Consider the following 967,445-nt stretch of genomic DNA (forward strand, 5'->3'; position numbering starts at 1 on the left):
AAAAAAATCCCTCAGCCGTTTTCCCAGTACGCAGGCTGTGGCAATATAAACACGGCCCTCAAAGTGACTCAAGCCTAATATAAACCAGAGCCTGCAGCGCTCAGCCATCTGGGCAACGCCCCACTGAGTCAAGGAAAGAAGGAAAAAAGCCGGAGGAACACAACGTAACACACACATGAATGGTGGAGGAGGATAAAAAAAACTGTCCGATGAGCTATTTATTCACATGCGCAACTTAGCATAGAACGTGGATCCATATCACATGAAGCCTACCCTTAACTTGAATTTCCTAACGTATACCCAATACGTCCAGCTTGTACTTATACAGTAACTCCTCTCATCATCGGTGATCTTGAACCATGCCTCACAGCTCTTGGATCCTGGGTTCAATTCTGGGTGGGGGCACCTTCCGGGGGAAGTTTGCATGTTCTCCACCTGTGTAGGTTTCGGTTTTCTGCAGGTGCTGGGGTTTCCCGAATTAAATACTGTATTTCTGCACGTGCCGTGAAAGAGGCTGGCATGCCGTGTGTCGTGCGCCTGGCAGACTGGACTGCAGTTTGCCATGACTCGTCGTTCTTAAAAGCCCTTTTCAGGATACTGCCGGAATATGGACACAGCTTTTTCAGAAGCAACAGGCAGTTCATAAACAATGTGCCTTTGGAATAAAAAAGGGGACAAGTTCTGGCAGTGCAAACAGAATTAGAAATGAGTAGTCGATTGTCTTTTAAGTGGAGTGCTGCAGATTAAAAGCTTGGATGTGGCCTACAAGTTCTACAATGGAATGGAAAAGTTGGAAGGATCTTTGAGTTGGGTGGGGGGGCTGTATTTTTTTAATTTCTTCTCCTGGCAGTTGAATAACACGGGCGCAGTGTGGAAGTGTGGAGCCCTGCAGTGGAGTCTGAAAGGTAGCTGGTTCCCAGGCGTGAGAGACGACAGACAGATCTGGTCTTTATCTGAGCAACACGGGGCGAGAGATAAAATAAATCCAGCCCGCGGTCCTTCTAATTACTTACCAGAGCCCCAAATATCACTGCCCAGCCATGGTGGGGGCGGTTGCTCTCTTCTGACATCTGAAATTTTGTGCCCGATTGACTTGGGTTTGAATGAACGCACTTGAATCAGGACTGGCTCTGTCCTTCTCCCCTCCGTCCACTCCTGCCCAGTCTGTGGAAGACATCTTGCTGCCACTAGAGCCTTGCAGACCAAACTGCGTCCTCCTCTTGTTCTCCTTTCTCCTGGTTACCGAATGATAATAAGGGGGGGGGCCGCACTCTGGTATCGCTCCAGGAGAAATGCTGGAGCCGCTCGAAATTATTCAAATGGAAGCAAATGACACACAGTCACAAATGTTTAAGGATCAGACAATAAAGCCATTATGGAGAGTGTGCGTGCGATTACTGCCAGCCCGTGACATTATGAATCACAAATGGCTCCAGTCCACTTGTGTGGCATGACTGTTTTGTCTCCAGCGCTAAGGTACAACACCCACCTCTGGAAGCCAACGCGAAATGTCTTTTACAGCTCGCCTGGCTGTTAGTAGGAAACACTCCCAGGCTGTTCCCACATTTAAATGTGCGGGACTCCTTCCATCACAATCTCATGGGCTACTTCTGGGAAAAACACAGGCCCAGAATTCTCACATGTAGCGGGGAGGGGGGGGGTGTTGCTCAGAGCAGATGTTTAAATGGCAAGAGACAGTGAGAGGAAACGCAGGGCCAATGAAACTGCGGGAACAATAAAAGAGTTCGGGGGGCAACTTGACCAGGCGATTACTTACAACACCGAACCGGCGCACAATCTTTCGGGGATCGGAACGCTTTTATCAAGACGGGCCAGCACAAGTCGTGTTTTTCTGGCCTTCTGAGACCTTCCCTCCCCTGTGCGTAAGGTGTTTGCCTGCCCTGGAATCTGGGGAAGCTTCCAGGCATTGTTTTCGCACACGTCACAGAGCAAGCATGAATGGAGGGAGGATTCTGCTATTTTTATCCCAGAAAAGAACAGCCGTTTTTATTAGTGCGTTTAGTAGTGTGTTTACCATGTTTGCCAGTTGCGTACATCAGGAATTCATTGTCCTTTATAATGAAGTCCAAAAGAAGCAGCCCATCTGAAATAACAGCGGAATTATTATGTTAAGAGGAATGATACATTAAAACAGATGTCATTAAAACGCAGTGTAAGCTTCAAAGACAAGGCAGGCTTTATTTGGAGGATTTTGTTTCTTGTAAGCACAAAAAGCATCGACGTTTGAAAATATTACAACGCTCTTTTTGTGAATCTCGGTATCCCAAGATTCCCAAGCTAGCGACTTGGAAACGCTGAACTGATAACAAACAGACCGACATGAAATGTGAGGCACTGCTTTGAAAAACGCAAAGCAGGGGAATGCTTCTAAAGCTTTTTGAAAAGCTTCTATCCCTACGCTTTATAATTTTATTTCTGGAAAAGAACGGAATCTAGACTTCTTAAGGTCCCGTAATAGAACAATATTAATCATGAGAGGAAAAAGAGATCTTCCTCTGGCCTTGACAAGCATGGTACTGTAACCAACCTTTAAACCTTCATATGGTTTAGCTTGGCTGGAGTGCCGGATTATGCTTCAGATTTAATTAAAGCATTCGGTACATACTCCCATACATGATGAAAATATAAGTATTACTCTCCATTCCCCTCCAAACATCCTGGCAACAATCTGGAATAGTCTTTTATATACTGAAAAATAATAGCCTTGAAACAATTGGCTTCGATGACTATCATAAATTACAGCATTTGACTATTTTAAACTGGTAGATCAAGCTTGGAATCACAAAGGAAAATATGTATGTGGTCTGACAGACTATATATATACTGTATGTGTGTAAGCTCAATGAAAAAGAGAGTAGCAGCAACTCAAAGAGATAAAACGATCTGGAGCTCAGAAGCTTTAAGCGAACGGTGCATCAAAGCTGTAATCTTTGGAAACGCACTATATATCTTCACACATGAACCGCACAAGGTAAAAACAGGTGCTTCAGCAGTTTTTGAGAGCAGCACTGACAAGGTGACAGCTCTTAAAGCTTCGGTTTGCTGGCTCCTCAGTGTGAATAAACTATAAACAGGAAGAAAATCCAGTTCAAGTGTAAGCACAGAAGAGAAAAAACAAAATCACCCGATTGAACTTCTGTTCAATTTGTCAGGAAAAAAAAACAAACACTGAAAGCAAATCAGAACTTCCGTCACTGATAAAATTACCATGCATTACAATTTTCAGAAACACAAAAGCTGCAGACGTTTCAGACTTATGCAATTCAAACTCGTCTGCAAGAAAACAACCTCGCATTAAGCGCTACGATACTGACGTGCAAGATCCAACACAATCACTGTACGAGATGCCTTTTCTCAAAGCTGCCATTTTTAAGTGTGTGGACCGCATGATCACTGCAGATAAAGTCGTTCAGAAGCCAGTAGTTCCACTCTCTAGCACCGAGGATCCTCACAAAGACTGTCAAACAACACAATTGGGACTGTGGCGTTTGAATCTGTTGCAAGAGCTAGATTTTAGCTGTGATTGCAGTTTTACATTCTGTATAACAATCTGGGACAAACTGACAGGAAACTGCCTTTATCTACACAAATACATGTGTTACAAATAACCTTGTGCACTGTTAAATGTAAAATCCTGCCACACAGCATTAAAGTGAGAGTATTCACACTAGGAGGTGTCCTGTGAGTGTAAGTTAGATCTTCTGTGCTAGTCACTGACTTTCATTTACAGAAAGCTCTGCATTCATGGTAACTAACTACAAGGTAAAAAAACACCAACACAATCTTTTAAAAACCCACAGAGAACCAGAGGTGACATTAAGTCCTTTTTATTGGTCTTAGTGTTATTTTTTAATACTTTAAAAATAACTTACTATTTGAATACTTCAAGAGGTTTTTTTTGTTTGGTTTCTTAGAACAGTGCACCGCTGGGTTACAATATTACATTTTTATATAAACTTTCAGAATTATAGCTATTTCAAAGAAAGAATAATAATACCATAGATAACAATGATGTTGATAGCAGTTACTCCACATATTTAAACATCTCAGTACAGTCTGACATTTTCCTTAAACAATGAATTATTGCAAATTAAGTTAATAATAACCAAGATATTTTACTTAAAATATACAAATAAAAGGAATGTATAATGTAAAGATTTTTCTTTGTCAAAAAGCGTCATTTAAGTCATTATTTTCAAATAATTATATTTGAACAAATAATGGTTCTTTCACCAATTAAACTTGCAATCAATGGACATAAGGAGTGACAATAGTTAGATTTTCCACTGTACTAGGAACAAAGTTTTATGTTTTTCTATAAATTGAAGAGGACTAGCTTCTGCGATAGAGGAGTTTATACTAATAGGAAATCCCCATCCAAAATGAAAGAGTCTGCTTTCTTTTTGATATGAGTGACACAACCAAGGTCAGTGCCAGCCCACCTTGGAAAAGACTTGATGTTGCCAGTGTACAACAGAAAGACTGCAGTCATAGGAACTACACATCACAATCTGGCCTTCCTTTATTTTCTGCACCTGTGACCTGTCACGTAAGGCAATACATAGTTATGGGCAACATAGAGCTGTAAGGAACTTGCAGCCACTTAAAAAAAATAAACCATTCAGATTCCAATCGAGTTTAGAAATGGCTTTCTATAACAGACGGTTAGGAAGCTGTACACAAAGCAAAATTCCTAAAGCAAAATTTGGAAACGGTCACAAACATTTCTTGCTTGCAAAAACTTCTTCCTCCATCACACATCAAAACACGGCTGTTTGTAAGCTTAAGAGAAAAGAAACATCTGGTGTACACTGGATGGAATGAGGACGCAGGTGGGATATTTAATATATCCCACTCATCAGAAAGATATTTAAAACCCACTAGAGGCTTCAAATCTGAAGGGTTACGTGACGCTTGCAGATTCTTAAATATGTTATACCTCATTAACACGTATTAGGCATCACTCATTACACATTGGTAATTGGTAACAACATGTCATGATTGGCCAAAAATGGATCACTGAAGGCACTACTTCTGGCTGGCTTAAGGGCAATGTGGTGCCTACGAAGGTCACTGGGGGAGCATTGCGCTGGAGCAAAAAAAGAGATAGTTCATAGAATGGCTCCACATATAGACCTGGACACCTGCCTTGGTAAATGCTAGTACTTATTATACTCCTTTTGTCCACACATCATATAAACAGTGAGAACCATGCGAAGTGGCCACATCAATAACAAATCACCCTTTCTTAAGAAAAGAGTCATTCATTTGCAATCGACGCGAAGGCAGTGAAAAAAACAACAATGGAGCAGAGTACGGAAATCAAACCGAACCAGAACGTCCTATGGACTGGTACGTATGTGAAGGAACTACCGAAGGTACGTTAGAGCATGCTCTGTTCGTAGTGAAACACCTCGTTGTCTGCTGTTTTAATTGTAAGCTGTGCAGATTGGTATGGATCAAGACACAGCTTCCCTGATCAATCCAGACTGAAAATAGTGGGAGAGAGATTGATTAAACTAAAATCGATTAAACTATCGATTCCTCCCTGACTGCTGCACGGCCTCTCTTATGCCTCTCATTTTCAACGTTTCTCGCTTCTGTTCACACCCCGCCAACCAGGGTCAGTACCAGAATATGATGTCGAAAAGTGATCAAACGTGGGGATGGGATGGTGGTGCGGTGCTTGGCGTAACTGCCCCGCACTGCCGGCTCCCTGGGTTCAATTCCTGAGGTGCTGTCTGTGTGGAGTTTACCTGTTCTCCCTGTGTTTGCATCGGTTTCCTCTCACCGGCTCCGGTGGCGGACACAGCAGTTTAATGGATGGATGTTTAGAAGCTGCTTTTGGAGAAACCAAGGCAAGAGAGTCAGCCGAGAGGTCGTGGGACAGCTAGAGAGAGGTGAAAGCCAGTCAAACAGGAGAGACCAGGCCCATAGCATGGGCCTAAATATAACAACAGATAATAAATTAAAGCGTTCCGTGGCCAGGAAGGGATTAACACAGAGCATCTGTGGTGATGTTTGGAGAATTTATCTGTATTTTTAGAATTGGACGTGTTTTTAATTTACCCACGGATGTATAAAAAATGATTTATTGATCCCCATTTCACCCCGCTCTCCAAAGGCAAATTAATCAGGTGTCAGACACATGGCACAGACAGGGAGGCAGACAGGAGGGGGGTGGCAGAAGTCAAATTGGAAACATGTCCTTTCAACATCTCTAATCGGCACATCTTATCTCCAGAATGGGGCGTGCTAACCCCTGCAGTTCAAAGCCAAGCTCAATTTGGAGATCAGGCTGTGCAGACACTTCAGCAGGGCTTGCTGGTGCAGGCAGCTGGCTGACTCCAGAGGCCTGGCGTTTTAATATTTACGTCTTTGATGTCGGGCTGGTGCGCTTTAGCCACGGCCCATCACGGGACGGCGGGCTCTATTTTTATCTGCGCCCAGGTGTGATTGGATCCAGATGGGCACCTGATTTTCCTTACTGAGCTGCTTGGTCCTGATCCTAGGTTTAACTCCTTGTTCACCAGAACAAAAAAAAAACCAGACGGGAAAGACAGGCCCTGTCAGATGGGCAAGCAACATATTCCAAGTATCTAAGCAAAAATAAAACCGCATAAAAAATCATTTATATTATATATAATATAAAAAGAATATAGCAGCTCATTTGAAACCGCTGTGCAGGGCATAGATTTTACTGGCTGATGCAAACGAATCCTGTCAATGAAAGAACTGTGACTGGGATAGCCAGTTTGCACTTGAAAAAGGCCTGGTTCTCACCGGACAGAGTCTGGATTAAAGGTTTTTTTTCTAAGGGCCTTTCTTTGGGCAAATCCTCAGCCCATGTTGTGACCCACATATGAGATAGACACGGTACATTTACCAGAGCGTGTAGTGTGAGCGACAATGAAAGCATCGCATGCGCACGAACAGGCTGGAAGAGGACAGTTTTCTCTGGCTGGATGTAAAGAAGTCACTAATGTGAGTATACAGTATGTATATGTTACAATGATGATACAGTAAACCCTCGGTTTAATGCAATAACAGGGTGGAAGGGGTGTCCATTACTGCTGAATATTTGTTAAATCACAAATGACGTTTATTTAAACCAAAAACACACTATTACAGGAGCACAGAATAAACTATATACATGCTTCCTGGATCCTTTAACTTATTTTTTAACAGCTGGAATCAATCAAATCAATACAAATTGTCCCTGTGGCTATTTCATTATAAATATCCCGGCTATTTATTTAATAGTAAAGATACTGTATAGAATTTGCTTGAACATACAAACTTCACCCATCTTAGGTACTCCTACAGGGTACCATTCCAGAATTTTAAACCAAAGCAGTTTTTATCTTTACCTTGTTTCATGCCTGTTATTAATTTCAATGTTATCACAGGCAAAAGTCTGGTATTTCTGATTGTACAGATGAAATTCCCTTAAACCGAAGGTTAGTGCACCTTTCAAAGTAAATCAACATGTAGCACGAACAAATGAAAAGTAAACTATGTAGTAGAGAGCACCAATTTGAACGAGCTTGTTTTGAGGTGGGTTTTTAAAGCCCATAAAAATACCACAATCAGAAGTTGCAATCAGGATTTCAAATAGACAAAAGATCAGGCAATTAAAGGGGGTCAAACCATTTTCAAGTTTTCAAAGTCAACAGAATGAAACTTTAAAATTCATCCCAAACTTGACTGGAAGGCAGTGTGGAGTCTCCAAAACAGGAGTAATACTGTAGGATCAGCTGAGCAACACCTGGGCGATAGTCTGGCGCTGCGTTTTGGCAGTAACGGTTTGTGGTTTGAATCAGGGGTCCCCGGGTACCCCTTGAAGCCTGGCATCGCCCCAGTCAAGATAGAAGGAGCCAAAGGCCTGAAGCAGCATCTCTGCATCGGGGCGGATGATGACAGAACAGGATGCAGCTGATCGATTCTCCTGAGATGACTCGAAACAGGGGTGAAAAATATTATGCTGTGCAGAAGTCCAGCTCAGGTACAAGCGAGCCACGGCCAGATGCACAGAGGTTCAAGTCAAGCAGCTGTTGAGAAAAACAATTCAACGTGACCTCTATTCTATCACAACTGAGCTGTAAATGATCCAGTTGTATCCACATGGTTCAATATTCAAGATGCTTTCCAATAGCATAGAACCTGCCAATAAAATAATAACTTCAGTATGCACATTTATCCGAGTGTCTTCATCATAAAATCAGAATTAGTACAATATGTCACTTATCCATTGATCATTCTATGTTTATTTTATACATGTGAATATGATACACATGGACAACACCTATGGGTTTATTTATATCACATATATTTCGAGCATGTGTGCTTGATAGATTTATATGTGGGGCTATGGAAGTATTCATGTGTTATTTTTACATCTCTTTGCTTCTTTTAATCACAGCAGGTTTTCTGTCTGCATGAATTATACCCCCGCTGGTGGCAGATCCTGAAGGTGGCAGTAAGAGCAGAGGGCCACAGACTAACGTGTGGCAGTTTGGAGACATTAACGAGTTTCTCCCGTGCTGAATCAGGATGTTCATTCAGCATTTGAGCCTGTCACCATGACACTATACTGTGCATGGGAGACAGAAATGGGGGATGGAAACTCGGAAACTCGGAGGCTGTGCAGAGTACACTGAAGCTGGGGTCAGCCTGACAGGAAACCTGGAGGATGCACCTTATTAGGCCTCAGCTTCCTTCAGCTTTGAAGCTTTCTGAATTTTTGTGAAACTGAACTGGAGTTTAATGCTGAGCGGATCTGTTGGATTTCCGTTCTCCATAGGATTCAATTGATGTGTAAAAAAAGAAAAAAAGGTAGGTATGCAACCATTACACTGTAGGTCTACATCTGAAATTCTGGCAACAAATCCCATTGCTTTAGCCAGAAAATCTGGGAAACATTATAAATCTTGGCAATTTTATTTGTATTTGATGCTTCAAGATCATCTGCTGCTTGTAACTCATATTTTGAAAAGGAATAAATCAGAGAGAATAATAAACCGATCCCTTCTGTTGCGAAATTAGTTCAATTGCATATACAGTATATTCAGGTGATGTCACGGACAGCTACCAGCACACAGTGGAGAGTATTCAACATTTACAGAATCTGTCAGCTTTTTATATAGCCCCCTTGAAATGAAAATTCAAAACATGTAGGTGGTTTTGGTTTTAATGCAATAAAACAGTCATAATTCTCTGGTACAGATGAACAAAACTGCACCATATATCTCTCTACAGAAAGCTGGATACTTTATTCATTCAGTCCTGTGACAAAAGCCACAGAGCATCCTTAAAATGGGGTTTAGGCACTGATTCAGATAATACTTTTCTTACGTGGGTTTCGACATATATACAGGAAGGCAGATTAAAAAAGGTACAAAAAATAAAAAGCAGTTTTTTTGGAGCCCACAGGTTGTGCAGGAATGGAGATCACTACACTTGAACTTTAGTGCAGCACCCCTTTCTCATTTAGAAGAGAGGTGATGAGGTGAAACCTCAAATGACAAACGCGTCTCACAGAGGAGAATCAAGGACAAAGAAAAGCATCTGAGCAACAACAAGAAGTTAAAGGTTCTTCCTTGCTGTGCAGGTCAGTTCACAAAAGCCAGCGGCTTAAGTCTTTTAGTTTCACACAGACGTATCGATGATTTTAAACAATAATAGCAAGACATTTTACTTTGGTCACATTATAGGCAGACCAAACACTTCTCTGTCCCAATCCTCCCCCAGTCTTCTCACTCAACAGTGTCAATATTGCTGGGGAGCATGTCAGCCTGATTAATCATGAACCTATAGGCGAGTTGCATTAGGGTAATATTAAATGCACTGTGTACAGATGAATTTCCAGTTTATCGGTACTGTTTGCAGTGGAACCTGCAGCTCATATCAGTTGCAGTATTTCACTGGGAATGGGAATCTTATTCCCATGCTTGAACTAGTGAGCACCCAGAACCACAAGTGGGAAGCAAAGTCCAATTACGACACCGCCTGCCCTGAATAAAAATGTGGCTGGCACAGATGATGTCAGACCATTTATAGCATGGCTTTTTTTTTCTTCAGTCTCCAGCATCTGCTCTACCGCAGTAAAAGAAGAAATCCCCTATGATAAGATGTATACCTGTTCTTAGTCTGGCATCAAAACCTCAACCAAGCACAGACGTAAAAATTGCAAAATGATAAACCAAGACACTAACAGGATGTATTAAAACATAACTGGAAGACGGCCCCGAGATCCGAATTAGTGCTGATTCTTCAGAATCGCTCCCCTCTGATCGGGCAGTCCCCTACCCAGAAAGCAAATGATACAAATTTCTGCCTTGAGGCTTATTTGGGTGGTGGTTGTGTGTGGGTGCTCAGGGGAGGGGCTGTATTGGCTGAGCAGAAACCACAATACTGTGTTGCTTGCTATCACAAAGAGAGGCAGTGTGCAAATGACTGCTCTTGATAGCAGCTCAATTTAGAAAACGAACGCTGACGTCAAATTCCCTCCCAGCATGGCGTCTTGCATGCAGACTGCAGCCTAGCGTGACAGAGGGTAAACATAGACAGCCAGATGTTATTTTCCAAAACTAGATATGGCAAGATGGGATGGTTTTAACAGGCCCTACACTTGCACTGTTTGAACACATGCACGGTGATTGCACGGTTTCCTTGAAAATGTTGAAATGACACAGACAGCATCGCTCTCGTCCCCACAAAACCAAAGAACAAATTGAGCAAGATGGGCTACGTTTGCAACAAACAAAGTGGAGCAAAACGGTATTTTTTTAATGCAGAAAGTGAGTGCGGGCAGTTTTCCCACATTTTAAACTTCACACTCGGGCTCAAAAGGAAAGCAGCACACTGGAGATGGTGTCAATGCAGGTGTAACACAGCACAGGCAAAAACAGTGAGAGATTACCCTTGACTGTGTCATTTACACTGAGCAGCTAAAAGGACTTAGAAGAGCCGACACACAGTTTCAGCTACTGTGTGCAAATGACAGCCTTTCTCTTGAACCCAGACGCGGCAATAATCAGGCCCACACCCCCCATCGTGAGAAGAAGAGGGAAAAGAAGATGAACTTGCACGTCTCCTCTAGCTCGACTCCCTGCTGACAGACAAGCCTGAGAGACACGCCAAAGTCTTGGGCTTCACAACGCCTTTCAACCATCTTACTTCTCAAGCTTTGTATTTGCCTTGCCCAGGTTATGGTTAACTCCTACACAGTAATAGTGCCTCAGGAACTATGCGCATTAAAATGAGCCCAGGCAATGTTGTTGATTTGTAAAGGGGCATGCAGTACACAGCAGTGCACTAAGTGTTTCTCATTAACAGCACGTGCCTGCACAGCAAAGAAGCTGTTTGTTTTTGTCAGAATTTCTCTTTCAGTGTAGCTGCAGAAGATATTTTGGGGGATAGTACAACTTGTGCTTTTAAGCTTGGACTGCTACAGAACAGACACTTTGAATCAATGCTTTTTACATAATAAATAAGACACCTTCTGCTTTTGTTTTGTTATTTTGCAAGTAGGCACCTTGCAGTACTCCCTTTGTTTCATCGTCTTCCAAGGATGATTTTGTTTCGGACGGTTCCTCTAGCTGTAAATGTTTTAGGGAAGACAGAAGTTAAACAGTAACATTTGTGGAAGAATGACTTAGCTGCATGATTTGTTCATCACCTATATGTTGTGTCTGCTACACTGAAGATAACTTGAAGATTGACTAAGTTTAATTTAAGTAATAACGACATTATTAACACACCCACGTGTATTTTTGCACAATACATGTGTTTAAAACTTAACCTACACACCAGACTTAAAAATTTTATAAATTTTTATAAATAAAAAACTTTTATTTTTCTCACTTCCAGTCAAAAGATGGCATTTTGGAATTATTTGGTTTTGTTGCTAGGATACCGCCTATGTGATAAGGCCTTGGATAAACAAAGCTGACAAGGCCCAAAGTACCAACACCCGCTGCAGGCCAGGAGGACAGGCAAACAGGCAGGCTGCGGCCTACTTGCAGACCAGAAACAGGTTAGGAAACATCTGGGAGCCTGAGAGAAACAGATGTCTCTGCCTGATAAATGTAATAAAGATTAGCAGTGGTTAGAATTTACTCCCACTCTCCCAGAGCAGGCCTTTTAAATCCAGGTGGGCCGTAACCTTGGGCCGAACTTTTAAAGGACAAAGTAATCAAACCAAACACATTTTCTCACACAGGGACAAGCACCTGGGCAAGGCCGTCCTTGCTTTCTGTGACTGGGGTCTATTGTTTGTGCCTCGTTTTGAACTATTGTCAAAGACTGTCTCCAGAGGGAACCTTTTTCAAAATATGTTTTTGTCTGTCTAAAAGCCCCCCCCCATCATTTCCTACTACGCTGCAGTCCTGTGAACTTTAGAGTTCTTCCTTCTGGACTTCCAGAGTATGCAAAGTATCTTACAAGTTCAACCTTAAAATCTAAACCTGAATGGCTCAAGTTGAACTTTTAATCTTGATGCCAAAGATGTACATTATGAAAGGGGCTCTAAAATATAAGAAGACTCATATAATCTAAAATGACATTCCCCACATTTACAGTTCCTACATAAATTTAAATCCACACATAAACTAATCAGCTTTAACATTTACAATATTCTATCTGCTTCATTACATGAGACATCATAATGTGAAATCCCAGGAAGTGCATGTGAATGGGAGATAACAATGTTTTGATTATACCCCGATCCTATAAATAGACAGTCCAGATAGAGGGATAACAAATGCTTTCCCTTATTCAAAAATATACCAGTGCGATTAAAGAAGAAACAGCAATGTTTATTCAAAAAAGGACATGTTTAAATCATTTTGAAAAAGGGGGATTTTTGAAGAAAAAAACTACCTACAATTTTGAAACACACGGTCGGCCTTTCATGTATCTTGAAAGCTTATCAAATTTCCCAAGAACCAACAGGGAGTCACACACAGATATACCAAACAAAAACGCCCAACATTGGTCAAGTGCTGCAAATAAATGGGCAATAATAAATGGGCCTTTAAATATTTCTTGGTTCACATCTAAATTTGTCTTTTATCGGGTCAAACAGCCAGGAAGAGAAATTCCTTCGAGGAGAAAAGTAGACATGACTCACTGCATTGTTTTTCTCCTCCAGTCCCTCTTTTCTTTAGGCTGAATAATTAGGGAAGCCGGCTAAACAACCCCAGAAGCCCAATTGTCAGCCCGAGACTGTTTCACAAACAGGAAGTAGCGGAAAAGGACAGCAGGCTGGCCCCTCTGGTTTCCCCCCCCCCATCCAAAAAAAAATACTGTAACAGGAAGTGAGGCAGAGGAAGAGGAGCACACCAACAATGAGAGTGGAGGAAACAGCTAATTATAAATCAGACCCCGGTTGTGCTCTGGGTCAGGGTCATCTTTGGAAACAATGGGGAAATGACGAAGCTGACCTGCAAGAGCCCACACACTAGACAGAAAAGAGCAGGCAAAGAGGGGACGAGCGAACCAGGCCTCTCTAGCACCCTTGGGGCCAGTTTGGTGGAGGGAGACGTGTGGCTCCAGAGAAGAAATTCTCGCCGTGTCCCCTCAGACGGAAAGCCAGAGGAAGTGTGGGCCCTGTCTCAGGCACAGCCAGCGGAACAGTCATCCCACTAAGCTGATGGGTTGGTGCCCTCAAGGCCCCCTGCAGCATGGGTGTGGGTTCAATGTATCACACAGCATCTCTGCACTTTATGAGAAATACTGTCATTCATACAAGCAATTAATGCAAGAACGGTTCAGGGAAAAACGCATTTGCCTCCCATTCAGATTTTCTGAATTTTTGCAGATCTGTGCCACTGAATGTCATCAGAGCGTCATGCAGGTCTAAGCGACATATACAGGGTGTCTGGGCAAACAAATAACGCCGAGGTTCAGTTCGGTGGTTGTTTCATAACCAGCATGCAACATGCATGGGCGAAAAGCATAACGCCCCCCCCCACCCTAGTTCAATCCATTCATCTAAAGAGATGACTAGAGCCAGCTGTGCAAATACTTTATTAAACAGTTAGGGCTGATCTGGGCATCCCAAGAGCACCTCAAGTGCCCACCTGGGTGACTCAAGGCAGCCATCCTGTTTCACCCATTGCACTGAGGCAGAAATTTAAGAAGGCAACATTGTGCAAGCCCAGGCTGCACTTCGAGCAGAGCATCAATGTCTCAGTTCTTTCAAACGATGATCTGGGATCTTTACTGAAGAAGGAGTTCGGGCCTCTGTGTAACATTTCCGTTGAAAGATGCTTAATTTAGAAGCCTTAAACTGTTATCAGGATTTTCAGAACGCCTACCTTCCTAACGCGGCTTTTTGCAGTTTTTAACTGAGAATTAAATTTAATAAGGAGTAGCAGTTCCACTGTAGGATGCTAACATTTTTTCTTTCTTTTTGAAACAAGACCCTTTTTATCCCTCTGTGTGCTGACTGTGGTTCGCAGTGCAGATGAGCACAGCCATCTCTGAACAAGCAACAGGCCCTGGAGATTTATCTTACGTGCTTCTAACTCTCTAATTCTTCAGCTTCTTCTGTGTTCATAATCAGAGTATTAAACAAGGTTGCATCACACAGTAATATGAAAAAAAAATGAATACAGGCTGAGCAATTGCACATTAGAGTATGGAGTTAAACCGAACAGGCCTTGTTGGTACTTAAGCTTCTTAAACTAAAGCATCAAAGAAAAAAAACAAACCTCTGCACTCAACAGGAAGTACAAAGACCTCAATGAACCATGACTCCCAGGTTGCTCAGTCAATAACGGCCCACGCTCTGGGTGCAAGTTGCTCCTACCAAGCTAGACAGTGCTGGTTCCACTTGTCCTGGGTCCACTGGCACAGTGACAGCTGTGAGCCTACCAGCTTGAAGTGCCAGCAGTGAGAAACTAACTGCCCCTCCAGCAGTGCAATAAATAAATGCCAAATGGTTTGGAGGGCTGGGTGTATCAGAGATATGCCTGCATGGCTTCTACATCTCCCTATGTGAGAATGGTCACATCACATCACTCTATCAGCCTTATACAATTTCTTGCATTAGGAATTTGTCTTTTCACAGACCCCAGCTTGCTCTCCATGAGACACACAGACAGGGAAATAAGCTTGGGGTCAGAGCGCAGGGTCAGCTATTGTACAGCACCCCTGGAGCAGTTGGGGTTAAGGGCCTTGCACAGGGGCCCAACAGAGTAAAATTCCTCTGCCGGCTGCGGGATTTGAACCTGCAACCTTCCAGCCACAGGCACAGATCCTTAGCCACAGAACCGGTAACATCCATCCACCCAACCATTCATTAATTGTTCATTAATTTTCAGAAAGGTACTGTACTTAACCCTGGTAGGGTCTTAAATGGGGTGGGCATTAAACAGGAATAAAATGTAAATGCTGATGGCACATTCTATCAAACAAAAGACTGAATAACCTCAGTTCACGATGAGTCCTTGCATAATGGAGAATGTATTCACCATACACCCCTAAAGTTGATATTCAATCCAAAGACCTTGGTTTGGAATAGACAAAAGTTAAACAAAGTCTGAGATAAGTAGCGGAGGTCTTGAGCTGACTTCTGTGTTGAACAGCTACTGCAGGAACATTAATACTATTACTAATACTATTACTAATGACTAATACTAATTTTGCATGCCCTTTTACTACACTGCACTGTAAGGAGCTGGCTTCAAGGAAGAAGTCATTTGTGAAAAAGGCAAAGACACTTAAAAATAAATGGCAAGAAACATAAAAGCTAGGAGAAGACCGCAAAGACAGTGATCACTGAAGTAGGGAAAGAAGGACATCCTAATTTACAGCTACCGTGAACTAGAAGGTTACAGGGAAGAATCGCTTGAAGCTAAGAACGTTGTCTAATGTGGAATGAGGCCAAACATCTAAATGCTATCAGATTTAGACACAGACACATTATACATTAAAGAAGACAAGTCCCTTCATTTGTTATTGATGTATTCTGTGTAGATGGAATTAGAATGAGAACACTAGCTGGAACCTCAGGAAATTAGTACAGAAAATGGATCCATGTCTATTTTTTTAATTCTGTTTTTAGAAGCTCCGTCTCCGATAAAAAATGACAGGTATAATTTTTATGAAAAGACCAAGAGGTCTCGGTGTCTGTTTGAGATCAAAACTCAATTATTACATATCAATTGACTCTGACAAGTTCAGATGCGCTACAGAGGAAGATAATAGTGTGTGATAATAGCCGTCTCTGTGAGCGACAGACACCACTAAGCTGTCAAAGAGACAAATAGCCAGAAATAACAAGGACTTTGTAAAACAAATGTGCACAATTTATGCAGAAAATTCGAAATGGTTTTTCAAGTTGTTTTATAATTCAAATCTTAATCTAGTACTTAGTCAGAGAACGTGCTTTTTAGCTGATATACAGTACCTCTTAAAAGCATAAAAAGCAGAGAATGCTCTGGCAGACCTAAGAATAAGATTTTGAAACCTTCAAAACGTGAGTTTTTCAATGCATGATGCAGCACTGTATATTTGTATCCCTCATGGGGCCAGAAATATTTATAAGAACTAAAAAAACAATCACCTCGAGATTTTGCACAGTGTGTATGTAATTTTTCCTGGGACATCTTCCACCCCTTTTGAAGGAAATGCCTAACTGAACTTAGCTGGTTAAGCAGCCAGTCCAACAACCCTTCTTATAACATTTGAGGTCTGTAGCAACAAGGCAACACATATGCCATTTTTTCTCTTTAAGCGGTAGATTTTTCTACACTTTTGTGGTATTACTTCCAAAACTAGAGCTTTTTCTCAGGAAGCCACTAGGATTACATGTTTGATGTGGGATTTGCAATATAAGAATCGTCCCAGGTATGTCCACAGGTGTATCTTGCTTCAGCATTCTTTATGATAGCATTTCCATCTGCTTTTTACTGGGGACAAAAAAAAAAAAGTTGTTTACCTAGGCTGAATGTTCTCTGTTTGGGTTGAGCTAGAAAAATATTCCCTGAAAGACATCGGTACCACATGGGCCAAGAGGGGTCCAGGGGAGGTCTACACCACCGAGCATTAGGACGAAATTAGAAAGCTTTGTCTAGTAGCTGTTAACAGCCAGGGTCATGATCTCTGTCCTGTTAATGACCCCCTTGAGTTTTGGACTGTAACCAGATCTTTGGAATAACAGAGAGACCGAGCAGGGTTCCTGATGCGCTGAGAGGGAGGAACTGCTCACTGACAGGCGGGGATCTGAAAAGTCCGAGAGGTTAAGGTGTAGGGTTAGACTAGGAGGAGAGGTCAGCAGATACAAAGACTTGAGTGAGGCCATTCTCAAAAAAGTACAGATCTTGATTCTAGACATTGCAGAAGACTAAAACAGAACCTTTAATTCATGGCTGGATGGACTGAAGCAGGGAGCTCTCAGTTCAAAGGTGGATATGCTGTCTGCCTTAACAAAATAAGACTGGTTCTACTGAAGAAGCAAACGGGGGGAAGCTGTGAGTACTCAGTTCCAGCCAGCTTCTGGGGAAATCCATTATTTACCTTCACACAGGCTTCACTACAGTAGCTTTTCCAAAATATAGCACGGCAACCTCCAGTGAGCACGAATTCCAACACAGAGCTGGAGCCACAGTCTCAAGGCAGATCCTTTAGATCTCTCATGCATGACGGACAATGTCACAACACTGAGTCCCAAGGCCACTAGTCAGATGTGTAGCTTGTTCATGTTCCCTGGTAGAGTACTCCACGAAGGGAAAGCACGCAGTGTGCACTGGCTGGTTGCCACAGAGTTGTGTGGGGCTACACCTGAGTGACTGGAGAGGGAAATGGCATGGCATGGTAACTGTAAGCGGACTGAGCTCTTCGAGACGCTCCACGCTGGATCCTGTCACTAGATGATTGACACTAAGATTTCCCCGAGGGGCTCAGCATCCCTGGTGTCACGGTCCACGAGAGACTTTACCGGCTCCCTCTACCACACGTTAATAAAGATTATTGTAGAACCCTGGAGGAGAGGCTAGCTTTCAGCCGTGGACTCCCGGAGGTTTCCTCATAGTTAAATGAGTTTTTCCTCCCCCCTGTGCTGTGGAGCTTATTATACGTGTGGTACGTCCTCGGTTGACATCCAACCCCTAGAGGGTGCTCCACTTCTTTCCTGTTCCTAGTTCTGTGTGATTATTCATGTCCTTCAAGTGTGTCTTGTTTCCGTTTCCGATTTAGTCACTGTGTCTTCAGTGTTCCTCACTCAGCATTAGGGTACGGATGTCGCAAGGCCTGCCTAGCACCAGGTCACCCCACGTCCGTGTCCTGAGGGCATTAGCCTCATCCCTGACATCGACAGACCCCTGAGCCCGGAGCAAACATCTATGTTTGTCCTGTCTGTGCCGCTCTCACTGGGTCTCTACTGCTCCACTGTACATTCCACGGCAGGCCTATCCGGCACCCGTGACACCTGGGGGCTGAGAATATCTGGGCAAGGCTCTCTCACTTCCAAGTGAAACAGTGCCCCACCCCCTCCAGCACTTTTCGGGTGCCCTCGAGCTCATGGGGTCACCAGGGAGGGACACTCCCGTCCTCCGCTCACTGCTGAATCTTTTGTGTGCCTCCGCGGAGCTTCTGGAGCGGCCCGGAGGGTGAGAGGGCCTGCCCACGCTTCCTTGTTCTGCTCATGCGGGTACGTGGGTTGTGGCTGTGAGCTGAGACCTAAAGCTCATCTGGCAACTCCTCGTGTGCTGGGTACAGAATGAAAAAGACTAAACAAAACTAAACAAAACAACGGCCAACTTTTAAATTAAAAAGTGTGGTACTGTGGTAAACCTCACCAACATGTCAATTTGTTTTCGAATAGGGTGTTTTTTTGCCCCCCCTCCAAAATATTGGCCAAGATGAGCCGTGTCACCAGGGAGACGGTGTGGATGTGCCAGGGTGGAGGGGTTCTGCTGAGGGGATGGAATCCTGGAACCAGAGCAGGCCCTCCTGACAGACTGACAGTACAGTCAACAGGCACTGCACCAGGGCAGCATGGGACTGCTCAAGCATTGCTGTGCTAAACAGTGCTAATACTCTTAAAACAGTGTCAATAGCAGTATGTGGAGAAATTCCTCTTTATCGAACACTACTTCTACTCATAATATTAAACACAGAAGCAGGAAGGATATATCCTCCTACACCCGACCCGTATATATGCAATATATTTTGTATATATTGTAACGCAACGGGGGCTCAGGCGGGCGCCCTTGCCGCATTAGGTCGCCCCCCCACCGTTGGGGGCTCGAACCCGGGACTCCCGCATCTCTCTTTGGCTCACGGGGCTAGGTCACTGCAGAGAGATGCGGGAGTCCCGGGTTCGAGCCCCCGACGGTGGGGGGCCGACCTAATGCGGCAAGGGCGCCCGCCTGAGCCCCCGTTGCGTTACAATATATATATGATTTGTACACTTCAATGGAATAAAGGGAGCAGTCTTCCAGAGACTGAACAAGACCAAAAGCACAAAACCTTGTGATTACACCATGGACATGACTTTAGCACAATCAGTCTGGTCTATCAAACGGCATTGTGAATTTTCAAATCCATCCTGTTTTTTCACAATGGTGGGGCCTTTTTTGGGAACTTACAATTTTGTGTGTTTTATCTTCAGTCCTCGGACATTGTGTATAAAGACACGCTGAGAACACTTGCCTGGGTTCAGCAATACAAATGCCTTAAAAAGACTGAATGTTTTGTAGAGGAACAATGGTATTCCTCTGCTCCTTATGGACTATGTTTCCGAAATTGAGACTAAATGCAAATATAAAATACCCGAAAGACAAAAACCAAAGTAAGATAGCCAATTTGCAGGAGGAGAGTGAACTATGCAGGGTATTTATTTATATTTTCCTGTAGCTCTGTTTCTAAATGGTTGAAAACCCTTCTGCACCTTCCTTTCTTGCAGGGCTTGTTTAGCATGCCTCCTGCCTTTTCTAAGTGCTCAAGTCTCTCCACCTTGCTGTGAGATGTCTGACAGCTGTGTCTTAGCTGCTAGGTTCTATACCCCCACCTACAACTGTGCTAATAGTCGAATTTGCATAAATACAAAAAGCTATTTACACATTTACCTTGGCAACTTCTTTGTTTTCAATCTGCAAGGAGCTTCTCCAGCTCAAAACTGGAGTAGGCCCAAACTTCTCTTACACTGAACACTTACCTATTCAGCATTGCTTTTCAACCCAAAGCAAAACCTTAAAGATGACTAAGTCACAGTTTCACTCATAAATCTTCCTACCATTGTATATACATTTACATATGCACAGAATGTCAATATACAAGTAAAAAAACTGTACAACTGAACAAAATTCTTAATTCTTGACTTCTTTTTGCTCTACAAAAACAATACTGCTCTGCAGGCTGCACCAGGCATAAAAAACTCAGTGGTTTTATACTAACGCACAAAAGAACACTGTTTTTCTCCTGTTGTGTAGAAAGAGAGCACTGCTACCCATCAACATGAATAAATGTTAAAGGTTAAGGTAAGTGGGTGACGAGGTTCAAATTATACTCAGTAAAATCAACCTCATGTGAAGTCTGAGCTTTACATTTCAAACGTAGGTCAATTAAGGGATACTGATAAACAAATATAGTTTCCCATGGGCACAAGGCTCTTAAAACCACAAACCTGATTTTACTCCCACCCTCGAAAAAAAAAGTGTATTTTTAGCTTCTAATGTCACAGAAATAAGGTAAGGTAAAATAACTCCCTGCTGCAAAGACCTAAAATAACAGGCACCTGTTGCTTAAACCACACTGTTTACAAAGAGGCGAAATTAGAACGTCGCCCTGGCAACTGTGAGTTTAATGACACCTACAACATCAAGCTTGAAAACATATGGAATTATACAACAAGAAACTCGATATTCATATCAGCTCTGATCACAGCAAACACACTTACAGCAAATGTTTTTAAAAAGATGAATGTGTCAGATACACAACCTGAGTGATGGCTTTCTGTGCATTTGCAAAGTGTACAAAATGAAACCTTTAACCCTTAAAACCTTTGCACTGTTCAATTTAATTCATTTCAGGGGAAATATATATATGTGAGACATTTAAAAATACAACCATGCACATTAATACATTTTTCACAAAACTGTACTGTTAATAAATAAAAGAGCCGTCCAGTTTTTTCACAAAAAAGTCACCCCAGGACTCTCCTCACAAACATGACAGCACTTATATTTGAATATGCGCTATATATGCTGGGAACACATAAATGCACATTTGTTACAATTTTCTGCTTTTCTTAAAGCAGGATGGGAATTAAAATGCACCAAGTAAGATGTTTTTATTCATTCAAGATTTAATGATTGTCTGCATATAAACCATTTGGTTCAATACTTTTTATCTTGACATATATTCAGAATCATCACTAGAGCTCCAAAATACTGTGCATAACATTGCACCTCTGATCTCATTTGACACCATTTAAATCTACGTTTAAAGAAACACCAGGGTAACAGATTATAATCAGATACAGGCAGGTGTAAGTATATCTATGGTAACATATTTAAAAAAGCAAATATTTCTAACGTTTTGAGGTTTTGGGGAAAGCTGTTCCAAATGACTGCAGCTGAGTACGCAAATGAGTGTCTGCCTAGCTATATTCAAGTGAAGAGTGTGTTCCTTATTTAGCAAGTGTCAAAACTGTATTCCCTGCAGTCAAACACCATCACTTATTCAGTTTAGAACATTTGTGGGCAGAATTAGAGAAACATATATTCCAGACTGGTTTGGCATTTGAAGTTGCTGGATTCGTTTGACCTTTAGAGTACATTTTTGGCCGGTAGTGTTTTGGAAGGATGGGTATTTCAGTGTGAGTTCCCTTGAATCCGAGTTTCTGAAACCGAGAAAGTGAGACTCATGCTCCATTTTCACGGCCACTATTCAGGAGTGCTCAGCTTGAAGCAAAGGGAGAAACAGGACTTCCACAAGCTCTCTCGTTTTTGCATTCTGTTTATGAGTTCTGCATCAGTGTTTCTCTCTCCTTAAAACCCCGCAATTTGTTTAGCATCTAAAAAGCCTAAGTATTCAGCACTTTGGCAGAGTCAGCTTGAATGTGTTTCTGATACAAAATAACATGAAAACATGAAGTTATTACTGAATGGTTAATACAGTCGTTTTAGAATAGCTGGAATAACAGTGACATTGCATTTGTAACAGTGAAATCACATTAATGAGCCAGCAGGTATATCACCCTGCAACTTGCCTCTTGCAATACAAGGTGCTTAGAAGGTATGAGCCTGGCCAGTACTGGATGGGAGACTGCGATGGGACCCACAGCTTGGATGGGAGACCTCCTGGGAAAGCTAAGGTTGCTGCTGGAAGAGGTGTTAGTGATGCCCATAGGGGGCGCTCACCCAGTGGCCTGTGTGGGTCCTAATGCCCCAGTATAGTGATGGGGACACCATACTATAAAAAAGGTTCTCCTCCCCACTGACAGCTGATGTGTGGTGAGCGTACAGGTGCTGTCACATCATCCAGGCGGGGCTACACACTGATGTTGGAGGGGATCCCCATTACCTGTAAAGCACTTTGAGTGTCCAGAAAAGTGTTATATAAGTGGAAGGAATTATTTATTGGGAAAGCAGTAAAAGAGGACCATATTCCTGTTTCAGCTGTGCCGCTGCAGAATTAGGCCAAAAACCTTGTTTCATAGACGGATTCTAAGTGAATGGGTTTGCATTCAGTATCATTCAAATCCACATTGGCTGGCACCTTGGTTTGCTTTCAAAGCCCCAAATCAGATGGCGCTCAGCGCAGCTGGAGTGTTTTCGTTCGAGGAGATCCCTGACGCTGCCTTGAGTAATGGCTATAAAATGTCTGGCAGTACTTTATGAGAAAGGTTCACAAACCTTCTGCTGCTCAACACCCCCCAACAACACGTATAAGTCAAGAAATAACAACAGGCACAAGAAAGTTCATGTTGCAGGCCGTCCAGAAAGGTGCCACAAGCAAGCGAACTGCCTTTCCCGGGAGAGAGCTGCCTATGGCCTGGTTTGGCTGAATAAAACGTTTTGTGGAAAGACCTTCAGAACCATCCGAACACCATCTGATCTGTCCAACCATCTTCCAGGGAAGAAGCAGAACGAGCTATACAGTACATCTGACTTTTATCACGTCCGCTTTATCGAAACACAAACTGGAAAAGCCTATGTGCAATATAATAGTCTCCTGGGCCTGTATTATAAAAGTGCAAAGGAGGGATTTTCATACTGCAAAAAAGGCTTTCTCAGCTCAGAGACTTACACCTCCACCGTGACAAGGTTTACATGCATATGGCTAAGGGCTTCAGCAGTATCAACGATCTAAAAAAACTGTGAAGTAACTAAACGAAGAAGAATTAAATTAAAGTTTCCATTTCCAAATAAACAACTTCAGTCAGTAAAGACAGCGCACTCTCTGTGGATTTCACACCTCCTATTAACTTATGCTATGTCATTTAAGGCTAACAGATAAAGCCTGGGTGCCCTATCAGTGTGTGAAATACTAAATATGTGGATAACTTGCACCAGTGTTAACTGTGCAATGTCAAGTCATTTTGTTTTCCTCACAAGCGGAACTCTACATTTTAAAAAATCACTTTAGACCCATGATGTGCCAAAAGACCGCAGTGTGTTCCCTGTCAAATGGTCCTCAGTTTTATCAAGCACACCATGAAATATTAATACCTTAATATATCTTTTCTTCCAAAGTACCATATACTGTTATTCTGATAACCACCTAGACTGATGCTCTCATTTCAGTTAATGTAAAAACTGCTCCAAAATCGGTCATTGACATTCAGAAGCATAAATAACTACACCCAACCAGTGTCGATATATGCCCCCTCATAGTGATGTAACTTTGCACCACAGCTGTGACCTGGTTTCTCGAAACCAGCCTTATCTTACTGAAAAGATCTTGGCGAGGCCAGTGTGGTGAAGGAAGCACTTAAAGACCTGGCTCTGGACAGCATTCGCTTTATTTGTTTATCTTACCAGTTACACGGCAAGAATTACAAAGTTAAGTCAACTTAACTGCGTTAAATTAAATTCAGTTTAGCAAGTGGGTTCTGTTCTCTTTCACTTCGCCCAACACAATTGCCTTCAGCACGATCTTCATCCGAATGGACCCAGCAACACCTTTTGATAGCAGCCCACCTAATAACACTTTTACATCTAATGCCAGACTACAGATATATTAAAAAAATGTTTGATGTTTAATTAACTAGGTGAAAGCAAACCAAGCCTGCAAACTGCAGCTTTTGCAGCAGACAAGTCAAAGCTGAAGGCAGGCAACATAAATATTTGTTTTTGGATCCAAATACTTGGACTTCCAGATACATTGCTATCACATTCCAAGGGTCTACTGTTTGCATTCAGCTGAAAAGCAGGTCACTTTTTCCCTGTGTTGCTTTATAGTGAGGTAGGGGTTCCTCTAGTGGTCATGGCGAAGAACTGCATGCACTGGAGAGAGCACGGTTTTCCTACTTACAAAACAGGGCAAGGGAGTAAACCTAAGCCACAAAAAACAACTTACTTTTTTTAGTAACAATTACATGTGTTTCCTTCTGTGATTGATTTTGCATCGTGCGCTACACGCTGGATGGAAGCATCGCATTTGCAAACAGACAAATCCGAGACACGGAAGACAGGAGACAGTAAGAGAGAGCAGGCGTGTCACACCCTGAAGGTCAGGGAAGAGAGGGGAATCGCAGCCACTGGAGGTCGGAAAGAAAGGGCTGCCAGGATGAGAAAAATTTGCATCTGGATCCACTGGCCGGAATTTTCATTTTCTCCAATTGAAGAATCTGCAGAGGATTCCTGATCCGGTGAATACATTAAGGAGGAGCAGCTTGCTTTCGACTACACATTACACAGCTTTTAGGGAACTTTCAATATCCAGAGGGACAGAATGCGTCTTAATTAGGCTGACTCTTCCAATGCAACTCCAAGGGGTGCAAGAAATATCTTTGAAACATCAATTTTGTATGTGGTCAAACCAACTACCTTTGACTGTCCCATACATAAAAGTATGTACATCATTCGATCCATTTCTAAATGCATACCGTATACTGTATAATCAGCCAACTGATATATAAAGACACTAAAGAGTTCTTTTAAATAAGTCTTGTAGTCAAAAATGAAGCCACACTCGTGCTACGGTGCCACCTCTACATGTTGCCAGCTGTGGGCAGCTGTTTCACTGAGCTGGAGACTGAGCTGTTTCACAGCCATCTCTAATCAGGAAGTGTCAAACACCCACTCCGTGCGCAACACATCGCAAGCCTGCAGGATCTCAGCCTCTGTCTGGGCACAAACCGAGGAAGACGGCTTTTTTGGGGGGGGGGGTGGGGGTCAGATTCTGGTTTGTTACACAGGAATATGCCGTGTCTGGATTTCAAGCCATCAGCTTGCACAGAGGAACGTTTTGATAGAAACCAGTCACCCAACCACCCGCCTGGGCATGGCGTGATAATGGGGACGCGTCTCTGTGCCAGTCAGACACGGAATTAAATAACTGCCGCTTGAGTTTTAACGCGAAGCTTTGCGTCAAGGGCAATGCGGCGTTTCTGGAAGAAAAGGAAGATTTGGAAATCAGCCTTGTGGGAGAACAGTGAACTTGGGCATGTGTATAAATATTCACTTTGTGTTGTGCATCATTAGTTAATAATTACTTTTTGCTTCACAAGTGTAGTATTGTCAGAAGAGCCGGTGGGAATAGTGATAAGCACCAGTTCGCAGCTTGGCTTGACCGTTAAAATATTATTTTACATGGCTACACTGCCAATTCAAAGAAGACGGCAGTGAGCATGAGCAGAGTCATTACCCTCATGCCGGAGGAGGGGAGAAGCCGGGGAGCGAACCCCCCCCAGCTCGGCGAGGGGAGGACGTGGTGAGGGGACGACCCCAGGCTGCCGAGAGACCGAGGGGAGTCTCAGGGGGCTGCAGCTGGGTGCCCTTGGGAGAGGAGAAGGGGGTCTAGGGAAAGGTCCGGGATTTTCTTTCCATTTTCTGGAAAATGAACCTGGAATTGGAAGCAGATGTGCAATGTTGGGAAGGGGGCTGGAGGGGCGGTGGGGGGGGCTGTTGTGCGAGGGGGTTTTGCTGATCAGAGAAAAGGCGAGGGGCAAGCTGTCAGGGGAGCATGTGAATTAAGACCCCTATGAAAGACCTCTGGTTCTGCACGGCCGTGGAGGAGGAGGAGGAGGAGGAGGAGGAGGGGTAAACAGTCCAGAGGAGGCCTCAACTATTAAAACCACATTGGTCCAATAAACAATAAACCAAAAGCAGACAAGAAATACAGTTAAGGGCTCCACGCTGCCACAACCACAACGCTCTGCAGAGAAAGGATGGTGCATCTGAGACCTTGCTAAAGGCAGCCTGAGCTGCTGGGATGGGTCACATCTCTGTATGGAACAAACAGAACAAACAGAACCAGTGAGGCCCAGTTCTGCGTGCTTCTCCAGCCACTGGATCACCCAAACCAAATTAGTTTCGGACTCCAGTATTGTGGCAATACGGGACCTTAATGCGATGCGAACCACACTGCACAAAAAACATGAGTCATCAGCTTATTTTTTTGCTTCTTACCATCACACAGTTATCTTTTCCTGTTTGTTTTTTTGAACAATGCTCCCAGTGCTACAAGTTCCCCACTGCCTTTCGTTTGAAACTACCAGCTATTGACCAGGAGAAAAACAGATGTGCTCTAACTATGCGGAGACATTTCTGACGCTGCCGATACAATGAAAGCTGATAAACAACAAAATAATCTCTTCCGGGTATTGTTTTTTTTCCACTTTGAGGGTCTTCAGGGAAGTGACATGGTCACTATAAAATAAGATGCCATTCCACAATCCAGGGTGTTAACTAATAAACGTTGAATTAGCTTGGCACTGCAGATGAGGGGAAACAGAGGACTCAGGTATAACGACAGCTCTGCTGAAGTTCTCTCTTTCTAATGCCTGACAGCTGTCCGCACTGTGGACTGAAATGCACACCTTTATTTTGTTAGGTACTGCATTAGCATGAAATGTTGCCCTCTTCTTGAGAGCTCTTATTGAAAGCAATTGCATCTGTAGTCCAAAAGACAACAGAGAAAGAAAAATCTGGAAATTTAAAATGAGTGGCAATATTCTTTAATCAAACACCCTGCTTGATAGAAATCGGTTCATTTAGTTGTGCAAGACCTCCCTGACCTCCCCGTTTCTGCCTAAACCTTCCTTAATAATACGTGAGAAAACCCACATGAGATCTGCTGCTATTTATATTTATTTATTTTGGGTTAATTCAGACAGAATGTAAGTCAGGACTCTGGCCAAAACAGAATTTCCTTTTTTTTTTCCCCTTTGGATTTCTGCCAGGAAAAGTAACGTTTACAGCCCCGCTCCATCTTACAGCCTCTTTCTGTGTAATAAATTAAAGTGGGGGGGGGGGGCAGAGAGGCAGCACAAAAAAAAAGAATGAAGGAACAGCAATAAAATCCATGAATTGCATAAATAGTAGGCCAAGGAAGGCAGGCTGGTCTGGAGTTGGACGGACACCAGGCCCGGACGTGCTCCCTCCTTAACAGCTGAACTCTGGGTCCTGTCATAACTACCTGCCAGGGATTAGCTTGTGCCTGTGCCGGCTCATGGAGAAATGACATTTTCCCTGGCCTGTAATGGGAAGCAGCTGGAATCTTCAAGGGCATAAGAAGCAAGATGGGGCCCATTCATAACCTTCAAGTGCGTTTAATGAAGCCAGACTGTACTCTCTCTCTCTCCGAAGAGGGATTTAAGGCCAAAACCCGGCACAAGAATCCGATACCTGAATTCTGCCCCCAGACATTGCCTGATTCCAGCGGGTTTTTTCTTTTTTCTGGACCTCTTTTGGCTCCAGCTCACATATTTTTTCAGCACTCAATCCGTCCTGCACCTCGGGGACCGAGGACGGTATAAAATATATACGCGCCGTGTGATTTAAAACTGGAGGAGTTAAGGTGGCGAAAAATACTTGCCTGAGTGAAAAGCCATGAATCATGTAAAATGATCTTCTGGTAGATGTTTCATAGCTCATCTGCATACATAAACTCTCTCTCTCGTCGAAATATTAGGATCCCCGCCCCCTCCCCGAGTCAAAACGAATATCCTCTCAGTAGCAGGCCCGTTGTGTCGGCCTCAGAAACTCAAGACAGACTCTTGCCATCTTCCTTCCCCCTCAGAACGATCCCCACTGGACCTCCAGCGTGTCAAACGCTGCTGGAGCCAGCACAACCTGCAATTCAGTCAGACATGCCGTTACCCCCATCATAGCCAGACAAAAAGCCATCTGTGAGATACCGAGGGGATTGAGTAAGGAATATGTCCATGCCCCGTTAAAGCTGCTCCTATTGCGCCCAACACGTCATTCAGTGCTTGCTTGTCCCTGAGGGACAGCTGCAAGGGTGAATACAGAAGCTGACAGGAGCCCTGCCAGGGGTTCTGTGCCTCCTGGGATTGCAGTAACAATCTCGCCAGAAGTTCTAGATCATCAGCCCAGAATGCCTTTCTCCCCCTGGAATTCGTAAACATCACAGTAATGTACAGAATCGTCTAACTGGTATTTAGAAACTGCAAAAGCTGCTTTGTTGAAGACACCATGCTTCCTTCTCTGCTTTGCTTTCCTGCACTTTTTCTGTCCTTTCTGTCCTGTAGCGTTGCACGCCTGCCCTTAAACTTATCTAAATAAGGATGGGTGGAGGCTTCTTAGATTATCTTTGTACTCAAAGGTTTCAGGAGGAATGAGTACTACGGGTAACACAGATGTAGATATTCAGATGCACTTTTAAGAAATTGACTCAAAACGTCACTCCGCTGTTTGGTGATTTTATAACGTTTTTCATTTATAAGCCAGTATAGGTTAAACCAGTATATGCAAGTTTTAAATCTATCCTCCCACTAATTTAGTAAATAGAGAATTCACTGACATAGGAAAAGGTTTTTTTTTTCAAGTGAAGAAACTCTATTTGCAAAATGAATGCTTCTTATCAGACATCTGAGGTTGACAGATATATTTTAAGAAATGAAATTTAAGTTGCGAAAACGAACTAGTAAACACGACCGGTCTTCCTAGTCTTATCGTTACTGCAGTTACTCATAAGGCTGCTGAAAACGCATTTCGGTCCAGGATGTCATGCAGAAACATTTCAACCTAAGTGCATGTGCTGCTACAACAGCTGGCCAGATGTACAGCCTCCTGAAACATGGCTGACTTCTTATTTACACTGCTGGTTCATCTATGGCCTGAATATCTTTCATTTGCCGATTCCAAAAAAAAAAACGCTTCTGCGAGGAGATGGTGTAGGAAATTGAAATAAAGTTTTATGTGCTGATCCCTGGCAGCGCTAATGGATTCCAAATGCTGTTCTCCTGGGACTAGGGGGAGTCTCTCTCTTGTTATTTCTTGGGGTAGACAACGTAACTTGAACTGCTTAGGTAGCTCTGGATAAACACAGCCTCTTCCTGGGTCAAGACAATGCTGACTCTAATAAACTTTACACATAACGCATGGCTGCTTTTTTCTCCTCTTCTTTTTCGTTTTCCCATAACTTTGACAGCTGTTTACGGCTACCCCTCCTTTCCATTCTTCACTCCAGTGCATATTCCAGCACTACTGTCTTTATCTGCTGCAGGCAGTCCTCTGGGCAGTTTCTGGATAGCCACCCTCTTGTAGCTGAAGAGACTCCCCCTCCCTGCATCAGACACGGAGACTGTAAATATTTTCTCAAACTGAGTGAAACCGTGGCTTGAGCAGTTGTTGGAAAACTGATGGTTCTATGCATTAGGATGTTTCCCAAAGTCATGAAAGACCTAAATTAACACTGAACTCCACAGCAACGAGAGGCTGATTCACCTGTCTCTCCTGCAGCGGATGTGAAATGGGACAGACGGAGATGCTGAACAAAAAGAGACCTATCACTCATGCTACAGGAATATCTGAAGCAAAGACACACTGGCATGAGCTTCTTAAAGGACTGGCAGGCTCTTTTTTGTGCCAAGAATATAAATGTCAGTTACTGTGAGGATTCCTGCCAGGTGAACATCTAAGGTACCAATATGATTTCTTGCAGGGAAAGCAAAAAAAAAAACCACTACTATAGAGTGGCAAGCTATCACTTTGAGGGGTATGAGAGAGCTATCAGGTTGGCCTGCCAGGCAGCTCTCTCCTGTCTCATTGCAACGATCCTACTTCAGATTAGACACTGCTGAGGTTTTAAGGTCAGCTGTCTAGGGTTGAAGGAAACTTGACTGGATCAACTTGCATTGTGTGTGAAGCCTCCTCACCGAGCAGCTGTAGAATTGCTATGGTGAACTCTTTTGGGAATTTATTTTTTTAAATCCTTAGTTGTCTCTTTGATTTTGTACAACAGGCAGTATACCACTAAATGTGTACTGCCACCTGACTGTGATGATGTAAACACCAGTCTCTGGAAGCTGGTCTTTTACTAAATTATACAGAGGATATCATTCATGAGGACGATTCCTAAGATGCCTGGCCTGCTTTCTGGCGTTGTGATGTGGGACATGTTTAAAATAACCAAAGCTTTTGAATTGCAGACCTCAGCTGGGAAAGACTGCATCAATTCACCTGCCAAATTAAACTGACTGCCACCTACATCTGACTGACTGACCACGGCTCAGTTCCAGGAGAACTTTTAAAATGTTTTCTCTCCTGACACCTTTTTGTACAGGTCTGTACACAAGGGGCTTCATTTAAAAAAATAAAAATAAAGGGGAAGAAGGAAGAGGAGAAGAGGAAGATCCGCATCTTTCTAACATTCCATAAAAAAGAAGCTGCTCATTTTCATTCCTCTTAAGAACTGTTGTGAAGTTTCAGCACAACTAGCCTGTGTGGTAGTTACAGTAAGAGCTGAATGGTTTAAGGATCTCTCCTTGTGTAAAGAAGTTCACATTGAGTGTAAAGAAACGGCTCCTGTCCTCAGGATCTCATCCAGCTGTGTCTTGAAAGAAGCCAGGATCAGCTTCTCAACAAGATGGCTGGGGAGCCTGTTCCAATCTCTCCTAAGCTGCACATTACAGTGAAATGGAAGAACTTGTGTTTTTTGCAGAATGTTGCTTTAGAACCCAGGAATGCTCGAGATAGAGCCTGTTAGAAAGTCTTTTGTGTAGCTGGGGCTGTTTTCCATGAAGCTGTAACCACAAAACAAAGATAGGAGCAAGGTGGGGGCATTAAAGTCTGGGTACTGCCCCCTCTTGGGATTCAATTAGGAAAAACAGTCAAAGCAAAGTACAGCACACACTGGACTTGGCCATCTCTTTACACTGGAAGCATTTTTTTTCTTTATGAGTTCACATCTGATTTATTTGCATTGTAATAGTGGAACTTATTTCTGGTCGTGGAACAGCACGGGGTCTGTGCTTTGTGAAACTGGAGTGCCAGGTGTGCTGCACTCAGGCTTAACCAGTGAAATGTAAGCAGAGCAGCGCAAAATTAAACATTGCTTCTGCGAGGGGATATTAAGCACCCGAGCTGATAAAAAAATACTGACACATAGCACCATGAATAACACCCTCTTTCAGCCTGTCAGTGGTACTTACTTATTGGCAATTTCTCAGCTTCCTGACACATGATTCAAACCATTTCTGGAAAGGAGCAAAACAACTCCAGTCAGGCTTCATTGCAAACATCTGAAGGTTAATTCTCAAAATATTTCAGACAACATTTGAAATCGGATTTAAGTTTGCCCAAGTTCTTGCCTTCAAAGGTTAATCATTTGGGTGTCCCACCCAGACCGTCAAACGAAGCCCTTACAGTTCTCCTCTCTCATGCCTGAATGACCGCATTATGAAAAGCATTTTTTGCATTCGTTTTTTTTTAAGTTGAAAAGCATGAGAGGTGCTGGCGAACTCATCAGAGCCAAACCACATTAAAGTGATAGCTCAGAAGAGAGGGCAAGACAGGAGACATATCTTGGCCTTTTCATCACATTCGTTTGCTGTAATCGGTAAAAAAAATCCAGAAAAGATGAGAAAAAAAGAAACGACCTCAGGCTGACCTTTAAACCACAGATATGTGGCTATAAAACAGGAATTTTAGGACAAATCTCTGTTTGAAGGCCTGGTAAAAAGAAGATTATAGAAAATAGAACCGCTTGAAACTGATGTTATGGATATGCAATAGATTTAATTAATTTTGAATTGTTATACAACAGCTTTAGCAGAGAAATACGGAATGTAAACGCAACAAAAATAGAAAGCGCTTTAAAACGCAAAGCCCAAGAAGATGAACTCTTGGCTAAATTATGTGAACTGAAGTAACTTCTCTGTTCAGAAGCCTAAATAAGGATGATCTTCAGTGTAAACTCTCCCAGACCCATAAGAAGCTGCCAGTAGCCCCACAAAGTACAGCATGTTCCTTATTTTTAATAACCTATTGCTATGACTAGAGCGAGATATGAGCAGTTCATCATTTGACACCGTTTGCATACTTCTTTCCTTTAGAAAGAAAAATGCCCAATGAGCAATACAAGCAATGTGTGTGGTGTGGTTAATTTCAAGAGAAACCCAAATGTCACCTTGCCAAATTTCCACCTTGCCAGGGAAAGACCTGTGGGTTCTCGTGAAAGATCACTTTGATTGTGTGTAGTTAATGCATTTTCCCCAGTACAAAGGAAATAAAGACATTTTGAGTACTGAACTAGCTGGATCATCAATAAGCCGATCCACAACGATCAGTTTGCGCCACTGAAACGTTATTGAAATTAATTGAAATAATTAACCCTTTATATACATCTGGACCAAATAAGATATGAAAGCACACGTACTACAGAAACAAAACAAAAAACAAAGCCTTCAGGTGTGATTTCAGAAAATTGTGCAAAAGCTACATTCTACCTGGGGCTCCCCGTGTCTCATGGAGAGCAAGCTGGGGTATGCGAAAAAAGATGAATTCCTAATGCAAGAAATTGTATAGGGCTAATAAAGTGATCTTAACTCTCTTATCAGCAAGTTGCAAAGTGTCCAAATGTGCAGCCAGACTTTTAACTCACACCAGACCTCGGCAGCATATCACGCCTACACTTAAGTCTCTACATTGGTTGCCTATAAAGTCACGTATTCAATACAAGGTCTTGTTACTGACTTTTAAGGCTGGCTCTATCACACATCTCTGAACTCCTCCACGTCTACACTCCCTCCCAGAGGCTCCGTTCAGCTGAGGTTGCTCCTCTGCTCACTGTACCCAGGACCAAATCTCTGACTTTCGGTGATGGTCTTCCCTGACATTTGTTATGGAATGCCCTTTCTCATAATCTTCCGTCTTCAAACCTTAATGCGAAACTCACCTTTTTACCAGGGTCCGTCTCTGATTGGACATACATTCGATCCTGTATGTTCTTGTTTAATTATTACTTTTACTTTAATTTACTTTTGTTGTACTTTTTTTTTCTTTATCACTAATCACTGCCTCCTTGGGTTTTGAAAAGCACTTCTTTATAAAGAAAATAATAATAATAATAATAATAATAATAATAATAATCTAAATCCAGAATTAACTGTGAAGAGATGGTCAGCTGTACATGTTAACCTAATTTAATTGTCTGACATGATTACACACACCATACCGTTCCGTTCTGTTTAGTAATTATTAGCTTACTGATCCTACAATCTCATCCAATCATGCAATATGGCTGTGCAGCCTGTTCCAGACACCTACAACCCTTTGTGTAAACATGTGACTGCTGTTCTTGGGTTTAAATGTGCAATAAATGCTGGTACAGAGGTGCTTACTTTCCATGAAGACAGGGGACACTGGCTTTCAAAGATAGTCCAAGACAAAAAAACAAAAGAAATCAATTTGTTTCCCTCACCATAGGAAGACTACTCATAAAAGAGTTAAAAGAAGATACCCCAAAACAGAAAAGTTCACTATTTCATCATTCAGTTAATACTCTCTAATCATTCCTTCTTAAATTGACATTTTCTTGTCACATGGACCTAAATTTGCTCCCACTCAACTTTCATCCCCTTTGGATAAATGGCACATGAATCATTAATTGTGACAAGTAGTCAGAATAAAAGAGTGAGTTTTTAAAGCAAGCATAACTTAAAAGTGACAAATGGCCTTTCCAAGGCACCACAGACACTTATGGTGGTGGAGGGGAACGATTTCTGAAGCTGCTGGTCTTTTTTCAAAAATGTGTCAAAATGAAACAAATGATGATTAGGCTTTGCTGAGATAATAGGATCTGATATGTTCCATGGGCCAAAAAAAAAAACAACGAAAGCCACAGAGCCAGTGTAAACTGCAGCCCAATGACCACAGTTCTTCATCTAAAGCTCTCTGTCGCCCCCTGGCACAAATTACTCCTAACTGCAAGACCAGACCTGCTGCAGATGTACTGAGTCTTGAGAGTTTTTTAGAAACCTGGGCTGTGCACAGGGCAATGATATCACACTGGAGAAAAAACACTTCTAGTGAAAATGAGAAAAATAAACAAGACCTTTTTCCTCCTAAAATAATTAAATTATAGAAATAAATAACTCTGGGAATTACTGGAATAGCCCATTCAACAACAGCAGTCTTAGGCTCGAGTGAAAAGAAGAAGGTGAGAAAAATAAATGATCTAATATCGAACACTGCCAGCCAAAACGTCTTACACCTTACTCTCCCGGACCTGTCAATCAAACACCCGTGAGAAAAAAACAACAGAAATGATCACAGCGGGTGATGTGACCATCAGGCTCAGGGTGGTTATCCAACAGCTCATCTTAGACAATGTGCCCGTGTAATCGCTGGGCTTAGAGTACATTTGGTTTCCAGTTTTCTTGAATGAATTCTGTGGGATACGCTGAATGCAAAATAATCAAAAGTAACAACTTCATTTTAACGAGAAAGGCATTGAAATAACTTTTCGGGAGCTTTAATTTCTTAATGCCCCTTCAAAATAAACTTCCCTGAAGCAGAATAGTATCAATTATACTTCAACTACTAATAATAATTATAGAAAAGTACACTAGCAGCATCAACAAAGCAAGACACTGTGTAGAACAGATCGACTTTCATCACAGACATAACAATTGTGAGTACTGCAGTTCTGTGTTTCAATGTGCCTTTAATTTAAGCCTCTTTCTCTCAGACATACATATGGCTCAAGTATGCTGCTAACTGCTCCAAAGAAAACAGGCTACATTCCAGAGTCTTGTCGTGTTTTTAAGCCTCACTGGCTTCCCTGTCAAAAACCCCTCAGGAGGAGAACTGAGCCTTGTAAATACAAAATACATTCAGGGTCTAAACCCTCCATCACACACGTGCTTGCATGAAAAAAGGCACCGTCCCTGACTCAGCTCATTAAAGAACCAACAGAGTGGGATTCTGGACAGAACGAGGACCTAGTTTTTGAAGATGCCTTCTGCAGCACTGAAAGGGGCAGGGGGGAGGATTCAGCTCTCGCTCAGAGCAGGCTGAAGAAACGATAGAGCTCAGACTTCCCCTTGACCAAAACGGCAGGCAACCTGCTGTATCTGCAGGCAGGGCCTGGCAAGCGCAGAAAAGATAACAGCACCGGAGTTTACACTGCAGTCGCAACAGCGTATAGCGTGATTCAAACTGACAACGGCAGAGAGGAGTCACCCAAATCTCGCCTCGGCGACCTGTAAATCTGAAAACGCTCTGTCATAAGTCCCAGAGCAGGGCAGGGGTCACAGAGTGCCATGCAGCTTGATGTCAGCTGTGTCTTTGGACAGTGAATATACAGCACAATCTGTGCTGCTCCTCGAATGAATGCTCTCCATCCCTCATCATACGAGATTATAGAGGAGTCTGGGACTAAACTGTACCGATCTCTAGTATCTTGCACCCTTTTGCCCCGTGCGATCTTAGTTACAAGATTTTCTTTGATTTTGGGATATCCCAAGCTTGCTGAAAGAAAAGAGAGAACAATCTGGTTTATTCAATTGTCTGCGCTCTGGATTTTGCTCAGGAAGGTAAGAGCACGCAGATGGAAGTCCCAGGCACTTTGCACTGTCTGATGCCTCTGCACAGTGGATAGTCTGCCTCTAGGATAGTCTACCCAGCCATCACCCTTCTCTCCCTGTGTGAGAAATCCCTTCTGTAGGCCTGCCACAGCTCTGACTGCCCCATGATTACCAATCGGAACACTGTGATGATTCTAGAGATGCTGGGAGCTATGTGGTCATTCTTGTGTCCTCTGCAGAAGACTGGAAGAGGGAAATCAAAGCACTGCAAGAGGTATGAAGGAATTGAGCACAAAGCACAGCACATTCAAATAATATATCCAATTTAAGGCACCGCAACCAGAGCCGAGCAATACATTAAGCTCAACTCTTGCATTAATATATTAAGTTGCCAGAAATTGCACTTTTGGAGATCTGGTAAAATGTTAACACAGCATGATCTGACCACAGCTTTTACAGTGTTGAGTTATTTTTGTAAAATTCTTATATTCAGCTGTTTAAAAATAGGTGTGCCTTTTTGTAAGCTTTCCTTACAGAAACTCTGGCAGAGTGTCTTTCAAACACAACGCTTGACTTTTTCCATTTCATTTGGCATTTTAAAGGCTGTTTTCACTGATATAGCCACTTTAGATTTTTTTCAAAAGGAGGATTGTTTTTTTAATAACCAACAAAGACGGAAAAAAAAACAGTGCCTGTTCCAAGTTAGCAGTGAGTCTGTGCCAGATGTGCTCTTCAGCAGCTGGGTGACAGACACCATGAAATTTTATATCATTCTATAAATACCAAACCCAGATGTTTCTTATTAATATTAGAAGATTATAAAAATGTGCCATAGATTAAACTTCACTTATAATTTAATTGGCAATTAATAACCCTTCTGGATAGCACACCTATTAAAATATATATATGAAAACATTTACATATAGAAGTCAGTTCTGTCAGTTCTATTAATTAATAAGTATTCTTATACTTAGAAAGTATTCTAATTAATACACGACTGCTTGAAGGGTATTCATTCAAATATTTTTTTTAGGTATTTTTTCAAAAAGGCCCTGTTGTTTGACATAAAGACTATACAGTATATGTTCGAGAGCTTTTCTATGGGCTTTGCAATCTCTCTCAGGGTTAAAAAATAATGACCAAAAGGTATCAGGGGTCTCTTTTCACCTGCAGACAAACCAGCACGTAAACCATTTTTAAAATGCAACAAAACATACGGGAATAACATCCACAAACGTTTTTTTTTCCTTCCTTTTTAAAGATTTTTACACTTTGTGTGGAATTTGCCAGTATCATTTTATCCTCAGCACACTTTGTGGTTTGTTTATCAAAGAAAAAAAAGGCTGCCCAACAGTTTCTTATTAGAGGCAGACTGAAGAAAACAAAATCAAAAGAAAGATTCCCTTAAATGCTACTGATGATCCTAAAGCTCCTGAGGATGCACGATTCAGGCATATGCTCTGAACACGCCACCTAGCAAAGAGATTGAAGATGTGACAGATTTAAACTCACGAGTGCGTGACATTGGTGATGTCACTAGCTGTAAATCATTCGAGCCTTCTTTGTTGCAGACGGTAGGAAATCATCAGACTAAAAGTTAAGTTGGCCCCTGGCTCTCCTGAAGACTAAGATCTTTGAGAAGACACTGAATAACTAATAACACTCACAGAATACATGGAATGGAAAGAAACATTTGTATATGCATTACCATCACTCCAAAGGTTGGAGACTGTAAAACCCATTAAACCAAAAGACATCCTGAATAATCCAGAAAGCAGCTGACCGTTTTGACACACCTATTCCTCAGTACTATAATACACACGTTATTACACATCGATTATTTTCTTCAGGGGCATTTCTGATAATTTAGTGTTGTCATGTGATACACGTCCCCAGGTTTGGGGTCTCGCTCCGTGACCCGAAGCTCGGTGCCTTTGTCTTTCCTGCTGAGCAGTCCCTGGATAACCAAGGTGCTGACCATAGCCCTGTCCGATCCTGGCGCAGCGTGGGCGCCCCAACACAGCGTCCGTGACCTTGGGGGTGACCACTCCTGTCCTCTTCAGCTCATGACATCTCACAGCACCAGCCTGCTCAAGCTGGTTCGTATATCCACCAGTACGTGTCCCCCCCAACTCTCTGCCCGCCTGCCGATTAGAACGAGCCTCCTGGAATAATATTGCTGTTACAGACCAAAACGCCTAGCTGTCTCCCATTAGGCTTTCCATTATGACGCTCCGAATGTGAAAGTTTGGGGGATAAAAATAATGAAGCGGAACAAGATGGTGGATGCTGCACATTGGTGATGGAGGGGATCCCCGTTACCTGTAAAGCACTTTGAGTGGTGTGTCCAGAAAAGCGCTATATAAGTGTAAGCAATTATTATTATTATAATCATAAGATTGGAAGCAAAATACAGATGCTCTACTGCGTCACGCGCTTTAAAACACAAAACAACCACCACAGGCCTGTGGATAAGGTTACCGATCCCTGCAGTCCAACCTCAAAACCCCAGCGGTCCCACAGGTTTTCCACAGCAATCCCGCCGGGGACAGACAACTGGAAAGAGAGGTGTGTGGGTTCTGCTCCGCCGCGTCACGGGCGTCAGCTGCTGAGCAGGCAGAGGGGCGATGTCATCTTGTTCTCGTAAAGGACCGAGCCCAGAAGGTTATCATTAAGCCTTCTAATGATTATTCCCTTATCGTTTATTAGCCGATCATTAAGTGGAAAGAGATCAGAGATTCTGCAGAGGCTTGCGGTAGCCAGGGCTGGATCACGTGCATTCCAGCGAGACGGCAATCTGGGAGCCAGACATCAGCCTTCCCGACCCCTAGGGAAAACATCCCCAGAGCAGCCAGCGTCACAGTTTCAACCTCTGAACAGGCAGCCCTCAGAGGGAAGGCCAGTGTCCCAGGATTATTGGATCCAGAACTTTCACTTGCCTCGCTGTGCTCGCTTAGCTCTGAAATAGCTTTTGCGGCTGCACCCAGATTTAAAGGCGTAATGGAAACCGTTTTTAAATAGCGAGAAATAACTCGAATGAAGTGAGGAATTTCCGTTAGGGACTGATTGCCACGTCCTGCAGAAATGAGAAAAGGGGGCTGCTGTAGCCCTGAGTGGAAACTCATGCGATTCGGTGTCGTTTACCATTTTCGGGATTTTAATTCTTTTTTTTTTGTCATCGCGAATTCATTTTTCTAAACGTTAGTTTTCTCAGTTGTGTGCCCTCGGCATGGAAGATGTCACTGTCCAAGTAATAAATGGTCTGCCCTATGCTGTTCGCATCCTATGATTAATGTTCATTAACTGTTGCAACCGAACTGCCGCTTAGACACCATGCTCCAAGCTTTCTCTTTCCCCCCAGCTGTTTCCTCCTCCAACTGCTTCTGTGGTTGCTAAGCGCCATCTCCATCCAACATAAGCGATTCCCCTCTCTGCTACCAGTCAACTCACAGCACTTCCTGTCTGGGACGGGTCATTTCCTGGACTCTCTGTGCAGGGGCTGCCGGCACACAGACTGCGGCCCAGCTTCAGTGTGCGGCTGGGTGGGTTGAAACAGAGAGCAGGCCGCAACTTCCTCTGCAGGGCTACCTCCCCCATTGGAGGAGGAGGCTGGGGGGGGGGGGGGTACATCACTTTCTCCGATTTCACAACCTGTTGTGAACCCAACAGCTACTAGTGGAGTCTGCACTGTCTGATTACTTTTCAAGACTTGCGTTTGCTGTCCATCTAAAACACCACAGTGTCGTACAGGGCATTGCCTTCGTTTAAGGTTCTGAGTGTAATCTCTGCTGCCGTGGAATGGAAAAAAAATCCGGTGTTAAAGGCAATCAATTCTGAATTCATACATTTGGCTGGTGTACTGAAATCTAACAATAAGTCATCAATGGCAATATGCTTCACGTACTATTCTAAGAGGGGTTCTGTTGTAGATACTGTGCGCCCTGCTTCATCTGATCAATCTGAGAGTTACTTAGAAATAATGTTCCCATAAAATCAAAAATAATAAAACGGCTGCCACAAAATGTAATTGCCTGAGGTACCGTTAAAAATGCATTTGTTTTGTTTTTGTGTTGCTGCAGTTTGCGCTGTTGTTCCCCGAGCCTCGGGTGTTTGCTGGATCTTAAGGTGCGCAGGAAGTAACGGTGTTTCTTGGGAAAACCCTTTCTCCCCTCTGCATGTCTCCGTGCCGTTTGAGATGGGAAAAAAACGCTGCTTTGGAACCATTTCAAGTCAAAACAGCTACAAAGAAAAAAACGAAAATAAAAAACAAAACAAAACACGGGCTGCTACAAGAATGTTTGAAATCTTGGCAAAGACTTCAAAGTCACGCAAATGAGCTTAGTCATAAACAGCCGCTCCCCAAAATACTAAGAATCCAGGAGTAACAACAAAAAAAAAAAGATTTTAAACAATTAGGCTGATGCCAGATAATGTCTGCAGTGGCTTTCATCGCCTGTTCCCATCGACCGTTCTGTTTATCTTTAATTGCCATTTGGAAAGTACAAGAAGCAATTAGGTCCAGGCAGCTGTCCCAAGTGCCCGCCCAGCTCTAAACAAGAGCTCGGTGTTTGGCTGTGTTAGCACGCGGGCTGGATGGGGCGCGACCCGTCAGCGGACCGGCAACCGGCACAGAACGTCCCGCTCGCAGTTCCACACCCCGCTCTCAGGCCGCAAGGGGGACTACAGGTAAAATCCCAAACGTACGAGAGGCAACGGCTTGTCACCTCGGAGCACTGAGGAGCCGGGGAGCCCTGCACAGGCTGCACAAGTCTAGGCCTGAGAGAAGAGCGCTTTCAGACAGAAAGAGCTGAACATCACTGTGTGACACCAACGACCCCCCCTCCTGCATGTCTAAGAAATGGGGCTTACTGGAGAACCGTGGGCGCTATTCACTTTTTTGCGAAAATATTTTCCCAATTAACACGGTGACAGGAGGGGAGCCTGCCTCCCGCACAGTCCGATCCGCCGAGGGCCGAAGGATTCCTCCCCGCGAGACTGGGGCTCCCGAATGGGCGCCGCTGGAGCTCCTGCGCCCCTCCCCTCCTCCTCTCTGCGTACCCCGTCCCAGCCGCGTTCACATTCGGTGATGCCCATCCCAGGACCGGGTCAGACGCCGCGGCGGACAGGCCTCGGCCCGCCGCTGTCGCAGCTCCCCGAGCGCCTGTGTTGACAGAATTATGACGCACGGGAAACGAGAGACATTTCTTTCTAATCTGTTCTTAGAACTTCTATTTGTTCAAGCCGCCTGTGTCCCCCGAGATACCGCCCCCCCCCCCAGGCCTCCTTTCTTGTTTTTCTTTTCTGGTCGAAATATTAAAAGAATAAAAGGCCCAGTGCCAAAGCACAGCTGACCACAAACCCCCGAGGTGCTGTCCGGCCTTGGGGGTCCCCTCCGCCCCACGAGACACGCGGTCACCCCACCGCCGGCTGCAGCGGCACGGGCCGAGACACATCGATTTGCGAGGAAGACAGCGAATAACGTCAGGCTGTTCGAAAAGCAAGGCAGCGACAGAGGAAATGAAATGAGAAGCAGGCCGATATACAATCTAAAGAACATGCAGGCGCTGCATGAGACTCGTGTATGGGCGAATTCGTTAAATAACCGTTGAAACGGAATGGGGTCAAGCTTTCTCGATAAAAAACAAGAACTCATACCAACATCACTCACCGACTCCCTTGTGTCTCTTGAACCTGTGCTCGACTAACATGTGTTGCTCAGCCCACATACAGTATTCTGACTTGGTTAAACATTTCTGAAATAATCCAGGTCTTGTTTTACCCTGAAAGCCGCACTCGGGATCTAACTTGAAGAGACATTTGTGAGTACCTCTAAGGCAGACCAACACCTAATTAAAAACAGAGGACAAAACACAGATCTTTCGCAGGGACTGCCAGTAAGTGTTGTGAAATACTCTCATTAACCATCATGAGGTTTCAACAATATTATTCATCATGCTTCATGAAATAGTTTTCTAATTCAGGGAGTGTTGGGCTTGTTTATGTTCACATGGAGCCGGAGTATAAGAGAGGTTTTACTGCCATCTTGTGGCAGAGAAGCTCATTGCAGATTGGAAGGGGAAATTAAAAAAACGTTTTCAGGGAGGTCTATTAAACATTAGACATAGTACAACATACTCAGGAATCCTGCATACAGTATAATTCAGCAGTTGTATTTTAAGACACCAGTTACCACTTTCTTCATTTTATCACCTCCTTATAACTTACAGCCTTTTTCCTCTTAACACATTATAGCGACCCTAGTGAAAGTGAAAACAACATAACTATGAATACTGTTCTTAGTGCTTTATAATGGATATGGCATCTAGACATCTGTGTTTGGAATTGTTTGAATTTCACCAGTTATCATTATTATTCAATTCACACCCTGACACAGTAGTTCATTCTGGTCTCCTTCAGCTTTTAATTCCTTCCCACCTGAATACCGAATCACACGGCGGGACATTTAATTTGGACGACGGGAGAAACGTGCGAGTTTAATCAACAGTAAAACGAGACTGATAACAAGTTAACGTACGAGACCGTCCTGCTCACAGGGCGCAGGTTCTCGTGGGCCTGTCGTCTCACACGCGGGCAGTGAGAGGAGGGTTCGAGTGCTCGCTCGAGCCCCTGACCCGATGCACACCCAGTGTAGCCGGGACAGCGCGTGCCTGTGGGGGGGACTGGAAGGATCTCTCGAGCCTCACGGGAGAGCACTGTGTGCAAGGCTGTGGGACAGCGAGCCAGCTGGGGGGGGGAGTTTGTTGAACTGCTCTCTCCTGAACCGGCCAGAAATAGAAAGTGGAAGGAAGTTACCCCCTGCGCACGGCCGAGGGGAGGGGAAAAAAAACACTGGCAGCTTTTTGGCTTTAATTGGTTCCAAGTGTCCCGAATTCTCTCATATAAACTCCCTCAGCTCTCCCTTACACTGCACTCCTTCCAAAACTCTCGGCCGTTGCAAAATATGGTCTTCATTTAGCCTGATTTTATTGTTATTAGGCAATTTCCTGGAGGACTGCAGTACGCTGGTGCAGGCAGGTGATATACAGTATAGCGGCTGGATCTCAACACGGTGCTCCGATCTTACCTCATCGTGCTGCTGCCTGACCCTGAGGACTGCTGTCTGGTCGCTGCTCTGTGTCCCCGGGCCCCCGCTGCGGCAGCTGCCCACCTGTGAAAACAGCAAGGGAAAGGGCCCGAACGCTCAGTTCATTCGGCTGCCTGCGAAACCTTTCACCTCTGGAGCACTGGGTCAGATCTGCTTGAAAATCTTTTTTGGGGGGGGGGTCTCGGGCTTCACCCAGCGAAAACTTCCACTCAAGTGCATAAGATAAACTCTCAGCGGGTATTTGGGCAGGGTCACAGGTTCCAGTCCAGGCTGTGCCACTAACCGACTGGACTGGACAGCCCACAGTACTGAAAACAACCTGCTTCCGTGGAACCCCACTCCTGGGTGACCCAATAATCGCGTTTCGTTGGATAAATTACATTTTCACTGTGCGTCTCAGTACGGGAGACACATGTTCCAAGACTGACACGGACCGGGAGGAATCATTCTCTGGACATGAGCTGTGCCACATGTACAAATGTACATTTAGAAAGGGGAAAAGTAGTGCAGCAGGTGAGGACACTTGTTGACGATTACTTCTCATGTGTACTCTTGTGTCCCCAGAGGCCAATGCCGGAAGTGCAGTGCCACAGACACACCATACAGTCACAGGGTACAGCTGACCGCATTTTGTCTGTACAGCTGGATTGATTTATACCACAGTAAGTGATGCGCTTCCTGCTCGAATGAGCTGGAACGACCATGCGTTCTGGTCATGAGCAGGACAGTCTGCTGGGGCGCGTCCTGTTTCCATGGCGATACACGGGACAGAAAACCAGCGTAGGCAGGCATTCGGCGGCTCGGAATCCTACTTGCTTTCAATCTCAAATGGCTGGACTAAGAAAAGAACAGCGGCTCTTGTGATTTTCTCCTGCCACTGGATTGTGTCTGAGATGCCTGAAAAGGCGAACACATTCCAGTAGTGTGCTATGTTGGCGCAAGACGTCCATGACTCGGTCTTTCAATGTGTTTGGGAGAGTGATGGCGTTATACCCGTTGGGTTCCCAAGCAACAGGATGGGAAAGTTCCGGTCTGGGAGATTATTGGGTCTTGAGCCTTCTTGTGTTCAGATGATAAGCCACTACTCCGAAACTATGTTTCTATTTTTCCACTCTCGCGCAGCTTTTAACTCGTCACAGTTGAGAACGACATTCTATTTAAGTCATGTATAAATGCATAACCATATATGCTTAAGTCAGCATTTCAAGACCGCCTGAAGCGAGGTGCTACATGCTTTGCAGACTAGCAGTCCTTAGCACTTGCTCTGCAGCACAAATTACATCTCTGCTGGGAGATGATGCATCTTTAACAGACAATGTTTCAGCCTTGTTTTCGCCTTTTCCCAGGGGTTCAGTCAACTATCTATAATCCGAATTCAAGTCATGCAATTGCCCGGCCTTTTACATCTTAAAAGGGATCAGAAAGTTTCTTATTCTTCACATGCTTGCCTCAAGAAACCAAGAGGCAACATCTGAAACAGGACTGAACCAAACCAGCACACGTCTGATGCTGCATCACTGTGCTGTTTACAGACCACTCTGAAACCTTTGTTATCTCACAGTCACCAGCTTTCAGATGGTGCTGTATTGCAGTGAAGCAGCTGTCAGGCGAAAAGGATCTACTGACATGAAGAAATCAGCAAGAATTTTTTTTATCCCATTTTGAGGCAGTAAAAGTTAAGCAGGGTGGTTGGTTCTCGCAATATTTTCAACTCCTCTCATATTTTGTCAGGCTCGCCTCAGAAAACTGAACAGATAAATAATTCAGGTAAAGTCAAACCTTTAGTTTTAGGCTCCGTGACAGCACTGCTTTTTTAATGGCATTCTCCATAAACAAGGAGTGCATTCTGTCCATTTCTGAGTTTCCTGGGACTCTATTACAACCGAAAAGTATTCCGAAAGCCAATTTCGTTGTTAATATAATCCAATTAAAGATTTTAAAGAAAGAATCTGGAGATAAAAAATGGGGTGGTTCTTTCTTGTTGCCGTTTGTGCCATTTCTTTCCACGAATAAATGATCTCAAAAGAGAAATTGGCCCAATTAAAAAAACAAAACAAATACCAAACTCAGATAAAATGAGAAGAGGAAGAGAACTCGTGTCCATAGTAGCAGAGTGACTGGCTTGAATGCAATAAACTGTTTGGACAAAAGATGACAGAATGGTGATGGCTGCCACAGGCCTGTAATTCATGACCTCTGCATCAGAAACAGCCAGCGGATTCACAGGCACGCACTCGTCCCCTGAGCTCCGTGAAATAACAGGAATCAGTGGCAGGGGGGGGGTGGGGGGTGGGTTTCATTCATCCCACTGTGAGCGCCACTGCCTGGACTGAGATTTCATTCAGCACCTCTGACTGCGGCCAGCCTTGACCCGCTGCTGACAGACAGGTGACCACTCCGCCCCCCACCCCCCCTCCGCGATCCCTCCCATCCTGTCGGGGGGCTGCCGAGCCGCGATAAGGCAGTTTGGCGGGGAGCCCGACTGAGCAGAGGAAGCAGGGACCCCAGGCAGAACAATGAGCAAGAAAACGCAACAAAACAATCAGGTGGGTCACACAGAGAGCTGGGACAAACACTCTCGGCAGCTCACAATATTGCACGTCGACTGTTAAACCTGGCACTTCTCACAGTCAAACTGATACCAAAGAAAGGGCCTTTATCCGGCCTGACGTCTGAGTTTTTTAAATATCTCTTTGAAGACGTCTGCCCCTGTGAAAAACTGCTGTGCACAAAGAAAATTACAGTACAATCCTCTGCAGTTTTTGTTATGACGGTCCTGCTACTAATTGTCCTGGTCAGCCCTGGAAAACCAGGTTGCTGCTGTCAGTGGTGACAGCCAGTAGGTGGCGCTCTCCCCTCCGGAGCGGCATTTCCAGGCCAGTGTGTTGTAAGAGATCGTTGGGCGTGAACTTCAGTGTCCCTCCCAGTGTCACTCTGGGCTTGCACACAATCATGCCACCGGGGAGGTAAATAATCACGAGGTTGCATAAAGGAAAAACAAAAAAGCTGGACGAATTTTTTAGTTTTCACGAACAATCTGTTCACTACAACAATTGACTGAGAATTTGCTACACCTACCGTCAAGCACAGAGTGTGTCCCACCAGGCGGTGCTCCTGCTTCCCCTCTCCTGGGACTGGAACAGCCTGACTGAAACAGACCGACACACAGAGAGCACGTCAAGACACTGCTGACTCAAACGCGATGAATTCAAGAATGAAGAATAAATTAAGTGCTAAAAAGCACTTGTCAAACCTCATTTCAAATACTAAGCACCCATCTGTTCACCACATTATATACTTTCTAGAATATTGCTACAAAGGATACAGTTCAATAGAACCGTCACCTGATAGATCCATTCATCCATTATCATCACACAGCTTATTCTTGTTAAGGCGTTTGCCACAACCCTGAGTCTATCCTGGAAGCACAGTGGGACAAGATCCTGGACAGGATGCCAGTCCGTCACAGGACACGCAGAGTAAGCCCATGTGAACACAGCAAAGATGTGCCAGCTCCACGCAGGAGGCGGCCCAGTCTGGAATCGAACGTGTCGAACTGGAACTGGAACAGTGAGGCCCAAGAACGGCAAGTAAGGCAGTAGATCCGGCTCCCATGTCACCACGGTCCACCACTAGATCGATGTGTGAAAGGTTGAGTCACATGCAGTGAATTGACATACAGCTGAAAGGTACAGTAGTGAGGAAGTCAATTCAGCTTGCTACTGCCGAAGCCAGGAACAGAGATTGCGACTGGAAACTGAGAAGTCAGGATCCCTTAGCGACTAGGGGAGATATATGGGACCAAATGGCCTCCTCTCATTGGCTGCTTTTACATGGTCGTAGGTCTGTGAGCACAGCTCCTGATGCAATTGTGTCAGAAGCATGCCGTTGAGGAGAACCGGCAAGCCCGCACGCTGCTAGACTGGCTGCAGCCCTGGGGACACCGACCCGGCAGCCTTCACACATGACTGGTGACGCCATCTAGAGGACAGACACGAAACTACCGTGACACTGCGGTAGTGTGACGGAGCAGAGGAATCGGGGGTGATGAGCTCAGGCCAGACCGCAGCAAGCTGAGCGCAATCACTCCAGATACTACCGCACAGGACTGTGGGAGAGACCAGCAGCGATTTCTCTCGCTGTGAAAGAGAACGGAACAAGACAGAAGCAGGCCGATTGGTAAGGTCTCAAGTGAGACAACGCAAAGCCACAAGGAAGAGATCTGCAAAGTTGAATCGGGAAACATCATACATTCACTGTTATTGTGTCAGACTGGCGAAAAGACCGTGGCTAAATCTCGATCCCTGGCAAAACAGTATCTGCCGCTATACTTACAGTAAGAGCACTGTAAGCACACACAGGGAAGTACAATGGCTAAGGCTAAGGACCAGACTGAGGGAGAAAAAGACTGAAATATCGGACATGTCCAACCTGTGCTCAGTAGCTGCCTCAGCTGTATGAGGAAAGATACTGTTTACGTACACCAATTCTTCAAGTCCATGCTGCCCTGTAGGAGGATCTGTTACAGTAGGTAGACTGCAAGATATTCTCGAGCAATAATACATTCAAACATTCAATTCCACAACACTTTGAAGGGTTAAGACAAGAAATATCAAGTCAGAAATGTAAAAAAAATGAGATTTTGCTCAGACTGAGGCCAAGTGCCAGGCTGCGGGATTGAAGTAGAGGCCACATTGGGCAGGAGACCCCCAGATCAGAGCTGAGAAGCTAAAGAAAAGGTCTTTGTTGATGCAAAAACCCTAGAAGTGCTCATGAGATTTCACAACGCCGGCGCTCGACCTCCCAGAACCAGGAACCAACACACCGACTGAACAGGAGGGACAAAGCGGGCTCCTCGCTCTCCTCGGAGGAGGAGTGACAGGAGTGGAAATACCGCCGCGGTGTGGACCTGGATTGTTCTGAGCCCAGAGAGCACCTCGCCCGGCTCGGAGCCTGTTCTGAAGCAGCTGGGGCTGAGGTCTGTGGCTGCCCTGACAATCTCATCAGGGTTCAGCCGCCGCTCGGTGATTTACTGTCTGCGGCGTTTATCTGGGGCACACACACCGAGAGCCTGCGGTATAGCCAACCCGAGGCAGTTAGGCCCACGCCTGCGTCACCTCGCAAATCTGCCAACAGCTCCGCACCCGAGACAGCGCTGTTCTGGCTCTGCCGTGTCAACTCCATAAATCTACATTCATACGTCTGTCAATCCGAGCGGCGCAGAAAGCACAGGGCTGCATATTCAATCCACGTTAAAGAAACAACCCAACAGCACAGACGGGAAATTTCGAGGCCCGGGAAGAAGTCACATACTAGTAGTTTATGAAAGGCGCAACCGCGTTTCCAAGAGTTGGATGTGCATCCGTAATAAAGTCAATAATATTCCAGTGCTGTATTTCTTATTTACACAAAATTAAATCTGAACGCTACATTAACCGCGGTTAATGTAAACTCCTCCGTCACTGCTCCTACAATCCTGACAAACAGCCTGTGCTGCTGCCCAGCTCATGTTCTATCACAGCATGAAAAATGATGAGATTCATTAGGATGCAGCACATATTCATAACTGTTCATTATGTCAAGAGCTACAATAGTAAAAAAAAAAAGTGCATTTTTCCTGAAAAATTCAATTTGCATTTTCCTCATCTTTGTTAATGTGATATTTAACTGTCTTTACTGCATGAGAACACGAGCAGGATTATCAATGAGAATAGGCTGTTCAGCCCACCTTGGAGCCAAGCCTTTACGCAAAGGTTTGTGGGAGTCTGGAACAAGCTAACCAGCCGTCTTGATGTGCTGGCTGGTTTCTGTCAAGTAACTGCTTGTTGCGATTCTCTGATCAATCTAAGGACCTCCTCTCGTCTGCAAACGTTCTCGAGATTCGAGTGACGGAAGATGGCGGTTCAGCTGGTTTTATTTGGCCTCCATCCTTCTGCTGTCCTGCAATAAAAGAGGTTTCCCCGCTTTTCACACTGTCTGAGCAGTAAATAAGCACGCGAGGAACAATTAAGTGGGTGATTACAGTATGTCTGTCATTTTCAGATTCTGGCTTGAGACAGAAATCAATATTGCTGGCTGCCCTCCTGTGTCTGTAGACATCACATTTCACTTCTCTCTTGACAAATACCTTCAATTTCACCTTTCCCAGAGTGTGGGCCACAGACTACGAGGTACTGCAGAGCAGGCCTCAGACCCACTCTCCTGGCTGTTCTGCACCAGTGATGTAATGTCTGTTTCTAATGATATCAGTCTCTGAGGGAGGTAAGTCTTTCAGTCATGCTGCCCCTCTGTTTATATTGATTGAAAAGGTTTCAGCTCACAGGAGAGGCATTCAGTCCCCAGGGATTGTAACTGGAAGGAAAACTTGAAGGGTGGACAAGACAGAACATCGCTAAATGCGAACATCTGTTTACAGAAGATTTCAAAAGCATTTCAAACTGAAATTATCAACAACTCACAGTCAGTTTGAATTGGGAGTTCAATTCTTTATTTTCCAGACTGATTTTAACCAAAACCCCAGAGCGTAGCTGTACTGCATTATGCTGTGATGGGGTTTTTTCTTTAGATCGACAAGTTTCAGAGCTCCCTGTAACTCAAACCCATCCTGCTACGCATGAAGGTTTGAGCATTTCTGAATCCGAGATTGCAGACACCCGCCAAATGTAATAATTTATTCACAATCAGAGCCATCAACCATCCAAATTCCACAAATCTGACAGAAATGAAACTGTCTCAATAAAAGACAGCACAGCTCACAAATTGCTGGCTGTGCTTAACACCTTTGAGTTTGTCTAGATCCTGTACAGATGGGGCATTATTAAAATGTGCTGGAAATTTAACATTTTTGCAGATGGGTGTTTAGGGCAAGGAAATAATTATTTCCACAAACATGAAATAGAATCAAACAGAATCAGCTTTTGCTAAACATTTTTAGTAGCTGTTTTGATTAAAATCACGAAGTTATTTAGTGTACCTCTTCATTTCTATAATCTAAAACATTAAAGGTACTCCCATGCAGGTAATCACAGTCAGTTTAAAACGTGGTACAAAACTTGTATACCATTTAAAAATCAAAATAAATATGAATAAAACAGGAAAGGTTCAGCCTGCAGCACTTGTCTTCTGAGGACAGGATTGATGAAGCATCTTTTGTGCAAACAGAACTCTCCCAAGATCTCTATTGGTGTGCAAATGTATTTGAAAATGACCCGCCAGAATTTAATCTCTGCTCTACTTTTGCTCCGATTTTCATCAAATGCGTCCTCATGTTCTTCATCGCAGCCTACACTGCAATCTCCAGGGTGACACTGGTGAGGGCTCACATCCTTGATTTTCACCTCACCGCGAGAAACAGAAAGTCATAGATCATGTTGATTACTGATCTTTCCCTGCAGTACAGATTTAGAAAATCACGCTTATAGATTTTCACATTGCCCAAACTCCAGAGGCGTCAATCCCAAAGATGCTGCATTACAATAGGAGGTTTCCTACCGATACGCAGAGGGTGAGGCGCAGTAACAGGTCTCCCCTAGACTGTCCACTGGAAGACCATAACAATTTCTACCAGTCCCTTTTTTGTACAGAAGAAAAACAGACGTCAAAATCCAAGATATTCCCAGATAATCCTCCTATTTCCAAATAGGAAATTATTATATTTGAAGTTATGGCCGGGCTTCCTGAAGGAGAGGAAATAGATGAGATTTTTGGATTGTCTTCTAAACTAAGAAAAACAGAGAGCCTGCCTGGGCACTCCCCTCCTGCTCCCCATTCCAGGGAATATTGCGTCTTGCAGCAAGAAACCTGGAAACAAAGGAGAGCTTCTGGCAAGGCAAGTGGGAAAAGGAAATTACAGATTTAAGTTGAGCATCGTTTTTTTTTTTCTTCTACACGGCAGTGGATGCTCCCATCTGTTTGTTTTACATGCTCTTAGATGTTTCCCCTCTCAACAATGGCAAACAGATGTGAGAACCCAGCTACTGTATTTCAGGCCGAACCGTTTCGCCGTGGACAGAAAGAATAATGGCACAGCTTCACAGAGCTCCAGTAAAAATTGCCAAGCTGCGGCCAGCATAATAAAGGGGAAAAAAACGGTCACAAATTCAGTAAACAATGACTGAAGTAAGCCAAGACACGATGGCACCGTGGTCTGGGAGTAATAAACTTAAGTTAAACAGAGAACAGTCTCGAACTGCAATGACTTTCATCTGTTATGTGTATATATTTCAGTCCTCCTAGATGAGACAGTGTTTTATTTTTTATCAAACTACCATTTTCAGGATGTACCAAGCGATGCAAATATTTTGGCTACAGCTGTATGAATGAGTGTCCTGTGTTTATTTTGTATTGTATGTGGCTGACTAATCATGCATGGGAGTTCTGAGACATTAGCAGACTGGTTAAAAAGTTAATTAAATGTCAAGTTTAGCAAAAGCTGGGGGATGTATTATCATGTTGGGCTTGCGTCAGATCAGATCTCAGGAGCACAGCGAGGTTGGACCTGGTCAATGACAGACCTCTAAAGACATCAAGGTTGCTGCTGTCAGTGGTGCTTGTGAACCAGTAGGTGGTGCTCTTTCCTCTGGTCCAAAACACCCTGCTATGGAGACAAGGGAAACTGCTGAAGAGTCATTAAACTGAGGTCCTGACTACTAGGTCATTAAAAATCCTCTGTCACTTTTAAGGGAGTTAATCTGACCTTCCTGAAATTTACTGCTAAAACAACTCCTTTCTTCTGCGCCTGATCTACTGTGCAATGGGGCTGCTGGTGCAGAATGACTACCGTGTATCACCCAGGTGGGGTTTCACTGCAGTGGTGGATGATGTGGGTCCCCTCCCCTCCTATATGTAAAGCACTTTGAGATGAAAAGATATCCAATGGATACAATATGGATATGGATATTTATGGATATCCATGTGGATATTTACCTTACAGTCCCATGAAGACAAATAAGTACTGTCTTAAATGTCAGTGCAAACATGCGTTTGTTCTGTCCCAGCCTGATGGAAAAGAAGCTGTTTAAATACTGATTGGCTAAGTCAACAGCTCAACTGAGAGCAACTAGAAACTTTGCATGAAAAAAAATCAAATCAAGAACATTGGGGCAATTTTAGCAAAAAAAACTGAACAAAAAACAGAAGCTGTTATCCACCTATCAGAACAATTTGAGCATTTACACTTTTCTAAAACAGAAAAGGAAGCCAAAAACTGAGAAAGTATAAAAATGTATATTTCAAGAGACATAAAAACACATCATTAAAGCAACCCAATGACCTCACCTTTGTTGGAATTTCAGCGGACTTCGCTCAAAATAAAGAAAACTGCTCTTAAGCCTGGTCGCTTTTCCTGTGCACTTGCTGGCTGCTGGTGTTTTTTCATAATACAATATAATTGTTCATGTGTTGCGATTTTTAAATGCACAAAATCACAAATATAACAAAAATGCAGAGAAAAAGGTACCAATCTTTGCCCTAAACTTTGTATTTTATGCCCAGGTGTTTTATTTTTCATGCCAAAGCAGAAAAGAGACCTCAGTTTGAGAAACTAGAGCAAGAGGACAGCCTAATAGCTTGTGGAGAGTTGGTGGGTGCAGGGAATTTTGCCCTAAGGGGTAACAGTCATTTACCCCGGACAAACAAGGGGCTGTTTCACAGCGGCTGTGAAAAATGGATGACCAGGAGACAGAAAGGTCAGGACAGCTCTGGAATACCAATCACTGGGCTTTCACAAGGTCTTCGTACAAGCCCTCGGATGACATTTCCGAGAATGATAAATTAACTACTGCGGAGGACTCAGTACTGGATGTATGGATAGCCTGTACATTCTGAAGAGCATCTATCTTTTGAAACCTTTGTAAAATAGTGGATAGTGGAATTATGGGAAATCCATTACTGGATTGCACTATGAGCATACAGTACCAAAGACATTTAAAAGATAATCAAGAAAGAAAAATGTACCAGTAAACAGAAATTATGCTTAGCAGCACTTTTCCAGCACCACTTTTGCTCTCTGTGCAAGAGAACACAGCTGTTTGAGGGTGAACTATGACTCAAACACTGTTTGGTGCCCACCTTGCATTGAACTATACATTCTGTTTATTTCAAACATTACTACAGTGCAGGTCCTTTTCATGCAATATATTCTAAAGCTTTTGATACTTCTTTGTCCAAATTACACACATGCACGTACTGTATATATGCGCACACAAAACTGTTAAGACAGGGGGGTGTCAAGACTATGTTAAAATATAATATTTCAGAACTGAAGCTTGAGGAAAGGTGTGTGCATGAACTGTGCACAATATAAAGTACTTAAGGTACCGGCAAGATTAATGGTGACTTTCCCACTGTGTTCACAGTGAAGGAGTATTTATTTTAGCTGCTAGGATAATCAGCTCATTTCCTTATCGTGTAAATTGTCAGGCCCACCAGATCACTGCTTCCTACAGTATGTCCTTAAAAACAAAATGCTTAGTGACATTTATTGGCAAACGTATCATAAATGCCTTTAAAAATTATTAATCATTATTATGCACAAGTTACATCACATTATTATCAGGAGAAGTTAAAGGAGCTGCATTAACAGCAGCAGTAGACTTTGTGGCAGTAGACACAAGCAGTTGGAACAACAACAGCAGCAGTTATAGCAGTAGTAGGAGTGGAAGCAAGACCACGGATAATTTATTACTGGCATTTTCCTTTGTTGAATGACTAAGAATCTCTTAATACGTCAATACCTGGCTAACCTTTGGTTTCTGACCTGTTTTCTCTAGTCAATAACAAAAACAAAGACTTTTGTTTCTCCCGCTTCAAAAGGTACAATGTAGGTTGTATAAAACGCCCCCACATTTCTTACCCCAACTTGAAGCTTCAACCCTTCAGTGAAACTTTAAACTCGTGTTACAACCTGACGGCACAGTTTGACATCTCAGCACACATTGAAACAGTTAGGGAAGGCCTGACCCCTGCCCTTTGACCTTACTTCTCCTGACAGCCTCCCAGGGATCCCCCTGGGAAGCCATTGTAGAGGGGCTGCTACTTTGGGGGAAATGTCAACCTCATCCCCTTTAACCCCACAGTTCAGTGCTTCTTTCCATGCTCAGTCTTGGCTTTCTGACAGCACTGATCACCATGCCATGCAGAAAACTAATGTCCCAGCATCTTGCCATGAAGCCGACTACTCCTTACATGGGTATTTATTACTTAGTAATTAGCATAAGCCTTAGAGACTCTTCTAGTGCCCCAGTATATTGGTCTGTTATAATGTCTTAAATAAAACAGATGGCTTATTTCATAAAACATGTCATGCGGTGACTTCCACGGTATCATTTGGGAATCCCGGGTGCTCACTTTGTAATATTACCAGCGGTAAATTATTTAAGTGAAGTTGCAGACAATTTCACCACAATTCAAACCGTCAACTCAAAAGCCTGCTTGATACCAAAGCCCTCTTAGCCAGGTTACCAGCAGTCTAAACTCTCACCAACCGTTACATACAGGAGAGCGCTGTATTTGAGGCCAGGTGCAGAGCACAGGGAGAAGATCAGCGCTCTGACTGAGTCTAGAAGTTTGGAACTCTCTGAGAACCAGAGGGCTGCCTGTGACTGCAGAAGAGGCTCCGCTGCCCTGCCTCGCCGTCTCGAGAGAGCAGAGCATTTGCATAATTCACACTCCTTCTTTTAAAGTCTCTGCCTGGGAGCAGTCCCACTTTCTCCTTCACTCCCCATCTCTCTCGCCTTCCTGTCTACGCACTCTCTAATTCTGCGCCTCGTCCACACACTCCCCCTCACAGCCCGGTTTTCCTGTCCTGAGGTAATAATAGTCAGACTGTGAAATCATTCGGGCCTCCATTCCCAAGGCTCACCGCAGATCTTTCATATTTATGACTGTGCGGGCCGAGGGGCAGGCAGGGAAACAGTGGCTATGAAGTCCGACTTCTCCCCAGGTATCATCTCTGAGGGGTCTCGTCTGACCTGGGAAGGCTTCCCCTGCACAGGAGCGCCATGCTGGAATGATTAGAGCACAGGAAACCGCCCCTGACATCGCTGACACTCAGCCCCACGGCCACATCCTGTCTCCCAGACGATCAGAGTGGAGATATTTGATTGTCTCCGACACCCAAAGCAGATTCATATCTTCTGATCAGTAGAGTGAGGACAGCGAGGGGGAGGGGGAAAGTTTCCGAATGTTTTTATTCCCTATTTCTTCCTTGTGTAAGTTCTGTTTTATTCCCACCCTGTGCTTTTTGCCTTTTGGTGGATCCACTGCGTCTTCCCAGGGGGATGGGGGAACTGAAGGGGTTTTAGTCTTGGCTTTGTCAGTTTGTCAGAAAGTATCAGTTCCCCCTGTTCCAATCAAGCCTGTGTTGTATCAGGTTAACTCACCAGATCTGGAGCCGAGTTTAATACTCATCATACTTCAAACCTTCAGAATTAATACCACACAGCTGCCTGCTTTGGATACATGTGTACTGTCAGAGAACAACTTGTGAAACTGCAATACTGCAACAGTCCGCTCCTGCCCTATGAGTTACAGTTGTTTTATATCAACACACAGACTGAGACCTAAACTTGGCTCCTAGACTGAAACCAATGCTACCTTTTCTGTTCTGTTCCCATACTGACCTACTGTTGTCAGGGTCACAGTTTAGTAGGAAGGTCTTTACTGCCACCTGCTGTAGCTCTGAAATCCTAGCACAGTAAGGGAGAAAGAGGATGGTATAAGCAGACCGAGACCGTAGTGTAGGACTGAGGCCTGGAGTTACACTATGAACAGAGATGGTGCTGTATTCGCTGGCATGAAGACATAACAGGAATAAAATAAAATAGGCTTGCATAACTTGCAACATATTTATTTATTTTTTTAACAGTGTTACAGTCTGTACTGGCTTGGTTTTCGCTGGGTGCTTTTGGATCACTCTAGTCTTCTGTTGGGATCACAGTACTACTTGATGCACATTTATTAACAACATTGTTCAAGTTCAGTGCTACTGGGAATGAGCAAGGCCATTTACATTCACAAGCAGTTCCTAAAAACTAAAGACGAAAGCTGAAAAATAAAGCATTGTAACATTATTCCTAAGTCATAAAGCCAGCAGCCATATCACCCTCACAACCGGCAGCCCCACTGAAGCTCAGCAGGTGTGAGCCCGATCAGTACCTGGATGGGAGGCCTCCTGGGAAAGCTAAGGTTGGTGCTGGAAGTGGTGTTAGTGGGGCCAGCAGGGGGCGCTCACCCTGCGGTCTGTGTGGGTCCTAATGCCCCAGTATAGTGACGGGGACACTATACTGTAAAAAGGTGCTGTCCTTCGGATGAAACATAAAACCGAGGTCCTGACTTTCTGTGGTCATTAAAAATCCCAGGGAGTTTCTTGAAAAGAGGAGAGGTGTAACCCTAGCATCTTGGTCAAATGTCCCTCAGGCCTTTACCAATCATAACCTCCTAATAATCCCCATCTCTGAACTGGCTTCACCACTCTATCCTCCTCCCCAGTGAGAGCTGGTGTGTGGTGGGACACTGGTACATCATCCAGGTGGGCTGCACACTGGTGGTGGTGGAGGGGATCCCCATTACCTGTAAAGAGCTTTAAGTGGAGTGTCCAAAAAAGCACTATATAAGTATAAGCTATTATTATTATACAGGTAACACTAGCTATGCTGAAATGTATTTTTCTCAATACATTAAGTTATTATTCCTCTCCCACATACAGAATGTTAAATTAAACATTACACGGCTGCATAATCACAGTAATGACCACCAACACTAACAATGAAACTGTGGGGGCCTATAAATTCAAGTGGAGGTTTTCCTGAAAAACTCTGAAATAGTCTGGCGGTATGATAAAAGTAAACAAATTCCCTATATTTACAGCACACTCTATTTCGTGGAAAACTGGACGGACACAGACTTTTCCACCAGATCCCATTTCCCATAAAATCAGTTTTGTACTCTACATTACATAAGCCATATGTTGCTAGTATTGCAGTAAAAAATTCCCACAGGTATTTAACTGATCCCAGTGGGGATGAGACATTCTGTGGAAACTTATACTATATATCTGCATGATACACCTGGAGGCATAACTGCAGGTGTGAAAATAATTTTACACCTACATTTCCTCTCCCTCCCCTACAAAAACAGCTTCTCTATAGTAGTTCTGTTGTCAATGTTTTTTGACATGAGCATTTTTATAGTTCACTGCAGCCTTATAGGAGTTTCTACAAAATAATGACCTATATCAGAGTTTAAAAACTCCTTGTACTTGGATGTTTTATCACTATATGAAAAATAGGGATTTAATGAACAGGATTAAATCCAAAATGTTTATGGTGTTTTACCATTATAAAAAAAACTAGGGATTTAATCAAAGGCAAATGTTCAGATATGGAGTTACCACTGCAGCAAAGCTAGAATTCAAATGAATGTTTCGACTCTGCTGTACAGATGCCCTGGCAATTTTGAAGCAGTGTTACAGGCCATCTGGTGTCAAATCGGTCCACAGCTAGAAAAACTTATTAAAAGCTTAGAAACCTTGTTTCGCAAATTATATACAAATGTCTCACCTTGCTCTTTCAAAGCCGGGTCACGAATCTGATGTACTAAAAACAAACAGGGGCAGAAGACTGAGCCGCATAAAGGAACGAAACTAAAATAAACCCAAGTCCGTCTGACAGCCTATGGGATAATTGCTCAGAAACCTGAACTGTGAGTGCCGAAGGGAGCAGATTCCAGGAGGCCTGTGGTGTTGTGTCTTAACCCACGTTTTCATTAACAGCGGACAGTTAAAGTTGCCATAGAAATATACAAACTTTGCAAGCAATTAAGTGAGTGCTGTTCCGCCACAGGGACGTAGACAGCTGCTGTTAACGCCGCCGAGCAATTAACGTCTCGCTGAAATGGGTTTACTTCCGAAGCCACAATTAGGCTGGCCCGTTACCAGTACAAGAAAGGGTCAAACTGAATAAATAAATGAACTGATCTGGCAGGGACAGATGGGGCTGCCACTATAGCAAGGCGAGCATTCCAATGAGAGATGGAGTGTGCTCAAACGACAGGCAGCGGTTCGTAACTGATCAGGTCGACTTCTGTGGTGTTCTGCAGTGCCAGTACCTCCGCTGCAGCCCTGAACAGTGACAAGACAGATGCTTGTGAGTGTGATAGGTCAGCCTCAGGAGGCAGCTGAAACCCAGGATGGGACCACACGAGGGCATCGACACCTCCAGCCGACACAGGCCGTTATCGTTAATCACCTCCAAGAGATTCCAGGTGAGGATCTACCTCACCTGTAGAGAGGCTCATGGGAGCCTGGCCTGGTGCCACGAGGGCTGGAGTTTAATGTGGCCAAACGAGACCCGAGGCCGGAGAGAGGTCTGAGACGGGGAAAGGGAGGGGACCAGGGAATGAGACCCAAGCAAACACACATTGAGGGATGGAGGGAGAAAAAAATCAAGATGTGTTGCATTACTCAGCCCTAACTCTAGAGGGGGATGAGGGGCTGCCAGCTGACAGAGGAGGGATGCAGGACGCAGAGAAACAGCGGCTGGTTGCCGAACGACAAGAGAGCATTACATCCAGGTTAGTTAGATGGCCGACTGTAAGAAAGGGAAGAGTGGGCAGGACGAACACTTCCCCGGTGGGCACTGTGCACATAAAAGCAGGCCACTGAAAAAGCTCAAAGTGGATTTCCTTCCTACAGCAAGCACACTGCAGACTGGCGCAATTATGTTGCTTTCCATGGTACTTCACTAACAAATGAATGCAAAAGGTTAAACACAAAAGTAGAACTGATTCAGAACCCTCATTGAAATTATTGAGGCGGCCTTATAATTAATAAAACAGAGCCTGCTAACAGCCTGCAGAATGTGGTAAAAAAAAGAGCTGCAAAACCATAACTAAACACTTAGGGCAGTTGACAGGGTTCCATTTTTTCTCTATAACTTGTCATAAAACAAGTTTTATGTTTTAAATGGCTTAATCTACAGTCATTATTCAACGTCTCTTTCAAAACTGCTGTCAAATGTAAACTGTTTTTGTGGCAGTGCTCGGAAATTGTTATTACTATTGTAAAGAAAGAGTAGAAAAGGTATTTTGTACTTTGAATCTTGGGGTTAGATGAAGCCCCAGACTTGTTATGCAGGAACGGAACCATGGGAAACATTAACAACATGCTGTTGCCACAAAAATCCACTTTGTTCACCTTCCTTGGCCTCTGTGCAAAAGAGTTCGCATTGCATGAAGGTTTAATGCATTTAAATATAATCAAAACAGCTGCTGTGCTAGATTTCTTTAGAATGCATAGACATTCTTAAAATAAAATAGAGCCATCCATTCACTTCTTTCACAGTAAGTACTGTGGACTTCAGTAGTCACGTTCATGGTATAGGAATGAGTCATGTTTAGACATAAAGAGACGAATTTAAAATTAGAATGTGAATGCTCCAACTATAAAGCATCCCCACAGGTTTTAAAGATCCAGTCTTATTCTCAGTCCAACTGTATGAACCTGAATATTTCTTCTCTGGCTGTAAAAACTCTTGCCTGTTGGTAGGTCCAGGATGCTTGTTTCTGTGTCTGTTCCTAAGTCCCTATCTTCAAAGTTTTTATAGACTTAACTATTGGTAGAAGTTGCCAGAACAAAAGAAAGATGAATATGCACGCACCGAGGAGGGAAGGATCAATAAAATCTTGAAACGCCGTGTGTGAAAGAGGATTCGAAAGAGAATGTTTCAAGAAGCAGAACAACAAACAAAACGCAGAGCGAATCACAGAAATATGCAAATGATGCAGGCGCGTGATCAGTTGGATAAGAGCCGCTACAAATTGTTTTACAGATTTATCATGTCTGTCGCCGGGCTGCTTAAATTATGCATATGTGCTATAACACCAAATCATTGCGGTTAAATTTTTTAGCATTTCACAAACGTCTGCATAAAACATTACAGCTGGCGGACGTATGCATTGCTGGAAGATATGCTCACTGTGTTGTTGTTTTTTTACCTCTGCTCAGACAGGGGCATGCGTTCAGCAACAGAAGCCTTTTGTAGACATTAAGAAGCGACCTGAGGAAAGCAAGTGGATCTAACCTAGCCTGGGAGAGTCGACCGGACCTGGCTCTGCGCTGGGGGGGACGGGGACGGTGCTGTTTCGGAGATCGGCGGGGGGGAGGGGAGGACCGTGCAGTCTAGAAGAGGAAGCAGCTCAGCTTGTCAGTACGCCGGCACTTGAGCAGCTTCAGGAAGGTCTCCATCTTGTGTGCGTCCTTCTTGAAGCAGGTGAGGAGGGCGTAGTCACGCAGGACGGATTCCACCACCTCCGGCTGGACGTCGTAGTGCCCCAGGGTCAGCTGGTAATCGGACGTCAGCATCCCCTCGTCCAGCATCTGCAGGACAAGACAGAACCAACACATAGAGCCAGATACAGGACAGGCCACCCTGGCTTCGGCGCCTCCCAGCACACCCGTGGGCAGACCAACCTGGCATCCGAAAAAAGGAGATATAGGCAGCGGCTGGATCACCCTGCAGCTCCCAGCCCCAGCCCACTGCAGCTCAGCAGGTGTGAGCCTGGTCCCTACCTGGATGGAAACTCCTGGGAAAAACTAAGGTTGCTGCAGGAAGAGGTGTTAGTGGGGCCAGTTTGGGGCACAAACACTGTGGTCAGTGTAGGTCCTGATGCCCCAGTATAGTGATGGGGACACTATACTGTAAAAAGACACTGTCCTTCGGATGAGACGTAAAACCGAGGTCCTGACTCTCTGTGGTCATTAAAAATGCCAGGCAGTATCTTGAAAAGAGTAGGGGTGTAACCCCGGCATCCTGGCTAAATTTCCCATTGGCCCTTACTAATCATGGCCTCCTAATAATCCCCATCTCTGAACTGGCTTCATCACTCTGGTCTCCTCCCCACTGAGAGCTGGTGTGTGGTGAGAGTACTGGTGCATCATCCAGGTGGGGCGACACACTGGTGGTGGTGGAGGGGATCCCCATTACCTGTAAAGCGCTTTGAGTGGAGTGTCCAGAAAAGCGCTGTATAAGTGAAAGAAGATATTATAATAAAAATCTAGCGCACCACGGAAAAGATCACAAAATGGTGGGAAAAGGGGTCTGAAGATTCCCAGCGTAGCCAACCAACCCCTAATGGGGGCCCCCTCCCCCTCCTGCCCGTCTGAAAATAGCAACGGGTGATTCCTAGATCCGCGCCACAGCGGCTCGTTTGGGCCAGAGCTCGTCCTGGGTCCAATGGCGTGAAGCGGACGAGAAAGTGCGAGACCCCAGCCCCTCCCCCCAGCCCCGGGCAGGACGCCGGATTACTCCCCCACTATTGATACAGCCGGGGGCACTGCAACAACTTAGCGTAATGCACCTCGCTCATCGCCCACTTCGCTACGCTGCTCCGGAAAATCCCAAGAACCGACTATAAGTTGATTTGTCGCTCCTCCTACATGGGTGGTATTATCTGGTTTCTGACAAGCTCATTACCTCCCCCATTAGGCCACAGGCATGTTGTGTATCACAAGCAAGCAAAGCAGAGAAACTAAAAACATAAATGGGAACAAGTGATACAGTAGGTTTATTCCAGGCTGAAAAGAGAAGAGAGAAAACATGTTTCAGCTGTGAAGCCTTCTTCAGGTGTGAGGAAGGCTCACTGTGTGCAGACTGGTGTGGTGGGTGGGGTGCAGACGCAGCTACCCACCTGAACAACTAAAAAATACATACATATATATTTGCTGCTGTCTTAGAACGACATTCCAAAAACATCTGAAACTATTTTTCAGATCATGGGAATCATTTTATACTACCTGGCTACACGCCACGCCTTCAGCTCCTGCTGCTATTATTATGCCAGGACTGGGACATTGAAGATGATGGGGATGAAGATGATTTTATGCTCATGCTTGTATTTTTAGGGCTCTCTGCATCCCAGAGTGCTGCACTAAGAGGATGCGACCCATCCCGCCCGATCTTAAAGTACAGCCTCACCTGGGCGACACACCTGTAGATCTGCTAGAGATATCTCAAAATTGGTTAGGGGGGGCAAGACTGTGCAAGCGCATGGTTGACTCTTGCCAAGTCACTGGGACTAATACAACTTTTCTAACAAACAGGGACACGGGACACTTAAAAGTAATGAGGATCTTTGTTTCTATATCTCATCAGCATGATGATTCCTCCAACTGCACATTGTTTTTACCATTTGTTTGGAAATTCTGGTGCATAAGGAAGGGCCCCACCTACTGGTCCACAAACACCACTTGAGGAAGCATCTTGATCTTTCATGAAAATCTACCATGCAATTACTGACCGGGAGCCGCCTTCCTTACTGCCAGAAGGCTGACGAGATCAGGCTAGGCAGTTATGCTCTAACCAAAGCTCTGAGATTCTATTTTCCGTGAACAAGCAAGGAAAATTACTCTGAAGTTCAATTAAACGTACCACACAGCTAACGATCTAATTGATCAAATTCAAGAATTCCCACTGTCAAGAGTAAGTGGGAATTTGACTAGTTCCTTTAATTAAATGTGTCGGTGAAGAAAGTGAGCATTTTGATCTACGTCTTTGTTCTTAAATTATATTCTGTGGGTGTACCCCTCAAGACACGAGGTACAAGCTAACTCGGCTCCTAAGACTTGATTAGATAGGAACCCAAGGTGGATTTAAAAAAAAAAGTAAAAACGAAACACCGATTGATGTTATAAACTAGCCGGCATCACAGTGAGCTACTTCCCAAGTCCTTTAATTAATCGCTGGAGTCACTAGTTTCCACTTGTAATAAAGCACTTTGATTTTCATTTCAAAAAAACAGGAGGGAAATTACTCTTTGGCGCACAGACTTTGATGTTATCGGTCCCAGAGACCCAGATGACTTTATGTACCAATTAAAAGTTCCCCCCAGACAGTTCTGAGGATTCATACATAAGCATGATGGAGAGAAACTATTTGTTAAAACACAAACCTGCGCGAGAAGTGCTGCTGAAAATATTAGCAGGCTTAAAGACGGCATGGCAGCACAAATGACCAATTCAGGTGCTGGCTCTTGGGAAAACCAGGTTTCTTCTGTTTGTGAAGACGGAGGGGGCAATATGGTTGCCAACTGTGTCATTTTTTTTTCAACCAAAAATCTCTGCCCCCTATGGCATCTGCAGGGGACTCATATTTCAAAGTGTCAGACATCACCTTCTGTACGTCCCTGTGCAAGCACAGACAATTAATACGTTCAACTCTAACAAGCTGGTTACGCCAACTCCGGCACTGCCTTTGCACTGCTAGGATTTACATCCAGCTCAACCTTGCCGGGGACTAATTTCAACACGGCGCAATTGGGGCGTTGCGCTTGAAGTCCACGGGGAGAATTTGAGCTTCAGAAAAGCATAATGAGTGCGAAGCCAGAAACATCGAGCACTTACTTCTGTCCCAACAGAAATAAAAAAATATATATATATACATGAGACCTCTGTTGCTACAGAAATCTGTGGACGGAATCAATTTTAAGCTTCAGATGTGTATGGACTGCCAGTTAAACTAAATTTGTTCTGTGCCATAAAATAGGACAAGGAGATGGCTGGTGCAACAGGGCAATAACTGTGTTGTACCTAGCTTAGGAAGGTATTTGTACAGTCTGAAGAAAATTTCCAATGATAAGAACATTTCCAATGATAAAGCTGAAAGTTACTGCACTGTGATTCCAGGAGTAAAAATCCAGTCATACTCATAAGAACATAACATTTGCTAATGAAGAGGAGGCCATTCCACCCATCTCTCTTGCTGGAAACTGTCTTTACAGTAGAGAGAGGGGGGGAAGGGCAGAGGAACGGCTTAGCTGTGTTCCGACCGTAGACTGTCCCGTGTTTCGAAAACGCAGTGTGGGCCACCCAAGTGGTGCCGACGTACCTTCCTGATGAGGACCACGATGCCTTGCTCCAAACTCGGCAGCTTGTCGGACACCCACTTGGTTTTGTTCAGGAGGGTGTCGGGGGCGTCGTCGTAGCGATCCAGGGTGGTCTGCAGGTAGACCAGGGGCTCCATCCAGGACTGAACCAGCATCAGCACCGAGTGCAGGAGCCACTTGTCCTGGACAGGCAGGGGAACACGAACCCAGGGAGGTCAGGCGGCAGGGCGACGATGTGCGACAGATGTGTGACAGATGTGCGACGAGCGCAGCCCTGCTCCTGCTGGGATTCGAGCGCAGTCGCTCATTGGCTCAGAGCCACGCAGCGCCGGTCCCTAGACGCTAACGCGTCTTTCAATGATTTTCAAGGGGGTGACATCAATTCTGGAGCAGGGCTTTATAGCGCTGTTGCATTTCCTGGGTCTCACGCAGCCAAGTCAGCACAAGACTCTTATTACAGCGCACCTGCAGACTGGGATCTGCACAGACACGCAGTGCTGGACAGATGGTTTCCTTCTGCAGTGAACCGGCGCATGTGCCAATTTAATTAAACGAGGCACCTGTCCGGCCACGAGTGAAGGGAAGAAAATGTTTTCATTTTAGAAAAAAGAAACTGCTGTGCCAGTTTAGCGCTCGCACTCTTGAGGAAAGGCCGGTCCAGCTTATCAAAGACAGACATCATGGAGCTGGAGTAGCTCCCACGGTTTTCTTCGAATACTGAGCTAGCTTGAACACGAAACCACTTGATGAAAAAGTTTCCCTTGTTGCGTAATGAAATATTCTTAAAGTTATTTACAAACTGTGAAAATCACATGCTCTTTGAAACACTGTCAAATTGCCCAACGATCTAAGCACTGTGCTTCACTTTCATTTAGTCTATCTGACTTTCGAAATAGTCTATATATTGTTTACAATAGGAATATTAGAACTGGCAAAATGTTATGAGAACTCCCAAGCTGAACAGTTTCATGGGTCACAGGCAAAATTCATCCCTGCGTAGAAGAAAGTAGCTCCCGTTCAATTTCCTCTAATTTCCCTTACAGCAATTCCCAAACCTAGTCCAAACCCAGCTGTCCCACAAGTAACGAAACACTCGCATGTGAATCTCATCCAAAACACCCCTCTACATTTTTAAGCTGCGACAATGCTCAGCTTTTTACGGAGAACAAGCTGTGAGCAGAGCGCAGTCCAGGATGCTTTGATAAACAATCTCGCTTGCATCTCGAACGCAGCAGAAGACCGTTTCAATTCCCATCTGCTCACCGAGATCTGCTGGATTTCACTTTTCGAACCGGGGATGGGGAATGCCTTCGTAACGCACGAGCTGCTGCCTCGAATCTTCTGGGAGTGCATCGTAAAGGGCACAAACATTTCTTCCTGGAATACAAAAAACACCCCAAAAAGGGGAAAGAAGAACATAATGACTGATACTGTTTCCATTCTAGCCTTCCAATGTCATTTACTGTACAATCATGCAAAAGTAACCTTGTAACCTTGTAATCTATCCATTTCAAAGTCTTCTATGGTATTCTGATCAACTGATATACCTTTCTTGTTACAAACTCAAAACTCGAGGCTTTTGTAGGCTTTCAATTTTTTCATTTTTTTTTATTATTCTGGATGAAGCCATATGAAGCCACAGACATCTGTAGATTTTTCCTGCTCTGCACATGTTTTAAGAACTTGGGACGTTTCACTAATTGTCTCTTGTGTTATTGAGCATTTTACTGCCAATTTCGAGAGCTTGGATCTGACACTTCACTTGCAGGCTGTGTGATAGCTGAGATTTGAATACACACAATTTGCCTGATTAATCATTAGATAAAACTCAGATTAATTTTGCTTGGTAACAAACTGCATGCAAATTAGGAGCAAAATTAAGTTTGTAAACGCACGGGCACCTCAATAAAATGTTACAATGCCCCTTTTTTTTTCCCAAATGAGACGTGCAATCATTGTCATTATTCTTTCAGGGAACAGACCTCTTCAATCTCTTTGAAGAAGCTAAATCTGAGAAATACAAAAAAAAAGCAGACTGCTTTAAACAAGAAGCTGTTTATCTCAGTCACCAGTAAGAATCTGCTGGCACGAAACACAGGGCGCAGGCGGTGCACCGACCGGTCCTGACTGCACTGAGTCTACTCACAAACAGCGTGCAGGACTCCTCAGAGACGCGGTAGATGAGCTCGGCGTGCTGGATGACCCGGTCCAGCAGCTTCTCCAGGGAGATGGAGGAGCAGCGGCTGATGCTGCCCTGCTCGTCCTTACAGTCCAGGGGGTAGCCCAGTGCTCCCCAGGCCGGCCACAGGAGGATCGCCCAGACGCAGCCCTGCAAAACTGAGAGCACACACACAGGGGGGTAGGCCTGAGGTCACCCGCCGCACAACACGCCCTAGAGGAGCCCTCTTCTTCAGGGCTCCTTGTGCTCAAGGGCTTGGCTTTAAGCAGCCCAGACACACAGAAGTCAATACTCCTGCTAAGGTGTTTCATGCGTTCCTTTCCCAGATGTATGATCACACCTTAATCAACATACTGTATCTAACTTTCTGCAGAATGAATTAGACAAGGAAGAGGACAGCATGCTGTAAAAGCAAAGCACTGCATTTTAATGAAATGTAATTAAGCTCATTAAATGTAACAGGTTATGCCCATAAGCCTGGAAAAATAATGTTTGATTTAAAACAGTTTATTACATTGCTGCATGGCGCTCCAAATTCCAGAGTGCATCTTGGGTACTACAGCGCTACAAGGAAAGGCAAGAGGCGGAAGAGTAAGAACACCACAGGCATCTGCCTTGTATTTCCTCTGCAGTCCTTTAGTGCTGTCGCAACAAGTACACAACTACCATTTTCATCTGGTGGCAAGGCAGTCAGGAGTTAACAACGGCATCTGCACAGCTCTTCCTTATCAAACGAGCGGAAAGATCCGTGCGCTGCCCATAATCACATCGTCACAAAAGCAACCGGGTGAAAAGCTGGGAAAAAAGAATCTACTGTAGTTGATACAACTTGAAAGAAAGTTGTTGTAGAGAAACAAGTTAACCTGCAGCTTCTGCGGAAATCCGAATGCCCTTAATTTACCAGGGATGCAAGCTCGCCTTGTCTAGTGCAGAGATAAAAAACATTTTTTTTTTCTGTTAAAAGCCCTGAGGTTACTTACCTACACAAACAGACATATCTTTCACCTTCTGCATTCTGCTAGAGAGGAGGCCAGGCAATTCGAATCTTCCTGCTTACCTTCTGCCAGGTAGCCAAGGCCGTCTTATATATGTCCACTATCTCATGACTTGAGTCAAGAGACTCCTCTTAAAGCCTTGCAAAATGTTATGGCCATGGTAAGATGATATGTGCGGACACAATTTTGTCTGTGTTTTTTGTTATGCATAGAGTTTTAACCAGAAAAAAATGTCTTTTCCTTAACACCAGCTGGCTAATAGACTGTAGAAAACATATCAGGTATCCGAGTGATGGATTTGACCAAGCTTGGATTAGCCAAGTACCTGAATGTATTATTCCAAAAATGACCCGACTCGTATCTGATTCTTTGTTTCAATATAAGTGAGGATAAAAACTGAAATAAAATCATCTTTGCCAAATCTGAAAAAACATATTTCAGAGGTTTTGAAAATCCAGAACTTTTTTTTTTTGGGGGGGAAGGGGGGTTAACTACTTTAATTTTATTTGTTTTAAATTGTTTTGGTGGCTTGATTGTTTATTTCCGTCAGTGCTGCCGTTTTTCAAAGAAGAATTACATCCATTTAATAAATCTGGAGAGTCAGCATACTATATACATCTCTGGGTAACTATAAGCAGTTATACTTTTCTTTTCGATAGGCCCGTGTGTTAAGATAGCTCTAAACATGGTTGTGACTTCTCTTTTCCTAAACAGGCATTTAACTATAAAAAACCTTCATGACACTGTTTCTCAGACGCTGATTAAGATATTGATCTCCTCCGCTCAGCCCAGTAGTGTGCGAATCTTGGGGAAAGTTCACTGTTCACATCTAGATCAGAGCTGCTAACTACAGTTACATAACTAACTGATAATTACAGAATGCGAAGGGGAAGCTCAGAGGTTTATACAACTCTGTCAAATGAGTGCACACCGATGGGACGGCAATGCTTAGAAAAGGATCGGTTTGTTTCATTCAGTTGTCTACATGGATTCTCAGCAGTAGCCCAGAGAGGATCGTTTCCATCTGATAAAAGACCGACAGGGCTAGAAACGGTGGCTGCTCACAGAGGAATTTTCCTCTAGCCTTCAAAACCCATTTAGCACTCCTCCCCCCCATTTCATTGTGTCTAAAGTAAGCATTGACCAATTCCTCTGTCTCGGTTAGTTTTGCCTTTGAAAACGTAAATCAATAAAATTTTCCTCCCCCCCAAAAAAAACATGCGCAGCCCAGTGGCTCGTGTCGCTTTTATTTTAGAGTGTAAAAAAATGTTGAATTGGTGGCCACGTTCATTTTCAAGGGTGACGGGCTGCAACATTAAAATAGAGTACAGGTGTGGGTGGCTGAAAACCTAATTATACTGGAAACACTGCCATCATTTTTTTAAACCAAAGAAACGATGTCCATTAGCACATTCTCATCCAATTAGGAACAGGGCACCAAAATGACATTTTCAGGTCTGCCAATTAAAACTGAACGATTCGGCGTCTGCACTGCACAGAATATGTATTGATCACTCCATTTGTTTTGGTATTTGTGTGGAAAGACAAAACCATGTTCACGCTCTATAAACACTGGATCCCCAACACGAGTCTGCTACAGATGCAATTATAGCTTTAAGGTGTCATTAAAGTTTGAATAATTAACAGTTGCACCAAATATCTCAGCAGTAATTTGGATATAAAAGAGCTGATGGCAGGGTGCTGCTGCTCAAGTGTTAGTGTTTTCCTAAACATCATAACTGTGGCATGTTTTTTTTTTAAAGTGCCAGTTTTTACACTACTGCCCTCTCACATTCAAAACAATTTCAGACCCCAAAACTGATATATCATGTCCATTCCAGCTCCTACACTGCAGCTGGATATTAAATAAAAATAATTTCAAACTTCAAAATTAAACATGAGTTAAATATTGAGCAGTGAGCCTCCCCGTACACAGAAAAAAGGTGAGGGCAGACGATTTTGTGAATGTCTGCCCCGATAATAGCATCAATTTATGTGCCTCTCAGATTATGAGAGGCAGAAGAAAAATTGCTTTGTGACACCTTTAGATTTTAATATAAAAGAAAAGAAAAGGATTTCTCATAATAGAGGATAGAAATAAACAGAAACAGTACAGCTTGGTGTCTTCACTCAGCCTGAAGGCTGAACAGGGAACTCCACGTGGATTATCAGTATCAGCAGAGACAGAATAACATGTCCTCCAAATTAGAAACACTGCACAGCAAGATCTGATGCCGGATGGTGTTTAATGTCTTGACATGCCAAAGCAATGTTGTACTGAAGGCTCTGAATCCATGCCAATCTGCCTTACCAGGAGTGCCCATCCTCTTATCTCCAGGCACTTTCAGGAGCCGTGTCTAGACAAAAAGGTGATATACACAAGCCAAGTATATGCTGGCTGTGTAGCAGAAAGTGTCCTATTAATTTTATGACTCTATGTTTTTTTGTTTTTTCATGTGTTCTAAGTGTGCCCATTACCTTCACCTTTACAATTAGATTGGTATCGTGACAGCCAGGAACACACTGATCTTAGTATGAAAGGCACACTGTGTTCTCAGCTAGTAGTTGAAATTGAGTTTAGATATTTTTCTGGAGATTTGTTTGAACGTGATGCGCCTGTGTGTTAACTGTCCTGGAAGCTAGTGAAGTGAATGCATCAAATTTAGGGCAGTACAGGTATTTTATAGATACATCTAAAAAAAATTTACATTTTTCTATGACAAGGCAGAATTTGTACAAATGTTGAAGCGTTGCTGCCTACAGAAGATTAGAATATTGTTACCATTTGCCTCTGTCAATGATACTTACAGTATTAAAAAGAGATACATCTAGCTCAACATGAAACCTAAATCTTGATGACGCAGAGCAAGTGACACAGGATGTTCTACACAGAAATTACACTGTTCTTTATTCAAGATCCGCTCAAGAATTAGGAGCAGCAGGCATGGGCAGCCGTGACTTGTTTTTCTAACTGACTACTAAAGTCCTGCCTTGAGAACAAGAGCAGAACAGAAGATGAAAATGAGAAGGGTCTGGACAACACTTTCAAGAAAATAAGATTCCCAGAATCAAACGTCATTAACGCCTGGAGTTGTGCCTTTGTCAGTTTTAATAATTTTATAGAAGAGTCATCCCTATAAAGGAATAGTGATTGATGGATGCTTTATTGATCAGTTGAGGAAAATTGCAGAATGCACATTGAGGCACGGTCCTTTTCAAAAGCACTGGAGTATAATGCAGAATCTACAGATCTTAGAATAAGAGATGCCCAATTCACCATTGCATTCATCAGGCTTCCAGTCAGTGTAGAAAGACAGGACAAGATACAGAAGTACTTCAAAAGACCGGAGGACTTTTATCTCAAGATAATTCAGGATGCTGATCTCCTTAGATGATGGAACAACAGATTGGAAATAAAAAGAAAGGTGCAAGGTGCTGCTGACTGGACTCCACAGCCCTTCTGTCTTGCGATGGGGACCAAAGGCGCTACGGTGTCGAGTGCGGCCTTTCCACAGAGACGGCCTACTACACATGTTCCACACACTGCAGCAACACCCTGCGGCAGCCCAGCATGAGACTTTGAGGGAGATTCTCGAAGGGATTCAGCATATCATTCGGTCCCATTGCATAGTCAAGCGGCGATGCCTTCAATTGCAGGGGCTGGGAGTGTTGTGGCACGAACCTGAGTTAATGTGTCTGAAGTGCCGGATCCTTCTTCGTGACAAATAAAAGTGTGCACGAGGATGCGCATCGACTTCCCAGAGGAGCCCGCTGCCAGAATACACACATGAATATTTAACAGGAGGAATTTAGGCCAATTATTTGCAATGTGCATCCTCCCTGCGGCTGATCGCCATTCTCAATAATCAAGTTTGGAGGGCTGGGCACTGCCCACGTCACGTGGTTATTAGTCTGAAATGGCCAAGTGGAACGGCGGCAACAACAGCCTGCTGCCAAAACGGTGTTTAACACAAAATACCCTTTTCGCTCTTTGGCTGCTGGGTGGAATGAAGATCAGCACTGAAGTGCACCTCTCCGTGTTGTTTTCCAAACAAACCAGCTCCTCTAATCCCTTAGCAATTAATTACCAGCAGCATCAGTTAAGGTGAGACGTCCTGAAATATCGAGAGACTGTGGCATCACCATTTAGTAATTAAAAAAAGAAAAGATGTTCTACACCCTGCAGCAAGTACTAGGACTGTGTCTGCGTTTGGATTTACATGCAAACCTTGAAGAAGGACTTGCTTTTCTCATAAAGGTATCTAAAGGGCAACTGTAGAGACATTGGCCTCTAACACCATTGCAGTACAAGCAGAATGAAACAATGATGGAAATGCTCGCGCGGAGTAGATACGTACTGTACATAAAACCAGCAGACAAAATCCGCAAATATCTTGAATCCCCTTCTAAAAATCTGGCCACTTTCATGCAGGAAAAAGGTCCCCACTTTTTTAGGAGTTATTCATTAATTTGCCGGAAAATAAAACATAAACGTTCTCTCTTAAAAGTATTTCTCCCCCTCTGGCACATTATCTCAGAATCCCCCTTTGTAAAACTCGGACTGCTTTGAGATGATGGGCTTTGGTTCAGTTAGGAAAAACGAAATACCCTGCGATCTGCAGCAATTAACTCAATTAATCTGTGCCAGATACAATCAGCCGGTTATTACTAATAACTAACCAGTACTTTAAATGCAATGTATGTTTTACATTTATTTTTAATCTTGTACAGCATTTAAAAACAGAGGAAAGAAGAAATCTTTATTAGATCAACAGGAGCGATGGCTTGGGGTTTTCTCTAACTATCTTGTTTATTCATGTGAATGCTAAAACACTAAAAATTTGCAATTTGATTTTTTAATGAGAGGTTTATTAAGCAAAAAGAGTAAGTACATTTTGTGTTGTTTAATCCACATGCCTGCGGCACCAGTTGTGTGAAAAATACACATTTGTATAATTATGCCTCTATTTATGACTGTTGCAATTAAGTTGACATAGTTTTTAAAGAGAAGTAAAAGAAACAAACAATTAATTTTTTATGCTTTCAAAGAATGTAGCGTATTCATAAAATATTATTAGTACAGATCAGAGGAATGGTATGAGAAACTACTAAAAATATCAAACTGCCTTACAACAAATAGTGCACAACAGACAAAAGGTCCATTACAGAAAACACAAACTGCATCCTGACACAGATATCACTTCAGTTTAAGTTCCAGTAATGCATAATAATGTTCTATTTTTCGTGAAGGTGCCTTCAGGTATTGCATTTAAAAACACCCCAAATTAAAACTGCCAGTCTTTTCGTTGTGCTCTCGTACTGTGGAAGGATGATGGGTTGCAGACTTTCCCCAGAATCACACAGATGTTAAAGCCAGCCGCCATTGTTCACACCACAGTTGCCCATGGGACCATAGGAGGGGTGACACCCTACTCACTAGCAATGTGGCAGGTTCAAGGGAGCCCCTCCAATCACACAGGTTCCCAGAGGTACCCAGCAACACACCCGGAGGAGCCAGACCGACAATGCACTATGGGAACCCCAGTCAAAGTGGACCAATTGCACAACCCAGTTGAGAATGAGAAACATCTGAAAGATGCCTTAAAACAGCAGCCCACCACCAAATAATCAAAGCTTCACAGAACAGCACTGCTTCATGCTCAGCAGCTAGACAAAGAAAGTCTCCTCCTTGTGCTATACTGTCATCACTGATCTAGGAACATGCGTGGGTAACTTTCCAAGTGCTGTGACTAAGTTTCTCTACTCAGCTATCAAAGTGTGTTGGGTCGCACAGCAGATGACAGTTCTGGGGTAAAGATGCATTACTGCTTTGCCTCGGGCTTAATTAAGCTCTTCATGATAGGATGCAGAATTCTCCCCTCAAGCAAAATTATTGTTAACAGGATGAGTTTCAGCATGTCCTTCCATTTGAAGTCCATGACGTTAACTCTTTACGCTTCTCCGCTGCTTCAGTCAGAGCTTAAAAAAAGAAATTGAAACAACTATGCATTATTAAATGCAACCCTAACAAAAAGAGGAGAAGAGGGGAAGTGACTGTATTTAGTATAGTGAGCAACCAAATACATTTACCTCTTCAGACTTGACCAAATTCACAAGGTTTCGGGAAAACTACAAAATATTTTTTGTAACTGGTGCACTAACCAGTTATTGAACAGAAATGACAAAGGCAAATTTATTATGCTGTTTGACATTTGTCGTCAACAGGGCTGATCATCAGGAGACCTACTGTGGAAGTCCCAGACTAGGAGCATGCAAGGCCACTGCAGGATCCACTACAAGTTCGCATCTGTGGAACAATGTTTGCACCAGGTTGGAGATGCAGTCTTGTGGCCCCACGGGACAGGGCCCTATTTCTCTCATGCAGCCTGGACAAGCGTTTGCCTGTTCACTGGTCTCTGAGCCAGCGATGCCACACCTCATCCCCTCTCTCACCATACAAATGTTCGATGGGGCTAAAGTTTCAGACGAGATTCTCAACTCGCAAGCAAAAGAAGGTTCCAGAACCTGATCCAACATGGTGCAAGTCAGACTGCTGTAGAGTAGACACTCCTGCCCAGATCTTCACACTTGCACCTCCGCTTCAATCGGGACCAAGGGACTCTTGTCTTCCAGATTGTGGTCTGTTATTGGTGGCTATAATGTCTTTTGAGTTTAGACATTCCTGGCTGTGAACACCTGAGCTGGTGCCACCCCGGTAACAGAGCACTGACTTCATCCAGCCTCCCATATATCGATGGCACACAAGCATGGTTCTTCTGACCAGGGCATATTGGATCCTTTCTGCTGCTTTTCGTTTTTTGATTTTCACCAAGCTGGATGGTCCACAGGTTCAAACAGCTCACTCACCTGGGCCCGATCGCCAGTCTCACCAACGTGAGGATTTACTGTTTCTGCCCAGCTGGTTATGTGAGTGCATCACGATCAGCCATGAACGATCAATTAATCATGCCCGCAACGCGATTGTCCCCTATCTGTCAACTCTATTTTCCTAAAAAGAAAAATGCATCAATAGAGTGATATGTTTCTTTTGATCTTCTGTAAATTATTTAGCTATACAGAATACACACATTATTTAAAAGGAAAACAACAAAGCTAAAATAATGTTCTATTTAAGCTTTCTATTTTATATGCCAGGCACAAGGCCACGTCTATGTCTGACAAGATTAAAGAGATTGAACCTTCTACATTGTGCTTTTTCTTGGTTTTTGAACATGCCTGACGTGTGACATATCCTCAGCTGTGGGCTCTCTTGCCCTCGACATTTCTATAGAAAGCGTGTTGCTGAGAAAACGGCAATAGTTTCAAAATCCAAAACATGCAACCTATGTGGTGCCTGTTAAATATATCACCTTAAATTCCTTGCTTAACAGCAGGATTCACAGATATTTCCAACAATTCCATTCCACACTTCAGCAAAGGAAGTCCCAAATATTGTCAGATATTTTCTACTGCTTACAAGACTCCACATGGTGCTACATTTAGTCTCTGAGCAGAAGTGCTTAATACGCTGTCAACTGATTATTAGACTTCAGAATCCACTAAAGTTTTCATCCGTCTCCAACTGGCACTTCGAACTTGTTTAATTTTTCCTCTGGACAGTACAGCCTGATTCACCTACTCCTTCCCATATAACATGTTGGTCGGTGGGCTCAGGTGTAAATCTCAGAGAGGCACTCTGAAAACCAGCCCCAGCAGAGGTACTTTACAGTAGTAAAGAAGTACGTTATGAATAAGCAGTTGAGTTCTAGAGTGTCTTAAAGCTCCCTACCCTATATCAGCTGTTGACCTTTCACTTAACACTTGAGACGGGCGGCCTTCAGACTCCTTCATGTTTAACAATTCATCACAGCCTGCCCCAGCTCAGCGTTTTCCATTAGTCATTTTCTCAGAAAGCCCGAGAGATCACAAAACCCAGGTCCACACTTTCTAACTTCATCCAAAATGCTACGGTACACGTAATCAATTGGTGCTGCAAGCGAGGGAAGCAGCACGATCGTGTTTAGGGCACGGCGGTCTGCGTCCACGCTCTAACCTGAAAAGCTCGTGAACAGAAGAAGGCAGTCTACTAGGTGTTTTTACTTACTTCGTTTTTCTCTCTAAAAGTGTGTCTTTAATGGGTTTTAGTTCTGTCACAGAGCATCAAATTCACCAACGGATGCATACAAGGGGAGAGGAACGCTGTTCTGTATTTAAAAGCATGGTCATAGTATGGTAGTCCTATAGTGAGCACATCTGAAAATTAACATAATTAACATATAAATGTACAGTCTCTCCCTTCTCTCCTTTCTTGCTTGAAATTGAATACGACAGATGGTTTAATGCACAATGACACAGTACACCTTATTTATTTCAATGAGTCAGTTCTTTAGAAAGCTCCTTGTTTCCCTCAAGGACTGGTTATGAGCATGTCAAAGGGAATTAAGGCACACACACACAACTTGGTTTGATATCTGTGCTGCTCTGGGACAGTCCAGCACATGAGCACTTCATACTGACAGTGACCAGCCTCTCTGATCAGTCCTTGTTGACTCCTGTGATGCTGAGGATTAGCGGGCCTCTTTAACGTTCCCAATTGGATTCCTCCACGGATCCGCGGATGTCAAGAGCAAACACATGAATATTGATGTGATTACCCAGCTCAGATGTGGGTACGATCCATGTACAACTCTGGGATAATGCAGTGCATCTCATTCAAATTAGCTTTCCCCATGCATCTTTGATGTCCCATAAGGGAGAGACTGTTTAGTGAGCATATTTCAAATAACAAAGACCCATTCAAGTAAATGGAAGGCAAGATGTTCACTTGGGACACATTAGAGGTTGTTTAAATTAAACCATTTCTCATTTTTTTCAAGTAATCCTCAATAGGGTCGTAAATAAATCTACATCTCTGGAGAGATCACCTGTCCCATGTCCACACTCCCAGCTGGCAGCCCACTGAAGTTCAGAAGGTGTGAGCCTGGTCAGTACCTGGATGGGAGACCTCCGGGGAAAACTAAGGTTGCTGCTGGAAGAGGTGTTAGTGGGTCCAGTAGGGGGCGCTCACCCTGTGGTGTAAAAAAGATGCCCTACTTTAGATGAAAGGTAAAACCGAGGTCCTGACTGTCCCATGTCATTAAAAATGCCAGGGCATTTCTTAAAAAGAGTAGGGGTGTTATCCCGGTACCCTAGCAAAAATTTCCCCAGGCCTTTATCAATCATGGCCTCTGAATAACCTCATCTACAGTATGAATTGGCTTCATCAGTCTGGTATCCCCACCGGCAGCTGATTTGTGGGGAGAGTACTGGCATGCTTTGGCTACCGTTGCATCATCCAAAAGGGTGGGTGCAAAACATTATTATTAGTAGTAGTTTATTATATGTGCACCGCTGATCCATCCATTTTCAGCAGTCCAACTTGACGGACATTGAGCATACTGCAGGACCCAATCCATCACAGGCACATACACATGAATGGGGGCGCACTAAGAGAAAACCCAAATCGACCAGGAAGAGAACACACAAACTCCACATAGACTGGAACCCTTGGCTTGAACTGAGAGCTAATGCCACACCACCCTGTTGCCCGCCTGCCACTTAGAGCAGATTTATAATTCAGTTCAATGTGTTTGCGCAATAAAGGGCGAGCGTTAGTCACTGTGAGTGCCTGTTGAAAGATACAAACCTGGCTCGTATGTCATAAGAAAGGTCAATCCAAAGGAGCCACATGGTACATTTTCTCACCTTCACATTAATCACGAGGGCAGTTTCACAGAAACCCTTCACACGGTCTAAACAATCACACAGTCCTGGACAGCCACTAAGATCACCAGCGCTTTAGTGTTTAACTTGGATCTTAAAAATTATTTTAAAGGAACTATTTCTCTTGTAATGAGTGCGCTGTCAAGATTATTGCAATGATTCAAGGTGAAAAGAAAATGAACATTTAGTGCAGCCAAAGTACATAGACACAGCTGCATCACTGTTGTAATTCTACATGTTGTGTCTGTATCAAAAGAAGTCATCTTTCCAGTTGCAAGTGTGCTGGGGCATTGATTATCATGTAACGTTTCAAGAGAGCTCTCAGCCTGTTTGTTGCATTGACACTTTATTCAAACAGAGAAGCATCATTCGGAATCAGTAATACAATTCAGTGGCTCTTTGAGCCCTCAGCAGAGATGTAATTTACCAGACACATCACAGTCTCTGTAATGAAATGAACTGAATATGAAAATGTAAAAAAAAAAGAAATAACCGGGCAGAAGTAAATCTGTTGTAATTTTCATTTCAGGAGGGTGAAAGGAAAAAAACCCCCACAAAAGCCAGTACTCAACTGTTTTCAGGGCGGGGGCGACAAGCCCGGTTCTCAGAGCGCTGAAAATCATCCAGCCTTTTCTGGAAAGAAGTCAGGGTATCGGCTTCAACAAAATGGCCGGGCAAAAGGAGAGCCTCCTGTTCTCGTTTTTAAATGCCCTTCCAGGTGCATTTTCACCATGATTTCTACCTGTGCCCCCGGTTTGTGTTTCTCTCAATTGAAACACTGGGTTATTAGGCCTGTGGTAGTGCACAGTGTCTCTTTAAGAGCGTTGAAAGAACTTTATTGATAGTGTTTGGAACAGTGACCCAGGGCAGTGCTGGGGGACAGTGCAAAGCGTGTAACCTCTGTGTCCCTCGCATTTATTAGGAGGACTGTGGCACAGGGCATAAAGAAAAACATTCAATTAGAGCGTCAGTCATGCTTAGCCATTCAGACCTAACCTCGGGGACTGACATTCAAAGCAAAATAAATGGCAATATTAACGAAAGAAATACATCATTTGCAATAAAAAGGTCAGATGAAAACAGAGGCTCCAAGAAGAACAGGCAAAAAAATATTTCAGTTGGATTCCAAGCAGCACACAAAACCAGGTTTTTGTAAATGTGTATATTTCAGGAGGCCTCCTTGGAACAGGCAACAAGTCATTTGTAACTGATGGTAATAGTGAAAATCCGAAAAACTTCAGATGCATTATTCTGCCATTTTTGATAACTGATCTGTCTCCTCAATGTCCCACATGTAAAATCCACCTGTTGCCTCACATAAAAAAGATGTTAAATTCTGACAATCAGCAGCAAACCTGATTTACTGCAGCTGACACGCATACACATAAGGCTTTCAGGTGTGTTCACGCTCCTGTATTTTCGCAGCTCGAGGACTTTACATGCCTTGTTAAGGGTCAATTTTAAGTACCCTGATTGAAATACAGGCTTACACGTTAAAGCTCTTAAAACCCAGCAACCTGATTTTGTAACACACGTGTCGCTGTGTGACGAAAGATGTCAATTAAGCCACGCTGTCACACAGAGAACAGACAGGCCTTTCTGAGGATAAAAGTACGAGTTGATAAGTATGTTGTTACCATCACAACCGTATTCGATGTAAATGATAAAACGATGCCACCCTCTCATGGCTTTCACTTAGTATTCTTCAAAAATCAGTCTATTCCTGACGTGCTTTGATGTTGCTCGGTAATGCCGATTAAAAAAACAATAATAATAATAATGCTTCTTTATTAGCCCTATACAATTTCTTGCATTAGGAATTCGTCTTTTTCGCATACCCCAGCTTTTCTCCATGGAGACACAGACACACCGACAGGGAGAAGCTTGGGGTCAGAGCGCAGGGTCTGCCATTGTACGGCGCCCCTGGAGCAGTTGGGATTAAGGGCCTTGCTCAGGGGCCCAACAGAGTAGGATTCCTCTGCCGGCCGTGGGATTTGAACCGGCAACCTTCCAGTCACAGGCGCAGATCCTGAGCCACAGAGCCACCACTCCATCTCTCAATTATATATATACTGAACTATACTGAAAAGTCCAGGCACTCATTCTATTGGGTGATTCTTTTATTAACGGCGTGATGCCAGGGGTTAAAGGCTTTGCTGTTTCGATTATACAGTAGCTGTAAATATCATGTGCATTTATTACAGTGGGGGAGGGGCGTGTGTGTGGCTGGACTACACATATTTTCGCCATTGATCTTGGTCTTCCAGGGGAACTACTGTGCATTCATTCACATTCCAGTCCAGCTTCGACAGAAACACTCCTGTGTGTGCACAGCCCAAGACGGGATGACATATGACAGCTTTTGAGCGTATCTAAAGCTCGCGCTCCACGACACCACGAGAGCCCGCTGCTCTCCTGAGACAGAAACCAGGATGGACACAGATCGGCGTCACAATGAAGATGATCGCAGACGATGAAAGCATCTGGAAATGCTTTCCCAGAATAACGATGATGCAAATGGGGAGGCTAAACCCCCAGTCCCACTTAGAGGATGAGCGCGCCTACTCCCAGCTGTACCAGTTCTGATTCCAGATTCTAATTGGGGTCTTTGTACTGGAACATCTAATATGATCTCAGTCATTTTCCATCTGTTTCGGGGTTTAACGTGCTCAGGATTGATATAAACTGGGAGTACAGCAGACACCTTTAGAAACAGAGTGCCATAGTCAGAAATGCCTTTAATCTGGTTGTTACAGTATCTAGGACATTTTCATCTCTGCCTGTTTTACATTATCTGCGCCATCCAACAGCCTGAAGTCGAACAGAACACTTCAGTGGGTAACAATTTACACTGCCGCCCAAATAACACAGAGTCACACACAGATCGTACCCCATGGGTTCTCCTATTCTGTTTGGGGGAAAACTGTAATAAAAACTCATGAAAAGAGGCTTCAATACTATAAAGGAAACTCTGTTATTAAGGGAATACTCGAAGATTGCTTCAATCTGATGGAGAGTGCTATTCTCTAGGTGGTCATGAGATGATGGAAAAATAAATTAAATGAGGGCACATTAGAATACTGTACAACAAAATGTCGATTCCATCCTGCCTTACTTTCCTATTCTTTTGGGAAAAGAGTAACATCTGCCATAAGTTAATTATGTATCCATAGATACAGTACATACATATGCATTTTCTATACTGTATTCCAGCAACCATTGCAAACTCTACAGAGTTCAATTAATGATGCTTAATGATGTCAAAACAGGGAAAATATAAGATATATTTTCTGGTTTATCCTTTAAAGAACAAATTTAATTTCATTTCTTGCAGTGTAAGAAATTCTGATGTCCTCCTGGAGTATGAATTAATCCTAAACACAGCTTTTTGCAGGAGGACTCCTTTCAAGTGAAAGATGCTAGTGACACAAAGCAAAGTCTCCATTGCATAAACTTCCATCTGCACCAAGACACAATCATCATTTAAATACATTTAAAAATATAATAATGACAGCTGGCTATTTTTCTGAGCCGTTCTGTTGTGCAAGAGAACACTGCACCAATCACGGTGTAGTAAAACTGACGACTGTGTTGCAAAAGGTTTTGGTCTTGCTGGCTTATAATTTGTGAAGAAAGCTGGGCTCTCTCCTCGTCTCTTCACCAAAGCGAGAATTTATGATGCCGTCTTACCACATCTCAGCCACTAGATGGCGATCACTTCTTTCTCCGCCACCAGTGCCAGCTTTTGGGACAGGGTTAGGAGCGAATCTGTAAGGGGAGGGAGAAAAAAACAACATTTTCTTATTTAATGGTGGTTGAGAAAAATCATTTAAAAAGTACCATTATTCACACGCCAAGAGACGCAGAGAAACGTGCACCAGGCGCCGATCAGATGAAAATAGGGCTGAGTGGGGAAGACATGAACATTATTGAAGGGTGGGAAGGCTTTGATGAAGAAAAAAAAACCACATTGGATCAAAAAATGCAAAAAAATTTGAATTTATTTCTTTCTGTTAGTCTCAGACTGGCTTAAAAAACCCAAACAAAGTAGGCTATACAGAAAAGTTGATTCATGAACTAAAATGTACAATTAATATGCAGAAAGTACAAAAAAAAAACATTTCCTTATTTTATGAGGCCATTAACAGAGCATTACAATAACAGAATACATTACCATCCGGAGTGAATATGCTACAGTAGGTGGTCTGTGGGCAGTGTTTAAAAAGAGAATCCAGCGATGAGAATCGATTACATTTGATGTATGACGACGGATTCGGAAGACTGATGGCAATTCATGTCATTACAAGGGAAAAAAAACAAAAAAATTAGGTTTTAATATTCTTTTGCTTCAGGATAAGAAGAAAAAAAAATACGTGCTTCCTGCAACAAAAGACTTGTGCACATGTGCTGGGATCAATTCTGAAGTTACCCAGAGACAACAGTTTCCTGGTCTTGCTACTCTGAACATGCCACCTGCGACTGTTTAAGCCGAATTAATTCCTGGATGGGACAAGGTTTCAGATATGCAATAAACATAATTGGCTGCATCTCATCACATCACTTGACCTGTTATTTTCAATCAGGTTAACCATCCGTGAAATGGAGTTTATGCCACACGTATGCTGTACATATTTTTCATCTATTGTGAATTCTATCACGGATTATTAAGCTTTTATTCAATATATGAAGCATTTATTGATAAAAAGGCTGAAACTATCACTTTATATAACCTTAATCCTATTTACTTGAACAACCTTATTTTCCTATTCATACAATTTAATGCAATACCATCCTTATAGGTTTGTGTCATCGACATTAACATCAACTACTCTGAAGTGCATCTCTAGGTGACCGTTTTTTAGAATATTTTTTTAATTCATCATTCCAATGGAAGCAATGGAAACAGATTTTTTTGCCCATCTTTTGTCAAATCTCAGATGCGAAGCAAGGCGGGAGTTACTGCCAGAGGTGTTGCTGGACCAGTACTGTAGACGCCACTGTCCCCCCCCGGACAAAAAAAAAAACGTATGGCCCAGGATAGCGAGCAGAGATGTTAAACCAAGGTCCTGACAAGTCGTTCATTAGGAATTCCGTGGCTGATGTATCCCTGGAGTCCTTCACTACCATTCTGGGCACAATCTGGCCTGCTTAACATCCCCACTCGCTTCGACTGGAGAAGCAGTTTCTCATGTCTGCAGCTGATCTGCTGCATAGTGGGTCTGCTGCGCAGTGGATCCGCTGAGTAGTGGGTGTGCTGCGCAGCTGATCTGCTGCACAGTGGGTCTGCTGCGCAGTGGGTCTGCGGCGCAGTGGATCTGCTGCGCAGTGGGTCTGCTGCACAGTGGGTCTGCGGCGCAGTGGGTGGGTCTGCTGTGCAGTGGATCTGCTGCGCAGTGGGTCTGCTGCACAGTGGGTCTGCGGCGCAGTGGGTGGGTCTGCTGTGCAGTGGATCTGCTGCACAGTGGGTCTACGGCGTAGTGGGTGGGTCTGCTGCACAGTGGATCTGCTACCTTTTCACCCAGCCGGGTGCTGCACTTCAGTGGTGGATGTTGTGGGCCCCATCCCATCATCCTTTCCAAATGCCATAAACTACATTTAAGAGTTATGCTGCCGTTAACATTTTCCGCTACATTCCTGCTATTGAACACTATGGTTTTAAAACTAAATTGATGTTTTGGAGATCTGGCGGATATACTGTGGCGTTTACCACCGCGATTCCTGAGTCTGCGATCATGGAAGTATGGAAATTCTCTGTCAGTCTCAGCTCTGCTGACCCCTACTTTCCTTCAAGGTTAAACACCAATTTACAAATCAGACTCTTTTCTCTTAGATGCCCCCTGGGGTACTGCGCAGTGTCACAGGATCCTGAGGCAAACAGAAACTCTGCTCGGTCTGAATGGATTCCACTAGAGTTTGGTAAATACAACAGCAGGCTAACATCACAGAAGATATTGCTGCTCATGGCAAAATGTGGTATGGCCTGCTCAACCAACTACACAGCAGAGGAATTTGGGCAAAGCAGAGGCTACACAAAAGTTAATAGATTTCCAAGCAGAGTGAACAACTGTTTGTTGAACCTGTTTGTTGTTTATTAAACCTTCTTCTTTAGAAGAACCTTTACTTAACTGGTTCCACTCTTCACCCCTCTGCTCCTACTATACTTAGTACCACCATCCACGGTCTCCTCTGTGTATTGTAATTGTGTTTTTATCTTGTGTATCCATTTTATTTATTGTTGTCATTCTGTATAGTGTTTTGAGTGGCCACTTTTAAAGGCGCCATATAAATTAAAGTTTATTATTATTATTATTATTATTTATTTCACAGTTACCAAACAATGCAATCACAACATGTGAGAGGCGGGAATGCATGGTGTTGCTTCCCTTTGCCCGAGGCAAGGTGGCGACACAGCCACACACTGTCTGCACAAGATCAGCAAGCTCAGACCTGGGCTTCTGCAGGTATACAGGGAAGGCTTTGCTGGGATTCTTTTCAAGGACAGACCAGATGTGCTGTATGCCTTTTCCAGTCCTGTGACTGGACAGGCTAAGGTGTATATTTATGATTCTCCATCCAACCATTAAAGTGAAGGAGACCTTAACATTCAAAGCCATTAATCAGCTTTCTTTTTTACCCACTATTTACAGAATTAATTTCGGTTTTAATATACAAACTGAGCTGCCAATTTCTAAGCAGCAATTAATATTCACAATGTATACCTGATTATAAATATCTCGCAACGCTGCTGACATTAATTACTATAATTTAATGTTCATGTTAATTGACTACGCCTGAATGGCTGTATAGTAATAAAACAGCAATAAACCTAGATTAATAGAAATATAAGATTTCCATATACAATGTCAAGACGTTTGCCAAATCTTCACCTCTAGAGATTATTCTACACAGCAGGTGTGCCCAGTTCTGGTCCTGAAGACTCTGAGAGCTGCTGGTTTTCATTGCAGCTGAGCTCTTGACTTAAATTAATCCTCAAATGGACCATCAGGTAGCACAGTTAGAACCTTTGCAAGGTTTTATTTCTACTTAACGGCTGGCTATAATTTATCTAAGAAACACAACAGTTAAAAGGCAACCGCCTACATGATTAGGAACTGAAAACAATTAGAGTCATTATTAGGTTATTAGGTTTATTACAAGTTCAATTATTGAACTGAGAGCTGAGATCGAGTAAAAACCAACAGGTGTGTGGTCCCTAGGAACTGCTATATTGAAAGGTTGGAATCCAACTGGAACCACGCAAATGATATATTATTCAAAGGGCATTCAAAATGAATTGATGTTTTTTAGCACGGCAGCACCGTGGCGTAGTGGTCAGACCTGCTGGCCTGGTCCTGGGGTAATCTCTGCGTGGAGTTTGTATGTTATCACCATGTTCATGTGGGTTTGCTCCCACTGCCCCAGCAAAAATATACAGGTAGGTTAACTGGCTTTTGGGTAAAAATTGGCCCTGGTGTGTGTGTGTCTGTGGCCAGAGGTGGACTGGTGTCCTGTCCAGGATGTATCCCACCCTGTGCCCCTTGCTTGCCGGGAGAAGCTACAGCTTTGCCCTCTTAACCTGCAGATACACCGATCCCCCAGGACTGCAAGATGTACCCCCCCCCCCACAGAAGAGGTAACGCAGCCACTGAATTCAACTTCCTGAATTTAGGCTGCAACTGTATTTGACGAAGAAGACAGACACCAATGGTTGTGTACTGAAGAATTTAAAATGAGTAAGAGAGAAAACAAATTTGAAAAGGAATAAGGGTGGAAAACTTGGTCAATCTGACCCTCAAGCGGTCAGGATGCCTCGACTCGTAAAAACACTACTATGCATTTCTGTGCCCTCCATTCGCTCCTCCTTAGAAGTATGCCGAATGAGATAACCCTCCATAATTTACCCTTTTCCTTCTTAAATTGCAGGCTGTGAAGCAATTTTTATTTATTTTTAATCTTTCCTTCTAGACGCAGGATGCATAATCTGCAAATGTTAGAGAAGTGCCTGATATTTTGGGACATATTTACCTGTACATTTTGAAAGCATTAATTCCAAAACGAGCAAAAAACGCATGTGAATTTAATACTCTGAGAATCTAGCCCCGGTGCTGCTGAGGACGGCAGTTCTGCTCCAACAGTGAAGAAGAAATAAAAGAAATACTGGTTGTATCTTTTTTACATATTGACTGCCAATGTGCAGGAGGTTAATTGATTCACACTCAGATCAGCGGTGTAATCTCTTGCCTGGGAAACACAGGGCATTCTGCATCATATGACTGTCTAAAACGGTGCCGTCCTGATTCGGTGAGGACCTGCATTCTAAGCTTGCAACATAAACACATAGTATAGTCAATTTTTAATCTCGTCAGATATACTGTATATAGTACTTGCATGTGCATGACTCTGTTGAACAAGCAATGAAATATATTTTGCTATGCAAAACGCATCAGTTTGGGGTTGTTTTAAATATTTGCCCCGAGCTTTTCATTTCAAGCAAAGAAAAAAGGAAAGGGGTAATAGCAGTAAATAACATCTTGGATGATGACTCCATCTTATAATTTAGTGTTTCTAGCTGTGAAGGAGTCTGTGAGGTTAAGGACACGAATATATTATATTACTGCAATAACCTCCACGTTGAGCACTGTGCAACTTTATCTGAAAATAAGTTGATTTGTCCTCCAGCACGGTATTGGTTGTATTTCCATGTATCAGATTTCCCTACAGCTGAAAACACTGTGATCCATACCCTTCATATACCAGGAACCCATTGATACAAAAATGTGCTAAAAAGGTAAAAGGGTAAGATGCACATCCGGTGATGAGGCCTGACTCAGCAAAACACAGTAGGATCACATGTATCTATTTGAAGTCTAGGCGTTTGCATGCAAACTCAATACTGCTTTCAGTTTCTAATTACTGTAACTTACTGGGCCTGCTTATTGTCCAGCACAGACAATTAGGTAGAGGATGAGGGAAGATCACCATCTGTTAGCCTGATGGGACTGACAGCTGAGTCTGAAATTCATATGAAACCGAGAAAACAGGCACTGGAGACTGGTCCAAAACGATCCAAACCAGCGCGCAGACCCAACCGAAACCAGCGTGGATAGCCACTCTCGGAAGCCGCCGAGAAGAGACCTTTTCAACCCAATTCAGAAACGAGCGCAAACATCCCCAAATGTGCTATTTACAGCTCAGTGTCGGTTCGTTCCGCTCTCCTCTGTTGCCTGCCAAGTTCTGAGGGACTGCTGCCATCCATCTGTCCCCCTTCCTTGCAGCTTTTGCTTAACCGCATAAAAAAAAGATTGGGAAAAAAAAGAATCAGATACCCTCTTGATTTTCATTTCTCTTCCTCTTTTGGTGACCCCCCTCGAGCTTGCCCAACGGTGCTCTTCAGTTTGCGGTGTTCTCATTATAAGCTGTCCTGCAGCTAGAGAGACACAAGCCTTTAGTCTCGAGTGCAGTCGGTCCCTTTCCTTTTGGAGGCACCAAACACACTCGTAAGAGGAAGTGCACCTTTCTCTAACGAGAGAGAGAGAGAGACAACAGACAGACAAGACGGCAGGGCGCATACCCCAGGACATCACATCCAAACCCTGTGGACTGAACATGGCTTTGAAAGAGGCTGGCACAGGGCTCTGTCCCACATACACATACAGTCTGCAGGGCTGTCTTTTGTGAAGGGGCACCTGGGATCATCGAATAAAGTATGACAATATATTTAACTTTCCAATGCATGTGGGATGAAAGCTTCGGAGTGAGGAATAGTGAAAGTGAAGTGAAGACGGAGTTATTAACTACCGGCCATTAACGTGCCTTTAAAAAACATGAGCACAACAAGATTCTGCTTATTTAATGTGTTGACATATTCTGGGCTGTACGGATGAAATTTGTAAAAAAGACGGCCGTTAAACCAGCAGAGCTCAATATACAGTAAACAACCAGAACCATCATTAAACGTTTATTAAAGCAGCACACTGTGAGACTGTGCCCATGAAAACACGCCAGCCCAACGTGTGAAGACAGCCTTTTTTAAGCACCCAACCCCATCTGATCTCCCAATTAAAAGGTACCAAAACACATCTGATTTCATTTTAAACAATACATTCTATTAAAATACGGATAACCGTAAAAAAAAAAAAGTCCTGTTAAAGAATTGCAACTGTGCCACTTAATAGAGTGTGTTTAATAAAAACCACTGATGTCCTAAGCAGTTATCCACTTAAGCTGTTCAACCACATTATGTTAATGGCTGTTTCCAAAAACACTAATAATGAATTAATTACGAGCTCGCAAGTACAAAAGATCAAGAGGCAGCATGTATCAAAAGAAACTTACTTGCTACTGGAACCGATTCACAAAGTTAATTATCAGGAAAAGGACACAAAAAAATGTTCTGTAGTAAGTGCTGTGATATTTGGATTGAACCGACAGGACAGGTACATTTACTGTGCTGATGGAACATTCATTGCCATCAGCAGGGCTGATCAAGAAGAGGTCTGTCGTCAAAGTCACAGGCTCTCAAGAGTGATTCTCCACTGCTTGAAGCCCTCAGAGCTGTGCTGTACCTCCGCCTGGGATTTGAACTCGCAATCCTTTATCCTGGAGCCCTCACCACTACTCCCCGCTGAAGGTTTGAAGAGCTGCACACAAACAGGTGGGTAGCTGCCACCCCGGCACTATTCTTCAATCTAGTTTCATAAGGTGCGCTTGCACTTAGCTATTCCTGCCTGTAGGACAGGCTGAGCTATTCAATATGCTTTTGCTCCATGGGGAACCACACTGCCTGCATAGTCGTTCTCCCAAAGAAAGGGGAGCCTCGATTTCCAGGGAGCTGAGCAGAAAGGGAGAGAAAAGGAGACGCAATAATAAACGCCGTCACATTAATAATTTAAGAAGAAGTGGGCCAAGGGAGCTGGAAGTCTATACATTGAACAAGCCCATATTTCTGCACCTATTACAGATTAAAACTTTATCAGCAAATGCTCCAAAAAGTTTCTAAAACAATTCATTAAAAGAGCATTCATTGCGGCTTCCAGCTCCCCTTTGTAAAACATGATAAAGCAGGGGACTTAATTAAAAAACTCATTATGTCCCGGCATTTTTTTTTTGATGGAAGAATTTCTGCAAGTAGTTTCGAATGAAATAAAGCTCAGCCCCCCACCCCCCCCACTATATTGTCGCAGCTAATGTCTGCGTGTGAAGTGAGTGGGAACGTGAGCTTCTCCACTCATTGTTACAATTAGATTTGATTTTTCTTTTTCTCTCGCAAGAAAAATTAATTTCGGTTCCCCCTCAGTGCACTGCAGCTCCCGCGGAAAGAGGCCTCCTCGATACCGAGAGACGTGTGAAATCGAGAGGATTGTTTTTTCTAACCGGGTGCGGTTTCTTTCATCATCTCCCTGGGTTTGACTGTACTCTGCGAATAAAAATAATGATTCGGGAAGGTGCCACTGTTACATTTCCAATTTCACGTTCAGGCTCTTAACGGCTTATTAAAATGCAACGCGCTACTCTACTTAAAAAGCAAAAATATATGTAAATAACACCTTCGATTTTCTTCGCACGAGAGTTCTCCTTTCACCAAGTATAGCACTGTGAAAACTTTAATTGTTTTTCTGGGGGGGGGGGATTTGCAAATTTCAGGATTTTTCAGTAAAAGGAAACTAGTCAGTTAGCCTTGTAATGTACGAGGAGGCATCATTATGTATAATTAAAAATAATGATACTCTGGTTTTCAGTTTGGACCAAAAATTGATTTTGGTTTTTTTCCAGGCTTTAACTGAATAAAAATCTAGTAACTTCACAGTGGAAATTACATTTAAAAAAAAAAAGGAGCTACCTTCACTTTTGAAGAAATGATCATAATAGTCCCCCATATTTTTATAAATTATATCTGTAGCTCACAGGTTTAAAATGTTATCATCTCTGAAACTGGACAACCAGACTATTCTAATGAACGGCGAGCATTAGTGCTATGAAATAAGTTGATCAGAAAAAGGGGGCAATTTGTCTGTTATTTTATTATTATTTTGAGGTTTATTTATTCGTTTGTTCCATGTTGATACTGATCTGCCATAAATACTTTTTAGTAGTATGTACAGTATTTTTCGTTTGTACATTCGTGAACAGTCCTTTCTGCCAAGTTCCTCACCTGGCAGAGTTTATTATTTTAGTTCCTCAGCCATTTTAAAATGCTTACAGCACACCACCTTTCTCCTTGTCTCCTCTGCTTATGCATCAGCTTATTTATTTAGTTGAGTTCTGCAGCATGCCTGGTGCTGATGGTGTCAGGAAAGCTGCTGTCCAAATCAGAGCGGCTGCTGCAACTGCTGATGTATATTCCCATCCTGAGCTTCAAGGGGGAAAAAACGCCTGAGCCCAGTGCTTAATGGAACTGAGCGTCAGGACATTTCTGTGTAACGCAAGCCATTAAAATACCAGACAGGGGTGCCTGCCTGAGCTCAGAGCCGGAGAGAAAGGCAAACTGTCAGGGCAATTGTTACACAACAACGGGATGTACCTGTTAGCTGAATTATCATTCGAGACAAACTCTCCTTGCACAACTGTGGACAAGGAATTGGCTAGCACAGAGCAGTGAGAAGCCAGGCACAGAGCAGTGGGAAGCCAGGCACAGAGCAGTGAGAAGCCAGGCACAGAGCAGTGGGAAGCCAGGCACAGAGCAGTGAGAAGCAGTGAGAAGCCAGGCCCAGGGCTGTGAGAAGCAGTGAGAAGCCAGACACAGAACTGTGAGAAGTTGTGAGAAGCCAAGCACAGAGCAGTGAGAAGCAAGAGACAGAACTGTGAGAAGCAGTGAGAAGCCAGGCTCAGAGCTATGAGAAGCTGTGGGAAGCTAGGCACAGAGCTGAGAGAAGTCAGGCACAGAGCTGAGAGAAGTCAGGCACAGAGCAGTGAAAAGCCAGGCACAGAGCAGTGGGAAGTCAGGCACAGAGCAGTGAGAAGCCAGGCACAGAGCTGAGAGAAGTCAGGCACAGAGCAGTGAGAAGCCTGGCACATAGCTGTGAGATGATGTGAGAAGCCAGGCACAGAGCTATGAGAAGCTGTGAGAAGCCAGACAGAGAGCTGTGAGAAGCTGTGAGAAACCAAGCACAGAGCTGAGAGAAGTCAGGCACAGAGCAGTGAAAAGCCAGGCACAGAGCAGTGGGAAGTCAGGCACAGAGCAGTGAGAAGCCAGGCACAGAGCTGTGAGATGATGTGAGAAGCCAGGCACAGAGCTGTGAGAAGTCAGGCACAGGGCTGTGGGAAGCCAGGCACAGAGCTGTGGGAAGCCAGGCACAGAGCTGAGAGAAGTCAGGCACAGAGCAGTGAGAACCCTGGCACAGAGCTGTGAGATGATGTGAGAAGCCAGGCACAGAGCTATGAGAAGCTGTGAGAAGCCAGACAGAGAGCTGTGAGAAGCTGTGAGAAACCAAGCACAGAGCTGAGAGAAGTCAGGCACAGAGCAGTGAAAAGCCAGGCACAGAGCTGTGGGAAGTCAGGCACAGAGCAGTGAGAAGCCAGGCACAGAGCCGTGAGATGATGTGAGAAGCCAGGCACAGAGCTGTGGGAAGTCAGGCACAGAGCAGTGAGAAGCCAGGCACAGAGCTGTGAGAAGCTGTGAGAAGCCTGGAACAGAGTTTTGGTTGAAGCTGTCAAAAATCACAAGTATGAAACAATGTAGTTCCGAACGATAAGCAAGATGACATATTATGTGCACCTGGCTATCACAATCAAAGCGCTGATGAAAGTGGAAGATAAGTTCCTCATGTGGAGTCTCAGAACAAAAACTGTACATGCTTTACAAACGGATTACCGATGCTTTCTTACAGGATTGCAGCACCATGTGACATTCACGGCTCTCTTGTTTGACAGCTCAAGACTTCTAATGCTGCCGTTCCCATCCTGCACGTCGCAAACACCCAAACTCAAGCATTAACATGAAGAATGATGCATCACACAGAGTACAGCGAGCTGCAGCCAAAGTCAGAGAAAAACAAATGTCTTCTGAGCTAATGATAAATGCAGCACATCTTGCTTCTCCAAGAAAACATTCATACACGTTCCCTCAGTTATGGGTAAACAGCAAAATCAGAGGAATAACTTAATTCCTACAGCTCAGCCTCAGCAAATTGATTTTGGTCCACTTTTTAAATAACGCTAGACAAGAGGACAGCATATACTGTACACTGTATATGTATATCAGTCATTGAGATACAGTTCCTTATTTCTTTCCATTCATGTTATTCAAATGTTTTTTTTAAATAAAATTGGGCTTTCACTGAGGGGATCTAAAGATTAATAAAATGAGCTCATCATATTCCGAAAAGAAACAATAAATAGTTTAGATTCAATGGTTCATATACCGTAAAGGCAAACACATCACTCGAGGCACAGTGTGACAGAGAAGCGGAACGGCTCTTTTCCATTAGTCGTTTTGTAGAATAAAACAGTGAGGGAGAGAGAAAGGGACTGTGAGCTCTGAACCGGACAGCCAGAGCCGGTTTAAGGCAAGGCCAGACGCCGCTGGTGCTGACTCGGGTTTCTCCTGCTCTAATACCCTGATTGAACACAGCCTCACCCCCGATTTCTGTTGGGTAACCCACAAGGCAGGCTTCCCCCACCCTGCACTTCCAGCGACTGGGACAGAGGGACTAGGAGCCCCGCGGACAGCTCTGCGCTGGAGACAGCAGCAGGACCCACCCCCCCCAACCCTCGCAGCTGCCTCCGCTGTCTGACAGACGACTGACAGCCCTGGCGCTTCTGCTCTCCCGGGGTGACGGAGGTGGTGGCGGGAGGGGAGATCTGCTCCCAGTTCAATCAGCATCCATCCTGCACCTCAAAGCACCCCAAGACGGCCAGGGGGCACAGGCTGCAGGCCGCAGAGATCTGTGACTCAGGAAGGCCATCTGGTGACGTCTGAGGCAAGCAAGTCATTTCTCAGATTCTCGCCGCGATTGCAGAGGGGGCAGCCGGATTACCGGTTCTCTGCACAGAATGAAAATGTCTGAAAATGAAGGTGCTAACCGATGAGTCATTTTACATGTAAGCTGTTTTCTGTATATATGTTACCAGAGCTCTCTTATATTTAAAAACTAGTTAATACTAGTAAGTTAGCTATCACTGTTACAACCCTTGCCACTTCTTTTAGTTAACACTACTGAGAAAAGGTCTCTATGGAGGCTCAGAGAATACAGGTACTTGTAAAGCACGTTTAAGGCCCAGAGCTGCAACTGTACATTATAAACAGGAGTTCGCAGAGGGGGACGGCACGGAAAAACATGAAAATGACCATGATGATCTTATCAAGGTGAGCAGCCCGGCGTCTAGAACCAGAACCTTAAACTTCACGATCTCCGAAGCTGCGTCGCAGGCAGACAAGCGGCCTTGGCACTGCCCTCCCCTGCGCCCTTGGCACTGCCCTCTCCCCACACCTGAGACATCAGGGCTTCTCATTACCAGCTGTCATTGCAATTCACCGCTGCACGGTTTGGGCGCTTAAAGTCTTCTGTCAGGGCCCGGGAAGAAACAGAACAACAATTACACCGCTTGATTTATGAGAAAAGAGAGAAAAGGGACTGCTTGATGCCAGCATTTCTATTGTCCATTAAACTGGGGTGAGCAAACACAAAATAAGGTTAAACGATAGTAATTTATGCTTTTTTGATCCATTGGTATCTTGGTATTCCTTGTTTTCATACTGCCCTCTCACAAGAGCCCATGAGCTATCTGTTATCTTTGTCTCTTTACTACCCTTCGTATCTTACAATGACACCTCTTCTGGAATACAAAGGCCCGCAAGTGAGGTGGAGAGAATTCAGGGGAGGGGAGGAGGGAACCCTACTAATGATTAGAATAAAATCCATATTTGAACAACGGTCCTTGAGACGGTGGTTGTGAAGAGAGGTGATGTTTTTAAGGGATTTATGGAAAATGTCTACGACACATTATTGCACATGACATCCTGTGTTATTTAAAAATTCAGTTCAGGTCACAGTGTGAAAAACAGGTCTTACGTTTTAGGACCTAACGCATGTGTTTACATATACATTTACAGTATATAGATTTATATATACTGTAAGTGCTGTAGAACATAGACACTACAGGCAGAATGAGAATTCTCCTGACCTGTTATGCCAAGAAGAATGTCCAATTTCAGCGGACAAGACAAGGAAAACAGGTGCAGAAAGCGAAAGATGAAGAACAGTCTGTACATGGGGAGGTGTAGTGTAAACTGAGGCATTTTTAAATATCTTCCTGTTATTTATCCTTGTACCAATAATACGCTGACTGTTTACAGGGTTGTTTCGTTACACACAGTGGAAGAGGGAATGCCCAGCTTCCTCATGTAATCCATTAACTACTGCCTCCTTCTGGAATTAAATCATATTGTTTTTCTCAGATTGATACATTCTACTGCCAAACAATCTCATAACCGTGACAAAAACTGTGGTTATCTCATCCATGATAAATCAGTAGTAATTTTACATGTCAGACTGGTTGTTTCTGGAATAAAGGGCTGAGTATTATATTTTAAGAAACTGCAAATATTATTAATATCAACAATTCAGAAAAACTGAAATTAAACAGACTATGATACACCTGAAAGCCTTGTCTAAGGCAATACAATCACCTGCTAGAGTGGAGGAAAAAGAAAATTAAAATCAGTAGATTGTTATCATTCATATTTTAGGAGGGTCAAGCTGGGCCTTTATAATATTATAAATATTAGTAGGCATTGAATTTGCTCACTGATATTGTCCAGAGTAACAGAATAATCAAAAGTGGGAAAACACCTTGGAATTAATGACTAAAGGTTTGTGATATCATATTTGACAGATATTTGTATCATCAGAACCATCAGAAGTTCATCCTTTCTTATAAAATGTTAAATTAGTGTTAAAACTTAAATGTTAAATTTCTAGAATGTACTGTATTCCTCATGTAGCGGCGAGGCTTATTAATAAGGCAGAATTAAGTGTTTCTGAGCTTTCCCAAATTAGGCCTCATTTCTCTGTTCATCTCTGTGGTGCAGCCACAGAGAAACCATTCATGCAAGGTGATTTAAGGTCCAAGGACAGCTCCCAAAGGGGGATGCACTTAGCTAAGCCTGGCTATCATGATCAATGGTCACCCATTGGCGCCTATCTGTCTAGGGAGTGCCAGTTGGACATCTGGACTGCATTACTAAGTGTCAGGACTAAGTGACTCATATCTCACCTTGATCAACCAATCAGGGACTGGTAGGGCCGAGTAACCCACGTGGGACTCTGATGCCCATGGAACTTTCAGCCAATCAATGAGCTGAAGTTCCTCCAGGTAAAAACAGGCAACACAGAGAGCCTGAGAGATTCAGATTCAGACAAGATTCAGATTCAACAAGATTCTGTGAGAATTCCAGGGCAGGACGGCCCAGGAGCAGAAGGCTCCCAAGGGCAGGACATTCTCGCAGCGCGCCTCCTGACCATCCTGAGACTCAGCCCGGACAACCACGGAACGGCCAGTGTGTCCGAGTGCCAGAACTTTCCTTTGTTCTAAGAGTCTAGAGTGGAGGTTGCCAGAGAGTAACCAGCAGCAGGCCTCGTGAACAGGTCGGAATTGTGGACAGCTGAATCACTATTCAGAACTAGCTCTTCATCATAACCGAACTGGTCCTCTTCCTGACTTGCTGGGACCCACAGTCATCTTTTCTCCTGTGCACAAACTTTGCTAGTTAATGCCAACAGTGAGCATCAGCAGCGCACCGTCGCAAGCCGCACAGCACAGCCTGGCACGGAGCCAGAGAGCGCGGATTGGACAGCAACAGCCTGCAACTGTTTCTTTGTGCCCGCAGGAGATCTGAATCCCCAAAGATTGGATGAGTATTCAACTTCACTGCATTACAGCTCGAGAATTCAATTGTTATCCCAACCAGTTGATATCAATTTAATTCCTAAGAGTTATGTACTTGTTTGAGTATCTAATGTAGAAGTTGTAACCAAGTTCACTTTACGAAACGGTCTTAATGAATGATATACTGAACGTATGTCCTCTTGATGTGTAACTCTTTGTAACTGACCGAATATACCTTTTGTATTCTGATAACCCTCTCGATAAGATCTGTTAGGTTTATATGCATATTCTATGTATTAATAAATGTATCCTCGTGTATTAGTACTTGTGTGTGCGCGTTGTTTGAGTTATGTCGCATGGTTGGATTCTAAAGCCATCAAAAGAATCAACTTTGTGATTTACTGCTACAATTAATAATTGTCTCAGTAAATGCCCAAACCCTACAGAACTGGTGCCTTCAGAAAGCCACTATGATTACATATTTGGCGTCCCTGAACCGGCATAATCTACACTCATGTTCCACATTTCCAAACTTCCCTCCTTCCAGAGGGCAGGATGCACAGAAAAGAAAACACAATAAATTATCCTCTTCATAAAGAGGGTTCATATAAAAGTTTCATCACGTGAATCAGGATGTTCAATAAAATGTCAAAACACTAAAAGACAGAGTGAGTCTAGTTACTTTCAAAGACCAGACAAAGGACATCTCCAGATTCACAATCTATTTTCTTCCAGTTTCGATAAGAAGCTTCCCCTCTCCACTCCCAGACAAATAAAATACTGTGAAGCACAGTACTGCAGGATAAGCCAAACCATCTTACTGTGTTGCCTGGTGAAAGGAGAGAAGACCTGCACAGAAATGAAGAAAAAAAGCCAGTTTATTTAGTATTCCGTACAGGCGTAAAGAAGTTGTTTTCTATTGATTCTGGGGGAACATTCATAGCTGCTTTTGAAGGTTATGAGTTTTTGTGCGCCTTCTCTAATTTAATAGTGCACCGCCGATATTGTGTTAGGATCGCCTTCGCTCTGAAGATGAGAAATGCAGGCTGCTATTGTCCTCAGAAAGAGCACATGCAGTTCGGCTCCAGGAAGGCCAGATAAGTTTATAATTTTGTGTTAAAGACACACCAGCCACACCTCGGATTTCTGGTTCTCTTCTCTTGAAATTCCGACTATCCTCACGGCATTCTGAAGTCTATAAAACAGACAACGATCACCATGCATAGTGAATGGAGAGAGGCCAATTTAACCTTGTCTCAGAGAATAAAGAAAAAAAAAGCCTGCTCCTTTTAAATGAAAAGAGCTGTTCAGGCATTTCTGTTATTCACAGGCAAATTAAAGTGGGCCAGAATTTGAATGTGTTTATGCTCTTTGTTTTAAGCAATATTTGGAAAGAATAAAAAACTCCACAGAAATATGGGATATTTCATGATGACTTAATGGGGTGCCCCACTCCTACTCATTTGAGTCAAGCATTTGGAGTGGGTTGTGGTCTTGGGTGGGTGGTGGAATGTGGATTAGTGTGGGGTGTGAACCAGTATTGGATGTGAACCATGGACTGTGGATTAGTATGGAATGTGATTTGGCTTGTGGAGTGTGGACTGGTGTGGGAGTGAGGATAAGTGTGGACTGTGAAAGAATGTATGATAGTATGATAGTATGGGAGTGTTTATTGGTGTGGGATGTGGGTGTGGAATGGTATCCACCTGTGCCTGTGTCTAATGTTTATTGTTGTGCTTCTTTATTATTTTGCTTGACGTTTCCCAACCAAGCTCACATTTTTGTTTTTACTATTTTACGTACAGTATACCCACTCTGATTAATAACAGCGAGTCAGTGCAGCGTGACTGTATCTCCCTAGGGCAGAATGGATTTATTTCACAACTTTTAAACATCAGACACACATCCAAGGTCTACTGATAATTTCGAGAGAAGAGCTGGAGAGATCTATTTATTTTGGGACCTGAACCAGTTCTAAATATGATTTTCATTTTCCTCAGTTCTACTGTTTTAGTTTTCTAAAAAAAGCAACATCACAAAAATTGCCCTGACACTTAATTCTGAGAACCAGCAAAAAAACAAAACAAAGTAGGGCTACGACCCATACAAAAGGATGCTAGCTTTCCAGTGGCATTGAGTCCAACACGTCAGCCCTCTCTGGAGACAGACACCACAGCAGTGTTTCAAAACATTACAGGACTGAGGGACCAAACAAACACTTTTTCCTTCACAGCATCTCAATTCATGTGATGTCCATGAAGCCCTATCACATGTAGTGGCCTGTAATCCATTTCGCTCACGCCAACAGTGGAGTGTACATAAGGATGACAAAGAACACAACGCGGCGCTGCTACACAGTGTGCAGGATATAGACATTTCTCTGGAGGCAGGTACATCTGCACGTTTATAAATCATGCTCCTCTGGGCTTCAGGGCATTGGAAAAGCAACAAGAAACACAAAAGCAAGTGAGAAAATGGGGAGGCTGGGAATGATATTTTAATACAGCTTTGTTCCAAATCGCAAACGTACAGTAAGAAAGGCTACAAATGACAGAAGGGCATTCAGCTCGTTTAGCCTGACTGCTACAGTACGTAGCAGGTCAGTGACACCAGGATCTCATCCAGTTGCTGCTTAAAGCTGAGCCAGGTTAGCAGCTGCAGTAACCTGCCAGGGTAGCCTTTTCCAGACTCGCAAACAACTGAATCGGCTGAGCCATTCAGAGGCTGGGCCTCAGCCTGCCAGTTTAAGGGCATGAAGGCTATGCACTGAAAGAGGGACCACGGGCCTTCATCTGGCCACAGCGTTCGGCTGCAGCAGACTGCGCTGCGCTCTGCTCTGTGTGATGGATCTGGCGGATGAGACTTTGAGCTGAATACCCTTCTGGCCGACGTTCTTGATCTTCACGTCCTGATTCATGACTTCAGATCCCCGCATTTTGTTTCTTCTTTCGTTGCAAAGAAAAAAAAAAACTGAGCACGGACACGCAAAGCCCCCTGTCGTGGAGAGGCTCCTCACGCCCCCTGGCCCAGAAGGGCTCTCCCTGCTGGTTGCCCCCCTGGGCGTTCGGATCGCCTGAACTCCGTCAAGACAACTGCAGCGTCTGCTGTCGTCACTCCTCAGATTTGGCCTCTACGATTTACTGTCCTTCAAGTTCTTGACTTTCCCCTATTCATCACGTTTTCTCCTTGGACAAACGTCTCCCCTAATAACCCTGGAGTTCTAGTCTGTCCCTCTGCGTGCTGGCCCCTGCCCCTGTCCCACACCACTGGGGATAACTGACAGAGCAGGCTGCACTCCTGCTTTGAGACCAGGTGTATACCGTGTGTTTCATGCACTCTGTGGTACAAGCCTGGGTGGCATGGAGAGAGAGTCTTTATTATCCCCGGCGGGTGGGGGTGAGGGATTGTTTTACAGCAGCAGTGCTGGTATACAGATAGACAGAAGAAACAAAATAGACAGGAACAACAATACACATACATATATAGATTGAAGGTCAAGAGATAAGTAAGGACATGTACGAATGAGAACTTGAATCTGTTGGTTTTGGGGCTGGGGAGTCGGCATCTGCGTTCTGATGGGAGTAAGTGGAAATTATCCAACAAGGGGGGGGAAGGATCGTCACAGATGGATTTTGCTTTACGCAAAACATGATAGAGGAGAGGGCCGGAAGATCAGCGGCCCTGACCTTCTGACATGTTTTCACAAGGCTGCCCGTTATGTTCCTGCTTCTCAGTTTCAGGTTACCAAACCAGCCTATCAGGGTAAAAGTTAGAACAGGCGCAGTTCTGGGGCCCTGGGTTCAATCCCAATCACAGGCTCTGGCTTGCCTGAGAACTTGAAATGGATGAAGCGGTTTGAGGACAGATGGATGGGAGGCACAGGCCTGTAACTTTGCAGAGAAAGGGTGGAGGGGAAGTGTGAGATCCAGACATACTGCAGAGGCAAACATCAGGTTAGGTTAAGGTAGGTCAGAGCAGCTAGAAGATTGAGGAATATCGACCTTGTCCCCTTACCCACCTTAGGGAATACAGCTTTATCAGTAGCTACTGTACTGCTGTGACTCCAATACGTTGTAAAGCTGACAGGTTTGGAGGCAGTTTGAAGGGCAGTAATCTCTCCAGGTGAGGGAGTTGAAAACCAGTTAAGCTGCCTCAGTAAGAGTACAGCCACCATTTTAACAGTGTGACATAAAATGAAGCAAATCAGTATCTCCAAGAAGCTTAACTTTTATGAAACAGACCCTCTTCAAGGATCTGCCCTGTTAGTTGCCGCAGTGAGCTTGTTTCCTGAATTCATTCAGAGTTTGTCGACTCTAATAGAAGGTCCTTCCTGCTGCCTAAGAGACAGACCTCCAGAGATGGAAGAATATTGTGAGTCTTCCTTAAAGAAGAAACGACGAGAGAGCTCTTTTTGAACACACTCACTGAGCAAAACAATGGTTCAAACAGTACAAATGAGTTAAAGGTCCTCAGGTCAATCAGTCAGAACCCGTAAGACACCAGGTTAACTCACTGATCTGCAATTCAGGTGAGTAGAGACGAATCAGGGTTACAATGAACTCAAAGAGTCATTAAAATACACTGTCATGAAAGCTGACGTACACACCATGATACCCTAGATCAGAGATTCTAGATAATACTCCCACAATTAACCGCACAAACAGATTTCTTACCAATAGTGTAGAGAGGAAGAAAAGTTACCATAAAGTTTCATCAATCCAGTATTCATGCATGTCCTCACAGGTCAATCTTGGATAATCAAATTTATCAATCTGCAGTTCATTAGGGTGACAGCGAACTCCATTGTGTGACTGAATAATTGCAGCACATGGAGCATTCCTCTGTGAATTTGCAAAGGTCACTCCTGATGTAAAGGTTTTTAAAAAGTATTTAATAGATTAACCGCTTCCCTAACCTCTCTTACCCAGAGCATAATAAAAATGATCTAAATGCATAATAAAAATTCCAAACACAAAAAGGTACTGTACGTATCAAGCGCTCACAACAGGTTTGTGTTTTGCGAGGTTATTGAGAAAGGTAGAAGGAAAATCGCAGAATCAAAGACGGCCTGTTGCTTGGGACATTAATGAGAGAGGCCGATGGCCCCCAGGTGGCCCTGAGGGAAAAGCCAGGCACCGTTGAATGTGAAAATCCAGTGAGAAACAAAATTCTAACTATATCAAAAAGCAGCCTGGAACTCATGGCGTCGTTGCTCGAAGCAAGGAAGCAAGAATATGCATTTCAAATATCAAGTGGGTGGTCCTGAACTAGATTAAGCAATACACATCTAGCCCTTAGGTCAAGAAAAGTCATACTCCAGTCCCAGGGGCCCAGTGTGTCTGCAGGTTTTCTTTCCAGCTGCTTTAAAGACACCTGGAAACCCTGCGGACACATCAGCCCCTCTGCACCAGCACTGGACCACCCTGTCCTGGGTAGAAGACTTCAGATGCTGCTGCCTAGTGACTTGTGTGAGACTGCTTTGGCACTATTCTCTTCACAACCAAATGCAGGTGTTTATTTCCGTGAGTATTTTAGTGGGTCCGTGGACTCCGAATGGGGCGTGCCTCCCAACAGGGATGCAGAGGTTAGACTCAGGCGATGGAGAGATGATCATATCATATTATCATATTATCACTGTGAAAGATTTTTTATGGGCACGTTTCTGACAACATATTAGGTGGCCTGCATGAGAGATCTGACAAAGGCATTAATGTATGGAAGCTGAGAAATCTTAAATTGTGGGTGAATCAGGAGAATGCACTTGTCCGTTCTGTAAAAAGTGACATGAACAAGAGCTGTTTTCACATCACGAGGCGTGATCTGACGCTGGACACCGTGCGGTCTTGCCAGAACTTCACTTTGAAAACTTTGCAAGACGGCGGGTGCATTCTTCAAGGCGGATCGCACAGTTTTCCTTAAGTTTCCCAAGTTTTTCAGCCTAACTGGACCAGATTTAACACTGCCAATTACTCCCCGCGCCTGCAGGGCCTTTCCCTGCACACACAGAGGGACACATGCTCCTTAACAACAGCATGAAGCCTCACCAATGGCAAGAAATGCTTTCTTGCTTCACGGTAATGTGAATCAGGGGAGGAAGCTCTTCAGTGTGAATACTTTTAAGAACAGCAAGAGTTTTGAAAAGCTAGCGCCTATGCAGAGGTGTCCTTGCTAACTCAGGAAACCACATTGAGAGGACTGATTCTTGAAAACCAGTGGTGTTGCATTATGTGGATGTATTGCTGTGCTGTGATACAATGACAGAATACGTTCTGATCCGCGGTTTGGTATGCTTTCCGTTTGATTTTAATTTTGCATGGTATTTCCTCTTTAAAAAGAAGGCATGCTATTGTTGACGTTTTTGACATTTTCAACATAATTGTCATGTAACAATGTTACTGGAAACTGTTAATTTCCTAATCCTAACCTAGGTGGATGCTGCACATTAGTGGTGGTGGTGAAGGGGAGCCCCATTATCTGTAAAGCTCTTTGAGTGGGGTGTCCACAAAAGCGCTATATAAGTGTAAGGATTCTCTTCTTCTTCTTTGCATTTTCCCACTTACGTGGGGTCTGCTTAGTGTAAGGATTATTATTATTATTATTATTAATGTTTGTTACAGCTTTAGGTGTCTAGGAAGTGTCTCTTAGAGTTTAGATCAAGTTTGTGACACCTGTCAGAGTAAACACTTCTAGCTTCAAAGCAGAGGGGATGTTTGCTGAAATCCTGGAGAGCTCTTGAGCAAAAAACAATTGTAAAGTTTACCTGGGTATTTCTCTGTAATTAAGTGGTGGTTTAATGATTGTCAATGAGCAGTACAGAAACACACCATATAAGATTAAGACCAAGTAGTAGAGTAGTAGAGAGGAACAAGAAGAGGGAAGAGTAGGAACTTGAAGCTTGTGCCAGGCTAGAGACGTCTTTCCTGCTTAGGGTGCATTTTTAGAATAGGGAAATAGGTTCCCAATTATTTTGTGGCATCTGGGGTACAGAGAGAGAGAGATTTAACTGCAGGTTGTATTGCATGCATTTAGGCAGCTTATCTCTTATGTGACATCTGTAGACATTACTTAGTGTTCAATACATAGTAGCAGTCTGAGCTTTTTTGGGTGATTAGGATGTTAGGCCTCTGAAATGCCTTGTTTGTAAATACTGTATACAAAGTGTACCTGGATCATTACTCTTTTTCACCAAAGCTGTGCTAGAGAATAAAGAATTCAAATCTCATCCTGCTTGGGTATATTCTGGAGAGTTGGGGGTTATGAATATTTATTTTTCGCATTGACTAAACCACGAAGTCAATTCCTGATTTTCACCATTTTTGTAATCCCCCCACTTGTAACACGTGATTAGCATTTTTCCTCTTCTTTCCATTAAAAGGTTATCAGGATTCGAGCAAAACAACAAAAACTAACCCTCTAAATCAACTGGAAAAAAACAATATTGTACATGTATACTGTTTATAAATACAAATGGCCATTATGACCAGACCACCACGGTGAACGCAGGGTAAATGTGCATTCAGGACCAAAGCCTTTCCAATGTAAATAAGACAATGAAAGAATTCCCATGCCCTGTAAATCAATGGCTCATATCTGCTCACCTGTCAGAGGAATCTCTAATACCATTACTTTGTAATAGGGGGCTTCCTGCTGGCAGCTAAGAAGCTGTGTTATTTGAGTCAATATTGTGATTTTCCCCCTCACCTTAGCCCCATTTTAGGGCTTTTTTTCCTTCTTTTTTTTTACTGGAGAAAATTTCATTTTCCCACCTGCTGTCACTGGATTGCCTGCATACAGATAACACACAGCAGGTCACAGGATCAAATGAACTAATTTAGGATACACTGAACCAGTTTATACTTCTGCATTAACCTCTGACCCGCTGGTATTTGGCTCGGCTGGAAACTGTACTGCACGTGGTCTCTGGTGCCTGGGCTGTTTTCATTTCTGATTGCATGTGGTGCAGCCAGGACGCAACGCTTTTCATGCAGTCAGTTCTGATAGGACTCTCCTTGTGCACAGAGGGCAGCCACTAACTGGATCCCAAATCATCTTTTCTCACTGCTGTACAGATGCCTTTTACAGGAGTATCAAACGATCATTTTTCTCCCAAAATCATTTTCCTTCAATCCCCACACCTCTTCCAATAACTAGATTTCTGTTCCTACCCATATTTTACATCCTTCACATCAAATTAATACATCTTTTGTTTGTACCCAAAGCCAATATAAAAGATACCACAATGCCCATACTACATCCTTTAACTCGTTCTAATGTAATTGATAAAATTATGTGAATAATCAAACAGCATTGTTGTAACACTGCAAACAAAGTTACATTTCCTAGAAACTAGGAAAATGCTGTCAAAACATTTCTAACAATCCTGTCACAACTGCAGTATACTGTCAGCAGAGTGTAATTCAGTCACTCTGGGATTTCGTTACATCCTGCCATGCTAATAACGTGTGTAAAACATCCTCAAGCAATATCTTTAGAAAGCATACACATGATGTAATCCTCTCAAGATTTTTTATAATGAAATCTCACCATTTCTATTTTTACGACAGAACTATCAAACCTGGAATCGCTAACTGCTTAAGTCTCAGCTTTCTGGCGATGGCTTTGCCATTTGTCAGGTCCTGCCTGACTACTCCTATCTCTGTTATTACAGTACTGTGTAATTATCACAGTGTAGGGTGCAGTGCTTTAATAATGAAACTGCATTCTTGCGCAGTAAAAGTACTTATTTTTTTGCAGCACCAAGACCTTTCACATTACTAGAAATTTTTTTAGCCATGACTAAAAGAAGACTCCTGCAAACAGACAGCGGGAAGTATCAGTATCCCATATGTAAGAGAAGACGCTGATGCGAGGAGCTGAGGAAGGGGACTTGCTTGTTTGTGTAAGTCAGGGAGTACCTGTCCAGCACAGGAGGAAGGAGGACTGACAGACATGGGGCTCCATTGTGCTCCACAGTGCCTTACAGGAGAACTAGTGCCAGCTGACAGGATAGGGCTCAGAGGACCATGGCCAGCCAGTGCCAGTCTTACCTGAAATGCTTGAACATTTACAGTATGTAGCAGCATCTACTGTACATACCCTGGTCATACTGGGACAATTACATGCTGGAACCTACTGTACATACCCTGGTCATACTGGGACAATTACCCGCTGGAACCTACTGTACATACCCTGGTCATACTGGGACAATTACATGCTGGCACATACTGTACATACTATCCACGGTCATACTGGGACAACTGTCTATACCTGTCTGTTCAGGAGGTGCTTGAACAACTGCATAGCAGCACTAGTGGGAACACAGATGAATGGCTGAGCAGCAGTGCTTCATGTTTTTGTACTGATGTTATGTTACATCTGGCATAAGCAAGGTGAGCCTTTCCAGTACGGTTTGTAAATAAATAACAAACCCTTTACGATAAGCATTTTGGCTAACATTAAAAAGTTGTTTCCTTCATGCAAGGGAAAACAGTGATTCTCCAACGCTGTTCAGAAAATCACTCACTGGCGAATGCCAACACAAAGGCATTGCTCTATTAAAAATAAGAAAAAAAAACAGAAAGCACAGCAATCTGTGTGGAGGCCTGGCAAAGTACTTTTTAACATATGGTTATTTAAAAAAAAAACAGAGATGATACATGAGAAACTTTTGAACAATCAATCAAGATGAAAAAAGCTCTTTGTTGAATAAAGAATGGTGACCTGTTTGATGTTAGAAAGAGCACATCTTACATATAACTGATGAACGGAGACAACGAAACATTTGCTGCCACACATACATTCTCTTGCATTTGGTTAAAGGCTGATGAATATCTTTTTGATTTGATAAGTGCATGAATCAAGCCGTTGGCAAGCTGATGATCAGAAACAAAAATCAAATAAAACTTCAGAACTGGCAGCTCAGGACTGGAAATATGCAACAACAGGAACAATTATTAAACGGATCTTTATTAAAGGGGGGAAAAAAAGAATTCTGCTGAGTGTGGTGTGGCCGTAGGGGGTTTCAAATGAGCGTATCTATCACAGATTCAAAACTAAAAGTTCTCGTTCGAGCCTCTGAACCATTCTGTTATCAAGGCAGTGTAACTCAATCTTGAGCAATGCAGAATCAAAGGTCAGAGAATGATTTCTGCCTCTCTAAATTTTAAATATGAAAAAAACCCAAACTACAGCTACGGGACTCCAACAGTTCTTCACGAACGGCGCTTAAAAGCATTGAAGAGAAAATATATTTCTAAGGCATCTGAGGCATAACGTCAGTGTTACCGGAATGCTTCTACCAGCAGAAATGAAGAAGAGCTGGCAGGCAGGGAGGGCGGCAGGGCTCAGCCCTCTGGTGAGGGAATTCACGTCTGAACAGCCTGGAAGCAGCCGACATCACTCAGTTCCGAAAGAGCAAACCCAGCCAGATAAAAAAAAACAACAACAACAACAAAATAACAGAGAATCACCACAAGCGTGGGACTAAATCTGAGCCACGACGAGCGGGAGGGCAGTGAGGGCCCATGTGGTGGAGAGCAGTGCTAAGTGGCGTGGAAGTGTCTGAACCAAGAGCGCCGCGCCACACGTCAGCGTGCTCTTCTCAGCCACACGCAGGGTGCATGAGAAACAGCGCTGAAGGTGTCTTAGACTGACACCGCAATATGTCCACAGTATAAAAATTGTATTCTCTGTCTAAAATTAAACTCTGGGGGGATACAAGGCGCAACTGAAAAGGATACGGTAATTTGATGCATGAATGACTCAGAGCTTTATTTCTGCAGTGCCATGTAAATATAACAGCTTTCCGTAGTCACTCCGTGTTTCAAATTCAGAAGTTACAATAATTTACCCCTCCGTGCCAAGACATATAGAATGCCCTTTTAAGTTAAATAAATAGTGAGCAGTGGGCTTCAATTTTTCAACACCTTTGGCCATTTCGTGATCGTATATCTAAAGGAAAAATAGGCTTGCCTACAGTACTTCACACCTCTCTCATTCAGCACAACGAGTGGGTAAACGGAGTACTGGAGAGGGAGTAAGGGCTAGGATATTTAATTAGGATGTTTTGAAAGATAAATCAAAATCTCATTTATTCATGGACAGTATACCAGTTAGTCAAAAGCTTTTGTTTTACTTCTACCTTTAATGAAGCAAACCTACTGAAGTTTTGATTACTTTTTACACTGTTTTTTTAAAAAGGGAGTATTGACGGGGAAACCATTAAAAAAGATCTGGAGAAATGACTCGAGCAGGGGAGGATATATAATTGGCTTTAGTGTTAATTGCATATCTAGTGGAATATGCAGAAAATCAAAGCAGACAGCAAAAACAGCTTGAATTTCATGACACGATTATCTTGATTCTGTCACACAGATCAGTAGATGTTCTGAGTGGGTCAGGAATAGATATTAAGGTTTCTTCTTCAGGTAACTAAACCCTGCACAGCTCCAAAAACTCCTGTTCAGTATTTAGGCAGCTTTGTAGAAGAAAATGGGTGGTTTGCTTGATCTACTGAGGGATGACTTACTGTTGAGTTTGCAGAGATTTCTGTCTATGAAGAATAACCCACTGCCATGCATGTGATATGGAAAGGAACAAAGAAAATTTAGTTTCCTTTCATGATGATGAACTGAATTACAGAAACAAATGCACCCATTTGTGTACTTGTCTCTTTGAGAATATCTTAATCACTGCAATAGAGGGATCAGGTAATGAAAACCAGTCCCAGACATCAAGAAAGATGTCAGAGAAACATGTGAGCTCTTTTACTGTAAGCCTCTGCTCTTGGAATACTGCAAGAAGGCAGTGGGTGGAGACAAGATGGCGGTTCGGGCTGGAACCACATTTCCCAGCAGGAGTGAGGAATGACCTGTCGTTCCCAGTCACCAGACCAGCTGGGGGAAGACAGCTGGTTGGATGATGATCGAAAAGCCAGGAAGAGACAGCTTCTAGTGTCAGCCTGAATCTGATGTCTAAGCCAAACTTCCGATCCTCTGCTATGCGCCACACCATAAGGATGGTGGGAAGGAAGTTTCTCACTGACTGAACCCGGGATCTTGGGCCTGTGCGACTTCTTTTTGTTTGAGAATTTTGTTTTTCTCAAAAGAGACTTACCTCCTTGGCTATTTATAGTGAGGGACACAAGAAGTGTAGGTAGAGCTCAGTTAGGACCTTAGGATTCTTGTTTGTCTTAATTACTTACCTATTTAAAGACGTCCGCTCTGTCCCCAAGTGTATCCGTATGTAACAAGTAACATGGAATTTGCTTGTCCTTGTACAATAACCACTATATTACCAGTAAATGTTGTGGCCATGCAACAAGCTAGCAAAATGCGTACGAAAACTTTTATACACCCAAACCCCAGCCTTTCACTTCAGTCTTTTGTCATTTGCTACTTTTTACTGGCTAGAAGCCCCCGCAGCTGAAGGACCTGTCTGCTAAGTTTGTTTCTAAGCAAAATAATAATAAATGATAATAAAAAAAACAACAGAAATGCTGTACTGCTTGTCTTGCAGTTTCTTTTAATATGTTTTCGCATCAAAGCCTCCTTTTAATGAAAAGAAATAAAAAAACAACAGAATTACATGAATTACATTATGAAACATTCTTGCTGTGTGAAACTTGAATATTGAGTTATAAGCCTTTTTGTATTTTTTTTTCCATTGTCTGAATGACTGATTTCCTTGATTGTTTTTTTGTTTTTTTCATGTGAGGCAGAATGTTTCGTGCCTGAATGTTTTGAACGGAGGAGAGGGAATTCACGCTGCCAACTCCAGCTGCGGAGAGAAGGAGGGCGAACAGCACAGAGACTCAACCTGGTCTCCTAGAAGCCATCACTGCAGGTATGACCTGAAACACTGGCAAAGCCAATACCTAACAGCACTTCAGCAACTCCACCAGAACTGCTTCCTTCCCTGGGGTTTAAATCACTTGATTTGTTTTTCCTCCAGAAATGATTAAATCCATTTGCCAGGACAAGACAGGGATCACTCTGCATTTGCAAGTGTTTTGCTCAGACAGAAAGAAAGTCCACTGGCTTATAAACAGATAATGAGGCGCTGGAGTCCTCGTCCTAGAGAACTTATCACTGGCTTAACTGGTCCAGTGTAACAGCCGTACCCAATTCTACAAGTCCTGCTTCATCAAAGACACCCAGGCAGAGAATTTCCTCTGAGCTCTGGGAAACATGACATCATTTATAGAGCATTTGGGTTTTCATCCTTGAGTTCTCCTAGATTCAAAAGTACAGTAGAGGACCATGTTCATAAACTCCCATCAGGGCCTTACAGAGCTAAAACTTTCACTTCTGTACTCTTGCCATGTGTGGTTTCCTTCCCAGAAGCCATAGTGTCCCTCACACATGTTAAATCCTCAATGGCTTTAATTACACAAGTAATTAAATGCATGACACCAGCCATGGGGAGGCCTGGCTCTTTCTAGTGGTCCACCTGACTTACACTGACATGTTGGCAATGTAGCATGTTGGGGGAAAAAAAGGTAATGTTTTATTATTACAGAAACGCTCTAGATGTAGAATGCATAATTTGCATTACATAAACGTACTTTTTCTGTTTCCATAATTATTATTGATACTGTAAATACATGTTGAGGGGATGAACAAGCTGACCTGAAACGCCAGTCTGGGCTTGGGAGGCAGATCACAAAGATTGAACATCAAAGGTTTTGAAAAGCAGAAAGAGAACCCAGATCAGCCCGATATAATTTCTGATCACATACTCCAAACACTGCAGAGATCAATAGTGAATTCAGATGATGCATAATAATGTTATTTCTTTAGACAAACATATATCTGGCCATTCTTAATTGGCCCACACAGAGTTATATTAAAAGAAAAGTGGCAGTAAGAGGCATGTATTTGACATCAGAACATGGAAATGTGACATAATGATGGGGGGAGGGAAGTAGCAGCGAGATGCATGCCAGCAGCCATGTCACCCTGCAGCTCCCAGCTGGCAGCCCCACTGCAGCTCAGCAGGAGTGAGCCTGGTCAGTACCTGGATGGGAGACCTCCTGGGAAAGCTAAGGTTGCTGCTGGAAGAGGTGTTAGTGGGGCCAGTAGGGGGCGCTCACCCTGCGGCCCATGTGGGTCCTAATGCCCCAGTGTAGTGACGGGGACACTATACTGTAAACAGGGCGCCGTCCTTCGGATGAGACGTAGAACCGAGGTCCTGACTCTCTGTGGTCATTAAAAATCCCAGGGCGTTTCTCGAAAAGAGTAGGGGTGTAACCCCGGTGTCCTGGCCATATTTCCCATTGGCCCTTACCAATCATGGCCTCCTAATAATCCCCATCTATGAATTGGCTTCATCACTCTGCTCTCCTCCCCACTGAGAGCTGATGTGTGGTGAGCGTTCTGGCGCACTATGGCTGCCGTCGCATCATCCAGGTGGGGCTGCACACTGGTGGTGGTGGAGGGGATCCCCATTACCTGTAAAGCGCTTTGAGAAGAGTGTCCAGAAAAGCGCTGTATAAGTGTAAGCAATTATTATTATAATTATTATTATTATTATTATTATTATTATTAACCAGTAGTATGTACGATATTGTCATTAGAAATTACAACATTTGTAAGAAAGTCTTGTTAAATAAGAGTTACCTCTTGCACAGCTTTTAAACTACTAGGAAATACAGCTTAACAGGTTGAGCATGGTATCTTGGCACATACATTTGATGTAAATGTCATCTAAATACACCAAGCCTTAGTCATAACACTATCTGCAGGAGAGAGGAGGCAGTGTAAAAGCAGTGCCACGTTTGGAAAATAAGAATATTTTTTTCAGCTCTGTGAAACTATTGCTAAGGAACAGTAAGAAGGTGCAAAAGAAGAAGCTAAAAGAAAAAGGGTGAGATCTTAAGAGAGAGATTCTCTCTTCCATTATGGGGCCTTGAGATATGAAAGACAAGGGCTTGGAAGTCAAGACAGAGATAATTTTTGTTAAATGAGGTTGGACTGATGCAAATAAAAACTGCTTATATTTAGAACAGAAATTTATCAAACACTAAATATATAAAAAATACATTAAAGAAGTCTTTTTTCTGGGGAACTTAAACATTAGAGGGATAAAGAGCAGTGAGGATTAGCAACTATCTTTTCTGCAGTCAGCAGTTTACTTTCAACAGCCCTACAGCAGCCCATAAAAATTCCCAAGCAATTCCCTGGACGGAAATGGAGTTTTATAAATTATCAGCTCTCGAATTTGATGACTGGCAAGATCCTGCAGAAAAGACTTAAAGGAAGACAGGAATGAGGTCACTTGAGCAGAATGAAATTCACTGTGGAAGACGAGTCGACAGCAGATGGACACTGCAACATATTGCTTGCGCTTGTTTAAATGTTTGTGTGTTCATGGCTGCGGAGCACATACACATCGCATTCCTCGGAAATTCACGTCCACACTAAAAGGAAACAATCCCCACAGCAAGAGCGAACATGTTTTATTACATCAATTTACTTATCAAATGCTGTGTGAATGCTGAGCTGCAACCAGCGCTCTGAATTTTTTAAAATAGTGCAGTTTTGGTTTGCAAACAAAATCGTTTTCCATTGCTTTGTTTCACAGATGAATATTTGCAGCTTGTGGGGAGAGCTCGTGTAGACCAGCTTTCTAAAGAAGAAATACTAGGCTGCCATTCAGGATCCATTCCAAAGTGGAGTTAAAAACATCTCTTCCTGCAATTCATTAACTTCATAATTAACCTTAACTTCTCCCGGTACTACAGTTTCTGCTTCGTCTGAGAGAGGTCTGACGGGGCTGGGCAGGTACAGTGTTTGATTTAGGATATGCAGCTTGCTTAATCTCGAGTTGATGTACAGTAGAAACAGCACATCCTGACAGAAGGGGCCCCTGCTGGGGAGGCCACTGAAACCAAAAAACACGCGGGGAGTGGGAGAGGCATGTGCAACAGGACGCCACGTTAAAACAGAGCGAGAGGAAAAGCCACATTAGAAAACATTAAGACTGTCTACTCGATCTTAAGGACCGCATTTTATCAACACAGGGATTTAATCACGAAACACCCCTCTCTAGCTTCACTGCTGCCGGAAGACAGTCTGTCATGCTTGCAAGAGAAGTGTTTCATCAGAACTGATCGGAGCAACGAAAAACCCTGCAGCCAAGAAAGTCACCGTTCCCTCTCCTGTCCACGTCTTCGAGACAAAGAACTGCGGGTCTTAATATTAGCCATCCTGGCAAAACTGTCCTGAAATCCCATAGTTGCATTACCACTAAACCTCATCATCGAGGAGTACCAATTAAGCAGAAATGGTTTTGCACAACACATTTATAGGCGTGCCCGAAAAGGCTCTTTTTGGAAGCAGTGTGAAACGTTTTTTGATTCTGCCGCTATGTCTGAGGATGTGCGGTAAAGAGCTTTGGGGTGGTGGTGGGGTACACTTCTAAACAGCGAGGATTTCAGATTTCAGAGAGCGAATCTGGTTATGAGCACCAGAAGCCTAAGAGTTAGTCAGAGATGGAGAAAATAACACACAGAGGGGAAGGCACAAATCACCTACACAAGGGGAGGGGTGATTAATATCACTGAAGAAAAGGCTACTGCTTCATTTCCATTATTACCTTAAGGCGTTAATTAGTTTAGGTTAATCATGCAAAGCTGTAATTGACTGTTGGTGTTATTTTCATCTATCATTTCACTGCCTAAAAGGGTACTGTTGTATAGATGCAAATTCCCTTCAAAGAATAATAAGGAGCTCAGTCCCTGCTTCGTGGTACTTCAAGACAACGGTTAACTGAGCTGCACTGCAGTAACGCCTGGACAGTCTTTTCTCTGTGTTTTTTTACCCTGCCGGGACACGTCCAAAATCTGATCTGTTGAGATGACACACACGGTACAACCCTCTCTAAAGCAGGCGCACAGATCGGTTTTTTTCAATCGGGTGTGGATGGGAACGTTTTGTGGGTGACATTCACGCAAGACACCACAGCCGTAGAAAAACCAGAACACGCCGAAGGCGACCGGGGCCAAGAAGAATTCATGATTCAGCATTTTTAATCAGTGAGCTCAACAGAAGATCACGGGAGAGCAGACACCCTGGACACCCCTTTCTGAACTCCGCACCGTTTAACATGAATTCATCATTTAGACGGAGAAAAACACAAATGTCTACATCATGTGTGTACTGTGAAAATCTGACTTCATTCTTCTGTTCCTATTGGGAATGGGGCGGAGTGGTGGCTCTGTGGCTAAGGATCTGCGCCTGTGACTGGAAGGTTGCCGGTTCAAATCCTGCAGCCGGCAGAGGAATCCTACTCCGTTGGGCCCCTGAGCAGGGCCCTTAACCCCAGCTGCTCCAGGGGCGCCGTACAATGGCAGACCCTGCGCTCTGACCCCAGGCTCTCTCCATGTCTGTGTGTCTCATGGAGAGCAAGCTGGGGTATGCAAAAAGATAATTCCTAATGCAAGAAATTGTTAATGAAGTGATGTTATTATTATAATTACAACTAGATAGATCCATATCATACTATTATTTCCCTGTTTTGCTGGTGTACTGTTTCATACTGACATAAAAGGAACTGTTAGGATTCAGTAAACTGATGGGTTTTGCCAGGTGAATTGGAGGGAACCATCTGCTGGAAGACTGAGTTTATTAAAAAGAAAAACACACGAGAGAGAGAACAAGAAGAAATCACAAGAAAACAGGCTAAAATATCAAAACAAAATAAAAGCATAGTCTGACACCTCGTCAGAAATTCATATAACACAGTTTCTGAGGTTTATGATTGCTTGTTTTTGTGCCCCTCTTTCATTCCTTTTCAAAATGCTTCAGAAATGTTGGATTTTCTAGTGAAAGACTCTGCTGCATAGGCTTGGAATATCATTTCACATTCGCCGCTGGTTGTGTTGTGCTAATATTTCTTTGTTATTGTTTTTCAGTCATATGACGGATCTTATGCCAAAGAGGAAAAAAAAAAATTATTTCTATCAGAGCAACCAGGAAGACAGCAAAAGACAGATGCACAGTTCCAACACCCTGTCAGATGTATCTGGACCGAATTTTCTTCCTGTACACTTTGCATACTAATGGCTTACGAATCTCAAAAAGATAAACATCTAAAAAATGCAAAATATTGTAGGTGACATGGCTAGGTACAGTGCCTCCTCCTACGAAACACAGAAGATCAGAACAAGCACTCCCAGTTACATGCCACATCCCAAACATTAACCCTAGAACCATACAACTGCATCCAGAGGACTCTAGGGGAAACTGCAGAAGTCAAGTGGAAGTGCCTTTTAAACTGAGGACAGGAAGCACTTCTTTACACAAAGGGTGGTGGGAGTGTGGAACAGGCTATCCCACTGTGCTGTTGAGGTTGCCCTGGCTTCATTCTAGAAAGGGCTGGGGAGATCCTTGGCATCAATCCGCACCAACCCAACTGCAATATTACTGTCCGTTCACTGTCTGCGGTTTTTGATGCTCAGTGTCTTTGGGGCAGATGGAGGGCTTGGAACATGAGAACCGGCAGAACTGAGAGATGCTGTAAAGCCAGTTGTTCTGCACCAATCAGACAGGTGTCTTTATCTTGATCTGACTGCCTGAGACTTGTGCTCAAGTGTGAAGCTCCTTTGGAAGCACAAGAGTACCTTCAATCATTTCATTTACTGCTAATGCACTGCTGTCAGGATGAGAGGGACATTTCCTAATTCAAAGAAAGAATGACACACTTCCAATTTAACCGTGAGACCCAGGTTGCACTGGTCGATCAGGCGTCCACAGCTACGGTATATACACACGAACTCAAATCATCCCTGCAAAATCCAGCCTTTATTTTTAAGATCAAATTTATGTTATATTAATGGAACCTTTCCTACAGAAATTGATACAATCCATCATTTTCCACAATAAGCGGAGCAGCTAAAAGGTCTCCTTGATTTATAAAGCGTAGACTGTCAATTTTAATTAATATTTCAGACCGCTTTATCAAAAAATACCACTAGAGCAGACATGCGTACAATACAGTATATATGCATCTTAAACTGTTAAATTGCTTCTGCACTTACGTTTACTATGATTATGATGATGATGATGATGATGATGATGTCTGTGCCTCATAAGCGCAAGTTTGCAATCTCAGGTGCCCGACAATAGGGATGGGGGGTGGGGGGAATAAAGAATGTAAAGTAAAATTGAGTGCAGAGGTGAATAATGTGACAAGATAAAAAATCAGAACAATGAATTCTTACTGCCAGAAATTGCACCATTCATCAAAAACATCCACCTGCATTAATGCTGTAGTAGATTCTGTGCCTTTTTGATAATTAGGATTTCATGCTTAAAATAGACTTTTAACCACAAAAGAACACACAGATTTTCTCATGTTATTAGTGTCTCCAGGCTGATATGAAAAAAAAACAAATTTTACATTAACTGTGTGAACCAAAGTCATTTATTTGTTTTGTCACATTTTAATAGACTTGCTCTCTCAAAGGAGAGTCCAGCTGATGGGAATTAAAGTTAGTTATGCAACTCCATTCCAGTTTGTGCCTCGACAGAAATTAGACAAGGCAATGAAATATCCACCTGTCCAACAATTTTCACTAACTGCTTAGTCCCATACAGAGCCGCAATAAGCCGAACAGAACGTGCCCTGAGTACACCAGCTTGTGTCAGTTCACACACATGCACATGGGGAACAGTTTAAAGGAGACAATCAGTTTAGACAGCTTACACACCCTTATTGAAATTTCAGCTTTTGTTGATGGAAAGGCTAATATCAAGACATATTCAATGCCTTGGTTGCATAAGTGTGCACACCCTTCATAAAAGGGGTAGTAACTGTGTTCAGATTTAACCAATCACATTCCAGATCATATACATAGGTAATTTGCCTTCACCTGACAGCAATTCTGATTAGCCCTAAATACAATCAGTTGTTCCTGTAGGATTTCCATGAAGGGTTCTTGGTTTTTGCATAGTACGGAGATAACATTAGTTAACAAGACCTACGGGATTTAATTGTCGAAAGACACAGATCAGGAGAGTAATATAAAAGAACTTCAAAGGCATTGCATATATCATGGAACACTGTGAAGACCACCATTAAGAAGTGAAGGAAATATGGCACCACCAGGACATTACAAGGATCAGGACGTCCCTCCAAAATTGATAACTAGGCAAGGAGAAAGCTCATCAGGGAGGCTACCAAGAGGCCAATGGCAGCCTTAAAGGAGCTGCAGGAATTTATGACAGTAACTGGCCACTTCCTGCATATTACAACCATATTGCGTTGTATTCTCCACACGTCTGAGCTGTGGGGTAGGATGGCAAGACGGAAGACATTTCTCACACAAAAAAAGAACATCCAAGCCCCCAAAAAGTTTCAATCTCTCAAAACCACTTGAGAAAATGTCTTATGGTCTGATGGGACCAAGGTAGACGTTTTTGGCCTCAATTCCAAAAGATATGTTTGGCGCAAAGCCAGCCCAGCTCCTACTCCAGAGAACACCCTACCTACTGTCAAGCATGGCGGGGGTCAGTCAGAGCCCGGACCGCAATCCGATAGAAAATCTGTGGACTGACCTAAAGAGGGCTGTGCACAAGAGATCCCCTCGCAATCTGACTGAGCTTGAACTCTTCTGCAAAGAAGAGTGGGATGAAACTGCAAAATCCAGGTGTGCTAAGTTGATAGAGAACTATCCAAACAGACTTACTGCTCTAATCAAAGCAAAAGGTGCTTCCACAAAGTATTAGTTAAAGGGTGTGCGCACTTACAGTATGCAACCCAAGGCATTGAAAGTTTTTTATATTTATTTTTCCTAAAAATGATCCATTTGAGTTTCATTTAAAATCTTGTTGATTTCAAGATCTTATTAAAGCTGAAAAAAGGTCTGACATGATTTGTCTTGATTTCAGCCCTTGCACCATCAAAAGCTGACGTTTCAATAAGGGTGTGTCGACTTTTGATATCCACTGTACTTCAACTCTGGAAGAACACCAGAGCAGCTCTGGAGAAACCCTGTACAAACCCAGAGAGAGAACATGCAAGCTCAATGCAGAAGGCGCCCAGGGAACTGATCTCAGGACTCATGAGCTTTGAGCCAGCAGTCTAACTGCCACCCTGCCAAGTATTGATATCTACAGTAGAGAAAACTGTGTGCACATCTCAGAAACATTAGCTTCAGTTCTAATCTTACTGACGTCTGTACTGTATTGTGCTGCTCCGAGAGAAGTGAAAGAGAATCACACTGTGAGCGCTCTGCTCTGTCTCAAAAGCAATCCTAGACAGAAAGTAACAGTCTGGTGGTGCCAACACTGGCAGATCTTCTCTCTGGGGCTGCCCCGCCCGCCCTCCAGCAGGTGTTTTAGGTCTCTTTCAATTCTAGCTTCTTGAGAACAAGGAAAGGCTTGGCGGGGACACTATACTGTAAACAAGCGCCGTCCTTTGGATGAGACGTCATCAATACATCAATCGCCAGGCCAAAGGGCTGATTCTTCTGGCCCTCAAATGGTGCTTTGTTGACCAGGGCCTGTCCTGTCTAGTCAACTCATTCTATCGAGTTACGCTGACCTTTAATCACCAGATGGGTCATCTCCATCTCCTGGCGCTCCTTCGCGGCTGCTATAGTGCGGAAATGAACCCCACAGCAGCTCTCGCTTGCTGACCTAGAGACTCTGGGATCACGGCTGAGGCTTTACGTGCCAAGGTCAGCTGCCCAGGATCACCCTGAACCGAGCCCCCCTTCTCCCGGAAACAACTCTGCTCTCGTGCAGCACATGACGAGCTTTCCCACCAAAGTCGGCCTCCAGATGCTCTTCCTGAGGGTGTTGTGGCTGTTTTCAGTTTACTGGGAGTTAACTGGAGCACCCATTTCAGTCCCTCACCAATCGACTAATTAATTATCTAAGTGTATTCCATTATTTGAGTTGAATTAGTGAATAAGATAGAGAAAAAAAACCCCAAACCGGCAGGGAGGAATATTGGAAACATTTGTTACAGCCAGCCCTTTCAGATACCTGTGAGACACTGCCTTTTTTTGACGGTGAAGAATCAAAATAAAAACATGGGATATCTGAATCCTGGAGAGTTTTTTTTCCCCCTTAAGCAAAATAAATAAATCAAAGAGTGTTACATATTTCTACCCCACAGGCTCATAAAAATGACAGACAACTCGGGGAACAAGCTCTGCGCTTGTTATTCTTAGACCTGAGACGTCTGAAAGATGCAAACAGGTGAAGTAGTCCCTTTTTCGTGCCAGTGCTCTCGAGACAGACTCCCTGCCCCCGAAGCTGTGCATCAATTACATGTACTGTTCTTCTGTTGCATTCCATGTCTTCAGGAAGAACGAAAGCAAAGAGACTTCCAGTGAATAATCTCTATACTGAATAACAATAAAGATGATAGCTGATAAAAATGGCCTGGCATGGAATTACATTACAGAACTGCCAGCAGCTGATTCGGCCAAACTTTCTGAATATGTGATGTAATTGTCTCCAATCTTCTACAAAGAGCTGGAGGATATCAGCTGGAATGAATTTTTACAAGAGTCTGAGCGTTTTATCAGCATCTCTTTGATGTTATAAGACTCAGGGTGATGGATGCATAAACCTGATTATTTTTTAAATTGTGTATGCCGTTGAGTGAAGTTGACAAGCTAAGGACCAAGCAGCGACTTGTGGAGGCAACGGCATGCACAGACACAAATGAAAAATAAAAAATCCCAACTAAAACCTTAGTAGTCCACGGTGTGAAGCACACGCTGTCAGGCCTATTTGATCAAGGAGGCGGAGTGAGAATGTAAGTACGCTTGCTAATGACTAGGATTTTGTTTCCAAGTTTAGCAGCTAAGAAAATGTCAAATTGACCCAGCTGTTTCTTAGAACGGGTGGGGTGGTGTCAGAGTGGTTGGCATTGCTGTCTTGCAGCGCTGGGGCCCCGATATCAATTTCAGATTTGGGGTGCCATCTGCGTGGAGTTTCTATAGTATGCTTTCCTCGTGTTTGCATGAGTTTCCTCCAGGTGCTTGCCTGGACAGGCTCTGACTCCCCTGTGATCGTGTATGAGATCTGAAATCTAAGGCCAGAATCTGGTTGGGAAGCCATTTCCATAAACACACAACTATTTGAGAGCTTTTCCTTGTTCCTATAAACGAAATCAGTGATATTTTAGGAAATACACATGGATGTGCTCATCTACTGTACCCTACATGCAACCCTAAAATAAATGCAAAGTCAGCTTCTTTCAGTCTCAGTTCATAAAATGCTGTTTGATAGTGTCCTCTGGTCCTCTGTAGCTGTATTACACTCCCAGTATCAGGAAAATGCAGTAAAAACAAACGCACATAAAAACAAGCAGACAGCATGCGGCTACAAAACATGCAAACAGATGGACAAGCAGTGACATTTTTTGTCACTGTAAAAGAGTTTACGAGGGCCTGTCACTTCCTGGTTGACTTATGTTTTCTGAAGGGTTAAGAACCCTTTCTGTCAGGAATGGTTTGTCAGACGGGCTTACTTTAAAGACACATCAATCAATCTGTGAATGTATGCAGTGCATTCTACATCCTTTGTTTTCTTTCTTTTCCCCCGACCTCCAATATCTTCCCTGACTTGTGAACATGTCCCAATTATGTCACCTTCAATTAGTTAAACGTCAAGTGTAAGACAAACAATTCTGACAGAGAAATGAAGTACATCTTTAGCAAGTGTCAGTACTTGCATATGGTTTTTGACAGCACCACACAATGTTTCATTTTAGACAAATAAGGCAAGATCAGGGTCAAGTGACAGCTGACAGAAATATGTGACCTTTTACACGAAAAAAAAAACAAGGAGATCAGTTCTAGATGCTATGAAGTACAGATTTTTAATTTGAATTCTATTAATACTTATACTAAAAAAATGCCAAACCACTAAGAAACAATATAAACAATTGTTAATAATATAACAATATCAAAAACCAAGTAGTGAATAAACAACATTGTGATTAGACTGTAAATTCCTTCCTAAATTAAAAATTCCAACCTCCCCCAAATCATTCCAAGCAAAACCACAGCAGGACTCAGAAAGTCCTTATTGGAAAACTTGATAATTATCTGATTAGTGGAGACACATACCAGATTACCAGATTATAATGACTTTAGACAAACTCCATCGGTAAAGCATTCATATCTTTCTAATATCTACTGTCACTTTCTCTTTCTCCTTTGCTCAGAAGGGCTTTTAAGTGTCTTAAGGCAAGCATTAGACAGGAAAGAGTTGGCTATAGAGCCTGTCAAGGTGTGAAGTCAGTGACAGAATCATAGTATAAAGTCTATATTCACTATGGCATATGTTTGCTTATTGCTTTCATTGGTTCTACACAATTACTGAGGCTACTCTTTTGTGAAGATTTTTCAAGGTTTTTTTTGGAAAACTAAAGTTCAGTTCTTTTCCATATGATTCTTGCTAATAAAACTTTCAGGGACTCCAATTACAAAATACGTTCTAATGCTTCTAATTAACATGAGAACGGTTAGAAACTTTGATCAGTGAAGTACCATATTTCTTCTGGTAGCCAACTGATGGTAGGATCTGAAAAAGCCATTTCCTTAGAAAAGCTAGATTATCAGCTTCAATAAAGCAGGGCACCTTGTTCCACACCCCCACAAACCTTGCAAAAGGTTCACAATTTCAAACGCAACCCCACTTAGTTTCAGCTGGCGTGATTTGTTAATCCAGATGTTCAAGCACTCTGTTCTTCCTCAGGAATGTATCTGAGCAGCAATATAGTCTTGGTAACATGACCAAAGCACCACAAACGCGCACAATATTCAATATTAGGTCTCACCAGTATATTTCAAAATTGTAATACGACAGCACTGGAGATAATTTCTGCATGTTGAGTACAGTACATACCCTAACATTCTGTTTGTCTTTTTTACTGCTGCAGAATCTGCAGAACCCACACTGTGAGATCCCCTTGTGCTGACCGGAGCTGACGGATTCAAAGCTCTTGTCTAGCGGTTTCATGAATGACCAGGTCATCAACATCACGTCAGAAATGCACACATGAAGCAAGCCGAAGATTTTTACCAGACCCTTGATCAAGAACCACGTTCTGCCCTTCTCTCTATCAACCATCTATTCCACGGCTGCACACACGCGATCAATGGCTGCATGCTTTCCTCCTTGCCTTGAGCTTCAGATCTCTACAATTATCAGGCAAAACAGACAACACATTTCAATCCCTTTAACCACAGCAGATGCACCCTAGGCAAGGAATTGGCGAGTGCAAAGCCCTGCTGTGAAAATTTAAGCACAAGAACAAGCTGCCTCTTCGAGAGGGAACATGACACGTTCGACAGGGACCAGATTCACCACCCAGCCGGAACAAGCTGTCCCTTTCGCTTGTTCGCAGGCAGTGTGGGAGCAGGGCTGGGGTCGGTGAAGCTGGAGTGGCCTGGGTCGGGGCGAAGCAGGGATTATTATTATTATTATTATTATTACATTATTATTAAGATGGCTGTGGCAAGGTGAAGAGTTAGCGCTGTCTCCAACAGCAATCCTGTTTTCCACTTCAGCATCCCCTCTCCTAAGCCAGTGTCTTTACTGTATGTTTAAGTGGTTGAAAAGAAGAAAAACACACAAAGGATAAATAAACCGCTTCTTTCGGAGGTGTTTCCAGATGGCCTTTCAGCAGGCTTGAAAGCAGAGGAGGGGCCTTTGTGCTCACGGAAAACGCCCGTCCGTCGCTGATCTTGGTGTTGCGCTGCAAGTGCAATGCCAAAGAAAGGTGTGCGGATCTGAGGTTTCAAAATACAGGGGAGGCAAAAAAAAAATCAGGGTCAGAAATTGCACAGGCTGTTAATGAGAAATAGACACAACAGAACTTCAGCTCAACTGTGACAAGACTGATATGACGCGCTCTTGGGCTTTACAGAGATGGCAACCTCAGGGCTGCCATTGGCGGCTAACACCCTGGACAGAATTCAGAACTCAGCTGTCTTACAGCAGACGTACAGCTACACCCACAGGGAGTGACAGGAGAGTTGCTGTGGCTTGGAGGAGGACTGGAGGACTCTATTACTTCACCACAAACCAGCAGGTGCCCAAACTCGTTCCAGTGCATGTGGTACTGCTGAGACCCAGTGGACCTCCGCCAGCTACTCCCAACCTGGGTTCGAGGAATCCTGTCTGCGGCCCGGAGATTCACGGGCACAGCTGGTCAGTGACGTCTCGGCTGTGGAGCTCAATCTGTGCCCCAACTGACACTCTTCAACAGGGCTGCCCGGCGCTGATCTCTCTTCTCAGGGTCATTCATCCGACTAAACTACAGCACATTTCTCAGGGACTCCTTGAAGGTAGGACTAATTATTTGCAGAAGATACTACAGTATCCCCGTAGCAAGTTCTCCTCGTAGCTGAAGAAGTGTTGAAATGCTGAATAACACTGCTGTGAGACGGACGGTGCCAGTTAAAAATAACAAGATGACTAAAAGCATCATGTGTATGCTTCTAGTTTGTATGAGCACTGTTTACAGGTGTATATAAAGGAATCTTTGCTTCTTATGGTGCCGTGCAAAGGAAATCGACAGGAACAGGGGTATCTGTGGGCTGGGAGGGAGGAGTTCATCTCCTTGACGACTGTGATGTCTTGCAGGGATAACACAAGGCCTCTGAGGACCAGGACCCCCAGCCTCAAGGCCTGAACTCCAGCAGAGGGCATTAATGTAAGCTTCCTGAGCCAAGGGAGAGCAGGGCCACCGAACGAAAGCGCAACAAAGAACTGGTTTTGAGAGCATCTTCAAGCAGAATCACAAAAGAACAGCTCCCAGATAAGATCAGACATATGGGAAGCATCTTGAAACAAGCAGAAAAAATAAAGGGGGAAAAAAAAACTTAAAAGACCCTTTGATTCTCTCTCTTGCTTTGGTTCATAAGCAAACTATTTTTGTTTACATATAAAAAAGCACAACCTCACTACCGCTTTGAGAATATATCACTCGGATGCCAGGATTCTGCTGTTATAAATACCATACATGATTTTTCATTAATGTGAAAAATGGCAGAAAAGCCTTGTTTGGACATCTTTGTTTTCTTTCCGGTACCTGCACTCGTTCTGCCAGCCTGAGCCTGAGAGTGTGTCTGCCTGTTTATTTATTAATTCAAGGGTGAAACTTCACAACAATGGGTGCGGGTTGTGTCTAATGACTATGACACATATACAGTACCTGCGGAGTTTGCAAAATAAAACTCAAGGCATCACAAACCAGCACCGGCCCGGAATGCAGCTCTGTGTGCGTTTTCATCATGTGCAGAGTAAGTGGAAAAGTCATTAAATTTGTTATCCACTAAACATCCACTAAGATGAGGGGGAACACAAATATTTGCAGTGACCAGGCACTTCATGATGTGAGTGCTGAAAAAGTCTATGTAAAAGACTGCAATTGTGCTCAGAGTCCTGCCCAAATATTCTGATACACATAAAGTACAATGGGCAACAGAACAGCGAGCTCCTTCTCCTTTGAAATTCAGTAATCCCTTGCTGTACAAGTTTTCATTTATGTGAGGTGTAGTAGTACATATCTGCCTTTTCATTCACTGGGCTCTCGAAAAACAGATACATACAGTATTTACATTCACCTTCTCAGACATTGAGTTTTGTCAGATTCCTTTTTCAAGAAATATAGAAATTTACCTTTTAGTTTTTATTACTTTTTTTTAGAACAAAGGCTTGTTTGTGTTAAGTGCATAAAGTACAGGATACTTTATTAGTATCCTGTAATAGGTACTAGATACTTTAGTAGTATCTAGTACCTAATGTTTACAGTATGCATTTGCTAAGGACTGTAGCTATGTAAACACTGTGGTAACTGTTTTCTTACTTATTTTCACGCATCAGCTAATCACTTATCACTTACTCAAATAATTACCCAAGAATGTTATTGTTTTCATACTTAGGTTGTATTCAGATAAAGTCTGGGTGTTTGGGGGAACATTTGTGAGATTATAACATGGGAAGTAATGGGAATTTAATTTCCGTTATACGAGTTTTCGAGGAATGAATTAAGCTCAGAACAAGGAATTACTGTAAAGGCAGAGAACCAGCAGACCAGCTGAAAGCAGTCAGAAACATTTATTCTTGTGCTTTCGAAATCAGTGGACTTGTGTTCACTCAAAAAACTCATACACAGAAAGAAAAACGACCTTCGATACGGCCTTTCTCAGGAGAATAGGTTGAAGCTTGTTTTCTAGGATGAAGCAGAAATCTTTAAAAAAAAAACAGCTCCCACCAAATGTTATTAACCTCTCCTCAGAACGGTTTTCTATTTAAGGCATCAGAGGGGTGTTTACTGACTCCAGCTTCCTGGTTTCATCCCCAGAAATTTCAGGGTTACACCATGCTTCTTAATCAGCACCGCAGAGGTGTCAAAACAGTACGATAACATGGAGAATCAGGTACTGCCTTACCAAACCTAATGCAATTTTGAAATAAAAACGTTAAGTCAAAAAAAGATTCAGAGTCAGTCTCTGCAGATTGATTTTAACATCCCACCAGACCCCTGTAAATGCTGCATTATTTTTCTGTTCAATACTGGGATTTTTTTTTACTCTTTGCTTTCCAATGTGTTCTTTAGCATCTGAAGCTAGGAAACACAGATCTACAATAAGGGGGCATAATCCGGGCTACTCCCAGAAGGGGTTGTGGCACCCAGAGACCATCCGAGAAGCACAGGACACAAGATGGAACCCCACCTTGGACACACACACGGGTACAATTCAAAGACACCCATTAACCTACAGGAGCTGATAACTCCTGTGAACATGGGGAGCACATGCAAACTCTCCACAGAAGGAGCCGCCGTATATTATCGAACCCAGGACCCAAGAGCTCCGAGGCTGCAGTGCTAAGCACCTTTTTCCTCTTTTTAACCAGTTTCCTCTAACGCTCTCATAAAGCCCTACTTAGTTTCTGTGCTAATTTATCTCTTATTTGTGAGTTAGACCAAAAACATTTACTGTGATGTGCCAAGCAGCATTTCCACCAAATTATGCAACCTAAAAAAAAATGTCTTGTTCTAGCTATCTCCTTGTGCCACATTGTATGGTACACAGCCAGCCTGCCAACTTTTCTTCAGCGATTATCATCTCAAGTAACATCTCCGTTTTGAGGCCAAGCCTCAGCTAAAACGGGCACCAAGCAGTGCCTTCATCTGGCTTTTATGTGGGTCACTGTGTCACCTGCTCTGAACAGGGACTCTTATTACCTCCACAATATGAGGTAATAAATCATTGTCCTAAAACGCAGCCAATGTTTAAAGAAATATGAGCAGGCTAATACAATTATAGGAGGTTTAACCTGGATGATATAGAGAAATTGTCATATTTTATGGCCTTCAATATGTCTATTAATGGCAACGGATGGGAGCCGGTGCTATTCTTTGATACTGTAAAAGGGCCATCAATGATTTCTATTTCGCGGCTCAGTGAGCACATTCACAAACTCCCTGATAACTTCAGTTAGGCTCCGATGAATGGAGTTCGCTGTCAAAAGGGGCTGTGGGATCCAGGAGGGAGAATCGAGCTTGTCCGCTGTCCGCCTCAGCGACTCAGAGTCACCCGACGTCCTATAATTACTCTCTGGTTATTCTTAATATCGCCCCGGTTGTCACTGTTGCCGATATCCTCTCTCCTTGTGATTGGGGGAAAAAAAAGGGAACTTTATTTAGCAAATCTAAAAAAACATAATGATAATGACTTATGGCCCCGTAGTTGCAAATTCAAACTGCGGTCACTGTAAGGACTGATCTTTCTTCTCAACAGCAAAAGCAACACGCTCCTCCCACCCAGCAGGGAGCAGTGCTGTTGGCATGAAGCACAGCGACTCGGCGTCACTTCAGAGCCTCAATTCCCCCTTGGTGTGTGTTTTTAAATTCTTTTGCCCTTAATAATTTCCAGCTACCCCACTCATAGTGGAATGTTACCGCACAGCGCGGCGATGGAAATCTTCAAATGTTTCCATTCCAGATTTAATCTGAACACCGAGCTCAACTTCAGGCAAGCTCAAAACCCGTTCCTTTCATAATGTTAAAGCTGGCGAAGCTCATATCCAAACATACAGTAGTTAATCGAAAGCTTTGAGGATCAAAGTGAACAGGGCGTAAGTGGGTTTAGCTGTTCGGAGGTTAATACACTGCAGGTCACAGTCTATTGCCTTGAAACTGCAAAAATTATTACTTGAAACTGCTGTACTGTATATTGAACATCTTATATATTTTTCAAATTTTTAAATACTTGATGCTCCTCAGCTCTTGTCTTGACGTCTGTCAACTAGTGTTACAGTAATTACTACTAAAGTTAAGCAGTTTTTAAATTATTATATGCATTTAAATGTAACAATTTTTACATATTAAGAAAACTGTGTAAACATTCACCATGGTGAGGATGTTATTTCACACTTCTTATTTTGTGTCAACGGTTCTTGTGTCTCCGTATTGCTGTTGTTTCTGTACTCTTTGGTAATTTGTACAAAGACTCAGTGTGATCTGAAATCCCTGTTGTTTTGACATACATGGGATTTTTATGAAAAAGAAACAACAAACAGCAGAAGCATCCAAAACAACGCTGATGGTGATAATAACAAAAATAAATAAAAACAATTTAAACAGATGAAAACCTTAATCACTTTATGGGTTTTGTTGAGATTACATTTTTTTATAGGATTACGAGCAAGCTAACCCAAAAGAGCAGTCTGCCTTCAGAAAATGCAATATAATAATCTTGGGATGTAAGTGAGTATTTAATACTGAGAGTAAACACTCTTGTTCTAATTTCCACAGATTACCATCTGTTTATTTTATTTTCTTTGGCCTAGAAAACAGTGGCAGCTACACAAGATTAACAAAAGGCTTAGCTGAAAGTCAAGCAGTCCATTACTGTACAGTGCTTTCAACAGTGGCAGACGAAAGCACTTCTCTTTGGAGATCGGTAACAAAGACCATGTTTATAACACAACATATGGCGTCAGGCTACTGTAATTGCGTTGTCACAAATGTCAGCCCCGGTCCTTATCATTTTAGCTCCCTGAAACTGGCAGACTGATACATCCCAAGGACAGGAAGGAATACAGGAAGGTCAGATTAACTTTGCTATTTTGTTATATCAAACAAAGCCAAGACCACATCATTTAGGAGAATGTGGCTCTCCCCCAAAATTGCAATGCTAATTCACCACTTCAACCCTATTGTAAATGCTTTTCTCTTAATGGGCTGAATAATCTGGAGCTTGCTGGGCTCTGCAGTGAAGATTGTGTAGGACCGAGGACGTCCTTGAAGCGATCATGAAAAGACAATCCGCTCACCACTGTAGCTCAGCACCACAGGTGTTAGTATGGCAGAGAAGGGTGTCCCGACACACACCCACCTCGACCAGCCTCTCTTCCACTGAAGCAACAGCAATTCCAAAAGCAATCCTGTCTCCATAGAACACAGGAGAACACTAAATGATCATGTTTAAACGCTTTGAGCGACCTTTTAATAGCACTGATCACAAACAGAGGTCATCAGCCACCATGCTGCCGAGCATTAATCAGGATTGAGCAGACACAAACCTCAGATTCCCTCTTCTCATCTGTCTGATGTTGCTAGGTTCTGCAGGCTTGGTTTTAATTTTCAATATCATATGCATTTTTGCACATTTTTCTCTGTCAAATTACAGTATAAACATGCAGTTTGAAGAGTGCACATTGTACATTGCTTTCAATCACAAAGGCAGAATACTAAGGATTAAAGAACCAGGCATCATCTGTGGAAACGCACATAGTTCAGAGAGTACCATGCTTCTCATGAGATTAATAAATCTGCAGGGCCCTCAGAGTCCATGTTTCCCCCCTTCCATGCTGCAACAGTTAATAGCACAAACTGCTTTTCAGCCTAACCTTGAAAGCGCTTTTATGCAGTTCATTTGTGTCCTCCTCTTCAGATTTGTCACTATAATTCACCCCCTTCCAGTCCTGCACAGAAACCTGTGCTCTGACCAGTGCAGTGCCTTGCAATACCTGCAGCTGAGGAGATCAATGGCAATGCAATTTGTCTTCACCGTGCATTATAAGAGACGAATGAATCCATACACACCATCACATGCATTTTCTACTTCTAAATTTGACCAGCAGAGTTTAGCATGAAAACTGAACTGCACTTTCTAACCTTTTAAAACTATCGTATGAGATTTGCATTGATTTTTGGGTTCTTCATGAGCTTAAATACATTTTTAAGACAGCTTGTCCTCAATTCTGGCTTGCAGATTTTGTAATTTTTCTGATCAGACTGTTATATTTTGGAGTACAACAGCAATGTCTCCTTGCCTTCTGAATGTTTCTGGTTTGTCAAGAAAAAGCATTTGAGTCTAACGTATGACAGCAATGCAGAAAAAACCATTTGATGAGCTGTATAAGCTTAACATCTGAATCTTCATAATTTCCTAACAAAAGATGTTAAACCAAATATAGCTCACTATAACTTAAAAAAACACACAAACAGTAGGCTAACTTATAGCCCCCAAAGGATAACCTCTTTGCTTTTATCAGCTTTAGCTACAGTATTTACACAACTTTTATTTAATGATTTACACACAATCAATAAACAGTGGGCAAGAGAACTGTTCAGTCAAATCAAAGTTGAGAAAACACAGCCATTCAGGTCTTTTTTTAAATAAACTTCAGCTGAATAGGTACGAGTTCCTCAACAACCCTAATAGATAATATTCAGGGGAATCATCACAGGAGACAATGTACAGTACAGCAAGGACATGAACAGTGATATTCATCATGCATTTGTGGTCTTGTTACAACAATTGAATATAGAATTCTTTGTGCGCTGGACAAGCCAGACAGAGTCGAACAACATGATAACCTCCTCCTTTATTTTAATAGATAGCGTGGAATGTGAAAAATGCTCCATTCTCCCCACTTTTCTTATTAAACCCTTGAAGGTGTTTTCTGTATTCACAATGGACTTCAAGAAGAAAGCACTGCTAATCTGTCCAGTGTTTTGAAGAGTGTCAGGCCTTTGCCTGTGCCTTGTGTGAATTCAGGCTGTAATTGTTCTCAAGGAACGAAGCAGATCGAAGAAACAGTGTGAACCGCTCTTAATTGCATAATGAAAACCTCATGTTTGCTCCGGGTGCTTCGTGCAAAGTCCCCTAAGACAGCCATGAAACGTCAAGACGTCTCACCTCAGTGGGTTTTTGCTTTCCACTTTTAGAGCGTTTTAACTAGATTGAAACGTCTCCGCATCAGATGAAGAGAGAGAGAGAAAAGTGAACGAAAGAACTACTTTTAAACCACAGAGCATGAAAGGCGTACTATATATATTGGCACGGCCACCAAAGTCTTGGAAAAGGGCTCCCGAAAGTTGAGGGGCCTATGAATAATGAATGCCGCGTGCGCTCATGAAAGGAACGTCAAGTTGCTGTGGAAACCCTATTGACCACCGAGAAGGAGCTGGCACCTGAAAGTGCAGCGGGGCCAGCCGCTCAATATGGCCACGTCTCATCTTAAACATCGTTCGGCCTCCTGAGGATCAAACAAACATGACAAAGCTGCGCCCTTTTTTCTTTATTTATTGAGAGCGAGAGTTTGTTTTCCATGGCACTGCGCCATTTGTTCCTCTTGTCACCTTGTAGATTCCCAAATGCGCTCCTGGTAACCTGGGGCAGGCCCAGAAAGGCCAGACCAGTCATTACAGTATTACTTATTTATTGAATTAAAGAGCAAAGAGCCGCAGAAATTTATACTCTCTGCTCTTTTGTCACTTTGTGTGCCCCTAAGGAATAATTCAGATCTTCCAAAAGTTGAGAAAAACAAGGTTAAACAACTTAGTAAAAGCATATTTAAAATAATAATAAGCAGGAAACAGAAAAAAATGAATATGAAGCCACAACAAGCCATTTTAAACTATTACACTCCAGCACAAATTACTGCGGGGGGATTTACCAAGCTCATAACTTCAAAGCATGATTTGTTCTGTTGAAACAGTATTCAATCAAATACACTGTAAAAAATATCAAACCACAAGTATCTGAATCGGATAAGGTGTGACATTAATCTCCAACTGAGCTCTAGCGATTATGTGTTCCACAGTTTGTTGTTATGCATACAACAACACTAAAAATTCTGCTATTATGTTGTTCAATTTGTGTAAAGGTGATCCATCCACACAGTGATGTAACAGAAAATCCATTTCAGGGTGTTGTTGTCCACCAAATACTATTGGTGCAAGTGACAAGCAGCTAATTTCCACATATAGGATACTGAAATGGTTTGTTCAGAGAGACTGCAATAATATCAGCTACTTTATAATGGAGTGCAATTATTTTACAAAGTAGCATAATGAATCAAACTGTTCAGTTTCCGGATGATAAGAGCACTACTTACAAACTGTGTAAGGTTTTATATCCAGACAGGGCTGACTGATCATTTTTATTAACAAAACTAAAAAAAAACTTCTACCTATACCTTTGATTTACACTTGCATAAATGTGGGACAGAACCTCCTTTACATACCTAATCAAACACTCCAGACAACATACTGTATCTATTTGTTCTATTTTAAACTTGGCATCATCAAGAAACTGTACTGAATTTGTGTCATTTGCTGCTGTACTGCTGAAGAGATCTGGTGCAGAAGAAGGGTACAATCAAACATGTACACACACAAATGACCTCACACCACCTTCTGCCTAACAGCGGGGCTCTGACCACAGTGCTGTCTGCAAAATGAGTAGCAGACGATTCTCAATATATCGATGGTTGTTCGTTAAACCATCGTTCGTCACCCTGGAAGACTTCAGCCAGACAAATAAGGTTACTGAAACAGATTGGCAACAGATACAGCTCGGACCGGACTGTGCTCTGAGTGGAGCATGTTGCTCAGACCTAGGTGTCCTCCTGGTTAAAGAAAGAACACATCAAATTGTTTGTTTTACGGACGATTTTTCTTATCCAATAAGAAAAAACGTTTTTTTGATTTTTTTTTACGTACAACCACTTTTCTATTTGCTCAGTCGGCAAATATACAGTATGCACAATTCCTAATAAGATTTGCCTTCTACCTGTGAATTTACAGGAATACATGATGTTAAACCTGGGGCAAACCACTGATTAATATAATTTGCATCTTGTTTTTCAGGTAACAGCAGACAGCTTTCATGTTATGTCTGGGTACAAATGTAAAAAGAGCAGGGTTATTAATGCCATTCCAGAATATAAATTAACTTCTGAGTCAACACATTCGATACACAAAGATTTGGTGCATTAAATTATGTTTAAGTGCACGTCAGCTATGATAATACATTATTTTCTTTTTATTCAGACTCACCATAAGGTGCTTACAATGTACAGATCAGGAATTCTGCAGACATATTTTTCTTGATTTCCCTTTGCATAAGCTAATTAATATTCCATTCACAGATCCGTATAATAAAGAACATGTGGTCAGAATTAGATAACGAAGGTAACATTACAATTCACAGTAGCTAATATTCCTGCATCATAACGTCTCTCCCATGTCTCTGTCATACAAGTTTTGTTCAAGACAGAAATGTTTTGTTACCTAAGTCAACCTCCAATTAGCAACCTACACATACACACATGGTGTGCACAGGTTGTCAGTTTGCAGCATCTGTCATGCAAAACGTAATCTACTGTATACAACCCAGCAAAATAAATATGCTATAAGAGACTGGATATTGAATTTAAAATGTAATAGAATTTTTCTTCTGTATTTTCTAATGATTCACAAAGTACATGTTTTGTGCTTCTATTTCTTCAGTCATAACACACAATGAGACCTACCTAAAATGACTCCAGTTATCAAATTACTGGATTTTCTTGCAAATAAAAAAATAAAAATCTATTTTACATGTTTTTTTGTTTTGTAAAATACAATATTAATTGACATTTACAGTATATCTTCCTGACAGCAACCACACAGAAGTGATGATTCAGTGCTTAACGATGACCTTCAAGAGTGGCACAGCCAGCGCTGCTGTCCTGTAGTGCTGGGGCCCTGGGTTCAGTTCTGGACCTGGGGTGCTGTCAGTGTGGAGTCTGTATGTGTTTGCATGGGTTTCCTCCTACAGTCCAAAGACATACTGGTAGGTTAACTGGCATCTGGAAAAAATGACCATGGTGTGAGTGAGTGTGTCAATGTGTGCCCTGTGATGAACTGGCATCCCTTCCAGGGTGTACCCTGCTTGCCGAGATAGACTCTGCTCTCCTGTGACCCTGAAATGGATGGATTACGTTCAATGCAGATCTTAATTTTGCCGAGCTCAATATTTCATTACAATCAATGGAGATGTGATATCCGGAAAAAAATGATGACCTCAGGATTTCACTGCCTGTCATTTAGATCTGAATTCTGGAATGACATCACAATTTCACTGCATTTTTTTCAGATGTGAATTATGGAAAATGCTGACCTCACAATACATTATTTAAATTTTCTTCACATATTCAAATATTTATTTTGGCTGTTGCAAGAAGAACCTTATACAGTAGATTCATAAAACACAAACCCGTGACAGTAATAATAATAAAAAAAAATAAAATAAAAAAAAACAAACAAGTTAAAAGAGTTTAGAAAAATCTGTGTATAATAAGTGCAAAAGTACGTATTTTAACACCAGAAAAATACTGTACGTTCTTGGCATGCATGCTTAGTTCAGGGAAATGGAATAAACACAGCACTTCAGCACAAGAAAAAAAGACAAAGTAAAGTGCTTTGTGTCTGCTAAAATCTGTAAAAAAAAAAAAAGATTTTGCACCACAGGATTTCTGGAAGAAAGTAAAACATCTATGTTGATATCTATAGATTTTCTAATACTGCATTAAAGGCATTATTAGCTTGGGGGTAATGGTCGTAAATCACCCAGATGACACGTGCACCATTATTTTTTTGACATGCATCGCAGTGCAGGAGTCTATTTCCTTCTCAGATGAAGTGAAGTGCCGCACTCTGAAGCTGACGCGCAAAGTGCCCGACACAGAGCTTGTGTCCATGGGGCCAGAACGGATCCAAAACCAATTAAAAACACAGCATAGACTAAAATAAAAAAAGAAGAACCAAGGCGATAGCTGGGAAAAAAAAAAACACCATTACAAACAACAAAGAAAGAAACCAAACAGCAAGAGAGGACAATTGCTGGAAATGCTATATGGGATATCCTGCTTGAACAGCAGAGGCTGTGGCTCAAACCTGCGTCATGACACACGCCAGCCATGACTGGAAACCCCCAAGAGGCCACACAGGTCTGATAGGGTAAGGCCAGGGTCTTCTCGGTTCAGACTCTCGGAAAGGAAAGGAATACCCTTAGTGGGACTTGCTCCGCCATCACGGGCAGCCAGCAGCGCAGCGAGAGCTTTCCAAGCGGGCTGCCTTGCTGCTCCAGTCGGCTCTCCCCGAGCCCGCACAGCGAGGGCTGGGCCTGCCAGAGGAGGACGTCTGGCAGCCCTCCCCCAGGGCACATCCAAGGCCACGGCTCACTGAGGCTTTAAATATCAGAGGGGCGGGTGGTCTACTGGACTTATTTCCAAGAGCAAATTGTTGAAGATACCACTTAAGACCACGCTTCAACTTTAACCACTGAACTCTGACCACTTTAACACCGAAGAGGGCACCCATATGAACTTGAACTTGAACTTGAACTTTATTGCCATATGTAACCGGTACTGGTACAATGGAATTCTTACTTACAGAAAGTCTCTTGATTGTAAAACAAGTGTAAAAAACAAAACAAAGTGCAAACAGTGCATCAAAAGTGCAAACAGTGCATCAAATTAGTGTTGACACCATATGTGTCAACACTAATTTTACAATCATGTGAAGGATGTCACACCCGAAGAAGGCTCCACAGCCGAAATGTTGCGATTCTTTTCTTCTCTTTTCAGCATGGAATAAACTTTCACTTGTGCCTTTGCAGCCTACTCATGCTGACGCAGCTACCTACTTGAATTAATTTGACATATACGTTTTAATATTAAATACTGTATCTAATATATCCTCCTCACTGGTAATACTGGCAAGACAGAGTACTGTCTTGCAAGAAATTCTGTAAATACTGTGGTGCACATCATATAAGTACCTAGAAAATGTGAATTCTAATCTCAGCTAGAGTGCTTTAGTGACTTGAACACAAAACATCTTAATACCGCTTCTGTGTGAAATCAGTGTAATATTTACACGCCATGCAAATTATTTTTTACCTGCCAGCTTCCTGTAAGCCTATTGACTAGGGTGGCCAACTATGACACCTTGAAAAGCATTTCAATCAGGCAACAGCTGTCAAGGGGCCAGTGTGCTCATTAAGGGCCCGGGCTAACCATGAAAATTCCAGGGTTCTTGTGAAAATGTTCTAATCTTGAGGCGGTAAAAGAAAAAAAAAATAGAAGGGGACAGATCTGGGAAAGGATTTATTTAGGAAAAGATTAGAACCACATATCTGCCTTATCGCAGTACCTCCACACAGGAGACCTGAATGAAGCAGCTGTCAAATTTGAAACACACAAAAGCAGTAATCCTAAAGCAAACACAATGCCGGTCTTAAAACAGAAAGAAGGAGCAGAGGAAAAAAAAAAAATCTATCAGCATTTGCACAGCCTGTTATATTTAGCAGAGGGCTCCCAGGGAGGGACGGCCGAGGGAGAGGTGCAGGAAGGGATAACAAGGGGAGTTGGCGCGCTGAGAGGGCGGGAGATGATGGCAAATCTCTTTGGCCACACTTCCTCCTCTGGAGGGGGCCGGCGTGCCATCTTGATAGGGGAGGGGGGGTGGTGGCGCACACATGACACAGTTCACCTCCTACTGTGTTTTAAATATAGCCCGTGCCGTTCAACCCAGGGAATTACTGCGCTGACAGGGCAGAAAATGGGATACATTTCTACGGGGGGGGGGGGGGGGGGGGGCGTTACTTTCCGACGTTGTGCTTGGATTGCCCACGCGTGATTTCAAGAGCTGAGGGAGGGAGGAAGGGGAGGAGCCCTCCAGAGCATTAAAACGAGGGAACTGTCAAGGCTGCACTTCAACTGGGTGGGGGTTGCCTTGGAAAGTTGTCTGCAGAGGAGCCTACCAGTTCACAAGGAGCAGCCTTCCACCCTAGAGATGCCATGGGTGTAACACAGTGTCAGGCACAGAACAGAGCAGACACACACACAGGCTTGACTCCCACACAGGGGGTATGGGAGACACAGACACAGGGAGCTACAGGGAGGGTGGGGAGTACGGCCTTAAGCATCCCGCACGTTCTGACCGACTCTGTTCTTATGAAGGCAGAAAAGAGCAAAGGCTAAAACATAGCTGGACGAGCAATGTACGTGTGTACACACTGGCGGGGGGTGAGTAATGTGTGCGAACGAGACTACAATCACACCGAGGCGATTGAGGAGGGAATTCAATTGCGAGCTGCTCTTCAACGAAAGAAGCCGTTCTTCCGAATCTGGAAACAGTAAGGCATTTCGAGCTGCCCTCATCTTCCTTTTTGGCACACCTCATGTATTTCCATTCCATAAAAAAAGGGGCAACAACAGTAAAACGGCACATTTTTCCAGGAGAAACACCCGCCGTTCGCTCAGGTTTATTTTTCTGTCTTCAGATTCGATGGTGGGAGGGGGTCAGCGAGCAGCCTTCTGAAAGATCAGGTACTACATCGACAAAAGTGGCCACAGATGGATGTCAGCCTCTAGAATCCACTGGAAAACAGGCTTCAGGGAATGAAAACAAGAAAAAAGGGTATCGGAATCGCAGTGAGGAAAAATGCTGCATTGAAAAACAGTTTTATATCAAACCAGTTATTCTCTGAGTCTTGCTTAGGAAGTGGCACACTGAGCAGTGTCATTCAGCTGCTGAGCTCGATCTAATGGCAGTGCTGCAGAGCAGGCTGGTATTTCACTATGACCTTACTTGCTGTGCAGTGCAATTGGCGCTGTGTGGCGGAACAGAGGAGGCGTTGGGGTCTCCGGATTCCAGCAACACAAGAGAAACGACGTTGCGAAACAACATTTTTTTTTACAATTTGTTTCCACTCAGGAAAGATGAAGTGAAAACGACCATGTTAGTAAATGTTTCTCATGATAAAGAAGTTGAAACTAAATTGAACCGCTGTTCCCAAATCCCCCCCCCAGGTTATCACTGCGCCGCTGACTGTCCATAATGTCGGAGCAAGTCCCACTAATGGTATGCATATTCAGAAACATTACAACGTATTTCTCTTTCGCCTCTGCAGCCTGTTTAACAGTGCAAATCTGTTCAATATTCAGCCCACGCAGATTATCCTTTAGGGGCCTATCAGTGTAAGCCAGGTCAGGTAAAGAATGAGAGAACCCTTTGTATCCCTCAAACAAACTCTGGAGCAACCCAGGATAATAGAAGAGAACCAAGAAGAATAATGCTCAAGAGAGCCGGATCCCTTTCCAAAGCGATGAACCACACTCGCAACCAAACTACACAGCACAAGCTCGTAGGCTAGTTCGATTTCCCTGTCCCTCTGCCTGAGTGCTTGAACTTTGTCTTTGCTATTTATTTTCAAACCTCGGTGCATACATAAAATCAGGAATTAATTGTACTCTCCTCCGAAACTCCTTTCGCTTCGACACACAACAGCTTCACTGCCTCCTGCGAACAGCTCTTTAATGATGCTGTAAGTCATGCCTGCCACAGAACTGCCATCCCTGTTGACGTACTTCGCTGGCACTCTTGCCTCTAAAGGGACTATGGGTAGGAAGGGAATGGATGCTCTTGGCTGGCTTGTACCACAGCCTCATCTGGCCAGATGTTGGCTTCAGTCCCTTGGTGACTTAATGCCTATAACTTCAGAAAATTACAATATTCGCATCTAAAATATTTAATAGGTAGGGCTTTGGCGCTCATAACTGGATTGCGCTGTACTGCGACTAATAAAGAAAGGCAATCTGTTTTTCAAGTCCCGCTTGTGTTGTTTTGAAAATTTCAAAAAAGAAGAAGAAAAGAAGATTTTCAGTACTGGAAGCTTCCAGAAATCCTGGTTTTCTGAAGCTTATAGTTATCTTATTAGATATGTCTCCGCTACACACAGTTATTGTGCTGGGAGTCTTTCAAGGTCCAAATCCCAGCAAAGCCTGTAATAATCTGTCAGCTGAGTAAGATGTCCCCATAGACAAGGGGGCCTAATCCGCCCAGATCAATGGCACACTCAAGCCGGGCTTTCAGTCCTCTGCCTGCTGACTGGAGGTGTTCTTTTGCACTGTTCTCTGTATGTCACATTCCCGCATTCTCCTGGGCTGTCTGGGGCTTTAACCAGGATAATCTCGGCAAATAAAGATAAACTTTTCCTAACCCCAGACTCATTCCTCGACCAGAAAGACACACAGTGACGGAAGAACAAGATGCATAGAAGAACCAAAAGACTTTCTTTTTTTACTAACTCCACTGACAGCGCAGTAAAGGAGAGTTCAATCATTAGCCCCCTCTGCCACAAGAACACACCAGCTGACGTGCCGGTTTCAGGACAGGCATGGTTTGCTCTGATGCAACCAGGTGAACTACAAAAGCCACCATTCACCACCAGGCCTGGCAAAAGTGTATAGAGTCACACCCCTGGTAAAAACACGATAAAGAACAGTGAAGTTCATTAAAAGCCCAAAAAATAATTCAGTGGTATGTGGAAGCATAGTACCGAGTGCGTGGAACAGCTGTGAGGAAACAACAGGAAAAAGAACCAAAAAAACCTCAACAAGGATTTACTACGGTAAACTTTACTCAAAGTGGGTGTCCCTGCACAACCTGGTTTCAGACTAGTCCCCTCCAGGGACTGACCGGATCAGTCGCTCTGGAGAAGTTCCCACGCCAGCCTTTTTCCCGCAGCTCTCTCCCCTCTTCTCTCGCCCGCATTGGCCGAAGTGCGGAATTCCGCCTCACGGGAGCGGAATGGGTGAAAACAGGCCAGGCGGTCCGTTTCGAGTTCCAGCGGTCCTCCGGCCCGTCCTCACAGGGACGGAGATGAGCCCTCCGTGAGAAACGGCCCCCCGCGAGGGGCGAACCGGCTCGTTTATCAGCAGCCAGGAACACAGTCTGCTGGCGCGGGCTGCCGGAGCAGAGGAATTCATCTATCGGAGCTGCACTAGAGATCAGGGCTGCTGCCATTACAATGTAGAGGGAAGTATCCATTAGGGAATTCACATTCTAAAATGGTTTTAACAGGAACGCCAGCGTTCCTTCAACCTCTAGTGTCCGTCTCGACATCAGCAAGGATGAAAATCTTTTTCTTCAGAAAAACAGAAATTATAGTAACTGCTCGTTCTATCAAAAAAAAACAAACAGAGGGCTCTTACAGTTTTTTTCCACTGAAAATTCTGCAATAAGAGCTGCTTTCCCCACAACACAATAAATTGCATAGATCAGTGGCTACGGGGAACTTTCTCAGCCCCTGGTAAATCAGACAGATTGGAAGCCTGTCAGTCTGCATCATCAATCCGACTGGGAAAAATACGTTCGAATTCATTAGTCATTTCTTACAACTTTATATCTGCTTACATAAAGAAGGGGGGTAACTTCAATCATGAGTCCAAGTAAAAACAAAACTGTTCTTTGAGGCTCAGTAGGGAATCTGCACTACAGTTTATCAGAGCTGTAGATTCACAAACAGTAACACTGAAGCTGCCTGGGCTCATCAACCAAACTGTTTCACATACAGTAACGCTGATTTTAAAGACTGGCCAGTAATCAGGTCACATCATCCAGGTGGGGCTACACATTGGTGGAGGAGAGTCCCCATCACCTGTAAAGCGCTTTGAGTGGAGTGTCCAGAAAGAGCGCTATATAAGTGAAAGGATTATTATTATAAAATAACTTCCTTCCTGCAAAAGGAAACAACAGATCTTGAGGACTATTGGTGAGATGTTAGTTTGTATCCATTTGTAATTAGTATTCGTAATACTCCATTTGTATTTTCTGACCCAAAGATTCCAATTATTACAGTAAACTCTGTATGAGGATTTTCTTATTAGGACAACACCCAAATAAAAAACAAATTAAGTCGTATAATAAAATGATGTAAATACAATAAAACAAAATGAAATATGGTTCTCACCATCCCCTGAGGAAGCTTCAGTAACATAATAAAGTAACCTTGGACAGGAAAGTATTAATTACTTCTATTTTTAACACCTGAAACACATGAAGGATAAAAAAAAAACAATCCTTTACATCACAGTCCTTAACACTAAGTTTTGGCTTATTGGTATTCAAGCACAGTCAGCGTATGGGGGGGATAGTCTGGCAAAACACCACGTTGCATGCCGAATTCAAACTTTCACTATTGCCAAGATTTTTAAAAATGTTATAAATGATTTTTCTTCTGGTTGCTTGAGGTTTCCGGATGCCTGACTATCGGCTACGAGAGAGCTTACAGTAATTTATTTGCTTGTCTTCTACTGTACGGTCTAAGCATTGTAAGATAAAGAATACTGGAAAGAAATGTTTGTTTTCAACGAGCAACCTGATGTACAATTAATCTTTATTTGTGATAAATGTGGTGTAGCGGTGAAGAGGTTTCCACATGAACAGGGTGACATTTTCCCAAATTTAACTGTGCTTCTGAAAAACTGCCCTGGGTACATGTAATCTATGATTAATTGCATGATTTAATTACACTTTTGTTTGTTTCTCTAACGATTTTGTACCATTTTGAAAGCAAGCAAAAACCACAGTCCCTGTATAATCATAATAATAATTCCTTATTATTCCACTTTTCATCCCAAAGGATCACAGAGCTCTTTACACACAGGTAGAGAGCACTACACCCCCCAGTAAGGTGCAGCAGCCCTTGATTGACCTGGGGAAGCTCTTCTGCACCCGCAGCCCTGGTGCACAGCAGGCCAGCTGGAGAGGAAGGAGACTGCTTCACCAACTGAATAAAGGGGGGATTTCAGGAAGACAAGTGGCAAGCCCTAAGAGGAGCTTAGCCAGTTCACTGGGATTAACACCCTGACCATCAACAGTGCCAAGGGATCTATAATAAGCAAGTAAAAATAAGAAGGGTCTTCCAAAGAGTACAGAGAATGTTTTTTTTTTCTAGCAGTTTAGGGGCAGAAATATGTATGCAGTGGCTTTTATGGGGGTGCAGGGCAGCCCTACTGGAAAATAAAACTGCAGGGAAGGTTCCTCAAGCCCCAGGCAAGGACAATGTCCACCCACAGGACCACACCAAAACTGGCGGCAACACAAGCAGAAATCAAGTGGACCTGCGCTGACGTGAAGACGGAAACAGCAAAGGGTTGTGCGTCTGGCATGAAAGCGCTTAACCATTTTGAAGCAGGTATCTTCCAGCAAGCAGCTGGATGAAATCTTGGACTCATACGGATTGGGGCGGAGTGGTGGCTCTGTGGCTAAGGACCTGCGTCCCTGGCTGGTTGCTGGTTCAAATCCCACAGCTGGCAGAGGAATCCTACACCATTGGGCCCCTGAGCAAGGCCCTTAACCCCAACTGCTCCAGGGGGGCTGTACAATGGCTGACCCTGCGCTCTGACCCCAAGCTTCTCTCCCTGTCATGGAGAGCAAGCTGGGGTATGTGAAAAAGACGAATTCCTAATGCAAGAAATTGGATATGGCCAATAAAGTGATCTTATCTTATAAGGAAGCAGCAACCAAACTAATTAGAAAGGCTTGAATGACCTCTCCTCGTTTGCGGTGTTCGTGTCTTCATCACTTGATGGGAAGGAATGCTTCATGTGATAGGACATAATGTGACTGAGCACATAAATTGGAAAAGCCAGGCAGCCCACCACCAGTGTACAGAAGGATAAAACAGATGCTTTGCCTGCTTAGAAGAAACGGCAGTGACACACAAAATGAGCAGTTAGCATATGGTAATAACACACTTGTATCTCAACACAGGTCAGAGAACAGAGCAAATGCAAGCACACTGTTGAGCTCAGCTTGATGTAGATCTTGTGAGAAGAAAATGGACATTAACTACCTTTGGAGTAAAATAAGGACCTTGTGGGTGTAGGGTCCTCTTTCTGAAATGCTGGCACTACGTAGAGCAATCACAAAGTATGCAAACAAATCACACATATATATTTATGCAGCATAAAATGTAATGATGTGAATTTGTGACTCGTCGCTAAGGGCAAAAAGTTATAAGCAAGCATGGTTTCTGATTATTTTTGAATAATCACTTCATTACAAATAAATGTCCCAAGGGGTAAAGTGATTTTTCATATGAAAATGTTTCCTCAAGGCTATAAAGGAATTATATATGGGGAAAAAAAATCATGTCTGCTTTCATTTACAAAAATGTATGTGGGAGTAGAGATAAAACACAGGCTTAGTGGAAAATAGTTTGTTTAGATCAATGCAACTAGAGACCTAAAGGAGAGCACAATTTGCAGTTTTAAAATGTGAGAAATTGTAAAAGCTTCTATACAAGATCGTGTATTTAGCCATCACATTTCCAAGCATGGACAGTTTTTCATGTACACTTTATTGAATACATACAGTAGCTCTCAGCATTGAAACTTGGGAAGGTATTTTTAAACTTTATCTTCTCCCATTGACATATTGAAAAATTTAATTAGGTGCTCTATCTCTCTTGGTCCTGTATATTTTATCTGAAACCTACTCAATTCGCTCCAAAAATACCAGGCAGAGTCTGAACCAATGGGTATTTGCAGAAACTCCTGATACAAATCACATTGATGGGTTCTGACAAGCCTTATTCCACTGGTGACAGAGACCAGCAGTGAGGACAGCTTTACCCAAACACTAGCTCCAGGCCATCTTCCAAACTGGTTCAAATTAAAAACAGACGGCTAAAAATAACACTTTGGACGGATAGAAAACTATAGAAATCAATTAAAGATTGTGAAAAGAGTGGAAAATAATCCATATGGTTCTGGTAATATTGGAATAGGGATGTGAATCTGCCTGATAGGAGGCAATGCATTAGCACAGTATCTACTCGTGACATCTGGTTTTCTATCTGTGCCCTCCCTGTCTGCCTGATAATATTTCAAGGGAATAAAAGTTTAAAAATGTAAGTTTCAAACTTTCATTTCATTTACTATTCTCTTTCATTTACTTTTTTTTATTATCTTTGTTGTAGCACTTCCAGCAATTCCTAAAAGCTGTCACAAAGCAAAACTGCAATAGGAACAAAATTAGTATCATGTTTAGCATAAATATTAAAAAAGCTGGAAGTTATATTGCTTTTCCTGTGCATTCAAAATATCCACGACTTAATCTTCATGGGAGGGCGGCTGATCTCGGCTGACTCGAACTGGACGTTATTTCTCAAATTCAGAGCAGGCAGAGATGCTGGAGCAGTACACCCCCCATTCTAATGATGGGAGTTGAAGTATGTGTCAGCTGTCAAAGATGACAAGAACCTGATGTGAAGCAGTAACAAAGGCAAACAGATTACGGGAACATTACCTTGAAAACATCACAATGATAATAATGGTGATGAGGATTATTTCTCGGAACAAAACTCTGAAAGGTTCTAGTTATTAATGGGCACTGTTGTTAATACCTACATCAATAAGGTGCCTTTTTTGTGTTTTCATTCTTAGAATGGCATGTCTGAAGGCTATTACAGACTATTGCTGCTCTCCCCGTAATTCTAGAACATATTTATACAGACAAGGAGTCTTTTATGTGGCAAAGAAACATTTTCTATAAGTCGTGAAGACTCAGATGGAGCTGTCATCAGAAGAATACAATCTTGATACAAACAAATCTCACTTACCCTGCTGTAACAATACGGAGTAAAGTGTGAAAGGCAGGCGCAGACTGCTTAATTAACCAAGACATACTGTACTGAATTGTCTTGTTGTCAATTTAAAGAAGGTATTGTGCACCTAAGACAGATGCAGACAATTCCCAGCACAGAAAAAATGTTTATGATCCGAAACCAAAGAAATAATTGCAGTTATGTCTTTTTAAATGGAAGGTACACAACGAACACATTTCTAACGCAAAACAGCTCTGAATGAGGTGGTCAGTTTTAATTTCATGACAGGAATCACCTCAGAGAGCTACAGACAAACCTGAGAACCCGGGCAGGCGTGAAAAACCCCAGACTGCTGCACTCTCAGCAATCACTCTCCTAATGATATAATTTCATCCCTGCTGTGGTAATAAGTCTTGATGCCCCTTTGTTGAAGTGAATAATACACCAAAAAACATGCTGTAAATATTTAATGCACTACAATAATTTAATGAGACACAAAGCCATTCGATGAATATTTAATCAAGGGATTTCCGTATTGTCATCTTTAAAAGGTGGTCCCTTCCGGATTGGAAGACCTGCTACCTATTTATTTGTCTTTCAGTCTGCATTAAGAGGGCTATCATGCCCTTTAAATATTTCAGCAAAAAGGGAAGATGCCCTGAGATGGCAAAATTTTATTCTGCTGATACTGTATGCCTTCACCATAATTGTGCAACATTCTTTGCCAAAAACACAGGTCAGCTCGCTGATGAAGGTGTAATTAGAGATTTATGCCTTACCACAGCACATCTTCCCACACTTTCATGTTGGAACTAAAACATGCAATTAAGCTAACGGTTCTTTTAAGAGGAAGAGACTCCTCTTAAATGTCCTACAAATGTAGACATGTCAATTCAAAATAAGACATGCCTTGCAGGCGACCGAAGCACATCAATTTAACGTTTAAAAGAGAGTACAGTTAAAATCAGATGCTAAAACCTGACTGGAGCAGTAACCTGGGAATCCACATTTTTCCATGTTTTTTCAACAGGCACTCGAAGCCCACTTGTAAAAAAACACATCCTGGAGTCAGACTGATGCCTACAAAACACACAACTTTTTTTCAGCAGCATTTCAGAAGCTGTTCATTAATTAGACGTCAAAGTTCAAACATCGCCGGAGCCTGACAACCGCTTGCTGATGTTTCAGTCACAGAGCTACTTCTCTATCTCTCCCGCCTTCTGGAAACCTCCACTGAATTACCCTACCTTGGATGCCAAAGTTTCAATGTTGGTCACCTTCAGGAGAGACAGCAAACATTTTTACCTGGTGGAGATTTTTTTAAGCAATGGAAACAACTTTTAAATGGCAAGACCTCTCGGTAAGCACCAAGATGCCTTCTTAACATTCTCGGTCTGACAGATTCTCGGACTCCTGCTGAGCTCTTCACACTGATTTCTTTGTTTTCTTAAACCTCGAGTCACCAATGTAATGAAACCCATTAGATCCATCACCAATCTAAATCTAACTGACCTTCTAATTTAACTCCCACCCGGATCAGACCGCCCATGCTGGTCACCCCTGTGCCCGCCTGTGGAGAATGAGGGAACGAGGACAGGCCGCTCCCTGAGTGGTGGTCTTCTGAGCAGCTCTGCAGCTTGGCGGAGGGGAGGAGAGGCGCTCGCCGGCGCTACAAGGCCAGTCGCTGCGTCACCGGGGGCCGAGAACCGACAGAGCACCACCCCTTGAGGGATCTCAGTCGCTGCGTGCCCCACGAACTATCCGGACCCGGGCTCGAACCCGTAGCGCCGGGATCACAGCGTACACCCCATGGAAACAGCGGTAACAGGAGGGAGTATGAGAAGCTTAACCTGTGTGCCGAGCCCCGCCGTGATCGATCAAAGGATGACGCTCAGACTCCTAGACACTAAAACCGTCAGCGCCTTACGTTGAAACCGGCGGCTCACACCTGTGCTGCCTGTCCATGCAGGAGGAACTATTTACCCTGCAACCAATACACTCACATAGCAGTGCTTTGGAGGCTTACAGTAGCGAATCAGTACGTGAAACCCCGCAAGACAGGAAGTCTCAACAAAGCAGCCTTCTCGAACCAAGGATTTATCTGTCTCTATTCACTAAATGGAAATGCATCACCACCTCAATTCAATGCTTGGATAAAGGCTCAGCTGGGATAAGATTTTATAGCCTTGCTTGCTTAACGCTTCCACAGAAAGTCATTTTTTTCCCCCTTATTTTTTAAATTGCTTCATTTCTGACAACAGATCATCTTCCCTTGCTTGCCTCTCCGGTGGCCCCCCACACTACCTCGCCCCTCTCTGTTCACCACAGGAAGCAGGTTTGCTCAATTCACCGTCTCCTGATTCCCATCTCTCTGGATCATGTAGTCCTGTCTGCGAGGAAAGCGTGGTCGAACTGACAGGTTATTACCGGATTTATAGGGATTAGACCATAAAGCCCTTCAGCCCTGAAATGGACGTGGCCAGGACCAAAAAAATAAAATGAAGATAACCTATAAAAAAAATGAAATAAGTGCTCAGCAATGCATTCAGTCCTCATTCAGTCCTAATGCCTGTTGTTTCAGTTTGATAACTGTGCCTTCAGGATAACGCAATGCAATGAGATTAAACTCCTATAATTTAGAGATACCAAACTCACTGGAACATATCTAAAATGCTTACAGCACTACTTAAGCTATATAATATTTCTGTTTTTTTTAGCTCAATCTTAAAGAAGCAGACTTGCAGATGTCAGAATGCGGTAATTGCTTAAACACTGAGCACTCATATTTATAGAAAGATGCTTTTTGATTCAATAACAGTTTCAAAGGGATGAAACATCTTTATTCCAGTCACGAAAAGACATGATCAGCAAGGACTAGAGTAAGAAGTGATTCAGTGTTTTCCTAAGCCATGGAGACTTCAGAAAGCCATTCTCTTTTTTAACACATCTTTACAATTTGATCCACTCGTCACAAGAAAACTTATTCCTGGTGAGGGGTTTGGGATCCCAGAGCCTATGACAGCCACATGGGGCACGAGGCAGGACTGCACCTTGGGCAGGACGGGCAGGACAACTGTCCATCACATGGCATGTGTGAAATCACACACAGCATCACACAGGGACAACGCAGAGATAGTCACTAACCCAGCCAGCATGTCTCTGGGAGGTGGAAGCACCTGGAGAAAAGTTAAGCAGTGTCACAGGAAGTACATGCAAACTTCACACGGAAGATGCCCCAAGCTGGACTCAAGCATGGAACTTGACATTTTAACATTTGACATGCGTTATAAAAACCCTCAGAAAGGAAATACGTTGGCATTTTAGCTGTAGAACTTGCTTTAAGGATAGGTTAAACTCATGAGTGGTGACTATTGCCACAAATTCAAACATATCCTTGAATGCCAAGACATAATTCTATTGAGGCATGCTACAGACACTGGAAGTGACACTGAAAGACAAGACACAGGAAGAACATGGAGACAACAAGACTACCGTGTCCATACACCCTCTAAACTGTGTGACCAGACTGAGGGAAGATTTTCATATTAATGGCAGTAGTGTTAAAGCAGAGAAGGATCAAAAGCAGCAGCAGCCATATCACTCTGTAACTCACAACTGGCAGCCCCACTGGAGGTCAGCAGGTGTGAGCCTGGCCAGTACCTGGATAGGAGACCTCCGGGGAAAAACTAAGGTTGCTGCTGGAAGAGGTGTTACTGGGACCTGCAGGGGGCGCTCACCCTGTGGTCTGTATGGGTCCTAATGCCCCCAGGACAGTGATGGGGACACTATACTGTAAAAAGGTGCCGTCCTTCAGATGAGACGTAAAAACCGGGGTCCTAACTCTCTGTGGTCACTACAAAACCTCCTAATAATCCCCATTTATGAACTGGCTTCATCACTCTGTTCTCCCCACTGAGAGCTGGTGTGTGGTGAGAGTACTGGTGCATCATCCAGGTGGGGCTGCACATTGGTGGTGGTGGATGGAGTCATTACCTGGAAAGTGCTTTGAGTGGAGTGTCCAGAAAAGCGCTATATAAGTGTAAGCAATTATTATAATAATTATTATTAATAATAAAATATAAATTGAGTAAAAAAGTTGCACAAAAAATGCTATTGGACTGAATAAACAAAATTAAGAGGAGGCAGCTCCTAAAGAATTCACACCACTCTTGACAGCTAACAGTGGCGACGACACACAGTCCCATTAAAAATCTGCCCAACTAGTTTTACTGCAATATTTCATAAACTGCTGATATTAACATTGTGTTGGAACTTAACACAGATTTTATAATTTACTTTTCAGAACAGGAACGTGACAATATCGATCCCAGGATATGTGATTTGGCTGGATATTTTGGCCCTGAGCAATTTTTGCAGGTGCATTACATTAGGGCCAACTTTTTTTCTTGAAGATCCCTTAACAAAAACGCAATATATTTCATTAGCCTCAGGAAACTCATATTAATTAATCTTCAATTCCGAACATGGGGGGAAAAGTGCAAGAATTAGCTGGTTATTCTGCTGACTTTAACGTGAAGCAGATCTGCAGGAGAGAAAAAAAAACAACTCACATTATTCACACAGTACAATACCAGGTAGCATCGACAAAAGAAAACTCGTCCCCACACTGTGTGAGAATTGTATCACTACTGTAAGTCAAATTCATTTTGTCTCCAAAATTCCCTCAAGTTTTTTTACATATACACTGGGCAGTGGAATTGTGATCTCACTTCATTCAAATTAACATTTAATAATCTCAGTTCATTCATATCGAGACACTCAACAACATGGGACGCAGGTTCTGGAACTCCAGACAGACCTCGTAGGGTTTTAAGACTCTGGCACCAAGGTAGTTCGTTTAGGGATGCAGCGATGATGTCTTTGTTTAAAGGAGGCCACCCTTCATCTCTGACTCACTTTCACTCCAGAGGAAAAAAGCGATGGATAATTGCAGACAGACTGACCAGATTCTGGCAGATACAAACAAATTAGTATGCTATTGGACAAGTAAAAATACTGCGCACTGAGGGAAGTGTGGACTTAAGCTCCGCTATTATAACTGTGTTTCCAAGTTATTTACTTATTGTGCTCACCTAGGGCATTTTTGGAAATGCAGTGAAAGAAATAAGAGATTTATGAAACAATTTGCTCAGATCAAGTGGTTTCATGTTACAACATAAATCCCGTCTTGAAACTCATTACAAGTGACATTCGCTATCCTGAAAGCTCTGTATTTTGAGAGATTTAACTAAAGGGGATGATGAGGATATGAATTCTCAAACATGTCTGATACTATACTGACAAAATGAAATTGTTTAAGGCAGTAAAACCATCCACCTAACATTTTACCCGCTACAGATAACACACAGAATCACTTTTTGAACATATACACTTTAAAAAAATCACAACATGATTTGTTTTTATGATGTTTAAAGCTAGTTAAATGACTATTACGATAACCCACACCATTCTCTTTCTGCCCCTTTCAAATATAAATGTGCAAAGAAACAAAATGCTATTGTAAGGCATTGTGAAACAGCCATTTACAAGTAAGAAACTTTGCTTGACTGCACATTGTCATTTGCAATTATACATTGGAACTTGCTAAACTGCACTGCATAGTCAACTGCTAAAAGCAAACTGAAAAACACAAGGCAGAATGGGTACAATTCTCGGACAACATGGAGGCTGTTTGAATTAAAGTAAGCAAAATCTTTCAGCTACAGTATATGCCTTATCAAAATTAAGAGTGCATGCTGGAGCCATTTACAGTATGTGTGATACAAATATTTACTTTCCCAAGATGTCAGTTCGTACCAGTTTTGTCATCAAATTAACTATAAACTAAAATATGGCTATTTGAATTATTGTATTAATTTAGGATTTAACATAAAAGCTACATAAAACCCTGAAAACATTGCACCATTTAGAGTTTCTTTTCTCTCCCACCAAGTGGATCCTTATCTTTCACTTCCTCCACAGTTCTGAATAATTATAATACAGATCATTGCTGCTGCTCTTCAATGGCGAGTATTAATCAGCTGCCAGTATCTTTCTAAACCCATTCCAGTATACGCAATGCAAATAGTAAAATACTTTTTTCCTAAAAAAAAGTACATATTTTACAACCTATAAATTTCACGTGCAATTAAACTGTTGCAAAATGATGTTTTTGACATTGCATTGTCATGCTTGAAAAAGATAAGTGCCTTCATTTTTTGCTTTATCTGTTTTAGGCTTCAATGTGTAATGACAGATTTAATTGGATATTTAGTCGTCAAAAAGTAATGGAACACAAGCTACCTGGACAGAGGGTTTCACCTGTCAGATTTCTAGGCCTACGCAATTTAGGTAAAATGAAATCTCACTGAAGTTTGCCACATCAAATTTAATAAGAATGCATTACATTACTCATTATAGTATGAAATGTATCATATATAAGAATAATCATAATAATTATTTGCATTTACAAGGGATATCAAAAGTGTTTTTTACCCCCTTGGACTTTTTTCACATTTTATTGTGTAACAATATAGAATTATGGATTTAATTAGGATTTTTTTTTCCTTGAACAACACAAGACACTCTATAACGTCAAAGAGAAAACAAAATCAGATCCCCCTAAATTCATTATATATATAGACAGGAAATAACTAATTGCATTTGATTTCTGCCTCTTGTGTCAATATTTGTAAGAGGCACTTTGGCAGAAATTCCAGTCATGAGTCTTTTTGGATAGGTCTCTACTAGCTGTGCACAACTGGATAATTCAATGTTTGCCCATTCTTCTGGACAATTAAATGTTTGCTCAATCTTCCTCATGTTGGATGGGGACTGGGTGAACGGGAATTTTCAACTCCTGCCATAGATTCTCAACTGGATTGGGGTGCGGGTGTTGACTGGACCACTCCAGTGTGGCTTTGGCTGTATTTTTTGGGTAATACTTGCTGGAAGATGCATCTTCTTCCAAGTCCCAGGTAAAAATAATAATGTTCCACACATAGCGCTTAGCATGCAGGCCGAAAACGTCAACTGCGGCCTCAACGGACTACAGAGTCTTCTTCCCCTTGGTCTCAGATGGCTCTCACATGGCTTCTGGGAAACTGTACTCAAGATCCCATGCGAGTGGCTTTCAATAATGGCTTTCATTTTGCCACTGTCCCATGATGACCAGATTTGAGAAGCACATGGGCACAATTGTTGTGTATGCACAGTTTCTCCCATCTCAGCCATGGAAGACTGTAACTCCTTAAGCGTTGTCCTTTAGTGCTCATGGTGGACCTCCGTGAGCTCTTCTCGACCTCCACTGATACCCAGGTGTGTCATATTTTGAGTTTACCCACCATTGATGGCCTGCGTGATGCACAATGACCAATGACTACAGAGAGTGGTATACAGGCAGAAGTGGGGTTAAAACTTCTTAGGAACATGGGAAATTTAATGGCCTAGTACTAAGGGCCCTGGTTTAACTTCTCACCTGAAGGATGGTGCCTCCTACAGGACAGTGTCCCCAGACACCACACTGAGGCATTTGGAAAGAAGAGCACAACATACTGGTCTACTGAGGCCCTTTCAGCAGAAACCTGGTTTTCCTTAAGAGGTCTCCCATCCTGGTACTGACCAGGTCAGATCAGGTTACAAGGTGGTAACTCTGTTGTTCAATTTGCAGTTTTTGTACAGGTTTCTTGGTTGACCCATGTTAAAAATATACTTCCATCATACATTTATGATGATCTGACATGGTTTCCCATTGTAAATCATGATTTCCCATACTTTTTGCTTTGTGTGGTATTGTGTCTTTACCATGATTTCACTATACTTTATAGAACTTTACTCTGCTTTTACCCTTGTATGCCACCAAAAATGCTGCTACAGGTTCGGGCACAGGTTGTAACAATCTAGGGGAATCACACTATCCAACTGTCTTAAATATGGGCAGGCTAAGACCCCCCTCTTTAATATCAGCAAAACATAATTCTATCACAGTACTGAACATAATTAAGGTCCTTATGTTCTGGTATCTTTTGTAATATAATTGCAAACAAGTATAATTTATAATTTTAATGCAATAATAATTCAAATAATTAGAATTTAAACTGCTACCGTGTTAACTTTGACGTTAATTTCAGAATCATCAGAATTAATGAACAATAAGATCACGGCCCTTACCATATTCTTAAAAAGTGACACTGTCAATGGAACTGGTTCTTCACCTCTTAAACTTCTATCTTTAGTGTATAACTTATATAACTCGTACACATATGAAGTCTTAAACTAAGACATTTCAAGAAAATGAAGTGGAAGAAAAACATTAGCTTGCAGTTTTCTCTATCAGGATTAGCAATTTTGCTGCACATGCATTTTTGTAATGTATTCAAGAACAACTTTATAAACTTGCGAACCAGATTTAGCGAGGCACGCAAAATAAATATATAAAAAATAAATAAAATAACAAAAACAGTCAGGCAATTTTCCCTCTGTGCAAGCAAACAGAGAAAAGCCAGACAATAAGGAGAAAGGAGCTGGGTAGTAAATTAAATGTTATGAGCATTTTAAAAGATCGGAAGAGTCTTTGGACTTGCGAATGACGTCCTGCTTTGTTAAGCCAAAAATAAACAGATACAGAGAAACCAGAGCCAGTATTTATACCTCATTAAGTGCGAATCGGTGATAAAGTTGGTTCACAAGTTCAAACTGCACACTGTGTGATTCTGTTTAAAAAAGGTCCACTGATTAAATCCAACTTTACTGGACACATTACTGGGCCCCCAAAGTAAAAAAAAAAAAACACAACTATGGATTTAAGGTGAACACAGGGAAGCTCACACAGCTTCTCATTAACTTGTCAATACTAACATTTAGCACTAAATTAATTTAGTACAGTCATTGATTATGCATCTCGGTATACAGCATATTGCACAATACATTAATCCTTTTGTCAGAGGTTTTCTCCATTGTGCAAGCTTTTTTATCGCTGCAGTGAAGGTAATTTACATCAGAGCTGCAATTTCTATTTCTTGTGTGAGTGCATTCACGTTCTTGTTGCTGTCCAATAATGTCAAAGGCTCAATAATGGAGTGGCGGCACAACTGTCAGTCTTTTTTACCTTACAGTATATCTCTCACAGGCTGTCAGAAAAGATTGTTGCATTCAAATGAATACACAAGACTGCACTCTTCATATTATATTGATATTTTCAGCACTGATCATAGGCTTTTATTTCCTTCAAATTATACCTATTCTTGCAGAGGCAACTGGTTTAACATTATCACGCCCAGTGCATTTTCTATTTAATTCCTCGTGGAACTGGTGCTCTATAAAAATATGATTTCTGTGATGGATGCTGATAACAATAATAAAATAAGAGATTAATTCACGTCTACTCCAAGCCATCGAGAGCACTATTCATTCTAAAAGGTGTTTCAAAACTGTGAACACAAATCAAAATTTACAGGTTAAAAATCATAAGACTGCAACAAGCTAGACTGTTCTTTTTCTGCTTTCTTAATATAGATCATGAAGCTCCAGCACAGAGGCCTTGATAACCCTTAATCTAGTGCCATTAATAAACAACATGCAAGTCTGCATTACTGATAATTCGCATCGTAATATTTCATTCCTGTTTGTACAGTATGTCAATATCTTCGGCTCCTGATTGTCTTTCCTTTAATCCAGCAAAAAGTTTCAAAAACTTCAAAAAGTTTCACTCACTACTTCAGAAGCAACACTAGCAAATATACCAAAAGCACCAAAAGAAACTGTATTACCAAACAACAGATTATACTAATTAGGGAAATTATTAGGGAAACTAATCATTTACCTTATGACTGTATTAATGAGTGTCAAGTAGTTTACTGTAGTACAGCACTGACTGTGCGCCAAGGGTGGACGAAACAACATTCCAGACCAGATCTTTTTGTGATGCATGTAGATTGTTTCGCACTTCTCCACTCCGGCAGTTTTACGTTTCCCAGCTTTGAAATTGTATCCAAATGAAACTTTTCAGCAGAGACCAGATGGTACCCGAGACGTTCTTTTAACGCCTGGCCTACTCGGTCTGTGACTGTGACCTCATCAAACAGGTCAAGGGCTTTGGCCACTCGGGGACACTAGTAGGGCTTGGGATCATCAGCAGTCTTGCAAGCGTCCCGTAACGTTTGGGGAGGTGGGTAATGGGCCACAGCGACACAATATTGGGATGGTATAATTAACAAAATAATTACCTATATTGCATTATTGTAGAACTAGGTTATGTGTTTTTATGCTCCACTTAACATCTAAGAATGCAAAAAAAAAACAGACTTGAGACAGGAAAATGCATCAGGAAGCGGGGCTGCTTCTGCAGACTACATGACTGACTACACTACAACAGGAGTGGTACACAGACATCAGATGCATAAACAAAAACGTATAGTGTAGATCAGCCTTAATGACAGTGTCGGATCCACAGGAATGAGTGAAAGTCGCTGAACGTTTTTGTGAAGTGCTCATGGAGTATTCGAAATTTGCACACACTGCTTTGATGGTCTGTTCACTGTTCTGTGCCCAGTGAATTGGTTTAACATGCCAACAGATGCTTATACTGACATATACAATACGTATATGCCAGTATATTATTGTAGCTTAGCATCTCTTTTTACAGATCTAAAGGAAGGCCTTAGTATTATTTTAACTTCTATTTGTCTTTTGGACCCTCTCCAGATAAAACAGATGCTGATAAAACATTAGTACAGACAATATTGTCTGTGGCACAAGTCAGCTTCTAATAATAAGGAAAAACTGGTATCAAGATAGATAAAAACATCCCCAAATATTCAGTCTTACCCGAAGTATCCAGATTACTATAAATCTGCCTCCTGACAGCCCGTGCCTATGTTTCAAGCCTTGAGCTTAATGTTATTCCTGAGACTGACCTTGTCATCACCTGATGATTCCCAACTCTGGAATCACGGCCTCCGTCCACCTTCACATCAGTATCTCAGTCTGTCCTGGACACTGGGATGTGGCCTCACAGGTGATTAACAGCATATACTGCAAATGCACATGGCATTGAAACTCAGCAATTTTCTGTAAAAGTAATGTCTGGTAAAAAGAGCGTGCTGTGTGATTCTGGCTTGGGGAATCGCTGTCTCAAACAAATTTATTCAGGTCCTCAAGGTGAAATTATTAAACACGTTTCATAGCTGTGATCTCGAGTGTAATTTCCCTTTACGGCTTTCTACAAGGTAAGGAAATTAACGCTGGCTTGGCTGTTAACAATTAGAAACAGTTTGGGATACAAATTAACTGTGAATGGGGTTTTCACACAGTTTATTCTGGTATCCCCGTCTTCCTTCTGCAGCAATTACATCAAACAATCATTTACAGGCAATTGAGTTTCCACTTCACTAAATTAAAAAAAATAAAAAAAAATAATGAGAGCTGACCCTCTCCATGGCTGGCCTTTAACTAGTACAACTGTAAGCCATTGGCAATCAATGTCTCTTAAAGCTATTTGCTTTTAAGTCAAACACATTTCACAGTTATTACACCACTTAGCAGCTGCCTTCACACATCAAGCAGTTTTGTTTTCAAACAGACCTATAAAAGCCTCTTCTTACATAATTAGCAAAGGTAATGCTAATGTGCACTACTGTATAACCAGCAGTACCATAAAACCAGGTTGCTATGAAGAAATGAAAACAGGTCAAAGTACTGATGTCAAACCTACATTGTTAAAATCCTTAGGTACTGACACCTATCCACATGCCATTGTTTATTAAATATTTTATAGCGCAGTGTCTCGGAATAAACTTTACCTGAGGTTTTCCTATTGGATCTAGGCATGGAACTAACTGATTTCCTTTACATGTTGTCCTAATATTGCACATGCCCATGTACAGTATAATATAAATGTAAATATAATATTATTATTAAAGTTATGAAAGTGTTGCAGTAATACAGGGCATACTCCTCTGTCCAGTTGTTGCAGCCAATAGCCTTGCTTCCTTTAGCTTGGGGAATTTATTGGCTTAATTAATAACAGCTGGATGATAAGATCCTGGGATCAATCAGCTAGTAATTACTAGCTCATAACAGGCTAGATGGGACCGAATGGCCTCCTATCCTTTGCAAACTTTATGTTCTCATAACCTTCCAGTTCTGAATTAGTTTTTATATCCATATCCTTCTTGTCTGAATTTAATTAATTAAACTACTAAGCAAAAAAAATAATTAAGGGAAAACAGATTTGTTTTCTGGTCAGCCCAGTTCAATCCCATGCTTTGTTGGATTTTGTTTTTTGCCGATTTGAAATAAGAGAGGCCACTGACCTTGATAAAAACACTCTCTCTCTGCATCCCATAAAGGAAAGCACTTCATCAAAACATTGTTTTGAAAAACACTGTGAATCAGATAAAAGAAATTCAGTCGCTCTGCTAATTAACACTTGTCCTTGATTATGTTGTCAAACTTGTTTTGCTGCAACAAACAACTAAATAATTAAATATTTGCTTGTTCAATTTAGAGTTGAAGAAGCTCTCTTAGCTCCAATATTTAATAGTACAACCTATTAACTGCTTAACTAACTTTTCTGTTGACTTTTCTATACTACCACCAACAGTCATTTGAGGTTTTCTGGGGGTAAAAACAAAAAGCTTTATACTGTCACCTACTGTATCTCACCTGTACAATATCTTAATGCAGTAACTCACAGAGTCTGTGAAAAAGAGCGAGGTAAAAGCATGACCAGTCCTACTGGATGTTATTCCCCCTTGAATGAAGCAGGACATAGATCCTCTCTGGATGGCCAGGCAGGCTGGGCGCATAATTTTACATTACAAGGTCGGTCATACTACTGTAGCTGCCTGGCAACTCAAAGCTGAAAAACACTGAACCACCCAACTGTTTCACAGTTTTTGCCATGCAAAAAAACGTGACCTGTTCAGATCTGTGAGATCTATTGGTGTAAAACAAACACAATCTGCATCTTTTAGTAGTTCAGGTGGCATAAAAGACCATCTTAAATTAAATAAGACCCTCTGCATTAAATCAGAACTTCAGCCCATCTGGCAATTGGGAGAAGAGAAACCCGGTGCTTTATGGCGAGATTCGATTTTTTCAGGGTTTTCTTCCTAATACCCTCTAGGAATTCAACGTGATAAAATGGGTATGACAGCTATGCACATTAGCTGAATCGTTCATTAAGCTAGGGTTTACGAGCGAAGTGAGGACTTACAGTACAAGGCCAGAGTTACCACAAATAAACTGAAACGGGAAATCTGAGCGACTTCAAACATAGTTCATTCCAAGGTATGAAAGTATTCTTTGATAAAAACAAACAAGTTACACTGAACCCACTCCTGTACATTTTAAAATTCATTTTCAGATTTCTGTAAAACACCGAACTCACTGTGGCAAACAGCCCAGTAAACAGTATTTTGAGTGTCAAAAAAGTTATTTAATACTGAAGCCAAATGACATTTATTAGATACAATGAAAAGTCTTTTTTAATTTCTGGAACATAATCAAATTTAATACATATAGTATAGTTCACTTTTGAGTCCTTTTTAAAGCAATTAAAGTTTAATTAGATATATTATTAATTTGACAAAACAGGACCCTCTTTTCCTATTATTTTTATTCACTACAGCAAAAAAAATGTATCATCAAAACAAAGCTAAGAAAAACTGATGAAGGTAAGAAAGTCTTAATTTCAATTTTAATGTGCAGGTACTAAACTTAATGCAATTCATTAATTTAGATTTGTCAGATTGAGGCACGGTTTTATTTTAATAGGCGTAAAATTAATTTCATTACATAAATTCACTCTACAATATTAATGTGCTGTTTTTTTTCCCTATTCTGGTCGCATGCGACCTTATTACAATGAGGATTCATTTACCCACAAGGCAACAGATTATAAACCTTGGGCACTTGAGACTCACAGTGCATGCCTTTTATTTTGGTGCACTCTTTCACCTGCTACATCAAAAGACCTTGCGATTGAGGGAGTCATTTGAATTCAGCCCTGGGAATTTCAATGTCAGTTGTTCAACAAGGCATGCTAAGTATTTTTCTCAAACTGTTCTATGCTCTTATTTCAAAAAGCATACAAAGGATTTACTGTATAATAATATATCAGGCTGTAGCACATTTTTTCCATAAAAGGGCAGTGAGACCTTTATTTAATTCACTTCTTCTTACCACTGTTCATCCTGACCAGCATCATGAATGCGGGTGTGTGATTTTTTCCCCAATGCACCCTAAGTAACAGACAAGGGCAGTGCAGAACAGGCCTATGCTATATTTGCCTTCTCTTCTTAACACAAGCAGTTGTAACGAGAGATTTGTCCACCTAGAATGACGCTTGACATCTGACCAAATGACAAGAAAAAGAACTCGAAGACAAAATCCTAAGGGAAACTGATCTCAGTACCGAGATGGAAGACGTTCAAGGAAAACTAGGGTGTAGTGTTGGTGGGCCAGTAGGTGGCACTCTTCCCTCCGGACCTGAATTTCCAAACGGATGCCGCACCACATTGCCATCCTCCAGATGCAATTCTACACTTCATTCAGGGTTCGCAATCTAGCCTATTGTGACGCCCAGAGGGGCGCTGTCCTCGAAGGACTGTACTTTCCCCGCAGCGTCATCCAGCTTTTGACTGTACCAAGATGGCCATGAGAGAACCTCCGCACTCAAGATGGTGTCGGTAGGCGATTTCTGGAACAGGGACTAACAGGGCACCCTGTTCCAGCCTATATAAATCGACTTACAAGGTTGCCGTGCTCTAATGGCTGTGTGCTGCTGTAGCTGTTCTATCGACCTGTGACCGAAAAAAGTGAACAAACCGTGATGAGACCTGAAGCTAAAGGAAAAGGAAACTACAGCAAGACCTGGAGCTAGAAATACAATGACCAGAGGACCTGAGATGGGAGAAAGACACTTCACATGGGAGAAATCTGAAGATCAAAGTGCGGAGACTGAACTATGGAAAGACAGAGGACCGAACAAGGAAGCTGAACAGAAAAGGAACTTGGCAATGGTTATTTGAAGTGTAAGTCAGGAAAGTTCCCCTTTTCATTTCATCAGAAAAGGTGCTTTTTTCAACAAGATAAATTATATTTAGTGAGGAAAACTTAAAAAGTTAGTCAGGAGATCGAAAAATGAGCTAGGTTCCTTTTAGTTTTTTCTTTATTTTTCCCTCTATTGTATGATTCATTAAACACTGCTAAACTGCTAGACTGACTCAGACAGCCGGGTCCTGCCTACATCTGTGCCTATGTGATGAGCGTGCCCCCCCGCGGCATCACACTGTATAAAATTCCCCCTGGTGCTACTGGTGTGTAACAACTACTTAGAGTCACCTAGATGAGTGGTGTGTAAATGAGACCTCTACTATGTGTACAACACAATATAAATTCAAGGATTTATCATTAAACAATAACACTAAAAGAAAGGAAAACATTTTTGCCTTTTATGGCAGAGAGGGAGAGCATTTATGGGCAGCAACACTGGTTGACCAGTCCTTGGACAAGGACCAAGCTAATATACCAAAAAAAAGTAGAACACTTTGCTGAAACTGTCTCTTATAAGAACCCCCCCCAAAAAAACAATCGTGAACAGATTATTTAAAATGAGAAATTAAAGGTACCCAAGTACTGTTGGCATTTGATGGGCGTGGCGTTTGGGGCCATGCTGGATTCCTGTGAGGTTGCGGTGTCGCATCATTCTGAAGCTGATGCTAGAAGTCAAAACTTCAGTGCATGAAACTGTCAATAGGAGATACTGTATATCCTCATAAGAACTCACCAGCTAGTCTAATTTTCTCAGTATGAAGGCTGTAGCAGTGATACATACTGTAAATACAGAGCATTAAAACAAGAAGAAACCCAGACTGTAAGAAAACTGAAGAAATCATTATTATACATAACTACTTGATGGCTTGTAAGTTGCAGGTCAGCTGTTTCCCTTGACAGCCCAAAAAAAACAAATGTTAATAAAAGTTTTTTTTTTTTCCCTTTCAGCAAAACCTGAAGCTCAAAGTAGCAGGTGACATTTCAGAGCAATTCTCTGCCATCTGCAAAGTTCAAACAGCAATATCAAAATCTTAAATGTTTGCCCTTAGCTCCCAGTTTCAACAGTAAGCAAGGAATAAATAAGAGACAGAATGAAAGTCGCTTGGTATTTTATATTCTTCAAAACTATCCAGTTCTGGAGAGGAATGAGGAGAAAGGAATTCAGTAAATAATGACAAAACTCCAACAAGGCTGTTCTGCTTCACTGAGGTGAATGGAGGCCTGCTTTTGCAGTGAAGTATGAATTATTTATGAGAGATTGTGGGGGGAAGAAAGCAGTCTAAAAAATACATACATTAAAAAGTAACACAAAGAGGCCGACACAAGTGTGCTATAATGAGCATGGTGACCACACTGTGCTTAGGTCAGAGGTCAGAGAGGTGAGAGAGAGGCCATGTGACAGATGGAGCTGTAGGACAGCCAGGTAAAGCGTGGGTCACCAGAAAGGAGGTGGCACTGCTTCCCAGGCTGTGTAGAAGAGCCTCTGCAGCTTCCAGGGTGGAACATGTGGGAGGCGGGCTGATCCCTTGCTGATCATATCGCACACTGTAATAATTTCATAACAAGCGCAGAAATGAAACATCAGAGGCTTTAACACAAGGCTGGAGGCTTCACATTCCCAGGGTAGAAGGGATGCAACTTAAAATAAAAAAGACTGAGCAACTTTAGAGATATGAGGTCTGGGGAAGAAAGCCCACCCCAGTTAATGCAAATGAATTCCATTTCTAAGCCTGGCTCTGATTTAAATGCTCATATCACATTCTGAGCGTTCACACACAGGCTGTGTCTGCATGGACATGCTAGGGCACACCATGAAAATTTATACCCACATGCTGATCAACTGTGAGCCTTTTATATCTTGTGAATTTTTTAAGCATTAATTTGAGAAAATAAATTGAAAAAGCACTGAGTGCCTTTATTATAGTTTTGTCCTGGCCATTTCTCAACCGGATTTTCATTAGCAATCATTCATTTGCTAATGCAGAAATGATGAACAAATGATGACCATTACATTTTACCTAGAAGCACTTGCCTGTGGAACTGAATCACAGACATTTGCCCGAGAAATCCTGAGCCCACTGAGATCTGAGAGAAGAACAAATACACAACACACAACACCCAACACCCAACAGGGAAAGCTGAATATTAGACTCCTGTTTCTGATCTTCAAATTCGCAATTTGAAATACAACAAACCTGTTCTGAATTACTTCTAAATTAGTTGTTTACTTAATCAATTCCAGGTAATGTCACCAGTCCAATCATCAGGACATTTCATATTGCTTGGGGAATCATTAAGGGTAGTTTTAGTTTAAAAGTCTTTAGTTTAAGAAAGGATTACTGGCAATTTTTGTGTGTTTTACAAACGACATCTTTAACGAGGATTTCACCCTCGGTAATTCAGTACTTTTTTAAAATAACTGCACTAGCTTGAACTCCTAGCAATTATATCGTGATGTAAGACAGTACTAATACAATTGTTTGCTGGTGCACAGCAAAGGGCTCTGCTATCATCCAGCAATGATTAATCCCAGTGGGGTACAGATTGATCCCTGGAGACCCCTACAGCACATCTTTAAACCACGACAACTTTTACAACACAGACCTCAAAAATGACTGCCGCCCTGAGCAGGCACTTTAGAGTTTTACCAGAAATGGCATGGCCTTTAATAAATAATTGACATAAAAAAACGAAAGGTTACCAACCACTCTGAAATGCCCAGGACCCTTGGAGAGAGAATTTTTTTGCAGGACCATATTCCCTGTCCCCTGGCCAGGGGGGGGATCAAGGGCAGTTGAATTTATTTTCTCATTTCAGTTCAGTCCAAAATAATTAGGAAACCGACGCTTGAAACAATACCATGCTTCTTAAACGAAACTGGGTTCCCCTCTCTACTCGTGTTGCATCCTGAGAGAAGCCCTGTCTCCTGCACACCGTGACGCGTGCGTGCGTGCTAGCAGGGCGGTAATCCGGGGGAGCTCCACAAATCTTGAGATGACGGGGTGACGGGAGACAGACGTGCCCTTGGTCTACTGGAGCCCCCCCCAAGGAGGCCTAACACAAGACACGCTAATCAGCATATTTAATGAAGACTCATTGTGTACGGCTCCATCTGCGGTCTTTTCTTCACAGCTGATAAGGTTTGGACAGGGTTTCGCTCGCAGATCCACGCTGATCCCACTTCAGGCCCGAACTATTCAGAGGTGTGGGGCTCATCCAAATCTCTGCGGCTTCGGCTCCGATTTACAATCCACACCTGGCCACTGTACAGAGGCACTGCAAACGTCTTGCCGGCTTACTCAAGGCTAGAATGGAACCTGCACTAACTGCAGTATCCACCAGGTCCCTCAGTTCAAACCCAAACCCTTGGAAGTACAGTGTATAAAAACAACGAAATATCAAACAGCAGTGGAAATGAAACAAGACACAAAACCTTTACCAGCGGTCTGGAGTATTAAAAGACTGCATGTTAAAAAATCTTCTACCAAAGGTGCTTATTTAGATTTTCCCACACTGCAGTTTAGTTTAGTTTAGTACCTTGGTACTCTGCAATCAAGCCTTGTAAATCTTCCTGAAATCTTCCCGCAATGTGAAAGCGTTGTTCAACAATAATCTGATGACTTACAACAACGAATAACATGTCGCCAAAATCAAAGCCTCATGAATTACACATTTTGTCATTTTCACTGCAAACATAATCAGCAGAATTTTAGTTTACAATGCATTTCATTAATGAAGCCATCGGTGCTTAAGATTTTAGATGTTAGGAAAAAAGAATAATAAAACCGAAAAAATAACATTATAAATTTTTTCGATTCAAGTATATCTTTACGTTGATTTTCACAACTGTCTAATTCACTTTTCATAAGAACAGTAGATGGAATTTCACAGGTGGAGCTTTTACAGGTATAATACTTGTGAAAACATTAATATTTCTGTTCTGCTCCATTCTTATGAGTTACCAAAAATACAGGCTGGACACAGTTGAAGGGACAAGCTTGCTTTTGATTTTGATAGCCTTAAGGTAAAGTGATTATCCTCAATCAGAAACTGTCTCACAAACCCATTTAGTCCTTCCACTGTGCAGAATGTAGTGCAGCCATTTCAATATTAATAATACATTTTAAATAATTTCTTGCATTTACACAGCATTTTTAAAGAGCTCTGCACGTAAGGAGAGAACAGTACAGAGAAGAGTATTTGGCTGGATATACCAGCAGCCCCACTACATAACACTATCAAGTAGAGAAATAAGAAATTGCTTTATCTTTCAAATTAAGGAGAGAATTCAGGGAGACAAGCGGCAACTTGTAAGAGGAATTGAGCCGGTACACTGGGGTTAACACCCTGAGCACATGACCAGTCATGTTCCAGAGACCAGGACCTTAGTTTAACATCTCATTTGAAGGACAGGCACCCACTGGTCCACCAACACCACTTAATCAGAGCACTGCTATTCTCTGAAGGTATCCCGTGCCAGTAAGTCCAGCTCTGCTCTGCTTCCGAGACCTGATGAGATCAGGCTACAAAAAGTTGTTGCTACACTGTTGCTTAAACACACATGTGAATGATTTTGTTTTCTGCCTATCAGCAATTCACCAGTATTTGAGTGGACAGTCCACTCAAAGTGATTTACTGTTAATGGAGACTCCCCTCCTCCACCACCACTGTGCAGCCCCACCTGGATGATGCACCAGTACTCTCACCACGCATCAGCTATCAGTGGGGAGGAGAACAGAGTGATGAAGCCAGTACAGAGATGGAGATGATTAGGAGGCCGTGACTGGTAAAGGCCAATGGGAAATTTGTCCAGGACACCAGGGTAACACCCCCACTATTTTTGAGAAATGCCCTGGGATTTTTAATGACCACAGAGAGTCAGGACTTTGGTTTTTACATCTCAAAAGGATGGTGCCTTTTTACAGTATACTGTAGTGTCCCCGTCACTATACTGGGGCATTAGGACCCCCACAGACCGCAGGGTGAGCGCCCCCTACTGGCCTCTCTTAATACCTTTCCCAGCAGCAACCTTAGTTCTTTTCCCAGGAGGTCTCCCATCCAGGTACTGACCAGGCTCACACCTGCTGAGCTTCAGTGGGCTGCCAGCTGGGAGTTACAGGATGGCTGCTGCTGGCGATAGTCTAGAGACTACTGCAGACTAAGGTGTCTACAGTATATCTCAGTATTGCTGGTACCTTATCCAGCTGAATGAGCTGTTCTTGAGGTAATTTTTGGTCCTCACTGTACAAAACTATATATAAATACCATAGTTCTTACTGACCTAAGACCATGCAATTGCATAATAAACACAGTAATTTCAATTAATACATTCCTGATCTTGGGTGTATGGCCCAAACCTCTACCATCTAAGGAAAGGTGTATACTAGATTATATTAGATAAAACCAAATTAATATATAGAATATTTAAGGTGAACAGAAACCTGTGATGGGCTAGACAGACACAAAACATGAAATGGAAGCTAAGATTCCCCTGGCACACTAATGATAAAAGCCATGGACTTACACTGTGAGATTTTCTTTTTCCTGCTAAGCCTAATGTGTCTTAAGTGTATTCCCTTCTGTGATTATGAACAGTGCATTAGAGTCTGTGCCGGAAATGACAATTCACAGCTTGCAGATTCATCTTGTGTTTCTGTCTTGGGGGACGTGTGGTGCTTTGAAGAGAGATTCAACAATCCCATAGTCCCCTGGGAGACTGAATGCAATCCTTTGATTTGATTGTGGCTGTGATTTTAGGACCAGGTTCAGGACTTCAGATACAATTGTTCTAATAGCACAGCTACATTTACAGATGGAGACAGGAGGTACTAAAGGGTGGAAAAAGCCTTTTTAAAACGGACATTTAATTTCGAGGCAAGACTGCTGAGCTTTCTGAAAGCTTCTTTTCTCAAAACACATACAAAGGTTAAGGTGCAGTATATTAAGAGCTGTTAAAATGTCTTACCAACACAACTAAAAAAAATAAGAGGTGAAAGGCACACACCTGGTTATTACAATCAAAGAAAAAGCCCTCATTGTACAGTAGCAGTTAAGTTTAAAATAAATGTTTCTCAAAGGCTGTGTGACTGTGTGCTGATAGACACACTTTAAAAGTTAAAGACACAAAAATTCATGGTCACGATCTTATTCTCTAAATATGTGTCAAACATTATAGGGGGTGGGAATTGTTTATGGATGGCTAACTCCCGTCAGCAGCCCAGTGCCATGAGGCGAGAGTGGCTCCCATGCCCTGGGGTACAGGTGACGACCTCATCCACTATGACAAAGCACAGTCCTGTGAGCCCTGGACAAACTTACTGTGACCACATAAGTGTCACGATCGCTAACCTCTCCTCTTAAGGGCGCTCCAGCCCTCCCTTGTTCTGTCTCATTTCCCCGCACCTGTTCCTTATCCTAACCCCCTTTCAGTCTGCCTTAAAAGCCAGGCGCTCACGTCATTCGAGGCTCTACATTGATTCCCGTTTCATGTGAGCCCGGGTCCTGCTGCGTCTGGCTCCGTCATGTTTTTAACTTTCTGTTCCTGTTCTCCCCCGCCGGTTCCGACCCGGTTCTCGTTTTTATTCTCCCGGACGGATCGCCTGGCCTTGGACTTATGCTTCTGTTTTGGATTCCCTGTCTGGACTTCTACTTAGATTGTTCGCCCCGGACTCACTTCCCCTGGACACCTGCACACCAAGGACACGCCCCCTGTCTCCATTCCCGTCTCCTGCATGACTTCCCCCCCCCAGTGTTTCCTCACTATTCCGGATTGTGTCGTCTGCATAGGGCTTGGAAAGAACTGTGCGTGACAATCAGGGCACAGAGAGGCAGTATGTTGTCAAGACAAAAAGCATTAACTGGCTGTCCAGGCATCATGTGTCTATCCCAGCCTTGACTGGCAAGCTTCCGGTAGGGGGGTTCTGGTATTTTTCTTATTGCTGAGCTCTTTGTGAGAACAAACACGAATCCTTTCATGCCCTAATCACACCTGTTGTGCGGATTTATCCCAGACCACCCACGGAAATGGAGCACCAGGAATCAGGCTCACGTGTTTACCAGCAAGGGCTGGGACTTGGAATATGAGGGCCATGTGGGCATGTTGGCACCCAGTGATACTGTACCTGGCTGCTGGCAAATGGGCAGGGGTGTTATTATACCAGGTTAGCCAGGTGAGAAGAACATCTCTCTTCCTCATGAATATGCCAAACCACAAATCCTGGAGTGTGCCAAGACTGTCAAAACTGGTTTATGCGGAAGACGCAGCCTGCAGACCCGCCTGTGTGCTGGTTATTCTAAGGTTCAGTGGACAGGATGTGACCCCTCCTCACAGCCGTTATCTACAAGCACAGGTGAGAGAGCGATATGAGATGGTTTGCATCTCCATTGTGCGTGTTTGTGAGAAGACAAGTTTGGCCACCAAACTATGCTTCAAGTCCACACACGGCCAGCCAGCCTCGCTGGCAGCTCATGCCTAGTTACTGCATCCACACAAAGGAAGTGGGATGTGTCTGGACGTGGGTGTTTGGCGAGAAAACCCAAGGATTCCTTGTGAGGAACGTCACCAGCCAGGAGGTTCACTCCTGCCTACACAGCAAGCCACTCACTTCCCACCTCGGGAATACCAGAGCGCTGCAGCTCCTGGGTGACTCTTTGAAGTCTAGGCTTGAGTAGCGTTCAGTGGAAATGGAGATTCAGGAGACCCTGACAAGCTGGTTGAGGACAGCAGAGGCAAACCTACGTCCTCTGAGCACCGACCTGCCCATGCACAAAATAGGACAGCCTAGAGGCAAGTCAAGCAGACAGCTACACCTGCTGGCTGCTGGTGCTTGTCTTATTATCCTCTATCTCAGTGATCAGTCCACGCATTCTCACTATATCACTGAGCCCTGCATTCCTATCAGATGCCTGAACCTGGTACGTCTGGTGTTCTGATTGGCTAGTAGCGATCTATGTTCTTTCCCTTGCGGTTTGCTGGCTGGAGCAGACATTCTGATTTGGGTATACTACAACTGTAAAAAGAACAACAATTTGCATTTAATATTAATCATTTTGTTCAAGAGAAATTGGAGTGCCTAGAATTTTAGGGCTGTATTGATCTAAAACTATATTACAAAATCAATATAGACATCTACAATCTTTGTATTACTCTATTGGATTACAATGGCATCCACAGTCTCTGAATATCTAGACTATATAAATAACCAGCTCGGTACATTGTTTATAGTAAGTTATCCTACACCAATTTTCCAAGTACAAGAATCATCAAATTTCTCACAGACAAATCTGCAATAACAGATAACATGAACAATGCTATTGCTACAAGTGTAACAAAATTAACCATTTGAACGCAAACATAAAACAATAATTTTAAAGAGACAAACCCACAGCTTCAAAACTATAAAAAAGCAAAGGTATAAAAAGTTCAATGCCACAGGAAATAACTTGATGAATGCTATATCTAATAAATCCGCTTTAAGGAATTAAAGAAGCTTAAGATGGTTAGAATCTGCAAATGAAATGTTGCTCCAAAAACAAGCATCAAGTCTAGTGACCCTGAGTATCTTGCTCTGAATCAGTCGTCAAAACAGGTTTCAAATCTCCTTGAGGATAAGAAGCTGAACACTCCCCACCCTCACCTCTCGTCCTCTGAAATGTGAAAATAAAAAGGCGAAAATAATCTGCTCCTGAAACCCGCTTTTCACGAAAACTGGGCGGCAGAACACAAACTGAAACGTGCTCAACTTCATAAGGGCGGGAGGGTGCAAAATTTTAAGTCTTAACCTTGACGTTACCAATTAAGAAACAGGGGAGATAACAACTCTGTCATTTAGAGAAAAAAAGGGGAAAAGTGGCTAAACCACCCAGTTTAATTAAAACAGTGATTAAAATATAAAAAAAGACAAGGATTAAATTACCAAGCACAGCCAGGGAGAGAGAGAGTGAACGTCTGCCCAATCGAATGTGCCCTATCTCTCCCTCTAATCCCCTCTCTCTCACTTGCCTTCCTTCAGCAGAAGTTCTAATTAATTAAAGAATAAATAGTGGGAAAGGAGCAGTAATCTCTAAATCTGTCCTCTGAAATGTTCCTTTAATTTCAGCTACATGTTTTATGAGCAGAGCCTAAGAACGATAATGTTCTCTATGCCAGCACAAGCCTCCCTCACTCACTCACAGACTCTCACTCTCTCCCCCCCATTTGCAACCTGGCTTTCTTCCTCGCTGTCTCTTTAAGGTGTGATCTATATTCGATGACAGTTTAATGAGAGTTTTCCTATTTCAAGGAATCTTATCACATCATTAAAAAAAAAAAGAACGGGGATGAATAATAGATCTGATGGTGAGACAGCCTCTGCAACTTCACTCAAGCGCTCTAGTGGTGAGAGGAGGGAAAAGACAGGGTGCTTTTGTCTTACAAGGGCTCCTTCTCCGGCTAATTAACAGAGCGACGCCGCTTTCTTTAGTTTGGAAGAATGCACGCCGTCATTTCAGACGCAAACAAGGAATATTCAAAAACAAAAGAGAGAGGGACTGTTCCCGAGCTCCGCGCTGTCGCTTCATGCAGCTGCAGGGGTGGAGGACGGGCACAAGTGATCGAGAGCTCCCTCCTGATTTTTACAGCCTCCGCACTCTGCCAATTGCTCTGCTCTGTCAGCTTAATTGGGCTGTTTCCGCTCTGTGAAGTGCCGGGGCCCATTTTAATTGGCTTTCTTTTAACCGGACAGCAACTCTGATTGGATGGAACACAGTGGGTAGCCTAGGACACATCAGCACTCAAGCATGAATTCCTGGGAGACACTGGGGTTCCTGCTCCTGTGCTCCAAGACCTAAGGCTATGCGCTCCTGGACCCCATTCATTCTTTATTGTTATCATAATATGACATTGGCCGGTATAACCCCATTGAAAGTCACTTCCTTTACGCAGTTTACTAAGCAAGGAGACAGACAGTTTCTCAGCTCTGCCCTTTCCACTTTAATGAGCAGTGAAATGCCCTGCCATTAACATTTTCAGTCTGATTACTCTGAAACCAGAACTAGATCGCTCCATTCTCAGCTTTTTAAGCACTCTCCCTAGGTAACTCAATGAATATTAAGGCTCAATGGCCTCATAAGACAAGTTGCGCTGTCACTGTGCAAGCCCGGTCTAACAAACGTTAAAATACATCATCCAAGACACTCAGTGCGCTGTCGCTCCCCTAAAAGACAGCGATGCCACGGTGCTCATTTTTCTCCTTGGAGCTGCGCCAATGTCACCCCGATATCTGCTGAAAGCACTGCCAGGCTTGGCTCTCCAGCGCCGTCACCCCCTGCCCCTCCGTAATGAGCACCGTGGCTCTCCAGCTCCCCCGCGCCGCCACCTTGCCTGATAATGAGCCCGGCCGAGCCGCGTCCCGAAGCGTCCAGCTCCGACACCCCCGGCCCCGTAATGAGCACTAAAAGTCGGCGGCGGGTTCCGAGAGGCGCTCACTCTCTCGATGTCTCAGTTCCATCCTAATTGCTTGTTTGCCTCGTTTCAGGTGTTCGCTCAGATTTTCCCGTTCAAAGCTGCCTGGAGGAAAATCCGCGGTGTCCCTTCGTTATCCAGAATAACTTGTGAACGGGGGCTTGCTGCGGGGGGGGGCAAACACTGCAAATTAACTGTTTTATTTGTCCCCCCCCCCTCCCACACACACACACACCTGATAACAGCTAAAACCCTTTATGCAGTAGGTCTAAATATGGATGACAGATGCAGTCTGAGAGGTGTTTTCACATACTGTATACATGATTGTTCAGTTCATTAAGTCAATAAATCACTTTGGCTGACAAATTTCTTTTACAGGATGTGGCGCCTTCGCTCCTTGTGGTAACAGGAAAGTTCTGTTGAGGCGGAGTGCTGTCAAATAGCCCGCTGTCCTACACACAGCACTCCCGCTTTCCAGGGGGAATTCCTCCCCTTTATGCCTTTAAGGGATTTTCCAAAAGATGTCTCAGCACCGGCCACTCACCTCACTCTCAATGACACACAGGCCTGGAGAGAACGTGTCATCTTGTGAACAGATGAACCAGTCCTGCCTTCACGGATTCAGCCTGCTCTCGCAGTAATGCAGTCTCAGGTATTCCATCACAGTGCTTCTACGAGAACACCCCCCCAACAAACCCTGAGTTCTCTTCATTTTTTCCATTCCCCTCTTATTCAATATCTTATTTCCTTTAATTCCCAGGGAGTTTTCTTTCATTACAAATGGCCATTGGCTATAATTTACTGACTCCTTATGTGTACATTGAATAAAAAGAGCGAATTGCCTTCGGCCTTGTTCTGAGTCAGAGAAATGGTCTGGTGGTACCAAGATGCCAGTGGTTTTAGGGAAACCAGCCTGTTTTTTTTTCCCATCGACAAGCTGACAGAATCAAATCGCCAGCGGCAGTGTGAGCAAGTCTGAAGTCGGGTGTTGGAAATCCCCCCCCCCGAGCAAGCATCACGGCCCACGAAGTGTCCGGTTTTAGGTGTTTTTCACTTGTACGTCTGCCTCGGCCCCCCTACCCTTTAAGCTTTTTATCTGGAGGTCGCTCGCTCTGCTCCACCCGTCTGGACCTCACCTGCTGAGCTTCCCTCCCTGCCGCTCTGTCCCTCCTCTCCCGGCACGCTGGTGCAGTACTGGTGCAGGAAATGCCAGGGCTGTTTCAGGCACTAATGGACGGCTCGCTGCAGAAAGGCAAAGAATACAGCGAGATCAGGACACCTTCTTTGTCCTCGGACATCCATGGAAGGCCTAAGCAGGGGCAGCGACTTAAGAAAATGTTGCATTATTTCCCTTTAACTCTCATTTTTTACTGCTGTTTTTCCCATGCAGATACTGGGAAGACCAGGCACAGCCCGGGCACTGAAGTTGGTCCTTCCTAGGGCAATCAACATCTTTAAAATCTGTATTAGATCATTAGATCAGTTTTTTGTTTCCTTCTTAAATCATAGCTTTAATTGATTTTTATCTGAAAAAAAAAAACATGACTTGCGCGCACTTTATTTTCCCAGGCAGATTAAAAGATAAATCCGGTCTTCCTTGTCAGTGTGGAGAGGGAAGTGATAGATACCAAAGATCTCTGGCTCCATTAATGCCTCAATGCTGTATTGAATGTGTGAGCTCTCAGATCCCCGTCTCCTGTCCAAAATTGATTTCACCAGCTCTCTCTCTCATCTATGGTTCTTTTCTTTCTGTTTAATTGGTTGCTTATCAGTACACTAGTACTTAGCTATCAAAAGTGTATTGAATTTGAAGAAACTGAGATCACAAGTGCCTCTTGCAACATTGTTAAAACGATTCACTAATTACCTTTACTAGGAATTAATCTTTTCATTGGGAGGCTATTCATCATTGTTGATTTTTTTTCTGAAAGTGGAGGAGCTCATGTTATCAAAATTAGCAAATGCCAACCCCAAATATCAAGAGCAGCACTTTGATCTTCTTTACCTGAACTTTAGAATTTGTACTTCATCTATGCTATTTCCCTTCTATCCATTTTTCTCACTCAGAGAGAAAGAGAAATCACAGCATGACAAAAAATATTTCACATCAGCTGACATCTAAGGCACTGCTGCTCTGTGGTTTCATAAGAGAGATATCCGTGGCTCTTTTAGATTAATGTTAGCTGTGTCTGATCCATGTCACACCAACCTTGAAGGTTCACACTGCTGAGCTCAATCAACCATTCACAGTTGCTGTCATAAAGAAATTATACCTCAAATTAAAAGAAAACCTAGATGCCAGTGCTGAATTCAAGCCAATCTTTATTCAGAATCTTAGTGTGGGACACTACTCAAAAATCATAAAACCACAGAGCATATTCACGACATATATCAGAATCATTTGAAACGACAGGGAGAACTTCAGTAGGTAGGATTGCATACAGCCTACTTGAAAGAATCGCTAGATGTCTGAGAAATCATACTTTTGAAGATTATCTGAAGGCTCAGGCGGCACAGTACTTTGTATCGTTCTTTCCATGTTGTGGATCAGGATTATAATGCAGATAAGAACAAATGACAAATGACAAAATGGTTAAATGAATTACCATAATCAGCATTACAGTGGTCACGTACTCAAGCATGGAGAAACTGGCTTGGCAACCTGGACTTACTGTACCAAGTGCTCATAAATAACTTGTACTGTATTTAGATTGAGGGGCTTCTGGTGCTGCATGCCTAAATCAGAAATCCAATAAGAAATGTTTAGCTATGATGCAGCTTCCCAAGCAATTAACCTAGTCTTCTTTCATGCTTATTCTAACTGACGTGCTGTTTAGGATTTTTCCCCAAGATAAAAGCAAACCATTATTTTGGAAGACATCTCACGGTCCACAAGGTTTATCATTAACTCCCCTTATGGTAATGTAATGTCACGCGCTGTAAGTGAACCAACCATCATCTCCTTCTAATAAGTTGTTTTTAACACCTTGATGTGAGTGCTGTTTAGCAATTGGAGGAATTCGTTTGGACACTTTCAAAAACATCATGCTAATTACCAGTTCTAAGATCTGCCAGACGAGCCAGCTTTTGCAGGTTTAATTACCTGTGACTCTGTGGTTGGCAGCTGGGGCACAGGAGTGGACATGAGAGCATACAGAGTTCATGACAGCTGAAGATGTTCAGGAGAAGAATCTGACAATTACCAATACGACACCTGATCTTGTGTGCTTAATCTAGTCGGATCTTATGCACGACTGATCTTATAGTACGGTAGCCAAACGTATGTAAAACAATGGCTCTAAAACATGAACAGTGTTGTAAAATCACAGCATTCTTAATTTCTCTGAAATACATAAGCACATTAGTACATTAGTATGTCCCTTAAAAGCATTTGTATGATTCCAGCAGAATGAAGACTCAACTTACCAATATGTCTTCTGCAACTGATATCTAACCAATATTACTGCTATTAATCAAAAGCAGACAACAGCTTGCATTTAAATAAGACTTTTTTTTTCCCCACTCCACTATAATCTTTAAGGATTTGCAAGGAGTAATCTGGGCTGTTCAGAGAAAGATATCTTTTGAGTCCTCATTTGTACAGGACAAATTTTTACGAAAGTTTTGCACTGCAGCCTGACTGACCAGTGTTCTTTGGAATCATTCTGGTATGGAATCATCTGCCACGGGAAGTTTACTCTAAGCTTACAGCCAGAAAATGATCAAATGAAGAGAAGAAAGCGAATACCTGTACTTAATAATGCTTGGCACCTCACTGTGGAAGCACCATGCATTTAATTGATGAAAACAGGAAAATTAATGGCTTGCACTAAATGAAACTTTTAATGAAAGTTGGGGAGGAAGGAGTTCACCCTCACCTCTTGTAACACTGCCCAAAGTCACTTTACGAAATGCTAGAAAACAATGATCAAAAGCCCCTCTCCTTCTCACGTTTCCTTCTGCCTCCCTCCTGCCCATCTCTGCCTGCAAGGAGTACCTCTTGGTTTACTCCTCACTCAAACTGGGGTCCTGAATTCCTCATCCTACAGCCAGGTGATTGGCCAAATAAAGAGTCCAAACTCTCTGTATGCTGCCTTTCAATAAACATTCATTCTGTGATTTCTAATTGGGTGATTGTATTACTCATGGAAATATATCTCTCTTAATGTGCACAGACTCCAGCAACGGCCTGAGAAAGCACTCTGTCTGTTGACGTGCTCATTTCCTGCTGTAGCACGCTTGTCTTCCTGTGTGAGACCAGTGAGAGAGCCAGCCCGCACATCACAGCCCTTAAAGCACTGGTTCAATCAAGCTGTCTGATTCCACAAGAGGGCAAGCCAGGCTCCACTGCTCCAGCACAGCAACACAGGGGCTGGCCTCCCCTGCTGAAATTGATGGCTTTTTTTTTGAAGATGACTCATTCTTCTCCCATCCTCCACTTTCTTTTTTTGGAGGAGGGGTTGGAGGGTGGGAGGGGGGGGGTTCATTATATTTATGATTGTAACTACTGGTGTGGAAAAACCCATCTTCTGGGCCAGTAAATCTGGAAATGGAGTACTTGTTGAGGTCAAAAAGAGACAAGGTTTGTGCAGAAAGTGCAAACTTGTTTGGGTTAGGGTGCAATAAGTACCAGCGGAGGGAGTCTGAGATCTCTGACGGCTTTTTCTAAGATACACTCCAAGATTTTAAATAACACATGTAGAGGGAGGGAGGGGATCTCTTTTCATAGCCTAGTGGATGCCTGAATTTCACTGCTGCGATAGTTTCTCTGAAGTCACCACTAGCACATAGCTTTTGGGTTATTTTTCTGTCACTAAATTTGAATTTGTAGGAATTATGGGACGTAGTGGTGAACTGTAAAAATAAACCAACATATCACATGGTCTCAGGACAGTGCGGTAAACCTGGGGAATGTGCCTGACAAGTAAATGGGGAGTTTAAACGGATTTGGTGAAGATATTGAGAGAAAAAAAGGAAAAATAAAGGAAAGCAAAACGAAGAATGTCCAAATTCAGGAAGGGAGGTCAAAACGATAAAACCATGCATGCTTACAAAACACAAGATACTTAACAAATGGCTTTTACTATTTATCCTACAGCATATACATCTGCTTTCTGACACCGGTTTTAGGTCTTTTTAACGGACAGGTCACCACTGTGTACACAGTTGTATGTAGGGTGTAGGAGTTGATAGAGATTTGTGATCTAAACTACAAGGTTGTCTCCAGGAAATTCCAAGTGAGACCACACTGTTGGACTCTTGGTGCGGTAGAAATGTCTAGCTGAATAAATGGGTGCAAATGGAAGTTCCTTTGGACAAAAGGGCGAGCCGAATAAAATAGTAATGCACCAACGGTAAAGCGTGATTTGTGCACCTTTGAAAAAATGCGCAACAGTGCTCATATTGTGGTTACCAAGAAAGCAAATTGGATGTGGTGCTTCCAGAGGTCTGTGGAGGGCACAGCTGATGCCCAGCTGCTTTTCACGAGAAGGCGACAGGACACTGATCCGCCCAGTTTCTTGCTCGCCGGTCTCTGCATTTCTCCGTTCGAAAAGCCAAGCTGCAGGGGGTCAAGGGAGCTGCAGGACAGCTAGCAGCACCGCATCTGGGATTTCAGTCACATTTCTACTCTGGCTGGACCTGTGGGCCCTAGCAAGCACGCTGCTAAACAGAAGGCACCTGTATACATTATTAACGGGGTTTGTTTTCCTCCAGCTGTCATGGAGAAATCCGAGGTGGAGGTGTTTAACCCTTCGCGCTCGGAAATATCCTCCATCTGTCGTCGGCGGCAGCCACTTCATCGCCCTTCGGCTTCATTCAAGAACCAGCTGGATGAGACCCTTGGACCAATGCATGGCTTCCAAATGGAAGCTGGTCTGAATGACGATCTCTTGCTTGCAACCTTATGTTCTTATGCAATGCGATTTCAATATAATATCAAAAACTTTAAGGAGGGAAGCCAGTCACAAAACAACCTCACTTCAGCAGAGTTCCTTCAAAAACACAAGAGGTATGTGCTGTTAATCCAAATTAGCCAAGTATTTGAATGAAGTTAATGAATTACGTGTTTTAATTATAATCTAATTAAGTGAAATGTGACCTTTTGGTTATTCATCAAAAGCAGAAAGAAAGCCGAAGTTTTTATGTCTGTAAAACATTGCATGCATGTGTTAAATTCGATGCAGCACTGCCACTGATAACAAACCCATTCCTTATGACAATTATTTAGAGCAGGGGAAAAACGTGGTATTTTACATCTTGGATTTTATCCTCTATGACTGATAGAGAATATAATTAAATCTATTTACAGAAACAAAGCCAGAAGGCAAAATAAGCTTGTTCCACACAGAGTGTGAAGTACACAAGCTCATATAGCTGTCGTAGGTGTTGCTTCTTAATAATTTGGAAATTAATCCATTAGGTTCTAGCATGTTCCCCCCAAAAAATTGGTCTGTCAGCAGGGCAACAACATTATTTTACTATACTGTAAATCATTACATTCGATTTCACAGAGTTATTTAGTGCAGTGTCAAAATTCTTTTGAAAGTAGAAAAAAAAATAAAATACGACACATGAGTGATGATAAAAGGAAAACGTTTTAAAATAGAATGTAATGTACTTATTCCCCGGAATAACTGAATAAACATATTTATAGATAAAGTAGTGCTGATAACCTGCCAAGCTTCAACACTGCAGCTCCCCCTCCAAACATTATGAATTCATTGCAGTGAGCTGGCAGATTTACAGATTTCAGGCAAATAGAGAAGTATAAATATGGACGATAAGTAAGAGAGCAGGCTTGATTTGAATTGGTAACACTTCTCATGTTGCTGTGCCCTGTTTTTTCATACTGAACAGTTTGTGATAGCTATGGATCTGCACATCCGCGTCTGAAACCCCCAGGCTCCTACATCCACAGTACTGACGTCCGATATCTCAACTGGATATTGTACTGTAGCTTTTTGCAAAACGTGTCTAAGACCAATATTGTTTTGTGTCAACAGGCTGCTGCAAAGCCCAATGCATACTCTTCGGACACATGGGATGCAGAATCAGCGACACTTCTTACTTGCTTTCATTTTATGGACCTTGGAAAGACATAAAGACCTCCTTCCTGTAGTGCAGTGGTACCAATTCTCAGGCTTCACCTGGTCTCAGGTGTGTGGACTTTACCCTCCTCTCCGTCGGGGTGCTGTTGAGTCTGATGTCACTGTACAGTAACTGCTCTTTTCACACACAGCAAATTCCCCTGCTCTCAATCAAACGTCCACAGAGCATTCAGAACAAATTCCTACCTTCAATCACACATCAAAATTACAATGTGCTAATGCAATTTGCTTTAACTGTGTTGAATCCTAACCATCTTGACAATTAGATTACTCTTAAAAAAGCATATGGATTTCAGACTAAATTACTCAAGCAGCTTTATTGCTTTAGAGACAGCACATATGTTTATTCCTTCTTTTTTAATATGGAAATTGTTCAATCAGAAAACGCCTTACAATTGCATAATGCTTTAAGTGGCTGAGCCGATACCTTCTTAACTACATTTATTTTGAAATTTTCAATAGTACTCAATGAAGATAGAATCATAAAAAAGAAGCTTAGAAATAATTGCTTCTGCTCAAAATCGCACTGAAATAGAACAATATCATTTCTTGCTGTCATGTTTCACCATGCATTGCACTTACCATCGTCCAATATGATTAAATGCAAAGTGAATTCACTGCAGTTAGCAATGGCTATGACTGGGAAACTCTTGTAGCATAACATTGCATAACATCATGCATACTGTATGTAGGGCAGAAATCTAAATTCTACTTCCACTGTGTGAAAATGGACAGGGTGTCCAGAGCGCCCCTGAAAATAAATGCAGAGTGTTGGGGTCCCCAAGTTCAGACCTCAGGGTTTAAAGCTCAAGCCGATTTTGGTGTTGATTTAAGGTTACCCCCAAAACCCGCTAGAGCACAGTCCTGCAAGACTCGGGCAGCCCTGCTTTACGCATTTTTTCAATGACTCTCAAAGACCAACTGAGAAACCAAGAGAGCCCAACAGCAACGCAAGGCAAAATCCTAAACACTGCCGCCAGGAAGGATGAACGCTGCAGCATCACCTGCACACTGGGTGCAGGAATTCAGACAACTGCAACAGCATCATCAGGACAAGGAACGCACAAACAAGAGAACTCTCTAAAACATTTTTTAAACGCCCACAAAAACCAAGCCTTTTCTCCAACAGAAAAGATTCACAAACGACAAACTCCATACAGGATTAAGTCACAAACACTTCTTTTGCACACTGAGTACTGAAGAAAGATATAAGATGTGAAGAAGGGGTTAACTGATTCCTTTCTGCACAAGAACTACTGTAGACTAGACATCCCAGGCGTAGAGTTATGGAAGGACAGGGGGACAAATGATAAGGATTCCAGATGCCAGTTAGAGACCCCCCCCGACCATTAAGAGTGGTCAAAGTCTGGGAACTGTCCGAACACCGTGATCTCTCCCCATTACCATGGAAACGAACTACATCAGAAGGGGCTGAAAAGTGCTATATAAACTGGAGGTTTTATACCTGTATTTCGAACAATAATTCAGTCTTACTGTTCCTTGCATGCAATAAAACTCAGCTGTTTAAACGTCATCTCGGGATCCAGATCCAGTACCCTAAACACACATGATGAATCTCTAAGACAATAAGGGGGCATCCTTTTGCACAAACACCAATAAGTGAAGTGCACTGTCACCCAGGAGATGGCTTTTTAATGCTGACTTCTTACAGGTCTGTCATGCACTGAACATGGTTGCAACTGCCTCTCTTTTACACCAGCGCCTACACCACTGTTGAAAAAACATATACAACCACGCTAATGGAGCATTGCGTTTCAGGTTCAAGTTCAAGTCTGGATTGGAGCACTTCTGCTGTTTCAATGCGTGAAGATCAGAGTTAGATTTAACAGCACGGAGTGATTAATGCCGCATGATTAATGCCAGCATTGTTCGCTGAAAAGGACAAAATAAATCCCACTCCAAAAGTAGTGGTTTAAATAGCACTTAAGTGCAAGCTTCATCATTCCCAGGAAACAGACACTGCCCAAACAAATAAGTGCCTGCCCTCTCTAATCCACAACAAGCACTGATGGAAAGGTATGAGGTAAGCCTACTGCTCAGTGAGACTTTAATTACAGACACTTCCCAACGTTCAAAGCTCTGCAGGATAATTCAGGCACACGCATGCCAACTGGCACATGCAAACAAGACACTGCAACAAGTTGCATAGTACCTGTGGCAGCGTAGTGGCCTGCAGTACACAACCTGCTTGCTGCCTTTTGAGTGAAAGGTGTGTGTGAGCCTCCCATTTGCGATCCAAATCATTAATAGGTTTCAAATGGACCCTAATCATGGATGACAAGCGCAACAGTAGTGCATGGGATGAAGGAAGGAAACAAGAAAAGTCACCAGATTTGGAAGGAACGGAACCCATGAGTGAGCTTTCAGAGGAAGGAGACTGGGCATGTGCCTGACTAAAATCGTTCTCTCAGCTGCATTGTGGGTAAAAAAATGGTCTTTTGTGGGTTCACCTGGAAACCTGAACTACATTTACAACACCATTTCTGTGACAAATGTGTTACGAGTTTCCAAACAACTGACTCTCAATCATAGCCTTGGAACATAACCTGCTTATAAGGGACCATCCTGTACTGTATTCTATATACATGAAAAGATGAAAAGAGGACTATTTTGAGCAGGGTCTTGGTCAAGGTCAGGGTCCATAGGATTATAATTCCACTCATGCTCTACACTTCTCCCGAGAGCTGAGCGCTTCTCTGGCCTGTGTGAAAGTTCAATACTACTGTATATGTTCCCAGAAACAGGAAGTACGGTATGCTCCATTTTATAACAGACATCCCGTGAGGACAGGGGTTTGTCAGTTGGCGCAGATATCAAGTGAGACCTTGAACATACTGTATAAACCACACAGTTTACCAAAAACACTGTGCAGGGTTGGTCATTTCTTAAACTATAGACCAACTACAGGAGATTCTGGGTTTGTTTTCTCTGCAAGCCATGCAGAACCACAGGGAGGTCTTTAGCGTAATGAGTTTACATAATTAATACTATCTCTCTGCTGCTGTGGCTTGACAATTATTATCACCATTCAAAGGAATTCCAGTATTCTTTCCCCAAAAGAGCCTGCACTGAAGGGGAGGAAAAAAAAGGTTTAAGTGGCTTAATACATTTAGATTTAGGAGAAACATATAGGAGAACTGCCATTAGAAAAGTAAAATAAATATATCTCTGATTAGTGTTCATAATGTAATGACCTAATTACACATCCAGTATGTATGATCACTTACACTAGGAACAGTCAAATAATGTTTGACTCTCCCATCAAATAACATTCTGGGTCCTTGTGAGCACCATGAACGAGTTATCGCCTGTGTCCCTCAAGGTTCTGAAACACTTGCAGACCTGTCCCATCACCTAAGTGTGTGACGACAGCAATGGTGGGCTCCTTGGACTAACAAAATACTGAGCTCAGGTCCCGTGATTACATAAACAAGCCAGGTATGTTTATCTGTGAGCTGTGTTAAAATGCCAAAATGATCTGCTTACGAATCCATATCCCATTTAATAGGTCCAAACATCTGATGTTGTTTTTGCACATTACCTGTTACCTTTTTGTTGTTTTGTACACTGCCTGTTGTTGTTTTGGACACTGCCTGTTGTCTCTGTCTTTCTTTTATTATACAATTATATTGCTGTTTTTTTTATACTACGTATCGTCTGAGAGCTAGTTAAATAGCATTTCATTATACCAGATACCTGTATATGAGTATAATGACAGCAAACAAACTTGAACTACTAAGCCTTTAAAAAAAAATTATAACACGGATTTTAAACGATGTTGTAAGACATGACCATGCTTGAGAAATAATCTGATGGGCCCAAGACCATCAGATCCATCAGTGTTATAAGTAGTAGACTGTTGTGGTAATAGAGGCTGACAGTTTCAGGACACCGTTAGTAGCAGAGTGGTGAAATTGTGAGGTCCTATGAGCGCATCTGAGGTGTCAACAGAGTGAGAGATTCTATTTGTTCACCTTATGCTGTACTGCCCCTAGTAATTTTTGATTATGTCCCTCGACCACACCTAGGGCCTTCTGAGAGACTCAAAAGATAAAGGTGCGCACCCGAGCATTAGTCAGGCCCTGCGAACACGGGTTTGACTCCTGGGCGGAGCAGCGGCTCTGTGGCTCAGGATCTGCGCCTGGGGCTGGAAGGTTGCCGGTTCAAATCCCGCAGCCAGCAGAGGAATCCTACTCCACTGGGGCCCTGAGCAAGGCCCTTAACCCCAACCGCTCCAGGGGTGCTGTACAATAGCTGACCCTGCACTCTGACCCTGAGATTCTCTCCCTGTCTGTGTGTCTCATGGAGAGCAAGCTGGGGTATGCAAAAAGACGAATTCCTAATGCAAGAAATTGTATAGGGCTGGTAAAGTGATGTAATGTTATGTTATGGGTTGGGCACTAGCCGACTCTGACTGGGATGCCAGAAGTGGCAGGGCACCCATGGCTGATCCACGCCAGAGAGTGGGCTGGGATTAGTCAGCCAGGGCAGCCTCGCAGGAGCTTGTATGTTAGCTGTGCTGTTGGTAAGGCACGAGCCTGTACTCCAACAGGCCTGGGCAGCACCAGGTTCAGGGCAGAGGTGCAGGGACGTGTCAAAAGACGGTTTGAAGGTGGGAGGGCTGGAGGAATCTGCCTCCGCTTCCTCTTCTCCCCTGTGAGCGCTGTAGGGTTTGCAACAGGAAAAACACACAATTGTCAAAACTCAACGACAGGAAAAACTTTTTGTGATTTTAAAATAAAAAAAAACATCAGACTTGAGTGCTATAGCTCTTGTGTACATCAACAGACGCAGTTCATTTGTATTCTTGATTATTTTGTCTGCAATAGTGGTACAGAAAATAAGCTACAAAGAAGCTGAAAATTGTACTCGATAAAACATGGTCACGGACAGTATCCCATTTAATAGGTCTTTTGAAATAAACACATAAAAATATTTTCTTATACTGTAGTGATCAAACATTTTAGTTCACTTAAAAGCCTTACATTCTATTTTTAACAGTATAGATGTCTTCTCCAAGAAAGACAAAAATCAGTAGAATGGGCTCTTTCTCCGAGGTTTATAAAAGCAAACACAACATAATTACAAAACTATCTAATCTAAAAGCCCTTGGGTCCCTAGGAAAATGAGACTCTTTGAGGTTTTCTGCCAAGTCATTTCAATTAACATAGGAGTCGGTGTTTCTTTGTGTAACAGTGCAATTAAAGAAAGTAAGCAGGTTTACAGATTTTCTACCGACTGCCGTCTCTGAGGCAATGGACAAACACCACTCACAGCAAGAGAGCTGTCCGCCTGACATATTTAGACCAGCAAAATAACCAACAGATATTTCCAGGAGCTACAGTATGTAGTTGGCATTCAGGCAATTGTATTATCAGTACTGTATGTGAAGCACAATTCAACTTACAGTACATACTGTAAGAGAAGCTTGCATTGTTTCAATGTTTTGATATTTCTTAAATCTATCATAATAGTTAAAAAGTTCTAAAACTTTTAGAATTACTCAAGACTGAGAACTTCTATATTCAGAGTTTTTTTTTGTGCACTCAAAGTTAACAAGATTTTCTCATTTTCAATTACTGTAGAACACTGCCAGTTAAGTCAGGTCATCATTATTTTCCTAAGAAACTTCTCTATAACTTCAAGCTTCACAGTCATTATAGCTGTAGGCTTGCAAATGGAAACTCTGTGTGGCTAGTCACATCTCGATGTGTCTCTTTTGTAGTCTGTGTGGAAAAAAATGAAAAGAAATACAGAACGAAACACTCAAATGGAGAGAAATATCCACCCACTAGGCCCCGAGATAGAAATGTGCCTTAATGAATAATATATTTTCTAAATGGCACAGATGCCTGTTTAATCCTACAACAATTAGAGCATTTCTGGTGCAAGCTGAGCTACATAACTACAGTGGTAAGAATAAACAACAAAGGAGGAGAAATTAAAAAGTTCCTAGCGAGAAATAAAGTATGTGCTCTCAGACTCAGAGGATGCAGTGTCTTCTGGTTTTTGTTGCAACTACATTCTAAGTTACATAGTCAGTCTAACTATTTATTGAGCCACTTAATTCTAATATTTCCAATGTGGCTCGGAGGCGATTTACCTGTATAGGTAAGTGCACGTTTCGTGAAGCTGCGTAGTCAAATGTAAAATTCCATCAGGAAAAATCCTATACATGCCCGTTTTAGAAAGTAATTAGGTTGATCGCTTAATTTACTGTTCAGGTGGGAGTTACAAAACAAAGTCTCTGACCTCTGTCCAAGATAACTATAACTGGTTGCTCATGATTAAACCCTCCTGCCTTGCTCCTGGGGGGTCAGCGAGCAGGGGTTTAGTTCAGAGAAGGCAAGCAAATGGACGAAGTCTGGATTAAAGTGGTGCACTGCACAGAACGCTGAAGACCAGAGCTGAGCTCAGGACCTGTGAGGCAGCAGTGCTGATCCAATTTACTGCCAATTTATTTTTATTTGGCTGATGCTTTTACCCAAAGCGACTTCCATTTGCACCGCTGGGTGTTTTACTGGAGCAATCTGGGCGAAGTGCCTTGCTCCAAGGGTACACCGGCTGTGTTTCATCTGGGATTCGAAACCGCCGCCATCCAAGTACGAGTCCAGAATCCCGAGCACGGTCCCACACGGTTGCTCCACCACCTTTTCAAATCGGTTGTTTGCCTCAAGTGTGGAAACCCTCCTGATGGAGAATCAACTCTCCACACCTCTTTGACCTTCTCATCGGCAGGGAAGGACAATGCAAAGGAGGGGAAAAAAAGGTAACCAATTCAAAAAAAAAAAACATTTTAAAAAGTGGGTTCCCAGAGTGCAGTGACGGGATGTCCAGAGGGCTTTTTTGGAAACTTGGGGATTTTAGCGAAAGAAATCAAGTCTTAATTTCTTAAGGCACCCTCTGCCAATGGCCCTGAGGAAGCCTTGAGAAGTGTCTGTTTCCAGCAGATAAAACAGGCGCACAGCGACTCTGGGGCTGGGAAGTTGGCTCAGCACAAACTGGCAGTCTGCTCATGTAACAGGCCCTGTCACCTACACTGAGCTGGAGAGCACATGGGCTCCTGCAGGCCACACCGCAGAATTAAACTCACATTGACTTTGCAAGGTAAAGGAGACACACAAACAAACAAACAAAAAAAAAACCCCAACGAAATAAAGTGGCTGATATAATCTGTCTACTGCCTGCAAGTGCCAAAGAACCTTTTCGCCTTACCTTCTTTCTAGAAAATAACAAGCCCCTGAAAAAAGGAAGAAGATTGCTTTGATGTAATCTCATTTCTTATGCTTCTCTCACGGATTGAAAGCATGGAATTTTCTGCAGACATTACAGCTCCCACTTGAATATACACATGTGCAAAGACGTTTACATCAACACGGCAGAACACAAGGATTTTGCGTGGGAGGGCAACAAAGTTAAGGAATCATGTACTATATCCTTATTAAAAACCATCATTGGTCCTCCACGAGGCGCTACAAATTGTGGACGGAATAAAAATGTGTTAACAGAAACTACAGCTGCACTTATATTTTGGAAATGCTTTTGTATCTAGGGCACACTTGGATCTGGAAATATTTTTTTGCACGTTCCTCTTAGGTTTGACTCTCTGACAGCCGCACTGACTTTTAAATGTTAACTTTGGCTCCCGAGCTAACGAGCTCTCATCGAATACGGTCATCAAGCTCCTACGTGGAAGCCACTGGTCAGGCGTACAGTATTAGTAATCAAAGTATTCTCATTCTGTGCGACAAAAATAACTGGAAATGCAGTTAGCTGTGAGCTGGTTTGGGAATAATCCTCAATTACACAGCAAGTCACACAGTTCTTTACTGGACTCCTAGTGCAATTACTCCCTCAGCAGAGCTAGTCGCATTAGGATGATTGGTGTAGCCTGCAGGGACCAATTTCAAAATCACTGTGACCTCTTACCTGTCCAAACCCCCAGCTCCCAGTTACTCCTTCCCGACATAATTACTGCTTTACAACTGAAGTAAAATGCAGTTTATCTTCCTGTCAACATGGCACCTGAACAGTGACGCTGAAATCACCTCGTCACCATTTTGAAACTGAGCTGATTGGACCCTGAAGTTTTGGGACAGACTCTTAGAGAGTGAGGCAGCGCTGCAAAACGGCTGAGACCTCAGAAACAAGCAGGACACACAGAAACAAACCTGAATCCTGTTGCATGAGTCATCACAGACAAAGGTGTGTGCAGAAAGGAGGAAAGCCACAACTGGCAACAATCCAAACTGAGACTCATTTGTATTTTTATACAAACACAATTCCCCATCTGATTCAAGTATTTTAATTGCCATGTCTTGTCTTAACCCAAAAAGGTGCGTGTGAGAGTAACATGCATTGCTGGCATTCCTCTTTCTTCAGGTTTAAATAACAATAAGGGAAGAAAATCGGCAATTGTCTGGGCCTAAACGTGTGGGCGGAGCTTTGTGTTTCAAAGTGCTGTGATTGGCAGGACCTGAACTAGTGGGAGGATCATTGTGTTTTAATGTACTATACTTGGCGGTACTTAGGAGTGGTTCAGTCAATCATAGTTAACATACCTATTTAATTATACTTAAAGAATCAATACAGAATATACTTAAGGTAAAAGCAACAGGTTATCTGAGTTATTGTAAGAAGTATTATTACTATTGCCGTTATCTTTGAAAGCTGTATCTTTTGTAATACACACATTTCACAAAATAGATGTAAAAAACATGGAGAACAACCACCCTTTCAAGAAAACATTTAAGAAAAACTATGTTGTTTAATGTATTTCACCTCACAATAAAAACTGAAACCCGGAAGTCCTTCTTTTCGCAAAGAGTTGTGGGAGTAGGGAACAGCATTCCCTGGTTGTTGAAGCCAATACCCCGGCTTATTTCAGCCAATGGCAAGCGAGGTGAGCTACATGCTCTCCTCTCCTAAGTAAAAATAATTTTATCCTTAACTCAGCCTATGTATTTTTTCACTAATAACTGACTTTGCACCGTGGAATTTTTCAAAGACCGAATAGGATTATAGATGGAAGGACACGGATACTCTGGATTCTCCTTACAGTCTTCGGATGTTAACTTACTCATATCTATTAATTCAAGGTCACCGATGGAATAAGTTGAAATGAGCTGAAATTCCATTCGAGCTTTTAATCCTTTACATTAAATAGCAGATCACATGGCCATTTGGAGTAAGAAAGCACCGTCCCCCCTCCAAAGGAAAGCATTTTCGTCCCCGTCCTTCTCCTTTTGTTTTTCCTTTCTCCCATTCAATGGGAAATGCGTTTCCTTGTGTTCGATGTTCAGAAATGGCAACTTGGCACGTTCTGTTAGATGTCTGTGGCGTTTATTATCAATTCAGCCAGATTCTCACCAAGTGGAGCCCTCAAGCGCCGGGGGGCAACAGCACTGAAAGGAACAGTGTAAAATAATGTTTATCATCTTAATTTGTTCTGCGCTGCTCTTGTTCAGCTGAGCGAGTTATCCAGGGATAATTCTGCTTGGTTTCGAGAAAGCCACTGGCTCGTCTCACATGGCACCCATGCCCCGCATTTCTCCCTGACAGCGAGCAAACTGGCCGAGAAAAGACAAAAACAGCAAAACAAATAACGGGAGGTACTGTGTCGATGCTTGTTTTTTTGTGTGTTTTTTCCCCGCTGTCTCCTTGTACTTTGGCATCACAAACTTCCTGCTGATTAATTCGGGGGGTAATCTGGAAAATTCTCATAAGATCAAAGTAATCTCCACGCGGCTCCAGACAGAAGGATTAAATTCCTCCCAGCTAATTATTGATTGGTTAAAATCAAGAATACAAATACTGCACTATAAATTCTAGCCACAGAGGCACAGTCTCGGTCATATGCACAACACCTACTTTAATTCACTCAACAAATAAAACAAGCACTCCCTTCCAGAGGATTTATCAGTCCGATACATTCCCGGTTCAAAGGAACTAAATTTTGCATTGCAAAAATATTTTGGCTTTTAAATAGTCACAAAATAAGCTCCCCACAATATTGAATGAAATTCCGTTCATTTATGAATCCACTGAACTAGGAAAGTCTTGCAAAGGTTTACCCCCCCCAAAAAAAATATCTTGCAAGATAGCTTGTGAACTAACTAGCTACAGTATCTTTTTATTGTAGTTAAACAATTTTAACCTGAACAAGACGTTAGTTGGCCAAGATAACTAGTCGGATTATATAGGATTAATCAAAGATGTAAGCAACCCCTGACACTGCTGAGGAGTAGCTTTGTGCTTGAAATACACATTCATTTGCTCATTTTGCCTTGGAGGAGCCATTCATTACCTTGCACTCATTGAGGTCATGTCTTTATTTTTTTTGTTTGAAAATTAAGTGGCTTCCCCTCCGTTTATTATTCTCAAGAAATTTTGTTTCTCACCAGCTTTACAATGAAAAGAGACAGTATTTGTGGCCCGATGATTCAGCAGCCAGAATTACAACATACTGTAGCTCTCAAGGGAGCAAAACCCTCATGTGGGATTTTTTCTGTTAAAAACTGCAAATGCATACTATTTGTACTGATGGTTACTTTTATTCATATACAAAAAAAAAACAACACATTGGCTAATTAACGCTTACTAGGAACGTAATTGCACAATCCTACAACAGTTTCAAAATGTTGTGCTCATTGCTTTAGTTTTTGGTTTAATCCACAAAGACTTGATGCAAATGGGAGCAGTTTTCAGTCCAAGAAGTGAGACGGTGAGATTTGGTCCCAATGCTTGAGACTAATGCCCACTTCTGTGCAGTTATGTGCCATTGCGGCTGCTGGCTGGCACATGATTTGCAGAACGATTTTTCAGTGTGAATCCTTGTAAATCTTTTTGGCATTTGTGCATTTGTGTGGCCAGGCGAGTGAGTCTGGCCGGTATACAACTGCAGGAAACCATGAATATATATTCAAGTGACTCTTGATAATATAACTGTTAGGCTAAAGCAGTGTCAATTTTTGTTTCCTTCTAAAACATATTCCAGTGTCATCAATAACAATCAACACATATAATAAATTGCACATCACGTCTGGTTGCTATTAGTGAAAAACTAAGGTTATTCAAATATTTAGTGGTATATCAAATCAGCTCTAAAAATAAGAATAAGCAACTGCTGTCACCTTATATAACATACAGATTATCTGCAAACTGCAAAAAAACAGAACTAATTATTGCTAATAATAACGATTGCACTCTGCAAAAAAAAAAATTAATCCTCATTGAAATAGCTGTCAACTGTTTACGTCAGTCTCTGTAGATGTGGTTAATTTAAATAGAAAAGGTTTATTTACAGGGGTGCAGCCAATAGTTGGCATCAGCTAATTTTATGGATAGCCCAGGATATGTCACACTCACAATAGGCTGAAAAAACAACAAGAGTAGGGCACTACTATGCGACTCAAGAATGTACCCTAAATGTTCTCCAAAATATTGGAACTCTATGTAAATAACATAATTGTAAAATATTGTCATTCTGCTTCTTGTTTGCAGACATTTTCAGCAAACCAATCACACTTACTGGGCAGGGCTTGAAAGGATTGTGTCCTGGCATTAAAAAGATAAACAGCTCGGCTTTCACGTTTCCCCAGAAAGAACAGTACTGCCCAGTACTGCCCAGTACTGCGCTCCCCTTCACCGCACACACGCACACCTCACAAACAGCAAACTATTGTGCAGCTGTCATAAAACGTAGAAAAGGCCTCCCCAAAAAAGCATGGGGGTAAGGAGGAGAGCACCCTGCCCAATAAATGTACAGATAATTGAGAGGGCAGGGGGCCCTTTTGCGACCCAGCAGGAGCTGGACTACCCAAGCCCACTAATAGGAGACGCTGAAACTTTTCAGCAGGCAACGCTTAATTGGCGCTTCTTAGTCCTGTGTTCGGAGCCAGGCCAACACAATAAAGCCATTGTGCTTTGCTTGTTAGCATTCCGCTTGCCACCTCGAGAAAGCTCTACCCTGCATCGCCGTGCTGGGTTTGTAAGCCTCTGTAACAAGCACTTTCCATGTCACTGTAGTAAGTATCCTATCATTACCATCTTGTGGTTTGATGCAACATGCAAACAAGCCTAGAAACGGTTATGATGGCCTGTGATAGCTGCCTCTCCTACAGCCCCCTGAGGGTATACAGGCTTTTTGTTATCACTCTAACAGAGAGATATTGTACGTTTAGATATATATATATACAGTGTTCACAAAGACGGACAAGCTGATTCGACAGCAAAAGGGAGATTCTTTTAGAAAGATCAAAAAGCTCACTTTTCTAAAGCTTGATAAACGCAATGAAAGTGAAGATTTTGTAAACAATCCCTCATAAATGTTGCAAGACAGAGAAAGACATTTAGCCCATCTAGCGCTTTTGATTGGTAGGGTTTTAATGATCCAAGTGTTTCCCATACCTGGTTCATCAAACGCCAGCTCAGCTTGGATCAGCTCCAACAACGTGTAGCTTGTTTCAGACTCCCACCACCCTGTGTGTGAAGAATTCCCTCCTCCCTTCAGTTTTACAATCACTTCAGTGAAGTTACCTTTCATGTCCACTGGCTGATGTTTCATTGTTGATTGTGAAGAAGCCCAATGGGTTAAGCTTTGAAGATTTTCAACTCCTTAATCAGATCCCTGCGTACTGTTGTCTGTTTGAGGCTAAAATGGTTTAGTTCTTTTAGCCTCCAAGTAGCCCAGGAATGTACCTGGTCACTCATATCTAGACTGATTCCAGAGTAGCAAAATCATACAAGTACAAAAATGTACTACTGTACAACATGTACTAATTAAGTGATTTTAACGTAACATCCCCTGATTTGAATACCACACTTCCAACCATCCACCTAATCTTCAGTGTGGCTTTCCCACTTTCTCGCCTTGTCTTGAGCTTGAAAACGAGATGGGTAGCATCTTCAAGCTCAGTTTTCCATTCTACAGTATAGTTACGAGGGACTCTGTTGAACTTTGTCCACACCTTTCCTGCAGAAGATGCACTATTTTATAAGGTGGACATTCAGAACTGGTTTGCTGGACACCAGGGCTACAATGTAATTCTATTCTGTTATATAGGAATGCGTGCTACGAACCTAAGTAACCAATTGTATTTAAAGACGTTATCTTTAGCAAACAGGGAGATAGGAAGTTGTGTGTGATTTTGGAACACTGCCAATCTTGTAAACACAGGGAAGTGTGTTAGATACAGTAACAGAAAAAAAACTGAAGGACTGTTCTAGTTAAATTACTTTAACTAATTAACTAATTGCTTATCTGCATGTACCACTCTGCACGTCACATTACATGTCATCTGCCATTTATGCACCCAGGCAGAATTCACCCTAAATCTTTCTGAATTGTTTTTTCTGTTTCTACAATGTTTTCTAATCCCTCAATTTTGGGGTGACCTGCAAATTTAATTTGTTTGCTAACTATGCTGGAATCTACTGTATATCACTGATACTTATTAAGAAGAGCAGCAGCCCTAGTGTATACCCTTGTGGTACTTTTCCAATTCCAATTACCCACCTGGATGGTACTGCCAGGTACCTGTATCTATCCAATAACATTCTTAAAATAATTAATACAAACACATGCATTTCCACATATGCAATTTGAGAATGAGTCTTTATGAGGAATGTCATCAAACGCCACTCACTCTATTCATACTGTAGCATACAGTATATGCTCTGTTCTTCTCCATCACTGGTATTGATATCAGAACGGTTAGCACAAGGCAAAAACACAGGGGCACTGTCTTAGGGAGATGGAAGGTCTGATTTCAGGATATACAGGCTTTTCTTGCAGAGCCTCAAATCAATCAAGTGAACTTCTCTAAATGTCTGTTCAATCTGTCACAAGTAATGCAGTATAAACATGTCAGAATTCAATGCTGTATTAGGATCTTGCACTTAAGCCTGCGAAGTAAGTTTTAATGGAAGACCCCATAAATGTTACTATATGCAACAGTCTACTAAATCCCCAAAAGCACCTAAAAGAGACATTTAGAGAACATTTTTTAAAAAAAAATCCACAAATAGCTATTAATGGATCAATCTTAGGTTTGCAAGGTATACCGTTTCACTTAATGTGCAAGAGATAATAGTTTCTTTGTTATTCACAGGAATTGCAAGCACCCACAGATCTGCACTTGTCAGGGCATAAGAAGACAATATAAGAAGGCACTTTACTAATCAAAAGAAGACTGCAATTTGCTTAGCTTCATCTTATCAGGGACAGCTGCCTGGCCCTTATTCTACAGGGCTTTTCATTACAGTTAAAGGGATGTCATGTTCTTCAATTTCAACTCAGCTGGGCCCCAATCCTGCTGAAAGCATTATGTATCATTCTGCTGTGGGCTTGGAAAATTGGAAAAAACTCAAATCCATGTAGGTTAAGAAACCAGCTGAACGTGAACTTCCAGCCTAAAGGTTATTGTTGTGGCTGTATTCTTTTTCCTACGGACCAATTACAGCAGTTAATTACCAGATCAAAATATTTTTGTTTTATTATCAAATGTAAGTTTTTTTTTGCACACTGAAGTGCATTCTGAAGCAGTAAGATGCAGGGGTTATATGTTTATTATTAATACTTTCGGTAAACCTACCTACTGTACCACTCTGTCCACTCATTCTTCAGCTCCTCTGGCTGTGCCTCACCTCTTTCTATCTTGTAGGCAACTATACAGACAAAAAAAATTTACAGCACAAATAAAAGATGCATCTAGGAGAGCAAGCAAGCTGATAAAATTCACAAAGAAGCAGTAAACTGTTTAATATTGCTGCTTCCACCTAGCTCACCAGAATGTTTTTCTGTTTGTGTTTATCGGATTCTGACTCATTCCTTGGTATATAAATTGCTGCTGTAAGGTTCTGAGGTCAAACTGCTTTTGAAATAAGCAGTTCGTGAGGACAAACCCCAAATCTCTGGGAGGACAACCTATATTTTAATACCAAACAAACAATCAAGCAGTGAGAGCAAACAACAGACCATATCTTGAACATTTAAAATACCAACAGAGTTCTTTTACAATAGGGTAAAAGACTATAATAAAAACAGTACAATGACCATTTTCGTGCACTGTTGCTGGCTGGGACAGTATTGTAAAGGCTGCAATTCCTTTAGAATGGTGTGTGCGTGTATTCAGCTACAGGGCGAGAACAAGACATTGACATAGCACACACACTCCACTGAAGCAGGGGTGTGTGGGGGCGCTTATGTCATTGTCAAGAAAACTGGAAAACAGGAAGGACTTCCTTACATAAAGGATGGTGGGAGTGTGGAACAAGCTATCCGGGCATTTGGTGGAAGTCTATACCCTGGCTTCCTTCAAAAAAGCACTAGATGAAACCCATGGACCAATAAGCTACTCGCTACCACACAGGTCAAATCGGCTAGCTCCGTTTTGTAACCTTTCTTAGGTTGCCCCTGTTGAATGCAATAGTTTCAGAGACAGGAAACTGCTTCTTCTCCCTGCTTTACTTTATATCGGCCGCAAAAGTGTTAAATTACCCATCTTTGACTGAAAAACCTTGGGTACTCAAAGTTACTTCTGAGATTATCTGTGCCTGAGGGCCTTGGAATTTATGATGAGACCCTAATGGTAGATGTGCTAGAAATGTGCCATGGAGGGAGTCCTGCAGATTGCACATCACCCCCCCGAGCAAACCCTGTGCTAAAAAGAAAACGCTTTTGGAATTGCAAGGCCGAACCACATGGAGCCCCAGAACGCCGCAATTTTTAAAATATTCCTATGCAATCATAACGTGGACGGAATTCATCCTGCACCTTTATTGCACTTCTCCTTTTCCAAGGACTTGATTTGAAAAAGTGATCCCGCAGTTCTATAATTATATTAGCTAATAAACATTTCCACTATGCGGTGCTGAATAAGACAGCTGTATGGCATCGCTGCTCATTTTTTCATATCCGAGTCAGCTCCATGATAAATTTCCGACTGATCTTTTAATGCCCTTTCCGACTCCCAGTAACAACTCCATGTGAAAGGATGTGTTCGTTAATGAGCAGTAATGCTGGGATTAACAACATTCATCTGAAAGGCTTCTCCATTAAGAGCCTGCCTTGCTGAAGGCTGGCAGTGACTGAACACAGACACTGGAAGGCTCCCCCAGTGAAGCCGAGAGCTGGGCCTCAAAAGGCAACTCGCAGGAGGAGGATGCCAGGATGATGGATGACATCACGCTGGGTTCTAATAAACTGGCAAAGCTCGGCGTGTCTCGGAGCGTACCGGGAGGTTTTTATTTCAGGCAGGCTGCTGTGCCTTCTGTGCTCTGCAGGCTCATTCGTACGCACGGCTCAGTGGAAAACAGCTTTAAACAAACAAGTAATTAAATCCGGTGGGTGCCCGTACTAACCACAAAGTCATTTTCCCGGTTAATTTTTGATGGAGTGCCTGCCATCCTGTCCTCGGATGGTTCCGCTGGAGGCCTAAACGCAATCCTCCGGCTTGGCCTGTACTCAATCGGAGGGGTAATTCCCCCACGCCATTCATCACCTGGCATCAAACCTGTAAAAGCAAAACCCGGCATTAACTCCTCAGCCATCTGAGCAGCGCCGCTCGTCAAACAGGGCCTTTCGCTGGCTCGCACCAGTCAGGATAATGTGTTACAACAACAGCACAGAGACATCCAAGGCACAACCGAAGGAGATGCACCACAAACACACACACAAAAAAAATCATTATTCACTAAATGACATACTGTAATATGCAGCAAAACATCTTGAAACAACTTCTCCTTAACCAAATGATTAATCAAAATGTACTGAGAAGAAACAGAAGTTCTTAAGGCAGCATTATTTGTCATTTGCTTTTCATTTAATACAGGCTTGTCTCGGACGCTCGCGCTGTACTGTATTACACCCCAGAAGAATAATGCACCGATCCATAGAGGAATGGAAGCGGCGCAAAAAGATCAATTTTCAGATCTTGTAGGCACAGTATTTTTCATTTCCAAAGCCCTGTCACCCCGTTCCCCTGGACAGTTGAGTACCCATTGGTGCCTAAAATAAACAGGACATATCCTTTCTAGGAGACGGCGCTAAACAACAACAGCAACAACAAAAAAAAGAAAACGCCGTCAGTCACAGCTTTGCCACTTTGTCTTTTTAAAAATTTGCTGCATATCTTGAGTGCGAGCTCAATTTGGCGAGAGCGTTGTCAAACTGTTAAAACAAAGGATGCCAAGCAATGTCTTCCTGTGTCATGCCTGTGCTTTGTTCTAGAAACTCAAAAATCTGAAGAGTTAACTTTATTCCCAGTACGGTTTATCTATGGAACTTCTGATCATATTTTAGTGCTATTTAAAAGAGTAGAAGAAAGCAGAAAAAGAAAATGAAGTCAATTTCAGAGTTGCTGTCGAACTTGATTCGGTCATTCTGTAGATCTAAAACATGAGGATGCCATCTGCTCAAATACACTGTGGGATTCACAACCACTCTTTGCGAAACAAAGAAGATAATTTGCCATCTAATTTATACAAACCCAATCTCCTAAAACGATTATCAAAATGGATGAGCTATTTCAATGAGTGCTGCATCCACACGCTGTATTAATTACAAGCCATGGTCTGCCAGTAAATGTTTAAAAATCTGCCCTGCACTCATTTTCATTTGTTGCTTAGCGTCACAAATAACTCTTAACTCTGTAGCTTGGTAAAGCTGACCTAAAGAGAGACTGTCTTTAAATTTCCCAAAGCAATTCTCAACGACGCAATGAATCAAGCAAGGAACGCAGTAATGTTTTGGCGATAAAGAACAGGCGACAATGCCATAAATATTTCATCTGGTGAAGCAGAATTGAAACTTTATGAGTCGTTTCTTTTCTTTTTTTTTTCCCTTGAGGTCCACCTCTCAGTTAGATAGGCAGGTGTGGTTCCTATTTCCTGATCATCGCTGCTGCTTTGACAATTCAGAGAGAACAGACACGCCGAAAAAGTAAAAGGCCAATAACTGCTCTGAGAAAACACAAGCATATATAAGGTACTGAAAAAAATTTAATACACCTACAGGGTGTACATAAAACCCCTCCCCATTACAGCATTTTTTAAACATTGGCAGCTTCAACGAGAGGAATTAATGGATTCCAGCTTTATTTATTTATGCAAAGTGCTGGCCTGTGTCCCCTCGCAGATTTCTGTTACTCCGAAGCTTTAAAGGCAAAAAGAAATGTGGTTATGAGGCCTCGCAGAGGTTCAGCTCAAGTGAGAGTGGTTCTGAAAAGTACTGACGTCCTGCTCCCACTCTCCTCAACAGCTGTGCGGTTTCAGAAGAGATCTGCAGAAAAGGTTAAAGGAGATAAAGAGACACAAGATCACTTTATTGGCCCTATACAATTTCTTGCAGTAGGAATGTGTCCTTTCGCATACCCCAGCTTGCTCTCTGTGAGACACACAGACAGGGAGAGAAACTGGGGGTCAAAGCGTGGGGTCGGCTATTGTACAGCGCCCCTGGAGCAGCTGGGGTGAAGGGCCTTGCACAGGGGCCCAATGGAGTAGGATTCCTCTGCCGGCCGCGGGATTTGAACCGGCAACCTTCCAGCCACAGGTGAAGATCCTTAGGCCACAGTGCCACCACTTCAGCTCCACAAAGTAGGAGGAGGACACATACTGTACAGGTGGCGTTTTTCTTCGGTTTATTTCATGATGGGCCCTGAGTCTCTTAAACACCATTACTCTGTGCCTCCAGCGAAGCAGGAGTTAGACTGGACCACTGAAAACATTTAAGCATTTTTAACAAATTGCTTTTAATTGGAAAACATATTTTGGATTCAAATAACTGCAGAAAATAAGATTAAGGAAAACAAACCAAAGTGTAAATTATACATCAAGCGGAAGCCTAACTTTTTTTTATTTATTTTAAAAGCACATTTCTTATTAAGAATTCATCACACATGCAGAGTTTAGGCCTGACAAAAAGCAAAAAGACTATTGAATAATTTAAAAAAAATGCTGCTTCTGAATCGGCAATTTTCTTATTTCAAATATGTACTTTCATTTCTCATATTGTTCTGTTTATTTTAATGACAATTTAATTGGGAAAAAAACAAACAAAACTCCCCCCCCCCAATCTATGCTTTTGATATCCGTTTATATCATCCTTCATTTCCAGTTGTATCTCAAAATTAAAGACTGGCACTGTGCCATTTAGAAGTTTTAAAAAAATAAATGCAAAGACAACTTCACAATCTCTAGCCTTGGAAAAATTCTAGATCTTTTTTCACTAAAGAACAGTGTTAAAATGCAGTAAAAAGTGGATTCAATTAAACTACTTCAATTAAACAGTAAAGTAGCATTCTTAGTTGTAAGTGTTGACATCAATTACACAGTAAAGTAGCATTCTTAGTTGTAAGTTACAAGTGTTGACATATTTGATGCCTGTCTGGGTAATGTTTACACTTCAATTTGGTATAGACCGAAAAGATTTAAACCGCTGTTTGTAATGTCACTGCTTGTACTTGCGCTAAGTAGCACCCATGGGTTGTGTGAAGTTCAGTACAAAGCAGGCAAGATAAGAGGATAAGATCTGATCAATTTATTGGCCATATACAATTTTCTTGTTTTCGGAATTTGTCTTTTCGCATACCCCAGCTTGCTCTCCATGAGACACACAGACAGAGAGAGAAGCTGGGGGTCAGAGCGCAGGGTCAGCCATTTATACGGTGCCCCTGGAGCAGCTGGGGTGAAGGGCCTTGCTCAGGGGCCCGACGGAGTAGGATTCCTCTGCCGGCCGCGGGATTTGAACCGGCAACCTTCCAGCCACAGAGCCACCGCACCGTCTGAGCACAGGCAGGCCCGGCAAACAGGCTTCCGGAGGTGATAACTAGCAGATAAAAGCAGTCCAGAGTCGCGCTCAGAAGTTCGGACCGAGGAGATCACAATTCGAAAGCACGAGGGGTAAATTCAGGAGACCAGGTCAGAACAAAGTGATGGTCAAGAACCCAGGGCAAATCCTCCACAGGCAAGGAACACGAGGACTAGAGAACGAAGCTTAGGCTCAGAGCACAACTTCAAGACAGAGCCCAGAGTACTGCCAAGGCAGACCTGAAATTAGAAACAAGTAATAGGTTTATTCCATGCTGAAAAAAAAGAAGAAAGAAAACACAACGTTTTGGCCATGGAGGTGTTTGAAAGACTGCCTAGACTTTCTCCCACCTGAAGAAGGCTCCATGGCCGAAACGTTGCGTTTTCTTTCTCCTTTTTTTTCCAGCATGGAATAAACCTATTACTTGTTCCTTTGCAGCCTATGCATGCTGACGCAGCTACCCACCTGAACTACTTAAATTAGAAATATCAAAATATTAAAGATCGGCTCCGCATGAGAAAGCAGTGGCGGAAGAAGGGAGCACAGGAGGAACAGACTTCCGCCTGAGCATGTAATCACGGCAACCGCCTGAAAGACAGGTGCACTGACCTGCTGGCTGCTGTGTTATCGCCAGCTCGTTCCGCAGTGCCCTGCCGATGTTCTAAAATATTAATTTGGCTCTTGCACCGGGAGTTTACATGGGATCTAAGGCCGCGTATTGGAAAGACTAAGCTGGTAAGGGCTGAGGTAGGGTTAGAAGAACAGTGAAACTGGTTTATCTGAAAATGTTGAAGTTGTGTTTGAAATACTCAAATTAATGCAGTTTGACAGTTCAGACAGATGTCAGTTTGAATCTAGGTAATGGGACTGATGTGGGGGTAGTGGCTATTGTTTGACCTGATGTTACATGGAAACCAAACACTACCCCCCAAATGATGAAGGTAAGACAAAAATACCATTGTCAGGTACATCAATAACACCAGCTCAAATTTAATCATTGTTTTGACAGACGTCAAAAGGGTTCTCTAACCTTACTTAAAGCTATAGCCTGAAATGTATCAAACTCATTTTTTGACTGACAATGTTATCAAGAGCAACTTACATTTGCATCTACTGCAAATGAAAACTGTTGGGTATTTTAATTGAACAATTAAGGTGCATTGCTTATGGGTACAACACTATCAGCCCCGGGATCTGAACCCACAGCCTTCCAGGTCCAGAATGTTAATTATTATTATCCCAATCCACTGTTTCTGGAGATAAATTTTCCTTTAATTCCACAACAGGGCTTAACGAGGCCCTGAAAATACTGCTTTCAGCAATTGCCAGTTGTAGACTGGATTGATATGTGGCACAATTCCCAATTGAAACAATAGTTATTTTTCAACTTTACCAAACACTGTTAATCTATTCCAAAATTATCACTTATTCCACATCAAGTGTTAATGAGCAGTGACAACTGTGTATACCAGTAAACGACATATACCTTAAACGTTAGACCAACTCAACGCATATCTCTTCAGAGATGGATTGCTTTCCTACACATGATATTGAGCACAGAAATTAAGCTTTTTGGCTGCCAAAGAATACTTGTTTTCATAGGTAACACCCTATAGCCGGCGTAAGTGTAAATGTTAACACATTTGGTGCCTACAACTAGAGTATGGTTACACTGCAACTTGAAAAGATCCGGCAAGGCTTCGATTGATGTTATAGACATATTCTGAATGTTTCCAAGTACTAGTTTGCCTCTTGCATCAATAACTTGGACAGATGATACAGCCACATGTCGATGAGAAAGACACTAGCAATGATGGAGTTAGGATAGTGTCTTATTTATTTTGGGTCTACAGCTGCACATATCTACAATAATTTGGCATTGTGCATCCAATCTTTTATATCAGAAGTTTAATTTATTCAAAATTGCCATGTCCCACTTATACCTAAACATAAAAACCTCATAAAAAACATTAAAATACTCATAAAAACCGAACACATCTTTACTTCTAATAATCCCCATCTATTAATTGCCTTCTCCTCCCCACTGTTGACAGATGTGTGGCAAGTGTGCTACCGTCGCATCATCCAGGTGAGGGCTACACTTTGGTGGCGGAGGAGGGGAGTCGCCATTACCTGTAAAGCATTTTTGATGTTTAAGAGAAGTACACAGTATATTAAAATTGTCATTAATAAAAGACTCCAGAATATACTTCTGATTGCGTTTTCTCTATTTTGGTCATGCAGAGGTAGACTGGCGTATGAGCTAGCTGAAGGAATACTTGTGCCACTGACACCCGTCACTGAAGTACAGATTGGCTCTGGAGCACACACATAGCATTCCAGTCATTTTGATAAAGGGTTAAACAGCTTCCGCGGAATCTCTTCCGTGGAAAAAGCCATCTCCAATCCAATCCTCCAAGGGGTTTCCCCATGCCAGCCTCCTCGTTTACATAAACTTGTCATTAGCGCAGAATTAAAACCTACAGCAAGAACTCCGGAGGCACAGGGCTGTAATTCATACAGATTGATTACTTCTGAACATCTGTAATGCACAGAACCTTGAGTCAAGAGAAGGTGCTGCCTGTTGAATACCAAAGCACTACATATGCAAACAGTGTGGACCATTAAACACATTCGGAATCATCTTAGAATCCGTAACTCACACGTCTGCGGGATGAACAGCAAACATTCAAGTAGAACAGAAAAAAAAAGCATCACCCCATTTTTAAATAAAAAGAAAATGGAGTAGAAGAAAAATGGTTAGTGTACCTGCGATACTGTGCTTTTGTTTTATTTGTGTGTGAGGCAGGGTAATCAGTTTGGTACAGATTATTTTCAGACGTTGTCAATCACAGTGAAGTCCCTATGTATCAATGTGTACTGGCACCAAGTTTTAAGACAAAACCTGGCTGAAAACGTTAAGAAATAAAATTCTGAGGTTGTACGCAAAAACAAAAAAAAAACTTTTTACCAAACAGGAGTATCAAGCTTTGTTTTAAGTAGCTAAGTGATCTGAGGATCTCATGCAACCTTTTCTTAAAGGAAACCATGTCTAAGTAGCTTGTTCCAGACTCCTACAACCCTTTGTGAAAAGAAATGCCCCACTTGCTGAAAAACCATGGGTTGACTTGGGCAATGCCTTTCAGGAATACTGTAGCCTCTCGAAGCAGGTGAATTTTTGATTGGTACAGTACTGAGGACCTGATCAGGGAGATAACTTTTTTTCATTTTTATCTTCTTCAGTGCGGCAGCAAACTTGGATGCTGCCTCCTCATCTGCTGATGTTACCTACCCTGCTACTGTAAGTCTGCCTCATGCAGACTGTAATGCTGTGGAAAGTTAGTGAGCCACTCTTCGATGACAACACTCTTTTCAGTCTCCCTCTGTTGAACTTTCCACACGCTGCTTGTAAATTCTCCTACCTTTATGACATACTTTATAATATACATACTCTGAGGCATCCTTTAAGCAAAGACGGTGTGCCACTGCTCTGATAACAGCCTCAGTTTTCTTGTTTTATTGTGTTTATTGTGGATTCATTAATACCAAATCTACCAACAGTACTATTGCTTTGACCTTCTCACAATTTACCATGAACTTTTATCCATTAAAAGAACTCTCGAGTCTGCATGCACTGCAGTTCACGGCTGTTTCCTGACCTTGCGGATACTTAAATTTTGGGTGCCGCGCAAGGTAAAATTATATACATAAAGTTTTTGCATGGATGCTGAAATATGCTGAGGTACACTCGTGAATGACAAGGGATTACTGTACAAGTAACACAATCAGGTGTTTATGCAGATTATACCATGTAGAAAGCAGATCATGGATTTTCAGATGTACAGTACATCACAATTTCTATTCAAAATCCAAGTTCAGAGACTGTGCTTACAACTCTCAACCTCTGCATGAGAACACAAAGAGGTTTGGGGTGAAAGGAGGGGGTAGAAACTAAAGGTATGCAGACAGTTTAGATTGGTTGACTTCATGCACCCTTTTCAAAGAAATATAAAATGAACACAGATCAATATAATGAATAATACGAGTCCAGTGTATGAAGAACATCTTGAAAATCAATTATCATCACTCCTTACCAACCACAGCCTATGTATTTATCAGGCTGAAGAGCATAAATATAGATTTCTCTCTCTCTGACTGGCTCTTTATTGCCGTGACCACCAAGTGTAAAAACCATGGTGGGAATGAGACCACTTTTCCATTCTCCCTCTGAATTTGCTTTAAAGCAATAACCACATTTCACACACTGTCTAACTTAAACTAAGAAAAAAAATACTACTGTTAGAAATTACCCTTACCAACAATATCCAGCTGCCGTGTTTTAAATCCTAAAAACAAATCGGAAGAGCAAACTTTAAAAGCCATTATGAACACTGCCTGGAAAGAACAAACATTATTGACAATAAAATGCACCTTCAGTCTGAACTGACTTGCCAAATATTCGCCTTTCAGTTCAGTTCAGTTAAGAGTTTTGATATTCTTTTCCTGTAGTCATTTCTATTGCTACAGCACTTTGTAGTGCACTCATCTGGATTTCTTCAGTTTTGTTTTCCTGCCCAACTGCTGTCATTTGGGATCCCCATCAGAATTATAAATAGATGAATCTCATGAGGTCTATCCTCAAAATAATCTTGAGCAGCAGAGAGGGAAGGACTACAAAACTATATCACAGTCTCAGACCATCTGACGGCCTTTCAGAACTGTTTAGCTCCGGTTTTGAACTCACTCCACAGCAGGGAGGAATGACTGGAAGCTCTGCTCTCTACTTCTTGAACTATTCTCAGGATGGGTCTAATGATTTTTTCCCCCCGGTTTTCACCTTGCTATTATCTTCAGTTGATCTGAGTACAAAAAACACAGTTCTAACCACCACCACCTCCTTAACTACTGTATGAGTAAGCAAAAGGCTTTCGTCCTCAGAGGAGCACTTGTGACGACGCGCTTCACATACAGGAGAGCACTCACATCGCCCAGCCGCCACCTGGAGCCTCGTTACACAGCAGATCAGGTGGAGGAGGGAAGATCCTGCCTCAGGTTAGTGGGGAAAGTCAGGGAGACCCGTGGAATTCGGCCAGGACACCTGGGTTTACACCACTGCTCTTCCAGACAGTGCACTGGGGTAATTAATGACCAAGCAGTCAGGGCCTTGGTTTAACATCTCATCGGAAGAATAGCACCTCCTACCACATGGTGCCCGCCCCCACACACTCCCTCAGCCACCTGGGCCAGTGGTTTTGAAAAGTCTGCAGACGGAGAGAAATAGTCCCACCTACTAATCCACCACTCCCAGCAGGAATCCGGTTTTCCCTGGGGGCCTTCCATTCCCAGTACTGACTGGGCCCAGCCTTGCGTAGCCTCTGAGATCTCAACATGAGCTCTCTGGTCAGACGGGACAGGTGCTTGAGGCAGGAACTGAACAACACTTTGACCGTGCGACACCATCTTCATTTCCTAATAAAAAAGCCCCCCAGGCCCGGATGTTTTAAGAATCTATAATTTATGAGACATGAATAATGCATTTTGTTGAGGAACCAGAAGACCTGCCACAATCTCTCTAGTCCCAGGAGGAGGGGGAGCAGGGCTGGCCCTCCCAGGAGAAAACGCAGAAAGCCATTCTTGACTTGGCCACCCCCTTTGAAAACGAGCCTTAGCTTTGGTCAGCTGGCTCTGAGGCGTCACCGAGGAAGGTCTGAGTCCCTGCAGATCAGCGTTCACACCACCGAACCAGCAGCAGACGTGGGGCTCTTTGTTTCTGGTGAACGATTTGACCTTCGGGGCGGGATGGCGCAATCAGACAGTGATGGAAAGCGTGGCCCTCTCAAGGCAAGGCCACTTCTAACGCGTGCCTGGAGAGGCGAAGGCAGCAGAGCCGTCCACCACAGCGGGCTTTAGCACAACGGGTGCGATGTGCTGCGGATTACTGTTGCCGAGATCCCGAGACGTTCTTTTCAATGAGAGCTACTGTAAAATACAGCATGCCTTTCCTTGGAAAAGATAAACTGCTCACTGCTGAAATCATCAGTAAAACAGAGATCGGAGTGGGGAGGGGGACGGGGATATAACATCCCCCACAGCACAATGGGCATTATTCTGTTGTTATCCCACTAGACAAACTAGTCTCAACCCTGACCTAAATAACATGTGTGGAGAAGTTTTCAGATGTCTGAGAATTATTAAGCTTACTTGAGCAAATAATTCTTAAGCACATAATCATGAATGTAACGTCCATTGTCTGTTCCTCAATGTTACTGTTGCAAAATGTCATTTATTTCATTATCACATGTGGTGTTTCAAAAAGTGCTATATAGCATCATTAGAGTCTGTTTGAAACTGCTGTTCAACGTATCCTCCATCAGAAGGGAAACAAGATCAGTGCCGCTAACCCACTTTTAATTGAGTCAATACAAAGAATGATGTCAGTGCTAATCAGGGCGTTCATATCGCCTTTCAATATTTTTTCCTCATCAGTATCACTCTGTTAGAGCAGAAGCCTGAACACACTGACAGGCGAAAGCCTTAGCAGTAAAAGTCATAGACAGGTCAAGTGACCTATCATCTGTTATTTTAGCTACTCTTCTCAAATCATTACATGTGCTTACAAGGACTGTTGAGCTGCGTTAAAACCACTGTGTGGGGGAAAAAAAAAAACCTTCTCTACTTGTCTGTTAATTACAGATTACAACTACTACAGAATCTATCTGTGTCTGTCTTTCAGATTCAGGTATTAAACACAAACAAAAGAACAGCAAACATTAGTATTGGTGCTGTATTAATGCCTTTGGAAAAAAACAACAACAAATATCATGCCAACCAAGGTGGAAAACAGTGTTGCTTTGTTGTGTCTTGATACCATTCTTCTGCTCTCAATAGATCTGTAGCCCAGTAAATTACAGAAGTGGCATTACTGAATGACTACTGATAACAGAACAGTAAGCTAGGCAGAATAAAAATACAAATCGCATTGTGCATGGTAATTTTGCCCTTTTGGAATAACACAGATCTGCAGGCGTGTTTGTGTGTGCGAGTGTGTGTGTGTGAGAGAGTTTGTGGAATGGTGGGTATTCTGAAAACTCTGCCAAGATGCCCACTTCAAGTAAACATGCAAACACACTTGAAAGGCAGCTCTTGTCCGTTGAAATCGCCCCAGGCAGGCTTCAGTCACTGAAGCATTAAGTGCTAAAAAAGAAATTGAAGTGCTCATTATTGCTCAGAAGACACGGGCACAAGTGGTCTTTGTGAGAGGACAAGCTGGGAGATATTACCGACGGGCCACGATAAGGCTCGGTCTCGGGCGCTTATCGATGGAGAGGCGCGGGCAGGAAGGTGGGGAAGGGGATGAATTCGATTACACATTCCTGGCGCCCCTCACCCTGTGGGGACTCGGGCACAAAGGGATGCCAGTGGGGGGTTCTGGAAGTCATTTCCTCCACACAGCGAACTGCCCCTGGGCAAAATGAGTCTGCAGCGCTTGGCGCCCATCCGCTGCGCACATACAGCAGAGGACTGGGAAGTGTAATCATTCTGTGCCCACCGCCCCTGCTGGCCCTGCCCGTGTACGGTCGCTCACGACAGACTGAAGCTGTGGTTTTCTTCTGTCAGCATCAACAACTCTTAAAAGCAGGAAAAATCCCTCCATTACAAATCTCAAAGTTTTGAATTCAAAAAGTTTAAGTCCAGCTGAAGAACTGTAGATGTCTATTTATGGGCGCCGTAGCAGCAGGCTTGAGGCTATTATTTCGGTAATATTCACACGCAGTAGGTGACGGTATGAATTCAATTACCACTTTAAAGCAGCAAATGTCAAAAATACATCTTGTATCCAAGAAGCAAGATATTTCAAAAAAGGTGCCTTTTTTATTTTTTGAAAATCCATCCATTTTCTAACTACACTTAACACAGAACAGAGTTGTGTAGGAGCTGGTACCAGCAGGTACAAGGATGAATTCGCCCTGGGCAGGATGCCAGCTCATCACATGGCAGACACAGACACAAACATGCCTGCGCCCAGCTCTCCCAGAAGCCAATGAACCTACCTGCTTGTCTCTGGACTGGTGGGAGGAAACCAGAGCACCTGGCGGAAATCACAGGGAGAACATACAAACTCCACCGACAACAGCCTGAGGACTGAATTCAGGGCTTCGGTGCTCCGAGGTACCACTGCTAGCCCCTGTACATTCTTTATCCTTTCCAAATTAAGCAAAAGTCTTAGTATTTCAGTCCCTCCTTTGAAAACCTTTTCATTTCTTATTGACTGGTTATTGCATGTTCTTATCTTTCTCCCCACAAGCCTCTTTTCATTATCGCCCTTCACAATTTATCTTCTGTCATTCCAAACATAAAATGTGAACTTGTAACCTCCTGCAATTTTTACAAACGCAGGTCAAAGCGTATAACTGATTCAGCTGGCTCACACTGGTCAACGCTAGGCAACATGGACATGGACACAAAATTTTTTGATGCTAACAAAAGGACTGGCTGAACAACCTGAATTAACAATCTAATTGCACTCGAGAGTATTTCTGAATGAAGCAAAATGGGATTTCTTGCTGGGTTTAAATCATGCTGACAGAGGCTGATTAAGCCCCCAAAGCAGTAACACCTGCAAAGTCACATCAGTGGCCCAGTGTAGAAGTTATCAGCCAGTCAAGCAAACTCACTAAGCATTTCGCCCAAATGCAACATGAGGAATTTTAATTAAAACTTGCGCACCAAGGTTATCCCCATTGTTTGATCAGTTTAAAATATTCATGAACTGAAAACATTTTTCTACTCCATTAAGCATGACGAATAAAATATTTCAAATCAATCAATCACTTCTATTCCTTTTTTGCCTGCCACCTAACCATAGTGAGTAGCATCTAATTTGTACAGCTTTATACGGCACTGTAATGTGACTCATGTTAGCACAAAGGGTGCCACTGTAAGTAAGTAAAAGAATCAGTGCAGTGGGTTACAACACAGAAAGGAAAAATATCCAAGAAAGAAAATAAGTCGTTAACTTTTCAAGTCACATCTGCTTCCCCAAGAACTGTATAAAGACAGATTCATCCAGAGCACATTGACTGTTCAATTTATTACATTAAGTTTACTAACTAACCGTAAGTGGGGAAAAAAAGCCAGCTGTTCTAGACTCTCACTACGGTACATCTAGCACATCTGCACACAGCTCTCTCTGTTCTCTCATCTGTTTGCAGGTTTTTGAGTTTGTTTCACTACGGTCCTCTCTGGATGTCAAAACACTCGGGCGTGTGGGCATGTGCCTCACTGTGATCTCACTATATCTTTTTGAGCTTGGCTCTGCTTCAGTTCTACCACGATGCGTCAAACCTTAACAGCGGAGATTACAATGGAGGAGAAAATGCAGATTGGCAGGGCAGCAAGCACTGATCTGAGACAGGTTAGAATGTGAGAATGCCTAGAACAATAATGTTTTTATTCAAAGGGAAAGCCCAGCGAGAACGGATGTGTTATCCTTTCCATTCGAAACATGGAAGAGGAGAGAGACCTGCCTAACAGCAACTGGCAGAGTGTTCCAGGGACAGCGAGCCGAGAAGCTGAAGAGCAAGGGGCAGGGCAGATAAAGAGGCTTAATCGCTTCGCCGGAACATATTGGGTCAGCAGATCAGGATGGTAATGTCAGATCCAATGTTGTGGAACACTGGCTTGTGGGAGAAAAAAAAAAGGAGCTTAACGTTATTCAAAACGGGAGAATTAAAAATCCCCTTTAGGGAAGCACTGTGCTGAAGTGCATCGCCATCACACCACACTTTCCCAGGTGAAACAGCAGCAGGGAGAGGTGGGCCTGGTGGGTGGATGTTCCAGCCAGCACCAGCATCTAGGCAACCAGAAGAAAGCCTGGATCCTGCAGGGGGCGCAGTGCGCTGCTGTTTGGGCTGCCTGTCACTCACGGGGGAGGAGCCAAAAGCAGTCTATAATGAACTCTTCCTGTTTGTGAAAAGCCAGGGGCAATCTCAAGCAAACAGATGGAGTGTCTGGAAGAGGAGAAGAAGGAGTAAACAGCAATCCGTAATAAATCAACGCTGCGTCAAATGCTGACAGCTGAGCTTGTGGAGAAACAAAGTGTCTGACCACAGCCTACAATCTTGGCTGAGTGTGCCACCAGGTAGTGGGAAACGCATTAGCCTGCGACGTGCGACTGACATAGAAATACTTTTTCATAGAAAGACAATGCAGTTATAATATCCTGCTACTACATGACAAGAAAACACATATAGTGCGCAGACACGCATGCAGCGACAGAACAAAGCCAGAGCAACAGGGAAAGATTCTCCTTCTATAAGGCTGGAAGGAGGACTCGGCTTTAATTAGCAAACGCCACAAAATCTGAATGCAATCCAAATAAGCCAGATTTGCGAGGGGCCAGAGGAGCAAATATTTAATTGTGTTTTCCCCATTGTGCCCTGAGGGTGCAAAGCAGGTCACTACAAAGCCTCTGACACCAAGACGTAAAGCGCACATTTTTATTTCCATGAAGGGAACTATGGCGCAGTGCTAGAGTTAGCTTGTCTTGTACTGGAATCAGTGCAGAATCCAACAAAGAAAGCACGCTGGCATTTGCTAAGTAGTTTGTGGCAGAATTCTGTAACAGCAATGCGCTCCAATATCTAGATTCTGTTGAGAAAAGCCAACAGAATTATATTTCTGTATATATATATAGCTTGCACCTGGATTCTTCTCAGCTTATCTGCATCTCCTTCTTTTCTAGCTCCATCTTTATCTTGCTCCTATAATTTCCTCCTTTCCTAGCCTTTTGTGTTCCGACCGCTAGGAAACGCGCTCGCACCTCATTAGCGAGCCCGTCAGGGAACTGTGTCGTCCCCCGTTAAAACAAATGAGAGAGGCCTGGCGCTTCGGAAGATGGCACAGCACCTAAAATGCAAATGCTGATGAAAATGACAACCCCTGCTTCAACTGATACACAGTTCCATTTGATCCAATAGCATTGAAAATCAACAATGCAAATGAAAGAATGCTAGTAATGACAGCAAGCAAGCAATTTTTCCAACACTGCCCTAGACGTGTGACGTTGCTAAGTGTTGAGCCTACAAGTACGTACATTTCCTCAGGTCAGAAATGTCTGCAAGAAGTGCTTAAGAAACCTGGTTAGATTATCATTATTGAAATGGTAGTTTTAACATCTACTGCAACAGTTTATTACATGAACCCTATATCCACAGATACCAAAACACAGATGAAGTCTTACCCATAACTGTATTCTTGTCAAATGCACAACCCTCTATCTGTCAGTTTCAGCGTCAATTTAGCATTTCTCTGCATGCACCAGTAGTTAAATGGTGGTCCCGTTACCTAATGCAATTGGATGTGTAATTAAAGTCAAGATCCTCATGAAGCTACTTCACTTATCAGGGCCATTAAGGTTCAGCTTCTTCTTTCTTTACTCTTCAACAGCAATGCATCATCAGTTTCTGAATGAGTTCATCAGCAGATAACATCTCTAATTTGTGTTACTGCTCATTTTTCATGGGTTGGCATCCTTGCAACGCCAGCAGGGTAAACATGTTCATATGATGGCATTCCAGCAACACGACATTAGTTATTAGGAGAGGTGATCGCACGCATGACTGTGTTCACATCAGTGGGAGCTCCGTCACACTGATGGGAGATGGGGGTCTGCTGAGTGAGGGATGGAAAGCATCCCTTTCAAGTGGATCCACCTTAATGGGCAATCGGTGGGAGATGGCGCAATTGTCATCGCAAAAATAAAATGCGAGGGATACTGGAGGGCACTGAAAACATTGCTTTTCCGGCCTTTGGTCCGGACGATGGTCCAGGGCAGTCGCATTCAAGAGCATTACATCAGAACAGTTCCATTCAGCCCTTCTAGCCCCTTGGGTATTAATTCAATGTATCTCAATAACCATTGGTTCAAGGATCCGATCCAGCTGTGTACTGAAAGTTACCAGGTTTACAGGTTCCAACCACATGGCTGGGAGCTTGTCCCACACCCCCACAGCCCCTTGGCTGGGAGTCGCCCCCCGCTCTCAGTTCTAAATGCACCTGCAGCAGATCTTTTGCCAACCGGTCAATTAAAGTATCTGACTGCCTATGAATGGACGTAATGACAGTACACAACTTTTTAAAAAAAGCAACACCTGAAGAAGGCTCCACAGCCGAAAACGTGATTCTCCTCTTTACTGTTCAGCATGGAATGAACCCTTACCTGTGCCATAATTCAGGAAGTACAGCCCTCCACTAAGTGTGGCTGAAAGTATCGTACTTGGCCAACCCTTGGCTAACCTCAATATTCCCAGCACAAGCCTTAATCTCACAAGGTGGCATTTCTGATGCTGCGGGCAGGATCACTGGATGGAAATAACTCACAAAACAAACACTGGATAATGGCAACAGGACTGGGACACAATTTATACTTTTGTAGAAACATGGCAGGTAACAACACTGATAACAACAGTACAGCACACAGCTTTGGAACAATGTCACTGCTGGGAAGAAAAATGGAGATAGATATTATCAAGCATCATAGGGAAACCAGAATAAAAAAGAACAGTAAACAGGCACTGGAGTGCAAAAAATACCCCATTTTTGTGTCCTGGGTTTAAATTGACTGCAGAGCCTTTCTTATATAGGCAAGGAAAACAGATGTGGGGGAAAAAAAAAAGAGTTACAGAGCTGAAGAGGTGCAAAATACTTTTACTACCTTGTAGCAGAGAAGGCTGGGCAAACACCTCATAAAAACACAAGAGGAGACCTGCTTTGTTCCAGAGCTCGCTGCCTGGACTCATAATCTAACCGACACTGTCTGTAGGAATAGAAACACAAAGGATGGTGCTTGAGAGACAAGTGTGTTTTGTTTGCCTTTTTATTTTTTCTTCCCAGCCGTATTAAAAGATCTTTTTGGCACTGTTTCCACAGCCCGATTCCACTCAAGGCCAGAACTGCGGCAGACGGCGGAGAAATCTTAAACAGGTGGCGATGTGGTGTGCTGAGCATACGGGAAGTTCACTGCAGAGCCCAGCCACACACTACCTGCCTCGAGTGAGGATGCACGGCTGTAGTTTTTCCTAGGCTGTCAAACTTGCCCTTTCTACTCCTGGGACTTTTGTATATTTTTGCTAGTGCACAATAAATCCAGTGGTGGCAGAAATTAAAGAAACAGAAGACTTTTTATTATTTAGTGCCAGACCTGCTTCTCCTCAAGCACTGCCTGGTGAATCATGGCATTTCACAGCTCTTATACTGTACCTTATTTACCTTGTGAAATGCTGCACTATGAGCTTTGCATTAACAGATTCCAAGTCTGGCAGGGCTTTGCAAGTCCTCCCACACTATAGTGTACGAGGACATTTAAACATGCATATCAAATTACATGCTGTACTGTATATTTAAGGTTTCAGCTTTTCTAAAGAACCCATTGGGTTGTGGGAGTCTGAAAAAAGCTGCCCAGCCATGTGGTTGTAGCCGATGTCCTGGTTTTTGTCGAAAAAAGGCCGGATGAGATCCTTGGATCAATTAACAACTAACTACCCAATGGGCTAGATCAGGGCACCCCCCCTAGGGGCTCATGAGATGGTGATGGAAACTTCAATGTCAAATTAAAGAGACCTATTAATAAATAACATTGTAGTTATAAACATAAGAAAAACAGCAGGAGTGATATTAATATTTTACAAAGTGAGAAGAAGCTCGTTAAGAGGATTGCTGTAGCATTTATCTACATTTATTGAAAAGTGTGATTTAGTTAAAATCTCAAGGGGGTACTTGAGGCACATGATTCAGGTTGAACGGGTTCAGCTGACAAAAAGGCCTGGAAAGCCCTGGGCTACATGATGATGCCACTTGGCCTGCTGTTGTTTGTTACCTTTCTTATATTCCTCTTCATAAATGTTTACTGTGTATTACCGCAAGAAGAGCAAAGTACAAGTCAAACTCAGGCACAAAAAATGATGATGAAGCAGGGGTAGGGTAAGGCAAAGTGTGGGAAGTGCCTGGAAAGAACACAGGAGAAACTCAGCGGGGAAGCAGAAAACAGCCCACTTGATCCCTGATGAGCTATCACTGGGAACATGGTGGGGATGAAGCACATGGTCAGATCGCTTAGTTCTGCTTCTTCATTTACAGCTTTTGGAAATCTGCTTTTTTTTTTTTAGCCTGCCTTCCAAATGGAGACAGACCTGCTTGGCTTGAACCTGCTGTTGAATCAGTAATAAATGAGTGGCAGTAATAAGTGTGTAAGACCAATATGTTCCTCAAAACTGCAACAGCTTCGGGAGCAAGAAATGCCTTTTTCAAACTGCTTTAGCTTATATGCTTCCACTTAGTGAACACCTGTTAAGTTAATTTTTCTAACAGGTCCATTTTTGCTGTCCCTTGCAATTAAACAGTGCTCCTGAAATGTAAAAGGGGAAACACACCTTCTGTCAGTTGTCTCTGTTCAGTCCTGTGCACATGACTTGGTAATAAAACTATTTATCAGGAGCGCGAATTACAAAAAGACAAATTCTACCAAAGTTAATCCAAAAAGCATGTTTAAAAATAAAAAGAATGTTTTCTTTAGTTCATCTGTGCCACTCTGAGCTTCTGCCTCTCATGATGCTGACTTAGGGGGTAACTGCAAACGCCGAGACAGCCCTGCACTGGAGATGGACCGAATGGTCTGTGCAGAACCTCGGCAGAATTATTTTAAATCAAGAGCAGGTTGGGAAAACTGTGCAAAAAAATTAACTTTTTGTAGCCCTCATGCCTTCTGTGTTACCTTTTTGTACAGAGACAATCCTTACCTACAACAGGTCCATCATTTGACCTAAGGTCATTCAGAGGGTTAATGACACAAGAAATGGGTGCTCATCATTGTCTCTGCTTAGCACGTACGAATGCTCCAAAGGTCCCTGTTCAAAATACAGATATAGTGGAATTCAGTTCCTTGTCACAACTCTATATTATTAACTGGCACTAAAACAAAGGCATAATTCATTTCTGTAAAACCCGCTTTGTAGAACACAGGAACAACTTACAGACACTGTTAGAAATATGCAAGTCTGAAGTGAGTACTGAAGATTGAAGATTTGTTTTTTTGGCTATCCAGTCAAACATCAAACCCAGTGACATCACACAATCACACATTTCTAAATGAAAAATGTGAGAACTGAGCATGCATTTATGCATCACTGAGACCAAGGCTCTGGAGATAAAGGCATGTCCCTGCTGGAATTTTAATTGAATATCAGAGCACAATAATAGAATGTGGTTCTTTCTATTTATTAAATCTACCTTTCAAATTGTTACCTCATATGGCTCCCTTATTACTGTGGTTTTGTTCACCAATGATAACTGAACTAATTTGGAGGGGAGCTCAATTCAATTAACTGTTAGCTGGAGGGAAATACTGAAACAATATTAAAGCTCATGCAATTATGAGAGCCAGTATGGAGCAAAATGTATTTTATTTAATTAATTTAATAATGATGCTTTTATATGGCAACTTCAGATCCATCTTAGTAATGCATGGTATGTGGGAATATTAGTGCATTTGGATAAAATACTGGAAAACAGCAATTGGATTGGTTTTGCATTCATTCCATCACATTCTGTATACAGTATAGCTTTCTAATGGTGGAATTAAAGCAGACTTCCCATGCGTTTATATACATATTCCCAAGCAACAAAGAAAGGTACTGCTTTATGTACATGTGTTTAGTAAAATGAACACCAATATATCCTGCTTTTTTAGAGAACAGCGCATCTGTGCTATAGGTATTGTATGTTAGACATTGGACTAAATCTGTGTACTGTCGAGCATCATCTAAGGTCTTCACAGCCAGCAATTCCTGACTGTGCCAATCTGGCAAGACATTACAGCCAAATGCAGTCTATCAACAGTACGCCACAGCCTGGATGTCAACAAGTCACACTGCCTCATCAAGAACGATGGGGACATTCCACTTGCAGCAACTGATGGCAACCTGGCTGCATGACGCTATATTGGTACCTGTGGGCTCAACCTGAGACGAGTGCACTGCATTCCAACAGGGCAAAACACGTCATCACATGCTGGCGACAACAGCTTTCTTGTGAGATGAGAGTGTGGCAGCAATGCCAGGATTTCCGGACTCGAGCCCAGCTGAACACCTGTGGGATGAGCTGGGGTAACGTGTAGATTCAGAGGCTCTGGGACCCAGCACGTACTGTACTTAACCCATCTGTATGACAGCAACGGGACAAATTCAGCAGGTAGCACCTGCACACATGGGGCAAAGTGTGTGTCGCAAACATACCCCGCCAGCCTGTGAATTTCACAGCAGGCCCCCTGTTCGTTAAGTGTTAATCAGGAAATTTCACCTACAGTAAGTCTTATCTGTCCAGTAAAATGTCGGGGCACATGCTACACAAAAAAAAACTTTCAATTGTTTTGCAGCTCTACATCATAAATCATTTCTCATGTATCAAATTTAAACAAAAACCCTACACAGTTAATCATAATTGCAGGTCATTCCCTGACCATCGGACTGAACAATACAAGGTCTGACTGCTGGATTAATTAGATCTGAACCTCCTCCTGGCTGCTATACAACTCAGAGTTACACCTCTGTTGGGACTTGAGTGCTGAGACCCAGTTTATTTTCTTCAATGTATTATATAGCTGATGAGGTCAAAATGTGATGCATTTCATTTTTGTAAAGGGGACAATTTTCAATGCTGAACAGATGGTACAGCAAATAAGTTGCATAATACACATCTTACAACAATAAAACATGCATTGTGTTTTTTTTTTTATTTCCATATGGTCAAATCCCAGGCGTCTGCCTAAACTAGTTTGCCACTCACTGTGCACGTTAGGTTTCGCTGACTTCTTTCCTAGTTGGGCCAGAGTTTTCTGGTTGCTGTTACCCCTGCAGGTCTATCAAGGGGTCTCTGGAACGCCGAGCTGAGAAAAATCTCAATTACTGCTCCCTGGCTCTTTCGCTGTGCTAAAGCATTGTGGGGCCTCAGCCTTCGACCCCAAGTGGGAAAAACTTCCAGCAGCCATATCACTCTCCAACTCACATCTGGCAGCCCCACTGGAGCTCAGCAGGTGTGAGCCTGGTCAGTACCTGGATGGGAGACCTCCTGGGAAAAACTAAATGTTGCTGCTGGAAGAGGTGTTAGTGGGGCCAGCAGGGGGCGGTCACCCTGTGGTCCATGTGGGTCCTAATGCCCCAGTATAGTGATGGGGACACTATACTGTAAACAGGCGCCGTCCTTCGGACGAGACGAAAAACCAAGGTCCTGACTCTCTGTGGTCATTAAAAATCCCAGGGTGTTTCTCAAAAAGAGCAGGGGTGTTACTCCGGTGTCCTGGCCAACTTTTTCCATTGGCCCTTGCCAATCATGGCCTCCTAATAATCCCCATCTAAGAATTGGCTTCATTACTCTGCTCTCCTCCCCACTGATAGCTGGTGTGTGGTGAACTTCTGGCGCACTATAGCTGCCGTCGCATCATCCAGGTGGGGCTGCACACTGGTGGTGATGGAGGGGATCCCCATTACCTGTAAAGCGCTTTAAGTGGAGTGTCCAGAAATGCCCTATATAAGTGTATGCAATTATTTTTATTATTAAATCCTGCAGACAGGGACAAAGCCACAGCAGGCTCTCCCTGGTAATCCTGGGACGTAGGGCTCAGAGAGGAGGGAACGGTGTTGTCCGAAGACAGAGATTCCGAGGGAAGAGCACTGTAGCTCAGAGGTTAGACCGGAAGCATCAAAGAGGAACATCGAAGTCTGAACTGAGACACTGGGTTTGATGGGCATTAGTGCCAACAACTGCTTAAAGTCACTTATTTTTTTTAGCTTTTTTTTTTTAATAAGGGAGTCAATGCAGCTACAGAAATACGTGAACAGATGTTAAATGCTGAATACACAATAACTCCTCTTTTACAATATTTAAACATTAAAGTGACATGCTTAAAAAGAACTTTGCAGAATTCACGGAATACAATTGTATTGATATATACAGTATACTGTATGTATATAACCTTGCAGAAAAGAGGCGAATCCTTTCCCTGCCCCTAAGTCCAAGACAAACTGAATGAAAAGAAGAGCTCTCCGCCCCAAAGAGGGATCTCTGAAAATGTAACTCTTGAGTGAAAGAGAGATCAGTGTTTTTCAAAATGTCTTAAGACATTACCCAATTCTGAACATCTGTAGTGCGAGGACCTGGTGGAAAATCTTTAGGATAAGACCTAATTAAGACTCTCTGCAAAGCGAGATTCAGATCTCTATCTCCATCATATTATACAGATGAAACACTGTGCTAACCATATCATCAAGAAGATGACTAACAACCATTTGCAAAAGGTCAAGGAAGTGCCTATAAACAAACACTGAATTTATATTTCCTAATTCCCACTGAAATTTCCAATTATAATAGCTGTTAAGCTCTTGGTTTAGTGGTGGAACTGGAAGTCAAATTTAGTTGTTAAAAGCTCAAATATGTGTACTGTATAACCCTGAAATACATGAAGCCACTGCATGTCGTGATATGTAACGAAAGGGTCATTGGAGGACAGTGCCAATACTGGAGAGTTACACAGGGGAGGAGTCATAAATGGGGATCCTGTATCCAGCAGAGACCTTAGTCAGAAACCAGGCTCACTGTGACTGTCAATTAAAACTATGAAACCACCTAAACTCAATTCTTTTGTGCAATAGTCTACATCGGATGAATGGCTTCCCATCTGTTGGGATCTGACGTGTTTTCATCTAACAGTTGGCAGCATCTTCCAACAGTATGGTGTTTTTGTTAAGGGAATTAGTTAAGCATATACTAGTTAGAATTTGATTTCTTTTTTGTAGCAACAGTGGTAATCGTAATGTTAATAATTAACACGGATGCTTAGCCTGACAGAAAAGAGCTCAACGAAACCAACTCCTTTTTCAAGCTGTTAATTCAGAAATGCAATACCAAGAGGAAACATAAAAGAAAAAACGGTGAGAGGCATGGTGATCACACTTCAAGAAAGCAGGCACTTCTGTTTGACAGTTATACAGAAAAGGTGTCCCCCCCCCAAAGAAACCTCACAAATAAAAGCACGTGCAGGGTCCCTGTTCCTAGACAGATATTTCTCTTAGATTTACCTATAACAATTCCTGACAACCAGCTATGTATCCAACACACACAGTATTTACACTGCAAAAATAAAACTGAAACGCATCGAGAGAGAGAAAATGAGAACGTGGCTGGGAATCTGGGACGTCCCTGCATTTCCCAGTCTGAACCGAGAGAGTGAACGGGGCAAGCTGGGACGAGGAGCTCTGCGCCCCTCTTAGGTAAACCTGAGCTGAGCTGGGAAATGTGCGATGAGCACCTCCTTCCCCTGGACGCCTCCTGCACAGCAGACACCTGGAGCTCCTCAGTTGCTCTTCATTCGCCTACTCCGAGGCCGCCGAGGAAGAGAAAAACCCGTCTGAAAGCTGAGGTCCTCTGCACATGTCCTTCCCCCCTCTCTCCGCGTCTCGTCGCCCCACAGATGTAGGGAACGGTCATAAATCCAGGTTCAATGGTTGGGGTCTCACGAGGCGGGGAAAGAAAAGAGTTTTTCAGACCGACGCATGTAACATTCTACAATTTAACCTCCTCAAATGATAGTTCAAGGTGGATTATAGCACATTATTATTAGGAAGACGCTGATTTTCAATTTAAATGTAAATCAGCCCCCTTTTTTTCCAATTATTATAGTGCTGCAGAACTTCCAGCAAAATGTAATGGGCCACAAACTTTGAGAGATTCCCTCAAAATTAAGAAGCGCCTGCGAGGCAGGGGAGAAGCATTAAGAGTTTAACCATTGCTGCTCTGCTGGAGAGGACCGCTAAAAGAGGTCAACCAGGCAAAAACGCAAACAAAACCACCAGCGAGTCTGTTACCTCATGTTTGAGATTCATCTTTTCTGACTTCACTGGGAATGTCTTAGCTGTGACGGACATGTTTTGACAGCTTCATTATCTGTCTCGTGGGACAGGTTAACAGTTATAAATAATCAGTGTTTTCGCCAGGCATTCCTCTGTGAAGTGTCACGCTAAGGTGCATTAGACTAATACTGGCAGCCCAATGAACTGAAATAATATCAGGAGGTAGGACGGCTTAGTTGCAATACATTTAGGAAGCGTGACATTATTAAAGTATTAACAGGACTGGCAGTATAATCTTAGCAGGGATGCTTATGAAGATTGCCGGCCTGTTGTGAAGAAACCTATTTTGAAATTTGCACTGCCTCACTGTGGGAAGACGCCTTTGGGTACAGATGAAGTTCAAGTAGGGAGCTGCGTCAGCATGCTCAGGCTGCAAAGGAACAGGTGGAAGTTTATCCCTTGCTGAAATAAATGTCATACCTAAACAATCTCGCACCTGAGAAGCCTCCTCAGCTGAAACGTTGTGTCTCTTTTCTTTTCAGTGTGGAATAAACCTTTCCCTGTTCCTTTGCACTTACAGATGAGACCATAAACAAGAGAAAACGTCAGACAACACTGCAGTTCAGTGTTTCCACCACTGAAGCCCAAAATGACCTACATAATAATCCTTACACCTATTTAGCTGGTAAAAACTTTAATTTTAATATTAATTCATTAATATTAAAATCACATCTCTTCCACCCCCACCGGGAAACCTATAGTCGTACTGATCCCGCCACGCAAGGGGACGCACTCCTTAACACTGAACTACTTACAACCCTCGTGTGACTCCGTGGAAGTACAGTACATATAGAATATCCCACAAGTACATGAATGAGAGGGTATGAGAAGTTGTTCATTGACCTCTATGGTCATCGTCCACAGAAATCATCCCCTCTGTAGCGATGCAAGGAGTCACTGCGCAGTCCGGTGGAGGTTTGAGATGAGTTTAATCTATGAAGACTAGCTTTATTCCCAACCTTGTCCACAGTTAGATCACTGTTACACAGAGTTTTATAGTCAGAATCCAGCCATGGTCACCTTATCTTATCACTACTGATGGGGGTTCGGAAGTGACCATTCCGCCTATGACCTAGTGACTATTCCTGATGATGGTATTCCGCCTTTCAGCTATTCCTGATATGTGACGTACAGTATGACAGCAGGTGTCTGTTTAAAACACACTCAAGCCAGAGCTAGATTTCAACACCTTGTTACCAAGATTGATTGATTCAAGGCGCATGGCTTTCATGGTATAGTGTATCGAAAATATTAACTATTTAAGCGTTCTATTAACTGAAACACAGTACCCAAACTGCCCTCAACGCAGCACTCCACCTGTTCACAGGTAGCAGAACAACAGGAAAGCCATTGTGTCTGATACAGTAAGAAGTACATAGAAAGAAAACGAGGCTTTGGTATAGAACGCAATGACGCAGACCCAGGAAGAGCACAGGTCCTGGACTTTTCACACATGTAGGTGTACACTGATGATGTAGGAAGCTTGGGTTAGAGAGCTCTCCCTGCTGCTCAGAAAGAAAATACCTACAATTGCAAAACAAGGATAAGACTGACGGAGTATGCAGCATCTCTGCACCAGTCCACAATCGCTTTGAACTGGAAGAAGAAACTAAGGATGTCAAAGACGTACAAAAATGTGACTCAAATGCTTGAACTCCAAACAAGGGCAGCCGAGTGGCAACATACGACTGAAAGTTTGTTAAAAGCAGACGAATGTGTCGTATAAGAAAGAAGAGACTGTCACATGAAAGAATGAACCTTCCAATCCAGGCAAGACCGGAATGGAAGGACAGAAGCATAAAGGCTTCTTTATATCGAAGAATCAGTTTTCTTCTGCACTGACGACAAGATTGTTATTTTAAGGGTAGAGCAGAGCTCCTCCAGGTAGTCTGTCACTGGAGAGATTTTAAATCCCAGGACTTCAGTAAATCTTATGGATTTTGAAGATGTTTTAATGACCTAAGTCATCCCCTCATCTCCCACAATCTGATTATTAGCACTGGGGAGGGCACCAGGCTAATTGAAGTGTCACTCAGTGCAGAACTGTATTTTTACTTCTCCAGCAAAAAATCATCTGTTTGAGTAAGAAGTTGCTTCTTCCTGTTCAGGATACACAGTGGAATTCGATTCTGCAAACTGCTTAAGCTTTGTGGATTTTGTAATAAGAACATATATATATATTAATGAGAGCCAATCTTTAAAAGTTTCCATTAGTAAGAACATATTTATTCAGCGTGAATTTCGATGCTGGTCAGTACATTTAACTGCAGTGGCCCCACCTTCTAGCCTGAACCAGGACAGTGGTGTTAGTTGACCAGAGGACACGACATTTCTTAAACCGGGCCTAGATCAACACTTAACTCAACCTTTCTCTCTCTACACAGTGAGAATTGTTAGATTAACTTTACTCAGTCAAACCAATGGAAGGGATCTGCTAAGCACAACACAACATCTAATTGTACAGTAACCAGAAATAAAGATATAATAAGAATAAACTGTATTTTATATAGCACCTTTAAAAGTGGCTTCTCAAGGCACTTTACAGGAATACACAATAAGAGGAGACAGCAGAATCACACATTATCTATATAGGGCTTGAAAAACAGTTGGAAAGCAAAGGGGTAGACACAAAGTTAGTTAAATAAAAGCTCTTCTAAAGAAGAAGGCTTTTGGTCTGGACTTGAAGGCAGCTCTCTGATATCTATAGGGATAGAGTTCCAGGGCTCGGGGGCGCAGCAGAAGAAGGCCCTGTCACCCACAGAGTGCAGACAGGCTTCGGGGACAGGCAAGGCGACCAGACTTATACGAACGAAGGTTGCGAGACTGGGAGTAACTCAGACACGTACTGAAGTGGCAAGACACGTGGAGCCTTATAGGTGGGCATGGGAAAATAATATGTTCATAGCTGTTAAAACCAGTTGCTAAATACCATATCCATCCATTTTCTACCCACTTTATCCAATTCAGGGTCGTGGAGGAGCCAGAGCTGAGCCTGGCAATCGATGGGCTCAAGGCGAATACACCCTGGACGGGACAGCAGTCTATCACAGACCAGCCACACACGCACGCGCACTCAAAGCCCAGACGCAAATATTCACCTACCGTTAAGTACTGGGACTGCGGGAGGAAACTTGAGCACCCCGAGGAAAGCATACAAACTCCACACAGACAGTACCCGGGAATTCAAACCCACAGCCTGCGAGGCAGCAATGCTAACGACTGCGCCACCATGTCCCCCAATACATATCTTACTTTTGATTAGAATAGTTTTTTATTAAGAAAATTATTCGAGATGCAGATTCGAAGTGGCCTGTTATTCTTGGAAGGTATGTTGCACACAACACAGCATGATGAAGCCAGAAATCCATTAAAAATGTCTAACTCAAACTCCGGCGACAGAGCAAGCAGGGTCATTCGTTAACACGCTTTAAGAGAGAAGAACTCATTGCACTCGGTACTGTGTTTTGTAGGCGTATCTTCCTCTCTGGCCGCAAAAGTCTGGGGATCGGAATGAAAAAGTAAAACCAGACGACCTGTTTTGCCTAACGTTTTTCAAGAACAAAATCCAAATTGGATTAAAAAGAGTGTTTTGATTAAAGCAGAACAACCACTAATATTACTAGAGTTAATAAAATGTCATTTTGCCAAGGTGACCCAGTTAAAATGTGTAACTTGCAATCATTAATGCTGTACTTCCAGGGACTTTAGGCTTTAGTTTAGCTGCAGTGCTTTCTGTGATTACTACAAATAAGTTCTAGGTCAAGGGTGAGCTGTGCATTTCCGGCAGTAAGAGCACAGTGCGATATAGGCTGCTGCAGCTTGTCATTATTTTTTTCCCAAAGACGTGTACAGATGAGGATCTTCCATCTGAGGGCAGGTCTGCACTTATAGCCATTAATCAACCCCTTTCCAGACAAATACTGCACTGGATCCTGTCAGGGGATAACGCAGGACGACCCATATAAAGCTTTCATTGATCCAGCGAGTCCCATAATCCTTGGGGATTAGAGCTGGCTAAAAGTAACCGATACATTTGCAAATAAAAGCTGCTTACATTCAGGCCATCCTCACAAAAAAAAAAAACATTTTCCGCTGAACAAATCTCCTTCTCTGTTTGCACACAGCTCTGGGCAGCGGTGAGTGTTGTCTGCTTGCCCACCATGGGCGGAGAGATCACTCAGGGACATGCCAGACAGCCAGTTCCAGGATATGACCTAGTGATCTTTGTTACTTTCGATGCAGGATATGTGCAGAGAGTCTAAAACAGGGTTTGTCTTCTTTCTCCAGGCCTGCAGCAGCTGTGAAAGGATCTTGTCTAAATACTGCATTCGTGCACTGAAGGTTACAGACTTTTATTTTCCTTTTTAGGAGGAGGACATGATCCGATGGTCTGAAACTGTGGACTCTGAAAGGGCACAGAAAAAAAAAAACAACCCTGCGCCACTACAGCAAGACATCTGTCAAAACACTTGCCTTCGGTGCTCTCCCGCTGTCAGTTCAACTGCCGGTGAGCCAATCCCAGCTTCTGCAGACAACGAAGTTACCTGTTTGGGAAAAAAAACAACAACATCTTTTCATGCCCTCAAGCAGAAAAGACGGTGGATTCTAAATTCATCAGATCTGATCAGATAACCAGATCGGTTTGCTTCTCACCAGCTTCTACTGCAGCACCTCAGCTACTGTATCCATGACAGAACAAAATCCCTGATCTATATTCAGCCGGTCAGCAGTCTCAATAGTAATTAAATAGATGCTCAATAAAAGAGAATAATTTAGTGCATGCACAGTAATTGGAAAAGGTTTGTTTTTAATCGCTCCAAATATCTGACACCACCGCTATTTAGTGCTCTTTTATGATGTTTTGTAATGTCTCTGCTAGATGGTTATTTTTCAGGAATGTCAACCCAGAACTGAAGCAACAAAGCATTGTGTCAAGTCAGTGAATACAAGGGCAAAAATTTCATTTTTTAAAGAGTTTTTTTTTTAGTATAAGCTGCCTAGAAAAATGATTTAACTGTACCAACCCGCATGGAAGGCCTTTCTAAGCAGTTTTCTACTTTTAATGTGGTCTTAGTCCCAGGAGAAAATTAGCTATTGCCCTTGCGCTGGACTCCATGTAGTGCCCTGAGCGATTTTCTCTTGAAACGTCCTGTCCCTTATTTTTTTTCTATTTTCTGTTCTTCTCGTGTTTTGCTTTAATCATGATTGCTTAGTTTCTTCTTTTTAAAAAAAAACACGAGATCCGCACGCTGCAATGTTCCGCAGTTGCACGATGCAGATGGTCAAAACGAAGACGCACAACAAAGAGGAACGTGCTTAAGTAGGCAGCTGCGTCAGCAATGTGTAGGCTGCAAAGGAACAAGTACAGGTTTATTCCATGCTGGAAAGAGAAGAAAGGAAACAACGTTTTTGGCTGTGGGATCTTCTTCTTCTTCTTCCGCCACCCGAAGAAGGCTCCACAGCTGAAACGTTCCTTCCTTTCTTCTCTTCCCGGCATGGAATAAACCTGTACTTGTTCCAAAATGGGGGAAACGAGCTTCAGACATTCAAAGTTGCGCAGGTTAGTTGGCAAACGAGTTACCTGATCTCCGACAGCCCTCCGTCAGGCTGTCGGGGTCTGTCTCCCGATCAGAAGAATCGGATGTGTGCTGTGTTCGGCGCAGAGCTGTCACTCGCTGCAGTGCCACTCAGCAGCACAGAATGGAGTGCAGATCTACAAAGACTGATGTGCCATGTAGCAGGCCAGGCACTGTACAATCTCGACATCTGATCTCTACAGTGCACTTTTTCCCCAACACCAGGTTTACATTGCTATTTATTTCTGTATATGTATTTAGCTTTTGAGAAATGCTGAACAGTTTTGCACTAATTGAGCTGTGGGTTGAAGGGCACGTGCTTTTTAACATCGATGATCGAACAGCATAAAATAATTAAATGGACCCTTTTAAAAACAACCAGCCACAAAGTATTCTCTGAAGAACTTTAGCCATGCCTTCTCTACCTTACAGAGGCAACACTGATGCTTCCATATAACATGCAGAATTAAAAATGCATTATTTACCTGTTGTCCCAGATGTTCACCAACATCTGTTGTTTCTTTCCAACATCCTTCTTTATGCAGATTTATAAGAACAAGATGTCACGGGGTTGTAAAAGCTGCATTCCTCCTTTGGAGAGTTTGAGCCTGGAATCAAACGTGGGAGAAAATAATGGTTTACTTTTTGTGTAAAAAATGTATTCCCATTCTTGCAACAACACGCTTTCCACTTTAAGGTTAAAAAACCTTCAATAATTAATGGAAATAAAATCCGCGTCTTAACATCTCGGCAGGTTGTTAACATAATTCTTTTTAACGACAAACGAGATGGGAAAACGTTATTTTAGCCCGTTTTAAATGTGGGTAAAGCGCATTGAGGCAAGAGTCTTACAAAGGGGGAGATGTAGACCCAACAAGATCACATCTGGACGTCTGCATTTGACATTACTGAAACACCTCCGTAAAGCACCACAAGCATACAGAAAGGAGGTACAGCAATATCGACGCCGGCTCCTGACCTGAGGTAGCACGGGCAAACCCACACAACGATATTCTCGCATTGACAGCAGAATCTCCCTGAGCGGTAGCTTTATGAGGCATTGAATTAATATCACCTCATGCAAGTACGTCTTCAGCCACATAACTCGCGTTTTCTACTACAGGAATTCACATCGTGTAGCGCTTCTTGCTGCCCTGAAAAAGGCGTGTTACTTGTTTCTGAGTTTGCATAGACCTACCATAAGGAATCAGGGTGAATTATTTCCACGGGGGGGAAAAACAACCCAGGAAAATACAAAACAGGGCGTTCTCTGTCTCATGCGGTCAGACATTTGAGTATTTCACTCAGTTTTGCCTGTGAGCGTAAGATACTGCGACCTGTTGTGGTTATCGTAGCACACCTCGCCATATTTACCTGACACATTCTCGTCAAGCAACTCCGGGGTCCCAAGACCGGCCGTTGTCTGATAGACACGATAGCAGTGTAAAGACAGGAAGAAGGTTTTATATCCACAGTTTTAAAAATCTGGCATCTGTGCTCTTTCAAAGAGTTTTCGGCGATTTAAACGCAATCAAGTCGTGTTATGCAAGCGCGGAGTACAAGGTTACTGGACGTTAAGATAAAGAACTTGGAACCTCTTGGAACAAGCGCACACAGTTTAAAATAGCTTCACAATCAATTCATCTGAAAAACAAATCACACCTTCGCGCCAACACAATAAGAGTGGGCGGGTTGTTTCGGAGAAATTGTCCAATGAAATCATAAGCTTTGAGACGGACATTGCCAACAACCACTCAGATCGCAACATTCCGACCACGTGATCTCTTTTTTCCGTCACACGGCAGGCTCGAGTTCGCGGCAGAATCCTGTCGAGGAAGTTCAAGGGTATATTACGCGAATTTTACCAGGATGTTCATTTTATTCTTCCCTCAAACGTGCTGACAAAGATGCAAACCCTGTAACATCCATAAATAAGTGAGTGAATAATTATAATTCACGATAACGTATAGTCATAGCTACTGTGTTTAAATAGTAAACCATTGTCAGTTCTTAAACCTTAAACCTGATGGAACTGTATATGTTAGTATGACGACTGGCAGCTAAATTGAAAGAAAAAAAGATACACACTTAGAGGAATTAAAGAGACAGCATTATTTTTTTTTGTCAAAAAACCGTATTTAGTGAGTAACTTCTCTTACCTTGACCAAAACAGGCGTAATAGTTGGGCGGTGCTCTTTAACAGCAATGTGAGGCAAAAGTGTTTAAAATGGGGCTCGTTTTGGCATAGTATGGTATTTTATTCACACAATACACGACAATTTTAAGATTACAGAAGACGGTGATTTTGATTCCTCTCACATGACAACACATAAGTTTCACGTTTATTGCGTCGTGTCGCCCGCGTTATTCGGGCGACGAGCGGGGGATTCAACACGCCTGTTGTGTTTTTTTTATGCCTTGTTAAAGGTGCACCGTCTTAAGAGGTGCTGAAGACAGACGGCTTTGAACGGCAACTTTCCCTGGCGGCAGACCAGGGCACGAACCAGGTCCGAACCAGACCGAAACCCCCCGGGTACAGTTTGGAGGACTAAAGGTAGGAGGGCGCTCAGCTTCCTCGCGGAGACTAACGTCTCTGTTGCAGATTGTGGAGCGCGGACGTTCTGCGTGATTTCAGAGGGAGCGCGGACGTTCTGCAGCGACGTTCTGCGTGATTTCAGAGGGAGCGCGGACGTTCTGCAGCGACGTTCTGCGTGATTTCAGAGGGAGCGCGGACGTTCTGCGTGATTTCAGAGGGAGCGCGGACGTTCTGCAGCGACGTTCTGCGTGATTCCAGAGGGAGCGCGAACGTTCTGCAGTGACGTTCTGCGTGATTTCGGAGGGAACGCGGCTGGCTGTGGGGACGGAACCTCTTTATTTTCCGCCCCCCACCGGGTCAGAGCTGTAGTTCTCCCGGATAACGCGCAGAGGCGCTGTAGAAAATGGTCCGGGGTTCGAGGGCATGGATGGACTCCAAGTCATTTCGGTGGGTTTGGATTTCATTTTTTAAAGTACACCTGTGTCACAATCTCTTTTTTTTTTTTTTTTAGCCCAGCCGGGTGGGCTAACTGGTTCCCAGTCCTGGTCCAGGTGACTCGCACACCTGCTGGGTTTCAGCCCAGCCCACCTTCATTGGATAACTGAAGCCTTACTTGATCGAAGACGTTGCTTCAATTGCATTTTTGAATTTCGCTTCTTGTCACAAGGTGGGGATTTTATTTCACTGGCAGAACGCATCGTTTAAAGCTCCAGCATGTTTCAGACCTAGGAACAGACAGTTCAAATCTATCATGATTATTGATATAATTAAGTCAATGAAGGGTTTGAGTGTGGAACTGAGGGCTCAGCTGGAACAGAAACAACAGGTGTGTACAGGTCACCAGGACCAGGTTTGGGAACCACTGCTTTAACTACTGAACTGCTGCCATCCAGAGCTCAGAACTCCTTTGCAGTGCTACAGTAGTTCACTGCTTGTTTGGCTGTGATAGAGTAACCAGAAATGTACAGAGACAATTCTCCCTCTGTATCGACGGGTAAATGAACACAGTGACTGATGATTGCACTAAAAGACGATCATTTGGAATTTAAAAACCCACAGACAAGAAAGAAAACAATGTCCATCGAGGCACAGATAGCTTTCTCAATGAGCGAAAGCCGTGTTGCTTTAACATCACCCCGGTAGACGGTGGACTTTTTTTTTTATCAATGAAAACATTTCTAATGTCTCTGCTTTCCGAGCCAGTGCCTCCTTATTTAATTCCATTCGATTAGAACTGCCGCTCTCTGGTTTATGAGTTGATTAAAATAAAAATCAAACGCATCAGGGGTTGAATTCTCTGTTCCCCCTCCGGGGACCGTTACAGACGAAGGATGTGAAAATGTCCTGCTTTAAAAGGCAACTTGATGATGGCGCCTGTTTAGAACTGACACAAGTAATGTTAACCGCCCACCTCCCACGTAGTCGTTCTTGCACACAATTGCTCCGCGCTTAACGACATTCATGTGGCACATAACAATAGTATAGCGCCTACGAAGGCACGGACCCGGTAAACAGTCACGTCGCTTTTTATCTGTCTCAGGACTGGAGTGGCTGCCTCTTACCCTCCACGCTAGAGTCATTGTACATGTGATTCTGAGTACTTAACAGTAAAGTACAGCAAACATGGCCTTTAGCAATCTATGCAAAAAAAAGGACGAGTTCCTGGCTTTTCTTGGTGTGTCTCCTTCCTCCTGTAGTCATATCCTTATCCTGACTTTGGGATGGAAGGGATCGGTATTGAAGGTAGTGTTTAGGCAAAGCCTGCCTTTAAAAAAAAAAAATAGCAGTGTGCTATTGATCCGAGGAAAAGTTTAATTTCACAGTCATGTCACCTGAAATGACTGTATCTGATTAGTTGGTGGACTCATTTGTTTGAATTTTGTTTTAGTTTGGCAGCTGAATCCTGCTTCGCAGTTAGAAAAGGACCTTGCAGCGATTCTGACTGGCTCGTTGGATCTGAGGGGTTTCAGCACTCCTCACACTGTGTCTCCGGGCCAAAGAGCATCGGCCTCGGGCAGATCAGGAGAACTAGGCAGCAAATCGCAGTGAGGCGCGTGGTCTGGTTCTGTATGTGCAGAGCTTTTTAAGAGATCTCTGTCCAAAAGCGGGTCTGTGTTCCTCAGGCCTGTCTGCGGTGGCCATTAAGGGATAGCTTGATGTTTTCATGCCTTGAGTTCTAAATTCTTAATTGGCTCTGATTTCAAATTTTACCCTGTTTTGCAGTGTGTGTGGAGTTTGCTTTTGTACAGCATCTTAAGACATGCGCTAGAGCAAGTCCTCTATAAATAAAATGTATTGCATTCCCTTCCGAGGGGGAAGAAGAAACATCCGCCTGGTGTTTGTATAATAAGGATTATCTTTAAATAGGAATCGCATGCACAATGCTGTTCTGTGATCCTTATGGAAAAAATAAGGCATGGCTTTTTCATATTATTGCTATTTTCTCAAAGGGATCTATTCAGCTGTGCATTGATTGCAGAATTTAAAAGGAACATGCGAGATAAAAGAGGATTAAAAACGTTGCTCGTGTAAAAATAGTCAAGTCGGTAAACTAGTTGTCAAGAGTACAGTGCCGTGCAAAGAGAAAACACTCAAAAATAGGACATTAGGAATACATATTCATGATAAACCGAGGAAAAGCTACAGATTAAAGCAGATAAGGCACTGGTATGAGTGAGCAGCATGGAGTAGCTTAGCTCATTAGGGAGATGTGGACATTATGAAGTATGTCATGGTTAAACAGGACTCAAGACTTGCATATTAAGGTCCTGTAAAAAGTTTTTACACATCTTCTTCCTACAGGTTCAAGATTTCCTGTTTTTGTAGAGGTTTTCTTGGTACTTTTATTTTTACCACTAGTTTTAGTGGTAAAATAAAAAATATTTTTACCACTAAAACTAAGTTTGTTGCCGTTGCTCTGGAACGCTTTCGAGAACCCTACAGAATACGTATCAAGGTAACTTGGGCAGCAGCTGCTGGTTCTTCCCAGCAAGTTGATGGACTCAGTTGGAGCCGAAAAAGCCGATGATGATGAAAGAAAGGTGGAGTGTCTCCGACGATCACTCGGCAGCTCTCATGTTGCCAATTAGGCCCTGGTCTAATTTTCAATAGGTGATTGACGTAAATGTGCATGTGGAACTTTTAATTGGGCAATGACTGATGCACTGCAGCTGTGCAAGTGGGACAAAGTATCGGTCTTACAGAGCAGATGTGCATCTTCAATGCAGGCGAGTTATAATCTTGACGTGCAGCACAGCCGTTGTGCTTATCCAGTGAGTAATGTAGTGCATAACACGTCTGTTGTGCTCCGGAGAATTGGGTGTTAATGGCAAGTCGTGGGTCTCTGTCGGTCAGTGGCAGTATAATTTCTTTACCGAGTGAGTGCCTATTGGTAGCCATGCTAAAGGAATGCTGCCTGTTCTTGGTGGACTGATGGGGTAATCAGTGTGCCTTGTTCCTGTGTCCATTTCCATGTCTATTAGAGTGATCTTGGAAACTAAGCTGGGCTGCACCAGGGTAGAAGCGGGGAATATAATGTAGCTGCTGCTGTAAGTGATGCTGGACCAGCAGGCGGCGCTCTTTCGGTGCTCTTCAGTACAGTGATGTACGCCATGCTGTCCCCTGGATGAGATGATAGACTGAGGTCCTGTCTGCTCGGTCAGTAAAGATGCCATGACACTGCTGGTAAGAGCAAGGATGTCAACGCTAGCGTCCCGGGTAGATTCCACTGTGAGCTTGCACTGGCATCTAGTTGCCCTACATTTCCCCCGTAATTCAGCTGGTGTGGGAATTTCTCGCTTTTCTGCCTGATCTGATGTGAACCATCCAGGTTGATGCTGTGGGTGAAATTGGTTGTATCCTACTCTCTATATAAAATGCTCTTGGATCCTTACACTCCCTCGGAATTCTGTCATATAAATGCAGCACCAGGTAGTAGTGTTCAGGGTTATGAACTCAATATGGGAAGGCTGTGAGTCATTGATGTAGATCACTCCTCTTGTTCTCTCCAGCAGAGTCCTGTGTATCTGTTGGAATGATACAGTAACTACCCGGTAAGTTGTTTTTGTCCAGTAAGAAGACAATGACACTTGTTGTCTTTTTTTATTATTTTCTTGTCCTGATTGGACAGTCGTAATTTTCAGGTGGGGAAATGGCAGATCGCTTGTGATTTAAGGCATCCAGAGGTGTTACAGCAAGTCCCTGGGGAGTCTCCTTTAAGACACCGAAACACATTGCAGTGGTCTTCTGTTCCACTGCGCTGGTTTCTGGAAGTCGATATCCGTGTTGGATGGGAGTATACACACATTCCAAGTTGGTCCATATTGATTGAGTAAACTGTACTGCTGGTTCAAGTGGTTATTTGTTATTTAAAATTCTGCGCTTCTGTTCTTGTTACATTGCTAAGCGTTCTGCACATGAATGATACCATTTTTATTCGTCCAATATAATCGAAAACTGGCAGACACTGGCGTTTTAATTTCAAATTCTTCTGGAACAGATGAGGTGTATGAAAGTGATTTGTATATATACAGTATATTACCCTGTGATATGTAAAAATCACAGAAAATGAACTTCATTTATATATACAAAAGTACAAAATGCTCATTAAATATTGATTCTGGCAGTATTTGGAATGATCTGCTGGAGATCTCAGCTTTTGAAAATCTAGCAGAAAGTCATTGATTGTCAGAGCTAACAAGCACCCTAGGCATGCATTTACACTAAAGTTGACAAACTTTCTCCTTGAAAGTCAAATATCCTCATTTTCCAGATTTGGCTGGAAGCTGTACTTGCTTACTACCGGCACAGCAATCGGATTTCATTCTCAGGAAAACAAGACATAAGTGTTTACATTTTTTTTTTCTAGCATTGATTTCTGAGCATCATACCCATCATTAACTTGGCATTTCTGCCTGTCCACTAAACAGTTCTCTGCCGATTGTTAATGCTCATATATACAAAGCAAAGGAAATTAAAACAAGCTGCAGGAAGACGGGAGACTCTGGCCCATTGAAAATCGAGATGGGAATGTTATTTAAAATATTTATTAGTCGGTACAAACTTGGTGGATTGCAATACACGATGCTGGAGTTAGTTCTCACAGAAGTGCTCTGTAGGATAAGCAAGGTACTTTAAAGTGTGCGTCTCACTTTAGCTGAAGACAATGATGCATTGAATCAACATTGTGATATTGTGGAAACAAACAACCCAGAAGGTGGAGATGCTCTCTTTCCTCTGTTACAGGTCTGCCTTGTGGGTCTCCTTTAATTGGCACTGCTGCCTGCCTGCCTTCCCCTGGCAGCCCGGTTCCCAGAGATGAGGTCTGATTCTTTCAGCGCCCCGCTGAGGCACAGTCACTCAGGCAGGCAGGCAGGCAGACTGGCAACCGGCTGAGGGAGGAGCAAAGCTGGGGAGCAGTCTCTGCTGTTCTGTGCCGAGCCGAGTCGCTTGCTCGCTGTGTGTGTGCGTGCGTGTGTGAGTGAGAGAGAGAGCCGCGCGCTGATGCTCCGAGATTGAGAATGGAACAGCGCTGAAAGAGGCAGAGAGCAAAGCCGAGAGCTCACTTCAGCTGGAGAGTAGAGCGAAACTGTGCGCCGGGCGACTGGGGGAGAGCGGGCTTAGGGGACGAAGAGAGAATTGAGAGGGGGGAAAAAAAGAGGACGCTGAAGAGCAGAACACGACCTCACCCTCGAAAGAAAGAATAGAGGAGCTAGGGAGGCTCGAATTACTGTCCTGAACTGTAATATAGAACACCGTAGTATCTTGACTGAAGTTAATGTCTGTTCTTGCTTGCTGCTCCGTACATATGACTTCTTCACCAGTCATGACCGCCTGCATCTTTTTCTACTTTTGGCTTGTGGGACATGGTAAGGAAACTGGTTCTACCTTCTGTTTGCCCTTAATCTCTTGTACTGTTTTATGTCTAAGATGAGCAAACCTGTATTCGTGCGTTCCTGCCTTAGTTTTCCCGGTTTGGAGGGCATGTGCTCCCAGTTTAGCTCTGCTGAAAAAGGCATGCTATTGCATACGCAGCTGGAGAAAAACAGATTAATTTGCAAGTTGCATGGAGTGAGCCTCGAAATGTAGCTGGAGGGAATCTTGGTTAATACTTGAATACCTGCTCTTATTAGGGCTCTGCTGTTTTGTGTATGCCAAAAATCCCTTAGCAATCCCTAGAGCGTGTTGAAAACAGTTCAGAGAAACCGTCTGTTCCTCAGGGACTTGCAGGGATGGGAATCCATCCAGCTCAGGATAGATTGGTGAGGAGGGCTTTTAAATAAGCGCTGGAATGACCATACAAGACAAAATGAGGATTTGTAGATGTGGTGCTTTTGGGAACAACTGTGGCTGACATCCCCACCTGGAGAGCCACAGCATGCTGCCTGCTCTCCGATATTTCAGATGTTTTTTTAATGTTGAAAATATCAGTACAGTGCTTCACCTCTTAGCCACCAGGTGGTTTCCTCAAGGGTGGCCAAATAAACACCTGGCAAAAGACGAAAGTAACTGAGGTGATTTTTTTGGTGTAATCCTTCAGGTTTGGTGTTGGTTGCGTGCTCGTGGTTTCTTACAGACCTGTTCCGAGCAGTGCCACTGGCGAAGACCTGCGAGCTCTCTCTGTCCACGTTTGCAGGCTTGCACAGTGTTGGCTCCTTCAGGTTGCAGTGTTGTGTATTTGCGTGCCGGCTAGTGTGCCTCACCTCCCAGTGCCATTGAAGTGAAGGGTGGCAATGCGATCTTTTATATTGGAGTCACATAGCACATAGCACTGTCTTTTTGAGGGCCGTGATTGAAAATGGAACATTTTTCACACTTCAGCTTCTTGTCCTCACAAGCTGTTTTTGTTCAGTTCCTAAAGTTTTATTTTCACCGACGTGCATATGGACTTGGTGAAATTAAACCAGATGTTCTTCTACTGTACATTTGTCGCACACACGCGCGTCTGCAGTGATGTCTTTTCAATTTAAAACTGGCAGTTCCTAATGTGGGGGGGGGAAATATGGCTTTTTTTTTTACCCAGAAGACTCAAAATCTCAGCATCTGCACACTAAGAGAACATATTTGTGTGTATCCAACACATACCACTAATTTGAAACTGACACCAGTAATAAAGGTTTTAATATTGCTCTCGGCAGCGCTGTTTCACGAACGGTAGATCAAATCTCAAGAGGCTGTCAGTTTTATTATCTGTTTTTATGGGTGTGAGAGTGCGTGCTGCGAAGTTGGAGCAGGAAGAATGGTTTCAGTCTACAGTTCGTTAGTCTGCAGCGGGGTTGCTGGGCTCTCTGCTGTTGCTCCCAGAAGAGCACTTGCTTCTATAGGTGAGGTTTTACAAGTGGCCCTGCCTGCCCCCTGACATGAATGAGCCCCGTTTTACAACAGCGCATGAAAGGGCAAACGCAGTTAAGATGAAACAGCCTTTTCTCGCCTCGTCCCTGGTGAAAGTACGGCGTGTAAATCGCAGGAGAGGTTTAATGTACGTAATTACTAGAACAGGGGATCTCTTTACAGCAGATAAGAACGGAGCTGTAAATTCCGGCAGTGAAGATGTCAGGGACTGCAGAGTAAAAATAATCTTTTTTTTTTTCTGTAATGCAAGAGTTGGAGATGAGCTGATAGTTCTTTTAATTCTCTTGATAGGGGGTGTTGGGGGGGGACGGACCTAGGTCTAGTTTCTATTGTGGAAGGTGATTCCTCTTTTCAGTTATACCATGTTTCTTTGATTGAATCCCCATTTAAAAAAGAGAAACGTTTTTTTTTTTTTGCAGTCCATGCCAGTTCGGTTTAAATCTACACGACCGCTGCGACATGGGCAGTGCATGTCTGAATGGTCTACGGGCAGCGTAATTAAGATGTTTTTGTGTTAACAGATTGCATGAAGACCAGTACATTCAAGGCTTCAGAAATGAAATAATAAAATGGTGCTAATAGACAGGTTGATGGATAAGGTGAGGAATTAGCAGTCCGGTGTCATTGTGTTCTTTCTCACCATAATAGGAGCTGTCAAGCTGGAGGACAGATACTTGAAGCCACTGAATTCTTGAGTTACAGCTGACACAAGGCTGTATTATTTTACAGTTCAGCTCAGATGGTTATTACTATAATATAAAATAATGTCGGCTCTGCCAGGTAAACATGAGCTAACAGCCTGCTCCTCTCTTTTTTTTTACCAGCCCCTTGGGAGCCCTCTTTTCCCCCTGTAGCTAATTCTTGTTTTACAAATTATTGCTCTGTTTGTCGCAGCTTCTGTCGGCAGACAGAGGGGTGGAAAAGGAGACATTTTCTTGTCTGTCACCCCCCGCAAAGCAGGATTCTTCCTCCGTGTCTCTCTCAGCAATGCCTTGTCTCAGTGAAAAATGAAGTGCGCGTGGAAGCTCATCTTTGTGCCACAGAGGTCACTCTCACGGGCTCCTGTCAGACAGTTGTCAAAGGCTGTCATGAAGCCTCACCTAAAAACCTCTATAAATAAACATGGGAGGTCGCGGGGCTGTGAGGCAGCCTGAAGACGTATGCTGGCATGTTAATTTATCCGTGACAGTTTAACGGTACCGCTATTATCGGTGAGCTAATGAGATCCTTTTCCTGTTTCTGTCTTTGATGTCTCGGGTGATAAAAGATGGGGCTAATCAGTATATTTTGAAAGGATACAGTCATTTCATTTCCATAGAACAACAATCCCTGTGCATAATCCCACAAAATGCATTTATGATGAATAATTTCTTAAAATAAGGAGCTGCTAAGAGTTGATGGTTTTCCTCGCACTTCTCCTTAGCACTGCTGCCCCTAGCTTTCTACACTGGGGGCACTGCTGCACCACAATCCCCACGCAGTCTCTCTCTGTGCCTCTTCCTCTGTCCCCCCCCCACCCCCCCTCACCCCTACCAGCCTCTTTTTTTCCTCTCCTCACAAGCACACGTTCGCCATCCCTAATGACTCTCCTGCAAGCTCCACACATCGGAGTTTTAAGTCGCAGGATTCTCATCAGAGCTCCTTTTTAACCTGGTAAAGCAGCCAGGACTTCTCCTGGAGTTTTTTTTTCTTTCTTTCTTTCTCTCTACTGTGAATCCCAATCCTGTAATTACGCGGTGGGAACACTCTGAAAACCCGTGTTTAAGCAGTTGAAGCCGTTGGGAGTTCGAAACGGGCGATTGTTGAGCACGTTGACCCATTCATATTTATTGGCGATAGTGGCGAATGACGTCTGCTGTTACAGGGAAAACCTCATTTTGTTTTTGGACAGCGGCGTGTTCTTTTGATGCTGTTCTCCCTTCTCAAAACCAATTGAAGGAGGGCTTGATAAACATCATGCCCTGTCAATTCTAGCTAGTGCTAACATGCAGAAAAGAGCATAAACATAAACACAGCACTGACCAGGCAAAATGACATCGTTTGTGAATTAGACATGTAGCATTCCAAAGTGGTGCAGAGATATTAGAAGTATGGATTAATTTCCGTTTTTTTGGCTGATCTGTATTTTTAATGACGGGGAGTAAGAATGAGATTAACAGTTCGAGTGTGTCGCTTTGGGCTTTGTTTGTTTGCGGGGATGATTCCAGCAGTTGGCCTCCAATCCTCTGACCTCCTGCTTCCCTCTGTGTGATGTCAGCCGGTGCCTAATCCACCGCAACCTGGAGTGGCTAAAATGGCTATCTTAGGGCTGCTAGTTTAACTCTTGGTAAATAAACAAAACTGAAAGGCTGGTCGTGAAGTCTTTAGTCCATCTGGTCTCCTTTTAGTTTGCCTTTGTGGCCCGAAAAACAAAACGTTTTCTGCAACCTGGCTGTTGTCTGAATCAATAGGCTATGCCGAATGAAATTGGGTTACATGCACTGGGTGATGTTCATTGTGGACAGCAGGGAGAGAGATTCTCTTGCGCTGGGTTAACGAAGCACAAACCTGCTGTACAGGACATCTATGTTCACGTCTAGATGTATTCCCTTAGCTCTGTGATATTTTCAGAATTATGGATTTTGATTACCTTCTTGAATTTTTCTCCTACCAAAACAGGTAATAAAGCACCACATTAAAATGTGCAGCAGAATATAACGTATTTAGTCTCTGATTGTAACTACAGCGCGTGCATATAATGTACACGCATGTAAATCTACCCAGATTCTTTAAACAATATGCTAGACAGCTGCTTGTTTTCCCTCAAAAACATATTTGCATTTACTAATGTATTTATGATGGTGCTTCTATGAAATCATAGCCATTAAGCTTCTTCAGGAAATAAAAAACAGAGTCCCCCCCACCCCTCCCTCTTCCCTCTCTGAGAAATTCTGCTTGGATGTCATTCCCATGGGATGAATTTATCCAGATTGGGGCACTCTCGGCAAAGGGAATTATCCTGGATTACACGCTGGCTGGGTGCAATATTAAGTAATTCAACCAGATGCTGCTGTGATCGTAGGTCACCTGTGGAGTGAAGATTTCACACTGGCTCCTCCTTCGACATATTTATTTGATACCAGCCTTTTTATTTAATCGTATTCCGGTTTATACGGTCTCCCCCGCCCGTCCCCATACTCACGGATCTGCAGGAGCCTCTTCCCGGTCCTTTTTAACATATTACAAGATAAATTAATGGCTTTGATATTGCTACTTAATGGACGTAAAACACAAGCAGTGTTGTTTTCGTCTGTGCATTTCCACTTTACGAGGCTCAGTAAACACTTAGCCTGGGACCGGGTGGAATGCAGACTCCGTCTTCAGCTTTGCCTCTGAATGCAGAAATGCCATGAAGTATACAATTCATTGCTTTATCCGTCAAGAGCTTTGACCTCTCTTTTCGCAGAGTGTTGAGGATGTTCTTTTAACGATCACGGAGCTCTCTCCAGGGCAATCCGTCACTGAACCTGGGAAATAAGATAAAACTTGCAGTTTGCGGTGAGCTCAGCTTAGCTGGGGTGGAGTTCTAGAAGATTGCTTAAGACTCTTCATAAGAACAGAGCAGCGCTATATTTTAAGAATATTGTAAAGTATTTGAAATATTCAAAAAGCTGCATCTTTACACGTTGAAATTCAGGGTATACTTCAAATGTAATTTGTCACCGTAATTTTTAATCAACACCTTCTCCCAGTTTGATTTTTTTTTTCTACCAGAGAGTAATTGCTTTATGGATTATGTTCACGTAAGATGATTGTATGACCATCTGCTCAAGAGATTATGGTTATGGTCTCCAGTGATCTACTGTATTTTAACGGAGATTTAGGGTTTCTTCAAAGAATTAAAAACGTTCTTAGCAGAGTGAAGAAATGACCTTATGAGAACTTTAGTTTCACATTTTACAGCAATAAAAAAGCTCTGAATGTTTTTTTTTTTGCGCTTTTGCAGGACAGGGTTTCTCAAACCTGGTCCCGAGTCACCTCTGTGCTTCCTCGTATTTACTCCAATTCTTTAAGGTGATCTGGTCTATAATTCTTTTTTAGACTTGTTTAAAAACAACTTGATTAACCTTGATCAAGGAGAGAACCCAGGAGATGCAGGAGTACCCCATTACTAGGAGACAATGCATTTGTTATTATACATTTATTATCATCGTTCAGCATTTTCTTTACTGGTAACTGTTCGCTAAAGCATGGTCTCCTGCAAACCATCCCCTTGCTGGGTTTTTTTTTTAAGTGTTGCACCTCCATTCTGCTGTACTGCTGGGGTCGTACTCCATTGGGCGTTTTCACAGTGCAAAATGTACTCTTTTGACTGGGAAAGGAGCGTGGAAAGATGGGGGTTCGGTGCTCGTTTCTGACGGTCCCTCTCTGAGCTGTGCGGCCGGTCCCCCCAGCGCTATTCTGCAGGAGGCGCTTTCAAAAGGCTCAGATTCGCCTTGTGTGTGTGTGTGTGGGGGGGGGGGGGCGTGGAGGGGGGGGCTGCTCTGCCACACCAATTACGGCTGCAAAGCTGGCTCTGCAATATAAATGCAAATCAGCCTTTTAACTTGTGGGCTGGGAATGAAGAGAGAAAGGAGCGTCTCACCTGTGGATAAAGTGTGCGCTTCCCTGCTATTGTAATAGGAATGCATCTGTCAGTAAGCACTGTGGCGATCAATAGCGTGCCGCACCGCAGGAGGCCTGTCTTTGGCCGCGTTGTGTTTTATTCGCGGTCGCAGGTCGGAAAGCGCGTTGAAAACGCCTCTCGCGTCCAGCCGCCTCTCCGCGGACAGGTCCCCCCCGTCGTGAGCGGCTGGCTCTTCATCCTGCTGCTGCTGCTGCAGGGCAGGACACACTCCACACTCCGGGTTAATCCTGGCTTTGAGAATTTCTTCTGCTGAGCAGGGGAAGGATATGCGCCCTGGTTCTGGAGAGGCCCCGGCGGGGATCGAGCGAGGAGAAGGGGATGTGTCCGATGGGACTGTGGCGCGGATTTGGAAGGCTCCCCCAAAACGGAAACAAAAAGAGGCAGCTCTTCCCACCGATGCCGGGTGTGGCGCCGAGAGGAGCGTCTGCACGGGGCCAGAGGGTGAACTGGCGTGGCCCGTTGCTGTACTGCTCCGCCAGAGTCCGGTCCGCCTGCCTTCGGGCCCAGTCCCGTTGGACCGGGCCTCCGTGTCTCACAGGGCTGGGATGTGCTGGGCTAGGCTGCAGTCGCACCGTGCCAGAGGGTGGCTTCGCAGTGCCTGCTGAGGGAGCCTGCTGCAGGACGCGGGAGAGCACTTGCCGCGCCACCTTGGGCACGAGCTGGGCAGAGTGCAGCCCCCTCTGGAGTCTTTTCCCCCTTTGCCCCTCAGCGGCCTGACTGCTCCTGCGGTGCTGCCCCAGAAGGGGCAGTTTCCCGTCCCATTCAGTGTCGCAGCAGGTCCCAGACTGCAGCAGCACTCCTGCCCCAGCCGCCCCCACCTCTCCCAAGGAAGGCTGCACCAGCACCCTGCCTGCTACAGTATATCTGTCTCGCCGTCTGCCTGTGTATCCAGCCACATGCCCACGCGTAGCTGTTAAGTTCTAGATTTGTTCATAGCAGGTATCTGGTGAAGTCCCAGAGGCTGGTTTTGCCTCTTCTGCCTCTTCTATACCTGACGCTACCAGGCCAGCTCGCACCTCTCCGACCCATGGGAACGGGATTGGGATTGGGATCCCCCTCCTCGGCAGGCTTTTTTCCTCAAGGCGCCGTTTTCCCCGCCTCCTGTCCCCGTTCTTATCTCATAGGAGTCCAGCGGGAGGTGTGTGTGCGTGTCGGAACGCAGAAAGCTGGCTGTCAAAAGCAGGGAGACGGCTGTAATTGATGGGCTTCGCTCTGAAAAGGAACGCGGCCCACACAAATAAATGACAGATTAGCGTGCTTAATTGTCTCGTTCTGCGGCCGTCATCCTTCCTGACATGATTATAGTGGATCTAAGGGCTGTTTCTATTAGGAGGGCTGGGGGGGGGGGTAGATCTTCTTGGGGCAGCATTGACCGAAACCAGTGAAGTAATGATCATGTGTGCATGAATGCGTGGCAACAGCAGTGTGGATAGTGACACCCTGTGGAAGCACTTCAGCTAAATTTTCAGTTTATTTAAGCATGGAATTCCTCAGTTCAGCTCTCAAGTTTTTTTTTTCTTTTGCAGGTTATAGAAAGGCCGAAGGTAATTGTTATTCTGATGGTTTCTCTATGTAAATAACTTTTCTGAAGTGTGGTGCCATGACAGTTCAAGGTTTTTCTAACGTGAAATCATTTTTTTTTTTAATGATTTGAACCCTGTTAATTCCTGTTCGCCCTGCACTCCTGCTGTACGAGTTCAGTTACAGTTTAATATTCTGAAATTTGTTTTGCACGTGGCATTGGAAAATGCTAATGGAAGATGGGGGCAGTGCAAATAAGTGTTTTTTCTCTTTGCTCAAACCTGTTGACAGGGGGGTTTAAATCTGGCTCTGGTGCTGAGGAAATTGATGTTGGTTGTTGCTCAGTCCCAAGGGGACATTAGTGCAAATCTCAAAACCACACTGAAGTCATCACAGTTCACCACTCTCTCCTGGCTGTGGACCAAAGACTGATAGCCTTGTGCTCATTGACACTGCTGTGCTGGTGGCTGGATAAAACGGAGCTGAACTGTTTGTATCGGGGAAAAAAAAAAGAAAAAAATTGAATACTGTTAAAGATGTCCAAAGCATCACTGAAGACTGGGGATGAGATGCTGGAGGAGATTTAAAAAGAGTGGATTGATGAAACTGAAAGCTTCAAGAAAGGGTTGATAATCTTTGCATGAAAGATTGGATGAAAAAAGAGAACTTGGAAAGGGGAATGCAGTTTAATGTATCTCCTTATCTAAGTGATATCACACGGAGGGCCTTATAACGAGGGGTGAGTGTAGTCTTATGAAGGCATAATGTCAGATCAGATTGCTAACGGATAGGACTGAATTGTATAATATTTTTTCAGGATCAGCCACTGCAGAGATCTCTGAAATGATTGCTGAGAATAAAGTAATCTCATGAAGTGTGAGGTGCAAAATCACAGATGCATCAACTATGCAGTTTTCTCTTTGTCCTCGGAAACAGGTGACCAGCTGCATTCAGGCGCGCCAAAAATGTGGTTTCTGCCAGTAGTCGAGCGTCCTTTTCCTGTTCCTTAACCTTTCCCGAGACCTCCTTGCGCTCGCATGTAGGGATATGGAGTTCTAATTGAAGTTTTATCTCGTTATGTTTCATCAAATCATCACGTAAAATCTATGTCTGACAGCAGCAGTTGCCTGGGAGGTGTTCTCATTAGGAAGGTTAGCGTTGGCGTGTTCTTCCTGCGATGCAGCACGTGCAGGTCTCGCGTGTTCAGTGACCCCTCGTTCGAGGTGTGCAGGTGAGCCAGCTGCTCTTCCCTCTGAGGAGGGGGCTCTGAGGTTTTGTGGTGCCCCAGAATGCGTTCTCAAATTGTTGTCTGATGAGATCAAAGCAAACACAGCGTCCACAAGACACAGATGGGGTCTGCTGTTGGTGCTGCTGTTTCTCTTCCTTAGACTTTTATTTTTTGACGATAGATAAATACTTTGTCTTCTATTGTGGAAATTTGTTTTTTGCTTCTCCCATAGTAGTATAAAGTACACAAGCAAAACATAAGAGTCGCATGAAATCAGCAGTATGTAATAAATGGATACAATATTTGGGGGGTCTACATTCACAGTACTTACTGTACATGCATTGAGCAGTTTTATTTCAGAGGGATCAAAATATTTCTTATAAATGTTTTTATTTGGTGCTGTATACCGTCTTCCTGATGGGAGCACTATGAATTGAGAATGGAGTGGATGTCTGGTATCAGCTGTGATGCTTTTTTGCCATTCTGAGAACGGTATTATGATGTAACTCGCAGGTCTGGGGCTGCTGTTTCTCACTTATTTTCCCTGCCATTTTCACAATCCTGGACAGTTTGCTTTTGCTTTTCAACCCCAGGTTATCATCCCAAACTGTCACGTTAAGTGCCAGGATGCTCTCAACAAGGCTTTTATATTTTGACTGACATGAAAGTTCTTCAGCCTTTGAATTTAAAACAGTCTCTGATTTGCTTTCTTAAAAATGTCCTATATTCTCAGCGTAATCCATGTGTTTTCCCAGATATTTAAAACTCTATTAGATGAGTAACTGTCCCATTGCACTCTAGAGTGTTAGGACTAAAACTTGTTGTTGAATATTGTGGAATTCATTTTGATCCAAAGACCTTGAATCATGTTGCCAATATAAAGGTTTTAATAGAGAAATAGAAGGGTGGTTCAACCTTTTATTCAGTCACATCTTGCGTGTCGGCAAACCACAGTTGTTCTTTCTGTAAGAGCAGCGGGACTGTTGCATCATGGGTCCTTCTGTCTTGAGTCAGCATTGAGATCATCTCTGACTTTCGGATACCCGATCCTAATCGACCAGTAATGACACAAGTCGTTGCCCTGTTGATGTGAATGTGAATATTAAAATAAAAAAATTCTAAGATTCATTGTTCGTGAAAATGTTTTTTTTTTTCCTTTCAGAGGAGTCAAAGGCTGTCATTTTCTTGACAGTGGTCCTTGTGTACATGCTGTGTAAATTATTTACAGCCTCTCATTAAAAAGCACTTTGCAGCAATGCGGCGACAACAGGCTTCAGCTTTGCTCAGTGTTTGTGTAGATGGTGCTGAATGGAAATGTGTAAGATCAGCGCCGTGAAGCCCCAGGCTCCTGCAGTCCGGAGACTCTCATCCAGATGGACGTACTGTACCCACACCTCGTGGTTCGACTTAACTTCAAATGGGACGGGCTTTTCATCTTCAGTAAACTTTCATTATTCGGAATGTACTCCTCCCGATGGATGGCTTCCCTGTGAATGCACAACCTGCTCCTATTCCCATCTTCATTGCTTACAGTATGTGCAGCACGCTTCTAGCCTTGGGAATGTGAAGTGAATTGATCCGACTTTGTTTTCTAAAGACCCTTCTATCAGTGGACGATGTATCTCCAGTCATTTCCTTGAAGAATATCATCCCTTCTTATCTTAAGACCCAATGGTTGCAGTCACTTTAAACAGGATATTGCAAGCACAACAAAAGCTAAATGGAAGCCGGTGTATGTGACAGTATTGCATTTTTTTCTTACTGTGTGTTTCTACATAGCATGCACTGTCAATGCCATGACTGGCTTGTGGGCCAGCGTTTAGGAGCGAAGCACAATTTCATTTTATTTTTGCAGGGATTTTTTTTTGGGGGGGGAATGCAATAATCCAGGAAGAGAATGCTTTTCAGCATTATCCTTACATGTAATTGTTAACAAATCCATCCTTGTTGAAAGCCTATGTGTCATAGGTATGTCAGCTACGACCTGCATCTAAACAATTCAGTGTTGGAACGAATTAATAAAATAAGAATGAGTGAGATCCCAGTTTTTAAAACGTTGTTTTGTTCTCAGCTCAATTTTGGACCTGAGGGATAGAGCAAAGTTTTTTATTTCTTATTTTTGCAGCCCTGCTGGTCCCTCGTTGGCTGCCAAGTGAACAGACAAGTTAATGTTTCCTGTTGGAACTCCAGGATGTTCAGCACACCAATGCCGATAAGCACTGTTGGATCTTCATGTGCGAGAAAGTGGCCTTGACTGTTTGAACCGAGACTGAGGTTTGGGGATGTTGTAGCACCACCACTTTTGCAGATGTTTTGGGAAACCTAAACAACTTCTCTTTTTTCTGAAATCCGGAATCCACTCTGCAAACGTCCTAATTTATCATCAAAATAACTTCTGTGATGAAGCGCTTTGCCATTAGTGGCTGTTCTTGACATGGCCATGGGATCTAGCAGCAGAAGTTCAGCTGTTTTATTCTTGTTGGTACTGCAGCGCTGCGCCGTGCAGGTGGGCAGTGTCCAGGCTGATCAGCTTTCTCCTGCTCTTTGCCCCCACATGTCCAGAAGCTAGTCTTGTTGAGGTGCATCTCTGACAAAGTTCAGGAGAAGCCCTTCTCCTGCTGTCCTCTTCCTCCTCCCCCCCACCCCCCCACTTAGAAACAGGACACTATCTTTAGTTTTGCAGTGCTGCAGTCCTCGGGAACGACTTGTCTCTGAATAAAAAATGGACCTGGAGCTACAGCGGCCCATTGAGACCTGAACCAGATTTCAACCCAAGGTCCCGGGAGGTGACGCGTGTGGCGTCCGGGCGGGAGGATCCCGGGACTGGACTGCGGGTTTCGGCCGCTGCGGAATCGGAACGATTTTTAAAAGTAGGGCAGCTGCCGGGGAAAGGATGTGGCCTGGCAGAGAGAGAGAGAAAAGAAAGCGAGAGAGAGAAAGAACATTGCATCATTAAGAAAGACAGTTCTAATAAATTAAGGCGGCGGACTGCTGAGAACAAACAGCCTAATGGAAATAAAGTGCAAATTATTATAACCAAAAGAGCAGGGGGAAAAAAAAGTTGCGCGAGGTGTCTCTTATTGCAAAGGCAAATTACCACTTGGAAAATGAAAATGTTTTTTTTTCCCCCATTATTATTTATAATGAAAGTGGGAAAAGGAGAGAGATTAATTCTTCGCCGGAGATGTAGGCCTCCCCCCTCCCACCCACCTTGCTCAAAGTAAGCCTTGCTCTACTAATACTGCGCGGCTTGAGAACGCCTGCGAGCATATGTCATTAAAATGCTTAGACATGTGGAAAGGAGCACGGGGAGATGGGCGAAAGCTGAAAACTGGATGTCTGGGTAGAGTTTGTCAGATACGATCAGGGTGACCCTCCCCCATAGTAAAGCTCCTGCCATGTAGAGACACGGGATAGCATGGCCGCGGAGTGAGATGTCTGAGTCGCGGGTTTATTTACCGAATTCATATCAAGAAAGCCCTGAGCCCCGACAGCACCCTGACTGACCTCGGGAGAAACGTCTGTGCCGTGTTTCCTAGTTGCGGCGGAACTGTCGGATGTTGAAGATGCCTCCTTCGGGTGAATTCAAATTTTCTTTTAAGGAGGTGTGTGGAGCCTTGTGATTCTGTAACCCCTCCCCCCAAATGTTAATTTAAATCGGAGTTTGTAAAAGATCTATAGAGGTACGACAAACCCCCAATTGCTGCCAGTCTCCGGCTCCCCACGGTCTAAAGGCCTGTAGCCGATTATGCGTGCGAATACCCCACTGCCAGCGCAGCAGCTGTTTGGGTTAGTGTGGAGGGGCCAGGCAGTCATTTCCTCGAACGCACCCAGTTAAAGACAATTGCAATGGACTTGTTGCAGTTTCATTTGCTGAAAAAAAAACAGATTAAAAGCCGTTTTAGCTTTTGGAACAAACACTTCCAGCTTCTGACAAAATGTTTCCTCTTTTTGCAATGAAAAGTTCAGAATTCTCTGACAGATTTGAAATGTTTGGGAAAACCTACCTAAGCTCAGAGCTTTCATACAGCAGTTGAGAAGCACGTCCACGTTCAGAAGTTCAAAAAGCCAACTTTTTGCATCTAACAATTGTGTGGAGGTATATCTGAACCCAAGAACTGCTGACAAGGATAAATGCACTTAATATGCTATCAGATTGTGTACATTTTCTGGAGGACATGAAAAAGTTCATGTCTGAGGTAGCAGAGGAAGAAAACTCTGAATGTAGGAAAAACTACAGGTTAGTAGGGTTGCATACCATGGACTAATGGGTCATTAAATGTAATTTTGCTGTGAGCAGAGGAGAAAGTTGGGGGAATTGTTATTATGGATGGTTCAGGGCAAATATAAATGGAGCATGGCGCAAGTATTGCTGAAAAAGTGGAGGCATGTTCAACAGAGTACACAGACGTTGCAGAAAAGCTGGAAACACCCGGGACTAGGCTTGAGGAAGCCTTGGAACAAGTAATAGATTTATTCCAGGCTGAAAAGAGAAGAAAACGCAACGTTTCGGCTGTGGAGCCTTCTTTGGGTGTGAGGAAGCCTTGTAAATCCCAATTACCAATTACCGATTTGGGCCAGCGGGCGTGCATGATGTCAGCTCCACCTCTTCGGACCTCTCTGTTCCCTTTCGTCAGGGCGAAAACCTCGGGAAGCTGCTCGTGGTGCAGCCTGAGGAGCTGGGAGGAGGCCTGCTTGGCCAAGCCAGGAGGAAGAGGAGCAACCCACCAGCGTGAAGTGGGAGAGGCGGAAAGGGATGGGGGACCGCGGTGGTGGCAGGTGTTGGGGGGGCAGGGAAGGAAGGCGTCTGCAGCACAGGTGCCAAGACGAGTTTGTCATCGTGGGAGCGGACTTGAGGAGAGAAGGAGACCGAAGACACTGAGCTTCCTGAGGCATGGAGCGTCTGTCATGCAGATTAAGCTGCTTCAGAGAGTGCGAGTTGGGAAGTTGAATGGGCGCGTGCTGGGGCTATGCCTCTGCAGCTGTGCATGTTGTGAAGGAATAAAAAAAAAAGTGTTAAAATTACTGTGCATCAGAAAACCACTTACCTTGTCTAGGGGGTTTTAAATACATTCTGTAATAATGTTTTTCCTTCTCGCAGTCTAAAACTACTCAAGCCATTTTGAACTTTGCAGAACACGATCTCAAGTCTCCACAAGAGGCCCATAAAATGCTTTTATTATTACTATAACACGCAAAGAAGCTAGTCGTAAAGTTTCGCCTTCGGGGCTTCAGAAGTATTGGAGGGGAGGTGGGATACAGAAGCCTGTTCCCGTGCTATGAAGAAGAGGCAAGCTAGAGGAGAGTCATAGCAGTACTTGTGGTGCTTTTCTGGACAAAAAGAAGGCTGGCTAGGCTTTGTCTAGTGTCCTGTCCCCAATCAGGATATAGTGTTTTACTTGCCCCCTGTGCTTTCAGCTTGGTTTTCCCTGGTTGCCACAGACCTTCCCTGGAACAAGCAGCTTTCTGATAATGGATGACTCTGTGTGTATATATACTGTATACACAAGTGCATATCCTGTGGAGAAGTCCTTCCTCTTGCCCTTTGTCTTTACAAATTAATGTTAATGTTTGTTTCCCTAGCAGCAAGGTCCTTCTTAATATTTCCACATCACCTGCCTAAAAGTTTCCCTCAGGTGAGCTTCTGTATCGTGCATAAGAGAGATTAGACAAGGCACTTCCTGGTGCTCTTGTTATGCTTTCAGTTCTGCAAAACAGCTAGTCTTTTTTTTTATCTTCCCCTGTTTTAACATGCGGCTTGCACCACTCATCAGATCCTTTTCATTCATCTGGGAACAGTGATTCTTGGAGAACCTGGGACTTCAAACAGATTGGTAATTGGTACAGAGCAGTGCTCAAACTGGATAGGAGCCCTGAAAAGACAATGCAATGAAATATGGAAATCGAGCAGGGTAAACGGCTCAGATAACGAGTTTTAAATGGTATTTGAAATGGGTTGCATTTTCTTTTTTTCTTTGACCTTCTAAAGCTGGTTTGTAGGTGATAAGTGTTTTTTTTCCTTATTTTAACTAGAATTGGCTGAGATTCTGTCACGTGTCTTGCATACTCAACAGAATCGGAGAAGTGCTTGAAAATGACTCATTGGTTGGTATTCCTTCGAAAAGGAACAAGAAATTTCCTTCACTTCATTATACTTTATACAGTGTTGTATTTATCTTTTGGCGAGTAAAATGGATGGTGCTACTGTTTTTTTACTAATTTTTTTAACACTTACAAGGGACTTTCAGACACCAGCTTTTTGAACAGGAAACCGATCTGAGGTCTGCGGTCCAATGATGACATCCTGAAAAGAGAAAATGGAGGGTATTTAAAATCTCAATTGCCTCCTCCACAACCCCCCCAAACAAGAAAAAGACTGCCCTGCTCCATAACATCACAGATGGTTGAAGCCGTTGCCAAGAGGAGTTTTTCTGACAATTTTACAAATTACTGCAGCCCTCCTCACTAAGAAGGAAGAGTGGGGTTGAAGAAGCTGATTTTTGGGCTGCAGCGATTCCTGCATGCAAGTCAGGAGCAGGGGGGTGTTTTTTTTAGGGTCCATGCTTTTAATGAAAGCTGCCCACCCGCCCTGGCCACTCTCTTCGCCCATGTATGGAAATCCTGGCGTTTCGGTCTTCCAGATGCCCTCGTCTCGAGTTGTCCTGCCAAAAGGGGGACATCCACCTTACAGATTGTAACGCACCAGACAGCTGAAAGAAGAATTCTGCCAGGAACAGCTATAAACAAAAAAACAGCATTCAATATTGCTTATTTTCGATGCTGCAATGCAGTCAATGTCGCTTCATTTCAGCGAATGACTGTAAATATGATTATTTATGCAAATGTGAACCACTGTGCTTTACTACAGAGTCTTTCAACTTAATTTTGGTCATTTTCTCGCTCTGTAATGCGGTTTTGAATGGTGCTGGTCACATCTAGGGCAATCAGTTTTCAGAGTTATTAACCGATGTTTATAAGGTAAAGTATCCATTGGGAGAAAAAAGTGCATGAAATGATCTAAGTGCTTCAGGTCTTTGTTTTCTTGTGCTTACCTTTGCAAAGTGATTCCCAGCAATCAATCCCTCCATCCATTTTGTGAATGCTTTATCCAATACAGGCTTGCAGGCTGGACATTATCCTGGCAAGCAGCAGGCCCAAGGCAGGATACACCCTGGATGGGATGCTGGTCCATCGCAGGGCACACGCGGACAGAGAGACATACTGTAGACACAGAAACATACACGCTGACACCGGCGCCTGTTTTCCCCAAAACCAGCTAACCTACCAGTTGCTCTTTGGACTGTGTGAAGAAGTCCTACAGGAAGCTCCTGAAGGAAACCCACGCAAACGCAGTGAGGAGATACAAATTCCATGTGGATCGCATCCCAGGAATTAAAACCAGACCCCAGTTTGGTTTTGTCAGCCATCCTGACATTGTTAAGTGGTTTAATACATATGCAATGTGTGTACTTGGAGTTAATTATTTCTTTTTTATGAAAGAGGAGAGAATGAATTTGTTCCATTATTGTTTGTTGAATGCTATCCAACTCGGCTTTTGTAAAGGAAACACCAGGAACCTGAAGGGAGGATTGATTGTGAAGCATAATAGGCAAGTTCCTGTGTGATAAAAACAAATGAAAATGGAGAGATTATATTGTGATAACCAGCCTGCTATGCAGAAGAAAGCCAACTGAGAAAACTCCCAAGATTAGCTTGCTTGGGCTGCGCCCACTCTTGGTAGGCCAGTTATCGGTCTCTGCTTTCTTATTACGCAGAGCACATTCTTTGTTTGTGTTCCAGTGCGTGTATTGGTCAACGTGTTGATGGTGGCTTTTCAGCTAACCTGGTTCATCTTATAAGTAGAGTGCCCAGATTAAAGTGCTGCATTTAAGGCAGGGATCTAAAGAGGATTAGAGCCCTGCTTTAATAGTGTAGTGTGTAAAAGGGTGCTTGAACCCTGAGCGACAGGGCTCAGATTAGGACAGTTATGGCTGCCGTCCCGTCACATGTGCTGTTTTTAACGGGTCTGTCCTTGACGCCCATCTCAGAAAATCACGGCTCCATTTTTTTTTCCTTTGTTTGAATTTCCCGTTGCTGATGGATCTAGAAGAGATAAGCGATCACTTTATTACCCACATACAATTTCTTGCATTAGGAATTCAATTCGTCTTTTCGCAGACCCCAGCTTGCTCTCCATGAGACACACAGGCACACAGACAGGGAGAGAAGCTGGGGGTCTGCCATTGTACGGCGCCCCTGGAGCAGTTGGGGTTAAGGGCCTTGCTCAGGGGCCCAGCGGATTAGGATTCCTCTGCCGGCTGCGGGATTTGAACCGGCAACCTTCCAGTCCAGTGCCACCACTCCGCCTCCGCCTCTATATCGGTCTAGGAGATTGATATAGAGCTCCGACTCAGGTCTCTTACCATCTCACCACCCTGATGCTGTCTGTAATATCTGCTTCCTCTTCATTGTGAATGACTGGGCCAAGAGAGCCGCTAAACCTCTCCTTAATCAGGTACTCCCACCACTTAGTAGCTTAATCAGTTAGATTTGATTGTTGAGGCACAAATGTCTCCAATCTCCTTCCCTTTAATAGGTAGGACAATGGTACGACACAGTAAATATAAACAGGGATGCTTAGTGCCAGAGAATAAAGATAGACAAGGTCAAGAAAAGTCACCTTGACTTGAGCTGTGATGAGGTAATTCTGGAAAGCTTTTAAAAAGAGAGAAAGAAAACAGGAAATGTGAAAGGGTGTCTCTCCCCCTACCTACTCTAAATCATGCACGTTAGGGGACTCCATTGCTGGGGATTCAGAGCCGATTTGTTGTCCGAGATGAGCTCTACTTCCAGGAAAATGAAACAGGATGATGGAGATCAGTGACAATGCGAGAGGATAATCACGCCCAAATCACAGCCATCTGGTCTCAATCTCTGCCGCTATCCCCACGCAAAGCTGCCAATCCGTCCCCCTAAATCCCTAAATCCCCACAATCTGCACCACTCAGTTTACTGGCTACATAATCCCCTCGCCCACTCTACAAGAACCTGACCCCCCCCCGCAAGGCTGTTTTCCTGAACTGCAAGCTCACCAACTCCACCCCCCCCCACCAGCACCGGTTTCAGCTGACTGTCCTTCTGGCGTGACTTCCTCTTCACCCCGAGCAGAACCAGAACCGTCTGGCTGAACCGTCGGGTTGCCGGCCTCTCACCTGCACGCGTGTAAAACAGTCGAAAAGGACCGTGGCTTCCTGGCTCCTTCGGGGGGAGGCAGGGAAAAAACAAAAGTCGCAGAAACGGAAGATCTTCCAGATCTGTCTGGGGATACTTGCTGGGTAATCTGATGTGGGAGGAATATTAAAAAGGGCGCAGCAAAGCCTCAGAAATCTGGATTGCCGGTAGAACTTATTAAAGCCAAAGATCTTGTCTTCGGTGACAGCTGTAGGCTGCCAAGCTGGCAGCTTGTGGAAGTGTGGGCTGCCCAGGTTGATCCTTCTGGCCTGCGTCTGTGATCGAGCCCAGTATTCTTGCATCCTCTTTTGCGACGGGCCACGCTCTTAATTTCCGTCCCCTGAGCGAGGTTGTAGCACGGTGGCAAGTGAGACCTCGAACCCGAGCTCAAGCGCGAAAGTGAAATGTATGTTTGTGGCTTTTCACTAGGAATAAATTGTTCCCTTCTCTTTTGCTACAGAGTCTTATTGCACTAATCTTGTAGCTTCCTTGCGAGCAAAAAACAAAAAGTGTCATTGCAGTTCACTGCTTAAAAGGAAAGATCCCTGCTTTCTCAAAGAAAATATATAGTTTGGGGAATTTTAGTTTTTAATTTTCAAATCTGGAATGTTTTAACAGTATCACAACATGAATATCTAGAGGCGAGACAGAATGTTTTAAAACTAGCGTTGTTATTATGTTTAAAAGTCCGAAGAGCAAGGTACCAATTGGACTCCATTATTAATAGTGATAGCCGTTAACGTATTAGTAATGACTATTGGAAATAATCTGTTTTCAGCGGGGTGTTTACATCTCTGCGAGGAGAACGGAAGGAGGAGCAGTGGTTTTAGAGGTGGATGGATGGGACGGGGGGGTAAGAAGACAGCCTGTCATGAGTGTGTGTGTCTGTCCAGGGAGAAAGAGAGAGGGAGAGACATTGCAGGAGCGCGATGCTGTTGGTTCGTCCACGGGGACCATTTGACGCAAATAAGCGCAGTGTTGCATTTAGTCACCAAGGTCTGCCTCTTCCCCATCGGCTGCCTCGAAACAAACAGAAGTTAAAAAAAATAATATTCCCACTGGTGTAGATAAAAACAAATGTGCAGTAACTTGTTCACTGCTGAGAGAACGGAAGAGTGTGCAAGAGTGGAGCGTCCGGATTCGAGACGTCTGCTAGCTCAGGGCAAGACTTCTAGAGAATCCTGCTGCTGCACAGCCCGGCTGTCACACGGGTCACGGACGGACCGTGTGCGTTCCAGGTGGGGCATGGGCACGGTGGGCAAGGAAGCGCTGCGGTTCTGAAGCAGGAGCCTTGAAGGTCGTTTCCGCCCATCTCAGCCCCCGGGACAGAGCGGGTCTTGGAGACGAGAGGACCCGCGAAACTTGGCGATTCTGCGCCACTTCACAAGCGGTTCTGATAATTGCGCAGCTCCAATCCGCACGGCGCGTCACTCCCAGGCATTTGCGTTTTAATCTTTGAAGTTCAATATTTATGCTTGTTAAAAGATGCGCCTGCTTCTTATTTCTGTTCTTGGGCATGGGGTCCTGACTTGCACAGGCGCGGTATCGAAGTGCGCTGGCTGGCAGTGAATCCTTTGGCTCCTGGGATCTCCAGGCCATTGGCACTTGGACCCTGACTCAGAGTTAGCTGTCAGTAGCCCAGGAGGAAGGCTTTCATTATTCATTTATTCAGAATCCACATTTTTCTTCTTGTTTTTGCATATATAGCTGGAATCTACAGACACGTTTATTCTGTTCCGTTTTATAATGGTTGCCACAGTTTCAGAGGCAGTTAGTGGTGGTTTTGAAGGCACGCAAGGAAAAAAAAACAAATTCCCGATAACTATATATTCAACATCGGGCAAAGCTTTCTACGCCTCACGAGAAGCTCCTTTTCCCTTGATATGAAATCTATTGATTCCGTTTTACGGACCTAATATAAACTAAACATGAAATGATTTTAATTTTTAATCCACCCCAGATTCATGACACGTTACTGAGAAGTGTCCCAGATAGTTCTAAAACTGACTCTTCATTTCTTTTTTGTATTTATGAGATTCTGCATATATATGTTTTAAATATTCATGCCCCCGGGTTACTAAGGCGGCCACGCTTTAGTGTAAAAGACAATTTAATAAAAGCTGGAACTCTCCGAGTGTGTCCCTTTACCACCACCTCAGTGAGCTGTACAGACAGTATGATGGAAAGCAGGGGAAAGCCTGTAAAAATACTGTAAGTCACTTATTCAGGAATAGTCCTGCTTTGTAGACCACTAAGTCTGGGAGCGGCGGGTGTTGGGATTTGTCGAATCCGAGTGCGAAGAGGGACCGGGGTTTGAGGATTAGGTGGGGCAAAGCCGTTCAAGGGGGAAGACGAAGAACCCGCCGTGTTGTGAAGGCGAACTTACAAGGGATGTAGGTCTGAGGAGGAATGGGAGCATTACGCTATGAGTGGGGCGCATCATTCCCGTTTAAATTTTTCATTGGGAACTTTTGCGCAGAATGATCTGTAGGGATTGTCTGTTCTGGAATTGGTGTTGTTGTGTTCAGACAGATTTTAATAAAAAGCCGTCATCCCTCCTGTGCCAGGCTGCAAAACGGTTGATGTTTGCAATCTTGGAAGTCCTCGACCAGGTCAGCGCGGGGTGGGGAGTTCCTCAGGATCAGTGATGAGAGAGGGAGCTGGGGGCGACCCGAGGAGGTTTCAGGGTGGAAAAGCGTGACCTGCTTCCTTACGCCACGTGGGAATGTGGGAGTCCGTATTGTGGTCCTCCGAGGGGTTTGCAGGGGGGGCGCGTTTACTCAAAATCAGGGATGGCGGAGGGTTAATGAATCGATTAACAGACTGCGGGCCAGTGCCTTCTGCCCGTATTGAAACAAGAGAGAACGGTTATGCAACTGAACTGCAGTCGTAGCCCAAGTGGGACAAAAGAGCCGATGGAGCTGGCTTGGCCTGTCATCCTCCATTCCCCTTACAGACCTGGGAAAGCTGTGGGTGCAGCCAGAGAGCCTCTTAAACAGGGCTCTTAAACAGGGCAGTCAGTCTTGTAAAACAGCCCCCCGTGCACTGAAGTGAAGTAGGATTAGACCGAAGAGGAACTGAGACAAATGTGTTTTTACAGTATGTGTTTTTTTTTTTTGTGTGTGTGTTTTACGTGTTTTCATTTTCCAAGCACTGGGCTAAAAAAGCCTGGGGGCTCCTAGTCGAAGGACTCTTGAAGGCACTCGCCATCCTTTTGACACCCCACTTAATCCCTCGCATTGTGCGCTTATGAATATTAAACAACAGGCTTTTCCTGCGCCGTGTTCCAGGCGATTTCTGCTTGGCGCCGGCTTTAGCCAGGCAAGGCAGATCTGGCCGCCCTCACAACACTGGCACCCCTGTGGAGATGGGCGCTGCTGCTTATTGCAGTTAAAGAGATCCTTCCCGGTTACTGCATCTTAGGAGCTTTGAAGTTGGCCGTCGTTTCAGTTTCTTTATGTGTTGTTCGCCCCAGTCCGTTTTAGCAGTATAGTCTCTCAGCTTTGCCCCTGCACTGCTTCAGGATGGAGGGGTGTTTGCTTGTTAGCTCATCCGCCACTCAGGGCCAGCTGCGTCCTTTTGCTGTTTCTGTAACATTCGGTTTGTACGGGACAGGGTTGTTAGCCTAGTGCCCCACCTCCAACATGGAGGGCCCAACATGGGACACGAACCCACTGCCCTGAGGCTGAGTCTCGTGCTCTACCAACAGAGCCGGCTGGGGCCTCCGCACTGCTTCAGGTTGCGATTCCAATGTTTTGTTGTTCGTTTGTTTGGTTTTTTTTTCCTGCGCGCTGGAATGCTGAGCCTAATTGGCTGTCGCTTCTTGGATCTGACAGTCCGTTTAGCGCACTCAACGGCTGCACTGCGCAACAGGTAACTGCTTTCGTGCTGACTGCTGCACGTCAGCAAGTTGCTCGTTAATTTTTGCTTCCTCCCCCCCCTGCTTACAGTTCTGAGGCCTTATTTCAGGGAGTAATTACTCAATCAGCCAATGCAGGTTCTGTTTTTAGCACTAAGCACACAAGATTAATTATCCAAAAAGCAGGAGGGGTGGCGGGCTGTTTCCACACTTGTTAGTCGGGCCTGGAGTTGTGATGGGGGGCAGGGGGCGAGACCACGTGAGGGGCCGCACTGACGTTGGGGTGGTTCTCGCTGGGCCTCTGCGTCGCGTCCCCCGTCATGCGGACACGGCGCACTCGAATCATACGTGTGAGCCGACTGAGGAGGAGTGTCGAGAGCTGGATGAGCACAGACCAGAGATGGTTCTGAGTTGCTCAGCAGACTTCCAGACCTCGGCTTCTCCTCTTCTTTGGAACGGGCTCTCGATATCTGCGGAGCCAGCTGTCGGCTCTCTCTGTAGTCGATGTCATTCAGTGCGGAGGATAAAGAGAAGAAAGTAGATTCTATCTACTAAATTGTTTTATGTAAAATAAGGCAGTGCTTTGGCTTTCTTTCCTGTAGGATTAACTAATGTAGTTATGGTGGGGAGATGCTTATGGATGTGTTTTTATTTTAAGCAGCTTGTGAGCCCTGATGCCGGTTCAGGCTGAACTGAACAGGGATAACGTGTTTTTTTTCAGGCTGAAGCTGATACTGGTGTGACTGTCTCTAGATTTCTAGAGAGAGAGAGAAGGGCAAAGAATTAAAAGGAAAGCTTTGGTGCAGTGATATTTTTCTTTCTGTTAAATTGTAATTTGTAAATTTGGCAGCTTGTTAAATATGAACTTGGTTGTAATTGCAAAAAAAAACCCTCGCTCACTGCTCTTTATCTTTTTGTACTGTATTTTATATTTCTGTAATCTTTGTATGTGTGAAAACTGTGCAGCACGCATGGAGCTTGTTTCTTTGCAGGAAAACTGGGTGCTCAGAATAGGCATTATCTAGTTGTTGCTCACAGCCACTGGCAACAGGCATCCGTAATTCTGATCACAAATGAAAGTGAGTAAGATCTATCTAACATTATCTCTGAAGGCAGTGCAGTTAATGAAAATTTAGAGGGACAGTTTACATTTTGTATCCTCAGCCCTAATTTGTTGTCTCTTCTCCAAATCCTATTGATGATTATTTTCTGCTACATCAGTTACAATAAATGCCTTTTATGCCTTTTGGCTTTCATGCTTGTGAAGTTAATTATTTTGATGTATACGCCCCACCTTAATTCACATCCATTTTGTAATGTGTTCATCACTTCCTAGCCACAGGCCAGAGAGGTGAGTGAGCCTGGGCGAGATGTGACCTCTGGGCACTAGAAGCCATCGTGCTCTTGCCCGGACTTCAGCAGATGGGTGTCGACGTGCTGGGTCACTACAGATCTATCCTCTTCTTCTCGCCTGTGAAGTGTGCTCTGCTTTCACAGAGTGTTTGGGCTAATGTGAGGAGACTGAGAAGAAATACAGCCACAGTTTTTAAAACAGATGGTACATCAGTTGTTCTAGTGTTACTGGTAGTTTTTTTTATGAAATCTTCAAAGTAGGCCTACTTTTCTATGGGGATTGTTAATAAATAAGTTGCTTGGGATTTATAACTGTGGATACCACTTCTGCATTCCCAGTTTAAAGCAGTGAGCATTTTCATTATTAAAGAGTGGATATGAGGAGCTTAAATCTATTTTTTTTATCGCTGGTGCCTTTAGTAGAACATGTGAAATTACAGTCCTGTAATGTGGTAATTAACAGCCTTTGTTAATTGTTAAATGTTCTGTCAACTGATATTTTCTTAGTTGACCAAATCAGCGATATGACGAGAGCAGATTTTTTAGAGCTTAGATTTTTTTTTTACACTTACAATTTAGAGATGTTATCTATTTAAGCACGGTAGTGGCCTGCTATCGTGGGGACACACTTCCAGAGGTCTCCCAAATAGAGTATTGGTGGAATTTTTACCTAACACCAGGTAAATTCGTATCTGCACATGAGCAGGTTGCGGTCATTGTGAAATAAGGCACTTGACAGGCACTGCAGAGATTTAAGTTATATTTGCTCTGGCCAAAAAAAAACACGCATTTTGGAGAATTTGATTGAGAGGAACAATGCTGGGTGAAGATGCCTCTTGCACACTACAGCACTTTGACTGTTAATGAGCATTTTAGAAGACTAACAGCTTTCAGCTCTTGCTTTGAGAAAGGGAAGAAAGAAAAGCCTTGCATTAATGCACAACTCCGTTGAAGATCTGTAATTTCTCTGTATCTCTTCAGCCTACTCCTCTCCCCACTTAATAAAAATTTACTTACAGAGGAGGCTGTCTGTGCTCTCCTGCCAGGCGCTGTCAGAGCCTCTCCCTGCTGAAATCTGGGGGAGGGAGAATTTGTGGGAGAGAGAATCCAAGCAGTGCTTTCACAGTATGATCTCTAAACCAAGGGTCATGCACTCATGAGTCCTACCTTTGTTTTGTTGTGCAGTGTCTTGCTCCTCTCTCCCGGTCGTCTGTTTATGCCGAACCTTTTTTTGGGGGGGAGGCATGCTCCGTTTTCCATTCCGTGCGTTTTTGTTTCCCCTCCACAAAATGGAAAAAGCTGCAGGGAGCCTCTGTATTGCCAACAGGACTGTCTTTGAATTAAAATATTTTGATTGGTGCACTCCATTGCTCCTAGCTGCTCTGCTCCGAGTCGTCACTAGGCCGCCCAAAGCACTGATAAGCGCGCTATCTGTGAGAGCCTCTGCAAGCCTGGCAGCCCCCTGTCTTTCGAGATAGAATTATTTGGAGAAATGGCATAATTCAAAGTGAAGTATAAGTTGCGCATGATCTAGCCGATGCAGATGCTGCATTATCATAACATTAAATTAGCTTTCCATATTTTTCATAGACTGAACCTCTCCCTCCTTAATGACGTCCACTTCCGTTTTGATTTGTTGCTTTGTGTTATTAATTCCCATGCGTTTGCTCAATGAATCCTTCTTTTCTTTTTCCCCAGTTACATTGTGTTTCCTATAAAAACAAGCCGGGCGCCGTGGTGGAAAGCGCGCCTAAGGCGTTGTGGCATTTCACAATCATTGTCACGTCTTGCTTCATGTGTACATCTGCCCTGGTTATCGTAAGGCAGATGTGTTTTGTGGTAGTGATCGATCAGGAAAGTCCTGTTTGTAGCTCAGTGTTCATCTGCCCTCATTATTCAACACAATTTTTCAACACCCATCCATCCATTCAGCACAAAGCTGCCTGCTTACATCTGTGAGGGTCAGCACATGCTGGTGTCCTGGGAACACTGCACACTGAAGGGGGGTGCCACACCAGAGCAAGTTAGGGACAAGAGGTGATGTAGTTAGCCTGTCAGTGGGACGCAAGAGGAGGTACTGAGAATTTGCATTGTCTTATTTTTCACTTTTCTTTAGAAGTCGTTTACTGCATGTTTCAAAGAAGCATGAACTCAAAAACAAAAATACCTTGCCTTAACAATCTCTCTCACCAAGTTTGTTATTGGCAGTAATTTTCTGTCAATAAACAGATGGGACCTATTTATAGGGGCTTTCTGCTAATCAAATATTTTGAGCAGTAGTCTTGTATCATGTTTAACAAACGAGAGAGAGATTCAATTCCCAAGACTTTTTTTTTCAGTGAACGTCGAGATTGGTCACCTTGCTGAGCCAACAAAAATGGCTGAGGAATTGGTTTTGTGAAGTGCAGGCTCAAGGAGATTTCAGACTTATGAATATTGGTTTGTTTTACAAGACAAAGCAAGAAGGATTCTGCCTTTTTGTTGCCTTGTTTGTGCCTAGTACATAGTAAATAATTCAGTGAATTCACACACAGCTTCAGTAAGCGTTCCAGTACCTCTTTCAGTTTTCAGAGGAATTGTTCTTCATGAATTACTCAAGCATCACATTTCCTGATGCGAGTTGCATGCAGTTCACTACCTTAAAAATATAAAGGAAGCTGGAAAGCCAGACACTTTGTGAACAGTTCTTTTTTTTCCCCCACTAAACGCTGAGGGACAAGAAAGTAATTCCAGGTTTTGCCTAAAGTTCAGTCCTCCTACCTCAAGGCCACAATTTAGTCTCCGTAGTGTCAGACTAATTAGTAATCATTAAACAATTGAGTCACTGGTTTTCTGTTTCCTGGGATTATCTCATTACTATAATCTGTATATTAAGAAACGTGCTCCATTAAATGCCACTAACCTTTTTCTAACCTTTACCAATGTGTCAGATTTACTTAATTTTTGATTTTTGTAATTAGACTTTGCACAGGACTGTTTTTTTTTCACAAACATTGGATAGTACCTGAAGCCATTGTGGTTTCTAAAAATATAGTTTTATTCACTCCTAGCAGCATGTAGGGGTATGTATTGTGTAACATGTAAGTCCATTTTTATTCAAGTCTTATTTATTAACTTTGAATACCTGCAAAGTTTGCAGCAAAGCCTGAAACATTGAAATGGAAGCTATGGAAATGCTGAGCTGAGACTTCAGGATGAGTCATTCGGCTGCTTCTGGGAAATACAGATGGAAAGGGAAAGAACAGCTCCAGTATGGGAGTCTGGGGTTCAGTCTTTGGACAGCACCCAGAATCGTCGATGCTGTGAACAGATGAACAAAGACAACATCTCATGGTCTCACCTGGCAAAAATAAGAGTAATAATGGAACAAGAGAGTCTCCTTCTGCAGACCAAACCGGTTTTCACTTTTTGAGTTTGGCATTAACTTTTTTGTGTTTTGTAGATCCCCCTCCCTGTTCAGCTTCTACTTTTGCAGACTTATATTTGCACCCATTTATATACAGTTGCTGGACCTTTAATGGGAGCAATCTGAGTGAAGCACTTTGCTCAAGGATACAACCGCAGTTTCTCACATGGGATTTGAGCCCACAACCTTCCAGCGAGCACTCGAGAGCCCTGACCACAACTCTGTGCTCCATACCTTTTTCAGTAGGAAAACTGACTTTAATGATTATTAGTACAGTTTTACACTACATAGACCAATAGTTTTAAGGCAACCTGCCTGCGGTGGACGTCTTTGACTGTGTTACTGAAAGGCATTTGGCAGTTCAACCTCTGAAAACGGCCCCCAACCAAGGGCTAATTAATTCCACTTGAAGCTTCTGTGCTCAGGGTGGTGTCGCCTCCGCTGAAATATTTCTGAGAAAGAAATGGTCAGTAAAGAGCAGTTGCCCCCTTTCAGCTTGGAGGTCATGCCCAGCTGCCCTTGGAGAATTCTTCAGTGCTTCACTGCCTTTGTCTGGGCTGTCTTGTTAGGCACAGGTGATAAAGAGAGGTATTGAACTAGAGAACAGGCAGGCCAATTACAGTGTAATCCTGGTCCCTTTGATCCTTCTTCTTTTTTTACTGGGTTTCAAAGAGGTTGTTTCAGAAGGAATCTGTTTTAAGTTAAAAGTATATATCAAAGGGTCTATCAGTGCCTGAGCAAATGGCAGTGACTATTTTTCCGCTGCTTTCACAGAGCTATGGCTGCCTGTGAGAAATGACAAAGTCCCGCTAATTAAATGCCCTGGTAGATGCACACAGGTGATGAGGACCTCTGCGGCGAGTTACGGATATAATGTCACCACCCAAAGACTGTGCAAATCTGATTAAACGGGCTCTGAATCCTGCTTGGTGTAGCAGCGTGTTCCGAAACTTTCCAAGACGTTAATTAAAAGGGCCCTTCGTGGTGCAGGCCGTTTTTTTTTCTGCCCTACTTGGCAAGTGGTGCATCTTAGTTTATCCCTCTGCCTACTGTGTTTTTCTTCTTCAACAAGAGAACAAGCATATTGATCAAAGGCTGGTAAGTCATTTTTCTCAGTGGACTTAAAAAAAAAAAACACATAGAAAAGAAATACGATCTGCCAGAACTGTATTTTGCCTATTAAATGAGCCACTTTTGTGAACATCAATACTATAATCCCACGAAAATGTCATTCATTTTATCTCTGCACCTGTTCTGCATACGACTGATACCTATATATCGATCTGTTTTTTTTTTTTTAAACTCGCTTTTGGCAAGTTTCAAAAGAGAGAAAAACCTTTCATTAGAAACAGGTGTGGAATATTTTAAGAGCTGGTTCAATTCCAGTACAAAAACCCCTTCGTCCTGCCAAGCCCCTGAAACAGTATGACGCTTCTCTGACCTGGAGTTTATCTCCTCTGCGGTGTGATCCTTTTGTCCCATTCTCTTTCCTGCCACCCCCCCGCTCTCTCCCCATTCTCCGAGATTAATCCGAGGCGCTCGCCATGAAATTAAGAATCGATTATCGCGAGTCCCCCCCTTGCTTGGTTAGCCCTGTTTGGCTCTCTCTCCACGCCTGCTCTTCGCTTGCCTCGGCCTGTCATCAATCCTCGGGCAGCAGAGCAGGCCCACACCTTCGTTGAAAGATTTACTCCGGCAGGCTGCGCGCCGAGAGTCCTTGTCGGGGGCAGAGAGAGCCCCCTGACAGAATAGGGCGGCGTCACAGGTGGGTGCAGGTGAAAAGGCCCCTTTTCCCAAGCTCACCGCTGTTTTTAGAGATGTCATTCCGTGATTTGGGGCCTTATTGTCCATCAGAATGAATCCTGTGTCTCATTCCGGAGGTGGAGGCCAGTGGAGTGTTAATAATCCACAATAAAAGTCAGGAATTCTGCCACGGGTTCTTGGGCCGCCAGCGAGGCTTTGGCCGAAGTTGCGGGTGCGAGCGATGTCGGCTGCCGTGTATTCGTGAAGCTGCAGGAATCTCCCGGACCAGGATGAGCGGCTGTATGTCCGTCTGGAGTTGGTGCCGTTGGATGACTCATCTGTGTGCCACTTCTGTTGCAATTCGCAGAGCGTGCTTTAGCGAAAGAGAAAGCTCCCCAACTCTGAAATGAACCGTAAAAGCATGGAAGCTGTTTGTGGGGGGGGGCAATAAAAAACCAAACAACTCCTCAATCCTAGAGAAAAGGGAGACTCTTGAAACATGGGAAGATGAGTCAATAGGTTATCAAACCAGTGAGATTCATCCATTTCTCCCATTCAGTCATGAGGTTGATTAAAAAGCAGGAGGAACTAGACCTCTACCAGCCTTTTCTGCTTTTCTTTTTCATGTGCTCTGCAACGCTCCAGGATGCATTTTTCTGCACCTGTCATGTGAAAGCCTGCAACCCCTTGTCGACAAAGGAGCTTCTTCCTGCGTTGCTTCAGTTCTAGTCTGTTTTACTGCACTTTTTATTTGCTTATTTTATTTTTTTGGGGATGTTTAAATTCGCCATATACCGTCTACCTATTTGAACGAACTCCAGCTCTTGATTAGAAATAATGCTCTGCCAGTGATTGTCAGTAATGCCTTGCATTGATACAGGGCTATCCTTCCCAGATGATCCCATCTGACTGAAATGTACGCATGCGATGTCGGAGGCCACACTAAACAGCAGGGCAGATGGAGAACTGAGCCCTGCTTCACCAATGGAAAGAAAGGGGGACCTGAGGGTGCCAGGGATAGCACCCCTAATCTTTCAGGGTGTGGCTTTCAGGGGGAGTCGACAGAACCCTTCTAGGGCCCCATCCGGAGCTTAGCGAGGCCGCGCCGAGGAAGACTTTGAAGTGCCCATCTTCCCCATTCATCAGCGCTGCTAAGTGGCTGCTTTGAAGCGATCTCTCCCTGAAGGGGCCCAGAGACAATGCAATCGGCTCCCATCTCTTCATTAAGACAAATAAGATAAGAATTGCAATTAATCAGCTAGCGGTCTGCGGCCGAGCATAGAGGCAGGCTGAAGAGGCTGTTAGGGCCCCTGCAACTCGTTACGGGAGGGGAAGCGTTCAGATGATTAAAAGGCTTCGTTTCTTACAGTATGTGGTTATTGAAATGCAAATGCCTGAGAAGCCCAAGCTGCATATGTTGTGGGCTCCTGGTGATTCTCCTAATTCTCCTTCTTGCCAAACTCAAAGGCTTCGTCGAGACACACACACAGCCTCCCGGTACCCAGGTGTATTGTATTCATGTGCGATTCAGTCGTCAGCGAGAAGATCTGAACCCGGACCCTCTCCCCCACCACCAACCAGGGAGTGCAGGCAGAGGCCCCTTGGAAGTGAGGAAGGCTGCTCTCATCTTCTATGAACGTTGGAAATGTCGTCCCTGTGGATTTGAGCACCAGAGGAGGGCTGGAGATGGTTTAGTTTTTTTCTTGTTCATTTTACCAGTTTGTACACCCAACCCCCTGATTAAATCTTAGAGAAACATCCCGGCTCATTCTTTCTGAAGAATGTGGTTGCCATCAGGGTATTCAGATTAAGTCTCCAAATGGCCACACTGATTATACTTGGGGGAGTGAAAACAAGTTTCCAGTGAGAACAAGCATTGTTTTTATTTGTGGGTGATTCTCTGATTCCCAGAAATCATCATTAGTATTTGAATAGTAAAATACAAAGGATTAAACGTAATACAAGTTTCTGGAAGAATAATGTTCTGGTTTAAATGGATCAGACCCATCCCATAGGATTAACTGGTGATCAGCAGCTCGCAGTCACATGTGGTTGTACTCCGCTCTCACCAGGAGTAACTGGTGAGCAGTAACGCACACACATACAGGGGTGCGTTACTGCTCACCTGCTCAATGCTCGTCATCGTGCTCTGCTCTCACCGGGATTTGCCGATGATCAGTGATGCACGCAAATCCAGTTGGCTATCATCGTTCTTGGTTCTGCTTCTCATACAGGAGCACCCTGGAAACTGACACGACCAATCAGTCACCTTCCCTTTCCGCTCCGCGACTGTCCAGCGCATTTGCACGATCCCCGTTTCTGCCTGTCAGCGGAGGAAGTTCCAAATGTCAGCCTTGGCACTTCCTCGGAAACAGCCCTCCGTTCCCTGATGCAATAATTCCGGCTCTGTGCAGGTTGATATTTGTTGGCTTAAAGGCTGTGCGGGGCTCTGCCTGTCACTCGCCACGTCGGGGCCGCCTGCTTATTTGCGATTCTATTTTGAGTCGTGATTGACGGGTCGACAGGCTTGACATTCTCAGTAGAGGCGCGCAGCCTGTTATTATGCTTACATTAACATTCTGATAAACACATGGTAGGCCATTGAAGAAATAATTACAAGCCATCACTCCACTGTCTCAACCAAGGGAACTTTTTTTTTCCCCCCTTCCTCCCACCCCACCCCCTCTGCTCTCCCAGCAGCGCTGTCTCTTTCCCTGTAGGGACGCTGTGTGTTCTTAATATTCACATTTTTGCAGCAGCATCAATTATCAGTTCACCTTTCATGTCATGTCTGGCTATACTTGAGTCCTCGGCATTTGTGATGCTCCGCAACACACAGACAGTTTGCACTTTCTGTCTAGGAAGGTGTCAGGGAAGGAAAGTTCCATTTCATTTACCTTCTGCTGCGGGGAGCGTGTTGGCTCCAGTGAACTGTTTTTACTTGCTTATTTATCGTGTATTGTTATAATATATATTTTTGCAAACCTAGATATAAATGAAGATATGAGCAATAATAAAATTACACGGTATGATAAGTGTCAAAGAATAAAGAATATACAGTATAAATATTAAATTAGTAGTAATACTCTAGTTTTATATGAGGTCTGAGTGAGACTGCAGTTTACTTTGGCCAAACAGGAAGAAAGCCTGACCCTTTCAAGGAACTTGTCAGTAAGGATCAAAGATCCCTCCCAGCCCATACGTGAGATTTCCATTTCATCTCTCCCGGTTGCAATTACTCCGATCTTTGAATCTGCATCCTTCTGTTTTCCAGTTCCAGATAAACGTCAGCCGCCAGGATTATACTCCACCAGCTCTCAAACACACTTATTTCCTTCTAAACCCCTTCATTTACAGTTTTCAGCTTTTCACACTTCTGGAGTTTGTACCACAGGTTTCTGTTCATTTGGCTTCTTTCTATTTTCTCGACCGATGTGCCCATTTGCACGTTTTCTTTTATCGTGCGAAGGTTTTATTTTATTGTAGGAAGGTTTAACAGCAGAAGGGTTGCGTTTTTGCCATTATTTCTGCCACAGAAATAAATCCATCACGGCGCTCATACAGTATTCCTGGTAATTTTGGGGGCTTCTGGTTCGGAAAATTACTGCATGTTTAAATAAGCTACAAAAAAGAAATGGTCAACTTTGACCCAAAATGGTTAGTTGTAAGGATCTGAAGGAGAAGTACATAAACCATTTATCAAATATCAAATATAATTTAGAGTTTTTTGGCTTTTCTTCATACACATTATATATGCACTGTGAAGAGGTTTTGGAAAGAGAAGTGATAGAAACTATGCTTAGTATTTCAAGCCAGACGGAAGATACTGCCTGTTATCAAAATAACATTTCTCCTGGTAATTCTTTTCCCCTTCCTGTTTGAAAAAGAACAATATATTTTTGCTTCTTTTTTTGATGCTGGAACTATTCTTGGATTTTGTTTCATTTGTTCCATTTCTTTGGACTTCATTCTCTACAGAGATTATAGAACCTGTTTTATATTCAAAATACCATCCTGCAGTCTGTAACTACTTTCTGTGGAGAGGTGTGTGACTAGCAAACATAAGCATGAAAAGTTTTGTTGTGTGGGGACTGGGTGGCACTACAGGTCAGGTGAAATGAGTTATTTCCCAAACTGGAGCATGTAGAGGAAGAGCAGACCACCGTGCTCAGGGACAACGTTTGAACCAGTCCATCCATCCATCCATCCCCCAGTTTTCTAACCTATTCATCCAGTTCAGGGTCAAGGGGGAGCCAGGGCCTGTTCTGGCAAGCAACAGATGCAAGGTCAGATACACCCTGGATGGGACGCCAGTCCATCACTGGGCAGGCAGACAGACAGACACAAACGCAGATGCAAGGTTGGATACACCCTGGATGGGACGCCAGTCCATCACTGGGCAGGCAGACAGACAGACAGACTCAAACGCAGATGCAAGGTTGGATACACCCTGGATGGGACGCCAGTCCATCACTGGGCAGGCAGACAGACAGACACAAACGCAGATGCAAGGTTGGATACACCCTGGATGGGACTCCAGTCCATCACTGGGCAGGCAGACAGACAGACACAAACGCAGATGCAAGGTTGGATACACCCTGGATGGGACGCCAGTCCATCACTGGGCAGGCAGACAGACAGACACAAACGCAGATGCAAGGTTGGATACACCCTGGATGGGACGCAAGTCCATCACTGGGCAGGCAGACAGACAGACACAAACGCAGATGCAAGATTGGATACACCCTGGATGGGACGCCAGTCCATCACTGGGCAGGCAGACAGACAGACACAAACGCAGATGCAAGGTCAGGTACACCCTGGACGGGACGCCAGTCCATCACTGGGCAGGCAGACAGACACAAACACAGGTGCACACACCAAAGCCAGTTCTCCCAGAAGCCCCTTAATCTACAGTACCAGCATGTGTATGGACTTGTGGGAAGAAACCAGAGCACCTGGAGCAGAAGCTTGAGAATTGGGAAAAATGTAGGTGTTGAGATTGCTTTCACTGTCAGAAGAATCAGCTTTGTATTTCAGCTCATTAGTTATTTTTCAGGTGGTTAGTATTCATTGTTGCAAGCGTTCAGTCTAGCCGCGGGTGCCCGTGTGTGGATGCTGTTGAGATGAAAGCAGGACGTCCTGATTCCCTGATTGTGTCCTGGGACAGTTTCTGAAAAGAAATCCTAATACATAAACGTTTGCATGTTAATTGCTAACTAATCTTTTAAAGGAGTGGACTCTTAGATGAAGTCTTGGGCTGTTGGCCGAAGAATATCCATTTGGTTTCTAAAATTCAGGTCAGGATTGTAGCTCTGGCTCCTTACCCCTGTCTTTCTTCCGTGTCAAGGGTAACCGCAGGGCAGCTGGCTTGGCCCCTGTGCGAGTATTCCCGGGAAAGGTTCCGTAAAGTTCCAAATACTGTAGGTTACCCAATCCATAAAACGCAAAGCGATGCCGTAGTCCAGGGACGTAGAGCAAGGATTTCAAGAGCCAGGAAAGATGGTAAGGTTGAGAGTGTTAATCCAAAGGGAGAAGCTAGGAAAGGGCTCGGAAGAGGGTGCCTCAATAGTGAGCGGAGACTGAGTGGAGTGAGAGGGTGTGGAATGAGAAGGGGTTAATCAGTGCGTGGTCCTTTACGGTGAGCCGTGCTCGCGAGTGTGCAGTGATGTCTAAGCGGGCGCGTGCGGTTCGTGACATTACGTTAGAGACAAGAGCAGGGGAAGTTCTCGGAGTTATGACTGCGTCATCGCAGACTTCTCCTCCTCCCCCCCCCACCCGATTTGCAAGATCGTTTTGGAAACCGCCGTCGCCTCTTCCCCTAGGGCAGCCGGGTCTCGTTGCAGAGCCACCCGGAAGAGGCTGGTGTGGAGACGGCAGCGTCGATCCAAAAACCCGCGGGAGGGGGCTTTTCGTCTTCCATTTGATCATGGCTGCTCTTCAAACGCGCCGCGCCAACCTAAAACCTAAAAGCAGGCCCTCCGAGGTTTCAGCGAAACCCCGCAGTAAACGGAGCGCGGCGCATGAAGTGCTTTACCGCTATTAAAAGTCTCTTCTGACTTGAGGGAGCCCCTCAGTAAACTGCTGTCTACAAAGAGTCTGCTGGAGATTGACTCTGAGCTCTTCCTGCCTGTTGGGGCCCCTTTGGTAAATCAAAGTCTGCAAACAGAACTGTTTTACCTTGAATGGGGCTCCTTCACGCACCACGGGGAATCCAACAACAGGCATGAATAACTTAAACAGCTGCATCGCTTTCTGCTATTAAAGAACTAGTGCAATCAGATTGCAGGCTGATCTTGACATGTTTCCTGGAGAAGCTTACCTTTAAAGTTGTTTTTTGTACTTGCTGTTTTTTTTTGGGGGGGGTGGGTTGGGGAAGTGTGTCGTCCCTTATGCCAAGTTGCTGTCTTGAAGCCATGAAAGCTGTTCTCGCCAGGTCTGAATCAGAAAGCACAATAAGGTACTTCAGATTCTTTTACATCTTCCCTTTGCTGCAGTAGGTACAGTATCTGAATGAAAGCCGGCACTGTGTGCTCCACAGGTGAAGGCCAAAGCATTGTACTCCGCAGTATGAAATCAGATCTTATTTTTTTTTGTGTGTTTCTGGTGCTTTTTTTTTTTGAAGCATTAAGCACGGTAGATGCAGCTGTTAGTTAATTGACTGCAAAAACGAGATGACAGGGAAAATGGTAATTGATAATCAGAAACTGGCTTAATTAGCAGCACAGCGTCTCTGATGCTCCGTTTTACAGGTAGCAGACTTGGTGCTGGCAGAAGCTAAAACACTGAGAGCTAATTAATCTGCTGAAATTTCCGTCGGTTAAGAATGAAGTGCAGCATTTAATTTCTAACAACTGATTCATATCCTACGAAAATCCCTGGATTCAGGAGACTTTCCTCGGGGGAACAATTATATTTTTACAACACCGGAACGTTGGATTCACGGTTTGGGTAAACGGAGATCGTATGGGATCACAATAGTTGTGGCATGTGGTAGCGGTGTTGCACTTTTGCTCTGGCATGTCATATGTGTACTACTGAAATGTCATGTTCCTTGAAGAGAATGTTCCTGGGAGGCTTAATCCGGGCTCCCGTGTCATTTCAACCTGTATCTGAATTGCACTGGGAGTGGAAGGTCTGTTCTGAAGCGCAATACCTCTTACTGGATCTGAAGTGGTAGGTGATGAGTATCCTTGATGGGACGCGGGGATCAGCAGGGCTTTTCCTGCTCGGCAGCTGATGCATCTTTTCCCTCTCTCGCAGGGTGTTAGTCCTCATGGCGTTAAACAGCCAGGCCAGGGCATGCTGATCTCGAGCTGCCGAGGAGGAAATATTTTTCAGAAATATTGCTTTTTTATCTTTAGGCAAATACGTTTCGCTCCTTATCTGCTTTCTCTGTATCGTGGAACCTGATAGCCGGGGTTGTGAGGAAGATTACTGCTGGTGGTGTTCCTGACCTGAAATCAAGCTGCGCTGCTTGTTCCCAGGGTGGGATTCAATCTCCCTTCTCCTTTATCACTCCGCAGAGACACCCTTTCAAACACTGGTGTGACCTTTAGTGAAGACCTCCCCTGTTGTCGTCTTTGAAATAAAAGCTGACCTTTTTAGTCATTTTAGTCACCGCGGGTTATCAATTAGCTCAGGCTGAGCTTCTTATAGCTAGAAATCAGAGATGGGGGAGGAATAGTTTTCCGTCCTGCTTCCTCACTGAAGCAGTACAAGAGCAGGAAAGGAGGGGAATCCAGGGGGAATGTACTACCTTGAAAAACACATTTTAGATTATTTATCTTAGTAGTAGTTTTATATGGTGTTGTTCTGGAAGTGACTGCAATAAAAATCGTTAGGAAGAAGAGCAGAGTCCTGCGTAGCACTGGAAGTGAACTCTCCTGGCCTCTATAGGATGAAGAGCAGAGACTACAAGAGACTACTAAGTATGTTTTGAGAAGGCGGTGCCAAAGTAAGCTTGCAATCAAAGAACGATTGTTCACCCTGTCAATTCAAAGAAACAAAGGCTGTTCTATTTTACCTTGTGGCAATTGAGGCTTCGATAATAGAAGTATTGGTGTTCAGGCCTGCGTGACTGGACTTTTTGAGCAGTAAAAAGGATTTGTGCTTTAGACATCCTCCATCACTTCCTAAACCTCTCACTGCTGCCTTAAATTTTTGTATCACAAAAGAACCTTGTCAGTTCACCCTCTTACTTCTTCCATAATTTGTGGAATTCATCTTTCTAGGTTTGATGCTGACTCTCTGTAACATCGACCTTTGAACCTCAGCCTCCAGATGCATTGAGGAATGGATGTGCTTATTATTGGCCCCCCTCTTCTCTATTAGAATGAAAAAAGCACGTTCTCGGTCTTGTTAGGGCGCCACAAGCCAAAAGGAAAATGACAGAGTGGAAGCATGGCTTAACGAGATGTTTGTCACTCACAAATGAATCTGATGAGCACACAGGAGCCAGCACAGCAATGTGAATGGAAGTGGCTGCATAAAGTTCAGTACTGGGCGACGTGTCCTCACCTTCTTCATGCTCATCTTTGTTTTTTTGTGCATTTAATAAACTTCCCAGCTGGAGGGCCCAGGGTCTCGCAAGTAGAAGAGGTGTTGACTGCTTCTACAATTGATTTTGATTCATCCCAAAAAATCAATCGAGTTGAACGAATGTCCTGAAGCCAGATGAGGCTGGATCTTCTAAGCGGCACCTGCGGTTTCCAGTTGTGACAGCAGTCCTGGCATTTTGTCTCTGCTTTTTTTTTCCCCTCCCTGGGTTTTCACTCCATATTTAATTCAGCTTCTTGCTACTCGCGTGTAATGAAAGTGCTCCCTTTTCTCATGTTTTCTTGGTATCATCTTTCAACTCGTAATATTACAGTAACATCCAGACCAATTTTTAATATTGTTACTTATAACACTAGACGAGAGTCTAGAATGCCATTTGTGAATAGAATATATTAAAGTATTAAATGAGTTACATAAATGTGACAATAAAATGACTGCTGTAGCTTAATTACATGTTAAGTATTTAATCCCAAACCTTGGATTATTTATACCTTTTCATAAAGCCTTGCTACTCCTTTACAAATGCCTCAGCAGAGGATACTGTTCAGTAGATTTATTCTGTAAAATCTGAATCATGGAGCGCTCCTGCTGTTGGAACTTCATGCAAGTGTATGTGAAGGTGCCATGATGTCTTGATTTTAAAAATGAAGGAATGCTTAAATAATATTGAGAAGAGAAAAATAAAATCCCTCATCACATACCCCTATGGACTAGATTAATATAGATGGGCACTTCGATGTCCTTGTAAGCATGAAAAGTCACACAAAGTCATGCATACCCATGGTGACCTTCCCTCTGCCGTTTTATCCTTCCTAACCTCGAGAGTCTCATTTGCGAGAAACCCCGACTGCTCCAGTGTGCTGAGCTTGGAATCTCCTTGTCCCATTTGGAAAAAGAGGAGGCTCGTGCAATTCGCCAAAGGTTAACAACTTCTTGCTGAGGGTACCTTGAGCTTGCACACCCCCCAGCCACTTCATCACTTTGATAAATTATAAACCCCTGTGGAGTGCACGAGTGTAGATGGTCACAGTGTTGTACTTGTAATCGTGACGTTAGATCTTCAAGGTTCCTTGTGATGCTTCTTCCTTCCTAACCTTGAAAGTCTCCTTGCCTCTTTCTCCTTCCTCTTCAAGAAGAGCAGCTCCTGCAGTGGGCAAAGGGTCAAGTCCCCCCTTCTCTTTAGGCAGAAGAACAGACTTCTGCAATGCACCAGATTGAGGTCAGGTCTCCTGGTTTCTGTAGGAAGAAGACCAGACTGTAGTGCTTTGAAAGTCTCCTTGTCTCTTTGGGCAAAAGAGCAGACTTCTGCAATGCAGTGAATGTCAAGTTTCTAGATCTTTTCAGGAGATAGATATGCAATGGGCTGAAAGGTGCATGTCTCCTGGTTTCTTTACGAAGAAAAGCAGCCTCTTGCAGTGCTCTGGAAGTCATGTCTTCGTATCTGTTTTGCAGATAAGCTAGATTCTTGCAATGCATTGAGGTCAAGTCTTGTGGTCTCTCCAGGAAGAAGGACAGAATCCTGCAAACGACTTTGAAGTTGCCTGGTCTCTTGTGGAGAAAGAGCAGACACTCACAATGCATCAAAAGTCAGGTTTCCTGCTCTTTTTGGGAAGAAGAGTAGACTAATGCAGTGTGCACAGTGTCAGGTCTCCTAGTGTCTTTTGGGAAAAGAACAGACCGCATTTTGTTGAGGCTCAGGTCTCCTGGTCTCCTTTCAAAGAAGAGCAGAATATTCTGAGGGTTAAGTCTTCTGGTCTTTTCTGAAAGACGAACAGACTCCTGCAATGATCCCTAGACTTCTGGGTTTGGAATACTGTTAAATAGCAACGAACTGGAAGTCGCCTGCTCTCTTTTGGAAGGAGAGCAAAGACTTTGCAAAGCATCAAAAGTCTGGTCTCCTGGTGTTTTGGGAAGAGGAGTATACAACTGCAATGCCCTGGAGGTAATGTCTTTTTGCGTTTTTTGGAAGAAGTGCCTTTTTCTGATTTATCCTATTTTTGTAATTCCTCCTGAGGGCTTCACCCATCCCTTAGGACATGATATTGTCAACCCCTCCAGCTGGTGCTGTGGATAGAGTGTACCTCCCCTAAAGAAACCAAATAAACATCAACCACCCACTAACAGAAGGGAAGTATTTTCCATCTTTGGCTAACTACATGGTTAGAGGAATTCAATTAATCTTCCCGTTCTATGTCAACATAATATGCTATATAGATTGTGTAAATATGTTTTGCTTTTTGTTATTCTTAGCTGAATTTTTACCTAGAACAATGCTGTAGAGAACAGCCTTAATCATGGGGACTGTATTCACACTACTTTAACCTGGTCCAGTTCACCCATCTCTTTGTATATGCAAAATATAAATTACCCATAGAAACCCACAGAAATAGAGCCATACTGTTTATGTGTAGTATATTTTTGCAACTCACAACTGGCAGCCCACTGATGCTAAGCAGGTGTGAGCCTGGTCAGTACCTGGATGGGAGGATCCTGGGAAAAACTAAGGTTGCTGCTGGAAGAGGTGTTAGTGGGGCCAGCAGGGGGCGCTCACCCTGCGTTCCATGTGGGTCCTAATGCCCCAGTATAGTGACGGGGACACTATACTGTAAACAGGCGCCGTCCTTCAGATGAGACGTAAAACCAAGGTCCTGACTCTCCGTGGTCATTAAAAATCCCAGGGCGTTTCTCGAAAAGAGTAGGGGTGTAACCCCAGCGTCCTGGCTAAATTTCCCCCTGGCCCTTACCAATCATGGCCTCCTAATAATCCCCCTCTATGAATTGGCTTCATCACTCTGCTCTCCTCCCCACTGATAGCTGGTGTGTGGTGAGCGTTCTGGCGCACTATGGCTGCCGTCGCATCATCCAGGTGGGGCTGCACATTGGTGGTGGTGGAAGGGATCCCCATTACCTGTAAAGCGCTTTGAGTGGAGTGTCCAGAAAAGCGCTATATAAGTGTAAGCAATTATTATTATTATTATTATTATTATTATTACTCTGAGTAAGAGTGTTGGAAGTCAATTTGTCCCTTCAGCAGCAATTGCCTTTTCTCACATAGCAAATATTTTCAGTGCCATCAGAACAAGACAGTTTTGAGCTGTAGTGACAGAAGAAAAGACCGATTCATTATTAATACTGAAACATCTGTGTGCTGCTTGTGAAGATCGCTTTGAAACCCCCGTTTTTCTATTTTCAAGTTTCAAACACAGCCATGGTGTGGTTTCATAACGCTTGTTTATTGGAGTGGTTTATTTGGTTTATTCAGACCACCATCTTGTGCATCAAAACATGCTCAATTGTATTTGAACTGTAGACATTTAGAATGTGTGCGTCTTAATCTAGTTGAGGCATCATGAATTAATCTGTACAATAATATTAAATGCTGTTGACAATGCTGTTTTATTTTATTTTTCCTTACCAGTAAAGGTCTGCTTTAAAACACGGCTAACGATGGTCCTTGGTAATCTGGAATTCATTCTTGTTAATGCTGGGATTTCCCTGAAAAAGGTTATGCTTTCACATGTACAACAGCTTCCCACTCTCTCTCTCCACAGTCTAGTGAGGTTAATGCAATGACCAGTTGTTGGCACACTCATGCATTTGTTCCTGTGCTTAAACTGCTCTGAATAGCTTAAGATCGAGCATGCCTCTTGTTTAGGGGAGGCTTGTTGGCAGAGTCATTGCGTGTAATAAGAGCTGTTCTGCATAAATTATCAATTTTCTAAACCACAATGACTAGGAGCTACAGCTAATTGGAGTCATGTAGACCTGCAGGGCTTACAAGGAGGAAAAAAAGGTTTCTGAGCAGTATGGGGTTAAAACAGGGGGAAGCACGCTCCGTGATTAAACAAAAAAGTGGTGTGCTAAATTTGAGCCTGTTTTTTTGCCAGCAAGCTCCATTTGTTGTTTACTGATTTTGCACGGGCGTTTTGGCATTTTGTTAGAACGAGCTCTCTGCTAGAGCCGTGCAGGGGTCACGGAGAAGGACTGCTTGTTTTATGATCTCATTAAGACAAGTACACTGCTCGGAAGTGCACCTCTGGGAGCATCTCGCTCATCAGCTGAGAAAGCCATCCAAGCCCAGCTGATCCTCTGAGAGCGAATGACACTCACACAAACCATGTGGAAGAACTAGCACAGGACCTTAATAGAACGCAGGAGACCTTTTTTTGCAAATTATCGAGGCTCTTAAGCTTTCTACATTACTTTTCCTCCTCGGTTTTAAGCAACAAATTTTATACTAGATTTCTTGCATAAACTTTTTAGTCCTTAAAGCAGTTTAAAAGTTTCACAAGTAAAATCTTGAACTCGTGAAGGGGAAAGCTGGAAAGGATTAAGGCCTGCTGGCTGGCTTTGACGCTCTTAATAAACACTGAACTACTCCTGGCTTAGGATTGAAAACTAGGAACAGCTACTATGGATTTCCATGCATTATTGCGGAGTTACTTCCCAGCTGAATCCTAAATTGGTGAGCAGGGGGACCTTCTCAGCAGTTACAGGTTAGCTTATCAGCCTGAGCAGATGCTCAGGACTCACAGAGCTTCATCATGTAAGCGCAGGGACCTGCGACGGGTAGCAGTCAGCCATTACCTCTCTACGAGAGGAGCAGCCCTGCTGCCCTCTGCATCGGGGGACTTGTGCAGCAATACAGCCTACAGAGGAAAAAAAAAATCGTATCATAAATGTATTACACCCTGAATGAACCTAGGGTTTGTGAAAAGTTGGAAACATAGAGTTTACGGAGAAAACAAATAGTGCAGAAAGGAGCAGAGGGAGCTGATCTGACTGGGTCCTTTATAGTTAAGATTTAAAGTCCTGCCCATGCTTACCGAAGCAACTGGATATTAGCCACACTATATTCAGACTGCTACACAAGTGAAAGTTCACAGCTTTCCAAGTAACTTTGTACCAGCGCAGCACAAAAAAAAAAAGAAATAAGGCTGAAAATTTGCCTGACTCGTCCAGAGAGATTGAAGTCCTAATTATGGAATAAAATGAAGCAGGATTATGACAGGGCCGCCTGAAAGCCTTCAGTTTCTTGTGTAGTAATTAAAAAATGATTGAACTCCTTTCGTGCCTCCAAGAGCGCACACGATTCAAGATGGGGATGATAGCTTGTGAAAAGATGTCCATAAAATGTAAAATAGTTGCGTGTGTGTGGCATTTTGGCCGGTTAGAGCCGTGTATTTCTTGTCCTCTATATATTATCCCTTAAGTAACCAAAAAAGCTTCTGAAATGGGTTTCCTTTTCATTTCTTTTTCTCTTTTTTGTTGCTACAAGAATCGCTAACCACAAAAGGAGGAATAAAGCACCATTTTGACTATGTCTCCACTCTAGAACTACACAGGCCTGCTTTCAAAAAACTGCACCATGGGGTGGGGGGGGGACCTCACTAATTCAGAGATCCGCTGACCTTACAAGTTCAAAGGCTTTTTTTCTTATTTTGTTTGCCTTTTAGATATACATTTTTAATCAGCACATCAAAAGAGTTTTCGGAATTAAAACCCTGATCACATCTTGCTCTTGGTTTGTTTGGTATTAGGAAGTGGGGGAGAAGGCATGCCGCTTGCAGACATTACTAGGCTCAGCTTTCTGGACAGCTGGGCTCTGAAAGTTTTCGTTTTTTTCAGTTCATTATGTACCGTGGCCACTGTTAGCTACACAAGTATGCTGTTGTGCTGTTGTAAGTCAAACCCCACAGGTAGGGGCTGTTGTCACATTTAAAGGTGTTTCCTTTATTGAGGAAAAAGTGAGGTACTCGTCAAAAAACACTTTCAGTTTTCTCATCATTTTCTCAACCGCCGGACACCATTTTAAATGTTATTTTTTAGCGGAGCGGATCTTGTGATTCCGTAAAGAGCGTCGGTGAGACACCGCGCCGCCCTGGTTGAAGAGTGAGCGTGCCAGTTACGAGAATTTGATTCCCCGTTCTTGTCCACTTCTGTGTCTCGTTTGTTTTCACCAACTCGATTTAGCCTCCCCATATAATGGATAGAAGTATCCCTTTCCACCATTTGCAGTAACACACAACCACCTTACTACGTTAACTGGGGAAACGTTTCAAACTGCTGGATTGCTTGCTTTATGAGTTTGCTTTATAAAATCTGCTTTAGATCTAGGCTTGATTTCAGCTTTTATTCGTGCATCGTAGTAATAACAGAAATTGTAATTGCAACGGGTGGAAAAAAACACAAACTTCAAGAGTTTTTAGTTTAAATCCAATATTATTTTATTAAAGTTATTTTTTATCTTGTGACATATGCCAGAAGCAACATTTTAATGGTTTTCTTTTTTTTTTCTCAAGAAATTAAATGAACTGTCGGGCACTTTCTGTGGTGCTCGGGGTAGAAATCTGCTGTATGCTTTCCATCCTTGAGCCTTTAAATGTGATTTGCTGTTGGGCTCCTCTTCAAAATTTCTCCAGGATTTGCCATCCCCCTTGGGTTTAAACCCCACCATGTTGTTTGCAGAAAGCAAATTTCAGAAATTAGATTTGCACTGGGAAAGTGATAAACTGGGTTCTATCCAGGTTTCGTAGTGCTGCAATTCAGCACTAAAATGTCCTATAAATCATCAGGCATTCCTGATCCCAGTCTTAGTGACCCACATGCCTCCTGAACTTGGAGCCAGCCAAACTCCCCTTTACAGCTGAACCCCTGGTAGAACTAATCTGAAACAGTTTACTTGTTTTCAGCTCTTAAACATGCCTTTCAAAACTATCACATTTCATACAGTACCTACCAGAGAATGCCAGCCTTCTGAGGAGAAAAAAAACTGTGTTCCAATCAGGCAACATGTTAGTTCAATGAAGTCATGAAGCTGAGCTGGAATAAATCGGCTGGTCTGTGGGCTTCTAGGAACAAGCTTGGGAGCCCTTGCTGTAGATGAATGTGTGCTGCTGTCCATGGTGCTGAAAGACCAGGTTCGCATACTGTACATGCTGTATTACTCAGCCTTGCAACAGAAGCTCTGTACAGACTTACTACGTCTTGAGATGCTGTACAGTGCCAGCTCATTGCGCAATCCAAAGTTTTTACATTAGCATTTTATCAGGCCCCTTTGTTGAGAGATTTTAAGCTGATCGTTCATAAATGCAGCGAGCAATTGAAGGACACCAACTTGACTGATCAGCATTGATTCAAGAGGTGTCTAAAGTCAAGCAGCTCCTTCAGAAATGGTTCTCTTTGATCTCATTGAATTCCCCTGTGGTGTTCTGGTATTTAATGAAAGAAAGTACTCCTCAATTTTCTTAGCTGTTTTTTTTTTGCATATGAAACAGAATAGTAACTTTTAGAGCAAGAATAGTTATCTCGCATTCAGGTTTTCTGAATGCACTTCTGACCTCTCTGGTGGAGTATTTACTTCTGAGTCAGACTCCCAGTTGTCGTGTTGTATGCTCTGAATAAATGTTATGCATTTCACTGTCTGAAAATTAAACCGCATGCCCCAGGAAAACCCTGAACCCTGGTTTCCAAGGTGGTATTGCACCATGCCCTGAATTTTATGTGATATTAAAAATTTGACTTGGCATGTAAATCTTTTGATGGCCAACCTGTGCATGAGATACCCAGCTCCCCTTGACATGAGTGACGTAATCGGCGTGTGCCGAAAGCGTGGCCGCGCTGCTGCAGTGAGGCTCCTCTGCTGGGCCGTCCAGGTGTGGGAAGGGCCAGCTGACTGGCGGACACAGAGGCAGGGAGAAGGTTAAACTCGAGGCGGCTCTGGGGAGGGAGGGGCAGTGTAAGAGCTTGCTTTCCTTTTCTTTCTTTCTTCCCTTCCCCGAGATTAGTTTGAGAGGAGTTGTCAGTTTTGATTTATTTAGTGCAGCCTCCCTCCCTGACTGCTGGTAACTTGTCAGTTTCGACATAATGGATGGAACTCACAGCTCAGTGCTTCGTGATTGGCTTTTCCCCGTGCGGAGAATAAGGTGCCTCTCTTCATTCGCGATCTGTTTTTAATTAATTCATTATTCACGCTCGCCCTCTACCCCCTCGCGGCGCGGAGCAGCGGAGGATGTGCTTGCGCGTCCTCCTATTGCTTCTCTTTTTCAAGGTTTATTTCCCCCTCCCTCAAGTTGATGGAAGGAAGTGGCTTCTCCTCTTGCACCATCGTTCTTCATGATGCTCTTTTTTTTTTTTTGTGGCGCATAATGATCGCTGTTTGACCAGTATCACCAATCAAGGTGAGCCCGATGCGTCTCCTGACCGGGGGAGAGGAGCTGAGCCGTTCTTGCGGAATATTGGCTTGAACTCGTCTCCTTAGATTGTGATAATTAGGCGACGTGTTCGTTGGGCGAGCCGGTTGTATACTGTACAGCAGTCAGTTAAACTTCATTTTACACTGCTGCTTTTCAGCCTGACTCCTTTCAAATGCCTTTAATCCTATAAGGAGTTGATGTCCCCCAAAAAAAACAAACACTATTACAGCAGGCAAATGGTCGTGTTGGCTTGACCAGATTGTTAACAGTGTGTGTAGTACAATGCATTGAAGCCTTAACTGTGGCCAAAAGGAGTTTGCTAATGCCGCAACAGTGGAGCAGTGCATTACACACCCTAACTGCACTCAGACAGCGGGGATCCTTTCCAGGTAGATCCTCATATTTCTTGTACTCCGGATAGCATCTCTTGAGTAACCAACATGCTTCTGAAGTGGGTTATCTTTTCATTTCCTTCTCTCTTTTTTTCTTTTTGCTTGCTGCATGAATCGCAATCCTAAAACGGGCGGAACTCTCTCCCTCCCTGGCCCCGATCGGAATCGGACCTGGGTCAGTACGTTTCTGCTGGGTTGGACGGGTGGATTTCCAGACACCTGTACCCTAGCCGGCGGATGTTGGAGCGCAGGGCTCTCGCACGAGGTTCATCCCCGTTAACACCTGTTTCCAAACGTGGCGGAGGAGTGGTGCTGCGGGCGCGCGCGTCGGTACAGCTTACAGCTCGGTGGCGGGAAAGGAGACGGCGTGTTGTTGTCCGGAGACGAGATGACCGCCGACTCTGACGGTAGGGGAGGTTTATACGACCTGACAACGTGGTGGGCCTTGAGAAGACACCAGAGCAGAGCCGGGGGGCCCGAGGGCTGATCAAGGCACGAGCCGCGCACCCCCCTGACACCCGCACCATCCCCGGCTGGTCCTCCGTGGTGACGTCTTGAGGGATTACCACCATTGCAACGCAAACGGAAATCAGCTGCGTGGTGAAAAAAGCGCCGCGTGTCGGAATCCTTCCCGAAACGAGTCCTCCGGCATTGATTTTCCGCAGGTGACTGGGGCGGGAAAGCGCATGAGATGAAGTGCTTCTTTGATTGCACCGTGGGGTTAAGTTAGAAACCGAAAAAGAAACTGGGTGAGCTTGTTTATCAACTCGGTTAAAATACACTGACCCTGACCACTGACTCTGGATTACTATCGAGATGACTAAGTTGTCAGAAAGCAAAGCTTTAGTCAAAGGAGAAAATGGAAATAAAAGGGATGTATCCTGAGGTGTGTTGGATGGCGATCCACATGGGGGGCGTGGGGTGGGGCAGAGTGAGAGCATTATTATGTAAACCAGCATGGATTCACACTTCAGGCTTGAACTGCATGAAAACCATTGGAATGAGCTTCCAGTAATGGGGAGGGTGTCCAAGTTTCTGTCTCAGGGCATATTTTAGTCCGTTTTCCCCACCCTCAGTGCCTCCACGAACACAAATCTGTCAGCTATAAAGGCTCATCTGAAAACCCTGCAGTACAAATATCTGAGGAGCAGAGAATAATGCATTCCGCAAGAAGGATTGACAGACTTGTGCAGTCGCAAGTCCTTCTCGGCCAAGGCTTGAGCAGTGAAGCATTAGTATCCAAACAAGGTGAGACTGGCAATGAGTTTTCATTGTAAAATATCTGTGTTTTCAGTGGTGGTGTACGCAGGTGTTGGAATAAATCAGGACTCCTTAGATAGCTCACAGTGAAGCTGTCATTATACAGCAGTATTTCCAGGACTTTCCAGGGAGCAGCTTATCGATTTAAATAAACCCACCCCGCAGCTAATGGGGTGCAATGTTTTGTTTCCTGAGAGCGGGCACAATTTATTTCCAATTTGTCAGGCTTGGCATTAGGCGCCCGCTATTGTTTTGGTGATTTATAAAGAGTTTTGTAAAAGGGGCAGTTTGTCATTCAGAACGGTTTGTGTGCAATATCTCAATAGCTATTGAAGCCGTTGAATGGTGCTTGTGCTGAAATAAAAAAAAAAAACAGAATAAAAACAGAAATCGATGCTTTTTTGGACAATATTACAAGAAGGGCACCTGCATCTAGCTTTCCGTGTTGATCTGAGGTTTGGGTCGCAGCGCGGTATTCCAATTTACTTTTTTTTTCTTGTCTTCATTTTCAGCATAGACCTACTGTACGGTAGCTGTCACCCCCAAAGAAACCAGTCCAAATGTCAAATCGTTGACTTTTGTATAAAAGAATAGTAAATACTGACTTGCAGCTCAGTCTTAAAACAATGTTTTCAGAAATGCTGGGAGGCTGACATGTGAAGGTCAGAGTATATGAGATATCAAACCAGCAATTCTTGACAGACAGCGCTGGTGATGTTTTTCCAAGCTGATATGTGCTTGGCATCTGGGAGGATTGTCTGAGTGATGTGTGGGGCTGGTTGGAGCACCCTCTTGACTTTCCACAGGAGGTGTTATTGAGAAAGCGGAGCTGCATTGTTACCGCGCTGCCTTTTAAACGTTCGGATCTCGGTTCCTGCTCTGTGTTCTACATCAAATTAGCTCGGCTCTGGGTTTAACGTTGTGGGCTCCTGGCCTGAGACATTTAAAACTGTCTGCGTACATCCGATGAAACCAGAAGAAAATAAAAGAGCCGAAAATACACAAAAATAATGCAATGCGTGAGTTTTACCCTGAATTTTAAGTTTTCTCATAATGTGTGAATTCTTAAACCCTTTTCCCCACCGTCCCACAGTTACACAGGATGAAAAGGTCGATGCGAGAAGAAACTAGCAGGCGACATTTTAAAATGAGATTTTTTTTTTTAAAATAAAGCCAGGCGGTCAGGGGGAATGCAGCTGTTGGGCACATGCACTGTAATCCATCTGCAGAGCTGAGTGACTGTTCTGCTTCACGTACGGCTATCAATGGCCTCGATCACTGTTGCTGTTTGTGTTTGCATGCTGTAATGGGTTTCAGCGCTGTTTCGTGTTGGTTTGCTGTCACACAGCTTTTACAGTGAAGTACAAGAGCCTTGTCTCTCAGTGACATTCCCCACAGGGCAGGACTTTGAAGGAAGGCAAGCGCTGGAAGTGTCTCAAGAGGCACAGTGAAGTGTTGACTTTCTCGTGTTCATCCTTATTAATTTTAATAGAGTGTTCTCAGCACTACCTACCAGCAGCCCCTGTGCATCCTCTTTGAATAACTGTAGGAATTACTCAAGGGCGCCTTATAGTGCTGGTGGCACCAGACCCGTACTTCAAAATATCTTGGGCTTTTTTTAATCGGAAATTTGGAAGCAGTGGCCTCATTGCATTTTCTTGGAGGTGTTAATAGCAATTATGATTGGGATTTTCATTTTGGAAAAGGCTTGCCTCTAAAAGCATTTTGGGGTTCAAGCTCTGAGATTTTCACTGCAGTGTCAGAAATCACCCAATGGTGGCTAGAAAAAAAAATCGTCTCGTGGTCAGAAGGCCATGGCCTGACGTGCTGGGCTCACCGTCACTGCATCTCTTCAGGTCTGATGTCATCCATCCTCCTGGCACCACCAGCTACTCTATAACACCGATTTTCTTTCCCAACTCCCAGACACGGATTTGACTGGTTATGGACTGTAAAGACCAGCTAACTCAGCACAGGGACCTGTGCTAACTGCCGGTTATTCTGGCTCTGAGAGTTTAACAGCTCTCGTGATCATGATTGCTTGGACTGCCAAAGTGGTTTTCTGATGGGCTCCCAACTTGCACTACTCCCCACACCTCCTCTGGGAGTAACAGAGGGGCGTTTTACACAGTCTGGGGTCTTTCATAAGCCCTTGCTCTTTACTTTTCATTCTGGGAAAGGTGCTTTTATGTGTCTTTGTTTGTGTTTCTATATTTACTGTTGTAAATCAGTATTGTTGATCTTTGTGTTGGCCGTTTGTACGTGTCTTTTCTGTTGTGGATCCACAGTGTTGTCCTTGTCTGTCTCTTTCACTGTTTTGCTGTGATAAAGACCATGACTTGCTTCTGGTTGAAATGAAGTCTACTTGTCCATCAAGAGGGCCAGAGGTGGCTTAGGAGTATAGTCACATGTCTGAAGGAAGAAAGGAATTCAAGAATGATTTGGAAGAACAAGATAAATGCTTGTACCTGCTTTTTTGACCTTGCTTTTCATCTGGGGCGGAGCGGTGGCACTGTTGCTCCTGTGGCCAGTTCAAGTCCTGCATCAAGTCCTGATAGTAGAGGAATCCTACTCCAGATTAGCCTGTAGCCTGGCCCGGGCCAATTTCAGATCAACTGCAATTCAGTTTCTTATCCGGAGAGAAGCAAAACCATGTCCTGTTTCCTTATAAGAGGGGTCAGAGGTCAAATGGAGATCAGGGCTTTGGTGCATCAAGGAGAATTAAACCAGCCCTATGGTGGCAAAATAGTTGTTTTTTTTTTCCAAGGTTTAGCGCCTTTGAGTTATTTGGTACAAGCAGTTTTGGATCGCATGGAGGTGTGCAGAGCTCGAAAAAGGCACTATGTCATTCAGACTTGAGATTTCCTGCAAGCTCGCAGTACGGATATAAGCTGTGGAATTACTTGGCAATGCAGTTCTTTATGCAGAGATTGCTTGCAAAGCCAGGCTTTACTTTTGCTTAGGCAGAGTGTTTTATTACCACATGACGATTGTGGTTGGGTTTGCATGCTTTGGGAGCGGGTGCATGCAGGGTCGTAATCAAAAGAGGATGGGGTTGGGCCTTGTGAGGACAGTTGTGACTTTGTGCTTGGTCCTCGTGTAACATTAGGTTTCTGTTTCTTTTTTAAGTACACAAGGCTGGGAAAACAGTGGGAGCAGAGTCTGGCACTTTGTTGGGGCTCCACTAGAGGGCTTCAAGTGATGAAACACTTCCTACAGGGGAAGAATGTACATGCTGCCCTGCATGCCTGTACACTCATGGGGTCATATACAGCATGTGCAGGGTTCAGATATTACTGATGTCCTGGATGTCTCGTAGAAATAAAACAAATGATCCTTTTTATATCAAGTAAAAAGTCATTCATTCAATGTGAAACCTGGAATGGTACTGTACATCTCACTTAATGATTTACTGTTAGGAAATTAAATAGGCAGGAAATAGGCTTTCCTTCATGCAGGAAAAGAATAAATGTCTGAAAACACTTAAGGAACAGCATTGCATTTTTAAAAGAGTTTGATTTGATTCTTCAGTTGCACAGATATTTTCTCCATACACTGGTATTTAATTAACATAGACCAGCATAGTCATTTCTGTGCAAATAAGCCACTCTCTTGTGGCTGTGATCAAGTTCCTTAAATCCCCACAGGACTTAAATGCAGAATTGTGTCGGTATTCCTGTTATGAGGCAGGAGTTTATTTCTGTAAGCTGATCTCATACATTATGAAAAGCAAAGGAAAGACCCTTGTGTAGTCGTCTTACTGCTCTTCTCATTTTTGTGAAGCTCTTGGAGGAAATTAAAGCCGTCAAAACAGTACTGCAACCCCGTGATTGCAGTTTGAATATTTCCCTTGTTTCTTCTTTAGTCATAGTGGGGCCTTGTGCTATACAATAAGTAGGAGCCTTAATTTGCAGTTAATCCCAGAAGTATTTACCTCTCTGACCGGCAGAGAGGGGGAGATCTTTATAAAGCAATGTAATAAAATGCCTCTCAAGAAGCGAACTGAATTATGGGTGGCATGATGTTCTGCATTTGGTTCCTTCCTGGGCATCTTCTCAATGGAGTTTGCATGTTCTCTCTGCTTGTGAGGAGCATTGGCCCTTCTGGGATGTCCTGTCTTGTTCCCCGTGTTCCTGAGGTGGGCTCCAGGCTCTAGTGGTCCTAAACAGCAATAAGTAGCTATCCTAGCGACTAAATTGAGATTGCTTGATATGTTGTTTTTTTTAATCAATAACAGCATCTGGAATCTTACCAAATTTGACTTATTGAGTTCCTGGACTGTTGAATCGCTACAATTGCGATTTTTAAATAGTTGGCAATGCTTAAACCAGTGTTGATATTTGATTCCTTTTTTTGTCAATTTGTTCACCTGCTCTTATTCATCATCATATCATAGAATTGGAAAAAAAAGAAAGCCTTTTATCATTAGTTTGCCTTTGAGCAGCACTGATCTTTGCAGCGTGTTGCCTTTAAGCCCATTGCTCGCCAGTTTAATTCTGGATCGTGATGCCCTGATCCTCCTTCACTTGGAGGATTTGGATGAAGTTGGGGTTTTTGTCATGGGACATGAGGGTAGGGCTGGGCGATATGGCCAAAAACATTATCACGATAAAAAATTTCATATCAGTCGATATCGATAATTATCACGATAAAAGTCAAATCATTATTTCTTTCAACTTTAAAAGCAGATTTTTTCTCCTGAGTGAAAGTTGAAGAAACCAGACAGTTAATTGGTAAATTAAACAACTTCTTATTTTAAGAACACAACAAACACTTGCCAAACAGTAGAAACATTAAACAAATCTGTTAGCTGCCCAGTCTGCAACATGCATGCGCACTCGCGCACAGTATTTTGTGTGCATGTGCAAAGCATGAACAGATATATCGAACATTTATCGAACTTTTGTTAAAATTATATCACAGAAAATTATATCGCGATAATTATCGTTGTCGAATTATCGCCCAGCTCTACATGAGAGCATGCCCTCCTGTTCCTCTTCTAACCAAGACGTTAATTATTTCGCCCTTCGTTTCTGGGAAGAAATGACATGTGTCCGTTTGTCAGCTGTTCTCTCACCTTCCATCCTGAACAACTTGCTGACTTGGATAGCGGTCCCACTGTCGCCTGCACACCTTTGACTGCTCTCGAATCGTTATGCCACTACCGCCTCGTGGGGCAGTGGAGCTCTGTCCCTGCTGAACCTGTGACAGGTGGCACGGGGTATTTCAGCAAACATTGGCATGCTTTTTATGCCCATGAGGAGAGCATTGAGATCAAGAACGAGCACAGCAAATGTCACCTTTGTTTTCAGCGGAACTGTTTCCGGCACTGTGTGGTATGTCTGTGTTTCACAGAATATCACAGATCAGCCTCCAAAAGCACAGTGGGTCCCCACTGACCTGAACCGCCACGATCCGCCTCTGTGACAGGGCAGGGGGGCCTGCGGTCCTCCCTGGAACCTGTCTTGTATGTGTGCACCAGCTCTGCGGGCTTTTCTGAGGCGTGTGCAGTGTCTCAGAAAATCGTGCACCGTGCAAGTCCATGTTTGTGGGCCTGTAATTGAACCAGGACACTGGGTTTAGAGCCAACCTTGTGTGGAGTACAACCCGGGAAAGGCGAAAGGTTTGCTCAAAAGACAGAGGGCGGTAGGCATATTCTTTCACATTTCACCTTCATTGTGTCCGCCAGTTTGAAAATCTGTGGGTGGGGCCGTAGCCCCCGGCGCTGTCTGCTACGAGCTCGTCAAGTGGGGCAGAAGAGACCTGGTTCCCCACACCACTGAACGACAAAATGAAACAAGCTGCCATCCTGGCTTGTCTGCAAAACAGCTTCTTTCTTTCCTGATTTTATTTTTCCGTATTGTTTTCAGTTTCTTGCTTTGATAGGCCTCCTTCTCTGTTTCTGTCGGTTTTACTCTCTCTTTCTCCCCCTCTCCCTCTCTCTCTCCTTCCCAATAATCCAATAATTCATACTCACGATCTGCGGGGCTCCGGGACCTTGAAGAACACAAGCCAAAAAAGCCAACGATAGCACATAATTATCCGCAGCTGCTGGTGGGACTTCAGTGGGTTTTCTGCCAGCAAGGGTTGACAAAATTGTTATCAAACGCAATTAGAAAAAGGCAGGCAGTTCTAGAAGATTAACTAGGCGGGCAGGATGGAGGAAATGGAGAGGTGTGATGCCGTGGGGGGGGGCGGAGCAAAAGATAGTGGTTGTTTCAGTTTTTTTGGGTCCGTCGTGTGCTGTAATCACAGTGTGCTCTTGTGGGGATCTGGCTCCGAATAGCGCAGCACCGGGTGAACCAATTCAAAATTTGTAAACTAGGCTTCTGGATGGGGATGCAGGAAAGGGGTGGGGGGGGGAGGGAGGGGTGATGTGAGTTTGCTGGTGCCTCATTAGTTAATGCACCTTGATGGTGAACCAGGGAATAACACTTGGGCACAAGGCGCCGGCCCACGTTTCCGGTCATACGGGCGCTGCGTCGGAGCTGGGGTGAGTGGACGCTGCCTGGGCCTGGTCTTGGGACAGATTTTAAAACAAAAAGTGCTCTCCAGCAGCCGGCAAGCCTGTGCCAGATCCAGGAGCTTCCAGATGGCTGGATAGGTAGGGAGGCTGACGTTTGGGTAGACTTGTGTTCATCAATTTCATTTAAAAAATATTTTCAGACATGTAGGTGATGCCCTAGGCTTGCTCTTACATGCTCCACACTGTTTTAATGAGGAAACTGGATAGGAGGCCTTGACCGACATGCAGCCTACTGGAGTAGGTCAGTTCGTTACACAGAAGCAGCTTGAAGACAAACGTGATCTCCTTGCACCTGGTGGAATGGTACTGGATGTTCATATTTCAGTAAAGTGATATTAAGTGAAAAGAAAGCTTGTCCTTCTGCACATCATCAATTTCCATTTTTCATACTAATTAAATAAAAGAGGTTCTACTTGTTGTCTGGAAACTTGAATTTAGCGGGAGATGAAAGCCCCAGACTCTTTGCAGATCAGCACTTCTTTTGTAGATAGAAACATGCAACAGAAAAATAAAATCCTCTCCTAACAAATTACTGTCTTTGCTTCTTTGGCAAACGTTTCCACTGTCTGGTTTTGTGAACAGATGAAGGTTAAGATGCCAATATTAATTTATTTGCGTTTTTCTTCATTTTGACAGACACAACAGATTAAAATGTTAAATGTGTAGAGAGTGGACAGCCTCTGCAGAGTGATGTATTCTGTTGGAAGGGGATGGTATGCGAATTAGCCTGAAACTGGGCTTATCACTGAAGACTGTTTGTCTCATGTGCGTGCTGGACTGTCTGAACTTTGTGCTCAGTGTGTGTCCCCGGTGCCTGTCTGGGCTCTGGACTCAGCAGGAGGATTCAAGAGCTCTGCGCTCAGTGTTTGTCCCTGGTGCCTCTCTGGGCTCTGGGTTGTGCAGGAGAATTTGAGGGCTCTGCGCCCTGTATTTGTCCCCGGTGCCTGTCTGGGTTCCGGACACAGCAGGACGGTTCAAGAGCTCTGTGCTCAGTGTTTGTCCCAGGTGCCTGTCTGGGCGCTGGGCTCTGCATGGCAATTTGAGGGCTCTGAGCTCTGTGTCTCCCTGGTGTCTCTCTGGGCTCTGGGTTGTGCAGGAGAATTTGAGGGCTGTGCGCCCCGTATTTGTCCCAGGTGCCTGTCAGGGCACAGCAGTAGAGTCTGAGGGCTCTGCGCCCCGTATTTGTCCCAGGTGCCTGTCAGGGCACAGCGGTAGAGTCTGAGGGCTCTGCATCCTGTATTTGTCCCAGGTGCCCGTCAGGGCTCAGCGGTAGAGTCTGAGGGCTCTGCGCCCTGTATTTGTCCCAGGTGCCCGTCAGGGCTCAGCGGTAGAGTGTGAGGGCTCTGCGCCCTGTATTTGTTCCTGGTGCCAGTCAGGGCTCAGCGGTAGAGTCTGAGGGCTCTGCGTCCTGTATTTGTCCCAGGTGCCAGTCAGGGCACAGCGGTAGAGTGTGAGGGCTCTGCGCCCTGTATTTGTTCCTGGTGCCAGTCAGGGCTCAGCGGTAGAGTCTGAGGGCTCTGCGCCCTGTATTTGTCCCAGGTGCCAGTCAGGGCTCAGCGGTAGAGTCTGAGGGCTCTGCGCCCTGTATTTGTCCCAGGTGCCCGTCAGGGCTCAGCGGTAGAGTCTGAGGGCTCTGCGCCCTGTATTTGTCCCAGGTGCCCGTCAGGGCTCAGCGGTAGAGTCTGAGGGCTCTGCGTCCTGTATTTGTCCCAGGTGCCAGTCAGGGCTCAGCGGTAGAGTCTGAGGGCTCTGCGCCCTGTATTTGTCCCAGGTGCCCGTCAGGGCTCAGCGGTAGAGTCTGAGGGCTCTGCGCCCTGTATTTGTCCCCGGTGCCTGTCTGGGTTCCGGACACAGCAGGACGGTTCAAGAGCTCTGTGCTCAGTGTTTGTCTGGACACAGCGGGGGAATTCGAGTCCTCTGCACCCCGCGTGTGTCCCAGGTGCTGGTCCTGGCGCGGGGCCGAGCTGGGGGGAGGCTGTGGCTCGCCGGGGCGCCGGCAGCGGCTGGAGAGAGGCAGCAGATGTGAATTGTCAAGCACGGTGTTTGGCTCATTAGCTGCTCCCCCACTTGCACCAAACACAGCTGTCGCCACGAGAGGACTTGGGAGGGGGAGGGATGATGAAGTTGTTAAGCTTGTGTGCGCTCATCTGCGGTGGCATCTGAAGAGGCTGGCTCCAGGATCACCCCTCCAGGCCTGCCCCCCCCTCCCTCCCTTTCCCTTGTGCATCGCACCACAGACTTTGTCCTCCTTATTCTTTCATCTTTTGTCCCTTCTGCCTCTGTTTTTTGGAGTCAGCATTCCCCTAGCTTCTCATAGCCAGCGGTCCAAGGACCTGCCTTTGCATATGGTACAGTATGAGCTCTCGTGATCCGTGTGTTTCCAACAGGACAAACGGGCACGAGAGATGTGAGCGTGTTCCCTCTGCGCACACCCCCAGAGTACCCCCCTCCACACAGTGTCTCTGCTCAGATTCTGTTTTTTTTTTTTCCATTTCGAATCTTCTGTTGTCTGACTGTTCAGCTGTCTCTTAACAGATGTCAGGGTGGGCTTGGGGGCAAAGTACTCTTCCCATGGCCCCACTGAACTTTCTGCAGCTCTCTGTAAAAACTCCTCGCGCATCACAATCACAGTTCTGTCTCCAAACCCTTTTGTGCACAGACAAACTATATATGGATATTAATCTGGATTTTAATTGTGCCCCCTGAATTTTAATGTCTTACATTCTGAAATGACAGTCAGCACCCTAGGCACCGGCTATTTGCAAAAAGACAGCATGACCATCTGCTGGTGGAAAAGTAAAGGTTTTATTGACATGTAATTATTTCTTTCCTTTGCACAGACTTAATTGTTTAGCAAAACGGACCTTTTAAAACGTAAATATGCACATGCACGCATGAATTTCTGGGAATTGTCTGGGAAACGGCTTACGTACTGTGGAGAACTGTTGCCTGCAAGGACAGACTTTTCCAGAGGTTCCTTTTGTGCTGGTAATTTATTTTTTCTCCCCCCCAGTGACTTCACTGAAGTGTTTTATCATTCTTTGAAAGCGTCTGAACTGTAATAGTCAGCTCATGGAATAATTCCTGATTCTCCATGTCTGAGCCCTCTCGTGTGGACCCCAAACTGTGACAGGTCTTCTGAGGGACTTGTAAGGCAAAGTGTCTCACTTTTGAGGGTGAATTAAATTAGACTTCATTTATTAATGTGGCTACGTGGTATGGGTCAACCCCCAGCCCCTAACACCTACAAGCAGGTGCTCAATACATTTGGGGATGATGGCTCATTTTTTGATGTCCTTTTAAAGCTGACATTCAGGTTACTATGTGGGGGTGGAGAATTGGCATTGTGGCTGTGTTGCTTTAAGGTGGGATGTTAATGATATGAGGTGCACTGTGTATGCAGTAGCAGGTCCCCCACCCCTGTTTCAGATTTAAATCGTGTTTGTTGTTTTTTTCTAAAGTCATTAGAATCAGTCCCTGCTGGAAGGCCTCCTACTGTAGGTCCCCTGTCTGCTGCAGTCCCATCCAAATAATAACTCCTTTCATTGACTGTACTTATCGCTTTTCTGGACACTCCACTCAAAGAGCTTCACAGGTAATGGGGACTCCCATCCTCCACCAGTGTGTCGCCCCACCTGGATGATGCATCACTCACTCAGGGCACACCAGCTGTCAGTGGGGAGGAGAGCAGAGTGATGAAGCCAGTTCAGAGATGGGGATTATTAGGAGGCCATGACTGGTAAAGGCTGAAGAGAAATTTGGCCAGGACCCTGCGGTTAACAGGCCTACTCTTTTTGAGAATTTTTAATGACCATGGAGAGTCTGTTTGATATCTCATCCGAAAGACGGCACCTTTTGACAGTATAGTGTCCCCATCACTATACTGGGTACATTAGGACCCACATAGTCCTCAGGGTGAGCGTCCCCTGCTGGCCCCGCTGACACCTCTCCCAGCAGCAACCTCAGCTTTCCCAGGAGTCTCCCATCCAGGTACTGGCCCGGCTCCCACCCGCTGAGCTCCAGGGGGCTGCCAGCTGGGAGCTGCAGGGTGATCTAGCTTGCCGGCTACCTTTCCTTCCTCAAGCTCATTTTTCCTTGAGCGCTGCTTCCTCCAAACGCGGACAAGACTGCCATGCGAATTGGTATTGTGCGCTGTATAAATATTTACATAAACTGCTGTCCTGCGGTAATTAACTCGAACGAGGCTCGAGAAATTCTATTATCCACTTCCCAGGGAGCGCTGACAGGTTTCTGGGCTGCAGGTCAGTAAGCGGTGGGGGGAGTGAGGAGGGGCGTTGCAGCGAGGTGCAGCAGGACCTGCCAGAGCAGCACCAAGGTAATTATGTCAAGATCCCCTCCCTTCACTGCGTCCAGCGTCCCTCACTTCCTTTCAGACGGACGGCTCAGGCTGCCGGCTCCCCAGTCTCCACAACGCGAGTGGGCAAGTAACACGTGGTGAAAGCCGTAAAAGATGTCAAAAGGAATTTCAACAAACATATAAGCAGTACAGTTCTTGTTTTTATTTCTGTTTGTGTTTTGTCTGTGTAGGTACTGGTACCTTTTGTTTATAACCATTTTAAATGTTGGCTTTAACGTGGGGTGGGGGGGGGGGAACTACTGCTCCCCCCCCCCACCCCACCCCAAAAAAAACCTTTCTGACTAAGGAAAGAGACTGGTGCATTCGCAGCTCACAGTGCCCTGCCCCCTGTGCAAGAGCCCCAGTCTCCACAGTGGGCAAGTAACACGCGATGAGAGCCGAAACCTCCCCCCCAAACAAAAACCCCTTTCTGACTAAGGAAAGAGACTGGTGCATTCGCAGCTCACAGTGCCCTGCCCCCTGTGCAAGAGCCCCAGTCTCCACAGTGGGCAAGTAACACGCGATGAGAGCCGAAACCTCCCCCCCAAACAAAAACCCCTTTCTGACTAAGGAAAGAGACTGGTGCATTCGCAGCTCACAGTGCCCTGCCCCCTGTGCAAGAGCCCCAGTCTCCACAGTGGGCAAGTAACACGCGATGAGAGCCGAAACCTCCCCCCCAAACAAAAACCCCTTTCTGACTAAGGAAAGAGACTGGTGCATTCGCAGCTCACAGTGCCCTGCCCCCTGTGCAAGAGCCCCAGGTGGACAGATTCGCAGGTCTTCTAGAGTTTTTGGAGAGCGTCTGGAAGAGCATGTTCTGGCCCATCATTATTTCGCTTTTGCGGTCTCCTCTCCTGCCTCTGGTTCGGGGGTTGTCACCCAGCTGGAGCTCGCTGGCAGGCCTTGCCCACGGGGATCTGAACCTTCTGAACCACGCAGACGGCCCGCCCCAGAGGGCTGGGATTGGCGCCGCAGTGAGCCGTGATTGAAGGGATAGAAAAAAGGTTTTGAAACATAACTTTGTTAGCTCTGAACGGTTGCTTGTAAGCATTTCAATCAGCACTCTAGTGCCATTATAATTTAAAGCAAAAAAAAAAGGAAAATAAGAGTACTGAAGCAGAAGACGCTTTGGTGGTGCTGGTGCAAGTAGAAACCCTACCACTTGTTTTTTAATGAAATCCCTCCAGCCTAATTATGTGAAAAGCACAATATGTTTGCAAAGCACTCTGCATGCCACACAATAGGCACTAAAGAGCCATTGACAGCTAGCAAGTGACAGGCCGCATCCAATATAGGACTGAGAGCCACTGGGGCATTTACTGAACCTCCACTGTTTGCACACATGACATCTTAATAAGATAAGCACAGAGGAATGTAATACATTTAACGGGAAGAGAGTGCAAGACCCACCATTTCTTTTACTTTTTTTTCTAAGACCAAGGTCCATGTTCAGGTGAACTTGATCAGAACTACTGCTTTACTTTTTTTTTAATATAAAGGTGAAAAGATGGTTCTTCTGCAGGAGCAGAAGAAAAGTACAGAATTCTGCAAACTGTAGGAGTGTAAGTGGAGGTTACTGGCAAGCAAATTATACAGCACCACAGTAGTGTAAAGCGATTGTGTCTGCTTTAGAAAGAAAGCTGAGCCAATTTTAATAGGTTTCATGTAAAGTAGTAATTCTGAGTTCATTAAAAATCAGTTAGCAAGGCATTAATGAGGCGCTCCATTGAGAGGATATCAGAATGCACCAAAAAACTCTGTACCTCTGAAGAGTGATTCTTCATTTTATTGACGTTAATAAAGTCATGGAAAGTCTTTTTAGGTTTAAATGAAACAGACTGTGTTTTCATACTAAACTTTTAAGCACTTGGGGAAATGTCAGTCATTTGACAACACTACGAGAAAAAAAAAAAGTATTCGCTGCTTTAAACTTCTAGCTCCAGAACTTTTGTGAAGATTATTCGTTTTCTTCCTGATGTCCGACGGAGCTGGACACGCCGGTCAGGGCCGATCAAGCCTCTTCCCTGCAGGTGGGCCACACTCCCCCGTCAACAGGCCCCTCTGCTGCGGGGCGGCTGGCTGGCTCGTGTCTTTCTTTAACCACCTCTGCCGGCTCGCAGCACGCCGGGGAGACGCGGGGTGGCTGAGGAGGAAGAGCCACAGGAGGTCCCGGCCATTTGCACGCGCTTCGGGGGACGCCGCCCCAAACGTGGGTTTGGTTTGCAGGCCGATGTGTCTCAAGGCACCGCTCCGGAGATCTGCTGATTAAGCTGTTTGCCACGAAGGAACGCCCCTCGTCCGGTTCCAGCTCATTAAATTGGATGTGGGGTTTGTTGGTGCATTTAAACCAGGAACTGGAATGCGCATTCCAGTCCGGAATTCGATTTGACTTGTAATAGTTTTTAAAAAGTTATTGAAATGAATGAATGCTGCCTGAGCATCTCTGCTTTCATAATACAGATTTTAGGCTTGCAATGTGTATAAAACGGTAAAAAGAAAAGGCTGAAAGAAATAAAGAAACGTTAGCTCTGTCTGCCTGCTATCCTTTAATTAACCAAGCCAGATGGATTTAATTGCAGTCATGAGGTAATGCCAGGTTTCAGATTGGTGCCAGGGATCAGCTGTCTCAGAGGTGAGAGCACTTGACCATGCTGCACAAGAGAGTGTGCCTGACTCCTGCTTCAGGGAGCTGGCAGCTGCTGTGGACGTGTAGCCAAGCTGTTGAAATGCACCTTATTTAGAGCCTGTGGGTGGGCAAGGCACTGGGCAGGGTGAGATCCAGATGTGTGACTGTTGTAGTGGGCGGGACACGGCACTGGGCAGGGTGAGATCCAGATGTGTGACTGTTGTAGTGGGTGGGGCACGGCACTGGGCAGGGTGAGATCCAGATGTGTGACTGTTGTAGTGGGCGGGGCACGGCACTGGGCAGGGTGAGATCCAGATGTGTGACTGTTGTAGTGGGCGGGGCACGGCACTGGGCAGGGTGAGAGCCAGATGTGTGACTGTTGAAGTGTGACCGTGTTGCAATGGATTCTGTAATGGACACCCATGAACATCTGCAGTGTTCAAAACTAAACACACAAGATCTAATTCATAAAAGTGGCCATGTGACATGTGATATACATTGACTTGGTTTGACATGGGTGCAATTCCTCAAAAATGAGTTGTTTGTCTCATAGAGGTGCCAGTACTCTGAAAAGCCTTCGGATGAAGCTTTTGTACAGTAAATGCTTTTCCGAAGTGCACCCCCAGATGTAGTGCTAAGAAAAGCATAAACGACTGTAATTGCAGGGCTTAAACTACTTTGTTCCAAGTGCCCTTCTTTCAGCATCACCTGCAATGTGGTTAACTTCTTTTTGGAAAGTGTTTATTTTACCTGTAAAACACAGTGGAGCAGCTACAGGAGATTTATTATTGATGCCACATATAAAGTAGGTTCTGCCACTGAATTTCTTGCATTATGAATTAATAACCAAAGTCCCCGGAAAATACCAACTTTATTAGGATGTGAAGCAATTCTGTCGAGGTATTTTGTGAGCTGCTCCCGGGAAATGTGGAAATACGCGTTTACAATACATCCAGACAACTGGGACTCAAAGTGTAATACGAATGTCATTTTTAATGCATTATTTACTAAAAGGATTACTACTGAAAGACTTTCAAATGAAAGAAAAATTGAACACTGAAAGGACAGAAATCTCTGAGTCATGTTTCTAAATGTGGTTTTTAGACGTTACTTGAGATAAAATACCATTCTTTCTACCTCTTTATTGAGCCCACTGAAGACTACATGGGGTTTTGAATCTCTGATGGTCCTTCAAAAGTGTTCTGTTTGGCAAAGCTTTTAAGTTTATTTTCTCACATATTCTCTACCTTGAGGCTGATGTTTAAATCCAGAAAGATTTAAAACTATAATATGCTGAGAGTAATGAGAGACTAAAGTATGACAATGCCTAAAGAGCAGTAGTAAAAGGTCAGATTGCCTGAAGCGCAGTGCTTCCGATTTTCCTTGCAAAATTCAGTGGCGAGTAAGCCAAGCGCTCTGGATGTTTCCTTTCTGTGATGCATAACTTTCGTTATTGAATTTTAAGAAATTAAAGCTGTAATTTATCTCGCAGCTTTAAAGTATGCAAAGAATGTTGGGCAGGAGGCATGACGTCTGTTACTGCAGGGTTTTTTTTTGGTCTTTCTTTGTCTTTGTCTTTTTTTTTTTTTTTTTTTTAGTTCCACCCGGTAGCTGCCAACTTAGATTCTTAATCACGAGGACTTCTGCTGTATGTTTTTTTCATTTGCGGTATTTCTAAACTTCCACTGCCCTTCTAAGCACAAAACCAGGCAACACTGAACTGAAAGCACTTTTCAAGACCCATACCAGCTTATTTAAAACAGGCAGCCACTGGCGAGGCCCGGCTGTCTTGCTGTGGAGTGTGTTGTCTTGCCAGCACTTTCTGGATGAAAACTTAGGATAGATGTGTGTTTTCCTTCTTGCGGCTAATACATTTTGGCAGTTTTGAAAGGAAGATATGCGAGGGGCAATTTTATTTTTGGTAGGGGCTGGTTTTGCTTTCTGTGTCATTTCTCCACCGTCGGTAGGATGTTCAGTATAAGTTAAAGGGGGGACGCATCAAGCAAGACTCGTTAGAGGAAGTGGGCAGGCCGGCACATCGGAGAGACTGGCGCAGCCGTGACCCTTGAGCTGTCTTAATTTACCAATTAACTGTCTGGTTTCTTCAACTTTCACCTGCTGTCGGGAGCAGGAAGGAGAGCTGCATTGCGCTCTGCCGGCAGGAGCTTCCTCTGCGACTCTCCTGGGAGAAAAATACCTTGATGAAAAACGCGATGTCTTAAGCTAAAGATCCACAGACTCAATCTTCAGCCCCCTAACGTCTCGTTTTTTCCACTGCCTTTGCTCCCTTAGTAGAAGTTTTACCTCTGTAGGTTTCAAAAAGCCATTACAGGATCTCGCAACCCCGAGCTGCGGCTGGAATTATTACCCCCCCCCGGGGTTCCCCAGTGGCCGACAGGGGGCTTTTAAGTGCCCTGGCCTAATTCGGTTTGCTCCCGTCAGTCCCCGCGACATCCTTCACTGCCACTTAGTGCCAGGAGCTGCGGCCGTCGTGTAGGTAATGCATGCCGAACGCCCTTTTGTGTTTTGCCGCGCAGAGCAAATTGCGAGAGAAACTCTGAAATGTAAAAACCAGGGTTTTCTAGAAAATGGGATTCCTTGGTAATGGTGATCGCCCGGTTCTGCCAGGGGCGCTGAGATCGCAGCCGTTAGACGTAACGCATTAACAGACGAGTTGCGGGCAGCTGAAGTGCTGGGAGGCGTATCTCTGCTGTGGGGTGGGGAGGTGGGTCCAGACTACAGTTGTGCAGTGCATTTGTTTAAATGCACAACCAGAATAAAGGCGTACTTGGAACCAAGTCATCTGCTCGTTCCTATTGTAGATGCAAAAAAAAAAACAAATGAAAATTGCTTTTAAGAAGAATCCTGTTTCAGGGATTTTCGTACTGCACTTTTTGTAATAGATACCACCACAGGAAAGTAATTAAAACCATCGTAAATGACCTGTCGTAGTTCTGGTCAGTTCACTGAGGGGCAGCCAGCTCTTCCCTGCCATCCGTTTGCTGGAGTTCTAATCATGGTCACCTGTGTCCACCTGAGCCAGGTGTGTGTTGTTTTGATGGGAAAGTCCGATTCCTCCTGATTAGCTGGTCTGGGGAGTCTGGGGACATCCCAGGGAGAGATGGGGAATGTAATGATTGCTTGATTGCTTTCTTATCTTTCCCATGCTGGAGGTAAGATCTTGCTCGCCACTGGAACTGTCACTGAAATTGCTGGTCTCCAGGAGCTCAGTGTGCTGAGATGGCCTTTAAAGGGGAAATAAATATCTAAATGGTGGGAAAAAACAAACCTCCTGGTGGATTAGTTGCTTTGTTTCTATGTGTGTATTGGTGTGTGTGACCTGTAAGGGATTTGAGTTCTGTGAGGAGCGAGTTCAGTCCTGAAGCAATGGAATGAGCAGGAGTGTTAAAAGATTACAGGGATCAGACCTAGAGGATGAGTTCAGTTATTGGACTTGGATTTGACTTCACTCAAAACGAGGTCTGTTCATTCTGCAGGTTGCGGAGAGAAGCTGTCTGCAGGGCCACGGGGGTCGTTTTGGAAATAACGTAGAGACTATTTTGGCTTCTTTGGGGGTAGTGTGACCCAAACGAAAATAGCCGTTTCACAGCATAAGTAACTCTTCAAGAGGTCATTTCAATTTCTGCGGGATTAAATAGCCAGCGTTTTGGCAATTATTCAACAGGGTATGGTGCTCTCACGTGTCCACGGACTTGAGCACTACTTCATACAACGCTGACTTTTAGCTCACAGCGATTAACTTATGAGTCAGCGTCTTGGTTTTAGACCAAGTTCATTGCTCAAGGGGGTGAGATGGTGAATATCAATCAGGTTAACTGACTGCAGGCAGTGAAGGTGCTTACTCAAACACCCATCTAGCTGCACGAGCATGGGTTCGACCTTGGATCACATCGTTAGCTAGCTGTCTAGAACTACCAGAATTTTTACCAGGCTGGGAGTTTGATTTCATAAGCTGAGATCTTTCTTACTCATATTTTTAAGAATAGTTTATTGTACTTTAAGAAAATGCAGTTCAATTAATAGTTTTTTTTTTCATCAACGTTGTTAACGGAAGCTGATACAAACCTCTGCAAGGGAGGGATTTTCTTTGTCGAGGAAGCGGCAACATCTCTGTGAGAATAATCATGTGACGTTGTGATGCCATTGAACTTTGAGTTTGCATGAAGTAATTTTAATGTCCTTATCATGGGAGTTACCTTGTGTGTATAAATATAACTACTTCAAGAAACGTCAAATCAGCTCATGGCTCTGTGAATCTGTTTCAAGCTGCTTAAGAGAGACTGGGACCCGAATCAGGACAGATGCGCAAGATTGTTAATTTTTGCAAAACCAAGCAGTGATCTCAGAATACCTACCAAAGTGCCCAACGCTTCAAGCCTCAAGCTATTCAATGACCCTGAAGCGCACTGTGGGTTTATCAAGGCGCACAAGTTCTGTTCAACTTGAAATATCATCCCATTCACGTTAGAAGCAGACAGTGCTGTGCTGGCGTAGCAGATAACGGGTAACGAGCTGGGTAACGAGATCGTTCAGAGTGGCTCATCATGTGCAGACGAGGCAGGCTGTGGGGGGACGTTGGCGCCTCTGGAGGAGACCCGTAGCCGCAGTCCCGTGGCAGATGCGCATGTCACAGCCTGGCCCTCTTTCTGAAGGCAGAACGGTAGCGGCCCTGTTAATCCGTTCATCTCGCGAAGACGCAGCACGCTGGCCTGCGGGTCTCGGACGCCCCTCCAGGGGTGGGCCGGGCTTTGCTGAGCTGTCGAGCAGGGGGGAAGAGGAAGCCTCCCCCCAGGTTCAGCTGACGGAGGTGGTTCTGTAGATTAATCAGTCTGTCACGGAGCTCCGAGCATCTCGCTCGAAGTCCTCTCTGCACCTCGTCCTCTCGGGCGGTGAAAGGCGCGGATAGATAAAAATGACCCCTTCCAGGCAGAATTCAGAAGCCACTTTCTTTGTATCTTTGTAAAAAGTAGCTTCCACCCCCCCCCAACCACCTTTTCAAGTGCTTGGCAGCTCTGTCTTCACAGCCAACGCCGACAGCCTTACGGTAGGTGCAGCGAATGCATAGTGATGGTAAGAGTATTGCAGGACCAGGCCTGTGTGGAGCAAAGGCCAAGCTTTCCCAGTAACTTAACTGAACTGGGAAATACTGTGCATGGTGGTGCAGACGTAAGGTACTCTAGGGCAGTGGTTCTCAAAGTGTGGTCCAGGCTCCATCATCAAGTCGTAAAAACATGAGCAAAATACGCAGTTCTGTTTGTAAAAATATGAGTACTTGCATGAGATTTAATTCAATATTAATTTTAGTGCATTAATACAGTAGGTGAGGCTTTTTACAGGGTAAGAAGTGGGCGAGGGCATACGATAGGTGGTCCACCGCATCTGTGACTTGGTTTAGGTGGTCCGAGGGCCGTAGAACTTGGAGAGCCCCTGCTCTAAGGAATAGAGCGCATACCTAATGAAGTCTTTAGAAATTATTCAATTGGGTTTTACGGAACTCTTAATTTTTTTTACCAATCCTCACTGAGATCTCTTCTTTGCAAGTCAAGGCACTCATTTTCTTACGGGTTTCTTACCATTATTTCTATAATATTCCCCGGCAGTTTCTTAGAAACTTTTCCACTCAAGGAAAAAAAAAAAAGTTTATCATGCTATATTTCACCACAGGGGTTTTCAGAATGATTCAGTCTTTATTGGCATCCTTTGGACAAGGAGGAATTGTTAAATGAGTGTGAGAGTGGAATCTGCAAGTCCCCATTAAAGTTAGAAAAAAAATAAAATCTCCACTTGAAGTGAGAGTGCAGAATTATACTGCTCATTAAGGCGCAGTGCTGAAGATTTCAGATGTGTCTGTGCATAGGTTAAAGAACAGAAACATTCCTTGCAATGAAAGGTTTTATTTGGGATATTTGGATGGGGTTTTTTTCTTATGTTCTCTCAAATGAGTCTATCGCTGTTGTGACAGCAGTGGGCAGCTGAGACAGAAAGGACGAGAAAGTTTTTTTTTTGTGTGTTCTGCCGGCGACTTCGTGTTTTATTGTCTTACCTTTGCCCTTACGAATACGGTACAGCTCTGTTGCTATGGCAGATCATTTTGTTGAGGGAATACTTGGAAATTAAATGCGGCTGGCTTTCATTTTGATAGATGCGTGTTAGGAGTGTGGGAGGGGGCGTTTGTGAACGCACAGTATACCCCGTACATGTAAATATTGACTTAAGCGTTTAGATTTATTGCCGTGGTTAGATTTATGAAGCTGCCTGTGTCTGGGTGATTTACCCTCTTAAAGAAAATGAACGCAATTTTTTTCTTTTCGTAGAAAACATTCCTTGGACACAAATATTGGGGAAAAAAACTCCCCCCCCCCCCGCACACCTGTTCCGTGAGTCCTGTGCCAACTCCAAAGTGGTATTTCAACACGGTCAACTGTTGTTTTAAGAGGATACACAGCCCCAGACTCCCCCCCCCCACACACACACACACACACCCCTTCCTATTTACTTTCCAGCTGAATGCAGCTGAGTTTCCTGAGGAGAAAGCGCACATTTACGTAATAACAGTCTGATGCATCCAGGAAAACAAAAGCCAGAATTGATTTCTAGCCTTGAAAACGTCCGCAGCAGATGCCCTGTGTGGCTGCAAATGACTGGAAACAGCTAAGCCTTGGAAGGAAGGGAAGGCCAGAGCCGGCATGCGCTGGAGCCGCAGAATATGAAGAGCGCAGGCAGATTTAAGAGCGGAATTACACCAGTGGGCCGTGGAAGCAGAGGCATCTGCCTCCGCCTGGGGAAGAGGAAGGCAGGAATAAAGAAACGGGCAAATTCCACATTTAAATAAGCACAACCCCTGGAAATCCAAACGCCTTTTATTTCACCTCGGATTGCTTAATGAACAGTGGGGTTTATAGCGAGTAACCAGGTGCAGGTATTGTGAGGGGATTACTCACAATTTGCTTGTGCCTCTCCAGTAATTTCAGGAAGAGGATAAGATAGGCTTTGGTTATCTCCTTTGGGGCTTATTTGGGTTACGGGGAGAAAACAAATCTGATGTCCTTCCCTTAATAAAGTATTAAAGAGACTTAAAGGCAGAAATAAGGCTAAAATCTGTCTGTTGTTTTGGGAGAGGTTATCCAAAAGCATGGCTTCCGAAATCTGTGTAAAGCACCTTGCTCAAAAGGATGGCCCAGCTGGGATCTGAACCATAAATATCTGGTTTCAAGTCTGGAATTCCATCCACTAAAATGTTATCATTGAAGCAAACCTGTTTTGAACCTGCGCTCTGACTAGAAATTCCCAATGGAGCAGATGTTGGAGGCCTACAGTGGAGTAGAGAGGTCTCTGTGCTGGCTGTACCCTTCTTTGATAAAAGAGTAAAGAAATAGGGCCCAGCGTTGCACCAGATTAGTAATAACATTTGCACACACACATGCACTGTTGTGCAGCAGTCTCAGATGTTTTGCATTAACTCTGCTCTGTTTTACCTCCTTTGTGCAATAAACAAAAGTCAATAGGAGTGAACTTTTAACCATGATATATTTAAGAGAAGCTAGCGGCTAATCCTGATAGATCTGTATTTTGGAGTACAAAAACTATCCTTTCAGCTTTACGGACGTGTGGAAAGAGACAGACAACGTTAATGACAGGCGCAACAATGAGTCAATTAGGCTTGAGTAAACGTGATGGATGAGCTCCTGCATAACTTCATATTGGCTGGTGATGTATAGTCTACCTAGAGCAGCTGTAATGGAGTTCTTGGAGATTGTGTTCGATGGATGATCTTCTCACCCACGCTCAGCTGTATTAATAACAACTGTAATATAACAGCAGAAACCACTACTGATTAAATTGCTGATGTTCATACAGTACAATACATGCATTGTACTTCTTAATTATGATAGTGTTATATAACAATCCTATTGTCTATAATTTATGCTTTTGAACATCGGTGTGTGTAGGTACTGTATATATAATGTGCATATTATTTTATACTTTGTATTGTTAGTGCATAAACTGTTCTGGTCTGCTTATGGCGTTAATCAACATTGAGGCAGTTGATTCGGGGATTTTATGGCACTATTTCAGTGTTGTTTTTGCTGTAATGCCTGTTTATTTGTTTCTGCTGGAGACGTGCCTTCATACTCCTCTCCGTGGCTGGCTGGCTCAAGCCAGTGTCCAATTAAGTGCCTGACCGTCATTCAGCATCCTGTCCTTTCTTCAAGTTATGAAGCATTTAATGGGTTTTGCCTGAGTTGTCAGTTAAAGCTGTCTGTGTGCAGTTAATACATCTTGCCATTAAACATTATATTAAAACCCTCTGGATATTAGATACAAGTATTATTTACCCAGATCTTGAAGTGTGTGTTTCTAGGTTTGTTCTTTATATATATTTATATAGTATATCTTAATATCTGCTGTTTAATTGCTGTTTACTTTCACTGCTATAATGTATTTAATTTTAGTTCTTTTTGAGCTGCTCTATTATTTTTAAATGCTGTAAACGCCGCTTAGAATGACAGAGAATACATCATTGCAAAAAGTTCATAAGAGCGTAGCCGCTGTTGGTGAAGCCGCTCGCTTTCAAAGGCATGACAATTATTTCCATTTTAACAGTGTCTGCCATCTGTTTCTCCACCAGCCTTCTTTTGTGCTTCTCAAATCAGCAAAGGGTTGTTTTCAGCCTTTCCACTGGTGAGTGCCCTCTTGGTGTGCAGTTTCACCTTATTCACTGAACTGGAGAAAACAGTCCTTTCTTGGTAACAGAGCTGTTTTTTCCCCCCCAGTAGATATTGATTTAACAAAAGCATGACTTTGTAATAGTGTTCTGTTTTTCACTTTATTGAAGGCGACGGGCTAGGATGTTTTAATGCTCTTTATTACTTCCAGATTATATAAATGCTAATCATTATTTAAGAAGGTTTTGTGCTCCATTAAGGCCTTATTAAGACAAGAGAAATGTTTGATGAAGAGTGGCACTGCATATTTCAGTGGGATTTAATTCTGTGGAGCTGGTTGGTGTGGGTGCGGGTTTGGAGTGTGGGCTGTTAGACTTCTCATTGTGGTTTGTGAGAGACTGGAGCACCAAATGAATATCACCATGCATTAAATAAAACGTACCTACTTCAAGCAAGGGCTCAGAACAATAAAATCAATTTAGATCAGTCTGTTCTTTCATCAGTGTGGGGCTGAAAGGATTAACCTTTTGGTTTCATTTTTGACTAATTGCAATCATTTTTAAATTAAAAATTACAGTGTTCTTTGTTAGTGTGATATTCTTTGGCACAGTCATCTTCATCCTTAACGCACATGAAGACACGGCAGTGCTTGCAAAGGAAGCCATGATTTTGCATCTTCTAATTGAAGTCAGATTTGAGCTGATTGAGGGCAGGTGCCCGTGTTGTGTTATTGCTGTGCTTCATATTCAATCATAAGTCACGTGCTTGTGGAACATAAAGACAGATGTTTGGGGGCAAAGCAGTATTTTTTTTAAAATCTTAGGTGCACAGGACGCAAACATGAGGGTTACTTCAACTGGCGTGCAGGAAGCCTGGACCATGGTGATGAGACGTGCAGACGTCCACTTTTGCAAGGGAAATGTTTTTTTGTGTGGTATCTTCTTGAAAAGATTATCATCAGCAGGTAGTGTTTTATGTAAAAAAGGCAAGCGGACCACAGCAGCTGCTGGGCAGTGCACTTGCATGATTCATCCACTTCAGTTGTGGGGTATCGATTATTTCCTCACGTTGTCAAAACTACCAGTTTTCCACTGAGTGAGGCTCTTTTTACAGCTCCATTACGGCTTTTGTAGTGCAAGTCTGTAATCAACATTTAAACCTCCCTTTTAAAGGCTCTCCTGCTGTTTTCTTAATAACTGCACCCCACATGGCCAGCCGCAGTGCCTTGTCAGTGCAGGCTTTACCAGCGAACAATTCCACAACTTTGGTAAAAGGATGAACAAAAGGTAAATATGAAACATACTCATAACTTGCGGAGGACAGAGAATGCATAATGGGCAGATCATTTGCAGATGCAGTGTTGGCTCGACTCTGAAATAGCAGTATTCAGGTTTACCATTAATGTGAGTAATTAGGTGTGCAATCCATTGATTTTCACTTGCAGGTACAGTATATCCTGGTTAATTGTGCTTCTGCCTAATTGCACATTGTTGTGTGGATCATGAACTGGAATGTGTTGTGCCTTAGACTGTGTCCCCAGATTTGCCAGCAAGGCTAGGCTTGAAACCCTCTGGAGAAAACATTGCAACTCAGGGCAAAATTAATCTGTGTTTTTTTTTCAAAAAGAAAACATTTCCATTGTCTCTCTTGCAAAGAAATAGGTTCAGACTTTCCCCAGACTAGAACATCACGTGCTCTTCAGCGCATCTCCTGTACAGTAAGTACAGTAGGGCTCCAAATCCTGTGAATCCAGGTAAAGGCTTTGAAGGCAAAGATACGAGACAAATGGAAACCTGTAAATCCTTCGGCATTCACTCCTGACTCAGGCAAATTTTCTATTATTATTTTTCCTCTGAGACAGGAAGAGGATCTGCTCAGGTGAGGTAGTAGCTGCAAGGCTTTTGCAGAACAGGAAACGATCAAGCCTGACACCCTCCCATCTTTACCTGGAAGTATTATCTTGTATTAAAATAACACACAGAAACTGTGGCTTCGTAGCTGTTGTGTCCATATACAGTATTGAACATTGTGATGTGTATAAAAAAAATCAGTGGCTTTATGCTGTTCGAAATGTTATGGACAGAGGAATGTCTTTTCTCTGCCTTTGGCTGATTAATTACTATATTAATCTGTTGAAGTATTTTCAACATTTTTGGTATTATTGTCGGGGTGGCGTTCTGGTGCAATGGTTAGGTTAGCTTTGATTGCTGCCTCTCAAGCCCCCCATCCTCTCATTGCTGGGGCCCTGGGTTCTGTTCTGGGCATGGGGCACACTCTGCGTGGAGCTTGTATGTTCCCCCCGTGTTCGTGTGCGGTTCCTCCGGATGGCCAGCCCAGAGACTGGTACTGCAGGTTAAGTACTGGTAGGGTCGTTGACTCCTGGGCCCTGGTGTGAGTGAGTGTGTGCATGTCTGCGCCTGTGTGTGCCCTGCAGCCGACTGGTATCCCATCCAGCGTGTTCCCGTTGCTTGCCTCTGGTTTCCCCCTCACCCCATATTGGATAAAGCCGTTAGAAAATGGATGGATAATGTGAGCGGAAACTGCCGCCATTAATGCATATATTACACTCGATGCTGAAATGGTTTTGTGCCATATTGTCAGGGCTGCATCGCCTAGCTGCGATGCCTAGTTCTTGAACCGGGAGCGCTGTGCGTCTCTTCTGTCGATGTGTTTTATTAGTGTGTATTTGAGCAGCCTGTGTTACAGGGGCCTCTGTAACGGTACTGTACACAGAGAACAAAAAGTGTCTCTTTGTCACTGTCTCTTAATTAACATGAGAAACAGAGTTTAGGGATTAATCCAGGAGGGGCAAGGAATTAAAGTGCTGCTAATGAGTTGAGGCTGCTTAATTTGTCCTCCCCGTAATTCCAGTATGGATAAGCAAGGCTTTCTTCGCCTTTCAGTTCGATTAGCACTCGGTTTAGGAAGCAAATCGGGAAGGGATTAGTGAGCTTATTAGGAGACTGGCTCGATGCGTTCTGAGCTGTTTGTGAGATAACGGCGCTCACCTTTTTCTAAATTTGAAACAGTGTGTAATTTTCCAGAGGAAAGTCAGAAATGTTTTAATGAAGAATATCTCTGTTCCTGTAACGGTCTGACCTATGGAAGCCCATTTCCGCCAGAGAGTAAAAAAAAAACGCGCTATGGTATCTCAGAATTGCGACTTAGTATCTCAGAATTCCGACTTTGTTTCTCAGAAATCTGACTTTAAAACTCAGAATTCCGACTTAAATCTCGCAATTGCAACTTTTTATCTCACATTTGCGACTTCGAAATAGCCCATATTTCATTGTCTGTCCTTTTGTTATTGTAACGGATTCGGGTTCTAGGGCTTGTGCCCTCGCCGTTCCCACCCTACTTCGTGCCTCACTGCATGGGCTCGAACCCGGGTCTTGCCGGAAACGGGCTCCCATACCGACCAGCACCTTTCACCTTTCTCCTAAGAAGAGCTTGCTTCAGAACAGTTTCCAGCATCAATAGCCTTTTTAAGGGCTGCTGTTCCCTTTTTTTTAACGAGAGAGCCGAGTCCACTTCGAAAGAGCGTGGGGCAGAACGGCAATCCCGAAATATAACTGCCTGAAAGTGGGGCAGGTCGGTGTGTTGTTGCAGCTTGTGTCATTCCCGTTGCGGGGGTGCTTGCGCCGCCCTGGGAAGGCGTCCCTGTGAAAACTGCTTTTCGCCTGCGCCACCACGCCACGCCCCGAGCCCTCCCGTGATCGGCGTCGATGCCCGCCCAAGGCCGGCGTCAGGCATCGCTTCTCGGCCTTTTGGCTAAATTGGGGCGGAGAGGTGGCTCTGTGGCTCAGGATCTGCGCCTGTGGCTGGAAGGTTGCTGGTTCAAATCCTGTGGCTGGCAGAGGAATCCTACTCCATTGGGCCCCTGAGCAAGGCCATTAACCCCAACTGCTCCAGGGGCGCTGTATAAATGGCTGACCCTGCACTCTGACTCCAAGCTTCTCTCCCTGTCTGTGTGTCTCATGGAGAACAAGCTGGGGTATGCAAAAAGACAAATTCCTAATGCAAGACATTGTATAGGGTTAATAAACTGATGTTATGTTATGTTATGATGGAATCCTGCCCTCAGAGACACGAACGACTCCAGCAGCCGGGCGGGAAATCGAACCTTGTGTCACTTCCCCACATGCTCCTGCGTGGCCTTCAACTTCAGTCTGTCCGGTAGGGTTAAAAGACCCCAGAGCTCGGCGGGGGTTAGCCAAGCATGGAGACTGAACCTGGCGTGGCACCTGATGCTTAATAATGAGAAATGACAGGCCTGCTTTTAATTCTCCGGCTGCAGGCCATAGTGCAGCGTTGCACAGCGGCGCCTGAGGGGGAAACCTACATCTCCAGGCGGTGCTCCTGTTAAGTAGGGCATTTCCCAGCCTCTGCCTGCTGGACGTTTGGGGGTTAATAACACAGAGAAGGTTTCTTCCTTCTTTAATTAGAACCCAATCAGGCACTCCCCCACAGAATACCTGCACGCCTGAAGTTAAAGGACAGATATTCAGCAAATTAATTTTGCAAATCCTACCTTAAATGCACTGCCACATCTGTAAAAAAAAAAAAAAAAAAGACTATGGAAGGATGATCCCTCTGCTTTCATTATTTTCTTTTCAATATCATGAGGTTTAATTGAGTATTTCATACTTAACGATTTATGAAACTGAAGGGACCATTGTCATATTTCTAATACGATTTAAATTTCAGTGCTGGGAAAAACTTGGGTCTTCGAGATGAAATTCGTGCTAAATGGTATCAAATTCCCTTTCTTAACCGGCACATTCTCTTTTCAATTTGTTTTCTATTAGCTGGAGTGTGCTGGCAATCATTGTCAGGCACTGGGGGCTACATTGCACTGTAGTCTGGAGGAGATTATTAGCACAGAACTCTTACAGTACCTGTGCATTTTCCCTGGCAGGTTTTGCTTGAATTAATTAAACTTCTATGACACTCTCGGTGTCGTATTCTCACATCTTTGAGATTACTCCCCTCCGTTTCATCTATGTGAGATTGTTTTGGCCATGAGTACTGTACCAGTTTAGCTAAGTTTCCGAAGCTTCCCCAGCCTGAGATGATGATAAATACAAACCTGCTGTACCAGTTTCCCTCTGCACGCTTCATTATTTGCAGCTTCGGCGCTCATCCCTGCACTGCGAAATAACACCAGCTATCCGGGTCGGCTCACGCGCCCAGAACGATCTGTGTCCTGCTCTTTTCCCTTCGGAGGCCTTTGTCCGAAGCCCAGCGGGCCTTGTGAATGCCCGTCCCATTGTGAGGAGCGCTCTAGCGCCGGACACAGAGAAGGGTGTTGGTTCCCTGCTTCCCCACACCTTGTCGGGAATGTTCTGGCCCCCGGGCACCCGTCACCTGTGTGCATGCGCTCCTTTCAGGCCTGGCTGGTGAAAGCAGGAGTGAAGGGAGTACAGAGAGTTCATGAACTCTGGACCCTGCAGCGTTCTCTTTCCGGGAGGCATGCCACCTGGGGGGGGGTTCGGATGGGCACGGAGTCCGATCAGCGGGCAGCCGCTGTGGGGGCGAAGGGGTGGGGTTTGCGGGATAGACAAGGGGTGTTTTTAAAGTCCAGAGGCCGGGGTGAAAACGCCACCGTGACCGGGCGTTTGGACTTTCCCTCGTGCTCAAGGAAGGAAGTCCCTCCTTCCTCCCCCCCCCCGAAATAGATGTCGGAATGTGGCGTTCCGTTTAATAACGGGGCTGGAACCGGCGTTGTGCAAGGTCTACCGTCTGTTTGTTTAGCGCCGTGTTCCCTGCACCTCCTGACTGAGAAACGAAAGGAGGAGGGTATCGCCGCGAGCTACAGACGTCCCAAATCAAAGTCCGTTCTCTTCTGGCTGCAGCCACGGTCGGCGATGAAAATGGAAAGCAGACCAGTAGAGGGATGGAGATGCAGGGGCCTTTGGCCATCACTTGGAACCCAAGACCCTGAGCGAACAGTAGGGGGCGCTGCGCACCAGTAGCTCTAACGCTAAACTAGAGTGGTGGTGCTTCTTTTACCACACGCCTCATCATGGGCATGCCAGCAAAAGAATGGGGCAACAAAGGGCACGTTAAACTCAAGACGTCACAGTAGGCTTCCCTAATGTTAACTTCACAATTTCACTTTGTTTTTGGCTTGTCTTGCAATCTGGGAATACCAAACAGACGCAGTCTCTTAATAGCCCATACCGCTTTGTTTTCTCTTTGGCAAGAGATATCGTCTACAGTAGCATCTTGCAGCCAACTCGGCTTATTTTACCTTTGAGGTTGTTTTTTTTTTTTTTACCATATGCGTTAGAAATGTCATCTAATTAAAAAAAAAAAGAAAACAGAAAAATATATTGAGATGTTGGAAAGGCCTTTCATAAGGGGTTTCCTGCTCATTTTTCTAATGATTTTTACTGCAAAATTGTCTTATTTTTTTGGCACTTTTGCTGACAGTTTTGCTATCGTCCTTGTAGTAGCTGCTGTGATGGCCAGTCTACTAGTCATCATTAAGAGGGATGATTTATTGCTTAGACCTAGTTCCTTTTCTTCCTAGATAGATTCTAAAGGATCCACTCATGGCTGTCGCGCTGCAGCTCAGGGGGAGAAGAGAAAAGGATCCACTTCAGTTGAGTCCGGGGGTTGGCGGGCAGCGGGGTTCGGTAGGCCAGATGGGTGAAAAAAAAGTGTTCTAAAATTATCCCAGCATAACCATTTTAACCTCCTGTTTAGGTGCTCCGGGGGGGGGTTCTGTGTAGGCAGCTTTCTCAGTCCTAGCATGGCTCATCAAGACCAAAATGAAACACTGGGCAGATATTCGGCGACTTCCAATGTGGTGGCATTGAATCACTCTCTATGTGATATAATGATATAATTTAAAGACTTTAATTTCGCAAACTCGTTGTCGCCGCCTGTCCGTTGTGGTCTGGGATGATTGTCTTCCGTGAATCCCAAGGTGCTGGAGGAGACCGGTGGGGCCATCCGTGCTCTCCGGTAGGTTGAGCAGGTGTTCCAACACCTTTGTGCTTCATCCCCAGGGACTCTCGCTTGTACCTCCCGAAGGCTTCCGTCAGGGGAGGCTAAGGGATCTGCTGTTCGTCCTAAAGGATGCGTGCGCAGTACTTGCTTTTTTTTTTTACCGTTTGCTCTTGTGCAAGAATGCAGAGGCTTGCTGCTTAATTCTGCAACGTAGGTTGACTTTGTGTTACTTTTTGTGTTTGAGGAGACTGTGGGAGGGAGGTTTACAGTGAAATAAAACATTTCCAGCTGAAAAGGCAGGCTGCCTTAGAGACAGTTTGACTGACTGCCCTCTGTGCTGGTCCTCGGGCTCACTGTAACGCGTGAGTGGGCCGAACGACAGCCCAGAAAAGCCCCCCCCCCCCCTTCTCAGGCTCCTGATTACTTCAGATGGAACGATATGATATCTGTGATTCCTGACTTCCCGTGTTAAAATCTCCAGTGAGCTTGGCAGAGTCTCCCTGAGACTAATGCTCTGTGGCAGGCCCGGCACTCCGCTGTCCAAACACATACATCACGTTATGTCACACTGACACGCCGGCCAGCACCTCCCCCTCTCTCGGCGGCAGGGACCGAAACCCAGCGCGGCACGGCTCTCGCGGGTTCTCCGCTAACATCATAACTCTCCCCCTCTGACCCTTTCTCTGTGCCCCGGGCTCGCTGTGCTGGTCTCACTGGGTCACGCTTTGCAGTGAACCTCAGCTCTTTCCTTGTAATAATTGAGGAAGCGCGATCCCTTTGTGTCTTGCATCAGTTCCTGCACGTTGTCGGACTCCTGGACCAACTTTTGGCTAACCAGACCCTTGTCGACGTCTGTTAGTGGGGAAAAAATCACTTTGAAATATTGTTCCTCTGTTTTTTTTAAGCATTCTGTGTGCTATGATTTAAAAAAAAAGAGATAATCTGATCACAAAGCATTCCAAAGGGGGAAATTAGAGCATTCAGACTATTTATGATGCTAACCCTTCTGCATTCCAATGCTGGCACACAGAATAAATTACATAAAGCTGTAAAATTCCTGAATACTATAAAGGGCAAAGCAGTAAAGCAAAGCTAAAAGAACTGGAAAAATGATAGCTAACGTATTACACAAGATTCTCTCATGACTTCACACGCACACTGGTTTACTTGCCACAATTCTTTAAATACCTCAAACTGGGGGGAAAAAAGTATAGGGATAGGGCATTTGAAATGCAACAGATGATATTGGTTCCAGTGCCTTTTTTTTGTATATACTGTATATTTAACCCCAGTAAATATTGACATGATCTCCGAAGTGCAAGGCAATGTTCCCTTGTTATCCTCTGCAGGAGCTAACCAGATGTGACTGACACTGTTCATTTGGGTCAGGTTGCCAACTGTCAAAGTTGGAAATGCAGAGTCTCTGGGGCTGTGTAAGATAATTACAAGTTCAGTGTTACATGGCAAGATGACAGAACTTCTGAAGAGGAGGCATTTGCAGGAACATGTGATGGAGTGGGAGGAGTTGCGTTGTAGATTCTGGGAAGTGACCTCCATCCGATTGTTCCTCCATGATCGAGATGTACAGTAGCTCACTCCTTGGCACATTGTTCAACTGGAAGGATGGGGGAAGGGGTGTTCACCCTGATGAGCTTTCTTCCTTGGTGCATGCCTCAATGAGAACAATGACTTAGCATTCAAGCAGCAGAAGTTAAACATACCACTTGCTATGCTCAGGTGTCCTAAATATTTCTGACAGTCTGGATGCACGGAAGTTGCATTCTATGTTCCCTGTGACCAGACATGGTCCGCCAGTACCAAACCAAGTCTGCGCTAGGCTGGTTCTGAGGATCGTCTTCTCACCGCGGGGAGATGCAGATGAGACTCCCATTTAACATCGCTCTCCGTCGGCACATGTTGATTTTAGTGTTTTATCTGTCATTTAGTTCTGTTGTGCGCCGTGTGCCTCCCAGGAGCCTGTAGTGAACAAGATGTTACATCTTGGAGAGATCTTCTGGGTCGGGTGTGTTTTGAATTCTTTCTGCTGCACCTAAGGCGCTCTTGTCACAGAACTGATGCGTACGTTACTTGAAATGCGCTGCAGCGTTCAAAACAGTGTAGCAATGTGGAGCTGATGGAGGATTTTGTTCTGAGATATTTAAGAATTTAATGTCGGAGAACGTCAACCCAAAATGTTCTTTTAAGAGTGACTTTCCTAAAGTCTTTCGTGACTTACCTATTAAAACAAACTTGAAAATTTAACTCTGATGTTCGGTAGTTTTGTTTTCGTAGTGAAAGCAAACGGACACCTATCAGTGGTACTGAGAACTAAATCAGTATAGTGTGTAATGACCTGTGTTGAAGCATTCACTGAAATATCAAACCTGAGGCGTTTCCTTTCAAAGACCCTTACTGTTGCAGCAGCTACTTTTTCTGACACTGAATAACTGACATGCTGCCAATACTGTAGCAGTTTATTGATCTTCCTAGAAACGCAGAAAAAGATCATGTTGGAACATTAAGAAACCCAGCCATGTCAATATTTTAAAAGGTTAACACAAAACGGCTCGTAATGCATGGAACAGAGCAAGACTGTGAGGGCAACGGGTTGGATGATGCGAGTTTTTAGCTCCTGTGCACACCGCTGTCAGCAGAAGAACAGGCTACAAGCTGAACAGACCTGGCGTAAGACTGGTGCAAACATCTGACAAAACGGCTTGTAGTCGAATGCGGCCCGAGCAGTTCCTCAGGAGCTGGCGAGTGACGCGTTTCTCTGGGGAGTTAAACTCAGCCACAGAGGAAGCGATGGGTCCCGCCGCTGGTGGATTCGCCTCCTCAACCACGGGCTCGACCCGCTGGGGGGGGCTGCTTCTTCTTTGCCCAGCGGAGAGGCAAGCTTGATGACAGTGACCTTGTAAAGCCGCAGAACGAACTTCTGGCGGTGAGCTGTACGGACTTGCTTCTAAGGAGAAGGTGTACTCCTAATTACAGACCTTTCCTTCAGGGGAAAAGACAAGGCTCTTGACACCCCTTAAACAATAAGGACTGACAGCCAAGTGATAGACAGTAGTACGTTCAGTAGCCAATTTACGTTTTTTTTTAAAGATGAATAGTTTACTTCCAAATCAGTACCAGCCTTCTGACTGCTTCATCTGAGAGCCTGGCTCTGCAGCACTTGACGAGAGCAGCGCTGGGGACTGGCTGAAGCTGCCCACACCAAAGCAGGGGCGTCATCAGTTTAATATACGATCCCCATATCCCAGCCTGACATAGAGCACGTTGAGGGGGTATGAGATTTTTAATGGAGTCTTTGAAAACGAGGGCCCCAGCCGAGAGATTCATCTCCTCGCTGTCTTTTTTTATTTCTTGGAGGGGAGTGTGGGGGGGCACAGAAAACATGCCAGGGGGCTAGAAGGAAAGAGAAAAGAACAGCCCCACTTCTAGGGACAGCTAAAATACAGCTGCCGGTGAAGAAAAAAAAAAGATCTAATGGTGATTAAGGCAAGCTTATCACGATGGGCAGCTCGAACACTAATTATGGAAGTGGAGAACATGAAACGAGGAAGGAAAATGGAGGGGAATATGAGCTCTTTAATTATTTTTTAATTGTCAGATTTAAGCTGATTCTAATGATCAGCCTGCTTTGCTCCATTTCCCCCATTTCCTTTTTTTTCCTTCAGTTATCCGTGTTTGTATCGGCACCGGTTCCCGATTTCCAGCACAGCTGGAGGCGGACGCCCCCGGGCTCGTGGGTAATGGCCCACAGTGCGTGCACATGTTCTTTCTGCCGTCAGCCGCGGTTCAGTCCTGACCGGGCAGACCCAGTGTGCCTGGGAGATCAAGCTGTCCTCCAGGAATATTACGTTTGGAAGAAAGAAGTGCAACTGTCTGATGACGACACTTCTGCGACTCGTAAATGATCATGCATTGCAAGGGGTGCTCTTTCCTAACTTCTTTAGGACTGTATCTTTTGCACCTTTATAGTTAGGCTTGCACGAGCTAGTTGCATTTTCACACCTTGAATTTCTAATGTGTTTTTTTGATTGTGTCAGTGTCTCCTGAAGCGGTTTAGTCTAGATGCATGTGTCTACACTGGACTCGAGCTGGGTGTGTGGTGGGCAGACCTGTCCGGATCTGCTTTTCCGCTGATCCTGCTCTTCAGACAGCTGGGGAGTGACGTGGTCCCGCTCCAGGAATGCAGGATGGATGTGGCATATGGCCAATTAGGACCCATTATGCCTAATTGCAAATGATGGAGCAGGTGTCAGGTTAAACATACCTGCTAAGTTCATGCACGGGTGTGGGGAGTAAGCTGTGTGCGCTGAAGAAGAGGATGAAAAGAAGAGTTTGGGGGGAGGGTGGGCTGAAGCAACACATTTGCCAAAGGAAACACTGCCTGCCTTGATCTGTGCAGTACAGCAATATAGTCTTTGCCTTTCGGTTGCTGTACCACAGGCTGCTCTTGTCATCAAGAGGACACGGCTCTATCTGGGTATCTGGTAGGCTGACAATCTTCTATTGTCACACACAATACATCAGTAAAATAGCAGTATGGCAGTGAAGGGCTCCCTACGATTTCACAATTGAATGCTGCATTTAGAAGTACAGACATGAGCTGCCATTAGTTTGATTGCCGGAAAGGTTAAATGTACACCGTGTTGAAAGCATTTTTAGAAAAGTGAAAATGTCCCCGGCAGTTTAAGAGCACATTAATTGGAGGATCTGTGAAGAGCTCCCCAGTCGGAGGATTAGGATGATGTGCTGAAATCTGAAGCACTGGTTTGCGCAGATAGTCATGAGCCCCTTTTCCACAGGTACTGTCTTCTGGCTCTTCCGTGCTGGCAGCTGCAGTGAAATCCTTAGTGCAGTCCATTCCATGGGCAAGCTGCACCACTAGTGGGTACAGTACTATGTAGTATCCTGGATTGTTTAGCTCTGACTCCTTATCCAGACGTGGATGTGGTTCTGATCGGTCCCTGGTTCACTCAGAACCATTCGCCTCCACTGCCCAGAGGTAGCACTGCTGAAGGACTGATGTCTTTTCACGTCCGTCTGCAAGAATTCCTCCTCTCCTCCTCTTCTCCTCTCCGCGTGCTTTCTCAGCCCAGCCTGGACTTTGCTCTGGAGGTCTTAAGATCTGCTCCCACGCACTGAAGTTAGAGCCGTCCGCTTGCAGCGTGAGCGTTTTGAAAAGCCGTGGCAAATTGAGACAGTCAGTCTTAACTCGCTGCAGACAATCGTTAAGTTAAGGTTGACCCCAGTCAAGTCTAGACAGCGCTTTAGAAAGGAGCATGGTTATTAAATGACCAGTTCTAACCATCTGTAACGACCTGAAAATGAATATTACAAAACCATCAGCATGAAAAGACAAGCTAATATGGGAGAATGCTATTATTTTCACATGGCAGTACAATAACCCCTGCTCTTGACTTTCATTAGAATGAGTGAGTGTGATATAGAAAGTGATTTACTGCACGATGTCTCTCTGCTCAGTCCCAACACACAATTAGGGGTGTCTGACCTGGTGTTTTAATAATCTGTCACAGCTGTAGTACTTTGAACAATTGTCTCTATAAGGAAAAGGCCGGTCTGTAGTTAGACTTCTGTATAAAAGTGGTTCCTCACACAGAACGTTTGGATGCTCAAAGTTCACTTAAAGTCAGTTGCACAGAGCCTGTTTCTATGAGTGAAACGGAGTCCAATTACATCTTACTGTATATCTAGATCTGCCTTTTTTGCCATTAAAGAATTAAATGCCATTTTTTTTGATTGATAACTAAAGTCTCGAATTGGTGTTTTGAGTCGATTACAGTCAAGCGGTCGATGACAAGAAAGAACAGCTCTGATCTAAAACTTTCCAAGTACTGCTGGATGAGCTGAAAAAGAGGCTACTGGTTTTTCCCCGACTTAAAAATATCACCGTGACACTGAAAAGTTGAGTATGCTCCTTCCTCCTCCTCCTCCTCCTCCTACTGAGGTTTCGCCTTCTTGCGGCGTCCGGCTCGAATGTGTTCTCGGCGGTTCTAGAACGCTCCCGGAGCGCCTCGGGGGTTCCGTTCGGAATTGGAGATCGTGTTCTCTGGCCTCTGCATCACATCACTGCCACACTTCCTGACATCCTCCTGAAGGTTGCGCCGCTCCGTAGGTTGTAAAGTGGTCGCTCTTTCTGTTCGCTCCGCTCCAGTATTTCCTTTTCTAACCGAGAAAGTACTGTGCTACACAGTTCAGTCCTGTTCTCTTGTTTGGCGTGTTGGTTGATGTGCCGGATCTGTGAAGTATGCCCTTGACATATATATGCAGAGCTCTTCCCTAGTAGTTCCCACGTTTTTCCGCCGACAGTTCGTAAGGCTCGGTGCGCACAGCATGGCTGTGTGGCTGTCCGGTTGCAGTACTGGGGCCAGGTGCCCCTGCGGAGCAGATCAGAGCAGTTCCGCGAGAGGAGGCCAGTTGACCCGCCTGAGCCCCTTTGTGAAACAGCGGACGGTTTCAGTTGCAGGCCCGGCTGTTCTCTTAGTAAGACTCGAGGGCCGCGCTCGGGGAACGCGGAAAACGTGTGGCGAGAGAGCGGCGGTAAAGCACGGTGAAAGATTTCAAGCGGTACAAGACGCCCGGGCCGAGCGGTTTTGCAGCACAAGGTCGACTGTGTTGCTGGGGCGCAGTGGCCTGGGAGTGGGGGGGGGGGGGGCAGAGGAAAACTGCTCGACGAGCTCGTATGGCCGACGGACGGGGCGGGGGGCCGCGGCTCGGGTGACCAGTTGCTGCGCACATGTCCGTTTTTTTTTTTCCCCGCCTGGTTAAACTCCTCTGAGCGTCAGCCTGCGAGCCGGGTGGCTCCCCCATGCTGGTCCCAGCGGGTTGCTCAGTCAGGCTGCCCCCCGTAGTTTCCTCTCGGGACACCAGAGTCCCACCCCAAGCACACACCCGGAATCCGTTCTCCTTCCCTTCGACATTTTAAAATGTCAGGGCAATGCGCAAGCCCCTCTCTCTGCTGCACACCGGCGTGCCTTCTGTCGTACCTGGCTGGTGAGGACCTGGTAATTAAAAGCCCAGCTTTCCACCCCCGACAGCCTCGCAGCTGAGCCATAATGGACACCGCTGACACACGCACACAGCATATGGATGGAGGCTGCTGTCAGACGGGGAGCAAATGGTGCTTGCAGCTTACCAGAGCCCAGGGCGCCTCTGACCCAGAGGAGTAGCTGCCGTCAGTCGTCAATGTTAGGGCTGCTGCTGTGTGACAGCTTTCTTTTAGGGTAGTCCAGCGTTGAAAGGCCGCTGCCATCGTGTGGTTCCAAAAGACGGGAATTTGTGAATTAAAACCAGTGCAGGAGCCCTTCCAAACTGAGGGCTGAAGTGGTCAGTCTTGACAAGGGTTGTGAGAGTGTCATGGTCACCATCGCTGACTTAAAGATGGGAAGCCTTTAATTTGGGTACTGTTGGTCACACTCCCCAGATATCAGTGTAGCAGCCTGTTTTTTGATTTTATCGAATCCCATGTGGAGCGCTCCTGTTGCATCTCCGAGCCAAGGCACGTCACTCTAGTTGTGCCAGTAAGATCCCTGCTGCCTGAATAATTGATTAACCTGGATCATTTAAAGGGAGTAAATGAAGATTCGGGCTTCGGGCAGAGCTTGCACATTATCTCCACTTCTGCACCTCGTACCAAAGACAAGCCGGTTAGGTCAGTCTGCGCGTGTACGTTTGCATCTGCCCCGCGGTTCGCTCGGCTCCTGGTCTTGCCGAGCGCCCTGCGTTATTAGGAAATAATCTTCCTCAAATGAAAACCAAGGAAAATAAAAGAACAAAACAATAGCAGCTGGCATGAGAACTGACGCGTGTAGGTGTTGCTTCGGCAGCTGTGCTTACTCAGCTGGGCCAGCAGAGCGCCGCCTCTCATAATTGTTCATTCCAGCACTTGCTCTTCTGGAGCAGCTGTAATAGAACCTGCGAGATCTGCAGCCGGACCTCCACCCTGGAAACACACATTCGAGCGGAGCTGCTGTTGCAGAGCCCTCAAGCCTGGGTTGATCGGCTGAGCATGCGGTACCCTTCACCTTCTGCCCTGCAATTTGACGCCCTTTGCGGTGAAGCAGGCCGCCACCAGGGTCCAGAACGCCTGCCTTAAGGAACGCAGTCAGTTCTGGGACGCTGCACTGACTGGCCGTCAAACTAGTGTACTCTGAAGCAGATTCGTTTTTGCAGCTGTATGTAGGTTAAAGAAAAAGTGAATGGCACATCCATGTTAATGTAACTTGTTTGTAGTGAAGGTTTCAACTTGTGGTGCTACTGTAGCCTTTATTTTCCGTTGTTATGTGCGGTGTCAGCGTCGACCGCATTGACCTTGGTTGCTTATAACTGGAAAAGACTAGTCACAACTCCCCAGCCCTCTTCAGTCCATCGCAGCGCACGGCACACATCACACACGGGTCGGGCGCAGATGTTCTGCTGTACCAGTCCTAGGGCTGTGCTTGACGGCGCAGAGCCATGAGCCGCAGCTCATATTAAGTTTCCCAGCTATCCATTTTCTGACCCCTTCATCCAGTTGGTCCATCCTGTCCCAGCACGCAGTGGGGGCAAGGCAGGGTGCAACCTGGGAGAGATGGCAGTCCAGCACAGGGAAGATGCACAGACGGGCACACTCGCAGCAGAGCCAGTTTTCCCAGGAGGTGTTGGGCTGTGGGGGGAAACCAGAGCAGAGAACCAGAGAAGGAGCTCCATGCGTATGTTAAATATTATTACATGGAATTAATAATTCAACGCAGTTAATTCTAGTATACAGTATGTCTGAATGCCAGCAAGCAGTTACTTCTCTGAAAACACCAACCCCCTCCCCAAAAATAGCGAACGTGTCCTTTTTTTTTAATGTACGGAGAATGCCAGAGGTACTTTCCCCTGCGACAGGGCGAGAAAATAAAACCACCAAAAGCAGAAACCTCATAACCAAACATTAGGAAGCCATCAATCAGGAGGTGTCGTGGCCCTTTGTGAAAATGCTGCATTCTGCTCTTTTTAATGTTAGCACTATCATGAGAAACCCCTTTCTTCAGGATGAATGGTAGCCTTATTAATCAGTCAATGTAAGAACACTTTTTGCCGAATGCGAAAGGATTGTACAGGAGTCTTATTGCCTGTCGGCCTGCTCCTGACGGTTTCATTGTGCTGTTGTGATTGTTTTTTCCCCCTCTCTGTTCTCGTGTTGTGCATGGCCCTGTGGGTTTGTAACCAACTTATATACTTTTTCAAAGGAAAAAAAAATGCTCTTTGGTAATAAACAAAAAATAATAGAATATAAAGAAAAATGGAATCTGACATTCCCTTAAGAGTCTCCTGGCATGTTCAACAAAGCCCACTCCTTCCAGGGTGTATTAATGTCTGTCACGTGCTAGCACGCCTGCATCGTTGCAAAGAGCTGCATCGCGAAAAGGAGAAGGAAAAATAAAAATGTTCCTGCAGGAGCAGCGCACCACCCAGAGAGAGGAGAGGAGGGATCTCACCGGCGTCTGGTGTCAAGAAAGATTGAGTTCCAGTCTGTCTGGCACAGATCACCTGAAGCTGTCAAGCCCTAGGAGTGATCATCTCGCACTTGGACAGTTTTCTTGCCTCTTAAGCCTTCACTTAGTGCTTTGACTTTCTTCTTTTTCATTTTCCTGCCGGGGAGGTGATCTTTTAAAGTCCCGCGGAACTTCTGAGAAGACGACAAGAAGATTCTGTTTGGGCGGCTGAATAATTAAGACTGTAGTAGTCTTATCCGTATGGGCAATGTGGCTCGCTCCTGCCGTCTCTCCCTGGCCCACCAATGCTGTATTATTGATGCCGTGACTGCATTATAATTACTGTTACCTTAGGCTGTCGCTGTTTATCTCCGATTGAATAGTTTCCGTGACCGCGGAGCATTACAGATGTATAAGTAGTTAAGCGAACACTTGAGAAGGCGTCACTGGAGGCTGTACAAATGAAGAATCCCGAGCCCGAGTCCAGAGTGAGTTATTGATCTCCCCGCCCGGAATGTCGGATGATGGATGACCAAATCCATCAATGTGGAGAAGGGAAGGAAAAAAAAATGCAACACGTATGCAAAAAAAAAAAATAGTTGTTAGAACCTCCTGAAGTTCAAAAATGCACATGGGGTCCAGGCTTTCCTCTTTGATTAACCAGCTGCTGTGCACTCAGGAACAGAATCTTCTTGAAGGAGAGGAATTAGAAGTTGCTTATTCTCATTCCCTATACCTACAGTATACAGTACCTTTAAATCAGAATGTTGCTTTTAACCTGCTTTTGATGTTTGGTTTGTAAACAAGCATCTGTTTTTTTTCTTAGCTCTCGCTGAAGCTAAAGACAAGTAGAAAACTTTTCACCCCCCACCCCCACCCCTCTGTAGGAAGAAAAGGTGTCATTTTAGTCCAAACTCCTAAGCTGTCACCTTTTCAGCCGCTCCGCATAGGACGGCTGTCATGCTTAAACCACAACAAATATTTCTAATTGAGCTGCGCGCCTCAGCGGCGCGGAGCTGTCAGAGCCTTCACAGTCCCCTTGACATTCGGGGGAACCTCACCGCACAAAAATCCTCCTTGACGTGGCTGACAGGCCTGCTGTGCTTCAGGTAATCGCTGACATTTCTTCATTTGTGCGCTTAATTGCTGATTTACACGGTCACTAATGGCTTCTGAAGCCTGATCCACAATCTCTGCATTTGTTGTGTCCCCGGGCTTACACTCTCTCTCCGTTTTATTCTTCCGATTTCTTTATCTAGTTTTTCATTCTGTGGCTTCTCTTTTTTTTTTTAAAAAAAAAAAGGAAAATCAAAACTTATCCCAAAAATGTTCTCTCGTATTTCCTTATGTATGACTGCTATTGCCGAATAAACACATTTAGGATGAGCGGATATATAAACAGGCTGAAAATCTGATAGGAAATTAGAAATGTAAGTACAATTTGAAACTTAAAATGAGAGCTAGTTGTGACTTAGTGTTAAAAACTGTCCCTTTCAATACCGTTCCAGTTTGTCTGATAACTTATGAGCTTTGTAATGGTATTTCCAGCCTTGTTTAAATAATTTTGTAACAAAACTGAAGACTGGGTACTTTTAGCAACAGTAAAAAAAAATCTAAGTCTAATTCAATATAGAGGAGTTGTTCAATATACAAATCCAATATATATGAAATAATATACTGTATGAAGAACACCACAGGTCTGCTTCCACAAAATGTCAGGCTACAGTATATTAAATTGCTGCACATCAAACCGCTGTGTTTGTGTTGCCGATTCAGGAGATCAATTTTTAAGCATTGCGTGTTGGTAAAATAAAGATGAGCACACAGATGTAAAAGGCTGGCGGCTAGGTGGGAGACGGCCCGCTCTGTGGCTTCTAATTACGGCGAGATTAGTTCATCCTGCTCCGTGTCCAGAAAGCTCATTTGCTGGGAGGGGGAAGAGCAGTGCTTAATAGCTGTGGAGGCTGATCATGGCGCACAGGGTGTACACTAACCAAGGCTGACATTAATGGATCTTTTAATGAAAATCGTGAGCCCTAATTAAGCCATGTTCACATCATTGGGGATGGCTTAACTTCCTTTTCCCCATGTAGGCTTTCTCTGTCTTCGGTCTTGGATAGATTAACTTGACACACACGCTGCTTATTTAGGTATATATTCAATCATTCATTATTTTCCATATTTATATATGATGCATTTTACTCCTCCCACCACAGCTATTTTGATTCTTAACAAAATCAGCAGGCAGCCATGTTCAAATGGTAGATTATTATTCATTAGAAACACACGTATACTATATTTATATATTTTACAGGAAAGTTTAATGCAGTCATTCATTGACATGCACGCTTTGAGGAGCAAAATCTTCTCCCCAAAAATAATCCAGTGCAGTTGTAGACGGAGAGGATCCTGTGGTATGAAAGCACATAGTTGAATTATGGAGGTCCGTGGTTGAAATGATGAATGCTGTGCAAATTTTAAGACATTGATATGTTCCTAGAAGCGTGCAATTAGGATAAGAAGAGCGCATTGCTTCAGAATTTCTTAGTACCAGGATTGAGTCGTGTTTCTTTTTAGTCCAGTGCTCTTCGGATGACCACATTCCCTTAAACTGTACAGTATATTTGTATCTGAGGCTTGAAAAGGACTCGACAACTGCATCACAGGCTTCCTGTGGCTTTGCCTTGTGTTCCAAGTAAACAAGTAAACCAGCACCAGGTGCTGTTGTGAGCGGGTCTGTGGGCACGGGAAGCACATTGTCTGCTCAGCTTGCTGTGTCAGGCTGGCCCCGGTGTGTCTGTTCCGTGCAGGGATGTGTTTCGATTGGCTTGGGAATTTGTTGCGCTGTACCAACACCGGCACAAGCGAGTGATCTGATCGAAAGGGTCGTTCGTAATCACTGCCGATCTGGTACATTCAAATTCCAGCGGCACTAATTTAAAAGTTTGCAACGGCATAATTTTCCTTCCCACCAATGCTTTGATTTCCTTTAATGCTTGTTTTAAATTATGTGCCATTTGAGATGGGCATGTGAACGGGTGATGTGATAACTCCATGGGTCTGTGACAATTATATGTAAAACAGGGCTGTATGCTGTACTGACCTTATTGTGACTGACAAAAGCCTGCAGACAGCAGACGAGCTCTGAGTAGACATGGCTGCCATGCAGACTCCTGCACCCTCCTCTGCTCTTTCCAGATCTCTTGTGGTATTGTTATCGTACCTGCCTGGAGCAATCTGTTGTTTTCTTTTCCAGTCTAACTTCCCTGCAGGTTCCTAAAAGAGCTAACTCTGCGTACAGGCGTGGATTCCATGCGGTTTGTTTTTTCAGTAGTTCGTTCTTAATTTTTTGGGCAGAGTATTACTAGCATTGCAGAGTGTTGTGACATTGTAAAACATTTAAAATCCTTTCCTCAGGATGTAACAAAGGTTATGTCATGTTAGGATGTTCCTGAGAGGCTGGCAGTTTGTAGTGGTCTGAGCACAGTCTTCATTTTCCAAAGCGCACTGAGGTCAGACTGGGATGCTCGCTGCCAGACGTGACTGAATGCAGGTATTGAAGGAGAGCCTTTTCTGTACAAAGCTCCAATGGCTACTGTAGTAACACATTCAGCGAGCTACCTGTGGATTCCTTTTGACAATGATGAATCCTCATGGATGTTTTAATCTTAATGTGAGAAATTAAGACCTTCTTCTAAATGAAAGCTGTTTCATGACTTCACAATTCATTGCTTCATTAGTTAAAGAAATCCCATGAAGGTGTAATATAAAATGAACCTGGACTGGATAGATTTTAAAAATGGAATATAACATGTAGTGCTTTTGCGTGCAGAGAGATTTAAAACGCAATGAGCAATTTTGATGCCAGTATTTCCCCTGCCCCCAGAGAGGATGGAGAACTGACAAGGTGCACCCCCTTATCATTGAACACCCTTTACTTCGATAAGGGAAACAGTCAAACGTTGTCAGATTTGGCAGCATTTTTAGTAAAAGGTGATGCAAAGCTTGTGGCCGTTTTAGTGCCCCTCGTTTATGTGAATTTAGAAAGCACAGGTATACAGTAGAATGCAGCAGCATGTCTTGTTTTAAAATCCCCCGGTTACTTACTGTATGTTCGCAAAGTGATGAACACGGTGCTGCTAAGCAGCCTGTCAGATGGCCGAGTAGGGCTGTGGAGAGTGGAGGGGGGAAGAAGGCAGCACGCCCACCTCCTTTCACTCGGACCCGAGAGAGCCCCTGAACATGTGCTGGAGTTAACGGCCTCAGAAGAGCTGTGAAACATAGACACGTCTCACCTTTGGAGGAGGTGGGAGCTGAAACACCATCTTTTTCCCCCCAAGTATAAATTCAATCCACCAACAGCTGGGTCTAAACTGTACTACTCATTAAGTGCCTTGGGGCAACCTTGTTGTGAAAGGTGCTATATAAAAAATAAATTGAATTGAATTAAACGCCGACATTGGCTTATCCGACATTGGCTGTTTTTTTCTGGAAGTTAATACTCCTGCTTTCCTATGAGGTGAAGTTCCAAGTCAGGCACAAAATCTAAAGTCAAAGCAGAGAGTGTCCACGTTTTCTGTTTATCGCGTTTGCTCTACTCGAGAAAATATCTACCAGCCACATCGTGGGGCCAGTGTACAGTAGGTGGCTCTGAGGTACAGTATCTCCTTGGAGATTTCATCTCCACCATGTGGTCTTACAAATCCTGCAGGTCTCCCCTCCCTGCCCACCCCACACCATTGTCGCTGTCACCCTAAAGAGGCCCTCTCAAAAGCCCGTGTGCAGTTTTCCCACAGCAGGGGTGTCGAGTCAATCACGGTGGTACAGTAAGTGGAGTGAGTCAGAGCTTCTGGCTTTCAGTTCCTGTGAAAGGAGACCCAGCTGCTATTAAAGAAGCCAGTCTCGTCCCTTCTGTGAAACCTGCTGCCTCCTCTGCGCCCAGGCTTCAGAGAGGTCAGGACTGAAACTCTCTGCTCTGGGGAGACAAAGAGGAGTTAAAATGGAAGGCAGGTACCCTGCCTTTCACGGAAACTGGAGGCTGTTAGTCGAAAAGATGAGCCGCCTGGATGTGACACAGCTGACCCTTTCATTGAGAAACTGCTGAAAGGGGAAGAGTTCAGCTGTGAAGTTCCCTGCCTGGAGAAAAGTCAGACCATTAATGTGGACAAGCCCCGACGCTAGGGATTTTCAAGGTGTTTAGGATGGATGTAATGTCTTTAAATCTCTCTGTCATTCCCCTGCCTTCTATTACAATAGTAGAACAGGGCAATAAATATTACTTGGTAGGGCTGATAAAAACTGAAGAGCATTTTGGAATTGTGCTTAGCAGTCCTGTTTTTTTTTTTTGAAGGTTATAAGTAAGCAATGCCAAAAAAAAATCATCTGTGTATACAGACACTGAAATTACAGCTGTGTTGAGGTCCATCTGCATTCTACACTGATTTCTCTCATTGTAGTGCACCTGAAACTTTCGACAGGAAATGAGGAAAAAATATTCTAGTACGAAGGAACAAGTAAAGGTTTATTCTGTGCTGAAAAGAGAAGAAAAGAAACGCAACGTTCTCTGCATTGGAACACGGACGCCCGGAGGCCCGCCTACCACCGAGTCGCCCTACATCCACGGCTCGAAGGCATTGGCCTCCTATCAGCGTCCAGAACCAGCCTAGTCCGGGACCTGGAGTGCCGTTATCCCTTTTTTATATCCCCGACCCTTCGCCGGATCCCACTCCGGCTTTTAACTTTGTCGTGTCTGTCTCGGATTGGATCACCCGGCTCTGGACCTTTGCCTGTACTAGATTTCCCTTCGGACTCCCTTTGGACTGTTTGCCTGGACCTCCCCCCGCCCCCGAGCACCTTTGTCACACCCCCTGTTCGTCTACCAGCCCAGATCCTCGTCTGTTCACTCCCTTCCGGATTGTGCTGTCTCCATACGGTCCTAAAAGACACTTCGTCACAAGGTATTGAAGAGAAAATGTGTGGTAGCAAAATATTTAACATAATATTGACTGGCCTGTAAAACTGGAATGAGCAAAGACCTGGACAAACTTGCATGCTTATTTATTTAAGGGAACTTGCACGTGTGTATTTAGTTTTTTTTTATACCAAATCTCATGCCCACAGCAATTGGCTGTATACTACATCTATATTGAGACACAAATAGCCTGACTAAAATAATTAATAGCATTGCACCTGAGAAATTGAACTAACCAGCATTATGTCTAATATTTTAATGTAGTCATGCATTATTAGGTATCTTTGACCTTCTGTGGTATCATGCATGTTTAAACCTTCCAGTACACATTATTTATGTAATTTTTCAAGGTTGAATAACAGCAATAGGACATTTCACAGAGCATTGCACAAATATTGAGCAAAATTGGTTGTTTACTAGCTTTTGCATGAAAACATATTGATAAAGTAACATTTTCAATAATTAAAACAGTAAGGAAATCGTGTTTTAGACCAGGCTATGCTATATAGAATAGTGCTTTGATGCAGTTCTTTGAAGTCATTGCCTATAGAATATATGTACTGGAAATGCATTTTGTATTCCTCTGCTGTCTGACTTTCAGCCTGTGTTAATGCTTAAGTGAAGTACCTGACTAATGTCATTTAACAAATTTGCTAAGTGGGTGTTGTGCCTTTCATTTATTTATTAGCGTCATTGGGAAAGATTACTCTCTTGATACAGGGCAGCTTCAGCTTGCGATGAGATTGAAAGATTGAAAGACAGGATACTACAGAGCACTGTATGTGCAACTCCTACATGCTCAGATACGGTAGCAGGGAATAAGCATTCAAACCAAAGAAAAGATGGATTTTCTAGACCTCCTGGAGCACATCCTTTCTTTCTTCCTTCCACACAGGGCTGAAGGAGGATGGATGTTCTCCTTCTTTGCTCCACCAATGCAGAGCAAATGGACACTCTTGTCCAAGGCCTTCTCTTGCTGAGCCTGACAATGAACTTTCCTTTCCAGGCTGGGCGGGCAGGAGCACAAGGCGCCCATATTTCTGTGTTCTACCTGCGCAAGGGCGCAGGGGGTTGGGACATGTGCCTTCTCTCCCAGCAGCAGTGGGGGAGGAGGCCGCTCATATTATATTTAACCCCAACCCCACAAACACACCTCCGTTGCAGCAGGGGCCTGGGACCTGTTGCCAGGTTGTCAGCAGCTTGTTTACCACGTCCAGGCTGCAGAGCTGACAGTGCGTGTTAATTAGGAGTTGATGCGCTCGGTTATGACACATCCTGTCACATCGGCCTCAGCGCAGGCAGTCATTTGTGTGTGTGGAGGTGGTGGCCGCGGTGATGGTGGTGGTGGTGGGAGGGGTGGAATGGGGAGGACACCAAGCAGCTTTGACATTTTAATTACAGCGGAACGTGCTCCGGCAGAGCCAGGTGTGTAAATGCCAGCCTTCAGTGTCTCCTGGACTCAGAAAGAGAGAGAGAGCTCTGCTCCCTGCTAGACTGAGTGTTTGGCTTCAGTGCCCCTACACCAGCTGTTGGTCTCAGAGGGGTGACTTTGCTTCAGGAAAATAAGGCTGATGGTCCTTTTCCAGCATCCTACGGATGATCGGTTGAGCAGCCCTCCGATATATTCGAAAGTGTTCGGTCATGTTCACTCTTTGTACGCAGATTCCTTGCATTCCTCTGGAGGTGTTCCGGTTTTCTTTCGACTTTTTCTATTTTAGTTGCAAGTAAATCGTTTGATTAAACCTTGCCTTTTGCTTAATGCTTTTTTTTTTACCTACAACAGACACAGTAGTTAAAGTAAGAACTCAAACGTTAGTCGGAAATGGATCCACGGTGGTCTTCTGTAGTACTAAGGCACAGGACATTCAGTTGCCAAATCTGCCAAAAAAAGAGCAAACCAAAGCTGTTTCCTACAAACGTACAGTACCATGGTAGCAATAGGTGTCCACAAACATGGAGTCTTGAAGTGTTTGTGGGCCTTTTCTGCTAACCTCCCCTACGTTGTTTCTTGCGTTAATTACACCTGTGACACTTGCATGCCCTCCCGTCTGTAAGCCGTCAGCTGTGAAAGGGAGAGAGACGGGAAGGAGGAAGGGCAGCAGGTGACCGTGAGATGTTTGCAAATGGCCGTCCTGCCGCCCTGTGACTCCGTTCTCCGCTGCTTCCCGCCGTTCTCCCGCGGCACGCGCGTGTGGGCGTGCCCCCCCCCCGCTCCCGGGCTCCCACGCAGCTCAAGTCGAAAAGCATCTGGTCTCTCCCCCTGTCAGAGCCGCGGCGCGTTCAAGCCGCGCCAGGCCGCCGACATGCGCTGGGCCCCTCTCGTCGGGGATTAGAGTTGATAAGGTCAGGCTGTCAGAACGGGAGCGCGCGCTCTAATCCTCCCCGACTCGACCTTTACGCCGCGCATTAGCTCCATTAGTTAAAGGCAGCCGCTGCGATGAATTATCGCCCTCTAAATTTAGTCGCGGAGTGAAGGACTCGTCGAGCTGGCTGCCACAGGTAATTCAGCCATTCAGGCAAATGATATCTTGTATAATGGCTACAAACTAGAATAATCCCAAAGGCCAGGGCTATTGCAGGCAGACGTGACGCAGGCTGCCTGCATATATATCTAGCACAGCGGCGGGAGAAGGACGTGTTGGAGATCTGGAATTCAGTCGGTGGCGTTATTTGGTGTGGTGTTTTTCACACACACCCCCACCCAGTCAGACCACAAGACTGTAAGATGCACGCCCATTGCTTTCTGAGTTTTAAAAGAAACTCGGCCGGGAAGACTCCCTCCACCCATGACATCCCCGTGTGGTGGACGTAGCACAGTACTCTCTTGGTTTTCACGTGAATCGAATTTGGGTTTAAAGGACAAAATCTGATTGAGGGGAATTTTGTCTGTTACAATAAGAAAAGGACTTTCCTTGGGACGGCAAGGAAATGCACAAATACAACACAGGTGTAAAATGCTGCCCTATTGGGGTAGGTCAGTTGTTTGTGTTGATTGTGTCTCATATGCTTATGTGAATGTCATACAGTATATTTATGATGTGAAATAAAGAGCTTATATATTTCTGATAAAAAGGCTGAGAAACAACTTTCATTGACTATTTGTTTTTGAAAATAAGTAAATAAGTAAATCTTGTATATCTTTAGTGGTCTAACAGACTCCCCTTCCCCCCTGTTAATCTGTTAAATCAAGGGGTTTTGCTGTGTTTCTCAATTTAATAAAAGTAAATCATTGGGATTGCTAGTGTTGCCATTGAGAAAGGAAAAGGTGTGGTGCTATACTCCCTTAAAAATGCACAAGAGTAAAATGCAGGAGCTGTTGGATTTCGTACCCTGGCCCATGTCCTTCTCCGAGGACTTCAAGCTGCCTAACCCAACCCCATGGCACTACGGCCCTTGTAGAGCCCTGGCCTCCTCCTCCTCCTCCTCCTCCTCCACGCGTCTCGGTCCCGAGCCAGTCCTCGCCATCCTCACTCTCAACTTTCTGAGGTCTCCTTCGACACGGTCCATCCATCTCTTGCGGGGACGCCCTTGAAAGCTGCCTTCCCTCCGGCTTTTAACGGAAGACTCTCCGTTGCAAGTAAATCGTTTGATTAAACCTTGCCTTTTGCTTAGTGCTTTTTTTACCTACAACAGACACAGTCGTTAAAGTAAGAACTCAAACGTTAGTCGGAAATGGATCCACGGTGGTCTTCTGTAGTACTAAGACACAGGACATTCAGTTGCCAAATCTGCCAAAAAAAGAGCAAACCAAAGCTGTTTCCTACAAACGTACAGTACAATGGTAGCAATAGGTGTCCACAAACATGGAGTCTTGAAGTGTTTGTGGGCCTTTTCTGCTAACCTCCCCTACGTTGTTAATTGCGTTAATTACACCTGTGACACTTGCATGCCCTCCCGTCTGTCTCCAGTCTCGTCTGTCCCCTCTAGGTGTCCAAGCCAGCGGAGTCGTGCCGCTCTCACCTTGGCGGTTAGTGGGGGTTCCTCATATAGCTCATGAAGCTTCCATCTACCTTCTGCAAGTTTATTAACGCCAGCGTCAGAGAGAGACCTTGCTGTCTAAGTTTAGTCATATAAAAACTTAACACATTCACATAATTATCCGGAACGTGCTCCCGTCCCTTGCTCCCAGAATCCCATTAAGACCAATGGAGTGTGATGTGCTTTGGGCCACAAAGGAGAGTTACTTTCTCACTGGTGTTAATAAGATGGGAACATTTTATTCCTTTGTTTTGTAAGAGAGTCAGATTGTTGTCAGAGTTTTTAATTATCACGTTTTGAGTCTGTGCGAGACAGTTAACAATCTCTCTAGACCAACAGCAGCAGGTTAGGCCTTTACAGTAGCACATAATATAGTATCACATATAATAATAGAAGTTCCTTGGTGTATCAAATATGCTTTTGCAGAGATGGACATGAGAGGGTTTTTAATTGTCTTCAATAATTCTTCTGGTGATCTGATTCTGCTCTTTCTTTGAAAAGGCTGGCTACCTGTATTACCAGCGATTCAATTGCTTAAATATTGTGTGCAACTTGGTACCCTGCATGTTCAGCTACATTTACTGCTGTCTTTGCTATATTCGGTTAAATGTGACATAGTTCACAGTACAGTAGTAATATTTATCCCAAGTTAGAGAACACTTTTTATCTTACCGTTCTGATGACTTGGCTGTGGGGATGATAATGCAGGTCAAATGCGTCGGCTTCATAGCTAATGTATTTTCTTCTCTTACACAAACAGCAAACATATCCTTTGTACCTGGACTTCTTCCATTCTGTTGACTGTTGCCATTTTTACCATTCCCGACAGTGAGTGTGATGTTGTTCACAGTTTAGTTAAGTGAACATTAAACTACACAACAGTGTGGGTCTCTGTGCCTTTCTTTCAGTGCGCTCGATCCTTTTATTATGACTGTTATTTCAAAGTTAATCCGATGGATACATTAATCATAATGTGCCAGGGTTATGGGAGCAGCCCACACATCAAGTTAAATAGGGGGAAAAATAAACAGAAATGAAAGGCGAGCAGGAGACAATGTAAAAGGCTTGCAGGCCGTTGGGGGGGGTATTGTTGCCGGAGGCAACGCTGGGGGCGAGAAACAGTCCGAGGTGCAATGGAAAACCCAAAGAGCTTCGCTCCATCTTTATAGTCTTATTATAGTGCAGCTCTTAGAGGATCTGGAGGTGTCCTGTGAGGCTGTAATGAGATCTTACAAAATTGTGATGGAGAACTGTTTAAACCCAGAGCAGAACCTTCTTGGTGCTGAACTCTCTTATTTTCTCTGTAGAATTTGGGATCCTTCGTGTTTTCAAAGCCCACGGGTGCACACATGCATATATACTGTAGCTTGCGTTTTGGGAACTACTTTGCATGACTTCCTTCATGTTCATTCACAGAAAAAAAAGAATCAAGGCCGATCTGGCACATTACCGGTGGAACTCTGAGATGGAGGGCGTTTCAGATTGAGCGTCATCTCCGTTTCTGACAGACACACGGGGGGCCTGCAGGTTGTACTCCTTTTCAGTCCAGTGCTGTGGTTTGAGGGAGTCAGAGGCAAGCAACAGCAGGCGAAATGCCACCCAGGCCTGCATGCGATTCCTGCACGGTCAAGTGTGTTCTCGAAGAAGGCTCCCTCTCGGGACTGGAAATCTGCATCCGCTTGATGCAGCGCAGGAGGAAAGTTGAGCGTAGAGCAAGAAGCCGCATTTTGTTTTTGATGAGGAGGTTTATTGCACAAAGAACAATCGTCACACCAACCTGCACAGAACAACCGGCATGTAACATATTGAAAACAGTATAAGTAAGTTTGTGGCCAGTGTTACAAACAACCAGAACCCCAAGAGGTCATTGTGCTGTTGTAGCTCACCAAGTTGGTATTTGATCGCAGAATCTCATTCTGCAGGTGGGGAGCCCCGAGCAAGAGGTTAGTCCAACAGCTCGGCTGCCTAACTTGTTTCAGACTCCCATTGCGGGAAGAACTGCCTCCTGTTTTTAGTTTTACTCTTTGTCCTCTGGTTCAGGTTTCACGGACTTTTAACAATACCTTCGAGGATTCACGTGAATCATGCGCCCTTGTAGCACTTTTTTAAATTCAAGTCTTAAAAAAAACCTGTTCTTTTAACCTTTGTCTGTTCAAAAATGTGCAGAACATTTTGGTGTCTTATGCTTTTAGGAAAACTGGCTGTTGCACTGCAAACCTTTTTGGATCTTTTTATAATCTGCTAGTGTTTGAGGCTCATTTATAATCAACTTCAAACCCCCCTTAAATCCAGGCCTACATTTACATAGCACAGCTGTGCACTTTTATGACATTCAGCAATGTACTGTAAAGGACATAAAATACAAATAGGTTCGTTTTCTGCCAGCCTTTTTTTTTCCCAGGCAGATGTGGTTTTATTTACATGTCGATTCTTTGGAACGTGTTTTTGAAATGCAGAATGGTCTTGATTGAATGAGTTTTGAGGCCTGTGTGGTTTAATAACGTCGAGGAGATTACCGGTGGGGGTGGGGGGGAGTAAAGCAGGGATTTTTTCCGCGATGGCTTGTTGCCTGGAAAGCAGCCAAAGGGATATTTTTAAAGGCAGTCTTGTTTTCAGATGGGATTCGCAATTTGACAGATTAGGTATGTTTGTGGTAAAGCAGAGGTTTACTGCTTGTTGCTGCTGATTAAGTACTCCAGCGCTCTGTATTTGTTTGTTTTGTTTGTAAATTTAAACACATTCTTCCATAGTTTCTGTGGTCTGAGGACGATAACTCGCTCTTATCAGGACTGCCTATTCTCCAGCCCCACCTAGATAGCCTCTCTTTGTGCTGGCACACCCAGATCTGTTGTGTAAAACTAGCTCTCCTGTTCTGTCCTTTACTTTTCCTTTGGTGCCCTGTTCCCTTTCTGCATCTCACAACTATCTTCTTTGATTTGGTTGCTCCATGGGAAACACACTCTCGCTGACTCCTGTGAGCCTCGATATGTCAATTGCAAAGACTGGCTACGGCAGCAGCTGCACAATTTTAAGCTGCCCGAAATGGCTCCTCTCTACAGCAGGATCCACTGCCTGACGTGATGCTTTCATTCTCTGCAGGAATCATGAGGCTGAGGGGAGGAAGAATATACAGTAGCTTTAACAAGAATCCGTTTGTCGAGGACAATGAAATTATTGGTCATATACAAGTGTTACAAAGAAACCATGCCTCCCTGACTTTTACAGCTTGATTACTTTGTTATGATGCGAGCACAACAGAACACGCTTTAAGATGAGGCAGCTATCTTCTGTCAGTGTCTGCTTGCACACTTTCTCTCTAATAACACTGCTATCTACACCACACCAGTTCTAACGCTTTATTCTGACAATGCTGCTGACAAAAGCCTGCTGCTATCCATTCTGTGCTCGTACAAAGGCGCTCTGCTCTAATGCTGCATATAATATAAGACGTTTTTTGGGCTCAGGTCAGAAATATATTAGACTCTATCAGTATCTTCTCCAGTGTAGCATGACGACTGCTTGGATCCCGAGGAATGTGTCCTAATGAGAGAGAGAGAGCTGTATTTTTTTGAACCCTATTACAAATCCAGTGCCCATGAAGAATAACAAAATTCGGATCTACCCTCTGTCATTATTGGGCCTTTTTTTTGTCTGCTGAGGCGAAATACTCCCACAGGTGCAGACCTTTTTTCTTTGTCTTGGAATTGGACCTGGGAAAACAGACTTCACTCTTGACTCCCGTCTCCTCCTGTGGTGAAAATGTCTAGAATGACCCAACTCCCACATTACCTGGAGGCGACCTTAGACCTGTCTTTATCTCTTTATTGGACTTTCTCCGGACACCGGCAGGATCTCCCAGACGCTGGCCGTGACACCGGCCTCTTCTGTCTTCTCTGGGTCGGGAGCCGACGAGCCCAGCCTGGTCGATCTGTGATCTCGGTTGAGGTAATGCAGACCGTTGCCAGGACCCAGAAGGAAACCGGTTCAGTGGCTACCGGTCCTGCCAGACTGCCGCCAGCGATGTGTGCAAGCATGCAGCCAGTGACAGGGAGGTGATTGAATGGGGAGCTATCCGCTTCTCCCTCTCCGTAGCATTTCTGTCCCGACTCGGCACGTGGGTCCTTTCTGGATATGAGCCCTGTGCTTGTCCAGTCACAAGATGGGGGACTCCAGGGAGAAAGCGTGGACTGAACACATCTCCCGTCGGGGGGGGGGGATTTCCACTTGGTTAAAAAAATTCATGGGCGACTCTTGGAATTGTTGCCGTTGTGACCTGTCACATCAAACGCTCTCCTGTTGGCGAGAGCGGGGACGCTCAAACCACACGTGGCATCGCGCTGCTCCATCCAGAAGATCGAGGGAGGTGTCTTGGAAAGGTTGCTTGGACTGCCGGAGAGCATGATGTTTGGCGTGACCTTCTGTTGTTGCTCCAGACTCGGTACGCAGAAGACAAAATATATATTGTGATAAATAAACATTTCCAACATTGATTGTACGAGACGGATTTTACAGTTTTCTATTTTTTTAAATTTAGTTTTCTTTTGTGTTGCCAATGAATAAACAGAATTTGTATAAAAAGTGCAATCTTTCAAGATGACACCACTTAATGTAGACTTAATGAAAACATCTTTTAAAAGCTGCAAGAGGGAAGCGGCATACTTATCTTAATAACATGTGGCTTTATGTTTGAGACACAACAAAAGAACTGAAAAAGGCAATCTGTGTGCTGTTAATGTAATGAAAAATCCTATTTAGGCATATCATTAAACTTCCTAATTATAGCCTACACTGCAATAAACAACCAGCAGATCGTTACATCAAAGTTTATGATTCCAACACAACTGTGCATGGTAATGTCTGTAAGAGTCTCATTTCTGTTACTCAGCCCAGGTCTTAGTTTGCAAGTACAGAGCCTGGAGTCAGCAGTCTGGACAGGCTAAGGCTTTGTTTCAGGGTGATAAGCTGGACTTGATTGTTATGTATAATGTTAGCTCTCATTCACACAACTGAATGGAACAGAAAGAGAAACATTTGATTAAAAACATCCGGTTGTCAGTGTCAGTAATGCACAGAAACTGCTTTCAAGGTAGAGCAAATTATTGCTGCAGGATCACAATGCATAATTTAATCTTCTTTAAAAAGTGTGAATTCTGCAACATTATGGTATCACCATTCTTTTAAATGCATGTATCTGTCGATCTGTTGGGGTGCAGTGTTATATTTTAAATCGGAGAAATGTCTGGCAAAATGTTTATTAAGAAAACATAACATGATGTTTGAATGATTAAAAAAATACAGATTTGTTACGCAAATAATGCTGGTAGCTGGATCCTGCTAAAACCTTGATAAAAGACTGAGCTCTTTTATCAAGGTTAATAGTCATGCTGTTGTCTGACTACTGGTTCAGAATCCTCTCAGATCACACTGGGGTTCGTAGAATGAAACAGTGTATCTGAGCACTTTTTGTCTTGCCCACTTAAGACAAATCATTAAGATCTGTCTTCAATTTCAATTTCATCAATTTCCCTTCGGGATCAATAATGTCTTATCTAATCTAATCTAAGAATTTCTTCAGTGTCCGGATCATTTGAGTGGATAGAAACACCATCTTTTTCAGGATGCTGTAGCGTTTACCGGTAAGTTGTTGTTTTTTTTAGTTCCCGTTTAATTCCTAGTTATCCGAGGAGCCTGTCCTATTATGGAAATGAGGCTATTAAAAAAATCAAGTAATTATCATCTATTTAAAAGAATTACCGCCAGTCCTTGCAACAGGTGTTTGGATTTTTTCACAGCTCTTATTAGCAGTTGCGTCTCCTTGGTGCTTGAATTTGTTGTTCCGTATGCTGTATGTTTGATTTTTCCCTGAAAAGGTGGCACGGTAAAGGAAGACGCCAGCACTGTGGTGGGGGGGGGGGTGGGGGATTTCATTGCTACGGCGGCCTCATATCTGTCATCGTTATTCAGGGTTTGTTGCCGAGCTCTGTGTGTGTGTGGATGAGAGAGACCAAGGCGTGCAGCCTTCACTTCTTGCTTACTGCCTCAGATGTCTGTGTCGGCAGCGGCTTTGGAATTATTTTTTTGTTTAATGAGCTGACAGGTCTTGTTGGGGGCGGGGCCCTACCCCCTCTCTCCACCCCCCCCACCCCCCTCGTGAAGCACAACTGTTGAAGCAAAACAGAAAGTTGAGCTGCTCGCAAAAAATAAATTGAAGGGAAAGGAAGATGACGAATGAGAGTTGTTACAGTTCCTGCGTTGTGAGCCATAAACGGTGAGCCCCAATCATAGAAGGCTTTGATTGAGCTTCTTGGTGGATAACAGTGACCCCTACAGGGAGACAGGGGTTTTGCCACATGTATACTTTTCAATGACTAACTTATAGATGAGCTTCGCAAGAGGGTCTGGCTCCAGAGTAGAAATGGCCCACATGCTGGCTTTCAGCACAGGGGAGCAGCATTAAAATCCCATTTTCACTTCTCTTGTTTACTGGCAGATACTCGGTTAACCCAATCTACAGTATTAAGGCCTAGAAGACGAAATATTTAGGCGCTTGATTTTCCGGTTTTGAATGAGCCATGGTGATTCATGATTTCTTTTTACTTTTTTAAAAAGGGTATCATTAAGCCAACAATAATATCACGTTATGAGTAGAGAGGGCTGCCGATCCAAAGATTTGAGTACGAGCAAATTCAGTACATCAGTGACCGTTTGTAGTAGAGACAAGTTTCACTGTATAAATGTATTATTAAAATTACGTGCTCATAAATGGACTTAAACCTAAGTCTTTTATATAAAAATGAAAAACTGTTGACCCGAGCCATTGTGAGCCCCCTCCACTGCCTTTGTCTGAAAAACCAAACTGAAATACATTTTGATTTTTAAAGCTTCTCTCTGATTTCGAAGTTTTTCTCATGCGGGCGGCCTTGGGCTCTGTTTTGGAGTCTTTTGTACTTTCAGCAGGAGAATCAATCCAGGAAATCAAAGTCTTTGAGGCTACATATCTTCTCTCTTTTCCTTTTTTTTACTTCAGTTCACTGAAGACTACGCACACAGAGCCTATTGTCTGATATCGAAAGCCTTTCAAATGAGAAAGGAGCATGCAAGTGCAATGTTCCACTGTATGCTTTCAGGGACCAAAGCATAATTCTTTAATTTTTCTGCTTGAAACTCAGAACACAACAAACCCTATTCCTTTATGGTAAATATATACTGTATGTGAAATGTACAGTATTTTTTCTGGCTTTCTTTCTGTGTTTTGAAAGCCAGTATGTTCTGCAATTGTTTTGAGATTTGAATATTGGTCATGCTCTTAAAACTTGTAATAAAAGAGTGTGAAATGCAGTGTAAATTGGATATAACAAATCAAGGCCACTTTGCCCTTCATTGTGTTAAAAATGTAGGTGTTTTACCAGCAAAGGCTTTGGAATTATTTGAAAATCAGTATTACTCCACAGGTTTTGTAATTATGAGTTTCCATTCTCTGGGCTTTAGAGCACTGTGATACTTTTAATATCCTTGTGGCCACTACTGTATATGCTCCTCTGCTTCTTAGAACAAACATCTCTTCTAAAAACACCTATGGGCATCTGTTGGCCAGCAAAGTTTCATGATCCTGAAAAGGGGGTCTAATACCTCAAGTCGCACTGTTTAGCTGATTTTTTTAGCCTCACGAACAATAAATCACTGTTTTGGTTTGGTGTGAAGTAATTCAGAGAGTTTCTGTAGTTACAGTGTGGAAGTGTAACTGCATTTAGACCAGCTTTAGAGCAACCCACCATTGTGCCTGGTTTAATTAAGTTTTATTCCCACCCACAGAGGTATTTAGAGAGAAAACAAAATTGTACAATAAAATAGAGAATGGGGAGCGATCTTGATTTGAACTGAACTAGGAAATCATCACTGGTATTGTAATTAAACTGCTCAATTCCTACACTATTTCTTGCAGACACTCATTTCCGTTTCCCCTCGGACTACCTATTTTGCAATCTGTTGTACAATACCAAAATCCTACATGTGATGTGTTACTTTTCTGTTTTTAGTGTTTGGTATAAGACAGCCTTCTTCTGTCTTGGTTGCCTGAAAACACATGTCAGCGGTGTGCTGTTTTCTTCAATGACAACAGCCAGTACTCAAGAGGGTGTGCAGATGAGGTAGCCATTCTTCCCACATACAGTAACTCTTTGTTAACCTTAGTAAAATGGTAAAACTGTAATAGGCAATTCTTTCGTATTTGCTGTGCATCAGGTCAGTTGGGTCAGCAGCATTAAAATGCATTATATGTTTTTGGACATTATAGACATTTTAAGTCAGTAGCACTTCTGTACTGATACAGTGTTAAAATCCATAAAACAAGGCACATCTTCTGAAAAGCTACTTTCCTGAGCTTTCAGGGATTGTAGCCGAGTTCTTTGCCATGCCTGTCCATAAAGGAAACACTTTGTGCTTTCTTATTGAGAACCTTTATCATCGTTTTGCTCTGAATTACTTAGCTCAATTACTCCTCTAAAAGCATATTTACACAGGGCAGCCGAGGGCGTCGACCTGATAAGGTGTGTAGCTCTTTCATTTGAAAGGTGCTTGAGATTGCATGAAACTGTAATGAACACTGTTGCTATCATTTATTTTTCTCCCCTACCCCCAGCCTTTAATCGAATGGCTAAACATGTGGAAATAGAAGGTGAGGCACAACAGTTTGGTAGAAATAAGACTCGTGTCTGATCCGATTGAAGTAAACAATACCCTTTCGCTGATGGCAATATTGTGACCATGCTGTATGTTTCCCATTAAGCAGCAGCAGTAAGTGCAGAATGATTTCGTGGAGGTAAGGGTAGGAACCGATTTAGCTAGAGATAATCATCGCAAATAGTGGCAGTTGCAACAGTTATTTAAGGTCGTGGTGAAGCAGAAGCAGAAACACTGGCAGCCCTCACAATAGAACAGTGGAGTTTTAGGAATCTCCGCAGCAGCGTATTTCTGAAAACAATATGCTTTCATGAAAATAGGACCCTAAAAACTGTAAGGCATCAGCCATTTGTACACATAAATCGGTCCTCACTCCTCGTCTCCTTGGCAGTTTTTTAAGCGCGCGTGGACGTACTGTCTCGCTCAGATCATCGTTTTCTGCGGTGCATTAAAAATATTGACAGCAGTGTTCCGCCAGGTTAAACTGCATTGTGTTTTAATAAGGGAAGACAGGGGTGGCATAAAGTTTCTAGAACACTTTGGACAGCAGTTACCTTGGAAACAAACCCACGGTACTCAGAATTCTTTGGTGAAAATGCTAATTCCAGGTCAGCTTTTTATATCATGTCATTTCATTTATTCCATTTATTGTTGATGCGGTGAGATGCCGGCCTACCCGAGGGAAAGCATAATCAACCGTTTAGGTGGTGGAGTTGTTCTAACATTAAACCTTGGATCTCGCCTCCTTTCTTCTTAGACACGTTTTCCTCGCCGCAGAAAACAGACTAGAACCTGAAGCGGCGCATCCTTATCTGTGGAGGAAATCGTTATGCCCTTTCTTCCTCGAGCTTCTGGGTGCCTTGCAAATCCTATTCACCTCCTCCCTAGACAGAATATCTCCCTGAGAAAATTAGAAAGAGAGTTCCGAGCGTGACTTGAGAAAAGGTTCCTGGGCTCAGGAAGCCTGCAAGCCCTTTTTCAGCTGTCGGTTTTATTACCTCTCCTCCTGATTCTCTGCTCAGCGTCTCATAGAGCACTTTCATTCTCGCCTTGGCACTGGCCTGCCCTGCGACATCCCCTGTGTCTCCCTCGCTGTCAGGTGCAGCACGTCTGCTGTCTTCCTCCTCCTCCTCTGTCTCTTCCTCTGATATTTACCTGCCCATCGTCGCGCACGGTCGGTCTTGACTCTGCTCGAGCGATCTTCTCCTTTCCTTCATGATAGCAAAAAATGATATGTAGGAGCTTGCAGCAACAGCGATGTTTATATTTCCCGCTCAGGACATCTCCCGTAGCTGTTTTTTTTTTTCAGAAACACGTTTATTAAATCACAAAAACTGTATCCCAGTGCGTTGGCTGGGCCTCCTGCTGTATTTATTATATAATATTCATATTATCTATGAATACAGTACATAAAGTTCTATTATTTTTCTTTTGGGGGGGGGGGTTCTGAGGTGTTCTTTCAGTGGACTGACAAAAAATAAAATATTTACAAAAGTATCGTCTAAAGAAAAAAAAATGGACTGCTGAGATTTACGGTGCCGTTTTAGGGATTAACTGAAATCACTCTTTCCCCCCTGAAAGCAATAAAAGCACGAAACTCTTTTGTGCTTCTCAAGAGTAGTTTTTTGTACGCAGTCTGCACTGTTGAAGGCTACCTTTTATCTGTTTAGCAGTTTTGTACATGGGGCTCGGCCACGTTTTTGTTTACCATTCACAGCCACACATCCTTGTGCTTTTTCTACACTACACTTAGCTAATCTTGGATTATGTCTTCCCCTGTAAATGTTTCTACTGGGCTCTTTTCCAGTGTTTGTGCCCTGTCGAAGGTAATTTTACACTTGCCAGAAATGTCGGTGGCTAGATGGAGATGAAAGCAATTACTGCTAAATCTTGCTCTTACTGTGAGCATGATTTGGATTTCTGAACATCTCCTTTAAGCATTCAGGTGTAATACCTTCAATCCCTGTACACAGCGAGACGCATCAAAGACATCTTACTCGGCAATAGCCAGTTAATCAAATCGCATCACGTTCTTTCTCTCTCTGCCCCCCTCGTCATCTGCTCTGTGCACTGCCCGCCACGTGATGGGCAGGAGTCAGAATTGGAGAGTTCAGCGCAGCTCAAAGACAAAACTCAGCTGCAACAATGGAGAGACTCAAAAAAAGCAAAAACAATGGCCAAAAAGCAAAAACAATGGCCAATAGCCATAGAGCAAGAATGGCCAATTTTCTTTCAGCATTTTCTAGTAGGATTTATTTTTAATTGGGGGTAAAAAAAACAAAAAAAAGATGGATGAGTCAAAGATCCCAGTGTATGTGCTTGCTTTAGGAATTATGGGCGATGTGACTGTATTCTGTGCTGTGAGCACACCTTTATGAAGAGCAACCCAACTATCACTGCTGCACCTGTTTACAATTTTTCTTAATTTCATGTCATTAGAATGTGCCCATTCAGCAAGTTTTTTCTTTTTTTTTTTACAGATTGAAGAACAAATGCATTGCTATAAATCTTGCAGCGGAAGCACGCGGTTGACCTAATATTGTTTGCTTTAGGTTCGACCCATCACAGTTTAGGATTCAGGCCTGTAAATGCCAGAGTATTGCGCACGGTGCTCTACCAATCATTGCTTAAATCATTTTTCTTGACACGAAAGATGGCTGTAGTTCTGATGCTTGATTAATGAGTTTTCTGAATGATGGGAACTTTGCCTCTTTGCTCAGATTTGTTTTTATTCTAGTTTGGTTGAATGTTTTTTTTTCCAGAAGATGCATAATTTCTAGACTGCTGACAGACTGTCTTTAGGTAACATTAATCTCCCATCCACTTGGCCACTTGAAGGAGTTTATCACTCTAAAGATGAAATTAATACCTTGAAATTGATACCACTCCGCATTAAAGCTGAATGTTTTAGTGCAGGTCTCCAAACCCGTCAAGGAAGAAACTGACCCTTGGCTATGAGGGCAGCTACTGGAGGTTGTATATTTATTATTATGAATATAAATAGTTTATTGCTTAAAAACAACAGAATTTATTGGATGCTGTGTTTTGAAAAAGCATATTTTAACAAAAGCACACATCTGCACAGTATATTATACACACGTTTGCTCAATTTAGGGTAAATGGAGGAAAAAAATTAATGTTTGAAAATCGTTGCGCAATATGGGTCAATATTAGGAATAAAAATTAAAAAACACTTTTTTAATAAGCCATTGAACATCATATTACAGTGAATTGTAATAGGTAGTTGGAGATGAAGCCCCGCGGATGTATTGTAATGGGCAGAATGCTGGCGGTCCAAACAATGCCTGGACTGCGGCATTTCATTTTCAAGTTCCTGATGATATAGCACACGTTCAGTAAATGTAATCTGTAATCAGTAAAGGCTGTAATCTGTATGCCTGACGTGTTTGACGGAGCCAGTGCTGTAGACCAAACATGAACCGTGCAGGAGTCCAGAAGTGGAAGCAATAGCTGTCAGTCATGACAGCTGGGCCCTCTGTGACGTAGCCCCTCCTGGTCACTCACGCAGGGACAGCGGGACGGCGGAGGAGTTCACGCCTGTTGCCGCCGAGCCCACGCCTAATGAAAAGAAATAGCATTCCGTTGCAGCAGAGCATTAATGCATTCATCGAGCCCCGAGATCTAAATGAAATGAACCTAAAACCTCTGCTCGAAGTAATAAATACACTGCCTTTCTCGTTCGCGTTCCCTTAATTAATTGATGCACTTCTCGGCAAGGTTCTGTGGGATTGTTAAATTAGTGATTGCGCCGCAGATAATTAAGTACGTCAATCAAGTGCTGCACCTACATGCCTACTGGTTTCGAGGAGTTAGTGTGTGAGTGATCGGCTTGCGTTGACGAAAGACTGAGGTGTGCGAGACTGTTTTCTCTGAGTATAAAGGACTCAGGGGAGAAGGGAATGGTGGGGGCTTGTCTCTTTGTCTTCTTATTAAAGCTCCGGGCCTCTTCTTTTGCTCATTACAACATGAAGGCTTGATAATATAATTTGACTTGACTTGGGCAGAAGGCAGTTTCGGGCTGAAATTCCATCAGGGCTCTGAGCAATTAGTTCGAAGGCGTGGCGTAAAGGACCAGATCGATATCGACCTCGGGGCACCTCCTTGTAGGATGGACATGGAGATTCGTCTGGAGTTCAGAGGCAACTTGTTGCACAGCTCTGCCCGGTGCTTCTTAGTCTTCCTCATCCTAGGGGGAAAAAAAAATCTCGTTTGAGGAAGTTAGTGAAGTTTGATGTAGTGCCTTCCAGTGCAGGTTGTTTTAGTGACCCTCCCAGTAATTTTGAATGAATCGGAGTGGGTCTGAATCATCCAGTTAACAGCCTCCTTAGTTGAACTGATGGTTTAAACCGTACACTTGGGGTTTTGAGAAGGAACAGTTCGTAAATGACCATTTATGCCAGTGTGATGAGCGCTTATAGCATTGGCTTGAATTGATTTCTTTGATTTGTGAAACCACATGCCTGTTGTTTTTGTGTCTGTGTCAATAATGGGTGTTTTTTAAAGTTAAATGTACTATCAGAGTAACAAATTCAGATTTTCGCTTTAATGCAAGTCAGAAATCTTCCTTTAATCTCTTTGAAACCCTTCCGTGAATCTGTGTTGGCTTGCACGAAAGCCTCTGTTTCCTCTGTTTCGGGCCCCTTGTGTTCTTGTAATTGTAGACAGTAAAATAGATGTGACATACAGTACTGTACATACGCCAACATAGAAGTCTGTTCTTTTTATTGTTTGAAATCTATTCATATCTCAAGGGGATGTTCCTTCAATTTTATAGAAGCCGGTGACTCTTGCCTTGTGGGTTTTACATCACAATTACCGCAGTTCATTTGAAGCCTGTTAGTAATCAGTGCTGCAGTGTGTCTATGCTGAAGTGAAGAGATAAGTGTGCAGAGTCTGTCAGGCCAAAGCAATGAGAATTAGTGAACCAAATTGATGTATAGGAAGATAAGCTGATAGAAGAGCCAGAGATAAACAGTTAGATACGGATCTATAGGCAGAAAGATAGAAAGCACAGATTGATCCAGAGAACAGGTCATCCCAATAGGCAGAATTCAATTAGGTGGAGATCAGATTAGATAAGGTAATCCATATTGCTTGGGTTTGTGTTTATTTAGGTCCTCAGGCATGGATTAACTGAACCGCGGGAGTTCTGTAACCAATATTATATACTCAAATAACTCAAGCTGCTTTTGTGCAGGTGGCATCAGAGTTTAATACATTAATTTGACTCTAAATCTTGAATTGAAAGATGCAATTTCCATTTTTAAACTGTCCGTTTTTACCACGCTCGGCTCAGTCACTTGCTGCTACAGGATTATAAAAAAAAAACAGTTATTGTGCTTCAGTTAACCTGCAGGGTATTTCTCATGCAGAGCTGTGCAGTTTTAGCTGTTTCAAGTGCAATATGAACCAATATAGATTTTGGTTCAAAATAGAATAGGTTCAATATAGAATCCTTTAAAATTAAATCTTATTTGCATTTGGTGCCAAAATGCCTTCTTCCGTGTCAAAGTTGAAAAGTGAAGGAGGCTTCCCAGGGAGTTTGCTTGCCTGAAAGGATGGAGCACAGTTTCAGATCTGCTGCCCCACCAATGGCAGAGGAACGGAGCAGCTCTGGGGGGACCAGGACCACCTTAACGGCATCCGATCAGAATCATGGAAAACCTACCAGCTCTGTTGGGACCACTTGCTGATGCATTTCATTGAAACCTGCACACAAATGTAAATGCAGGATATATCAGAATAATATGCTGTGATTATGAAACGGAATGAAATATATCTGCATTCTGCTGCAGAATAGCTGATTAGTAAACATGCCAGCTCAAGTGGATGCGCGGTTTTAATGGTAATTTCAAAGCTGATTGGCAGAGTGCTCGAAGATTGGAGTCTTAACAGCGAACGGCAGCATTGCCAGCAGGTTGTACCGTATGCAAATATCTTAAGTGTCTTGGAAAGTGGGTTCAGTTGACTGATAAACAAATTACTCTGGGCGAAATAGAAGTAATGGAAAGGCAACATGCAGCATTTCTTTTCTGGGAGGTATTATTATGTCCATTTGCCATGCTGTGCGCCCCCTTTCCAATGCGCGCACACACACACACACACACACATCTCGCTCTTCATTTTCACTGTATCACTTCAGAAAGCATAATCAGGAATTACCGTGGGCACAGAGCGAGACACTGTTCCACCCTTCCGCTGTGTGATGTGTTTTATTAAAGAGACGGGCAGCTTCTTCTCCTCCCTGCATTGCCTGGCTAGATGTCCACAGCCCGTGCCGTTCCGAGGGAGAGCACGTCGGGGAGGGTGCTGGCGTCTGGGGCGATGAGTAGAACAGTTGTCGGGTTCAGGTGGCGCCGGCGTGCGATGGGGAGAGCGAAACTCGGGGTGAAAACGGACGGGGTTGTGGCCTGAGGAGCGAAGCGTGACTTTGGGACAGAGGCTGCAGCAGATGCCCGTGTCAGAGAGGGGTCACCACGCAGACGAGATGCAGTGGAGGAGGGGCGTTTATTTCAGGGGGGAAGACCATGGGAGGAGTTTAGGTTTCAAAACCTTCTTCTGAACTGGTGCCATCAGGGGTCGTAGGGGTTCTGCAAATCACAGAGACCAAGACGATTCATTTTGATTAATTAAAATTAATTAAAGCTCTTAATTGTTACTGTATTGTCTTATCCTTTATTGGTTGATAGCAGTCAGTTCTTTGTGCTTTCTGAGTCAATCATCTTGACAAATGGGATCGGACTGTTGAAACAGAAGCCATTTGTGCTGTTGGTCCTGATGAGGATGGAAACGCTGTGCTGGCGGTAAACAAGCAACAAGTTCTTGTGGTTCAATTTTAGTTTTGTCTTCCGGCATCATATAAGATTTTGATTGCAGAGGTTTTGTTTAATCATTACTGACAAAAACAAATAGAGAACAAGCTAATAACTCTCCCTCCTTAATTATCGTTAGCCCTATGGGATCCTGCGTTATGAGCAGTCTCTGTCCTGATTTAAATTGCACGGCTCCACTCTAAAAGTGCATGAATGGACAGGTCCCAGTTGCTGTATCTCTTACCAGACGCGAAGCCACCTTCACCTACTTGTGCTCATCAGTGTCCTGCAGCTGGGACAGGATATTCTTAAAGCAAATACTGCTGCACACTCTTCGGCAGCTGAAAACTAGCAGAAAAAAAAAAATCCAATCAGTCATCTATAATCTAAACACAATCACGTCCCCCACATCCACAGCATACTGGTAGGATAAAGATTATCCACAAACTAAGCCGGCTGCTCACAGTGCACACAAACATCACACGCGCGTGCACGCTCTGGCACAGTGGAAGATTGGAGAGATTCAGGTAATTACTAAACTAAACAGCTTACCCCCCTACAGACGCACACTCGACGAGTTGGCGCTATTAGATAAAGCACCTTCAGGTTATCTGAAATTACAAACAGAACCGGTGGTGTTCAGGTGCAGAATCATGTGTGCCTGATGAGTAGGCCTACTACATAGCTGCTTTATTTCAACCCAGCTCTCCAACCTTGCCCCCCGCCTCTCTCTCGAAGCATATTGCTTTGTCTAGACATTTTCAGGGACCATTCTCCTTTGCCATTAGTGAGGCTAATAAAGCGTTGTTAAAAGGGATTTCTGCAGATCAGCCTGCCAGCACCTGAGCTACAACAGAATCAACAATACCTGGTTTGCAGTCCCTGCTTGTATGGAGCCTGATGCTCTAAAGGAGATGTTTTGTTTTTGTTTGTTTTTTTCTCCTCCTTTCTCGTTTCCCAGCTGCATGGCTCGCCCGGTTGTTTTGTTCTGACTTCTGATCATCTGGTGTTATCGACCCATTCCTCATGGCTGACGGGAGGGAGGGGGGGGGGGACAAACCTGTTGTTTTCACTTGGTTGAGCGCAACGCTCTGATTCACTCGGGGCTGCGCCGGCGTGAGGAGGGGAGCGAGGGGGCCGGCGGGCCCTGCTGCCGACCGGGGCCTCACTGCCCCCCGGAGTGTGTGAGCGAGGCAGATGGGATGGGCGCGTGTGTGAACAGCCCCCGTGATCCAGCCGGGGCGCGTTCGCCAGCCCTTCTCCTGCCTCGGCATCGGAAGAAGTAACCCCCCCCCCCGAACAACACACACACGCTCCCCTGCGCGTGTCTGTCTCCTCGTATCCTACAAATGTCTGCCGCCATCTGAGAGGGTGAATCGCAGATGACTAAGCCCTGCTTGATTTGACTGGTCAGCTTTCCTTGGTGATGCAAGCGTTTGCACAGTCCTCTCGCTCTTGGGGGGGCAGCGAAAGCCATCTCTTCGGAGGTCTTTTGGGGTTTTCTTGTTCCTCGTTCCGAGCAACGAGTGGTAAAGGCGCGAGAACAGCCCACTAACGCCGTTGAGAGAAGCACACCGCTGGTTTGGAGCGCGGACCCGAGACGTCCGGAAGACCGCGGGATTGCGTTTGTGTGGTCCGTGCTTTTGATACAAGAACAAATAGTTCAGTAAGGCCACCTACTGTATCAAGAGTTTGTTTTCGTAACGTCCGTTCCAAATAAAACACGAAACAAACCAGGGCCGCTGCGCCGTCGGAGCCCGAGACCGTCGGCAAACGAGAGAGTCGGCGGGTTGTGGCAACGTGCAGCGCAGCGCTTGGCCCGGCCTCCCTCCTGGGCGGAGTCCCCCTCCGCTTGGGTCTCCCGGTGGGAGGAAATCCCTTCCTCGGGCAGAGGAGCGCGGGCCCGCGGAGATCCGGGAGTTCCGGTCCGTTTCCCCGTCTCTCCGGCGGTTCGCAGCGTGCGCTCGGCTGCGCCGCGGGTCTCCGTCTGAGAAATGAAATAGAGGAAGCTCCAGTCAGGGGAGGGTGCTGGCAAGGGGGACGCGCGGATATTTGTGTTCACAGATGAAGGGCTGGCTTTTGTTTTTTTTTTTTCTAATTAGCCGTTAGCGATAATCAAAATAATTACCCTAGGCTGTGTGGTAATAATTACAGGAGAGCGGGAGACCTGACGCGAGGGGAGGGCAGGCTGAAGCAGCACTAGAGAAAGTAATCATCATCTGTCTAATTTGTTACTGTGACAGCAGGGGGGCTGACATGAAGGGAGAGAAGGGTGTTTTTGAGGGGGGAGAAAGCAGGGGAAGTGTGTGAATGGGGGGGGGAGGGGGGGTGCTCATTCTGTGGATATCTGGGTGTCTTGAGCATTTAAGCACTCCAAGACAGGTGGAGCTTCTTGATCCCAGATTGTTTCTTTTTGGGGAAAACGCATATCCCTCGGCCCTGGTTTGCCGCTTGCGTATCTTCACAGTAACACCTCCTGGCGCACGGAGCCTTTGTTCTGCGAGGATCGTGTGGGTCTTTCTCGAGCGCACGTGCGTGTTTGTCTGGGAACAAGCGCGCACTCAAGACGAGGCCCTCTCGTGGGGTATCAACAAAGCGGACTGGGTAATACAGTAGTCGTACAAAACAACTTGATAGCTCCACAGAGCATTCCGGGAGAAACCAACAACGAGAAAGATAAATAGCACAATACGGGCTTAAAAATTCAGCTTGCGCATGGCGGAATGCTGATTTAATAATGGGCAAATGGAGATAATGTCAGAACTGAAAGGGAAATCTATATAAATCAATCCATACACTCTGCGTTCACCTTTCAACAAGCCATCAGTCAATTTGTGCAGGGTTTAGAGTATAGGGATGACTGATTTGTTCACTAATGTAATATTTCTACAAAACGGAAAAGCGCTGCATTGTAGTATTTTAAACAGCTCGGCTTATTATTTTTTTTTGTCTGAAAGAATAAACGCCGATGTATGCATGCTCTTAACTAAAAAGCTTTGAATAAATCAGAAGGTGAATTAAAATAAAGTGGTCGGGGTTTGAATTATTTAATCTCTGTCCTCAGAATTGCACATCCGTTATCTTGCAGTAAACAGAAAGTTGGTTGTCCGTGTTAGGATTTTCTTCCATTTAAGCATGTTAAAAATGAAGAAAAACACTCAGCATATTACCATATTCCACCTCCCATTAGTAGAAGCCATTTTTCAAGGGGCGTCTATGTTTCTGGCCGCTCCCTTTTATTAAGATATGAAAAGAACCACCGGTAATGGCAGCCATAGAAATGCTGGTCATTAAAATGCAGCAACGGACCAGAAATGGAAGGGACAGGCTCCGCGTGCCACTCAACAAGTGTGGATGCTGAGAACGCTTATTACAGTCGGTCCATAATAGTTCTTCAGGTCTAAGGGAACTTGGTAACTGCTGTCTAAAGAAAGAAGAATGAAAAAACGTTGTTGGCTGTACTGTAATCTTCTTACTTGCACCCTGCTTCCCATCCTTAAGGACCCCACAGTGCCTCCACCTATAGGACAGGACACTTCTCCCCACTGCTGGAGAACAGCGTCTGCCTGGGCAGCGCACAGCACGCCTCCGTACCGCTGGACGGGTGGGGAAGTGATAAATGGCTTCATCAGTCGAAGTCTAGGGGGATACTCCGGGAGGTCGAGTTGTACAAGCTCACTGTGTAATTTAGCCCCGGATAACAGCGACGTCTCGTCGGGAAGCGCGCCACCTCCCGCAGCGCAGGGCCACAGGTCAGCGCGCTGGAGGTGCTGGTTCGGGAGTTCTGGTCCGTGGAGAAGAACCAGCTCCTTTTCGGGGCTCTCCCAGCCCGGCACCAAGCAGGTGCGACCTTTCCCCTCGCTTTCTGAGGACTGGTAGGGGATGAGGTCAGGCTGCCGTCAGGCTGCCTGGGGATAACACTGCTGTTGAAAACCATACCGTGGAAATTCAGGAATGCAGTCGTTTTCTCCATTACCGTGCTCGTGCTCTGCGTATCACAGTAAAGATACGCACAGTGTTGGGAATAAAGCATCAGCCTTCATGGCTTTATATTTGAAAGCATTTGTATTGTTTTTTTTTTTTACCTAGACAAGGGACTTCAATTAGGCTGTTTTTTTTTTTATTTCGTGCGGGAGAGATTATTTACCCGCTTCAGCGTGGAAAAGCTTTTACCACTGCTGGTGTCCATGTCGCTAACACTTCTGCCTAAGAGCCCCCTTCCAATAAGTTTCATCAGCAGGCACTCAGAGCCCCCGCACTTAGAGGGGTCTGCCGCCGCCATCACCCCCCCCCCAGTGGCATCACGTTTTCTGCCTCGGCACAGCTGCTCTGCATCAGCACATTGTTGGGGGGGGGGGATCTATTGATGTGTATGCGCTGGGGGGTGTGAGGAGACAGACGGATTAGCCTCACACTCAGGTCAGCAGCTCTAGTCTCAAGCCGCAGTGTGCCTCAGACCTGAGAAGTAAAGAGAAACGCACCTTTTCAGAAGCAAAACCATAGTTTGACAGAAATGTCTGTCTGTTTCCAGTCCTTTATGTGTCCTGTCTGCTGTTGAGATGGAGATGGAAAGTGCTATTCCTTTAGCTTCCCATCACGGAATTGTTAAAGGTTCCATGCTTTTAGTGTTGATCTGAAAGAAAGGATTGTGATCTTCAGCATGGGAGCTGTATTGGAAGTATACTGTTTGTATGGCAACCTCAGCCCGATGAAATGTGTGCGTGTGTGATCTTGTATGTAGATGCAATTAACCTGTATGTCAGCGGCTAGCATTGCTGCCTCACAGTACTGGGACTCCGAGTTCAACTCCTACTCTGGGATGCTGTCTTTGTGGAGTTTGCTCATTGTCCTGCGTTTGCATGGGTTTCCTCTGATTGCTCTGGAGACTTGCTGGTAGGTTAATAGGCTTCTTGGAAAACTGGCCCTGGTGTGAGTGTATGCCATCTTCATGGACTGGCACTCCAAGCAGGGTGTACCCTGCCTTGTGCCCGTTGCCTGCCAGTTTGGGCTCCGGCACCCCTGTGACCTTGGATTGGAAGCAGCAGTGGGAAAATGGCCCGATCATGACATTTCATGATTTTGAGCGGTTGAGCAAAGAATTTGCAGGCTTCTAGTTCTGACAAAGAAACCGCACAACGCGTAGCTAAGCTCAAGAGTTACTGGGTGGGGGTGGGGGGTGGTCTCCATCTGTCGGCCGTGGTTTTAGGAGGTGTCGACGAGATCTGCCCCTCTGCTCGGAGGTCCTGCAAGGTGCGCATGGCCCACGCCTGTGTCCCTGACAGGCCCCTCTGCTCTCCTCCCTCTCTTTCAGGAGTGCTCGCCATGTTTGCCCAGCAGCCGCAGGACCTGGTGGTCGTCGCCGGGCAGCCGGTGACCCTGCACTGTGCCATCCCCGGTTACCATGGCATCGTGCTCTGGATCAAGGACGGCCTCGCGCTGGGGGTGGGCAGGGACCTGTCAGGTGAGCTGCTTCCTCTCCCTTCCGCCTGTCCTCGCCTTAGACAAAGGGGGTCTGCAAAGCCTTGCCCTCTTCTCCTTGACTTTTAGAATCCATGTAAAGAAGAAAAAAAAGCAGCAAACAGTCATAAAGCAGCAAGAGCCCGTGACATTTATATTGCCAGGGTGATCAAATCACAATTGGCACCACTAATGCAGTTTGATTGACTTGCAGAGTCCAGTCGGGATGAGAGGGTTTTCAAAAGCGTTTGCTTGAAGGGGTTATAAAGCATCTAAGCTGAAAACCAGGTTCTTACTCATTGCAGCAAACATCAAGCAGGACATGTGCCACCTCTGTTGCAAAGGGATGCATCGACACAACACATTTTCAAGTTTTAAGGGGCTTTTAGAGAGTAAATAGATTTGAAATGAAAGCTTCAAACTATGCTGCTCATATAATTACCTTGATTGTTTAATTTGGACTAGCACTTGCTGCTGTGCTGTCAGTGCTGTAGCCCACAGATTCCCCCAGATAGTGGCATCTAATCCATATTCATAGAGCATGATAAATATCTGTATAAAGCATCTCTGTCTTTTATCACCCAAGCACATAAATATTTACTGCGTTTTAAACTAGTAGCTGTGCAAAAAATAAACACAGATTTGAAAGCTGACGTGATTTAATTTGAACATCTGTTGCCCTGAACTGACGGTAAAAGTGCATTTTGAATGTCTTTGTTTTTCCCCCCCATGTGAGCATTACAATGGCAGAAACAAGAGGTTTCCATCTTGGGGGGAGGGCAGGGGGGGGTGGGAGTTGGTGAATTAGTCATTACAAAATCCATTAACCCCCCCCCTCCCCCGGTGTGAGAGTTAACCATTGCAATGTCGTCGTGACAGGGGGAGTAGAATGAGCGCGTGCCGGGGGTGGGATCTCTGGGGAGCAGGGAGTGTGGCCCCCGGTCTGAACCGTTTTCCCCCTTTTGCATCGGTGTCCTTAAAAATCCATCCTGGAGAGCTGGGGGAGAGGGCGGCGCTGCTCCCCCGAGCCCACGGTGCCACGCTCTGCTTCTCCTGCGCAACACGTCCTCTTGGATAGCTGCACTCTAATTAGGCCTCTGAGGGCGCTGGCGTCCCATTAAAGCCGTTCGATCACCCTGCCAGCATCCATCAGGCCAAGCGAGACGCTGAACCGCGGCCCGCTAATAGCAGTAAACACTCCTGAATGTCTGGCCCGCGTGACGTTTAAACACACTCCTCGGTGGTAAAGCGAGTGGCGTGTGTAAGGGCGGTGTGTGTGTGTTTGTGTGTGTGTGTTTGTTGGTGCTCACATGGTGCTTCTGCTTCTCCGAATGAAACATCGGGCATGAGGCGAGCTTTTGCAGGCTTTCATTCGTCACCTGCCGTATCTGTATGTACGGCTTCTGGCGCTGTCACAGCAGTGTGATACAAAGAGTCAAAGTTAGAATTGTTGTAAGAATAATCTTTACAGTTAGTGCTGTATTTCCTGGTTTCTTGCTTTAGTACTTTTAATATACCATGTTTTATGAACGAATTGCACAAATGGCGAATAAACGCCTTTCTGATATTACTGTATATGGAGGGAACAAATCTGTGTAAGAAAATTAAAAGTCACTGCAGCTGCAGGGGATGTCGGAAGTTAAATACTGGTGAGGTTGGGGTATGGGCCGTTTCCAGAAACAAAATGTAAAATGTAGATTTTAACTTTTAGCCCATCGGAATACCATAAACTAAATAACACAGCCCATTTTATGTCATGTTCCCTTAGTGGCAAGCTGATGCAAGTACCCGTTCCATTGCACGCTCTGAAATCCCGGTTGTGTGTTTTCACGCGAGTCTGCAGCCTGAGTCCTAAGTCTCTGTTTCTGTACGAGTGGCCGGCAGGTTTGCTTGGCCCTGGTGAAGACGCTAATGAGTGGCAGAGAAAATGCCACTTTCACAGCACCCCTGTATAAAACAGCGCACTGATAATTGACATTCAGTTCCATTCCCTGACACTGGTCTTCCACCCACTTTAGCATCCTAGAGTTAAGTACCACTCCTGACAGCCTTTCTTCCCATTTCTCTCCACTGACGTGTCAGTAGGATGCCTGCACTTTTCTACGGTGGAATAAATCACTGTCCGTGATACTATTCAATACCATTTCCATGCTATTGATCCACCATAACGACTAATCCATTCATCCTTTGATGGATTCATTACCTTTAATGGGACCATTTTACATCATTTGCTCCCAGTGACATACGGTGTCTTTAGGAATTCATTAAGGTCCAAAGGGGTTTTATTTAATACCTCCTGGAGCTCCAGCTCTCCCGCGCAAAGCTTGCATTTGTGTTGACTATTTCTCCGAGACTCAATCCCCCGCCTCTTGTGTCGTGTTGAAGTATTGGTTTCTGTTCATTATTCTTCCAGCAAAGAGCTCAGCGTTCCACTGGGTCGACTTGCAAATTAAACATGTTAATAGTTAGAGAAACTGGCTTAATTGACATACTGTATATAGTTGCAAAATTACTCTCCAGGTCTTGGAGTCCGTCTTAGAAATAGTGTGATGTCAGCATGTATTTTTTTATTTGTCCATTCGTTTCGAATACTACATGGGTTGAGAATAAGAATGTGAGAATTATGTTGTATATAAGGGAACAAAGATGTTTCTGTTTTTGAAGTTAATCACACTTCTGTGCTTATTTATTTTAAAGGCCCTGCATTTCAACCTCATGCTTTGACATATTGATCGTTTACTGAATTGGAAATTGCAATGATTTACTAGAGACTTTCTGTATAAAACTCTACAGAATGGCTTGAATTGATATGCTGAGAGTACTATTACAATACATGTGTCTGGGCTTTGAGGGCATTCTGAATGCTAATGGTTGAATGACCAATGGTGTGCTTGTTTTCCGTTAGGTTTAGCTGCACAGAGTGGATTCTTAGTGTTAATAGGCTCCCCTCTAATGTAAAACGAACTGGGCCCCAGCTGGGTATCAATGGTTATAGATGGTGCAGAGAGAGAATTGATCTCTCAGTGGCAAAATAAACCATGGCATTTTATACAAAATCAATGTTCATTAATGTTATTTACTGCGTGCAGTTATGTTTGATCTTTCCTTTCTTTAACCAAAGTCTGACCTTTCAGAACCTGTGTGCAATTCAATCAAGCAAAAGCATTTTTAATGACTTACTCCACCTCCTCCCAATACTCTATATATTGGAAATTTAATCTGAATAAGATACTGAAGAAGAGATCTCCTCGTTTCTCCATCTGTTTTCCCCAGAGCATTTAATGAGATAAACGAGGAGCCTCAGGGGACATGTTTACAGATTTTCCCAGTTTTTTTTTTCCATTTTGCTATTCATTTTTTCCACGTTACCTTAAAACAAAATTAAAAGCACTTTGTAGAGAAATGAAATATTGAGTGCTGTTATGGGCAGTAATCCTTCCCTCAATGGGCAGATGAGTGGTACTTCATGGCCTATTAAAAGTGAATAGGATTCAATGATGCCATGGACGCTAATTGAAGTTCTGGAACGCTCTGGCCTAATGGGTGGACTAGAGAACATAAAAGCAATTGAACACAGGCTGAATCTATAAAGATAATTCAGGTAGACATCAGTCTTTAAGGCTTTTTGATCACAGTGGGAAAAAAAAAAACATCTCTTGAGGGTATATTGACTTGTTTGGTAAGTACGTTTGGCCGAGTGGAACAGTATACCCATACAAGAGGAGAGCAGAGAGTATTCGGATCTAAAACAACTCTTTCTGAATGGTCATGAATACTGGACATAGTGGGCACAGGTAGGAGTTTATTAAGTGCTATTTTTATATTTTAGAATAACAATGTAATATATTTAATATAATTTATTATATACTGAATATTTTTATTATATTATTTAAAATTACTTGTAAATACTATACTTTATCTTAAGTCATCTGTATCCTACTGTGCAAAGTCTTAGAAAGAAACAGTATTGGTTCAGAGAGTTGATGGACTTGCTGTGAGTTGAAAGTTGATGGGATGCATTGAATGTCCTGAACATGTACATGTTTCAATTGTAAAACATCATGTTAAAGAAGTCACTTAGCCTGGAAAGCACTGCTGAAGTCAAAATCACATCACCTTGGAAAGTATGAAAATTCTCCGACGTGGAGGTGGAGAGCTTGGAACGTCGGCAGGAAAGGAAATGTCCCGCCTGCTCACGCCAGCGACGCACAACTTCTGCTAACCAGAATTGGCCAGGCTTCAGAGCCTGGGTGTTTTAGTCAAGCAGTAAAGCAGACAGCCCTTCTGAAAGCACCACTCTGTGTTATTAAACTGTAAATCATGTGCTATTGTATTACCAACACCCATTTGAAGCATTCCTGTCTCATTCGGTTGTAGCAGTAATGAAATTACTGCCTTTTTTTGTGGCTACAAGTAAAGGTTTGTTACCAAGCTAATATTGTTTATAGCTTCTTTCTCACCCTCTTTAACGTCATTCTGTCTACATTATTTATTTAGCCAGTTTTTGTTGTTTATACCCCCGGAGTGTAATTTATCGTTCGCTGCTAATTTAAATATAAAATCCTGCAACAGGCGTGTCAGTGGCACAATAGTCCAGGGGAGTTTTGCGGTTTTTAGTTCCTGCCCTTCCCTTCCTCTAACATCTGTGGAAGACACAGGGCTGCATGCTGATACCAGTCCTGCTCGGCAGTGCCTTCCTCCAGCGCAGGGGACCATTGAGGAGACTCGGGTCTCCTGAGTGGCTGCAGAGAGGCTCTAGGCGCGCGCAAATTTTCCAGTGTGGGTGCCGGCGGAACCGAAGGGCTGATGGCGACTCCTCTCCCACCTGTCCTAGGGTATCCGCGGTACTCCGTCGTGGGCGACCACAGCGCCGGGGAGCACCACCTGCGCATCCAGAGGGCGGAGCTGATGGACGACGCCGTGTTCGAGTGCCAGGCCATCCAGGCAGCCATGAGGTCGCGCCCCGCCAGGCTGACGGTGCTGGGTAAGTCTCCCGCCGTAGGGCCGCCCGACCTGGCCGTCCTCGTTGATCTTGCGGTGCGCGTCCGTCCGCGTTGAACGGCCGCACCGTGCCGGTGCCAGGACCCTGTCGGTCACGAACGCTGATTTTCTGAAAAATGGAAACGTCATGATAAATTCCACAAGGAAGTGTGACTTTTAACAGCTGGCGTGCGTTTGTGGTCCTTTAAAACAACTTGCATGTCTTAACAGTCGCACAAAACCCTCCCCAGCAGCGCTGGTACTGCATGGACGAAGACTCTAAGGTCTCCAAGCCTTGTTTCCATGCCTAGGGTAACAAGAAAGGGTAAAACCAGCTTTACAGGGTGGAATGGTGCTCCAACTCACAAAACCCTTTTCCAATCAAAACCCATTTACAGCCTTTTAACAATAAATGAAGCTGCATTGCGACGTCTGTGAATTGTTTTTGTGGCGACCCACTGCATTATAACGATTTCCTCATTGTTGTCTGTCAATCAGATGTTATAACCGCAGGTCATTCTTAGCCTTTCAATACCCCCTCGAGTGCTTGTTAGCAACTTCTGTCACATGAGATGTTCATCCGAAATCTGCCTTTATAATAAAGCTCTGATAAAGTTGTTTCCTGTGTATTTTTCTTAATCAAACATGACTGTTTATTGGTTTTGCCGAAGACAGCTGATTATTCCCCTGAAACATCCGGGGGAGTGGGGTAATAAAAAGGGAAGACGCAGTTGGTATCATTCTTCCCCGTTTCCACATCTTGCTTCCACTTTTCTGTGTTTTGGCCCTTCTCCTTGCTCCCCTCTCCTCCCCTCTGCCTTCACTTCTCTCCCTTCACCCCTCTCCCCTCTCTCCTCTCTCCTCTATCCTCTCTCCTCTCTCCTCTCTCCTCTCTCCTCTCTCCCCTCACTCCTCTCTCCTCTCTCCCATCATTCCTCTCTCTTTCCTCTACCCTCTATCCCTTCTTTCCTCTCTCCTCGCTCCCCTCTCCCCTCTCTCCTCTCTCCTCTCCTCTCTCCCCTCTCCCCTCACTCCTCTCCCCTCACTCCTCTCCCCTCTCCCCTCTCTCCTCTCTCCTCGCTCCCCTCTCCCCTCTCGCTCCTCTCCCCTCTCCCCTCTCCCCTCTCCCCTCTCTCCTCTCTCCCCTCACTCCTCTCCCCTCACTCCCCTCACTCCTCTCCCCTCACTCCTCTCCCCTCTCTCCCCTCTCCCCTCTCCCCTCTCCCCTCACTCCTCTCCCCTCTCCCCTCACTCCTCTCCTCTCTCCCCTCACTCCTCTCCCCTCACTCCTCTCCCCTCTCCCCTCTCCCCTCTCTCCTCGCTCCTCTCCAGCTGTGGCGGGAAGGCGGGGGGTGACGTGAGTGGGGGCGAGTGTGAGCGAGCTGGAGCGTGGCATTGCTGCGTCAAGGGGCTGTGCTGCGTTATTGATCTCCCCTAATGAAAAGTGAAGCTAATGATCTGTAAGGTGGGGAAGCAGCAGACGGGGAGAAAAAGAGAAGACAAATTAGAACCCAACATCTTTCATTGCGAAACGCTTCTTGGAAATGATAATTAATTGATAATCTTTTTTGTATTTTTAAAGATTGGAGAATGGAGATTTTATTTTTTCGTTTTCCTCCCTTGTTTCCTTTTCCAGGGTTCCAGTACCTGGATTCAAAATAAGAAAATATCCTAGTCTTGGAAATTGCACTTTACGAGGGGCAATTCATTGTAAAATGTTGGACATAACTTTTAATTTTGTTTACTGTGTTGTTTGTTCTTATTCGAAGGTAGCAATCCATTACTTACGTTTAGAAATAAATTGACTCCCGTATCACAGCTGACATGGCGCAGGTTGATATGCAAAAGGCATTCTGTGGCGATTACAATTATTCATTTACCTGTTTATTTTAAACCTAAAGGGCTTTTTTATCTAAGTGAATTAATAGGTGATGTGTCAGTTCATTACTTTCCTCTCTGCTAACTGCATTAGTTACACTCATCTACAGCCCCTATCCAGCCATTTAAGAGCAAGCAGAGAGGTCTGTTGCTGATGTTCCATTAAAATGATTAATTATCAATAACTACAGGACAATTTGTTTTTATTTTTCGTTCCTGTTGGGGGGAAGACAAATTGCGGTCTTCCTAAGATACCATTATCTCCGCATTTAATCTCGGGCTAACTGGCTTACTTCTGAAACGGGAGACAGATCAGCACACTGATGGGAGCAGCAAGGTAGTAAAGGCGGAGAGTCTCGGTCGCCCCTGGACCGCCTCACCCCACTGTGGGGACATCGTGCCGGACAGGCAGCTCCGTCAGCACTGCCAAGACACTGCCGACTCTTGAGACATCCTGCTTGTCCTCTACAGATCCCGTCTGCTCGCACGCTTTTTTTAAAAACATTGTTTATTAAGGATTGTCTTGCAAAACAAAGCAATAAAGGAAAAGGACGGGGCAATTCACAACGATGACAGGCACGTCCTCGCTCACTCCCTCGGCACTAGCTGCAGTCAATACCTCTCAGATCCTTGGCGATTTGCAGTGAGGAAAGATAAGTAAATAAGAGAAGGTAACAATAAAGAGTATGTATTTTACATATAAATAGACCTCCGATTTAACACAAGCGTGTACATGATGCATTGCGCAGTACCTTATAGAGGGGTACATAATGCTTCGCACGTGGAGGTTCCCATGGGGAATTAGAAGGTTCTTCACAGGAGCAGTTGCTCCTGCTAAGCGGCACTTTGTGTTGTTGTATTTTTATTGTCTCCTTTGTAGTTTTTCAGGGAAATAACATCTGTTGCTGCGGTGGCTTTGGTATGAGTTCTGCCCCAGTCCCCCTCCGCCCTCCCCCCGTGCCCCCAATTCCTACATCACATCCTTTCTCGCAAGGCCGGGCACCCCCCAGCGCACACCGTGCCGAGATCCGGCCCCAGTGGTGTGGGCCGACAGTCTCCTTCCACTCGCTCGTGTTCCTGTTGCGTCTTCGCCGGGATTCACTCCAGGCCGCGCGGCCATTCAATCCGGCAGCTATAGAATATTGTTTAGGATCCAATAGGTTTTAAGTGCCCCAGAAAAAAACAACACTCATTGTTTCCTCTGAACTTTTAGTAAATCCGTGCGAGGTGTAAAGCTAATCACACCGCACACTCAGAATGAGGTGCTATACACAATACTTTAGGTAGCCTGGTCTGCCTTTTACTTAAACTAGGTAAGTAAATGGGGCTTTCTATTATCAGGGCTGACCTACTGTCGCTTCACAGCGGACAGTAGCTTAAGAGCCTTTACCGTACGTGAGTGCGCTGCAGAAGAGTCATGTGAATATCATTTAACAGAAGGAGGAGCAAGAGTAACTCGGGAGCCGAATTTAAACCTGAAAGCCTACCCACGCTGCCTCTCGTAGAAAGGATGGAGCCATACTCTTGATGGAGCCATACTCTTAGGGTGGCCTCCTGACCTTCGAACCCCACCGAGTTTAGTAGCAAAGAGCAGGAGCCTCCTCAGCCCCAGCTGCTGAATGAAACATGAGCTCCAAGAGTATGCGGGTACAAGAGGAGACCCCAGAGGCTAATTATATGCCTGGAAATCCCCTTAAGTGAGGTAGAAAGGCTGCACACTTCCCTGCAGGTCCAGGTGGTTTGTTACAGAGAAATGGCTTTGAAAAGGTCACCCCTGGATTTTAATGGACCTGGGACTACTTTGGTTTATTAAGGTTTAAGGTTTATTTTTTTCCCCACTTTCCAATATTCTTAACATTTACCTTGAACACGGGGCACCCGCTGTTCCTACAGCAGACCCTGTCTCTGCAGATACAGCTTCTATTGATCTTCCTTGTTTGATATTCGACGAGTTATTAAGCACACGTGCAGGGTTGCTATTCTTTTAATAATTTGCTGCACTTTGCAAGCCTAGCAGGTTTTTTTTGTTAATACCCACCATACCCTGGTGGTACTGACATACACCGAGGTGAAAGTTTGCTTTAAAGAAGTGCTCAAGAAGGATCATAGTACATACTGCACCTGATTGTTTCTCTGTAAGTGAAGATTCAGAATCAGTCAATAAGAAATATTTTTGTTATTAGATAGTTGGAAAGCATTGAAAAGTATGTCTGTTTTTCTTTCAAGATCAGCTTTTGCCTTAAAGTAAAAACGAAATTAGTAAATGAGGACCAGGGAGGGTTTAGCTTGAGGTTTCTTGCATAAAGGTTTAAAATACAGACCTGTTTTTCTTTATCAGTCCAATATTTTTTTATAAACCTCACTCGTGGTTTGCTTTTTCCCCCGTTTCCACAAGTGCATTTGTTAGAAAAGTTTAGAAAAGAGCTCCTGAGCTTGATGTCTTTTATTTTAGGAAAATGGTAATGTTTCAGGCATCCATTTTCAGTAACTGCTTTATCTTTAGAGGGTCCTAGTGAAGCTTAAGCTTAACCTGGCAGGCTCAGGGCCTAAGGCAGCTAGATTCTCTGTACTGGACGGCAGTCCATCGCATGGGTAGGCATTCACTCACGTCTGCATGCGGGGAGTCACTTAGAGGTGCCGATTAACCAGGACAGCATGTCTTTGCACCTGGAGCAGCTGGAGAAAACCCACCTGGACACTGCGAGAACATGCAGAGTTCACTCAGAAGGTGCCCCAGGCCGAAAGCAAACCCAGGACCCCAAAGCTCCGAAGCAGCTGCGCTAGATTCCCTGCCAGCGTGCTGCCCTGATTATAACGGTCCGTTTGAAATCATCTCTAAGCTTTAAAGTTCTGATCTTTTCAACAGTCAAGTTCATTCAGTTTATCATGAGCTCTGTGGCTTTTCTCCACGAAGGCGAAGGTCGCAATAGCAGGTTCTGTATTTTAAAAACGCAGAGCAAAAGACAGCGCTTCATTTCCTTGAGAATCTTTATTGGAAGGGTATTTTATTGTGCGAAGGTGTGTTTATCCTTAGGCACATTTCATTCCGAAGTTTCTTCATTGTGTACAGTGTAAGCTCCCCTACTCAAGAAACAGAAACCAAATGAAATGAGTTGGTTTCACTGCCACAGACAAATATTGATAGCAGTTGTATACAGGGCACCCACACGATGCGGTTTTTTCTTCTGTTGCTCAGGTGATTGATGGGCTCTCTGATACAACATGCCATTATTTTTATCACATGCTGCCGCACGCTTTCCGCGCAACAAATGTCTACTCCTTCTTTAATTTGGTAATACCGCAGTGCTTTTCCGAAGACTAAATGCTGTCTTTAAAAAGTCTGTGCAGGTTGGCAGCTGCTGTCCTCTGAAAATTGAAAAATGGTTTGATACTGTTTCAGGCCAGTCAGAGCACTTGCTCGAGTCTGAAAAATAATTTTCTCCTAAGTATCTTTAAACCTCTCTGTCTTTCACTGGAGCCAAGATCTTATCAGTTGAAAATGAAATCTTTTACTCTTTTCAGAGCCCCTTATTTGAGTTATACTATCACTTGAAGGACGCCTTCGAGTTCCTTAAATGAAGCTTCTTGCTGATGCAAGAATCAAGGATAAAGAGTTTTGACCGTGAGCCTGAAACAATAGCGAGTGATTGCATTTGAGATTTGAGATGGGAGCCAAACTTCACAAGATTTTTTTGTACTTATTACTTTCAGGAAATTCTGCCATCAGGGAGGTTTGTTTTTTTTTTTTTTTAATCTGCACGAATACCCAAAAAGATGTGGAAATAAAAAAAAAAGTGAACTACAGGTCTTTGATAAGAGTGAGAGGCTTTTTTTGAGGTGAGATTAGCTACCAGAAACTTCACTCTCTTCTGAGTGTTTTACCATTTGTGCATCAACCAAAATAAATTACGTACTATGACAAACTCCGCATTTGGCCAGAGAGGTCCCAGGGATCTTAATTAACACACAATCTCAGCGTGGGTGGCAGAGTAAATTACATTGGACCTTATTCTACAGCTGTTCCAGGTTTTATCACCAAATAAGAAGCCTCTGTCAAACTCTACTCCTTTCACCATTTTCAAGCTCTGCCACTAAATTAAACCCATGTGAGAATGTGGAATTCAACCATTCACTGCTAATCTCATGACATAACACCCAGTGAGCCTATTTACAGGTGTTAGAGGCTTTCTGTGACTCCTAGTTGCAGGTTCTTTTTAAAATATTTTTAATACGCAGTTGTAGAATGGCCTTTTAGACTGCACTAGCACGAACAAGTGGTCAAAGAGCTGCAGCAACTGCTTCTCACAGCAGATAAATGGTGTCTTCCCCAGTTGCTGATCTGAACCTCTCCGGTAAGAGAAAGCACAGCACGTCAGTTACGGTGTTGGTTGACAGTGTCAGTCCAACACAGTTTGGTAGCCTCGTACTGGAACTTATTAGCATGTTTTGATTTTTCGTATAGTTTTAGGAAAAATAGAATACATTGTTTCTCTTATTTGGTCATTTCTTTTTACTTTATGTAGTTTGCGATCTGAAACAGGATCCATTGTGAGGTATTTTGGGTGTTTTCTCTCATGTGAAGAATAGATCCTTGGAATTGATTTGTGCTAGACTATACTGTAGGTCTGTACAGGTGTCTCGGATAAATTTGTATTTACTGTAGAAGCAAACGTGAGGAACACCAATAAAATTAACAAGACATCCATCCTCCACGGAGAACGGTTCGGAGCTCCAGCAGGTGCATCCTGACAGTGTTGAAAGTCTCTTGTCTCAGCCCTTTGCACATCTTTTCGGGATCCATCTGTCATGATAGGGGAGGTGGCAGCAGTGCCCTCGCGGGTGATGATGATAATAATAATAATAATAATAATAATAATAATTGCTTGAACTTACAGTATATAGCGCTTTTCTGGACACTCCACTCAAATTGGCTGTAAGGTGGTTGGTGTGGATTGGTTGGGCAGGGTTTCTTGAGGAGGGCGACGTGGCATCGGGGGGGTGGGCGGGGGGCAGCGCCATCGTCACCCCTCCCCCTTTCTGAAAAGTTCTCTCATTCATCGCAAATTTGCAAGGCGGCGGTTGCCAGCCTGCGTTAATGATCACACCAGCAATTGCATTAGCAATCTCATCCTCCACATTTTTCCAGTTACTATGACACCTCGCATTATATTGTAATGCTGGTCTAATTACAGGTCGTGGAATAAGTCTCGGTAAGGTTGCCCTGTTTTTCTTCTTTGCTGTTTCTCTTCATAGCATTCCTGACCTCACGACATACATAGTAGGAATGCTAGATAACAGCAAGCAACATGTAATCACATTTGTTGAATGCTACTTAAATTTCTAAGTTTTAATTGCTTCGCACGGTTTTAAGGTCAAGCAGCTCAGATGTCTTTTTTTAGATCTTTACGTTCCTGTCATGCGATCTGAACTCTTTTTAAAGGAAATGTCCGTTTCTGGCTGACGGAACTGGGCACAGGCTTCTCTTCTGCTTCTGTCATCACAGGCAGGTTTTGAAAAAGCCTCCTCATGCCCAAGTAGAGATGTGGACCAAAACATTATCTCCCATGCAGGCGTCTGCTTCGCTTCCAGTTTCCAGTTTGCTACCTCTTCTCTGTACACAGGAGGTGGTGTAACCTATGACAGATGGCCTTTGCTGAATACTCAGGTCTTGCTTCACTAAAAGTGGCTACAAAATGTATTCAAATATAAAGCACAGTAAATTCGACATTGATCAAGTTATCTGCAGTGGTCTTGGCTTTAGAGTGACTTGTGGGAGGAGTGCTGATGCTGTAGGCATGCGTTCTGCGATTTGTGTTGTGTGTTATATCGGAGAAACAACTCGTGGTGCTAGTAGTAGTCTTGCTGTAAGGATGGCTGCAAGCTAGATGAGTGCACCATTGCAGAGCAATGAGAGGTGATGAGTTTTTTTGCCTACTGAAGGTGTAAAACCATATGACATTTATAGGAGAATGGCTGTGCAGAATTTAAAAAAAGAGAATGTGTTAAGTAAGATGTAATGTGGACAGTTTTTGAAAATTATAGACCATGGGAGACAAAGAGGTTTAAAGATTACCATGCTGTAGACCCGTCTCATTGGATCTGGGAAGCTGTTCAAGGCTCGGTCTGATTAGTGCTGGGATGGGATAGCAGTTTGCCATTGTTAATGGTATTGCTCCACGACCAGGCAGCATCCTTCCCTCTGGACAACAATCTCCAAACCAGTATCAGTTTGGTGAGCAGGGATGCAATCCTTTAGATGAGTCTTTAAAATAGAGCTCCGTAAAGTTTGGTAATTGAAAGATCCCATAAATCCTCTGGACTACGGCTGTCATCTGGTTTACATTCTGGGGCTGCACCTGACATCTCTCTAAATTCAACTAGTGAAGCACTTTCTCGCTTCTGCACCTGATGTCCTGTGATGTGGGTGGCTGTCAGGCATCGCCCAGTTGGCTATACGCTATACATCAGGCGTGAATGGTAAGGGGACCCTCTGATATAAGAATGCGAGAATGAATGAATGAATGGGGCGAGGCCGTTTGCTCCATCTAACTAGCTCATTCAGTTGCTGGTAGTTGATCTAAGGATCTCATCCGGCTAATGTTTGGAAGAAGTGATGGTATCCGCTTTAACACCACATGGATGGGTAGCACGTTCCAGACTCCCACAAGTCTCTGTGTTAAAAAGTGCCACCTGTTCTCAGTATTAAAGGAACTTAATAGTGCTTAGTTTCAATTTGTGTCCCGTGTTTCTGAACTTAGAGGATTCTGAATACTTGAACGTTTGCAAAATACTTTCAGATGAAAAGCTCTGTGTCAATTGTTGCTGTTAAAGGTACTTACCAACGGCAGTGTGTGAAACAAGCAAGTCTTCTCTGCTGGACAACTCTCTTCACACAAACTCCCTTGATTTGCTAACCTGTCTTCACAAACGCACAAACTAGTGTTAGAATATCACTGGCGGGAAAGGCAGATGTCTTTCAGACTCTGTCCCTGGTTTTTCAAAGGGGTTGTTGGGAGACAGACTTTTGTCATGTACTGTAATGGAGCGAGGGAAGCCGTGAAAAAGTGGATTAATCCACTTCAAAAGCAATTCTGGCAAAAGGGCACTGAAAATCTCAGAAAGGATTCGCTTCCATTATTGGGGTGTGTCACTCTCCCCTGGGAGCTCCTTTTTTAAGTGGGTGCTTATGATCTCAATTTTCCCTCTCTGAATACAGAATTACTTTGCGCCTTATGCAAAGGTCCCATAAATATGAGAAAAAAATAATGAGAAGAGATGTATAAAAAGGGGGGTGGGAGAAAACAGCCGCAGCTTGAATGAAAAGGGTTTCGGGAAAGCAAACCTGTAATTAAGGCAGAGCAATCAATCTGAACCGCTGACCAGCTCCAGAGAAAGCTATCGAGTGGCTGCAGCAAAGCGCTAATTTGAAACCATTAGGGTCTGCCAAGTTTGCAAACAGACCCGTAATGATGATTGGTGACGTGGTTAGAGCCCAGAGACTCGTGCTCCAGTCAGGAAATCAGCGCTGCCAGTAGAATACCGAAACCAGAACTGCAGAATGAAAAATTGTTCGATGCCGTTTGTCAACTATTATCTGTATTGTTTGGCTGTATTCTCTGTTACTGCAGTTCATTTCATGGTGACTTCTGGAAATCCGGTGAAGGTTTTTGTTTTGTGAACGCCTTCTACATCACCTTGTAGCCTAGTATTGTCAGATCTTGAGCTGGGCCTGCTCAGTACCAGGACGGGAGTCCTTCCTGGACAACCAGGTTCCTGCTGCATGTGTTGGTGGACCAGTAGGTGCTGCTCTTCTTTCCAGCCAGTGCGCACTGTAGAAGATGCAGCCCTTTGGGTGGGACATGAGTCGAGGTCCTGACTGCTGGGTCTTTGGAGATACTGTCCATAAGTATGGTCTTGCTCCTTCTGGCTTGCCTCAGTTTCCTCTTCAGTCCGACTGGTGAAGCAGGATACCGATTATCCTCCTGCACTGCTACGCAGTGGGGCTGCTGGTGCCCATTGGCTGCCACGCATCACCCAGGTAGAGCCTCGTTTCACTGATGGGTGAACTGGGTCCCATCATGTCTGTAAATTGCTTTGGGGCTTCCCTGGAGGCAAAGAGCACTTTACCAATGCAGGGCGCTGCTATTTATCAAAAACGTGGATTGTAAATCAGTGGAGTGGGCCCGTTCCCTGCGGACTGCAGCCTGTCAGGGAGGAGACACGGGGGGATTCGGTGAAGCCGGAGAGCTGCAGCTGGTAGTTGTGCGGCCTGTGCACTTCCTGGCAGTCCCACGGGGCAAGGGGACTCCCTGTCGGTCACAGTGTTTCCAGACGCCACTCCTCGGACATCTCCCGCTGCCACAGGCGGCACAGTACGTACTGTAGGTGTGGGTAAAACCCAGTTCACATGTGAGACGCATTCTTCAGAAGTGCCACGTGTAGCAAATCGTCGGATCACGGATCGACTTTCCCCAAAAGGATTCATGTAACGAGGGGCTGTTAATGTAGGTTTTGGGACTTGGAAATGTCCACCCTGTTGCCTGGGAAGCATTTTTGTACTCCTATTCATTTTTTAATACATTTATCTGTACAAAATAAAAGAAAACACTGATAAGGAAATACATTCGTACCCTATAAGAGTAAAAACAATCATAATCCTATTGTTTTTGAGCTTGGCTGTGCAATACCCTGTAGTGTGACGTTCTTCGAGCTTGGCAGTTGTTTTCCTGTACTGATTAGCACACTGATGCCTACCATTGTTTCACACGAACAATAGAAAAGAATTGCACTGTTAAAAAAAAATTATGCACTGCACATATTTGTGTGGTACTGTCTGGTGTCACACGGTGATGTGATAGTGTGGTAACATACATTGAAAATGAACATAAGACACAGTGTTTACGATGTGATGTAAAGTAGTTGTGCCGAAAGCTCCCTTAAGACTCCTTAATCGTCAGAGCAACGTTTTCAGTAAGCACTGGGCAACAGGAGCCCAGTGGTGGTGTAAGTACTGCAGCAACATGTGCAAATAAGCAAATTTAAGCAGGGTACACCTGCATTTTCTTTTATTATTTTGTGCTCCACCCCCCCCCCCCCTGTTTTACCCCATGACAGCTGAAGTGTGTGGTGAACGAGGAGAGAAGTGAGAAAATGAATAGAGCCATGGCACACGGAGAGATAGGCCAGGAAAATATGACAAATGCAAAGCAACAGGAAGTCAGGCAGCAAATGAAATTAAACCTGTCAATCTCACTATATCGTACTTGCTGTTTTGTGCATTAATTTCATATCTGACAGTTGCATTTGTGCAGTTATTACTGCAAATGCTGTACGCTTTCTAGCAGCTGTGACATTTTTTGAACAAATTTACACTCAAAGCTAGGACAGGCTTTGCATTTCTTAGGACCTGCTGCTTTTGGGATTTTATCGGTGTCCATCACGAAGCAGTACCTCGACGTTCTCTTGGGAAATGGTTCCTTCCACAAGGCTGCGGCTCTTTTGTGGATGAAAAGAGCTGCTTACTTAGAGAGGTGGAGAGAACGTTTGAAAGCTCGCTGGCTTTTTCTTGGAAAAGACAAATTGAAAGGAAATGCCACACTAACCATCCCTCTTTGGCAGAAAAGAGCCTTATTAATTTGTTTTTGCTTTAAAGAATTGAAAAAGACATTTTTTGACGGATCATCAAAGCTGCCGCAGAACAGAGAGATGCTCAGATACAGCAGACATATTAAGCGTCAGGGGCTGTACGGCTCAGTACATTTCCTCCAGTCACGTCCTCGCTGATGGAGCGGCCAGGCTGTGGCTCGGGCGCCGACTGAACACCGTTTCCACCACGTCTCCAGTCATGCCCCCTCGGTATCGCTAAACCCATTTCAGACACATCCACCTCAAATGCGGTTTTGATGAGAAAAATGGCTTCTGAATCTTTTGTTTCTCCGCTTCTCTCAGCAAAAAAAAAAAAAAAATAGCTTGGGGCCACCAGTGCTCATCTCAGTTGATGGGATTACAACTCCCCAGCCCAGTGGCTGCAGGCGCATGCTTGGCTACATGCACAAAGCACACTTAACAAGGTTCCAGGAGTCCTGCCGGCCCCATTTCAGTCAATGCAATTTGCTTAATTTTGCCTTTCCAGTGTGCACGTCCACATATGCCTGTTTAAAGCAGCAGTGCCATGGACCCCCACCTTAGTGAGGAATTGTAAAGCACAAAGATTAGACAGTAAGGGGAGACCCAGGCAATTCTGGAAGCACAGCAGGCAGCGGTAGAAGATGAGAAGGGTCGGTGAGTCGCGGTGCTACCCTGTGCCCTATTAAGGGGCAGTAACGATCTTGCAATCAGTAGAAACGATACATTGAAGCTCCCTGAGTCTGTGGAATTTCAGCCCATCTCCTGCACAGAGTCTGTAATAATGGAATCCCAGGAAGCAAGATTCTCTCTGGATGAGTCGATAACAGACCACATGGATTTAATGGGTTTAGAAATTGGTCGGGGTGTGAAGAGAGTCATGTATATAACAACAAAGCTCCCTGTGCATGCAGTGAAGATTGTTCATAATTGTGCAGTGTGTAAATCAGACAGGATATCCATGAGCACGGTTTGATAACGCTCAAATTGTTAACACACAGCAAATTGCCATATACAGTAAACAACTTGTGTGTTTGGAGATGAAAAGGGTTTACATTTCTACAAAGAGTATGCAGTCTGGTTTAGTCAAAGTACAGTATGTGCTTTCTCAACACAGAAGCACATCAACCACATTAGCGGAATACTAATAAGTATAGAAAAAGTATAGAAGTATAGAAGTAGAGAAAAGACAATTGCGTCCGAGGCAAATGCAGTCGTGAAATGCAGTAAGGAGTCGTGAATTTATGAATGAAAACGCAGATGTTGTCTGCAACAGGAAATCTGCTGATATGAAAATTCGACCAGCCTGATTGTCCGAGTGTTTTTCAGACCCTGGTTTTAACAGCGTTGTTGATCTTTGTTCCTTTCTATTTTTTTCCTGCTGTTTAAATTCAGTTACAGTCAAATATGGAATGCAGATCTATCTTCTGGGTTGGTCTGATTGATGGGAACAATTCTGTCTTGTGCTTTTGAGAGAACGAGGGGTCAGGCAGGATTTACTGTAAAACAAAACTGCTTGGCTTCTGCTTTCCAAATCTAATGCTGCAATGCTGTAATCTTTTATGTTTATTTTAAAACACAAATTTAAAACACTCTGATTGTATTAATGTCTTAAATTATACTATAACATAATATGGTATTACATTATATTACATAATTAACATACTTTGCTATATAATATGATTATAAAATAATGCAAAATGATCAATCTTTTCTTTCATTATTTTCTATTCAATATATTTCAGTCCAATATAAAAGGCTGGTCATTGTATTTCAACTTTAAAGCAATAAAAATGGTGCTGTCGGAAACTTCAGAAAGAGCTGTACGTAACACAGAAAGCTTTAAGTGCAACTTTTGAACAGTTGTCTATTATCTGTTACGCGATGGGCAAATGTTTGATATTGACCAGATGTCTTAACCCCTTCCCACATTGATTGGTCCCACCTGAGCTGAGAGCACAGATGTCAAAAGATAGAGATTAATGCCCTGTGCCAGTAGATGATTCGCTGGGAATCAAATCCAGGATTGTAAATCCATTAACCTACACTGTCCCCAGAGCTGATTATTCAAAAAAAGATGAAAGCATGGAAAAAAAGTCACCCTCTTACCATCGTAAATACAGTATTTCAAAGAAATTCTGAAATACTTCCTTAAAGTTTGTCTTAAAGTTCTTAAAGATCTCCGCCCCTGTGTAAGGAACATGAGTGTGTGAATCATTTTCTGTGACTCATAACCCATAACCAGACCACACAGAGCAGGGGCCCATAGACTCAGCTGAGCCACAGTGGCTACAGGACCGTAGTAAGCTTGCTCTTAAAATTACTCCTGCCTTTCTATTGCAGCTTTCGAAAGCTTGGTTGGAATTTGTAACCATTAATGAATCTGTCTTTTAGCAATTTTTTTGGGGGAGGGGTAGCAGAGATAGGAATGGAATATGTTACCTGTAGGTTTGACATTGTTTTTAAGCTTTTTTCCTTGAAAGAAAATAGAATCACTTGAGCCTGAGATAAAAGTTTTAAACATTGCCACTTCTTTTCTATCTAGCAGCCATATCACTCTGCAACTCACAACTGGCAACCCCCTGAAGCTCAGCAGGTGTGAGCCTGATCAGTACCTGGATGGGAGACCTCCTGGGAAAAACTAAGGTTGCTGCTGGAAGAGGTGTTAGTGGGGCCAGCAGGGGGCCCTCACCCCATGGTCTGTGTGGGTCCTAATGCCCCAGTATAGTGACGGGGACACTATACTGTAAACAGGCGCCGTCCTTCGGGTGAGACGTAAAACCGAGTTCCTGACATTAAAAACCCCAGGGCGTTTCTCGAAAAGAGTAGGGGTGTAACCCCGGCGTCCTGGCCATATTTCCCATTGGCCCTTACCAATCATGGCCTCCTAATAATCCCCCTCTATGAACTGGCTTCATCACTCTTCTCTCCTCCCCACTGATAGCTGGTGTGTGGTGAGCGTTCTGGCGCACTATGGCTGCCGTCGCATCATCCAGGTGGGGCTGCACACTGGTGGTGGTGGAGGGGATCCCCATTACCTGTAAAGCGCTTTGAGTGGAGTGTCCAGAAAAGCGTTATATAAGTGTATGCAATTATTATTAATTATTATTATTATTATTATTATTATTATTATTATTATTATTATTATTATTATATATTATCCAGGCTGAAACTTGTACGAGTGGTTTTTACATTAGAAATGATCACTTTGCCAGACCAGCGTACTGATCTTCACCTTAACGGATGTGCTCTCGTCACATTTGGCTGTGCACTTTCAACTAAGACGCCACTGTGATCTGTAACACTGTAAGTGAAGGTGGGAGATACTGTAGCAGTAGGATTCAGGTCTGTCCAGCACAGACCCCAGAATGGCTCAGTTTACCCATTGAAGGGGAGAGTTAAGGGAAGTGAGCAGTTTATATTAAAATATCCAAGTCTCATTGTGCGGCTTGATTAAAATGTTTCTGAGACAAATGCAGTGTTTGCTGAGGGCTCATCAGATATCCCCTGTCTACAGGAGAAGAATAATAAGTGACAGCCTTTGCTGGATTTGAATTGTGACGTATATTTGCCTCCATTCTCCTTCTGTTTTTGGATATTAATGTTTTGGTCAGTTTTAGCTACAGTATGTACTGTATGTGTGTTGTGTGACATGCATTTTGGGCACTGAAGGTGGCTAAAAAATCTCTTTATCTCGCTCTGTCTCTCCCTCTCCTTCTCTCATTCTGTTTCTCCCTTCCTCTGCCTCGTTCCCGTCTCTCTCTCTGTCCCTCCCTGTCTCCCTCTATCTCTGCCTCTTTCTCTCTCGCTCACTGGTGTGCCAGCTGCTGCCGCCGCCTTTGATCTCCTCCTGCCCCAGATCTGCACTCTAATGAGCTGAGAGTCCAATCAATAATTCACTGGAGTTTGAATAAAACTGGGGTGATCAGCGCTTGTTTAAGAAAAGAATGCAATCAGTGCTATTCAAGACTCTTTTCTCTCCCCATCTCTGTCTCCCTTTCACTCTCTCATGCACAGAAAGTGTTTTCCTCTGCGTCTTCCTGCCTTCGCCATTCACAGGTTTCCTCGCTTGCAGTTAAATCTCCCGTAATTGAATACACATCACACACCTGCGCAATCCGTGCCCAGCGGATTTCCCTTTCGTCCCGTAATAAGACCTGCTGTCTCCCTCCCCATGGCTCCAGCACTGAAAAACGTACAGTGCAGCCTGTACAGCACCAAGGCCTGCAGGTGCCTCGGACTCCAGGAGAACGTGGGGCGGTACTGGACCCTGCAGAAGCTGGTTCTGAAGAGGAGAGGTTATCATTCTGTTAGGAGTGGATGGATTCAAGGAAATTCAAGGAATAAACAGGCTTAAGCCGAGACGAGGCCTGTTATCATAGCAAGGCGACAAGGGGAATAAAGTTTCCCATATCCTGGACCCATGATATATCCTTTAATTTACCTTGCCCATGTGCTGTTAGAGGTGCTGAAGTCATTCCTGTAAGTCCAGTGTGTGGGATTACATTACTAGTAGTGCTAACAAGACCGTGAGCTGAGCTTGTGTGGTGTGTGCTGTTGGTCATTCTAACCAGTATTAAATCTGAGCAGGTCCTGAGATGTTACCATGCTCCCTGGTGCTCCCAGTTCCCATGCTTGGGGTGTTTTACTGTCCTCCGTAATCGGGGAGACAGCTGAGCCCGTTGCTTTCCAGCTCCTTATCCCTCCTGTTTCTCATTGCAGTCCCCCCCGATGACCCGGTGATAAACGGAGGCCCGGTGGTGAGCCTGAGGGCAGGGGACCCCCTCAACTTAACCTGCCACGCCGACAACGCCAAGCCTGCCGCCTCCATCCTCTGGATCCGCAACGGCGAAGTGCTCAACGGGGCCATGTACTCTAAGGTGCGCGCGTGCCGGGCTCGGTGCTTTCCCCTGGAGGCGGGTCAGAGAGACGAGAAAGCTGTGGCGCGGGCAGGCAGGGAGGGACTGGCTGCAGAGGGAAACGGGTGTGCCACTGCTTCAGAGCCAGCTGCTGCTGCTTGCTGCAAGCTGATCAAACATTCGGCAGAAGATATACACAGTACCGTATGCGAATATAAAATAGATGTCCTTTCCTTCACCCTCCTTTATCCCTGCTTTGCAGTGTGATGCACCTTTGCTGAAATGCATTAGATACATATTTAGGACCATTCAGATTTATTGTGTTTACAGACTATAAATGAGCCTCATTAGTGGACGATCAAAGGAAAATCTGTGGGTTCACATCAGATGTCTTTAGTCTCTTGTCTCCTGTTAGATCCAGTCTTAACATTTTCGTACCCCATTGTGTAACGCATTCAGTGCAGGAGTAGCGTCTTTAGAAAGGGATAGCTGTTGATGAAAGTACAAACCAATCTTTCCGCGTTTCATCTTTGATGAGAGACAGACCTGCGCTTTGTTCTCCCATTCAGCAGAAATGAACTCGTTTTCCTGCCTCCCGTTATTAAAGTGTTCTAATAGCAGTTGGCTCGATTGTCAGCTTTTTCAGCTGTTTGTGCTTGCTGAAAGAACGGTTGGGAAAAGCACTGCCTTGATGAAGGATCCTTTGCATATGACATTCTTTTTTCTTTTCAGAACTCTCATGCCTTTAAATAACCTTCTTTTCTTTGCTGCTTTTACCACAATTAGGCAGAACTTGAGTAATGTTGCCTGAGTGTGTTAGCTTGACCCACGGACGGGAACTTTGATGTTTTGAACTCTCTGCCTGAACACGTAATCAACAATACCCCGTAAATTAACATATAAATGAACACAGGATATGAAACCTTATGGGCATCAATGAGACTAGCAGTTTCTGATCTCATTACTGGCCTTTCAGCTGTTTAGAGGGAGATAAATAGCGTTGATTGAGCTAAAGTACAACGCAATTTCCCTTGAAAAATGACTACTTGGTGTGGTGCTGATTGAGGTAATTTCTCAGCAAAATGCTCAATTCTTTACACGCAATACTTGAAATATATCAAGGAGGATTTAAATCCAGACCTGTTTGCAACTATATATTCATTAGAGAGTGGAAAGCTCAGTATACTGTATGTACTATAATATATATGCATTTGCTAATGTGATCAAAGTCTTGTGCTGGGAAGATGTTGACCTAAGGAAGGATGTTCATATATTCTGAATTTCACATCATTGAAACCGTCTGTGATAAGTGGGGGAGTGGGAGAAGTGTGTGTGTGTGGGGGGGGGTGAGGCAGGAGTCCCGACTGAACTTATGTGTTTGAGCTTGATAAGAAAACACAGAAAGGGTGCAGATGACGTCCCACTACAGAACAACACACTCTAATCAGCTGTTGTTCTTGTCTCCTCACTTGTAGGGCATCTACTCACAGCCATCACTGGGGGGGGCCCTAATGCGCCCCCCCCCCCCATGTGGGCTAACGTGCCCCCCCAAAAAAATATTTTATATTTTCTAATAAAATTGATTTTTTTTGTAGAAATATTGGACAAAATATATGCAACTAATCTAACATTTCAATAAAATTTTCATTTTCCGTAAAAACGAATGAAAACACGTACAGTAGCGTCATATGTATCAGAGTCACGTGTCTCAGACAGGCGCTCGAACCAGGACCCCCTCCCTGGTTAAAACCAATTGCCCACCCGTGCGAATTGTTCTAGCGAGGGCCCTGCTGTACAGTAAAATGTGAATTTTGTCTTGGAAAAAAACGTTGCAGGGTAGTTAATGGCAAATAATACATAATTGCAAGTCGCTGGACGTCAGAAGCAACGGATTCAGTGTTTTATCTCAGAGGGTAGGTCACAACCTGAGCTGCAACATTCCTCTCCCTGATTGTTGGCTTGGCGTGGGTCTTGCTGAAGAACGGGCCTGAGGGTCAGAGGTTTCCAGCCCGAACGGGGGTCAGGCAGACACTTGGCTAGCTCAGATCAGAGGCTCTTGATCAGGAATTGAAGATTATGAAAGCCTCCTTCTGTTCTCTTAAAGTTATCATTTGTAGGGAGTGAGGAGGAGTTTAGCTTACCTGTACTTCATAGATAAGTGCTTCTTTAACTTTCAAAGCAGCTGCTTTATCTGTCTGTCAATTTCATTATCCTCTGTACAGCCTTCATCTCAGCCAAACATTGCTGTATAATTAGTCTTTTTTTTCCAACTCCATTGGTCGCTAAAAACTCTGGAAAGTGTTACTAATTATCTGTTGAAAATACATTATAATTGTCATATATTCCTTTGTTCATAAGACAGGTAGAGCGTCTAATTGTAGACTAGAATATTAATTTTAAATATGTCTCATTTGCATTCCTCTCGACTGTGTGACTTATTTTTTTTCTTCGTTTTACTTTTTTAGTCAAACTAATTAACCTCCTTGGCTCGCAGTAATAAATGCTAAAGAAATTAAAGGTGGATGCTGGGAGAAGGTAAAGGAGGATTTTTAATTGAAGAAGAAAAGGCCTGAGCTTCCTGTGATGTGATGGGGTTAGGATCAGAAAGTAAATTACAGCAAGGCAAATCTCTTGTCTGCTTAGTGTGAAATGCATTAAACTGCACGCACTACCCAAAAATAACGGGAGTTTTATTTTCTGAAATATTACTTTTGCTTTCCATGTGTACCCCTCGATTTGGAACTTCTAATTGCTCGTTTGAACATTTGAAATCACTTCTTTTCACTTTTGGGGTGCCATCGGGAAAAGACTGAGGGCTGTACTGTTGGAGCCATCCACCGTTTCCAACACGCTGAGGCTCAGCGTAGCTGCTGGAGAGCTGGCCCTGATTCGAGGAGCAGTGCAGCTCTCACTGATGACACGGGTCAGCTGGCAGGTTCCCGGGAAGATACTGAGGCCCTTCTTGTTTGGGGGGTTCAGGATTGTCTGGTCAATTGAAATCATCCAACCACACCATTCGTAACCAGTGACGTCCTGAAAGTGAGGATCTACCTGCTCTTCCAGGTCTCTACTGGTAGTTACTACTAGGACCCATCAGAGAAATAATGTACTGATGCATTTTTAAGTGTGATGCTCTGTAAAGGGGCAGTAAAATTGCATTAGATTTAACTGTAAAAAAGTGCCATTTTGAATCTGATCCAAGCGTCAATATTCATCATCCTGTTAATGTTGAAGGTCATTTCAGTTCTTCATTTGTTGAAGGATTAAAAACGATTAATTTTGACCAAATAAGCTTATCATTACTAATTGGAAGCTTGGAAGTAATAATGAGAAAGCCCTGCTATTTATAGGGGCTGATGTAGTTACTGATGTAAGATGCTAAGAATATTTGTAAAGTTTTAAGAATGACTCTAAGAAGTATTTTAAAGAAAAAAAAACATTATTTTTTAATTTAATGTGACAGGTGTGCCAATTCTTATTTTTATGCTCAGAATATGCCAGTATGCTTCATTTATCTCCATTGAAGTAGTAAAATATAACATTTTTTGGTTAGCTCAAGTGTGAATAAATTCATAATCAAGGGAATAAATATAGTTTTAGTTTGTTCAAAGTACACTCTTCTTTCCCCACTAAAAAAATCAATGTAGGCTGGTTCAGAATTTGCTTTGAACTGTTTCAGTAGCTTTTTTTTTTCTGGTGGACTAGAAACGATCCAACAGGTAATCAATTTAAAAAACGGAAATAAACTTGTCTCTGACTGAACAAGTCAAGTAATAAGTATAAACTGCACAGAGCAAATTAAACAGGAGCCATTTAGGTTCAATACAATTTTAAGCAAAGGATGGTTAATGCAATGATATTTTATTAAATGAAATTTGCTGCATAATATGAAGGATGAAGGGGTTTGCTTCCTCATGTTTGAAGCACCTGTGTGTGATTGTGCATGTGTGTACCCAGTCGGAGATATTCTAATTACACGCTACACAGATTCACCAGTAGTTCCTCTCACTAAGGGGAAGGCCTGGAGAGAGTGTCATTTTGTTCACAAACAGCTCATCGCTTACGGGGACAATCATATTAATTCATTTATTTCAATTTTTTAAATACTTGTAAAATTGCCTTTTCAGCTTTCTTCTTATCAATAGAAACCTGCATGATCATCAGGATTCTGATTGGAGCCCAGTGGAAGTATGGACTTGAAAAACTGCATATACTATCTATCTAATATACTAGATAGATACTTTATTGATCCCGTGAGGGAAATTGCAGTGCAACAGCAGCTTAGCACAGTGTAACGAAATGATACAATAATACAACAATACAATACATATAATACAATCAGTACAGTCAGTGAGAAGTGCACCAAGAAGAGTTGGTCACAGACGAGAATATACAAAGAACAAACCAGAACAGTACACAAAAAGTTGTATAGCACATTATAAATATAAATATATTGCACAAGTCTCTGGCATACAGTATATTGCACAAAACAGTTGTAAATGGGAAAATCTAGATGTAAGCAGAGAGCTTACTGTTTAGTCCAAAAACAGGTCAATGTCAGTGTTGCCCCTGCCCAGACACAAAGTGGATGAGTTGTACAGTCTTATGGCAGAAGGCAAGAATGACCTCCTGTAGCGCTCCCTGTCGCACCGTGGATGGACCAGCCTATTGCTGAACGCGTTCTTCATTTCTACAAGCCTGTCATAGGGGATGGGAGACGTACTGTGGGATAGGATTTTAAAATCAAGAGAAAAATGAGAATTAAAGTGTTGAATTCATGGTAAATTTGCATTTTCTCCTAATTAATCTGAATTCATGTTTTCTCCTTCCAGAAATAAAACTTTTTGTGCTGTTTTGTATTTAGAATGTCTCCAGACAGAAATTTGGTAATGTTGTGAACTTTTTTTCACACCTCAATAAAGTCTCAAAACTGTGATGTTGCACACGTTGGGCTCCATGTTCCCCTGTTGATCGTGACATTTGTGACCTGGCTCGTGCAGCAGAGCTTCTGTTCTTGCCTTGTTTGCTGTTTCCTCTCTGGCCTTTGCAGAGGGAGCGGTACAGTATGTCCTCGGTCGTGTGCGTCCTCGCTGACAGGCAGCAGGGGGAGTTCGCACTGATTTGGCAGCCGGTTAGCAGCACCATCCAGCCTGTCTCCCAGCACCAGTTGCTATGGAATCCAGTTGACAGGAGGTTTGGATCACCTGGAGATGATTTACGACCACACCTGTTCCATGTGATTCAGATGATAAATACGTGGATCTGGCAGAGCTGGGGGCTCAGTCATAGAGTTTCGTCTTTGAGCCCTCCGAATCTTGCTCCTCAGGTTCTCTAGCTTCTTTAATCCTGACTTCTGCTTTGTTTTGTACCTCACAGATCATCCCCTGTGCTGGTTACTTTGCTGTGTTTTCTCAGCTTCAGACCCTGCTTGTTGTTATCACTACATCTCCTGAACTCTCGCCTGTGATCACCTCGCTCCCTGGTCCTGACCGTAGCTTCTCTCTGACCACAGGTCCAGAATTCCCCTTTTTTGCTAAATTAATTTTCTTGACCCCCGCCTGCTTGACCACGATCTGGGACTGTGTTCATTTCCTGGTTGTGTGTCTTGCCACAGAACAGTGCATGCACTGCTGCACTTCTGAGTCCCAAGCTGACTACAGCACTGTGCCTCCTGCACAGTTCCCTAAATGTGTGCAGTACCCCCCCCCCCCCCCCCCCCCGGTTTTCCTGTCTCATTTGCCTCTTGCCTAGCAGTTGGATTACTCTTTGCCTCAAGATCTGCTGCTAGTCCCATCTCAGCAGCGGATTATTACAGTATGACTGTGCCCTGAGCTTGGTCAGATCCGAGTGTTTATCTTCTGCATCACCTGGAACAGGCGAGATGGTAAATCGCCTACAGGTGATCCAAGTCTTCTGTTAATTGGTTTCCATGTCATTGGACGGTGGACGGTGTTGATGACCGGCTGAATGTGTGGTGGATTGTGATTTTCATATAAGAGTGGTACCGGTGCAGTTAGTGTTCCAGTCTATCTTGTGTTGACCGTTGCTTTGCTGTGCAGTTGTGCTGTACATGGTTTATGGCTCTTAGGATGGGTCTTGGGCCATGAAGAAACAGTCCTGATAGTGTCAGGGAAGGTAACGCATTGACACAGTCTTCGCAGGACAGCTTTGGAGGTAAACGCCTGTCAGTGTTTTTAAGTACAGCGACCTGCTCACCCGTTAAGACCTGTGTTGTGATTGCTTAGTCACCAATCCATCTAAAGGATTTACTGCTCATTTTAAGGTGCCTGTGAGTTTGGTTTAACTTCAGCAAAGCTAGACTAGAGGATTTCTCCTGGAATTATATTAGTAAGAGAAGATAATCTACACATGCTGTACAGAATGTTCTTTGCTGAGAGAGGGAATATTTTGTGTTTGCCATTACTTTGTGCGCTCCTGGATGCTTGTCTCCGCTCCAAATAGAAGCCAAAGGAGAGCTGAGGCACTGCCAAACAATCCAACATATTGTGGACCCCAAACTAAAGTAATAACATGTTTCTTGGCACATTAATATGCATTCATTATTCATCTCATTTAGGTAGGATGTTAATACAAGGTTTCATTAGTTTATCAACTTAAATGAAAGGAGAAAAATGTAGGACTAATTACTGCCATTAGTGAACAGGCTGTCAATTTTCTGAAACTCAAAGACAAAGAGTAATTAAGATGTAACTTTTATTGCTATTAAAAGCCGTATTACAGACGCATTTTATAACCTTAAAAGATGGTTAGAACATACAGGTATTTGAAAGGGTTTGTGCTGTAGGGCAAAACAACTTCTCTTACCTCCTACACAGGTAATAATATATGGCTTACATACTGGGTGATGGTCTTCGGAAAGAAACTATTTTAAATTGCTTTAGTTCCGCATAAGCTGTTTGCTCCAAATAGAAAAAAAAATACATACAGTAGGTATTACAGTTTGCAGGGGTATTTTTATTGAAAACTGTCTGTTAATACACTAACCCGTGCTTGAAATTGCTAATCACTTATCTTAAATCTTAAATTGAACGATGACTAGAGAGAATCTGTTTGAAAACGCCGCTCTCGGGCGGTCTGAGGGAGCTGACCGTGTCCCCGGCCTGTTTCCCCAGACGCTGGTGCGGGACGGCCGGCGGGAGAGCACCGTCAGCACGCTGTACGTCTCGCCCTCCAACATCGAGACGGGCCAGCAGATCGTCTGCCGCGCCTCCAACAAGGCCGTGCCCGGCGGCAAGGAGACCAGCGTCACCATCGACATCCAGCGTGAGCAGCCCCGCTCTTCCTCTCTTCCCCTCTACTTCTCTTCCACTCTTCCTCCTTTCCTCACTACCTCTCTTCCTTGCTACTTCTCTTCCACTCTTCCTCGCTTTCTCTCTTCCTCCTTTCCTCTCTTCCACTCTTCCTCGCTTTCTCTCTTTCTCCTTTCCTCTCTTCCACTCTTCCTCGCTACCTCTCTTCCTCACTACCTCTCTTCCTTGCTACTTCTCTTCCACTCTTCCTCGCTTTCTCTCTTCCTCTCTTCCACTCTTCCTCACTACCTCTCTTCCTCCTTTCCTCCCGCCTCTGTTCCACTCTTCCTCTCTTCCCCTTTTCCCTCGCTACATCTCTTCCTCGCTTCCCCGGGCGCCACTGGAGGACAAAGCTGACGGAGTAGTTCTCCGTCGCGTTCTTCTGTGTCTCTGCTGCCTCCGCCTCCACAGCTCCACACTGCGGGACAGAGGTCCCTCTGTCAGTCCCTTGGCCGCACGGAGCCGGTTCCGCCCGCGGTAGCTCTGCTCGGCACTGCAACGTCAGACAGGCTCAGGCGGGTGTAATGCTGGAATGTCCTTCCTCCCTTCCATTTACTTGTAAAGATGTGCTGAAACAATCTCCTGAATTACTGTCCTGCCTTTGGTTTAAATCAATTTCCATTCCGTTTCCTTTCTGCTGTTTTCCTCCCTCCTCCTCCTCCTCCTCTTCCTCCTCCCATGGCTGTAAGCGTTTTTATTCTACAGAAACGTGTCTTCCACAGTTAAAAAATATGAACTTGCCTGTGTAAAATACCTCCAGCTTCAATTGCCAGCGAATCCTTTTAGATCAAGCAGCACTCACTTTAAGTGAAGGATTTCAAACAAAGGGATTTAGCATCACTCATGGCTCCTCCAAAGCTATTAAGTATGACTAATAAAGCAGAAAATGCTATTTAGAGATCCATTACTGTTGACGGCTCCATCCTTTTTTTATGTATGTCAGGCGAAGGAAGAGCTCCTCAGTGCAGTGCAACTGAAAACAGAAAGGAGTGTAATATCATTGATTAACAATCATTGCTGTTTTCACCATTGGAATGGTTTTATTATTTTTATTAGGCAAAACAAAAGAAGGAGTAATACTGTATGTCTGTGTGTCATGGGCGGTCATTTTTTTATGTGAATTTTCACCACCGGTTCAGACTGAGAGAGCAACGTTAGGTTAAATTTTAATGCCCTCTAATTCCATTGCGTGATTCCTTTGTACTGTAGTACAGTAAGAGAATGAATAATACAGACGGGGCCTACCTAGATTGCAAGATTTGTGACGAGCAATTTCAAAACAGTTTAAAGTAAATATCCTCCCGAAGGCAGCTGGACCTGTAACGAGCTAACGAGCAGTCAGACATCGTCATCGCCTCTGGCTGGAGGCCTCAGAACCTGCTCCAGAGAGCGGCTTGTTCAGTTAAATGTGTCCGTTTCCACTTTCCTGCTTACAAAGGGAGAGCAGGAAGCAATTTGGCAGAGGGAAGCGGGCTATCAGTCTCTAGGATTGCGGCTTACAAGGAAAACAGGTGTTTCATGAATAAGTAAACGGTGTTGAGTTTGCGAAGCTTGTGCTGGAGCCTTTCCTCCCACAGGCCTGTGGCTCCGCGGGAGACCCCCAGACCCACAGGGGGCGCCGTCCTCGCAGAGCACTGCATTAATATTAATGAGGGACAGCTGTCAGCCAGGGGAGCCGGGGGAGCCAGGGGCCAGCCAGGAGCACAGGCAGGGGAGAGTGGGATTGCATCAGCAGTCAGCGACCGGGCCTGCAGAGCCGAGGAGCGCTCCAGCTGAAGAACAGCGCGGCGCAACGCAGTGCTGCGTTCGGAAAAGGCTCTTCGTTTGTCTGACGCTGATGCCATTTTTTTCTTCTTTTCACACCTTTGTTTTTAATAGTTTTGTCACTGTTGCTTCCTCTTACATGGGAAATCGCCTCATTATAAAAAAACAACAACAACATTCTGATTAAATTGTGCTTTTTTTCCTGTCTTAAAAAGTAAATAAGATTGCTCCTAGTGTACTGTAACTAGGGACGAATGACCGTTCAAGGACATCGCAGAGTTACAGTATACACCTTTTTTGCAAACACTTTTATTAACCAGAACTAAGGAAAGCCAAAAAATTATTTCTTGTGCTTTATGTCTACTGTAAGTGCATTATTGCCTTGATATATATACTCTGAGTATTTTCTGACTTGTGTCCTTCTGCAACAATTGAGTTATGATTGAATTTGCTATTCAATCTCTGTGGCCAAATTCACTTTGCCTTTTCTTCTGTCATCAGGGGAGCGGCTGGCCCTCTGCCAAATACCTGCAAATAAAAAGGTCACAGGCTCCTTTTTTTAATGTTTGTAGCTCGGAGTGACCCTCTAAACAAATTGAATAGTGTCCTATTCAGATCCCATGTACTAAATACGATCTTCAAAATACCCATCGTCCATTGAAACGTACAGTTGGAGCACTTGGCATTTCTGAAACGACCTCAGGGACCATTATTCTTTCAACTCACTTTTACTGAGTGCTTCTGTAAATGCCCTTCATGATATTCTGCTTTGCCTTGTGCAGTCACTTCTTAATTCAGTTCTCATTGCCTTAAATGAATTGATTATGCACGGTGCCCTAAAATAACTTTTTCAGCAGGAGAGGTATTGTGACTGTTTAGAGCCGAGATCAGGATTAACCTTGAGGCCGACTGGCAGCTGCCTGCCCGGTGCGCAGGCGCCCTCTTGGTGACCCTGCTGCCTGAGCTTTGGCTCCAGCAGTGGGAGAGCTGTAAGTGGCGCTAAAGTGGTTTCACAGGGCCCTGTCCTATTTTTTTCTTTCTTCTGCTTCTTTAAAGCCATCCTGCGTCTAAGCCGCCCCTGGAGGTTCGGTATGAGGTACTCTGCAGTTTATTAATTCAGCTGAATGGAAGGAACTTTAACGTCGAGAGCACCAGTCTTGACTTTTCTGCCCGACAGCGGTCTCTATGTGGGAAGCATGGGGGTGACATCCGATACAGGAGGGAGGGGGATGGTCTGTGAGTGACAGAGGGCTGTCGCGTGGGCCGCCGCGTCCCACCCACCCGCCCGGCCACAAGAACAACCTTCCCCCTCGACTCGGCATTCGACCAACTGACTCCCCGGCTCAATGCGATCATGTCAGCTCCAGCACAGTGTGATTGAAGGTGTCCTGGAATGAGGCGTTAACGGCGAGCGTTGTTTTGTTAGCCCCTCCTGATCGGCCTGAGGGACAGCTGATCCATTTCTCTACACTTGCTCTTCTCTTTTTCTCCTTGCTGTGCTGCAAATATTTCCGCTGTGGAGATATAATTATTTCAATGTTTTGTTTTTTTATTTTCCAACCAATAAACACATACGTAGGCTCACAGCCCTGGGCACTGCCTTGCGCATCTGTAGGTGACCCCCAAGTCCTGGTCCTCGGAGAGGTGGCTCTGTGGCTAAGGATCTGCGCCTGTGACTGGAAGGTTGCCGGTTCAAATCCCGCGGCTGGCAGAGGAATCCTACTCCATTGGGCCCCTGAGCAAGGCCCTTAACCCCAAGTGCTCCAGGGGCGCCGTACGATGGCTGACCCTGAGCTCTGACCCCAGGCTTCTCTCCCTGTCTGTGTGTCTGTTTCCATGGAGAAAAGCTGGGGTATGCGAAAAGACGAATTCCTAATGCAAGAAATTGTATAGGCTAATAAAGAAACATTATTATTATTATTATTATTTGTACTGGGTCCAGGGCTGCTTTCAGCTCTCGACTTCTTTGCATGGTCTCCTCTGTTGCCGAGCGTGTTGCCAGGACTGGCCCGCACGAGGGGACCCAGAGTCAAATCTAATGAGCAAAACCAGTGAGGTTTGCCGAGAGCGATGAACGGCGCGGTCGCAGATGCGTTCGCAGGGCCGCGGTAAGTGACGCTCGTCCTGCCTAGTAAAACATTCACGTGACGAGTTTGTCCGTACAGAAAAGGCCTTTTCCAGTGAACTGCAGGACCTTCAGTTGCCGGTGCTTTTGAAAGGCTCTGCGGGGGACAGAAGGATGGGATTTCTCCCCGCTGACGTCTCGGGGTCAGCTGACCAGTTAAAACGTGCAGCAGAGTCGCTGGGGGAACAGCAGAAACTTCCTGGGGCCATCCTGGCATCGCAGCCCGCCCTGGGCTTCAGGCTCGCCCGCGCCCCGCTGCTGTTCGAGTCACGGGCCCTGTTCAGGCCGATTGGCCCCCCGATCTGCCGCCCTCTGAGAACGCGCTCACCGTGGTTAACGAAACCGTGGATCTCGGCACGGGACGTGGCACTGTGTGCTGGAGATTTAAGAGGCATTTGACCCCGCCACCGGTAATAACTTCCTTCCGGGCCAGCAGTTTGCCTGATTTATTGCATCTTTGCACTTCCATTAATCCTGTTTCCCCACCCTCTTGGCACTCCTTCACAAACCCTCTCCACTAAAGCCTGGGTAATCAATCGGGGGAGACGGACTCCACTTCCTGACAGTTTCTCCTTGAGCCAAGTGGGTTTTCCCTACTCTGAAACAGCCTGTCACGTCCTTATTCCTCCTCTGACATTGTTCCCGGGACACACTCATTCACTCTTGCCTGTGATTTATTTCTCCGACAATTGGACGTCGTGTCTTTTTTTTTTTTACTTTTCAAGGCAGAGACTTTATATCCTTTATTTCAAAGCTTGTAGTTATTTGCGTTGCTCTTTTTTTTTCACCCGATTGCTGCACTTTTTTTAAATTCAAAAGGCTAACGTTTCTCTTTTAAAAATGTCCTTGAAACTACATTAGTGGTACAGTAGATCCTCAGAAATGTTATGCCTTATTAAAGGTGGCATGTTGATTCGCCATTCTTTTTGCGAGCCTATTTTTATGCGATGTGCTTTTCTTCTGACATTCTCTGATGTGTACAAGTCATTGAGAAAAAACGGTATTCAGTTTTCTCTTTTTGACTCTCATTACTAGGAGAATGCACTCCCTCTTCTCCTACCCCCCCCCACCCCACCACCCAAAGGATCAGGGAAAAAGTTTCCTCCAATCCATACCCTTCAAAACAGCTCCATAGAATGCCCTAAAGTGAATGTGAATTCCGCTATAAGAAGAGGAAGACAGCAATTACACTGGTGCATCTCGGCAGCTCTGGAGAAGTTGGCCGATTATTTAAAGTGCCATCTGGTCTTCTCTTTGAACTTCCGATCAAACACCGAGTGCGGGCCACTGTTGTTGATTTTTTTAAAGTTATTTCTCTTTCTCTCTCTCTCCCTCCCTTAAAAAAAATAATTCAAGGAATTAGCGGATTACATATTAATGCCCTGTCGCGTGAAGCCTCCATCAAGCTCAAACCTCATGCATTTATGCATCAAAGTGTGATGCCATTCAGGATCGACTAACGGTTTCCTCTATGAATTGTTTGTCGCCATTCTGTTGTTACTGGAGTCTCTGGTTTGGTATTGAAATCTGTTTGGGGCACCTTGACTTGGCCGTTCATTCAGATGGGGAGAGCACACACCTTCACTCAGTAACACCTTCTGTGTGATCTGTAACCCATAGTCAGGTTATCTGTTTGTGGACGTGACCGTTTTTTTTTCCTAAGGCGGATGGTATAGTTTGGAAGGACAAAAATTGGAAGTTTAGTCACACGTAGCTCGATTTCCTAATGTCACAAGTTGTAGATGGCAGGATAACTCAATTCAATTCAACTTTATTTGTCATTATACTTACACAGGTGCATAGTATAGTGAAAGGTGTTTCTCGTGAGTCACTCAGGTGCAGTATATAAATAGAACAGAAGATAAGACAATAGACAGTAACATAATAACAGTAACGGTGTAATAACATAACAGATAATCAAAACTGTGCAAATACACAAACAGTGAAAGAATACAACAGGAGAAAAATAGTGCAAAAGTAACTAAGACAGTTTGAAGTACAATTTCGGCTTATTCAGTTGTGTATGTAGTGGTGTTGGAGTACAGTCCTTGTGGGTACAGGAAGAAGTGAGGAGAGATCATAGTATGATGGCATGGAGTGGGGGCGTCACAATTCTGTAGCGTGTTCACAGGGTGGGAGAGCGTTAAGCAGGCATTTGATTATGAGCCTGAAGAATTCGTCAGAAAACATTAGCAGGTAAAGCGGCCTGTGCAGAGTTACCGGATTGCGATCTTCCAAGAAACGCTGCTTTTGTGTGTCCCGGTCCGTGCGGAAATCCCTCTGCTTTTCCACGGCTCTGCCCAGCCTGGAAGAAGAGTGCCGGGCTGGGGGCTCCGTTAAGGATTGTCCCCGCCGCTGGAGAAACCTTGCGGGGCAGAGTCCCGGGAGAGCGGACGAGCAGGGGGATCGCACCTGGGCTGCCAGCGTCTCCGGGGAGCGTCGCCACGGCGCCGCCTGTCCCAGCTGCGCGGCCATGGGGTACCCAGGCGCGAGTCTGTGCTCAGTGAGGAATCGGACCCCCGGGGTAGCCCAAATGGGGCACAGCGGCAAGCTTACTCGCATCGCCCAAGGCATGGGGCAGAGGGAGAGATGCCTGTGCTTTTGCTAACAAAACAGAATAAGGGAACCCATCTCAGAGAGTCAGGACTCATTTGGAATGTCAGTCAATTATTTTTAGTTGCAGCATCTTTCAGTGTAGGCGTGTTTTTCCAAACCTATGCTTTTAAAGTGCCCACTACCCACTTGAACGCTTTCAAAGGACCCACTAGTTTGAGTGTTCCTCTATGCAATGGAGGTGTCTGGCTGGAGAGTAATAAAGGAACTGCAACAAAGAATTACGTTTTCATTAAGAACAAACAATACTTTCCCCTCACAAAGGGTTGGCGAGGCAGAATTCGGTTCCACGTGCTGCAGATGAGCCTTTTTCACTCAGCGTTAGGAGGCCCTGGAGTGGTTGCCTTACTTTATTTGTGACAGTTGTGAAGGGTCTGTGTTTTGCTTGGTTCTAAAGTGCAGTGCGCTTAGAGAGGAAGATTGATGGGTGTTAAGGAAATCCCAGGGCTGTCACAGAACTTAAACTGTTCAAATAGTCATTCATATTGTTGTTGTTTATTAATCTCGCCTAACGGGTGATATACACACGTTTACAGTATAAAAGGTATATTCTTACACCGGTAAATATGCTGTTGCTTCCCTTCCGTGGAGGATGATTGCTCAAGTCTCTTTCTTCATTTCAATTTCGTTATCCATTAGCACTGCCGTGGGAATATACGGTTGCATCCTGTAAATGTGCAGTTGTGTGTTAGAAATAACAAGCTGTGCTTTTACACTGCTTGCATCACCATACCCTTCTTCAGAGTAGTCGTCTTTCGAAGTCCCCAGGGGTTAGGCACGACACAAAGCACACGCCCGGGCCTTTTTAGCCAGCGGCTAACGATTAAGTCATTTCAAATCGTTAGAGTCAACCGGGACGCTTCGGTGCTCTTTAGACGGTGAGCGTGTGGAGCCGATTTCCTTTCTGGACATCAAAGTGAAGTTGTGACTTTGCAGAAGTATCCCCCCCCCCCCCCCTTCCCATTGAGAAGGGAAAGAAAGCGCTCAGTTGACTCGGTCGTGATGAATAGAGCTCTGTGGCGCAGTTTCTGCAGTGGATGCTGGAAACCAACAGGAAACCTGTGAAAGGCCTGACGCTCCTGGTGCTTTTGCAGTGCCTTCACTTATGGCCTGAGGTGTCAAAGACTGATTCAAGAGAAAGAAATCCGAGCTGCCTGCCTGCCTGCTGCTCCGTTCTCCTCTATGCTTTTTTTTTCTCCTTCTGCGCCATAAACGCTTGTGCTGCATGGTGTTTGTTCCCTCAGAGGTTTCGGACCAGGGACTGAGCCCTCCCTGTCAGCTCTGTGCAGATGGGACTGGGGAGAAGCCCCGCGAGCTTGCTCTGTGGGTTCCTGCCCTGTAGGGATGGGGTGCGTTGCAGAGACTCAGGGGAGGGGGGCGCAGCACATTCTTCAGAACGATTCTCTCCCGTCTTTGATGAGCAGGACCGCGGGGGGTCTGGAGATGAGCCGCTGCACTCGGTGACACCCAGAACCGCAGTAATTGAGCCATCTTGTTAATGGCCTCAAAGCAGAACATCGCATTAACCTCTGTCTTCATCCCCCCCCTTTAAAGGAAAATAAGTTATTAGCGGCTCCTCTTTCAGGCTCACGGTCGTTTTCCAGCATTAGCATAATGCGGAGATAACGACCCGCGCCCTGCAGTTCCAGCTCTCAGCGGCAGCACGTGCGCGGGATCCCAGACCTACCAGGCCGAACCCGCGCCGAAAACCACGGAGCAAAGAGTGCCACACTTCTGGTGAAACAGTCACGCATACTGAAACATGGAAGACTGCAAACACACCCTGGCAGATGTTTCTAAATGAGTGCGCGTTAATTGAGTGGGGGTGGACGTCCACAGATTGATTTTTAGATTTCTTCCTTTAGGAATTAAGTGCGTTTTGCATGCACTGCGTGCATTTTTCACTTAACGGTACTCTTACAAACCATGGTTTCTGACTTTGCGGGGATTTCGTGCGCTATCACAGAATGTGAACTTGGCGTGTAAAGTTGGAATGCTTTGATTTTGAGGTGCTTCAATCACCTGGATGTAAAATGGTCTTCATTTGCTTAATTGGCCAGTCTTTTACAGCCATGAACTATATTCAAATCAATCGAATCCTAACGTCTTAACTGTAAGATCTTTTCCCTGCTTACATACAGTATAATAGGATTATTTTTACTTTAAGTCATCCAATAGGGGAGTATTAGAAAAAAAGTCTCAAATTGAAATGCTGTTTGGAGTTAAGAGGCTAAGAGGTAGCATTTGTAATTTTATAAGGCATTTTTAGAAACATCCGTTAACAGAATCATTGCTTCAAACAGAATCAAGGATGAGTCTGCATGCACTGAACACATATACTGTAAGTGAAATCAAAGACTTTAAATGCTCTATTGAAGACCATGGAATGTGTACAGGCATGCCAATATAAGGCCACTCTTTTAGTGAAGCTGTACACTGTATGATTAGAGGAAGAATTAAATAAAGCCACACTTTTACTTTGTGACCCTCACTTCCAGCTTCCATTGTGCCTGCTTTACAAATCTGTGTAATAATTGAAAGATGACTCACTCTATTTTAATGAAGTGCATGAAGACATTATTAGAATTAGCATTCAACTTCTGAGTGAAAATGCAGAGTGGTTTAAAAAAAACACCCCTGTGCTATTAGGATTAGTCAGTCACCCAATTAGTTAATTAAAACATTGAAGTTTCAGTTTTGTCACAGTTGTGTTTGTTTGTTTTTTATGCTCAGTATGTGTACCAGTACCCAAATACATCCTCATTTATATATCAAGAGCACACCAAAGAACTAATTTAGATATGTAATTTGCAGATTATTTGCTTTCTTATTTCCTGATGTAAAAATGAAATGATATACTGATGTATTTTTAATGCACAATAAACCTTGTTTAGCGAATTTAGGTCCTTAAATTAAAAAAAAGGTGTTTTTTTTCAAGTTGACATTAGACCTGCCAGAATTTGGACATCAACTGGTCACTTAAATCTGCATATTGAGAACTGACCTCAAGAATCCTTATGCACCCCTGAGTTGGAATGCAGAAACAAATACACGTTTCAGGCTCTCAGAAACAACTTCGGAAAGTCTGTAAGGAGGAATCTTAATGACAAGTGGCCTTGTGTGCCTGTCCTTCGCTTGGAGTCAGGTGTGGCTGTATGAGTAGATTTGCTCAATGTTTTTATTTGCACTGGGAGAGATCTGCAGACCTGAGCTCTACGGAGCTCAAGGCACCTGCGGAGGCAGTAGTGGCGGAGTTATTTAATAGTGCTGATTGATCACTCTGCTTTCCTTCAGGCCTACTAATTAAAGGTGCTCTGCCCGGAATGAATGTCCTGTTTCAAGTTATTAAGATCAAGAGGAAAAGAATGACTTGTTTTAATCCGAGCTTCTGCCCCCTCTGTGTTTGTGATACCCTCCCTTTTCGTGCTCTCTTTGTTTGTTGCTAGTTCTGTGTTCTGGCGTTGTGGGTTCAGGAGCCAAGCTATATAGGGTGTGAGCGGGCTGTCCTGACAGGGCCACTGAACCGAAAGACTGTGCTCTCTTTTCTGATGCAGACCTTCCCCTGGTGAATCTGTCGGTGGAGCCCCAGCCCATCCTCGAGGGAAACCTGGTGAAGTTCCACTGCTCTGCCAAGGCCAACCCTCCAGTCACGCAGTACAGGTAAGAATGAGTTTTCCTCTCCGGAAAAATTGCCTACAGCCGGGACCTGGTCCCCCTGCTCCTTGTGGGACCTTCTTGCGGGAGACGTGTCTCTGCACAGCAGACACACAAGGGCGACTTGCGTCCTCAGACCTACAGGTCCTCACGTGGCCTAGTGTCATCGGTACTATAGAGTGAACATTGAGACCACTGTCTCTCTCAGTGAAAGTAGGCATGGTGTAGTTTTATAATTGTGCCGCACACACACAGGACTGAGGAAGGCACTATGGTTGTGTAATGGCAAGATGGATGTGACCATCTTTGTCTAAAGAAACGTCTCTGGAGATTGCAGGGTAACAGCAACTCGGAACATATGAATGTTTTATTTGTACTTTTTCTTACACATTTGTATGAGTGATTCGGAGTCCTTGCTGAGGCTTTCAGAATGAAACCTATACAGTAGCTCATCGGGATAAGCGTTTCGTGTTTGCTGGGTGAAATTGTGTTTTTTTTCACCTGTTAAAAAAAACTAAATCAAAAATTGGATGCATCTGTTAACTGATGTTTTTGTGTGTTACTTCTGGATGCTCTGGACTCCTTCCACCTATCAAAGATGTCTCTGGGTTGCACCCTGTGTCCCTGTGTCCCTGTGTCCCTGTCCATGTGTCCAGGGAGTAGTTTTTCCTTGCACCCACTGCTTTCAGAATTGGCACTGGGTCCTTACCAGGAATAAACAGCTTCCCCACAATGAATGGATGAGTATATGTCCCTGTTGAAGAACTGCTTCATAAAGGTACTGGGGTGCAGAGATGTATCGCTTGTTTTTTTTTTTCAAAAGACAAAAGAGGGCTCTGTTTGGTTCCTTGAACCCTCAAATGGAAGCGTGCATTTCACATTATCACTTGGGTTTCAGGAGTCACTTGCCTGATGCACAGGGATGCCTCAGGTGAGAGACATGAATTAGTAAAGTCCTGCAAAAGTTCTTGTGCGTCTCTGCTTATTCACACAGGCTAGCGGCCCTGCCAGGGGTACAACACCTCCGCTTTTACCAGCCGTAGACTCAGGCCCCTGTCTCTGCTCAACAGATGCGAGCCAATGAATAATTGATATCACTGAGACTGGGAGTGTTCCACATGTTTCTCCACCATCTGTTTATATCATTTTAATTTTTTTTAAAAAGTAACAGTAAACTGTAGGCAAAAGCATCAGTGCTCTTAGTCAGATGTTGTTGTTGTTGTTGTTTTTTATTTCACTGAATGAAAAGTAGGAAAAAAACAACATTTCGGCAAAAAACAATGGAGACGTGGAAAGTAGAGGATAAGTAAAATAAGGGGTCTGTCAGTCCCTGGCCAGTCTTTGAAACTGCCTCTGTGATGCTTTTCCACCCATCAAAATTGTTACCTTAATTTAGAAGTACAGTACATAAGCATTCACTGTACAGCTTTGACAAGAAAATACCCTTAAATAACCTTGTAGTATGAAAGCTAGACATTGGGAATATCAGAGAGGCATCTATTGTACCAATTATTGCTTTATACAAGATCCAGCTCTGGTAAATGTATAGGGATATGTAAGGAAATAGATACACAATATGGGTCATATTAATGGCAGAAACCATTGCCTATTTTGAGCAGCAGGGAGGAACTGACTGTCACACAGAACAGTGAGCTGCCATGATTGGGGTGAAGAGGGCTTTCAGGAATAAAATCTGATGCTCCAGAATGGACAGCACTGCACCTTAAGGAAGAACCTCTCAAAGATGTAGAGGTGTCATGAGCCCCTGCTCTCTGTCAGGGTTTTCCGTGCAGCCTGGTAGGATCTCTACAGGTCACACAGTGTATGCTGGTGTTAGCCAAGCTATTAGAAATATTTCTGCACTCTCAAACAAACCTTCCTTGGTGGGTTGGGACCATGCGACCCTTGGGGACAACACAGTGGTCTTTCAGGTGGAATGTGAGAGCTGATTGAATTGGGGGCAGTGGTCATGTGACCTTAGGGACAATGCAGCGGCCTTTCAGGCAGAATGGGAGATCTGATTGGATAAGGGGCAGAGGTCAGGTAACCCCAGCGACAGTGCAGTGGCAATTGGGTGGTTCGGTCCCGTACGGCTGGGTGAGTCCTCAACCACAGGCTTCCGTGAAAGAGGTGGAACAGAAATAGAGTGAAATAAATGAGGAAGGAAGAGTTTGCATCTTCATTAGCAAACCGGAGGGGCGGTCAGCCACGATATATCACAATTATGCAAACGCACCAGTGATGAAGAAATAATTCATGCTGGGTGGCAAACCTTTGCGCACAGGGACAGGAATGGAATCCATTAGCAGGTGTTTGTTTTATAGTCTGCTGGCTGTCTGAGAAAAAGATAGAAGGTGGGGGAGGGTGTTGTTGAGCAAGATTTCTCTTGTTTAGTAGTGCAGCACAATGAAACTGAATGCTGAATTCTCAGTGGGTTTATTTTTGGTTTGTCACCTCGTTTTCTCCCAATTAATTATCAGGAATACTTGATGAAAAGCTGAAGCCTTAATTACACAGCTTTGTGATTGCTCATAAAATCATCTGATAAGTACAGATGGACATAAATAGTGCCGTCTGTGGTCAGTCTGTTAATTTCCTTAATTGTCTGTTTTTTTCTGTGGGTAAGTCTCAAGTTAGTTTGTAACAACTCATTATATTGAATTTTGATCCATTAACTAAAGACAATCTGCAAAACAATACAGCTAAAGAAAACACATTGCATATAGAGAAAGAAAGACTTTCTTCATGTTGATGGATTGTAAAATGTGTATGGAAACGAGCAAGAAAGGCAAACAGTATTTGAATGAAAATGTTCAAGAACCCTTGCCTGCTGAGCTTCAGTGGGCTGCCAGGTGTGAGTTGCAGAGTGACATGGCTGCTGGCTAGGAAGGCAGGCCTGTCTGAACAGATTGTTACTTCTGCTTTGTACTGTATATATGAAGTCAAAGCTTGCAGCCCTTGGCAGAAGATTCACCCTCACCAGGGCTCATCGATGTGACACAGGTAAAGTATGGTGACACAGGTGTTCTTTTCACTGGGTCTCGGAGTCCTCGCTTGGCACATCTGGCTCGGTGTTGTTGTTTCCCATGACTGGTCAATCGAATCCATATTTTTGATATATAGTGTTCAACAGCAACCCTATGCCTCAAGTGAACTGACCCATCACTGCCTGGGTTCTTTCAACCTTATATGTGTATCGCTATACCTTCCACCTGGTAAGGAAAACTACTGATTTTCTCTGCTGTCACAAAATTCAGCAGAGATCAATGAAAGAATGCTATCACTTAAAAAGGCGCCAGGAGAAATTATCTTCCTTTCACTTATGTTAAGTCTGAAATTATTTCAGCAAAACAACTGTCAGAAATTACTTGCATTTGGAAAAAAAATAACACTAGATTTAATTATGCAAATTTAAGGTTCATTCATTTTGTTAATATTATGGTCTTCAACTTATGTAATTCAATTGTACACATCTGTGAAATGCTTAATAAACATTTTCATTCACTGGAATTGAATTAAAAATAAATTACTCTTGTTTATAAAAGGCCGTTTTTGTTTTGTTTTTTCAGCAGACTTTATCGCAGGCCAGTGGAAGCTGGATTTCTTTTTTTTCTTATCCATTTTTTTCTGCCGTACCTTCCCAGCTTCAGAACACAGGCGCCATAAATGTTAGACATATTACAAAAATGGTGAGGGCTGCATACAACATGAGCAGGGTGCCTGATAATATGAGTCACTGTTGGAAGTATCCTCCGAACAAGCAGCAGTCACACTCCTAAATAGGACTGAGGCTGACTTCATTGAGTCATCTTCTGTGTGTCAGGACACAGTCTATATATACACACACACAGTAAGTTAAATCTGTACTTGGGGGGGGGGGCAGCACTAATGGTGTCCATTCCCAAAATAACAAATAAACCCTAGTTTGAATTTCCAGCTTTCAGCTGACAGGCCCTTTTCCCAGGAAGAGATGCAGGTGCCTAGTGGCTCTTGTGCTCATATGCTTTGGAGTGTTACCAGCCACAAGCACAGCTTCCTCGCTTCCCGCGGCTGCCGGTACTTTGTCCAAACGTAATGTGCCATGAATCGCTGGCGAGAGAGCCCTCTCCGTCTGCTGTGTAGTTGCCAGATCACTTTTTCGACGAGCCTTTTTCGTTTAACCCTTCATACGTGCGGGAGTCTTCCATGAGGAGAATTTCACCGTCTCTAGGACCTCGGGTTTTCTCCGTGTCCTTGATGCTGTACAGGAGATGAATACAGATGTTCTCAAAATAAAAAAAAACAGTTTCCTTTTCATGTTGTTTAGTAGTGTGCAACATTGCGTTACGTATAGGTTTCAACTTCTGTGAAGTACAGTAACTGTATGCTCTTTGACCTCTTCCACTAACAGCCGTTTGCTCAGATCCTTGTACTGAAGCAGATGTTTTGTGTGATTATATGATGGAAGATGGTTTCTATGTCCACAAAAAGCACTGTGGTATCCTTCGGGATTGAAAGCATTAGATAAATGCAAAGAATTTCTGTAATTATCATTCTAAACCCGGATGGTGTACTGAAAGCATTATTTATCCAAAGTGATGAAGCAGCAGCGCTGCAGGGATTGAGCCTCTTCCTCATTAACATGTCATGAATATGAACACATTATACATTGTCTGGGAGCTATTTAAGTTTGGAAGCAGTGTTGTACTGTATATAACCTATTCCGTGTTGTGTCTTTTAGCTGAAGTGTGGAGAACTGTGAGGAATGGAAAATAGATCATGCTTCTTGTTACACTGTATTCCAGTAAGATAACATTGACAGAAGACAGCGAAGGACTAAAATAATTGTGAATCAAGACTTATGAAGTTGTGAAAAAAGAATGCTTGAGAATCACTCCCAAGTTCTAATTAAAAAAGGAAAGCCTTGGTCAGAAAAATATTTTTTTCTGAATAAAAGAAAAGAAATTGAGAGGCAAGGCTCTCCCAGAACTCTTGGTGGTGCTTTACCATGTTTTTGTGTTCTTCTTTGTCAGTACAAACGACTCCTACATCTCATTGCCAAGGTCGTAAGAACATATCGGTTAATGACAACGTCGTGCTTATGCTATCATTCTGTTTATCAGTAGTCAATGCAGTGCATGCAGTTTGAGTTTTGAAGAGTCTAGTGTCTATACCATATGCTGTATATCTTGTAAGTATACAACATTAAACAAAAAGGATTCTTAAGACCACTGAGGCATTATTTCCTGTACATAACATCGCCAATAACATGATTTTCCAGGACTGATGTGTAAGTGTACCTGTGAAATACACTTTGTCTAATACTTTTTGACACTTTAGAAGAGATTGGAGTGACATGGCTATGCCCATGAATAGCATATAATGCCAAATCACTTCTGCCAAATATTAATTATGCCACTGTTTGGGAAGTGTGCAAAGTACATTTCATTAACTATTTGACTGCTGGGATAGGATACTATGTTTATGGTGTTGTTATCTGATAAAATGTCTTTTGTAGTTGAACTCCAATACTATTTGTATCTGAATGGTATAAAATGTAAGAAGGCTTTGTTCAGTTTGCTTATATAGTTTAAAACATTTCAAAACATAGTGTCTGCTATTTTATATGACAATGTGACTCAGATTGCAAGCTTTTGTTAGCTCCAAACTTAGTTGCTTATCATTGCTGAACATTTCCAGCTGCATTTCACATCTACTGTAGGGATGTACAATGCAAAGATAGGTAAATTCACATTAAAGACGTTCGAGTGGGTACAGTACCTGCATCAGCATGAATGGGCTGCAAAGGACGAGGTAAAGGTTCATTCCATGTTGAAAGGAAAAACAAAAGAAACAGAACTTTTTTTTCTACTTTGGAGCCCTAACCTGTTCAGTTCAGGACAATCGTGTTCTCGAAATCTTTTAATGATGGTAAAGTTTGCTTGAATGATGACCATGTACAGTACATTATCCCGCATGCACTGAAATTACAGTATGCAAGAATTCTTTGGAATTTTTATTGCTACCTATGGGGAAATAACTATTTGACATTCTCTGATTTACACTGTATTTCATGCAATTATTGCTGCTCAGTAATGGGGTCTTCTGCCTGTGTATTGCATTGGAGCAGCACGACACTTACAGAGCCATGTCTGTGAAATATGCTGAGGCAAGCAGAGATCCATTGCTGAAATGATGTATTTATATGACAGTGCAATAACTCCTTCATCAAGTCAGTGGGCATTGAGTACAGCATCTGTCTGTATTTCCAAATTCTGGCAACTTATTTTCGAGTGCTTTTGCATCATCATCATCATCATCGCAAAAAAGCTAGTTAAAAGTAGAACATTGAATAGTCAATAAAAGTCAATAAAAATATACATTCTCAGTTCCAAAAGCAGCCAGACATATGGCAGTGTATAAATTGAATGTATAAATGTCAGATGCACTGAAACAGCCCATTTGTAGCCCTGGGGTGTCCAAATGAGCCTACATTTGTGGGCTGAGGGCTGTGTTGCTGGGTTATTGTTTCAGAGAAAGTAAACCTGAAAATCTGCCGTGATCAGCTGAAAGGGCCTTGTTTCTGCCAGGGATCTACTGAGCTCAAGCCAGTGCACATGTGACGATGGCAGCGCTCCGTGGTACAATCCCGGTCACTTGCAGGGCCAAGATGTTGACGGTGCCACTGCCTACAGTAGACAGCGCATAGCTCCGCCACGCCAAGAGGCCACAGCAGAGCTCTGCTGTCTCAAGTACAGAGAGGAGTGAAGTCCCATCTCTAACTCGCATTGGAACTTCTGTACCTATTGCATGCTCCAGTCCACAAGCCCAAGGACAGATTAACAACTGTGCAGAAAAACTGAATGTGAGAAAACTAGCCAACCCAATCTGCCAAACAAAATCGGGAACAGAGTCCAAGCCTTTGCCATGAAGATGCAGGTTCATTAATTGTTCAACTCGTCTTTTGTTCCCTCGTGTTGCTGTAAATGCGAGCTGGTATGTGATATGTCAGATCTCATTTCCTGTCTGTCTCGTTCGCGCAGGTGGGCGAAAGGTGGCAGTGTGATCAAGGAGGTCACGGGTGACGTGTATGAGGTCATCGTGGACCACTCGTTTTTCACCGAGCCCGTGTCCTGCGAGGTCACCAACCCTCTGGGCAGCACCAATATCAGCCGAAACGTGGACGTTTACTGTGAGTAAATCTCCCTGCAGTCTCTGCCAGGCTTCAGAGAAAGGCTCCACAATGAATCCAGTTCTGAAAACACAGGAGTTAGTAAACTTCGTGTCACTTGCTCAGTTCTGTAATGGTGATGAACTTGCAGCAGGAGAAAATAAAAGCTGAAATTTCTCTCCGTTGCAGAATCTTTTTGGATCTGTACGAAAAGAAAGATTTGTAATAAATGGAAGTCATCATATCATTTCACATCTCAGGCCTTGTGAGATGTTTTTGCTTTAAATTCACATGCATGTGACAAGGGAAGAGTTTGGCTGCTCTAGACTGGTCATCTTACAGTCTCATGTACATTAATAATGTTTCACTGAACAGTTTTAATGCAGTGAAACGGAAAATGTTGCTGTTAGGTAGCAACTGCAAAGAAAACCATCCTTAAACTCTGGACTGACCGTGTTATGGGCACTTTATGTGGCTGTCTTGTTAAGTTTAGGGACATAGTCTGGACAGATCCACTTCCATTTTGCAGGGTGCAGACGTAGAGGTGCATTAGAGGTGTGGGATCTGGCCTCAGCTTACCTGGCCAAGTGTCCGCTATAGTGACCAATTCATCAGCAGAGATTTTAGCACTTTATATATCTTAGTTCTGGTCTGTCAGTTTCTTTCCTATTTTTTTTTTCCTCTTTCAAAAAAGAAAACCCCAGCATTTACAAATCCTGTGAGACATTTCCTGTAAATGACAGTGTGCATTTTTTCGTGACGTGTTTACGCCTGTGCTAAGTGGAATCGACTTTCTCTCCCCCTGCCCCCCCCACCCGGCACGCTCTGTTTGCTAGTTGGCCCCCGGATGGCCGCAGAGCCGCAGTCCCTGCTGGTGGACCTGGGGTCCGACGCCGTCTTCAACTGCGCCTGGACCGGCAACCCCTCCCTCACCATCGTGTGGATGAAGAGAGGCTCTGGAGTGGTGCGTACCCGCGAGCAAAACTGGGCCCTTTGTCCCGTGCCCCCTGTAAACTGGTGCTGCCCCTTCGCTGTAAAGCCCTGCTAGCCTGGGGATCTAGCCCCTTCAGCCATCTTGTCTTGAACTACCACAACGTTGATCTTCCAGTGCAGATAGATCGTCGAGGTGGTAGTGATCTTGATGACATTTCCAGATTGAATGAAGTACCCTCGCGTTTGACTTGTTCACTTTGATTGCTCAGTCACAGTTACTAATTGGCTTTTTTTAAGGTTAATTGTAGCCGTTTTCCACACATCATTGATGCCTGGCTCATAACAAGGCTGTTTCTCCATATGTAATACTGTATGTAAATTACTGTAGGTTGGAACAGTTGCTCTCAAACTGCATCTCCAAATGCAGCATAGAGTAATAAAACACGCTGCTCTTGCAGGATGGCAGTATAATTGTCAGTCTTAACACTCGGGACACTTTTAAGTTACTTACCTTAATTGGAAGTGATCTTTATAGAAAAGCCTACATTTATATCTACAGCTTAGTTTTCAGCAAGCGCTGCAAGAGGCCTTCTCTTGGCAGAAGTCAAAGATAGTACCATGTAAGAGAGGAGAAAAGTAATTATTTTGAATAATTCTATATCCAGATTATGCACATGTATATTGTAAGTGTTAAACGAGAATAACATTTAAGCAGTTGAAAGGGAAAAAAAATTGGGGTCACGCACCCCCAAAATCCTATTAATACCAGCGGCGCTGGTTTTGCAGGTCTTACGAGGCACCAGCAGCTGCAAGCCCGATATGTGAAAGAAATGCAATCTGCTTAAGGCGAGAGGACTCGTGCGCTGGCTAGGAATGAGCTGCAGATTCTCAATCATGTCTTAATTCTGTCCGGCAGTTCCTCATCTGAAAACATGTTTTTGAATCAGTGGTGTCACTTTCTGCAAAGCTCCCTCTAAATTGGATTTTAATATTTAATAAAGAGTTCACAGTGGCACAACGGGCCTTGTGTCAATAGGCGGTGTGTCCCGGCTGCCCTTTTGCCATAACCTCCTCCACTTGCATCCCTGCAGGTGCTGAGCAACGAGAACATCCTGACGCTGAAGGCGGTGAGGCAGGAGGATGCTGGGAAGTACGTCTGCCGCGCCGTGGTCCCCCGGGTGGGCGCCGACGAGAAGGAGGTGTCGCTCACCGTGAACGGTAAGCCGCCCTCACCCGCTGCTGCTCAAGGGGCAGAGCTGTGGCGACTGGCGTGCCCAATGCTTCGCTTGTTTTGTTATACACGCGGTCTCTGGGGACAAAAAGAGGCACTTCTTTACACAAAGGGCTGTGGGAGTCTGGAACAACGAGCTGTGCTGTCGTAGTGGAAACCTTGTTTTCCTTCTGGAAGTGGCTGGGTGAGATCCTTGGATGAAACCTGGATGTGCTTGATTTGAATAGTCTCCTCTTATCTCTCGTTTTCAGACCTTCTTACAGTATGTCCTTCTTTTCGTAGCCAGGTTGATTTGAGGCAAGGGGTGACAGAAAAGCAGACTGATGTTCTTGTAGATGTGTGTCGTGCTGTGTAGCGTGGGCTGAGCAGAAGGATGTGTGATAAAGTACAATCATCAGGAAGTGCAGGGAGATGTGGAGGGATGCGATATGAAAACGTTTGAAAATGGTCAGTTCACAGTCGGGTTTACTCCATTCACCCACTGGGACAGAGCCAAGGGTAGCCCCCAGTGTGGGCATGTCATGTCAGGAGGGCAACAGGGCACTGATTTCAAGCGTCTGGTGAACTGCTCGGCTGTGCCACACTGCCTCCGTGTTTGACTGAGGCGAACAGTGGGGAAACTCGGGGCTCTGGACCCGTAACGGGGAGGCCGTGGGTCCAAATCCGGGGAAAATACCGCTCTGTATAAACGGGTGCAAATTTAAGTCACTTTGGATAAGAAAATAAGAAAAAAATAAGGTCTCTCACCTTCTCAGCTCTTTCCGTAATCCCCGTTTTAAGCCACAGCTTCATTTTAGAACATTGATTTTAAGGAGGACGCAGTGCATTAGAAGGTTCAATGTGAAATAGATTTTTTTTTTTAATCAAAGGATTTTGGATGTTTCTACTGTAGCTACTTGAGACTTTAAAACAGTCTAACTTTCATGTACTAAAGCTTTGGTTGTCTTGGAAATAATGGAAATAATTATGGAATGGAAATAAAATGTCAGCATTTGCTTAAATACAGATCAGATCATGGTTATGTTTGGTCCTATTTGCTTCTGTGTAGTACAGCTACTGTTTCCTTTACTGGAAACACGTACAGACCAAAGTAGAACAGTTTGGATTTCATGTTGGTGTTCAGTCATCTATTTGAAGTGTCATGTTCTATTGCTTTTGTCTAAAATGCTGAAAGAAACAAGGATACTGTAAAATGTATCTGTATATGCAAAAGAATAGCATAAATTGATAACGTTACATAAAAAAACAGGCACTTTAAAGCTCAGTATTTCGGTATTTCAAGAAATCTGTGTTAAATACAAGACATTGTATACAATACTTATTTAAATTGCAAAGAATTCAGAAGTAGTAGAGGCACAGGCAATGACTGACTAATGAATGTGCAGAAATTCTATGAAATCAGCAGTTTCAGACAAACCTCTTCATTATGATTGCTTGATATTAAGAATTATAATCGCAATGGCTTTCAATCTGGAATACATTAATCTGTAAAGTGTCTCTTTATCTTTCAGTCTATTTAAAGTGTGCTAAAGGAGTGTGTCAATGTGAATTATTGGCTACACTATTAAAAGAAATGTCACTGAATAATGACCAAGGCAAATTCAAAACCTAAATCTAGTCTTGTGGCATTTGTGCTGTCTCAGAACTTGCCATCCTTATCTCCTTATATTCCCAGATTCTCCAAAAGCTCACCGACATGAAAACGCTTCACATGGCATTTCTGCATGAGGCTGTCCTCTGTTTCTTGAACATTTAAATGGAGTCAGATTTCAGTGAAGGGTTGGTTATGTGTGTGGCCGTGTCTCAGAGTTCTGCTATAAAGAATTCTTGGGCCTGTTCTGTCTTTTAACCGTTAAGCACAATTTCAGGAAAAAAAAACAACAACTTGTTTTTGTAACATTTGAGAGTTTTGTAACATTATGCAAATGAGGTATTTCCAGGGGGTTTTAACAACCTCTCTGTAGTGGTTAAAACTAATGTGTGAAGAGAAAAGACAAAGAAGAAATGCTTTCCAGTGACGGCCTTTCCGCCTGTCAGTGGATGTGACATTCCTGTGAGCAGCTCTCAGCTCTCTGCAGACCCAACGCGATCAGGAGGTCTGGGAGCCCGTCTCTGTAGGAGCCGCCCTCTCTGCTAGTGCAGGGCCCTGGGTGGTCCTGAAGGATCCCAGAACAGCTTGCCGTTTCTGACTGACGACTAGACCTTCAGTCTGAGCGCCAGCACGGCGTTAGAATGGTTTACTTTCCTCTCTGTCTTTTTCCCCAGCACATGGCACCAGTCTCCACGGTGTACCAGAACAGATTAGAGACTCACAGCGTTCCCCAGGGAGGGCCGTAATTTAATTAAAATTAAATAGCTAGCAGGAAGAGCAGTTTATGTAGAAACCACTAATGGATACATATTGCTTTGTTTTGGTTTGTATGCATTCCTTATGTGTGCTGAGAAATCAGATGCAATTTGTCAAGCAGCCCGGGGAGATAGGAGTGCGATAATGGCCAGAAAGTTGCTCCTATGCCATCAGAAACCCCATAGGGTTCATCATTTATCTTTTTAGGATAGCAGTGTAGACAATGCCCTTGATTTTGGCATAAATATGCAACTTTGTTTTCACCAGCAAAGCCAAACAGTTAGATCATTTCTGGGAGATGCATTGTGGGAAAAACAGGTTGTGATGGCCACGTAATGGAATAACCCAGCTCAGAAATACCATTCAACTATAGGAAAACTGATAAATAGCGATCACATAGCCGTTGTTTTTTATTGTGAATGAAGTTCTGTAACAAACAGAAGTTATTTTTTAAACAATTCTTAAATGTATTTCTCTCACTTCAGTTTGTTTTTTCAAAACAAAGTACCGCAAGCCTGCTGCTAGGCACAGTAAAAAATCATAGTTAAAGCCTGGATGGGTGTATTACTGCAAGTGTAAAAAAAAAAAAAAAAACAGGAATACAGATGACCCACGGTCCAGTCTTTGCGGTAATATCTGCTGCTAGAGTAGAAGACACGGTCCTGGGTTTTCCGTGGTCCTAGGTTGGGCTCTCGTCTCTTTTCATGGCCTGCGTGTGTGCAGTTTGCGTTTCCTCTCTGCGGTTGTGTCCATGTCCTCCAGCCTGCCGAGGATGTACAGGGCGGGATAGATTGTCCCTCGCAAGATCTGATCCCTGGTCCCCGACCTCCTCCCCTCTTTCCCTGGCCTTGTCCAGAGTGGCTCCGGTGCCTCCGGTGTCGTGTCCGAGTGGCGTTAATAGACGGGGACCAGGCCGATGTCAACTCATTAAAAGTGGGGCTTGCCTCCACCATTTGCAGATCTGCACCAGACAGCTGCTGCAGTATGCCGAGCTCCCAGTGGCTCTTGCGATTTTCCTTGAGAACTGCAAATGAAGCTAATCGAAAGGGAAAAGTAGCAAGCGCACACAGCCCCTTCATCATGTTTCCCCTGCGTGTAACAGAAAGTTATCAAGGGTTTCTATGGAGGGAAATGGCTCCACATACAGCCAGGACGATAAAACCATCTAATTAAAATTCCTCGTTTGCTGCTGTGATCTGGAGTGAGATTTGTTTCGGGGGGCCTTGCGTTTACCTTGCCACCCCGGGGGAGATTCATCGGAATAAATCTGCCGAAAAACCCTCGAAAAGCCCTCGTTCCCTCTGCCTATCGAAGGTTGAGAAGCCCCGCATGTCGAGAGCGGAGAGATGGGTTACAACATGACTAATTTGCGCCACGCCACATTTGTATGCAGTGAGCCTTGCACCAGGTCGGCCTTTGGTCTCGGTACATGTCCTGGTAGTCACACACGGAGACACCGGCTGTCAGATTCTCATTAAAATGCAAATTTATTTTAATTAGAGACTGCTAATAAACTGCAATTATGAGTGGTTAGAGAGATGGGGAGGGGGGTGCGAGCTCAGCCAGGCCTTCCCCGGCTTCCTTCATGCTCTACTGTGGGTCATAAGTGCCCCTCAGCCGTCGCAGTTGGGACCCCAGTGGGGTGTCGGGCCCGGCAAAGAGACCACGGAGGCGCTTGTGTTCCTGGACGTGGCCGGCCGAGTGAGCGAGCTGGTCAGTGCTTAGACCGCGGTAGGTTTGGCGCTGCAGACAGGACTGACGGGCTGCGCAGTCGGGGGTCGCCGTGCAAGAGCGACCGAGCGACAGCGGGGGAGAAGTGAGGTTCACAGAGGTTTTTTCCTTCCATACTATCAAATGCTTTTCTTTTATTTTTCTTCTCTGCTCCCCCCCCCACCCACTACGACGGAAGCAGTGATGGAAAGCTAGCCTGCGCCCCGACAACGATGCCGTCTTAATCGATTCCCGAAGGCGGCTGGGCAAGGCGTCCATGCTTGTTTGCAGCGTCTGAACGTGAGCGTGCGTGCGTGCGTGCGTGCGTGCGTGCGTGCGTGCGTGCGGAGGGTCCTGTCTGTCTTTACAAGAGCGGGCTCACGAGCAGTACAAACAAGCCTCCACACCTGATGGACTGAGCCCGGGTGGGGGTATTTCCTGGTGCGCTCTCGGAGGTGAAGGCCGGCCGTGAGAGCGCGGCGCGGGTGTGCCCAGCGACGCCCGTGCTGATGCCCAGCTCTTCCTGTTGCAGGCCCGCCCATCATCTCCAGCACCCAGACCCAGCACGCGCTGCACGGAGAGAAGGGCCAGATCAAGTGCTTCATCCGCAGCACGCCGCCTCCCGACAGAATAGTGAGTCTCTTCGAGCCATCGCCTTTCCAGGGCCCCAGCTTCGCCTTTGACAACCCGTTATTGTTGTTATTGTCGGCATTCTTAATAATCCACTTGTTTTGTTTTTTGTTTTTTTCCTGCTGCAACCTTCTTTTTAAATACAGGCACAGATACTAATGTTTCTTTCGCCTGACTGTTCGTAAGACAAATGCAAAAATTAAAATGAATTCCCACTGGTTTATATTCGAATCCCTCCCATTGGTTTCTGAATTCCTGAAAAATAGCTCAATCATTTTCAAACTTATCAGCCTTACAGTGAAAATGGTATTATTATTTATAATTCACCAAGGTTAATTCATTGTTATTGTTTCCATACGTTAAATGATGTTTACATTCCACAGTAGCAGTGGGATTTAAAGTAGTTTAAAAAGCGACTGAACAAATAGTTCAGGTGACCTTTTTCTTCAATGAAACCTTGATTGATGATGTAAAATGCAATGAAGTGTATTCCTTTGTCTACAACAGGATGGTCAAAAGTGAAAGAATTTGTTACAGTGAAAACATTTTTCGAAAAATGGGTATAGATTTGCACGCTTCTTTGTAGAGAAAATTGTGAAATTGGTTTTTACAGGATCAAGCTATGCCTGTACATAAACATACTGGATGTTATATACTGTATGTAAAATAATTGAATTGTGGCTCCCTTCTAATTTTGTTGGAGCACTCAAGGTAGAATACTTTGCTGAAGAATGTACAGTATCTATCATCTTGGATTTGAGATTTGAGTCAAGAGACCAGCTCCCCAGTGCTCCGATCATAACGTTCTGGGACTCATGTTGTTTTTTTAGCATTACAGCATTGCCTGCAGAAACGTTTTCTACTACATCATGCAAATACAAGGACAAAAGGAGATCCCAAGGCTTTAATTGGAATCGTTTCTCAATTACAGAGTGAAGAAAATAAATATTTAACCACGTTGCTGATTATTTTCTGGTGTACAGAGTACAGGTGTATTGTTATAGGCATAAATTGTAAAATTGCAACAGAAACAGGGATTTCATTTGAAAAATGAGTGCATTTTCACAAATGCTTTGCCAGGGATTTGGAAGAACGGTATATTTTGGACCTCATGGATAGCCACACTAATTCCCTGTGGTTTAGAGTTGTGGAGGTGATGGTGTTTGAGGTGTGCCCGTATCCAGACTACTAATGGCAGTATCGCTGATTACCTGAGGCGCACCTAAATGAAGACTTAGATAAGCTTGGTACATCTCCAGTTTCTTTTTGATTAGCGTATTTTCTCTATTTAATTTTCCACCTTTAACTACCTGTCACAATGAAGGCATTCAGAGCTGTAATGCTCACAAAGGGAAAAATATTTTCAGTCGTGAACATGAATATATTAACAAATAAGAAATGTACGTGTACGATGAGAAAGAATATACAGTATACACTGTGTATACTGTAAGTAAAGCAAAACGTTTTGTGTTTTAAAGGCAGAGCAAAAATACAATCTGAAAATCAAAGTAGTCTAGCCTTGTGCTGTCTCACAGGATTTGTTCAACACTAGAGTGCACATTACATCTGCGGTGCGCGATTTTCTTTGGTTCCTTGGTTACTACCGTTAGAACGTTTGGGGATTCTCAACCCGTCCTTGTAATGGCCTCCATGCTCCCTCTCAGGCCTGGTCCTGGAAGGAGAACGTGCTAGAGTCAGGCACATCCGGCCGCTACACGGTGGAGACGGTCAGTACTGAGGAAGGGGTCATCTCCACACTGACCATCAGCAACATCGTCCGGGCGGACTTCCAGACCATCTACAACTGCACCGCCTGGAACAGCTTCGGCTCTGACACCGAAATCATTAGACTCAAGGAACAAGGTGGGAGCCAAGGTTCGAGAACTCTACTTCTCTTTACACCTGGGGAGAGCTGTCCGCTGCAGGGATGTGGGTGACCTCAAGTAATATACTGGACACAAAAAGGCAGTGCTTTCATGTGAAAAATGCCACAAAATTAGAAATAATAGATATTTGAGACCCAGAGTCGCCAACCCTGGTCCGGGAGAGCCCCAGTTCCTGAACGCCTGGAACACCTTCATTGTGATCCAATGAAGTCACACAGGTGATGTGTTCTATCAGAGATAGTTTCATTTGGTAATTTAGATCATTGTGAGGTAATGAGATCATTTAAAAAAAAAAATCAAACCATTCCTCAGCCCTTAAGAACCACTGTTTCTTTCATTGAAATCTTAATTGAGCAATTGCTGAACAAGTGTTATTGTACTCTGGCATAACAATGACTGGGTTGAGTTCCTCCTGATTTAAGCTATATTGTAGCCAAAATGTTTACTACAGGGAGTATTAGAGGTATTGTGTTTTCAAGCTATATCTGTACATGTATTTTGCACCTGTGAAGTGTGATGCTCTGGGGTGTGTGATTGTAGAAGGCGCTGTTTTCTCCACAGAGTCGCTCCCCATGGCGGTCATCATTGGCGTCGCGGTCGGGGCGTTCGTCGCCTTCATTGTTCTCATGGCGACCATTGGCGCTTTCTGCTGCACCCGCTCCCAGAGGAGTAAGTGTTGTTGGCCAGTTTCCTTGAATAAAAACACACGCTTCTCATTTCTATGTTTTCGGAATTATATGGTGCTTCGGCTATAAGTGCATGTGCCTTTTGTCTTAAATCTGTTAAGCAAAGGATATTTAATGCACAAAATGTATTCATGCGTAACACTGCTGGTGATTTGTTTGTTTGTTTCGTTCCTTCCATATGCCTAAAGCCTTAAAGTAGAAACCCCCTTATATCAATGGGGTCCGGATCAATAATGCTGTGCGAGTGCCTCCTGGCCCTGAAACCCTGCAAAAAAGGTTCAAGCAAACCTTTGACTGATCTTCTAGTGAGTTTCAGAAATTTGTCAGTAGGTGACACTTCCAGATGTAAGTTCAAGTACTAAGAAAGACATAACTTTAAAGTTCTTCAGGAATGCGCACATTAAAATTGGGGCCCTGGGATCTTCAGTTGCAATTCAGAGACACCAGTGGTTCTTCTGAGGTTTTGCAAGAGCTGCCCTTAAATAAAAAAATATGTTTTCCTCAGTCACGCAATGCGCACAGTCAACACTCAGTGGTCTGACTACACAAGAATTGGCTCTATTCAGCTGCAGTTCTCTTTTTAAGGATCACATAACCAGTAGATGCAGTATCGGTAATAATTGGCGACTTACTGTAGGTATGATTTTATATTTAATCACACAGTATTCGAATTTTGATTATTTTTGTTTAATGGAGTCTTTCAATTCGAAAATTTTGTAAAGCCCTGCTCTGGATAACACAGGGCATTGTGGGAAGACAAAATGGTGTCGTAGGTACAGTAGTTAAATATACTGTATGTTCCTGTTCTTTTCAGACCTGAAAGGTGTGGTTTCTGCAAAGAATGACATCCGGGTAGAAATTGTGCACAAAGACCACAGCGCCGCTCGGGAGACAGAGGAGCACGCAGCCATCAAACAGCTCATGGTACGTGTTTTCCTGCCTCATGCACCTTGACGCTGGGATGACTCCCAGATCATTCTCTGTGCTTCAAATGTCATTGAATGAGGAGTTAAACATCTTAATATAATTTATGCAAATTATTTGTACTGCATATACTACTGCTAATAATAATCTCCACTTAGATCGTCCCTATGAATAATGCACAGCGCTCTGGAATATCAGGGTTTGTTTGAGTATGGCACCAGCTATATTTAGCAATCAAGCTGATTTTCCTGGGAGGATCAGAGCCAGCCATGTGTAGCCTTGGTGATCTGATGATATCTTAACGGATCATAATCCAAGGGGGAATGGCTGCAGGCGAAGATGGGAACCTGTCAGATTCGCATCCGCTGACGTTTGGAAAGGGAAACGGAGGTGACACTCTGATAATAGCAGAGGGCTGTGGCGTTCGGTGCCACAGAAGGCTCTTCCGCACACGTGTGATGGTTCGTCAGTGTGCCGTCCCTTTGCCAGGAAATTGAGTCATTGAAATGCCCGTTTTAAAATCACACGTATTCATACATCGGGAAACCTGCAATTAAGGAAGTGCTTGCGAGGTATCGTTGTACCATACACTGAGCCCGCAAAAATGCCTCTCGGCGGACCTCTGCTGTGAGTGCTGGCCCAGATTCGCTCTTAGATCCGGACACAAAGCTATTCCAGGTGCGAAGATGATGGTTTCCTCTCTGTAATCCCACTGCCATTGTGATTTGCGCCTCTCCAGGCCACATCATAGCCAGTAAAGCAGTGCGATACGCACGAGAAGCATGTTTTCTGCTAGTCCAGAAAGTATTTCATGTTTCTTAAATTGTATGGACGATACCAACACCCCCCCCCCGCCCCCCCCTTCTCCCCAGATCGAGAGAGGAGAGTTCCAGCAGGAGTCAGTCCTGAAGCAACTGGAGGTCCTGCAGGAGGAGGAGAAGGAGTACCAGCACATCAAGGTGAGTGCTGGGGCTGAGGAAACCGCACACGCTGGGTACTCTAGACCCCCTTGACCCGCCGTGTTCAAACAAAAGAGTTTTTTAAATCGCTTGCCCTCACGGTAACTTCTCCAGAACGAGAGCCCTCTATACATCACAGATCACACTGGCAGCAGACATTCTTTTTCACAGAGTGCAATGCCCCATGTTCCCAATGACCCTTTTTTTCCCCGTTTGTTACAGTAGTTCGCTACGGAAATAGCAGTTTTTGGACCAAAGAAAAAAAAAAGTCGAATGGTTTTACCCGTCTCGGAGAGTGGAAGTCACGCAGGTCCCATGCTCTCCAGGACTTACTGGGGTTTTGATAGAAAATCGAGTCCGTTGCGCCAGCCCGCTGCGTGTTTCCACACCGCTTGACACATCCATCTCCTCACCCTGTTTGTTTTTTCTCTTTAATGAGAGGATTGATGAAAATCAGAGTGAATCAGAACTGTGAAAATGATAATTGATGTCATGTTGAATTGGGAAGTAGTTAATGGAGTTCCTTTCTGGTTAGGAAAATGGCATATAATTTATTGCAATATTCATTATTTACACCTCAGTAAAGCACAGTTTAAATATTTTTTTCTCTTTTTAAATAAAGTTTCTGCAATTAAGGAGCTTAAAACAGAGATAGAAATGCACAGAGCTGATCTATTCAACCAAAACCAATAATTTCCCATTCATGTCCTTAATTGCTTTTCCTATACTTTCGGTGATCACTCACTCAGCTATGCAAAACACTTGCAGTGACTCAGCTATGAAGTGAAAAGTAAGTGCAGAGGATTTCCTGTCAGGCAGTTAAGTCTTTGAAGATCTGCGTGACACCATGCCAGTGTTCATCCTGCATGGGAGGATTTTGAACAGAGCAAGAAATCAAGCATGTCCAAATAAAGGATGTTGGGCCCTAAACCCGACTAACAAACACATTCAAAAGGTCTTGTAACAGGATTACATGTAATTAGACTTCATAGGAGGAATACAAGTGTTGTAAAAAACGTACAAGACAACCAACACTCAACTCTGATACAGGCTCTTTCAAAGCATTTCTAATTCAAAAAGCACTCAGTTCTACTTTTTACGACCTTTTATTATAAATTACCTTTGGAAAAATTATAAATTGGTAATTGCTTTAGACTCAGTAATTGACAAAAGGCTGCAGCGCAGAGTAGTGCCGCAGATTCTGGACTCCAGCCCAGAGGGTTGCAGGTTCAGCCCCTGGCTGTGTCACACATCACCCTTAAAGAAATGCTCTAATAAATACCATGCTGGAAAAATGGGTCTGGACATTGGCTGTTTTACAATGAGAAAGTGTTTTCATTAGGCTAATGTGGTTTACATGCTACAAAATGCCACAATACATATTAAGGCTAAGATGTCTTCTGATTTAGAAATATTGTAGCATCAGCACTGGGATGGTAAAAAAAGGGGCAAAACTCACAAAAGCCCAGATTTACTCATACAGTAGGTCATCCTACTTCAAAAGACAGGCACATTTTCAGTGAATTAAGCAAGTATTCTGATAAAAACAACATAACATAAACATTTGTTTAGATCCCTGAATGGCTGAAAGATCATCAAGATTTTGATCCTAAGCAACTGCCAAAATACTCAATTTAATGAATCACCTGTTTGATCAATCACAGTGAAATTCTCTTTGTTAATTGGTAATTTCATGGTGATTTATAAAATGTGCTGGATTGCGTCTTCCCAGGAGTGGGCCAGAAGCTCCTGCTGCTTTGAATGTACTTTTGAAAAAGTACTGAAAAGTACTTTTCAAGCTCCGTCTATTTATGTTGTTTTTACCCTTCACTGGTGTCATCTGATGCTGATGTACGACTATGGCTTTCTGCCATTTTCTGTGGCTGTCACATAATTTTAGAAAATCTATTTTTTTTAAATACTCTAAAGGTTCACTGGTTCAACCCGGGATTGCGGATTTGTAATTGTTCGGGTTGGTTTTGTCACGACAGCCAAGCTTTCAAAGCTGCACGCATCCCCTACTTCAAGATCAATCAGTGCCCCACAGTGATTGATGCACGGTGGTGTTTTCTGGGACTGGCAGGGAGACGGCGTATGTGAAATAAGTGCTCAGATTCAGTATGAGGTCTCTTTAACTAAAAGAACCCCCTGGTTTTCAGGTATGTTAATACCTCAATTAAATGAGTGAAGAAGTTCATAAAGTTTGGGTTGCCTACATCGTGGAGAACTTGTTACATTGCTTAACTCCTTTGCATTCTGAAAAAAAAAAACAGAAGACCAAAAGACTTTCTCATTCTCATCTTAAAAAAAAAAACAAAAAATTTTACAGTTGACAAAACTATTCTTCTTGTCAGTTTTTTTTTTCTTTTGCACTTTAAAGTTAAAAAAAAAAGGCAATGAAGTGTGTTGAAGGGAATTGGAACCGAAACGGTGATCCTGCGTCTGCGTTGTCTTTCTTCTCCTCCTCCCGGTGTCTGCTTTCATCCCCTGGTTTTGATTTTGCTGACGATGCGCACCGCTGCTTTTTATAATATCGTTTTCTGTTTTGATCCCCCCTGAACTTTGCATCCTTATCCCGAGTCTCTCCATGCGCCTCCTGCTTCCTAACATGCTTTCATGTGCTCCATAATTTGTGAAGTATCAGCGGGAATAATGATAGTTTTTTTAGCTTGTCATAGTTATGTCAACTTTCAGTGATTAACATCACACCCCCGAGATCCTAGAGCACGAATGACATCTATCTCTTTTATAGCTGTTCCTTGGTAGACTGCTTTGTAGCAACAATGAGCAATATCACCAGACACAGACCACAGCAGGCTTGACAAGGGAATCATTTTTTGTGTACTGTGCGCACGTGCAGAGCAAAGGATCTGTGAAACAAACACCCTCCGAACTGCAAACTGATTTCTTTTTTTATGAGAATACTGCACAAAATGGGTCACCCAGAAAATCAGCTGCACAACTTCTGGGATTTTGAAAATAAACACATTTGAAGAAATAGTGAACTTTTGGGATTTGTTCACTTACTGTATATTGTGCTTAGTTCTGAATTGTCAAGGCTTTGTCTAATTAGCTGATAACAGGATTCCTAGGTTTATGTGCGGGATGAATGTCTCACACTGTTAAGCCGTTTAATTCCTGTTTTGCTTGGAGCCTGAAGCTCTTGTCTCTTTATTTACTTGGCTTCCTGGCTTTAATTAATGCCAGTTTGACCTTGACGTGGTTTAAGTTATCCAAAGCATAATATAAATCGGAAATGTGTTGTTTTCTCATGCACAGAGAAACATTTGAAGCACCTCCCCTAAACGCTGGTACTATACTGGAACAGGCAAATCCCCCAAATCCTTTAGAACTCGACAACGAAAGTTCAGTCGATTACAGCAAATCTATACGTGTTATTAAGCTTAAACAATATATAACCAATATGTATAAACTCGAGTTTGTGGAACATGAGCATCTTCGTAGTTTGTAGACTGCTTTTTCCATTTTATTAGGTGATTCTGCTTGTTTGTGATGTGGTTGGTTTGGGTGCTTGTTCATGCTTGAGCCTGCTTGTTCCGGACAGAGGGGTTACACGCGAAAGATTCTCGAAATCTTCGTAGAAAAGGTTTGACCACGTGGAAACAGCTTTGTAAACCAGTCCACCTGTCCCCTTATGAAAATCATCCTGGACCAAATTGTACATTATTGAAACCTCTGTCTTGTTTTTTTTTTTGTTTTGTTTTTTGTTTGTAAAACTGAAAGGACCCCACCAATGGGTACTACAGCGTCAACACGTTTAAAGAGCACCACTCCACCCCCACCATCTCGCTGGCGGGCACCCAGACCACCGAGCTGCGCAGCACCACCACTGCCACCATGGGCAAGCAGCGCGTGCCCACGGGCATGTCCTTCACCAACATCTACACCACGCTGGGCGCCGGGCCCAACCGCCTCTACGACTACAGCCAGCGCTTCGTGCTGGGCATGGGCAGCAGCTCCATCGAGCTGTGCGAGCGCGAGTTCCAGCGCAGCTCCATGAGCGACTCCAGCTCCTTCCTGGACACGCAGTGCGACAGCAGCGTCAGCAGCTACAGCAAGCAGGACGGCTACGTGCAGTTCGACAAGGCCAGCAAGGCCTCCGCCTCCTCGTCCTCCCACTACTCCCAGTCCTCCTCCCAGAACTCCGACCTCACGCGGCCCCTGCAGAAACGCATGCAGACCCACGTTTAACCTCCGGGGGAGGGGCGCTGGAGAGGAGGGGGGGCAGGGGGAGGGATGGTGGCAGGGTGTAGGTTCACCCCTTGGGGAAAGCAAAAACCCCAGGGGTGCAATGGATGGGGGAAACTTCTTAAGAGCACATTTTTTTAAAAAAAGGATCTTTTTATAGTTTACTTACGTTAAGGAGAGGCGTCTGAGCCCTGAAGATCTGGAAATCCGGGCTTGTGTCAGCGGAGCGAGCTGGGATGGCCTGAACGGCCTCCCCTCATTCGCAAGCCTTCCTGTGTCCTCGTACCCGATTCCCAGCCCAGTCCGTCCCCGGCGAGAGCTCTACCTCCTCGTGCTTCTGAGCAGCCAGTGAGGTGCGCGCTGCAGTCCCGCGGCCCGCGGAAAACGTCTCGGGCGGCTTCCCCCAAGCCTCAGCTCACCTTCGCTGGGAACGGCAAGTGCCGAGTGTCTGCTAGGAGTGTTCAGCATGACAGCTGCTAGAGAGCATTAGCGGGTCTGCAATTTTACCCCAACTGGGCGTGCGAAGGAATAATCCCAGGATTTCAGAGGAAAAAACACACCTATTTTCATTACACATTAGCTCTTATGAGCTTAAATTCTACTGACCATTGCATTTTGAAGCACAAAAAAAAAGTAGATGGTTCACAGCATTCTTGTCACAGAAAAGATGTGGTTTTCCGGCCTGGATTATTAAACTTTACTGCCCGGTGGCTCCATTCAAGCTGTTAGCATCCAGCTTCCAAACTGTTTTTGTTTGTAGACGTGCAAACGGACAAGTAGTGCTTGACTGTTTCTTCAGTCCTGCTCTGTGAAAATCTACAAAGAATACAGGATAGTGGGACGGGAGGAAAATTGTGTGCCTCGTTTTGAAACAAATGTCAGTGGTTAATAATGCAGAGAGGTTGCAACCCACAGCTAAAGAAATGTTGGTGTAAAATACTATGTAGTATTGCTTTCATTTAAAATGCTGTCTAGTATTTTTTTCAGTTCATCTTTTTGGGAATTTGACTGCACACTATATGTGATTTGATTTCGCCTTCTACAGAAGACAGAGGGGAAAAAAAGAGTTAAATGCACAGAGCCACAGGATTCCCACACACAGGTTTGCAAGGCAAGAAAGAACACTGCTTTTGAAGTTTCACATCTCTCTAGATGCAGTTTTCCATCTTTAAACCATTCTGTTTCAGGCCCCTTTCTGAGGCACAAAGAGGAGATTCTTCCCATACTGTTCTCTGTTCTTTGCTGACATGGCACATAAACTCACAGATGAAACAGAAAGAATAAAATGGGATAGCTCTGAAATCCTTTACTAGCTATAGAGGCACTGGGTCTAGGATAATGGGAGTGCAACACTGTAAGGCTCAGGACAAACGGAGAGCAGACCATGCCCACATCTGGGATGTGAAGTCTCGTTTCGCAGGACAACAGGGGACCTAACAGCTGATATTCAGACTTTCACTCATGTGACCCAGATGGTTCTGTCCTTACTAGGCACAGTCTTGTTTACATTTTAGTTTCGTGAGCCAAGCTTTTTCCCCACAGTCAGCCTACTGAATTAAGGGTTATATAGGGAGTGTATATGTATATAGTTTGGTGTAGTGTCTTTATAATTTATTGGGAAACAGTTTTCTCTGCCTAAGTCCGTTGTGTCACTGGAGTAATGAGTGTGTTCACTATTACTTGTGAACTATTCTTGAGCTCATCTGTAATCTGCTAAATGGATGAAAATGAAGTGGTCAAGACCTGCGGAGCCTGTTGAATTCCACTGTAAACTGATTTAATTTGAAACAATAGATTTGATGTGGACACGATGATGACTTTGTAGAGACTATAGTCTTATTAAAGCAGTTTGTGTTTCCAGCTACCACAAACAGTGCAGAGCTGAATCAAAAGGTTCGCAGGCAATATGCAGTGCCCAGTGATTGTGACAGAGTCATCAAGGGAAACAGGGGAGTTTGCTTATTTATTTGCCTTTCAATTATAAAATTACAGTGACAGGTCTAATACTTCTTGTGATGTTGTAAATGTTAGAATACCGTTTGAACTGAAGTATCAGAACCACGCTATCCGTCAAGCTCATGACCTGATTGGAGTGCAGTGAGTCACTTTACATGTCTGCTGTGGTTTCTGTACAAACAAAATCTGTAACAAGCTCCTCCTTTAGTGCAGCTGCTCCAGCCCCACCTGTCTGTATCATCGCCAGCATCACAGAGCAGAAAAACTGGTCCTTCTTCAGAAAGACACCGTTTTCAAAATCCGGTCATCACATTTGAAACTTAAATGGTTACGTGTAACAAAGCTTTTTTTAAGCATATAATGATTGTGTCAAAATGACAATCCGTACGATCTCAAGCTTCAATAAAAATGATGGATTGGCAGCGTGCTTCCGTCTGAAATTGTCATTGGTGCCTGTCATTTCAGTGTGGTGAGAAGACCACCTGCAACCCCCCCTGATTCGTGCATTTGAACAAAATGTGATGTGTATGCGGAGGAGTCTTGCAGGAGTTTCGAAAGTCTGAAAAACCAAAAACAGTGTAATCTTCAGGTGAGAACAAGAAAATGTCAATGTTCTGAGTTCTCTGTAAAAGTATCTGATTTCTCCTTAAATTTCTTGCTGTAGAATTTAAGTCCCTATATTTTGCTTCTAGTTGTTTTTGGTCATTAGAAATCTGACAAAACTGTTGACTGTAGCAAACCTATCCTAACCTTCTCTTCACTGGACCAGGAGAGGAATGTTCCCAGTCGTCCCTGTAGTTGCTAACACCATGTCACCTTTGGAGAAATGTTGACAATCCCTTGTGTTAAAAGCCTCCATTTTTAAAAACAGAAGTGACAAAGGAGTGAATTACTGCTCAATGCACTTTATATATATATATCTATTCAAGACTTTTCAATGGGTTTTATATATCGGTGGTAAAGTCTGACTTTTATTTAGTTGCATTATGGGGTCAAATCCATTAGTAGAATGATATGAAAGGGTTTGTTTCAATGGATGTAATGTCTGAGAGCTTTGTCTGGTGTATATAACTCTCAGATACTTTCTGTACATTTTTTTAGTCATTTTATATTTTAGAAAAAAAAATCAATTTAATGATCATGGTAGAGACAATCAAAAACATTTCCTTTCCTGCTCTGTATGTCGGCAGCTGAGGTTGTCTGCACTTTGAAGTGCTGTTTTGTCCTTTCAAACGTGCTTCCCGTTGGAAGGAGACCTGGTGATATCCGGTGGCTGCAGTCTGTCACTGTGTCACTATGAGTTGTCTCAAGTGCTTTGAAATAGTCTCTCTACCCGGTGGCTTGACTACATATAATGTAGCCTTGTTGGAATGGTTCGCGCACCAGCTAAAGTTTGGTGTAAGCACCTTATTCCGTTGTTAGCAAGACCGTGATTTCTTCTATCGCCAGTGGAGAGGAAGATGCATTTTTCATTCTAAAACCCAATCTACTAGAGAGAGCAAAACCCTTGGGGACCCATCAGACTGCTGCTCTGCTCGTACCCTCTTAACTAAATGAGGACATCCATGGCTCTTTAAAAGCTGGTTTAATCCTTGCTCCATGCAAATTATGGACTCACTCCTTTTATAACAACTGCTCTTGAATAGCTGCAACAGTACAGGCAGAACAAAGAAGTATAGAGGAAACCCGCCTATTACTTTTATACACCATAGTCAGGTAAATTAATCCTTCCGGCGCAAAATCTTTTGCCCTTTTACCAAAGCCAACCTCTTTTCTATAACTCCCTCAAGTCGGTTTCATATTGTAGTCCAGTATTTTAAAATACAGTATATGTGTTTGCTTTTTTTGAAGATCGGAAGGAAAATTAAAAAAAAAACTCCCTATACATATATACCAAACCATTAAATAAGTTTCCCTTTTCCCATCACTCTTAACAGATTGTGCAGTGTTCCCTGAAAAGTTCTTATCTGCTAAGGTCTTGCAAATCCCCCAGTTGTGTGGTGTTTCTGATGTAATTTAGTTCTTTTGCTGTGTTCTCAATGCACTGTGTTGCTCTCCATCCCCGAACAACCGTGCTGTACGTCTGCAGGAAATAAAATGGATGAATATTTATAATAAAGTCTCACTGGAGACATGATATTCAAAGTGGTAGATAATACATGATTGATTATGTAAGTTTTGCATCATAAAACGTCACTGAGTTTTCTATAATAAAAAGCACAGCATTGTTGTACTCCAAGGGCACATCATAAAATAAGATCATTTACAGTACAGTGGTATCCCTCAGTATGTGCAGCTGTACTGTTGTATATACAGATGTACTGCGGTATCCCTCAGTATGTGCAGCTGTACTGTTGTATATACAGATGTACTGCGGTATCCCTCAGTATGTGCAGCTGTACTGTGCTGTTCCTCAGTACAGTATGTACAGCTGTACAGTTGTACTGCTCTACTGTTATCACACAAAGAGAGACTGTTTCTTGGGGAAGCAGGTTTCAAACAATAATTGTTGCAGTATTGTTTTTCTTGATAAATTCATTACCTTTTCGTGAACTGGCTACTTAATTGCAGTGAAAAGCCTATAAAATGTTTTGTATAAAGGAGTAACTTTTCATTTTTAAGCTTCATGCTAAACACTAGCACTTTATCAACACACTGCACTTCCTGAAATGTGTGGTTTACAGTTTCCGAAACCTGAAACGTTGTTTTTCTTACTTATGTTCAGGGCCCAGCGACCATGCTGGCCTTTACTGGGCCTGCTGTGTGTGGCCTAGTGTGTGTGCGCTCCCCGAAGTGTGTCACTGTACAGTCAAGTCTGCTGTCAATGCAAGGATAACAAGCCCACCCCCTGCATCATCAGCGGTGTGAGACCACTTAAAAATACTTTTAAAGTATTATTAATTAAGAATGATTCATCTCTCCATTATCTTAAAGCAAAACAAAAAGTGCAAATGAGTGATAACCCGCATCTATGTACAGTCAAATTGAAAACTTGCACAGAACAAAAAAAAAAGTAAACCACTACTTTCAAACAGTGTATTACAAAATACAAAGTTCTCTAATTGTATTAGTCTGTGAATCTATGATGCTATGCTCTGTATATTTGGGGAAAAAAAATACAAAGATAAAAAGAAAAAAAAAGTCTTCTATGTGTTAGTGCCCTGTTTGCCAGGGTCCCTTCTGTGTTCTTGAGTGTGGTGAAGACCACAAGCATTAACATTACATCTTCGTCATCGTCTGGACAGAGAACTGTGAGGCTTTCGACTGTGTGTGTAGAGCGGTGTTACCAGTGATGGATCGTAGCTCTTTTTTTGTGTTTATCTTCCTGTATGTATCCATCTGCGCTGTAGAGATAGATAGTAACTTTTATATCTTACAAGGGATCCATCTGAAGACTGTGAAATGGCTTAGCTCAGCACGGAGAGTTCAGGTTGGCGTCAGCAGTTATCTTGGCTTCCCAGCCCCCAGCGCAGCTCATGTCTACTCCTCCTGCGCTGGCACAGGGGAGAGCGTGGGCCGCTCGCATCGCCCGCTGACACGCCACGCCCCCCCGCAGCCCCTGGCGATCAGACCTGCCCCTCAGTGCCCTGCGGAAGGGGCAGCTTCGCTTGGCGGAGAGCGGCTCCGCCGGTTGTGGGAGAACCCCATCCCCAGTTAACTGAAGGAGCGCCCCAGGTTCGAGCTGGGACATTTAAGTGCCCTTCCTGGTTAAGCTACCTGGGAGCACCCGGCGTCTGTCATTGGAATTTCATACTGTATGTATACCACTAAAGTTCGACTCAATTAAGCACGGCAACACATGAGCCCACTGTATGGGAACAACCTGTCTAATCGTGTTGTGTGCATCATGCATTCCTGTGCTTCCTAAATTGATAGCCTGGCACTCACTTTCACCCTAACATTCAGTGGTTCCTAATCTCATCCACAGTGCCACAGTGGGGTAACAGGTGAAAATTGTGCTTTCGTTCAGTAAAAAGCCCAAAATTCTCAGAAACACTCAGATTCCTTTGACATACTGGCTGATGCCAGATAGAAAAATAATCTCTGCTTTGAGTGAGATTGCCTGAAAGTCCAATTTGTTTATTTAAAATGGTATATGTATATTGCATTCACTTTTTGCTAATACTACTAGAATCTGAGCTCACTTTAAAACACATTTAGTGCAAAATGTGGCAGTCCGGTGTCTCTTTGGGAAGGTAATTGCTTTAATGATATACTCGCAGGTGTGCCTTTTTGTCTTTACATTGATAGCTCCACTAATGAGTCCCATCAAGTCAGTAGCAGAGCAGAGTGTTGTTCAACATGGGTTTTTACTGAATCATTGAAGAGAATCGCTTCACAAGATGATGTGGCCGCTGTAGTTGTCCTGGATTCCTTTTTTCCCAATGAAATCAGTGTGCAGTGATCCAAACACTAGCTGGACTCTTGAGAGAAGTGTCAATATCCTGCAAAAGTCTAGCTTTCCATAGCTTCTGAGCAATTGCACATACAATGCTTCCCTTGCTATCATTTGTTTAAAGTCAACTGTAGTAGAAGAAAGCTAATTCAGAAACATCTGTCTGTTATTAATTTATTACGCTTTAGATCAGAACCCCCCACAGCTCAATTCTCAACAGAAATGCACATTTGTAATTGCAGAATTTACCCATTACAGTTTTACCATATGGGTTTACTGTAGGTTTTTATTGGTGTGTGTTATACACAAACTAATTTTTCTAAACATTGCTAGTAAATATTTCATTGTTTTAAAAAGAAATATTGCATCAGAGAAAGATGTTTTTTTTTTACATAACATGAAAATAAAAGCCTGCCTTTTTTTTCTTTTTTCTTTATAGCACTAAAAAAACACGATAAAAATCATAATTCCTATTACTGCACTCACTTATTTTACTTCTTTGTTGTAGTGTCATTTTTGCTTATAAGGAAAATATCCTCATTTCATTAACCAAGTATTAATTCTGACATGTCGCTCTGACAGGTGTATCTGCAGAAACATGTCGGCCTCCAGGTCAGTGGCTTTTCAATACTGCTGCAACTCGGATCACCACCACCATCATAATGATACACAACAAAATGCAAAGGTGAACTAATGAAAAAAGAGATAACACCTTAGTCATTATCACTAAGCTGAAACATTTCATTGCTGTAATGCATTCTGTACTGACTCCGTTCTTTGACAATAATATTAAATCAATGCAGTTATTTGTGGATAAAAAGCTACAATTTTAATGCAGTTTTGCTGTTTAGGGTATCTGCAAAGATCTTATCATCTTTGTGTACAATTTAAAGGCTAGTGAATTCCAAAGAGCTGGGCCCTTAATAACTATAATGCATTGACATGCATGACAGATGAGATTTCTCAGTAGTATACACAGATAATTTACCATCAGTGCACTTGATGACATTTGGTAAATGCCAGAATGCACTGGGCTACTTTCCAGTGAATAACTAAATAAAACATATGTTGGAAAATGTAAAGAAGAGCATGACGTGTAATTAACATTTCTTCGAATGCAAAGCCCTTCGAAACCTTTTGAAGAGCTTGTGAAATCTAATATAATCCAGAAATCAACTTTTCAATAACTGTTTAACTAAAATATGTATAAAATATATTTTGTTTACAGCACACCAATGTTATTTTTAGAATTTCAGTTTTCTATAATGGAGAAGTCCATTTCAGCCATTTCCCATGGTCTTTCATGTAAGCTTTTTGGAAACATCTCTCTGCCTCCATTTTGCATTTTGCAGCTGAAACATCCTGAGCACCCTCAAACATGAATGTTGTGTCTAAAGTTTTACTGTATCCTGAAACAATTTAAAAGACATTATCTGTGCATATTCCCCATATAGTTTAATCAGAAATGTTTGTTTTTAATCAAAAGGGAAAAAAAGTCCCTTATTCTTTGTTATGCATTATTCAATTCTCGTATGCTTTCTCCTTCATTAAGAATTTAGTATAATTATACTCAACACCTAATGCTATGATGTAGAAAAAGATGTGATCAATCATTGGCCTTAAAAAAAAATACTGGTCTCTGAAATATTGAATGTGTTAAAAACATACTAAATAGGCATCACTTTAGCATTTGATATACTGTCATGAGGCTAATTTCTTCAGTGATGAACCAGTAGGAGGCTGGAGGCTGGATCTTTTAGAATAGCACCAGTGAACTTGGAAATTCCTTCTGAAGGACCAAATATCTGGGAGTTTCACTGCTATTCTGTCATTCAAACATGGGGGAGTACTTACTGAATTAAAAAAAAAACAGATTTGTAAAGTGTGATATTTAGGGATTATAAATCAGTTTACACTGATTTCGAGCACTCCTGAGTAGCTCAACCAGTTAGTGCACCTGTTCAGAGCAAAGTGCTGAACGCCGTAGTCTTTGCTGCTCTGGACCTGGGCTCTGACTGGGGATCTCCCAGCAGAGTGGGGCCTGAGCAGACTGCAGTCACTCGGGTTGTCCGCGGCTCACTGTGACACCCCCTGACTTGTCAGCCTGGCATCTACTGTATGTCGCTGCATGCTTACTCACAGGCCCATGTGTGCTCCTGCCGTTGGCATTTTGAGCTCCTGGTGGATTACAGAAGCAGATGCTCAGACTGTGCTTATTTTTCAGGGTGCATGTCTTAGCCTTTCTTTGCGCTATGCACATTGGGCTGTAGTGGTGAGTTGACTTGATTAAGAATTGGCTATTCCAGACTGATGAATATTAAAGTAATTGTTAATTTGATTTTTTATTAAACAATTGTTTATAACGTCGAAGCTAAGCCATGCTTTAACAGAATTAATAATCATCCAGATACTGTAGGTTTGTACTGGCTGCAGTCCCAAACTTTGTATATTTTGCTGACAGAAGCTCTGCTTTTTTATTGCTATAAAGAAACTTCACAGCTGTCGCGCAAAATTGGGGAGAACTTATTTTCCCAGGCAAACCGACTGTTCTGACACCTGTCGAACTGCAAATGCAGTTAGAAAAGGCGAAAGTTTTTTATTCATTTATAAAGGCACACCGCTGCTCTACTGAGGCACTTGTGTTTAAGCGCTTAGTCCTGTCCTCCTGTCTGTGAGATCCTTGCTGTTTTAAGTCAGAGAGATTCATGACTCTTCCTCATGCCATCTGGCTGAACACATCATGTTCAAATTATTGAGAAAGGAAACTTTCTGGTTTGCGGGTCAAAGAATCCGAAGACAAGCGCCAGAGCATGACAGGAGAAGGCGAAGGGAAACTCGCTGCACTCCCCGGCCACAGAGCTGATGTAAGAAGGCCGTAATTGTGCCCCCCAAGATGCTGCAGAGTCGAGCAAATACGTCTCGCAAGATACCGATGTCGACATTTGTTCAGAATGAGTACAACAACATGTTGTCATGCCCTCTGCAGCCAGAGGGTGTTCCTTCTCTGTCCTGTCTCTAGTTTCCGGTCTGCTGTCCTTTCTGTCCCTCTCTTTCCCTTGGGCTATATATTTCCGGGTCTTGCACTCTGTCCTCGCTCAGCATTGATGTTCGGATGTCCTGAGACCCACCTAGCACCAGGGCACCCCACGTCTGCTCCCTGAGGGCATAGGTTTCTATATGGCATTCCTGAACTCTTTGCACTAACGAGCCTGGGCCTTTTTCCCATCTCGCCGCTACGCATATGGGTCTTTTTCCGCTCTCCTGCTCCCCACGGTTAGTCCCTTTGGACGTCCGTGACACATGTGGGGTAAAAAGAGTCATGCTCAGGTTAGGCCACAACGCCTGATGTTGTTGTACAATGACAAACCAAAACGTAAAATAACCCTTTCATAAATATACACAAAACCATCGAAACCAAAACTGCTTCTTCGCATTTAGGGTTGTAGGGGGAGCAGTCGCGTATCTCAGCCAGCTACAGGTGCACGGCAGGTCACACCATGGTCAGGACGCCAGTCCATCGCAGGGTGAACACACAGAGACACACTCACACCGGGCCGGTTTTCCCAGAAGCCATTTAAGCTTCCTCTGGACTGTGGAAGGAAACTAGAGCACCCCGAGCAAACTCATGCAGGCATGGGGAGAACCTAAAACTCCATACAGATAGCACCCCAGGAACCGAACCCAGGAACTAAGCCATCTGAGGCAGCTATACTAACTGCTGTGTCACTGTGCTGCCCTATACATAAAACCACATTTTTAAAAGGTTGTCACACAATTACAATATCATTTATGTGTGCTGTTAATGTCATATTAGTTTGAATTGCATGTAATTTGCAAACCTTTCCAAACCTAATTGAAGGATAGTTTGCAGCCATCTAAAACAGCCTTTAGATATGTTAAATCAATTAAAATGGGAGCCTGTCCTACCATTTCAGCGTTTTGAAATGGGGAACTTTTTAATTTTGCTCTCATTTTGCCTTAGCTGGATCCTTCTTACAACGAATCTCTGCCTCCCTCTAGTGGACAGCTCCAGTTAAAGCCAGTCTTGGATTGAAGCCCTGCGTTTTGCACTTGTGCATCCCAAAGAAAATAAAGGGTTAGGTGAAATTAAATAGTAATAAATGTAAACATAATTAAAGTCAAGCTTGTTGTGACAGTCAGTCAACACCCACACAAGCACAGTGAGAAAGACTGTGTCTATGAAACCAGGTGATCTATTTTTGCCATGTACTTTGTATTTGTAATTTGAGATATTTATTTTTAGCTCATTATTACATGCACTTAATATTTAACATTAACACAACTAAGCACAACCTGTGCAGAAGAAACACCAAAACAAATGTGGGCAATTTTACACCTTTAGATCTCCATTTAGATCACTCTCTCATTGTATCTACCTGTAGCAAAATCAGAAGAAGTATTTTCCCTACACTCAAGTGAAAATATGATCAAAATCTGTAGGTGTGTCAGAATTGTCCAGAACACAAGAGGCTTACTTTTATATCATCAGTGCTGTGTGACTGTTTACCTGTGCTAAAGGGATGTATTCCTAAAATGTCATTACTAGATGTCAGTGATGCTTAAGTAGAGAAGAGTATTGCCTGGCTGGACCACATGGGGCTCAAACATCTCTCGTGACACCCTCTACACACTTAACTGTCGGTGCCAACAAGGCTCTGATTTGCATCTGGGCGTGTGTGTGTGTGTATGTGAGTGAGTGAGTGAGCGTGCCCAGGTGCGCGTGTGACTGTCTGCCACCGATCTCTCTCACAGCTGCTTTCCCAGTCGCTATGAAAGTGTTTCCACTGTCCTGTCTGTACACGGAATTGCCTCGCACAGGATGTCCTGGTTTCTGTACCTTGCCTTCCTCCCTTTCCCAGTTTGATTCCCTATCTCCCTGTGTTTCTATGTTGTTGCTCTGCATGAGCCGCAAAGCTTGGATATTCCAATAAATCTGTTACTCTAAAATTGACTCCTGTTGTTTTCTCTCTCTCCCTTTTTGGATGCATGCCTCGTGCAGCTTTTATCCTTTATCCTTTTTCCTTTAACCAGTTTCCCTTACTAACTCCCATCTTTTGGATTATGCAACCTGCTCTGCAAAAAATCTTAGACCAAAATTGTTTTCATTTTATGGTTTTCATTCTTTTCTCGGTGATGAAACACTGCGGTCGCCATCTGCAACCATTTCAGTTAGAGCGGTCAATGTGGTAAATCCATGTTTTGTTGTACAGTAAGTTGCATGTTAGGTCTAGGGATATGTAACGATTTTAAGAAAATGATGTCAATGATGGGGAATACTTGATTGAGCCAATTCGATTTGATGGGTAAACGTAATGTATTAAACGTTACAACACTTTATATTGGTTCCATACTTTTATAAGGTAGTGTTTACTGTACATGACCTTGGATTGTTGTAGCCAAGCTTTTGAAGATCCAGATTAGTGTGATTAAAAGAATGACTTGTTTTCCTTTCACCCAGACTAAACTGCATTAACAACAATGTTATTGCTGCTATCAGTAGAAAACAGCAGAGAAGCCTTTGCATAAGTTGTTGATCCACATTACATGTATTGCAACTCCAAATTGTGCCTAAGATATCTAAGGCTTGTGCATGATCCTAAAGACACTTTCCCAATTGCATACACTTCACAGGGTGTTGTGAATACTGAACAACAAAATAATAGTGCTCAGCCTGTTTAGAGGAAGTGAATGACAGCGAAACTGGTGGAAAACCATTTTGCTGCCTGTTTTTTGCTCTAAGTGTAACTGTGTGTGAGAGTTCAAGGGGTGAAGATGATTATCAGTAATAGACGGCACCTACTGCATCACTGCATGTTGTGTTGGCTATGAGTCACTTCTATCCCAGCAGCTATATCATGCAGAAATTAACAACTGGCAGCCCCACTGCAGCTCAGCAGGTGTGAGCCTGGCCAGTACCTGGATGGGAGACCTCCTGGGAAAACTAAGGTTGCTGCTGGAAGAGGTGTTAGTGGGGCCAGCAGGGGGCGCTCACCCTGCAGTGTGTGGGTCCTAATGCCCCAGTATAGAGACGGGAACACTATACTGTGAAAAGGTGCCTTCCTTCAAATGAGACACAAAACCTAGATCCTGACTCTCTGTGGTCATTAAAAATCCCCAGATATTTCTCAAAGAGTGGGGGTGTTACGCTGGCGTCCTGGCCATTACCAATCAATGCCTCCTTATAACCCCCATCTCTGAACGGGCTTCATCACTCTGCTCTCCTCCCCACTGGTGTGTGGTGAGCGTACTGGTGCATCATCCATGTGAGGCTGCACACTGGTGGTGGAGGGGAGTCCCCATTGCCTGTAAACTGCTTTGAATGGGTTGTCCAGTAAAGTGCTAAATAAGTGTAAGCAATTATTATTATTATGTTTTGAGAAAGAGTCGTCAGGTACAAACATCTAGATCTTCAAGTAGCAGGGTTCTTTCAGAACCTGTTTAAAATACCCATTGCAGAACTTTGAGCCGGCAGGTATTTTTTTAATTTTTAATTCTGGAGCCCCTGCTACAGAAGGTCAATTAAATATTGATTATTTGGAGCAAGGTGGGGTAACAAATTGGTGGTGGTGGAGGGGAGTCCCTATAAACTGCTCTATAACTGTCTTATATTTCTCCAAATCCCCCTTTCAGTAGGAGATCCACAGCATTCCCAAGAGTTTAGCCTATTGAAAGTGTCTAAATGTTTCGTAAAAACTGCTTTTAATCCAAAAAGGTGTCTGTGTGCCCTTGCTGCTCTTCTCTAGAGAAGAACATTTCTTGTTGGGTTATGTCTGCATGTGTCTGCCTATCTTTTATGGAAATATGCAAATTAAATTGCTACATTTCTCCACATCAGAAACAGAGCCGTCATGAATATTGTTAAACAGTTAAAGATATTTAATTTGCTTATTTCTCACAGCTCATAGCTCTTTTTTGAACACTCAGACGATTTTTGTGTCTGCCAGCCTGCCCATCCACCTACTCACCTGTCTGTTTTTGCTTATAGATTTATATATTTTTTTAAGACTATCTGGCTAATGTTTTTACATTCCTGTGTAATATCAGGTCCCAGACAAGTCAGGTTGATTGACTAGTGTGTGTTCCACAACAATCTCCCCTTGCACATCTAAAACAAATGATCAAAAGAATAAATACCATGCTTAAATACTGTAGCTAATGATGCTATTTAAGAACTACATCTAATTGCAAAATAATTACAAAGCTACACATTAAAATAAAGCTCAAAGGAAACAAAATAGGTCAGTATTGTGTTTCAAATCACGCACGCATGGTTATATTTTCTTACTTTTCCACAGAAACAGTTTAATATGAAGCTACAGTGTACATCATAGTAATCACACTGCATTATTTCAATAGGCCACCTAGGAATTATTGGCTGGGTGTGCTGGTTAAATAAAATAGATCCTCATGGATTTTGGAAAAGTATGAATGTTGCAAGAATGTTTTATGAATGTTTTTGTTTGCCAAAACAAATTTAAGTGTCCAGAATGCAGAATGCATCCACATTTTATGTATAGTTAAGCTTGTTAATTAGAACTGAATTTTGGGCCTAGCACACACACACACAATTCCATTCAATTCAAAGGGTTGTGAGAGGCAGCTCCTTAAGAAAGAAACATCTTTCCACCTTAAAGCCAAGCTTGTTTTTTGGAATTAGTTAATTATCGTATTTAAATGAGCATTTAAGCACCTGTGCACACAGACTGGTTGAGTGATTTAGATGTATTAAAAATGAGAAAGCTCCTTTTACGACTCCTACACCGTTGTTTATGTATTTTTTTTTGCAATCACTCAGTTAAAGGATGAATATATTAAATCAAAAGGTATTTTCCTCTGATGCTTCTATCATCTCACAGCACAAATTAAAGAGAATTGGAGTGAAAAGCCACCCAAATCCCATGTGGGCTATCAATTATGGGACTTAAACCAGAGGATAAGGATGTCTTTTAAGGAGAAAAGTAGTAGCAGATCTGCATTTGTTTTGCATCTGGCACCCTGAATTGTTTGTTTTTCCTAAGTCCATTCAATAAGTAAACCATGCAGTTTTTGCTGTATTACATCCATTTTCACTTAATATTTTCGGCTGTTTTTTTTTTCCACTAACATTTTGGCACATAACCAAGCTGTAGTGGCATTAAGACCTACTGTTTTCGCTCCAAAGATTCTACAGCTTTGCCAGTTCAATACAACATAGATCACAGAAGCACTGTGGATGGGATTTTACATCATGTTGAATCAATAAACTGTGACATCTGGCACCGGGCATCGGAGATCTGGCAAATTCAATAGAGTATAGAAAAACAATATCAGCTGGGGAAGAGCCAGTATACTTTACAAAGCAACACAACTGGAGCAAGGTAACTCAACCCAGTTTACTCATTGTGTGCCATTCTGCATGCTTCATATAATCCCAGGCCTTGCACTAAACAGAACCAGGAATCTGGGAGAAATAAATAAGATCAATATCTTATAGATGGCACAACAAAGAGCTGAAAGCTAACCAAATCAGTGCAATAAAAGGTAGAAATTATTGAGAAGCACAGAACTGAGGCCTAGGGATCCAAAAGCCCTGACAATGCAATTGATTAAAAGAAACTCAGAAGCTGGGTTCCAGAGGTAAGCGGATTCAATAAACAGAGCTCTGCTTTAATAGAAATTTCTCAGTGCAAGGATCAGAGAACTTGGGGAAAATTCCATCCACAGTGCTTAATGTTAAGAATTTTGAGTATGCTCAAAACTCAGGTAGATGTACTGTATGCAGTATATATATAATCAAAGCAATTGGACACGCTGAGGTCAGCGCAGGAGTCTGACACCAGATGCAAACAATATAAATAATTCTGTTCTGGTATTTTGGAAATGTGCAGATTCATTCTGAAAGCCCTGTATTCATTTCAAATTCCTCAATTGGGCTTCTGGCTGTCAGAGCACAATTCGATTTGACCTTCTAGCTTTGAATGGACAAGTATGAGGTATGAACTACTTCATTCCTGCGATATGAATAAGGGAAAAGAATCCCATCTGTTCTTGCTTTACCTTCAGAAATGAGCACAATCTCCAGTAACCCTTTAGATTTGAGGAACCATTCAAAGTGGTTTTACATTTATATGGAATATATTAACAGTAACCAAATAAGGAGAAGGATATTTGCAATACTTTCCAAACATTTTAAATGTGTTTTTGTAGCTATTTATGTGTGATCCAGATTCAATGACTTTTTAAACTAAATAAACGTGTGCATTGCGCTTTAGACTTTATACAGTACTTCAGAAGCATTGCAGAAGATGAAACAATGCTTTTTCACGTGATTCTGTTTTTTTTTTAATCCTAAATTGTACAGCTTTACAATTGCAGCACACATCAACATACTTTCTGCTTTGTTTCTATTGTGTGGGTCTGGAAACTTAATAAAGTTCGAATCTTGTAGGTGAATTGAAACAGGTCACAGATTTGCTTATAGGAGCATCTTTTATTGCCTGAGTGACCTCTATGTGACAGCAAGCAAGGAGGAACTGAAGGCGTATATAGCCATGGCGTTTGTAATTAAAACTCTGAAAGCAGTATATACACACAGACATATTGCCGAACTGTTGGCCAATCTGGCCCAGTCCTGTCAATGCTATTCGATGGCAGAGCTCTAAGGTTAATTAAAGAGCCTCCATCCCTCGTCCCTGCCAATACAGACGGACAAGACAGCCTGTAATTAAAGTGACACCTGTTTGGTCTCATTTGCAGCACTGTATACCAATCTACCATCCACCAGCTCTCAGGGTTCAGAAAGCTCCATAGAGGTGAGGACTGCGTTTCAGGACTGCTTTTGTGCGTGTCTATAAACTCAATCTAAGCTTCCTCAATTTTTATGTGTTTGTCTGTGTATGTGAACAGCCTGCTTGCCCAAAACCTGGCTGTAATTAGTCCTCTCTACCTGTCAGTACCTGACTGAGCCAAACATACCACCTTTTGGGAAGACAATGCCCACCCAATCTGTACCTGGACTTGCTATGGCTATGAAAAGTCTGTCCTAATTCCTAGTGAAGTTTTTTTTTTTTAAATGTGTTAGTCATCTTAGCAAAAGTTTTAAATGTGAGGAAAAGAGACCCTTTGTTTCCAGCTCCAGCCTTGATCTAGTATGTTAATATGATTTTATACTATAATAGTTCCTTTGCTCCCACATTCTGTAGCAGTGCCACAGTGCAGATAGCGACAGCGCTGTAGCGTTGGGGATACTCACTCCTCCTTCCTTGAACAAACACCTTGACTTGCAGTCCCTCAGGCATCTCTCTAAACACGGCGCATCTCTTCCAGCGCTCTGTGTGCTGTAGAGAAAGAGACAATCAAACATTGTTATCGCAATGCCAGACTTCCACCTTCTGTTTTCTCACCACTTGATCCAGTACAGGGGCGCAGGGGAGCTGGCAGGTGAAGGGCGCAGGGCAGGTTTCACCCTGGACACGACCAGGGCACGCACACACATACACCAGGGCGAATTTTCCCAGAAGACAATTAGCCCTGTCTTTGGACCCTTATGAACATGCAAACTCCATGCAGACGGTTCCCCAGGATTTGAACCCAGGACCTTAGCCCTGCAAGGCAGAAATGCCCAAAGCCAGACTCTGTCCAGATTTGGACAGATTATTGCTGTCCAAATAGTTTTTAATATAGCTATCCATAGCACACGATTATACAAGATCAAAATCACTTTATTAGCCCTGTACAATTTCTTGCATTAGGAATTTGTCTTTTCGCAGACCCCAGCTTGCTCTCCATGAGACACACAGGCACACAGACAGGGAGAGAGAGCCTGGGGTCAGAGTACAGGGTCAGCCATTGTACGGCACCCCTGGAGCAGTTGGGGTTAAGGGCCTTGCTCAGGGGCCCAGTGGAGTAGGATTCCTCTGCCAGCTGCGGGATTTGAACCGGCAACCTTCCAGCCACAGGCGCAGATCCTTAGCCAAAGTGCCACTGCTCCGCCCCATTTAAATAATAAAGGATGAAAAGCATTTCTGTAACATGCATTTTCAAATCATGTGGAAATATAAATTATGTTAAGCATGTGATGTTTTGCATTGATTTTTATCACTGACATAAGTGCTTATGAGAAGTGACATAACCCTAATCCTATGATATTGGAAATATATATATATAAAACGAAAAAATGAATCTCTTTGGCCCATCTAGACCGTCAAGTACAGTAGTTAGTGGTTAATCGATTCCAGCATTTCATCTACCACTTTCTTGAAAGATTGATTTTGAACCCGCACCTTGCGCAGGACTGAAATAGACGACAGGAAATGACGTACGAATACTACCCATCCCGTCAGTAATTTCGAATATAACGGAAAGAAGCCCGAAGCGCTGCTCTCTTCAAAAACCGTAACCGAGAACGACCATTAAAAATGAGAAGGAGGGTGTTAAAGTTATCCGTTTGTCCGAGCCGAGTCCACAACGTGTCCGCGTCGTCGAGACTAAACGCGCAGCTCTGAGCGTGAAAAGCACTTCACAGGCTTTAACTTCAAAAGTTTGAGAAGTAGGTGAATTAACGAACAACAAAAGCTCGCTTCGTGTAAAAACCGAGTCGAAGGCGGACAAAAGACGGGTGAAAGTGCGCTTTTTTTATTTTAAAGAACTGTATCCCTCCAAGTCACATTACAATCGTGTTTAAACCAAGAGAAAAGTTCGCAGTTGGCCGGTTTTTTTAACGGAATACAGCCGCGGGCGGAAAGGCCGCAGAGCACCGTCCCCAACGGTCACATCCGGGTGCTCCAGTGTCCCGGGACGCCTTCGGGTCCGAGCCGCGCTCTTCTCGGCAGCCAGAGAGATGCGCTAAGCCGCAGCGGGGGACATCGGGGGTCTGAGCACCCGCGTCGGGCGGCGATATAACGCATAAATTGGATTCAGTGTCCTGGGACATTGGCAACACACTACTCCTCCTCTCGGCTCCGGGAAGAGCCGTGTGGCAAGGTGGACCACGTGAGAGGTACCGAATTGTATGAAGACTGCGGGGGCTTTAAAACGCCGCCAATTCCAGGCCTTTCGCGAAGCATTTTTTTTTTTTGTGTGAAGGAGGGGTTTTTACCCGCTCGGCAGTGAGAGGTGGCGCTTCTCATGAGGACAAAAACCCGCTCCTCGCAGGGGCGTGACTGCGCAGCGGGCAGGGCAGCGAGTCGCGGCCGAGATGCACGACGGCGCAAGTGGAGGAAAGGAAAGGGGAAAAAAAAGGGCGCGTCACGCCTTTTTCCTCGTTGGCAGAGCCCTAGCTCCCTTCTTGCTCACGAAGTGCGCCACTTTCCCAAATGCAGAGTTGGGGGGCCTGCGTTTTCAGACGATCGGCGATTGAGTTTGCAGGTCTCCGGCAACCGGATTGAGGTACAGTAGACGGGCGCGGTGCGGCAGATCCCTGCATCAGACCGCTCGTCGGGTCTGCTCGACCCATGAACCTGCTCAGAGCAGCAGTGAGGTAAGAAACGCGGTTGCAGTCTTGTCACAATAATTGTTTCAAAGCACGAACACATTTGTCCCTAGACCTGACGTTATGTTTAGATGATTATTTCTGATCGTTACAGAATTGTGGCGAGGCTCTCTGATCTGTACATCCAGAATCGTGACATTGTCATGTGGCCTGCACTGAAACTGAGTCTGACACTCCTTTTCTAGAGAGCTTGCTGTGCCTCCTACAATGAGCTTGACCTGATTGTACCAAAAACTAGATCAAGTCTACTGAATCCCTTTTAATCTGCTCCTTTGCAGGTTTTTGATCCAGCCATTTTCTGAATCGCTTTAATAGCAGTCTCCCTGATTGCGAGTTAATTAAGGATCTGCCTGCGGCAGATTTGTGTGATGGACTGTATTGGAGGGGAGCTAGGTTGAGTAGCCCTGATCTAGATTGTTGACGGACATTTTGGAAAGAGTAGCAGTGCTAAATAAGGATCTGAACAGGCTACCCAGCCATGGTGTTGGATACCCTGTCCTTTTTCAAGAAACGGCTGTGGGTGATCCTTGGCTAAAGGAACTATTTCACACCAAACAGGCCAGATGGGGCCAATGGCCTCCTCTCATTTGTAAACATTCTTATGTTCTTATCTCTGCGGTACACTGCTAATTATATCACTGCAATTTGAGTATTCAGCGCTTATCTGTACTCTGTTTTCTAGTCAATATTAAGTTATTAATGCAGTTGCCTGCATTTAATTGACTGCCTACTGCCTTTTTGAGATTTGAGAATTAATCTTTTATGAGGATCTTTTTTTTTTTCAAAAGCCTTCTGAAAATCTAAATATATCATATACTCTGTATGTATTACTGACTTTTCTGACTCATTAAGTTATTTAAACAAGACCTACCTTTTCCGAATGCATGTTGACTAAATCTGAGAAGCAAGAACAAACTGGGCAGTCTTGTGAAAACATGTCTGAAGTCATTAGTGCTGATCTTTCCAGCCCTCTCCTCTATCTGTCATTCACGTGTTTTGCGTAAAGGCAAATCCATCTGTGGAGATCCTTCACCCCCCTTGTTGGATAATTTCCACTTACTCCCATCAGAACGCAGATGCCGACTCCCCAGCCCCAAAACCAACAGATTCAAGTTCTCATTCGTACCTGTAGCCATGTCCTTACTTATCTCTTGATTGTCTATGCAAATCTGTATGTATATTGTTATTTCTTTTTTCTGTCTGTCAGTACACCAACACTGCTGCTGTAAAACAAATTCCCCCCCCCCCCCCGGGGATAATAAAGACTCTCTCACTACTCACGAGGATCAAAATGCCATATTTGATCCTCTAGTTCTAGTTATCATGTCTGTAATGTTACACGTAATAGGAGTATTTTTTTTATCTATGATCGCTTTGTTTGGTTACATTAACGATTGTCGCGTTAACGGTTTTCCAATCGGTGTTATTTACACCTTTTCAGAGCTGCCGTAAAGATAGCTGGTGTTACGGTGCGAGAACAAATTCTATTACTCTGGCTGTGGTGTGTGTATGTGGGAACAGAGGTTCAAGACAACATGCTTTGTCTACACTAAGGGAGCCCTCTCTGTTTGTCCAAATGCAAAGAATGTGCCGCATGTATATAAATGCGGCACCACAGTCCCTTAGTCTAGAGACATAATTGTTAGCATAATCACCATATTGATGATTGTATTTAAATTAGAATAATTGATATGTATATGAGGGTTGTTGTTTTTTTCCAACACCCTTTTATAGACCTGTCTCATCAAACCAGGAATCATTTGATTAAGATTCATTAAGCGTTTCACCAAGCATTTAATTACAGTATGCTGCCTTGAAAAGGGTCAGCATATCTAACTATATACAATGATTTCGGAACTGTAAAAAGGATGTATTATATAGACATCCATTTTCTCCTTCAACTCTCGTTACCATTGAAACTAAGCAGCTTCAGAATCTTTGGAACCACTTAAGTCCATGAGATTGTGTATTGACTGCCAAAGGATACTGAGCAGAAGCCTCCCGTACAATGGAATATGCGATAGCAACAGAAATGACAAAGGAAAATCTTAATTCTCAAGCTGGATTTGTCAGCTAAATTCTCAGAATGAAGCTGTATGTTTTGTGCAGCTCAGTCTTCCCAAATGAAGGATCCCTTTTATATAGGACAGCCTCCTAAGAGATGTTTTGACATTTGTCATCAGTTAAAACCCTGTTGTATTTTACAGATTTGTGATGCAGTCAATAGCTTCTTTAAAAATAGCTTTTTTTGTTACTTGCTTCATTCTGTAGAGTTTGTTTTTTTAAGATAGACTGATTTTTTTTTGACTGACCCCAGCCTAAATAATAATCTTATGACACAAAGGGCAATATTTGGACTAATGTGAGTTGGCAAAAAAAAAGATATGTAAAACTGTTCTTAGATTTGCTTACCCCTGATATAAGTAATTACTTAACAGCTAAATTAAGAAAAAGGAAATTGCAAGGATGAGAAAAAAGGAGCTGTTTATAAAAGACTGTAGTTGCCCATTTTTTTCTTTGTTCTTTAAATGAAGTCACAGACCTTAGATACAAGTGCAGAACGTAGAAAAGTCTTATGTTTATTCTGCTCTTGAGTTAGCATTTGGAGATGGGAGGGTGGGGTGGGTATCTAAACTGATAGTGTACCAGTGCTCCTGCCGATGGTGACACAGTGACACGTTCCGTGCGGCAGGACCCATGACGATAAATGACCCAGAACATATTAATGAAATTATCTAAGCAATATCCATTATGTTTTATTTAAAAAGTGTATCCCAAATGAAGTAGTTAATCCTGCTTTAATGAGGGCTCCAGGGCACAGCAAACACATCTTTCAAACATTTCGTCTGCAAGAACATCAGTGATAAATACTGATTCATGGTGGGGGACATGGCAGCAGGGAGCCTATCAGAAGACATGTTCTGGGGAATGGAGAAGCAAGAATCTCTCCTTTGGCCTTTAGCAAGTAATCCCGAGCTGGTTTATTTTTTTTCAATGGGCGGTACCTAATTATTTCATGAACGATCCCAGGACGTCTGATTCACCATCAACAAGAAAACTATTACCATTAATTACTCTATATTAGAAAATACAGTATGTTTCCAAACTTTGTTTGATTTTTTTCATGTGTTGTGTGAAACTCTTTCTTTCCCCTTCTCTCTGGGATGTCTTTTCTTAATTCAGCACAACAAACATTGTGTTCTCAGCTATTCTTATGGTCATGTTTCCGTTTAGATTTTGAAACAGTTGTCATACTGTATAAATTTAATATTGTCAGTATGCCATGTTTACCGCTTGTGGTGTATACACATGTAAAGTATACAATGGTGACTAAATAGTTTTGGCACAGGCTGTAAATTCATATGCTCTTACCTGTATAGCAGTTGTAGCTCCTGAGTGTCTTATCTGTAACTTCCATGCTGAAGAAAAAAATGTTGTGTGTCTAGTATACCTCAACTGTGTTTTAACACCTTGCTTCTGTAACTCGGTGATAGCAAGGAGACCAGACTGCTTCATTTGACAACAGCTCTGATGAGTGCAGAACCTCTTGGAGATAGTGGCCTTTAACCTCATGTCCTTTGACATTTTCCTTTAGAAGGCCAAAAATTTTATGCAATTCCTAGCCCTTTGGAGAACAGAACTAATACAGAACATAGCCCGCAGCCTATTGACATTTTTGAGTTAAAAATGTATATATGTGTTTTTTTATAAATAACTGCATATTAAAGGTCATGAAAGCACTCTCATTCTGGTACCTAAAAGATTGATTTTTATTGAAGAGGGATTAAAAGCCAATCTTTTAAACTTAGAAATTGATGCAGGAACCCCCCCTCACATTCACGTTAAAGATTTGTTCCTAGCTACATTATTTTTGGTCATGCTCTCAGGTCATTAGCTGGAAAGCTAATGCATTAAACTGTGAGGCGTCTATCTTTTACAGCATTGCTTTTTGAGTTTATCCATCTTCTTGCAGGTCTGTTGCACAATGAAATCAAATGCAAAGATCTGTAAAATGTCTTACATCTATGTGACCAAAACGAAGATGTGTTAATTAACTTTGCAGGATGAACATTTTTCAGAAATAACTGCACATGAACATAATTGTTTTTCCCTAATTTAAGCCATTTCTTTTTTTTGTTGTTGTTGGGAGGTGGAATTCTTCAGTGAAGCGATGTGTAACGGTCTATTGTATTGTCTACCAGGAACAAACCTGGAACCTCCTCAAGCAGAAGAATAGGAAACTGCTTGAGAAAGAGCTCTTGAATGTCTTCTTGCCAAAAGGACCAAAGCCTGCCAAGCAGCTGACATGTGTGATGCTTATACATTGTTTTTCATTTAGTTTAGCTAATTATGTAATAAAATCAGACTTTATCCTCCTTCTAGTTTCTTAAAATGGCAAAGTGCTTAAAACCTTATTTCCCTGCTTATTAGTATTGCCAATATTTGGGGACAAAAAAAAAGAAGAAAATGAGTTTGTTACTCTTTATACGTAGATACAGTATGGTATAGAGCATGCTTGGAAAATCTTGACAGACAATATTGCAAACTCGGCTGTTGTAGCAAGCTGTTTAATTTCCTGACTCTGTCAGTGCCTTTTTCTTCCTGCTCTTTATATCATGTTTTTTTTTTTTATTTGAGTCCACCATAAAGACACTGTTACGACCGCAAGTGTTTAGGGGTAAAGGGGTGTGACATTTAAGATAATTGTTTTTGAAGAGGGTGGGTTCTGGTGAGGGACTAGGAAGCGTGATGACAAAGGTGGGTGCAAAAGTGAGGATTTTAAGTTGAACAAGTGACTGGTAAGACACGGTAACACACAGGGGTAAGGAACTAGAGTGGTGCCAAAGGAAAAGAAAATAACAAACAAAATGGAGCTGGCTAGGAACGTGAGGGAAAGCTAACCTGCCTACAAAAGAAAACCCGAAACACACGGTTTTCGGCATCTTCAACACCCTAGCTAACCTCCACTGACTACCTAAAACCATACAAGACAAATGGCACTCACCCGTACTAAACTAGTGTACTAATACAAAATCAACTAAGTGTGTAGAATGTACCCAACAACCTAAACTAACCCTATACACAAAAGTTCACACAAAAACACAAGTGAACTAGGAATACAAATAAGGAAAAACGAGAGTAGTCCACAGGAACGGGGTACAAAAGAACACAAAGGTTGAACATATAACGCGTTAGGGCAAGGTAATGGCAAAACATGGATTAACACACAAACGAACGAAAGTACAAAGAAATTAACATAAACCAACAAAACAACAAAGCTGAAGCTATACGAAAATACACATACACAAAGCAAAACAACAAAGCCGAAGCAAAAACTAAACGAAACGATAACCGAAGCGAAGCGAAACCAAACGGGACTGAAGTCAAATGAAAGGCCTCTTCCTTCAGAAAACCTCCACGTTATATGCTGAATAAGATGCACTCTGATTGGCTGAGAAGCTAATTGATCATGATGTCATACGGAACTGTGGTGTAATGGTGGGCCAATGGGGGAGGGAGAACAATCAAGGGTCAGCAGTGTGGAACATAACAACAAAAACACACAGACCACACACTGGGACGGAACTGACACTTAAAAGAGTTTTTATTTTCCTATAATTGTCTTTCTTAGTTCTAGAATATCCTGTCACACATTTTTAGAACGGACCTGTCCTCCTTGGGTGGTTATTCTTTCTCTGCTAACTAAATACTTCAGGAAAGAACACCTTCTGGCACAGTTTCTCTACGACCATTGGCCGACAGTTTATGAGAAAAGCTGCTGTAGACCATTGGTAGTGCTATGTATAGCACCCGCAGTACAGTACAAACAACTTCTGTTCAGTTTTAACAAGTGGTTTTGCAACTGTTTCCTTAAAAACATATAACTTTTTTTTTTTTGTACATGCCGACTCCCTTTACGGTGACATTGGTGATCAGAGCTTGCTGACCTACAGTATATGGGAGGAATGAAGATTGAACATGCTGACTGCTGAATTCTCATTCATACCATCAGCCCACAACCTACAACCTATTTGAGATGGCATCAGCAAGAGGAGTGGAAGGCCACACAGTGGCTGGACAGCACACCATGGAAGCCCAGGCTCGCTCAACCCCATCCAGTTAAGACCGATTCAGATGGGGAATCTAGTTAGAGTAGACTAATGAAACAGTGTGGGCTCATGCTTGCAATTTCAGATTGTAGGTCTCCATGACTGCCTTTTATTGGTAGGGATGCTTGGAGAGTATGTTTTATTAGTACATAGGCCGAACAATATGCCACAACAATACAATATGAGGATGACATATAACAATCTAATGCTTAAGAAGTATACTCTTTTTCCTCTGTAATCCTATTGCTGTGCATTTTTAAAGTCAGTCTCGGAATCTCACAGTGAAATCTTTATTGTTCAGCAGGCGTATTGACCTACTAGACGGGTTCCTCGAGCTATTCAAAAGAAAGATTCTGTGCCGGCTTCATCATTTTCAGCCATAAGCCGAAAGGTCCAAGAATGGCACAATGTAATAATAAATCTCAAAGGCGGTCAGAGCCACAGCGGTGCAAGCTAGCCTGTGACCTCGTGGGCCAGGAAAGGCTGAAATCCCTAGCTGCCCTCCAGGGAACCAGCAGCATAACTGCTTCCTTCAGCAGGTGTGGAAGTGATTCTGTTGTTGGACATCTGCTCTTTAAAATATTGTATTGACCCTAAACATGGTGTTCTGTAAGCCATGCTGAGTTTTGATTTGGTGTATCGCCGTGAGAGAAGGCTGCAAGAGGTTTATTTCCTTGCCCATTTCAAGGTGTTTGGTAAGAAAAGGAGGATTAGCTGCATGTTTCCTGTAGTCTTGTGTTCTGTAGACATAACACCATGCAGTGTATCTGTTGTGTTTTTTTTTTCTCGGTGGAATGCGGTGGGGTGTATTTATGTAGTTTCGCTGCCTTGTTTAAGTAACACAATGGTGTGATTCCAGAGGAGGAGGACAGTCTTCTTTTCTGAATACAGTGATTAATTCCCCCTCGTCCTCTCATCCCCCTAGTGAGTTCACCCTATGGCATGATTCACTTTAAAGCTGCCCTGTCTTGGAGTAGAATTTCCTTTGTAAAACATACATTTGCTTGTTTTCTTTCATATAGTCCTTCTTCATGCCTTATTTCTGGTCTTCACAGGGGCCGTGTATGGCTGTTCAGTTTGTTCAGTTTCGCCTCACTTTCCAGTTTCCAGTTCCAGGCGAAATCAAAACCTAAGCAAGCAAACTACACAGTTGTGGATGTAAATCTGTGTTATAGGTTTACTATGTAAATATGCAGTGGTTGTGTATTTTAACTTTATCAAATTGCTCTATGGGGGAAAAAATGGTGTATCCAGTATTAAGACTAAGCTCAGAGTTCTCACCATCTACAAAACATTATTTTTCTTTGGCATCTTATTGACACATTGTTACCATATTTACAAGGGTGTTTCTGGTTTGGGATTTTTCACAGAGATTGTATGGAATATTTTGATTTTTTTGACATTCTACCTCTTCCTGTCCCAACCTGCAAATGAACCTTTTAAAGGTGTTAAAATCAGCTGAATGATCTCTTGACTTTACTGAACAGTACTAGCACTACAGGGCAACATTTTAATGCTCTGAAATGGTTTCCATTCTCTTCCGGATTTACAGTAGGAGATAAAACTTCAGTGTTTCGACATGACTTGTATAATTAAAAACCATTCCCCGGCTCCTGTGTCCTAGTTCACTCACTGTGGTGTTTTTTTTTGGGGGTATGATGAAATATATATAGAAAGGTATTTTTAAGACTGAGGTTCAAATGCATATTTGATTCCATGCTCTGTGTCAAAGATACCATAAAGTAACTATTAATAGCTCATTCTGATTTATTATGGTGAGATTGCTACCTCTCTGTTACAGCTGGCAGGTTTTCAGATGTGATGCATTCATTTGTGTGCATATGTTGCAGTTTTGAAATGCCTACCTCTATTCAAGAGGCTTGAAATATGAACTTGAAAGCTAACGCAACATTCAGAGTTGCTCATTTTTAGGTCTGCAAGGTCCAAGATGATAAAGTACACAAATGCATTTTAAGTTGGAAGTATGTGTATATACAGTATACTGTATTTTTTGCGTTATGTAGTTTTTCTGTCTTTAATGTTCTGTTAGAAGTGAATTACAATTCCATGGGCTTCTGCTATTCTTATTTTTGATCTAATATGTCTTATATCACCTCCCAGTATACGAAGTGCAGCTGTCCAATTCATCTACAGTGCTTTTGTGTATGCAGTTTTAAACATGAACCTTTACTATAATTGTCTTTATTGGGCTTAGTCTGATGCAAAAATGTGAGAATCCCAATGATGTCTTGCAGCCTGTTACGTTTTGTGCCTGGTGTTTTGTCCCAGCTATGTTGTTTTAATGTTCATTCATGTTATATATAACTGATAAATATACTATGTGCCACAACATATTATAGAACAGAGCACAAACTGAGTATATTACTGAATTATACTCAGTGTGTTGTCAGACTATTGCACAGGCTCCCCACAGCAGATTAAGAAGGTACTAGAGAGTAAAACAAGGTCAAGTTTGAAAGCATTTAAAATAGCCTTTCCAGAATCTGGCAGGTTATGGGTTCATTTTAACTTCTGTGTGTTTTCAATCAGCATCACACAAAGGGAAGATTGATTTTACTTTGCACTTCAGCTGGGATTCGGCTTGACAAAGAAACGAGCACGGCTTGCGAATCGTCAAAGATTATAGGACTGTGGGATGTATAAAACAAAGTGAAAAGCAAACTCCTGGACCCAGGGTCAGCATTGCTGTATTAAGTGTAGTGTTCAGGGAGAGGAGAGAGTTCTTGTTATACCTCCAGGTGGCCATGTGTGTTTGGAAAGTAGTTATAAGCGACCTTGAAGGGGAAAGAATGGTAAAACAACACTCACATATACACTCACATAAACACACAAGACAAACACCAAAGAGCTCGTGGAAAGCAGCCAAGATGAAATCCCTCCCGGCTCCAAAGAACTCATTAGAACCAAGAGAATCAATATCGAGATTTTGTAAGCATGAGTGGGAACAGTGGACTGCTGGAGCTCACTGGCTTATTTTGGATCAGCAGTGTAAGCTGACTTTGATTCTTTCCCATCCTGGTTTGTGGCCCACAGAACTTCTCTTCTGTCATCCCTGAGCTCTCTGGCCTGGTGAGCATGATAGGGTTCATCTGTCTCAGCGAGTGGGACTGTTTCGTTAATTAACCCTTTTTCCGTGTCTCTGAACCTGACTGACTTTACAGTGTTTTATGTACAGTACATACTCTATAAGATTTTGAAAGTGCTACAGTAAGTGTCACCTTAAAAATAACAATCTAATTTTCTACTAAAATGTGCAGATCATTCAATACGATAATTTTATATCCAAGTACAGTAAATATGTGTCCAAACATATGTGCCTATACTGATTCCATCTGGTTATGCTCATTACCGCTGTCAGTCTTCATCAATTATGAGACAGCTAGGGCATTTAATAATAACCACTCTTCCGAATGATATGCCACAAATATTTCATTTTTACAGTTTCTATAATTCCTTACTATATCAAATATCACCATCATTTTCGGTAACCCTGAACCAGTTTGGGATACTGTGGCCAGGAGCCACATCTCGGGAAACCCTGGAGAGGATGCCAGTCCATCACATGGCACATAAAGACACACACACTTTTTCCCAGAAGCCCGTTAAATTTCCAGTATGTCTTTGGTCTTTAAGAGGAAACTGGAGTTCCTGGGGGAAGCCCACACAAACATGGGGAGAGGATACAAACTTCATGCAGATAACATTCCAGGAATTGAACCCAGAGTCCCAGTGCTGTGAGACAGCAATGCTGACCATTGCAGTTTTTCCCATTCAGTGCTACCCCTCCTAAAGTCTGCTCAGTGGGAGCTGTGATTACACTATGTTACATCATGTTGGAGAAAAAGATGGGAAGGATCAGAGTGTTTTTTACACTTTTACAAGATGGTAAATGGTCCAGAGCCATGTACAGAGACAAACGGCGCTCCCTTTCGGGTATAAAAGGCAAAACTAATCCGCCTGGGGCAGAAGAGAAGAACAGGCATGGGCCTCTGCTGCTGTTGCTGCTAATTACCTTGCATGCCTCATTAAACAGCAGCTATAAAAAAAACATCTCTGCTTGTTATTGAGCTGTAAACCTCTGCTCTTTCTATGCTGGATCTTTAGCTTTGCTGGTTTATTTTTTAGGCCTGTCACAGGCAGGATGCAAATTCCATCTCTGAGCATTGCTTAAAAAGTGACCTCAGGCCATTAAACATGTTCCCTCTGTGTCATAACTTTAAGAAGCACCTAGCAGTCTGGCCTCTTCATTACTCAAAACTGTAATAATTCAGGGGTATAATTTTCCAGCTGGCCAACCACATTATACCCATATATCAGGTGTCTGACAACATGGTAATATATACAAGTATATTCTCATCTCGTGACTTCAGCGTCTATTAATAAAGTTTTGTGCTGTAAAATTGGTTTGATCTCGACTATTTTTACCAACTTTTGTGGTGCACCAGATGTTATGGAGTCTGATTATACAGTGCCTTCAGAAAGTATTCAGACCCCTCCACTTTTTCCAAACTTGTGAATTGATGAATGATGAATTGATTCTCAATCAACACACAATACCCCATAATGACAATGTGAAAACACGTTTTTAGGAATGTTTGCAAATTTATTAAAAATTAAAAACTGAAATCTCCCATTGACATAAGTATTCAGACCCTTTATTCAGCACTTTGTAGGACCACCTTTAGCAGCGATTACAGCTGTGAGTCTTCTTGTGTATGCTTCTGCCAGCTTTGCACACCTGGATTTGGGCAGTTTCTCCCATTTTTCCCTTGCAGATTCTCTCAAACTCTGTCAGAGTGGATGGGGAGTGTTCGTGAACAGCAGTCTTTAGGTTTCTCCACAGATTTTGTATGGGGTTCAAGTCGGGGCTTTGGCCTGGTCAAGTCAAGGACGTTCAGAGCCTTGTTCCGAAGCCACTCCAGCGTTGTCTTGGCTGTGTACTTCAGATCGTTTTCATGCTGAAAGGCGAATCTTCGCCCTAGTCCAGGGTTGTGTGCACTCTGGAGCAGGTTTTCTTCAAGGACCTAGCCACTCTACCATAGAGACCTGACTGATGGAGGGCTGCAGAGATGGTTGTCCTTCCGGCAGGTTCTCCCATCTTTACACTGGAACCCTGACGCTCTGTTAGTGTGGCCATTGGGTTCTTGGTCACCTCCCTGACCAATACCCCATTTGGCCAGACGGCCAGCTCAAGGAAGAGTCTTGGTGGTTCCAAACTTCTTCCATTTGACAATGATGGAGGCCACTGTGCTCCTGGGAACCTTCAATGCCTTGCCAATTTTTTAATACCCTTTTCCGGATTAACAGATTGACACAGTCCTATCTCGGAGGTCTACAGAGAGTTCCTTGGACTTAATTGCTTGGGTTTTACTCTGCCTTGCACTGTGAACTGTGTGTGCTGTTCTAAATCATGTCCAATCAAGTGAATTTGCCTCAGGTGGATTACAATCAAGTTCTAGAGACATCTCAAAGATGATCAAAAGAAATAGGATGCATCTGAGCTCAATTTGGAGTGTCATAAAAAAGGGTCTGAATACTTTTGTAAATGGGAGATTTCAGGTTTTTTTATTTTTAATAAATTTGCAAAAAAATCTAAAAACTTGTTTTCATTTTGTCATTATGGGCATTGGGTGTCGGATTGATGGCAAAAAAGAATTAATTCAATCCATTTTGAAATAAGTCTACAACACAACAAAGTGGAAAAAGTGAAGGGGTCTGAATACTTTCTGAAGACACGATGAGCTCATTGAATCTAACTCTACTTGCTCTTGGATATGTCTTCTACATTTCACCTTGAAGCAACTAATGGACTGCCACTTTTGGGGGGAATTCAAGAAGCCTTTCAGGAATAAGAATGCAATACTTTTCTATTATAAAACACTGAGAGACTAAGAATTGGTGGAGATTAGGGCTTTCCTGTTCATGTCATGTACAACAAAATAAAATTAGTTTGACAAAATAAGGCCATGTTTGCACTTATCCATTACTTTCTTTGCTTTGGGGATCCCTTCTACACTGCACTTAAGAAAATGTCCTTCACAAGGGCATCTAAAGGCACTGCCTTGTGACTGGAGGTGACCTAGCAGAGGAACCTAGGCCACATGTATGAAGATGGGCAAAGAAACTACTGACAGACATGCTAACAAGAATCTTTCAGGAATACCAGGAAACATATTGTTTCTTGAGCAGGGGTTTGTGAAATGAAATGTGGGAAATCAGTTAAGAATCCTCACAGAGTGAACCTAAAAGCACTTTATAGCAAATTTGGAATTGTTAGGCCTGGTTCTTTGTTGTGTACGGGGGCACGGTCAAGAGCTTTTATGCTGTGTGCAAATTCGTGCTGTCCTTCTGAGACCTTACCTTTTCATCTCCCTCGCTTGCAGTGACTGTGAGAGGCAGTAGACTGCCAAAACAGAATGAGTCTCATGTTCTTAACCAAAACATAGTCACCACAGGACAGGGAGGCCGAAGAACACTACGTGAGGTAGCGGTGTTGTAATGCAAAACATCTGCTCTGGCCTGCTTATTATTTTCATGAATACATCTGTAAGTGTTTTACAGATGTTTGTATGCAGCCTTCAACGCTAGACAGATGGATGCATCTTCATCTGACCCCAGATATTCTACTACTGAAACCTTCATCTCTTGCTCTTTCATATAAACATTCAAGAGTTTTAACAAGGAAACAATATAAATTAAGCAGATTTAATTGTTAATTATTTTCTTTTTGGTAGCTGCTTCAATTAAGAGAACCACATAGAGTCCAATGCTCATTTGGGAAGTGCCAAGTATCTCTTGACACTGCCATGCAGGCAATAACAGACCTGCAGAAACAGCAGACTAAGTCCCTCTAGTCTGTATACCCCTCAATACAGTACTAAAGATGTGGAACACAGTGTACAAGCACAAGCTCACTGTAGCCAAGCCAAAACCCATACATGAATATAAATAGAGGCCTGGGGCAAACTGGAAAGAAGATCTTTAGATTGCATCCCCGTAGGATGTGTTTGGTGATTCTGCTTAACCTACCCATAAAGGCAAATAAAACACACTATGAGGTCCCTGAATGAACCTGCCCTCGTAATGTTGCATTAATTGTACGCTGTAGTTGCAGATGTATGCCCAATTGGGATTCTTTCTCAAGATGTTTTTGGCTCTAATTTAAGAAACTAGGTTAACAAACTTTTACTTTTTTCCCATATTCACTCATGTGCCTTCTTAAAGTTTCAATGTAGTTTAAAAAATCTCTTTGGGATTAACCAATTAGAGGTACACGATTCTGTGCTGTTATGATTACAGTCGCTTAAGAAAAAAATTAAAATATAATTGACACTAAACGTTCACCATCAGTACCTGCTTTTTGTAATTCCGGATGGAAATCCGGTATTCTGCTTATTGCTTACAGGGCTTCAAATTATTTTTTGATGGATGTTGAAAATATTTCAGGGCCATTATTTTAATCATACTGTATTTGCTTGTGCTTTTATGAACAGTGGACAGTTCATTTTACGATAGTTTAGAAGTTTATGAATCATCATCTTGCACAAGGTACAGTATATAATGTATAATATATAAATGGTTGGGCATCTTAATTATTGTGCAACACAATAATTATGTGTTTTATTGAGGGCTTAAACATTTGTCCTGACCATTTGCAATCCTTAACCTTAAGCTGTTAATATTCCTCACCTTTGTTTGCTAAAGGAATACATGCCAAAGACCGTTTTACCGTCTGCATGTAACTGAATTACATTGCTCTTGTGCCCTGGGTATGATTTTGGCCTGTGGCTCCTTCTGTGTGGAGTTTGCAGGGTCTCCTTGTGGGTTTTTTCTGGGTGAACAGTATTAGCTTGTGGCAGAAATTGCATTACTTGATATGTGTGGCAAAGCAAAACTAACACCTGCTCTTTCTCTTCCTAAGAGTACTTCGTTATTGTCGTTATAACACTCAGCACCACTTAGTGTATATTATGTTACACTGATAGAAACAAGCAAATCATCATTGGTATGTGGTATTTCAAGAAAAATTAATCATGTCACTTTGGATCACACAGATATGTGTACACATTATTTTATCTTTCTTTGGTGTGCTCTGATTAAAAAGCTTTGAGTAGTCCCACAGCAATTTCAGTGATCGTACAGAGGATTGATTTAAGGTGAACAACTATGGCAGAGAGATCCTTCTGACTAAGGAAAAAAAAATCCCCGAACTCTTCAAGCATTTAACCCAGGATTAGTGCTAATCTTTCAGGTATTCCATGGAGAACATACATCTCCTTCTGAACAAAAATAAGGAAGAAGAAAAAGCAGTTTAAATATTTGTCATTTTCACTAGTTAAGAAGCTTAGAGCAATAGATTTGGCAATGCTTAGCACTGATCCAGGCAGTTAAGAAGGCGACAGATTAAAGAAGAATATTCTTACAAAGGAAAAAATATGTCAAGGCTTTTGTGATAAGGTGGTATTAAAAGGAAAATACATAGTTATATAAATAACAAACAATCTGTGGAAGCCAGCAGCTGTTTCTTAAATCTTGTTAGTGTTTGGGTGGGTGGGGGCCTACTTCACAGCCCATTTCACTCAAACCTTAAACTAATCTCACTCCCACACTGATGAAATGCCCTTGGCAGTCCTCATCGGTTTCCTTAGGAGTGTGCCTGCTGCGAAGGTGCAGTGGCTTGCAGCTCCTGTACATATTTCTCTAGTGCCATCTCCTGGTTTTCAAAGGTGTAAGCAGCTTCCTGATGTTTGTCAGACAGTTAGTATTGCAGCTACAGTACCTGTTTATAATTATTTACACTTGCCTACGTTAAATATCATCTGCCAGATTTTTATACCATCCTGGCATTTTCACTAAGCATGTAAACACAATTAGAGAAAGTGGGCTGATGTTGCTTGCAGTTCTTTTTGCTTTGACTCTTCAATTCTTCTTTACGTTAGAACATCTGTTTACTGTAGAAGAGTCTTGTGTATGATAGGCTGGAAACTGAAATGCTGTTACTGGTTATTGGTTCTCAGCAATACAGGTTATCAGTTGTTTTTTTGTTTTCCTGTGAATCATAAAAAAGAATTTCAAGAACATGATTTTGTGCCATGCAGTGTTAGCAGTTTCCTCCGAAGAGGATGCTGGCCAGCCAGTGCCTTTCAGCAGCATTCATCTGCTTTGGCGAGGGATGTGAAGAAGAAGTGTGCTTTTTTGCATGCTTTTCCCCTATTCCACCTTTTGGGAGTCTGTTCATTTAATGATGCTTGTGTTCATTAATTCCCATTAAGCTGTGGCCTCTGGGCTGCTGGGAGCCAGGTGCCTTCAAAGAAATACAGAAAGCTCAGAAATCGGGGCTGTACAAGCCTATCAGTAACACTGCGCTATACTGCAGATCCTCTTTTATAAATCACTGATGACTAACAAGGTGATGTGTTCTAAATCTTTATACGTTTCTGTGTTTAACCACTAGAGGGATCATGATGTTATGTGTCAGAATAGCACTCAGTATGAAATAAGGATGCACATATTTTTCTCAATTTCATTTTTCTTATTACAGTAATAGAATATGAAAACCAGCTCTCCTTTTGTACTGGCTTATAGAGCTCGTCTTTAATCCTTTGTGTAATGTCCTATACACAGTTGTACAGTGAACCTTACAGTTGGGTGGACTGTGGAGCTTAGAATGAGCCTTTAACACCAATGTGATGCAATGATTTCAAAATAAAAGGAAAAGTACACACAAAACCCAGTGTAGAAATGTTTCTATGATGTTTAGATCCCTCTATCAGCCATGTAAGAGGGCTAGCACCATTTTTTAACTGATTGATTTTCATTCAGTCCCAATGTTTAGGCCAAACATTTTCTTAACTTCAATGAAAGTCTCTATTCTGATTCAGTCCAGGTTAATTTCTATGACATCTAGCCTCGGCATGGTTTGATAATGTGGGTAGAGGCACAGAGCAGACCTGGAGAAAACAGCTAGTGAGTGTGGGATCTGAGTCTTAAAGTCAGCCTGCAGGAAAAGGGCACTGTTTGCAGAAGTTATGAAAAGTGAAGTTGGGGGGATTTGTCGACGCAGCCTAGGATTGCAAGTGGATCCGCTGAGAGAAACCGCTAGGCCTATCTCTAATCCACTGGAAATCTCTCTTTTTTCTCCAGCTGTCTGCCCTCGCAGATCAACTATTTGCTCAATTATCTTCTGTCTACTGCAATAGCTCCTGTCGCCATTGCTTAACTCCTTCACTACAATGTGTGTCAGTAATATGCACAGCCTCCTTTTCCTTTCTCATCACCTCCACATAGTGGTATGGGCTAGTAGCACTTCTCTTTTCCACGTGTAACTAGAGTAAATGGAAATCTATTGTTTGTCTATGCCTGTAGGGTATGGAAGGCTCTAAGACACACCAACACCTGACAGGCTTTGACAAGTTGTTAAAACATTCTGAATAAGACCAGAATGACATGAAGTAGTTAAATAACAGCTGAGTTGGAACAAAAACCTGCAGACAGATTGGCTCTTCAGGACCAATATTGGAAATCTCTGTATTAGGACACTTCATTATCCAGTCCAGGTCGTTAGAGGTCATTGACTTAGGTGACTGACCGTCATTATGATAATTAAGGATTAGTTAGAACAGAAACAAAGTTTATTCCCAGCAGTGGAATGGAATGAAGGTGTCAAGGTAGCTGATTCCTGTCCTAGGCTATCTGTTTAGCCAGGCCTCACTTTTCAGGTCAGGAGTGGCCAGTTTTTTTATTCTAGCAGGGCCCAACAGGACTTAATTGGATCCAACAGTTTCTTAGCTGAGGAGAAATTAACATGCTTTTTACATTCTGCTTTGTCCATCGACCTTTTAGGGGCTCCTGTTAAACCCGTAGGGGTGCAAGTCTTCAGATCCAGGTCAGGGGACCAATGAGGTGTGTGTGTGACATCACTGCTAAAGGAGCACATTGTATATTGTTTTTTTAGGTTTTTCAAATTAGAAGGAGAATCTGTTGAGTGAGGCAGGATACTCCATTGGCTTAGATATTAGGGATCTTTTTGTATTAGGAAAACACTATCAATAACATTTTCTAAGAAAATACCATTTTCTCAAGATGCTTGAGAAAAAATGCATGCTCCCTAAATATCTAAATATACTGTATAATTTTGCTGGTCTTTATTGATGTCTTGTCAGTATCTAATATTTATGATCTCTAAAAATGATTACACTGAGAGGAAACTGATTCAGACGTGAACTGATTCGTGGTATTTCAAGGTTCACTGCGATTGCCAAGTGAAAACAATTCTTGTTTTTTCCATATGTAGTTATGCCCCTTGGCAGTGTTTGTTTCTCTAGGAATGACACATTTGAACATTGTACATGGTGCATTATCCTGAACTGCGCTGTAATGTGATTTAGCGGATCCTACCACAGTACACCAGGACATGGGTTGCTATGACAAATTTGTACCACTAGAGGGCTACTGTGTTCAGTAGTCGTGACCAATCTTTCTCAACAATGATTACAGCCCCTCCTGTTCTGCATTCTATCATCCATGATAAACCGATAAACAGCAGTAGGAATAAAATCTTAAAATCTTAACCACATTCATATAAACTGAAGAGCTTGAAAATATACTCTGTATATTCCAAAGACATCAAATAGTATATTGTATTTGGGGTTTTTTTACCAATAGAACCTACTATTTCTGCTTTAAAAACAAGCTGTGGAATGGTATCCAGAAATCCAGAAATGAACACAGACTGTATCTGAGCTTTATCTGGGATTTTTTACTTCATAAACGTTAAATAGATAAAAGGTCAAATGTACAGTAAGATGAAGAAGGTATTGTTTTCATGTGTTTGCTGTAGTTTCATTCTGCAGGGAGGTTGAGCATTAGTTTAGAGGTCACGATACATGTGTCAGTCATAACCATGACAGTTTCCCTGCAGTAGGTCAAAATCCTATTTCATTTATTTAGCTAATTCAGCTTTTGTTTGTCATTAGTGGGCTGTATAAACTGAATGATTTGTAATTTATCGGAATGATGTGAAGTCCTTAGGCCCACAGAGTCTGTGCCACATCCTTAATGATGGTAGCGCAGCAGGTGAGCAGCCTCCCCTCGAGCAGGTTGCAAAAGTTGTGAGACAGGAGCTGTGGTTCAGGAGGCATTGCTCTGCAAGCCCCCCCAAAAAAGGGCAGGCTGAAGAGAATGGCTGTGTCGCAGGGGCATCTGGAAAGAGAGGGTGCTATTGACACACACCGCCCCCATTAGCAATTGACAGAATCACTTTGCAAGCAGTAAGTGGACTAATTAGTTCATTCTCTCTTTCCTAAAATAACCCTGAAAACCAGCAATTAATGGCTGTGCTGAGCTGAAAGAAAAGGTACAACTGTCCAGGCTTTTGTTATAGTCTCCATCAGAGTGTCAACAGGTGCTTCCTTGTGTTCAGTATCACATACAGAGAATAAAAAGCAGCCTTTAAGACTTGACTTTGTTTGCAGTTTGCTTAATCAATAGGTATGGACAGTTCTGCAAACACGTGTGGACTTGCAAACAGTGCTGTTTGTTTTTGTTATTTATTTGATTGTTTTATTTAGCACTAGCATGAACTGTCCGGTAGGTGGTGTCTGTATATAATTCACTTGTATCATTAAGTGATTTTGCCTCGTTAATCTCTAGTGAACAAAAAACAGGTACATGCACACCACCCCAGTTAAGGACCCTTTCATCTCTAATAAGCACAGATTATGTGTTGTGGTAATAACAGCACAGACTACAGCTTAAAAGTCTAGATTTCTTCTGTTATGTGTACTCAGTTAATAAGGAACATATTATGTGTCCCATATTTCTTCAGCATACCTATACTAAATACCCCCCACGCACACATTGCCAAATGAAGCTTAATGTTTCAAGACAAAACATTAAAACATGATGAACCTTGTGCAACGTGTGATTGTTTTTACTAGAGGTCCAAGTGAATTAAAACTACAGATAAGGTATACTGTAGAAGTCTGTCACTTTTCTAAACTGATTTAATATATGTCAGATTTCAGTGTTGTGTGCCATTTACAAATGCAGCTCTTGGTCACTGTCCTAGAACCTGCAAACTTATTTGATGTTATTTTGTCATCATTCTGTCTTTGCTGATGAGGTACTGATTTTCCTTGTTTTTTCTCTAATACTTAGTGTTTTGTCTTTGGGTCATTAATCGCACCCTAAATTTCACCCTGAAACATTGTTTTATGGAATTTTAATTTAACTTTGCAAATTTTGTCCTGTCATCTAAATATTTGTATTCTTGGCTTCGAGGTAGTACCCCACATCCCTCAATAAATGGGAGTTTGTAATCAGAATTATATGTACATCTTGTAAGTTGAACGCTGCTCTCTTAACAATGAAGGATGATAGTTCAGACATATGAAATATGAACGGCATGCTCCATGTCTCATTACCCAGTGACATTTTATTAAATATGATTATAACTTCTTTTTATTTAAGTCTCTATCACTCAGAATCTGTTTAATTAAAACATTGAGTTATCCTGTGACTTAAATGTTGAGGCAAAGATAAAGCAAAGCCTGCAGCTTGTAGCACTACGGTAAATGATTTTTTTGTTTAGTCTTTTTTTTTTACCCAATGAGTAAAACGTGAAGCCGTTAGATGTGTTTCAAATTGAATCTCTTTTGTGGCAGGGCATCAGACAAGTCCCTGGTATTTGCCAATCTCCCCACTCCCCAGATCAGAGGCAAACTCACCGACGCCACTGTGTCGCATTCTGGGGATGACATTGAGAGTGGCTTTGTGAAGAGCCACCTGGTCTGCCCGCTCCAAAAGAACTCTCCCTGACCTCGGAGAAAACTCTTTTGCAACCAGAGCAATACCAGGGGAATCACTGAGGGGCATCTGAGTGCATTTTATACCCCTCACAATGACAGGCCAGAGAGAGATTGCTGACACCTATTGGGAAAAGTGTCTAACTCTCAGATCTATGTCAGCCTTGCTTCATAGCTGCACTTCAAAGAAAGCCCCAGTAATAAGTGTTTGACTGGTGTGCTTGCCATATGCACACCTAAGAGATTTAAGAATGACAGATGTGCAGAGAACAAGGCAAATAATCAAAACTTTAAACTTAAAAATTTCATCGAGAAGATGAGTCTTTGATGCGTCATGTGATTGATGATTTAAATTTCTGTTGCAAATCATTTCGAGAGAAAAATGTTTCAGATGTTTAAAAAGGCCTTTACATTTTCATCTGGTTTAATTGTTTAACTTTTTATTAATGTCAGAAAAGCTGTTTTATTCAGGTAAATTTTTAATTTATATACATTATTTTTTCTTTTCTGGGTTCTGTCATTATGGAAATTAGATAACAAAGATCAAAGATAAAATATACTGTAACAATAGGGTCAAAAACTTTAATTTTTGGTTGCTCTGTGTTTACATGATTTAATTTTTTCAGTGTTTCATTATTCTGCAAATCACATGAAATATAAATTACATTGCACAATTTCAGTCTTACTGAAATATTCCCACCACATGTTCATTAAGGATTAGATGCAGAAGCTGAATTACTTTATAAACAATTAATTTAAGTAAACTGAACATTTCTGATCCTGTTTCCAGTTATAGTTTCTGTGTTCAAGTGACCTGTTTTGTGTGATGATCCTGAAATAAACTGCATTTCAGCATCGCCGTGCTTAACAATTGATGACTGCCTGAAGAACCTTAAAGAGTATTTGGATGTTTTTTAATTGCAATGCATGGAATAAATATGCTTTATAATCAAAGATTATAAGTCAGTCAGTGTAGAGAAAATGAATCAAAGATTGTTGTAATTTCATAAATTGAATTAATTGAAGTAGAAATACATTTATCCTTTTTACACTCCTTAGTCTCTCATGTCTACTGAGAAAAGATCACAGTGCTGCCTGTAGGTAAACTGCCCTGTGTTCCTCATTACAAACTGAGGTACTCAATGGCATTGTAAAGAAAACATTCATCAATGTGGTGGAGCTCCTTTCCAAATCACAGAGGACATAAGTGAGTCCTAGGTCAGAGTTTACTTACTGATGTCCTTTTACATCTTAAGCACCATTTGTATCGCTGGTGAAACATGAATATACTTACATTATCTCTTCTGTGCGCTTTCCAGTGAAATTAGACAATTAATCAAATACTATATGAAATGCATAGATTTGGTCATAAAAATAACCTTAAAAAGTTTAATAGCTATGCATTTTTATTGGAAAATTACTCTGCAGTTTGAACATAAACATTGAGCTTGTCACCTGTGAGTGAAAGAATGCATCTGACCTTAATGCATCTCCTGCAGGCTGACAGGCACATGCATATAGTACATCAATACATTCAGATGCTTGTTAAGTATTTATTATGTCTTCTTGCGTATTTCTGATACTGGAGTTTTTGTTCTGTCGAGTTTGAACAGTCACTGTCAGGAGTTTTGCTGAACTTGGAGAAATTAAAAAGCACTCTGCTTTTGCCAAGTGGAAACATTTATGTTTATCCCAGGAGTATCTTGATTCCACAGATTCCTATTTCTAAATGCTTGAACTAAGCTGGTTTCAGACAAAGTGCAGGAACGGTGCTGTGCCAGAAGTTTGAACTATAGAAAGTTCAGTATGTATGGAAGAGTAAACAATTGAACCATTTATCACTGATCCTTTTTTTTCTTCTTTTTTTTAGGTATGGGAAGGTTATTGTTAAATTAAACTAGACAGGTGTTTGATATTCATAAGCCAAATCATTGATCCCCCCCACTGTGAGGACAAATATACCATTCATATATCTGACACACGTGCAGTCAAGCCCACACACATTCTGTGTAACCATGAAAACTCGCCTTCTACTAAATACTCATATTTGTATAAGTCTTTGAAACGGGGCAGTGTTCTTCCACTTGATGTGCACAGTGCTGAATAAGCCCTCACTCCACCTGTTGCAGGTCAAAGTTTAATGTCACCGGTCAGAGTTCATTTCTGCAAGGACTGGGTAAATAAAAATGGATAGACAACTCTCTCTAAAGAAAATGTTTCAGAAAATGATAATGCCATTATCAAATATACAGTATGAAGCTTCAAACTGTATCATGCAGATCAAAGAAAAAATGTTCAGATGTGTACAGATTTAATTTGTTTGGCACGTGGGTCATTTTGAAAGCTTTTGACATACAAAAGAAAAAGGCCTATTTTCCGTGCAACAGTATCCTCTACAGACAATTCTGAAATGTGTAAATAGAAAATTCTTACCATGTTAATGTCAAGCAAGGCCTGTCAATTTTTCAGTTTAAATGGGACTTATTAAAGGTGTTGATAGGTGTTCAGGGTAGTCTACTTTCACATACAAAACAATACAGTACTTGAAAAGCAGAGGTACAATTTGAAATTAATGTTCTCTTCCTGTTTGAATGTTTCCCTTCTCTTACAGAGCTCAGCTGTCGTTGTGGTTCTGCAGCAAGTGTATCTGATGACCACAACTGACAGCAGACAGTGAGAGAACTCTCACACTGTAAAACTCTCTCTGAAACCTGTTTTTATTTGAGCTGGCTTGTTTGCAGTGAAGCTCCGTACTGGGGCGCATCAGTAGGGTAACTGAGCCATCAGATCCTGACATACCATAGACTTTTATGGATCTTTTGTACTGTACCGGTTGCAGGACTCCACTTTTAGAAGCATTTACTCCCAGTCCCACCTCTAAGGGATTGGAGGCATGGACTCAGCCTAATTAGCCTGAAAAACAATAGCTCCCTGATCGACATTCCATTGTACTCCCTAGCATTGTCCCACAGATCCTGTTTCATTCTCTCGATAAACAAGAGTCTATATTGGACATGCAGTTGTTAGCATTGTCCTGATTTCTGATACTCAAGCTCCCCAGTGCTTATTCTTTCCAATGTAAGAGCAGGTCGAATTGGAAGGTACAGCTGTCCCAAATGGAATATAAGTGTATTGTAAATGGCAGACGGTTGGTGCTGTTTTTTTTTCTTTCAGTTTATACCAAGTGAAGGGTAAGGCCTTGGTAATTAAGTGTCAGAATGACTGTGGGAGGGGAGGGGCAAAATGTTAATGTTATTTTGACGGACGGAGTCAAAAGTGATTTCTTTCGGTAAGCAAGGATTATAACACAGCTGTTCTCAGAGCACCGGGCTCAGTGGAGGGTAGACATGCGTCCCTTTTAACCTTCCTGAATGATGGAAATTCATTTATGTTCTCAATTAGGGACATATTAAAAGAGTTCTTTCTGCAAAGGATTGATTAGTGTGGAAAAAAATGTGTGTTACAGAAGGCTCATGCAATACTTACCAATACACCAATTTAAAAAGTCTAAAATTAGGAGAAAAGCTATTGAAAATATTTTGAAATATGTTTTATATACCTTTGGTATATTCATATTTTGTCTTTCTTTGGAGAGTCATTTCCTGTTTTGGTTAAAACATACTGTTCTTTTTTTCCTTTAAAACGACATATTTAAAGCACATCATGTTGGAGGAGACAGAGTGCATTAGCAAACTGATCTTTTGTTCTCCTTTTTTATTTAAAAATACCTGCCAAGTTAAAACATGTAGAACTTCACTTCAGTTTTATTGCTTCTTGACACATGAACCAAAACAAACTGAAGAGATATTAGTCACTGTATTCATTCAGTATGTCTTTTAACAACTTTGTTTTTACAAGGAAGGAGTTTATTCAGGAACATTCTGTCAAAATTCTCTTCAAATCACATTGCTGGAGTAATCCGGAGTGCAGTTCATTAGTATGTAAATTATTGTTCTAATTTCTGATTGGTTGTTCTGGATGAAACCATTAATTAACTTAAAAATGAATAAGATATCTATGTCTGTTATCACAAACAGATAAAAAGAATTACTTTATATAAAAAGCTAATTTGACCACTAGCAACATTTTACCTTGGAGAAGCAGTTGTACTTTTGTTAGATTAGTACATAATAAGTAAAAAAAAACATAAAGCCATAATTCCATAAATAGCCTTAAATTATTGACTGCAGGGAGTTTCAGAAAGCAAGGACAAATGTAATGAAGGCAATCTTCTTGTTTCTGTAAAAGCGCAGCCTCTTATGGTCTTGGTATGAGAAGCGGCGGCTAAGAAGTCACACACCCCTTCACTCAAATACAGGGCTTTCTCAAGGGGACAGAAGAAAGAACGGAAGACATTTGAAAATATTTGGGCAGCTGAGCTATAGCCTGAACCTGTTAACATTAAGCACCCAGTTCCCTAGAGAGCTCTGAGGGACATGTATCAATAACCAGGAACACATGACAAGTTACAAGAATGTATACTATTAAACTATACTCCCAATTAAAACAAGTATGCTCATCCTTATTTTGTTAGCTGGTCCTTTGCACAACCTGCCTCAACACATTAATCGATTTCTGTGGTGTATGCTCTGCTTATTCGAGTACAAGTACAAATTCCTGTACAGCACTCGAAGTGGAAAAACATACTTCCTGTTGACGCAGTAAAGTTTTGTCACTTTTATTTGTTACTTTTTAATTTTAATAAATGTGTAATAGTGGCAAGACTCCTGTCTTCAGTGCATTTGTGTCCCTGTAGATATTTGGGAATAGCATTATAAGCTGAAGTTATAAAACTGATCTGCGCTCCCAGCTGCAGTTAGCGATGCAGTATTTGTCAAAAAGTATATATAGTACCATTTGTCAACAAGCATCTGCAAAAGCAATTTCTGTTTAAGTCAGAAGATTTTTGCATTTTTATAGATATAATTCCCTTTGCTTTTTACAGTGTTTGGAAACTACCCTAAATATTACTCAATATTATTATCATCTGCACAGACAGTACATTGTCTTCAGACTTTTTTTACATTGCTTTGGTTGCTGTACTTACACAGCTTTAGAAATAATAAATCAGTATTATCATCTAATGGACATCCTCAGTGCTCAACCATTTGCAGTGTAAAACATGGTTAGCCTCTGAAATTCATAGACGGGAAATAACGTTTTTAATTTGCTAATGTGCAGATGTGTTAAAGAGTACAGACATCTAGCATGTAATAGTGCTGATGATTGGTGTGAAGCATGTGCACTTGATCTTTATATCTGAGTGTGAATTTCACCTAAGAGTAACATTAAATGTTAATAATTCATTTTTAAACATAAAATCCAATGGGCACTGAAGATGTCCCTTAGTAATGACATTTTTGGTAGCTGAGGTACTGAAGGAAAAGCTGGTACTTTACTACTATTGAAAAGAAAGGAGAACAGTCAAGGCCAGCTGATTGTCAGACACTGGTTAAGCGTGAGGACTTTGTGCCATTGGGACTTTTGAGCAATGGTTGGCATTTTGTGGTGCTGTTCTTCTCACTCTGCTCCTGGGGGGTCGCTACCACTATCGCTAGCACTGTTATGTCTAGAGAAAGCAGACAACATTTGGTGTGAAAGGTGTTAAAACTAAAAATAAACAAATAAAGAACAAAAGGAAGATTGGACAGATTCAATTGAAAAGGCTGACACTTGAGTGAGTGGCTCTGCTCCATCTGTTTATTAATGTCACATGTGGCATTTGGAGCGTGTCTGTTTTTCCCAAGAGCTTCCATACTACACATCTTTCTGGACTCTTATTTCAATGCTATATGCACCCTGATGTTTAGAGATGATCAAGACAGGAGCCTTTCAGTCTACGGGGGGCCTATTGTAACTGCAGTGTGATTAAACTCAGTATAAAATGATTTGACCCTTATATTTAAGTATCTGAAATGTTTTTTTTCTGTCTTGTGTAATGAACTGTTTTCTTCTCCACTGTACTATTAAGGATTAGAAAAAAAACTGTTCTTGGCATATACTATCTTTGTCTTTGCATTCCGAGTAGAGGAAGATGTAATGCAATTTCATTCTGCAGAACCGAAACTCAGAAGTATTTCAAGAATAGATGTAACTTTTTACCTTTGCATGGGCTTTCCACATAGACATCTAGTCCAAAGAGACTTTGGGGAATCTCTGTTCAATTACAGATAAGGAAACAAAATTCCCAGAATACATGGGACATTTTTATTCTTTTTGAATAAGTTTGGAATTCCCTACTGTTTCGCTATATACATTACACCTTGTGGAACAGGTAATTGTAAAAAGAATCAGTGCAAGTAGGGGTGGTGGATGGAGGGATCTGTAGGCTGGAGGATGTAGGCTATCCTCAAATCTACAGTTGGCCTGATATTTGCAGACTGTGCCTGCATGAGAGCTGACATCGATCAGAGGAGTGATGCAGCTCTTGTTGACAGCACTGCAAGCTCGTAAACACTTACCTAATCACAGAGGTTGCTGTCGAGAATTCAAGAATACCCTGTCCAACTCAAGCAATCCTGGTGGCACTTAGCCAGTTATGCATTGTTCTTGAGAGAGTTTCCAGGTCCAGTTCACCAGACCTGCAATGTCTGCATAGGGATATAAGCCTGTGTGTTCTTTGAGCAATGCAGGAACCCAATGGGAATGTTTCTTTTAACCCATGTGAAAGGGAAATGAAGGGAACTCAGCTCTGGCGAAGGCAGCTCATGTGTGGTTGAAACTAGTGCAACACGTCTGTTAGTAAGGACACAGTTCCTTACCTGTGTGCTTTGTTTATGTGCAGAAATGACAGAAGTGTCATCAATGAACAGAATAGTATAGCCTGACTAGAACTCTGATGCAAACTTTTATTTGGGCCAATGTTTGTCTTTTCTTTGCATGGTTTTAAACTGGAATTTGGCCTCCCAGTGTTTGCCAGGGCTTGCTTCATGCATGAATGCCTGTTATAACAATTATGGGTTTTATCTGTTCAAAATGGATCTGGTTAGATTAGGCTCTTCATAGTTTAAAAAATATTATCAGCCAGGGTTTCATAATATAATGTGAATACAATATCTCTTGTGGTTTGTACCATTCTAGCCTTCAGATAACTCATACTATTTGTCATAATTAGCAAAGCCACACACGCACAAATAATATATAAACACAGCTGAATTTGCAGTCTGTTTAATGATGTGAATTGTCTGGTTTCGTTGTTTTAACTGCCCTAGATACAATTTTCATGGATGATGTTACTTGCCAAAGGCACCACAGGGTATGGTACAGTATGTGGAGCTCCTGGGATGGTGTGATAGAGGTCTTAAAGAGACATCAAGGTTTTTAACAAAGTAAAAAGCCTTTTTTCCCCTATATGCCTTATTCTATGTTAAGGCAGCAATTGAATTTCTGTAAAGAATAGATTTTGATCATGTTCTGTCCTGATTTTGCATGGATTACAGTATTGGCATAGTTTAGATTTTTTTGCAGATCCGATGAATCCAGAGAAATTCAAAACAAGTGCCACTGTCAAGGTTGTTTTTATTTTCTTTTAAGTCCTTCAATCTGGTGGTCGGACCACCCTGAATGTGAATTCAAATTTAATGGCTGCCTTCTTAGCTAATCAATTTCACTAGGCACTGGGAGGTATTAGCATATTTACACATTTTCAAAAATGTATTTTGTCTTTTTTTTATGTTTACCTAGGATGCCACAATAACATGAAAAAATACTAAATATGTCTATCCTGCAAGAACTAATCTTCGGTTATGTAAGTCAACTGAGAATACATTATCACATTTTTTAGGTGACGTAAGACTGGATTAAATCAAATTTAAACCTTCGAGTTACAAATTATCCACCAAATACTTGATGCAAGCATTTATTTTTTGCCAGAAGAATCTTGGTTCTGTCAAACAAAATCTATGAAATATCCCAAATAGATTGGCCATTTGACCGATCTTGCTCATTTGCTTGCTAGAAGCTCATCAGTCGTACAGTCTCCTTCACCCATTTCTTAAGTGTTTCCAGAGAATGAGGTGCAAAAGCGTGACTGGGTAATTTATAAGTATCTGCTACTCTCTCGTTAAAGAAGAGACAGTTTTCTCGTCATAAATTGGTCTCATAACCCCTTGTTCTCATTTCACTACTGATATTAAAGTGTAGTTCTTTCAGTTGACATTACTATCATTGAAACCAGTCCTTGCAAAGTCTCTTTGGTCTCTTTGCAGTTGGCAGGGGACAATGTGTATGTGATCTGGAACACAGTGTCAGCAGTATGGGGAGAGTGAATCTATTGAATAATTAAACTTGAATGTGTCAATGACATACCATTCTAAAATCTAAGATGAGTGTTTATTAAGGAAGTCAGTGCTCCCCGTACATTCCACACTGGAAACGAAATCTTTAATAAATGGTTATCAAGCTACCCATCGTCTGCTACCATAACAGAACATCTGAAAGATGGGATAACAATTGTTGTGACATTTTTGATGGAAACTTTTCTCGTTTTTAAATGATTCACATGCATTACATAACTGCAATAAGAATGAGCTATGGTTCTAAACGGAACAAAAAGGTGACTGTATATTAACATCTGGCTTAATACATTTGTTTAAAGTGGTGAAAAGCACTTGTATATTGTAACCTGTAGCCTTTTTTATTTTTTTTATTATTTTTATTTATGATCTGAGTATACAAATCTCTTATAAAGAAAAAGTCATGTTATGTCAGATAAGGGAAGGTACTACAGCCATCTATGTAAGCTTTATGTGTTGGTAGTGTATTTCTCTAGATCTTCATCTTTATTTCCCCCAACCTCTCTTCACTTTTTTCTCTGGAGACACTTGAACCATTAAAGGGGAACTGCAACACTATTTTCATATTTTGGGTGATTTTAAACCGCAATAAAAGTAAAATGTACACAGTAGGTTGTGAAACTTCCAGTTTGCATCACAAAAATAGACTACATTTTCAGGCATTCGTAGCAAATACTGCGATACAGAACGAGGCATTAAAACGTCCAGTGACATGTGCAGCCCTACAGTATATAGGCTTGCGAATACATCTCTTTTAATCCAGTGGAAATATTGCTTTCAATTTCGAGAATTTTTTGCCAAACAAATACTACTTACTTGTTAACTCTGCATACAAATTACATTGAAACCTTTCTGCGGTGAAATATGTGCCACACAACCTGTATTTGTTTGCTCTTCCATCACATCACATTGGTTATTACATTGACTAGTGAGCAGGAAGGGCCACATCTTGTCGCAATTCGTGGCAACATGAATCCGAGTTTGCAATAACATGGCGACCTACAGTACTTTCACAAAGTTCTCGATTTTGTCCTTAATTCCAAATTTGTATTTTGTTCCTGTACCGTTAAGGAATATTTAATAACCAGTGTGAGAAATTGGGGCAGCAGTTCCCCTTTAAGTGCTTGGCATGATGGATTAAATATAACATCATAAAGAACGTAGTAGATTCTCTGCAGAACATTCACAGCAGCTAACCTTGAGAGTCATGAATTTGCACTACTGTAAAGTGAATCTTAATGTTTGTGTTGGGATTCTGTTTTGAGGATAGGCTGCCAAACAAAAAGTATTAGCATCTGAACTGAATCGGCTGTTATTTTTCCAGATCCGACTGACAGCATACAGTGTGTACTGGTTAGTGATGACCACTAAGAAGCAACACGGAAAAAACTCTATTTGGTTTTCAAAGCCAGCAAGAAAAGTGCTAAAGTGCTGGCAGTAACCACGGCATATTGTCATGTTGTAATAAGTGAGGGTCAAATTTCTCAGGACTGATATAGGCTGCAAATTGCATCTATAAATTCCTGTTTCATCCCAGCACGGCTAACAAGGTAATAACAGTTGCCTCCTGCAGCCATGGACAGAAAAGGAGGTTCCTAGAAGCTAGGGGCAGTGGACAACTGTACACCAGCTTTTCTTTTATTGCAGAAAGCATTCCACTTTTCTATTATCAGCCCATTAGGAAATGTAATTGCATTTTGCAGGCATCTAACTAAAAGCTTGATAAAGGCTGACTAGTGCCACTTTATTAAGGCTGGATTCCTTTTTTATTTAGTTGCTTCTGCAGAGAATCTACACTTGATTTATTTTGAGCACCCTTTGTCAGTTTCTGAAAGTAATAACCTCTTCAGCTTGGTACTTGACTTAGCTGATGTGTATGTGGTATAGAAAATGTAAGCATCTTTTACTTTTCCCCACTAAGAAATGGAGGTTTTCTTGGAATGGGCCACGCTCCCTGTCTTGGTTTACTGGATCCAGGCCTACCTTGAGATCTGTTCTATGGAAATTTCTGCGGCCTGGGTCCATAGTGCCAGAGAGGGGAGGGTGCTGGAGGTGTGGTGTGCTGTTGCTACAGAGGTTAGTCCAAGTTAGAAGCTGCTTTATGTATGTGCTGCATTAGCAAGGGGCAGGTGATGGTTATGGGGGGTATCCTGTTGTCCATGTTGGGTTTTTTAGCACCTACGATATAAATTAATTTTAAGAAAAAAAGAAAAATATAAGGGCAAAAAGAAACCAACTGAGATGGATATAGCATCTGTACGAACTGACACTGGTTTAAAAGTCTTTTTCCCATTTTGGATAGAAAAGCTAAGTGAAAGGGAACTGTATGTTCAATAATAACAATGTGTCTAAGAATATGGAAGTCTAGGTTTGATAAAGCATACTTTAGGAACAGTTGATATGTTCTTTTTCAAATTCAAATCACTCTGCACAAGCATACGGTGGTTCAGGATTAAAAACCTGCAGCTGCATGGTGATAATTATTACTATTTATTGTAAATTTCAATAGGGGAGGACTTCAGGTTTAACCAGAAAAAGCATGCTATATTAACTGCGTTAACATTTCTTATTTTCAACAGTGACTCCTCTGTGTATCAGTAACCTTTGGCAGTACATCAAGTAGATTTTACACACACCTCTGACAATAAAAAAATAGCCTGGAGCAAAAAACTAAATATTTATTAATGAGTAATTTTCTAATACAGTAGTTTACAACCTGTTTATACTGCATTTTTTGTCTTGTTTAGGAGTTGATAAAAAGGTATTAACACCAATCTATAATAAAAAAGAACAGAAAAAACTACAAGTAACTAGGTCTTTAAATACAAGTTGCAGGAATGTCCATGTCTGAAAGTGACAAGACTAAAGCAGGATAAGGCAGGCTGCAACACCAATGGAGATAATTACAGAAATGAGAAGTATTGCCAAAACCACACTTTACATTATATTGATGTATTATATAGGGGATGAGCATTTGTCCTAGGGTCTCTGGATTTTATACTAACTAGATCTTAAATAATTGAGTTGGTTATTTGGATCAGACATTGAATCAGACATCATTTTAGGTGTTAATTATTAACTAATTGAAAAGTGTCCCATCCCTGTGTTTGATTAGGTTAGACATGAAGCACTGAACATCACTCTAGGTGGGTTTTGTAGTAGCAGAACCCAAAACAGCAGAACACAAAAGGTCTGGAAACTAGTACTAAACCGTTCAAGGTGGATGTTAACAGTGATTGTTTTTTAAAAATATTTTTTAAGTTAAAGAGCAAACACTGTACTTGTTTGGCTATTTCTGCAAAACCACCTTGTTCAGTCAGCCATTTGCTGCTGCATATCTTTTAGATGGTTTTTTTTTTTCCTGTGTAAGCAAATAAATAAGTTTGTTCCCCACAACAGATTATGAATCAGTATAGCTGGGGTACATAATGGGGGTACAGTAATTGGGTTTTATGGTTCCATTCTGTCTTAAAACATTTAGGACAGATTTATTGTTCTTATATGGAGAAACAGCCATGTTCTGCTTCAACAGTATAGCCGAGTAGCTTGTTCTACACTTCCACAAGCCTTTGCGTAAAGTCATGCCACCTGTTCCCAGTTTTAAAGCCATTTCACACTTGAGTCTGATTCATATTTCAGTTTCAACGCTCTAAAATCACACTGCTGTGCCTCTTAAAACCTAATATACACAAAAGACTGTAACTGACAAGTATTTTCTAACACTTGGACAATGGAGCTGCATTGTCCTGAGTGCCCGTTGCATGGCTTCAAGGTGTTAGGGTGTGTTTCTGCGCTGATGAAAGGGTTAAGCCCCCGTATGCCACCTCCCCACCCAGCTCCGAGTCTCTCCCTCTGTGATGGGTAACAGGAGTTGCCTTCGGAGGAGCTCTGTAAAGCACATGGGCGGGGGGGGGGGTTGGAAGGGGGTGCGAACAGCGGCACAGATGCCTCTGGGGTCAAGCCTTTAATAATGATTACAAACTGGAGCTGGCTGCTGGAGCGACAGACTGCAGCTGTGGGACGGGCAGTCTTTGAAGTCCCCCCCGCCTGTTGCGAGGTCTCAGGCCCTCTTGTATGAGGAGACGCTGGAACTATGTGGCTGCCTGTGGGAAAGAATGTCACGGGACGCCAGGGTGACGGAAGACAGTGATGGCGGGGGAGTTTTAGGAGGTTAGTGAGTGTCTACTAATTGAGGTATGGCCAATAGAAAGGTGGATGCACTGCGAATTACCACATAGCCAAAGTCAATGCAGCTGGCATTTGGCAGTTCATTTTTGAAGAAATCTTCAAAGCCCATTTCATTATTGTTTTGCAATCATTTGAGTATGCATTATTTGATTTCTGAGTTCTTGGTGAAGTGACATTTCAACTGGAATACCCAGTTGAAATGGGTAGACTTTACTGGAATGAGTTGAACAGATGCGATTGTATCCCCTTTGTCTTTGCGTGTATTGTCATCTGGATGCTTTTTGAATCTCCACAGGTTTAGGTGAGGAAAATAAAAATGGAAATTTCATCCAAAGTGTTACACAACACCATTTGTGCTGTTGTGTTTGTAATTCCTTTGTGCTCTGTGGAATATACAGAGCAAAATAAAAGATGATTAGGAGCCACTCTGAAAATAATGGCCAGAATTAGAAATCTACAATATTTTAGAATCGCCTGCTAGAATGTTTTAATAAACAATTATATAATAGTTGCATCCCACATAACTTAAACTAAGTTATCTATAGGGTATTTTGATAATAATTCCTCTCAACACTACTGAGAAGTCATAGCAAAATTCCTTCCAGAAACTGCTCTGAAACTAATCATAGTTTCATAGTTGTGTGAAACTAAGCAAATCTTGACTCCCTTACAAGAAGAGCAACATAATACAATCTCCCTACTTTGGGAATAAAACCAACTTCAGTAATCCTTGTAGTGCTTTAGAAGAGTATTTTCATGTTGCCTATGTGTTGCAGGCCTGTAAATGACACAGTATTGAGTTTTAAACAGCAGGGGGTGATCTAGTATCAAAAGAATGTAAGCTGAAAAAAGGGAGAAATCCTTGTGCATTTAATTTTTGGGTGTTTTAAAAAAAATGTATATTAGGGTCATGTTTTCACTGTCTGCATAGGACTAGACATCTGGACAAAAAGTGATGTGAGGGCAGACGTATACTCTGAAGACAATGGCCTGTGTTTGACCTTGATGAATTGCCCAGTATTTAAAAAGGCTGGGTGTGTTCAGAAAAACATATGAAGGCAAACTTAGCAAATTTATATAAGTTTGTTAGATGGATGAAAGTGTTAATTTATTTGTAGTAGCAGTAGTAGCTCAGTGTTCTTGGGTCAAAATGAACACATTCACGTAGTATTCAGATTTCCTAGTCAGTATCGTTAAACAAAACGTAGAGTTCACATTTTAAAAATGTCTAGATAAAAACAAATACTAGACAAGACTAAAGATGTAAAAATAATTTGTTGAATACTTTAGTGTTATTCAATCCTATATGTATTAATTTAAAATATATTTTTTTTACTTTACTCTGTACATACTTTTCTTAAATTAGTGGACTGCTTAGTTTTCTAATCGGTGTTGTGTGATTTTTATATCTGTTTGGTTTCATTTGTTTTAAGAAGAGTGAGTAAGGTTTTCCAACATTATATTAGAAATTGTTTATGATTTTATTTTAAAAGGTGAATGTCCAATCGTGATATCAAATCAAATATTTTAAAACTTCACATAATGTGCATTGCATTTCCAGTTCTGTAAATAGTGAATTACTAAATCAGAGATTTCCGGCATTCAGTTTACCCATTACTGTCTTTATAATTAAATTACACTGGTGACTTTCTGGTGACCTAATCAAAGATGCACAAGAGGTTCATTTCAAGTTCTGATCATTATCAGAACTAACTGGATTTAACCTCTTACCTCTTAACTGGATTTAAGCTGTACCTTCTCTTACCTTAGTTAGGTGTATCATTTCCATACAAAGTACTGTCCACAAGAAACTGTAGAAAACCTTTCCATTAGTGTGGTAAATTTGCGACCTTTCCACACAGTACTTTCACCCTGTTAATTTTTATGCTTTTGAGCATGTCTTCTCTAGTTATGCTATAGTTAAATTATTTTACTTAAAAATCCCTGAGTGATACAAATAGATCAACTTTAAATACAGAATTGGCAGCATTTGTAGAATGTTAAGCAACTTTGTTGGCGCTAATATGTTAAGTGAGAACGAATTATATGAAATCTCACTATTTCTATTTATTTCTTAACGTAAGGTACAAAAAAAACTGTCCAGGCATCAAGTGGCCTGTCATTACATGACAGTGTAACACCACTTGAAAACTGCTTGCTACACTTTCATAAACTCATTACTGTTCTATAAGTGTAGCACAGCACTTTATTTTATCTAGAGGGTACCCTTTAAACATGCAGACCACAAGCGTAAGAGCAAAGTGTCCCATCTCATTGCCTTTTGTGTGTCATTCACTCCTTTTTTTCACTACTGTATATAGTCAATACATATTTTGAGTATTTAAATAGTGCTCGGATATAAAGGTAGATTCCTAAAATATTTTACAAATTTTGCTTTTTTTAAAAAAAATTCCAGAAACAAGTTGAGAATTTCACAACAGATTAGAGAACAAATAAAACAGCAAAGTTCCAGGAATGTACTGCATGCATTTGAGTTTACCAGTTAAGTATACTGTATACATTGCAGTAGGCAAGGGAAATGGGAGTGCGAATGGTACAGCTAGAATTAGATCACTTGAAATGTGTTAACATGTTAACGCTTGCATTCACTAATGCTGAACATGAGGTTTAGAGAACACTTATTGCCTGCTTTGTCTTGAAAAGATTTCTTTCCTGTTTCTTGTTGTACTGAAGTACAGAATTGAATCTTTCTTTTTTCTTTTAGTGTGAAATTTGGTTTTCATGTATGTCTCATTGAAGAGTTTTTGGCATAAAGTCTGTCATGAAAGTTACAAAATCGTGTTGCCATTTAATTTAGTCCGACCAAAGCAATTTCACAGTCCATAATTTTCTTTTGCCCCAAAGGGCATAAACAGACATGACATCATAATATTTAAAGATCAATGAATTATTTTTGTATGAATTAGAAATGGAAGAGTAACAGGACCGATAAGCTGTGCATATGACCTCATGTGCTCTGTAACAATGATACATTGTTTTTTATGGCTTCATTACAAGAAATTACAGTTCATATTTTTTTATTTGACATTTTATTGCCATTAGATCACCTCTAAACTACACCATTCTTTAAGGTGGTCACTCATGGGTTCTCTTGCTGTGCTTTTTTTTTCCACACAGAAAATTGGCCTTTGCTGCTTACTCTGAATTAGATTAGGAGCCCCCAAGGTTCAGTGTAAGGGATCGGTTTTCTGTTAGAACGTGCCCCAGTGAGCTTTTATTTCTTACAGATGGCAATGAAGATGTGAAGGAGGAAAAGGGTTGTCATCTAAACTACCTGCCAATACTTTGAACATAATGTTAATGTAAGGGCATCTAATGTAGAGAGTCTTCAGAGGGTTTCTGTATTTATTGTCATTGAGACTGTTTATTTAATGGAGGTAATTGTATGCTGCTGTTTCTGTTCCACGGGATAGCATTTACCTGTAAATTGAAGATGATTTAGTCTGTAATATTGTAGTATTGTACAGATTTCTCCATCATGAATATGAAAAACAAATGAAAAAAAATAAAAGTATAGACCCCACAATTCACATCAATAAATTGACATCTGTCAGTTTACTGTGATATTCATTTGGAAAAAAAAAAACATAATTTCAGCTATAAAGCTACTATATAATGAGGATTGTTATATACAGTAGTTGTGCTTGTAATTACGTTTAATGCAGTTAACGTTTACTCATTGAACATATTAGCAATTACATTATTTTTTTATAAATGTTTTGTCATTCAAAACTAGATTAATTGCAACTATTATTAATAAGAAGAAGAAGAATATTAAAGTGCTACCAAATAAAGTTCAGTGATATAAAAATGTAGGAATCAATAGGAAAAAATATTTTTTTATATAATTATGCAGACTATGTATGTGAGGTTTTGTTTTCTCTGGAGCTAAATTTAAGGTTTATCAGCAAAAATCCTTTTGAGTATTTTTCCTCTGGATCAATAACACATAGAATATCACATCCCAGAATCAAAGTGGAAAGTATGTGTGGTTATTATTTCAGTTCTTTATTAATCAATGCTTAATAATTCAGTGAAGCCAGAAAATTAAAAAAAATAATAGTATTGATTGTCAGGAACACTACAACTTGTTGAACATTTTATTCAGTAAAACACTAGTCATTACAGAAGCAACCAGAAAACATTTAAATTATACATGTAATTATAAAATTAAATTCAATTAAATATTAGAGAACTAACAATCTATCTGAACAGTTGTGGATTTATGGATTTTTTTAAATATAATGCTTACACCTGAAGCACTATATACTTTCATTATCTATTTATTTGACATTTTATAGAGTTATTCTTCAGAATAAATTAAATATTTATTTTCTTTAAAAGGGTGGTTTTATGTAATTCCATTTTTTCTGCTTTATGTATGTAATTCATTATTTGTGTAACTCATTATTTTTAAGAGGCTGATAAGCATGAATACGGCGATGTCTCCTCAATCAAGAAATAAGCCTCAGAGGGTAGTGCCGTGTTTGAGATATTCTGACCAGATGCATCATAGCAGTGGATGATCATATGAAGCATCTGGTTTCCTGCACTTTGCCTGAGCTGCCGTTGTGTGTCCCTTAAACTGACATTAACATTAAAGCTTTTAAAATAAATGATTAAAAGGTGACTTGGGAATCTGGCATGTCCCGACATTGACTTCAAATATTCCACTTTTTTGCTCATAGATTTGTCTTGTGTTATAATGCCAGTGTTTCTAAGGCAACCTTAAATGTTTTGTTACACATCGAATTAGATTGATTGTCCTCAGGCCAAGAAACAAAAAATACACGGCACAGTATTACTGGACTGGCAAGGTCTCTTTATTGGGTGGAAAGAGAGCACTGTGGGCCATTCAATTGCTCTTTTATGTTATTATATTCTATTTCATTGCCCTAAATTCTAATCGTAATAAAATGTATGATGTAGTATTTGCTTTTGGTAAGATTTCTGGAATTATTTATGTTTTATTTCGTGGAACAAAAACTGTTAGGAAGAGTTATTGTTTTGCGTGACTTCATGAAAGATAAATGTGATTTGTTTATGTAAAAATAAACAGTACAGACACCACGGCACGAAGCACATGGAGAAGATGTGGCACTTGCCCATTCCTTTTAAATATTTGGTAGCCAAACTAGATACCCGTTATACTACATAATATCTATACTGTATACTGTGTATTAATCACATTTGCAGTAGGTTCTTAACATCTAATGTAAAACTAAGGAGTATGCAGTAATTATTTGTGAAGCTGCCTGTTAGTGTGGTAAAAAAAGTGAACAATGTAAGAAAGGAAAATGGACCCATGGCATAGCAGACACAAAAGCGGAAAATGGATTCTACAAACAGGGTATCAAACAGAACCTGTAAACAGTGCCCACACTGAACCAACTAATTGATTTGTCTTTTCCTGTCTTTAGTTCAGAATCGCACAGGAATCAGACTACGTGAAGAACCAATACTGAGTTGATTAACGAAGTGACAGACTCATAGATCATGAGCTTCTGTTTATCCCGAGCATCCAACTGCAGTAGCTGCGTCAGCTTTTTCCACACTGCTGATTGTATTAAAACACTGCTCCTGGGAATGCTGTCTTAGCGCTACAGCATGTAACAGCCTTTCTTGGAAAATTCATAAGCAAATGTGAGAAATAGGTTTTTACGTTCTGCACAAGCCATGAAGCATATAATACATATTTATTATGTATTGCAACATTAATTCCTTTATATAATTAAACTGATATGTAGCTGATATAGAAAGGAACCACACCTTTATCACCACACCACTATTATCATTTGCAGAGATCAAATGAATCATTAGTAATATCGTAGAAAACTGTGACATTATCCAAACGTACTTTCTTGCTCTGCCCAAATAGTCCCTCCAATAATAAATACCTACTCTGCAATTAACCTCTTGTTTGAACATTTGCAAGACTTAAAATGTTTTGTGTCTCTACATTTGGAAGAAGTTTAATTTGCTTAATTTACTTAGATAAGCAGAATCAAGTTTAGGGAGAGGATTACATTAGACAGTTACAAATGAGAGGAGGCCATTTGCCTCATGTAGCCTGTTTGGATGTTTCAGTGTCTCTTCCAGTCATTTCTACAATTATTATAGGAAGTCAGACAGTCAGCTTCAACAACATGGCTGGGTAGCTTGTTCCATACTACTGCGGCTTCTGGTTAGATTTCAGATTTACTTCAATAACACTTTGTTTCAATTTTCTTAATAAACAAACATGGGTTGCTCTGGGCCTTTTCTGTTATTCATGTTTTGTTTTTCATTGAGCACACCTGTGAAAGCATCATGCATGCTTACGCTGAGAAGAAGATGTGAGGTTTTCTGTGGATTTGTACACCTCACCTATGGATGTCTGGTTTGATGTCCCTGTCTCTTTAAATATCTTGCTTTCATTGTTGTGCACACTTGCAAGTTAAAAGAATATAAATTAGTCTCTTGTTAGAGTCATGCCCCAGAGGATTTCCAGCAGTAAATGACAATTGATTATATTACGCAAATATTCATGTCAAGGCATTCTCCTTTAGAATTCCCTATATTTAATGTCTCTTTTAAAAGAATGATAAATGATTTAAACATTTTTTCCATTTTTTGTATTTAGAATCTACAGGATCCAGAAACCCAGACATTGCCTTTAAATTTAAAAGATATCTACACAATACTGCAATGCAGTTTTGTTTTTTTAAATGTGGTGCAGAAATACAGTATATATACTGTACCAGTTCTCCAAACTGTGTATTTGATCTGTATGGAACTGAAATCTGTCTTTCTAAGTTTTGTGGAAGACTAATACAGTATATTGTAATTAATTATTTTGTCAAATAGACTAAATGATCTCCAGTGAAGTTTCTTTCATGGTTGTTTGTTTTGACATTTCAATCAGCTGTGGTACCTTTTGATTTTTTTATTTCATCCTGTATTCTCATGTTTTTAGCAAATGGGTCACAAATTCCACATAAATTAAACAAAACAATAAGGAAAAGAAAGCCCTTTTAACAAATTTGAATTGCTTCCCCCAGAGATAGTCATAGCTTGAGACTATAACCATTGAAGCACGCTGGAGTGCTGGCATTCTGCCGAGCCGGCGTGTTACAGAGTGCCTGACAGCACTCTACAGCTTCTCCCTCGGAGTGCAGGAGGTTATTTTGGTAATATTTAAGTTCCACCTTAATAGCACTGAGAGGATTTCCCCCAAGGCAGAGTAGCAGCGTGCCAAGTGAAATGAATCCTGTGATTGTTGTGTTTCACCTGCTGCAGAAGTACTCCGAAAGTGCGCTTTTTCTATAACTGCCAGAGCACCAGAACTACTTAAAGTGCTCTCTTACATCATTCGGGTTGGAGAGACTCCAAATCAACACTGGCTTTTCCCCAAATACTGTATATATATATATGTATTTTTATATTTTTAAATGAAGTTATTTTATAACTTGCCAGCATTTGTTTTTTTTTTCCTTTCCCTTTTCCTTAATTTGTGGTTATTCCTTCCTCAAAACTTATAAACCTCATTCATAGAAGATGTACTGACTATTACTTTAATACTAGATACTCAATTCTAGTTTTGAATTTCATTAGCTTTCATTGTATGTCTACTGTCCGCTGTGGTAGAGTTTGTCTTAATTGGTTGATCATATTTGACTTAATACATGTCTTTACAGAAGCTTTTATAATACTTGATGCTGTGAAAGGCAATGCATCAATACTAATACTACTGCACTACATGATCCTTAAACATTTTTTAAAACTTTTGTTACACTTGTAGGAACTTTCACACAAAAAAGAACTATTACATGCAGTATATATACTCAAAATGTAAACAAATCATATGAGAAACCTGAACTTCATTTTATTGTATAATTAAGTAATTGTGAAAAGAGCAAAAGTTTGCAAACCTGTTCACAACAAGGCTTTTTAAAAATAATAAGCGGATAAAAAAGACTAATAAGTCTTTAACAGCTGAATGTTGTCATACAATATTTTCAGTTATGTTGCCCTGTATCTTTCCTCTGCCTGCTGAACTTTCCTTTCTTGATACTCTCTGATGCTTAATGACTTTATCTCTGTGACCAATCAGCTGCTGAGCGGTGCTGCTGAAAGCAGTTATATTGGTCATGCCAGCCTATGTCATAGTTGGCACACAGGTTGTGCACTGTCCAGAACAGATATTTAAAAAATATGCATGATAGTTTAGTGTTACTATTCCCACTTTGACCAAAGGAACATCATCTATTTGTGTCATGGAAAAATATCCTGAGCATTACATGCGAAGTAGTACCGCCCTATAATATGGAACTGTGTATTGTTTGCATAAGTACTCCTGAGGAATCCTTTGTTGAAAGATCTGCTTATCAGTCTATGGGAAGAAAGTCTATGAACCGTGGCCTTGTAACAAAGCGTCATTTTGAAAGGTGATGAATTAGAGATTTTCTTACCTCCTTTTACAGCTGGATTTTCCCTACAGGCAAAATTGGTGGTGATCTTGGGCCTCCAAATATACTGAAAGGCATTAAAATTAGCCGTGATGTTAGAATTGAGCACAGCTTAAAAATCTTAAGTAAAATAAGTTTTCAAACAGAAACTCTATATAGCTTTATATAGTTGTGAATCAAATGTTGCATGGTTGCTTTCTACTATTTTAGTGGGTATACGAACAGCTGTTCAGCTGTCAGAAGAGCAGTTGAGTCTGTCCTTCCCTGTACTGCCTGCATCTTGTCAATTATCTGTAGTGACAACTTTCATGGGCTTCAGTCAGTAGAATGAAAATTTACTTTCTACATCGCTATCAAAATAAAGCATCTATTTTGTATTTTACCACAAAGAGATGCTAGGACACAGTGGAGGAGACAAAGTGCTGTGTTTTTCTAGCCCATATCATGTCAGCAGAGAGCTGAATGAGATTCCTCTCCGAAGAGTGTAAACAACGTCTTATAAACAGAGAGCACTGCCATAGAACTTTTTTTCAAAGAGGTTGAATGACATAATTTTTCGGAATGTAAGTCAGGAAACATTTTCACTCTTTGGAAATCAAGTTTCTTAGATGCTGTTGAAAACGTATTAAGTGGCCTTTGTGACTTTCAAGTTGGTATGCAGAGGGTTGTGATGAATTCTGTGACACAGTTCTATCAAAAGAGAATCTTATGAATAGGTGCGTTGTCATCAGCCAAGTGCTGATGAACTTGAGCCAAAGAAACCTGCATTGTGTCACACACAGTAAACAAGAACTGAACTCAGAATGAAACTTGAGATAGATTGCTTCTACCTTAACTGTGATTTTGGTTTTATTTTTATTCCCCAAGATGGAGGATGATAAAACATTATTTTTAAGGAAAACAATCTTGAACTCTTAAATGTTGCAACTTAATTTCACAGTTTTTTGTTACAATTATTGCATACATTATTATGCATTTATAAAATGTAATAAAACATAACTTTCCAAGTTCTGAAAATGCAGTGTATCTTTACAATAGAATTTGTACCAGTAGCAACTTGAAACATCATTGCAAAAAAATTAAATAAATACATGGACTGTATAGATTATCAAATTAATCTGCCCATGACATAGTGTCACATAGTTAGATTTTTGCAGGGGCAACAGATCAGATGATATCCAGACATATGGTTTATTGGGATTCACTGATATTTGTTACAATCAGAATCAGCATTTTAATCAGCAAGTCTTAAAGAGATCAATAAAACCTGGAAAAAGATCTGCAAGCATGGAAGGACCTCACAGTAAGAATATTAAATGAATCGACAAGAAAGCAGTTTTTCATCATTTTTTGTTGGCTCTCTGCTCAAATGTTATAACTGGTTTGAGCTTCAAATAATCCATTACTGCCTATTGATAAATGTGAGGAATTAAGCTACTGTATGTAGTCTGAAACAAAGGTAAATTAAAAACAGTTTTGTGTCTGTATAATGTCTTTATGTATCTACAATAATCAGTTCACTCCACAATTACCTTCATTAACTTAAATTAGCATTTTGTCTTATCAAATTAGTAAACCATTGTCCGATCAGTCTGGTCTGATAGTTTCAAATGGAATGTTGTTTGTTTTAGATTAAAAAAAATTACTGTAAAGAGTAATTATTTTTTCTGTACTATACTGTTAGTGTAGGACAGATGAGGAATACCTAGTTAAGGAAAACTGCTTTAAGTAATACATATACTTATTGTTGGTGAAAAGTAGGAAATGACAAAGATTCTTGGATTAGCACATGCTTTAAATTCAATGTAGACGAGGGCAGTGATCCTCTCTGGATTTAGGAATAATCACTTTCTGAGATCTGTTTGTCTTTGTAGGTTCTTCCCTGTCCTTCTCAAGAGTGTGGAGAAGCAATAATAAACAATAAAAACAATGCTTGACTATGTTGAATAAGAAGATTTTTTCAGTCTATAACAAAGGAGATCATTAAAAGAGTAATAAATATAATACAAGTGTATAAAATCCTTAGGGGTGTAGAGTAGATTGAGTTTTAGAGTGGGGACTGTTTCAGACTCCATTGTGAAACATGGGTACACGTTCAATATCAGGATGTAAAAAGGATGGGAATTTGTTTAGAATATGGGAATGGCTATTCACAGTCATTGTGGGGGTCTGGATTGAGCTAACCTTCAGTGGTAATAGCCAAACCACTGGACTCCTTTAAGAAATGCCAGGATTAAATTTTAGATGCAGTCAGCTCCTAAATGACCAATGTATCTTGATAGGCAAAGATTATAATGAAAGTCTGGGAGGGATAACCCCAGCCAAGTTCAACCAGCCTCATCTGTCTGTAACTAGTAACCAATCCTGATGTTATTTCCTCACCTTAACGTGATAAACCCTACACATATACCCGACTCTCTTGTGTGTGGACCGACAAACAAATCTGCATCTTGCCTATTTTACCACCACTGCTGCTTCACCTTGCAGTGTATTTTCAGATCTGCTGCTCTGATATAGGTCTTTTTGGTCTCAGGCCTGGAATCCCTGGGTCCTCACACTTTTTCTTTCCCTGCAATTTTTAATCTGTTAAGTCCATCACTTCTAAACCAAGCATATTTCAATCCTCTCGGCCATCAGCTGTCTTTCTGAAAATCCAAGATGATCTGGACAAACAACCTTGCTGTAAAATTTGCATCACAGACATTGAATTCCATTTCAAAGAAATGCTGAAAAGAAAGAACTGTTTTTTTCTGTACCTTTCCAAGTTTCAGAATCAACAAGTCCTGGTCTTCCAGCAAATCTCCGCACCTCCTGCTGACCTCACTTGCAGTGCTACTGTCTAGTTGGGTGCAATGACCTCTGAGCTGCCCGTGCTTCTGCCTGCTTAGTCTCTCTGTATGTCTCGCACATCTAGAGTATCTGTTACCTCTTCAGTTTCTGTTTTTTCTTTGCCTCATTTACAGCCAGCCTGTTTTCTCTTCTCATTCTCTCACTGCTAATTTTTTTTCAAAATCTCAATTCCCTGGGTCTCAGGCCTTAGGTTTATTTCCTTCTTCCATGCTGTTTAACACACCTTCCACTCATTTTCCTAGCTCTGTCCCCAGCATCCTATTCAGCTCAAAACTTATGTTGCCTTTGGCCCCAGTTTCCTCCCTTTGGGCTCCTGCTGCTCCTGCTTCTACCTTCTCGGCCCCAGATCTGTCCAGTGTCCAAAATTTAGCTCACCCATCAGGCGTCCTATGATCTTCTATGCCGCCTGATGTCCAAATTGACTCTTGGCCACCTCTTTCTGTACTCCACACCAGCAATTGAATCTTTCAAATCAAAATCCCCAGCTTTCCTCACCAAGCCCCACCGAGCTTCAGGCTCCATGTCTGTCCAATCGAAATGCCCTAATTTAAAATTATCCCTGCTCTCTTCCAACTGTTCTACTTCTGGCTTAATCTGTGCCTTCGGCCCCAGGTTCAGGTCTTTCGGCCTCTGCTGTCCCTGACACCACTTTCCTTACTGGTACCCCTAATGCCTTGATGTTTACTCCGACTTCTGTTCCCTTCTCCCTCAGGCAGCAAATCCTGAAAAAAAAAAGGTACAGATGTCAATCATCTTCTCTCATACTCCTTCCAAAGCAGAAGTGTTGACTGCATTGCTCTTTCCGTCACTGTTAATCTTGTTTCAGCCATTAGAGCCGTATCTGATTCAGCGTGTAAATTAGCCGTTAACACGACACTTTCCATGACCATGTGGAGTGTCCAGAGAAACGCTACTGTATACAAGTGTAAGCAATTATTATTATTATTATTATTTAGTTATAAACCGACAGATTAATTGCATAACGCTTATTAAAGTACTTCAGACACAGCACAACTGTTGGATTGAATGTATTTTTGCTACCAAAATCAAAATACAATACCACTGACTATATATCTCAAGGCAATCTGAACTTTAACACCGTGTATTTCGTAATAGATACAACAGGATAATGCAAATGAATTTTGGATTATGCATGGCAGATAATGTATCAATTATCTGGCAAAACACAATTGTAAAAGTAAAAGAAAGGTTGTTTTCCTCTACCTTGCAACATAGTGATAATTTCTTATAATCCCGCATTCCTCTTCTATTCTTAAAATTTCTGAGTTCTGTCTTGCTTTCAGTATTTTCAGAGATACTGTATCATGTGTTCAGTATTTCCTGACCATCTCAATGAACTGGACGATTATATGCATATTATATTGGCTCTATCCATCCATTCTAGGCTCTCACTTTTTTACAAATACCGCAAACAATTTTCAAATATTATGCTCTGCTTGTCCCATGTTGCATGGGGGTCTAGCCTCTTCGTCCTTAGGGTTTAACCCTCTGCCAGTTGGATTAAGACAAATTATTGTAATTTAAAACACTCAATAATCCTTTTAATACACCTTATTCTGCTGTGTTTCCTAGTGCATAATAATTTATAGATATAATGAATCACTCTGGTAAATAATTATTAGTCACGTATTAGACAAAATGTGTCAGTATCTGTAGCCTATTTATATGGGTAATAAGTATACTGTAATGCTTAACTTTGAGTTAATATTCATTGCAAGTCCACACTGGAGATGAGAAGGTTTGAAATCAGTTAGGAGTCAATTTCATAATGCAGTGAAGACACAGCCTAACCTGTCAGCTTAATCTGAGCAATTGCAGGCTGGACAACGCCCTGCTTTGATTCATATCCTTTTTCAACTATCAGAACAGTTAATGTATTTTTGTACTACAAATCTGTGCTCCTTCTGAAACAGGACATTGTTACAACAGAATGCAAACCTCTAAGCCACTAATTAGCTACAGGTGATAAAAATGCTGCTTGTGAATGATAATTGCCATCACCAGGAACATTTGACAATCTAATTTTCAATAAAATAAATGAGACCCTGAGCACATACAATTAAAGGCTAAGAGAGTTATAAAACAAGTGTTTTCTTATACAACAGAATGTTTGTTTAGATACCTTGTTATGGATATGTAACAATTTAATTCCAGGTATTGTAATGGCATTATATTGTTCGTTAATTCTAAACAACATTCTTGTTAAGATAAATTAACTCTGCTATTTATGGGTTTCTATTTGTTATTCAAAGGTTCTAAAATAATTACAGTTGCTTTTAAATTCTTCAAAGCTCTCTCTAAGTAAATCTGAGATATGTACCTCACTATCTAGGCAGTGCTTATTGTTGTGCATCATGAAGTGATTAGAGGTTTTGTTTTTCATACAGTAAATGAGTTCTTTCTGCATATAATGTATGTCTAAGATGTTTTACTTACACATCTCAGAAATTGTTATATCCTAAAATACATGGGTGGTGGTTGTAACACATCAATAGGCTGAAATACCTCTCAGAACTGTGCAGTTTCTTCTCTTTTCTCAATAAGAGCAACCATAATAAGACTAGTTAGTCATTCTGCAGTCGTCCAGCGTGCAGGTGTTGATGTTGGGGAAAACAGCAGGTGTTGCAAGCAATTAGTTAAGATTGTTTTAGTAAACATTCCATAGACAATGAGGAATCAAAGTATTTATTTCTGCTGTGTTTCTTAGTAACGGGTTTTAATCTCTTGATCAGTACACAATGGCGAAATAAGACTGCTGGCAATTTCTCACAGTCAAAAACCAACTATTTTGATAAAGTACAAAAAGTGAATCACATTTGTTGACAGCTAAAGGCCTGTTAGAGCCCCTAAGCTCAATATGCTGCTATCTTATAACAGAAACAAAAACATTTATCACATTGAAAATCATACATCTTTGCAGCAACACTAGGTGCCATTGTTTCCCCTTACCTCACCCTCTGTACAAGTTTGATCCTGAAAGAAGCTGATTTCAAGAGAACTTGCAGATAAACTAACTTAATATCAGGGAATACTTAGGCTCAAACAAACCATATTATTTTGAGGATTCCATTTTCGGACAGGCTCTCATCCTCCTGAAATCTCCTAGGAACCTTATTATGTGATGCTCCACCTGTCCTCAATTCAACAGTTCAGCCACTTAGTTGCCGGTCATGTCTGCCAACTCTAGCTGGTTTAAGGTGTTTTCCTTTGAATATCAATATTTGAAAATGAACGTAAAAGAAAGGGCAAATTGCATGGTTGTATGGCAGTTATTGCTGCTGCCTCACAGTTGTTAGGTCCTGGGTTTGATTCTAGAATGGGATCATTGTTGGTTGGAGTTTGCATGTTTACCTGTGTTTGGTTGGTTTTCCTCTGGGTACTTCAGTTTCCTGCCACCTTCCAAAAACATGCTAGACCCCATGTGGTTGGATGTGCTTCCGGGAAATGCTCCAGGTTGCCATGACTTTACCAGGAATAAGTGGCTTTTTAATACAGGTAGGATGGAAAGGATTAGCCAGACTTTCCATTTAATCAGTAAAATAATTTCCATGCATGCTTACAGTGCTCTGGAAGTACATGGCAGTAAGATATTGCAGATGGAGAGAGAATTTCTCAGTCATCCCATTGTGGAACCACAGGGCATCCTAACTTTAAATCTAGAGGAGGATGCCACTTGAATAATTGTGCTACTGTAGCCTTTTCTAAAAAGTAATAGCAAAAGTAAATGGGCAAAAATGAACAGCCGTATACATTTCTATTGAGTCACTCTTGCTCATTCATTTTCTCATTTATATTATTGCAATTGCTCACCTGTGAGCTCGTAGTTATCCTCCCTTCATGAAATGCAAATACTAGTACTGTACTGTGTAATAGCTCTCCAGAAAAACAATACAGTACATAGCCAAAGTAACTGAAGAGAATGTTTTTACTTGTATGTTTTTTCATTGGCGATTTTTAATTTTTCATGTTTATTAATTATTATGGAAAAAGTAACCTTTTCTAGGTTTTAGTAAACATGTTCCTCTTCCTGGGACAAGGGCAATACAAATCTTAAGCTCACCCAGTTTGTCATTCTGAGACGTAATGCAATATTTATGTTCGAAGTCAAATAAAAATAATTTGTGTGTCAATAAATTTTCATTCTCATATGACCTGTCACTAAGATCATAAATATAGGCTTGTTACAGAAGAATTGCATAAGCCCTCCTCATAAAAGCAATCCATTGTTTTCTGTTTTCAAGGCAACCAAATGAAACATATACAGTACAAAGGTAAAATTTTGCAATATTGCATAAAGACTGGCTATTGAAAAAAGAATGCTAGTTTGATTAACTGACACCCCAAAAGCCTAGAAATAAAAAAAAGCAAAAAATGAACCTGAGTCTTCAATGTCTTCAAAAATAAAGTCTCAAGGTTAACAATTATTCGGTTCCCATGCACACTGCAGTCTCACATACCACATACTGTACCTTAAGGTCATAACAGCAACCTTTCCAGACAAGAATGAGAGACTGAATTTAAGTTCAGGAAGAAATATGTACAGTTTAAAACAATTCAGTACTTGTTTACTAGTGGAAGTGAAGAGAAGAAGGTATCTACAAATGTCAGATTTTGCTCATTGATTTTGTTATTTTTTCTAGCCGAGTCTGAGAACTAAAGTTTGAACTCTTTCTTCATCCTCGATATTACGTGAGCCCATTTATATTAAACTTGTTCCAAATTGAACGTCAATCAACTTAAAAGCTTTTAATTGGCCTTTATCTATCAATGAATGTGATTTTTATACTGTGTATATATTTTCACACTTCAAAGAACTAGTTCTTTTGACTCAGGAAATTCAGCAGACATTGTTTTAATGATCAATTTAATGAAAGAAAATATTCAGATAGATTAAACACTGAAACAGTCCAAATATGTTTTAAATCTACACTATAGTTTATTACAGTTTATGCATGGTTCAGAATTATGATCTATTATACAGTACCTGGGCTTTGATACAGAGACATTAATTTATGAAGATGGGTGAAAACTAGTTCTATGAGGTAAAGTGTTTGTTTAAGGATTTAAACAGTTGTATTGAGGATAAACCTGTGTTTCTTTTATGCATGTGATTTGCACACAGCTTTTTAGAAACATTGACAGACTAAAACATATGACTACATGGAAATATACATAAAATGAAATGGAAATGCACTGAATTTAAAAATAAAATATAACCTTTTATTTGTTTCAAGGAGTGCTTAAAGTGTAATAAGATATAATGAACTATGAATAATTGGAGAGATGCTGGGCTTGGAATCCAATGTCAGTCATTCTTAACATACTAAATTCTGAGATTATAGAGGCTTTGTGTTTATTACTCTGTAAGGATATAATTGAGGTTGTGTTTTATATTTGCACAGATTAATTTCAACATGCTGCATTTTTTTATATACTGTATATCAGATGTTATGATTTTGGACTGATTCATATATTTCCTTTTTCACATAATATGAAGTAGGGGGATGGTTTTGAGTGTTGTTTAATCTTTTAATTAGGAACACATAGTCAGAAAAGTTCTCACTTTAAATGAAAATGGTGTTCTTTGCAAGAGTCTAATCCCCACCAATTATTACTTTGGTTTATTGTATTCATATTTTTTTTTACTTTATAAAAAAAATAAGTGCATTTTATAAACAAGCCATATTCTTGTACTTTTATAGTTATACTTATACTTATATAAACAAGTGTAGGTTTGAATACACACAGAGGTGCCACCTTCAGTAGGCCTGTTGCAACGGTTTCTGTTACAGGATTCTACAGTTCTACCAGTTGAAGCAATCAGGCTCAAGTTCATTGCTGCAGGAAGCAGCAGAACACAACCTCCAGTCAGGGATGCAGAGTGCTAACTCCTGCTGTCTGCCCACCAGTCTACTTGTCTAATGTTCCATTGTCTCTTTTGATACATCTGTCCATCTAGTAGTACCCGCGGTGAATGGGATCACCACCCCTCAGTCACTGTGAAGCCCCGTCACTCTAAAAAACTTGTGTCAGAGTATTTTTTCCCTTTATTAGAGCACTTTTTGCACCAAGTTTGGTAATTTGTGCTGTTGTAACTAATGTCAAGTTTGCTTATACATACATTGTCAGAAGGAGTATATTCCTGGTAAGACTTGGGAGTCTATTGTGGAAGCAAAGGTGGCAAGATGCACACACAAGTGCAGGCCTTCAGGGCTGATTGATAGACACCAGACTGTGTTTGGGACGTCCTGAATACCCATGCTGACCGGGGAGAACGTGCAAGCTCCACACACAAGGTACTCATCTAAAATTAAAGGAAGGGCCTAAGCGTTGTGAGAAAAATTGAAAGATACTTACCTGAGCAAAGCTCCAATCTAGAATTGTGAAGATAATATACATAGAATTACAGTTTTGATTTAAGGAAAATAAATACATACCTGTATGAATCTTAGACTTTCAGTACTCAAGACCATGCCTTCTCCGCTCAGCTGTGTTTTCTTAGCCCCTTACATGATGGGTAGTAAATGTCCATGGGTAATTACAAAAATGAAAGAGTAGAGAAAAACTGAGGTGTCCAAAAGTCAAAACTTTTTATTGGATGATGTCTTACATCTGTCTTGTATGTAAGATGTCTTACACCTTACTTACATCTGAATATTCAAACTGTATCAGAAGAAAGCAAAATAGCCTAATAAAGCTTTTTGAAATGTTTATAATGAGATTGTCCATAATCGTTTTTTTGATAACTTAATGTTTCACAGCTTCTAAACAAGCTAATGGAAAATTAATATAAGAGCTGGGTTTAGGCCTAATAACTGGGATTAAATGAAGCACTAAGAATTAAAACGTTTAGATAAATTGATGGATTTTCCTTTTAATGTTGACAGTCTAGATTTACGCCCTGAAAAAAAAAAAAGCTGGGTCCCTGCCCAGTTCATTTCGTTGTTGCCAGATCCCCATTTTCTGTATGGTTTGAGTTACTTAAGAAGGGAAATTAATTAAACTTTTAAATTTTAAGAGCCAACCCTTGCCAAGAACATTTACCTAAAGCAATAGTGCCTCACACAAACAGCGTTCGGTCTTGTTGCTGTGATTCCTTACAATGGGACGACAAATATGCTTCTTCATGGTGCCAAACTCCATGGGGCACACAGCTGGCTCGTACCACAAGAATTCCCGACATGCTCCAACAGCCCTGCAACAAAATGAGCTGATGCCGCACACCCAAGACAGGGGGTCTGCTACTTTCCTTGTAAATGCATCTCCAGGCAAGTAAAACACCTGTCACTTTTGCCATCATCAGAAAACAAAGTGTAGCTGTCATGCACAGTAATTTCAGTGTTGGTGTTTACAGTCGTTCTAGTTTAGAAGGCATGCTGGGTCAAAAAGATATCAGCATGTCAGTCAAAAATAAAATTAGATCTTTCTTGATTTTAAGCAAGTTAATTAACAAATTCCGTGAATCACCTACAGAATTTAAAAACAACAATAACAATGTCTTTATTTTGAGTAGCACCTTTCACGGTCCATAATTGTGGCATTATTTCATGCATGGGCTCCTTATGAACTCTTAAATGCATCATACAATGAATGTAGAGTACTTTGTAGAAATTCCAGGTTAAACTGCACATTTTTGCTAAATATATATTGGGACAACTCGTTAAAGATGTTAATAAAGGGTTTTGAGAGGAAAAGCGTCATAAAGCTGATTCACCTTACCAGTGCACTGTCAGTCCTAAGGAAGCAGAGTTGTTCCTGTGCTTCTGTTCAGGTAAATACAATCCTTTTCTCAGATTCACTAAGGATTAATGCAAGAACAGAATCTCTTAAGTGCCTTGCAAAAGTATTCACACCCCTTGGACTTTTTCACATTTTATTGTATTATAGCATGGAACCATGATGTATTTTACTTAGAATTTTTGCCATGTGAAAAAGTCCAAGGGGGGTGAATACTTTTGCAAGGCACTGTATGTCTGATCACTCTTCTTTCCTGGCTGAAATTTGAATTGAAATGCTTTCTACCAATGGACAAAAGTGTAAAACAATAAATTATTGCAAAATAAGTTTACCACTTAACATGATAAAAGTATAAGAATTCAGAAGCTGTTGCAGGTGTCCCCAGTGGAGGATGTGCATGCGGATCTGAAATGAGCTTTTTTCGAACGAATGCAGGTTGCAGGTGGAAGAAAGCTCTGAACATTCTGCACTTGTTACTTTTTCATTTGAAGGAAAGAAAAAATAATGGGGAACCCCTGGGAAAAAAAAAAATTAGTGGGAGGCAACACTTGTGATCTAAATTGTCCAAGGCTAGTATATTACTTTCCTGTAAAGATAGTCCATATTTTGATTGCAGGAATTAACACTGTTCTTCCCATTTCACTATGTTAACCACAAGGCTTGTTATAGGAGATCCAACAAAGTACTGTACGTTCATGTTGTAATAAGGGTTTTCATTCAAGGGATTTTGTTTTTAAATTCACATTAATTTTAAACTTGCACAGACAAATTCCCTCTATTGTATACAGAACCAAAAATAACCTGTTACCCAACGCATAATTGTTCCTAGTTTTGTTTGCAATTAAAGGGTAATTAGACTTAAAATGTGCCCAAGAGAAAGAATACAGTGTGAAACCAGCTTCATCACTTTTGTTTTCTGCAGCAGGCTAAACTTCTGTTTGTTGGTGTCTTTAAGGCATCTGTTCTCTGTGACACATGAGTAACCTAATTGTTGTATGAGCCCTACCTTTCAGTGTTTGTAAAGCTGTGTAAAAAGAAATGCAGTGAATAGCACAGAGCATCCATACATGTTTTAGCTTATTCTGTTTTGTAAACCAATCAAAGGGGCAGGTGACCCACAGTAAAGAATGGACCCCACTTAAATAGGCAGCTATATCAGTATTACCATGTAAAACCCTCTTGAGACACAAGCATAATCCTTCCAGGTGTCTATGTTTACAGCACTCAAGATACTTTTTCAAAGCATTTTGGCCCCTAAGACCCCTTATAGAAATGAGGAAGTTACTTGTTAAAAGTTTTGTGCAACTACCAAGTGGCTCTTAACCAGTGCTGAGCAATGCAAACCCAGAAAGTCAATGTTTGTTGGTAGATGAGTTACAATTTTCGTTATGCTAAAGGAAGGACCTTCAGAATTAAATTAATTCAAACCATACTGTATATAGAAATAGAAAGTCCCAAAAATGCTTTTAGGCAGAGGTAGGAAGGGGTACCTGAATATTTGTAGCCCATTTGAAGGAATAAAGTATATTATCTGTTTATTCTATGACATTATCCTCCAGGGCATAATGCTACAATATTGGTTTATTATTGACCCTCCAGTAGTTTCAGCTCCTCTGAGTAGGTGCACCACTTAGCCATGTGATGATATAATGTGGCTGCCATTCGCATTGCTGGATTCAAGGTGAGGATTGACATTTGTACCAGCTGTCCATGACACCCCCCCTGCAAAGAATAAATGAAATGATGCAAATCTCAAGCTAACAGCCCTTTTAAAGTTAGCCATTTCCGAGGAGTTCTCAAAGTGTGTGGTTGTCGGCATACAGTATGAAGGACAGCTAAATCCCAATGTGTGTCTATAAATGTATGTTTGTTTAGCCATTTCACTCTGTATACAGTTTAGGGTGTTTATGAAGTAAGTTGATTTAATCAAACAACTGCATTTTAAAAATTATAATTACCAATGGCAATTTGTGTGGAAAAGTCTAGACTACTTTTTACATTGTCTGTTGTTTTGTACACAGATTGGCACCAGGGAGCATGTTTGCATTGACAGCGCATGCTGAAGTGCACTTGCACATGAGCTGGGGATCTTGTTCCTTTAGTTGTTTTCTGGAGTGTGTCAGAGAAGTTAAAATGCCCTCTACTGCTATCCATATGGTCCCACACATACTGTAGAGTACTGTATGTACTGTGAGCGAGTTTGTTTCGCAACGAGTGTTTTGCAGGACATTACAAGCGTCCTGTACAAGTAGTAATGTTAGGGTTTAGGGTAGGGCAGGATGCCCTAGGATAAATGTTTGGGCTCTCATTTGAATACAAAATGATCAGGTTTGTTCAGGTAAACCTTCATAGATGTGGTTCAGATAAAGACCTGAAACTTTGGCCTCTCCAGCTCCAAAATGTTACTGTAGGTCAAATGTACAGTAGTAAGGTGCACCCTTTTGTTTTCTTTCTGAGGCTTAGACTTTCCTTACATTACTATAATGCAGACAATGCTGCAGGTGTTTAAATGATATTATAAATGCACGTCTTCAATAAATAGTGGTTGTATAAATCCTTATTGTTTAAATAAGATTACAAGAAATATCACTAAGAATGGGTCTTTTATAAAGAACATTCCCTTTTACAAACTTACTTTATTGCAAACAGTACACACGACAATTACCCTTGAACCTGAAGTGAAGAAATATATGTAGCACTGTGAAGAAGTGATTATCCTCTTATTTTGGCTATGGTACTGAAATGTGCTTTGGAAAGTTTCACATTAATGCTGTAGCGGGGGATGAAAAAAAACTGCTTAAATAAAGTAAATACATTTGACCACATTTTATTCCAGTAAAAACACAGACGTTTTCGATGTAGTTGATTTACCTAACACTTATGATTGTGTTCCCTCTGTGGACCTAGCTTTTGAGACCTCTGCTTTTTGGTTTTGTTGTGAAATTTGATTAATGTTGGGGTCAGTACAACACTGTAAAACTCACAGATGATGCTGGCATTTTTATCATAGTGCATGTTCCCATCCGTGATTGGACTCTTGTCTACTAGTTCATCTCAGGAATGCGCCCTGTCAGCCCAGACAAGCAGTAAAGCATCGAAACTACTGTACAAGTATCGCTTTAGACTGGAAGCGATACCTAAACACAGCAGAAATGACAAGTATTTGCTGAGAACCTGATTCCAGAACTAATTTTAGTCTGTCAATTGAAAGTGTGAGTGTTTTTTTTTTAGAATTTTCTGTGTGATAAATGGTAGATTGAGGATATTATTTCTCAGACCTGAGGTATCTTTTGTATCAGCAATTAGAGGCTGTGCAATCATAAATATCACGGAAAGTGAAAGTTAGTGAGGAAATAGCACAATTCCCTGACATCCACTCTCTGTTTTTAAATCAGTCTAGTCTTTGGCTGTTGCCATTCATTGTGGAAATGTTGTACTGTACTATCTTAGCCCTCTCAGGTGGTAGGGGAGAGACGGAGCCACAGGCTTAAGATTTATTATTCTGTCTTTTGAGGGGATTAAATCAACATTGAGGAGAGCCACTGTTTCTGGGAGTTTTGGAACTTTTCAACAGTTGTATTTAATAATATCCCATTAATGAGTTATCCTTCCATAAACTCTTGCTTATGTGTTGTGTTAAATTTGGCAAAAAAAAATTCTAAAAGGGCTGGATGGGCGAGGCAGGAAAGAGTGTATGGCACTTAGAGATTTAAAGCCAGAACTGGTGTAAAAAGTAACATTTAAAATAATAGCTAGAATTTGTTTTCTGCAAGATTAGATGATGCAAAACCTAAGGATTTCTTTTTTACTTCCATTTGTGAGTTACTGTTGATTTTGTGTGGTTTTAGCATGATTTCTCTTAAGTGTTTGCAATGGGAAGTGATACTTTTTGGTTTTGTGCAATCTGACACAGGTTATGACAAGACTGTTGATGTAATTGCTTTTCGACACTAAAACCTCAGTTTGAATTGCAAGTATCCCTGCAACAGTTCTATTGCTGTTAGATAAGTATCTTATAAAGTTGCAGTTCATAGAGAATGTTAATGGAAGCGATGACAGCATCAGTGACTGTGAAGCTGGTAAAGGCCTTACTGTCACCATTGTTAAAGAAGACATCCTACAGTATATGCTGTTTGTTTTTTTGAATGGGAATTTAATAATTAATGCCTTCTGCATTTTGGTGGCATGTTTTTACATTTACAACATTTACATTGTGGCATGTATTTTTGTAAATCAACTGATATTGCAGTATTTTACTGTTAAAAACAAACAATTATGCTAGCATCTTTACTGCAGGAAATAATTTATAACATACTACATAAATCTAATGTTACCCCCAAAACCTGAAGAATATATAGTTGTATGTATACTTTTTGATATTTTGTTGAACATTTTCACTTTACAACATGCATGCAAAATAGTTTATTTCTGTGTTTATTAATGCTTTTTGTTTACTGAATTACAAATTACAGCACTTCAAAAACAAGAATCGGGGGGCACAGACCAGCATTGATCCTTTCTTTAAAGTTCTTGCAAGTTCTAAAGATCTTCTGATCATTGCATGGAGAAGGAGGAAAAAAACAATTAAATACTAGAATTTCAGAATGTCTGATACTTGGAAAGGATCCCTGTGAAACTAGCTCCTATGCTCTGTTGACTGGACCCTGTCGCCTGAGGCTGATTTATGTGAACATGTCTTTTCCGTTGCACTGTTTGTTGGACGAGTCCCTTAGCAACTGCAGGCTGTTTTCACATCCTCGTACCTGTTTTTGTCTTACCTCTGACAAGTGCTGTAAATCCCTCCACGGTGCTCCGCTGTTTTTTCTGCATTATTTATGATGACTTCCCTGCCTGTCTGAGGAACACTCAGGCATTGAAACATTGCTTCTTCACCCTTCGGCCTTTACTGACATCTGGGTCAAGCACCCAGGAAACAGCGAACACCCAAGTGTCTGTGGAAAGGAATCTCTCATTTCTGCTGCTGCTTAGTTTGTGCCTCTAAATTGCCCACCCCTCCTTATGCAAGTGTGTGTGTCCTGCGATAGACTGGCATTCTGCTACGGGTCCATGTCCAGATTTCTCTGCTCACCACACCCCTACATTGGACTAAGAGGTTACTGACACTGCCGTTACTTTGCTGGGAACCTATTACCTGACATGTATGCACCTATGCTGAGAGAATCATTTTGCAAAGTTTAGGTGTGGTCATTAACAGTTTGGGCAATTTGTAACGAGTCAAATAAAAAAGCACAGCAAAATGTACTCATTAATCATTATTTATTTTTTTCTAGAGGTATTTTTATTTTTTAGTGATGGATTTGTAAAATAATCACTGGCTTTTTCCTTTTTTTTTATCTCACCTTTAAAGGCATCTGGCTGTGATCCTGGCTTATGGAAGATCAACCTTTTTGTCATGTATGTTGTGGCTGGACAGGTTGTAGGTGTTTCTAGTCAACAGGAATCCATAATTGAAACTTCATCTCTCCAGCAGTCATTTTAGCAGCGTTCTTGGTCTGAGGGGTCTTTTGCACTCAGTGCAGGTCATGTCAAATGATTGAACAGAGCTGTTATTCCAAGAAAGCCTTTGCATATTTCTGGTGCCTAGGAGGTGTGACATGGTTCAGTGAACAGTGTTCAATCCATGCGAATGGTCATCAGATTGCAGACATATAACTTTGTTAATCTTTGAGACTTTTTATTTTCAATCCCTGTTTTGCATTAGTGTTTTTAAAAAAAACAGGGTGTACCATGTTCCATTGCACTAAGACAGTATAAGATAACTAACTTTAGTCATATATAGCTCATTTTTGTCTGCCCTGTTTCATTGACTACCTTTAAACATCCTGATATGTTTAGAATCTTTAAATGTTCTGTTTTTGCTAGTATAGATTTCTTCAGTAAAGTGCGGCACATCTTTTTGCACATCTGATGTTGTTTTTGCACATTATCTGTTACCTTTTTGTTGTTTTGCACATTGCCTGTTGTTGTTTTGCACAATTCCTGTTGTCTCTGTCTTTCTTTTATTATACAATTGTATTGTTGTTGTTGTTGTTGTTGTTGTTGTTTTTGTACTATGTATCGTCTGAGAGCTAGCTAAATAGCATTTCGATGTACCATATTCCTGTATATGAGTATAATGACAATAAACTTGAACTAAAACTAATGCACTCCCATAAACTTGTTGCCAATGGTGACTTCAGTTATCCTATGAGCCATTGATTTACAAACTCCAATGAAGATATAATAAACAGTTTTGACATAAATATAAGTTACTGTACTTCACAAGAGACATCACTGCTTTGTGCAATGAATACAGTTAAATGGTGCTGCAAAAGGTAGTTTCTCTGAAGTGGAACAAGTAATAGGTTTATTCCATGCTGAAAAAAAGAAGAAAGAGAACACAACGTTTCGGCCGTGGAGCCTTCTTCAGGTGTTTCTCTGAAGTGCCCCTTCACACATTTCAATGTCAACTGGAGTTACAAACCATACAGTACATTAGAATGGGTCTGCTATTACAGGTGCTGCCACTGTCTCTCTCTGTTCGCTGTAAGAACTGCTCTCTGCTTCCAATTCCCATAGATCTGGATTTAGGCATAATCCCAGCTAAATCTCCCTGTAAGTCATAGAAGATTGTGTTCTTTTGGTTGTCTGATGAGACCCTCCCTTTTTATGTGGGAGTTGAAGGAGCTAATTTCACCTTGTTTATGATGGATGAACTCGATTTAATTTAGTGGTCTGTTCCTCTTCTACCTTTTCAAAGCTTGGACTGAATACATTTCTTTTTCTGGATTTGCTACAGTTTTGGTCAGTTCTCTTACAAATATCCATGGCCATGTTGTTTCCAGCACTTTTGAATTATACTGTAATCCTCATCATCATCGGCCTTTCTGAAATCTATGGTGGTAGAAGCCCTTACCAGGGCTCTGTATGAAACAGCCCAGTTTGCAGTACGTGTTCCATCTCCAGAAAATGCTCTGCATAGGAAGTCTCTGTTGATCCTGCTTCATAATCTGTACAGAAATACTGACTATCTGATACTGACATTTCACTTGTCAAGTACTGCAAATCTTTCCCCTTAATCTGGGGATTTGTGGTGACTAAAGAGTTAAGGCACCCGGGTCACTGTTGACTTTAACAGGATATGTTGTTGTCATTTGTCATTGCATCACCCATCCTGTTACCTATGAGCTAAAATGGAAAAGACATGTCAACAGTGCCACGCAAAACTGACAGCCCATTAAGGATTACTGTCAGGACAGCATTGTAGAATACAGTACCCTATAACACTCCAACAAAGAAAGCAATCCTTGCACATGAGGCAACATTTTCCCTGCAGATAAACAGGGATTCATCATACAAGATGAAGAAGAAGTAACCAGTTGTTTATTTTAAGTTTGTGTGCCAAAGAAAACCTATTTTGACATTTTTTGTGGTGGAGATGATAGGTTTATTACAGCAATAACATAAAGAATTTGTAACAAGGGATCCTTTTGAGATAACAGTTGGAAAAAAATGATCATATTCATTATTAATGGAATTATAGGATCTTTTGGCGTAATGCTGAGGCTTAGATGTAAATTAAATGCAACAAATGATTCAGACCGTGATTCATAATATGTCAGTGATGCTTTAATCTGAGCTTTTTACCAAATTGAAGTAGAAAAAATACTTAACATTTTAAAAAAAATCTGAGGCAGTCATTTGTTAAACTAGAACAGTATGTCGCAACATAACAATACAGGACCACCCACCTGAGGCTGTACTGTAGGTTTTCCTGTAGGGAGTTCACCAAAGACATGATGTGTTTTAGTCACTGCAGTTAACTGGGATACTAACTTAAGTAAAGATGTGCTTTAGAAGCACAAGAAAAATTACTGGGAGACTTTGAAACATGAAAGGTTAAGGAAAGGTTGATGAAAATTAACAAAAAGTGATAATATTGCCTTTTTTCTGCATTTTCTCCACAATATGTATTTCCTTTGCTGTACTGCCTCAGGAAATTCAGCTACCTGTTTTCTGAAGTAAAGACATTGGTGTAGTGACTGGGAGTAGAGGATTTGTACAACTACTTGAGCATAATTTATATCTGTTCTTGTTCTAAAAGCAAGCAGTATCAGTATTTTTGGTTTTAAACAAAAAGCTGTTTAGTCTGTTAAGATGATAGTGTTGCTTAAATGCAGAAGCCTGGAATTTTGGGAGATATTCTGGGGCATTGTATCTTCTTCTTTATTCTGTGACATGGAACACTAAACGCTCAGCATTAGTTTGTTTTTCTTTCATTCACAAGCTAAGTTTGCATTCCACAAATATTTTCATTTAATTATAGGTTGCTTAACCCTCTGAAATATAAGTGCTAAATAAATCTTTTTTCACAGTAATATGTAGTTTGTCAGTCATAGATAACAGTGCTTGCCTTGTCATAGGCCATTTGTTTTGACAGATACACACTGCTCTGAATTGAAGTGAGTGTTCTTTCAATTTTTTCCCCCAGTAATGTTTGCACCCAGCAGTTCTCCCTGAGGGCCAGCAATGAACAATAGCTCGTTGTTTTGTTCCCTCCAGTGATTGTCAATGATTTGGAAATCGTACGTATAGACAGGGTGCCTGACGTCCTTCCCTGGACAAGCCTTATGTGTATGTAGTTTTTCTCCAGTGAGAACTTTACTTGTGGTAATAGCAACCATATTAACAGCTGAAATTTTTAAGATGTACGAATTATTATGCATCTCTTCTGATATTAGTACTTGATCTTGATAGTTGAGGGCGCACATTTTTGTATCAACAATTTGACTGGCCAGCCAGAATCTGTAACAGTGCAAGCTAACTGCATTAAAGAAACTGGGCCTATCAGCACATATGCTGGGGTAGGTAATGTCAAATGGGAGCCTCTTCTTCTACTCTTCGCAGGTAGATGCTGTCTTGAACTGTTTGACCAGTTGATGTAACAGGCACCTGTTCTGTGTGACTCTCTGAATGTTCAGGTTTTAAAGCAGTGCCTTCATGTGGGCAGGCACTTTGTGGCAAAACTAAGCTGATCAACAACTCAGTTTCATGCAGATGAAGCTGTTAAAAGAAAAAAAAATGTTAGTTGCATTTTTTTTTAATAAGCAACTTTAAAACAATTATATATAGACTAGTGTACCCATGGTAAATATTTTGCCAAAACTGTTTCAGAGAAGAAGTAAAGATTAATATCAAAGTAATACAAAAACCTCTCCCTTGGCTCCCTTTGCTGCTAGCTAAAGTGTCCGTGGGACGGATTTGGGTAATAAAATATATTTTAAAAAATGACTAAAAATGCAATTTGATAATTTTTTGCATGTATGACTATATCGTCCTAAAAATGTACAGTTATTGCACAGAAATCATCACAACAGTTCTTCAAGTACACATTTGTGGGTAAAAGTTCTGTTGTCTTTGGTAAAAGTTTTCCCTGATTGTCTGCATTAGCTATGAAGATTTTCCACTGTTTTTTATCTCTGGACCTGGAAACTGCTATGTAAAGTTGTCCATGAGCAAAAACTGGTTCCTGTATGAAAACACCAACTTTGTTGAAAGTCTGACCCTGAGATTTGTTGATTGTGATGACAATAAGATTATAGGAAATTGTCTTCTCTTGAAAATAAACGGCAAGTTACTTTCACTGGGAGCTAAATCAGTTCTCGGGATGAGAACTCTTTCTCCTGTGTTGCTTCAAGTTAAAATCTGAGCATCAGTGAAATGTAATGTAGTGTCTTCACAATCAGTCTGGTTCCATTAAGCAGTCCTTTTTCCAGATTAAGATTTCTGATAAGTAAATGGGTGAAAGAAAGTGAAATTAGAATTTTCAATGAAAAGTGGCTTGAAATGTGTGAATTTCAATGGAGATGTACTAACTCGCATTTATGGAGAGAGTTTTGCTGGAAAAACATTGTTCGATTTTTCATTACTCCAAGTCAGAAGGCACACCTAGATGGGAAAACTCTAAATGTTGTAGACGTGCGGAAACCAAGGTGATCATTGGCATATATTCTGGAACTGCCTAAAATAAGGCTTTTCTGGAAGGAGTTACATGAGGCCCTGGAAACTATATTTGAAAGGAATGTACCCTTTACATTTGAGGCTTTATATTTTGGCAAACTGGATTTTGATTGGAGGGGAGCTGATGAATATTTGTTTGGAATCCTTATATCAGCAGGGAAGAAAGCTATATCAAGGAAGTGGCTTCTCCCAGATTTACCAACAATGAATGATTGGATTGAATTAATAAAGGAAATATATATAATGGAAAAATTAACATTTTCACTAAAATTACAAATGCATAAATTTGTCAAATATTGGTCTAGATTCAGTACATTAAACCTTCAAGGTCAGAATTTGTTGAGATACAAAATAACTGAAACTTAATAAGGTACAGTACATTTATATAGTTTCCTCCCTTTTCATATTCATAAATGTATACATCTTCCTCATTTTGAATGTTTATAGTTTTGTTTAAAAGTTATATAATTGTAAAATACTAAGGGAACAAACAGGAATAGACCATTTTGCTTGTGATGTATAGTCGAAAGTGTATTGTAAAAGTAAGGCAGAATAACAGTGATTATACCTGTATGTAAAATGTTTTGTTTTGTTCTCTAAAATAAAGAAAAAGATTTCTGAGAAGCATCACGATAGCTCCGACTTTTAGGTTAAGTTTATGAGGAGGCACCTGAAGGTGTTTGCTTGTTCAGAAACTCAGTTGGGAAGTCTAATAGTGTTTCCACATCATCTGTTACAATGGTATCCACACTTTGATATTGCTTAGATTCTCCAGGAATAAGCTGTAAGACTATGATTTAGCAAAAAGGCATCTTTATTCTTGGAAGTTAAAATAATTTGCTGGAGAGCTCTGAAATTGATTCTAAGCTGTTGCCACTAAATTTGCTGCCATAGATTGCATCAATTACTGTTGGTTTCCTCCTAACATTTCTTAGGGATTTCAGTCAAAGTTTAATCAAGGCCAGCATTGTTGCTTATTTGGCCATCTCCAATCGAAATAATCCAGCCATTGAAAGCTTCTTGTTTTACAGATAGCATTTTTGATGCGAGACATATAACTTCTACGTATCTTCATAATGGTGAGCTCATAATGCATGTTTCAATGACATCAGTACCTGATCCTCTTGCCTCTACATTTGTTGTCTGTCGGAAGTCTCCTCCCAGCAGTAATACCTTAGCAACAAATGATCGATCATCTTTCATGACTTCTTTTAACAGGAGATTGATGCATCTCAGAGCATTTGATGATAACATGGATGCTTCATCAATGATAAGCAAGCAAGCATACCTTAATTTTTGGGCTTCCAAGGAGTTCATCTTCATGCTGGATACAGTAGTTTCGGAGATTGGAACTGGTAATTTGAATCCACTATGTGCTGTTCTTCCTCCTTTCAAAATGTCCGCTGCAATTCCAGTGGTTGCAAATGGAAGGACAATTCGATTGTTCCCTCTTAAGTAGCCCATGAGTGTGCTGTACAGATATGTTTTTCCAGATCCTCCTAAAAAATGAAACGACTCTCTGCTGTTTCATTTTTCGATAGCAGCTAAAATGTTTTTAAAAGCAGGTCGTTGCATTTCATTAAGACTTCTTATCCTTTCTACTGCCTGTTGAGCTTCCGTCGCTGTGTTGAAGTGGTGCTGGGAATTCATAATTGGTCCTGGATCCGGTGCACCAAGGGATGCGCAACTGGAGGCATGAATTTTCAGAATTTCCTCGATGCCTTGCAGTGCTCCATTTCTGGATATTTGCTCATTGAAATCTCTGCTGTAATCTTCCATCATATCATCCAAAAACTGTTCCCATAAAACCGAAGGATCCCTTGGTTGATTAAAAATACAGATCAGGGCAAAAGTTTGTCGAAGTTGAGCTGCTTCTTTCCAACACTTGAGCCATTCTCTATCATCATCGGGTAAATTCAATGGGCAAGCCGCTTCTCGAAATGTTGAACAAACAAGTCCGTCAGTTTTTCTTAAGCTGACAAAACTGTGAGCTCCTTTGACATGTAGAAGCAGCAGACGAAGGTAAAAACGCTCAGCATCTTTCGGACTTACCAGGTACCTACTGGGAATGATCTTAACTGCTCCTCGCTGTCGTCGTTCCCATGCTCTATCCCACTCTTGCTTGTGTATGGCTTTCAGCATTTCCTTGAAGCCTAATTTTATTTTGCTCAACAGTTTCGTGAGTTTACAAGTCTTTTTTTCCATCCAGCTCATGTCGTCTGTCTGTTTCTTCCTGTCTTGCAATCTTTCGCCTGTTTGCTTTACTTTCAGCCCCTTTTCTTCTAATTCCAGCTGTTTCTTCATCACTCTGCTGAGCTCTAAATCGCTGATTTCGTTCTTGAGCTTGTCGGCGACATCTTTGAGAAGCTGTTTCTCCTGGCATTTTCTAAAATTAAAAAATAAAATAAATGGAAATTTTGAAAATCGTTCGGAATTTCTTTGGGAAATGTTTACTGCAAATTGTTTTTTCTCTCTCCATTTTACTGCTAAATAAAACCTATAGCAAAAGGAATCAGGTCAAAAGCTTGTTTTGTCTTTGAGTTATTCAAGTTCAAAGAGCATTCCGGACAGATGTAAATGAGCAAATTAGCATTTAGATATGTTTTTTTTTTTACATGGAACAAAATGCTAAACAAAGTACAAATTTTGTCACAAAATGTAGTGCCTGTAATGTGAGCAAGACAAACGTCTGCTTTCTCATTCTCTGCACATTTGATTCTTTGGTTATCTTTCCATGGTTTGTGTCTGATGATATTTATCAGGGCCAAGATCAACAATTTTGAGTGATGAATTTGTCACTCAGCTACACTACTGTTTCAAATTGTCTATACTTAGCTATATCCTTCTGAAAAAAAACTTGACAATCTGACCACTGGTGTCCTGTCAGATATTAATGGTACACCGTGCTTTCTTCAAGATGTCCGGTAATGCAAATATGTGGTCTGTTCCTTTGTTTGTGCAGAAACAAATCAGTGTACATATAGTGTGAAATTTTCCAAGTTTCCAGCACATTGTTTGTTTTGCACCCACCTGTATTAATAACAGCTTAAAAAAAATCTGCTACTTAATCTTTATGGGTGGATGGGATATACACTTAAACCCATTGGCTTATCTTTAGTCGTTAATTAAGAATGCTTATGAAGTTGTAAATAGGTGCAGCTCTAATGAAATTCTGCTTCTGTGTGCTCATGGCTCAAAACATACAATTAAACAAATAATATCTTTGTTCATGTGTTCAAGCTTAGTTAACCCCTGGTAGAAAATAACAAAAGGTTTAAAACAAACACACCTGAGGATCGAGACAGGGGAATCTGAGTAGGCGCAGTCTACCCCTGTGATGGGGTGTTACATCTTGAGAGAGGAATTATTCTAAATAAACTAATCTGCTGACAGATTGTTTTTGCAACTAGACCTGTTGCAAATGTCTACTCAGTGAATCCACAGCAGTCATACTCAGTGGTTCTTCCCTGAGACCCACGATTTATTCTTTTAGCTCTTGTTGATTCTGCTTGCCTTGTGGCAGATGCGCACACAAGAAACAGAAACGAGCGAGTTTCAATTGAATCTTTGTGCAGGATTGAAAGAACCAGCAAGTTCTTAGTTAGCTGCAGGTGCCAACGAAGATATTACCATTGCATTAGGAAATCAAGGCCAGAACTGCCCTCAAAATGATATATAATTGAAAACAAGTAGATTGTAATAAAATGAAACTGATCACTTGCACATGTGAAGGATAATTAAATAAGAAATATATATATATACAAATGTTTACATAGAATAGGCAAAGCATTTGTACAGTATACTGTACGTAAATGCTTCAGATATTTCAGGTGGGTAGCTGCGTCAGCATGCGTAGGCTGCAAAAGAACAAGTAATAGGTTTGTTCCATGCCATTCCGTTCTTCGAAGAAGGCTCCACAGCCGAAACGTTGTTTTCTTTCTTCTCTTTTCAGATATGTCAAGTTTATTTTAAAAAATACCGATTTTTATGCACTGCACTGTGGAGCTTTGTTTACTTTGTGAGCACAGTGTGGCTACATTGCCCATCTAATTAGTTTATGCTGCAATGAGCAGTGACAGCACAGTGCTAGAGTGGTTAGCATTGCTGCCTCGTAGCACTGGGGCTCCGGATTCAGTTCTCGACCTGGGACGTCATCTGCCTGAAGTTCGTGTGTTCTCCCTGTGTTCACATGGGTTTCCTTCAGGAGCTCCAGTTTCCCCCCACCGTCCAAAACCATGCTGGTAGGTTCATTGGGTTCTGGTAAAACTGGTCCTAGGTGTGAGTGTGTGCATTTCTGTGTGTACGCCTTGATAAACTGGTGCCCTTGTATTTTCAGGCATATACAGTACAGTGGACATCTAAAGTCTACACACGCTTTATTGAAATTTCAGCTTTTGTTGACGTAAAGGCTGAAATCAAGACAAATCACGTCAGACGTTGTAGCCAACAATATTTAAGTAAAAACAAATGAATCAATTTTAGGAAAAATAATTTAAAATACAAAAAACTTTCAATACATTGGTGGCATTGAATATATATTGATATCCACTGTATGTTGCTTGTTGGGATAGGCTTAGGCTCCCCTGCGGCCCTAAATTGGAATGAGAGGTTAGAACATGGGTGGATGGAATGAACAGTTTTCCCATGTTCTGCTCACAGGGAAAGTTCAGTCCAAGGTGCCCACAGTGGGTCTAAACAGAATTTCAGGATGAGATTATTCCATCTGGAATCACACAGAACAGCTACAGATCTGTACTGTTGTTTCTGTTGCTGTCAGTCTGAAAGAGCTGAAACTGTCACTGTATTTACTCATGAATAGCTGTACCTTGTGCAAAGTATTTACTTTGACCAGACAAGATGGACATAGAGCCATGAATGTGTTCTAAAGATGTTTTTAATTGAAGCGTCTGATTTTCTGGTCCACGTGGTGGGATGAGATCTTGGTAGGGATGGTGGAGTGCAACTTTTCTTCTTGGAGGCCAGTGCACATGTAGGAGCTCAACTCTGTTCACATGCTGCTGAATCTCTTCCAGCGTATTTCATCTAGATGATATTTATAAAATTATTATTGCAATTCCAAAGTGTAATAGATTAAACTGATTGTTTGTTTTGGTCTAGTTCTTTTGTTCCCGAACTGTAGGATGCACCATCTTGGAAGAGCATGAGATGAATTGTTTGAAAGAAAAAATGTAATTTGCTGAAAACAGTAATGCATCTCATCTACTGCAGTAGATTTAACTGAATTTACACTGATTGAGTTGTCATTCAAATTCAGACATGTTGTGTAGCATATGAACATGGAAGGATCGACTGAATTCACACATTTGTGTCATGGAGTTTACTATTGTGGCTTTGATTAAGATTTTTGACTCTTTCAAGCTAAGATTTCTGTGTATATGGAATCCATCGTTTCCTTCTGTTGGTTGAATAGTGACACAATACCAGTGCTGCAGCCAGCCAATTATTCAGTTTTACTGAACACCTTCTCACAGTTAGCACCAGGGTATTCCATGAGCTGTATCATAGTAGGGTCTGGGAATTGTTGAGATTTCTAGTTGTGCCTTTTATCAGAAGAACTGGAGGTAGATTCAGGTGTGCAGCCATGTGCTTCAGCTGTGCTGCAGTGCAAACTGCCTAAATCCCTAGTGTCACAGCAACCCTGGTAGTTGCTACACCATGCTGTGCAGATGAGTGGTTACCTCCGCCTTTCTCCCAAGCATATCACTGATCCCCAGCTAACATAACAAAATAAACAGCTCATTTGTTTCTTTTTTACCATGAAATCCCTTTTCTGGAGCAAAGCCTTGCGCAGGTTTTAGATGATTACAGTGATACAACACATGGGGGTTTCATCGCAAGGCTTTTTTTCCTCTAAGAATTTAAGAACACTGGAGCACATGAGAGGAGATGGATTAGGACCACTGTCCTATCATGTGACATTTCCATCTGCTGTGCGGATCGGGTTCTAAAGAGTTGTGATATCGGGCCTGCTCATTTCCATCAACAGCAGATCCACTTCAAACAGCTTTTGCCCCCCAGAAATCCCTCTGGATTTGTTCATTTGGTGGAAGAAAACAGCACAGTGACTTTTTGTTCAATTGCTGACTTTGCAGGCTACATTAAATGCATTATGTCCCTTCTTCCATAATTCTTAACGAAAAGAGGGTGGACAATTTCCAAAGCATAATCAGGAAATATCTCATCCCAAGATATTAGCAAAATTAAATCATTACCACCCACAACACTGGAAAAAATATTGTACTGTATATATAATTCAAAGTGCATTTGTTTTGTTCCCAGATAATATTCAAAATTCAAATGTCTATAAACTTCTCCAAGGTCACACAAGTCACAGAAATAAACGGCAAAATAACTGTAATGCAGCTTAAGTGCCTTACACATTTGATTTCTACATATAAAGCTTTTCAGTGAAATAGGTTTTGATTGATGTGCCCTCAGCAGGAGTGCTAAACTCATTTCCCAAAAGATTCAATGCATTCTGTTATTTTTTGTTCTCCCTTGGGTAGTTAATTAAACAATTAAACTAATTATTTCCATAATTACGTATAGATATTATGTTTCTAAAGGTCTTCTGTAGTTGCTTACTCAAATTCACTTTATTAAGGGTACTATTATTTATAAAACACTTCATAGCCAGGTTAAAAGTATTACAGTTACTTAGTTAAAAATAATAAGACCAACTATGAAATTGACTGCTTGGCTGAACAAAAACGAGAAGACTCTAGATACTCCAGGAAAGCTCGGAAGAATTCATCACAAATTTTCAGTTTACTTTTATTTCCCCCCCACCCCCCATTGTTTTTTACCCTTTTCTTTTATAAAATGCAAGTGAAAGTTGACCATTTGAAAATGAGGAAGATCTATAAAAAACACAGTGTTTGTAATGAAAGTAATTTTGGGGTTTGTTATTGACCAGGCTGCCCTGGATGATGCAGTTATTGTATTGAAGTTTACCAAGGCCACAGCAGCATTTCGGGCCAGAGGTCATCCTGGTTTCTGCAGCGTTAAGTGGACTAGAGAAGTAGAGAAGTACTCCCTTCCCCTGATTGGGATGCCAGTCCAATTGCATTTACAGTACCCCCTGGCAATGCAGGTCCCCACTGATACAGATGGGTGCGGTGGAGCAACCTGGATAAAGTACCTTAGTCAAGGTACAACAGCCGTGTTTGCAACAGGGACTTGAACTTACAACCTGTCATTCGTGAGTCCAAAAGCTTAGCCACTACACTACACCACCCACTGTACTGAAGCCAGTCTTGGAATATTGCCCTGGGACTACAGCTCCGCACCGAGCACACATTTTAGGAATTTTCTGCTTAAAACCATAAGGTTTCCATCTTCCTCTTTAAATATTTTAACTGTAATGGTGGTAAGAAAAAATACAAAGAGAATCCAGTAGATATCTTAGAGGTGTTTGTTCTTCTGCACCGCCCAGCAGCTTCACATCATGTGTCACCCTGGAGGCAAAGAGTTCTCACATTGTTAAGGACACTGGTGAAGGAGATTCCAGCTCCCTCCTGCTCTCGGCGCTCTGAATAGAGGGCACAATGCCAGTTAAACAGATAACATCTTGAAGGAAATATTACAGCATCTCATACTTATGCAAATTGCCCAAATGTTTATAGCAACCAATGGCACAACACAAGACTACGGTTTCAATTAGAGGAGCACAGGGGCAGGTTGTTTATGTGCCGTGGTTCATGATGGTTTTGACAGGTTCTCAAGGCAGCCTTCTCACCTGAGAGGGTACCACATGAGAATGACCTCTTCGCAGGCAAGTAGAAGCTCACGAACCCAGAGTGCATGAAACACCCCTTCTTAATGTTTTGCCGTATTTTAAAAGTGGTTTGAACCTGTGCTAAAATAAATAAATCACCTATTTACATGTATCTTTCATAGATGTCTAATAACCTTTTTGCAGACTCGTTTGTCAGAATAATTGTGTTTTACATTTTGCTAATGCACTAACCAGAAGCAGCTGCAGTTTGGACTCGTTACAACTTTCCAAGTTTAAATGCGAGACTTTTGTAGGTAACACAAAATGGTATTTTAATGTTATTTGCACCCTTTTTTGTTTTCAACCTTTATAGCACAGGGAAACAGCAGATTGGATTATTCCTTTCTGGGGACTCCTTAAGAAATGGGGATTTATATGAAAATCATTAAACAATGCTTGCAGCAGAAATATGGAAGACTTTTGATGCATATGGGCTTTCCATTCACAACTACCAGAAGAATGATAAAAACTGAAGTTTGCTTTTGCACTAGCTTAGTAGTCATGACAATCATTGTTTAATGCCACATTCCTGATTCTATTCTAATTATTATCCTGTCACTCCTGCTAGAAGATGATGGGCTCATGAACCCCAGCAGAAGGTAACCAACGTTCCCAGAAGGGATAGCAGTTCCCAGTCTTATACTGTACATACTGTACATTGAACTTGGCTCAGTGTTTGCTTGTTTTGTACAAATTAATGTGCAAATAAAGGGTCCTGCCCCTCTGTGCTGGATTGCATGACCTCCTGACAGCGTTTGCTGCTTCTCCATCTCCTTTCCTATGCAGAATGTGCCCTGGAGAGATAACCTGCACAGTATATAGCTAGCAGTCACCATCTGCCATTCCCAGCCCATTAATGCCTCACTGTCCTCTGTGTGCACTCTGCTATCAGCAGGGCTAGATCAAACAAGTGTCTTTGTGAAAGTTATGACATTTGTCTTCTTTAGTGTCTTCAAATGAAAGCAGAAACATTCAGGAGTATGGTATTTTAAAGTGGAGTTGTCTTTTTCTTTTATATGCATTAACAACACACACTTTGTTGACTTGTATCCCAAAAATAAGCAAATAAAACAATCACAGATCAGCTTTAAAATCTTATTAAATACACTTTCAGTAGTAACAGGCCCTGTCTCAGAGATATTAATGCTTTTTCCAAGAACAATTGTATTTAATGAAGATGAAAAACACTTTGTCACAAATAACTCACGAGACTTGTAGGTCCAATTAATATTTAAGGTGGCATGAAAGACCCAATCAATCTGAAATTCGTCTGGAACCCCAAGACAACTTTTGGCAAACTGTTAGGCTTAAAAAGTCTCCCTTCGCCACCACAAAAAGCAAAACATGTTTTGACTCTAAACACAAAGCAGGACTCAACAATCCTTAAACCGCTTCTAAAACCAATTGCGTTAGACTGACAAAATAAAAGCATGGTTCTGAAAACGACATGACGATGTATGATTAACAGTTTGTTTTGCATTCTTTCACTGGCAAAATGGCATTTTTTTGGTTAGAACCTGAATTTATAGATAGTACCATACAGTACATTTGAACTATCAAAAAACATCAAAAATCATCTATCACTGATCTAATATCAAGCAGTTTGTTGCCAGTTTTGCTGTTACAGAGGACAGTATGTGTCATAGATTCACCACTTCAGTGTAAAATGTAGGTTAGAGGCCAGCTGAGACTTATTTTGAATGAGTACCTTTTGAAACACTGGGAAACAAAATAAGGCCCGCTGTTCTCTCATGAAATCAGAACAGACAGGACTTGCATGTTGCCAACTCTTTTTATCTATAAGCCAAAACTCTGTCAGTTACATTTTATTAGTAATAATTGTGGAAATTATGCATTGGAACAGAAACTTGGTAAAATGTCATTCTACATGCCTATGTTGAACACTCTACAGAACTAAAATCTATCACTGTAAAAAAGAGCACAACAAATTACAATTTTTATGGTGTCTGTCCAGTTGTGCTTTGTTTAAACTGCTGTGATCTAAATACAACCGTAAATGAGTTATTATTAACCTTTTAATAAAACATTATAAATGTGACCAAGCATTTTTCCATGCAGGCTGTGATATTTTTCCCATGTTGTGGCTACCACCTGCCTGAGAGACAGCTGATGAGGCGCACAGTTCTCTTCCAGAGTGCACTTCCTTCTGCTACTTAGTGAGGAGTGTAGGACGGTTTGATGGAATTTTGCTGCTGGCAGAACATGAGCTTGTTACTGCAGCCTTTTCAGATAACTCCCTAAAACAGGGAGCAGTTGGTATAAATGTCCTCACGGCCCATTTGTTATCCTGAGAGCCAACAGAGGACTTCTGTTATTTTAAAATGTATACAGTGATCTTTTAGGAAGGCAGTCCTTTCTCTGCAGGTAGATTATTGAAATGAGCTGAAGTGAAAATAGGAAACATAATTGCTGTAAGAAGTAATTCGTTTTTTTTTTTAAGATTGCATATAATTTTACAATGAGAAATTAAACTGACAGTAACTAACCTGAAAAAAGGAGTACAGAAAGATCAGTATTACAGAAAGTAAGATTTTTGTCTGTTTGACCTTCTTTATGCCACACACGAACTTCTAAAACGATGTGATGTGTATATTATATATACTGATTATGACATTGGTAATCTTCAATCTGTGACACCTACTGTAAGGGCAATTTCCTGTGGGGGCCTCAGGAAATCTGATTTGATAATACACTGGTATTGTCACACAGCCTAGACAATAAAATCAACCTTTGAGACATGTCAAAAGTCATTGTTGGGCAGGCAGATTAGCATCTTGTAAAGGTACAATTCTGAATCTGATGTCTGCATCTCTGTCTCAGGTGTGGTGTGGTGCCCTTCTAGAGGTGGACCTGAGCAACAGTGTTTCTCTATGATTTTACAGTTAGGTGACTGACAGTGCCTATGTTAGATCTCATCTGAAAAGGTCTATTCCTTTCCATTTTTTTGGTGTAAAATATTTATGAAACTAGTTTCTTGTCCTGGATCCTTGTAATTTCTCCTTTAGAGATGGTTTAATATACAGTACCAAGATCCCCAAACAGGCATGCATACAAGGGGATTCTTCCACAAGCATAAAACATTAATCTTTTTTTAAAATCATATAACTGTAATAATAAGTTACAGTTTTAATACTGAATTTGCTAATAGGTCCCTAATATAGAAGTTTAAACAACAGAGCCATTGCCTACCTGACAGCTGTACTGCTTGGTAACTCCATATAGAATATGTTTGTTTTATCTTGATATGTAGTTGATATTGCTTTACTATCAGAACAATGATTTTTTAATAAATTCTCTGTAACACTTATTACCTGAACAGATCTAGGCTGACAGGTGTAGGCATGCAATAGTTGTCATTCTGAGAAAATTGACTTTATTTTGGGCCCAAAATGAGCTCCTGACCTGAGAATGAACTTCAGCCTTAGAAAATTACAGGTTTCCCAACAAGACTGCAGCTTTTACTGCAGGCTATTTCTGTAACCCTTCCTTGCCTCATATAAAAACAACGATTACTAAGTAGAAGGCAGCGTGTGCTTGCTGTAACCTGCAGTTATACAGCAAAGTAGCATATATGCCAGTTCTCAGCATCTGCAACTAAAGGCTGGCAGCTCAGATTTGAAGGTAGAAAATGTTCTCTGCAGTAGTGCTTTTGTCCAGTGACCTGAAGTATTACATTGATTCAAAAAGTATTTCTTGAAAAGCTGATTAGCCACAATCACCGGGTTACTACAGTGAGTGAACATAATAAAGAACAAAACTTCAAAACAACTTGTAAATGCTGAGGTGCTCTGACTGATCTAATTAAAAAGGTCCTTCTCCTCTATTGGAGGAGGTTAACACCAAAACTGAGGGTCACCTCAGCTTTGGAACTGAGGATAGCTGACGCCAAGCTGCGAGAGGCTGTGACAGCACAGTTTGATGCACATATCGGAAAAGCCTCATTTATCAGTAAGAAGGAAATCTGCCCCATGGGCTGGCACGTTATCGATACCTTACATAGAAGGGTCCAACACACTACAAGTGTTGATTTTAATGGTTGTACAGTATGTGACAGTGGCTGCTGTGTTTGATCCCTGTTTAGTTTTCATAGGTTTGGATACACTGCCAGATGCTATTCATCACGGCTGTATGATATTTCACTGTCCTGGCAGTTAAGCAGAGCAACAATTTGGAGTTTTCATGTCAGTGTGCAGTGATTTGTATCCCTTCAGAAATGTGCATTTGGGACTTCATCGTTTCCCATTGAAACACATATTTCTTGGTATCCACCTCTCCTTCACTTATTTAGGATCATATCAGCAAAGTGTCCTGAGTGGAGAGGGTAACTTTCTAAATGAGCTCTGCTTCTCACAAATTCAGGACATTACCTGTGGGTGACAGCACTGGACCCATCCCTTTCCTTTTCCTTTCCCCAGGGCTCAATTTGCCTGCTCTAAACAGCTCTGCTCATTTGTTCTCATTGAAAACAATGGTGGTAAAACTTCAAAGATTAAGCAGGTGCCTTGTGGCTAGTCTTGCAGTCACTTAACTTAAGAAATAGTTGTCTGTTCATCCCAATGACTTAATATTTGTGGTGTACTTAAAAGATAATGTGAGAAATAATAGCAATGATAAGAAAAATATTACTTCTTAACTTTTTAAATTAAAAACTAGAGAGAGCACCTGATTGCTTGTTCCTTTAATTCTGTTCAAATCTTATAAATATGTGGATGATAACTCATAAAAACTATTTGACCTGTTATACTGCAGTGTCTGAGTCCCATATTAATATAATTAATTAATCAAATATTTGGCAAATGTGATATATTTGTTATTTTTTACATGTTTTAAATAGGACAAAGTGAAAACATTTATGTGTTTTTATTAAATGGTTTTAAATACTCAGTCACGCATATACAGTAGAAATTACAGTGATACCATGAAGAACACATTAACACATTCTCAGCAAACATTTTTGTCTTTCTAAAATAGGTCATTAGCTTTCCCAACAAGCTTATTATTTACATCAGAAAAATATTATACGTTTTTATATGAGACAAAAATAGATTTTTCTGTTCTTTACAAAAAAACAAAAATTGCAAATGAAAACATATTCCAAATGGGAAAAGCTGCTGACATGCAGTTCGGGTCACTTTCATGTTTGGGAGTTTGTACAGTAGGTTGTCAGTCAGCTCTGGTTGAAGCACTAGTGCCACAACCTTAGGAGTGAAATCATTTTTTAACCTTCAGAAGTTTGGCAGTTTCCATAGCTTGATGGCTGGCTGGGAGCATTTTTCTTATTTCTGAGCTTCTGACAGCTTAAGAAGCTTTAACTGAGGCAATAAAACCCTTATGCTTTCATTGTTAAAACAGTTTTGAAAACAATCACAAAAAGATTAACCATAAAAGCCTCTTGTTAAGTATCAAAATTAGATATTTCAGGTTACTGGTATAACATTTTAATGTTTGTTTTTCCTAACTTATCTTACACAATTACTTTACCATACACTTTATTACATATATGATATTTGTTTATGCTTGTCCCGTGCATGGTACAGGTCTAAATGTTGGAAAATGTATGACACGTCTTTCAGAGGTGGTTCAGTTTTACTGTGGGTTGGAGGATCAGGTGATGGTTCGGGGAAGTCAGTGATGAACTGCTTTAGGCCATTAAGTTGCAACGAAAACTTGTAGACAGGTTTGAGTATCTGGCCTTTCAATACCAGGGTTGGACACTCCTGGTAATTTCATGTTTTTTTTACCATCCTGTATTACAGTAAGTTTTCCTTAGAAACATCTCTCTGGGGCATATCATGATATTCAGTGTAGTAAACTGGAGCCATTTAAAACCTTAAGAAACTACAGAAAGCATTGTGAAACCTTGGCTGAAGTGCAGTATGAACATATGATAATGAACAAGCTAGAAAGAAAAAAACGTTTCTGCTGTTGAGCCTTCTTCAGGTGTTTTACCTGACCTGACACCAAAACAGTGTTTATTCTTTCTTCTTTTCAGCGTGAAAATAAGCCACGTTTGTTCCTTTGTAGCTCTTACAAACGGGAAGGTATGAAAGACACATTTGATTCAAACAGCGTGATCATTTCTGCACACTAAGCAGTGTACATGTGTACATCTAAGTTGCTGATTTCCAATGAATATGTCCCACTAACAGTAGAATTCTTGAACAAACTAGACAGATCTTTGTGGAATCACCTAACTTTTGTTCTTAAAGACTACAAATCATCTTTACCAAAAGAAATATAATCTTAAAACCAATACCTTAACAGGACAAACATATCACTATTGTCACTTTGTGTTTGGATTTTGAACAAAGGCACGTTTTAAAGTACAATGTTAATTTCTGTTCTCTTGACGTTGTTTTATCTACATAGAAGATCTCAAAACCCATCATTCCAGTCTAGCCTGTAGCCAGAGGCATATCTAGGTACATATAAGCCATTAAAACACTTTCAAATATTGTAAATCTTCCCATATTGAATATAATACTTTGCATTATTCACTTTACAGGAAAGTAATTCTTTGCTCGTTATTGTTATCAGTTAAATTTTTCTTTTCATCTGAATAAATACATCTTGAATAGCGTTGTATTTTTTAATGTGAAGAAAATATACAAACGCCAACAGTTTAGCCTTTGCAGGCCAGACAAACCTGATCTGGGAATTGGCCTTTCCCAGTAAAAATAGTTTGTCTGAAGATTAGGGAGTAGCAGTGCTATTTTATGCACAATAAAACACTGATCTCTGAGGCGGAACTTAATGGAATTACCCACAGGGCTCTGCTGGCAGAGGCAAAATATACAGCACTTGGTGGACATTCTGTAGACTTGATGTCAGCAGAGGTTTGTCATATGTAAGAAACTAAAACAGAGTTCTGTTTCCATAAGGTGCGGGGAGACGTTAATTACAACAGCTGGAAGATTCTCAGAAGTGCTCTGCTGCAGTCGCTTCCTCCAGTCATTGCTGTACTTTCCAGTTTGGCCTTTATCAAACCTTAGTGAGCACAGAGGCGTGAGGAGCAGTAGTCGAGTCACAGTGTCCGTTGTGCCGCAGTGTTTCCGAGACACTAAGTGCTTGTGTGATTTAGAGTCTTTCCTCAGAACTGGGGGTTGGCTGTTTTAGCTTGACGATGGCTTCTCTAACTGCTGCTGCAGAGGAGCCTGCTCTCGCGTCGGGGGCTCCGGCTCTGGGAGGCCGCTGGTGTCGGCAGCAGATGCGCTGTGATCCTGCAGCTGGGAAGCTGGCACCTCCGTTTGGCCCGATGCTGCCTGCTGTTCCTCTGCCTGCCGTGCCAGTCTCTCCTCAGCCTCGATCTCCTCCGTCGTGGGGATGGAGTTCTTCTTAGGGCGGCCTTTAGGTTTCGTGGGGGCTTCCTGGCCTCCTTTGAGCACCTTGAAGGATAATGATGGGGTTGTGGTGGATTAGAATTTGTAAAAATAAAATGAATCTAGACAGCACTTGTAAAATAGGCTCTAAGGCTCTTTATGCAATAACTAGAGGCTCCAGAACCTGTTTCTCAGGATGTACATTACTTTACGACATAAAAACTTTTTGCAGCAAAAATAACATTAATTTCTCAATTTTGTTTTCATGTTTTCATTATGCTCTGTGACAATGACGCAGTAGAAAGTCGACATTCATGTTCCCCTGTGTCTGTGGTATTGATGACCCCCTTCCCTTTGTCTTCTGGGCCACCGTGGCATAACAGCCTTACCATCTTCTTCCACTTCATGCGGCGGTTCTGGTACCAGGTCTTGACCTGCAGTTGCGTCAGCCCCAGGGACTGAGCCAAGTCCAGCCTGGTGGGAAACAAATGAACTGATCACACTTTTTATAATCTTGTGTTTCTTGTGCTACCTCCACATCAGCAGCTCATCTTTATCATTTCTCTGCTACTATTTCCCAGGCTAGTCCTTAGAATTACCCTGCTAGTACAAGTGCTGGCATGCTACTGTACATTGGCTCAGACCACTCAACAAAATAATAAAACATACAAAATACGGACAAGAATATGGATAAAATAACATGAAAAATGATTTTATAATTCATTTAAGTAAGTCTGTTCTTGTTTTATTCAAACAGAGACCTGATTCTTATCTTGAGAGCTGTCAAAGTAACTGTAGTATACAAAGCAGTCTGCATGAGTATGCCTTTGTGTAGTCGGAATGTCATATCTATTGAGAACAGGGAGGATGTCAGATTCTGTGATCACATTTGCGCAGGTTGTAAATTTGAATTTTGGCTTTTTATTGGCAGAGGAATGAACAGACAAACACTGACCCAGGGGAGTCCTTGCCTTCACATCTGCAGATAATAAAATAAGTAAATCAAAGCCCCCATCGCTAAACATTCGATGGAGCCCAGAACACTTCCAGAACACATGCATGCATCCATGACTAATTAAAATATCAGTTTGCCAGCAATACAATACCCTGCAGCTATGCCCAGTTCCCAGGAACAGAGAGCGTAGCTGAGATTGGAATACTGAACGAGGACAAGAAAGGGCATAAAAAATAATCGAAGGCTTTCTTTTATTTATTTATAATAGCTTAATTCAGCACTCTTTTGTGTTTTTTTAACATTCTAATTAAAAGATTTTCCACCTTTGCCCTAGAGTACTGTGATCTTTCTTTTATTTTAACTGCAATGAAATATCTTCAGGAAATGAGGAGATTACCACTCGACCTTCACCAGTCCCTCCTTTTCTGTTTCAGTCAGTCAATCAAAATCTTCTGCCCTGAGAGTTTATCTCCTTTAATGAAATCCCCCGGAGAGGTAGCGATTGCTGCTGTGGCCAGTATAATATAGTCATGTTGGATGACCCTTAAAGCACTTAATATAGATCATTGCAAAAGGTATGCACTGGGTTAGAAACTACCAGGTTAAAATTAAAAGCTCTGGCACTCCAAATGTCTGTTATCAATCCTATTTCTGTGTTCACTGTGAACTCTTAAGAGATGACAAAAGTACATGAAATGTGGAAGCAAGCACTTACTTTAGTACTTAATAGTAACAAATGGGTAAGACTGCACTGCCTTACAGCCAATTATCATCATTAATTTTCTCTGTAGGGAAACACTGCTGGCCACATGAGCAACAGAAAAGATAAATTATTCTAGCTGACCTCACTTGAAGCACTTTGTCAGGTTTAAGGGTTAATTCCATGCAGTGTATTGTGTAGTGCACGTACTGTGAATACTTGGATGATGGTGGTATTGAATAATAATTTCATTGTTATGTTTGGAAGATTATTATTGTTATTTTAATTCACTGTTGTCATAATAGTGAGTCAGAGCTTCAGACTGTGCAATGGCATTTTCTTCCTGAGAATACTTGTGTACTTTAAAATAGGGGTGCATCCATCCTTTTGTAATTGATGCTGGACATCAACATTCAGAATTTTGCAATGAATATTTTTCGCGAGTTCAAAATGTAATAATCTTATTACACCAGAGTCTGATTTGGACATGATATCTGGCTTTGTCTCCCCGAGCTTATTGTCACAATCTCACCCATTGTGTTGCCCACGCCATTATCTCACTTGAGAAGCATGCCTTCATTGGCTTGCCGAAGCCCAAACAAACAAGGAGTGGAGAGAGGCTAAGACAGAGAGGTGTGCTTTGTCATATTGGGACTATGTGAAATTTTCCAGGAGTAACATACACCTGCAACTCGTTGCCATGAAAACTAAGTCAACAAATACATTCCCATTTTCCGAGTCAAAATTCACCTCAGACAAGGACTCCCAAAGCTTACAAGGCAGGTGGAAACTTGACACAAACGCTGCTCTTTACAGTCTTTATTGAAACTTTTGTGTTTCAGTTTTCCAAAGTGAGACTACCCTCCCCTGACTCTCTAATATCGATAGTGATGATACTGGAATAACCACAGCCCTGTGACTGAGGCCTGACAATAAACCATGCTCATCACTGTACCCCCATGAGCATTTTAAGTGCACGTGATCTCTCACACACATCACATACACCCATGCAGGGCACACTTAAACTTGCACATACTGTACACACACACATATCAACCATGCACACATTAATTTGAATGTACAGTGCATTCATATCACACACGTTCACACTCACCAGTGCACATACACTCACACACGTGCACACACACAGTATGGCCAGTTATCAGATACTAGCTTTGTTGTTGAGAAAATCCATTTGGGCTTCCCTGGAAAATTTTTATTTTGTTTATTGACCAAATTTAAATAAGTAAATTAAACGTATCTTAGTGTAAATATTGAGGTACATTTGGTATGCATTCAAAACACCACATGTGCTCAAAGGCAAGTGAAAAATATGACATGGTCATGAACTCAATACATTTTATTTTCCATTTTGTAAGATAATGGCAGGCAATGTAACTCATAATTCGTATATTTTTCCCTCCCGTTTTTAACTGTAGGGTAGGTTGAAAAAAAAAGTTCTTGCTTTCAAAACCCAAGAGGGATTTTAATTAAACTTTGTCTCAGAACAGTGTGATTGCTTGAAATGTTTCCAGTAAATGGTTATAGTGAACCACACATTAAATCTAAGAAAAGCATTAATCACTCTAACTACAATGTAAGTATGACTTTAAAATGAGATCATAACTACATTAATAAAGTAGCTATGAACTCCAAACACTGAATCAAGACTGTGTGATCTTATAAGAAATGAAAAAAAAAGCGACAATGATGAAACACTTTGTTTATGTCTCATTTTCCCAGGCTGTTCTGTGTAAGACTCAATAATCCTTGACAGTTAATAATAAGTCTAAATAAAAAAAGCATGAAAATCAGCTTATTCATGAGTGAGATCTCAATGGTGCAGGGGCTTTTTATGAAAGTTTTAAGTCTTTTCAGAAAAAAAAGTACCAAGAATTTGATTTTCAGTATTTTTTCACTGCAGTAAAGTTAAGGAATGTTTTCAGGAACGGACTGGAGAACATGTAAGTGTTGAAGGCAGGCCGTGCTGAGAAAACCTTCCTAACAGTGTTTTTCTTTACCCACCCTCACAATTCAGAGTTCCCAATTCTTGACCAGTCTAGCTCACCAAGACTACACTTACACTTGCATGGTAGGGAACAGAGATGACGACTGGACACACATTCTCTCAATTTCTCTCTAGAGGCACCAGGCTGTCCACCTCGGGCAGCTACAGTTGCAGCTCTGATTGGCTGATCAAGAGACCCCGCACTCACACCGGCTCTTCTGTAATCGTCCAGGTGCTATTCTGTACCACGGATAAAAAGTGGCACCGCTCGCTTACCTGTCTGGAGTGGACAAGTACTTCTGCCTCTGGAATTTCTTCTCCAGCCCCATGAGCTGCAGCTCGGTGAAGATGGTGCGGCTGCGACGCGGCTTCTTCAGCCGGGGGGCGCTCTGCTCCGCCTCGGACTCGCTGCTGATGCTCACGGGGGTCTCGCTGGCGGGGGGCTCGGGGCGGGAGCCGGAGAGGCCGTTCGGCGACGGGGAGAGCAGGGGCAGCGGGACCCGGGTCTGGGGAGAGGGCTGGGGCAGGTGGGGGAGGCTGGGGGGCTGGCGTGTGATGACGGAGAGCAGGGGGTAGGCACGGAGAGACGAGGAGCCTGTAAGCACAACACGAGGCCAGCTGTACATTCACTGTCGTCTGCACAAGCCATCACATGAAGCACATGGGTGCTGTTCAGCAACATGTAGGACTGCGTGAATGTTGATCTGGTGCTTAATGTTTTGGAACTGCTCCCATGGACTAAGCACACAAGCAAAACAGCAGCAACACCATGCCATGTTATGTGTTATGTAAAAATCAACACTTCCATTCCACTAAACATAGTTCACTTTCGTAAACCTGTAACTCACTATTGCCAGTTTGCCTTCTTACTATGTAAATTGTGTGGTAAGCACAGAGAGCAGCACAGTACCTTTGAGAAAAGTTCAGAGTTTAGCAAATTTCGCTAAGACTTGTATAGAAATGAATCAATGTGCTTCAATTTCGAATGTGTTTATAATTAATAAACAAATTTCACCATGTTGATAAAATTCTGTTTCATTGTACTCTTGTGAAATGACATTATAATGATGTATTTTAGGCATGTATTATTAGGAAGGGAATTATGAACGTGAGCTCAGATGTAAGATAGAAAAAAAAACAATCAGGTAAAATGCTACTAAAATTGATCTTTATTGCAGTGTTTTTCTTTTGAAAATGAGGCCATTTGAGAATTCCTCAGTGTGATTTTGATTCTTGTTTACCTCATATGTGTCTTTTATGGTTTATACAAAATGCCAATTCTGATTCAGCCACCTTCAATCTTTATGTTAGGCTCAAAGTTAGAATTTAAAATCTAGCCTTTTACTTTAATCATTTTTTCTTTTTAACACACAAGTATTGGAAAAGTTGTTTTGGACAACTTTTGTGGATCAAGTGATATGTTGGGGCAGTAGTTTTTCATTATTTTCCATGGAAATACAGGCAGGTAGAATCCAGGTGTTAAGGGAGTTACTCGCAGCATGTCTTACATTGTGAAGTCAGTTAAATGTTTTTTTTTCATGCTTGTAGATATATGACTCATCTGTGTACTTAGATCTGGAGTGCTCATAGTAAAGACTATAAATCTGACTGGTAGGGTTTAAAAAATATATGTTTTTCTTGTTTTCAAAGTTTTCGCAGACGGCAGTGAGACGCCATAGTCAATAAAAAGCTGCAGTTGTCTCAGGGAGGCATTTGAAGAGGCCAAGAATGATTCCCTTGGTGTAAATTAAGTCTCGGTGATGGGCAGAGTGGCCTTCATGTGTAATTAAAAATGACATATATGTACTTAGTTTTTCTACACTAGAGTGAGCAGAAAAGTGCACAGACAGGCATGCCAACTCACTGCTGTATGATACAAGGTGCAACTTTTGATCAGTCAATTCTGTGTCCAAGACAGTTTTGCCTTTACGCCTTGATGTGTCATTTACTGTTTCAAGCATGACTACAGATGAAAGCAGCATGGTCTGTTGTTCTTCATTTGTGCTGGTAGGTTGGTTGGGTGCTGCCACTTTCAAGAAAAACATCCAAGAAACAGACATGTTTTAAACATTGCAACCCCAGGGGGTGATGGATGAATACTCCCAGTCCCTGCCAGTTACACGATTATAGGATGGAAATATATCAAAGGCAAACCTGCCTCAATGGAGAGAAAATATCTTGTAATAAAATTAAATGTGCACTTGAAGAACCTATTTTAATAGGCTGTAACTTTCTTTAAAATGGAAAACAAAAGTCTCCTCATTACGAATAACTTTATCTATGGTAGCTTAACTTGCAATTCCATTGATGGTACAGAAGGATGTCAGTTAACTCAGAAGCAGAAATCTGTCTCTTAGGACACCCATGGGGCAGTTAGAATTGTGCAATCTTTTCTCTTAATGTGGGCAGTAATTATTTTAATGTGTTGTATGATATAATGTGGCATGGTATGTTTAATTCGTGCTTGCATAATTTGAAAACTACTAGTGTAGTTTTGTTTTTCCATTACATTCTGCGAATTTAAGTAATTGAGTGACATATTTCTAATACTCAGATATTATACCTATGTTAAAAAATATATAGTTTGTAAAACATGCTTTCTAAAGTGCATTAACTTTGAAAGAAGCGTATTTGTGGTATATGCTCTTGTCACATTGGTTGTAAATGTGTATTTCACTGTCATGACAATGTGTTACCACCTTGTAGCCTGATTTTGTCAAACCTCAGAAGCTAAGCAAGCTTGGCCCTGATCAGTACATGGATGGGAGATCTTGAAGGAAAATCAGATTGCTGCTAATGTTGGTGTTAGTGGACCTGTAGGTAGCACAAGGCCCAAAATTGAATACCGAATTAGAAGGTATGCTGTAGGAGGTACTGTCCTTTGCATGAGACATGAAACCGAGGTTTTGACTGATTGGTCATTAAAAACATTATGGCATTATTCCTAAGAGTAGGGCAGTTATCTCTGGTGTCATGGCTAAATTTCACTGTGGCCTTGCACAATCTGGACTACTTAAAATCCCTACTTAATTCAGCTGGTAAAGTGATTTTTTTACTTCTGTACTTGAACCACTCTGTAGTGGGCCCTCTGGGCCTATGTGATAACTGCCATGCTTCACCAGATAGGTGCTGGATGAACAGTCCGCTCTTTAAGTGGTTAGGATCCTTTGGGAAGAAAACCGCTATAGGAATGACAAACAATTATTATTTATTACTTTTTATTCTAATCACTTTTAAAATATGTCTTCCTCACTATAAATAAATCTTCCTTTCTTTGAAAGAAAACACAAACAGCAGTCTGGTACTTCAGGTGATGAGAGATTAATAAATTATTTACGGAAGGTAATCAGTTGCTGTAATCTCATAATTCACCATGTGTAAGGTGCCCAGGGGTAAACGTGCAGATGACTCAGTGTGTGCTGTAGCCTGTACCCTCCCTGCTCTCTCGCTCCCAGCGACAGCACTGTGGTTGTCTGGAGCATGACATCATTGGCATTGGTTATCTCATCATCCAATATTCCACCTCGGAGAATCATTAGGAGCTGCAAGTCTCAACATACGTCTCTTTCTCACTGTGCACAACGCGATGTAAGTCAGAAGGAATCTGAGCGCCGGCAGCCTGCCTTGATCAGTGTAATTCCATTGCTTTTTATTAATTTTTGTTACAAAGCAGGAAGTTTGGTTAAGGTTCCTAATAACCAGTAGCTATGGATGAAACACAGTGGTAACAGAAGGTGAGTTATTCTTCCCCACATATTAAAATCTATGTTGTAGAAAGCTATGAAACATACACATGGCGTTTGCATCATGCACATGAAAAATATAAATTAAATTATTCATTGGATTTTGAAAGATAAAACTAGTCAGTAACTGTGATACTAAGATCATCGTGCACTAAAATCTTGACTGTCACATCTAATAAAATGTTATGTTTTTATCGAAATGGCCTTAAATGTAGTTGATCAAATTAGTCATTCTTTCAAAGGGTAACAAACTTGATAAAAATGTTCCAATATATCATCAGTTTTTTATGCTATTTTAATTTCCCTGCCAAACAGATACAGTTCTACTGCAGCTCAGTAGGAGCGTCAGTCAGCTTTTTTGTGTGTGTGTATCACATTAGCTGAAACCCATCCCAGTGTGCTTTACGGAATTCTTTGCACCTCCCCTGATTTTCCAGCACTGTAAAAACTCTGTTTTTACATGTCGACTCCATCACTTGCTTCTGAAGTTCATAAATCAGGTGTTTGTGTCATATTGAAAAGACATTGTTGCCTGTCAGCAAGTGTCAAACTGCAGTTTTGAAGAGCCAGGCAGTCTGTCAGTTGGGTGTCATTGGGGGATTTTAAAGCAATGCATGCTGTTTGGCACATGATTAGGGGTCAAATTCTAAGAGCAAGTTTATTTGGCTCTGTTTTCAAGATGTTCCAGAACTCTAATGGTGTTCACAGGTTTTCTTTTTACCATTTGCGAAGAGAAACAGTTAAGGATAACATATTGAGTCCTTAAACATGGTGCTGTGCAAATATCCTTACCAGGATACTTGCATTATACCTAAGACTAGGATGCACAGTAATTTTCAGACAAACATGTAACATGACCCAAAAATGAAGTGGCAAGTTACAGTATCAACTTCCTTCCTGTGTAGCCAGTACTACAGAAAACTAAAGCTTTAAATATTTTCTGTGTTCCATTTTTTATTTGTTTTTTTTAATGAATTAATGAAAATACACTACCAATGTACTGTAAATGAGATATATCAGGCCTCACACTAGACCTGTATATCCTGTTCCTATCCCCAGTCATCATGTGACTGCAGGCTCTTTGGTACTAGAGAGTAAGAGGAAATCTGCAAAGTGTCAGCCTGTCCCTGATGGGGATCCTGATTGTGGAATCATTGAGGAAGCCTGGCTTTTATATACAGAACTGTTCTTCCAGAATGACCATATTATAAAGCATAGAAGTGTCGTGATAAATCACATGTAAAGACTGCGTTATTTCTGGACCACGTCCATGGTCACTATGTCACGTGAACAAAAGAAAAGTTTACAAATGACAGAAGTGTTTTTTTTTGGGTTTGCTCATCTGGGTGATGGTAGTTTATCAGTCCAGGTATTCGGTGAATGTTGTTGAAGGATCCCAAATTGTCAGGCTACATCAGTGTGTGGTTAAGCAGTTCGTAAAGGTGAAAAGCAGCACGTTTACATCAAGCACAAGCTAAAGATGATTTTAGTATGTGTAATTTTAGTATCATTTGCCTGCTTTGTTTATTTAGATATTCTTATCATAAATATTTTAGCCTAAACTATAGTACATAAAAATATCCTTAATAAAAATACATAAAATATCCTAATATTATTATTATTATTATTATTATTTTTACTATAAGGTTATTACTTTCTGTAAAGCAAGGAAATGGGTAAACACCATAATTCTATTGCTATGATGAAAGTGATTACCCTTTCAGCATGATATATATGTAATAGTCTCTAACTTTGGACAGAGAGGCCTGTCTCTGATCTGATTTAGTGTCGGGGTCTGGCTGTGTTTCGCTGCTGTTGGTGTCAGCCCTTCCCCTGGTAAAGGATTATACTGCAGGTTCTGCGAGAGGGACAGGTATCTGCGCTTTCCCCCCGGAGCCCTCCCCTGTAGCAATGAAATCCATTGAATCGACCTCTGCTCAGCAGCCTCACTTTCCTATTTGCACATTTTTCATCGCGCTGTCATGTCAGATCACTCCAGCGCTGATGTTATCTCCCTACCTTTTTCCAGAAATGCCACTAAAAGCTTTGCCCTGGGTTTTGATGACGGATGACTTGCCAAATGAAATATTATCTTCCTGTGTTCCACCATTCATTTATCTCCTGCCTTGTGCTGATCCACTGGGGTCCTAGTTTTTCCCATTATCACTTTAAATCAGTAAGTGACTTTCAGAAGAAGCCAGGGCTGAATTGTAACTCGTTTTGTTTTTTTTTTGCTTCTGTTTTGTGGTACTTTGCTTATTAACTGGCATTAAGTGAAGCTACAAATGTATGTTCTGGAAATGGACCGAAATATAAAACAACTTAAAATAATTACATCTGGTTAGTTACACCATGTAGATTAATCTTTTCCTTAACCAGCTGGAACCATGTGATAGCAGTTAACGCTAATAACAAAGCTAACTTAAAAAAACATTCTGTCTTGCCCAGTAAAATCCTAAGGCCTTGAGCCAAATACTTCAGTTTATTTTTGTAATAATACGCAACAATTCTGAGTTATTTAATTATACGAAATGAGCCAGAATCTTGCAGTGATGTGTAAACAAGGCAAAATAATGGCCTAGTTTAGAAGATTTTTTTTCTCTGCATATGACATGGATTAAAATCCCCTAAATGAAATGAGCAAGTTTTAAGTGTTACATTGTGAGGATGTGACTGAGGATGAAAGAATTAACAGAGAAGAGGGAAAGTGTATGAAGTGGTGACAGAGGGTGACATACAGTAAGTGGGAACGAAGACGATTGAGTTGGCCAAGGAAGGAGCTGTTATATTCTGTTTAACCTTTTGCTTTTTAGAAGTTTTCCTAAACTTTTTTGGGTTTTGCCCATTTATTAATGGATCCCCACATTACCTGTACTGCAAGGATGCAATCCCCCCTTCTGGAGCTCACTTCTTAACAGCACTGTCTGGCAGTGACACCTGCTGGAGGCTGTGCTCATTACACCTCTCCTGAGCCTGAGACTGCACATGCTTCTCTGAACACAAGAAGTGGAGTTAGGGCTCATGGCCTTTAGAAAGGGAGGTCCTCTGAGCCTGCCAGAGTCTAAACTGGGAATACAAGCCACCAAAGTTTATGAATATACAGTGTCTCACACCCTCTCCCCGGCTTCAAAGAAATGATGGACACTGTGTCCAGAATCTTGAAATGTTACTCTATCCACATGGTGCAGGGCTGCCAAAAACTCTTACAGTGCCCTCAAGCACACAGTGAGGCCTGAAGCAATGATACCAGAGTATTGGTAAATTTATTTTTATCTCCCAGCATGCCTCTCTGTGATCAAAGGTAAAGTACCAGTCTCACTGCTGTTAGACTACTTTCAGTTCTACTCCCTTTACAAACGATGAATCTTCCCGTCATTCATGTTAGTTTTGCTGCAAATTGCTGTGGTTGTACACCTAACAGTGTAGAAAAGTTTCAGACTTTCCCATGTTTAATCTTTTCCTTTTTTTCTGACAGCTTGTTACATGTTTCATAAAGGCATAGAAATGTTAACCTCTAATCAAGAACAATTAATGTCAGTGTGAAAATATTTCTGTTTCAAAATTTTAAAATGACAAAAGTTTGTGATCAGTAGAAAATGTTAAATGAATAGCAATAATGTGTGGAATATTTTATATGCACATATTGAAAGCTTCATTACTTTGAATCAAGTGTTTTTACTACCACAGTGACTTTAAAGTACAAAAACAATTGTAGTAACACTGATAATAGTAATAGTAGCAGTAACGATAAGAGAAAAATACTGCTTAACACCAGACTGTGAAATTCCTTTCCTACAAAAAAAGAAAGATGTAACCACACCTTCCATAAAATAAGTAACTGAGAACTTGGTCTTCTTTAAGTTAATATTTTATAAACCATTTTCCTTTGGAAAGGTGAGGCTCCTTTCCCTTGAAATGTTAGTTCTTAAATTAATATCAGTCAGGATGCCATTTCAGAGATAGGATCTCAAACAGGTTTTAGTAAGGCTGTAATAAAAATGCATTATTTAAACCCTTTCTGATTGTTTCTAGATGGTTGAATTAAAAATGCCTTTTTAAAATGCTCGGTACCTAATGTATCTCTCAACACCTAGGAAAGTACAGTAAACAGATTTACACATTTTATTTGTAATTCTTGTAAGTGTGACCCATGCATGCTATCATTTAAGCTGTTCACTATAACAAAGGGTTAACAGTTGGGAATATGTACAGTAGCTAGGAATCTACTGTAGTTTTAGGTATAATTTAAAACTATAAGATCAAGACATTAGTCTGGAGGATTATAATAAAGTTCTCTCTCCCTTAGGTTTGCTGCTTGTTCCCATGACCTTCTGTTGTACTTATATGTCCTTTAGATTGGCAGTTAACGATAGTTTCAGAATTTAAAAAGTAACTATTTATATGAGTGTGTTTTAAGTACTACTATATGTACTTAAACTTGCATATGAATAGTTCCGTTTATGTGAATAAAACAGATAAATATTGAACAAAATTATTCTTATATATCCAGTTATTTTCCAGTGTTTTGTTTTGTTACTGCAAACAACATTTTGAATTTGAGGTTGTTCCTAATTTTATAAAGTGGCTTTAATGGGTAAGCACTTTGTAGAATCAGTTAATAATGCGACACGGTGTATGTACAACTAGAGTAATACTTGGTAATTAGGTTTAAAATACACAATTTTTAAAATAACTGAAAACTGGTGCATTGGTTATACCAAAATGCCTTTAAAATATTCAGTTTGAGTTAAATTCATCTATTAATAATACCGGGTTAGTCAAAACATTGTCGACAAGTATAAATGCCAGTTATTTTACTAAAGTTTTGTTTTCTTCTCCACGGATGGCGAAGGATTGTAAGGTAACTGTTAGAAACTTTGAAATGTATGCCTTTGTTTGAAACCTTTTTTGTCACAGTAACCCATGTAATTAATTTGTAATAACTGTCAAAGTTGTCGACAGCATTTTGACTAACCCTGTATTTGATTATTTTAGCTGGATTTTGCTCCAGCAATGTTAAAGTACAGTACAGCTGATTAGACTGGGGTTCCATGCCCTCGGCACAGGGGAAGACTGCTGGGGGAGACCCACAGAGCAGCGCTGTGCTCTCAGTGCAGATGTGAAGAAGGAGAGGGCGGGCCTCTCTGTCCAGAACTGCCAGGGAGTGAGATTCATCTACGCACTCGTGTGTGTGTTGTGTGCCACACTGTCAGATGCTTTAGTTGAAAAACACACTGTGACAGTGAGACACAAAGTTTTATTGTTCACTTTGTTGTCTACTTTAGATTTGTCAATGAAAGTGGAAAAAATGAATTCATGAATTACATTTCATCTTTCTTCATCCCCTTTTAAGCATAAAAAAGGGTTAATTAAATTTCTTTTGAAACCAAATCACAGAAATGTTTTTTTCTGTTTGTTTTCTGTTGGGGAGAGGGGGCAGAGTGGAGTCACTCAGATTTAATATCATTTGTGTTTTTGTTTTCCTGTCATTAGTATTGTTTTCTGACATCTACTGAATGAGTCTGGGGGGGGGACGACAAAAGTGTTTGGAGGTTATATTTAGGATATGAGGACTATTTGCTAAAAATAAATGGTTCCAAATGAGATAATTGAACTATTTTTACAACAAAGTTCCTCCTTTTATTTTAAGGACACAAACAATTCCATGTTAATTGATGCCCTATTCCCCTTTGCTGAGCCACACTTTTTAGCTCTTGGGGTTAAACTGTCACCTGAAACCGACACATTGAATTAAAGGCTTAAATAGCTAACTACTGTATTATCATTACAATAGTATTTTTATATTGCGGAAAGCTTGCTGCATGTTGTGTGTGAATTTTTGTAGCCGTCCCAGGAAGCAATAGATGAACTATGAGGGGAAAAACAGAAAACGTGGTGATATTAAAGCAGCAGAAAGAGTGTTACTTTCTGGCATCACCATATAATTCAGGAACCATTTCTCAGCTCTGTCAAAACAAGCTGGAGACAAGGGACAGTCCAGGCCAAGACGAGCCAGTCTTCCTCATGCCAGTCAGCACCGCCCACATACTGTAATGCCTGCTGATTTCCTTGGGGGAATTAATTTCTGTCATTGAACAATTTTTTTTTTTTAATCTGTAAAAATATGCAATGTCCTTCATTATAAGGAACGCTAATAAATGTACTGCATGTAAAATGATTGCATTTGTCTCAGTTTAAAATCTAAGATTCTCAGCATTACAGAGAAAAATAACAACTTTGTGGCATTTGCCAGAGCCTTCATCCCAAAAGGCAATTAAGTTAATCTTTTTCAGTGGACATTGACTTAACCAATGTTAAAGTGGGGACATTTTGTTTCTAACAGGAGTGGCGTTAACAGGAGCATTGCTGGTTTCAGGTCAGCCTCATCAATAAAGTAAAACATGACCTAAGAGTCAAGAGAATATATTCAGTAGAATTGTAATTTTTTTCTGATACAACAAAATACGTATGTGCTCCCCTTCCCCAGTGATAGTTCTTTTACTTGGTTTTTGTTACTTTGTTTTGTCCATCCAAATGAAAGTCAAGTAAATTGCTGCCATTCAATTACTAATGTTCTCGTAGCACGTCGTGTTGCTTCATGTGTTCAGTACACTTTTTATCTGTATGCCAATGTGTTAAACAGAGCATGTTTGGAAGATTTGGGCTGGTGTGGTTTTGAAAACAAACTATATTGTTTCCCACACCTGTAGCCTCTCAGTACGCGGCTACATCCTACAGTAGCTGTTTCATATTGCATGTAAGCACTGAGAATGTGTAGGGTCCCTGCATCGCTGTTTAGGATCCACACTACTGTACCTACTGTATGTGAACTTACAGTTTCCTTTTTTTATGGGGGCAAGACTGGTGTTCCACTTGTGTTACTGTGCTTACCTTTATTCAGTTATATTGGATTATTTCAATTGTAGTCTTTTCTAAATACACTCATCATAAAATACAGTAAACACTAAACGTCTCCCTGGATAACAGCCGAGCAAATGCATACAATATACAGCAATCATGTTCTACATAGCTGAACAAATTACAAATGCATGCTATTTCATGGAAACATCTTATTTGCGGCTGATTTGCAATAGCATCTCTGTCCAAATGATATCATGTCATGTCATCCGCCAAATCACTTTATACCATACATTGTCGCAGGAAGCTGGAGCCTACCTGGCAAGCAACGAGCGCAAGTCATTGTACACCCTGGACAGGACGCCAGTCCATCGCAGGGCCAGTGCAAGCCAGTCACACATGGGGACAGTTGGGAGGGCACGGTAAAGGCCGAGGGGGGAAATTAGCCTGGACACCGGGATAACTCCCTACTCTTATCGAGAATGACCACCGAGAGTCAGGACCCCGGTTTAACGTCTCATCCGAAAGACGGCTGTCCAAATTATATCTCAGATTATTTAACAAATTATTATTTGACTAATAGTAACAGGGCAGATTGACCTATTCAGTCATCATGCCTCCGTATAGTAAATTGTACACAAAAGAGCAGAAATACGGGCTTTAAGAACATTAACCCTTTCTCTTTCCCATGACCTCGAGTGTGAAATGCAGAGTGAAAATCAGTCCTAATTAAGTCCTAAAGAGTGAAGAAACATATTGGAAAGTACACAAAAAACAGATAGGCAAAACCAGTAATTACATATGTTTCAGTGCTGGCCAGAAATAGAAGATCTCTAAATTCTGCATCAGCTCTTAAATATTGGTGCCAGTAAAGCACATTAAAAATGTGCTTTTAAACTCGCTGTATACTCTTCATTATACCAGTTTTTACTGCAAAGTGTCTCGAGGTGATACATCGTAAAAGGCACTATTTATTATTATTATTATTATTATTATTATTATTATTATCGTTGTTGTTGTTATTGCGCTACAAAATACCTTCATTCCCTATGTTCTTCTTAATGAGAAATTCTGCATTTCCCTCCAGAAGTGATGTCTGGGTTTGTAAGTTATTTTATCGGCATTTAACCGCAGCTTCGAAATCGTATCTGTTGTCAAAAGTGAAAGCGGCGCTCAGTGTTTTTCTTCTGAAGCCGTTTAAAATCAGTGATCAGAGACACTGCATTTAACTGACCGATTTTCAGCAATTTTGTGTACTGTATATTGAAAAGGTGACATTGTATTGAAAATGTTTGGAACGACTTGCGCTGCTGATAAATCAATAGGGCTGGTGTTCTCCGGATAGCGCTATTGGCATTTCTTAACAAGTAACAGGTTTAACTAGAATGTACGAAAGAGAAACATTGAGCAATCAGCAATCATTTGGAATCATTTAGAAAATGTACAGCGAGATCCTGTAAGTATGACAGGTTGCCTTCCTGTGCTTTAGGCTCTTTGTTCTATATTTTCATCAGGCAGTAAAGATGCCACATTAAAAGTTGTGTTTCGGCAAATACGGAAATCTCGGAAACTTAGTTTTCAATGGCGTTGAGAACTAAAGTAAACGCAGACAGTGCCGTCGCAGTTATTGGCTGCTCTTATTTTTAACGTTAATACTGTATACAAGTTGGGTCATTTCTGTCGATTTTGTTGACATTGATCGTTTCGTCCGCCTGTTATCTTCGGATTTTCGTAACTTCGGGTGGTTATTATTGTTAGGAATAATTTCTTATGTTCTTTTGTTGTTCTGATGTTCATGGTGCTAACAAGTGTAAACGTCCTTTCACTAAAGTCATTGTATTTCTGCGCAAGCGACGGTCCGCACAAACTGAAAATACACAACTTTACATCTGAAAACCGTGTATTTGTATGAAATTAATAAGTAATATATTTATAGAAGAACAATACAAGGAAACATATTTCTCAGCATTACATAATGTTTCATACATCGCTTTTCTGCAACAAGTGGGCGAGACCTGCCTACCGTTCTGGATGCATCAGTAAATACGATAGTTGAAGTTACTGTATAAAGCAGGCGTCTCTGTGAATACCACACCATGTGCTCTCCTTTTCCCCCTTTAACTGTCAGTGGTCCTGAGTTACCAATTCAAATCTTCATATATTTACTACTTTGTTGTTTTTTTTTAAAGTCCATCTTAAGTTGAAAGATCTTAATCGGTGCATGAACACGTAAGAGTATCAATAATTGAAAATTAACTGAATACATGAGAGTTATATATATATATTATCACATGGTAGAAATAATAATGTCCCGAGTAGGTCCTTCGAGAATGGTATCGTTTTCAGAATACAATGCCAACCAGCAATGCCATTAAGACAACACACACTGCAGCTGCTGCTGAGCTCGCAGTGCCAGTGCGGAAACCACCAGAACGGGACAAAACAGAAAATCGGTGTCACACCAGCGGGTCTCTGCCCTGCTGTCTCTCAATTAAAAGACAATTTATTAAAACAGAAAAGTCCGACTTACCCGTGCACGAGTGCAGAGGCTTGGGTCTGACAATGAGAGAGGGGCACATGGAGTACAGGGAAAGTTTTTCGAAGTAATCGCAAGTCTCTTTGGAGAGAATCTCGTCAATCATGAAGGTCTTGTAGCGCCGCCTGGCTGCTTTGAGCTGTCCGGGAGACGAGAGTCTTAACTCGGCTTGGCAGTGCATGATCGCCCGCTGTACAGGACCGGTGCTCTCCTCACAGAATGTTATTGGAAAAAAAACTGAACAAGTAGATCTGAAATTAACATGTACGGAAAACTGAAAGAAAACAAAATCAGACGTGTGCGTTAAAAGCGGTTTCCAATAATCGTTTCTGTGTTGGTAGTATTCTTCGGAGACACCGCTTGCTCCTTGGTGTCTCAACGTGTTCAGCGCGTACCGCAAGTCGTTATTAATGAACTGAGCACCAAGTGCCCCGGAGCCTCTGCTATATAAACGACCCGCTGATATACATCTCCAGTTCCATCTCAGGACACTGCAGCTGTCAATCAGAGAGCCTCCCTCGCTCGTGCGCGTGTTGCTAGGGGAATCGGCCTGACGCCGGCCGAGCGCTCCCCTTCCTACCAAATAAAGTGAAGTTCGCTTCGGGAAGGAGCCGGAAACGGGAAAACTGCTGTTGATTCAGGCAGCGAGTAGTCTATCAACGCCTTAATGCGTGGAGGAGGAGGAGGAGGATGATGATGATGATGATTTGTAGCAATAAGAAGCAGCAGAGAAGGGAGAATGAGTCGCATCGTTCATTACAAGTAATTTGCCTCTTTTTCTAGCATTGCATTTTTTGTGGGTCATGTTTTTGTTTACATTGTGCTCGTTAGTCATTTGCACTGGTTTATTTTTCTACATGCAAGGTGATGTGTTCGCTTGCCCTTTTGAACTTTATTGATACTGTAACACCATGTAATGGCGCAGTGAAACTTTTTTAATCCGTTATTTTTACTAATATTGATTTCGATGTTCTTATTTTACTATTCAAATCTTACCAATAATACGTTCAGACTACAGCCTTAAGTGCCTGTCTTGAGATCTGCTGAGTGAAATGCAGTTTTCCATAGCAATTTGTCGATTTTTAGATATTTTTCAATGGCCTTAAAAATATTTTTTTACAGGTGTTTCTCTGGGGTTTTTCCTCTTTTAAAAAATCTGTATTATGTGCTCTAATTGTGTTTTGTCTTCATACAACACCCCGATATTACCTGGATTATTAATTAGAACATACTGTAACTATCTAAACACTTCCTGAGGCGAAAGACGAGCTGTCCTCCAGATTTAAACTGTAACACTTCAGTGGTCATTGGAAACAGCAAACTGTTTATTCTGTTACAATTTTCTAAAAATGTCTCATGTAGATTTTAGACAGGTTTTTTTACCATGGCATTATTGGGAATGTACTGTATTGTATGTATACGCACGTTTTCCTGCATTAGTCTGTAAACTCGTAACCTCAGTCGTTGTCCCAGCCTGCATCTTATCTCCGCCTCCCCGCCCGGTGGAAGAAGCTTCTCGGGGTTCCCAAAAAAAACTTTATACATGTTTTCCACCAACCCCACATTAGCCCACCGGATTTGAATGCATTGAACGGCGACAATAGACACGCGTTATTCAATATTTGCGACTAAGTCTTAACAAGTAGGCCTGTTGATCGCAGGGCTGTGTAAAACCTTCGGCCGTGCGCTGTGTCACTTGTGGGTGCGCTCGTCCGTTCGCCCTTTTAATACGATCGCTTGACAGTAAACTTCGTTTTCTCAGCTTCATTCACCTGAAGGGAATTCTTTTCCCTTTTCACAGTAACCTTGCTTCGAATCTTTTTTTTTAGTATTGCGCTTTACACTTATTCATGATTCCAGTCGCATTCCGTCAAGATGCAGAGAGTGCGTTTCATAGGTCTGAACAGGGCAGAGGTCCGTGCGTGTCTGTCCCATGTTGAAGCCTTCAGTCCTCTCCGCGCCTCCTCCCCATCCGTTGCTTTTATGGTTAATTACTGTGTTTTTCATTCGTTTTCAAGATTAACTTGTAGCGTCTGAAGTTCCCTTGTGCTTGCAGTTCTGTAACAGAATAACCCTCTAAAAATAAGGTTCTTGCGTGCCTGTATTTTTTTCTGTTTAAGTGATTTTTTTTAATTCCGCGGTTATTAAATAATCAGTCTGATTTACGAGTAATCAATCAATACTTATTGTTTTTGTTTAAAGCTTTGAAGAGCGTCTCTTAAACGCAGTTCTGATTTACATTATACATTTGCTTCCACTTATACTGTACACGAAAATTAACGAAACAGCAGGTAACACTGAGCTATTACTAATAGGTTCAACATATTTTTCAATTCTTAAACCATATTTCAAAATAAATAAAATATTATCATCAAGACTGAAGGAAGGTAGCTGAAATATTTAAATCGTTTTAATGTTGTTCATATTTTTCAGTCCCTCTCTCAGTAAAATAAAAACAAAATACAGCCAAAGGTTAGAAGAGAGAACGATCTGCAGTGATAGTAGTAATAATAAAGGTTCTTTTAGGTGAATGCAGCTCATTTGCTTGTATTGTCTAAGATTTGGTGTGAATGAATGAGGCGCAAAGACTGTCAGTGCTGGCCTGAGCGGAGCGGGAAAGGTTTAATCTCGGGTTTGTAATGAATTTAAACATGGCTGTATTCCCGTTCCCGGGAATATAAGAACAGTATTCATCTATAACAAATACAAAAAAAAAAGTGTTTGTCAACGACAAGCCTTCAGAAAGGATGGGTGGACAGCGATCAGAGGCGCCAGCGGCGCTAGGCAGTTCGTTTCTTTTAATATTACACACGGTGCATGTAACACTGACGCCCGGGTTTTTAAACTTTCGAGTATACGGGTTACTGTGTTTGCCTGCTGCCAGAAATTTACATCATCTATTTTTAGTCTGCACCCATATGTACTGTAAGTTCATTTTAACCCTGTAATTAAAGCGCTCGGTTTACTACTGTCAGGTCTATCAGATTTACGACAATGTAATTTATGGTTAACACAGCATACCTGTTCGATTTCGAAACAGTAATAAAGCTTTTATTTTGTGCAGATTTATTGTTGGAGTGTTATTCCAGCAGTCTCCTTAAAAGCACACTACGAACTTCGTTTTGACTTATTAGAAATATATGTTTTAATCACATTTAGTTATTTAGTTTGTTGATATATGTATTATTATTTATCTCTTTATATAACCGCATGCATCGGTGTAATACGGACATCAGAGATCATTTACAATCATGAGGAAATTATACGATTTAATTTCGATCTTTTAAACCTCTCAGAGAACGTTGCAAAGACAATTAAAGAAAATAGAAATTTTGAAATATTGTCACTTAGATTGAGGAAACGTAATTGTAATCTTTAAATCTGCGATGTAAAATGAGAGGGAATAACAAGAGAATAACCCCCCAAAAAGGAAATGATTGTTGACATTTTAGGAATATCTGAAAAAACAAATGTTCAATTCCAATTATTATAAACATAAAGGTACAGAATATAACACATTGCATTTTCCAAAAAAGGCTGTGATACGTAGTGTGAATGTAACATTACATCATGTTTTGGATATAAAACTTGGGTACTTTAAAATATGTTTATTTATTGCATAAGATCGTTGGATTGTCCACTACTGATTTGTAAATTTATCTCATTGCATTTTCTGTGGTGCTTGAAGGCACTTTAATAAATCTTGTGTTTTTGTCTCGCTTAGTACAGAACATCATGGCAAGCCCACCCATACTTTTGCTCTTCGTTGTTTTTTTTCCTGAAATTTTAGTTCATATCCCAGTGTCCTTCACTGTTATCAGTGTAGAATGTATCATTGTGATCCAATATGGTGAAATCGCACTAGAATGAGCCCAGTGGAAGTACATTATCATGTGCCGTGTGCATGTCCCACAACATCAGTTCTTCTCATCAGCAGTTAAAGAGCTCTTGGGTTTTCCTTCTATGTGTGATCTTCATTATTAGCTCCTTGCTTACATCTGTCCATTACCAGAAACAGATCATTATTGATGATTGATGAAGGTCACAGCTGATCCTGAAAAAACAGAGTGCAAGTTGGGCCTCCATGCATTGGGCAGGATGCCAGTCTATCACGAGGACAATTTCGTGACACTGACTAACTTGTCTCTGGGAGGTGGGAGGAATCCTGAACACCTGGACAACATCGAAATGAACCCAAAGATGGGAGAACATGCAAACTCCACACAGAAGGTGCCTTAGTTTAGATTCAAACCCAGGACCCAAGAGCTATGAGGCAGTGGTAGCTGCTATACTTTTTATTATTTTAAATACATATTTGTATAAGTAATAGGTGTATTTCATTTTAAGCTGGTGCTAATTTTGACAGTAACTCTTTAAACCTGCATGACTCCAGTCGCTACCTTCCAATTGCTGTGCAATTGCACTGATCATTTCTTTATGGAAACAGTTTATTGTGTTACCCATAAATGTGCTATGAAATTTCCTAACTGCAATACAGTGATAATTTTGTAATGAACCACATATTTGTATAATACACTTGTTGTAGTCAGTACCATATAAAACAAAACAAAAATTGTTTTGCAATTTACTGTACCTTCAACATTGTAATAGTTTGAGGTAATTTCTTCCAAAGGGTGGGACGGCCCCTGCTCTGTTACACTGTTACAACATGACACGTTTCCATACAGTATATATACACCCATTACATTTTTATTAAAGAAATAATATAATATAAAACATCTTTGCCAGGAGGTATCAGTAATGAACAAGGAAATAAAATGGAGGATAAGGAATAAGAGAACTTGTGCCCCATGTGTACAATTGTGTCATTGTTACAATGTCCATCTTTTAGCTGCACATTTTGAAAAAGTATTTGCAGAGAAATTAAAAAAATACTGTTTAATTGTTTCACTCGACATCTTGGTGAAATGGCATATGGTATTATAAGATTCATGCTGATATGTAGAGCCATAAAAATCAAACTAGGCCAATCCTAGCTTTGTGCAAAGAGGCATTTGTAAGTGAAGTCCTGAATGAGCGAGGAAGTGACAATAAGTGCAGTTGATCCAGTAACACTTGTACAATAGGTTTTAAAATCAGAACTAAATAATAGACTCCATTTTAAAAGATTGAAGAAGCCAAGTCCAGAATCCAGAAGCTAAGTCCAAAGCTGTCAGTAAACCCTATTTGTGAGGTTATGGGTTGTTGGTTGAGTTGTATTTTTAACATTAAATTTCAGTATGTTATTAAAGAGCTCCTTCATGCGCCTCAGTCCAAATTTATACAAGTAAGATACTAATATAATGCACATGTCAGAATGTTGCAGTATTCCACAACTTTTATAGATAATTAAGGTGTTAAAACAAATCACTCTCTAACAATATTATATTTATTTGAAATAATAAATTGGGCTATTGGGAATTTTTTGCTTAATGGAGGTGAATGCCTGAGTACTGTCACAAACAAGAAATATTAACACACAGATGTTTCAGTATGAACATATACTGCAGAAAGCATTCAGCTCCCTCCACTTTTTCCACACTTTGTGGTGTTGTAGATTTATTTCAAAATGGATCGAATTGATTCTTTTTTGCCATCAACACACAATACCCCATAATGACAAAGTGAAAACACGTTTTTAGGAATTTTTGCAAATTTATTAAATATAAAAAAAAACTGAAATTTATCATTTACCTAAGTATTCAGACCCTTTATTCAGTACTTTGTAAGACCGCCTTTAGCAGCGATTACAGCTTAATGTCTGGTGCATAGAGGTGGACTGAACATTTACTGAACATATACTGAACATTTTCAAAACAATTAATAATTGACTGTTTTAAGTTATCCTTCTTTTTAAACTGTAGTAATACATGTTTTGGGAACTTCATTATCAGAACTATGGATTCCCCACCTGAGGAACTTGCACAGTGTGAGGCATCAGCCTCCTGATCCTTAAGCTTCTTTGCATTGGAAATATGAGATAGAGTTGAAAAACATGCATTGCCTTTTCTTTGCCAGTTCACAACAGACTTAATTTTGCTGAACTTTTTACCAATTATGTTCTTTGCTTCCCTGCCATAGTTTACAACATTAAAAAAATGGTGTCTATATAAACATCAATATATTTTTCATAAGTTGCGTCTTTCTGTACAGTAACATCTTTTAGCTTGATTTGCAAATGTTGATGTGTCCTTGAACAACTTTTATAATTGCAAATAAAATGTCTTCTTGATGTGGAAGATCTTTTCTCTATACTTTGTCAGTTTCCCCTTTTCTCATTCAGTTTGATCAAAGACAGGTTAAAAACATCTCAGGGGGAAATTCTTGTGGATGTAAATTATAAACATGGATATGTGCCTTGATATTCATGCCTGGGAAAAGGATAAGTGAGATGGCAATATTTAAATGACAAATTTGCAATGGAAATGAAAAGGTTTGAAGCAGTTGCCTTCATTGTTTTCAGAGGCAGTGAAGACATCTGTGAGGCTGCAGTATCTGGGGCTGGCACTGGAGCCCCTGAAATCCGAGCTGCGGGACGCAGGGTCCCCGGTTCCTGGTGAAGATCACCTCCACTGCCGGCGCTCTCAGGAATCTCTTCTATAAAAGTCCACTGGAGTGAGCACAGGACGCTGTAATCCCCTCTCTCTGGGCCCCCCGACGCCAGCCAGATTAACCCATTAAAACAGTTATGCTAGACCCTGTGTTTAATGACGGCCTTCCCAGCACTGTCCTGCAGTGGGGGGGCTGTTCTTCACCAAAGCCCTTTCCAAGCATCGAAAATATGTCAAGCTTCTGTGTGTGTTTGCACACTCTCTGCAGTATCATACTGTAAGTGGATTGTCCGCTAACATACACATTACGTGTATTTATGTTGTACTGGTACGGATCTATTTATTAACCTATTTTGTATTGGGTGTGCATGTTAGTATAGAATTGGGACACATTAATAAGCCACTTTTTCAAGTGAATTTATTTCACATTCCATAGGATGTCACCACCTCCCTCTCTTTCAGGTGTTTAGTAAAATAAATGAAACATGCTCACCAACATGTTCTCTTCAGCAATTGTATCCTCTCCACATAATTGCAATATATCTTTCAGCATATGCAGTATATATTTAATGACAGCTTCAACACATTATCTCAAAATGAAAGGCTGTTATAGTGAGATACTATGTGGGTTAGATAAGCAGCCTGAGGGTGACTATTTTATACAAATGTTTTTAACAAGGATATATCTTTTAACCTTACTGAGCTTACCCTTTTCCCCATCCATTTTATATTGTAAGCTTTACTTTGTAAAATCTACTTTGCGTGTAAACTAATTTGAAACTTTATACATTACATATTAGAACATGTTATATTTATATCGTGAACTTCATTTATTTGACACAGCTAGGATCCACAGTATAGTTTCCCTACTTCCCGAAGTACAGCATGCTGAAAGAGCTTCAAACTGAAATCTCGAAGGGTGGGTTGTGGCGCCATCTGCAGACAGCTGGAGCAGTAGGGGCGAGAGGTGCTGCAGCTCGGCTCTGACCCGCCTTGCCATGCAGCAGTCATCGTTGCCAGCAGAGGGCATGCTTTGTGCGTAGAGGTTTTGTTGAAAGCGCGTCTATTGACAGGTTATAAACATATTTACTGTATGGCGTGTAAATAATTCACACATTTTGCTTTCTAAAGCCGACAACAGTTTCCTTCACTTACTCCAGCAGCTTGCAAGGCTACTTACCTAAAGCAGTACCGTGACGTTTGACTCTTAAGGCGCATCGTAACTATGGCGAACAGGTTTAATCTGCGAATTGTTACTTATTATCGTTTTGTGTTGTCACACGTTTAAGCGGCCGCGTCGTGAATTAAACAGTATTGTAAATGATCCCTCCGCCGCAGAGCTCTCTGCGCGCCCGTGTTCCCTCAGCACGGTGCGCAGCCTGGCTGTCCTGTGTGTCGGCATCCCGTGTGCTGCAGGAGCCGCTGGCCGTGGTGCTGAAGGCAGCGCGTCTGCTGCATGGGGAATGTAGGTTTTGCTCATTTCAAACACATTTCAATAATTAGGGAGGAGATTCTTTAGGAGTAAATGTTAAAAATGAGGATCTCTTTGCATTAAAATATTCTGACAGTGTTATAGCTGGGCATGTACTAGACTCCTGAAAACTGGCGATTTGTCAACTTCTAAACCTCTTTAAGCTTCAAGGTTTATAGTTCTGCACTGTTATTTTTTGTTTTTTTTTACAATTTAAACATCTGCAATTTCAAGAAATAAACAACAGTTTTACGTTTTAGGGTCTGTACTGGAATGCCAGTCCAAGCTCCTATTTTAGAAAAAAAATATACCAGTAAAGCATCATGTGACTGAGACGCATCCAGTCGGTTGAAGTTGGTTCTATGGAAGTGGCACCACTTTCAGAAAGGTAAATTCATTTTTTTTGTTTTAATAGCATAAAGAACAGGTTTTGGTTTCAGTAATAAAATGCACTGTTAGATCATTGCGGTTTGCATTCTAACTTTATACATTTTTTAAAATTTGGGTATCCAATGTGCACACACACAATTGTACAATCATACAGTATATATATATAGATCTACAGGGTTATAGATCTGTGTTATTTACTTACATTACATGGTACGACAGTTGATATTTGTGACTTCATTATCGGCACACACCTGTGACGACAGCCGTCCACCACTGAAGGCACCACTGCTGGCTGGAGCCTGCAGGATGTGGCCATGGCCTGGCAATGCAGACAGGAAGACAGCCGGTAGTGACCCAGGGGGAGGTGCTCCTTTAGAGACTGCAGCATCTCTGAGCTAGATCTAGCTAGACAGATTTGATACCAGGGTTCTCCATGACTGTGCACCCTGGAAAGCAGCGTGCGCTAGCATCTACTGCCTGCTGTGGGGAAGCATTAAGGACAGGGTTACACCTGCATTTATTAAGATGTGGTTCATATGGAATATGAAATGTTCAGCTGTAGAGAAATCTGATTTAAAAGCTGTTTAAATGTGAAAGTCTGCATACATTCGAGTTGATGTTTTTATTGGCAAAAACATCTCACTGACAAGAATTCAGGTATATTTCAAAATCTTTGCCATCATAACACGATCTTCTGACTCTCAAACACAGTAGAGCAGTGGTTCTCAAGCTGTGGTACGCGTAGTGCCGCCAGCTTTGTTGTGTGCGCTGAAAAATCGGGACGGTTTTCATATTTTCTATTTTAATACGTGTCGAATACGCAGCCTACGTACTGCGATACAGTGCGCGCTAATACTTCAGTGGACACAAGAGATACTCTGTAATTCTATACCACTCTATAGGAATGCGTGCTACGGACGAAGTGACCAATTGTATTTAAAAAAAAAGATCTCCAGCAAATAGGGAGGTAGGAGAATGTGTGTGATTTTGGAACAATGCCAATGTTGTAAAAACAGGAATGCATAGAAATACGTGCTACTAACGCTTGTAATCTTGTGAGCACAGGAAAGCGTGATAGATAACGGAAAAATATTTAAGAACTGTTCTAAGGTAATTCGAGAAAAATACACAGAGCGTCTCTGTGTTTCGCTCCCATGCACATGAAATATAAACTTAAAATAAATACGGAAATAAAAACGGAAATGGGGAAAAATGCAAGCTTGCGGATTGCTAAAGCAGGTAAGCCCCCACACTATTTTTGAAGAACCTTATTTACCATTGGCAAAAGAGCTGACACGTATTATGTGTGGAGAAAAAGCTGCTAAACAGCTCGACCTGCTGCCTCCCCGAAAGACACGGTTATTCATAGAATTATTGAAATGATATAAAAAATACGCTGATAGAGCGCGTTAAGATGAGCAGATGTTTTTCACTGCAATTAGCTGAGTCTGTAGTCACTTTGGCCAATTCACTCGTTTACGTTAGATACGAGTTTGAGGGTACGTCCCATGAGGACTTTCCGTTCTGTAAGCCGCTACCAACAGGAACTACAGGAGAGCACATATTTCAGCTTCTGAATGAATTTATCAAAGAGAATGGCCTCGAATGGATAAAATGTTTTTTTTGGATTAGGGGTGGTACTTGGTCCAAAACGTTCGAGAACCACTGCAGTAGACTATACAGAATTAAGTTATTTACACAAACAGCAGTACAAATGCATATTTTCTTCTAGTTTACCAAAATGGATTTATTGGGTTCAGATGGAGTAAATTATGATAAACACATTCTGTTCTTATTGCCCTATAACTATCTTTCAGGTTAGATAAAAGGTTAACAGTGCATGCACCCTTCAAGTCTGGAAAACACTGGGATAGGCAAGCTGGTTTTTGTGCTTATGTGTCAGGAAAGGTTAAGAGACAAAGGAAATGTTTTAAAATAAAACTATATTCACAACCAGCAGTGAAAACAGACTTGATGGATGATGTTTTGAAGGTTAATACCTTTTGGGCTGTTGAACAGCAAAATCCATAAACATCAACAACTGTGGGTATCTGTGGTCTTTTGCACTTAAAATACTAAACATTTACGAAAGCCTGATGTTGTTTCACTTTGAGTTCAGTTCTACTCTCTTATAAACCCCCAATAGCTGACCGATAGTAAAGATGCTGGATATCACTTGTATTTTGTAATATGTTGGTATACAGAATAACAAAAAAACATGTTTACCTACCTTTTACTTACTTATAACCAACATCCACTTTAGGCTCCCTTTTCACAATAAAAATATATGAGAAGGTATTTTCTATTTTTTTAAGACAAAGTATGAAAACAACTTTATGGCTTTTAAGAAAGTTTTGATGTTGAGTATTGAAATGCTCCTTTCATCATGTGTCTATAATAATGAAGTTTGTTTGCCAGCAAACAAAACAAAAATGAGAAAGTAAAGTTTTTTTTTTTTTGAAGGGTATACAAAAATGTAGCTTCTCATATATTAAATACAAGGATAAAAAGGCCTGCATCAAGGGCAGTAATTCTTGTCCTGGAAAGACAGTCTAGTAGATTTTACCGGTTAGCCTCTCCAGTTATGTCACCTTTGCTGCTCTAATGTGTACTAAAGCTCACTTGCCATTTACCACGTCCCCCAGAAGTCAGATACCTCTGCTGTGCCCACCCGTGCCAACATTCACAAGTTTTATCGTCTTCACACATGAAAAAAAGTTATTCTCTTGTTTTCAGGCACAACGAATGGGTTCTTTTTTATAGTAGGAGCTTGATGTAACACCAAGATACGATGAGGAACCACTGGTACATTTCAAAGAATCGACTGATGAACATTACTGCTGCCTCCACTTTCTTTTCATGTAAATCATTAGCTAAATTTTAGATTATTTCATACTAAAAACAAGGATAGTTTTTAGCTTTTCTGTTCTGCTTTTAAAAAAAGAGTCAAAAGGTTTGCACACAAGCACTGTGCTCAGAAGTGTTCCTGAAATTTCTACCATTTTCAAGGCTTTTTTTGATTACCTACTGTATTTATTAAAACAACACCGTGTCCCCCGCAGTCTGTGATGCTCTATGTATAGTGAACACAAATCACAACAGAAACGTATTGAAATGTAAAATTGCATGTACTGTAAATACCTGAGTTTTTACACAATGCACAAAAATGTGTTTTTTGGCAGCAAAAGACAGTACAAAAAAAGTTTTAATATCACAACCAGAAATATACCTTGTTTCAGTCTCTGTTGGTCATTTGCATCATATTTACAGACAAGAAACCATGTACAGTTCTTAAACTTTTTTAGTGTCTTATTTTGTGATGTTTCAGGTCCTTTGAAAAAAGAAACTGACCTATTTGTATCTCATAAAAAAAACAATAAAAAATTCAGTATAAAATATGCCTGTCTGTTATTAGTGACCTTTATGTTACTGACTGCATATATGAGCCAGTCCTGAGTATATATGTGATTATTATCTCTGTACATGTCACAATAAATCCCAAAGAACACCAGTATCAGCATTACTGGTGAATACAGACCCATTATCAAATTAAATCAATGTTCAATATGTAATTCAGCCTTGCCACTGCAACTCAAAAATATGTAATGCAGTAGCTTAATAATGCATTATTCTTCCTATTTTTGTTGGGTATCTCAATGATTTAAAATTAAGTATCAAAAACAGTAGGAATTAAGGAATAATCTTAAATGATAAAAAGATAAAATGATCTCATATTTGCTTGCTGCTTTCTACAGTCTTTCTTAAGAGTTCTGGTTAATCAGAACAGCACTGGGTTTTAGTGGAACACCCTATATAAGAAAGCTCCTCACACTTAAAATAAGGCATAAAGATTTCTATCGTAATCTCCAGTGAAGTCTAGGAGTATCTGTGCTGGCGCCACCTGCCCTCCCTGGAGGTGTCCCTGCGCCGCTCAGGGTGGTCTCTGCTGCGGGTGCTGCTCATCCTCTCATCCTGGAGATAGTCCTCCCGCTGCCCTCGGAAGTGCCACTCTGAGCCGGAGCCAGAGCTGGAGCCGGAGTCTGGGAAGCGCTGTTCACGGCTGTAGTGCCCGCCGTCCTGCTGGTGGTGGTGCCTGTGGCCACGGTGCGGGCTGCCCTCCTCCTGCCAGGGGCTGCCCTGCCTGTACTGCTGGGAGCCCTGCTGCTGGAATCCTCTGGACCGCTGCTTCTGCCACATGTTGTTGACCTGCAAGAAGAGCCAAGGACTCAGCCACCTGTCAGCCGACACCCTGGTCCCACGGCTAACTGACAGATGACAGCAGCTGTTAAGTGATCCACATACATGAAACGCAAGTCAAAGAAAATGTACGTTTTGGCACCCTCAGACTGCTCAGCCTGGTCTATTAGTCATAGTCTCTTTCTAGTCAGCTAGAACAGAATTACTTTTAGTCACATTATAGTCATGCAGTTAAATTTATGTAATAAAATCTATAAAGATTTTAGCTATACATTGTTAGTCTAAAATTAATTACTTAATTTATATAATTTATTTTTAGTCTTAAAATATTAAGGAAATTAAGGTCAGGTTCTTTTTTTCCCCAATTTACAGTTAAGTGTTCTAACTGGATAGGCTTCTATTTGTGTGGCAACATTTTATTTACCAATTTAAGCAAGGAACAAGTGCATAAAACAGATTAGAAATTTTAACCATTATTATAAGAAAATATTTCACACATCTAATAACACTTCCAAAAAGCACAAGTTTTTTTTTGGCACAATCCTGTATTGTTCCCCAGAGAGGTCAAATATCAAATACAAGAAGTAATCATGTAATAAAGGGTAAATGATCTCTGAATAAATGATATCTCTGTGTAAGTCTTTCCTCCACACAGCCTTGGCTCATTTGGATGATCAAGACATATGTCAGAATGCTATTCATTACAGCTCTGCCTTTGACACTCTAATCAGCAAGCTTAATGACCTGGGCATCAGCACCTCTCTATACAGCTGGATTATGGATTTCCTGACTGGCACACTCACAGACTGAGGTCGATGGAAAGCTTTCTTCCAGACTGACCGTCAATGTAGGTGCCCCTCGGGGCTGTGTGCTTAGCCTAATGCTGCTCTCCTTGTTTACCTACAATTGTGTGACCAGACACAGCTCCAACTTAATCTACAAACATGCTGATGACCCTACCATCATTGGCCGAATCACCGCTAATGATGAGACAGCCAACAGGTATGAGGTCAGGAACCTGGTAGAGCAGTACTTTGAAGATCTCTCCCTCAACGTCAGCAAAACCAAAGAGCAGGTTATCCATTCTAGAAAACAGGGTGGGAACAACACCCCTTTTTACATCAATAGAGGTGGCTGTAGAGATGGTTAGCAGCTTAAAGTTCCTGGGTACCTTCATTGCTAATGATTTAACGTGGTCCCAGCATGTAACTGGAGCTACAAAAGAAGGCACAACGGCACCTTTACTTCCTCAGACAGTTGAAAACATTTGGTCCATCTTCAAGTTAGACAGGAGCACAAAGTTTCTTGGTGTGCATATTACAGGTGACTTCACTTGGTCCCTGAATACCACCTCCCTAGTCAAGAAAACACAGCAGCGTCTCCATTTTCTGCAGTGACTGAGGAGGGCAAACCTTCCCTCCCCCATTCTTACCACCTTCTACAGAGGTATCATTTAGAGCACCTTGACCAGCTGTAGACAGGGGGGAGAGTTATTTAACTTCTTGTTCATATGAACAAGAAGTTCATAACTTCTTGTTCATATGACAAATAAATTTAATAAATTTAACTGAACTAAGAGCAGTCTAAGTGCTAATGACCTTATGCTAGTATTGTGCTAACAAAGTCACAGGCCTGTGTTTCATGTCTGTAACAGTGCTTGCACTCTACACACATTCTTCTGAAGAAATAAAAAGGAATATCTGCAGGTGCTATGCTCACACCTGAAGAAGGCTCCACGGCCGAAACGTTGTGTTCTCTTTCTTCTTTTTTTCAGCATGGAATAAACCTATTACTTGTTCCTTTGCAGCCTACGCATGCTGACGCAGCTACCCACCTGAACTACTACCAGCTGTAGAATTGTTTGGTTTCAGAATTGCAACACCTTAGACCGCAAAACCCTACAACGAATTGTGAAAACATTATTGGAGCATCCCTTCCTTCTATTCATGTCATCTATCACAAACGCTGTTGCACAAGGTTTCCAGTATAGTAGATGACCCCTCCCATAAACTCTTTGCCCTCCTTCCATCTGGAAAAAGATATCGCAGTATACGGGACAGCTCCACCAGATTCCCTAACAGCTTTTTCCCCACAGGCTGTTAGGCTTCTCAATGCCCTGGTACCTATTGCACCTACTCCAATTCCAGAAACAAGGCTTAAACTCTCCCAATGTTTAGTGTATATTATGCGAAGTATTTTTTATACAATTCTGTAACGGTTAAATTGCATTATATATATATATTCTGTGTACACTGCCTCTGTTCCGGTGTACACTGTCTTAGTTTGCACAATCTTATTTATTAATATTAGTATTATTAGTCCTGTCTACATTGTCTATGTCACTGTCTTGTCTGTAATAGCACCATGGACCAGGAGGAATGGTATTTCATTCCACTGTATACTTGTATATTACTGGAATGACAAATAAACTTGAACTTGAACTGTCCTTACCACATTTTACAGGTGCATTACTGAGAGTGTGCTCACGTGTGGTATTACAGTGGTGTTTGGCAGCAGCTTGTTGTCTGATCAGAAGGCGTTAACAGGGGATGATCAGGTCAGCCCAGTCCATTATAAGTGTACAGCTCCTGTCTATTGTGGACATTTTTACAACTCGCTCTCCCAGGAAAGCTGAAAGTATTGCTAAGGATCATCCTGGTTTCTTACTTTTCTCTCCCCTTCCCTCTGGTATTCGTCATAGGAAGATAAAGGCATGAACCTCCAAGTTTCTTCCCACAAGCAGTCAGATTACTAAACTCTACCCCTGACACTGGTGTTTTTTTCTTCTCTTCTCAAACCGCTGTCTGACTTGTTTTTTTTTTGTAAGTTGTATGTTATTTAACTTCTTGTTCATATGACAAATAAATTTAACTGAACTAAGAGCAGTCTAAGTGCTAATGACCTCATGCTAGTATTGTGCTAACAAAGTCACAGGCCTGTGTTTCATGTCTGTAACAGTGCTTGCACTCTACACACATTCTTCTGAAGAAATAAAAAGGAATATCTGCAGGTGCTATGATATTATTTTAAATCGGTTAGCTAAACACCCAGTTACACCTTCAAACTAAATGCAATTAAGCAACGCGTAGCGGTGTCCACGATGCGTCGCCAGCTGTCCCTATCAGCCGCTTTCTGGCTGGTGGGTTTCTGAACTGTCGCAGCTATCGCGCGATGATGATCCCGATGCGTGGCAGCTCGCGCAATGTGGCCAAAGAAGCGGAGACGCCTTGCATTGATCAACAAGCTGAGGACTGGTGGTCCGTCGAACTTCTGTCTGGTATAGGGGATCCGTATGTACCACATGTCGCGTGCGGAAACAGGTCTGGAGCGATCATGCAGCCCTGTCTAACGCTGCTGCGCACCGGAAACCAGTCTGATCTCACGCCGTCCGCTTGAACACAACTGAATGTACCCAGAATGTATACAGAGCCTCCATGAGGTCAACCACTTTACAAGGTAGTCCGTGCATCGAAGCGTCTGCCATAGAGCCGGGCAGTCAACTGAATCGAATGCAGCTTTAAGGTCGACATACGCAACCCAGTGGTTTGCCAAAATCCCTCCTGCCCTGTATCAATGTGTTCACTGCGACAATGCAATCAACAGTGGAGCGTCCAGGAGTGAAGCCACTCTGTTCTAGACGCCGTGATGAACGGTCTCGTACTCTGTTCAGCAGCACTGTGGCGAACACCTTACCGGGAGCTGACAATAATGCTATTCCCTAATTAAATTCCCTAATATTTCCTAATATAGTCCTGTCCATTTGCCGTGCCCTTGAGGAATGGCAATGGTGAATTGGCGCCTATCGCATGCTGTGAAATGTGCAGTACACAAAACGCATTTTACACACTCATTGTAATGTTTTCAAAATAAAATATGAACAAAAGAAATCCCGTTTTATTTCCCTTTTACAGAGCACCATTACAAACCTGAAAAGCAGCACATACTCTCACATTTTATACAGTTATCACTAGGCAACACAAAACTAGTAATCTCCTGATATGCAAATGGTACAATATGGATCATTCTTAGTTTCTCACTTAATTTGTTGACTAGTTACAATATATTCATACGGGGCTTCAAATTGTCTGTAGTTTTTCAAATTATAATGTAGCCGCATGCTGTTTCTTTTTTTTTACTACTGTTTTAAAGGGCATTTCCTGGTTTTCTATTCGTAAATGAAGTACTGTCGGCCTCCAGATCCTTTACCTCCATCTGAAAGCATTGAGTACCACAAGCATTTCGCTTCTCTGCAACTTTTCTTTTTCTAATCAAGGTGCTCTAGTTTTCTTACTCCAATTAGTACAGGGAATACATCTCATTCTTTATCTGGGTGCCAACCGTTTTACACACAGTAAGGATTCATGCAGGGGTATGGAAAACACTGGCTGGAAATGAGGGACCAATACAAATCAAAAGAGAAGAGGAGAGAAAACAGCACACCCCAACTGTCACATGGTAGTAGCCTCAAGGCACTATGCAATCAACACACAGTCGCAGCTCTAGGACTATTACACTCATTACAGCCAGCCTGCTATTTGCTAGACAAGGTAAATGCAAAAAAGTGAACATCATGTGACAATTTATTTCTCTATGAATTTTTGTCAAACAGGTCACTGTCTCATCTTAATATACTCAAACAAAGGCAAAGGCATTTAGTCTTTGTCATCATCACTGTAGATTATTTTTGTAAGCGTTTCATCATCTCTGACTAAAATGAAAAACAAGACACTGCAAACATTTCAGTCCTAATTTCCATCAATGAAATTAACACTGTTGCTTGGTTGCAGCTGAAGTCCACAACAGAAGACCAGTTGTGGCTCCCAGTTGAAAGTTAACCATGTTGATTTCCCCTAGCTACACTACATGATTTGTAGAGAAATCTATCAACTTCCTAACACAGAAAACCTTAATTTTGTCTTAACAGTAAATTTAATAGATCAGTTTAAAGTACCATATTCTTTGATGAATTACAAGCTAAGTTAAATCAAAAGGGTCTGATGCATCCATGAATTCCTGCTATTTGCCTACTAAAGACAGACCGCCGGTATGGACCCAAGGGGACACTTACCATGGCTTGTCTCTGCAGACTGTCTGGGGAGGAGTAGGATCTCTGAAGCTGTGGAGGGGTGGAGTAGACCTGGGAGCCCATTAGATCTGGCACTCTGTCATACCTGAATTGGGGATATACGTTTAGAAAACACAGCATGCACAGAATGAAATCTTAACATGGACCTACATCACATACATGATGCAATATAAGGGTCACATAAGGGAAAGCATTTTTTTTCTAATTGCAAACTGTACAGTTTGTCCAAGCTTCTTAAGAGACATTCACACTTAAAAACATGCCTAAAAAGTTGATAATACCATCTTTGCTCAAATTACATAACAGACCAATTATGCAAGCAGGTCCCTTGTAATAGACAATGTTAATAAAATACTCACTGTATAAGGGTATGGCCCCAGGACGCAACCCATGTTATTCTTCGGTTTGTTTGTGCTTATTTATTTTAGATGTTCAAGTATACCTTTACGGTACAGCATTATTGTATAATCCCTATTAATTTTAAGTAATTCAACACTATCTTTAGAATTGCTCAAATAATGGGCAAGTGTATCTGCAAAGCAACGTTTACAAAATCTGGAAAAGCCATATGACAAGCAAAAGCTGACAGGTATAATTGTTTGATGAAAGCTTTCGTGATGTGCACATCAAAACAAGTTCAGAGGCGTTTTGACAGCAGCCTTAATCCTAGTCTCCGCATTACACAATATCTGGCAAACACCTGCTGAAATAACCTCCATCACCAAAACACCCAGCACCCTCGTTTCTTCAGCCATGTTTCGTAATTGTGAAGTACGCACCTGCCGCCCTGGGGTGAGGGCGTCCCCGAAGAGCTCAGATTCTGAGAGCTGCCCGGGCTGTTTCCATCTGGGCTTCTGTGGGTGCTTCCTGACACACCAGAATAAGAAAAGGTTCATGTAAATCTTCATACCTCAGAGCACAAAGCCACATGGTTCTGATGGATTTCAAGCTAAACTCCTACATTTAAAAAAGTATAGGAAGAATGTTTCATGTATACCCAAGATTGTATTAGCGCTGGTCACAAATGTTTCCTTCCGTCTACATTCTCTAAATTCAAAACCAAGCGGTCTGAATGTGGAGTGAGAGTGAAGAACCAGAATCTTATAAAGATGAGCTCTAATTCTGCTTCTAAAAACAAGTTCTCAAGTAATGTAAGCAATTATTTAATGACATGCTTTTTCCTACTGATTTGCTGGCGTTTTGCCTCTTACCTAATTAAAGGTAAATGCCGCTAGGATTGCAGCTTATCTCAGTACCAAGAGCTCTCTGAAGTGAAGGGTGAATTAACACGGTCTGCCTCCAAAAGAGCAACAGACCTTTCCATTGTTATGACCATCATTAATAATACATGACTTGTGTGGTGACAGAGGACTGTACTACTGCAAAACACCACACTGTTGATCACTGACCTCAATGGTAAATGTCTTAAGATGTTATACTGTCACTTCATAGGAAATTACCATGTTTTTACACAGAAAGTGTCCCTAGTAGATGTAGTCCATAAAAATGTATTTTTCTGAAAGCAAGGCAGCACATCTGAAATGATCATGTATTTCAAATAATTTAAATTAATAAGCAGTTATATTGGAAATTGTATTTTCAGACCAGAAAATAAATAGCAAAACATCTCAACTGATTTAGGCCCCCCCCCCATCTCAGTATTATTACTGCTACTTTCCACAATCTGACTATGGCTATACTGTTTTCTGCGGCAGCCAGTCTTGAAGATCAGCACAGCCCAGTGTCTGGGGTCCCACGTCTGGACAGAGACCTCACAGTGCTGAAGGACAGCCCAGCGTCTGGGGTCCCACGTCTGGACAGAGACCTCACAGTGCTGAAGGACAGCCCAGTGTGTGGGGTCCCACGTCTGGACAGAGACCTCACAGTGCTGAAGGACAGCCCAGTGTCTGGGGTCCCCCGTCTGGACAGAGACCTCACAGTGCTGAAGGACAGCCCAGTGTCTGGGGTCCCACGTCTGGACAGAGACCTCACAGTGCTGAAGGACAGCCCAGTCTCAAACAGATGACATTGGTTATCAAGTTACCTGATCGGAACTGTATTTTCAGTGGCCTCCCAAACAGGCTGGTTCCGTTCAGCAGGTCCATCCCATACGGCACAGACACCTCGTGTTTGAAGTTCACGAAGGCGAACGGTTTCGGCCTGCCATCCTTGTCCTTCGGGATTTTCACGTTAATCACAGGGCCAGCCTGTTGCAGACAAGGGAAAACCAGCCAAACAAAACCAATCAATCATCTCACAATCTCTGGTACCTTTAACAAAAGTTAAGCTCCCCGTAGCTTTGAGATATGAACAAGTGAAACAACTGAGGTAAACAGAGTTTTGCGTGTCTGAGGGCAGAGTTACCACTGGGAAAACCAGGCTGCTGCTGTAAGGGGTACTGGAGGACCAGACTGGCACCCTACTCGTTGAATAAAACTGCCCAACTGATACCCACTGCTGAACTAGGGTCTGAATTCACTAGGTTGCAAACATACTGTGAAGATATTAACCCTTACGTCCCGTCTAAATTCTTTTCTGGACCCGCGCGAACTGGTATGGGACTTCTCTTCGGGTACCGCACTTCTCCTTACCCCGTCATGCGCCTAAACTTTTACGCTACACAAATAATGGGAACGCCGTAACATTTCCGTCGTTTAATAACGATTGTCATACGAGGTAATTAGCTACACCGGGGCTGCTGGTCTGGTCGACCCGGTGGGCCGCGCGCAGCCCTGCCTCACGCGCCGGCTTTCAAACCGCCAACGGCTAAACCGCGTGCTCTCGCTCCGGGCGGGCCGCCGCCAGATACAGCGTCCGATGGGGAAAATAAAGCCGAACACTGTGGGGAAACAACAAACATGTCCTACTAGTCCGCTCGAGTGAGACAGCTAGGCTCCCCCCCGTCCTCCTCCCGCTTACCTGCAAAAATAACTCGAACAGCAGCTCTTCGGTCACTCTTGTATCCAAATTTCCAACAAACAGCGTCTTGTCGACTTCATCGGACACCCCCATTATTTAATTTAAATTAAAATCGTTTAAAACATGAATTACAGTTACTTTAAAAAAAAACCCACAAGAGCAAAAGAGAAATTCGTAACCAACAGGCAGGCAGGCCGCTGTTCAAGCCTCGTTTCCGTGCAATTAAGTTTTGCCCCGCTGGCCTCGGTTTCGTGCTGTAACCCCTGACCCCCGCCTGCCTCGTTTTCGTGCTGTGACCTTTGCCCTCCTTGCCGCATTTCCGGGCAATGAGTTTTGCCCCACAAGCTTCGTTCTTGTGCTGTAAACTTTGCCCCGCAAGCCTCGTTTTGAGTTCACTGTTTCTGCTCTTAGGATGGTTAGCGTTGTGTGAAGAGTAATTCATACACTTTTAAATGCATTTAAGTAAAAAAACAGTTACCTTTATGACATATAAAACAACAGTAAAAGCAGCCAAAATATATGTAATACGTGTACACGTGATTACCCTTATTATTCTGCAGGTTCCCCAACTATTCTAAATGTAAACTTTGCATTGACCAAAAAGTTTGCAAAACCAAGACATGGAAGAACTAGGTTAATTACGTAACCAAGTAATACCCCTTAAAGACCACGGTCTTTAAGGTCGTTTAAGATCCAAATAAAATTAAAAATCATGATTGCATCCTGTGAATCACTTTTTTTCCCCCGCTCCGTGACTGTTTATCTTTACGACAGTCGGGATCGGAAGTCGACCAGGATGCCGGTGTTCCCCAGATCGGCGTGGACTGCTGGCAGAGGGGGTCTTGCGACGCTGTTGAAACTGCGTGGCGTGACCGGTCTGCATGCACTCGGACCCGCCGCCTCGGTCCCCTCCGCGACCCGCACGCTATCCAGGACTGCTGCTGCGGGCCGGTCCTGCGCAGTCCGTGCTGCGGCGGTCAGATCGGGCGGACGAGCAGGCGGGGTGGCCGGTCTGTCCGAGGCTGGAGTGGATCGCTGCCCCTCAGCCGAGATGACATCTTCCACAGCTTCTGTCGCGGAGAGCATGGGCCAGAGGCTGGTGTGGGTGGATCTGGAGGTACCGAAGTAACTTTCAGCAACTTCCAGTGCTGGTTCGGGGACCGTAGCAGTAGACTCGTGCTTTGTTCGCGGACGTGTAGGGAACCAGCGCTTTCGCATGTCGCCGGAAAAAGCCTAATGCTATTGCCTCTGGGTGTCATTAGCTGACCGTTTTACGTGCAGCCCCTTTCTCCATTTCGTATTAAAGTTAAGATAGCAGATAGATTATCACAGTAGGTAGTCTGGGCTTTGTTTTTAAAGTGTTTTTTTTTTTTAGTTTGTGTGTGTGCGTTCTCCGTTTCGTTGACGCCAACCCAATCTTAAGAAAGTAGCTCCTGCGCTACTTTTACAACAGATACCAGTAATTCTGATCTGCGTTTCCAAAAGGGTCGTGAGAGAGACTGTAAGAGATAAATGTGGGGTGGGGTGGCGGGAGAGTAGCAATAGTTACTGCTGTGACGATTTTGTCCAAATGGTTCAGCATCATTTCGTTCCCTGCACGGCAGCTAGTCTTCCAGGCGTGGGTCTTGGAGACCAGCCCTGCGCTCCTCTTGGCTCACACCATGTAAAGCCGAAAAGCTTGTCGTGTTTCCTGGTCGGGGGGGCTTTGTTTCGAGAAGAAAAAGAAAACCACAGTCACTTGCAGCAGCTGCACCGAAAACCGAAGCCGAGAGCCGAAGCTTTACAGATGTCTCGATTTCGCTCTGAAATGCGCGACCTTTCAAACGAAACTGGGCCTTAGGAGCATGAAAACGCGTTTCCTCTTGTTCTGTCTTCCCGCAGATGACAGGCCTGGACATCGAGAAGGACCAGATTATTGAGATGGCCTGCATCATCACAGACTCTGAGCTCAACATAGTGGTGGAGGTAACTACTTAAACTACTGTGGCAGCAGCTGATGACAGTGCTAGTTCGGGTCTTGTCCTTTCTCTCTCTCTCTCGGTTTAGTGTGTTTAACCCTCGCCCCAATGAGAATTTTGTTTCGTTGTCTCTGGATGAACAGGGCCCCAATTTAATCATCAGTCAGCCAGACGAACTGTTGGACAGCATGTCAGACTGGTGCAAGGAACACCACGGCCAGGTAAGTACGCGGATTCTCTGCTGCTGCTTCACGGCCAGGGCCTGCTCACGCTGCGAGCTGTGAGTGCAGGCGTCCTCGGCACAGCACAGTTCCCCACGCCACCTCGGACGTTTGCAGCAGTGCAGCGTTTTCCTCTCTTTTCAATGATTGAAGTGGTTCGAGGAGGCAGCTGCGTCAGCACGCGTCAGCTTCAGAGGAACGAGAACAGGTTTATTCCAGGCTGAAAAGAGAAGAAAAGAAACGCAACGTTTCAGCTGTGGAGCCTTCTTCAGGTGTCGCAGCCGAAATGTTGTGTTTCTTTTATTCCAGGCTGAAAAGAGAAGAAACCTGTACTTGTTTTATGGTTGCATGGCTGAAAATGTGTAGAACAGTCTAAACACCCATGCTATGTTTTTTAAAAGAGTTTGCCGGGTTTCTGTAAGCGGTCAGAGAGGAGGAGTTGCACAGTGGCTGTTAGCTGCTGTGTGGCTGAGTGGGGCCCGCAGGCCTCTGGCCCCATCGTTACTGGGAGAATGGGCCGTGAGGAGACGCTCCGTCACTCTCACTGGAGAGGCTCAGCCTTCTGCCCCGTCTCTCCACTCCTTCGTCCCCAGTCAGGTTTGACGCAGGCGGTGCGGGACAGCAAGATATCCCTCCAGCAGGCCGAGTACGAGTTCCTGTCCTTCGTGCGCCAGCACACGCCCCCGGGACAGTGCCCTCTGGCAGGTATGCAGCCCGGCTCTGAGCGGCTCACTTTAGTCTGGAGTTTCGGCAGAAACATCATATACAGTGGAAATCAAGAGTCTACACAGCCTTATTGAAATTTCAGTTTTTGTTGATGGGAAAGGCTGAAATCAAGACACATCATGTCAGACCTTTTTCACCTTTAATAAGATCTTGTAAACAACAATATTTAAGTAAAAAACAAATGGATCATTTTTAGGAAAAGAAAATTAAAAATAAACTTTCAATCCCTTGGTTGCATTAGTGTGCACAGCCTTTATAAAGGTGGATGTAACTGTGTTCAGATTTAACCAATCACATTCCAAATCATGTACAAAGGTAATTTGCCTTCACCTGACATCAATTCTGATTAGTCCTAAATAAAATCAGCTGTTCCTGTAGGATTTCCCCAAAGGTATCTTGTTTACTTAGTGCAGAGATAACCATGGTCCACAAGGAGCTAACAAGATCTATGGGATCTTATTATTAAAAGGCAAAAAAAGAACATCCAAGCCCATGCTTCTCTTCAGCAGGGACAGGGGCTCTGGTCAGGATAGAGGGGAACATGCGTAGCTCCAAATATCAAGATATTTTGACACAAAACCTGCTGCCCTTTGCCAGAAAGCTGAAGTTCAAGAAGAATTTCACCTTTCGACATGACAATGATCTGAAGCACACAGCCAAGTCAATCAAGGAATGGCTTAAAAATAGACCAGTCAGAGCCTGGATCTCAGTCCTATAGAAAATCTGCGGACTGACCCAAAGAGGGCTGTGCACAGGAGATCCCCTTGCAATTTCAATTCAATTTATTTTGTATAGCGCCTTTCACAACGAGCTTGCCCCAAGGCACCTAACAATGCAAGTGACCATACGACAACGGACAATTTGACTTAGCTTAAACTCTTCTGCAGAGAAGAGTGGGATAAAATTGCAAAATCCAGGTGTGTTAAATTGACAGAGACTTATGCAATCGAGACATTGAGAGTTTTTTTTAAACTAAAACTAATCCATGATTCCAAGGTGAAATTTCAATAACAGTGTGTAGACTTGATATCTGCTGAACATAACCTCATTCACACTCTAAGAAATCTGCAATCAAATCTTCAGTCAGCTGTTCACATTATCTTAATCCATGTTAGAAACAATAATCTAGTCTTCACATCATTGCTTCTGTTTAACATTCCCTGTGTCCGCAGTGACAGTGCTGATGTAATCATTTTCCTTAAGGATGCTGTTGACATATGCTGCAGCAGTAGCAGTTAAAACAAACTGGGCTTTAAGAAACGCGGAAATGTGTGTGCTTTTCTCCGCATGACGTCTTTCTAGGGAATTCGGTCCATGCCGATAAGAAGTTTTTGGACAAGCACATGCCTCAGTTCATGCGCCACCTTCACTACAGAATCATTGACGTCAGCACCATCAAGGAGCTCTGCAGGTAAAACACTGAAGGGTCTTCATTAAGGCTTTGGGACCGTGAAAGTTTCAAAGGGTGCTCTAAAAGAACAGCTTTCCCGATAGTAGAGGTAACTATTTTTCTAGCGCACCTGGACGTTTTCACATGTTTTGTAAGTGTAGATGCGAGTGCATGTTTGATGACAGTCACATATTAGGGCGGCAGGAAATCAAAGTGCCATGTGTGTGGTTTCATGTCCAGATTTCTCACTTGCCTAGCAGTGTTTCTCCTCAGGCCACAGGACAGGCTGCGTGCCTGAAGACGTTGGCCGTTGTTCCCTTTATCATACACAGCAGGGAAATTTCATCAGGTTTTTTTAAACTCTTGGTTTAACAGCTTAATAGGGGGGAAGGGGTGTCTGTTATTGCTGAATGTCCATTAAATCATGATGTTTTTTAGCCTCAAAAGGCACTATTATATGAGAAAATACAGTATCTATACAGTGTATGTATACATACTACATATGCTTACTGGTTCTTTTGACTTATTTTTTTAAGAAACTGCAGTCAACACAGTCAAAGAAATGTGTTCCTGTGCTTTTTTTATCATAAATATACAATATAACGCGTCATAAATTTACTGTATAAAATTTGCTAAATCATATGAAACACAAACCCATCATAAGCAATCATCTTACCCCTATAGGACATCATTGATATTCCCGAATTTCAACCCTGTGTAGTATTTATTTTAATGCGGTTTTATAGTTTGTGCGTTGCGTCATTATTGCGGGGAAAAGGCCGATCCGTATTTCTGATTTCACAGACGTAATTAATTCCTCCCTTTTTGGATTTTGTCTGTGAAATCAGAAGTCTGTTCAAGTGAGGGTTTTTGCTCTTCTAGGCGCTGGTTTCCAGAGGAGTACAAGCTCGCCCCAAAGAAGAAAGCTTCACACAGGCAAGTCTTGGGATCTGTTGGCAGTGTTGAAAGGGGGGTCTGTCAAGTGTCTCAGGAAAGGCTGTAAAACGCTCTTGAGTGTTTCAGAAGCCTGTAGTGCTTTCATCCTTTCCTTTGAAAGCCACGCTTTAAGTAAAACAAGAAAGTCAGTGCCCGGATTTCAACATCTCTGAAAGTTTCTCATAGCATTTTCATTGTGGTTTCCTCTCTTATGGTTTCAGCAGGCCTTGGCTATGCCAGACTGTGAGCAAAGCCTGGCATGCCAAAGGAATTAGTTAGAAACATCTGCTGTGGTATGTCATGGATTTTCCTTGATCCAGTACAGTAAAGCACACCATAGCAACACTAAGATCAAACTGCCCTACAAAAGAGTAAAAATAACAATTTGAATATACCATGGTAAACTTAACACATTCACTTCAACCTGGTTCCCTTTGTCTGTATGATTTATTCTTCTCATTACACGCCTGATTAAAGCACACCTTCATGTAAAAGTACAGGGCTGACTCGGTACAGCTACTTTAAATGTACAGTGTACACATGTAATGTTTGTGTTTTTTCATCCCGTTAGTTAATTAAAATTATATATGTGCATGTATATACTGGGTATAAAGAATGTTAAATAAAATTCATAAGCAGGTGTTGCTGTTGATTGAGAGTAAAACTCACATGTATTGCGAGAAATGTCTTCTAGAGCACTGTTTCATTGGGAATTTTTCAGAGCATTGGATGACATTCAGGAGAGCATTAAGGAGCTCCAGTTTTACAGAAGGAACGTCTTCAAGCCTAATACAGAGGAGAAAAAGCGTAAAATAGTGGAGAACGGAGAAAATACCAAGACTTCCGGCTGAGCCAGTGGAATAGAGGAGAGGGAAGCTGTGGAAGTCGTTGTAAAGGAACAACTTGAAAATCTCGTTTGCACACAGTGGCCAACTGTTGCCTTTCTGTGGGACTGATGGTGTTCAAACCCTCCTTTATTGATGCTGCACATGGCAGAAAAAGCAGTGTCTCTCTTTTTTAAGTTACTCTTCCTTTTCTTACCACAGTTGGTTTTTAATTTGTTCAGAAGAAATGCCTTTGTTGAAATTCCCGGAGTGCTTGTAATTAAGCCCCGTTATTTGTCTCTCTTTACCAGGACATCCGCTTTTAATTTTCTTGCCCTGGTGTTTAAAAAAATAAATAAACCTGATGGATGTTAAGAATATAATTTCTTATGTTTAATATCATTTGTAATAACTTGAAGCAAGCTTGATGTTATTCATTAATGTTACTTATGTAACTAGATTTGAAGACGGGTTGTTTTTGTTAATTAAATGAATCCCATCTAATCATATTAGATTTTTTATTAGGAAGTTACCATACACAGAAAAAGAATATTTAATGATACAGGCCATTTAATGTTTTGTAAATAAAGTGATAGAAGGGTGAAAATGTTTTAAGTGGGGAAAAATGGCTTAAAATATAGGAGTATTTAAGTAGTAGTTAACATCTAAACATCTAGCAATGGTAGTATTTTAAAGAGCCCTTAATGACATTGCTAAGTCTGTATTTTAGTGTGGTCTGTTAAAATAAGAAGCTGCCTGTATCCAGACAGTCACCCATTGGTGCACTCCTTTCAAAAACAGAAGTGTTCACCTCCATTATTTAAATTTTACAATCTGTTCCCTTAATAAAAGATTGATGAATCAGTACTGGCACCAGGTGGCAGTGTTGGACGCTTTTCAATGTGAGGACAGTCCTAGTAGCACTACTGACAAGCCACCTCATTCAGAGCAGACTGCGTTACTCCTGAAACAATATGCCATACAAGCTATGCTTTTAATTTACCTTTTCTCACAGCCAGCCATTAACCTTTGGTGAACTGCACACTCAGGAGAGCTGCCTTCTCTGAAAGGGCTTCAGCAGAAAATTGCAGCATGTTGAGCAATTCTGTTTCCCCTGATGCTGAGTTACAGCAGGGCTCTTCAGTCAGAGATCTAATCCAAACTCAGTTCCTAGGTATTCACTCACCACACTGCCAAAAAAAAAAGATTAAAATGGACAGACTTGAGAGGAGCTGTAGGATAACTCATTTTTTTTCTCAACATGAAAATAAAGGCACTTCGGAGATCTCTGAACTGACGCTGTTGTACTTTTGTTTCCAAAGCACTTTCGTGTTAAAATATTTAAAAAAATCTTGGGAATTGGAGCTGGCCAATGCTGACGGTCTTTCACCAGAAACTGAGGAGTGGGAGTACAAAGGAAGAATGCATCAGACTGCACTGAATGCAAAAGCACAGTACTTAATGCATAATACAGGAATTCTATTTTAAAGAGTGGGAAATAATTTAAAAATTGTTCCTTACATGGTCTGGCAATGTCAGACCAAAACACACATGCACGACCAAGGCATGACAATAATATCCAGTGTGCTTTTCAGAATTGATGCACAGTGTAGTTAATACTCCAGATTAGCACACCAGCTTTTCTTCATCAGAAACAGAGTGGTCTGAGTTGCATTCTACTTCTTGTGCTACTGTAAGTCACAGAAAAAAAAACATCGGTGAATGCTTTAATGTTTAGCAGGAAACGCAATGGTTTCGGCTACTGTTTGAAAAAAAATGATCTTCCACATCTAATATCTGATGCAGCAATTCACTTGCTAATTATATGGAAATTCTGCGTGTTGAACAACAGACAAATGCCCTTCTGAGAAGCTACTTAACTCTAATATAACAACAATATTTTGGGAAATGGGTGTGAATGTTGTGGAGAATGAAAGGTTTCTTGTTTCTCTGAAGATGGCAATACAGTTTGTACCACTGTGTTTGCTTGTTGAGGCAGACCTTTCCAAGGTTTTAAAAGCATTGGAAGAGAACGCTGGGCCCAGGAGATATTTGAAAATTAGAGAAATTAAATCTCCTGCACTGTATACTTCAATATGAATGTGATTTGGAAAGAGTGTTTCTTGTACTGTGTTGTAACATTTTGTAGGCACAACTCATTAGCGCCATCATTTCAGCTCCCTGTGAAAAGGTGGAAAGCTTGTCCTTGTGTCTTGTCTTAACTTGTGTCTCATGAGATGGTCTCCAGCTCTGACTCCACAGAGTGACAGGTTTTCCTCTGACCTCTGGAGGACGTTTCCTCAATGACTGCTGTGTAACCAGTTTCCCAGACCTTGACCACAGACCACATAAAGCTGCCTATAAACCCCCCAGGACCAAGATCTGTGCAGAACCAGAGATTGCCAAGTCTCGGTGTCTCGCTGTCGGTACTCACGCTCAGATCGGTGAGTATCCTGCAGGTGTGCACACTCAACATTTTCACGCTCAGATCAGTGAGTATCCTGCAGGTGTGCACACTCAACGTTTTCACACTCAGGATCGGTGAGCATCCTGCGGGTCGGCACAAGCATGTTTCACATTCAGATCAGTATCCTGCAGGTGTGCACATTTACGTTTCACGCTCAGATCAGTGAGCATCCTGCGGGTCTGCATACTCAACGTTTTCACACTCAGATTGGTGAGCATCCTGCGGGTCTGCATACTCAACGTTTTCACGCTCAGATCGGTGAGCATCCTGCAGGTGTGCACACTCACGGTGTTTTCACACAATGCATCTGCTACCTGCGACCCACCCACAGAAACAAACAGTTTGGTACTGATTATTTTATTACAAATAAAACAGTAATAATCCATAAATCGTAAAAATATACAATTTACTTGTGACGGACATATTTACATGTGTTTTTTTTTTTAAACAACCCATTGGTTTACAAAATCAAAGAGAAGAAATGACAATTATGGAGAAATGAAAGCAATCAGTGGTTTTGAATCCTCTTGCTAGAGGCACAGGCCGAGTGTGGACTTCCCCAGACACTGCGCCCCATACGGTTGTTACAGGCGGAACTGATCCAATGTAAGCACAGTTTATAAAAGTGCAAAGTACCTGGAGTTAATTAAATAAAGAAATATACTAAACATTTTCTTCTGATGTATTTACAGTTTTAGAAATACAGCATCCCCAAAGTTGCATTTCTATTAGAGCGGCAGGTCAATGATCGCTTTCCGATGCAAATTCCTTGGAACAGTAATGCAGTCCCCCCCCTCCCCAGATTTTCGTTTCATATGCTAAAAAAATCCATACACGCTTAAAAACACAGGACAGACATGCTATTCAGAAGACTATATGTTGTGTCATACATGTACTGAAAGCACCAGGCAGAGAAACTGTCAAGTTCAAATTAAAGTTCATTTATCCTGACCAAATAAATCCCACTTTTTTTGTTTGTTTGTTCACTCTTTCAGTGTCTTTTGCCATTTGTCGCCGTGTTCCGCCCGGGGTCCGTCTGTCTCGGAGTGCCATTTTGTCATTCACGTGCGAGCTTGCCCAGAATGGTTGGCGTTATTTCGGCCTCTGGAGTTTCTGAAAGTGGGTTGGTTTTAAAAATAATTTAAAAAAGGAAAACCGCGTGCCCCTTCGTCTGTGACGACGGTTTCCCACAATGCGTCACTGCGATGTATTGAAGGATGGGGTGCCGGATCGAGGGGCTATGAAGGAGAAGCTGATGGACACATGATCCCGCCAGGAAGAAGGAAGCGCCCTAAAAAGAGGACACCCCTGGGCCAGGCCAGCCCCTAGTACCCTTTTGCTGAAGGCAGAAGGTGTCGTTCAGAACAAAAAAAAATCACAAAAATCATATTTTGCACAGCTTTCCTTTATAGAGCAGACAGAATCCAACGGGCGTTCGGGTGCTAAGAGTTACTGTTCTGTTTAAAAACCCCACCTGAGAATCACAGCCCTCGCAAGCAGCTTTTCTGCCCCCCTCACGCCCTTCCTGCGCCACACTGTGTCTGGAAGGAGCTCGGCGCTGCCATGCTATCTAAGACGAACACACAGTGCTATCCTTAAGGGAGCTGCTCCATCAGTCACTCTTAATATTTCCTGACAATTCATCCATCAAATTTATTCTGGGGGAATAAAAATAACAAGCCCGTCTCTTCTGGGAGAAGCACTCCAATCACTGAAAGACCAATCCGTGGCTATTAAAAAACCCCAGCAACGAGTTTTCAGCTGAAAAGTCACATTACATTAGATACATAAGCTGCTGTTGTTCTGGATCTTGGGAGTACCACAAGGGAGACTGGACTGCTTTAACACTTTAGGAGACACGCCGACAATACATCTCTTCAACCTTGCCTTTTAAAAAAAAAACTTGTCTGATTGCTTGCTTTTGATGTTGTTGTGTTATAAATAATTGAAATTATAATGTGATGCATATGAGGAGCAGCTGTCTGCCCGAGTGGTCCTTGTCGGTCTCAGACGCTGGGGGGCGTCTTAAGAACAGTTGAGTGAAGAAAAGCTGGCGTCTGGCTACAACAGGATCTGCTGCAGCTGGTTGCAATTAAGTTTTATGAGGCACTCTCTAAACAGGTAAGGAAGGGGGCTGCTAGTCGGTTAGAGCAGTTTAGTGAGTCGGCAATCCGGTGAAGGTTACCTTCCCAGCCGTGAGAGGGTCCGGGACGTGTGAACGGAGCAGCGCCATTCGCTCTCCGGGCTACAGGCGGAGCGCTCGGGCGGACGGAGTAACCTCATCGGCCAATGGGTTTGACCACACGGGCTCAGCGGGGGGCGATTTCCGATCCCCAGGGTCGTTCCTGGCCCGGTGCCGGCCCGCATGTCACTCGTACAGCCACGCCCGTTTTAGGAATGTAATCGATACAAAGACAACGCAAATGAGTGGTTACTGTAGACGAAACTATGCTGAGTTTTGGGAAGGTGTAGGCGTGGTAGGCGAAGCATTTTTTAAGCTAGTCACTTAAGAGAAGGTATGTTTCTTTCACGCATCTTAAGTGTTTTATGTTCTTGCATTTGTGAATTGCTGCACGCTTTGGCTATCGAAACGAATACCCTAAAATGTATGACTTTTTGTTAAACTCTCTCAATAAGGAAAGAATGTGAAATGTTCGCGTGATTTCATTATTCTGCTCCATCTCTGCCTCGCGTCGACCAAGTCTGTTTCTGCGCCCTCTTGGATGCCGACACTCGTGTAAGGCTGAAACGCCAGTCAGATGGTCATTATTTTACTTTTTTAGAGATAAAAAATAAGTGACTAGAAAACGCTAACAGGCGTTACAGCCCATCCACTCTGCTCAGCCTCCGCCAGACAGTAATTAGTGCTTTATTGCTCACACAGTTCCTTTCGCAGCCGCACAGTATCAAATACTGGAGTTCTTGAAGACACAGCGGTGTACTAATCGAGTCTGAAATACTTGCTCAGTCCTTTAGCAGGGTATGTCACCTACGTATTATCAGGACTGCAAAAGGTTCAGTGACTTCCTCTAGTTTCAGTATACAAGTTCCTATATTTGCATTCTCCTTAAATAAAGAAATGTGACCCCTCATTTTATAGATGTGGGTCATATTTATATGTGTCAAGGTTAAAAGGATTAATGTCCCTGTAATATCAAGTAAAAAAATATTTTGTATTCCATCTTTTTTTTAATATAACATTCCTAGTTTCATTAACTGATTTTGGTGTAGGAAATCTATGATGCAGTTAAACAGGGAAAAAAAAACAGTGATGTACCAGGTCCACCATCCCAAACTGGATGCTATTTTTAGATTCTAACAGATTCACAGCTTTTTTTCCATTGGACAACATCTTTAAGAATCTGTACCCAAGTGAGTCATGATGGAGAAGAAAAAAGATTCTGTTCTTTCCCAATTAACACCGTCTACAGACATATCTATAGAAAATCCATCATAACACTGAAGGTCATCACTTCTCGCTGAAAATTGAGAAGAAGCTACCGCGAATAGCTATTGATTTAAGAATAAACTTTGCACCCTCCGCTGTTGCTGCAGATGAACTGACGAACAACTTTTCTTTGTAAGGTTTTCTACTTTCTGCTTTTTTATCTTACAGAAAAAAAGCCGTATTAACAGGGCCTCTTAGGATATACAGCAGCTCTTTCACTGGGAAAGCGGGGACAGCCACAGAACCGTTTCTAGGAATTTTCTCTAAGATGAATCATGAAATGCAGGACGTTCAGGGTGGAACCTCGTTTCCCCCCCCAAACCTACAAAATGAAACGTAAAGTCGACCCCTTCCACGTCACTCCTCTCTCTCCCTGCATCACCAGTCTAGCAGATGAGGGACTGACACTCATTATTGACACCCATGTCGATTATTAAACAAAACACGACAGGACAGGAAGGGATGTTTAAAGCTCCTTCTACTAATCCATTAATCAGCTGTGGCTTTGGTTTTTGATCTGCCCTGATCAGCCTCCACATACTTCCTTGGCTGCCTGCTGATTCTGATACCAACCAAGGGAAGGCGCCCACGTCAAGGGCAGAGCCCTGGGCGATTTCCCATCATCCACGCGCCCGCGATTGGAGAGTCTCGGTTTGTGACGGAGGCGTGATACAGCACTAACCTGCAAGGGGAAACCAAGGCCACCTGGGAAGGTCTAACTTGCCGCGGCCCTCAACCATGCATAAGAGGCTTTTCGACAATGGGCGGATGGACGATGGCCTGTTTAATTCCTTTGCTGCCAGCACCTGGAATCTGGAATGCACATGATGTGTCCCGGTGCCTGAAGATGAGTATATGAGGCGATGAAAGCTCGCTTGTGTTTCCTACAGGCTTACAGTATGCATGGCCGTAGGTCGTTACGAGACAGAAGCAAATGATGAAGCAATGCAGTTTCTCCACAGTCCCCCAGAGAAACCTGGTTAACAACAGCACGGTGGCTGATCATTGACATATTTCCCTGGAAGGTGGAATGTCTTTGGCTTTTTCACTTAGTTTTTTCTTCTTCAAATGGAAACTTTTACAGTGCCACTCCACTCTTCTCTCCTGAATGCGGCGATTCTTTGACAAAAGAACAGACAAATACAGTACAAACCTACTGTCTGCCAACACACTGGGGACTTTTTTTTCTCATCCTTGGCTTCAAATTTGAGAGCAAAATGAAAAACGAAAAAGAGAAAGGCATTATCAAGGTATTTCGCAAAGAGGGGGCAAAGTCACTCCTTATTTTCCCTTTTGAATGCATTCATTCAGACACTGAGCTCTGTCTTCAATTCCTCACCGCGATACCTTCAGCTACATCCTTTCATGTGATTTTTTCTTTAACTCACAGTGCCTTTTTTTTATTAATGGTACGTCAGTGGGCTTCCGTTTCGTCGCTCTCTGGGCGTTCGCAGTGTGTAGGTTCCCCTACACAGTCTGAAAGGCCTTGGTCTGGGCCGGGATCATGACGGGAGTGGCGCCCATCCTGACCAGGTTCCCGGGGCTGAGCCTGCTGCTGTCGGTGTCGGGCTCCTTGGTGATCACCTGCGTGTAGGTGGGCGGAGACTGAGGGAAGCTGGGCAGCTGCCCGTTTTCCTTCAGGCAGGCTGCAGGGCGGGGCCTGTGGCTCCGGGGGGCGCTGCTGTGCACCATGGACTGCGTGGAGGAGGCTCCCGAGCGCGAGCTGCCCGAACGGGATGAGGACAGGGAGTTGGGCTTCACCAGCTTGGCTTTAGGAGCCTCAGCATCCTCCCTGGGTGGGGGTGGGGGGGAGGAAAACAAAGCAGAGGGTTTATGAGACTGGACAACAGGAAGCACCATGCAATGATTACCCACAATACCCAGTGATGCTACAATGAGCAGTCAACACCTGCCTCTAAAACTAATATCTTATTTAGGTTATTTCAATACAAAGGGGACATAGCGTGCAGACAATGCATTAAATGCCATTTTTTTTCTTACAAAAAAAACCAAAACCAATCTCATTCTGCGCGCTTCTTTCGCAAAATTAAAAAAAAATCCACCTTATTTCATTTGGAGTTTCTTCTTCCTCGTACTTCTTCTTTTCCTTCTTGCGGAAAACCAGCCAGATGACAAGTAAGATTAAGAGTACTCCAAACGCCACCCCGACAATCGCCCCTGCAACCACACCAACTTCCCGGACATCTGAAAGAGAGGTACGGCACACCATCTTCAGACCAGGAGTCCTGCTGCACTGTGCGCACACTGCAGAAGTGCTACGTGGTAATCCTGCACTGCTTCCTACACTTTTAAGGCACTCTATCCTTTAGCATTTAGCATTAGCCATTAGCACCATAACCACATCCTGGCTTGGCAGATTCTTTCCACTCAGATCGTATCGCGCCTTTATGTGCAAGTTGCTTTGACCCGTGAGCTCAAAGAAGATGAAGGATTTTATTTTCTCATTACATTTTCCCATTTAATTATTCTGTAAGGGGAACTGGTTAAAATAAAAAGAGCACCAGTAATATCAATTTTTTTTGTGCATATGAATCACGCAGGACAGGTTGCTTGCGCATATCCACACAAAGGCTTTTCTCAGTTGGCTCAAAGTGAGCAAGTTTACAAGCCTAGGTAACTGTAATAAATCTGTAGCTGTGAAAGCAAAAATGTACGCATTCTGCCTAACTGCCAAAGCCCAGTGCCACCAAATGGAATTTATAACAAGAGCGCAGGAGCCAGGTTAGATCCTAATGTTGTCTACTTCCACTCTCCTAGCTATATATACAGTATATCGTCACCGATGTTGGAAGGGCAAGCCGTGGAATGACAAGGAGAGCAGCAGCAACCCTATGCATAGTGGCAAAAGGGGCAACAAGGAGGTTAGCCCAGGCTAAGGGGGTTGGATGATGTCAGTAAGGAAACCTATGCCCTCAGGCCACAGACGTGGGGCGACCTGGAAATAGGCGGGTCTCATGACATCCGTACCCTAAATGCTGAGCCGGGAGCAGAGCAGACACAGGAAGTAAAGAGGCTCCTCAACAAGACACACTGGAAAGACATGAATAATCACAGGGAACTAGGAACAGGACAAAGGTAGAGCGCCCTCTAGGAGTACAGGGCGTGACGCATATATCTCACCTTCTGGAATTCCCTTTGTGCATCTCTCTCCCATCTCCCCTGCCAGCCCATCTACACCCTTGCAGCAGCTCCCTGGCTCATTCCTCACAAAAGTGTTTGTGTGTATGTATGTGTGGGGGGCGGGCAGAGGGGGGGGGGGGGGGGGTCAGTCAGCCTCATCCTTATAGTCGGGCTGTTATTCTCTCAGCTAGGCCAGTTACACCAAATATCCTATGTTATCCCTCCATCACATTCATTAGCATGTAACCAAACTACTACATTGATTGTGGAGAATCCCAGTTGTCTGAAAAGGGCAGATCAATCAATGCAGTCCCAGTGGTCAACAGATACTGACTCTTGGACAGGCTTCAACTGGGTGGGCGGGGATGTTCATCCATTGTTAATTAAAGCAGTGGTACTGCGTGGCCTACCAAATGTACATGAATCCTTCATCACACAGATCTTGCAGAACTGTGCCGGTACTCACAGTGGATGTCGATCTCAATGATGCAGTTCTCCTCTCCCACATCATTGCTAGCAGTGCACTTGTACTTGCCGCTGTTGTCCTGTGTCAGGTTTCTCAAAGTGACAATTTCAGGGTTTTGCAAATCTGAGTAAAAAAAAGTAAGAATCCCACACGGAGGAAAAACTTTAAAATGCAGAGAAATGACCAATCAAGGATCCCATCATCCCATCTTAAAATCCCATGAAAGTAAGCGAAGTAGAGAGTGAAAGTGTTTTGTGTTACAAAACTCATCTATAGACCATTTAATGGATTTTATAACAATTTTTAGGAGGAAGGTTAGATCCTAATCTTGTCAACTTCTGCTCTCCTATCTAGGTCTTGCACCCAGGAGATCCCTTCACACTCCCCTCCTTCATCCCATTTACTACTCCCAAGCTCTTCCCTCACAAGATGAAGGATGTTTTGGCAATCTCATTGCTAGGCTGTCCTTCAAATCAAGCTTTGATTTAAGAATTTAAATAAAAAATTACAGTAATGCAGGATGCCAATATGTTTTTTTACTATTTAACTGGTTCAATCTAGTTATAATTTACTTCATTTCTTTTATTTAACCAGATAAAAAATCCATTTAGACACTATTTTTTTTCATTCAGTGAATGAAAAAAAAAACAAATAGAAATCACAGACAGATGTTTAAATTACATTCAGCACAAAATGGGAGTTTTAAATAGAAATTTAGGAGGAGGTCAAATTGTCATCTTGTACTTTTGCTCCCTTACGTATACATACTCGCAAGCTAAACCCCCATGCTTATTCCACACATCTTTTCTCAAACACCTCCCTCAAACCCATCTTCAGACTTGCAGCAGCCTCCATGGCTCAATCCTTACAAGGGGAGTTTTGTCAGCCTTAATCTTACAGCCCAGGGAGTGATTTCCTTCTCCAGCTAATTAATGGCAGATTCTTAGTATTAAGTACACTATACCTTTACAATTCTTGGGAATGTAAGAAAGGTTGCAAATGAGAGCAGACTATTTGACCGACCTGGCCTGTTTGGCAGTTAGTAGTTAATCCATTAATTACATGGAGCTCACCCAGCCATTTGTTGAAAGATGCCAGGGTACTGGCTTCAACAGCATGGCGAGATCCACTCTCCCACAACCCTTTGCAAAAGGAAGTGCCTCCTGTTTAAGCGCCTCAGATTTAAACACACTTCCATCGAGCAGGAGTAAGGAGAACCTGAGCACACTGTTGTTCCAACTGAATGAGGATGAAACCTAATGCACACAGACAGGGGAATCATTGTGGAACCCCCAGCTCACCTATCAGCGCTTGCTGTGGCAGTTTGCCCACATTCTTGCCGTTGCCCAGAACTCTCTCCCACCGGTACTTGATGGGATCAGACCCGTCGGAGGATTTACAGCTCAGCTTCACACTGCCGCCTTCCTCCGGAGTCCCCTCCTTCCAACACCTTGGTTTCGACGGCTTCACTGTATATAAATGAAGGGATGAAAAAGCGCTCAAACACACATAGTAAACCACATGGATACGCAGAGGGGGTCTCGCCTCTGCCTTCATCATCTCACGGGGGCAAGTTTGAGCTGAACTGTTAAAAACGAGAGAAGATGATCTTTCTCGTGTGTCCTGTGCGTTACTGGCAGAATTGTTGAAGCTTCTCAAGAGTGGCTGGGCTTTGGGTTCACTGCCAAACCATCATTCTCTCTTGCTGCATGGGAAAAGATTTCTCTCGGAAATTGAAGGGGTCATCAAAAAGCAGTGAGTATTCTTTTTATATATATATACAGACACATGATTAAGTCTCTGTAGCAATGTTGGAGAAAAAAGGAAAATAGGAATCTTTGCAGCTGCAGTCTTGCTACATCAATATGCCAGTTAAATTAACTGTTCTATAATATCATAAATTGTGGGTGGTGCAGTGGGTGGCTCTGCCACGTCATAGCTCCCGGGCTTGATTCTGTCTCTGTCCATGAGAAACTTGCATGTTGTCTGCATAATCACGCAGGCTTGCTCCAGGTACTTCTGTTTCTTCCCACAGTCCAAAGACATTGCAGTGAAGCTACTGTCTCTCTGCGGTGTCTTGGTGGGTGTAACACATTGGAAGGCAGCTTCACGACTTGATTAGAGAGAAAATAAGGGCAGGCATTACTTAAAGAGGAAGAGAACACAGAAGAAGGGGTCTCTTGGACAGATCTCCATCTTTTGGTCACACTCGTTTTGAAAGTTGTAGAGTTCTCATAAAAGTGAGTATTGATGGTTCAGTGCTCTTGCACTGACCTAGGGTTTACTGATTTCAATATGGTTATACTATGGCTGAGTTAGGGTCGGCTCTTTGGAATATAAGTGCAGCAAACAAGCCACTAATGTGGTGTGGAGGAGTTTCTCCTCCACCACTATGTTGGTTAAGGAGGACTCCGCAGAGCATTCAGATCAATTAGAGTCTCTTAATTTTCTCCAGCACGTGTGTGTGTGAAAAATTAGCTCGTATGCCCAGGAAAGCCATCCAGGTTGCACCTGCTGGATCACCATGACTCAAGGAATATAGCAGCTACTAAAAGTGACTGAATGGATCATAATGTTCTCTTGTCTGTTTTAAGATTTCCATCTAAAATTATTTATTGTGTGTGTTACACCTGTTGTTTTTCTTCTAGATTACATCTTGCACAAAAAAGGTGACTGACATTTTAAAAGCAGTTCCCCCAGAACTGAAAAGACATATGAACGTTATTTTCCAGACTCCTGTTGTTCTGCATTGTCATAATTATGAAAGCAGAATGAAAAAATTAAGCACCAGATGTAAAATATTTAAATTACACGGTATGCATTTCTATTCTAATAAATTAAAGAAAAAAACATGTCTGGGGTAATTGATAGAGGATTTTTATAAACATTTGGTCCATCCAGGATTTACACAACTCCCATTATCACAACCCACTTAGACTCTAGACATAAAATATACAAATAAAATAAAGCAACTTGATTGTTAGATGATCGAACACAGCGGTATGAGTTTAATATTAAATGGGGTTTCAGCTAAGTAGAAAATGTAAATCTCTGAAGTGACAAATAGCAGAAAATACGAGACAGGGCAGGAAATAAATAAAAGTTTTGTTAAACCACAGTTCAACACCATACAAAACACTGTACAAAATATGGAGGAGGGACATAAAAAACAAGGAATGACAAATGGTTTATTGTTACAGAAACATTTGCATTTCGCTAAAAATGTCTTAAAAGTGACTGTGCATAAGTGTTTTATTTGGTAAACTGAATGCCACATCTTCTCACACAGTTTTATTAGACTCCTTTAGTAAGTCTGGTTCTGTTATAAACACGCTTGTCATCCCTGCAGTATTCCTCTGCCATCCTCAGCAGAAACAGTATGTGCTGTATCTGTATCTCGCCCCTGTATTTCTGCCTTTACATACTTTCTGTGTTTAAAGTATTACGTTAGGTCAGGGGTGCCTGAACCTGGTCCTGTAGAGCTCTGTGTCCATTGGTTCTCATCACAACTTAGCCTCCCTCATCAGCTTAACTGCCCCAGTTAGCAACTTCACACGCTGGTGCTTCAAAGAGAACTTGTAAGCCTGCTGGTACACCAGCGCTACAAGAACAGGAAGAGAGACCCCCTTTCAAGCTACCGCATATTTTGCACAGTGTCAGTTCTCTCTCCTAGGCACTTTTTACAACTTCCCTGCCCGCTCATGATAACACCCGAAAGCTCAGCTCGGCGCGGCGAGACCCACCCAGAACCGTGAGGTTGATGTTGCTCCATTTGTAGTGCCCCCCGTTCTTCACTTTGCAGGTGTACAGCCCCGAGTCCGCCAGCAGGAGGTCGGCGATGCGCAGGGAGGCGTCGCCCTTCAGGTAGTCTGCCGCGAACGCCACGCGCCCCTTCAGGCTCTCGTGCAGGTCGTCGTACACCGAGCTGCCCGAGTAGGTGATCACCTGCGGGAGAGCGGCGCAAAACGTTTCTCTCTCTTTTTTTTTTACAGTTGTTTAAGCTGTTTTTGATTTTTCTTCCCCTGAAGGTGGCTTCCAGCACGGTGAGGCACAGCCCGTGCGCACCAGAGCCATGGGGGGGGAGGGATTTCTCTGAGAAGCGAAAGCTCAGTGCAGTTCTCACATCCGTGTACAGCACACCTGGCTGCTCTGTCCTGGCTGCCTGCTAAGCGCCGGTGCCAGACTGCATCAAGCTGCACGGACTGCTGCTCTTTCTAATTCTTGTTTACTGCCTGCTGCGCACAGACGACCAACATCTGTTGCCAGCGGCAATGCAGAAGCCCTCGTCTCACAAACGATTACCTATGGAACACAGAACCTGACTGGATGCTTCACTTCAGCTGCTAACCAGAGCTGTGTCACCTACAGCTGTCAGCAAAAGTGCTACTATGCATGTCCCCATCAAGCCTCCTGCTGATGGGGGAGTTGGTGATGTTCCTGGGTGTACTTCCCCATGCCAGACTTGCGGAAAGGGGAACAGGTCTACTGCCCTGGATTCAGACAAGCTTCAAAAATAGCAAAGTTGCGGCAGTCTCTTCCTTCGAAGCCTCAGCACTGCCGCCTGGCAACCCGGGACCGTGGTTTTTCATGAACGACGAAAGCAAAATGTTGACAAACTCATTCTTTTTTAGAGCAGAACAAATATATATATATATCATTTATTCTTTCTGTAGCACGGCCAGCTGATGTGTCTTCTTCCAAATCCAATGTTCAGATCTGTTTAATTTTAATTATAAAACCCTCTGTTAACAACCACTTGAATATTAAAATCTATGTTCTTATATATAATAAATATCAAAGCATTAGTTCTTTTTTCTTACACTGATATTCCCCAGTCTAACTGAACTACTTTGATGGTTCAACACAGTGGCCTTTGTGTAGCACAGAAGATTAAAATGTACAGAATCAAGCTTTTAAAACTTCGTTCCCAGGAAGTGAATCACTTTTCCTGGTTCACTCAGGTTAATTGTGTCTCAAGCAGATTTTGTTCTCCCTCCGTTCGGCGGAGCACTGCGTGCAGGTGGTCTTGCACAGTGCTCTCCAAGGTGGTTTTTAAAATGCTGCTGGCGCCTCAGAAATGTTATGAACGGGGTGGGCATCCGTAATCAGCATGGGGATGTGTCGAATGTTAATCATGTTTTCCCAAGGTTAATGCCAATTAGGACATGCAAAATCCACAGCCAGTGCTGGAGTGGAAGTCTGTCTTACCGCCCTCTGCTTGGAGTTAGTCCTCTGGAGCAGCCACTCGATGTCCAGCGTCCTGGGGTCCATTTGCCACAGCTGGTGGTGGCAGGGCAGGGTAGCATTGTCCCCCACCACACTCTTCATCTCCGTTTCGGCTCGTACCATCAGCACGCCCAGGAAAACTGCAAGCAAAATCAAGGCCCATTCATTTACAGCATTTGACACTGCTAATTTTAATTCTTTATTATTATTTATTGCCGACAAGAAACAGAATAGGGGTATTCAGTCCTGGTGGCTCAAAGCTGGCTGCTTTGGAGTTGGGAATATATTTTTTTAATGGGATATAAAATCCCTGGATTACAGCTGGCCCAATATTAATATGAATTAATGACACAAATGCAGGTTAAATACACACTGCAGTCTAGATGCTGTGCACATTTCTTGGGCAGAGCTCTGCTATTTGCAGCACTGTTCTTTATCTTTGTCTTCTTGCTCAGCCTCTCCATGCGTTCTCAAGCCTGCCCTGCAGGAAAAAGTGCTACATATTGTCCTCTTCCTACAGAGGAGTTGGTTATGAATACCCCTCTCTGACAAGCTTCCTGCCTGTGTAAAGTCCAGCCAATAGCCCCTGTGCGGGCCAGAAAAGCGCCTGGGGGGACAGCTGTACATTATTTTTTTATACAGTATTTACAGAGTCATTTATCTTCGTGTTTTGCTTTTGGATTTAGAAGTCACAAAGGTACCCTGCAGAGTTAAGTGCTCAGCACTCAGGAGGCTTTCTGGCTGTCCTTGATACAAGTCCCTAATTGCTTCAGGACCATTGCGAGAGCTGGCATGGTTCTTATGGGCTGACACTGTCTACAAGGGGGAGGAGGGGCTGCAGCCTGCAACACAAACCAATCAGGCTGTTGTCCAGGTTGTCTAGCGCTGGGGCACTATCACTGCTTTTAAGACCTTCAGATTAACTTCATCACTGGTTTCTGTGATAAAGGCTTTCACCCCACGTCAATGTATGCCGATCCAGAAAAGCGTAACAGTACCCAGTGATGCAAATTCATGCATCAAACAGAGGTGTTTATATCTTTCTGCTGCAGGGATGAGGATCTGTTGGAAGTTTGAAACAATATATGTTTCACAATGTGGCTTTAAATGCACTGAGTACTGAACATAGAAGAAGATCGCTCAATTCAGATTCTTTTTAATACTGGGAGAGCTGAGCTGGCACAAAAATATCCGTTAACACTTATTTTGCTTGCATATTGGTATTTGATATATACATGCAGCATTTAATGCAGTTTCAAGGGGACGAGGGACGAGGCACTTCAAATCTATTCGTATTTAAAGTAAACCATTTCAGGCTAAAAATAGCGATTCAGAGGTTTTCCTTTCATATACAGTATGTGTTAGGTGATCTAGGATTTACAGTAAACCATTCAACGCAATACTTCAGGGCTAGTTCGCAGTATCTGAGGTTGAAAAGACTGATCCCACTTCCTATATTCGTGATGCTTATTGCTATGAAGCTGATTTTAAGCTAATCTTTCTCCTTTATCCATACGCTTTCTTGTAACAAAGAGTTTATTGAATTATGCTAGCATGGATATCTGCGCTTCAACCAGACACGTTGCAATAAGTAAATGCAGGATTTTATTTGAAAAATAAGAACGCAAATGCATTTCCTTTAACTTTTAAGCTGCTGCCTCAAAATCTTGTGGTGCTGTTGAATGTGTGACTTATTTTTACACTGCAGCACAGGGTGACCCAGTGGAAATGCAATGCAATGTTAAGGAGCCCCTTCTGTCTGAAGTGCTGTGGCTTTGTTGCAGTGATAAACTAGCTATGTCAATGACTGTGGGCTACAGCACGCTCATGCTCTCAGTTATTTTTTCTCTTTTTTTTCCTGGATTATGATCAACAGCAGACTTTAATTTTTGGCTCTGCAGACCGTGGTTTAACTCAGTCCAGGCAGAGAAAGAATGCAGGATAATTAACAAAAGGAAACAGGCAGCTTGGCTTAGGGAGGCTCGAGCGAACGAAGGAACCAATTTCTATGAAAATGCCCTAGGGGGAGTTGTGCTCCAGTAAATTCTCCTCCCCGCAGATTCTTGAAATCTTATTATAGTACAGCCAGTGGGACATAACCAGCCCAATACCCTTAACATTGCCCAAAGTCAAGATCGCATCCCAGTCAGCATATTGCCTTAGCTAAGGTCTTGATAATAGGAAAGCTCCTGACTTAAAACTCAAGGTATAAGAAAGCTTTCTTCATGCTAATATACACACATGGCAGACCAGACATCTTTGGTCCTCTTCTTGAATTGTCACAGAATATCACAGGAAGTCTGAAAACAGTCTGGCAATATGTACAGTATGTGGGTATTTTTGTTTAATAAAAAGCAGGGGGATATTAATAGCAATAAACTATCTATTTAAACTAAATATTTGTTCGTCTACATTAATCCCTAAACTGGGGGTTGGTATCGGGACACCAGCCGGCCAGAAGTTATGTTTACATCGTGCGTTATCACACTTGCAGTATATCTACACTTCAAGAGGTGCCAAGTGCATCTCCTGCACATAATGACTTAGTGGGTGAAATGAAGATTTAAGAGCACATTTTGGTTTGTAGGTGTGACCACCTGTGTCTGGCCACCTGGATGAGCTAAAACAGCCCCTTCTTAGAAAGCGGGTCTCTGCATCAGAGGTGGCTATGAAGCTGGTGGCAAAGAGCCCAAGGAAAGAATGCTGGGAAAGGAAGTGTGAAGTCCTCTCTTATCACAACAGAGAGCAGCTGACTGGCAGGAGCCGGGGACACTGTCTCTCTCCTGAATGTTTGTTATGAACTCCATTAAAAGTCTCTGATGAAATATGACAGTTTCATTTCACAAATATTACACGTTAACTGACTGATGTATTGTAGGGAGCCTTTATGCTCCCAGAGCACTACAAGAGCTCCACCACTGAGTAAAACTTTAAATCTCACCCCACTTGACAGGCCTATCAAGCAAGGAAAAGAGGAGGCACTAGTGCATTGCTTACAACGTCTGGGGCTACAGTGATAAATATGTCCTTGATACCAACCTCATCTGGTTTTTTTTCCATTTGCAATCTGAGACCTGGATTAAATCGAAAAACTTCGACCCACCCGCCCATCACAAATTACAGACCCACTACTTGATGGCAGGTTGCCATTAGGTAGAAGGAAGAGGTCTGTCAAACAAAACGATGCCATCGAGCACTGGGTTTGTGAGACGTGACTGGCAGGAGGATCGAAGTCGCCTTGATTTAATCCAGGTGTAACGGTAAAACCCCTTACTATACATCTGGGGCAAACATTGCTTAAATATTTCAAACATCTTTGTAGCACCACACCGTGCACTAAAACATTTTGTACATTTCGTTCCCCACTGCAGATTTGCTCCAAATTCGATGGCATCACTTGCTTACAGAGTTTAAACTGCTGCAAGAAATATAACGAGTCTGCATACTGTACCAGACACTTACTTTGAAAAGTCTGATAGCTGCGTGCTTCCAGCTAAACAAAATCCTGCCCAAAACTCGGTGTGAGCCAGTATATTCTGCAATTTCCCTCACGGGATCAATAAAGTATCTATCTAGATTTAAGCTGTCTTTTTTTGTCAAAAGAAGCAAATATTCAATTAATAAAATGAGCCACACGTCATAGCTAGCAATCAGTAATTTTGTCTCAAGTTTATTAACATTAACAAGTGTGAATAGTGCAAAAAGAATTTTGATATGCGATCACATTCATGTTGGCTGTTTCCTTCATTATATTGGAACACTTCAGGCACCCCAAATTTGTTTTTACCCTGTGCCTTCTTAAGTTACAATTCCTGAACATTTTCATCCTTTTAAAATCAAAGGCTGGGTTTACTGACTGCAGGCTGCACTTTAAGAGGGTAAGCCACATAATCCACTCCCTTCCACGCTGGCAACAAGGAATTTTCCACTCGCAAGTTACAATACTATTTAATATCAGGAGTAATTCCAGCATGGAGCCCACAGCTGATAAAAAAAGATGCTTAATGTTAAGAATGTCACTTATGTTCTTGTTTATTTTGATAGATTCATAAGAAGCTTGGATTAATGGTGGAGACTACAGCTTCTTCAGAAACTAAAGACACACTAAAGAGAACGTGTTTAAGGAATGCACTGTATTGATTAAAATCATTAGGTGATGCTAAAATGGATATAAAAATGTTTTAATTTTGCCCTATAAATTTAAATTGCTTCCTGGAAGAGTAGTTTATGCCTGGTGACTGAATAAAAAAAATGTTTTATTGGGATATTGGTTTTATGACAGAAACTTTTAATTCCCCCAAAGATTTCTTTCTCAGCAAAAAATGTATTTACATCATTCCCAAAGGAACATCCTGTCATAATAAAATGTGCTTACTTTGTCTGATTTGTGTCTGTGCTCATGGGATACCTGAGTTTGGCTCTGCTTAGAAATTCAGACTCTATAGAGAAACAGGAGACCGCTTCCTTAATTCTGTTCTTCTGGGGTTTGGCATTACTCCAAAATCCAAACCTGGTTAAGTGTTCTGTGTCATTGTTCCTGCGAATGAGGCAAGCCATCACAACCACTTCATCTCTGCTGCTTTCACATGGTTCCTGTAAGGTTCAGACACTCACGACTCTCTGTAACAGACCACAAGACTCCAGCACACTCACTTTTGAAGCCACAAGGTTCCTGTCCTGGAAGAATGAAAAACATTCCTCCCGCGGGGGTGAATAAATAAACAATCTTACATACACAGGGTGTGTGAGTGAAGGTGGTACGTTTTGTACTGGTGACACTGGATAAATGACAAGCAACTCACGATGAAAAGTCACGTCTTTCATGTCTCGGAAGAATACCTTCTGGAAGTTTACAGCTGACACTTCTGAAGCTCAGCTCCATAAAAAAGTGTAACAAATCCTACTTTTGTACAAAACCATGAATAAATCTGATCCGTAACGCCACAGACAACCCACACCAAAGACTGTCTGCACAGAGAGCTCTTCTTTCAAAGTGTGCCTCTTCTGTGGGACTCAGATTGGAGTCCTGTGTTTTCTTTGGAGAGCTGCGCCGGAGCCAAAAGGGCACAGTCTCCCCGGAGCACCGCGAGCTGCTCCAGACGCACAGCGCTGACGCCTGCGCACACTCCACCCCGTCCCAGCACCGGCGCTCTGTGAATTGAGGTATTTGGTGTGAAGAGGCAAAAAACAAAAACACAAGAAACCCTCTACGTGTTGTAAAAAGACAGCAAAATGCCTGCTTGAGGCCTGCTTTTCCCCAGAAGATGTGCTGTCGATGTGCTTGAAAGAAAGGCCAGCCGGTGCCATAAAGGAAAGGGCTTGTCAGTGGCCCTTAATTGGAATCGCATGTGTGTGTACAGTAAGTCAGCCAGTGGCCTTCTCTGCAGGATTCGAAAGCAGCAGTTCAGCACTTGTCGAAATGAAAAGAAAACACATCTTTTTCCTGTCTATATCCCTGATGATTCACTTTTTAATTATCTTTTGTTATTATTATTCCATGAATGATGTTGTTCTTCTCTCTCCCCCCCCCCCCTTTGAGTGGCATTAAGTTATTTATGTTTTTATGGAACATAATAACATTTTTTGTTTCATATGAAAAGGGTGTGTTTAATACAGAGGGCTAAAATTACATCATGAAGAGAGAATGAGCATGAAGCGTGAAAGAAACAGACTTTTCTCCTTTTGAGAAACAAAAAGATTCTCCTTTCACCTGCCGGAGAAGCAAAACTGCTTCCCTGCAAATCGGCTATTACCTTAACTTGAAGATTACCTGGACAGTTACAGCCATGTTCCAAACGAGGTTTTAGAAGATTAGATCATTAATTACCTTGGTTCTGTTGTGTCAAGTGCTGATAGAAAAAAAAAAGAACTGGTTTTCTGAGGGGAAGAAAGCTGTGACTGGTTCGTTCCAGCCCTTCTCAGTGACGTATCTATTCCAGGACAGGAATGAGGCAGACACCAGTCTGTGATATACTGTATGAGTGACTGTCCAAGCTGTTGCATACACGGGACCCACTCTTTAGCATTCTGATAGGGGATGGGAAGCAGGACTGCAGCCCTTCCCAGACTTCCTTGGCATCACTGCAATTCCTTCATATTGAGTGAGACGAGAATCTCAGTCTCAGTCACACACCAACCTTCCTACTGCTACCCCAAGCCTATGAGCTATAGTATGTTTGGCGGTGGTTCCAATGATGCGGACTAATTTTTGTGTGCAGCTTAGCCGATGCCAAACTCCCTTTACGTTGCTAGAGCTGGATTTGAGCGCTGACCTCCAGAGATCAATACTTAATAAGCTTTTGTGCTGCCAAGCCCCTTTTGCTGCAATCTGCAATTTTTTATGTCCATTAGGTGGAAAATACAGCTGACTAGGTGTGGGTGCAAAGAATGTGATATGTATCTTAGTCGCCCTGCTCTTGTGATGGGTGCTTTATTTTATAGCATTGGATGGCTAGTGCAAACATAAAATAAAACCGCCCCCTTCAGTATTGTTCTACTGGTTTTACTAAATTAAATTTAGTACCTTTCTGAGGTTTTAAAATACATCTGCATTTTTCATTTACTGCTTGTAGGAATGCCATAAAACATGCATAAATACAAAGGCTACCAGTACAAAAAAAAAGACAAATTGAAAACAAACTCTAAAGTTTCTGCTTTGCTTACCAATGAACTTGAGAAGCACACACCATTAAAACAGTTCTCAGTTGTGGTTGGGCACACTGGTCCATTTCCAACGATATTTCGGCAGCTAGGAAAGTCTTGTGGTTTGCAACACTAAAAAATGATGCCTGCTGGCTTCCTCCATATGATAAAATACAGAATCAAATGTTTTACTGCCTCGCCCTGCACTGGAAGAACAAAACTTTAGCTGCACAACATTCCAACTTTTTGTCCTTAAAATAAATTCAGCTCAGACATCTGTGGATTTCACCCTCACAAAGCACTTGGTAGAACGTGAAAGGATCTCAGTTGCTCATGCTAAAGTGATTAAAATACAAGCGCATCCGTGTGATGTCTTGCGTTTTTCTGTTGAGTTTAATCGGGCTGTGCACCTCCCTCAGTGACTGTGGAAACTGGGCTGAACACGCCCTGCATGGGCGAAATAGGAAAAGCAAAAAGCCAGCAATCATGTTTACATTTAATAACCTCCTAATTGAAACCACATATGATTCCTCACCCGCTAACATCTGCACTTAAAAAGCCATGGCAGAAAAACAGTTTAGTTTGTTTATATGTAAACTGTTTAGAAACACCACAAATAGACTAAATAGTTTACAGAGGGATTTTAACTTGATAACTGTAGTTGAAAATTAAAACGACAGGAACAAACTGTAATCAGAAAGCTGAAGACACTGTGATTTAGGGTGCAACGAATCTGTAAGAAAACTATTGTTCACTGCTCCATCCCCAAGAATGCATGACATCTGCAGCGTTCAAGCGAATGTCTACGTCCACGAGTGTGTATTCACAAAGACTGTGGGTGGTGATGCTGCTGGTGTTGGCTTTTAAACATTTCTGGTATGTGAAATCTGGCCAAGACTTTATCGACCCCACAAAAAATGGGGAATATAGGCTTCCATCTCGTGGGCGTTGGCGGCATGAGCATATTGGCTGTTTTTAGGTTTCAATAGGAACAACAACACCCATGATCAAAGCGTGATGAACTACTATGGAGCGGATATTGGCTTAACCCACTTGGCTGAGGGCCGACCTCCTGGCCATAGGACAAGGAGGCCAGGACCCCCCCCTCCTGCAGGGTAACCAAGGGGCAGCTGCAGAGGTGGAGTTGTGGGTGGAGGTGGGATGCAAAAGACGTAGGCGAGGGAGAGTAGGAAATCACACTGGTATTTATAGCGTTTGGCAGAGGAAGGCTGAAAGGAGCGATTGCTAATTACTGACAGCTGAGTACGATTGAGCTTGGTTGTTGTCATCCCTCCCGAACCTTTGTTATAAACCCCATTAGGCCTTCAGTTCACCACTTTCCAAAGCCATTTCTCAATGGTGCTTCCTGTTGCCCTGTTCAGTTTGTAGAACTGATAAGAACTACAGAACCAAACGTGGAATTCTGGGAAATGCATTACCACACAATCCCAGCAATCTTAGCTGGTGTCAAGCGATTACCATGGTCTATAAAAAACAAACACGCAGACTGGCTTTGAGCAACTAAAGAGTGTCTCTTATACCAGCATCCCCAAAATATAAATCGGCTCATCATTATTTATTTATCATTTTGCAAAATAAAGTTGATTTCCATGGGCCAAATGTGGTCGAAGGTGGCCTTAAACCTCCATGTAGCCTATAGTCGTGTTTTACGTTACTACACCAAATGCCAGGAGAAGGAAACAAAAATGCTTTTTTTAAAACGAAATCCTGCGCTCAAGCATGGTACTGAAAATATATTAAATATTAAAACCCTATTTCAAACACAAATAAAAGCTCTTTATAACCTTGATTCGTTTACTCAGCAGTTAAATAACCGAAACCCAATAACCTGAGGGTGAAATATAAAAATAATCTCTGGCATATGGAATCATACCCTGGTCGGGCCTAACCGCAGAGTGCGACTGAATGAACAATTTGCTGGCAAGCCCTGTCTCAGGGGAATACTGTCCCATTAATGCTCCTGTCCGACTGCGGCATTTCCCAGTGGGACCTGAGCGACGGCAAGGCCAGCGCTGGCCTCAGAAGATGACTCCACATCTTTCTTATCGCCCAACATTCCCAGTGCTGCTCCATCCCTCCCTGCCACTGAGCGCGGTTTCCCGAAGGACAGCAGCGCAGACGTCGGGAGCACGCCGATGTTTTCAGCAACAGCTGTTGAATTCGAGGTTAAAAGAAAAGGGAACCACGGGTAGCCATTACTCAGAGGACACAGTGGAAGAGGGCGTTTCGGTCTCTCTGGTCAAGTTCCCTGCGCTGTTTTTTGTCTCTTTCTGTCTGATACAGAAAGTCTCAGAGTGAAGGCTCACCTCTTCACACGGGAGAGATGGAGATTGGAAACAGATGACCGTTCTCTGATCTCATCCATTAGCCCAGGCCAACGTCTCATCCGCAGAGCATGATTAACAAAAGATGTGGCGTGAAGGAGCCAAGCGGTTTTCCTTTCATTCTGGGGGGGATTTTAGCTTTAAGATTATACAGTACAGGTCAGAAACACAGCTGAAGGCAGATCTGGACATTTGGTTTTTAAATGAACCCATTTTTAAGAAGACACATCACAGTCGTTTAAGAAATTTACATCGTTTACAGTCAAAAGCAAGCTGTGGATATAATTAAAACAGATACTGAGGCATGTGTTGAATGACATGGTTTCTTTTTCTTGTGCAAAGTGAAACATGGAAATAATGTTGGATTATACAGAGGAAGGTGATGGCTGAGTGCTTACTGTACATCCCTGATTAAAAGAGCCTATGATGGGATGTCAGACGTAACCTCAAAATAAAAAAAAACTTGAAAAACAAATATATCATAACAATTCAGGCCAAGTGCAGCTGATTACTCTACAGTACAAACACATCAGAGAGTGGCTATCAGCAATAAGTCCTTCATACACTTTTTGTTGTCGCAATGAAGTAAAAAAAAAACTGGGAAATGGAAAAGACAATACATTGCAGATTGCAAGAGGGAATAATAATACATTATGAAAAAAAAACAGGAAATTGGACAAAAGATTGCTATTCTGAAACTTGCCGTGTGTTGTCCGCATTGCCCTGCCCTGTAAATATCTTAAAAATGTAAAAGAGAACATTTTTAGGGAGTGAATGATTGCAGGGTTGTGCTCAAGTCAGACCATACACAGCGAGGATCCTGGGGGACAGTGCTGCAGTTTTTCCAGTCCAAAATTTATCACACTGACAATGCAGCTGTCCTCTTGGGTATAACGCCAGGCTTGTATTTAATACAATTTTAAAGGATCCTGTTGGAAATTAGCTGAAGGAACTGTTATAGTGGCAGTAGAAGCTATACCAAGGAGATGGAAGTAGAAATCTCTCCAAAATGCTACTAAAGTAAACATGTGTTCTTAATGAAGCTCACAGGACCTCATAGCAACCCTGTGGTTTTACTGCTACAAGGGTTTACAGTGCACACATATAGGTATTCCAAAATACATGTGTAACTTTAACCTTTGAACATTATCAAAGCATTTTTTCAAACTACCATGTCAAAGTCCATTTTGTCTTTATTGTAGTTTGGAACTGTTTTGATTTTGTGCGTGATATAACTTGCAAGTTATTAATACTTAGACTGCTATATATGAATGCCATAGCTCATTTTAAAAAAATCCACCAAATATCTCTTTATAGAATGCAACCTGTGTACTATTATAGAAAGTGTCACTGTCCTGCAGAAATGCAACAATTCTTTTAGTTTTAGGAGAAGATAATATATTTTTTAACTGCTGGAGTGATGTTTTAATGTCATCATGCCTTGTAAAAGATTACACTAAAGGCCATAACAAAATATTATTTTTCTGTATTTTTAGGTAGTTTTTAGGCATGCTTTCTGAAGTTAAACACAGTGCCTAATTTTCCATTTTTGCTTATGCAGAGATTCTGAGTAAAGATTAATGGAGAATTCTTTCACCATTTGGACTTTGCGCATACTGTACATCAAGGACTTTTGTTGCTCCATGAGAAAGCAGAGTCAATTCCCATACTATACATTAAACTCACTTAAGAGGTGTTTTCAGTTTCGGTATTTTAAGAAAAATAAAATCTACAATTTGCAATAAACCTTCTTTCCTCCCTTGAAAGAACTTTTGTTGTAAGAACTAATTCTAACATGAAGTGGGTGCTATTAAAAAAAACACCATGCATATCAGTTGTTAACATAGGCTAAGCCAAAATGTATCATATATTAAATCAATAGTATTCTTTTGATACTTGTTTTTTTCTGTGTTACACCCTATAATAGGCAAAATTCTCTCTATTGGTACTCAAGGCCATACATAGCCTTACATTAAAAACAAAGATTTTGTGAAGTCATAAAAAAGAAAGAATGATCACAGGAAAACGTTAAAAATCCCAGAGCAAACTTTGTACCATTGGTACCCAAAGCGTCTTACTGCATGCATGCAAAGAAACTGTTTTTCTGCAGCTGTGTTCCCCTGGAGAAAACTCTGATATCAAATGTATCCTTAATCAAGGCTTAGGCATAGTTAACGTCACACTCTCTAGCAAGCCACTTGGGGTAGGTTCGCAGACCTAGGCTTGCTTACATAAATGACCATTAGGAAGCCCGCGATTAGTAATTATTACAGTCAGTGAAACCAGTGAGGTGAGCAGCAATTCTGTCTGAGGCCACTGCTAAAAAAGTTAAGACACTTTACTGGCCATACCACCTGCAGTTCTTAAGTATGGATCTAAGAGGACATTTGCTGACAGAAGCAGAAAATAGCAAAGCTGAGACACTGAGATTAGAGACTAATGGAAGACAATACAGCAATTTAGGATTGATCCCCAACAACACTGTCCCACTGCTGCAACCTTCCTTTGAACCAAGTTGTTATCTCAGAGACTTTAAGAGAAATGAAAAGAAAGAAGTGTGTGTGTGTGTGTGAATGGCCATACAAATCATTTTCGTAGTTAGAAATTATGAAACGCCCTGTTAAAAGCAAGGAAGTTTTTATGCCCGTTGAAGTAAAACAAAATGCCTGACAAAGTATGGCTTGGACAGATTCCAAGTGCTTGTACAAATGTGCTAAAGAAATTATACTTTGAGTATACAGCTTGTCCAAAGTCATCCATTATTAATACTATTAGTAATATCTTCAGTAAAGGCTTTGATGCATAAATATTTCTGGTAAAGGTAGGTTGTGTACTTTTGTCCAACTGAGCAATCTTGCTTTCATAAAATATACCAACATTTTAATGACTGATGATTAACATGCTGCAATACACAGTTCAAAATTAAAGGCTCAAATGCTGTACATGAGAGGTTAAGCTCCCCCTGGCGGTTTTACAAGGCGACGCCGGATAGTTAGTCACGTGACACACGTGAACCGCGTGATACCCCGGTGGGCGTGTCGCGGTATGCCGCGAAATACCTCACCCATTTTGAATGACTGCATCTGTATACAAGATGCTAAAATATGCAGGATTATGTTTTCTTTTCCATAGCCAATTTGACAGACTTGTGAGCACATGGACACACAGGTGTTCTCCCTTCACTCCAAGCTAAGTTAATGACTTTCGAGCAGAGTGCCTCACAGATGTGTGCTGACCACCCAGCTGGGTTAGAACCACCCACATAGAGAACAAATAGTGCTGCAGCTTCAGCCTTGATACCAGTGACCAAACGTACCTCAAGGTAGCCCCATGTCCAGCTACGAGCCTGGTCACTGTTTTCCTTTCCACGCCTACAGATCCCTTCTGACAAAACACACACTTACTGTAAATAAATATAAGTAGAACAAACCACTCTTCAACTAAATAATGGTTCAACTTTCCAGACAAAACACCTCAAAAAATAAAATAACAACTGCCGTGGTATTCCACAAAACACGGACACAAACAGTGTGAGAAAAATAAAACACCGTCTTCCTTAAAGGAAAGATGATTCACTCTCAATTTGTCCCAAATCGTCCCTGCCATATTCTGGTGGGTACCACATCCTCAGTGCAAGGAACAGTATTTCTGAAATAACCACCAAGGTCTTAATTTTGGTAGCCTCCTTTGTGAAGCGGGGGGGAGGGGACACAGAGCCCTGAGGAGAGGCTGCTGTGAAGCAGACACCTCACATTGCACAGAGCGCCTGAACACAGTGACAAGCCTCAGCCTGGATGGCAGGGCGGCTCAGAGCTTTGCGCAGTCAAGGAGAATAATGCACGTGCTATGCATGGGTGGACTAATGCCAGGGCAATGACAACATTTCCCCAGGATTTAATAACAAGAACTGATTAAATCATCTTCAGTTTTGTTCCAGATGCCAGGAGCTTCGTGCATCTGGAGTATGGATGGATCAGACTCAAGCCAGCACTGAAGGCACCCTATCTGTTTCAGAAGGGCTTTGCTGGAGGCTTATTTATCCCAGAGTGCACATCACAACAGCCAGGACACCATTTATTCTCCTGTGGATTTAGATAGCTTAAATAAAAAACAAAACTAAATAAAAAAACGTCTTTTCAGATGACTATTATTACTAGTTGTGGTGGTGTCCACATCATACAGTATGGCGCAAAGAATACAGAACGCTGGCGACAATTTAACTGAAGAAAAGGTTAAAGAGACGACAGGATAATTTTGAAGAATGATTTTTCTTTTAATATGTAGAACCTGCTGGGGATTAAATGGTGCACAGATATTACAGACATGCATGCAGAGAAATGTTCCATTGTTTTGATTCTTTTATCCTTTTTAGAAAAATGCCTTAAAATGTCTCAGGTATTCTTTAATAAGCAATGTCATGATTTTCTGAAGTCCCATCTTGCAAGAGACAGCCACACACACTGAGCAGTGGTGATCCCTGGGGCACAGGCAGCCGATTCAGTGATGTGACCTTCAAGACTAGTCTTCTAATCCCTATCCGTACTGAGACAACAGTTAGCAATTAGCTCCTGGATGTCAGTGAGAGGCACCTGACCCAAGCACACTGTGACTGGAGCCTTATCTACCCTGCCAGTCAGGTGAATGTCTGCTCAAGAGAATGAATTCACCAGTCCTACCACACACATATAAAAAGTGTCAAATGCATTAAAATGCACACTGGTTAGCTTTGCTGCCTGGCAGTGCTGGGTCCCTAGGTTCAAATCCGGATGTGGGGCATCCTTCCCGTGTTCATGTGGATTTTCTCCAGGTTGCTCTGGTTTCTTCCCAGAGGAAAATAAAACATACTGGGAAGATAACTGGTTTCTGGGAAAACTGTCCCTGTAGGGAGGGGAGCTAGAAAAGATGCATGAAGAGTTGTGGGCAATCGGTGAGTATGTATTCACAGGAGAGCAGAAGTGTGAGATTACTATTTGACCTCCTCCCGAACCTGTGTTAAATAACATCATGGTTTAAACCACTGTTTCAGGTAACAATCTCTCTGCAAACATCCCTGATAACCTTGATAGCCTTGACACCAGCAGACTGGACCTTTCCAGTGAGACGCTAGAACGCTCTTAAGAGCTCTATGAGGGATGAAAGGGTGGGGACACCATCACCATCTTGTCTTATTCTGCAAGCCTAGTCACGTTTGCAGTGCAGCTAAAGAGACAGAGGTGCACCCTGAAGTCTAAGCTTTTAAAAAAAAAGACTCTTATCAGGCTTCTCAGTTCAGGCTGCTTAGGACATGGTTGCATTCTGGAGCACCAATCTCATGGCACCCAGCTTGAACAGTGTTAATTAAGCCAATTAAGACTCCATGATGTTACATTTCTGCTCCCAGGGGCAGGACTGTCTCCATTGTCACGGGCCCATTCATTGCAAATTCACTAGATATTTTGAGAAAAGTCAACTGCTTTTTGGCAGGTCTCCAAAATGTCATAATCTTTCACCAGCTTGGAATAATTTCCTCTTCTTAGACTTTACCTGCTCACTGTTGCCTGCTCCCAGTGACATCTTTAATGACAACAGTCTGTGCGTATTTCAGATCTGAGGGAGACTTGTGTCTCACAGATGAAAACAGTGGTAGCTAGTACATACTTCCACATCTGGGAAGTGTTTTGGGTATGTGTGTGCTTTCAGAGCTGACTATAGCTCTGAGGCCTCAACCACTCCTTCTCAGTGACTATTTCTATAAATAATAATAAAATAATCCTTGTGGACAACACAGTCACAGCACTTCAAAGAGCTTTATAGGTATACACTTCTGTGTTATTATCAATCTTTAGGTAGTGTGTCTTTAAATTCACAGCTCTAAATGAAGCATAAAACTTTTTTCACAAGTTGGGTGGAGGAACCCTCAAGTAATAAAACTGCACTTTGTTTCCTTCATTTGCAGAAATTGTTTTAAGGGTAACACACACCCTTTTAAATTTTATTTTGCTAGGACAGAACTTACAACAGTGGGCTCATAATGTCTGCCATCGTCACTTCACAAAACTTCTTTTTTAAATTAAACCATTTTCCTCTATTTAAATGCATCTCTTGCATTTTGTTCTTTTGCTTTCAAAATCAGTAAACATTGTTGAAAGAGATGAGCAGCACATTTAAGAATCTGGACTGGACAGAAACTTTCAGACACCTATCTTCCTCAGAGACCCTCAAGTAAGCCAGTAAAAATGCTAAAAAATATTTCTTCTGAAAATATAAGAAAAATTAATGAAAGCCGAAAAAGCTATAGGTTTATTTTAATTAGAGTGGCAAAATGTAGAAAGGAAATTAAATTATTCTGGAATATAAGCGAAAAATCACTATACTTTAGGCAACTAGGTGCAAAAGTAAGGCCTGAAAAATTGCCTGCTTAATGTCAGTAGTTTCCTACAATAAATTAATCTTAATGTCAGTTGATTTTGATGCTTGAATGTCACTGCATTTTAATTGAACTTCACAAATGGCAGGATTGCTTGTGACTGTGAGCAGCAGAAACAAATAAGAAAACGGCACTCCAACCCAAACCAAGTGACCTCCCTGCATAAAAGCCAGAGCAATGTAATTAAATGCAATAGCAGAGAAGCATTAATGACAATATTGATTCTGGAGATTCTGCAACTCAGTTCAACAGCTCCTGCAAACGCCCACTCTGTCTCTTTACCAGAGGGATTTCTCTGTTCCTCAAGGAGGTGATGCACAGAGACAGGGCTGTCGTTCTGGCCCGCTAGCCTCCCTGTGTGTTCCGGAGGGCAACAGGAGCCTGCTAGACAATTATGACAAGTGTGTCACACTGCGGGGATGCTGCTGCTATCCAAACATCACACTGCAATTATACCATCCTGACTTTGTCACTGATTTCATTTTATTCCGGTCGTTCTGCAGTGAAGGGCTACAGGAGAGGAAGAGCAGGTCCAGCACAAGCAGGCATCCTTATAAAACATTCAGTCACTGCAGGCCAGCCGTGTCCCGGGAGGGGACTATGATTGCAGTGCAGACATGTCCCATCTGTGCTCCAGTCATCACTTAGGATGACGTTATACGCAAAAGCCTACAACTGGGCTTCAAGCAAGACTACATGAGAAGCATTAAAACCACCTGACCAGCATAGCGCACACTTAAGATTGTCCTGAAATTGAATTAAATAGACTGAAAAACACAGACAAAAGTGAAACATATATTACATGACAATATTTAAAAGATGCAAAGGATCAAGTAACAGGTTTGTTCCATGCTGAAAAAAAATAAGAAAGAGAACACAACGTTTCGGCCGTGGAGCCTTCTTCAGGTGTGAAGAAGGTGTGACACCTGAAGAAGGCTCCACAGCCAAAACGTTGTGCTCTCTTTCTTCTTTTTTTCAGCATGGAATAAACCTATTACTTGTTCCTTTGCTGCCTACGCATGCTGACGCAGCTACCCACCTGAACTATATATTTATAAGATGTTGATGATAATAATATTGGAAATCCCCCCACATTGGTGTGACCAATGATTTTTTAGTCTTCAACCATGCAAAGGTACAGGAAAGGGGATATAACATTTTTGTTGCTGTTTTTTTCCAAAAGTTTTTGAAATTACATCACACTGAGTATGGCTAAATCAAATTTCAAATTTCCATATGGGAATCCAATTTGTCATGAACTAGCAATGTCGAGAATTTGTCCCTTTCTTTGGACAAATTTAGAAAATACCTGTGTAGAAAATCACAGGAAACCTAACTAACCCCGCTGTTAACATAAACATAAATCACCATACACATAGCCAAAAATTAGTTTAAAGAAATGTCCGAGCTGAATTCAGAATACACTGTTACTGGTATTGCCCTAGTATAAGGGCTGGATACATTCTGAATTTCCCTTCCTTCAGGCATTATTGTAGTGCTACATCGGCCTGATTAATCTTGACTATACATGGCAATCAGGTGAAGCTGTGCACCCTGCCAAGAAGCATTCCACCTTCAGTCTAAACTCAACACACACACACACACATGCGCTCCTGACAGCTTCAAAAGCCCCGAGTTCCCCTGATTCAACAAACAGTCCGCATTCCAGATCTGGTGGACCTCTTTGTTTGGATTAGCTGAGACAGAACAGAGCAACAGCAGGCTGCCAGGCTAGAACGGCACAAGTCTTTAAGCTCCGTGTCACGCTCCTCACTTGAACTGCTGCAGCCCCTCCATCTCCTTATACAGTAATGATGACCAATATTGCCTTTAAATGGGAGAGCAATTTCCTGTGTATCTCTCTCTCTCTCGCTCAAGGGTAGTTCTTCAGATCCCACATAATACAGAGAGAAAGCAATAGAAGAAACAGCAATATTGGCTCTTTGGTATTTCTTAAAGTCACATGGTTGAACATGCTGTAAGATTTTCTCAATAGGATCAGTCTAAAAAGTCTCCCTGAACTTGGACCTTACTCAGTGCCATTTCAAATTTTATCTACAGTGCACATGAAGAATTTCAGACATGAATGAAACCAGACGTTATTAGCGGAGCAGTGGCAAGGCTGCAAACCATTTCCTTAAAAGAGCTGAGGAAAAGATTTCTAATATCTTCTGAGCTGACTGAACGCTACCATGTCTCTGAGCTGAGACTATGGAAGTACTCCAAGAGCCACAGCTTCAGTGACTTAAAGTCACTTAAAAACAAAATATCAAATACAACTACTTTACATTTTTGCATCAGGGAGAATTAGTGTCATTGCTGTGATAAGTACCTATGCAAATGTGCCTGTCTCAACCACACAGCATTTCACTAATTTGTCGACATCATCGACCTCCATCTGAAGCAATAAACTGGAAATGATTCTTTACCTGAATCCATGTATAAAATGAGAATAGAAAGCGATCTTCAGATTTTTCATCAGTTAATATTTCTTACATTATTTGAAGAAGCAAAAACAACAAACTAGATTTACATTGGGTCCAGCTCTTGGTCTAGAAAATATCTGGTGCTCGCAATTACGTGGATAATTGCAAACAGAACTTCCAGGACTCAACAGAAGCACTTTAAAAGCTCAGAGAAGCTGATAAAGCAAAACATTTTATGCAAATGCATGACAAAGCTCTTATGATATTTGTGGGGGAAGGGGTTGAATCATTCAAACACCGCTGCTGAAATGTTTGGAGATTTATTTTGTGTCTACAAGCAGCCTCCTAACGGAGGTGAAAAATGCAACTGAGCATAAAAACCTACAAAAGCTCCTATATGAAGAAACTGTGTTTACACAATCGCACAATCTTCACTGCATCTCTTCATCATTCGGTGAAGGGCTGATCTCTAAATAGCGGTGTTAAGACCCACAACAGTGTGGCTACTTGGGCTAATTGCTTTTACCCTTTGTTTGCACTGTACTGTATACAAAGCTAGACATGACATTAATCCATGTCATCTCTGGTGTCAGGACACAATTACATTTCTCAGGTGATGATGCCATTTTGTAAGAACTCCAATAGTTGACAAAAATACAAAATATACCTTTTAACATGGTTTGGTGGTTTCTGCACCACCCGGTAGTTTCTATTTTAGCTATAAAAAAGTTTTCTTAAAAAAATATATATACATATAATCAAGCATTGTATTTCCAATGGCAATTGCTTTTGTCTAATTTATCCTTCTGTTTTCTGTGTTTCTGAGAGAACAGGGACACAAAGCAGGCTTGCAAAGACCGTAGTTAACACCTACAGTAAGTTTTTGTTCTTACTGTAAATAACATACAGGTAATACTACTACAAAATCAGCAATTAATTTAAGCATCAATATATTTATGAGTTGATCCACTGTCAACAAGATCTCTCTTTGTTGCAACCGCAATGTGAAATCAGAACGTTCTGTTTCCGATGTAGAAATCAGAATTGCAGTAAAGATCTGATGAAAAGAAAGCATTGTACTTCACTAAGACGTCGATCGAAAAGAGCGTGTCTTTTTTACTGAGCCTTTCTTTAAAAATCCATCTTGTAAGTAAAGAGTACAATCTCGTTTATAAAAATATTTACCCTAATCAGGATTTAAGCCACTGCTTCTCTGATGATCCTTGGTTATGTGCCATAAACGTTTTACTGCAATGTGCGTCTTTAATCGATTTCCAGCCAGGTCTTAGCAGATCAATCAACCCACAAGATCCTTTTAATTCTACAGGGTGTATAAGAGATTATATCAGTAACTGTTTACTTCTTAAAGGGATCCTTTTCCATTTATTGAAGTACACATTACATAACAAATGTGTTTGCTTGACTCAACCAGGTGATTTACCACTTACAGTATAACATTTTTTTTAGCTTTCCACAATACTAAAAACTTTTTTCTAAAAAAAAAAGCAAATAAGAGAGACGATATATAGCTGTTCACTGAAGAGTGATCAAAACTTTTTAAATTAATACCGAAAGAGTGATAAACAGCTTTCCTTGTTGCTATGACATCTGCACAAAAAAAAATTGTTGGGTTAGATGCCATACTTTTATAAACATAAATTACATCCTGGCATTTTTTTTTTACTGCTAACGTGTAATCTCATAGGTCACACTGCAATGCATTTCACAAATGCACTGTATATCAATCTTTGCAAGAATAGCTCCAAGACAACGTTTAAGGAAAAAACTCTTCCCCTGCAATACACCACTCAGAGAACTGTCCTCCGAATAGGAAATTTGTGCCTCGCAGAGCCGACCACAGAAGTTATTTCTCGGCAGACCTTGACGAGGCCCACGCATCACCGTGAGGTTTGATGTTCTGCCAGGTTTATATGCTGCCTTGTGAAAAGATTAATGTTCACGGGAAGCAGACCCTTACTGGTGGAGCCAGAAAGGGAGTAAATAGATGGTCTCACACAAGGTGCAGGTGTTCTGTGCATCTTGTTTTCTTTTTGTAAAATAATCCACTTTGTGAGGAAATAGTCTCATAGTCTTCAGTCTCTTCCACACTTTCTGTTTTGATGGCCTTTTACGCAACATCCTCTGGTTTCACATGGTCAGATAAAGCTGTCGCATAACGTGCCCTTCACATCCCAGTAGGCCTTACATTACATCCAAACCTGCAATAGCATTCCAGCTTCCAGGTAAAAAGAAGAAAGACGGTCCTGTGTCTTTCTTTCAGGGTGGTAACACTAAAAGACTGATGGTGCAGCTACTACACTGGTACAGTACTGACATCTGCAGCCATGTCACCATTTCGTTGCATTCAGTTACAAAATGTTGTGCCCAAGGCCGTGTCCTTGCACTTAGGCAGTAAATACTGTGCATCAGCTTGTATTTTAATCATGGGGATAAGACTGATAGCCATGCCCTGTCGTGTTAAGTGCTATCATTCATCAAACCTCAAGCTTTTCACTTCTGTCAGCTCGGGCTATAATGCAGTTCAGCTATCAAAGTGAGTTAGGAGGTCCCAACCTAAGCACTATTCTCCATCCCAGAAGAGAGATACCACATAGCTCAGTATAACCGGCAACACTGACAGCTCACCTTGAAAAAGAGATCACAAACTTGATGGATATGGACATTGATCCACTCTCTTACCTCTGCAGCAGCTAGGGGTCACCATGAGACATTACTGAAGCATATCAATGGGGCGTGGAGGATAAAGAGGTGCAACACTGACACTGCCCTCCAGATCAACTTTGTTTTGATTGTTCCTTGTAAGTGAATCTGATCTGCAATCTCTTATTTTCCACCAAAATATAAAAAAAGAGGGAAAAACAATTAAAACCTCTCTTCAGAAAAATCTGAAGTACTGTAGCAAGAGAGCTGACAAAAAAAACCCAAAATTATGATCATGCACTTTTGTAACCACTGAAATCGGGGGTGGTGGGGGGAGACTGTCATGTATCAATGCAAAAAAACAAACTGTTTCCAAAGATTGCACATCTGGGAGTGGAGTTCTCTTCTGCTGTCAACATCTGGTGTTTTGTCCTGAAACTGGATACCCAGCATTGCGCCCTGATGACTTCACTCACCAAGCCTCCCATTAATAACAGCCTTTTGATTGTTTCGCATTGAGCTTTAATAAACTCCCACATAACCCAGAGAAGGGCATGCTGCAATCATTTTCTTAGGCAATGTTTGCAGCTTTCCTGCAGACCTGCTGAGTCCAGCTGAACCAACATGCTGTGGCAATTATGGAGACAGGAGCCCACACTGCATTCTTTCCATATCCTCCACGACTGGAAAAGTTCTGGGGTTTATTAATCAAGCCTTTTTTGCCAGTACTGTTTTATTATTGGAAAAATGTGTTTGACCAACTTATGAGCTTAGAAAAAATCCTACAAATGTTCACGACAATTCAATTGCAGAAAATGTTTCATGTTTATTTACAAATCATAAACTCCAGTAAGAATCACATCTTACTAAAGGCAGTGCAAACTTAGTATTTAATGTATGTTTTCCATTACAAATCACACAAACTCTTTAGAAGATTGGTTTATTTAGCAGTTTTACATTTGATGGGGTTACAACTAAGTTGGATATTATGTCAAAGCCCACGATTTCCAGCCTCATATTCAGTAGTTCTGTCAAACTGTAATTAAGGTGAAACAAGATGACGAATATAAAGAGACAGTCTAATTAATATTTCAGTGTTTGGTGTTAACTCATCTAGCTGAGGAAATGACAGCTCTGGTCATAAGGTCAAGCCTGCCAAAACACCCTTCACTTGCAAAAAATGAACACGGGAGGCAGCTGCAAGGATGGAGTTGGGGTGAAAAGAGGGTCGCTAGAAAATATGTGTGAAAAGGGGTACTCGGCTGGTGAATATTTATAGACAACAGAGAGGAAATGTAAGGTTGCAATTTGACCTCCTCCCAAACTCTCTGTTATCTATAAATACTCACCAGCTGAGTACCTCTTTTCACACATATTTTCTAGCTCTTTCTAGCTCGAGATCTTTCCACCCCAACTCCATCTTTGCAGCTGCTTCCCATGTTCATTCTTGAGGCGGAGCGGTGGCTCTGTGGCTCAGGATCTGCGCCTGTGGCTGGAAGGTTACAGGTTCAAATCCCGTGGCCGGCAGAGGAATCCTACTCCGTTGGGCCCCTGAGCAAGGCCCTTAACCCCAACTGCTCCAGGGGCGCTGTACGATGGCTGACCCTGCGCTCTGACCCCAAGCTTCTCTCCCTGTCTGTGAGCCTGTGTGCCTCATGGAGAGCAAGCTGGGGTCTGCGAAAAGACAAATTCCTAATGCAAGAAATTGTATAGGGCTAATAAAGCAACATTATTATTATTACATTACGTCTGTTTTACAGTTCCATAAAGTGATGACTAAATGCACTTGTCAGTATTCTGAGTTTTGCTCAGTACTCATGTGGAATATTCACTGTCAGGATAATGACACACAAATGAAGAGCATTATTACAATAAAATAATTCAACCCCAATACCAGGTTACTGCGTGCACTGCAGTGCAGATGATTTAGAATTTGTAGAGGTTTATGACTGAGACAGCAGAAACGCTTTCCGAACTGTTTGGTCTGGAGTCATTTACATTTAGAGGAAGAATGTAAACAGTATTTTCACAGGGTACTAAAGTCCCGCAGTGCCTGTGTAACAGAAAAATACAGCAGATGTGATGTGCAGGAGCACAGGTGAACTCCCAAGTAATGTGAATTCCAGTGTGTGCTACATGCTACCAGTTTCGGGAGCTTATCTCTGTGCGGCTTCTGCATTTTAATTCTTTCTCCGGCTCTTACGATGACTGGTGGTTCTGTGCTCCTCTGTCCCTGCCAAACACTCTGCACACACCCTTGGCTCCTGGACAGCCAGAGATTGCGTGCCCTTGAAACATTCATCTCAGGATGGTCTGTTATTACAGTACACCATGGACCTAATTCTTCAAAGGCTCTAGAATGCCAGATGACGTACAAAGCTAGATATTTAGTCATGTAGAGACTCTGTCCTCGTAAAAAACCCATTTATTTGACACTAACTATACTAGTAATATTAGTACTCTTAGCACTCTTAGTACTCTTCTTTGCCTGGTTAGAAGAGCATTGGTTCTTCCATAAGACACAAGCAGAATATAGTAAAAGGGTAATGAATTATAAGATACCCACACAAGATATAAAACAGCTCACTGAACTTGAGCCATTTGAGTGATTTCTTCAGCAACAGAAGTTGGAACCAAGGTGGAAAGACGAGCCCATTTTCAGTTATAAACAGAGAGGCTTTGTAAATTTTGAGAACATTATCATTTTTCATTTTCAAGCTCAATTTTTTTAAATACATTATAATACGGATGTATGAGCAACGGAGCTGCAGAGCTAAGCAGGGCTGGGACTGGTCAGTATGGTGATGATGTATGTGACACGCAGGGAAATCCGGTTTGCCACTGCAAATAGTGTTGTTGGGCCAGTAATGGGCACCCTGCTTTCTGGGCCATAGTCTCCAGGCGCAAGGCCCTGGTTGTCATTCGCCCCTTCAACTTTGGACCTCCATCTTTTGCCCGTGCTCGTGTTTTCCCCCTTCCCAGGGATTTTAACCTTGTCGCGTCCCAGGCTGGATAACCTCTTGATGGACACCCGGACTGTGCCCTGACCTGCCTTTGGACCTGTTTGGATTTGGATGCCATCCTTTGTCTCCCCCACTCACTGTCTCACGGACTGTCACTATTATTTTGTGCACTATCAAACCCCTGTGTGTTCACTTTTTACCACACCTCCTGTTTTCTCCAGCTCTTACCGCATCGCATAGGGTCTACTACAACACCCGACACGGACTTCTGTCCAGGGCCGTAACACTGGTACTGTGACCTGTACCTGGTACTGTGAAAAGAGTAGTAGTGTCCCTGGCTAAATTCCATTTTGGGCTTGCATAGGCCGGCCTACCTAAAGCTCCCCTTAAGTCAACTGGTGATATAATTTCACAGCTCTCCACGTGAACTGTGGTGCAGCGGGTGGGTGGCACAGAAAGGCTGCTGTTTATCACCAAGGTAGATGCTACACGTCTGTGATGGATAAAGCACATCCCCTGGAAAACTCTGTATAAACTTAAAGAACTAACGGACTGAAGAACAGTGTTTTGCTGAGAAAAGAGAAACGACAAACAAACAGGTCTGATAAACAAATAATAGAATAATTGAACTATTAATGATTGTGTTTTACATTCAGATCTTTTTTGGACTTTGCATTATATAACAGAAAAATATCACTTGTGTCAGTCTGGGTCAGTATGAACTTGTTAAACACAATTTGCATTTATTGGTAGAAGACTCTTTTACGTCTGTCAAAACCATATTTTTTTTTAAATCAACATTTCTCCAGAGTGACGGTGAAAACAAATAAACTAATGACATGGAAATCATAATCATTTGGAAATCTGAGGAGAAAATGTGCTTGACAATAAAACAGTTTCATAGATTTTTGGTTATGGATGAATGCATGCACTAAAGCTATCATTTCGTTAGACTTCCAAAATGGCAAATACAAAGTTTTAGACTTACAAGAACAGAGACACGCAAAAATCAACCTCCTACCACTGAAATATCTGCAATAAAACTAGAATGGGCAAGTTACTAACCTAAATCCCTTAAAACACTGTTTATGTGTTTTAAACCTAGTCAAAAACCTAGTCTACCCCATACACATAAACAGTCCTTTTTAAAGACATTTTGCTGATAGACATAGAGACAAGAGAGTTAAAGCATCATGGAATGAGACAGTGAATAAGTGAGGTTAAATCGGGCACACTCACAAAACAGTCATTAAGTCTACAGCACAAGCCACCGCTGATTATGAGCTCCACTTAATAGCTAGTCAAGGGGGCGCCAGGTGCTTTTAATTGTAAATTAGGTCTGTTTATTATGACTGATGAACTGATGCTCGACGGGACTTGCTTAACAAGTTTAAACATCTGTGCGGTTTCAGTGCCTTTTGCCAGATTCTGCTGGCTTGGTTGAAACGGAATAAAAGAGGGATTAAAAAAAGGGAAAAAGAAAATGAAAAAAAAAATCGGAAGTAAAATAAACATGCATCTCCTCTCCCAACACACCTGTGGCTCTTCCCACGATGCAAACCTGTGTGTGGAAACTGGATGGCGAACATCTGCTCATCCCTGCTCCTGCTCTGCTCTCTCTAATAATTAAGAGGGTGATATGCGACTGCACTGCGCAACTTGGGCTGAACGGCACTGTAGTGATTTACATTGCACACTTACTGCAGTGTAATTTTTTTCCTGAAATCTCACTGATATTATCTGAACCTAAAAATATAATGCCACAGATGCAGATCTCACCTATTTCATAGTGCCCCTCATTTCAACAACAGCCCTAACTGTTTTTTAACTGTTCTTTAGACTACTGAATGTCATGAGGGTGTGACAGTGCCGTGGTGATTACCACCATCTTGCATCTTCTGGGTATGATTCTAGACAGGGGAGCATTCTGTGTTGATTCTGCCTGTTCTCTCCATGTTCACATGGATTCTCTCCAGACGGTTTTTCTTCCACTTTCCAAAGACATGCTGGCTGGGTCTCTAAACTATCCCTCTGTGTGTGTGCCCGGCAATGCACTGGACTTCCAGCTAAGCTGAGTTCCTGGCATGTGTCCTTTGCTTTCAGCATTCAGGCTACACGGATCATCACAGTCATAGAGGCCAGATACATTTCTAACTGACAAGCGAGGGCACTGGAGATGAGAGTGGCTTGGAAAGTACGGGCCCCAAAATCCAAAAGAGGAAATGACACCATCCCTCCCAATGCAGACACACCTACTGTACCTACACAGAAGCCAGCAGCACAGGAGTACTGTAAAACTAACTGGTCTACAGACTCTCTAGTCCAGAATGAAGTGGAAATGACAAGTGTCAAGTTACTGATTAGTGCTAATTCTCTGAACAGCTACCTTTGCTTGGGGGCTGACTTGAACAGGACTTGGACACAGGCCTGGAAAAGACCTTGATTTTGGAAAAGCCTTTGTTAACAAAGTGCAGAATGTTCTTGCGATTTATTTTTTTTTGCCATGTTGAGTTTCTGTGTTATTTGAACCCTGGCTTTATAATATGCCCCGACATTCAGCGTATAGTGGAGAATTCGGGCAGTAGCGCGGTTTCGGCTGCCGAGTAAGTGGGCAAATCTTTTAGCTCCGATTCTAGTGGTAGATGCTCAAAAGACATAACAAGACCTGAAAGCCTCTGAGCCAAACAACTATGGTGATTTGCCAGGGGGTAAACACCACCATCAGTGCTTGAAGATATGGTCCTTAGGTCCAGTTGGACATCCAACTGGACCTAGCAAGGCTCCTTTCTGGTTTTGAGTTGCCAGTTAGATGAATAAAGCACAGAGAACTCTGGGTAATAATGCCCTAACAAATCCTTCTCCCCCCACAATGTGCAGCAATATGGATAACAAATGTAAGAAGTGGTTTCATTTAATTGGTTCTATAACTTTCACCGTGCTATCAAAAATAAAAAATAAATAAACAGTAAGGCTAGATATGGTGAAAATGTTTCACACAATAGGACGTGATGGTGAAATCACGTCCTATTGAAAATTAGCTACATTTAATGTCAGACTTGTCAGACAATAAAATCAGCTGTTTATAAAACACTTTAAGTGACTACTTCTGATAATTTACCATCAATCATTTTATAACATGTTTATTTGAAGTTGTTAAATACTTTTGAATTTCAATAATAGAATTCTTTGTAACCATGATTATTTATTAACAAAGAGTGGTACAGCAAATTAAAGTGCATTGCAGCTGCGATCCAGCTTCGTTGTATAGAAAAGATACAGTAGCACCACACTGTTGCTAAAAAATCTAACCAATAGTTTCCTGTTTCGTGCTCATGTTCGAATTGGTCATAAATGTTGGAAACAGATAACAGGATTAAGAGAAGTAATGAGATCTTCATGTGAAAACGACATTAAAATATAGAGATTTTTTTACTGCAGTTACATAATCATAGGGAGAGCCAAATGGGCACGCGTACACGCTTCCTGCAGCCCTGTCTAAAGTGCAGTACTCAAGCAAAATTCTGCCTGTGTGACAGGAGCATCGAACGCCCAAGTACAGGCCGAGCCCAGAGCGAAATCTGCCTGCACAGCAGACACACGAGACGCAGGGCTTCAACCTCTGCTGAGGGAACAGGATGGTCCAGTCGGGGGTCATGCTCTCTTTTGGCTCTGTGAATGGGGGCAACAGTCACAGAGAAGCACGCATTGTATATTCATGACCACCACTGCATCTGACCGTGGCACGTATCATTTACAGCAGCTTGCAAGGAAAGGCATCACTGCTCCCAGTAATAGGCAACTGCCACCCCCTATAGCTCTGCAATGACATCATCTATCCACCAGTCATTGCATCAGCTCTTTCAGTTCCCTTTTAACTGTTTGCTCCCTTGTTATAATACTGAATGCAATTGAAAGACTCGATTCCACATTTTTACAAGGAAGTAAACCAATATAAAGTAAATATATAAAACAAAACGATCTGTTTTCAAATCAAAAAGTAATCTGCTCTTGCCGAGTACTTCATTTGTTCTTACCGTACGTGTGCATCGCTTTTTCTACTCCATTCACTGAAACAGCCATGCGGGCGAATATTGGTGTTTGTTAATACCGTAGATGAAAACTATGCTAATAGAGACAACAGGTGCTCTCTGTGCATGGCTGTGGCTCCGAAGCCCCTGGGGTACCTGTGTAGTGTTTAAGACAAGTGAAGCTAAATATAGCCGAGGGTTCCATCAAATTATTTCAACAGCAGAACTATAAAACTTCATTGATATTCTCTTTTAAAATAAAGCTCCAAGTCCCACTGGCAGAATATTTCCTGTAAGGGTATGGTAGTGAAAAACACAACAGATCATAATCAGTTTTCTCTAAACTGAACATTCAACTCAGAGGCCTCGGTATGTCTCCCCTCTGGAGCATGCCGGAGGTTAGGTAACAGATCCTGCTCATGCTTTTTATTCCTTCACCCAGCCACACCCTCTGACAAATCACCGGGATGTCCACAAAAATGTATTTTTTTTACAGTACGTGTACTGTAAAAGAGAAATAATGACTTCTTCCGTGAAAAAGATCTAGCCACGAAGGCGAAATTATTTCTGTAACCTCAATTGCTTCCTCATTTTCTCTTCATGCTCACTGTGCAGTAAATAGAATTGAGATTTTCCTCATGTTTAGTGTAATGGTAAGTAGCAAAATCCCAAGTTTTAAATAATGTATTTGCTGATAATTTATCACAACAAGCAGAATAATAATAATTGGATACATGAGAAAGTTTACCCAGTTCACCTATAACTAGGCATACACGTTAAACACCAGCTTTGAGAAACATCACTGCAGAAATATTAATTTGATAAATAAACCTAAGAATGTCAATGAACACATGATACTGTATTTCAAGTTTATTTTCCTTAAGTGTTTCTTTTCCTTATAGCCTTACAGCTCTTTTCTGTGCTATGTTTCTCAGGCTATACTTCAACCCTCCTGTCACTTCAAATCTTAAAACTACCATTACAGCAAATTTCTAGCTTCCTAAAAAAAAAAAAAAAAAAAAAAAAAAAAACACTTCCAGTCTGTTTAAATACATGTGACACTCGGTGATTCTAAAATGCCATATGCAGCAGAAATCTGAAGGATGATAATCAGCCAGCTTCCATAATGCGTATAAAACACTGCATTTTTTTTCATGCGCTGTAAAGTTTCTTTGGTCTTGTAGGTCTCAATTTGCACCAATGGAGTTTTTAACACATAAATTCGGTAGGAGGCCAGATTCTATTCGCCCACTTCCGCACTTCTATGTACTAATATCTCACCTCCCGAGCGCTCCTTTCCGCTTTTTTCCTGTACCTCTCCCTCCTCCTCATCTTCACCCTTGCTGCAGCCCCCTGGCTCATTCCCTGTGAACTCCTCCTCCCAGACACTTTGCTATTTTGTTTCGCTATACATTATTCTAATAAACTTGGACCCTGCTTTGCACTAATTACGAGTTTCCTGAACTACTGAAATGATATCATGGTGCATGGGAAAAAAAACATTCCAGATGAGATGGATGGAATTTATTTCTACTCCTGTACATAATTTCAGCCAAAAGCACTATGGAGAATGATTAACCAAATGGCAGCGTATGGAAAATGACAGATTACAGGTATCAGTGTGAGAAAAAAACAAGGCATTAACCCTAGGTTCACAGGGAGTCAAACACTGCTTCTCATGCTGTTACTGACTCAAGATTTATTAGCTTTTACTCGGCTGGTGAAAAAACCAATCTAGAAAGGAGAGTGTATTTACTTTCCTGTTTTAACGAAGACTACATGACAGCCTACTGACCCCTAAAGTAAAAGAACACCCACATGGGATAACAAGCTGAAGTTTCCCTGACCTGTTGTCATTTAGCTGCAGTTTCTGTGCTCTCGGTTGAAATTTCTCATTGTAATGATGGCCCTGCTTCAATAAATTATGTTTATACAGAGCTTTTCATCCCAAAGACTCAGAAAGAGCTGTAGATATAGGAAGGGACCCACGTCATCCACCACTGAAGTGCAGCACCCAGCTGGGTGACGTGAAGTAGCCACTATAATCCAGCTATCCCACTGCACCGCATGTCAGGAGCAGAAGCAAGGCAATTAGTTGGATTAAGGGGGACACTACATGCCAGCAGCAGAGCTACAAGCTATTAAAATGATATAAAAATCTTTTTGGATCACCTTAACAGGAAGAGAGCTTTGAGGTTCACCCAGCAAAAAGCTCTCCAGCCTTGTGCTCTTCCTTGATGTACATGGGAACACGATAGAGTTTCTAGGATGTGACGGGATCATCTCCTTGGTCTGTCTTTAAAGATGAAACTCTCATTCACATTGTATAACAGTGGTAGCTCAAAAATATTCCACCATCTGCGACACCTCGGGATGCTGGCCACAACAGCTAGGTCTTAACCTTTAGTGTGCAAAAGAAAAGTTTCTAGTGAGCTCCACGACACAATGTAGACATTTTGACCATGTTGCAGGGGACTATATATATATACAAAATCTAGCTCACCCACTGACTGCACTAACTGAGCTCTTCTTTAATTACTAATTAGAGACCCACATAGCTGAGCTGCTCACCGGCACAGACTAAAATGTCTCTACCTTTTGCATGTTACAATCCAGCTTGAACTTCAATGTCTCAACTGACTTCTCTAATGACTCCTTCTCTCATTGATGTAGTGCATCTCAGTGGACCTGCCCTGTGTTTTCGGATTGCACATAAGGAGTCCAGGAAGCCTCTTTTTCCTGGTTTTTAAATTGTATGTGATCAATCATCTTCCACCGATTTCCATCGTTGCCCAGCTGAGTACAGGCCATTTCAAGACCACCCCCTCCTGGGATCATGCACTCCTCTTATCTCCTCACCTGTTCCTTCACCGGAGTTTGAGGACATTGGCCGTAGTCATAGTCTCTTCTCTCTCACTGGCTCAAACGGTACCCTCCTTTCTGGACAACTGGATGACTGTGGAAGAATCTCCTCACTAAGTGCGGCAGTGACCCTTATTGTCAATCTTCATCTTTTTGTCCATCTGGACAAGTTCAGGTAGCTCTCATTTCTCAAAACGGGAACTTCTGACGTCTCCCCTTGTTCATCCTCTTCTCAGATTGGGAACCTCGGGAAGCTCTACTTTTCTCCCCCCTTCAGCTTTTGGCCGGGGCAGTGGCACTCTGTCACTGTCAGGCTCCCTGATATAAGGTATGAACCAGACTAGGTATGACCTTTCATCACCATCATCGTGATCCCCTTCATTTGGCTCATCTTTGGATTTTGTTCTAGTAATCTGTGGTGGTCCCTTCTCACCTTCCTTTATCGCTTAAAGGTCCATCAGCACCCTCCTACAGGGAGCTCTGGTAGATCTTCCTTCCCTCGGTCATTCAAAGGGAATCTGCCTGCCTCTCCTCCTCTTTTCTTGCCACTGGGCTCTCAGGAGATGTGGGAATTGGTGGCTCAGCCTGCTCTGGCACCACTGGGGATGGCTTCTCCTCCCAGTTCCCCCCGTTGTGCAGCAGCTGTCAATAGCAGTGATGCAGATCTCTTCTGCTGTAGCATCTCCATCTCTGTAGTGTTTCCTTCTAGTTTTACGTATACAGACCTTGGAGGTTTGCCAACATTCTCCACCATATGTTGACCCCTCAGGGTACTGGCCACCACAGCTGGGCTATTTTCACCGCATCATCCAGCATGCAAAAATCTCTCTGACACAACAGATAAATCTTATCCCTCTTGCAAGGATGTGTTTACAGAGAATCAAGCCAAACCAAACCAAAACAAAACCTCATCCATCTATTGACTGGTCAAGTGACTGGTCAAGGGCAAGGATCTCCATTCTGCCACATGTCCTAGAAATCATCCTGCTACATCAAAAACCATACGGAATGAACATAATTGAAGTAACATACTATGAAACCATGTAAAAGTATGAAAAGGCTGGGGGGAATCATGCCAAAGGAAGGAAATGCATGTTGAAACCATAAAACCACTGCAAAAATACTCTGAAATGTTACCAAGGTAAACATTTAAAAGGGATGCTTAAGTGTGAATACTTTCTGAGAAACGCAGCCTTTTCTCTGTAGGTATTCTCCGTTTACTTTTCAATGAAACCCCAAATAATTTACCTTGCTTAAAAGAGAACTTTTAAATGTTTTAATAGATGGTACCGGGCACTTCTTTCCTGATTTTCATTGTGCTCTTCAAGAGCTAGAGCACACTCCCAGGATTTCTAATACAATTTTCCGATAACTCATGGAAGTGACAGGAGATGTCAGATCTTGCAGCTCTTTTTAAGACCTGAAGCCTCTAAAAGACAAAGCAGAAGGACAGGCCTTCCCTTTCTCTTCCAAATAGAAGAACCATAGCACCATATTATCTTTGTTTCATTTAAACAATTATTTCATTTTAAAAAGTTATTTTTAAAGATCAAAACAGAAGAGAACATTTTCATCTTTAATTTGAATTCCTTATAACGGTCAGACCCTCAATAAGACTGAGCATTGCAGTACAAAGATCATTTTGTTTTGCCCCTTCTAAATAATATGGTTCTCTTACTGAGAGATTCTGAAGCAGTGAATGACTGCTTGGTACTGGTAACCTGTTTAAATAACACAAAGCTGCTTGAATGGAAACTTTATTACTCCTACTATATGTATATATACAGTATACATACTATATAGAGCTGCTGAGAAAATATAAAGAGATGCAAAGTATACACATACACCTAATGATCCATCTAAAGACTTAGACTCCAACTACCTGTGTCTGGAAGATAAAAATGTATACAGTATGTGCTCCATACGAAAACCTTGAAAAAGCTGATGTCCTCCATAACTGGAGAGATATTGTAGCTAGCTCATCTTATCTGACTGATAGGTATCCAGACCAGGACTACTATTCACCGGCACATTTCTCTCTCCATCTTTGATATTATAAATCTCACATAAAAGCAGCACTACTGAGGAAAAATAAACTACCTAAGATATTCGTCAAATTAGATGTTATATTGACTAAATCTGTAGGATAAGACTGTATTTGAAGAAAGAGATAATAATCTTTTGAGCATCTGTAAGACTGCCTTTATCTGTCTTGTACTCATTTTAATTGTGCAACACTTAAAAGCATTAATACAATTCTTTCCCTTGCTGTGACAGTATACATTCGCTCAGCCATGAAAAAAGTAAAGTAATTGATGTCACTCTAATTTAATTGGAATCTGAAACTTCTTTCTTCTCATCTACAGTATATAACAAACAAGAGAATTTGAAAAATCACAAAAAAAAACTTTTTATACTGTTCATATAGTCTCTATCCATTGTGTAAAATTATATAAATTAAAAAGGATTTAATAATTTCTTTATTTCAAAAAATAAAAACTTGTATTTATCATACAGAAGCTTAATTTGGAAAACAAATGTACTACAGTAGATGTCATCTCAGATGGAACAAGGCTAGGTACTTGCTTATTTGGTGGAATTAAAAGCCATGAACGTCTAAGATTTGAGCTTGAAAGCCTTAGTCAAGCTACAGCAACTATACAGTTTATTAGGTTTCCAAAATTTAGATTTATGCAAAATCCTTTAATTGATATTTTAATTTGTATGTAACTAGGTCTGAAACATCTGTTGATTTTAATCCTCTTTGCATAAAAAATAAAGTACATTTTGGTAGTAAAGCAAAGCTAAATACACCTGTTCTACCAACAGATTAATTTCACTTTCACTTACATTACTTACAAGAGAATTTGATTTTTTTTTAGTTTTGTTTATGAAAATAATCTATTTCACATTTATCTGCAACTACAATTATATGACGAATAAAACTGATAGTTCCATATATAAAATACCTAGATATATTGAAAGACTTTAGGCCCATCATGTTGTAAGCATGGAGAATCTTTAACTGAAGATGTCTGGCAAAAGTCACTGTGCTGCAGGCAATTGAAAAATGGTGAGGCTGACATGGGCAAGTCACTGCTTTTTCTCTCTTGATGTTTTGCTTTTCAGTTACAGGAAATGCACTGCTACGCAGATCTGTTTTAGTAAGAGAAACACCACACACTAACAGAATTCATGCATATACTGTATATATATGTGTGTGTGTGTGGTTTTTAACAAACACGCAAATTTGCATTCATAAAAAACGATGAGACATTCGATTCACTTTTGCAAGATCTTTTGATTTAATTTTGGCTAGCGGCACTAGCTTACATTGCAGAAGGGATCTTATATGCCGAGACCCAGGCACAATTCTATCTCCAGTTTCCATGATATTTTAAGACGTGCCTGCTCTGTGATAATACACAAGCAACAGTTCTCGGTAACAGATCCATCGCAAGCCTCCTTCAAGTTAAGAGAGGAGTCAAGCAAGGCTGCGTCATCTCGCCTATGCTTATATTTCCCTTACTGCAATGCTACATCTGCCCACCAACAAGCTCTCAGCTGGTGGGGACTTCAGAATGGAAGGTACAGCCAACTTCATTTCAGAACATCAGAACCATCCTGACTTTAGCCATTGAGCTCCAAAATGCTGAGGACACAGTAGGCTGTATTCACTCAGAAGCGGACCTCAGATATTTTTAACGAGGCATAGTTGACATTTAACACTCAGAAGACTATGGTGCTCCATCAAAAAGCTCTCAGTATAGAGTCACCTGCTCCAGCCATTCAGTCTCATGGGTCGAACTGGTGGGATACTGAGTGTCTCCTGTGGCTCAGAAGTCATCTACTGTACACTACACAGACGTACAACACTGGCGAAGACATCCAACTTCACCTCCAACGTCTTCTAAGACAGCCTGCAGCCGCCTGAGGAAATGGGTGTGGGTTGAAGATCTCATCATCAGATTTCAAAACCAAGCTAATAGCCTGCCGAGAAGTCATGATCCCTGCCCTAGCTGAGATGGAGAGAACATACGCAAAGTGAATAATAATAATAATTGCTTACACTTATATAGCGCTTTTTCTGGACACTCCACTCAAAGCGCTCTACAGGTAATGGGGACCCCTCCACCACCACCATGTGCAGCCCCACCTGGAACACCAGAACGCTCACCACACATCAGCTCTCAGTGGGGAGCAGAGTAAATGAAGCCAATTCATAGAGTTGAGTGAAGAAATTGTCCTCCATTCTGCCTGCAGAAGATCCTTAAAGTATAGCAAAAAGACAGGCGAAGCAGCAATAGTGTCCTCTGACAAGCAATTCTTTCTACTCTACACCCAAACTGCAACAGACTCTGTCTATCCTGGACTGCTACCATGGGCCATGTTGAGAGACACAGATAAAACTGATAAGACTGATTTGAAAGTCTGTTGTGAAAATCATCCTCAATTGTGATGGGTGCTGACAGAGAGAGCTGTATAAATCAGTATAAAGTGTATAAAGTTTTATTTTACAGTGAGGAGAAAGATATAATTGTGGAGGTGAAGAAATAAATCTAAAAAGATATACTGTATTGAAATAAAATGTTCAAATTAATATAATGAATTACCATGGATTAGGGACAGAAAACCCTTGTGTTTCTGAAGCTCAACAGTCCCAGAACAGGTATTTTTAATACTGTTACCTTTTCCCTAAGGGCACCTGTCAAAAAATGCTAATGTTGTTTTTAGATCACGTCACATCTTAACATTTTGACTTATCTGACAGTGCTCATCTGAGAGTATTTGGTATGCTCCAATCATACAACAATCCCAAAAGACTACAGTGAGGAACAGGCTATGCCTACTGTATATCCCAATATCATAAAAAAGCTTATGTGGTGCACCTATATACACCACATTTTAAGATAATGGATTCATGTTTTTAAACTCTCAAGGACAGGCTTGGTAACTACCAACCCTTGTGATACCTTTATCTTTGTCAGCTTTAGTAAAAAGAAAAAAGATGAATAGAAAAAAAAAGAATTGTATCAATTGGATTTCTGGTGAACTAGTGAAACATACAATTTACTGTATATCTAAATTTAAAAGCTTACTGAAAGAATGGTAATAGATAAAGATAATATCATAATAGAAAAAGAGAACTTTCAAGCAGCACCTTCAATACTAAAACTTAAGACACAGGGGATTTTATAGCATTTCATTGCTCATAATTATACCTTTACGCGTGAGTCGCTGTAAAGGGAAAGCAGTTATTTAGGTTTCTCTAAACACATGACTGTCTGTGGGATGTAATGGGTCTGATACAGTATGTGCTGAGACAGCGGTTGAATTCAGTTTACTTGCAGAGACATGTTCAGTCCGATTTAGGTAGACTTTATAATTGCTTCATTACCGAGATGCTTATTGTGAAGCCCACATTTCCATATTGTTCACTGTCAGTGGTGTATCAAAGGGGAAGGGTGAACAGGGAAGACAGAATCACTCCTGTATCATGTGAAAAATAAAAAGTATAGCTACAGTATATTTTAAATAACTACCGCTATGAGTCCAAATCTCATTATTTTTCATTACTCACTTGTGAAATAAATAATCTTAAGGGTCTGAATGGATTATTTTAATGGTCTATCTTTCTAAATAAAAGAGAAAACGATAGAAGACTAAAATAAACCCACATCTGCTTAATTCAAAGCACTCAATGTTTTGTTGTTGTTGTTAGAGTGAACTTTGAATTATGAGAGTGTCCTGTCACTTTTTATTCTCATTTAATGGCATCTTTGAGTTCACAGCTCGTTACTGAAGACTGGGGCATTACGCCAGCTCTTATTATCTAACTTTCCAAGGTCTTCATTCTGTGACCTTTGCTTTTTCAACATAATGAATCTGTAAGTCTATCAGTAAAGCTGAACCAAAATAGCAAACACCAATTTGCATTGACTATAAACCACATACAAATGATGGAAAAAATAAGCACTGAAGATAAAAGGCAGATCAGTTAATTTTTTAATTAAATTGGAGTTAAAAAGGCAGGATAAATGTAATAAGCCTCCCGAGAATTAAATGCATGGAAAAAAAAGGACAGAATTCGTGAAGACAAGAATTCATGATACCAAGACTAATAAACGTAGAAAGATCTATTTATGATGGCTGCTCTCCTGATATCCATCTCAATAATATTTTAATCAGGATATTTCTCAATAATGCATGTGCACTTTGTTTGGTAAAACGTAATTTGTAGTTTAGCAGATGTTTGCTCATGTAAAACAAAACGATCCTACAAGGGCTATAACAGTAAACTGTGCCTTGACCAAGATATGCAAGAATAATTATATAATACTTAAAGTACACCTCCTTAATAGACCTCAGCCACTTATCCTTTATCTAACACAGTGTATTAGAGCTATGCTGTCAAGCAAGATGAATATTAAGGTAAAGCAACTATGAATAGACTCAGGAGAGACACACAATGACTAGCATTAGTACATCAGTTTAAAGAAAATAGCAACATCTGCATGACAGTTGCTGGGAGCTTCAGTTGTGTTGAAGACGATATTAAATTGTCTCCTTAGACAGTTGTACAACAGAATAACACAACTGTAATGCTAATGTATCCAAGACCAGAACAATATGCTATCTAAGGAAAATTTTTAAAAAGAGGCTTTTTGTGTCTATAGTCAATTCTTTCATTCACCATGTTGGGTATCTCAGTGAAATGTGTTTTTAGAGTTTTGTAAGGTAAAATTTTAATACAGGGATATGCTGAGTTTTGGGGGTGTTAGCTCTTAATGGGACTGTGAAGCATGGAGGAAACATTAAAGCACAAAGATACGCATCTGCGTGTCCAATATAGCGGAAAGGCTCCATTTCATCATGAAATCAAGTCTAACGACTCGTAAAAAACAAAGGTGGTAGAGCCATCTGTTCACTAGCTATTTCCAGGAAAGAAAATGCATTTTCAGCACCACGGTGCCCTAAAGATTCTTGATAGTGTAAGCAACTTAACTAGCAAGTTTATTTTATAGGTATCAATGATGGTAGTTTTTGTTTCATTTCCATTTGCACGTAAAAGGTTGAAGCAATTTATTAACATCATGAACTGCAGTACTGCATAATTAACTACATTACTTATTTAATTGTAGTATGTCATGCGCCTGATCAATGATACACATTTTGATGTTTTGTTCTGGTGTGAAAAATGCAACTCTGTATTGTTCCCCCTTAATTACATCATCCATCACTGACACATCTATCACAAAACCACATTTCCTAAAGAAATATCACATATTTTATTTAAAAAACAAGCTGAAGTGACAGTCTACCTATTATGTATCCATGACAAAAAAAAAGGTGTCTTGGATTTTGGAATATTTGCAAAGTGTGGTCCATGCTCTTTTTTCTTTTGCAGAAAAGTTTTTTTTTTTCAAAACACGGAGTAAGCCCAATAACATACTACTGCATTGAGATCCTGTGTTTGTTATTTGAGCCTTGCATTGCAAACCTGTGAAAACCTTCGCACTGAATAAAAACGCCTGGTCCTTTCTGCATTAAATAGTCATCCGATGATGTGCTCCAACCAAGCAGTGCGTGAACAGAAGAAAGAAGTGAGGGAATGATAATGGGCAAGTTCAACAGTGCCTGTTGGGTGACTGATTTTTGCTGTTTTGCTGTCACTCTTACACATTCCCATACTGCATGTCACTCTGTGTGTAAAAATACCGTAATCAATAACCACCAAAGCACTGAACTTTATCCGCCTGAAAAGCTTAGAAACTACATTAAAAAAAAAAAACTAAAAGGGTATGAAGACAAAATGCCAAGAAGCTGAAGAGCTCTGCACATTATTTACACAAGAATAGGAGAAAATAGGCAGAGGGAAAGACATGGTCTGAGACAATAGTGCGCACAATTCAAAACTTGGAATGTAGTGTCCTACAAACAGTGGCAACAGACTGTGTCACATAGAATGAAGCTAATAATGTTCTACTGCTATACTTATAATAGCTCCATGACTGTTAAATAATATACAGTTTAGTCACATGAAAGCAAATAAAACTTAACATCAATACTTCTATAGCATACATATATAATATTGATGTTTTATATAATAACATAAATAATGAGCATTCTGCTTATCACTATGCAGAGTACAGTTGAATTATGTTAATATATATCCAAGTAGGCTTGCCATATATTTGCAGAGGCAGGAGAGTAATTAAACCTGCACCACTGAGTTTCATGGTCATTTAATTCTGCTAATAATGTGGAAATAGGTCCTAATCTCTTGAAACTGACCAAGTGTCATTAACAGTAGTTCAAAGCTTTCTGTGGCGGAAACCAGTTTAAAGTTTTAGGTTGTAAACCTATTAGAAAATTCAGGACATCCTTTAAGATGTATGAAACCAGTCTTTTAAGAGATTCCCCTTTCTGTATTCAACTAAAACCTTGAGATGCATGCATGCTGCTTGAATTAAAGAAAATTAAAACCATCCCAGTACATCTGTCAAAGGTTAGCTGTAAAGTAAAACCGGCAGTCCCTGTATCTTGAGTGCTTTACCATAATCTGGTAGTAATTTAATCAGTCAGAACTCAGAGGGGAACTAGGATTTGTAGGTTTTGGAGAACAGCTACAGTATGATACAGTACAGTATGTCAGTGTCAGAAAAGGCAGGTATGAAAAACAGGAAAAAGAGCTGTTTCCAATTTCTACCCAAACCTTTAGCCTTACAAAGTGTAAGACCTTGGGTAAAGAAATAAACAGTTGATGAAGTCCAGTAGGTAGTCCAGTTTCTTTTTCTTATAAGACAGCCAGATCGATACCACACATAGTTGAATGCAAAATGAAAAAAGTGGTTGAAATACTAAGGGAGAAATGGCAAGCAACTGATGGGTTTATGATACAGAAATTTGTTCATTCTTTTTATCTTGCTTCTGTTGAGATTTGTAGACCTGCTCCAACTAGGAAAATGCCATAAATATCCCAGAGTGGGAAGGGCTGATTATGGGAAAAAACCCAGTCAACCCTTGCAAGCATTTTACCTCATAAACCTCAAAGTGATCTCTAAAGGAAGATCTAATCCATTTACTGAAAATAAAGCTTTTTCACTTAACATATCATCTTCAATATCTTGGAAATGTGTCCAGAATGTCTGCAGTATTTTAGGATCCTAAAAGGACCACCCATCCCAGATCTGCTGTTAAAGTACACATTTAAGCAAACAAATTAAAGGTAATTGTGTTTAGCAAGTTTAGAACAATACCGCAACATACTGTTGTGAAAACCAAACTGGGATGAACGGAAAAGAAAAAAAAAGCAACACCACTTTGTTCGGAGCTTGCAGTTTGGTCCGAAAGGCAAAATGTCCGGAAATTGCAGGTTACGGGACAGCAGAGGAGCTCCTGTGGGTCCTGCAGACACAAGCCTGATGCAAAACACTGTAAACTGTGCCCATTGCAGGGCACGCACTTCAGTGAGGGCTTCAGAACTCAGGAATGCCTCACAAGGAGCACAGAGGCTGCGGTGTGACTTTGTCTGTGAAGGGCTGTGTCTGAAGTGGCTCTCAGGTCCTTGAAAGCACAGCACTGGAAGAACAGGGGGTGTCACTCTGATCTCTCCCTGCTCTTTGATGTGGCCGCTGGTGAGGTGTATACCGCTGTGCTGCGCCCTGCTAATTAAAGCTCGCCTGCCTTCAGGCATGCTTTTATTTATCATACAGTTTGTTATATTTGTAGTGGAAATGTACCGGATGCATTATTATTTCTCTACCGACTGTCTCATTTATAGAAAAAAAGTCTCTAATTTTTCCACAAAGCCCCGCACCCTTACTCAGATAGTGAAAATGTGAACCTCACCTGGTCGTGGACCGTTCGCTCTCGCCAGAACAATAAACACTGATGTACGGTACGGTACACACATACGGGTTTCTTTTGCATCATCAGCTTAATAGGAACCAGACAGCTTCCTTTCCCAATCCCTCAGGAATGCCAGAATCAGTGCCCCAGCCAAAGTTTCAAGGAAAGAGTGGAAAGTCTGTGCAACTAGTGTCAAGAGCAGAATCTTGCAGCGCTCTCTGGGAAGCAGTGAAAAACGAACTGATTGAAAAAAACAACAACATCTAATTCAAACTTCTGTTTTGTTTTTGGTTTTTTTAAAAGGGGAAAGTAGTATTGTAAGTATCAGCTCCCACACCTTTTTGGAACCCAGATCCAATATCCAGACAATGATCGAGCTGCCTCTTCAAGTTAAGATAGGACTAGACAGGCAAAAAACAGGGCCAGTGAGAAGTGAATAGGTAATAAGCAAACCCATTAAGATGACTGTTATGCATTAGGATAACGTCTTTCCAGTCACCAGGCCAGCAGTTCTCCTACATTTAAGCCTTTGAGCTAGCAGTGCCTATATTTTTAAGAATCCTTGGCTGTGCCCATCATGAAGGTCCTGTCTGTTTGTTGTACTAAATAACTGGGAGGCTGCATGGAGACGTGACTTCATCACCCCTGGCCCCAGAGACTGCAGCCATCACTAGATTTGACAGATACTTTGACTGCCTCTGGAGATCCGTTCTAAATATAGTCTTCATACAAAACTGTGCTTTCCTCCTTTACTTCTGCTGGAACTCAGGGCTAAAAAATGATTTTTACAAATCCTCCTCTCAAACACAAATGATGCAAAATGAATATGAGTACTATGCAATGTCATATAAATGATACAAGGTGTTTTTCAAATTGCCATTTACATGAAAATGCATATCATAGTGATTCTTTATAGTTCACATACTGTAGAATAGTGAATGCTAAATATATGTATACATAGGTTATAGATAATATATAATATATATGTAGATACTGTATATACTATTGGACACTGAATGTGTTTCTGTGATGTGCACAAGGATTAAATGATTATAGATTCATCCAGGGCACTTCAGACAACAGCTGTGTACAAAGAAACAAAGTGCTGTAAACTTGTTGTTCAGATAATTTCTGTGCATGATGACATATATTCACTCACATGCATGTGTACTGTTCAAATGTATTCTGTTATAATTCTTAAATGCACTTTCTGGAGAGAAATTTAAAACAGATTTGTCATTCCAAACCCCAAATTCTTCTTCACAATGGAATGCAATCCGTCTTTGACTCCACTGAATATACTGTTCACCTCATTTTTTAACACGGTGCATGCTCCCACATTCTCCACCAGACAAGCGAAGGATTTTAACACTGTTTCGGCATCCTGTTGCGTCAGCGGGCAATCCATTTGCCACAGTACGGTAGTGTGTATTACTGACTTCTTCTTACAGCAAGGAAGGAAATAGGGAACATACTGAGGTTATGGCACAAGAGAGAAATCTGATGATTAAATATAAAGCTTTTTAAAAAAACAGGAACTATCCTCTGCCATTCGGGGACACTTTCACGAGACGAACATGAAAGTTTTGACTGGTCTACCATGGGTATGTCCTGTTTTTTAAAAACTGTTGATGAGCAATCCTTTCATATATACTGTGAGATGATTACTGATGTTCGGGGACAAATGTACAGGTGGAAAACAAGGCTCCTTTTTTCTACCAATCACCCATCACCTCATCTGTACAAATACAATTCAGACTTCTATTCCTTACGGTCGTTGCTCAGCAACAATCCCATTCGTCCACCTTTGCAAAAGCCTCTTAATGGGATGCCAAACCCCAGTTGTGAAGTCAGATGTTACCCCTTCGGCCCAGGAGGTTGAAAACAAAAGCAGTTATTTAAAACAGTTACTAACGACTGTTTAAGCTTGTCACTAATTACTGTGCTGGAGTTCTGATACCCTGGAGAACATTAAAAAGTTCACTGTCAGCTCAGTTCACGGCAGTGACTGGTCCCAGAGAAATCCAAAGACTTCGAAACAGCTTGAAAAGAAAAAAGAAATGTGTCTGGTGTTGTACAAGTACAGGTTACAGTCCTGCTCCAGTGTTCATAATAAGCATGTTTAATTTTGCAGGCGGCTCTGCTAGCCTATTGTGAGTGGGAGATTAAGCCCACTCAGTGGATATAAAGAGTAACAAAAATGATTCAAATACAAACTCTCCGTTTTAACCTTTTGACATTCCTTTGCATTTTTATTGTTTCGTGGGGATTAAACACTAGGAATTCAATGAAAAACAACCATGTCTGTGTTGAGAAAGACAAACCACGCGCGAAACAAGCAGTGGAAAGCCAACCTCACACAAAAGAACGAACCGCCCAGTGAGGGGCAGTTTAGTTTGGTGTCATCGTCAGCTGGCCAGCTGTATCTCAGTCACGGAGACTGAATTCGAAATTCCCTTCCTTGTAAGATTTTGGCTCATCTGTTTGGAACCTGCGCCTCTCGCCGTGCTGTTAAGCAGATACAGTATACAGTACATCCTGAAGCTCATTTACTCTCTCGGGGCTGCGCACGGTAATTAGCAGCACCCGGGAAACGCACGTGCGCATAATAAAGAAAAGCAGTAATATTAATTTCTTAATTCCGCTCGACACGAGTTGGGTGACACAAGACTCCCATTACCGGCTTCGGTAATCAAACCAAATATTGCCTTTTAAGTTTATGGGTATTCATAACGTTTTTCTTATAAATCTTCTGTTTTTAAATACAATAAAAGATGGACTATCCTCATCAAGAGGAGAGAGAACCGGTTTGTCTTTTTGTTTTGGTCTCAGACCGGTAGTTTAATAAGCAATGCAACAGCGGATAGCTAATAGCTCGCAGCCACGCGCAGAACGAGCGATTTGTCGTGGTGTGTCGCGGTGCTCAAGTCCCCGCTGTCCGGAAACCTACACAGACAGCCCGTAATCATGCACACCAAGAATAACAGCCTGACACACTTTTTCTGAGATGCTAAAAATGGCAAAACGCTACGTGCGTTATGATACTTTTAGTACCAGGCCTTCCCATCTTTCCAATATAATACTAATTCATTTTTGCCGAGGTGGTTGTTACAATAGAGAGATTCTATCTATATGGTTAACTTCAGTGTATCCATATCCAGTAGACTGTTCTTTAAAAATGAATCGCGTGCTGTATCTCTGAAATATATATAAGGCACACCGAAGGCGAATTGTCACCAGATGGTTAAACGCACGGCTTGTGTTATCTGTCAGAATGCGCGGCAGATATGATTGATCATTCTGCAAAGTCTGGTGCAGTGGTTACTAATACAGTACTTCATGTTCAATAGAAACGGAGAATTTGCTGGGCAGTAAATAAATGGGTGATGACTGTGCTGGGCAGGAATTCACGAAGGACAGCGATGCAACTTATTCGGAAAGTATATGTTAGCCCTCTTGTGCGTAAACCGAAATCGCAGATGGCTGAAATAAAGAAAAACATAAGTTTTTTTTCTGGTTGTTTTTGTTTTTTTTTTAGCGCTGGCGTCCGTCAGTGCCGTCCCCGGCACTAGCCTCGCGACTAGCTGCTGGTGCGCTCTGACCCCTGCACGCGCGGACACGCGATACCCGGCCTCCTGCCTCGCAGAAAACTACCAGCTCGTGGCACCCGGCGCCCGAGCCACGCTGTGCTCCGTTCACCACAGGGCATCTACTGTGGATATTAATTCGTATTTTTGTCATTCAGTGTCATAACACATTAGATTTTCAGGCTGGTGCGTCGTCGCGTCTCTTGGTGTTTTGGGCGAGGAGCTGGGTGTTTTTTTTTATTTTCTTTTTTAGATAAAGAGGCAAGATTTTAGGAATGATTCTTGACGTGTGTTGGGCTCTTTCATTTCATGCAAGCGAACAAATGCCTCACTGATGGTTTAAGTCACTCGCACACACACACACATCTGCTTTCAATTTACGTTATAGACGCCTGTTGGAAGAAACAAAAATGATTTTAATGAAGTGAACTTCCTTCTGGCTAACTTAAAAAAAAAACATTTTAAAACGTGGTCGCTTCTGTTACTGTAGCATTTTTCTTTTTAAAAAAAAATACTGTATGAGACATGAGTGGTATAAACGTGTTTTAAAAAGTCTTTGTTCATATTTTTTAGACCATGAATGACAAATGGAAACGACAGTTTTGAGAACCTTGCTGTAGCGCTGTAACACACCCCAACTTTACAAACGTCTAACAAAGCCAACATTTTCGCAGGATAGAAAAATGCAGAATTCCGAAGCTGCCGTTACCTGTTCTCTCCTAAAGCTGGAATACAGAACAACAGAAAGTTTGCCAATACACAGGACGTGCGCCAGACAGACTTACCTATCAACAACGAACGAAACGCAGACATAACGGCCACCACTTCAGCGGAAAATCCAAACTGAGGAAGCGACAGCGGAGGGGCTCTGAGTCCCTTAAAAAGCATTTGAGTAACCGAGGCGTTCAGCCACGCTGAAGCAGGTCTGAAGTAATTCAGGGGGAGAAAATGGAAAATAGAATTCTGTTTGTAATTGCGTCCGTGCGCTTCATATCTCAATGGGTTCCCCTCTCACTGTTCACATGGAAGCAGTACAGTTCAATGTCTCCATTCCCACTGCCAAGAGTAGCCGGCACACCAAAGTTCGCCCTGGTCTCACTGTGGATGCGAGTCTCGGCGTCTGAGCGCTCTCTCTCTCTCCTTCCCTCCCTCTCCTTCGCTCGCAGCTCACGGTGAAAAGATGGGGACAGGAGGGAGACCCCTAGAGTCTGAAGCGCTCACATTTCTCCGTCAAGAGTAGCGGGAGCGGCAGGAATCTCTGCACTTCCACGCGTGATGGACAGCGGGACAGTGTCCCAAACCCCGCATCGTCTGGAATAACAATACGTGTTACTGTAGGTGGCATTTTCGTAAGAAGCACTTAACGTTCATTGAGCGTGTGATGGCTATTCATTCAGCTAAAAATGCGAATTCAGCGTAGAACAGTGCATTTGTTTCTTTAAATACGTTTTACTGCAGAAAACTGTACCATATTTTAAATGCCTTTAAAGAGTGTGAAATAAATTGAAATAAGATAGTTAACTTACAATGTGAACATTTTAAACAGTATATATGCCTCTATAAAGAAGTTTAAAACAGTTTCATCCCTTAATACATATTGCTTTTAACTGCCCCCTCTTTGACTGATTATATATATATAATCATTTATATATCCATATTTAACAAATGCACTCCTGTAAGATCTGGGGAGTGTATTCCATTTATATATGTGTATGTTTAAATACAATCTTTCACGCTTTTACTTAATTTTACAGTTAATTTAAACATTGAAAGCCACAAAGTTCACAAAGTGATTAAAACAGCTTTGAAGCACTTTCATCAGGAAAAGATAGTTAAAGACCGGCACAGAAATCAATGCTGCCCTCCATTAATTTGTTTACTTAAGTGGAGATGATCTCACAAGAGGCCTCTGTTGCTAGTTTATTGCAGAAGATGCAAAAAAGAAAATCGATAGGTGGAACCATATTATTTTTTCTCCCTGTAAAGCAGCACACTTCTAGGTGGCTTGTGTTGATCAGGAAAACTCTGCAGGTACTTGCATCGACCATAGGGTTCTACATGAGGAACAAGTCAATCCTGTGCAATCCCATCGAAAAGGAGCAACATAATTATTCACCAAAAGCAATCGTGCATTCCAAATTAGAGGAACACACCTGCTAATGACAAATTAGCATCGATTTCAAGGTACACAGGCTTTGAACACTTAATTAGTGGATAGTACTGCAAGTTAAGAACAAGTAATAGGTTTATTCCATGCTGAAAAAAGAAGAAAGGAAACACAACGTTTCGGCTGTGGAGCCTTCTTCGGCTTCACGGCCAAAACGTTGTGTTTTCTTCCTTCTTTTTTCAGCATGGAATAAACCTATTACTTGTTCCTTTGCAGCCTACGTGTGCTGACGCAGCTACCCACCTGAACTAGTACTGCAAGTTATGTCTTGTGACATTTAACTGTTTTACTTCACAGTTTATTCGGTGATTTGTTAAAAAACAGACATGAAATATCTGAATGGGTGAATGAATGAGGCTTGCAGGCTTTATGTTGTATTAATGCCCTCTGCTGTTTTTGCTCTTAAAAAAATAGCACAGGCGGGGGCATACTTGTGACAGTACAACTGTGTAGAATGCATCTTGTAAAAGTACTTCTTCGGGCATTGAGCTACAATTCTCTTATGTCCCAATAACTAAACAGCCCTGAATTTCTTCCTGTCCAATACAATCAGCATTAAGCTCCGAAGAAAAGACATAGGCTACAAGTCATTGTTACTGCTTTGAGGGTTTCTGAGTCCACACTAAAAAAAGGAAGGCAGCTGTTCCTACTGTAGTTAGTATCTGACTGAAACACAGAAAACGCACCTTCGATGTTTGTCTTTTTAAGAACAGAGCACTATGACATGAATTCTGACATTAGAAAGGAAATGTCAAAGCTTTTGCCCTGGGACAGAATTTACCCTTACTTTGATTAAAGCTTTCAAAAGTTTGAAGATTCCTATCATGCTAAAGACCAAATAGATGCAGAAGGCAAAAACAAGATTAATGTTTTTTTCACTTAGAGATAATTATGGTTTTTAAACAGCACTCTATTTTGAGAGTGAATATGGGGCACATTTTGCAGTCTAGCAAAGTGTTTTTAAAGGGGTCCTGAAACTTTCTTTATCAAAGTGTTTTCTGGACTCTTGTTGTATTTGTCCTCAGTTCTGTTTTGTTTTTGAAATGAGACGTGACATTAATAGCCCACTGCATATTATCACAATACTGTTGATTCTATCAGAGATTTAATGTTTTTTTTTTTGCATTAGTTATTACGGTAATTAGCAATCAGGACTGTTTCATTAAAACAAAACAAAACAGGTCCAAGAAAGGTCTCTATTCATTTTTTTTAGATCTACAGTGATGTTTGTGCTTTACTTTTGCATACCATTGTACTGATAATCAAAATATAAACTCCTACCCCAAGACATTAATATAGATACACTCCTGTTATTCAGAATCAAATGTTGTAAATTAGGCTATCATGTGGGGAAAAGGCTATACCCTTTGTTACAGCAGTTTCAAGAAAAATTAAAATCTAAGAAATAGAGTCCTAGAAATTGAAATAGGCAACAAGAGTAACCCACCTGAACAAGAGTAATCCTTTCTTGCTCCTAGTATTGTACATACTTTCTGATGTGACACAGGCAGGTTTAAAACTGAAACTACAAATGCCCAAATTAAATTTTTGAATAGTGTTAGGCTCCTTAATATCTCTGAATCACCTTAGGGGGGGGGCGAGATGGCAATTGTCTCCAGGTGATCCAGGTCTCCTGTCAATTTGTGTCCATGACAACCGGCACAGAGTGACAGGAGGGTGGAGCAGAAGCCGACTGCCAGGCCAATGCTCCACTCACAGAGCAGCAGCTGGGGCAAGCCTGAAAGATTGCTGCCTTCAACTGTTGTACAGCTGAAAGAGCTTTGCACTATCATTGTACTGTTAAGAAGTGTTGTGGGTTCATAGGATCATAGGGATCATATGATGCGATTTACCATAAATTGGTGAGATCCACACCATTCGCTGTTCCAATAATGCCCAATCCATCATTAAGGATCCCAGCCATCCCTGTTCTCCCGCCTACCCTCTTGCAAGCGGTACAGCACTGTTAAAGCAAGGAACACTAGGCTCAAGAACAGCTTCTATCCCACCGCAGTGCGTATCCCCAACAGCTAACTGCAGGGCCTCAGACTCAATACACATCTGCACGCCGCACTTTGTACATAGTCTACGATCTTTATTTTTCTCGGTCCCACTACTACATATCTATTGTTCCTATATTGTATAGTGTTTTCCGTTGTACTGTGAATGTCCCGGGAGAACAGTGCAATTAAGAATTCCACTGTATGTGTACATACTGTATGGCTACATAAACTACTCTACTCTACTCAAGTGTTCAGCTTGCCTGTTGAGGTTGAACAGGAAGCTGTCAGACAGAAAACATCAGTGCAACACGATACAAATAAATATTTTGGCATCTTCTTGATAATCCATTGTGAGATTGTTGGAATTATATGTTTCCTTTGATACTTGGTTTGGTTCTATTTCACCTTGAACTTTATTTAGCTGTCTAACACCCAACCAATGGTTTGTTTTCCTATGTTAACAATATGCAAATGCCTTGTCTTTGACATGCTACCTAATTATATCCTGTGAAGCACTCCAGGAGTATGGTAATCCCCCTCCTTCCCATAAATCTATTCTGACAACAACAATGCATAATACCGTGTATTACTTCTTTTAAAAGAAAATATATTTCCATTTTTACATTATATTCAGAAGGCCTAGACACTAGCCCATTCAGGGCTGTTAGGTTTAGGGTTTTTTTATGGTATGAAAATGTAATCTTCCTAAGTGCAGGTCCGTAATGTTTTTAAAAGCTTGCAACACAAACACAACTTTCATTTTAGCCCGTAGTGGTTTGAGCTCTTGTAATGTATTATATTTGCATTGCAAATTTAAAGTAAAAGATCACACACTGTGCCAAATGAGAAGAATCAAGAACCTGGGTTTTTTCATTCGGCAAGTTTTACACAATATTACATTCCTGTGACATCATTCCTTGTGTCAGCTGTTTTTTTTTTCCACTGTGTGGCCAACACAGACAGACTTCTATACTCTCCTCCAATAAAGGTACCGACTTCCCGACCTTTAGAAACCAAGACCAGAGATAAAAGGATTCTTGTGTAACAATACGGGGAAAAAATGCCTTTGTTCAGTTTGTCTATTTTTAGTTACCACTGGGATTCTTCGCAGTTATCGCTCCTCTGCTCATAGATCTTTTATAATTTAATGAGGAAGGGGGTGGGCCCTTGGAGATTTATGGTCAGCAACTCAAGGCACAGCAGATCACAGTGCTTATTGATCCCAATCGGATGTTTATTTCTTGGTGGTGGTGTTGGGGGGGGGGGGGGGGGCGTCACTCAAACACATTACATATTCACTGACAGCATGCACTGTCTTCTTAGCACAAATATCTAAACCACTTGACCCCCATTACCATCAGAATCTTCCAACCATGGCTTGCTTCCACAAACACAGGGATGAAGAATGACAACTACAGTACTGTAGATGAATCACAGGCGATTCCTAAAAAAACTGTGAAATAATCACATACTGTTGTTAGGTAAAATAGACATCACCAGCAATTTAATGCATTTTTTGTGAATTTCGTCTCAACTGAATCAAGAGAAATAATATATGCCAGAAGCTAGAGAAACAAACTTATACAGTATGATTCTTTTTCAAAGGACAGGTTTGTTTAATAATAAAATAGCAGAAACACATAATGTGAAGTATTTTTGCTGTATTAAAAATCATTTATTACTTTGAAAATAACATGTAGTGTAAAGACTAGTGGCAGTATCCTTTTAAATATCATCCTGCCGATTTTATTTCTGGATCCCTTTTGTGGAGGAACACCTGTAAATTGTCTTGTCAAGTAATAGTGAAGAAATGCCTCATAATTTCTCAGCGACACTAGACCCTCTCACAACTTGTACTGACACATCTTTGCTCCCCTTTAGGTATCTTAATATTACACATGCAGTCTTATGTTTTCTGTTAGAGATGGCTACGCTCAAGGCTTTTTCACTCACCAGAAGGTGCAAAAAATCACAACCTTTAACTAGGATATGTGTTTTTACAAGTTTCTGTCTTGCTCACCATTCCCCTTTGGACAAGACTTGGTTTTTATGCAGTTCAAAAAGGAATATCTTCTGAGAGGGAACCGATTATTTCAGTAACAGATCATGACAGGCAGCTTTACAGGCCACTGGGTTGATCTCCAACTTTATTTGTATTCGCGTGTTGATGACAAAAATGGTACATAAGTTAAGTGGCAGAACGCTGCTCTTCTATATGCAAGCAGACCAATTCAAAGGGACAAAACGAAAGTCGAGAATTATTTTAATCAATGGAACAAGCCAAGCAGAGGCTATGAGCAGAAAAAAAAACTCGAGAGCTTCACTTGGCCTTCTGATGTGTTTCTTTGGGTGTCCTGGGTCTCTCCTCTTTTGATGCTGGTATGCTGGCTGTGTAACAGACATGTTGGAAGAGGAAGGGAAGGCGGAGATCTTCCAGCCTTCCTGTCTCACGGGACAGATGTTACAGCATGCTGGCAGGTGTGGTGGGGAGGTGGAAGCCACATGAAATGAAAGATGCAGACAGGTGTGCACAGAGCAGGGAATATGACACAGACACTGGGAAGGAGCAATAGGAACAGTAAAAAAAAAAGAATGGGCTTCATCTCTTAGCCTTTTAGAATCACACAAGCAAATCACTTTTCAAAGCAATAACATTATGTTGTTCATAAAATGACTAATAATATCTGTGCATTTGTGTAATGCTTTTCATGCCAAAGGATCCAAAAGTGCCCTGCAAATGGTATGAATGTTGACTTCATCCACCACTGCTGAAAGAAAAAGAGACGGAACATTTCGGCTGTGGAGCCTTCTTCAGGTGTCACCTGTTAGCTGACTCCCAAAGAAGGCTCCACAACCGAAATGTTATGTCTCTTTTCTTTTCCTTTCGGCACAGAATAAACCTTTACTTGTTCCTTTGCAGTTTGTGCATGATGACGCAGCCACCTCCTTGAACTTTTTCATCCACCACTATCGAACATCACTCAGGTGGCAGCCATTGTGTGCCAGCAGATCAACCAACCCCCCCACCCAGCAGATCAAGTTTAAAAGTGAAAACTCGCCACAGAACCTTTTTGATAACACTGTAGTCTTGGGGCTGAGTTCTGACACCCTCACTGCAGAAACTGGGCTACAGAATGTCTAATGTAGGGTCAGCATCAAACAAGATGGAGTCCAGAAGGATTCCTTCACTTCTAAAGCTGCTTCAGTTACTGTGAAATTTCTCGGCAAAATGGCTCTGGCAAACCAAGCTTTCAATGGAAAAACAGGCAGAAGAAGGCATAACATATAGGATATTTCATTGGTTGTTCTGGAGGATGAAGGCTGCATCAGAATAAGACTTTTAAGGGCGCAAGAGCTTCCCCATAATACAAGGTGTCTTCCATTCCAGCTAAACGCAGCGGGACAGTGATGTCTGGCAAGGAAGCTCACATTTCAGGAGAGTCATCATGCTCTTGCGTTGAGTGTGTTCTGGTAGCTGTAACTGTGACTGAATGGCCCTTTTAGGATCTGATCCACAAACCCCTTTTGGGTTGAGTTGAGGTGGAAATAACGTTCAGAGGTTGAAAATGAGAAAAGGCATTGCTATTTCAGGCCTGGAACATCCAAACACTCATGAACTATCCAGACAATGACCATCCAGAAAGCCCTATTACATTTAAGACCCAAGAATTCTTGACTTCAGCCTTGCTGCAGCATATAGAGAGGGGTTACACCAGGAACAAAGTGGCTATGCTTCCTTCTGAAAGTGAAAATCAAAGGAGGAACTTCAGATTCATGAGGCTGAATTTGCTATTTATAACTACCTTCATAAACCGCCTTTTGGAATCGATGAGTACCACATGACTCTTCATCTTAAATTATCAGGAAACAAATATGCCTACATGATTCTGCGCTTGGAGCTAATCTACATTCACACAATGAAACCAAAGATGCTTTTTATACAAAGTTTGAAAAAAAAATCTCAATGGAATCCTAAAAGATGACAAGTTTTATTCTGCTTGGAGACTTCAGTGTCAGAGATGCTCATGAGTGCTGGAGCAACTACTTTCATATCCATTTGGTTATGTCTATGAAACTAGCTCTCAAGCATTGTCTACAGAAGAACAAAAAGAGAGTTTTCGGGGATGCATTAAGGAAAAGCTCTCATGCCTAAGTCAAGAATAATAGAAAATTTTAAAGATCTCATAAGACATAATAACAATGCCTTTGTAAAGACACTTACATTTTATACAAGGAATCACCATAATGGGATGATCAGAACACTAGGATTTCTGTGCATGACAGAAAGAACCAAACTCAAGCAAGTTTGGTTCCCAAACGTTTGCTTAAACCAGCAAAAGAAGCTGGCCTAACATCAAAAAATGGCATAGTTTTATAGGAAAACATGAGACATAAAGAGTGTGTGGTGGACAGACTAGGCAAATGCAATTCTTCATTCTTACAGATATACTTTACTCTTGTGTAAAAATCCATAGGTTTGAGACATTAAAAGGAAAAGGGCCTGATTAATAAAAGGAAGACAGACAATGCCTACTGGAAAGAGCATTTTGAAGATCACAAATCCACATTCGATAACATATCCAAATACATGACACAAAATCAACACATTTGGTGCCTTCAGCCCCGGTCTCTTCCTTTCATCAACTACTGTTCCGCCCCTGGAGCCATTTAGTGTACTTCCCTCAGCCTAGCCAGCAAGTGTCCTGCCACCATCAATCTTTACCTGCAGTACTTCGCATGACCCATCGATCATATCCAAATATCCGTGCAGTGCAGTTTTCTGCTAATAACACCCATGCTAAATCCCAATTTACTGAGGTTCCAGGCCAAGATCTCTATCAATGTCTTAATCAATGTATAACCTTATTTCTCTTCCAGTGGCCTTTCTATAGTTGTCTCCTGTGTCCAGCACAGCCAAAAACAGATACGTTTGGTGCCATTGACTCTGGTCTCCTGCTTTCAGCCTTTACTACTCCTGAGTCTGTCCAACATTCTAACCTTGGCACAGCCAGAGGTTTCATTCTACATTCTCTAATTTTGATGTCTAGGTTTTCTTTATCTTCCATTCTAAGGGTCCAGAATAGCCCCAAATCAACTCCTTTGGTGATTTTTTATTCCATTTGGCTAATTGGCTAACAGCACTCTGGCTTTCTGAGTCTTCGCCCAACTCACCTTCCTGAGCTTTTTGCATTTTATTTGAATAATAACCAAACATTGTACCTGCCTGTCTTGGGACCACAGTTGTTTTCATTCATTGAGAATGATCTCAATCTTATAGTCATCTATATAATTGGTAAATGGAGACTGTCATCCAATTTAGTTATATAATTTCTCCATCCTCTCAACTGACTTTCTGTTACTAATAAATTTCTAATTGTTGCAGCTGACAACCCATCTCAATATTGTTTCAGAAGTTCAAAAAATTGGCAGCTGATATCCAGTCTATATATCCTTGCCCAATTCCTTCTTACTCTGATCGAATCAGCCTCTGCACCAAACTTTCCACCAAAACCTTCAGATGACCCCCAAAATAGTAATTGACAATCATACAGCTCTCTCTTAGTTTTTACTGGACTGAAAATGTTTGTTATCATTCTACAATTGCATCATCTTTGCTATTTAGCATTTCCTCCTTCATTTTCTATTGCAAAAAACACTCAAGATCACGTCATCCACAACCAAAGATCGTCTGAGTGGAGTTCAGTTTTTCCCATAAAAACGTTCTCTTGGATCTGAACAGAACACAAGAGCATGACCCTTTCTTTGTTAGTTCAGGTGGGTAGCTGTGTCAGCATGCGTAGGCTGCAAAGGAACAAGTAATAGGTTTATTCCATGCTGAAAAAAGAAGAAAGAGAACACAACGTTTCGGCCATGGAGCCTTCTTTAGGTGTGAGAGAGACAGGGCAGTAGGCAAAGGTAATGTAGCGGGAGAACAAAGGCTGGGAGGGAGGAGGAGTGAGAGGCGGGAGCAGGGGACAGAAAGAGAGGCCAATCAGGAGGTGTGAAGTCAGAATGGGTGTAGAGAGGTGTGAAATGAAACTTCCAATGAATGGAGAAAATTTAAAAGAACAGTAGTCTGTGTCTGGTAGCTATTTCTTCTCTCATCTTTCTTTGCAAAACCCTGATAAAGTCCAGTTTATCTGCATAGCAATTCCCTGGCCACTCAGTTTGGATAGAGACAGCTTCCCCAGGATCCTATTAAGACATTCCTGATGGATTATCAAGCAACTTTGTTGTTGATCTTCAAAGGCATATCACATACTAGTAACGATACCAATACCTCACAACAAACATTCCACCAGCTTTCAACATAATCGCCCAAAAGAGTCCAACCATTCAGGCCATTCTTCCCACTGCAGTATTCTCCTAGTGCCTGCGGTTTCTTCTTGTCTTCCCTTTGCTGCATTCATGGTTTTGGGATCCCGTTTGTTTCTTTTGGGGGCATTCTAGCCTCCTTGTTCTATGGCAAATAGTCAATTACTCTCCACAAAACCATCTAAATCTTGGGTGACTTTATTCCTTGAGAACAATAATAGTGTACAGCGACAGACTACATTTGAAATGGATCTAAGCTTCCAAGAGTTACCATTTTCACAATTCATAAAAATCCAGATTTGCATAGGGCCGTTTATTTATTGATCCTGCTCCTGTGTTTTTGCAGCAATGAGGCAGCCGAGAGTTCAGGGAGTGCCAGCTTGGGATGCAAAAGTACTTGAGAGATCTCCTAAGTAAATCACTAACAATGCCCTCAATGTTAGAAGTAGAATCACAATTTTGTAGAAGCCACTTCACAGAAACATTCTTAGCCTCTGAGGAACAAAATAAATCGTGTTTTATTTTAGTTTTTGAGGCCAAGGAGAAGGAATAACGGAAAAGCGAAGGGAGCAGTAGAATGGATGACTGTATCCTGAGCTGCACAAATCATCCTTTTGGAGCTCCATAATTTACTCTTTCTATTCCTCTTAATGTCTGTTCTGGAATATGCAAACATGCAATGGATAAGTAAGTCTAGAGTTGGGTTAGTGCACACATTTAACAAATCTTTTTTTTTTCAATCTGTATCTTCATGCTGTCTTTTTAAAAGGTTACCCAATAGAAAGAAATTAAAAGGAAAATAAATAATGCATGCATTTATAACGTAATGTAACATATTATAAATATAAATATTTAAAGACATCTATTGCAAACGGCAAAGTTTATGCTTTGCCCTTTACAGAACATTTTGATTAAAGGGAAAAAATGGAGGATAATGCTTGAATGAGGGAATGCTTTAGGACTAAATGACCTCTGAATCTTAAAGAACAATAATCTTCAAAAAAGGAAAATTCATCGGTCACAGAGAAATTCTGTGCTTCAGGTCGTTGTTTAATCCGGCACTGAGGGTATTTTCCAGAACTGCGACTGTCTTAGGCGTGACTGACACAGAGACTGGCCGAGCAAGATAATTTGTTTGACAAGCCCCACAGAAGAGTGACGACATATTAAAAATTGAGGACAGAGGGATAATAGCTTTTGCTCTGATACACGCAAATGTCTTCTCTTTGAAATTCAAGAAATTATTGTCTGTGGATTTTAAATACATTTCTTATAAAGTTAAAATAATAATTAGGTACAGTATGTACGTAAAGGCACCTAAATTATTAGTGTCGCTGTTTTATTTCAAACAAAAAAGATAAAAAATGACAAAGTCTTGATTGTTTTCTGCAAATGTTAAGGTTTTTGTTCACAGGCATGGAAACAGAATTGCACAAAATTAAAATACCCGCTGATGGTTACATCTGAAAGCATAAAAAGGGCTTTCCAAATTTTCTACGAGGGCTCAAATGCATGCCACTTACAAGCTTACAATTTATGTACAGTTTAGCACAATATATCATGTTGAAAGAACAGCGTAGCACAACAGCACAAAAAGATACCAGTAATTGCTGCAGGTAATGATAGTGGCAAAATTTCAAAAGGAAATACATCACATCAGTGATATGGTGGTGCTTTGCCTTATACAGCTGTCTGATGTCAACTGTCAAAGAGATTAGACATGTCAATCCGACGCCTTTTAGCGACCTAAACTTATTTAAATAATGACAAATGGGAAAAAGAAACAGTAATCCTAAAATGCTGTTTTATGGTAACACTTCACTACGGGGGATACATATTCATCTATAAACCTGGTAGTAAGCCACCCTTGCATTAGTTATAATAATTAATTATTGATTATTAATAACCTTGCTAGTTGTGACAAGATATTTGTCATTAATTCACTAATGGCTACTTCAGTGATAACAACTGCTATGCATTAGAAAGTGTGATTTACACTTCCTAAAACAATGTCACTATTTTTTTTATTTCGTCCCTGAGACAAAACACACACTCTCTCACATCCTCTGCTGCACATATGACCTTTTGTGTTGAGTCTAGGTTTCATTTAGCAGAAACATAAAAATAGAAATCAGTATAGATTTTTCTCAAACCAAAAAAAAACACAGCAGAAACAGCAGTTTGACATTATCCAGACCATTGATTACATAAAATATGCGAGTAAAAAGCTGCAATTTTTCAAGAACAGCTGTCAAAGTTAATGATAGACTATTGGGAAGCCATTTTCCAGTCACTTTTCTTTCTTTTCCACCCATTCAGACTTTACTGACAGGATGCCTGACCTTTACAGGTAAAATACTAATGACAAACTACTGTATATTGAGCATTTCATTTTCATCTTCAGTTTTTCAAATCTCGTGACTGTACAGCCTGTGCTGTAGAGCAGTGTCTTTTCAACATGTTTTAGTTTATGATCCACCAGTTAAAAAATTATAACCCATCCTGAAATACAGTGTAGTCCTTAGCTTGAGAAAAATCCCTACCGAAGGACTTAAAGAGTATTGCCAGTAGAATGATTTTGCTGCAAAGCTTGTTGATTGTTCGCTGACATGATGCATGAAGCTATAGCCATTGCTTGTTCCTGATAACTGCCTATGATGAAAAAGCTGCTTCACAAGGGTATTTGATAGCATGCCTGCCAAGTTTGAGTCTGAATAGTCTAAATCATGTGCACAAGGGATATGACAATCATTGTCACCTGGCCCTTCCCTAGTGTGATAAATCAACTACAGAATAACTAAAACCCCAGGTTCAGTTACCTTAAGTGCCCTCCAGGGGGCACTGCCTCTGAGTGGCTGATGCTCAACCCCTTGGGTTAAGCTTGGGGGAAGGATGTGTGATGGACTGACTCCAGAACAACCAAAATCATAGGTGCAGTCTCAAACTGCTCACTAGAGGGATAACAGGATCAGGCTTTCAATTCTGGGTCAGCACCTGACTAAGGAATGTTAAATACCTGCATTCACAAGAGGGCCTGTAATGCAATACAGCTGTGGGAGGAGTTAGGCTTCCCTTTATAAGGAGCAGTTTAGCACAGTTTGGCAGACATTTATGAGTCCAAATACATAACAGCAATACTGCTTGTACGTTTATTATAAGCTTTGAAGCATTTTTAGTCCCTGCAGAAGTACAATGCCAAATCTCAAACAAACCAGAGGTGTCTTACAATTTGCAGATATCAGATTATTGTGTTTGCTGGGAGGAGATCTGAATTCCAAAGAATTAGGTCCTCTGGCCTCAACAGAGAGAACAGTGGAAAAAAGACTGAGGCCTTCTCCCAGCAGAAAGTTAGCTGAGGGAAATTCTGCTCTAGCTACAGTACGCTGCCTGCTGTCTCTTTATTAACAGGAAACTGTATTTTCCTTTTATAACTGTTGAACACTGATATGTTGCATTCAGTTTCCCCCCCAACATGACGCCCCGAGTTCAAGTCAAGACTGCAGGTTGTACAACAGTTGTACACTTTACTGTCATGGTTTACATACACATGCAAAATGAAGATGACAAAAAAATAAAAACACAGATCTGAGGGTTTCCCTGTGATGACCCCTTGTATTTGCATTAGAAACTCATTCCTTACTGAGCACACGCGCTCTTTCTTTGCCATTCTTTCAGACTACCTGCACTGCTCAAGCACTTAGCAACACAACGGGTTTGCATCGGTTTCCTCTCGCTTCACCTTGCGGCTCCAGTGAATTCTGCCATGCTTTTGCCAAATTTAAGTGCACTTTGCAACAGTTCTCTTTGCTTTCACATGGTATTCCACAGAAGGTGTCTCATATACAGGCAGAGTGATGTGTCTGTTATGGAGCCATTCCATTCACACTTCTTGTACAGCTTTGCTCTCAGCCAGAAAAGGCTTTTCACTTAATCCCCACTGAGCCACTTGTCCTTCTTCATATTATGTACAGTAGATAGTGGTTTCATTCTAGTAACAGGACTTGATCTTTATCCCTACAGGTCTGAATGGTACTTTAGTGTACAAGGATATGGTGACTTGATGGTTAATCCCACTGCTCCTATAATGTACACTGATTTGTTGTACAGTACTGTATACTGTATATGCTTGAATATCTGTTTAAATTGAACTATTGGCAACTATTTATAGGCATATAGGTACTTTTCCATAAAGCCCAGCTGTTACTGCCTGCACAGCAGAGAGTCAGACAGATTTTTGTGCAAGTTATAAAACTAACCAAGCAGCGTAATCTTTGAAAGACCACTGAGCTCTTTACAAGGCAACATAATGAGTGCTTGTAAAAAAAAAGGGTCACCATATATCTTGCGAATTAACTTTAGTGCATCATCTATTTCACTGCTGTATGTTTAGTACGTACAATAATAGAGGTGTACATACATTCTGCACACGTTCATCTCCTTTTTAAAATAAAATACAGCACTGTACTCAAACACTCAGGGGATTCGGCCTTTGAGTAATGCTCAGAACACGTTTCTGCACTTAATGAAATGAGTAAATGAGATTTTTCCGCAACAGGCTCACAATAGAGATATTTCACATGTGGTAGCCTTGACAACGCATATAACTTCAAATTGCTGGGGAATGAGTGACTAAACTCACTACGTGTATCCAAAATAAAGCCACCTTATTCTTACTGCCATATATTTAACTTTGCTTGTAATTAGAAACATATTAGACTATTCAGACGAATACTGTTAAAAATATAAGGATACTGTGCATCTATATAACACTATCCAACCCGAAGAAGCATTTTGCAAGAAGGAGGAAATTCTCTTCTCCTGCCCCCCAGGGGTGAAGGCAGAGGCTAACTACATAGCAGAGAGTATGGACAAATGAGGAATTACTTAGCAACTTAAAGTACAAAGGTAAATTATGTTAGAACCTGAGCTGCAATTTAGGGCAGTAGACTTATCGCTCTTGCTCTTTTAAATAGTGCTGTGGGCTCTACTGATCAGCAGGATCTGAGTCTAATGCCTCGTCTCAGAAACAGATCCCAAAGGTGAAATAGCACTAACAGCTCACTCAACTTAGAAATTTGACAGCCAGGCCGGTGCGGTTACTTTTTTTTGTGAAATCATTGCACCATTAGAAGTAAATGCAGGTAACTGGTGGGAGAAAACAGAGCAGTCAAATCTTTTTTACTATCAACATCATCAGGGGCTCCGATTTCCGCCAGTACAGGATGATATTTCAGGGGCGGTGAAATACATGTGCTCAAGTTGTCAGTGTGGCCCTTTGCACCTGGATTTAAGAGGAGGTTGTGTGTGTGTGTGTGTGTGTGTGTCAGGGGGGCATTTAGTTTTGAACAAATAATCTCCTTCCGTTTTGCTGCTGAGTGAAAAAAAAAGGCAGAGAGGAAGGCTCTGATTTCGTTTAGCAGATTCCCTGTGCTCTGCGCTGGAACCAAGCTAAAGTTACTCTCATTCAGCTGCACTGCTGTTTGGCTTGTGCAGGAGGGGGGAGGTTCAATCCCTGCATTAGCACTGCAATGTCAATGAGGACTATATATCACTGACTGAATGAATGGATTTATGCATATCCTTTGAACGGCAGCATTTAAAGGCAGAGCTCAATATTCTTGAGAGAGGAGTGATAAAAACATAAAAATGAAAGATAAAATATAACTCGATGAAATAAATAAAAACATTTTCTAAATTGGTAAATGGAGCCATCATAATCCTTGCATGCATTTTTTTTTTCACCTTCATCCAGAGTAATCTTTCTATTATAAAAACAATGTTAAGGCAAGTGGTGGTGGTTTCACAAAAACTGTGTGGGTTGAAGCTGCATCTCCTACTGTAGCTAAGCGAGGACAAGGGAAGGCATTTCTGTGTTATTCTGACATGTGGCGCAACGGGACACGGGCTATATTATACCGAGAGGAGAGGAGCAAAGGCCATGTTCTATAAATAGCCACTGTCTAACATCTTCTCTACCTTCAAGCATTTTGACTAAAAATAGTAAACATTTTGTTTGCAGAAATAGAAGGCGGAAAATATAGCCCTATTCTTTCCTTCATGCTCAGTTCCGGTAGGATTATTTTACACAAAAGGTAATAGGTACTGAAATGGTATAAATGTCATTATGACATAGACAAGCCTATTTATGGGAGCAGGAGTTTTATTTCTGCAGATAGTGGGGAATATTGCACATTGCAGAGCACTGAAGCACATGAGCTTCACTTTGAAGTAAAATTATTTCTGCAAGAAATAAAAGCAACAATAATGTTTATCCACAGTGGCAATTCATTCTTCAGACTGAGACCTGGGAAATGTTTCCACTATGAGTCTATTATTTTGCACTTACACAAGACAGCTTTTAATTAATAAAAAATCACTAGGAATACCAACACCCAAGAATAAAGCATCACGAACGGATTATGGAGTGAAAATTTGGCTTAGCTCACTTGACTGAGAGCTGACCTCCTGGCCAGAGGACGAGGACACTGGGTGAGGACTGACCAAGGGGCAGCAGCAGGGGTGGAGCTGGGGTGGAGGTGGGATGCAAAAGTTATACATGAGGGAGAGGAGGGGATCTCACTCAGTATTTATAGTGTTTTAGGAGAGGAAATGACATTGGGAGTGATTGCTAATTACTGACAGCTAATTCTGATTGAACTTGGTTGTTGTTATCCCTCCAGAAATTTCATTGCAAACTCCATTTACTGTATAAGCAGCTTTTATCTGTAAATTCCTAAAAATAATATGGTTCAAAACAAAGCTCACATTGTCATCATGCATCGTATTTATTTTCCACCAGATCATCTGAACTACCCTTTTGGGAGTTGTCATTAAACACAGAAGAGTTCCCATTGACTGTTAACAGTCAGTATGAATTACCCTTAATAAATGAGTAATTAACTTTAATTCAGATACAACATGCATGTCTCCCACTGTGAAAACAAAACAAAAAACATGAATGACTAGTGTAACAACTGAACAGTCATTCACAACTGGTCATCTGGAAACACTGCAGTGCATGACGGATGCTCCCATCTTACAGGAGACTTAATCAGTCTGAGTGTATTATTTAAATTAGTTAAATATCTCTCTAGCTTTGATTTCTTAGACTATTAGACATGCAGATCCATTCACCAAAAAAGAGCCTGCCTCGGAGTGAAAGAAAATCCACTTATCTGGCTCATGGAATGAGACGTCCCATGTCTCATGTCGTTGTAATCTGTGACATCACTAGCCTTCTTGTGCTTAGATAAACTGTGACAAAAACAATCCAAGGATCCAAGGCAATGCTCACAAGTGGAAGATTTTCTCACTTAAGAATGCTAACTGGGATGAGAGCGACAATTTGGCTAACCTCAGTGGGTCGGATTCAAACACAAACATTGCTCATGAAGCACTAACCGTAACCCACACAAAATCCCACGTCTAGAAACGTAAACAGAAGGAAACGCTAAATCCTAAAGGAATATGGAAGGAATCTGTTCTGTAGGAATACAGAGGCAAAAGAACGGGATCTTTCTGAATGACGTTCTCCAGCGCACTGCCAGAAGAACATGAGACGTGTCGCAAAATTGCATAACGTATGTAGAAAAGGTGAATCATTCTATAATAGAATTTTTCATTTACAGCAGAAAGCTCAAGGGGAAAAAACGCTTGTATGCCTTAAGACAACGGTGTCAGCTGTCAGCATAGGAGACGGAATGAAGACAAGGGTGAATGAGTTTAGAAAGGGGGCAAGGCACTGACATATTAAAAAAAGATGCACCATATCTAAATTTATGTCAAGGTTTCACCACGTAAATAATCTTTTTCTAAAAAAAACATATGCTGCATTTAATTAAGAGAACCTACATTCTAAGCCTTCTGTGACTTTCATATTATAAAAGGTCAGATTTGCTCAGCAAACAGTAGACCACAGACTGCAACCACTATATTTTAATTAAAAATAGGATGACTCCATAAATAAATCACCAAAAGCAATGCACGGCAATAAAAATATCCTATGAAATCAGAAATTATGATCTGGATGATATTAAGGAGATACAGCAAACAGATAATAAAATAACAAAAAAAAATGATAGAATTGGACTTTGGTCCTGAAGGATTTCATAATTATTGTTAGTATAATCTCTTGCTTTCCGGGAATTTCCCCATATAAAGAGCAAGTGTCACTTTTCAAACTAAAAGAGGCATTCTTATACTCTGGGGAAGATCTGTGATTGGTGTATCCAGCATGTAAGATGATTTCAGTCTGATGAAAATATAATAAAACTGTTTCCAAATCTGGATGAGAAATGAGCTGGATAAAACAACATGCTGGAAATAATTGCACACACACATTCTCATATTCTCTTGTATTCTCTCTCTCCCTACTGCTGCTCACCAGACATTTTCCATGTCTTATTATGCGTTGTGACAGGTCGGACCTTTGACATTTTTGCAGATTTCTTTCTCCTGCCCAGCAGGAGGCTCAAGAGAAGCTGTGTGACTGAGTGCTGAAATAGTACAGTCAAGGTCTTTTCCAGGGGACTAACAAGCCAATTATAAAATTCATTGTGTGCCCCATAATGGTGCAGAAAAAAGAACTCCAATGATCCATTTTTTTTTTTTTTACACTGAGCAGTGAGAAGGAATAAGTGAGAAGCTGACACTCTGCTCCAGTGATTTCCAGTTCATCTCACAGCAGCTGAAAGTGGCTGGAAAGATTGGAAACATAAAAAATTTGATCTTGTTAATGCAGAAAAAAATATAAATTATTCAGAAGCAAGGTTACTTGCAGCAAGAAGGGGGAAATTTGCTAGTGTCTCCTTAGTAATGCAAATCGAGTAAATCCTGGCTTCATTTCTTGTAGCTCATGGGCTAAAGAGGCCAATACATAAAAATAACACATTGCAATTCCTGACCCAAATCGTATTCAAAAATACCTCAGCTAAATTCACTGCAAGACTCTCTCACAAGTGTTTTGCACTACCAATTCACGTAATGAGTCTATGGTTAACTGAAAGCGACATCCAATGTAAATGCAAAACGTTGCGAACGCCCGTTACATGTAAAAAAATGTTTTTAAATGATGTCTTGACTATTTTATGTTGAGAAAGTAACGAGAAACAAATGTAAGCACTGTTTTTTTCTTGCCAAAGCCCAGTGCCAGTTCCAGCTTCCACTACAAACTTTCTGTTCCTGCTGTGGTCATTACAGCTGCAGTTCACCTTTGTGACTGACTAACAGACTGGACCACCCAGTTCCTGAGCACTATTTTTAATCCTGTTACCATGACAGCCAATTTGTTAAGGCGTTGTTTCTTAATTGGAAAGTAACCTTAGCCCAAACTCAGCTGAAAATTTGTGTAAAGGAATTATTCAAAACATGAAAAATACAGCAACCATATCTGATTAACTGCAGAAAAAAAAAATATTTTTATGTTTGTCATACCTCCTTTACACTCTTAAATAACATGTCCATATTTGTTGTATAAAATCTTCAAAGCAAACAATAATACATTTATTTTGCATAATAAAATGCAAAGTAAGGAAGGGGTGTCATCTTGAGACATTCTGGTGCAGACGACATAAACATTCTCCTTCTTGTGTTAAGGAGATGAGTATGTGAATTTAAGCAAATCATATTTTTGTCAGTGAAGCATTTTAAGCAAGAGACTATAATCACACTGGTGACTTCGAGTTAATGAGACTACAGTAAAGTCTACTCCCAATCCCTGATCAAACTAGCACAGAGAGATGTGCTCTTCTAAGAATCCAGCTAAATCCTCTTATTCCACATTTCATTGCGTTTTCTCTGTTTCCATCTTCTGAGATTTGAAAATAAATTAGCCAAACCATTCATTATAAACAAGATCCCTGAATAAGTGCTTAAGTGGCTCATATGATAGTTGCACCTACAGAGTGCTTAATGTACTAGTACTTACAATGCACACATGTCGGACTGTAGAGGCCACAGGTCACTGGAAACCAATTTTTTACCTTCTAAGCTCATCTGCAAGTCCCCTTTGAATCCTGAAACGAAGCAGAACATTGTAGAATAATATTTCAGATGTCTGCAGATGTCAAGTTGGTATAATTAATATTAACCTTTAGAATGTTTCACTTCTCTTCATCCATTAAAACAGATGCCAATATCTTAATCCAGGGACATGACTTCAATTTACCAGTAATTACAGTCGTTACAAGTCAAAACACGAGGAAATGTGCATATTTGTAGAATGTTTTTTGGCCAGTTTGATACTTATTGACATGATAATTCTCTGATATAAACATTATTCCACATTATAAGTCCTAATTCATTGAATTCATTTGAAAACTATTTTTAATTGAGAAGGACACTTATTTTTCCTGTCGTACTGATATCTGCACATTAATGCTGGAGCAATTTCTATTAGAAAATAGGAATTGAACATCACACTGGCACATGAAGAAACCCTTGGAGAAAGGTGGTAACAGTTTCCTATTTTTCAACCACAAAAAAACATTTCTTTTTGATTGTAAGTAAGACCTACAGTATATTATACAAAAGACGATTTTGCAGGATCCTTTCCATGGAAAAGCTGTGTCACAGAGATAAAGTGGCCTTCCTGGATCCATGTTGGAAGGTAATTGAAAGTTTCCCTTCCCTGTACTGTATTCTCAGACCTCGTATGGGGATAGACAGCCTGTTCCATCTCTGTTTGAAAACTTGCTCAGCCAAAATCCCCTCTAGCATGCTTTGTTTACACCACAGTGTGACTATGCCATCTCTCAAATATATCTTGCCAGGCAGAATTGGCCCCTATTCCTTCCTATTGCTCGTCTTCTAAAAATAAATCGCTCAGTCTGAGTTCAGACGTAATAGTGCCTACTTTTCTTCTGGGCAACTTTAGTCCTCCTTTACAACACATAATTCTCTCTCGTTCATTTATCATCTTTTCTCAATAGATGTTCATTTTCTGAGGTAGCAAAAGTTAACTTTATATTATTGTATGTCTTTTCCACCTCAAATATATATATATATCAAAATGTATCACCACTGACCCTTACATGTGATGGTTTGCCTATTTTTATTTTAGGAAACATATAGTAGACTCAACAAAAAGTGAACAGTATGCAAAGAAACATCCTTATAATGCGTGAACACTGATGTTAGACATTATCAGGCCAATAGGTACTGTAGGTGTAACACGATTGCTCAGTTAGGACGCACCTTGCTATATAATCTTCTGAGACGCACCATTTCCAGGCAAAAGTAGCTTCCAACACTATTCTTCAAAATTATTAAATAACCCCCCCCCACCCCCAAAGATATTATTTCTGTATTGCATGAGCTCAAGCTCCAGATGATACGCTTTTGAAACATGCCATAACAACTCTTCATATCACTTGGATTGTTTATTATTACCCTACAAGTGGCTAGGTGAGATCAATTAGCCACTTGCAAGCAAACACGTTAGATGCTCTAACTGCTCCTTTCTTTTGTAACTTTTGTAATGTTCATACAAAGCCCAATTTCCAAAACACACCTTGCAGAACACACCACAAGTAACTTTTGTTTCTTTCTTCAGCCAAGGCGAAAGCAGAGAAGGGTTATTGAAAGGTCCTTTATAATGTTTATAATAATATGTTTATAATGTATCAGGAAAACTGCTCAAGATGAGAGGTGTACAATTATCATACTGCACATTTACTCATTTGTGGTTTAAAAGGCATGGCTACTGCTATGTGTTTTAGTTCTTTAGTTCTTTTGGTTTCCCATTAGGAAACAAGTACTGTACCTGCAAAGTTACACATTCCATGAATCATGAGCTTGGCATATTTATTTCAGTTCTTTTTCCTGCAGTTCTTATTGGAGCTGCTGCATTTTCCTTCATTACCACTGAAACTAGGTCCACCTCTCCTATATTGAGCGAACCACCACCCGACATTTACAGTGACTGCTTGGACTGGCTTTCCTCAGCCTGGTCTCGGCTGTCACAATAAGACGAAACAATGTCATGCACAGTCCACAAACGAGTTTTACATCACAGCAACATCTGACATGCAATTAGAGCAGCAAATTATGCAGTAAGTAGGAAGATTATTTTATTCAAGACAAGTCAGCTTACAGGGTCAGAGCTTATCCTGGTGTCCTTGGCTTTCCATGAACGGAGGGCACATGACTTCACTCCACTGTCTGGCAAACAGTCCATTGCAGAGAAAACCCCAGCAAATGCTGGTTCCCATTCATACAGCAGGGTGCACTGGAGCAACTGTGGGTAAAGTGTGTTGCTCAAGGTACAACAGCAGTGTCTGCAGCATGGACTCAAACCCCTCATTTTACAACATACTGCTGCCACAATTACTGAGTTAAATATTTAATTAAAAAATAATTGTGTTAATTTAATCTGATTTTTTCCAGTAAAATAACAATCCTAAAGCCCAGGCTGCTGATATATAGTTAGGAAGCTTACACCAATGTGTAAGCAAAAGGTGTTTGCCTGGTAAATTCTAAATGAATTCCACGGAGGCCACATGAGATTGACCCAAGGTAAGGAAGCCCAACCAAGGTTGAATTGTTGAACGTTTCAGAAGATTTATAATATTTTATGAAATCCTTCTGCTAAAGTAAGGCCTGAGCTGATTCAGAACAAGAAACCGAACAAAAAGAATGATCCGTCAGTTCTGAGAAATCAAATTTGTTTTGATTAATCACCTGTACTTTTATGCATAACCACAGTGTTGCTCATAGTCAGCTGTTCTGCAGGTAATGAATTGCAATAACAGCTCATGGGAATTATACTGAGCTATGAAATTTTCCATCTGTATTTCTCAGGAACCTCCACAAACTTAGCCGTGGATATAATGATATCCATATCATGGAAACAGACATGGTAATAAAGGAAATAAATTATTATTATTATTACAACTGTTTGGGATATCACTAGAAATCACTGAAAAAAGTAAAATAATTATAAATATAATAGCATAAGAAAAAACGGTGATTCTACTGAAAAAAAACAAGTAGAAGGTATTTAAAAGGAGACTAGTAGGACAGGAGCATATGAGACTTTTCATGCACCATTCCAAAGGAATATACCGATCTATGCAGTTACACTGCGCAGACAGTACTGTACATTGCTACATCAGCTGTTTTTGATATCTCCTGCAGCTTGCCAAGTACCTGCAAATCACACACTCGTGTCACCGGCGCTCTCGAGTGGCAGGATGCCATTTCAGAGGCCATCACAGGGGTCATGGAGCGATGAACTGTGCACCTCCCCTATTGATCCCATACAGATACCTGAGACTCCGCGCAAGATGAATCAGTGACTCTCAGCAAAAATGACTTCCTGTTTTAATGATATATTTCTGGGAATAAATAAGGCAATATATAACCAGATTGATTTTTGGGGGGGTCTTTTTTTATATTTTTAAAGGATAAAGGAAGGGTAATGCGTAAGGAGGGAGTAGATTTTTTTTCTTCAAAAAGGCTCTCATAATAACCCTGAAATGTGTCTGACTGCCTTCACCAAGGTGAACTATCTCGACATTTTAATTTAGATCTGATTATCCAAAGTTGGTAAGGCCTTCAGAAAGAACTAAAGACATAAAACACTATTAGAAAAATTGATTAAGACTGACGTACAGGTATTAAAAGGAATTATGGTTTCTATTTAGTTCCATTATAAAGGAATCATGTACCATTGATCAGTGTTTTTCAATCCCCAGTCCCACAGATCGTCTCTGGTCCCCATTGCAATACTGACCAGTCCTTGTGGTGACCTTACAGACTGTGCCAGCGAGGCACAGTTATGATGGATGCATTCATTTTTTTCTTCCATTGTTTTGTTTTTAGCCTAAGTGGTCTTCAATGAGGAAATGAGAAATAACATCACTTTATTAGCCCTTTACAATTTCTTGCATTAGGAATTTGTTTTTACACATACCCCAGCTTGCTCTACATGAGACACACAGACACATAGATAGGGAGAGAGCTTGGGGTCTCTCAGGGGGCTCAGGTGCCCAACAGAGTAGGATTTATCTGCCGGCTGCGGGATTTGAACCGGCAACCTTCCAGCCACAGGCGCAGATCCCGAGCCACAGAGCCACCGCTCCGCCCCAGTTATAACAAACACTATAACAAATACTGTTATAGTGTAGATTGTATTAATTTTGGAAGACTGCAAAATGGGAAACATGTTACAGGTTATGCATTTGAAAACCTTTCCCCAGCTATGAAAAATCAGGGTTGGTGACACTTTGTTCAAAAGCCTATGTAGAGACAAATCACCAATATCTGAAATGTCTTTGTTCTTGACAACAGCTCATAGTCTGAGCTGGATTATGGATTTTTCTTATGCTCGTGTCTCAGCAAAGACCTTTGTCTTCCGTGAATTTCCAAGACTTTTCTATTTTTCCTAGTGAAAAAAATTGACATTATGCATAACATGATTCACTTGATTTAACCATTCAAACAACATGATTAAATCGAAACGATCAAGCCAGAAAGAAAGCCACCATTATAGAAAAATGAAGTAATTAGTTCTGCCTTGCAGAAAAAGTGACATTTTTTCCTCCATTAATACTGAAACATGAAGAAATTAAAGAGTACGCAGAGCCGGGCAGGGAAATACTGTTTGAAGCTCAGACAGGGGCACGGAACTTTAAACTCGCAGAGAAAAGGCAAATCAGGAGCTTTAAACAAACATATTAATATGACGGGCCAATAAAACAGACACATGCATATGGAAATTGCTTATTAAATTCTGAGACCAACAAAGATTAAGTGCAAGCTAGCTAATGTGCTCAAAGACATCAGGGTTATTGAGTATGGCCTTCCTTCTCTTTAACTCGGAAGATGTTTCTTTTCACTGCTGAGGTACTGATTAGACTTGACCAACAAGATCAGCGGGTAGCAGAGCCTTTTCATGTGCAGGTAATTTGAACTCGCGTGAACGATGGAGGGTTTAAATTAGGAGGGAGATTGGATGGGCCAGACAATGATGGAGTTTGTCTCTGTGTCTCTCAGAACCATGGTTGAGCTGTAACTACACATGAAAGCCCAAGAAAATACAGATATCCTGAGTTGTCACCGATCCCTGGGGGGGGGGGGCAGCAGGGGGGCTTACATGCTGCCCCCTGCCCCCAGCCACAGCCCCACCCCCTGCCCCTTACTCTTCATGAGGACAAAATCCAGATGAGCGCAAATCAAACAGCGACCAGATCGAATCTCCGCCTGGCTTTCGCCACTACCCACCTCTCCATGCTGAGCTGAAATTGCTTCAGGATGAAAAGACAGGAAGATTAAAGAGGGTCACCTTGACATTAGAGCTCTCTTGTAGAAGCTCCAGAAGTAAAAACACCCCTTAAGACTGCTGGGTGCCAGCCAGTATGCTATATCTAATTTCAACCTCCAATGAAAAATGACACATCTGCTGTCTCTTTCCTTAAGTAGAAAAAGGGGGCCTCAGTGTAGCTGGTAATGTTTCTTATTAGGTGCTGCCCAATCAATGAATAATTAACGTGCTAGCGAACACTCAAATTTTCTTTCCAAGTTTGCTGATACAAGTGAGTCACTTATAAATTCACTTGAACGGGCTGCTTACAGGGTGTTAGTAAGAAATAAATAATTTGCTATGGCGTTTCACTTAAACTGATAAGTAAGAAGAGGTTCACTGAATCATAATATCAGACCTGACTACCCTATAGTCTCTGGAGAGCCAAGTGTCAGTCATTTTCAGGGAACAAAGGAACGCCCTTCCACAACTCAAATACAGCCCCTAGAGGACACCTGTGCGAAAAAAAAAAGCAATCAGCACAACTTCCTGTCAAGAGGAAGGACAGAAGCACTGACAATGCTTCTCTAATGGTTTATGGGTGCTAACACCCAAAACAGTATGTTTAAGTCTCAGGGGAAATTCCAAGGTAATATGAAATTTAAAACAAACATAGAAAATAAAAACACTTGGTGAAACACCTTCCAGTTTTTGTACTCTCTGATGTATTACAGTAGCTGTAACTTAAAGCATAATCCAGCTTTAAGCACAATTGTTACCAATGAAAATAACACAGGCTTCTGAATTGAACACCAGTGTGACAGCACTCTTCTTAAAAAATGGAATAAAGATGCTGCTCCTTCCGATCTTCTATTTAGTGTTATTGGATTCCATTCAAAGAGCACGCTTTATCATGTTGAAAACTCGGAGGATAGGAAAAAAGCTCCCGATAGAGTGCATTAACCCACTCTAAAAAATGAATGCACTATCCACTGGGAAAAAATTGCACGTCGGATACAGCTTCCCCCAATACACACTTATGCACTGACAAGAACCAGCGAATGGAAAATTCTGAGGGGATGCAATATCCAGATTTATTGCTGCCCAAACCCAAGCACTGCAATAAGTTCATAAAATACTTTTTTTTCTGTCCTGAGATTTGCTGAGAATAAGTACAACACCTTTCAATTGTGACGTTTTGTGTGTCAAATGCAAACTGGAGGACGAGAGACAAGAGAGATTTATTGACTTGAGGCAACAATTATTGCTTCAGCTCTCCGTGAAAATCTTCCTGATGTTTACAGACAGCAAAACAGAAGGAAGTGAACAGCAAGCGGAGGGAGTGGGAGTGTAATGTTCGCAGGAGGAAGGAAAGCAAACAAAGGTAAGTTCACCCACTGATGTGATGTAAAGGAGTGTTGAGGTAAAATCTTTTATTGCGCCTTCGTCTCGATAACACCCACTCAGCAAACCTGCTGTAAATATCCGACACCCCATTTCTTAAAAGCACAATTAAATGTCTCAGCGTAAAAGAATAGGACATACGCGCAGGACTGCTTTACCCAGAGCAACTTCCTTAGGCCAGTGATTGACATCAGTTTGTAACTGATCTGTTCTCTGTTTCCAGGAAGACAAAAGGAGCCCACTCTTCATCTCATCTGATTTCTGCCTGCCAAAGCAGCTTATCAATGCTTAAATTAAGGTTATAACTCCAGTTACATACGGAACGAACATGCTGACTATAATAACTATCAGCAAAATTACTTTACAGAACAAGACACCTACAGGCACAACACGGCTTTTGATTTCTTTTAACAGCAGGGCCCCGCCCTGCAGAGTGGTGCTCACTAGACCACTTCAAAGACAGGAGTGAGAAAATCTTACAGAAGGGAGATTGAGTGCAGAAGACCATATAGGATATATTCAACAACAAGCAGTATTATTATATAGATATAACTGTCAGATAAGGGACTATGATGGTGAAAAAAAATCACCAATAAACTACAGTATGACACTAGAAACAAAGTAAAGATAATTATTTAAGACATTACAACAGATTATCCTGTCCAGTCTTTATAACTGTACTCTGCTGGATAAACGGGTGTGCAATTAGAATTTGTGGTAAAAGTCACCATCACAAGGGCCTTTGAATGTGTGGCTCTTTAAGCAATATATCTGTCCCATTGCAGTGACTCTTCTCACTGTGATCTCCCTCTCTGCCTTACAACCCACCAATTGTTGTCAGCATCACTACAATAATTGGCACTACCCTCAAGGGAAAATGAGCTAGCAAGCACCTTTTGTTGAGCCTAAGCTGTACCACAGTCCCATGTTACTGAGTTTGAGCATCAAAGTGTGGCCCAGTTCATTAAGTAGATGCCTTACTTGCTATGGCCATTGCATAATTTTGATTAAGAATTACTTACGGATATACGGACATAATTATGGACATCATAATGTTCCATTATAGATATTCTAAATAAAGTATTTCATGTAATTTGTTTCAGACAAGGGGAGAACAAAAATCAATTTATGGCCTCTGTAAACTAATCCTAAAATCTGAAGAGTATGCAGAAGCAAAAACTCTTGGATTGCCAAGACTGAAAAAGACATTCTAGCTGAAGACGCACAGTGACATATTAAAATACTACATAACAAGTAAGCAAATATGGCTGCAGTGTAACTTAATGTAAATGTGGGGACAGTGCCTGGAAAGTGAATGAACTGCTTTGGCCTCTGGTACCTGCCTAGGGTTCTGAATTACCCTGTATACTGTATCTACCGGACGTCATGTGTCTGATGATCATCAGCTGAGTCATGCTGACTTGCAGTTTGGGCAAGGGCATTTTTAGCTTTGTCTTAAAATCTTTCAGGAGAGAAAAACGTTTTTTTTTTTCTTCTGAGCCATCAGTGACAGAAGATTTTTTTTTTCATAGAAACGGCTTCCTTCATTATATAATGCCTATTGGAGCTTATTAAATTACCACTTGAGGCATGCTAAAATATAAATCGGGATATCCATTTATTGGCAAATTAATGGCAAAACTAAATCAGTGTATGGCATGCCATTTATTTTCATAAGCCAACAGGGAGCACCACTGTAGGTGTCTTTGCTGATAGAATTTCTGCCCCCTTGTATTTGGTGAAAAAAACCTCTTGTACAGATTGCAGATCAACTGTTTCTCATTACGCCATACATCCTTGAAACCATGAGCACATTTCCACTCCAAGCTGTCAAGTAGTTTCCATGCTTCAATTATTGCTTTTTGTCCCTTCTATATTGTTACAGCTTTAGGTGACTGAGAACTGTCTCTTAAATTTTAGAGGTTTGTGACACTTGGAAGAGTAAACACTTCTAGCTTTGAAGTACAGAGGATGTTTGCTGAGGTCTGGGGGTCCCTTCAGTAGAAACAATTGTAAAGTTTACCTTGGTATACTGTACCTAGATAGTTGTGGGTAAATGATTGTCAATGAGCAGTACAGAAACACATATTATACATAGTAAGTTCACATTAAGTGCACAGAGAGAGGAGAAGAAACTAGGAGAAGCAGGGAAGGAGGAGAGGACAGGTGAGAGGAGAGACATGAGTCTGGCGACAGCCTCTATTTCATGATCGTCCAGACCAAACCTGACTCGAGCAAAGTATTTGAAGCTTGTTAGAGAGAGCTTGCTATTTTGTGTTTTTGGGGAACTTGGGTTTCCTGGGTAAAGATACCTCAGTTAGAAATGTCTTTCCTGCGTAGGGTGCATTTTTAGAAGAAGGAGATAGACTCCCATTTATTTTGTGGCACATGGGGTGCAGAGAGAGATTTAACTGCAGGTTGTATCACATTTATTTAGCAGGCAGCTTATCTCTTATTTGGCCTTTGTAGGCATTAATGAAGAGTTCCATACTTAGTAGGGGGTTTTTCTGGGTGATTAGGATGTTAGGCCTCTGAAATGCAACTTGAGTTGAGTTTTATAGTGTCTAGTGTAGTTTGTGTCTTGTTATTGTAATAAATATTTGTTTAACCAAGTATGACTGGATTATTACTGCTCTCATCCAAAGCTGTGCCAGAGAATAAAGAATTCACATGCCTCTAATTATACCAGACGCTCGGTTACATTCAAGAGAAATCACTTACAATTTTGGGCTTATGAATAATTAATTATTGACAAAACCACTTGGTCAATTCCCAATGTTTTCCAAATTTCGTAACCCCCCATTTGTAACAATATATAAAATCAAACATTGACAATAATGGGGAATCACAGATAGAAAGCATCAGTTTCCTATATTGATATTTAGTCAAGAACACACAAGTTTATGAGAGGATTTGACACTACCTTTCAAAGTCCTGAAGGAAATTGCCGAAGTCAACCCCGATTGACTACTTCATGCTTAAGAAAGGCACAAATGTTTGCAGGCAGACCTCAAAACACAAGTGAAAATTAAAAGGAGGCTGGTAAATATGGGACTGTAAATATGGAGCACTTGTTTACAAGGGGAACAAGTTACCCAGTCATATTGTTGCAGCTGACTCATCTGGATCTGCACAAGGGGTGCCTTGTGAGGAGTCTCAGATCAATATCCTACTAATATCCAAAGGATATCACACAATTGCCTCAGCATGATTCTGTCCATTCTTTAAATCATAAATTGTCAATGCAAAAATAAGTCTTCCCTTTCCTCACAGTGTGTTTTCAACTGAAGCTCAGGACTTGCAAGTCGACTCTTTTACAGAAAGAACCCCAGTGAGATTGGGATGAGTATGTCAGCTTCCTGCACAGTTTAGATAGGACACGTTGATTGCTCTCTCAGCTTGAAAGGCCTCAAGTGGCTTATCTCCATGTTCCCAAAGCGAGCTATTTGTCTGGTAAGCTCCAAGTTGCATCTGAAGAAGTCAATGTGCTATATTACTGTGCCTTCCTAAAGTCCAATGTAAAAAAGAGCTTATTTAAAAAAAATGGACATAAAATTATATAATTGTTTGCAGCCTCTGACAAAAGACCTTTTTTAGCTAGTTTTGTTAGCCCAGTTCACAGCCTTTAGAAATAGTTATTTTTCCTCATCTTATTCTCAATTTTTTTTCACATTTTGTATTGTTCCCTTTTAATGTACAGCAACTCAAGACATGAGAAACAACACCTGCCACATCTGAAAGAAAACCATTCACATGTCACTTTGCTTATTTGCTTGTCTACTTGCCTATGCTTTTGCACAAAAATATAATTGAAAGTCAGGGTAAGTCCAACTCACACATAACCGTTTTCCCTCTATTTAATGGTAACCATATCTTTGCAGTCAGAGGAGAACAGGAGCATGAAGGTCAGTAGGAATTTCTAAATTTAAAATCACTCTGTGTTGCTTGCTAATGCAATGAACGCTTGCTTCACTCGTTTTCAATTTAGCCTACCGTTTTGTGCTGCTGATACCTCTAAATTAATCAGCAAACGAAGCATGTTTTCTGTCTCAACTGTTTTAATACAACCAGTTTTTACTTTTTAGTTCAGCTCTCCTTACCTTTTATGAGTTACCTACATCGGTTTAGGCACTGAACATTAAAGGCCATTGGCCCACAGCTCAGCTTCTATTAAAGAGCTTCTTCGCAGAGCAGTCCTGGCACTCTAAGACAGAAGCCTACAGAGTAGATCAGATGGTTGGCTATTGACCGCAAGTTTGGAATATGTGATTTTGATTTGACCACATTTTGTCTGACAGAGTTGTCGCTTGACTGTCTACCCAATGGAAAATGAAATAGGGAGATGGGCTGGAATTTGGTGAGTCAAACCTGTGATTCAATGTTCAGACATACTGTAGGTGTTTTACTTATTGGCTCTGGCCTGCTGTCTTATGACAGGTCTTCTTTTTCCAATATAAAAAAACTAACTTATTCATTATCAGATAATGAAAAGAGCACTTAAAATGTAGACACAGATCATCAGCTTTGCAAGTCCTTATGAGTTCTGAAAGTATTTCAAGGGGGACTTATTTTTTTACAAAAACAAAGACACCATGTCAGATTTTAGACTTTCAAAATCACACCTGTCAGTCCCAGAGTCCAACAATCAACAGTCATGCGGATATTTGATCTGAAAGGTGTTCAGGCTGATATTTGGCTCTGCTCTCGGGGAAGTCTGAAGTTGGGGAGAATAACCAGACAATAGTTAATGGCCCCTGTCTGCCATTAGGAAAGTTCATGGCACTTGTGGCTTTGTGGAAGTACACTGTCCAGTCCTGTAACGTCTCGCATAGAGAAAATCTGGCAACTGACAACCTGTCTTTTTCTGTTCATCTCTTGCTGAATTATTTATAGGCTTCTCATCCCTCAGGGCCTGACCAAAGACATATAAGGCTATTTTAGTGGCCTGTCTCTTTCAGTAAGAGTTGTTTGAAGATGCGCAGCCCTCACTTTCTTTCAAAACTGATTTTAAAGAACTAGAGATCTATCATATCTCTCCATTCCTGCACTGTACACTGTCCTCGCCCTCTTCAATACCTTCAATATCTAACGCTGGATTGTAAAATGATAGATTCTTACTTAAATACCTTTTACTGGGTGCGATGAGATGGGCCATCTAGAAGTACAATGCCCTCCATAAGTACTGGGACAAGGAATTGTTTGTCTGTGCAGTGAACCCTTCTGATTGTGACCAAACCAAAAAATACGTGTTTTTTTTTCCCCTGACCTGATGAGAGAATGCACGACCATGAACTCACCAGTGCGTGTTTCTGGCTAAAATTAAACTGCTGGATCCTTTTGGTCGAGGGTTCACAGCTGGGATGTCCTTGTCAACATCTCTAAAACAAAAAGGAGAAAGAAACAGATGTTGTTATAGAGACAGAAGGGAGTAATGTACAGTAGCAGCTATACAATCATCTGAAATATGAGAACATCCAAGTCTTTAATTATAGGGTGAAGGGCGCTTTACTTCCTGACATTAAGTATTTATAATTTATTTTAAGTAGTGTAAAGTCTAATAAAAAAGTTTATAGATATCCTGGAAGAAGGTGGTATGGTTGCACAGTGGTTAGCATTCCTGTCCTGCAGTTCAATTCTGGACCTGAAGTTTTATCTGTGTGGATTTTGTATGTCTTCCCCATGCTTGCATGAGTTTCCTCTGGGTGCTCCAGTTTCCTCCCACAGTCCAGAACCATACTGGTAGATCAATTGGTTTGTGGGACATTTAACCCTGGTGTGAGTGTGAGTGTGTGCATGCTATCATAGAGCATCCTGTCCAGGGTGTATCCTGCCTTGCTCCCACTGCTTGTCAGAATGCGCTCTGGCTCTCCTGCAACCCTGAATGGGATGAAGCAGTGAGAAAATGGATGGATGCATATCCCAGATGAAGCCTGAAATAATAAAAAATCCATACTGAGATGTAAGTTTTGTTGCTTCTGTTGTGTGGGTTAAAGTCAAGGGTCCAGAGCTTCGAAGCTCTGACCACACTCTTCACGGAAAGTCTGCCACACACACCTGCCCTAGCTCTGAGAAGGGGAAAGCACTTGGCAGGAGCAACACTGGAGGCAGACCGTACACCTGCTACTGCCCCTGGTGGTCAATGTCAAAATCCAAAAAAGGAGGGTAATGCCAATCAAAAAACAAAAAAAGAGAACTAATCACAGCCTATTAAAATGAATCCAGCAGGAAGGGCTCTGTCAAAAACAAACAATAGCAACCCAATATAAAGTGACACATGTCTCTTTTGATTGTGATTTCTTCACTTTTTTGAGAATAACCCTGCAAGTTATATTTTTTTATTTTCTTATGAAGGTCCTGTCTTGTCAGACTACCCAATGTTTAACTGCAGAACATCAAAAAGCAAGGGCACATGTCGGATTATTTCTCATACTCATATATTTTTAACAAAAAGTCTCTGTGGTGTTACTCATCCAAACTAAATGTTCACAGAAGTCATCTTTATGTAACACCACTCTGTGATTCACAGCGTGATCAGCAATACTTGGGAGATTAGACCAGAACTGTCACTTAGCTTTTTTATATCACACACTGATTGGGGCTCAAAGCTGGGCTGACAGCTATTCTGTGGTCTATTGCTCAGAAGCAAAGCCCGATGCCCCCTTATGAGAAGTGTGGTGACCTTACGATCACTTCTTCCAAAACATTTCTGCACTCAGTTAATAAATAAAACAACCTTTTTTATTAGGTGGACTCAAAAGATAAATAATAAAAGCATCAGTAATTAATATTTGCATGTGTACACCATGGTGGTATGGTGATGTGCTGCCTGGCACTGCTGCCTGCTAGCTCTTGGGTCCAGGATGTGATTCTGAACTGGAGAACCTTCTGCGAGGAGTATGCATGTTCTCATCCATGGTTGCTCTGGTGTCCATTGGCGTTACAGTTTCCTCCTCCAAACCAAAGAAACACCAGCCGGATTAACTGAAGTGGGTTGGCACGGAAGCCTACAGTACCACTGACTAGCAGCTTCCTGATTCACAGATGAGATGAAAGGGTCGATGCCTTAATAAGATCAGTGCATATCAAAATGGATCCCCCTGATTCATCAGCCAGTGCCGAGGGGTGGCGTGCCCCATCCCCTTTCATCTTCTGGGCAAACTGAGGACAACTGGCGAAATAAAAGTTTCTAAAACTTAAAAGATGCAGACTGAAAGAACCTGGACAACGCAGCAGTGCAGATTTTTTTGGCCCAGCGAAATCTTAGCCCATGAGCAGTGCTGGTGACACGAGGGTCAAGAAGCCCAGGGTGACTGCCGTCTGTGAAACTGAAGCCGGATGCACGAGGCACTCACTCCCACAGCTCCTTGCCAAGATACCGCAGATGCCACTGCTGCCACACAAGTCTTTCTGAGTAGGTGTAACCGAGACAGTCACGGTATCAAATGCTCCAGAACAAAATAACATGTTCTGGTTGCAACATCCCAGGACTGTCCTTAGGGGATAAAAATCAGGACAGCTGTGGTGATTCCGAAACGCACTGCGGACCTTTGTAACGACGCTGTCATCACGCCGCCTGACTTGAAACTCAGGGGTGTTCAGTTGTGTGCGTGGTTGAGGCCAATACAGTATGTGAGCTGCATTAATTAGAATTATTCTTTTTTAAATGAAAGTCTTGAAACACAGTGGAGAAGGTTAACTGGTTAAAATCAAGCTGGCTTACTTGCCTTTTTGAATTTCATCAAAGTAAAAATTCATTTTAATATACAGGATTCCATACTTTATTACCATTACAACTAGTTGCATGGGATTTGGTAAAGCACACAGTGCACACAAATGTTTCACGAGCACACAGTGTTTCAGCTGTGCAGCATTCTTCAGGTGTGTGTCAGTTTCCACAGCTGGGAAGCTGTACTTTCCAGTGTGGGATTTACTTTTACTTGTTCCTAACATGCTGTTGCTAAGAGCTCGCAGTCTGAACCTCATTTTAGAATTTATCTATTTTACTGTAGCTATCGGAGCACCAGAATTTATTAAAATACAAATAAACAAATGGTCTGATCTGATATTTTGTGCAATACTGCACAGTAACTGTCTTCTGTGTGCATTGCATTAATTTCAATAGCAATGAAGCTGTCCTTATTACTGTTGTATCTGTAATGATCAGTGATTTGTGCCACTGGGAGAATTGCTCATTGAAAGACGCTTGAGACATATTTGGGAAACTGAAAGAGACAACGGTTTGGAAATATGTGTCATAAAAAGTAAGCAGCAATAGAAAAGAAATGAAAACAGCAGAGCAGAGAAACATGTTGCCTTTATCCCAGGACATCTCCTGTTATTACTACTGGCAGCTTCAAAAATGCCCCTCAACCTCATATTAAAATTAGTGAATTTTCATATAAGTAAGCATGCTCAGCATATGTTACATTTATGTAAAAGCAAAATGCAATAGCATTTATGTTGCCTTTGTCTGACCTCCACAAAAGCAGACTGCATTTAGCAGTCCCATATTTACTGTACATTTTAAAATTTAGGAGAAAAAACATTGCAAATCAAGCTGCCTTTGTTAATTTAAGAAAGTATGAACAAACCCCAAAATTGTAGTAGTGATGAGAATCTTTTTGACGTTTTGTCTTTTTCTTGGTTTAAGGGGAGATCACATCGCCATATGGACAAGGAAGTCAGAACCCCACGAAAAAAGATAATACTGCATTGGTGTTTTGAACCCCACTTACCAAAAAGAGAGAGTCTTCGTAATGTTGGAAACACTACCATCATTTTATGCAAATCCTGTTGAACAATTTACACATCGATGCAGTCTCTGAGTCTTAATATATGCAAAATGACAATTTTATAGGTTGATCCTAATCTCCCTAAAAAGACTGAGATAATGCTGATGTATTTTCCTCGGAACACAGAATATGCTAAAACGGTTTACCTATTCATAAATGGTTAAGAGATTCGGTCTAGCAAGGATTACTAAAAGCAGAAGAGCATACTGTATTTGCAATGGTACTAACATGTAATTCTTTCACCTGAGTAACAGACCTTGATTTCCCTGATGGATGCTGAGAAGTTAATACAGGCTTTTGTATATTCATGAGCACACTACTGCAATGTTTAACATCTTTGTGTATCCAAGACAATGTCCTTATAAAGCTGCAGTCTATTCAGAATTCAGCACCTCAGAGTTTAACTAAAAGTAAATCTCATGAGCATATGACACCAGTCTTGTCTTTAGTTGCCTCTCTCCTCCTGTATTTGTTTGACATGTACGACTTGAAGCCCAGCACTGAAGAAAACCACTCATGTGTTCATACATTACCCACAGTATTTAAATGTTTTTAAAGACTATTTTAAATACATCTCACCTGGACTTTGACAGTTCTTTTGTTCACCCTGTGGTTGCAAGGCTTTATATCTTATCCTGCTTTTACCTCTATTAAAGAAAACTCCCCTGAGATATCAGATTTTCACAAATGACCATATAAACAGTTGTTCTGAGAACCAGGCAGGGGAAACTCTGGGAGAATCACATTTATAATGTAGTTATTGAGTGATTTTAAACAGATTGGCTCCACAAACCAGCTTGAGGTACTGTACCATGACATGACATCACTTGACATCACCTCTAACTTCAACAGCAGTTGAAGCACTTTCTATTCCTAGATTTCTCCTGTCATTGGAGTTTCCATATGGGCAGCAGCTGTAACCCTGCGTCACATTAATAATCAACTGTAAATGTGTTCTCCTGCTGTCTGGCTGTGCGGGAGGTTCAAGTAGGGAGGAAAACCAACATTTTGTTTTTTTTGGTATTACCAAACAACTTGATATAAAAGTGTATTTTTGAGGTAGCCTGCAACTGTTGAGAAATATAGTATTACGTCAATATACTTTAAGCTTTTGTGTGTAAAGACAAAAATCCCATTTGCAGCCAGATGCACAACATCTGTCGCCCCATAAACTTTCTACCCCTGTCCATCTCCTGTTCACCACACCTCCATCCTGGCTGACCATGCCCCTCTGAGCTTTGGGGTTCTCATTTTTTTTTTCTCTCTCACTACCTAAACCCCGTTTTTAAAGGCTCCACTGTCAGCCTACAGTAGGAAGGAAACCATAGGGGGATAAAACGCTTCTTGAAGAAAATGCAAGACGCGTCCCCCGGCGTTTGTTCCGCAGACAAAGGGAGAAGAGACAGGCAGGCAGGCAACAGCACGACGGTCGCAGGAGCCGGGTATGAAATATGAAAAGCTCAGGCGCCGTTACCATTAGCGGCCCCCGCGCGCGTGATGCGATGTGACAGCGGGAGCCGCACCGCGAGGTGGGGAGGGAGGGTTGGGAAATGAATTCGTAAATGGCGGCCTCGGGGCGCCTAGGCTTCAGAGACGCCACGGCTCTGGACGGGGCTCGCCCCGCGGGGCTGTCGATACAGGAGAGCCGGCCGCCGTGATGGCGCGTAATGAGCGCGGGGGAGGCCACTCAGACAGAGGGAGAAATCTCATCCACGGTGTGCACCGCCGACGGAGGCAGCTGCTATGTAGGGCACACACACACACACAACACCAAGACCCTTTGGATTCCCGGGCTTCTGGGCCAGATGCGCCAGAGCGAGTCTTTCCCTGGTAGTGGTAGGATACAGTTGGCACAGACCGTGTGCAGTGGACTGCAGGAACAGCAGCACGGCGGCTTGGAAGTGACCCAGCATACAGTACACCTGACTTTAGAGCCAATATCGCTGCAGTGGTCGCCGCTGCAACACTGACACTCGTAACAACAGCATCGGTTTAGTCAAGTACCAAAACAAAAATAAGGAAAAAGTTGGTGGTGCTGGTGGTGCTACACTCCAAATATTTAGTTGCTGCACAACACTTTTGTTTACGTACAAAAATGTGTTGGGGCATTTTTTTTTCTAAAAAAGTATACTTTTGATAGATAAAGAAATTGTATAGCTGCACACGCGTATAATTATGTTTTTACATACGGTATATTTCTGAAGTTCTGGAGGTCTTATTTGTCAAAATGCACTCCACACGCTGGCAGTGGAAAACTAGGCTCCTGTAACTCACACTCGGGCTCTCTCCCAAGTAAGTAAGTTTCTTAAAATATTCAAACAGTCACACATATAACTGGGAAATCATATTAATATCCCTCTTTGGTCCCAACAGAAAAGCAGTAACCCACATTAAAGTGGTTAAAAATATGCATTTTTATCCACTGCTGGGACAAACAAGACAGCTGTTGGGTAAGCTTTTACAGCTTTTTGTGACGGTGTTCCATTTTAGCACAAACCTCAACTTCTATGACCTGTTTTTAAGCAGCACATTCTGACGACATTGGCTGTCAATCAATCAACACATTCAACTAACCATACAATTTATCTATTATTTTAAAATGTGATTTTTTATTCTCAAAGCACAGGCAATAACTTTGCCATTACTTGCACAGCTAGAGGGGAAAATTTTAAAATGAACAACAGCTTCCCATGGATTACGTAAAGCTATTATTGGTAATGACTGATGAAGTACAGTATCAGGGATGGTTACAGCTTTTAATTATTATATAATTAAATTAAAGAAATATTTAAATATTGCTGTAATTGAGACAAATAGCTGTGTGATTTAAGATTTTGTGTATAATCTGTAATCTGTCATTTTGTGTAAAAGAGAAAATGCTGGATTTATTGTCTGATTTTATAAAAGGCTGCTTAATCTCAGAAAAATCAGAGCTCGTTTAATCAAGGAAGCTCATGAACTGCTTCTCTTCCGACATCTAACTGTCTATAATTGAGTCGATATCATCACTTCTCTCTCAATTAATGTTTCATGTTACAAGCCATATTATCTGGGATACAGAGTTTAGTGTAATTGGATGAGGAACATTCATAATACAGCTTATTAAGAAAAGATCTTCTGTGCTTCCTGTTGCATCGGTGGTAAAGTGGATTTTAATACAATAAGTAGTACTCAGCTCTGTCATTGTTAAAAGTCATTTACTCACTTTCTTTTAATGTACCAGATTGGAAAATTACTGTTCAGAAAGGTAAAAGACAACACAATACACAATACATTCAACACAACATGAACCTATTAACAAAAAAGAGACATACTGTACATGTATGATAAGAGACTGGTCATACACTATATTATGACATATACACATATTAATTGATTTGCAAATATCATTAAATCATAACGCAGTTGTCTGAAACATACAGAGACATGGAATCAGCACCAGAACAACTTCAAGTACCCGACATCTGAGCTTCCAGACACATTGTCCAGGCTTCTCTACATTGATGAGGCATCAAAGAATACTTTGGTGGACTTGAATATGCTTGAACGGGAGCACAGTCCAAATAAAATATCACTGTTGCACATGTTAACATAGTAACAAGTAAAGGTTTATTCCATGCTGAAAAGAAAAGAGACAACGAAACGCATGGAATAAACCATTAATTGTTCCTTTGCAGACAACGCATGCTAACACAGCTCCCTACTTGAACTTTGTTAACATGGTAGCATGGCGCCACGGGACACTTATGGTGATGGTGACTTGCCTAGGCCTCTCCATAGTGCAGACTTCTCCTTCGCTGGGGGGTCAGACTTTTGGCATAGGGGGATTCACTGCTGTTGGAGGAAGCTGTGCGTCTTCCTTGGGGCTGGGAGGAAGCCTGAGTGATGCTGATTGAATCCTGGCTGCAGTTGAACTGTGCTCTCCACAACGCCGCAGTGACTCAGATAATTGGGAGGCACAGCTCCTCTCCAATGGAAATCCAGCCAGGGAGCGGGCCGCACACTCCGAGAACTGGAAATTCTGCTACAACAAAAATGGAGGCCAGGGATGGGGGGGGTGTTATACCCCTTTAACTGAAATGTTACTATGATGCCTGGGACACGCACCACAGTAAAAGCAGAGCAAACTGCAGCTACACACAGAAAAACTCATTTGAGTAGCACAGAGTAATGGGAAAGCATGATGAGGAAAAAATGCATGGAGTAAGAGTGACAAAACCACGTGGAACACGTCAGAAACATAGCGCAACGTACCACAGTAAACGCTCACAAAGGAGACCAGAGTCTTCCACATTTGTCTTTCATCTAACATCACACAACGTGCAAGATTCAGCGAAGTCTGCCAGGGGAGATACCTTGTTGCTTTCCCCTTCATAGCAATCTACTGCACAAATGTACAGCTACCGTACCTGCTTTTGCTGCTAACTGCTTTTCTCTGGAGATTCTGTGTTGTTGTTTGAACAAAACTTTCCGAGGTGCCTCAGTGTTTAATGTAATGAAAGCTGGCACTGGAGCCGGGTGCACGCGCAGGAAGTGGATCTGAAAGCGAACAACGATTTAAAATGCATTGTGGAAGAGCTTTTAACAGCGCGGCAGCTGTAGATGCATCACCCAGACAACAGCGCCTCGCCGCTCTCTTCTTATCGGCACTGACAGAGCTACTTCTAGAAAAACAGATGTGCGGCTGTTTGCAAGGCCACTCCCTATGATTAATTCATCATGTTCGTTTGTTGCCATAGGTTCACACTGCTGATGCACCTGATTAGTTTCCCAGTGAAAATAAGCATGAGGTTTCTATCCTTGCATTCCATCATCACTGTAAGTCTCTTATTTTTCTCTTTTCTTTAAACAATGATAATAACTAATCAAATGTGCGGATGATAATGTAGGTACTGAACATTAATATAACTAATTGGGCTTACAAGTGTCTGCCTTCTCGCGCTGTGTGAAGTGCAGAACTGGAAGTACCTTGTAAATAGTTATGTGAAATGGAGGTTTCTAACCAAAGTTCTTGGGAAAGCTAGTCTCGACGGTCTAAACACAGGCCTGTAAAGGATTATTCCCCCAAGCTTAAATTAGCATGGAGGGGCCAGGCAGTGAGCTACTCGAATCCAGCCAGTTAAAGACAAAATAACAATCGCAGTCGCATAGTCGGAGTACAGTATGACTTGGCCTTCCGAAAAGTGTTTTCAAAACCCAAGAATCTGAAATGATTTAATGTCTGGCGAGTTGTTATATAAAGCAATGAGCTCTGACAGTTGTGGAAATGCGAGTTGAGTGACTACAATAGGAAGTGGTAGCCAAAGTGTATGAAATTTGTCCGTTTCGCTGAGACCTTCTCAGGCATTTCACACAACTGCCAACACTAATATATTTATTAAAACACTGAGCTCATGTTTTTGTTATGTGCGTTGAAAGGCAAAAAAAAAAATTTAATTCTCCACATCATATCTGTAGAATCTGACATGCAAGAACAATGCATTGGGTAAAATGCTAAATTTATCAAAGGGGGAAGTGCATTTGCACTAAATATAGAAGCTTGATTTCTTTCTCAGTCCTGCACCAGAGCTAACCTCGCTTCATGCTCACAAGAGTTGACAGCTGTTCAAAGGTAGTGCCAAGAAAATAAATGGACGTCAATTTCTTCAGGTTCATGCTGCTCACTTCAGTAGGTGTAATTGCAGTTGGCGAGTAGTTTTCTTCAGAACGACCCTTGGGGGTCAGCAAAGAGTGTTGCTTTGTGTAATACAGCAGGCAGGCAGTTTAGATACAGAAAGCATATTGCTCACTGCAATTACAACAACATTATCCGTGAGGAGAGTCACGTCTTCAGTCCTGAAAACAATTTAGACTGCTACAGTAAATGAGAGGTGGTTATCCAGATACTTCTCGTGTAGTCAGGGAACAAAGTAATTGGATAGTGTTGATAAGACCTATCAAGGGCCTGTAAAACACCATAGGGAAAAATGACAGTACCACTAGACTGAAACCCCAGTTCTGTTACTGACCGCAACTATTTTGAAGGCAACTGGACTTTTCAGAGACACGATCACCTGGCACAGGCAGATGTGCAAAGCTTTTCACATCACGCATATTTCCAGACCTGCTCTCAAAAGTCTTTTACTCCAAAGTAAAACCTGTATGGGATTTTCCATCTCTACATAAAATCCATAAATTCATTATCTCAAATTTTAAAGCAATGGGAGAACACAAACAAAAACACATGGCTTTCTACCACATTCTCTGAATCATTTACCCCTTGCTGCCATAAAAGCTCTCAACATCTAACAATATTTATTGAAAAAACTTTGCTTTGGATAAAATTGTCTCAGACATGGAGATCACTGCCTTGTTCCATAATGTAGTTACTCACAAATATGATATTGAGCTTACAAGTGCCAAATTACTTTGCTTTTAATATTGAAGATGAGAGTGAAATTTAGCACTGAGGCAGGAACATTAATGACTGAAAACTATCAAGGTAAGATTATAAAACTGCCTAAGAACTGAGATGATCTCAGCTGATTCTAAAATGTTGCTTATATACCAGTGTAAATGTTCAGTTCATATTCAAAACCTCCGAATGTCATTGCATCTCTGTGGCTGTGCCAGAGCTGAGAAGATTTAACATAACTCCTTAACTATTTTCCTTTAGTTCAATGTATGGCTGCCTGATAATTTCTTCTCAACATCAAATACAGATAATCATGTTGGCTGCTGACTGAAACGACAAAAGTGTAAATCAAAACTGATGAGAGTGTATCCAGCCATGAGCTTTTATTTGTTCGTTCTTGCAGCTCAAGTGCATGCTTGTGCTCCCTCGTTATACTTAGACACTTAATCACTTGCATGTTGTCTAGAAAGAAAAAAAATGTATTCCATAATCTCACACATGTGGGTTGTACACTGAATTAGCTCCAGTTAATTTGAAAAGTAAGATAGGACTTTTTATAAGTCACACAGGCACACATGGAAAGGGCTTGAATCTTAATTGCAAGAAGTTTAGTATGAGTAGGTTAAATTGGAGGTTATCAAGGGAGTTTCCATCAGTTGCTACAGACAACTATACAGCGTATCACTCACTTTCCTGTTGTACAGTACATACATAAAAATATACACTCTGATGTATTTCTAAAGCTCATTCGGGCTCCCTGAGACCACCTAACACAAAGCTTGCCAAAGCACACAGACCAATGGGAGAAGAAATGTTGTTTCCTTCATTGCAGAAATGCAACACCTAAAACATTTTTAAATATGCTCGCTAGAGCAAATCCAACCTTTGATTCATAAACAAGACAGATATGGGATAATTTGCATGTGGGTTAATAGCAGACCAGCATCAGTCTGTGATCTCAGATAGTTCTGCCACTACAATAATTTATGCTAGAGTTCTCTAGCAGCCAGTCACAGGTACCAGCTCCAAAGAGCTGCTCTGTGTTCTCCATTGATGTTCGTCAGCGCATTGGTGTATATGTCGCCAGAGGGGACTCTTTTACCACTCCTACCCTTTGTGAACACCAGACACTCAACATAAAAATAATATTTCATGATACCAAATCTCATCACTGACCCAAATTCATTTTGACACTCCACCAATAAATGGTTTCAGAATTTGATACATTTTGATTTTTGGGTGCATTATTACAAGTGGCTACTGTTGCAGACATAACAGTTATTTTAGGATACGTTCTAGTTTCCTCTCTAACAGATTGGGCACATTAAATATGCAGCCTGTGTGCTTTACCATGTCTGAGTTTATAGTAAGAGATATTTGAACACCATGTCTTTCTGCTTTGGCTAAAACTAAATAAGCTTACAGCATTAATTGTAATGTTATTGTTCAAATAAAACCGCATTAAAACAGCATTTAGTTTAATTTAAAAATATGTCAAGTTAGAGCTGCCATTTAATTTATTCACGCTGAAAATAAAGAGTGCCAGTTAAAACATCAAGAGAAACACACATGATTTAGTGCCTCATTTTCTCTTTGAATTCTGCTACACTGTTAACAAAACCTTTTTTTCGTCATTATAGCACTCTTCTCTAATAAGCGTTATTAATTAAAGTGCAATTTCACATGAACAAATGCTACAATTATTCAACACACAAGCTCTTAATCAACCTGTAATGTATTAAACATGAATTCCATTCATAGAGAGAGATATCATAAATTACTATATTGAGTGTGACGGTAATGTACTTGAACTGTAGTTTGTCATAGTATGGATATATGACGGAATCCTTAGCTTTTAACTTCAATAACTGTACCCCAGAATACACTATATCTTTTATACTGCAACATATTTTTAATATTACCCTGAGGAACAGCAGCATGATTCTGAAATAATACTGTTCAGCCTGACGGAGAAAGTGAGGAAAAAAGAATAAAAATAAATCTCCATTCTCACAGGACCAAAATGCATATTTGAAGGTTAGTTCTTTTTGCTTTAAGCCACTGTAAGGTTTGTACTCATTTCAATTATTCCATAAAGGCTCAGGCACCAATTAATTCACACAGTGAGCGTTGCCAACAAGATTGAGGATTCTTTGACCTTCTTGTGCACTCTGCAAATGGTAGGCTATACAAATTGCTTCCTCATGCAATTACATGGCTAAATGCCTCCTCCCTCATGCAATTGCATGCCTAAATTCTGGATGTTTAGAATTATTCTGTTTTTTAAATTTGTCCTTTACATCTTCAAAAATATTCCCAAAAAGTCCTCTGCAGAAATCCGAATGTGCCCCATGTCCCCGGAGTCAGCAAACATTTAAAAGGGATTCAAGAAATGGAAGGGTGAAAATCTGATGAGTGTGAAGAAGGCACTAATGCCTCACTCCTTAAAAGTAGGATATGTAAAATTGGCTCATCTGATTCAATCAACTACAGTGTGAGCTTCTTTCCGGGCTCTTGAGTACTTAATTTAATTTAAGTAATTAAACAACTTTTGTGACAAAGGCACTGAGAGGGAACTGATTTGAAAACTAATAAATTCTGATTCTCTTCTTTGCGTGCCAAGGCAGATTTTGAGTACAGGGCGCCTTCTCCATCTACTGAATAAAAGGTGGCTAATGACCTCACTCCATCCTGTGCAGCCTGTAGACTGGATAAGGGAGTTATCTACAGTGTGTGTGCGCACACACATACACATGCTAAACTGTGCGATAGCGCCCCCTGTGGCTGCTCGAACACTAACAAGAGTTGTGTGTTTTCCAGTTGGCACTGGAGACTGCAGGTGCAGCCATGGTGTAGAAAGGTGAAAGGGCTGTCTATCATGACCGCATGTCTCCGAAGAAGAACGTCTGCAGACGGTCGTGTGACGAGACGTGGTGATTGAAACGGGTGATCTTAACTCGAAAATGGAAAGGAGAGACGTGTTTCAGTCAATAAAAAATGCAAGGAAGGGCAGCCAATGCCAAAAAAGCAGCCAATGACAAAGACTGTTGTTTCAGGTCACATCACAGCTCTTTCTTCACTGTTCTTTTCTAGGGCAGACTGTGCATCTCCCTAGATGAGATATGTGTCGCACTTACATGCACGGTCACCAAAAGTGTCGGCAACAGGCTTCTCTGCTTTTCTCCGCTCGTCCATCGATCTGTCATGAATTAAAGGTACTGAGACTATTAGGTTTCCTTTTGCGGAGGGAGCGGAGGAAGGGAAAGGATGAATCAGTGCCTCGGTGGTTCATTCCCACGGGGAACGCTGAACCTTTCTACAGCCCCAGCCAAGCGCCAAGAATATGTGTGGTTCAATAACCTGGTTTACAGAGCACTGCCTCTGAGGAGCTGTGGTGCCGTGTCTCCTGAAGTCCATTTCCCGACACTGCGCTGGCTGGGAAGGCCACTGACCCCCGACTGAGGTCACGTTCTATTTCTGCTGCAGGTGAATCAATCCGAGTCCCCTTATGCCATGCCTGAACGGGTAAACCTTCTGCAACTCTGCCAATCATGCTGAAAAGTCACAAGAACTGCTAGAGTGTGCAGCTATGAGGAATCAAAGAGCTGGCTCATGGACTTTCTTGCTGGTCCTCTTGTAAAGTTTTGTCCAAATTAAATAGTTTAAAAAAATGCGTTGCAATGTTTTTCTGCTTTTCTTTTTGTCGATAAAGTAATCCTAAGGATTTTGAAGGGAGATTCATCTTACACTACGTATGCTAAATTTTAATCAAGGTAATGAAAGTTTTTTTCCTCCCCAAGGGTAATAAATTTAACTACTCCTCCAGTGGTATACTGTACAGTATATATCATCACTGCTTCAGATTTTTGCATACTGCATCTTTTTGACTGTGGAGGAGAGGAGTAAACACTTTTGATGATATTTATCTACAAACACACAGAGTAAGAGACAAAGAGACGGGGATGGGAAGTTTGGACACTCTCTATGTATCCAAAATAGCCAGGCATGTGTCTTCTCAGGACTTTGCCATTCCCCCTGTACTGATCATCACTGAGTCTCCAAACCTACCAGTCTCACCTTCAGAGTTGCCACCACGTTGGCACTGAGACAAGAAATGTAGGTCAATTGGCACAAGAATGAAACTATTTTGAAAGAACTATTTTTGATTGACAATTTTTGTGCCAAGACAGGAAGGGACACAGAATCTTTTTACCCCTGTTCACCCCCGGCAACCCTAAAATCTTACAACTCCCCCAAACAAAACAGATAGATCTGCACATATGTTGAGACATTGCCAACATGCCAACACGCCAACATTGTTGACAAACCTCCACAAGACACCTGAGCTCTGAAGAATTAAGGATTCAGCAGTACTACACTTAATCCCTTGAAAGTAATCTCTATTAATTTAGTCTCTATTAATATAGTTATTCAAAAGCAAGCTCACCCAAGAGTGCACTGAGTGTAAAAAGAGGTAGGACTTGGAAAGGGGTGATGTTTATATAAGGACAGGGCACAAAATTGGCATTAAGCATGCAGCCATGATGCATGTCCATCCTGGGGTGGAGAGGAATGGAATAATTATTCTGTCATATGACAAAATGTTTTGTCCATTTAATTACATCATATCGTCATATTGCCGTATGGAATATAAAAAATGAATGATTGAACTGAATGTGAAAGTAAATAAATTATGATAGCAACATGTTAGTATGTCTGAGAGCTTCATGAAAGACATCCCACCCTCAATTAAGGACAAGGATGCAGCAGGAGGATGAAGAGGAGAAAAAGGAAGTCAGAAACGCAGCGTTACATCACAACTGGGTTGAAATGACACTATTTAATATTTGTGTCCTGAAACTCTACAGGAACAAAGTTAACATAAGTGTATCTGAGCCCATTCCTCCCATTATCAGCGTTTTGTGTTTTTTCTTCCTTGAGCCAAAATCTTATAAAGCCATGAACCTCCTGACGACAGCTTATTTTATTTCCACATATACTGTAGCCTGTTTCAGAGGGCGCTGTCATTACCTCTGTCAACTGGAGCGTGTCTTCCCAGGGTGGAAATTCTGGCAGAAAATCTGGTGGATAGTGGTGACATTCATGCATCCTGGGTTCTCACACCTGAAGAAGGACCCAAGGTTGAAACGTTGTATTTTCTTTCTTCTTTTTTTCAGCATGGAATAAACCTATAACTTGTTCCTTTGCAGCTGACGCAGCTACGCACCCAAACTACTTATTTTATTTAATTTGACAACTTTTTCAATTCAAACTGTGATATATCTATATATATAAATCATCCTTAAACTTTATACCCTGGTTCTGTTGATCTTAACACATTCATAAGCGCAGACTTTGAGAAAGCATTTGTGTGACTGTACAGGGTGCTAACATCTAGCTGGGCTGGCCTGTACTAGCAGCTGCAGCATGAAAACCGTGTCCCATATAGAAGCGTAGACATTGTAGACAAACAGACAAACAGACAAGGCCACATGGAGTGGCCATACAACCCAGAATGCATGAATGTCACCACTATCCACCAGATTTTCTACCAGATTTTCCACCCTGGGAAGACACGCTCCAGTTGACAGAGGTAATGACAGCGTCCTCTGAAACAGGCTACTGTGTTTGTGGAAATGCGCTCTCCACAGTCTCTTTTGTGTGTGTACCAGGTTATTGCTTTAGGGTGCACATTTATCATGGCATAGTTGGCTGAACAGGCCAGCTAGCATTTATAAGCCCACTGTATATGTACAGCAGCAGTACCTTGACAAGACCGAGAAAAAAAGTTTTAATGTCATGCAATGCCCCCTGGTGGTGGCTGAATGTTTTTTTTCCTTAAAATAATTCTGAGAATGGTCCTGAAAGTTTCAGAAGAAACCTTGTATAGAATATGTGAAAGTACGCAGAAGTGCATTCAAAATTGAGAAAAGCCGGCACTTCATTATCCAGAGGATTGTGGGAGCATGAAACAAGCTGCCCAGCTTATAACCTGACTTCCTGCAAGAAATAACCGGATAAGATTTTTGGATCAAGCTATTAAAAACCCAAAGGAGCTACATCGAAAAGTCATAATTATTCTTATGTTTGTTATTATTCTTATGTTCCAGAGTGCATCCTCCAAAATACAGTGTTTTTAGTTTGACTGACAAAGCCATAAACACAATGTCAGTGTCACTACCAGCTGTGCACCAGCCATCTTCTCTCTCGCTATAGGGAAACAAAAGAGAAAAATGAGATGCTGGGTAAAGGTAATAATTAAACATAGAGGCGGTGAAAGAAAACCAGGCATAATTCTGGCTAAAAACATAGCTCTTTCGCTTCAAGGCTTTCAAATCTTTTCAAACATTTTTATTTGTTCTTCTCTGCCTTAAAGTGCATTCAGGGATATCCTCTCATTCGGCATGTACTTTTCTAAATAGTTCCAGTGCTCGCTGGCACAGACCCTATTACTCAGGAGACCTGAGTTGTTCATCACCTGGAGAGCTGGGAGAAGCTGTTACTCTCATCCAGTTAACCTGATAATTGATTCCAATGCGTCATTAAGAGCTGAACTGGAAGTGGCCAGCTGGACACCCCTTTCCTAATTTCGGGTTTTCTCTTTGGCAGTCCTTGCATCAGATGAGAGCATGGGACGCGCCCTGAAGAAAACAAGATGCAGGCAACACATTTTGTGTTACAGGCTCTCCCTCTAGTGGAGAAAACTGATATTCTTTATTGTAGTCATTAAAAATACTTTTAGGATAGTAGTTCGGGTGGGTAGCTGCGTCAGCATGCGTAGGCTGCAAAGGAACAAGTAATAGGTTTATTCCATGCTGAAAAAAAGAAGAAAGAGAACACAACGTTTCGGCCGTGGAGCCTTCTTCAGCATGGAATAAACCTATTACTAGTACTTTTAGGATACTCTAGTTTCCTTTTTTGTTGAGGCCAGCCGGTCTGCAGTTGGAACTTTCTGTGCAGGCTGCGTCTTTAGAAAATAAAGCTGGATATGCACAGCTCTGTAGTAAAATTAAAGCCCATATTAGACCACCTGTGCCCTTCGCTCAAATGGCATGTTCAGTCTTAACATGTCTCATTTTACAACACGTGTCTTGAAAACTATATAGTATTGAGAGACTTCAAACAAAATGCAGTTCCTTCGTTTTTGCCCCTGAATTTATGCTACCGACCCAATTCTGCAACCTGCAAACCGATATGCTCCCAGGCTTCAGGATAAATATGATTGAACACATATTTTAGGTTTCATGTTCCTCAGGGCAGTAGAAAGCTATTATTTCATGACTTGGTATTCTTAAAAGAACAAAAGAGTGCAAATAATTTAAAATTTGTAGAAGTCTACAACAAAAGGACAATATGGACAGGAATGATCACAATGAACACTACACCCACTTACACTGAGGGTAAGTTGCCCATCTAATTAATATCATCCCAAATGGGCGTTTTGCCCACTGGGAAAGCTGGGTGCACAGGGTGTCACAGATGGAAAAACATACAGTACCATAACAACTTTAACACAAAGCATGACCATATTTCTATTTATGCACATCTATATTGTTTCTAGAAACGCTTTCAATATAAAATAAATAATTTAAAAAAATACTACTAATATTTAAAAATATTTAAAAAGTTTTCTTGAATTCATGTTATCCTCAGTGCTGCTGGAAAATTTTCAAGAGCCGGGCATGAAACCTATAGTATCCCATGATCAGTCTGACCATCATGCCCACACTGGATGTTATATTATTAGAAATTCACTGACGTAAAAAAAATGAGGTTCAAGACAGTTTGGAGGAGATGACAGCACTTTTTGAAAACCAAAAGTAGAAAAAAAAACATTATTGATGTAACAACTACGCTTTTACTGGAAAGCTCCCATGAAACAAGAAAACTGCATATACTGTATAAACCTTAAAATACATACTGTAGTTCTCAAATACAGCTGCTTCTAATTTTCATTTGAATTTGGTTATAAGTAGCAATAGATAGAAATCTAAGGGTAGTGAATGCTTATTAATGGAATGGTGATTAATAATTTGAGCTTCTGGATAATAAATGAGAATGTTAAACGATAGGGCTATCAGAAACCATAAACAAAGCAGGAGTATGAATGAGCAAATTTTGCCGATAAGCCATATGGATGATTAACTGCTGTGTAAGTGGCTATCTCCTCAAGCCCCTTGCATTTTAGGGAAGCTAAGTGCTGGTCACAGTATGATGAGAATTACTCTGTGACCCAAAATTAAATGACTACTCATTGTCTGATGGTGTCACTAATTATAGCAGAGCTGAAAAACCAAGAGGAGAGGTTAACAGCTTGCTATTTTTAAGGACGTTGCTGAGATTAAAACCTCATTATTTTCTGGAAAAAAAAAGAAGAGAAATGTCCCTGAAATGGAACACTTGGTGGAGCTTGTGGAAATCGAATGTCCATCCATTTCCAGAGAGCCGGTTATTGCAGATGAGGGTCACAGCAATGCAGGGCCTTTCCTTGAAACACACTGCACTCTGGGGTGGAGCACCAGTCCATCACAGGACACACACACAAAGGAACAGTTTAGAGACACTCCTTAACCCAGCCAGAACCTCTCTGGGAGGTGGGAAGAAACTGGAGCGCCCTCTGAAGGCTGCCACAGACGACAAAAAACAACAAAAGCCTGCATCTATTACGCAATGCTTCATGCACACCTAAGGCTTATCAGTGCAGAATCGAACCCAGGACCCAAGAGGTGTGAGGAAGCGGCTCTGTCCACCACTTCCTTGTATCAGAATGTACCATGAATAAAAAACATCACATTATCCTCAAACCTAAATGCAAACTTACAGTTTGTGAGCTGAAACTCCTTTGAGGTAGCTAGTGCTTATTGGGAGTACAAGTGTACTTAATTGTCACTAATAACCCTTGAATTTTGAACAGGAAATTAATATCATGCACAAAGTAATTGTGCTCAAGGTTCCATGCGAATTATACTCTGGAAGAGCACATGGAATCAGGGTAACAGTTCTTTTTCACATGATAAAGAACCAAGAACCTGTCAGCAGTGCATTAAATGCTCCAGCCAGGAATTATCAACAACTTGACTAAATCGTTTTTATGAAAGAACCTTATTCTTCTGTTAATTACATTTTTAACCAAGCAGATCACAGGCTATAATAATCTATAATAAAGTGTTAATTGCGCATCACACTAAGTGCTCTGCAAGGTCCCCTAATTGCTTCACTTACAGAATGGCCTTGCAAGTTATAGTACATCTGGTGTGCACTGAATGTGTGTGTTATGGCTTGATCAAAGCCTTAAGCATCTCCTGTGCTTGAAGGGGCTTCCACACTCTGCTGAAGTGCTGAAGGGCACATTATAAAGATCATTTTTCTGTTTGCATTTATTAATTTTTTAAGTCAATGTGTGGTAAATGTGTATGGATTGTCATCACCAGAGCTGAATTAACAGCCAGAAGTCTGTTATTAATCTGCATTTACAAGACATACTATATCACATGGTAAAATATTGCAGACTTACACTGCATACGGATGTACTTTGCTAACTCCATGATAAAGATCAACTGAATGGTAAACGAACATTTGTTCACAGCACAAATAATTTTTCTTTGTACTTTTTAGATATACTGAAATGATAAAATGGCCTTGGCAGTGATTATCATAGAATTTAAGAATCCAGTGTAATATTTACATGCACTGAGTTAACTTACAACTCAGACTGCAGTAAATACAAATACCCTGTGCAAATCTTACACAGTATTAATGTCATTGCACACAGTACTTCACTTGAAGGGATATGGCATTCAAGGCACTGAGAACCACCCATAACATTTTCTGTGTGAAATTACCAAACTGAACTGTGCATGCAGCAAAACCGCCGCACAATGAGATTAAACTCGTGACTAATTCTGAGCTGCAAACATAACGTTCAGCAAAAGGAAGCTACTGACACCAGATTAAAAAAAATGCTGATTGGCTTTACAGTAAGTGATGACTGTAGCATTCCACGGCTCTGCCTAGAGCCAATCAACTGGATTGAAACAGACGCTGAGAAGAATTTTAAATTAATGGAAAATGAATTGCTGTGGTGCAAGAATCTGTCTAGAGAAAGTCCGCAGCCTTGAAACCCCCCCAAAACCTCACCAAAACTTAACATCACATGGCTCATGTTCCTCTGATGGTCAGTACAAGTATTGCTGTACTGTATGCATACAGTAGACGGTATATCACATTAGCAATACTTTGCAGTGGCTTGGAAAAAATTTGCAGACCCTTTTAAAGTCCTCAAATGTTGCTAGACTACAATGATACGTACACATCCTTTTTTTTGCTCAAACAAAAAAGATAAAATTCGTTATTTGTCAGCAGATATCTTAAAGCAACTAAAAAACTGAAATAGGCAGCTTGCACGAATATTCAGATCCCACGTGTTCATATTTGGCAGTAGCCACCTTTTCCCACAATAACAGCTTTAGGTCTTCTGAGGTAGGTGTTTATCAGCTTTGAACACTGTTTAGGAGAGAGGTTTACCAGTCCCTCCTGGCAGATTTGCTCCGGCTCATTCATATTTATTGGAAAGTGCTTGTGGACCTCAATTTTCACATCGTTCCACGGATTCTCAATAGTGTTGAGGTCTGGACTTTGACTGGGCCACCCAGGGACATTCACTCTTTTATTCTTGTGCCAGTCCCATTTTGCTTTGACTCAGCAGTCCTGTTGAAAGGTCAATATTTCCCCAAGCTTCTTTTTTGGCACACTGAAATAGTTCCCCTGCAATATCTCCCTACACTTCGCTCCATCCATTTTTCCCTCAGTTATCACAAAATGCCTGCTGATGAAAATCATCCCCACCATATCTCCACCATGATCCTGCTGCCATCATACTTTACTGTATGGATAGTGTTTCCAGGGGCATGGGCAGTATTAGGCTTGTGACACACATACTGTAGCTCTTTGAATTTTGGACAGAAAGCTCTATCGTGATCTCATCTCGTCACAAACCCTTTTAGCAAACCTTAGCTGGATCATTCTTGTGCTGTCAGGCAAACTCCAGATGGGCTTTGAGATGTGTTCGAGATGGTGGTTTTTCAGTAATGGCTTCTTTCTTGCACCTTCACATTTAGGCCAGTGTTATGCAGACCTCTTGGTACAGTATAGTTGAAAGATGCACCTTTACTCCACTCTCAGCCCTTGAACTCTGTAGATCATTCAAAGTAATCATTGGCCTCTCAGTGGCTACCCTCACAAGTCTCCTTCTTGTCCGGATGCTGAGTTCTGAGGAACAGCCATCACTAGGCATTGTGATGCAGATTCCACTTCTTGATTATTGAGCTGACACTGCTCACTGGGATATCCAAACACTTTGATATTTTTTTCTACCCTCTTCCTAATCTATACATTTTTAATCCCTTTATGTCTAACTTTACTTAGAATGCTGTTTAGTCTTCATTTTCATACCTTTCCTCTCCCTGACCAAAGATCCCACAGATCCCTAAACACACTTGGGATTATGTCCAGGAAATGTGACAGTTACTTCAGTGGTGCACAGGAACGGCAATTACAGTATATCTTCGTGACGGCCATTTCTTTCACCTGTGTAAACTTTGAGCTGCCAGAGCACAGGGGTCTGAATCCAAGCAGCATATCTCAGTTTCTGACTTTCTTCGAGCTATCTGCTGACAAATAACTATTTTGGCCTTTAAAAATATTTGGTTTGAGCATGTGACAAAAAATACTGATTGGAAAAAAGATGTGCAAGTATCATTTTGTAATCCAGCAACATTTTAATACTTTTGCAGGGCATATCGCAAAGTCCAGCTTCAGTTAAGGTGCTTTTCCACTTTACAGTTTATCATCTTTAAACAGTGTTTTTTTTCCAGATGTGTCCTGCCTTGGAATAAAATGATCACATAACAGCACATGACCTGTAGGAAAAGGGCCCATACTGAGCTTCCTGTAAGGCCTGAGAGCAGAAAATCCCCACAGCTCTTGTCCCACTGGTCGGGCCCAAACTCCTTATTGCACAGAATTCTTGTTTTTTCTCGGCATCAAAAGACACATTGTAATCACACACAAAAAAACAACAATTCCTTGCATTTACTGTATACAGTGTTGCTTTTTACATGCACTTCCCAGCGGTACCTCCAAACTACCTCACATACAGTATAGCAGGGGCCTCACCTCAACCACAACTAGGTGATGCACAGCACATCGGCGTATTAAAATATGTCACCCCGACAGTACAAGTGCCGTCCAGTACAGTATGTATTAAAGAGAAGCAACAGCAGCAGTCATGTCTCCTCACCGGTTATGCTGCAGGTGTGCTGCTGTTGCAGGCTTCCCGCAGGCTGGAGGTCCCACCTGTAACGGCAGGTGAAGCTGTATCGGCGGCCGGACGTGTGTTGTGTCACAGTAACGTGTGGTCGTGGAAGCCGGGGCCTCGGAACACTCGTCCGACACGTTTTTTCTAGATATCCTTTCGTTCCTCCAAAGCATGGAGAGAGAAGCGACCAACCTGTAAGAGCCAAAGTGTGAAAGTATAAATAGGACGTGTTGTCCACGTCTCTTCCTGATAAGAGAAATTTTCTTAATAGTAATAATGAATCGCCTTTACATAAAACCGTTGAAGAGGGCCTGCTTTTTTAAAAAAATTATCGTCCTACTTTTATGCAGTGCAGTACGAATCCAACATCCTAAACGACCCTCAGCTCACCCAGACTGCTCCGTCTGAACTCTCATGATGAACTTTTCCCTTCTATGAGGAGGTCCAAATTCCTACAAACCCGACTCAGGTAAAGACTAAAATGATTGAAAGATTAAAAAAAAAAAGCCGTAGTAGTTTCTTTAATGTTGCTGTCCCTTAGATCAACGACATACCGTGATATTGATAAGCAAATGAGGTAACATACACTTATTTATAATAAAAAGAAGGCTTCACAGTTGAAGACTTTCATAATCACGGTTACTTTTAAAATTACTCTGCGTTTCATAGGAAAAACCGATTAGATTCAACTAACCTCAGTGGGATTTTTTTCGTTGTACTAGGGGATAATAAGAGAGGCGATGAAACGCCCCCCCCCCTCCTCTTTGATATTAAAGACGATGGAGACGAGGATAAAGTACTTTTATTTTTTACAGAATACGGCTGCGGCGGTCGTATGTGTTTTTTTCTTCCCACCAGACGCCGCCCGGACAACTTTCGCGCTGGCGCGCGGCTGTCGAGGCTGGGCGCGAGCGCGCGCGCGCATGGCGCGCTCCGCCCGCATGGCGCCCGCCCTTGGAAAGCAGGTGCACGCGACCGGCGCCTCGCTCCGCGAACCCGGCATCCTCCTCCTCCTCCTCCCTCAGCAGGGAGCCGCCAGCCTCTTCCTCACGGCGAGCCGTGGTGTCCTGGGGGGAAGGGGGAGGGAGAACGGGAAGAGAAGGTCAGAAGACGGACAACAGTTCCTCAACAGACACGTTCTCTTCTCCTTCCTCTTTTTTTTGGTTTTTCATCCCCAAAGTTTGCTTTTCCGTCGTGTACCCCCCGGCCCTCCCCCTCTCCGTATGCCCGAGTGGGGGTACGCACGACAGAATGGCTTTTGCGAACCCGGGGCACATCATCCCGCAGCTGAAGCTGGAGGACTCGGCGGAGGACAGCTTGTTCAAGAGCATCTCCCTGCGGTCTTTACAGCAGATCCACCAGCAGAGGTTCAAGCCCACCTCGCCGGCCGGCGTCCGGAAGCCCCACAGGTACGAGGGGGAGCGCCGGTGGAGGGAGGGGGGTCTCTGTGACACTGGAGTGCCAGAAAAAAAGGTTTTAGCCGATGCAAGACGTTCCCAGAGAAACGCGGGTTAAAGACTGAACTGAAGTGTACACATCGGGGACGCGGCAGGACGGGACGCGCTGCACCGCAAATCGCACGCAAATGCGGTTGCATCGTCCGAGGTGGAAATGTGCGCTCTTAACGGCAGAGGATCAAAAAAACCCCCGTGCTCTGGTGGACCCTGAGAATTAGAGGGCTTAATGACGGCCACGGAGGCGGCTCTGTGCTGACTCCAGCTTGTTCGGGCGCCTGTGCCCACGCGTGTGCGGGGAACGGGACAGCACACGGCTGCACGCGCTAAGAGTGGGGTCGGGGCGCCCGGCGCCTGTCAGGCACACTGTCAAACTTGCACATTGTTGCGCCCTGATGGCGGCTTCAATCGCGTTTCACTAGCCCGCGGATTCAGATCGCATTTCAGCTTGCCTGTTCAGAGATACTGTAGCTCCCACCTGGGGAATACCCGAGTTAACCGTGGAATTCCGAATGAGCCGCACCTCCCTGTGATATTGACCCTCGATTAGCTCTCTGTGCGGTTTTGATTGCTCTTAGAAAGACAAAGACATAGCCACAGCAACTTTAAGACCACAAATAAAAGGAACGATTTGGAATTTTCTTGAGTTTTTTTCCCCACACCCCAGAATACATGTCGATTTGGAGTTGCTGGTGTGTATTGTATGGTCAGATGAAAGCAGGCTGAGCACAAACGTTCAAAGTGAAAAAGATCGTTTTAGAAATACAAAGACCGGGCTTGGATGGACTTGGATGAGCACACAGTCCGTGGGAGATAGTTATTATGCGTTGGTACCATCAGCTGCGTGCACACAGATAAGTACCCTATACTCGCTCCACATGGTGTTGCAATCCTGTTCTGTTCATGGATCTTTCCCAACACAATGCCAGGTGTACAGATGTAACAGTGCGGTACAACAGATGTCATAACAGTGATTCTTCACAGTTATGTACAGTAGCACTTTTCATGCCTCGCTTAATGATAATGATAATGTTTCTTTATGAGCCCTTTACAATTTCTTGCATTAGGAATTTGTCTTTTCACATACCCCAGCTTGCTCTCCATGAGACACACAGACAGGGAGAGAGAAGCTGGGGGTCAGAGTGCAGGGTCACCCATCTACACGGCGCCCCTGGAGCAGTTGGGGCGAAGGGCCTTGCTCAGGGGCCCAGCAGAGCAGGATTCCTCTGCCGGCCGCGGTCACAGGCGCAGATCCTTATAAGAAGAGACCCAGTTCAGCCCCCGCCTGGGTGACACGGAGCAGCCCTCCTGCACCAGTGGGAGTGGGAGTGGGAGGTCACCCCACCATTTGAATAGGGGGGAATTCAGGTTGTGCAAACCCAAAGCCCAGAGTGGAGTTTAACCAGGCAGCCCGAGTCATCACCCCTACTCTTGCAAACAGAACCATGGGATCTTCAATCAGTAGCAAATAATTAGTTAGGGAATTCCATTTAATGCTTGAGAGGATTTTACGATTTGCCATTAATTGAATCTAAACCGAATAGAAGGGTCCTCTAAGAGTCCTGGGTCTGGATTCCCAGTGTGACTGTGCAGTCCAAGGGAAGGCTTAAGACTTTTTTTTCTATAAATACCAAGGAAACATTGAAAGAACTAAATTTCCCTGTTCTTTCCCGAATATGCATCACATGTAGAAGTTGTTGTCATAAAATGACTATTTAGAGACTAGGAAAGTGTGATCATGGGGAACTTTATTGACTGATCTTAAGGTACAGTATATCCGATCTTCGTGCTAGGATTAAGGTCTGTTTGGTACAACAAATAAAACCAGCAATAATTTGGATTAAAGTTAGTGCCATTGTGAATTTTCACCTCTGTTTAAACTGATCTCATGCTTTTGTTTTATATATCTAATATTTTTAACTGCAAAGCAAATTTCTACAGCAGTTGCCTGAAGTTTTTGTATATTAAAAAAACATTATTGGAAGACAGTGATTATCAGCTACAGCAACTGTATTTGAAATACACATGAATGTCAGGAATGCTCCAGAATGTATTATAAGCTTTCATATCTGCAATATTGTGGTTTGAATTTAGTGCAAAAGAATAATTTTTGTACTGATGTTTTTACTCTGTAAGCTTCATCCGAGATGTCCGTACTGTACATTATGAATACAATTAAGTTTCTATTTCCAGAACAGTTTGTTATTCCAAAAAATTTCCATTAGAAGCTTGACAAATAATTGGTGATAGATCAGACTGTTGCATCAAAGTAGCATGTAAACAAAACAACATGCAAATCATAGTTTTTCTGTGTTTTCATAATTATTTCGGGCAGTGGAGATCAGTGCTTCCTAATTGTGCTGTGGACTGAGGGGCTGAGTCGGATCAATAAATGGATTGTGTTCAGCTTATTTTGGGCTCATGGTGAACCCTCTGTCGCCACATTCGCGTCCTCCATTGATTTGGGTCTGGGTGTTCATGAGTTTGGACGACAGGGTCACAAGAACATGTTACAGTATGGTCCTCGTCCACCACAGGAGGACTCCTTGCCAAACGGCACATGTGTTCTCTTTGAGCAGCTCGAAGAGGAGGTGGCATGTCTTCCTAAAGGTCTTGAGATAATTGCCGCCTCGTCCCTTTCCCAGCAGGTCTGTCTTCATTTGAGGCTTGTCCCAGCAGGAATATGAGTTTTCGGTTGGATTCAGGTTTAGGAATTGTCTGGGTCTACTGCCTATTCTGTCTGTTGTCAGACTAACCACAAATGGACTGCCTTTTCGCAAATACATTTATTTGCTTGTTGCTGGGATATCCTGATATTTTGGCCAGGAAGTGTGTTTGACGGGGGCGAGAATTATACAGTTTTAAGAACGCAGCTTGATCTGGAGGTTGCACATGTTAGGTTTCGAGAAGGAGATCTGCTGCTTTACTTTCCCAGCCAAGCCTTTGCGATTCCTGAATCTCAAAAGTGTAGAGAGCTTTAAAATGTCATGCAGTGCAGGATGGGATTGGAGCTGTGGGAAACGAGTGGCCTGATCTCGCCAGTGTGTTCTGGACCATCGTGAACAGTTCTGTGAATAAGGGCTCTGTGAGGAACACTCTGTCCTCAGCTGGTTGATTTTAAGGATTAGAGCTGAATCTTCCATTCTGGGAAGCCTGTGTGTTGCCTGAGTGACACCAGACAGATGTCCTTAATAGCTGTAATGGGAGGTATCAGATAGAGGTATTTGATTCTAAACTGTATGTAATCTGAAGTAAGCTCTCGTTAATTTGTGGTGAGGGGGGTCACCCATCAGTTTTTGTCAGAACATTTCCGCATTGCGATGCATCTCGTGACCATAAGCCTTGTGATTTAAACCCAAGAGTGGTGCTGTAGTATTAAACCGCATGGTCGTATATCTGTCATGCTTAATGGTTCCCGAAACATAAGGAGTGATGTTTTGTTCCTTTTAAATGACATTTTAATCCTCTTTACGAAAGTAAGGAGGTGAAAACAGACGTAAGGTCATTCTCTGTTCCTCCCGCTAACTGATCTACTAGAGAGGAGCGCAGTGCCTGTCAGGGGTTGTGTGTCACACTGAGGCAGCTCCTGTGTCCCTTTGAAATCTGGCCGGCAGATTTCCTCCTAAAGCACAGCCCGACTAATGCACACCCAGTGCTCTCTGTGCTGACTGAACCAGCTGACGGAGCTGGTGGATAATGGGTTTACGTGCAGCATCACTGAAGGCTCTGCATGGCTACTGTACGATACTCTACACACGCTCAGTACTGTCCAGTCCCGGTCCTGCAGGGCCGGTCCGTCTGCGGGACACCCCTAATCTGAAAAAGGAAAGGTACTGCAGGGGTTAGCTGATGGAGCTGGGGGATAATGGGTTTACTGAAGGCTCTGCATGGCTATGATACTCTACACACACTCAGTACTGTCCAGTACTGGCTGAACTGGGACCAACTGAGCAATTTCTCCCAGAATTTCAGGTGCTGGTGGGGTTTTCTCTAGGGTCTTTGCTATGGTAGAGAGAGAAGTTTTTTTAGTTCATATTACTATGGAAGAATAGTTAAATACTATATATGCCCTGTCCTGTCCAGGTTGTGCCCAGAATGACCCTGTTGTTTTTCTGGACTCCGGCCCCCTGTGACCCTGGACTGGATAAAGCAGTTCGAAAATGGACGGGTGGAATATACTATATAAAGATCATTTGCTGTGGCATCTGTCGGAAGCAAATTGAAACAGTGTATTGAGGCTCAGGCAATGGAGCTGCATGGCGCAGTACGGTATATTTTAAACCAGCTCTACGACTCTGTAGCTCGTGTGAGACGGGCAGGGGAGCAGAAGCATACAGCTTCTCCCGCCACTGCGTTGAGCGACTGCAGTCTTACCGTACTCGTGCAGTGACAGGTAAGAGTCGGCCTGGGCAGATGCTGCGTCTTGTCTCATCTTTTCTGGTGTGAGAGAAAGTGTGCCAGTCGTCCCCCGACGAGGCTCTGTAATTTTTAGCCTTGAATATCTGGAGCTTCCCAGGTGGGACGCGCTCGGCACCAGTCCTGGGAGCCTCGGGCCGTGCGGCTGATCCCGACCAGTCGGTGGAGGCACGAGCGCAGGGGAGACCCCTGCATTCCTCCGACCGGCGCCGGGATCGGTTTCATCCGGAAACCGGGGGACCATTTCCATCGCGTCTGGCCTCCGTCTGCTGGCGGTGCAGAAGAATTTGTTCCTGCACCAGCAACCCTGAAAGTTCAGGAAAGAAAGAAAGAAGAATAATCCAGATTTCCAGAACTATAGGAATGTGCTCAAAACAGAAACGCTCTGTTCAAGGGTTATAAACCTGTAAGACCGCCAGCGTTACTCCAGCTGCAGTGTTTTGAAAGTTTATGGCCCACAGTTAGTTTTGTCAGGTCCTCATACTGTACATCCCCGTTGCTTCTAAAATAAAGAGTATCAGCATTAGAGTTTAGGAGGAGGTCTTAAAAGGTCCTTCTTTTGTTGATTTGGCTCTAGAGGAGAAGCAGAAATGCCTGAGGCCAGCTCACTATGACATAAATAACGCGTGTAGATACCCATTTCAATATTTCAGCAGGCCCCCTGGCTCCTCTCCAGTTGCATTGTGCTTTTCATCCCATTTCTGCAGCCTTGTGTTAAAAGACAGTGGGCAGGGAGGGAGGGGGGGTTAATACATCCTGCTGACACCACACCTCTCTATCCCCATATTCTTCTTCCAAGCTCTAATTGAGAGTGTTCCTTGGCTTGCCTGCACTGCAATCTGCAAACGGGCCAAATTGCCTCCTTGCTCCCATGTTCAAGTGCGTCAGACAGGCTTTTCAAAATGGGAATGAATAAAAACCGCTCTGTAGAGGTGCAAGGTCCCCTTATTTCAGCGTAAAGACCAAAGTGAAAGCAGGGTGATTTCGGACTCTTTTATTTAGAGATGAAAATCAAAGATTCCTGCCGGAACTCTCTGACTGATGCCTACGGGAGAGCAATGAAAAGAAAAATCAGATTAAGACGTCTTCCATGATACTGTATAATTATGCAAATAGAGGATAGTTTTACACCGCGATTTCCTGCTATGAAATTTCACACTATTCAGACTCACAACAGTGAAGAATACCTGCTTGGTACCTGAAGCCACATTAGGTATATTAAACTATAAACAGTACAGTATATATAATATGACATATACAGTATATGTATATTTAAATATTTAAATATTACAGTACAAATCGTCATTGTGCTGAATCACTACCATGACTCACTCAAGTAACACCATGTACTGTAGGTATATATTGCTGTTAGTGCGTTATAAACAAGAGCACATATGGCAGCAGAGCTCAGCTCAGTGATGACACCCGTGGGACCAGAGGAAACAGAGAGAGAGAATTAATTAGGCTGAGCTGTGATAGATGATGCCATGGACTTAATTTACTTAGAAAATTGCACTGCTTGCTGGAAACATAGTTTATAAGAGTTTTGGTCTTATGCTTTCAGGCTGGTTTGGATCGGTACCTTTTTTGCAATGCAGTACCCATTATGTATTACAGTAGCTACATCAGGCTCAATAAAGGGCTATGACTTCAAGTTTCATCACCTGAAAATGACATGTACTGTATGATTTAGTGTAGAATGTCCCATCACAGTGTTAAAAATGCTTTGCTGTCTGTAACGTTTGATTTTAAAGAATAGTTTTCAATTTTAAATGATACTTTTCAGATTTTATGTATAGAAATAATGGGGCAATCATATTTTGCTTGGTAATGTTTGTAGTCATCCCAAGGAAACACGGCAGAAAAAAACTAAATTTCCCAAGAGGCAGTAGGACAAATGATACCCAGGATTGTGAAGCACACCTGTTGTGTAATGCTGTCTGAGTAGAAAAGTGTGTGGCAAATGGAGCTTTTGGTCTTTTGTTGAGATGTTGTGTTAGAGGGGTGTTTATTACAGAAAAACATGATGTTTGAAAGCATGACTAGCAGTGAAACACTGAAGGCTCTTGTGAAGGGTGTCAGCTGTGCTTGAAATGTGTACATTTAAAATATTTAATGTAATCTGGGAAAATGATGTAGTAGAGGATGACATGTAATTCAGATTCACTTTCCATTCCTTGCCTGTTGCTCCCAGATGTACAATGTACAGTGCTTGGGTGCCCTCTTGTGACAGTAGATCATACAGTATTCTCTGCAGAAATCCTCAATTAGAGCCTAGTAGAGGCTTATAAAGCGAGCAGGAACATTGATCCAAGCGCGATCAATTCCAGCACATTTTGCAAAATCAAACAGTAATGACGTAGAGCTCCTGGGAGTATTCGTTTTCTTTTCTCTTTGATTAAAACATGTGTTTGATCTTAAACTCCAATGTTAAATGCCATAATTGATTATTTAATTTTTTGACCAGATGTACTGTAAAAATTGCAGTCGAAAAGAAGAACTAATTTAGAACCCCTATTACAATTCTTTTAGGATGCTGGCGTGGTGAGGTCCTGCTCTCGTGTAATTAGGTTTGCAGAGCTTCTAGACTAGGGATGTGCTCTGCACTAATCAAGACTTGTTGAAGTGCAGAACAAGTACAGTACCTATTCTAAAATATCCGCAGAATTATCCAGCACATGGTATGTATTTCTTATTTATTTCTATTAGTAGGTGTTTGGTGTCCCAATGCTTTTTAATGGGAAAACCTTATTTAATGCATCAGAGATGTAAAGAAACCTTCCTTCATCATTTGGTCAGAGCCTTGAGAGCCTCCAAACCCGATAGTACAGTTTGTACTGTATGTTAAAAGCAGAGCAGTACTGTAAGTGTGTGCTGCAGTGTGTGGGGAGGGGGGAGGAGAGGGGCTGTGCACTATTTGTTCTGCTCTCCGCTGAATTGGAATCGTGACTGTAATCGTGTGCAGGCAGCTCTTTCAGTGGTGGGTTGCTTCTGTTATTTGGACTCAGTGCCTTTCCACATGGGGGCAGGCTTGTTTCAGTAATTCAGATTGTCTCCCGGATTTCTTTTTCTGCAAACACTGTGTTTCGTTCAAGTTCTCCTGTGTGCATGAGCACAGATCTCTCTGGTTTGCTGAAGAGATGAACATGCCTGATTAACACAGGTCCCATTTCCTGCCCCCGTGCTCTTAAGCGCATATAGTACAGGGATAAAAAAACAGTGCTATATATGAAACTTAAAGTTTCTCTTATCTAGTCCTATATCATAAATAATTCAGGGTGTCACAGTGGTTAATATTGCTGTCTTGCAACACTGGGGCCCTGGGTTCAATTCTGGACCAGGTGTGCTATCTGTGCAGAGTTTATATGTTCTCTCTGTGTTCGTGTGGGTTTCCTCCAGGTGCTCCAGTTTCCTCCCACAGTCCAAAGACAGGCTGGCAGGTTAATAGTCTTCTGGGAAGATTGGCCCTGGCGTGTGGGTGTGTGTTTGTGCCCTGTGATGAACTGCTGTCCCATCCGGGGTTTCCCCTGCGTAGTACCCATTGCTTGCCCAGGATAGACTCCAGCTCCCCCGCAACCCTGTGTGAGATCAAGCAGTTAGAAAATGAATGGATAAATAATTAATCTCCATTCATAAAATTAATGAATGAAAGAACTCTAGTGAACAAAGCCTAAGGAATAACCTGCCAGGGCCCATTGTCCCTCCTGCTTTTGATAAATGATGTTCATGCTGTTTCACTCTGCCGTTTCTCTGTTTTGCAGTCGGGTTTTTCTAAATGCTGGAAATGTATCCAGCTTGGACTGGTTTGCCTGAACTTCCCGTTAGGAAGCCCTCTGATGGCATATGATTGCAAGGCTGATAGCTGATTAGGCAAAAGCCGTGGAGGAACAACACCAGGGGGCAGTCTTGAGCTCAGTAAACAGGCACATTGTGAAGACACCTGAACTTGCTGTCCTCTCTCGGGGACAGAATTCTGTGCAGCAGGTACCCGCATTAAAAGATGCCCTCCCAAACATTGCATTTTAAGTCCAGCTTTGATTTTATTAATTGTATTAATCTGTGATGATCCCTTCAAACATGTTTGTGAGATAATTATATCATATTACTATTCTTAAATTATGGTATAACTAATTAATAAAATGTATGTCTCATAAATATAATGAAATGTAACGTTTTAATATTATCTGTCTGTCTATATACAGTAAAAGCATGTGCGTCAATGTTTTTTTTAATCGTATTAAGATTCTCAGACCAGCCCATAACCCAAAGGTAGTTGTCATCTGTAGCACAATCTGGTCTGCTGCTCAAACAGACAAAAGCAAAGTGACTTAGCCCCAGCTGGGGGTCAGTGAAGTAGGTGCTTTTTTGTTTGAGCACAGGCAGTGTTCATCAGGAGTGTGAGGAATCTCAGAGCACAGCTCTTGGTAAGTAGGTCCTGACTCAGAAAATTCTCTTTGGCTAAAGACCACGTTGTCCATGCAGAGCCAAGACAAATCCCAGCACTGGTTTGCATTTCCGTTTAGCTACTGTTGCTGCTGGTTTGGAGTTTGGAAACAGTGATGAATGATTTATTCCTCGATGAGGCCTTGTATGAAGCTGTAAGTCAGTAGTATAAGCAGTGACTGCAGGTGAAATACTTCCAGACATGAGACAGATTTGTCTTTTTTTTTTTAATGACCGGGACACATCTTGTAGGTTAGTTGCAAAGAGACGCCGCTACAGCAGAAAGCAGCTCCCTCCAAGTTGTTGTCATGATGCGATTTTACAAGCCGAAAGATTTCCATTGCTGCACAGCTTTTGGGTACAAGTTAACAGCCAACATTAACGAGGGGAACAATCTGTAGACACACTGACCATGAATTTGGTGCCGTTCAGATCAAACAGGCCGCCTGTATGTATTCCTGTTACAGCTCTGGTTCCAGTTACTGGTTTCCTTTTAAAACAGTGATGTTGACAGTATCCTCAGAGAAGGAGCCAGCCCTTGGAGCTACTCTTCAGAGAAAGCTTTCCACGTACGCTGTCATTTGCCGCTGGCTTTGTAAGAGTGCCCGGTGGGCAGAGGTGTGACTGTGAGCAGAGGTGTGGCCCGTCATGCTGGTGAACAGAGGTGTGGCCCGTCGTGTCGTGCCGGTGAGCAGAGGCGTGGCCCATCGTGTCGTGCTGGTGAGCAGAGGCGTGGCCCATCGTGTCGTGCTGGTGAGCGGAGGCGTGGCCCGTCGTGTCGTTCCGGTGAGCAGAGGCGTGGCCTGTCGTGCCGGTGAGCAGAGGCGTGGCCCGTCGTGTCGTTCCGGTGAGCAGAGGCGTGGCCTGCCGTGCTGGTGAGCAGAGGCGTGGCCCGTCGTGCAGGTGAACAGAGGCGTGGCCTGTCGTGTCGTGCCGGTGAGCAGAGGCGTGGCCCGTTGTGCCGGTCAGGTGGGGAAGGTTACTTTCAAGAGCAGGCAGGGCCGGTGAGCTGTGCACGAGCAGGCATGTGCAGCGTGTGTCACGCGTCCTCGGGCTTCTGAAACAGAGGGAAAGGGGCCTGTGGGTGGCGGCTGTGGGAGATCGTATTCATCATAAGAACTGAGCTCGAAATTGATTGCTATTATGTAGATTTACAGGAGCTGAAAACAGTAGGAATGAGTCAAACACAATGTATTGTGTATTACTACTTATTAGTAATGAAGTTGTTTTTTGTTTTGATGGAAAACACTGCCTACTCCTTTTGGATGTTTTTTCTAGGGAATAACCATCTTTATTTCTGCCTGAAAGTTTATGGTGACAGTATTTTAACTGGTTTCTAAGGCTTTATCTCAGATTTATCTTGGTTGTTTTTCGGGGTTGCAACCCTTAAAGCATCCTAAAAGAGCTTTCTTAACAGAGATAGCAGTGGGCTAGATTTCTGCATCTTTTGGCAAGCAGCATTCCCACGCATTTACAGCTTTCAAAACGCATCATATCAATGGAACGAAACAGAAAAAAATCCTTATCTTGCCCAAATTATTTTAAATGATCTTTCTTTGATAATTCAGTTCAGTCTCTCTTGAGCCTGCAGATATACAGTATATTTAACAGTCTCCCGTCAGAAAAGTAACAAAGATCTACAGTGAAGCTCAACAGTTCCAAAAATCGGTGCAGGTTCCTATTAAAAAGCATTACAAATGATCCTTATATTAATATCCCAATAGTTTTTAGGTTGTTTTATCTGAGACATCTATCTATGTTACATTGAACCAACAGCAAGGAGAGCTTATCATATCATTTGGTATTCTTACAATAATCCTAACAATAGACTGCATCAGCTCTCTTATCGAATTCACGAAACATGTTTAAAATGCACCACAGACCAACGATCCTGTTCTACGGCTGTTTGGCTTGAGAGCATCTGGCTTGAAATCGCGCCTTAACGAAGTCACAGCCATCACGCAGAAAGCCCCCTCGGCTTCAGTATCGTCTTAGGTTCCCTAGAGCTGGAGTTTCTTAAAATAGGCAGAGCGTGGAGCAGCGCAGCGCAGGAGAGCGCGGGGGCGGGGAGATGTGTGGGGGTGTGTGACGTCAGGGTCACACTAATAAGACCGGGCTTGATGTCCGGAGACAGAGCACTGCTGCGCCAGCTGACTGATTGAGAGCTGCTTGGCAGCCGCTCGGAGATGTGTGTGGAAAACGTCTACGCCCTCTCAGCCCTTCCAGGAACTCATTCATTCGTGTACAGCGGTTACGCTGGCTGCCATCTGTCATTTGCCTGCTTTCTAATGAAAAGAAACAACAAATCTCATTGCAGAGCTCTGTGGAATTTGGCCTCCTCTGTTTTTTTTTTCCTGAGAGGATATGCAATTAAGATCCAGTAAAAGTGAGAAGAGATCTTAAATCAGCATGCAGCAGAACTCTGTGTCCAGCGACAACATTTTCTGTGAGATTGAGAGAAGGCGTGAAAAACATTGCTTGTATATGTGCTGTGTGGATAAAATACTACAGGAAATCAAAATTCAGACAGGCGCAATGCTGTAAACTCTTACAACTGTAAAAAGGTTTCATAGGCACGGTATTGAGATTACATTGGTTTATCTTTTCCATTTCACTTTCAGCGGGTGATTGGAGCAAATTAGTCTAAATATCTTTTGTTTCCTGACATTTTTTAATGAATAAAACAAAATTGTCCCAAATATAACCAAAAGGTCATTCACAGTTAATAAGCAGGTCGGAGAAACGGACCCTTTTTGCTCTCTTACTGCTCATCTCTCTTGCGGATTGCAATTGCTCGATTTTATACAGCAAGGAGTGATTTCATTTCGTTCCACGGCCTTTATACAGTAGCTGTTTTCAACAGGCAACTTCTGCACTGTCTGTGGCACTCCGGGCTCTCAGCAGGTGTGTCATCTATGCAGAGCTGAGCAGGCAAAAGTCAGATGAGTTCCTGAGGGAGCAGGGTGTTTTAATTTTCATATCCTGTTTCACGAAAGGCGGCCAAGGGCAGCAGGGAGCTGGGACCATGAGCTAGAAAGCTTGAAAATCCCCGAATTGAAGGGCAATGCCATCATACAGTATATGTAACAGTTTGCGTGTGGAAGTCATCGCCATGATATAAATAAAAAGAATAACGATTGTTATATAGAAGCTACTGTATATAGAAGGATCAAATGTCAAAACTGCAGGAATAACGGAATAAAAGACTGAAATGTTCAACACCAGAATGAAATTCATGAAGTAATTTGTCTTTTGGCTAGGCTTTACCAGGCTTCTCATTTTCTTTAAAATGTCATCCTTCCCGGCATTGAAGATGAATTGGCCTCCTCAGCTGTGCGGGCTCGGTTCCTGCGGTGGACACACCGGATGCGGGCTGGTTTTGTTTCGACTGCCCTCTGTCACTGGAGAGACGCCTGAGCAGCAGCAGCAGCAGGAGGCTCGGGGCCAGAGTGACAGACGGGCAGTGTCACAACAGTGGAAAAGCAGAAAGCGCGATCAAGCAGCCGGACAGGCAGGCGGGCGGGTGTTTGATACCAACAACAGCAGCGAGCCCGACGAGGCTGTGCGCCGGGAGGCGGCCGGGAAAGGCGGAAGGGCACGGCCACGAGCCGACCGCAGCTCTGCAAGATCCAGCTGCGCGCGACACCACAGCCGCGGGCCGCGTCTGCTGCGTCACATCCGCCTGCCCCCGGGAACGCCCACCCCGAGGAGGCCGCCAATTAAACAATCCATCTCGTTATTTTCTTAAACATATGCGGGTTTTTCTTAGGTGTTTCTAACGTCAATAATGAGAATTACACTTACTGTACAGTAGAAAAGAAAACCTAAAAAAACCCAGATCCTGGTTAGAAGTCTTACAATCAAGCAGGTAAGAAAATAACAAGACCAAGTGTGTAAATGGAAATTTTGAGTGAGCAAAAACAACAACAATAATAATTATCCTTACACTTATGCAGCACTTTACTGGACCCAACACTCAAAGTGCTTTACAGGTAATGGGGACTCCTACACTACCAATGTAATCGGTCGACCAATTTCACCACCAGCCCACCTGGATGATGCGACAGCAGCCAAAGTTCGCCAGTACTCTCACCACACACCAGCTACTGTATCGGTGGGGAGGAGAACAGAGTGATGAGGCCAGTTCAGAGACGTTTGGTCAGGACACCGGGGTAACACCCTTACTTTTTTTTTGAGAAATGCCCTGGGATTTTTAACGACCTTGGAGAGTCAGGACCTCGGTTTCCCAGCTTTCCCAGAAGTTTCCCATCCAGCTCCTGGCCAGGCTCACACCTGCTGAGCTTCAGTGGGCTGCCAGTTGTGCGTTGTGGGGTGATATACATGTAGCTCTATGAAGACACTATCTTTTGTGCTTTGCCTGTACTGTGCTGTCTGTGGCCAGTCCTGCAGGAGGTCTTTTGTGCTCTCCGGGTTCACTTGTTCTTGTAATAGTACAGCGTGATTACTGTTTATCTGGGCTTAGGCTTAGTAGCACTGTTCCAAATAGTTAAGCCATTGAAAAAATACATATCCTGCATTTATATCCTGTGCATTTCATGAGTAGTGTTGGAATAGCCATTTTTTCATGGAAAGAAGCGATGGGGAACTTTAGAAGAAATGTACCGATGATTTATCTTTGAATTTTAATACGTTTTTGTTAAAAATACTGGAGGAGTCTTCCATGGAGATGGGGTATAGAGTTTAGCATTTGGAATTCCAATTAGAATTGTGTTTTGTGGATGTACATTTCAGAGAATTCCAAAAATAACAAGAATACAGCTGTCTCTGGCAGGGTAAAATAGTAAAAAAATATTTTTCAGACAGCTGCTTCTTGATTATCTATCTAGGTAGCCTTGGTAATAGTCTCCTACTCTCCTGCTCTTGACAGCCTGAGACTACAGTTACTCTGATGAGTTTTGTTGTCACGAACTAGATTCGGTTTCCTCGTGCATTTATCACATTCCCAGAAAGCCCCTCAGCTCAGCCAGTCAGTGGACCCACTGTGGAGCCAAAGGAGCAAAGTGTTAAAAAAACATTGTTACAGGTGAAATATCCATCACTGCCCATAGATTCAGACACACACACGAAGGACAATGCCTTTGCATGTCAGGATCACAAAACAGAGCTAGTGAACCAGCTGGCTTGCTGAGAAGTGGCCATTAGTTTGAGTACAGTGTGAAATGAAAGACTAATGTGTAATGAACTCTGAGTGCGGAGGTGCTTGAAGGAATGACAAGAGATCCCATTACCTGCAGTCCTGCAGCTCAGTGTGAAATCAGAAGAACCGCATGCACTCGCCAGTACACAGCCGTAAAAACATGTGATCTTTTCCCGTCATTTATACTGACAAAGCTGAAGGAATACAGTCCAGCATACAGCACATTAAATGGGCGAGTGACTTACCTGTCACCTTTTAATGCATATCAAATTCACTCTTCCCTCATGTCATCACTTTCCCCAAAGCAAGAACATCGGCTTTCATTTTTGAAAGATGTTGTGAATAACTTGTATTATCACCTTCATTCCAAAGCATTCCAACCGGGCAGCGTTCAGAAATGCTGATGTTCACACGCGCACACATACTGTACATCACACAGGGTGAAGAGACAGCGTAAATACAATGTAAAATAGGACACAAGGAACAACATTCAGTTTTCGGGGGAGACAAATGGGGATAACAGAGCAACATTACATAAAGACTGTGTGGGTATTCCCACGTATAAAAGGGGAAATTTCACAGAAAACTGAAGTAAAGCAATTTAGTGCACTAAACAAGTTTTTATCAAGTGGTTAAGAGATGGAACTAGAAAGGAGAAGCTAATCAAGCAGAAGGCTTCAGACAATGTCTGAAAGGATGGAAAACTGCAGTGTGAAGTTATCTAAAGGCTGTAGTTTGGTTTTGTTTTGGATTGTGAATCCCTTCTTATTAGTTAATTTCATAGCTTCTGCCACACCTCTTCCAAATTGTGATCTGAACGCTTTAAAAGTTTAATAATGTGAGCTGAGGTTATAAAAATAAAAACAAATGCTATTTTCCTAGTGCAACTAAAAATAGCAATTAAAAAAGTAGCATGGATCTGCTCATGTATGCAGTTATCAATCATAAAATAAATTAGATTTTATTAGTAAATACATTGTGGGCGTACTGTAAGCGAACAATCAATTTTATCGGCGGCGATCACATCATATAATATCCAAAGGAGTTTTTTCTGAGTTGGGCACACAATACCACTCTGCTGACAGCAGCACCGATGTTATGTAGAGGACATGCAGTGGAGTTTCGAAAAGAAGAGATGTCTTTTCCATTAATAGACCCGTAAAACCCAGGAAAGGTGCCCTGGTTAGTGTGGAATATACCCAAAGTTCAAGATAAAACTGCAGGGTGTTTTAAAAACAGTTAAAATCCCCATCGCACAGAGACAGAGTGACATTTTATTTGCCTGTATCCAGCAGTTCAGAACTTCTCAAAAGAAATCTGCCAGTAATTGCATGTTATGCCTCTGAATAACCATGTGGCACCCTGCAGGCCAGATAAAGATGATCAGACAAGGGTGCACATTAGCAGCAGCATTTTCCCAAGCCGTTGCGAGGCAAAGCAAATTACAGGTTGGAGAACAAGATTTTAATAACGAAACGGAGGTTTGCACCCTGGGAGGGCTGACAATAACACTGAACCACCGTTATTGCTTGAAGGACCGTTAGATGCTCTGCCATCAGGAAGTCGAGATGAGTGATTAGGGAATCAGGCAGGGAGAGGTGGGAGAATAGACAGACCTGGTCCAGCAGTATGTTCTCTAAGAACAAGCTGAGACTAACTACACAGCTAGCTATTCCACAGTAGCATTGGTCGTGTGTTATTAGCTTTTTTTATTTTGTCCCTTATTAATTTCCATGGAGTTGTCACGAGGTGATTTTCAAAAGAACAAATCAGTAGGCAGCAGACAGATCTGGGTTGTGGACTGGAAAAAACATAGATTTATGCGCTTTTTCTAAATGGAGAATGATGGGACAGATTTTAAAATAGCCTGAATATCATTCAGTTGCTGAACGATCGTACAATACATTTCACAATCCACATTTTTCAAATCACATTTTTTACGAAAAAAACGGGCCACCAGCCACAAACCCCATTTACAAAATACAATCACAGCATCGGCATTTTAAAGCTTCAGACTTTAAAAGGTGGGAAGATCTACTCATTTATATCAGAGAAGCACAGATACTCTAGTTTTACTGTCTGTGCTGTAGGTGCCTGTGTTCAGCCTGTAACTACAAAGATGCAGATATATTTGTATACAAAAACGCACACACATGTATACTGACGTGGGCTGACGCGTCTCCATCAATAGTGAGGAAAGTAGCTCTTGGACGATTTCGTTTGAAGCCTGGTATCTTTTGTCTTAATAACCAGAAGAGCGTCTGTGGCACTGTTTCACTGCAGGATTCCTCTCAATCCTTTCATTGCCCTTTTCCCACCCACACAATATGTCCCAGATAGCTCCCCCCGGGGTTCGCTGTCCAGCAGCTCGGGAGAAGCCCGGAGTTGCCCCGACGGCTCGGCTGTAGGAACACGCGTGTGGGTTTCCGGGCTTCTCGTCTGTGTGCTTGGCTTGGCCAGGGTGTCTCGGCGAGACTCGGATCAGCGCCGGGGCTCTCAGCTGCCATCCTGCGTGACCTCTTCCAGTGGCCATGCACTGGCAGTCGCACAGGAGACGTGCAGTACGTGTCGGATCCTCGACGGGATACGTTCGGAAAGATCCAGCCCTGTTTATTTCTTTTCCATTGTGCAAATGGGATTTTAAATTTTTTTCGACATACATTCCGGATTTCGCACTCCTGTGCTGTAGTTTTGTTGTTGTTGTTTGTGCTTGCTGTGGTCAGTACTCCATAGTACTTTCCTTGTACAGAAATGAAACTACAGGCACCCATGGTTTACCCTGTGCTGTACTGCTGTTTCTCACGTGAAGCTTTTTGTGTGTGGATTGTCCACTCTATGAATTTAGTATGAAGTGTGTGTTTTTCCCCATAGAGAAAAGCAAGGAGTGTAATGATTACTGAGTGGATGATAGAATAGGTTCAGTTTAGTTCTGGGTTTTGCTTACAAATGGATGTTAACTACCATACTTGTTTAGACTGAAAGAAATGCATAGTCCTTAATTGTATAATTACCCAGCTGAACCAAATCAACCGGGCCTCAGCAGTGAGACCCAGCTCATTCACTTCTGTCCTGCTGTGCTTTCAGGTTAATACCATTAATTCATTTACACCCTGGAATTCTTAACGAGGGAGTGTCCTCTAATGCTAAATTTGTACATAAGGTTTCTATAGCAACCAAGCTGGAATTTGCTGCTCTCAGCAGATACAAAAGTATGAACGCTGTTTTAATCAGATTTTTCCTTCTTAAGACTAATCTGCTCTTTTTAATAATACACTGCACCCCTGGGTGTTTTACCCAGAGACATGTCATTGAACGCCCAGTGTAAGTGGAAATGCAACAGAACGATAATGATGGCAGTGTTTCGTTATTGCAGATGTGTGTGGAGGTGGGGAGGCTGAGCCTGCTTTTTTTCCTGTGTGTGTTCAGGCGTGCAGATATGATGAATGTGTTTGAGTAGATTCTCTAGATTTGTGGTGTTCCCTTTAAAAAGAAAGCACTGGCAAAAATAAAAGAACTTCTCTGTTTTCCAACATACAGTAATTATTCATCTGCAAATGAACACTTCAACAATCTCAGAGTAACCAAAAGTAGAGGCACCAGTTTTTAATTGGCATATTTTGATTTGTCATAGTAATATATACTGTATATAGATCTATATTTCCTTTGTATTTTGTTTTAACTGAGCATCTTAGAAGGTGCACTTGACAGGTCCTTTGTGAACTGACCAGCATGAGACTGTATTGGATTGTCAAGTGCTGTTGGATTTTCCTCCAATTAAGTACTGTAAAACAAATAACTTATTTTTTTCTTCTCCATGTACAGTTGTTATTTAACAGATGTTAAAAGGCCTTTTATACTGTAGCTGATGACTCAAACCGCTCGCCTCATTAAAGGTATATGTTACAAGTACAGAGGTCAGGTACTGTAGTTAGTAACAGTAAATAATTAGACCCCCCATGTAACTGAGAGCTCGGGCTGGAGGAAAGCCCAGAAGCACATGCCCACCAGTACCTGGGCCTGACACCCCTGGTGGAATACAGCAGTCCCGCCCTGTGCGTGGTCAGGCTCGCTCCCCTGCAGTGCCAGCAGCGTGCCTGCAGCAGCTCCTGACTTCTTTAAGAGTGGCAGCCTCACTGCGGGGCGGGAGGGGGAGTGACCCGACTAACCAGCTGCCTGTGTCGCCTGCTGCTGTTCATGAGAGCCGCTCTCAGGTCAGAGGTCAGAGGTCGTCACGTTGGTGCCGATAGTGGACAATCACTTACAGAGGAGCGAGCTGGAAAGGAAGTGAAGGAACTGTTTGGGGACAGTTTTCCCTATGGGCAAACTGTAGGCATTCGTCTCATCTCATTAATTTACTTTGGAGCATGCAATTAATTAATAATTAATGGTAACGAATACGAACTGAGCTGTACAAGAGGAGATACACACATAGAAGAAATTCCCCTCACACAGCCAATTGCAGCATCTTCCATGAGAATTGCTTAATCATCCTTTTTTATAGATGTAATGATTAAACTGTCGCTGAACATAATTATTCAGTATATGTTTCTAAAATTGGCAGGCTCGAATTACACTGCTGATTTTCACATTTCAGAGGAATTCTGCAGGAGGATAACAGCAGGAGATTAGTCTGTGGTATCTAGGAAACTGCAACTTGATTAAAAATCGTAGGCGATGGCTTCAAAGCGATGTATCAGAGACTTCTCAAAGTGGCCCACTCTGCAAAACAGTTAACCGAGACAAAGTGCGATTCTGGCTGAAACAAGCCACTGGGAGTGCTGGAGTGCCTTCCCCACAGTGGTGAGCTTCTGGGCGAAATGAAATAATGAGCAGAACACTGCAGATGAGGAGTGCACACCTGGCGCGCAGTCTCTGCTGTACGTCTACGCAGGTCTGAAACTGCAAGAGCATAAATCACATTCTCCTCATTCAGAATGACAAAAACCGTCATGGTAAAGAAAGATCTAGCATGAGGGAAGGGTCGTTGAAGCTGGTTGATTAACCAGTACACACCAAATCAATTAAAGGCTTCCCTTCTCGACCTGTGTTTGAAGGCGTCTAAATGACCTAGGAGTGTATAAAATAAAGACATGCATTGAACAAAAAGTGCCTCCAATCGGTCAATAACAGCCAGCTGTATAGAGTAAGGCACTGGTGCAGACAACTGTAAAAATCCCATCTGAGTATCAGTCTTCATGTCTAATACTTCCTTTGCGAATAAAAGCATCTTTAACCACTTCCCTTCCTCCAGCTGCGTTTTGTTGACAATAATAGACAGGGCTTCTTTGAGAAGGATTTTAAAGTGATTTTCACAGTCATTGTAGACTACTGTACATCTCACACCCAGTCCAAGACTGGACTTGTACTGAAGCAGAGAATTGTCTTCTGCCCACTTCAACATTAGATCTTTAAAATGTGACCTCTGGTCTTCATGGAAAAGAAACAAAGAGAAAAAGCTTTAGATATTTTTTTTTGTACTACAATCATATTAAAGACCTCCTATGATTTAATACATTAAAGCAGATTGTATTCTGGGTAACATTGCATGGTTAAGACCCCTTCTTTGCCTATTTGATGTTGAAATGTAGCAAGTGAGAATGCCCGTAGTCATTAAAATTGTCTATTTTGACAGAAGAAGGACAAATGTTTTCAGCTTGTCTTTGCATGTTGGTTAGTCTCATGCTATGTATGTTCTGCAACCATTTTTTAACCAAGATCTTGCCTTTTACAATCTAATGCTTAAACCCCCTTCTTACTCCGGTTGTTAGATGTATTGTATTGTCGATGTCTTACTGTAATTCTGTACATAACCTTCCAGCTTTTAAACAAACGCTGTACCGGCCCATCTCTCTGCCTGCCAATTTGCTATGTTATTAATGCAGTTAAACTACTGACCTAGTTTGAATGTGCGATTTCAATGTGAGATCTGTGGGGGGTGGTGTGCGAGCTGCCCAGTGCACTGCAAACGGCACACACTCCCTGTGCTGAAGCCATATCGCTCCTCTGCACTGCACTGGGGGGGGTTAACAGCACAACGATGGTGGAAGGAGGCAGGCGATAGTCTTGATGTGTGTAAGAGAGAGAGAGACTGGGAGCAGGGGAGAGAGCATGCGAGAGAGATTAGAGTAGTCGCGCTGGCAGAGTATAGAAGTAAGACGTGCTTCTAAAGAAACAAAGGAGCATTCCTTTAACCTCTGCTCTGGATTTCAGCTGGTGTCTGCTTAAGAATTCTGTTTCACCTTTGAGTGGTCATACAGTTGGATAAAAGGACACATTATTTTTTAGCAGCTAACTCTCCAATTGTTATATAGCATTCATCCCAAGTGAATGTTGGAAGACATACTCAGTCATTTTTTTTTTTACCTAACTCCAGTCTTAATCGCTGAAGTGTTTGGCTGGGATTACACTTTTTTGCTTCATATCAAAGGTAAAGCTTGCTCTTTTATTTCCTTTGAGTCCTGTTGTTATCAGGAACAAAAATGTGTAGAATAATGCATGAATGCACTGGTATCTGTGCATGCCTGTATCTGTGTGTATGTGTGCAAGTGTTTGAATGCAGCACAAATAGTTAAACTAGAATTGATAGATAACACACTTCCATGTAAAGTATATAATACTTAACCATTAACCATTCTTAGTACTTTTTACATCAGAAGCAATCATACATATAGGACAGTATCTACAATCAGATATGCAGGAAAGCTCAGCTACAGCTTTTAGACAGCTCATTGTAATATATTCCTTTTCAGCTATACCACAAAGCACACCTGACATATTGACACCTCATCATTGACCTGAAATTCTTAAAGGAAAGTTGAGCAACCACTCTACTTCACTAAAAGGCTGTCAACAGGAGAGCAAAATGCATAGCTTGTGTGTCCTAATGCAGTTCAAGCTTAGTTTCCTTAATTCGTGAGAACAACTGAAATAAGATGGTGTACCAGAATAATATTCTGCACTTTGCACTGTCTTTTAACAGTGCTGTTAGAGGACTCGTGTTACAATGAGAGCATTGTAGCTCTGTTGCCAGACGACACAGCAGACCGGCGCTAAAGCACGGCGGAGTCTTTCTCTAGCAGGCAATGAGGCGTATAAAACTATTCCTGGGGTAACAAATCCACGTCACAAGTCGGCTTTTTGACCCCTAAGAAAAGCCAAAAGGTTACAGGAGAGAGTAGGCAGTTAGTAGTTAATAGCTCTGAGTCCAGACTCCCACAACTCTTTGTGTACGGAGGTGCCTCCGGTTCCGGGTCTTAAAAAGCAATTCCGATGAGTTCCCACTTGCGTCCTCGGGGTTGTATTTTACTGTTCATTCTGAGAGAATATGCAGGGGGGGCTAAGTGCTTTCACTGAAGCTTGGTTCAGGTCCCCTCCTAGACGTCTTTGTTCAAGAATGAAAAAAAGATTTGCTTCTTTCCGCATGATCTCAGTCACCATCACAGCATGAATCCACGGTCGCCTCTTGGAACACATCCTCACATTTCCCCCACCTTTCCTACTTCAGAAGCACTTTGTCAGAAGGGGAGATTGGCCTCAGATGGTATTTGTCACCAGCTCAGTGCGGAGAGGGAATCCTGGGCAGGCTACAGATGACAGGCAAATTTAGGAAAGAGACAATCTAACGGAGTATAAATTGCTGTCAGAGCAGATGTCACTTTCCTTGCATGCCCTTGGTCAAAGTTCACAACACTCTCTTCTGTTCAGTTGCTTTTACTTATTTCCTCTGCCTTTTTACCGGCTCAAGTGATAAATCACTTCATTTCTCTTGACAGTCATGACTCCAATCAGCCCTGAGAGGCAAACTTGAAAATTTCTTTCAACTCCTGACCTGTCTTTCGACAACGCAGACTTATGGTTTAGATTTGCCCAGCTGTAAAAGACATTCTTTGAACTAAAATATGGTTTATAAATAAAGAATGAAGATTAATGTAACATGAGCTACTGTATAAATGAGTTTATTAAAATAGCTTAAGGAAAGCTCATTTGGTCATTCTGATTCCACTTCGGACTGAAATATGTTATTTCTTGTAGAAATATTGAATTTGTTTTTTATTTTTCAAGGAATATCGAAGTGTCTTTTATAGAGTGAATCAAGTTCTTTTCAGAAAAGTAAGAAACATCATGAATCCTATTAGCCTTGCAGTTTTGTTAAGCAGTTAAGTGCTTTCTAAATTTAATAGGGTCTTTCTGTGAATGCAGATGGAAACTTGTATCTGTAATTGCTCCACTTTATTCATTGCCTACCTGGCGGTTCCTCTGTGGCTGTGTCTGTCAGTCCAGTGCACTTGCCACGTCAGGTGTGAAGAGCGCACACCTGTGTAAACTGAAGGAAATTACAATAGTAATATTAAAATATTATATATTTGTGTCGTAAATTAAAATGCTGTGTAAGTGGCCTCTGTTTTGTGATTTAAGGTTTCTAAATTGGCGGGCAGGGCAGCTGCAATCGGTTTGCTTCAGCAGGTTTCAGAGATGTGTGTTGCAGCTGGTGTAAAGGACATGCGTCGTGTTGTGGCGTGGTTACTGGTGGAGTTTCGGACTTGATAGGAAGTGGCCGCGCGGCCGATCGATTCCGATGACGATCGATTCTACAGGGGATTTAATTGGAGGCTCAATTCATTGAACCGTTTCAAAATCGAACAACAGCCAGAAGATGCGAGTGGAAACCAGTCGCGTGGCCGTTCTGACACTTTGGTCAATCCGGTTCAAAGACAAACAGGCGATACCGTACGTAAACCTTGGCAACTTACAGAAACCAAACAGCAGCCGGTATAGCTTGTGCTTTCAATTCAGTTTGTTTTACCCAGGATCATGTTCAATATATCGCTCATCAGTGGAAATACCTTTTGTTCCCCTGCTCTTTGCAGAATGAGCAGAACCGGGGGGCGCAAATGAACCCTAGGCAGGAGCGTGTTGAATGCTGGGGACAGGAAGCGCTTTCTTGAACAAAGGGTTCTGGGAGCCTGGAACATGCTCCAGCTACGATGTTGATGCCGATACCCTGGATTATTTAAAAAGCAACTGGTTGAGATCCTAGCAAGTTTCTCTAGTAACCAAGAGAGCTACCGTAGATGGGCCGAATGGTCTGCTCTCGTTCGGAATCGTTCCTGTTCTTAAAATAAAAATGTCCAGGAGCCTGTCGTGATGATGCCGCGAAGCAGTATCTACAGTGTACCCGAGAGTGGAAGCGGTTCTTGCGTGAGTTTTTGCGTGAGACGCTGTGTGAGACGCAGTGGAGTTTCAGGAATGGTCAGAGAGCGGGACACGTCGCTCGAGGTCCAGTTCGCTGTGGCCTGTGGCTCTGGCCCTTCAGGCTGCATTCTTAACCAACCCCCTGCTGGCACGCGTTCAGTGTTGCCTTGGATACCAAGCAAGCTGCACCCCCCCTCCTTCAGTCACATTTTAAAGATCTAATCCTGCCCCTGAAAGTTGCTCATTAGTTCTGTGTTTGTGCATTTTTTCCCGCTGTGAGCATTCTGGCCGGGTGACGGCCTCCTTAAATACCGCTATGTCTCTGATCGACGTTTCGAATGCCGCGGTTCTATCACTGATCGCCCACAAGGGCTTTTCCTGTTTGGGAACTTCTCGGACTCTGACAATGTTTCACATTTTGGTCGCTTTTGGAGTTGAATCTCTGTGTAGCCCAAAACAAAATTAAGGAGACCACAAGGCCATAACCATGACCACACGGTACATTACAAACCAATCCCAGAGGTTAGTGCAAACTCCCCAGGTTTCCTTCAAATTCTTTAGGAGTCCCCCACTCCTTGGAAAAGTGGCCAAGAGGCAGCCCTATATGTGACACAAATGCTGATAAGAGTTGCCATTGCTGTCAGCCTTTATCGCTGGCATTTATCCGCTCAAATCCTGTCTCTAACAAGCTCTCGGCAAAAGACTGCAAACCAGAATTTTTTTTTTAATAAAAGGCAACAGACAGATTGGCATCTTGCTGACTGAACTGCCTCCAATCAATTGGCTTATTTAACTTTCCCCATAACTGCTTAACACACATCTCTCAGTTGGACACATTATGACGTTTGATTGAATTCTTTAGTTAAGAGAGAGAAGATACAGACACAAATCCTCATTCTTTCCCTTTATGTGTAGAGTCTTGTTTTCCTTCTGACAGCACAGGAGTTCACCCTAATGGATTAAGTCTGGTTTAGTGCGCTTTTGTTATGCTTCTGAGTACCACCCTTTGAGTCGCTAAGCAATTGATTTCTTAATTTATCTCAAAGAGCAATCTGGGGAGAAAACAAGTCGAATCAATAAAACATTTTTGACTGTATTGGTTGTGGATGACAGTAGTGTCACCCTAATCCGTCCAATTGTAGACGAATAAATGATGCAATCTTATTGATATTGTTACAAATAAGGGGTTACAAAAAGAGAATGACAGAAATGGACCGAGAAGGGTAATCCATAATAAAATAAATAATCACAACCCCCAAATTGTAAAGATATGTCAAGCATATGCCCAAGAGGTCAGTATAGTTAGGGACGCTTGAGTTCTTTGTTCTCTGGCAAAGCTTTGGCCAAACAGAGTAATAAATCAAGCATGTGAGGTTAAACAAATATTTATTAACAATAACCATAACACACAGCACAAAATACAACATACTGTTATTCTATAACAACATAAGTTATTCTATTTACAAGCAAAGTCTCTGAGAGGCCTACTGTACTGTATGTCCTGACCAACCAGAAAAACCCTAGACTGCTGCCAACTATTCATCGTGCAATATAACACCTACACAGGCCAACATGAGAGAGAAAACAGAATGTGAGCTACTGTACAGTTAAATCTCTCACTTTATAAATCTGGATACTACAAACTGAATTGGAAACCTATCTCCCCCATTTTGAAAATGCATGCACTTACCAAGAGTGACCGTTTTTAATCTAGTTCTTTCTCTTTGTATCTGTCTTATTAACCTGGTTTCTTGGACTGTTGATGGCTCTTAACTGTTTATTCAGAACGTAATCAACCAAGGTAAAGCAGGTGATTCCTTTGATTCATGTGTCTCAGACCCCCTATCACTCGGCAAACACCTTTCATGCTTTCTGAAGCTCAAGAGAACTGCAAAGGCTGACAGTTGCTAGATGTTGTGTCACGGAAGTGTTCTTTCCAGACCCTATGCAGACGATACAATCCGGGGATGAGTGAGGAAAACACGGGGGAAAAGCATGCAGGAGTCGGGAATGAAAACAGGGGGCGTGTCCATAGTGCGCAGGTGTTCTGGGGGGGTGAGTCCGGGGCAAACAATCCAAATCAGAGTCCAATGGGAAATCCAAGAGGAAGGCAAAAAGTCCAAAGCCGAGCGGTCCATCCAAGACGAGGACAAACAGGATTAAAAACCGGAGCGGGATCCGGTGGAGGGTCGGGGGGGGAAAAGGGGGAACAGGACCAGATGCTCAGATCCCGGACTCGCTTGGTGTGGAAACCAATGCAGAGCCCGGAAGAGAGTGGGCGTCTGGCTTTTAAGGTGGGCTGGAAGGAGGCTGGAACAGAGGGCAGGTGCACAAAATCAAGTCCGAAGTGAAAGAGCCGGAGTGCCCTTAAGGGGGAGGGACTACAATCATGACATGTTGACCATTGTTTCTAAATTCTTAAACTAACAGTGGCCCCTTTTAATAGCCGTAACAATATCATTAAAAACAACCTAACCTACGATATACCAGGTTGTTTTATGAAGTTTTTTTTTCTTAACAGCTTAAAGATGTACTGTTCATTTCAATTGAAACGCAACAGGATGCAGACTGATATCATTACTGAGTATCATAACACCTCTCCCTAACCAGCACACTCACTGATACCGTCTGCGGTTGCTGAACCACAACTACAATACAACACAGATAATACTATTGAATTGCAATTACAGCACAAACCATTATAAATCTGTAGGATTGCAGTACACTCTTGTGTAGATAAGTGGAGAAAACTTTAGAAAATGGCGAGTAATCACTTTCGTAGAGTGTATTCATCTGTTACACAGGTCATTTCTGAAAAGATATTAATACCGGGTTCAGATTTAATGAAATAGGAGTTGGTTAGTAACTGGTGAAAAACACTTCCTCTACTTTCTCAAAAACTAAAAACAAAAAATGTGCTCAGATCTTAAAACTCATGCAAATGACCACAAAACCTGGGCAGGTCTTTGGATGAAGCAGGAGGGTGAGATAACACTTGATCATGATTTGTTTGATTAAAACCTTTCTGCTAACGAGATAAAACTTTTTGCCATTCAAAGAGTGCTCCTTCACCGAGGCTTAGATTAATTTCCTGGCTCAGGCCGTCAGTCATTACTTCCTGGGTGATCTGTTAATTTTGTTAATGTGCCCAGTGGCCTTCCCCAGCTGTTCTGCTAATGAGATGGAACAACCTTTTCCCACCAGTAAAACGGTTAATTTTGTTAATTGAACTGAATGAGGGGTTTCCTCTGTGATATTGTGGATCGCTCCCAGCTTCTGGATTGAAGTGTACCCTCCAGCTTTCCTGCATTCATTGAAACACATGCATTAACTGTTACTAAATATTTAATACATTGAGCCTTAAATTTTATTATCATAAACTCTAAATTGACTCATTTTTTCATATTCACTGATATATTTACACCGTTTTTGAGACATTCCCTTAAAATACAATTTGACATTGTAGAACATAATTTTGGGTAAATATAAAATAGTAACTTGTGATATATTCACTATAATAACTTTATGGTTTATTTCCCAGGGTTGTTATATCTGCTTTGTAATTTAATAAACCAGTCAATACCTGAAGGACAGGATTACTGATTTTTGGCTATAAATGGGCTGCGGTTACAGTTTATTTTCATACACAGCAGAAGAAACAGCACTCAATTTCACCTTCATGTTCAGCTGTAGATAATCACCTAGCAGTGGCTTTGTGAAATCAACATGGTTGACTTACTTTGATTGCTTTATGATGTAGTGTCAATCCCGCATCCCAGTTAATGAAAAAAAGATTGTGTACTCTATTATGTGGGTTTTGAAGGGCAATACCTGTTCATCAACAGACCAGTAAAATGTTACACAATACAGCCTTCAAAGGGAGGACTTATTTAGTAATTTAAGCCACAGGGATTGTAACCTTTTGGTTCCTAGATACAGCTGTAGTTCACAGATGGGAGTTGATTTGCAAACCTGTTGCATTCACAGATTTTTTCGGATGCTTTTCATGCCGAGTAAGACTGAAGCACTATTGTGCAAACAGCAACATATCGAAATATTCTCCTTTTCACCTCTGAACAAACCCAGCTGTGTAACTTCCAAGCTTTGGAGAGGAGGACGTACTGGGCGGAATGTTGAAATCTGGCGCAGACCAGCTGTCAACCCAAACATTCCATAAACCTTCAGAGTGATGTCAAAATAGCGACGTTTCACCATAATCCTGCCTGTGTAAAAACAACCAGGCTGCCTGCCTTTCTTTACAGGTCTGGTGTTTCTATTATTTTTACTTACCCAGATTCCAGTGAAATAACTGAAAAGCAGTTATTGTCTTTTTGGATGTTGGAGGATAGGCACAGATTATTGTTGCTGCTGTGCCTGCACACTAAATTCTCTGAAGTAAGACATCTTTCTGTGGCAGGTAGTGGTGTAATAGAATATTTACCTTGACATTTTTGAGTAGTATGTGTGGCGTGTAAATACGGTCTGATTTTTAATGTGAAATTCCTTCCCTTCGTCTGATGAAACGCATCTATTTGTTTGAGAGCACTGGCATGTAAAGCTTGTGTCAGGAACAGTCAGAGCTCACATTGCCCTAAGAGACTGCATTTCTTTTCTTTTAGTATGTTTTTTCTCAATGGAGTAAGTCTTTGCTTTCTTTCCCATTGCGTGTTTCCAATCATAGGAAAAATTGGCATTACGTCTGAACAATAGCTCATCATGCACTTAAACACCTGGATCATACAGATGTGATGGTTAATTCAGGGGATTAACACAAGAAACAACTACAAGAAAGAAACCTAACAACAGCTGGAAGCTTTGCAAACTGCAATAAAGAGCTGTTTGTGTTGTTTGGCTTTGTGTAGTTAGTGGCTGGGTAGTTTGGTAGCTGCTTGTGTGAGTTTGCGCTGCTGAAATAAAACCTCCTGTGTGTTCAGTGTCATCTCCTTAATGCATTTAAGGCAAAAACAGGCTCTTTTTTTCCGTCTTAAGGCCAGATATGACAGGCTTTTTCACTGGTTGCACACAGCAGCGCCCTTCAAATCTCAGATTTAGCACCTGTTGAACCAAATATAAAGCTGGAAAAGGCGTGAATCCTGACCGAGCGATCACGATCCTCCATGAACCTCTCCGCTGTGTATCTGACCGGATCCCTGCCAGGATTCCCCATTTGGCAAAACAGCAATCCGGATCCCCGGAGCGCGGGGCTTCGCCAATGGAAAGGAGCACCCTGGGCAGAAGTTCACGGGAGTTACTGTACAGTACGCCAGCCTTTCGTCAGAATGGGAAAAGGGGGTTACTATGGTAACGGGTCATGCAGGAGTGGCGTTCATGGCAGAGATCCCTGCAGAGGAATGTCATCAGATTAACTCTTTCGTTGCCTTGTGGGATTTCACCGCCCCGTAACACAGACACAGACGAGAGGGATCCGTCCGCACTGCATGTAGACTGAAAGGCACTTTTTTCTTCAGAAGGAAGATAAGAACTTGAACATCTATATCTATCTATCTATATATATAATCCATATGTATTAGTGGGTTGTAAGACTCAGGGCGTTAGAGAAAACCGAGAAGCTGCTATGAAACTGGCAAATAACAGATACATCAGACACATCATCGACACAGGGAGCAACGTCTTTCGGTTCTGCCTTAAAAGATCTTTTGGTTACACCTGTGGTTCTGAAGTCCCGGCTTGTAGAGATTTTCTGCTTTTTAATCCTGTCTCAAATGTTAATTGGGAAGAGAGTGACACAGGCGCCTCTGCATGCATACAGTATTTGTCTAAATCTTGTATAATTCAAAATCTTGTTCATTGTCTTTTTTCTGCTCTCACAAGAAAAATTAAAGAGTCAAAGAAATGGAATTGGCTTAAAAAAAGCAAAGGTAACTTTTGGATTTAGGTTGGAGCAAGCATTGGAGGTAGTAAAGCCCTGGTCCCTGCTGCTTTTTATCGGTTCATTTGATAATTAGCAGTTCATTGTTTAAAGATCCCATCCTGCTGTTTCTTGAGAGCCAGTGTACTGGCTTCAACAGCATTGCTGGGTAAGTTGTCCCACACTCCCACAGCACTTGGGGTAAAGACGTGCCTCCGGTTACCAGTTTTCAACTTGAAGTTTCCCGTTGCGTCCTCTGGTTAGTGCTTTACTGTAGGCCTTGGTACCATGAGTTTTATTCTTCCCGAATGGTGTTGAGCTGCAAGAGAACACAGGTGTGTGCATTGTAGAAGGGATACATGTGCTGACTGATAATGAGTACCGCCTTTCATCTCATTGTGTTCATTCAGAGCAACAGGGATCACAGGTCTGGACCTGTGGAGTGTTGTGCAATATGATATCACTGGGGTTTAAAAGCTGTGTTTATTCTCTCTTGTTCCAATCTACTGTACATTTCTCACTATTAAGAACTTGCTGTAGTTAATTAGCCCCTTTCTTATACTGGACCTTGCAGAAGCTTTTAGTTATGTTTTGTTGTTCTTTGTATACAACTCTTTTGTGTTAATTCCTTCACTGCTTGAGATGATATATTATGAAAGGTGCTATGTAAAATTATATTATTGATATTGCTATCACTGTACTATTAGCGATATATTCCTAGAACTATTTATATGTGCCTTTTTATCATTGCATGGAAATTGCCTTCATTTCCACATTTGCCTTGAAGGTTTACTGGAAGAGAGCAGGTTATCAATAGTGTGGAAGCAGGGGTTTTCGGCTTGTTAGCGCTCATTTACATATGAAACGGTGAGCTGGCCCTTGCACAGTGATGTGCACCCCTGCGTGGAGCTGTTCTGTAAAGAGGCAGAAATCCAAATGTGCAGGAGGAATGAAACCTCAGAACATGCTGACTGTAATATCTGTTCTTTTTGTCTCTGCTCCGGTTAAATACATCTTTATAAACCTATATACATACACTCCACAGTTAGGGAGCTACAGGAGGCTTAAATGCAGTCCATCTTCAGCTGTGTTAAATAATACATTACCCCAAAATGAATGTGTTTTAGTCTTTTAAAGCTGGTGTGCAAAAATTACCTTGCTTTTAATCCTTTTATATATACTGTATATAGTTTGTTTGCTGAAATGCCCATTTTCAGTGTCAGAGTTTTAATGGAGCCCTGCATTATGAAATATGTTTTGGAGTCCATTCATGCCATTTGACATTTTAGACAATCGTGCTGTCAGGTGTGCTGGACAAATGCTGCCTTTGCTCGCAGGGAAAATAAAGCAGGCTGCTCTGAACACTGCCTCTGTGTGCTGTAATGGTTCGACATGATGGCACACATCAGGCAAACTTAGCTTAACCTCGGTAAGGTCATTTCTTATCAGTTCATTTATTTACTCCAGCTGGACCAACATGTCAGTTCTCATCTCATCAGAGGAGAGGAACACACTAAAACATCGAGCCGCAAGCCACGCGAAACTGCTGCATCGCGAGGCTCTTGAGAAGACCGACAGAAGGAGGGTTTGGGGACATCGGCCGAGAGTTTCATTCTGCATGTTTGTTTGACCTTGGTCTGACCTTGACCCCCCCCCCAAAAAAAAACCAGCACACGACGAGGACTTCCCAATGCAGTGCTCTCAGAAAACAAGGAGGAGGGCTGGCACTTCTTTTCCATTCGTGATTATTGAATCCGAAGGGGAAAAGTGGTTCTCTACACAGAGATCGGAAATACTCTCATTATCACTTCCACAAAAGCACAAGTGACATCTTTCCCCATGCTGCACGTGTAAAGAAAGACATGTACAGCGATTAAAAGAAACTCCACCTGATGCTCAATCATTTCAGTTTGTTTTTGTTTTTTACTTCTGAAGATAATTGCTTTTCATTCACTACATTTCTTCTGCCAGCTGTAGCAAAATCGGTCTTTGTCTTGGCTGTGGTGCACAGAGCTAAAGCTTTTCATTCATGCTGGAGGGCTTTTGCATTAAGATTAGGCGAGAAGAAATTCATATTTAAAGCGTGGTGACAGGACAAACTTCCAGTTGAAGATTCTCAGAAGACTCAGGATTTCACCAGCCAGTATTTTTATCCTTTCTCATTATTTTGAAACATATTATTTATATTTTAACTTATTGCTATATTATTTTTTCTGTTTATATACTGTATTTCTGAATGATGTGAACGATTTGTGAATCGTTCTGAAACTTGCACTTATTTTATGTCCCCTTGCTTCTCCCAGTGTGGTACAGCCTGGGGAGAAAGTTGGGGGTCACCATTCCGCAGCAGACAGCAAACACGCCGTGACCCCAGCTGAGCCTTAACTCTTGTTGGGGGGGGGTATGGCTGTTGGCTTCAAGGGTTAGCAACACAGCCCTCCAACAGGCATAGCACACTTGTGGCTCTGCTGCTGCAGGCCCTGGCGGAGGCTGGTGAAGACGTACAGAGCTGTGTCAGCAAGATGCACGAAGTACAGATGCAGTGCGTCAGCCAGTGCTGTGCCCTACTTAAACTATACACCGTGGCGTTTCTGACGCCTGAGAGTTGTAAGCAATTAGTTTTCTATATTTAGTACAATCATGTCTGGTTATGGGGTGGTAGAGTGGCTTGCTAAGGCCCTGGGTTCAATCCCAGACTTGGGGTGCTGTCTGTGTGGAGTTTGGATCTTCCCTCCATGTTTATGTGGGTTTCCTCCAGGTGCTCCAGTTCCCTCCTGCAGTCCAAAAACACACTGGTAGGTTAATGGGTTTCTGGGGAAAAAAACTGGCCCCGGTGTGAGTGTGTGTCTGTGTGTGCCCTGCAGGGGACTGGTGTCCTGTCCAGGATGTGCTCTGCCTCGTGCCCCTTGCTTGTTGGGATTGGCTCTGGCACCCCCACGTCCTAGGACTGGATGAAGTGGTTCAAAAATGAAAGAATGTCTGTCCATGAGAAGAAAAAAAAAGATTTTTGTTTTGCTTGATATCACAAATGAAACCACCAGGTTAAAATCAAATCCTTGTGATCATTCTTAATAAGCATGTACTGTACATGGTCTCTACTGTATATTGCAGTTATCTGCCTGCTCAGTCAGACAACTCAATAAACAACTCAATAATATGAAGAGTTACAGTGTAATAGAGACAAAGAATAACTCTGATGAATAAGTCCTGTAGCTTTCATATCCGGGGATGGAAGTGTTACATTTCTAACCACTTAAAACTGGGAGATCGGTTTAACATTTCAATGACCAGTCAGAAAGGCCCATGAGAGAAATGAAGCGGCCTCTGGTGGTGTTTGCTTCAGGGAATGGAAAAGAGGCTGAACTCTCCAGATCAGGAGGATGAAGCATCAAAGCTAATGTGTGGTGATGCACCAGCCCTCCAGCTCCTGCGTTTGTAGTCATGAAGTGTAGAATCAGGGCCTTGCCACGGGCATGAATCAAGGCCTGGGCAGGAAGACATTTGCCTCTCCTGGGAGATCTTCACTTCTTAGTACCTGGAGACAGGTACCATATCACAGGCGCTTCACCTGCGAACCCCGAGAAGACATTAGCCCACCTTGCAGAGCTGACAGGTGTGTGCCGAGGCTGCAGGGCGGAGAGCTGGCGAGGACGGAGCTGTGCTTGAGCCTGCAGCCCTGGGCTTTGTGATGCTCTGTCAGCCTGGTGCCTCTGCGGTAGGCAGCATTCCACTTTCTCCCTGTAGTGGATCCAGGCAGGAGAAGAGAAACATAGAGTTGTTGTCCAGTGGTCACTGGTCCATGCAGTTCTTTACAGCTGGTTATCCAAACAAAACTGTGAGAAATCTCACACAAGCTCAGCAGTGCACTTGAACATCAAACAAACAAAAAAAACTCCACAGAGGGAAAGAAGTCATGTTAAATACTGATATGACAGCAAGTAATAATAATAATTCATTGCATTTATACAGCAATTTTAACCCTAAGGTTCCCAAAACCCTTAACAAATCGGAGGGAATACACTTAATCCCCTACTGATGTTCAACACCCACCTTGCTGATAAGAGAAGCTCCTCGCTTCATTTTAATCTTTAGTTTTTCAGATGATCATCGGTTTTAAAAAGCGAACCACATCGGACCCCCACAGGACCCATGGTGGTGAAGCCGAGGTCAGACAGGCTCTGATAACCCTGATGGCGAGCAGTGTGCAGGGAGCTGTCCCTTCAGCACCACCTTCAGCGCTGGTGTGAGCACTGAGGACTCCTGCCTTCAGCCACGTGATGCACACGGGGCACATGTGGAATCACTCCTTGAGGATCAGACAAAAACAGAACTCTCTCTGTCTAATTGAGGCTCTCGAAAAGCCATTAATATACGCTCTGAAAAAAACCCATGCTTGTAAAAAAGTAGGAGACAGAAAGCCGCGAGAAGTGGACTGGAAATAAGCTTGTTTGCCATCTCGCCTGTAAGTTGCTTATGACCAGTTATTCTTTCTGTGGCTTCTGTGGTTAACATGGAAAGGGGTATAATTTGTCCTAATGACAGGTTCTAATTAAACTGACAATAACGGAATTAACCAGGAGAAAAATACACATCAGTCTACCTTTTCTGCACTGGGGTTTTAAGATGAGCAGAAAGTAGGTCCGTTTTGTTTTGCGTGGCGGTTGAAAGTGGCTTTTAAATTTAAAAAAAGAAATATTCCCAATGATTTTCAAGAACTGCATATTCTCGCCCTGTCCATAATTCGTGCCAGACCAAGAGGCTGCTAACTTCCAAGTTTTTATTTTCTATGAACATGGAAAGAGACAGCAATGTATTGACAACAGAAAGTGAGCTGAAGTAGGTTCTTTCTTTTTAACTGGGTTTTGGCATTTCTGTTTTTCTGACTGAAATGAAAGACACATCAAAGCTTGCTGTGAATTCACTCCAGTGAAACTATATTGATTTTGCAATTGCTACAGTATAAAACTGATTACTCAGAAAAAAAAGGTATGCGAAAATAGAAAAGGCCATTTTCAATTGGACTGTGTCACATGTCACCACTTCCTGGACATCTGCAGAGGTGCTAAATGTTCCACAAGAAGTGTTCAGTTGGTCATGCTTCCCTGCAACTGCCTCCTTCAAGACCACTAACCTCTGCATAGCCTGTACCTGCTGACGAATCTGCCTGAAACTCAGCTAAAATGTGCAAGCAAGCAGCAGACTCAACACATATTTTAGAAGAATAGTTACCAGAATGTATACTCAATATACTGTACTACAGTCATCCATTTACACCTGCAGCCTGAACACACTGTATCACCAGCACCTAGGAAGAGGCAGCCATTCTGCGCGTCTAACGAGAAAGATTCTCACCATGACTGTGAACAGCTATGTAGTCTTCACTAATTATGAATACGATTATTTATTTTTGAGTGGGCATGGATTACAACTTTTAGAACACACTTTAATTCTGCTGCTGAAGCGTGCGTTTTCTTAACTGTGTTTCACCATTTTGACAACAGAAAATTTTTTACATTTTCTGTCTAAACTCTGTATGTAAACATATGTGTGCAGGGCAATACAATCAATCTCGATTGTAAACCTGGCACGTTCTAGCGTATTGCACAGCCTTTTCAATTAAATGTATTTTAAGCATCCACACAAAGAACAGCTAATGGGGGCATTTTTTGTAATCACAGCAGCGCCCACACACTTAAAGCACAATTCGTAGGCTGTGTTACACTGCATACCACTCACTGATGGGTTGTTCTTTGGAAGCAGGAGTAAATAAATACTGTCGTTGCCTTTTCAGTTTTAAACACAAAGAAAATGCCCAAATGCACTGAATATCAAAATCTACAGTACCTAATCTAGTTAGAGCTGAGTTTGAAAAGAGTTTAAGGTATGTACTGTATGAAGCAGACATCTGTGTCTTTAAATTTAGTGAACTGTGGGGTCCAGGGTTATTAAAAAAAAGATACCTGAGTGAAGTATTGCATGTATAATGAGAATAATGTATATTCATGAAATGGCTTGATGAGATTTCCAGATCAATTAGCTACTACCAAATGAGTTGGATGGGCCGAAAGGGCTCCTCTTTTTGTAACCTTTGATTTTTTTCCTATTTGTGTGTTCCTGCTATAGGTATTGTGCAGTTTCTCCAACAACAGCCCTTCAGAATGGCTGTTTCCATAACAACAAGGGGAATCTGAACGAGACCTTAAAAATTCATCGGTTCTCCAACCTGCAAAAGGTGATGGACGTGCTTAATCATGCACAGGCTAGGAAAGGTTCCCCCGTCAAACAGCACATTTATAACAAAATAAGCCAAAAGAAAATCTGAAAATGACAAAGGGGAGAATTAGATACTGACATCAAGCAAGTGAGGAGATTGGTCATGCTGCTCACTTATTGGTTCTAGAGTTAATTCTTACAGACGCTCAGGGTTGTTCCTGGTTTAAAGCTTCAACAGGTCTTTGTCATCCAGAGGGTTCAAGCCCTCCAGCACCCAGCACATGGAGACTCTTCCCTGCTCCTGTGTTCCCAGTGTTCAGCGCAGTGCACCAGTCTGTCCTGCTAGGCCTTCTTCAGTCATCAAATACTGTAGGTCCTAATGCCCAACATGCCTGGAATTAAATATCAGATGTGCAACTTTTTTATGTAGTTATCCTGGAAGTTGAGTGATTTAATAAACGTAGACAACAAAGTTTAAATCATAATAAGTCACTCCGAGTTTATGGCAAAATCATATGCCTGAGATTAAGTGGAACTGATAGACAGCTGAAAGGAAACTGATCCGTTTTTTATCAGACAATGGGATCAGGGCTGGGTTTAAAAGTTGTGTTTCAAAGGACAGGGCCTTCGGTGTCTTGACACATGTCGGATTTTAAAATGTGCTACAATGCTTAGTCTCAATGTTCTTGTTACCAGAACTAGACTAAGCACTACAAGTGTTGTAGAGAATATGGATGGTCAGCTTGTCACCCATCTACCCCGAGTAGATTCGTTGTTTTACTGAGCAGGTAAACTGCAGTAAATTTTTACAATTCGATGCATGAATACAGGGTTGAAGTTCTGCTTCAGATCAGTCTTGAGTGTTTTATTGCAGATCTTACAATGAATGGTCGTGACAGACAACAGCAGTCAGACTCACTTTCATCTCCACTGGCTTAACTCATAATCATTCCTGATGTCTCTTCCCCCAAATAAATATCTCTGAATACCATTTGTTAGCCTTTTCTCCTCTGATTTTATTTTTGTATCCTTTATGACCATCAGCCAAGCAGATTAAGCCAAATCTTACCATGTCTGAGCCCCTATACATTCAATACATTTAATGCATCTTGTTATTCTTTGTGAAAGAAAGTTCATCATCATTTTCGAATCATCTAATTTATCTATGATAGCCTGGGTTCACTGTCCACATCATACGGGAGTGGCTCTCTCCTGCAAGAGGATCCTTGTTACAGGAAATAATACAAAAAGTTAAAGAAAACGATAAAGTTAAAGAGAACAATTACTGCTCTGGAATCAATGCAGAGATGAGCACCCAGGGAATGTTGTACACTGACATGCAAAATTAACTGATTTACTCTTCAGCAGAGAAGACTGCAAGGGAATGATACAAATTATTCAAAAACCCTAAAAAAAACAAAGTCAAGCTAAGGGAGCTGGGAAGTTGGATGGAAGGCATTTCTTTACCCAAAGAGTGGTGGGAGTGTGTAACTTACTGCATGTGTTATGTGTGTTGACCTCCTGTGAAGAGGGCCTCTGAACACTTGCGACAGCTGAACGCCGCCACTGGTACAAGTACGGTGTACATGCTGGCTCGGCAGGAATTCCCCATGGGACAGGCATGTCTCTACGGCACCAGAGCACAGCTGGTGGAGGAAGGAGAGGGTGTTAATGAATACACAGCGGGCAAGCTTCACCTGCAAGATCAAACCGACTTTCAGATAAACAACTAGGCCATCGTAAACAGATCAGGCTTTCTGGAGCTTGACAGCAGGCTCCAAGATCAGCGTTTTCTCTCCTTCTTAGAAACCCGTGGACATCGCGGCCACACTCAACACCTGCTACCGCTCACAGCCACAGCAACGCTGAGGCCAGGACCTCCTGCAAGCCAGACCTCGTCCTCTTCCTCGCACCTTTTCACACCTCACTGCTGGAAACGTTTCAGCTTCTCTTCTCCCTTTTCATCCTCTGTGCATGGAAATAGCCTGGCAGCTCCAGTTGAACACCCCGCCGCAGTGTTTTTGGCCAGAAGAATGGGGCTCCAAACCCAAACTTACAGTACTCCTTGGACACCAGGGGGGAAGAAGATGTCTTCTCTATCTTTAAGTAAAGTGCACCTTTAAAATGAAACAGCGGGGTTCAGTGCAACAGGATTCTTGCTTTGCGTGTGCAGTCCGAACATGCTGCTCTGTGATCTTGTGCTGAGTTGTCTTCCTTGAGTTGTGCTACCCCATACCAAACTCATATTCTATTTTTGCATATTTCATTGGCCTTGAAGTCAAATTCCTGCTGCGATGGTCCTTAACGTTGTTTTTGGAGACTCATTTAAAATTTCAGAATGTTCTCAATCCAAGCCACTAATTAAGCACTTTTCACAGCTACGTCAAAGAAGTCCTGTGATGACTCAGCCTTCAAAACCCGATTTTGTTTTATTTATTTTAGAGCTGCTTTCCAGCCCATGCCTGGGTTTTATCTTCGCAGAGGGCTAATTAAGGAAATGGCAGCTTCCCAAATTACATTTAGCCATTGTTTCTGTTTTAAAGACTCCAGTACACAAGAGATATGTAAACCATGTCTATTTACACAAAGCCCACAGCAGCCAGTCTTATACGGTTCAGGCTCTAAATTTAAAAACACTTTGTACAGGGTGATGTTCAGTACAACTGTGTAATTTCTTTAATTCATTTATTTCATTTCCGAATGAATAAAACCAGAGCGCACGAATGGACACTCTGCAGTAGTGTTCTTAAAACCGAAAACATGAGGTACTTTTTAACCCAAAGGTTTGTGGGAGTGTGGGACAAGCTGCCCAGCCATGTTGAAGGTGATAATCTGGCTTCTTTCAAGAACCAGCTGGATGAGCAATCAATTTCTAACTACCAAATGAGTTAAAGGGCTAGAAGACCTCCTTTCATTTGTCACCTCGTTCTTGTGTACGGGAGCATCCCCTCTCACCAGATGAGTTTTATCGTAACATCCTAAAATTTTCAAAGAAGTGTTGTGACAAGGCAAATCTGCAGACCCTAGGACAAGCTGTCAAAACACCCTCTATAGTGTTGTCACAACTGAAACACAACGTTATGCTAATGCTCCTGCAGTGTTCATTTGCTGGCCTGGGATTCTGTTACTTTGCTGATGCTTTAATAGTGGGTACAAGACATCCCTGAGAAATGACCTTTAAATGCAGATGCAGTGCGTAACAGAAATAGGTCTGGTTTGTGTAACGTGGCTACAAGTATTATGCCTGAATGTCCAACATACCTCAGCTGCACCTTTCTAGAGCTGGTGTCAAATTTGGTCTAGAATGGTCTAAACTCAGCCTATGGGATTAACAACATTTGGGAGTGTTATTGCTACAGAGATGATGCTTTTACATGTAGGATTTTAAAAGAAGACGTTTGACAACAATGTCTTTGTTTTTTGCGTGTTCTTTGTGCAAGGAGTGCAGTGCAGCTGTTATATAAGGTTTTGCTCATCCGCACAGCGTAGGCAACAGCAGAGGAATGTGACCGCAGGAGAAGAGAGGCAGAGCATGTTTGAGCCTCCTGCTTAGGTAAACACTTGTGTTGTGTTAGAGTTATTTTTAAACCTTTCTCTCTGGTGGTCTTTTCTGATACTCTACTTCAGTTGCATGTATTTCTTCAATATATATTATACTATCACATACAGCAGTGTTCTGAAATAAGTTTTCATTCTTACTTAGTACAGCAATATTCAAGTATTCCTTATTGGTACAGTTGATACCTCCCAATATGACAACACTTCTTCACACATGTTTCTCACTAGGCATTGTGTTGATATTAAAAGGCTTTAACTATAATGCTAAAATTTGTACAGTACATGTACTGTATCTCTGTGCAATACTGAGAGCCTGAAATTATCTTTAGGCAAAATGTAGGGAAATTGTTACCCGTTCAGCTGATGTGTTTCCTGTGAGCAGTGTTCTCTCAGTTTTTCCTGAAGGAAAATAAAAACCTGACAATACAAATTGCATTTCCATGTTTTACTTTAACATTCACCTTTTTAAGCACTTTATCCAGTAAAGGGGCGCAGGGGAGCCAGAGCCTGTCCCAGAAACCTTCAGGCTCAAGGCGGGGTACACCCTGGATGAGACACCAGTCCATCACAGGGCAGACAGACACGCACACTCACACTAGGGACAATTTCCCCAGAATCCAATTAACTTACCAGTATGTCTTTGGACTGTATCAGGAAATCCAGGCAACCACAGGCAGAGCATACAAACTCCACACAGCTCAGTACTGAACCCGAGGCCCCTGCGCTGTGAGGCAGTAATGTCAGCCACTGCACCACCGTGCTAGCTGTGCTACTTAACCGCTTCTTAGTGCTACTTAGCCACTTTGCTACTTAATTTTAGATGTGTTAGTTAAAAAAGTAATAGTAGTAGTCTGACGGAGCGTACTCATGGCTAGACTTAACTGTACAATACATCTTAAGGAGAAAGATTTGAATTAGTACTTTTTTTTTACAGTTTTAAGGTTTTGGAAAGTTACTGGTGATCCTATGTCTCTTTACGGGTCTCATACTCTGTCTTGTTGCAGCGACGGCCACTGAAATTTGAATATTGGTGAGGTATGACCAATATACATCCAAAAGAGTTGTTAAAAAAGTCACATTTAAAATCACTCGCATTGGTTTAAACCAATAGAGGCCCAATTTTTCTTCAATTTGCTCCTGTGTACCAACGACTTCAGAGCCCCCAAGAACTCTTTTTATCTCGGCTTCCATATTACTTTATATTTTAAGGGAAAATGTCTACAAATGTCTACAAACGCGGAAGTACTCTAATTATGTGGTGTCAAAGCAGCTGCCATGGCACGATGCCTTCGCCTTTTCCATGATGATTTGAAAACCTCACAGCTGAGGTAAAACAGCAGCGTGGGCTCAGCTACTGAATTTGAGGACTTCATCCCTGGTTTACTAAGTGTTGTTCCTGTCTGTGCAGCATTGAGAAAGCAGGCGAAGCTGATGTGGGGTGGGGCGGGGGGTAATTTCTTCATACGTTATGGGATTTGAAACTCGAAATCAAGAGTTTTTCAGCCTGAGCAATTACTGTTGGTCTTCTAGGACCTGAGGCTGCAAAACTGACAGGTGTTGAAGTTGTGCAGCAGGAACCCAAATTCCCACAGTGTAGCTATGCTGCACACAAACTCTGACTCTGCGTTATTTTCCCAAATGGCTGAACCTCCAAATCATGCTGTGCTACAAGAGCAAGAAAGTTATTCGTTAAAAGTCAGAAGCAGGATCTCTAGTTCAGCGTTCTGATCTGTTTGATGGGATTGAGATGAAAGAAAACGGGATCGTGGGGTCATTGTTGTGCACTTCTTCAAAAGCTCAACCAGAAGACACCAGAAGTATCTCTCAGAATCTTGGAGTATTTCTGCAAGTGGAGGACTAGCTGCTCATTGACAGTTTTGATCACATAACAAAATGTTCCTTCGGGAGCTTCATCCTCTATCTTGTTGGCTGTATGGCTGTGAGCTCGCGGTTGTAATCCACAGCTGTGACCACTGAGCTGGGACTCAATCCCGGGTGACCAGTCCAGGTCCTGCAGAGCCACAGTGCAGAAGGTCTTGTAGGTCAGCCCGAAATATCTGACCTGTACTGACAGCTGAATGTTTGAGAGATTTGATCGATTGAGGAAGTTAATTGGCTTAATTATGTCAGGAGGAGTCAGCTGGGATCCTCAAGAGCAATAGGGTGTCGGCAATTTCATTTCAAAAGATCTTTAACTGAGCAAACAGCCTGCCTATGTGGTCAAAACAAAATGGTTTAAAAAATGTATGTGTAAAAATTGATGAGTTATGGGTTATCTAAAAAAACATACGTGGTGTCTCAGTGTCTTTGGCCTGGTTAAGCTGGGTTTTCAAGAAAGCCAGTGTTTAAACCCCAGAGCAGAGTGATTTCTCTAGGATGTACCAGGGCATTTGGTATAATCAGAGTCATGTGAATTCTTTATTCTCTGGCACAGCTTTGGTGAAAAGAGTAATAATCCAGGCAGACGTGGTTGAACAAATATTTATTCTTAATGATGGCAAGACAAACACTACACTATACACAACATATGTTTCAACATACAGTACAAGTTACTCTATGTATACAGCATTTACAGAGTGTTACAAGTGTTTCAGAGGCTTAATGTCCTAATCAGACATAAAAACCCCCAGACGTCTACTAAGTATTAAATCAATGCCTATAGAGGCCAAAAAAGAGATAAGCTGCCTTTCTAACTAAATGCAATACTACCTGCAGTTAAATCTCTGCACCCCATGTGCCACAAAATAAATAGGAGCCTAAGTCCTTCTTCTAAAAATGCACCCTAAGCAGGAAAGACATTTCTAACTGAGCTATTTTACCCAGGAAACTGACGTTTCCCAAAAACACAGAATAGCAAGCAATCTCTAACAAGCTTCAAATACTTATTTTGAGTCAGGTTTGGTCTGGATTGTCATGAAGTAGAGGCTATCGCCTGGCACAAAATTCAAGTTCCAATACCTCCTGACTCCTTTCTTTTCTCTCTCTTCTTCCCTCTTCTTGTTTCTTCTCCTCTCTCTGTGCTCTTGAAGTGATCTTATAATGTGTGTTTCTGTACTGCTCATTGGCAATCACCACTTTATTACCTAGGCATACCAAGGTAAACATCACAATTGGTTTTTGCTCAAGGGATCCTCCACATCTCAGCAAACATCCCTTCTGCTTTGAAGCTAGAAGTGTTTATTTTGCCAGGTGTCCCAAATGTTATCTTAACTCTAAGAGACACTTCCTAGACACTTAAAGCTGTAACAGAATGTTAATCCTTTGCATTGAAATATTGACTAAATTGTCCTTTGTTAAATTTAGTAAAGAAAATGTTTTCATACAAAGGAAAGAACACTTCTAATAATAATAAATATAATTGCTTACACTTATATAGCGCTTTTCTGGACACTCCACTCAAAGCGCTTTACAGGTAATGGGGACTCCCCTCCACCACCACCAGTGTGCAGCCCCACCTGGATAATGCACCAGTACTCTCCCCACACACCAGCTCTCAGTGGGGAGGAGAGCAGAGTAATGAAGCCAATTCATAGAGTCAGACTTTTCAGACTTCTGACAGAATTCAGACTTCTGTCTGGCAAGCAATGCGTGCGTCTTTCTTGATTAGTGTATTGATACAACAGTGTATCGATATGACTGTTCAAGGCAGGGTTAGAGAGCAGCCAGAAGGCTTGGGAAAGGTTTGCCACTACTTGACCTAGCAATGTGAGTTTTCCTCCCCTTCACATATGAAAGCTAGAAAAAGCCAAAGGCAAGGAGCTGACAGTAATTATCCCAGACAGGTGGAGCAAGAGGAGAGCTTGTGATCAACATTGAGTGTCCTCTGTGACTCTGTGCAGCTTCTCTAAGATTCTCTGCTCACACGTTGCTAATGCTCCATCATAAAGACTCACAGGCAGGGCCGTGGCCTTGTACAGTACTCCAGGTCAGCAGAGTGATTCCTAAAGACAGCCAGCCCAAACATACCACCGCAAGCAGCATTACTCATTTTTAAGCATTATTAGTGTGTTTTGTGATCAGCTGCATTTATAGTTAAAACTAAGGTTGCTGCTGGAAGAGGTGTTAGTGGGGCCAGCAGGGGGCGCTCACCCTGTGGTCTGTGTGGGTCCTAATGCCCCAGTATAGTGACAGGGACACTATACTGTAAACAGGTGCCGTCCTTCTGATGAGACGTAAAACCGAGGTCCCGACTCTCTGTGGTCATTAAAAATCCCAGGGTGTTTCTCTAAAAGAGTAGGGGTGTAACCCCGGTGTCCTGGCCAAATTTCCCATTGGCTCTTACCAATCATGGTCTCCTAATAATCCCCCTCTATGAACTGGTTTCATCACTCTGCTCTCCTCTCCACTGATAGCTGATGTGTGGTGAGCGTTCTGGCGCACTATGGCTGCCGTCGCATCATCCAGGTGGGGCTGCACACTGGTGGTGGGGGTGGGGAGTCCCCTTTACCTGTAAAGCGCTTTGAGTGGAGTGTCCAGAAAAGCGCTATATAAGTGTAAGCGATTATTATTATTAGTTGATGATGTGTCAGTTTGCCCATGCGATTTCATCATCTGGTTTCAAGCTGAGGGCAGCTCCTACAGACAACAGGACCTCACAGTTTTTGTGTCCATCTGCTCAGCCTGGCAGCTGAGACATGATGCACCACAGGCAGGCATTATTTTAAATGAGAAAATACAAATTCCTTATTTCCTCAGCCTTTTGCTTAGTATAATATCAGTTGAAGGCGTCTGTAGGCCGTAATTCTGTCTAAATTCCATTTCCCTGAGTGGCACTTGAACAGTTCGAGAGGTGCCTTACACCCCTAATCACGAGTTCTCTTGGTGTTGAAGTGCACTTTAACTGGAATCAGCTCTGCAGGATATGGTTGTGGTGACTCAGTGTGCAGTCTGAAGGGGGTGCAAGTGTGGGCCCTGTCTGCCCCACCCCACAGAAAGGGCTGTAGCCAGTCAACCAGTCAGCTTTTCAGAAAATACTAAACGTGGAGGATTAGCAAACACTGTGGAAGCTGCAAAGGAAATTAAAAAAAGATTTCGACAGAATTCAGCTCTAGGCAAATATCTGCCAGATGTTTATATTTGATGTAGACAAGTGAAAGATGTTATATTTTGGGTAGCAAAAATAGAACTTATGAAAAAAGCTTTCATGTTGACGCATCATTTTCATCTTCCAGGTGCTTTGGCGAAGCAAAAAATGCTATGATTTATAGTTAAAAATTTGGAGATTTTAAATTAAGGGTTGTGATGTTGCAATTGTACAATGCTCTAGTAAGACGTCATTTAGGTGAAAACATTACAGAAAGAGATAGCACTTCTCGGCAATCAGTCTAGAAAATCGTGATTAGATACATTTCCAAAGTTCAAAGTACTGTCTTGTGGTGACAGGCTAAAAGAGCCGAATCTTTTCAGAAATGACTATGAGGGGGCATGATAAAGACAGAGCCCTCAAGGCATTGGAAAAGCCTGCACTATGAACTTCATCACAATTAACAGTGAAACACAAACCAGAGGACACAAATGGAAGCTAAGGGAGTGAATTTAAAACTGAGAACAGAAGACATGTCTTTACACAAAGGGTTGTGGGGGTGTGGAACAGGCCACCCAGCCACACTCTTGGAGGTGAATACCCTGACTTCTTAAAAGAAGAGCTGGGTAAGACCCTCAGATCAATTAGCTGCTGACTACCAAACAAAGGTGCTGAATCCCATGCTCTCTTTATTCCTTCTACTGTCTCTGCTTTTATTTTATTAATAGGATATTAACTAATTACTCTCTGTATCCATGGCTGTCTGCCTGCAAAACGAGTCACAAAGCAGTGTAAAATGCTTGCTGTTTTAATATACAGTGTTTGCCAGTCAGTAAGTAGGTGGAACGGAAATGTTTCTTTCACTATCCACTATTTAAGTACAGCCTTGCATGTGAATAATGGGATTTGTAAAATGTTTTTTTAAATAATTTTATTGTAGCCTAACATTCAAATGTTAATACCTTTATAAAGTAGAGCTGCTACATCTTTAGGATACCTCAGTGCCTGTATGAGTTAATATAGTCCCCTGCTCGTGTATTTCTGGTCTCCTGTCTATCCCCCAAGCCCTTCTACACTCTATGGGTGACAGGGCCTTCTGCTGTGTCCCAGAGCTCTGGAACTCTATCCCTAAAGATAACAGAGTCACCTTCCCTAAACATCTTCTTTAGAAGGGCGGTTATTGAACTGGTTCTTTGTGGCCCGTTGCTTTCCTGCTGTATTCCATACTCCCATCTACTGTCTCATCTCAACGCGAATCTTTGTTGTTGTTCTGTAAAGCGCTTTGAGAGGCCACTCTTAAAGGTGCCGTATAACAATAAAATGTATTATCTTGATTATTAATGTAATGATGCAGCCAGAACCTGGGTATCTTGGAAGTTATGAACATCAAGAGAAAAAAAAAACATTTGAAAATCAGCTTTGTGCGACACAGCAGTGACATTGAAATGGAGCACAAGAAACCCAGATCAGACGCCTCGAGACATCCCTTCTGCTCTTGGCGAATTGACACCTGTTCTATTGCTCCTCGGAACCCACCCGCAAGAGATGTGCTGGGTGGTGAAAACTGGCTTCATTTGATGCTCCTGTTGCCAATTAGTGTGAGAGAGCAGGGCGGCGCAGTGGTTAAGGCCCCTGGTTCATAGTCTCAACATTGTGGGTTTGAATCCTGTAACAGCCTCAGCTGCATACAGAAAATGGAGGCAAATACTATATATAGTAGGTCACTTTTGACAAAAAGTGCCAGACAAATACAGGGCGGAGCTGTGACTCAGGATCTGCGCCTGTGGCTGGAAGGTTGCCAGTTCAAATGGCAGAGGACTCCTGCTCCGTTGGGCCCCTGAGCGAGGCCCCTCACACCAATTGCTCTGTATAAATGGCTGACTCTGCGCTCTGACCCCAGGCTTCTCTCTGAGCCTGTGTGTCTCATGGGGAGCAAGCTGGGGTATGTGAAAAGACAAATTCCTAATGCAAGAAATTGTATACAGCCAATAGAGCGATCTTATCTTACAGTAAATATAGAAGCTGCCATTTTGACTGTGTGAGTTGTTTGTTTACGATGTGTGGTTTCTTTTCGTCTCCCCCCTTGTTGTTTGTCATAGTGTGTGTGGGACGAGCAGTGCCCTGCTACTGCGCTGGCACTCTGTGGGTGTCTGTTTCACAACTACTGTGCCTTCCTTTGAAGAATTTAAACAGGGCTTATCTGATAGTGTTAAACACCACTGATGCTTGATAAATGAGCCGTTATGTTTTTTTTATCTCAAGTCTCGAATCTGTTGACACATTTAATGATAAATAAAGCAGCTGTGGATTCACATGACTAGATGAAAACATGCGTGAGGAAGTGTTTTGTTGTGCATTGTGGATTTTTCCTGCCCATTTCATTGTGTGTTAATGCAGTCAGGACAGCACAAAGATTTTCTCAAAGCGCAAAAAAGCTAGCCAGGTTATTTTCTTCCTGTTTCCCAGGTGTCTGTCCTGTTGGTTTAGAATTTAGGAACCAAAGATTATTCTCAATAATCTCAAGGAAAAAGCAAAGCAAAAATGTTAGAGCAAAATCTGACTTTTAAAAACAAAGCAGATCGAAACTGTTATACGTAAAATAAAACCGCGCCTTCAGAAAATGCGGATGAAAAGCCACAGTCTGTCAGAGTGATTATCTATTGTCGGTCCCTGGCGACAGAGATAATGGCTTGGACAGTGTTCATTAATGGTAAATCCCCTGCCTGATTTTCCTTCTTTCTGTGAGACTCAAACCCACACCAAGTGAGGGTTCAGAGTCAAAGAGCCAGTAATAACAGGAGGGCAAACAATGGCCGATCCTGACACATCTCTGATGACAAACCTTCAGTGGAAAAAATGCTGCATCTGAGTCAGGCTTCCAAAAGCTATGAAAACAGGTACACTTTGCAGTTACCATCTTTATGAAGCGTTCTCTTTGATCTATTTTTCCTTGCCTCACAGCAGCCCTGCTTTGAGAGAAAATGCCCTCCTGTGTTCATTACAAATTCCTGGGTCCATTGCAGCAATGATGGCTAAGCCCTAAAGCTTATAGAGGTATGAGGGAAAGACAGGGAGAGGGGATGAATATCCTGAGCGCAGTTCCTTCAGTGAACAGGAAGTTACAAAGACTCTTTCATAACGTTAACCCCTCGAGGTTAGATATGAAATTGTGGACTCGATCGTTCAAGACACAATCGGAGCTGAACAATTGTGTTCTGTGAGCAGCCTGTGTTAAAACTCACAGTCTCACGTGGTTGGTTATGTCACAGAGATGGTGTAGATCATGTTATTGTCTGAGGCCATTTTGTAATTCCTAGGTTTTAAAGCAGTAAATCCTTCAAGGACAATTAGGGTTGTTTTATTTCTAAATTATGAGGCTAAAGCAAAGCATAAGTCAGTAACTTTAAAAACCTGTAGTAGTTCTGTCTTATCCACTAACTGCTTTCAGTAGAGATATTGCTCTCTTATAGTAGTATTTTTAATTAGAAAATTGGATGCTGAAGTTCACTTTGCAATAACGAGTAATTCTGAAATCTGGTTTCTATTGAGATATTAATCTATTAAGATATCCTCTGGAAAACATACTGTATGTCTGTCATCTGCTGAAGAACAGACTACATTTGTCGATTCAGTTTTATATTTTAAAAACAGGGCTACTGAAGCAAGCAGAAATCTTGATTGATACAGTAGGTAACAATAACAATACCTTATACTGTAGCTCAAAGGGCTTTTAGGTATTTACAAGCAGGTCAGAGAGAGAAGAAAAAAACTAATAATAATAAAATTGGATAGATCCTTATGGAAACCTCCATCTATCTGTCCATTAAAGGAAAGCTGTTTTTTCCTGGTGTGGGTAATACAACCCAGAGCCTGGGCAGGACCGCAAGCACCTGGCAATCCTGCGGACTCCACACAGAAGGTGCCCTAGTCCAGAATCGAACCCGGGACCCAAGAGCTGTGAGGCAGCAGTGACAACTGTAACACCCCCATGCTGCCATTAATTGAAAACTAAAATCTGAAAATAGACAAATGTATTTTTATAGTGCTCACAATGTGATTAATTATACAGTGGGTTACAGGCCCTAAAGCTATTATTGGTGCCTACGTAACAGTGTGACTTGATTAATGCTATGAGGTTGCATAGCCTAGTCAATAGTACATTTTTAGAAACCCCAGTGTTCTGAGATTAGAAAGTACAAGCAGTAGAGGGGAAGAAAAAAGCACACTGGACTAAATACAGAGTGAGGAACTCATGAGAGGTGGGACTTCTTTTCTATATTTGAAAGGCCAGCTTGATTTTCTTGCACTTCTGTCTAGTGCACTGAGGCGTCACGCCCCACACCAGTCCTGAACGTTCACCCTGGGCCTCCTCTGTAGCATGGGAGTTGAAAACCTGGAGCCACGAGCTGCACCCATACCTGATCCCAGAGGAGAAGGATGATTCCAAGAAGCTCCTGTGGTTAGCCGAACCAAAATGAAAGCACAAAGCTGTCACGGACGCCCAAAGGGACTAACCGTGGAGAGCAGGAGAACGGATAAAGACCCATATGCGTAGCGGCGGAACGGGAAAAAGGCCCGGGCTCATTAGTGCAAAGAGTTCAGGAATGCCGTATAGAAACCAATGCCCTCAGGGAGCGGACGTGGGGCGATCTGGTGCTAGGCGGGTCTCAGGACATCCGAACGTCAATGCTGAGCGCGGGCAGAGTGCAAGACCCGGAAATATATAGCCCAGGGGAAAGAGAGGGACCGGAAGGACAGCAGGCAGGAAACTAGGGACAGGACAGAGTGGGAGCGCCCTCTGGCTGCAGAGGGCGTGACAAAAGCAAGACCTAATTTAAATGAGAATAAAATAGCTTGAAGGTGCAACAGGTGAGGTACTGTAGGAGGTTTTTCGTGAATTTCCCTTCCTGTCTGCGGAGGGATACTCAGTAGTTCGGGTGGGTAGCTGCGTCAGCATGCGTAGGCTGCAAAGGAACAAGTAATAGGTTTATTCCATGCTGAAAAGAGAAGAAAGAAAACAGCATTTTAACCGTGGAGCCTTTAAGTGTAAGGGATACTAAGTAGCTTGGTTCAAGCACAATTCCGGAAATATATTGTTTATATAGAGGTGCCACCAGTAACCGTGTAGGCCTGTGTGAAGAGTATGTCCATATGTCAAAGAGTCTGTAGATTTGGTAAGTGATGCCAGTCACTATCAGGCAGTTGGGTTTAAATAAAAACATACAGTAGGTACAAACAGGCCTGTTTATTATGTTGATCGTGAGCTCAGTTTCTTACCCTAGCAAGAACAAGGGCATGTTGTGTTAAACCTGAACCACACAAAAAATGAACATCCACTAACATCCCTGTTTCACCTGTCTCTTGCCGAAAATGAGTGCTGTTGATGGACTTTGGAGTCTCCAGAAATTCCTTTCAGGAGAGGCAGCCCAGCTACAGTACCAGCTTTTCCTCATTAGAACCAATCTCGCTTTTGTTCATAAATTGATCTGAGACCTTGAGTGTACAGTCTGGATTTCCCAAGAGATCCAGAAGGGCTGCCTGGGAGATGTGGGATTCTCACTTGCGTCATGGAAGCAGAGGGCTAGGCAGCTGTAAGCACCTGCACGCCCCCCCCCCGCTCCTAATCCCCCCTTGAGGTCGATTGATTAGAATGTAATACAGTCAAACCCAGGCTTCTGATGCCCGTCTTTCAGAGCAGCTGTCAAAACCTTTAGAATCGCTCAAAAGCTGAAACCGCCAGAAGCCCCTTGTTGTGTTCATTTTGCCCCGGTGTACCAGCGACTTCAAAGCCTCGGGGGGCAACCTTTTTTATCTCCCCTTTCATCTTCCTTTTCTTTCAAGGGAAAATGTCTGCACAGCACCCGGAGCCGTGGAAATATTGTACTTTAATTACGTGGCGCGATCGCACACGCCTCCCCCTTCTCAGTGGCGATTTGAAAACCTCACAGCTGGGTTAAAACAGCAGTGTGGGCTCAGCTATTTCAGGACTCCATCCCCGGTTTGCTGGTCATTGTTCCTGTGTGTGTGGCATTTGAGAGAGCTGGCCTCATTATCGAGGGCTTACTTTCATTAACTGTTAAGATGAATCTATTACTTAACTGATCAATTAAGTCAATGAATCACTATCGTTAATTAGCGTTGGTAAGCTATGGAGCTCTTTCCTGCTTTGGCGAGCTTTTTTGCAGTTTTTTCCGCATGTGTTTTAAACACAGTGTGAACAGTAGCCGCATTCCCACGATTATTTATTTCATTTCATATCAAAAGGGCAGTGAAACGTGACCTTTAAAATAACATCTATAAAAAATGATATCTTGGGATGTTTGTTTGTTTAGCGATTCCCTCAGCTTTTGTTATGTGGACTGTGATTTGTGCACTTAACCCCAAATCCTCTCCTGCAGTGCTAGACAGTTTGAGTCTGGGTGTGACCTGCGATGGACTGGCGTCCTGCCCAGGCTGTATCTTGCCTTGGGCTCATTGTCCCACGGCCTTTCTCCAAAAGAATAGGGATGTAACCCTGGTGTCCTGACCAAATTTTCCATTTGCTTTTTACCGATCTTGGCTTCCTAATAATCCCCATCTTTGAACTGGCTTCATCTTCATCCCCCTCCCATTGCTGATGTGTGGGGAGAGTACTGGCGCATCATCCAGGTGGGGCTGCACACTGGTGGTGGTGGAGGGGATCCCCATGACCTGTAAAGCGCTTTGAGTGGAGTGTCCAGAAAATCGGTATATAAATGTATTATTATATACTGTATATAAGAGAATTATTCATTATTCATTATTGTACCAGTTGGGAGATATAGTTAGAGTGGCCCCTGATGGTAGGAGTTGGTAGCACAAATGGGTAGTACTGTACAAGAGCACAGATTTCTCATTCTTACACGCAGGCCTGACCCTTGTGGGGAACAGTAGCCTCTTGGCTTGGCAAGCTGATCACCTGTGTTGGACTCCTAGTGCCACTGGGGCCCCTTATACTCCGGGACGCTCTCGGACAACCTGACCAGACTGTACTCTCCCATCAAGCAGCTTCTATTACAGTACATTTTGGGATAGCATTTTAGGGGCGATGATGATGATGTAATAAATTATTTACAGCTTTATACGGTATATATGTGTATGTGGGCGTGATATTGTAGCCTGTCTGTTCACGATCAACCAAACAGGCCACTGAAGACAGCAAAAAGATGTACAGTATGTACAAAAGCCTTTTGATGTCTAAGGAATTGGTATCCGTTTTCAGCATTTTTTTATTTAAAAAATAAAAAAAAATCACGGGTTACATCATGTCAAAATAAAACTTACAAATCTAGAAAAGACCTGTTTCACATTGTTCTTCAGAGAGCAAATTAGAGGAAGATGAGATGCTTTAATGATTTCTTCACTGATATATCCCTGATGACACACAATGCCTTCAGTTTGATTTGTTATCTGTGAAAGCCATGTGGCATTACAATCCTCTACTTCAAAACATCTTTGACACATTGTGACTCAAGAGGTTTTAGTATTCACAAAGTGCAGATAGTGATCAATGAGAAGGATCTGGTGCAGCAGAGAACTGAAGGGACTGGCATTACTGATTTTGATCAGCCACAAACAGCTCCTCAGCTGTTTTATTCATGTATTCTGAGCCCACGTTCATTTTTTCAGGTTGATTTCACAAACAAAATGTAAAAATAGTTCCTTGTGGTTAAACACCTTTGCTTTAAAACAAGGATCTCCCATGCCAGGCCTGGCTAGTCACAGTTACTGTAAATCACCAGTTACTAAAGATATGGAACTGTTGTTCTGCTGTGATCAATTAAAAAGGTGATTTTATAAATCAAATCAAATAAATAATTTAGAGATCATTTAGGACTAATATGTAAGTGCAGTTCACCCTTTAAAGATCAGATTGATTTTTATTGAACATATTACTTGATTGTTTCACCCATAACTTCATCAGACTAACTGAATTGGGGCTCTCCAGGGCTAAAGGTGGAGATCCCCGCTTTGAACAATCAGATTCGTGCTGGTGGGCGATCTCCCCATCTGCCTTATTTTCTGTAAAGGGCGGCTCGTCCACAGGGAGAAACTGATGTGTGCGAGCTTGTTTTTCCACCTCCGACTTCTAGCATAGACACCGGCAAACCTGCAGCGATCTGTACCCTATGGCAAAACCCACAACCATTTTTATTTCATCCATCCATTTTCTTACCTGCATTATCCAGTACAGGGCCGTAGGAGTGCCAGAACCTAGCCTGGCAGCAGATGGAACAAGATTGGGACACACACTGGACAGGGGAGACACAACACCAGGGCCATTTTCCCCCCAGAAGGCCATTATCCTACCAGTATGCCCTTGGTTTGTGGGAGGAAACCCACACAAACATGGGGCACACATACAGACTCCACACAGACAGTGCCGTGCTACCCACTGCTCCATCATGCCACCCTTCTTCTCCACCAGTGTATTACTATTGTCGTATTTATATGAGACTTTGGAGCCTTGTGTATCGAGACTGTTTCTACGGTATCTCGTTTTGATTTTTAAAAAATACAAATATCTAAACGTTCCATTTTTCGGTGCTTTGTGAAAAAGACTGCAAAGCCTGCTGTTCCAGCTGAGCGAATCACGGCAGACAGGGGGGTGTTGCATATTCTTAACAGCTTGTGTGTTGGAAACCCAAAGGCTCATCTGTTACATCCATTTAAGAGCGGGCATTGGCTGGGCTACATTTGTGATTCATTATTTGGATGTTCAGTTCAGTTCCTGATCAGTCTGAACATTAATTAAGTCAGTATTAGAACATACATAATGCGTACTGCAATTTAGAGGCACAGTGTATTTTATTAAAGAATTGCAGGGCAGAGAGTGGATAACAATTGGACTGTGTATTGATTTCTATTCTATCAGTATAATTCAGTAGGTGCTGTCTGAAGCATAATGACAGCATAAACATTGCATTCAGAGAGTATAAACGTTTCTTCAGCTGAATCTCAGGTCAGGTCAGTCTAAACCTGCTTCCTCTTTTTAAGCATTTGAGCAGCAGAAAGAGGACTGTAGCATAAAAACTGAACTGAAGGGCTATTTTAAAATGCAGAACTGAGGACTACCTGACTGCCTGGGTGTTTCCACTGTTGACGGGAACCGTCAGCGCAGCTGCTCGCCAATCCCTGATGAAGGTGGGAAACAAGGGTCAAGTGCCTTCGGTCGTGGCCGTTTCCGCTCGCCAAACTCAGAAATCCATCTCAGAAAATGAAGGATTGAGCACAGGGATACTGCGGATGAAAATGAAATTAAAAAAACATGTATTCCCACTGCCTTTAAAAAACCCCATTTCCAGTTGGTAATCTTTGACTCACAGTAGCCCGTGGGTCAACATCAAAAACTGCTTTATTGCTCTGTAAAGCGTCATCTGTCATACCTAATACGTATAGCCAATTGAGACGGTACTTTGTCATGAGGATCAAATAATAATAACTGCACTTGTACAGTATCACACTTTTTCATCCCAGTAGTTCCCAGAGTGCTTCACTTACAGTGGGGTTCCCTCCTTATCTATCACAGAAGTGCAGCCCTCTTTTGGGAGACACAGGTCTGCCATCAAGCCCCACGGCACAGAAGAGGTCACTACATGGTCACTACACCTTGGGGAACGAATACATTGCCCGACTGTCCAGTCGCTCAGCTCTATTCCGGAGTCACCATTCGTAAGAGAAGTGGAAGAACAGGGCAGCAGGCACCTTTTGACAGGAGCAGGGAAGATAAAATATCTCATGATGACAGTCGGGAGCATCATTAACAAGCTGTAGTGTGGCTGAGCATCTCATTAGACAGTTAATGCGGTCCGGACAGCCCACCACTTGCTTTAAACATGACTCATCTTTCAAGACGCAAGGCGAATATGCCTGCAGGACAAACAGCCGCTCTGTAAAGTATGACAAATGATAGTGCCCTTAAAACAGAAAACAAAAACGCAGGGGAAATGAATGCTGGCACACACAGAAGGGCATTCAAGGGTAGCATTCAGACCAGAGCCACACCGAGGGGGTGGAGGAGACAGCAGCTCCACACTGCAGTCCAGGCAGTCTGAAAGGTCTTGATTTGTATTCTGAAAAAGGAAAATGATCATATTTGCAAGGCATGTAGACAAGAATGCATGACTGGGCACTTCCAGAAAGTCCCTGAGTCTGCTTCGGTCTGATGGCTCAGCGAAAGTGTGATCAAAGTTCACAGGATTCTTGTGCTTTCGGCTTTATTTGCTTGACATTAGATCCGCGCAGTAACCTTGTACTAGAGCTGTCCCGGAGTCTTTATTTCTCTGAAACAGTGTCTAGTCATTGCCTACAGTGTGTTAAGACACACCTGTGGCACACGAGCACAGTGCCTTCCCATGCCTTATGTATGACATGTCTTTCACATGTGGGCCATAACCGTTAGCTTGAAAAAAGAACTGGCATTGCACTGTAATGTAAAGTGACATGCTGGCAAGAACTGTCGGCACGGGTCTGCACATTTCCAGTGATTTCCAGTGCCCAATCGCCATCCACTATGGTCTTTCTGCAAAAGACAAGACATAAAGCAACTTAAAGCACCATGAAATATTCTCTCTCGGCTCCTGGAGTTTGGAAGGAGTTTCCTCTGTTTTATTGCTCTCCTTTTTTTCACTGCATGCTCAAGAGCATACAGTGTAGTAACAATTATGCTGTACAGTTTGGGGGATATCAGTGAAAAAAAAAAAACAGAAAGATGTTGTTACCAGGCAACAGACTCCCAGGTTGCAAGTCTGTAAAAATAGATCCTGGCATCCGAGAGTACAACTGCTCATTTAATTGCAGTGATTTGATCATGTGAGCAGTGAACTGTAGCACTATGGTGCCAGAGTACATTACACTACACAGGTCCTGGGAATCATAGCCAGTGTGCTCTCACAAGACATGAACATACTGTATGATACATTAACATTTTAATCATTCCAAATAGGAAAAACTGCGCAGGCAAAGTATAGAGAGGTAATGTTCTTAGTGTTGCACAGCCTGGAATGAAACTCCACTGCGTCCAGCCTCTCATCTGTCTTAAAATTAAACTGTTTCTATCCTTTTTTTACCTTGCCAGTTTTTTTTAGGTTCGTTTCTCAATAGGGGAAAACTAGCTAATCAATCGAAAGATCCCACCCAGCCATTTCTTGAAAGTAGCCAGGGTATTGCCTACAACAACATGGATGGGCAGCTTGTTCCACACCCTCACCACCCTTTGTGTAAAGACATGCCTCCTGTATCCAATTTAGTCTTGTCCTTCCTACCAGCAATCAGACGTGTTTCTCGCTGGGATTTCTTTTGGTCTTGGTGTGCTGGTTCTTTATTTGTGAAGTGCAGACTGCCCTGTGACAATACTGGTGCTGTTCCTTTCTCTTGGGATGAAGAAGCCGGTGCTTTCTGCTGTGTGTGATTTGTACTTCTGAAGCCGCGACCGACTGGGAAACATTCCGAGCGGTGCGCCGCGTCCCGGGAATCTCCATGTGGCCAGAGCCCACCTGCCGTTCCCGCGCGACGGTGACACAGGAGCTCTGTGGGTCGAGCTGAGCCAGAGCTGTCTGGAGCACAGACGCAGAGAGGGGCTGAATGGGGCCCAGTGTGCGAGATGAACGAGCTGGTCTGCGGGGACTCGGGACTCGGGACTCGGGACTCGGGACTCGGGACTCGGGACTCGGGACTCGGGACTCGGGACTCGGGACTCGGGACTCGGGACTCCGGGGGGGTTTGGCAGCCGTGAGATTTTCCAAGAGGAGCTACAATTGTGGTGCCTTGGAAAGAAAGGGGAGCGGTGCCGGGCCTCAGGCCTCGCGCTGCCGTCGCTGACCGGGACTCCACGCCCCCCCGTGCTGTCAGCCTGTCCCCTCTGTCTGGTGGGTGTGTCTGCTGCTCGCTCGGTCTTTGAGCTTCGGGCATTCAGAGGCCCCTGGCAGAAGGAGATTGGAGTTGCGAGTAACTGAGTACGTTGTGTGTTGTGTGTATGTTATGTTAGGGTTTATGGTGTGAAGTGGCATTGGGAGCTCTCTGCTGGGCGTTGAAAGCACACCCCCTGTGTCAGTGAGCCAGGTCTGATAGTGCTTGCTCTGCCCAGTCTCAGCTGTGCCACAGGGGGGGACGTCAGACCTCCTTCACCAGCACCAGGCTTTTACTCCCGTCAAGGAAAAGACCCCAGACTCAACATTGATGCTATTCAGACAAACATCTTCATTATTTTATTATTAAGCAACAGTAAATGGTCCCCACGTGTTCTTACTGTATGTGTTTCAGATGGTCTTCCAGCCGTAAGCTTAGATCCGATCTGCTTACAGTATAGTGCATTCATACTTTAATCTAACGTTGTTAATGTCGTCAAGTCACGCTACAGTATTATTATTTTTTTCATTAGTTTGTCGTGTTTCAGATGGCGCCTCTAGCGCGGCTGCTCTGCACGCTGAGCGCTGATGTGTCTTTGAAAACAGCACTGTACATAAGCGGTGATCCCCCCCCCCCCAACAGGACACGCGTCCGACTAAACTGGCTGAGGTCCGAGCAGTCGGACTGGTGTTTCTGCTGGCGCGCTGTCCCGGGCGTCATCCGCCAGCCCCGCAGCCTGACCGCCCGGACAGCGTGTAACGGGACGCGGCCTCTCCTCCCGGGGCGAGCGCGGATTGGCCCGCTGGAGCGGCGCTCCCCGATTGGCCCGCCGCCGCGTCAATCTCCCGCCGCGCAGCTCGCTGAATGAACCGCTGGCTGCCGGGATCTCCTATGTCTCCCCAACACGGGGTGCGTCTGCGGAAACCCTGACCGTAGGGCGCCTCTCAAACTCTAACACGTATCGGGGGGGCGCCGCAAGCTCACCGCGGCTCTGAGCCGCTGTAGCGGGTTTGGAAGAAAAGCGTTGAAAAACTCGGGCTGGCAGACATTCAGCTTTATGTCAACATGTCCCCTCCCCTCTGCCGGCTAATGGTACACGTCTGCAAAAAAAAAAAAGAGAGAAACAAATCTGCGAACTGGAGCTGAAATAAAGTAAAATGAAATGAAAAATGTCGGCTGCAGCGTTAACGTCAGGTTGAGCAGCAGCGAGCAGCAGCGGACCTGGCGTGCGTGAGGCGCCAGCGAAGGTAGGATTGGGTCCTGGACGTTTCTTGATGTCGGTTTTTTTCTACTTCCCTTTTACCTTTCCCAGTCCCAGTGCGGGATTTGCGAGCGGGGATGCCGGAGTGGGTACCCGCTGGGCTCTGGCTCAGATCTTGGCTTGTTGCGGCGCATCGGATAACTTGTAGCCGTTGTCCCTCCCGAGTCGGGCAAACTTTTCCCCTGCCGTGGTTTTCCGCCTCGTCTGTGGCCTCTTGCTCAGCTCTTCTGCTGCGCGGTCCTGTTTGCGGACAGACAGCAGGTGTGTTAGTTGTGGTTGTTGTGATGCACTGTGTGTTTGAAGGCTCTGTTGCCCCGTGTGTGATTGGCAGGGGCAGCAAGTGGTGGTATCCAGTATATCGCCACTGGGTCGTATACTGTATGGATCATGTATTTTGGAGCTGTGGTATTCAGAATCCTTTCTCCCCCAGTCTTTTTTGTCGAGAGAAATGTGTGGATTGTAATGTGTTGTCCTTTTTCGTTGCGTGTCAGACTTTTACAGTATCTTGACCACTTACTGTACCTGTAGGGTTGATTCATATGCATTAGGTCTGCAAGAAGTTTTAACGTGGAATTTGTGGTGTGTTGATATTTAGGTGTTATGTAGCTTTTGGGGGGCATTTTGTGTAAGGAGTGCAAGCACTCTTGCAGAAAAATCCAACAAGGTCCCTGTTTCTGGTGAGGTGAGACTTTCAGTCGATGTATTCATAAATCCCACGCTGCTCTGCTGTTTGTCACTGTGCAGCCGTCTTCACTGACTGGGCAGTCAAAGGTCCGCTTGAAGATGAGCTTGGGATGGTTGTGATGGCTCTCAAGACCTGCGGAGTCAACCTCGATCATGGGATGTAAACCAATCACTCTTGGAGTAAAGAGTGTTTTTCGTGCCTTTTATCTGTAGTCTTTGCAATAAACTGGCCACTGTTTTTATCTTTCCCTCACTGTTTTAAAGTTTGTGCCCGTGCCAGTCAGAGAGCTTGCAAAAAAACAGTGTCACAGTGTTAAGGGAAATGGAACTGTCACAGAAAACTGCAACTGGAAAAATGATTATTCGTGTGTTACAGATGCAACTTCATAAACCTTTTTTTTGGGGGGTAGGGGAAAGAATTTTTTTATATTAAAGTTAAGATGTGTTTTGGGGGCTGACAGAAGGTGTAGGGCTTCTGATGTGGTCCTTTGGAAATATCTGATCATATCTGACATTGTTCTTCCATCGCTGTCTGACGACTGAGGTATAGAAGAAATGGAGCTTTTTTTTGCTTTAAATTGCACTTGTGGATTCATCGCCAAAGGGTTCAGGGAACCCGTCGTGTCTGGAGTGCGGCGCAGTTTCGTGTCTGTCCCGAGTGTCTCCCGTGCACGGCAGCGCCTCCCGGGATGCAGTTCTAAAAACCCGGCTCTTAAACATCCCCCGGCCCCGCTTTCTCTCCTCGCCCCCCGAGTCTGTGGCCAGACACCGCTTTGATCGGCCCCTGGCAGGAAGTCACACCTACCTCACCCACACCCCGCTGCGCCCCTCACCTCAAGAGCCTAGAGGGTGCTGTAACCCCTCCACTGCGCTGGGGAAGCACTAGCAGCCCGAGCTCATCTGCTCAGACTGACGGCGTGCTAGGAGCGTCATGATCCCGTAGGTCACAGGTCAGATGGGTGAAAGGTCAGCTTGTCCTGCCTGAATGGGAGGCACAGCCTGAAACAGAGTAAGGGATGGTGGAGAGGAAGGAACTCTTCCCAGTAAACCACAGGAACGAAATGCAGTGAAAAGCCACCAGGTTTATCAGCACTCCATTTTACGTTTACTAAATGAAGTTTTATGGGCATGAAGTCTTAATCTGTGAAATCAGCACTGAAAGCTTTAGTATCTGGAGGGTGGATTGTTCCTGGCTGCACTCATACAACATGTTCGTAGTCTTTTTGGTAATAACACACGCATTGATCCTTTTTCATTCTGTAGGGACCTTGTCTTGATTTTGTTTCTGAAATATTCAGCGTATGGTAGGTGGCGATGCCTCAAAAATGGGAAAAAAGATCACTGCTTCCCAGAAGAAGTAGTATCTGAATAAGAGAGTAATAACCAGGTCTCACAGTTTTTGTGTAAAGTGGCATTTTTGCATGCATTAACTAGTAATGCTCAGAGCTGTCCTTTCCTTTCCCAGAGTTTTCATCATGATACCTCGTGAGACATAGACAGTACAGCTGAGGAAATCGAGATTTTACTTAGATTTTACACGGCTTCGTCCATGTGTTTTCCATCCTGTCAGCTGTCGATGTACGTTTCCCTGGAGACAAGAATGAGACTGTGTTCCAGTAAGCAAAATTTGAAAGCTTTCAGGAATTAAAATGTATTTTCTTTTCCATGCTCAACTACTTACCTGGGATGCCTGGCCACTCAAATTTAAACAGACCTCACAGTGAGGCTACAGGCAGCGCTGAAGAGGTAAACACGGTGGTTAAGCTCTGGGATTCATCCTGTCTCGGCTGGGGACAATGGGGATCTTTCTTTAAACACTGCCTAGAATTCCAGTTATTTTAAACGGTGCTGGAGGAGGAAGGCTGTGGGATGTGTAATGTGTAGCTCCGACAGACACAGACTCTGACCTAAGTTTAACTCCACCGATTGCATTTCCTGCTCAGAGGTGGAGGGTACCAGCAGTTCAGGTCTCTCCTGCATCCTGGGGAAGAGACACAAAACCACCTGGTTAATAGCTAGGTTCCAGTGAACTCTGGAATAACAGTCCCTTGTGTTGATGCGAGATTTAAGCATTTAATGATTAATGAAGAATTCCTGTATTCATAACCCTTTACATTTTCACCCCCTGCAGTATGTACTGTAGTTCCACCTGGGCGACTCATGGCAGGCCTTATGCTCCAGTGCACAAGAGATCGGGAGGAGACGTGAGAACGTGATTTACCAGTTAAAATGAGGTGGAAATGGAGGGAGGCCAGGCTGTGCCAGCCCAAACTGGGAATCAGCCAGGATGCTGGGGTCAACACCCCTGCTCTTACGAAAAGCCACGTGATCTTTCAAGGCTGAGTAATCCAGCGACTGCTGGATTCTCTCGGAGATCTCTCATCCCAGTTCAGAGCAGGCCCCGTCTTTCTGAGCTGCATCCCAATAAACCACATCTTGCCTTGAGTATTTACGCATTGCTCAAACATTTAGAATTGTGTTTGCAATTCTCTTTACAAAAGTACTCCATCTATGTGGAAGAGATCCTTTCCGTGTTTTTCTGTTCCCCCAGTTAACATAAAACATGTTTCTAGCAAGCGTGGCACACTGAAACCACCATGTGCCCCAGTGGTGCTGATGGCTTTGGTCGCAGTGCTTTCCCACTGTGCTTCAGTTCTTGTTTTAAGCTCTCTTCCTGTTGGCGTGGGTTCACTGAGGCTTGAGCTGTATTCACGATCGCAGAGAGAGAGCTTGACCACGTCTCTGGGCGCTTCAGCGCTCCAGTCTGTCGTTCAAGTTATTTTTGCATCGGTTTCCAGCCAGCCGCGTGTGAAGAGCTACACCTGAGTCTGCCGGGCCCCTGAGTCTGCACAGCCTGTCCCCACCAGTGGCTCACTCTGCAGACGCCTGGGCCTTGCCTCAGTGAGCTTCCCCCAAGGACTCTGGGGCTCTGGCTTCGGTCCACAAAAACGCTGCGAGCTTACAAACGGTGGTGTTTGTTCCAGTCTTGAACTGAAACTCCAAGATAAATGAATTCTTGAAGCATTTCTTTAAATATTTACAGAGTGGGTGTCTGCAGGCAGTGGGGAGTAACAAGTCTGTACAATGGTGTGATTTCAGGAACTTTAAATTTAGCAGTCGGTTTGTCATTCTGGTTTCCAGAATGGACTAATGTGAGGCGGTTTTTCATGACCAGCTTTCTGGCAAGTTGCTTTGTGCCTCACCATGACGCCAAGCATAGTGGGATACTGAGCTGTGTTTAATAGTGCTCTGTAGAGTGTTGTGTTCATTGCAGAACACCGTCTATGTGTCTGTATCTATATGCTATACAGAACTCTCCTGCTTTAGCAGCTAGATTGTCTTGAATAATCATTTGTGGAAGCAGGCAGTGGATATACAGTCTGCTAGCTGTCGTGTCATGGCAGTGTCGTGATGCTCACACCTTTCAATGTGTACTGGACTCTCGGGGAATTGTGAGGCTTCCTCCTGCCCTGTGACCGTGTTCCACGCTGGGAGGACCGGTGGGCTGGAACATCATCTTGTTGGATGTTCGCATGCCGATCTCTCTCGACCGATAAACGTGGCCCCCCTTTGTTGGCATCGAAAGCCGTGTCTGTATGCGCACGAGTGCCTATTCAAATCTGCATCGACCGTAAAAGCCACGTGTGTTACTGTAATTCAGGGTTCTGAGAGCAGCTAAAGAAGAACTTCCTGGCACCACAAACGCCATGCTCAGTTCAGTAGCGCTGTGGATAGATTTAGCTCTCATTTCTACTCTTTCAAACCCCATGGGTGGTGTTGTTGTTGGTGGCTCATAGGTACTATGTATATAGTTTTAGTCATATGTGACGATTCTTGACCCCTTTCAACTAATGCTGTTATTTCTTAAAAGTCTTATCTTTTCTTCTCATCTTGACATTTGGCAAGTAGAGAGATTTGCACTACATGTGGCCTCATACTAGAGAAGAATGAACATACTGTACCTGCACTATTGTTCGAAATCTAAGATGATTGCTTTAATGACTGTCTTTCTTACAGTGCACTCAACACATTCTCTTCATAGTTAGGTACTGTATGCCAGGGGAATAATGCAGCAAAAGCACGTGAAAGGCCTCCTACTGTGTCTGCTGAGGAGAGTTAGAGCATTAAAACACAGGCCAGTCACTCTGGTCTAGAGGGTAGAGGGTGTCAACTCTACAGTAGGGCCTTTAGTTTTGTCAGAAAGACATGCCTTCACTCTTATCACCTGCAAGGTGAGTTATACTAACCACACAGAGTGTACCTGCTTTGTAGCATACAGTAGGACAGAGAGGAACCAGACTGGGCAGTGAGGGGAGCCAAGGATCGACACTTTATAGAAGTCACCCTGTTGTTCACTGTCCCAAATCAAACAACACAGGAAGCTGATTGTGGGCTCAATCCATGGAGGCATCCAGATTTTTCTTGCTGTCAGCCATTCTGTCTCGGGTAAGATCTGGGGCCAAAGGCTTCCAGAATAGAACAGAACAGAACCACAGCAGAACCACATTTGTTCATCTTTAATACTGTGCTATTTGGCCTGATTCCCCTTCATGAACAGACATTCTGAATGTTATATTTCTGTCATGTAAGGAGGCACACTCAAGAAAAGGCTTGAGAGCACACCCTCAGCAATAAAGAAATGGAGGAAACCGCACACTTAGTTTCTCTTTAAAAATTCATTTAACCATTCCTTAACACAGAGGACAAATAGTCCTATGTTTTGAAACTGACGTGTCCGTTCCTTGTTTTTCAAAACGACTAATTTCTTTTAACTTGCATATGTTTAAGTGCTTCTTTAGTGTTTTTCTTTTTGCCTGGTTGACAGTTCTTGAGAGGTTTCAGATAAAGCCCGTGAAAAGATAAGAGCCTGCTGGGACCTTTGTTCACACACTGCGATTCACATTCATCATCATTTTAACTGGGGCAACGTTTCTGACAACAAAGTTTCCAGTTTGTACTTTAAGCTTCTCTCAGGACTGATGCATTTGGCGCGCCCAAGTTATGGCAAACGCCAAGCAATGGTGCAACAGTGGTCTGTTCTCTAACAACGCACATAAACTGGACTTCGATCGAGACTCAGACCCCCTTCTGCACTGGGCAGAAAGATCAGTCTGCCTTCATGTGACCATGCCTGTGTAACGTCAGTTGTGTCCTTTATATGCACTTACTCTATACCTAAAAAAAAAAGCTGCTGACTCTTCTATTTAAACCAGGACGTTACATCCTTCTCTGTTGTTGTGGTTGCTCTAAACCAGCCATCCCGAAGCGGTTCACATCCTGGATAACAATGGCAGCTTTCTCTGTCAGCGCCCGAGTTAGCCTTCATGCTTCCCACAGGGAGTTTGTGTGTGTTTTTCCCCCAGCTCGGTTTCCTCCTGAGTTTGAGGCGCGTGTTTCTGAACGGCCCAGTGCCCAGGGTGCGCAGTGGTGTGGTGCCGCCGGCCGCCCCGGGCTCGGTGGCTCAGGCTGGAGTCAGGGGCCCTCTGGGAGCTCCAGACAGGCAGCGCACAAAGAGCACGCTGAGCGCAGGCCTGCGGAGGAAGTGGTTTCCAGTAAAGGTCAGTCAGCCCTGAGACAGCTCTCCTGCTGCACTCGGCACTGCTTCCCTGGCGCCAGTTTGATAGTTGCTGTGGATGCAGCACTACCTTGTCTTATTTTTATCTTTATTGAGAAGCCATAAATGCGGTGTTGTTTTTTGTGTTTGCCCTTGATTAATAAGGAGCTCGCCTTTGTCTTCCCTAGTGAAGTGATTTTTGGATATGCATAGCAGGTTCAAAAATGAGAAGTTAGATGCTTACTTGCAATGCATCAAGGATCCCGTTTAGGAAGCTGAGTAAAGTTTATGTTTAGAGAATTAAAGTGCTTTATCTCATCTCACTAAATGGCACCATAGTAATATGACATTCCTAATCCACTGACATTTCATTGCTGTCTTGTCGATTTTGAATTAGCCTTAACCTTACACTGTTTTGACTGTACAGCATGTGTGTTTATTAAAAACGCTTATCTTAAAAACAGCAAGCCTTATCAGGAGAATTGAACTCATCCGAACACAGACTGCATGAGAATACAGCAGAGACAGCAGGAGAATAGCTAAAGAAGGAAAGACAAACAGGATCAGCCCTTAGAAGGAGTGTGGTGATGGATATTTCATATTTTGTATGAATAAAGGCAACTGTTTCAGAAAGAGTATTTCTGCCTTTGAAACTCAAGTGCCCATACCAAAGAAAAGGGGAAGGAATTAGTCCTGCCTAACACAGTTAATTTAAATTAGATATATTTTCAGAGTGAGAATTAAGTTTTCATGGTATGTCTTTGCAAGTGGTGGAGTGGAAGGATTATTTCATCTAATTAAATTAAATGAGAAAATGCCCTGCTGAGCAGTGTAAACTACATAATAAGAACAAGGCGGAGAAGTGGAATTCACAGCTCTGTAGTCCACAGGAGCAGAGAGGTTCACTTCACGCTACTGCAGTTTGAGAATCTGTTCAGGTATTTTGATAGTACATTAAATCACCAAAGGCACACACGAAGTCACTTCCTCAGAATCAACACCGGCGCACCGTCCTGAAGACTGAGACTGAGGCTGCCTGGGCACCGACTCCTCCCTCCGCGGCACAGCGTGCCACAGGCACTCGTTCTGCCCTCACCCAGGTGTGGTGGGGCCGCCTGTCTTGAGCTCTCTCGGCTTCACAGTAGTTGCTGATCAAATAAAACGATGGCCTTTGCCCTCGATGTTTAGTAAGGGGAGGCCGTGTCAGTGGCCCATGCCTGCGCTGGAGCCGGGCTCCAGTCAGCCCGTGTGCAGATGACAAGTCCCTGGGAAAGGTCACTGACAAGGTTCTGCTTAATTAAAGGGGGATATGTAATTACTGTAGAATTATGTAATCATGGTGATGAATGCTAGTTACAAGCTATTTGCAATAATTTTTTCAAAGATCATAATGATGATGATAGTAATAGCTTTGTAAACATAAAGTATTTAAACACACAGTGTATATCGAGAGTAAAATACCCGAACCTGTGTACTATTTTTAAATAATAATACATAAGGGGAAACTATTTTTATCGATTAGAAGAAATTATCTGAGAAGATCACTTTATAAGACATTATAAAGACAATATTTTAAAAGGCAACAAGAGCAATTCTCAACCTGTTGAGCAGTGATTTGGTTTAAGGAGTCATGTGCAGACCTTTATCTCAGGCAGCTTTCGTGTACGAAGGACACCCAGCTGTGCTGTTCATTCATTCTGCCTGACCAGAGCACTGTGCAAGAGACATTTCTGCTGTGAACAGAGCTTTTTCATGACAGGGATTCAGGTTTACAGTGCTGCAGGGGTGGTTTAATCTGAGCTTTTACTGGATGTAGGAAAGATGCTTTTTTCCAACAAATCCCCAGATGGAAAGAGTTACCAGAGATTAAACTTGGATTTATGGTATTTTTCAGTCATGAGACTAATCCGAGTCTGAATGGAGCCCTCTGCCAGGCTGGGCAAAGACGGGCTCTTTGTGCCTAAGACGAAAGCCTTGTGCTCGGGCAGGATAGCTGGGGTGGTATAGGAACTGGGCGCACCCATGGATCGAGGCTTGAGGTGGCGATAGGGGAAGTGTCAGCCCTCAGTTTTGTGCATGTGAATTCCTTTGACACGCGATAAAGCATTTAGCACCTACAGTCTAATCTCTTCAAAAGGCCGCATGTGGAAGTTGTGCAGGCCCAGTGTCGCCACAGAATCCAGGCTGCCTCTGTGCGCGCACGCGCACACACGCACACGCACACGCACACGCACACACACACACACACACACACACACACACACACACACACACACACAGTGCATGCAGTGGCTTTCACGGGTCTTGAGTCACTGGAGACCAGGAGTATTGTGCTTCAGCTGAGCCAGTTAAACCAATGATTTAAGGGCAAGTGAGTGTTGCAGTTTTGCACACTGAGAAACCACTTATTACCTTTACCTTGTTTTTATAGTCAGAATACTCTTTTTCTGGGTGTTGATTTCGGTTTAGTTTTTTCCTCCTTTCTTCAAGATTGCACATTTCACTCGGGGTGGCAGAGCACACTTTATGGCTGTGGACAAATTACCAAGTGCATTTGTTTGTGCTTTCCTGCCTTTGCAGATGGATCAGTGGCTATAACAGGTACTCAGCAGGTTGCAGGGGTTTATTAACAGCTTTAAACTAAGAACAAGTCTTTAAAGAGAGTAGTTTTGATTCAGAATTCCAATTAAATTCAGAAAACGTGTCACAGGGCTTATTTATATTCAGCTGAAAAGCAATAGTGTGCGTCAAGTGCACTGCATTGACTATTATAATCCTTGCAGTGTGAGATTGTTGCTGTTTTTCTTTCATGTGTGTGCTGCAGTTGTGGAAAATGATGTTAAAAGAGGTCTTAACAATGCAGAAAGTAGTTTAGTTGTTAAAAACTGATGTGATTTGGTGAGAAATTTCTTTTAAGTACATATAATTGTAAAAGACTTAAAGTAGGCACTTAAACCTTATGGGTTTTCATCGCATTTTACTTTCGTACATCCATTATTGTCTGATATCATCATCGTCATCGTCATCGTCATCATCATCGTCATCGTCATCATCCCTGGTTTTCAGCACTTTAATGTGGAAGTCTAACACAATTGGAAACGTACAGTCCTAGGCAAAGTGCTTTTAAAAAGAAGGCAATGAATCTCTTTGGTGGCCACGTGGAATTCCCCAAGGAAGATGTAATTTTTTCTCTGGGTAATTACTTTAAGCTACAGAAAGAAACAGAAGACAGTTACTTACTGAGCACTGGGAGCAGGTTTCAGAACACTGTGTCAGTAACAGTCTTGTGGTCTCTGGAGCTCTGTGTGTTTTACTCATTCCCCACAAGATATTGAAGTGTAACCAAAGTCACTAAAGAGAGCTCCTCCGTTTCTACAGTGTTGGGTTTGCAGTCTGCAGCACAGTTCAAGCACTATGCAAGATGCCAGACTGTGGAATGCCTGGCATGCCTTTTCGATCCAGTGACTGGGGATTCAAGCCTGTAAGGCACTTGATTCTGTACTGTATATTGCTATATTCTTTAAAGAGTGAAATAGACATTTATATATGACAAAGGACATATATAGAATCAAATGAGGGCATTTTAAAAAGAAATGAAGACCTCTGTTTCAGATCTGCCCTGCTGCACAAGCAAGTCCTTGTTGTAGGAAATGGGAAACACAGTAGGACATTTGTGAGTGTGTGTGTTTGTACATGAAAAGAAGTACTGCTGTAAATAGGCCCTCAGAAAAAAAAAGTAAATACTTTTGGAAAGAAACGCAGAAGAGCTCAACTTTCCTCTGCCTGCTTGCCAACACACAATCAAAACGTTATGTTCAGTTTCAGCTGCTTTTTCCAGTTTGATCGTTAGGCAAGACTGAGGAGACAGTGTTGCTTGGACGTGTTTCTTTTTGACAGCAATTCAGGCTGTCTGCTCAAGACTGAGAGCCACATGGGAGTGAGGGCAGTGCAGCTCGTGACCCAGCCATCCCTCCAGAGCCTCACATTGATCAGGCTCAATCACACCTGTGATCTGGGCCACCCAGAGCCCCACACTGTCAGCTCAGGCTTGGCAGGCTCTGACCTGTGACAAGGGCATCATTTTGTGAGCTTTCCTTGGCTTTTGTTTTACCCTGTCAGGTGAAACAGAACTCCTCCGGGAAAGAGACAAAGAGGTCAAATCCATCTTGGTTGCTTAAAATGAATGAAGGTACCTCGAAAAGGGCAGACATAAAAACTGACCACAAAAAACCCTTCGCCCTTTTTTCATCTCAGTGAGCCATGATGTCGGCCAGCTGGGTGTTTTGATCTTTGCTGATGTGCGTGTGGACACAGAGTAGGATCTAGGAAGTCTAAAATTAGACAAATGCTCTGCTTAAGTCCCGTCAGGACCTCAGTCAGTGGTAATAACTAGCAAGTACATCAACACAGCAGTGATATGAAGCGTATTGTAGGTCTCTGCTGCCGAATGCCACTCGGTCTCATTGAGATGGTATGTTTCCCACCTGCCCTTAAGGACACCTGTGAAGTGAGCAGCAGAGTAAAGGTTTCGACGTGTATCCATCTTACATTAGCGATTCAGTCACAGAAGGCCGGCCAGCCAAGGCAGGTTGCCAAATCTGTATTAATACTGCATTGCACGGGTTTCTCTGCATTGAACCTGGGTTATGTTTCTTGCTCATCTCCCAGCCCAGTTTTATAACCCCTGGAGTTAAAATACAAGCTTTTCAATTTTTAACGCACCCCGCATGTGGCTTGTGGTGAGGAACGGGGGACCTGCCTGTCCGCTCCGGCTCGGGAGCTTCCCCGCCCTCCACAGTCTGTCCCGACTCGTAACGCGCCACGACCCCCGAGCACCGGCTCCTGGTTTATTAGTGTTGGCGGGGGAGTTGTTTGGGGAATTTTGGCTGTCTGTGCACCTGTGGAATGCTTCTTGTGAAGTGTGAAGCCTAAAATTGAAGTGCGCTCTTTATCTATAATGCATGCTGCTTTCCTTGTGCATCCCGAAATGAATTTGGTTGGAGCGGGCAGGCAGGAGAAACTGTGTGGGCGTGCGTGCGTGCACAGAGCCAGATGAACAGCCATTTTGAGAGCAACAGTAGTAAAGTTTAATGAATATTTATGCTGTTGATATACAGTAACAATAGTCCTGTGGGATGAAAACTCCTCTTGCAGTCGCGGCGGTGCCGTGCAAGGTGATGATGGTGCAAATCGGGTGTTTCAGTGGTACATATAATCCAGAATTGTTTCATGGCTGTTCCAAGAACAGGTGTCTCAGTAAATTCCCTTGACCAGAATCTAGTTTGCTCTGAGCTTATCTGAACTGCCTGAAATAATTTCATCTAGTTTCTGTAACTGCATTTATACCACTGACCATCTGTTCATTTTCATGTGCGGTAGAAAAGGTGTCAGAAGTCACTGGCCTGGCAATGTATTGAGAGTCGAGCACTATCGAGAATAAGGATAGTGAGGATTTGAAATACACCTGTTGTGGTAGATGAATTCTAATGGAAATGAAATCAAAACAACATCAAGAGCTAATACATTCTTAAAGTGCTTGATGGTGTTAAGACTGTTTTTAATGTTACCTTAAGAATGAGCTGCTTGATGCGGACCGCTGCGGGGCAGCGCCGACTACGCATGGGGGGCTTGTGATTCACTCCCCCGAGGCCCTGCTGATGAGGATCTCTCTGGTCCTCCTTCTGGAGCGGAGCCTGTGCAAATGCCATCAGCCCTGGGTTTGAGACACGGCTCCTGCCGAGAACTTGTGTCTCAATCAACACGGGGAAGCTGTATTAGTGCCAAATGAAAGAAAGCTATAATATTGAGCACCCCCGAATTACCATTCTTTTGGAAGCGGCAAGTCATCTGGGTGCCGCTAAGAGCAATGTAATGAGGTATGAGCTCATTTTCCTCCTCCGCTCACAAGCCCTCTTTACTGCGTTTTTCTAAATACAGCGTCGAACAGGCAGTCGTGAGCAGAAGCAGGGCTTGCTAAGAATAGCCCAAAAATGCCTGGGCCGTGTGCGTTTAGGCGAGACCAACATCCTACCTAAGAGAGCCGCGCTGTGGGACTGTGGAGAGCGGTGGGTGTCGTTACTCGTGCCGGCTTCCAGCTCTGCGGAGGAGTGATGGGGAGAGGAAGAGAGCTGGCCAAGCCAGCACAGGGCACGTCTGCAGCATCAGCAGCGAAAGAGACTGGAAGACACCAGCGGAAACTAAGAGGAAATGAGACTGAAAACTGGGACTGGGAGGCTCTTCTTTACACAAAGGGCTGTGGGGGTCTGGGACAAGCGGCTCAGCAGTGTTGTCTTGGCTTCATTTGAGAAACAGCCGGATGAGATCTTCAAGCTACTAGCAGCTGTAAACAAGAGCCTTTTGGCCCTTCTTACGCTCTTATGAATGAAAACCAGAAGAGCTGGGTCTATCAGAGTCAGAGGGGAGAACCACAAGTTACCTCTGCATAAATACTATGTATTAAATGAAGCAAGTTTGTGCAAATCAAAGTTTTAAATGTTTATTTCCATGAGTGTACTGTGGAGTGTAGGCCACAAAATGCATTTTCACAAAAAGCTGTTTTGTCACCTCCTAGTGGAGAGCAGGTGAGATCTGTGCATCACATGACCCTTTAGGGCTGTGTTGGTAACTGCGTTTGGTCAAAAACTGAACCTCAGTCTACAGGTCTGCTGCTAGTGAAGACTCCCATTTGCCAGTGCGAACGGTACATATTTCTGGCAATCTGAAATAACAGGTTTGACCCAGAGGTTCAGAGCTTTGCTGAATAATCAGTTCTGCGGGGGCAGAAGTGGATAGCCTCTTCACACAAAAGGAAGAATGGGAGCTGGAAGAGGGTAATATTGATTTTAACTGCAGTTTAAATGGTGCTGAAAACGGTCAAAACGCTGAGCTTGTCGTACTCTGCAGTACATGAGGGTTGCTCACAGTAAAACACTGACGGTCCACGCCCCACTTGTGCGTTTCACCTGGTTTGAACGTCGTTCTCTTTCTGTGCTCCTCGTATTTAAAAGATCTGCTGTGCAGTTCCAGTTAAGGTAGCCCCAACCTGATGGACGAGAAATTGGACTTTCTTGTTTTCCTCGGGGAAAGTTGTTTTAAACCAGACTTTCAGCTTTGAGTAAAACTTGCACATACAGTAAGCCATCAGTAGACCATAAAGAAATTAGTCGACATAAAAAATGATCTAGTGGGTCATTAGAGGCTGTATTTTTATCTCATTCAATGCTGTAAAAAGTAGCAGTAAAAAAAAATGGAACTGTATGTTTTACGATATGCATTTAGCAATAATCAGGTTTTTACTTGAATTAACTCTTTTACCTTCATAAGTTAAACCTGTAGTAATGTGTAGTTAAAGAGAGATGGTTAACTAGAAGATAAAGTTTCATTTAGAGCCAGAAGCAGTTCTCTGCCCACATGTCAATGGCCTTGTGAATTTATTAGTCAAATATTTGAACAGTACCTCTAGGTGAATATTCCAGTGGCTTATCAAACAGCCAGCACAGGGATTCCACCTCCTTGTTCTGAATGATTGTGATAACACTGTTTGCACAATGGGATTTGAGTTAATTTAGCCTCTGGGCCCTGATTTCTCAGTAATATAAATCACAGAGTGCAAAATTCGGCTGTGATCCATCACTGTTCATGACTTAATGAGCATTCCACACATTCACACAACCTACAGTTCACTAGAAGAAGCCAGTTTCTGACAACTTTTCAAGTGAAAAATGTAGCACGTCTGGCCTGAGGTTTTGCTCCTACCACAGACTCTGTCGCCAGACAATGTGTTGACAACCACACCTGCTCTGTTTTTGTCAGCTAGGAAGAGAAGCAATCACGTTCTGCGCTGAATCAGAGCAATATTCTGATTTAGATGTACAGCTTGGGAGTAGTCTTCACTGCTTTTCAGAGCCTGAAGTTCCTGTCCCTCAGCTGGAACTACAGCTGTTCCTGTGCTGTGACATCCAGTGATTTCGTTCCAGACAGCTGTAGATCTGTTCTGAGGAAAGAGCGAGTTCAAAGACCCTTTAGGTTTAATTTTGCAGTTTGAGAAAAAGTTAATTAAAATACAGGACATATTGTCATTTGGATCATGAATTGTTTCATACGACTATGGCTTTCAGCATGGGTTCCCATGTCTGTGCTTAAGGTTTGTAACGCTTTCCCATAAAACCTTTTTACAATAAAATATTGTAAAAAATTATGACTTGGCCAGTGACGTCTAACTTCTGCCTGTTAAACGTGTTTATGATCCACAGTTAATTGTCCGTACTTATTCATTTACAGGACGATTAACTGTAGACCATAAACCCATTTAAAAGGCAGAAGAGAATATGATTACAGTCCCATTGTGGCCTGGCTGAAGGTTTTTTTATTGAAAAAGTAGTATATTATTTAGCCACAAAAATGATATAAACAGTACGTGTTTCTTACTACAGATTTTGAACAGTCATTTTAAGTCTCCTGGTGTGAAATCAAAGCAGCTCCAAGAAAGGTGAGCTGGCATTTCAGACTAAATTCAAGAGAAACTCGTTGTTGGAACATACAGGAAACAGTACCGTATACAGTTTTGTACGATAAACTCTCGGTTTAACAGACTAATGGGGGAAGAGGTCCGTTATTGCTAAATGTCTGTTAAATGACTCATGACATTTTATCAGCCCAAAACACTTTTATATGAGAAAAAATACAGTATATACAGTACACTATATATGCTTTTTAGATCGTCTTTACTTTTTCAAACAATTGCAATCGCAGTGATTAATGATTAAAATGTTTTTTGTGCCTTCTTAAATTATAAATATACAAGCTCTTTATTTCATGCCGTAAATACACTGTAAAATATTCGCTAAAGGATACAGTAGAAAACACAACCAACACCCACCGTAAGCAATTGACCTCCCCCATAGGGCACCACTGCTAATCCTGAATTTTAAACCTACAGTATGTAGTATTTTACCCTGTTTTATTATTTTTCGTTATATTTTTACTTAACGGACGCTTAATGGCAGCGATCATAGTTGTTGTTCCTCTGAACATTAGTACATTGGTACATTTTCTCATTAGTAGTGCATTTTTTTTTTGGTAGAAACTTTCCATCGCAACGTACTGTACCTGAACAGATCAGAAAATGCAGTGAGACTTTTGAGGGACCGGCTCTTCTCTTTTCTGTACTGTGTTTCCTGAAGTGGGCTGACCTTCAGTGAGACGCCTGGCTGGAGGGGGTGGGAGCGGCTGTGTCAGTTCAGTGTTTCACAGCCCTGCCTTGCCGGGCCTGGGCCTGCTGTCCCCGGGGAGACGGCCTCTGCTCTGGCCGGAGGCTCCTCACCCAGTTTGTTTTAGACGGTTCTAAAACCGTCCTGATCAAACGGTGAGCAGGAGGAGCCCCAGGTCCGGTTCTCTCCTTTCCTTCATTTCCTGCTGCTGATGCCGTTTCCCCCCCCGCCAGCCCGGCTCCATTCCAGAGAGGGGTTTTCCAGCTGGGCTGACGGAGGGTCCGGTTCCGCTCAGAGTGGCTCGGGAAGCCCGTGACCCGTTCTTCTGAGCCAGTTCCAATGGCCCACTAGCAGCCAGCTCTTTGTTTTTGCGTTACTCCTGAATTCTCGCTTAGTTTTGTACTTTGAAATCTGTTATTGAGTCGTTCTGGGGAATTTCTGGAATATTGCCTCGTTTTCCGTAGTTATTTTTAAAAATGGGAAGATTAAGTCCTGCCTCCGATTTTGTTTTATTGAAATGCTATAGCCCTGAATATGTTTCCCCAGAACTGTAGCTGATGTGTGATCCGAATATACCGTTACTTGTTAAACTTGTGAAAAGTGAAACTTACTTTTTTTACGTGTACTTGGTTTTTAAGCCAAGTATCAGTTTGCTGATTCAGTTCCTACAGTAAGTAGTTTTTTACTTGGCACCTGTTCATGTGACTTTAGCTGTTTCGTTTTTTTTCCTGATGCATTTGGTTATTCAGTACTGCGTGATAAGTTTTACTTTTCAGTGTGGAAATAACATCATGAGGCAAGAGAGATACATTTTTTGTTTCCTTCTTTGCTTTACTTTGCTGTTAGATTGGGAGCCTGGATCCACTTCCGCCCTCACAGTAGACATCATACTAATGGAAGGCAGAAAAAAAATGCACTAAAAGTGGAGTTGAGGGCGAAGGTTTGACATTTGTACAGATGAGTCTTTGTCTTAAAGAAATACAATGTCCCAGTTTGTGCTCTTCACAGCAGATTTTGGGTATAACACACGGTAGTAGCTTAGAATAGTCCCATTTGTGATACTTTTTGTCTCTTTTGAAGAAAAGAGATATCCCTTGATAAACAACTGCCTCTGTTAACATACCGTGTGGCCCGTCTCAGCTGAACACAAATAGTCCTGCACGCTGAGGCTGTCTGCCTCTATTGCCACAGTACCTGAGCACATGGGGCTCTCCCGCTGTGAGTGAGTGTGGGGGTCAGCACAAATCGGGCATTCCAGTTCAGGGCACTAGTGGGCTAGTTAATCCCAAATGGGAATGTCTCATGTTTTGCTGGGCCCATTTATTCAGAATTTGGGATGATCTTGCTGTTGCTGTGCTGTAGGTTACTGTAGATCTAGGAGATCGACCCGACTCTCCTGCATCCTGTTGTTCTTGTTGTTTTCACAGGAAGTGTTTTTCTCTTTTACACGCATCTTGTGGCTGGGGTTTTGATGTAGTCTATTAAATGTGGATGTTTTTGTGTGGCATTTTCAGCGGCTGATAAATTTGCCTTTGCTGTGCTTATCCATGTTTAGAGTGAAATAGAAAGGCTCTGCCGAACTTTAAATGCCAGTTTTATGCCCCAGTCTCATTTGGTTAGAATCAAAACCAAATTGTTAGATGATAGGATTCAATCTGTTGTTGTTACAAGGAATGGCAAATCTCATGGATATTTAGACTACGGTTTCAGATCGTGGAGAAGGCGGCCAGTCAGCGTGCTCTGAGAGGAAGTTCATTACCAGCTCTGAAAGGCCGCCATTCACCAGATCCTTATTTATTCTGTGTGTCCCAGATGGACTCTTTTTAAAAATAAGCTTGAATCTGCATGTTGGCCAGGGCAAAGGAGGAAAAAAGAACTAGTTGGAAAATGACACCCTTTTAAATTTAAAAGTACTTTGTTTAAAAAAAAAAAAGTTTTCATTTTTTAAACAAAATGGTCTGCTCCGCTTCTCGCAATCATGCCTGAGACCATTTTTTGTACACACTGTAAACACCATCTGTAATGACAAACCGTGCATTACAATCACACACATAACTTGGCAAGAACAGCCACTCTTCCACCTGTTGAAGCAGCCAGCCCTTACAATAGACAATATCCTGCGACCAACAGGCTCCAAAGGACACGGCATGTAGTGCAGCACAGGGCCTGAGCAGAGTGCACAGACAAGTGTGTGCCGCTGAGCGGTTTTGTGTGTGTCCTGTGTGTGTGTGTGTGGCCAGCATGCGTCTCCTTTGCTTAGCCGGAGAGATCCCCTGCTTCGCCCACCCTGTCACCCTTACTCTAACCTCTAGGCTGCGTCCGGGCCCCGCTGTGTGGACGTCGCGAGGTGTGGGGTGTGTGTGTGAGACAGAGCCCCCCCCCCCGGGCCGGAACGCACAGGACTTGCACCTGAAGACCGCCCGCGCAAACGAGCGTCGGCAGCTTCCCAGGCCGGTCGCCCCCGAGTTCGGCCAGGGCTGCCGGTGCCCTTTGACCTCTTTCTGCCTGCGCCAAGTCAGGGCGCAGCGGGGGAGCGGGAGCAGCTGTCGCCCTGCAGCTCGGTTCCCAGGGGAGAGAGGAGTACGGTTACACTCCCGGCAGGCCCGCGTCTCATCTGCCGGCCCGAGAGCAGAGCCCCATTGTTATGTGACACAGCCTCTGTTCCAGCCCGCTCGCCGCGTTCTCAGCGGTATCGGCCCTCTGCCGAGGAGCACAGCCATCCGTACGCAGGACACAGCGCGGAGAAGACAGCAGGAGCCGCAGCCGCTGCGCCCCGAGCAGGTCCCAGGTGCTGGATGGTTTGAACTGTCATGGAGAACCTGCGTGTTAAAGCCCCGCGCTGAAAACGCCAAGTGGGAACCGGAGAAAGAGCGGGGCTGCGGTCGGCGCCTCTTCAAGCCTCTTGCTTCTGGATTTGGAATCGGTTCCTCTGGGCTCCGTTTGGCTTGACCGAAGAGCTCCTCTGTCCCCGCCGCTAAATTGTGAGGAGCCCTTGTTGCCCAGGAGTGACGCCCGGGAACGAGGGGACCATGACGGAGACACTCCAGCTTCCCGCCCTCCAGGTGCAGGTGCCGGGGCTCGGCGGCAACGGCGGTATCCTCGCGGTGGACCCGGCCTGGTCCAGCTCCTCCACGCCCACCCTGCGCCGCAAGCGCTTCAAGATGCGGCGCATGAAGAACGTGCTGAGCGAAAAGGAGCAGCAGGAGAACGGGCCGCTGCGCCGCGCGGCCTCGGGCTCCAAGGAGTACCTGCAGCTGCCCTCCATCGAGATCACCCCCTCCAGCGACGAGGACGCCCCCTGGTCCAACTGCTCCACGCCCAGCGCCTCGCCGCGCCGCAAGCGCTTCCTGCTCAAGAAGTGGCTGAAAGTGCGCGAGAGGAAGGAGCACGGGAGCGAGAGCAGGTAGGTGGCCGAGTCGGGGTTCCCCCCCCGCCACGGCGAGCCGCTCGCTCGACCACGCAGGCGCCACGGGACCTGCTGCAAAACAAGGGCACGTTCCTTGAAAGAATTGTCTTTCCTTTTGATTGCGTTTGTGTGCCTGTGTGTTACCAGCTGCCCTCCCGTGTGTCCTCCGTCTCCTCACCTTGCTGAGGAAAGTGGCCGATAACCAAGTCCCCTCTGAACTTGCCTTTCTTCCTCCTTCCCGGGGTAATAGCGCTGCCGGGCTTAATGCTCCTCTGGTAGCTGAGGTTCTTTCTCCAAGTGCCGCGAGGTTTAAGATCACTTTATTGGCCATATACAATTTCTTGCATTAGGAATTTGTCTTTTCACATACCCCGACTTGCTCTCCATGAGACACACAGACAGGGAGAGAAGCTTGGGGTCAGAGCGCAGGGTCAGCCATTGTACAGCGCCCCTGGAGCAGCTGGGGTGAAGGGCCTTGCTCAGGGGCCCAACGGAGCAGGATTCCTCAGATCCTCAGCCCCAGAGCCACCGCTCCGCCCCAAAGTTAAGTTTGAGCTAAGTGTGCGTTGAGCTGCATGCTCATTCTCGCGCGAGTATTCTGTGTTGATTATTTGCCTGTTAAACAAGAGAGATATTTCGCATTTTCAAAGCGGTTCTAATTGACAACACAAGCTCGGTGGAGTTTAATGATGCAGATACCGTGACACGTTGTTTTATTTTTCCTCCGTTTCCGCTGGTCAGCTTTGAGCTCAAGACCGTAGAGATCTGCTCTCATGAGAGAATCGCCACGCTTGTGGCCTTCGTGGGTTCTTTGTGGGTTTTCTTTAATATCCGGCTGCCAGAGGAAGGCAGAGCTGCTGAGGTGCTGTGACGGCAGGACTGAGACAGCTGAGGGTGTCCATTCCCTCCTGCGTGCGTTCAGGACGTTCCCAGGGCAGGGGCGGCCCTGCCCTGCTGGACAGCCTGGGTAAGCTTGCCGCAGCACGGGCTGACTTTAAATATCCCCCAAGTGCGCGGACACGGGAGCTGAGCCAGGCCTCCCCTTTTGGCAGCCCTGCTTCTTTTCCGGAGGCGCAGAGTGCCCTCTGGCAGAGCTGGGAGTGGGTCCTGCGTGGAGATGGGACCGTTCGATGGTTCGGTCCGTCCCGAAGCCGACCCAAGACCCGGGTCTGAGCCAAGACCGCGCACGGCCGTCGGATTCGTGCCCCTGCCAGTCCTCATCACTCTTCCGCATAGCGACGTTGCGTGGGCTCAGCTCATTAAGGCTTTGGAGATGAGCGGCCCCTACGTATGGTGGAGCAGGAGCAGCCCTGCTGGACGCACTGGCCTCAGAGGGAGAAGGCAGCTGAAGACGCTGGAAACTGCGGAGTTCAGTTTGGTGTCTGATGTTCAGCACAGGAAGATGGTCTGATCGTGCTGAGATTGTTGTGTCAGTGCTGACCTCTCTCTTCTCGTTCCAGGAACTGTGAGGGCGTAAAGGAACTTGTAAGGCCACCAGTTCTAAATGTTATTACTATGGCCTAGTGATAGTAGTCCTATGACCTACTAGTTGTACATAGAACCCGTTTGTGTTCTTAATCATTTTCACTGAATGATACAGATGTTACGGGTGGGCTGAGTCGTCACTGTGTCTCTGTCTGTTGAATGTCACACGGTGTGACTGATCCAATTTTGTAATAATTTTAGAATAGGTAAATATAAATGTAGCTATAGAAGCAAGTTCTGTGCAGAAAATGTGCAGTATTTCTTGAATAAAGGTTTTCCCATTAGAAGAGGAAATATAAATGTCCACATTTAGAGAGGATTTTCCATCAGCTGCTGTCAAGGTGCTGTCTGTGTGCTTCTCGGGATATTTTAGTTTTGCTGTTTTTAAGAGAGTTGGACAAAATAATTATCATGCTCGATGCCTGTCTGCCTGCACCTTAGTATGGGTGCCTTTGGGTTCACGTTTGCTTATATGAAATAGTTCGGTTCCCAATTACTGTGAAAAGCTCCAAAAGTTCTATATAAAAAAGCCCCATCCGCTTCTGCAGTGTCATTGTCATTAAGTTATTTTTAGCCTTCCTGTATTGCTCCCTGTGGTGTAGACAGGCATTAGCATTTCAAGTAAAACACCATACACAGTACCTGTGTTCGGGCCTGTCAGTTGAAATATCGTACCCCTGGTCAGAGATCTGCAGAGGCCTCAAAATCATTGAAGGACACAGAGAAGCTTCTCTCCTTCCTTCTCCTTCCTTTCTAGAAGCTTGAGCCACGGGGCTTGTCATGCTTGTGAGTGTGGAAACTCCATGTGTACAGGAGTGTATTTGTGATCCAGGTGAACATGCGTCTCCTTAGACTCATGTCTCTTTGCTGCACAGAGCGGACGCAGGGACTCTTCAGCCCTGCAAGGAGACATACAGTATCCTGTTGGCATCATCTCTCTGTTGGTGGCCACCAGGCCAAAGTCAAGCACAGTTCCTGGACGTGCACTGATGCCGTGCTTTCATAAAGTGAGACATACAGTACCTTGGTGTGTCTTTCCTGAACAAGTGGCAGTCAGGGAACATCCTTTCTCATGGTACTGTGCTGCATCTTAATGCTCTACCCTGTTTTGGTACTGTACCAGCCAGGGATTGAGAGCTGGCATCATCTGGTCCACTCCACTCTTTGCCAAAAAGTGTTTAACTCCCTAACATATTTTTATCATGCTGTGTATTTTAGACACAGACGCTACTTAACTCTAACAAAATATAGGCTTTTATCCAGACTTGAAACTTTGTAAAGCACACTTGTGAGCAGATGCACTGAAATACCTGTAGTTTTGTTTTTCAGCAAGTGTGTTGTATGGCAGAAACTAAAATGTTCTGACCGTAATAACGCCTACTGTGTGAAGAGAACTTGCAAAGAACGTTGACGTGTCTCTCTGCTGTGTGTTCAGTGCTGATTCTTCACTTCGTCACCACCACTCGACATCTGGAAGATGAAGGACACACTATTAATATTGAACAGGTTACATAAGCTACGAGCTGGTATTAACTGTCCAGTAAAATATTAATGTAGGCACGTTAAGAGCTATTCATCTCCCAGCACGTTAAGGGAAAAGAGTTGCACAGTTCGCATAGAAATGAGTCACTGAGTCCGTGGCTCACTGTGTGTGAGGCTAAGAGCCTTGAAGATAAGTGGGCTTTTTACAGTAGTTTCAGTCCTATTGGTAAAATCTGCATCACTGCATTCAATAATTCAAATGCATTTTTTTTTACTTTGCTGTTGTGTATCTCAAGTTAGTAATGAGTTCAAGTGCCTCTTGTCTTGATTTGTAGCACTTTAACATTTCAGTTTGGATAAAAGTGTGAGAGTCCTATAAATATTCCCCATATGCAATAAGCCCCATATTCATTAGCCACAATTTCTCTTGAGACTGTACTTTGGACACACAGTTTTAGATTTTAACTGTGTTTGGTTGAGATTTTAACCTTTGATTTTCTTGGAAGTCGAGTCGAGTGGCTATTCTTGTTCACTGGTGGATTAACAACCCAGACAGCAGCATCGTTCTCAGTTTAATCAGCAAAACCCAGATACGTGTGTTCCTGAAATTAGTCCCAGGATCTAATCCATCAACAATCACACTTTGAGCCTCGATGTGAAAAGCAAATATTTCTTTAAAAACGATTCCTAAAGACTTGTAACGTTTTTCCTCATTTTGCTGTTATAAGGCATTATCTTTCTGCACTTTCCTATAGCTGCAGTAAGTAACACTCTGGGTTAGTCTTCTCTTTTGATGTTATTTAATTGGTTTGCATCCTTACATCAGCTATTTATCACTGTCTTGCCTCGGGAACTACGGAATACAACAGTCCTGTTCACAAAAATGTCTTTCTAAAAGCACAAGGACTGTCTGAAGTATCAAGTGCTCCTGATAAGGTTTGAATTTTTTGGCCATTCCCAAACAAAAATCTGATTCTTGTACCGCAAGCATCTCCTTCCTGGTCTCCGCATGCCTGCTGGGCAGAGTTAATCTGTAAGCGCGTTGCAGGTTTAATGGTTAAGCGTTTCGAGGTGACTCTGGGCGCGATCTCTGAATCCCGGGCCCGGAGTGTGAAATCGGAGGAAGCAGCAGTCGTAGCTGGGGCTGTTCGACCTGCCCGGAGGCTGCGGGGAGCCCGTGAGTGGGCTGCGCTCAATCCTTATCAAAGGATGTGGTGAGTACAGCCGTCAGCTCCTAATCGCTCAGCCAGCGCTGTGATGAAGCCATCTACATCACGGGCAGGAATTTCCCAGGCGCCGACGCATCTCGCCTCCTAGGTTTTGTCGGCTTATACCCAGTTTGTTTTCTGCGCATTTCCACGTCTTATTGTTATTTTGTATCTCATCTGGGTTCGGTCTATAAGTCCAGTCTGTAAGGTGTGCACAATTAACACTGAGCTGAATGTGGTCCCTGAATTTGGCTTTTGATGCTTTGTTTGGCTTTTTTCCACTGGGGATGTTATGTACTGCACCGTGTGGAGCTCCTATCATGATTCACCCGTTTTCTAACCACATGAACATGGAGAGAACATGCAAACCTCAGTTCCCAGGTCTGGAACTGAACAGTGGAACTGAGCACTGCCGAACTCTGTACCACCATGCCACCCCATATCATGGTCATGTTCACTAGGTGAGACCTGGTACAGACTTTCTCTTAGTCATACACTCATATTTCTTTGCTGATCAAATAGATTCCCCGCCTGCCTTTCCTGTCTAGACAGACAGATGGCATTATGGAGAGGCCCTTGTGTTACTTCTGATTTTCATGACCCCTGGGAGGCAGGACTATAGCAAAGCAACCCCATTTGAAAGCTCAGAGCACAGGGTAAAGGTGTAAGAGCCGAGGATTCGTGATGCTGGGACGGCTCCTGTTGCCTTAAATAGATGCTGGACAGTGTGGGGAAGAACTAAAAAAGGCAAGTCAATTTTTACTGTATGGATTCAGTGCCTAGTTTAAATGTTGAAATAAGTTATAGCAGTAAGACGAGGTTTAGAATATTATTCTAGTATAATTGTAGTCACTATGTTATCAGAAGAGCAATCAGTGAAATTGCTGGGTTTAAAGAGGAACTGCAGTGCTATTTTTATTTCAGGGTTAGAAAGAATCAGCATTGAGGAGAGCATTGCAAACCACAATGAATGTTAAATGTACACAGTAATGCCTAAAACCTCCAATTTGCATTACAAAATGGACAAAATTTGCAGGTCTGCGCATATTGCTGTCATTGTCTGCAATTCAGAACGAGGCAGAAAAACATCCGGTGAGGTGAAGCGGCCCTACGACACTGTAAACAAGCAGACTTATGACTAATCTCTTTTAATCCAATGGAAATATTGCTTTTGACTTTGAGACTTTTCTCCGGACAAATACTAGTTGTTAACTCTGCATGAAGATCACATTTGAACGTTTCCGTAGTGAAATATCTGCTGCACCACCTGTGCTTATTTTCTCGTTCATCACACTACATTCTAGTCACTACAGTGACTAGTGAGCAGGAAGGGCTGCCTCACGTCACAATTTGCACAAACACTCCTTCTCGCCCGTGGCGAGACCAGCAGTTTGCAACAACATGGTGACTTCCAGTACTTTCACAAAGTCACAATTTTGTGCTTAATATGGAATTTCTAAACTTTTGCGATACTGTCACTTAATTTATTATGCTACCGAGGTTCAGTAACCGGTCTGAGAAATTGGGACTGCAGTTCCCCTCTAAGGGAAGAGCCTGCACTGACGGGATAAAGGGACTACATTGCTCAGTCCTTTGCTGTTATGTTTTAATGAGTCTTTTCAAGGTTTACTGTTTGGCTAAACACAGGAAAATGTTGACCAATGGAAAAATACAGTTAGAATTGCACTCTTGTTTTTGCTTTCCTCTGTCGGCAAACTTTTTGTTCAGTGAAACAAACGCGCAGTTTGTCCACAGGTGAAATTGGGCCTTCTGTACTGTAGTACACTGAATTCCTGATTTACCCCAGCTCAGCCAGTTAAACAGAGCAGGACAGAAGTTGCTGATACAGTTAATCTTAACAGAGGCTGGAACTGAGATTTTTGTCTGATTATAGTGTAGCTGATTAAACTGTAGCTGTAGCCTCTTAGCCTACCCAAACCCTTCTTCTCTGACCTCTCCCTACATTTTGCGCTCCGCAGTTAGCCTTCAGCTAATATGCCAACAGGTGACGCAACAGTGTGAACTTTGCCCTGTCGAGAAATGGCAGACTTCTGACAGGACATGTAGAAATTACTGAGGGTAGCAGTTTTTATTTACTGTGTCAGCACAAACACCGTCCCCTTCTCTGGGTAGGAAATAAACATGTGTGCAGGTCGACCATGAAAAAATAGTCAGGCCAGGCAGTGAAACATAAAGAGAAGTTTAAAGGTCCTAAATTTCCCAGGGGAAAAAACAGGGCCGCCTGCATTCACCGTTCAGTGCTGGAGAGGAGTTTGTAGACTGAGACGAAAACGATCTGCTCAGAATCCTTTCCCCCGCAGCGCACTTCCTCCTGCAGCTGGGCACTTCCTGGCTGTGATGGGCGTGTGCGGGGCAACCCCACCTCTGCTCTGACTGGCTCAGCTCGCCCCCCCCCCCCAAAATGTGCAGGGCACTGGTGCGTTCAAGCCTCGCTCCTTCTGCGTCTGACCTGCCGTTCATCGTTGGGCGTGCGCCTGGGAGGGTCCCTCAGCCCTCACCGCTCTGCACAACACTTATTCAAGCTCTCTGCTTTTCACAGTTTCACAAGTGGGGGAGGGGGGTGCCAAACTAAAAGCTGGTTACAGCTGGTAAGAGTTCACAGCTGTAGCGGGGCCGTGAGATGCCTTTTTTTCTGTCTGAATGTAAAATCCACTTGACCCATCTTCTTTTTTTTTTTTTTTTTTTGCTGTGTGAACAATTTAAAGTTCGAAGGCAGCAAAATAATTGAAATGGGTGACCGTCAGAGCATGTCAGCGCAGAGAAGTCTGGGAGGAAGAACTTTCTCCCAGCAGATAAAAAGACACCACGCCCATGTGGACTTGAAATACCTGCTGTGGGCAGGGTGGGTTGTGTAGCCTGGACCAGTGAAAACATAGCCAGTTCTGTTCCCCGGCTCACAGCCAGCCCTGGGCTTCCCAGCTCTCTCCCTGAAGTCACATGAGCGCAGCGGCTTTGTTGTGGGCCGCTGCCGCCCGGGACCGGCGCGTGGTTCACGCTCCAGGGATACAAGCACTTGGGTGGCGATGCGCTGCTGTGAGCACACAGGGCCTGAAGTGTTTCCCTCATGGGCAGTGCAGCAGGAAAAGCAACAGTGTGAGTCTGAAGTGCTGGTTTGTCAAGCTTAGTGACGTTATAGAAGAAAAGGGGCATAACCTCCACTCTTATTGCTTCCTTTCTTTTGTGCGCTTTTGTTGTGTTTCAACTTGGATGCGGGGTTCGATCAAAGCACGCTCCTATTGCAGTCCGACCGCAGCACTCCCAGGTTCTCGGTGCAAGGGGCAGGATTTCCTCACAAGCTGTGGCTGGCTTTCCTGGTTGCAAGACCTTCTTAATGCCATCAGGTCTGTAGGTCTGGATGCCTGGTTACTGACTGGCATGAACCAGCAGTCCCCATTCTTACCCACTCCGAGGGCAACGAACAGCCCCTCCTGCTGTCTGTCTGTGTGCAGAGGTGTCAAGGGGGCACACAGCAGACATTGCTCTACTGGCAGCCCTTTAATGTAGCCTGACTTGTATTTTAAACACAGCTGCAGGTGCTTAACTGCTGGCAGATGGTAATGTGCCACGAAGATGCGATGAGTCGATCTGCTTTGAGCAAAGACAGATTTCAGATTTTTGACTTTGTTGTAAATTGCTTTGGGCTGTTGACTGACACGGGCAATTAAACACGCTTTGCTGATTCGGTATGCTGTATATTATCAGTCAATGACAAAAGACGCAACATAAAACTACATGCAGAAGTTATTATTTTATTAAGATGCTGTTCATTTCCCATGAAAGGCTTCTTTATTGTTTGCAATAACAAGATTGCCGGATAATTTGTCTTTATCTACTTCTAACCAAAAACAGAATGTTTCTTTAGCCTTTTTGAGACTTGCAATAGCTCGGATATGGTCTGGGCAGCCTAGTTCAAGATATGTCAGTTTGGGATCTCTATTGATTTTGTTTTCAATAGATCAATTAGTTTTGTTTTACAGAGCAGCTGTATGTTCAGGTTTTACGAAGTACCCCAAATCCACAGATACAGTACATGTACAGTACATTAAAGTAGTAATGTGTGAAGAATAATCTAATAATTGTCATATCTTGGCAAGGAATTGGATTTAAGAAAGATTATGAATGCATCATTTTTTATATAAAAAGTTTTTTACTTCCAGATTTTGCTTTCAAAAATGGCTGAACACCGTTCAACCTTGCTGATCGTAAGGGGTCAATGGTGTTACAGCTTTCCGCTTGCAAGAAAAAAACACGGTCCGGAAAATTCCGCCCCAACTTAAGAGGTTTCAAGGGTCCGAACATCTTGTTAAATACAATCTACAAAACTCCTTCAAGGTGGTGTTGAATGTTTTTAGTGGGTTTTAGGGTCATAAATGATGGGTTTCTTTGCTGACGTGTACAGTATATACAGTATAATGTATGTTGGTGAGCTTGTAAGTGATTTCTCAAGAAAACCATTCTGACTGCTGAGCTGAATTTTCTTCCTTCTGTAATTTAAATTATACGGGTCGAATGGTTTCCTGAGTATTTTTTAAGTGGCACAGTTTCTGACTCTGTTGCTGTTCACATAGGGGCAGCTTCATTTCTATCTTCGTGAAAAGGAAGTCGCAGACTTTCACAACTTTGCCTCTCTCGGTGCTCAAGTGTGGGAAAATCTTGTTCACTCGAGTGTGGTTTGCCTAACGGACCGATCTCTGTCTGAGTATTTGGTTCATTTGCAAACTTCAAACAGTGTTGTTTTAGAACGGTCCATGCTTCTCATGTCTTTTTACTGAGGGACACTTTGTGCCATCACGCAGTTTTGTTTTTTGTCTCGTATTCATTCTAAGAGCCTGACTTTGACTAAAGCTGTACTGAATGAGGGCTCCAAGGAGTGAATCAGATAATGCCCTCTTGTGGAGCGTGTTAGGACTGCTGTAATGTCCTGCCTTGGAGAATACTGTATCTGTTAAGCTCTCTTTTGGCCTTTTTCTTGCCTTTAAAATTATATCAGTATGATGGATGCCGCTTGTGATTCTTTTTCTGATTTCCAGAAGAGAAAGCAAATTGTTTCCTTTTTAGACCGTTCTGATTGTGGGTGAGTACAGCCATTATGATTGAATTTCTGAGTGCTGTCAGTTTGTTAAAGTGTGCTTTGTAGTTCTGAAATAAGGCCATGCTGGTTTTAATCTGCTGATAAATTACTTGACACTTGAGAATCTTTGCCTCCAGTTCTGAACCGATGGGGAATGTTGCACGTTGGTTTTTTGTTTTGTTAAATAAGTTGATAGTTCTTCTGCTCCGGCTTGTCGTATGTTTCTAGCAGGAAGGAAGCTTGATGAACCACAGGCCGTACCTGAGATTTGAGCGTTCAATGCTGTTGATTGAAAGAAGGAAATAAAAAGCATTTGAGGATTTATTCCAGACGTGTGCTGTTTTATGGGTAGTATGCAGAGCTAGTGGTGCCTGCAGGCTGGGCTGTCCTGTCCTGATGGCTCCATGTCTGTGTCTTGTGTTACAGCAGCCAGCAGAGCAGCCAGCAGAGCAGCCATGAGGACGACTCCATGCGCTTCCTGACTCCCTTCATCCGCGAGGAGAAGTGAGTACCCCGGGCTGGCTGTGTGTGAGCGAGCCTGCTGCTGCGCCGGGGGCCAGCCCACGGGGGGGGGAGTGAGTACCCCGGGCTGGCTGCGTGTGAGCGAGCCTGCTGCTGCGCTGGGGGCCAGTCCGCGGGGGGAAGAGGGCCCAAGTGGCCGAGGCTGAGGTTACAGAGCTTGACCAGACTGACTGCTTCGCTGCAGAGAGGGGTGGCAGGAGGACAGTTATGCACATACAGCGGGGGAAGTTTTCTTTTGGATCCACAGAAGCAATGTTCTGTAAACGCGATTTTAAAAGAAACTTCACTCACGTCCACTCACGGTGTTTCAGTTATCAATGCTTGGAGCTGAAGGTGACCTGTCAGTAGTGGTGTTGTGTATCCTGCAGGCCTTGTCCCACTCTCTCCGTCACTGTGTCTAAGATACGTGTTGAACTTGTGACAGATCTGGCCGCCTGGTCCTTACAGTACTGTGGCAGCAGCAGGGGCCTGATGTTGAGCTCCAAGCTGCTGCTTCTGCTGTGCAACACAGCGCCACCCCATTTTGATTGATTGATTGGTTCATCACTTAATCGTTTAAATTCTAAGATCAGCTGTCTTTTATAAAATATCTTCCAATGTTTCAAATTCTTATGAAAACCACAAGTTGACCAATGTCTTGTCAACCACAAGTTGACCAATGTCTTGTGGTTTTCAGGAGAAGACCTATTTTGACAATAAGACCTAACAGTTGCAAATCTGAAAATGTATTTTATGTTAATCATTTGTGTATCACAGCATGCTTGCTAATAAGCTGAATGTATTAGTGGCTAGTTTAATATTCATTTGGTTTTTAATTATTACAGCAATGTTGTAAATGCATTTTCTTTATAAGTGCGCTTTCTCTCTTGCTGGTTTGTATCTGATGGTATAAGAAAGTTGTGATGAGCACAGGCCTGAAAGATCCAGGGCCCGTCAGACAGTCCAGACACTGACCTCTGCTGAGTCTGTGGCTGTATTTCCTCCACATTGCTTTCGGTTATATCCTGCTGTACACACTAGAGGGCACCATTTCTCCAGAGCTGTGTCTCTCCTTTGCCTCTGTGGTTTCTATCTGCGGTAATTCTACTTTGAATTTTCTGGGAGAAGCCTGGGTGCCACATAGAGAGAGAGAGATGAGCTCACAGTGATAATATTAATGATATTGATATTAACGGTGATAATAATGGCACAAATTTTAGAGCATGAATTTTACAGAAAACTGGTGCTTTAAAAGGATGCGCAAGCAATAGTGGATTAAATGCACCTTTCAGACTTACCATGTTTTGGGGAGTTCTAGCTGCCATAACACTGTCAAGGCACAACCTGATACTTTACAAGCAAACAGCCACCGAAATCGCAAGTGTGGTGACTCTGAAATGCCTCATCAAGTGTCACTGTACTCCGCTGTGAAATCTGTGTTCTCTTGTTGGGTCACCAACTGCAGTGGACGAGGTGCTTGTGTGTGTGGACTATTGCAGTGGAGCAGAGTGGTTCTGGTCTTGTCAAAGCACATAGTGTCCAATCAGACCTAACCTGCAAGTCTTTGGAAAGTGGGAGAAGTCCTCGGAAATCTCAGAATGTGCCAACTCCACACAGCCAGACCCCGCAGTCCAGAATCAGACTGGAGGTGTGAGGCAGTAGTGCTAGTCTCCATGATGCTCTGCCATGTGTGAGCTTGGCCTGCTTCGGCAGGGGCCAGTTAGCTACAGCGCACATGTAATTGTGTGCACGTGTTCAGGCACCCCTGGTTAAACATTGTTTCAGTGAATCTCTAAGTGAAAAGAAGGTGACGCAGCCCCTACATGGTACAGAGTTAAACCCAATATCTCTCTGCAAATTATAATTGGAAAAAATAAATGGAAAAGAATAAAAAGTGAATGTGACAATGCAAATGTTTAGGCACCTTTCCAGTTGAATTGTTACCACTTTTTAATTTGTATTTGTGTTTTTCAAAGGCCTTAAAACATAATTGACTCATTATGCCAGGTCAAGACAATTTCAGGGTTGAATAGATACTCTGGCCCTTTAACCACTCAGGTTCTGATTGTTGTTCTGCCTTCATTTCAAGGTCATGGGCTCCTCCAGTCAGCTGTCTGAGGACTTTAAAATAAAAATAATTCACTCTCATCAAGCGGGGGGGGGGGCTACAGATACCTTCCAGCTTGCAATTTTAACTGTCAGAAAAATCGTTAAGTAATGGAAGTTGAAGGGAACGGTTGAAGTCATGCCAAGACCAAGACACATCTCTGCTACAGCTGCTTGACAACTGATCTGCAAACCAGAACACGCAGATTGCTGCAAATGACCTGCAGAAAAGCTTAGCTGACAACAGAGTAGTTGTCCACAGGTCCACAGTATAGTATTTGCTTACACAAATATGATGTGCATGGGAGAGTCGTCAGAAGGAAACCTTTTCTGCAATGTCATCTCAAAAGCCACGCCTGAACTAAACCTTGGTAAGCCGGAAAAGTGCTGTGGACTGATGAAATAAAAATTGTACTTGTTAGCCGTTGGAATGGATTCAACTACATACAGTATTAGCAAATCTTAGATGCTAATATCTTCGAGTCGGTAAAGAAATTGAAGCTGGAAACAGGTTGGATATTTCAGAAAGACAGTGATCTGAAACATACCATAAATCAGCCTTAAAGTACTTAATGGAAGGAAAGATGAAGGTTTTGGAATGGGCTGCACAGTCCCCAGTCTTGAGTATTATTGGAAATCTATGGGGAGATCTCAAACAAGCATTGCATGAAAGTCTCTTAGCTGGCTACAGGAAACCTTTGGAAGCTGTGATTTCTGCCAATGGAGTTGTTACTAAGTGCTGACTAACAGCGTGCCAAAACATTTGCACATGCCATGTTCACCGTTTTATATATTTTTAATTAGAATATCTACATAACTGTAATTAAATACTACTGGTGCATTAACATTTGCAGATGCCATAAACAGATGTCATGTTTACAGTTTTACAACGCAGAAATTCTTTTTCACTTGGAGATTTACTGAAACATACAATCTGACCGGGGATGCCTACACTTTTGCACACAACTGCACGTGCTGTAGTCTCCTGATGCTCTGAGAGGAACCAGGTGCTTTATGGGAGACTTGGCACCAACTGCAGCAGCAGAGCATCCCTCAGTGACATCACTGGCTGGCCCAGTGGTCTGGACGAGGGGGAGCCTGAGGAAAGTGTCTTCTCTTCTGTGTCTGTGTGCTTAAGTGGGACCCTGTTTGTCGGGTGTGTACACAGAGCAGCTGTGAAATCTGCTTCTGGAAGAGCTGTGGTCAATTGATATTTAGGGAGAAACCCCAATAAACGCCTTTTCTCCTTTAAAGAATGAGAGGTGGTCTTGGTTTCTTTGAGCAATATAGTACGTGTTCCATAAAACCTTTTTCCCCAGTGAAATTTTCATGCTATAGAGCCAGACAAGGTGTTACCTAAACCATGGTATGTTTTGTACACAGCACAGTTAACTGTGGTTTTAGAGGTCCAAGCAATTACAAACTAATACTCGCTTCAATTGGCTGGCTTGCTGCTGTTGTTTGCCTGTTGCTGTGTTCCACCAGGTGGGATCGCAGCGGGAGAAATCCAACGGCGTTCGGCTCTCCAGCTTTACAGAGGCGTCTCTCGCGGTTTTGTAAACATTGCCGTAGCAGGGTTGACTGGTGCCGTAATTGGAGACGTGCTCGCTCACTGTAGCGTCTCTGATTATCCCATCAGCGACACCTGCGAGGCACGTGCCGCGAAGCCTCCGGCACAGCTCCATCGCTGAGTGAAAGTCTAATGAGATCAGTGACTTCTGTTTATGCCCACTTGGTTCTCCTGCACCTGTCAAATAACTCACATGGCTTCCAGACCTCAACACCTGCTACCCAGACATCTCCAGGGCCCATGGATTTGTGTGTTAGGCAGCGCTGCTAAACCTGTACAGTAGAGCCTCCTGGTTCTGCTGCTTCTTCCTCCTCCTGTTTTGACACCAGCACGTTCTAGTGAAAGCTGTCCGCAGACTCCTGGGAAGGAAATGATGATCTTGTGCTGACCGATGAACTGGAAGGCTTTAGCTGTGCATGGTTTGTGGTAATCCTAGGCATGTGAGATGTGGCAGCGCAGTTCATCAGCGTTTGAACGAAGTTTGTGACTGGCGTCCAACTGGAGAGCGAGCCACGTTCTCTCATTCCTTGGCTCTAGAACACGAGCCCCAGGCACGGCCCCCTGTATCTCTGTACTTGTCTCTTAGGACAAGAGCGCAACATTTATTAATCACAGAATGTAAAAGGAGATGTACAGTATGGTATAAGAATATGTTAAACATTGATACAGGATGTAAATTCTAATACTGGGCTGCTTCAGAAAATCAGATAAAAACAGTAAGGATTTTACTCAGCAGGTACACTGTCCTGCTTCTTTGACCTGGAGAAAGCTAAGTTTAAACCAAACCCAACACACGTACTGTACCTAACACAGATCAAACCTGACACATTGAAGGGATAAGGTGTAGTCTTGCAGGAAAGGTTGGGATCGGCCATTTCCTGTGGGGTGCAGTCTACAAGTCTCACAGCCAAAAAGGGGGAATCTTTTCATAATCCCGACACTGCACTGCATCAGCCTGGGCTATAACCGGTTGATCTGAAGCAGAAGTAAAAATGCCAAGGGTGTTGTCTGATTCAGTGTCATTCCAGCCTGTGTCTCCGTTTGCCTTATCTATTGATCACCTGTTTTAGACAGAAATACGGCAGCAAATTAGCCAGCTGGCCAGAGGCTGTATAAACTGTGCTCAAGTAATTGGAAATGAGGACAGAGTGCGGGTGATCAGTTTCATGCGTCAGTGAGCACCAATGATTTAGGGCCCAAATGGGAAGAAACCCAGTGAACACAGTGCGTGTCGGGACCAGAGCCGAGATCCACCCGGCCGGTGGATGTGTGAACTTACAGGCTGCATTTGCCGTTCCTGTTGCCAGTTGGCAGACGCATTTGCATCCCGATTCACACTTTCGAGGCTTTTTCTGTCGTACCCTACCCTGACTGATGAGAGAAATTGTGTGAAATCACATAGTGATTCTTCTGTTCAGCCATGATTGTTTGCCATTTAATTGATGACATGTTTTGAAAAAGGGCCGCCTTCCTGCCATATTGTACCTCTTAACGTGGTCCCAGGGCTTCATGCCTGCTGTGACTCACGTCTGTAATTGTACGGGTGTTAGTCACGACAGCGCCTCTGACTGCTCTTGTTAGTTATTTTGTCCAGGCTGATTAGTGGCATTACTGGAGCTGAACTTCAGATTTGTCTTTTCCTTCAGATTATTTTGACCAATAAGTAGATCTCAAGAGCTGGTTAATCCTGTCTCTGGTGAATTGAGCGAATGTATTATTTAACGCTTTTCTAGGACAAAAGATACACATTACTGTAGATTCAGAATCCAAAAGACGGTTGAGCAGAATAAAGATTAGAATGACCTTTTGGTGTGTCCTAATTGTACTGCAGCAGTAACTGTGATCATGTGTGTTTGATAGCTAGTTCTGCTGCACACCTAGTTTAAACCATTTAAACTGCACAACTGATTTATACGTTTTTCACTACCCTTTGAAACCAGCTCAAAACGTTTTGCTTATAGCTGAATGGTTACTTGACTTGTTTGGCTGCAATCTGAGGTGAGACCAAAATCAGGATCTCAGACCTGAACAGAGTCTTTTATTGCATTTTGATCTGCTAACTATCTGTGAAATCGGTAGTTATTACTGAGAACGTGCGGAGGTGTTCTGGACGGATATGAATATCAACTTGCTCCAGCTGAGTCAGCCCAGTTTGCGTGATGCTGGCTCTCTGCCTGATAGGAGAGGTGGGCACATAGTGTAGCATTTAATTAAAGAGGCAAGGGGATTGCCTGAGTGAAGTGACATTGAATACGCTGTGCCATACGTCTCCGGAGCGAGAAGGGATGGTGCTCCTGGATGTGAAGGATTCACACACATTGCGTCGGGGTCTTTTAGTCACCTTAAATCTTTCTTTTGTAATCGGTGATCTGCATTGAACAAAAAAAAAAAAGGTTCCGGACAGTATAGGTTCCTTACCCCTCTCTTGAGGCTTGTCCTCAGCAATGAGAACGTTCCTGCTGGTGGCTCTTGCAGTTTTCTTTTTCTTGGCAAGACGTGAGAATGGATTGCAAGCGAAGCCCGAGGAGGCCACGGCAGTTATTTGTAACCCGAAGCAATGGGTGAACAAGCAGCTGAGGAGCAAATGAGAAACTACAGTAGCATTGTTGAGAACCCCCCCGCCACCCGTACCTGCGCCGGTACGCATGAGGGGTAAAGAGCTCTCGGTGAGTGGAGGCCACAGCACACGGCCCTGCGGATGTCTGTCCAGAGAGCCCGTCTCTCTCCCTCTCCCCCTCCCGCTCACCTCTTCTCCAGCTCAAGAGGATATTCTTTGATTTCCAGATGCATGATATTGAGAAGGTGGGGGCAGTGCAGGTGCAGCGTGCAGGGGGAGCATGGAAGAGCCCCTAAAGCACAGCTAGCTGGCGGAGTGGTTCTCTGTAGCTTTGTCAATGGAACGTCATGGGCGCGTGCAGCCGCAGCTGGGCACATCTTGTACCTGGGCACAGGATGGCATGTTTCTTTTGCAGGTAATAGCTCTTGAGTTGGATTTTAGTCCTCATGCAGTTCTGGTTTTAACAGGATATCGTGCAGAGTCATCATTGCTGCCGCACATGAAATATGCAGAGCCTGCTGGCTATACAGTGATTGTGTTAGGAGAAGAGTCTTTTTATTTCTCTGAGAATCCTCAGTTTAAACAAAGCTTTTCTTGGGTGTATTTTCAGATATTACTTATCAGAATTTGCCTTTTTTGGCTCTGTGAGAATTAGCAGCAGTGATAAAGCACTTGAAACATCTTGTTTTTTTTTAAATAAAATGGTTGCAGTTTTTGATAATACTGCATATTATTGGAGTTTAACTGTTTGTCGTCCTAAAATGATTGATACATTCTATCGATTAATTTAAATAAAAAGTGCCGCTAGATTAACTACTTTCTGACGAAAATCAAAATCCCAGTTCAACCTGAGTGCTTTGTCCTGACTGTAGATAATAATCTGTAGTTAAAAGCATGTGCGTGGGACTTTTCATTCTCAAGTTTCCCCAAGTGTTAGGTACAGTACATACAGTACAGCTTATATGGTGGCAAGTGACTGAGATTCTGCTCCGGCAGTCCCAATGCACCGCAGGTCGGGGGAGGGGAGTGAGAAATCGCTTCACCGGTTGAATTGAGGGCGAATTTCAAGGAAGCAGGATTGTAGAAGCACTGAATTAAACTTACCCACCCGCACCTGTACTCTGAACAGCAGTGCCTTTGTATCTTTAGTGACCCAGCAGTCGGGACCTTGGTTTAACATCCAAAGGATAGGACCTCGCCCAGCTCAGCTGTGGCTCTACTGGGGCTGTGCCTTTTTTGGATATTATGGCCAAAATGGAAGATTATGCCACAGATTATTATTATGCCACTGCTACAGTAGGTCCACTAATTCCTATAAGCAGCAACCTGCTTTTCCCCCGAAGGGCTTTTAAGTTCCTTACAGTTTCTTGGAAGGTCCAGTGGAGTGCACTTGTCCAGGCTCCTGTGGGACATCTGGGGGCTCCATGGGAGAAGGGAAGCTGTGTTCTGGTTCTGAGCCTTTAGTTTTAAGAGCCCTGAAGGTTTCTCTCATATCGCCAAACAATATACAGGTACTCTACCTTTATCAGCAGGGATGTACCGTCTTCGCTGTTGTTGCAAAATGTAGGACTGGAAAATGCAAATACATGTGCAGCACTGATTATGGACATTATGACTCATAGACTCTGTCTATCAGTAGAAATCTAGAAATGTTTTGTACAGAAATGAGTCCCATAAATAAGTAAATGCTCCTTATTAACGTTCGCAGTTTGAAAGTGTATAATATTAAAATGGTTTGAATAGGGAGCTGCGTCAGCATGCTAGGGCTGCAAAGGAGCAGATAAATCTCAAAGATAAAGAAAAGAAACACTATGTAGAAGACTGAATCATAGCATTTCTTTTTTTCTTTACCTTTCAGCATGGAATGAACCTTTACCTGTTCCTTTGCATATTATTAAAATGCTCATGATAACATGATGCCCATGATTTGCTTTCTAGTTACACAGCATAGAGTGTTTCAAGAGTTTTCAATCTCTTCCAAATTGTCTTGTGACCCGAGGCTCTGGCTATGATGTGATCACGACTTCTTGACGTCTCTTCTCCAGCTCTCACTGCTTCCTGGCAGGAATTGACTTTTTTTTTCCCCCAGTGCAGTACGTTTGTCAGCCCACCTTTCCTCCTTGATTTTAAGAGTGGATTAACGAGGATCTGTTCGCCAAAGCTGTCCCGAAAATCCCCTCTCGTTTGCGCTTTGCGCGCCTCCTTAAGGAGGGGATAATTAGTTTGTTTCTGTCCTTCAGAATTACCAGAATCGGCGGTGGATGTTCAGAGAAAAAAAAAATGGAAAAGCAAGAAGCCGTGGAAGGCGGTCGTTTTCCTTACGCAAGGCAAAAAAAAAAACATGACTCGACCACGTGTGACACTTGGTGCCGCTAAGCAAACATCCCTCTGGGAGCAAACAGTGTTTTCAGGTGGGGGAGAGGAGCAGAATAAAGGAGGCGCACAGGAACAAGACGTTGCGCTGTGTAACTAGGTCGGCAGTGGGTGAGGACTTCAGACAGCTACATTAGTCAAAAAACTGCAGAAACAGTGTTTTAGGGCAGCTGGAGGCAGGCCAGGCTGGGTCTAACAGCAGTCTAGAACAATAGGTGCTTGCGCAGCTGATCAGAGAGAGGAGGGCGATATTCTCCAAATCAGGGGCTCAGGTGATGAGAGGGAGGTATTCTCACCTCTTTCCCTCACTTGAAGAGGAGCGGCAGAGCCTGAGGGAGGGATCCTGCCTACGGACCCCTGAGGAGGAGCTCAGGGCTCGTTTCCGGGGCGCGCTGGCGAGTTCTGGCTGGGCCCGGGCATGCCGGGCTCTCTGCCAAGCAGGCGCGCGCTGAGCCCGGAGAGCAGGGGGCAGCATGGTCCAGAGCGAGGGCGCGGAGCCCGTCTCCTGCAGCTCCGCCGTCAAGCAGGGCTGCCACATCCGTGTCTCGTCGCTCCGCAAGCGGCTGTCCTTCCGCAGGTCCAAGTGAGTAGGGCGCTGGGCTGGCGGCGGGGCCGGGCGGGGCCGGGCGGGGCAGGGCCGGGCAGGGCAGGGCAGGTGGGGGCTGGGAGCTCTCCACAGCAAGCGCCAGTCCGCTGGTGTGCACGGGGCAGGAGGCCCGCGATCTCAGTGGACTTTCCGTTGCAAAAGAAATGTCTGCCGTCTTCACAAAAGTTTAATTTAGGGGACACCTGGGCTTTTTTACACTGTTACGATACTGTAGATAATTCCTTTGCTGTATTTCTTTGTTTTAATAATGTATTAAATACCCTGTTGCTTATTCCATTATATTTCTGTACCTGCTGACGCTTTTCACTTGTTCTGGTCCAGTTCTGCTTTTTGTCAAATTACATTTGAATCTTTGTTGATCTTTTGATGTCCTTTGAAGACACACTAGGTGCTTATCTACTTCTCTGTGAAATCTAGGGGTGCTGTGTTTAAGGGGAAGGATCTAAGACTGGCCTGTCCTGAAGACAAACTGAGATCACCACGTTTACGTCTCTTTAGGTTCATTACACTGAACTTACAGTGACCATAAGTAAACAGCCTCAACAAAAGCACATATTTTTTTATATCCAGTGGGGTTTTGTTCACCCGTGAAGATATACATACAGTATGGCTGATGCAGTGCAAGTGTAGACAATTTTTGCAGCACTCAGTAGTTATTCTGGCGAATTGCAATGTAACCTCAGCCGTCTGGTGAACGCTCAGGGCCAAGAACTGTGGCATTTGTCCCCTGGAGGCTTCAAGCCCCTCTGTCTTGTTCTGGACAAGTTTGCTTGTTTCAGTTCTCCATGGCGAGTGCCGAATACTGCTCCTAAGGAAGATTTCATGCTGCTTTGAAAACGAGCTGATTGCAGTTTTCGGACTTCAGTCGGCTTGTAAAGTTAAATCTAGCAAAGGGGAAAGTTTTGGAGTGGGTCCCCACAGGGGCGCCTGTGAGGCGAACTCTTGCGGAGTGGAACACTAACCTCCGTGACCTTCCTGGTGGGTTGATGGTTTTGTGGGCTGGTCGGTGAAAACTTGTGTAAGTTGTTCTCATCTCCTCTTTTACAGGTCTGACAGTGGGGCGGAGAAGTTGAGGTAGGTGGCTTTTCATCTTTCCTCACCCCTCGTCTGTTTCTCTGCATTGGAGAAGCAGCATGTCCTTCTGTGTGATTGTCAGAGTCTCTCCGCACCAGACAAGAGTGCTTCATTGTTGGCCCTGGGATTGTTGAGTGCTATCCACATTGTTAAGGCTGCCTGTGAACACAGAGTGTCATGGTTAACCATCACGGGACAAAACAGAGTCACAGAGCACAATAGTAGCCTTTTGTAAGTTAATAATAGGTTTAGCATTCGCTTCTTTCCTTTTGTCTTCGGTTTTTGCTGAGTTTACTTCATGTTTTACGCACATGTTAAATCTTTCACTGCTTTCGTTTCGCTGTACCCCAGCAGTCACTCATCAAACATGCAGCAGCTTAAACTCTGGCAGGCTTGTACTGGTGTGTAAAAGGTGAATGGTGAGTTCTTCGTTCACGTACCTTTGCCTGAATTAAACAGTTTCAGATGTTAGTTATCTTATAGTTTTCAGACTGTGTGGATCTAGTTTAATTATATCCCTTTCTGCTATTACTGATGTAAAGGTACTTTAATTGCAGAAACCAAATGTATCCGTTGAAAATACTGGCACATGACATGTGGAACATACCAACAGTACTGAGCGAATGAGCAAATGTTTTGGTGCCTGTGTCTCTCTTTTTACTGAGCTGGTGGGAACATAGAGTACAAGAATAGTATTGCTGCAGCTCTTGGATGTCAAAAGCCTTAAGAACTGGATGGGTGAGATGGATTGGACTGCCTCTGCTTGTATTCTTGTCTTTGTGAATCCACAGCAGTAGGAAGGCAATGATCATCTAGGCAGTTAGTTTGCACTGCCTTAACACACAGAGAGCTGGAGTGAGGACACTAGAGTTACCATTCCAGTTCACTGTTCAGCTGTACTGCATTATGATACAATACAAAGACTGACAAAGTTTTTAAAAATTAAATAATGACCAGTTGTTTACGATCAGAAATCCTAGTTATGGATACAAGTCGTATTGTTCACTGTGGGCTCACTACTGTATGTGTGTTTCCAAAAATAGTCTGCTCACCGCTGGTTTTGGAAAAGCAGTGTTGTATGAGAGCTCTGTGCCTGAAACAGAAAAGGTTTAGGCTCCTGTCTGTCACCAGATGGTTTCAGCCATGTCCTGAAGTAGAGATAATGATTAGGAAGCTAACGCAGTGAAGAGTTTTTTCGGAGCGCTCCGTTGTGTTAATTAGAGATTCTGCTCTGGCTTGTGGATCCCAGAAGCCCACAGAGACGGCAAGCGAAGGTGGTTGGTCTGCCGCGGTAAAACGGGGGCACGCCGTATTTCTGCGCGGCTGCCTGGCGCGACTCCAGGGGCCCGAGACGTTAGCAAGCTGTAAGGGACAGGAAGCCTGGCTCGTCGATATCAGTGGGCCACACGGACAGCAGAGCACGCAGCCAGGCCAGGGAGCGAGGGGGAGAATCATCAGGCAGTATCCATCAGAACTGGTGAATCTGGCATGGGTTCAACCCACCAAGAAGTCAGACGGTTGGCATCTATTTAAAGAGATTCTAAGCCACTCACATGGAGACAAACACATCACTGCTTCATACTGTACCTCCTCTGGTAGGCACAGTTTGATTTAACAAGGACATGGCAGACTCTTCTGGTTCTGATCTTCCACAGCAGTGCTTGTCCTGCCTTCTGAGTGGCTCCATTAGCAGGAAGTGGATGTGCAAGTTGGCACTGCAGGCTATTGTGATATTTTCTCCTTTTATGGACACTAGGGTCTCCATGGAAAATATCAAAGGCAGTTTGGCCTCTTACGGGCAGATGTTGTGTATTGGGGGCCAGCTGTGGTGCTCGATGGTGCGTGCTTTTAATTTCAAGGTCACCTCTTGAGAAAAATCTTTTACTGTTGCTTTGATGATACATTGCTGGCTTTGCAATGAGCGAGCTGCAAAAAAAAAGATAACTCTTGCCATGAAAGGCAGTGCGATAGTTTGCCTTTTATCTGCATTCACTGAGAAAGACAACTTTGGAGAATCCCATTGAAAATAATGCAAAAATGAAACTCAGGAGGACCTCTTTCATTGTTAAAAACTTCACAAAGTTCAATGAGAATAAAACAGTTTTAAGTCTTCTATTTGTTCTGTGATTGAAGCATTTTAAAATTAAGAGATTCAGAGATCACATACTGTAGGTATTTGATGGTGGTTTTGACAGCTTCTTTTAATCTCCCTTTAACACGTCTCCAATTCCGCTGAACACTATCGTAGTCGCACAGAGAGTAGAAAGTGCTGAGGCAAGGCGAGCAGTACCTCAAGGTCACAGGAGGCTGTGCCACAACGCGAGACCTTTTTCAAGACCGCTTTCCGCAATGGGGAAAGAGGGGGAGTGATGAATGTGTGCTTAAATGACAGAGCTCAGATCATGTGATTCACAGGCCTCAATTCAATCAGCACTTTCTGAGTGTTTCGTGTTTCATGTTCCATTTCCTATTGCTTTCTCTTTTGTAGATCAAAAGACCTGTTGCCTGATTTGAAAAATACTGTTTAAATCTGACAATGTAATTCCATTCGAAAAATAGAAGGATTAAAGGGAGTTTTTTTTGTAGAAAAGTGGTTTGTTCTTTCACGTTTTCCTCCTACTGTACCTCTGTCGTTGTAATGTTGGCGTGACTGTGTCTTCACTCCAGGCTGTTTTGCCCTTGACAGATTGGCTGTACTGTGCCGTGCCTTGCTCAGGAAAAGACTGATTTGGTGCAGCTCAGTGTGAATGTGGTCAAAGGTTTAGATGAATCGAAGGCAGGTTTAAAGCAGTAAAAGACATTGATAGCTGAAGCTCCACTCTCCCCAGACATGCTAGTCATTACTGTAACTCAGGCCAGAGAAGACCTGTTCTTCTCTTTTCTGTAAATGTGTCTTAGCCCTGTGTACAGGAGCAAGCTGCTTCACTGCTGTATTGCATATTTAGTCCCTGTTTATGGGTTTGCGTGAATGCGAGAGGAATACCCCTTGCCTTGTGCAGCCTTTAATTGATGATGCTGTAAATAATTCACACAAAAACACGTAAAGTTTTGCTTTATTTTCTGCATTTCTGATTTTTTTCCCCTTTTGTTCACAAAAACAAACCATGACTAATGTCTTTCAGCTATTATTAAAATGTAACTTTTGGTTGCTAAGTAGGGCTGACAGAAACCCTCCCATCACAACGTTGCAGAAACAAACGCTTGGGCGAGGAGCTTTTTGTCTTTAGTGGATGGAAAAGGGGGGATGTTTTTTTCTTTTTTCTGGTATTTAATTCCCAGAGGTTGTGCGCCTGGAATTAGACTACAGTAATTCCATTTTTAATTTCACTGGGGACAGCAACATCCATGAATTGGATGCTTTGTGAACGCTTGGAAAACGTGGTGAGAAAAGTCTTAGTTGAACCCGCTCGGTTAACGGGTAGTCTCCCGGCCACAGGACAACGAGGCTGGAGCCCCATTCAGACAGTGAACCCAGGGGCAGCTGCAAGGTGGAGGCGAATGTGAAGGGGGGCGTACTGTATGAGTTCAGTGTGTGTAGTTCAGTGTGGTGGTGGTGGTGATTAAGTACAGCTGTGTGAGATTGATTTGACAATTCTTATTAGATTGTGTGAGATTGATTTGTCAGTGTTATCCAGTGTTATTCAGTTAATAATTTCCATTTAAACAAACTAACAGCAGCAGTGATTGGTGCATTGGAAGAATTATAAAACCTGTCACTTGGACTGAAAGGGCAGAGGCTGTACAGATGAGAAGAATGCCAGCTGATTTTTTCCCAGCAAGATGAACTGATCAAAGCATTGAAGTCATTCTTTCCAGATCTCACCCACGGCATGGAAAATGACCCTCTAAGGTTAAACCTGTAAAATGTATGTTATCTTGATCTCACTTATGTGTGTACAGTAGTTCAGCATGGTGATGATGGTGATGAGGTACAGTGGTGTGAGATCGACTTGTTGTTGTAATCCCTCCCGAACGTCTTTGTATGATTTAATACCTCATACAAAGCGCACGGCTGTGGAACAGGCTCTTTGCGTGCAGCTCCTTGCCGAGATGAGGGCCGCTGCATGCGTGCTGTATGTCCATCCCGTGAGTTTCCAGCCTGCGCGCCGTGCGTGCGGGAACAGGGGTGGTCCGGTCCCACAGGGCCGGGCCGCAGTATCCGGCACCTGCGCAGCTGGGGACAGGTGTCCGACCGGCCCAGCTGACAGTCTGACCCTGACAGTCACTCGGTCACCAGCGAGTTCGGAGATGGGGATTATTAGGAGGCCATTATTGGGAAAAGCCAGGGGGAAATTTGGCCAGGACACCGGGGTAACACCCTCTCTTCGAGAATCACTCCGGGATTTTTAATTACCACAGAGTCAGGACCTCGGTTTTACATTTAATCCAAAGTTCGGTGCCCTTCTAACAGTATAACGCCCCCGTCATTAGGACCCACACAGACCGCAGGGTGAGCGCCCCCTGCTGGCCCAGCTAACACCTTTTTCCCAGGATGTCTCCCATTTAGATACTGGCCAGTCTCACACCTGCTGAGCTTCAGTGGATTTCCAGGTGTGCGTTGATGGATGAAATAGCTACTGCATACAGTATTTGTGTGTGTAATCAAAAGTGAGAAAAGTATGGAAGAAGCTGTTCAAATTCTAGCTGAAATATTTTTTTTCTTTTGAAAGTAATGTATTTGTGTGGCATTCTAAAAAAATACTCATTTTTTTAATAGGCTTTGTGTAGAAACTGTTTCTATTTGTATTTAGAATACGGCGGGGTCTGTGGTTGCTTTAGCAGGGCTCAGTTTGTTTCTGTGCTTCTCCTTCGCCCACATTTTCTCATTATATGCGTCTGCTTGAAGGCTGGCTGTCAAAATGGCCGGGTCCATTGATCCATCGTTTGAATATGCACGCAGAAAATCTATGCTCTGCCTCATTTGTTCAAGTCAGCAGAACCTGATCCTCTGTTTCCCTCTGTCTTAAGCTCCTGGGAAGTGGGGAAAAAACAGTTGACAAAGTGCCCATTTCAGTAGCTGCTTGCTGAAGGAGCAGCATTTGGGGAATGTTTATTAATGAGACGGAAATGCTTCGATTCATTGTGCACGCCACTGGTAATGGAACAGAACATGGATTTCACACTGTTCTTTACAAGAGATTCTATTTTGAAAGCTGGATTTTTCGCAGCCTCATGTAATTGCATTGATGACAAATGGCACCCTGCCTGTTGGTGTGTCATTCCTCTAGCTGTATTCAGGTTGTGGCCTGCTTGGGTTCTAGAAAGCCAGCAAAGCTTCTTTCTTGAGTCACATTTTCATTTTTATTTCACACCTACAGCTTTATTTTCCCACTTCTGCCCTCTAATCTGAATCTGCAAGGAGTACAATTTTGAAATTTGTTGTGACAGAAGAGAAGGGGGAAGGGTGGATTTTTTGTTCAGTTGAAAGCAAAAAAAAAAATAGAAAACTTGCAAATTCTGCCAAATGCCTGAGGTCAGTTAATGCCTTAAAGAAACCTATAAATAGGAAAGGTCTTTGTAAACTGAGGAGCGGGGGGAGTGGAGCGTCCTTGCTCTGGCATCTCTGCGGAAGTTGACGTTGGTGGGGATTTGAGCTGAAAGCGCAGAATTTCTGCAGGAAACATTTCTCGGCGCAGGCAGCGAGGGGAGGCCGTGCCATTCGCGCTCCTGCTCGGTGCCCAGCTGGGAGGAGGGCCAAGTCGCCCGCGTGGGGAAGGAGAGCGAGCCCCGAGTCTGCAGGAGTGGCAGCCGGCCCGGCCCGGCCCGGGCTCATGGCTCGTCACCGGGCTGCACGCCTGGGCGGCCGACTGGGGTTCGCAGAGCGGCCACGCTGTTCTTTTCCGTGATGCCCAGAAACAGTGAAACGGACGCAGATTCTTCGTGAACAAGAAGGTGAATTTTCAAACCTCCGAGGACTTTGTGGAATTCGGAATCCAGGAAAGGTGGCGTCGGTTTACTCTGGGATATTTTAAGACAGACCGGGAAATTCTCGCCAAACATCTGCTTTGATGAGAGACTAAGGAGTGGTCTTGTGTGCAGGGTTCATGGCCTGAGAGAGCTCTCAGTAGGGTACTTACCATTAACTTCTACCTGATTTAAAGGCTGAGAATTGTGTTTTCCTTGTCACTAAATTGCCCTATTTTGAAAGTATTATTTTTGGTGAGACCCATGATCGCTGGGACGTTGTATAGCAGCACCTTGTCAAAGTGGAAACGTTGTCCTAAGACATCCCCGATGCCATCCCGCCGTGCGATGTAGGGACACCTGGACTGCGCAGAGTGAGAGATGGCTGGAGGTTGCCTGGAATGGATTGCACGCAGAACAGCGGGACTGTGTGGCTGGGTTGCGTTTTCCATCGTCTCTTGCTGATATGTCACACGTAGCCCAAGAGGGGATCGTCCACTCCTGCGGCCCTCTTAACGGCTCTGTGCGACAGGCGGAGCTGCCTCGGAGGATGGCCGGCCTCGCTCTGCAGCACGTGCGCTGACTGAAAGGGCAGTGCGACAAGAAAAGAGGTTTATTGAACAGAAGGAGGGGGGGGCTCTTTGTCTATTTCCGCAGAGGAGGAGAAGAGGGTGTGGAAAGGACAGCTCTTCCATCCTGGGGCCTGGGGCGCGGCCCAGGGAGGGCCCCGTCAGAGCTGTAGAGATGAGTGTCTTCTCCCCGGTCTGCTGACCAGGGTGCAGAGAGCTCAGCACCTGGAGATCCACTGGCTGCCGGGCCTGTGGTTCGGCTCTGGCGATGACATGCAGCACAGAGGGCAGGATGGTGTCTGACTGCTCACAATGCATCAGCGCAAGGTCAGGTATTTTTGCTGTCCCTGAGCTCAGCTCTCCCACTGAACCTATTGCTCCCCAGTCTCAGGGGAGCCTAGTTGCTTCTGTAAATGCTCACAACTCAGAAGCGTTCTGTAAGGAAAGACAATTCGTGTCCGATTTAAAAAAGAGCGTGCCTTCTGAAAGTTTGAATCCTGCATTCGGAAAGGTCCAGCTAGTGTTGGTATTGCACCCATTTTAAAAATGCCACCTAATTACACTCATCACGGGTGGCATGAGTGAAAAACAGAAACTTTAAAATATTCACTTTGAGAACATCCATAAAGGCTTCTCTCAAAACCTTAATGCAAGTGTTTCTTCAGCATATAAACTGAAAGAAAAATAAGTAAAATTAGTTGACTTGAATGGACTAGATGGTTAATTTGTGGCCTTGTAAAAGGGTAAATCTGTGCATGCCTTAAAAACATTTGATTTTAGTTTCCAATAAGAAATAACATTTTAGGATATGGAAAAGCTTTTTAATTTTCTTTACTGCTTGTGATAGATTTAGATACAATATTAGCTGTTATTGACAATGTATCTAGTAACAATGTAATGGCTAATAATATTATAAATAAATAATAATTGTGCTGTTTTTGTTATCTCTATTCATATCTCTATATAACAAGAAATCGCCTGTTTTTCGTCAGTCTGTCTTATTTCTCGGATCAAGCAGGAATCAAGCAGGAATAGAGCTATCACTGCCAAATGCACTTCCTTAAGGCTCAGTGCACTGTGATTTTAATCCTCCCTGTAATTAATGGTAATTTAGGCAGATGTATTGGTCTTGGCATGTCAAGACCATTGAAGGGTTTCAGCCTCTTACGTAATGCAGAATTATTTTGAATCATGATGTGTAATTTTCTGCAAGTCTTGCATAACTTTCTGCCTCTGTGTTGTTAATTACTGGAGATGAATGTCACTGTAATGACCAGGAGATGTTTCAGATATCTGAAACCTGAAATCATCGTTTCCTGAGTGCACTGAAAGGATATTCTTAGACACAATTGTAGGGTGTGCACAGAAGGAGGCAGAGAAGGGCATGCTTGTCATGCACTTTTCACCATCACCTGCTTCCCGTCACCCTTAGCTAATCGTTAATCTGTTATGTTACACTGAAATGATATGGAATATTAGATGCATTAGATCTGGCACCAATTGGACACTATATTCAATACATATTGAATTTAAGCATCATTTCCATACTTTCTTATAATTATTATTTTTAAATAGTTGTTTCTTCATCTGGATGTGTCTGCTACTATCTTTTGCAAACTTTGATTATTTAGCAAAAATATTTAAACTGTTGTCAGGGCGCTTCACTTACAGTGTTTTAGAAAGCCGCAAAGAGCAATCTCCGCATGAATCGAGAACAGGTTTTTGGAATATTTTGGAATATTCAGCTTGGCTATTTCATCTTTGCATTCAGATGCTCACTGTAATAGTCTGTAAGAGTATGTTTTTTTATACATACATAGAGACCTCTGTGGCAAATGCTTTATTTTTATATTTTCGGAATCTTTCATGACCTGGAAACCCCGAAAAAATTCACATGCAGTTAGTAGACTTTTCTTAAACTTAAAGGTTCAGCTGTGGCGATTGGCAACCAAGTTAAACATGATAATTCCATCTGAAGAATATGCTTAACTGTGTCAAGTGAAAGTGAAGTCTACTGAACACATACTGTACAGATAGTAAAAACTGTTAACCACACTAGGGGCACAAACCTACTTTCAAACACTGTGTTTTTAAGGGTTGAGCAGTCAGAGTGCTTTGGATGTGTGAGGTGAGCCGTGTCCACTCTTAAATAAGACAATAGAAAGTAATATCTGTGGCTTGTATCATTAATATGTTTTTTATGAATAAACTGCATATCATGTGCGAGGCTTAAAGGCATTGACTGGCCAGTCAAGCAATGCTTTATAAGGCAGAACTGCTTAATTCTTTCATTAGAGTCCGTCCGTCTTTCTTGGAAATGTGTGTCCAGGCTCACGTGTCGGGAGGTCCTTTGATCCTTTGTTGCTGGAAGCCTGGATTTCCCTGATTTTCACGTTCAGCCCATTAGTACTCTGATACCTGAGGGATGGTGCTTGGAGTCTAGAGCTGCTCACTCCTGCACCTGGAAAGGTGATCAGCCGTCTGGTTTCTGTTCTGCCTGAGCTCTTAATGGTTTAATTGAATCAGTAATTGGTAGCGATTAGAATAATAGCTGTTTCCAAGTCTTCAGTCACTGAGAGGTTCATGTTTCCTGTTGGATTTACAGTGAAGTGGACTGGTAGGACCAGGAGTGAGGATCAGTGGTTTAGAGTAAATCCAGATTGCGCTCTTTTCATATCCAAGATATGAACTGCACACCTGTGTCTAGTAGGAGTTCACACTGTGCGATATGTGGCTTGATAACTGTGCTGTGGTCATACAGTATTACAAAGCCACATTCAAAAACCTTCCTCTGAGCCATATCAGCAGGCACCCATATCTGGTCCTCAGTGGCTGCTTGAAGAGGTCTTATAGGTCTCTATAAATCCTCAGCTTTTTATAACAACCAAAAGCTGTCCATCTAGGACCACCGCTGCAAGCTACAGTAAGTGTAGATCTTATTTCTTATCTTATTTCTTTTTACACAACTTTTCATGTTATGACGTGAAAAAGAAACATTTAAAACTGCCTGCAGAGATTCTCCAGCGAACATGCAGAAAGATGCCCGTGGCACTAAACAGTCACAACTTTGCCCATTGGGTAGCGTTATGAGGGTGGTGAGCTTTTTCTGGACCTGGCCCTTGTCTGAGCCCCGAACGCAGGGCAGAGTGAAGAAACAATCCCTTACAGGAGGTCTTCTCGGAGTCTGTGCTCCTTTTACTCTGCTGAAAGGAAAGACGAGCTCTTCCTCCCAGGTGGTTGGCTAAGTATTGTTGAAACAGTCAGGAGATGTTTTTTTTTTTAATTTACAGCTGCATGGAAGAGCTGAGCCCGGCAACCATCATTAATCACTGAGAGGGGAGCAAGACACTGTTCTCTGTTAACTACCTGGATTAAGCAAACAAGCCCATCCCGAAATTATCAGGGTGCTGCTCATCCTTTAACCAGAAACAAGTAAAAGGCTGAGTCTAAATCTACTTCCTAAAATATTTCTGAATTTCAGACAGGACACACCGACAGGTTAACATCAATATTACGCAAAAGGCTGATACTAATAGCCAAATCTATTATACTTGCTTGTCCAAGGGCTTGGATTTGTGTTCTCAATCCCTCAATCAGTAGCGGTTCTTTACACCACGTAGTAACTAAATAATTTCCTGATTTATTAATGTCGCACTGCACAACGTGTAGATTATTTCGGGTTATTTTTCATTGTAATATAATGTCTGTTACTTTATGGTGTTGCTAATGACAACCGGATGCTTTTGTAAAGATTGCAAACAGCAATCGAGTTTTGTTTTCTCATCTTGGCGCAGTTACATATACTGCGACACGTGCTGTGGATGTTGTGTGTGAGGGGGCCAGTCTTTAAAAGATGGCTTGTCCCTTTATATTGACCAGATCGGCACTGTTATTCTTGTATTTATCACAGTAGTGTAGGCAGGCAGTTTATGCTTTCAAAATGTAATTTTGTAAGTTCTCTTCTTGTGCAGTGTAGATTCCTCTGTATTTAAAAGAGGAAAAAAAATAGCTTTAGTCCTTAAAAGCTGTAGATTAACAGTATAATCTTTAGCAAAACTAAAACATGAGAGCTCGTTTTCAGAATGGTATACCTACATTTCCTGCACTGCTGTCTTCTGTTTCATCTGGCATGATAAACCAGCGACAGGATCTTTATTCCCTTTCTCCTGGAACACTAGCTTTGTTCCGGAAGCCAATATTGATTTTCAGGTATGGGCCAAAAGCTGAATGCATTAGATAGCATCTGCCACCAAACTGAGCTGACGTCCATGAGGTCATTGTCCAATACCCAATCAGATGTGAGGCAGCTGCTGGCTTGTTACTCCCTGTGCATTCTGTTGGGTTGGAAGTAGCCCAGGAGAGGACATCATCTTTAGAGACAGACCATCATTTTATTGGCTAAAGCTCAAAACCAATGTCTTCTCCTAATGCAGGCTTATTTTTTTTTTCAGAAACCATTTCCACTTTTGAAAGAAAAAAAGGATTAAACTACTATGCTAATCTACTTAAGACACCGAGCAGGATTTTTGGTTTCAAGTGTGAATATTTAAAAAATAAATGTTTTTTTTTTCCTGAATAAAAATAAAAATGGTCATGAATGACATTTTGAGCAGGTGTCAGAGTTAAACCTGCTTTTTCTTTCTTTTTCAAGGGCTTGCTACTCATAAAGACCTATTAAAAAGACTAGTGATTCGAAACCAATAGTTTAGGTTGTATTTCACTCAGCAGGCGCCAAAGAGGGTGAACTTCGGTTTTCACAGGCCTCGATCACAGAAAGGCTAAGCAATACATGTTCATTGGAAACTCATTTCTGTCTCTACTGCTGGTCATGCAGTTGCTCAAAAGAGAAGCTCTTTGTGGACTTCAAGAGACCACAATATCTTAAGAGCCTAAAACAGGTGCCTTACAGCCTGACAGGTGCCTTTACAGCTATTATAGGGTTTAAAATACACTTGGTATTCATGATAATGACCAGTCAAGTAGAACAAGGAAAGTGATTTGCACATTAGCAGCTGTAGTTGAACCACTATGGTCTTGTTGCCAGACACAAGCTGTGTCGGAGGTTTACTGGAAAGATCATTTGTGGGTGTGATGACACAGACTCTTTGAGAAGCTCTGTTCTTAGAAATTCAGTCAACAAAAAAAATCAGAAAGACAGTTGGCCTCCCAAAGGTTCTGAAGCGGCAGTTTAAACAAAATGGTGGTAGAAGGTGCACAGTATCGGGATGGGGGTTGTACGCTTTACGTTTTGTACTTGTGGTTGTAATTCACTCTTTCTCGTTTGATGTGGTATTTACAGAGGTGGGGGCAGTTGAATCTGAATCCTGGCTGATTCATTTAAAATAGAGCAAAGGATGTAAAAAATCAATCATTCGAAATGGATGTTGAACAATCCTCTTTCTTTCCAGTTTGTGTTTCTTCTCCTGATTACCTGCTACAACTGTTAAAGTATCAATAAACTGATCATTCTTTATATCTGTGCATGTTTTATAGCATAAGCAGTATAAAATATAAACACTATTTGAGTGTCTTTTGAGACATTAGTGACTGGTGCTGAATTCCTCTGTTACCTATTTTTATTTGTTTTTCATTTAGATATCTGTTGCAGTTCTGCTGTAGTGGTGGGTGACGTTGAGTGTGAAATTAGTATGATACATTTTCATGTACTGTATGTGATTAGACTGATCTAGCAACAGTATTTCAGATTTCTGCACTCATTGGGCCTCGGCAGTATGTGGGAATGGATCGGACTCTACAATCCTTCCTTAACTGGAAAAGCAAATTTAAAAAAAGAGGTCAAGAGATTGCAACTGTCGGGTCTCCTCGGCATTGCTTTCTGACTTGGTGCTTCCCCGCAGAAGCTGATCGGTGGCTTTTGAACATCAGCAGTGCTGATGATGTGTTGTTGCTCAGCAGGAGAGGAAGCGCAGGTTCAGACATGTGGTGTCTGTGCCTGGCTGTGGAACCGGCGGTGTGAAGCTCCCATCTGTGGGAACATGACTGAACGGCTCTAGATCAGAATCCCCCTCTGTGCTAAGAGGTGGCCCTGCTGGATGAGAACTGTCAGCTGACGGCACGGGTGCCTTAAGTCCTGCCGTTACCCCACGATGAGGCCCGCCAGTTGGGGTACGAAGGAAGAGATGTTGGGGAACGCCACATTGCTCCAGCCTCCTGCTCCCTCGCTCTGCTGATTGACAGCAACGCAGGCGGAGCCGGTGCACCAGCTGATTCAGCTCTCCTACGGAGAACTGTAGGAACGATGTGTGTCTAAACTCTGTTCTCTGCTAATAGGTCAAGCAGAAGAAGTGGAAGAAACTGATATGGAGACCACAAAGGTAGGAAAAATTAGCAATAGGAGCCGCTCCTGTTTGGGTAGTCTGAAAAGACAGCATTAACTGCCCTGTTTCTTTGGGCGACAGATTATTCCACTCTTGGAAACCCTGGATACTTTGAGTTTGTTGTAACTGCTGTTTAAACACATGGTAGGGGTTTAACTAGTACAGTAGTTCCAGTTGGGTGTGGAAAAATATTTTTAGACACCATTAATGGTGTCTAAAATGTCACTTTTAAAACCAAAACAGTTGTTTCTGTGTTTTTAGAAGAGTGTGTTTTAAGACGTTAGTGACTCATGCTGAATGTCATTATTACCTGCAGTATTTGTTTTTGTTTTTAATTTAGTTATCTGTTCTGCTATATTTCCGGATTAAGTTGACTGTGAATTATTATGTGAAAGGTTCACGTACAGGGTGAGACTGAATGAGAGGTTTGGAAAATGATTAAAACAGGCTCATTTGCTTTTAAATGCTGATTTATAAATCATAAATAAATTTATAAACATTCTAATAATAAGTGTACCAGGATATTTTATTTACCTGTCACTGCAGAGCGGTATTACAGAATACCTTGCCCATTACTGTGCCAAACTTCTCTACAGCTGGGCAGCCACAGACCTGCTTTCTTACTGCATGCTCTTTTATGAACAGGTGTGTTTTGTTGTGTCATATTGTGTTTATTTAATGGGGAGGCTTGCAGGTACAACACTGAGATAATGCAGCATTGGGCGCATGTGTGAAAAAGGTATACTGTAGCAAGATTTTTAACGCCACTTCCCAGTTGGATACTGATGTTGTGGTAAATTCTTCAACCCAAGACCAGGAGTCTTGTACAGAAGTAGTCTTTACTGAGCTCAGTAATTGTGGGTCTACCCCACAGAAAAGACAAGCTGCCGAAGTTTTCTAAGCCTTTTATACAGTCTGGTCTGTAGCATGTGACAGTTTGGTTCATTTCAGGTGGTTTGCATCCTGTTCTTTGAAGTTGATCACTCAATTTCTTAGTAACTTTTTACTTTGTACAAAGTCAGTTCTCATATGTTATGCTTTCATAGATCTTGAGGCAGTCTGGTGACTGATACAGAGCTTTATGTTTAAGCTAACATCTTTCATGCATAGTATTCCATATTATTGGCAGTACTTATTCTATACATATTAAGTATTAACAGTATAACATGGGATATGTGCTGATAAGCATCTCACTTTAGCATAAATATTCATTAATAATACCCCACAATGGCTCCCTGTCCCTACCCAGCTACCTGCTGGTTCCTAGCAGCCACATTACCTGCTGAGTGCCAGGGGCCACAGTATTGCCCCTTGCACAGAGACTTTGTGGCATTTTGAAAATCCCAAATCTTCAACTTTCATAGTATTTGAGAACTTCCATTCTGTTTAAACTAGCATCCAAATTCGGTGTGTGTGTGTGCTTGCATGCATTGGGGAGTTACTGTAGGTTGGTCTGTTGATTTCTCTCTCACCCTCTGCAATACCCGGAGTTGTCACAAGAGGGAGCTGTGGTCATTAGCCAAGAGGCCATGTTGACTGGTTATTCTGCAGACAATGACATCATCTTTTGCTTGGTCAGGAAGCAGGGACACCTCCAACAACAGCGTGCTGTATTACCAGCCCTCATGATTCATGCCGCAGGGTCAGGATTGTGCTGCAGATTGATTCAGGCTCTCCTACCGGATGAGTCATACTGTGTATCTGAGCCAGTTTAGGCTTGGTCGAATCCAAATGGGGCTGCTGTGAAAAAAAAAGTTACGAGTGAATATGTTCTCTGATAGAGAAAATTGTGCATTTACATTAAAGCGTTCTTATGTCTGAAATGATTTACCCATCGCTGCCTTGTGGCACTGTGGTATTTGAGAGAACTTTGTCTTATTTTGCTAGAGACGTGTACACAGAATGGGAATCATATCTGAAGGTCTCCTGCAAATATTTCTTCCCAGGACAGCTGCAGTTCGAGGATGTTCGCACCGCACACCTCAGACTTCACGCAGGGCCAGGACACAACTCCCCTCACCTCTGGGTGAAATAAAGTGTGACGTCCTTTAGCGTATAGTACACAGTTTTTCACTTTGTCGAGGATCTTTTAACTGTGAGACGGGAGGTTTGTCGTATTGAATGTTTTCTACAACAGTGGGCTTTTCCATTCCAGTTCATAGTTAATGAGCAGCTGCCCTGACACACTGTGTTCGCTAATGGGGCTTCTGTGGGATGATCTGAGCTTGAAGCACACTAGGGCGTGTGTTTTTTGCTTTTCGGAGACAGTTTTATTAATACAAGCCCTGGTCTGTTTGCCTGCTGTGGATGTCAGACTCCTCAGGGCAACACTGGAGGAACAAATGGGATGCAGAATCCTGCTTTGTGGTATGCCAGTAATGACAAGATGCATGATGTTATCTGAATGCCTACAGAATAGAGGCAGCCCACATTTGTAGAAGTAGGAAGTTTTGATCAGTGCACAAAAACAATTATACATAGAAAACCAGCCACATATTATATGGTTGTTTATGGTAGTGCCGTTAAAAGACAATACTTTAGCACATACGATGGGTTTTACTTGGTGCAAATACATACTGTATATAGAGTGTCCTCCATAAGTACCGGGACAGTGAACACAAGAAGTGCTTTTATTCCAAAATGGTACAACATATAATCACATAAATACCCAGGTGTCATTCTGTACATTTGCTACATATTCATCTTTTCATATCAAATCTGAATTGCTTGAGTGTACAGCAAAAATAGCAATTTTGACATGACTGTCCCAATACTTCTGGGGGCACTATACAGTATATCATTACCTTTCTCATTTCCTATTGCTTAAAGATCCCCCTTCAGTTACCGTTGTGAAGTACAAATGAAGTTATAAATGTTATCTTGATGTCATAATATGCCATTACAGGGAAATTGCATAAATATTTAACTTGACCACCATGATGAATAAAACTGTAAAATAGCTTTCATCTAAACGGCTGTGGCAGTTATTTTGAAAACAATTCGGTAATGGTTTATTACAGAATAGTCTGAGTACAACCTGGTGGTAGAGATGAGTATTGTGAGCACTCGTGTGGGTGGGACTGAAATCATTGCTAATCGGTAAGCAACAAGTAACAGCAGAAGGCTGTGTGTGTACAGTGCTGCCTGCACTGTGTTGTAGTGAGGAAAATTATAGACAGAGCTTTTCAGCAAGCAGCAAATACTCCTGACTTTGAAACTGACGGGCCCCGTTAGTCTCCATGGAAACGTGGCCTTCCACTGCAGTAGGGGAGTGCAGTGAGCGTGCTCGGGAGAGGCGGCTCACTGCCAGAGTATACTGCCTCCTGCTTTCACAATTCACACTGCGTTTACACTCAGAAGACCGTAAACGTCCAGGACTTCTCCGAATCCCTTAGATGCCTCCCAGCCGCCACCTCGTTATCGCCGTGTGAGGCCGCCTTCACAACCGCTTCAGTTTGGGCTGATCGAACACCACAGACCAAGCAAACAGCCGTGCAATCTCGGAATTAGGAAACAGAACTAACTTTCCCCTTCCTCTTTCTCACAAATTGACTAGAGAGTGGCTGATCGCTCACTGGGAATGACAGTTGTTTCACTGGGAGTCTCCCAGTGATATGCAAAGCTGAAACTTTACTGCAGACTGGCCTGGCCTTGCTGCCTGCGGTTTCCTCCCTCCCACATCCAGCTATGTTTGCACAGAAAACTCAATACAGGGGGCTTTCTGTGCAAATAAAGGTTTGAGTTAGAACCTACTGTCGGATGAAGCACCCTAATCATGGTATCATTGCTGTTGAAGGTGTGTTTTTGTGTTACGTGTTATGTGTTTTGAGGCGTATTGGGCTGAAGTAAGGAGGTGTCAGTGTGCTTTATCCCCAAATGTAGGGCTGGCAGCCTTCGACATGGCTGGAATGCTTAGCAAGTATGCAGAAGATATTGCCACTGTGTACTTGTGTTGAGACAGTAAACACAGCTGTGACATAGTGGTTTCCTTATCCTCAGAGCTGTGAAGTAGTGAAAGGTTGTGTAATGCAGTATTTGCATTTGTATTCCTCACTAGCCCATGGAAAACGTGGCACTTGGTTGTTACTGAAACTGAATAGCATGGCAAATTTCAACAGATTGTCGCGGATTTCTCCAGTCAAGGTTTTGATTTGTACAATCTAGAAAGAAAACACAGTTGTGAAATTAATTTGTTCAATAGTATTCTTCGCCATCTGTCAGATTATCACCTGACTCTTACAGCACACGTGCTAAATCAGTACTCAGATGGGGCACCTCTACAGAAGACCAGGTTGCTGCTCTGCATGATGGTGGTGGACCAGTAGGTGTCACTCCTCTTGGACCAGAATTTCTGAACCATTATGGTGACCTGGGATACCGTGACTACTGTATTTGGACATTAAAAGCCCAGGGCACTGTTAATAAGATTAGGTATGTTAGCCTCCCAAAAGCTCCCCCTTAACTCCGGTGGTTAAGACCTTTCTGACTCCTCCTGCTGATTGGCTGCGCAGTGGAGCCCAAAGGCAGGAAGTCTGCAAGTGTGTCACCCACCTGGAATGCAGTGGGTCCCCCTCCCTTATGTGAGGCTGGGACTGTCTTTGGAATGACGAGCACTATGTACCGTGCTTCCATTTAATTCATTGGTAATGTGGATAATTATTGTATTCACATCATAGTATTCAGCTGCCTCTTTTGATATTTTATTGAAGAAGACCTGCGTCTGGCGCAAGGACACCTCCATCTTGCTCTCTAGGGGGCTCAGTGAGGTTGTTTTCCTTGGTTGTGCCGTTGGGCTAGCCCATCCTGCTGAAGCACGTACCGATGACTTTGAGAGAGGTTTTGTTGTGCTTGTTTATGTCCCCTCCCCCCACTCCCTTAGTGGACAGCTAGTTAGCAGTGTTCATGCCTGATTAGCGGGCGACTCAGGCGGTGAGTGAAGAGCACGGAAAACAAACGCAGTCAGTGAGGCAGAGGAAATCTCCGCTTAGGGGATCTTGTAGAGAACGGATCCCTGTACACCCCTCTCTATTCTGCCTCTCAGAGTGTGTGAGAAGGTACAGAATGTGAACAGCGTGGGGATTAACTAGGAACCGATCTCAGATCTGGAGCTCGGAGATCTGTCCTAACAGCTGAAAATAAAAGGTGAAATAAAACTCCCAGAAGACTGTGGCGTTGGCACCGCGTCACCTCGAGACAGCACTGTGAAACAAGAGAAGAATGATAAAACAGGCCATGTAATCCCAGGTTCTGCCATGTGTCGGGCGTGCGCTGTTTGCCCATCGTGCAGGCTCTTGAGAAGTCTTACACGAACCCTCCTGCAGCACCTCCACCATGCTAGAGATCTTCCTGAAACCGGAACGGTTCTTCCCTGTGGTGGGTGTGTGGTGTTACCAGCTCGGCGGCCATGCGAAGCTGTGCCGATTTATCTAGCTGAAGGACAGAGCAGATCCGCGGGACTTCAAGGTTCTTTCGGTACCTTGCAGTGGTACTTGATGAGTGACCGCTCACAGCTATCGCCCTGCTTATACTGCAACACGATATGGGTTACTATAGAAACAGAGAAAGCTCAAGAATTCTTTTGAATCAGCAGTACCACAAATACGCTTATGATATGTCTGTGCGTTAGAACACACCACCAATTTGATGGTGATGATTGAGAGGATGAGAATTCTCTGGTGGTTAAGGCTCCTTCCTTCTACAGTAGGTTGGTAAGTTTATGAGTTGGATGGAACAGTACCTGTACACAAACTGCCTAAATTCAGGTCTGCTCCACCTGCAGTCCCTCCACAGTTTCGCAACAGGTGGATCCTTAATTTTCTAATTAAGAAGTGGCAGGATCAATAACGCAGTTGAGGAGCAGGATGTATGAATGCATTGCAATGGACTGGGTTGGAAAGCCCACTAAATGCATAGCCCTGGTCTGATTTATGTTGTCTTTGTATTAGCTCAAGGGGGGACAGAGATGCCCTTTGTAAACGTATAGCAAGTGACGAGAACCAGCATGTACAAACAGTACGTACTGTATGTCTGTGTGCACTCATCCCTGCTCATTCCCCAGTGCTTTGGACTTCTGCATGCCTCAGTGAATTCTTTGCATGTGCCAGGCTAGCAGCAAATCTGACTTTTGTTAAAAATGAAGAGGGACTACAACAAAGTTAGGAAATTAACCATGTTGCTGCATTGTTATTTTGCCCCCTACGTTGTCCGATTCAACCCCTTGAAAAAGGGTGCAGTTCTGCGAAAGGGGAAGCATTAGTTCTTCTGAGTTCAGAAGACGTGTCGGAAACAGCTTCCTGTTTTATTTCTGCTGGACACCGGGGTGAGCAAGGGGAACTGGGCGGGCTGGTTTTAGCCCTCACTGTGGGATTTCTGAGCTGTCGGAGGCGAACGATGAAACCAAGGGGGAGATTAAAGACTTCATCATGAGCTGCAGAACAGTCATCTGGGCTCCACGGTCCCCATCAAAGGCTCATTTCCCTGCAGTGTTTTAACCCACAAGTCATTACCAGCAAGTGCTTTGTTTGGTGAAACACCCTTTCTATTACACAATAATGCACTTTTAACCCCTTTCCATTGGATGTAGCATCTGCGTGTTCCTCGTTGGTCACACAGTTACATAATGTGCATTGCTTATTGAGATATCACCGTTCGCAAAGATCTGCAAGGCACTTAAATATCGTTCTGCCAGAACAGCCTCTCAAAAGCGGCACAGTGACAGCAGATGTTTCATTCCAGATCAAATGATCCATTCCCGTTCTTAAAGCTGCAGGAGGTATCGTGAAGGACAGGACGGGTTTAAGTGGAACCTGCGCCTGTCACGGTGTAACATTGTAGTAATTCCGTGACGAACCTTTGCGAGAGACGGACGCTGTATGCGTTGCGGTTCATGCTGCGCAGGCACGTGACCATCACCCATGCTTCAGAGAGGCATGAATAACGGCGCAGACACAGCCACTCCTGATAATTCCCTCATTACGCTCCAGCCTGTGCATTAAAGCAGGCAGTTCAACACATGGGGATTGATCAGAAAGCATGTCAATATCCGTTCAGGCTTTCTCCCAGTTTAACAGATCCAATTAGCATCTGCTCACATTGCACTGGGATAAGTCAGGCAAAAGGGGCATGGCCTACTTTGTTTGGGGTGCTGTACACTTAACCCGTTAACGAGCTGGCTGACTAACGAGCTGGGTTCATTTGCTTTGTCTCCTGGTTCTGCCCTCTCCACTCTCTCTCTCTTGGAGGCGCGTCTGTCCTGATCAGGGACAGGTGGAAAGATCAGGGCCGGAGCCTTGATCAGTGCACCCCTCCGTGAGCCGCCCCCCACCCCCCCCGCCCGCGAGGCAGCGCTGGGGTCCGTCGCGATCAGGAGCGGGGGCGCCGGTCGCAGAGCAGAAGCCGATGAGGGATTAGGAACAGTGCCGCACATCAAGGCTCGGATGGTAAACGAGCCTGACAGGAGGGCTTGTCACCTGATCGGCCCGCCCGCAGCCCATTGGCTCCTGAGCATCAACCTACATGCCTCTCATAATACCCTTTGTGAGGACAAATCCCGGGCATCAGGCAGCGTGCTGCGTCTGGGGTCGGAATGTCCCTTGGCCTTTTTGTGGGAACGGATGCTCTGGGAGAAGCCGAGAAATTGTTTATTAGCAAGAAGGTCCGAGGTTGATTTATTGTCAAATTAATTGCATCCCCCGTTTAATATTTATACCTTTCCTTTCTCAAAATTTATTAGCTGGGCTCACAGCCCCATAGGGATGTACCGTGTAGTATTCCTTGTGACTCGTGGTTCTGTTCGAGGGGTTTAGGAAACATTTGTTAGCGTAGGTCCATTTTTCAGGTTTGTGGATGTACATTATATTGGACTGCCATCTTAATGAAACAAATGGTTAGTGAAATCTTCCAGCACACAACCGAGAAATAACACTAAACCCTGTAGTAGAACAATATATCAAAATCATCAGACGCTAGTAACTTTCACAGTGCAGTTGAGGCGCTGAATGGATGCGTGTTCTGAGATTTCCCTGTTAGGGCGGCCTCAGGTCTTGACCTTGTGTGATAAGAAATAAAGCCCATGTAGCAGTTTCAAGCTGTAGATCAGTTCTGTGAGCTTAGCCTCCATTAAGCCTTCAAGAGAAGGTGCCTGGATATACTGTACTGTGGCAGCTATTTGCATTGACTTCTCATCTGAAATAGGCCCTCCATGAAAATGCAAAACAAAACTAATACGGTGATTTGTTTACTAATTTAGAAAAATGAAATTAGGACTAATGTGTAGTTCATCAGCACAGTGCCTAGGACTTCATCGTTAACAGTAAAGTAATAATTGATTACTGTAAGCTACGTTCACCTGCAGCCCGTCGGAAGAAATAGTCAGTCCATCCCGTTCAACAACTGGCGAAAACACGTCGTCCCACAGACAGACCCCTAACTGCAGGGCCGGAAGTTCAGCTTGCTCAGGGAGTTGTGATCAGGGTCACCTGTTCCCCCCGCAGGAGAAACTAACGATGCCGAAAATTCATGTCGCATTCTGTATTCGGGGGGAAAAAGCAGCTCGTCGTGATTCTTTAATTGGCAGAGGTTTAGTCGTTTTGGCTGGAGAAACGAAATTACCCAAAGGCGAGTGTAAAAGGGAGGTCACGTTCTGAAAAACGACAACTTACTGTACACATTTACCCTGAGTGAAATTCAAAGCCGTGTTTTATGCACGCATCCCTTTTTTACTGTATATCGCCGCTCGTTATTCGATTCAATACTGTACCAACATCTCGCGAATGTGAAGTGGCGTCCTCCGTATGTAGGCTTATCGTATCCGAATAGCGTTTTAATCGCGCCGTAGGATTGGCAAGTGCAATGCCAGTTTCACGCCATGCATTGATGACCCGAGCAGTACTGTGCGTGACTGCCGCAGCGCGTGGAGCGGTACCGTCGCGCGGAGACGTCCGGCCTGGCACGCAGGGCGCTGTCTCAGTCGAGCTCCAGATACGGGCTCATCTTCAGTGCGTGAAGGGTGTTCCCTCCTGCGTTCCCATTACCTGTACAGGCTTGCATGTCATTTGATTAATACATTGGCCGCAAAAGGCAAAGTCTCAGCCTGAAATCGCTACAGCCCTTATTAAGCTACAGGTGAGGTTACCGCAAGATGGAGTGCACGCATACCTGTACAGTACATCGCTGAGATCGTCTTCGGGCAACGGGGCGATTCGCGGGGGTTTGCTTTTGTACGGAAGACTTCTCTGCCCCTGGGCGCTGTGCTTAAAATGTGAAAAGTTGCAACACAATTCAGTATTCGAGGATTCAACCAGCATGTGGGGAATTGCGTGCTTAGCAAATGTTTTGAAACACTGGTTTAATAACATTCAAACTAGTTATGTCCCTACCCTCGTTATTTCAGAGGATAGTTGTGGTGCACCTGACACTCCGTGAGAAAATGCTTTCAAAGCGCACCGTGTGTTTGCCCATTCATTAATGTTGGGCGGCTTGGGAGCAGATTGATCTTCGCCTTGCATTAATGCCTCTGTACAGGACCTGCCATTACAGTGATCTGAAGTCGCTGTAGTGTTTACTCGGGGGTGCAGTAAGTAAAACCGCGTTCTCAGTACTGTTGCGGATGTGGAGCGTGAAAAGGGGGAACGTTATCTGTTTTTTAAGACAGAAGTGCGTTCGTTACATTTTACAAGTGTTTCGTTTCCACACGTTAGATTTCCACACTTCCTTGCTCGGTCCTGTGTGAACCGACCCGGCCTGGCCTCGCGCTCTGCCCTCGCGCGGGTGCCGTTCCTCGGGAGCTGTCCTTTCAGCACCACGCGCCTCCGGAAGGTCGTCTTGGAACGGAAAAAAAAGATCTCCTTTACACCAGCGCCGCGTTTTTTAGCAAATTTGTTACAGTATTTATGGTCAGAAAGGGAAAATTTAGCCCGGTTTTGCCCAGATGTCCCTGATCCACTTCTTAAAGGTTTTAGTTTTGTGCGTATTTAAAAAAAATCGGCTATTTTTCAACCGTGCAATGTATATCTGTATTTTTCATGAAAACCTGCAGTAATAAAATATTATACAAGTTGAACAGTTTATGGCGATGATCAGAACAGCAGGAGCGGAGAGACGTGGGTAAAGTTCATGCTTTACGGGGTTATTTTATGACTGTTTAATCACGGGGCATCAGTTTCAAAGCAAGGCGCATCTGCTGGGCCCGTGGCTTAATCCGATGACCGAGAGGAATGGCTCTGATAGAGGACGGCTTCTGCCAACAAGAGTAGTGCAGCTGGAATTAATATTAACAGGGGGGCTCAGAATTCATTTAGGAAATCTGTCCACCCCCCCACCCCTGATAAATCCCACAATGGGGTGCGCATTCTTTATTCTGGTGGAGTGACGATTGCATAAGCAATGGGTGCTCCACTCGCAGCATTGTTTTTCTGAGAAAGCTGGCTTCTCCAGTAAGCTTATGTAAGGGCTTTAGGTGGAATCGCTGCAGCGTGATCCAGCTGTTTGTCCGGCCCCACGTTCTGAGCCTCCGTGGCAAATCGGAACGGATACAGGGATGCGTCGTCACCCGCGGGGCACCACGGAGGAGGGGGTGGAGGCAGGCTCTAAATCTCGGGTACGGCCACTAAGGCTCAGTGTTTGCACGCCCCCTGTCTGACAGCAGCCTTCGGGAGAGCAGCAGAGAGCGGAGACTGGTCCGGAAAGTGTTGCTTTGAGCAGTTGCACAGCCGCCCTTCATGTTTGCTTTTCCTGTAGGGCTGCGATTTTGTAGAGCACAGCAAAATCCTGCACATGAACTTGAAAGCCATTAACACTGTCCATGTGCAATTGCAGTGCAGAAAAAGAAACCACTGGTTTCCCAAACGTACTCGTCATATAAACGCTAATGGTTAATTGAATCGATGGAAGAGCTTTTAATCTCCGGAGATCCCAAAGCAGTTTACATAGGGTATACTGTAAGAAGAGAAGCACTTCCTACACTGCTAAACTGCAGCACCCACCTGGCAACATGTGGAGGTCATGAGACATTAGCAGTTCTGCTACTCAGCACATGCACACTAGAGGAGAGAGAAATTCCTTCACTTTAATTCAGGGGGACATTTAAGGAAGCTAGATACTGTAGTATTATTGCCAAGACATCAGAGTTAGCATCCCTACTCTTACGATCAATTGCCATGTGATCTATGAGGACCAAGTAGTCAGTACCTGTTTAATGATTCATCAGGAACTGCTTATCTTACAGCACATTGTTCCCTGGTCTCCACAGTGGGGCTTTAGTTTGACATTAGAGAGAAAGAGCATCACCTGCCTGTCCACCAGCTACACAGCAGGAACCTGATTTTTTTTGAGGTCTCCCATCCCACTACCAATCTGGCCCAGTCTTTCTTATCTTCTGACATCTGACGATGTCAGCTACCAAGTGGTAATGCTGTTCAGAAATGCTGGATAGGAAACTGTGATTTTAACAGCAGTTTTTAATGAGGGAAGATCTTAAGGTAGCCGTATTCTTGCGTAACAAGTACATTTGAACCCGATGTATCATCTAGTCTAGAGACCAGATTGTTACTCCTAAATGCCTGGGACACTACAGCAAGGTCACTTTGAGAGTGGTCATCTTAGAATCCGGTACCTGGGGTGCTTGTACGCATACAGAAGAGAAGCTAATTTTGTTTAAAATGTATTTAAAAGAGGGATGTGTGTAATATAACTTAATGGCATGTTTTCCTACGAGTCTAATGTGTTTAATAATGAAATATACTCAGGCCTGTTATAAACATTTTGGAAGATCAGGTTTAAGCATGTTAATTACCCTCTGAAAGGAAGTTTGTTTTGCTTCATTCATAATTTGGACAGGGAGTGGGCAGTGTGGAAGCCCTGATTCTGGTGAGTTGTCCTGAACATGCTGGGGCACTCAGAGGCAGGACAGTGCACTTGCTCACTTGCTGGCTTGGGCCAGATGTGAAACATAACAATGGCAGACCCATGTAAATGCTACCAGTGAAAGGGAGAAAAGAGGGACCGCAGCGTTTCTGCTGCTCAGCCTTCTTCAGGTATGAGCAGCACCTCACAACCCCTCCTCACAGCTGCCAAGATGCTGTGCTTCTCTCTTTCTTCCGTTCAGGCTGGGTTTAACCTTTACTTGTCCCTTTGCAGCCAAACCACACTGATGCAGGTCCCTGCTCGAATATAACCGTCGTACAGTAATATTCAGAGCCTGTGAGCAGCTGAGTAATACCTGTGTTTATACAGTACCAAATTTAAAATGGAATTGCATTTTTAGTGGTTATTACAGTTATGGAGATGGTCTCATTCTAAATATCTTGGGATTCTGGATTTCTTTTGAACTCTGGCATTATTACTGTAGCAATTGAAGTCTTGTGGAAGTCATGTTTCTGTTATTGTTATTATCATTGTCGTGTTTTGTGCTGTCACTGGAAGCGAGTTTATAGTTGATTATTTATTTTTTGGCCGGCGTTGTAGCGAGACTTACTGTGCATTGATATCCTTGACTGTCAAGGCAGTGCTTGTGCGTGTTGTAGCAGATGGTCTTCATGTCAAGCAGAGCTTCTTCTGCTTTGTGCGACAGGGGAGGTGACAGTTCCTCAATTCCTGCTCTGTCTAAGACAGTGACGCCCACGGACACCTCCTCGACTCATTCATCATCCTGAGTGCAATGCACGAGGAGGGAGGTGTGAAGGTTTATGGAAAACCACCAAAATCAGACCAAGAGACATCAGTCGGCAGTATTCTTATGGACTAGGGGAGGCCATTCAGCCCAGGCTTGTTTAGGTCCCAGGAGGAAATTGATCTGAGGATCTCATTCAAAACTGTTTTTTTATTTACTTATAGTTGGGAGAAAGACTGGTAAAAAAAAGGCTGAAATTTAATCGCCGCAGTTTCTCTCAGAACCCACCCCCCCGTCCCAGGATTCCACTCCAGGTGGGTCCCCCTTCGCTCCCCATCCCACAGAGGAACCCCTGAATCAGAGCGTGAAGGAGGATGGTGCCTCTCCTGCTGTACTGCTCAGACCGTGTCAGATGCTGCTTCTCACACCGGAGCTGTAGATGAGCAGTAAAGCCAGACTCCCTCGTTTCTGCCCCACAGACGGAGCGTGGGGAGCATCTGCATTCCGTCATGGAGTTAGTGAGAAGCAGGGAATAACTTTCCCTAAGATCCACCTCTCACCCTGTGTGACACTCTTGATTCTGAAGAAATCCATGGGCTTGAATCCCAGCGTCATTGAGGAATCAGACCTTTATAGCCATAATCATTCTGTGTCCAAGAGTGGGGAAAAAATGATCCTTTCAAGCCCAGGAGTGCTTTGCTTGCTTCTCTCTACATCGACTGTAGCAAAGCCGTGTATTTTTGTAGTGTGCTAACAAACCTGTCTCTTCTGCTCGGGCCTGCATGGTCTGAGTGAATACCAGCGACACTGCTGAGGTCTCCGAAGAGCAGAGCTGCATAGAGCAGGCATTTGTGTGGGCTTGGAATTCCCTGCAGGTCAAAACCAGAGCTCCAGGCGCAATATGAATCGCAAGAAGAAATTAGGAAAATGAGACGGACGTGACGGGGTTAAAATATTCCCAAACTTTCTTCGGCTGGGACAGAGGGTGATAAAAACATGCAGGTCTGCCACACTCTCCTCACCCACACAATTATACTCTGTGTATGCAGTGTCCTGAAGAGATTACAGGGACAGCTGCTGATACCAGTTGAGCCTGACATGTGCTCCAACAGGTCCGGCTAATCCCGTCCCCCGGGAGACCGAGCAAAACCCCAGGGTTAACTGGGGAGTGGGGGGGTTTAAAAAAGGAAGGGGCTTGTGCCAGTGCAGCCAGCACAGCGTTAGGCTGGGGATGAATGGAAGTTCTCGCTCTCTGTGCCAAACCCCTCTGCGGTAGCCAGAGCCTGCAGTGTAACATGAGCAGCAGGGTTAGCGACAGGAGGACACAGTGCGTTTGTGCAGGGGAGGTGTTTGGAGGAAGGGTGCTGGGGGGGGGGGATATTAGGAGAGGAGCATGCTCAGTAGAAGCTGGAGGACAGCAAGTGCAGCTAGAGCTCTCATCTGCTGCAGGACCGCGAGTGTGTGCGCGTGTGTGTGGATGTGAGTGCGTGTGAGAGCCGGCGCACAGAGGAGACATCCTGACAAGGCGGCAGGCAGGCAGGCAGGCACTGTGGCACTCAGGTTGGTGCAGATACCGAGCGGCCCCGAGTGAGGGGCTGGGGGGGGGAGAGGACAGGAGAGAAGAGAGGAGGAGGCGGCGAGGACCGACGGCCGGGCAGGCTGGACGAGAGCCTCTGCATGGGACACCAGGTCCAGCTGGGATTTACCTCCTGGGGCTTGCTCCCGAAATGCCATGGAAAGACTGGCCAGCTGAGCAGGGAGAAGACGCTATGGCTGTCGGGCACTCCTTGCCGCACTAATGAAAGGCTTCAAGCTTGCCTGGTAAGCCCACTTGAGAGAGAGAGAGAGAGGGAGAGGGAGAAGGAGAGGGAGGCTGCTTCACCCTTTTTCGGCCGCTGCCCCGTGCCTTCTCCTTCGGGCAGTCTGCAGCGGGCTCCTCTCCCCCCCGATGGCGGGTCTCGTCCGTGCGCGCTGTCGGTCGGTCGCATGCGTGCCTGGAAGTGAGCAGCCTGCTGCCGTGAGCGCTGTGACTGCAGTGCTCTGCCGGCCTGTGTTTGTTTATGCGCTCCCCTCATCCTCACCGGATATTTTTAGTGGCGAATTACAGTGTACTGCAGATGAAGCAGCAGCAGCAGCAGCAACAACCGAGGGAACGTGGGAGAGATTCACTTCAAGCTTGTGAGACAACAGTCCGATGTCTTTCGATATCACAGATGCAATAAGACCCTTTTCTAACGTGTTTTATTCGCCTTCCTTCTTTTCCTTCTCTAGCGGGTTGAAACATGTTATCTGGTAGCTACATTTGCATGTAACATCCTTCGCCGCTCAGGTGTCTCTGTTTGCTGGAACTCTGCCGACCTGCTCTGACAGAATGAGAATGGGGGAAATCGGGGCTCTAGTTTTCAGTGGCTTAAATTGTCTGACTGCTTGTGGACTCTGGCTGCAGCTATGAGGGGAGAATTGGTAGATACGCATCCTTTACATATGTCATGCGTCTGCTGACTGCTTGTCGTAAGGGAAATACATGCAGTCTTCTTTCTAAATGAAATGAAAGAGAAATGAAAGTGCTCTTTGTGTCATTTTGTAAGTCTGTTGTTGAACAGCATCCAGTTTGGTTTTTTTGCCAAAGGGCTTCGGATTGTAATGCACTTGAGCTGCATTTCCCCATCGCAGAGGGTCTTGGCATGTTTCTTTCTGGTGCCCTTTGAAATCTGCTCATGCACAAGCTTTTTGAAGGTGTAGTGTGGCCGTCAGATTTGAAAGTTTTAAGGAAATAAACTGTTAGCATGCATTTGCATTTATGTGGGAGTTGGAGTGTTTTCCAGGCTGTCAGATTTAAAAGTTTTAAGGAAGTAAACTATGCATTTACTTTTTCTGAATACGTTTTCCCATGAACTGAACATTTGGAGTTGCCTGTTTAAAGTTGACGAGCAATTCAGAGTTACATTCTATAGGAAATGTGCATCGTGAGGGATGGTTTCAGATGAAGCTGAAGTTGTGGATTATCTTGCTGGTTTTCAGTCTGTGTGTGCAGCACAGGATTTCATTTGGATGTGACAGACAAGGACACTCCTAATAATCCAGAATAACAAAGCACTGTAGAAATGTATACACCGTACTCCAAAAATGACTGTAACTGCAAATGCATTTAAAAAAACACATCAAAGCAACATTGCTTTAACTTGCACAAGCACAGTGTGATTAAAATGAGATCAATTAAGGATCATTAAGGCTGCTGCAGTATAGCCTTACATTTTTATGCAAAGTAATGTTTACACTTCAGCAAGCATGCACATCTATAGGCAACACCTTACTGTAAATTATAAGTTGAGGTACCCATCATTGAAATGGGTTAACAATATTTTCAAAAAGCTGTTATTTTAAATGATTAATTACTTTAATTAATTAATTGCAATTAATTGATTAATTACAAGGCATAGCAGCTTCAATTCCCTCAAAAGGTTGCATTCACAATTTTAAGATGCTTTATATATTGTATATACCTGTATAATCCAGGGTTTAAAACAAGTAGAGGCACCTTCTGAATTGATTGCGGTCTTTGTCTGTTTAATATAATGCACAGAGAGGGAATGATGTTGGAAGTGTGCTTGGATGACAAGGAACAGTGTCTCGGATGACTGCACTCAGGACAGATACGAGGATTAATGGAATGGAAATTAAAGCATCTTCCAGTGAGGAGCCATCCGCCATCGACAGAAGCCGCAGTATTTTAAAATTTGCAGTAACCCCTTGAGGCACAATTGTTTCGAAGCTTGCTGGCAGTTTGTTGGGATTTCAAAATTTGTGGTTGCAATTCCAAATACCTTAGCGCAATAATTTTAGATTGCTTTATCTCATCATGGAGGGCTTTTCAATCACATGCTGATCAAAAGAATGTATTCTGCGAAAGGAGGGAAAAATATATATATAAAAAAACAACCTGCCAGCCAAGACTTTAAGAGAGGTTGTAGGAAAAAACAGATCCTTCTGCGTAGCTACAGGGGTCTTTCTTTTGTTTGACTACTGGGAAATGGACTCGTTTATAACTGGGCACATGAGAAGAGTTCTAAACAAAGGCAGGCCTTTCGGTCCAGGTAGTCGTCACCTGAAGTTTCGGAGCAGAAGGCTGCAGCAGTTGCTTGCAGTGTCCCCCAGCGCAGCTCAGTCACTGGGCCTGGGGACTCAGCCGAGTTCGGAGCTGCTGGGAGGAGCAGGAGGAGTCTTTAGGGTAACACTTGAAAAGCTGAGCAGAGCCTGGACACCGAGACAGGCAGCAAAATCTGCAGATTGAAGCAGCGTTGGCTTCTGCTGTATCTTTTTCATTTCTTGTCCTTTTCCAATGAATATGCAGTCTTGGAGTGAAGGGTTTAAGGCTCGTGTTGTAAAGGTGCGGTATTGCTTCATCGCCATCGGGGTCATTGCCTGCTCTTAGTGCATTAGCACTGAGTCACCTGAAGCACTGCGTTTCCAGCAGGCTGGAAACCCCCCATGTGCACATGGTGAACTGTGGCCCCCTTTTCATCTCCAGGGAACACAAACAAGACATGTTAAAATGCATTTCGGTCACCAGTCGAATACCAATCCAAATATATTAATTAACCGTAGGACCGAGGAAAGACCGTGAAACAACAAAAACCTGGCATTTTCAGTGCTGGAACATCAGTGAAATCGGGGGATCCTTTCTGAGCGGCATTGCTCATTTCTTGGAAGGTCTCCGAGGAGGCACCGTGTGGAGGAGTTGTTTTCACAATAAGCGGCCCAGAATTGGCAGCAGAAGAATGGGAAGATGAGTTTATTTCAGTGCTACAGCGTTTGAAAGTGCTGAAGTGCCTGCAGGTCTCTTGACTACGCCGTTATTGTGGGCCTGTCTAATGAGCTGATGGGAGTGGATCTGCTGCATAGCGAGCCTTGTGCTGAAGCTCGTTACTGTAAGTTCGGGAGCTCGTTAAGCTCTTGCATTATCGTTAGGAGACTTGCCTCTTGCTTACTTCAGTGCTGTGTGGGAAGGCCTTGAGCTGTGTCACTTCCCCAGTGGCGTTTGTTGCACATCAAGCCTTTTCATTCATTAATTCCAGCACGTGTCTGAAACAGTTATTGAACTCTCCCTGGGCCCTCGTTGGCGAGGTGCTACTGTACACACTTGTCTGGAAGGCTTTTCCGCTGCCCTTTCTGGTAAATGATTCATCAGTCGGGAAAGCTCTGCTGAGCACGCGGAAAAGAATGGATCAGGCCGAATGGAGCCTCACGCTCTTGCTTTTTCTTTCCCTTTCCACACAGCGCACCGATGGGAAGTGTCTGTGTTACGTTAATAGCAGCCATAAGAGATGGAAAAGTATGTACAGTAGTTCACGAGAGTATCGGAACAGGGAATCCACATTTTACTGTCTCATCACCCTGACTAATACTGCGGCCCAAATCCCTTGCCTGTATTTCAGTATTATTTCCGTTGGGCTGGAATGAATCCATACATCCGTCCACCCAATAACAGACAAGAATGCCTGGTCTTCCAAAAACGAAAAGGCAAGGAAAGAGAAAAGAGTTGGAACATTCCTCTGATGGCTGCTGACCTTTCAACAGACCCAGGATTCTTCAGTTCAGTCCGTGAAATATTCCCTGCCTAGTTCCTTAAGCACCGTACGATTTTCTGTAAGAGACAGAGAAAAGAAGACAATCTTGTCTTAAGTGCACGTACAAAAGCATGAGTAATGCATTATATAGATGAAGCTATATATCTCTATGTATGTATGTAGAGAAGTGTTTAACTCCCTATGCTGTTTTCAGACCAGTGAAAAGCTGAAGTTCCCTTGACCCCATACTGTTAAGGCACAGCACAAATAACATTGCTGCTTTCTCTTCCAAAGGCTTTGTCCGTACCCACTGCAGGAGATTCATTCCAGAGCTATGAAGCTGCAGCAGAAGTCAGAATGGCAGCGCGATTTCTTCCCCTGTTCAGTGGCGTGATACTGCTTGATACTGAGATTTAGGAAATGGCTAATTTATGGCATGTCCACATTTGAGGTTAGTGCTTCTTCAGTTTGAAATCCTCTGATCACAAACCCTTGGCCTTCTGCTCCTGGGTAGCTAGTCCACCTCCTCAAATCCTTTGTAACAGCTGGGGATTTCTCCTTAATGCGTTAAGGTCTTGTAGGGTGATGCTCTTCAACCCCCAGTGAGGAGTGTTTCTCCTGCCATGCATGGGAAGTACAGTATACTGAAGTATGTGGTTAAATTTTGTTAAGTGTATGAAGTATAATGGCTGGGTGTTTTTCAAAGAAAATGTACCGGACTGTTACAACACTAAGTGTTCTTTTTCCCCAAGCATGCCAAAGCATGTGGCATTTGATAAAGAAATTCAAGACCATGGAAAATGCTGCAGATCCGAGTGAAAGTGACACCTAGGATTAGAGTAGGGGTCTAATCCAGGGGTCCGAGCCCACAGGCTGTGCATTGTGCTCAGTCAGCACCTACAGGGTTAAAAGGCTGGTAAATCCAGATTTATGAAGTGCTTAAAGACTGCCAGCTCTCCATGTCCTACTTAAGATGCTGACGCGTTGCTCGGCTGCAGGAATCCGGTCCGCGGGGAGTTCTGCCCACGTGACCCCAGTGCCTTGCAATGAGAGGGCAGGGGCGAGCGGCCGGGGCAGGCCCGCGCTCATAAAACCGCCATTGTCGCCGCGGCTGGGTGAACTTCCCAGGGTTCAGCCTGCAGCCCAGCCAGCTCGGCCCAGCTGAACACTGGGCTTCTTTTCTGCCGTGGCGCACAACCAAAAACGTCAAGACTGGGGACGTTTCTTGGGAGACATTTCAGCAGGACATTTCCACAGGGTGTTCCTGTGACTGGCCACGCGGAGCTGGGTCTGTAAAATGGTGTTGGGGAGGGGGTCTGCAGTTTTTCAGTACTCATCTTGCCTTCCCTTCCCAATCAGCATCCGTGTGGCTCCTGTGTTCATTCCCATCCAGTTGTTCATGTTTGGCAGTATTTGTCGCAGACAGGTTTGATTTCTTCTGTTTGTGTTTGTCGGGTGGCGTGTACGCTGCGACTTCTATGACCAGACTGCTTCAGAGGCCACAAGTGCGTGGAGGGGAGCGCGTCTTTACACAAAGGGTTGTGGGAGTAGGAAACAAGCTTGCCAGCCATGTTTTTGTAGTCAATACGGTGACTTTGTTCAAATAAAAGCTGGATGAGGTCCTGGGATCAATTAGCTTCTAGCAACCAAATAGACCATGTGGGCATTATTATCCCCCTCTTGGTTTCAGCCTTTTTTATATTCCACAGGGCAGAGTTTACCCATCCTGGTTCTGTAGGTCCACACGCCTGCTGTTGTTCCAGCCAAACTCTCAGATGCACAGTGGCCTCCTCCTCTTGTTTGTCACCTTTGTATGTGCCTGATTTATTTATAGTGAGTGATACTCCTGTCAGAAGGAAATGTGGTGCACCAGTGGCACACACCAGTGTTGGGATGAGCTTGAAATCACATGGACTGTTGTTATCGGCGAAAGCCTAGCTTGATTTTGACGTGCAAACTGGAAGAAGATCATTGACATAAAAAAAGTACAAACGCCTCATATTCCCCTTCACACAGGAAAGTGTGTGAAACAGTGGGCTGTAGGGGTTGAGTCAAACTAGATTTCCTCAAATTGTCTTTGTTTTTCATAATCCTCATACAAAAACTCAGTTCTGAGGATTGTCTGTGGTTGAGCAGCTTGGAGACGCTCAGTATATGAAAGGCGTGTGTGTGTTTTTGAGCAGCGGTGTGTTTTGGGGCGGAGAGGTGGCTCTGTGGCTCAGGATCTGCGCCTGTGGCTGGAAGGTTGCCGGCTCAAATCCCGCGGCCGGCAGAGGAATCCTACTCTGGGGCCCCTGAGCAAGGCCCTTCACCCCAACTGCTCCAGGGGCGCTGTACAATGGCTGACCCTGCGCTCTGACCCCCAGCTTCTTTCCCCGTCTGTATCTCTGTGTCTCATGGAGAAAAGCTGGGGTATGTGAAAAGATGAATTCCTAATGCAAGAAATTGTATAGGGCCGATAAAGTGATGTGATGTGGTTATGTGTTCTGCTGTCAGTGTCATGATCATCTGTTCTGGAGCTGTTACAGCAGGGCTAGCATCAGGCTTTTCTGGGATGACATGTACGCTCTTATTCATGAAGTTGAAACATGGCGACGTAATTTCCTCCAGGGTGAAATGTTAGCGGCGCAATTTAACATGAACACGCTTTTAATTCAATCTGTCGGAGACCTGCCGTGCCCGATGCCACATTCACATGGTTGACATGCAGCTGCTATGGAATTAATATCAATTTTCTGGCGTAGCAATCAATTGTTTTTTTTTAAAGCCCTTGAAGTTTTTTGCCAGTGATTCCGGAGAGGAGGCTTTGTAGATCTGTCTTTGATTCAGAGGTGACCTGAGGAGATGAAAGTGACCACTGGATCCTGAGCAGGAAACAACTGGAGCCTTGTTTAAATCCCCTGTGTGCCATGGAGTTACTATACAGTATATACAGGCGCTCCCTGTGTCCATACAGTGCATGAATTAGTCAGAAACAAATATGGTCTCACTGTTAAGCAGTCTTCTGTAGGCATCCTTGAAATCATCTTTATTAATGAGTTGCATGTCTTGATTGTCTATAATCAACGGTAACTGTAATTAATTTAGTTAATTGTCTTTTGAGCGTGCATACAGCTGTTAGACAAGAGGAGCGGTTTCCCTTTTTTTTTAACTGATTCTTCGGTAAAAAAACGACTGTCCAACCTGGAGCACTAAGATAGAGATCGGTCCTGTTGCTGTACGAATTGACGTGCCGCCCGCAAGGGTCTCAAAGAGCTTTTTATATCCAAGAGAGCGGTTCCCCCCCCTGAGGGATGGGCAGCAGTTTTCTAGCGTGGATGGGCCCAGTATATGGCACATCAGGTGGAGAAGTAAGAGACTTCCCCAGGCTGTGCAAGCTTGCGGTAGAATTTAACTAGCACACCAGGGTTGGCACCCTACTCTGCCAACAGTGCCAGGGCATCGTTAATGACTCAGGTTCTCAGTGTAACATCCCATACGAAGAACACCACAGCCTGTAGCACAGTGTCCCTGGTACCCATGCCTTTTTTTTAAAAAAAAAAGCCTTTTGAAGCTACATTTTGGTGCATAGTCTAACACACTCAAATTCAGTACTTATGCATTGCACAGAAAAACTAAAGCTACCTTCCAGCTTTGTATTATTGTAATACAGTTTTGTAGTATGAAATGTGGTGTTCCTTTTCAAATGATATGTTGCCTAGAAACATGAGTCAGTGTCTTTACAAAGCCCCACTGAGAATGTAGGTGTGAGGAATTCAGGGATGGAAAAGCAGAACAAGCAGGCGTGTATTCTCTGTCCCTCTAGGATTGCATGTCGCCCGACTTTGGCTACACACACACATTCTGCCCATTTGCCTTTATTCGTTTTTATAGCTCACAGATTGGTCTTTTTAAATAAAATATCGTTGTGGTCCTATATAAATAGCCAGGCAATGCACCTGCCTTTCAGTTTGCAGCACCTGAATCCTGTGCAGATTAGGAGTAATGAATTTTTGCACCATTTTAATACTTTAAATTTTAATAGCTGGACTGAATAGACCTGGATCCTCAGGTCAGGACTGTGTCATTTTCATCTGGATGCTGGGAGAATTAATTCATTGAGAAAATTAATGCAGATGTCAGCACACTGGTGGTGGTGGAGGGGAGTCCCCATTACCTGTAAAGCGCTTCTACTGGAGTGACCAGAAAAGCACTATATAAGTGTAAGCATTTAATTATTATTATTATTATTATTATTATTATTATTATTATTATTATTATTATTATTAAAGTGCAGGTAGGAAAGGTCTATACTTGCACAGCCAGAAAAAGTGCTATAGCTGCACATGGTTTGTACATCCCAAAGGAAAATATACAAGACACTGGCGAGGTGCTACTGTATTGTTATATACTCTAGGATGTAGCCTATTCTTTGAACTTTTGAAATCATATTGTGGGAATTTCACAGCAGACAACTCAGATAAGTCCTTCAAATATTCAAACTACAGTATCAAGAATACAGATGAAATCTGGGACTTAATATTGAGTTGATGATACTATTCCTCAGTTTACTATAAAAAAGGAAAACAGGATCACCACTCGATCATAATAAACGTTACCTCAAACTGAATACAGAATATTTTTTTTAAATCTTGCAAAGATAGAAAACACCTTGCAGGTTATCTCCCAGGTTCCTGTGCTGATCGGGGGATGCTGACGGTCACTGGCTCTCCCCCACAGAGAGGAAAGCACAAGGGTTCGAGCAGGCCTCCGGAGTAACACTGTCGTGTGCACACTGCTGAGAGACCAGCTTTGGGTCATATCAACTCAAGCGTTTAATATTCTGATTAAAAACTTATGAATATCTGTACCAAGATTGATTTTTTTTATGACTTAAACCTGAAAATAAAACAGCTAACGTTTATGTGACTATCTGAGGCTTAGCTGATATTTAGGGGCTGTTTTAAATGATCATATTGAAGTCCATCTTACAGAAAATTAAAATAGCATCATTGTGTGATTAAACCCAAATGCACTCTGTTCCTGACATGTATCTACCCAAGCTAATATTCCAAAAGTCAGAAGTCAGAGTGAAAGATGCAAACAGGAAAAGTCCTCCCGATTTCTCTGACCTCTGTGTCATGCTAGAGACTTTTCACAGAACTCATCTTTGTGTGAGTCGTACTCCCCGCCAGACAGCGAAGAGCTGCCAAGAACGCCGAGCCTCTGGTTTTAAAATGGTCACTTATTTATTCCCCGCTCCTCTCCGTTGCCTGTTTAGCGAGTGGCTGCTCGCGGATGGCCGTGCCCGTTGCAGGCCCTCCTTGCCCTTCCGTTTCGCCCTGTGCATGTGGCGGTGTTCCCAGCATGCCCTGCTGAGCGGATGGCGCGCCTGGCAGCCCGCTTCCTCCCCGGTGCTCAGCGCGCTTGGCGTGCTTCAGCTCCTGCTCCCCCCCGTTCGCTCCCCTCGGCAGAGCGCAGCGCTGCTTTTGAGGGCCCGAGACATCGCAAGGGCAAACGTCTGCTCGGCCCGAGAGGTTATTTCATCCCTTCGCTGGCCTCCCTCGTTTCAATGTGCAGGAGAGGTTTTCGCACAGATGTGAGGGGGGACTAGTACCACAGTTCCAGGCTACAAGGGCTGAAAAAAGCCCAAGCTTGGCGACCGTTTCAACAAAAATAATTCTGCCTCCTTTCAGAAATGCATACCAACAGGGGTTCCCCTCCAGGACATCCGTGTAATTGCCCCCCGAGAATCGCCGATTGGAGCCCACTGACTCCCAGAACGAGTCCTTGCTTAATCTACCTGAGTAAAACATGCCTGGAGCGAATCATCAGCACAATCTCTTGTCAGATTGGCCTCTAATTAAGTTCTGTTTTCCTAATATTCAGGGCTGTCATCATTCAATTCTGATGTCATGTACAAAGACCCTATTACAGGGGAAAGAGACTCTTCTGTGCTTTGCCTTGCTCTGTGTTCTCTCTGCGAAGAAGTCCGATGTGTAGCTGGCAGTCATTTCCACAAGCTGTTGTTTTTACTCCAGAGTGGGGAGCTCACGCTGGTGTGCTTTGGCAAATGGTTCCATATCGGTTGCATGTTGACATGAAGATGTTTTCTTTCCCGTGGCTTGTAGCCTGTGTGGAAGGTTTCCATAGAAACTGGAGACCAGTGCTGGTTGACAGTCATGTCTGGGGCAGGCCTGTCACCCTCTCCTCCCGTTGTCAGGGTGACGGTGTAAACAGCGGACGGGCAGGGTGCCTGCAGGCGTGTGGGAGTCCGAGGTCAGTGTTCCTCTCGGGTATCGCAGGCTGAAGACACTCAGGTGCACAGCTGCCATGACTGGGGACAAAAGGCCCCAGGAGCCCATGTGAAATAAAACCGATCCTTTGCCTCTGCATCTTTAACAGGCCGCAAGTTTAGAGGTCAAAGATAATTTGTGTTATTGGTTTTGAAATCCTTTTTTTTCTTTTAACTTAAAAAAAAAACAAGTAAGCGATGGAGCAGTTTACTAGTTAACTGTATGTTAACCTGTGAGGATACTATTTTTTTATGAGGATCCTTTTTTTCCACAGTTTCCTGGGCATTCATCATGTCTCATAAAGATGACTAAAGGGATTACTCTTGAACTAACCAACACAGATGCCTAAAGCAAGGAAATGAACTGTATTCTATTTCCTTTTTTTTATGTTTTAGGACTTCTACAGCAGTGGAGGATAAAGGCACAGACAGGCAACATGTTGTGAGACCGTGGCAGAGGATAGTCAGAAAGGGCTCCATCATTCCCCGTGACGACTTGCTTATAGTCACCCCAGCCTCCCCTCGGCTGCACAGCGGAGCAGTATCTCCCTGCTGTCAGCTGCCGCTCGCGAGGAATGGCTCCGGATGTTGCTCAGGACTCCCTAGGGAGTGTAGCCAGAGACTCGGTCCACCCGGTCACCTTGGTGGCCACGATGACGTTAAATTCCCTCAGGGGCGCCATGCCGGCAGGGGCTCGGGGCTCAGGGCAGCCCGATAAGAGGGTGTCTCCGCGCCCAGGGTCAGGGCCAGCAGGGCGGTTAGCGCGTTCCGGTGTTGCCCCAGGGTCTGACTGACGCAGCTTCGGCCCTGAGGGCGCCGTGTAGCCCGTCTGGGGCCCAGCTGGGCGGTTCATTCTCCCGGTCTCCTCGGGATGGAGCTGTGGATCCCCTGCCCTGCTCCGAGAGAGACCTGGGGGGGGCTGCGTCTGTGGGTCCGTCTGGCCCGGTCAGCGTGGTGCCCTCACAGAGCCCTCACTGAATGAATGAAGCTCAGAAGGGCTGGGCATACAGTCACACTGGCAGCCAGGCACTTGGACAATAGCACAGGTTTCCATAGCGATACGACAGAAAGAACTTCTTGTTCTGTTGCAGATGTTTTTTTTTCAGCTATGAATTTTGATGTTTTAAGTATTATAGCAAGGGCACCACTGGTATTGCATTAGCAAAGACATTCCTAAAGTTTCTATCCCGGCGAAGACGTGTTGGAGGAACGTCTCTTTTCTCTGTCCCCTTCTGGTGCTCCCAGGAATGTTAATTTCTGATCTTCAGACAGATGATGAGGATTCTAGTTAAGACAGTGCTTTTTTGCTTAGATACTTTTTTTTATTTCTGCTTTGTTACCTGGGATTAGCTGTGACTACATTTTACACAATTTTACTTTAAGAAAACATTATATCAACATATAGTAGCATTGTAAGTATGATGAGGACATTTATCCTCCAGAAAACCGGTAAGGCTGGACACTGTATGTGTTCAGACAGCAAACTGATTGGCTCTATGTAAATGACTAGTAGCAGCAGATGGGAAAATGACATCAAGAGTAATAAAAAAATTACCCATCATGGCTTCATGAGCAGTGAAGGACAGCTGATTCAATAAGGTGCACTCAATTAAATTTTTCTGGTGTAGTCAGACTGACCTGTACATCTGAGTGGCTATTTCCCGAATACGCTAGAATTAGCTAAATAATGTGCTTTGGGGGCTACTAAGTACAACATGATGGTTTTTTTTATCCGTTTCTTTCTTTGTAAAATGTCTAAAGTTTCTCAAGTGCTCCACGTAATTGTAATCCCAGATCGTTTCTTTAAGACTTTTAAATTCAAGTGCTACAAATTAATTAAAAGAGGCACTTGCATAAAGGGCCTGTTTCGGATCAATTTCTTCTCAAACAGTTATGGGTTGATTTAGAGGGCTTTGCAGAGCTGTTGAACCAGTACCGTGTGCTGTTTCTTAATTGACTCTGGAGAGAAACCTCATGTATTTCAAAGATTTGTTTTTTGAGTTATTTTTAACTACAGGTTGGAGTGGGGCTTCGTACTTTTAAACCAAGGGGACACACGGTGCAGGAATATCATCCTGGTTCCGCAGCCTGATTCCTAGTTTTTGGGAGTTTAAGAAGGCTGGATGTCAATTCAACCTGTGCAGCATTTTTTTAAAGGCATTGTTTAACAAAAGCCAAAACCTCTCCAGCGTACTGAGAAAGCATTTTAGAATGATTTGGTTTTCCGTCCTAATCGCTGCACAAGCTCAATCGGCTGCCTGGAGGCCTAAAGAGGAACTAACGCTGAGCAAACTGACCAGCTGAGCAAACTGGAGCCCAAGAGAAAGTGTTTTTATCTCCTTATGTGGCATATTGTACACATCTAAAAGGGCAGTGCTGACCACCCGGGCAAAGATCACGTGTGCCAGGGGGCATTCAGGGAACCCACATGGCGCAGCCCTGGCTGAGCGGTCAGCGCAGGGGGTGTGTGCTGGGGGCTGAAGAGGAAAGCTGACCCGAAAGGCAGTGATGTCAGCCCCTCCATTCATGAAAACCATGAATAATTGAAAAGCCGGCAGGCTCACTGCACCAAGCAGAAGCTATTATGCGAAGCAACAGCTCTCTCTCTCTTTCTCTCTCTCTCTCTCGCTTGGCGTGAGCGTGAGTGCGCGTGTGTGATGAGAGGGAGGGGGGGAGGGAGAGAGGTTCAGTTTAGCTGGAGAGGACGCGAGCGCGCGGCAGGGAATCAGGCGAGCGGAGCGTTCGGGGGGAGAGTGGCTGGAATAGGAAGTCATGAGAGGATCCGCAGGGGAAGGGTCCCCTGCCCTGCTCTGTGACAGCGCGGCGCACGGACACCTGTAGCGGATTGCGCTGGAGAGGGCTCCGTCCTCGCGGCCGCCTGCCGGGCATGGTCAGTGCGGCGTCCTCCCGCCTCGTCCTCACAGAGTCCTCGCTGAATGAATGAAGCTCAGAAGGGCTGTTCGTTTTGGTACAGTCCTTCATGGCTACCAGGTTAGTGTAAGTCTGCTTCCTGAGGCGTACTGTTGAATCTCTTTCCCCTCTTCGGTGTGTGCGTGTAGGCTCTCCTCCGTGCCGATTCTGTGGGTCCTTCCCTCGTGCGTTGTGCCTTATGATCGTCGTTTTATTGTTTCAGCATCGGAACATGTGCGTTGTACCGAGATGCGTGCCTGTTGCCTTGAAGCCAGGCTCTTGCTTCTGTTTGTAGCAGGTGTTGTCAGGGCAATATAAAATGCTCCTTCTTTATTAGGGGATCACACCGACAATCCCGAGCTTAATCTTCCCAGCGTAATTCCCCCAGCCCACCCCCTTTTAGGTGCTGAAAGGAAATCAGTATTGCTAATTTGCTTCCTTAGGAGCCGAGTCAAAGCGTTTTGCAGGGGCTTGGGGTTAATGGTTGAATTTAGAATGCGTCACAGAGAGGACACAGGGGCTGGCTGGTGGGGGAGAGACCGTGCGGCGTGCAGTGTGGTGAAAATCACCTACTGTATATGTGCCCTCCCACAGCACAGCCTCCACCTGGGAGAGATTACAGCAGGGAAAAGCCTCTTGCCCGCTGACCGAGACGCAGAGCGTGTGTGTGTCGGGTCAGTGAGCAAGTGCAGAGGCAGCGTTTGTCTTCGGGTTTCACCTCGTTTCTTTCCCCCAGTGTCGTTATGTGAGGTGCGTTTATTCTTCTGCAAAGGAATGAATGAATCACCAAGCCCAGCCTTTCTTTTTTTGCAAAGCATAACAGTTGTGATCCATGTTTCTTACGGTTCCTACAGTAGGAAGCTGTTTTCCCTGACTGTTCTAATCGACCACTGTACCTGACTAGTCAAGAAATATCTTTCTTTGCGACAGATCACACTAATAATGTCATATCACACCTTTCTTTCCTTTTTTTTTTACCGGTTTTAATTACTATATTTTTTTAAGAAAGGCTGTTATGGTTGTGCAAAGATCGTTCCATAGTGCCCTTGGTGTTTGTATTGCTATAACTGAGGATATTAAAATCGCAAGCCATTCTCTTTTTTATTAACAGAGGATGGGCCCTTTTCTAAATCAAATTTAGAAGCCAAGTTGATCTCCGCACTGCAGAATTGTTTTGCGAACCCCCAGCAGAGCAAGAGGAGACACCTGTTTGTGATGTCTGGGGGTTGAGGGATTATTCGAAACATTTTTTTTCTTGTAAAACAATGTAGAGAACATCTGACGGTGAAAAATAAGAACGGTGCTTTGTGAAGGAGAGAGTTCGTTTCCCAGAATCCTGATGTCACTGGGCTGTTGTCTGGAAGCCATGCGCCATGTGGAACAGATATAGCCTGCTGGAGGATCTGGTTAGACAAGGACATTGGTGGCCTTTTAATGAAAGGTAGCACAGAACCTAGTGAGACTGCCTAGTCAGACAGTTTTATTATACTGCCAGGAAAAGTGCTACTGCACCTTCACTTACAGTCATCCCTAGTGCTGGTGTAATGTGTCTCCTCTGAAGTCCTCAATGAGTCAGTTGTGACTGTGAAGGACCACGTGCTTATCCATTTTTCTTGAAAGCCTTTCAAAGGCTTGTGTGTATCCAAGTACCCAGCCGCATGGTCGAAACTGTAGCCCTGGCTAAACAACCAGACGAGATCCTTGGATCAATTAGTTAGGTCTGGACAGTCCAAATGGCCTCTTTACTTTTGTGACCTTTCTTATAAAGTCATGTTTAAAAGCCATTGCATTTTCAATAGGACAGTTTGTACTAAATCACACCTTCCTGCTGGACGTTTCAGTAATTTGTTTAATGAGACAGCCTGCAGCTTTTTCCTTTTTTTATTTCCTTTGATGCTGCCGGCATTCATTTAGTACATATAGTCGTCGGGCATTGCGGTGTAGTCTGGGACATTCAGTCAGTTAGTCAAAAATCAGATTGGTGAACATTCACCGAGGGCGAGTTACTGCTCTTTTGGTATTAAGGAAAGGGTTGCATCTATAGCAGTGAAGAATCATCCCCTGCGAGCAGGTAATGTAGTCATGGAGAAGCAGGTTTATCAGCAGGTATCCTTACCCTGTGGTTCTGTTACCGTTGACTCCAGAAGACTCATGCGCGGCTGTTGGAGGACAGTCTGGTCTCATCCGTGCCGCTGGTTCGGCTTTTTCCTCCCGCTTGTGTTTCAGGGAAAATGTCCTAGCGCCAGCAAAAAAAAAAACCATTTCAGAGCGTATACCGAAATCACCCAAGAGGAGCACCAAAGTAGACAGTCCTGTGCTTCCAAAGTTTTTGCACCTCATATGTCTTTCAGTGGCACTTCGAGTCCGTAGTGTACAACGCACGACCGGAGGTTGGGTCCGTCTTGCAGATTTTAAGAAAGGCCAGTCCTCCTCCCGTGACCTTGCATCATTCCTGGTGACAGCGGTAGAGAAGTGACCGAGGTTCAGGGCACAGATCCTTTCCAGGCAGGACAGCTCTGGTCTCCAGGCCGGGGGTCCTCATCCGTACGGCCAGAGACCCGTTCCTTGCATCAGGGTGCTGAAACACTTCTGCAGAACTTGCTTCCCTCATGCTGTACTCTACTCTACTCTACTCTGTTCCGTGTCGTGCGCGCAGCTTGTGCCACCCTGTGACGAAGGGGGAGACGGACACTGTCCAGCAGGGACGCTGGCCCATGTCCACCTCCCGTTGCCCAGATCTGTGCCTTCTCCCTGTTGGAACCCATGAGAGGCGCTCTGGTGGGACACATCTGACAAGGCACAATTTAAAAGTGGGTGGTCTTCTTTGCGAGGGAAAAATGATAAGTCAAGAACTCCAAAGACATAAGCTTAAAAGAATGACTGATTACGCTCTGTGTTGTTAAAAAAAATAATCTCAAAATCAGACTTTTACAGAATTACATCAAAACATTTCATGCAGATATTGTGTATAGTATTTGATAGAGTGCATGTTCGAGGATTTCCACCCTTGGGGTCCTAGGTCCTGGACTTCCACACAAAATGCAGTGCCCCCACTGTCCTGGTAAAAATCAGGAATTGTTCGTTGATTCTCAGTGAATTTCCCTGTAGCAAGTATTTGGTTTAGTAGTGATTCATGAAATAGCAATATACCAGTGATGGAAATTGTACAAAATATAAATGAACTGTTCATTACGAAAGCTGTGCTTTGGGTTTAATGACGATATCATCATGAGCTAGGAAATGGGAAATGCTCTGACAGCTTTGGTCCAGACACAGTAGTCTTTACTGCTCCCTGCTGTAGAATGTCTTTATCATTAGAAGCAGTGAGAAAGCTGCTATCATGGGCTTGGAATTGCTTTTCTTCTGCAAATATTTGCAATTTTAATTCTTCACAAAGCACGCTTTTTGAGTGTTGTTCTCCCTGTCTGACTGGGAACTCTGGCCCATAGGAAGCTGCAAGCTCAGGTGAAGTTAATGGCTTGTTCGTCTTTGACCCTTTAATCCTCCACTTTAATGGTGGAGACGCCATCTTATTATGGAAAAGCAGTTTTTTACAACATGTCGGTTAAATTGAACTCTTTTCTTTTCGTGGCTATTCTTTAACAGTGCCTTGACTTTGTCAATTTGTCTGCTGTGGAAGCAGTGTTTTCCTCTATTTGGATTTATATCTGGATTTCTCTGTAGTATCGTGTATTTTCTTGTTTTCACTTCAGGTCAGAGTAGGTTTCTCACTTAGGGAACTGTTTCCATGCTTGTGATCATGGAACATGCCATAAATCTTGCTTTGTCTGCTGTGCTGAAATGTGTATTCAGTGGTCATAGAGTGGCTGTCAGTGGAAGTGACAAATTTAAAATGTGTTTTATGTCTGTACATTGCTTTTGCAGAAAACAGAATTCTTTCAGCAGGTTGTAATAACGGCTCCATCCCAGCCAGAAAAAATACACACATTTACATGATAAATTTAATCTACAAAATATGAGAAAGCATTGTAATTAATGCTTTTGTGATTAAAATGGATCCAAGAGGGATATCGTGGATATAGCTATCGTTTAGGAGGATTTTGCTGGTCTAAAGAGATCTGCATGGAGTACTGACATACTGAAGACATGATGGATGGATTAATACCCTCATTCATTTATTTCCTTTTTTAAATTCTATAATGTTAGCATGCCCAAAGTGGTTGGGCAACCAGTTGACCTTGGACCCCTAGAGTTTTGTCTCTCCTTACTAAGGAGTTTTTGGTTCCTCCCCTCCGTTGTCTTCTGGTCTTCTGTTCTGTATTCACAACATGTATGGTTACTTGCATTGTTAAGCGCCTTGGGGGCAACCTTCTTGTGAAAGGCACTATATAAAAATGAATTGAATTGAATTAAAATCCCGGGCGGTCACTGAGAACCTTCACTCTGAATGCGGATGTGACTACATGACCTGCAGTTTCCTCCGACACACTTGAGGAACGGCGCCTAACCCTGTTGTACTGCCAGCTGAGTAGTGCTGTGTGCCTCTACAGAGCCTGGGTCAAGGTGTCTCTGGTGGCAGCCTCTCCCATTGAGTGCAACTGGAGAATCAACGCACTCGGACCATTAACAGGACTTGAAAACGTTGCCCTTGAAGGCAGAGTGGCCATTATTTCAGCCTCCGCTGAGAGCAGCAGTCTGGCCTCTCAGTCTGCCCTGAGGCTGAGCTTCCTAGCTCTGCCGTGGCCAGGGGGAGGGGCTTTGAAATAGCCAATGATAGCACTGCCCTCACACCACTTCTACTGTAGGCAGACATAGAAGGTTGTTTGCTGTTTTATTGAGGATGATTAAATGTGGTCTGTGCTTTGTGTTGATGGTTTGATTTAGATACTGTCTGGATTTGAACACTCGTTCATTTTCACGTACAATTCATTTACGGACTGATAGACATCATTCAGACAGCGTCCATTGTAACCAGGGATTCTGGTTAAGAAAGGAAAGGAGATGTTCAAACACCAAGGGTTTCTGGTTTTAACAGGGACCGTCTTTCTGAAGGACGTTTATGAAGCAGGTGGTAACCTGGCTAGGAGGGGTCATCCGCAACCTTTCCTTGCTCTGGAACTGGATAAATCTTAAACGGAGGGCATTCGGCTTTGCAAGTGGCAGTTCTACTGTTCTGCGGTGAGGATAGGTGGCAGCTGCACTGGTACTCGGTACTGGTACTGGTACTGCAAATAACTCGGCGAACTATTGTCATCGTTGTCTTGTCCGGGTATTGAATGCATTACTCCAAATTCCCGCTTTGCTCTTCATGCTCATGCTGAGCAGCCGTGGGCACGATTAGGATGCCCATCGGGATATCTTGCCCGCTGCAGCGGGCCTGAAAACACACGCCACCTGGCACGCGTTTCATTGCAGCGGCGTCGGGGGGGCTCTGTGACGCGTGCTGCCTCCTGTTTCTCGGAAACACGAACGCTCTGGGCGAGCTCACCCTCCTCCGGAAGAGTGCCTGCTGTCCTTGTCGACACTGTACGCCTGCGCGCGTCAGGGCCGGACGGGGTGGTTCTTTGGACAACCGTTCAGCAGGCTTCAAAGTCGCCTGTGTGTGGAGGAGGGGGGCAGGTGTAATTCTATAGTGGCATTGTTGCTCCCAGGTGAGCAATGGGATTGGTGACGTAATGTGTTGTATAATGCCATCTAAAGTAACAAGGCCTTACAGGCTGAGCCTCTAAAATCACTCCATTAAAGGAAGTACTTCCTTGTACATTGTACTACTGATTGCAAGAGCGCGTGATATTACGTATCAGTTCAGAAGCAAGCAAATGGAGTTTATCTTCTCCTGTACCTCGGTGTGCCTCTCTCTCTTGCTCTTTTCCCTTTGTTTTCCTTCTTGTTTGTTTTTCCAGATTGGTCTTCTGTCCGGCTGTGTGCTTTGCAGTAATGCTGTCTGATTGAAGCACCTGAAGGGAGTGGTGTTCCGGGGTGGTGTGGGGGGGCCCTCTCGGGGGGGGGGGGGGGGGGGGTGTAGGGCCGGCAGGAATGGGGCGCAGACAGGCTGGGTGGCGGGGCGCCGCGGGGGCCGGGTGAGGTGCGGTGCGCCAGCTGCTCGCTTGCTGACTCCTTCTGCTCGTCTGTTTGTTTTCTTCACAGATCAGCGGCAGCACATCAAATCCAAACACACTTCACATTTAATCACATAAAAGGGGATGACAGGGCACGTGCACGAGGAAAGGAGAGAAAGAGCGCAGATGGCTTTTTGGAAAAGCAAAAGGGGCCTTTTATTTTGTTTTCTCATTTAGGAAGAGGTTTCCAAACTCAGTTTATTACCTTTCCGTACAATACAGTACATGAGTATGTAATCGCTTGACGGGTTTGTTTTCTCAGCTTTCCCAGCTAGTTTTTTTTTGTTCTCTTCCTTGGCAGTGCAGTACTCATCCACTCATTTACCCTTAAAGAGCTCCCAGTCTTGGGAGGCCTCTCCCTTTGGAGGTTGACATTGGTCCGTGTGCTGGAGACCTCAGAAAGTTGCAGAGCAGCTCGGAATCCAGCTCGTTAGCCCGATGCATGCGAGCTGTGTGCAGGAATAATGAAAAGGACCTGACGTGCTGTGCGTGAGGAAAGGTCGGGTCCAGAGGAGAGAGAGGAGCCCAGCGCTGGGCCCGTGTCTCGCTCTCTCGTAGAGGACTGGAAGAGGACAGCTCGTCTTCAGAGAAAGCGGGAGGTTGGCCTCCAAGCATCTTATTTTAATACTCCTGTGGTTACATCTCAGCTATGGCACTAGAAACTACTGAAAACAACACTCTGAATCAGAGTGCTTAAAAATCGGAGAACACTGTCAGTTTGGGAAAGTTGGGAAAAACCGTTGTCAAACATGTTTGAGTAAAGATGTACTGTATAAAAGTGGAAGTCTATCCTTGAGCAGAACAATAGCCCCAAGATCCTTGATTACAACCTGTTCACTCCGGGACCACTGACTGTTTCCCAAACCAACCTGTTGTACAGCAATCTCCACTCTGACCATCTTGTCCTCTGTCACTATGGCAGCTCCCAAGGAGTTCACAGAGTACAGGGTCACTGGAACCAGGCCCAGAATGAGTCAGTGGGCTTTGTCTTGACGCACTGCTGGTCCTGAAGCTGCTGAAAACACTGCTACCACATCGCGCATTAAACTGGGCAAACAGGGACCTCTTAAAAAAATGAAATAGTTTTTTTCTGTGCTGTCAAAGAAGTATGGATTTTCCATTAACAATTTTTCAGAGAACAAGGAATGAAGGGAACAACCCGTTTTCAGAAATTTAAAGAGTGCTTTTAAGTACTTTATTAAATGTATGTTATAAACAACGGCCATTAATGTCGTCCTGTGCATACAGGCCTGAAAGCCATCTGTTACCATGGAAACCTCTTCCCCCAGTGTAGAGCTGACAGGCCCACTCTCACCAAGTGCAGTAGTGACAGGCGACTTTTCAGTCTCATACAGATTGGGGATGTTTTTAAAGGGTTCTTTCTTTTACAGTTTGTGCAAAGCCTTGGATGAAAAATCTGTCTTACTCGTTACCAGATTTTTGGATTTAGGCTTTGTTTTAATGTATGATTATAATATAATATTGGCTCAGTCAGATGAAAGCTTGATGTAACTTGATAACTTGAAGAAGTTGCAGAGTCTTGCTTTTTTGTGATACTTTTTTCTCTCACATTGATGTCTAAAACATGCTTCTGTAGCATGCCTTTGCAAAGATCATTAATTCAATCTAAACCAGCAATATACAGTAATTCTTCATTATTCAAGCTTAAATCTTTCCTAAAATATACTTCTAAGGTGAAAACATTCCTGGTTAATTATTCAAGCAACTTGCTTAAAGTCATTAGCCGATGCATAAACAATAGGTTGTTAAACAATAAAACTGTCCTAAACATTTATGGTACAGTACCATAGGCATTAGCAAATAAATAAAAAGTTCAAATGTAATATAAAAAATACAAATAAATTAACGAGAAGATGAGAAAAGAAGGATCTCTGCAGTTCTTTAGGGAGCCCAGCTCGTTAGAGTGAAAATCTGCTCGTTAAATGAACACAAAGAAATCACTACATCGCGTACAAACCTCGTACAGCAGTTGCTCATATAGGGAGGGATGACTGCGTGTGAAACAGAAGCTGTCAAAGTGTTCTGGCTGGCTGTGGGAGGTGTGGCAGCAACAGCAGCACTGCTGCCTCCCAGCTTTTGTCTCTTGGGTTTGATGTACCATCTGCATGGCGTTTTCATGTTCTCACTCTGTACACATGTGTTTTCTCTGGATCTTCTGTTTTCCTTCCACCACCAAAAGGCCTGCAGTTTGACGCTGTGCCTATTAGCTGACTGAATATAGCTTCAAATCTTTCATTCCCACTGGAATTACATTCTTAAACAATGCAAAGTAACTACCTTGTCTCTTGTTTCTTATCTCCTGTAACACTACTGTATTCTCTTCCGTTTTGGTGATATTTATTTGTCATTGTGTTGTGTTTGACTGTGCCGTAAAACAAATTTCCCCCAGGGGACAATAAAGCTTGAATTGAATTGAAAGACTGTATTGCAAAAACTCTTGTACATAAGAAATTCACTGTTAAACCTTTTAAGGATTTCATCTGTGATGGTGGGCATCAGAGTTCCTTTATTGTGCTCTGTTGTTTTCCATGTTCCTTGTTGCTAAGAAATGTGTTTACATATTTAATTTTGATTTGTTTTGGAGTTGTAATTTTTTCTAAGTTTAACCTATTTATAACATGGGAACTGGCTCCAACTCCGACATGATTATGAGCTCGAGAGAAGTAAATCAAGGCTAAACCGCTCTTAAACACCGTAGCTTTGTTCAAGAGGGGCAGAAAACGAATTTGCAGGTGCTCTGCGTGTTCTGTTTTCAATTTGTTTTGGCGGTTGAAAGTGAGTTTCGCCGCAGAACTCGAATGCTTGTGCCGGCGCGGTGAGGTTTGGGGTGTGCGAGGTGAGTTAACCCCTCTCCCCGTCTCTCCCCCCCTCCCCCTGTCTCCAGCACTGCCAGTAACTCGAACAGGAGCACGCCTGCCTGCTCGCCCATCCTGCGCAAACGCTCGCGGTCGCCGACCCCCCAGAACGTGGAGGGCGAGAACATGGTGGAGAAGGGCTCGGACCACTCCTCGGACAAGTCCCCTTCCACCCCCGAGCAGGGCGTCCAGCGCACCTACTCCGTGCAGTCGGCCCGCAGCAGCGGCAAGAACTCCAAGGTGAGACCCCGCCGGCCGCCGGCCGCTCGTACCCCTGCCCTCTCCGGGCCCCGAGCACGGCCTGCCTGGCGCCCTGACGTGAACAAGCACCCAGCAGCAGGCTCTGAATTCACCCTCTTCCCTCAGGGCGGCTGCCGGGATCTTGCACAGGGGGCAGCAGAGCCAATCGAGTAATCCTTCGGATGAGACGTGAAACCGAGGTCCTGACTCTCTGTGGTCATTAAAGCTCGAAAAGAGTAGGGGTGTAACCCCGGTGTCCTGGCCAAAATTTCCCATTGGCCCTTATCAATCATGGCCTCCTAATAATCCCCATCTATGAACTGGTTTCATCACTCTGCTCTCCTCCCCACTGATAGCTGGTGTGTGGTGAGCGTTCTGGCGCACTATGGCTGCCGTCGCATCATCCAGGTGGGGCTGCACATTGGTGGTGGTGGAGGGGAGTCCCCATTACCTGTAAAGTGCTTTGAGTGGAGTGTCCAGAAAAGCGCTATATAAGTGTAAGCAATTATTATTATTATTATTATTATTATTATTATTATTATTATTATTATTATTATAAGTGGGAAGAGAAATGCAGGAGGGTGTGAAGCAGGAGTGCTCCTAACCCTCTGCTCGTGCACAGGGTCTCCAAAGCTGCAGCTGCAGGACAGGGCTAGCAGCTCCTCACGCGCCAGGTCTGAGATTACAGGCATGTTAGGATTGTGGGTGCATCATACTCTTGACATGCATAATACAACAAAGGGAGCAATGACCCTGTCATCTCTGAGGTTCATTCATCTCCTACAGATGCAGTGCGGCTGGTTATATACATTCTGGCTGGAATAAAATCCTGGTGTCAAAACAGAGAATGTGTATGGAATTGAAGGGGAGGTTCTTTCCATGAAACCCCAGGAGAATCTTCCATGTGGGCTAGAGGGTCCACAAAGTGATAGAATTCACTTCACTGAAATGAGCTTTGAAAGTGTTTCATAATAAAATGTATGAATTTAGCCACTGAGTGTTTCTTTTGATAAGATGACAGTAAGCAAACCCGAGGCAGAGGTAAATGATACTCTAACAAGCTTCTCGGATTGAAAACCCGTCTTTTATGAACTATATTGCCCTTCTAGCTGCTTACCAAAGACTGCTTGGCAGAACAACACAACAGTAGACAATTTAACAACCGCTGGCCATGTGGTGGAGAGGAAACACAATCTCCCAGTGGGAAATTATAATATGTAAGTTAGCCTAGTGACCTATGTAACCAGCCACAATACACAATTGTGTTATCTGTTCATAATCCATTTGTTCACCAACTAGGATTTATTTCAGATGGCGTCATTTAAAACTCATAACATCCTTACATAAAGAGTTGTGGAAGTCTAGAGCAGGCTACCCAGCAATGTTGTCAAAGCCAGTAACCTGGCATTTTTCCAGAAACAGCTGGGCGTGATCCTTGATCGATTGGCTACTAAACACTAAACAAGCTGGGCTGAGTGACCTCCTTTCCGATCGTGAACATTATGTTCCTACAGTGCCGTGAAAAAGTATTTGATTTCCTCCCGATTTCCTCCGTTATTGCATATTTGTCACGCTGAATGTTTTCAGATCTTTAGACAAAATCTGATATTAGATAAAGGGAACCTGAGTGAACAAATAACACTTTTTTATTATTATTTCATTTATTTAATGAACAAAGTTATCCAACACCCATATCCCCTGTGTGAAAAAGTAATTGTAAGAACTGGTTGTGCCACCTTTAGCTGCAATGACTGCGACCAAGCGCTTCCTATAATTCAATATCAGTCTTTCACACTGCTGTGGAGGAATTTCAGCCCACTCTTCCGCACAGAACTGCTTGAATTCAGAAGCATGTGCAGGTTTTCCAGCATGAACTGCTCGTTTCAGGTCCTGCCACAGCATCTCTATTGGGTTTAGGTCGGGACTTTGACTGGGCCACTCCAAAACTTTAATTTTGCTTCTTTTCAGCCATTCTGATGTGGACTTGCTTTTGTGTTGTGGATCAATGTCTTGCTGCATGACCCAACTACACTTCAGCTTCAGCTCATGGACAGATGGCCGGACATTCTCCTTAAGAATTTTCTGATACAGAGCAGAATTCATGGTGCCTTCAATTATGGCAAGTCGTCCAGGTCCTGAGGCAGCAAAGCATCCCCACACCATCACACTACCGCCACCATGTTTGACTGTTGGTACTGTATGATGTTCTTACAATGGAGTGCTGTTTGCTTTACACCAGACATAATGGGACCCACGTCGTCCAAAACGTTCCACTTTCGACTCATCTGTCCATAGAACGTTCTCCCAAAAGGCTTGGGGATTATCCTGGTGCTTCTTGGCAAATGAGAGACGAGCATTTATGTTCTTCTTGGTTAGCAGTAGTTTCCGCCTTGCTGCTCTCCCATGAAGCCCATTTTTGCCCAGTCTCTTTCTGATGGTGGAGTCATGGACACTGCCCTTAGCTGAGGCCAGAGAAGTCTGCAGTTCTTCTGATGTTTTTTTAGGATCCTTTGTGACTTCCTGGATGATTTTACACTGCGCCCTTGGAGAAATTGTGGCAGGCCGGCCACTCCTGGGAAGACTCACTACTGTTCCAAGTGTTCTCCATTTGCAGATGATGGCTCTCACTGTGGTTTGGTGGAGTCCCAGAGCCTTAGAAATGGCTTTTTTTCTGATCTCCAGGAATTTCCTTTGATCGTGGCATAATGTGCTTGTTGAGTCTTTGTGCTGGCAACTTTATGGTAAGGGTCAGAATACAGTAAGTGAGGTTTAAATTGAGCAGGGCTGGCTGTAATCAAGATTGGCTGTGTTCTAATTATGCCTTTAATTGGGTTGATTTAACTGGGGGGCAATTACAGTTACACAGTGCCAGTTGGTGGATAACTTTGTTCATTAAATAAACGAAATACTGTAAGTGTGTTATTTGTTCACTCAGGTTCTCTTTATCTAATATTAGATTTTGGTTGAAGACCTGAAAACATTCAGTGTCAAAAATGTTCAATGGTAGAGGAAATCAAATCAGGAAGGGGTGTATGTGCCAAATTATTGGTTCTGTTTTATCTTTGTATCCTCTGTCATTCTAACACTAACGGTGCACCCTACCGATATCCAGGAAGTCCTCTTGTTTTAGCTACATCAGCAGACTGAAACAGGAGTGCATTTATCTTCCTATCATTGTTGTGCATTAGCAGTTAAAAGTTGTTTTTTTTCCTCTGTCAGTCTACCTCTCAATGAGTTCGGTCAGCAGAAAAGCAGGTGAGACAATAATGCATTCTCAGTGCCATCCCTAGAATTAAACACTACTGTCTTAGAGATTATTGTGGGGTCTCATAAACAGCACATATATTATGTACTGGAGGTTACAGTGTGAGTTTTACGGTTTTGTGTTAGGTGGTAAAATTTCCTAAACTGACACTTTATTAAAAGATGGCAGGAGACTAGGGTATGGCCTCTCGCAATACACGAACCTTCATCTTTGTCTGCTGCACATCTCTGGTATGTGCATTCTTTAATTGGTTTCATAGGGTGTCTTTAGTTATCTGCCTAGGTGTCTTTAAAATAAACGAAAACTTGTATGAGTTTCACTAGCTGTCTCATGAAGAGCCATTCTCTGATTCACATTAGATGTGGCTCACTCAGGCGATTTTCTGCTTTCCTCTCATCATCAGGCAGGCTTCCCGGGAAAAGTATCTGAAATGCATTATTAATTTACGGTTTAAATCTGAGGGGGGGTTATGCTGCACACCGTGCATTGTGACTTATCGAGTCGGACTTGGTTTGAAAGTGAAGCCTGTCCGTATGGGAACGGGGGCGTTCCCCGATGAGCGTGCGCTGGGGACGAGCGGCGGTGCGCTGACATCAGAGATCAGAGCGCCCCCCTTGGATCAGCGCGCCTCGGGTGTGAGTCTGGGCTCCCGGGCGCCGAGTGAGACCCGGTGTCTGGGCCTGTGGGGGTCGGCAGCACTGCGATAAGACAGCTCACAGCGGAGCTCAGCCATTCCTCGACATGGGAGAGGAGCTCTGCGGGGAGTCACAGGAGAGGAGAGCAGAGGCGTAATTAAAAGCCTGAAGGTTTCTCTCCTAATTGCTTATTCTGGCAGATGCAGCTCAGTTTCTCTTCCAGGACTTCCTGTTAGTGTAATAAGAACAGCCTGTACCTTGCTACTGGGAAATTTCAAAGAATGCAAGTGCGTCTTTTCCTTGTACAAACTCTGATTAGACTGCAGCCTGGAATTAAAGATTTAAAGCAAGTAAGAGACACAGTATTGCTGGATTTGCTGAGCCGTGACAATTACGGCAAGAGCTGCACGTATGCAGCTCAGAGCCCAACTGGGCAGCAATAAAGTGTGATACTGGTTTGCTCTACCTTTACACAGGCTGTATTTTTGGCCTCTCCTCAGAATTCATGCCACATGTGTGATGAATAATTTAAGCAAACAGGATGTTTTCCTCTGTTGTTGTAACGTTGATGGGTGTACTCCTTAATCATATTTCAAATCAAATACCAGTAGTGGGGTACTGGGGGTCATTTCCTAAGGGCTGTGTAATGCGTGAATTAGACTGTCTAACAAGTGTGTGTCATTCTGCAATATCTAAGCCTGTCACCAATGAAGTCTGATTTTAGAATGTGATTATTTCAAATGTCAGTCCCGGGGATAAGACCCCACTCCCATCTGTCAGGCTATTGTCGAATGCTTCTTGTGACACTGGCATGGTTCTTGATGTCTTGTATTGTCAATGCGTATCACTCTGCTCATTTGCGTTGTGCACCCTCACACGGAAACGCGTTATTGTAACCCTGACTCGGCTGTGTCCGTTTCTTTTTTTTCTTTTTTTTTAACCTGCTGTTTCAGTTGTGTGATCTGATTGTCTTTGTTCTCTTCCGTGCATGCTAGTCTCACAAGCGACTTTCCAAAGTAAGCCTCTCTCTTCTCTGTTGTAGACTTGGCCCTGTCAGTGCTGTGTCCCTGTCATGTATCTGTGATGTGCTGTCCCTGGAGCTACCACTTGCCCCGCTGTGTCTGACCCGTTCCCACCCCCCATTCAAAATCAAGCAGGCTTGATTTTGGATATATTGTATCAGCTTTGGTTTCTAGATGGGCTGTGCTTGTTTCTCTGGTTTCTTTTCTCTTCCCCCCCCTCACAAACCAGTTTCAATATGCAGTATTTCAAATACTGTCCATAAATTACTGTTGTTTTTGTTTGGTCTGAATTATGAATTGCCCTGTTTTTTTTTTATTTATTGAATGATAGGAGCGAAAGTCGTTTTATGCAATTGAAGTCACTTGGTTTTGACAATAATTCTAAATTAAAATCACCTGGCAGTTCAGTTTATGGCTTAAGACGTACAGTAGTTTAAACTCACTTTTTTATTTAATTTCAGTAGTAATTTTACAGAGACAGTCAGGGCAGAGGGTTGAATTGGGAGGAGGGAATAATCAATCCTGAGAGGAGGGTGGAATTATATTTCAGGTTTATATATAATTATATATAAAATCACTGCAACACTGACAGTAATGTGTGTTCTCCCGCTGAGAATTTAGAACTGATTATAATGCTGCTCAAAACCATTTTTTTTTATAATTTAAAAAGCAAAATCTACAATATGCATCAAATTGATTTGTAAAACCAGAAAGACTGGTTCAAATTCTCAGGCTAATTTTAGTTTCCCGCAGAATTAAAATTGAGTGTGCGAATTTATAAATGGATATCTAGGAAAACAAACAGGAGTTTTTTGGCTTAAAATTGCAGTTTTGATGACTGATGAGTATAGTCCCTTAGCTGAGATAAAGTAGATGTAACAACAGTACTATGGTTTGTGGCGAGAGAAACTCCTTTAAATGGAGCATTTCTTTAGAGATAAGATCTCTTTCTACGTCACACCCTTCTTGTACTGTACATTAGCCTTACTAAAGATATATGGACTCGGTAGCTTTTGCAGTGAATTATATGGATATTTCAAGCCAAGGTGTTTAAACCGCATGATGAGGTCAGAAAGAGTGATCTCTTAGCTGACATTGTTGATCGCCCTGGAGTTAATCAATACAAATCTGTGGAGAAGCTTCAGCTTTGAAACACTGATTTACATCTGTGCTGCCTGCTATACTATGAGCTTCTTTAAACTAAAGACAACCAAGGAATTGAATTGAAAAGCACCAGAATTCAGTCAAAGGAATAGAATATGGGACTATTTTTGGAGAGGCTAGGCATTGCAAAAAAATACCTTTGAAAAAAACAGACAGCACAGTTTTTTGTTCTCCAGATAGAAGAGGGTTCAGAAATTTTAAAATGTAGCCACCCTCACACTTTTTCTATAAATCTAGAACTAAATGATTTTCTTTTTTTGTAGTCTTCAGGGGGGTAAGCATGCAGTTTAGCATTGATCAAGGAATAATGAAGACAGAGAATGAAACGTTTGAAACCACTTGACTTTCTCGGTTCTGCAGGGGTTTTCCCTGCAGGGCAATTTCGTGCCGGTGATTACAAGCTGGCGCCAGGTTATTGAGGGTTTCCCTTCACTTTTTGGTTGTACAGGACTGGGACATTGGCCTGGGACACTAGTCTGTGTTGTGTGTGTATATTTGACAGGTGTTGATGCAGCTGCAGGTCACTCCACAGCTGTGTACAGTGGCACTCAGGACATCCTTCTCTCAGGGCTTTAACACAACACAGCAGACTTACACAAAATACTTCACCTGGAGCTGGTGACTACAGTATGTCATGACCACTATTGTGGACATGGCAAACAATTATACTAAAGCTTTTTTTTCCCCACTTGTTCATAGTGCACAGGAATATAAAGAGATCAGGGGTGTTTTTAATGTCAGGGGGAAACATTTTCACTGCCTGCTTCGATCCGTTCTTTACAGTCCACTTGAGAGAGAGCACAGGGTTGCAGGGACCTGAAGAATATTGTGATGATGGCTGTGCCTTTGTTTGATGCATTAGGAAGGAACATTTAATTTTCTTTGCTTTTTGTGTATTTTCTTCCAGTATGACAGGCTAAACCTGATAAAAGTAAGGATTTTGCTTTTTTTTAAAAAATATCTTTCATTTGTTACTCCCCTCTCCCTCCCTTGTTTTGTAGATGTTAGAGACTCCCTTATAGAGCTAGAACTGAGAGCACATGCTTCTTCTGCAAACTCAGTTACAAACAGATTATCCAGGTCAATCTGCCTTCACCATGGATCTTCCTTGATTGATTATCCTAATCAATATTATTATCCTCAGTTCATTTTTTTCTGGATCAGGACTGAGATTGCTTTTTACATTCAGATAATCGATTGATCCGACCTCTGAAGAAAAGTGTCTTTTCTTTGCAGTAAATCCAGTGAGAATCTCAATTTTTTACACCAATAATGAAGAATTTTGATAATCCTACTGAATGAGTAGGGGCACGGCCGAGGAGCTAGCGTGCAAAGATGTAGTGTTGCAGATTGTTGTTTTTTTTAATGCTAGACTTTATACATTACTGATCCGGGCCCCCTCTCGCAGCACACTGATGATCTGCTGTGCATGCCTTTCCTCTGCCTGTGGTGTGTCCTGTGTGTTTTCAGGAGTCAGGGGAAAGGGTAATACATGTCAAAAGCAATGCTATCCGATTCACAGAGCAAAGGGGAGACCTGGAATTCAGTTTGCAACTGGATGCATTTCGGGCTCGTCCCAGGACGAGGCCGGTGCACATTCAGTCTGGATTCTCAGAATACTGCTGATAGTTTGCACTTAGGAATTCCCTGTACTGCCTTGCGCTGAAAGAAGCTGTGTTGTGGATGTTCTCCATTGAGATATTTGTCACGCCTGCTGCTACTGACGGAGGAGATATTTGCCACATGGTCCTGATGGTTTTATCAGTGGAGGGTGGTGCAGGAACGTTTGGGGAAACATAATAATACCCTAGGAAATTACACCTAAAGCAAAGCAGGCAAACTCTCGTGCTGCTCAGCTTTGCTTTTGAAAAATCGCCCCCCTGCGGTCGTGTGTTTTTAGTGCTAAAAAAAGGGAACCTGTAGCAGAACAGCGTCCTTTCTGTCACAGGACACGCCTCGAATTCTGAGGATAAGTGGGCCCTGTTGCTGAAAGAGTTTGATTTCAGATATTAACTGTATTAAATCACTCATTCTTACGTCCTGAGGTGAGTGATGGAGCTCGGATTTTACGTGGTCCTGCTTCTGAAAAACATTACTACATCGCAACTGATATCGTCTTCTGTTTTCCAACACTGTCCTGCATTCAGAATGACAGTATGAGTCCTAGTGCAAGGCCTGTCAGGCTGGAGGTGTAAATCCTTTCCAATCACAGCCACACACAGTCATCCTTTAGTCATCCATAAGACATCCTCCTCAAAAATGTGGGACATTGATTACTCCCATTAAAGTATTTGTGCTCAAGTAACGGATAATCTCTTAAGGTTAACCTGGTTCTTAGTGTCTACCTCGTTGTCTGGCACTTAGCCTAGATTAGACTACTGTCTCCCTTTAGCCTCATCTGTTTCACATTGAATTATAACATCTTAAGAACTACAGTACATTAATCAATGCCAAAGCGACCGGCACTCTGTAGTGGCTGGGCAACACGTTTTGTGAGATTCTGTAGCATTAACGTGAGGACATCTCGTCAAAGGCGAAACATCCCAGATTTGCACAGAGACCTTGTGAAGGGTTAGATTTATCACCAGATAATTTCAACACACCCTGCAGTCCTGCCATCCATGATATGAACACATATTTTAGTGTTCAGAGTGCTACATGATATGTGCAGGTGATGGGAGGTCGAACATAGCTACTGGGTGTCACCTTTTGTTAATTGTATTAAGTTCTTCGGTTTCAATTATGCATCAGCTTGACCATTTTGGACCATTCATTCTTAGCTTTCCCTCCTGTTTAAAGTGCTGCACCAGTAATAGATGTTTCAGAGGTGTTATGTTTTGTATGAAATCCTGACTAAACTCCTCATCCTAGGAATGTCCGTTCTGAAGGATGTCACATTTGACTGCTCGGGAGCAAAAGCCCATTTATTCTATCACAAGTACATTTTTGTTTTAGGACTTTTCTGTTCATGTCGTTCATGAGTCAGATTCTTCTGCGTGTATGCAGCATGTGAAACAGATTCAACACACAGTGCACTCTCTCAGTAAACTGATCCTTGTGAAAAAAGATTAAAATACTCCCCCTGGAGGCTGGCAAGGAACACTGCAAGCCGTTTCCCGTTAGAATTACACGTCCCAGCACATGATCGATTTTGTCTTTGTTCAAAGGTACAATTTTCGTAACACACCCTTATAGTAAGTAGGAATAGTACCTTCATTAACACCTAAACTACTGTTCAAATGCAGCTGCATTTGATGTCCTTTAGCTTCGTTTGTATCATTCTGTCTTTCCAGCTACAGTATGATATGGTTCTAGCTTTCCAGACTTTGCCTTATTATTTTTACGTGCTGGTTTGCTCTCCGTACGTCTTGAAAATATTTTAAATAATCATCCGAACTACAGTATGTGTCTTTGAATCTCAATTGCAGTTCTGAAAAGCCTTTTTGTTTTCATTTACATTGATGCAGCAGAGTTTGTTGGGGGTATTTTTTCTTTTATTTGACCAGTTTCCCCAGTCTGCCCTCTGTCACAGTCCAGTCACAAGTACAACCTGGCGTTCACAAATGAAAGCTAAATAACTATTAAGCAAGAGATCACGACACTGTTTACAGAACACAGTGCCCTCTCCTGTGCCGTAAAAGGGGCTGTGCTTAGCCTGAGACACCTGAACTGTTTACCAGTTTATACATGACGTATAAATAACCTCTGAATGCCTTTTTCAGCAGCTCAGACAACCCACCAGTGCTTCTGTGACTCACTGTCTGTTTTTTCTGTTTTTCTCTTTTCTGTTTCCTTGTTCACAGAAAAGCCAGAGCTGGTACAACGTAAGTCACTTTTTTTCTTTCTGTTTAGTTGCCTCGATAAGTGGCGTTCTGCCTTGTGTCTGGAGGTCATTTGTTACAGTACGTGTGGCAGCCAAGCAAACCTGATTCTGCTTTTAAGCTGCAGAGCATGTGGTTTTCTCTGTTTGTATATAAGCGTGGGACTCGTTAAGCCAAAGAAAGGTGCCTGTTGTGTTGTGTGCTTGCTGTTCAGTCTGTCAGAGACCTTGACCGTGTGCTGCACAGGTACGGCTTCACAGTGGAAGAGGGAATGTATATCAGCTTAGTGACTGCTGCACATTGTGTTAAAGCGCCAGGAGATTTCAGTCCGGTTGTGGCCTTTCATCTGACAGTCCAGGGACGTCAGGGCCGAGCAATAGACAGGTTTCTCTTCTAGATTTGCTTATGGCTTGGTATTCAACAGGTTAAATCACCTGATCGCCACTCTGTCCACTCGGCTTTTCGAACAGTGAGCAAGTTTAGTGCTTACGCAAAGGCCAGAGCCACTAGAGAGTATCACTGCCAGTCACAAGTCAGCTGATCCAAACGACACCAAAAGACATGGCATCAGTATCCCAAATTTGTATACTTTATTTGTCGCAAAGCACAGGGGGAGTGAGTAATAAGTGTGTTCTGAGGTGCAATTGGAAAATGTGCTTGAAAAGGAAACCTGAGCTGTTTAAGAAATCTAAGAAGTTAATGATATTATTAGTTTAATCACGGGTTAAAGTACTTAACTGAAAGCTCATATGGAGCATATCCAGCAAGAGTGTGGGTTCTGGTACCAGATTTTGGTTCCCCGGGCCCTGGGCCATGCAAGGTAATTTCTGATACGTGGTAACAGTACTAATGCCTGCAGCTTGTATTAGATACAGTAACCCCGTTTCTCCTGCTCCCTCGTTAATCCTGGAGCCTTGGGCCTGCCACTGTGTTGGATGGCTCAGGGCACCTCTGTGCACAGCACTCCATACTAGCTGCCTGCAGTGGGTCCTTTCACTGTCATACAGGGGGACCACCGCTGACAAATATACATGCAGGCGAAAGGAACGGTAGGTGTGGTATTAAATCAAGACATTGAGCGACCTGGCCAGTGCAAAGTCTTTCCACAGGGTTGAATTAAGTAGACACTGACAAGCAGCACATCACAGTCGCCCCACATGGTTTTTTTCATTTAGAATTGCTGGATTGATTGGAAAGGGGTTCTTACTGCTGTAACTCCGCTGTGTGCTAAAGGGATACTGAGAGGAGCTAAAAGAGAGTTATTGGTGTACAAATGTATCCAGACTTCAGTTGTAATTGATGTTTTCGGCCAATACAGGAGAAAACATCCGTATGCAGTGAACCTGAGTGGCCGCTAGGGGGAGTGCCGAGCCCTAATCTTTTGAAATGTCCTTCCTCGTTTTCTCTGAGGTTTCTGCCTGAAAACCCATACTGAGCAGGATGGGTCTTGTGCCGTCCGTTATTCTGTCTCTTAATTCCACATCTGTGTCAGCAAGTTGTGGATTATAACATTTTCACAGTCATTTGTGTATGAAAACCAATAGACAGCATGTGGCCAGTACTACTGCCATAAGCTCTAGTTCCATGAGAATAGTTTCCAGCTAGAGGAGACCGTTTGGTAGTTGACAGCTTCTTGATTCAAGGATGTCATCCAGGTGTTTCTTGAAGGATGCCGAGGTATGGGCTTTAATTACATAGCTATATGGCTTGTTCCATTCCATACTCCTACAACCCTTTGCGTAAAGAAACCCCACCCTCCCCAAACACCCACATGCTTTTTTAATTTGAAATGCACTTCCACATAGTTTACACTTTCATACTCATAACATATAGCTCATTAAGGTGTTTGCTTAAAATATAATATAATATATAGTATATAAAAATATAATTTTCACTTACTCTTTACTTTTTTTTCTTTTCACTTTACTTGCTTGTAGTGCGACATCTTATTTACACATTTGCACGTGGGCTAGCTCCCTGTCTCACAGATCTCAGACAGCCATCACGAAGAAATACGGATCTTTCACTTCCTCTCTGAACACAGCAGGGCAGACGATTCTCACTTGTGAAAAACTGCACATCTTTGTGTGCTCACCTTTTAGCCAAAACAAGGACCCACAGCGCAGTGAGTCAGCAGTCCAATACAGTGTGCAGCTCTTTGTGTGGTGTGGCTTGTCCTGCACCTGCAGAAATCAGCATGACAAAAGAAAACACAGCTTATGTTGTACAGACTGATATGTGCACAAGTGACTTCCACTGATCACCATTGAGAAAAACGCTGATGCATTCCCTCTAGTTACTGTGTCCCGAGCAGAATGTAACAATAAATATGTACAAAGTGACACCAAGAGATAATTGCTTTTACAGGTGCTACCTAAAAGAATATTTATTTTTAAATGGCAGGAATTAACCCCTGTAAACAATTCTAAATTATGTTGGGTCTTTTAATGTGATCGGAGTGTTATCTTGTGAAGCAATGCCTTTATTTGGTGACTCATAACATTGAACTTTTAAATACTGTGGGCAAGGTCTGTCTTGTGGTGTCGAATGCATTTCAGAATAAGCAGAAATAGAACCAGATTTATGTTCTCATCGAATGTGTTTGTTTTCATCGAATGTGAATTTGTGTTTTTCAAGAAGGGCTCCATGTAGTATGGAATTGCAAGACAAGAGGAATGAAGGTGGATAACTCTGGAGGATAGAAATGCTGATTTTCTTAATCATGCTAAGTAAACCGCACAGGATGGTTAGATTGATACAGTCTGTATGATTTTGACCCAGAAGGAGGGAGTGTGGATGTGTTTCTTAGCTGGCAGTAGCTCAGGGATCTCAAGCCCAGGTTCTTGCACCCAGTTCAGCGCCCTGTGTAAACGATGCCCTTGTGTAGCACTCGCCCCCGCCCTCTTGACTGCAGCCTTCCTGCCTGGTGCCCTGCCAGTCAGAACGCAGTCTCGTGTCGCTGTGTGTAGGCACCGCCGCGTCTCCGGGCTGGAATCTTCCCGGGAGGAGCCCTCGGCCCCGTCCGGGGGCATTGCGTCCAAAAATCTGGAGAATAATGTGTCTGCTTTTGCAGTCGGGCGTCTCGTCTGTTTTTTTTTTTTTGGGGGGAGGGGGGGGTTACTTGCTGTGTTGCTTTCCATTTATTACTTTTTTTTTTATTCTTTTCCCATGTGCTTCGTCTGTGTGTTTCCAGCATGAAAGACAGCACATCATGAGAGTAAGCATGACCCGTACTCTTCACGCCTTCGATTCTCGTGCTTGTCCCCGGGCCTGGTGCCCCTGGGGCTCTCCAACAACACCTTGTTTCCACCTGGCTCCCGCTGCCCACACTGTCACCCACTTCGATCCTAGAATGAACCCGCACGCGCTCATGGGAGCAGTTTTAAATGTTTTGCATTCGACCAAAAAAGTCATCGTCTGCCAAAATAGACGCCATGAATTCATTAGCACGATTTGCCCAAACAGAGCTGCAATAGCAAACCCTGTTATTATTTTTCAACACATCTCACACCAGAAGCAAGGGCTTCACAGTTTTACCAGCAACTGCAACTGAACTTAGGTCTCCCGGTGCGGGAGAATTCGTTTGTTGGGAGGGATTTGATGAGAATGGAGCACGTTTGCGACACTCTTCCTCAAGCAGGTGGCAACAAGGTAACCCCGGCCTTGTTCCCAGTTTTCCTTGCTGTCCTCGAACCCGTGTTATTGCGCCAGGTAGTAGCTGTGAATCGGCACAGTTATGCTCGCCTCCAGATCCCTTCAGACCTGAGCACTGTGTGCTTCATGCTCACACTGCGTTCCGGGAAGCGCTCTGTGTTCTGTGACAGTCTTGTGTCTGTCAGGTATAAGTCTGCTCTGTGCTCAGTCTTCTTGCACCTCTTCTGTAGGACACTTGCAGTGCAGATCGATTTACAGGAGAGGGCTTGTGCCACCTTCTTTAACTGCATCACTGTAAAATGTAAAAATCACAGAATAGAAATGACCAGTGGTGTGTCAGAGGTTCCCACAGGAAAAAGCAACTTTCCAAATTTCCAGGGAAAAATACTGTACAGTTTCAGGAACTCGTTGTCTATGAGCCTCACACTTGCACTAATTGACGTATAAAAATCAATTAAATTGCTCAGCGCCCCCTTCATTTTATTAGCATATTTATAGTTAGGAAATACATGAAAATGAGACCAGAGTTAATTAGAAGAAAGTGCAAGAACTGGAAGATTAGATAACAGTGTGATATTGAAGTGCATTTTTACCCCCAGCTTGCAGCTAAAGTAGAAGCAATCTTATGAAGTAAGAATGTCACCTGGATTCTCCTTGTTTACTGTATGCCAGTCTTTCTTCTCAGAGTTTTAAGACACCGATGGCAGTTCTTGTTAAGCATATATACCGTACTGTACCTGGTGCAGTTTTGTGGCTTTTTATTCATGTATTGCTCTTAGTCTAACACTGTGCACCCTCATTCTGTTGTTCTACACTTGTCAGTGTAGTTTTTATAGTGGCATCGCATTCTTATGTACAACCCAGCTAGATAAAGCACCTTACAGTACAGTCTTGTTGTTTTTAGCCCATGACAAACTCTTACTCCTTTTTTATTCTGTCACTGCACTGCTGTAGGGTGTTGGTGTGAAAAAGGATTTTCCGACTCTGGTCCTGGTCTAGGGCGGGGGGGAATGGGACAGTGTAGCTGCAGGTTTTCAATCCAGCTGGGCTCTTAACGACCTGAGTAATGACCTGGCTTAGTGAGACCAAAAGCAGCAGCAGCCTCACTGGCACTCCAGGAGCACGATTGGAAACCCATGGTGTAAAACTACAGTTTTGCAGCACGGCCCCCCCAGCAGAAAACCGGTGTCCTTCGAGCACATTAGTGTCGAGATGTGCTATTGCACTTTCGAAACTCGTGAGGCTTGTCAGCTGCACGTTCGCTCTCGGCCTGATAAGCCTGTACCAAGTACAAAGGATCCGTTGTTCGAGAGGATTTATAGAAGTCAGAGTCTCGCTGTTACTTTAACATCGGCTACTGTACACCGACACTGGTGCCCTGGCTCCGGGTCTGGCGCGAGGAGTTCGGTTTGCTTCATGGCGGGCCCGGGGCAGGAATCCCAAGTTTCATTCTTGCAAATTTCGTTATTTCATCCGTGCTAAGGAACCACCTGTTTAATGAAAATTTCCCGAGGAAGCCAGACTGCATGCAGAAGTGGGTGCCCCCATCTGAAAATCTGTAGCAAGTGCACAAAGTATTTTTAAAGCATAGCAATACAGTACAACTCGCTTGCCATGTGTGTTTTATTTCAAAATTTAAGATGAGTGTAAACCTGTTTAAAGAAGCTTTGTGGTATGTCTGAATATTATTCCTCCATAGGCTGGAGAGCTTAATGTGTAAGAAAAACAGGAAAATCACGTTGCTTTTCTGGGCATTCTCTCCAGACAGAATGTAGAATCACCACAGAATGACAGAGGCTGGACAGCGCTTTATCAATGTAACTGCGGCTTGTAGCTTTACAGTAAATAACTGCACATTCTGTACTGTATTTCCTCCCTGTGTAAATAGCTGGGTACGTCCTATGCAGTATTTAAAATACTGCTGCACCTCAGGCAGTCGGAAGCAGTCTGTCCGCACAGAGCAATGATGAACTTCCATGGCAATGATGTCGCCCTGATTAAAACACAACCGTCCAATGAGTTCTGAGCTAGTACCACTCTGCTCCGGCTGCCTGCATCTCTGACAGAGGTTTAAGTGCAGTTTGATTGTCTTTTCTGCTGCTGCTGTCCTTTCAGTTTTCCCTCCTAGTAGTCCCCTTGGATATATTGTGATGAAGGCAGGGTAAATGCAAAAAGGGTTAAAAGGGTTAAAAGACACGAAGATTGTCTAGAACAATGTCTACAGGAAGGAAAATGCGTGAACAAACTCATGGGAGAACAAGTACCACAAGTGCCCACTGTAAGGACTCTCCTCGGGAGATGAGTTGTTATTTTTTAGGGTTTGTGTCAAAAATGGTATGAATATAGTACAACAATAAATTAGGCTACCTCTGAGCTGAATATGAACAGAACTAGTGCCCTGGAAAATTCTCAGTGTCATAGAAATCACCTACAGTGAAAAAATTGTTTATTTTTGTAGTCCCTTCTTCCTCATATCCCTTGTTTAATTCAGCCATTTGATTTGACGGTCGTATTTCATAACACTCCATCAAATTATTTTGTTTAAAGGCAACGGGGAGTTGTCTAGATACTGCTGGTCTAGTCTTAACCGGAGTCTTGCTCTGATGAAATCCAGTGGTGCTGTTCAGGGGCATTGACATGACCTTGACAACTCACTGTGATTTTTTTCCTGAAACGGGCGGAGGCTATAATTCAAAAGCTCTCCGGCAAAAGATGGGTTTTATTGCAAATGTCTTATTTTTTGTAGACCTGATGTTGCTGGTGACAGCATCTCCACCTGCCTGCAAGTGAAATCACCGATTTCCTTTGGTCCTTTTTGTGTTTCTGTGGGAGGCCCATGTTCATTCGAATCGGTCTCCTTGCACATTTGCCTTTCCTTTGAAGTTTAAAAAAAAACATGAAACAGTGTTGGAAATTGTGGCCTAGTATGCCAGCTATACGATACTATGCCAACACGGTGTTTTTGTTCCATGCTTAGTGTGTAGCTGTGCTCTGTTTCTCCACTTTGAGGACACGGTGTCAGGAGTGAGAAAGTTTTGTAATAGCGCCGGGAGAGGCTTCGCGCCGTGGAAGCTGTGCTGCTCTCACTTTTTTGGAACGGAAACAGATCTGGGCGAGAGGGGAATGTTTCGCAGAGGCCAGTGAATCACCGCAGTGGCATGAGTCAGGCTGTGCCTGCGTTCCTCCTCCCCACATTCCCGGAGAGAGGTCATTCACCCCTCTGGCAGCGAGAGGGAGGAGGGGGGGTGTTCACTCTGAGCCCTGCTTGCAGGGGAAAGGTCTGTCACACAGGAGCATCCCGAAACACAAGGAGATTCACTTCGGCAGCAGCTGCCATCACCCGTGGCTGCGCACTTAGCGGGGTGTATACCGTATATTGCCTGGGAGTCTGACGATCTCAGCGCAGCGCTTTATTGTAAAACCGAAGGACCCATTTTTAAACAGGGGTGTTTGCTGAGCCTCACAAAGGAAAAGCACGCATTAAGTCGCAGACAAACAGTTCGGCCTCAGACGGAGACTTTCGAGAATCAGGAATAAATGCTGATTCTTTTTATTCCGTTCTGTAAAGCTTCCGAACATGCTGTCCCTCACTCATCGGGTCTCTCTCCGGTCCTCCGTTTGTCCTTGACCACAATAAAATGGTCACGGGGCGGCTGGCTGGCCTGAGTGATGGGCACTTTCAGCTCCAGGACTAGTGATTGTTCTGGCTCTGCGGCGACGGGCTCCCTTGACTGTGTAATCTGCCGAGCCCTGAAAAGGGAGGTGAAAGTTATAGGAACGGTGTTTGTTGTTTAAATGTACAGTACCTCGCAGACAAGGTACACATTTCTGTTCTCCCATGTGCCACTGTACGTCTCTTGTCATTTCAGGTTAGGGAGAAGTGAGAAGGGCTTGGCCGACTAAAAGCATACAAGCGTGTAACTCATTTCAGGGGCTTTATTGCCGCATAGATGCTCAGTGAAGTAAGCGCACTGCCTTGCAGGCCGCCTATCGGGTGGGCAGGGTGGGAGAGGCATCTGCGCTTTGTCGAGTCTCACAGCCGATCCCTTCGGCCAAGAGCTCCGCTCTGCTGAGCGCTCGTCTCGCCCATCTGCTTCTCATTTAGCAGCGCGGCCCTGGAGCCGTGCCTGGAGGTGGGTGCGGGAGGTGCGTTTCTGAGTGAAACTAGAGCCCCCCCCCCCACCGCCCTGTTTCTCCACCCAACCCAGTTTCCCTCCCTCCCTCCCTCCCACCCACGGAGCGCAGTGAAACTCCTCGGGAGCTGCTTTCTAAGGAGCTCTCGGCTGTCGGCGAGGCAGCGGTCGGGTGTGTTCTAGGAGCTTGCTGGCACCTGCAGGTCACTCCCCGGCGGGGTACCAGTCACTGCCAGCTCTCAGTGTTTGCCTTGTGGTTAACGTTTAACCCGCGCCGCCGGTGAGACTTCCTCTGTGCACCGGGCGGCGAGGCAGAGGGCTTCCCTCTTCTGACACTCTTCCAGAGCTTTCACAAGAGGACCGCTGTGCCCGTAGCTTGGGGCGCCCGCGCACGTGTGTGACTTCTTTAGGGGTTTACCTTGACGTTTTTTTTAAAGCGAAATATCCCGATTGCTTCGTTTCAAAGGGATATGTTTATCCACTGAACCAAAGAAAGTTCTCTCTTCGTCAGCAAGCTCTCCGACAGCTGTCCAAGTCGGAGTTTGGTCGATCCCACTGATGCTGAAGAGAAAGAGGGGTGTCATGACTACGGAAAAGCATTGAAGACATTAAAACCCAGCCAGGACATTTCATCCTGGTGCGTATCTTTGGTGCACCAAGTTGTATCGTTCCAGATTTTCCTTTGGACTTTTATTTGGATCAAAACTTTGGTCACACAGTTTAACCGGAAGGATGTCCTTCACTCATTTTGGCTTGTCCACGTGTGGATGAAGCAGAAGAGCATCTGATTGTCGAGAAAAGCTGTTAATCTGAAGATGATTTCACGTCTGCAGCATCTTGGAAAAAGCAGCAGAGACTGAGTGCTGTTTCTGCCAAACTCACTCACTGTTTTGGGTCACCAGGATTGGCTACAGGAGGAGAGTTTTTTTATCATACTCTAGAAGCTTTTGAAAATGGTCAATTTCCCATCTGCGACATCAGCTGCTTCCGTTTCTTCACTTCTGTACCACAGTCGCCCCTGCTCTCGTCCGTACTGACGTTCTCAGTTAAGCCATCCTGTGCCACACAGCTGGACGGAAAAGCATCTTTCCCCAAAGGCAGACCACAGCAGTTGGGTAGGAGAGGAATCGTGCTGGGGCGAGAAGATTTTAATCGTGGAAAAGTTTCACAATGCGCCCTGGGGCTTCTGTTTGCCTAGTAACTGGATCGCTGCTTTCTTAGTTGAAAATAAAAATAAAAACTGGAGTTAAAAAGCTACATGTTTCCAGGAACGTTCTATTTTTGAACATCACAGATTACGTCTTGTTTTGCTCCTTTGTTTAGCCCCATAAACTGTGGACTGACTTCAACAGTGGAATAGCGAGGGGCGATGGTGCTTATTTATTCCTACACAGAGAGTGGTAGCTGATTTGTTTGCTAATAATTCTTCTCAGATCTGCTGTAGCATCGTGTGTCAAAAAGGACTCTGCTATAACCCGAGTCTGCGTGTTTTCTGGCCGTTCTGGCAGTGTGAGCTATTCGTTGAGGAAGTCTGGTTGCGATTCAGGTCCAGCTGGCTTCACTCTGTTTCCCTAACGCTGCAGGGGCGTGCTGGTCACAGACTCAAGAAACAGCACGTGAGAGAGTGAAGTAAGAAAAACAGTACCTCCCAGCTTAGGGTCACTGTTACTATAGGGCATCAGTTATACAGAGAACTGTGACAGCTTTATATCTAAGTCATGTGCTTGAAATCGGCTGGGTTCAGTGGCTGGAGCATGGGGGTGAGATGGATTTGAAGAGTTCCAAGCTAAGGAGCGATCACTTGGAATGTTAAAAGAAAACTATCAGAAGCTTCTCAGTGTGCGTCGTCCTTGCAGCCTACTGTACATGCTTGTGATGTGCTAGACTGACACAGACGTTCTCCTGGGTGCTGTAAATGACTTTGGCGATTTGAAAAATCAGAAACGACAGCTTCCGGGGGGGTTCCGGCGCCGCCTCGCTCAGCGTGACCCTCTGGCGGATCTGGTTCGGGCTGCGGGCGTGATAAAAGGCTGCCCCTTCCTCCGGTATGGAGGCTGTGCCGGACTCTGTCTCCGACTGGGAAGCACTGCTGGAGGCGGAGAAAGTCCAGATGCGCTGGTACTGCCAGAGCTTCACCCCGACTCCAGGGGAAGAGGACGGGCCCGATTGGGCCAACCAGGACACCCAGGGCTTGGAGGACATCCCCGCTGTAAGTGTGTGGCCACCACCCAGGCTGTGTCCTCCTGGGACCTCCCATTACTGCCACACCGATGGCCGGCCTGGTGTGTTCCTGTTTGCACTGTGTGTTTCAATAGCGAGGTTCTGGATAAGCTTCTTGTACAGAGATGCAGTGTTGTTAGGGAAATCTCTGAGCAAGTATCCATCCATACTTATATCTTCAGTGAGATTAATATGTCCCACAGGTGTTCAGGCCTAACTACAGTAAGTGATTTCATGAGAGGTCACATGCTTGCATGATAGTGTTCTGTGTTTGAGATACAGTGCTACGTAGCAAGACGATTGTTAGGTGTTTTAAAGTGAGTAAGTGGTTCGCCCTGGTCCTCTATACTGTGTTGTTTTACTTTAAAGAAATAGACCATGATATGTAGATGAAAGAATGACCTTCTCCCGAGTTTGAAAGAAAGAGAAAAATAGTTTTTGCACCGTTAATATATGCTGGAAGTTTGCAACAGCGAAAACAATAACTGTATTCACCTACAGTATGTAAGCAACTTTACACATGCAAATAGGTGTGGAACATTTGTATCATGTTTGTTTTAAGAGTTTCTTTGAATTATACTCTTGTGAGAGGATTTGCAGACTGATGAACATTTGAAAAAATGCATAATCTCATTAGGAACTACTTTTAGTATAGGAACACAGATTTTAAAAAGCGTCTTTTGAGTAAAATGAAAACTTGTAACTGAAGGGGAGGTCTGTCTTTAGTTACTGCGTTGGCAAACATGGCTTCCTACAGCTGTTTTTCTTCAAAGACTGAGCAGCTGTTCAAAATGTTTTGAACATTAACAAATTCTCAGAAAAACTCACTTCCTTTTTTAAACAGGATTATGATGCGCAGTATGTCGAGGACAGGAAAGTCAAACCCTGAATAGCAAGAGAATAGCTAGGTCTTTCATGTGGAAGAATTCAGTTTTTCTGTTCAGGAGGTGTCAGGCGTCCACAAGCTCCGCTTAACCACAGAGATAAACTGGCAGTGTCCTATACCCACATCCTGTTCATTCCAATTATTTGAGCTGTGCAAGGAGATAAACCACATTACCTAGAATTAAAAAAAAACATATATAGATATACATACATATAAAACAGATAAGCTAAGATACTTAATTACTTCATGGCCACCATGGAGAAGGTGGTGATGCGAATGAACAATAATCCTTAATGAGATAAACGAAGATAAAGGAGATAGACATGGCAATTTGTTTTTAAAACTTTTATTATTACTGTAAAGAAACGGTTGCTTGAGTAGTTGGACATCTTGTCTTGGAAAGTCCTATATTGGTGTTAAAAAATAAGCTATTTAAAGTATACTGTATAGAGAGAGAATTAATAACCTGCTTGGTCACTCCCACTCTGGAGCTCCTGGGATCAGAGAGCACTCCAGGACCCACAGATTGTTTACAGTCGTCTGAGTTGAGCATTTCATTTTTTTTTGCAAAACATTTTCTAGGACAAGAGTGAGGAGAGGCTCATTCCAGGAAATGTGTGTTAAAAGTTTGTTGGGCACAAGGTTTGTTTGTGTCTTGTTTATCGAGAGGGCCTGTCCCTGAGGGAGGGACACAGCCCGCGTCCTGCTGGAGTCCTTCAGTGTGTCAAAGGTGCCGAGTTAAACAAGCATGAGGAGGGTCGCCTGCAAACTTCACCCTCGGGAGCCAGGACTCGAATAGTATCCTAGGCACAGCCCTTTTCTTTTTGAGATACTGCGTAGATACAGTGACTAACCTCGGCAAGGCATTCCCCAGGCTTCCACATGAATCCAAGAATTCATGAGTGGCTCTTGATCTAGTGATCTAAAACCCAGATGAGCACCGGTAAGCACCGGCACATTCCCGTGCTTCCAGAAAAATCAGAAAGTGATCCCTGTAGGATTTCATTGTATGGTGCTGCAAGGAGAACTTTGTGAGTCTCTCACTGTTTTTTTTTTCCCCCCATTTTGTTTTGTGTGTTTTTATTTGTAGGTGTTGAGCCCCACATACAAACAGCGCAATGAAGATTTCAGGAAGCTCTTCAAGCAACTGCCCGATACTGAGCGGCTCATTGTGGGTGAGGAGCTGTTACACCCTGACAGGCTCAGGGGAGTTTTTGTCACGATTCGTGAGATTGTCGTTAAGTTGTATTGCCTGCAGTACTGTACTGTACAGTATATCCTGTGCACTGAGGAAGCACAAGCTTTAAACAAAAAGCTCTATGAATTTATGTGGTGAACCTTTCAGTCCTGTCATTACATACATAAATTTATAGGACCAAGTAAAGGTTTATTCTATGCTGAAAAGAGAAGAAAGTAAGCACAACGTTTCGACTATGGGGCCTTCTTCGGGTATTGACACCTGAAGAAGGCTCCACAGCCGAAATGTTGTGTTTCCTTTCTTCTATTTTCAGCATGGAATAAACCTGTACTTGTTCCTTTGCAGCCTGTGCATGCTGATGCAGCTGCCTACTTGAACTAAATGTATTTCTATTCTGTAAGCAGCTTTAGGGAGTTTCCTCCTCTTGGTTTATCTAAGCTTATTGTTTAATTTGGGTGCTGGCTGGGTTTGGGCTTTATTAGAGGGTGGACTAACAAGTCTTCGAACAGATCGCTCTCTCTCAAAGACTCAAACTGTAGAAGATTGATTGACAGTACACAGAGACTGTGTGGAATGCAGTGAGTGCGTTCTACACTGCTGGAGTTGAGAGAAGTCCATGTTGAGACATTAAGACATGTTAATGCATCATAACTCGTTAAACTCCATCTGTTTTTGAGATAAAAGCCATTTGAGCCCTGACTGCACCTGAATCGGGATTTTTTGAATTGGGCAGTTTGTGCACGTTCTGTGAGATCCGGCAGTATGAGGTGGGAGAGAGCTGTCTGTTGTTCGGGTTAGACATCTGACCTGGCCTGGGGATTGACTAGTAACGACCTTTCACCTCTGCTGGCAGATTACTCGTGTGCCCTGCAAAGGGATATCCTCCTTCAGGGCCGGCTCTACCTCTCCGAAAACTGGATATGTTTCTATAGCAACATCTTCAGATGGGAAACACTGGTATGGATCCTGGTTTCTGGAACTTTCTCTTTCCTTTCCTGTGTTGTGTGGCGGTGTAGTCGCTCTAAAACTGTGGCTCTGGCTCCTTCAAGAGAACGCTCTGCAGCTTTGAAATCGCGAGCCTGTCGGAAACAGGAACTGCATTGCCAGGTTTTAAAAAGTGAGCATGATAAGGAAGTTCACTTATACAGGCCAAAGTGCATTGAAACACAGCGCAGGCTCTCCCCCTCATTCCAATTTGGAGTTCCTGAAGGTCCTTGCTTCAGGACACACACTATATCTGTGAGTCACAGTTTTAAAGAGCTGAATTCTGGGGGTCTCAGCACTTTCTCCAAGCTCTTCCCACTGCGCTGCGGTGTGGGTAACAGTGCGCTGCTCTGCAGAGCAAACAATCGCTGTGGTGTCATGGGGCTAAAATAGCCCAGTTCAGTGAAGCTTCCTTCCCTGATCGCCAGCCTGGACACTCGGGGTCACAGCTGGAAATAACTCCCACGCCTGCACTTCCAGCCGCGTTCGAGTTCCGTTGAAGAGGCGGAATACCCGCTTCCTTCATATCGCCTTCTTCCATGCTGTAATCATCTCATTGTTGTTGTCGCACAATTGAAAGTCTCATCCGCACGTGCTCGAAATTGTTGTGTTTTTCTCATTCTATTAAAAACCGAGGCTGCGGTCCGGAGGTGCCAGGGCTGCTAGGTGGAGCCCTGTTCCCCTCACTGTCCCCTCTGCTCTCTTCCAACCCCCCCCCCCCCCAGCTGACCGTCAGGCTGAAGGACATCTGCTCCATGACCAAGGAGAAGACCGCGCGCCTCATTCCCAATGCTATCCAGGTTTGCACTGACACTGAAAAGGTAGGCGCTCCCCTGCGGCGGCTGCTCTGGTTCTGTAGGGTCCGATCGCACAGAAACTCACTGGCGCCTGCAATCCACACGCCTCGAAACACGCAACACGCAAAAACAACTGGGAAAACACGTACTGTCTATACAAGCACACCTGAAGAGTCACTTACCTTTAGTGCAAAACATAATGTTCCTCATTATTATGCAGCTTCTTGAGTGTATTCATGTAGCATGCACACTCGTAGGGGTTCAGCCCTCAACAGCGTGCACAGCTGCCTTGGCAGGCCTGTGCTGTGTTAACACACCCAGCGATCGCCGATTTACCATTTCCAGGCCTGCTCGGCTGCACATGCCCTCACTGCTTGCTTGAATGCAGACCACATTCTCTTCTTCCTCATATCCGCGCCTTGCCTCGGCTCTTCCACAGCACTTTTTTACCTCGTTTGGAGCCCGGGACCGAACATACATGATGATGTTCCGGCTGTGGCAGAACGCGCTGCTCGACAAGGTAAGCGCCCCCCGCTGGTAACAGCTGAGAACTGTCTTTGGCGAGCGCCCTCAGTGGCTGCTGGTAAAACATGAATGTCCTTGAAGTGGAATCTCCAGAGGACAGAACTGCATCTTTTTCTGAAAAGGTCTGTGTTTCCTTTTGTTTCTGCAGGGAAGTAGAAAATTACATCCTCCTGTCAGAACTGTCAGTCAGTTCAGTTGAACAGTTTTCAGCAGGTTTACAGCGTCAGTACAATGAGGTAGAAATGAACTCAGTCTCGATCTTGACATTTTCTGGGGAGTAGTTATTATAATAATAATTATTATTGTTATTATTTCCACCAAGGCCATGCATGATGTTGTAGGGTTTGCCCACCAAATACATTACAGGTCCTCCGAGAAATTAAGTTGTAAAAGGGACACCATTTAGATGAGACTGACAACACTGTCACATTCCAAGAGTACAGTTAATATGTTATATGGTTCAAGGTATTTTGGAATTATCAGTATTGAAGGGTGGCAGCATAGTATCGCATCAGAATGCACAAGGATTCCTTGTAGAGCAGCAGGTGAACTTGTGTGTCCTACTCTCTGCCCTGCAGCCTCTCTGTCCGAAGGAGCTGTGGCACTTTGTGCACCAGTGTTACGGGAACGAGCTGGGCCTGACCAGCGATGACGAAGACTACGTGCCACCAGACGATGACTTCAACACCATGGGGTGAGTACTGATCACGCACTGGAACCCACAGCTTCAGTGGGTTGTCAGTTGTGAGCTGTAGGGTGATGTAATTGGTGTGGTTCAGTGCCTGCAGTAGACCAGATCCACACAAGCTAAATGGAAGGTAAGGCTCTGGGAAGTTCTGTTCTTAGATCTTCAGGAGGTGCGTCTTCTGCACTCATTAAGAAATTATATACAAGATCCATCTTTTTTTCCTCGACTTGAGACCCTGGAGCGCAGTTCATTGACACAAGATAGAGCCTGCCACTCTTAATACACTAGGTCACAAGATAGTCATACATTTCCAAACTCCCATTTCCATAGTTTTTCTAAATCGCTGTTTCCCAATCGTGGTCACACCTGCTGGTTTTAGTTCCAGCCAAACCACAAAAGTTCCACAATCAAACCTAATAATAAAAATAATAAATTTGATCCCAGTTCTTAAACTGTTTTAACAGCAGCATTTTGTAAGTGAAATACAACCCAAAACTTGTAACTTGTGACAAAAGACAAATGTAAAATTGAAGCAGCTCTTTGGATCAATGAAGGCTTTGATTACCTGATTAAGGTGGGAAGGAATGAAATCCAGCAGGTGTGTGGGTCACGAGGACCAGGGTGGAGGACCACTGCTTTAAATGATGTCAGCAGAAGAAAAAGTCAATGTTAATGGTATCTATCAACTATACTGTACAGTGTGTATTAATATTGCCAGCGGGGTTATCACTGAGGGGCAGTCCACTGCAGTATGTCCGTGCTGCCAGCTCCTGACCGGATGAGCCGATATCACACTTGTGCTACTGGGGGGCAGGGAGGGCCGCAGGCTTGACCTTTGCCCCCGGGCCCCTTGTGTGAAGGCAGGATGGCCGGGGGCTCCTGGCCGCCACCCTCCTGGGTGGGCCGGTGCCTTCCTCGGAGCTGGTAACCTTGACATACAGCTGTTGCCCCTCCCCGTGGTGCAGGTACTGCGAGGAGATCCCGGCCGAGGAGACCGAGGGCAACGACAGCTCCTCCAAGAGCAGCATGGAGGTCAAGCCGGAGGTCAAGCCGGAGGCCAGCCCGCTGCTCCCCAAGAAGTCGGTGACCAACAGCACGCTGACCTCCACGGGTAGCAGCGAGGCCCCCCCCTCGGTGAGGACCACGCCACGCCAGGGGGCAGCACTGGTTTGGCTGCAGGCGCTTCCTCTGTCTCCCTGTGTTTCATAGGAAACAGAGGGGCCACCTGTTTCACTTCTAATAATCAGGGTGCAACATGGAAAAGGCATGGGAGCATACCACCTGCTTTTATTCTGTTAGATACAGCATGGGAGAGCAGTCATCCCTGGAGATGTAATTGTGTTGACTTGTACTGTATTCAAGGTACTGAAACTCATTGCATTTCTCAGTTATAATGTTTGTTATTGCCTTAGTGTCGACGCAGTGTAAATGTGAGGTTAGCAGTAAGGTTATAGAGCTCAGTTTTTGGGCAGGAATACCAGACGCTGAAATTCGTTTGGCGTGCATGTTAGAGATTTTGACAGTAACGTCCCGCTCCCCGCTTCTTTGAGTAAAAGCAGCTGAGCTTCTGTGTGGTGATGGAGAAGAAGAGTGCTCTGTATGCACTGAGGGCAGAGGGGAAGAGGTCTGTGCTATAGAGGAACTTTTTTATACAGTGCAGGACATCCGTTCTGGGAGAAACCACTGCTGCACGCTACTCTTTGTGGCCTTGCACTCCAGTATACTGTTAGCATGTGTCGTGAGATGTGTAATGGCGCTGTCGTCTCAGTTGTCACGCAAAAGCTGTTAATTCTAGATCAGGAAGATGCCTGTGCTGAACACTAGTGATTATTAGAGGTATGTCATAGTGGCTCCCCCTTGTGGCAACAAATAATCAAGTAATTCAAAACTGTGATATTTGTGGCACCATAGTTCTCTTAGTAACCATTCAGTATGTAGCTTTACCTTCCTGTGGTCTACCGTTAACAAGATAAATGTCCACTGGCTTCTTAATGGACCTCTACTCATTTGCAGGGCAGAAACTCACTTTTTATAGAATCCATCTTCAAACTCCGCAGGTAGGAAGGAGCAAACTTCACCATATTTGTTGTCCATTATACCATAGTTGTACCACATTGGGACTATGAACTATGAAAAGCCTTGATTTCCAACAGGCAAAATGTGTCATTAAGAAAAAGTGGATGACAGGGTAGAACTGTTCATTCAAAATTCAACACAGTGATGTGACTGCAGATTGGTAGATAACAAGTCAGCTGACCATCCAAAAGAGTAGCAACAATGAAAATGGCACAGTGGATATCCAATACATATACTACAGAATAAAAGACCGGAGATTTTCTGCACAGGACATATCCCACACCAGATCAAGCACAGCTAAATCACAGGAAGACTTGGAAAACCAATAACATTGATATTCCACAGCAATATCACCAGGATGAGCCATTCCTGATCATTGATCCTGTCGGATTTCTCGTTCTCTCCCCTAGTTTGATATCCCTGTTGGAGAGGATGACACGGACTACTCTGACCTCCTGCTCCCCCAGCTAAACATCGACAAGAACGAGGGCAGCGCGCCCGTCAACTCGCCCTCGCTGGACTTCAACGACAACGAGGACCTCCCCACCGAGCTGAGCGACTCCTCTGAGACACACGACGAGGGTACGAACAGGGCAGGGGGACGGTCTGCTGAGGTCACAACATCAGAGCGCCCGCATCATCCTCACCGCAGTGCACCCACACGATTCAGTCAAATGGCAAAAATGTTGAAGGAAAATGACAGACTGATTTTAAAGGCTTATTTATGAAGAATTCTGCCATGATCCTGTCTGCGGGGATTATGATTAAATTAGTGTGAGCGGTTGTGATGGCTGGGTATGTCTCAAGGACACAAGGAGAAGAGGGGAGGAATGTGGGAGTCTCTGGTTTGTAGCTTCTTCTGATAAACTCTTGAAAACTGGCAGCTGTTGATTTTCAGAGGAGTACTCTGACGTCAGAATAGCTTGTTTAATTAGCAGTCTGTAACAGCAGAATACAAAATGAACCTGTGTCCTCTGTCTCTCTCCTGGACTCCACCTGTCCCGTGGTCAACAGGAGAGGTACAGGCCTTCTACGAGGACCTGAACGGACGGCAGTACATCAATGAGGTGTTCAAGTTCAGCGTCGACAAGATGTACGACATCCTCTTCACCGAATCGCAATTCATGAGGGACTTCTTGGAGAAGAGGAGGTTCTCAGGTAACTTCCATCTCTCCGGCAGATTGTTAAAACAGCCTTTTGGCCAATCAGCCCATCACACCAATCAGTAGGTGTTATCATTCACTTTGGTTTCCTATTGGCTGTGCAAGTCCTTGATAAGAAACCAGAGCAAGCAACAGGCACAAGGCAGGATACACCCTAGACAGGATGCCAGTCCATCTCGGATTAATATATACATTTACATAGATATTATTAGTAGAAGTAGTATTAATATTATTATTATTGTTATTAATGTACATATATTCATTTATATTTGTGTCTTAAAAGGAGCATGCAGTCAATATGACACTGTTGTCTTGGTGTTGTGAAAAGATCAGAGCAAATTAATACCCACATTTACTGTATATATATTTATTAAAAGGACAGAAAACCTTAGAAAGAATATGCTGTAATGTGTGGTAGCAGTTATTTATATTCCGATACACTCTTCTTTTGAAGAAACCCCAGTTTGAAAAGCAAAGCTTGCTGTGGCTCTAGAGACCGTGACTGTTGCGGACGGCATCTGTTATCCTGAAGGCTGCCGTTCCAATCAGTCAGACTCTATTTGATGCCCTGCGGCCGCTTCTTGAACCGCACCCATCTCCTGAGCCCGTTCGATTGCCATCAGATCAACCAATTAATCCGTCAATTGAATTAACCCGTACAACGGAGCCGACTAGCGCCAGCGAAATGTTCTCGCTCTGACTGGCGCCTGTCCTTGTCTGGGTTCAGACGTGGTGTACCACCCCTGGAGGAAAGAAGAGGCGGGGAATCAGACCCGAGAGATCATGTACACGATCTCCCTGACCAACCCCCTGGCCCCCAAAACCGCCACAGTCACGGAGACGCAGGTGAGCCGCCTGCCTTTTCTTGCAGAAGGGCCGCTCCCGTTCGGAGGGCCGCTAAAGCTGCCGCTCAGACCTTTCCCGTTTCGCGATTCCTCTCCTGACACCTGCTTCTGCGTCTGCCCTGCTCAAGACACTGTACAAAGCCAGCCAGGAAAGCGAGTGCTACGTCATCGACGCTGAGGTCATCACGCACGACGTCCCTTACCACGATTACTTCTACACGCTGAACCGCTACACGCTGACGCGGGTGGCCAAGAACAAGTGCCGGCTAAGGTAAGGGTGAGCCCTCCCCCGCGCTCGGGTCCACTTTTCACAAACACAGCGGGGCTCCGTCTTCGGGCCCGAGCCCTGTGAAAATAGGCTAGAACGACAATACCAGCAGGCGATACACCTCTCCCGCTTCCAAAAGAGTGTCAATGAAGATTATAATGCTCCAGCGGGGCTAGGGCCCAACTCGGAGAAGACCATGTGCCTCTCTAGAGGAGCTGGACAGAGCCAATAACAAAGCTGTGTGTTTCGATCTAGGGTGTCTACAGAGCTCCGATACAGGAAGCAGCCCTGGGGCCTCGTTAAGGGATTCATAGAGAAGAACTTCTGGAGTGGCCTGGATGACTACTTCAGACATTTAGGTGAGTGGCCGAGCTGCTTTCTGTGTCCATCTGGTGAACCGGCAAAGTTGTGGAATGCAGGGAGGAATGTTTAGGTTTTGCTCGAATGTCTCTGGGAATTTGTACGTAAAGCAGAACGAAGTGTACTTTCGGGCCGAGGCAGTGGATGTATGTGGTGAGTTTGGGATTGGGTCCGGCCTCCCCGCTTTGACGGTATGGGTCAGTCTGGTCACCCTGATGCCCCAGAGTCGTACTGGAGCCGGTCAGTCTGGTGCCCCACAGTGATGGAGCCGGTCAGTCTGGTCACCCTGCTGCCCCACAGCTGTGATGGAGCGGGTCAGTCTGGTCACCCTGCTGCCCCAGAGCTGTGATGGAGCCGGTCAGTCTGGTCACCCTGCTGCCCCACAGCTGTGATGGAGCGGGTCAGTCTGGTCACCCTGCTGCCCCACAGCTGTGATGGAGCGGGTCAGTCTGGTCACCCTGCTGCCCCACAGCTGTGATGGAGCGGGTCAGTCTGGTCACCCTGCTGCCCCACAGCTGTGATGGAGCAGGTCAGTCTGGTCACCCTGCTGTCCCAGAGCCGTACTGGAGCCGGTCAGTCTGGTCACCCTGCTGCCCCACAGCTGTGATGGAGCAGGTCAGTCTGGTCACCCTGCTGCCCCAGAGCTGTGATGGAGCCGGTCAGTCTGGTCACCCTGCTGCCCCAGAGCTGTGATGGAGCAGGTCAGTCTGGTCACCCTGCTGCCCCACAGCTGTGATGGAGCGGGTCAGTCTGGTCACCCTGCTGCCCCACAGCTGTGATGGAGCGGGTCAGTCTGGTCACCCTGCTGCCCCAGAGCTGTGATGGAGCAGGTCAGTCTGGTCACCCTGCTGCCCCACAGCTGTGATGGAGCCGGTCAGTCTGGTCACCCTGCTGCCCCAGAGCTGTGACAGGGGCTCGCCTGCCTGTGTGTGCTCACCCCACAGAGATCGAGCTGGCCAAGGCTGAGTCCGCGCTCACCGAGCCCCACCGGCAGTCCCCTAAAGAGAAGGCCGCCAAGGCGCCGACAGTGCGGCGGAGGAAGCGGCCGCTCACCCACATCCGCGCGCAGCACCTGGACGAGGCCCTGAGCCCCGTCACCACGCCCACCGACGAAGAGGTCGTCCATCGCATCAAGCATGTGGCAGGTGAGGGCCCGCCTCTGGGGCAAGAGGGGGACACCTGCGAGAGCCAAGAGCACCGTCTGCACCGCCCCGGGGCAAACACAGCCCCAGCAGCCCAGTGAGGGAGTGAGGGGGGGCCACCTGGGCAGGGAAAACTGACACCTGGGCCCCTTGGATAATTGGCTTCCGGAGGGCATGAGGTTCCACAGCTGGGAGAGGAACAGACAGGACAGGCTCTGAGAGGATGAGCCCCTGGGCTCATCCATGCGACAGAGGGGCGTAGAAGAAGAGATAGGGGGAAGAGGGGTTCAGGACCTCCAGAAAGAGGTAGGGAGGAGCGTGGGAGAGCTCCAGGAGAGCGAGAAGGGGGGATAGGCGACTCTAGGTGTGTTGGATGACACCTGGGGCTCTTTGAAGCATGTTTGCTACCTTAAAAGAAGTCATCACCGACACCAGGGTGCATCTTTCCCTGCAGGCTCCACTCAGACGAGACACATCCCTGAAGAAGTCCCCGGAGGCTTCGCGTTGTACAGCGTTTCAAAGTTACTCCTCATCGTCAGCTTCGTGTGAGTTCCTGCGGTCGTGCGCGTCTTGACCCCAGCTTGAGCTGCATTGTTTCGCCTTGTTTACAACTATCAAATCTGGCTTTTATTTTTTTCTTACATTTCTGGATTTCTAAGGAAAGTGGTACAGTACATAGCTCAGGCGGCTCTACCAGGCTTGTTAGCTGTGTATAAGACAAGTACAGGAAATCGTTTTTCGTGAGTAATTTGCTTGACCCTGGGCAGACACTGCATACAGACAATGAAAAAGAGTGGTCATTGAAGTTGAAGCTGTCTTTATACTTCAGTCAATAATTTATTTGCACGAATGTACAATTTCCTTCATATTTTAATATATAATTAATATATTGTCTTTCTCCTTTTCTTTCATCGCTTTCCATAGGATCTGTTTGAGGTATAAGCCTTTCTGAGTCTCCTCTTTGCCTAATAAAGAGATCAGAGACACATGGTTACTCTCCATCTATTCAGTGCAGGAAACAGATCTCGAACTTTAATATTAGATTTTGCAACTTCAGGATTTTGCAATATTGGCCTCAGTATTTATAAATAAGTTCTGGGTCACAGACTTTGATGCTATACAGGAAAAAACTTTTGTTTAGCTGTCCTATATAACCCACCTAAGCTGCAGCCTAAATTCTAACTGCACCTCAGCAGAAACTCCTGTGCCAAGTGTCTAGCTCTGCTTTCTTTCCTTTATTCTCATTTTATTGCATCTGAATCTGAAATGATCCCATGTCCACAGAGTTACAATTTGCTAAAGTTACTGGTAAAGTTTGTGCTGCACATGATCTGTAAGGGAGAGTTACTGTAAAGGTAAAGCAGTAGTTGAACAGATCCTGATTAGCACTCGTCCTAGTGTTAATTTAGGTAAGCAATACCAGGACGAGTGCAAAGCAGGGTCTGTGCAACACCTCCAAAGTTCCTCTGTCTAAAGCGCTTGGATCTGAGGCATCATCCAGAAGCCTTGCCTGTGCTGTCCTGTCAGTGAGCTCTTGCTGCTGTGTGTTCTCCCACAGCCTGGTGCTGCTGGTGTTTCTGAACATGATGCTGTTTTACAAACTGTGGATGCTGGAGTACACCACACAGAGCCTCACCACCTGGCAGGGCCTCCGGCTTCACGAGAGGTATGAAGACAGCGCCCTCTGGTGGGCCCGGGTGAGGGTGGAAACAGCGCCCTCTGGTGGAAAAGATGAATCAGAATCGGTTGGGGTGTTTCCCCTTTCATTATCATAATAATAATTACTTACACTTATATAGCGCTTTTCTGGACACTCCACTCAAAGCGCTTTACAGGTAATGGGGTCTCCCCTCCACCACCACCAATGTGCAGCATCCACCATGAGTTCCTAATGGGAAAACTACACAGTGATGATGTTATGAGGTTTATTAATAAACCTTTTTTAGATCACAATTTAATTAGCAAAGCTAAATATTATTTTTATATTGTGTAATATTTGGAAACCACAAGCCATTCGTGGTATACATGATTTAGGAATAAAACCATTATTGAACAGGTTGCCATTGATTTTGTAGAACGTTTTAGTTACTGACCCCCCATACACACTTCCTCTGTGCCTGAACGTACAGTATTCAGCTTTAAATTATTTTAACTCTAGTTTTGTGAGGAACAGGCTTGTTATAATGAGATGATACATTTATATATATATTTACTGTATTTAATCTATTCCAGCAAAATGCCACAGTCTCAGATGGAGTGGGCGCAGTTACTGGAATCACAGCAGCGTTACCATGACGCCGAGCTGCAGAAATGGAGGGAAATAATCAAATCGTCGGTCCTGCTTTTAGACCAGGTAAACATGTCCACACACACTAGGGACACTGCCCTGAGCACTGCTGAACACTGACAGGGAACATTACCTGAAGCTTTACTGTTTTTGCAGTTAAGCACCTTGATGTTCAGTTTTTATTTCAATGTATTTTTTTAAATGCAGCTAATGTGCACGTTTTTTTTTTATTTTGTGTTCGGCTGGTTTTCTCTTTTTTAACTTGGCCCTATGTTTTTCACCCCAGCAAAAGTTAGGTGCAGTGAGGTTAAAACTGAAACTGCTTCTCTGTTTTCACAGATGAAGGACTCTCTGTTAAACCTCCAGAAAGGCATTGGTTTGAGGGACTACAGTTCAGAAACGGAAGAGAAAAGGAGTCGGTATCACTGACAAACAATTCATAGGCCGAGAGGGAATGGTGTGCAATATATAACTATACATACTGTATATAAGCGTACAAGTAAAAGGTTAACCAGTACCTGTACTGGAAACACAGGACAGCGGGACTGTGTCTGACTGCTGCTGCCCATACCTTCACCCTCAACCACAGACAGGAAGCGGAGTGCTGTTTGCACTGAGGCATCATGGGAAGATAGCAGCCACGCTAACCTGGGCCTACACTACTTTTGTTTGTTATTTTTAGTTTTGTCCTTTTCTAGAATGTTGTACCGTCAGCTTTTACTGCGTTATTCCGGGAAGATGGTGGGGAGCAACAAAACCACAGAAAACAACAACAACAAAAATCATTGGCACGCGAAATTCGAAACCCAACCTTTGCTAGGGGCCTTCGAACGTTTCGACGAAGGCGTCGTTGTTCGGGTCCTGTTCGGTCTGAGGCGTCTCGGACTTGGGGAAAAAATCAGGTTCACAAGACAGCGGGACGCTCTTCAGACTAAAGAAAAGGAAAAGGGTTTCTTGCTGTTACTAGTCGTTTGGGATCTCTAGGCTGTTCCGAGCGAACTGTACCCAGAGGCCTGTGCTGCAGTATCCCTTTTATTTTTTTCTCTGTCTATACTGGGACCAGGTAGATTACAGAGCAGCAGTAGACACGCACTGATCTTTATTTGTAAGATAGGAATGTTGATATATACAGTATATGTATGATATATATATATTTTTTTGTTTATTTCTATAGAAATATCTTTGCTGTCAGGGCTCATTTTTACCAGGCTTCCATGGGGAAAAAAAAACAGGGCAGGTTTCCCTGTTAGAAATGTGCCATGGTGTTATGTTTATATGTTTATAATACAATAAGAATAGGGTTTCTTATATTGACCTCAGATCATCTGGAACTGCGTAATGCTAAAGGGACACAAGCCGAAGAAGAAGCCCGCGTGCCTGTCTGTGGCTGTGGCGGTCAGGGGCAGAGGTGCACGGTGTCGGTTTTGCCCCCTCTCAGCAAGAATGTAAGACTCCCCCCTTCCACCTTATCCTGCCCCCCCCTCCCCTCCCCCCAGGGTCAGCTCCCAAGTCGAAAACCCATCGCACCCTCCAAGCACCAGGTGGCTCTTTGAAGGCGAATGTATCCTGAAGCCGGCGCCGTGACCCGCGGGGCCTCCGGGGCTGCTGCAGTTAGCGTTGGGCCTGCTCTCTCGGTCTGATTACGGGGCGCCTGGGGCACGGCGCTCTCACTGGCACCCCCGAGTCTCGGCAGGGGCTGGAGTTCGTCCCCGTTTCTTAAATGATCTCATTCCACTCTCTGCCTGGCAGTAGCGTGGGGTCTCAGAGCCTGGTCCGGCCACAAACCCCAACAACCGGAGAAGCAGAAAGAAAGAAACGTCCGATGTGACGGGCGCGGTGGGGGGAGGCCACGCTGGCCGAGAGATCTCGCAGCACGAGCTGTGATTCCCTTGCAGTAGATTGTGCATCTGAATGTAGGAAGTGAAACAGAGGCCGGGAAGAAGAATGTACCCTTGGGCTGGTGTCCAGGTCACCCTCAGGGACCACAGCTCATCCGTGGGACCTCTGACGCAGCCGACGGACCTGCGGTTAGATACAGGGGCTGGACTTGGCCATCCGTTTCCCTTGGCGAAAGGTATTTGAGGGCTTAATCCTAATCTATCTGTGATATGAGCAACTGAAGCGTGCGGAAAGAGCCGAGCGCTCAGAAATGAAGGCCACTCAGAGGGCATGCCTGGCTGGATCAGGTCATCTGAGTGACCGCTTTCCCCCGACACCAGGGAGCGCGCACCGCACGTGACAAGACCAGATCACCCCCCGATAACTATTCACGAAACAAATCTTTGACTTGGAAAAGGAATACTGCAGCTGGACTACTAGGGGCAAGCTTAATGTCAATTACGAAAGTGTTTGAAAAATAAACTGTGAATATCTATATTGAACATGCTTGAAGATGGGAAAAATATATATATAGAGAAAATATATTCAGAACTATGATGCAATTACCAGTATTTATTATTAATTTATGTACAGTATATAGCTGTTGTAGGTCGAAGATTGTGTAGGAAACAAAAGAGAGGGAAAGAGTAATGTGTATTTTCCCGGTTTGTCTGTTGGTGTGTTGAGGCCTGCCAGTGACATGCAGAATGCATTAACAATTCCTTATCTCAGTCTGTTCAGCTCAAAACCCACAATGTGTGGATCCATGTGCGCTTAACCTTCTGGAAGTGGCACCCACCTCACTGAGTACAGCTCAGTTTGTGAGCAGCAGCAGATGGCTGGATTGAAAACAACTGCCCGACACTAAAAAACAAAACACCTGAAACTTGCCTCTGTGTCCCAAGCATTAGGATGTGACCTGAATATTGCGATAGGATGAAGTCAGATGCTGCAGTGCATTTTTTTTTCCTGCACAAGGCAGGAAAAACAACTACTGCGGTTGCAAAGATCTTTCTCAACCATCTGCGCGCTCAGCTTACATGAAGTCTGGCCACAAGGCTGCAGTCTGAACATTGTAGTATAAGACAAATTGAACTGGATGATGACCAAACAAAGTAATGGTTAATTACTATGATGACTGGCTCCTCTGGAAATAAAAAAAAAAGTGATCTCTGCTATTTAACAAACTTTAAAGTATTTTTCTACCTGTAAAAATCTTAATATCTGAAAACCTGTCATACTATGTATACAGAACACATAGTAAGTGTAGGAAATGTACAGTATGCATAATTTTTTGGACCAAAAGTAATATACACACCAAGAATGCATGTACTGTACAAAACTAAAAGGACAAATATTGACAGAATCACTAGTGGATATAAAGAAAAGAATCTAGCTAGTTTACAAGATAGTTTACTATTATAAAGCAAAGATTCAGAAAAATCCTAATTCAGATCCATGAGCTGTCTGACCAAAACTGGGATTGTGGCCTGTTGTAAGCTGTATCATCTGTCAGGCATCTGTTCAGCTTCACATGACGTGCTGATGTTGGACAGCTGGTTCAGTGTAAATTATATGGAACTGTGGTGCCACCAAGAGAGCACTACTGTATTATCTGTTCCCTTTAAAATGCACTGGTTTGATAAAATCTTCACTACCATAGCAGTGAAAACAGCCTTGCAATCTTTTTATTCAATTTTTTTATTTTTCTTAGGCACGTGCTTGATGTCTTTTTATCTAAGCAGCCACGTAGTGTTGTATCCAATGAATTAATATTTAATAGCTGAATTCTGCAGTGCTGAAAGATCTTACAGACCGCTTTTAAAAACGTTTTTTACACTTTAACTGTACAGGACAACAACAACAAAAGGAGCACATGGAACTACTAGTACTGTCATGTGTTAATAGCAGTATTCCTACAAAGCCAGTTAATATGTTCTGAGCCATCACCTTGCTAAATCAAACCTCCTGTAAATGGTGTAAAATCTACATTTCCCCCTGTATAATCAGAAGACCTCCTGGGAAAAACTAAGGTTGCTGCTGGAAGAGTTGTTAGTGGGACCAGCAGGGGACGCTCACCCTGCAGCCTAAGTGGGTCCTAATGCCCCAGTATAGCGACAGGGACACTATGCTGTAAAAAGACACTGTCCTTCGGATGAGATGTAAAACCGAGGTCCCGACTCTCTGTGGTCATTAAAAATGCCAGGCAGTATCTTGAAAAGAGTAGGGGTGTAACCCCCGTGTCCTGGCCAAAATATCCCATTGGCCCTTACCAATCATGGCCTCCTAATAACCCCCATCTATGAATTGGCTTCATTACTCTGCTCTCCTTCCCACTGAGAGCTGGTGTGTGGGGAGAGTACTGGTGCATCATCCAGGTGGGGCTGCACACTGGTGGTTGTGGAGGGGAGTCCCTATTATCTGTAAAAGCACCATATAAGTGTAAGGAATTTTTATTATTATTTTGAAATGATTACCATAGTTTATTGTACATCAGATGAATCCTGCATCAGATTTCAAGTATCTATAAAGGTTCACTTTTCTACTCAGTAGGCTTTGCTTTGAACTTCCCAAACACTTCAGAACCAAATGTTTGTGCTAGAGTTTACAAAATATTTAAGGAAAGAGGAAACCAAAGACTGCGATTGGAGAAGTTCATTTAGCAAAGAAAAACTGAGTTTACAGAGAACTGGTAAAAACTACCAACAAAAAACTCAGTCCAGACGTGATTGTTGCTTTGTACCTAAATTATTCTGTATTTGGTCATAGCAGGCTGCAGATCACAAATGTGTGTAGAGGAGATTTTGCACTCTTCATTCCTGGGACTGCAGGGAATGGGTCTCTTGAACCCCCAGTCTTCCAATCCACTCGAGTGCAGGATCCTCAAGTAACCAGCTTCTCAGTTCCTTCAGCCATACCATTAAGTAGCAGGATCCGTATAACTGCTGAGGAAGCAGCAGCGCCGAAGATCCTGCACTGGAGTGAACTGGAGGCATCGCAGTGCGAGGCCCCCTGCTGTTGACTGACAGCACTGCAGTCTATGGTGTAGGACAGGTGGGATAGAACGGGTGAGACAGTATCCCTTTGGTGACAACAGACAAGCATCACCAGCCACTACAACCTCATGCATTTCTGCATGTTAATGATGTCGAAAGGGGGATGTGAAGCTTATTAAATTGTCAACACCGTGAGCTTTATGTATAGCTGCAGACAAAAGCATCGACAGCCTGTATATGAAACAGGTTATTTCACTAGTACATCTCGGCCACCACTTGCAAGGGTGATTGAATATTTAGTCATCTAAGAACAGGCTTGACTGACCGGTATGTGTAGCTCAAAGAACAAGTGTTACCCTTGATAAACTAGTGAAATTAAGCAAGGTGCCCGCACTTAAGAGTTTTTTATGCATTTGTTTTCCTTTCTAATGAAATCTTCCATATGAAAATGAAAGATTTGGTGATTAGTAGCAGTATCTTCAGAGTATCTTTTTTAAAAAGCCTTTATGTAGAAAGATGGGTGTTTCAAGAGAACACTACTGTATTCAGTCTTGAACTGCAAAACTGACTTAAATTCAACAGGTCTGGTTCCACCAAGTCTGTCCCTACTGTTGGTGGTCACGACAAAGTTCTTGTTTCTCCCAGATGCAGAAATTTCTTTCCACATGGAGTGCAAGTGTTGAATGTACCCCGAATGACAAAGCAAAAAAAAAAAACAAGCTGCACTTTAGCAACCTTTCCGAAAGAGAACTGAACCTCCCAAGACAATAATTTCCAGGCTCCTGATTTATTAAGCTCCTGGAGCAGGAGAATTGACAATGTTCCAACTCCATTAGGGCACTCTGTGTTATTATTGGGGGTGAGGATTTAAGGGGTTTTATCGATTTAAGAATCAAATGATGGAAAACGGTTTATGCATTTTATCCAAAAATATAAAATCCATTAAATGAGGTTATTTTATAAATTAGTATTAATAAATAAAGTTTTAAATGTTTACGCTGCATCGGTGCAGCCACACCATGGAGGCTACAGACTTGACTGCACGCAGAGAGCTGATGGGCAGTTATGGCCTGCACTTGAAAATAGCACATAGAATTCATCGACTGAAAATCGAACGACTGTGCTGGATACAAAATCTGTTTTTAGGATCCGTATTCTGTCAGGACAGTGCAACAGCAGAATGTACTGTACTGTCTATTATGAGGTTGTCATTGGGCCAGGTTTTCACTTTATATTTCTTTATGGTAAATTGCGTTTTCAAAATAAAAAAAACACCTCATCCATTGTTCTTGTCCTATAAAGGACAAAGCTTACACAAATATCCAGACTCACGTGTTACATGTGGGAGTATTCAGTTTGTCTGTTTTCAGAGCTTTCTAACCACTGTTTTGCTGCCTTGCTGTGGTACTGTACATTTTGATTCCCCAGTTTGAAGTGAATATGGTTCGGGCATGCTCCTGAGCTGAGATCCATAATTTCCGTGTACTCTACTGGCAAAATATGGACTGTACTGTGAACCATATTCACTTCAAACTTGGGCATCAAAATGTTCACACTCCTTTAAAAGGAGTGGATTGGAAACACGTCCTTCAAAGCCTTTTCAAAGCCCAATTTGGCTTCGTCATCCTGAAAGATGATGGTCAATGCGTGCTTCATCGTCAGACATCTCTCAACTCCTTTGTAAAACGAGACGAATTCTCTCTGGAGTATTCTTTTTTTCCCTCGATTTGTTACATGGCATTGTTGCACAACAGAAAATCAGGACGGGCATATTTCACAGCCATTATGCTACTGGAGGATTTGGCTGCGTTAAAAAAAAACGCATTAAAAATGCAGTTTGTATTGGTTAGTCTTCACTTAACGCAGTGCTGCTGTTGAAAGCTGCGATTGCTGCCAAAGCCCTGAAAGAACATACACTGGTCACAGGAGAGGTTGAGAACCTGTTAGTCTCTGTCCCCTCTATAATCCCATTACCAAACTCTCTTCTAAGCCTTCCTTTCCTAATGTTGGTACTCTTCCATTATCTAAAGCAAGATCAAAAAGGACCAATTATAACGCATAACCGCAGAAGGAAGAGCACTGATAAGAGTGCTGCGATTCCCTTTCAGTGTCACGAAGGCTGGCTTCACTCTTCTGGTCAGGCAGCAGCTTTCCTCCAGTTCACTCCTGCTGCTGAGCAAAGGAAAGTTTTCTGGCAACTCCCTGTACAGCTTAGGTACCACAAAACATGACTGTTCTCAGTGTAATTTTCTGCCTTTGAAGTATCCCTCTCATATGCAATTGATGTATTTATTGAAGGTTTTTTTTAAGATGAGTTGGTTCTGACCTAGTGGTGCATGCTTGTTTTAGCACGGAACGTAGTGGGGTGTCTATACTGTACTTCCTATGGCCAAGTGCTAATGGGAGCCTTAGCCACCGAGTTTCAAATCCAAATGTATGTTGTGTACTCCAGTCTTTCTAGATAAAGTAGTGGGCACACCTCCATGCAAACTGTATTGTTGTTTTTGGAAACACTGCGTTGTATACTGTGCATAAAGGCCTAGAAGGAAGGAAAAAAGCTACCTTTAGTATTTCTCAGTACTGTACTTCAGTTAATCTGTAACACTGTTGGCAATGAATTGTTAATATCTTGAAGCATGCTTTTGGCTTGGAATTGTATGCAGTGTTTGGTGTGAGCAGCTTAAGTGCAAAATAGTATTGATCTTGTCATGGGTGCAGGACTGAAATGAAATTCTTCCCTTGGGCTTATGGCTACATTTCTGAATCCCAGTGGTTGGATATATTTCTGTTTTATAGAAATTATTGCAAAGATGATCAGGCACTTGTTGAATCAAGTAGAATAAAATCTTTATAAAAGATATTGAGGGAACGCCTGCTCTGTGTGTTTTTTTTTTTAGAATACAGTAGTGTCAGCAGTATCTTTATTAATGTGATTACATAGGCTCCTTTATGCTATTATGACTGGAAACCACACTTGACTCAGTAAGTGATCACAACGTCTGCCTTCATGGTAATGAAAACATTCACTACATGCTGCTAGAAATCAGCAAAAGAGCTCGGCACTTTGTCACGGGATTCAGGTGACAGGTTGCCCAGCTGGATTCAGATCCTTACTGAGTGAAGACCATGTTGGCTTTGTTTTATTCATTCAGCCTTTCCATGCATTTGTTAAGGGTGTAATAATGTGAAAAAACACAGCGCAGAGCTTGGGCTGCACTGTTCTTCATTTTTGTTTTCCCTCCCTCCTGCATGTGGCAGGGTCTCCCAGGGCTTGGAAATGAGCTCTCTTTAGCCCAACATCTGTTCCCCGCCATGCTTCACTGGGCTGCCCAAACTTTGGGAATCAGAAGGGATCGGGAGCCCCATGTACTGTAGCTCTTCCCAGCGTGCAACTAAATTAAACCTGTTCTCTTCACTGAGACAAGATCATCTTTCACATTGCAACTCAAGTCAAAAAAGTCTAGACAAGTACATCTCATTATAATTAGAGTTTAGGTCTATGGAGCTTGAAATAAAGGTGATTTCTTACATTGTGTTCTTTATATTATTGAGTATTTGGAAATCAGCCCCCATTGCATTGTGCTGAAACACTCTCAGCTAAACTGCCAGCTTTACAGTAGCTGTTAAATTGATTTATTGTTAGATATTACATTTTTTCTTAATGCTATAATTTCATGGGCAGTTCCTCAGCCCAAATCCATCCTTCATCATCTAACCCTGATGAGTATTGTCCAGTTTTGTGCAACACCTGCTGGATTCCAACGACAAACTTAATTTTTTTCCCCACCAGGTAGCTGTAGAGCGACACCCATTGAACACTTTCCACAGAAGCCAGTGATCGGTTGAGGTGTTTTTGGAATTTGTTAATAAAAATGAAGAAATTCAAGTAAAGCTGAACAGCATTTACAGTCACTTGTTTGAAAAACTAACCTTTGAAAATATTTGAGTAGAACAGAATTAAATATTGGATTAAAACCAGCTCAAACGGTTACTGAATTAGGTCTGAACTGGACAAGATAAAGCCAATGTTAGACATTGATTTGAAGTTTGATGGCAGTGTTAATTTGGGTTACCACTCTATACATTTGTGGTGTGAGGGGAGATAGCTCCAGTATTATTTCCAGATGTACTGTATCAAAGAATTCAAGGACTCCAGACAGCCTTCTGCTGAAAATGCTCCTGAATCTGAAGCCACCAGTTATTTAGCCTGCGGACACTGAATGACACAAGCAAATGTAAATGTATAAAAGTATATCTAAGAAAAGATTTTAAAAAGTGTGTACTTTAAGAGTGTCATGGCATTATCTAACTGATGTATGTGCATTAAGGATCTGATATGTTTTTTAGACTTGTTTTGATCTCTATATATAAAAATCTCAAATATATTTATAAATATATGCTGTATGTATACAGAATGTATATTTACAGTATATATACACAGCTGAAAAACTTTGCGCTGTGCGCAGGGTTAGGTATATACTGATAACTTTGCCTACTAGAGACTACGATACAATGGCTATCCAGTTCATGTGAAGTAGAGAATGGAGGTATGAATAAAGTATTGAACAAACTCTTACGGTGCCCTGTTGTTGGTTCTCTTTCATTTTTTCTGCCCAACTAAACATATCCATGTATACATCGTCCATAATGGCCTGAACACAAATTGTCATGAAGTGCTTCAAAAGGCCAGTCATGGGCCACATTAAGTCCAGACTCACCACCTCTCTGGACCCCCTCCAGTTTGCATATAGTTCCAACCGGCCTACCAATGATGCCATATCCCTCACCCTTCACCTTGTTCTGTCCCATCTGGATAAGAGGGACACTTATGTAAGAATGCTGTTCATTGACTTCAGTTCAGCATTCAACACAATCACAATGAACCTTAACACCTCCCTCTGTAATCGTCAATACAGCAGAAAACATCACTGGAGCTTCCCTTCTGTCGATTCAGGACATCTACCACAAACGCTGCACACACAAAGCCTCCAGTATTGTGGACGATCCCTCCCACCCCTCCTGCAACCTCTTTGCCCTCCTACAATCTGGTAAAAGGTATCCCAGTATACGGGCCAGCTCCACCAGACTTCATAACAGCTTTTTTCCTCAGGCTGTTGGGCTCCTCAACACACTGGTACTGTACCTACTGCACCTACTCCAAATCTGGAAACCTAGTCTGTCTGTATTCGCACGGTAGACCTGGAGACTGATATCTTGCTCCTCTGTATACTTGTATATGGCTGGACTGACAAATAAACGAACTTAAGTGAACGGCTCACTTCAGGATAAAGGAAACACTAAGAAACTGCGACTCCCTTTCCTACCACTAGAGGTCGCCACTGTTTTTAAAATGATTTGTAACTTTACAGACCACGTCATTCACTCCGTTAACGCGGGTAGTCCTCCCTACTTTGAATTGGTTAAAACTTTATAGGTATCATATGTAGTGCTTGTTTTGCACAACTGTTGTCCGTGTTCAATTATAGTCCTACTGCGAATGCGTACAGGCCCAAAGGTAACTCCTTGAACAGGAGGGCTGTTCTCAGACGGCTCAGGATAAAGATACAGAGAGGCCTGGAGAGTCGAATGCCCTGGCTCTGTCCAACAGCATACACTGGGGTGACAGTTTGTTCAGCTACAAATACCTGTGTGCACTGGAAGCTCCCAAGAATTCCAACTCTTAAAGTCAGATTTGGACAGTGAAGGTCATTTAAAAACGACCTTGTAGGGTGACCATGACCTCACAGGTGTGTAGTGTTTGATGTGGGCAGACCAGTTGTGCACCAGTGCTCACACGTGTGGAGTGACTTTAAAAGAAGAGCACGAGGTGCGCGGTCACTACTGCTTCTAGCTCACAGCCGCCTCCTCCAGCTGTGGTCTGCAACCCTGACAAACCCAGAGGGCAGCCAGGGCGATGGTTGTCCAAGGTCTGCTATTCCAGAAAACACAGGAAACCTGAAACCACTGAGAGATTTAATTCTCCCACCTGCATATTATATATGAAGCTATTATTAATAATACTTATTATTATAAGGGTACACAGAGTCCTTGAAGTTTTTTTATATATTTATTTTTCCCCTTGGCAGAAGGGGAGAAAAGAAAACAACAATCAAGCATAATGAATGAAAGATGTCAACATTATGCTCCGCCCCAATCAGCACACTATAACGTTTACACCATTAATTACTTTTTCTTTTCCTTGAAATGCTTTACTACAGAAGTGAGATGTTTGGTTTTGCTCACACAGACTCGTACACAGGTTCAGTACCGTCAGCGAAAGATTAACCCTATTGCTAACTCCAGAAAACCAAACAACAATGAGATGACAAAATCTTTTGTTTTTGCCTTTAAAAACACCATTTAGTTATTTTTTTCTGTTCCGTTTTTCCTACGAGCTTAATTAATTAAGCAAAATGTGAGCGAGTCCTCTCTCGCAATGCAGACGAAGTTATATGCTCACCCTAATCAGATAATAAGTTAGTGTACAGTTGTGGTACAGTATAGAACACAGGGGAATTCAGGTCCCAGACCATGTTAAGAAAATCTTGTAAAAGCTGAAATCCATTTAGAGGGATGGATTTACCATCTAGAATGTTCCTGGATAATTCATTTAGATATTCACCAGGTCTCTTGCTAATATATTCATTAAGATGATAATATTTTTAAAAGCTCCTGAATGAAGGAGCCCTATTCAAGGGTTAACCAAACGTATTACTAACCTGAATGTCATTTCAGATTGGGGAAATGTGTGAACACCTGTCACCATGTCAGGATCGATTATGGTTTTAGTGTGGCCTGGTGAAGACCAGGTCAAGGTTCTGTCATTACAGTACTGTACAGTTCACAAGCAAATGTGAGCTCTCTCTGCCCTGGGGATATCTGTCCTCACTGGGTGATTACTGGGACAGTGCTACAGGTAACTCAAGACCAGACCGATGGATTACGACTTCAGTTCAGCCAACATTTGTGACAGGAGCCACACAAGCTCATTTGGGAAGTTACTGGACTCCAAAATTAATAAACTGTGCTTCGTAACACAAGTTAATATAAAATCAGATAGCAGATTCTCCACGTGACATAAGCAGTGCAAAAGAGCAAATAGTAGAGCTCATGCTGCCATATTGTGATCCATTTATAATATTTAATTTCAATGACATGGTCAGGCCCTGTCCCAGGCTAACTTGAGCTTGAGTAGAGATCTCTGGTCATTGCTTTCTGTAGCCAGAGCCAGATGTTAGATGTTTCCAACAAAACAGCCTAGTTAAAGGTCTATTCTACCACCAGTCAATGTACAGTATTTGATAACTGTCAGCATACTGTACCTGCAGGTGTTTGACTCTCTATATCAGCGGCTCTTAATCTGGGGTGCAAACATGCACCCTTTCTGGGGGGTGCGAGACAGGCCAGATTTATTTGGAAGGTATATCATCAAAAATGCAAATGCCAAAAAAGCTAGGTATTTCAAGGTAAACTTTCAAAAAGTGTACTTTTAAATGTATTCTTTATTTAACTGTGAGCATAAAATAATCCATAATTCTATCTCTTTTCGTTCTATGGTGATGACATGAGTTAGGTTTAAAGAACAGAGCTGCTTCAGTGATTTGTGATCAGGGGTGTGAGAACTGATTTTGAGAACCAAAGGGTGTATCTGCAGTAAATGCTGAGAATCACTGCTCTGTACACATACTGAAACAAAGTGGATCTGATAAGCATAGTCAAGTGAAATATCATAAAAGCTGTGAAGGTAAAATCAATTTTCAGCCAGTCTCCTGCTGACATGCACTGTTGTTTCCCAGCAGAAGTGACAAGTGGACACATTAAGGACAACCTGGGCTGAGAGCTGTTGTAATTAGGTTTCTTTATCCTGTCTGTGTCTTGTTGAGTACCTTGCCTATCCACAGGGCCAGCCCATCCTGACAGAACCAGAGTCTGAAAAACACCGTTCTGTCAGGCTGGTTATGGTGCTCTGGTTGGTTTATTCAAGGACAGTCGTGCCCAGGGCAGAAAGAGTTTCCGTGCGTACTGTACATGCTGTACTGGGTGAAATAAAACCCAGTAAAAACAATAACGCCCCTGACCAATAAACCACGTACCACACAAAATTTTTCATGTAGTACCCTTTTTGTTTTCTATGCAATTTTCTACACTGCAATTGTCAGTTATATCGTGTTTCATCCACATGCAAATGCAAATGAAAATTCAAAGCAAGAAGGAGACCAGAAAAGGTCACTTTTCTAATACTAATTTAGATAGATACTTTATTGATCCCGTGAGGGAAATTGCAGTGCAACAGCAGCTTAACACAGACAACAAAGCAACAGTGTACTGTAACTAATGATACAATAATACAATCAGTACAGTGAGAAGTGCACTAAGAAGAGTTTCTCACAGCCAGAACAGAACAGTATACCAAAAACGTCGTATTGCACAATATACAATATTACTGTGTTGGATTTCGTTTTCATTCTTGATCCATGCAATAAACCACGAAGGTTTCTGCACGGAGCTGCACCACGTTTGTTCGGTAGAAGGCCAGCCATCGAAAATAAAAAAGAGAAAAATTGAAGGATAAGGTTCAAGGTTGGGAATCAGGGATTTTTTTTAAACGTTCAAAAGCATGTGACCTCCAGTATTTTCAGCACAATAACATGGTGAGCAACTCTGAACTGAGGGCGTGATTCCAGCCAGATAACTTGTTTTACAGTACATGTAATACTGTACACGTCTCTTAGTGCAAAACAGTTTTGTCACAACAGGCAGACTTTTACTCAGAGATGACCGTCCCCGTGGCTTTTGAAACCAATGAACACTTTAAAAACAGAGAGCAGTGTTTATATGCTAAAAAGGACGAGCTGTAACTGAAACTCGAGGACTGGAAGATGAAGGATGACTCGCGAGATGATGGGGCTGGGGAAAAACTGCAGTCAAAGCAGAAATCGGGTGGGATTCTTTGATGTTCTGGATAAACATTCATTTTCTATATATACTGGTTTATTTGCATGCCATTTATTTATGCTTTTTATCTCCATTTAACATAATAGTCAGGGAGCTTAATGACCTGGGCATCAACACCTCTCTGCAGTTGGATTATAGATTTCCTGAATAGTACACTAACAGACTGTGAGGTTGATGGAAAACTTCCCTCTACACTGACCATCAATATACAGTAGGTGCCCCTCAGGGCTGTGTGCTTAGCCTAATGCTGTTCTCCTTGTTCACCAGCGATTGTGTGGCCAGACACAGGTCTAACTCCATCTACAAACATGCTGATGACCCTAACATCATTGGCCGAATCACCGCTAATGGTGCCTTGACAATAATCTCTCCTTCAATGTCATCAAAACCAAGGAGCTAGTCATCAATTTTAGAAAGCAGGGTGGAGACCACACCCCTTTTTTTAAGTAGCACGTCTTCGTACTGTACTTCGTAGCTGTGTCAGTATTTTTTTAAAATAATCAGTTTCTCACTGTGTCGCTTTAAATATGCAAATCAAGGGAATTTTAAACATTTGACAAACGCATTTAAAAATACCAGAATCTTCCTGTATTACAAGACCATTGTTGTAGTATCTATTTTATGCAAAGCAAATTCGGAAAGGCGAAAAAGAACCAGGAAATGTTTTTTTTAAGGGGAACTATGTACTAAATTGACCTAAGTTGCAAAACAATGTTGGAAACGCTTACTGTCGCAAACATGCACACCTTGGTAATATTTAACAATATTTTTATTTTCACATACTATAAAATACTTGAACATATATCTATTTTTTTTAAAAAGTCATTATCCATGTCTTTGTATTAAAATATTGATTTAGTAGGCTTATTAAAACTTTAATTGAACATTTATGATTTGTATTCAATTGAACTGAATTCAAAATACTTAATTCATCTCCAGGAATTCAGATCATAAATAGTAAACACATCGTGACACCTAATGGTATAAAGGGACACTCCGCCCGGACATTAGCTGGGGTATAAAACATTTACAGTATGTCCTGCCCGAAGACATCCAACTTGAAAACTAAGCACAGATGTATTGAGAGGATCATTTAAAGATCATTTAAACCAAGGTCTCTTAGGAGCAAACACCATCGTCTCAAGGGCATACAGCGCAGAATATATTTCAATAAGACATGTGTAAAGAAATGAATAAAATGTTTGCACTTAACGTTTATACTGCCATTATTTAGTGTAAATCATGTCCTGCCCGAAGACACAAGAACAGCAGTATTTAGAATTTAAAGACATTTTTCAAATAAAGTATTAGTTCCAAGCGAAATTATGACCACGACTATAAGAACATAATCACACAACATACGCTGGGAAATAATGAAGAAATATTGATTTTGTGAACAAAGATTAAGGTAAAGGAACATACGGAATGCGACGTTTTCATTTTGCCAATACATCTTTACTGCTTTACTGCCAATTAGTCTTTACTGCTACAACAGTGCTTTTACGTAAAAGGAACACACGTTGTCTGCGTACTGCAACACAAGTGGCTTGTTAAGAAAAGAGCAGCGTTGGAATACAGAAGACGCTCAATGCTATTTATATCCTAACGAAAATTCGTGTTTTACCCTTCTCCTAAAGGGTTAGACTACATATTCCGTGAGTTAAAATGTATCTACATTCAAATAAAGGAAAAATTCAAAGATGCGCAACAAACTCACTCAGCGTCCCTCTCGCAGAACCCGGCGGACAGGTGCGCGGGGCGTGGCCTGCGGATGATGTCATCCGAGTGGGCGCGGCTGCAGGCTGACGGTGCGGGTCGCTGTTTTCCCCGGCATCAGGGTAATGACAATTAATACATTTAGTCCGTATTAATATCTGAGACCCACAGGAATGTGAATGAAAGAATTTAGAAATATGTAGCGGAGCTGTGGAGTCTAAAGTTCTCAGCAGGACACTGTTCTATAACCTGATTTATCTAAATGATGCGCCAAGAAGTCAGATTCTTCATCTGTAAAGGTTTATCATACACTCAATTTACTCTTTGTACTTCTGATTAGTCATACTGCCGACCTGTTCTTTTAAGAACGTGAGACAGCTCAAATGAGAGGACAGTAATCGATCCATGTAGCCCTTTTGGTTACTGGTATCAGTTTGATTCGATAATCTCATGCGTGAAAGAAGACAGGCTATTGGTTTCGACAAAATGGCTGCGTCGCCCGTGCCATTCTCCCACAACTCTTTGTGTACAGAACTTTTAAACCCAGTTCCCAATGACATCCTTTCACATTTCTATTGGTTAATGTCAAAGTAGTTCACGCTGTATTACTGCAACTTAATGTTTTTAACTGGTTAACTGCATTAAATACTTAACTCATTAGCACACTTTTGAACACTAGTGCACTGTTCTGAAGTACATATTCAAATCAATTCAAATTTCTCAACCTCAGTGCAACCCAAACTCTAAGCTTCAATCCTGTCCCTCATCTTTATTCTGTATTCGGATAAAAGATCAGGAAAGCTGGAGTTTACAACAGAGGAATTGGAAGAATATTTGTAAAAACCCACAGTGACCACAGACATGAGGCGGAGCAGGAGGCTATGGCTATACTAAAACCGGACGAACCCACCATTGCTTATGAAGCGCCGGAACCTACCTGCAAGGAGATGAACAAATTCCTAAAAGGGCTAGATCAGGATCAGTGCCAGAGCTAAATGGTGTCCCGTACAAGGCTCACATCTACTGCGAGAGGCTCTGGCAGAGGCTCTGGAAGCTGTCGACAGCAGCAGGGAGGAAGAACGAACTCGGCGGATTGCAAAGAGGTGTGTGACCTCACTGGGGTGGCGGCTGCCACTGTGGAAATCAACAGGCTAATCCGACCCTCCGGACACACCCCTCACAGCCTGCTGGGGAACTTTTTTCCACTTTTTTCTTTCTTTACCCGCACTGGGCTCCGAGAGTGGTGATGGTCACGGCGCCCATCATCAGAGCATTCCTGACATGTGGAGCACATGCAACGGATGGCTGAGCTCCCATCCTGTGGACTCTTGGGTCCAGAGTCTACAATTTGCCCTCCTCTCTGATCTTCTCCGCGATCCCTACCAGTCTTTAGGGTGCTGGGATTATTGGGATTATGGCTCAAAGGCCTGAAACACTGACACTTTGCTGGAGCTGCTATTTCCTACCCCAGGGTCAGGAGCAGGTCTCTGTGACCTGAACTACTGTAGGATCCAGTCGAAGGACAGCAAAGTCAGTAAGTAAACAGACGCAGCTTGTCACCCGTTTTCTCATCCTGACGCCTCAGTAAGATCTGGTTCAGTGTAGCTTCCTTCTGATTTTACAAAGTGTACAATTACAAATCCCCAGTATGGTTATATGTCCACGAGAAAGCAAAGACAGCATGTTACTAAAAAAAAAACATTTTATAAATGGATGGATTTATAAACCCCGGTGTGTCCAATCAAGAGTACTTTTATCTTTGTAGAACAGGATATCACTACAAGGCTTCACTTGGGACTTATTGTATCAGAGTGGCAAATGGAGAGATGTCTGTCTTGTGCTTGACGGGTTATGCTTTTAACTGTTCAGTACGTTTCTGGTGTGTCACCTCTAGTTCACTTCTAATTCAAAGTCCTTTTCCACGTCTCCAACGGATAACCGGGTGTTGTCATTTTTCGCACAAGGATTTTAAATCCTATGCCAAATAAATAAAAAAAAACAAAAGGAGTTTGTATTTCTTGGCACCACTAAATACTGCTCTTATCTGCCAAGGACATGAAAAACAGATTAATTTCTTTAAAATGTTGCCCCTGAGTCTTAGTGATGGCTTTTATGAGCTGCCTATGCTCATACTGTATTTCAGTCCTGTTTACCATTGGGAAATTTAAAAACTCACTTCTAATCATCCAGGAGTCGTTAAGGATCCTGCTTTTAAATGCGATGTGCAGTTTAAGGAAATTAATCCAGAGCATTCAGCAGAACTTTAGCTCTTACCTTTATTCAGCTTCTACTGTAGTTCACACCATCTCCCCAACACTGAATCAACAGACAAAGGTCTGTGTTATGCAGTTATCATCCATTCTGAAAGTTTGTTCATTTCCCATTTTAAGAGCTATTTAGCCGTTTTGATTTTGTTCACATTGTAAATTATTGCATACATAAGTAATGAAACACGAAATACTTATTAAGCATGCTGTTAATGTGGACGTCAAAAAAGTTTTTTTTTTGCATTTACCAGAGTACAGCAATTCAGTTTTTGTGGTAGATTTTTCAACTAGAAAGTACTTGGTATTACTGACATTAAGTGTAGTTTGGGATGTCACAATATAGTCCATAAATTATTTTAGAGGAGTAACCTGAAAGGCCATCGAAACAGTTTAATATCTGCCTTCAAGATTCAAGCAGGGAACGAGAACATTTAATAAGCATAAAACATATGTTCTCCTTTCAAACAGAGGAACTTTCTTTTATTCCTTGACCCTTGTGTGCACAACTATTAATATAAAATTTAATGAACAATGTACAGAGGTTTGCTAGAAGTAAATTGCCTGCAAAGTTATTCTCTTACCAGTTTAAATAGGTCAGAAATCCTGCAGTTTAGAGACCCAGTGCACACAGACCTGAAAGTCCATTCAATAGGATGAGCGTTTGAGGAAAATATGCAGAAAGACACATTTGGTTGTGTTACTCAGCCCTGGCCCTGGAGTGCTACAGTGCATCACTACATGTTCACACTGTCAATGCATGAAGACCTGGAAACAGTGCTAACAGAGCCCTTAGAAGTGAACAAAGAATTTAAATCAAGTCACGAAAGACTAAAAACCAGCAGACACAGTGCCCCCTCTAGGACTAGGAATGAACATCAGCAGGATCGAGGATTATAGAGGAAATTTTAAAAAATGACATTCCCGTTAGACCATAATATAAAAAGTTGAAAACACATTTTGATCCTTAATCTAGAACAAAATGAAACACTTTGAAGAGATGGAATTCATGTGGTCATGCATCCCAAAGACATTAGAAAAAATTTAAGAAACGTGTAAAATCGTATCAAGATGCCCTTCTCTCTGAACATCCTGGCCACAGCTCTCCAAGAGAGTAAAGTCCAAAGTCCTGCTGAGGCCTCCAGAGAAGACAGATACATCTTTTGTGAGCCACTGGAGGACAGTAATGCAGGCAAAATAATTCTCAAATTACCTCACTGTTTCCAAAAAATAAACAAAATCACACTGCTAAGACCAAGATTTCTTTGCCTGTTTATATTGCCTTTCAGAGCTTGATTCCTCACCTGCTCTTACTGCTTAAGTTCCTCTTCCCAGGTGCTGACCACAGACCTGCCGAGGAAGAGACCAGTGTAGTGTTCTACTTTGCTCACACCTGCTTCTGTGCAGTGAGCTGCTGTAGGCCTGGAGTCACTTACAGGGCTCAGGTCTATATTGTGTCACCCCTGGGATAACACCCCATTGTGTTAGAGAACGTGAAGCCATACGGAATTTAAAAAAGAAAAGCAAAATCACCCATATCTTAAAACACTCATACAGTATGTAAAAGGAGGAAAGAAATGCATCCTTGTCACAGACGTTCCAGCAGTTTCTCTTCTCCAGTACGCCTTGTCCTGAAGAGGGCGAATGTTAAAATGTTTGTGGGCTTGGGTCCGAGCATCATGTCATTGTAGAGCTAGAGTGTGACACCATAAAGGTGACATCCTACAAACTGTCTTATCATGCTGAAAATTAGCTTCGTGCAAATCTCTCTTGGCGTGAACCTAAAATAATTTCCAACTTCGTCGTCATGACAGTTACTACACAGTGCGCTTTCCAGCGTGTTTCAGTCACTGAGTGTTTGAAGCCATGGGTGACGCGCTACAAGCAGGAGACATGTACACCTTGGAACGCCGCTGGGCTACAGGACGTGCGGCAGGAAACCGAAGCAGTCAAATCAATCAATGACGGGAAAAAATCTATAGGAAGCAGCCACAGCTGTCTTTGCACAGGACACGTCACAAAAGACAAACACGCCGTTCTACTTCGCTAAGGTCACGATTGCTGCGGGCTGACTTGGCTCATGAGACGTACAGGAGACTGCCGGCGAGATATCCAGGAGTGGGACCGCGGCACGCTTTCACTGTTGGCTCTTTCCAGGAATGGAGACTCCACCCTTCTTCCTACCAGCCAGCTGGCTTTTTCTTGGCTTCAGTCCCTGCAACAACAACAAAAAAAAAAAACCACTGAGGTTCAGAGAGCTAGTATCTTCAATTTCACCACAGACGCTGTCATCATCAGGGTCCTTCTGCTTCTGTGTATAATGGAGTTCCTACCTAATGTACATACTTCTGTCATTTCATGTCAGCTTTTTTTAATAAAAAAATAAAATACAGTGCATAAACAACTGCTCCAATTTAGTTGGTCTTCAAATTCTAGTGCGCGATACTACCCAGATCAATACATTTTGCTGTAATACTGAGTATTCAATATGGTGCATTGTGAGATTTCTCTCATTATCCAGTGTCATTCTCATCCAGACAAGAAAGTGGTCATCTGGGAATAAACACACTTCAATTGAGTTAGGAGTTTTGCAGACAGTTCGCACAGATCTTTAAGAGTTGTTTGTTTTTTTTAGGACGGACTGCCCAGAGACCACAGGAAAGAGAAGCCTCAAAGGCAGTTAAGCAATCACAGTCAAGGCGCATGACCCCTGTGGGAAAACTGGAAACTTCTTTTAATAGAATGAGTTTTTTAAGAGAAATGCAAGCCTCAGTGTACTGCAGATCAGGTGGCTTGTATGAATTAAGCTGCAGTGACCTTAAGCTCGCTCCCACTACGGAGCCAGGTCTTGCTATCGACTGGTCTTGAGAGAAATGTCACATATATTGTTAATTACGAATCCTGTCAGCATGAGGAAAGTCCATGGTACGGAGAGACACATTGATCTCTCTCACTCTTTATCCGCTGAATGTACAGAAAGAGTCTCATAGGAAGCTGCACTGTCAGTCGGTTCACTAGAATTCAGCACACGACATAATAAAAAGGAAAGAGGAATAAAAAGGGAAAGAGGGAAAATATTGAAATGAGGAATGAAGGGGATTTTATTTTCGGTTTTGCATCCAGAACATCAGATCAAACTTTTTTGCACCGGTTCTGTAGTGTACCTTTTTACTGCTGTAACCACAACTGAAGTACCTCTATTCCTGTCATTGCTACTGATAAACAAAATGTAAGAATACAGTATATAAAGTGTTTTCAATGCATCCCAGAGAGGTTTACGGGACTAAAAAACAGGCCCAATCCTCTTAACAATTACAAAAAGGCCTACTATAAAAGTCTTGAATTTCTGCTGTAACTTAGGAGGAACTGTTAATCTTTTTTTTTTCTGTATGACTAAGGCACAGCAATCTAATTCCACCTACGCTGGGTTCGGGTTAGCATGACGTGACATGAAACGGCACTGACTTGTCCATTTCCTCGCCTTGCCCCGAGCGACAGAGGCAGCCGCCACAGGGAGAGGAAACCCGAAGACGAGGAGGAGGAAACGACGCAGCGCACGTTTCCGGGGGAGGAGAGGATGGACAGGAAGTGCACCAGGTGCAGTCGGAAACGGATGGAAGGGTAGTGACAGAGCCGATGGATCCCGTTAGTTGAAGCACAAGAGGGAAGCAGGGGAAGGTGATGGATCTGAGAATTAACAGATTCAGAAGGAGACGGGAAAAATACCATTTGGGGTTCGAGTTAACCCCTCTTACTCCGCTACAGGGGCACCCGGATTCTCTTTGTTTTCAGACGGAATGGCTAGGTAGTCCGTCCTGTACAGGGGTACAAAAAGAAAGAGAACTAAGCAGAAGGCCGAGCACCCCAGGGGACAGCAGGCAGGGGTGGGCTCGTCGCCGGCCGCGATCCCGACCTCTGCTGGGAAAAATCGAAAGCTGTGCTTCAAGTCCTGCTCAGGTGCAGCAGGGTCCCCGAGTGAGGCTCTCGGGAGTCTCTTTTCCTTAAACACCAACATCCGGCAAAAGGGCGGAGCAAAATATTGTTAAAACCCGGTCAGGTCACGTCAATGGAAAAGGAGCTGTCTTCCCTACCCTGCTGGGTAAACTGATGCTTCGGCCCTCTTTTGTTCCAAGTACTCTCATGGTCCCGTTTGCTGTTTTGCTGCTTGAGGGTTGGGAGATTGCTGACCGCACAATTTGCAGGGCCTTCTTGCAAGGCTAGTCTCTCCGGACTCCAGAGAAGACGGAAGTTAATTATTTGAATGTCGGCAGGTATATATATACTCTACAAATTGAACCAAGGTCACCCTACCTTAGACAGGGCTTTAGAAAGCCATACAGGCTGATTCCTGCTGACAATCCTTTTATCAGTGCAAAAGACCATAGACATAGAAATAAACTGGATTGGAACCCAAATTTTCTATGTAGGGTTTTTATGCCACGGATATCAGTAACATAACATTCATGAGTCAAATGCTGGCAGGTTAGAAAGCTGAAAAGCTGAATAACTTGACAACGCAAATCGATGTGAGTATTTCTCCTCTGAGTGGACAGATCTCAGCTCGCGCCTAGCAATACACTGCTGGCCAACAGGTCACAAGGCACAGTCAATTTCCATTTTATGCGGTGTCACTAAAGCCCCGGTCACTCATGATCTTCCCGCATTCCCACTCCCTCGGCTTCTCCACAGACCCCATTGTGAGGTTCAGGAAGTGTCTTTCAAACCGCGTTAAAAAACACTGTAGCTCCTCCATCGGCCTTGGAACTAACAAAGCCTCTCTTAAGTAGAACTTACGCATTGTCCTGTGCTGCCTCGTCTGCCTTGGATATCTTTCTGTAGCAGTAGATCATCTCAACCAGGAGCCAGAAGGTCAGGAACACCAGCAGGATGTACATCATTATCTCTGAGTAGACCGCAGTGAAGTCTTGGCTGGCTGTGTGAAACACGTTCTGGGTCAGAAATTGCAAATCGGCAACGCTTTTCTTGTAACAAGCCCCTAACGTGCTAAAACCAGGGTTAAATTATGTTTGCAGGAATGTTCAATGAAAACAGTGGCAAACTACAGTAGATTACATGAAGTCCATTTTGAGGGAATTACTTGGTCTAGAAAAAATGTTTTATCACCAGGCAATGACTGGTTAACACTGGTATTTGATAAACAATGGCAAAAAATGAACTTAATCACATTTTGTAGACTTGCACGCTCTTTAAGAATGTATTTCCAGGGTGTATGTACCACTGATTCATCCTAGAGCAGTAGAAAAGATTTAGAAAGCTTTAGTTTATTCAGCAGGTGGCAATACTTTGGAATTATCTGAGTTACTACTGAACAAACTTTAGAAATGTATCATTGATAAAGAAGCGTAATTTATTACACAATCATTGAAAAATGGTGAAACTATCTCCTAATAATTATGAGCCAGCAAGATATTCATGAATTTACCTTGCTGGAGAAACTGTACGTAACAGAACAATCACACTGATCTTACACACCTTTCATGTCAAAAATTGCATTTAAATGCATAAAAAGCCAGATTTGGAAACAAAACCTCAAAGAGAGAGGACCAGAACCAGCTATCAGCTACTTAAGTTCATGTCCTGTGTAACAGAACCAGGAGATAAGAGTTACTGATGTTATCTCTGGAGATAAATGTCCCAACACACAAGCCCGCTGCAGAACTTTGTCAACAACACCAATAGCTGATTTAACCATGAATGTGGGGCACTTCTCTGCAACCCCCAGAGCAGGGGCTCCCAATCCTGGTCCCAGACACCCACACACCTGCAGGTTTGTGTTCCAGCCCACCTCTCAGTTACACAACTGAAGTATTAATTGATTTAAGAGTACAATCAACAGGAACTGTTTGACTGTTTTCAGCTCTTACATGTGTTAGACGTTAACTTTTTATGACTGTATTTCATATGTAAACTAAAGTCAACATTGCAAATTTTTCGAACAGGCCACCCATTCGTTCAATTAAGGCTCTGATTATATTAGAACCTACCACGTATTTATTGTTCTGGTTGTTTACTGACTGTACATGCTATCACTATTTACAGCTTTGTAATGTACTGTCTACATTGCGTGGTGCTGTCTGTACTGTGCTGTCCTGAGATCAGCACGCATCAGCATTCCAATGTACGCGCACATGTGGAAATAACCTCCTGTGCTCTGCTCTAGATATGTAAGTTGGGCTGGAATGAACACCAGCAGTGTCATGCCCTCCGCAGCCAGATGGTGCTCCTACTCCGTCCTGTCCCGAGTTTCCTGCGCTTTGCTGTCCTTCCGGTGTCTCTCTCTGTGGGGCTATATATTTCCGGGTCTCTCATTCACCTTTGCTCAGTATTGACGTTCGGATGTCCTGAGACTCGCCTAGTACCAGGTCGCCCCACGTCCGCTGCCTGAGGGCATTGGTTTCTATATGACTCCTGAACTACTGAGCCCGGGCTAACCCCCTGTTCCGCCGCTACGCATATGGGTCTATTTCCGCTCTCCTGCCTCTCCAAGGTTCGTCCTTTCCGACATCCGTGAGAAGCAGGTGTGTGAGTCACTAGGACCAATGTTGGGAACCCCTGCCCCAAGAGTGCATGTTAATGGAGGACACTGTTTCTGGCCTTGCCGTGAAGCACTGCCAGGGCCTCACCTTCCTTATTCACCACCAGCTCGATCGTCTTGGTGTCCACGTAGTTGTGCTGGAACACGTTGAAGGTGAAGGACCTCATGACCTTGCAGGTGTAGGTGCCCGTGTCGTTCAGCGTGGCGTTGATGATGCTGATGGACACGTCCTGCAGGTCCTTGCTCCCGTTCCACTGCAGCCGGCCCTTCCACGGCCCCTCCAGGTCCTGTGGCTGACGGTCGTACAGGTAGATCTGCCAGCGGGAAACCGGGAGAAGGCACAGCGCGTTAGTGGCCTGCTCTCCAGAGCGAGAAGCTCAGAGCGCTTCTCAAGATTAGGATGTTCTAGATTCTGGAACATTTCCTCCAAAAGTATTTTAGCAGTACTATTTTCTTTTTCTTTTTCATTGACTTTTTCTATAGAATATATACAATATATACACAAAACGTTTGACACTTTTCAGCTGAAACTACACCATCCTGTTAGTTTTAATCAATATTGTGTATTGAACCATTTTATCAATAATGTGTTTCCCAAGTTTATGTGCCACTGATTCATCCTACAATCCAGGCCTTTTTTGCAACAAAAATTGTCTTCTCAAGCTTGACATCTTAAAAAGTAGTCAATCCCACTGTAATGTATAAATGTAATCTTCTGTCTCATTGTTGAGACTGATAAGCACAAATATCCACTAATTGTTTTTTTTCCAAAAGAAAGGTGATCTTTGCCAAGCACCAAGATCGGGCAAAGGCTTGAGCAAAATGTTCTAAAACCCTGTAAAATCACATCAACGAAAAAGGAACTGTCCTTCCTGTCCCGCTAACAAAACTGATGCCTTTGCCGTTTTTTGTGCTATCATTGTTATCACAGTACAAGATCGGTGTAATCACCACTCTTTCACGAGTTTCTGATTAAACATGGAAAAGCCAAAAGCCTGAATGAGACTTGGGGATCTTCATCTCATTCCAAGGCTGGTTTGTCTCAGCCTGTTCAGGACATTAAGCAAAGTGTGATTCTGCCCACTAGTGGTGATTGGGGTTGTTAGTATGGTCAATGATCGCTAAAAAGTGTTTAATCAACGTGAAATGTGTGAATGGAAGAGCCTCTCACTGCAGCATTCAAAGGTGTCAACATGCGCTGATATAACAAAACGTAGCTTTTCTCTGATTCCATACCTTTTCACATGTTTAAGCTCCATAAAATTGAAAGAGCTGTTATGATGGAGAATTTATTATTAGACTCACTGGCACAGATTCTTGATCTGATTCTTGCAAATAAGCCATTTTCTACTATCAGTTAAGCCCAATCCTTGTGGACCGGCTAAAATTATTTTTTATTAATCAGAAGGGTAAGGTCTGGATAAAAAGATCTAGATTCTGCCTTTATATGACACAAATGCAAGAGCTGCTATAAATATCACAAAGATGCTAAGAATAAAATGAACAAAATCTGACAGATGTAGGTTTGCCTCAATGCTGTGTGCACACATATCACGAGGTGAAAAGACCGAGATTGGTGGAAAAAATTGCATCACATTTTATTTTTTGCTGCTGAATTTACTTTGAAATTTTGCAGGAGGATACTTCTTTCTCAATGCTACATCCTGTCCCTAAGGATGTTTCCCGAGCTGAATTGTCTTAGAAGAAAGCTTAGAAAACAAATATCTTAAAGAATCTTGTGTCACATGAGCAAGAGGATTGACTGCTAAGAGCTGACTGACCTGCCCTACTTTTCCTCCTTTTATAACAATTTGTCAAGCTTACTTCATAGGTATTTTGCAGCAGAACAATCAGATACTATAAATTATAACAAATAAATGTTTCCCACCATCATACTAGAACTGAAACCTGACTACTTTCTCAATGAAAGTCACTGGGAAGTAAAGTCCATAGTAAAAGTAGATTGAAGTGGGACATACTGTATATATGTATTGCAAATATCCAGTACAGGAATATTACTTCTGAACCACATTGTGGAAGATAGTAGAGTAATTGCTGGGGACACTTTGACCAAAAGGTATAGTATAAAACAGCAAGGTGACTTGCTTTAACAGCTTCAGCAACTAATTTCCTTCTACAAGGTGTTAAGAGTAGAAGTAATCACATCTAAAGACATGACTAACACTGAGCTCATTAAAAACAGACAGAAAGATCTGCACAAGACTGAGCCCTGCTCCTCCGATTCCCCTCAACACAGACCTACCAGGGTGTCCTCCTCTGCGGAGTTGAAGTACCATTCGACCCGCGTATCGGGCTCAATCTCCTCCCTGCTGATGCAGGAGATGCAGGTGAGCTTCATGGGGTTCCCCTGCACCGCCTGGGTGTCGGACAGCACCTCCACGCACACGGGCTCGCCCACCTCCACTGCGGGGACCAGAGAGCACAGACACGCCCCATCAGCCGCAGGTCCAACCCCGCCTGCTCCGCCGCCCGCTGCTGCACAAACTGCGGAGCGGTGAGCACCGACCTCACACTCCCCCAGGAGGGCATTTTAAGGTCATTATTTGGCTTTTGCTGGCATTTCTATCCAAAGCTACTTATACTGCATACTGAATACACACCAGGGCATTTTACTGAGGCAATCTGGCCGAAATGCTTTGCTGAAGCAAACAACAACTGTGGCCACACCCAGGATTGGATCTGACAGCCTTCCAATTACCAGTGGGTGCAGAGACCAGACCAGTACTCCGCACTGCTGCTCTAATGAAAGTGTGAACCAGTCAGACATCTACTCTTAAGAACGGGCAAACTCAGGACAGAAAACATGCGGGAGATAGATTTATTTTGTGGTATCTTGCAAGAGTTTCTCCTTTATGCTGCTTTGCGTGTATCCTTTCAGGAATGGAAAGGAGGGGACAGGTTTTACCCAGGATCACAAATCAAAGCCTTTTGATATTTTTCTTGTGACAAAGACATTCCAAACCACCCTTACAGATCAGGCTCATCTAGATAAGCAGGGAGACGTTTTTACATCAAATGAGAAAATTGATTGAGAAACGCTGTGAGGGGAGTGAGCCACTGATCTGCTCTGTCTCTTTTAACGTAAACAGTGCTCGGGATAAAAGCAAGACTGATTGCTGTGCATTTGGCATCTGTTTTTAAAGGCTGAAGGCAGTTTTGTGGCAATCCTGGTATTGTCAAAACTAGCACCAATACAAGACTGGGAATAGCAAAAAGACATGCATCAAAAATAAGGGACAGCAGGGCCAGTCTTATTTGCAATCGTAACTGCCAGTGAAACAAAAATCAAGAGAAAGTAATATATTTAGGATTTAGGAGAAAGTAATTAAAGTTACTGGAGGTGGGTTTAAGAATGAAATCCAAGCCGTGTTAGTTTGAATGTTCTGGTTTTATGCAATTACTCACTTGGAGATAGAAGTTATCAGACTTTGATGGCTGGGTTAGCACTGCTGTATCTTCCAGAGAAGTTGAAAGCCACCCAGTTAATGTTCAAAGTGTGCCCAGGGTTTCTGATTAGAAATATATCTTCAGTGTACAGGACACACAGCTCCAGACAACGAAAACGGCACATATCTACCAGTAATTAACTGCATTTCTGTGGCTCCTCTGGATCATTTTGATCTGCATATGTTTTACGGAACTGCTTTGGAAAGGATTAATCTCAAACCCTGCTCTGCTGTTTCTCGGTAAATTCTCTCTTTTATCCTCAGTGTGGTTTTGGCTGCTGCTGCTATTTTATTTTTACTTATGAAAAATAGTTATCCCAGCATCGCAGGCTTTGGTTTAACTCGTAGTAATGTTCCTGATGCCTATTTTCAACTCTCTTCAGCACTTCAAAAAGATTAGACTCTTGAGAGAACTCACAGCACAGCTGCTTGCCCTATCACATCATCTATTTAGAGAAACCCTTTATATAGAATATGAATCCCTGTACTGTAAAACCAATTTATTTCACTAATGAACATCAAGGTACGTTTGAGGAAAGTATGGATTTTACAGTAAAGGTGAAATGATGGGAGGTTTTTGGCTCATAAAGCTAGCCTGTTTTACAGTATCTCCGTGTTTCTTAAGGAGATAAAAAGGTTCATGAGGTTTAGGAAAGAAAACCACTTGGGAGACGGCTACAGAAATATCTACAACGAGACCAAGATAGGTCAGGAATTAAAACATGTAGCCAACGTATGCCTGGGTCTGTTACATAAGCCTCGTTAATACAGGGCAACTGATTGGGGGAAATAATTAGGTTAGGCATTAGAGTAATAAGACTGTGCAGACTAATTAGTATCCATCAGTACCTGATATACTGTATATACAGTATATTTTAAAGGTATATAAATACTGTATGTAGCATATAGCCTATGGAGGCTCAGACAGAACAGCCCGCACTACCAGGGACGAATTTACATTTTGTGCCAATGTAGGCCTGACTGGTTTTGGCATTTGGGGTGTGTCCGTGAAGTGTCTGCTCAAGAAGGCAGCAACACTAAACTTTAAGACAGACACGATCCGTTATTTATGTCAGAAAACACTGGAGAATCCGTGATGCCCAAGGGTCGGGCTCGTTTGGCTTTCCAGCACACCAGACTGGTTTCTTATGGCGGACTATCGGTGCAGCGGATGTGGAGAGTAGATTTATTTTCACCGCGATCTCTTGAATGCCGTGGTAAAATATTCATGCGACATTAACTCGCGCCAAGTAAGAAATTAAAACCTCATCACTTACAAGCAAAGGCACAGAGACTTCAAGGTTCGTGTAATGGCTTTGTACAAACTTTTCTCCTCCGCACTGAGCAAAAAGCGATTTGTAACTGTCCGACCTGTTACATGTTAAAAAAAACTCCACTTCCTATAATTATGGACGGCTTTTAGTATTTTCTCTCGCTGCTGTTCTATGTTCTAGTTACCTGCTTGCGTATTGCAACAGGCGCAGTAGGCGCCGTGTGTACAGTAATTTACTGTACGAATTCTGCTCGTAATGGTCATTCTTCGCTTTTAACTTATTGCTCACATACCGTATTTAGCAATGTGTCCGCCTCAGGAACGCGTTACAGCTGCTCGCCCGCCGGGGCAGCTCCAGTTTAAGCCGCTGGCGTTCTGCACGAAAACGGTGATCTGCCCGGAATTAACGTCAGTCAAAATACACACGTGTCAAAATGCCAACCCTTCGCTTGGTACAATTTCCTCTATTGTTATCCATCTAAATGAGTGCTTAGAATCATCGACATGATCGTGGCTGCAAACGTGCTGGTTGGCTCACAAACGGCCAGGTGACGGCGGATTCAGCTCGCAGGAGTTCACTCGAGCCGAGCCCACCGTGTGCTCAGGGCTGTGCTGAAACGTCGAGAACCAGATCGTTTTCCTCTCGTAGAATCGCGCTGCCATCACCGGCTCCGACGATAAATCGCGCACTTGTCGAAAGGCGCTTTTTTGCTTTTCATTTTTGTATTCAGCAGAAAAACAACGTTGCGTTCAAGCAAGGGCGATTCTTGCCTTGTCATTAAAGAAAAATAAAAATCAATTTGACCTGTACTGCGGCTCTGCATGAAGACATTGTGTTGGAAAACCACACTGTTGTTAACGTGAGTTGATTGTAACAACACATCCTCCTCCAAACATCGAGTTCATGATTTGATTCCTCTAAGGGCAAAGGAGTCGCCAACAGTCTATAGCTTTTGGTTTTGCTATAAACACCTGTACACTATGCTTATTCGTAATATTCTGTAGCGAGTAATGGATAATTCGTGGATGAGACACCATTTCGCACCATCATCGAGAGCCACCTGGGAAGACAGACATACAGTACAGTACACAGGACCAGATTCGTTTTGACGTGCGAGAGCGAACTACAGTGTAAACCCTGTTTTGACGCTCTTTTGGTTCATCCCAATTCCATCGCATTTGCAACAACACTTTGCGCTACAAACAAGCGACTTTCTCGTCTTGCTGGGGAGATAAGAGTGACGGTTTAAGCTGTTGTTATTAAACCATGTGACACCGCTAAGCACGAAGTTGGAGCACGGCGCTCTGTAATGTCGCCCAGACTCACAGAGGAGTTGAATTTGGGGTGTACTGTACTGTATGTACTGCGCTAAGGAAACAAGATTTGATGGCTTGCTATTGTATTTCACGAGTCAGATCAGTAAACCCACTTAAACCGATTTCAACTGCCAAAACTGGGGAATGAAACTAGCATTACATGGAGCCCGTATGTCAAATCGCTATTACCAGGTCGTGAATCGTGTTCTTGATGGAGTGCCGTACAGCACACCGGCCATTACTTACCTGCCAACACCAACAGGGGCAGCGAATACAAGAGTGCCCTTAAAGGATGCATCCTGCTCCGAGGTCAGAGTCCCACTAATCGTCGGGCTCTTATGGCTTTCCTGTATCTAATAAGACAGAAAAGAAACAGGGTTTCCCAACAGGCTCGCGTTTTATTGATCCGCGGTGGAAATGGAAAAGTTACAAATGACAAGCTGTCCCCCGGGATGTCCGCCCTGTAGGGTGTGTGCACAGGTGCGAATGAGACTTGATCCCGCTGGGTGAAAGATGGCTTTTTTTTCTTCCTTCTCCTCGGCGATCTCAGTGACGGGAGAACCGCTACTCGGCGCTCCAGTTGTCTTCAGGACTACGACCAAGGACAGCGCCTCGCAGGCTGGCGCAAAACAAAGCGCTCTGTGGATCAGAGCGATCCTTTCTTTAAAACTACCACGTGATTCGACAAAAAAAATCCTATTAAAAAAACAACCCTCTCCAGAAACATGTTCGCGTGTTAAACTCTTGCCCACCAGTGTTCGGCGCTTTTGGAAACAATTTCCCATCCGCAAGGCTTCGCCTATATTTTGCTGTGGTTTACCGACTCTTTTAAGCAACGACAGTTTCCACACTCAAATATCTTCTCCATTAGGAACGAGTGGTGTTGTTTAAAGGGAAGCGCTGCTCTTAGTCGGATCACTTGGCTCTGCTCCCGGCTACTTCGGCTCGGCGACCGGGGCTCGTCGCGTTGGCATGGCGAGCTCCCTGGTCTGGCACGCCGTGCTTGTCGAAGACAAAGCCCAAGTTAGGGTCTGAAAACCTGTAGATTCCGCTCAGTACCAGATCTTAGTCTCGGGCTTTCTTTATCTTTTGCTTCGGAACAAAACCCAAAGCCTTCTCTAGCTCTAGAAAAAAAAATCGGTTACAAAAATAAAGGGGTGAAAAAGGGGTTATCCAACGATTAAATGCGACGCAGGCAGATTCATTTAATTGTAAAAAAAAAACACGCCAAGGGAATTGTGCTGTGTTATCGGAGAATGCGTTTCCTTCTCTCCTTTTACATCGCGCTGAATGATCCTTTTCGCTCCCGAAGCCGTGCGTGTTTCGTGGTTTCTTTTGTGTTGAGAGTAAGGCTGTCACATCAGTGTTTCCAGAACATGAAACTCATGGACGCGCATGCGTCTACGCCGCTCCCACTACTGCCTACTACTTGAATACCAGCTTCCACTGATTTTATTTATGTCACAGACGAGCGCTGGGGGGGGTGTCTTTCTGTTGTGATAGTGAGGTCTGGGCACGGAGCCCTAGCCCGGGTCTGTTGTTAGGTCTGTGGTTTTTCCAAATCGCTGTCTCCCTCCCACTGTGGCCTCAGCAATGAAACACCCCCCGCCCTGATTCGGATCAGACTCCAGGCTCCAGAACCGGTCTGTAGAACAAGTGTGTGTTCGTGGCAGGCAAGCGGGAGACCAGTCAAATAACAAGGGCGTATAAAAAGGTGACACGTTTTCCCTGTGCATGAAAACATGCATGGATTTAAAAATGGGGAGCTGGGCTTAGTAAGTGATAAAGAATGGCCCGGCGTATAGCCACTGACGACACTGAAAAGTATACCATTGGTGTATTTTTATAACACTGTAAAACAGTAATAAAGATGACTGCAGCTGCCTCCTCTTTACTTGTATCAATTGTGAGGGCAATATGAGACACACCGGAACTGAGCACTAAGTTATTAGAGCAGTGGGTTGTTTCAGCCCTGAGTGCACTGAGAAGTCTTTGTTTCAGCACTGAGAAGCTCTAGGAAGTCTTTCTCACGGGGCAGGGGGTATGTTTCGGGGGACAGGGGTTCATTTGCACACGGAGCGCGAGTGTGCTGTGTGTGCTGGCAAAGCCCAACGTCTGGATTTCGTCTTTTGATGAATTTTTTCCCCCGACTTCTGAATGTCATCTAATTGCTGGAATTGCATTTTTTTTTCGTTCCCAAGCTCTGTACTGCAGCTGCTTACCCACCGAAGGACTTGCCACTCCCTTTTCTATTCTATTATACTTCTAAATCAGATCCAGCCCCACAGGGTAAAGTAATCGCTGCCTAATCTACAAGTCTCACTCTCCGTCTACAGCAGCCACACTGCAGATGTCCTCCCGTTGTGAGAGGTACAGCAGTGCTGTTAAAACCAGTCTCTGAGCGCGGCTAGATACTGTAGGAAGGCATGTTGAGCTTGAACTGTCCATCACCCTTCTGCCACAGTACTGCCTTGCTTCAACCCAATCCAAGATGGAGGTGGGGGCTCTGTGGCTAAGGATCTGCGCCTGTGGCTGGAAGGTTGCTGGTTCAAAGCCCCCGGCTGGTGGAGGAATCCTACTCCATTGGGCCCCTGAGCAAGGCCCTTAAACCCAACTGCTCCAGGGGCGCTGTACAATGGCTGACCCTGTGCTCTGACCCCAAGCTTCTCTCCCTGTCTGTGTGTCTCATGGAGAGCAAGCTGGGGTATGAGAAAAGACAAATTCCTAATGCAAGAAATAGTAGGGTTAATAAAGTGATCTTATCTTATAAGTGCACACGTTTGGGCTTTGCAGAGCTGCCACTTGATCCAGACTCATGTGGAAGAGCCTGAACTATTTTTCTGTCCCTGGGCTGGACACTCAGCCCAGAGCACTGGTGTCTTTATTCACATTCTTTCGTTGGTCAGAGCTTGTAAACGGTGGGAGATCCCGCAGGTTTTGTGGAAAAGACGCACCATGGCTGAAATGTACTGTGGTTGGCACTTAAGGTAGGCAACAACATTACTAGACCGAGGACGGGAGCAGACGAATTTTCACCAAAGCGTGAACAATTCCCAGAAACGAGAAAAGAAGACGGGGCGGCGTGGGGGAGTTTGCTTGTCACATTGGATGCAAGGGCTATGGGGACGACTGTCTGAATAATAACGAGCTCGGCTGGAGAATCCTGCAGGATCGGCCGTGAGAGCACCCAGGAACAGGCAGAGCGGAGGGAGGGAGACAGCGATGTGACGGCAGACTGGCTGAAACACTGGGTGCCTAGAAGTGTTGTGAATAAACACAGCATGATGCTTTCTGTTCTCCTACACTTAACGTATCAGAACACAAAGCAGGTCATTTGCACAATGCAGTACCTTTCTGCAGGTGTTCCCGTCGTTGATTTATTCATATTGCAAGCTCAGACTGCACTTCTCGTGGTCACAGTTTACCACAGTTTGTTTTGTGCCTCAAGGCAGCAGCTCCTGGAGGAATACTGTCTCTGCTTGTTTTCATTCCAGCCGAGATCCACAGCTCCAGTGCTAACTCATGACCTCATTGATCTGCTTGCTTTTTAGACTCTTATTCTGCTTGTTTCTTCAGTAGTCCCGAGTGTCGAAAACGCCCTACTTCAAGGGTACTATTTCCAACAGCGTCAGCACACAGAGCAGCCTCTCCTCAACTTGCTTACCAGTACTACTGACTAAGCAGCTCGTACTGGTGGACAAGTTGATGGCAGACAGACGTGAGCGGAAAGGCGAGAATGAGAAATGTCAGACATGCCCACAATGAGTGGTTTTCCTCCTGCAGAGATCCGGCTGGTTACATTTAAAGACAGCTCACCTGAGTGAGGATGGCTCTGAAACTCAGAAACTGGTACAAGGTTGATACCAATTACCAATCCCAGTTGGCCTTTTAAGAGCTGAATTCCCATTTGTAAATATGTCCCAACAGAAAACCCAAGTGAGTTAGCCTGTAATTAACGTAACTTTGCCCCCAAATGAAACTCAAGGTCAATGTACTTTTGGAATGGATATACTGTACAGTACCCTATAATAATCTTGAATGATCTTGGAAAGTATACACAGTCCAGGCCTGGATATGGGTCTTGAACTAAATGGCATCCCTTCTAAATCCAGTCTGAACCTTCAGATATTTTATACGTCTTACCCAGTACACACTAGAAAGACATAACCACAACAGAAACAGGGAGGAAATAAAAACCAACAAAGACATTTGTCTTTTTAAAAACTCATCTTAAAATCTTAATGTTCTGGAGATAAAAACTTATGTCAGCGGTCTTCCATGACCAGAGCGCTAGGATTCACTGCTTTAAAGTCATTTTTTTGTTTTGCAACACACTACACTGCATTTAGCATGCACAAACATTTGTGACTGCATGATTAGTTTTTTTTTACAGTGTAATAGTGACAGTTCGGGTTATAGTGGTGTATTACTTTAATTCCTGTGATCGTGAGATATCTGAGTGGCAGCCCTTCAACACTTCATTAACCTATTTTAACATCTGGATGGACTGAGGCATGCGCACATTTAACTGCAGTGCTAGTTGACAGCAGTTCAATGAATGAGTATTTCCAAAATCAACATTACCCAGAAACTTTGCATGGACTGCTTTGAACCCAGAGGCAGAGACTACATTTACCTAGAAAAATAAGTGAACGTATAACACAGAAAAACAAAACCTAAAAATAGATGAGCTACTCACATCGGGACTGATTAATGTTTGTATTTTTTGTGCTCTCATTTAAATAATTTATCAGTAGGTGTCAAAAGCAAGGAATTCATTAGGAAGAAAAACAACACTTAACATTTTATTTCCAAGCATGTATCGGTGTGAAAAAGAGCTGATCTTCGTTTCAACAATAAATTGCTGAGATAACACAACAGTGACATATCTTAAATAAATCATTTTCATTGCTAGCTATGTTTTTTTGACTAACAGTGACTTGTTTTTTGAGAGGATGGGTACATTAATCACAGAATTCATTTAGGAAAGAGATTAGGAAACAGTTCATTACTCACAGAGTTTTGGGTATCAGGAAGAGGCTTTTCAGACAGATGGTTGAAGCCCAAACTCTGGTTGAAATTTTTGATTCACTTAGCTACTAAACTACCAAAAGTGAAAGATGGGCTGAATGCCCCCTTTTGTTAGCAGACTGTTATTATATTATTCTTTATGTAGTCGTTCCTTTCTTGATTTTATAGGTTCTCAAACCCACTAGGCTCATATCATCAGTTTGGCTCCCAAACACATACGACAGGACATCATATGCTCAAAGCTGTATTCTGCTGTTGAGTCTCAGACTGGAGACAGGTCTTTCAGCATTTTAAAAAAGAGGATAAAATGAGTCTACAGATCTCATTAACACATCTGTTCAGTAAAGATCACAGCATTACTGGAGAGACCATTAGATTGTTAAAGCCCGAATAACCATTAAGGCATTTGATAGCTATAATAAATTCAATGTATAAACTGGAACGAGACTGGGCAAAGGCTGTGTGTTGCACTGCAGAGATTATAAGGCAATGAAAGGTCTCAGCAGAGCAGGACGTGGATGTTGGAGGAGAGTCTGCGTTGTGATTGGTCGCTGGATGGACCCCAGCAGTTCTTGACCTTTTAACCAATCAGAGTGCCCCCACGGCAGTTTGGACTAATAAAGAATGCGAGATGCTGTGTGAGTCAAGATGATTTCAGCAGGTCCAAACGGGCATTTGTTACAGTAAGAATCAGTGGACAAAATTAAATGTGCAGCATCTGCAAAACCGAAAAGCTTAATTAATGCTTAAATATTCTTCTTCTCTGCATTCCATTACTCCTGCGTCTCTTCAGTCACAGTATACATTCCTGACAGTTAAATGGCTTTAACAATGTCATAGTGAAGGACGTCTTAAAGACTCTGACAAGTAAGCAACAGGAACAGTTGCAGAAGCAGCAGTACATTGGGAAAACACTCACAGCCAGTCTGAAAACCAGACAGTAGCAGTCTGAACATGCAGATCACTGCAGCTGAGATCCCAGGTGCTACCCAGTAACACTCCTACACTAAGTAGAAAGCAAATGCAAAACAATATGTCCCAGATTTCCTGGAATACAGACTGGTTTTCTCCTTTTTACCCTTCCTTTAAACTACTTGAAAAAGTTTAGATTTAAACCATGCTTGATGCTGCATTTATAGTTTCAAATCATCTCAGATCCTACACAATAACACACCTGAATGCCCGATGTAGGCCCGATTGATTTGTGATAGATGTCTTTGAGATAGACGCTTTTGTTTTTGAAAGTGCCATAAAAAGCCCAAAAACCCTTGATCTATAACGGATTTCCTATTTGATGAACCCGATTGAAACTCCTGGGATCTTCAGAAAATGCAACATGCCAACCCAGAGATTAACATCCGGGGAATCACTCTCTCACCTCTGTTAGTGCCGTGTTTTTTTTATTTCAAGGGGAACAAAAGTGTGCTTCCAGATGAGAGGGAAAAAGCAGGTGTTCTCACAGAGGAACAGCATCACTCCTGATCCCTGTCTGGAGGCTACAGTGGATTATTAAGATCCCATTAATATCAGTCGGAGCTGCAGCAGGCAGAAATTGGAATGCCCTTAGGTAAGCAAAAGATACTATACAGCATCGTACATCACTGCGAAACCGTCGACCTGTAGGACTGGTACAAAGTGCACTTTCACAGCCTCATGTGGCAGAAACTGCTGTCAGGCTTTGAACATGAAGAACTGAACAAAACAGAATTGAGGACTACGACAATCTGAGCCCCAGAAAGGATTACATTTCACTTTGGCCTCTTATGAGTTACGGCGCTATATTGAAATCGCATGCCTTAAGGAAATCTGCATTATTTGAGAAACAAAAGAAAAAAATCTCAATAGAATTTAAAGTATGATGGCTTTCAAGCCATTTTCATGCTGTGTGCTATGTTTTGTGTGATTTTGTTGAAATTTCCTGGCTACTTTGCATTTTTATTTTTGCTATTTGCAATCATCTTTCACTGTGTGTAATCAATGCTTATTAATGTAAGATGACCTTTTGCAGATGGTGACCTGTGATACCTAAATGACTAATCCTATAATTTTCCCAATCACATTACAGTAACTCTGGGGACACAGTTACATGAGTTTTTATTGTGTATTACCTTTCATTAGAACATGCTAGAATTTGTGGACTGAGAAATTATTCTAAAAAATAATACAATTCTGGCCTCAGGCTTTACGTCTTAAGTATGTGTTTTGTCAATGAGATAAGAGCCATATTTAAGAAGGTAATACAACCCTGGACGCATTTACTATAACAACCTGGCCAATATACTAATGTCACCGCTGAGTATTAGTTGCTTCTTCGTTAAAAAGGGGGTGGAGGTGATTATTTTATATAATGAATATGACTTAATAAATGTCTATGCTGGGTCCGAATTGTACAGGTTAATATTTTGTACAAGTTAGCTAACAAGAAATTAGAAAGGAAAACTGAAAAGCCAAAGAGATGCGGACATTAAAAAAAAACATTACTAGTTTACTACATTAATTTAAATAACAAGCATTCAACTTTATCACATTACAGTATAGGCATTTGCCTAAATTATGCAACAAGGCCGTTCATTAGTTGACCTCATGCTCAGTACATTTGTGCCTCTAGACTGCTTGAGTATTTATAGACTTCTGCCACATTGGATTAAGAGATTCCTGTACTTTTCTACTCGCTTTTTTAAAAAAAATCACTAGAGACAAGATGCTTCAATTTCACCCTCCTGCTGTAGTGCTTAAAGGGGAACTGAAATGGTATTTTTATATTTCGGGTTTAGAAAGAGTCAGCACTGATGAGTGCATTTCAAACCACAATGAAAGAAAAATGTACACAGTAACAGGTTAAACCTCCAAATTACACCTCAAAATAGAGGATATTTCAAGGTCTGCACAGCTCCACATTCTGTGCTTCACACATTCTGTGCTTCACTGGAAGTCAAGAAAACTTCCAGTGACAGATGCAGTCCCCTTAATTGTAAAAAAGAAGGCTTGTGAGTACATCTCTTAATCCCATATTGCACTCCTGCTTCCTATTACAGTGACTAGTGAGCAGGAAGGGCCGCTTCACATCGCCTTTCTTGTGAGCTCTCAGTCTCGCCTGTGGTGAGACCAGGGGTTTGTGAAAACAATGGTGACTTACAGTACATTACATTCACAAAGTCACGGTTTTGTGCTTAATTCGGAATTGGTCAAGTTTTTCTACACCGGCACTACATTTACTTTGTTACCGAGATTTAATATCGGGTCCGAGAAACTGGGACTGCAGTTCCCCTTTAATTGCTTCGAAGGTAATTATTTTTTCATGGACCAAAGCTGTTCTTATGTCTTCAAAAGGCCTTCCTTACCTCCTGGGAGCAGCAAAACAATCAATTTCTGAGAAGGGACTTCGAAACCCTCAATCAATGTCTGCTGTACAAGGACATAACATGTAACTGCCCCTACCCTTGTGAGATTCTTTTTGGTTTGAAGATCAGGAAAAAAAGTACTCCAATAAATTTTGGTCTTAATTTTGGCCTCAGTTGTGATAATCCGAAACACATCTGCCATAGGAGGTGAGCATGTGATGAATGCTTGCAGTTCATTTGAGTCCTTCTGTGGATCTTTATCGATTTTCTGCATTTCAACAGAGACATTTCCAGGACACTGCCAATCAGCAACAGTCTTCACAGAGCTGATCGAGTTCCTAATTAAATCTCAGTCACCATTCTCACAGCTGAGTCCAAGGCACTGGAGAGTAACTGTAGGCCGGTCTGAAGTGGTGAGTTACTGTATCGATTATCTTTTGAACCATTTTGTATAACAAGTTCTCTTGTGCTGTCCGGACGGGTAAATAAAATCTTGCACACTGATGTCATTCTTACAAAAACAGGGAAGAAGTGACACACTTTAAATGTTAAATACACATTTGGCAAGATGGAATATACAGTCCATTCACTGTGCTATACAGTACGTATTCTGATGTGCTAGGCAGGAAGCAAGATGAATGCTGTTGATTATACATACACCTAACATTAATATGAAATAGGATGTAATCCAGCTGTCTTCACTTTTAAGCTGTTATTAATTTCCCTCTTTCTAAGTCACATTTGCTTTCATTATGTATTAAAATTTATAAATAAAGATTAGACAGTTCTAAAAACACAGCACATACACCTATGGTTAAATGCATTTTTATATAGGAATGCAGAAAGTCTGCTTGTTTCCATTTAATAATATTACTTTTTGAAGTCGCAAATGTTTTGAAACAATGCATTGATGAACAAGACTGCTGTCTCCATGTGTTTAATGCAATTACTGCCTGCTGGTGAACAAGGCTGTCCTTTGGAAACAGGGAAAGTGAACTGCTCCAGCATGAATTATTAATATCTCAAACAATAGACAAGTGAATTTAGTAACAGAACATGTGTGACTGCCATATACAGACATTCAATTCTTTTATTTTGTTTTACTATTTAAGGATGAGTAAGTAAAATAGTTAACCGTCAATTAAAACATTTTATGAATGAAAAGCAATAGTTAACTCCTAGTATGAAACACGAGCATTAACTACGAGCTCTGGTTTAACATCATCATGTTGCAACCCTGATGAAAAGTGCTCGTTAATTATGTGCTTGATTTGAGGGATGGTTTGCATATAATAAAGGCAGGGCACTACAGTAGTGAGGGTCAGGAAGAATCATGCTGAAGAGCACATTAAGAAAATGTATCCCAGTGAATTCCCTGAAGTTCACAACTGCCAAGGAAGAGCCATGAATCATCTTTATTGTTCAATATTTTTCATTTATTAAATATATGACCAGCCCCGGTCAGATCTTCAGCGAACTGAAGAGCTCCTTGACTTGTCATTCTGCCTAGACTTCCAAGCTGTGTAATGTTTCTTTTAATATATGTGCCTAAAAGACACTCAAATCTATTAACAGTACTAAAACATTCTGCTTGTTGATTTAATGTCTGTTAAAATTCCTGTTCTTTAATTTCACTTTGTAACTTGTTTGAAAATATTCCTAAGGCGTGTTTATAATAGCGCACCCACAGGGTAACCACAGTACAGTCATGATAGATGCAGGAAAAGGCTATAGTTCAGGGAGGGGGCCGGTATTTACCCAGCAGCTGTATCCTTTCTGCTCTGTCCTGTCAATCTGCTGGAATCCGGCCTGTATTGAGGCAGTGGACACAGACACAGCTGTAGCCCTCCTGAGTTTCCAAGCACCACATGCCTGAAATGTTTAAAGAGGATTATTGCCATTTTAATGGGTTTCAATGGCTTGTTTAAGTTTCCTTTTTTGTTAATAGGGTATGTTTTGTTGGTTTAACAGGGCCTTTAGGAAATCTCAACTAATTAAGTGCATTTAGAGCGCAAAGCCAAGTGTGCAATAAGGTGCCCATCCCCTGCTCTCTCCTCTGTAGAAATAATTCATGAATTTGAATATTGCTGGCAGCTGGAAAAGCTTATTAATAATAATAACCTTGTACATTTGGCACAGATATTCTTAAAAGGCTTGTAACCCAATGGGAGGTTTATTTTTTCTAAATGTCGATAGTGTGTGATGAGAATAATTGAAAATACTGTATAGACAAGGATATTACTTTGTGATATTACTCCTGAAACCAAAAATTAAGTAATACTTAATAAATCTGAAAGGGGAATGGATCAAAATATTGAAAGGCCGGACCAACTGAAATATTTTGATGCAAACACAACCTGCCTGTAAATACAGAACGCTCCTGGCTGAATTGCCTGTCGGCTGTAGTCAGATCGTCAGCTCTGAGCTCTGCCATTTCAGCACTGGGTTCTCACAGGGCCCAGGAGGCAGCCCTGTCGCCATAGCGACAGTAAGCCAGCCTCCCTCACCTGCTGAAAATAAACCGTTCCATGACTGGCCATTGTAAACAGTAGGGAAACACCCAGCTCAAATGAGGGGGAATATAGATACTGTATATAATTACAGGGCATTATTTTAATTCACGCGCATACCCAAACCCAGGCTGTTTTGACCACATATTCTTTGAATTCTTTCATCTAATATGGCCTGATTAGCGAGTTGAAGAATAATTTCAGTGACCCCTCTCCCTGCTTTACGCTGTCAGAAGGCTACAGAAACAAGTCCCCGCTGTGTCACCGGGCCGCTGTGACTGAGCGGAGGTGGTCATGATAGACCTGCTTTGCTTTGTAGAGAGTTTATGTAACGAATTATCGGGAGGACTAATGAAAACCTCTGTAAAGCGCCTGTTGTGTCAGAAATCTGTTGTTGCTTTACTCATCTTGCAGGTGCAATGAGGTGGGAGATTGCTGAGAAGAACAACAGGAAAGTGTGGCTGTGCTATCTTAAAACATATTCTGTTAAATCGTATTCTAAATATGGTAGGAATATAAGAGGTGTAGACTGTGATTTCTGCAGGAAACCATGCCATATTCTTGCTTCGACCCCTGTGATGGAACCCTAAGCCCTTTAGAACGCTGTTTGATAATGTTTGTAGTCTTCCCATGGAGCAGAGGGCATAAGAAACTAAAGTTCTCAGTGTGCAATGCATGAAGCATTGTTTTTATTTCCTGGGTGATGAGACACAGCTTTTGCTTATTAGGCAGTGTCTAAGAACATATAAGGGAATGGCAAGCCTGATCCTGAGGAAAAAGAAAAGGACATTTAGGTTAGAAACACGTTTAGCCAGTGCTTTAGCAGTTCAGCCATGTTGACTACATTCTAGGCCTTGTTGAAACTTGACTGTGTACAATTGTGTCTTGGGTTGCTGCTAAACTAACCCAGATGGTGGTTCTGGCACCCCAGGGTGATGGTTACTTCATTTTAATGGTCAGAGGAGAGCATTCCAGCGCAACTGTGACATCCTGGAGGTTTGACATGTCCCCCCCATCACTCTCTTTCCTGATACTGGCTTGTACTGTGAGTGAATGGACAGGCAATAACACAGCACTCCCAGTGAGAGGTTTCCTTGGCGACTGCTCAAGGAGGCCTACTGAGGGATTCAAGTGTGTCAGATGAGGTGTCTTCTTCATTCGGACCCCAAATCCACAAACAGTAAAAAAGGTGTCTTTAAGGATCTCTGTTTTGCACGAAGGTATTGTGTGTTTAAGCAATTTAGAGTACTTTAGAAGATTAGATTACATTGGTTAGATGAACACCGATATGTGCAACACTGTGGACTGTCCAAAATCAAGATACAGGAGCACTCCCTGTCTAGCAGGTTTTAAATATTTAATCTTTTGATGAATCTTGAATCAATTTCTAAAGGCCTGGAACAAATAAACGATGATCAACTCAACGGGTGGTACTCAACAAGGACGTAAGATATGAATTGGAACAGAAATCAGAATTTCCTTTAGCCTACAGAGAGCAGCGCACCCTTCATTGAAACTTTGCTTTGTCAATCGATCAAGTGGTTTAAAGCATCCATTCCCAATCCTGGTCCGGGTGGCCCACACACCCTCAGTTCCACAATCAATAATTTGAACCGTTAGTTCTCAGATCCTGAACATTTTGGAGCTTTGACTGTTGTATTTTGTAAGTTAAATAAAAATCCCCAACTTGTCACTGGAAACAAAAGGCAAATATTTGATTGAAGCACCTTTGTAGATAAAATAAGGTTTCAGTTATTGAATTTAAGGTGGACTGAAAACCTGCAGGTGTGTGGGGTCACCTGGACCAGGACTGAGAACCACTGTCTTAAATGTTCCTAATCTTTAATTGACATATTCATTGACATAAGAAGAAAGGAACTGGGGCCCTCCAGCACCAGAGTTGGGGGTGTCCCTGCTCTACTAAAACAGCTCCAGTCTCTTGCTGTTAGTCTGAGTAGTGATGTGAACTAACTGAAATAAGGAGCAGTTACGCAAGCCGATAGGAAGCTGAAGCCTCAGCCCGTCTGCTAAGGCAAGCAGAGAAAGACATCAAGCAGCCTGAATACTAAAGTGTGTTATTTTTCCAGTGTGAGTCATGGCTGGGTGATTCATGCCCTCAGCTTCTTGTTGGCACACCAGCACCCCCGTCCAATAGGTGAACTGTGCACTGGCTGAAGCTGAGGGCCGGAAACAGCCTGGCAGGGCTGGTGGGGCTATTTTGTTCAGATAACGGGCCCTTGGCAGCCCCACTGGAAAATGACAGGCCAATCAAGGACAAGCAAGATTAAAGCTACAGGCAGAACTTGAAACTGCCACACTGCAGACGTGCACGTTGAGCCTACTACAGCGATGATGCTCTCAAATTCCAGGTTTTACCAATGTGTGGCTCCGATTCAAGAATTTTTCATGAACAGAGTAGGCCCCATCAAGTATTTCCTAATGAGCATATTAATAAGGTCACAGTTTAAAATAACCACTTGAAATGGCAAAATAAATTGTTTTACCTCACCGTAAGGTGTTTACATTACAACACAAATTATGAATGCCGAAGAATTTCTTCTGGCCCATGGGAACCTACTCAGTCTGCGAGGTTAACCGGAACGCTCCGGAACTTCCTGTCATTGTCTAGGTTCTGGAAGGTTCCGGAAGCATTCCTGCCGAAGAGCAGACATCAGGGCAACTCTTCCACAGGCTTGAAGGGTTCTAACATTCTAATAGATACCAAGACAGCAACAGGCCATGAGGATGGGAATAAACGCATTTCCAACTGGTTTTTTAGGGGTATCGCCTGTATAATTTTTGCAATGGCTTAGCTGACTTCTTTCTGGCTCTGGCCCTTTCATCTCAGTTCTGTTTCTCTATCCACATTGCATTGAGCCATTCTGTCATAAATAAACTTCATATTCCCTCAAGTGGCAGCAACACGGAACTGCAACCTAACTACAAAAATCGCTCTCTGCGTTCCCACTAAAAAAATAACAATGTACAGCTCTGTAGTGTGCCCTGCTTTTCAAAGTCTAGGGAGCCACACAGAAGAATAAAGGAGAATAAAGCACACAGAAAGGGTATGAAGCCTAACAGATCTCAGGCGTTCGTAAGACAAGTAACACTGCCTCCATTGTAGTCAAGTAACTTTTTATATTGTCACATAAGATGTGGCAATACTGCACAAGTTTTGACAAATCTGACATTTGAATGTCAGATGTTTAATTTCTTCCCTTAGCTTACTCAGTATATCAGAACTGACACTGTACTGTATGTATTTTTTCTCCATTATAGTATGTTTCTTAAGAACAGTTACCATGAAATGAGAGGAGGCCATTAGCCCATCTAGCCTGTTTGACAGTTAGTAGCTGATTGATCTGATGGTCTCATCAGTCTCTTTTTGCTTCAGAAACATGGCTGGGTAGCTTGTGCCATGCCCCTGCAACCCTTGGGGTAAAGCAGGGTTTCCTGTTCTCAGTCTCTAATTTGCAAAGTCCCAGAAGTCTCGTAACCTCCACCGCAATGCATACTTAAAGTCCAGTCCAGTGACCTCTGCTGCCACACAAACTAAAGGTCATGTAACCTCTGTGGTGACCCCTGCATTAAGGCATGATACAAGGTGTGCATCACGCAAGTCCACATAAATTCTTCTGGTTAGCGTTTCACCACTGAAAACTGAAGACGTCTGCAGGGTTGACTTGTTGTTTTAAATACGTGGATCAGGCCCCCTGGTACTCTTCTCTGAACTACATGGGTTCGGCACTTTTAACCTGTCAGCATTAAACTTTACAGCCAATCCGATCAACCCCAACAACCCCACCACACCCAAAACAAATTCCCTTCACGATAATCTGAAAGAAGGCAGATCATCTGAGGACCACAGCCTGTCTGGGGCTCAGTAGTCTTTTTTAAGCTACCAAAGGAATGCAGGCGAGAAGAGTGGATGTACCGTAGAGCAGCACCAGGGGGCGAGTCAGCCCAGCCCTGTGGCACTGAGACACGGCCCTTCATTGAGAGCCTTGCACACTCCTGTGCACAAACACTGAGGGGAGTGTAAGGGAGGGAGTGGGGTTCGAATAGCACTGGCCTACCGTGACTTCACAGCTCAACAGAGCCACTCTGTGGTGATCCTCAGCTCTTCAATAAGTAATGAGGTACTTGGACTTGTCCCCCTCCTTCCCTGAGCAAACAGAGCACTGACTACAAGCCTCACCTTGCAATGCAAGGTAAACGATTAACCGCACTAGGTAAGGAGGGTTTAACACTGAAAGGTGGTAGAGAGATCTGCTCCCACAGCAGTGGGAACATTAGTTCCTTTTTGTTTTTGGAATTCTTGGTGCTTCTGGGCAAAGATGTTCATTACAGTGCTACATGGGGGTGAGTACTTCATATTCTGCTCAACATTCAGCCAGTCTTTCACGCCGTCTCTTCGCAACTCGGACGTTAGTGAGGCCATGTACTGTTTTGACACCTTTAGTTGTTCTTTAGGAGATAGATTCACAAATTATTGCTTTCCCATAACAAGTACATTTTATTTTTCTAAAAGGCTACCGGCACTTTTATAGGGTGGTATTGGCACTGAAAATATTTTGTAAAAAAAAAAAGCCTCAGCACTTATTTAATCCACTGAAGTACATGTAGATTTCAGAAAAGGTTTTAGGAAAACTTTTCCAAGAGAAATCTAGGCCGTAATTCTAGAGCTTTGTCCTCTCCTTTGTTGTTTCACAGATAATGAACAGACCCTGTTCAACACGGACTGCAAAACGATCACGCTGTTGGACAGTATAAAGTTACGCTGTCACTGTGCTAGCAAAGGTGAGTCCAGAACAGCTGTACCCTCAGTTTATCAGAATCTCATCCATCCCATCCACTGAATAATTATAAGGGCTCATTTCCTGCAAATTGAATCACAAGATATGGATAAAATTGATTGTTTTATTTTAACCGTCATTTTGTATTCAGTTGTGAAATTTTTCCTTGAGTAAATTCAATAAATCAATAACTAAGACTTTAAGATGATATAAGATACCAGCTATATCACCCTGCAGCTCACAGCTGACAGCCCATAGAAGCTCAGCAGGTGTAAGCCTGGTCAGTAGCTGGATGGGAGACTCCTAGGAAAGCTAAGGTTGCTGCAGGAAGAGGAGTTAATGGGTCCAGCAGGGAGAGCTCATCCTGCAGTCAGATATGTAAAGCTGAGGTCCTAACTCTCAGTGGTCATTAAAAAGTCCAGGGAATTTCTCTGAAAAAGTAGGGATGTTAATGCCAGTGTCCACATTTCTCCCCGGCCTTTACCAGTCATGGACTCCTGTCCTAAAACCCCATCTCTGAACTGGCTTCATCACTCTGCTCTCCTCCCCACTGAGAGCTGGTGTGTGGGGAGAGGACTGGTGCATCATCCAGGTGGGGCTGCACACTGGTGGGGGTGGAGGGGATCCCATTACCTGTAAAGAGCTTTGAGTGGAGAGTTCAGAGAAGTACAGTACAGTAAGTGCAAGGATGATTTATTATTGGAAGACGTCTGAGTAGGTAGCTGTGTCAGCATGCACGGGCTGCAAAAGGGTAAAGGTTTATTCCATACTGAAAGGAGACACGCGTCTTTTCTTTTCCTTTCAGCATGGAATAAACCTTTAACAGTTCTTTATTTATTATTATCCACCATGGACTCTACTGAAATTCTAACTGGATAGCTCAATATTATGAATCTAAATAGTAGATAATTTAGCTAGCACTTTTATTATTTAGTATATTCTATAATATACTGAATGAGACAGTTTCACACAGAGTAAAGTTAGGGGAGTGATATGCTTCTAAAGGTAAAAATACAATTATGATGAACCTCTCAGATCAACTGCAATAAATGCACAAACATGCATTTCATTGACCTTTATGGTGTAAATGGAAATGCCAAACTACCACATGGATGTTTAGCATGAATATTTGCAGGTTTGCATTAATATCGTGTCTGCAGGAGCTTGAAGCAGAAATAGCAGGATTTCTCCCAGGTATTGATAATGCTTTGTATGTGCTGTGTGTCTAGACGTGAATGAATCACACTGGAAAATCGTGTTGGGGAAAAAAAGCAGCCAGACTGAGGGTATGCATGGTAGAGCTTTAAAAATCTTTTGCAATGCAAGTCAGAGTGTTCTGGGCCATGTTACGGGGATGTTAAAATGTTCTCTCAAATTAGAGAATCAGTTGAAGAGACCTGATAAGTGCAGCACTTCCTCATTCTTATAAAGGGGAAATAATGGATAAGAAGGTGGGGGTGGAGGGTGGAGCCCAAGGCTGAGCTGCCAAGAACATTTAACCAGGTCATCTAGCGTGCATGTCTGGAGGGACTTGACTTATTTAGCTGGTTGTTTCCAGGCTCTCAATGTCCATTACTGAGCATCCACAACTGCAATCACTCAATCCGAAAACCCTTTGCAGACTAAACGTGTCCACTAACCTTTTACCACTTTCACTACAGGGGTCACCAGTTATCGTTCCATTTGGTATATTTATATTAACTGCTGTACTGTATATACCCATAGATCACTTCACCGATGTGAGGCCACTGGTTTCTAGTTCCTAGCAGTCATTTCTAAAAGGAAGTGCGAGCATATCGCAGCAGGAGATTCTAGCACGTGCACACACGGCGGATATATTTTAGTGCTCCTCTTGGACAAATGGTCTATACTGCAAGTGTGAGGCTGCACTCTCTTTAAATAAAGAGCCCTGCACAACTGGTGTTTGGATTATGAATTCTGCTTCTTGTGTCCGACAGCTGAGGTAGATCTGGCTGATGAAAGTGGCCAGGTGAGAAACCTTTTACAGCATCGGCAGCGATATGCATCCGAGCTCCTGGATGAGCGAGAGGAGTTTATTCTGGTCAGCGTCAGCTGTAAGTAATAAGCTTCCTCTTACAAGGTTTTTCAGCTGAAAAAAATAAAACATTTTTAATGAAGTCTGAAACTGAGTGTGGTTACAATATGGAGCATTAGAAAATCCAGACACTTGCAGCAGTAAGGAGTTTTAATGCCAACCTTCTCAGATATTTTGTGCTCTGACTTTACTCATTAAGGCATTTCTTCTGTGCACCTGCAGTTCTGAATTTGTGTGCGTAGCCTTGAATCTGTAAAAACTGTGGCGTTTGAAATAGGACTGCAAAAATCTGGAATCAATCATTCAATCATCGACCGGATTAAACCGCCTATGCCAATTTGTCAAAATATCGACCTGCAGTCAGCTTCTTGAAAGATTAAAGTCAGCAATATTAATTTGCAGGGCCTTCTGGCTCCCATCAGCCTGTCTACACGCCGATGCTACAGGATGAAGATCTCCTCAGTTCCAGATTTCTTGGTAGGTTTACATACAATTTGGATTATAATGGGAGTTAGATCCAGTTCAAAATGTTGTTCACACAACCCCTTCCTGTTTGTGCAGCTAAACTGGGGAGCAAAGGGGAGCCCAGGACAGGAGGAAACAAAACAAGAATGAAGAGAGCCAGCCAAAAGACAACCTCTTCAGTGTCGTCGTCTCCTGTAGAAAGTAAGGGATCCTGGTAAAACTGTATACCTGTCAGGCCAGACAGAAGCAAACAAACACAGATACTGTAGTGTAGGCATTACATGGATCCTGTTAGCTTGTGTTATGTTATAAATACCATTATAAACTGCTTATTTAACAATAGGTGCTAAGAAGTTAAAAGATTTAGGCAGCTGAGAGTTGATGGAATATTGCCATGGTCTCACAGTCTGATCAATCTTTAATCATTTATGCCTCCTCACTCTTTTCTGTAACAACTGTGACAAGAGCAACGTTACAGACAGTGTTAGGTCAGTGGGTAACAACTGTTAAATTAAATTTTGCATGTGAAACTTTCCACACAAAAATGTATGCGCACTGCAAACTTTCCGTTTTGAATGACTGCAGAAAGGCAGACCCGATTAACCTGACAAAGGATAATTGAGAAAGAAGACAGCAAAACGCGACCAGAAAACGCAAAAATCGTAATATAACTTTTTTTTTTAGGTAAGCAGAGTTCATCTCCACAAAGGCTCAAGGCTGCAGGACACCCATCTTTACGAACCAGACATGGAAGAAAAGAGAAACAGAATGAATAGAAAGGGGATTCTGTTTGTGGAGTTAACAGCTCATTAAAGTCAATTAAAGTACTTTAAAGTAATTAAAGTGTGAAGGTCAAATGAAAACTAAATGAAAACTTAAGGAAAAATGAAAATTCTAAGTGCATATAATGTCGTTGTCAGAGTCAATGTAAAAAGCACCAGAGTACAAACTGAAAGTGGTGGTGATCTTTTAGACCATGTCAAGCTGGTTTTCAGATAAGAGGAGAAAATGTTGATGGCTTTGGGTTTCTTAGTAACACAAACAGAAACCAGCAATCCGTATGGTGCCTATTGACACTGTAGCAGGTGTAGTTAGTTTTTGTATGCCACTGTAACTGTTTTGATTCATGTTGCTCAGGATTTTGTTGAATGTGTGTTGTCTAATGTACTGTATTAACAAAACATCAGAGAGGTTATATTTATCCTGTATGTATTGCCATATTCTAATCAAATTAATGCATTGTAAAGTGGGAAAAGTCCTGTACTGTATCTTAATCCTTGAGGATACAGAATAGCAAATGACATATTGGGAATTACAGGTTTGCTTTATAATCAAGCATTGTAGTAACTGACTTTTAAGTTAACATTCAGATGTCTGTGAGATTGTTGCTGTTATATTGCATCAGGACTCACAATCACAGACAGCAGAAGTGGTACTAATATGTCCGATTTTTTGCAATGTTAGTCTAGTATCTGGAATAAAGGGCATAACAGGAAGATCACTGCATGTGATTTCAGCCATGGGACTGTACAGGCAAACTGCCCCGAAGCAAACAAAAGCCTTGGATTTACAGAAATCCTGATATCTGATATAATAAAGTGTGACAATTTGAGACTGAAATTCCTGACACCACTGTGAACCTCTGGAACAAATCTGTGTTTCAGCACATTGCTCTCGAAGTGTTTGGGCAATCGTGAGCTAAGGTCACTTAGTGCTTTTGGCATCAAATGGCTGTTTCAGTCTGGTAGCAGGTTCTTCCCTTTAAGTAACACTGTATTCCTGCCATGAGAGTTCGGCTGTCTGCTTGGAGACAAAGAAATAACATGCCCACTCCCCGCAGACTCTGTTTGTGCCCTGTTAGATATTCCAGAGCTTCTGGAAAGTTTCCAGGGCTCTGGAAAGGATTAATAGCACCGGAGAGCTTGCGCTCCACAAGTAGCATGAAGTGCAGGGGAGTCTGTTCCGTATATAGAAGCAATCTCTTGCAGTGGATAATATAACCTTAAAAAGCCCATAAGCAGAATATTACACATTAAAATGTAGGGCTGTACTGATTGCTGTAGTGTTGTTTCTGAGGTCACGATCAGGAATCCTTGGATCAGCAGCAAATCCTTCGGAGAAAGTGCGAAATCGTGCGATCGCATGCCTCAGTTCTGCTACAGTATATGCCTCTGGTAAATGGCAGTATGATGTACTACACCATAGTAAAGCTGGTACACAGGAATGGTGCAGTAAACACCTGGCATAAAGCAAGACCACAGGAAGAATAGTAATTAACCCAGGCCAACTTACCAAAGGGATTCTTCCGAAGGAAAAACAAGTCCTACCCCCTGCTCGGTCCATGCAGAGGGCTCCTGTGGCAGTCTCACGGGCCCACCCCAGAGAGAGTGACGCACAGTAGGCCTGCGTTTTCTCTCCTTCTGCTTAAAAGGGGATGTTTTCATTTCTATTGCAAGCAGGGATGTGGGCATGCAAGCGCTGACCTGTAAAGCATTTCTTGTTGGCTGACCTGTCTGACGCGCCTCCCACAGGGGGGGGGGGATGAACCCGTCTAATAAGGATGGTCCTCTTGGTGCCCAGAAACTGTGACCTTGCTATTTAATCGCCCCACACTATAAGAGACATAATGTCACTCTGACACACAGCACAGTAGTTAAACAGGACCCTCAATGCAGCGCTCTTTGCGAATGCAAAACATGACTGGTGTATATTTCAATTTTCCACCAGTTACCAAGGAGAAACAGACTCATCCATATTTTATATTATTTATGCCAACTGAAATCAAAGACTGGTCATACTGGTGTTCTTTACACACATGATTTACAGTAAAATAAAAGGAGAAACCATGTTTATTGTTCAGGCCCAGAAATCTGTGCAACTTTCACAGTTAGCGTATCTGAGTCTCTGTTTGCTCTTTGTTGCAGTTTTACATTTATTGGATAAAATGAAAAGTGCTGTTGAAACCACTTTTCCTTTCTAAATCCAACCCACGTACAGTAAATACATTGAGATTTGAAATGCTCTATTGGTGACCTCCTATGCTGTTCAAGCCAAGCTGTTTTACACCAGATAACCTTAATAATAAGAGTAACTATAAATAAAGAATCCATGAAATCAACACAATAATAATAATAAATAATAGCTTACACTTATATAGTGCTTTTCTGGACACTCCACTCAAAGCGCTTTACAGGTAATGGAGATCCCCTCCACCACCACCAGTGTGCAGCCCCACCTGGATGATGATTGCACACTGCATTTATCATCTCAGCTGATGATGTTGGGCTTGCAATCTAATAAGCAAAATAGACTCTGATTGAACAGCTGTAGTCCTGCTAATTGTCGTGCGGCTGAGCTCCGATCTCCGCCAGCCTGCTGTGCGCCTCCTCCAGCCGCTGAGACAGGCAGCGCCTCTTCATCTCCAGCACCAGAGCCTCACTCCTAGAGCTGGCCAGCGCCCTGAGCACTTCTTCCATCTCTCCCTGCAACTGAGCAAAGACACAAGCTGCTGCAGCAAATTACAACACGGACATTCGTTTAGCATGTAAAAGTACCCCAATCCTCTTGAGCGCCCACTCAGTTCCAGGGTAACAAGGCAAAACAAGCAAGGAAAAGTTTGTTAGCATTTCACTTTAGCAAGTGTTTTTTAATTACTAGATGTAGTTAAATTACTGGGCCTTCATTTATCACTATTATTTTCGATCGTGTCTTGGAACTAACTGATGGGAAATGTGGGAAAAAAAATATAACTATTATATGATAATAAATTATAAAGAAATAATATGTAAAACATCATAATAAGCCACACATTAGGGTTAGCTTTCTACTTCAATTCGACATTGAACATTTTTTTTCTCAGTATTTTCAAGCCTCTAAAAGCCTTTTAGTACAACTTATTTGATATCTTCTCCTTTTTTCAGGCCAGTGTAGGAGATGTAGTTCGTATTTTATCCATGAGCCGCAGAATGGAAAACGTTTAGGCATTTAACATGTAAGCAGGCTCCTCTTTGGGCAGCCCCGGGTCCATTACCAGCGCGGGCTCCTCCTGGTCTCGCAGCTGTTCCTCCAGGTGTTTGCTGTGCTCCGCTTGTTTCTGGAGCTGAGTGGTGACCTGCAGGAAGAGCTCGTTCAGCCCATCGATCTCGTGCTCGATGCTCTCTGCCTGGAACGCACAGGTTGGAAGACGAGTTTAGACATGGGCTTAGCTCTGTGAAAGCATCTCAGTGTGCATGATCAGCCACTGCTCCTAACACATCAGTGCTGTAGGCCAGTGGTTCTCAAACTGTGGTACGCGTACCACTGGTGGTATGTGGCGCGTCCCCAGGTGGTATGCCAGATGACCCTGGAAATGCACTGAAAAATTGGAAATTAAAAATGGAATAATTAAAAATGACGTAATCTGTAATTTACTTAATGGGTTTCAGAAAGCTCATGACGGGTTTTCATATTTTCTATTTTAATAAAATAGTTTATGTCATATACGCAGCCTATGTACTTAGCTGCGTTGATACAGCGTGCGCTAATACTTGAGTGTTCATACTCCTCTAGAGCTTTCAGAGACACAGCTAAGTGTCACATTCACCAGCAGAACAAGTGATCGAAAATCAATACCTCGCAAAAATCAAGTATTAGGTCATGGCTGAAAGGAATAGACGCTAAGAGTACTGACGCTAGATCACACACACCTGTTGAGAACGAGGAGTGTTATACATCAGCCACCGACACTAGCTCTGCTGCTGAACCTGACACAGACGGCACTGCTGGTGTTAGCAGCGTCAGAAAATGGCTACAAGGCAGTATGATCCAAATGATCTAAGTACACAGTGCTATTATGTGTGTGTGTGCACATGCTCATGTTGGTCATTGAGATTTTCTTTGTTTCCTATGAGACGATGACATGTAGGTGGTACTTACACCTACATGTCTTTGGTTTGGTTTGGTTTGGATGCTTTGGTTTGATCAGGGATGGTACTTGGTCCACAAAATTTGAGAACCACTGCTGTAGGCCAAAGCTAAAGGCGTGAGCAAGGAGTATCACCCAAACTTCACAGGTAGCAGCCACTTACCTGCAACACTTTATCCCCCTGTGTTGGTACGGTTTCTGTAGCGATAAAGAAAAGTAAAAAGCCATTATCCATGACAGCAGAGCCTTTTCTTACACTTCCACAGTGGTAGAAGTTAAAACTATACCCACTTTAGAGACTGTCGCACAGCAGGGTAAGCAACATTTTACCTTTCTCTGCATCCTGCTTCATGTCTTTTAGGTGCTGATACAGCCTGAAGCACTTGAACCTGTTCAATCTGGGAGGAGTGAAAAACTCATTATTAGTTCAGTATTCGGCACTGTGTTCAAGCTGAGGGTGAATTTCTCCGGCTGGACAGGAGCAAAATTTTAAAGGGCTCACCTCTCTGCCAGGCGCTCTTGAGTGAACCGGGCGTCAGGGGGCACCTTCATGGCAAAGAAATCTTCCCTAAATGTGGGAGCTGCCCTGTGCCATTTTTCTCTCGGCTGGAAAGGGATTTTCCACATGAAACGTTAACAGCAGCAAACGCCGCCATGCAGTTGTTGGAACTGGATGTGACTTGGCCAGCCCATGCATGGCGTGGTTGGCTGAGAACCTCATCAAAACATGGTTGTTTTTTTTTTTAATATTACCTTGTTTCGTTTGGTAGTCTCCTCAGTGATGTCGCAGTGGGAGTAGAAGAGAGCTGTGCTTATTGCAGAGACAGCTTGGTGAAAGGCTCTCATAAACTCTCTTGTTTCTGTGCCTGTTGAGTACAACATCACATTTATCCGTTTACAAATGACAGAGGAAAGCAAGAATTGTGCAATAACCTGCCGCAGCTGAGACAGGCTGCTCTCTTATGAGCACTTAAACTGACAGTCCTTTTATCTTCGGAATGAAAACGGCGAGTCCCGTCGGGGCAAAAAAAAAAAAGGCTTTATTGGATTAAAAAATGTTACCTGAAGCAATGAAAGCCATGGAGTGCAGGAGGATGGCGATGAATTCTCCAGCGCTGTCCAGCTTGGCCTTGCGGAGATACAGGATCTGGTTGGTCCTGTCGTAATAGAAATCTCCGCAGCAGTAACTTTCCGGCCCGGGCCTCTCCCGTGTCCTGCTGGGGACAGCCTGGGCCAGCAGCAGAGTGACCGGCGGGAAGCCGCAGGTGCTGGTCAGCAGGCGCAACGCGTGGCACCCAAACAAGAAGACGGCAAAGTGCCGGGGAGGAAGTTCGCTCACGTCGGCAGGCACCAGGTCTGCCCCTGTCGGCTCCCCGGGCACCTCAGGCACTGGCTGAGCTGGAAAAACTGAAAAAAAATCCCAACAGTGAGACAGCTGTCAAGAAATAATACTAATAATTGCTTACACTTATATACCTCTTTTCTGGACACTCCACTCAAAGCACTTAATGTAATAAGTGGGGGCTCTCCTCCACCACCACCAGTACTCTCCCCACACACCAGCTCTCAGTGGGGAGGAGAGCAGAGTGACGAAGCCAGTTCAGGGATGGGGATTATTAGGAGGCCATGATTGGTAAGGGCCAGAGGGAAATTTTGGCCAGGACACCAGGGTTACACCCCTACACTTTTCGAGAAACGCCCTGGGATAAACCTTGGTTTGACATCTCATCTGAAGGACAACACCTTTTTTTACAGTATAGTGTCCCGGTCACTATACTGGGGCATTAGGACCCACACAGACCGCAGGGTGAGCGCCCCCCTGCTGGCCCCACTAACACCTCTTCCAGCAGCACCCTTAGTTTTTCCCAGGAGGTCTCCCATCCAGGTACTGACCAGGCTCACACCTTCTGAGCTTCAGTGGGCTGCCAGATGTGAATTACAGGGTGATATGGCTGCCAGCAATGTAATTCGGAAAACTGCTTGATGTTTTCACCTACTGTGTGCAGTCCGATGCCTTTTCATTTAGACTTTGGGCACCTGCTGCCCAGCCGTGCTGACACTCCGGCTTCTTTCAAGAAAGGGCTCGATGAGATCCCTTTGGATCAATAACAACCTAATGGGCTAAACAGGCCCGAACAGCCTTCTCTCTTTTGTGACCTGTCTTATGGTTTTAGGCAAAGACTCACTGTTAGAACTGTTTTAGAATCACAGTCTTTACTCCCACCTTCTGGTCATATGAGTCAGTATGAGGCCAGTGTTAGGATTAATCATAAGACCGGTGCTTTTTTTTTTAAACAGGGTGACCGCGATTTAGGTGTAGCTGAGCTCTGCTGACAGGGACTTGTATAGATCACCTGAAAGGGGAGCCTCTTACCCTTCTCCAAACAGGAGCAGCTCTGCAGGGACTCCTGTATCTGCTGCAGGGTCCTGGAGAGGGGGGTCAGGGCCAGCAGGTCACCGAGATCCCTCTCGCTCACACCGGGAGCTGCACTCGGGAGCTGCCCTGCTGCAGAACACAAGGCAGAGAATACCAGGCCTTCCTAAAGCAGCCTGACCTCCACTTTAGAGTGAGATAGGTCGAATGCTGTCAGCTCACCTGAACTGGGGGGAAACGGTTCGGGACCGGGTGTCCTTTTGGGGTCAAAAACGTCTAGAGAGGAATTGTACAGGGACTCCTGGAAAGCCTGTAAAAAAAACAGATGGAGTTACAAAGCCTGACCCCAGCGTCTTCTGGTTTCCCTTCCAGCCGTGTGTCTGTTCTTTATCAACGTCTAATTGGATTTAGTTTCCTACCTGAGATGTTCCCATCTTTAGTAAAAACTGCAGAAAAAAAAGAAAAATCTAAGTTTGTCATGTCATTTACCAAACTGTTTTATACCATACGGTGTCTCAGGAAGCCGGAGCCTACCCATCAAGCAACTAGTGCAAGGCAGGGTACGCCCTGGACATCTCAGGGCAAGTGCAAGCCAATCATACATGGGGACAATTTGGAGGCCACGGTAAAGGCCGAGGGGGGAGATTAGACCCAGACACTGGGATATCTTCCTACTCTTATCGAGAAATGCCCGGGGATCTGTAATGACCACTGAGAGTCAGGACCTTGGTGTAACATCTCATCGAAAGATGGCGAGGTTTAACGTCCAACACCTATTTCCTGTAGTTTGCAGTATGTGATAATGAATAATGATGCACGCCTAGGAGGGCTCGAGAGTCTGGGATACTGTTACCTTGCAGTTCCTGCTCTCTGCCTGACTTCGCTCCTTGGTCAGGTGCTGCAGGAGAGTGTTCTCACAGTCCACTCTGAAAGCCACGCCCTCCAGAGCCCTCAGCACAGCCTCCATCAGCTGCACAGAGGAATCTGCAGGTGAAAGGCAGGGGTCACTTTGACTGGAATTCCACCCAGAATCAGGCTGTTGCTGGGCATCTGAATTGAACATCTGGAAATTGCTCTACAACAGTCTCCACTTGCATGGCAGATTCAGAATTTGCTGATATTAGATAGTGCTATCAAGTTACATAACTAGTTGCGATAAATGAGAATAGGCTTTTGTAGGAAGATTGACTGAAAACTAGGCCATGTTCTTGAGTCAAGAAGGCTGAGTGAACATACTGTATGTCCCTGAAAAGCTTCCGTAGGAAGCTTTTATGTTGGCTCAAACCTGGACCATGGTGTTGCCTTGAGCCAAGATGGCTGCTAAGTGCACGGTATTAGAAGCAGGTGCTGAATTATACACACCTGGGCTTTGTTTGTGAGGCACTCGGAGATGAGTGAATGAAATTCCTTACATGAACCGCTGTGATAAGCGCCCTTGGAATTAATTTCCCTACTGGAGATGGGAAAAAATGCTCACAAAAGAGTAGTTTCTTGAGATTCAAACTGAGCTGTGTGGGGTTGGGCAACTGATTGCTGCTTTGTGTCAGGCGTGCTGATAGTTGGTATGGAGAAGTATTCCCTGGCCAAAATGGGCTCAGCCGGGGTTGAGAGGGAGATGTTCTTAGTGGGAGGTAAATTAGGCAGACTAACAGAATGCAGGATCTGGCAGGCTGTGTAGTAGTTTGTGAAAATTCATATTGAGGAGCACACAAGGCCTGGATGTCGAATAGTGCAGAGGCATATTTTTTAGCTAGGAGAGAGATTAAAAGACGTGTGTAAGAGTAGAGAGAAATAGTGTGGCAGCACAGGGGAAATTATAACAAGCACTCTGTAGTAGCCACAGCGCCCTCTGCTGAGTAACTCTCTAGGAAGAGAAAGAACAGACAAAGGATATTCTTTCACATAGAATTCAAGAAGGACAGTCTGAACATGGAAAAAGAGCTGTGTGCACAAGGGCTCACCGGGGCAATGGAGAGAAACCACTCTGAAGGAAAAGATTAAGAAAGGAGACGAACGAAAGGGGACCACAAAAAGAGCAGTGATCAAAAGAGACTTGATAGTGGCCTGATAGTTGAATCATGCTACCAAAACAAGCAAACAAGGCCATAGGATAATGCTAAAGAGTTGCAGGACCTGAGGTCACACTTGGCTGTGGCCTAGCATGAAAAGATTACATTTTCCTTCAGATATTAAACAAATTCTCTCAAAAACTATCTACTAAATCTACCAGGCTGTGATTGTTACAGCATCATTATGTTAGTACAGTATATTCAAGAAAGCACACATCTGAGTTCAAACTGCAGGGAGATCATACATCTATCCACTCCCTAACCACAGTATGTGTTAAATTAAACCATGCTGTGACAATTCTAGAATAAATCGTGCAACATATGTAGACCTGTTAATGGTTGCCCCTCTGGATCTGTGCTGGAGCGATTAGTTGTCTTCACACCATCTCCAGAAGGTGAGCCAGCACCAAGAGCCTTGCCCAGCTGGGTCAGTTCAGTGGAGCTCAGCTGCTCCACTATTTCCTAGAAACAAGGGGTCCAGACACAAAAGGGATTTAAAATCCTGGAACCTATACCTCCATGCAAATGTATGAAGACTGGATAATGTACATTTTTTAAAAGAGGGCCAGTTCCATTTCCCACCTTTTTACAGCTTTTGCATGAGTTGGATCCATCTACATATCTGCTAGTAGAAAAATGCTAATTGTGGATCCTGAAAGCACAGGGTACAAGGCAGGACTTCACACTAGAGACACAGGGTGCTGATGCACACAGCTAATCTGACTAGCACACCTTTGCGGGGTGGGAGGAAACCAGAGCATCTGGAGGATTCTTATCCTGACATGCAAACTGCACCCAGGTGCCAAGAGCTGGGAGTCGGCAGTATTAACAGCCAGACCATGGAGCTATCCTGGGTTACATCCTATGGCCTTCGATCTGATGGTTGTTGTTTGCAGGCAGCAGATTACCTTTGCGGTGTCGATCTGCTGGCAGATGTTTTTGTAGAATTCTTGCGTGTCTCTGCGGTGCTTGGAGAGCTGGGAGGTCAGGTACAGGGTCTGGTCCTCCAGTTTGTCGTACAGGGTCTTCACGTTGAAATCCTCCAGCTCCCTGGGCCCCTTCCTCACCTCTGCAACAGCAACAGCACACCCCATCAGCCCAGGGACTTTGAAATATGAAACGCCGCTTCATGGAAGCGAAGCTTATACCCATGAGATCTGCAGAGCCTGTGTTCTTAAAAAATGTCATGTCAAGTTTGTTGGCATGAAATAGGAGCAGAAAAACATACTGTACAATTAATCTTACTAACTTTTAAAATAACAGACCTGAAAGGTTTGTCGCTTTTTGTTACTTTTCGTGCTCGATTATTTGAAAAACCCAGGTTTGTTAAAACCTGGGATTACACATGGACAAGCACCAATAGATCTGGAGCCAAAGCCACCATTTAACCGACACCTAATTCAAAAAGCAATGCACGAATTATGGATTTTCAAACTCACCTCCTTTAAAAACCGCTGGTTCCTCAGCCTCTGCTCCTTCTCCCACAACCCTGGTGCCAGGAGTGGTAGGAGACTCCCAGCTAAGGGGAAAACCCACAGTCAACCCTTCAGACAGCCCTCAGCAGACACACACATGGGATAGAAAGTAGGCTGGGAACAGGACAACTAAAGTAAACTTCACTAGAATTAATACCCAAGAATTAAGTGTGAACTGAATGGTTTATGGTGTTGTAGTCTTCTCACAAGACAAGGAGTCTGAGACCCCCCTGCAGGGTGAGGAGTGACCAAGGGGCAGCTGCAGCAGTGGAGATTAAGTGGAGGAGGGATAAGATAAGATCACTTTATTGGCCATATACACTTTCTTGTATTAGGAATTTGTCTTTTCGTATACCCCAGCTTGCTCTCCATGAGACACACAGACATGGAGAGAAGCTTGGGGTCAGAGTGCAGGGTCAGCCATTTATACGGTGCCCCTGGAGCAGTTGGGGTGAAGGGCCTTGCTCAGGGGCCCAGCAGAGTAGGATTCCTCTGCCGGCCGTGGGATACGAACCGGTAACCTTCCAGCCACAGAGCCACCGCACCGTTGCAGAAAGACGTATGCGAGGGAGAGAAGGGGATCATGTGCAGGATTTATAACATTTAGGTGAAGAAAGGCGTCAGGAGTGATTACGAATTACTACAACTGAGCCTGATTGAACATTATCCCTCCCAGACATCTGTTAAAAACTCCCAATTACAGAAATGAAATTGAAGGTTTGGGTTCTAAAAAATCTAGGAAGTTAACGGGCTCAGCATGAAAACCAAAGAAAATGAACAGGTTATTTTCACAGCACAGACCTGAAGAGTTCCTGAGAAACCTGGCCTTTTTACGACACAAACGCAAAAATAACAGACTGCTTAGAGAAAAAAATCTGGGGCCATGTGAGACTCCGGTGGCTGACAGAGTGGTTTAAGAGGTTCAAAGCCCTGTAGGCACTACCTTCCCCCGCTGCAGATATAGCCAGCAGGAATGCTGGGCTCTCCCAGGCTGCGCCATTTGGGTCTGTACTTCCTCAGTGGGTTCAGGTGGGTGTGAGCCGGCTTCAGAACCAGGGCAGACGTGGTCAGCACAACTACCACCAGGGCCAGGAATCCGAGAACACCTGCGAAAAATGGATTCATTTGAACCCTAAATCCATAGGAGAGTGGCTCCTGATCCGTTTAATGAATTCCACAGGACCATTTTGCCTGCTTTTTAAGCACCAGGTTAGCACCAGTCAGAGGCTCTATGTGTATGGGTTAGGCCACATTTAGATCAGTTTGTCCCTCGTTTATCAGGTTTTAGATTTATGATCATAGTATTAACAGAAATAGTTCATACTACTGTTTAGGATTTCCATGTTTTGTGTTGTACTGTGTGATTATCTGTATTATACAGTGCCTTAAGAAAGGAAACAAATGAGAGGATGGTATTCAGCCCATCTAGCCCAGAGATCTGCTATTTCTTGAAAGAAGCCAAAGTATTGGCTTCAACCACATTGCTGGGCAGCCTGTTCCACATTCCCACAAACCTTTGCGTAAAGAAGCACCTCCTGTTTTCAGTTTCAAATTCTGGGTCAGTATTTTATGTTTCACAGGTGCAAGACGCTCCTGGGATGAAGTTTCTTTGATGGATGGACTCAACCGCGCTGGCCAGCCGGTTGACCAACGGCCCACGGCGGGCCCTACCTGCGATGGCGCTCCAGTCCGGCTGCAGGTTGAGCCGGTGCCGTTTGAGAACGCCGTGCCTGACGAGCTGCACCGGGGAGGAGGGCTGGAACGCCGCGGCCCTGGGGTGGCACTCCGCCCCGCGCTCGGTCACCACCACCACGAGGCTGCGCTCCGGCACCGCGTTGTCCAGGAACACGTACCTCCCGGCCTCCGAGAACACGTGGGCAAACCTGCACGGGGAAAACCCGGAGCTTGCAGACGCGTCTGCCCCCACGGCTCATTTAAGAACCTTTCGAAAGTGAGAGAATGTTGCAAAACTGCCTGCGGTTCAGATTTAATTGTAACTTTCCATAGTCCTTTCCCAAGTGCCTTGGGTAAAAATGACCCTCTTCTTCAAGCCTCCTAGACAGTACAGTACAAAGGAAACCCTTACCTGGAGGAATTTAACTGCGTTTCCTTAATCAGGTGCTCGAGCCGTCGAAAAGCACCAAAGTCCCAGCTAGGATTGCTGCTGAAGAGATGATCTTTCTGGTATATGGGAAAGTGGCTCAGACTGCGGTCTTCGGGAAACAAAAAGATAAAGGAATCGGTGACAAAGACATAATGATCCACGGCATTACAAGAATCGTACAGTATAAATGGATTGTGGCTTTTTTGTACTGCTAAAGGTCCAACACATGTAATTCCATTATTTTTCCCGTGATGAACACGCAGTTTGAAGGCCTGCTGCGATCACCTTTGTGCCATGTTAGAAAACACCATGTAAAATTCCTGTGTCGCTGTCTTAGTCAAGGGCTGTCTTGATAGTAAGTGGGTGAAGGCCTTAACAACAGAACAGGATAAACTGCAGGACGAGCTGAGAGAAGGACTCACTGCTGTGGCTGATGGTGCACTGAAAGAGCAGCATGTCATCCGGTTGGATGCAGGCGATGGGGTTGGGAATGCGGGATAGGGAGGTTCTATTTGTCTCCATGTCTCCACTAGAAGCTCTTTTCTTCCTGAATCTACTGTCAGCGGAGACTTCGCTTGCCCGACCCAGTCCTGCAAATAATGTACAGAACAGTACAACCAAATGGATTCTAGATTTATATAGATCAATAGTACTGTAGGCCAAGTTAGTCTGGAGAAACAATTAATTAGTTTTGTTATTTTGAGAGACCAGGAACAAAGCACCACAAACAGTCTCTGCTGTGGATCCTACTGTCTTGCAGGGAGTCACTCAACATGAACTGTATAGTGTCCCTCTTGTACATAAGAAGGATTTTTCCCTGTTTTTCTGGTCTCTAATTTAGCTCATGCAAATCTTCCCAATTAGACTATATTTCAATTGTTTAAATAAGAAAAAGGGTACTTTAGCAAATTAACTGCTTTATTTTTATTATTTTTAAGAGTCTTTAACGTTACTGGTACTTGCTAAATTATGTTTCATATTTTAAAAGGGGGGAACACTGTGAACAGCACCTACTTTTAGATTTAAATTTAAAGGAATTTAAGAAGTCTACCGTATATATAAGTTAAAGCACAATTAAAAAAACAACCTGAAAGAAATGTGTCTACGAGGCTGCTGTCTGTCAAGATCCATCCGAAAACGCCTTCAGGGCCGAACTGAACAAGGTGGACATTGTCACTGGCCTGGACTTGGACATCAGGGCTCAGGACATCCCCCACAGGCTGGAGAAAAACAAAAGTCTGAATAAATTCCTGGAAGTCCTTGTATGACTGATTCCACACACTAAGTTTCACTTAATTTTCAATATTCAGGATATTAACAGTACAGTACGCTTTCCCCAGATCAGTTTCTCATTGTCAATATGTCTGTATGCCTGGGCTGAGTTCCATCTCCCTGTTTGAAACTCACTCTGCTCCAGGCGTTTCTCGTCTCCTTGTCTCTAATGTTCAGGACCAGCTGGCCATCAGATCCAAAACTGGCAGAAATTCGGGGCACTCTGGACAGACAGGAGGCGTCGCAAAGCTCTTCAGCAGAGACATACTGCTTACAATGGCAGCTGGGGAATCAAAAACAATCTTATTCACCCGTCCTACAGCCGCCGAGAGAACACGCTTCCATTTCATTTCATTGACCTCTATGACAATATTACTGAATCTTTAACCGTACACATGGGACCAAGCGGAAGCATTTTTTCTGCGTGTGAAGATGGAGCCTGACACACCTCTTCTGTCTATGGTGTTTTACAGGCTCAGTGAGCTCTACAGAGACACCAGTTCACAGCAAACGGCACGAAGTCACGATATCTGAAATATGTCTTGATCAACAGGTTAACATGCAATATCTGCATTTGATTTAAACTTATATTTCAGTAATACAGTACATAGTAGAAGTCTGGGGGTTGTCTGGGTGATTAGGATTTTAGGCCTCTGAAAGACCTTGTCTGTAAATAATACAGTATATACATAGAGTAACAGTTTTTTTGTGTGTAGTTTTATTTACTGACTAAACTGCCTGGTCAATTCCTGATTTACACCATTTTTGTAACCCTCCCATTTGTAGCAATATTCTTACTGTAGTGGTGGATAATGTACAGTAATAGGTTGCCAGCATGTAATGGAGTCAATAATGGACAAACCAGTTATTGAGATTGGCTATTTGGATGTGGATGAATCCTGTTTCACCATGTGTTAAGTATGCGTGTACATTATACTGAGAAACGGTATGAATGCTTTGAAGCATTTTGGGGACCAGTAGCATTTTTATTGCTTTTGTAATGCCTCTCTGCATATGTGAAAGAAAGATAGTGGACCTCTTGACATCATGAAGTTCGGGGGCTCCTTCATGGTCATAGTGCACCTAATGTTGCCCTCCTCCGCTGCCAGGCCCTTGCCCTCTGACTTTGGTCAAGAGGGTCTTCTCTAGAAGCGATTCCTAGGGTACTCGTTCATCCCACTCCGGATCACCCCAATCCCCTCTGGCCCCTTGTTTTGTATGGGTCCTGGCGGCCCTGGACTCACACTCCGAGCTCCGCGCTGAGGCTGCCCCCAGCGGCCCCGCAGGCGGCGGCACAGGGGTACTCCGCGGGGGAGACGCACTGGCGGGATGCGGCCAGACGCACCTGCCCTGCCCTGCAGCGCTCGCTCACCTGGGGCAGAGGTGGAGAAAAGCCTCGTGTCACTCACTCTAGTGCGGCTGGTTTCCTCTGCATGCACAACACTATTCAACAACAGTACCGGAACTTGCTCTACAAAAATAAATCATACAGTATGTGGTCTTAAAAGAAAAGCAAGCCCTAAATAATAAAGGTGAAGGGCCTCTCTTTTTCGGTCATTCGGACTTTAGCAGACAAATGATTCTGCTCTGGTTTTGCGTCATGTCTGCATTGTGCTTTGAGAGATTCAAAGTGTTCACTCAATCGTGGCATTGAGTGTAATTATTCCATGAAGGGGATTTTGCTTTTTCCCATTTGAAAAATGCAGAGCAATGAAACAAGGGAACATGATAGCATGATGGTACAGAAAGCCGGGTGAGTAATAATCCCAACTACTCAAACCAGCTGAGCAGATTCGAGTCATTTACTGGCGCGCTGGCCTTGCTCCTGACCTCCGGCTGGCAGTCCAGATCGCTGTCACTGAAGGAGCTCTTCTGGTCCAGCTCGTTGTAGAAGACGAAGCCCGTTCTGCACACGCAGGTGCCGTCGGACTGCTGAAAGGCCCGGTTCAGGCCCAGGCAGGTACAAGAGGCTGCCCCTGAGGAATGAGCGCAGAGTTCAGGCTTTTGGATCTTTCAGAGAGGTGCTGAGCAAACAAATCTTCAGTGAAGCAACCGAGAGCTTCCCTGTGAGCATCCCTTTGAGCCTCTTGCATAGTCCTGTCAAATCTGTGGTCATATTTACTGTAGTGATCATAATAGGAACTATTACTTTAACTTTAAAAGTACTGCATCTAAATAATGGAGTAAAAGCCTTCCATCTAAAGCATGTCATTCACCATGAATGCAAAAGATACCAGTCTGTGCAGTAGTTAAAGTAAATCAGGTATATAAAAAAGGAGCTTCGCTGGTGTTCTTATACTTGTGCTTATCTAGGAGGAAACCGTAATGATCATTTTAAAATACATGCGTAGCTTTCACCCTGTGTTGGTTTGCAGCTGTGCTTTGTATCATACAGGGTTGCACAGCTCCCTCCTGCAGAAGAGGGACTACGCCCCACCCCAGAAAGCAGTGTGATCACCTGCGAGTGAGAAGGACGAGCTGCCACAGGGGAAACAGGCCTTCTGGGCAAACAGGTGATTGAAGGTGCCTGGGGGGCAAGGGTTGCACTCCCCACGATGCTTTGCTCGGGTGATGCTGCCATAGGAACCGGGAGGGCAGGGCACCGGCAAAGCAGACCCCAGGGGACAGTAGTGCCCAACAGGACAAGGGTTACTGAGGTACAGCTCGGTCCCTGAAAGACGTTCAATTGTATAAAACTTCAGCTTTACCTTTTCGTTACTTTGAAAATCATTTGTGTTAAACAAGTCAGATAAATGGTATTTAGTTTCCATCACATTCATCATTTCAATACCCTCCATCAGGAGTGGCTAACTGACTCTGGAGAGCCCCAGTCCTGTGGGTGTCATGGGTCAACCTTTAAATCATACATTTCTGAACACTTCCAATCAATTTCATTTTGACAATGCTGGTAGATGATGTGTTCAGTCATGTAGTTCAGATATCATTTGTCTTTTATCTTTTATTGGATTATTTAAAACAAACAGAATTTATTGGCAAGCTACATCCCCACCTGACACTGAATAAAGTAAACTTTAACTTAGCTAAATAAGTTGAAATAAACTTAAAATTTAAACCAAATTTTTTCACACAAATTTGACTCTGCTGACAATTAATAAAAACACTGTCTCGTTTGCCCGATTCATGTTCCTTTTTCGCAGTGGTTAGCATTGCTGCCTTTCAGCGCTGGGGCCCTGGGTTCAATACCAGGGCTACACTGTCTGTGTGGAGTTTGTACGTTCTCCCTGCGTTTGTGTGCGTTTCCTCTGGGTGCTGCGGTTTCCTCCTACAGTCCAAAAACATGCTGGTAGGTTACTTGGCTTCTGGGAAGATTGGCCCTGGTGTGTCTTGGGATGGACTGCTGTCCTGTCCAGGGTGTCCCCTGCCTTGCGCCCTGCATTGCTGGGATAGACTCTGGCTCCCCCACAACAATGAATTGGAATAGGTATTGAGGAGATGGATGGAAGTTCCTTCTAAACCTCCGTGCCCAGCAAAATCAATGTGCTTAAGTGCGACCGACACGTGAGCGCTCCCTGTTGAGTCCGGCCATGTGGCGAGGCCACTGCTAGAGCCTCACCTGCGGGACAGTGGTACCCAGAGGGGCAGGGCAAGCAGGCCAGCTGGGAGGCCACACTGGGGCGGTACGTCCCGGCCTCGCACGGCCTGCAGCTCTTGTCCCGCGAGTCTCTGGGACCGCTGACGTTGACCGGCATGAATCCGCCATCGCAGGACAGCGGTGCAGAGCTGTTTGCAGGGCAGTAGTAAGGAAATAAGCACCTGCAGGATGGGAGAGAGGTCAGAAAGGGCTCTCTGCGCTGTGTCACGAGACATACATACATACAGTGGGCTTGTTACCGAATTCTTCATGCAGACAAATTCACACTAATTCCATTGAACACTGGCTATGTAACAGTGCAGAACACAGACAATTAGAAAATTGTGATCGCTATTTAATTTAGAGCACTTTACAAGTGCATTTTATGGCTATAGTATAGCGTTTCATTTTCTCAACCTTTTCGATGGTTCCACTGAGATATCTTTAATTCTTCAAAATGGTTTGTATAAACTTCGGGGCTCTTTAAAATAGCCAGAAGAATAACGATTGAGAAAATTAAAACACCCTTATAAAAGACGAACACATTATCTAATGTCTTGTCATTCTGACTCGGCAGAAAGTGCCGTGTGGCAGGTCTTGGACTAATCGTTCTGGGTTGTAGTCAACAATTTAAAACCAATTCTTTTTTAAAGAAATCTTCGGGTCCAGTTCATCTGAACGGATATCGTGAACGCTCTGCTTTGGCGAAACGCAGAGTGCCGGAGGCGAGAGTCAGGGAGGACTGGTCTGGACTGGTACAGCCTGTGGATAAAACCGACGTACTGCTGCTGTGGTGTGTCGTACGTCTCTGATCCCTCGGCACAGAAGTAGCCCCCTGGGCAGCTGGCAGGAAGTCCCGTCTGGGGTCTGCAGTATGACCCCGCCCTGCATGGAGTCTCCATCATGGAGCCTAGACAGCAAGAGCATGGACTGACTCTGATGACACACAAGTGAACTCCTCAGTTCTCACTGCTCAGCATTACAACACTTTAGTTCAGCCATGAGGTCTCTAACTGGGCTGCTGACTCAGTGTTTGACCAGGGTGAGATTCTGCCTGGACACTTTGCTCTCGGAAATCCAGCTTATCTGAAACGTGTCAAGTTCCGCTCAACTGTTTGGCGGTGTTGATGTTGCATTTTTTACAGTGTATCCTGTAATATTTTTTTAACTTTCTGTTTGAAGCCCTTATGCTTGGAATCCTTTGATATTAGCATGCCAAACCTCTTAACTGCACAGCGTTCATGTATTTTGTGTTTGCTGAAAGTAAAGGCATTCTTTGTATTTCATCTTTCATGCAACTTTCCTTGTCATCTTGAACTCCTCTGGACTTGCTTCTTCATGAGAACCTCAAACCAATAAAAAAGTAAAGTTGATAAAGATGTTGTGGCTACTTTTAAACAGAACACTAATCTAAGACGGAAGAGTTATCTTAAAACAAATGGGTAAGTGAGATTTAAAATAGCCATTTTTCACAATTTGTCAAAAAATGAATTTGAGTGTCAAGATCAGTGCCATTCAAGGTCACGAACAGCCCAACTGGTGGTCATGATCATTATTTTTGAAGGACATGATCAGTTTTATCAGAGGTCACAATCGATGTCTTTGAAGGTCATCAGCATCACTAAAGGAAGGAGTGAGATGCCTGTGGAGGGAGTGTACCTGGTGGACACTGGTAGGCAGGGCGGCAGGGTGTGCCATAGATATTGGGCCGTCCTGTCTGGCCGGGGTCAGGGCAGTAAGTACCAGCCCGGCAGGGTTCACACTGGCTGGGAGAGGCTCCGCCGGGCTGAGGTCTCATGGTGCCAGCAGGGCAAGGAACAGGAGAGCCCGTCCCACTGCACCAGAACCCTGGGGGGCAAGGACGTCCCGCGTAGTCTGTCAGACCTGGGGGAAAGGAGACACTTCAGCTGTCGTAGTTCAGGTGGTGTCACGGATGTCAGAAGGGACGAACCGTGGAGAGGCAGGAGAGCGTAAAAGACCCTCTGCTTAGCAGCGAGACAGGGGTTAGCCCAGGCTCAGCTGTTCAGGAAATGCCGTATAGAAACCTATCCCCTCAGGCAGGAGACGTGGGGCCACCTGGTACTAGACGGGTTTCAGGACATCCGAACATCAATGCTGAGCCAAGGCAAATGAAAATCCCAGAAATATATAACCCCACAGAGAGGGAGAGAGACACCGGAAGGACAGCAAAGCACCGGAAACAAGAGACAGGACAGAGAAGGAGCGCCCTCTGGCTGCAGAGGGTGTGACAGGTGGGTAGCTGCGTCAGGATGTGTAGGCTGCAAAGGAACAAGTAAAGATTAATTCCACGCTAATAAGAGAAGAAAAGAAACATTTCGGCTGTGGAGCCTTCTTCAGGTGTGGAACTCCCAGAGTAATTCCAGGAGATCCAGGTGCGGCACCCGAAAAAGGCTCCACGGACAAAACCTTGTGTTTCTTTTCTTCTCTTTTCAGCGTGGAATAAACCTTTACTTGTTCCTCTACAGCCGTCGAGAGCAAAGCAATGCACGAGAAAGAACACTGCTGCGTAACCCAGGCATAAGGCACTGAAAATGCATGCGACTGACATTGCATTAAACTGGACCTGCCTTGGATTTGTGTACTCCACTGTCTCCACAACTTCATCTTATTAAAATAAATTCTTTCCATTTTAAGATCATTTCTGTGTAAGATGCTGCGGAATGGTGGTGATGACACTGGACTGGAGAGATCGCACATGTACAGTACAGAATGCACATGAAGCCCTCCAGGATGCCTGCAGGCCTGACCTGTGGAGTCGCAGTGGTAGCCTGCAGGACAGGTCTGGCACTCCCCCCTGCTGCCCGCTCCAGGGGCAGCTCTGTAGGTGTGGAGAGGACACTCTCTGGGTCCTGCTGCTCCCTCAGTGCTGTTGCCGGTCAGCTCATCACAGTAGTGACCAGGAGGACACAGGTAGTGGGTTGGGTCCCCTACAGAGCCAGAAAGAAACACCCCTGTGTCTCACACGAGGTGGGATTGGTCACGCGATTAACCCTAGCGGGATCTATAACTCTGTCAAATGCTCTGGTAAAGGGGCTCTCAAAAGCTGAAAAAATAACTTACAAAGAAGTCATGATTCCTGCATGTTTTGTTTATTTAAAAAAAAAAACAGCAAATCATGTGAGGCAATGGTCCCCCAATGACGGTTTGCTTTGTGAAACATTGGCTTTGAGAGCTGTCTTAGTTTTCGGAGCACTAAGACTCAGACCTGTGAAGCGGGAGGAGAGGGAGGGTGTGAGCGCTGTACCTTCTTTGCACCAGTGTTTTGCTGGGCAGGGCACGCAGTCCTCTCTCCTGCTGGCCCCTGGGGAGGCTCTGATAGTGTGGGAGGGACAGGCCTTGGGCTGCTCGGAGCCCTCTGGACAATAGAACCCTATAGAAAACAGTAACACTTGGCTTTTACTGTAGCTCAGAATTTTGTATTAGAAAACAGTATAAAACAGTGATCTCCAGCCCTCATTCTGGAGGGCAGGTACATCTACAGGTTTTCAGTAAATGTGGGCTCCTAACATGAATCAGCTCATTACTGTCTTAATGTGGACCTAGTGAACAGCTCCTCAGGTGCTGGTGCTTTAAAGAGACACTGCAGACACACTGGGCTTCCAGGATCAGGACTGGGAGCCCCTGATATAAGATGCAATGTGAATAAATGGGTACTCCTGAATGAGTGATGGGCTCTTCCCACAGACGGTTGGGATCTTGTTGGTAACGAGCAGAAATGCTTCATTAAGGTCAAGGCGGTGATGGGATGTACCTTCAGGAAGACACCTTGAGGCGCAAAAGTCGGGAAAGACCATACGAAACCAAAGAAGTTGTCCCTTTTAAGCAGCTGATGCAAAGAAAGAGCTCAGCCTCCTTCTTCTGCTAAAGTGAGTTACCTGCCGGGCAAGGGCTGGCACAGCTCTCTCCCCCCTCGCACCCGCTCCAGTCCTGCAGCACCGGGCCCTGCGGAGTGAACTCGGAGCTGCCCGACACACACAGGAACCCCGCTGCGCAGCGCCCCTGGATCCTGCCTCCCCTGGGCAGCCAGCGAACAACAGCAGCTTCAGGGGAACTTCATCGTCAACACTAACTCTCAGGTCGCTCCACTCATCCTCATTCATTCCAGGAGGCTGCATGCAACAGCCAGACAAAGCTGCGATCATGGCAAATACAGTCACACCACTGACTTTCTCCATTCAGCAATCACTTTGTGCATTACTGGCTATCTTGGAATGGAGGAGAGGACAGGGATATGAGGATACGGAGCACAAAGGAAAGATAACGTGAAGACGGGCAAGAGAAGTTAAGAATTGGGTTTTCGAAGAAATGGGAATCTAGGTAATTGAATTTACAGGAATTGCGTGTGTAACGACTACGCCCCTGCGTATAACAGGGATCTCAGCCGCCTGGGCTGATGGAGGTCTCCTTTAGCTCAGCCGGCAAGTTCCCTGTTGCGTGACGCCGGAGACCTGGGTTCTCGAACAGGCAGTGAGGGAAGAACTGACAGGGCAGGAGCAGCAAGGGTGGAAACCCCAAGAACCGTTACAACGGTGGCCCTAACGGGGATGGCCCTTCGCCGAGGACGGCGAATTAAGCAGGGGGAGAATATAACGAATACGCCCCTGCATATAACAGGGATCTCAGCCACCCGAGCTGAGGGAGGTCTCCTTAAGCTCAGCCGGCAAGTTCCCTGTTGTGTGATGCCAGAGACCCACGCAGTGAGGGGCAAACTGGCAGGACAGGAGCAGCAAGGGCAGAAACCCCAAGAACCGTTACACGTGGAAGGCAGAAATCGATCATGATTCATTCATCTATGAACGGAAAGATTTAGGGACAAATGAGTTGGTCATCGGGCTGGACAGATCCCACAGATATGCAGTTATAGAATCAATCTGTTTTTTGGCCACAATGCCCATTTCCTGCAGTAACAGGATGCAGTTTCTTACTGATCCAGTTGTTACACAGACCTCTGGGACCTCACGAAATGAGGTGAGGGGTACCTGCAGAACCTCCCTGGGGGGCAGGGCAGGCACTCCTGCTCCTCCTGCAGCCCCCCCTGCTCTGGGGGGGTGAATGTCCCACGGGGGCAGAGCTGAGGAACCTGGGTGGCTGCAAGCACAAGCACAAGGCACTCGAGTACATAAAGATAGCAGAGCTACGAAACCAACCTGCGACACAGCTGTTGTACTGTATCCACAGTATGTGTGTGCATGTTCTACCATTTTTGTAATATTCTAATCCTGTCTTTTTACGGTTTTAAAGTAAAGTAAAAGAAAAGCGGAACTAGGGGAATGCTGTAGAGCTGAATTCCCGATATACATCGAAAGAAAGGAGCGAACTGTAAAGAAAATGGCACTTTTAAAAGCTATGATCGTCTCCAAACTCAACTGAGATGAAATGAGTGAGTGGCGGAGATGCCTGCTGCAGAGGTATGAGTAAGTCTACACTGTACCAGCGGGACAGTACGAGTGTGGCGGGCAGGAATGGGGGTCTCCAGTGACAGCCTCTTCACAGTAGAAGCCAGGCCGGCAGGGTACACAGTAGTCTGAGCCAGGGTTAGGCTGGTACTCTCCTGTGGGGCAGGGGACTGCGTGAGCTGAGCCGGGGGGGCAGTAGTGACCCTGAGGAAACAGATGTTCAACAGTGATCGTCGATGTCAGGATTATAACCTAATTGAAAAAAGTGCCTAATTCAGGTCCTAGAGGAACACCACACAGCAGGATTTCCAGGTGTCTTTCAATAACATCCTTTCTGCAAACTTGGGAAAAAAAACAAGCAGACAATTACTTGGGTAATTTCTGAGTCTAATGCAAAGAAAAGCAGAAGACGTAAGCAGCGTCATTCTGTGCAATCACTATATACTGAATAGTTAAGAATATAAAGTAAACCCATGTCCAGTGACAGCATATTTGTGTTCCATTGCAATCCATATTACTGTAACTTAAGTTGTGAATCTGGGAGGTTCATCGACTCAGCGGGCTTGTTAATTGGATTAACTTGTTTCAGCATACACAGCGCAATTAACCTCAAGTCGCTCTCACACCAACACCGCTCTGAGCTCTACAGTTAATGACTTGGCATTCTGAAGGTACTGCACGCGACTTGCAGGAGCCCTCTGTGCAAGAACGAAGAGAATGAAGGCTCAGCTCAGTAGTCAGCGAGAATCAGCCCGCAGAGGGAAAGGAAAAGCCTGTGCAGTTGAGATCCTTTTGTTACCATGGGCTGACCTTGGGGCACAGGAAGGCATGGGGGCTGATTGATGTGGAGGTGGAAGGGCAGTAGAACCCAGCAGCACAAGTGCCACTGGGGGAGGCCTGGCCTTCTCTGGCACAGTAGTGACCCGCAGGGCAGGGCAGGCAGCTCTCCATGGAGGACCCCCCTACGAGGAAGACAGCATCGTGAGAATCTGTCGCCCTCAGACTGTTCACTTCTCTATGGTCACATTTATTACTTTTTCCTTTTTTCTCCCAACCTAAATTATCGTACCGTATCACTTACTGCATCCTGTTGGAGTCGGCTTTTTGAGGTTGATCACCAAGGAAAGCCAAAAACAATCATATTAAGGAATCAATAATGTGTTCTTTGGTCAACGGTGGGGAGGCATAAAATGCAGAGGATTTAAGTTAAGACCGATCCTATGGAGCAATACTCCCGTGGAAACCGTGACGTCAGCAGACGCCTCAGTGTGAAGTCACTGCTCCTTCCAGCCAGATACCATGAGCCCACCTGTGGAGTTCCTGATGGTGCCCACTGGACAAGGCAGGGGGGACGGTGCTCCAGCAGGGCAGTAGTGACCCTCCGGACAGGGGCCATTCCTGGGAAACTTGGCAGAACCCTGAGGCACAGCGTATGTGGCCCCACCTTGACAATAATAACCCGCAAGGCATTCACCTGGATCAGGAGACGGGGAGAGAAACATAGCAAATGTATTATCTTGGCTGAACCTGGAAATCAAATTCATTTGTAATGGGGGGGGCAACCTTCAGACGTTGTTTCTGTGTTTAAGGTTATATAATAAGTGGCTGAAACACAACCCTGCTTGTCTCTTTCCAAGTGCAGTGCAGGTTAAAAAATTAATTTTGCTTCCTTGCTGACAGTGTTAGTGCAGCTTTGGAGAACATTTGTGTCTTTCACTGTGAAATTTGTAATTCTGATCCATGTATAGCCTGGTCCCAGTCATTGATCACAGCCATTGGTCCTTTCAGACAAGTGGGCATGAGAAGTGGGTGTGGACTTGCCATGAGGCTCATGGGCTCCCTCCGTGCTGCAGTAGAGTCCAGCTGGACAGGGCACGCAGGCTGAGGAGGACTGGGCACCAGGAAGGCTGTTCAAGGTCCCCACTGGACAGGGCAGGGGCGTGGCTGTCTTCGGGGGACAGAAGTGTCCTGAGCATGGGGCAGAAACAAGAGGATACTGAATAGTGCAGCTGTAAATAATCTTTTTCACATCACATGTGCCCGTCTCTGGTGCATAGATTAAATCCGGCTATGTTGCTCTTCTCATATGTCAGCGAAACCATCCACATTTCCACATCACTAGAATTACTGCTAAGTCTCTGTACGATTGCTGTGGGTCTAGTTACTTAAAATTGGCATGTACTGTACCTAATGTCCCTACGTGAGTTTCCTGCTGGCCGTCACCTGATATTATGCATTGTCTCCACACCGTATAATTAAAAATAGTTTGGTCAGAACCTTGAGATTTGCCTGGGGGTGCTCACACCCCCAATGCAGGCTGAAAATTCCTGGCAAACGCGCAGTTGGAGAAACAGTACCTGCTGGGCAGACTGCAGGCTGCTCTGCGCTGGTGGAATTGCACATGGTGCCAGGAGGGCAGGGTAGGCATGCTGCAGCTCCTGGCATGGGACCGTAGGTGCCAGGCTCACAGGGGAGGGCCGCACCTGTCCCCATGGGGCAGTGAAACCCACTGGCGCACAGGTAACCATGGAGGCCATCAGTAGGGCGGGCACTGACACTGCCCCCAAGACACACATACCTGCAGAAAAACCCCACAACATAGTGCGTCTGGAACCTGGAAGTATTAATGCATCCTATGATAGACATATCTATACCGAGCTGAATTTTTATAACTTTAGCAGAAAATGGAGTTTATAACAAAAGTTCGGGAGGGATGACATCAACCAAGTTCAATCAGACTCAGCAATCCTGATGTCACTTCCTCACCTAAACACTATCCATACTACGCACAATCCCCTTCTCTCCCTCACATACATCTTTTGCATCCCACCTCCACCCCAGCTCCTCCTCTGCAGCTGCCCCTTGGTCACTCCTCACTCTGCAGGGGGGTCCCAGTGTCCTCGTCCTCTGGCCAGGAGGTCAGCCCTCAGCCTCAGCGGGTTCAGCCAAATTTTCACTAAATACTCCATAACCTTTTCAGAACACTTGATCCTCGAGTGTTGTTATTTCTAGTGAAAGTTTTCAAATGTCAAATATTACATTGTCAAAGTCCAGCAAAGCAGATTCAGAACAGTAAACTGTATAGCAGTAGTTATCAAAGTCATGGAATCTCTTTATAAATGTCAGCTCTATTTACAGTATTTTCAGACAACCTTGTTTTTGGAAGAACCACAGGTGTTGTTTTCTGGAATAGGTAAATATCTTTTTCGAATACTGAGAATAACCGCATTAAAGCAGATAAGATTGTGGCTTAAACCGCCTCAAACCAGTAAGTGAAGTGAAGCCATTAGAGAAGTTTGTGAAATGGAATGGATAACGCATAGTATATAGAATCAGAATCAGCTTTTTTGAAGATGGATGGAAAAATTGAGAAAGATCAATATTATGTGAAGTGATGTTATGTGAAATAATGAAGGATATAAGTACTGTTTGTTTAATTTAATGATTCATTTATTAATATAAAGTTAACTAAATTTGATAATGTAAATATAAAGGATACTTCCACTCCAAGAAATATCAATACAAAAAAATATATACATATTACATTTCAGATATATTATGTATTTTATATCTATCCTGCTTTTTTGAGGGGTAGGTGATAGGGGGGAATTGTGGGGTTTTTAATATATATATATATCTTTGTGTAAGTCTTTTGTTTTATAGGTTTTATTCATATGATAATTATGGAAGATATCTGATGGCAATGAGAAACAAATATAACAGAAAAGTAGTACAAGCAAAGAGCTCAAGAGCAGAACGGTCCATCCGCAGCCGGAGGTCAAGCACTGGGGTGCAAGAGGAACGTAACCAGTTACCCCGAGTCGCAGGGCGGCGCCTCCTCCGGGTGTGTCAGGGCAGGCCGGTCACAGAAGCGTCCCGGGGGGCAGGGCTGGCACTGCTCCGCCCGGCTCAGTCCCAGGAAGCTGGAGTAGGAGCCCGGGGGGCAAGGCAGGGGGTAGCCCGTGCCAGCCGGGCAGAAATGACCCGCAGGACACAGGTTCTTTCTGGCCGAGGCGCCGTCCGCCTTCACCTGGAGACATGCAGTACAACAGACAAGGCCTGAGAAGCAGCGGAGGGGCTGCTGGTGCAGCTTTGTCCAGATCACGGTCTCTTTCACCGGGCCAGGAGAACAAGAGTTAGGAAGAACAGGAGGAGGGGAACAAGGACAACAGAATCAAACAAAACACACCGGGTCGGAAGGAACAAGAAGCAGAAAGGTTACAGGAAGGTACAGTACAGTGTGAGCTTCGGAGGCAGAACTACTGCATGTGGAATAATAGAATTTCAGCCCACAGTGTGCAGATACTGTACCATATACTCCGTGGAGTTGGGGCTGCTGGATCCCGGGGGGCAGTAGTAACCAGCCTGGCAGGGCCCTGTTGCCTGGAAGAGGCCATGGAAAGCGCAGTACATGCCTGTGCAGAGTCAACGACAGCATAAGCAGGAGGAGAGAGCGTCGCAAGACACTCAGAGACAAGAGACCTTCCACGCTGAATCAAACCATCTGGTCTAGCCGTGTTTCCCTGAGGCTTTTCACGCAACAGCTGCCGCAGAAGCTTACCCGGAACCCTACTGGCACCTGACCTGCTTTTTAGTGTTTTACCAGTTAGCTCTATAACTGTTTCTTCTACAGCTTTCGCAAACCCCGTTTGAGTTTTGACAGTTTTCTCCATCTCTGAAGGCTGTATGATTGCACAGGGCTGTGATACAAGGAGGGTCACTCCGGTGCACAATTTTACCAAAGTCCTCTTTTCTGAAGCCCCATGAGCCCCTGCACCTGTTCAGGCTGATAAGCCAACCCATAACTGCTGAGAACGAGCAATAACTGATGAAGTCTTAAAATGACAAATTGTGCGGCCTGAGGTTTAAAGATTTCACCTGCCGGGCAGAGCTGGCAATCCAACACAGAGGTGGCTCCACTCTGAGGTCCGATGGTGCCCCGGGGGCAGGGGTATTCAGTGCCCACTCCTGTCCCAGGGGGGCAGTAATACCCTCGAGGACAGATGGCTGGCTGCACCACCCCACCTTCTGCACAACAAGGAAATACACAAGACTGAGAGTCATTGTTAGCACCGCCTTCTCCTGTAGCTGCATGTTGCACAAACTAACTAATGGCACAGTAAATGTCAGTTCCTGGTATCAGTAATGTGATCACAAATGAAAGCGTTATGATTTGAACAAATAATATGCATGTACTGCCAACATCTATATCACCCTGCAATGTATAATTGGCAACCCACTAAAGCTCAGCAGGTATGACCCTGGTCCGTACCTGGATGGGAGACTCCTGGGGAAGCTGAGGTTGCTGCCAGAAGAGGTTTTAGTGGGACCAGTAGGGGGCGCTCACCCTGTGGTCAGTCTGGGTTCTAAAGACCCAGTATAGTGTAAAAAAGGTGCTGTGTCTCCCTATGAAATGTAAAACTGAGCTCCTAACTCTCTGTGAGTGTTAAAAATCCCAGAGCATTTCTTGAAAAGAGTAGGAATGTTACCATGATGTCTCTGCCAAATTTCTCCCTGACCTTTACCAATCATGGCCTCCTAATAATCCCCATCTCTAAATCGGCTTCATCACTCTGCTCTCCTCCCCACTGAGAGCTGGTGTGTGGGAAGAGTACTGGTGCATCATCCATGTGGATGCTGCACACTGGTGGTGGTGGAGGGAAGTCCCCATTACTTGTAAAGTGCTTTAAGTGGAGTGTCCAGAAAAGCACTATACAAGTGTAAGAGTAAAAAAAAAATATATATAGAAAGTTATGCATCTGCCTCTGTGTTTCTGCACATCGAATTTACCTTCCAGTGAGTGGCAGTAGAATCCAGCAGGGCAGAGGTCACAGGACTCCCCTTGTTGCTGAGCTTGGAAGGATCCTATGTCACAGGGCTGGGGTGCTGGAGACCCCGGGGGGCAGGAGTGCCCAGAAGGGCAGCGGAAAGCAGCGGGAGTGGGGGAGGTCTGACCAGGAGGGCAGTAAAACCCCACAGAGCACAGGCCGTCCGGAGCAGCGCTGGCTGAGCCTGAGGGCAGATGGACAAGGCAGAACTGCAGCAGCAGCACCACAAGAGATTCCCCGGGCAGTGCTGTACACACCTGCAGGCAAACCCCCAAGACCAGACTACAGGCACACGTCGCAACAGAATCGGTTTGCAGCGTGCCGAGAAATGAGCTCCTTTGTATGAAGCAACAGCAGAACAATAAAAATATATTACACTGTATATATGATACTGTATATAAGGTTGCTGCTGGAAGAGGTGTTAGTGGGGCCAGCAGGGGGGCTCACCCTGCGGTCCACGTGGGTCCTAATGCTAATGCCCCAGTATAGTGACGGGGACACTATACTGTAAAAAGACTATCCTTCGGATAAGACGTAAAAACGAGGTCCTGACTCTCTGTGGTCATATTTTCCCATTGACCCTTACTAATCATGGCCTCCTAATAATCCCTATCTTTAAAAAAATTGGCTTCATCACTCTGCTCTCCTCCCCACTGAGAGCTGGTGTGTGGTGAGCGTTCTGCTGCACTATGGCTGCTGTCACATCATCCAGGTGGGGCTGCACACTGCTGGTGGTGGAGGGGATCCCCATTACCTGTAAAGCGCTTTGAGTGGAGTGTCTAGAAAAGTGCTATATAAGTGTAAGCAATTATTATTATTATAATATTAGATTTTTGATCATATATGTGTCATGTTTCCCCCCGCAATGCTAGCTTACTCCCCAACACATCAATAGGGAAAACTAAACAATGTGGAAAATATATTTCTATTACTCTGCTGTTATATCTTCCCATGTAATATATACAGTATATGCCATATATTATACTATTATACACTGTACCAACTTAATTTTTAAAGGAACAGCAATACTGATCGATTGTCTCACCCTGGCAATACTGCCCAGCGGGACACAGTGTGCAGTCTGAGCGCTGGCTGTTCCCAGTCACAGGGCTGAAAGTCCCAGCAGCACAGGGGATGGCGGTCTGTGTCCCTCTGGGGCAGTAAAACCCAGCAGGACAGGGTCGCTGTTCCGGGCTGCTGGAGCCCCAGTCACAGAGGAACCCAGCCGAGCAGCTGCCTGTGGAAACACAGCGGCTCTTCACCGACACGTTTCAGTCCTGATCTTCCCCTGCGGGTGACCGACCAGTGACGCTGCTCAAGAAGACAGGGCTTGTGTTATAAAAAGAACACTCCAAAAATCCTGCTGTTTTTTTTTGGCACCTCGGCTGCAGATTGTTTTAGGTTGTGGTCTGATGGGAAGCGTGCACTTAATCTGAGGCACAGTCCTACCTGACACAAGCCCGTGCTGGCAGTAGTGCCCTCGGGGACAGGCCATGCCCGTGACGTTGTCTCTGGGGTTGGGCAGCCGGGCCCCAGCAATGCAGAGAAACCCGGGCGAGCAGGTTCCGGTGGGCTCCGCAAGGCCTTGCGATCCACAGAACCGCCCCTCCGGACACTGAGAGCACTGAGCTGCAGCCCCAACAGCACGAGTCACAAGAGAGCCACAGATACAGTGCTACTCTCTGCTCTGCCAAACGTACTAGCATTCTGGAGGCCTGGAAGTGTTTTTTTACTAGAAATAACCTCTAAAAGAAGATAAGATCACTTTATTAGCCATATACAATTTCTAGCATTAGGAATTTGTCTTTTCGCATACCCCAGCTTGCTCTCCATGAGACACACAGACAGGGAGAGAAGCTTGTGGTCAGAGCGCAGGGTCACCCATCTATACAGCGCCCCTGGAGCAGTTGGGGTTAAGGGCCTTGCTCAGGGGCCCAATGGAGTAGGATTCCTCTGCCGGCCATGGGATATGAACCGGTAACCTTCCAGCCACAGGCGCAGATCCTTAGCCACAGAGCCACCGCTCCACCCCAACGTGTGAAAAGCAAGCAAAGGGAGTCCCTCTTTCTCAACTGCCAATATATTTGGAGCTTGCTGATCCAAGAAGCTCTTCCAGCCCATCACTGAAAGATCTCGACAACGTGACACATCAGGAAACAAACTCTAATCATCTGCCTCGCTCTTCTGTTTCCTGGCTGCTTGTACTCCACGCCTGTCTTAGCTAATACCAGCACGAGCCATCAGCAGCTGGAAGATGAGACAAGCTGGCACGAGGGATTCAGTTGTAAGGGCTTACCTGAAGAGGTCAGGCCCAGGATCCTGCTGTATGTGCCCTCTGGGCAGGGGTTCCTGGTGCCAAATGGCGTCCCTCTGGGGCAAAAGTGCCCAGAAGGGCAGGGCAGGGGGACAACCGCGCCCCGAGGCTCCAGGACAGCAGGGCTGCAGTAGAATCCGGGAGGACAGGATTCACATTCCGGCTGGCCGCTCAGAGCCTGGTACCAGCCTGGCATCCAAACACAGGAGAGCGTCAACAGCCGCCAGCGAGATGAAAGAGTGACCGAGTCTAAGCGCTGTTGTAAAAGGACGCAAGAAATACTCCTCATTCTCTCAGCACCTGCGGGGCAGGGAGTGCAGTCAGCCCTGGCTCTCCCCCCACCCTCTCGGCGATGTGTGCCCTCCGGACAGGGGGAGGGGACGCCACTGCCCCCCTCACAGAAGTGCCCAGGGCTGCAGATGCCCCCAAATGCTTCCGAGGTAGGAGCAGAACTTGGAGACCCTTCGAGGCAGTAGAAACCTGGAACAAGTGTTCAGGAAGAATGAAAGCACACTGTTCGGGAGAGATGTGATATCCACTTAACAGTGCAATCTTTAACAACAAGCACAATAATAATAAATTGAATTAACACTTATATAGTGCTTTTCTGGAAACCTCTCTCAAAGAGTTTAACAGGTAATTGGCCAGCACACCAGGGTACCATCCCCACTCTTTTTGAGAAACGCCCTGGGGTTTTCAATGACCACAGAGAGTCTGAACCTCTTTTTTTACATCTCATCTGAAGGACAGTGCCTTTTTTACAGTATAGTGCCCCCGTTACTATACTGGGACATTAAGACCCACACAGCCTGTAGGGTGAGCGCCCCCTACTGGCCCCACAAACACCTCTTCCAACAGCAAGAGCACTATAAAAAAATATAAATTCTAGATGTATATTTTAGATCGATTAAAAGAAAAACATAAAAATGTTTTACAAATGAGTTTTCCCCAATGTCTCAGACATGCAATGTCATTTATAGTAAAGAGGCACACAAGGAAAACAAACAGCAACTTGTTTCCAGATCCAGTTCCAGCCAGCTGCTCCGCTCCAGGCTTGGCTGAGCAGGGAGTCTCCATGGTTACCTGGCAGGCAGGGGCCCGTCACTGCTGTCTGGCCCGGCTCGGAGCAGAAGTACCCCGGCTTGCAGACCTGGCACTGCGACGGGTCCGTCAGCCCAGACTTCTCGCTGTAGCAGCAAAGGAGAACCGCAGTGAGCGCGGAAACAGCGCCGCTCCCTGGCGCACAGGACGGGAGACAGACGCTGAGGAATTAACCTCTCGTCTCTCAAGCAAAAGCAAAACTCTTTGACGTGCGGATTGAAACGGACGTTCTCTGCTTTGCTCAACGTTCTGTTGAAAACGCCAGTCCAGATACGGACTGGCAAATAGAGAGTTAACAGATGCAGAAATCATCACTGCTCTGACCGTGTGGTTTGGTAGACAGAAATGATGCTTTGGAGTTTTTTATAGCTCCCTGAAATCGACCCCCCTACAAACAGCACAAACGATGAAACCCACCTCATTCGTTAGTGCTACAGTACGTTCTTGCAGTTCATAAATAGCGCTTGTGCTGTTGTGGTCCCCAAGATAAAGCGCCTTGGTTTCCAGGTGATCATGTCCGCAGAGTTCAAGCGCTCTGTTACTGGTGCGAGAGTAACAGTTCTGCAATTGTGTTTCTCTGTTTGCCCGGGCGGGGCGCAGTGGTTGATTTTGCATTTAATACCACTATCTTCTGTGCATTTGTGTGAACAGGAAAATTAAATGTGTCACCAAGGTCACACCCTAATCGGAAGAGCTGCAGATGTAGCCTTAAAAAGCGAACATTAGCAAGCAAGTGCATGCTCTTACAAAGAGGCTTTAAACAGCACCTCTCAATACTTCGTAGCTGTGTCCATTTTCATAACCCAACTGCAAAACATTGGAAACTGTACCATCTCACACATGCAGACACGGAAATATTGGAAAGTATTTTTATTTTCAGATAAAATAACTGAACATACTGCATATTGTTATGTCCCAGTGTGTGGTCTATGAAACAATGAGAAACTGATTACTTCTTCAGATTTTAAAAAAAGGACACAGCTACAGCTAAGCATTGAGAGGTGCTAGTTAAAGCCTCTTTGTAAGAGCATGCAGTTGCTTGCTAACGTGATCTTTTTAAGGCTATATCCACAACTCTTCTGATTAGGGTATGGCATTGGTGACATATTCAATTTTCCTGTTCACACAAATGCACAGAAGATAGTGGTATTAAATGCAAAATCAACTGCCGCTCCCCCACCCAGGCAAACAGAGAAACACAATTGCAGAACTGTTACTCTCGCACCAGTAACAGAGCGCTTGAACTCGGCAGACAGGGTCACTGCAGGTCAAAGTCGCCGTGCATGGTCACGTGATCAGCTGGAAATCAAGGTGCTACAGTATCTCTCTGGAATGGCAAAAGTACAAGCGCTACTTTCAACGGCACAAACATAGCATGAAAGAATGAGGTGGGATTCATCGTTTGTGCTGTTTGGAAGGGGGGGCAAATTCACGGAGCTGTTTTTTTTTTTCCAGGCAGCTTCAGTACCTGAACGTGCCCCTGGGACAGGGCTGTGGCATGCCCGTGCCTGCAGGACAGTAGGAGCCTGGTGGACACCGGCCCCCGGTCACTCCGTCAGAAGGGGTAGGCAGGGAGGACCCCCCGGGGCAGTAGAAGCCAGCGCTGCACAGGCCTGTGGGCCCGCTGTTCCCTTGGACACAAACACACACAGCGGCGAGAGATGCAGGCTTTCTTATTGCCTGATTAAAAAAAAACACAGGCGTCTTCTTTTTGCAGAAAGTGTCATTGTTTTTCAACTTTGTAATTAATGAAGGAGCCCTTCCAAGAAAGAGTGCTTCTACCATTTACTGTGAAGTATCGCTAAGGATACCAGTCATCCTGGTTTCTCATTTTTCTCCCCTCTGGTAAGCGTTATAGAGCATAAAGGCACATACGCCCAGGTTCAGAGACAGTTTCTTCCCACAAGCTGTCAGATTACTGAACTCTACCCCTACCACTGGCTGACACTGATGGCTTTTTTTTTTTTAAGATGTATGTTATTTAACTTGGTGTTGCTGCTACTGTTCTGTGTTTCTGTTTTCGGTGTTTCCTTAATGCCTTTGTATTGGAGCATACTTGCCAAGACGCATTTCATTACACTTGTGCATATGACAAATAAACCGAACTGATTTACTGTAGGTGCACCAACAATGAAAGTGCCTCAGTATATTTGACAAGGATTGTACTTCTGTCTCTGCAGCTCTGAGAGGTGTCAGAATGGTGTAGTTACTGATCAGCCGTTCCTCTACCTGTCCCTTTACAGTACATCCCCGCCTCACAGGGCCTGCACTGCCCAGCCTCGGCCAATCCAGAGCGGTTTCCATAGCTACCCGGAGAGCAGGGATGCTGATTGGCTGCCGTCGCTCCAGCGAGACAATAGAAGCCCACTGGGCAAGGTGTTGGCTGGATCACTCCTGAAAGAAGAAGAAGAAGACGATGTAGGCGTCTGCTTTGTAAACAAACAAAAAATACCAGTCAACTGACTACAACGTCTGTAATCAAAGGCAGGCAGGAAGACTCTGCCGAGGCTGAGTTCATCCAGGACGCCGCTGGACCAGGTTTCAAAGCCAGGAGGAAATAGCCGAGAGGTGAAATGTTGTGAAAGACTGAGTCACACTCACGAAGAGAAAAATCCCCTATAAGCGGAGGCTGGTATACGCATCATCCATGCCGATCTAAATGCAGGGCAAGGAACCGCAGAAATGCAAAATAGATGGCAGTTTTAGAAAAAAGGCAGAGGGAAAGGATCTCCTACCCACATGGCTGGCGCAGAGATACCCACCCTCGCTCGGGCAGTAGAAGCCAGCGGGGCAGACTTTACACTCCTGCTGAGCCTGGCTGGGCTCGTAGGTGCCTGGAGCACAGCTCCTCTCGCCGGGGCTGCCCTGAGAAGGACGCGTCCAGCCCCCCGGCCCGTCAAGGAGAAAAACACGAAGACAGGACAGTGAGAAACCTTTAAAAACCCCTTCCTGAATTCGGAGCGTGCATCGGGAGATCCGGACCCCACTGACCTCCGGGCAGAAGTGACCAGGTGTGCAGGTGTGTGTCACCGGCCTGGCAGTGACTTGCCCACCTGGACAGTAGTACCCAGGGGCACATGGGCCGCTTGGGAATGCCAGTCCACTCTGCCCACAGTAATGCCCAGCTGGGCAGGGGTGGCAGTCTGCTGGTGTAGCTCCACCAGAAACAGCTGTAGGAAAATTTTTACATCCCGTCTCATCACTCAAGACATTACAAATGCCAGCCTTGTGCCAGTACTGGGGAAATAATGAAATATCAAAATTTAGAAATATTATCTATAGAATTCATATGCCACTTCATTGTTAAGCATCTACAAACAAACACACCTAGTGCATATAGATCCACACCTCTTCCTGCTTTGCAGGAATTACAAGATGCATTCAAAAAATGAGACAAACAAAGTGCCCTGTGAACTGCTGGTGCTGAGAAATGAACGACTACCCGGTTCGGTCAGCGTGACTCACGTCTCAGTGTCCCGGGCTGGCAGGACAAGGGGTTTGGGGCGCCCTGGGGGCAGTAATGTCCTGGGGGGCAGGAAGTGGGATGGGGCACTGACGCTCCTCTGGGGCAGTAGAATCCCGCTGAGCAAGGCCCAGCTGGAGCAGAGAGGCCGCTCCGATCACAGAACCAGCCCAGGTCGCAGGGCACGGGGGTGGGGGAGCCCTCTGGACAGTAGAAACCTGCAAGTCCATTGACACAGCCATCGTGAATCGTGAATTTCAGGTGAGGAGTAAGACGAAAGTGTTTCTCTCCACAAGTTAAAGAACTGGCTATACACTAAAATATACTGGAATGGGTTGCATGAAGTTGGACTGCAATAAACAGAAAAAAGTGAAACGGTAAAGATTTGTACAAAAGTGTAACAAAGTCACAGTGGACGGGAAATTCACAGATCAGTTAAAGTTCCGCATTAAAATCCAAATATTTACCTTTGGGACAGATGTCTCCCGTGAAATTAGTGCAGTGCTTAGTTGTGTTCTGCGGTGTTCTCAAAGTGTTAGGCATGGTCTGGCCTGAGGTATTGACCTGGAAACTGTTTTTCAACCAGTCAGGTGAACCCCCATCCCTGATCTTGTCTGCGCAGGGACCGTCTGTTTAAAGACAAGAACGTTCACTTCGCTTCCACTCTCAGCCGAACTGGAGTTCCTCAGGAATACCGCGTCAGGGATCCAGCGGCAAACACACTCTCACCTGGCAGCTCAGAGGAAATGGTGCACTTGCAGACAGTGCTGCAGAAGACCAGCTCAGCAAAGGTAGCTTTGAACATGACATCCATGGAACACATGAGCTCAGTGGGACCCCTTTGTGGGGCAGGAGTGGCAGTGCCCCCTGTACAGTAATGACCAGGGGAGCAGACACCTTTAGAAAACACAGCAGGCAGAAAGATTACAGTGAACTGGAAGGTAATTTATACTTCATACAATATCTATTAGTATTAAACAGTAAAACAGTCGGAATACTCCAATCTGTAACCATAATGCAGTCCATATTTAACTACCCTTATGAGTCAGTAAGTAAACAAGTAAATAGCAAGTATTTGTTTGGAGAATTTTTACACATCTGTGCTTCATTAGGAAAAAGAGAGCAAAATATATTAATTTATTATTACTGATATAAATTAATAATTGTATAAAAACATTTGATATAATCAATAAATGATATAAAAACATTTAACTCAGGTCAGCAAGCCTCTGTCCAGCAATATATATCTCTAGTACAGTTATATAATTTCAGCTCATTTCAGTCAGACACCGAACAGCCAGGTGACCTGGAGAAATTGTGCAGCACAGTACCAGAGATCTGACTGGAGCCCTGTGAGTCACAGTATCTCCCGGGGGGGCAGGGCAGACAGTGCCTGTGTGCCCTGGCGCCAGTGTCAGGCTGGTAAGTACCCGCTGGGCAGGGCAGAGGATAGCTGCTACTCTCTGGACAGTAATGCCCCTGGGGGCAAATGTCTCCAAACTCCTTCAGCACAGGGGCAGGCTCCTCTGCTCCCAGAGAGCAGTAGTGACCTGGCAGAAGACCCAAGGCACAGACACGCGAGAAGTCATTAGCACAGCCTCTCTCCCTGTTGTAACAGAATTCGAGATCCAGGACTATTCATTCTTGATCTGGTCATGAAAAATGCCTCATTGTTAAAAAAAGCATTAGAATAAACAAGGTTTCCAATGAAAGGAGGCCACTAAGCCCATCTGGTGGATAATCGATCTGAGGATCGATAATGTGAAATATATAGTAATGTGCAAATAGATCAAGATGTTCTGCATTCATTGCCCATTGAAAGATAGTGTCCTGGTGAACATTTTTACATCTTTCATCATCAATTCATGATTATTACACTGGATTTAGATATGGGGGAATTTCAAAGAAAAGGAATCCTATCAGAATGTTACATCTCTGATTGGTAGCCAAATGTTAATTTCCCTAATTCATCATAGACTGAAAAGAACAGACTGTTACGGGCACAGTCCATATCCTGAAACAAGTCTAAGCTTTGGGTCACAGTACCTGAAACACAGGGCCCGGTGGGCCGAGTCAGTGCGCTGGTGCTGCAGTAGAAGCCAGGGGGACACAGGGAACAGTCCTGTGCCGATCGCAGACCCCCTGTCTCGCCCAGCCTCCCCAGAGGGCACGGGGCAGGAGAGGAGGAACTCTCCGGGCAATAAAAACCTGGTGATGGAAAAATCAGAAGAATGTCACGTATTTACTAGAACTGTAACAAATATTTCATTTGCACATGCAGAGATGGTTCCCGTTAGGAAGGACCCTCAGCCATAGTTATAAAATAGTTGTCTGAATACAACACCTCACAAACATTGCAACTAAAGGATACACAATGCAAGTTAAATTAGTTGCATAAATCTTTCAGGAGGGTTTTTGGTGACCCTGTAGCAATCTCGAACACTAGGATGGATGGGCGTTTGCCCGTTATGCCTTCTGGCACTTAGGGCCAGCAACGTCCTCTTGCTGTTCCCGTAACACTTGGTTTTTTATGGGACAGGGTTGTTAGCCTTGTGCCCAACCTGACGGGAAGAGTTCTTTCCGGACCCTATGCAGACGACACAATCCAGGGTGGAGTGAGAAAACACAAGGAAAAAAGGCATGCAGGAGATGGGGATGAAAACAGGGGGGGCGTGTCCATGGAGCGCCGGTGGTCGGGGGAGGTGTGGCCGAGGCAAACGATCCAGGGAGGAGTCAAACCGGAAATCCAAAACAGAGCAAAAGTCCAAGGCCAGGAGATCCATCCGAGACAGACGATTAAAAGAAACAGAACCGGGTCGGGACCGGCAGGGGAAACGGGAACAAGAAACAGAAACTTAAACCATAACGGAGCCAGGCGCATCCAGGTCCCGGGATCGCATGATGCAGGAACCAATGGAGAGCCTGGAATAGCGTCAGCGTCTGGCTTTTAAGGGGGAACTGAAAAGGTGGCTGGAACAGGGAGCAGGTACAGGGGATGAGGCAAACAAGGAAGGGCTGGAGCGCCCTTAAGAGGAGGGGTTTGCGATCGTGACAACCTCCAACATGGAGGACCTGGCGCCCAACATGGGACACGAACCCACTACCCTGAGATTGAGTCTCATGCTCTACCAACAGAGCTAGCCGGGGCGCCCGAACACTAAGATAGAACACTTTCTCGAAGGAGACGTTGAGCAGATGAGGCATGATGACCACAAGAGCCAGATAGTTTGTAGAGGTGTTACCTGAGGGACAGGGTTCACAGGCAGAGTGGCCTGGTAGGGGCTGGTAGGTGCCTGATGGACAGGCCACGGGCTCAGCACTTCCAGGTTGGCACATATGACCAGGTGGGCACTGATGACCTGCCACAAAGAATTTTTTCAGCTCTTGCAACATGAGAGGAGCCCCAACAGACTAAGGTTACTAAATTAATAGAGAAGTTAATGGACAATTATTTGCAGTTATTTGTTTTGGCTAGTCAGCCTACGGAACTCAGGGTCACTTAACACTTGAGTTGAGACAGTGTAGCACCGCTCACCTGCCTGCTGTCCAGACACCGACCCCTCTGGGCAGAACCAGCCTGCAGAACAGAGGCTACTGGGTGACCTCTGACCCCAATCAGGGCAGTGGTAGCCGGCATAGCAGGGCTGGCATTCTACCTCTGACTTGGCACCATTCTTCTCCAAAAAGGTGCCTATAATAATAATAATAAAATAATAATAATAGGCATTTTACATTTAAAAAAGTAGGAAACTAAACTAAAAAAGATCCTTCTATAAACAGTAATATTCACAATCCACAATTGCAGATAAATCACTAAAACCTACACACAGTGTAAAATGGACAGTATGTATCTTGACATGGTCTCTTTAGAAATATAATGGATTTGGGTGCAAGTTTTACCATAGTCTCTTACCATAGTCTACTTATACTGTAAACTGGCTTAAATTATGATGTTACAGTGCCGCTTTTTAATCACAAGTGCTTCCAGCTGAGCTCTGTGGATGGCACAGTTAATAGGCAGTGGCAGTGTGGCGTACCTGGGGGACAGGGAGTTGGCAGAGAGCTCCCAGAGGGGCAGAAGTGCCCCGCAGGACAAACCCCACCAGTGGTCTGATAGGAGCTGAGCAGAGATGTTGCAGCGTGCCCTGGGAAGGAGAGCAAAGCACTGTTGATGTGTAATATTTAAACAAATACCCAGCAGAAGACACTGTCTTCTAAAGGCAGACTGTCACGCATAAGAAAGCCTTTCCAAAACAGCACAAAATGCTGTTAAATCAACAAAGCACTGACAAATACCAACCCCCCCCCCCAAAAAAAAAAATTAATCCACATGCCAAGCCTATAAAATCCCAATCCTGACACTTGACTGTGATCTCTGCATAAGCCAGGACGGGTAACCCCCAAACCGCCCCACAGCACGCCGGAGCACCTGTGGCGTTGTGCTGAGGGGTGGGGGACATGGCCCCCAGCGTGCAGTAGTGCCCGGCCCTGCAGGGTCCGGACGGAGCATCCAGGCCGGGGCTCTGACAGTACTGCCCTGGAGGGCAAGGGAGGCAGGCTGCTGCAGAAGCGCCACCTGCAGGCCAGAGGCAAAAGACAAGGATCAGAAGCTCACCTCCGCTGTCTGGGGCAGAACAAGCTGAGATTGTTATAGCAGGAAGAGATCTACAAGCCTTAGAAAGCAATAATAAAGGAGTAAGTTGCATAACAGCACAGAATTGTTTTGCCTTATCTTTATTTCCTAATGCCCTTGGTGTCTCACATCACAAGACCCGACCAGCAGGAAGCCTCTCCCACTTTCCACAAGAGGGCTGACTAGTTTTTCCGCTCACTCCTTACTTTTGCACTCTCTTACATTTTAAAACTGCCCCACTAGCGAGTTCTCGTACCCTCTGACTCACTGAACGTTCCTGCAGGACAGGGCACCGTGTGAGCTGTGCCCAGCAGGCAGTAGGACCCCGGAGGGCACTTTCCCCCGCCGGCACCCCCAGTGGGCTGTGCGGAGAGCGAGCCCTGAGAGCAGAGGAACCTGAGCAAACAGACACAGCATGTCACAGACTCCAGCTGGAAGTACTCAAGGTAGATTGCATCAGAGGGAGAGCATTTCTTAAACAAACACAATATAGCTGCATAGGTATACCGATAAAAAAAACTGCAGTTTCAAGTCATGAACATGTTTGATACTTTGACAGCACGGCAATTGAAGTGTCCAGAGCGTACAGAACCATAATGCACTGGGCCACGCCAGTGTGAATTGTACTGCTGCTGAAAGGGAAAACCAGTTCTCTTACCCAGGCATACAGTCTCCCGTAGGTGCAGTCAGACCAGCTGAACTGCAGTATTTCCCCCGTGGGCAGGGCACGCACTCGCTGGCACGGGCGAGGCCGGCCTGGCCACTGAAAGTGCCGGCTGGGCAGGGGAACTCCACACCAGCTGCCACACCTTTCAGGAAAAAGCACAGAACCCGTGACCCCATGAATATCAAGGATCTGTTTCTGGGGTTCAACATGAGGGGGGAAAAAAAGAATAAAATGTTGTAAGGAATCCTGGAGCGAAAGAAAGTGGCTTGCCTCATCTTGACCATGACCATGCAGGTGATGAGAAATTGTGGAAATGTATTTCTAGTGTGACGTTGTCCTACCTGCTGGACAGTAGTGTCCTTTGGGGCAGGGAACTGGAGACAGCACCCCACTGAGGACCCCAGTCTCGGGGTGCAGGGCGCCCGCGCAGTAAAAGCCGGCAGGACAGAGATTGCACATTGCCTGGCAAAGCAAATGATGAAAGAGAAGAGAGCTTGAGTAACATCCTCCATTACAAGCATCTCCCTGTCAGGTTAATGACTTCTGTACTGTAGATCGTGAACAGAACTGGTGTGTAATCGAAATCCTGAAGACGCAAGACTCGCGGGAGATCTGACACCTGGGGCCAGGAAGATCAAAGCTGCCTCTGTGTCCTCACCTGCCCAGGATGGTCCTGGTAGGTTCCTGGGGGACAGGGAGTCTGGGAGGCACTGCCCTGGGGGCACATGTGTCCAGCCGAGCATGTGAAGGAGACGGGGCTGCTGGACAGCTGTCCAGGGGGACAGTAATAACCTTCCCTGCAGGGCTGAGACGGGGCAGACAGTCCTGAGGCCTCACAGGAGAATCCTAGAGATGCAAACACAAACAAGGAATCCAGGACGTGCTTTGGGACTAATCCCAGAAGACATGGAAAGACAGATCCGTGTGCCTTTCAGTGGGAATGCCTCCACCCACTGCTCCTGTTCTTGCTGTAGCTGCTGGCTGTGAAAGCAGAGGGAGGATAATTTCCACCTGTGAAGGATGAGGACGACATTCTCACAACGCCTAAACACAGGGCTCATCTCGAAGCAGGGGACAAATGATCGGTCACTGGGCTCTACTGACACAGTCTCTCAACCAGTAAACACGAGGATTTAGGAATTTCAAGAACTTAATTGGAAACTCCATGTCAGGGAACCAATTGGTAGAATAGGAGGATCCTTATGCATAACCGTGAATCTCACAGGATGTGGAGTAGCACAGGGACAAACCAAAATACATAACCCAGGGGCTTGGTCCAAAAGGGAGGCAAAGAGTCTAGTAACAAGGGAAATCCAAAAGGCAAGAGCAAAGTTAAGTACTAGGCAATAGGTCTGGAAATGCACACAAGAGAGTTCTACTAGAGGCTTCTCAATAGTGAGCAAGGGTAGGTGTGTTAGGGAAGTTTAAATACTGAAAGGAAAGGGCTGTGGTTGGATAATTGGTTTGGGAGTGAGAATTTGTGGAATCTGGTGCATGTGAGAATGTGATGGGTTCAATTAGGAGTGAGATTGTGAAACAGTGGGTTTGGGAATGCAACGCCGTTTGCGAGGGAGAGTGTGGGGCGTGACACTTCATTCAAAAACTGCCATAAACATTTACTGTAACTTTTTACTGCAACCGAAACAATTTTGTGTAAATTGCCAAAATGAGCCTGAATTTAACTCACTCTCCTCTTAAATCCAAATCCTCTTTCCTTGTTAGACCCACTTTCCTTTTAAATTTAGTGGTTTAATATGTGAGCGCGGCAGAGGGCAGAAACACAGACCTGCAGGGCACAGCAGGCAGAGAGAGAGAGCTGCGTTCCTGGTGGTGTTGCTGTAGTGACCAGCTGGACAAGCCTGTGGGACCCCAGACCCCTGGGGGCAGTAGTGACCTCTGGGGCAGATATCACCTGTCAGGCCATCCTGAGGAAAGGGGGTCACTGCCCCAGCCTGGCAGTAGTGCCCTGCGGCACACGGGCCACTGGCCTCTCTCAGGCCTGAGGAGGCACAGAATAAACCTGTGAAGACATGAAGACATGACAGGAATAAAACGAGCAAGAAGTGAATTTCCTGTACTTCTAGAAACCAGTCTCTAAGGCTCAAAGGTGTATTGAAGTATGTTATTAAAAAAACAAATACTTTGCTTCAGGAAAGAAGATAAAACTCCAGTGAAGTCTACAGGTGCAGTTTTGTCCTTTCTAGAGTATTAAAATGCTGCTAATTTCACTATTTGTGGAACGCGTGTGGCAGATTTGGAGTCTCAATATACAGCAACAAATGCCAAATGAATATGTCTGTAAACATGAATTCTAAAGATGCAAAGTGGCACAGTTTTTACAGAATTTTTCAGCTGGGACTGTCACTTGGGATTCAGGCTCTTGACAAGAGTTAACGTGGTTCCCTGGACTCACCTGGTGGGCAGGGCAGACAGTCCTGCAGACTGCGTCTCTGGGTCAGCAGGTTGTGTGTGCCAGGTGGACAGGGGTACTGGTTCTGGGAGCTGGTTCCTGCCGGGCAGTAGTGCCCTGGAGCACATTCATGACCGGCGTAGGAGGACGTGTTGCCAGGGCAGAAGAACCTGTGCAGAGACGCAGTCGGTAGTGTCAGGCACAAGGAGAAAAGCAGGATAAATCACAGAACAGCACTGCTGATACCATGAGTCCAGGCAGACTTATTTCACAGGTGGGGTGTAATACAGCACATATTTTCATATTTTAAAAGCCTCATATCCCCTGTCGCATGTTCTCTGTCAAGCCATTTTGTGTATGAATGGAAAACTGTCGGGCCCTGTTTTTGTTTACACTGGGATTTCAGCAGTTATCACTAGGCTTCTGGTCTGACGGTGGCGCTCAGTGGAGTGGGTCAGTTCGGCAGGGACAGAAAGAACAGGTACTGTAGCCTGTGGAAACGGGACTGGATCTCACCCTTCAGCACAGGGGCTGCAGCTGGCCTGGCCTTCCAGTGTGCTGCTGGTCCCCTCGGGACAAGGCTGAGGAGCAGCACTGCCTCTGGGGCAAAAATACCCTGCAGCCAGGAAGGCCACAATGAACAAGTTAACAACAGAAAATATGCCGGTGCTTCAGTACAGAACAATAACACAACATCTTTTTTACAGCATTCTTTATAACTGAATCGCCACTCGGGCTGCAGAAACACCAGGCGACGGTTACCTGGTGGACAGGGCCCGCCCTTCTCGTCTCTGATTGGATTGTTGGGGAGCACCGCCCCCTGGTAACAGTAGAATCCTTCCCAGCATTCCCCCGTTGGCGAGGTGAGACCAGGAGCACCGCAGTAATGACCAGGAGGGCACAGCATACAGTTCTCCTGGACAGGACAGCATCACCACAGTTAACCCAGGACCAGACAGTCAACAAGTACATGTCTGCTGCACACCACTGATACAGAAAATGTCATTTTCAATGAGGCGCACATCCAGTGGTGCCATATTCCAACTCTCACGTCCCATATTTTCCAGTAAAATTCATTTATACACAAAAATAATAACCGATTTCATGTAAAAGCTGATGAAAAAAAGTATGCTTATGATTAAAAAAAGTATGCTTATGAATAAAACCAAGACAAAGTGTAGTGCACATGACTATCGACTGTATTTCAATACTGTTTGTAGAGCTGCAGCACCACATAAGTGGACAGACAGTCTCCAGTGTAAACAAGGCAACAACTGCAGTGGCCTCTCCTTCTTACCTGTGAGATTTGTCTGGTCATTTGACTGAAGGTGCCAGCGGGGCATGGCTGGGGCTCTGCTGTACCTCGGGGACAGTAGTGACCAGCTGGACACGGTCCACCTTCTCCTAGAGGCCAGGGTCAAACACCAGCACATCTTCTCACACAGCATTCAGCACCACACCCCAGCACCTCTGCATATACTGGGAGACCTGCATTATGTTTGAGCAATCTAGATTTTTACCCTTTGTACACTACAAATCTCAGTTATGCCATGCTTGTTTTTCATTGACCTCGATGATGAAGTCGGGTAACTTTGATATTAATAACTAGAAAGCTCATCAAGTATCACATTGCAGTGTGAGAATATGAGCTGGCATTACTGAAGAACAGCTTTGAACACATCGCTGGTTTTACAAGGAGTGGGAGAAACTGAAACAAGTTGAAAACGAATGCAGGGAACAGCACAGACATCTGAATGCTCAAGGCCTCTCAATACTCAAATGAATTATAAAGAAATAGAAAAATACAGCTTTCATCTGGGCCCCCTTGAATTTCTTTCCCGTAAATGTGTAAAGAAAAGCAACAGAAGGCATCCTCCTGGGGTCCGGCGATTGTTGTACTGTACCCATGGCAAGGCCGTGTGGCTGAGGGGAGACGTTGCCGTGGAGACAGTAATACCCTTCCCAGCAGTCTCCAGTGACAACGGTGGCGTTGCTCAAAGCGCAGTATTTTCCCCCGTCGCACTCCCTGCATTGGGACACCTGCGCCAGGCCTGCATCTGGGCTGTATGTCCCCACTGGGCAGGGCCGCCAGTTATGCCCACTTCTCTCTGGACAGTAAAACCCTGCGAGATCACAAGTGTGAGAATGCAAGCCATTGCTCAACAAAGAACCCGGATCTTTTAACGATGAGCTGTTAATAAGAGAACAGGCATTATTTTCACTGTCAATGTTTCTGCAACATTGACAGGGGATTGGAGGCGTTTAACTTTGTTTGTTTCTCTGGGCAGCATCCTTCTGGATGTGTGTTTGAAGTGAAACAGGAAAAATTTGTCAACATTTTGGTAGTTTGTAGCCAGTCTCTTACATCATTTCCAATTTCGATACTTTAGTTAGATCCTAACGAATGCTATAGAGGGACAAAATGTGCAGAGTATGTGGCATGACACTCATAGCCTACAGTAGCTGTGAGAAAAGCCTGTCCGGAAAACCCGAGGGGAGATCAGTGTGCAAGACTTATATATGTAGGTGAGTGAAAATGTGCAAGATTAGTGTCCAACCTACCCGGACCTCTTTTATAACCTCCTTGGAATGGGATAAATCTTGGGAGAAAAGCACATGACATCGGGAGGATATCGTCCTGCTTACCTGGAGGACACATAAGCGGTTCTCCGCCTGTCATGCAGTAGCTGCCAGAAGGACACGGCCAGCACTTAGTCGCCTGTGTCGCTGTCATGTAGGTCCCCTGCTGACACGGCACGGGCTCAGCCGAGCCCTTGGGACAGTAGTGCTTCTCTGGGCAGAGTCCCCCAGTGGTGCCATCCGTAGGGGAGGGCAGAGTGGCTCCCTGAGCACAGTAAAACCTGCAACCGGGACAGCAGCAACATCGGCACACAGGCTGACAGAAGCAACGTTCAGTTTTTCCAACTGTAGGGGTGTAGGTTTTACCCTGCTCGATCTGTCATTGATACAATCAGCAGTGAAGAGCAATAGGCTCGGATAATGATGTGAGCATTAGAGCTTTGGCGGGAGTCCGATTATGGAAATGCTGACAGACAAGTTATCCGCCATGACCCATTACAAGTTTTCAAAAAGTCCAGAAGTAACTCAAGTCAGATTGCAAAAATTGTCTGGGAATGATTCTAATCTGTATGAATTGTTTGGTCTGCGTGATACGTACCCTGCAGAGCATGGTGCAGTGGGGGCAGTGAGCCCAGCTGAGGCACAGTAGGAGCCTCCTGGGCAGCCCTGACATTCCTCCCGGCTTTTAAGACCAGTGCTGTTAGACCAGGAGCCAAGCGGACAGGGGACAGGAGACGGCGCTCCTACAAGACGCAGAGGAGAAGCAGCAAAGTGAAAAAAGAGCTACAGTTGAATAATCCATCCAGAAACTGGAGGGCTGCATTACCTGCGGGACAGTAATGTCCAGGAGGACAAGGCATGCCCGACTGGCCATCGATGGGGACGGCTGTCTGGGCCCCTGCTTTGCACCAGAACCCCGCGTGGCAGTCTCCTGCACAGAACACAAAGCAGGACACACACCCTGCTTGTGGACGGTCATGTCTTTCACAGGCACTGTCACATCATTTCGCAGCAAAGAGTCTTCAAATGTCTTCTTGTAATTAGAATCAAGCAGTCTGCATCCACCAGATAAATCCCCGTGCTTCCCTAGGTTAGCTCCCTGACCTGAACTGTGACCTCTTGGATCAACAGTTTTCCGGCAAGCTTATGTTTTGTTATCCCTTAGAGCACCAACATTTCACATGTCAATGTTTTTTTTTAAAGATGGTGGAGACAGCGATGCTAGGTTCTTCAGGCCTACCTGAGGGCGCTGACAGTCCTGTAAATGAGCAGAACTTTCCAGGCTTACACTTGAGACACCCGCGCACATCCTCCAGGAGCTCTCTGGGGTTGAACGTGCCCACTGGACAGGCGTACTGGGTGGAGGAGCGTGTTCCCTGGGGACAGTAGTGTCCCTTTGGGCAGGGGGAGGGATTGGAGGCATTCAAGAGGGCATCTCTCCCATCACAGTAATAACCTACAGCAAGCAGGTTGAGCTGGTAAGCTGTCGAAACATACTTTGACTTCCAGATGCTGCCTGCACTAATTTTGACAATTATGGAACCAAGAGGTTCCCTCTTGATAACACAACCCAATCCTGCTAGTTGTTCTGTTACATGACTTTCAATATTAGCTACTTGTTAAGCTCCTTTGAGTACTGACCTCAGTAAATACAGGAATAGTGCAAAACATTGTGTACAATTTTACAGTGGCCAGGTTTGCAAAAAGAGCTTACAGTAGTTCTCATGGCAACAATAAACGACAACAGTGAAATTTGTGGTCTTTGGGTGTTTACTGTCTGGATCAACAGAAGTCTTATTTCCCTGCTGGCCTGGTCACATGACTCACCTGGTTCACAGGGTTCACATGTGGCCTGCTTCTCCAGGGGCTGGTAGTGACCAGAGGGGCAGACAACAGGAGCAGGACTGCCCTCTGGACAGTAATGGCCTGTGGGACAGGGCAGAGCTGTCCTCGCTGTTTGTCCAGGGGGACACCAGTACCCTGAGACATACAAGCAGGTATGGGAAATAACTGTTAATTCAGCAGAGCTGGTATAAACTGCAGGACTTGGACACAGCAGAGAAAAAACCATGTCAATGTTTTTGAGAAGATTTGAATAACTTGGGTTAGAGAGACAAGCTTGAAATGATACAAATGATACAAAATCACCTAGAGGTACATTTGGTAAATTCAGGAATATTGCTAGCATTTGTGGAAACCGAGAGATTCGAGCCTGAAGTGTCCATTCGTCAAGCCAAGCTTTATTGTATGCATACAAGGAGCAACACATTTCAGGCTTATTGTTGTATTGCTCAGAGGGGATATGGCTCTACACCCTCCCCCTCCTGTCTTTGAGGTAGCTTTCTCAAGAAACTCCAGGACTCAGAAAGCACTTAAAACATTCCTTCCTTATCAGGAGTTTAGTATAAACATCCCGTCCCCATCAGTAGTTTAGTACAGGTGGGAGTTCAGTACAGGGAGGGAGAAGTATCTGTGCTAAAGCAAGCGTGAAGGTAAAGAGTTAAGCATGTGACTTCAGCAGGAATTCACAGCTCCCACCACTAAATGGGTACAGAGTAACATACAGATTCTGCTAGCAGACTCCATCACATTTTAGAGGGTCAAGTGTTCATGTGAGGGTTTTGACCAGGGGTTAGGGTGATGGTCAAGGTTGGTGATTGGGCTATGTTGGACTGAACTGGAGTGAAAGTGTCAAAGAAAGACAGTGGCATCCTTGTGCTTGTGAATGGTAATTGATAGCATTTCCTGTATGTGCAGTAAGATAAAAGTATCCCCAAACACTAATATCAGTGTCTGGGGTTAGACAGTGATGGACCTTTCCACACATATCCCAGCTTGCTCTCCATGAGACACACAGGCAGGGAGAGAGAAGCTTGGGCTCAGAGCATAGAGTCAGCCCTTTATACAGTGCCCCAGGGGTTAAGGGCCTTGCTCAGGGGCCCAACAGAGTAGGATTCCTCTGCCAGACACAGGATTTGAACTGGCAACTTTCCAGCCCCAGGAGCAGATCCTTAGCCACAGAGCCACCACTCCCAAGTAATAAGGCAGGGAATCCCAATCCTGGACATACTGTAGATGTTATTCCAGCCCAGTTTATCTAATCACAGCCTGAATTGAGCTACTCGTGTGGCTTGATGGGAATATTTGCATTGGGATTTTAGCTTCTCAAATGCAGTAGTTCAAAGGTAACGTCAACCCAATTTAAGAGCAGAAAGCAGTCCAACAGTTCTATTGTTACAGTAAGTCAATTAATACTTCAGTTGTGTAACTGAGAGGTGGGTGGAACCAAACTGAGCAGGTGTGTGGACGTCTGGGACCAGGATTGAGAACCCCCGTATGAAGGGCTGCTGCACATTAAAACGTAATTGTTTAATGGGATGCCCAGACACACTGGCCACTGCAGGTGTCCACTCCAGGAACAGCTCAAAGGGAAGATCGTTGTGCGAGCCTGATCAGACTCACCTTCAGTGCAAGGGCCACTAGGAGCCTCCAGGCCTGCGTCCTCGCAGTAGAAGCCCTCTTGGCACAGCTGGCAGTTCCTCTCCCCGGGCAGGCCGGCCACGCTGGAGAAAGTTCCTGGAGGGCACAGCGCAGGCTCCCCCGCGCCAACGCCTGAACAGGAGCCACAGAGAACAACACTGCAGCCTTGGTGGTTAGTCCATATTTCAGCAGAACAGAAAGTGGCCTGTTGATGGGTCACCATCTCTGCCTAGTTTCTCCAGATCTCCTACACAGACAGCGTGATGGTCTGCTCAAGGAACGAATGACAGACAGACTATACCGGATTTACATAACTATGTTAAATATACTTCAGAGTGGACACGGTCATGGGATGTGCTCTCCACAAAGTGGCAGAAGCACTTCAGCTCTTTGGTTTACAGGTAGACGAGAGTGGTGTCAGTGGTGAGTGGTACACGTCAAGGAGAAGGAAATTACCACAGTACGTTCCAGGTGGGCAGATGTTGCCTGTGAGTCCATCTGTCGGTTTGGGATGAGTGGCTCCTCCAGTGCAGTAGTAGCCAGGAAAGCACAGCCCCGTGGGCTCAGACAGCCCTGCAGGGAGCACATACAGCACAGCTGCACTGGTACTGGCCCACGGTCTCTTTTACCAAGCCACAGTCATCACACACACACACACACACACGTTACTCACACATAACACAAATGTTACTCATGCGTTTACTCATGTGATACCCACACATTACTCACACATTAGCTGTGTTACTCATGTGTTACTCATATGTTACTCAAATGTTACTCACGTGTTACTCACATGTTACTCATACATTACTCACACCTTATTCAACATCACGTTACACATATGTTACACAGATGGAAATAACAATGCATCCAAAAACCTCCTGAAACTGAGACACTGCTGTTAAAATACCGCTGTGGATCCTGAACAGCATGCTGTAGGTTTCTCCTCAGTTCAAAGATTAAATGTGTTTACAGTTGAAGGTGTGCTGGCACTTGGTTTCCATTGGCTGCATCACTTTAAAAGAGGACATCTTGCTTGGATGACTTCATTATTTACAACAAATTTAAGAACAGAAATGGGATGGAGTCCAAGAACTTTGGGTGGAAACTGCACAGAGGAAGGAATAAGAAAGTTCCCTTTGAAAGCAGGTGAAGCAGAAGTGAGAGATACTTTATCCTACTACTTTATTCTAAGATGGTTGCTTGGCTAGCAATCTTGTGGAATAACACTCTTTATTTTATACAATGCCTCTCATGACACAAAATCTCAAGGACCTTGAAAAAGCAAAGGCACTTGAAAGCAAAAACAATGGAGAAACAATGGAGAAATACAGTACATTTAACAGCACTAAAGAAAGAAACTTGAAGAAAAAGAGAGTGTGACTAATTTTATCACAAAGGAAATAGCTCCTGCTTGCAATAAGGTGGTCTTATAGAAATGCTAAGAAGGGCTGCCTCTTCTGCATTGGGTGACAGATCCACCTTAAAAAGAACAACAGAGAGGACAGCTGGGGAGCTACAGTATGAGGTCAGGAAACGGAGCACTGCACCTGACGTGTTGCAGAAGGAGCCAGGAGGGCAGAGCAGGGGTTCAGAGCTCCCCTCGGGACAGTAGTACCCTTCCTGGCACTTTCCTCCCGTGGAGGTGGCTGGGCACAGGCAGTTGGCATTAGTGTAGTTGTCCAAGTCGAAGGGCTGGGAGTTCCAAGCAGCAGACACACAGAACCAACCTGACGTGAGAGAGGGGGAGCGCAGGAGTTTATAGCAGTGTTTGATGATTCTGACTCTGGACACTTGTGTGTCCAGCGAGCACTGAGTACTGGCTAATTCACCCAGTTAATCGTCACACAAATGGTCAGCACTTTGCAACACTAGAGGATGAAAAATATTATTTCCCTTTACTGGAAAAGGGGATCAAATCTATGTGTAGTAAAACTGGCCTTTTGAACGGTGAAGGAAATCATTAAATTTCCCAGCACTGCTGCAGTGTAAAGGCACAGAGCACAATAATAGCACAGAGGCTTCCTGCACATGCTCACCATGATTTGAATTAGCCTGAGGCAAGAATACACAGAGGTCAGTTTGTTGGTATCAAAGCAGATGTTCCTACACCCTGCAGACAAATGCCATCTCTTACACACAGAAGATGGTGAGTCACCGTGGAGGAAGGGGATGTGAGCCGTCTGCAACAGCTGTCTTCGTGCCCATGGGATACAGCACTCCAGACAGGCTAAAATAAGCTTTTTCCATCTCGTTTGAATAACAGGAAGAACTGGCAACTCTGTCCTTTGAAGGGTTGAGCATCTCAATTAACATATTCAAACATCATTGAATAGGCCATATGTCAATTGCATGGGAGTAAATACAAATCTTCCACTAACCAGCTTTGCATTTTCCTGACACAGCAGTGAGCCTCTCCTTCTCACAGTAATGGCCAGGAGGGCAGGGCAGGCAGCTGTCCACGCTCTGGGTCATGGGCTCTGGGTTGTAGTAGCCCCTGGGGCAGGGAAACTCAGTGGCATACCTGGTGCCTAGATTCAGAACAGCATTGTAAGTATTATCTCTCAGGCTGAAATCGTTCTTCTCCCGCGCTTACAGGGAGAGGTTACAGTGTGAATTTGACCAAACGTCAGGCAAAGAGTTCACTCCATAAACAACAATAAACCTGTTTTTTCTCAAACTGTTGCTTTGTATGGTTATTAGGATCTGTGCTCAGTCTATGGTAATTGAATTGGAAAGACAGCTCGTTAAAAAAACTCTGAATTTGCCTTCTGTACATTTAACTCCAACGTCATGTAGAAAGATAGAACATTTATGTGGTATAAAAATAACCATACAAGGAAATACATGTTCGGAAGTGAATTCTTATTATTAATCACTGGATCGAATGTCCTGGAATGGTGTACTAGGTTCGTTTCTTTGAGCACTATCTGGAGCACTTGGAGCAGGCGAGTGTGTTACCATCGGGGCAGTAGAAGCCGGGGGGGCAGGGGAAGGAGCTGTACGTGCTGGTCCTCTCTGGGCAGAAGTACCCCGCCCTGCAGCGGGAACACCGGGCCCGGCCGGTCAGGTTGGCGTAGGTGCCCGCCGAGCAGGGCAGGGGCTGGGCACTGCCTGCGGGGCAGTAGTGGGCAGCGGGGCAAGGCCGGCCTCCTCCTCCAGATCCTGCAGAGACGGAAGAGGGAGATTCGGTCGTCATCCCCACTGCACACCCTCCGTACCTACAGTATCTGTCCACCAGCCTGTTGTGGATCTACCGCACCTGTCTTTATTTCTCCCTGTGCGAGAGACAGCCAAAGACAGGGAGCCAATGGATTGCAACCCAGAAAAATGTATTCAAAAGAATTGTTACCGATGGGTGAGATAGCCCCTCTGGGGCAGTAGAAGCCCTCTCTACACAGTCCTGAAGGCTGGACCAGCCCCTCCACGTCACAGAACTGCCCTGGGGGGCAGGGACTGCAGCCCGACTGCGCAGACACATGGAGGCTGTCCCAGGAACAGAGGGAGACAGAGAGAGAGAGGGGGGAGGGGGCCACATTATCACTCCTCCCAAACGAAAGCACCAGTAGGCTTGTATTCTCATTTCTGGACATGCAGAGCTCATTTCCGTGCGTGCAAAACACCGATCTGATCGCAGAAAGGAGGCGTTCCAGTTCCAAAAAACATCTGCTCGTGCGCAGGTGGGTCATGGGAGAGTGCACACCGCCGGAGCGCCTCCTCACTGCGGCTGGGCCCCCCCGTCAGCCTGACCTGTCAGAGAAGGACCCCAGCGGACAGGGCAGGGGCAGGCTGGTGCCAGCAGGGCAGAAGTGCCCTCGAGGACAGGGCCCCCCCACGCCCGTGCTGATGTTCCCATCGGGGTTCCTGAAGTTGATTCCTGTTCAGAGCAAGCAAAAACTCTCAGCTTCACTACGCCGACACGGATGTTAATGAGCAACAGTCGGACAGTAATCTCACACTCTCTTATTCAATGAGCTATACCGTACAAACCAGTTCTTTATCAGCACCATAAGCAGCACGTGCAAGTAATATAAAAACCTGCATCAAGCAGCAGGGGTGGCCGTTCCTGCAGTTTAGCATGTGGTCTGAAAACCTGTTCAGCATATCAGCAAACAAGGTTCTTTATTAAGGAATAGGATCTTATGGCTAGCCACTCATTCACCGGGAATAGGCATGTAGAAAAGACAGACCAGCTACCCGCTAAACAGAAGTATCCAGCCTGACACGGGCCTGTGGGATGTGCCAGGCCCCACTCCTCACAGTACATCCCTTTGAAAAGAGAGGAGAACACAACAGGTTAGTTTGACGTCAGGAGGTAACTAAGAGAAGGGACATTCACTGTGCCTTCAAAAGCGTGCAAGTATCATAATAATCCTTTATTAAGCCAGATAAGCCACTCAAAAATACATTCCTATTGACAATGAAGGCCTGGCTAAGAAGCTCAGACCGTTGTGACACAGAAGGTGAAGCAATGAAGGGAAGCAAAGTACTGGCAATTAAACGGCAATAACTCAACAGGAGGTGGCGCTGGCAGGGCATGTGACTGCTTGCTCTTGGTTCAGTGTGACAAAAGATGTTTTGATATTTACAGTATAAACTGTGACTTGCTCTTACTTAAAAAAAGTGATTTAGTAAAAAAAAAGTGATTTTGTTATAAAGGGGGAGTTCAAAAGTTCAAATTATTCTATTGAATTGCAGAAATTTAGTATTGCCAAGAATTTAGCAGGGGCATGAAAAGATAAACTAGCACAACAGGAGGGAAACTTTTTCAGCTGGATTCATTGTCTGCTTTAAATAGTCATTAACATGGAATGGAAAATCATGATCTAAGCGAGGCTAAAATAGTCCTAGAAATTAAAATTCGTCACAATGACAACATGACTCTAGGCTAGTCATCACGTATTTATATTTTTCACAACTGCACTGGCTCTAACACTGCACTGGGGAATCCCAGGAGCCTACACAGAAGTCAGACATACAGCATGCTAGGTTTTTACCAGCAGGGCAGAGTAGGCATTGCTCCAGCTGACTGTGCCCGGGCGCTGCGCTGTATGTGCCAGGCGGGCAGGGTAGCACATCCATTCCCGTGCCCCCAGGGCAGTAATGCCCCTCCGGGCACATCTGAACCCCCTGATCTAGCAGGCAGTAAAACCCTGGAGGGCATTCCAGGCACTCTGCAGAGCCTGCAAAATCAAAACCACCAGCCAGTGTGCACAATTACTGTCCCGCACAACTCCTGTGGGAATATTTTGTCACTACTTGTCATATCTACACCACTAGGGATGTAAAAGGTCCAGGTTAGCCGTCACAAAAACTATGATAACAATCGTGGAGAGATGTTATGTTTCTATTGCACAGCCAGCACACTTGAAAGGTCTACAATAATTGTTCAATTGTGATCAACAAAGAACCAAACCTCGTGAGTCTTGAGCAGAGACTATTATGAAGGTATTCAAATCTACAAAGGCATTGACGAAGCCAACCCCAGCGGATTTCTTCAGAATGACCACTAAATCTCGATCCAGAGCACACAAGAGGAAGCTATGAGGAAGTGCATTTAAAGCTGAGAACAGGAAGCATTTCTTCACACAAATGGCTCTGGGAGACTAGAATAAGTTACTCAGCCAAGTTGTCAAAGCTGATGGCTCTCAACATCAGTTAGCTACTGACACCGCCAGCAAGCCAGCTGAGCCGAACGAGATCTGCCTGTCTGCAGCGTTTCTTACAGTCATAACGAGAGCGCACCTGTACTGTTGGAGAAAGTCCCATCCTGGCAGGGCTGCGGCACAGCTGTGCCTTGGGGACAGTGGTACCCTGGGGGGCACTTGTCACCCGTGACACCGTTCAGGGGCATTGGCGACGTTGCACCCCGCAGGCAATAAAACCCTGTAGCACCAAAGAGAAACACAACAGGAGGATGTGCACCATTTCCATGGTGGTGTCAGCTGGGAACATGCTATAGGATGGTGTCCCGGATGGGACGGTTGTGCAGGAGCAGGCAGGTCGTACCTGGGGCACACAGCCCTGTGGCCTGCCTGAGGCCTGTGCCATTGCAGAAGAACCCCGCAGGGCACAGCCAGCAGGAGCTCTCATTGTGCGCTCCCACCGCGTTGCTCCATGTGCCAGGAGGACAGGGGTGTGCCCGGGGGTGCCTGGAGCCCAAGGGGCAGTAATACCCAGCAGGACACACGTCTCCAGAGGACACGCCCACCTGCACAAAGGAGCATTCCTATATTAGAGCAAAGCAGAGAAATCACACATGTGCTCCTCCTGGTGCACAACACGCTGCATTTGAGCAGGAAAGAGCTTGGACTTGTTCACACAAATCAAATAAGAGGCTGCAGGGCCAAGAGGTTCAGTACAAAAATTATACAGTGGGCTACGACAGAGCTGGGAAAGCCTGGAGACTATGTGCCTTTCTGATGCCACTGACATTTGCCGACATGGGCGCCCTCTCCAGAACCTGTGACTACAAGCACCCATGGAAAGATTGCTGGTCAAGTCTTTGCTAGGCTTGACTTTCTCCTTTGTGTCCCACAGACAACATTATCCTGCACTGTAGGACGTCGAATACCTCATGGATTTGCAGACATTATTGATTTTCACAGCACAAGTGTGACGGTGTGGAAGAAGGACCCTAAGCAGAATCCAAAAGTTTATCCAAAAACATGGGTCAGGAGGTCAGGCCAAAAACCAGTACATCCTCAGAGATGTAAGTCGAGATCCAGAAGGCAGGTGGAAGAAGGTGTGTCTGATTAGTTCATTGGAAACTGCACTGGAATGTGAAGGAGTTGATTAAGGGCGGTGAATTCTCCGGGGGCGTGATGTAACACAAGAGTGTGTAGAGGGCATGGTTTGTGTTATTAGTGTTACCGGGGTGGCTGTGGTGGCCCCGCCAGCACAGTAGAAGCCGGGGGCACAAACCCCCTGTGGAGCAGACAGCCCAGAGGAGCCGCAGAACATCCCTGGGTCACATGGGCTGCAGTGTCCAACATCCTCAGCCCCACCCTGGGCAGAATAGGACCCCTGTCACAGACAGCCCAGTGTTACAGTAGCCGAGGCACAAAATGTGATTCAAACTATACTCAGACTAACACAAAAAACAATGTTCGAAAGATGAGTACAGGTCACTTGACTTGCAGTTAACTAACATCTGCACACTTACTGTATCTGAGACAAAACAGCCCCTAATCTTTAAGGAGCTGAAAATATGATACTGATAAGACATTTATTGAAGCTGAACCTTTGCTGCTCACATAGATAAACTCTGAATCATCCGCATTTGAGAGGGTATTTTAAAATTATTTCGCAATGGTTGTGAGTTGCATTCATAACCTGACAGCGTTTTATTTCTGCCACTTAAAACAGACTCCTGCATGGGCAGTGAGGAGTTACTGGTAGGGAAAACAAATGGCGACGATAAGGAAGGGATATCTCACCACTGGACAGGAGGAGGGCAGGACAGCCCCAGGAGGGCAGTAGTGTCCTGGGGGACACTGCGTCGGCTGGACTGCGCCAGTCTGATTACAGAAGTGTCCTCGCAAGCAAGGCAGACAGGTGGACTGCGCCCTGTCCTGAGAAGACACAAAGTCTCAAGAAGACCAATAGCGTAAAGAAAGGATGAACACAGGAGGAAGCATAAAGAGATTAGTACTTACTGGCTGGAAGGTGCCCAGAGGGCAGGGCTCAGCTCTGACGGCCCCCAACAGTGTGTAGTGCCCCTCCTGTGCCTCGTGCTGGTAAGAAGAGGAGGACCCACCCGTGCAGAAGTACCCAGGTGCACAGGGGCCAGCAGGGGAGGTGTTATTGGACCCAGAGCAGTGCGTGCTGGGAATAATAGCACTACTTTAGCCTCATAGGGCTTTAGAGACATAAGACACTTCTCTGACAGTCACAGGCAGCCGATGTTTCCAAAAAACTATCACATCCACAGCGAATTCCTGTCTTCTTTAATTTCTCTTTTTCTCCTGTCGTAGCTAAGACTCTAACGTTCCCACCCCCCAAAAAAGGAAATCGCCCCATGTCTCCTTCACCCCAAAAGACAACGTCCTATTTCCGAACCTTGACAACCACTCATTTCTGAAAGGACGCTGACGTCCGTTTCTCTGCTGCAGAATCTGTTTCTCCCCGGTGAAAGTTGACATCATGAAAAGGCAGAGTAAGAAGATAGATAGATAAGATAAGACTTTATTAATCCCGTAGGGAAATTGATGTGTAACAGCAGTCCAGCCCAAGACAAGCAAAAACAGCCGACAGAATAGTTATAAAACAAAAGACAACAAAATAAATAAAAATAAATAAATAAAAAATAAAAAATAAATACATAGGTGTGTGCAAAATGTGGTGATCATAGTCAGACGCGTGAGAACTTGGAGTGGGTGTGAGACCTGGGCTGTATTTCAGTGGTGACTATGGGCATGGCGGTCGGCCCAGGGTGCACCTACCCGGGAGGGCAGACTGCACACTGCCCGGGGCTTTGCAGGCCTGTGCTGTTGCTGAAGGTGCCAGTAGGGCACGGAGAGGGGGCAGCCGATCCAGCAGGGCAGAAACTGCCCACCGGGCACAGTCCTCCTGTCTGCCCATCGGCAGGAGTCTGTGGAGGAGAAAAACAGCTCTAGGCCTTGTGGCTTTGCTGGTAGGTACTGTATCAGCCACAAGTCAGCCATAGCCCTGGACAGCCCTCGTTCAAGAAGATCGGTTTCACTCAGGCCTGTTCAGTCAGCTCATAGTAACTTCTTGGTGAGATATTTTCAAACTTTTAATTTTACTCAATACTTGCTTTTGAAATGACACAGCTGTAGATGTTTTGTTGCCAAGAAACTACGAAGAATTGTGTGTTTTGAGGCTGGGATGTCATGAAGATGTTTAGTCCGGAGCTCAAAAAGGAGCTTAGGCCTTGTTTTGTAGTGGTGTATCTCTTCCTTTATCTGTACTATAAATAAAAGAGCACTGTTTTTTTTTAACCTTACAGCTGTGTGTGTATATATATCTGTTGTCCTGAACCCGCCTATGTTAAAGATCCTGTCACAACACGCCTAACAGACTGTCAGAGGCAGGAGGTCGGAAACACAGCAATCAATACAGTTTTGAGACTTATTCATCAACTAGTGATTAATGATTATTTTAAAAAAGAGGTCCTAATCAATGTTCTATCAATGTAATCGAATTAAAGAGCTTAATGGACCTGAGCAGGTAAATTGTTCAGCTGTTATTCACTAAAAGACACAGGAATACTTCAGGAACAGGACTGAAATGCACCAGTATAAAGCAGCTATTGCACAGGTAGAAAAGTGATAAATATATTTTAATTTAGAAATGTATTAAAAACACAAAATGCCAACATCACAACATCCAGTTTCTAAAACCGGCTTTGTTCTGAATTGCCTGTGGACAGTATTCCTTGCTGTAACTTACTGCAGATCGGGCTCTTTCCTTACAGTAGAATCCCTCTTTGCACAGACCTGTGGGTTCAGTCTGAGCCACGCCAGTGCAGTACCTGCCTCCACCACAGGGGGTGCACTCTGAGCCCTGGCGCAGGGCCAGTCTGGGGCTGTAAGTGCCCTCCTCACAGGGCTCTGGGGTACTGCTGCCCTCAATACAGAAGAAACCCTGGCGAAGTAACAGTTTAATAATTGACAAAGTTAAGTACTTATTTGTGACAGATACAAGATCAGCACAGATACACTCACAAGTCTTCTAATGGATTCTGGAAAATAAAATTGTCCAAGACCTGCAAGGCATGAAATATTCTTTTTTAAAAACAGAGAATAAACGTATGACCTATACGAGGAATTCATGGTGAATTTCCTGTGTCATAATCCTGTACACAGACCGCACGGTTCTCTTCTCACAACAAAATGTTTGATAGCTCCGCAACATGATGTCTGTTTCATAGTTTTTCACTGGAGAAATGCTCAGCTGCTAAGAATGGAATTTTGTGGAAATAAAAATGTCTGGCTGGGTGTGTTGTGTTGAAGAAACACAAGAATCCTTTGTATCTCTGTTGCTTGGCAGAAGCCTGTTAATTAATAAATGGTAGGAATGATGAAAGATGGTACCTTAGGGCAGACTGCGGGAGCATGCGTGGCAGCGTGGGCACAGTAGTGCCCCGGAGCACAGGGCACACAGTCTCCTCCCCCGTGTCCATGTGATGAATTCCGGTACAGCCCAGGGGGGCAGGGGAATGAATAGGGGTACCCAGTGCCCACTGGGCAGTAATAGCCATCAGGACATTGCCCTGTCTAAAACACAGAAATGGGTAAAGTTTCACCCTGATAGCTACCGCAGCCAATAGTAGTAATCTACAGAAACCAGACCATTCGTGCAGAGCAGAGTAAAAGCCTTCAAGTGCCTATTATTCAGTGACCTTGTTAATACACAGTTAAATGAAAGCAGGACACAAATTGTTTCCACTGAAGCTGGACAGGCAGATTTTTTATTGAGGGACTTTTCTGAAATGTCTCTAGCTTCCTTGATTACAGGAAAGTAAGACTCTCTGACTAATGGCACTGAAAGCTTAAGTTGTGCTGGAACTGTTTTTAAAAACTGTGCAGAAGGGGGGGGGGTTGGTGACGTTTTTGTAATGCGATTATTTGGTTTTTACCTAAACCCTGTGTACTGCGCGTCTGTCTTGCCTTGTTAGGCTGAAATGTATTCAATGGAACTGCTGATCAGTGAAGATGTCTCTCCCTACTTAGAGAGGGAGCTGATCTGACAACATTGAGAGACTACAGTATCTGTCCCTAAAGTTTCTTATTCTCCTGCAGTGTGAGAACACCAATGACTATACCTTAAGTTTTTATTCTTCTGCAGACAATGCAAGAGTACATAACAATCCCCAAAGTTCCTTATTCTCCTGCAGAGACTAAAGGAGCTCTTTCTGTGTTCAGAGTGCTTACAGGCTGGGAGAGGCCATGAATGTGAGGCTGCTGATCCGAGTAGCAGTATTTTCCCTCTGGACATGGGGAGCAGTCTGAGAGGTCACGCAGTCCTGGCTGGTCACTGTAAGTCCCATTCGGACAGGGCCTTGGATTGGGATCCTTGGGAACAAAAACATAACATGTTGGTTCCAAAGGCGAAGTTCTACCATTTTCTTTTTCTTGACAAGTATATTAATGAGTAGATTTGCAATATCTGTTTTAAGACTTGTTCCGTCTGGGAGGTTTTACAGCTGATGAAGTTCGAGCAGGTTGCTGAGTCAGCATGTGTAGGCTGCAAAGGAACAGGTAAAGGTTTATTCCATGCTGAAAGGGGAAGAAAAGAGAAACAATGTTTCAGCTGTAGAGCCTTCTTCAGGTGTTCAACGTTAATTGATGTTTTCCCATCATGGAAGATCATCATATTCTGTATGTGCATCACAAGGGTATCATGAAGCCTGGCTGAAAGTGGGCTCAAAAACTGATCAAGCTGCCGATTAATTAGATAAAATGGCTAAAATGGGATAGCCCCAAAATCCCAGTGCTGGAAAACCCAGATGTTGACAAGTGCTGTTTTAGAACGCCCTGCCCTGGAAGGCATACGGCCCTTAGAGACTGAGGGACAGGTTACACCAGGACTCAGCAGTGTCTCTTGGGGATGGTCCCAACTGTTAATATTGGGGAAAGTACAGTAAATTCTAATAAAGATGGTGCACAAATGTGATCTGAATACTTTGGCAGGGATCTGGGATTTTCTGTTTATGTCGCATACCTTGTTTGTAAATCTTGTAACTTGTCTGTTGTAGGTTTGTGTTGTGTCTTGCTTACTGTGTGAATTGTATTATTAATAAATGTTTGTTTAAAAAAAAAGATGAAATGGCTGGAGTGCTATGACTTTCTGAGCTCCAGATCTGGATATACTGTCCCAGAGCGACTCCAGAGTTTGTCAGAGCGAGAGCCAGAGTTTGCTCAGGAACTAAACAAGGATGAGTGATCTGCAAATTCCCCTGAAGCGGCACAGTGTGTGCAAAGGCAGAGCAGGGTCAGGGACAGGTCAAGAGGAGCTGTGCTGTGCTCACAATGCTGCCCCCAGGACAGTAAAACCCTTTGGGACAGAGGATGGCGGCGCGTTGGGGTTCCCTGTCCAAACCCGCTGAGCAGATCAGCCCAGCTGGACACACCATCGTGCTGAGCATCGCTTCCCGGCTGGTCGTCTCGTGACTGCAGTAGTGTCCCGGGAGACAGGGCGAACACGCAGCTGAGCCCTGATCCTTAAGAGCAGGAACACAAAAGAACGAGAATAAGAGCATGCACTCACGAAACCCCTCCCCACAGCCATTGTGCAGAGAGTCCTACTTCACAATCACCGCGCCGATATCGGAAGTGTTTGCCCTGTGCTCGTCCTTTCTCTTGTGTTCCCTTGCTTTGTGCACAGGAGGCTGGGAGGCCCTTACTGAATAGCTGCCAGCCCCGCAGCTGTGGGGCTGGACGGTGGCCAGGTGAGGACAGGAGTAGCCGGCAGGACACAGGCTGCATTCCTCAGCTTGCTTCCCTCCCTTCTGCCTGCGGAAGGTCGACCTAGAAGCGTGGAGAGAGGACAGTGGCCCTGAGCACCACACAAAAATAATAATTCCTTAGACTTGAGCGCTTTTCTGGACTCTCCACTCAAAGCGCTTTACAGGTCATGGGGATCCCCTCCACCACCACCACCAGTGTGCAGCCCCACCTGGATGATGCACCAGTACTCTCACCACACACCAGCTCTCAGTGGGGAGGAGAGCAGAGTGATGAAGCCAGTTCAGAGATGGGGATTATTAGGAGGCCATGATTGGTAAAAGCCAATGGGAAATTTGGCCAGGACACTGGGGTAACTCCCCTACTCTTTTCGAGAAACTCCCAGGGATTTTTAATGACCATGGAGAGTCAGGACCTCGGTTTTACATCTCATCCGAAGGACGGCACCTTTTTTACAGTATAGTGTCCCCATTACTATACTGGTGCATTAGGACCCACACAGACCGCAGGGTGAGCGCCCCCTACTGGTCCCACGAAGACCTCTAGCAGCAACCTTAGCTTTCCCAGGAGTCTCCCATCCAGGTACTGACCAGGCTCACACCTGCTGAGCTTCAGGGGATTGTCAGTGGTGAATTGCAGGGTGATATGACTGCTGGAAGAACACACAGCTCTGCTTCTCTGAGTTGAGCCGTCCTGAGACAGGAAGTCCAGACGCAGAACAGGGCAGAGGCACAGAGACAGCAGCGTCACACACCTTTGCCTCTGGCAGCATGCACGGCCCGATGAAGACGATGTCCCGGGACTCAGTAGGTGTGGCAGGAGACGAACCATCAGAACAGAGGTCTCGCACACTCAGGGCATGCAGCTGAGGTCACACAAGCTCAGGAAAGGAGCACTTGTCAAGCGATCTCTGGGACAGGTTACGCAACCTCTAATACAGGTTGCAACAGAGGTCACAGGACCTATGGGGATGCTGTAGAGGCGATGTGGCCTCTGGGACACAATGCAGGTCATGTGACTTTCAATACGTGTGAAGGCAGAGGTCACTTGACCTTTAGTACACGGCATAGCAGAGATCACGTGATCACACTCTCTTCGTAGCAGCAGCGGTCATGTAAGCTCTGGGATGCAACCTTTTAATATAAGTTGGCAACAGAGGTTACACGACCTTTAGTGAACTGCTAACGGTTCGGTAACCTGATTTGGGATGCAGGTTGGAGGTGCTCATGCGAACGGGACACAGCTTCCTCGGAGCGAGGAAGAGAACGAGAGAAGTGGGAAACAGACGCAGGCCAAGGCAGTGCTGCTGCTCACGCTGGGCATGGGCTGGGCTTGGCAGAGCCCTCCCGGCAGAACGACCCCTCAGGACAGGGACTGCAGTCCTCCGGCCGGCCACTGCCCATCCTGGTGCTGTACGTGCCAGCGGGGCAGGGGAACTGCGAGGCGAACTGGGTGCCTTCCGAAGGTGTGCGGCAGAAAGAGAGACACCAGATTAGACACCGACTCCGTCCCAAGTGCAGCCATCTCCCACAAACTCAGGACGTTGATGGCGGTTCTTTGACTGCAGGAGGGCTCTTTACCCAGGGTAACTCAACAGGAAGTACCGAGTCTGTATACTGGGGCTGGCCAGCCAGCAGGTGAAACTGTGGAACTGTGAAATCGTTCTGAATTCATACCTTCTGCCTAATGGAGTTTGCAGCAGTTTGGGAGGGACGTCAACAATAATTACAATCAGACTGGGCCGTAAATAATTCACAATCACTCCTGATTTCATTTCCTCTCCTAAAACACTACAGATACTGTGTGTGATCCCCTTCTCTCATTCAAGCCAGGCAAGTCAGCCCTCAGACAAGCGGATTAAGCCCAATTATCACTAAACATGATAATAATCCTATTGCCTGTTGTTTTTCCTAGTGAACCTGGACAAGGCATTGGCATTTGTATGGATGACCAACGTAGAGAGCAAATTCAATCCAGTCAGTGGGTAATACTGTTCTCACGTAGCAGGTGACCACTTTTTTACTTCGGAAAACAGAAGAAAACAGTCAACTGACACATTAACAAAAATAAATGGGTTTCCAAGAGCTCGGGCGCCGCTGGAAGTGCCCCAGCATGTCCTCTCCCGGGCCCGCGACCCAGGACTTACCCTCAGGGCAGTAATGCCCAGAGCTGCACCGGCCCGTCGGCGTGCCCGCACCTGGCAGGCAGTACCAGCCGCGGGGGCAGGGCCGGCACTCCCTCTCCGACAGCAGGCCGGGCCGCTCGCTCCACGTCCCCGCGGGGCACTTGTGCTGGGTGGGAAACATGGTGCCCGGGGGGCAGTAATGTCCAGCCAAGCAGGAAACCGGGGGTCTCTGGACACCTCCTGTACCTGCGCAACAGAGTGAGGAGCGAGAAAAAAGCCTTACCCAGCTCCACCGCTTGTGATGTAACAAGAAATTTGCATTTACATGGGAGACAGACGTGTAATTCTGAGCGGCTTATGGGAACTGCTTTGCATTTTCAACAGAGAAACAAGAGCTTCCAAGCTAGAGCACCGTCAGTACACAAACGGGCTGCCAGCCATTGACTCAGCGCAAACAGGATGGGGTTATTCTGTCCGGTAAGCAAACAGCGTGACGCCAACAGGCGGCCTCCAGCCGTTGGCCAGAGCAAAACGACAATGAGAGGCAGTGGGGTGCAGCTCCGTCGGAGACGGGGGGGCTGCCGCTCACCCCGGAGGCAGGCGTGGCGCGCGGGACAGGGCTGGCACCGGGCCTTGTCCGCCAGGTCGGTGCGGTTGCTGTACGTGCCCGCGGGACAGGCGTTCTCGGGGGCGTTGGGTCTGGAGGAGCCGGGAGGGCACGTGAACCTGGCGAGGCCGGCAGCCGGAGAGGGCGAGAGAGAGGCAGACGGTGAGCCCTGCCTGTGGGAGGGAAGGTGCCAGAACCTCTGGAGGCAAACCCCAAACAGTTTCATTTTTGTCCGAAGGATTGTGAGTGTGGAAGCACTCCAGCCTGAAAAGACAAGCCAATGGGACTCTCCAAAAACCTTGGTGTTCTTTAAAAACACGTTCCCTGCCTGGCATGACCATCATAATGTTCAGTAAATGGCTTTTTTTTCTCTATTAACTCTGCGTGTTCTTTGTGAACACTGGCCAAGAGTGCTGATTTGCCTGTCAATCATCATGAAAATACCCTTAGGGTTGTTTTCTTACCATCTCACTCATCATGACAATAATTCAGAGAAACACATAAGGGCACCTAGGGGGAACCTGTTCCTTTTCCTGTGAAATGAGTTGTAGGTGTTTATTTTGGCACATTGCTTCCATCTTCCAGGCAGTGTTGGGAAGTCATAAAAAAGGCAAACGATGATAGGCTAATCAGTTAAATGTAATCAAGGGGTGTTAACTTTAAAATAATGCATTACGTAGGGGTCTTTTAGCATACTGTATACAATTTTTGCCACCATGTTACCAAAAAGATATTGCTACTCTGTAAGTAAGATAACCAAATAAGAGCAACCAAATGGATTCTGGGACATATAGGAAGGTCCTACATGGACGGGCTGAAAGAACGGGACATTTTAGTGCTGAAAGGAGAAGACCACAGGGAGGCCTGACATAAGGATTCAGACATCTCAAGTCAACCCAGAGGACCTCTTCAGAAAGTCGACACAATATGAAACTGCATTTAAAAGTGAGAAGAGGCACTTTTTTACACAAAGGGTGGTGGGAATATGGAACAACCTAGTCATAATCTGAAGTTGATACTTTAGTTTCCGTCAAGATGGCTCGGTGGCATCCTTGGATCAATTACCTTCTGCCTACTGTAACAAACAGGCCCAACGGCCACCTCTAGTTCGTAACCTTTCTTACATTCTTGTGCCTCACCCAGTTCCTGAACTGCGAAGCCCAGCTGTTCCTGCGAGCTGACGCACTCACCCCTGCATGCAGTCCACATCTGGCAGGCGCAGGGCAGCCTGGGTGCAGGCCTTGCCGGGGTAACAAGCTCTGCAGTCGAGGGCTTCGTCCTGCCCCTCCAAAGGGTTAAACCAACCTGGCTGGCAGGGCACAGGGTCACTGGTGCCCTCGGGGCAGTAAAATCCTGCAGGGCACTTCACACACTCTTCCACACCTGCGCAGGATAAGAACATCAGCCCATATCAGACTGGACCTGCCAGTGCCACTACCTCTACCTCTGGGAGGGCTATAATACAGTGTACTAGTATCAGTATAGGTGCATGCGTAATATATGTGGGTGCATGTAAAAAATGAGTAAGTGTGTACAAAAATGGGTGAATGGAATATTTATTTCAAACCCCTTTCAAACACACAAAGGTGTGTTGTTTTACTAGCAGACAATGGTCCCCAGGCCGAGACAAAATCAATCAGAGCTGCATTTTCTACAGTACTTTCCAATCCAGTTAACAATCCACTGCTATTTAAAATATTCAGCTGTGAAATCAAATTACACTTTTGGGAGGACAGTGGGTTCAGGTAAGTAGTGGATCTCATCTGAACTACATTTCCCAGGATTCTGTGGGGAATCACCTGACACACCTTTGTCACCTGTCCAGTTGGAAGATGACGATCGGACAGGTGACAGTTTAAAAACCAGGAAGCTGAGGCTTCTGCTTATGGAGGGGTGTAAAGAAACCAACTGATTGATGTCCATTGTGAGTTTAGACTACGTTTGTTCAGATTTGATGCAGGTTAAGCACCTTAGCTGCCTGTGTCAGAAAGTGATAAATTTTGTTTTTCCTGCTGTATAAATGATTTCACCTTATGGTTGTCTCCTTTGTGTCAGTTGTCTGAGTTCCTCCTTCCTAACACCCTTCTACACAATAGTGTTAAACCTCTTGAGGTGATAATGGATTAAAAGCAAGTGTGGTGATGTTCTTCAGCGAGCATGATCACCAGAGCACTTCCTTAGAGAAAAACCGCTGCTAGCCCAGTCAAGCAGTTTCAGGTTTTGCTGAGCTGAAAGTTAGTGCATGAGCATTGTTGCTTTTGACATAACCGGGGCAACAATTGAAGCTTTCTGCTCCAGTGTCATTCAATGCCTATGCTCTCTAGCTCCAGCTTACTTTCCAAAAATAACCTTAACCAACGAAGGAAAGTGGTCTTTTTATCCATGCTCATCCAACAATTGCAACCTGTGACCTTTCTGTTTGGGAGAAAGAGGAGTAAGTCGTGCTGGAGATGCCTTTAAACTCTGAAAACCGGATCTACAGAACAAGCTTTGAAATGCCCTCCTGATCCTTCCAGGGCCCAGGGTGGTGGTGCACTGCTGTGGGTCACTTACTTGCAGCCCCTTGATGGAGAGTGAAGGTGCCCTTTGGACAGTTCACTTCCTTGGCAGTGCCAGCCGGACAGAACTTTCCCCTGGCACAGGCGACCCCAGACTCAGCTGATCCTGAGGTGATAACAGACACCCCTTAAAACGAAATGCTGTGCAACAGACTTCGAAACCTTTTTGATCCATAACAATCTCCCTCTCTCTTGCAGGAATTAAATAATGAAACAGCCCTCAGACCCATTTCCTGCACCGTGAGACATCTGTTGGAGGCACCGTTTCTAAAGACAGGCAGTTCAAAACAATTAAGATAAATAAGTGTTTGCCGAAGAAGAGATGCTACAGTTTCATAAAACCAGTTTGAAACTGTGTGCAGTTAACAGCGCCTTCCAAAGCCTACGAGACTCATGTACAGTATATATTTCATAGCAGATTAGTTACATTCATTGATAGTTCTCCCTCTGGAGAAAGTTGTCCAAGTTGGAATTATATTGTGGATCAAAATCAAAGGTAAATGCTGTTCCTTTCTCACCCTCGTCTCACAATGTGCCATCCAGTTCAGTTCTCCCTCCAGCTTGATTTTGCACATCGAAGAGACAATGTTTTGTTTCATCTAACATTAACAGGCTGCAATGTGTTTTAAAAGATCTAGTAAAGATCTAGCTGTTGTCGTGATCTTGTGGACAACATGCACAGTGTTTGCAACGCCAGACTCCTCGCTGCACTTTGCCTCTGCGGTCCGTACCTTCGGGACAGAACCGGCCCTCCGCACACCTCTTGCAGGCTGCAAGGCTGGTCTGACCCAGGTGGCCTCCGAAGGTCCCGGCCGGACAGGGGCTGCCGTGGGGCGCCGCCGTTCGCTCCTCGCAGTAATAACCCCGTGGGCAAATGAACTGTGACCCGGGACGCTGAGCTGTGCCCTCCAGACAGTAAAAGCCTGCTGGCGCAGAAATCAGATTGGTGAATTTCCTTTCTGTTCAGAATACGTCTCCTGCTTCACAAACGTACAGCAAATTTTACAAAGCAATTGTAGCGATTCTTTTTAAAAAGGGATTTGTAAAATTGCATGGAGCTTTAAACACTCTTTGTACACTTTAAATGAAAATGCCTGTCACTGCTTTTAAAAGCTGCCTGTCTGTGATGGGGGGGTTGTTGCTGGTTGTCTTCCTTTTTAAGATTTAATGGCATTTTTTCGCCTTGAAACAGTAGGAGTTGTTTCCATACTTTTTTTTTATAGTTACAGAAAACAAGGACACTTAGAAATTTGCTTATCAGTGTGAATCTTTTCCATGACATACTTTAAATCTCTTGGGTCAGGACCATCCAATCCAGTTTGAAACTTGACCAAGTATTACATAACTGACCAAGTATTACATCATTTAAAATAGATGTACTATGCATTTAAACTTTGCAAGTGCAGCTAGAGTGAATTCACCTCCCTTCAGTGAAATCGATGTATAGTAGGGTTACAGTACCTGCAGGACAGGGGGAGCAGTCTTTTTGCCTCTGAAGGCCCTCCTTGGCTCCATATGTCCCTGCTGGACAGGGGGCAGCCAGACCCCCAGCACAGTAATAGCCTGTGAAATATCAGACAGTATGAAGTCACTCACTGTAACTTCAGCATGACCATAAATGGGGCTGCAGAATTTCTTCCAGATATGTATTTGCAACAGTAAATGAATAAAACTGAAATAAGAGATTCTCTTGCAGAATTTGTTGATGATTGGATGCTTTAAAGGGTTTATAAAGTGTTGCATGCACTTGTTTTAATAGTGAGTGGAGGATGGAAATGATCGTTTCGGTATTTGATTCTGGGGAAGTGGCGGGGGGTCGAAGCAGGTCCGAGGGAAAATGGGTCGTCAGTGATCCCAGGCGGATCTGAGTCCTGATCGAAGGAGCCCTAAACGTCTCATTAGTCCTCACCCAGAGGGCAGAGCAAGCACGCTGGGCCCTCTCCGTCGTTCCTGTACAACCCAGGGAGGCAGGACTCGGGCGCCCAGGATTTCGAGAGGCGTGGGTTGCGGCTTTCTGCCCGGGCACCTCCACAGGACATCCCGTTGCAGGGCTGGCACTCTGTCTGCCCTGGGGCAGTTACGTGCAGCCCAGGGGGGCAAGGCAGGGGCCCTGGGGTGCCCTTGTGGGGGCAGTAAAATCCTGTGGGAATGAAGAGGTTTTCAGACCCTGTTACAAAGAGAAGACTAGGGGAAAACAAAAGCTCTAAGAGGAAACCAGGTGTTCTAATTGCAGCTGTTTATCTTTGTGGCTCTTTGCTTTTTTTAATGAGTGTGGCTAAATGTAAATTTTTGTTATGTTCAAATAATCAACTCTTAATATAAGGGATATGCTAATTTTTGAAGGGAGCTTACTTAAATACAAAATGTCTCGCGTATTACAAAATAATTAACCAGCGCTTTTTAAAGGTAGTCCAAAATCATAGAAATGCTGAAACCACCACCACTGTAAGAAGTTCAGGTCCTCAGTTTACAAAACACTCCTGCATTAATCATGAGGTGCCCTTTACTTATTTATGTACAGAGCTCATTCAGCAAACTGTGTCCTTTGGTATGAATTGCAAGCACCAGGAGCTACAGTAATCCAACCCCCAGAAGCCGAATCCTTTGTGAAGCAGGATGTGTAAAAGCCGCGCAGGGGGAAATCACTTATTCCAGTTTTCCTGGAAGCCTGACATATATATGACATATGTTAAGCAAATACTGGAACTCTGCCTCAAATTTCCCCCCCCATTCCCATATGACATTTGTTTTAAAATAAAAAAGAACGATGCATCAATTGTTTTTGCAGAACGTGAAATTAATAGCTTAGTGTCGTGATTGAAGGGCTTTAAACTCGTAGTAGTTTTTCTTAAAAATGATTTTCTTCAAGCTGCCATTTCTAAACAAAATGGTGGACATGGACAGACTATTCAAGGGTTTCAGAACATTATAATAATTCAAGTTTAAAAGTCATGACCTGCATAAATACTTCGAGGCCCATGCAACGCAGGAAGCCTGACATAGACATGTTTCATTACATCTACTCATCCACATAATTGTGAATGGAAACCCATCGTTAAAATTCTTCTTGGTTTATTTAGTACCAGCTTGTGTCTACAATGATCTTTACTCTCTGTCACATGTTGCTGATGGAGTAGCACAGCAGTGGCAGTAGCAAGCTTGTATTATCAGTTTTCCATGGTTTTAATCAAGTGGCTGTATTTTTGTCATGCTTCACCTCCTTTATCCAGCATAACGTTCTAGACATGCGCAGATCACGAGCTGTAACTGTGCCAGTTCAAACAGAAGCAGATGCTTCCCAGACCTTTTTAAAAGGAAAGGTGCTGCAGACCTGCTTCACACTGGATTGTGCTTCTTTTGTGATGTGTGAAACAAGCTTATGAAAGCAGAGAAAAAGCTAGGACAAGTCAGAAAAAACAGAATTATAGATCTTAAAAATGGTCCTACCTTTTTTTTTAAAAAGGTGCCATCAAAAACTATTTTTAAGAAGACAAGAATGATTAATGGACTGCATTGTTTAAGGTACAATACTGTTTTGCTAGGCTGTGTGTAGGAAAGCCGGTATTTGTTTTGGCAGTGATAAAAACTATTGTGGCTTCAATCCCACAGATAAAAACATATTCCTTTGCCTACAGAAGATCCTGTTAGATTTTTCAATGTGTGACCAAAGTTAAAGGCTCGTCTTCATCAAATAGATTATAAGAAATAAGGCATAAGGAATGTGATATTTAGGTTTCATCTCATGGAAATTAGTCTATGAGGACTGCTCTATGTACAATTTCTCATGTCAAACTTGGTTCCACTTTCATAAATTACTCTCCATGTCCACGTGGAATGAGTTAACAGATGAACCATCATCAAAGACCTCTGTGTTCTTCCGAAATTCAGTGTCTCTGCTGTAGCTACAGCATTGTCTTCCCCTGACAGTGGGGACAGTGTGAAACCATGTATTGTTTCTCATTGTTTTAAAGACAAGGGACAGTGCGTTGAGTGGGCTGCTTGCCTGCCGGACACTGCAGACAGAGGCCGCGGGTCACAGTGGAGTAGAAACCCTCAGGACAGTCAATGCAGCTGGTCTGGGAGGGGTCTGGCTCCTGCCCGGGTCCACAGCTCTAGAACCAGACAACAGGATTAGCACCCGCAACACAAGCCACCCAGTGTGCATCTCCCATGATCCAATTACTGTACGAGTGTGCATCTTGTACAGTTATGTCAAGAGCCCTATGCTCAACAAGGGATGGTACATTGCACAGTGCCTTTGTCCATGAAACAGTACAGAAAGAAAGTACAAAACAATGGCTCTATTAAAACTGTACGTTTAGGGTAATTCTGAGTCAAAGTGTGTGTTCCAGTGTGCTATATGAAGGTACAGGCTGGTGAGGTACCTTCATGGTGAGAAACGCTAATAACACACACTGGGGTGGAGCGGTGGCTCTGTGGCTAAGGATCTTCCTGTGGCTGGAAGGTTGCTTGTTCAAATCCTGTAGCCGGCAGAGGAATCCTACTCTGTTGGGCCCCTAAGCAAGGCCCTTAACCCCAGCGGCTCCAGGGGCGCTGTACAATCTCTGACCCCAGCCTCTCTCCCTGTCTGTGTGTCTCATGGAGAGCAAGCTGGGGTCTGTGAAAAGATAATTCCTAATGCAAGAATTTGTATAGGGTTAATAAAGTGATGTTATTATGATTATCAAGGCATTTATTTCCTTTACAACTGCTGACATTTTCTTCCCTAGAATAGTTGCACAGCTGTGAATAATTTCTTGGCATTTGACCATAGCCAGAGAATTAAAATTGTTTTCAAGTAAACAGATGTCAGGATTGAACTGGCAGGAAAAAACAAAAACAGCCCCAAAAGCGAAGATTTCAGTTTCCAGTTCAGCACGTTACTTTACAGCAAACAAGCCACATTCTCGGTCATGGCCAGTCAAAACCATTTAGCCTGACCAGCCCTCACTGCCCGGAGATTCAATTTCAGTGTTCTCTGTTTCTCCAGTAGGATTTTAACCTAGAATGCAGCTAACAGTAGAGAATTTCTCGAGCACAAGACTATTTAAAAATGAATCTGCTGCACAGGAAGCATGTTTCACGTGTGACAGTTTGAAGATGGAAAGTTTTCAGTTGAAAGGTTGCCAATATTTATCTTAAGGCTTGCAGGGGGTGTGGGAAGTTACTCTTTTGCAAGCACTGTTTTGCATTGGAGACACATTTTCTGTAGAGATATTACGTAGGAAAATTCGTTTGAAAAGTTTCCTTGGTGTAGCGTCTGATGATGTGCTAGGATCAATGGCATTGTTTTTTTTTTAATTAACCGAAGAAAACGACAAATGGGTTTGGACTAGATGAAACGTCTGTATATTTTAATATTGAATCATGAAGAGGCTGAGGTTTAAAAATGCCTTAAAGTTGAGGGAACTGGTAAGAGATTGACTTGAGTTAAATGTTATTTTCCATTGTATTACAACAATCTAAAATATATGAAACTGTTATGTTGTTTCTGTCTTGCTGTATGTTTCAATGTCAGGTCCAGCTATCAAACATATTCATACCAGTCTGTGGTTTTTCCCGTGAGTAATATATACAGTAACTGGTAAGAAAGGACGTTTTTTTTACAGGTCAGGATGGAAATTAATAATCACAGATGAGCCTTGACTTGTTCAACAACAATTTCCTCTCTGGATTAATGCAAGTTCTCCGCATTGTCGTGCGATGTGCTAAGAATTTCATCTCTTAACTGTCTGTGCATTATGCCTCATTTGTCTTCTGCTGTGACTCTGGTTTTCCATAGTCTGCCTTTTCAAAAAGGCCACTCTATGAAACAAACAGTCACAGCGACTCAAGTTCTACCAATAGCCCTGTTCACATTGTGCCACACATAAATTGTTTCCCTAGGATTGTAGCCTTGCAATATGTTTTATAGGAGGAAGCAATAATATAATCCAGGAGCTCATGTCATTTTTTTCCATCAGGGACATCAAGAAGCAACACAGATTGGACACTAAGCATCAGACGCATAATTAGTGAAAGTGAAATCTGTAATGTTTGCAAAACAGGCTTATATTGCAGGGTGATTACTTATGCTTAGGTAAGACAATTTCTCTCTTCATTATTCATTTATTGAGTGCTGCAGTTGTAGCTGACAGTCTCACAAGAACAAAAAAACGAGAGTCTGTTTCAGCTCAACCTCCTGCATCAGACAAAAGAGTCAATAATAACTTCCTGTTTACAGATTGGATTCAAAAAGCGATTTCTGGCATCTCGCTAACTATAAAAGGCATTGGTTTTGTAGCTGTGTGGTTTCAGCTTTGATAAAGAGAGACAGTACTTGTATTTTGTAAATATAAGTATTTTTGAAAGTGATTTGGGCCCGCTTTCAGCTGTTTCGAAGAAATAGTCTGTCTGGTCAGTCTGCCAGTTCAATCCTGGAGAGCAGAGAGCAGAGTCACAGTCCAGCAGGGTTTATACTGTAGGTCATCCTTAAGTAATTATCTTTTAAGTGATTTTGTTCAATTAAGCAGTTCTTTTAAGTGCCTCAGCAGGTGAATCGTTCAATAAAGCAGTTCAAGGATTCATTGGAAATGAAAATCCCCTCAAACTCGAGCTCTCTCGTCTGGCCCTGCGTGACGTTACTGAAACAATTCAGTTACTAAATTTGATCAAAACATGTTCTGCATCTCTACAGAACCGAAGCTCTCAGGATGACTAATAAGCCCTGCTGGGCTGTGGCTCTCCAGCACCAGAGCCTGGATAGCCCAGGCGTGAGTATGTGTGCAATAGTATTTCCATGTTTTATATTTGTGCGGATGGATGTGTCCTGTACCTCCTGGAGGTGTCCGTCGGGACAGACGAAGCCCTCGGGACAGGCCAGGCAGTGCAGGGTCCCCTCTGGAGAGTGCTGGCCGGGGGCGCAGGGCGTCTGCTGGCCAGTGTCCGGGTCGCAGGAAGCGCCGGCGGGGCAGGGTCTGCAGACGGCTCCCAGCTCAGTGCTCACAGAGCCGGGGGGACAAGGCTGCGCAAACACAGAAGAGCCAGCCTGCGTGAGGTTCTGGGGAACAGCTGCCTTTCCATAACGCGTCCGGGGTTCCTGCGCTCCGCCTCTTCTGTTCATACCTAGACTCTTTTAAAGAAGGTTCTGGGTTTTCAGTTTTCAAGTTCAGAAGACATTGGACTCGTGCAAACCACAATGTGTACTCGATGCAAATAATATGAATCAATAATATTAATTGATGCATATTTAATACACGAAGGTCAATGAATCATATACTTTAATATTAATTTTAAAAATAAATAATAAATGTGTATTTAATAGACACCATTATTTTCAGTCAAAAATCTTAAATAATTTATGATTAAATAAAAATCTTTAAAAAATAATCTTAGATGGCACAGTAGGAATAAACAAGAGTGAATGTTAATCACAATAAATTAGGTGGAGTGTAAACCCCTGCTTGAAGAAAAAAACTTTGTAAAGGTTTTGTAGATCTTATTACTGGATTTGTATTCAGTAGGTTTGAGGTATTTGATGACAAGGCAGTCTCGGAGTTGTTACTGTTAAGATCTTGGGATCTTGGGAATCGGCACTTCCCAGTCCTCCGTATCTGTCAGCCCGGTAACCCTGGAGTTAGGTTAGCGATTACCAGGATTGAGCGTCACATCTTTCCAGTAGTGTTCCTCTCAGCCGTGATTGTGACTGTCAGATTCACATGAGCAGAGTGCATGTGTGCTCACTCCTGATAATGACTCATTTTCTGTTTCTAAAGCATAGATGACAATTACTCACCATAGGTTTTTTGCTGAGGGGTAAAATTTCACAGTCCGGTTAGCATTTGTAACTGTGTTTCTACATACTGTAGTCATATCTTTTTCAGCCTCTTACCTTACAGTGCTGGACAGCCTCTTTCCCTGGGTGGTAGTTGTAGGTACCAGGAGGGCATTTTCTGGGTGCAGATGTGTTACCTGGGCAACTGCAAAAATTGCGCACATTTATTTTAAAAACACTGCAGAAAAGACATAACGCATTTCAGTACCCTCTTGATACTCTGGTTGTGGCTGTGTGATTGTACACACAATGTGATCAGAATGTCGATGAATTCCTATTCTTTACATGCAGATATCGAATATGCTGCCTAGAGACATGATAAGCTGTGAGGAGAATTTCCACACTTAAAAAACAGTGATGAAGTATGAATTACAGAATACAAAACATTTTAAAAAAAAAGTGGTGTAAATGAAAAGTCTGCCCACACTCAAAAGTACTTTGAGTTATAATTTGCTTTCTTTTGGCAACAGTAACAACACAAAGTTTTTACATATTTCTGGTTTGGTATTGCACTGTACTGTATGTCTGCTTGTATCAAATACCACGTCGATGTGTGTGGTTTAAATCATCTCCAAAATATTCCCCTGCAGTACATTAATGCTCTGTATTTTATATTAAGGTATTTAATTATAGCCTAGTAACACTTTAGGAGGTCTGAGCTGTCTCCTAGTAATTATTTGCAGATGAGGCTCCCTGGTTACATCTCTGTCACTATCCGGTCTTCATCTCTCCTGTGTGAAAGCTCAGCCCATGCACAAGTCTTTTCCTCTCCAGACTATACCAGCCATGCCAGTTTTTGTGCTACAGAAATGATTAATTGCATAAGCAGAAGCTCAGTGAGCTGCTGTGTCATGTTGTTATGTTGTGCTCGCTCCTGGGAAGGGAAGTCTGATGACTGGCTGTTGTCAATCAATGTTCGTGGATTTAGTCAAAACGGGCTCTTAAGAACTTACTAAAAGCCGACCGGACACTCCAGACAGTTCCCAGACGTGAAGTAGGAGCCTCCCGGACAGGTGATGAGACAGTGTTTTTCGCAGCTGAAATCGCGGACCAGGGTCTGAGCTAAGAATCCTGTTCATGAAAGATATCGAAACTTATTTAGCAGTCACCTGAAGAATGGGAACATGGCCATGAGGAAGAGGAAGAGAAAGCAAATGATCACAAACAGATGATTAGAAGAAACAATGATACCCAGACCCTATGACTTGATGTTTCTCCACTAAAGACTCTGGAACTCAGCATCACCAGAATTTTTACTTTCTTCCTACACTTGACTTTTTTTGCTACTGGAAAACTGGGCAGCCTATTTTTCAGGACTCAAGTTTGCCCAGTCTCTGTAAGTACACCTTAATATACACCACATGGGCGCAAGCTAACAAGACAGCACCAACATCTGAGCGGAGGATTTAACATTGGAATAATAAGAACTTTTATTTATAAAGCTCCTTTCCAAACCAAAGGATGCTGAACATCATGAAAGAAGAAAAACAATAAATGTAAATGAAGAAAAGGAAAAAACAGGAGCGTACAGGTATTTACAGATTGACTGTAGGCAATCAGACATAGACCTTGGTGAAAAGGTAAGTTTGCAGTTTAGATTTGAGGTGAGTTAAAGAAGTTGTCTCTCGTATAGTCTGAGGAAGGTCATTCCACAACACTGGAGCAGCGACAGAGAGGTGTCCAAAAGTCCAAGATTCAGTCCTGGGGACAGTGAAAAGAGGACCAGCCTCAACTGAACGGAGTCTACAGCGGGGAGCGTAAACATGGAGGAGTTCAGAGATGTATAATGGAGCCAGATTGCTCAGAGCCTTGAAAGTCAGTAACAAGATCTTGTTTTGAATATGTGACTTTATAGGCAACCAGTGTAGAGACTTGAGAGACTTGAGTGTCAGGGTCTGGTGTGAGCTAGCCGCAGCGTCTTGAACATATTGCAACGTTTTGAGAAGAGAGGCTTAGGGAGCCCATGGAGTAAAGAGTGGGAGAAATAGAGCCTTGTTGTTTATAACCATCAAGGGAATAAATCAAGGACCTTTCTTTCACTTGTGGCATGCAATAGGAAGAAACAACGCAGCTTCTGCTCTGTTTTATTTCTCTTTGCCATAGCCCGGCTCAACATTCCCACTGGCTATCCCTCTAAGAGCCACTGGTCTCTGCCTCCCTGCTCTACCAGTGCTGCAGACGCGCTCTTGCAGGGAAACCGGTCATGCAATTCTATGGCCGCTCACCTGAAATCAGGAGCTGGAGCATCCACAGCGACTTAAACCACTGGCCTGCCACCCTGGGGGTCCCCCCCAAAACAATCCTTGATGCGCACATTCCAGATCTTGCACTGTCTTCCCACTTCATGACGACCTTGCAGTAGCGCGGCGTTCTCAGTAACGGTTCGACAAGCACCTGCCCGGCTCAGGGTCTGATTGACGGTCAGGTTAGGAGGAAAGGGAAAGAGGGGATGGAAGAGCCAGAGAAACTGACACCCCAATCATTGAAAGTGACATTTAAGCTCCCCTGCAACATGATAGCGCTGGTGACAGCGGAGCCAGCGGAGGCTTCCAGGTGTGATCTTCCAGGAGTAGCATAGCTGGGGATTTCAGGTGTTGTGTTTGGCTTTGTAAGTCAAGTAGAGAGCCCACATCAGCTCAGCGGCTTTTTTTGTTCTCCTTTTCCATTCCTGTGGTCAAAATAATTCTGGGAGAAATGGGGGAACTTCTTGTACAGTCTGGAAAGCCCTTCCTCCAGCTCACCACCCCTCTGAAAATTCAAGACATTTCTTCTCCGGTTGTCCTCTTCCTGAAAGATATCGAAAATGTATTGAGCAGTCACCTGAGGAATGGGAAGATGGCGATGAGGAGGAGAAAGGGTCACGGGGGAGCAGGAGGAAGGGGCACAGGGCAGGCCAGCCTGGACGGGACGCCAGTCCATCACAGAGCAGACAGACACACTCACACCTGGGCGAACTTTCCCAGAAGCCTACCTGTATGTGTCTGGGCTGTGGGATAAAAAAACGGGAAAAAATGAACATGAAAAGAACATGCAAACTCCATGCAGACAGCACCCCAGGTTTTTAGCACTGGGGGGCAGCAATGCACACTACTGCGCTGCCTGATAAAATGAGCATAAATATGACAAAAATAAAAAAATGACAGAAAATAAATACATTAGTGCTTGTTATAAAAGAGAATATTATTAAAGTTATATATTGTATACGTTGCAAAGGAACAAGTAATAGGTTTATTCCATGCTGAAAAAAAGAAGAAAGAGAACACAACGTTTCGGCCGTGGAGCCTTCTTCAGGTGTGAGAGGTTCTTCACACCTGAAGAAGGCTCCACGGCCGAAACGTTGTGTTCTCTTTCTTCTTTTTTTCAGCATGGAATAAACCTATTACTTGTTCCTTTGCAGCCTACGCATGCTGACGCAGCTACCCACCTGAACTATTGTATACGTTTTTTTGTACAAATAGTGAGCGCAGATGTCTGCAGGAAGATATTGATAAAGTGGGAGAGATACAATGGGCAGCATACAGGAAAACACACGCTTGAATCTTCAGTTAAAATTCAGAGAAAGTTCTGGAAGCTGCCAGAACACCTCTCAGGCGAGCCTGTCCTGACACCACTAAAGCTACTTCAGTATCTCTTCATGCTCATTTTCTTTCTCAGTTTACCTAGGATCAGAGGCAAAGTCATGTGAAATGGGAAAAAAAAACTTCAGAAGAAAAAGCACAGTGCTCAGGTTCTCTTGACAACATCACTGCACATTATCACCACAAGGTTTTAGAAACACAAAAACTGGGGACTGATGAACTTGCTTTGTTTCTGGTATTTTAACATGCAGTAGACTGCCATAGAGGTGTGTTTTAAGGTGTAATTTTCGAGATGAGGAAATTTGTCTCAAACAGAAAATGGCCATTTTCTAGTATTACAGGCCTAGCAGGTCACAGAGGCCCAGACATGTTTTGTGTGGTAGAAGTCTAGGTGGAAGTCTTGACGTGTTGGCGTGTTGAGACATGCCAGCGAGATTAAAAGCCAATCTCAAATTGAAATATGAGAAACTGCAGATCTTATTTTTCTCTCCGTGAAGAAGCAAGCAGTGCTCTGAAAAAAGGAATGTCTGGATGGTGCAGTCTGTTGCAAGCTTTTGCTGCTGTTGGAAATTTGTCATATTTGTCAATTTTACAGCTGAGTGTTTTTTTTTTTTTAAAGAAGCAGCTTCTCATAACCCATGGAAATGAGTAAATGGAAATGTATGAAAACAAGAGATCTTGCCAAAGCCTTAAAAGCGGTCAAGTGACTGACAGTGATCTCAGCTGAAAAGAATTCATTTATGTTTACAAGGAATTTGACGAAACTGTAACATACGGCGCTCCTGAAATGTGGAACTAAATCCTATCTGATTGTCCAGTGTTTTTGACACTAATTGCATTGACGGCACCCAACATTTTCTTCTAGCACAGAGAAGAACATGATTTGTCTCCTCCTGAGAGTGTTGCTGGTGTGGCTTTGTCTTCTTTCAGTCAGAGGTGAGTAACTGCAGTCAGAGCACAGCTTCTGCTGACAACTGGCAGCGCGAAAATAACTAAGGCACTGGGCTATTATAAGAGACGCGTATGTTAATTTCTAATTGAGTACTTGGGTGGTCTTTAAAGAATTTGAACCCTGAGGAGCAGATGAAAAGGACATGATATGAGTGCGAAAATCAGCAAATGAAATTGCATGTGTTGGTTAGTGATTTTATTTCATAGAGCTGTCTCAGTACAGTGTTCTTTCAGACCGAGTGTAAGAGATCCCACTGCCTGTATTAAAATCCCTTCATCTTGTCACTTCCTACAGTATGTCATATCCATACAGTGTTGTGTTTCTTTTCTCATTTGTGGTTTTGTATCTGTTAAAGTAAAACAGGGTATTTCAGAAGGCGTCAACAAGTGGTTCTATGGGGTTTTGAGACTCCTTGGTGAAAAACTCCATCTCACTGTACAGCTCCCTCACCTTCCTGTCTTCGCAAAAGTTATTTAGCTGGAGGGAAAAAAACAGATCCCTGACACATTAAAATGAGCACCATAAATAATGGATTGGTCAGCCTCAGCACTTTTTTTCCTGCCTGCATCTTTTTTGTCCCCACACCACGAACAAGAGCGAGTCAAGTCAGATTCTGCCGTGTTTGTGAGTGCTCTGTTTGGTGTCTAGCATTGTCATGCAATGCTCTTGTACCTCATTGTAAAATGTCTTGGCTGTGACACAGACAATACAGCAGGAGCACACAGCTAACAGAAGTAAAAAGGGCATTAGTGGGATTTCACCCCCTTTTATAAATGTAAAGTTCTAATAGATGAGTTGTATCTTATTAATATGTATTGTATGTAATATGTATGATATGGCCAGCATCTATATCATGCTATAGCTCAAAACTGGCAGCCCACTGAAGCTAAGCAGGTGTGAGCCTGGCCACTACCTGGAAGTGTTAGTGGGACCAACAGGGGGTTCTCACACAGCGGTCTGTGTGGGCCATGATGCCCCAGTATAGTGAGGGGGACCCTATGCTGTTACAATACTACCATCCTTCAGATGAGATGTAAAATCCAACTGACTCTCCAGGAGAATCCTGACTCTCCATGGTCATTACAAATCCCAGGGAGTTTCTTAAACAAAAGTAGGAGTGCTACCCAGGTGTCTTGGCTAAATTGTCCCCTGGCTTGGATTCCTAATCTATGAACTGGCTTCATCACTCTGTTCTCCCCCCCACTGAGAGCTGGTATGTGTGAGAGTACTGGTGCATCATCCAGGTGGGGCTGCACACTGGTGGGGGTGGAGGGGATCCCCATTACCTGTAAAGAGCTTTCAGTGGAGGGTCCAGAATAGTGCTATATAAGGGTGAGGATTATATTAAATGCCCATGACATGTTTGAA

The 967,445-nt window shown here is 43.3% G+C and overlaps 13 protein-coding genes and 4 long non-coding RNA genes across 43 annotated transcripts; 5 read left to right on the forward strand and 12 right to left on the reverse strand.

Annotated features, from left to right (window-relative positions):
• Nucleotides 1–55,910: 55,910 nt before the first annotated feature.
• On the reverse strand, nt 55,911–67,179 carry LOC102687524 (somatolactin-like). The gene is made up of 5 exons (XM_015337505.2): nt 67,116–67,179; nt 66,103–66,293; nt 65,220–65,333; nt 63,959–64,138; nt 55,911–60,453 (listed from the first exon to the last, which is right to left on the reverse strand). Exons 1-5 carry the CDS (start codon nt 67,147–67,149, stop codon nt 60,256–60,258), a joined length of 717 nt encoding a protein of 238 aa, XP_015192991.1. The 5' UTR covers nt 67,150–67,179; the 3' UTR covers nt 55,911–60,255.
• Nucleotides 67,180–217,970: 150,791 nt separating this feature from the next.
• Nucleotides 217,971–220,982, reverse strand: LOC107075650 (uncharacterized). Its single transcript, XR_001477166.2, has 3 exons — nt 220,779–220,982; nt 219,890–220,012; nt 217,971–218,372 (listed from the first exon to the last, which is right to left on the reverse strand). It is a non-coding gene; the product is annotated as an uncharacterized lncRNA (long non-coding RNA).
• Nucleotides 220,983–221,224: 242 nt separating this feature from the next.
• On the forward strand, nt 221,225–408,120 carry LOC102687316 (kirre like nephrin family adhesion molecule 3). 3 transcript variants are annotated; one of them, XM_015337526.2, is made up of 16 exons: nt 221,225–221,339; nt 221,832–221,958; nt 344,120–344,269; nt 349,100–349,249; nt 365,470–365,627; nt 372,740–372,890; nt 382,973–383,078; nt 390,095–390,243; nt 391,059–391,186; nt 392,247–392,373; nt 396,976–397,076; nt 398,738–398,948; nt 399,521–399,628; nt 400,460–400,569; nt 401,442–401,528; nt 405,273–408,120. In XM_015337526.2, the coding sequence occupies exons 3-16, from the start codon at nt 344,131–344,133 to the stop codon at nt 405,738–405,740; spliced, it is 2,193 nt and encodes a 730-aa protein (XP_015193012.1). In that variant the 5' UTR covers nt 221,225–221,339; nt 221,832–221,958; nt 344,120–344,130; the 3' UTR covers nt 405,741–408,120. The 3 variants fall into 3 exon arrangements, with proteins under 3 accessions (XP_015193012.1, XP_015193010.1, XP_015193011.1); XM_015337524.2 differs by lacking the exons at nt 221,225–221,339; nt 221,832–221,958 and adding an exon at nt 227,302–227,807; XM_015337525.2 differs by lacking the exons at nt 221,225–221,339; nt 221,832–221,958 and adding an exon at nt 227,302–227,807 and having other exon boundaries at nt 398,738–398,936.
• Nucleotides 408,121–423,300: 15,180 nt separating this feature from the next.
• On the forward strand, nt 423,301–529,458 carry LOC107075647 (uncharacterized). Of its 2 annotated transcripts, XR_011183043.1 has the most exons (4): nt 423,301–424,567; nt 524,495–526,047; nt 526,314–526,441; nt 529,180–529,458. It is a non-coding gene; the product is annotated as an uncharacterized lncRNA (long non-coding RNA). The 2 variants fall into 2 exon arrangements; XR_001477163.2 differs by having other exon boundaries at nt 524,495–526,441.
• On the reverse strand, nt 498,775–518,759 carry barx2 (BARX homeobox 2). The gene is made up of 4 exons (XM_006642220.3): nt 518,026–518,759; nt 505,171–505,489; nt 501,621–501,705; nt 498,775–501,297 (listed from the first exon to the last, which is right to left on the reverse strand). The coding sequence occupies exons 1-4, from the start codon at nt 518,210–518,212 to the stop codon at nt 501,025–501,027; spliced, it is 864 nt and encodes a 287-aa protein (XP_006642283.2). The 5' UTR covers nt 518,213–518,759; the 3' UTR covers nt 498,775–501,024.
• A 94-nt stretch (nt 529,459–529,552) lies between the features above and the next one.
• On the reverse strand, nt 529,553–539,434 carry rbm7 (RNA binding motif protein 7). The gene is made up of 5 exons (XM_015337485.2): nt 538,646–539,434; nt 537,771–537,933; nt 536,506–536,593; nt 535,709–535,811; nt 529,553–530,649 (listed from the first exon to the last, which is right to left on the reverse strand). The coding sequence occupies exons 1-5, from the start codon at nt 538,736–538,738 to the stop codon at nt 530,320–530,322; spliced, it is 777 nt and encodes a 258-aa protein (XP_015192971.1). The 5' UTR covers nt 538,739–539,434; the 3' UTR covers nt 529,553–530,319.
• On the forward strand, nt 538,521–545,993 carry smfn (small fragment nuclease). The gene is made up of 8 exons (XM_006642218.3): nt 538,521–538,605; nt 539,420–539,762; nt 540,527–540,610; nt 540,747–540,824; nt 541,418–541,529; nt 542,853–542,961; nt 543,823–543,876; nt 544,598–545,993. Exons 1-8 carry the CDS (start codon nt 538,544–538,546, stop codon nt 544,725–544,727), a joined length of 972 nt encoding a protein of 323 aa, XP_006642281.3. The 5' UTR covers nt 538,521–538,543; the 3' UTR covers nt 544,728–545,993.
• A 1,515-nt stretch (nt 545,994–547,508) lies between these two features.
• LOC102691515 (CXADR-like membrane protein) lies at nt 547,509–658,737 on the reverse strand. Of its 3 annotated transcripts, XM_015337552.2 has the most exons (10): nt 658,547–658,737; nt 657,835–658,044; nt 635,648–635,728; nt 623,631–623,718; nt 559,431–559,588; nt 557,966–558,167; nt 555,524–555,691; nt 554,223–554,345; nt 552,679–552,820; nt 547,509–552,407 (listed from the first exon to the last, which is right to left on the reverse strand). In XM_015337552.2, exons 5-10 carry the CDS (start codon nt 559,569–559,571, stop codon nt 552,083–552,085), a joined length of 1,101 nt encoding a protein of 366 aa, XP_015193038.1. In that variant the 5' UTR covers nt 559,572–559,588; nt 623,631–623,718; nt 635,648–635,728; nt 657,835–658,044; nt 658,547–658,737; the 3' UTR covers nt 547,509–552,082. The 3 variants fall into 3 exon arrangements, with proteins under 3 accessions (XP_015193038.1, XP_006642222.2, XP_015193041.1); XM_006642159.3 differs by lacking the exons at nt 623,631–623,718; nt 635,648–635,728; nt 657,835–658,044; nt 658,547–658,737 and adding an exon at nt 604,006–604,465; XM_015337555.2 differs by lacking the exons at nt 623,631–623,718; nt 635,648–635,728; nt 657,835–658,044; nt 658,547–658,737 and adding an exon at nt 564,184–564,456.
• Nucleotides 658,738–658,892: 155 nt separating this feature from the next.
• On the forward strand, nt 658,893–847,165 carry gramd1ba (GRAM domain containing 1Ba). 15 transcript variants are annotated; one of them, XM_069182753.1, is made up of 25 exons: nt 679,477–679,750; nt 734,064–735,154; nt 744,851–744,928; nt 755,186–755,212; nt 804,367–804,577; nt 809,473–809,493; nt 811,571–811,594; nt 814,467–814,487; nt 817,678–817,701; nt 826,468–826,552; nt 827,429–827,532; nt 828,285–828,380; nt 828,796–828,876; nt 829,460–829,575; nt 830,535–830,703; nt 832,056–832,227; nt 832,660–832,803; nt 833,536–833,654; nt 833,782–833,924; nt 834,177–834,280; nt 835,226–835,426; nt 835,878–835,968; nt 836,982–837,089; nt 837,656–837,776; nt 838,050–847,165. In XM_069182753.1, the coding sequence occupies exons 2-25, from the start codon at nt 734,781–734,783 to the stop codon at nt 838,137–838,139; spliced, it is 2,724 nt and encodes a 907-aa protein (XP_069038854.1). In that variant the 5' UTR covers nt 679,477–679,750; nt 734,064–734,780; the 3' UTR covers nt 838,140–847,165. The 15 variants fall into 15 exon arrangements, with proteins under 15 accessions (XP_069038862.1, XP_069038854.1, XP_069038855.1 ...); XM_069182761.1 differs by lacking the exons at nt 679,477–679,750; nt 734,064–735,154 and adding an exon at nt 658,893–659,261; XM_069182754.1 differs by lacking the exon at nt 817,678–817,701.
• Nucleotides 847,166–855,517: 8,352 nt separating this feature from the next.
• scn3b (sodium channel, voltage-gated, type III, beta) lies at nt 855,518–888,758 on the reverse strand. 7 transcript variants are annotated; one of them, XM_015337439.2, is made up of 7 exons: nt 888,624–888,758; nt 868,379–868,485; nt 864,339–864,499; nt 862,164–862,389; nt 860,314–860,452; nt 859,246–859,334; nt 855,518–857,734 (listed from the first exon to the last, which is right to left on the reverse strand). In XM_015337439.2, the coding sequence occupies exons 2-6, from the start codon at nt 868,428–868,430 to the stop codon at nt 859,271–859,273; spliced, it is 642 nt and encodes a 213-aa protein (XP_015192925.1). In that variant the 5' UTR covers nt 868,431–868,485; nt 888,624–888,758; the 3' UTR covers nt 855,518–857,734; nt 859,246–859,270. The 7 variants fall into 7 exon arrangements, with proteins under 7 accessions (XP_015192925.1, XP_069038671.1, XP_015192926.1 ...); XM_069182570.1 differs by lacking the exon at nt 888,624–888,758 and adding an exon at nt 865,502–865,605 and having other exon boundaries at nt 868,379–869,567; XM_015337440.2 differs by lacking the exons at nt 868,379–868,485; nt 888,624–888,758 and adding exons at nt 865,502–865,605; nt 867,109–867,542.
• On the forward strand, nt 882,885–887,874 carry LOC107075639 (uncharacterized protein CXorf65-like). Its single transcript, XM_015337441.2, has 6 exons — nt 882,885–883,376; nt 883,728–883,814; nt 885,769–885,885; nt 886,269–886,343; nt 886,428–886,532; nt 887,016–887,874. The coding sequence occupies exons 1-6, from the start codon at nt 883,352–883,354 to the stop codon at nt 887,105–887,107; spliced, it is 501 nt and encodes a 166-aa protein (XP_015192927.2). The 5' UTR covers nt 882,885–883,351; the 3' UTR covers nt 887,108–887,874.
• A 324-nt stretch (nt 888,759–889,082) lies between the features above and the next one.
• On the reverse strand, nt 889,083–921,167 carry LOC107075609 (neurogenic locus notch homolog protein 3). 2 transcript variants are annotated; one of them, XM_069182818.1, is made up of 45 exons: nt 921,010–921,167; nt 920,249–920,411; nt 918,763–918,866; nt 917,980–918,159; nt 917,662–917,868; nt 916,815–916,994; nt 916,411–916,602; nt 915,328–915,549; nt 914,416–914,565; nt 913,849–913,952; nt 913,353–913,567; nt 911,895–912,115; nt 911,359–911,505; nt 910,847–911,011; nt 910,348–910,499; nt 909,573–909,741; nt 909,121–909,229; nt 908,017–908,156; nt 907,386–907,511; nt 906,889–907,068; nt 905,780–906,004; nt 904,904–905,030; nt 904,103–904,302; nt 902,987–903,199; nt 902,359–902,504; nt 901,773–901,900; nt 900,664–900,811; nt 900,344–900,476; nt 899,679–899,846; nt 899,239–899,365; nt 898,824–899,035; nt 898,096–898,258; nt 897,117–897,196; nt 896,586–896,746; nt 896,007–896,139; nt 894,462–894,592; nt 893,831–893,918; nt 893,609–893,740; nt 892,297–892,641; nt 891,988–892,100; nt 891,737–891,840; nt 891,565–891,632; nt 891,398–891,432; nt 890,362–890,493; nt 889,083–889,813 (listed from the first exon to the last, which is right to left on the reverse strand). In XM_069182818.1, the coding sequence occupies exons 1-45, from the start codon at nt 921,026–921,028 to the stop codon at nt 889,667–889,669; spliced, it is 6,804 nt and encodes a 2,267-aa protein (XP_069038919.1). In that variant the 5' UTR covers nt 921,029–921,167; the 3' UTR covers nt 889,083–889,666. The 2 variants fall into 2 exon arrangements, with proteins under 2 accessions (XP_069038919.1, XP_069038920.1); XM_069182819.1 differs by lacking the exons at nt 920,249–920,411; nt 921,010–921,167 and adding an exon at nt 919,198–919,347.
• A 1-nt stretch (nt 921,168) lies between these two features.
• On the reverse strand, nt 921,169–925,564 carry LOC138224898 (cuticle collagen 1-like). The gene is made up of 9 exons (XM_069183081.1): nt 925,486–925,564; nt 924,290–924,451; nt 923,575–923,793; nt 922,973–923,140; nt 922,711–922,872; nt 922,246–922,461; nt 921,772–921,950; nt 921,516–921,645; nt 921,169–921,206 (listed from the first exon to the last, which is right to left on the reverse strand). Exons 4-9 carry the CDS (start codon nt 923,064–923,066, stop codon nt 921,169–921,171), a joined length of 819 nt encoding a protein of 272 aa, XP_069039182.1. The 5' UTR covers nt 923,067–923,140; nt 923,575–923,793; nt 924,290–924,451; nt 925,486–925,564.
• Nucleotides 925,565–927,530: 1,966 nt separating this feature from the next.
• LOC138224899 (signal peptide, CUB and EGF-like domain-containing protein 3) lies at nt 927,531–930,663 on the reverse strand. The gene is made up of 6 exons (XM_069183082.1): nt 930,659–930,663; nt 929,957–930,123; nt 929,330–929,563; nt 928,202–928,389; nt 927,885–928,005; nt 927,531–927,685 (listed from the first exon to the last, which is right to left on the reverse strand). Exons 1-6 carry the CDS (start codon nt 930,661–930,663, stop codon nt 927,531–927,533), a joined length of 870 nt encoding a protein of 289 aa, XP_069039183.1.
• Nucleotides 930,664–930,732: 69 nt separating this feature from the next.
• LOC138224764 (uncharacterized) lies at nt 930,733–932,064 on the reverse strand. The gene is made up of 3 exons (XR_011183193.1): nt 931,858–932,064; nt 931,251–931,357; nt 930,733–930,869 (listed from the first exon to the last, which is right to left on the reverse strand). It is a non-coding gene; the product is annotated as an uncharacterized lncRNA (long non-coding RNA).
• A 336-nt stretch (nt 932,065–932,400) lies between these two features.
• LOC138224900 (platelet endothelial aggregation receptor 1) lies at nt 932,401–940,188 on the reverse strand. Its single transcript, XM_069183083.1, has 14 exons — nt 940,176–940,188; nt 939,764–939,890; nt 939,366–939,640; nt 938,975–939,178; nt 938,395–938,544; nt 937,564–937,743; nt 936,470–936,586; nt 935,996–936,145; nt 934,361–934,513; nt 933,774–933,989; nt 933,360–933,464; nt 933,132–933,276; nt 932,600–932,814; nt 932,401–932,429 (listed from the first exon to the last, which is right to left on the reverse strand). The coding sequence occupies exons 1-14, from the start codon at nt 940,186–940,188 to the stop codon at nt 932,401–932,403; spliced, it is 2,079 nt and encodes a 692-aa protein (XP_069039184.1).
• Nucleotides 940,189–960,554: 20,366 nt separating this feature from the next.
• On the reverse strand, nt 960,555–962,616 carry LOC138224799 (uncharacterized). The gene is made up of 3 exons (XR_011183238.1): nt 962,501–962,616; nt 961,605–961,692; nt 960,555–960,737 (listed from the first exon to the last, which is right to left on the reverse strand). It is a non-coding gene; the product is annotated as an uncharacterized lncRNA (long non-coding RNA).
• Between the last annotated feature and the right edge of the window lie 4,829 nt (nt 962,617–967,445).

The sequence above is a fragment of the Lepisosteus oculatus genome, chromosome 23, assembly GCF_040954835.1.
Source record: "Lepisosteus oculatus isolate fLepOcu1 chromosome 23, fLepOcu1.hap2, whole genome shotgun sequence".
Taxonomy (NCBI): domain Eukaryota; kingdom Metazoa; phylum Chordata; class Actinopteri; order Semionotiformes; family Lepisosteidae; genus Lepisosteus; species Lepisosteus oculatus.

What these genes read in the sequence shown, in the direction of transcription:
- LOC102687524 (XM_015337505.2), bottom strand. Translation starts at nt 67,149, where the DNA reads ATGCAGAAGGTGAAAGATATGTCTGTTTGTGTAG. An exon ending in AGGAGTCCTGCACGCTGTTT is followed by an intron (nt 65,334 to 66,102) that starts GTGAGTAGACTC and finishes TTTGTATTCCAG; the next exon opens with GAAGAAATGTTTGTGCCCTT. An exon ending in GTGAAATCCAGCAGATCTCG is followed by an intron (nt 64,139 to 65,219) that starts GTGAGCAGATGG and finishes CTGCCTGTCCAG; the next exon opens with GACAAGTGGCTCCTGCACTC.
- LOC102687316 (XM_015337524.2), top strand. Translation starts at nt 227,717, where the DNA reads ATGTCTGTTCTTGCTTGCTGCTCCGTACATATGACTTCTTCACCAGTC. An exon ending in GGTGGGCAGGGACCTGTCAG is followed by an intron (nt 344,270 to 349,099) that starts GTGAGCTGCTTC and finishes CACCTGTCCTAG; the next exon opens with GGTATCCGCGGTACTCCGTC. An exon ending in CGCCAGGCTGACGGTGCTGG is followed by an intron (nt 349,250 to 365,469) that starts GTAAGTCTCCCG and finishes TTCTCATTGCAG; the next exon opens with TCCCCCCCGATGACCCGGTG.
- barx2 (XM_006642220.3), bottom strand. Translation starts at nt 518,212, where the DNA reads ATGCACTGCCAAGCCGAGTTAAGACTCTCGTCTCCCGGACAGCTCAAA. An exon ending in TACTTGTCCACTCCAGACAG is followed by an intron (nt 501,706 to 505,170) that starts GTAAGCGAGCGG and finishes GTTTCCCACCAG; the next exon opens with GCTGGACTTGGCTCAGTCCC. An exon ending in GCATGAAGTGGAAGAAGATG is followed by an intron (nt 501,298 to 501,620) that starts GTAAGGCTGTTA and finishes TTATCCTTCAAG; the next exon opens with GTGCTCAAAGGAGGCCAGGA.
- smfn (XM_006642218.3), top strand. Translation starts at nt 538,544, where the DNA reads ATGGGGAAAATAAAGCCGAACACTGTGGGGAAACAACAAACATGTCCT. An exon ending in GCAAGGAACACCACGGCCAG is followed by an intron (nt 540,825 to 541,417) that starts GTAAGTACGCGG and finishes CTTCGTCCCCAG; the next exon opens with TCAGGTTTGACGCAGGCGGT. An exon ending in AAGAAGAAAGCTTCACACAG is followed by an intron (nt 543,877 to 544,597) that starts GCAAGTCTTGGG and finishes GGAATTTTTCAG; the next exon opens with AGCATTGGATGACATTCAGG.
- rbm7 (XM_015337485.2), bottom strand. Translation starts at nt 538,738, where the DNA reads ATGGGGGTGTCCGATGAAGTCGACAAGACGCTGTTTGTTGGAAATTTG. An exon ending in GAAAATACAGTTCCGATCAG is followed by an intron (nt 536,594 to 537,770) that starts GTAACTTGATAA and finishes CTGGTGTGTCAG; the next exon opens with GAAGCACCCACAGAAGCCCA. An exon ending in GTCTGCAGAGACAAGCCATG is followed by an intron (nt 530,650 to 535,708) that starts GTAAGTGTCCCC and finishes CTCTTCTTGCAG; the next exon opens with GTCAACAACATGTGGCAGAA.
- LOC102691515 (XM_006642159.3), bottom strand. Translation starts at nt 604,108, where the DNA reads ATGCTTTTTAAGGGACTCAGAGCCCCTCCGCTGTCGCTTCCTCAGTTT. An exon ending in CATTGAGATCGACATCCACT is followed by an intron (nt 552,821 to 554,222) that starts GTGAGTACCGGC and finishes CCTCTCTTTCAG; the next exon opens with ATGTCCGGGAAGTTGGTGTG. An exon ending in GAAACTCCAAATGAAATAAG is followed by an intron (nt 552,408 to 552,678) that starts GTGGATTTTTTT and finishes ACCCCCACCCAG; the next exon opens with GGAGGATGCTGAGGCTCCTA.
- gramd1ba (XM_069182753.1), top strand. Translation starts at nt 734,781, where the DNA reads ATGACGGAGACACTCCAGCTTCCCGCCCTCCAGGTGCAGGTGCCGGGG. An exon ending in GATGACTTCAACACCATGGG is followed by an intron (nt 829,576 to 830,534) that starts GTGAGTACTGAT and finishes CCCGTGGTGCAG; the next exon opens with GTACTGCGAGGAGATCCCGG. An exon ending in GGCCTCCGGCTTCACGAGAG is followed by an intron (nt 837,090 to 837,655) that starts GTATGAAGACAG and finishes AATCTATTCCAG; the next exon opens with CAAAATGCCACAGTCTCAGA.
- scn3b (XM_015337439.2), bottom strand. Translation starts at nt 868,430, where the DNA reads ATGCATCCTTTAAGGGCACTCTTGTATTCGCTGCCCCTGTTGGTGTTG. An exon ending in GCCCCTGTTGGTGTTGGCAG is followed by an intron (nt 864,500 to 868,378) that starts GTAAGTAATGGC and finishes TGGTCCCCGCAG; the next exon opens with TGGAGGTGGGCGAGCCCGTG. An exon ending in CCGCAGAGGAGGACACCCTG is followed by an intron (nt 862,390 to 864,338) that starts GTAGGTCTGTGT and finishes TCCCGCTGGCAG; the next exon opens with ATCTACCTGTACGACCGTCA.
- LOC107075639 (XM_015337441.2), top strand. Translation starts at nt 883,352, where the DNA reads ATGTTCATTACAGTGCTACATGGGG. An exon ending in CATTACAGTGCTACATGGGG is followed by an intron (nt 883,377 to 883,727) that starts GTGAGTACTTCA and finishes GTTGTTTCACAG; the next exon opens with ATAATGAACAGACCCTGTTC. An exon ending in GTCGTCGTCTCCTGTAGAAA is followed by an intron (nt 886,533 to 887,015) that starts GTAAGGGATCCT and finishes TTTTTTTTTTAG; the next exon opens with GTAAGCAGAGTTCATCTCCA.
- LOC107075609 (XM_069182818.1), bottom strand. An exon ending in GACGGGCCCCTGCCTGCCAG is followed by an intron (nt 918,160 to 918,762) that starts GTAACCATGGAG and finishes CACTTGTTCCAG; the next exon opens with GTTTCTACTGCCTCGAAGGG. An exon ending in CTACTGCCACTCACTGGAAG is followed by an intron (nt 914,566 to 915,327) that starts GTAAATTCGATG and finishes CTTGTTGTGCAG; the next exon opens with AAGGTGGGGTGGTGCAGCCA.
- LOC138224898 (XM_069183081.1), bottom strand. Translation starts at nt 923,066, where the DNA reads ATGTGTTCCATGGATGTCATGTTCAAAGCTACCTTTGCTGAGCTGGTC. An exon ending in GGGAGACATCTGTCCCAAAG is followed by an intron (nt 922,462 to 922,710) that starts GTAAATATTTGG and finishes ATGGACTTGCAG; the next exon opens with GTTTCTACTGTCCAGAGGGC. An exon ending in CTGGTCACTTCTGCCCGGAG is followed by an intron (nt 921,646 to 921,771) that starts GTCAGTGGGGTC and finishes CGTCCTTCTCAG; the next exon opens with GGCAGCCCCGGCGAGAGGAG.
- LOC138224899 (XM_069183082.1), bottom strand. An exon ending in CTGTCTGCCCTGCCCACCAG is followed by an intron (nt 929,564 to 929,956) that starts GTGAGTCCAGGG and finishes ATGTCTTCACAG; the next exon opens with GTTTATTCTGTGCCTCCTCA. An exon ending in CTGCCTGCTGTGCCCTGCAG is followed by an intron (nt 928,390 to 929,329) that starts GTCTGTGTTTCT and finishes TTGCATCTCTAG; the next exon opens with GATTCTCCTGTGAGGCCTCA.
- LOC138224900 (XM_069183083.1), bottom strand. An exon ending in CCCACCTGGAACGTACTGTG is followed by an intron (nt 936,146 to 936,469) that starts GTAATTTCCTTC and finishes GCTCCTGTTCAG; the next exon opens with GCGTTGGCGCGGGGGAGCCT. An exon ending in AGGACTGTCAGCGCCCTCAG is followed by an intron (nt 933,465 to 933,773) that starts GTAGGCCTGAAG and finishes TGTTCTGTGCAG; the next exon opens with GAGACTGCCACGCGGGGTTC.